We start from the raw sequence: 1,089,516 nt of genomic DNA, 5'->3' as shown, positions 1-1,089,516 counted from the left end.
AGCCCAAGGAAGCAGGAGGTTTTGCCCTACTGGATGTTAAAATGTCTTACTGGACTGCCCACCTATCCATTCTTGCATGGTGGAAAAAAGGCCCACCCTCTACCTCAGACTCATGCCCAGCGTGGTTACTCATAGAGCAAGTGCTTTGTAAGAAGACTTCCTTACCAACTCTCCTTAATAGCCCCACTGCAGTTAATAAGTCACATTTTAGTAACAGCTTTGTGGTTGGCAGCGCTATAAGAATTTGGAAGCAGATTCAACTACACATTAAGGCCCCAAAAACTTATATTGACACTCCGATTTGTGACAATCATTCCTTTTTGCCTGGCCTGAATGATATACATATACGTTTGTAATTTAATAAGTAGTGCAAAAATGAAAGTTAAAAAAGTAGTCGGGTAGTGTTCACACATCTGTACCTGCTTTCTGATGATAGCAATGGAAACAAGGCATGACCTGGGTGATGGGTTTCCTTAATGATCGATGCTGCCTTTTCAAGGCATCACTTCTTGAAGATGCCCTGAATAATATGGAGGCTAGTGCCCATGATGGAGTTGACTAAGTTTACAATTCTGCAGCTTACTTGGATCCTGTGCAGTGACCCCAGCCCTTCACCCGTACCAGATGGTGATGCAGCCAGTTAGAATGCTCTCCATGGTACATCTGCTGAAATTTGCAAGTGTTTTAGGTGATATACCAACTCTCCTCAAACTAATTAAATATAGTCACTGTCACGCCTTCTTTGTAGCTGCTTTGATATGTCAGGTCCAGGTTAGATCCTCAGAGATATTGACACCCAGGAGCTTGAAGTTGCTCACTCTTCCCACTTCTGATCCCTTTTTGAGGACTGGTATGTGTTCCCTTGCGTACCTTTTTTGAAGTCCACAATCAATACTTTAGTACAAGTTGTTGCTGTTACTCCTCTCAACTAGCTGATATATTTCGCTCCTGTACGCCCTCTCGTCATCATCTAAGATTCTGCCAACAATGGTTGTGTCATCAGCAAATTTATAGATGGCATTTGAGCTGTACTTAGCCACACCATCACAGGTATAGAGAGAGTAGATTCGTGGGTTAAGCACATATCTCTGAGGTGCACGGTGTCGACTATCAGCAAGGTGGAGTGTTATTTTCAATCTACACAGATTGTGGTCTTCCGATTAGGCTTCTAACAGCATTTGCCAATGATATTGAACCTGATTCTGATATTTTTTTGGTCTGGCAAAATATATTTTTGAAATTATCTCACGTTAAAAGCAGTTCCCACGAGATCTGATTCTTATTTATATCGTTTTGCAATCCTAAGAATTTATATATTTATAATGTGAATTATGCAAGCCTCTGAACAGTAGCCGGTATGTGGACTATAAATTACAACGGGAGATAGAAAAGGCATGTAAAAGGGAAATGTTGCGATTTCGATATGCAGGTAGATTGGAAAAATCTTGTAGTTGCTGGACCCAAGAGAGGGGAATCTGTAGAATGCCTACAAGATGGCTTTTTAGAGGAGCTTGTGATTGAGTCCACTGGGAAATGCCAATTCTAGATTGGGGTTATGTAATAACCCAGATTTGATTAGGGACCTTAAGATGAAAGAACCCTTAGGAGACAGTAAGCACAGTATGATAGAATTCATACTGTAGTTTGAGAAGGAGAAGCTAAAATCAGATGTATCAATATTAAAAGTTCAAAGTAAATTTATTATCAAAGTACAGATATGTCACTATATACAACCCTGAGATTCATTTTCTTGTGGACATCAACAATAAATCCATAATAGAATAATAACCATAATTGAATCAGTGAAAGAATGTACCAACTTGGGCATTCAAACAGTGTTCAACAAACTGCAAAAAAACAAAAAGAAATAATAATAATAATAATATTAAATAAATAAGCAATAGATATTGAGAACATGAGATGAAAGGTCCTTGAAAGTGAGTCCATAGGTTGTGGGAATTTTTCAATGAAGGGACAGGTGAAGTTGAGTGAATTCCAGTGCAGTAAAGGGAGTTCTAGAGGTACTAGCAGGGTTGATGGTAGAAATGACTGGCATTTCCGGAGCTATTCAGAAGGTGCAGGAAAGGTGCATTTCAAAGATGAAGAAGTGTTCTAAAGGGAGGATGACAGATGAACTTAAGTATTTTGTAACAGTCTTCTGTTGGAATTCTTTGAGGAAATAAAAGCACAATATACAAAGGAGATTGTTTATTTGGATTTTCAAAAGGCACGTGACAAGGTGCTGCACGTGAGGGTGCTTAACAAGATAAGAGCCCATGGCATTAAAGGATAGGTACTAGCATGCATGGATAGGAGATTGGTTGACTGGCAGGAGGCAGAGTGGCAGCTTTCTCTGGTTCGCTGCCACTGATTAGTGGTGTGCCACAGAGTCGGTGTTGGGACAGCTTCTTTTCATGTTATATGTCAGACATTTTGATGAAGGAATTGATGGCTTTGTGGCCTAGTTTGTGGACAATACGAAGATAGGAGGAGGGGTAGGTAGTGTTGAGGAAGCAGAGTGTCTGCAGAAGGACATAGACAGATTGTATAAACGAGCAAAGAAGTGGCAGATGGAATATGGTGTTGAGAAGTGTATGGTCATGCACTTTGGTAGGAGGAATAAAGGTGAGGACTATTTTCTAAATGGGGAGAAAATTCAAAAATCCAAAGTGCAAAGGGACTTGGGAGTCCTCGTGCAGGATTCCCTAAAGGTTAACTTACAGGTTGAGTTGGTGTAAGGAAGTCAAAAGTAATGTTAGCATTCATTTTGAGAGTACTAGAACACAAAAGCAAGGATATAATAAAGGTTTTTTAAGACATTGATCAGTCCACACTTGGAGTATTGTGAGCAATTTTGGGCCCCTTCTCTAAGAAAAGATGTGCTGGCATTGGAGAGGGACCAGAGAAGGTTCACGAGAATGATTGCAGGAATGAAAGGTTTAACATAGGAGGTGCATTTGATTGTTATGGGCCTGTTTTCACTGGAGTTTAGAAGAATGAAGGAGGATATCATTGAAACCTATCTAATATTGAAACACCTAGATCGAGTAGATGTGGAGTGGTTACTTCCTTTCGTAGGGGAGTCTAGGACTAGAGGGCACAGCCTTGTAATTGAGGGGTGTCCATTTAGAACAGAGAAGAGGAAAAATTTCTTTAGCCAGAAGCGGTGAATCTGTGGAATTCATTTGTACAGACCAAGTAATTGGGTATAGTTAAAGTAGAGGTTGATAGTTTCTTGATTAATCAGGGCATCAAAAGTTATAGGGAGAAGGTTATAGGAGAGGGTTGAGAGGGTTAATCAATCAGACATGATGGAATGGCGGAGCAGATTCGGTGGGCCAAATAGCTTAATTCTGCTCCTATGTCTTATGGATTCTCTTGCACCTCTAGGAAACTGAGCAATGTTGTACTTGGTCCTAGGTGTAGGTGTTACAATTTAGCTGTAGGATACTCAGTTACCGGCAGAGAGCATAGAAATTTAGTACTGGGTTCACAAGGCATTTATGGCAACAAAGTTGATGTGGCTTTTTTAAAAATTACTTCAAAAACTCTAATGAGGCTAGAGTAAGTAGAACACAAAAATGTTAGGATTCTGTTAGTTGTGATGCCATGAAAATATTTTTTAAAAGTGGAAATCATAGGTCTTTATTAGAATAACATAAATGGTGCAATTATAGATGACTTGGGCAGGTTAGACAGAAACATTTAGAGGTATTTCAATATCAGGGTATAAATACGAGGTTGGATAAAACCCAAATAAAATGGTATAATTTTTAAAGATTTCTGTCATGCTCGATCTGTTTCCTAGAAGGTACCTGCAATGTAGTTTAGACGTAGTACTATATTATAAGAAGTAATCCAGTTATATTCTTGGTTAATCAGGGCATCAAAGGTTATAGAGGGAAGGCAAGAGGAGGGGGTTGTGTATGGTTATATGGCTATATTATATTATGGTTATTCTGTTCTCACCTTATTGTGTCATCTATATCTTATCCAGAGGTCTTTTCCATGTTTTTTTTTCCTTCAGGTATTCATTTAATTGTCTTATCTGAGTATAATTTAATAAATTTAGAAATAATGTTGGTTTTTTGTTTCTAAATCTTTAGCTTGCAAAAGGAGTGTGTGCAGTCTTGATTATTTCTGTTTTTGTATGGAGCAAGTGGGAACAGTTATAATAGCCTGGTAGTTGAGGATATAAGTCTAAATTTGTCCCATGGTGCTGTAATAATTACCTTGCTAGCTTTTTAGTTTGTCTGGCTTTTTATTTACTGCAAATTCTTTACAAATCTTGTACCCTTTTTTGGATTGTATTGGCATTAGGATTTGTGAGTGAGTATGGGTTGAGTACCCCTTATTTAAAATTCTACAATCTGAAAACCTCTGAAATCCAGATTTTTTTTAATGTGGGCATGACATCACAAATGTAAAATTCCACAAGACGCTGGGAAGGTTCCCAGGCGATGTGCAGGTGTCTGTGCACCACAGATAGTTCTGAAAAGTGACTTCACTTGTACTATCAATAGAAGATCATGAAAAACACTGCAAAAGCGAAAAATGAAGATCTCGATCATGTATCATCGGCACTGGAGTGAGCACATGCCACTTAACGGTATGATGATCATGACACAAAGATCTATCACGATGAACTGAAACTTGAAGGTAATTGCGAACATTCAGCAGGCTGCTTGCAGAAATTTAAGAAAAGGCACGACATAAAATTTTTAAAGCGTCTGCTGATCACTAAAATCCAGCACCAGATCAAGTCCATCATGCTGATTGTTTTTGTATCTTACGTAACAGCATTAAATTTTTAAAGCATTGTTGATGAAAATCCTAACACCAGAACATGTCTACAATGCTGATTGGTTTTTATACCTTATGTAAAATCTAAAAAAAAGTAAAATACAAATACTGTGTACCTTTTAATCAAAACGCAGCATCGTAGGTGAAGACTGAAAGCCTGCCATTGTTTGTTGTTGTTTAACAGCTGATTCATTATTGAACTGTTTCCCTACACACATTATATTATTGTATGTAATAAGTTTTTACTGTAAGTCCATATGTGTGATGAACAGTACAAGACAAAGACTGCTTACCCGTAGGTTTGATTCCATTGAGTTTCTTTGATGGCTGATTATTTTTGGACATAATTTTGAGAATTATATCAATTATTTATTTTAATTCAAAATATATGAAATTGGGATCCACTGGCTGTTGGGAGGTTTGTTCCAACCCAGTACTTTAATTTTCCTTCAAAATTCGACTTCAAGCCATCACCACCAATACCTTTCATTTTTGAATGGAGGCAATATTAACAAAAAAATAGAGATTAAAATTAGTGTTATGGTAGTTCATTGAAAATTAGAAGATGTTATTTTGATTAGCTGTGGTAGTTGAGTTGCAAGTGTATGCTAAGTAAGAATGCACTTCGCAGCTTGCACTATTTAAAGGTTTTGCACATTTACTCAATCTTTCTACAGACCACTGTTGGAAGGTCATATTCTTTGTGATGTCATGACCTCAGCCCCCTCCTTTGTGAGAATCGCAAGAGAGAGAGAGAGAGCCTTACGGTTTGGAATGTGGGCTGGTCGCTCAGCAAGACAAAAGCCTTGGACATAGCCATTGTCTTGGGAGACACCTTTGTGGAATAAGGAACTGGCCTACGTGCAAACCCTCAGGGCAATGTGAGATGGGTGATGGGGGAAAGATTGCCTCGCCCCCACCCTGATTGACATCTACAACCCTGCCAGTCCAGATAAAAGGTGGGCTGCCGAGGCGGGGCCTCAGACGCACCAAGGAGACACACGAAGACAACACGATAGTGCTTCCCGTCGGAGCGGGAAGCCATTCTGAAGGAAGCCACGTGCATTAGATTCCGGATCGGGAGTCTGTGGCTGGACCCAAAAGGAAAAACCGCTTTAACTAACAGCAGGGATTTGCTTCGCAAGGACGACGGGCAAGTGTTCCTTTTCTCTCGCTCCAACACGTGAAGTGCCAGCGGTTCCCGAAACAGGGAAGCCTGCAGACTTTGAGTGACTCTTATATTCCATTGGACTCAGTATCCCCTAGACAACGATAGAGCTCATTTTTGATTGATTATTACTACACCTGTGCTTTAGATTGAGTTGTGACGATGTATATGATCTGAATGTTTTGTATTAACCATACGTTTTTGCCCCTTTATAAATAAAACGTTTGAAAATAGTAGCATCAGGCTTCAGCGGACCTCTCTATCTTTGCTGGTAAGTCACCCGGTTACTGGGGAACGTAACAAGTGGGGTACTCGTCCCGGATTTGAAACCAAAGGGGAGGGTCAGTGAATCGGGCTGTAAGTCCAAACTTAAATCTGGTTACGCAGGTAGCCAGACAGGAAACCAGCAAAGATGGATGTGGATGAATTTATGAGAAACCCGACTGTAGAGGCACTAGGGGCGGCTACCAAATTAGACTTGGTAAATCTGGCAAAGGGGTTAGACCTCGCAGAGGTGAGGTCATCAATGAAAAAGCAGGAAGTGCAAAGGGTCATAACTCAGTATTACATTGAGAAGAAGGTGTTTGCAGCTGAGGATTTGGAAAATATCCCCGAAAAGAGATTAGCGAGTGGGACAGATCAGTTAGAGTTGGAGAAAGTAAGGTTGGAACATGATCTTAAAGTAAAGCAGCTAGAAGCAGCTACAAAGGCTGAGGAACGGGCTGCAAAGGAAAAGGAACGGGCTGAGAAAGAAAAGGAAAGGGAGCAGGTGTTCAAACTAAAGCAGCTGGAAGCAGAAGAGAAAGAGAAACAAAGGAACCATGAATTGGAGCTGGACAGGCGAAGGCAAGAGCGAAGAGCTCAAGGGGAAGAGAGAGAGGAGGGGTTTGATGTTAGTCGGGCGTTGAGGTTGGTCCCCCCGTTCGAGGAGACGGATGTTGATAGTTATTTCTTGCTTTTTGAAAAGGTGGCAGTGAATCAGAAGTGGCCCAGAGAGCAGTGGGTGGCGTTGTTACAAAGTGTGTTACGAGGGAAAGCACAGCGGGCATATGCCGCGTTGCCCCCAGAAGGGGAAGGGAATTATGACCAAGTAAAGGAGGCCATTCTCCGAGGTTACGAGTTAGTACCTGAGGCGTATAGACAAAGGTTCTGAAATTTAAGGAAAGGGTGGAATCAAACGTATACCGAGCTAGCCCATGAGAAGGGTGTGCTCTTGGACCGTTGGTGCACCGCGGAAAAGGTGGCCGAGAATTATGGGCGTCTCGGGGAGTTATTTTTGATTGAGGAATTTAAAGGTTGTGTTCCGGAAGAGATCCGGATGTATTTAAATGAGAGGACGAATCAGTCCATCTCAGAAATTGCTAGGTTCACAGATGAATATGCCCTAACCCACAAGACAAAGTTTTCCTCGCCAAAAAATTACCCGAGAGACCGTTGGAATGGTAGGGAAAGCCCGCCGGCTGAGGCGGAGATTCCGCTGGGAGCTAGTGGTAAAATTGAGGAGAGGCAAGATGGCAGGAGAGGTCCTGGCTTGACCTGTTTTAATTGTGGAAAGGTGGGTCATATTGCATCTAAATGCTTTGCTCCGAGAAAGGAGCCAGAGAGAGAGAGAGCAGCGATCCCTATCGGGCGTGCAGTGGTAATCAGAAAATCGGCAAGAGGGTCCCAGGGGAGCAGAGAGCGCGAGGGGTCGGAGATTTATCTGTCACCCGGAACCATGTCTGTGTGGAAGGGGGACCCGCCTATCCCCGTACGGATTTGGAGAGACACGGGGGCGGAGCTATCATTAATTAGCCGTAACGTATTACCATTCGGACCTCCGACGGGCGAGGTAGCCCTGAGAGGCATAGGAAACCGGACCAAGGTAGTGCCTTTGCATAGGGTCCTTCTAGATTGTGAGTTGGTGTCGGGACCAGTGGAACTGGGGGTCCTGCCGGAGTTGCCGGGGGAAGGCGTGGACGTCCTTCTGGGTAACGACCTAGCGGGTGGGAAGATGGGAGCCGCCGTGAAGCTGACAACCCAGCCCGTGAGTGTTGAGGCCCCGCCCATACAGTCCCCGAGCTATCCCGCATGCGCGGACACTCGCAGCCTGTCGAGAGCGGCAGCTGAGAAAGCGAGCAGTTTAAAATTGGCCCAGATGTCTTTACCGACCCTGTGCCACGAGGGTTTCGAGGGTGGTAAAACGAGGAATAGTAACATAAAAGGGGGTAAAGGAGAGAAGGGAGAGAAGGTAGATCCTCCCTTAGCGAAGAAAAAGGTCCTAGAGGTAGGAAATAAAGATGAGAAACAGATAAAGCTGTTAAAAGGTCCAGGGTTGGACATGGATGAGTCTAAAGGTGTTCCCGATAATGAAATGAGGGCAGTCCTCGATGAAAAGGATGCCATTACCTTGAAGAAGTCTGCTGGGTTGGCAGATGAGGTTGTTTCAGCCCAAGGGGTTGAGTTTACTTTGGAAGTGAGTTGCCCAGAAAGTAACTGGGAGGATCAGGGGAAGTTAGAATTTGAAAAGGGTATGGGTATTGAAAGCCTGGAAGAGACCAATGCCCAGTTTGAGTGTGTCCAAGATGGGGAGGCCCGTGGTCCTAAACCTAGTCACGGAGCTCAGAAAAAGTCTGAGGTATTTGACTCGGCTGGACGAGACGGCCGTCCTTTTGGATCAGATAGACTTGGTTTGGGAAAGAAGGTGTCTGTGCTGAAGGGGGTGTTCAGAGTTAAGGTGGAGTTTACGAATGGGGAGATAACTGTTGTTGTGGAGGAGAACGGTAAATCTGTAGTTCCCAAACCGAATGGAAAAAAGTTAAAGTCTAGATTGATGCCTGCGCATCGATTACAGGTTGATTTGGAATGTAAAGGGGCCTCACACGCTATTGTTATTCAAGAAAGCACTGTGAGGAAGCCGAAATTTAAATGCAGCCGGAGAAAAAGGTTCAAACTAAAACACATCAGCCTGTATGGTCTTGACAAAAGGGTTAACTACCTGTGTAGCATTAAAGAATTGGGCGGAAATTCCCATGATGGACTAGGTTGGGGACACGGAGTTAAGAGAATAACCCTTGTGGAAAGGAAAGGCGGGAGAGTACCTCGCCAAATTACTCAAGTTCCCCACGGGGGGACTCCCCGGGAAAGAGGCGATGGTTAATAGAAATTGTCATTTTTAAACAGCGACGCCGGTTGTATGGGTTTGCGCCCAAAGCCTGTGAATAATAAAGACAACCCCTTTGGAGACCTGCCGGTGAAATAACACAACCGAAACGATTAGTATTTGTATAAACTTTTGTAGATGCACCTAAGCTAAGATCACACCTCCTTAGTTGTGTTGCTGAAGAAAATAAATAAAAATAGGTGGTTATTGAGCTGAAGTTTGATGCTACCAGACTTTAGTACGGTACGTGAGGTTAAGATATTAAAGAAAGGGGCACTGTAATTGTTACCTGTTTAGATACTGACTGGAGTGTATAACAGTAGTACTCTGTGAAGAGAAAAGCTTGTGTAGTATGTTAGAGTCCAAAAAAAAAATCCTGTACCAACTTATTTTTAACCGCTGGTAAAAAACTTTTAAGAGGGGAGGTGTCATGATCTCAGCCCCCTCCTTTGTGAGAATCGCAAGAGAGAGAGAGAGAGAGCCTTACGGTTTGGAATGTGGGCTGGTCGCTCAGCAAGACAAAAGCCTTGGACATAGCCATTGTCTTGGGAGACACCTTTGTGGAATAAGGAACTGGCCTACGTGCAAACCCTCAGGGCAATGTGAGATGGGTGATGGGGGAAAGATTGCCTCGCCCCCACCCTGATTGACATCTACAACCCTGCCAGTCCAGATAAAAGGTGGGCTGCCGAGGCGGGGCCTCAGACGCACCAAGGAGACACACGAAGACGACACGATAGTGCTTCCCGTCGGAGCAGGAAGCCATTCTGAAGGAAGCCACGTGCGTTAGATTCCGGATCGGGAGTCTGCGGCTGGACCCAAAAGGAAAAACCGCTTTAACTAACAGCAGGGATTTGCTCCGCAAGGACGACGGGCAAGTGTTCCTTTTCTCTCTCTCCAACACGTGAAATGCCAGCGGTTCCCGAAACGGGGAAGCCTGCAGACTTTGAGTGACTCTTATATTTCATTGGACTCAATATCCCCTAGACAACGATAGAGCTCATTTTTGATTGATTATTACTACACCTGTGCTTTAGATTGAGTTGTGACGATGTATATGATCTGAATGTTTTGTATTAACCATACGTTTTTGCCCCTTTATAAATAAAACGTTTGAAAATAGTAGCATCAGGCTTCAGCGGACCTCTCTATCTTTGCTGGTAAGTCACCCGGTTACTGGGGAACGTAACAGTGATAACTTTCAAAAGCTCAAATGATGCTTCGTATTAATCATGTGCAACAGAGATCAGTTGGCTTAACAACAAGGAACCTGCTGGAGGAACTCAGGTTGAGTGGCATCTCAGTGGTGGAAGGAACTCTCAATATTTCGGGTTGAAATGCTGCATCCGGACTCCCTAGCCTATCTACCTTTCCTCATAAAATAACCCACCATTCCAGGTTTAGTCTAATAAATCTATGAAATGCTTCAAATATACTAGCATTCTTAAATAAGGTGACCAATACAATTGACAATACTACATATGCTGTATATTTTCATCAGGGCAAAAAAAAATTTAAATGTCTTCCCAAATGGACTGAAAACTTCACTAGGAGTTTGAAGATATTTGCTATGTCAATAAAAACTCAAAAACATCTATAGATGTACTGTGGAGAGCATTCTAACAGGCTGCAGCACCGTCTTGTATGGGGGGGATGGGGCTACTAAACAGGACTGAAAGAAGCTGCAGAGGGTCGTAGATTTAGTTGGCTCCATCTTGGGTACTAGCCTACAAAGTACCCAAGGCATCTTTAAGGAGCGGTGTCTCAGAAAGACAGTGTCCATCATTAAGGACTCTCAGCACGTAGGGCATGCCCTTTTCTCACTGTTACCATCAGGTAGGAGCCTGAAAGCACACACTCTGCGATTCAGGGACAGCTTCTTCCTTTCTGCCATCTGATTCCTAAATGGACATTGAACTCATGAACACTACCTCACTATTATTTTTAATCTATTCAACATACATATACTGTAATTTGTTTGTTTATTTTAAAATGTTTTTCTTCTATATCAGGGGTGTCAAACTCATTTTAGGTCACGGGCCGGATTGAGCAAAATGCAGCTTCATGCGGGCCGGATCAGTCGGACGTGTGCGAACCCACCTTTCGTTGCCTCCGTTTTTTCAGCCTGCTCTCATGTGTCTCAGTCTCTGCTATAACTACAAAGTGTTTCACTTTACAAATTCCGTTTCTTATGAAGAAGACTGCCGAATAAACACTAAAAACCCTGAAAACCTGGTACCTGAATAAACTCAGCATTAGCCATATCATACGTCATAGGCGCTTCGATTACTGGGGCCAGCTTTAATAGTAATTAGATATTATCTCGCGGGCCAAAGATAATTCCACCGTGGGCCGGATTTGGCCCACGGGCCTTGAGTTTGACATATATGTTTTATATTATGTATTGCATTGAACCGCTGCTGCTATGTTAACAAATTTCACGACACATGCCGATGATAGTAAACCCGATTTTGATTCTGAAAAGAAAGTGTGTCAGACTAGAGACAGGGGGTCGGTCACATTCTGCTGCTCTGCAACTACCAGTCCGCTCCCCGCGGCTCTGAGGCTATGCTCCAGGCTTTGTGACGATTTGCCCCACGCTGTGACGAACTGAGGTTGAGGCTGTGGGCCTGCTCTGGCCGCTCCAGGCTCTGTAACGATTTGCCCCACTCTGTGATGAACTGAGGTTGAGGCTGTGGGCCTGCTCTGGCCGCTCCAGGCTCTGTAACGATTTGCCCCACTCTGTGACGAACTGAGGTTGAGGCTGTGGGCCTGCTCTGACCGCTCCAGGCTTTGTGACGATTTGCCCCACTCTGTGACGAACTGAGGTTGAGGCTGTGGGCCTGCTCTGGCCGCTCCAGGCTCTGTAACGATTTGCCCCACTCTGTGATGAACTGAGGTTGAGGCTGTGGGCCTGCTCTGGCTGCTCCAGGCTTCGTGTCTATGGACTCACTTTCAATCTGAACGCTGTTGCTTGTTTTTATTGTTTGCGCCGTTTGTGCTTATTTTACTTCCTTGTCGCACTGGGTGTTGGTCGTTTTTAAATCGGGTTCTTTTGGTTTCTTGTTTTGTGGCTACATGTAAGTAAACATATCTCAAGGTTGTATAATTTATACATTGATAATAAATGTATTTTGAACTTTTTTTATTTGAAGCATGAAGTCCCTACTTTAGTTTTTTCTTTCCCTAGCAGTGATTAACATTCTGTTAGCTTTCCCAATTACTTGTATTGCATTCTAGCCTTTTACAAATCATTCACCAGGTCAGCCGGATCTTTCTGCATCTCAGAACTCTGCAACATTTCAACTTTTAGATAGTCTCTACCTTGGCAGAAACAAAAGTACAATCACAGTTTTCTTCATTACGTACATTGGCCAAGTCTTTGCTCACTTTCACCATCTATCTACTATCCTTTGCCACCTCCTGATATTCTCTTCACAGCTATTTTCTAACTGGCTGCATCACCATCTGGCATGGGGGTAGGGGTGGGGGGAGGCTACTGCATGAGATCGAAATAAGCTGCAGATTGTTGTAAACTTAGTCAGCTCCATCAAGGGCACTAGCCTTCGTAGTATCCAGGACATCTTCAAGGAGTGATGCCTCATAAAGGCAGCATCCATTATTAAGGACGCCTGACACCCAGGACATGCCCTGTTCTCATTGCTACCATCAGGGAGGATTTATAGAAGCCTGAAGGCACACACTTAATGATTTTGGGTCAGTTTCTTCCCCTCTGACATCTGATTTCTGAATGGACATTGAACCCATGAACACTACCTCACTACTTTTTTTTATTTCTATTTTTGCACTACTTATTTAACTATTTTATATATATATATATATATATATATACTACTGTATTACCTACTGTAATTCAGGATTTTTCCTTATTATTATGCACTTCATTGTACTGCTGTGGCAAAGACAACACATTTCATGCCATATGCTGGTGATGTTAAACCTGATTCTGCGATTCTTCGAACCATCAACAAATTTAGCATAGTTATTGTTGCCATCGTGTCAGTACATTAATTGTGAAAGGTTAGGCCTCAGCTGTGATCCTAATAACCACTCATTTAACAAACCAGAAAGACCCACTTATACTTGTTTTGACTCGTATTGGTCATTGAAGTACTGTGTAATACACAGAACAAAAATACCGCTTGTGTAAACCAAATTATTTTAAGACAAAGTGCATCTTCAGATCATGAAAGAACAAAGGCAAGCATATATTCCCATTCAGGTTTACTGAGGACTATTGATGGTGCTTACTGGAATCCATTGGAGTCCAGATCACCTTCAGCTTTCCTTTCATTCCCCAGTGGTTGGCAGTTTAGTCCAGATGTCTGACAATGCCTCACGTTTGAGCACTTTGCTTTTTGGAGGCTTTGCTTACAGTGTTGCTGGTTACCAAACCTACCTTTTAAGAAATGGAAATTGTGAAAGGGAATTGTTGACAAAGTGATCTTTGCAGCTTGTATTCTAATTTTTGTGTATTATTATATTACATCAAAGCTGTAGGTTCATTTGGAACATTGTAATGAAGAAACAAAAACAAAACTTAAGGTTACTGTTTTTATGAAATCAGGAGTTCAAATTACAAGCACTGCACCAAAGCTTGTAAAACAATGCAGTAAGAACCTCAATTAATTTATCATGTAATCTTACATTAATAGCATTGTAAAATGTGTAAGATTCAAAGTTTGTGTTCTTTGATACATATTTCAATGGTACCTATTTCAGAGCTCAGACTTTGAATCAAAATCAATTGCAATCACTTCAAGCTCTCGCCTACTGTTTGAAGTTGTTCTGGGTGACGACACTGGCAACCAGCTTGTAGCTGTTCTCACCATCATTGAAATCTTAACACATACAATGCATAATCCTTGTAAACTGCATCTAAAAACAAGTACGTGAACAAAATAATAATAAAAATCCTCAAGTTACATAAGGGTTCTGTTCCTCTAAATTGCATGCAAACACTCTCTGTGAGTCAACATTCATTTTCTGTAGTGACCTATACCATATCACTCTATATAATTGTGCTATAATTTTTCATTTCATTGACTAATTACCCTAACATTACTTCTAGTTAAGTTAATGGAATATACAATGGTCATCAATGAATAGCATAAAACATTATTTTTACTGTACTAGCTTAAAAAATGCCTTAAAAATGTGTGGCAGACTTTCCATAAATCAGGTTATTAGTAACCAGGGGAATCCCTGTTATAGACAGTCTTGCTCTGTTCACAGAATATTGGTTTACTCCCAAGAATTTTTTTTAAAGAATATGCAGTGCTTAAAACATACAATAGGTTATTTCATTAACTATGTTTTATCTTTCAATGTATTCAAATCTATGATACAAAGCTGAACCTTATTGTATATTAGAATGTGTACAGACGGAACTGACTAGTGTAGTTATGCAGGTGAAAATTTGCATTTCAAATGGAATGGCTTAGTTTTACATCATCATTGCTGGAAAAATCTCTGATGACTGGCACAACCTTTATTCAAAAAATGGCAAGCAGTTAGTATCACACGGCAACACTTGTATTGACAAGAGCTGTGTATACTGTGTGTCTATTCAATGCCAATATTGATAGATCTTTGAAAGTTAAGAGAATCAATAGCCAGGATTGTGAATAAGGCACAGGAAGGAACTGATGTGATTTCATCCAATGGTAGAACAGGTTTGAAGACTTACAGGAGCCACTACTAATTATGTTCTTAAATTAAACCAATATAATTATATACAGGAAGCTCCTGGAAATAGGCGTGAACTTAATGAGCAGTTTAGTTGGTTGAAGTTGTGCAAGGAAAACTGTGGTTTTTGGGATGTTTAATGAAGTGTGTTTAAGTTATAATTTTGGAAATTATATTGCCAACCTACCTAAACAGTCAGTCTTGGTGCTTAAGTCCAATCATGGGGTGGTGCATTAGAGTGTTCAAAGATGAATTAATTTAATGGATTACCAAACAAGTTTGAAGTGTCAAGGTGCTATATATAGCTATTGATTGTGCAGTTAGTTTTGTAAGTCTTTGCAGATTGTCAGTTTAACCCAATGAAACAGTATTCAAAAAATTGTTTAAGTTGAAGGTTTATTTTCAATGACTTTGTTTGTTTAGAAATTCATTTTGTATTTTACACTAACAAGAACAGGACTTTACTCAGGTATATTAATCAAAGCTATAAGTGGTCTGAGAATGTTTACATTTCACTGCTGCTAATTATACTTGTTTGCCTTTTGCTTAACATTTCTTTTCCAAAATTGTATAAATTAATTACCGCAGAATTTAAATTTAGATTTACAATGTGTACATCTTTTTTGCTGCAGTTGTTACTACAAAGAACAAAAATTAATGCCAGTGAAACATCATCCTCTGTACCAGAGTACTTTCCCTGCTGTAATTAGTTATCAATGTACGGCATGTCCACTGCCTCACTATCCACCGGACAGTCAGTAATGTCTGCTGGTAATGCAGTCACTGGTCTCTTGTAGACTGGAATCGGAGAATCTGCAAGGAATGGAAATAGAGAGGAGAGAAAAAGAACATTTTTCTAACTATAGTTACTATTGTGCTATATGGCAAACTTTGTATGCACTGGAAAAATTTAATTAACACTCAAAAATGAGAGTATGGGACTGGTTGCCTTTGAATTATGTTATTGAGGTAGAATGCAAAGCAGGCCCTTCCTGCCATTTGAGCCACAATTTAATCATAACTTAATCATGGGACAATTTACAATGACCAATTAAGCTACCAACCAGTACGTTTTTGGACCGTGGGAGGAAACTGGAGCACCCGGAGGAAACCCATGCAGTCATGGGGAGAACATACAAGCTTCTTACAGACAGCGACAGAAAGTGAATCTGGGTGGCTGGTGCTGTAAAGTGTTCTGCTAACCACTACACTATGTAACTACAAATAAATAAATAAATAAATATGCATTTATAATTGAACCAGAACATCAGATGTTGTACTTATACAACATTCTGCAGCTAAAATCCTTGTTGAAGAACTAAATGCCAGCAAGGGCCTTCAGCACTGTTCAGTGAAAATAGCAAGGGTTATGTTGTCATCAGAAATGGGCCTATCTACCCATCATGTCCATACCAACTCTTTTTGCCCATCGGAAGTAATTCCATAAAGTACATAACCTTCTAAGTCTTGCTTATTCAAATGCCTTCTCTTCTTTTCAAACATCAGCAATTGCAAACTTCATCAGTTCTTGAATTCCTCTTCTTCACATTATCATTTTCTCATTCACTTTTCCCCAGGTTTGCCTTTCCTTCTCTGCTGTTCAAACGCTGAACAACCTATCCTCGTTTCAAAGAATTGGCAACCCTTCATTTGATATTGATCTTCTATGTCTTCACCCCAGAGAGTGGACCATTTCTCCCATCTTCAGCATTCCTGGCAGCATACCCTCTCATTGTTAACACTGCATTTACCATCCTCACCACTGACTCAACCTGCAATTTAATCATTAGGAAGTTCTTTACGAGGGCTCCCAAATCCCATTGGACCATGGATTTTTGAATTTTGTCCCCATTTAGAAGATAGCCTAGGCTTTTATTCTTGTCTTGTCCATACTGCACCAACCGCCGCCACTGGGCTATAAACGTGCAGGAGCAGTGTGTGGTTAAGGGCCGTGCTCAAAGACACACATGCTGCCTCGGCTGAGGATCGAACTAACAACCTTCAGATCGCCAGCCCAAAGCCTTAACCACTTGGCCACACACCAAGTGCATAACTATATACTTCCCAACACTATTCCATCTGCCACTTCTTTACCCATTCTCCTAATCAGTCTAGGTCCTTCTGCAGCCTTTCTACTTCCTACCTGCCCCTCCACCTACCTTAGTATTGTCCACAAAATTGGACACAAAGCCATCATTTACATCAACCAAGTTACTAACATACAATGTGAAAAGCATTTCCAACACTGATCCCTTCAGAACACCACTGCCAATCAGAAAAGGCTCCTTTTATTCCCAGTCTTTGCCTCCTGCTAATCAGCCAATGCTCTATCCATGCTACTATCTTTCTTGTAATACCAAGGGCTCTTATCTTGCTTAGCAGCCTCTTATGTAGCAGATGTACACAACATCCACCGATTCTCCTTCATCTATTTGCTTGCTGTCTCCACAAAAAAATTCCAACAGATTTGTCAGGCAAGATTTTCCCTTAAGGATACCATTGCTGACTTTGGCCTATTTTATCATGTGCCCCCGAAACACTATCCTTAAGAATCAACTCTAACGTCTTCTCAACCACTGAATTCAGGCTAACTGGCCTATTATTTTCTTTTTTTCTGCCTCCCTCCCTCCTTGAAGAGTGGAGTGACATTTGAAATATGCCAGTCATCTGGAACAATTCTAGAATCTATTAATTCTTGAAAGATCATTACTAATGCCTCCACAATCTCTTCAGCTATCTCCTTCAGAACCCTGGGGATGTAGTCCATCTGGTCTGGTGACTTATCTACATTCCAACCTTTCTGTTTCCCAAGCACCTTCTCCCCAGTAATATCAACTGCACTCATTTCTACCTTCTGATACTTGAACTTCCAGCACACTGTTTGTATGTTCCACAGTGAAGACTGGTGCAAAATAATTATTCAGTTAATCCACCATTTCTTTGTCTCCCATTACTACCTCTCCAGTGTCATTTTTCAGCAGTTCAATATCTACTCTTGTCTCTCTTTTACTCTTCATATATTTGAAAAAACATTTGGTATCCTCTTTGGTTTTTTGGCTTGCTTAGCTGCACTTTTAATCTTTTAACCTCTTGTGGCTTTTTTCGTTGCCTTCTGTTGGATTTTAAAGGTTTCCCAATCCTCTAACCTTCCACTAATTTTTGCTCTGTTAAATGCCCTCTCTTTTGCTTTTATGTTGGCTTTGACTTCTCTTGCAAACCATGGCTGCCTCATCCTACCTTTAGAAAACTACTACTTCTTTCGGGTTATCTATCCTCAGCCTTCCAAATGGCTCTCAGAAACTCCAGCCATTGCTGCTCTGCCATCACCCTGCTAGTGTGCTCCTCCAATCAGCTCTAGTCCCTGACTCTAGTCTATCTGTTCTGATGACAGAACTTTCCACACTAGGGCTTCCAGGGTTTGTTCGTGTTCACACTCTCACTCTCACTCTCACTCTCACTCTCACTCTCACTCTCTCTCTCTCTCTCTCTCTCTCTCTCTCTCTCTCTCTCTCTCTCTCCCTCTCTCTCTCCCTCTCCCTCTCCCTCTCCCTCTCCCTCTCTCCCTCTCTCCCTCTCTCCCTCTCTCCCTCCCTCCCTCTCTCTCTCCCTCTCTCCTTCAGTTGATGCAGCTCCCAATCACCTCTTTTAAATTCTCTCCATTTCCCACTGCTGTCCCCCCTAGCCTCTGTCCTTGCTTTCCACCCCATCAGCTTCAATCTGAAGCTACCACCAGACGCGTCTTCCTTTTCTTCCCCTTTGAGAAGTCCGAAGGGACTGTTTCTTCTGCAACTTCCTGGTTCACTGTCATTTACTGCACAACCACAACAACCCTTTTGGCTCTTCCCTGCCCACCATCCAGGAACACAAACACACTTTTCAGGTGAAGTAGCGATTTCTTTGTGCTACTTTCAGTTTAAAATCTTAAATTCTCAACCAAGAGGTTTCTTCTGCACGTTAGGCTGCTGTCACCCCTAATTTTACATTTGACACCTATTTTGGGCTCTGTGTCTGACCTATTGCATTGCTCAAAATGCAGTTTCAGAACAGAATCTTCCAATCAGTGAGAGATGTTTTAGCCCTCTGGACTCATCATATTTAATAAATTCAGTCTGCAGATGTTACCTGCCTTGCTGAATATTTCCACAGTTTTACTGTTCAGATTTCTATCAACTGCAATTGGATCTCTCCTTTTTATCTCTCTCCACTTTCACCTTCTATTTAAACCATCAAGTGAGCTGCTATTAAAAAACCTCCCTCTGTCATTATTTGACTTAATCTCTCCTGGTTTCTACTCTGCAAACTTTCTTCCTCTCTCCCCCTTTCCCCGTTCTGAAGAAGGGTCAAGGACATTAAACATTAACCCTGTTTCTCTGTCCACAGATGCAGCCTGACCTGAGCATCTTCATCATTTTCTAATTTTATTTCCCATTCCCAGCATTTGTTAAAGTCTTCAAATGGTATGAAGTTTCCCAATGTAAACTGGTCTTCTGTATGTTCACAGAAAATTGACTGATAGGCACATGATTTGGAGGAAACACTTGTCTTTGAAGCGTTCCTCACAACTTCCCATTTGGGGCCTCCTTCTGTCCTCTCTGGGTGTGTTTTGAACAAATTGAAGATCATTTTGCTTTGTTTATCCAACAGCTAATGGTATGTGGTTTAGATAGACACAGGTTTGTCCTTGTCTTTTACACTTTCCACATTAGTTTATGAAATTAAACAATCTTACTGAATGCGAACTAAAAGTCAAAGATAATAACCTCAACACCTCAACTCCCTGATCTTTTATACATTTATCTACTACCTCTTTAAATACACCCAATAATATAACCCCAGAACCCTCTGCAAGCCCTACAGGAAAATAACTTCATACAAATCATGGCCAATTTTATATCTCTGATCATGTGAACTCAAGATTGATAAAATTAGAAATAAATAAACACACTAATGAAGCCTCTGAACAGTGATTGAGTAAGACGACAGTACCTGGACAGGTTGGAGGAGGCTTGTTGCAATGTAGGTTATTTTGAACAAAGGATTTAGTCATCCAGGATAGAACATCGCTGCAATATGTCATCTGCAAAAAGAATACCAAGAAATAAACTCAAATGCAGCTATTACTGACGCTGCATTAAAAACCAGCAATGCAGCTTTCAAAATGAATCATTTCATCTGAGATTTTGATGAAGAAACTTCAACTGCAAACGTGTTTTCAGATTAGCAGAACCTGAGTCATAGGTTATATGAAATATAAACAGAAACTGCTGAGGAGACCATGGGGAAGTAAAGAATTAACTGGAAATATTAACTCCCCTTTGCTCCATAGAGATGTTGACTGACCTGCTGTGCATTTCTGACATTCTCTATTTCAATTTTAATTTTGAATATCCAACAACTATAGTATTTTACTTCTTTTCTAGTTTGGCTTAGTCAACTTAATTGATGTGATACAAGTCATGCGTACTGTAGTTGACTGTGAAAATTGGAATAGTTCTAGGCCTAACCTGTAGAATGACTTGTAGCAAAATGAACTGATGTCATCTGCTATGGCAAACACTTGGAACAGCCTTAGTTCCAGCATCAGACAGTGCCATGTTTTACATTAACTTACTACTTCATGAATTTAGGAATTCACTAATTTATTTTCACACAAAACCCCATTTACAATTTCAGTGTTTTTTTTTATTAATTGACTTACCCAGCTGCATAAAATGATGCCAAGTGTAAACAATATATATATATCTGAAGATCAAAAGTAACATTTTCTCCCTGTCCCTCATGGTATGTGTATACATATACGTACACATATACAAACGTTTGTATATGCCTATAAGATGGCATTTTAGAGCAGCTTATAGTTGAGCCCATTAGGGGTCAGATATTCTGGATTGGGTGTTGTGTATTGAACCAGATTTGACTAGAGAGCTTAAGGTAAAGGAACCCTTAGGAGATAGTGACCATAATATGATGGAATTCACCCTGTAATTTGAGAGGGAGAAGCTAAAGTATCAGTATTACAGTAGAGTAAAAGGAAATTCAGAGGCATGAGAGAGGAGCTGGCCAAAGCTGATTGGAAGGGCACAGTAGTAGGGATGATGGCAGAGCAGCAATTGCTGGAGTTTCTGGGAGCAATTTAGAAGGCACAGGATAGAACATAGAACATAGAAAACCTACAGCACAATACAGGCTCTTCAGCTCACAAAGCTGTGCTGAACACCTTAGGACTACCTAGGCTTACCCATAGCCTTTTATTTTTCTAGGCTCCATGTACCCATCCAGGAGCCTCTTAAAAGACCCTATTATTACCACCTATACCACCACTGCCGGCAGCCCATTCCACGCATTCACCACTCTCTGCGTAAAAAACTTACCCTGAACATCTCCTCTGTACCTTCCTCCAAGCACCTTAAAACTGTGCCCTCTCGTGCTAGTCATTTCAATCCTCGGAAAAAGCCTCTGACTACCCAAATGATCAATGCCACTCATTATCTTGTATACCTCTATCAGGTCACTTCTCATCCTCCGTTGCTCCAAGAAGTAAAGGCTGAGTTCATTCAGCCTATTCTCATAAGGCATGCTCCCCAATCCAGGCAACATCCTTATAAATCTCCTCTTCACCCTTTCAATGGTTTCCAGGTCCTTCCTGTAGTGAGGTGACCAGAACTGAGCACAGCACTCCAAGTGGAGTCAGACCAGGGTCCTATATAGCTGCAACATTACCTCTTGGCTCCTAAACTCAATCCCATGATTGATGAAGACCAATGCAAAGTATGCCTTCTTAACCACAGAGCCAATCTGTGCAGCAGCTTTGGACTTGGACCCCAAATCACTCTGATCCTTCACACTGCCAAGAGTCTTATCATTAATGCTATATTCTGCCATCATATTTGACCTACTAAAATGAACCACTTCAAACTTATTTGGGTTGAACTCCATCTGCCACTTCTCCGCCCAGTTTTGCATCCTTTCAATGTTCCGCTGTAACCTCAGACAGCCCTCCACACTATCCACAACACCCCCAACCTCTGTGTCATCAGCAAACTTACTAACCCATCCCTCCACTTCCTCATCCAGGTCATTGATAAAAATTATGAAGATTAGGGGTCCCAGAACAGATCCCTGAGGCACACCACTGGTCACTGACCTCCATGCAGAATATGACCCATCTACAACCACTCTTTGCCTTCTGTGGGCAAGCCAGTTCTGTATCTACAAAGCAATGTCCCCTTGGATCCCATGCCTCCTTACCTTCTCAATAAGCCTTGTATGGGGTACCTTATCAAATGCCTTGCTGAAACCCATATACACTACATCTATTGCTCTACCATCATCAATGTGTTTAGTCACATTCTTTAAAAATTCAATCAGGCTCGTACAGCACGACCTGCCCTTAACAAAGCCATGCTGACTATTGCTAATCATATTATGCCTCTCCAAATGTTCATAAATCCTGCCTTTCAGGATCTTCTCCATCAACTTACCAACCACTGAAAGAAGACTCACTAGTCTATAATTTCCTGGGCTATCTCTACTCCCTTTTTCGAATAAGGGAACAACATCCACAACCTTCCAATACTCCAGAACCTCTCCCATCCTCATTGATCATGCAAACATTGTTGCCAGAGGCTCAGCAATCTCCTCCTTCATTTTCCACAGTAGCCTAGGGTACATCCCATCTGGTCCCGGTGACTTATCCAACTTGATGCTTTCCAAAAGCTCCAGCACATCCTCTTCCTTAATATCTACATGCTCAAGCTTTTCAGTCTGCTGCAAGTCATCCTCACAATCTCCAAGATTCTTTTTCATAGTGAATACAGAGCAAAGTACTCATTAAGTACCTCTGCTATCTCCTCCAGTTCATACACACTTGATTGGTCCTATTCTCTCACGACTTATCCTCTTGCTCTTCACATACTTGTAGAATTCCTTAATCCTGTCTGCCAAGGCCTTCTCATAGCCCCTTCTGGCTCTTGTAATTTCATTCTTAAGCTCCTCCCTGCTAGCCTTATCATCTTCTAGATCTTTATCATTACCTAGTTTTTTGAACCTTTAGTAAGCTCTTCTTTTCTTCTTGTCTAGATTTACAATAGCCTTTGTACACCACGGTTCCTGTACCCTATCATCCTTTCCCTGTCTCATTGGAATGTACCTATGCAGAACTCCATGCAAATATCTCCTGAACATTTGCCACATTTCTTCCATATGTTTCCCTGAGAACATCTGTTTCCAATTTATGCTTCGAAGTTCCTGCCTGATAGCCTCATATTTCCCATTACTCCAATTAAAAGTTTCCCTAACTTGTCTGTTCCTACTCCTCTCTAATGCTATGGTAAAGGAGATAGAATTATGATCACTATCTCCAAAATGCTCTCCCACTGAGACACCTTACACCTGACCAGGTTCATTTCCCAAGACCAGATCAAGAACAGCCTCTCCTCTTGTAGGCTTATCTACATATTGTATCAAGAAACCTTCCTGAACACACCTAACAAACTCCACACCATCCAAATCCCTCACTCTAGGGAGATGCTGATCAATATTTGGGAAATTAGAAATCTCCCACCACAACAACCCTGTTATTATTACACTTTTGCAGAATCTGTCTCCCAGTCTGCTCCTCAATGTCCCTGTTACTATTGGGTTGTGTTGGTGCATGGCCAAGTGGTTAAGACATTCGTCTAGTGATCTGAAGGTCGCTAGTTCGAGCCTTGGCTGAGGCTGCGTGTGTGTCCTTAAGCAAGGCACTTAACAACACATTGCTCTGCGATGACACCGGTGCCAAGCTGTATGGATCCTAATGCCCTTCCCTTGGACAACATTGGTGGCATGGAGAGGGGAGACTTGCAGCTTGGGCAACTGTCGGTCTTCCATACAAAAAACCTTGCCCAGGCTTGCGCCCTGGAAACTTTCCAAGGCGCAAATCCATGGTCTATCGAGACTAACGGAGGCCTACACACACTATTGGGTGGACTATGAAAAACACCCAGTAGAGTTATTGACCCCTTCCTATTCTTAACTTCCACCCACAGAGACTCCATAGACAACCTCCAAAACTTACTCCTTTTCTGCAGCCCTGACACTATCGCTGATCAACAGTACCATGCCCCCATCTCTTTTGCCTCCCTCCCTGTCTTTTCTGAAACATCTAAAGCCTGACACTTGAAGTAGCCATTCCCTCCTCTGCACCATCCAAGTCTCTGTAATGGCCATAATATCATAGCTCCAAGCGCTGATCCATGCACTAAGCTCATCCGTTTTCTTCATAATACTCCTCACATTAAAATAGACTCACCTCAAACCATCGGTCTGAGTGCGTCCCTTCTCTATCACCTGCCTATCCTCCCTCTCGCACTGTCTCCAAGCTTTCTCTATTTCTGAGCTAACCTCCCTTTCCTCCATCACATCAGTTTGGATCCCACCCCCCAGCAATTCTAGTTTAAACTCTCCCCAATAGCCTTAATAAAACCTCCCCACCAGGATATTGGTCCCCCTGGGATTCAAGTGCAACCTGTCCTTTTTGTACAGGTCACACCTACCCCAAAAGAGGTCCCAATGATCCAGAAATCTGAATCCCCGCCCCCTGCTCCAATCCCTCAGCACACATTTATCCTCCATCTCATACTATTCCTATACTCACTGTCACGTGGCACAGGCAATATTCCTGAGGTGACTACCTTAGTGATCCTGCTTCTCAACTTTCTTCCTAACTCAGGACCTCCTCCCTTTTCCTGCCTATTTCATTGGTACCAATATGTACCACAACCTCTAGAATACTGATTCACCCCAATGGTGAATCAGCATTCTAAAGGCAGGATGACGCAATTGAGGCTGACTAGACAGTCAAAGGCAACATAAAAGCAAGACAGAGGACATACAATAGAGCAAAAATTCGTGAGAAGTTAGAGATTTGGGAAACTTTTAAAAAATGACTAAATGCAACTGAAAAACCCAAAAGGGAAAAGATGAAATATACAGGTAAACTAGCCAACGATATCAAAGAGGATACTAAAAACTTCTTCATATATACAAAGGGTTGAAGAATGACAAGAGTAGGTATTGGAGCACAGGAAAATGACACTGGAGAGGTAATTATAGGGGACAAGGAAATGGCAGGCATTTTGCATTAGTCTTCACTGATATATACACATGATGTTTTACTCCACAAATTAGTATTTGGTTTGAGGCCTGTTAGGTTGTGCTCAACTGCTTGTTACTTATGTAGAAATCAATCCCTTGTCAAAGCAATCATTGGTATTTTAGCTGCATTATTCAAAATTTGCCAGTCTGCTTATTCAAGGGAAAGTTAAAATGACTAAAAAAGGAACTCTTACTCAGCATTATTTTTAACCTACCTTTGCCTCAAGGTTTACCAGGCGTTTCTCCCCCTCTTGAATCCTATTTATGAATTTAAGTAATGAATCTACCCTAAAAAGAAACAAATAATCTTATTATATTAAAGGATGTGATCTCTGCTGTAAATGAGAACTTGTTATCAGAGATAAAGCAAGATGCAGTTATTCCATAAATCGATTCCAGGCAAGTTCAAAGAAGAAAATATACACATCTCTAACAAGGCAGAGTAAATGTTGAGTAACATGTAATTATAATGGCTACCACCCAGCTTGGTGATAAGTTTGTTTCCATCTCTGAACAAACTCAGTTCATATTGGTCAGTCTGTTACTGGAATAAACAACATACTTCCTGCATGTTTCAGTACTATCTGAATATAATGGATAAATGTTTATATCAGTATTCATTGGAAATAAAAAGCTCTTATGTTCACTTCAAATAAAACTAGAGGAAAAGAATTTTAACAAAGATGAAGGTCTCACTCGAAGTAAGAGCTGAAATTTGATTATAAACAAGGTGGGAGAGCAGAAACCTGATTGGATGAGGACAAACCAATCAGGAGGAATGGACTAAGGGGGTATAAATACCACTGGACTAGACATACCCAGGCATCATCCTTGAAGAAGATGGCAGAGTTTGTCATTGACATGTCAGGCATAATCGATACCCGTACCAAGCTGGAAGTCCGAGAAGACTTTATTCATCATGTACTAGATCCTAATTTTTTTTCAGATCTTCACTTGTTACGTTCAAGTTTAATTGTCATTCAAGCATACACATGTATAGAGCTAAATGAAACATCATCCCTCCAGTGCCAAGGTGCAAAACACAGTACATACAATCACACACAGCACATATAGTTACAATAGCATACAGTCACAAAATCATATTTGCACAAGTCCCTGAGTGGCATGGCCTGAGGATTAGTGGTATATATAGTAATTATCCTGGAGCCATGTTTTGCAAATACAGGCACACAGCAGTTTGTCACCTTGTTCAGGGTCAGCCTCAGACAAAGGCAATCCCGCTTGTCTTCCAGGGAGTGAACACTGGAGAGCAGCACCGATGGGAGAGCCGGCCTGCAGGGTCCAGCCCCAAGCCAGCACAGAATCTAGTGTACCCACCTCACCTCTATATTCTCTCACACCACCTCAAATGCCTCCTGCCCTGGGTGACAGTAATAGGCAATGCTGTGGCATGACAGCCTAGTCCACACAGCAATGCAAGGCCACGCAGACCCCCTGGCGTCGGTCCCACCAATGAACTGTATTGCAGTAGTTTGTATTACTAGTGTCCAGCTGAGTCTTGTGAGCACATGAAAAATGTTTAAGACAAACATTTGCATCATTTGTTGGACCCGGAAAGGCCACTATGACCAAAAGGCAGACATGTAGAAGAAGAAGAAGGTATTTATGCTTTACATTTATGATCATGCGGATTTTCATACACTGGTTTTGCATTCAGATATAATACCAACCCTAACTCTTTTCAGCCTTCCCCTTTGTACTGGTTTAGAGCTTGTTTCTTCTTTTAACTTCCCTAGTGTACGACACAAAACTCCTCTGTGGCATCACTACGATAGAATTATATATAATTAGCTTTGGGGAAACTGGAAAAGTAAAGTGGCTGATGAGGAGAAAATACAGGAAATACTCAGCATGTCTGACGCCATCCATGAAGAAAGAAAGAGGTTATTGTTCTTGAAAGGTTATAATGAAAGGTCATCGACCTGAAATATTCTCTGCGGCTCTCTCAACAGATGAAACCTAATTTGTTAAGTATCTCTACCATTTTCTACTATTCATATTTTCAATAAATGCCATTTGCTTTTTGATGTAACGTATATGAATTGCTGAAAAGATTTAAATAATATACCACTTTGTAAACTCATTACAATTAACAAAATGTATGATGTCAGAAAAATCATCAATCATCAGGCTTTTGATCCAGAGGGGATAAGTTCACTTAACTTTGCTTGCCCCATCACTGAACTGTTCCCACAACACATGGACTCACTTTCAAGGACGTTTCATTTGTGCTCTCGATATTTATTGCTGACTTTTTTTTCATTTGTATTTGCACATTGGGTGTTTGGCTATCCGGTTGGGTATGTTTTTCATTAATTTTGTTGTTTTTCTTGGATTTACTGTGTATGCCCACAAGAAAACAAATCTCAGGGTTGTATGTGATGACACACATACACTTTGATAATAAATTTACTTTGAACTTTGACAAGTATGTATGGACTGATTGAAAACTGAAAACAAAGTAAACTTTAAAGATAGTTGTTAGTGTTAGCAAAAAGCTGGATGTGGATTTGTTGAGATTACAATTTGCAAATAGTTTGTACTTGAACTGAAAAAAATTATGGAAGGAAACTTATAAAATATAGAAAAGGAGAATCATTGGGAATGCCACCTTCACAAGATGATGTACATGGCAATACATGTTGATATGGAGGATAACAAGGCGATACATAAGGTCAGAGAAGCAAAGCACGTACAGTACTCTGCAAAAGCCTGAAGCACCCTAGATTTTTTTTATAGGTTTACAGATGGTATGATCTCAACTGAGTTCTGATCTCAACATCATTGAGGCTGTATGAGATGACCTGGAGAGACAAAATGAAGCAAGACAGCCAAAGTCTACAGAAGAACTGTGGCAAATTCTCCAAGATGCTTGGAACAACCTACCAGCCAATTTTCTTATAAAACTGCACGACAGTGTATTGAGGAATTGAGGAATATAGAGTAGCAAGAAAGGAGCTTAAGAAGGGGCTGAGGATAGCAAGAAGGGGCATGAGAAGGCCTTGGCGAGTAGAGTAAAGGAAAACCCCAAGGCATTCTTCAATTATGTGAAGAACTAAAGGTTGACAGGAGTGAAGATAGGACCAATTAGAGATAAAGGTGGGAAGATGTGCCCGGAAGCTGTGGAAGTGAACAAGGTCTTCAATGAATACTTTTCTTCGGTATTCACCAATGACAGTGAGGACAATTTGAGTGTGGGTGATGTTCTGGAACATGTTGATATTAAGGCAGAAGAGGTGTTGGAGTTGTTAAAATATATTAAGATGGTTAAGTCCCTGAGCCCTGATGGAATATTCCCCAGGCTGTTCCACGGAGCGAGGGAAGAGATTGCTGAGCCTCTGGCTAGGATCTTTATGTCCTTGTTGTCCACGTGAATGGTACTGGAGGATTGGAGGGAGGTGAATGTTGTCCTCTTGTTCAAGAAAGGTAGTAGGGATAGTCCAGGTAATTATAGACCAGTGAGCTTTGTGTCTGTGGTGGGAAAGCTGTTGGAAAAGTTTCTTAGAGATAGGATTCATGGGCATTTAGAGAATCATGGTCTGATCAGGGACATTCAGCATGGCTTTTTGAAGGGCAGATTGTGTCTAACAAGCCTGATAGAGTTCTTTGAGGAGGTGACCAGGCATATAGATGAGGGTAGTGCAGTGGATGTGATCTACATGGATTTTAGTAAGACATTTGACAAGGTACCGCACGGTAGGCTTATTCAGAAAGTCAGAAGGCATGGGATCCAAGGAAGCTTGACCAGGTGGATTCAGAATTGGCTTGCCTGCAGAAGGCAGAGGGTTGTGGTGGAGGGAGTACATTCAGATTGGAGGGTTGTGACTAGTGGTGTCCCACAAGGATCTGTTCTGGGACCTCTACTTTTTGTGATTTTTATTAACGACCTGGATGTGGGAGTAGAAGGGTGGGTTGGCAAGTTTGCAGACGACACAAAGGTTGGTGGTGTTGTAGATAGTGTAGAGGATTGTTGAAGATTGCAGAAAGACATTGATAGGATGCAGAAGTGGGCTGAGAAGTGGCAGATGGAGTTCAACCCAGGGAAGTGTGTGGTGGTACACTTTGGAAGGACGAACTCCAAGGCAGAGTACAAAGTAAATGGCAGGATACTTGGAAGTGTGGAGGAGCAGAGGGATCTGGGGGTACATGTCCACAGATCCCTGAAAGTTGCCTCACAAGTAGATAGGGTAGTTAAGAAGGCTTAGGAGTGTTAGCTTTCATAAATTGAGGGATAGAGTTTAAGAGACGTGAAGTAATGATGCAGCTCTATAAAACTCTGGTTAGGCCACACTTGGTGTACTGTGTCCAGTTCTGGTTGCCTCACTATAGGAAGGATGTGGAAGCATTGGAAAGGGTACAGAGGAGATTTACCAGGATGCTGTCTGGTTTAGAGTTGTATGGATTATAATCAGAGATTAAGGGAGCTAGGGCTTTACTCTCTGGAGAGAAGGAGGATGAGAGGAGAGATGATATAGGTGTACAAGATATTAAGAGGAATAGACAGAATGGATAGCCAGCGCCTCTTCCCCAGGGCACCACTGCTCAGTACAAGAGGACATGGCTTTAAGGTAAGGGGAGGGAAGTTCAAGGGGGATATTAGAGGAAGTTTTTTTACTCAGAGAGTGGTTGGTGTGTGGAATGCACTGCCTGAGTCTGTGGTGGAGGCAGATACACTAGTGAAATTTAAGAGACTACTAGACAGGTATATGGAGGAATTTAAGGTGGAGGGTCATATGGGAGGCAGGGTTTAATAGTCGGCACAACATTGTGGGCTGAAGGGCCTGTACTGTGCTGAATTGTTCTATGTTCTATGATGTAGTTCTAAAGGCAAAGGGTGGTCACACCAAATCTTGATTTGATTTAGTTTTTTCTGTTTACTGCTGTTTTATAGTTTTTTTTGATATTTAGAAACTTTCCATTTCATTATTTTTGAAAGCATCTTCGCTTTACAGATTTTTTTTTTTGCACGTACCTAAGACTTTTGCACAGAACTGCGTCTGTTAATTCCTGGAGGAAAAATTGTGAAAAGCAGAAATATTAACAATACAAAGCCTAGCTTAGGCTAGGTGGACCAAAATGAACAGATCTAATTACCCTTCATGAAATAGTTGTTGATGCTCTGAATAAAGTGCACATACTAGAGTGATACCAGAATAACCTGTTAGAAATCCATAGCCAATGGAAATATAGAAATGGAAATATGTTTCTTTGTGGGTGAGAACGATATTAGAGACCATGTGTAAAAAAACCCACCAACACATCAACAAGGCAATTTGAGAAATCTTTAAACTGCATCTGTTCAGCACAGACTAGAAGGGCCGAGATGGCCTGTTTTCGGGCTGTAATTGTTATATGGTTATATCTGTACAGTAAGATGATGTTTTAGGCAAATAGATAAGCACACGAGGGAGCAAGTACAGAAGGAAACTGTGGTAAGGTTAGGGAAACGTAAGGGCAGGTGGAAAAAGCATTAAAACTAACATGAACCTAGTGGATTAAGTGGCTGTTCCTGTATTGCAAATACTTTATCATTTGTTCAGCAGGTGAAACAGGACTTAACAGGCATAGGCCCATCTGCAAACTCAATTGTCTTACATTAAGCCATAGGATAAATTGTCCTGAACTTTTCAAAGTACATAAATATATGTCACCATTGACTACCTTGAAATTCATCTTCTTGCATGCATTCACAATAAAACAAAGAAATACAATAAGAAACTACACACAAAGACTGACAAACAACCAATGTGCAAAAGAAGGCAAATGGCAAATTAAAAATAATAAGTGAATAAATGCAAACATGAGTTGTAGAGTCCTTGAAAGTGAGTCCATAGGTTGTGGAATCAGTTCAGAGTTGAGTGAGTGAAGATATCCATGCTGGTTCAGTAGCCTGATAGGTAAAACGAAACACCTGTCCCTGAACCAGGTGGTGTAGGACCCAAGGCTCCTAAAGCTCTTCAATCAGCCCACTTCACATGTGAGATGGCTTTCTGGAGGTCATACCTGGACCTCTTCTACTTTTTTGGGTTGCTGGTCCTGAATGCTCACTGATCTTGCCCTCAGCAGATTGTGGTCTCTTGGTTAATCCAGGGCTTCTGGTTGAGGTTTGAATGATTTTGTGGGGACACAGTTGTCCATAAGTATCTTAATAAAGTCTGTGACAACCATGGCATATTCACTCAAGTCCTCTGATAAGTCCTTGAACATGGCCCTGTCCACCAACGTGAAGCAATCCCGTAGCTACTCCTCTGCATCATGTGACCACCTCTTTGTTGTCTGTTCTTCTGAAGCCTTGCTCTCTGACCTCTACTGGTATGCAGATCGGAGAAGGACAACCAAATGATCAAATTTCCCAAGATGTGCATGGAATGGGCTGCCGGCGGCAGTGGTGGAGGTGGAAATGATAGGGTCTCTTTAAGAGACTCCTAGATAGGTGCACTGAGCTTAGAAAAATAGAAGGCTATGGGTAAGCCTAGATAGTTCTAAGGTAAGGAAATGTTCGGCACAGCTTTGTGGGCCGAAGGGCCTGAATTGTGCTGTAGGTCTTCTATGTTTCTATGCAGGCTGGGGATCAAATGGTGGAAGCAGGGTACAAATCTGAAACTTATGACTTCATAAGCTTCTTTAGGCCCCATTTGATCCTCTTAAAAATACACTTCTGCAGACTTCTCTCCAAGTGGAGAAACAAGTAGTTGGAAATATGACATTTTTTGGTTTTCACAATAACATTGGAGTTGGATTACACTTGCATACTCTGGCTAAGTGAATATTGGCACCACCCACTGTAACCTACATCAGGCAATCGTCACTCTAATTTTGATTTGCAATGGAATGTTAGCTTGTTCTGTTGAATATAATTTCACTGGATATAGTAACGTATTCCAGTTATCATTCATTGCTATGGAAGCTTACTAATTTTGAAGCAGAATGGAAGTTCTACTGCACTCAAGCAAGAAACTCAATGAAAAGCTATCACTTCTCTATTTAATCTCTGGAGCTCATGATTTGCCATTAATAATTAAATTTAGCTATTTAGACTACACCAATTTAATTAACAATACTTCTATCATGGATTTCTGCCTCCGAGTTATGTCTAACTGTGGGAGGCTAAATAGTTATGAACAAAGAAAAGCAGTGATTTGAAACGTGCTTCATAATAAACTGTAAGAATAGAACAGGGAGCCACAGTTTCAAACCAATATATTGTGCTCAAGGAACTTCCTGATTCAAATACGTAATTATTAGGATTAGGCAAAACTCTAACCACCATGAGAAAGAATACATCTTTGAATAAATTAAGGGCCAGTTCAATACTGTAATGCGTGAATTTTATAGGGATCACAGAACAGTGTAGTACAAGATCAGATCCTTTGCCAACCATGCCTATGGCAATTTAAAACAATCCAGTGTGTTACACAAGGAACTATTACTCCTCCATATTCCTCTATTCCCTGCATGTTTGCATTCCTGGCTAAATGCCTCTTAACATTGCTGTCATAATTGCATCAGCCACCTTCTAGGTACACAAAGCTTGCCTCAAATCTTAAAACTTGTTTTGTATTATCTATCAGGATAATCTATTTTGGACAGATCAAAAGGATCAAATTAGTTCATAGAGCTGGAAATGCTCCAAAAGCAGAATTGGGAGACCCCTTTCTCCACAATACTACTGAGACTTGTCTTACCTTTTAGCTAATGTGACAGAGTTGACTTCTGATCATTTTATTCTCATCGTTGGGAAGCACATTCTGTTAGAAAGCTATTTTAGAAACAGAGAAAACATACAGCACAATACAGGCCCTTCAGCCCACAAAGCTTTGCCGAACATGTCCTTACCTGAGAAATTACCTAGGGTTACCCATAGCCCTCTATTTTTCTGAGCTCCTTATACTTGTCCAGGAGTCTCTTAAAAGACCCTATCATATCTGCCTCCACCACCGTCGCCGGCAGCCCATTCCATGCACTCACCACTCTCTGTGTGAAAAACTTACCCCAATATCACCTCTGTACCTACTTCCAAGCACCTTAAAACTGTGCCCTCTCGTGCTAACCATTTCAGCCCTGGGAAAATGCCTCTGACTATCCACACGATCAATGCCTCTCATCATCTTGTACACCTCTATCAGGTCACCCCTCATCCTCTGTCGCTCCAAGGAAAAAGACCGAGATCACTCAACGTATTCTCATAAGGCATGCTCCCCAATCTAGGCAACATCCTTGTAAATCTTCTCTGCATCCTTCCTATAGTTTCCACATCCTTCCTATAGTGAGGTGACCAGTACTGAGCACAGTACACCAAGTGGGGTCTGACCAGGGTTCAATATAGCTGCAACATTACCTCTCAGCTCTTAAACTCAATCCCACGACTGATGAAGTCCAATGCACTGTATGCCTTCTTAACCATAGAGTCAACCTGCGCAGCAGCTTTGAGTGTCCTATGGACTCGGACCCCAATATCCCTCTGATCCTCCACACTGTCAAGTGTCTTGCCATTAATACTATACTCTGCTATCATATTTAACTACCCAAGATGAACCAGCTCACACTTATCTGGGTTGAACTCCATCTGCCACTTCTCAGCCCAGTTTTGCATCCTATCAATCTCCTGCTGTAACCTCTGACAGCCTTCCACACTATCCACAACACCTCCAACCTTTGTGTCATCAGCAAATTTACTAACCCATCCCTCCACTTCCTCATCCAGGTCATTTATAAAAATCACAGAGTAGGGGTCCCAGAACAGATCCCTGAGGCACACCACTGGTGACCGACCTCCATGCAGAATATGACCTGTCTACAACCACTCTTTGCCTTCTGTGGGAAAGCCAGTTCTGGATCCACAAAGCAAGGTCCCCTTGGATCCCATGCCTCCTTACTTTCTCAATAAGCCTTGCATGGGGTACCTTATCAAATGCCTTGCTGAAATCCATATACACTACATCTATTGCTCTACCATCATCAATGTGTTTAGTCACATTCTTTAAAAATTCAATCAGGCTCGTACAGCACGACCTGCCCTTGACAAAGCCATGCTGACTATTGCTAATCATATTATGCCTCTTCAAATGTTCATAAATCCTGCCTCTCAGGACCTTCTCCATCAACTTACTAACCACTAGAGGAACATGGGGTATTTTAAAAACTTGTGTGAAGCAGTTGGCTATGTTAATGTTCTGACTGCACAACCCTTTACTGCTTGCACAGATGGTAGTCCCACACACTCATCGAGTGCAAAGCAGCATGCAGCTGTGCCGGGAATGGATTGCATTTTCACTGTTGCAGCACAGCTTATTTTTCTCCCCATAATATATACAGCAAATACAAATAGGATATTCTTTTTTAAATTATAACAGCAATTCCACACCTTCCCTTACAATGCACCAATGCCACTCATGTTTCCTCAAACAATGAGGGAAAGAGTTCCAGAGATTATTATACAAGATCCAGTGGTGGCATTGAATTAGAGAGATAAAGCATGGAAAGAAGCTCCCAAGTATATGTTTACACCAATCCTATTTTTTATTCTCCTATGTTTGCATCAACACCCCCAGATTCTACCATTCATTTACACACTGGGGGAAATTTACAACAGCCAATTAACCTACAAGCTGACATGTTCTTGGGATGTGGGATGAAACTGGAGCACACACATGGATTGTGCTAACTCCATAGGGTAACGGATCTCAGGAATGAACTTGGATGAGTTGAGCTGTGCTGGAGCAGCTCTGCCCGCTGGTTTGAGGTCCAGCGGAGATTCAGTGCGTTACTCAGTAAGCACTCCTGCCTCCTGGAATACGCCAGCTGGCACCACTCAGTTGCAGACATCTCCTTTATTTGGACAGGGAGATGTTTCAGACAGGCCACAGTGCATTTTTGGCTAAGTTGATGTTCCAGTTACACTCGGTGTTGAACTGCATTTACTTTCAATTACGCTTACTTGGTGAAAGTCTTCTTCAATCTTTCAGTGCTGCTTTCTCTCTTCCCTTTTTCTAAATTGGCAAGATAATTCTCTTTTTGCACGGATTCCCAGATCCTGATTTTCTGGTCCAAGCTCTCTGGTAACTTCTTTTCTAGAATAGATGTATATAACAAAACATTTGAAGACAAGTGCTACTGTACAATAACTTACTTGTTCAAACTAAAAGCATTTAACAATGTATTAGCATTCACTCTCCCTTCACTTGAAGGGCTGATTACAGAAGGTGGTGCAGGTGTCTAAGTTATACATACAGAAACAGTCCAACTCATCCATGCTAACCAAGATATCTGCCTGAGCTGGTTCCATTTGAGTCTGTTTGGCCATGTCCCTCTTGGCCTTTTCCATTGCCTCTTGGCCATACTCCCCTAAACCTTTTCTGTTGCCTTTTGGCCAAGTCCCTCTGGGCCTTTTCTATTCTCTTTTTGCCATGTCCCTCTAGGCCTTTTCCACTTCCTCTTGGCCGTGTTCCTCTAGCCTGATCTATTGCCTCTGTTTGGCTATGTCCCTCTAGGCCTTTTGTATTCCCTTTTGGGCATGTCCCTCTAGGCCTTTTCTATTCACGTAACTGCCCAAATGTTGTTTAAATATTGTAATTGTACCTACTTCTACAAGTACCTCTGGCTGCTCATTCCACTTACTCATCATCCTCAACAGGTTATCAATTTTACTGATGATTTTATATACGTCTCTAGGTTCATGCTTCAACTTGCTCTGCTCCAGATAACAAGCCCCAGCATATCAAGTGCTCCACTCCTGGTAACATCATCGTGATTCAAAAGGAGTGTGTGCCGAGGGACACACAGAAGCTCAGAGGGAACTGCAGTCTGGCTAACACGGTGGTACAGCTGGTAGAGCAGTTGCTTCACTGTCCCAGCAATCCAAGTTCAATGCAGACCACTGCTGCTATCAATAGAGAGTTTCCACATTCCTCCCACATCCCAAAAAACTTGTGAGTTGCTCAGTTGTGGGGATGCCATAATTGCACCTAGTGTTCGACTTGAGGGCTAACATTCAAATGAATTTGAGCCTTGCACATTAAAACATATAATAGGCTTGGCCAGAGACGTCGAGGCTAGTTTAGGTGCACATACCAGAAGGGCAACTAGGGCAGCTTACCAAAATGCTCTTGCTTGTGTTGTGGTTCCTTAATAATTGAACTAATCAAAAGGTTCAGGTGACTGATGATGATGAAGGGTGGGGCGAGAGCAGGCCGGCTGTGATACTCAACTATCAGATTGTAGCGCTGGAATTTCCAAAATATGTCCGTGTTTACCTGTACGATCTGAAAGGTATAACTGGAAAAGAAAGCACATCACTGAAATGTAATAGTACAGATTAGCCCTTCTACAGACAGAACATTGTTTATACTTGCACATTGTTTACATTGCACCATCAGTGTGCAGAGCTGGACGTAGCAGTTGCTCAATTTATGAGGTCCAGCAGTTCTCAGTAACTATATAAACTGGAAGGCTTCTGTTGGAGTTTGCTGTGTGCAGGACACAATCTCATTTGCATGGGGCAACCAAGCAAATGCATCTTTTCAGATGCACACTTACCACACATTAGCAGATATGTGGCTGTTCATTTGCTTGAGTGGGTGTAGATGGGGTAATTTCCTGGCCCACAGGTTCCCAATTATTGATGAAGAAACCTCGATAGGAATCAGTTCTTCACCATCAAACTGGAGATTTCACAAGTTTTATCCAAAAGGATCAACTGGGCCTAAATGTCTATCTTCTGTCTCTACTGAATCTTCCATTTAGTTATGTATGTGCAAACACTATCAAACATCCAAGATAATTTTAATTGTTTTTTTTTAAAAGATTCCAAAAATCAAATGTGTGCTGTGATAAAAACAGGAACTGCTGAAATCACTCAGCAGATTAAGCACTTCCGATGAAGGGCCACCAACCTTTAACTGTTTCCACTCTCGACAGATGTTGCCTGACTCACACTTCATTTCCAGTATTTGTTGTTTATATCTTAGAAGCTTTGAATTTCAGTTCAAGTGTGCCTCATTTGAGTACTTGACATCGGTTTGCAAATTCACTGGTAATGTTAATTCTAAGTCTTAGATCATCAGTTTGCTGAAACCGGTTTTCCAGTAACAAAACCATTAAGGATGTTTAAGCCTTAAAATGTTCTTGAGTGTATCAGAGTTAACAGTGGAATTGCCTTCCTTAACTTCCTCCCAGTTTACAGATGTACTAGTTAGTCTCAGTGTTTCAGAACCCAAACTCTCATTCTTTCTCATGGGACCAGGGAAGATCATCCTAGTAATTGGCATGCTAGGTGAAGGTGATAGAAGAAAGTGATGATTGACTGTTTTCTTCTATTAATTCAGTAGCCAATTTGTAATAGCTCCAACTAACCATTTGGTAAAAACCCATCTAATTCACTAATGTGCATCAGCATAGGATATCTTATTCAGTCTGGCCTATATGTGACTGCAGACCTACTCCATATAGTTGACTTCTAAAATGATCTCTGAAAAGACCTAGTTAGCCACTTAATTGTCGGCAACATCTTCTCAAAGACAGCTAGGGATTGGCAGTGACTTTGCCACTAACACTCAGATCCTGAAAAAATGGATAAAATTCTATGTTCCAAACAAGAGAAAATCTGCAGATATTGGAAATCTGAGCAACACACACAAAATGCTGGAGGAATTCAGCAGGCCAGGCAGCATCTATGGAAAAAAGTACAGTCTATGTTGAACCTCTTTCACCTTAATCATTTTGTACCACTGAAAGTGTATTTGTATGAAAAGAACATTCATAAAGAGAAATCTTGACTTTACATATTTTTGGACGAATTACTCTGATTTGCATCAGCTGCATAATTCTCTTTACACAGGAAGGAAATCTTTTTTCTTTGCAGCTTGAAAATCTGAATGAATAGAGAATTCCAAAAATCATTTTTCAAAGCTACAAGTTTCTGTGTTTTGTTAGTAGATTGTCATTTGTTGAAGCACAGAACCTGGAATCTGATTCCAGATGAATAAAGTATTAATATCAAACAGACCTGTTTCAAATCAATTATAATGCACTGTGTTTAAAGAGCAAACACGAGGAAATCTGCAGATGCTGGAAATTCAAACAACAACACACACAAAATGCTAGTGGAACACAGCAGGTCAGGCAGCATCTATAGGGAGAAGCGCTGTCGACGTTTCCGAAACGTCGACAGCGCTTCTCCCTATAGATGCTGCCTGGCCTGCTGTGTTCCACCAGCATTTTGTGTGTGTTGTTGTTATAATGCACTGTGTTTTGTGTTGTTCAACAAGAACTCAGATGTCCCCATTGGCTTTTCAGCATCAGTAGTAGAAGATTAAACAGTATAAAGCGTAACCACTAACATTTCAATGACACAAAATGTTTAGGCTACACATGCAAAATGCTGGAGGAACTCAGCAGGTCAGGCAGCATCTGTGGAAATGAATAAATAGTTGACATTTTAGGCTGAGACCCTTCATCATCTCTGCCCAAAACTTCGACTGTTTATTTCACTTTATAAATGTTGCCTGATCTGCTGAGTTTCTCTGGCATTTTGTACGTGTTGATAAAGCTTTCTAGTGTCTGCAGAATTTCTTGTGTCAAATGTTTAGCCTAATGGTTTTGCTCTGAAGCTTTATATGCCAGGATCTGTGCACCTATCATATTACATTACTGGAAGGAGTTGGATCACCAGCAGCATTGAGCTTGAAGACAAAGTGCACACTGCTGAATAAGATACTAAATTGAGAAGGTAAGATTTGGTTGAATAAAAAATAGGTGGTTTTAAATGAACAACGTTAATCTGTTGGGTAACCTTTCACTATTTTTGGGAAAGATTAAAATGCCATTGGAACCTGCTGGTGTTTACTTCGTGACTTCAAAAGCCAGCGTGCATTTACAGTAGTGCATTATCATTTCACTGTGATAGGTGTTAATCTACAGAGATGTGCACCAAATCATCCAAAGCTACAGAACCAGAACAGGAGGAGATCTCAAAATCCCTGAAGCAGATGTTATGCTACCTGAACATCGCGATCAGCAGATTCAACAGCAATACATTTGTGACCAGCAGGAAGATGACCAGAAGCATGATGACTAGCCAATTTGCATAGCGATTAATGCAGTGGGGCAAGTTAGCTCCCATAGTTATGTTGCCTTCGTTGTCAAAGCATGATCGATTAACCATCCGAATTTCTAAAATTACAAAGAACACATTCTTAGTGCTGACGCCCGAAACAGAAAATGAAGTTGATTAAAAGAGAGGCACCTTAAATTTGATGCTGACATAGATAATTGAAAATCTTTTCAAAGTTCAACGTAAATTTATTATTATTATTAAAGTACATATATGTCACCATATAAAACTGAGATTAATTTTCTTGTGAGGTTATTCAATAAAGAAAGGGTGTACTTTAACTACATAGGTTAGAAAATGAAACCTGGTGGTTTGAAAATTTGTTGATTCATGAAACCATTTGTGTGTGCCTAAAAAACCTAAACTGCAGTTGTCAACTTTCTACCCTTGATCTAAGTTGTCTGTTTCTGTAATGTGTTGACCAACTGAGCCAGATGGAAGTCAAGCATTAGTATAAAATTAGAATGAGCAGGACCCACAAGCAGCACGGTCCTTCTATTCAGCAGACAACCTCCACAAAACATTGACAATTCCTTTCCTCTCACCCTCAACACTCTCCTCACCCCCCACACACACATGCCCATCGAGCTGCTGAGTACCTCCAGCAGATTGTTTGTTGCTCCAGATTTATGCATCTGCAGTCTTTTGTGTCTCCTTAGAACTAATTCTGTTGCTGATAAAGGAGACTAACCCAATCTGAGACTATGCTGAGCTGTGCATGATAGCTCCTGCAGGTTGATCATTACTTATTTATTGAGTCTAACACTGATGGAGCCGCATTGCCATACATCAGCTTCTGACCAGTCTAATCACTTCCTCAGCCTCCCAGATTTTCCACTCCTTCCCTCATTCCCTATCATCACGCTCCCTCCCAGCCAAAGGGGCACTGTCCGCAACCTAGATCTCTCTGAAGAACTTCCACCAATCTGTGACCCACAACCTTTTGTCCCACCTCCAGTAGCAGGCTGGTTGGCCATTTTTTCCAACATTCATTAACATCAAGGCTGATCTTTTACCCACTTGTCACTTCCCTGCACTAATTTCACATCCCACAATCTCCTTAAAATCCACAAATCTATCTGTAATGATCCTTTAAACCCTCCTGGAGAGAGAATGCCAAAGTTCAAAATCGATTTTCCTGAATTTTAAAACAATGATCCCTTGTTCTAGACATGCCAATCAGGAAACATTATCCATTTCTGTATCCTAGAAAACCCTGAAGAATCTTATACTTTTCAATTTATATTTCCAAACTCAATAGAATAAAGGTCCAGCCTGCTTAATCTCAGGACAATTCCTCTCATCCATGAGTCAATCTATCTAATCTTTGATATTCTCCCTATGTGGCAAGTATAACCTTAACATGCATTGCGTGTGCAGGACTCAGCTATGGGATACAATACCTTGAGTGCCATATATGCAATAGAGAATGCTACAGTGGGACCTACCTACAAAATGTGCACATGGCTGGCTTAATACACTTTCAGGTCAGGATCAATTTCTAGACCAGCACTTTCAGTTGTAAGAATCATTTCTGCTACTCAGCATACACTTTATGCCTTAATCCCAATTCAGAAAAGATTCTTTATGACCAGTCTTGCCTTCAACATCTGGGGTTATTTCTGAGAAAGAGTGATCCAGCCAGTCTTCTTCCCTTGCCACTCCACCAATAGTATTTTGTGCCCAATTCTGTTCTGAAAGATACTACTAAGTTCACTTAGGCTTTGTTAGCTGAAGCAAGTAGAATTCAAACCACATACCATCTATTTCGTCCAGTGGGATCTGGCCAAATATCTGAAGGTAAGGTCTGTAGAGAACGTTCCTAAAGATCCAGTCCACCCGGGTCTCGTTGGGGTGTAGCAGTGCTTGAGTGGCCACCCCATAGGCAACAAGCCAAACGCTCAGGAAAAAGAGGAAGAAGAAGACATCTTTCATCTGATGGTAGAGATGGAGAAAGGGAGTCAGACATCAATTGCCCCTACTCAAACCACAACACCATAAACATCCAGCAAGTAAACAATGTAAACTTTGTGAAGTAGGAAGACACTATGGACATTGTCATTTACCTACAGGCTTATATAGGCCTGTCTAAATCTCTCAGATATAGAAGACAGTATTCATTCACAGTCATTGCTGAATTCACTAAGCTCAGCAAAGATTACAAGCACATGATACAGAGCACACTGCCCCTGACTGATGAGTGGGGGGAAATAAACAAATCGTGTTCCAGCTGCAGGCCGCAAGGCAGTGATTAATATGGAAGGTGCATCTCAAACTTCAAAGTAAATTTATTATCAAAGTACATGTATGTCACCATATACCACCGTGAGATTCACTTTCCTGTGGGGGTAGGACAACAGTAACTATAACAGATTCAATGAAAGATCAACCAGAGTGCAGATGACAACAAACTGAACAAATGCAAATATAAACAAATAATGAAAACATGAGATAATGAGATAAGGAGTCCTTTGAAGTGAAATGATTGGTTGCGGGAACATTTCAATAATAGGAAAAGTGAGTGTAGTTATCCCCTTTTATTCAAGAGCCTGATGGTTGAGGGGTAGAAACCTGAAGATGATTGTGCACCGCTGTGATGAGTAAAAGTTGAATTGGCTGTCAGTAAGGACAGTCACACACACTGGGGCGAAGAACTGGTGAAAGCACTGATAAGAAGAACAGTCCTTAGTGATGTTACAAAGAGCATCCAGTTCTTAAAAAAGGGACAAATCCATTCTGGCCAATTACCATCCATCAGTCTATTCTCAATAATCTGAAGTGATGGAGGTGCTGTCATTGTTGCTGCCAATGCTGAGTCTTATTTCTATTAGGTCCGGATAGCCTGAGCCTTCACCCCAGCCCTGGTCTAACATAGACAAGAGATGAGTTCCATAGGTGAGGAGTCACCTGTTGGAGCCACAGGTCTTAATGACAAGGCAATGAAAATTTTTAGCCTTTTTTTTCTTGAATTGTTAAGAGGAGTTGTGGTTCCTTTTATATATTAGCTTAATATTATACTATATATGATTTTGACAGTGTACACTCCTTTTTTGTTTGTACTTTTATTGGAATATGTATTTGATATAACTTCTCTGATTTGTATTTGTCTTTATATATTTTTTTTTAAATCAATAAAAAAAGATTAAAAATGAATGACAAGGCAGCAATGCTGTGTGAGACATTCATAAGTCCCTCATAAAACTAATGTCAATGGCACTCACAGAAGCCATCCAGCAGAATCTTTACTTTGCACAAAGGAGAATGTTTGTAGTTGTTGGCCTGTAATCATTTCAGCAGCAGGTTGCAACAATAAGGGTTGCTCAGGGAACCGTCCTTGGCCCAACCAGCTTCAGCTGTTCTACTGATGACCTTCCCTCTATCATTAAAGGCAGGAGCAAGATTGGTCATTGAATAAAGCAGTGTGTTAAGTTCCATTTGGAACTTTTCCAAAAACAAAGTAGTCTTTACTCTCATGCACGATACTATTAAGGCAATGACTAAAGAGTAACAGGAACTAAGAGCAGGGCAGGGGATGAATTCATCGCACCTTCCGATTCCATGAAGTCATCCACTATCAGTACTCTCAGTAAACTCACAAATATTCTCCACTTGTCCAGAATAATACTATGTGCTACACGTGCCTTCTGCTGTGTGTGACTGTTGGTGCTGTGTTTTGCACCTTGGCCTCAGAAGAATGTTGTTTCACTGGGCTCTATTCATGGGTTTGGACGATAAAACTTCAGCTTGAAGATGGTACTCAATACATCACCGCGATAATTCAAGACAAAGCATCCCAACCGTGGGCATTCCTTCCATCACTTTAAATGTTCACTGTCAGTATTCCACGGACATAGTGTGTACAATCTGCAGTTCACCAGGGTTTCTGTGCAAACATCTTGCCACTCAGAACCTCTCTCAAGTGGAGGGGGCAACACAGCTGATGCATGGGACTGCCACCCCACCCCGATCATATAATACTTGATACCCTGTGAATGACTGTAGTGATTCAAGAAGGCAGCTCAACACCATCTTATCAATGGCAGTTAGGAATGAGCCTTGCCCATTATGTACTCATCTTGTGAATGAGATTTCAAAAATGACGTTGTTATAAAGTTACAGGCAAGTATCATCACCTCCAGAAGAGGATTGGTCCAATACATCAGCTAATGATTGCCTCCACTTGCATTTACATCCATCTATTAGAGCTGTGAGAGGAAAACTCCATTTGCTTTTGCTAATTTCACCTCCTCAGTCAGGGCAAATATAGACCCTGACTGGACTGCAGCTTCTAGGTACACTGATCAGAGTCCAAGATAGTTGATGCATATCCACCGCTGATGCAATAGTTAGCAACACCTGGCAGGTCTTGCTATCCTTGGGTTCCACGTAAAGGAAACTTAAACCATGAAAGTTCGGCAAAACTTCACATTCTCACCATTTGTTTTACACTTTCTATTCCCCTTAAGGAACTGAGTTCAACGGTTGGGTATGTTTCTACACAAATGTGGCTGAGAAAGGAGTGCTGGGGTTCCATTGAACTTGAAGGCGATTGGGTGAGGCTAGCAACCAAGTCCTTTCATCAACAATTTACACACGTATTATCTCACAACATCATCTGATCATTGGATGAGGAACAAGCCGAGAACTCTCTTGGGCATTTTGCAGAAGTTATTCAATGCACTATTGTAGGAATTTAGTCTAATTATAGCATTATCTGACATATGCTGACATATGAACTCAGATTATAAATTATGTCATTGCTCACAAAGACACCTACCATTCGTTCCACAATAATGATCTTTGGCCCCAGCTGCTTATTAATGGCAAAGATGTGAATCAATCTGAGAGCAAACACCATAAAGTCCAGGCAAAGGGTTGTGCGGCCAGCATCATATGTGAAAGAGAGCATTCTGTAATGGAACGGAACACATTCCTCGTTAGAAGAGCACAGATACACAAAGATTCAGAGATCTACAGGACCAGGCAATGATGAGTCTGCATGGCCCACCATATAAGTGCATTTTAAGTTTGCTTGACCTCCGAGCTTTCCTGTACAGTTTTGCTGAAGTTCTGTATTGTTTGTTGAAAGTTGAGACTATAGGACAGTATACAACACAGTAATTTATGACTTCATGTCATCATAAGAAGAATTTAAACAAACATTCAATCTCAAATTAACTTCCATCCACTAGGAACCTGTTAATTAGAACAAATCATAGTTGTAAAAATAGTCAGCTCCATCATGGGTACTAGCCTCCACAGTATCCAAGATATTTTCAAGGAGCAGTACCTAAGAAAGGTGGCATTCATTATTAAGATCCTCCATCACCCAGGACATGCCCTCTTCTCATTGTCAGGAAGGAAGTATAGAAGTCTGAAGGCATATACTCAGTGATTCAGGAACACCTTCTACCCCTCTGCCATCTGATTTCTTAATGGGCTTTACCTTACTTTTTAAAAATTATTTCTGTTTTTGTACTATTTTTAATTTAACAATTTAACGTACACAATTATATACTTCCTGTAATTTATTTATTTTTCTATGCTTGTCATGTATTGTCGCTGTTAACAAATATCACAACATATGCTGGTGATATTAAACCTGATTCTGATTCATGGCATCATGGAAACTTGCAGAGAATCATTGACGTTACAGCACAAGCAGGCTAGTCAGATCAATATGTCCATCCTAGCTGTTAAATAACACCCATCTTTCATTCTACAGTCTTGTGGATTCCAGTCTCTACAGCCTCTGTGTCTGCAAGTATCTTACTGCTTTCAATGTGCAACAGTGATGTGTCTTGCTGCTCTGGCTTTAGTCACAGAGCTGACCATTATCCAAAGTATACTTTGAGACTCAACAGACATAAAGATGTCCATGGAGCTGCTACAAGAACCTGAACAGAAGGAGTTTGGAAAGAAGAACACAGCATGCGTTTTTCCTGCTGCATTCTGAATGGGAATAGGTGCCAAGGGATGCATAAGTAACTAAACTGGAGAACGAGGGAAGCCAAAGTGGACGATATGAACATCCTAAAGTTGGGCTGGACACTAGAGTAGAACACTAGGATTGAGAGCAAGAAAGAAACATGCTTATACAGAGTCTGGCCGATTCTGACTAATTTTGACCATTCATCAAACAGTTCCTATGGTAGGTTAATGCAGTTAAATGCAAGTTAATTATCTATAAGAAATCTTGAACCTCTTGCTGTAAGGGGGAGTCCTGAGGGAACCTAAACAGAGAGATTTTCAGTACAACAGAGGTCATCTAGTCCTTAACAATTGGTCCATTTTCCCATTTCTATTAAAACTGCTGCAGATCCTGATTTCCCTCTGGATTTCAGCAAGTGGTTTGGGATCATTATTGAAAAGAGTAAAGGGTATGAGGACACTTCAGGAACACCAGTACTGACCTGCACGTTACAGCCACTATGAACAATATCAGGGCCAGCATGTCACACTTATTCCAGGAATCCTCCACGTAGAGTTTAAATTTCTTCACTATGTTAGTGTTTCCTTCAGTGAAAAAACTCTGGGGAGGGGACAGAGAACAGTTAACTATAAGTAGTGGGATGCTGTTACCACATTGATTATATTTAAATTTTGTGCATTGTTAACTTAAAGTCCATTTACAGGACAGGTGGTGAGTACAAGATTTTACCTAGTACATCAATGAAAACAGCTTTGAAAACAGTAACAAATCATGGGAAAATTAATGAGTATGAATTGATTAAGGATTGCACAAAGAACATGTATAGTTGAGTGGTGCTGGAATGTCCCAATTTCCCCACTCTTGCCAAATAGCTCAATGGTGCTTTGAACTTTCATCCACCATTACAAACAAGCAGCTACCTCCATCTCATGGCCAGTCTAGGTATGGCAGCTGTTTTTTCTTGGGCTGGATGTGCTGTCTGACTGAATTCATTAGCATCATTTCTCCACATAAATAAAACAAACAACAATAGCACAGTGTGCAAATCAGCATGGATTTCATTTCCATTAATTCTTACGACACTGAATGAGGCTGTTCAGCCCATCAAGTCTATGACAGCTTACCGAACGATGCCATTTCTCCCCTAATTACTGTTGGAAACTATTCTTGCAATTCTGTATACTCTACCCTGATGACACCACTTACCTGAACACAAGCGAACTGCACAGTGGCTAGTAATGTAACAATCTGTATGTCCTGGTGATTTTGGGGGGAATTGGAGCACCCATAAGAAACCCATGATGTCACAGGAAGAACGTGCAAACTCCACACTGACAGCGCTGGAGGTCAGGATTGAACCTGCGTCACTGGAGATGTCAGGCAGCAGTTCTATTAACTGTGCCACCCCTGTGACCATTTACAGTGGAATTTATTCACTTTATATTAGTTATTTGGGAGTTTTAATATTGTCCATTATCACATATTAAAATTATATTGATTTCTATGATTCTTAGCTACTGCCTGATCTTTGGTCACATCTTGTTGACACCAGGAATGCGAATGAGGTGGTAGGGTAGTTTCAAAGTACCCCAATTATGACGGGTTCCATTCCAGAGAACTGTTTGTAACCCACACAAAATGCTGGAGGAACTCAGCAAGTCAGGGGGCATCCATGGAGGGGAAAGAACAGTCAACATTTTGGGCTGAGACCCTTCACCAGGACTCTGCCCAAAACGTTGACTGTTTCTTCCCATCCATAGATGCTGCCTGACCTGTTCAGTACCTCCAGCAGTTTGCCTGTTGCTCGAGATTTCCAGCATGGGCAGAATCTCATGTTTATGTCCGTAACCCGAACAGTTTGTAAGTTGAAATCCAGCAACGGTGTGTGAGAGAGGATCAAAGAAACGGTTGTGATGGGAGTTTGGGAAAGCACAGGAAGAGCCTGGGTCTCTGATTCAGTGAGTGAGTCATCTGCTCAGTGGGTGGCTCGTCTCAGCTCGTGACTGTGGAGGCTCAGGGCAACTGTGAACAGAAATGCCCTGTTCCTGCCTGGCAGAAGATGCCTCCAGCAGCCAGCAAATTCATGTCTCACTAACGTTCAGTCATATGTACAGGATGTACATTAGTCAGGTGTTCGCGACTCAGGGAGAACCTTTATGACCCATTGATGATGTGCTAGGATGCTGGATGAGACAGTGTCTAAGCAGATTTGGTGACATTATAGAAATGAAGGAATTGGCACAGTCCACTCTGAAAGCTAAAGCTTCAGTTTACTAGGGATCAGTTTCCTTTGCTCTGAACACTTGGAGACTAATTGCCAACATGCATCTGATGAAAATTACAGCTTTTATTCCAAACAGAGATAACTTAGGGGCATTTCCACTTTAGGGTTTTTTTCTGTTAAAGGACATTAAATCTATGAACACTACTTCAGTACTCTTCTATTTGTATTTTTACACTATTTATTTAACTATTATACACACACACTTTTTTTTCTCTGCTATTATGTATTGCACTGTACTGCTGCTGTAAAGTTAACAAATTTCATAACATATGCTGGTGATATTGAACCTGATTTTGATTCTAAAGAATTGCCACACTTTTACTTACAGACATTTCTAAGATGAGAGATGTCTCTCACATCATCAGGTGGGCACATATGGGATCAGAGGTGAATTCCTACCCCACCCAGGCACCATCATGAGCCCTCAACTCCACAACTTAACAGCATCTCCTGCTCAAAATATGTTTTATTTTCAGAGAAAGCAGGAGTTTTGTTCTTGTTACAGGGTATCACTTCCAAAATTTCCCCTTTCTTATCAATATCAACAGCCCTACATACTACATCAAGTGATCTTCAGCCACGCCTCTTTTCCTTGTTCTGCTTCCACCCGTACCCATCTACAACCCCATCCCACAGACAGATGACAAAGCAATTAAAAGATATCTGCTTTCCTCACCTGCCTAAGCTCTTCCAGAGCCAAGGTGAAAACCCAAAAATAGAGTGTTATCTCTGCCATTGAGGGACCAACAGGTGGTGGGGGCTGGAAGTCTACCAGCAAAACATAGGCGAAAAGTGACAGGAATGCAAAATACAGCAGCACATTCCCCAAAAATACAGTTACAGGAGCACCCCAGAACTTCTTCCATCTTCGTATGATAAACTCCCACTGTTGGTTTCCTTGGCAAAGTCTTTTTCTGTTCTTTTCACTGCTGTCAAGTGACACAAGAACAAATTGTTACATTTTAAAAATGAGTGAAATGAACTAGGGCTAGTTTCAGCACTTAATTAGGGTTCCCAAGATATGTTTGGCTACAAGTGATCTTTTCATACCATCTGCAACAATGAATATCATAAAGCAAAACCATGATCTAAAAGACCCATTAACCTCCCTGACCTAGTCTTGTCATGTCACAGATACCCTCTTTGTCCTAATCATTCCTCCTGCCACCTTCTTTTCAACTTTTCTTCTCCCTTTCCCACTTCTGATGAAGGGTCCCCAACCCGAACTGTTAACACCGCTTCCCCAACCATTGACTAGCCACCTGACTTTTCCTGGTTTCCGGTTCTCTCTCAGGTTTCCAGCATCTGTAGTTTTCAGTTTTTTTAATTTATGCAACTTGGGAACAGCTTAAAGCTGAGAATTAAAGAGAGGGATCTCCAGTGCATTTGTGGTAAAATTATGGTGTAATTGGAATTGGAATGGCCGTAAGGAAATCTTAATATGTGTGTACTATAGTTCACTGCATTGCATTCCTGTGTGACAGATCTTATAATGATGTTAAGGATTGATCAAGAGAATTAAAAATATCGTCATCATACACTTAAATATGAACAAATAAAGATGGCTGCTTTGCCAGGTCAAATTTATAGTCACTTCCTGAGGAAGTCAACAGCACATGCACATTGTAGATATTATTGATTGTATGATTAGCTTACAGGTATAGAATGATACTGAGTTACACACATGAACATAGGAACAGAATTAAGACTTCTAGCCTATTAGAGTCTGTTCCACCATCCCACCATGGCTGATTTATTATCCCTCTCAACCCCATTCTCCTACCTTCTCCCTATAACCTTTGATATATTTAGTAATCAAGAACTTATCAATCTCCCTTTAAATATGACTAGGCCTCCACATATGTCTGCGACATTGAATTCCACAGACGAGGCTGTGCCCTCTGGTCCTAGATTCAACCACTATAGGAAGCATCCTCTAAAGTAGTATGTCCACTCTACCTAGACCTTTCAATATTCGATAGAGATCCCGCATTCATTCTTTGACACTTCAGTGAGTACAGGTCCAAAGCCATTTAACGGTCCTCCATTACCGCTTTAATTTCTGGAATCATAGATCTGTGAGTTCTATGCTTCTTCCTCTCTTTTCAAGAGGAGCCATCTATCTGCATTCTTAACCTGCAGCCACAGAACCTTGTGTGGACCCTCTCCAATGCCAGCACATTATTTAACATTTACTTTGAGCTAAGGGCCTCAAAACTGCTCACAATACCCCAAGTTCAGTCAACCAATGTGTTATAAAGCCTCAACATTATGTCCTTGCTTTTATACTCTAGTCCTCTCAAAATGAATGCTAACATCACATTTGCCTTCCTTAGCACCATTAAGGAGCCCTGCACGAGAATTCCCAAATCCTTTTGCAACTCCGATTTCTGAATTTGCTCCCCGTTTAGAAAATAGTCTTTATTATTATTCCTTCTACCAAAATGCATGACCATACAGTTTCATATGCTGTATTCCATCGGCCATTTATTTGCCCATCTTCCTAATTTGTCCAAGTCCTTATGCAGTCTCTTGCTTCCTCAAAACTGCCTGCCCCCCACCCCCCCCATGTATCTTTGTATCAACCACAGACTTGGCCACAAAACCAACAATTCTATCAGACACCAGATCATTGATATATAACATTTAAGGAAGCAGTCCGAATGCTGACTCCTGCAGTAATCACACCAACCGTCCAGAAAACGTCCCGTCTCCCCCACTCTTTGCCTCCTGCCAATCAGCCAATCTTCTAACCACACTAGTACCTTTTCTGTAATACCATGGACTTCTGTCTTGTTTTGTGCACAGAATTTTTGCCAAAAGCATTCTGAAAATCTAAGTAAACAACACCCACTGACTTAACTTTGTCTAGTCAGCATGTTACTTCCTCAAAGAATTCCAATATTAATTATATAGAAATAGTTAAGTAAGTAGTGAAAAAAATTAAAAAAATACTGAGGTGGTGTTCATGGGTTCATTGTCCATCAGCAATCTGATGACGGAGTAGAAAAGGCCTTTAAATGTGTCCTCGATGCTGGGGAGGCTAGAGCTTATGCTGGAGCTGACTGAGATTCTGCAGTCTTTTTTTTCCAATCCTAAGCAGTGGCCCCTCCATGACAGATAGTGATTCAACCAGTTAGAAGGCTCTTTATAGTACATCTAGAAATCTGCGACATCTTTAGTGACATACCAAGGCTCCTCAAACTCCAAATGAAATATAGCCACTGTCATGCCTTCTTTGTAATTACATTACCATGATGGGCCCACGATGGATCGGTAGAAATTTTGACACCCAGGAACTTGAAGGTTCTGGTCATCCTTTCCACTGCTTGTTCTTTGATGAGGACTGGTGAGTGTGTCCCTGAATTTTCCCTTCCTGAAGTCCATTATCAAATCCTTCCTAACACTGAGTGCAAGGTTGTTGTTGTGACAACACTCAACCAGCTCATCTACCTTACTCCTGTGTGCCTCCTCATCACCACCTGAAATTCTTCTACCAATAGCTGTGTTATAGGCAAATTATAAATTGCATTTGAGCTGTGCGTAGCCATATAGCCATGGGTGTAGAGAGAGCAGTAGGCTAAGCACGCATTCTTGAGGTGCGCCAGTGCTGATGGTCAGTGAGGAATTGTTAATTCTAATCTGCACAGAAAGTTGCCTCCCAATGAGGAAGCCAAGGATCCAGTTGCAGAGAGAGGTACTGAGGCCCAGATTTTGGATCTCATTGATTAGAACTGTGTTGAACACTGAGCTGTAATCAATAAACTGCAGCCTGACATAGTTATTACTACTGTCCAGGTAATGCAAGGCTGAGTGGAGAGCCAGTAAGATTCCATCTGCTGTAGACCTATTGTTCCGAGTGGCAAACTGCAGCGGGTCCATGTCTCTGTTTAGACAAGAGTTGATTCTAGTCATGACCAACCTTTCAAAGCACTTTATCACAGTAGATGTGAGGGCAAATGGGTGATAGTTGTTGAGGCAGCTCACCCTGCTCTTCTTAGGCTCTGGTATGATTGTCGCCCTTTTGAGGCAGGTGGGAACCTCTGACTCCAACAGTGAGAGGTGGAAGATTTTTTGAACACTCCTGCCAGCTGGTTGGCACAGTAAGTATCTGTGATGGTTGTATAACAGTGGACAAGTGCGTTGGCTCCTCTAGTTCCCCAGGTGATAGTTCAGAGACTTCTTCAAACTGGCCTGGTTGAAAATTCCCGCAATGAAAGGGATACCTTTGTATTTCATCTTTTCTGTCTAAACTAATTTTTAGTTGCCTTCTGTTAGATTTTAAAGTTTCCCAATCCTCTAGCTTCACACTAATTTTTGCTGTATTGTGCTCACTCTCTTTTGCTTTTATGCTGTCTATGACTTCCCTTGTTAGCCACGTTTGCCTCCTCTTCCCTTCAGAATACTTCTTCTTTGCGATGAACCTAGCCTGCACCTTCCAAATTACTTCCAGAAACTCCGGGCATTGCTGGAGTCATCCCTGCTAGAGTCCCCTTCCAATTAACTTCAGCCACTTCCTTTCTCATGTATCCATAGTTCCTTTTACTTCACTCTGTAATACCAACACATCTGATTATACCTTCTTGCTCTCAAACTGCAGGGTGAATTATATCATATTATGATCACTGCATCCTGACGGTTCTTTTACCTTAAGCTCCCTAATCAAATCTGGTTCACCACAAAACACCCAACCTTTTTCCCTAGTGGTCTCACCCACAAGCTGTCCTAAAAAGGCAACTCTTTCTCTTGGGATCCAGCACCAACTTGATTTTCCCAATCTATCTGCATATTGAAAACCCCGTGGTTATTGCAACATTGCCCTTTTTACATGCCTTTGGTATCTCCCATTGTAATACGTATCCCAAGTCCTGACCACTAATTCCCTTTGTGGTTTTTTACCCTTGTATTTTCTTAACTGTACCCACAAGGATTCTACATCTGATGTAGATTGGAGGCCACTTTGTCAAGCACCTTTGTTCCATCCACTAAAAACAGGATTTCTTGGTGGCTGACAATTTTAATTCCAATCCCTATTTCTATTCCGACATGTTAGTCCATGGCCTCCCCTTCTGTCACAATGAGGCCACTCTCAGGTTAGAGGAGCAACACTTCATATTCTATCTGTACAGCCTCCAGCTTGATGGCATGAACATCGATTTCTCCAGCCTCTGGTAATTGTTACCTCTTACCTCTGCCTTCTTTAATTCCTCACTTTGGCCCACCTCTTACCTCTTCTTCTTACCTGTATAACACCTCCTGGTGACCCTCCTCCTTCTCTTTCTCCCATGGTCCACTAACCCCTCCAATCAGATTCCTTCTTCTCCAGCACTTTACCTTTTCCTCCTATCACCTCCTATCTTCTTACTTCATCCTGCTCTCCCACCCACCTGGCTTTACCTATCTCCTTCTAGCTTGTGCTCCTTCCCCTCCCTTCACCTTCTTACTCTGGCTTCTTCCCCCTTCCTTTCCGGTGAAGATTATCGGCCCAAAGCTCCAACTGTTTGTACATTTAAACAGATGCTGTCGACCTGCTGAGTTCCTCCAGCATTTTACTTCTTACGACACTTTCATTTTTTACCAATAGAGCCACCCCGCCACTTTTAGCCTGTCTTTTCAATACGACGTGCATCCCAATTGTAACCTTCTTTCAGCCACGATGCCCACAATGTCGCATTTGCTAAGTTCTAACTGTGCTCCAAGATCATTTACTTTATTCCATCTAATGTTTGCATTCAAATATAACACCTTCAGTACTGTATTCAGCACATTTTCATATCATCTCCAGATTACTGGAAATTAAATTCTTATACTTTTCTTAACATTTTGTCTTTTTATTTATTCTGGAGACTCTTGTAACCTTTCCTGAACTCTCCTTCCCTTTTACTTTATCCTCACTTTTTCACACTGTTGAACCCACCTCCTTACTATTTACTTAGAAGCACTATCCGCAGCCCTAGTTATGTGATTCACTTCAGCAGAAATTCCCTCAGCAGATCCGTTTTCCTTGTTGTTCCTGTGTTGTTGGTACCAACATGGACCACGACAACAGGATCTTTTCCCTCCCACTTCAAAGTTCTTTGTAGGTCAGATGAGGTGTCTCGATCCCAGGAATCAGACAGACCACACAGCCTTCAGGACAATCGATCCTTGTGACACCTTCAACGCTACATCTGGGATCCCCCTACCTGCCTCACTCACAGTCACCCCCTCTTGTCCCTGGCCACAGACTGAATTTGAATTAGTTAAACTAATGGATTTGGCTGCTTCCTGGAATACAGTGTCCGGGTAACTCTGCCCCTCTCAGATGCATCACTGCGTTTGAAGCTCAGATTTCAAGTGGTCAGCTTTGAGTCTGACTTGCTCGAGCAGCCAACTTTTGCAGCAGATGTAGCCACGAGGAACCGCAATGGGGTCCATCAGCTCCTACACCATTCAGCTATATCACATCCCTATTTTATTTACTTTGTTGTAATTTGGTCTCTTTTTAGTTATATAAAACTATCATTATATATATTGAAAATTTCTTACCTGTTTTTACTTGCTACCCATCTATGCATCCTTGCTGAAGCCTCAGATCTGAGACAACTCCACTTGGCACACAGTCACAATGACCAATCCAGAATGGCCTTCACCTCTTCTGGCTGAAGCTTCCTGGGCCAAAGCTTCGATTCCCCACTCCAACAATGGCTCTCACTCATGCACAGATCTCGCTCTTGCTACTCCAAAGTAAGACTTGCTTTGAAAATGAGACTTGGCTCTTCTCTTTAACAGACACCAATCCTGACTGCCGCACTTAAATAAGATTGAGATCTATTCTTTCTTAGCCTATATGGATGAAATGACACAATCACCCATTTCAACTCTCCATAAATTACAGATCAGTCAGAGCTCTCCAGAGCTGCTCCAATCCTAACTCTGAACAAGGGCTGCTGTCCCAGTTGCTATTCACTGATTGATCTTCACCACCTCAGTTTTAATCTTCTTGCCATAATATGTCTCTTCACTAACTCTGCATTTGATAGCTCCCAGCCACTCATTCATTTTCAGCCCATCCAACGTTGTAGTCATTTGCCCATCCCTTCTAATAATCATTCCACCAATGGCATCTATACTACCAGCTGTCTAGGTCTTGAACTTTGGAATCTCATAAATGAATCACTACCTCTCTATTTCCCTCTTCTCCTTTAAGATGGTCCTTAAATCCTACAGCTTGACCTAACTTACTGTTACCTGATATTATGACTTCCTGTCCTCCATTATGACCAAATATACTGTTTGATACCATTTCCATTTTCTTGATACACATTTAGTACCTTAAAAATGGATTATAAATCAATGTTGTTGTGAAAGGATGCAACATAATTAATCTGATAAGGTATTTATCCTAGTAGGTTTAGCTTGTGCCTGGAACCAGAAAATAATAGCCATCTTGGGTCCATTATTGAAATCTTTTGTATTGTTTAGCTCTGTCCCATTATTAAAACCTTTCTCTCTACAAACATTTCAGATGGGCAAACCTGTTTGCCTCGTCTTGGAGCAATGAAGCCCTTTCCATGTCAGAACAGTTCTGTTCTCTCTGATCATCAGATTCCTCTGTGGAGGCATGGTCATAGGCACTGCAGGGAAACAAAAAGGGTTATTTGTGCATTTGGCTCAATGTTACATGTCAGATCTTGCTGACTGGACATTTGTTGTTCCACTTCTATAGTGCCTATATTTGATTAAAATATTTTATTTGATGTTACAAGCTCTGTGGCATCCAGAGGTCATGAAAAGCACACTGTTAATTTCTTCTATGAAGAGATCTGGTTTTGGCCTCATATTATAGTCAATTCAATAAGGTTTTTGTGAAACTATGAACAGGATAATAGGAGGGTACACAATGTAAGTTCTTTAACAGCAATTCTCTTGCACTGCTCCATTAACTTGCTTGCAGTGGTTAATAATAATAGGCATCTGTTAGTCTCGTGAGACCATGGATTTGCGCCTTGGAAGGTTTCCAGGGCACAGGCCAGGGCAGGGTGGTATGGGAGCCCCAGGCTGCAAGCTTTCCCCTCTCCATGCCACTGATGTTGTCCAAGGGAAGGGCACTAGGACCCAAGCAGCTTGGCACCGATGATGTCGCAGAGCAACGTGTTGTTTAAGTGCCTTGCTCAAGGACACAACACGCTGCCTCAGCTGAGGCTCGAAACAGTGACTTTCAGATCACTAGACCACTGCCTTATCCATTAGGCCACATGCCAACACAATCCCGCTTTTCCATTTTGGTTGCTACATAGTGTAAGAAGAGAGAAATGCATTGGCCAATTTATGCACTGTGAGCATCAGAAACAGTAATGTGATACAAATCTGATAACATATTCTAAGTAATAAATATTGGCTCACTCTGTTGTTCTCCTTTTCAATAGTACTATACAAACCTTTACTCCAACTGTAGGAATGCTTATGTTTAATATCACATTAGAGAGAACACTCATAAGAACGTAAGAAACAGGAGCAGGAGTAGGCCATCTGGTCCATCAAGCCTGCTCTGCCATTCAATAAGATCGTGGACTCATCTCCACCTACCTGCCTTTTCCCCATAACCCTTAATTCTCCTACTATGCAAAAATCTTTCCAACCTTGTCTTAAATATATTTACTGAGGTAGCCTCCACTGCTTTATCTGGGAGAGAATTCCACAGATTCCCCACTCTCTGGGAAAAGCAGTTCCTCCTCATCTCCAACCTAAATCCACTCCTCCGAATTTTGAGGCCACTCGCAACACAGCAGCTCCATCCTTTGTGTGGACCTTCAGCCTGGATATTCATTCTCAAAGACTTGGAGTGGGACATCAGAGGCACGAGTACTACCACAGCTAAAGGAGCAAGAGATACTAACATACAAGACTTTCATAACCAAATCTCCTCATCTAAGGTACTGTCAATATTGTGCTTTAGTTTCAGTGGTGGCCCCTTGGTTTACATGTTGTGAGCATTCCCCTTTGAGGCAAAAGATCAGAGTGGGGGTGTGAAGATCGAGACTAGTCCTGGGCTACAGAGGGAATGTACTTTAGCTAGGACGATGCCCAGTTTACCTGTTCTAGTAGTTTGGGGCACCTTAAAAGATCCCATAACAGTACGAAGAGAAACTCATTAAGATCTTCAGGACAAAGTTGCCAACCTCAACCAGAATTGCCTAAAGGTATATGAATTATACTACAATATGATCAAAACTACTGCTGTATGTTCTTTGTCTATGCACAAGTAATTTATAATATAAGGCATCCTGGCTGAGTGGGAAGAACCATAAATTAAAAGACCACAGTTTTAGAATATTTGCTCATGAATTTCTTACCCGAAGGTGATGAGGTTTGTAAATATTAAAGGAGGGCAACAAAATCCTGACAGCAGCTTCCAGAACGGAGTATCAGTTGACATATCACCCCACCAGATTTTTGTCAATAAAGCCTAAAGTAAGGAAATAAAAGTTGGTCAGTTTTCACAAAGAGCAGTTTTATGCACGCTTTGGGAGGGAAATAGCTATGGTTGTGGTCTCGTTAAGCCTTGATGTTGGACCTGCAGTCTGAGGTTGTTGAGGAGCTGAACAAGGTATAGGAAAGGTGAGCTGAGTCGGCACATTCCTGTCAGTTCTATGTTGGCAGATGCAGAGAAAATTTACAAGGATGTTGCTAGGACTTGAGGTCTGGAGTTACAGGAAAAAGTTGAATAGTTTTGGACTTTGTTCACTGGAGCATAGGAGAATGAGAGGAGATCTTATAAAGGTATCAAAAATTATGAGGGGTATTAATAGGGTGAGTACATGCAGGCTTTTTCCCCTCAGTTTACTTGAGACTAGGAACTACAGGTCATAGGTTTAGAGTGAAAGGTGAAATTTTTAAGGGGAACCCAAGGGGAAAGTTTTCATTCAGAGGCTGGTGCAAGTGTGGAACGTGCTGCCAGATGTGGGTTCAATTGTAATACTTAAGTGAAATTTGGATAGGCACATGGATGAAAGAGGTATGGAGGACTATCGTCTGGGTACAAGTAGACGGGACTTGGCAGAAGACCAGGTTGGCATGGACTATATGGGCCAAAGATCAAGATGAGATGATGGTTGTTTAATGAAATTTCCTGAACATAAATGCAAAGGAGAACAAAACAATTTTTTACTCTGGGTCCAAGGCAGCACAAAAAAAACCCACAAACAATAAATGATACCATAATAATGAAAAAACACAATAAATACAAATATATAAGATAGCTTACAGTATATAGATACTGTAGATTGATTGTATGTTCATAAAGTGATGCTTGGCTATACATAAGGTGACTGACAGGAAATAAACTAATGGTAGACTTAGTGGGTGGAGATGTTGACCAGCCTTACTGCTTGGTGAAAGAAACTATTTCAAGTCTGGTGGTCCTGCTGTAGCCCTTGATGGAAATAGGCCAAACATCCATGAGCAAGGTGGGTGGGATCTTTTATGATGCTACTGGCCCTTTTCCGGCACCTTTCTGTATATATTATATATCCTTGATGGCAGGTAGGCTGGTGTCTGTGCTATAGTACTCTGACTCTTTGATACCACCAATGAGAAGCATCTCAATGGGGTCTGAAGTTAGCATCTAGTGAGAATTTGGAGGACAACACAGGGGGCAGGAGTTGGAAAAAAATAATCAATGTGGAAAATGAGCTTGCTGTGGTGAACTAGAAGCTGTGATGCAGAGAGCTAGATAAGGGAGGAGACGTGGTGAATGAGGATGTTGTGGCCCGACACAGCAAACACTAGTGTAACAAGATCTTCAGGCAAACAAACCCAGGTGCACAGTAAACTCGACACTCGAAGGTAGAATGAATCAATGAGGATTTATTTGAGGAACGTTACAGAGAAATAACAAATGACACAGAACATACTCACTTGAGGGGGCTAGAGTACACGGAATGTTAGTTAACTTGGAACCTAAATTCAGAACCCATCAATGAATGGTAGTTGTAACAAATTTAAATAGTGCATATAGCATGGGACCCTGTGTGTATCAAAATCAAAACTCAATGAACTGAAAGCAGGATGCACGAGGAACCCACATTCAAAAATCAAGCAGCACAAAAAACACAAGGCAAACCGAACGATGAAACCAGTAACCTACAGGTTTGAGTTAAAGCAAATCAATGAAGTGCTAGTGTGTTGGAGCACCAAGGCCTGATGCTCTCTGGCACCCCACGCTGGTCTGAAGAGTTCATGACAACTAGATGGAGGAGGAGGAGTACAAAGGATGATTTACCCTGGCAAATGCACTGTAGCGGGAGGGGTTGGTGGTATAAAATGATCACGGCAAATAACGTGCAACCCAACCCAATAACTGCTAGTTGTTTTTCTGGAGATGGCAAATTTTATTTGGTCAATATTATTGGTTTTTTTAAAAATTGAGAAACATCTCGATTTCATACCTGAACCCCATCGTGCGCAAAGAAAGACTTAGCATCTGCTTCTGTAGCTAGCTGTAGGCAGGTGGTCTTACTCCAGTACTTGGTCTGGCGAATCAGTAAATGAAAGGCTCTTTCTTCACTGTTGGCATAACACTCACCAAACAGGTCTGAAATCACAAACCACACTACATCAGAATGCTGAATTTATAAACAGACAGCCACCTCACTGACATGAGAAAATCTGCAGATGCTGGCAAAGTATCTGAGGAACACACACACAAATGCCGGAGGAACTCAGCAGGCCAGGCAGCGTCTGTGGAACAGAGTAAACAGTTGACATTTTGGGCTGAAAGGTCCTGAAGAAGGGTCTCGGCCCGAAACATCGACTCTTTACTCTTATCCACAGATGCTGCCTGGCCAGCTGAGTTCCTCCAGCACTTTGTGTGTGTTGCTTAGCCATCTCACTGGCCCGATTTAAGAAAAACATAATCTTTTACTGTATGCTTTAAATTGCATGTTATAGGCATTGTACTGTACTTCCAAAGTTAGGTTCCATTGCATTCAAACTTTCAAAGAAAACTCAATGTATAAACTTTGCTCGATCATGTTTTAAAATGGATACAAGTAGATGAATTTCTACTCAGTCTGAGAGGTACTACTGTGCTGTTTATTTAGAAGTGTGCAAGAGTGAACAGTGAATAGAATGAAAAAGACATAACCAGTAAATTACTTTGAATTAAATTGTAGTGTTAAACAGTGGGCTGGATCATGGGCTAAAACTAATAAAGCAAAACTTTAGGGCAGTATTAGGAAATGGTTCTTCAGTGAAAAAATAGAATGGTCTCTGAAGGAGAGATAGGAGGTGAAAACCACTTAACAAGCAATCAAATGATGTGCCCAGTTTGACATTCAGTCCTTTAGGTAACTTGTGATCAGCCCACTGGTGCTGGAAAAACTGTCACTCAGACCCTCCCCTGTAGTTGGGCTCACTGTACCTATTGCCAGCTGATCGTATTTTGCCCTCTTCATGCTCCGAGCGGTCTCTGTGTCGGACTCCAGACGAGCCATTTCTTTCAAAATCTTGCACGCTGCCAGCGCTGCAGGCACGGCTTCTGGGCCCTGAAATGTGAAGTTTGGGGGGAGGGGATGGAAATCGGTTTTATGCATGAATATTGAGGGAAACACTAGATCACAGGCTAATCCCGAGTATTATCGCATTAAACAGAATAAAAATTAAACCAGAAATCCATCACTGCCACCACCAGTTTCAAGAACAGTTACTACCCCACAACCATCTGGCTCTTGAACAAAGAACTACACTCATTTGCCCATCCATTGAAATGCTCCTACAACCAATGATCTCACTTTAGCTCATGTTCTCATTACTTATTGGTATTTATATTGCATTTGCACAGTTTATTGTCTTCTGCACTCTAACTGATCTTGCACCAATCCTGTTATAGTTACGGTTCTACAGATTTGCTGAGTATGCTCAATACGGTTTGATGGGCTGCATGGCCTATACCTGCTTTGATGTCCCTTTCTTTTGGTACAGCCAAAAATATTTACCAACACATGGGGACTAATAAGCTGATTTAAATTTTACATTGGCCTACGTTAATATATCTTGTGCCAAACAGACTGCAGAACTCAGAGTCATAGTCATACAGTAACACAGCTCAGATAAAGGTCCTTTAGCCTAAGTTGTTCAGCCTCACCAAGGTGGTCTTCTTTGCCCATAACATAACACACATTTTATTACAGACAGCAAATTAAGTCGGAAAGCTACTGAAAGCAGATGAGATTACAATGTATGATTAACTAGTGCTTCCTCAGATAATTTTACAGTCCCTGCTCACTTTAATGATCTCTCCATGTGCACTTTGCTCCTGGTGCTTTTATTTTGGCTGCATATACCTTCAGAAGGCTGGGAACTACCACTACCTTGAACTGTTTTGTAGGTGTATGGGGGCTCATCAAAAAATGGCTGAAATGGGGATCTAAAATTAGTCTGGGCTAAGCCTAATATCAGAATCAGGTTTATTATCACTGACTTACGAAGCTCTCCTCTGACTAGTGCTGTTTCACACATTTCATTCAAAGCATAGCTATATCAGTGAAATGACAAGCTCCAAGAAATTCACCCCATTGATCTTGTTGCCCTGTGTACAGTATAATGCTGTTGCTAAACAGAAAAAACCTGTGCTGATTTGTGAAGAAGAGTTACTTGGAGCATTTGGAGTTTCTAGTTAGTATAAAGTGGAAAACTTTACTAAGACTCAGTATTGGGAACACAACCATGTCAAATGGGTAAAAGTATGTAATTTTTCCCTAACATGTTATATAAGAAGCTCTTAAAATATATTCAAATGTATAACATGAAATACTGAAAACAGGAAAAGTGATCTCTATACAAGATGTCAATGTATGTACAACAAATTTCAGTAATCTGTAAATTACTAATGCAAAATTCTACCCTGAGCCGTTTTTCAATGGAATGGTGTGGAAATCTGGGCTCCTCTAAAAATGTACTTACCATTTCCCAGAAATAGTTGGCCATTTCTTGTCGGTTCTGCAGGATTGCCCACAAAAAGAGGTCCCGCCAAGGGTTTTCAAAAGTTTGGTTTAAATTGGGCATTGTGAACAATCTTTGACCACGTAACTTGTTGTTTAGTTCCTGAAAGACATATTTGCATTAGAAAACCTAAACAAGTCTACTGTCGATCCAACAGAAACTGAACTACCTTTGTAGAACAACAACTCCCCTATTTTGATTAACTACATTTATCAAAGCTATACTGTTGCTTCCGTTCCCTCCCAATATTAAGAGTCTCTTCTGGTGAATGACATTTCATTTTCCTATTATTCCCCAGCTCGTATCCTCCACAAGTAGATGAGGGAGGGATTTAAGAGGTGCATCTATCTCTACACTGCCAAACTCCATTTTGCAGAGAGCAAGTGGAAGAGGGCCCACTCAAAGTCTAACCCTACACCCCCCCCCCCATTGTGAGAGGCGGAAACAGATAAGGCTGGCTAACAAGGATCTGTTGAAGCTGTACCGGCCAATCTGCTGTACAATAGATTACAGAAACATTGACAAATTCAAACCATACCAACGACTTTGTGAGAAGAGGCTCATCATCGAGTGAGACACTCCTGGTTCACCCTCGACAAATTGGCTCAGAAGAGGGGACAATGGGGACAGGAAGTCATTGGCGACCCATGCTCCTCTGGGAGCTGGGGCCAAGGGGCAATATTTCAGTGATGGTTTACGGGTGCATTAGCTTAGTATGTGGGTCAAGTGTTTGGAAAAAGGTATGCAGGATCAGTGGGCACATATGAGAAAGTGCCTGAAAAGTAACAAGGTTGGAAAGTTAATAGACACCCACCAGCTCCATTCATATATCACCTGTAACTTAGCAGAGATGTCGTCATGCTGATGTTAGGCCAGGAGATAATTGCGGAAGATGATCAACAATAGGCTTCACAAAGTGTGAAGTATAAAGGAGAGTCAAGAGGTTCAGGAAGGTGTTTCTGAAACTTAAGGATCTTGACTTTTGAAGACACAGATGCAAATAATGGAGAGATGAACTTCTGGTAAATCTAAAGGTCATTGAAAGTGGTATGCCAATATTTTATTGAGTTTCAGGATTGGAGAAGATCACAGATTGCAGGGAAAGACAAAACCAATGAAGCATTTGAAAATAAGAAGAAGAATTTTAAAACTTGAGTGCTGCTTAACCTGCTAATGAAGTCAACAGGTGTATGATAATATGGCTGATCGGGGTTTGGTGTATCTTTAGGACACGGAGGCAATGGCTTCAAGTTTACAAAGAGCAGAAAAAAAGGATAGACATGAACGTTCAGAGGTAAAATAGGTATTGAGATTGGGAGAGTATGAGATGACAGATTACATTATTTAGCAATGATTTCAGAAATGTTGAGAGTTATAAAGTAAAGGGTCATAAAAAAAAGGAAGGTTAAGTCATAATTTGAACACAAGGCAGGCACAGAGGGATATAGATGGGTTATGTGGTTGGGTAAAGATATGGCAAATGGAAATTGTCCACTGGCAAGTTTCCTTTCGACAGAGAAATTAAAATGCATATTACCTAAATGGCAGGAGATTACAAAGGTTAGTATGCATGTGCAGAAAAGAATAAGGGAAGTCAACATTGTTGCAATTACTTGAAAACAAATCAAAACCAATCAGAAACTAAGCACGGGGTTGCGTGACACGCTTCAAAATAACTAAGTTCAAAAGAGTACATTCAATCATTTAATAAGAAACCAGCAAAGATGAACAATCTTGTAGTGATATAAAACTAATGCAATTAAAACTAGCAATGTAACAAAATAAGTGGTCTAATAACAATAAATCGGTCTAAGTGTTAGTGTTAGCTGTTAACAAGAAAAATCATCCCAGTTGCCTCTAACTCTCAGCTATACTAAACTGAACTCAGACAGTGCATGAATATGTAATTATACTCATTTGATTCTACCACCGCCCCAACCCACATGACAAATTACCCATAATAAACATGCAACACAAAATATAATACAGACAGAAAATAGATACTTGACTCGTACATCCCAACCCCTAAATTATTATACTATAATAATTAGAGCTACATACTACTAAAAATAGAGAGACCTGAAATGTTCAAGGATAAACATCTTAACATTCATACTAATGTCCTCTTTCTTCTTCCTTCCTCCAGATAGTTCATGCACAACCATCTAGGTCAGAGTTTCCAACACTTAGCCCAGTACAGAGTGAAATTTATTACCACTATTTGTCTAGTCAGTAAGTCAAGTCAAAATTATGAACCTTCTAAAGTGTAGCTCCTCAAACCTCTGCCTCTTATAAGAGACCGATCTTAGTTAAGGGCCTGTCCACACAGCAGGTCTTGGTCTTGATGTGCTCCTGCTGTACAAATCCCCTGCTATCTGGAAAGACCTGAATGGCTCTTCCCATGATCCATGAATTTCAAGGTGCAGTGTTGGCACATAAGCACAATGTCTTCTGAGAGGAAAATGCGTTTTATACTTGACCATTTCTGACATTCCTGTAGCTGTGGTAAATACTCCTTGATCCACCATTTCCAAAACAGGTTTGACATGTATAGGACCTGCTTCCATCTATGATTAGCATTAATGCCTTCCTTTTGGAAAACTCCTAGTGGTGAGGATGGTGAGGTCTTCAGAAGCGCAGATGGTTGGGTGTTAATGCTTCCAAATCATTGGGATCGGATGATGCTTTAATAATTGGATGACCATTGACAATAGCCTCTACTTCACAAAGGACTGTGTGGAAACCCTCTTCATCATTTGAGGTGGAATTGAGGACTTTTCACACAGACTTCATCTAACTCTCCCATGTTCCTCCATGACATGAACCAGCCCGGGAGACGGGGGGATTTAAAAACCCATTAAATTCCTTTCTGAAGAAGGATATCACTGATCCATGAATGGTTCCACTTCTGAATGCCATCCCGCAACTCCCGCTCAGCTCCAGCAAAGTTTGTCACATTATCAGAGGGTCGTTTACGAGCCTGTCCTTGTCTTGCTATAAAGCGCCAAAGCATATCAACAAAGGAATCGGTGTCTAAAGAAGATGTCACTTGAATGTGATCTACTGATATACAGTAACTAGACAGGTAAATATGAGCCCATAACCCCTCATCTTACTCCTTCTGCTCTTCGCCTCAGAAGGTCCAAAGTAGTCCACTCCTACACATGTAAATGGAGGTTCATTTGGAGAGACCCTGAACAGAGGTAGGTCTGTCATATGATGGCATCCTGGAGCTGTGTGCAACTGTCAACAAATAACATACTTAGACCGAATTCTTCTAATAGCTGTATTAGCACTGGGAATCCTGTATTTTTGATGCATCCTTGATAACATGCAGTAACACCCACCATGTCCCACCTCCTGATGTACATGCCTCAGGATAACGTCTGAGAGGTGAAGATCCTTTGCCAAGATAACAAGATGTTTAGACTCTTCAGGCACGGCTGCACTACAAAGCAACTCTCCACCAACTCTCAAGACATCATCTTCAAGTACTGGATTGAGTTTGAAAATATTTGTTTCTTTTCACGCCTTCTCCCCTTTGCAAACTTGAAAATTCATCAGGAAGTCTTTTTCTTTGGCAAAAAACAATATCTCCATTTCAGCCTTTCTGAGCTCCTCCATTGAGAGAAAATCTTGGCGTATCTGATCTTTGGCCTTCTCAATCTCTCTTCTCAAAGAATACCCTTGTTGTTCTTCATACAAGTCAGACTGAGCAAGAATGATGTTCAATTGCTTCCTCTTCTGACTAAGAAACAAGGGCAGCTGCTTAAATCTAAGAATGCAGGCCACTTTCTTCCTCAAGTGGGTCCAAGATGAGAAGTGATGGATTATATGTGTTACTGTGGTCATCTTCTCTTCAATCTGCATGACATTCATTGTTACACTTCTCTTGACTTCCAGATCATCTAGCAGATGTACTCCAGAACAGTCAGGATTCACAGACTATTCACTTTCAGGCTGAAGAAGAATCAGAAGCCTCTGACATCCATGCCTCATTCTTCAGGAATGTCTTTACCTTCAACCCTCTAGAGGTCACTTCTGCTGGGTTACTTGAAGTCTTTACATACCTCCATTAAGATGCTTGTGAGACCTTAAGAATTTCTAAAACTCTGTTAGTAATGAAGGTTCAGAACCTGGAAGTTTCATTCTTGATATACTTCAGCACAGAAGTACTATCAGTCCAAAAAACTGAGTCGTGAAGCTGCATGTGCAATTCCTTCCTTTATATTATGTCCATACAGCTTGTCATTGCAGTAATGATGAACTCCATATAAGGGATGAAAACTGACATCAGTTGAGCTACCCTAGATTTTCCCATGATAAAAGTACTCTGCACCTGAGAATACGTGTTGTGCCACTATAGATAGGTCACAGCTCCATAGCCATCTTTGTTTGCGTCTGTAAAGTGTTGTAACTGCAGCAGTACTTTCTCCAAAATCCAAGGGTTTCAAACATCCAACAACCTTGAAGTCTTCCAACTGAAGGGTCCTTCAGGCCAGCTTGTCCATGCATGAGCAACTGATGTTGGTATAGTGTCAACCCAGACAAGCCTTTTCTTATATAGAACTTGTAACTTAGCAGATAGCACCACCGGACTCAAGATTCCTAAAGGATCTTAGATGGAACTAACTGTGGAGAGCATCCCACTTCTGGTCAGAGGTCTGCCTTCCATTATGATCTTAATCTTGAAAGTATCAGATTGCACACCCAGTACCCTCTCCAGCGAAGGTATATCTTGATCAAATCCAAATCCATCATGTCTTTCACTCTTTGCTCTTCTGGTATCACAGCAAGCTCACTATGTCAGTTGCTTATCCACTTTGAGAGTCAAAAGCCACCTCTAACACAAATGGATACAGGTCAAGATAGAGAGACACTGCTTCTTCCCCAGAGGACATTAACACAAGACTGTCATCAATGTAGAAGTAATGCAAAACCTCAATACATCACCTCATGGCTGAACTGTTCTTCATTGTCTTCTGCGCATTTCCTAAGAGGGAAATTGGCAGAGCTCAGTGATGAAGTTGCTCCAAAGAGATGTACCACCATTCAAAAGCCCACTGTATCTTGGCTGAGGTCACGAGAGAAACCTCAGCAGATCCACATCTTCTGCTGGTACATTAACTTGATAAAACATTAATTCCATGTCTGCATGAGCATCACTGGTTCTTTTGTGAATCTGGTTATAACTTCAGTCAGTGAGCTGATAAGATTTGGCCCCTGTAAAGGCTAAGCATTAAGTAATATTCCCTGAAAAGTCACTGCACAGTGAAACACAGCATGAAGTTTCTCTTTTTTGGAGTGGAAAACACCATGATATGGAATATACCAGATTTTCCCATCACTGCTTTCCAGATCCTCTGCTGTCACTCTTCCAGCATAACCTTTGGAGATGACATCCTTCATGAAAGCTGTGCAGTCAGTGTGAAATAACGGATCCTTTTCAAACCTCTTCCTTAGATTTAGAGTATGCTGTTCAGTTATCTTTCTATTATTAGGCATGTTAACCTCCGTCTTTCCCGAAGTAAGCTAATCTGGCAGTGGCCATTCAGCAATTTTGCAAAATTCATAACCAGTTCCATGAACTTGTGGTCTTTTCTAGAGAACCCAGGTTGCTCATCTTGACTGCATTCAGGGAAATCTGCCTTAAACTGCTGCTGCCAAAGCTCATCCAAATTCAAAACTGAGATCCTGTCAGCTCATGCTGAGCAGCTTCTCCCAACATCATGATCTCCTTTCAATGGTCCACTCAGAACCCGACTCAGCGTTATTCTGGTTGCCTAGGGTCCATCATTAACACTGTGAATCACTTGCAACATCTCCAATCCTTCACACACATTTGTTCCTATCAGCAGCTCAATTTCTGAATCAATCTCGGGCAAATATATATGTTTCGGGTGAGACCATCCCTGGAACCTCCTCTCTCATGGAATGTTCCTTTTGTGGACAGGCATACAGTCCTGAGTGCAGATGTTAGGTAGTTCACAATAGTTTTCACCACTTAAGCCAGTCACTTCCAAACCAAAAACAATTAGCTACTTTATCTTGGCTTATGGTGCACAATAGAATTTTCCTGTGATTTTTTTGAGCTTGTTTATGCAGGCCACTGTGCAGAACACCAATGTACTTCCTTGATCTCGGAAAGCAAAATTAATCACTGTTTTGTTACCTCTCTTACACTTCACTTGTACTAGAAAGTTTACAGTCATGATCACCAGCCCCTGTAAGGCCATTAGATACCTGTTCACCTCTCAATGCTGCGTTTGATTCTTTCAAGGCTTGTTTCAATTCTGCCTTTTCAGCAGAGTGAATATGAAATATGTAGGGATGCCTGCCACTATATACCTTGCATGAAAGACACTTTCTGCGATCCTCGCTGATATGCCCTGTACACAAGCAACCAAAATAGATACCATTTTTCTTTAGGAAGACAATGTTCACACAATGAGCCCTCTTCTCCAACTGAGGGCACAAATCCAATGATGTTCACCCTTGCAGAACAGACAATCCCCTGTAGCTGACAAGAGCATTTCCCTTCCAATAGTTTCAGGTTCAGTTTTAGCTTTACTTTTTACAGTGGTCACAGTATTGGCAAAGTTACTTCCTTTAACCTTAGAATGAAGTTGCAACTTAGTATTGTTCACACTTTTGCTTATTTGGTAATGTAGCATCTTGTATACTCCCAAATACTGGGTGTGTATCAATGTCAGTAAAAGTGGTCTTACAGTGGTGCCTTTCTCCACTTATCCTGAAACATATAGGGAAATTTCTTTATGACAATCAACATATTGATAGGCGTATCCAGCTCTTGCATGTTCTGCACTTCTGCAGCAAAACAAAAGCTTCTAAGATAAAGACTGTAGTCTTGAAGAACTTTCACTTCTTCTTAATAGGTACTTAAGAAAGAGCCTTTTGCATGTAGGCAGGTGCAATTTTTTGTTCATTACTAAAATGTTCCTGTAGCCTTTAAATGTCCTTCCTTAGGGTCAACATGCTAGCAACTTCTGGAAAGTTCTCCAGGGCAACCTCCAGTGTACTGTTCAAGGAAATAGAGGCTGTCACCTTAGCTATCAGTCCTGTCTTCAACACTATTTTCAAAAGCCCTCGTGAATGCACAATGCTGCAATGGATCACCGTCAAAGCATAGAATCTTTCTTTTAGGCAAAGATGAAATGTGTTGTTGTACCAATAAGGTTGTTATTGCATTTTGATTCAATAGTATTATTCAGACCTCTATCAACTAAAACAAGAGTGTTTCCATACTGTAATTTAACATCCCCATCAGCCCTTTGAGCTGTTGGGTATGACATAGGTTCTGAGTGCATCTTCAGTGCAGGCTGAACACCCTAACTCATGTTTCACAGACACTTGAGGAACAAATAAATCAACATTGACATTGAGTGTATTGAGTTTTCTCTGCCTTATCAATATAGGAACTCACACTATAGGATTGTCCTGCTGGAGCACTTTTAGCACTAGCCTCACTTGAAGCCAATAGCACATGAACTTTGCCCATCAGTGTGGCAATATCTTACTGCAACTAAAGCTGCTCCTTCCTTTTCTGTAGTTGTTCTTCCATTTACTCCTCTTGCTCTTTCAGCACTTGTTTGTCCTTCAATAATCGTTGAAGTGCAATTAATGCAGCTAAATCAGCTTCTGTTATAATGCGCACAGAGGAGGTATTAGACATAGTAGATGCTCTGCCTGCAGCAGAACATGGAGAACTGACATTTGACACACCGTTGCTCGGATTTACGTCATCCTGTGGTCCTCTGTGTAGTCAAAATATGCCTTGGAATTTGAGAAACAGTTTCACTTGTTTCAAAAACATGACCTTCAATATCATGTTTGGTTCAACCATTGTTTAACATCCCATATAAATGCACTATTAATGCATCCAATGTTTGAAAAACTTTTATTTTGTTTAGCTTGCTTGATTTCGGGAAGTAGTGACAACGCGTGATGTTGCTTAGCAACAGCTTTACAGAAACTAGTCAAGTCCTCAAGATAAGATTGCACTTGTAAGATATTTTTTCTTATTTCCCCACAAGATCCTTAATTGATGGTATTAAATCATTAATTTTGTTCACATTTGTATTATATTCCTTTTGAGGACTTGTGATTCTACCAGCTAAATTTGTTTAATTTCTCTTTTTCCAGCCCCAATATGAGGGTCGCTGATGTCACTTCCAAACTTCAATTCACTAATGTTACTTTTTTCTAGTTGCACCACTCACAATTAACTCTATGCACACTCACAGCAACTGGTTCAGTAAACATAGTCAACAAACAATCTGTCCGCATATCCACAATGCTTAAAACTAGACCAAACAAAAATTCCTTCAATTCAAATGCTGGCAACTGGACAATATTTCATCACTTCAATAAAACAAAATGATGAACTCTCAGGCAATCATCACACAATCAAGCAACTGTCCCCAGTGGACAGGCAGCACGGACCATTTCAAACTGTGATCAAGCCACAAATACACAGCATGAATCATCAAAATGTCGTTACTTGCCACAAACTGCTCTGTTTCAATTCCAATGTTGCCGGTGGATCCGAGGCAATCCTTAGCCATAGACTAGTGTTTGTTTGGTTTAACTTTTTTTTTTTGTTGACAAAATGTAGCAGTTACCGTACTTGAAAACAAACCAAAATCACTCAGGTACTAAGCACGGGGGTTGACGCTATCGCACGTTTCAAAATACTGAAGTTCAAAAGAGTACATTTAATCCTTTATTAAGAAACTAGCTAAGACAAACCATGAAGATAAAAAAATCTAAAACTAGATATATAATGAAATAAGTGGTCTAATAGCATCATAACGGTCTAAGCTTTAGCATTAATGGTCAACAAAAAAGTCATCCTGGTTGCCTCTAACCATATAACAATTACAGCACAGAAACAGGCCATCTCGACCCTTCTAGTCCATGCTGAACACTTACTCTCACCTAGTCCCACCTACCTGCACTCAGCCCATAACCCTCCATTCCTTTCCTGTCCATATACCTATCATATTTTTTTTAAATGAAAAAATCAAACCTGCCTCTACCACTTCTACTGGAAGCTCATTCCACACAGCTACCACTCTCTGAGTAAAGAGCTTCCCCCTCATGTTACCCCTAAACTTTTGCCCCTTAACTCTCAATTCATGTCCTCTTGTTTGAGGCTGCCCTACTCTCAATGGAAAAAGCTTATCCACGTCAACTCTATCTATCCCCCTCATAATTTTAAATACCTCTATGAAGTCCCCCCTCAACCTTCTACACTCCAAAGAATAAAGACCTAACTTGTTCAACCTTTCTCCGTAACTTAGGTGCTGAAACCCAGGTAACATTCTAGTAAATCTCCTCTGTACTCTCTCTAATTTGTTTACGTCTTTCCTATAATTCCTAACTCTCAACTATACTAAACTAAACTTAGACAAAGCATCAATATGTAACCAAACTCATTCGCTTCTACCACCGCCCCAACCCACATGACAGATTACCCATAATAAACATGCAACACAAAATACAATACAGACAGACAGAGAATAGATACACGGCTCCTACAAACATTATGTTCTTATCTATTGGCAGGGAGGTTATGGTGAAGTTAAATGGAGGATTGATGAGGTATGAGCTGGAACACTCTGTGTGGTATTTATTCCCTTGTTTATGGAAGACCATTAATGCATCAAAACAGAAGAGAGAAACTTTGCTAGATTTATAGCTGGAATAGACAGGATGTTAGACAAGGAAACGCTGCACAGGCTAGGTTTGTATCTGCTGGCATTTAGAAGAGAGGGGACTTGATTGAAACAAAATTCTGAATGGGTCTTGAAAGGAAGTGGTGCTTTTTCTGGAAAAATATGGTTAACTATTTCCCCTCTTGTGGAGGGCTTCATGACTTTGCAAGTAATAGAGCTTTGATTATTTTCTAGAGAGTTGAGACAATCACTTGATTAACAAAAAATGGTTACAGTCTGAAATGCTAAGGTATTGTTCCAGTCAGATTAACCACTATTTTGTTAATTGGTGCAGAATGATTGAGGGGCAAGTGATCTACCCCTGCTCTTAGTTTCTAAGTATTGAGAAAGTAGCAGGGCCAAATTTATTTGGAAATTTTTACTATATAAAATTACCCAATTTTTTGAAACATTGAACAGATCCTAATTTTATTTTTCTGAAAAGGTTATATAATGCATACACTACCTGGTGATTGAGCTGTGGAAAACATCTGGACTTAATTCAACTGAATATAATTTTATGTGATGATATTGTTTATTATATAATAAAATGAATCAAGGGATTAGTTCTGGAAAGTGGCAGCAAGGTAAAAGATCAACCTCGATCTTATTGAACGGCAGAGCCAACATGAAGTCTTGTCTCTTTTATTCTTTCTCAGGGAATCTTGCGATGGGTAACGAACCAGCATATTAAGCGCTGGATTCTGGGGATATTTACAGTGGACATTTTTAAAAGATCAAGGAATTGAGAACTGACACAGAAAGGGAGAAGAAACCTGGGGTAGATAAACCAGGGTCATATTGAATGGCAGGTCATACCTATTGGGTGGGATGGCCTCTTCCTGCTCTTACTTTCTTATTCTGTTCTTAACATGACCAACTAAAATCATGTTTGAAAGGATGTTTACTTTTACTTAAAAAGTAGCATTTTTTCTCCATCTCATTGATTTGTACTTACTGCTATTGATTTTTTAACACCCAGATGCTTGCGAGAGCAGTTAGATTCCTGGAAAATCCCCTTGCACGCATCATGCAGAAAATCTTTCAGCACCTTAGATACTTCATGCAAGGTAAACTTGGGCTGCTTCTCTGCAGGTGAAGGAGTCTTAATGCCTGTTATAGTAAGTCTGTGTTCCTCAAGTTTTTTCATTAAGAGCTCGTAGAGAAGGCACTTCTGTGAGATGGAACGATAGAGTTCTTGGAGACGGCCATAAGTGAGGAAGTCATACATATTCATTCCATTGTCAATGAAGAGCCGAACAAATTCTGGCTTATCGTTCACCAAAGCATCCACCATTACATCTTCCAGATCACAAGACTGTAGGGCAGAGCACATTACTTTTATCCCTGTGCAAGTGATGAGAATACTAAAACCAAACAAGTTTTTTCCCCCAAGCCATCAGACTCCTCAATACCCAGAACCTGGACTGACACCTTACTGCCCTATTGTCTTGTTTATCATTTATTGTAATGCCTGCACTGTTTTGTGCACTTTATGCAGTGCTGGGCAGGTCTGTAGTCTAGTGTAGTTTTTTTTTCTGTGTTGTTTTTGACGTAGTTCAGTCTAGTTTTTGTACTGTGTCATGTAACACCATAGTCCTGAAAAAACGTTGTCTCATTTTTACTATGTACTGTACCAGCAGTTATGGTCAAAATGACAACAAAAGTGACTTGACTTGTACAGTACATTTCATTGTCCCAATGATGTTGTGGTTAATTTAAATGCTAATAATATAGTAATAGCCAGATCATCTACCTCAGCAAAATCCTTGGATGAGGTGACATAGGATCAGAAGTTGTAGAATCTTTGTGGGTAGAGTTTATCTGGGGAATCCATTGCCATGGATGGCTGTAATGGCCAAGTCATTAAGTATACTTAAAGCTGAATTTGATAGCTCTTGGTTAAATTTAAGCATGACATAACATCGCTTAACCATTGAGCATGAGTAGGCAAGCAACATCCTTCCACCTAAGCAACAATGCCCTCCTAGCTATAAGAGAAATAAAAGCCAAAATGTGCAAATCAGGTGTCTCCAAGATAATATCTTTTCCTCCAACAATACCAAATAAGGCAGTCAAAGGGTTTGGTTTAAAATTTACTTTAAAAAGCACAGAAAGAGTTTGAAATACTTCCTTCCAGTATTTTTCAAGATTCAGACATGTCCAGATCATATGAATTAATGAAGCCTCTCCATTGTTACATCGGTCACAATAGGGAGATATATCCGAATAAAAACGAGACAGCGTATCTTTAGTCATGTGGGCCCTATGGACCACTTTAAATTGTAGGAGGGAGTGACAGATTCAATTTCTGAATCAAGACTTTCTAACATTGTGGGGATGTTTTTTGAATTATTTTCAAAATCTTTGATTTGTTATCAAGTACAGATGTTGGCTAATGATATGTTTTACGATATGATAAGGATATTTTTCCTTTTTTCTTTACCAAACAGCTTTTCTTGGTAGTGGGTTTAGATTTTTTTTGTATAATAAAATCATTACTTTTCAATATTATGATTCAATTTAATTTACATGAATATGGGGTAATGAGACTATAAGTGTGATTCAAATATATTGTAATTGATATGATATATAATCCTCCTGTACTTCATAATCTTTTTTGTAAGAAATCAATAACAATATTGAAAAAGAAAAAGATAGTTCTTGGTTAGTCAGGGTTATCCATGGTTATGGAGAGAAGGCAGGAGAAAGAGGTTGAGAGGGATAATAAATCAGCCATGATGGAATGGCAGAGGAGACTCGATGGGCCAAATGGCCTAATTCTGCTTCTATGTCTTCTGTTCCTATGGAGCATCAATACAAGCTCCAGAACTGGCATCCTATCGCCCAACAGAGCAATTTTTAGCTGCTTGGACTCAATCCGGTTTAATGATTTAAAATCAAAACCGGCTTTTTTGCCCCCTGATGGCAGCTTTTGGTAGTGAATCTGCTGATGCAGTAGTGGAGTTACCTTTTTGCTTCATTATTTGTTCAAAGCGAGTTGATGGCAGTGTGAGGTGAATCGTATAGGATTAGTGTTGGATTGGTGTAAGTGGGAAACTTGATGGTCAGTATGGACATGATGGGCTGAAGGGTTAGTTTCTGCACTGTGTGACTTGATATCTTTATCTTTTTAGCACATTAGCACTATCATCCCATTTGCTATTTAAATCAGTCATGTTCCCAACCCACACACATCTTTCCCCTTGTTCTTTCTTCCCACTCATTCCCTGCATTTGTTAAATCCGTAATTCTACCAGTTGCTGGGTGGATATTGTTTGACCTCCCAAGTACTTCAGGCAATTTTTTGTTAATGCTCATTGGCCACTTAATTAGATACACCTATATACCTGCTCATTAATGCAAATACAATGGGTTCTGGTTAATTGGGACACATCAGGACAAATATATTTTTGCCCAATTAACTGGCTGTTCCAATTTGTTGAAGTTTCATGGAAATAGTTAAAAATATATAAATAAGATAAACTACAGCTTAACTGAGTAACAAATTACATATTTAAATGAAATACAAAACAAATTATAACACTACCAATACCTCTACAGATATAAAACTGTGGATCAGTTCCTAATTGTTGTCCTACAGTGTCATTCATTCGGAGGAACTCATTCAGTGTACAGTGCCATGTTCTTTTGACTGACTGTAACAAACAAAACTCAGCAGATTTTTTTCCCCCAGAGTTGGACAGTGACCAGTCACTGAATGGGAGTATGGGAAGAGAGTTACTTTTTCATTCAGGTTTACACTCCAGATTGACAAAGCAGAACATGGTGGCAGTTTATCGGAATTCGACTGTGACCAATTACTGAGTGGGAGTACGAAAAGAGAGCTAACTTTTCAATCAAGGTTTGCACTCAAAATTTAAAAAGCAGAACTTGGTGGCCATTTTTCAGAGTTGGACTGTGACTAATCACTGAGTGAGATTCATTAGAAAAGGTGAATAAAAATAACACAAACTCAAGTAGAGTGGTCATTGTTGTGAGAAGACCAGTGTTGGAAGTGCCTTTAGCTCATCAGGCTTGGGTGAGGCAAGTATCTGGTAAGTTTTTCTTTTCCTTCTTAATTCTTCATTCCTGGTCTGTTAGGGCATAATTATGCAGTGAGGATGGCTTCAGGGGCAGTGTTTAGTTCTGCACGTGAGACATGGGAATTCTGGGAGACATACTGAGCTGCAGCTGCTCAGAGAATGTATAATGGACTGGAAATGCAGCTCGATGACCTCCGGCTCATACAGGAGAATGAGGAAATGACGGATAGGAGCTACAGGGAGGTTGTCACCCCTAGGCTGCAGGAGGGAGGTAAGTGGGTGACTGTCAGAAGGAAGAGAGATGGGTAGACAGTGCAGAGTACCCCTCTGACCTTTCCCCTCAATAATACGTAGACCACTTTGGATACTGTTGGGGCAGACGGCCTAGCAGGGAAAGTCGCAGAGGAGAAAAGAGGTGAAGTCGACTGCAGTGGTGATAGGAGATTCCATAGGCGGGGGAACAAAGACAAGATTCTGTGGGCGTGATATAGAAACTCAGATGCTATGTTGCCTCCCAGGTGCCAGGGCCAAGGATGTCTTGGATCGGGTCCACAGCAGTGTAAAGGGGAATGGTGAGCAGCCAGGTGGACATTGGCACCAATAACATAGGTGAGGAGGTCCTGAAGAGAAATTTTAGGGAGCTAAGTAGAAAGCTGAATAACAGGACCTCCAAGGTATTAATCTCTGGATTGCTACCTGTGCCACATGCCAGTGAGGGCAAGAATAGGATGATTTGGTAGATGGCTGAGTAACTGGTGCAGTGGGCAGGGGTTCAACTTCATTTGGATTGCTTCTGAGGAAGGTATTACCTATACAAAAGGGATGGGTTACACTTGAACCCAAGGGCGACCACTATCCTTGCAGATAGGAAAGCTAGAGCTGTTTGGGAGGATTTTAAACTAACTTGGCAGAAGAATGGGAACTGGAGTTATAGTGCTGAGGATGAGGTAGATAGTTTACAAACACAGGCAGTATGTAGTGAGACTGCTAGCAAGGAGAGGCTGATGATAGGACAAAATTGCTGTCAACAAGATGAGTTGCAATGTAAAATTTGGACAAAATAAAAAAAGGGTGAATACAGGGTTATATTGGAATGTGCACATTATACAGAATAAGGTAGATGAATTTAAAGCACAGTTACAGATTGGTATGTATGACATTGTGAGCATTACTGAATAACGGCTGAAAGAATACATAGCAGGGTGATTTACATTTAAAGATACAAATTGTATGAAAAGGATAGGCAGATAGGCAGGCAGAGGGGGTGGCTCTGTTTGTAATAAATAAAATTAAATCATTAGAAAGAGGTGACATAGGGTCGGAAGGTGATCAATTGTTGTGAGTAGAGCTAAGGAACTACAAGAATAAAAAGGCCCTGGTGGGCATTATATACAAACTCTCAAACAGTAGTGAAAGATGTCATCTACCAAATTACAACGGGAGATAGAAAATGCATGCCAAAAGGCCAATGTTACAATAGTCATGAGGGATTTCAATATGCAGGTAGCTTGGGAAAATCAGGTTGGTGTTGAATCCCAAGAGGGAGAATGCCCTCAAGTTGGCTTTTTAGAGCAGCTCATGGTTGAGCCGACTAGGGGAGCAGCTATTCTGAATCAGGTGTTGCGCAATGAACCGGAGTTAATTAGAGAGCAAACCCTTAACAACAAGTGATCATAATATGATAGAATTCACCATGCAATTTGAGAAGGAGAAGCTAAAGTATGATATTACAGTACAGTAAAGGGAAATAGAGGTACGAGAGAGGAGACTTCCTCATGTTTGTGATGACAAGCATGGTGTAGGGTTTAATGGCCACACAAGTGCATGTGAGTGACACTAGTTAGAAACTGTTCACCAACAGCCTCCTGTCCCAATTAAGAGGCATCGTGTCCCAAATAAACAAAGGGAATACCGTCAATTTTCTCAGTTAGTTCTTGTTCTTTAACAGTTGTCCCAAATAAGTAGTTGCCCCGATTAACCCATGGCCCAATCAACTGGAATCCCTTGTATCTATGCAGCGAATCAGGCAGCAACAACTCAATGCATAAAAGCATATCGACATGGTCAAGTGATTCAGTTACTGTTCATACCAAACATCATGTTGAGGAAGAAATGTGAAATGATTTTTGGTACCATATGTATTAGTTTGAGTATCTCAGAAACTGCTGATCTCCTGGGATTTTCATGCACACCAGTTTCTAGAATTTACAGAGAATGGTGTGAAAAACACAAAAAACATCCAGTGAGTGGCAGTTCTGTGGGCAAAAAACACCTTGTTTTTCTGTGTGAGAGAGGTCAGAAGAGAATTTCCAGACTGGTTTAAACTAACACAAAGGTGACAATAACTCAAATTGCCGTGTGTTACAACAGTGATGAGCAGGAGAGCATCTCTGACCGAAAAACACTTTGAACCTTGAAGTGGATGGGCTATAGAAAGTGGTCTAGGAAATGCCTAATAAAGTGGCCACTGAGTTTATATTTCAGAGCCTCACATATTAGCACCATGTTGACTTCAGTTCAACAATTAGCTGGGCTCTTTTCACAAGAGAACAGTGAACATATCAAACAGCTGATTTGATTTGGTATATACCATCAAGACAGCTAAATAAGATCCAAATGCTAAACTTCTATGGGTCAAATGAAGTTGGTTAAAATTAGGAATTTTCTGATGTTTATGAGAATTGGAGAATAGAGGATTTTGCCTTCCAGGACATAGAATCATGGAGTTTGTCCCACAGTGACCATCCTCAACTTGTTGCCTATCTACACTAATCACATTTTCCCACATTAAGACTGTATCCTTCTATAGCTTGCCTATTTAGGCGTTGGTCTAAAAACCTCTTCTTTAAACATTGTAATTGAATCTGATTTCACCACCTCCTCTGGCTGCAGTTTTCTTTTTTTTTATAAATATAAATGTTATATAAAGAATTGTTTAAAAAATAAACCATGCAATTTTTTTTCATTCTTGCATTGATAGACAATGCATAACACAATGTTCAAGCTAATTGTATTGTTTAAAACTAATTTTTAAAGTACTTGGATGAAGAGTGGAAGGTGGATTACAGGATCAATCACTCTCTGTAAAAACCTTACCCCTCAGATCCCTTTTAAAGTTCTTTTATCTTAAACCTTTGTCTCCTTTATCTTAAACTTAAGCAGTTTTTATTGTTTTCCTTACTATGAGAAAAAGAATTTCATTATTTCCTGGAAGATTTTGACAGCTGCTTGAAAAATTAGATACAACAAAAAAATTTTGCAAACTTGGCTTAGTAATGTTTTAGTCAAATGCTGCACCTATTAATCTGTCCAAAGGTGTACTGTATATGGGGCAAGAGATGGCTCATAGTTGCACACCTGCCCAAAAGGTTGCAATACTTTGGATAAAGTCCCATCCACCCCATATCCGCAACTTCATAAACTCTCATTAAAATAAATGCTTTACCTTCCACTCCACGTCACCATTGAAGATCTCACTCTTAGCAATATCTACCCTGTTCCAGGCCACAGCAAGTTTTAGCTCATCAAGGTATTCCTGGGCTTCATTGGTTTGACTCTTGCAGGCTGCGTGGGGAAGGAGGTAAGAAACATGCATTTCCAGAGGTGACACCTAGCATTACTTCTCCATATCGATGCCATATTGTGATCAAGATGTCTCCTTACCTTTTACAAGGGCTTTCAGGATAATGGTATCCAACTCCTCAGAGCACTCCTGCTCTGAATTATGAATTGTTAAGATATGCTCTTTTGCCATAATGTTTTGAATCTAAAAATAATTCACAACTCAGTCATTTTAATTTTTTTTATAATGGTGCCAAAAATAATTAAATCATGCGGGTTAGTATTTATGTAAGTCAGAGTTGATCGATATTTAAGGAAAGTCAACACCTTACAGAACACTTCATTGTTGATTTAATACTAAATTCCTCCATTGAATTCAGAATAAAGTAATGCAAAGCAACTAATTTATATGATAGATGGCATAAAAAGCAGATAATAGATAGATAGATAGATAGATAGATACTTTATTCATCCCCATGGGGAAATTCAACATTTTTTCCAATGTCCCATACACTTGTTGTAGCAAAAACTCATTACATACAATACTTAACTCAGTAATAATATGATATGCATCTAAATCACTAATTCAAAAGCATTAATAATAGCTTTAAAAAAAAAAAAAAAAATGTAAGAATTGTGGCAAAATCAAGTCAGTTTTGATGATATATAAAAGGGAGAATTGAAATACTTTGATATTGTGGAAGATATGAGACAATGTCCAGGAGAAATCGTATGCCTTCTATAGATATAACGAACCACAGTCTAATTAAATACCATGCTTTTATCTGTAATTTTTGTTTTATCCCATCGAAGAGTCAGTATGATAAATGAGAAAGATAGGAATACAAATTTAAGATTAAAGCAAGAGGCATATTAAGTACAAAGACAATAAAGCAGAAGAGAATCCATATTGATACAGCAGTCAAAAATTTGATTAGTGGGACAGAAATCCTATAAAACAAATGATCGAGAAACACGCGCAAAAATTAAACAAGTCAGCATATTAATAAATTCATGAAGGGATTTACATAATAATATCACCAGATTATGATCAGAAAATGATAGGCATGGCTTTAGAAGATTAAAAAAATGACAGAAAAGAGAAGCTTAATGTATTAACTAATCAAAATACATAGGAATAAAACCCTTGGCCCAGGTGAATTGCTTAAATGCAAATTACAAAGATAGAGATATCTGTGGAACTATAATTTATTACAAACATTCATTAGAAAAGGGAATAGTGTTAGAAGACTGCCTGGCTGTTAATTCAACCTTTATATTGAAAAGGAACAAAAACCAAAGGAACCATAGACCTATTAGCTCAATGTGAGTGGCAGAAAAAATACTGAAATCTTAACTAAGATAGAATACTAAATAGAAAAGCTTTGCATAACAGAGGAGTTTGTGCTTGAATGATCTATGAAAGAACAGAGAAATGAATGAGTCAATCTAGTGGAAGTAACACATCTGGGCTTCAAAATAAAAATCTCTTGGTACCATGTGGTGCACTCTTAATCCAAGTCAGACTGCATGGAGATAGGGGACAAGCAGAAGAACAGAAAAGCAGACCGGCTGTAAAATAACTAGGAGAGGGTAGGGGTTGAATGCAGTTGCTTATGAAGTGATGGCTTTGGCAGCTGCTTGGGGAGACAAGAGATCATGAACATACATAATATAGCCTAGGTAATCAAAATAATGGCAATAACACTGGGAATAGAGGGGGCCTTTTTCTGGGTGGCTGCTAGTGACTAGTGGTGTTCTATAGGGGCCAGTACTTGTCCACTTCTTTTCACATTATATGTACATCAATGAATTGGATGACGAAAATGATTACTTTATGGCTAAGTTTGTGGAGGATACAAAGACAGATGGAGGGGCAGGCAGGGTTGAGGAAGAGGGAAGTGTGCAGAAGGACTAAGACAGATTAGGAAAAAGGCAAAGAAGTGACATATGGAATACAGTGAAGGGGAGTGTATGGTCATGCACTTGGTAGGAAGAATTAAGGTACAAACTATTTTCTGAATGGGAGAAAAATTCAAAAATCAGAGGTGCAAAGGGACCTGGGAATCTCCTTGCAGGATTCCCTAAAGGTTAACATGCAGGTTGAGTTGATCGTAAAGAAAGTAAATGTAATGTCAGCGTTCATTTCAAGAGGACTAGAATATAAAAGCAAGGATGTAATACTGAGGCTTCATAAAGCATTCGTCAGAGCACACTTCGACTATCGTGAGCATATGTGTTTCCCTTACCTAAGAAAGCACGTGCTGGCATTGGAGAGAGTCCAGAGGCAGTTCACGAGAATGATCCTCGGAATGAAAGGGTTAACATATCAGGAGAGTTTAGAAGAATGGGGGGATCTCATTGAAACCTATCAAATATTGAAAGACCTACATAGAGTGGAAAGAGAAGACTGCCTTTTTATCACTGGTGAGATCACTCTGATATGGAGAGGGGAGACTGCCTTTTTATCAATGGTCAGATCACTCTGATATGGAGAGGGGAGACTCATTTTTATCAATGGTGAGATCGCTCTGATATGGAGAAAGACGACTCTCATTTTTATCAATGGTGAGATTGCTCTGATATGGAGAGGGGAGACTCTCATTTTTATCAATGGTGAGATCACTAATATGGAGAGAGAAGACTCTCATTTTTATCAATGGTGAGATTGCTCTGATATGGAGAGGGGAGACTCATTTTTATCAATGGTGAGATCACTCTGATATAGAGAGGGGAGACTGCCTTTTTATCCATGGTGAGATCACTCTGATATGGTGAGGGGAGACTGCCTTTTTATCAATGGTGAGATCACTCTGATATGGTGAGGGGAGACTGCCTTTTTATCAATGGTGAGATCACTCTGATATAGAGAGGGGAGACTGCCATTTTTTCAATGGTGAGATCACTCTGATATGGAGAGGGGAGACTGCCTTTTTATCAATGGTGAGATCACTCTGATATGGAGAGGGGAGACTCATTTTTATCAATGGTGAGATCACTCTGATATGGAGAGGGGAGACTGCCTTTTTATCAATGGTGAGATCACTGATATGGAGAGGGGAGACTGCCTTTTTATCAATGGTGAGATCACTCTGATATGGAGAGGGGAGACTCATTTTTATCAATGGTGAGATCACTCTGATATGGAGAGGGGAGACTCATTTTTATCAATGGTGAGATCACTCTGATATGGAGAGGGGAGACTCATTTTTATCAATGGTGAAATCACTCTGATTTGGAGAGGGGAGACTGCCTTTTTATCAATGGTGAGATCACTCTGATATGGAGAGGGGAGACTGCCTTTTTATCAATGGTGAGATCACTCTGATATGGAGAGGGGAGACTGCCTTTTTATCAATGGTGAGATCACTCTGATATGGAGAGGGGAGACTGCCTTTTTATCAATGGTCAGATCACTCTGATTTGGAGAGGGGAGACTGCCTTTTTATCAATGGTGAGATCGCTCTGATTTGGAGAGGGGAGACTGCCTTTTTATCAATGGTGAGATCACTCTGATATGGAGAGGGGAGACTATCATTTTTATCACTGGTGAGATTGCTCTGCCTCAGACAGGGAGAGTGTTGCCCAGGTTTTCTGCATGTTAGATGTGGACTTCAACTGTAGACTTCTTTTCAGCCTTATGGTTTGTATTGCATTCTGTGCTTTTCGCTCGATCTTTCTCATTTTTTTGTGTGCAGAAAAGGGAGATTTCAGGGCTGATGTGTCCATTCTGATTGTTTTTTGATATTTTTGTGCTGGGAGGAAGAATTTGAGGTGTTGATGATTGTGCTGAGGTCCTTTCCTTGGCTTTCTGGCTATCTGGAGAAGAAGAATTTCAGAGCTGTATACTTTGATAATAAATGAACCTTTGAATGTTTAATGATATTTCTGTAGTGGGGGAATTTAGGACCAGAGGGCACAGCCTCAGAATAGAAAAAGAACATCTCTTTAGAACAGAGATGAGGAAGAATTTTTTTAACCAGAGGGTGGTGAATCTGTGGAAATCATTGCTACAGATTGCTGTAGAGGCTAAGTCATTGGTTATATTTAAACCGGAGGTTGATAAGTTCTTGATTAGTAAGGGCGCTTAAGGTTACAGGGAGAAGGAATGAGAATGGGGTTGTGAAGGATAATAAATCAGCTATGATTGAATGGTGCAGCAAACATGATGAGCTGAATGGCCTAACTCTGCTCCTATATGTTATGGTCATATAATATTTTTGTAGAATATTTACCATTAAGCCATAATAATCCATGATGGTAAATTTTGGTGCAATGAATAAGCAGGCCATATGCCTCTAATGAAATCAGTATATGAATGAAATGCAGAAACACTAGGTTCTCACTTACACATATACACATTATCAGCAATGGCAAAACACCACAGATAGTCAACTCCATTGCATAAAATAAGCAAAGTAAGCACTGGACTGGAATTGAAAATACAGAGGAATAATGTTAAGCTTGTAGAGAACTTGAGTAACAAGTTTACATTTGAGTAACGACTAGTTCTCCATTACTAATGGACATGGACAGCCTGGACAAGTTTCTAAAATAAGATTTACCAAGACGCCAGAACTGAGAAGTTATTTTTCAAATAATAATACTGAACAAGTTGAGATTCTGTAGAAATTCAGAAATAGCGAGTATGATGGAATTTAAGATTATACAGGAATTTTGATCAAGTAGATGTGAAGAAGAATTTTCTTTTTTTTGGGTGAGACCAGAACTGGGGGTATAAACAGAATCAGAATCAGGTTTATTATCACCGGCATGTGATGTGAAATTTGTTAACTTAGCAGCAGCAGTTCAATGCAATACGTAATCTAGCAGAGGGAGAGAAAAAAAAGTAATGATAATAAATAAAATAAACCTAATAATAAATAAACAAGTAAATCAATTATGTATATTTATTAGATTATTTTTAAAAATATGCAAAAACAGAAATACTGTATATTTAAAAAAGTTAGTTAGTGTTCAAAGCTTCAAAGCCCGTTTAGGAATTGGAATGCAGAAGGGAAGAAGCTGTTCCTGAATCACTGAGTGTGTGCCTTAAGGCTTCTGTATCTCCTACCTGATGGTAACAGTGAGAAAAGGGCATGCCCTGGGAGCTGGACTGATAAATCCAACAAGGAATATTGGAATTTCTTCTCTAAACAGATACAATATCAGTGTCACAAGGAGAAACAGATGAGTGGCACTGCCATCTCAGGGATAATTTGATGGGCACATGAGAGAGAGAGAAAGGAGAAGAAACACACATCAATGCAATTAAATGGAGAAAGCAAAAGAAAAGCCCTTGAAGTAACAAGCTGTTTTGGCTTCTTGCATTAGAGAATCTTGCAGCAGCAAGCCCTTGAATAGGATGCCTCATTAACATGAGGACAATCAATTTCTAAACACAGATCCTTGTCACAAAGCAGGGGATAAGGAACAAAGCCAGATACAACGGAGTTTGGGTACAGACAAGCACATTTCCATTGTGCTGAAGGTACTGACAGGATAACATGTTCCTAATTATGATTCAAAGAAAAGCTGGCAAAAAAAGGCATGTGGCATTGCTTGTCAAGAACTAAACGATGCTTAGTTCACCAGTCAGTGGATCACTTTTACCAGTTTAGTCCACTCGAGAATCTTCTCTTTGGTGAAGGTTTCTCTGGGGAATTTTTCTTGAAGCTGTTCTTCTACAATTTCAGGTACCACAGGTCCATTCATCAGTGAAGCAATAATATCAGCTATGCCTCCTGATCCAGCCAGAATCAGCCACGGTACAGAATTTTCCACCCCCTGGTACAATTTCTGCAATTTAAATTCAAGCACATTTATCAATGACGTGTTAAGAGCAATTGTTGAATATACTTCTTTACCTATTGTTCTGTTATGAAGCCGCCCAAGTTTTTTACCACCAACAACATAACTGAAAATTAATCCACGTTTGCCTGCTCACTTTGCATGTCTTCCACATTAGTTCTGTACTTAATATGTTTCTTAACTTCCTTACAAATTTGAATTATGTCTACATCTGCTCTCAGAATAATCCATTTTCCCCACATTTCTCTCCCATAACAACTGTCTCTTAATACATGCCTATTAACTCTATTATCCATCTAAATAATTTCTGAAAACTGGGTTGGTGCAATAACGTTGAGCTAACAAGAAAGAAAGATGTTACCTGCAACATTTCTGGACGACCATGTACTAGAACACAAAGCACAGGAATTTCAATGCTGCCTGTACCTTCAAAAGAGCAGAAAACTGAATTAAAGCACACTGCAAACTTGAAAGTTATGTCTCCAAACACATCACTTAGAGTTCTAAAGGATGATTTAAGATATAGTGATCTTCACGTAATACTATCTGCTCAATTCCATTGAATGGTTGGTGAAACATTTGGTTATTTGGCTTTTTAGAGGGTTGTGAAACAATTGAAAGGTCTGTTGATAATATTTAGTATATTCCTTTCATAATGAAGATAGTGTCTGTATAAAAGAAACAAGAATATTGACAAATTTCTCCTCCCCTTGATAAAAGAGTCTACTAAAAGGCAATTTGGTATATTTTAAATGACTGCCTAATGGACGAGAGGCACTTTGTGCCTCCCACCAGATTGATAGGGAGAGACCACCAGTATGGCTGGAAGAGGAAACAGAATGCTATTCAGCTTGTCACATTGATGAGTTGAACTTGATATAGGAATACTTTTCATACACCAGAGTGAGATATTCAGCTTTCTATCTGAAGACTAAAACCTGCCTTACAAGACCATTCCTTATAGCACCAGGGTCATGCATTGAGACAAACATCCACTGCTGTCATCTTGGCGTAAAATACACTCTTTGTCACTTTGTTGAGCACCTCAGCTCCATCCACAAAAAGCAGGATTTCCCAGTGGTCAACCATTTCAGTTCCTATCCTATGCCTGTTCCTACATGGTGGTCCTCTTCTGCCACAATGAGGGCAATCTCAAGTTGGAGGAGCATCACCTCACATTCTGTCTGGGTAGCCTCCAACCTGATGGCATGAACATCAATTTCTTCATCTTCCAGTAATTTTCTCCCCTTCCCCTTTCCTCTTCTTTGTTTCTTCACTCTGGCCTCCTACCTATTCTTTTCACTTGCCTATCACCTTCCCTTTCCCCCTTGATCCTCACTCCTCTCCGCTCCTTTCCATCCTGGCGAAGGGCCTCAGCCCAAAAAAGGCCAACTGCTCATTCATTTCCATAGATGTTGCCTGACCTGCTGAATTCCGCCAGTATTGTGTGTGTGCTGCTCTGGATTTCCAGCATCTACAGGATCTCTTGTGTTTATGGAAAATACCCCCTGATCTGCTTGAAAACTACTGGTCTTCCAGCACATGAAGCTGTACTCTCTCAGTACTCACAGGAGTGGCAACACAGACTGTGTTCTCAAGACCAAAGTTAGACTGGTCCCACAACCTCCTCACCGAGACAGGAGTTCTACATGAAAAATAACATGGTTCCTAAAATGTGCAGCAGATATACAGAGAATCAATTTCATGCTGCAACAGGAAATGAAAAATTATCTCTTTTAAATGCAAGAGCATGAAAGCACGTTATTCTGAAATCTCTCCATCTGGTGTACGAAAGCACATAGTAAATCAAGACAACAGATGGCAGATCTGTGTCATTTAATTAAATAAGGGTGCACCTCAGTTCTTGCATATCCTTATGATATAGGAGTTACCTATTCCAAACACAGAGTCCACAGCAGCTCTCAAAGCAATCCCATTAATCCCAGTCCCCCCTCCCCTCTTTTCTCCCTGCACAATGTTTGCCCATCAACTACCCTTGACTCTCCTCCCACCCAGTTATGCTAGGGACAATTTATAGTATTCAATTAACCCACTATCCTGTGTGTATCTGGAACGTGGGCAGAAAAGCACAGCATCCAGGGAGAACTTGTGGGGCCCCAGGTAGGACATGCACCTGTGTTCACACAGCCCTGCTTGTGAAGTTTCCTCCTGACATTACATTTTCACTCACCATCTATTCATCAACACCTTGTCATGACGGAGATGCTACACTGCCCCGCTTCCTCGTGCTTACCTGCATAGCCAGTCCGCTGTTCAGAAATATGCTTCAGCAGTTTCAGCCAAAGCTCTGTGGTGCCGTTGGGAAGCTTTTCATCTACCAGTATGAAGTGAGAGTGATTGTTGTCCAAAGGAAAGAGGGTACCTTGTGCTGTCTCGTCAATTGTGTAGACTGCTGGCCGGTGCTTCTAATTAAAGGTTAATAAAACTAATTATAAGGATATCTAGAGAAAAACAGACCAAACCTTTGCCTGCTATAGATGGACCTTCCAAGCATCATGTCTCAGTTGCTAATCTTCAGACCCAAAGGCAACACACACACACACACACACACACACACACACACACACACACACACACACACACACACACACACACACACACACACACACACACACACACACACACACACACACACACACACACACACACACACACACACACACACACACACACACACACGCCCCGCCCGCCCCTGCCTTGCTCCAGGGTATCCTTGCCAATCTATATTCTTCAACCAACATACACAAACTCATAATGTTTGTTGTGCTTTTATCATGCACAAATTTAAATACTGTGTTTCTTATACCGTTTTAGAGGTTCAATCTGGCTGTAGTTTATTTGTCAATTTCCTAATTAGCTGAAAAAGATTTTCTTCCCTTCCCCTGTAGACATATCTATTACAATTTTGTTTCTAGATTACTTTGAACCACGGTCCAAAGCTCATCTGTGGAAGAGGAGATGTTCCCATTCTCTGTGTTCTGAAGAAACAACAATAAAAACGTAATTTGGATGAAGAGAGAATAACTTCTGGCTCTACTTATCTGCTTTGCTTCCAGCAGCTCATGTGGGAGATCCTGTATGATGTCACTCAATGGCCGAGTTCAGAGAACATTCTAACATTCTTTTCCAATTTATTACTTTGCACTTGTTTGGAGGAAATGTTTATTTCCTAATCCAGTATCAGGTACTTCTGAATTGTAAATGTATCTGTGTAAGGACAAGTGTTAACATTGGCCCTGAACACTCATTGGAAAATCTGAAAACTAGTGGTGGGATTTTACTGAGTCCTTCTAGCAATGATAGTGCCAAAATGCACACAACTGAGGTCTGACTGGCTTGGGCATACCTTAGCTTCTGTACAACAACATGAACCCATTGGCTCATGTCAGTCATGTCTGGATGGGGCACAGAGGACAGTAGTTATACATTATGGGGATGCTCCACACTACAGCCTGCCCATCAGCCACGTCTCAGGTGCATTTTAAGTCGAGCCTTGCAGAAAGAAGGCATTCCATTCCATAGCTTTAGCTAAGGCCTGGAGCAATTTCTCAGCCTGGGGGTTGCTTCTTCCAATCACTCACCTTTGGTATGGGAGACCCTATACACCATGGTAGTATAGGCTTGGACATGGTTTGCATAGTTCTGAATCTATTCCCGAGCCCTAATCACAACTGCTTTGCTGATTTATGACAGAACTGTCAATGAAAATTCATGAATATTGTACCCACTTCTCATAATGAAAATGTTTTCCCAAAAAAACTGAAGAGGTGGGGATGAAGGGAAGTAAATTGTTTACATATTTGCATTACTGACCTTAACATTGTTCAAGGCTTCCCGGCCAGAAATAATTCCTAAAGGTGAGATTCCAATTGCAAAGACTTTGATTTTGGTGGAAGTACTAGCCAGTGCATGATCACGGACTGCTTCTCCAATGAGTTTGGTGATTCCTGCCCGCAGACCACTTGTAATTATCCAGGCTCCTACACAGTAATAATGGAGAGATTTATATGTAAACTTCAAGCAGTACAATTATTTCCATTATACAAGAACCTACTAGCTCACAACCTGAAAATCAATTTCCTCCTCATCCCACCCCCCCCCCCCCCCCCACCAATTATAAATCTTGCGCTCCCTTCACTTATGTGATTTTTCACTGTGGAATTCCAATCAAAGCAGAGAATCGCCAAATCTTATTGTTTCAAAGCTCATTTGACCTTTGTGCCAGCGCTGCCTTTTGTTTAATTTCACCCCTGTAGGGCTGTATATTAGCCCTCTTTAAGCATACCTATTTTCCCTTTGGAAGTCGTAACATAATCAGATTCTATCACAATTATGGGTAGAAGAATTCCAGGTCTGAAAATATCTGTATGAAGAAATTTCTCATGTCACTTTTGCCCATTATTTGAAATCTGTGATCTTGAACTTCCTCCTCTTAACAGAGAGGAAAAAGAGGTTCTTTTTCCTAGTTGTATCAAAACTATTAATTTTGAATACTTTTGCTTTTGCACTACTGAAATCAAACTTAGTTTCCCCAGTTGCTCTACACCATTTCAGTTTCTGATATAATCTTAGTGAAGGTCCTCTCTGAAGGTCTTCACCTTCCTTGTGTAGTAGCCAGAGCTGTCTCCAATACTCTGGCTGATGCCTAGCCTGGGATTTGCAATGGTTTACACTGACTTATTTGTTTGGAGGTTCAATCCTCCCGATTTACAAGGTTGCCTGTGCACTTTCTGATTTTGTCTTCTCAACCTGCCTGCCGTCATGTGAATTTCCTCTCCTTCAGCAGAGTACACTGATGAAATTACAGAATCGATTATGCCACCTCTCCATGCAGAGTGATTTCAGCTACGTCTGCTTTAAATTCTACCTGCCATGAGTCTCTGAATTTCGCTAGTCTACATCCTTCTAAAAGTTACATCATTAAAATGTCATGTTTTATATAATACAGCCAAATTTTATATTGTCGGCTTAAATTCCAGAAATTAAATATAAATGGCCTTGATTCTGATGAGATAAGCAACATCATTAATGCTGATCCCCAGGAGAAAACCCACTGCAGCCTTCTTTCCAGTACATTCCAGATATTTCTCTGGCTTCTATCCCTTAGCCATACTCATGTTACTGTTCACTCTTTAATACCATTCACTTGTTTTCTGAATATGCCTGTTATGAACTACTATATCAAGTGACTTTGGAAGTCCTGCCGTACTACTTCTAGTGTACCATCTATGATTAAATAACATAATCAGCTCAGTTGGTTTAATTAAGTAAAACTAATGCTGTTCTAAGAGAACTAAATAATACCCCTGACTAAAATGTCTATTATATTGGTCTGTGGTATTGAAAAATCAAAAGGTTTCAGATACTGGAATTTTGAATTAAAAACAGAGAAATCTGGATATGCTCAACAGGCCTGACAAGTGATGCTTGATCTGTTGAGCAATTCCAGCATTCTCTACTTCAATTATTGTCTACACAACTCCACCACCCATTTTTAAACCCATCTTCTAACCCTCTATCATCTGGTTTCATTATGAATTTGAGGAGAATTGAAAGAACTGTGGTCAGAGCATCTAACATAATCAGAGCATGTCAGTTTTCCACTGCTGTCCAAGATGGATCCTATTCTGAGTAACCTGATAACAATCTATGTATTGCCTATTGATTCCTCCTCTTTTTTACAATCTCTTCTCTGCAAACTTCTTCTGAGCTGACATTGCAAAATATTCATTCAGTGTCTCAGCTATTCTTTCTGCTTCCACAAAGTTACTTCCAACATGGGCAGTATGATTTCATTGAAGTAATTTTACTCATGATGTAATTTTGTTTTAAAGGTAAAGAAAGGCATTAATAACTCAGGGCACAGAATACAGGAAATGGAATGCTATGTTGAAGTTGTATAAGACATTATGAGGCCAAATTTGGAGTATTATGGAAACCTACCTGCAGGAAAGATATCAATAAGATTGAAAAACTACAAAGAAAATTTACAATGATGCTGCTGAAATTTGAGGACTTGTGTCATAGGGAAAGAGCTGAATAGATTAAGTCTTTACTCCCTGGAGCATAGGAGAAAGAGGTATACAAAATTACGTGGGGTATAGACAGGATAGCTGGCTGGTGGTGTAGTGTCATTAGTGCCGGACTTCGGAACGAAGGCTCCTGAGTTTGAATCCAGCTGGCTCCCTTGCACGCTTTCCATCTGTACTGGGTTGAGCGTCGAGCTAGCAACTCAGCCTTGTAAAAATAAGAAACCCTGTTAAAAAACTTCGTCACAACAGCGTCCCAATGACTCCACTCAGAGTTTAGGGTTTTTTTGCTTCTTTTCTTCTATAGATAGATGCAAACAGGCTTTTTCCACTGAGGCTGGGTGAGACTAGAATTAGAGTTCATAGGTTAAGGGTAAAAGGTGAAATACTTAAGGGACCTAGGAGGAACTTTTTCACTCAGAGGATGGTGGGAGTGTGGGATGAGATGTAGTGTGGATTCAAGTTGACTGCAACATTTAAGAGAAGTTTGGGTAAGTATACCGATGAGAGGGCAATGCAGGGTTATGGTCCAGGTGAGGGTTGATAGGATTAGGCAGAATAACAGTTTGGCACAGATTAGATGGGCCAAAAGGCCTGTCTTTGTGCTGCAGTGCTATATGAATTTTTGGATTCCCTTTTATTCTGCTCGGACTTCTTCTTTGCTCTTGTGGCACCCAACTTTCAATTAGCCCTTGTACTCTCAGTATTGAACCCAAGATTTCTAAAAAAAAAATACATGTTTAGTCTAATTTTAGTTTTTATTTTCTATGTAATTTACAGAGCTCTCACAGTATTTTCCACCCTGGGGTTTTATTTAGAAGGTCTTTGCTTGGCTTTATAGGCCTGACATTGTTTAATTGTTCTGTTCAACTCAACCAGACCCCTGTTCAAACTATGGACATCACTTTATGTTAAACCTTTTATTTTTACTTGGCTCTTTTCATGTCTGCATTAATCCTCATTATAGTATGATCACTATTACCAAGAGATTCTCTCATTTCAACACGCTATTTGTCTAACATCTTGCCCAGAACTAATATATCCTAGACTACTTTCTTTCATTGAGAGGCTAGAAGCTTTCTGATTAAAAAGCTTTTTCCTTGACACATTTTCAGAAGGTGAGAGTAAATTCACCTGTGCTTTGAGCAGCTTTCACCAAACCTTTCCGAATAGCATCCCGAAGCCATGATTTTAACAGAACATTATCTTCTCCTCCAACAATCGACACCACTAGGTTTGGGACTGGGACGTTCCACTTTTGGGTCAACAAGTCAAATATGGCACCTGGGGAAGTGTTACAGGATACCTGCACGAACTATAGTGAAACATCAAATCATTAGCACAACAACATCACCACAGTCAAATTAGAAAGAAAAGAAAATTCACATATTTATATAATGCCTTTAATGCAGGAAAACACCCCAAAGACATGTAGACATTTAGGCTGATATTCTGCAGCCTTGAACAAAGGGGCAGTCATTAAGGAGAGACTCTGTGGGGAAAGGAGGAGATGGCACATGGAATGCCATGGGTTGGGCTTAGTCTACTGAAGGCTCAAACCAATTTCAAAATTCCCAGAACCAAAAGGTAAGTGAGAACATCTTGGATAATAATTTGACAATTACAGCATCCAGGCTATTAAATATCATTATCCACATTCACATAGAAACTTTCTCACAGTTCTGTAATCCTGAAGGTGGTGATGTCTGACTATGTAATTTTCCTGGTCCAGTTAAGCTTGGCATTGGCCATCTTTCAGATATAAGAACCTATTTGAAACCAAGAGACTCATTAGGGCGAGTTCATTTGCTCAGCGTTGATACACCAAACACAATGTTCATTGAAATATTTTCTACACTAATCTTATTGTCTCTTTTCCAGTACAGAGACAAGATTGACATGGGAAGCAGGTGGTAAATGGCCACGGGATATCTTCTTATCTCAAACCATCCACTAAAAAATCCATGATGCATTGGGAAGCTAAGTGAGTTATAAGCATTTGAGTTTAGATATGACCTTCATGTTACATTCCTCCATGTATTCTTCTGAAGAACCATTAATCTTTTAACATTAAATAACAAAATCATACCCAAGAGGAATGATCTGAATAGGTTTAAAAGATCGAAGTTCAAAGTACATTTATTATCAGAGAATTATAAACTATACAACCTTGAGATTTGTTTGCTCACAGGTAACCACAAAACAAGAAACCCAAAAGAACCCAATTAAAGAAAAATAAATAAATAAAAATAAAAATAAAAGACCAACATCCGATATGCAAGAGAATAAAACAGCACGAATCATGCAAACAAGTGAAGTGAAAAACAAGTCCACAGATCCCAATCTGGGCTGTCAAGGAATCTCTAATCCATTTGGTTTTGTTCCATACCTTACCATACTTTTTTCCAAATCCAAGAAACTCAATTTGTCCGCTGTTGCAGAGGGATTCATCCTTTATAGGTTCTTCAGCACTGTGACTACTATATCTATTCATTGTTTGTTCCTGTCCCGTATCCTCTATTTCTTCCATTTCAGAGTACAGACATTGACTCTCACCACTACAGAAAAACACAAATAAGTCATTGCAAATACAACAAGCATCTTCAGAAAACTACTCCAAAACTAACCTTCCTGCCTGGATTGGCTTGCTTCAGGTTGTCATTTTAAAACAGAGAGTTTAGATCAGAGTGTGTAAACCACACAATGATCTAAACTAAATGCAAGGATTTAAGATTGTATTCCATTTTCAGACTGGAACAAAGCTGTTTTGGTTTTGAGAATGCAAGACTTTGAATGTTAAAATCTGGAGCCATAAACAGCTGGAGGAACTTATCTGATCAGGCAGCATCTGTGGAGGGAAATGGACAATTCAAAATTTTGGAGTGTGATTCTTCATCTGGACATCTTCAAGCATGACCTGAATAGTAAATCCTCCAGTGATGGGTCAAGCCCTATGGATCCTACTTATTTATGAAAGGTAGCTAACAGACTTCTCAGCACTGCTACTAGAGTTGATATTATTTTGGTATTACATTTATTTCAAGATCTACAAACATCTATGCTTTTTGAAATACCAATTATTCTTCTCATGGGCCTAAATTATATGGAAGCTATTTACCCCAGAGGCTTATTTCAGGCCTGTTATATGTTTAATCCCATTCATTCTCCAAAAAACACTTTAAATAATTATAAATCAAAAAGAAATGTGGAGTGATGTGTTATTGCTTAATGTAATCACAGTTGCTGTAGGAACTTTTCCCACTGTGTGTAAGTCAAGGCAATCAGGAGAAAATTAGATAATGAAACATACGGGGCTACTTACATTACTGACTCATGTCAAATTCATGTATCTACTTGTGGGTAACTTGTTTCCACCTCTTATTTTTAAAACACTACACACCCATCCCTTTTGATAAATGCCCTTTTTGTGATGACCTTAAGCTAGGAATCTAAAGATTCACACCAAATCCATACATAAGCACAGTATTAAAAGAAGCTCAAGGGCTCACATCCTGATCACTTGCAGTTTGTTAGGATGGAGGGGCTTTCTGGCTGGATATAGCAATGATGAATATTCCTTAAGAGCGACACTGCTTTGTGGCTAAACAACAGTGGGAGCATGTTGGCTTTGGTGAGTGACAAGGGAAGATTAGCGAGCCGTTAAGTTATGTTCTCTTGAACCCATTTTGCAGCAACACGTTTGCCCCTAATGTAGGATCACTCAAATTCAACTCACGATTAATGGGTTAATCATTTAAACTGCAGTAACACCATGTATCCTCAAGAGGGCCACAACCTTGTTGTGATTCAGAGCATCGCGTGCCTCAATGACCCGGAGAGAGTCAGGGCTTTATGCTTTGGCTCTCGATAGCATCACCCATGCCAAACAGGTCAAAGGGTAAGGCCAGACTAAGAGTGGTTCACCAGTCCTCCAGGTGCGGGGGGAGTTCAGCTCAGGGCAAACAACCCAAGATGGTTTTAAAAAAGATGGCGACGTGACGCAGCGTGCAGTGGCCACTCCAGGAATGAATATCTGTTATCTGTAAGTAGGGGCCCGTGTACAATCCTGATTTGATGGAGACGGACGTGTGAAGCACGGAGGAACACCTGCCTGTTTCGCTGCTGCTGCTACTGTGCGATCAGAAAAATCTCCGGGAGGAAGGCCCCGAATCCTTGGCTTTGCCTGTTGCTTGGCAGAGATGGTGCTCGGTGTCAGAGGGCTGGTCGGAGGCTCGAAGTTTTCGGACGGACTCGGAGATGGCTGTGGTCGGAGCTCCCAAAGTGCTGCATCGGCTAGCTGCAGCGCTGGAGGTTCATGGCAGGAAGAGTTTTTCTTCCTTCTACCGTCTGTGTGAGATGATGGGCTGTCGGGACTTTGAGACTTTCTTTTAAACCGTGCCATGGACTGCTTTTTATCAGATTACGGTATTGCTTTGCACTGTTGAAACTATGTGTTATAATTATGTGGTCTTTGTCAGTTAGTCTTTTATAAATTATGGTATTGTCTGCACTGTTGAAACTATATGTTAACTATAACTATAAGTAAGTATTTGGTTTTGTGTAGGTCTTGTAGCTTTAGTTTTGTCTGATGGGTTTGTAGTTCCTTTCTGGGGAACGTGCTAAGACGGTAGCGCGATATCGATATTCAGCAGCCTCTCCGGACTCTGGATTGGGGATTACCAAACATTCTGTGGTTTTTCTTGTGTGGTCTGTTTTGTGCTTTGTCGTGATATCATTCCGGAGAACGTTGTCTCATTCTTTAACTGCATTGTATTTGTGGTTTATAAATGACAATAAACTGAATCCAAATCTGAAAAAATTGTTACGGACACAGCAATGAAGAATCCTCCATCTGAGTGTGATGGTATTCCTGCGTCTTTGCCCCAGATTTGCATGACTGACAGTAGTGAAAACCAAGAGGAACCTACTGACACGATGAAGGAAGTGAACACCGCCAGAGATGGAGGATCTTCATTGCTGCCCTAAATGCCGGCAGCAAAATGGACAGTAAATAAGCCCTATGGATGGCAAGGATGTTATCATTTCAAATTACTGCTGAATAATTTGTGTGTTGCTCAAATTAATGTGAGCTTATACATGATGCAAACACATCAACTAACACTCATGCACAAACATGCTCAACAGGAAGGCTCAGGTGTGCTCCTGCTGATATACACCTGGCCTGTCACGAAAGTACAGGCAATGCTGGACACAAGATCTGTAACTTTATAAATGCAATCATTGTATCTTGGATCTATGCACATGAGATGCAAAAAGGAAAGGTACCCAAAGATTTGCATTTTGCTGTGCCTTTCTTGTAAATTGCACAGGTGTGGCATTGCCAGGAGAAATAAATTTGCATCCTTTTTGTTTGACTTTGCAGTCACTTTCTGTGGTGCTCAGACAGTCAAGGGCCAGTGGGTTATTACATTTTTTCAATCCACCTTTTGAAAATGTGGCTCCAGTTCCACCGAATGAACCTGGGATGCAAATAACACTACAAACAGGTGTAGAGGCAACGCACTTCGTTCTCAATTAGAACAGTCAGACTTGGCCATCTCATTTTCTCAGGGAAATCAAGCTCCAGGAGTTAATGCAGACGATATTTTGTATTTGTTCTAAAGTGGCCTCTGTATTATGTGGGGGGGGGGGAGTGGTTATGTTCCTAGAAAACAACCAATAATTCTGATTATCTACAATGTGAAGCCCCATTACCTGAACATTTGTTGTGAAATACAGGCTGAAAAAAATATACATTATTTACTATCCTCTCCTCAGACATTTTGTAAGAGTGATCTTGTTTTCCATATCCCAGATTCTTTTTGTTGTGATTTTGAATCTTGTAAGGGTGAATTTCCACTACCCAAGCAACTATAATCCAGGGGCTGCCTCTTTTATTATTATAGAGACAAAGAGACTGAAAGCAACTGGAATCTGGAGCAACAAACAAGCTGAAGGAACTCAGTGAGTCGAGCTGCATCTACAAGGGGAAAGGAATCATTGATGTTTTGGGTCAAAACCCTACATCATTAAGTACATTTTGAAACTTTAAAAAACATTGATGAAGGTACTCACTAAAGATAATAAGACTATAAGATATAGGAGCAGAGTTAGGCCATTTGGCCCATCAAGTCTGCTCTAACATTTCATCATGGCTGATCCATTTCCCCAATCTCCTGCCTTCACCATGTATCCCTTCATGCCCTGACCAGGCAAGAATCTATCAATCTCTGTCTTAAATATATGTAAAGACTGGTCTCTACAGCCGCCTGTGGCATCAAATTCCACAGGTGTTAAAATGGCTAAGGAGTTTTTGTTACAAAAGGTAATGAAACAAACAGAGTTTCATTATCACAAATGAAAAAAAGTTTGGATAGAAGCAATCAAAATTATCGAGAGGTTTAATTGATGTAAACTATTCCTCAAATTTAAAGACATTGAAAGAACAATCAGCAGAAGAGGGCTAGTTATATTGAATACTCTATCAAGGGTTGGGGGAAAAAAGAGAAAAATCTCATTCAGGTGGATAATAGAGGCATTGAGAGCCAAGGCCCTGCATATCTATTAATGACCAGTTCATATAGATGAGCTTCTTTATTCATCAAAATAACTCCTGCTGTTAATGTTAATGTCATTGTCATCATGTGCCATACTCTGCCAGAGCCTCGGCAACTACTTTCTTCCACTGCGATCTGTTGGCGGTCAAACCTCTTGCATCTCTGGCGGGGAGGCTGGTCCACTTCCTGATGTTGTCGATCTAGGTTGTCCTCTGTCTGCCTTGGGTGCGGCTTCCTTCTACTCTGCCTTCAAGCACAGTGTGTTCCAGTGTGTCATCAGTTCTTGAGATGTGTCCAAAATAGCGAAGTTTCCTTTGGATAACGGCTTCCAGAAGTAACTGGGAAAGCACCCATTGCCAATAAGCAACAGGAATATCACACAGAGGTGACAATTTTCTCTTCTGACGTCAGGAGCAGAGCTCAAACAGGCATGAAACCAAGGGTATAGGGAATAGCTGTGAAGAGGTGATGAAAAATGAGAAAATGGAGGGGAGGGCAAGGTTAGACCCTGGAAACAATGGTCAAGGAATGATAGTGCTTACTAAGAAGTTGGGATAAAAAAAATTGGAATGTGAACTAGTGAAACAAGTTCGAAGAGGGGACAAGGAACAGAAATGTTTTCCATCCCCCTCCCCCACGCCCCATTATGGGGGGTTTTGTCCAGAGAAAAACATAGGAACATAGAAAACCTACAGCACAATACAGGCCCTTCAGCCCAGAAAGTTGTGCCGAACATGTCCCCAACTTAGAAATTACCTATGCTTTTCCCATAGCCCTCTATTTTTCTGAGCTCTATATATCTGTCCAAGAGTCCCTTAAAAGACCCTATTGTATCCGCCTCCACCACCATCGCCGGCAGCCCATTCCACTCACTCACCACTCTACACAAAAAACTTACCCCTGATATCTCTTCTGTACCTACTTCTAAGCACCTTAAAACTGTGCCCTCTCATGCTAGCCATTTCAGCCCTTGAAAAAGCCTCTGACTATCCACACAATCAATGCCTCTCATCATCTTATACACCTCTATCAGGTCACCTCTCATCCTCCTTCGCTCCAAGGAAAAGAGGCCGAGTTCACTCAACCTATTCTCATAAGGCAGGCTCCCCAATCCAGGCAACACCCTTGTAAATCTCCTCTGCACCCTTTCTATGGTTTCCACATGCTTCCTGTAGTGAGGTGACCAGAACTGAGCACAGTACTCCAAGTGGGGTCTGACCAGGGTCCTATATAGCTGCAACATTACCTCTCGGCTCCTAAACTTGATTGATGAAGGCCAATGTACTGTATGCTTTCTTAACCACAGAGTCAACCTGCACAGCAGCTTTGAGTGTCCTATGGACTCAGACCCCAAGATCCCTCTGATCCTCCAGACTGTCAAGAGTCTTACCGTTAATACTATACTGTATTCTGTCATCATATTCGACCTACCAGAATGAACCACCTCACACTAATCTGGGTTGAACTCCACCTGCCACTTCTCAGCCCATTTTTGCATCCTATCAATGTCCCGCTGTAACCTCTGACAGTCCTCCACACTATCCACAACACCTCCAACCTTTGTGTCATTATCAAATCTACTAACCCATCCCTCCACTTCTTCATCCAGATCATTTATAAAAAATCATGCATAGCAGGAGTCCCAGAACAGATCCCTGAGGCACACCACTGGTGACCGACCTCCATGCAGAATATGACCCATCTCAGATTCAGATTCAGTTTATTGTCATTTAGAAACCACAAATGCGATGCTGTTAAAAAATGAGACAATGTTCCTCCAGAATGATATCACAAAAGCACATGACAAAACAGACTACACCAGAAAATCCACATAACGTTTGGCAATCCCCAATCCAGAGTCCGGAGAGGCTGCTGCGTATTAATATTGCGCTACCGTCTTAGCACGTTCCCCGGAAAGGAGCTCCAAATCCACCAGACAAAACAAGACCAAAAACTAAAGCTACAAGACCTGCACAAAACCACATAGTTACAACATATAGTTACAACAGTGCAAACAATAGCGTAATTGATTTAAAAAAAAACAGACCATGGGCACAGTAAAAATAGTCCAAAGATGTTAAAAGACTATAAGTTCAAAAGAAACCACCACACAGTTTCCACAAGTCCCCAGGTTCCCGACAGACTCGTCATCCCACGCCGGCGGCAGAAGGAAATACCCCCGCTATGGAATTCCAGGGTGCCACCCGACTCAGCCTCGCAGACGCAGCACATAATGAAAGCTCCGTCGAACCCAGCCTCGCAGACACAGCATACAATGAAAGCTCTGTCGAACCCAGCCTCGCAGACACAGCACACACCTAAAGCGACCTGACCACAGTGGACTCCGAGTCCGTTGAACCCCCGAGCCTCCGACCATCTCCTCCGGCACAGCTTCTCCGAGCACCATCCTCTGCCGAACGTATTAAGATGCCCCTGCCAATGGCCATTGGCAACGCGACTCCAAGGACTGGGTCCTTCTCAGCAGAGACCCAGACCTCACAGCAGCAGCAGCAACGAAGAGGGCCTTCCTGGAGATTTCCAGATGTTCCTCTGTGCTCCCACGTCCGTTTTTCATCAGATTAGGATTGTGCACGGCACCCCGCTTAACAAACAACAGATATCAACTCCAGAGTGGCCGCTGTAAGCTGTGTCACACCGCCATCTTGGCTCATCTACAACCACTCTTTGCTTTCTGTGGGCAAGACAGTTCTGGATCCACAAAGCAGTTTCCCCTTGTATCCCATGCCTCCTTACTTTCTCAATATGCCTTGCTGAAATCTATATACACTACATCTTCTGATCTACTATCATCAATGTGTTTAGTCACATCCTAAAAAATTTCAATCAGGCTTGTAAGACATGACCTGCCTTTCACAAAGCCATGCTGACTATTCCTAATCATATTATGCCTCTCCAAATGTTCATAAATCCTGCCCCTCAGGATCTTCTCCATCAACTTACCAACCACTGAGGTAAGACTCACTGGTCTATAATTTCCTGGGCTATCCCTACTCCCTTTCTTGAATAATGGAACAACATCTGCAAACCTCCAATCCTCTGGAACATCTCCCATCCCCATTGATGATGCAAAGATCATCACCAGAGGCTCAGCAATCGCTTCCCTCGCCTCCCACAGTAGCCTGGGGTACATCTTGTCTGGTCCCGGTGACTTATCCAACTTGATGCTTTCCAAAACCTCCAGCACTTCCTCTTTCTTAATATCTACATGCTCAAGCTTTTCAGTCTGCTGCAAGTCATCCCTTGCCAAGATCCTTTTTCGTAGTGAATACTGAAGCAAATTACTCATTAAGTACCTCTGCTATCTCCTCCAGTTCCATACACTCTTTTCCTCTGTCACATTTGATTGCTCCTATTCTCTCTTGCTTTTAACATACTTGTAGAATGCCTTGGAGTTTCCTTAATCCTGTCTGCCAAGGCCTTCTCATGGTGCCTTCTGGCTCTCCTAATTTCTTTCTTGAGCTTCTTCTAGATTCATATCATTAACTAGCTTTTTGAACCTTTCATAAGCTCTTCTTTTCTTCTTGACTAGATTTATGACAGCCTTTGTACAACATGGTTCCTGTACGCTACCGTCTTTTCCCTGTCTCGTTGGAATGTACCTATGCAGAACTCCAGGCAAATATCCCCTCAACATTTGCTACATTTCTTCCATACATTTCCCTGAGAACATCTGTTTCCAATTTATACTTCCAAGTTCCTGCCTGATAGCCTCATATTTCCCCTTACTTCAATTAAAAGTTTCCCTGACTTGTCTGTTCCTATCCCTCTCCAATGCCATGGTAAAGGAGATAGAATTGTGATCACTGTCTCCAAAAGGCTCTCCCACTGAAAGATCTGACACCTGAGCAGGTTCATTTCCCAATACCAGATCAAGTACAGCCTCTCCTCTTGTAGGCTTATCTACATATTGTGTCAAGAAACCTTCCTGATCATACCTAACAAACTCCACCCCATCTGAACCCCTCGCTCCAGGGAGATGACACTCGATATCTGGGAAATTAAAATCTCCCACCACGACAACACTGTTATTATTACACCATTCCAGAAACTGCCTCCCTATCTACTCCTCGATGCCGCTGTTACTATTGGGTGGTCTATAAAAAACACTTAGGAGTTATTGACTCCTTCCTGTTCCTAACTTCCACCCACAGAACCTCCATAGACAATCACTCCATTTCTTTCTCTTTTTCTATGGCCATGACACTACCTCTGATCAACAATGCCACGCCCCCACCTCTTTTGCTTCCTCCCTATCCTTTCTGAAACATTTAAAGCCTGGCACTTCAAGTAACTATTCCTGCCCCAGAGCCACCCAAGTCTCTGTAATGGCCACAACATCATTTCTCTAAGTACTGATCCATGCCCTAAGCTCATCTGCTTTGTTCATAATACTCCTTGCATTAAAATAGACATAGCTCAAATCATCAGCCTGAGTGCATCCCTTCTCTATCACCTGCCTATCCTTCCTCTCGCACTGTCTCCAAGCTTTCTCTATTTGTGAGCCAACCGTCTCTTCCTCCATTTCTTCAGTTTGGTTCCCACCTCCCCAGCAATCCTAGTTTAAGCTCTCCCCAGTAGCCTTAGTAAACCTCCCCGCCAGGATATTTGTCCCCCTGGGATTCAAGTGCAACCTGTCCTTTTCGTACAGCTTACTCCTGCCCTAAAAGAGGTCTGAGTGATCAAGAAATCTGAATCCCTGCACCCTGCTCTAATCCCTCAGCCATGCATTTATCCTCCACTTCACTCTGTTTCTTTAATCACTGTTGCATAGCACAGGCAGTAATCCCGAGGTGGTTACGTTTGTGGTCCTGCTTCTCAACTTCCTTCCTAACTCCCTGTAGTCTGCTTTCAGGATCTCCTCCCTTTTCCTGCCTATGTCCTTGGTACCAATATGTACCACAACCTCTGGTTGTTCTACTTCTCACTTCAAGATATCTTGGATGTGATCAGAAACATCCTGGACCCTGGAAACTGGGAGGCAAACTATCATCCGTGCTTCTTTCCCACATCCACAGAATCGCCTGTCTGACCCCCTAACTATAGAGTCCCCTATCACTGCTGCCATCCTCTTCCTTTCCCTACCCTTCTGAGGCCACAGGACCAGACTCTGTGCCAGAGGCACAGCCACTGTTGCTTCCCCCAGGTAGGCCATCCCCCAAACAGTACTCAAGCAGGAGTACTTATTGTCAAGGTCTATATCACAATTTTCTCCAATGAGAAACCATATCATCTAGGTGTGTGATAAGAAATAAGAGTTAAAAAACAATCTGTACTTTTATTTCTACATAATTTCTGTAAGAATGAATTTTGTTCTGTATCTCAAAGTGTCAGGGTAGTGATCTGTTAAACTGTTATGAAAATACAACTGAATCACAAATGCTGGTTTTGCTTCGTCAGATGTATATTTAACTCCATTCTCGAACTACTTTGTCTCTGGAGTGGTCAAACACGTTAACTAACCATTCCAAAGTGGTAGCAAGATATGTGCAATAACTGGCCTCAGCTGTAAGCACCCACACCCAAACAAATATTTAAAATTCATCATCTTCAATGTAAAATTTCAATATGTTCTGGAGTCAACTGTACCTTCCCTCTTGAATAAAAAACTATCAAATGTAACTACAAGGAGATCTATTGCATGTACATTTTACAAGGCCTGAGTAACTGTTTGCATGCACACCTCACTGATTATAATCAGGGTGATTAATCCATCTCAAATGTACACCACCCACATACCTGTGCTAAGTTGTGCACTGGCCAAGGCAAGGTGAGAAGGGATATTTAATGTTATATATGTGGAGCAGCAATAGTTTTTGGACACTTTATCATGAATGTTACCAATTACATTTGGGAAGGTGGGGGCAGTTAAAAGGAAAGTGGGGAGAATAGGTTACAGGTGAAATCAGTGGGGGAATGGGAGTTGGTGCTTTGTGAGATGGTATGAATTCAATGGACTGAATGGCCTTTGAAAAACAATTAGGCGCTGCATCGAACCACGTGAACTGCTTGAGATCTTTGATACGAGTTTTGGAAGAACAACAGATGTTAAAGGGATCTATGAGATCTTCAGCTAATTGTCGCTCCTCAAGAGAAAGGGCAGATTTGCAAATAAAGGTAAATTTAGAGAAAGTTAAATTTTACAGTGTGCATGTTTTCCTGTTACTTAAGTTACTGTAGACACTTGACTAATAACTAACTCTCCACCTCATCTGCCCTTCCTCCTCCCCTTTCTCCCATGGTCCATTCTCTTCTCCCATCAGATTCCTTCATCTCCAGTCCTTTACATTTTTCACCTATCACCTCCCAGCTTCTTACTTCATCACACCCTCCCACACCCACCTGGCTTCACCCATCATCTTCTAGCTTGACGTCCTTCCCCTCCACTCACCACCTTATTCTGGCAACTCCGCCCTTCCTTTCCAGTCCTGATGCAGGGTCATGGCTTGAAAAGTGGACTGTCTATTCATTTCCATAGATGTTGCCTGACCTGCTAAGTTCGTCCAGCATTTTCTGTGTGTTGTTTTGGACTTCCAACAACTGCAGAATCTCTTGTGTTTATGACTAATAAATAGCTTATTTTGAAAATTTTTAACCCTTTGATTACTGTAATGATAGGTGTGAGAAATAATTTAGGAGACCGTCAGGTCCCTGGGGAAAACAGAAATATGTTACATCATTAATGCAGGAGATAAATAAATGGTGTACAATGATGTTGGATTTTTCTTGTGTGTAAATTCTGGCACGTGCACTCTCTGAAAACATTTATTGCAGTAGGCAAAAATAGTTTAATCAGCCAAACCTCCCCATCTCCCTTTAATCCACAGATATATTTCACTTGAAAATATCCATTGCTAGTTCCCATTCCAGAAACAACTGTGGTTACTGCTGTTACGTAGACATACTCAACACTGATAGCATGCGTACATAGCTGACATCATATTTTGATGTAAAGTTAAATTATATTAAATTAAATCTTTCACTTACTTAATGCTGAGTTGTGAACCTAAATTCTTCTCACATTCTTCTTTATTAACACACATGTTCTGTGAAGAGAGGGGGAAATTGTAGAACATTAACAACCAAAACTTTCCAATGCTTGAATGTCACCGATAAGAACTTCAAATTTTTTGCTTGCTCATTGGGATTGGATAAGAAGAGAAAATGTATATTCTTGAAGAGAAAAGTTAACTTTCAGCTTTGATGAAACAAAAAACATAAGACAATGCTGATTCATGGTGCATAGTTCCCTGAAGGAGGAATCTCATGTGGATAGGGTGGTGAAAGCTTTTGGTATGCTGGCCTTTATAAATCAGAGCATTGAGTATAGGAGTTGGGATGTAATGTTAAAATTGTACAAGGCATTGGTAAGGCCGAATTTGGAGTATTGTACAGTTCTGGTCACCGAATTATAGGAAAGATGTCAACAAAATAGAGTACAGAGAAGATTTACTAGAATGTTACCTGGGTTTCAGCACCCAAGTTACAGAGAAAGGTTGAACAAGTTAGGTCTTTATTCTTTGGAGCGTAGAAGGTTGAGGGGGGACTTGATAGAGGTATTTAAAATTATGAGGGGGATAGATAGAGTTGACGTGGATAGGCTTTTTCCATTGAGAGTAGGGGAGATTCAAAAAGAGGACATTAGTTGAGAGTTAGGGGGCAAAAGTTTAAGGGTAACACAAGGGGGAACTTCTTTACTCAGAGAGTGGTAGCTGTGTGGAACGAGCTTCCAGTAGAAGTGGTAGAGGCAGGTTCGGTATTGTCATTTAAAGTAAAATTGGATAGGTATATGGACAGGAAAGGAATGGAGGGTTATGGGCTGAGTGCGAGCCAGTGGGATTAGGTGAGAGTAAGTGTTCGGCATGGACTAGAAGGACTGAGATGGCCTGTTTCCGTGCCACCATTTCACATCGGATCCTTTTGAAATTCGGTATTAAAGGAAACTGAAATTAAAAGTTAGGGCCAACAGTTAAATTACTTCTTCACTGGTTTCAGAGAAGTTGATTTTATCAAAGTTACTGTGTTGTTTGCATGCAGATGTAAATCAGGCAGGAAATGAATCAAATATATTATTAGATTAGGGCATCCTCCAAGAGGACCATAACCTTGTCACAGGGTTTGGTGGCTTGCATATCTCAATGACCTGGAGAGCTACGTTGGCTGGAGTCAGGGCTTTATGCTTGGTAGGGTCACCAATGCCAAACAGGTCAAAACGTACAGGACAGATTGAGATTGGTCACCAGTCCTCCAGGTTTGAGGCTTCAGCTCAGGGCCAACAACCCTGACTGGTAAAATGAAAATGTTATGGAAACAGCAAGGAAGAAGCCTTTTACATCTGCACCTGAGTGTGAAAGTATGGACTGACAGAGATGGAGGACCTTCATTGCTGCCCTAATTGCCTATGGCATAACAGGCAGTACTTAGGAAAGTAGATTTGGGCATACTTGCTTGGTATGTGCACAATGTTCCTAAATCAACCTTTTACAATAAACCCAGGCCTTTCCCTGAATTAATGCTAACATTTTCAAAGTTCCAGTAAATGGAAATTCAATAGGAGCTAACACAGTGAGCACTTCTGGGCTAAAATTCCATAGGCTTCCAGTCTTCTCCAAAATAACAGGAATACTAGGAGAATACCTGCAGAATTTCCTTTCATCCAAAGGAATATAGTTTTTCTTCTCCCTGCAAAAGACCCACAACGTGTCTTTGTTTCCAAAGCCAAGGGTTTATGTTAACTCCTATTTGGGATCTAGCTATTTATCAGTCATTATACTCTAATTGCAATGTTGCTTTTTTCAACAAGACCTGAATCACTGGCAAGTATGTGTGGTTTCAGATTATAAAGAAAATGGGAGAAACAATGCTAGTTCGTGTACATAGCTGTCACATGGGTTAGGTGGGGTTAGCCTGTATTTTCAAATCTTGGATTCTATCACTTAACAGTGCTGTCTGTAATCAATCGAAGGCATCACTATTCAAACGATCAAACATCCATCCATCACAGCTGCATTACTTGCCCCACCTTGGCACAACCTGCAGAAGCCAGGTAAGACACAGGTAATCCTGAATCAAAAAGCTGGAATGTATAACAGAAACCCTCCTTGAACCAGTGGGGCTGCCTAAATGAAGTCACCATTTTATAATTCACTGCTCTGGAAAATAGGCGTTTTTGAATTAATCTACAGCGACAACTTAACTCATTTTTTCCCATGATGGATTTGAATCCTACCTAAAAAAGACACTGCAATACATCATTCATTTTTTACTTTGATGGTGGCAATTACCAATTTTTAAAAATTGCTTAACAACTCTATGGAAATAATCTCAATCTGAAACATTTTAATGCCATAAGGAGTCAGACTAATGACTGCTACACTTACACTTCAATTTACACTAAACTTACACCTACCATCTTCCTGAGGGAAGGAAATATCAAAGTACAAAAGTAAAAAAGCAAAATAAATTTATTACAAATTACATATATGTCACCATAAGCAACCCTGAGACTCATTTTCTTGCAGGCAATCACAGTAAATACAAGAAACACAATATAATTAATGAAAGACCACGCCCAACAGAATGGATAACAACCAATATGGAAAAAAAACAACAAACTCTGGAAATACAAAAAGAGAAAAAAAGGAAATAATAATAAACAAACAAAAAGTATCAAGAACGTGAGATTGAGAGTCTTTGAAAGTGAGTCTAGTTCAGTGATGGGATGAGTGAAATTGAGTGAAGTTCTCCCTTCTGATTCATAGCCTGATGGTTAAGGGGTAATAACTGTTGGTATGGGTCCTGAGGCTCCTGTACCTTCTTCCTAATGGCAGCAGTGAGAAGAGAGCGTGGCCTGGATGGTGAGGGTCCCTGATGATGTATGATACTTTCCTACAACAGCGTTCTACGTAGATATGCTCAGTGGTGGGGAGGGCTTTAGCTGTGATGGACTGGGCCATTGCCACTACTTTTTGTAGGATTTTCTGTACAAATACATTGGTGTTTCCATACCAGTCTGTGATGCAGCCAGTCAATATACCCTCCACTACACATCTATGGAAGTTTGTCAAAAGTTTTAGATGACATACCAAATCTTGGCAAACTTCTAAGAAGGCTCTGCCACACTTTCTTTGTAATTACACTTACGTGCTCTGTCCAGGACAGACCCGCCCAAATGAAAACACCACGGAATTTAAAGTAGTTGACCCTCTCCACCTCTGATCCCTGATGAGGTCAGTGTGAGAGGTTGTAGCATCACTCTGCCAGATTTTCAATCTCTCTTCTCATTGGAGCTATGCTTAGCCTCACAGTCATAAAATAAAGTGAGTAGAACAGAGAGCTAAGCACAGACCCTGGTGGTTCACCTGTGCTCAGAGAGATGTTGTTGCCAATCTGATCTGATTGGGGTCTGCAAGTGAGGAAATTGAGGATCCCTTGCACAAGAAGCTATTGAGGCCTGGGACCTGAAGCTTATTAGAGCATAGAAGATAGAAATTTACAGCACATTACAGGCCCTATGGCCCACTATATTGTGTCGACCACGTAACCTACTTTAGAGACTGCCTAGAATTTCCCTAGCGCATAGCCCCCTATTTTTCTAAGAGAGAGCTCCAAGTGACGGGCTCAAGAGAGAAAACTATTAGGCTTATTTCCTCAGGAAAAAGAGGAAAATTGTAAAAGCCCTAACTAAAGTTTTCAACTTTTTGAAGGATTTGTTAGTTTGAGCTTGATCAAGTCTTTATCATGGTGAACAGACCAGTTACAATTTTTTTTTTAAAGCATGCTTGTATTATTGTTTAGGTTTGAGGGGATGATATATTGAATGCCGAGAAGCAGTCAGTGAAGAGCAGCCTAATGTGATCTTCACTGTTCAGATGGTCCAGGATTGAACGAACAGCCAATGGGATGGCATCTGCTGTTGACCTGTTCCTCCAGTAGGTAAATTGGAGTGGATCCAATTCCTTTCCAAGACTGGAGTTGATATGTTTCCATCACCAACTTCTCAAAGCACTTCATCACTGTACACGTAAGTGCCAATGGACGATAGTCATTGAGGCAGGTTACCATGATCTTCTTTGGCATTGGTATAATTGAAGCCTCCTCGAAGCAGGCAGGTACCTCAGACTGCTGAAGAAAGAGTCTAAAGAAATTGGTGATCGCTCCAGCCAGTTGATCAGTGCAAGTCTTTAGTACTCAACCATATACTCCGTCTGGGTCGGGTACTAGCTGTGGGTCCCCCTCCAGAAGGAGTATCAATGGAAGAATAATACATCATATGACATCAGCTTAAAATAAAAAGTTGTTGATAAGGATGCCAAACAGTTCAGGATTCAGAGAAAGTGAAAGGTGGGAGGGATAGGAAACAAGAAATAAAAATTGGAACTGTGAAGCATGGGCAAAACGTTGGAAGCACTCAGCAGGATGGTCACAGCTGCACAGAGGAGGTCCTGATCCAGAATTTGCTCGATTGGGAGACCAGCCACAGGTTCAGTGATTTGGATGTTTCCTCCAGTCCTTCTGCTGAGGAAGGTTCAGTGCCACAAAATGCTTGTATCAAGCGATTTATCTTGGCCTTTGGTCTATGAGAGGAGTTGTGAGTTTTGCTGCTGATGAACAGAAGTTATGTGCAGAAGGTCCAAAAAGAATGTTAACCCTCAAAAATAGAGTGAGTGGGTCATAGTAATGTTGGGTTAAAAACGTGAAACTCAAATCCTACTTTGAAAGCAGGCATTTCCAGCTGAAATTATTTTAACAAGATCGTAAGTGTCTTACAGTATGACGGTGTTTCCAGACTTGGTGACCCAGGAGCTGAAGAGAGACACATCCTGCTCAGCCCAGTATATAAATGTTTTTCCAGTGCAGTTTCTGGGCCACACTCAAGAAAAAGAGAAGGCTTCACACAGCCCCTTAGATGGCAGCTCCTTTGATATCCCAACTCCTCAAGTATTCTACCCTTCCAGACCTCCCCTGCAAACACTTCACTGTGGCTTTCTAATCCCCCCTCCTGTCCTTCAATGGAATCCCAACCTCTAACCATTAACCCATTCTGGCTCTGTGCCCCCTACTCCTTAGCTTTCCTGCAGTTTACTACAGAGCCCCTCTAATCCTCCCACTGTTCTTAATGAGGCTATGACCCGGTGCTCAACACCATCAAGCTGATCGTCAGTTGGCCCCTCACTCTGGCTACTTACAGTTATAAACCTTATGCAATCACAAAAGGACCTGTGGAAAATAAATATGTCAGCAAATTTAAACTCCACGACTCTCAATCGCCAACTACGAGTAATATCAACGTTCATGAGAGGGCAAGGAATATTGACTTGTTGCCTCAGTGATTCAGAAATAGCTTTTTCCCTCTTCCTTCAGACTTCTGAATGATCTATAACCAGTCAACCACTTACTCATTATTCCTTTTTGTTCTGCACTATCTATTTTGTAATTTATAGCAATTTTACATGTTTGCATTGTATCCCCGCAGCAAATTAACAACTTCATGTCATATAAAACAGTGAGAATAAATCTGATTCTGATTAAAGCTACAAATTCAAGTGAAATTAGCTGTCATTTAAAAAAGGATTAGAACAAACTTCAGTGAGATTGAGCACTGTGTTTCTGGCTTTCTTAGACTAGACTAGAGTGCATATGATTAATACCTGCAAGCATACAAATAAAGCGGAGGAGTAAGCGATTCGGCCTCTTGAGCATGCTCTGCCATTTAATAAGATCACGTAAACACAAAGTACACTGCAGATGCTGTGGTCAAATCAAGACGTACAAAAAAGCTGGATGAACTCAGCAGGTCGGGCAGCATCCGTTGAAAGAAGTAGTCAATGTTTCGGGTCGAGACCCTTCGTCAGGACGAAGATCGTGGCTGCCTGTATGCAACTCCACATTCCTATCCACTCTTATAAGCTTTCACCAGTCTTCCATTGGAAACACGCAGCAGCCAAGAATAAACCACAACTGCAAGTATCAGCTGTGAAAACTAATTGAGTCTTTTTCTTAAACTTTCAGAAAGTCAAAAGCAAACCCTTGCTTCTGAACAGCTAAAAACAGTGGTTATCCGAGTTTGCGATGATTTGAAACTCAAAAGGTGTGAAACCCTTGTGTGCAGTTTCATGTTTGTGTGCGCTACAGCAATACTACTTCTTTACAAGCACAATCCAGACCAGGGGTTCCCAACCTGGGATTCACAGACAAAACATTGCAAACACTCGCATAAAAAAAGTTGGGAACAGCAGATCTGGAGGAACCCAAGCACTCAAAGCCCGTACTTTTCTTTATATATCCTCTGTGCATCAGACATATCGACACACAAGCTCTAACAGTATCTATAGTGAAGTGCAGCATGTATTCATAAAACTCAGAAACTTCTAACATTTTAAAAAGTATTATACAAGATGTAAAACAATTTACTTCTTATATAGTACTTGTGGATTGGACTATGTAGTTCACGTTAAGTTGCGTTTTCGCTTCCTGGTCTCTCCTTTTTCTGTTGCTATTTTGTGCAACTTTGAATTGAGGAGCCTGCAGATAACTAAAACTGAGCAGAAATGATTATTGCTGGACCCTCAAATTTATGTTTTATATTCTGTGTTTATTTGCTCTTTTTTTGTTGCCGGTTTCGCGATTTGTTTCTTTTGTGTGTGTGAGTGCGAAGGGGTTTGCTGTTTTTCTTTGAACGGGTTCCATGGTTTTCTTGGTGTCCTGGCTGTCTGTGAGGAGGACGAATCTCAGGGCTGCATACTGCATACAGCAGTAATAATAAATGTACTTTGAATCTTTGTATTACTTTAATAGTTTGCCTTATTCATTCTTTTGACAGCATTTCTGTGAATTTGGTGCCTGTATATCTCTGCAGGGCACTCAGGAGGAAATAGACTTTCCAAATACTCTGCTTCCATATGAATTAGGAAGGCTGTTCTCAGCCACGGGTGTCCAGCACTATTCAATGGCCTTGGGAAGGTCTATTTAAACTTGTATCCCTTGCAGCAGTTCTCCCTCAGACCCAGTTAGCACATCCTCAATCTCATATACAGCAAACTGGATCCCAATCTATTAGTTTTCCTTTGCTTATCCTCAAGTGTGGTCTCTCCCAGTGAACATCAGCAACAAATCTTTTGAAGAGGTCAGCTATCTCCCTCCATAACAAGTCAATTCCTAGGTAAGACAACTAACTCATAGAAAGATAATGTGCTGGTTCTCAAGCTTGCTTGGGGTTTTACTGAAGCACTCGTGAAGACTGAAAGCAGAAGAAGGCGCAGTGAGACTCGGAAGGCATTTATAATGATGTATAACATGGTGTAGGGCTATGTGCTTAGAATGGACATTCCTTCCTCGTGAAGAAAAAGCTTCACCATGAACAATGAATATTCTCACCTGAGGACAAAAACATATATATGGGCCAGGTCCAGTGCTCCAGGAGCAGACATAAAAACAGGTGTATCAAACATTCATGATTACCAGAGATCACCCTGAATTTTATAGAGAGTAATTTATTTTATAGAAAGTAATTTATTTAACTACACTTGTAATTCATTACAAAAACATCAGTGTCAGACTATTTGACACTCAGGAGTCATGTGATAATGTCTCCAGGGATAAACCCCAAGCTGACAGCCCTCATGTTAGGCACTAAATCACTGGACAATCCACCTCCCCCTCGCAAAATTAAACCAATCTAAAATAAGCAGAATGCTGATGTCTGAAATAAAAGCAGTCAGCATTCAGACCAGGGAGTTGCAGGGCACCTGGGTCACAACTATCTGCATTAATTTTCCCATTCCACATTTGTTTCCCTCTGTTCTATTCATGTTTAATATTCCTGTCTACCTCTATACCATTGTCAGCCTCTATTTTTTGTTTCAGATTTCCGCCACCTGTTCATTTCTAGTTTGTTTTCGTGTTCTGATATTTGAATAGCACCAAACACCATTGACATTGATGGGGTTGGATTTTACTATACATAACAATAACAGTCGACATCTAAACAAATAAGTAACTGCATTTGCATTCATGGACATGACCTCTCTAATGTATTACCATTAGATTGGAATTGCACTTGGTATCTGTTTAATTCTCAGGTGCAGCTAAACACTGCAACATCTTGTGTTTATACAGCACCTCCCTAAAAGTAAAAATTCTCCAAAGTAAATAATAAAGCAGAATTGAAATAGAGTTCAATGTAACCCAATGACTCCTGCTGTGTAGTCTCTGCATGACAATATTTCACCCATGTTTAGAATCAACTAATGGAAGGGTCAGGCCTTATTGCTCTCCTAGTTGGAATACTTAACAACAGAAGTTTAATGCTTTTATTTCTGTGGGGATTAAATTTGGCCTCAAAACGGCAGCATCCATCATTAAGGATCCCCATCACCCAGGTTATGCCTTGTTCTCATTGCTACCATCAAGGAGGAGGTACAGGAGCCTGAAGTTCCTCCCTGTGCCTCATTTAGCGCTTCAGGTGGCAACCTTGCCGTTTGTCTGTTTTACATTGAGCATCAAGTTGCTACTAGCACTGACAACAGAAACCTGAAGGCACACACTTAACGATTCAGGAACAGTTTTATATATATTTACTGTAATTCATGTTTTTTTTCTATTATTATATATTGCATTGTACTGCTGCTGCAAAGGTAACAAATTTCACGGCATATGCTGGTGATATTAAACCTGATTCTGTTTCTGAAACATGTTCTGATACACAGCACTTAAATATCCAGGTAAGGTCCAGGACATTATGGTGGAGGACTTGCAGACAATGACATTTTAATAGAGTCATAGAAAACTACAGCACAGAAACAGAGCCTTCACCTATCTAGACCATGCTGAACTATTTAAACTACCTAGACACATCAACCTACATCTGGGCCATAGCCCTTCAGATCCCTCCCATCCAAACTTTTCTTAAACATTGAAATCAAAATTGCAACCACCACTTGCGCCAGCAGCTCATTCCACACTCTCATGACCCTCTGAATGAAGAAGTTCCCCTACACGTTCCCTTAGAGATTTCACCTTTCTCTCTAAACCCATGACCTCTAGTTGTACTCTCACCTAACCTCAGTGGAAAAAGCCTGTTTGCATACAGAAGCCTGAAGGCACACACACAGCGATTCAGGAACAGCTTCTTCCCCTCTGTCATCTGATCTCTAAATGGACGTTGAATCCACGAACACTACCTCACTTTTCTTTTCATTATTTCTGTTTTTACAATGCTTTTAACCTAATTATTTAATATAACATATATACTTACTGTAATTAACTTGTTTTCTATATTTATCATATCTTGCATTGTATTACTGCTGTTAACTAATTTCATGATTATATGCCAGTGATATTAAACCTGATTCTGATAATTTTGTATATCTCTATCAAATCTCCCCTCAATCTTCTATGTACTACAGAATAAAGTTCTAGCCTATTTAGTCTTTCATTATAATTCAGGTCCTCCAGACCCGGCAACACCTTTGTAAATTTCTCTGTACTCTTTCAGTCTTATTTACATCTTTCCTGCAGGTAGGTGACCAAAACTGCACACAATGCTCCAAATTAGGCCTCACCAACGTCTTATATAATTTCAACATAACATCCCAACTCCCGTACTCAATACTTTGATCTATGAAGGCCAATGTGCTGAAAGTTTTCTTTACAATCCTATCTACCTGTGTCACAACTTTCATTGAATTATGGTCCTGTGCTCCCAGATCCCTTTGTTCTACCGCACTCTTCAGTGCCCTGTGTAAGTCCTACACTGGTTGGTCCTTCCAAAGTGCATCATCTTATCTGCATTATCTGCCATTTTTCAGCCCATTTTTCCAGCTGCTCCAGATCCAGCTGCAAGTTTTGATAGTCTTTCTCGCCGTCCATTACACTCCCAATCTGTAGTGTTAGGTCAAATTGTGTTTGATAAAGGGCACTTTGTGTCATGAGCAGTCGCTGTCTCTGTTGCTGTGGAATAGATACATCTGCAATTAGCATACCCTACCAACTGCAGTACAAGCCTCAACTGTTGCTCAATTAATGCAGCCTGGAAACAATCTGTTTCAAAAAGAACTCTGGCCCAATAATGAAAAGCCTACCATAACCTCATACATTACTCAAACATCATAGCTATTCCAGACAAAGGAACAATGTCAGGAACATCAAACAAAAACACATGCTGCATCAACGACTGAGACATTGCAGGACGATCTGACAGCAACAAACAACTGATAGGTAACATGAGTACATTTGCTTCAATAAGGCAGCTGTTGTACAAATGCCCAGGGCACTGAGGCATGCCTCAATGACTATCGCCCAATAGCACCTATATCAACTGGTTATGGTGAGAATCAACTCCTGCCTCAAAGATGATCTGGATCTGCTCCAATTTGCCTACGGCCACAACAGGTTAACAGCAACTTTTCCAGCTCTTCACTCTGCTCTGGACCATTTAGACAACAGGAACCTATATATCAGGTTGCTGCTCATCGACTACAGTGGCATACAACACAAACATCCCATGCAAACTCATGAAGCTTAAAGACCTGGGTCACTGTACACCCTTCTGCACTTAGAAATTTGGCTTCCTCATTGGCAGACCTCAGTCTGTGAGAATGGTAACAATATCGCTTTCTCGCTGATCAATGCAGGTGAATCTCAAGAGTGCGTGTTTAGCCTCCTGCTGTACTCTCTATAAACACACAACTCAGTGGCTAACTGATGCAACCATAGCAAAAGGGAACCAGGGCCTTTACTTTCTAAAAAAAAGTTAAGAAGGTTTGTTTGTCACTGAACACCCTAACAAACTTCTACAGATGTACTGCTGAAAGCATTCTGCATACCTCTTTGTAACAATAGTCTGGAAAGGCAATTCGAATGTGCAGGCTTGTAGGAGGCTGGAAAGAGTAGCAGTCACTGCCCAGTACATCACAGGCACACCCCTACATCCTAATCCACCACTGGAAATACCTGCAGGAGGTACTGCCTCAGGAAGATATTACCCATCAACGAAGATCCTCACCATCGGGCCATACCACCTTTTTGCAGCTACCGTTAGGCAAGAGGTACAGAAGTTTCAAGTCCCAGACTACCAGGTTCAAGAACAGCTACTTAACTTCGGCCACTTGGTTCTTGAAGCAATCGGCTAAACTCTGATCACTAGAATTTAGAACACTCCGAACACTTTGAAGTTCAAAGTTCAACGTAAATTTATTATCAAAGTACACATATCAACATATACAACCCTGAGATATATTTTCTTGCAGGCATTCATGGTAAATACAAAGAAACACAATAAAATCAATGAAAAACCATACACAACAGAGACGCACAGCCAAAACGCAAAAGGTAAATTGTGCAAATACAAAAAGAAAAAATATATAATTCAATGTCCATTTTCAAGGACTCTTCACCTCATGTTCTTGTTATTTATTATGTGTTTATTTTTCTTTTGCATTTGCACAGTTTGTTGTCTTTTACTCATTGGCTGTTTTTCCATTTTGTTGAATGGGTCTTCCATTGATATGATTATGTCTTTTTTGGATTTACTGAGTATGCCTGCAAGAAAACGAATCTCACAGTGGTATTTGGTGACATACATGTACCTTGATAATAAATTTTCTTTTAACTTCAAAATAAACAAGCAATAACTAGCAAGAACATGAAATATAGAGTCCTAGAAAGTGACTCCATAGGTTGTGGAATCAGTTCACTATTAGGGTGAGTGAAATTGAGTGAAATTATTCCCTCTGATTCAAGGGCCTGACGCTTGGTGGGAAATAGCTGTTCCTGAACCTGGTAGCTTGGGCCAAAGGCTCCTGTATCCCATTCCTGATGACAGTCGTGAGGACAGAGTATGGCTCGCATGGTGGAGGGCCTTGATGATAGATGCTACTTTCCTGCAACAGCACTCTTTGTAGTGCACTAAATGGTGGGGAGGGCTTTATCCATGAATTACTAGACTGTATCCATACTTTTTGTAGGCTTTTCTGTTCGAGAGCACTGGTGTTTCCATACTAGGCTATGATGCAACCAGTTAGTATACTCTCCACTGCACATTTTTAAAAGATTGTCAAAGTTTTAGAGGACATGACAAATCTTCACAAAATTCTAGGAAAGTAGAGCTACTAGCCTGCTTTCTTTGTAATGGCAGTTAAGTGCTGGACCCAGGAAATGATAATACCTCGAAACTTAAAGTTGCTGTCCCTCTCCATGTCAGATGCTTTGATAAGGACTGGCTCATGGTTCTCTGGATTCCTCTTTCCAATGTTCCCCCTAAATGCGCACACAAAAGGTTGTCACCCTCTGTCTCGTTGGCATGTTAAATATATTTCACAATCGTACACAGTCACATTTCCTTTTCTGGTTTCTGATGCAGATAGTGTTGACAATTTGGAGCTTGCGATGATTTGTCTGCAGATTTTAGAACTGGCTTATTTATACTGTTTTTATTGAAGAAATTATCGATTCACTATGTCTAATATTAAAGAAGCAAAGTGCATGAAGTGCAAAAGAACTGCAAGTTCATTTAAGCAAATGGCTTAATTAAACAGTAGAAACTGCTACAGCAAAAGCTCAGGAGGTCAGGAATGTGCCGCTATGAGAAATATTTATGTTCAACACAGAAACTGGGTGCTTCTTGTGTGTATTGTTGCAATGCAAAAGTTACTGGAGAATTTGCATTTGTAAGAATTGGAGTGATATTTGGAAACTTGAAAAGTGTAATTTAGCAAGCAAATCACACCGATGGTGTGCAAAAACTCTGGCAAGAAGATCCTTCATTATTTGCTACGTGTGTTTTGTGAAAGTGCAGATGAACGAGAGTGAAAACAATCAAACCCAGAGGAGATCAAAGTTCTTATTGACAGTGTTATGCTAGCTATTAAAATGAATACCTCTATATATAAAATTCAATGTGCATATGTTGTCACTAGGCAAAAAATTGCACAGCTCAGATTTCTGTGCAGCACTCAGCCAGATTTTCAATCTCCCTCCTATATGCTGATTCATCACCATCTTTGATTTGGTGTGCTGTCATCAGCAAATGTAAATATGGCATTGGAGCTGTGCTTAGCCTGACAGTCATAAGAATACAGTGATTAGAGCAGGGGGCCAAGCACACAACCTTGTAAACACAAAGTACACTGCAGATGCTGTGGTCAAATCAAGACGTACAAACAAACTGGATGAACTCAGCAGGTCGGGCAGCATCCGTTGAAATGAGCAGTCAACGTTTCGGGCCGAGACCCTTCGTCAGGACTCACAGTCGAGACATTGACTGCTCATTTCAACAGATGCTGCCCGACCTGCTGAGTTCATCCAGCTTGTTTGTACATCTTGACACAACCTTGTGGTGCACCTGTGCTGATGGAGATTATGGAGGAGACGGCATTGTATTTTGTTTGTTCTAACTGTTCTTTCTTGTAAAAGTTGGGTATCATTTATATTAAATTTAGATTTTTCTTGTGAAAGCTCCTTATATGATTCCATGTGCCTGTGATACTGTTACAAGTAAGTTTATCATTGCGCCTGTGCAATCACCAAGTTCAAGTTTAATTGTAATTCATCTATACAGCCAAATGAAACAGCGTTCCTCTGGGGCCAAGGTGAAAACCGCAGCACAGAGCACATATATCTATCTCAGCAGAAAAATATAGTCACAATAAATAATATAGCCAAGTCCCTGAGTGGTGTGGCCTGAAGGTTGATGGTGCTGTAGACAAATGCAATCCAGCTTGCCTTCCACAAAGTGAAAATGGGAAGTAACACCAATGGGAGGGGCCAGCCCACAACCTAGCATAGACTCCATCATGCCGTCATCCATGACCTTGTACATTTAACAATAAACTCGACTTCGACTTTACACAGTATCTGTCTATAATACAGCCCATGGTTAGCACTGGAGTTGATGATGTTAATGTTGATCAGGGTACGTAATCTATCGTCTACAGTCTTCTCACCCCACAGTCTGTTTAGAAGCAGCAGAGATTATGAGCTCTTCCTTTCACTCCCGCCAACATTCTGTAATGACAGGCAAATCCTCTGGTCATTAGCTACCACATTGTCAAATAATAGAGCCTGGTCAATCATAGCAGAAGAGCAGGGCTTGGCATTTGCAGCCACCTCCTAGGGTATGAATACTTGGCATGTACTAGAAGTTGGCTCACAGATGGGATCCGAATGTGGCAAAATGACAGATGCCAGCTTCCTTGAGAGTATTGCTGACAAGGATTCAGATTAGGACTTTGAAGGAGTGCAATAAATAAAAGACGTTTTGCCGGATCTTTTAGAAGCTTACTAGCAATTCCAACTAGACTGCCTGCAAAGCTTGAAACTTATCCTTTCCAATATGAATTGGTGATCATTTCCATTTCCAGTCAGGGTCTCAGCTTTCATATGAGCAGTGATGCTTCACCAGTCAGCTTCCACTGACAGCTCCACAATATCTGCCTTCAATAGTGCGCAACTCTGCTGCTGCCATCTCTGGGGATAAGAATGTTCAGGGGCTCTCAGTGGCCCACATTAAAGGAACTGTGGTTTATGGAGCTCAAATTTGCTGTCATCTCTCAAGGTGGTACAGTCATGGTCCCACTAGCTGCTATAATGCTCGCTGATCAGCTAGAACGGGCAGCTGCTGCCAACCCACGACGGTAGATTCAGCCAGTCATTTTGGTTATTCTTCTGTACTAGACAGTGTCTTCCACTTAACATCAGCAGCAGGCTTCCGCCGACTCGGTAGTAGTCGTTGATGCGGCACTACATAGTAGCTGCCGTACTTTGTTACGACATAGAAGGAGGCCATTCAGCCCAAGGAATCTATGCTGGTTCTCAGGGCAATACCATCAGTCATATTCTCAAATAAATGCCATGTAACCCATTCTTTCTCAATTGCCCATTAACTCCACCCTAGCCCTCCTCCCTCTCTCCTAAATTAAACCTAATTTACAGCAGCCAATGAATCTACCAAAATCAGTCAAGTCAAATCAAGTATAATTATTATTCAAGACATACATAGACACAACTGAAGGGGACAACGTTCCTCTGGGGCCAAGGTGCAAAACATTCAAAAATAGCAAGGAAATTTTATTTAAAAAAGCGGGTAACAAATTGAAAGAAGCATATTGACTCCAAAAAAAACACATATGTAGTCCAAGACCCTGAGCGACAATGTCCGGCAGTTGATGGTACAGACTCCTGGCAGTGAACAGATGCACACAGTCTGGCCCGTCTCTCCACCACTCAAACACAGGAGGGCTGAACTGACTGGCGAGACCAGGGCCCAGCCGGGCTCAAACACACTGTTGTGCCTCTACATCTCCCACTTGATCTGTAGCAGCAGGCAAGCCCGAGGCTTGTGGCCTAGTTCTCGCTACAACTGAGGCTACACAGTAGCCACATCGCCTATCCCACCACCAGACAAGGGCAGCAGGCCTGCCGAAACTTCTATAATTACTGTCCAACAGAGTTTCGCGATCGCAAGTGAAACGTCCAGAACAAACTTCCACAGTTATATTGCACCAACTTCGATGCTTCCAATCAGCGGGCAGCAACATGGTCCACAGCCAGGTCAGTTCCTCTGATCCCAATCTGGCTCCTCCGATATCCCGATCAGCTCCTTCTACATCATCGCGACCTTGGCTGGCACCTTTGACACCTTGGCTAGCTTCTTCTCCACCATCCCCGCTTCAGCCAGCTCCACCACCAACACCAGTCCAGCTACACCGATCAACGTGCAGTTCACCGATGGAGTAGCCCTGCAGTACCCAATGTTCTCAGAGAAGAATTGTCTTTGGATCATAAAGGGCAAATTTTACAAAGGAAAAAGCATCTATGGTTGGCCCCTCAGAGGCTGGTGCATTTGCATGTGCTGCCATCTTACTAGATGTTATTGTCTCTTTGGGACATGGATGGAAAGTGGAGGGCCCAGGAAAAGCCCATGCCATCAAGGCAGAACATTGAAACTTCACATTTCATGTGAAATCAGATCATTAAAACAAGTGACTAACAAGAGAAAATCTGCAGATGCAGAAATCCAAGCAACAGGCATAAAATATTGCAGGAACTCAGCAGGCCAGGAAGCATCTATGGAAAACAGTACAATTGATGTTTCATGCCAAGACCCTTCAGCAGGACTGGAGAAAAAGAAAAGGGGGGAGGAGCACCAGAGGGAGGCAATGGGAAGGCAAGGAGAGAAGGTGAGAGAGAGAAATGGGGATGGGGAATGGTGAAGGGGAGAGGCATTACTGGAAGTTCGAGAAATCGATGTTCATACCATCAGGTTGGAGGCTACCCAGATGGAATATAAGATGTTGTTCCTCCAAGCTGAGTGTGGCCTCATCGCAACAGTAGAGGAGGCCATGGATAGACATATTGAAATGGAAATGAGGAAGTGGAATTAAAATGGGTGGCCACTGGGAGATCCTGCTTCTCCTGGCAGATGGAGCGTAGGTGCTCAGTGAAGTCTCCCAATCTACATGGGGTTACACTGATATGCAGGAGTCCATACTGGGAGCACTGGACTCAGTATATGTCCCCAACAGACTTACAGATGAAGTGTCACCTCACCTGGAAGGACTGTTTGGGCCCTGAATGGTAGTGAGGGAGGAGGTGTAGGGGAAGGTGTAGCACTTGTCCCGCTTGCAAGGATACGTGCCAGGAGGGAGATCAGTGAGGAGTGAGGAATGGACAAGGATTGGACCGAGACCCTTCATTAGGACTGGAGGAAAAAGTTGAGAAGTCAGTGTAAGAAGGTAGGCGGAGGGGTGGAAAAATTACAAGGTAGTAGATGAAACTGGGAAAGGAGGAGGGGTGAAGTAATGAACCTGGAAATTCCATTGGTGAAAGAGATAAGTGTCTGGAGAAGGGGGAATCTGATAGGAGAGGACAGAAGGCGACGGAAGAAAGAGGAAGGGAGGAGCACTATGGGGAGGTGATGGGCAGGTAAGTTGAGAGAGGGGAATGGGAATGAAGAATGGTGATAGAGTGGGGGGGGGGGGGGGGCGGGGGAGGCGTCAGCAATTACCAGAAGCCTCAGAACTCTATGTTCATGCCATCAGGTTGGAGGCTACCAGCCAGAATATAAGTTGTTTTTCTGACAGTTGGAGCATAGGTGCTCAGAGAAGCACAGTCACCTAATCTACTTCAGGACTCAGCAACATACAGGAGGCCACACGGAGAGCACCGCATACAATAGACGACCCCAACATGTTTTAAATGTTCTGCTCCCCCTTTTATTTTAAAGGTATGTCCCTGAGTAATTCACGTTTTCACGCTGGGAACAAAGTCTCAGACTATCTAATTGCCTTACATAATTTTGTATAGGTCTATCTAGTCACTGCTCAATCTCAGGAGAAAACAACCCCGTTCAATAGCCAGCAGCACCAGAAACTCCTCCTCAATTTGTCCCAGCCTCTTCCCCACCCTCCAATCAACCGCTCCGATCTTGAACATCTCCCACGCTGCCTTCTTCCTCTCCTAGTTCTGAAACACGGTCGTATTTTAGATCTCACTATTTGAGCATAGGTCATGCGTCATTGTATCATGTTCCAAATTGGAAGCACAAATTTCAGCACTAGAAATATCCCTTTCAGATCTCTAGCGATAAATAAGAGTAGGGGGAGCTCTTTGCTACTTTTTTCAAAGGCACTAAACAGGTAGACACTTCAATTTTACCAGTAATTTTTGCGCCAACATAATACTGAGCTTGTTGCAATGCGCATCTCACACAGCTAACCAACTTCTCCAGCAAAGAATTGAACAGGACTGAGTGACAAGCTGCGTGTGCACTGTGATTATAAATTTGCTTTGAACTTTTTCCCAACTAAGAGGTGTCACAGGTAGACAAGATGCGGAAAAAGGCTTTTGGCATACTGGCCTTAATCAGTCAGGACACGGAGTACAGCAGTTGGGATGTTCTGGTGTAATCGTACAGAACCTTTTCTGAGGTCATACTTGGAGAATTGTGTTCAGTTTATGTCACCCTGCTATGGGAAAGATGCCATTAAGCTGGAAAGAGTGCAGAAAAGATTTACGAGGATATTGCGAGAACTGGGTCTGGGTTATATGTAGAACTTAGACAAGCTAGGACTTTTCCCCTTGGAGCATAGAAGACTGAGGGTAGATCTTATAGAAACATATATAATCATGAGGGCTTAATTAGGATCAATAAACATCGTCTTTTTTCCTAGGGTTGTGGAATGAACAACTAGAGGGCATAGTTTTAAGGTGAAAGAGAAAAGATGTAATCGGAACCCAAGGGGCAATGTTTTCCACACAAAAATGGTATGTCCAGTAATGTGCAAAAACCTTAGGAAGATATAGAGAACTAGGGTGCCTAAGACTTTTGCACAGTACCGTCTTAATTTTATGTATTGCACTGTACTGCCGACAAACAAAACAAAACTAACAAATTTCATGATATTCATATATGAGATGATAAACCTGATTCTGATATGGGTCTCTACTGTGAACTGGGAGTGTGAACGGGGTAGGGAGCGGGAAGCACCAGAGAGACATTCTGTAATGATCAATAAACCAGTTGTTCCGAATCAAATGACTTTGCCTGTTGTCTCAAGGCCGGTTGTGCGTGCGCCACCGCCCCCGCCCCCGGCACTCCTCAACTACCTGTCTCACACCCCTCCCGCGGGGCTTCACTCTGAACATTCCCAACACCTTTTGCCAGACACACAAACCCGCAGCCCGCTACACTTTGACAAATACGGTACAGTACTGTCAAATATCAGGCACCCCGGCGATATATGTGCCGGAGACTTTTGCACAGTACTGCATATTGATGAGCTGCTAGAGGAGGTGATTGAGACAGGTACAGTAATGACTATATATATAAAAAAACACTTGAATAGGTAAGTGGAAAAAATTTAGATGGAGAGGGATCAAACACGGGCAAATTGACTAGTTGAGATGGGCATCCTGGTCTAGTTGAATTGAAGGACCTGTCTGTATGCTGGATGACTAAAGGCGTCTTCTAAACTGTTGGACAGTTGATGAAGATGTGCCGGAGGACACGAAGACTCAGTGGTCCCTCTGTTAAAAAATGGGCGTACGAATTCACAGTGACGAAAATTCCCAAGAACTTTGTACCAAGCACATGACGTTCGTACACGCTCTGCTTAAAATACAAATTAAAGATCGTTGGAAACAAACTAGTCCTTTATAATAATTCACAGCAGGGTTTATAAGAGGTCATCCAGTGCTCTGCCGGGGGTCGAACAGACCCAGCAGATAACTACAAGTTGTGTTTAACGCACTTGGTCTCTTCCAAGTCCATGAAAAGTCAGCTCGCTTCCCCCCACTGCAGAAGCAACAAAGTACGATTATAGTCAAGAACTTTCTGCATACACAGAAAGAACACAGAACAATAGAAACAACCCGAGAAAAGGGCAGAACCAGGCTAAACCCATGGAATGCAAGGTTTCCCTGGAGGCACCAACACGCCGCTTCCTTTCCCCAAATATCACCCAAGTATAGAGGATCATATCTTGCAACCTCTTCTTCGAATGATCTGGTTGTGGGGAGGCAAGAATTAAATTAAACATAGTTAACATTTCTCACCAGGTGTACATGCTCCCCACTGGTCATTTCGCCTCGTCTCTTTCCCAAGCTTGTTGAAATGAATTCGCTCTGCGCTACCTGCTTGAAAGATGTCAGAAGCCCTGCCCTGGGGGTGGGGCAGAGTTGGGAATCAAGTGCACTGGACGTCTTTGATCTCGCTTCCGCTTTTAATGCCACGGTAAAATAATCGACGCCGCCTTACTTTATCGCAATGCAAACACCAGCTAGCGGCTTCGGATTGGGCTAAGGATGCAATGAGGTGAGGCTGTGCGTGTATGTAAATTGAACGAGTTCTTGCACCGGGTCTCGGAAGGGCTCGTGTTCGGCAAGTTCTCGACCTCATAAAGCGCCGGTAAAATAAAACTTCAAATGCTAGAAACCTGAAACAGAAGTAGAAACAGAAGTAGAAACAGCTGGAAACGCTCAGCAGAGCGGGCAGTACAGGTACTGTGTTAACTAGCAGTGCTGTTTGAAAGCGTGTTTCTAAATGTTCCCGTTTCGACCGACCTGCGACCTCAAATGTAATCTCCGTTTCGCTTTTTCACAGATACAGAACACAGATCCGCAGAATGCTTCCTACGTTTGGTTTTTCTCAAAGTATCTCACAATAAATCTAGCACTTTGGATAGGAAGTACCTGTTGCTGTGTGGGGAGATCTGGGCTCCGAAGTCCCTAAACAGCAACCAGATAGAGACTCTGACTGGATGATATTGCCAGATATTAAATACTGGATATAATGGGGAAGAGATTTCCTGTTCAATAAATTAGCAATATGCGTTGTTTAACAATCTCCCAAAGGGGCAATTCAACTGAAGTGCTAAGTGATTAGGAAAGAGGGGTGGAACTGGATTCCTGGTTATTGCAGGTGACCATGCCTGTGGAGAAAGTGAGATCTGGCAACTTTTACTAATGGCAGCTCACCTAAGAGAAGGAAAACTCTGATCTCAAACCTCTGCTGCCTTGCAGCTATACCCACTCCTGGGGGAGGCTTCAGGAGTAAACCCCAAAGTGAACAAGCCTGAAGTGGAGTCTTTAAGACATTCTTACATTGAATTCAATCTGACTGGCAACTCCTGTGACTCGTCTCTGCACTTCCTTTGGGTTCATCAGATGTGTGGAGAGAGGAATTGCTAAATTGCTAAATTGGTAACCATCCCAGATATACGTAGCTGAGCATCAAGATGCCTTTGCATCTGTCATGCACCTGGCCTGACACAGCTAGAAAAGAAAGACATTTGATTGTACTTGGGAAGTTGCTCCCCTTTTAACACGCATCTGGTTTACCTCACAGGGTGGTTGATGAATTGTAATGTGAGTGTATTTTGGATCATCTGACATGTTGTGGATGTGTGTGGGCTTTCATCTTGAAGTAGTGTGGGGGTATGGCTGTGAAATGTCCGTACTTGTATTTGTAAATTGTTGTATTGTAAATACATTAGCTGCCATGGTATGTTCAGGGAGGGAGGGTGAGGGGAGGTTTGTTTAGGGGTAAGATATAAAAGCAAAATGGAGGAAAATGTAATCCATTATGTATTGTGTCATTCCTTCAATAAAAATATAAATTTAAACAAATTATCACCAACAGCAGAAAAAAAAGGACATTTAATGCATGTCAGAACAATGCTTCTGGATTTCATTTTGGTATTGATCAGTACTGTCCCACGGACCTCAGTGAACAAACTCCTACTCCTCAGTCTAAATACACCACTGTGCATTTGCGAATTGGACTTCCTAACCAACAGAATTCAGATTGTCAAGACTGCTCCTGTCTCTCAGCACGGGTGCCCTGCAGGACTGCGTACTGAGCTCACTGCCTGCATTCTGTTCACACACAACTGCACAGAGAAACACCTGAGTAATCACATTGTCAAGTTCGCTGATGGGTGAGGCTCATCACAGACAACGATGAGAGGGCCTACATAGAGGAGGTGGAAGAGCTCGAGGTCAGGTGCCAGGCAAATAGTTTCTCCCTCAGTGTCAACAAGATGAAGGAGAAGGCTATTGATTTCAGGAGAACTCTCACCATTCACACCCCTCTTCACATCAGTGGCACAGCAGTGGAACCTGAGAGCAGTTTCAAACCCCTGGGTGTGCACATCTTACACAACTCTCATGGACCCAGAACATATTCTGCACGATCAAGAAAGCTCACCAATGCCTTTGTGAATCTGTGTACTTCTTTGCCAAGTCCTTGTGTATATTTAAGGCAGAGGTTGATAGATTCTTGGTTGGTCAGGGCATGTAGGGAGAAGGCAGGAGATTAGGGCTGAGAGGATAAATGGATCAGCTATGATGAAATGGCAAAGCAGACTCGATGGGCCAAATGGCCTAATTCTGCTCCTATGTCTTATATTTGAGGAGGCTGAAGAAAGCTGGACTATGTACATCAAATGACATGAACTTCCACAAACGTGCTTAGTGAGCATCCTAACAAGCTGCATCACTGCATGATACGGAAATTGTGCTGCAGTGGACAGGAAGACTCTGCAATGGGTAGTCAAAACTGGCCAATGCATCACCAGCACCAGCTTACCCATCATTGAGGCCATATAAACAGAAAGTTGCCAGGAAAAGACCAGCAATATTGAGAAGGATCCCAACCACCCTGCTCGTAGACTGCTTGTCCCTCTCCCATCAGGAAAGGGGCTACATAGCATGCATGCCAGGACTGCCAAACTCAAGAACAGTTACTTTCCCCAAGTAAGACTAACCAACACCTCTTATTGTGTGTTTTGGTGCTGCATCAAATGCAGAGTAACAGTTATTTCATTCTCCTTTACACTTTTGCACTGGAAATTACATTCAACAATCTTAAACAGCTACCTCCTCTCTCAGATCTACCGCTCATTTGAGACATCCTTTTGCATCTAGCCTGTCAGACCATAGTTGCAGTAAGAGCACTTCCATTCTTCTAAGGTTTGCACCAAGTGAGAAGATTTGTTGTTCAATTTCTGAATCTCGTCAGGACTTTCAAACATTGTGGGGACCTTTTCTGAATTATTTTCAAAAACTTCAATTCATTGTTTAAACTCAGATGTTGGCTATTATTAATTTTTATTATATGAGGAGGTATTTTACCTCCTTTTCTCCTTAATGAACAGCTTCAGTCTTGGTGGGGTTAGATTCTTTTTTTTTGTTATAAATTAGTATATTTCAATATAACTTGATTAACTTACATGAATACAGTGTAATGAGATTGTTATTATGGATAGATATAATGTAATTGGTAGCTTTTAAAATCTTTTTTGACCTTATATATACTTTCTTGTACTCTGTATTCTTCTATGTAGAAACTAATAAAAATATTGGAAACAAGGTTTGCACCTGTTACGAACCCCGTAACTGGGTTACTTACCAGCAAAGATAGAGACATCCGTTAGAGTCTGATGATACTATTTTTAACAGTATTTATTAGTAAAAATACACAAAAATAATATCAATGCAAATATACAGATAATATACGTCGTCAATACTAAACCTAAAAGTGCGGGTATAATAATAATCAATAAGAAATAAGCTCTGTCGTTGTCTAGGGGATAATGAATTGTCCGATGGAAATATAAAGTTCGCCTCAGTTCACACAGGCTGCCGTCGTTTGTTTGTCACTGTGTTGCAATTGTTGGAGAGAGAGAGAAGAATGGGAACAGTTACCGCTAAGTGTTTTGCCAACCTTCCTTTATGATTTTGATCCGTCGGTGTCTCGTTGCTGTGGCCGTTCAAGTAGGACCTCTCCTTTAGCTAAACCGTTCTTCCGTGATGAGCCCGCCACCCAGGCAAGGGAGGACACACACGAGCTCCCACCGGCTTTCACTATAAAACACTGTCACTGGATTTCTAGCGTTTCTCCTGGTGCGTCTAAGGGGTGTTCCCCAGACCCGTCTTTTATCCTTACTCACGGGGTCTTTGATGTCAATCAGGTTGGGATGATGCAATCCCTCAACCAGACCACTCTGGTTGTCCCCTGAGGGGTTTCAATGAATAGTACAGTACTCAATACACAATTCCTTCTCCAAGAGACAATAGCAGTAATCAGTGGTTCCGTTCCGCTTATGTCAGGAGACATTCCACCTGGTTGTGTATTCTGTGTCTCTCTCTCTCATTTCCTGACATGCTGTGTATCTCTCTCATTTCCTGGGTCTCATACCCGAAATACTAGCGATCTTGCGATTCTCAAAAAGGAGGGGGCGACTTTGCACTCTTTGGCCCCTCAGAGTTGCTCTACATTTGTAACACACCAAGTAACCATCTCCAACGGTGATGTATTTTTCATTGTTCTTTACAGAAATTACATTAAGCAATCTTGAATCTTGAGTAGTTCCTGAACTGATTGCAGTACTGCACCCAATCCAAGGCTCCAAAACAACTAGTACATAATGTCCTCTATGGTTAATCTTTAAGAAAAGGGTCAACATTATGATTTCATTTTTATTATGTTTTATGTTTGTGCACATGCATTTACTGATCTAAGCACAGAGGTATCAAAATTCTTTCTCCATCAAAATTCTTGCTCTGTAAATTAAAAAAAAACAATCCTTATTTATCATTCCTTCAGTCAATAGCACAGCCTTTCACACTTCATCTGCCATTGATTTTTTACTCATTTTATCTGCATTATTTTGTAATTTCCTGTATCTATCTGTGGCTTTTATAGTCAAGACCAATTATGAATTGGTATAACTTCATCCTATTTCTTAATGATCTATTGCAAAATCTTAATAAGGAATTGCTAGATCCAGATAATCAAATACCTCTACCCTCCATCACCTCTTTCAATCTGATTACCAAACCATGCATAATATTAAGAAAAATGTTGCATGTTTAACTTTTATTAATAATTAATTGTGTCGAATCTTCTTAATTCATTCAACACCTTCTTGAACAAAATTATTCTTAATTTATTCAACACCTTCTGGAAGACAAAACAACATCCATGTATGCAAACCTCTCCACCAATAACCTCTTTTAAAATATCAACTAATGACACAACTAATGTTGAGTTGTTACATCTGAGCTCCAATCCTATCCTGCAGTCGTGTCTGTGGGGCGTTTGTTAATTTTCTCTGGATTCCACCTGGGTACTCTTTCTTCTTCCCAAAGACATACTGATTGGCTGGTTAATTGGCCATTGTATATTGCCACTAATGTATGGGTGTGGTAGAGAGTGGTTGGACATATGGGGGAGATAAGGCAACAGAGAAAATTAATGGGAATATGATTATTCTGAAAGCTGGCATACTTAACAGCTCCTTTCAATTTTGTAAGGAAATATAGAGATCACAAATACATTAAATTTCTTTGATAAGCTTCTACTGCTCTCTCTTTCTCTCTCTTTCACTGATTAATTTAGGTTTGTAGTCACCTTAATTAGTGAAGTTCAACTTTCAAAGTAAATTTGTTATTAAAGTACATATATGTCACCATTTATAACCCTGAGATTAATTTTCTTGTGACATTCACAGTAAATACAAAGAAAGAAAAATAAATAAATACACAATAAATATCAAGTGCATGAGGTGAAAAGTCCTTGCAAATTAATCCATAGATTGCGGGAATAGTTCAGTGTTGGGATGAGTAAGGTTGAGTGAATTTATTCCCTTTGGTTCAAGAGACTGATGGTTGAGAAGTAGTAACTGTTCCTGAACCTGGTGGCATGAGTCCTGAGGCTCCTGTACTTCTGTGCTGATAGCGTCATCGAGAAGAGAGCATGGCCTGGATAATGGGGACCTTGATGATGGATGCTTGCTTTCCCGCGACAGTGCTCTTTGTAGATGTGCTCAATGGTGGGAAGGGATATACCCGTGATGGACTGGGCTGTGTCCATTACTTTTTGTGGGCTTTCCCATTGAAGGGCATAGGTGTTCCATACCAGGCTGTGATGCAACCAGACAGTACACTCTTTGTCAAAGTTTTAGATAACATGGTGAATCCTCACAAACTTCTAAGAAAGTAGAAGTGCTGCCATGCTTTCTGAGTAATGGCAGTTACATGCTGGACCCAGGACAGACCCTCTGAAATGAAAACACCAAAGAATTTAAAGTTGCTGCCCCTCTCCATCTCTGATCCCCCAAAGAGGACTGGCTGATGGGCCTCCATTTCCTCCTCCTGTGGTCGATAATCATCTCCTGACATTGAAGGGGTCGTTGTTGCTGTGACACCACTCCATCAGATTTTCAATCTCCCTCCTATACACAGACTTGTTACCTCTTTTGGCTTGGCCAACAACAGTGGCATCATCAGCAAACTTTAATATGTCATTGAAGCTGTGCTTAGCCTCACAGTCATAAATATAAAGTGAGTAGAGTTGGGGACAAGTTTGTGGTGCTCCTGTGCTGATAGAAATTGTGGAGAAGCTGTTGTCAATCCAACTGACTGGGGTCTGCGCATGAGGAATCCATTGCACAAGGACGTATTGAGGCTAGGTCTTGAGGTTTATTGATTAGTTTTGAGGGAATGATAGTATTGGATGCCGAGCTGTAGTTGATAAAGATAATCCTGATGTATGCATCCTTGCTGTCCAGAAGTTCCAGGGTTGAGTGAAGAACCAATGAGATGGCATCTGCTGTGGACCTGTTGTGCCAGTAGGCAAATTGGAGGGGATCCAATTCGCTATTCAGGCAGGAGTTGATATGTTTCATCAGCAACTTCTCAAACCACTTCATCACAGTGGAATCTGATGCAATATTCCTCTGTGGCTTCCAGCTGAAGCATATCCTTTGGGTCATCGATTGTGCTCACAGTGCAGCCTCCTCAACACAAGTCAAGTGAAGTCATTTTTTATTGTCTTTTCGACCATCACTGCTGGTACAGTACACGGTAAAAATGAGATGTTTTTTCAGGACCATGGTGTTACATGAAACAGTACAAAAACTAGACTGATCTATGTAAAAAACAACACAGAAAAAGCAACTACACTGGACTACAGACCTACCCAGCACCGCATAAAGTGCACAAAACAGTGCAGGCATTACAATAAATAATAACAAGACAATAGGGCAGTAAGGTGTCAGTCCAGGCTCTGGGTATTGAGGAGTCTGATAGCTTGGGGGAAGAAACTGTTACATAGTCTGGTCGTGAGAGCCCGAACGCTTCGGTGCCTTTTCCCAGATGGCAGGAGGGAGAAGAGTTTGTATGAGGGGTGCGTGGAGTCCTTCAAAATGCTGTTTGCTTTGCAGATGCAGCGTGTAGTATAAATGTCCATAATGGCGGAAAGAGAGACCCCGATGATCTTCTCAGCTGACCTCACTATCCGCTGCAGTGTCTTGCGATCCGAGATGGTGCAATTTCCGAACCGGGCAGTGATGAATCTGCTCAGGGTACTCTCAATACAACCCCTGTAGAATGTGATGAGGATGAGGGATGGGAGATGGACTTTCCTCAGCCTTTGCAGAAAGTAGAGATGCTGCTGGGCTTTCTTTGCTATGGAGCTGGTGTTGAGGGACCAGGTGAGATTCTCCGCCAGGTGAACACCAAGAAATTTGGTGCTCTTAACGATCTCTATGGAGGTGCCGTCGATGTTCAGCAGGGAGTGGTCGCTCCGTGCCCTCCTGAAGTCAACAACCATCTCTTTTGTTCACATTCAGAGACAGGTTGTTGGCTCTGCATCAGTCCATTAGCCACTGCACCTCTTCTCTGTAAGCTGACCCATCGTTCTTGCTGATAAGACCCACCACGGTTGTGTCATCAGCGAACCTGATGATGTGGTTCGAGTTGTGTGTTGCAGCACAGTCGTGGGTCAGCAGAGTGAACAGCAGTGGACTGAGCACACAGCCCTGGGGGGCCCCCGTGCTCAATGTGATGGTGTTGGAGATCCTGCCTCCGATCCGGACTGACTGAGGTCTCCCAGCCAGGAAGTCTAGGATCCAGTTGCAGAGGGAGGTGTTCAAGCCAAGTAGGCTCAGCTTTTCAATCAGTTTCTGAGGGATGATTGTGTTGGATGCTGAACTGAAGTCTATGAACAGCATTCAAACGTACGTGTCTTTTTTGTCCAGGTGATGGCAAGGTGGAGGGTGATGGCAATGGTGTCATCTGTTGAGCGGTTGGGACGGTATGCAAACTGCAGGGGGTCCAGTGAGGGGGGCAGCAGGGTCTTGATGTGCTTCATGACGAGCCTCTCGAAACACTTCATGATGATGGATGTGAGTGCAACAGGACGGTAGTCATTTAGGCCGGACACTGAAGACTTCTTCGGCACGGGGACCTTGAAGTACGTTGGAACAGTGGCGCTGTTCAGGGAGATGTTGAAGACGTCAGTGAGAACATCTGCTAGCTGGTCTGCACATCCTCTGAGCACTCTACCAGGGATGTTGTCTGGTCCAGCAGCCTTCCGTGGGTCGACCCTGCACATGGTTCTTCTCTCATCAGCCACGGTGAGACACAGCACCTGGTCATTAGCAGGAGGGGTGGACTTCCTCGCCGCCACATCATTTTCCACCTCAAAACGAGCGTAGAGGTTATTCAGCGTATCTGGGAGGGAGGCATCACCCGCACAGTCAGGTGATGTTGTCCTGTAATTTGTGATGTTCTGGATGCCCTTCCACATGTGCCGTGTGTCACCGCTGTCCTGGAAGTGGCTGTGGATTCACTGGGCATGTGCACGCTTTGCCTCTCTGATGGCTCGGGACAGTTTGGCCCTTGCTGTTCGGGCTGCCTTGTCGCCTGCTCTGAAGGCGGAGTTACGGGTCCTCAGCAGTGCACGCACCTCTGCGGTCATCCATGGCTTCTGGTTAGCGCGTATAGTGATGATCTTGGACAGAGTAACGTCATCAATGCACTTGCTGATGTAGCTGGTCACTGATGCTGTGTACTCCTCTGAGTTGGTAGAGTCGCCATCGGTTGCAGCCTCCCTGAACATGTGCCAGTCAGTGTGCTCAAAGCAGTCTTGAAGAGCAGAGATGGCTCCTGCTGGCCAGGTTTTCACCTGCTTCTGAACTGGTCTGGAGCGCCTGACCAGCGGTCTGTATGCTGGGATTAGCATAGCAGAGATGTGGTCTGAGTAACCGAGGTGCTCTGCCCGGTACATGTCAGTGAGGCCCAATATAGATTACATTGAGTGTCTTCGTTTTGTCCGTCACAAAATGCAGGATTTCCCAGTGGCCATCAATTTCAGTTCAACTCTTCATTTCCAGTGTGACATGTCAGTCCACGGCCTTCTCTACTGCCACGATAAAGCTACACTCAGGTTGAGAAGCAACACCTCATATTCTGTCTGGGAAGCCTCCAACCTCTTGGCATGAAAATCGATTTCTTTAACTTTCATTAATTCCTCCCCACTTCCCTTTTATCCTTTTCCATTTTCCCCATTGTGACTCCCCTCTCACCTTTCTCTTCTCCTCACCTATCCATCACCTCCATCTGTTTAGTCCTGATGAAGGGTCTCGGCCTGCAATGTCGACAGTGCTTCTTCTTATAGATGCTGCCTGGCCTGCTGTGTTCCACCAGCACTTTGTGTGTGTTACCTCCATCTGGTGCCGTTTCTCCCATGGTCCACTGTCATCCCCTATCAGATTCCTCCTTCTTCAGACCTTTACTTGTTGCCTTCCAGCTTCCCAATTCAGTTCTCTCCCCCACCCACCCACCTTCCCCTTTACGTGGTTTCAAGTATCACTTGCCAGCTTGTACTCTTTCCCCTTCCGCTCCCACCTCCCCTTACCTTCTTACTCTGGGTTCTTCCATCTTACCTTTTAGTCTGATGAAGGGTCTTCTTGAAATGCTGACGGTGTTTTTCCCCTCATACTGTAGAAGCTGCTGGACTCACTGAGTTCCTCCAGCATTTTATGTATGTTGCTGAATATTCAATACTGTTGATGGTTCCAAAAACATCTGAGTACAAAATACAGGGACCAAAAATATACCCATTTTGTTGAGTGTTGAAAGATGGCTACATGATTGTACAACAAACCAGAAGTTTAACTGACAAAACAGACCTGTCCTGGACTGTGCATTCAGTAGTAGGGATACACAATGTGCTATTTGCAGGAACTGTTGTCTTTCCCTATGTAGTTTCAGTGAGAAAAAAATCAGACTGAAAACAAGAGTTTTCACAGATGCTGGAAATCCTGCGGAGCACACACAAAATACTGGAGGAATTCAGCAGGTCAGGAACAACCTACCAGTTGACAATCAAATTGTGTACAGGATTTATTTTCTGAAGAATGGTTCTCAGTTTAGTTAGTCCATAATTATGGTATCCATGATTTCATAACACCAAAATGATCCTTAACATGTCCTCCTCTTGGCCCCTGGGTAGAAATCTGTCCCAGGAAGATCAAACGTTAAGGAGGATCTAATTAAGTAGGGCAGCAAAAAAATGCCCTTCACTTTCTATCCCTTCCATAATTCACCGCTACCATGTCTCCCATGTGAATCTACATGTACACTGTCTGTCATCCCTATCTGGTTATCTGTAAGGCTAGCAGAGACATCAATAGAATGTTCCAGGCATGTGATCATATCCTCTTCTTGTAAACGTTTGTACTCTTGATTTCAGCCAGTCTTTAAAACGCAGCTTTGTCATTCATGACAATTTGCTTGTTAGCTCCTTCCCTGCTGGCCCTTGATAGTATACATTACTTCCTATCTCCACCTGTTCAATTTCTGATCATTCAAACTATCACCCATGGCTGTCTGTAGTTACTGTGTGAGCAGGAAGCACCAGCAAGGTAGCTCTGTTTCAGGTTCACAGGCAACAGTTCACATTCCATGCCGTGAGAAAAGATTGTCATAATAATCTGACAAGCCTCTCAGTCCCTCTGATCGAAGTACAGGAGGGTTTGGAGTGCTCTCTATTTGAATGGCTGCAAAAACCTCACCCCAGTGGCACCCTCTCCCAGATTGTCCTTTTACTTCCTGGACCAACCACTGAAAGGAGTTTAGATTACTTGTGTTCACTCCCATTCAGACTGAGGTGGCGGTTTTCAGATTCTCTCTGCAATTTCCCCTCTCCCTCTCCCTCTCTCCGACCTTCCCAAGGAGGCCAAGCTTTAAGTACGATCTAATTAAGTAGTGCAGTAAAAATGATCTAACTAATCATCTATTAATCATGTCAACCAGCCATCTCCCTCCCAGAACCACCCTTCATTACAAAGTACCATTACCATTACACATTAGCTCTTTATTCATCACTTTCTGACACGCTCTCTATGACTGCTGCCTTCACATCCTGATTTCTTTGGCCTGCTTTCATTGAGGAGCAACACTTTGTGTTTATCGCTTAAATTCTCCGCACTGACATTGTTGTTGGGTGGACTTGGTCCTTTGGTCTGCTTGAGAGGGTGATAAGAAGGTGAGTCATTGCATTCAACCCGAGTCCTGTGTTTCTATTGGCTACTTTGCCTGGTCTGCAAACAAACACAGGTATCATTTGTCAGGAGCACCACCCGTAGTCCTGTCCACCTGGGAGTAAACCCTGCCTTTTCAGGCAGCTCCTTTACCATGACTTGATCACCTGACTGTGGGAGGACTCTCTTCTCTTCCTTGGGCTCTCTGATCAGCAATATGTTGCTACTATTTAGCTCTGTCCCTCAGAGTTAACCTGTTTGCAATAATCCATTGCATTTCCGTATAATTTTACTAAATTGGCACTTAGAGTCATCAAACTCTACAACACAGAAACAGCCCATCTAGTCTGTGCTGAAACATTAATCTGCCTAGTCCCATTGGCCTGCACCTGGACCGTACCCCTCTGTATCTTTTTCATCCATGTCCAAATCACTCCTAACTGGTGAAATTGACTCCTCATCCATTACTTGCACTGGCAGCTTGTTCCACACTCTGAGTGAAGAAGTTCCCCTCATGTTTTGTTAAACATTTCATCTTTAACCCGTGAACTCTAGTTGTAGTCTCATCCAACTTCACTGGATAAAAGTCTGCTTGCTTTATCCCTCTTAATTTTGTATACCTCTATCAAATCTCCCCTCGATCTTTCTACATTCTAGGGAATAAAATCCTAACCTATTCAACCTTTCCCTGTAACTCAGGTCCTTAAGCAACATTTTCTCTGTAAATTTTATCTGCTCTCTTTGAATCTTATTTACATCTTTCTTGAAGGTAGGTGACCAAACCTGGACACAATACTCCAAATTAGGCCTCATCAATGTCTTATACAATTTCAACGTAACACCCCACTCCTGTACTCTTACATAGGCATTCGTTAGACTCGTGGGACCATGGATTTGTGCCTTGGAAGGTCTCCAGGATGCAGGCCTAGCAGGGTTGTATGGGAGACCGGCAGGCCTTCCCCTCTCCACGCCGCCGATGTTGTCCAAGGGAAGGGAACTAGGACCCAAGCAGCTTGGCACCGGTGATGTCGCAGAGCAATGTGTTGTTAAGTGCCTTGCTCAAGGACACAACACGCTGCCTCAGCTGAGGCTCGAACCAGCGACCTTCAGATCACTAGACCGATGCCTTATCCACTAGGCCACATGCCAACACATTCCTGTACTCAGTACATTGACTTATAAAGGCCAATATGCCAAAAGTTTTCTTTCCAACACTATCAACAAGTTGGTGCTGGTGAACCATGGAGATGTTCTGTGGGCTACGTACAATATTTATAAATTTACCTCTTTTGAATTGCTCTCACTGCAATCTGCAGCATGTAATTTTCCAATGTACTTTTAAATCAACTTGTTGACCTATAGAGTTTGCGATCTTCTGAAGGACTTGGTGGACCAAGCAAGTATGGCACCTTTAAGTGGACAAAGATACATCACCATGGCTGGAAGCGAGGTGAGGGGACTCCAAGCCAGGCTGAAACACAGAGAGATGAGGACCTGTCTACCCAGCATCTTGTTAACAAATGTGTAGTCGCTGGAGAACCCACCTCTTTCTGGTGAATCTTTAATTACTGCTACCTCTGTAGGCAGCTGTGCAACTTCTAAAAGTTCTTTCTTTCTTTTCAAATCTTTTTATTATTATTATTAACCAAAATAACAAGAGTACGTTGAAGTAAGTAACACTTACAATGTCTCAAAAGGGGAAAAAAAAACAATATTAAGGATTGAAAAATATGGTGACACAAAAAACAGAGAAGAAATGAGAAAAAAGCAAGAAAAAGGTAGGAAAAAAAGAGCCCATTAGGTGTTCAACCCTGGAGCCTTACGTCATACAAGAAGCTTCTAAAGATAAACATCAAACCGCCAGCAAAAAAAATTATACCAAAATTTACAATTAGATCGTGGAGGAAATCTATCAATTGAACGAGCAAATGAACCCCATCTTTTCTCAAAATCAAACATAGGTTCAAAGGTTCGACTTCTAATTTTCTCCAAACTAAGACATAACATCACTTGAGAGAACCATTGTGACAGAGTGGGAGCCGACGTAGCCTTCCACTTCAACAAAATGGCCCTCCTAGCTATCAATGTAACAAACCCAATAACATGTTGGTCAGACAGAGAAATACCACGGGTATTTTGAGGTATTATTCCAAAGAGCACAGTTAACTTGTTAGGTTGTATATTAATTTTAAGTGCTTTAGAAATTGTAGAGAAAACTGACTTCCAAAACTGTTCCAGTATAGAACAAGACCAAAACACGTGTGTCAGTGTAGCTGTCTCAGTTTTACATCTATCACAATAACTATCAACATTAGGAAAGATTTTAGACAATCTCTCCTTCATCAAATAGTAACAATGTACAATTTTTAATTGAATCAATGAATGGCTAGCACAAATCGAGGAAAAGTTAACCAACTTCAAGATCCCCATCCAGTCCTCCATTATAAAAGTCAAATTAAGTTCCTTTCCCAATCTTGTTTAAACTTAAAGAAAAGGCGCTTATCCCATTGTAATAATAAAATATAAATTCTTCCAATGGAACCCTTCATCAAAGGGTTCATACTCATAATAGTATCTAACAGGTTGGCCTGTAATATGCAAGGAAAATTACTTAAATATTTTTGGAAGAAATGTCTAACTTGAAGGTATTGTAAGAAGTGTGAATATGAAAGGGAGTATTTATCAACTAATTGTTCAAAAGACTTCAGTCTATCTTCTTTAAATAGATCCAAAAAATAATTAATACCTTTATTTTTCCAAAATAAAAAAATTGGATCATTCAAAGAAGGCTTAAAAAATAGTTTCAATAAATTAAACTACAAAGTTTACATTTTTTAAGATTAAAAAAATTACGGAACTGGAGCCAAATTTGTAAAGACTACTTAATCACAGAGTATAAATGTAAATTAGCAACTTTAGCTAATTGTATAGGTACAGCAGCTCCCAATAACGAGGTTAAATAAAACTGTTTCACTGCTTTCAATTCCAAATCTATCTAAATTGGCCGCTCATTCTTATCAATCCAGTGTAACCAAAAGGACATATATCGCACATTAACAGCCCAATAATACATTCTTAAATTAGGCAAAGCAAGACCTTTGTCCTTTTTCAATTTTTGTAAGTGACATTTACCAATTCTTGGTCTTTTATCATTCCAAATAAAAGATGAGATAATAGAATCAATTCGATCAAAAAACTTCTTAGTCAAAAAAAAGGGATATTCTGAAATAAATATAAAAATTTTGGTAAAATCATCATTTTGACCTTATGGATGCGGCCAGCAAGAGAAAACGTAAGTGGGTTCCATCTGCTAAATAAATACTTCATAGAATCTACCAAGGGAACAAAATTAGCTAACAGTTCTTAACTGTGTCTGGCCTTTACTCTTGGGACATCCAGACATGATTTACACATATTGTCCTGTTTTCTGTCCCTTTTTGAGGCTGCTTTCCCTCTCTGGGTCACGGTGTCAGCCCTGTGGATCATACATGTTCGCTGACACTGTCTTGTTCCTGAATCTATGATAGCAACTACCTTACTCAGTGTGTTCTATCCCTAGCTCAGTACCTTCATTGTTTAGGCACGCCCAAAAACCTACAGGAAGCTGAGTTCCCTCCAGCTCAAGTACCTGAGACTCTCTTCTATCTGTTCTCATTGACCCTGCCCCACATCCTCAACTGGTAACGTAAATCACCTCTCCAGTCATGGTAGGTTAGTTATTAACACTGATGATCCTATGTCCACTAAAATATCTCATTGCTGGCCTTCTAATGTACAGTTTGTGTACATCTGTCAGTGACCACCACTTAAAATGGAGGCTGCTGCCAGTCCTTTGTCCGACCTGGATGCCGTCCTCACAAACTTGGCTATGTGGTCGGCAGTCTGATCGGACAGAGAGGGTATTCCTGTAGTTAAATTGTGTACAGGTTTTATTTCCTGAAGGCCAGTGCTCATTTTATTTCATCTATAATTATGCTATCCATGATTTAATAACACCAGAGTGATCTGTAATAGACTCGGGCAAATTTCTACGGATGTGTGGTGAAGAGCTGACTGTATCACAGCCGGGTATGGGGGCTCAAATGCATAAGAATACAAGGGGCTACAGAGGATTGCAGACTCAGCCAGTTTCATCTTCCTTACCTATGAGGACATCTTCAAGAGGAGGTGCCATCCGTCATTCTTTGCCCTCACCATCCGGGACATGGCCTCTTCTTGCTACTACCATCAGGGAGGGGGTACAGGAGCCTGGAGACCCATGCTCATTGATTTAGGACCAATCTCTTCATATTTGCCATCAGATTTTTGAATGATCCTTGAACCCATGAATACGACCTTGTTATTCCTTTTCCATGTAATTTATAGATTTTATGTCTTTGTACTGCTACTGCAGAGCAAGAAATTTCATTTCAAATGCCAGTGATAATTTATTTCTGATAAGCTGCAAGGCTGCAGGGAGCAAAGGGAAAATGGGACCAATGGGAATGCTCTGCTAAGAGCCAGAATAAACTTGGTGGTTGAATGGCCTCCTGCAATGGAATAGATAACATACCCTGAGCTACAATGACCATGGTGCCAGAAGCCTGCCTTTCAAAAGAAGTCTGCATCCAGGGGCTTTACTAACATAAACTCCCTGGCCAATGCAGATGGTCTTCAGTCTTGGGCAGCAGGAGCTTCACCCAATTAGAAATAAACAGACCATATTTGATCTAAATATTACACTATCTTTATTATAATGCCTGATTTCTCCATTTGGAACATTTTATACATGGTAAACTTATGCTTAGTTTTGAGTTTTGTGTTGGCTTGACCAAGTTCACAGTACTGCTGTCTACATGATACCAGCTCAGAGACTTGCGAGAGATTGACATGCAGTGCTGCTGTATTGTCAGAGCTTCAGACCTGTCAATCAAAAGATTAACACAGGGCCTGTTACTTTGTCTAAGTAGATAAGTACAATCCCATTAAACCACTGAAAGAAGTTCCAAGCATTCTGATATTAAGATTAATGTACCTGTCTTCATCAACATGTTCAAAAAAACTCAATTGATTTTTTGATTGTTCATGAATGCCTTTATGCCTCTCAAACTCCATTCCTACATACCTATTGTGAGAGGTGGAAATGGGTAAGGCTGGCCAACGGGGCTCTGGTGAAGCTGTACAGGCCAATCCCCTGTACAGTGGATGCAATGGATTACAGAAACGTTGATGACTCCAACCATACCATCAACTTTGGACGATGGAGATGGGAAGTCATCAATGGCCTCTGCTCCACTGGCAGCTAAGAATGCCTGTATACTGTGTAAATATCTTCATAAGTATGATTGTCATAAGCAAAATAAAATGCTGTGATGTGTGAGACTAGAGTAAGGTATACAGTTCACAATCTGCTTCCCAATTTAGTTTAAAGTTGAAAATCAAAAAACTGCAGACGTTGGAAATCTGAAATAAAAATAGAAAATGCTGAAGACATTAGCAGGTCTGTGGGAAGAGAAACAAAGTCAAAAGACCCTTCAATGGATCTAAGAAAGAGAGAAGACAAGTAGGTTTTAAGTTCTAAAGAGCGTTAGGGAGAAATGGATAGGGCAATGGGAATATCTCTCATTCGTGTTATCTTTGCAATAAACTGCAATGAAATCACCAAGCTGATAGATTACAAAATAAAAGGGACATTTAAAGCTGTGAAATGTAGATCCGTGCTGTAGGAAATACAGTGTCAGCAAAGAGAGAAAAACTGTGTGAGAATCACAAAAACGAGAATATCTGCAGATGCTGGAAATCCAAGACAATACACACAAAATTGTTCATCAGGGTCTCCACCCCAAAAAGTCGACTGTTGATTAATTTCCGTAGATGCCACCTGACCTGCTGATTTCCACCAGCAGTTTGTGTGTGTTCCCTATAAAACTGTGCCTCTGAGTTGGTAGGATCGGTGTTCTTACCCAGTGAACAGTAGGACACTGAGGAGTGTGGTAGAGAAAAGGGATCTGGAACGGTAGGGCACTGAGGAGTGTAGCAGAGAAAAGGGATCTGGAACGGTAGGGCACTGAGGAGTGTGGTAGAGAAAAGAGATCTAGAACAGTAGGGCACTGAGGAGTGTAGCAGAGAAAAGGGATCTGGAACGGTAGGGCACTGAGGAGTGTGGTAGAGAAACGGGATCTGGAACAGTAGGGCACTGAGGAGTGTAGTAGAGAAAAGGGATTTGGAAATTCAGGTGGCAGCACAGGTAGATAGCGACATGAAGAAAGGTTTTGGCACATTGGCCTTCATAAATCAAAGTACTGAGTATAGGAGATGGAATGTTATGTTAAAGTTCTATAAGATGATGATGAGGCATAATTTGGAGTATTATGTATTGTGTTGGTCACCTTCCTGCAGGAAGATTTAAGAAAGATTGAAAAAGTACAGAGAAAATTTCCAAGGATGTTTCTGGAACTGAAGGAGCTGAGTCATAGGGAAAGATTGGATAGGATAGGACTTTATTCCTTGAAACTTAGAAGTTTGAGGAATCATTTGATAGAGGTATACAAATTTTTGAGGGATATGGATAGGGTAAATATGAGCAGGCTTTTTCTACTGAGGTTGATGGGGACCACAATTTGAGATCATGGGTTAAAGTGAAAGGTGAAAAGTTTAAGGGAAACATGAGGGAAAACATCTTCACTCAGGGGGTCATGAGAGCTTGGAACAAGGTGCCAGCGCAAGTGGTAAATGAAATTTTGATTTCAATGTTTAAGAGAAATGTGGATAGGTACATGAATAGTAGGGGTATGGATGGCTGTGGTCCAGGTGCAGGTTGATGGCAGGAGGCATTTTAAATAGTTCGGCATGGACTAGATGGGACAAAGGACCTGTTTCTGTGTTGTAGTTTTCTATGACTTTATGACTCTATTAATGTACAACCTGAAACAGAAGTGGCCAATTCTTATGCAACAGAGAAAGTAAGATACCAGAAATTGTTAAACTCAAGTCATTGAATGTTAAGTCCTAAAATCTGTAATATGCACTGGTGAAAGGTGACGTTTTAAAAGTTTTCTATTTTTATCGATTGTGATGAGTATGCAACCTCAAATGTTATTGCTGTTTCTCTTTCCACAGAGACTGTCTGACATGTTGAGTATTTCTAACATTTCTTTTCTGCTAGAACTTCTGAAGGATGATCCATTGAATCCATAGCCACATGGAGTGGAAATAAGATGTGGTCAAGGATTTTGTTGACCATGGTAGAGGGAAGCCACAGAATGAAGACATCTCAGAGGCATCTTTGTGAAAGGACTCATTACTGGAGCAGATGCAATAGAGACGGAGGTATTGGGAGAATAAGATGGAGCCCTTATAGGAATCAAGGTGGGAAATAGTTTGCATGTTCTCCCTCTGATAGCTTTGGTTTCCTCCAGGTGCCCTGGTTACCTTCCACATCCCATTGGTATGTGTGTTGATAGGTTAATTGGCCATTGTAAATTGCTTGTAGTGTGTAGATGAGTTTGGGGAGAGTTGATGAGAGTGTGAGGAGAATAAAATTGGATAATTGGCTTATTATTGTCCTATGTACTGAAGTACTGTGACAATCTTTGTTTTGCTTTCCATCCATCTGATCATTTCATCACATCAATACACTGAGAAAGTACAAGGGAGAAACAATAACATAAGACAGAATAGTATTACAGTTACAGAGAATGGGCAGTGCAAGCAGACATTAAGGTGCAAGGCCATAATGAGGTCAAGAGTCCACCTTATCATACAAGGGGACAGTTTAATAGTCTTATAACAGCGGGTTATGAACTGTCTTTAGGATTAGTGTACATGGGTGGTTGATGGTTGTAATATATGGATCTATTTCTTTTAGAGCAATGATTCCCCTGAGCACTATGTATTATCTGAGGTCTATGCATGCGTATTGTTCACCTTTTTCACTGGAATGTGAATTCACCAGTTGAAGCCATCTCCTGTGTGCGTGCTTTTATTGAATTGATGTAGTTGCACAGACAAAACAAATTGGCGATGAGTACGAATCTGAATGTCCGAAAATACCACAAACTGCATCGACAGTTATGGGATGAGACAGCAAGAGGAAAGAGTTAAACAGTACAGAGAAGGCCGTCAAGGACTGTAACAAAGTAATCCGTGAGTACGCCGCATAGTACACAGTGAAAGACACAATTAGCAAAGTTAAAGTGAACATAACATGGCGATGGCTTCAGTCAGGAAAGTTGATGAATTTGATAGTGTTAGTAAAGGCTGGGAATTGTATTTCGAGAGGTTTGAAGTATGTTGTGAGGTGAACGATGTGGATGAGAAAAAGAATGCCACTGTGTTTCTTAGCTTAATGGGTGCTAGGACGTACCGTCTCTTAGGCAACTTAGTAACCCCTTAAAATCCAGAAAGCAAGATGCTCGAAGAAAATGTAGCAATTTTACAAAATCACTTGAGCCCTAAACCACTGGTAATAGCTGAGAGATTTAGATTTTACAAAAAGAACCAGTCAAAGGATGAAAGCATTTCTGAATACATTGCAGAACTGCGCAAACTTTCTCAGTACTGTGACTTCAGAGTTGGACTTTCTGATGCATTAAGGGACAGGCTTGTATGTGTCATGCATAGTCAAAGCACTCCAAAGAGGATATTGTCAGAAAGATACCTAACCTTGGGATGGGCATTGACCAGTGCAATATTGTTAGAGACTGCAGCAAAAGATGCGGCAGAACTGCAGATAAGGTGGTTAGAATGTCAAATGCACAAAGTATCCCTGAAGAGTGCAAAAAGCCAAAAATTGTATCAATGTGGCAAATCCTCCCATGATGCAAATGACTGTTGCTTCAAAGAAAAAGTTTGCAAAAAGTGTCACAGACAAGGTCACATAGAGAGCGTGTGCAAGGCAGACAAAAAGCACAATAAAGTGAAAAGTCTCAAACACAAAGCTAAGCAAATGCATAAACTGACCAAATGTAAAACAGAATCAGACAACATAGAGTCTGACAAAGGTGAGATGTCATGCTTAGAATTGCATGATATTACTGAAGCAGGTCACAAAATCATACAGATCACAATAGACTGATGTGAGATGCATCCCTGTATGGCATTGGAGCCGTTTTGTCACACACTGTGAATGATGGATCTGAACGTCTGATTGCATTTGCTTCAAGATCACTGATTACCACAGTCTACTGCCCTTAGTCTAGTATGGGGAATAAGAAAGATCCACCACTCATTACCTCTACAATCAAAAGTTTACACTAGTGACAGAACACCAACTCATGTGTCTATTTTCAATTCCAGTGATGTCTACACTGTTCCAAGTCCCCACTCTTAAGACATATATTTAAAAGGCACCTAACAACATAGCAATGTTGATGGTTTGTCACGTCTTCCACTGTTGGCAACTGAAGAAGAAAAGTCTTCATACTGTGACCCAGCCGGTGCTCCACACCGCATTGGTAGACATGTTGTCAGTAACAAATTCGGAAATACAAAGAGAAACAAGAAATAACCACACAAGGTGGACAACTTCCTTTTTATGATCGGAACTCTGTTCATGTGATTTCAAATCTGCAACACTGTTCATGAGCAGGAAATGAGATCTCACATAGACCTCCTGAAACCAGATCTATGGAGGGAAGTGCAGAATAAACAATTCAGCCAGTTGCCAAGTGAATCAACAAGGAGCTTCGAGATTGGACAGGAAGTCCTAGCATGTGATTACCAAGAAAACACCCGGTAGGATAGCTGCAAGAACTGATGTACGCAGAGGATGTTGGAGATCAAACATGGAGACATGTGGACCAGATACTAGAAGCTCAACATAAGAACGCACCTGAGCTGACTGCATCCAATAATACGGACACATCACAGTCACTGGACTTACCTCTGGGTGATGCTGTCACTGACAGCAATGTGACACCAAAAACAGAGGACGTTGTCTTAGACAAGCCACCTACCAAACCTGATGCCACCCCACAGGTCCCTGAAAGAAACAGAATGCCACCCAGAAGACTGAATCTTTAGAACAGTGGTTAGCTATGGACTGTTATTGTGAAAACATGTTTATTTGATTATGGTTTGTAAAAGGGAAATTGAATGTTTTGTACATGTACAATATTATATTACATTAATCTAAAGGGGGAGGAAGTGTAATGTATGGATCTGTTTTAGAGCAATGACTCCCCTTAGCATTACATATTGATCTGTTATTTATGCATGCACATTGATCTGTTGCCTATGCATGCACATTGCTCTCTCTCTCTCTCACTGCAATGTGAAAACACCAGATAAAGTCATCTTCCGCATGTGTGCTTTTCCTTAATTGATTCGTAGTTGCACAGACCCAACAACGCTAAGTGTCGATTCAATGGTTTTCGTGATCTATCTCTATGACTCTGCCTTGAATTTCCCAACTTATAGTACTCACCAATTCCTCAGGAGGGCAGTATTGTTCCTTCTAAAGCAGGGATTCCCAACCTTGTTTATGCCATGGACCCCATACCATTAACTGAGAGGTCTGTGAACCCCTGTTCTAAAATATGTGCCAAACTTGTCAAACTTAAAAGGAGAAGCCCTTGACATCATCGGGCATGAGTGTAGTTACAGGTTCCTCATTCTATAACACCAGGGTGCATACCATTGAGAACTTATTTATTATAGTATGGTTAGGCATGGGTCTCTAATTGTCTAACACTGGTGTACTAGTTGGCATGGGTCTGTCGCAGTATAATAGGCATCCGTTAGCCTCGTGAGACCATGGATTTGCACTTTGGAAGGTTTCCAGGGTGCAGGCCTGGACAGGGTTGTATGGGAGACCGGCAGCTGCCCATGCTGCAAGCCTTCCCCTCTCCACACCACCGATGTTGTCCAAGGGAAGGGCACTAGGACCCATGCAGCTTGGCACCGGTGTCGTCGCAGAGCAATGTGTTGTTAAGTGTCTTGCTCAAGGACACAACACGCTGCCTCAGCTGAGGTTCGAACCAGTGAGCTTCAGATGACTAGACCAATGCCTTAACCACTAGGCCACGCGCCAACATGTCTCATTGTAACACTGGGGTATACTAATGGTGGGTGCATGTCTGTCACCATATAACAATGAGGTCAAATACTGCTGGGTAAAGATCTGTCTCTGTGTAATACAGGTACGGTACTGATCGCTACAGGTCTGTCAGATGCAGATTTATTTATCACATTGAAACATGCAGTGAAACACCAGGGATGTGCTGGAGGCAGCCCACAGCTTTCACCACACACTGTAGTGCAGCATAGCATGTCTACAATACGTATATCACTGTATTACTTGGGTACAGTACTGGCAGCTGCAGGTCTGTCAGTCTAAAACACAAGGTGCTTGTGGGCACTGCACTTTTGCAATAATACATGGGTATAGAACTGGTGGGGATAGATTTGTCACTATATAATACTGGAGTACAGTGGTCATAGATCAGTTTCTGTACAACATTGGATGCCGTATGGGTGGCCATAGAATCGACACTGTATAACACTGGGGTACAGTACTGGGGGGGGGGGGCAGACTGAAAAGGTAGGAAGAAGTATTGGAGAACTACAGCATTTGTGTTTGAAACATGAGGATAAACATCAGTGTCAGGTTATGTGAGGTAAGATAATTTTGTTTTTTTCTTGTGGTTCTGATTTGTTCTGTATTTTATTTAAATACACACGTCGTTATTCTTTTTGTCTTTTTTTTAACTGTTTCCATGAAACTTCTGCTAATTGAAGCAGCAGCTTAAATGGGTCAAAATGCTCCTGATGTGTCCCAATTAATTGGAATCCACTATATTGATATAAAATTATATATAAAATTAGAATTTGAATTATGCTTGTGATTAAAATACATAGTAATTAGGGATAGCTGTTTATTTTCAGGGTGATTTATGGTTTGGATGGGCGGGTTTGGTGGAATTGGAGGCAGAGGATGTGCAGGTGTGAAGGTAGGAAAGACAGGTGAACAACTTTCTCAGGGTGTCTGGAATGAATAAGTTTGGCATTACCTACTTTCATTGCTGCACTGATAAACGGTTAACGATGTAGTTTCAAAGTACGGAGTGGAACAATGGAAGACGGGATGAAAAACAATTGGCATCTGTTGTTTTGTTCATATGCATCCTCTCTGTGTGTCTTATTCACAATAACACCAGTCGTGCCAGAATTACTATTCACGAAAAAATACACATCAAAGTTTTCAGCCACTTTGTAATGAGTAGAGGGGTCCTGAACAGGAAAAGGTCAATGGCCCGACTCTCCTAGGAAATTAAACATGGTGAATTTTTATCTTTGTGCATGTCTACTGCTTCAAAGCTTTTGGGAAGAATCATAAGTTTTGGGAATGGGGTTAACATTTCAGGCTCTGACTTTCCCTCAGAATATACTGACCTAATTCATTAACTGTTTGCCTCTCCACAGATGCTGAGTGGTTCCAGCATTATTTGTTTTCATTTCTGATCTTCAGCATTCACAGCATGTTGCTTTTGTAAAGGTGACTTAGTGTTGGAAACCCAATGCCACCTTGACGCGTTTCATGTTTAATCAAGTGCAATAATAGGCTGCAGTCAGGAAATTCTCTCAGGAGAGCTGGGTTTGTGATTTCAGCTGAGTAATCCCTAATTAAGAGGGTTATTTACAGGAGTCCGTGGTTTAAATCAATCTGCAGAGGTTTTCCGGACTACTTGGAACTCCGTAATGAAGCGAAGCGATTGAGCAGAGGAGGTGGACCAAGGGAGTGGAATTTTAAAATTTTGCAGGAGGATTTATCAGTTCTGTAGCCCCAAAGATGCTTTTTGAATACTTCTGTGTCAGGTTCTCTTCACGAAAGGTATGTGGAGAAGTTGGATGCAGAACTTTGGAGATAAGTTTATAACCACTCGAGAAAAGCTGATGACATTTGCAGAAGAATTGTCAAAATTTGTGGCTGTTTATCAACTGCATCCTGCAGCTATCTTCAACAAAATTTGTGTGGATGCGTTGGAGACTATGGGTAAAGCAGGCAAGACACTCATCTGAATGAGCTTTGCCACTGAAGGGCTCATCCAGAACAAGAGAACAACCAGTTTGTACCTCTGACTGGCCTCCTCAGCTGCTTGTACATCATGGAGGCATAAAAATGTTGTAGATACTGGAATCTGGAGCAAACAAGAAACTGTCAGATGAACTCAGCACGATAAGCAGAATCTCTGGAGGCAAAGGGATGGTTGACTCTGCATGCGTCTGATGCAAGGTGTCATAAAGTGGCCCAAAAGGCTCACCATACCTTTGCTTTCACAGATGCTACCTAACCTACTGTTTTGAGAAGTTGGTTATGGCTAGAATCAACTCACACCTGTTACGAATGTGCCACAGCTCTGAGGGGCCGAAGGGTGTGGGAGTAGCCCCCTCCTTTGTGAGAATCGCAAGATCACTATTAAGTCAGTTCAGGGGACACAGGAAATGAGAGAAAGACATGCAGAATCCACAAAAGGGTTGGAATGAGTCCTGGCCTCCGAAAGGCAGACCCATTGATACCGGCTATTGTCTCTTGGAGACAGACTTGTGTATTGCATCCTGCATGATGCATCGAAGCCCCCCCCCCCCCAGGCAATGAACCGAGGGGGAGGTTGGTGGAGGGATTGCATCATTCCAACCTGATTGACACCTGAGACCCTGTGAGTCAGGATAAAAAGAGGGTCTGTGGGAACAGCCCCTCAGACGCACCAGAAGAAACGCTAGCGATCCCGTAATAGCAAAAACCAGTGGAAAGGCCACGTGCGTCCGTTTCCATTTGCTCCGGAATCGGTGTGCCCTTTACCACGGAAGAACGGTTTTTAGCTAACAACGGGGAAATCAACTTCCAACGACTCTCGAAGGATTGACATCATAAAAGGAATGGGCAAGTTTTAACTCGTCTTTCTCTCCAACCAAAAAGGTTGCAGCCTACAGCTTGACTGAACTAAAGTGACTTTTATATTTCCATCGGACAATACATTATCCCCTAGACAACGATAGAGCTATTTCTTATTGATTATTATTATACCCGTGCTTTTAGATTTAGTATTGACGACGTATGTTATCTGTGTGTTTGCATTGATATTATTTTTGGGTATTTCTATCAATAAATACTGTTAAAAATAGTATCATCAGACATCAACGGATCTCTCTATCTTAGCTGGTAAGTGACCCAGTTACGGGGTACGTAACACACCTAAGCAAGAACCTGAGGCCACTGCAATTTACCTATCGCTGCAATAAGTTTACAGTAGATGCAACCTCATTGTTTTCATATGGCTTTGGATTAACTGGAAAATGCTAATACATATCAGGCTGCTGTTTATTGACACAGCTCAGCATTTAACACCATCATTCCTACAGTTCTGATCAAAACGCTCCAAAACCTGGGTCTCTGGAACTCCCCCTGCAACTGGATCCTCAGCTTCCTCACTGGAAGACCTCAGTCTTAGCCGACTGGAAATAACATCTCTACCTTACTGATAATCAACACTGGCACAAGGATGTGTGCTTAGCCCGCTGCTCTACTCTCTCTACACCCATACTGTGTGGCTAGGCGCAACTCAAATGCCATCTAGAAATTTGCTGATGACACAATAATTGTTGGCAGAATTTGAGATGGCGATGAGAAGGCTTATGAGAGCAAGATAGATAAACTGGTTGAGTGATGTTGCAGCAACGACCTTGCACACAACATCAGTAAGATCAATGAATTGATTGTGGACTTCAGAAAGGGTAAGATGAGAGAAGATACACCAGTCCTCATCAGAAGTGGAAAGGGTGAGTAATTTCAAGCTCCTGGGTGTCATCTCTGAGTATCTATGCTGGGACCAACTTATTGATACAGTTACAAAGAAGGCACAACAGCAGCTATATTTCATTAGGAGTCAGAGGAAATTTTGTATGTCACCAAGGACACTCGCAAATTAGTATAGATGCACCGTTGAGAGCATCCTAACTGGCTGCATCACTGTCTGGTATTGGGGGGAGGGGGGCACTGCACAGGATCGAAATAAGCCGGAGAAAGCTGTAAACTCAGTGAGCTCCATCATGAGCACTAGCCTCCCCAGCATCCAGGACATCTTCAAGAAGCAATGCCACAACAGGTGGCATTCATCATTAAGGATCCCAACACCCAGGACATGTCCTCTTCTCATTGCTACCATCACAAAGGTGGTACAGGAGCTTGAAGGCACACACTCAATGATTCAGGACAGCTTCTTCTCCTCTACCATCAGATTTCTGAATGGACATTGAACCCATGAACACTGCATCATGACTTATTGTTCTCTTTTTGCACTGCTTATTAAATTTAAATGTTTTAAATAAATATATGTATGTATATATACTTCCTACTGAAATTTACAGCTTTTATTATGTATTGCAATGTATTGCTGCCACATTACAACAGATTTCACAAGATATGCCAATGACATTAAACCTGATTCTGATTCTGATCCTGCATCAGATTACCTTTAGTTACTGTTTTGGTGCATGCTGAAGTGACAAGATGTATAAGACAGGATGTATAAGTCTCCTGACTTGTTTTCAAGGCCACAGTAGTAAACAGTCAGTGAGGAAGTTTTGAAATAAGGGGTGGAACAATGGAAGTCAAAATGATAAACAGTTATCATCTGTTGTTTTGGAGGAAGCAGCCTCTCTGAGCATGATATTCACAATAACATTGATCATGCCATAATTATCAGTGCCTGAATTGAAGAGAAACAGATTACAATGATCTGGTTTAGTTATAAAGCTGTAGGTATGGGGATGCAACAACAGTATGATTATGCCTCTATCGGGGAAAAGAAATATGGTATAATTTTTTATGAAACAATATGTTCTGACTTGATGGTAACGTTTGTACCTGGACAGGTATGTGTATAAGGAGAATTTTGTGTTGCATTAAGAAAACTGTAATATAACTGGCAGTTCTTTCATTTACCTTTGGGTGGGCCTTTTAAATAGAAGCCACGAACTTCCCTAGGTCTAATGAGACCATTTACTTCCCCTAGCTTCTCCCAAGTACCAGGATATCGGTGGAATACAAGAGAGTTCAATGAGTTTTTACTCTGCAAAGAATAATGCAGGAAGTTCAAGAAGATGTCAGTATTCATTCTTCACAGGGATTAGAGAAAATGATACCGGTCTAGATTTTTGATATCAAATTGATCCATTAAGAATGGTTTCCAACCTTATCCTTGTTTCAAGGCATCACGTGTGATGATTGAGATTGTAGCCCTTTGTGGCAATTTTGTACTTCTGGATATGTGCTGTAAATGTAGCATTAAACAGGTTCTACTTCCACACCATGCAATTTTTGTTTGGGCAGTTCTATTAATGATGCTCTCCTCCTAAGTGCAATGCTTATCGCTGAAGGCTCTGGGAAACCCCTAGGTGCTACTGTGTTGGTGCTTCCAAAATAGTCCCACTGAGACTAGATCTTTGATTAAGCCAGAATGTGGCCAGATGTGACTTATTGGCTGCCCTTCCTTTGAAAATGGTGTCTTTTCAGAGGCAGACAGCACAGAAGCTTCACTGAATATTCTTTTCTGAATATTTTGCTATTTCTTTCTCTAAGCAGTTTGCTGTTTGTCAGCATTTTGTTTACAGGCTAAGAGAGAAACAGTATTTATGGTTTACTCCAACGTCCTACTCTCTTTCTCTTCTGAAGATGTTGATACTTCCTCAGGCATAATTTGATAAAAACTTTTGAGGATTTCATTTTGTGGGCTCCTGTCCAGGTGACCATATTTTATGTGTTAGCAAGAAATAAAAACAGATTGTTTACGTCTTGCTACTGAATTACTTAACTGTGGGGATACTATCTCCAAGTTCAATATTGGTGGTATATGAAAACTTATTTGTATAGTTCCAAATTTTGTAGAACAATTCAAAGGGAGACTATTGGTCCATTGTCAGTGTTGGCTATTTTTGAGGAACAATCTTAACTCTTCTTATATTCATGTATTTTTTATTGCCTTCAGTTATTCCTCTGGAAATCTATTTCACTTCTGAATGTCAGTTGGTGCATTCTGAAACTATATACTCCTGTCAAACTGTATTCTGAATATAGTGTTTGATTTTAATTCCAAATGATTAAGACATTTGTTATATATATGTAGATTAATTGTTTTATAAGTTCCTTAAGGTTGTTATAGCGGGGATGGTAATGGGGATAAGCTCCCACTATCTATTAAATGCTCCCAATTGTGTGTGCGCCTCAAATAGTCTCTGACAACCAAGTCCAGCTCCTGGCCTTCATATGTGGCTTATCTTCTAAGCCCAGCAGAACCATTTCTACTGACAGGAGTAGGGGCAAAGACAGGTTACTAGTGCCTTAAAACCAGTCGCTTTAGGCAGATGGGACTCAACAGCTTTGGTTGGCAGCTCATCTAGGAGGTGGAAACCTCTGATCTCTAAGCTACTCTGCCTTGCAGCTATACCAACTTATGGGGAAGTCCTCGGGAGTAAATCTCAAGGGAAAAATCCGGAGCTGGATTCCCTAAGGCATTCTTACATTGAGTTCAATGCTGACTGGCAACTCCTGCTGATGCTACTGGTACCAAACTGTATCAGTCTCTGCCGTTCATCGGTTGCATGGAGAAGGGGAGCTTGCTACATGGGCAATAGCTTGCTCTCCATATTGCATTGCCCAGGCTGTCTAGACAGCTAGGACAAGATATTCATGGTCAACTCTGACTGACTGAACCCTGAGAATTGTTTTATAGACATCTAACAGAGGATAATGTTAATAAAAAGGCCATATTTCACCAGAGCTCACTAGAATATGGAAAATGTTCGGCAGGAATAATAAATGGTCCCTCATCCAAAACATTAACAGTTTTCCTTAACAAAGATGTAGCTGAATTGTTTTTTTTCTTGTATTTTCCATCTCATTTCTTCTTGTCCTACATATATCAGGCCAGTCTCCAGGCAAGTCTCATCAACTTACCATTTATAACTCATAACACTGACTTAGAAACTTGATGTGCCAGTGACTGTCCCCATTGAGCCATTCCTACTCATCCTATGTGTTACGTACCCGTGATGTGACAGTGGTACCCTTGTCACGTGACAGGTGTTGAAGCTATACTGGACTTGAGGTAAAGGTTTTGTGATGGTGGAGTGACATCATTTTCCTGCCAGTAGAGGTCATGTGACAGGTTTTTTACAGGGTATAAAAGGAGGACCCCTCCCTGTGAGGAGGGGCAGTTCGTGGCTGAATTTGCCATGTTGACTTCATGCCACTGCGTGATTTAATGTTATGATGCAGTGTGGTTGAAAAATGGAGTTTTATCTAATGCCTAAAGCTTAAAAGGTCATTGCCAGCAGTTTCTTTATAATACTGCTAGTTGAGAATCAGTGGAGAGTGAAGATCGGAGTTCAGGAGTTAAAAGATCGAGGAAAGTCGATTTCGATGGTGAAACAGGTTCAACCTTGTTTGATCCTCATTCGGAAGGAATTTGTTGACTGTACTCGTGTTAATCCCTGTGAATAGCAGAAAGGATTGAGTACAGTTTTGTAAAGGAAAGGTCAGTGCCTTTAAGCCGTTTCATTTTCCATCTCCGTAAATTCTTCGTGGGAAAAGTGTGGTTCGACTGGGAACTGCAACAACACGACGTGAAAGAGAACTTAAATCGTCTTAAAAAGTCTCTTCCTTAAATGTACTGTAAGCATTTTGAACTTTTGCAATACTACTTTGAAGAACTGTTTTTGCAACATCGCTTTAAGAACTGTTTAAGCTGCCGCCCAGCAGCTGATTTTTGGTTATGTGAGTGGTTTGTTTACTTTTTGGGGGTTTGTTTTTCAGTGTTTAATAAATGTTCTATTTGTTATAAAAACCCCTGCCTCACTCACATATTTATTGTTGCTGAATCCGTAACATAAATATGGGGGCTGCGTCCGAGATGAATCATTTGAGTTTAAATGCTTGTTAAATTTTGAATCAGTGTTTTGGAAAAGGGGAATACTCGATTCTTTTGTTTGATTGGCTTGTGAGTGGTATTTGGCGACAATGAATATTGATGAGTTTCTGGCTTCTCCAAACGCGGAGTTGTTAGCGAAGGCGAAAGAAACTGAGGTGTCTGAGGTAGCTAGTAGATTGCAACTTAAAGGTATTTTGAAGACTACATCAAAGGCTCTAATACAGAGAAAAATCAGGTCACACTATGTGGATTCAGGTGATTTTGATGAATCGATTTTAGAGTCATTTCCAATAAATAATATAGAGATGCAGTTGCAAATCAAACAAATGAAGTTGGAACAAAGTAAAGCAGAATTGGAGCATTGTAGGTTAGAAGCTGATCAGAAAAAAAGGGAATTTGAAAAAGCGATGACGGAATTAAGGTCTGGGAATCAGTCTTCTGGTTCTAGAAAACCGCTTGTTGCTAGTCAAGAAATTAAATTGGTCCCACAATTTAGTGAAACAGAAGTGGAAAGATATTTCCAACATTTTGAAACAATTGCTCAGATTTCAGAGTGGCCGAAAGATAAATGGTCAGTGTTGTTACAAAGTGTAATTAAAGGTAAAGCACAAGTTTATACAGCTTTAACTGCTGCGCAAACATTTGATTATGATATTGTGAAAAAGCATATTTTAAAAGCATATGAATTGGTCCCAGAAGCGTATAGAGAAAGATTCAGAAGTTTGAAGAAGTCTGTGGAAAAAAACTTATGTGGAATTTGCCTATGATAAAGCTGTGTGTTTTGAGAGATGGGTTTCTTCTAAAAATGTAAAGGGGGACTATGATACATTGAAAGAGCTGATTTTAATGGAGGAATTTAAAAGAAGCATTCCTGTTGAAGTATGGACCTACTTGAATGAGAGGAATACTGATACATTGCAGGACTCTGCTAGATTAGCTGACGAGTATGTTTTAATCCATAAGAATAGATTTCCTCAGGGCAGAATTTTTAAGAGGAAAAATAACACGGAGACTCAAGGTAAATCAGAAATTAAATCAGAAGTTAATGAGAAAGGTAAGGAGGAAGGAAAATCTGTGAAGGAAAGACAGTTTGGTCTTATTTGTAACTATTGTAAGAAACCTGGCCATGTAATAGCTAACTGTTTCAGACTGAAAAAGAAAGAGAAGGAAGCAGTTCCAGATGCTTGTGTGCAACATACTGAAGCACCTGTAAAATTACAGGGTTCGATAAACACAAATGAGGTTTTGTTAGAGTCTGACCAAGTTAAAAAGGGATATGATCATTTTATAACTGAAGGGTTTGTATCCTTGAAAGAAGGATCTACTCTGGTGCCAATAAAAATACTTAGGGATACTGGAGCTTCTCAATCACTGATGTTAGACAGTGTATTGAAGTTTAATGAAGAGTCTGATACTGGTGAGGTAAATTATATAAGAGGTGTTGGGAGTGATTTTATGCCTGTACATTTACATAAAGTAAATTTAAAGTCAGGGTTAGTTACAGGATTTGTTAAAGTAGGATTACAGCCTAGCTTACCTGTGAAGGATATTTCTTTATTCTTAGGTAATGACTTGGCAGGTGGACAAGTTTTTCCTGAAATGCATTTGACAATGGAGTCAGAGGAACCAGAGATGAATTCTAACAGATTCTTCCTGTGTTGTGACTAGAGTTATGGCTAAAAAGATTGATGCGCAGAATGAGGTTGTTACTCATGACTTCTCAACTCAGGATTCAAGTTTTGAGGATGTGTCAGAGACTTTCTTACCTTTGTTGTTTGAACAAGATTCTTGGAGTAAGTCTGACTATGAAGATTTATCTCTGTCTCAGAAGGAGATGATAGCAGAGCAGAATAGAGACCCTGAGATTATAAAATTAAGAGAACAAGCTCTACTAGATAGTGAAATTGAGAAGGTGCCAGTAGGATATTACTTGGAAAAAGGAGTGTTGATGAGGAAGTAGACATCACCTACAATTCCTGCAAGTGAGGAATGGAATATTGTTTACCAGGTAGTTGTCCCTAAAGTTTATCGAAATGAGTTTTTGACTTTAGCTCATAGCGCGCCTTTAGGTGGACATCAAGGGGTAAGGAAAACTGTGGACAAGATTTTAAAACATTTTTACTGGCCTGGTCTAAGAAAAGATGTGGCGATATTTTGTAAAATGTGCCATACTTGTCAAATTGTGGGTAAACCAAATCAAATTACACCAGTGGCTCCATTACAACCTATTCCAGCATTTGGTGAACCGTTTTCTAAAGTTATTGTAGATTATGTTGGTCCATTACCAAAGACAAAAAACTGGCTATCAGTACTTGTTGACTATTATGTGTACTTCGTCTAGGTTTCCAGAGGCAGTACCACTTAGGAATATAAAAGCTAAGACTGTGACAAAGGCCCTTATAAAATTCTTTACTTATTTTGGATTACCTAAGGAAATACAAACTGATCAAGGCAGTAATTTTATGTCTGGATTGTTTCAACAGATAGTTTATAAATTGGGAGCTAAGCAAATCACTTCATCTGCATACCATCCAGAATTGCAAGGTGCCTTGGAGAGGTTTCATTCTACCCTCAAGAGTATGATTAGGACATATTGTGTGGAAAATGAAAGTGATTGGGATGAGGGTATAAACTTACTTTTATTTGCAGTAAGGGAATCGGTACAAGAATCTTTAGGTTTCAGTCCGTTTGAACTTGTATTTGGGCATAGAGTTAGAGGACCTTTAGCTTTATTAAAAGAACAGTGGATTAGTAAGGAAATACACATTAATGTGTTGGACTATGTTTTGAAATTTAAGGACAGGTTACATAAAGCTTGTAGCTTAGCCAAGGAAAATTTAAAATTGGCTCAGGAGAAAATGAAAACTTGGTATGATAAAGAAGCTAGCATGAGGATGTTTAAGCCTGGAGATAAGGTGTTGGTTCTTTTTCCAGTACAAACGAATCCTTTACAAGCTAGATTTCATGGTCCTTATGAAATTGTGTCTAAAATCAATGATGTGGATTACGTGATAAAAACTCCAGATCATAGAAGGTCAACACAACTTTGCCATATAAATATGATAAGACCATATTTTGAGAAACAATCTGATACTGTGACTGTTGTGGTTAATGATAATGAGTTTGATTTAACTAGGAACATGATAGATGATTCATCTGAATTTCATTCTAAATCCAACATTGTTTCTGTCAGGTTACCAAATTCAACCATTCTGGAAAATATTGATGAGAAACTAGCATATTTACAGCTAGAGCAGAAACAGCAGATGAAGGAATTAATTTTTAAATATAAGGATTTGTTTCCAGATGTTCCGAGAAGGACTACTATAGCTTCACATGATGTAAATGTTGGAGATGCCAAATCTATTAAACAACACCCATATAGGATGAACATAGAAAAATGTGAACTTGCTGAGAAAGAAATTAAATATATATTAGAGAATAATATCATTAAACCTTCTAACTCGAATTGGAGTTCACCCTGTGTTATGGTGCCAAAACCAGATGGTAGTATTAGGTTTTGTACAGACTATAGGAAGGTGAATGCTGTAACGAAATCAGATGCATATCCAATTCCTAGAGTAGATGATTGTGTAGATAAAGTTGGAAAAGCAAAGTTCCTTACAAAGATTGATTTATTGAAAGGGTATTGGTGTGTTCCATTAACAGACAGAGGTAGAGAGATTTCTGCATTTGTAACTCCATCTGGGCTATATGAATATAATGTTCTTCCATTTGGGATGAAGAATGCCCCAGGTACTTTCCAGAGGATGATTAACTCTGTGATTCAGTGTTTGAAAGATACTGATGCTTATATTGATGATTTAGTGACAGGAAATGATACTTGGGAAGCACACATTATTGCGGTGGAGAAATTGTTTGAAAGGCTTTCAAAAGCTAACTTAACTATTAATTTAGCTAAGAGTGAATTTGGACATGCCACTGTGACTTACCTTGGTTATGTTGTGGGTCAAGGTAAGGTAGCTCCTGTTCAGGCAAAAGTTCGGGCAATTTTAGAGATTCCCACTCCAACGGGGAAAAAAACTCTCAGAAGATTCTTGGGAATGGTAGGATATTATCGAAAATTTTGTAAGAATTTTGCTAATGTTGCCCTTCCATTAACTAACCTTTTGCAGAAGAATGTGAAGTTTGTGTGGACAGTGCTTTGTCAAGAAGCATTTGAAAAATTGAAAACAATGATACGTCAACAACCTGTGCTCAAGGCACCTGACTTTGAAAAACCTATTTCATTAGCTGTAGATGCTAGTGATGATGCTGCAGGAGCAGTATTAATGCAAAGGAATGAGGGTGATGAGGTTGATCATCCAGTAGCTTACTTTTCTAAGAAATTTAATAAGCATCAAAGAAACTATTCGACAATAGAGAAGGAATTGTTATCTCTTGTTTTAGCTTTAGAATATTTTGAGGTATATGTTGGTACAACTCAAAAACCACTTATTGTTTACACTGGTCATAATCCGTTAGTTTTTCTGAGTAGGATGAAAAACAAAAACAGAAGGTTATTAAATTGGAGTTTGATGTTACAAGAGTACAATATTGTGATAACTCACGTTAAAGGTAAAGATAATGTGGTTGCTGATTGTCTATCTCGATGTTGAATGTACAAGTAATTTTTTTTATGGAGTGGTATTTTTTACAATTGTAACACTCCTACTGTATTGTGAGTTGTAAGATGTTATATGATACTGTATTGTATATTGTGTATGTTATAAAATTTATACATTTGTTTTTCTTGTAAATAATTGTTAAAATTTTTGTTCTTGACAGACCAAAAATATTTTTTTTGGAGGGAGGTGTTACGTACCCGTGACGTGACAGTGGTACCCTTGTCACGTGACAGGTGTTGAAGCTATACTGGACTTGAGGTAATGGTTTTGTGATGGTGGAGTGACATCATTTTCCTGCCAGTAGAGGTCATGTGACAGGTTTTTTTACAGGGTATAAAAGGAGGACCCCTCCCTGTGAGGAGGGGCAGTTCGTGGCTGGATTTGCCATGTTGACTTCATGCCACTGCGTGATTTAATGTTATGACGCAGTGTGGTTGAAAAATGGAGTTTTATCTAATGCCTAAAGCTTAAAAGGTCATTGCCAGCAGTTTCTTTACAATACTGCTAGTTGAGAATCAGTGGAGAGTGAAGATCGGAGTTCGGGAGTTAAAAGATCGAGGAAAGTCGATTTCGACGGTGAAACAGGTTCAACCTTGTTTGATCCTCATTCGGAAGGAATTCATTGACTGTTCTCGTGTTAATCCCTGTGAATAGCAGAAAGGATTGAGTACAGTTTTGTAAAGGAAAGGTCAGTGCCTTTAAGCCGCTTCATTTTCCTTCTCCGTAATTTCTTCGTGGGAAAAGTGTGGTTCGACTGGGAACTGCAACAACACGATGTGAAAGAGAACTTAAATCGTCTTAAAAAGTCTCTTCCTTAAATGGACTGTAAGCATTTTGAACTTTTGCAATACTACTTTGAAGAACTGTTTTTGCAACATCGCTTTAAGAACTGTTTAAGCTGCCGCCCAGCAGCTGATTTCCGGTTACGTGAGTGGTTTGTTTTTCAGTGTTTAATGAATGTTCTATTTGTTATAAAAACCCCTGCCTCACTCACATATTTATTGTTGCTGAATCCGTAACATATGACAGACACTCTCTTTGTTCCCTCCTACTGAAAGTTACTTACTTCTCTCTCTTTTCCAGTTTTAATGAACGCTTGCAGACTAACAATGTACACTGTTTCTTTCTCCTCAGATTCTGGTTGACTTGCAAGTTTTTCTGGTTTTTTATGTTTGTGTTTTAGCGAGAGTAAGTTCTGTCATGAAGGTACTTTTTTGCATAGGATGACATATTAACAGTTGGTAATCTCTGAGATTCGAGGATGGCCTACGTCAAAAATAAATTATTAAAGACAAATACATCAAACTGATAAATGGGTTTATTATTGCTGCATGCAATCAGGTACTGTGAAAAACTTGTCTTGTATACTGTTCATGCAGATTAACTTATTACAATAATGCATTGAAGCAGTACAAGATAGAACAGTTTCAGAGTGCAGATTGAAATGTTCATTCAAAAGAGAGATAGAAAACCATAGGAACACTAGGGATGAGCTTGTGTGTCTTGTAAAGTTTTTAGGCTCTCCTTAACAACTTGTGGAGAAATATATGAGCTGTTAAAGATTGTATTGCCATTCTGTTGCAATTCCCATTGTTACACTGATCATTATAACAATGATCAGATGAAGACATGATCTGGATTTGGGGAGGTAAATGAAGATAGGGTTATATTACAGTGATTTCAGCTGCATAGTTCTAATGAATAGATTGATTATTTTTGTTATTAATCACAACCACAATATTGAAGCTACTATATTTAACTTGAGAATTTGGATTATACTGTGCTTTATTGTTGAAATAAAGTGTTCAGAGAAGAGTATTTTTTCAAAGTATGTTAGGGCCCGTGATCTTCTAAATGTATTAGGTTGAGGCTGGTCATTTTAGGAAATACAATGCAATGTAATGTTAGTGTAAAATCATTCTGGACAGAAACAAATCTATTTATATTTATTCCTGTTTATTTCTTCTCAGTAAATGGATGTCAAAAGCAATGCTGAGATTTATTCTCCATCCCGAATTGCCCTTGAACTGCGAAGATTCATCTAAGTTGCAATGAATTCAGAACCAATTTTGATCAGACCAGGTATGGGTGGCAACTTTCCTTTTCTGAGGAGAATAGTGAAACAATTGGGTTTTACTGATAATCCGGTAATTTCATGGTCACTATTGGTGATACATGCTTTTTTTTCACCAGAGTTATTTAACTATCTGAATTTATGTTCCCCAGCTGTGTTGTAGAACTCAGACTTCTGTTTCCATACCGATAGCCTTGGCTTACAGATATGTCTTTACTGAATTATCGACTATAATACTTCATCTGATACTGTTTTATATACAGTTTCAACTGTACTAAATTTTTCATTCCTCAAAGCTATAAGCTGGTTTTAAGTTGGGGTGCAAATAATGTCTTAAGCAAATATATATCATCTACTTAGTTTTATAACATATCCGACTTCATTGGAAATTCTTATTAATGAAGGCTCACAATAGGTAGGAGGCATGCTATTTCAAAGAGAAATGCATCTCTGATTTGCTATCATTGAAAAATCTCTTTATGTCGTACAACGAAAAGGAATTGATTTCAAGATCCAAGATCTCAAGGATTTTCATTCTGCTCCATGTTTATAAGAACACAAGACAATAAGATCGGGAGTAGGCCACTGACCGTTCATGCCTGCTTCACAAATATGAATGATTATGTCTGATCTCTTCCAAGCCTCAACTCCTCTTCCCAGTTTCCTCCCACCCTGAATTTCCTGATATTCCAAAAACTTATTTACCTCATCTTAAATACACCTGATCTAACCACTGCAGAAGAGAATTCCAAATATTCACCAACCTTGCATGAAGAAGTTATTACACATCTCAGCCATAAATTACCTTTAAATAATGCCATTTGTTTAAAATTTTCCTACAGGTGAAAACATCTATCCTGGCATATTCCCTTTAACCTTAAAGGTACCTACAAGAATTCACTCATTATTCTAAGCACTGAAGAATACAGAGCAGCACAAATAAAATACTGGAGGAACTCAGCAGGCCAGCCAGCATCCACGGAAAAGAGTAAAAGTTATGTTTCGGGCTAAGACCCTTCATCAGGGCTGATGCTGCCTGGCCTGATGAGTTCCTCGAGCATTGTGTATGTGTTGCTCTGGATTCCCAGCATCTGCAGATCTTCTTATGTTTTTTTTTGAAGCTACTAAAGAACAAAGATTTAATTTCTTCAGTTGCTCACAGTGGAAAGATGTAGACTGGTCATTGGTTAAGTGGGGATCTCCAGGAATGAGGGATTTTCTGATACTCAATGAATGATCAATCATTGAGCACAAACTTGGACTATCCAACCATAACTGTCCACTGGACTATAGAACCACAAGTGAAGATGCAATTGAATTGAAGCTTTACATAGCAAAGTTAAGTATTGGAATGAGAAATTTGATTCTCTTGTCCAGTTTGACAGCAGTGGATGTGAAATGGAGAGAGGTGTTGGTTGAAAAGTCTAATGACAAATCAATTGTATGTATTGTTGTGCATCAAACTGACATGCTGAGAATTAGGATCGCTGATTCCATAGTAGTCCAGCTCTTTCCAAATGTTCCCCCAATCCACATGTCATGTCATCTTGTTGTCATAAAACTGGAATAGCCTGTTAGTGACCATCAATACTAGGTGGAATATTTTGCCATCCTTGGAATTTTGAACATGGGATGTGGGGATTGTTGGCAAGCTCAGAGATTGATGACCTTGGCGAAGTGTTGGCCAGTACCATCTTGAGTGAAGGTACACCTTTGTGCTGTCAAGTAAGAAAATCTGTGATTTTGAGAAGCAACGAAGAAGGAATAGTGACTTATGTCCATATCAGTGGTGGCATCCATCAGTCTTGAGAGACCATGGATCTGTGCCTGGGATTTCCAGGGCGCAGACCTAGGCAGGGTTGTATGGGAGACCGGCAGTTGCCCAAGCTGCAGGCCTTCCCCTCTCCACGCCACCGATGTTGTCCAAGGGATGTTGTCCCATGCAGCTTGGCACCGGTAACATCACAGAGCAATGTGTTGTTAAGTGCCTTGCTCAAGGATACAAACACGCTGCCTCAGCTGAGGCTCGAACCAGTGACCTTCAGGTTACTAGCCTGACGCCTTGCCCACTTGGCCACGCGCCAACAGTGTCCATATCAGTGTGTTGCATAACTGTGTGGGGGAGGTGGTAGCACTCAGGTATTGGTGTTTCCCAGTACCTGCTACCTTCTTTCTTGGAGGCTGTAAGAGCCATGCTTTTGAGATGAGAAGAGCTGTGAAAGGAGTGTCAGTAGGTTACTGCAGGACAATGGAAGGGCACGCTTGTGCACAGTGTTGGTAGAGAAAGCAAATGCTCAGTCACCTGCTTTATCCTGCATGGTATCGAGCTTTAAGAATACTGTTGAGTTGTACTTGTACAGTGCGAGTGGGGCCTGCCTGAACTGCCTCTTATAGATGAGTGTATGATGAGGCTTAATGCAATAAAGCTGAAATCTTTCCCATTACTAATGCAAGGGTGACACCTACAGGCTCTCTTCATTAGTCATTACCTATATATTGAAGGCATTCATTCAGGATAAAATTAAAGATTGCCTAGATAGAGAATTAAACTGATTGCTTACATGATGACAACTATTAGCAGTTAGAAAGGGTTGAAATGTCCACCTGTGGAATCACTATTATCATGGTTTATGGCTCTACTTTGCAGATCGCTTTCCCCTTCGTTGTGTAATTTATTCACCCCTCCCATTAGAACGAGGCAGGTGTGAGGGATTTACAGAGGTCAGCAGGGATTTAGGTAACCTTGGTGCAAAACAATGGGAAGTTCCCTGATGCAAAGGATTCCCTCATACACTCACACCCATCCTTAGGGGAATTTCCAGTGGCTGTGAGGATGAGAATCTGTATCAGCAGTGCTATTTATAGGGGTCATATGTCCTCTTTGGATAAGAAAAAAACTGTTTACAGATGGAAACAGTGAATACTTTATCTCAGAAAGTTTTGCACCCGTACAATGAGAAATAAGGACTATCAATGTTTAAAAATACTTGATTACTCTGATGTGTGATTTCTTAACATCTCTCACATACTTATTCATATTTATGCTTGATTTTGAAAGCAATGATTCTTAACTGGATTAGAACATGCATTTTCCACATTTCAGGAGAGGTGCATAATCTTTATATGCACAAAGATTTTGCAGGAATAAAGAGAATCAAGTGGAAAAATGTCAACCCAATGTGATCTACCAATTTCTAGCTTTGCCAGTAAATGCAAGACATTGGATCTGGGAAATCCTTTTTCTGAGAATGAGGTTAGCTATTTAAATACTTCAAATGTTCATCGAGAATGATTTCAACAGCATTTGGCAAATTTAATTTGGAGCACGGGGATTCCAATGAGACCCTGGTGAGTGCACAACAGAGGGAGAGCTGAGAATCTGGAATCACAGAACGAGATCATAGAATCTTAACAGCACAGAAGGGGATCATTTTGCCTACAGAGTTGCACAAGTTCTGTACTGTAAAATTATAGATTTCTCTTGTTTAAGTCACGTCTACAAGGTTTAAACTAAAGATACTCTACTCTAAGTCAATAAGTCAAAGAATATCAGGGTTACCCTGCCTTAATTCTGGAAAAACAACTACTGTATTTATTTTGACTGTTCTCAAACCTTAGAGCAATTTCTTATCCAAATTATCAAGCCACCTTATTCGGTGGACTTTGGTTCACCGAAGAACTAAATTTGTTCTTGTGGAGGAGTTCATCAAATGTCTTGAGGAAATTAGTACAGGTGACAACAGCTGCATTATCATGGTGACCGCTCTTTGCTACCTTGTCAAAATTTCAATTGGAATAGTCAGTTTAATTAATTTATTAATTATTCTTTTTTTTAATAAATCTGTGCTGGTACTCCTTTATTATTTCAGATTTCTTCACGCTTACATTTTTTTCTGAAGCATCTTTGTAAGCAAGTCGCCGTTACTTAAGCTGGCCAGCCTGTAGATGCCAAGCATCCTTTTGATCAGCCCGACAGATTTCCCATTTTCCATTCCACCATCACAACATGGCTGATTAGAGAACCATGGCCTTATGCAAATTTCTGCTCTTACTTAACTCTAGCAATCACAATCCACACCCACATAGCCTCACTTCACCTTCACTCAGCAGCCTCAGGCATACCAAGTGCTATCTATGGTTAGACCTCCTTACGCCCGTTCCTTCTCCCATCTCTCATTCTCTGGCCTTTCTTTTCACTGAGGTTTTGGCAGCACCCTACTCCATGGTAAATACAAAAGGCACTTATTAGAATTCTGCCTTATCTTCTGCCCTCACTTACACTTTCAAGCCCACCTTTCCTCTTTTGCCTTCCTTTCTAATGTTGGTTGGCAGTCCTTACGAAAGCCACAGAAAAACAGCATCGATCATCAATGACCCTCACCACCCAGGCCATGCTCTTTTCTCACCGCTGCCATCAGGCAGAAGGTACAAGTGCCTCAGGACTCACACCACCAAGTTTAAGAACAATTACTGCCCCTCAGCTATCAGGCTCTTGAACAAAAGGGAATAGCTACACTCATTTAAGGACTATGTTATATCGTTATTTAATGCTCATTGTTTATTGCTATTTATTTATATCTGCATGGTCATAGTCTGTTTACAGCTAACAGTTCTAGATGTTTACAGTTTACAGATCCTGTTTGCAGTTACTGTTCTATAGGTTTTCTAAATATACCTGTAGAAAAAGAATTGCAGTGTTGTATGTGGTGACATGTATATATTCCGATAATATATTTTACTTTGAACTTTTGAACTTTGAACTTTTCCCATATCCTTGATCTTCTATGTCTCCTCCAGAAAGAAGTTAAGTGACCTTTGCACAAGAGTAAAGCATTCCTTGAACAAAGAAATAGACAGGGAAACATTTATTGATTATGTCTTTATGGAGGGGGGACAAGGCATTAGGTGATTATGAGACTGAATGTGAGTGGGGGCTGGTCAGCTGTGAACACAAGGAAGTGTGTTGACAGAAATTATTGATATAACTGCTAAATATATAAATATGTGTAGATACTATGGTAAAGAGAGGATATTATTGGGGAGGAATGGGATGGGGATTTAGATTAGAATTCAGAGCAGAATGTAGGTGGAAGTTCCACTGTGCTCATTTTTGCCTTCCTTGTTTGAGAGATCCTCAAGTGATTTGGTACAGTTCTGGTCACCGAATTATAGGAAAGATGTCAACAAAATAAAGAGAGTACAGAGAAGATTTACTAGAATGTTACCTGGGTTTCAGCACCTAAGTTACAGAGAAAGGTTGAACAAGTTAGGTCTTTATTCTTTGGAGCATAGAAGGTTGAGGGGGGGCTTGATAGAGGTATTTAAAATTATGCGGGGGATAGATAGAGTTGACATGGATAGGCTTTTTCCATTGAGAGTGGGGAGATTCAAACAAGAGGACATGAGTTGAGAGTTAGGGGGCAAAAGTTTAAGGGTAACATGAGTGGGAACTTCTTTACTCAGAGAGTGGTAGCTGTGTGGAACAAGCTTCCAGTAGAAGTGGTAGAGGCAGGTTCAATACTGTCATTTAAAGTAAAATTAGATAGGTATATGGACAGGAAAGGAATGGAGTGTTATGTGCTGAGTGCAGGTCAGTGGGACTAGGTGAGAGTAAGCGTTCGGCATGGACTAGAAGAGCTGAGATGGCCTGTTTCCGTGCTGTAATTGTTATGTGGTTATATGATTATGATATTGAATGCATAAGCAGGGGAACAATCCTCTCACCATTTTGGTTATCTCCAAGTAGGTCTTCTTGCTGTCGTCTGCTGGTGCTTTCCTCCCACCTTCAGAGAACATGATGCAGCTAACACTGGTAAGGCATCAGAAAATTAGGAGATAGCATCAGCACAAAATACTTTATATTTTCTTCACTCTTACAGAATGGCAATTCCTGAACATGACATTTCAGACTTGTGATGAGCCTTTAAATAACATAGCTGGAATTGCATAGGTCATGTAATTATCCCTTCCACTCAGCATAATTATTGGTTTAGTCAGTGATGTGTTAATTATGCAACTGCATTACAGGTGTTTGCGTATCAAAGTTAATCCTTCGCTGTAGTGAATTTAATTGTGATTAATTGCAATCCCACCTAACTCACACTAGTGTAAGTGGTTAGCTCAACACTATTAAAGCTTGGGTATCAGAGTTCAATTTTCAATGTCATCTGTAAGTCCTCCCCGTGGAATGCATGAGTCCAAAGACCTACCAGTTAGTAGTTTAATTTGTCATTGTAAACTGCCCAGTGATTAGGCTAGGGTTAAATCGAGGGTTGCTGGTTGGCATGGGTCGAACAGCTGGAAGGACCTATTTCGGTATTCCAATAAATAAGTAAATAAACAAACAAACAAACTCCTGAGAGAGGTACAAAGCAGCCACAAGCTGACATTGCTTTGTGTTAGAGATGGAGGCTTATCTTGTTATCATAACTAGGTGTTAATTGTACCAGAAAGCTTATCATTGGGAAAAGTTTCTGATTGACTGGAATAAACATGCCATTGCTACTATGGCATGAGACAGGACTTGCATATATCTTTGCTGATAATTTTTTTCTCTGCTGGGAATCTATCTTGAAGTCCAGATTTGTAATGTTCAGAAAGGCTGTATGCCAAATCTAACATCACAAATTATAACTGGAATACATAGTCAAACCTCTTGGCACATCAACAATAAGTATTCTGCCACAATTCTGGCATCTTTATTATAGTAAGGTGTCCCAAATATCAAAAGAGCACACAAATACACACACACACACACACACACAAACACAGTATTCCTGACCCAGGCACAAACTTACAAAGCTTGAATCTTTCATAGAAACATAGAAAATAGGTGCAGGAGTAGGCCATTTGGCCCTTCGAGCCTGCACCGCCATTCAGTATGATCATGGCTGATCATCCAACTCAGAACCCTGTACCTGCTTTCTCTCCATACCCCCTGATCCCTTTAGCCACAAGGGCCATATCTAACTTCCTCTTAAATATAGCCAATGAACCGGCCTCAACTGTTTCCTGTGGCAGAGAATTCCACAGATTCACCATTCTCTGTGTGAAGAAGTTTTTCCTCATCTCGGTCCTAAAAGGCTTCCCCTTTATCCTTAAACTGTGACCCCTCATTCTGGACTTCCCCAACATCGGAAACAATCTTCCTTCATTTAGCCTGTCCAATCCCTTTAGAATTTTATACGTTTCAATAAGATCCCCCTCAGTCTTCTAAATTCCAGTGAGCATAAGCCTAGTCGATCTTTCATTCTCTAGAGTTGTATGACAGACACAATGAACCAGTATTTTGTGATCTACAATAAGTAATGGCCACCTTTCACTGGTCTCCAAGTCAATTGAAACTTATTTCATAGTGATCTTTCCCATTAGTATCCTTCCCAGAAAGCAAGATAAGACCTATCAACAATGAGACCCAGCCTCAACAGTCTTCAGCCACAGCAAACACTGTCCATAAAACACCCAATGATCAACAATCTTTGGTTATAACCTTTGTTTTTCAAACACATTGATGGCTGCACCAGATGGACCAATACTGTCATTGAACTACTAAAGAAGGGCCTGAGGAAAGGAACACACACAGGTGATTAGAACATAGAATGTTCCAGTTATAGCACTAATGGAGGTTTCCACAGCAACACCTGTGTATTAGGGTAACAAAATGGAGTCAAGAAGAAATTGTTCTATGTGAGACCAAGTTCAGCCAAGTAGAGAGATGATAATGGCTGAGCTGCTGTTCAACACAAATCCTCAAGTCATCAAGGTGATGGGGCAGTCATCAAGAGACTAGACAGTCACAGTGAAAAAGAAGTCGTTACAACCAGGACATGGGAGACTGCTGAAGACCGTGAGGATGTCAGAAGCATCATAGAGAAAGGGAGGAAGAAACTGGACAGGGTTAAGAAAGGAAAAGATGAGGCAAAATATTTTGAAAATATGAATCCATGGGTGTAATCCTGTTTGCAGATCTGACCTCAACACCCCTGATTCAAAAGAGATAAAAGTGATCTCCATGATATTCATTCCTGTTTATGTTTCAATGACACGTGTTGTTATCAAAAATGCAGAAGTCTATTGCCAAATAATTTTGTTCTGTAATGATAGCAATGGTCATATATTGGGTAAATGTAGTTCATATTCACACTAACTAGCAACAGAAAATGTGAAAATTATCCCAAGGGGCTAAATGGTATAGTCATGCTCTTATATGGATAGGAAAAGTTTAGAGGAATATGAACAAACTGCAGGAAAATTTGATTTAGCACAGACAGGCATCTTGGTTGACATAGAGGGTCAAAGCACCTGCTTCCACGCAGTTTAACTCTATGAATCCAAGAACAGAGAGTCTATTGAGTTAAAGGTATAGAACAGCTGTGAGAACCTGAGGGTAGGTACCAAGTCATTTACATTTGGTTTGATTTGATTTAATTGAATTTACTTCATTATTTTTAATTAGTCAAAAGTGTTTCAATTTTTTAAAATAATTCTTAGATTTTCTGATTGTTTCTTTCATTGATTTTGGATTTTCTCAAATTGGGATACTTTCACAAGTATTTGTAGACTCTAAATAAAAACAGCAAATATTGGAAATACTCAGCAGGTCAGACTGCACATGTGGATATCTGTGGAATGAATACTTCCAGTAATTTTTACTTTAATTTTAAGTTTCCATCATTTGTAGGTTTATTTTTGATTTTCATCCGTAGGACTTGGCCGGCTCAGTTAAACTGGGCATATCATTTAGCCAGATGTCAAAGTGCATTTAACTATCTTGTCTTTCTCCTACCCCTCCCCCCACACCACCACATGATGACAATACCTGTTGAGGGACTTAGATTTTAGATCAGGACAAATTGACAGCAATAAATCCCCAAAAGGTGAGTCCAGATTTGAAATTACTTAGGACCAATCCCTTTCCATTAATTCATTAGCTCTGGGCATTGCTGGTGCCAGTGTTTGTTATCTGCCTGTTGCCCTTGAGAAGGTTATTGAGAGTTGAATTCTTAACAGCTGAGAAGACTGCAGGGTCAAGGGGAGTTAAAATTCAACCAAAGTACTGTGCACCTCAAGTAAAGTATAGGCCAGACCAATTATAGATTGCAGATTTCAATCCTAAAGGACTTCAGTGAACCCGTTAGGTCAGTTTCAATAATTTGGTCACTTCACGTGATGATATTATTTTTAAAAATTCTTTGTTACATTATTATTCAGATTTAAGTTCCCCAGCTGTACGGTCATTTGAACTTGTGGCTCTTGGTCAGAAGTCTTATAATACAATGGTTAAGCAACTATACTTATAGAGAAGATGTCTGTATATCTCCTACTTGAATAACATAAAAACTGCCTTTTCTGAACACAGAAAAGTACAGAACAATACAGGTCTTTCAGCTTATGATATGCCATCCTTTGAACCTACTCCAAGATCTATCAAACCTTTCCTCCCACATATACCTCGACTTTCCTCTCAGCCATGTTCCTTTTTAAGTCTTTCTTAAATATCCCTAATGTATCTGCCTTTACCACCTACTGTGGCAGTGTGCTACATGCACTGACCACCCTGTGTTAAAAAAAACCTACCTCTTGACATCTGCCTATGCGTTCCTTCAGTCACCTTAAAAATATGTCCTTTAGATGTTAGCCATTACCAACCTGGGAAAAAGGTTCTGGCTGTCCACTCTATCCATGCCTCTTATCATCTTCTATATCTCTACCATCAACTCTTATCCTCCTTCAGTCCAAAGAGAAAAGCCCGAGCTCATTCAACTTCACCTCATAAGACATGCTCTCTAATCCAGGCAGCATCCTGGTAAATCTCCTCTGCACCTTCTCTCAAGCTTTCAAATCCTTCCTGTGCAACATACATCCTTCCTATAATGAGGCAGCAGAACTGAACACAAGACTCCAAGTGTGATCTAACCAGAGTTTTGTAAAACTGCAACATTACCTTATGGCTCCTGAAATCACTCCCCAACTAGTGAAGGCCAAGACGCCATATGGCTTCTATACTATCCTATCAAGCTGTGCAGCAATCTGAGGGATCGATGGATGTGAACTCCTCCACACTTGAATCCTGCCACAAATCTTGTTCTTGCCTTCAAGTTCGATCTTCCAAAGTCAGTCACTTCACACTTCCCCGGATTGAACTCCATTTGCCACTTCTCAGCCCAGCTCTGCATTCTGTCAATGTCCTGTTGTAATCTATGACAACCTTCTACACTATCCACAAAACTACCAATCTTAGTGTCGTCTGCAAACTCACTGACCCACCCTTCCACTTCCACATCTAAGTCATTTCTAAAAATCACGAAGTTGTCACAGAACAAATTCTTGTGGACTGCCACTAGTTAGAAACCTCTAAGCAGAATATGTTCCATCTACTGCCACCCACTATCCTTTGTGGGCAAGCCAATCCCGAATCCAATTTTTTCCCTGGAACCCATGCCTCCAGACATTCTGAGTGAGCTCACCATAGGAAACCTTGTTGAATACTTTACAAAATTCCATATGCAGCTCTATGCCTATCCATCGCTTTACCTTCATTGATTTGTTTTTATCCCTTCCTCGAAAAGTCAATCAGGTTCATAAAACATGACCTTCCCCTCAGAAAGTGATGCTGACTATCCCTAATCAGGCTGTGCTTTTCCTTGACATGTTCCAGCCTGTTAGCCTGTTCTACACTGACCTCACATTCATGAAGGTCCCACTCACTGGTGAATAATGAAGCCAAGTACAAACAAGAGAAAATCTGCAGATGCTGGGAATTCAAGCAAAACACACACACACACACACACACACACACACACACACACACACACACACACACACACACACACACACACACACACACACACACACACACACACACACACACACACACACACACACACACACACACACTCTCTCTCTCTCTCTCTCTCTCTCTCTCTCTCTCCCCCTTCTCTTCGGTTGTCCATTGAAATTTGATGACAACATCCACTCCTTTAACGGTGATGACTATACAGTCCTATCCTGGACCCACAAGCTCTATTGCAGGTGGGACATGTATATGTGGTAATGGTGGTAGTGATGGCAACCATGGCTGCATTTCTCCTGGCTCTCCTCTGCTGTTTTCTGGTTGTTCCTTCCATCTCCCGAATAATAACCCCATCCGTACACAGCTGTCACCAAGTGGTATGGTCAGCAGCAACATCTTCCAGGTCCTTGGGTCTGATCTTGTGCTTCCTAAAAGCACTCTTCATCTGATCCTTATAGCTCTCCAGCTGAACATCAACCATGCTGTAGCTGGCTGTATAACACTCTGCAGGGTAGCCGACATGGGGGCATCCTTATCACGTGCCCCAGTCACTGCAGCTGACGCTGGGTGATCACGGCCTCAATACTTCTGCAGTTGTCTTCTTTACAAGTATTTCAGTGTGAGGCACCCGCTCATGCCAAGTAATTATCAGGATGCGCTGAAGGCAGCTTATGTGAAAGCACTCCAAGGCTGTAGGTTACCCAAGCTTCACAGCTATAAAGGAGAGTGCAGGCCAAACAGCATCATGGAGAGGAGTTCAGTTGACATTATGGGCCGAGACCCTACACCAGGACTCGAGGATAAAAGACGAGAAGTCAGAGTAAGAAAGTGGGGGGGGGGGGGGAGGAGGAAGAAACACTAGGTGATAAGTGAACTGGGAGGGGAGGAGAGGGGAGAGGGGTGAAGTAAAGAGCTGGGAAGTTGATTAGTGAAAGCGATGCAGGGCTGGAGAAGGGGAATCTGATAGGAGAGAACAGAAGGCCATGGAAGAATGGGGAGGAGCAACAGAGGGAGGTGATTGGCAGATAAAGAGCTAAGGTGAGAGAGGGAAATGGGAATGAGGAACAGTGTGGCGGGGTTGGGGGTGGGGGGTGTGGTTGGGGGACATTACCAGAAGGAGAAATCAATGTTCATGCCATCAAGTTGGAGGCTACCCAGATGGAATATAAAGAGTTCCTCCTCCAACCTGAGTATGGCTTCATTGCGACATTAAGGACCATGCTTACCTCCTCTGACTGTAGGCACATGTTTAATTTTTTTATCCAAAATTAGCCCTTCCTGTTCTTTGTGCACATGTTCTCTTAAGGCCATTCTTAAGCTCTTTCCTGGCCGCATATGACTCTCAAGGTTCTTAACTAATCTTTGCTTCCTTAACCTTAAATGTGTTTCCATCTTCCCCTTGACTAAATGTTCCACCTCTCCTGTCAACCACGATTTCCTCACCCTATCATCCTTTCCCTGCCTCAGTGGGACAAACTTATCCAGAATCCCATGCAAGTTCTCGCTAAGCAACCTCCACATTTCCTCGGCACATGTCCTTGAGAAAACCTCTTCCCAGTTTATGCTCTCAAGTTCCAGCTTAGACGTATCATGAAAATAACATCTTTTGCTTTTGGAAGATTGAAGAAACATCTACCATTGCGGCTGACAGTGCATTCTAGGTCTGCTCATACAAATTGCAGGGTTAGGACTTTGTAGTAAAATTGTCATAGAGCAACTTTTAATAAGTGTTTGAGAAATAACAATACCATGTTCTGTTACCAGTTATACCAGTTTTGTCACATTAAGCTATGTTCTGAATTACCTCATTTTCCCAGCAATTATAAAGTGCATTCATGCTAGGTATTTTCCTTAAGGTTACAGAAGTGACAGCATGTTTAAATTAGTTCCTGTAATTTGAGAAGCTTGCTATGTATAGCATTGCATTCAATAATCTCTTCATCATGATACAACATATCAATGGAGGCAAGGACATGGATTCTCAACAGCAGAGCCTGAAGCTGTATTTTCTGTTTAACTGGAATGACGTTTTTGCATTGCAAACACAAAGATGTTTTGTAATTAACCAGAAGATTATTTGTTTCTTTACTTTACATATCCTGTTGATTTTCTTATTTTCTGTGAATGAGATCAGATCTGCCCACGGATCACTTTCAATCTAACTGAGTAACTGTTGCAGGGCACCCAAGAATGCTTTTACACTTTCCCTACTGGCATCTCCCTCAGCCTGGCTTTGATCATGAACTCACTCCAGCGTTATTGGGGTGGGGTTGTAAAGAAGGGACTTCCGATTCATTAGCACCAAAGATCATTGCTCCAGAGCAGTGTTTTATCCATTCACTGTATGCAGACAAAGTTTCTGCTTATTCAGCAGCTCATTCATATCACTGTGTGATTCACATTTCAGTAGGGTGACAATCACTTGTTTTGAACTAATATTTTTCAGTACTATGGGGCTGATCACTGTTTTAACACAATGTAGTTTTTATTCATCAATAAATGATTATTATTAATTTCCCCATCATTCTTTCCACCTAGCTGTAACTAGTTGTGACCCCCAAACTGAGGCCTGAAACTTGAGAGGGACAGGATACGCAATTCAGCATATGATCTTTCTCCACTAAGGTGATTTCCCATTAACTCTATTGTAACATATAGAATAATGTTGTGCGTGGAAAATGTGCTCAACCCAGTTGTCATCAGAATTGCTTCTGGTTTCAAATACTAAATGCATCATAGAGAATCAGACCAGTGAGTAAAAGTGGCTCCTGGGTTGAGATCTCTGAACTGAATTGTGCTGATAGAGGGATCTTTAAACTCAGAAACAAACTGTCATCACCTGTATGGGATCTAGAATTTTGAACAAGGCACCTTGAATAATGAATGCAAGAATGGAAGATGAGATCACGTTGATAAAGCAAATACAAAAGCATTAGTTTGCTTTCAATTTAAAATATTATTTGTATTTTGACATGTTTGCCATGTGCACCTTTGGGCAACTAATGGCAAACAAGAAAATTACCGTAGATGTCGGATTATAAGCCGCTACTTTTTTCCCACATTTTGAACAGCTTTGAACACTGCGGCCTTTACTACGGTGCGGCTAATGCATGATTCTTTTCATGCCGCCAAAAACATTTTGCCTCGTAACAGTAGACCAATAAAATTGATGAGTAGTTCACAGAGGTCCAATGAAATTGTACGATAAATCAAGCGCACTTTCACAATTAAATTATTGTAAATCAGTCATTTGTACTCACCCTCATCAACATGGAAAACACTCGAAGAAAAGCATTGTGCTGCCTTTATGGCAGTTATTTAGTTTATAATATTTTCGCTTAGTAATTCATTTTCTAGTTAAAGTTAGAAGTGTTTTAACTATATTTGTTTTCTGTACTACATCGCGGGATGCTATGACGTTACACCCGGTTTCGCCGCGTCTTGTGGGAAAAATGCCAGTTTGCGATAAACGGGAAGGAGGGGGCAAGCACATTACGCGAGCGGCATTAGATCTGAGCGAACGCTGCTTTTAAGTTAAAGGCGATCAATAACTTTTCCTGGTAGGCTGCAGTATATATATTTTTTACCAGTCATTAGGAGATATTGGAATGTTGTTCAGTAAAAAAGTATACGCAACATATATTTAAAAGTAGCCGCGTTACAGGCACGGTTCGAAAAAAAGCATTTGCAATATGTATTTGTTTATGTTACCATATGGATTTAATTAAAAGTTAAAAAATCCTCACGTGTAATATCTTTCTGTGTAAATATCTCATATTACAACGTGGGCCACCTGCGGCTGAAAATCCGGTGCGGCCTAAAATCCGGTGCGGCCTGTACAAGTACAAAATTGATTTTCTTTCTAAAATTAGAGCCAGCGGCTTTTAATCAGGTGCGCTCTGTAGTCTGGAATCTACGGTAACTAATAAATTCCAGGTCTGTAAAGTAGAATGTGTTTACACTTGTCTTGGGATTAAATGAAAGGCAGCATATTTCACAGAAATTAAGAAACAGTGGATATTTTTATATGGGAAACACACATAGGTAGAAATGGCAAAAATGATTTGCAACTTAACCTTTAAATGTGTACTTGAACATATGCATGCAACTACTGACAGAGGACTGGGTGGTCTAGATTCTGATGGATTAGTTGAACAGCTTTTCGTGTGTTCAACAGGAAGCTTGTTGAAGGTGAGTTACAAGATTGGTACAATAGAGATGGAAAGAACCAATGGTTCAATAAATGGTTCCAAAATTGATTGGAAAAGAACACTGGCAGGGATTATGGCAGAGCAGCAATGGCTGGAATTGCTGGAAGTAATTCAGAAAGCACAGGATATATATATCCCAAAGAGGAAGAAGGAAAGATGACACAATCGTGGCTAACAAGGAAAGTCAAGCCAACATAAAGGTCAAAGAGAGGGCATATAATAAAGCAAAAATTAGTGGGAATTTAGAGGATTGGAAAGCTTTTAAATACCAACAGAGAGCAACTAAAAAAAGTCATTAAGAAGGTCGAGATGGAACATGAAAGTAAGCTAACCAATAATATCAAAGTGGATATGAAAAGTTTCTTCAGATATATAAAGTGTAAAAGAGAGTCGAGAGTGGGTATCGGACTGCTTGAAAATGATGCCGGAGAAGTAGTAATGGGAACAAGGAAATGATGAACAAACTGAGTAAGTATTTTCCATTGGTTCACTGTGGAAGAAACTAGCTGTATGATGAAAGATCCAGGCGTCAGGAGTCATGAAGTGTTTGAACTTTCTTTACTAAAGAAAGTGTGTGAACCTCTTCTTTACTAAAGAGAAGGTTCTTGGGAAACTGAAAGGTCTGAAGATAGATAAGTCACCTGGACCAGATGGTGTACACCCCAGGGTTCTGAAAGAGGTGGCTGAAGAGCTTGTAGAGGCATTAGTAATGATCTTTCAAGAATCACTGGATTCTGGAATGGTTCCAGAAGATTGGAAAACTGTGAATATCATTGCAATCTTCAAGAAGGAAGAGAGGCAGAAGAAAATAAATTGTAAGCCAGTTAATCTGACCTCAGTGGTTGGGAAGATGTTGGAGTCAATTGTTAAGGATGTGGTTTTGGGGTACTTTGAGGCATATGATACACCAGGCTGTAGTCAGCATGGTTTCCTCAAGGGAAACTCTTGCTTGACAAATCTGTTGGAATTTGTTGAAGAAATAACAAGCAAGATAGACAAAGGAGAATTGGTTGATGTTATTTAATTAGATCTTTAATTAGATCAAACTACAAGCACATGGTATTACAGGAAAGATTCTAGCATGGTTAAAGCAATGGCTGATTGGCAGGAGGCAAAGAATGGGAATAAAGGGGGCCTTTTCTGGTTGGCTGCTGCTGATTAGTAGTGTTCTGCAGGGGTCCAGGTTCGGACCAATTCTTTTTACGTTATATGTCAATGATTTGGATGATAGAATTGATGGCTTTGTTGCAGAGTTTGTAGATGATACGAAGATAGGTGGAAGGGCAGGTAGTTTTGGGGAAATAGAGAGGCTACAGAAGGACTTAGACAGATTAGAAGAATGGGCAAGAAGTGTCAGATGGAATACAGTGTAGGGAAGTGTATGGTCATGCACTTCGGCAGAAGTAGTGAAAAGGTTGACTATTTTCTAAATGGAAGGAAAATACAAAAATCTGAGGTGCAAAGAGATTTGGAAGTCATTGTGCAGGATTTCCCAAAGGTTAATTTGCAGATTGAGCCTACAGTGGGGGAAGTGATGTTAGCATTCATTTCAAAAGGATTAGAATATAAAACCAAGGATGTAACGTTGAGACTTTATAAAGTACTGGTAAGGCCTCATCTGGAATATTGTGAACAGTTTGGAGCCTCTTAAGTTAGAAAGGATGTGCTTAAACTGGAGCGGGTTCAAAGGAGGCTCACAAAAATGATTCCAGGATTAAACAGCTTGTCACATGAAGAGTGTTTGAATGCTCTGGGCCTGTATTCACTGGTTTTCAGAAGAATAAGGGGCAACCTAATTGAATCCTATCGAATGGTGAAGGGCGATGACAGAGTAGATGCGGAGAAGATGTTTCCTATGGTGGGAATGGTGGCCAGAGGACACAGCTTCAAAATAGAAGAGCGTCCTTTTAGAAAGGAGATAAGGAGGAATTTCCTTAGCCAGAGGGTTGTGAATCTGGTGAATTCATTGCCACAGGCCGTTGTGGAGGCAAAGACTTTACATATATTTAAGGGAGGAGTTGATATATTTTTGATTGGTCAGGGCATGAAGGGATACATGGGGAAGGCAGGAGATTGGGCTGAGAGGAAAAATGATGAAATGGTGGAGCCAACTCGATAAGCCAAATGGCCTAATTTTGCTCCTATATCTACTGGTCTTTTAACATGGTGTTGCATTGTCTACACCGACATTAGGTTTCTCATGAACTCTTTGCTTGGGGTTGACTACATGAGATGGTTATCAGCCAGTTGCTCTTTCCACCCATCCTCTGTTCTTGATGTTACAGGTTTTTTTTTATTGAACATCAACCTTCAGATTCCTGTTTCCTTTACCAAAACATGAAACAATTAGCTTTATGTTATATTTCCAGAACACAGCTTCATTCTGCCACAGATTACCCCATCAACAATCTAGATCCATGACCAAGCCCTGGAAAACATACTGTCTCCACAGGTTCCTCCAGTTGTTCTCCCAGGTCAATATTGCCAGCACTGACGCTCTGATCATCCAGCGTTGGTTGGCAGGCCACATCATATGCATGTCAAGTTCAGAGACTCCTGACATACAAACTTTATACCGAGCTTTGCTACAAGTCTCTAGAAGGACCAAAAATGAAAATTTCATGGATGTTCTCATAGTTCCCCTGAATACTTAGAACACGCTCACTAACCTCAGGGAATTCCTGGCCCTGTGGCCTTTCTAAATGAGGGTTAAATAGAATCTCAAACCACTCAACTGTCACTCCAGCTAGCACTGCCTGCTCTCCTTCACCATGGCACGATCTATGATTCCCACAAAGGACTCAGAACCAACAGGATTAGAGTGGAAGAAGATATCCTTGGCCATAAGAAGAAAAGGAAATACACTAGATGATGGCTAGGTCGTCCATCTGCAAGTATTGATTGAGAAAATAAATGTTACTTGGGTCCATAGAGGCATCTTACTGCACATCCAGAAATGCAATGTGATCTTATACTTCCACCTTGCAATGAAGGCAGTCTCTATTTAGCAAATCCTCCACAGGCAGCACCTCCCACTGTGCAGTGTTCCTTCAGTATGACACTGGGGGGGGGTCAGGAAATTTAGAGGAGGCTTGACCCAGATGCAGTACAACGAAGATAATTTTGCAGTGAATAATACTCTATAAACTGCAAAATAAAAAAAGCACTAGGTGCCACAAAGCAAGAGAGAACAAATACTTCAGTTAACAAGGCAACAAGGTAACTAAAGGCTAGGGATGACTGGATGAGGCTGGCTGGATCGATGAGTGAATGGAAGGCTGTGGATGAGACTGGGTTTAAATAGGCTGCAGTTGATGAGTTAGAAACAAGTAGCAGGTGACTCTTGTTGGCTGGGTTGAGACTGGGAAGTGTCTGCTTGCACAGGCCTGACAGAACCTCCCCTACTTCAGCCAGCACCAGATGGCCCAGTACAATCCAAATGGGGTCTGGTGGAACTCTTCGATGTGCAATAGATCCCTGATAAAGCTGGATGGTACCCAAGACCTCTCCACTAGGCTGTACCCTTCCCAGTCGACAGGTACTGAACACGCAGACCACAATGATGTGAATTCATCAACTGGTGAACCATATACATTGGACCACCTTCCACTATCCTTGGTTCCGGTTGAGTTGAGTGGTCCATGGACAATGGGTTTGAGGCAGGACATGTGGAAAGTAGGCGTGATCCTGAGGGACAGTAGTAGCTGGAGATAGTAAGTGACTGGGTTGATGTGATGGATAATCTTAAAGGGACCTATGAACTGTGGTGAGAGCTTGTGGAAGTTAATGTGCAGAAGCAGATCTTGGGTGGACAGCCAGATATGGTCCCCAGCCCAGAGTTATCTGGCTGGGCACAACCGATGGTTAGTCTAACAGCAGGAGGCTCCGTTGGCTGCTAGAATGGCCCACCATGCCCTCTTCCAAGCATTCCAGCATTGGTGAACCAGCGTCCTGGTAGAAGAAGCCTCCACCGCTGTCTCCTCTGCATGGGATGGTAGCCGTGAAGCAATTCTAAGGGTAGCATACCTGTGACAGAGGAGGTGTGTACATCGTGGAACAGTTTGGCCCAGAGTAGATACTTCCTCCATGTGGATGGGTTAGAGGCAGCGAAGCATCACAGAAATTTCCCCACTTGCTGATTGGCTCTTTTTGATTGTCTACAGATGATAGCTGGAGGACAAACTCACTGAGGTGCAGAGGAGAGAGTAGAAGGATCACCAGAAGAGGAAGATGAATTGTAGGCCCAAGTCTAACACAATGTGGAGGCAAACAACATGTTGGAGAACCAGGTCCACCATCTCAGTGGTTAACAGAAGTTTGAGGAGGTCAATAAAGTGGGCAGCCTTGGAGAACCAGTCCACCACTGTCATGATCACCATGGCCCCATTGGAAGGTGACAATCCTGTGAGGAACTTCATGGTGTGTGAGACCACATGGGTATTGGGAGACCAGTAAGGGCCAGAGGAGTCCAGAGGGCAATTGGTTGGAGGAATTGGATTAGGCACAATGAGGGCAGCCAGCAACTTACATCTGTGATCATGGTGGGACACCAAAACCAGTGTAACAGTAAATTCAGAGTCTGCTGTGTGCCTGGAGTGAGGAACGGGTCTACTAGAGTGCAACAGAGCGCACATTTTCCAGCACATATGTGTGGCTGTTGGGTGTGCAGCCGGAGCAAGCTCATGCTGTAGGGCCTGACAGATCAGGCTCTCAGAATCTCAGATGATCAAGGCGAGGATTTGCGAGGATGGAATGATGGGATGAGGGTTGATCTCCATTTTAGCTGAATTGAACTGTCATGGCAAGATATTCACCTTAGTGTTCTTGGAGCCAGGTTGGTAAGAGATAGTGAAGTTGAATTGCTGGAAGAAGAGGGCCCAGTGAGTCTTGCATGGGTTGAGTTGGCAGGTCTGTTGCATGGATATGAGGTTCTGTTTGTCAGTCCAGATCAGGAAAGGCTTAGTGTTTCCTATCAGCCAATGTCTCCATTCCTACAAGGCTCACTTAATGGTGAGTAGCTTCCTCTCTCCTGCTCCATAACAGTGCTAGGTAGATTTGAACTTGCGCGGAAAGAAAGCACAAAGGTATGTCTTTCCAGATGGTCCTTGCTGGAGAGGATAGCCCCAATGCCAACGTCAGATGTGTCCACTTCTACCACAAACAGTCCAGAGAGGTTCGGATGGCAGAGAATGGGAGTGGTGGTTAAACATCTCTTGTGCTTCTTGGAAGTATGGTCTGTAGCTGCAGACCAGGTAGGGGATTTGGTGCGGGGGGTGAGAAGAGCGGCGTTCTGGCTGTAGGTCCTGATAAAATGGCGGTAAAAGTCGGAAGTCTGAGAAGCTCTGTAGCTGTTTGAGGGAGTGCAGTTTGACAAAGCACACTTTCTGTGGGTCCATGGTTATGTCTTAGGATGAAAGGATGTAACCCAAGAAGGAATAGACTGGGGTGTGGAACTGGCATTTTCACAACTTGCAATACAGTTGTTTTTTGAGGAGACACTGAGGGGCTGATCGGCTGTGAACATATGTGGTCTTGAGGGTCCTTGGACAAGATGAGGATGCCATCAAGGTAGACAAACACATACCTGTGGAGGATGTCTCGGAGAGTCTCATTGATGAAGGCTTGGAAAGCAGCTGGACTGGTGGACAGTCTAAAAGGATTCACCAAGCATTTGTAGTAACCAGTGGGTATTATGAATGCTGTCCTCTACTTATCCCCCCTGGCAGAGGCAGATCTGGTTGTAGGCGCTCCTTCAATCCAGTTCGGTGAAGACTGGGTCCTGCCGAGTGTTTTGAATGAGCTGTGCATCACAGGTGGGGGTAGCGGTTCTGAATGGTGATTTTGTTGAGTTCACTGTAGTCAATGCTAGGACAAAGACCCTCATCTTTCTTCTTGACAAAAGAGAATCCTGCATCGAATGAAGCCGAGCTTTAGTGCTTCAGCGATATTGGCCTTCGTGACTTAGATCTCAGGAGGGGGGAAGGAGAACAGATTACCTCAGGGGAGGGGTAGTGCCTGGGAGGAAGTCAATTGCACCGTTGTGTGGTCTGAGAGGCATCAGGGTACTGGTCTCCCTTTTACTGAAACTGATGGCTAAATTGTGGTATTCCTGTGGGAGTTTGGTGAGGTTGAGGATTTCCTCCGTTTTGACAGGTTCATGGGGTGAAGTCAACTGAGGATGCAGGCAGGTGGTCTGGTCCGTGGGTCCCTCACTCAGCAGAGAACTGGATGACCAGGCAAAGTGAGGGTTTGGAGTGGAGAGCAAGGAGTATCCCAAATGCTGTGGGCATTTGATGTGTGGGTGATCGGTGGCTCTGTAGTAAGTGCACAAATTGTTCTTCCGCCGAAACTCTCACACTTGGGGAGTTAAGGGAGCTTTCCCTAACTGCATGGTTTCTGGAGACATTGCCGATGAGGGTCCTGCAGCCTGAAATGGTTCTGGGAACAGAAATGGGTTTCTGCCTGATGATGACGAGGGTCATTTCATAGGAAGCTTGTCAATTCAGAGGGCCAGATTGATGAGGCATTTGGGGTCATTGGACATCTCCTGGGTAGATAGCTTGTCTTTCAAGTGTTCTGAGAGGCTGTGATGGTAATGACCCAGCCATGCTTCTACATTCCATCTGCACTCTGCCTCAAGGGTCCTGAATTCCAGAGTGTAATCCATCACCAGGCATGTGACGCAGGTGAAGTGTCTGATCCCCTCTTCTCCTTCCACTTACTGGATGGTTAAAAACCTAGTGTATCTCAGCAGTGAATTCCTCGTATTTATTGCAAATGGTGGTTTTATTTCCCAGTTAGTGGCAGCCCAGGTCAGAGCTCACCCAATCAGAAGAGAGATGACAAAGGCAATCTTGGCTTGGTCTGTAGAATACAGAGATGACTGGAGCTCGAAGTGTAAGACACATTGGGGCAGGAAGTTGTGGCATCTGGTTGGAGATCCAATGAAGCATTTGGGCACTGGAATTTGGGGCTCAAGGGAGGAGGTTGACAGGTAAGGGGTTGCTGTATTGAGACAGAGAGTTGGTTGAGAGTGACTAGCAGATGGTCAATGGTTCATCCTGCTTCAGGATCGTGAGCTCCTGTGGACGGATGACTTCTTTGAGGTAAATATACTCAGCTGGGCCAATTGTTGGCTCATGCAATCTGTCAGGAAATGTAGAGGAGGCTTGACCCAGAAGTAGAGCAGTGGAGACAATTTAGCAGTAAACAGTATTATACCAATAAACTGCAAAATAACAGTACAAGAGGCCACCAGTCAAGTGAGAATGGATCACAAACAAGAGTCAATCTGCAGATGCTGAAAGTCCAAGCAACACACACAAAATGCCGGAGGAACACCAGCAGGCCAGGCATCTATGGAAAAGAGTACCGCCAACGTTTTGGACCAAGGCCCTTCATCAGGACTACAAAAATAGAACAGATATTTAACATAACAAGACAACAAGGTACTGAAGGCTAATGAGGACTGGTTGAGGGCGGCTGGTTCAATGAGTGAATGAAGGGCTGTGGATGAGAGCTGAGTTTAAGTAGACTGCAGACAATGAGTTGGAAACTAGTGTAAGATGTCTCCTGTGAACTGGTTGGAGACTGGGAGGTGTCTGCCTGTGCAGGACTAACAAGAGTATGCGCCTGGATAGTGTCTGGAGTGGGATAAGGAAACAACCTTCTGATTCAGATTAAAAATGCCACAAAGCCAGCTATGATTGATGCACCTTTTCGCTCAGTGTATCTCAGAACTTCTGAACCAGCACTTCTAGTGCATTTGCCCAGAACCAGCTGTCTCTTAATAGCTATATATTTTCCCTGGACAGTCAATCAGAGGAAAATAGTAAAAGATTATGGAAGACAAATGTTTTTACTTCATCCATTTCAGCATTTATTCCACAACTAGTTTTCATTAAAATAAACAAAAAGATTAAAGATGCAGGAAATCTGAAATGAAAACACTGCTGGAAATAAAAAAAGTTCTTGATTTGGTTTGATGACATTTTGTCAGAACTGTTTGCTCATCAAATGATAGCTGATATATACTACAGCAAATTATGAGGTAATTCACTATGGTGGAAAAATATAGTATAATGACAGGGTATTTTTTTAATGGTGAGAGATTGAGAGGTGTTGAGAGGAACCTGGGTGTCCTTAGACAGAGTAGTTAATTGGTCAGTCAACTAGCATGCCTCGAACAGGGGGTTACAGTCTCAAAATCAGGGGTAGGTCAGCAATTCAAGACTGAAACAAAAAATTTCTTCATCTGAGAATAATCAGTCTTTCTGATTTTCCATCTAAGGCTTTGGAGGCTCCGTTATTGAGCATATTCTAGACATTTCTTGATTTTTGATTGTTGATTTTTTTACTGTTGTGAGGTGAAAGTTCAACCATTATCTCAGTAATTAGCAGGATAAGGATTATGGACCAAATAGTTGACTGCTGCTCCAGTTTCCTTTTGCATATCTGTTGCTGGAACAATCACACAGTTTATTTAAGGCCCGCTATAAGTATGCCCATTGTTAATACATCTAAGTGGTTAAAGCCTCACTTATAATATTGTTGGTTTCAAATCTATTACCAAGCAGTAAGAAAAACAGTTTATAAAAGGGGAGGAGCTCAAAGCAACACACACAAAATGCTGGAGGAACTCAGCAGCATCTATGGGTCAGGCAGCATCTATGGAAAAGAGTAAGCTTTTGCTGTTTCGGACCAAATAATGAGGCGCTTATTTCCTCCACAGGGAAGTATGAGGTGATGTTTTGAAACCTAACCACAGTTTGCTAAAATTGGTACAGTGAGAATGTACTCTAAAGTGACTCAGCATCAAATTTATGAGACAGCCCTTAGAGTGCCACGTTGCGTAATTGTCATAGGATCTGGTTGATAATATCTTCAAAAACATCATGCAGTGATCTGACAAGTTAGAAAGTGTGTTACTGTTCATTACGCAATGCAGAACACACTAGCGCCATTTAAGTGACAGTAGACCTTTCAGGAGGATATGGGGCACTTCGCAAATCAAGTGACCTGGTATCAATCCTGACATTATTGCTACTGGTGTGGAGTTTACACGTTTTCCCTATGAATACATGGGTTCCTTGTATTCTCTGATTTATTCCCACAACCCAAAAGGTGAAAGGTTAGAAGGTGAATTGCCCACTGTAAGCTGCTCCTATGTGAAGGTGAGTTGCGGTATCTTGGGGAGTTCAGGGGAATGTGAGGGAACTAGGTGATTGACGATTTGTAAAGACTCAAAAGAGCAGGAGGGTTAGTTTTCTATGGAGAGCAGCGGGGGGGGGGGGGGTGCGTTTCGCTACAACACTTGTTATTATACTAGGTCACACCCAGTAGTATCCTGAGTCCTCTTGAATCCTGATTGGTTCAATTGCGGATCTGTCTCATGGGAAGTGAAACAAGCAAGAATGTTCACTTGACTGTCCGCATTTTAACTTTCAAGAAAAATAAGTGTTTGAAATCCCCTTTTGAAATTCACTCTGTGACTGAACATTGCTGGCGAGGTCAGTGCTTGATAGCCTGGAGATAAGCTACAAATAGTGTTCCCACAGCACTGCTTAGTGTGCAGTTTCAGAATGTTGATGCATTAGTGATAAAATCTGTCAAGTGTGTGACCTGCAAAATGACATTGAGACAAAGGTGATCCTGTACACTGGATGCTCTTGATCTAGGAGGTCACTGTGAAAAAGTGCTTAAAACTTGTTGTGCCATTATGACTGACAGCTGAGAGGTTGACTGTGAGCAAGTGTTGAATGAGCCAATGAAGTTTAGCAAAATGAGAGGCAATCTCATTAAAACATCTTAAATTCCAAAGGAAGATGAGCAGTGGATGCTGTGAGGCATTTTTCTTCCCCACACTATTCATACAGTCAAGAACAGAGGGTAAGTATTAGGATAGGGACTGAGATAAGGAGGAATTTCTTCACTCTGAGAATTTTTCTGCTGTGGGGACTGTAATTGCTCAGTCAGATTGTGTAGGAAAGATGAGATATTGTAATCCAGGAGAAACATGGAATATGTGATCAGAGAGGAAGTTAACAGTGTCAAAGGTCAGCCATGATCTTATCAAATAGCAAAGAAGATTTCAGGCTTATATTTCCTACAGTTACTTCCTCTTCTCATACCCTGATGAACCACCTCCTATGAAGAAGTTTGACACTGTTGTTCACACCAGCTCTTTCCTGCCTATTTTAAAACAGTCTTATCTGAATTCAATGAATTTGATTGTGATGGAGATGTGCGTCACTAAAGATGAGGGCATAAACACCAGGAATGACTGAGCAGTCACTGAGCACTTACCACAGGATATCTTCCAAATCTATTGCACCATCAGCATTAACTATTGCAACCAAGATCTGTCAAACATTGACTGCAATCTACAGGACGCCATTTGACATTTTTCAAAATATTTTACTTTTAGAAGAGGTTTGTAGATTTTCTTTAAAATATATATTGTAAAATGGGATAGAGAGTTGGCTGTGGGCATTAGTCTTCCTCTTAGTGCCATTGACGTAATGAAAGTGACCAGTGATGTAAAATAAGCTGCTAGTTTGCTTTTACTGGTTCCACATTCTTGCACAAAGTCATAGTTTACACCTTACGGTGGAAAAATAACCTTTCCACACAAAGGAACAGTTGAAGCTTGAAAGGTTTATTGTGAACAGTATGTAACAACCAGACAATTTAGCAAGTAGCATAGTTAATTAAACGGAAATTGCTTCCCTATGTTACAATTACAGTATTTTTCAAGCATACATTATTAGCTTTAAGATGGACTATTGTTTGAAAGATGCATAAATAAAATTCTTTCCTTTAAGTTGTTTTAAAATGACGCAGATAATTAGTGATATAAGACTATAAGACCATAAGATACAAGAGCAGAAGTAGGCCATTCGGCCCATCGAGTCTGCTCTGCCATTCGGTCATGGGCTGATCCAATCCTTCTAGTCATCTCCACTCCCCTGCTTTCACCCTATACCCTTTGATGCTGTGGCTAATGAAGAACCTATCTATCTCTACCTTAAATACACCCAATGACTTGGCCTGCACTGCCACTCCTGGCAACAAATTCCACAGATTTACCACCCTCCTGCTAAAGTAATTTCACTGCATCTCAGTTCTAAAAGTAGGTCCTTCAATCCTGAAGTCGTGCCCTCTTGTCCTAGAATCCCCTACCATGGGAAATAACTTTGCCATAGCTAATCTGTTCAGGCCTTTTAACATTCGAGATGTTTCTATGAGATTCCCCCTCATTCTCCTGAACTCCAGGGAACCCAAGAGCTGCCAGACATTCTTCATACACTAACCCCTTCATTCCTGCAGTCATTCTTGTGAATCTTCTCTGAACCCTCTCCAATGTCAGTATATCCTTTCTAAAATAAGGAGCCCAAAACTACACACAATAATCCAATTGTGATCTCACGAATACCTTATAGAGCCTTAACATCACATCCCTGCTCTTATATGCTATACCTTTAGAAATGAATGCCAAAATTGCACTCACCTTCTTCACAACCAACTCAACCTGGAAGTTAACCTTTAGGGTATCTTGCACAAGGACTCCCAAGTCCCTTTGCATCTCTCCATTTTGAATTCTCTCCCCATCTAAATAATAGTCTGCCTGTTTATTTCTTCCACCAAAGTGCATGACCATACACTTTCCAACATTGTATTTTATTTGCCACTTCTTTGCCCATTCCCCTAAACTATCTAAGTCTCTCTGCAGGCTCTCTGTTTCCTCAACACTACCCGCTCCTCCACATATCTTTGTATCATTGGCAAATTTAGCCACAAAACCATTAATCCCATAGTCCAAATCATTGATATACATAGTAAAAAGCAGCGGTCCCAACACCAACCCCTGTGGAACTCCACTGGTAACTGGCAGCCAGCCAGAATAGGATCCCTTTATTCCCCCTCACTGTTTTCTCCCAATCAGCCAATGCACCACCCATGCTAGTAACTTCCCTGTAATTCCATGGGCTCTTATCTTGCTAAGTAGCCTCATGTGCAGCACCTTGTCAAAGGCCTTCTGAAAATCCAAGTACACCACGTCTACTGCATCTACTTTGTCTACCCTGCTTGTAATTTCTTCAAAGAATTGCAGTAGGTTAGTCAGGCAGGATCTTCCTTTTTGGAAACCATGCTGGCTTTGGCCTGTCTTGTCCTGTGCCTCCAGGTACTCTGTAATCTCATCTCTAACAATTGATTCCAACAATTTCCCAACCACTGATGTCAGGCTAACAGGTGTATAGTTTCCTTTCTGCTGCATCCCACCCTTCTTAAATAGCAGAGTAACTTTTGCAATTTTCCAGTCATCCGGTACAATGCTAGAATCTCTCCAGCTACTTCCATCAGAACCCGAGGGTGCATTCCATCAGGTCCACAAAATTTATCCACCCTCAGACCATTAAACTTCCTGAGCACTTTCTCAGTCATATTTTTCACTGCGCAAACTTCACTTCCCTGACACTCTTGAATGCCCGGTATACTGCAGACGTCTTCCACTGTGAAGACTGATGTAAAATACACATTCACTTCCTCTGCCATCTCTGTGTCTTTCATTACAATATCTCCAGCATCATTTTGTATCGGTCCTGTATCTACCCTTGACTCTCTTTTACCCTTTATATACTTAAAAAAGCTTTTAATATCTTCTTTGATATTAGTCACCAGCTTTGTCTCATAACTCATCTTTTCTTGCTGAATAACCTTCTTAGTTTCCTTCTGCAAGTTTTTAAAAGCTTCCTAATTCTCTAATTCCCACTAGCTCTGGCTTCCTTCTATGCCCTCTCTTTTGCATTTACTTTGGCTCTGACTTCACTTGTCAGCCATGGTAGTGTCCTTCTTCCCTTTGAAAATTTCTTCTTATTTGCAATATATCTGTCTTGCACTCCCTTCATATTTCATAGAAATTCCAGCCATTGCTGCTCTGCTGACTTTCCTGTAAATGTCCCTTTCCAGTTAACTTTGGCCAGCTCCCCTCTCATGCCATTGTAATTTCCTCTATTCCATTGAAATACCGACACATTGGATTTTATTTTTTGCATTTTCAGATTTCAATATGATGTCAATCATATTATGATCACTGTTCCCCAAGGGTTCCTTAACCTTAAGCTCTCTTATCACCTCGGATTATTGCACAGCCGATCCCCTAGTGGGCTCAACAACAAGCTGTTCTAAAAAGCCATCCCTTAGACATTCTACAAATTCTCTCTCTTGAGGTCCAGTACTGGCCTGGTTTTCCCAATCCACTTTCATGTTAAAATCCCCAACAATTATCATGACATCGACCTTCTGACATGTCTTTTCTATCTCCTGCTGTAATTTGTAATCTACATCCCGGCAGCTGTTTGGAGGCCTGTGTACAACTGCCATTAGGGTCCTTTTACCCTTGCGTTTTCTTAACTCAACCCATAGAGACTCTACACCTTCCAATCCGATGTCATCTCTTTCCAATGATTTAATATGGAGCCACACCACTCCCTCTGCCTACCAACCTATCTTTCCGATATACTAGATATCCTTGGACATTCAGCCTCCAATGGCAGCCATCCTTTAGCCAAGTTGCAGAAATGACACAACGTCATATTTGCCAACCTGTAGCCACCACGCCTCTATTGCCCTGTAACTCATGCCACTGGCTGTGATTAAGCCTCATCCCCTGCCGGTTCTTTCTATAATCTCTGTTGCATGCTATCTTTGATTTATTTCTGTTTCCCCTTCCTCAGTCCTATCACTCCGGTTCCCATCCTCCTGCCAAATTAGTTTAAACCCTCCCTAACAGCTCTATTAAATGTGCCTGCTAGGATATTGGACCCCTTTGGGTTCAGGGGTAGCCCATCCTTTTTGTACAGGTCGTACTTACCCCAGAAGAAGCCACAATGATCCAGGAATATGAATCCCTGCCCCCGATACCAGTCTCTCAGCCACACATTAATACGCCTGATCATGCTATTCTTGAACTCGCTAACACGTGGCACAGGCAGCAATCCTGAGATTACTACCTTAGAGGTCCTGCCTTTCAGCTTCCTATCCAACTCCCTGAATTCTCTCTTCAGGATCTCCTCCATTCTTCTACCTATGTATTGGTATCAACGTGTACCAAGACTCCTAGCTGTTCACCCTCTCCCTTCAGAATACTCTGCACCCGATCCAAGACATCCCGTACCCTGGCACCCGGGAGGCAAAACACCATGTGGGTATCTCTACCAGGCTGACAGAACCTCCTGTCTGTTCCCCTCACTATGGAATCCCCTATGACTACTGCAGGCATGTTTTATGTTCTGGACAATGCTTGTTAAAAATGTTTAAGAAAGTGGACATTGCTGGCATGGTCTGCGTCTATTGTCCACTAATAATTGTTCTTAAGAAGGTGGTGGTATGCTTGCTTCTTCAATCTAGCTACTGTGAGATGGGAGTTCCAGGGTATAGACCCATCAATGATAAAAGAGCTGTGGTATATTTTGAAATCAGGATTGTGGGCAGACCACAGCTGGTGATAATGCCAAGAACTTGAAGCCCTTGTTCTTCTTAGTAGTAATTGTCATAGGCTGGGCGCTGTTGGAGTAGTAGAGATGAGTAATTAAACTGTCCTTTGTGCATTGCAGCCACTATGAGCTGGTGACAGAGGAATTAATATTTCAGATGGTGGATTAGGTCCCAATCAAGCTGGCTGCTTTGTCTCGATGGTGTCAGGTTTCCTGGAGCTGCACTTATCCAGACAAGTGGAGAGTATTCCATCCTTTTCTTTACATGCTTTATAGTTGATGAAAATACCACAGTGTCAGAGGATATTCATGGAAGGACACCCAGACTCTGATTTTCTCTTCTATCCATAGTACTTCTGTAGATGGTTGGGTTGAGATTTTGTTCAGCCATGAAACCCAGGATAATGATAGGCAATCATAATGTAATTAATTTTTAAGGGCAGTTGGCTAGACTCTGTCTTGTTGAAGGTGATCAACTTTATGGTGCTTATATTACCTACCACTTATAATGTCTGAAGTTGACCATGTTTCGCTGCATGTTAACACAGGTTGTTTCTTTTGTTACAGGGGTGCATATGAAATTAAACATTTCACAATCATCATTAATCATTTTCACTTCTGATGTTATGATGGAAGGAAGGTCTTTGATGAAACAAGTCAAGGTGGTTGGACAAACACTGCCCTGGGGAAGTCCTCGAACAATGCTTCAGGATTTGATTTCCAGGAATTGTAACTGTACTGCATGGTTACAATGATAAAACAATTGCTTTCAGAATGATTGCATTTTCAGGAGGTGACTCATTTACTGAATGAGGGCTATCTGTTGATCTAATGCTGCAAAATCTCAGGGCGATACACCTGTAGCATACTCATTAGCCAACCAAATTCACATGAATCTGATTGTTAGCCAGTGGTCTTTGCAGTGTTGCTATGGGCTAATACTAAATCCCCGCCCCTACTACTGTAACAGATGCTTTAATTTATTTTATTTCAGCAAAGTTATTATGATTTCCATGAAGGACAGAAATTTGGTGCAAGGAATGGAATTGATCAAAGAATAAATCCCGATCAAAGAAGAATCAAAGAATAGGCTGATAGACAATAAACAATAGACAATAGGTGCAGAAGTAGACCATTCGGCCCTTCGAGCCTGCACCGTCATTTTGAGATCATGGCTGATCAACTACTATCAATACCCGGTTCCTGCCTTGTCCCCTTATCCCTTGATTCCCCTATCCATAAGATACCTATCTAGCTCCTTCTTGAAAGCATCCAGAGAATTGGCCTCCACTACCTTCCGAGGCAGTGCATTCCAGACCCCCACAACTCTCTGGGAGAAGTAGTTTTTCCTTAACTCTGTCCTAAATGACCTACCCCTTATTCTCAAACCATGCCCTCTGGAACTGGACTCTCCCAGCATCTGGAACATATTTCCTGCCTCTATCTTGTCCAATCCCTTAATAATCTTATATGTTTCAATCAGATCCCCTGTCAATCTCCTTAATTCCAGCGTGTACAAGCCCAGTCTCTCTAACCTCTCTGCGTAAGACAGTCCAGACATCCCAGGAATTAACCTCGTGAATCTACGCTGCACTTCCTCTACAGCCAGGATGTCCTTCCTTAACCCTGGAGACCAAAACTGTACACAATACTCCAGGTGTGGTCTCACCAGGGCTCTGTACAAATGCAAGAGGATGTCCTTGCTCTTGTACTCAATTCCCTTTGTAATAAAGGCCAACATTCCATTAGCCTTCTTCACTGCCTGCTGCACTTGCTCATTCACCTTCAGTGACTGATGAACAAGGACTCCTAGATCTCTTTGTATTTCTCCCTTACCCAACTCTACACCGTTCAGATAATAATCTGCCTTCCTGTTCTAACTCCCAAAGTGGATAACCTCACACTTATCCACATTAAATGTCATCTGCCAAGTATCTGCCCACTCACCCAGCCTATCCAAGTCTCCCTGAATTCTCCTAACATCCTCATCATATGTCACACTCCCACCCAGCTTAGTATCATCAGCAAATTTGCTGATGTTATTTTCAATGCCTTCATCCAAATCGTTGATGTAAATTGTAAACAGCTGTGGTCCCAATACCGAGCCCTGTGGCACCCCACTAGTCACCACCTGCCATTCCGAGAAACACCCATTCACCGCTACGCTTTGCTTTCTATCTGCCAACCAGTTTTCTATCCATGTCAATGTCTTCCCCCCGATGCCCTGAGCTTTGATTTTACCCACTGTTATGATACCAGCCCCCTCCTTCCGGAGAATCACAAGATCGCTATTAATTCGGGTCTTGGACCCAGGAAATGAGAGACAATGCAACGGATTTGACCATTGTTCTTAGAGACACCTGTGTGAATTGCGACTCTATACTACGTGCCAGCTATCAGGGACATGGACACCCTCGGGCAATGTGGGGTGGGGATTGTATCACCCTACCTTGATTGACATCTACAACTCTGCAAGTCAAGATAAAAAGGGGACTGCAGGAGGCAGTACCCCAGCGACGCACCAGAAGGAGACACCATCGCTCATTGCTCCCGTGAGGACGGGAAGCCGTTCAGGAGTCACATGTGGTTCGGTTCCCCTAGCTTGGGGAACGAGTGGCTGATAACCCTGAAAAGGACTTCGAACTGACAACGGGGAACCCACGTTCCCGATTCAACGATTTGAGTCCAAAAGGCTGGCAAGTTTATTTTCTCTCTCCAACACGTGAGACCCAGCGGTCCCCAAAATGCTAAAAGCCTGCATGAACTCCAGAGACTTTGATATTTCCATCGGACAATATTTTTACCCCTAGACAAACGATAGAGCTACTTCTTAATGTTGATTATTACTATACCCGTGCTTTAGATTGAGTATTGACGATGTATGTTATCTGAATGTTTGTATTAACCTTACTTTTGTGCCCCTTTATAAATAAAAACGTTTAAAAATAGTACCATCAGATTTCAGCGGACCTCTCTATCTTTGCTGGTAAGTGACCCAGTTATGGGGTTCATAACACCACCAATCTCCTATGTGGGACCTTATCAAATGCCTTCTGAAAATCGAGGTACACTACATCCACTGGATCTCCCCCGTCTAACTTCCTGGTTACATCCTCGAAAAACTCCAACAGATTAGTCAAGCATGATTTACCCTTGGTAAATCCATGCTGGCTCGGCCCAATGCTATCACTGCTATCTAGATATGCCACTATTTCATCCTTAATAATGGACTCTAGCATCTTCCCCACCACCGATGTCAGGCTGAGAGGTCGATAGTTCTCTGTTTTCTCCCTCCCTCCTTTCTTAAAAAGTGGGATAACATTAGCCATTCTCCAATCCTCAGGAACTTATCCTGAATCTAAAGAACATTGGAAAATGATTACCAATGCATCCGCAATTTCCAGGGCCACCTCCTTTAGTACCCTAGGATACAGACCATCTGGACCTGGGGATTTGTCAGCCTTCAGTCCCATCAGTCTTCCTATCATCATTTCCTTCCTAATGTCAATCTGTTTCATTTCCTCTGTTACCCTATGTCCTTGGCCCATCCATACATCTGGGAGATTGCTTGTGTCTTCCTTAGTGAAAACAGATCTAAAGTACTCATTAAATTCTTCTGCCATTTCTCTGTTTCCCATAACAATTTCACCCAATCCATTCTTCAAGGGTCCAACATTGTTCTTAACCATCTTCTTTCTCTTCACATACCTAAAAAAGCTTTTGCTATCTTCCTTTATATTCCTGGCTAGCTTGCGTTCGTACCTCATTTTTTCTCCCCGTATTGTCTTTTTAGTTAAGTTCTGTTGTTCCTTAAAAACTTCCCAATCATCTGTCCTCCCACTCACCTTAGCTCTGTCTCTGACTTCCTTTGGCAACCACTGAGGCCCCTTTCCCCCCTTTGAATCCTTCCTTCTCTGGGGGATGAACTGATTTTGCACCTTGTGCATTATTCCCAAGAATACCTGCCATTGCTGTTCCACTGTCTTTTCTGCTAGGCTATCCGTCCAGTCAACTTTGGTCAGCTCCTCCCTCATGGCTCCATAGTTTCCCCTGTTCAACTGCAACACTGACACCTCCGAGCTGCCCTTATCCTTCTCAAATTGCAGATAAAAACTTATCATATTATGATCACTACCTCCTAATGGCTCCTTTACTGCAAGATCGCTTATCAAATCCTGTTCATTACATAACACTAAATCCAGAATAGTCTTGTCCCTTGTCGGCTCTCGTACAAGCTGTTCCAAGAATGCATCCCGTAGGCACTCTACAAACTCCCTATCCTGTGGTCCAGCACCAACCTGATTCTCCCAGTTCACCTGCATGTTGAAATCCCCCATAACTACTGTGACATTACCTTTGCCACATGCCAATGTTAACTCCCTAATCAACTTGCACCCAATATCCATGCTACTGTTTGGTGGCCTGTAGACAACACCCATTTGGGTCCTTTTGCCCTTACTCTTCCTCAGTTCTATCCACACAGACTCTACTTCTCCTGACCCTATGTCCCCCCTTGCAAAGGACTGAATCTCATTCCTCACCAACAGGGCCACCCCACCCCCTCTGCCCACATTTCTGTCCCTATGATAGCACGTATACCCTTGTACATTCATTTCCCAGGTCTGATCTCCCTGCACTAATTTCTTGGACTAATTTCCACTTGGCATAATTTACACATTATTATTTAATTATTTATGATTTTATATTGTTATATTTCTACACTATTCTTGGTTGGTGCGACTGTAACGAAACCCAGTTTCCCTTGGGATCAATAAAGTATGTCTGTCTGTCAGTCTCCTGATTCATCACCCAGTGATACTACGGCAGCATTACGTTTGACCTAGTTGTAATCCTTGCCCATTATTTTTAACTGACATGTGGCTGTTGTGTTTTACTATTTATTGTTATGTTATGATTGCACTGCTCCTGGGAAACACTGTCTCATTCTGCCCTGCAGAGATGATGTACGGTTAGAATGACAATAAAGTTTTTGAATCTTGAATCTTGAATATTCATGTTGCATATATTCCAATCAGGATCATTAAGTAACAAACAGGAACCCTGCACAAGGGGTTACCCTCTCTAAGTAAAGGGGTCTGAGAGCAATTCCTGCACCTTTTCTGTTTTCCATACTAATAGATTTAATTTGTAGGTACCACTTCTAATTTTTTCTGAATTTAAACAGAATATGGTTTGAGAAAACCATTGAGTGTGTAGTTGGAGGATTCATCTCTTTCAATTCCATAAGATAGATCTTCTGGCCATTAAAGTAGCAAATACAATCATCCGCCGAGCGGCAAAGGGCAGATCAATCATTGGTAAGCCAAAAATTGCAGTAACAGGGTGAGGTTGTAAATCAATATGCAAAACTGTAGAGAATGTATCAAAAATATCTTTCCAAAATTTTTCCAAAAAAGAACAAGATCAATACATATGAGTCAGAGAGGCTACCTCAGAGTGACATCTATCACAAATCGGATTTATATGTGAGTAAAAATGAGCTAATTTATCTTTAGACATATGAGCCCTGTGAACCACTTTAAATGGAATCAACGTACGTCTCGCACACATAGAAGAAAAATTAACTAATTGAAAAATTAGAAGTGGTACCTTTGATTCCTCGGTTAAATTTGAAGAAACTTGGAGGCCTTTTATTCAATACTTTCACAGAATGTAATTTGACCTTTTTGATTCCTTTATATTATTCATTAATTTGAGTAGAGGAGCAGAGTTGATGACACTAATAATTTTTTTTCTGATGTAATAGAATAGCCCAGCTTGCACTTTTTTTTAAAAGTTTAGGTTTAGTTGTGTTTAGATTAGTATATTTTGTTCTTGTTTTTTTCAATTTGGGTTTTTTTTCCATCTTTTTATTTTTTTCTGGTATCCTGTTTATATTTAGGGTTTGGGAGGTCTATTATATGCTGTTACCTATAGTTTTTTTATCATGTGTTAACTGTCAACAATGTAATCTCACTCCCTTTGTACTATTATGACTGTTATGTATCTGTTTTTGAAAGATTCAATAAAAAGATTGAAAAAGAAAGAAAGATTTAATTTGTAGGATTGTGCATTATGTGATCTCAGAATCATCCTGCAGGGAACGGTGCTTGTCTTGCAGTAAAGCCTGGTGCTCATTACATTTCCAACTTTGTAAAAGTAACTTTCTAAAAGTAAGGAACTCCAGCACAGCCTGAGGTTGTTAAAGGTTTAATTTAAATGCAAGTTCTTCCTGTGGCCTGTGGCTTTCTACCCATTCATGTGAATCTGAATGAATACAAAGTCAATCCAAAACGCCCTCACTGAAATCAGGTCTCCTGCCTGTGCATCTTGCGAGGGGTGAAGGCCATGGTCTCAGAGAGAATCCTTCTCCAAGCATGCCTCTCTTGTTTATAACCATTACAAGGCCTGAAATACTTTGTAGAACTTTGTAAGCAGGCTGCTGAAGATACTTGATAGCAGTAAAAAAAGAAAAAGCCAAAAAGATAAATCCTACTTGCTGTACTCTCCAAAGGTCACTCACTCAATGTGAGCTAGTGCCAAGTTCATGTCATGAATATCAGCGTGTCTAACTGTACTTTGGCAAGGGAAATTCCTAAAATACTTTCACCCTTTAAGAGTACCACAAATAAACATCACAAGAAATAGCTCTTCTCATCACTGAACCATCCTTTTAACAAGCACCATGATTGTAATTAGCCTGACTTCAGTGACATTTTCCATATGGTCATGCCTGATAAGAGATGATACAGCCATTCTCACTGCTAGAGACGGGACTAAGAATGGAGAGTATTTAAGCATTTATCAGTATTGATTCCAGTCAGTCGAAATCACTCTTGATGCAGTGGCAGCAGAACATTCCGTGCATGTCTTTTCCCCTTTGCTTTTTATTGGATTGAGTTTTATTTTTACATTCTAAACTTTTACTAAAAATTGCAATGTCTTCAATGCTCCAGGCTGCTAGCCTTTAACCTGCTGTCCTCTCCTTTTATCACCCAATTTTAAAAAATCTACAATTAGTAAAATAATGTAATTGCAACAAGATGGGGATAAGCTTTCAAAATGCCTCATCACACTGGAACCTCCAATAATGCCTGTGGTCTGTATCCCGGATGGTTCATTTGTGGCTTGGGATCAATTACCTTTTCTCTTTGAAGATCACATCATTCTGAGTGCCTACATCACCACTCATGTGAAAGAATTGTCTGAGAACAGCTTCAACCTCATCATGTCTCTGTCTATACTGACTGAATCAGTTACTACATCCCATGTTCTTTTCCGCTAATCTCTGCATCAGTGGCTGAGAGATTGCTTCACCTGGCTTCATCTGTCACTTTCTAGCTTGTACTCCTTCCCCTTCCTCCGCCTTCTAATTCTGGCTTCTTCCCTCTTCCTTTCCAGTCCTGATGGAGGGCCTCAGCCCAAAAGATTGACTAATTTCTTTCCACAGATGCAACCCAGCCTACTGATGATCCAGGTAGCACACACAAAATGCTGGTGAAATGCCGAGGGCCAGGCAGCATCTATAGGAAGTACAGTTGACGTTTTGGGCCGAGACCCTTCATCAGGACTGCATTTTCCAGCATTTTGTAAGTGTTCTTTTGGACTTCCAGCATTTGCAGAATCTCTTCTGTTCGTTAGATGTTGACTGGCTCAATATCAATAGTATTTCCTGTGTGTCTTTAAGGTAGCTGCTGTCATCCACATTCATGTCTTTGCTCTGACCATCTTGAATATTTATGTTGCATGTTCTGCAAATTCTTTGTTCTCTTGGAAGAGTTTAACTGTAAAGATCTCGAGTAGCTTGAACTTGAATTGGGATATGCCTTGCATTTGCGCCTTGGTAAAGCCCATATATTTCAATGTGCACAGCAACTCCTTCTCCTGTTCATAACACATCTCAACGCCATCAAAATTCTATTCATATGTTAAATCAACTGATTGCTCTGAATAACCTTTGCTTCAAGCCCTTTTCCTGGAGCATCTGCTTGCATTGTAAACTACTTCTATCATTGAAGTATCACAATGCAGGCTCTGCTGTGGCCGCCTGTGAAATCATTTGACCATTTGCCCAAACAACACCACTGTGCATCTTTCCTGGAGTAGCACATGCTCAGATCTCCAATGAGTCCAAGAAAGCAATGCACTCCTGCAAAAAAATTAGCACCTCCTTTGTTGCTTTCACGTCAGCTGAATCTGGCTTGAGGTCATCTCTGGGGGTGTATGGGTGTTAGATAGATCAAGTGGTTGAGAGGTGTCACACCAACAACCTTGCACTCAGCGTCATCAGATCATGGAATTGATTACGAATTTCGGGGAGAAGCGGAGAAAACACGCACCAGTCATCACTGAGGAGTCATCGGTGGAAGGGGTGTACAGCTTCATATTCCTAGCTGTCAACATCTGTCCAGGACCCAACACATTGATACAATCAACAAAGAAGGTATTTGTTGGATTTTGAGGAGATTTGGTCAGTCACCAAAGACTTCAAAATTTCTCTAGGTGTACAGTGGAGAACGTTCTGACTAGTTGCATCACATCCTGGTTTGAAAATTCCAATGAACAGCATTTCAAGAAACTGCAGAGTAGTGTGAATTCAGCCAGTTCCATCACGGACACAATCTTCCCCACTATTGTCGACATTTTTAAGAAGTGATGCCTTGAAAAGATGGTGTAGCGGTGTGCTACACGCAGCGCTGCAATAATGACACGGAGTCGGTGAGCTGCAGTTCCAAAAGAGATTTATTCAAACTTTGCGGCCTCGCTTTAAAGCCTTCCTGATCCCGCCCTCCCCGGGCGGGAATGCTGTAGGGGGCGCGTATTCACAGTCCCGTCCCGCACGCGGGCTTTTCCCCTTGCTGGTGAAGCAGGCTTAGCGCCCTCTTTGGGACCAGCCTCAATGCCGGCGCGTGCCGCTTTGTGAGCCGGTTCGAGTGCGCTAGGAAGTGGGTCGCCACATAACATCCCCCATCCAGAACTGGCAATACACCCCCCCAATGTCCACAGTCTGGGTCGGACTCTGTTTGGGACGTCTGCCTCTGCACTGCAGTGCCTGAATCTCGACTGGCTGCGCCAAGTCCACATGGGCCGGTTTGAGTCGGTCCACCGTGAAAACCTCCTCTTTCCCCTCAATGTCCAGCACGAATGTGGACCCGTTGTTTCTGATCACCGTAAACGGCCCCTCGTAGGGCCGCTGTAGCGGTGCCCGATGTCCGCCCCGTCGTACAAAAACGAACTTACAGTTTTGCAGGTCTTTGGGTACGCAGGTCGGGTTCTGCCCATGCTGCGAAGTGGGTACGGGGGCCAGGTTACTGAGCCTCTCGCGTAGTCTGTCCAGGACTGCTGCGGGTTCTTCCTCTTGCCCCCTTGGGGCTGGTATGAACTCTCCTGGGACGACCAGGGGTGCGCTGTATACCAACTCGGCCGACAAGGCGTGCAGATCCTCTTTGGGCGCCGTGCAGATTCCGAGCAGGACCCAGGGAAGCTCGTCCACCCAGTTAGGCCCTTTGAGGCGGGCCATGAGAGCCGACTTCAGGTGACGGTGGAAACGCTCCACTAGTCCGTTCGACTGTGGGTGGTAGGCAGTTGTGTGGTGTAACTGTGTCCCCAAAAGGCTGGCCATAGCTGACCACAGGCTGGAGGTGAACTGGGCGCCTCTGTCAGAGGTAATGTGGGCCGGTACACCAAAGCGAGATACCCAGGTGGCAATCAGCACCCGGGCGCAAGATTCGGAGGTGGTGTCAATGAATGGGACCACCTCTGGCCATCTTGTGAACCGGTCCATGATAGTCAGGAGGTGCCGCACTCCTCGCGACACTGGCAGGGGGCCCACGATATCCACATGAATGTGGTCGAAACGCCGGCGGGTGGGGTGGAACTGCTGCGGCAGAGCTTTGGTGTGTAGCTGCACCTTGGCCGTCTGGCAGTGCATGCACGTTCTGGCCCATTCACTGACCTGCTTGCGGAGTCCGTGCCAAAAGAACCTGTTGGCTACCATCCGGACGGTTGTCCTGATGGAGGGGTGTGCTAAGTTGTGAATGGAGTTGAAAATGTGCCGCCGCCAGGCTGCCAGAACGACAGGGCGGGGTTGGCCGGTGGTGACATCACAGTGTAGGGTCCTCTCACCTGGGCCTACGGGGAGGTCCTGGAGCTGCAAACTGGAGACTGCAGTCCTGTAACTAGGGATCTCCTCTTCTGCCTGCTGCGCCTCCGCCAGTGGTTCATAGTCTACCCCCTGGGACAGGGCTTGGATGTTAGGGCGGGAGAGGGCGTCCGCCATGACATTGTCCTTTCCCAAGACATGCCGGACATCCGTCGTGTATTCGGAGATGTAGGACAGATGTCGCTGCTGGCGGGACGACCAGGGGTCGGATGCTTTCGTGAACGCAAAGGTAAGCGGTTTGTGATCCGTGAATGCGGTGAAGGGCCTACCTTTTAGGAAGTACCTGAAATGCCGGATCGCCAGGTATAGCACCAACAGTTCCCGGTCGAAAGCGCTGTATTTGAGCTCGGGTGGTCGTAGGTGTTTGCTGAAAAACGCCAGGGGTTGCCAGCGATCCTCGATGAGTTGTTCCAGCACTCCACCGACTGCCGTGTTGGATGTGTCCACTGTGAGGGCGGTAGGGATGTCCGTTCTGGGGTGCACTAGCATCGTGGCGTTTGCCAAGGCTTCTTTGGTTTTAATGAAAGTGGCCGCGGACTCCTCGTCTCAGGTAATGTCCTTGCCCTTACCCGACATCAATGCGAACAGGGGGGCGCATGATTCAAGCAGCTGAAGGGAGGAAGCGGTGGTAGAAATTCACCATACCCGCGAATTCCTGAAGGCCTTTTATTGTGGTGGGTCGGGGGAAATGGCGGACCGCGTCTACCTTGGCGGGCAGAGGGGTTGCCCCACCTTTAGTAAGCCTGTGGTCCAGGAAGTCGATGGTGTCGAGCCCGAACTGGCATTTGGCCGGGTTGATTGTCAGGCCATATTCACTCAGTCGGGCGTAGAGTTGACGGAGGTGGGACAGATGCTCCTGACGACTGCTGCTGGCTATGAGGATGTCATCCAAATAGATGAATGCGAAGTCCAGGTCTGTGCGGCATTCTTTAGGCCGAACGGCATGCGGAGGAACTCGAAAAGGCCGAAAGGGGTGATGAGTGCTGTTTTGGGGACGTCATCCGGATGCATCAGGATTTGATGGTATCCCCGGACGAGGTCCACCTTGGAGAAGATCCGTGCGCCGTGCAGGTTTGCTGCAAAGTCCTGAATGTGCGGCACAGGGTAGCGGTCCGGTGTGGTAGCCCCGTTCAGCCGGCGGTAGTCGCCGCATGGTCTCCAGCCCCCTGTTGCTTTGGGCACCATGTGCAGGGAGGAGGCCCATCGGCTGTCGGACTGCCGTATGATCCCCAATTCCTCCATCCTCTTGAACTCCTCTTTCGCCAGCCGGAGCTTGTCTGGGGGAAGGCTTTGAGCACGGGCGTGGAGGGGTGGTCCCTGTGTCGGGATGTGGTGCTGTACGCCGTGTCGGGGCATGGTCGCCATGAACTGCAGTGCCAGAACCGATGGGAAATCCGCCAGGACCCTGGTGAAGTCGTTGTCGGACAGCGTGATGGAGTCCAGGTGAGGGGCTGGCAACTGGGCTTCACCCAGGGAGAACGTTTGAAAGGTCTCGGCGTGGACCAGTCTCTTCCTGGGCAGGTCGACCAGTAGGCTGTGAGACCGCAAAAAATCCACTCCCAGGAGCGGTTGGGCTACGGCGGCCAGTGTGAAGTCCCACATGAACCGGCTGGAGCCGAACTGTAGCCGCACCGTACGGGTACCGTAGGTCCTTACTGTGCTGCTGTTCGTGGCCCTCAGGGTCCTGAAATCTTAGCTCGAAGACTTGAAAATATTCTACCATCTATGATATCACATGACCAGACAGGATTTATTAAAAATCGTTACTCACATTTTAATATACGTCGGTTATTGAATGTGATATATTCACCATCCAAAAAAAATCAGTGTGTATATTATTCTTAGATGCAGAAAAAGCCTTTGATAGGATTGAGTGGAATCATCTTTTTAAGACTTTAGAAAAGTTTAATTTTGGGCCTAATTTTATTCGTTGGGTTAAATTAATCTACTTGTCTCCTACCGCTCAGGTTATTACAAACTCCCAAATTTCTAAGCCCTTTAAATTACAGCGGGGAACTAGACAAGGATGTCCTCTTAGTCCTTTACTTTTTGCTTTAGCTATAGACCCCTTAGCAATAGCACTTCGAGAAGCTAAGGACATTTCTGGTATACTAAGGGAAGGTATGTCTCATAAAATTTCATTATACGCTGATGATATTTTACTTTTTATCTCTAACACTGAAACTTCTTTACCTTTGGTTCTTTCTTTAATCTCCCAGTTTAGTTCTTTTTCAGGATATAAGCTGAACCTACATAAAAGTGAGCTATTTCCTTTAAATGACCTAATGTCATCAGATGCCAAATTTCCGTTCAAAGTTGTTACAAGTCAATTTACATATTTAGGTGTAACAATTATTAAAAACTTCAAGAATTTATTCAAAGAAAACTTAAACCCCTCATTGAATTATGTGAAAAAGATGCTTTCTAAATGGTCCCCTCTTTCTTTATCCCTAATTGGCCGAATTAATTCGATTAAAATGAAGATTCTTCCTAAATTTTTATATCTTTTTCAGGCCTTACCTACTTTTATTCCTAAGACGTACTTTGATTCTTTAGATTCAATTTTAACCTCTTATATTTGGAATAATAAACAAGCTCGTTTAAGTAAAGTTTACTTACAAAGAAATAAAGAGATGGGTGGACTAGCCCTACCCAATTTTAGGTTTTACTATTGGGCTGCCAATATAAGGAATATTACTTTCTGGTCCTATTATATTTATTGTAAAGATTGCCCATCATGGGTCTCCTTAGAAGTTAATTCTGTAAAAAATCCTTCTATTGTCTCTCTTCTGGGATCATACTCTTCTTTTTCAGCAAATAAAACAACAGATAACATAATTGTTAAGCAAACTTTAAGGATCTGGTCTCAATTTAGAAAATTTTTTGGTTTAGCGAATTTTTCATTATCATCTCCCATTCTCCTTAATTTTTTTTATCCCTTCCATGACTGATAAAGTCTTTAAAGATTGGGATGAATTAGGTATTAAGTGTTTTTGGGACCTGTTTATCTCAGGATCTCTTGCTTCATTTGACCAATTGTCAAATAAATTTGCACTCCCAAAATCACATTTTTACAGATACCTTCAAATTAGAGATTTTCTACGTTTCCAATTAACTACTTTTCCTATAGGTCCTGATAAAAATTTACTGTACGATCTTTTAAATTTAAAACCTTTTGTTAATGGTTCTATTACCGGTATCTATAACTTGTTGATTGATTCTAGACAAGACTTTTTAGATAAAATAAAAAAAGCTTGGGAGGATGACCTAAATTTTCAGATTTCTGATGATAGATGGAATAAAATTCTTAAACGGGTTAATAAATCATCTTTCTGTGCTCGTCATTCTCTTCTACAATTTAAAGTGGTTCATAGAGCTTACATTTCTAAACAGGAGCTCTCCAGTTTTTACCCGAATGTTTCTCCACTTTGTAATAAATGCAACTCTGCTGATGCCTCTTTAATTCATATGTTTTGGTTTTGCCCTACAATTGAAAAGTTTTGGCGGGAAGTATTTCACACCTTCTCTCAACTTTTTAGGGTCCAATTTGATCCAAATCCCCTTACTGCCTTGTTTGGTATTATTGCAAATGAAGATATAACTTTAAATACTCCTAACCTACAGGTTTTAGTTTTTACCTCTCTTTTAGCAAGAAGAGCAATCTTGCTTAAATGGAAGGAGTCTACTCCTCCTACACATCTTCAATGGCTACGTGATATTATGTCGTATTTAAATTTAGAAAAGATCCGCTGCTCAGTCTTAAATTCGAAACAATCTTTTTATGATATTTGGGGACCTTTCCTAAATTACTTTTCCAATTTATAAAGTTTAACAGTGCACAGACTTTTATGTATATTTTTATCTTCTCTTCTTAAGTGAATGTTTTTTTTCTAATTATCCATTATCATCCATCAGCTTTTTTCTTTGGTAGTTGGTAGGGGGTTGATTTTTTTATATATATAAAAAAAATTATTTTATGATGTATGACCTATCTTTAAATTTTTGATTACAGAGGGGTATACTTTTATGTGTTATGCTATAACATTTTGATCACTTTTATTACAATATATGAATGTACGTAAGTTATGTTGAGATGTATCTATGTGTTGTACTCTTTACAATATTTTTATTCAGAAAAAAAAATTTACAAAGAAAAGCATTGATTGTCCCTATATCAGTGTGCTAATTTTCCTGCATCTCATCTCCTGCTTCTCTGTGTCTTTTTCAAGCTCCTGGCCATTCTCTAGTCCTTTGCTTCCGCAGACGCTGCCTGGCCCACTATATTCCTCCTGTAGCTGTTTTTCACTCCAGCATCTGCAGTCTTTTGTGTTTCAATATTCCTCATTCGGTTTTGAATAGCTCTGCCTATATGTCTAACTCTTACAGAGTTAATGCTGTCTCATAAACAAACTGCTCCCTTAGGCTAGAATCCTGAATTCCACAAATAACCCTGTCTCTGAAGAGCCAGTCCTTCAAGTCTGCCAAACTAGTTATTTGCTAGTAAACCTCATTCTGTCAAAGGAACTTCAAAATACTCCCCTTGATTCTGTTTATATGTAAATGACTTTTACTCCAGGCAGATTGCAAAGTGCTTGCAATGCATTCTACAGGATCCCATTGCAAGGTCTACAACATGGTACAATTTTCTCCCAATACAATAGCACATTTGTCCTGACAAAGGGTCTCGGCCCGAAACGTCAACAGTGCTTCTCCCTATAGATGCTGCCTGGCCCGCATCTAGTGGAGGAATTTCTTTAGCCAGAGGGTGGCAAATCTATGGAATTCATTGCCACAGGGGTTGTGGAGAACGAGTCATTGGATATATTGAAAACAAAGGTTGATAGGTTCATGATTAGTCAGGGTAGCAAAGGTTATGGGGAGAAAACAGGAAAATGGTGTTGACAGGGTTAAAACATTAGCCTTGAAGTAATGATGGAGCAGTCTTGATGGGCCAAATGGCCTAATTCTACTCTTTAGACTTATGGTCTGATGGTCTTATCATGACTGTTAGAAGTACACAAAATCCAGATCTATAAACCAATCATCATCTCTGCATGGTTCCCTCCTCAGAGCAACGGAGGAGTCAAGAGAGCTACCAGCTTGTGCCTTGAGAAGATCTCAATTTCACCACACCAGTGCCTGCATCATCACTGAAACCAATGTTACAGCATTGAGGCAATGATAATCATGCAGTAGCTCCACTGGCCCAAATATTTGGTCCGTTGATGATACACTTTCATCTCCTTAAACTAGCATGCTATTCCAGCTTGGCCACAGTCTGACCATGCTTGTCAAAGAAACATTACCAGCTCACATGGCAGTGTACAGTGCATCAATAATGCAGGCACAGATATTGCAATTGAGAGGAAATGTAATTAAGTGGCCTTGATTCGACCACATCAGCCAACGACGTGTTGCAAGGAGAAACACTCGGGTGAAATGAGAAGGAGGAAATGGAAAAGTTTATTACCAGACAACTAACTGGGAGAAAACATCTGTGCCTTATGCAGGTGGGTTAGAGGTTCTGAGATCTAGCTCCTGAACTGCTGTCTGTGGGAGAGATTATCCTCAAATCAGTGGATAACTATTCACAATGCAGGGAGCCAAGCATTGAGACCCAGTGACCCAGGGAGACTGAAAATCTGGCTGAGTGGTATCTTTAACAACAACCTCTTACTCAATGTCAGCAAGACCAAGGAGCTGATTATTGACTTCAGAAGGAAAGCAGAGGTACATGAGCCAGTCTTCATCGGAGGATTAGAGGTGAAAAGATTCAGCAACTTTCAATTCCTCAGTGTTATTATTTTGGAGGACCTGTCAAGTCCAGCACGTAAACGCAATTACAAAGAAAGCACGGCAGCTAAAACTTTGGCAAACTTCTATTGATGTGTAGTGGAGAATATATTGACTGGTTCCATCACAGCCAGGTATAGAAACACAAATGCACTTGAACAGAAAAGCCTACGAGAAGTAGTGGATACAGCCCAGTCCATCACGGGTAAAACCCTCCCCACCATTGAGCACATCTACATGAAGGATTGTCACAGGAATGCAGCATCCATCATCAGGGACCCACACCGCCCAGGACATACTTTGTTTTCGTTGCTTGCATCAGGACTTGCACCACCAAGTTCAGAAACAGTTACTATCCCTCAACCATCAAGCTCTAGAACCAAAGGAGATAACTTCACTCAACTTCACTTGTTCCTACAAGCGATGGACTCACTTTCAAGGACTCTTCATCTCATGTTCCTAATATATATTGTTCATTCATTCATTAGATTTATTTATTTATTTATTTACTTTTGTACTTGCACAGTTTGTTGGCTTTTGCACACTGGTCGAATGCCCAAGTTGGTGCAGTCTTCCATTGATTCTGCAATGGTTATTATTCTATTATGGATTTATTGAGTATGCCCACAAGAAAATGATGCTTTGATAATAGATTAACTTTGAACTTTGGCAAAGAAGTATTGGGGTGGAGTGATAGTTGAAGGAGAACATGAAGTTGCTGGTGGCACCATGGACCTACTGGTTTGTGCTGTGATTGGTTTGTGTACTGTACACAAAAGCCCTAATGGATTGCTACGGTCACTCTGTTGCAGTCAAAGAAGGTGAATGAATGTTACAAAATGATGTTCTGGTATGGAGAAAACCTATTTTCCACTCATGTCTTGCTGCTTTATGGTTCAAAATTATTGGGAAATTATACATAGTTCTAAAGTTTTGTTATTGATATCCTGAACTGGGTTTAATCCTGATGTCTAAAGCCTATTGTACACCTTACCACCTGACTTTCATAGAGAGATAAACTTGCAATATCATTGAATTTATGAAATGTTATCGTTGACATTTTTTATTGGGGAAAAACTCTGCGGGAGGAATTTAGAATGTCAGGTGGCATCTGTGGAGACAGAAGGATGGTCAGAGAACGGTTACAGCATTTTCCTTCTCCTTTCTGAGTTCTGAGAGTCTCTCTCTCACTGCTTTTCCCCTCATGTGGTCTGTGGTTTCAGATTGTGCCTCTGCCTCAACCATTCAGTTCCTCCAGCAGTTTAAATTTTGCTCCAGTTTACCATATCTGCAGTCTCTTGTGTCAACATTTCCTTGGTTTGCATTCCTGGGCTGCTTTTCACCAAAATAAAATTATAAGCCTCATGGATAAAGACCTCCCCACCATTTCACAAAGAGAGAAAGGGAATTTTATTTTGAGGGAAGTGTTAAGTTCTGCTACCTCCCTCATAACCTTCCATGGTATCCCCGGACGAGGTCTACCTTGGAGAAGATCCGTGCGCCGTGCAGGTTTGATGGAAAGTCCTGAATGTGCGGCACAGGGTAGCGGTCCGGTGTTGTAGCCTCGTTCAGTCTGCGGTAGTCGCCGCATGGTCTCCAGCCCCCTGTTGCTTTGGGCACCATGTGCAGGGGGGAGGCCCATGAACTGTCGGACCACCGTATGATCCCCAATTCCTCCATCCTCTTCAACTCCTCCTTCGCCAGCCGGAGCTTGTCCGGGGGAAGCCTTCGAGCACGGGCGTGGAGGGGTGGTCCTTGTGTCGGGATGTGGTGCTGTACACCGTGTCTGGGCATGGCTGCCGTGAAATGCGGTGCCAGAACTGATGGGAAATCCGCCAGGCCTCTGGTGAAGTCATTGTCGGACAGCGTGATGGAGTCTAGGTGTGGGGCCGGCAACTGGGCTTCACCCAGGGAGGACGTTTGAAAGGTCTCAGTGTGGACCAGTCTCTTCCTGGGCAGGTCGACCAGTAGGCTGTGAGCCCGCAAAAAATCCGCACCCAGAAGCGGTTGGGCTACAGCGGCCAGTGTGAAGTCCCACGTGAACTGGCTGGAGCTGAACTGTATCTGCACCTTACGGGTGCCGTAGGTCCTTACTGTGCTGCCGTTCGTGGCCCTCAGGGTGGGACCCAGTTCTCTGTTGCGGGTGTCGTAACTCGTCGGAGGTAAGACGCTGATCTCGGCTCCGGTGTCGACCAAAAAGCGGCGTCCTGACTGCTTGTTCCAGACATACAGGAGGCTATCCCGATGAAAAGCCGCCGTAGCCATCAGCGGCGGCTGGCCCTGGCGTTTCCCGAGAACTTGCAGGACAGGCTACAGCGGCGAGCTTTTGCGCCCCACCACTGGTGGTAAAAGCACCATTGTTCATTGGTCTCCTCACCCCTGCCTCTGGGGTTAGCGGGCTCTGTGGCCAGGCCTGGTCTGGTTTGCTGCTGCGAGCGTGGCCTGGTGATCTGTGCGATGGACACCCCACTCTCCTTCTTGGCTTTCCACAGCACGTCTGCCCGGGCCGCCACCTTCTGGGAGTCGCTGAAATCCGCGTCGGACAGCAGCAGGCATATGTGCTCGGGCAGCTGCTCCAGGAATGCCTACTCAAACATGAGGCAGGGCTTGTGACCTCCGGCCAGGGACAGCATCTCGTTCATCAACACCGATGGTGGCCTGTCCCCCAAACCATCCAGGTGCAGTAAGCAGGCAGCTCGCTGGTGCCGTGAGAGTCCGAAAGTCCTTATGAGCAAGGCTTTGAATTCTGTGTATTTGCCATCCTCCGGGGGCGACTGTATGAACTCCTCAACCTGGGCGGCTGTCTCCTGGTCGAGGGAGCTCACCACATAGTAGTAACGTGTAGCATCCGAGGTTATCTGCCGAATGTGGCATTGGGCTTCTGCTTGCTGGAACCATAGGTGAGGTCGCAGCATCCAGAAGCTTGGCAGTTTTAATGAAACTGGATGAACAGATGCGGCGTTGTTCAACTTCGGCCCAAATATCGTTTGGGCCGTCGGGGTCACCAATTGTAGCGGTGTGCTACACGCAGCGCTGCAATAACGACACGGAGTCGGTGAGCTGCAGTTGCAAAAGAGGTTTATTCAAACTTCGCAGCCTCACTTTAAAGCCTTCCTGATCCCGCCCTCCCCGGGCGGGAATGCTGTAGGGGGCGCGTATTCACAGTCCCATCCCGCACGCGGGCTTTCCCCCTTGCTGGTGAAGCAGGCTTGGCGCCCTCTTTGGGACCAGCCTCAATGCCGGCGCGCGCCACTTTGTGAGCCGGTTCGAGAGCGCTGGGAAGTGGGTCGCCACAATGGCATCATTAAGGACCCTCACTATCCAGAACATGCCCTCTTTCTTTACTACCATCTGGTAGAGGTGCAGGAGCCTGAACACTCTTACTCAGTCATTTAGGAACAGCTTCTTGCCCTCTGTTGTCAGATTTCTCAATCTTCCATGAATGCTGCCTCGTTATTCCTTTTTGTGTTGCATTATTTACTGTACTTATTTTGAAATTTATAGTAATTTTATGTCTTTCACTGTACTGTGGCCACGAAACAACAAGTTTTATGTAACATAGGACAGCAACGATAAACCTGATTCTGATCAAGTAAATTATGACAGATATATCCCTTGATTTGAACTGTGATTTTTGTTTCAACTTTATTTATATTTTGTGCATCTACTCATTGGGGTTAGCATCTTATGCTCATGGTAAAACTAAACATTTTGCACAGTTTTCCCTACATCTAAGAGCAAATGCCTTCTGTTAAGGTCTTTCTTTACTGTGCCTTAAATTGTAGCTTCAGGGTCTTGCTATTTTGTTGATTGCAAATTGCATTCTTCTTCTTCAACACTATTTGCTTTTATACTGATGTACTGCTACAGTTTAAAAGCGAGCTCTCCTAATCAAACTCCACAGACCAGAACTTACTCCTTGCATCTACCATGCCGATATTTTTTGAACTACTCAGATCTGAGAAATCATCTTCTGTTGCCTTCGTAGTGTAAGGCTCTTCTTCAAAGCTCCATTATGTTTTCTCAGCTGGCTGCTTGATTTCCCCACAGGAACCAAACTGGATACTTGTAGTTAAGCATGTTTACTAGGATTATTATTTTTATCATAGTCGGTCTTCCCAGTTTGTCTTTAGGTATATCCCTCGAGAGCCTCTAGAACATGCTTCAGTGTCTATTACTGATTGCCTCCTGTCATCCAGGACTAGGTGGACTTGACTTTAATAGTTTCTTTTGTGCACTAATGTTTTGTTTTGCACTGTCTTTTTTTCCTTCACTGTCTTGTGTAATTTATGTAACTTCTGTTCTGTGTTGTCTGCACCTACATGCCAGCAATGCTGTTGCAAGCAAGTTTTTCATTGTACCTCTACGTCACTGTACTTGTGCATATGACAATAAACTCCACCTGACCCGAGAAGGTGTTTGCCTTCCAGTTTCTGTGTTCTATGAAAGACATGGCCATACTAATTTGTGATTTCTGTGATGGCTTGCATACAAGCAATCTGCATGATGCTATCATGCTGCATATTTATTCATTACACCTGCTGTGCTCTTTTGCTTCCAATTATAACTAGGATCTTTTTTTCATCTACTATAATGAAATCCAAATCAAAGTTCTCTTCATTCTTGGGTTTACTCTTCAGTGTAATCTTGTTTTCCATCAATGGTACATGACTTGCTTGCTTTGACTGGTACTGCCTCAATATTGATGTCTTGCATTAGGATGATATTACTTCTTTCTCCCCAGTCAGGTTGAAGTGGCACTGGTTGTTCTTGCACCAATATCTTAGCATTGGCAATTATCCAGTATTAGGTGTTGGTTTCACAGAAAGGGGAGCAAGTACATTGTCATTAACTGAACCTAATCCTGTCTCTCTCCCACCAGGGCTCATTATACCATGTTATAAATCTCCAGTAACATGGTACAGATTGTGACCCTGGAGAATGTGATACAGGAACCTACCTGGAGAAGAAATGGCTGAACATTACTCACAAACAGAAAGAGGGTGATTCTGTTCTTGCTCACCGAAGAGCGGCATCTATCAGCAGGTAATTGTACTCTAGTTTGGCAGAGTTGCGCCTAGCGCCTCAGAGATTGGATTATTTGTGGAGTCCACTGAATTTACAATGTTTTCTTCATTGTGCACTGCTTGTAGAAACAGCTTCCCTGCCTATGTTGTGCAAGGCTTTTCAATTTCTCATCCATTCTTATTGCCATCTACAGTGCTTGAAACAGCAAAAAGCATACTGCTGGGGAACTCAAAGGTCATGTAGTATCTGTGCAGGTAAAGAGATCTTTAGGGTCAAAACCCTATAGTACAGTGTTTTGACCCAAACTGCCAATTGTCCATTTACATCCACTGATGGTACTTTCTCCAGCAGTCTGGTTTTGCTGCATATTCCAGCATCTGCTGTCCCTTATGCCTCCATGACAAAACAGCATTGATCAGCATTGATTGTCCCTATATCAGTGTGCTAATTTTCCTGCATCTCATCTCCTGCTTCACTGTGTCTTTTTCAAGCTCCTGGCCATTCTCTAGTCCTTTGCTTCCACAGATGCTGCCTGGCCCACTATGTTCCTCCTGTAGCTGTTTTTCACTCCAGCATCTGCAGTCTTTAGTGTTTCAATATTCCTCATTCGGTTTTGAATAGCTCTGCCTATATGTCTAACTCTTACAGAGTTAATGCTGTCTCATAAACTAACTGCTCCCTTAAGCTAGAATCCTGAATTCCACAAATAACCTTGTCTCTGAAGAGCCAATCCTTCAAGTCTGCCAAACTACAGTTAGTTGCTAGTTATTTCCTCATTCTGTCAAAGAAACTTCAAAATACTCCCCTTGATTCTGTTTATATGTAAATGACTTTTACTCCAGGCAGATTGCAAAGTGCTTGCAATGCATTCTACAGGATCCCATTGGAAGGTCTACAACATGGTACAATTTTCTCCCAATACAATAGCACAACATTTGTCCTGACAAAGGGTCTCGGCCCGAAACGTCAACAGTGCTTCTCCCTATAGATGCTGCCTGGCCCGCATCTAGTGGAGGAATTTCTTTAGCCAGAGGGTGGCAAATCTATGGAATTCATTGCCACAGGGGTTGTGGAGAACGAGTCATTGGATATATTGAAAACAAAGGTTGATAGGTTCATGATTAGTCAGGGTAGCAAAGGTTATGGGGAGAAAACAGGAAAATGGTGTTGACAGGGTTAAAAAATTAGCCTGGCAGATCTCCAGCATAAAATTGTGACATTTGCCCAACAGAATCTGCGTGTAAAGTGCATCCTTGCCTTGCCAATCTCTGGGAAAGGTATCAGATCTAAAAGGAATTTGTGGGACAGCTTCAGAAATGCAGCACAAGAGCTGCCGTCGGAACTGGGACAACACGCAGAGGTTGTAGTATGTAGCCTGCCATGCTTAGTATAAAGAGATTACAATTGGTGATGGAACAATCAGTAATGAGATTACCAATATTTTTAACATTGAAAACAGAGCTTGACAGATGCAGAGTGTAAGATGTCAATGTTAAAGTACAGACCTTTTAACTGATAACCTGAACATTGACTTCTCTAACTTCCGTTAATGCCCCTCCTCCCCTTCTTACCCCATCCCTGACATATTCAGTTGTTTGCCTGTTCTCCATCTCCCTCTGGTGCTCCCCCCCCCCCCCTTCTTTCTCCTGAGGCCTCCCGTCCCATGATCCTTTCCCTTCTCCAGCTCTGTATCACTTTTGCCAATCACCTTTCCAGCTCTCAGCTTCACCCCACCCCCTCCGGTCTTCTCCTATCATTTCACATTTCCCCCTCCCCCCACTACTTTCAAATCTCTTACTATCTTTCCTTTCGGTTAGTCCTGACGAAGGGTCTCGGCCCAAAACGTCGACAACACTTCTCCCTATAGATGCTGCCTGGCCCTCCGCGTTCCACCAGCATTTTGTGTGTGTTGCTTGAATTTCCAGCATCTGCAGATTTCCTCGTGTAAGCACAACATCTACCTGTAATGGGTTGCTCAATATAGATTTGCCTCCATTCTCCAGTTTTGCCATTTCTCCATATTTGCCACCAGTGAGTTATTGCTTCTATTTATTTATCAGTTAATTGTTTAATACATTTATTTAACATCTATCCTCTAAACTACAACTCAGGTAAGTGGTTATTTTGCCAGTTCGTGAAAGGAAAGTTGGGATACATTAATGAGGATCTCCTATCCAATTGTTGACTCACCACAAATAATTTAGGTAAAGGCAATAAAAATTCCAGTCAAGATGGTCCCAAGCTGCAGTTTCTATTGAGGTCTTCAATAACAAATAAGAGAAAATCTGCAGATGCTAGAAACCCAAGCAACACACATAAAATGCTGGAGGAACTCAGCAGGCCAGGCGGCATCTATGGAAAAGAGTACAGTCGACGTTTCATGCCAAGACCCATCGGCAAGACTGGAGGAAAAAAAGCTGAGGAGTAGATTTTAAAGCTGGGGGGAGGGGAGAGAGAAACACAAGGTGATAGGTGGAACCGGGAGGGGGAGGGATAAAGAAAAGAGCTGGGAAGTTGATTGGTCAAAGAGATACGGGGCTGGAGAAGGGGGAGTCTGAGAGCAGAGAATACAAGGCCATGGAAGAAAGAAAAGAGGGAGGAGCACCAGAGGGAGGCAACGGGCAGGCAAAGAGAGAAGGTGAGAGAGGGAAAGGGGATGGGGAATGATGAAGGGGAGAAGCATTACCGGAAGTTCATGAAATTGATGTTCATACCATCAGGTTGGAGGCAACCCAGACTGAATATAAGATGTTGTTCCTCCAATCTGAGTGTGGCCTCAGCACGACAGTAGAGGAGGCCATGGATAGACATATTGAAATAGAAATGGGAAGTGGAATTAAAATGGGTGGCCACTGGGAGATCCTGCTTTTCCTGGCAGATGGAGCGTAGGTGCTTGGTGATGTGGTCTCCCAATCTACATGGGGTTTCATCGATATACAGGAGTCCATACTGGGAGCACCGGACACAGTATATGACCCCAACAGACTTACAGGTGAAGTATCACCTCACCTGGAAGGACTGTTTGGGGCCTTGAATGGTAATGAGGGAGGAGGTGTAGGGGTAAGTGTAGCACTTGCTCCGCTTCCAAGGATAAGTGCCAGGAGGGAGATCAGTGGGGAGTGATGAATGGACAAGGGAGTCATGTAGGGAGAAGTCCCTGCAGAAAGCAGAAAGTGTGGGGGGAGGGAAAGATGTATTTGGTGGTGGGTTTCAGTTGGAGATGGCAGAAGTTGTGGAGAATTATGTGCTGGATGCAGAGCCTGGTGGGTGGTAGGTGAGGACAAGAGGAACCCTATCCTGGTAGGGTGGCGGGAGGATGGGGTTAGAGCAGACATGCGTGAAATGTAAGAGATGTAGTTGAGGGCAGCGTTGATGGTGGAGGACGGGAACAAGGAGGACATCTCCTTCATTCTGGAATGAAAAGCCTCATCCTGAGAGCAGATGCAGTGGAGATGGAGGAATTGAGAGAAGGGGATGGCCTTTTTACAAGTTACAAGGTGAGAGGAGGTATAGTCCAGGTGGCTGTGAGAGTCTGTGGGTTTGTAATAGACATCAGTAGATAGAGACAGAGAGATCGAGAACGGGGAGGGAGGTGTCGGAAATGGACCAGGTTTCACCTATCACCTTGTGTTTCTCTTTACTCGCCCCCACCTTTTAAATTGACTCCTCAGCATTTTTTCTCCAGTCCTGCTGTCGAATGTACTCTTTTCCATAGTTGCTGCCTGGCCTGCTGACTTCCTCCAGCATTTTGTGTGTGTTGCTTCCATTGATGTCTTCGGGTTTTTTTTAAAGTTACTTTTAGATTTGTAGGAATGGTTTGGGAGACAGAGAAGGGAGTTAAAGATCAAGTTAAGGTTTAGAGACAGCAATGTGGAGGAATTAGAGTACAAACCGGATTCTGTGCTCAAAGGCCAGCGGCCAGAGACGTGGATGTGGTTGGCTGTCGGGCTGACAGATCTGCAAAGACGTGGGCTGATGGCCCCACCTCCCCCGCAGGTCAGCAAGTTCTGGGATCGAAGTTCCAACCAGGCAAGAGGCAGCAACCCTGGTGATTGAAGCCTGGTGTTTCAGACCCAACATGGTGAATCCAGCATTAGAGGCCTGTAGTTCGAGTCCTCATTCATTGTCATCACAGAATCCTGGGTCCATAGTAATTATCGAAGCACAAAGGTGGACTGGAAGTCCAGATCATAGCCTGAAGGTTGACCGTGTGTTCAGAAATCCAGGCCCGATGGCCGGAGCCCTGAGCCTGAGAATCACTGTGAGTGTTCTGGGGAAATTAAATGCCCCATGTCTGCAAATCCACAAACAGACTGGAGGCTTGGTGCCTGTCCTGCAGTTAGAGGACTGTGCTTATGCTTGTGTGGGTGGGTCAGGAGGGAGGAAAGGGACTTGTTTTGCTGTTATTATTTTGTCCCTTGTGTTCTGTGTTGTTCTGTTATGATGGCGCTGGAATCGGTGTTCACACTTACTGGCTGACTTCAGCACGTCTAAGATTCCTCACTACAGGAAGGATGTGGAAACCATGGAAGGGGTGCAAAGGAGATTAACAAGGATGTTGCCTGGATTGGGGAGCATGACTAATGAGAATAGGTTGAGTGAACTCGACCTTTTCTCCTTAGAGCAGCGGAGGATGAAAGGTGACCTGATAGAGGTGTATAAGATGATGAGGGGCATTGATTGTGTGGATAGTCAGAGGCTTTTTCCTAGGCTTGAAATGGCTAACACGAGAGGGCACAGTTGTAAAGTGCTTAGAAATAGGTACAGAGGAGATGTCAGGGGTAAGTTTTTTTTAGCAAAGAGTGGTGAGTGCGTGGAATGGCTGTTGGCGACAGTGGTGGAGGCAGATACGATAGGGTCTTTTAAGAGTCTCATGGATAGGTACATGGAGCTTAGAAAAATAGAGGGCTATGGGCAACCCTAGGTAATTTCTAAAGTAAGTATATGTTCGGCACAGCCTTGTGGGCCGAAGGGCCTGTATTGTGCTGTAGGTTTTCCATGTTTCTATGTTTGTATTCAAGTTTCATCAGTCAAGTATCATTTGTGCATCAAAGCATAGAGTGAAACGTGTCATTTGAGTTAACAACCAACGCACTCGAGGCTGAGCTGACAGCTGCCTGCAAGTGTCAACACGCATTCCATCGCAAACAAAGCCTGCCCAAAGTGCTCAGCAGAATGGCACAGAACACGACAAAACAAGACACAAGCACCAAAACAGCAACAGCAAATCAAGCCCCATTGTGCTGTGCTGTATTAAATTTTGTAAAAATATTAGATGAAAGTCTGAACAATTCCAAAAGACACTGTAGCTCTTTGTCAACTAGCAGCATGTGAGGTGCCTGTAGGTTTGTTAAGTGTTTCATAATTGCAGCTGGATTCTTACACTATAGGTTTGTTAAGTGTTTGCAAATAGCGTCTGGATTCATTCTTAGCCTCAGGCACCAGTGGCATGAGAAAAAGGATCAAAGAATTTACTGTCAATGCTTGTGGATTGAACCCCTCATTACGGAGGCATCTCTTGTTCAGTTCTTGGGACTTCACCTAGACCAGTGGTTCCCAAACTTTTTTTGGCCATGCCCCACCTAATCACCTCTAAAATCCTGATGCCCCCTGTGGTGATATATAATTCTTATTATTCAAAAAGTGAACTCCTATTCACCTGGAGGAAGCCTAAAAGACCATTAACTTGGTTTAAACAAGTTTCCAAAGAACATGGCATTCATGAAAGAGAAAAATAAAAGAACCAAAGGACTGCTAAAGTTCTGAGGAAGAAATTACTAAGAAATTGTAAAAAAAAGAACATTAAGTGATATTAAAATAATGATAATAAATAAATAAAACAACGCCGATTCGTTTCTACAGCATACAAAGACAGATACACCGTTTAAAAGAGATGACGCAATGTACACACCTTCACACCGCCAAGAACCGAAAGCTACTGCAAAAAGCAGCATTGGCGCGACCTCGTACGAGTTTCTTACGCGTTTGGACTTGTTCATTCGTTCCTTCCTACATCAGTCAATTCATTAATTTAATTATGAAAGCCATTTGATGGTTGTAATGATGGTGATACACTATATATACAGTACATACGCAATTACACATGTACATACACACAAGTATTTTTATGTATGCATACTGTATATACACATATGTATTAACTCGCACACACACTCATACTCACACAGACTTACTAGAAAAAATTCACTGTTAATAACTCATTCTCAAATTGCCCCCCTTAAAAATCAAATTAGCCCCCTGTGGGGCGTACGCCCCACATTGGGAACCACTGGTCTAGACCAAGGATTGTGTCTAAGTGCCCAGGACGGACCCAGGGTGATATCACAAGTTGGAATTCAGAGTCCCTCGACAATGGAGGCAATCGAGTGGCGGCGGAGAAACGTGAGCCCTGAAATCTTTGTGGAAACTTCTGTAACTTACCAGGATTTTGTGTGGCTTATTTGAACCTTCTGGGTTCTGATAACAAATTAGGCTTAAGTTACTTTGTTGTGCTTGTACGCTTATCAGCAAATTTCCTGGACACTCGAATTGGTTTGGGGCTGATCAACCAAGCCTATGCTCACCCATGTCTCACTCCCATACATCGACACACATACATGATCCTCTAACCCCAGGACAAGCCTTCTTGTTCAGCTTCCAGCCTCCAGCAGACTCAGACTCAGATTCACAGATATTGCACTATGACTTTTCTAGTAGACTCACAGAGTTTGAAGATTCGGGGTACCAGCAAATGGACCTTGACTTCCAGACTTCTGATTTGACCCTTGGGCCTCAATCCATGGCATTGACGCCAGGACCCACTGATCACTGAACACTAGGTCTCGAACTTTGGAACTGCCAATGGTGTGACACCAAACACTAGGCCTCGAACTCGTCTCACCGCTCATCCATCATTGTTCCTCCTGTCTGCACAGAACTCCGACTAAGGAACCTGTCAAAAACTCACTGACCCTGAAAGGGCAACCAGCCCTCATCCATGTCAGTCTGTTGGCCCAACATCCACTAGACATCCCAACCAGGCCCATGGTTGTTATCCATCTCTGACCTACGAACGTGAAGCGGAGAACTAGATTCTGGGCTGACCCCAAATTTCCACACATACCTGTCCCTAAATCATAACCTGGCCCCTAATTCCTCTCTCTATTCCCAAAATAACATTCCTGGAAGTGTTGGTTGGTAACACAAACCACACATTTCACTGTATATTTTCAGACATCCCACCCTGCAAAAACTCATTTCAGGGAGGTAGCATCACCACTCCCGCCCCCCCAACCCCATATCCCCCCCCCGGTCAACCTCCAAGGGTGTGTGTATACAGGACACTTGATTATGAATGAACACAACAATTTATTTGATCCCATATTGAAACTATTCACACGCACACCTTATTGAATATTTTGTTGGCAGTCTCAATACTAATAGCTAAATGCTAATGCAAATAGCTTTTCTATTTATTTTGCAAACTTTCCTTGTGATGTGGCTTGCTTGGCAGATTTGAGTATTTTGCCGGAAGCCTCAACCTCATAGCAGTCTGTGTCAATGAATTTGTTAATTTTGCAAGACATCAGAGTGACAAGTGTTTTGTAAGACAGCTGACTTCTGAATTCTGTCTTAATGTGACACACCATGCTGAATGCCCTTTCTACATCACAATTAGAATTTGGCAGCACCAAATGCAGCTTCATCAACTGACAGAGCTCTTTGAATCTCAACTGCCCTGTGCTCACAGATTTTACTTTAGACAGCTTCCCCCAGAACTCATCAACTGGCAAACTTTTGTAGTTTGGCACCAGTCCTTCAAGGTTAGTTGAGACATAAGTCACTGTTGCAAACAGTGCAGCGAGCAACAGTCATTATTTTTGACCCCTATTAGGCAGGGGTACACTTTAGTGTAGTCTGGGGTGAAGTACGTTTTATATATTTTTTTTTGGAACATTCTGCCATGGTGCTGCAGGACACTAAACTGAACTGATGGACAATGAGAGAGAGAGAGAGAGGTCGACTATAAAGCCCGCCCACAGAGAAAATGGATAGGTCTACTTAGCACAAAGAGAAACCAAACAGGATGCTCTCTCTGTCACTCTCACTCTCTCTCTCTCTGTCTGTCACTCGCTCTCTGTTCCTCTCTCTCTCCTCCCTCTCTCCCCCCACTGCTCTCAAAAAATCGATTTTCCAGATATTGTATATAATTTGCGGGCATAAGGGAGCTGCTACCAATATGCGGGAGACTCCTGGAACTTCAGGGAGAGGTGGGATGACTATATTTTGATTCACATGTGGTTCCTTAAGGTTGTTATAACCAGGGGTGGTAATGGGGATAAGCTCCCGCTACCTATTAAATGCTCTCAATGGCATGTGCTTCAAATAGCCTCTGACAACCAAGTCCAGCTCCTGGCCTTCACATGTGGCCCAACTACTAAGACTGCTGGAACCGACAGGAGAAGGGGCAAATGCGGATTACTGGTGTCTCGTCATGCAGATAGGGCTCATTAGCTGTGGTTGGCAGCTCATCTAGGAGGACAATTCTGCTCTCTAACCTGTGCTGCCTTGCGGCTATACCCACTCATGGGGATGGCTTTGGGAGTAAACCCTGAGGGGAGAAAATCTAGAGCTGGATTCCCCAAGGTAACATTGAGTTCAATGCTGACTGGCAACTCCTGCAACGCTGCTGGTACCAAATTGTGTCAATCTCTGCCGTTCCTTTTCTCCAGATGCTTGGAGAAATATCGTCCTGCCATATCGTCCTGCCCAGGCTTGCATATCTAGACAGCTAGGATGCAATATCCATGGTCAACTCTGATTGACGGAGGCCGTCACTCTCACGTGTGATAAATAAACCTGAATGTGAAATTCGACCCAATATAGATCAGGGACAATGAAGGCTTACCTTGGGGAATGGTCTGAAAAACTGAAGCTCAGAACAGGAACACAATCAGCAGTTTACTGGTTAACCTGTGCTAATACACCCCAGCTAGTGCACTGGGGTCGGTGTGCCCACGCAGCTCGTGCACTGGGGTCTGCGTGCCCACGCAGCTCGTGCACTGGGGTCTGCGTGCCCACGCAGCTCGTGCACTGGGGTCTGCGTGCCCACGCAGCTCGTGCACTGGGGTCTGCGTGCCCACGCAGCTCGTGCACTGGGGTCGGTGTGCCCACGCAGCTCGTGCACTGGGGTCTGCGTGCCCACGCAGCTCGTGCACTGGGGTCTGCGTGCCCACGCAGCTCGTGCACTGGGGTCTGCGTGCCCACGCAGCTCGTGCACTGGGGTCTGCGTGCCCACGCAGCTCGTGCACTGGGGTCTGCGTGCCCACGCAGCTCGTGCACTGGGGTCTGCGTGCCCACGCAGCTCGTGCACTGGGGTCTGCGTGCCCACGCAGCTCGTGCACTGGGGTCTGCGTGCCCACGCAGCTCGTGCACTGGGGTCTGCGTGCCCACGCAGCTCGTGCACTGGGGTCTGCGTGCCCACGCAGCTCGTGCACTGGGGTCTGCGTGCCCACGCAGCTCGTGCACTGGGGTCGGTGTGCCCACGCAGCTCGTGCACTGGGGTCGGTGTGCCCACGCAGCTAGTGCACTGGGGTCGGTGTGCCCACGCAGCTAGTGCACTGGGGTCGGTGTGCCCACGCAGCTAGTGCACTGGGGTCGGTGTGCCCACGCAGCTAGTGCACTGGGGTCGGTGTGCCCACGCAGCTAGTGCACTGGGGTCTGTGTCAGGGCTGGAAGTGGTGGCAGATAATATTTGGGCAGCCTGGTCCACAGCAGCGTTAAACGTTGCCTCTTCATTATCTTTCCGGGTATGGGCATCCACATGGTGGACAGAAATTTTCCTGTGGGTAGCCTGGTCCCAAATGAAACGCCAGTGGTGCTGTCCCCAGAGGGGACGTCCGTGTATTTCCCACCCCATGTCTTGCCACCGGGCCATCCACACCGCAATGCCGTTAGCTACTGCCCAGGAGTCAGTATAGATGTGGTCTGGTCCGGTAGTGTTTTGGAGGGTGAGGGCTACTGCCACCAGCTCAGCAAGTTGACTGGAACCCCCCTCCCCCTCAGTGGTTAAAATTCTACCCGTGGTGGGATAAAGTGCTGCCGCTTTCCAAAATTGTTTACCCCCTTTCCAGCGGCTGGAGCCATCTGTGAACCAGGCGTGCAATTTGCTGTTGGGGTCGAGGGAATCGAAGGGTTGACCTCAACATGCTGGGGAGGGTTGTACCTCGGGGATGTCCGGGGCAGGGTCCTGGGACTGGGGGAAAGCCATGACTTGTTCATGGAGGCGGCTGACCCCTTCAGGACCGGGCTCAGCCCGATCCGCAATGTACCACTTCCACTTGACAATGGAGGACCTCTGGGCACGGCCCTCCTTGTGGGTAGAATCGGGGGACTTGACCCATCGCATTATGGGGAGATGGGGGTGAAGGACGACAGGTTCGGTGCCTGTTTGGTGTTCTGTGGCGAGGAGCGCCAGATAGCAGGCTAGTAGCTGGCGCTCAAAGGGGCTGTAGCACACTGCCGCTTCAGGTAGGGACAGTCCAGAAACCGAGGGGGACTCTACGCCCTGGGGTCTTCTGCCAGAGGCTCTACTCGGCGACCGTCTCGCTCGCTGAGACCTGTAACTCAAAAGGCAGACCCGCCTGGCGGGAAGAAAGTGGCATGGCTTGTTCCACCGCTAGTTTCGCCGTATCAAAGGCAGCCTGTTCTGCTGGCCCCCAGAGAAATGTGGATTTTTTCCTGGAGATCCTATAGAGCGGCTGGAGAAGCATGGTCAAGTGGGGTATATGCTGCCGCCAATAGCCCAGGAGCCCTCTCTGTGTGTCAGTTTTGTTCAAGAAAACGGCAAAATTTAAAATTTTATTTTTGGTGGCATCGGGTATGCTTCTGTGCCCGGAGTTCCATTGTACTCCGAGGAAAATGACACCCTGGCTGGGGCCCTGGATTTTTTCCATATTAATGGCCCAGCCCCATCCCCTGAGGGATTCGATTAGCATGTGAAGGGCCTTTGACACAATGGTTTCAGAAGGGCCTTGGAGAAGAATATCGTCTATATAATGTGCAATCGAAATCTCCGGTGGGAATTGGATGTTGTGTAAATTGCGGGAGACAAGGCCATGGCAGATTGTGGGGCTATGAATGTAGCCTTGGGGCAGGTGACAAAATGTGTGTTGTCTGCTATCCCAAGTAAAGGCAAACTGGTCTTGGCTATCTGAGTGCAGGGGAATCGAGAAAAATGCATTCGCTAAATCGACAACAGCGTACCAGGGTTTATGGGGACGGCCTGCGATGTCTTCAATAAGGGTGACAATGTCAGGTACAGCGGCGGCGAGGGGGTGTGCAGCCTTATTCAATTGCCTATAATCAACGGTCATCCGCCAGGAGCCGTTCCTCTTACAGACTGGCCAAATGGAGCTATTGAAAGGCGAGGCAGCGGTTCTAATAATTCCCTCCCGTAACAGGGCTTGAGTGGAGTCTGCGATTTCTTGGCGCCCCCCCCCCCCCCGGCACTCTGTACTGACTGTTACAGATGATCTAGGAGGGAGGGGGAATAACAATTGGCTCCCACTTAGCTGCCCCGACGACAATAGTGGCTCGCGCGATGCCGAAGGTGAACTTGCCCCTGTTTGTTTCAAGCGATTGTCCCTTTAAAACATTGATCCCGAGGATACATTCCGGGGAGGAGGCAATAAGGACTGGTACACATTTGGGGGAATGGTTGCCTATGGCTAGGCGAAGGGTGACCTCCCTAGCTGGTAACAGGGAGCCCCCCAATCCCTCTATCTGCATGTCCCTACCTCTCCATAAGGCAGGATTGCCTGGGATAATCGTGTGCTGGGTGCCTGTGTCAACAAGCGCCATCCACCTCTGTGTTTCCCTTTCCCCAATGTACTGTGACGGGTATATGTGGCCTCAGGGCGAGAGAGCAAATGCGCAGGGGCCCTGGCCTTCATCCTATGGAAGGGGGGAAGAGGGCTGCCAGGCCGAGGGTGAGGCACTTTGCTGGTGGAGGTGGGACATTTCCTGCCTGACTAGCTGTCTGAGTTCTGCTTCGAGGGCCTTCGAGACAGTTTCAGGCAGGGGAGGCGCGGAGGGTGGTTCGGTGTGGGTGGTCTTTTTGTAAGTAGTCTTCCCCCTGCAATGCTCCTTCCACAGGGCATATAGGTTGGGGGTGGGGATGCCATCTATATTGTTATGATCCACCCCTGCACGCAGCAGGTCCGTGTACAGCTGCCTGCGTGTATATCTGAGAGGGATAGTGTCTAGGGCCCTTGTCTCGGTCTTCTGGACCTGCATAGGTGCCCCCTCTGCATATATTCTAATCCCTCCAGGAGGGTGATGGCATCCCGTACGGTCCTACCGCTAGCTGGTGCCATGAGGGGCAGGATTACCGACTTCAGATCGGGGCGTGCGGTAGTGACCAAGTATCCTGCTAGGGCATCGGTCACTCGTGTGTTTTCAAGGAAGTTACGGTCGCAGGCACCTTGATAGATGCCGTTGACCAGTGCCCATTCCCTGATAACACAGGTGCCCTCACTGACTGTACCCCATTGCGGGCGCCCGTGTAAATCCCACTCCAGAAGTGTGGGATAGCGAGCTCGTACCGCGGTCACTACCCGATCCCACAGGGTTGTGCCGTCGCGGATTTCTGCTTGTGGCGCCCACAGCGCATTGTTTATGCTCTGCTGGTCAGAGAGGCTTCCCAGGGCGCTTGCCTCCTGACGGGAGAGGCTGAGGTTGGGCCCCCCCTCGTCCCACAGCCGGAGCCTGGTCGTTGGCGGTAGCGATCCGCCAACTGGGCCAGCTCCTTGGGGGAGAAGTCCCGGGTCTCCATGGTCTCGGAGTGACTAGGGAAAGGTCCGAGTGTCTCACCCTTGTTCTCTTCCTCCCTGTGGTGAACCTGGGACCGCGTGGTGACGGGTCGGGCATGTTGGAGCTCGGGTGAGAAGGGGGAAGGGTGGTTGTGGGACCTTGGCTCCTCGGGCAGCCCCTCGTCGTCACTATCCAGCCAGATGTCCCCATCCCCCAGCCATGCGTCCAGCTTGTCGCCACACTGGACTAAGGCTCGAATCTTTAATGGGTCCAGCTGCCAGCCAGACCGACGGGCTGCCCTGGCCTGCTGAAGTTTTGTGAGGCGACAGGCAAGTTCAGTTCCCCTAACTTCAAGGTCATTGGCTCAGGCCTGTGCTGCTTCCTTCAGCGTGCAGCAACGCTGACTGAGGTCTTCAATTTCCCTGTCCTTCTGACCACACAAGTGCTGAAGGTGATCAGTAATTCTAACCTGGCGTCTCAGCAGGGACGCAAACAACCAGAAGGCACCCCTTTGACTCCCCTTGGCTTTGGGGAACCCTGATTCCTTCAGGAGGGAGACCACATGATGGCCCAGCTTCTCTCCACGGGGCTCTAACTGCTCAGACCAGTCCACTGGTTTTCCATGGTCTGCCAGCATGCTGGCCAGACTCTCAAATCCCTCCCTTTCATCAGCCCACCCGGGGATCTTATCCTGGGTGCCTGCACTGGCTTTCTTCCCCTTATTCCAGAACATTATCCCCTGTGCTTGTGTTCAGCCAAAACCTATGAGACCCTGCTTCGCAGCGCCAAATGTTGTGATGGAAAATAACTGGTTCTTTGAGTCTCAACAGTAGAGGCCTGGACACACACAGTTTTAATAATAAGGGATTTATTTACAAGGGGAAGTTGGGTCAACACAAGCAACTACAATACACAGGAAGCGGTGTGGGGACAGGGTACAGTTACACATACAAAGAACAAGGGAAAAGCACTACAACAGCTATTCCCCTTGACCTTGGATAGCTGCGGCTCCCTTACCAGGACCAACGATAGACCTTCCCAAACATAAATCAATGCACTTACCTTCAATGAGGTGGTCTGTAAGATGGAGCAAGCCAGGGCCAAGTCTCACCTTTTATAGCATGGGGCTGGGCGAGATAATCCAATTAAGGTGACCAATAATCTAGGTGTGCATTGATTAGTTGGGAGGGACAAAATGTTGATTGGCATGTGGTGTGTCCTCCGACCAGCCAGGTGGCAGTGCGTCTGTCACGTGGCCGGTATCTCTGGATACAGCATATTCAGCAAATCTATAGAATAATAACTCTAACAGGATCAATGAAAGATCAACCAGAGTGCGGAAGACAACAAACTGTGCAAATGCAAATATAAATAAATCACAATAACTAATGAGAACTTGGCATAATGAGATAAAGAGTCCTTAAAGTGAAATTGTTGGTTGTAGGATCATTTCAATGATGTGTACTAATCCCCTTTTATTCAAGAGCCTGATTGTTCAGGGGTAGTAACAGTCCTTGAACCTGGTGGCGTGAATCCTGATGCTCTTGTACCTTCTCCTTGATGGCAGCAGCAAGAAGAGAACATGACCTGCTGGTGGTGACCTCTGATGAATGAGATTTCAAATTTATAAAACTATAATGATCTAGAAGCAATGATTCTTAAGAAGAAGGTTGAAGAGTGTTGAAGAAGGAGTTCTATCACACTCCTCAGTGCTGGATAAGCAAGATGGGAAAAGAGATTGGCCATAATCAGAGCACCAAGCATCTTGATTGTGTTATTAAGGTTGCAGGTAAAGAATCCAGAAAAAGGACAACTGAATTATTTCTATGTGGAACAACAATGTGCTTGTGATGCATTTCCTGACGTCATTTCCGAGGTCTTTATTTTTGGGTGCAATTCTATCCTCCTGTGACAAATGAGAAATAGTACCATCTTTATGTTTTGGCTTACCTCCTATTGTGCTTTCAATATAGAATGAAACTCTTTGCTCTGTTTTGGACAAATTACCTGACTAAATAGATGAAGTGTGGATGGGTGTTTGATGATCTGCATGGACGTGGTGGTCTGAAGGGCCTACATCTGCATTCTATGACCGAGAAATCCAGAAGCCTGGGCAGTTTGGTTTGTTCATCACGATCTAATCGCACTGCTCCTGATACAGGATCTTAACCCAACATGTCAACAGTGTATTTCTTTCCATTGATGGTGTCAAACTCAAGTCAAGTCAAGTCACTTTTAATTGTCATTTTGACCATAACTGCTGGTACAGTACACAATAAAAATGAGACATTTTTCAGGATCATGGTGCTACATGAAACAGTACAAAAGCTACACTGAACTATGTAAAAACAACACAGAAAAAAAAACTGCACTGGACTACAGACCTACCCAGGACTGCATAAAGTGCACAAAACAGTGCAGGCATTACAATAAATAATAAGCAAGACAGTAAGTTGGTGTCAGTCCAGGCTTTGGGTATTGAGGAGTCTGATGGCTCGGGGGAAGAAACTGTTACACAGTCTGGTCGTGAGAGCCCGTATGCCTCGGTGCCTTTTCCCAGATGGCAGGAGGGAGAACAGTTTGTATGAGGGGTGTGTGGGGTCCTTCATGATGCTGTTTGCTTTGCGGATGCAGTGTGCAGTGTAAATGTCTGTAATGTCACTGAGCTCCTCCAGCTCCTAGAATACAGAATGTAGAACAAACAGCACAGGGACAGGTCCTATGGCCCATAAAGTTGTGCTAAACCAGCTAAAAAGTAAATTTAAAAAACCCAAAAACTAATCCCTCCTACCTACACAATGTCCACGTGCCTCCATTTTCGTCATACTTATGTGTCTATCTAAATGTCTCTTAAAGGTCTCTAATGTATTTGCCTCTACCACCATTCCAGGCATCCACCACTCTCTGAGTAAAACACTTACCCCTCATATCCCCTTTAAACCTACCCCCTCTCACCTTCAATGCATGCCCTCTGGTATTAGACATTTCTCCTTAATCACACAGCTCACTACATTTCATTACATAGCATGTGATCTCTCAGTGGAATAAATTCTGAGATTCATCTTTCCACTCGGGCGCAGTGTCCGCATTTCCTAGTTTCATTATGCAGCAGATCTGTCATTGTCTCAGTATCTAAGATACTGGGACACAGGTTAATTCAAACTAACAACAAGAATAATTTATCAGTTAAAAACTTACACTGTCACAACATCATTGACAGACACTGGAGTTCCCCACACTAAACATTGTTGGCGCAATGCCAAACTTTTGTCAAATTATACAGTCTGTAAAATGATCCGCCTTTGGAACAACAATAATTGTTGACATCTGATGTCACTTATGATTAGTATTTTATTAATCCCGGGCTTGCATTTTCTGAGTGTTCTCCCTCCCTGCCCATCCCACCTAGAGTGCACCAAATACCACCAACTCCTTGATGTTACTGGTGTTAGTGGAATTCATTGCCAATGGCAGTTGCAGGGGCCAAGTCACTTGGTATATTTAAGGCAGAGGTTGATAGTTTCTTGATTAGTCAGGGCATGAAGGGATACGGGAAGAAGGGAGGAAATGCGTTGTGTTGGCCGTCATCAACAGTAGGATTGAGTTCAAGAGCCGTGAAATTATGTTACAGCTATATAAGACCTTAGCTGGACCCCATTTGGAGTACCGTGTTCAGTTCTAGTCACCTCATTACAGGAAGGGTGTGGATGCTATAGAGAGAGTGCAGAGAAGATTCACAAGGATGCTGCTTGGATTGGACAGCATGCCTTATAAGAATAGTTTGAGTGAATCTGGCCTTTTCTTCTTGGAATGACAGAGGATGAGAGATAATCTGATAAAGGTGTATAAGATGATTGATCGTGTGGCTAGCCAGAGGCATTTTCCCAAGGTTGAAATGGCTAACATGAGGAGGCATTGCCTTAAGGTGCTTGGAAGCAGGTCCAAGGGGGATGTCAGAGATAAGTTTACCACACAGAGAGTGGTGGGTGCGTGGAATGCACTGCCAGCGAAGGTGGTAGAGGTGGATACAATAGGGCCTTTTAAGGGACTCTTAGATAGCTACATGGAGCTTAGAAAAATAGACGATGATGAAGGGTTTCGGCCCGAAACGTCGTCACTACCTCCTCCCATAGTTGCTGTCTGGCCTGCTGAGTTCTGCCAGCATTTTGTGTTTTTATTTATTTCCAGCATCTGCAGATTCACTCGTGTTGTAGAGGAAATTCCAGGCAGTTTCTAGAGTAGGTTGCACGGTCGGCACAACATTGTGGGCCTATACTGTTTCTATCGGGACTGAGAGGGGAAATGGATCAGCCATAATGAAATGGCAGAGCAAACTTGATGGGCCAAATGACCTAATTCTGCTCATATAGTTTATGGTTGCTCATAATCGCCTGAGAATTAGACACTAACATTCTAAACCCCTCTGTTCTCCCAAAGTCACACCACAGCTATCTAATCCTATATTCTTAAAGGCTCTTGATGAAAACATTGATCTTTTAAAATGCCCTCACCCACTACAGGTCATTGTGAAGCCTATTTATCAGTGTCATTCTCAAATCTGCACCCTGACCCTTGAATGGCCATGGGACACAGTCGCTGCCCACAGGCCAGAATCCTTCTTACTTCATCCTACAACCATGCACTCAGCTGTAGCTCTAACTATTACATAATGTACGAAAGGCTCTGAAGGTTAAGCAGCATCAGTGGGTACTGAATACAGCACTAATTTTCGAAAGTCGTTGTTTCCACTGGATACACAGTCTGTTTACCTGGATGGTGAGACAGTTAAAAGGAATGCTGCCTTGTCTCCTATTGTTACATGGGTAAAGGCCAAGGAAAGGGAGTGGTTGGTGCAGTTGGAACAGCAGACCAAGCCATCATAAACAGAATGGTCACTTCAGAATAACAAAAAAGGGAGTGCACAGAAAGGTGTATCTCTTGGTGGAATCTTATCAGAGGAGACATAATCTCTGCAGTCAGTATCCTAACACCAGCTCCTGAGCTCAGCTTTCACTCACTCAACATGTTTTACCCTCTCTGCATTAAAATAGTGACTAACAACATATTTCATTGGCTGTAAAACATACTAAAGCATTCTTAAAGCCTTTGCGCAAATACAAATCTTTCTTTAAAATAAGCACATGCAGCTTAATTTCTGTATTGAGTTTGTTGTGAAGGGGCACAGAAGAGGGAACTTTGCAGTAGCACATGAGCACTTGATGTTGATACTGTGTGATAAAGGCAGCCAATGTGTTTAATTAGGAGAGAGCTGACCTTGCTCTTAATCTTAATAACTATTCAATTCATCCAGTTGAAAGAGGAAAAATGTGTATCCTCTTACAGTTGAGCAAATTAACCATAAAATATTGGTCTGTGTAAGGTGATGCCATGAGTTAAGAAGAAATGTTTTTTACATTCAAAGCAGCTGTTGATTTTGCATCTATGAAGGGCAAATCTGTTGGAATTCTTTGAAGAAATAACAAGCAGGATAGACAAAAGAGAATCGGTGGATGTTGTGCACTTGGATTTTCAGAAGGCCTTTGACAAGGTGCCACACATGGAGGCTGCTTAACAAGTTAAGAGCCCATGGAATTACAGGAAAGATTCTGGCATGGATAAAACAGTGGCTGATTGGCATGAGGCAATGAGTAGGAATAAAGGAAGTATTTTCTGGTTGTCTGCCAGTGACTAGTGGTGTTTATGTTATATGTCAATGACTTGGATGACAGAATTGATGGCTTTGTGGCCAAGTTTGCAGATGATATGAAGATAGGTGGAGGGGCAAGTAGTTTTGAGGAAAGAGAGAAGTTACAGATTAGGAGAATGGGCAAGGAAATGGCAGATGGAATACGAGTATAGTCATGCACTTTGATAGAAGAAATACAATCACAGACTATTTTCTAAATGGAGAGAAATTCAACAACCTTAGGTTCAAAGGGGCTTGGAAAGCCTTGTGCAGGATTCCCTAAAGGTTAATTTGTAGGTTGAGTTGGTGGTGAGGAAAGCAAATGCAATGTTAGCATTCATTTTGAGAGGACTAGAATATAAAAGGAAGAATTTAAAGCTGCGGGTTTATAAAGCATTAATAAACCCTTACTGGAGTATTGAGCATTTTTGGCTCCATACCTAAGAAAAGACGTGCTGACATTGGAGAGAGTTTGCATGAGGTTCACAAAAATGATTCTGGAGGACTGAAAGCATTGTCATATGAGGAGTGTTTGATGGCTCTGGGCCTCTACTCACTAGAATTCAGAAGAATGAAGGGAGGCCTCGTTGAAACCTATTGAATGTTGAAAGGCCTCAATAGAGTGGATATGGAGAGGATGGTGGGGGAGTCTAAGACCAGAGGACACAGCCTCAGAACAGAGCGGTGTCCTTTTAGAATGAAAATGAGGAGGAATTTCTTTGGTCAGAGAGTGGTGAATTTGTGGAATTTGTTCCTACAGGTGGCTGTGGAGGCCAAGTCATTGGGTATTTTTAAGGCAGAGGTTGATAGATTCTTGATTAGTCAGGGCATGTAGGGATATGGGGAGAAGGCAGGAGATTGGGGTGAGAAGGAAGATGGATCAGCCATGATGAAATGGTGAAGCAGACTGGATGGGCCAAATGGCCTAATTCTGCTCCTGTACTAGACACCAGACACTAGAATACTTCAGCACAGTACAGGCCCTTCAGCTCTCGATGTTGTGCCGAACCATATATTCCTCAAAAAAGAAGTACTAAACCCACACTACCCCTTAACCCTCTATTTTTCTGTCATCCATGTGCCCGTCCAAGAGGCTCGTAAATATTCCTAATGTTTTAGCCTCCACCACCAACCCTGGCAAATCATTCCAGGCACCCACAACCCTCTGTGCAAAAAACTTACCCCTGATGTCTCCCCTAAACCTCCTTCCCTTAACTTTGTACAAATGCCCTCTGGTGTTTGCTATTGGTGCCCTGGGAAATAGGTACTGACTATCCACCCTATCTATGCCTCTCATAATCTTGTAGACCTCTATCAAGTCTCCTCTCATCCTTCTACACTCCAAAGAAAAAGGTCCCAGCTCTGCTAACCTTGCCTTAGTTCTAAACCTTGCCTCAGTATGTTACGGTCTTATGGATTGCTGTGGTAAATTCTGGGACATGTAGTTGAAAAGCCTTTAGGATTAATTGATTTTGAGTTTTGTTGCTTTTATTGAGTGTACCAAATAAATTATGTTGTTTTAAGTCTGATTCGTTTTTTACTCCATAATGCTGGTTTTTGTTTGTGCTAAAAATAATTGGAAGCCATTTGACGAAACTATTTGAGAGAAATTAAAGATAAATTTGGAAATGATGAGTAGGCAGTTGAGCTCATACTTATGGTAATCTAAAGGGATTAAGATTTGGAGGAAAAAGCAGAAAAACTGTGTGTTTATAAAGTGCAAAAGATTGAAAAGGTGTTGGCATTCAAAGGGACCAAGGAAGCTTTGGCAGAAATCGATGGAAGTGAGTATGAAAACACTTCAAACAAACGTGAAGGAAAATATGTTGGACTTTCCTACAGGAGAATTTGAGTATATGAATGGAGACATCTTATTGGCAGCACAGTGACACTCCAGTTTCCAATAATCCAGATTCAATCCTGATCCCAACTCTGTCTGTATGGAGTTTCCACTTTGTCCCTTGTGACCCTGAGTGCTCTGGGAGTTGGCGAGTAGATTGGCCATTTTATATTGCCACCAGTGTGTAGGTGAGTGCCAGAATGGGGAGGAGTTGATGGAAATGTGGGAAGAACAATAAATGGGATTACTGTACGCTTTGTGTGAATGGCTGTTTGGTGGTCTCTGTGGGCTTAGTGAGCGGAGAAATCAGATTCCTTGCTGTAGGACTCTGAATTTACTGCAAGTATACAGGACTGTGGTGAGAACACTCTTACAATACTCTGCATAGATTTGGTCCCCTGATCCAAGGAGAGATATTCCTTAACAGAGAAAGTGCAACAAAGATTCATTGGATTTAGTTGGAAGGAGTTACTCCATAAGGAGAGAGTGACCAGACTGGGACGACACTCATTAAAGGTTAAACGAACCAGGGCTTCTGAACCACATGGATTTCTTATATAGCTTGACAGATCAGAAGGGGGAAATGATATTTCCCCTGACTGGGCTGTCTACAACCAGGGAGCTGGGCAGGGTTCAGCAGGCCACTCTAAGTTGAGTTCTAGGCCCCTGCATTTGGGACACACTCAGGTGGGTAAGGGCAGCCAGCAACAGTGCAGGCCCCTCTAAACACCCACAGGGTACTGAGTCTTTTCAGTTTTTTATACAGAGAGTTGTGAAGGATCAGTCATTGATTATGTGCAACAGAAAACAATAGATGCTTGGGTATTGGACTAGTGGAGAAAAATGGAGCTGATATATAGAGCCTGTCATGATATCGAGTGGTGGAGTGGGTAGGAGAGGCTGACTATTCTGTCTCTGCTTCCATTTCTCATGTTCTGATGTGAACTGTACACCATGTATCTGTCTTTGTTGAATGTGTGGATCTGCTAAGGCTGTCATGCAGGAAATATGGTCAGGGTCACAAGAGTTTAGTGGAGATACGTCCACTGGGGAGATAAATACACAAGTTCAGTGCACACTTTCCTTTTGGTTTTATGACATATTTTCCATTCTTTTTTCACGAACTAGTATTATTTTATACCTTAATGCAGTTGGCAAGCTATAAAACAAGGATTGTTATTTGTACACCTGTTTAATTCAATGAAGAGTACTGCTGGCTGCCTTTCTCCATGGCAGTTTATATTAAGGTTGATTCAAATGTTAAGATCTTCAGCAGGGGTTCGACATTTGCTTTGAATGTATCACAAAGCACATTAAAAGGGAAGACCTGATTCAAGGAGGAAAATAGTCCAAGGAATGTTACTTTTTGTTGCATATCCTGTGCAAAGCAGTTATGGTGCACATTGTATGGGGATAGTTTTAATTTATGATTTGATTGAGAATGTAGGTGGTACGTCTTGCAGATGACACCAACATTGGTGGTGTAATGGACAGAGAAAAAGGTTATCTATGGTTACAGCAGGACATACATCAACTGGGAAAGTGGGCAAGGGAGTAGTGAATGGAATTTAACTTTGTCAAGTATGAAGTGATGCATTTTGGGAAGTTAAACGGACTGGACGTAACACCAGAAATAATGGGGCTGGAGAGAATGTTGTAGAAAAGAAGGACCGAGGGATGCAAGTACATAGCTCCCCCGAAAACAGGAGCATGGGTAAGCAAAATGGTGAGTAAGGCTGATGGTGCATTTGCATTCATTGGCCAACATCTTGAGTATCAGTTAGAGTGTACTTAATGTTGGTTAGGCCGAACTTGAAATATCATGTGCAGTACTGGTCTCCAGAGTTTTTAAGCTAGAGAGGGTGCAGAAAATATTCATGATATTGTTGCCTGTTATCAAGAGAGATTAAATAATTTAGTCCTTTCCCTGGAACAAAGGAGGCTGAGAGGTAACATGATAGAGATCTCATATAGATAGAAGTTGTGAGAGCTATAGATCAGCCAGTGACTGCTTCTGATGGTAGGGAAATCTAAAAATAGAGGGCATAGGTTAACGGTGAGAAGGAGGAAGTTTCAAAAGGATCTGAGGGGTAAATTTGTCACGGTATCTGGACTGAGCTGCCAGAGGAGGGGATGGAGGCAGGAATAGTAACAACATAATGACAGGTACTTGAGCAGGACATAGAAGGATATGAAATTAATGCAGGCATGGGATTAGTAGAGACAACCATAATGGCTAGCATAGGCATGATGGGCTGAAGGGGCTTTTTCTATGCTGTACAGCTCTATGACTCTGACTGTGACCCTAGAGCCTAATCCATCAGACAGGAAGCAAATGGCATGAAATGGAATGGCTGTTTTAAACACATATCAATATTATTCTCTCCCAAGCAACACACACAAAATGCTGAAGAAACTCGAAAGGTCAGGCAGTATCTATGGACAAGAGTTGATGTTTTGGGCTGAGTCTCTTCTTCCGGACTAAGAAGAAGGGGGAAGATGGCAGAATAAAAATGTAGTGGGAGTGGAAAGAGGCTAACTGGATTCTTTTCCAGTCCTTGACCTTTCCAACCCACCTGGCTTCACTAATCACTTTCCAGCTAGGCTTTTACCCCTTTGCTCACCTTTTTATTCTGGCATCTTCCCCCTTCCTTGTCAGTCCTGAAAAAATCGACTGTATACTCTTTTTCATAAATGCTGTCTGATCTGCTGAGTTCCTCCAGCATTTTGTTTGTGTTGCTCTGGATTTCCAGCATCTGCAGACTTCCTTGTGTTTATTATTCTCTCTCGACTTCGGGGAAGAGTATCTAATCCCATCAGTCACCCAATGGTAGGTTGGCTTAACATTACCTTCTAAATGTCTGGGGAGAAGCCTAGGTTTCCTGTTTCGATGCAATATATCACAATGTGAACCATCAGTGGAAGAACTAATGAAATTGTAATCGGATAAGAAAATGATAAGGTTTAATTTTGCTATGATTTCATATTCCTGTATAATTTTTAGCAGCAAACTGTACATTTATGCCAATTCAGGCACTATAACATAAATGCAATGAGCTGAATTATACATTCATATATTATTGTCTATGTACTATGGATCACTAGTGTCTCTTTGGATTACTTAGGTCCCTAGATAGATAAGGCACGTATTGTTTACGAAGTTTTAGATTCCAGAAGAAAAGACTTCATGGCCTGTACATAAAAAGGGATATGAGGTATAATGTTTTCATACACTCCATGACTGGTGTAACCGATATGATTACAGCTCTCATTCTCTATAGTCTATACTAAAGGCACCTGCAAGATTCCTTCTCATGTGTCTATTGGTATCAGGTAGATCAGAAGTGTCCAGGCTTTTTATTTCTGGTCACCATTGCTTTGGTCAGGTATTATTCAACACTTAATATGTCAATAACAATAAGAGAGAACCAAAGAGGCATTCTCCGCCTATGTAATAGGTATTATAAACCTTACCTGTTGTAATCCTGCATCAATCCATGCTTGTTTTCAAAAATAAGTTGCTTTCTCATTGGATTGAGTTTTGTCATTTGTAGGTGATATCCAACATCAAAGGCGCCACAGTATCATAGCAGTTAGCACAACGCTAATACGGGCCTGGGGGTCAAGGTTCAGAGTTCAGTCTGGTGTCACCTGTGAGGAGTTTGCACATCCTCCCCGTAGAATGGATGGGTCTTCTCTCACATTTCAAAGACGTACTGGTTAGTAGGTTAATTGGTCAAGGTAAATTGTCTTGTGATTAAGCGAGGGTTAAATCGGAGGGTTGCTGGACAGGGCGCTTGAAGGGCCAGAGGGGTATATTCCACACTGTATCTCAATAAATAAATCAAGTACACCATCAAGGTCACCAAGGATGGGAAGAATTACAGCATGAATACCGAGAATACCAGACATGATATGTTTAGGCACAACTTCATTAAGGACTGTTTTGCTTTGGTGAAGATGCTTAATAATGTCTAGTTTTAAAGTAGAGAAGCATGCTAATTCCTTCCTAATATAAATATTTATCGTACTGTGCTCTTCCCCTTCTCAAATTATGATGGTGTGGTTTATTTAATTTAAAGGGTGGCAATGAAGTGCAACAATGGAACTTTAGAAATGAAATGTCAGTATCTAGATCTCATGAAAAAGGTAAACGGGTGAAATTGTGTGATCGTGGATTTATAACTTTTGGCATATTTACTGACGATGAAGAGATGGCCAGGAAGCTGGTCAGCGGGAATCATGCAGATCATTGGTCAGGGCAGACAGATGATAATCATAATTAGCAGCTAAAATGTAAAATGAGATGGAAGAGGTACACAGGGATGAAAGAGAAGTTTGGTAAACTCTTCTATATGATATCGTTGCTGACTTGCAAATGCATCAACTCAAAACTATGAAAAGAAAAATAACCTCAAGTAAAACTTCTGCCTTTGTGCCAAGTCTGACAACTACTTTCGCATTAGTGATTGAGTAGAGGGAAGGTTGTACGAGATTGTATGCTATCATGCATAATAGCTTTTTATAAATGCATTGAATGCAGTTGCCATCTGTAGTGAGTTTTAGTGGTTAAGTATAATATATTGGTCACACAAACATGTTTTCAATAACCCCATCAATTACGTTCCTAGTGATTAGATGTTATATTCAGCAACTTTCTTTAAATAACTCCCAGAATGCTCACAACTGTCACTTACAATGCACAGATCATTTCATCAAGGTTTCCTCTGTGTCTTTCATCAAGGCTATGGAGAGACTTTGGCTTTTTGTTCAGCAGATCCAATTAACTTGTGGTTAGGTTCCAACAATTACAATTTGTGCTCCCCAATCACGGACTATGCCTGGGTAACAAATCTGTTCTATTTTACAGACATCCATAAGCTGATGTTGCCTTTAAGTTGGAAAATACATAAAAATCATTGCATGGTGGGGATTCCCAACCTCGGTTAATAGTAGGGGTCCATGGAAAAAACCAGTTTGAGAACCTCTGCTCCATGGTGACCATACTTTCACAGTATTAAATAAATACCATAAAAATACTAATAAGAAACAGCAATTACTAAGAGTGAGGACAGTGAGGGAGAGAGAGAAAGAAGGAGAACAAGTTATGTCATTTGTAGGAATAAATATATGTACATAACTCAGACTTTGAAATGAATAATATTAAGGGATCTCATTTGTATGTTGTTCAAAGTTCAAAGTAAATTTATTATCAAAGTATGTGTATGTCATCATATACTACCCAGAGATTTGCTTTCTTGCAGGTATTCACAGTAGAATAAAGAAGTACAATAGAATCAGTGAAAAACTACACACAAAAAAAGATTGACTGACAGCCAATGTGGGGAAAAAAAGACAAACTGTGCAAATACAAAAAAAACACACAAATAACAAGAATAATGACTAATACTAAGATCATGCATTGAGGAGTCCTTAAAAGTGAGCCCATGGATTGTGGAATCAGTTTAGTTTTGTATTGAGTGAGGTTATCCATGCTGGTTCAGGAACCTGATGGTTGAAGGGTAATAACTATTCCTGAACCTGGTGGCTCAGGTGGTTGAGGTGCCCATAAGTCAGGTGTTTGAAACCTGGGATGAGCTGTATTTAACTGCAGAGTATGAGTTCAAATCTCATCTTTGCATTTTAAAATCTAGAAATATTGTAACAGTGACCACAAAGCTTTCAGATTGTTGTAGAGGATCAACTGGGCACCGAACTCCCTTAGGAAAGGAAATCTGATTTGTACACCTGGCCTCTAGGTAACTCAGTCGGACATGAATATGGTTGCCTCGGGCTTTGATTCTATCAACTCCCGCAAAGGCCAATCAAGGATGACAATAGATTGTTCAGCAGCACCCAGGTTTGTCAGGGATGAGTTCTATGATGTCTCATAGAACTTCTTCTGCTCTAAAAATATCTGCACACCAGCACTTGTCTATGGAAGGTGAACGTTATATGCTGACAAGCCAATTCTGAAAATGTGCTCTTGCTTGTTGTGCTTGGTGCGTGTACGCTTCAAGCACACCAAGTCCATGAATGTTTTAAAATTCGTTTATACAAATTTAATCCATGCTCTCATCAAGACAGGCCTTCAATGAGGGGTTGAGGCCCCCTCCAATGTTCATTAAAGGGTGACAACTTAACTGGTCCATGCCAAATAATCATGGAGGTGTCTGTAATTTCCTAGCTGGTTTTCCTGCATCTGGGTTTATTAGTATATGCTCTGATCAACCCCCATGCATCATTTCACATCACTATTGATATCTCAAGTTTATCTGATTCCTATTCCACACACCGACCCATGATTACCTGCTGAACAGCAAGTCATTTGACTACCGATCCAGTGATCCTGCACTTGACATCTGATTTTTTTTTTACAAACTATAAAAGATTATTTACACAACAAATACACAAAGTACAAACGTTAAGTACTTACAAGACAGTGAATAAATTAAAATTAAAATATGATTATTGCTGTCTATAAAATAATCAATTCCCTGGGGTGGGGGACAGCACTGCTCCCAGAAATCCCCTATTGTACCCATTGTGGCCACATGCTCCCCCTCCAAGGACAACCAGGCACAAACGTATCCTCGGCCCTCTACTTTCTGCCGGCTAGACCTGTGAATGGCGATCTTGGCCAGTCCCAGGAGCAAGCCCATCAGTAGATATTCCTCGTGACCTGCCCCTTTCCATACTGGGTGCCTGTATATGAGGTTAAAGTGTCTACCAGAACCGGAGCGGCAGCCCCCTCAGGTACCCAACCTCTCACACTCCATGTAAGCATGGCACACTGACTCCTCCTGCCCACAGAAAGGACAGGTAGAAGGGGTGCCAGTGAGCCTGCTTAAAAATCTGTTGCACCGTACTGCCCTAAGCAACACCTCCTACCCCAGGTCCCAAGTGTACAGGGGAAGGACCCCTGCATAAAGAGATTTCCACTGGGGACCTCCTCCCCTGCCAGATTTTTGTTTACAAAGCTACAAAAGTTGATTTACACAACAAGTACACAAAGTACAAACATTAAGTATTTATAAGACCGTGAAAAAAATTCAAATTAAAATTTGATTATCACCATCTATAAAACAGTCAATTCCCTGTGGGGGTCCCACTGTTCCCAGAAATCCCCCACTATACCCATTGTGACTGCGTCCTCCCTCTCCAAGGACAGCTGGGCATGAACATAACCTCAGAAGAGGGGCAGGCAATCAGCCCTGGCAGATCCCTTGACTTTCTGCTGCCTAGACCCCTGAATAGCCATCTTGGACAGGCCCAGGAGCAAGCCCAACAGTAGATAGGTCCTTGTGACCCACCCACTGCCACATTACATAGTTTGATCAACATCCACCCTCAAAATCACTCTTATCCCTGTGCAATTGTATTATCTGCACATTGCTTAATATTCATTAAATATACAAAAACAAATAATGTAAGGAAAAGATCATAAAAAAGTCATTTTTTATTGAAGGCAGTATACTATAAACTATTAGCAAACATATATCAAAAGGTACATATATCAATAAAGAGACTAAATGAGAAATAAATCAACAAAATAGTGCTTTAGAAAGAAGTTCATAAGAAGTTTAAAAATCCTTTATGCATTCCTCAAAACTATGTAAGCATATACATTAAATTCAGAGTTTTTTTTTCTGTATCAGACATACATCTACACTGGAAGCAATGATTATGAGCTGTATCCTTTCAAATTCAATGCCCTAATTGTGTCTCCCACTATCTTACTAAATTCAGAACTCAATTTTATTTGTAGTCATGGATGAGCATCTGAATTGTACAGGAATTTCTTATAAATTACATTTGCAGCAGTATTTCAGGCTTCTAATCTTTTTCCCCATCCCTTGCCACTGATATATCCTGATCGACTGATCCTTTTATTTATAATTGAACCTGTTCATTAACAATTTGACTTTAACCAAATATTAATTGGCACAGCATGTGAAATCTTTATCTCTTGAAATCAGACTGATCAGTCCCATACTGGTCAACCAGATTAAATTAAATGGGAAAAATAAGGCCGCTTGTAACACATTTCCAGAATATTATCCTGTTGTCACTTTTTACTGTGGAACCCTTGCTGATAGCTCGAATGTGGAACAGTCCGCAAAGCAATAAGCATGATAGTGGTGTTGCGCCTGTGATTGCCATCATCGGAGAGACGCTGAAGCTGCTGGTGCAGAAGTCTTTATTCAGCACAACAAGCAGGCTTCATTTTGGAGACACCCTCAGCAGAGGCTCACAGACCCAGAGGTGCATCACATTTTTATACACTTAAGATCAAAGGCAACAAAAGGTGATTCAATCCCATTCAAATCGTTACAATGACATCATCCACTGCATACTTTGGGTTGACAGTGCTTCCTTTGAACTGCTATCTGCAGTGGGAGACTCATCAGAATGTTCAAATACCTTGGCTGGGACACTTTCCTGAATTTACACAATGTGCAAATTCCTTAAACCCAGAGTTGATGCAGGGCAATTAACATACAGGGCTGGTGCATACGCAATTTCTTAGTCTGTGGTCTGTGCTTGTAACTTCAATTTACACACAAAAACATTGAAGACTAATTGCAAGCTTCCTGAACATTTACCTTTACAATAAGAACTGAAGCCCGTTTCTTGTTTGAATTAATATCTGCTATATTCACATAACTCCCAAACACTAGTTTGTTGACAATGAATAATTATCAGTTATGAATAAGAGGTGTTGTCACTCCAGATAGAGAGCTTGCACACTTTTATGTCATTTAATCAACCTTTAGAGAAACATCTATGGGTTTTTTCCAATGGGGATAAAAATAATCTGACAAAAGTGTAAAAATACCCTTGGTTAGGATAAAGCCAACTCCCTTTGACATGTTGGGGCACTTGGGAACTGAATTTCACTGCTGTGCATTTCTGTTATCAGCATCCACTGACCTCAGAACCTAAGGATCTTTGCCATGTTGTGGAAGAATAAAGACAGGATCAACAAAACATCTTTAGCCTAGTTGAACAATTGCAAAGTGCCAGCACCGTCATTCAATTAAACTCATATTCAATAGAAGTTAAATACTAGTTTCTCCAAATTCCTACATGATACAAATAATCTGAAATAATATTTGTGTTCAGCTTCAAGTGGTCTATCATAATCATAGAAAAATTCTGAGGAAGAAACCCTTTCAAAATTCACTGTCCTGTGTTGTTCAATGACAGTTTGCAACTGATGAACTAGCTTTGTGATACAGTAACTGCAATAGTAACGATATCCATTTGGCACACAAAATCTCATTTTAGTGATATTGTTAGTTTAATATTGTTAGCTTGGTCACTGGATGAATACTTCTAGGCCTTTTCAAAATAACAGTGATGGATTTTTAAGAAGGCTATCTTGGTTGAACATCTCAATGTAAGATAGCAATATCAACAGTGTGGCACATTGTTGGGTGTCAGCTTAGATTCTGTGCTCAAGTCTGTGCAGAGGGACTTGAAGCCATGGGCGAGGTGATCACTGATCTGCAGTTGACACTGACTTCAGTATTTCCATTAGCTTGGTGTCAGAGGAACAGGAGGCTGACACTGCTTTCTCTGATGGATTTTCTCCCAGGATACCGAACTAGGGATTTCAGTTCTTTCCTGCAGAAGCCCAGAAATCAAGGTGCACTGAATTCTAAAGCTTAAAACTTGAAGCTTAAACAATAATTGGACCATTCTTGTCATATTATATAGAGAAAAGATGGTGGCTGGTCTAACTACATTTCTGCCCTAACCAACACCAGTAAATATATTTATTGGATATTTGTCAAATCTTCTTGTGTATAAAATGTCTTTTGCTTTTGCCTGTTCAATAGCAGTGATTATAAAAGAAGTACCTAAGTGATCAAGGAACATAAGGTCACAGCCACTGTCACGCCTAATCTTTCATTTAATAAGATTTAGCCTCGGCCGTTTTCCTACCCATTCCCCTGTAGATCAAAAATGTGTCAGTATAAACCTTGAGTTTATCCAATGATTCTGTCTCAACAACTTGCCAAGGGAGAGAATCCCAAAGATTCACAACTGTCTGAGTAAACAAAATCCTCTTCACCTCATCTCGCCCCAGAGTATTTTTGTTATTGTCAGTAAATATAGCTGCAGTAAATATATTTCCTTTACATGATTCACAATTTAGACTGTAAGAAGGTGATTGATTCCTAGAGTGTTCTACTGGTTACAGTTTGCTAACCTGAAAATGTTCAGTTTATCCCAGCTCTTTTCCAGGTAATTAACCTGTCATCCATGTCAATGTTTTACTTGCAATGCCATGAGATTTTACTTTGTGCAATATCCCACTAGGTATTTTATAAATGCAAATTAATTGCTTTGGTTTGTTTTGCGTGGAGAGAAAATTAATTAAAATTCATGGTTGTTGACTAAACTCACCACGTTCAAGATTTAGAATCAAGTGGGAGTCCTTGGAGAGTTATTTTAACGTTTTCATTTTTTTTAAAGAAGAAGGCCCACTGGCCTAATTGATCTGGCCTAAATTTGACCTCAGCCCAATACCAGTGTGGTCAAACTATAATAAACCTTTGAAGTGGCTGAGCAAAAGCACATAGTTGTATCAATAAAGAATAGAAAGTATGCCAAGAATGAATCTAGGCATTGTTTAAAATGAAAGCCCACCATCTCTTTCACAACACACCTAAAGATCAACAATAAATTCTAGCCTTGCTGTCTTTACCTTCATGCCAGGATTATAATTTTGAAAATTTGAGTGCAATGTTTGGTTTCTGATCTCAGGAGCCACCAGAGACGATATAAACTTCTGTAATGTAAGATCATTGCGCAGCTTCAAATATGGGTAGAATTTCCATTTCTCATCTACTCAGCCATATATTTGAAAACAAAAGCTGAAACATCTCTGTACTATTCAGACACAATGAGATATGTCAATCACAATACCGGAAACTAAAACCACACAATGGTAGTTAGTATTTTGCTTAAATCAGTTGTGCGGTTAATCAGCTCTGTGCTTCCTATAAGTTTGAAATACATTCATTTGTGAACATTTTCTCCAATGCTTCTCTGCAGCATTTCATCCTACCAAGCAATTACGCCAAGCAAATTGATAGTCCAGACACCTGTAGATTTAAAGAATTAGGCTGAGAATTTTGAGAGAACTGCTCCTGGTATGTTACTGTAATTTTTCTGGAAAATTTGTAAGCAAGATGTTTGCCACATATTCAGTGGTTCACAAAGAAAGTAGATGATGAATATGTGAAAGTAAAAAGGTTGCAAAGAACAGAATTGTGAGTATGTTCTTAGAGTCAACATAGACTCAACTAGTGGAGGAAATAGTGTGAGGACAGACAACAAAGGCTACGTCCACACTACACCGGATAAATCCGTAACTGAAGCTTTCTCTCTTCGTTTTTACCCTCCGTCCACACTGAAACGGCGTTTACGTCCCCCGAAAATGGTGATTTTCAGAAACGCCCTCCAGAGGGTGTAAATTTGAAAATGCCAGATTGGCCGGAGCAGTGGGGACGTGGTAACCGGAGAAATCTAAAAATGCTGTCATGACGTGCCGGAACAGATGGTGACGGCAGCACGCCATTTCATTGTTTTCTTGAACGCAACCTAACGATTTCAGAACAGACAGCAACAAAACTGAAGACTGAGTTAGAAATGTACTCACCAAATACTTTGACCCATAACTTACTGAATAAATAAGTATACTCACTTTGCCCTGTTTTCTGTCCTTGCTCGTATGAAGGTGGTTTACCTATTTATGCAAGTACTTCTCTGACAATAGATGTGTGACAGCCTAATGTAACATTGTATGGAAATACAAGATAACACTGATGCAGACATGTTTTATACATTTAACAAGGGGCTTTATTAATGTAACAGAGTCAGTCAGTTTTTCAATGCTCGTCATCAGCTGGGTCATACTGTCTGTGAACTCCCTGTTGGTTGCCTCCATACGTTCCAGTATTTGTTATCTTTTACTTTTAAGTCCTCCTGTGCGAGAGCCAACAGCTGTCCGTCATTTAAGTTTTTCTAGTCTGTAACTGAACAAACGCGCACTTCCACAGCGAGATTCAACACCAAACATGTTGCTTGTTTTCGGTAGATGTGTCCTGCGTATGCGCAGTAGGAGGAGATTCGCCAAAATACCTGTTTCAATGTGGACGGAGATATTTTTTAAAACGCATAGTTTGGACACCTACCGTTTTTACGTGAAACCGGCGTTTTCAAAATTATCCGGTGTAGTGTGGATGTAGCTTTAATCTCTGCACCAACTCACTTTCCAACGTCATTCACCCATTAGCAGCCTCTGAAAGAGTTTCTTACCTCTTAAGCCTAAAATAAGTTATGCATTGAGGAGTGAATGCTGCTGAATTGAGCACCCCTTCTGCATGGCTTTGGTACTAATGGACTTTGTCAAATGATGCATCAAGAACACACGCCTATTAGTTTTGTGAAATGGTTTTCTTTACATAGAATATGCCACATCTTCTGGCCAATCAGTCCAGTTTAATGTATTTTATTTGATCTTCCTCCTGTATTTTCTCATCCATCTCCATCAGCATAACCCTCTCCATCTTTCCTCCCTTCTTTGTGATCCTGGCCTTTGCATAAATATATATATACATCAGTCCCTTTGTTGAATTTCATTCAAAACTATTCCATGGATAAAATCAGTTATTTTTCAAAATAAGATGTATGAGTGAATATCACTCCAACCTTAAGACTGAAGAGAATTGAAGTACCAGTCTATTTTTAGCAACCTTGGATTCCATTGAATACCCGTGGATTTCCATGACATTGGCCTTGGTGCAAAGAAATAATCCAATTTTATAAAACATTAGGCAGAGTTTAGCTCGGGTACAGCACGCAGTTCTCCACACTGGAGGAAAGGTGATAGTGTTAGAGAGAGTGCGCAGCAGATTCACCATGTTGTTGCCTGGAATGGAATATTTCAGACATGAGGGTCTGGACCCAAACCCTGACCCAGATCTGGACCGTACCTTCCAAGTATCCGGACCTGACTTGCACTACCCTACTTTCCCTTTTCTATTTTCTAATTATGATTTATAATTTAAATTTTTATTATATTTACTTTGATTTGTACTTCAGGGACCGCAAATGTTTTGTTTGGTGACAATAAAAGCAAAGTAAAGTAAAGACTGGAGAGGATTGATCTATTTTCCCTGGAGCAGAGGAGGTAAAAAGGGGACATGGTTGAGGTGTACAAAGATTATGAGGGTATAGATAGGCTGCTAGACTGTGAGAAATTTTTCCCATTATTAGAGTTAAATAAAATTAGAGGACCTAGATTTAGTGTAAGGGGCAAGAAATTTAAATGGAATTTAAGGAGGGTGGTGAATACGTGGAATGCATTAAAGTGGTGGAAGCAGCGTTTGAACAATTAAATTGCCTAGGGATAAAAGACAGATAGGGACAGATACTCAAACAAGGAATTAATAAGGATGTGTGTCCACTGGTTGGTATTTCCATGATGGGCTAAATGGCCTGTTCCCATGCTCTATAACCCTTCATCTTGAGTTTACTGCCTCAAAGGTAGTCCACATTTGGGCTCCGGATGGAAATTTGAGCAAGTGGTTTATATTCCCAAAGAGGTGTGCCTTATGTGTACTTCTTTATATATCAAGCTCTTTTTAAAGTTGTGTAAAGTTTGAAAGACACTAATTGATTAGAACAATGTGATCTTCTTATTGTTATTAGAGTACTGATAACCCCACCCAATAAAGTTTTGTCCCACCATTTAAATGTCTTTAAAATGCATTTGACAAGCTCAAAGATTTACTTTCAAAATCCAGAACAGTTTTTCTACTGAGCTTTTGTAAACTTGGTGCCTTGGGCTTAACTCCTGATTTGATACCTGATAATTCTGAATGAGCTGTTTACGATGTGCTATATTTGCATAGTGATTTATTGACTCACAGCACAGTTGATGAGAATATTCAGTTTACTGCCTGCAAAATTGATAGATTTAACTGCTACCTTGTGTTTTTTTCTCAAACCGTCGTACTTAATGAAATTTGATTTAGTATACTTCAGGTCTTTTCCTACAGTGCTGTAATCAGTCCAAATTTGGATCAGCAATAAAGAGACATCGATTACAATTAATGAAGTTTCTTGAGGAGTTTGAGGAGATTTAGTATGTCACTAAAAACACTCACAAATTTCTACAGATGAACGGAGGAGAATATTCTAACTAGTTGCACCACCGTCTGGTATGGGGTAGTGGGGGTCTACTGCACTGGATCAAAGAAAGCTGCAGAGAGTTGTAAAACTAGCCAGTACCATCATGAGCACTAACCTATGTAGTATACAGGACATCTTTTAGGAGCTGTGACCCAAAAAGGTGGCATCCATCATTAAAAACCATCATCGCCCAGGACATGCCTTCTTCTCATTGCTATCATCAGGAAGGTACACACTCAATGATTCAGTAACAGATTCTTCCTCTCTGCCATCTGATTTTTGAATGGACATTGAACCCATGAACACTACCTCACTACTTTTTATTTCTTTTTGCATCAGTTATTAAATTCAATTACATATATATATAATAGTTATATTTTAACTACTGTGATATTTAATGGAACAATAAGTATATATACACTTATTCTTATATATCTTTACAGTTTTTTCTTGCTATTATTCTGAATTGCATTATACTGCTGCCACTAAGTTAACAAATTTCACGACAATGAGGTGAAGGATGTCAGCAATAAAGATGGCAAATAGGATGGGAGCAATGATAGAGCCCTGTTTGACTCCTGCCTTTACAATGAAGGGTTCTGATTCAGCCCACTATTGCTAAGTATTGTGACTGACATGCAATCATGCAATAGCCTCAATACTCTTAAGTAATTATCAGGCAAGCCATGTCTTGATAGTATTCGCCAGAGAGCCTGGTGGTGAACTGTGTCAAATTTATGAAAGCCAAGTACAAGGGTTGCCTTTGTTCATGACTTTTTCCTGCAAATGGTATGCTGTGAAGATCATGTCTGTGGTCCCTCGAGATGAGCAGAAACCTCACTGCGATTCAGGAAGTACTTCTGATAGTGGAAGGCATCAGTTGATGAGGATATGCGCAAGCAATTTGCCTGTTTTTGACAGGAGAGAGATGCCTCCATAAATGCTACAATCTACCTTGTCTTCTTTTGTGAATATGGTCACTATCTGAGCTCTGAGAACAGTTGTTCCTTTTCTTAACCTTCAGGATATGTGGTGCACGAGTGCTGGTCTACCTTCCTTGAGGATCTCTGTGGCCTGGTGCCAGTAGCTTTGTTGATTTTCAGGCTTCTGATGGCATCACGGATGTCTTTCATACTGGGACACACACAAAACGCTGGAGGAGATCAGCAGGCCAGGCAGCATCTATGGAAGAGAGTAAACAGTCGACATTTTGGGCTGAGACCCTTCATCAGGACTGGGAAAAAAGATGAGAAGCCTGAGCAAGAAGGTGGTGAGGGGAGGGGAGGAAGAAGTACAAGGTGGTAGGTGATGGGTGAAACCGGGAGAGGGGGAGGGAGTGAAAGAGCTGGGAACTTATTGATGAAAGAGATAAGGGCTGCAGAAGAGGGAATCTGATAGGAGAGGGCAGAAGACCATGGAAAAAAGGGAAGGGGAGCTCCAGAAGGTGATGATTGGCAGGTAAGGAGACAGGTGAGAGAAGGAAATGGGAATGGGGGAATGGTGAAGGGGTGGGGCAAACACCGGAAGTTGGAGAAATTGATATTCAGGCCATCAGGTTGGAGGCTGCCCAGACAAAATATAAGGGGTTGCTCCTCCAACCTGAGTGTGGTCTCATCATGGCAGTAGAGGACACCATGGATTGACATGTCAGAATGGGAATGAGAAGTGAAATTGAAATGGGTGGCCACTGAGAGATTCTGTTTTTTTTCTGGTGGATAGAGCATAGGTTCTCGGCAAAACGGTCTCACAATCTATGTGGGATGTCACCGATATGCAGGAGGCCACACTGGGAGCACTGGATAAAGTGAAGTATCGCCTCACCTGGAAGGACTCTTTGGGGCCCTGAATGGTAGTGAAGGGAGGAGATGTAGGGGCAGGTGTGGCACTTGTTCCATTTGCAAGGATAAGTACCATTAGGGAGATCTGTGGGGAGAGATGAATGGACATGGGAGTCACGGAGGGAGTGATCCCTGTGGAAAATGGGGGGAAGGGGATGGAAGGATGTGCTTGATGGTGGGATCCTGTTGGAGATTAACTTTCATACTGAGAGGATGCCCCATGTCTTCTCTCATTGGTCTCTGGAGGATTTGATCAGTGGTGGTCACCTTATTTTTTAAAAGGCTGTAAACGTGCTGGAAGCAATTCATAAAATGTTTACTGGATTCATGCTTGAAATGAGCAGTTCAACTTATGAAGTAATGTTGAATGGATGTAAAATAGATTGCTAAGCATTTGAAGAGTGAAGGGGTGTTGGAGTATTTCAGATTCTGAGGGTTCTGCATTGAGTCAGTGTGGAGAATGTTTTCACTTGTGAGTGACTCTGGAACTAGGAATCCTTGCTGAACAAGAGGACGTCACCTGTTTAAAATAGAGATGATGTGATTTTTTTTCTTCTTTAAAACATTTGTGTGACTCTGGAACTGTTGCGTTAAAAGAAGTGGAAACAGAGTTGGAATAATTTGATAGGAGAGATGCACAGATGCTTGTGGATTCTTGATAGCAAGGGTACATGGTAATGCAGAGTTAAGCTTATTATATGATCAGTTGTGACCTTAAATGGCATAACAGGCACAGGGGGCTGACTAGAACATGGAACGGTACAGCACAGTACAGGCCCTTCAGCCCATGATGCTATGTGACAACTTAACCTTCTCCAAGATCAATTTAACCCTTCTCTCTCACAGAGACCTCCATTTTTCTTTCATCCAGGTGCACATCTAACTCTTAAATGTCCCCAATGTATCTGCATCTACCACTACCCCGGCAGCATGTTCCACATACCTACTACTCTCTGTGTAAAAAGCTTAATTCTGACCTCCACCCTATACTTTCCTCCAATCACTTTAAGATGGTACTCCTTCATATTAGCCATTTCCGCCATGGAAAACGGTCTCTGGTCTTTGCCTCTTATAATCTTGTACACCTCCATCATGTCACCTCTCATTTTCCTTTATTTCACCTCACTCAACCTATCCTCATATGGTGTGTTCTTCAATCGAAGCAGCATCTGGTAAATCTCCTTCATAACCTGTGGAAAGCTTCCACTTCCTTCCTATAATAAAGCGACCAGAACTGAATATAATACTCCAAGTATGGTGTAACCAGAGTTTTATAGAGCTGCAACATTACCTCATGCCTCCTGAACTCAAACCCCCAACTAATGGAGGTTAAAACAATATACGTCTTCTTAACCATCCTCTGCAACAATTTGAGGGACATATGGTTGCTGACCAAAAGATCCTCCTGTTCCTCTACACTGTAAAGAAACCTGCCATCAACCCAAATTTCTGCCAAAATGTATCCATTGACATTTTTCTGGATGAACCCATTTGTCGCTTGTTGCCTCAGCTCTGCATCCTACACCCATGACTGTGTCACTAGGCATAGCTCAAATACCATCTATAAATTTGCTGATGATACAACCATTGTTGGTAAAATCTCAGATGGAGACGAGAGGGCATACAGGAGTGAGATATGCCAACCAGTGGAGTGGTGTCGCAGCAACAACCTTGCACTCAACGTTAGTAAGATTGTGGACTTTAGGAAGGGTAAAATGAAAGAACATATAGCAATCTTCACAGAGGGATCAGAAGTGGAGAGAGTGAGCAGTTTCAAGTTCCTGGATGTCAAGATCTCTGAGGACCTAACCTGGTCCCAACATATTGATGCAGTTATAAAGAAGGCAAGACAGCAACTATACTTCAATAGGAGTTTGAGGAGATTTGGTACGTCAACAAAAAACACTCAAAAACTTCTATACATATACCGTGGAGAGCATTTTGACAGGCTGTATCACTGTCTGGTATGGGAGGCCGAAAGAAGCTGCAGAGGGTTGTAAATTTAATCTGCTCCACTTTGGGTACTAACCTACAAAGTACACAGGACATCTTCAAGGAGCAGTGTCTCTGAAAAGCAGCGTCCATTATTAAAGACCTCCAGCACCCAGGGCATGCCCTTTTCTCTCTTTTACCATCAGGCAGGAGATACAGAAGCCTGAAGGCACACACTCAGCGATTCAGGAACAGCTTCATCCCCTCTGCCATCCAATTCCTAAATGGACATTGAACCCATGAACACTACCTCACTTTCTGAATATATATTATTTCTGTTTTTGCATGATTTTTAATCTATTCCATATACATAAACTGTAATTAATTAATTCTTTTTTAAAGAATTAAAAAAAATCTTCTATATTATGTATTGCATTGAACAAATTTCACGACACAGGCCAGTGATAATAAACCTGATTCTGATTCTGGTTGGCTCCCAGTGACTAGTGATATTCTATAGTGGTCTGTGTTGGGACTGCTTCTTTTTATGTGGTATGCCAATGACTTAGATGATGGAATTGATGGGTTTGAGGCAAAGTTTGCAGATGATATGAAGATAGGTGGAGGGGCAGGTGGTTTTGAGGAAGCAGAGAGACTGCAAATTGGGAGAATGATCAAAGAAGCGGCAGATGGAAAAGTTTTGGAAAGTGTATAGTCATGCACTTTGGTAGAAGAAATTAAAAAGCGTAGACTATTTTCTAACTGTAGAGAAAATTCAAAAGCTGAGATGCAAAGGGACTTTGGAGTCCTTGTGCAGGATTCCCTAAAAGTTAATTTGCTGGTTGAGTCTGTAGTGAAAAAGGCAAAAATGATGTTAGCATTCATTTCAAGAGAACTAGAATATAAAGCGAAGGATGTAATGTTGAGGCTTTATAAAGCACTGGTGAGTTCTCACTTGGAGTACTGTGAGTAGTTTTGGATCCCTTATCTAAGAAAGTACGCGCTGACATTGGAGAGGGTTCAAAGGAGGCTCACAAAAATGATTTTGGGATTGAAAGGCTTGTCATATGAAAAGAGTTTAATGGCTCTTGGCCTGTACTCAGTGGATTTCAGAAGAATGAGAGGTGACCTCATTGAAAACTATCGAATATTGAAAAGCCTTGATAGTGGAGAGGATGTTTCCTATGCAGAGGAAGTCTAAGACCAGAGGGTTCATCCTCAGAATAGAGGGGGGTGCTCTTTTAGGACAGAGATGAAGAATTTCTTTAGCTAGAGAGTGGTGAATCTGTGGAATTCATTGCCACAGGCATCTGTGGAGGCCAAGTCTTTATGTATATTTAAGGCAGAGTTTGATAGATTTTTTGATTAGTCAAGGCATAAAGTGATATGGGGAAAGGCAGGAGACTGGAGCTGAGAGGAAAATGTATCAGCCATGATGAAATGGTGGAACAGACTCGATGAGCCAACTGGCTTTATTCCGCTCTTATATCTTATGGTCTTATGGAAACAGGTCCCAACAAACTGTGGATCATTATCATTGACAAAGATTTCTGGAACACCAGTTTCTGAGAAGAGGCTTCTCAATACATCAATAGTGTGTGAAACTGTAGTGGAGTCTATTGGGAACACTTCTGGCCACTTTGTAGCAGCGTCCACTACTACGAAGAAATTTGTGTCCATGAATGGTCTGACAAAATTCATACGAATTCTCTGCCACAGCAATGCCAGCCATTCCCAGGGATGGAGAGGCAGTGCTCTTGGCATCTTCTGGATATGTTAACATCTCAAACAGTGTACGGCAAGCTGCTTGATCTACTGATCTATCCCAGGCCACCAGGCAATGCCTCAAGCCAGTGCTTTCATTTTGACCACCCCTAGATGACCAGCATTTAGCTCCTCTGACACTTTAGCTCTCGGCTTGGATGATACCACAACTCTCAATCCCCACATAAGGCAACCTCCATCACGGACAATTTCATCCAGGCTCTGGTAAAAATGGGGAACTGAAGTTCCTGCTGCACATTCCAATTATTTTGCGTGGCCATTAGACCTGTGACAGTGTAGAGTCTTTTCTAATTTCCCTTCGTATCATCTCTGCCGTAATAGAGAAACTTTCAATTTGGGTTAGGGAGAATATCTCAAGGATCTTTTGGATCTTTTTCAGGTGTTTTCTTTTCCAAGGGTAAAGAGGACAACCCATCAGCATTTCCATGATTAGTTGTTCTCTTGAATTTGATCTTGTAATTGTGTCCTCCAGGGAACAGAGACCATCTCTGCATTTGTGATGCTCCTGTTAGTGGAAGACCCTTCTGTGGATTGAAAATAGACACCAGTGGTTGATGATCAATAACCAGGTTAAACTCCCTTCCATACAAGTACTGGTTGAAATGTTTTACCAGGCTCAAGACCTCACTGTCAATCTGTGAGTAATTTTTCTCTGCAACAGTACAAGATCATGATGCAAAGGCTATGGGGCACTCACTTCCATCACTCATAACATGTGACATCAGTGGATCATAATGTGTGAGTACAGTGGCTGACATCACCATTTCCTTTGCCTTTTGGACAGTCACCTCACACAGCTTTGTCTATTGCCACTTCATCCCGATCTGTAGTAATGGGTATAGCACAGAGCTAAGTTTGGCAGGAACCTATTAGAGTAATTGACAAACCCTAAAAAGAACCACAACTTTTGCCTTGGGGAATCCACCACTGCTTGATTATTCTCAGCATACTTGTGTAAATTGTGGTGTCAATGGTGTGATTGCAGTAATTGATGCTCGGATTAAAGAACTCATAATTGTCGCGCTGTGCTCTGAGTCCATAATCATCTAATCTTCTTAACACTGTCTTGATATTTTGAAGATGTTCTTTGTCATCCTGACCGGTAACAATGATGTCATCCAGGTAACACTGAGTGCCTGGGCACCCTTGCAGCACCTGGTCCATAGCTTTCTGCCAGAGTGCAGGCATAGATGCTACTCCAAAAATAAGCCCATCATAGCGATAAAGCCTCTTGTGAGTGTTTATGGTTAAAAACAGTTTGGATTCTTCTTCCATCTCTATCTGTAAGTAGAGCTCAGCTGTCCACTTTGCTGAAGTGTTTCTCTCCAGAAAGGTTTGCAAAGGTATCCTCTATCCTGGGCAGAGGGTATTGATCTATTTTCTGGGTTGATAGTGACCATAAAGTCACCACAGATCCTGACAGACTCATTTTTCTATGTTACTAGGACCACTGGCATTTTCCATGGGCTCTACTCAAGCTTGAAAAAATTCCTTTATCCTGCATGCAATCTAGCTCACTGGCTACATGATCACAAATAGTATAAAGGACTGGGAGGGCTTTGAAAAACTTGGGTACAGCATTTTTATTTAACTCTATTTTACTCTTGATATGTTTGAATTTTCCAATGCCATTCTTGAGCACATCATCCGGTATATTTCTTAATTTGCACTCAGTTGACTCTATTGCAGGGAATGTGGCATGCAAGTGGTGCATGGATCTCCAATCAAGTTGTAGTTGAATCAGCCAATTATGGGCCCACAAGTCTGCCCCAAATGATCTCTTCTCCAATATAGGTTCTTATTTGCTGACTTCAGTTAGATATCTTTGAAATGCCATTCAAACTCATTTTGTAGAATGACTAAAACAGCCGAGTCTGTGTTATTTACATTTCAATTAATTTGCTGTTCATTTCTGGTGTAAGCCGTATTGTTTGTCTCTTGTCTGTTCCCATACCAGGCTGCATCACTGCCCGGTATGGGAACTGTACCTCCCTTAATCACAGGATTCTGCAGAGAGTGGTGCATCTGCAGTTGTGAACTTCCCATGATTCAGGACATTTACAAAGACAGGTGTGTAAAAAGGGCCCGAAAGATCATTGGGGACCCGAGTCACCCCAACCACAAACTGTTCCAGCTGCTACCATCTGGGAAAAGGTACCACAGCATAAAAGCCAGGACCAACAGTCTCTGGGACAGCTTCTTCCTTCAGGCCATCAGACTGATTAACTCATGCTGATTTGAGTGTATTTCTATGTTACATTGTTCATTTCATCATAAATTACTGATTGCAGATTACACATTTAGATAGAGACTTAACATAAAGATTTTTACTCCTCGTGTATGTGAAGGATATAAGAAATAAAGTCAATTTGATTCAATTCACATTGTAAATCCCAAGGTTACCCAGACCTATGTCATACATATCAATATCAGATTTTTCATCAACTGCATGTAGATTAGTGCTCTTTTTGAAACTGCAACTTGATTTTTATCTTCTTCTCTTCCCTGTGCAGTCCATTTGTTTTCGTCTTCTTGGCATGGTGTTTGTATATGTCCTACTTTGCTGCAGTTTCTGCACGTTTCACCTTTAAACTTGCATTGGTCTGGTGTATATGAGCCCCTGCCTCAATGGTAACACAATTTCATCAGCCAGGCAAGTTTCTGGTGAAATGTTGCAATTTTGTTCATGCTCACTTCCTTTCCTGATCGTAATTCAACTGTGATCTGTCCGTTGTTTCCATTGACACAATGATTTCAACTGGTCTTTTAAATGTGAGTTGTGCTTCATTTAGGTGCCCTTTTTGAATGCTCTCTTGTAAGATTCCACAAATTAAATGATCTCTCAGTGCATTATTAAGCCCATTACTGAACTGACAATATTCAGACAATTTCTTCCATTCAGTCACATCTGCCTAAATGGACTCCCCTTCCTTTTGATTCCGCTTATGAAACCTAGTGTCCTGCAATCAACAATGGTTTCAGTTCTAAATGTTTCTGCATTACGTTCACAATAATCAGCAAAGCTAAATTCAGCTGGTTTGGTTGGAGCCGTTAAACTCTTAAGCAAACTATATGCTCTTCCACCAAATACACTCAGCAAATCTAGGACTCATTTCTAATTGGTTATTGCATTTGCTTTAAAATACTACTCAATTCCATATAACCATATAACCATATAACAATCACAGCACGGAAACAGGCCATTCCGGCCCTCCTAGTCCGTGCCGAACTCTTAATCTCACCTAGTCCCACCTACCCGCACTCAGCCCATAACCCTCCACTCCTTTCCTATCCATATACCTATCCAATTTTACCTTAAATGACACAACTGATCTGGCCTCTACTACTTCTACAGGAAGCTCATTCCACACAGCTATCACTCTCTGAGTAAAGAAATACCCCCTCGTGTTTCCCTTAAACTTTTGCCCCCTAACTCTCAAATCATGTCCTCTCGTTTGAATCTCCCCTACTCTCAATGGAAACAGCCTATTCACGTCAACTCTATCTATCCCTCTCAACATTTTAAATACCTCGATCAAATCCCCCCTCAACCTTCTACGCTCCAATGAATAGAGACCTAACTTGTTCAACCTTTCTCTGTAACTTAAGTGCTGAAACCCTGGTAACATCCTAGTAAATCGTCTCTGCACTCTCTCTAATTTATTGATATCTTTCCTATAATTCGGTGACCAGAACTGTACACAATATTCCAAATTTGGCCTTACCAATGCCTTGTACAATTTTAACATTACATCCCAACTTCTGTACTCAATGCTCTGATTTATAAAGGCCAGCGTTCCAAAAGCCTTCTTCACCACCCTATCTACATGAGACTCCACCTTCAGGGAACTATGCACTGTTATTCCTAGATCTCTCTGTTCCACTGCATTCCTCAATGCCCTACCATTTACCCTGTATGTTCTATTTGGATTATTCCTGCCAAAATGTAGAACCTCACACTTCTCAGCATTAAACTCCATCTGCCAACGTTCAGCCCATTCTTCTAACCGGCATAAATCTCCCTGCAAGCTTTGAAAACCCACCTCATTATCCACAACACCTCCTACCTTAGTATCATCAGCATACTTACTAATCCAATTTACCACCCCATCATCCAGATCATTTATGTATATTACAAACAACATTGGGCCCAAAACAGATCCCTGAGGCACCCCGCTAGTCACCGGCCTCCATCCCGATAAACAATTATCCACCACTACTCTCTGGCATCTCCCATCTAGCCACTGTTGAATCCATTTTATTACTCCAGCACTAATACCTAACGACTGAACCTTCTTAACTAACCTTCCATGTGGAACTTTGTCAAAGGCCTTGCTGAAGTCCATATAGACTACATCCACTGCCTTACCCTCGTCAACATTCCTCGTAACTACTTCAAAAAATTCAATAAGGTTTGTCAAACATGACCTTCCACGCACAAATCCATGCTGGCTACTCCTAATCAGATCCTGTCTATCCAGATAATTATAAATACTATCTCTAAGAATACTTTCCATTAATTTACCCACCACTGATGTCAAACTGACAGGTCTATAATTGCCAGGCTTACTTCTAGAACCCTTTTTAAACAATGGAACCACATGAGCAATACGCCAATCCTCCGGCACAATCCCTGTTTCTAATGACATCTGAAAGATCTCCGTCAGAGCTCCTGCTATCTCTACACAAACTTCCCTCAAGGTCCTGGGGAATATCCGGTCAGGACCCGGAGATTTATCCACTTTTAAATTTCTTAAAAGCGCCAGTACTTCCACCTCTTTAATTGTCATAGGTTCCATAACTTCCTTACTTGTTTCCCACACCTTACACCATTCAATATCCTTCTCCTTAGTGAATACCGAAGAGAAGAAATCGTTCAAAATCTCTCCCATCTCCCTCGGCTCCACACATAGCTGACCACCCTGATTCTCTAAGGGACCAATTTTATCCCTCACTATCCTCTTGCTTTTAATATAACTGTAGAAGCCTTTCGGATTTACTTCCACCTTATTTGCCAAACCAAACTCGTAACTTCTTTTAGCTTTTCTAATCTCTTTCTTAAGTTTCCTTTTACATTCTTTATATTCCTCGAGCAATTCCTTTACTCCATGCTGCCTATATCTATTGTAGACATCCCTCTTTTTTCGAACCAAGTTTCTAATATCCCTTGAAAACCATGGCGCTTTCAAACCTTTAATCTTTCCTTTCAACCGAACAGGAACATAAAGATTCTGTACCCTCATAATTTCACCCTTAAATGACCTCCATTTCTCTATTACATCCTTCCCATAAAACAACTTGACCCATTCCACTCTCTCTAAATCCCTGCGCATCTCCTCAAAGTTAGCCTTTCTCCAATCAAAAATCTCAACTCTAGGTCCAGTCCTGTCCTTCTCCATAATTATATTGAAGCTAATGCTATTGTGATCACTGGACCCGAAGTGCTCCCCAACACATACATCTGTCAGCTGACCTATCGCATTCCCTAACAGGAGATCCAACACTGCCCCATCTCACTCAGTATACGTCACCAAGTAATGTTTTCTTCAATCAATTCTGATGTAGCCAGCCATTTCTGTTTTTTTATTTTATTATTATTATCAACTGATACTCACTCTTCATGAACCCATGAACTTGTTGAGTTTCTGCTTTTTTTTAAAACTCAACTGTCTCATTGTGCTTCTGAACAAAAAACTATGCCACTTTTTAAACTCCAACATCTCCCTCTCTCCTTTACAAAGAATAAAACATGTTGCACTTCAACAGGTAGCTAGTTGTCTTGGATTTGTCTTAAAACTACCTCGTCACCCAATTGTGTTTTATAACTTCAAAACATTAAACTAATTGAAAGAAAAACATGGAGACAGGGATAAATGTGTATGCTTTGTTTTAACTTTATTGAGGTGTACACTTATGACGTAGTGGCATAATGACATATGCCATTCACATACTTTTACATATAACCCCTAATGAATTATTTAAACAAATAAAGAATGTATGCTGAAACAATCTATTTACAATATTACTCAAATATTACTTAAATATTAAATACATAACAGTTTCTAATTACTTTTTTGCTTACCATTCTTAACGTTAAGAGGAATGTGATATTTGCGGTATATAATACATTTATTGGAAGGTGGTGATGGGGTCATGCAATAATATTTCTTTCATGAAGTTGTTGATAAGTATAGAATCATGATTTTGCTGTAAGATATCAAATCTGCCTTGCATACATGCATTAAGTGTTCACCAGTTATCCAAAATGATAATCGTTGCAAAAATACTTCCTGAAGCCCTTTTTTGTTTTGTTCCCTTGCATTATTTAATAAGTGTGTCAAAATCACAATGCTTACTATTGTCCTGTCATTTTTATATTTCACAAATTGGCAAGAGCTTATTCGCTTATTAGCTTTCATGACTAATTTGATGATTCATGTGACAATTTATTTCTACATCAAATCCTTCTCCATTTTTTGTCATTCTTCAAAACCACAGTATCCATTTCCTTAGTATATTCTACAAACATCTTACTTTCTCAACCCGAGCTATTCATATTAAATGCTGAGGAGTTATCTTCAGTCTCAGGTCCAAAGTATCATAATCATTTTAAGCATGACATAAATTCAGTCAGTGTGAGTTAATGACGGCTACGTATATGAATAAAATAAGGTGCCATTATAATTAACACATTATAACAAATGCAGAGCTGGGAACTTATATTCATAATGTGACTGTTTTATGACATGGAATACAAGTGGTGAACCAGTTCAATGATAATGTTGAAAATGAAATTGGATACATATTTGAGGAGGAAGAACAACAGCAAGCTATTCGTAAGGAGTGGCAGAGTGGGGTTCTATAGGAAGATTGTTCAAATAATTGGCTAAAGGCCAAATGTTTCACCTTCCTGTTGCATGATTCTACAATTATTTGGTGTATCAACTGTACTCTATACTGGAGATATATCCAGTTTGCCTTTAGCCAGGATGGATGTATACACATCACTTTTAACTTTAGCCTTCTTGGGATTTAAACGATTGTCCCACAAAGACTTAAAAATTTCTACAGATGTACATTGACTTCAATCAACAGAATTGATAGAGATTGCAGAGGGCTCTAGTCTCAACCAGCCCCATCACAGACTCAACCCTTCCTGACACAGAGGACATCTTTCAGATGAGGTGTCTCAAGAGGCAACATCCATCATTAAGGATAGTCCCCATCTGGAACATGTCCTGTTCTTGGTACTACCATCAGGGAGCAGGTTAGAAGCTTGAAGACCCACAGCCAACATTTTAGAAACAGCTTTTCCTCCTCTGACATTAGATTTCTGAATGGTACATGAATCTATGAACACTATCACGTTATTCCTCTTTTACACTATTTATTTATTTAACTTATCATAAATTTTATGATTTTCATTGTACAACATATATGAATGATAATAACCCCGATGTTGATTCTGATTCAGATTTAATGTTGTATGTTGTCTGCCAGGTCAACCATTGACCAGCAGTAGAGATGAGTATCAAAGACCAAGATCAGGCATGTGGCATTAAACCCAAGGCCTAATGAGTAGTAGAGATCCCTATCCTTTGGTACACTTCATCGTCATGGACAGTAAACTCCTGAAATGGACTGGAAATAGCGTATGTGCCATCTTAACTCAAATAGTAGGACGAACAAACTAATATGTGTATGCCTTCTCTCAAGCCTACAACTCCAGCATCAAGTTTCTAATTGCATGCAATCTGTATTGGTGGATTGTCCACCTCATTCTTGTACCCAACACTAGACTCTAAGCTCCATCATGAGAAGGAATTTCTTTGAATAATCTTGTAAAATTTAATATCCTTGTAACTTCATGGTGTGACATCTTGAGTGGAGAAGGAACATTTGGGAAGGCACTGATCTACTTGAGACTCCATGACAGGAGCACATAAGAGGTCATGTACAAACAGCAGAAGACCAGCAAGGAAGATATACTTGTGCTGGGATATCCAGAAAAAAAAAATCACTAGGATTTCTGAGATGATGGGGTTGTCATATGAGAAATAGTTGAACAGGTTGGGCTTATAATCATCAAACTTTACAGAAATGAGAAATTATTTAACTGAAACCAATAATATTGTTGCAAGGACGTGGTGGTGGAATGAACCCAAATGCTGAACACAGGCGCGGAGGCTGAGTTGGGAGGCATTAGGGTTGTAGCGAGTGTGGAATGGGTGCCAAGGGAGTCTTTACCCAGAGTTTTGGTTTCCGTAGAGAATTCAGGAACGATGCTAGACTTAGAATGGATAGTCCTAAGAACCATGGAACAAGGTTACTCGTACATGAGTTGACCAACGAACTGGTGGCTCCTTGTAGTGATCACAGGGTCTTTATCCTGCAGTTTCTAATGGGAAGCAGGTGTGTGTAGTTTAGTGGAACCTGGGAATGATTGGAAATTAAATGGGGTGATTGAGGCCCAATTCCTGAGGTAAATAGCAAGGTGCCAGAAGGGACCATGAGAAATATTTGGCAAAGCTTGCAGGATTAATATTAAGAGGTGTTTCTCCTTGTGAGAAAATCCAAAGTTTGGTGAAATGGTTTCAGGGAAATAAAGTTACCCATTTAATATGGAAAGGAAGTGATATTTCATCTCCCAGAGGATTGTGAATCTTTGAAATTCTCTACCCCAGAGAGCTGCAGAGGCTCAGCTTTGAAGGATGGGCCAAGTAAATTGTAGACAATCAGGCAGTCAAGAGTCAAGGGAAAAAAACAAGCAGTAGATTGGAACTTAAGGCAACTGCAGATCAGTCATGACCTTGTTGAATGATGAAGACTATACATGGCCTTTTAGGACATCACTAAGAATCTCCAACTTCAGTTTGGCTGTGCGCAGAAACTTATTTCCATCTTGTGTCTGCTTCACAATTTATACAAGCCATGACCTTGGTTACTGTTTCTCTGGATGCTGAATCACAGTGAACCATTGACATGTAAGGATGTGCAATCATGCCAAAATTTCTCCAAACCTTTTTTTACCCAGTGTTGCATCTCACCTGTAACTGTCCAGTCTGCTCCATAGACTCTGGGAAACTGTTCAGCCTACTTTGTCTACATTCTAGGACCAAAATCATCACATTAGGAATTATAGAGCTGGAGAACAGATGACACTTGTGAATGTTCCTGTTCTAAACCTGAGCTCCAAGGCATCATTGACTTGTTTACTAAGGAATTCTCGAGCATGAGTTTTACATTAGTCTTTACCAACCTGCCACCATCTGTGGAACACTATCCCTAGAAAAAGTCAAAGTTACAGTTGAGTTTATTATCATATGCACAAGTGCGATGAAAAACTAAGTGCAACAGCATCACTGACACATAGCATCATATAAACAACATTCACAAGAAAAAAAGACAGAAATTAAACAGAAATGTTATAAGAAAAAAGTACAATTAGAACAAGTCCATCACAGTGCAAAGTGACCTAAGTGGTCATAGTGTTCCTATGTTGTGATGATTAGCAGTTGTGTAGGGTGGCTTAAAAACTGAACGATTGCTGGGAACTAGCCGTTCTTGAATCTAGAGATGTGTGAAATCAGACTTCGTTCCCTTTGGTAGCTGTGAGGAGATGGCATGGCCTGGATACTGGGAATTTTTGATGAAAGATGTTCCCTTCTTGAAACAGCACCTGTCAATACTTCACTGGCTGGGAGGGATGTGCCTATGGTATATAGGGCAGAATCCACTACTCGTGATGGCTTAATGTTCCTCTTTATTTGAAATGCTGCCCCCGCCCATGAATGATCTAACCAATCTAGATGCTAACAAGGCCTGTGGTGAGTCTATGGCAAGCGATAACATATCAGGAGTCAGCTCTCAATGAAGGCAAACTTTAACTATGAAATTCTGCACGCCTTCACTGTAGCCGCACAGATTTTGGCTTTCTGAGAAAAAGAACATTTGAAGTTCAAACCTTCAATATTCGAAGATCACAACCTACTGGGAAGCAGCGATTCAGCCTTCCTGTCTGCTTGGGAATCATTGTCGACGTACAGCGGGCATTTCAAAGCATTTGAGAGATAACACCAATGCGACCTCCACAAAATTCCCAAACCCACTGGCAGATAATGTGAACAGATGTCAGTGTCCTCACCCGTTGCGCAGAGGCCCGGGTTACCAGGGTGTCTTCAGAACCTTCTTTGAAAAGTATAAGAATGTAAAAAAGCGAGAGAAGTATAAAAATGACCATTGATCTTACCCTGTGTTTGGTGAGGAGTATTGTAAACGTTAGAGATACAAGAGATTTCAGATGCTGGGGTCTGGAGCAACAAACGAGATGCCAGAGGAACTCAGAGGTCGTGCAAAATCTTTGTCCAGATGACGGGTCTTTACCGTTCATTTCCCTCCACAGACGCTGCATGACCCGCTAAACTCCTCTAGTATCTTGTTAGTTTCTGTGTAAATATTATCTGTGTAAACTAATCGGCCCTGAATAAGAATACAGCACGGTCTGTCCAGACGCTCCCATTTAAAGATCCCAATCTTAATGGACCCTTTATACTTGCATTCAACAGCTTTGAATTCCTGGCGCTCTGGATGTCCCAATAAAATGGTAAAGAATTTCACTAGTCTCCTCCCTTTGTTTCAGGTGAGCAGAAGGAGGCAAGGCACACTTGGCGTGAAGTGTCAGCAATCCACCACGCCCCGAGACACCCGTAGGTCCCATTTAAAGAGACGCTCTCGTAACCGCGGCTGTTTGTCGGATTACTCGCGAGTAGGGAGACCGGGCCAGCGGTTCTGTGATTTTTTTTTCAGTAACTAACCGCCGCTTGGTTCGGCTGGGTTCCTTCAGGCGGTTTGTTTCCTCACCGGAGTCATGAAGCAAGGTCGCAAAGTGCCACCGGTCTGTCGTGGTTTTAAGACAAGTTAGAACACTTTTTTGAGAGCTGGGGGCGGGTGGGTGGGGGCAATCAGTCTCGCAACAGCACCCAGTCACCGCCGGCTTTGCTTTGGTGAGTGCAACTTATGGTTGGAAAGGTCTTCCTTCCTTCTCGGTGTCAGGCGCCGGCCGGTAGTTTCCCTTACCCCGAAGACGCTTCCAGGTACAGCTGGCAATCCACTGACTGCAGGGAGGAGCGAGACAAAGGGAACCTGCGCCAACATCCTCTCCAAAAACTCTCAACAGACACGTCCTTTAGGAACACTGCCCGAGTCTCCTGCCCCTGTCACCGCCGCCACCACAGCATCAGCCCACTGACAGCTGTCACTCAATCGGAGCGGCTGTCAGAGTCACCGGGCTCCGGAGCAAGCTAGTAGTTGAATTATAGGCTTGTTCCGTCACTCTTTCATATCGGGAATGCGATATGAAGCTTCCCGGTGCCTCTTTTTATGTTTACTGCTCCGGCAAGTGTACCTCGGTTCCAACCACTCAAAACTAGCCTAAATCTTCAAAACCCCTCCCACATTAATCTTGGCAACTGGAAATGTCAACGCTTGACTTTAAGTTTCAGTTTGAAATTAGTTTAAATATACAGTTAAAGCTTTGAGGGATGGGGGCCAAACGCGGGCAAATGTAAGGTGGGTAAGTCGGTCGGCAAGGACCTTGGGGTGTAGGACCTGTTTTCCTATGGTAGTACTCTTCGCATCTAAATCAGATTAGTTACTAGATGTGTACATATTTTTTGCACGGCTAAAGTGTAGTGATGGGCAAGCTGTTTGAGGTTGCGATGTTTCTTTTAATACTATTTCTCCTGGGTTCAGATGTCTGGGTTTTCTGAGCTAAGGTAAGCGGTGCGATCCATCCCTGGCAGCCCGCTGTTGAGATTTCAAGCGTCCCCATGTGCAGGGCAGGCAAGGTTGTTATTCCCAACTCCCTGTTTACTCAGCTCGAGTTCTCTCAGATCTCCTCAGCATCCACACATTAAACCTTATCAAGCGGTGATTTTTTTCCCCCTTGTTCTTGCCTCCCACACTCTCAGCCCCGCCCCCTGCAGAAACACCTGTCCTAACCTGTGATCCCGTCTTCCCGCTCTGTTTACGGTCTGGAGACTCTCAATGTCCTGACCACTCTTGTCCTTGAGTTAAAATTGCTGACTCTTGGGAGGAATCTCCCCGCCCCGTAAAGGCCGATACCTTATTCGGCCAGATATCTTAAAGCCCATGCCCTGACACATCGTGCCTCTCCTCTTTCCTGAGTGGGCGATCCATGCCCACCCTTTGAATCTTCTGTGCCACATGTCCCCACTGTCTTCATAATCCTTCTCCCCTCTCTTTCCTCCCTTCAGCTGTGCTCGGTCTGACGGCCCGAAGCTCTGACCCGCCTGCTTGGGCGTCCCTCCCACCCCAATGTCCTCCGAAACCAAACCTCGATGGAGTGGCTCGTCTTCCCAGGCGAGCGGAGCGGTCTGCAGACCGACCATGTTGGAGATGTCTGAGGACCTACAGAGGAGCAGCAAGCTCGAAAGCACGACGGACAAGTCTCCAGACAGCCCAGGAGCCGATGAGGTGATCATTGACCCCCCGATTCCCTCTAAAGCCATCACCCTACCGAACCAGATGTCGTTGTACAGAACTCAGAAGCCCTTCTCTAAGGTCAACATCCAAGGCAGAACATACAACTTCTTAGAACGGCCCACCGGCTGGAAATGTTTCATCTACCACTTCACAGTGTGAGTACACCTTTATAAAAAAAAGTGCGCTGTTTTACAAACTTGTTCGTTCTCGCCCTTTCGCAGAAAACGAGAATGTCAGTTTAACACTACTTACTTCGTCGATTTTTGAATTGTAAGTAATTTTCTTCTTGCTTTTCATTCAAGTTTTAGACTTTTATAGTGTACTTAGCAGAAAGTCGGGAGAGCGAGATTGTTTAGTGTCTGACCGTTCCTAACGAGAAGCCGAATTCTGGTGTATCAGAACTGATGACCTTAAGACTTTTTTTTTGTCTTTGAAATACTGTAACTACAATTAGTTAGTGAGGTTGAGCTCCATCTATCTGGTGTTGAGATGTCAACGTTTATAAAAAAAATTGTCCCTTTCTAACAATGTTGCTATCACCTACGCAAATATTAAAACTGATACCACCGCAAGACTGTTTATTAGCAAAGGTTGAGAGCTTTGGTATGAACGGTAGAACTCCAGTTAATTCTTTAAATACATTACATGAATTTACATATATCCTTGCAAAAGGTTTGCGGGATCAATAAACGATTAGATTGAAGTAATTTGTTTACCCCGGTGAACGTTCTGAGAGTTGTGGCCGGATTCTTTTTATTGAATAAGATTGGAAATCTTTTGACTGAAAGACCCAATTGTCTGCGATTGTTTTCTGCTTTGACCTTCCTATCATATCGAATCGTGTTCACAAAGCATTTCCTTTCTAAATATTATTCTTTTATGAGTAATATTTGGAAATGGCATGGCACGCCTTTAAATGCATTACTTCTGAAAGTAAAGGCGCTCTTAGAAAGAAATTTCAGAATTCTTTCTGGATCTTCTCACTGCATTGTAGTTCACAGAAGCTTAGAGTCTTACAGGAGACAAGAGTTTTTATTTTGAATGTTGTTATTTAATTTATTTCCAGTGCCCTTTCAGACAATTGTTGGCAGGTTGTTCTTGTGAGAATCATTAATCTTGCTTGGTCTGTGGTAATGGCCCAGGTGGGGAAGCGAAAATATTAAAGAGAGAAAAATGTTTTATCGATCTACTCTTCTTACTAATGGGGGGTGTGATGGGTGGAGGTAAAAGTCCATCTTTAAAGAAGTACTGCCCTTCGTTGGCAAAAAATCTGGTGACGAAATACATTTTAGCATTGTCCTTGCAAGCTAATGACCTTCCAAGCTATTAATGTGCTGTGTGTAACAGCGAACGCAACAGGCCATCTTTTCACTCTGCACCGCTTCAATCCGGTGACATTTTTCTTTTCTGATCGATGCCCGTACAAAAGTCAAAGTCGGTTTGATAATTCATTTATTGTAGAAGTGTATGGTGCTTAAAATAAAGAAGAATTTGGCAGCACTGGTGTGCTTAGGATGTGGAGCTTTCTACCACATGGAACAGTTGCACAGAAGTTGTTGGTCAGCTAAGAGTCAGTCCACGTAGAGTAATTGTGGGCTATGCCCTTAGAGTAAATTGAAGAAAGAGTAGCAGAAACCTCCTATAAGACGCCACTGATATTCTCAACTATAAATGATGTGCTGTAACTGCAAATTCATTCACTTAAACCTATTAGCTATGCAAAACTTTGATATATAGTAAACTCAAAACCATTGTGTTAGCTTTTTATGGATTTAAATTTAATAATCGTCAAGGAGCTTAGGTGACACAATTGTCTCATATAAATGCAATGAAATCAAGTTCAGTAATTTTGCTGGTGTTAGTTGCCCTTCAATCTAAATTATCTGACACTTGTAACTGGTAAAGGAAAATTTAACACAAATAAAAGAAAAGTCTGTGTGTAAGTGTTATGTGAAGAACTTCTTAAATTGCCGTGTTTTAAGGCAAGCCTTTATTCAATAAGAAGGTTTAACATGACATGGATTTAGCAAATAACACATTAACATACATATTCCTTAGACAACACACAGTGAGCAAAAGGGTCCTGAAAAGGAGATTGATATCACAGTCCCATTCTTTCTAAGTTAATAAACTTGGTAAACCAGCCTGCCAAGGAAATCTACAATCCATGGAGGCCCAACACTTTTCTGAACAAGACGGATGAACGAAAGAACAAAGGATGCTGGAAATACTCAGCAGGTCAGGCAGCTTCCATGAGGAGAGATATACTAATGGTTCAGTTCAATAATTGTTCACCGGATTTTAATGGAGTGACTAGGTAGTGAGAAAGGGTTAATGTTGTGAATTCAGCTCAGATGAAGGGTCACCACTCGAAAGTTTGGCTGTCCATTTCCCTCTATAGATGCTGCCTGACTAGCTGAGCTCCTCCAGCACTTTGTGTGTTGCTGCAGATCACAGAATCTGCAGTCTCTTCTTTTGTCTCTCTTCTTAGTATTGGTAATCTTGCTTAAGATCAAGAAGCTACTTGTAACACCACTGTTATGCCATATGTTAGATGTTAAATCTGTTGTTTCCTCCCATTCTCATGGACCAAGCATTTCAGGCATCAAGCTATCAAATCTATCTGATATTATTTGGTGCTGGATCACTAACCTTAAATTGTAATAAGCTCTCTGGGCCTGTGTGGGGAGCCAGAGAGCATTTTGCTCCTTAGTTTCTAGAGTTAATTGGTTAATTGTTGTTTAATTTGTATTGTTAATTGTTTTACCTTGTTAATTTTATTTTGATAGTCTCGGTGCTTCTGGGTCATCTGTACTATTTAGGTAAATGCTCTTTAGCACTTATTGTGAAATACTAGTTTTGGAGAAAGTCTCTGTTGGAATTCTTATGTATAAACTCTGTTTGCTGTCTCTACAAGGGAGTCTGTCTTTCCTCTGCACTTGCATTCTATCACTGCCAGTGCACACTGTGACATAACCAGATTAAAGACCTTAACTTTCCCATATCCAACAAGTTGAGAAGAGTGCCATATTTACTCTTAGACATGCTTTGAATTGTACATTTGACCATTGTTGAGGCTAACTTCAGATCGTTAAAGCAACTGATACATTAAATAAGCAGGTTGAATGACAAAACTGATGAAAATTTGAACAAGAAAATATGGAAAATGAGGAGCTTGTCTGTATAACAAACTGAGGTGGCATCATGTGCCAAACCACAAGCTAGTGGAAGAACTAATTGGGTCTTACTGTTTGCACAGAGGATTATTCACCTGTCCCAAGAAAAGATTTCACCTCTTTAATTCAGTTGAAAGTGATGTTTTCTCAGCAGCAGTTACAGAGCAGTACTCTGAGAAATCCTGCAGTTGGTCGGTCCGCTACATGTACTCTTGCTTATGGCTGGAGTGGAGTATAGGATATCTGGAAAGGAAAAAAACAGATCTTATAATAGGAGGTCCTTTATTGCATCTTGTGTTTCAGGATGACATTGCTTAGCTTATTATTTAAGACCATTAGACCTAGGAGCAGAATTAGAACATTCGACCCATCAGGTATACTGTGCCATTCCATCATGGCTAATTTACTATCCCTCTCAACCCCATTCTCCTGCCTTCTCTCTGTGACCTTTGATGCCCTGACTAAGAACCTATTAACTTCAGCTTTAAATGTATTCATTGACTTGGTCTCCATCACTACCTGTGGCAATGAATTCCACAGATTCACCACCCTCAAAATACCAAATGAATGCTATTTTATTACACATACTGTACATTTTGTGTGTGCTGCTTTAGATTTCCAGCATCTGCGGAATTTCTAGTGTTAATGAATAGTAATGTTGCATATGGCTTCCTTACTGCCAATGCCAGCTGCAAGTTAACCTTTAGAAAATCCTGCACAAGGGCTCCCAAGTCCCTTTGCACCTCTGAATATGCTCCCCATTTAGAAAATAGGCTGCACTTCTATTCCTTCTACCAAAATGCATGACTATAGATTTTGCTGTATTATATTCCACCTGCCACTTCTTTGCCCATTCCCCCAATCTGCCTCAGTCCTCTGTAGACACCCTCCTTCCTCACCACTACTTGCCCTTCCACCTATCCTTATATCATATGCAAACTGGCCACAAAGCCATCAATTCCTTCATCCAAATCATTGATAGACAATGTTAAAAGAAGTGACCTGAACACCGACTAGTCACTGGGAGCCAATCATCTATTCATTCTATTACCTTTCCCATAATGCCACGGGCCCTTATTTTGTTAAGAAGCGTCATGTAAGGCATCTTGTCAAAGGCCTTCTGAAAATCCAATAAACAACATCCCCTGAATCTCCTTTTCTATCCTGCCAGTTACTTCCTCAAAGAAATCCAACAGATTATCAAGCAAGATTTCCACATGCTGATTTTGGCCTGTTTCGTCATGTGCCTCCAAGTACCTAAAACCTCATCCTTAATAATAGACTTCAACAACTTTCCAACTACTGAGCTCAGGCTAACTGGCCTATAATTTTCTTTCTTCTACACAGAATTGCAAAAAAAACAGAACATCCCTGTGCCCAAGGAAATGAAAGGGAAAGATGTATCATGAGCAGTGTAAACTTTCAGTGTGTGTAGATCTTGAACCTCTAACACAAGCAAAAGCTCTCCTCACCTTTATGCTAGTGCTATTAATTACAACTTTTTTCAAGGGGAAATGAGAGTTAAACTTGCTGATTAATCACTACCTATTTTACATAAATTCAAGGGCAAAATATTAGAGTTGCCAGCAATCTTGCATTCAAACCTATTGTAAGTAACCAGAAAGTCAGGCTGCACCTGCGGAGAAAGAGGCACTGTTGACATTTCTAACTGATGACATCAGAACCGTTCTGACAAAAGGTCACATGACAGACACAATCTTTGACCATAGCCTATAACATGTGAACCTGCTGCATAAACATACAGTAATAAATTGGTGGCTTTATCAGTGATGGCCACACACTATAATTAAATAGGGGAAATAAGTGTCTAGCCAGATAACGGATCTCTTCATAATCATCGTATGTTATTTTCTTATGCTTCACTCATTCATTACGTGTCCTGTCGTATGACGTGGGCGATCGTGGTCTTGACCTTGATTGTCTTTGGCAAATTTTTCAACAGGAATGATTTGCCATTGCCTTCTTCTCGGCAGTGTCTTTACAAGATGGGTGACCCCCATCCATTATCAATACTCTTCAGAGATTGCCTGGCGTCAGTGATTGCATAACCAGGACTTGCTATTCATTTTTAATATCTTTTACATCCAGCTCATTCTGGAAGGAATGTAGGAATATGTTAGGAAGCTTTTAATTTTCTTTTAAAAATACAACTTTGAAATTAGACATTTAAGAAAATGCTATTTCGGTGATTAGTCAGTGAAAATAAACAAAATAAAAAAACAAATCTTTGACTAGACTTGTTAAGAAAAGTAAATAACTTTCTTTCCATTGAACTAAGCTTTTAATTTCATCTAAGATCTTGACTGGATTGGTGTGCATTAGACATGAGGAAACCAAATAAACTTGGATTGTTTTCTCTGAAGGACCTGATTTTGAGAGGCGTAGTTACGGTTTATGGTCAGTGTCTTTTTCTCAGGGTGAAGTGTGAAATTCTAGAGGCATAGTTTAAGGTGAGAGGGTAAAAGTTTAAAGGAGATTCGGAGGCAAGATTTTTTTCACAGGGAGTGGTAGGTGCCGGGAATGTGCTGCCAAGTAGATGGTAGGTGCAGATCTGATAGTTTGTTAGAGGCACTTAGACGAACACTTGAGCAAGTATGTAACAGTGATAAGGAGTATGTCCAGGCAGATGGGCCTCGTTTAAATTGGCATGATGCTTTGTGCAGACACAGTGGGCTGAAGGTCCTACGGAAGAGTTTCAGCCCGAAATGTCAAATGTGCTTTTTCCCATAGGTGCTGCTTGGCTAGTTGAGTTCCTCCAGCATTTTGTGTGTGTTGCTCGGATTTCTAGCATCTGCAGATTTTCTCTTGTTTGTCGGCAGAAGGTCCTGTTCGAGTGCTGTGCTTTTCAGAATCAGGATCAGGTTTATTATCACTGATATTTGCTGTTAAGTCTGTTGTTTCATGGCAGCAGTAGAGCGCAACATAAAATACAACTAAAAGGTTATAATTTATTAAAAAATAGTGCAAAAGAGGAACAGTGAGGTAGTGTTCATGGACCATTCAAAAATCTTATTTGTAGAAGGGAAGCTGTTCCTAAAATGTAGTGTGTGTCTTTAGGCTCCTGTACCTCTTGTCTGATTGCAGTAATGGGAAGGGGGCATGTCCCAGATGGTGAGGGCTTTTAATGATGATTGAGGCACCACCTTTTGAAGATGTTCTCAATAGTAGGGAGAGTTGTGATAGAGTTGGGTGAGACTACAGTCTTCTGCAGTCTCTTTCAATCCTGTGCATTGGTGCATCCATATCAGTCTGTGATGCAGCTGGTCAGAAATTCCTCCACTGTATACCTATAAAAAATTTGCTCAGAGCCCAAATCTCCTCAAACTGCTAAAGAAGTTACAGTTTAGCTGCCAGCAGGCCTCCTTCATGATTGCGTCAATGTGTGGGGGATATTGACACTCAGGAACTTAAAGCTGCTAGCCCTTTCCACCATTGATCCTGAAGCCTACACTCAATCCATTGGTCTTGCTGACACTGAGGGCAAGGTTGATGTTGCACCCCCATTCAACCAGCTGATTAATCTCACTCCTATACGCCTTCGCATCGCCATCTGAGATTCTGATAAGAACAATAACATCACTGGTGAATTTATAGATGACGTTTGATCTGTGCCCAGCCATATAGTCAGTCATGAGTAGAGCAGTGAGTTAAGCACACATCCTTGAGGTGTGCCTGTGCTGATTTTCAGTAAGGAAAATCAATACAGGTACACCTGTGTTCAAAAGAACTATGTTCTGGGCATGCTTTTGGCAGAAAGGTTTGTGGGGTTAGCAACTTGTTTAAAAAACAGAACTGGAAGGATTCAGAAAATGATACATAAAATTGATAAAAGTCACAATAATGCAATAAGGTGAATTGAGCCCTTGTAAGAGACTACGTGGAGTTCTGTTGTCATTGTCTACATAAGTAGCCACAGGATAAATGCAAGAAAACAATTACAATGGTGATAACAGAATTGGGGCTTATGTTTCTCAATAAAGACTGAGGTATAAAATTATCGAAAACCTTGATGCCTACAAAAGGTGTTTTCCTCCTGTGCAAAAGTCAAAAGTAAATATCATCAACGTAAGATAGTCAAGTCACAAAGATAATGTTAGAAAGTAAATTCTAAGAGGAGATTTGATTACAAAAGGAAATAGGTTAAGTAGGTAGTCAAAGATTTCATAAATGTGGCAAATAATTTGAAAAAAATCTGCAGTATAATTGTTCTTTTTAGGAAAAATAAAAAAAAGAAGCCTATTATCTAAGTGGTGAGAGATTGCAGAGATGCAGCAGTGTATGAATGTGATGATGCATGACTCTCCAAATGCAAGTATTCAGGTAGAGCAAGTAACCAAGGAAGCTAATAGACTCGTTTTCTGTATTTTGAGGAAAACTGAATATAGAAGTAGGGAGGTTATACTTCAGTGATGTGGTGCATTGGTATGTCTACCTCTGGATACGCGTAGTGGTCACTTTATGAGGTACCTCCTGTATTTAATAAATTCCTCTGCTGCTGTAGCCCATACACTTCAAGGTTTGACATGTTGTGTATTCAGAGATGCTCTTCTGCACACTACTGTTGTAACACGTGTTTATTTGAGTTACTGTCACCTTCCAGTCAGTTTGAACCAGTCTGGCCAATCTTCTCTGACCTTTCTCGTTAACAAGGCATTTCCATCCCCTGAACTGCCGTTCACTGGATACTTTTTGTTTCTCTCCCCATTCTCTGTAAACTCTAGAGACTGTTGTGCGTGAAAATCCCAGGAGATCAGCAGTTTCTGAGATACTCATATAACCCTGTCTGGCAACAATCATTCCACAGTAAAAGTCACTGAGATTGTATTTATTTCCCATTCGGATGTTTGGTCTGAACAACTGGACCATTTGAGCATGTGTACAGCCTTTTACGCATTGGGGTGCTGCCACATGATTGGCTGATTAGCTATTTGCATTAACCAGCTGGTGTCCAGGTGCACCTAATAAAGTGGCCACTGAATGTATTTATTTAAAAATAAGATGCAGAAATTGAAGAATCCAATGCACGGTGTATTTTTACACCAAGGAGTTCTAATTTTGTAACGCTCATTGTATGCCATCCAGTGACATCCCCACTGTGTTTAGTATGACATTGCACCATTCCTGTGCACTTTGCACAGGTAGGAGGACTGAGCTGGCAGTAAAGAGATTGGACAGCAGGGGCTTGCACAAGAATTGTCCATTATTCTTGATTCCATAATCGGAAAGATACCTGACAGACCATCATCACGATTTGACTGACTGAATTGTTCGATGAGCCAGACTTTTTATAAGTTACTGTTCCCATTTCTCAATGTTTGGAGTGCTATCTGTTCAATCTAGACTAGGGGTTCCCAACCTGGTGTCCTCAGAACCCTCCATTAATGCTAAGGGTCCATGGCATAAAAATGGTTGGGTATCTCTGATCCAGAGCATATTTTGTGGAGAATGTTCAGGGCAAATTCTGTTAGAGGTTAGAGCCTTCACACGATTCATCATTTTTATCATTCACATGTTACATAAAAAAGTGTCCATTGAGTGTAGATATGTATTTACTGGTCAACGTGAATGTGATGACCTGATGGGCCTGTTTCCATGTTATATAACTCTATAACAAAGACTCTGTGAATATTCATCTCCTCTCCTAAAGATGTAAATGTGTTAGAAGCAGTTCAGCTATGCGCTGAACTAATAAATTAAATGGACATGTTGTTATGTGAGTGAACGTTGTGAATGTTAGATAGGCTGAGATCCCATCTAAAGAAGGGCTTAGAAGTGTACAATGGGATGAAAGAAATGCTTAAGATTTTCTGAGGTTTTGATAAGGCTGATTTGGAGAGGATGTTTGCCTCTTGTGGTAAAATCTACAAATTGGGATCTCTGCTTTAAAAGAAAGGGTTATCCACTTAAGACAGAGATAAGCTGAAATATTTTTACCTCTGTAAAGCCTGTCAAACCAGAGTCTTTGAATGTTTTTAAGGCATAGATTATTGATTAGCAAGGGTGGTGAGTTTTGCAGAGTTTAGGCTACAGTCAGATTGGCCAAGATCTTATTGAACAGTTTTTCAGGTTTGATGGGCAAAATGGCCTCCTCCCACTTCTATTTTGCATGCTTGTAAGTCTGCATGAACCCAAAGAGAAACTCCTTCACCCAGAAAATGGAGAGAGTGCACCGCACAGAGTGACTGAGATGACTAGTTTTGAAGCATACCAGCATTCAGAAGAGACTATTTCTTTGGGGATGCCCCAGTTTACAGTGATTTCTGTAACCCATCCTTCCCTTCCAGTAACTTGTTCTAATGCTTGCCCTTTCACTCTGATGCACCATCAATAACTCTCGGAGAAGTGAGTTAAGGTAGGCTTTTATTGGCTGGAAGAAAGCACAAGCAGCAAGCGACCACCACACAACATCCTGGAGACTGAGGGGGGAGCAGAGCCTCCAATCGCCTTTATACCGGGGTCTGTGGGAGGAGCCACAGGAGCAGTCAGCAGGGGGGGCATGTCCAGACAGGTATATGTAGTTCACCACACACTCCAACACAGATCAGGGCCTTTCCAAATGCAACAATGCTTCAGCTGTACTTCTTTAATTTCAGCACTATGTAGTCACTGCTCTCATTGCAATCCCATTTACAGTGCGAAGACCAGGCACAGATTAAATAAACACTCACGTTCCACCCACAAGCACCTTTATTCTCAACCAACTATAAAATTCCAATACCACTCAATATCTCCTTTTTTTTTCTGACATGGGAGAGCCACCTGGACTCAATTAATACTGAGTTTCAGAAAATGATTCTGCTATTCTATGCTTTTTTTCAGTTCTAGGCTGTGTTTTCACAGTACATATTGACACGAAGTATATTTTCTTTGGGAAATGTCAAGATAAAATCTAGCATTGTTATACTTCCTCCAGACCCTCCTTTTACTTCAGTAAAATTGTTTCTCTCTGCCGATACTGCCTGACTTACTCTAAATTTTCTGGATTTTCTGCTTTCATTTCGAGAAAATGCTTAGTAATGAAAAAATAACTCATGGACTTATAGTATTTTTAAAAATCAGATGATGTCACTTGTCACAGGAAAAAAATGTTAATGGGATTAAACTTAATGAAAGTACTGGAATTAATACATTTTGTAATGTACTTAAACAAACTAACTGTCCCTGAATAGACCCGAAGAGAGCAAGACCTCCAAGTCTTATTTTGAAAGAATAAACTATGTGGACTTCTGCTGGTAAAATTCGGAGAACTACATGATGAAGTAATTGTATTTGTAACTCACTAATCAGGACCTTAGAATATCCCAGAATGATTTATAGCTAATTAATTATCTTCAAAATGTCATCGCTGTTGGAACATGCTTTACAAGCACTACTGAAATAGTTTTTCAGAGAATCTGTTTCAGTGATGTTCATTGAAGGATAAATAATAGCAACATACCCTAGGAAATCTTCCTGCAGCTCTTAAGAAAAGGATAACAGGAAATTTTCTAGTTGTATGAGAGGCCATTTGGTCCTTTGGTTCAATTACATGTTTGATTATCCTGCACTCCATTTGTACATCACTGAATTACCAGGCAAGATTATTTACTAAAGTCTTTGGAATATGGACTTGAACCCTTTATATTACAACTCTGATGAGAACTTATTGTTATGAACCATGACTGACATATGGAGGATTACAACACACAGCTTTGAGAAGTACAGTAGTGCAGCATTGGCAGAGTTCAGTGTATTGGATAAGTTAATTCTTATGTGGGATATTAAACTGAAGCTGGTTTCTATGTCCCACTTGTAATACTTTGAAACTATATAGAGGTTTTAAAGCATCTTGGGAACTACACCATATTCAACCAATTCCTTCAATAATAGGGTTTGGAAAATGGTATGTTATTGTATTTTTTGGCATAAGTAAATGCTTGCATTTATTTATTGGGCTCATAGTCATATCCTCAGGATATTCCAAAGTGATTAATGATTACTAAGTCAATTCTGAGTGGCAGTTACTGTTATTATATTACATCAAAGTGATTTATTGCTTGTCAGGTACACTTTTTAAAAATTTAATGGTGTGTTTTCTTTGTGCAGTTTGCTGCAAAATATATTTTATTTGGGGAAAGTTAAGATATTGTATTGTTAACACGTTGCCTCAGTAATCTATTCTTCAACAGGTGTTGAAATTACTTATCCTATGTGATTTATTTTCCACATGATTATTAATTCAAAAATGTCCCAAGAACCTGTACTATGGCCCCTCCTGCTATAATCCTGCTGCCTTTTGGTAGCACAATTTATAGATCCAGGTCTAACTTCCACATTGTCAATATCAACGTCTATCTCTAGACAGCTTCAGAGCTTTCATGTTGTTAGATTGTTTGTCTGCCATGCAGCTTAGTAAATATTTGGAAATTGCTGCAATTCATTTTTTTGAAAGAATAAAATATGTAGACCTCTTCTGTCAACCATTCTGCTTGCCAAACCATGGAAAATTAATTAGATGGTGACTATCCTTATTATTCTTGACCTTGAATGTTTGTGTGTTTGAGATACTTGACTAATGCTTTTTTGAGGTTGTAGCTGGTAGTTTAGATAAAGGGCATTCAGTGGCTGAGGTGGACTATTAGTAAGTCTTTGATAAAAGGTTGGCATGCAGTATTAAACACTCAAAATTAGGGATTACATGTTGAGTAACAGACAGGAAGCAGATTAGGAATAAATAGTGGCTTCCTCAGAGTGGAATAGGACTGGATGGAGCGGGGATTTAATATTTCATACTGTATGTCAGGCAAAGAAGTTCTTCCTAAAGAGAGCGATAGTAGTAGTAGTGCAATCACTCGAGTTGAGAAAGAGGTTCTCCTAAGGGCGCGTCTATAGCTGGGTCCTCAGGAGGCTGAAGAGACTGGTGCTGTGTGGACGTGTGTAAGTGGTGGCTGTGGTCAGTGGCTGGGTCTTTCCGTCATACATTGTCTCCTTACGCAGCTGCTCCTTGTTCTCTGCAGCATGGCAGAGTCCGCTCTTATGTAATGCTGCTCCCTCTTGAACAAATTTCCTCCAGGTGCATCTATTGAGTGCAATGTTTTCCCAGTTGTTAGGTGTAATGCTGAATTTCCTCAGGCTGATTTTGATGTCATCTTTGAAACCTTTTCCTTTACCCAACAAGGACTTGATGACCTTCCTTCAGCTGGGAGTAAAGGATCTGTTTGGGGAGACGTGGGGCATTCGGATGACATGACCTATCCACTGGAGTTGGTGTTGCTTTATCACGGTGTAAATGCTGGTCGTGTTTGCTGGTCCAGTACGCTGGTGTTAGTATGTCTGTTAGGTCCTCAAAATCTTTAGTAAGGTTCTTTGGTGGTACTGTTCCAGGGCTTTTAGGAGAGTGATAAACACCATCTTAAGATTGCACAGGTACAATAGCTCATGATTCCAGAATCTTATGGCTCAGCATTACCAAGTGTGCCACTTGGTAATGACTCTGACAAAGGTCAATTTATTGTCCCATGCACAGGTGCATTTAAACAATATACAAGAAGGAACACAATTAGGACAAGGATAAATCCATTCTAGTGCAAAGTGGTCATAGTGTTGCAAATCTGAGGTATTGATTAGGGATGTGCAGATTGGTTTATAAGCCAAATAATTGAAAGGATTAGTTTAAGGCAAACACTATATTCTCCCATGGTGTTATCTGAGAAATCCTCAGTATTGTGGTCACCATTTTAATTCTCCCCCAGCAGTACATTATCTGGTCATACTTATATTGTTTCAAGTTATTATCTCAAGACTGCTCATGCAATTTCCTTCACTTGTACCACAGCTGATTATCCACAGTACATGGTGGCTTTGTCTGGAATGAAACCCTGATATTAAAATTAGACTAACAGCCTAGTAACAGATTATCCTCCAATCCTCCATCGTTCATGTGATGTACACTTCATTTCTGGCCAAGCCTATCAAACCCAATTGATGGTTATAAGCATTATAATGTCCCACAGGACATTGTATTGGCTCCCTTCCTGTTTACCCTGTATACCTCAGACTTTAGATATGGCACTGAGTCATCTCAATTGCAGAAATTCTGTGACGACTCAGCAATAGTTGGGTGCATAAAGAGAGGATGGGAGGATGAATTCAGGGCCCTGGTGGAGGACTTTGTTAAATGATGCAAGCTGAATCATCTGCTGCTCAACATCGGTAAGACAAAGGAGACAGTGATGGACTTTAGGAAGACTAAGCCTGCATTGCTCCCTGTTACTATTGATGGTGAAGACGTGGATGTGGTGAGAACTTAGACGTAACGGAGGGTGCACCTGGATGACAGAATTGAGTGGGGCATCAACACAGAGGCTGTGTGCAAGAAGGGCCAGAGTCGCCTCTACTTCCCGAGGAGACTGAGGTCCTTTGGAGAATGCAAGCCTCTCCTTCACATGTTCTACCAGTCTGTTATCGCCAGTACATTCTTCTATGCAGTGGTGTGCTGGGGCAATGGCATCAACAGTGGTGATGCCAACAAGCCCAATAAACTGATTAGAAAGGCTGGCTTTGTTATGGGGGTCAACTGGACACACTGGAGACTGTGGTAGAACAAAGGATCCTACAGAAAATCCTGGCAATTCTGGACAGTGTTTCTCACTCTCTACATGCCACCTTGGCTGAACAGAGGAGAACTTTTATTAGTAGACTAAGATAACTGTGCTGCTCCAAAGAGGGCTATATGAGGTCTTTCTTACTCTTGGTCATTAAGCTCTATATTGAGTCAACCTATAGCCTGGGAAGTGATGACCCCCTCCTGTTAGAATGTTTCTGATAACTTATTTTTTATTCTTTCAACTTCTCTTCTAATATTTGCACTTGTAATGCTCCTGTGATACTAATTTCCTTTGGGATCAATAAACTATCTATCTATCTATCTATCTATATTCCACACAACGAATTTACACCAGTTGGAAATCCAGGATGGTGAGAAACTGTTGTCTCACTTGCCGAAACAGTTTGGCATTGACTCCGCAATGTAAATACATGAGGTGATGTGTTTTCAAATGCACATGTTTGGTCCTAAATAAGTCAGCTTGTGGAAATGGGATATTGCCCACTTATTGACAGGAAACTGCTTGCAATTGTGAGTTTTAAATTTCTGAAGCAAACTAAAGCTGGACGTTGGCTGGCAAAGTGTCGTGCTTCAAAAAATATCACATACATGTGTGCTACGAGGAAGTTTATTTAGTTTAAAAAGTAGTCTTCAGTATTCACGGCAGATGCTTTGTGCTATCATGTATGTGGTTGCTCTTGCACTGGGTATTTGCATGAACAGAACTGGCACTTCTCACACTCCTAGTTGTAATGTACTAGCAACAAGCATCTTTTGATTAGTGTTGAAATACTCAGACCCATTTTTGGAGCTAATCAAGTTAGATAAGTTTTTCTGTTATATATTTAAACTCAAATCCTTGATCTGATTCAATAGTCAAGATTTGTGGAAATGCTGGTGTGTAATGTGGTTACTCTTAAATCAGTTATTTGATACAGTAGCATGGCTATCCCTGGATAAGTAATTTAGAGATCCTGTTTAATGATCCGGAGTAATGAGTTCAAATCCCACCATAGCTTCCAGGGAATGTAAATATAGTTAAATAAATCTGGAATTAAAAGGTCTATTATGTTGTTCATGAGACTACTGAACTTTGAAAAGTGGTGATGATTAAGGAAGGAATAAAAATAATCTTATCCCCTGGCCTAAGTGTGACTCCAGGACTACAGCAATGTGATTGACCTTTAATGACCTAACAACAAACTTATTTGTGTCTTGTGATGGATGGAGAATAAATGACAGACTCATCAGTGGTAGTCTCTGTTGATGGATAGTATATGAAGGGAATACCGCAGAGTACTAAATTAAAAATTAAATTTCCTTTTTTAAGTGCTTATAATATTTAGATGAGATTTTGTAATCTTTAATTATGCCTTCAAAAAAATTCTAGTTTTGGCCCATTGAGTCTGAAATGCAAGCCCCTCATTGGACACCACTTGCTCTTGTAAAGACATGCCTGCATATAAATTGGTAATTCCCATTCATTCAATAGAACCATAGAACCATAAAACTTTACAGCACAGAAACAGGCCTTTTGGCCCTTCTTGGCTGTGCCGAACCATTTTTCTGCCTAGTCGCACTGACCTGCACCTGGACCATATCCCTCCATACACCTCTCATCCATGTACCTGTCCAAGTGTTAAAAGTGAGCCCACATTTACAACTTCATCTAGCAGCTCATTCCACAATCCCACCACTCTCTGTGTGAAGAAGCCCCCCCTAATGTTCCCTTTAAACTTTTCCCCCTTCACCCTTAACCCATGTCCTCTGGTTTTTTTCTCCCCTAGCCTCTGTGGAAAAAGCCTGCTTGCATTCACTCTATCTATACCCATCATAATTTTATATACCTCTATAGAGATGGAATGTCACTGGCAAGACCAGCATTTAATGAGGTAAGATTAGGATTAGTTTTATTTATCATATGCCAATCTAAACATCAAAACATGCAGTGAAAGGTATCATTTGCATTAATGACTAATGCAGTCAGAAGATGTGGCGGGGCAGCCTACAATTGTCAACATGCTCCCAGTGTCAACACAGCATGCCTACGATTTATTAACCCTAACCCCCAAGTATTTGGAATGTGGAAGGAAACTGGGGCACCTAGAGGAAACCCAAGTAGACTTGCGGGAAACATACAAATTGCTTATAGATAGCGACGGAATTGAACCCTAATCATTGGTGCTGTAAAGTTCTGCACTAACTGCTATGCTACCGTGCCTACTGATATTACCTTTGATACCTCATGTACAATTTGGAAAGGGGTTACCCATACTTAAGACTTGAGGCACCAGCATTATAGATGTGTTCAAAGTGTATTTTGTTTTATACCAGCTTTTGTGAACACCTAACTTGCCAATGAATTGATACTTCCTGAAGAAGGAAACCTCATTCTATTTTGCTTTGCAGCATATTTGATCTTCAGCAGGTGTTTAATGTCAGTAGAAGGCTAAAACCCCTTCACTACTCAAATTTGTAGTGTAGTTAAAATTTCAATAATATTTTAGTAATATTGTAAGTATATTGTTTGATTAAGCAATTCTTGTTTACATGATTCATTATGGGTTACATGTATAAGTATGTGAATTGTATGTCATCACACTATGACATGATACACGCACGCCTCACTTAAAGCAAACATGAAATTGGATTCACATTTCAGATGCCCATGTTTTCCTTTGAATTAGTTTAATGGTTTGAAGTTACAAAACCTAACAGTGGTGACAAGGTATTTTTAAAATGAACTTGAGATGGCTACTGATTTGTTGAAGTGCAGCAAGACATTTGAACTAAAAAAAAGTGCAGCAAGGAATAGCAAGTAAGAGAAACAGTACAGCATGTGCAGAGACTGTCAGGTTAAAAAAAAAGCAGAACATGGAAGAATTAACAGGCTCATAAAGAGTGAGTACCATTTTATAATAATCATTAAAAAATGCAGAAATGGCTGGTTGCATCAGAAAAAATGAGGTGTTTGATTTCACTAAAGATAACTGGCATATGGATACTGAGCTAATTCAACAGTATATTGAAGCAAATGAAATAGCCAATGAGAAATAAGTACGAATTATGCATTAGGTTTAAAGGCATACAGTTGCTTCAAAGTTTCGCTGCTCCAAACAAGCCAGTGAAATGAACTTTGCTGATATTGTGAAAGTAATGCAGGAACATTTAGAACTGAAGCAGAGCATTTTAGGTTTCATAAGCAGAATCAAAAGAAAGGGCAATCCATTTCAGTGTATGTGGCTCAATTGAAGAACTTGGCTGAACATTGTCCGTTCAATGATGGGCTTAATGATACACTGAGAGACTGTTTAGTTTGTAGAATCTTACAAGAACGCATTCAAAAACATTTCCTAACTGAAGCACAGTTCGCATTTGAAAGAGTATTTGAAATTGCTATGGAATAGAAACTGCAGACAAAGATACAATTGAGTTGTAATCAGGAATAAAAGTGAGCATGAACAAAATTGCATCGTCTAAATGGAAACTGGCCTCGCTGAGCAAATTGTGTTACTGTTGTGGTAGAGACTCACATACACCAGACCAATGAAGATTTAAAGGCAAAACTTGTAGAAAAAACAACAAAGTAGGCCACGTAGAGGGCAAACAGGTGTTAGTGCCAGCCTCTGTGCCTCTGGCTGCAAAGCATATTGGACCAAGAAAAGACTGTATTGCTCAGAGGAAGTGTGAAAGTGATGAAAGCAGTGGTCTGACTACAACAATTTTTGAAAGCAGCAACTCTGAGAAAGCTTCTGATATGTTAGTTAGGCAGCTACTTGTGAAACATGGGTTGGTTTGAAGCTGGAAGAGAATTCAAGGAGCTTCAGTGAAGTGGCAAGCATTCGACTTTTGAGAGTATAAAGGACAAGAATCAACTTCACGTGTATTAAGGTTATTGCATGATCTTCAAGTAGGAGACAAAACATGTCTTGGAAAAGTAGCTGCAAAGACCAAATCCCAGCTGGATGAATGCAAAACCAAAAAGAAAGAAGTCAATGGAGATACAAAAACAAAGGATTCATCAGATGATGTTGTGGAAGAGGAAACCAAGAAGAGAGATCAGATCATAAGTGGAGCAATAGAAGGATTGATAAAGGAATAATCCAGTGAATAAAATGAACCTTCCCAAGATCAAAATGTACATCTAGAAAGAAGAAAAAAAGGTGGGAACGAGAGAATAAGAAGCCGGGACTGGGAGAGAAGCAAGGATCCAAAGTAGATCCAGAGAGAACAGGAGGAGAAAGGTACCCAGATCTGTCAAAACCATTTCTTGCAGGCTCAGGATCAACTCCTACAACCGGCACCGAGCAGACAGCATGAAAGAGGCCACAGCCACGAGTCGCACTTGCCAAGTGGAGAGATCACCCTTGTCAGGAAAGATGTTATTCCTCAAGAAGTCCTCCACAGTGATTAAGTGGTTCGGTCTGAATGGGACAATTTAAAATTTACCATGCTGTGGATGTTTGTATATGTTAGTTGCTGGGAGGGGAGCTTGTATTTAATATTTCAGTAATCTTGTGTGTATGTATGTATGTATGTATGTGTATGTATATATATATATATACATAGTTTATTTAAGCATTCTTGCTTGTTTAAATTCATTACAGGTTATATGTATAAATATGCTAATTGCATATGTCATCACGCTACCACGTGATATGTGCGCACCTTGTTTAAAGTAAACAAGAAGTTAGACTCACATTTTGGATTCCTAGGTCTTCGTTGAATTAGTTTAATGCTTTGAAGTTACAAAGCAAAACAGCCACCACGTCATATGTGAGTGCCTCACTAAAACTAATCTAAGTAGACACAACATCGCAGCTCCTGTGCTTTTCTTTTGATTAGTCTCTGGAGCTACAAATCATAACAGGCAGGATATAAATATTCCCTGAGATGTTATTATGTGAGTGTCCTTTATCACTCAACTGATTTCACTAAAGACATTATTTGATTATTTTCTTATTGATGTTTGTGGAAATCTTCTGAGCCACATCATAAATACATAATTAGTTATAAAGTGACTTGGGTTCATCAAAGCACTATTTCAAACCAAACATCCCTTTATTTGATGAAACATTAACAAAAGACTTGCCCTTAACTAGATTACATGGATAGACAGACAATAGTCAATGGCACAAGTAAAATGATGCCTTCTTCACACTTGCTTTCAAAACTGTTATTCTTCATAGCTCCTGGGCTGAAGGGCCTGTATTGTGCTGTAGGCTTTCTATATCCTCAAGCATTTCACCAAACATTATTCAACCATATTTTCCTTTGGACTTTTCTCTGAAGGTTTTGCTAGTTATCTTCAAATCTTTGCTATAACATGGGTGGGTGAGAGGATGGGACTCCCAGGGAAGTTTGTTCCCCAGTGAGGGAGGCTTGCATTAGTCACCTTCTATTAAGGTGCAGAAGGAACGCCTAAATGGAAGTTCATTACTCTTCTCTTCAACTCCACCTCACCTCTGTTCCAAATTCTTTCCCTAACTTGTGTTTTATTTCCCCTTCCATGGTTGAATAATCTGGTGTGAGGAGCATTACTCAAGTGATTTCTGCTTGAAATGAATGCTCTGATGTAATGCAGTGAGTTGGATATGTGCCCCTTATTTCACTAATCAGTTTTGGACAAAGTCTGAAGCTGATTTGGATTATCTACAGTTTATAGTCATAAGATTCAGTGAGATAATTATTGCTGGATCATTTCAATATTTTATTCCTTTTTATTTAAGTGCAAGTGCAACTTGCCAAAGCCTTTCAGTGTGGTTGTGACTTCACTGCATGGTCATTGATGTGGTACTTAAACTTTACATTTGGTTTTGGTTTTGAGAGCTACAGAGTCCACTGCAAAGAGTGCCTGCTGGTCACACAGCTAGAGAGAACATACAAACACTGAACAGACATCACCCAAGGTTGGGATTAAACCCAAATTTCTAGAGTACTAACTTCAATGCCACAGTGCCTTCCAAAACTCACTCCATAGTTCTGGCAAATAATTATTCTTCAGTTGACGGCCTGTTGTTTCACTGCTATATGTGGGTGCTTGCGGAATTCAGATTGCCTGCTATGTTTCCTATGTTTTAATAGTGGTTGTTCTTTAAAAGTATTTTTTTAATATTAACTTGAATATCCAAGAATTGGAATATCCTCAGCTTCTGAAAGGTGTAGTTCAAATGTAAATTATCCAATCAAACCTTCACAGTGTGATGATAGGTCTAGTCCTGTTGAAGAGTTCCCCAGCTCTTTGTGATGCTCCAGGTGGACAAAGTGAACAGGAAATGCTCAAACTCAAGAAAGTCAGCGAATGCTGGAAATCCAAAGCAGCACATGCAAAATTCTCAACAGGAAATTCTCAACTTAATTCAATGATCCCACCATTTTGTGTAATTCAGTTATAGAGCCAAACTTTACTCCAGGTGTTTCACCATAATGCTGTTTATTTGAAAGGTGCAGTAAACTTAAATACTCCTGTTTCAGTGGTTCAGTTGGGTTTGGAAGATTGAGTAGTTCTACTGAAAATTTTCTTCAGGTGCCACAGCCAGGCGTCCATTTCTCTACCAACACCATTTAGAAAAGATTGAGTGGTCATTCATCTTCTTGCTTTTGCTAAGTATCAAATTGACTGCTACATTTACCTAAAGAACAACTGGCTGCACTTCAAAGTGATTAATTGCAATCTGAAGCACTTTGAGATAATCTGCTTTAGAATTGGAAGTTCTTTATTAAATAATTTCTTTGTTAGTATCCTCTCTTTGTCTTTGTATCATTCCATGCTATGTTAAGAGGAGTTCTCTGTAGTAGTTTTCCGCTATCTTGCTCTGGGATAGATTGCTCTTATAATACCAACTTGCCCCTCACCCAGCCAGCCAGTTCCCAGTAATGGGAATTTAAAAAAATATATTTCAAAAATGAGTTTTATCCATAAAACTATATATGAAATGTAAAACCCAAGTATGGGCCTCTCTACGTTTGTGGTGTCGTTGAGTTGATACATTCAAGCATTAGTTCTATACATTTGTAATATTAGCACATTCAGTGTGCAGGGTACCATTGCCATTTAAGTGGATTCCTTGGATGATACAAACTTCGAGTATCAACAATGTGATAAGTCCCTTAGTGACTAGAGGAAGCAGGACCATAGGTTACAGTCTTCCCCATTAAGCTTTTACATTGGAGGTACCAAGTTTCAGTGTACACCTCAGCCACGTACTCCTGTAGCCCAGAAGTTGCCAGACGGCAGTATTCCCGTATGGACATCTCCTTGTGTTGATAGATCAACACATTTCTGGCAGACAAAAGTGTATCTTTCGGCAGGTTGATAATCTTACACTACCACATGGTGTACAGCACATAGATCAGAGAGTCTTCTGTTATACTTATGATGAACTTCAACAAGGAACTTTGCATTCTCTTCCATCCTTCTTTACAATTGCACAAAGAGGTGGTCAGACATCTTGTTTTCATTCGAGCTGTCCAAGGGTGCATATGAGACTCTGACCATGAATGGTGGAGATAGCTTGAGGAGGTGAGGGGCTCCTCCTGTTCCTATTTCAAAGATTCAAGATTCAAAGCACATTTATTAACAAGAATGTATGAATTACACACATTAAAATTCTAGTATTCTTGTGACTTTATCATGTTGAGGGACATCAATTCATCAGGACAGAAATGACAACTGCACCTGTCTGTCCAAATGAAGGCAAAGATGAGGCTTTGGTTTCAAACCTCAACTTCTTTCATGCCATTGGCAAATATTCTTCAATAAAACAACATTATATCTCCATCAACACACAAAATGCTGGAGGAACATAGCAGGTCAGACAGCATCTGTGGAAATCAATAAACAGTTGACAATTCGGGCCAAATCCCTTTTTCAGGACTGGAAAGAATGCCAGAATGAAAAAGTGATGGGGAGGGGAATGAGGACAGCTAGTGTATCTATTTTCTGTCTGTCTGTATTGTATTTTGTGTTACGCGCTTAATCTGTCATGTGGGTTGGGCCATGGTAGAAACAAATGAGTATGGTTTGATTAAGTTCACTTCAGTCTAGTTAGAGACAGAGGCAGCCGGAATGATTTTTTTATGTTGACCATTGATACTACTGCTAGGTCTCTTATTATATTGTTAGACCACTTACCAGTTTTAGTTTCATTAGTTTTTTATCGCTACAAGATTTTCGTCTTTTCTGGCTTCTCAAACATACTCTTTTGAACTTTGGGACTTCATTATTGTGGAAAGCGCTTCCTACCTGTGTTTAGTCTCTGAGTGGTTTTGGTTTGTCTTCAGGTAACTGCCACAGCTGGAAGGTGATAGGTGTAGCCAGATGAGTTGGAAAGGTAAAGGGCTGGAGAGGAAGGAATCCGGTAGGAGAGGAGGGAAATGAGAGGAGAAAAGGAGGGAGGAGGGAACCTAGGGGAGGTGATAGGCAGGTGAGAAGAAATATGAGGCCAGAGTGGGTATAGAAGAGGAGGGGGGAAGAGATGGGGTTAGCATGAATGTTGAGGAAGTGGAGGAGATGTGTGTGAGACCAGCATCAATGGTGGACAAAGGGAAACCCCATTCTTTGAAGAAGGAGGTCATCTCTGATGTCCTGGAAAGGAAAGACACATCCTGGGAACACATGTGGTGAAGGAACTGAGAAAAGGGAATAGCATTTTTACGGGTGGGAAGAGGTGCCGTCAAGATAACCATGGAAATCGGCAGGTTTATAAAAGGTGTCGGTTTACAGCTTGACTTCAAAGATGGAGACAGAGGGGTCGAGAAAGGGGAGGGAGGAGTCAGACATGGATCAAGTGATTGTAAAGGCAGGTTGGAGGCTGTAAGCAAAGCTGGTGAAATGGACAAGCTCAGCGCGGGTGCCGTCAATGTGGCAGAGGAAGAGTTGGGGAGCCTTACTGGGAAAGGCTTGGAACATGGACTGTTCTACCTCGCAAACTAAAAGGCAGGCATAGCTGGTGCCCATGTGGGCAGGCCCAACCAGCTTCTGGTGGGGCCCACTGCATCTCTGGTTAACCCTTGAATGACTTGGTCACTATCACTTGCACCATTCTAGAATAGAGCACTGTATTTTCCGCTACAGTACGAAAAGGTGATTAACATTGGTTGCAAGGAGGTTGCATTCATGGCTATTTCATACGCTTATGATCTGACTGTGTTTTATCTTACTGGAACAATTTTTCACTAATGGTTCAACCTGCTATCACCCTACATAGCCTGTTGTTTAATTACAAATAGTGATTCACTGTAAAAGTGGTCTCCTTAGGCAACCCTTCCCCATGATATTCCACACCTGTTCTGGGGGCTATTGTGGCAACCTCCACCATGAATGAAGCGAGAAGTTTCTGATGGAGAAGGCTAGTGGTTAGATTGCGAGGTGTGTATGCCTGGCTGTTGTGTGATGAGGGACTCGAGAGTATCATCCTGAATGTTCATTCTGCACTTTCAATGCCATGGTCCAAGTTTCCAGAGGTGGCGGAGATGTGGCATGTTTATTTTTCCAGTAGATTTTGAGACAGCCTTGCATCTCTTCCTCTGTCCATGCAGTAATCTTTTTCCATGACCACATTGCTACCTTGGTGACAAATGATAAGGTGTTTCCCCTCACGTGGACAGATTTTATGAAGAGTCAGATAATATCTTACAATGTTAACTGAGCTATATACCTACAAGTCAATGACAGTGTTGTGTTCTTTTTAATATCTTATCTTATCTTCTTAGTGGGTATCCCTTTTGAACTGCATGTGATAGCCCACATACTCAAGATGGTGCATAGATTGAGAACAGTCCAGAAGATTTAATTAAATCAACTCTAAATGTTTGATTGTGAAACAAAGTTTCAGTCAGTTAGACTGGCCGTGGTTTGACACTGACTTTTTCACACAGCAGATATCTGAAAGGAATTCCAAAAGCTTGATTGTTATCTCTGTGATGTCCCATTTTCTACAGGTGTAATTCATTATTTTAAAACCTATGTGTTCAATATGTGTTGTAAACAATTGAAAAATGTTTATCGACCATCATTGTACCTTGTCCATTTTTCCCTTCTCCCTTTTTCACAATATCAAAATAAATGCTTGACAACCTGCACAAAACATTTCCGAAATGTATGGCAGGTGCCAATAGTTTCAAGGTCGAAGATGCATAATAAGATTTATTGGTTGTTTAAAGCAGAAGTCAATGGAGGTGATTCTTCTCAGTTGCATCTATTTCACACCGAAGCAAAGGACAGCAAGGCTGATGTTATAACATATAATCATCATGTTCATGTACTCATGCTCCTATAGAGGAAATGAACACAGCAGAACAATCTTAGTCTGCTGGTTGCTTGGCAGTGATGTTCCAACAGCAACCAAACGTTCTGACCAAATCAGCTAAAAATAGGCCTACTTTTCCTCACTTGGACCAGACTCCAAATGTCGGATGAGATATTGAATGGGGTCAGAGTAATTCCAGCCATTTTATTTGCTTGTGACATCTATGTAGTTACATGAGCAGGCTGTGACAGGGCCAGCTTAACTATTGCCCAGATGTGTACAGGCATTGATGTTATTTGCATAGTGCATCAAGCTGAGTCCAATATTTTGCCATTTTAGTTGCAACTGCAAAGGGAAGTTCAGAGCCAGTGCCATATAGATTGCAGCACTGGCTAGGATCTCAAAGTGGTAGAAATCTCAGTGTGGAAGAGGGAAGGGGCTGTTATGTTATCAATCCTCCACTTTGACTGTTATACAATGATCGATTATTTAGGATACCTGGCTGAAAGATTGACCCATGTGTCCTGGGACCATAAATATTTGAAAGAATAAAATAAGTACCAAACTTGCATAGAGGGTGAAAGATAAAGAAATAACCTAGGACCATAAAGATGGTTGCACTTTGAGATCCTTGAAAAGATGCACTAGAATAAAAGAGAAAAACAATTTAAATAGATTGTGTAGATCAAGAGCAGATGTGCATAATAGAGCCAGTCAGGAGCTGAAAAAGAAGACAACAAAATTCAGAAGGGAACTGAGCACTGAAAAATCAATACCATAAACACCAATGGAGGGCCTCGGCCCAAAATGTCGACTGTACTCTTTTCCATAGATACTGGCTGGCCTGCTGAGTTCCTCCAGCCCTTTGTGTGTGTTACCATAAACACTGAGCAGGTTGTAATAACATTAAACATTTGGGGGAAGAATGGGCTTTTTTTTTAATGACGCAAAATCAACAACTTACATTTTATGTAAACAGCAACCACTTTGTCTTTTGTGCTTATGCCCTGAGAGGGAAATTTACCTGTAACCTAAATTGATGCAGATCCCTGTGTTCAGCAGTGAAAACTGATAGCTTTCTGTCAGTCAACTTGAACCTAGAGCCTGAACGCTTAGGGCACTTAAAAGAACAAAGAATGTTGACTGGAAGCAAGAGTAGTAAAACTGGCCTATGTGACTGGATTAAATTTTATTAAGCTCAATAACACCCCTGCTGCTGTTGGAAGGAGGAAAGGAAGGAAATACTTGCTGATCTCTTATGTGATTACATTTCAATGATGACAAATTCAGCTTGCAGCACTCGGAGTCCTGCCATGTGCAGAAGTTCGCTGATGACACGGCCATAGTGGGGTGTGTCAGGAATGGACAGGAGGAGGAGTATAGGAAACTGATACAGGACTTTGTGATATGGTGCAACTCAAACTACCTGCGTCTCAATATCACCAAGACCAAGGAGATGGTGGTGGACTTTAGGAGATCTAGGCCTCATATGGAGCCAGTGATCATTAATGGAGAATGTGTGGAGCAGGTTAAGACCTACAAGTATCTGGGAGTACAGTTAGATGAGAAGCTAGACTGGACTGCCAACACAGATGCCTTGTGCAGGAAGGCACAGAGTCGACTGTACTTCCTAAGAAGGTTGGCGTCATTCAATGTCTGTAGTGAGATGCTGAAGATGTTCTATAGGTCAGTTGTGGAGAGCGCCCTCTTCTTTGTGGTGGCGTGTTGGGGAGGAAGCATTAAGAAGAGGGACGCCTCACGTCTTAATAAGCTGGTAAGGAAGGCGGGCTCTGTCGTGGGCAAAGTACTGGAGAGTTTAACATTGGTAGCTGAGCGAAGGGCGCTGAGTAGGCTACGGTCAATTATGGATAACTCTGAACATCCTCTACATAGCACCATCCAGAGACAGAGAAGCAGTTTCAGCGACAGGTTACTATCGATACAATGCTCCTCAGACAGGATGAAGAGGTCAATACTCCCCAATGCCATTAGGCTTTACAATTCTACCGCCAGGACTTAAGAACTTTTTAAAAGCTATTATTAATGCTTTTTGAGATAGTGATTTAGATGCATATCATATTTTTTACTGAGTTAAGTATTGTATGTAATTAGTTTTGCTACAACAAGTGTATGGGACATTGGAAAAAAAGTTGAATTTCCCCATGGGGATGAATAAAGTATCTATCTATCTATCTATCTATTAAACCAAAGCCTCAACTTTGTTCTCATGTGGACATATGAAGAGTAACCTTGCTGCCTTGGCCATCAGTTATCCCCCAACCAACATCATGAAAGCAGGTGATTATCTAGTCCATTCATTTCCATAAAGTTACACATGGTCCTTCTCATTTCTTCATACCATGGTCCAGATGCTGCCAATTCCTGACTTAAGACTTTTGTATGACCAATATCAAGTTAAGGTCAGCACTGACACAATACTCACTCTAGGAGACTTGGGAAGAGCATTGAAAATGTTTTTGCCAGATGCCCTGAACAAATACTGTTGAACACCTCTATTCTGATATCTGATTTTTTTGAACGTCCTAATGGTTTAGTATCAAGCTCATTTGTTAGTGCAGGAGAAAAGTTGGGCTCCTAACTGCAAGAAGGTGTGTAACGTGGTTCAGGGTCTAGTTGTGGTTGGGTGTGTAGCTGGAATCAGGGTGGATGTCCAGAACACAAGGGGTCAGGAATGATGGTAGATTTGTCAGCCATGGTTGCCTCATCCTCCCTGTAGAATATTTCTTCATTTTAGGATGAACCAATACTGCATCTTCCAAAGTGCTCCTATAAAAGAGTTAAGATTAAAGGTTGGTTTTATTTGTCACATGTACATCAAAATGTTCAAACATACAGTGAAATTCATTTTTTGTGTCAGCGACCAACACAGTCTGAGATACGCCGGGGGCAACCCACAAATGTTGTCAAATCGCAAGCCCATGTCCACATCTTACTAACCCTAACTCGTATGTCTTTGGAATATTCAAGGAGACCCAGATGGTCTTGGGGAGAACATACAAATTTCTTACAGTCAGTGGTTGGAATTGAACTCCAGTCTTACAGCAAGCACTGTAAAGCACTGTGCTAACCACTATGTTACTGTGAAACTCCCGAACTCCAGAAATTCCAGCCATGCCATGGCTGCTCTATCCACCAAAAACAGAAAGGTCGTTGCAGTGACCTTGTCTTTTTACTCCAGCTGATTGATGCACCTCAAGCAAAGTAAACCTGTATCTGTCTGTCTTCCTGATCTCTTTGAGAGCAGCCAGCATTGTAGCGATTCTGAACACAAACCTGTCATTTTGGATCTCTTTTCATACTGGGACATGGTTCCCATTCCCCTGTGCAAACCATTGAAAGGAAGCAGCATAGCTTGGGCTTAAGGAGCAGCAAAGTGCAGAGTGTGTGAACATTACCAAAAGAGCATGGCATTATTTTTGAGTAACTTTAAACGACAGCCTCCACTCATCCAAGTCTTCTCAGTCACAGTTTTAAAACAGTTCATTTCATATCTGGATCATTTGTTTCCAATGGAGCATGGAAGTGTATTTAACCTCCTTTAATGGTGTGGTGGTCTGAGGTACTGGTAGCCTAATTAAATTTGTCTGTCTGAAAAGAAAACAGCTACTTCTTACTGTATGAACGAGCAACACTTGCAAGGTTAAACCCCTTCTGAGGTCAACTCTCAGTCTCTCCAAGCATATTCAAGGTGACAGCGAACTCTGCACTGGACAAGCAGGTTTAGTGGGCATTGGCAAGTGTTGTTGTGAAGCTGTTCATTTTAATGCCATCTTCCAAGTCAACTCCACCCGAATATTTTCAAATCAAAACGTGTTCAGACATACCATTTGGTTTTGCAATAAGTCTAATGGTTTAGGATGGTGGTGAATATCGGTAGCTCGAGTTGAGGAAGTTGATGTTGTGGTGTTTGCCGAGTTTAGCAATGAGATTGCAGATGTTTCATCACCCGTTGAGCCGATCAGGACTGAGGCGAGTGAATGGAGGCCTATATAAATGCAAGCACTTCCAGAGAGAAACCTCACACTGAGGATGTCACTTCGACTGGTGATGAAGCTGATTGACAAGCTCAGCAAATGCCACAACAACAAATTTAATGGTCTTTTGTTTTATGGTGAGATCAGAGTCTTTGGCATTTAAGTACTGTAATCAAAGGATCTATTGTGTTAGCACCAGGGGATAGTCTACATATGAAAGGCACATCATAAATGGGAGTTATCACCTCATGCCTCTCGATATGATAGTTCCATGATCTGAAATCGACATGGGATGTTGAGTAGCTCAGGCAGCATCAATGGAGAGAAGATCCAGGTTCATGACCTTCCCTCACAAACTTCAATCCCCAGATCGATCAAAGCATTTCAAACTCATTGCTTTCTTCCCTGTTGGAAATGCAGTTGTCAGAAAAAGTGGTTGTGTCTAATATTAAGCTTTGCTCTGAGCTTGCATGTGATTAACAGCCAGACAACCTTCACCTTTGAAGTTCCTTTACTAACGTTGCTTACTTTGTGTGACATGCAGTACTGCAGCAACCTCCCATGCCTGGCCCTGCAGGAGAACATGAGAGAAAGACTACTAGGTTCTACCCCTCCTGAAACCAAATTAATATCCTGAGTAAGAATGCAAGGCTATCTAGGAATCATTGTGGCATGTCAATGTACTTAGTCTTTGAACTGATATCTACTTTTTTCTTTAACATGTTTCACTAAAGTTGCTTCCATGTGTGTCAGAATCTTGTAAAACTTTAAGGATTGTACCCACTTAATGCTGGCCTTCATTGTAATGACTGGATTGGTGCACCCTTCAGTATTGGGCAGAATCAGAACTGAAATAAATGGTTGTTCATAGGAAACCTCTGGTGACCCACAAAATAGTGTGTGGCTGTGATAATGTTCTCGGAGTCTTTTCACAGTGTGTTTGATGTGGTGTGCTCAGTCGTGCTTTTGACTCTGTGTTTGATGGTTGTTGGTTCAAGACCCTGTTAATGAAAGTGAGCAGGCTTAATTGTGCTGGGTCTGCCCAGACTCGCAGTGCCTGCTATCTGGATGCAAAAGGCCCGACTGTCTTCCCTTGAATACTGAAAGTCCTGGGTGGCTCTGCTCGAATACCTCTGACAGCATTTAAAGGTTGCCAGCTATCAAAGGCCACTTAAAATGTTATACCGTCAAAGGGTACTACAGCACAGCAACAGGACCTTCGGCCCATCCAGTCCGTGTCAACCTAGTTTTCTCCTAGTCCCTCGACCTGCATTTGGGCCATACCCCTCCAAACCCCTCACACCCATATTCTATCCAAGCTTCTCTTATATGTTACTAATGAACCTGCATTGATCATTTCCACTGGCAGCTCATTCTGCACTTGCACCACCCTCTGTATGAAAAAGTTTTCCCTCAAATTCCCCTTGAATAGTTCACCTTTCATCATAAACCCATGACCTAGTTCTAGTCTGACCCAACCTGATGGGAAAAGGCCTGCATGCATTCACTCCATCTGTGCCACTCATAATATTCTATATCTTTACAAGATCTCCCCTTATTCTTCTGCTCTCCAAGGAATAAAGTCCTAACCTATTCAACTTCTTCCTATAACTCAGGAGAAAGACATATAAAAAGTTACTCAGATTAATTTAAAAGCTGAGAAAGTAAAGCTGAAAAGGTAAATACATATTAAAATTTAAATGAAAACTTTAAAAAAATGTAAAATAACTAAATGACTCTGTTAATGAATATCTGCTAGTTCTGAATGCTGCTCACCTTCACAGATTTTATTTTCCACTGTCTCCCCAAGACCCAGCACCATGTAGACAGGAGGCCAGAGTCATATTTTGACTTAGCTTCTGTAGGTCAGCATGTTCATATCTGTATGCTTTTCCAGGAGGGCTCCAGCTGTGCTCAAGGTCACTGCCAGCCAGCGCACAGTTGAACTGCTTAATCCTAGAATTGGGCTAGATCAGGAGAAGCTGTAGTCCCTGCACCATCTGAAGGAGCACTGGCTGGAAATTCCATGGGTATCTCTGTTGGTGCTACACCGCAAGCTGAGACAGACCTAGTGCCCAGATAATTGGCAGCAACTATCATGTATTGCGGCAATCAGGAAATTAGGAGATATTAATAAATTTGCAAGTGCAGATCACCCAAAGTGGCTGTCAACACTGAGATTTGATGTGGGCTTGAGGAGAGGACAAGCCAGGAAGAAATTCATGAGCTGAACCACCTCACTTCATGAGTTGGGGATTTCTGAACATTCATCTCGTGAATTATGAACAATGAATGGGAACTCTAGATAGACAGAGTTCTCAGTGACGGGACTGCGCTTTATAACACGTCTTAGCTATTGCAAGAGCTCAGTTTATCTGCTGTCATAATGAGGTCAAAGTCATTGCTAATTTGTTGCCCAAACAAGGATTATCCACATCTGGCTTTATATTGAATCATCAGTAATAGATACGGACTGAGGAGTGACATGAATACACTCACAGCTGATATTATTAAGGATATTTGGACATGTTCATGATACCAAGTGGTCTGGAAATCAGCAAAACTCCAACACTTATATTTCCTTGGAAGCATTAAGAAGAGGGACGCCTCACGTCTTAATAAGCTGGTAAGGAAGGCGGGCTCTGTCGTGGGCAAAGTACTGGAGAGTTTAACATTGGTAGCTGAGCGAAGGGCGCTGAGTAGGCTACGGTCAATTATGGATAACTCTGAACATCCTCTACATAGCACCATCCAGAGACAGAGAAGCAGTTTCAGCGACAGGTTACTATCGATACAATGCTCCTCAGACAGGATGAAGAGGTCAATACTCCCCAATGCCATTAGGCTTTACAATTCTACCGCCAGGACTTAAGAACTTTTTAAAAGCTATTATTAATGCTTTTTGAGATAGTGATTTAGATGCATATCATATTTTTTACTGAGTTAAGTATTGTATGTAATTAGTTTTGCTACAACAAGTTGAATTTCCCCATGGGGATGAATAAAGTATCTATCTATCTATCTATCTATCAGTGTCATGAGCATATTAATGATTTAGGAACACAAGGAAAAGATGAGAGTTCCTATCAGAAACTCACATTTCCCTGCCAGTTGTCTTTTCAGTCACTCCATTTGCACCCACCATTGGATTAAGCTTTTGAATAATTGAAGTAAAGATTTTAATTACCAAATGCCTTTTAATTATAAATCAAAATGACACATGCTGCATTAACCTGAATAATTAGAAATCATCTTCGTACTTGAGTTACTTGCCCTGCTTCTGTCCTGCAGTGTCCTCGTGACAGCTGTCAGAATGGAGAATAGCTCCTCCCTTCACCTTGAGGAGAGAGGGTGTCCATGCACACCATCATGATAGGCTCTTGACTGGAAAACATTGCCAGAAGGATGATATCGGGACAATTTCTAAAACCACAAACAGGTTGCAACAATATGACTTGGACTGCACAGTGCCTGGTTGGTGCTCAAGTTCAGAAGTAATGGAATTTTGAAGCAAGTCTTTTTATGTATTTTGGAACTGGCTATAATCAGGATAAATAATGTGCTTCCTGCCAAACAACACCTTCTGTGAAAACATAACACAGCTCTTAAGTTTCCTTTGAGTTGTTCTTATTTTAGCTTCAGTGACTTATTTGTGATTGATGTGGCTGTAGTAATGGAGAACCAAGGACGTTTCCGATCTTTTGGCTACTTTTATTGGAAATCCAGGATGTGGTACTTGAATGGTAATTAGATTCTGTTTATCATAGTGCCAGAATTTGAGGCGATGTGTAAAAGACAAACCCATATGTATCATTATCTTCACAAAGGCACTAATTAAAATAACAAGTGGTCATCCTGTTGAAGCAGTGAAATCTCAGCAGGTCCAGCAGCATCTGTAGAAGTAGAAGCGAAGTACAGATTTTCTCCAGTTTATGAGAGCCTGACCTATGTACAGTGATGAATGAGGATAAGGGGGGGACAGGTGGGTGCATGATCTTCTGCCACCTGGGAACTAATTTTCAGCTGTATTTCCCATTTTCCAACTCTTTGGGTTATGAATGTTTCCGAGGATCATAATCCTGTCATAAACTCAGGTCGTTCTGAAACGGTTCGGGTCAAAGAACCTTTGTCAGAACTGGGAAAGAGAGAAAACAAATTAGTTTTAAGCTGCGGAAAAGAAGACGGAAGGATGAATGGGATGAAGGGAATATCAGGTATAGGGAGATGCTGGGGAATAAGTTAAAGGAACTTCCAGAGCAGTTCAAGGAAATACAGGCAAAGAAGTATAAAGTGTTGCAAATAGCAGGCTATGGAATATGTCCATCAAGTTGAAATTTACCTATGGAGAGGGAATATCTGATCTAATGTCACGGATGGATGACCTACAGCAAAACTGGCCAGTCCTGATACAGAAAGAGAAGGCGAATCAACTGAAATGGTAAAAATTGTTATTAGAATAGGAAGCTTGCAGATTGCTGCTGAGGTTCCTCAAGATTACAGCAAGCCTCATTATAACAGTACAGTGGGGAATTAAAGTTGCCGGCAACTGGAAGCTGCTGCATTTGGTTTTGCCACTCTAAAGGAGTCTACGTTGTGAATGTGGAATGCAGCTCACAGAATGGGGTAGTGAAATCAGATATCCTGGAATCATGGTAGCATACTGGCCAGCACCAGCAATCAGGGTTCAATTCTCGTTGCTGTCTGTAAGGAGTTTGTATGTTCTCCCTGTGACTGCATGGGTTTCCTCTGGGTGCTCCAGTTTCCTCCCACAGTCCAAAGACATAAAGATTAGTAAGGATTAGTAAGTTGTGGGCATGCTACGTTGCTGCCAGAAGCACGGCAATGCTTGCGGCCTGTCCCAGCAGATATTCAGACTGTGCTGGTCATTGACACAAATGCCCCACTTCTCTGTATTTGACATTTCGATGTTCATGTGACAAATAAAGCTAATCTTTTTATATTTTTTTTCTGTTTCAGAATTATATCTAATAGCCAAAGGATAATTAAAACATCTTTTGGTTCTCTTTTTCATGTGAGGATAGATTGCCCTGTTTCTCTACAGAATGACAGGCAATGTCCAGCCAACCTGCTAAGAATTGACGGCAAAGCATCCGACATTGACCAATTGGGTTCCACCCCCTAAAGGCATTCTCATAAATTTACTCAGCATGATGACCTGTCTTTTAGAGTGTCTGTAAAGAGTAGCTGACCATAGCAGACCAGTGTTTCCCTAGTGTGATTGTCTTTTTGAGGCACTGTCTGGTATGTGGTGCTGCAGAACATGCTCTCAATGTTTCCAGCATTTACTTTCATGGGTGCAACTTGTGTTTGAATGTCTTGTTTTCCAGCAACAAAACATTCCTTATGTGAACTTTATTTTTGATGTTTCAGCTCAGGGGCTAGATGTGAATATTCCATTAATTATTTAATGTTGACTTTGACTTATTGACTCTGTGATTCATCATTATATTCCAATTCTTATGCTCCTTAAGGAGCTCCTTATGATCCTTCCGATTTGCCTCTTCCCTTCCCAGCATCGAAGGCCCAAAACTGCATTTCAGGTGAAGATGAGAGTCACTTGCAATTCATTATACTGCATCTTGTGTTTGCAATGTTGTCTCCTATTCTTTGGTATAACCAAACGTAGGTTGGTTGATAACTTTGCAGAGTACCTCTCTGTAGTCCACAAGGGTGACCTTAATCTTCATGTCACCTGTGAATTTAATTATCCATTCCACTCCTACTCTGACCTCTATATCTGGTTCAACTCAGCCCAAAGTGAGCTCCAAGAGCAGACTCGCATTCTCGAATGAGTCATAAGTTGTTGGGGTCAACAACTTCAGGTAATCAGCTTTCTCGGTTTGCATCAGAAAGGACATTGATCTGCAACACTAACCCTTGTTATTCTCTCCGCACAATATACCCTTTGAATATTTTTAGAATTCCTTTTTATTGCATTTTTAAAAGTTTATTTCTTTTGTTCACGGTTCTGGCACTCCTCCCATCTGCTTCCCGACTGTCTTCAGTCATCGCCTGCTATTTACGTCTCGTATAGATTGAGCAGCTGTGATTAACAAGCTGTCATTGCCTTCTGTCAGGCACCACCATCACCATGTGTTATGGGGTCACTTGTTCTCCTCCCAATCACAAACATTCCTTCTGATCTCACCACTCTTCCTCTTTCTCTGCGTCTCAGGACATGTCTGATCTCTAACTGCTCGGTGCTGATGAAAAGTCCTGGTTGCCTCTGCTTCCTCACTGTGACCACTAACTGACCTGCTGAGCATCTCCAGCATTATCTGTTTTTAGTTACGACCTTGAGGGATAGTCGGGTACGGACGCAAGCGGCGCATTGGCAAACATACATATTCTGCAGGTTTGGTCCGATGCAGCCTGAGCCTTTTGCAAACATGTTGGACAGTACATGTTAGACAGAGTCCTCTCTAAATAAAACAAAGTCCAGGTGCAACTGTACTGCATTAATTAGCATGTTAGCATGGCCACCTCTGTGCAAGGTCCTCAGTCAGAAAGCTTTTAGTTTTAGCTCTGACTGCTTTGGTGGCAACTTAGCTTCCTGCCATCTTGGAAACTTATCTCCACCATCTCCCACAGGTTCATAGCTTGGAAGGAAAATACAGATCAGAGTATCCATAATATGCCCTCACTCTGACACACTGATGTTGGGCAAAGCGGTGGGTGTGCTCAGGCTCGTTCCTGGGGGGGGGGTTGGCTGTGGCACCATGGGAGAGTAGCTGGATGATCCTGTTTGGATGGCAACATGTCTGTTGTATCCCTCCCCACCCCCCACCAAACGTGGCCCTGAAAAGCAGCTCGGACAGGCTGCCTAAAGAAAGGGTTGCGGTCACTCTCTCATCTGAACTCTATTAGTTAAATCTTCAAATGTATTAATTTCATATACAAAACCTTCCACTGTCTTCTGTGGCCACTGGTGTAACCATCTCATTAGAACAAAGTAAGGGAGCACTTGGAGTGTGGAATTGGGGGGAAAAAATGCCATTTTCCCTGCTACCTGATAAACAGCCATGAGGAAATTCATCGGCAAACACAAGTTTTTTGCTTTGAGTTTCCTTTCAGCTTTGGCTTACAGCTGCACTGTCACAAAGCTTCACTGTCTTTGCTTGCTCATTGCGGGATTTTCCCATAGTAGTTCTTTGAAGTTAAGCTGAGACTGCCTGAAGAAAGATAATGAAGAACTGAAATCAGCCGTTTAAAATCAATTTGTCTAAATATCTGAGAAGTCAAAGCTCAAGTTCAATTGGCAGCTGCTATAATGTTAACACTCCACTTAAATATTAATTAGAACATTCAGAAGGCTGAATGTACAGCCACTTAACAAAAATAAAGACAAAAAGGTGATCTCAGTAAAAAAAAGCTAAGTGCCGATTACAGGGAAATCTTAAACTGTTTTTAAAACCAAGCCAAACTATGAACTAAGTAAGTAATTGAACAATTAAGTTTACTTCCTGCCCAGAAAGAAGTACCGTAGATGTCGGATTATAAGCCGCTACTTTTTTCCCACATTTTGAACAGCTTTGAACACTGCGGCCTTTACTACGGTGCGGCTAATGCATGGTTTTTTTTCATGCCGCCAAAAACATTTTGCCTCGTAACAGTAGACCAATAAAATTGATGAGTAGTTCACAGAGGTCCAATGAAATTGTACGATAAATCAAGCGCACTTTCACAATTAAATTATTGTAAATCAGTCATTTGTACTCACCCTCATCAACATGGAAAACACTCGAAGAAAAGCATTGTGCTGCCTTTATGGCAGTTATTTAGTTTATAATATTTTCGCTTAGTAATTCATTTTCTAGTTAAAGTTAGAAGTGTTTTAACTATATTTGTTTTCTGTACTACATCCCGGGATGCTATGACGTCACACCCGGTTTCGCCGCGTCTTGTGGGAAATACCGGTTTGCGATAAACGGGAAGGCGGGGGCGAGCGCATTATGCGAGCGGCATTAGATCTGAGCGAACGCTGCTTTTAAGTTAAAGGCGATCAATAACTTTTCCTGGTAGGCTGCAGTATATATATATTTTTTACCAGTTGTTAGGAGATATTGGAATGTTGTTCAGTAAAAAAGTATACGCAACGTATATTTAAAAGTAGCCGCGTTACAGGCACAGTTCGAAAAAAAGCATTTGCAATATGTATTTGTTTATGTTACCATATGGATTTAATTAAAAGTTAAAAAATCCTCACGTGTAATATCTTTCTGTGTAAATATCTCATATTACAACGTGGGACACCTGCGGCCGAAAATCTGGTGCGGCCGAAAATCCGGTGCGGCCTAAAATCCGGTGCGGCTTGTACAAGTAAAAAATTGATTTTCTTTCTAAAATTAGAGCCAGCGGCTTTTAATCAGGTGCGCTCTGTAGTGCGAAATCTACGGTAATCCAGGCTCACACTGCAACACATTTCCACATTGACGCATGTGGCATTAAACCATGATCTATCTTTACCTCTTCAGCTGACTTTAAGATACTAAGCAACCCTATTAAAGAAGAGCAAGCGGATTCTCACTGTGTCCTTTGTAATGAACTGTCCTTAAGCAAAGTTATGTAATTCCTTTTAGTCAGGGTTAAAATATGCTTCAGTGCAGGATTGTTACTCAATGCACAAAGACTGGCTTTCACCAACCTGACCACGCTTCACACTTCTGAACATTGGAATAATACAGTACCATGAACTCTATAGCATACCTGATTTTCTCTCATAGCAAAGTCTCCTTTGATGTCATGATGCTCAAAATGCGTTGGACTGGGATGAGGTTTCTTCTGACAAAATCACAAGGACTTTTCCTGCTGAACCCGACAGTAGGGAGACCTTGTGATTACTGAATAACCCAAATGACCATAACCTAAGATGTGATTAATTGCAACTGCAAACGAAGCTGTAAATCCATAACAGGAATAATGAAACAAAAGGCATTCTAAAATCCTGGTCCAGTAAAATTGGTTTGATTAAACAGCTTTCTCAATTTACCATTAGTTCATTCTGTGCTGCTTTGATTGAATTCTGAATGACAGTGACTGCACTTTGAAAAGTATTTGATTAGCTGGAAGTCAAATTAAGTCAAGTCAAGTCACTTTTTATTGTCATTTCGACCATAACTGCTGGTACAGTACATAGTAAAAATGAAACAAAGTTTTTTCAGGACCATGGTGTTACATGAAACAGTACAAAAACTAGACTGAACTACGTAAAAAACAACACAGAAAAGAACTACACTAGACTACAGACCTACTCAGGACTGCGTAAAGTGCACAAAACAGTGCAGGCATTACAATAAATAATAAACAAGACAATAGGGCAGTAAGGTGTCAGTCCAGGCTCTGGGTATTGAGGAGTCTGATAGCTTGGGGGAAGAAACTGTTACATAGTCTGGTTGTGAGAGCCCGAATGCTTCGGTGCATTTTCCCAGATGGCAGGAGGGAGAAGAATTTGTATGAGGGGTGTGTGGGGTCCTTCATAATGCTGTTTGCTTTGCAGATGCAGCATGTAGTGTAAATGTCTGTAATGGCGGGAAGAGAGACCCTGATGATTTTCTCAGCTGACCTCACTATCCGCTGCAGGGTCTTGCGATCCAAGATGGTGCAATTTCCGAACCAGGCAGTGATGCAGCTGCTCAGGATGCTCTCAATACAACCCCTGTAGAATGTGATGAGGATGGAGGGTGGGAGATGGACTTTCCTCAGCCTTCGCAGAAAGTAGAGACGCTGCTGGGCTTTCTTTGCTATGGAGCTGGTGTTGAGGGACCAGGTGAGATTCTCCGCCAGGTGAACACCAAGAAATTTTGTGCTCTTAATGATCTCTACCGAGGAGCCATCGATGTTCAGCGGGGAGTGGTCGCTCTGTGCCCTCCTGCAGTCAACAACCATCTCTTTTGTTTTGTTCACATTCAGAGACAGGTTGTTGGCTCTGCACCAGTCCATTAGCTGCTGCACCTCCTCTCTGTAAGCTGACTCGTCGTTCTTGCTGATGAGAATCAAAAGGGGACAAAAGGGACATTCTGACAATGTCAGGCTTAAGCCACAATACAAATGAAACTTCTTTGAAGTGTTATTATCATTGTCTCCAAGATGGTGATACTAGTTGCTTGAAGCAATAATATCATTGATTATTCAAGCAAAAGATTCATAGTAATAATAACAGTAATTCATTTGGGAAACTCTCCATTCAGGCTATGAACAGGTTCACCACTTCTTAGGAAACTAAGGGAAAGGTAATAGATACTGCCTAAGCCTAGCAATGCTTGTACATCTAAATGGAATAATTTTTAAGGAAAGATGCCCATTTATGATATTTTTTTTGTTGCTCTATAACTCTTACAAATAGTAGAGCAAGGTTCCATGATATCAATCTAACATCACAAACAAAATGGATGCATTCCACAGGTGATATTCCCATGGTCCCTGATGAACCAACAGAAGTTTTGATGATCTAACACTTTTATCTTATCTCTGTTTATTTAGCAACCTGTTAAAAATGTTATGAAATAAACCCAATACCCAACACATGTGGAACCGCCAGCATTCAGCCACCATTTACTCTTTACCTTGCTCTAATCACGGCCCCATGCTCATGAGCATAAGAGAAAGGAGATTTCTTTTTTCGGGATAAAATGGCCCATTGCATCAGAAATATAAACATCTCAGGGCCATTAGTTACATCTAATATTACTTGTTTAACTGATACAATCACCAATTTAACATTAACAACTTGCTCTAAAATAGTACCTTGAACATAGAAGGGCATTCCAAGGTGCTTTGCAAGAGAAAAGATGGGTGAAAATTTCAGTGATGGCAATTGACTAATCATACATGCCTGTGCATGGGATCTATGTGTCCATTAATCTGTTCTGGTACTTATCCACATAAGCACTACAGGTGACTCCTAAACTACAGGGGATGGGTGTTGCATTTCCAAAAACTGTCTGTACCACGATTTTCCATGATGTGAAGGTGTTTCATCTGTGAATGCATCAAGAAACACAAGTTTAAAAAAAGCTTTGTGTTTAGTTGTCTACACTTTTCAATTAAAAACTATAATAGTGAATTTATCCTGTTTCTCAGATTCCTCGGGAGTGAGTTGTTTATGAATTTTCTAATGGTGAATTTCCGTAACTTGAACTACCGTAATGCAGATGTCACTTGTAATCTTAATCTTGATCACCTTTAAACTTAATAAAATTTATTTTGAACATTGAACTTTGAACTCATTGTGCTTGTTTTGCTGTTATAATCATTTATTCCCCTTCACCTACCAACCAAACCTGTTCTTCAATGTCGATTTCCACTGGAAATTTTCTTTGGGTTTTCTGCTGCTCTTCTGCCTTATCTTTGCCAAGTATCCCATTTATACTTTTCAATGTGGGCACTTAATTGCTCTTCTAGCAAATCTTTGCACATGACACCACTACTTAGGCATTGATAAAACCATGTTTCAGAAATAGGAGTCAGTGTTTATCCACAGTGCATGCTGCTGTTCCAATCTTCTTACTGTTGCTAGACAGGAGGCATATCTGTCCTTTTGGGTTAAAGGATTCATCAGAGGATCTCAAGAACTCATCAGAAGATCTGAATGAATGCACCACGAGTGGACTTTATAAAAACAATCATCGATGAATGTGTTCCTAAAAAATCATTCAGAGCCTTCCCCAATTTGAAGCCCCGAATGAACAGTGAAATCCACAGTCTGCCAAGGGCCAGATCATTGGCATTCAGGTCTGGTGACCAAGATACAAGAGGCCCAGATAGGATCTCTGGAAAGCCACCTCATTGGCGAAGTGACAATTCCAGACCAAACTTGAGTCACTGGGGGATGCTCAACAGCTCTGGCAGGGTTTGAATGATATTAACTCTTACAAAGTGAAACCAACTGAGATAGGTGACATGGCCCAACTCAAAGCCTTCTATGCTCATCTTGGCCTTAACCTTCACAAATCCTCACAGCCCCTAATGATCTTATGATGTCAGTCTCAGAGGCTGACGTGAGAGTGCTCTTCAGGTGGGTGAACCCACAGAATGCATCTAGCCCAGCTGGGGTACCTGGCCGAATACTAAAGGCCTGTGTGGATCAATTGGCTGGAGTGTTCACCAATATCTTTAACCTCCCGCTTTAGCAGTCTGAGGTACTCACCCACTTCAAGGAGCTTCAATTATATTGGTGCCTAAGAAGAACGTGGTAACCAGCCTCAATGACTATTGTCCAGTATCAGTTATATCCATTGTGATGAAGTGCTTTGAGAGGTTGATGATGGAACATATCTACTCCTACCTGTGAAGTGACTTGGATCCGCTTCAATTTGCCCTCCAACACAATAGGTCCACAGCAGATGCCCTTTCATTGGCTCCTCACTCAATCCTGGAACATCTGGACAGCAAAGGTGCATACATCAGGATGCTCTTTGTCGACTGCAGCTCAGCATTCAATCCTGTCATCCCCTCAACACTAATCCACAAGCTTCAAGATCTTGGACACAGTATGTATTTGTGCAGTTTGATCCATGACTTCCTCACTGGTTGACCCCAGTCAGTTTGAGCTGGCAACGATATCTCCTCCACAATCTCCATGAGCATATGTGTACCAAAGGCTGTGTGCTTAGTGCTTTGCTCTACTCATTTTACACTTATGTCTATGTAGCTAAGCACAGCTCCAATGCCATGATATTGATTACCCCTCAAGCAACGGGCTCTTCAACCAGTGGTGATGACTTCACTTAAACCATCACTGAACTGTTCCAACAAACTAAGGACTCACTTTCAGGATTCTTCAACTTAAGTTCACAATATTTATTGTTTATTTATTAATTGTCTTATTTTTCTCTTTTGTATTTGCTGTTTGTTGTCTTTTGCACGTTAGTTGTTTGTCCATCCTGTTGGCGTAGTCTTACGTTGTTCTATTATATTTCTTGGATTCACTGAGTATGCCTGCAAGAAAATGAATCTCAGAGTTGTATATGGTGGCATATATGTACACTGATAATAAATTTACTCTGAATTTTGAACATGCCAGCTTCTAGCAGAGCAATGCCATTAGTTTCTTTACACCTTCCCTATATCCTTTTACCCCTGCAATATATTTTCTCTCACATGCCCATAGATTTCCCTTTGATTCTCTTGCCAGATCCCTTTATTGTGGCTAATTGCCAGTTGAAGAGCAAGGATATATTGTGGGAGGAGCCTGGTGCAATTGGGAAAGTCATGCATTTCAGGAAAAGAATGTACAAACTCGACGCACACAGCTCCGGGGGTCGAGATTGAATCCACGTCCCTGAAGCAATGAAGCAGTGGTTCTACCTGCTGCGCCACTCTGTTAAATCCTAAAATACCTTTCATCTAATCTTTTAAGCTGCCAGTAAAAAAGCAGTTTGAATCTAAAATGTGTTCATCTTTTGCATGTCCTCACATTGAATCTGAGTTGTTTTTTCTCCCATTGTTCGAAAAGTAACAATATTTCATCTATTATCTTATTAGATTTTGCATCAATTCAACATTATTTTATACCTTTTACCAATAGTATTTTAGCAAATTTATTGATATTGTCCTTCAGAGATTTGACGGCTCATATATCAATCCATTATGTGGAAGGCAATTACTCAGATAATAGCCTTGGTTTAACGGCAAAAGGAACAGAAACAATACCAAATTCTTCCAAAATAAAGGGTAATGTCTCTCAAAAATGCACTGAGCAGAGGGTAATTACACAATCTGTATACAAAATCATCCTCCACTTACAGCAGAGTGGCCACTAAGTTTGATTAATGGCAGAATTATCCAATCATTTCCGCTTTGATTGATTACTTCATTGCTATGATATGCAGCCTTTTTGTTAAGACCTTTTCTCTGGTGCAACATTTATCTTGTAAACCTAAACTCCATTTTGTTTTTCTATATCGTGCAGATTTGTGCAATTATTTTATGATATTACAACAAGATGTATCACCATAGTCTTGCTGATCTTGAATTGCATTTGCCACTTTTCAACCATTCTACAATACTCAAAGTTACTTGCATTCTTCTCAGTTTTGGTATCCAACATAGATTTGGACCAATATCTTTACTCTACAGTCTATGTATATATTGTACTCTACTGTTTTAATATTTACTCAGCAGTTTAACTTATTACTTTATAATAATCATTCACTTTTTACCATCTCAAATTCCTTCAATATTATTGATAATTTCCCAGATAGCCCTTTCAGTCTTCTCACCAATGATCGCAACTGGGTTTTGCAAATCTTCATAACCCTCTAATTCCAATTCCTCTTAAGTGTCCTGTGGCTTCAATCAGAAATGCTTTATCCTTATCATTAGTCCAAGGGTCATTAATGTTTTAGGGTAGAGGGTGAAAGGATTTCACATGCAATTTCTGAATTGCTCATTGGTCAGAGTGATTAACAACATGGCATAGACTTCACCTTCTTCCCTTTATTCCATTATCTGCTGGTTTCTCCTATCAGATTTCTTCATCTTCAGCCCTTTGTCCTTTTTACTGTTCACCTCCTGGCTTGTTACACCATTCCCTTTCATCACCATGACCTGGTGAACTCCTCCAGCATTTCAGGTGTGTGTGGCATCAACGTAGGGTCATTTACACAATGAACTTAGGATCATTTAATGAGCAGAACTTACATCTACACGAAGGGTTATTGATTATGGAACTTCATTGAACATGCACTGCATAGCATGCATCCTGCACAAGTCACAAAATAGCAGAGTTTTTAAAAAAAATAGTCCACGGGACGATTTGTGTAAATGAAATCGCCGGGGAGAGTCTCTGGTAGATACAAAGCAGCTTCCTTGTTCAACAAAACAAGGTACAGCAGGCATCATTTGGAGATGCTTTCGGTGGAAAGGTCTGCTGGCCCATTGTGGGGCTCGATATTTATTTGCTAAACACAAAGGACAATCCATATTTACAAAGTATAGGCAATGCTTTCTTTTGAAGCTACATACAAACTTCACACCTTCTGATTCATGTCCATCCCACCAGTACCAACTGCGTCGGGACTGGGCTTTTAGGATCCATTGTTCCAAACTGAATCCACAATACATTTACTTGGTGTTTTCCGTGCTAAACATAAAGGAAAATTCCTCTCGTACTGGAGAGTTTAACATCGGTAGCTGAGCGAAGGGCGCTGAGTAGGCTACGGTCAATTATGGAAACTCTGAACATCCTCTACATCGCACCATCCAGAGACAGAGAAGCAGTTTCAGCGACAGGTTACTATCGATGCAATGCTCCTCAGACAGGATGAAGAGGTCAATACTCCCCAATGCCATTAGGCTTTACAATTCTACCGCCAGGACTTAGGAACTTTTTAAAAGCTATTATTAATGCTTTTTGAGATAGTGATTTAGATGTATATCATATTTTTTTTTACTGAGTTAAGTATTGTATGTAATTAGTTTTGCTACAACAAGTGTATGGGACATTGGAAAAAAGTTGAATTTCCCCATGGGGATGAATAAAGTATCTATCTATCTATCTATCTATCTATTTAGATAATGCTTTGTTTGAAACTATATGCAAACTTCACACCTTCTGATTCGCATCCATCCCAGACGCCAGCATCGTCTGTGGACTGGGATTCACAGCTTTTAGGAATCCATTGTTCCAAATTAAATCCATAATACATTATCAAGGAACTGAAGATTGGTGGCCAAAGCCATTTGCTAAATGTAGATGACCTAAACCCAAAAATCATTCTAATAAGAAGATTGAACTGCCCTGATTTAATATAATGCAAAGAAACAAATAAAATGGTTGTCCATCACTGGTCAAAAGCAATTATCTCTATTTTCTGCCTAGTGATCAGGAACTAAACTTTCAAGTCTTAATTCATTCTTATTCCTCTGTTGTACGGTTTGTATATTGTACTTTGTATTGTGGATCTATGATATCTAATTAAAATCTCAATTATCTACTGAGCTAAGAGACTCTGGCTAAGTTTTGCAACTTACTGGAAGAATTTCAGTTAGTCATACACTTCAGTGAAAGGGTCCAATTGTATTCACCCACTCTGAAAAACAATTTATATGTAATATTTCATCTTTGCAAATCTACATCATGTAACAAAGATTCTGTCCATGTTTACCCATACTTGGCATCTAGGTTGGGCAATTTGCCTCCATCCTTCAGCCAACTTTCTTTCAATTCACTGCCTATCTATCCAACTGCCAGGACAAATGCAGATTGAATTTTAAATAATTGTTTTTCCTTCCCTTGCAACTGGAGAATTATAATACCAATGGGAGTGTCTTACTGCTAAAAAGATTGAGTAATTGCTACTATAAATCAATCGTCAACTGCATAGTGCTTTGGTGCACTAATTTTTACACTTAATCACATCTAATCACAGGTAATTCACATCTAGCAGGAATGTTTGAATGTTGCAGGGCTCCTTACTGTTCTTTGCCCTCAGAGACAGGGCAAGCAAAGTGTGGAGTGCAACAGAACACGGGCTTGCGATAAATCATTGAGACTGTTTAGGATGTATATATACATGTGCATAGGTTTACAGCAATTTTCCCCGCTGCTTTCTCAAGTAAAAGACATATTTAAATGCATGTCCCAAATTTGGCCTCTACCAGTCTAGAGTGGGAAGCAAAGAAGGCTGCTAGATGAGGGATTGATGGCCGAGGCCCACGTGCAACCTGGCATTACTGATACACCTGCTTTCTGCAGGTTATTTTTCCGCAGTAGACTTATGCAACTTAGTTTTGCCAAAAACCAGTTCTTACAATGAAGTTAGTTTTCAATTGTCGTCACTGCTTCCAGGTAGTAATCTTAACTCTGCACAGCAAGCTGCCACGAACAGTATGATAGTAACCATTTAATTAGTCTAAACGATCAGGGTGAATGATTTTTTATCTACTTACACAAAGGACATGAACACTACTGGGTGTGTTGGCATTTATTACCCACCCCAATTTGCTAGCAAATACGTCTAACACATACACAGCCGCAAATCAAAGGATTAATGCCCTCTGTTGGTTAAGTGACCTAACCTCTAAAAGCTACAGGAATAACCCCCTGGTTATTTAAGCACTGGGATAGATGAAAGTAACTCTCTTGCATGTTCAATAATTCCATCTGCTTCAGTAACCCTTGTCTCAGTTGCATGTAAATCAGATTTGAAACCTTAGCCCAGAACTGAATTGACAGTTCATTGTACCAACACACAGTGTTCTCACTCAAACCCTTCATGGTGAAGTTGTCCCAAAGTATTGGTGAAAATACAGAGGACCCATCATTAGCAAGAAGCATGAGTGTTGCAGCATGCCTGATGGGACAATATTTTTGTTCTGAACTAGAAGTGGTGGGAAGAATCTTTGTTCACCATTAGTCACTGCCAGATGTACTGAATAACTGATGCCAAGTTCTTCAGCCAACCATTCGAGTGACCCGATGTTAAGCATGGTATTTATGAGCCCTGATTATCAAGCTTGACATATAATTTGTCTGAGATGTCAACACAGAATACTTGATAGTGAGCCAGTTTAACGCTTCATTACATTGCTTATGGAGAAGTGTATCCAATAAATTCTCAGCCGGAAAAGAAGTTTCCATTCTCAAGTAGTCACCTCAAACTATGCGAGTACTTCAAATTTTGTGATGAACTTTAGATGTAATTTAGACAATGCAACAGCCAAAACACATACAGTAAACACCCATTAACAAAAATTGTGACCGGGTAATCATGTAGGTGGAGAAGTAAACATTGTTACCTGCACTGCATTTTCTCTGTGGCTGTTACGCTTTGTTCTGCATTGATTTTTTTGTAATGATTCAGATTCGGATTCATTTACTTATCACTGGTACATTGAAGCATACAGTGAAGTGTGTTGTTCGCGTTAGCAACCAATAAAACCGGAGGATGTGCTGGGGGCCGCCCGCGAGTGCTGCCGCACATTCCAGCGGCAACATAGCATGCCCGCAATGTTCAGCAGAGCACCACAAACAACAACAAAAAAACAGCGACAAAAAAACAAAAAAAATCAACAACAAAACAAGCCCGACCCTCCCCTCCTCACCCCCCCCCCCCCACTCACTCACAGACACCACTTCCAGGCGTCCAACATACAGCCCCCAGCCTGGACTCTCAGACTTACATAGAAAGCATAGAAATCTACAGCATATTACAGGCCCTTCGGCCCACAATGTTGTGCCGACCATGTAACCCACTCTAGAAATTGCCTAGAATTTCCCTGCCGCAGATACCATGCCTTTGACCATTGGATTTTTTGAATTGAAGACGTAGGGACTTGACTTCCAGATCGCCAACACCAACCATCGATATTGATCAAATGACTCACCGATCATGGGAACTGCAGACTTGCAGAAGGAGGGTCACCGACCCTTGTGCCTCTTGCCCGCACGGACTTCCATGGGGGTTCATTAGCCTTCAACTGCTGAACATTGACCTGGACTCTGGCTCCTGCTTCTAACAGTTCATTTACTGCCCCGACTCCTAACTCCTCTCATTCCTGTCCCTAAACCGTAATCTGTCTCATAAGATATAGGAGCAGATACAGGACCTGCGCAGCACATCCCTACTAACCTAATGATTGAATCTGTATAAACACAAGCTTTTCATTGTATCTTGATGCACGTGCCCATAATAAACCAAGACCAATACCAATTTTAAATACGGCATGTGTGATACTGGGTTTAGAAATTCAATTGGATTGTTATTAGTTTGATGGCTCTGGGAACGTATTCACTAGAATTCAGAAGAATGAAGGGTGACCTTATTGAAACCTATGGAATGGTGAAAGTCCTTGATAGAGGGATGTGGAGAGGATGTTTCCTATAGTGGGAGAGTCTAAGACCAGAGGACACAGGCTCAGAATAGAGGGGCATCCTTTCAGAACAGAAATGAAGAAGAATTTCTTTAGTCAGAGGCTGGCGAAAATGTGGAATTCTTTGCCACAGGCAGATGTGGAGGCCAAGTCTTTTTGTATATTTAAGGCCGAGGTTGATAGATTCTTGATTGGTCAGGGCATGAAAGGTTACAGAGAGAAGGCAGGAGATTGGGGCTAAGAGGAAAGTTGGATCAGCCATGATGAAATGACGAGGCAGACTCAACGGGCCAGATTGCCTAATTCTGCACCTATAATCTTATGGTCTTCTGGTCTTATTATCAGTCCAGCACGCTGTTCATACAGATCAGATCATTACATTGTGCCCTGAGGTGGAACAATCCCCTTAGAATTGGTGCTCAGCTATCTGAGTGTGATCCTTAGGACACATAGAAAACTGTGTTATCCACCAAAAGGTGATAATAAGTTGGTAGCTGTTATTTTGTTACCCCTGGAAGCTCTGTGAGGAGACCCTGTTACAGCCTTTGCATATATGTCAGGTCACATGGCATTGACCATTCCTGAGCCCTGTACATACAGTAGAAGCCGGAATTTCCTGGAGTGCAGCATAATTATGATGTTTTCTGACTTTAGTTGCAACACACTGGAAAAATGGATAGGCACTTCCAGTTGTGAGTCATAACATCTGGTTACGCTGGTTTTCAAGAAAGATATTATTCAGAATTTTCCAGGAAGAACTGGGTTGAACAGATCCAAAGCAACTTACCATTGCATCAGGATTTCTTAACATTGTTCACTCTGTGTTCCAACCTAGTGATGGGAACTGCACTTGGGTAATCCTTCCAGCCCTGATCACCAGATCAACCCTTCCCCCCACCCCAACTGATATATCACATACACTCCATTGACTGACCTGGTCAAGCCTACTGATCACCTGATCACTCTCCAACTGATTAAACAAACACTCATCATGATCTCCAGGTGTCCAACTGCCAGTCATCATTACCTGACATGTATTCCTGCCAGATCAGCCGTATTAACTCCACTGCCAATTAATTCATAATCTGCCAACACACCACTGCGGTGCCATCGACTCCTCGACTCTCAACTCCCAACCAGACCTCAGATGCATCACCTGCAACTGGCTCTCAGCTGACCCCACTTCTTATTCAGTCTTTTCTCCCACACCCGAGGCTCCCTTGCAATCCACTGGGCATGGTCTGCCCTGAGTTTGCCTTCACATTTCTTATGTAAAGCCAATTCTGATTAACACCCAACACACACACAAAATGCTGGTGGAACACAGCAGGCCAGGCAGCATCTATAAGGAGAAGCACTGTCGACGTTTCGGGCCGAGACCCTTCGTCAACACCCAATGCCTTGGGCCACAGGTGCTAATGAAATTCCAAGTACTATCCCTTGAATGAAACAATTATCATCCCACCTCAATGCTCCATTAGAGGAGCCAATTGAATTTAACTATAAATACTGACTCCTGACACACTGCCCTCTATTGCTCTATGACAATATGCATTTAAAATAGCAGGACTTATTTACTATTAACTTATTTATTAATGGACACGTTAATACTCTATGTGTCCAATACAAAGAAGCAGACAGGAAAAATCATTGTGGACAGTACCCACCCGGTACCTTTTCCAAAAGCCCCATTCTGGAAAGCACTATAGCCTATTTAAACAAACAAAACAAAATCACACATTTTAAAGCTTTCTTCCCCCCAGTAATTAATCTAATCAACCATTGTAGTTAACATATATAAAATACTGGAGGAACTCAGCAGGCCAGGCAGCACCTATGGAAAAGAGTGAACGGTCAATGTTTCGGGCACAGAACACTTGCTAAACATGGGTCTTGGCCCTAAAACGTTGACTGTTTGCTCTTTTCTATAGACGCTGCCTGGCCTCAGCACTTTGAGTGTGTTGCCTCGGTTTCCAGCATCTGCAGATTTTCCCTCGTTTGTGATTTAACTATTCTAGTTAAACTATTCTAATTAACTATTCAACCCCCTCTGTTACCACACTGCACTGTAAACACTTTAAAACACATTTCAGTTTGCTGTGTGCATTGTGGATACTGATATTTATGTATTTATGCACATTTTCTTCCATACCTTTATTTAAACCTCCGACTTTATTTTTTATATAATTCTTTATTGTTTATAACCGTTGAATGTTAATTTTTTAAGATTTAAGATATGTAGTTTATTGTCATTTTTCAGTAGATGAATATAAAGGAGAATGAAATGATTGTTAACTCTGGAATTGATGCAATATTAAAAAAACACAAAATAAGCATAAAAGCCACGTCTTTGGTTTTGGCAGCAAATTCCTAATACATATAAATGGTTTGTGGCATGTAAAGTTGATCCTTGATCATGGATAAAGCTGCTAGATTTAAGAATTAAATCTGAATGGTCTAATTCTACTGTGGAGTTCTACCAGTTGATACACTGCATACTGTAAAGAACTTTTTATGTCTTACATTGGTGCTCCTCCATACATCTAACAGGTCTACAGCAGATGCAATATTACTAATGAAATCCAGATGTAGGGACTCGACCCAAAATATTGAATGTTTATTCCTCTCCATAGATGCTGCCTGACCTGCAGAGTTCCTCCAGTATTTTGTGCACATTGCTCTGGATTTTCAGTATTTTGTTGTCAACAGCAAAACCCAGACTGCTGTTTTTCAATTATAGCTCAGCACTCAATACCATAATCTGTTCAGTGTTAATCACCAAGCTTCTGGACCTGGGCCTCTGTAACTCCCACAATCCCCTATCGCAACAGGATCCTTGATTTCCTAATTGAGAAACTGCAGTTAGTAGAGATTGGCGTTAAAATGTCCTCCTTGCTATTGTGACTGTGATCGGGAAACACTGAAGCTAGTGATATGGAAGTCTTTCTTCAGCACAACCAAGGAAGCATTCTCGTGGAGACTCTCACAGTAGATGCTCACAAACCCAACACGAGAACACATTTTTATAGCCTTAAGATCTAAAGTAACTGTGGCTGATATTTCAATAACAATTTCAACAGTTATAATTTCCTTCATTGTTTTGGGTTGACAGTGCTTTCTTTGAATTACAAATCTACAGTGACATACACCCCTGAATGTTCAAACACCTTTGGCACAAATTAATTCACATAAATAGTCTAAGATTTTCTGGTGGTAGCAATCCCAGACATCCAAAATTAATGTTGTCAGGGCTGTCCCTGAGTACAAAAATATCCTGAGTACATAAAAAAACTATTGATTGCCTATACCTGTGACCATGTTTGTAACAACATCAGTCCGGTCTGTCAGTTTACACTCAAGTCACAATGCTGCAAATAATTTAGCTATGTTGCCTGGTTTGATGTGGACTAGCTAACACAACCCCATTGTTTTAACGTTTGGCTCTTGTTTATGCAGTTTCTAGGTCTATGGAGCAGTCTGTGCTTTTAACTTCAATTTATTGCTGGAAATTTACAAAAAAAAACTGAAGGCTAATGGCAAACTTCCTGAACTTACTTACATTTAGAAAAAGAACTGAAGCCTGGTTCTTGTTCGAATTTATATCGGCCATATTCACATAACTCCAGAAAACTCCCTAACACTGACGATCAGTACAGGCATACTGAAGAACGCCTTGCTCAGCTCTTTGCCCTATCCTCTCTACACTCATGACTGTGTGGCTAAGCACAGCTCAAATTGCATCTATAAAATCACAGATGACACCCCTGTTGTTGGTAGAATCTCAGGTGGTGACAAGGAGGTGTACAGAAGTGAAATAGAACGGCTGGTTGAGTGGTTTTGAAACAACCTTGCATTTAACATCAACAAGTCCAAGGAACTGGTGTAGGCTTCTGGAAGGGGAAGCTGGAAAAGAACACACTAGTCCTCATTGCGGACAGAAATTCCAGCCCTTAATGGTGGAAAGGGTCAGCAGCTTTAAGCTCTTGGTGTCAAAATCTCAGAGGAGCTGTTCTGGGCTCAACACATTGGTGCAGTCATGAAGAAGGCATGCCAACAGCTCTACTTCTTTAGGAATTTGAGGAGATTTGCTATGTTATGAAAGATTCTAGCAAACTTCTTTACAGATATATGGAGAGCATTCTGAATGGCTGCATCACTAAAGCACAGAATCGCAAGAGGCTGAAGAGAATTGTAGATTCAGCATGCTCTACCACAAGCACAATCCTCCCCAGAGGGGAGGACATCTTCAAGAGGCAGTACCTCAAGAAGGCAGCACTCATTGCTTAGTATTCTTACCCTCAGGACATGCCCTCTTCTTGTTACTACCATCAGGGAGGAGGTACAAGAGCCAGAATACCCACACTCAACAATTCAGGAACAGCTTCTTCTCTTCCTCGATTAGATTTCTGAATGGCCCATGAACAATTCCTTTTGTTTGCCCCACTTATTTATTTTGTAATTTATAGTAATTCTATGTCTTCTCACTGGACTGCTGCCAGAAGTCAGTGATAGTAAACCTGATTCTGATCTAGATTCATCAAGAACATATCAATGTCATTTCTATGGCCAGATATGTGGGTGCCAACTTTCATCATTTATATTGCTCCACTTGTTACGAAGGAGGGTTCATTGTCCTGATATAATGGATACTGTGCATGGTAGAGTGCTTTAATGATTGGGTTACTTTGCATTGTGGTTAGCTAGTGAATCTTCAAAGATAATTTCACTGTGGGAAAGTCTACTAGGTATTTCACCATCTTCTTTGTTCTTCCAGTCATATGACTAAGCTTTTACCTCTATTTTGTTCACTCTCCTCTTCCATTTGTTCTCTTGTACGCAGCCAGGTGTCATTGGTTCATAATAGCTCATTACACCTTCAGATGGGGCGTCTGGCATGTACCAAGATGTTACAGGCTATCTCCTAATAACAAAAGAGTTCTATTTTTACAGTTCTATTTCTATTTTATGTGTTTAAATGGGCTTTTGTCCATAAATTGGAAAATGCATAAAAACCACTTAATTTGGTAACCATGTTTTTACAGTATTGTAATGAATACCATTAAATACACGTCTAACTGATAAGTTAGAACAATTACCAGAAGTGGAGAGAGAGAAAACTAGTTTTGCTAACTGTAGAAATGAACACATGTGCAACACTTATTTTATATAAACCTAATTTATTTATATAGAGTGTCTGTAAGTTGGATGCTTGTAATGTCTGTACACATTATTGAATGATTAGTATTTCACATATTTTTGGAGTTATATTCTGTTTCTCGTGCTAAGCAAAATATTTAAATTTTTGGATTTTGCGTTTTACAAGATCGTGTTTTTTTACTTTGAACTTTGGTTCACTCGAGAGGATGGTTTGAGTCATGCAGTTTCCATTAGGGAATAGTCCAAGAACTAGGGTGGACATAATTAAAATTTGGAGCGAATGATATGAGAAGGTGGTGTGAAGAAATATTTAAGCAGGAAATAGTTAGATTCACTGCCTGTAGCAGTGGTGGTGGAAACAGAGTACTTCCATGTTTATAAGAGGAAATTGGATAATTTACGGGCCAAGAGGAAAGAGTGGTGGAATGGGACTGACAGATTATTTTACAATGAGCTGGTGCAGACTTGATAGGCTGAATGTCTTGCTTCTGTGCTTTTGCAATTGTATGATTCAGTGTAAAGGTTTACCAGGTGGCTTGGACTTTCCTTCTCGCTAGAACATTAGCTGACATTGAATGGTTTCTGCCATTAATAACCTGCATAATGCTTTGAAGCACAGATACCTCTCCATTTGGTTAGGGTCCCTTTTGGCGATCCTGTTGTGGGTGACACAGTTATTATGACTTGGGTAGTTTGGTGTATGAAATTGCAGCAAGATTTGCATCCATTTTTCAATTCAAAAGTATGTGATAGGAACAAAATTATTTTAGTGATGAGAAGTGTACTATTGCAGATACAATAATGGCGTTTAAGAGTCTTTCAGATAGGTACATGACGGAATGGGGAGGGGGTGGCAGTTATGCAGAAGGGATTAGTTTAATCTAGTATTCTAGTATCATGTTTGGCATGGATATAAAGGGGCTGAAGGACTCTGCCGTTCTATGTTAAATGTTATTCTATAATCTGTCTTCAGCCTTATCTGACCTGCCTAACAATTCTGAAAGTCAATCATGGCTAGTAGTTGGCGAACTCAAGCCCCTGGCCGTCCAATAACGTCTTGAAGAACTTGATTTCTTGCATCTGTGTGGTGTATAAAGCCCCACAGCCGTTGGAGAACATCTGCCAATTTACTTTAAGTGGTTGGTACCTTACTGAGATTTGCATCTCCTGCAATTTCAGATTGGTCTTGGACGTAATCAAGTGTATTGTGCGCATGATGTCATTCACATAATTGGAAACACAAAAGAAAACAAAAGGTTTGCAGCTGAATTATAAGGAAGGCTGTTTAAAATATGTTGTAAACATGTTTGTGTTGTGTGAAGAGTTAATGCTGTACTTAGAGCTCTGTTCAAAGCCCAGAACTAAAAAGCTAGTTTCCATTGCAATGAATATGGTGGATGGACATGATTTGTTGCCCTGATTTGTTGTTAAACTGTAGATTTTGCTACTGTTCTCAAACAGGCTATATTAGGGAAGCCTGTGAGTGTAACTCGGGCTATGTTTAGACAAGTTGTAATCTGTGGCTTGGAACACAATAAAGTGTCAGTTACTGGCAATCCAAGGAGCAGATGGCAGAATAGAGGCTGATTACACAACAGCTTGCAGTGCTCATAGGGAGCTCCATTATTTCACTAATGGCTCTAAGTCACAAAGGGACTAATTAATAATGAAACGATCAGAAGAGCTCAAATGCTGTCTGCTTCTTAAGGACAATAATAATACTTAATAAATTGTAAACCACATAGAAAACAAATGGCCCACACAGGCTACTTTTAATCACCTCCCAAAGTCTCTTATTTTGCCTGGCTTACTTGACAGACATTTCTATTTTATGCTTTCTCGAAATACAAGAAGCCAGTGACCATTTATCATCCCTTTGCTTGCCAGCCACATCCTCATCACAGGAAAAAAAGTGAATAAAGTTAAAAGCAGAGGGTGGAATGTTTGGCCATGTCTGGTTTGCTAATCACAGCCAGGAGTATGTCAGCCGTGACATCCAAAACATGTAGGTTTAAATCTTACCCCGAAGGCCTGAGTATTGTGTAGGTTGATGGAGTGCTAAATTTGAAAAGGTCCTCTCCTTGGGTGAGATGTTAAAATGAATTTCTGTGTTCCTGCTTTAGCCAGACATAAAATATTCCATGAACTATTTAAAGAAGAGTAAGGCCAAATTATATTTTGCATTATTTGTCAAATATTCATCAATGTTAATAACAATACCACCTTTTGGTTTATGAGCACCTGTTCTACTGGCTTCTCCCTTTCATTCATTACAGCTGTAATAACATTTTTATAAAGCACTCACATACCTTATGAAAATGTTGTAATACACTGAGGTCATAAAAGGTGGTGCAGAAATGCAAGATTATTTTCGATAGAAATAGAATTTCCTGTCTGCTGTTTGGTATAACTGTATAATACAGTTGATATTCTGTGGGTATAGCTACATTGACATTATGTAGTAGAAAATGATGCAGAATTTATAGTGAAACAGAGATGGATGAAAATAGGAATTGAATCAATTTGTACATTATGCCAAGATGTTTTAGAAGTGAGAAAAATCGAATGATTAAGGTTTGAAAATTTAGAGAGTTGCAGGTAATGATGACAAAGTTTGTCGAGATTGCATGAGAGTTTTAATAAACTTCCGCAGTGGCATTTAAACATTGTCACAGGTCTCTCTAGACACTAACACTTGCTCTGGATTGATCTGGTCACTTGAGGGTGAAGCAGTTTGAAAGTGCACATTTGACCTCAAGTCAAGATCATAACTATACATCCACCACATCACTGATGATTTCCAACATCGGTCCTCACTCTCAATTCTTTTATAATAGAAGCTTCCCTGCATTCATTATTTATAGATTCAATTATCCTTATACTCTTCTGATCGGTCTCCTATTTTCCACCCCTCTATTTCTGAGCTCTGCCAGATTCCTAACTTTAACTAAAGTCCAACTAATCTATCTTTGTTGGCAACCTGGTAGCTTGATAATTCCCATCTCTGTTTACAGACCCCTCGGTGATAGTCTCTGCCTGCTACTTTTGTGACATCAATACACCTCGGAAATGTGCGAGTAAGAATAAAACAGGATTAGTATACAAATTCCCGCTCAATGTTCGGCACAGACGTGGTGGGTCAAAGGATTTGTTTCCATGGTCCATCTCTCTGTGTTAATGATAGTCATAGAGAGATACATCATGGAAAGATGCCCTTTGGCCCATTCTTCATTCTCCTTCTAGAATTTGTCCAGATTCCTTTCAAAATGCACCTACCCCATTCATGTCAAAGTTCTATTGATTTCTCTCAAGTTTCCTTTTTAGAATTGTAGGCAGTAGCCTCATATTTACAGTCCCTCACTTTGTGTCTCCCATGCTGTTTTGCTGTAACACTGAAAAGTGCAGGAACAAAATGTAGCACAGAAGAATTCTCAACTTCAACACCTGATGTTGACACCTCACGGTGCAATGGTGTAAACTGAATGTTTTCTTTAGGGCTCCCAGTCATGAGGGAGGATTAGCAAACATGCAGTGGCCCCTGATGGAAAGTACTGAAGCTCTGGCATTATAATGCTACATTAAGCACTGCTGTTACAATCCATGCAAGTAAATTCCAAATTTACATGCAAGTAAAGTCAATTTGATATTAAGCGGTATTTCTATCCACGATATTGAATTTAGAATATGCTACTAATGCTCCGTGCCAGAAATCTAAATTTAAAAACAGAATTGGTGGAGCTACGGTGATCCAGGTGTCTTCTATGGAGAGAGAAGCAGAGGTAGTGTTTCGGGTCAAGTTTTTGTTTGCCTCACTGACTCTCTTGAAAGGTCATCACTCTGAAATTAGTAAGTGCTGTAAGTTGCTGAGTGTTTCCAGCAATTTCTGTTTTGTTCCCACGTCACTGCTTTCAATAGAGAGAGTGAGAAGAGAAAGAAGGGCGTATTCTTGTAGCTAACACCTTCTCCATACATCACAATAAAAGCTTGTCATGGAAGGCAGCTGGATGATGTAAATGCCTGTTCATAAGTGCTACAGATGAATGACACAACCCTGGCCAGGCTATTATTTTGAGCAGATAAAGACCAGCAGTCTGTTATTAGCAGACACATGCTTGACAGCAAACTGCCAAATTCATGACAAAATCAGTTTGCGGTTTAAACCTACCAGGGTGCTGCTCTACTAATCGTCATTCAGTTATATTAATTGGAAATTGTTTAGTATTTATCTTATACGGAAAAAAAGGACAACAGTTAAAAGGACTTCTAGCATCCTAAAGCTCTTTAAGGCCAAGTGGGAAATCTGAAGTATTTTTGATATTTTATCGTTAGAAGTCCAGCAGCCAATTTAGCACCCAGCTGTCCCACAAAGGGCGATGTGATAATGCCAGTCACAGGTGTCGACGGAGAGGATAATTATGGCCAAAATATCAGGAAGAGCTATCCTGCTCTTTTTTCATTCCTCATACTCGGGAATCTTTTGCATTCATCAAAGGCCACGTATAATTCTGAGCCCCTTTTGTACTGCTGTGGAAAGCTATATGTTCAGGTGGAACAAAAGAGAATTTGGGAAACCAGCATAGGCAGTTCCTGGGTTTTGTAAAGATTCTGTTCCTGAGAACTATCTGTAATATTATTTTTCCATTAGTCAAAAATGTCCATTTTCTATAGTTAACTATACTGCCTCATATAGTTAAGTCAAGTGAAGTTTTTTGTCATTTAACTACAAACCTGTATATAACATAAATAACCATATGATGTATATAGAATCAAGGCAGTATTTCTCGGAACCAGGGTGTAAAGCACAGTAGTGAACATAACACACGATAACTTATGAGGGTATTAATTATATCCACCAATGAATCATACATAAATAAAGTGCAGAAATTAAATATTGCAAGGTACAGAACAGATTAACCGATGACACTTCAAATATGAAGTGGCAGATTGCTTATAGCTCAGCGTACACTTCTAGTGTTTATTGCAACACACACAAAATGCTGGAGGAACTCAGCAGGTCAGGTGGTATCTATGGAAATGAATAAACAGTCAATGGTTTGGACCAAGACCCTTCTTCAGGGACTGCTTATTTCCCATTCTGAAATATCTTGGAGAATATGGTGATCAGTCACTTCTTTAAACAGACCCATTTATGTGGGGAAAGTATTTCTGTTGATGGACAGGGGGTCCCAGGATTTGATGAAGAACTTGCAAGCCATTTTCAAGACAGGATGTTACCTGAATTTGGAAGGGTGAATCGTGTGTGTGGGCAACATACAAAAGAAAATAAGACAAGTGTGCTGTTCTTAAGTTGTTAATGCATTTGGGAGGTAACAGTGATATTCAGCTGACTTTGCTGGGGTTCTGACCCTATTACTTTCTTTATCGCTTATACGAGTCTGTGATGTACAACGCCATGAATGTAACTCAAGCACTCTATGGTGAGGCACTCCGATACCAAGTTTAATTTCAAGACCAAGTTTAATTGCCATTCAAGCATGCACATGAATACTGTCAAACGAAATATCATTCCTCTGGGGCCAAGGTGAAAAACACAGTGCCGACACTCACAGTACAAATGTAGTCACGACTGCAGGAAAACATACAGCCACACTAAAAAATCTAGCCCAAGTCCGAGAGTCAAGGCCTGTAGATTGATGGTGCACAGGATGTTTTCCTGCAGCCACGTTTCTGCAAGAAGAAGCGTGCAGCAGTCTTTGCCGCGCACGAGTGCAGCTCGTCTTCCACCGAGCAAACGCTGGAGAGCTGCGCCACTGGAATGGGAAGCCTTCAACCCCGCACGGGCTCCAGCTCTCTTCAACACTGCCTCCGGCATCTCCCCCCTGCAACAAGCAACCCTGCAGAATAAGGCCTGGTCTGCGCAACAACAGATGCCACTCCGCTCCCCCGCCGCTTGTCTCTTCTGGTGATCCAGCAAAACGGACTTGCAGTATTCTACATTACCAATGTCCAACAGGGTCTTGTGATCATGAGAGAAATGTCCATGGCAATCATTTGCACTGTTTGTTGGTCCGCGCACCGTCTCTGACTGCTTCCTTGCGGCAACACAAAACGCAATAAGTATAGCTCCACTGCCATTGAGCAACTTGCCAGTGGGACATTACCTGCAGCACTTGATGTTCTCAATATCTGGCAGTGTCTTGTGATCACAGAAAAGAGACAAAGGACGAACAATTACAGCTTTCTTTGGAACTGAAGAGGTTGCTGCGATCGAGCGTGCCACCATCTTACTAGAGTTTTGATGCAGGTTACAACGAGAGAATTGGCATTAACATGCTCAACTTTCACCATTCCGTATTCTCAGGACCAATGTGCTCTACAGTAATGTATTGACATTATAATCTTGGTTGCACTTCAATTTAAACACGACAGGTTTAACCTCAAATACCATCAACACCAAAAAGTTACTCAAGTTCGCAGGAGAACTACCTGGTGGTCTTTGAAAAGTCATAGTCATATTTTCATACAGCATAGAAACAGGCCCTTCAGCCCATCGAGTCCATGTCAGCCATCAGCCTCCCATTTACACTACTCCTACATTTTTATTCTCCCCACATTCCCAACAACTTCTCTCAGATTCCCCCACTCACCCACATTCCAGGGCCAGTTAACTCACCTAGCCTGCACGTCACTGAGATATGGGAGGAAACTGGAGCACCTAGCAGAATCAGTTCCTGGTCAAAACGAGAATGTGGAAACTCCACACAGACAGTGCCAGAGGCAAGGATCGAACCACGGTCCCTGGCACTGTGGGGCAGCAGCTCTACCAGCTTCTTCTCCATGGACCTTTTACTCTCACCAGAACATGGAGATGAAATCTTAGTTCCCCAACCAATGTGGGGACCAGGAACGGCAGAGGTCTTCTTAAGAAACTGCAAGGTAATTCTGGGCTTCCCTGACTACACCTTTCCCTATTTCTCCAACAAGTGGGACTTCCTTTTTTGAAAGCCAGGCAAATCCTTTTAATTACCAGAGAAGTTTGTTTGGGAGGTTGGCAGGAGGTCATTAATGAGTCCCAGCTGTTGAGAATGGCCAGCAGCCTTGACTGAGGTATTAATTGGCCATGCTGATAGTGGAAGCTGGCGTTGAATGTATAACGAGTGACACAGCATTTGAAAACATTAAGAGCTGGTCAGCTATCTGCACTACTAAATACGCAATGGGTTTTGCAGCTGTTTTTGTGCAAAATTCACGTTATGTTAAACGTTACTATATTTCTCAAATACTGAAAATGCCCTCCTGTTCCAGGATTTGCTACAGTCTTCTGCCACTAAAGGAACACGTGATCTGTTTGCCAGTCTTTCACTTGCTTCAGAATTAATCTGGATGTGTTTTGACAAGCTGCTGAATGTCATATAAAAGAGCAGATGTTGTTTCATTGAAACTAATAAATGTTGGGATCTCTGTTGTGTAAAGTGACAAAATGCAAATACATTGTCAGTGATGTAAAGAGAAAATACACGCTGTTTATTCTTCGTGGTAAGTCTTCCTGTTCAGTGCTATTATCCTGTTCTCCAATAGAGAAAAATATGAGCAATGAAACCAGCTGAGAACTGACATGCCTATCGTAGCAGAGAAACGATTAGGTTCTGATCTGAGTATACCTCCCTTTTGTTGGCAGATGTAACCCTAATACAACACAGGGTGATATGCTAATAGTTATTGTAAGGGGCATCAATGTGTACACTCAAGTCCAAATAATTGTGCTTGCACAGATGGACGAGTTTGTAATAAAAGTAAATGTGCTTGGTCAGCAGGATACAAGAAGGAGCTTTTTCTGATGCGGACAAGCAGTTGCTAAGGTTTTAATGTGGACTTGCATGTGCAAAAATGTCATCACAATTTCTGCAAGCAGTATAATGTTAGCTAATAAATATATTTTATATTTTCAACAACCCACTGCTTCTTCCCAAATTTCTGCACCATGTATATTATGGCTTGATACACGATTTGGTTAATCACACTAGGCTTTTATCTTTTTGTAGTTTGCTTTCATTCTTTAATGATTTGTATTTGTAATTTAAACCTATGTGCATCAGTATATCAGGAGTGAAAATGGAGCTCAACAGGTCAAGAGTCATGGATGTAAACCACACAACCTGTTGATTCAGAATGCACTATATATAAAGTTTTGTATTTCTGTTTTCTTGGAATTATGGATCTCAGAGTCACGTTGCCATGCAACAGTTTTACTTGCACGGTTTGTCTTCTTTTCCTCACATTGGTTGTTTGTTAGTCTTTGTGTGTAGTTTTCATTGATTTCTATTTCTCTGTTCTACTGTGAATGCCTGCAAGAAAATGAATCTCTAGGTTGGATATGGTGAACTATAAGTACTTTGATAATAAATTTACTTTGAACTTGGTCAGATTGTAGTGCTGTCTAAAACTAGAAGGCACGGATTTCAGAATCAGAATCCGATTCAAGCTTAATATCACTGGCATACGTAGGAAATTTGTTAAGTTTATGGGGACAGTACAATGAAATATATGATATATATAGAGAAAAAATACCTGAATTACAGTAAGTATATATATGTCTATTATATAGTTAAGCTAAAATAAGTAGTACAGAAAAAAAGCAAAAACAAAAATTAATGAGGTAGTGTTCATGGGTTCAGTGTCTATTTAGAAATCAGATATCAGAGGGGAAGAAGTTGTTCCTAAATAGCAGAGTGTGAGCCTTTAGGCTGCTGTACTTCCTTCCTAATGATAACAATGAGCAGAGAACATGTCCTGGATGGTAGGGGGCCTTAATGATGGACACTTTCTTCCTAAGTCACCGATCCTTGAAGATGACTTGGATACTATAGAGGCTAGTACCCATGATGGAGCTGACTAATTTTACAAGATTTAAGGTAAAGAGTAAGAGATTTAGGGCAGATCTGAATATTTTTCATGCTGAGTTGGAATATGGAATGCAGTGGCTTGAGGGGGAGATTGAGGGCGGCTCTCTCACACTGTTTAAGAAATATCTAGACAATCACTTCAATCATCAACACACAGAATTTTCCAAGTTAACTTCTGCTAAATGGGATTAGTGTAGATAGCCATCTAAAGGTTGTGAGACAAAAAGCCCAGTTCTGTGCTGTATGACTGTACAGGAGATTGAAGTCCAAAGTAGATTGATGTGAGTAGTCAAATTGAAGTTAATGAACTGCAGTTATTTGTTTCCACTTGCTCTGAACAAGTAATTCATTGTTGATTCGCTGTGAATACAACACACAGCTCTAAGGGCTGGAAGGGAGACTTTTCCACATTTAAGCAATACCATTTGAGCTTGGTCATATGAGAACAGATAGCGGAATGCTAACGAGCTTGATGTGCAACTTACGCAGTGATAGTTCCATTTTCTTAATTAGTCATGGTGAAGGGAAAAACACAAAAGCCAGGTTCTGAATAATTTCCAAACAAATTGCTATGTTCACATATAAACCACTTGAAGGATTACAGCTGAACGATTCATTGACCTAGAGCATCGAATCGTACAGCATCGGAACTGGTCAATCAGTTCACAATGTGCCAGATTATTTAAAATAGTCGTTAAATGTTCAACACAACTAACACCTTCTGTCTCTGCAACTCTCTGGACGTTCATGCAGCTATCTGAGACTTATTCCATTTCAATGGATCGCACTTCAGTGGTATAACCACATATAGACTTGCTTGACTGTAACAGTTTATGATGTGATCCTCTGGACTTCACTCCGTAGTAGCTTGTGCAGGTGATGCAGTGTACGGTTTGAAGCTGAGTGATCAGCAAGGTCATAGTATTGGAAATCAGTTGAACTACAGATCTCTTGAAAATGGGAAAGGAGGAGGCCACCTGGCTCCTCAAGCCTGTCTTGTCATTCAATAGAATCACGGCTGACTAATGCTGGCCTTAACTCTATGTCAGTGCCGTTACCGCATAACTTGTTCCCTGATCCTGCCTCAGTGATGTATCGCCATTTCGTAGGCATGCTAGGGGTTCTAAGTCCCACTCAGAGTTCAAAATCGCTGCTGACGTTTCAGTGCTCTGCCGCTGTGGGTGCAGTAGGGTGCATCAGATGAAGAGTTTCGACTCCAAAACATGGACTGCTCATTTCCCACCATCGATGATGCTTGGCCTGCTGAGTGTGGGGTTCGAGCTTGTGCCTCACCTTCTAGAAGCCACCTAGTTTGCTACTTCGTAGAGTTAGTCTGAGCTCAGTGAGAGTGCTTTTGCCCCGGGCGAGAAGGTTGTGCCTTCAAGCAGCATTCCTGCCTTTTGAGGACAAAATTATGTGACAGAAAGCCTCCCTCCAGTTAATCATAGAAAATCATGTAAGTTTATTAATGGAAGGTTATGTTGAATATTTCAATATGGTAACAAGGACAGAGTGCAGGTATCGTGTTTGAAGTGGTTTCTGTGAAATTTAGCAGGGCACATGACTAAGTCCCTCAAAGCAGATTGATTAATCAAGCAAAGGTGGCTGGAATCTAGGATAAATAATTCGGCAGATCCAAACTGACTGAGACACAAAAGGCCAAGCATGATAGTTGAGGGCATTTTCGTGGCTGGAAGGCTATTTGCAATGGAGTTCTGCAGGAGGCATTGCCTTTTATTAAAAACTTGTATAGAAACTTACCAGCCACACGGCAAGAGGAGATTAGTATTTCATTCCATACAGAGGGAATTTCAGCATACAAGGTTTGCAGCAGGGAAAAAGTAGGCGCCATGGTATTGTAGCGGTTGGTGTGGCGCTATTACAGCTCAAGGCAAAGGGGTTCAGAATTCAATTCTGCCGTCACCTGTATGTCCTCCTCGTGGAATGCGTGGGCTTTTCTCCTACCGTCCAAAGAGTAGATTAATTGGTCATTGTAACTTGCCCCGAGATTAGGTTAGGGTTAAATACAGTTCTTGGGGGATGCAGGGCAGTGCAGCTCGAAAGGCTGGAAGGACCTACTCTGTGCTGTACAAACAAACAAATAAAATGTTTTTAAAAAAGTATCATATAGTTTGAAAAGCCCGAGAAGTTATCTTGATCTTCAGAGAAAGCTCTACATTTTTTTTACACCTCTTCTAAAGTATCTTGCTGCTGATTAAGTACTTTTTGAGAGTAGGAAGGTACAAATTGCAGCCAAGCTAAGCTTTGACAAGTAGTGAATCATCATCAGAATCAGAATCAAGTTTAATATCACTGGGTTATGTCATGAAATTTGGTGTCCTGCAGCAGCAGTACGTTGCAATAATAAATTACAATAAGAAGTACATATGAGTATTATACTAAATAGGTAGAGCAAAATAGAAATAGTGGGGTAGTTCACATGGGTTCATTGTCCATTCAGAAATCTGCAGGTGGAGAGGAAGAAGCTGTTCCTGAAGCATTGAGTGTGTGTCTTCAGGCTCCTGTACCACCTCCTTGATGGTAACAATGAGAAGAGTGACGTTCTGGGTGACAGGGATCCTTAATGATGGACGTCGCCTTTTAAAGATGACCTCAGTGCTGGAGAGGCCACTGCCCGTGCTGAAGCTGGCTGAGTTTACAACTTTCTACATCTTTTTCTAATCCTGCAGAGTGACCCCTCCATACCAGACGGTGATGCAACCAGTTAGAATGCTCTCCGTGGTACATCTGTAGAAATTTGCAACAGTGTTTTGTGATATACCAGGTCTCCTCAAGCTCCTAATGAACTATAGCCACTTCATGCCTTCTTTGTAGTTCTTTGTTGAACCCAGAATAGATCTTCAGAGATGTTGATACCAGCAACTTGGAACTGCTCATCCTTTCCAATGCTGATCCTTTGATGAGGACTGGGGTATGTCCTTTGACTTCTTCCTGAAGTCCATAATCAATCCCTTGGTGTTACTGGTGTTGAATGCATGGCTGTTGTTGCAACGCTACTAAACAAGCTGATCTGTTTCACTCCTTTTGTCATCATCTGAAATTCTGCCAACAATGGTTATGTCAATGACAAATTTGTAGACAGTGTTTGAGCTGTGCCTGGCTCCACAACAGTGGGTTTAGGGAGAGGACAGCAGTGGGTGAAGCATGCATCCTTGAGGTGTGCCAGAGTTGATTGTCAGTGAGGAGGAGATGCTATTTTCGGTCCTCACTGACTGCGATCTCCCACGGTGACTGTGGTAACATTATCTGTTTTCAGTGCTGCTGAACTGATAGATATTGGCCACGCATCTTGGACAGTTCACTTTCTTTTCTTTGAAATGATGCCATGTATTCTCTTCATCACCAAGAGAGCAACCGTGATTTAGGCTTAACAAGTAAGCCAAAATCATTCCTCCAACTCTTACAGCACGGTCGGTTTAAGGTTTTACACTCACATCTGGAGTGGGACCTGAACTCACAACCTTCTTCCTCAGAGGAACTCTGATTGGGAAAGTGCACTCACTACCTCTAGCTTGACTAGACCTTGCCGGACTGAGTTGGAGCACCGAACAGGGTTGCTACTTGTATTGCAATTTCCATGCAATCAGGTACCTTCAGCCAGAAGCATCTGTCGAATAAAAGTACATTATACTACTTTATACCAGCTCATGTCCGATAAGATAGCAGTTAACATATCTCGGCCACTATGTGGCGAAAATTCAAGAAAACATTAACTGTTTTTATTGGTGTTCCGTATGGAAGGGAGAGGTTGCTAACTGTTCTGCAAAACTCAGACGTGCCAGTGGATTTACTAAATAAAAGCAGAAAAGGAAGTTACTCCCATGTTTACAACATTCATTAATCAGGTTTAATGTGCATTCACTCAGCAATAGATCAACATTCCTTTGATATTGTACAATTTAACATAGCTTGAATGAAGCCAAGTTATTCTTGTGTCTTTTATTTTTGAGGACTAATTTTTCACCAAATAACATAACATGTTCATTTAAAAATAAGATACAGGCCTTGAAGAATGTGTATATTTATACCAAGGACCTCTAATTTGGTAAGACCCAATGCATGTGTTCCAATGACCTTTCCATTGTGTTTAGAATTATTTTGGACCTCGCGCAGAAAGGACGAATAAGTTGGTGGCAGAGAGATTGGAAAGCAAGGGTTTGCACAACATTTGTCCATTTTTCTTGATTCTGTAAAAGGAAAGATACCTGACAAACCATCCCCACAATTTAACTAACTGAATTGTTAGATGAGTTGTTGCAAGCCAGACTTTTGCAAGTTGCTGCTTCCATTCCTCAATGTTTGGAGTGCTTATTGTTCAATCTTTAGAGAACATTTTGTGGAAAATTAGCAAGGTAAATTCTGTAACAGGCCAGAGCCTTTGGATCATTCATCATTTTTATCATTCACATTCTTCATTATCTGAAGTTCATTCCGCTGAAGCTCAGGCTGATCATCTGAATCATCTACCCTTTGTGACATCCCTTGTAGCACAGGATAATACACCGGTGTAATGTTTAAGATCACCTTAGCTGCACAAAACCTTTCCTCGGCTACTTTCTCCATCTTATTATTGCTAATTCTTAGCAGGCCAAAGGCTCTGTTTGGCTCTGTGATGAATTGAGATGAATTGAGGCTACGGTCTACTCCAGCTGCAGTGATGCCTGGCTTCACGACATCCGTAAAACTTCAGTTCTGAATGCTATTTGCTTCCTTTTATTGTTTGCACAATTTCTTTCCTCTCCTTGCATTGAGTGTTTGATGGCCTTTTGTTTTAATGGGCTCTTTTGGGTTTCTTTGTTTTGTGGCTGCCTTTAAGGAGACGAAATTCAAGGTTGTATAATGTATACATACTTTGATAATAAATGTACTTTGAACTTTGAACTCTGAACTATGAATAAAAAAGAATATTTAATATTCTAATATATTAAAAGAATATTTAATATCACCAGCATATGTTGTGAAATTTGTTAACTTTACAGCAGCAGTACAACAAACAGTTAATGCATGGCCTAGTGGGCAAGGCATCAGACTAGTAACCTGAAGGTCACTGGTTCGAGCCTCAGCTGAGGCAGCGTGTTTGTGTCCTTGAGCAAGGCACTTAACAACACATTGCTCTGCGACGTCACCGGTGCCAAGCTGCATGGGTCCTAGTGCCCTTCTCTTGGACAACATCGGTGGCATGGAGAGGGGAAGGCCTGCAGCTTGGGCAACTGCCGGTCTCCCATACAACCCAGCCCAGCCTGTGCCCTGGAAACTCCAGGCTCAGATCCATGGTCTCTCGAGACCGACGGATGCCACCACAACAAAATATGTGATAAATAGACATAGAGAAAAAAAACTGAGTTACATTAAGTGTATATTTGTCTGTTAAGTAGTTAAGTTAAATAGTGCAAAAAAACAGAAATAAAAAGTAGTGAGGTAGTGTTCATAGGTTCAATGTCCATTTAAAACCTGATGGCGAAGGAGAAGAAGCTGCTCCTGATTGCTGAGTGTGTGCCTTCAGGCTTCTGTACCTCCATCCTGATGGTAACAGTGTGAAGAGGACATGACCTGGGTGGTGGAGATCCTTAATAGTGAATGCTGGCTTCCTAATGCTCCACTCCTTGAAGATGTCTTGGATACTACAGAGGCTGGTATCCATGATAGAGCTGACTAATTTTACAAGTTTCCGCAACTTATTTTGATCTTGTGCAGTAGCCCGCCTCATACCAGACAGTGATGTAGTATTAGTGGAATTGATTAATATTATGAAAAATCTAATTATAATTATCCTTATAATTAATATTGTGTTGGCGTGTGGCCTAGTGGATAAGGCATCAGTCTAGTGATCTGAAGGTCACTGGCGTGTTGTGTCCTTGAGCAAGGCACTTAACCACAACACCGGTGCCAAGCTGCATGGGTCCTAGTACCCTTTCCTTGGACAACATCGGTGGTGTGGAGAGGGGAAGGCTTGCAGCATGGGCAACTGCCTGTCTCCCATACAACTCTACCCAGGCCTGTGCCCTGAAAACCTTTCAAGGCGCAAATCCATGGTCTCACAACACTAAGGGATGCCTATTATAATTAATATTCCTATAAAAACTCTAATTGACCAACAACCACCATTATTACCAAAGTTAAATTGGTGCATCCGAAGAGGTGAGGAGACAACAGCTTCTGTTACACCCAACAGGAGGTGATGAGAGAGATTGGAGGATTGGCATCTGTCCACACATGGAGCAGGTGCAGCCAGCCCAGCCAGGGTCCTACGTACCGTATTGGCCACAGGATCAGGCCTGAGCCCTGAGCCTCAAATCGCAATGCCGAGCAGCTACACCCTCGCAGTGACAGCACCTTGCTCCCATCCCTGCTCTACCTACAATAGCGTTCAAAGCATGCCTCTTTATACAAGGCTAAGGAAGGAGAAAGCCATTGTTGGGGAGCAGCACCCAGTCGAAGCAGATGTACATTTGGCTATGCAGCCATGAAGTACTCGGTCTGCGGCAGTAATAGCACTATAATGAATCATCCCATTGTGCTGTGGGATTTAATAGCATACCAATGATGCAGGATTAAAATAAGCTAGTGAATGCCATTACTCAGATAGTGATACAGCACAATAAACATCCAAAACTTTTATAGATGCCTTGTTTATAATAAATGTCCATTTTATAAGTTTATAGGATAATGCTAGCAGAGACTAGATCAAAATCTTTTCCTGTCCAGTAAACTTTCTTGCTCTCCCAATCAACTTGCTTCATATAATTTTGGGAGTATTTTTGTATATGTAACCTCAAAAATCCTCATAAGTATCACTATGCTCCCACCATCGGTTTAATCTGAAAATCAGAGCCACCCGGTTATCCATGCAGTATATCATTTTCTCTCAAATCATCATCAGCATTTTCATTCCTTCCAGTTATTTAAGCTTCCCACAGTCTGCCCTTTTGACCTTTGAGGGCATTCAGTAGAAGAGTCAGTTGTCACTTCTGTTTCCCTTTGGCCATGTTTTCTTTAATCTTCGGAGCACTCACTTTGCATCTTTAAGTATAAGATGATTTGACTGTCCCTGAGCATAGTCTAAGTCAGTATTTATGTGATTTGCTGTGCTACATATTTTTCCAGCATCTCTGAAATCATTATCAAAGACAAATCTGATTACAGTTGATGCCAAGAATTTCACCCAGTGACATATAGGAAAAAAATGTTTTGTAAAAAATTTCTACTGAATGTCAAAAAGAACCGATGCACACAAGTGGATGCATCACACAATCACTTTATTATAAAGAACTAACATCCCAGTGAATTAATCATCCATTTCTCACTGACGTATTTGCCTTTGATGTCTCTCTGTCTTACTCTTTGAAAGCAGTGGCAAATGTCCCAATATAGTTCTGCAATTTAGAAAGGAAATCTTTCAAAAAGTACATAATTGGTTAAAATACAAATGGCTTGAGGCTTAGAAGGGCAAATAATGCATTTCAGACTTTATTCTACATCTCTTTTCCTGTTTCTTTCTTCCTGAAGTTCTTGTTTCTGTCTTTTTATCTCTTCTTATCCCTATTACTTATTTCTCATCTCCTTCTGTAGCATTCTCTTTTTCTACATCTCCCTCATCCATCTTTCCTTTACCTCTTTCTTTATCTCTCTCTTTATTTCTTCATTTCTGCCTCCTTTTTCCTATCTTCAAGTTCAAGTTCAGTTTATTGTCATTCAGTCGTGCATATGTTTACCTCCAAATGAAAAAATGTTGCTCTGGACCAAGATGCACAGCACCGTATGTGTAACTCACACACACAGCATCTAAAATAATACTAGCACAAACAAATTAACTAATAATAAGGTGCCAATACAACACAAGTTAAAAAGTAAACATTATAACGCTACTAGCACTTCATGCATGATGAGACTTGGGCGCTGGCAGCGAGTTCAGTAATCTTACAGCCTGGGGGAAGAAGCTGTTTCCCATCCTAACCGTTCTTGTCCTAACACTACGGATCTCCTGCCTGATGGCAGGGGGTCAAAGGGATGGTGGGATGGTTGGGAAGAATCATTGTCAACGCTAAGGCCATGCGTACACATAAGGGAGAGCCTGATGATCCTTTCAGCAGTCCTCACAATCCTTTTGGGACTTGCTGTCAGATATCTTGCAATTCCTGTACCAGCCGATGATGCAGCTGGCCAGGACACATACCTGGGCACAACCTCAGTCGCACTTTGAGTTCCCTTTCTTGACCTTGGTCATGTTTTCTAAAACACTTTTGAAAGAATGTGTCTCACAGATTCATGAATTCCCGTTACACAATTGGTTAATGTTTGCAGTGTTTCCATTATAATGCTATGGATAATTTGCCAATGATAAACTTGTACAATCAGTACTGTAGTAATGACCATGTGAAGTCCTTTAGAACTGTTGGCAGTACAATAAGTATTGACTGAGACACACCATTCACCTTTGATATGATGTCATCCATATGAAAGAACAACTGGGACTTTGGTACAGAGCTTTGATTTATAAGATGACATCTCTGCTGATGTCACAACATTTTGATAATGATTTCTTATGTCAACTTATGACCTTCTTACTTAGTGCTTAGCTAGAATTCTAGTCATTGCTAATTTAAATTAATCTTGCTAAGATTTTGAAAAACATATTTCCCATCAACCACTCTCACAACCAACAACATTATATAATAATCTTGGTTATACAGGAATTCAAACCTCAGCAAAGAACCTGAAACAAGTAAGGCACAGCTACAGCTAAATTGTAAGACATGGTCACCTATAAGTGTGTCTGGTGACCTATAAGCCCTTCATACTGAATTTACTTAGCATTATAAATCTCAGTTTAGGAATTTTTGAAAATTTGAGTTAATTCATTCAAACAGAAACATACAGCACCAGGTTTTGAATTTTGTGTCTTTCTGATTTCATTTTTCAAGAGTTATTCTATAAATATTCCACAAAGTGACACAAATTATGGATGATTTCTTCTAACCGCAGTCGTTCTCTGTTGTCAACTTTTGATCACGTGGCTTTGTAGCACAACTTCAACTGTGCTCCATTCAACTTCTTAATGTGCAATGAAAACATTGATAAATATTCACTTGTGTTAGGAATTAAAGGCTATAAAATAATATAAATAACCATATGATAGATATCGTGCCTGTTCTTTGCTGGGACCATTGCAAAAATAGATATGGGCTTCACTTGCAGGTCGAATAGTGATAAATGAATACTGACTGCCCTTTGGATTGTAGATAATATTGCAGGGTTCTTTGCAGTTTAAATTATGTGATTTAACTTTCAAATATAAAAGTTTTGATCTTGATTGTCAAGGAGACCTGACCTTTCTTCTTACTGAAACGTGAAGGTGTGTGGTTATTTTTCCATCAATCCACTAAATGTGCGTGTGACTAACAGTTTTGAGAAATGGGATTGCCAACAAGATGACCAGCTGATTATCAATTAAGTAAAAGTACAAACTTACTCACACTTCTTATTTGGTTAAAGAGAAACTTTCAACCTATGAAATTTAATGAAGTATTTGAGAGGCTCCAGGCATACACATATCATCTACAATGGGATGAGGCATCTGTTACGTGTGAATTCCCTGTTTATACATTAAATGGTCTTAGTCTTAGCAACTTTGGGAAACTGAGAGTCCAAATAATGTTTATTTTAAATTTAATAATTAGTTCATGCCAGTAAAGATATCCTGACCTTTGAACATTATATTGATTGTAAGCATCATAAATTAGGAACAGATAAAAAAACAGGAGATAAGATTGTGTCAATGAACTTCAAGAAAATAGTGGAGGAAGATCATTCAAGGACGTTTCTATCAAAGCTTGATAAAATCATAGCCTTTATGAACATCCTGGAATTCAAGAATCATTGAGTCATAGCAACATGAACGAAGGCTATGTACCCATTGAGCCCACGTTCTATCCAAGGACAACCTAATAATGTTGATGGAAATTGTGAAGGGGTGGGTCACTGGGTGGAGTTGTTGATGATAAAGAAATGATTCTGGGGGAGTTGTGAATGGGTTGATTACTGGGTGGGGATGACAAAGATTGTTAATCATGTTCCCCAACTCTTTTCCATAGCCCTCCTCAGTTTAGTCCTTTTTGTAATTATCCATCTCCCTTTTCATTCTTAACAGCATGGAGGAACAGAGGGATACATCTTCTTGGATCCCTCAAAGTTGCCCCACAAATTGATAAAGTGTGTAAGAAAGGGTTTTGGCCCGAAACGTCAACTGTACTCTTTTCCTAGATGCAGCCTGCTGAGTTCCTCCAGCATTTTGTGTGTGTTAAGAAAATGTATGGTGTGTTGGCCTTTATTATTGGGAGACAGAGTTCATGAGTCATGAGATAATGTTGTAGTTCTATAAAACCCTGGTTAGATCACACTTGGAATATTATTTTCATTTCTGGTTATCGGGATTATAGGAAGGATGTGGAAGCTTCAGAGAGGGTCCAGTAGAGTTTTACCAGGATGCTGCCTGGACTAGAGAGCATGTCTTGTGTGGATAGTTTGAGTGAGCTAGGGCTTGTCTCTATGGAAAGGAGGAAGATTAGAGGTGACTTGATAGAGTTGTACAAGATGATGAGGCATAGATCAAGTGGCTGGCCAGAGACATTTTCCCAGAGCGGAAATAGCTAAAGGAGCAGACATAATGTTAAGGTGGTTGGAGAAAAATATAAGGGGAATGGCAGCAGTAAGTTTTTTACACTCAGAGTGGTGAGTGCATGGAATGCCCTGCCAGAGGTAGCAGTAGGGACAGATACATTAGGCACATGTAAGAAATTCTTAGATAGGCACACGGATGTTAGCAAAATGGAGGGTTTTGTAGGAGGGAAGACTAGATTTATCTTAGAGTAGGTTTAAGATCAGCATATCATCGTGCATTCTGCTGTAATTTTCTTTGTTCCATTTATTCTTTTGAAAGCGATGATTAACTAAGTTTCTGCCACTGGTTCGGAAGGAAGTATTCACTGTGTGAGTATCTTCCCTCTGAAATTTTTGACATTTACTTTAGCTCTGGTGTGCTGAGTGGCCACTGTACATGGTAGACATTCTATGTCGCAATGCTATGTTGGTTTAGCATTGAATCACAAAAATGATGATGCCGTGGGCACCAGGAGTTCTCTGTGTAAACGTCTCTGGTAAACAAAGTGTATAAGCCCAGCCTCATGGCAAGAATGACAGAAAGAAGTTGTAGCAATAGCACATGCCTGAGGCAATGTGGTGAGAATATTTCTACAAACATTTCAAACTGCCTCTAGTTTTGCTTTAAAAAACTGTATTTTGAGTATCTATTCTCCCAAACTATCCTGTAATAATCTCACAAGCAGAGCAAAATAATGTATCTACTCTAATGTACAGCATGGGAATGAGTTTATCTTCAGAGTTAGAGGTAGTAATTCCTACTTCCAAAGCAAAGATCTGAAACCTTAACAGCATTTATTTCCCACCCCTAATTAAGAAAGTGGTGGTGAGCTGTCTTCTTGTGCAGCTGGTGCCTTCTGGTGAAGTTATTCTCATATGGTTGTTGGGTAGGGAGTTTCATTGTTTTAAAGCAATAGAGATAATGCAATAACTTCAGTAAGAGTCAGGGAGATTTTGTGCAGGAACGGAAAATGAATAGTTTGGAATGGATAAGAGCTTTAGAAAACCACCAGTGACCTCTCGAACAATTGCTTGCTCATCTCTGACCCTTGCACTTTCCCCACCATGCCCGTGATTGGTGCAGTGCAGGAACTGCATGGTTAGAAGTTTAAAAAAACATTGGTCATTGAACCCAATTCTTTACTTGATCAAAGAGCCTCGCCTACTGCTGGAAACCTTGTTTGAGTTCAAATTGGCCCCAGTGAGCCATGTACGAAACACACTTTAACATACTGGACATCCTGTTCTTGGGAAACACTAAAAGCTGGAGGAACCCAATGAACCCAGCGGCAGCTAAGGAAGGAAATGGGTAGCCGATGTTTCAGGTCAAGATTCTTCACCGGGAGTCCAATGTCAGCTGTTCATTTCTCTCCACCTGCTTTTGTGTGTTGTTCCATATTCCAGCATCATCAGTCTCTTGAATGTCCATCCTGTTTTGGGAATGGAAATGGTGAGAAGATGAAATATTCTTCTGTTGACCTTCAATAATAATTAAGGGAAGTTCATCACCTTGAAAAAAAATGCATTCTTGGTAGCACGGCCATATTTAAAATGTTCAAAGTTACTTTTCTCCAGATGTAGTCAGATAGATTGAGGCTTATGTGCTGGCTGTCAGACCTGTAGATTTCCTGCATCAGCCTGCAGGCAGGGTTCAGGCATTGGGTTTAAAGGAAAAATCAGGTGGTTCTTAAGGTGAATGGTTTGATGGCAGAGGGATTATGGTGGGAAGAACGGCGAGGTGCTGGATTGACATCAGTGAAGGTGACCTGGGAGCTCCAGGAGAGCAGAACTGAACCTCAGTGGAATTTCTGGATTACAATCCCAAAGTTAGAAGCAGCTGAAGATCAACCAGAGTGAAGAACTCTTAGCATTCAGCGGTCCTCAAAAGGCAGTTCATCTGACACCCACTTATTCAGTTCCGTTCCGCTGACTGGTTTCCCAGAATGAAACACCCAACATTAAATGTGGAACTGAGATAACATTTCAAGCATTAGCCTCAACTGGCTGGTCTTCACTGTTCAGTTTGGGTCTCTGTGAATCCTGTGAAGTTCCCCATTCAGAAATATATCACCACCTCCTCTGCTCTCCCACCTTGCTTGACAGTTAATGTACATATAAAAAGACACTTTTCTACTTTACTCAGGTCACTATTACTGTAGAAACTTATAGAATAATATATGAATCATGAGTCATATAACAATGAAACAGAAACGTTTGCGAAGTCTATGCCAACATCAACATGTTAACACTAATCCTACTTTAAAATTATTTTATTCTCCCCACATTCTTGTCAACTCCCCCAAGTCTCGCTGATTCATCTGCATACTGAAGGCAATTCACAATGCAAAGTTAACTACGAACCTGTACATCTTTGAGATGTGTGAGGAAACTGTGAGCACCCGGAGGAAATGCATGTCATCACAGGAAGAAGAACTCCACAGAAGTAACAGCACAGGTCAGGAATGAACCTGTGTTGCTGGAGGTGTGAGGCATTGCCGCTACCAGCCATGTCACTGTGCTGCAATATTAATGCAAACCTCAAAGCAGAAGATTTAGTGAATCGTGCACTTTGGACACCCATGAAGGGGCGGTACTTTGGTTGTTTGATGCGTTGTCCCTGTCTGTCTCTCCCCTCCGCTCTGCTGCTTTGGCTGGTCATTGACTGAAGGTGGAGCCAACTCCCAGAGGAGAAAAGGACAGTCCTCCCATAGTTAGAAATTGACAGTTTTAAAGCAGTGAGCATCACAGAGTCATAGCTGAAAGAAGATCAGAGATGGCAGCTTAACGTTCAAGGACATACATTGTGTGAAAAGGATAGGCAATTGGCAGAGGAGGCAGGGTGGCTCTGATGGTAAAAAATGAAATCAAATCCTTAGAAGGAAGTGATACAGGATCAGAAGATGTAAAATTGTTGAGGCAAGAAACTGCAAGGGTTAAAAGACTCTGGCAGGAGTTACATACAAGCCTCCAAATGGTCGCCAGGATGTGGGATACAAATTAGAATGGGAGATAGAAAAAGCATATAAAAAAGGCAATGATACAACAGTCATGGGGGTGGGGGGGATTTCAATACGCAGGTAGACTGGTGGAATTGGATTTGGCGCTGGAGCTGCTTGTGGTCGTGCCCAGAATGAAAAAGGCAACTCTGGATTGGGTGTTGTGTAATGAATCAGATTAGATTAGGAAGCTTATGTAAAGGAATCTTTAGGAGGTAGCGATCGTAATATGATACAATTGACCCTTCAGTCTGAGAGGGAGAAGTTAAAGTCAGATGTATCAGTATTACGATGGAGTAAAGGGGTCTACAGAAGCATGAGAGAGGAGCTGGCCAGAATTGATTAGAAGGGGTCACTAACAGGGTTGACAGCAGAGCAACTATAGCTGGCATTTCTAGGAGTAAGTTGGAAGGCACAGAATCGATTCATTCCAAAGAACAAGTTTTCTAAAGGGAGGATAAGGCAACAGTGGCTGACAAGGGAAGTCAAAGATAGTAATGCAAGAGATGACATACAATATAATGAAGCTATTGGATTAGCAAGCTATTTAAAACCAACAAAATGCAACTAAAATAATTCTAGAAAAGATAAAATATGAAGAAAGGATAACTAATAATATAAAAGAGGATTCCAAATGTTATTTTCAGATTTATAAAGAGTAAAAGAGAGGTGAGAGTGGACATTGTACTGCTGGAAAATAACACTGGAGAGGTAGTAAAGGGGGGGACAAAGAAATAGTGGACAAACTGATGAAATACTTTACATCAGTCTCCACTGTAGAAGACACAAGCAGTTGAGCAAAAATTCGAGAATGTCAGGGGAGGAAGGTGATTGGAGAGCTGAAGGCTTGAAGGTAGATAAGTCACCTGGACCAAATGGACTACCTTCCTGGGTTCTGAAAGTGGTAGCTGAAGATATTACTGAGGCAAGAATGGTGACCTTAGTAGAATCATTAGATTTTGGTTCTAAAGGACATTACAAATGTTGGCCCATTCTTTAAGAAGGGAGGGAGGCAAATGACAGGAATAACTTGGCCTCCACAGCCACATGTAGCAATAAATTCCACATATACACTACCCTCTAACTAAAGGCATTCCTCTTCATCTCTTTTCAAAGGCCTTCTGAAAATCTGAGTGAACAACATCCACAGACTCTCCTTTGTCTACTTATTGTTTTTTTTTGTTGAGAAGTACTGTCGGACAAGTTTAGGATAATCAATCCATTGCTGGTATCTGCACATCACGTGAACTTCCTCTCATATTTCTCCATTTACGTGTGCTTTCTTGTGTTTACCTTGCCTCTCTATGCATTTTGCCTCAACCAGTCCTGATAAATTCATCAAAGTTCTACTGCATTAAAGTCCTGTGAGCTTACAAATTGTTGTGCACGGTGGGTGCAATCCATGTCCTGCACTAGGCACTAAACTCATGTCGCACAGGCAGTCCTTTGGACTGTGTGTAGACAGGTGAACAATGAATCCAAAACAAAAATTGCATATAGCTTTATGAATCGGAAAGGAAACAGTAAGGCGCATGAACTTAATTACAGAAAAATGAACGTGCAAATGTACATCCTGTCCTTATCTAAGATGCTTTATTTGGTGAACTGGGCACCACTGATAATTTAACTGTTAATGTTCTTCCTTCCTGGATCCTTTTTTTAAAATAAATTTTTTAATTGAATTTTCAAATGGTTACAGAAGGAAAAAAAATTATCAACCCTTCCCCCCTCCCCTTAACCCCTCCCCCCTAACATATCCCTGTAGAAAGAGAAAAAAAAGAGAAGAAAAAAGAAATAAAGAAAGAAAGAATGCCTGGATATCGGAAGATCCCCACATGCTCCATGGAGTTCATAATAGCTTTAGTATATATATTTATTTATTTCCCCAAATAACCAATAATTTTATCTTCGGAGCACCTATATATTTAATCCAATCTTTTGTAAATAAGGGTGCCAAATTTTCAGAAATATTTCATATTTGTCTCTTAAATTATAAGTAATTTTTTCAAGTGGAATGTCTCTGAAAATTTCATTCTTCCAACGATCTATACTTAAGTATGAATCTGATTTTCAAGTAACTGCAATAGCCTTTTTGGCTACTGCCAATGCAATTTTTATGAATTCTTTCTGATATTTATTCAGTTTGGATTTCGGTTTTATCCCTTCAATATCGCCTAGTAAAAATAATGCTGGATTATGTGGAAGTTGTGTTCCAATAATTAGTTCCAATAAAACTCTTAAATTTGTCCAAAAAGGTTGAATTTTAAAACAAGACCAAGTAGAGTGTAAAAAAGTACCAATTTCTTGATTACATCGGAAACGTTGATCAGATAAATTTGGGTTTAATTAATTTATTTTTTGTGGTGTAATATATAATTGATGTAAAAAATTATATTGCACTAATCTTAACTGGACATTTGTTGTATTTGTCATACTGTCAAGACATAGTCTTGAAGAACTTGTTTCTTCAATTTTAATATTCAAATCAGTTTCCCATTTTTGTCTTGACTTATGAATTTCTTGTTTAATTGCCTGTTTTTGAATCAAACTATACATACAAGAAATAAATTTTTAAAATTTTCCTTTTTGAATTAAAGTTTCTATTTCATTAGGTTTCGGCAATAACATTATTTGACCCAATTTATCTCTTAAATAAGCCCTTAATTGGAAATAACAAAAAAGAGTGTTGTTTGATATTTTGTATTTATTCTTTAATTGATCAAATGACATTAATATACCTCCTTCAAAACAATCTCCTATATATCTAATCCCTTTTTGAAACCAATTGTATAAAAGTTGGTTATCCATTGTAAAAGGAATAAGTTTATTTTGAATTAAAGGTTTCTTTGCTAATAAAGATTTCTTTATCTCATCATCAACATTTATCTTATCCCATAAATCAATCAAATGTTTTAATATAGGAGATTCTTTCTTTTCCCGTATCCATTTAGATTCCCACTTATATATAAAATCTTCTGGTATATTTTCTCCTATTTTATCTAATTCTATTTTAATCCATGCCGGTTTATCTTCATCAAAAAAAGATGCAATAAATCTAAGTTGATTTTCTTTATAATAATTCTTAAAGTTTGGAAGTTGTAACCCTCCTAGGTCAAATTTCCATGTCAAGTTTTCCAACGATATTCTTGACATCTTGCCTTTCCAAAGGAACTTCCTCACACATTTAAACTCTTGAAAAAACTGCAGTAATTGTATTGGTAGTGTTTGGAATAAATATTGTAACCTAGGGAATATATTCATTTTTACAACATTTACTCTGCCTACTAATGTTATTGGTAATGTAATCCATTTATCAAGATCTTCTTGAATTTTTTTCAATAATGGTAAATAATTTAATTTATATAAATTGTTTAATTCATTATCAACTCTTATACCTAAATATTTTATACCATTTATCGGCCATCTAAATTGAGCTATTAGTCGACATTGACTATAATCTGCTTTAGTAAGGGGTAGAATTTCACTTTTATCCCAATTTATTTTGTAGCCTGATATTTTCCCATATTCTTCCAATCTAGAAGATAATTTACGCAGCGAATACAATGGGTTTGTTAAATAAAGCAAAACATTGTCACCAAATAAATTAATCTTATATTCCTCCTGGTTAACTCTAAAACCCATAATATCTGGGTCCGTTCTAATTAATTCAGCTAATGGTTCTATCGCCAACACAAATAAAGCAGGTGATAATGGACAACCTTGTCTAGTTGACCTTGTTAACTGAAATGATGTTGAAATTTGACCATTTGTCACTACTTTAGCTTTGGGATTTGTATTTAAGGTTTTAATCCATTTTATAAAAGATACTCCTCATCCATATTTTTCCAATACCTTAAATAAAAAATCCCATTCCAATCTATCAAATGCTTTTTCTGCATCTAAGGCAACTGTCACACTCATTTCCTCCCTCTTTTGTGCCAAATGAATTATGCTAAGTAACCGAGTTACATTATCTGCCGATTGTCTATTTTTGATAAATCCTGTTTGATCCATATGTATTAATTTTGGTAAGTATTTAGATAATCTATTAGATAAAATTTTTGCTATTATTTTATAGTCGGTATTCAACAAAGAAATAGGTCTATATGATGTTGGCTTTAAAAGATCTCTATCTTTTTTTGGCAATACTATTAAAATAGCTGTCAAAAAAGATTCTGGAAGTTTATGCGTTCTTTCCGCTTGGTAGATTAACTCCATAAAAGAAGGAATTAGTAAATCTTTAAACTTTTTATAAAATTCAGGCAGAAAACCATCTTCTCCTGGGGATTTATTACTCTGAAGTGATCCTCGAGCTTCTTCGACCTCTTTTAATGTAAAAGGCATATCTAATCCCTTCTGTTCTTCCGAATTCAGTTTTGGAAGAGTTTTTTGTGATAAAAACCTTTCTATCTCGACATTATCATTTTGTGATTCTGATTGATACAGTTCAGAATAAAAATTCTTAAAGTTTCATTAATTTCTAAAGGTTTATAAGTAATTTTATTTACACTTGTTCTAATTGCATTTATCGTTTTGGAAATCTGGTCTGTTTTTAACTGCCAGGCAAGAATCTTGTGTGATCTTTCACCTAGTTCATAATATCTCTGTTTAGTTCTCATAATTGCTTTTTCTGTTTGGTATGTCTGAAGTGTATTATATTGTAACTTCTTGTTAACAAGTTGTCTTCGTTTTTCTTCTGTCATATATCTTTGAGATTCTTTTTCTAATTTTGTAATCTTTTTCCAATTGATCTATTTCTACCATATATTCCTTCTTAATTTTAGAAGTATAACTTATTATCTGGCCTCTCAAATATGCCTTCATTGCTTCCCATACTATAAATTTATCATCAACTGAATGTAAATTTGTATCTAAAAAAAACTGAATCTGCTTTTTCATGAAATCACAAAAATCTTGACGTTTTAATAATATTGAGTTAGATCTCCATCTGTAAATCGATTCCTCTTTATCCATCATTATCATTGTCATTGTCAAGGGGGAATGATCTGACAATATTCTTGCTTTATATTCCATATTTTTCACTCTGTCTTGAATATTCGTTGATAATAGGAAAAAATCTCTCCTTGAATAAGTTTGATGTCTATTTGAATAAAATGAGTAATCTCTTTCTTTTGGATTAATTCTTCTCCATATATCAATCAAATTTAAATCTTTCATCAATGATAGTTAATTTTGCTACTTCTGATTTTGTAACAACCTTTGTTGATCTATCTAAAACTGGGTCTAGACAAAAATTAGAATCTCCACCTATTAATATTTTGTCATGTGCGTCAGCCAAATTCAAAAAGGCCTCTTGTATAAATTTTACATCATTTTCATTTGGTGCATAAATATTCATAAGAGTCCATAGTTCTGAAAAAATTTGACAATGTATAATTACATATCTCCCCACAGAATCAATTAATACATTTTGTATTTTAATTGGTAAAGTTTTATTAACCAAAATTGCAACTCCCCTCGCCTTTGAATTAAATGAAGCTGCAATAACATTTCCGATCCAATCTCTCTTTAATTTCTGATGTTCTATCTCTGTTAAGTGTGTTTCTTGTAAAAAAGCTATATCTATTTTCATTTTCTTAATGCATGTTAAAATTCTTTTTCTTTTCACCGGTCCATTAAGCCCATTAACATTAAAACTTTAAAAATTCAGTAAATTAGTCATTATTTTTAACAGGGTTACTCCAGTCTATAGTAATACCTAACTTTTCAACTTTCGTAGTACCTTGGGGAATCTTTTTAAAATTCTCCGTGTTGCTATGTGTCTCCCCCCACCCCCCACGATTGTCCAGGCAAAGAAAGAAAGATTAAAGAAAAATAGATTATTAAAAAAAAACAAAATACCCCCCTACTAATGTTGTGAATAAAAAAAAACCACAACATTACCCCCCTCCATTGTACGGGTCATGGCAATCGCCATGATTACACATGTGAATGCCGTAACAATCGATCCGAAGTTCCCCCAGCTCCCCCGTAACATAAAAAGGTATATATAAGAGAAGAAAAAATAATATCACTACTCTCGATTAATATTTCTCAAATTTTTACCTTTCTCCCCCTGTATCATATAATTAAGAATATATTTAAATATTCTTCTGTCCTTAAACATCCATCAACTCCATTCACTGTCCCTGTCTTCGTCTTTAATCTGTTTCACTTTTATATCTTTGGCTGTGGTTAGCGAATATTTGGGAGTTCTTGTGCAAATTCTTCTGCATCCCGATAATCAGTAAAAAATCTTCTTTTTCCATCATCCAAAAAAATTATCAGGGTTGCCGTGTGGCGCAATATAAATTTATAACCCATTTCCCATAAAACTTTTTTCGCTGGGTTAAATTCCTTCTTTCTCTTCAAAAGGTCATAACTTATATCAGGATAGAAAAGAACTGTTTGCCCTTCTATCATCAATGGCCCATTTCTCTTTCTGGCACGTTGGGCAGCTGCCTTCAGGATCTTTTCTTTATCTTGATATCTTAAGCATTTTATCAAGATTGATCGTGGGTTTTGATCAACTTGAGGTCTTGATCTTAAGACTCTGTGAGACCTTTCAATTTCAAATTAACTGGGTTCCTTCTTCCATTTCCAAAATTTCTGGAATCCATTTTTGAAAACAATTTATTGGATCCTCTCCCTCTATACCTGCTTTAAGTCCAACAATCTTAATATTATTTCGTCTGCTAAAATTTTCAAGTACATCCACTTTTTCCAATAACTGTTTTCTTTTTGATGTCCAGGCAGAAATATTATCTTCCATTTTATTCACTCTATCAATGGTGTCTCCTGTTATTTCTTCCAAGTTTTTAATTTTCTTGTCCATTTTGTCCTGTCTTTTCATCATTTTATCAAACATAATCTTCATATTTTTAATAATTTTTTAAATTACGTTTAATGCTTTTAATTCATGCATTATTTGCACCAAAGATTTTTTTATGTCTCCAATATCACCTCCAACCTCTTCCTGTTACTCTTCTTTGTTTGTCTCTTCATCTTCGTCCGATTTATCCAGAGAATCTGATTCCACCTCATATTCACTTTCACTTTCAGTTCCGATCATAGCTGGGATTTGTAGTTTGAGTTGCTCGTGTTTGCGCATGCCCCTTCCTTCACGCATGCGCAATTCCTGTTGCTCTTTTTTTTTGGAAACGGTTGATGTTGCCGCAGTTTCCTGTTCTGTATCGCCGAAGGTAAAATGCACTTGAGCCCGAGGCTCTTTCATGGTGGCCAGCCTTGATTCTTTTCCAACTTGTGTTGTCTTCAAAGTAGTAGTTTTCTTCTGCTTCTGTTTAGGAGACATATCTTAAGACAATCCTGAGTAGTTTATAAGTAATTTTAAAGAAGTATTTACTAACTTTTCTTCACTTAAACATTATTTTACTGGTTTTTTACGTGAGAGCTGGATTTCCACATCTCGATCCTATGTCATCACGTGACATCCCCCCTCCTGCATCCTTTCTGATGTTAGTGGGCATGATGATGGGCAGTAGTCAACAAATTGGACTCCTACTCAGAAGAGTTTTGAGTGCAAAATGCTAAACAGGCTTTAATTGTTTTGGACCTTGATTCCTGCAGACATGTTAGTGGAAGTCCATTGAATAAAAATAAAATTTCCATGTTGCTTGACAGGCAGAATCTGGCAATGCATAAGCTGAAGCCATAGACATATAAAAGGTGCTGACTAGTGGGGTAGTGGCATCAGGACTGGACTTTGAGGTGAATGGTCCCGAGTTCGAATCCGGCAGGCTGCTTGCATGCTTTCCATCCATGCTGTGTTGAGCGTCAGGCTAGCAACTCAGCCTCGTAAAAAAACAGTCAAATACTATGGAAATGGCAAAACTGCTGCCCAATGCCCCACAGGGCACAAGAAGGGAAAACAACAACAATATATATTCAAACATTATGGCATCCTAATGGACTAAACAAATAAGCACTGAACAGCCTAGTCACAAAACTGTAGAAAATCTTTTCCACAAAGAAAGGAATAAAGTGTGTGTGTGTGTGTGTGTGTGTGTGTGTGTGTGTGTGTGTGTGTGTGTGTGTGTGTGTGTGTGTGTGAGTGTGTGTGTGTGTGTGTGTGTGTGTGTGTGTGCGTGTGTGTGTGTGTGTGAGATTGCTGGAGACTTCGGAGCACGTCACAGCCAGTGAGGTACGGTTGTGTCATTAATGCTGTATTGTGCAGAAAACACCTCCCAATCCATGGGCAGTAAAGTTCGGAAAGCAGCGAATCATGGTGATTGGTGCAAATGCTGTTTCACATTTCCAGTGATCTGGATTCAACCCTGACCCCTGATGTTGTTTGTTTGCACATTCTCCTTGTGATCATGTGGATGTCCTGTGAGTGCTCTGGCTTTTCCTCACGCCTTGAAGGTGCATTGGTAAGTTAATTGGCCACTATAAGTTACTCCTTGGGCAATTGTAGAAAAGTGGCAAAACGATCAAAGAAGAAGTTCATGTACATGTTAGAGGATATGTTGCAGGGCTCCGGGAAATGCAATTAATAGGATAGCTCTCTAGGGCAGGCATGGACCCAGTGGGCTAAATGGCCTCCGTCTGTATTGGAATAAATAAGTATGACCAAATCCTTCCTATTTAGATATATTGACCCCATTTTTATTTATTCAGATTTATCTTTGTTCTTAAGAACAATGAGAAGGAAGATCGAACAGCATTCTGAATAAAACGGAATTTGTTAATTAATTTGAAATGGTCAAAGAAACTGGATCAAATTCAAACATTCTTACAGGAGTTGCTCTGGAGGTCAGTCTGAACTACTGACAATATCTCTTCATTATCAGATCTCAAGGTAATTAAAAGGTAATGATTAGATGACAGTTCTTTGCTGGTTGCGTCTAAAAGAAATTACTGTTCCAAGGTTGAAAGATCTTGGTGATCCCTTTCAAGGACATAATTTTTATTTTTATTCCTCGAAGAACTGCAGACTCACTCCATCCTATTTAATTGAGCTTCAAATAAAAGCCACATTTTTGGTTGAACATATGTGCTATTGACAACACAGGGCAACATTTTTCAAAAGGGTAGCTTCATCAGAATATTTTTGTTGTTTATGATAGACTACTTGAAGCTGAAAACAAATATAATTTCAGACTACTTGCATCAGGTAGGAATTTGGAGAAACAACAAACTAACTTTTATTGAATGCACTGGGTTTAATTGCATAATGGTGCTGATGCATTGCAATAGTTCAACTAATCTAAAAATGCTTTGTTGATGATTTTCATTTGTCCCAAGTGTCTGAGGCTTCTTGCTTAAATGTCCAACAATAATCAGCCAGTATTGGTGGATTCCAATTGCCCTGATACTGTTTGTCCGTTACCGCAATGTCCTGGTGAAGCCTTTCATCCGTGCTTGTCATTGACAGTGCCTAGATTTGCAGGGAAGAGGTCTAAATAGAAATGTAGAAAATGAATCTTAAGTGGCGTGTTGCACTTCTTGGTTTTGTATGCTTGAAGCATGCTGTCAACCAGCTGCACGTAGTTTGGTGCTCTGTATTTGCCAAGAAAATTTTCAACATCCTTGAGTGCTGTCCTTGTGATTTTCTCCAGTCCCACTAGAAGTTGTTCAAATTTCCTGTCATTGTTTGATTTGTAGGTCAACCAAAATGCCTTCCTTAATCTTGGCATGAGTTATTCTCACTTGAATTATGAATTGAAATAACAAATATAGGTGATTTTTTAAAATGGTGTGTGATAGGGAAATTTCATGGCGATGTTCAGGATCAGCAGCCCAAGATCCATAAGATACCCCCTAAAGTATTCAGGAAGCAAAATCTTTGTTGTCCAGTGTAATTAGTAGATCAGCTATGTGGTTCTGTTGCTAAGAAGAAAATATGCACGCAACAGGGTAATTGTCTTTTTCCAGTATCACTCACCTGCCAAGAAATTCTGAGAATGAGACAATCGATATTGTTCTTCTGCACCCACCTACCCACGGAACAATGCCATGGCAGCATATTGGCTAGGGTGGAGCTGTTACAGCTCAGGGCGATGGAGTTCAGAATTCAGTTACGGCATCCTCTGCAAGCAGTCTCTGTACATCCTCTCTGTGAGATGCATGGGTTTTCTCTGGGCTCCAGTTTCCCCCTACAGTCCAAAGGCGTACTGGGTGGATTAATTGGTTATTGTAAGTTACCTTGTGATTTAATAAGGGTTTGTCATTAGTTGCTAGCTGGAGTAGCTCTAAGGGCCACCAGGCTCTCAAAATAAACAAATCCTAAGAAGGGGAGAGGCCTTTGAATATAAGCTTGTTACACATTAATCAGAGATTTCTGCCACTGATGGTGACTTCAAAGAGGGAAAAAGTGGTTAACTGTTTGTGTGAACTGTTTCAGATTAAGTGTTGGGAATATCTGAAGGTTAACTGTAGTGTTTCACTGGAATTCTCAAGGAACTACTTGTAAGGTGGCATGGACAAGTTTAATCCAACCCTAGTGTTATCGTGCTGCAAGTGTGCAAATGCAAAGCTCTCCTGATTTGGGTGTCAGAGGCCAACACTACTTCTGTCTCAAACCATCAGTGTGTTGTACATGAGTAAAAAGTAAGCTTCTTCAGCTGTTCACCACACATAACTTGCACTCATGTCTACGGACATAATCCCGGTTACCTTGGACTGGCAACAGTTTGCATACAAGGCGAATAGAGCAACTAAAGACGCCATTTCTATCACCTTTCATGCTGTCTTGGAACACCTACGTAAGGATGTGTTTCGTTTTGTTACAGCCCGGCCCTAAAGCTATACTACTGAACAAGCTGACTGTCTAGCTCCACAATCGAAGCCTCAGCACATCGATCTGCAATTGGATCGTGGACATCCTCACTAATCATACCCAGACAGTAAAACGAGGCAAGAGCACATCAACCACCCCCCCCCCCCACCCTGAACGCTGGTGCTTCACAGGGGTGTGTACTGAGGCCACTTCTCTACCCTCTCTTCACCTACAGCTGCCCTCCTGCTCACGCTGCAAACTCAATCATCAAATCTGCAGACAATACAACAGTGATTGGCCTAATCACAAGCAATAGCAAATCTGCATGTAGAGAGGAGGCGCTGAAACTGTCTGACTGATGTACAAAGAAGACAAAAGAAATGATAATTGACTTCAGGAAGGCAAGAGGTCCCGAAGAAGCCCCATATTCATAAATGGTGAGGTGGTGGAAAGGGTCTCCAGTTTCAGGTTTTTGGGGATGAACATCACTGGGGAGCTTTCTTGATCTGCCAACACAACCTCGATAGTAGAGAATGACTGTACCACCTGAGGTGCTCAAGGAGAGCTAACCTGCCCCAAAAATTGCTGGCCAACTTTTATTGATATGCAACAGAGAGAATATTGACACAGAGAGTGACAGTGTGGTACTCTAGCTGCAGGAAGACAGATCACAAAGCACTCCGACGGGTGGCTAGGACGGCTCAGCACATCGTTGGGACTTAACTACCGGACTGGAGACAATCTGAAACTCTCGATGTCTACGGTGTGTTCGTAACATCGTTAAAGACCCATCCCATCCTGAACACTGTCTGTTCAATCTCCTGTCATCTGGTAGGAGATACAAAAACATCTTAGCCAAGACAGTGAGACTGAACACAGCTTCTTCCCAAGGAAGTTGTGCAGCTGAATAGTGCTCCACTCCAGTTTTCCAACGGCCTTTCAGTGTAACGGACTATCAAAGTCACTTGTTAAATGTCAATATGGGAATTTATTCACTTTCCTAATTAAGCTGTACCGCATGCATTATAAATATCCGTCTTGCACAGACTGGAGTAGCATTGCAATCCTGTTGTTCTGAGCAATGACAATAAAGTTCTGTTCTGTTCTGTGTTTCCTCATTCTAGATCCCTCAGCCAATTTATCAAGTGGAAGACAAAATAATTTTTTAAGGGAAATTTCTTGTGATATCAGTTCTCTTTTTTGAATGGAAATACCTTTTAAGAGCTTTGTTTTTAAAACACAGCATGGGCATTTTCACGTTTCAATATGATGTCTGAGCTGCGGCAGATGCGTCGTGAGCTCATTTATGCATCCATCAATGGAACCTTGAGGCAGTTTGCCATTGGAAAAAAGGTTAATTGAACACAATGAATTGGCAGTTAAAAGATAATTAATTGGCTGTGGAATGCTTTATAATGTCCTGGGTACGTACTGAAAAATTAACTAACTAGAAATCATGGATTCAAATCCATCATCAACTAACAAATTTGAGCTTTTACATATCTAGAAGGCAGAATGTTGGTATGCACTGTATAGTCATGAAAATGAAGGATTATTGAAAATTTTCAACCAGCTCACTATTGTTACTTCCAAAATCTTTGTGCCTTGTCAACAATAAATTGCAAACAAAGTTACTTTGGATGCAAACAATATTATGAAGAGAGGTTGTGTGTCTGAGTTCTGCAAACCCCTTTAGTCTGGTTTTTGTCGCAGTATGCACTGGTAGCGACTGAACCCAAGTGCTGAGGCATGTAGGGACTGAAACAGAAGTTTATACATAAGAATTCCAACAGAACATCAGTGGCTTGATTGAGCGACACTGTGAGATGGATCATTCTCAAGACAAGGACCCTATGATAAGGACTAATTGGGAGCCCTCTTTAAATAATCACAGAAAACCCGTGCCAGTCAAAATAACTTGACAAGATTGAATGGAGATCACAAGGGCTTAACAATGCTAGTTCAGACAACGTGTAACAAATATAGGTGTTCTGGAAACCTCAGAACCCAGCACTCCACAATTATCCACACAGAGCGGAAGGGCAGATGATAGTTTCTTACAACTACACTAGCGAGACAAAATGTTTTAGCTGTGAGTGCCACATTTACAATCCGAACCACTTCTGAGCGACATGAGTTTTATTTGAATGATATGTAATCAGTTATTGAAATGTTTAGTTGTATCACTGGCCCTTACAGCTCCTTCACTGTCTCCTCACTGGCCCTGTCTCCTTACTGTTCCCCACTAACGTCCACTCCCGTTCATTATCCCTTGCTGCTCCCTCACTGTTTGTTACTGCTTCTCACTGCCCTCTCAACGTCCTACATCCCTCATTATTTCTCATTATATCTCGCTGCTCCCTCACCGCTCAACAACAATCCCCCTGTACTCTACTAGCTGCCGCTAACGAATGGTAAAAATCAAGTGAAAGAGGCTTTGGATGAAGGAATGTTTCAGAAACAGAGCAGAAAAGTGTGATGAAGTGCAATTTGAGAAGGAGACAATGCAATAGTTTTGAGAAAATGCCAAGACAAGAGAATTAGGAATTAATTTGCTAAACGAGAAAAGTAAAGATGGTAAAGAAAAGGAAAAGCTGTCAACTAACTTAGCTATTCATCTTTTCTTTGATGAAAATGTTTAGGACTCTTTCATCATTTAGCCATAAAATGTCAGAAAAATGTTGCAACACTCTGCAGGTCAGTCAGCCTATGTGGAATGAGAAACAAGAGTTAATGCTTAAGGCTAATGATGTTTATTTAGAACTGTAATGTTACTTTTTCCCCTTTCCAGAGTTGATATGTGACCTGCTGAGTGTTACCAGAATTTTCTATTTTCTTTCAGGTCTCCAGTACCTGGAGATTTACTGATTTTCATAACTGTTAGTCAACAGTGTTAATATGAGCAACTCAAGATATGTCAGATTTTCGTCCTTGTAACACTTTGCAAGGACTTGTAAGATCTCACTCTTTTCTATTGGCTCTGACATTAGATAGCAATGCACTAACATTATCAAGTTATGCTCCTTAATGGTCACAATTTGAAAAGGTAGTCAGGAAAGTGGAAAACAATTTCAAGTGGAAGTATAAAAGAAGGAAGTGTTTTGAAGGGACCTTTTGCTGATTTGTATGTTGATTGGTGCCCTTGATATGTCTCTCTGCCAAAACTTGGGATTGTTTTATTAATATTGCCCGGGTACTGAGCTGGACCTGAAATTGGCAATGCCTTGTGGAATGATGAGAGAACTTCCTTTTGATCCCCACACCTCATCAACAAGGGTGACATTCTTATTTTTGCAGGTAATTGCTGTTCTCTACAACATTGTCATGCTTATCAAGCAAACTTCTAGAAAATCTAGCTCCCACATGTGGAATAGATAAGCACATATTTATGCCCTGACGTTTGGGGATGTAATATCTTGCCCTTATTATCAGAGCAATATTTCTTGGTACAACCCTAATAATAATGTACAGTGCCCACCACTAATCCTCCTTCTGGTGTATGTGCTATTAGTGGTGAAACCCCCTAGTGTCCTTGGCTGTGTAAGTCTATGGAAAACACTCTCTGCTTTCACCAAACTCGTAAGACTGAGACTGCTCTCTCGCCCCAAACCCCGGTTTGTGTGGATGTTGTGTAGTTGGCTACCCTATTATAAATTAGTGCCGCGAAATAACAGACAGTACACCGCACACGATTAAAGGAATTATATTTATGAATATTAACTTAACTAAAGGGCTACTAAACAAAAACAAAAAGGAAAGGGCCCATCGTAATTAAACAGTCAAATGTGCACAAGTTGCGGCTCATCTTGAACTTCTCTTTCGCTCAAGCGCTGGGCCCTTAGACAGCGTGAAATCACAGACCACCTTCCGAACGTCGTTCACAATCCAGCTCAAACAAACGGGTCTCCCACCGGGTCGTGCCTACGACCGGTTCCCCCCAGCGTCTTCGCTCTTCATCTCCCGCCAAACCAGCAAAAAAAAACCCACCCAAGACCAAACTTTGTGTCCCTCACCAGGAAAACCTCTCCCTAATTCTGTCATCCTAATTGGATGGCACACATTCCTCATCATTCAACAATAACCCAAACAGGCTGACAGCAGAACAGACTGCTCTTACAGAACTGCTAAATGAAATGCATACAGCATAACAGTAAAAACATGATCCAGGGCATTACAGTGGTGTGAAAAAGGGGGATATCATGTGTTTAAGTGTCCCTTTCTGCTCTATTCTCCCATACTGAATGACACTTCTGACTCTCATTTAAATGCTGGTGCCCTGATTTCCCCTCAAAAGGTCAGGAGGAGTTTAGTTCCAAATTGAACTGGGCCTTGCCTGCGCTGCACAGTATTTTTATTTGTGTTTATATCTGAGTCAAGTCTACACTAAACTCTACTGGGAATGAAAGAAGTTGAACTTTGCAAGCCTCCGTGAGGACAGGCTCTGTATTGGGAAAAACATTCTCTTTAGGCCTTTTATCCAGGTTGCGAACACTCTTCGAAGGCTCTGGGAATAAAACTGCGACTGAGGAAACATGCTCCTTAGTCACAATGCCCACGACTTGGTTTCACTGGTATGAAGTAATTATTAATTCCATGAATCTTTCAAGTAAGGAGTAATATGATTGAGCCAAGATCCAAATACTTCAAACCTTTCCCTTGGCTCTATCTTCAGAAGGTAAACAATATGGTGAGATATTAAAGGGGCAGCACATTTATTGAAAAATGTTGTGGCAATCCAGCCTGTTTGTTTACAAACATGGAAAGCAAAGGTGTCGGTGCAGATATATCACTGTGGCATCTCCATGAGGTTCGCTACGGGGCATGGCTATTTGTTCTCTCCAGATTAAATAACATCTGCCAGGCAATTTTTCAGTAAGTTATCATCCCTTTAATTCACATTCCCAAGGGCAATGCCAGCTGTCTCCGGGGGATAACTTTAACCAGCAGAGAAGGGAAAATGATTTTTGGATTCCGCTGAGAGTAAGTTCATAACAATGACCTCCCAGGTGATTCAGTTGTGTGGGATGCCAAACACACAGTGTGTTTGGATCTTTGCATTATAAAGGATACAAAATTTTACATGGACTGACTCAAATGTCCATTCGGAGCACAGCAGTTGAGGTGAATGCTAATGTTTTGGCATTTTGAGAAAGTAAGTTACTCAAAAAGCACCAAGAATTCTTTGCGCTGCTTTAAATTGTGCAGTGGAATATTTAATGCTCATCTGATCTAAAGAAGCAAACAAATCTTCAAAAGAAAATAACAAAGTACTTCCCCATGGCATCACAGTGTGACAGCGCTGCCGTTCAATTACTGAACAAGCAGCCAGAGTTCCTGACTGCTGAACACAAGATTGAAACCCACCATGGCAGCCGGGAAGTTCCAAAGTTCAAAGTTCAAGTACATTTATTATCGAAGTATGCATGCAGTATACAACACTGAGATTCATCTTCTCCAGACAGCCACAAAATGAAGAAAAGCATGGAAGCTATTCAAAGAGAAACATAACCCCCCCCCCTCCCCATGCACCAAAAGAATCTCGCAAACAGCAAAAAGAACACCAAACCCCCCTCGTACAAAAGACAAATCGTACAAACGGCAACAACAACATCAACCCCCTCAAGCGCAAAATAAAACAAACAGATCACGCAAACAGCAACAAGAAAAAACAGGCAAAAACACAGATTATAAAAACCTAAAACTGAAAGAATCAGTTGAACTGCAATCCGATCACGGAACTTCAGTACCATCCTCTGATAGCATCGAGGGAGGTAGGAAGAGGGAGAGGGAGAGGGAGGGAGAGAGGGAGAGAGAGAGGGAGAGAGAGAGGGAGGGAGGGAGGGAGAGAGAGAGAGAGAGAGGGGGGGAGGGAGAGGGGGAGGGGGAGGGGGAGGGGGTGAGGGAGAGAATGCAGAGGCCTTCCCTCGGGAATAGTGAACCGGGGACTGTCACACGTAGGCACCTTCCTCCTGCAGCAGCAAGCCAGAGGCTGATAGAAGGCGCTGAGGAGCTGGCCTTGAATTTATATCCAAGGAATTAAATAAATCTGGAATAACTGCTAGTCTCAATAATAGTCACAATGAAAGTACAATAATTAATTAGGAAAGCGGAAATAACTGAACATATGTGCAAGACAAATATAATTAAATACAGTTAACATATGATTTAAAAAAAAATAAACTTTAGCTGATAAATTTGCTTGAGTTCCTTGAGGATTTATCTGGCAGAGCTGATCTAAGGGAACCTCTAGATGGAGTATATTTAGATTTCCAAAAAGCATCTGACAATGTGTCACATAGGAGGCTGGTGCATAAGTTAGAAACCCATGGTTTCAGAGGAAGTGTGTTACAATGGATTGAAAACTCTGGCAGAGAATTGGTAAACATGGGTCCTTATCAGACTGGAAGAAGACAACTAGCGGAATACAGCAGTGATTAGTTCTTAGCCAACAAATTTTCGCTATTAACGTTAATGATCTGAGGGAAGGAACAAATTTGATGATGATACAAAAATAAGTGTAAGGGCAGATAGTGACAGGAATAATGTGCTTCTGCAAGGGGTATGGATATTGAGCAAGTGGGCAAAAGATGGCAAATGGAGTGTAATGTGAAGAAGTAAGAGGTGATAGACTTCAGTAAGAGAGATCAGTAGACATGTTGTGATCCAAATGGTAAGTGACTGAAAATCAAAGGGATTTAGGTGTTCTTGTTCAGGAATCACAAAACATCAGAAGGCAAGTTCACTAAATAGTTAAGAAGGCAAAAAGCACATTTGCTTTCATTTCAAGGGGAAGGATGTTTCCAAAATAGGGAGGTTTTGTTACTATTGTACAGGATGTTGGTGAAACCTCATCGAGTTTTAATCTATTTGCTTAAAGCTAAGTAGTGGGACAGTGTGGATCAAAGGGATATAACAACAAGGGGCCAGTTGAGTAAAATTGATACACACAAAATGCTGGAGGAATTCAGCAGACCAGGCAGCATCTATGGAAAAGAGTAAATAGTCAACGTTTCAGGCCAAGTACCTCCTTCAGGACAATGTTTCAGTCTTGAAGAAGGGTCTTAGTGTGAATCGTTGAATGTTTACTCTTTTCCGTAAATGCTGCCTGCAGCCTGACCTGCTGAGTTCCTCCAGCATTTTGTGTGTGTTGCTGTGCACTTCCAGCATCTGGAGATTTTCTTCTGCCTGGAAAACTGAGCCAGATAGAAATTCCTTCTCACAGGGAATGGCGAATCACTGGGATTCTCTGCCCTGCCAGATGGTGGAAGCTGAACCACAAGGAGTATTTAAAGTGGAGATGGATAAGTATTCGATAGATAAAGGAACAAAGGGGTTTGGAGAAATGATACAAGAGGAGTTGAGGTGAGCATAGATCAGCCAAGATCATATTGAATGGGGCAGGCTTCCAGGGCCCGATGATCTACTCCAGCTCCTGTGTTCTATAGGCCTCCTACACACACTACAGTTGTGTAAAAACAATGGCAGCCGTTTGATAATCCTGCACTTGCACTAGTGTCTTCATGCACTGGAATCTCGTCATGATGCAGAGTTTTGACCCTAAGTGTGGACAGTTCCTGCATCCCACAGATGTTGTTCAACCTGCTGGGATCGTCCAGCAGATTGTTTGCAGCTGCTGAAGTTCACCCATGGTTTTGAGGTTTTGGTTATATACTGCACAAAAAAAGTGAGAATATTTCTAGGTCTTGACTCAAAGCTCCACCAAACAAATAGTTTCAAATTGTAATACTTTAAAATGCAGTAACTGAGTAGGTGTACAGGCAAGCACTCCCCTTTACTGCAATAGTAAAGAAAAACAGAAAATGCTGGAAATACTCAGCAGATCAGGCCACGTTTGGGTGTAGAGAAACAAAGTTAATGGTTCAAGTTAAAGAACTAGGGAGGGGCAGAAGAAGCCTGTAAAGCCTCGAGGTGGGTAGGAAAGGGAAATTCCTAGCGGTAAAACAGGAATGACTACTGAGATAAGCTACAGATAAGGTTATTTGGAAGGTGAGTGAATGGGAGCAGTTAAGAGTGAGAACATGGATGAAATATTATAGAAATTCTGATGAGCAAAGCAGGAAGACATGCCCCGTAGTGAGACTGAACATGTTCTCCACTTCCAGCAGAAACAAAAAAGTCAAACAAAACGGGGAGAAAGTGAGAAGCTGAGCCAATGTCACAGATGAGCAGCTGATACAGGCAAAGAAATTAAGTTAGTTCACAGTTCAGGTTTAATTATTCTGTAACCATATGTGAATATAGCTGAACAAGACAGCGTTCTTCCTTCAGTTACCCGAAGTTGTAGAATTCAATATTAAGTCCAAAAGGCTACAGAATACCCAGAGGGTGAGATGCTATTCCTCAAGTTTATGTTGGGTCTCACTATACAAGTTTGGAGGCCTCAGTCAAAGAAGTCAAAGTGGAACTCTGATAGGAACAGAAAGCTCAGTATTACTCCGGTGGACTGAACGGAAGTGATCTGCAAAGCAGGCACCTGATTTCCATTTGCCTTCTCTGATGTAGAGGAGACCATGTTGTGAACGCTGAATGTAGTACATTAGATTATGAGTCCCTTTAAAATATCAGGGCTCGGCCACAAGACAGAATTGCATTTATCATCAACTACCTCAGACTGTGACCTCCACTGCTGCACTCATAAATGTAATTAAAGCATCCTTCTGCCAGTGTGTGTTTGCTTACTTGGTTCTCTTCTGGAAATGATAAAAGATGAGAGAAAAGTGTATTAAAATACATTTCTCTGGTTTATATTCCTTTATCCTTGCATTTCCATCAAGTTTATTAAATCTGTACATTAGCTAATACATTGTTGCTATAGTGTCATAGAGAAGTACATCACAGAAACAGGCCCTTCAGCCCATCTAGGCCATGCTGAAACCATTTAAACTGTCTACTCCCATCGACCTGCACCAGGACTGTAGTCCCCCCAAACCCCTACCATCCATGTCCCTATCCAAACTTCCCTTAAACATTGAAATGAAGCTGCACGCACCACTTGCACTGGCAGCTCATTCCACACTCTCACAAACCACTAAGTGAAGAAGTTCCCCCCATGTTCTCCTTAAACTTTTCACCTTTGAACCTTAACCCATGAGCTGTGGTTGTAGTCCCACCCATTCTCAGTAGAAGACACCTACTTGCATTTACCCTATCTATACCCTTCATAATTTTGTATACCTCTATCAAATCTCCACTCCTATGTTTAAGGAATACTATCCTAACCTATTCAATATTTCCTTATAACTCTGGTCCTCCAGACTGGCAACTTTCTTCTAAATTTCCCCTCTACTCTTTGTGCGTGCAGTTCATTCTGTATTCTGGTGGGATTTTCCATTCCATCTCTTTCATTTGTGCCTTTGAACACTGGACTCTGAAATGATCCAAACCCCTAGCTCTCCTGCTTCTACATGACTAAGTAGTGGGGAGGGGGGTGAACACGATAGCAGTGGTTAGCACAATGATTTACAGTGTAGACAACCAACAGCTGCCTGCGAGGAGTTTGTACGTTCTCCCGATGACTGCGTGGATTTCCTCTGGGTGATCCGGTACCCTCCTACTTTGGTACTTTAGTCCTGATTGGTACGTTAATTGGTCATTGTAAATTGTCCTGTAATTAGGTTCCGATTAAATTGGGTGATTGTTGGATGGCATGGGTCAAAGGGCAGGAAGGGTCTATTCCATGCTCTATCTCAATAAATATGAATAAATATTTCTTTTACTTCTAGCTTCAGTACCTATTGACAGAATGACACAGGTTACCTCCTCTAATAGTAAACAGTTCCTTTGGTCCTACAAGTTTGTGCCAACCATCAAGCACCCAATTTACCCCAATCCTACACTAATCATACTCCAGACATTTTCATCAATCCCCCGTATCCCACTGCCCGCTACATTCTACCACTCGCCTACGCATTATGGGCATTCAGTCCACATGTCTTTGGGAAGAGGAAGGAAACTGGAGCACCTGGAGGAAAGCCATATGGTCACAGGGAGAATGTGTAAGCTTACAGAGACAGTGCCTGAGAGTCAGAATTGAACCTGGATTTCTGGAGCTAGTAGGCAGTGCGCTACTGGACCCATTCCACTCTCAAAACTAATAAGGAAATGGCTTCCAGGCACAAAGTCTGTGTCAATTCTCCTACTCTTGAGTAAATAATATTTACAATTGTTTGGAAGTTTAATCCAGGCAAATGTGTTTATATGAAAAAAGTGAAGAGAAAGATCTCACCCTTCTGCAAATTGTGACTAGATATGTCACAAGGGCCAGAATATGGCTGCCAGATGTCACAGGAGTTCAGGCATTTCAAAAGGGACAGGGAGGGAGGTAACGGGCTGCTGTCTGTAGGGGAGTTTGTAAGTTCTCCCCGTGAGCAAATAGGGTTCCTCCCACGGTCCAAAGATGTACCGGTTGATTGACCAATTGGTCATTGTAAAATATTCCATGATTGGGATGGGCCAGAATAGGCTGAAAGGGCAGAAGGGCCTATTCTGCACTGTACCTCAGAAAATAAATAAACACAATGAAAGAGGTATGAGAGTAGCAGTTCAATTCAGGGACAGTATCACAGCTGTAGAAAGGGAGGACATCATGAGTTTGTCTGCTGAGCCTGTGTGGGTGGAAGTCAGAAACAGACACTCATTTGGAGAATTGAATGGAACTCCAGTAGTATAAGAGACACTGAGGAGCAGATCGGGAGGCAGATTTTTGAAAGATGCAAAAATAACAACTTTCCTAATATTGATTGGCTTCTCCTTACTGCAAAAAGATTAGATGGGGCAGCATTTTTTAGTTGTGTGCAGGAAGGATTCCTGACACATTATGTCAACAGGCTAACTAGAGGAGAGGCCATACTGAATCCAGTACTAGGCAATGAGCCAGGTCAGGTGATAGATCTCTTTGTGGGTGGAGACAATGACCACAACTTCCTGACCTTTACCATAGGGTTAGAGAAGGATAGGATGAAACAATATTAGAAAGTATTTATGTGGCAGAGGGCGATTGATCATGGCATTAGACAGGAATTTGTGAGTGTAGACTTGGGGAGAATATAAAATGGAAATATGGAGATTATTTTAGGGAGCACTTGCAAGGGATTCTGGATAGGTTTGTCCCATTGAGACAGTGAAAGGATGGTAGGGTGAGGGGACAATGGTTGACAACAGAAGTGAAACATTTAGTCAAGAGGAAGAAGGAAGCATACTTAAGGTTTAGGAACCAAGGAACAGATAGAGCCCTAGAGAGTTACAAGGTGGTCAGGAAAGCATAAGAAGAGATTTCAGAGAGTTAACTTGCATGTCTTATGAAGAAAGGTTGAGGGAGCAAGGGTTATCTTATTTTTATTAGCTTTTCTTTTTGAGGCGAAAGAAGATGAGAGGCAATATGATAGAGGTGTATAAGACTATGAGAGTTATACACAGAATGGATAGCCAGCACCTTTTACTCAGGGCAACAGTGCCCTGTACCAGAGGATATCATTATGAGGTAAGTGGAGAAAATTTTCAGGGAGATGTTGGAGGCATTTTTTTTTTGCAGAGAACAGTGAGTGTCTGGAATATACTGCCAGGCATGGTGATAAAGACAGATACAACAAGAACGTTTAAGGAAATCTTAGGCAAATGGATGTCAGAAAAATTGAGGGATATGGGCGGTATAAGAAGAAAGGGTTAGATTGATTTTGGAGTTTTTTATTGGTCGGCACACCATCTTGGGCCAAAGGGCCTGTTCTGTTTATTTATTTAGCATGGAACACGGAGCCTTACAGCCCAATGTGCCACACTACCCAGCAACCACCCATTTAATCCTAATCTGATCCCAGGACAATTTATAATGATCAATTAACCTACAAACCCATACCTCTTTGGAACGTGGGAGGAAACCCACACGTCCATGAAAAGGATGTACGAGCTCCTTACAGATACATTCTGAATTGAACTGCAATGCCCTGAGCTGCACTAACTGATCTACTACTGCGGTGTCCCGTAGCAATTTAAATGCCTCACTTAAACTGCCACTTACTGGAGAGTTTTGTAGATCTCTTGGTACAATAAAAACAAAACCAGCTTTAAGGTGGCCACCACATAAAACCCCAGAAATGCTGAGGAGGGCTTGGTGGGCTGTAGCGCATGGGGAGGGTGTATATTGATGCACTTGAACTCTGGCCAGTAGAGCTCTGACTGGTTTGAAATCACTGTGTTTGGTCACTCAAGATTCTTTATATTCAGATGCGTGACACTCATCCAAGAAATCAGATACACTTTTTTGTTACCTAGTTGTGAGTGAGAGGAATATGTTTAAAACCACGTCTTATACAATGGAATTAAGCCAAAAGTGATCATTTGGAAATCTTCCTGAATTCCAGCTTTGTTCTTCTTTATGTGAAATGCTGCAAATCTGCTCAGTTACTGAACATCAAACGACGGTGAATCGATCCATCTTTTCTTTCACTGTATCCCAGCCCTCAGTGTTAGAGGTAAGAGGTAGAGCAGGTAGGAACTATATCCCTACTTCTTATGTCAGTAACTGAGATCATCTTACAACAGACCTGACAGTAAACTATCCTAATGATTCGGATCTGATGTCTTATCTCAGGGCCCATCCTGGGAAGTGATTCATACCAGCAGTTCTTCTAGGTCCGGAAGGGTAATCTTTCTTAATAGACCAATAAATGGGATGGAGCCAATTGTAGCAGTAAGTTCCAGGGTGCAATTCTTAATCTGCTTCAGATAGTGTTCTTGAAACATCAGCAGCATGACCGGGAAGTACTGCATATGAAGCACAGTGGTATATAAATAGGGATTAATTTTACACTGACGGGCTTCAGCACGGTCTGAAGAGCTGCCCTTATGATGAGCATCATGTCATGCATCACTGGATCCCTGTATCCCTGTATCCCTGCATCACTGTATCCCTGTATCACTGTATCACTGTATCCCTGCATCACTGTATCCCTGTATCACTGTATCACTGTATCACTGTATCACTGTACCCCTGTATCCCTGTATCACTGTATCCCTGCATCACTGTATCACTGTGCCCCTGTATCACTGTATCCCTGTATCACTGTATCCCTGCATCACCGTATCACTGTACCCCTGTATCACTGTATCCCTGTATCACTGTATCACTGTATCCCTGTATCCCTGTATCACTGTATCCCTGTATCACTGTATCACTGTATCCCTGTATCACTGTATCCCTGCATCACTGTATCACTGTATCCCTGTATCACTGTATCCCTGCATCACTGTATCACTGTACCCCTGTATCACTGTATCCCTGTATCACTGTATCCCTGCATCACCGTATCACTGTACCCCTGTATCACTGTATCCCTGTATCACTGTATCACTGTATCCCTGTATCCCTGTATCACTGTATCCCTGTATCACTGTATCACTGTATCCCTGTATCACTGTATCCCTGCATCACTGTATCACTGTATCCCTGTATCACTGTATCCCTGCATCACTGTATCACTGTACCCCTGTATCACTGTATCCCTGTATCACTGTATCCCTGCATCACCGTATCACTGTATCCCTGCATCACTGTATCACTGTATCCCTGCATCACCGTATCACTGTATCCCTGCATCACTGTATCACTGTATCCCTGTATCACTGTATCCCTGTATCACTGTATCCCTGCATCACTGTATCACTGTACCCCTGTATCACTGTATCCCTGTATCACTGTATCCATGCATCACCGTATCACTGTATCCCTGCATCCCTGCATCACTGTATCACTGTACCCCTGTATCACTGTATCCCTGTATCACTGTATCCCTGCATCACCGTATCACTGTACCCCTGTATCACTGTATCCCTGTTGGTATATACATCACTGTATCATGTCAAGCTTTGTACTGGGAAGTTCTACTGGTATCCTGAGTAAATAATCCTTTGCTTTTTTCTCTCTGTTTTGTGGAGGTCTGCCAAGAATTTAGGTTTTCAGGTTCTGATTTTAATTGAAACACTGTTAATGAAGCAGATAAATAGATTATTGTTATATATTGCTATCGATAGGACTTTGCTGTGTTCAAGCTGAAACTGTGTAACGGTTGAATGTTTCGCTGTTTCAAAAACTTCTTAAAACTCACCTTTTCAACCCAGCTGTCAATTACTACTTGCAGAGTCAATCCAGCCTAATTCCTCCCTCTCATCTACAAGTACCTGGTGAAGAAGGGATAGCATAGACAGTGGTGGTGATGTGTACAGAAGGTGTGGTGACATGCATAGTTGGGTTATCTGCACAATGGAAGTAGGATGGTCAGTACAGTGGGGCTGGTATGTACAGTAGGAGTGATATATTCAAATTGTGACCCCTTTAGTGGGAATTACTATGTCTCAATATCGGGTATGGTTTGTAGAATGAGGCTGGTGTATAAAACATCAGTTTATAAACAGTGGGGGTTAGTATGTGCAACATGAATTGTATATACATTGGAGATTAGGATGAATAATTGGATTGACTCCAAGATAGGCAGATTGCCTTGAGGATAGGTTGGACAGACTGGATGGTCTGTTGGTATTTAGAAGACTGAGAGGAGATTTGACAAAAAATATAAAATCTGGATGGTTCTTGGCAGGATGGATTTAGAGAGGGCTTCTTCTTTTGGGAGAGTGAAGAACTAAGGAAGCTGTTTGAAGGTAAAGGGCTGTTGATTTAAGGTAAATGAGGTGGTGAAATCTTTTCTCCCAGAAAGCAGTCTGTCTGGAACTCTATTCCTCAAAGGGAAGTGGAAGAAGAGACTATAAATACAGGTGTCCCCCGCTTTACGAATGTTTGCTTTATGCCACCTCGCTTTTACAAAAGACCTATATTAGTAACCCATTTTTGCATTACAAAGAGGATTTTCGCTTTTACGAAATTTTTTCCCATATAAATTAATGGTTCTTCGCTTTATGCCATTTTGGCTTAAGAAAGGTTTCATAGGAACGCTCTACCTTTGTAAATGGGGGGTGGGGGGAGACACCTGTATTTTACTGCAGTGTCAGATTCTTCATAAGTGAGCCCTACTTGGCGTATCTTCAGGGTCGGCATCCCTTGTAGAGACTTCGCAGTGGAGCAGCAAGTTATGAACCCAAGAAATTCTACGGATGCTGGCAACCCAAAGCAACTCACACAAAATGTTGGAGGAACTCAGCAGGTCAGTCAGCACCTATGAAAATGAATTGACAGTCGATGTTTCAGGCCAAGATATTGACTCCGGGGAACAAGATACCAGACAGCTATTAAGTTTTGGTGCTTTTTCAATGGAAGAGAAGTTTCCACCATATTACTTGAGCTGCCTCGGCCAGAAACGTCAACTGGAGAAACGCTCAGTGATACCTTTATGAGAAAGGGAATTTATAACTAGTATTCATAGAAAGTGATCTGGAATAGATTGAGGTGAAACATGTTGGGTCTTATTGTATGGAGAGCATGCGTTTGAAGAACTGAGAACTATTTTCTTTTGTCATGATTTACCAGAAGAGCCAGTCATGGGTAATGGTTCTCACTCTTTGTTTTTATCTGCGTGCTTTATGAAGCAAATGGCTATTAAGTCGACAGTTATTTCACTAGATCACTGAAGTGTTGGGATGCACTCAGGTTTAACATTGAAACATGAATTAGCTCGCCTTTTGCTAAATAGCAGACTTAATAATGCATCCCTCAGACAATGAGTGAGCTAAGTCCAGACAAATCTTAAGGGTTCAGTGAAAGAGAAGCAATTGAAGCAGAAATCAACGCAAGTTGTGGGGATAAATGCTTTAAAAGCATAACTGAGTTTACTCAGTGTTAACACCACCTAGCAGACATTCCGATGGACTATTAACGTAATGGTTGAGGTAGATTAGTTGTGAAAATAGCAGATAGTGTGGCATGTAAATAGCTTAAACTCAGCAAGAGACATGTATGCACATTTTAAAGAGTGTCATGATTGTATTCTGAGAATTAATCCAGATAAAGAATTGAATTGAATTGACTTTATTTCTTACATCCTTCACATACAGGAGTAAAAATCTTTAAGTTATGCCTCCATCTAAATGTGCAATGTGCAATCATAGTAATTCATAATAATTTATAATAAATAGGACAGCCAATGTAATATAGAGTACACTCAGGCCAGCGTGAGTTCATCAGTCTGATGGCCTGGTGGAAGAAGCTGCCCCGGAGCCTGTTGGTCCTGGCTTTTATGCTGCGGTACCGCTTCCCAGATGGTGGCAGCTGGAATAGATTGTGGTTGGGATGACTTGGGTCCCCAATGATCCTACGGGCCCTTTTTACACACCTGTCCTTGTAAATGTGCAGAATCATGGGAAGTTCACAACTACAGATGCGCTGGGCTGTCTGCGCCACTCTCTGCAGAATCCTGCGATTGAGGGAGGTACAGTTCCCATACCAGGCAGTGATGCAGCCAGTTAGGATGCTCTGAATTGCGCCTCTGTAGAAAGTTCTTAGGAATTGGGGGTCCATACCAAACTTCCTCAACCACCTGAGGTGAAAGAGGCCGTTGTGCCTCCTTCACCACACAACTGGTGTGTACAGACCACGTGAGGTCCTCGGCAATGTGGATGCTGAAGAACTTGAAGCTGTTCACCCTCTCAACCCCAGATCCATTGATGTCAACAGGGGTTAGCCCATCTCCATTCCTCCTGTAATCCACAACCAGCTCCTTTGTTTTTCTCAACAGTCAAGTAGTGATATTTTCCTTAAATGAAGAGACTGCTGAAGATTCTGCCTCTTTCGATCATCCAGGCAGTGTTTTCCCGACCTTTGATCCCTCATCAGCAACGTTCTGCTATTTTATGAAGCAGCTATAAAGAACTTACAATAAATCTCATTCACCGCCCCACCTCCACCATTAGGTTAATTTCCCATTAACTAATAGGTTATACTCTTTCCTTGGTAATCTTTTTGCTTGTTTTATACTTTGGATTTTCTTTCATTTTATTTGTCATTCGTTTATTACATTCTCCATTCATTGCCTTGGTTTCCATTTTAATTTCACTTGTTGATTTTCTATGCTCCTGGCTTGTATAGTGATCATTGTGTCTGACATAGGCTTGTCTTTCTCGCCTTGCTTTCTGGGCACATTGTCACCCAACAGGGTCCTAGATGTGGTCATCTCTAGGAACAAATAAGGCAATGGAAAGGCAAGCTGGAAAAGGAGCACTGTCTTTCATGGGATGTGTTTCGCCATCAAACCTGAGTATGTTTGGTGTCTTGGTGAGTCCCCTGGTGGAATATGAGCTTCCAGTTCATTCTGTTATAGAATCACCATGCTGTGGTCATCAACACACATTAAAAATTAGCAATGAGGCCAGGGATCTCTTCTGCTCCAACTCTGAAGTAATCTTGGCCCCTAACTCAGAAGAATCAAATTGATTCCCCTGGGTAAACCTCATTGCCGCCAAGGTCAGCAAGACATGATCAGGTCAGATCAGAGTCAGAAATGCCTGCAGGAGGAGTAAGAAAAGGTAGCTTCAACAGCGACCTCAGGACAAATGGTTGGAGCATAGGTTGTCATAAACTGCATCCTGTTTTGTTCGAGAGGGAAGCACAAGACTTCATGATAACCCCCAACGATGCTAGGTCATGTCATTTTTCAAACAGGGGAATGAAGTGCTTCATGGAAAAATAACCACCTTTTCACTTTCAGAATGGGCCCAGTGTAATAGGGACAACAAAAATGAACATCAGTAATAAAAGTTTGAGGTACTTGTAAAAGACCACAGAAATTTGGTAGGTGGAAAGAACACAGCAGATATTACAACTCACTGATAGCTATAACGTGGTTAGATGCTTCAGCACTATCAAGACCATTGAAACCCCAGATATTCAGACACAAACCAGAGCATAAATTATCAAGAAGAAAGAGTCAGCACCTTTGAGTGCTCCAAATTACTCCTCAACTGTGACTCTGACTCATTGCGTGTGCCCTTGATTGTGTACCACAAATATTTGATCTAACCATGCCACCACGTCAGACTGACAAGAAATCAAAAGATCTACGTTAGAGCAAACAGTAACAAGGGCTCGGGTACAAATGCTAAAACTCTAAAACTTGCCAGAGAGGAATTTTATACACACACATTCACAAGATCATCTCAGACACCTAGAAAGAACAGAACATCCCAGAGAACTTAAAGGATCATAAACATGAGCATCTTCAAGAAAGAAGACAACTGAAATTGTGGCAATTACTGAAGAGTCTACCGGTCATCGCCAGGATCTTCATCAATCATCTCCTCCCAGTGGCTGTAGTGCTTCTCCTTAATAACAGTAGGGTTTCATCCACGTGGAGGACAGTAGACATGATCTGCACTGCATATCAACTCCAAGAGAAAAGCAGGGAATAATATCAACCATTATAAGTGGTCTTTTTTATTTACCTCATATAAATATCAAGAAAGACTGAGTGTGTACTTTGCAAATAAGGCCATGAGCAAAAATTCATCTCCATCATGCATCTGCTACATGAATGTGTGCAAGCTATAATCTTAAACAGTGGATCAACAGCAGAGCAAATCTCAGTGCAGTCTGCTGTCAAGCAATCTCTGCCATTGTCAAAAATGCCTCTCAGGTTTTCACACTACAACACTGCGCCTCATCTCCAATAAACTTCCAGCCGGAGGACAGTTAGAATAAGGGACAAATTTAAAACCATTTATTATTAAACCATTAAAACTTTGTATCCATTCTAGAACAAGGCCATTTTAACCTCACTCATTGAGTATGGTATACATATGACACACATGTATATGCATGCTTGGAGGCTACTTTAACTGAAGCATGCTTAAGAATGGGTTTTCTTTTGAATATCCATAAAAATAACAACTTTTTCCAATCTAGGCCCCAGTACTGAACATCCATGATGAGCTTCTATAAAGCATAGGATGATTCCACACCTTGGGGGTCACCTTTCAGTGAAATATTTCAATGATTCATCAATCTTTACCATTCAAAGAAAAGAATATTTGAAAACTATTGACTTAAAACTAAGATTTGAGTTCCTGACCTACCAGACAGCATGATCACTAACCTTCTTTACACTTCAAAGACGTGGACAACCTAAAGAAAGCACCTCCAACACTGTGGGGATACTAAAATCTGCCAAATCTACTGAAAGGATAAGCAAACAACATCAGTGTTCTCTCCAATTGACAGGACATGGTGATTACATGTTTGACACCAGATTCTGAAGATAGACATTCAGACCCATAATAACTTTAGAGCTTTTGGTCCCAAAACATTAAGACACTAAGACCCTGAACAATTTTAGGACTCCCGGTGCCAAAAAGTTGGTAGTCTACTTGTACCTCAAGGATTTCAGCTACAGTTAAACAGAGAGCTCTTTACTGCCCTCTGAACACAACATAACTCTGCACTTACTTTTCCTGGACACAATTTTACCCTATTGCACATCATAGACATACAGGAAAAAGCAGACAGCAAATAGCTTATTAATGGAAGCATAGCAGATGAAGCCATCTGTGATGTTTAATTGTGGCATCTTAAATTATAGATGTTTTGCTTGCTTTTTAAAAGGACTATGATAGATCCTTGGGCTTCTTAAACTCAAGTAACATTTTGAGGAAGCTTCAGGCTGAGAAATAGATAGCCCTGCAGATTGTAATCCAATTCCACACTGGTTCCATTTAGAAGAAAGAAACCTCTTTCACAGCAAGCATAAGTGTGCTTTTGTATTCCCAATAATCTTGATTTATCAACATTACTAAGTCCTGATGCCCAGAGAGGTGCGTAGATGTTGTTTCCATCTTCAAGCACTTTATTTTCCGCACTTTAGGAGGCTTCAGTCAAGTTCATTCATGAAAAGTATTACTAGATGGTAATAGAACTTAAATTGGGTAAATGAGTCATTTGGCTAGTTAGGACTTTTCTATGGCCACTTAATAATGAGCTGAATGAGCTTTAAACTCATTCTGCAGAGTTCAGCAAAGATCTAAGATGAATGCACAATGCTGCATTTCTGGAAAAAATCCTTTCACTGAGAGCTTACCTTTACAGGCAAGTATTTCCCTTGCATTCTGGCCGATATTTATACTTAAAATGGTGTCAATAAATTAGATTGTCTGATGATATAAGCACTCCTGCTTGTAGAACCTTGTTATGCATAAATTAGAGGTCAGATTTCCAACATTAGGACACTTACATTGTGGAACTGAAAGGGTTTGTGGTGTTCCAAAGTTGTGAAAGGCACTACATAATGACAAGTCTCTATATTCATTAAACACTGTCGTAGGAAAGCAGCATCCATCATCAGAGAGCCTTTCCACACAGGCCATGCTCTTTTCTCACTACTGCTGTTAGATAGAAGATACAAGAATCTCTGGACTCACACCATCAATTCAAGAACGTTTACTACACCTCAATCATCAGGCTCTTGATAACTTTACTCATTTGCCCATCCATTGAGATGTTCCCACAACCATTGATATCACTTTAAGAACTCTTTATCTCATTATCTCATGTTCTTTTTATTAGTTGCTATTTATTTATAATCACATTTGCGCAGTTTGCTGTCATTTACACTCTTGCTGATCTTTCGTTGATCCTGTTATAGTTACTATTCTATAGATTTGCTGAGTATGCCCACAGGAAAATGAATCTCTGTGCTGTATGTGGAGACATATATGTACTCTGATAATAACATTTACTTTAACTTTGACTTTGACGTGATGTTATTTCATTCCTTAAAATGAGCTGTTCAATAGAGATAATTATGGGCAGTTCTGTGCCATGGACCCAGGTATGCTATGCACTGTCATGGCATGGTGCAAGCTGAAAGCATATGAAGCTCTTGGCCTGGCAGATAGTCTGGATTTAAAAGAAGATCCCTGAAATGAGAGGATTTTGTGGCAACCCACTGGGATCTGAAGTCCCTTTGCTGAAATACACTTTGGGACTGAACAGCGAACATGTTGTTTCCAGATGGTTGCAATTAATGTTGGGAGACAAAGCCGGCACCTGCTTTTCTTCAGCTTTTACCATCTGTGCCTCAGGAGGCCCCTCCTGGATGATTATTCCAGCTTAATTATACTGTATGGTGGAGCAAAACATTGCAGGGCCAAGTGAAAGTGTGGGCATGTACTAGCGACAGGTATGTGCAGGTAAAAGGATTGACCATTCAGCACTGCTGTCCAAAGTAAAAGTGTTTTTTTTTCTGCTTTGTTTTGTTGAAGAGAAGCCAACGTGACTTTTTTGCTTTCATGATAGGTTTCTTTGATTATTAGAAACTTGGGTAGGGAATTACATCACACTATCACAAACTCTTTCAAAGTTCTTTGTGCAGTACAGTTTTTCAGATTTTAGTCAGGCTTCCCTCCATGATTTTGGGGCATCGTGCGTAAGTAATATACAGCCTTGATTGGCATTGAGCTGGGCTGAATCTCGTCAAAAACACACAAAAAGCTGGAGAAACTCTGCAGGTCAGGCAGCATCTTTGAAGGCAAATTGACCATTTCAGGTCCTGCACCCCCCCCCCCCCACCCTTCCTTCCATAGATGCAGCCTGACCTGCCGAGTCTCCAGCTTTTAGTGTGAGTCAACAAGATTCCAGCGACTGTAGTCTCTTGCACACTCTGGGTTTGAAGTGAAGCAACTCTATCTGAGTCGAGGTCTAACTGACTCAGTTGTTGAAGTTGTTGAAGTCGCCTGACTTGTGAATCTCCTCTCAGTTCCCCACCACATAGTTCTGCTACTGGGTTAGACACACTACTGATATAAAAGTGGACTCTCAACCACAGAACAGGTAAAGAAGATTCAAAGTTTTGTTTTGCTTTGCTCCAATTTCATATTTTTAACAGTATTTGTTTATAATTTGCTCTTTTGGTTTTAATGATAAATTTGAATTTGAAAAGTTTTCATGTGACTATGACATTCGCTAATGTGAAACCTATTCAATTCAAATATTGCACTGAGAAAAGAACTCAAAAAAACTCATGTGAAAATGTGACTGAGTGTAGGACAATCAGCCCCTCAAACCTGCCCTACCATTCAAAATGATCATGATGGCTGATCTGCCCCAGGCTTCAGCTCTGATTCTTTGCCAGCTCCACATAAAGCTCAAATCTCAGATCTTTCAAAAACGTATCTATCTCCATCTTATACATCTGCAGTGATCTAGCTGCCTCAGCCTTTAGGGATAGAGTATTCCAAAGTTCTCCTGTGAGAACAAAGACCCTCAATGAGAAGAAATTCTTATTCACTTCAGTTTCAAATAACCATGCCCTGATCTTGCAACCACAGTATATCGCCTCATTTGATATTCTCCACTTGTGGTAACATCTTAATATCTACTGTGTCATAGCCTTTAGAGTCAGGTATAGTTCAATACACTCACTCCTCATTCTTCCAAACACCAAAGCTTACAGGTCAAACTCTTTAATTACTCATGATAGGGCAGCCCACTCATTCCAGTTACTCTCTTCTGGACCTCCTTCAAAATTAGTATATCCTTTCTTAAGAAGGTAGCCAAAATTATATTCAGTATTCCAGGTGATGCAAGGCAAAGCTGCTTCCCAGCTTTCCTTCTGTCAAAGACTCTCAGAGGTGCGTGGGACTTCTCCTTGCCCTTGCCCTTGCACTTGCTCTTCTCCACCAATCAGACCTCTCTGCTGAACTTCCTCATGTACAAGGACAGCTGGGATAGGACTCCTGCATTGGGCCCTCATTAGTGTCAGCATATAGGGATCATGGAAAGTGTTAGAAATTCCAGGCGTGAATGCGTGACAACACACACAAAATGCTGGAGGAACCCAGCAGGTCAAGCAGCATCTGTGGAAGTGAATAAACGGTTGACATTTCAGGCTGAAACCCTTTTGCAGGACTGAAATAAAGGTTGAAGATGCCAGGGTAAAACAGTGGGGAAGGGGGTTGGAGGATAGCTAGAAGGTGATAGGTGAAGCCAGGTGGGTGGGCAAGATAAAGGGCTGGAGAGAAGGGACCCGATTGGAGAGGACAGTGAACCATAGGAGAAAAGGAAGGAGGCAGAGATCCAGGAGGTGATAGGCAGGTGAGAAGGCAGAGCAGGGAATATAAGAAGGGAGGGTAGGAGGGAATTTTTTTAAAGCTGGAAGTTGGAGAAATCAATTTTCATGCCATCAGGTTGGAGGCTATCTAGGCAAATTATAAGGAGTTGTTCCTCTACCCTGAAGGTGGCCCTATCTTGGCATAAGAGGGGGCCATGGACCAACATGTTGGAATGGGAATGGGATTCGGAATTAAAACGTTTGGCTACCAGGAAGATCTGCTTTTGGTGGATGGAGCGGAGGTGCTCAACGAAGCGGTCCCTCAATTTACGACGGGTCTCACTAATGTAGAGGAGACCACATCAGAAGCATTGGACACAATAGACGACCTCAGCAGATTCACAGGTGAAATGTTGGTTCACCTGGAAGGACTGTTTGGGGCCTTGAGTGGGGGTGAGGGAAGAGGTAATGAGCAAGTGTAGAACTTTGGCCAAAATAAATAGATAAACAAACAAACCAATAAGCAAATAATACTATGAACATGAGTTGTAGAATCTTTGAAAATGGTCCAGAGGTTGTGTTCAGTGACCATTTCAGTGTTATGGTGATTGAAGTTGCCCATACTGGTTTAGGATGGTTGAAGGGTAATAACTGTTCCTGAACCTAAGGCTCCTGTTGCTGCTTCCTGATGATAGCAATGAGAATAGAGCAAGGCCTGGATGCTGGGTTTCCTTGAAGATGAATGCTGCTCTCTTGTGGCAGTGGTTTTTGTAGATGTGCTCAGTAGTGCAGAGGTCTTTCACACTGAGTTGTGTCATATCCATCACTTTTTGGAGGCTTTTCTGTTCTCGGCACAGGTGTTTCCATATGAAGCCATGATGCAACTGGTAATGTTTACAATTGGAAGAAGATTAAAATCAGCTACATTAGATTTATCTCATCTGCCTCTGAAGGAAAGTTACAGATTCATTTGCCAACAAGAACCCATGGCTGACAATTGCAGTGACATGCCAGAAAGATTTGCCTCATTAACACGTATTTGTCTGTAATCTAATCATCCAGAACATGGCCCACTTGTGTCTGACGTTAGTGCTTCTCAGTAGAGTCACGATCAATTTATTATATTGAGCTGCTATGATACTAAGGAGTAGAAAATAAGCATTCCCAGTCTTTTGAAGAATCCCATTCAAGTTAGCGATGATACAATAATGACAAAAGGTTCTGACACAATTGTTTGCCAATGTATGATTTTTTTTCAAAATAATTATGTTGTGAATTACTATTTTTCTTCTGTCCATTTGTTGTACAATTTTGACAGCCATATGACCACTTGCAATTCAGCTGGCTATTGGTACGTTGGTATTGATTTACATGTTCCAAGATATGGTGACCAATGATCCCTCTAAGATGTGCGCGTGTGTGCATGCACACATCTTCTGCTACTAGCGCACAAAGGAATTTAAACTGTGCACAAAAGGTTATCACCTTCTACCTTGTTGGTATGTTAAATATAACATATTTCACCGTTGTACACAATCAGATTCCCTTTTCTGGTTTTGGACAGAGTTAAAAAGGTGGAGTTTGCAGTGATTTGTCTGCAGTGATTAGAAATGGCTATTTATATTACTTATATTGAAGAAAGCACATGTTGTTGTCACTGGGCAGAAAATTGCAGGCCAGAAGATTTTTGCGCACACTAATTAGAGGGAACGTTGACAGTGAAAAACTCTTGGTTTCAGGCTCTTCAGACAGATCATTCCATATGTCAGTACACTGAGATAATGACAAAGAAAACAGAATAAAGTGTTACAGAGTTTAGTGCAGATAGTCAAATGAAGTTCAAAGGCCTTGAGGAGGTAGATTGGAAATCGAGAGTTATTATTATGCATTAGAGGCCCATTCAAGAGTCTTATAACAGTGGGATAGAAACCATTCTTGAGCCTTGTGGTACATGCTTTCCAGTTTTTGTATCTGCCTCACGTCTGAGGGAATAAGAGAGAATGACTGGGTTGGGAATGGGCCTCGACTACATTGTTTGCCTTCCCAAGGCAGCAGAGTAAGTAGACAGGTCAATGAAGACTGGTTTGTGATGGACTGGACTGCATTCACAAGTCTCTCCAATTTCTTGTGGTCTTAGGAAGAACATTTGCCAAGCTGAGCTATGATGCATCAAGATAGGTTGCTAATATCGGTGGTGCATTTTTAACAATTGGTCCCATGCACTAGTCTTTAAGTTTCTTTTACTTTAAGAATGTTACTTGAATAATTGATATGAATATCCAAGCAAATGAAGCTGGAGCATGAGTAGGCTACTCGGATCCTTTAATAAGCTTTGAACCTCAATGCTGGAATGATATCATAATAACGGCAGGTCCGATACACGGGTTAGTTATTAATGACCAGTTGGCTGATTGTTTTGGTAGGTGGTTTTACCAGTGCAATGTGTTTATAATCAGGAGTGCAATTATTAACAAAGGACTTTCAAAGTAGCCTCTGTGAAACTGCAGTACAATAGATTTCTATCTGCATGTGTTTAATTCAATGAAAATATGTCATTGATTTAATGATAGCAAAAAGATATCATCAAGAGGGTAAGTGCAAAATAGCAAATTATACATTCACAGAGCATGAGAACAGACTATTTAGACAACCAAGTCTACGCTAGCAATCAAACACTCATTTAAACTAATCCTATGTGTTTTATTCTCCTAGTCACACTGCATGTTACGACTCACCCACACAGAAGGGGCAATTTACCTACCAACACACATCTTTGGGATATAGGAGGAAGTCTAGACACTCTGACGAAACCACACTTAGAGTTTTATATTCATTTCTGGTTGCCTTATTATAGGAAGAGTGTGGAAGCTTTAGAGAGGTTGCACGTTTACCAGGATGCTGCCGACATTAGAGAACATGTCTTATGAGGAAAGGTTGAGTAAGCTAGAGCTTTTCTGTTTGCAGCAAAAGAGGATAAGATGTGACTAGATAAACTGATGACAGGTATAGATAGAGTAGACTGTCAGCGCCTTTTTCCCTGGGGTGGCAATGGCTAATGCGAGAGGATATCCTTTTAAGATGATTGGAGGAAAACGTGCTAGGGAGGTAGACTTACCTAGAGTGATAAAGGCATGCAACACATTGCCAGGGGTGGTGGTAGAGGTAGATCCATCAGGGGCATTTAAAGAGGCTCTTAGATAGGTACACAGATGAAAGGCAGATGGAGGGCTATGTGGGGGGGGGGGGGAGGTTAGATTGGTCTTGGAGTTGATTAAAAGTATGTACAATATCATGAGACTAAGGCCCTGTACTGTGCTCTACTCTTCTATGCTTTGTGAAACCCACATGGCCAGAAATAAAATATGCAAACTCTGTACAAGATAGCACCAGAGGATCACTGGAGCAGTGTGACAGCAGCTCTACTGTCCGTCAAATTACTGTGCTGCCCAAGGTAAAGGTATCACTGCTGTTCCTGTCGGCCGCATATGGCTTTCCATCACCACTACACATCTAAGGCTAGCTTTCTCATTGCTGTGTCTTTTTGCACTGATTTATTCCAATGGCTAATCATCTTTCATCCCATTCCCATCCAGTCTGTCCCGCCCCCCCCACCACCACACTTCACACTGTTCCACCACCAAAGGCACTTCATAATTCAAAATTAGTCCCCCATCTTGTGACATCGATGTGGCCTTGAAGGATGTCACATTTTTTCATTCAACTCTCACATTTGTTTCATAACGGGTCTGCAGATTTGAGAAAGATGATTTTTTTGCTGATTTAGCTGACGGTATTTAAATTGCACCTCATAAAAGCACAGTTATTAACGAAAGGAAAGGGCTTTGAGCCAACGGTTTAACAATTATCGGAAGAACCAGCTGAACGAATGGATCTATGAAAGGTTCTTAAAAGGTGAAGTAAATTCAGAAGCAAAAGGCAAATGCATAGGCCCATGTAAAGCCCTCAGACAAACTGAACTCAGAGTAGCACCAAACTGTACTAAAGTTTTCTGGCACTCAGAAAGAACAGGCTCCAAGGCATTGCATGTTCATTGTTTACCAGTTTTTAGTAGGTTAATTAGAAACTCGTGTTCCCTTTGTTTGGCTATGCTTGGTCTACCTGTGGCCATGAATGCTATCTGATTAACCTTAATCCTCTTTCTTTCTTTCATTGCTTCCACGCCTCTTTCAATGAATGGCAATATTATAGCATAAAATTTGAGCCACAAAATAGAGTTTAATTGTATTACTGGAGAAATGCAATTCAGGGAAAGTTGCTTCTGCTGTCTTTCATTGAGGTTTGTTCTCTTGATGTGACCTAGATGGATTTATTTCCTTGATGGAAAACAACAGTTGCTGTGAAGGATCTGTATGTTTGGCTTCCTCTCACCTCCACTATACTAGCAATAGCCCTATATAATATCTGGCCCATTTCCCAATCCAGAGGAATGCCTCAGAATTACTTCTGAGCACCTTTAATGAGAGTCTTAGAGTACTATTTTAAAACAAAAATTAATTCACTTTTTTATTTTGTTTGTGTCCTTACCTTTAATAGCGAAACATGCACTTGCCATGTCCTATGGAAGTACAATGAATGTCTATTTTCACACTGTTTTACTCATGTTTTTACACATCGAGACTTTGAGCATTAACCATAATAGACAACGGCATGGTATACAAACAAGGCACTTAGGGTTTTTCCGACTGAGTTTTCTCTACAATGCAATAGATTCATATGTCCTTTTGAAGGTTACCTGGGGATTTTGTGCAAAAAAGATTTATTGTTTAAATATGGGCTAATTTTCAGTATTTACTGGGAGGTCATCAATTCATGATATTTTCTGCTGCCAGTGGCAAGAGCCAAAGTTTCCAAATCCAGTGATAACAATGGTGATGAAGCAAGTTTATCTGGCTGCCTGATCTGAGAGATTGTGCGTGAGGCACACTTCATTCCTTGAAGGCTGTGAAAACCAAGAAGGTTGCTTGGATTAATTTATAAGTATCAAGAACAATGGCAGGCATCTTCAGAGAATACTTCCACTGAAATCCATCATTTAACTTTTCTCACATCCATTGAGAGTTCAGCTATCAGATTGGGAGAATGACTTACTTCACAGAGGAGCTGCACTGCGGCACTGCCAGTAGAGCAGTCGTCTTACAGCTCTAGCTAGCCAGGTTTAACCTTGTCATCCAGAGCTGTCTATGCAATGCGTGACCGGGTGGTTTTTTTTCAGTGCTTGCAGTTGCTCCCACATTCCAATTGTTGGTTGGTAACTTAATTGGCAACTGTAAGTTAGCTCCAGCGTTAGTGAGTGGTTGGAAAATCAGGAGTTCGCTAATCAGCACGTGATGGACAATGGGATTACTTGAAAGTAAGTGGTGGAATGGAATGGACATGATTCCTTCCAAATGGAAGCATTATACAAATTGAATATTGGAGCATTGGAGCACTGTCTTTTCATTAACTCTCCTGGTGCACAAAGGATTTATGCACATACTGGTACAATATACAGTAGTACTTTCTGTATTACCGTATATATTTTTTCCAAAGTGTAAAGGATGAGTTGACTGCCAAATTTTCAAAGCAGCTATCTTACTTGATCCCTTGGCCAATTATGTTCCAATGACGATCCTCAGTGAATTATTGCTCCCAAGCATTCCTCATCTGTGGACAAAAGATCATAGAATTTCACATAGGACACTCACTCCTTTTCCCCATGTCTTACCTCATGCCACTCCCTACACCCTTTTAAAGTTTTTTTATTACAAATATTTGCTTTCAAGCTATCAATTTACGTGTTTTACTAATTACAAAGAAAATCAGCATATCATCTTCATCTTCCTCCAGAAATATTGGACTTCGATTTCTGTGTGTTTCTTGTCCATGTCCACCTGAGATTGTTTATAGCCTTATTGCTTGTATAGAACTCATTTTGCTAACCAGCGAGGGTTAGGATAATTGCATAGTTTACTGTCTGATAAAGAAGTATATATTTTCCCTTCAGATCCATTCTTACTCAGCTGTCGTTCTGCATTAGGGCACAGATAGACTGGATGTGTAGGCAGAGGACTGGCAGGAGATTTTAATGTGGGGATTCACACTGCTAAGAGAAGTCAAAAGGCAGATTATTATCAAAATGTAGAGAATCTGCGAGTGAACGAGCAGTGAGATCGAGGTGTTTTAGTGGATCAAGGTGAATAATGTAAACTAACAAGCAGGTCTAGCAAATAGTTAAGAAGGCAAATGGAACTTTTGGTATTTTTTGCAAAGAGGTTATGGTTTAAAAATTGGGAGGTTTGTTGCAATTGTATAAGGCCTCACCTGGTATACTGCATATATGCTTGATACCTTTACCTGAGAAAAAAAATAGTAACGTTGGAGGCAAAACAAAGGAGATTCATCAGGTTAACTCCTGGGATGAGGGGGTTCTCCTACGAAGGGAAAGTAAATAGTTTGGTTTGTATTCCTTGAGGTTTAGAAGAATGGAATCTTATTTAAGCATTCTTATGGGAGGGTGTTGAACAAGAGACTTAACCACAAAAATGGACCAGAGTGTTAAATTGATAAAAATTTCTCTGGGCAGAGGAAAGTGAATCTCTGGAATTCTCTGCTCCATGGATGGTGGAAGCCGGATAATGAGAAGTTATTTAATGTGGTGGTGTTTAAATATTTGATAGATTGTTGAATAGAGGAATATGGAAAAATGGTTTGAAAGAGGAGTTGAGGCCAACGCATATCAGTTGTGATAGCTTACCCATGTCCCGATGTCCTTGTGTTCCTGTGTACTGGAGTAGATTTCAAACCTACTATATCTCCTACTGTATAACTTGGTCCCGGTATTTGCAAGTTTCTCTATGAATATTCATATGGCTTTATAAAGTCAACCTTTCTGGCCAAGACATTAGGACTGTTTATTGCCCTCCATAGATGCTGCCTGACTTGCTGAGTTTTTCCAGCATTGTGTGTGTGCAGCTCAGGATATCCAGCATCTGCAGAATCTCTTGAGTTTCTAAGGAGTGATATTAACCTCGGACATTAGTGAAAATGGGGAATACCACATCCCTAACATCACTTCAATTGATCTTGCACTTGGATCCCAGCCAGTTTAGATAATCTAAAAGGTGTTTTCTACAGACTGTCCCGCCCCCCCCCCCCCCACTTCTCCACTACACAAACAATGTGGGATTTTCAAGCACGTTCAAATTGTTGCTGCACCACTCTCATCATTCCCCAACTCACAGACACACTCTCATCCTGCACTGGTCACTTTCCATCTTTTATTGCTACTGTTTCACATATTTGCCCTACTGCTTGTTTTAGTAAAATAGTACCAGTGATGTTATACTGTCTTCCATAAACATACACCTCAAACTTTATGTCAACCCGTCAATCTTCAGGCCAGGCCACTCAGGGACTTGTGCTAACATTATTTTGTGACTGGATGTTCTGGAACATGGCTACATGTGCTGTGTGTGACAATATGTACTGTGTGTTGCACCTTGGCCCCAGAGGAAGGATGTTTTGTTTTACACGTGTATGATTGAATGACAATAAACTTGAACTTGGGCAACGACCAAGATGTTCTGAAGAGAGATACAAATTATACTTGGTTTCCATCAGATGTTTATGTCCAGGGATTCTAATCCTCTCAATATTTACATCCCAAAAGAATCAGTACCAGAATCAGTTTTGGTATCACCCTCTTATGTGATGTGAAATTCATTGTTTTGTACAAAGATGTGAAATTAATATAAATTAAAAATAAATAAAATGTGGAAACAAGGAAAAAATAGTTGTTCATTGGTTAAATTAAATTTGTTCATTTTTTAGAATCAATTGTGCAGGGAGAGAAGCTGTTTCTGAATTGTTCAATGTGGGTCAGCTCCCTAAAGGTAGGAATAAGAATCTTGGACGGTGAGCGTAATCGGTAATGGGTGCCACCGCTTGAAGATGTCTTCACTGGTGGGGAGGGATGTATCAGTCATGAAGCTGATGAGCCCACAACCCTCTGTAGCCTCTTGTGATACAGTGCAAAGGAGTTTCCATACCAGCCTGTGATGTAACCAGTCGGAATGTTCTCCACTGTACTCCTTTGATGATACACCAAATCTCCTCAAACACCTAATGAAGGAGAGTCACTGGTGTGCCTTCATCATGATTGTATCAACGTGTTGGGGCCAGAATAAAGACATTAAGCTCATTAGGAAGGGAACCATCACTACCATCTATGCAGTTAGCTGTTTCCTTACAGGAAGGAATGGCACGCAAACCCTACCATAGCTGATTTGCATCCAATTGTGTCTCCAATTTCACATAGAAATGCCTTTTCACACTCACAATGGTTAACTGAATTTCAGGCCTGGACTTCTTATAGGATTCTGGATCAACAGTCTTGAACACCACAGATCTAGCCTTCAGCAGACAATAAGCCTTCTGGTTCATCCTTTGCTTCTGGTTTGGGAAAGCTTACTAGGTTCCTGAAAGCACACACTCATCCACGCACATCTTGATGCTTGATGCCCAAGATTGTCACCGCTGAATCTCGTTTTCCTGTTACATACTCTTATACTTTGACCCATGTGCATCATGTTGGCTCCCAGGGGAGCAATCACTTGGCATCGCTTCTTCAGCTCCTTACTTCTGTGGATCCTTATGTTTCATTCTCTCACACGCAAATTCGCAAAACCCCTTTTCAATTCTTTTTGATGCGTGCTGAATTGAAAACAGCCATTTACCCTACCAGCAGGTCACTGGAATGTGGGTGAAACCTGGTTACATGGAAATGGAGAGAGCGTGCAAGTTCCGCACAGCACCCAAGATCAGAGTCAAACCTAGATCCCTGGAACTGTCATGTAGCACCAGTGTGCATGTCCTGTCACCCTTTCAGCATTAATGGTGACAAGCATTGTGGGATTTAGCCCTTTTCAATAAAATGTGAAAGTAAATGTTAATTCTGTCAACATAACATACTTAGGAAGATGAGATACTATGAGTTTACCACAGCACGCCAACTCATGCAGTGAGTAGATTGTTAACTTGCTCCTGACACCTTGCTGGAGGAGTGTCGAAGGATGGCATGAAGAAATAATCCGATTCATCCTGTGTTCAGATTTGAGTCTGTTTGAATGATTTAATGGTACAGACCACAGGACTACTTCTCTACCACCCTATCAGGTTGGCTCCTTTCATCAGGACTCTGACCACAAATATATCTCCTCTCTTGTCCTGTGAGAAGGCTTGTTTCCCATGTCAGTGAGGTGAGGAGATATGACATGGGGATAAAGAGGGTCATGGCAGTTGCTATCACCGTGAAAAAATTTTGGAACTGCTGCTTTTCTGTTAAATTTTCCTGAAATCTACAGCTGGAACAGGCAGCAGACGTTGCACCGATCTAACTCCTTAAAAAATGTATTTATTTTATTTAGTGATACAGTGATACAATTATGGGACAATTTACAATGACTCATTAATTGGCCTGGTATATCTTTGGACTGTGGGAGGAGTCAATCCACTCATTCCACGGGGAGGATGTACTGAGACTCCTTACAGACCGGTACTGGAATTGAACTCTGAACTCCAGAACACCAGGAGCTGTAATGACATTGCTCTAACTGCTTCGCCGGGATTTCAGTTGCAAGAGTGTGAATTTTCTTAGTTTCCCTATAAAGTTTTGACCATAAAAATGCCATTTGTTTCATAGTATTCTTTTACAAGTGTTTAACCAAAAGTTGAGAATCCATTCACTGTGAAATTATAAAACTTAAAAATACAGTTTTTCCTTGGGTTAGGAACATGGGACTAATTGATAACCCGTACACGCTTACAAACTTTGTGCTTGGGTGGGGATGAATTTACCAGCCGCTGTGTGGCTGCAGGGAACTTCTACACACACACACACACACACACACACACACACACACACACACACACACACACACACACACACACACACACACACACACACACACACACACACACACACACGGGTCATAAGAGCAGAGCTGGGAGAACTGAACAAACTCATCTACTCACTCACGTAGTTAATGAGGTCACCTGATGCTCTTCCCATGCCTACTTGCTCTCCCATCACAGCTGTTCCAGTGATCTTCTCCCACATACTGTTATTGTTCGTTTCTGACTTACAATCGAATCTCAGGAAATCTCTACAGTAACCTGGGGTCTGCCTATACTGATAAAACGTGGTGGGATAGAGGTCGGAATGTGGTGTATCTTCCATCCATCCTGAAACCAGTCTCTTATTTTTCTGGGAAAACTGATACCATTTACTTTATTGATTACCTTGGATCATCAATTTTGTCTGCTTTAGAAATTCCAACAAACCATTGATCAAACAGCAAGCTTGGACTTTTAAATAAAATACAGAATACCATTGTTATCTAACTTGACACCCGGGGCTTGTGCTGATATTCAAAAGAATGCATTTTCAAACCCCCTTTTGCACCAGAAAATTCTGCTTATGGTGAATGATGGTGTTTAAAGTTTGTGTGTTGGAATGTAAGCTGGTGACTCATGGTGTGCCACAGGGGCTGGTGTTGAGATCCTTGTTATTCATTATTGATATAAATGATTTGGATGAAAATAAAGCAACACACACAAAATGCTGGAGGAACTCAGCAGTCCAGGCAAGGACTCAGTCCAGATGAAAGGTGTCAGCCTGAAACGCTGACTATACTCTTTTCCATAGATGCTGGCTGGTCTACTGAGTTCCTCCAGAATTTGTGTGTGTTGCTTGGATTCCCAGCACTTGCAAAACTCTTCTTGTTTGTGGGTGCAAATAAGTCAGTTAAGTCAGACTTACTGATCAATAAATCAGACTTACTTAATCAGTAAGTCTGCAAACAACACAGAACTAGGATTGTTGGTAGTGAAGAAGATTATGATAGGTTACAAGGGAATCTTGATCAATTAGAGAAGTTGGTTGAGGAGTGGTAAATGGATTTCAATACAGATAGTGTGAGGTGATGCATTTTGGAAAGTCAAACTAGTCAAGAATTATTCAGTGAATGGAAGGGCAGTAGGGAGTGTAATGGAACTGGAGGACTCAGGAGTATAAGTATATAGTTTGTTGAAAGTGGCATAGCTGGTGAAAAAAAAGGCATTTAGTCAGGGCATTGAGTATCAGAGTTGGGACATAATAGACAATAGACAATAGGTGCAGAAGTAGACCATTCGGCCCTTCGAGCCTGCACCGCCATTTTGAGATCATGGCTGATCAACTACTATCAATACCCGGTTCCTGCCTTGTCCCCATATCCCTTGATTCCCCTATCCATAAGATACCTATCTAGCTCCTTCTTGAAAGCATCCAGAGAATTGGCCTCCACTACCTTCCGAGGCAGTGCATTCTAGACCCTCACAACCCTCTGGGAGAAGAAGTTTTTCCTTAACTCTGTCCTAAATGACCTACCCCTTATTCTCAAACCATGCCCTCTGGTACTGGACTCTCCCAGCATCTGGAACATATTTCCTGCCTCTATCTTGTCCAATCCCTTAATAATCTTATATGTTTCAATCAGATCCCCTCTCAATCTCCTTAATTCCAGCGTGTACAAGCCCAGTCTCTCTAACCTCTCTGCGTAAGACAGTCCAGACATCCCAGGAATTAACCTCGTGAATCTACGCTGCACTTCCTCTACAGCCAGGATGTCCTTCCTTAACCCTGGAGACCAAAATTGTACACAATACTCCAGGTGTGGTCTCACCAGGGTTCTGTACAAATGCAAGAGGATTTCCTTGCTCTTGTACTCAATTCCCTTTGTAATAAAGGCCAACATTCCATTAGCCTTCTTCACTGCCTGCTGCACTTGCTCATTCACCTTCAGTGACTGATGAACAAGGACTCCGAGATCTCTTTGTATTTCTCCCTTACCCAACTCTACACCGTTCAGATAATAATCTGCCTTCCTGTTCTTACTCCCAAAGTGGATAACCTCACACTTATTCACATTAAACGCCATCTGCCAAGTATCTGCCCACTCACCCAGCCTATTCAAGTCACCCTGAATTCTCCTAACATCCTCATCACATGTCACACTGCCACCCAGCTTAGTTTCATCAGCAAATTTGCTGATGTTATTTTCTATGCCTTCATCCAAATCGTTAATGTAAATGGCAAACAGCTGTGGTCCCAATACCGAGCCCTGTGGCACCCCACTAGTCACCACCTGCCATTCCGAGAAACACCCATTCACCGCTACCCTTTGCTTTCTATCTGCCAACCAGTTTTCTATCCATGTCAATGTCTTCCCCCCGATGCCCTGAGCTTTGATTTTACCCACCAATCTTCTATGTGGGACCTTATCAAATGCCTTCTGAAAATCGAGGTACACTACATCCACTGGATCTCCCCCGTCTAACTTCCTGGTTACATCCTTGAAAAACTCCAACAGATTAGTCAAGCATGATTTACCCTTGGTAAATCCATGCTGGCTTGGCCCAATCCTATCACTGCTATCTAGATATGCCACTATTTCATCCTTAATAATGGACTCTAGCATCTTTCCCACCACCGATGTCAGGCTGACAGGTCGATAGTTCTCTGTTTTCTCCCTCCCTCCTTTCTTAAAAAGTGGGATAACATTAGCCATTCTCCAATCCTCAGGAACTGATCCTGAATCTAAGGAACATTGGAAAATGATTACCAATACATCCGCAATTTCCAGGGCCACCTCCTTTAGTACCCTAGGGTGCAGACCATCTGGACCTGGGGATTTGTCAGCCTTCAGTCCCATCAGTCTTCTGATTGTTGTATAAATTGTTGTATAAATCAGAGATGAGGCTGCACTTGGAGTATAATGTACAGTTTTGGTCATCTGTTATAGGAAAGATGCACACAAAATACTTACAAGGTTGTTTCCGGGACTAGAGAGCCTGGGTTCTAGGGAGACTTTGGCTACACTGTCTTTATTCCATGGAACATAGGAGAATGTTTAAATTTATGAGAGGCAAATAAAGGTTGACTCTAACAGCCTTTTCTCTAGAGTAGGGGAGGCAAAAAAAAAGAAGGCATAGATTTAGAGTGAGAGGGGAAGATTTAAAACCGATCTGAGGGGTAACTTTTTCACCCAGACGGTGATGAGTACATGAAATGAGCTGTCAGAAGTGGTTGAGGCAGGCACAATAGTATTATTTAAGAAACACTTGGATAGGTACATGGAGAGGTGTGGTTTAGAGGGAGATGGGCTAAATGCATGAAATTGGGACTAGCTGGGTGGGCACCATGGTTATTATGTACTTGATGTACCAAAGGACCTGTATCCATACTGTTTTGCTCTATGACTCATTATGCTTATGCGTATGATGATGAGTGTAACTTTAACCTTAACTTTGACTTTAAATCCAGCCGTTTTTTCAGTTGACTTTACACATAACGGATCTCATACTAAAGAGTTAATTCCCACAATCTTAATAATTACTGAACATTGTTTCCAAAATATTCTTTAGTATCACAAATCCAATAACAACAACTTATACTTTATCTCTTCCCATCTTCTTGCCTTCACTCACTTGCAGGTTACACAAGGACAAAAAGATAAAATGACTTTCCACACCATGCACTAGATTACACACAAAATGCCAGGGAAACTCAGCAGGTCAGGCAGCATCTATGGATGAGAGTAAACAGCCAATGTTTTGGGCCAAGACTCTTCCTCAGGACTGGAAGGGAAGGGGTAAGAAGCCAGAATAAGAAGGTGGGAAGAAGGGGAAGGGGTGCAAGCTGGCAGGTGATAGGTGCAAGTCAGTGTGAGCACAAGGTCAAAGAATCTGACAGCAGCAGCGATTACATAGGGGGAGCAGTGAGAGCGGGTTTCACTGAAATTCCGTCGAAGAGAAGGTTTGAATTTCTTTGGGGTAGGCATACCTAGAAGAGACTTCGCGGTAAAGCAGCAAATCATAAACATAAGATCCTATCGGGGCAACTTGCAGATAATGAACCCTGAGCTGAACTGAACTGAAATATGCCCTTTGATTTTGTGTATTATATTCTGTGTTTTCGCTCACTTTTTTTTGTTACCAGCTGTGCGATATTTTTTTTCTGCGCATGGGGGGTGAGGGAGAGAGGGGAGTTTGCTGTTTGATGTTTTTCTTTGAAAGGGGTTGGTTCCAGGTTCTTTTTTGCTTTGTGACTGTCTGTGGGGAAGACGAATTTCAGGGCTTTCTGCTGCAATGTAGTTTGAATATTACAGTAATTTCCATCGCACCCTAGATTACAACCACTCATCAAGGATTATCAGTCACTGTAGAGTATCTCACAATGTTCTGCATTTATGGTTCTCCTGATGTTCTGACCCTTGCCATCTCTCTCCTTGCTCAGATTACATTTCCTTACTGAACCACAGTGAAGTAAACATGTGCACAGTTCTGGCTGATAGAAACTCAGACAGTTATCACTACAAATTATTGATGAAAGCACTCTTGTCATTCTTTTAATTTTGCAGGAGGGATACCTCAATTAACCTTTCTAATCCACACCATAAATATCTGGGTGACGTGGTAGCGTAATGGCATTGCTTCACAGTGCCTGCTAAAAGATTATGGTTCGACTCCTACTGCGGTCTGGAAGGAATTTGTATGTTCTCCCCATGACCACACGGGCTTCGCTTGGATGCTTCGCTTTCCCCCCCGCACCCCAAAGACTTACGGTTAGGGCTAGTGAGGTGTGTGCATGGCCTGATGGCGCCAGAAGCGTGGTGACATTTGCACGCTGCCCAGAACAATCCACGCTGATTTGGTTTGTCACAAATGATGCATTTCACTGTTCAGTATGTTTTGATGTACTTCTGACAAATAACATTAATCTTTAAATCTTTAAAAATTCTTAAATGTGTGTGGAAGAACAAATTTTCAATTTTCTATCATATAGTTCCACTACAGCCCCAGCTCCATACAAGTTATGTTTCCTCCTTATATGAAAACCTTGCACTGGTGTGCGTTTTCACCCGATGGCCCAAATCACACTCGCCATCAGAATCACTACTGGTACATTGCTCCTTATACCACAATTCCCACAGTTGCTGACATAAAGAGAACTGTCTTCACCTTGCTGTGCCCTCTAGGCATTCTTTTTCGTGCCCTGTGTACTAACACATACTGATTTCCTGTTCTTCATGGTCACATTCCTACAGCAGTAGCTGTTTGACTTTGAAACACATTCCTTCCAAACCAACTGGCTATCTGGCCCAGTCCCTGTAGAGCCCCACTTGTATAATTTTGAATGCCAATTTGTTCTTAAACTCCAAGTGTTTGGATATTTTAAGTATACATTTTACATATAGCTGACTGGCTTGCAGTAGTATTAATATTCCCACTTGTCAAGATGACTAATTGATAGAAGGGATGTCATTAAGGTATTGTTGGTACCTGCAAAACTTATATAACATCACAACTTGAGTTTCTCTCTGTTGTTTGATTCCAGTACATGGGTGGCAATCCACATTCCCCCAGTGTCCCAGGCAAGCAGGAATTGCTACCCTCAGCAACTGTCATCTTATTCAAAGAAAAATTGAACAGGAATTGGAATAGATTTATAATTGTTGCATGTAGCAGTATATCTTGTGTACTGGACCCACAGATCAAATCATTACACAGTGCATTGAAGCAGTACAAGGTAAAACAATAACAATACAGAATAAAGTGTAACAGCTCCAGAGAAAGTTCCGTGCTGGTAAACAGTAAGGAGCTGGATCACAACAAGGTAGATTGTGAGATTGAGGATCCATCACATCATTCTAGGGAACCATTTATTACAGCAGGGTAGAAGCTGTACGTACTTTCTGTCTGGTCTTTGTATTGTATTGTGGCGGTGTGCTACACGCAGCGCTGCAATAACGACACGGAGTCGGTGAGCTGCAGTTGCAAAAGAGATTTATTCAAACTTCGCGGCCTCGCTTTAAAGCCTTCCTGATCCCACCCTCCCCGGGCGGGAATGCACAGTCACATATTCACAGTCCCATCCCGCACACGGGCTTTTCCCCTTGCTGGTGAGCAGGCTTGGCGCCCTCTTTGGGACCGCGCCGCTTTGTGAGCCGGTTCGAGTGCGCTGGGAAGTGAGTTACCACAGTATGCCCATTAGAAGTGGGTGGTGAAAATTCCTGGAACGGATGGGGTCTTTGTTTATTTTGGCTGCTTTATACGAGGAGTATAGACAGAGCCCAGAGAGGGAAGGTCGGTTTCCATAATGTGCCGAGTAGCACAATGGTGTAATGGTTAGCGCCTTGTTTCACAGTGTCAGCTGAAAGATTGTCCTGCTGCTCTCTGGAATGAGTTTGAATGTTCTCCCCATGACTGCATGGGCTTTGCTTGGATGCTCTGGTTTTCCCTCACATTCCAAAAACTCCTAACCCTTTCAAACTCAACACCATTGATCTAGACAGGAGCATGTGGACCATTTCCCTTTCTAAAGTCAACGACCAGCTCTGTTGGAAAGGTTGTTACCATGACATTTTTCACTAAGCTTCCTATCTCATCTCTTTAGTTGGACTTATTATTTGAGATACAGTTCACTCTGGTGGCATCATCTTGGATCTTGTAAAAAGCCTACTCTTGCAATTTTCTTGCATCAGAGCTCTTGAAGATGCAGGCGGTGTCCATATCAAACCATGGCAATCCTCCCATCTATTCCATCCACAGGACTCTAGCCTTCTCTTATCTGACACTCAAATGCTCTGCTGATTTTCCTCTGAAGATACCATAGCATTATGTGACTTGCTCACAAAGGAGAAGACCATGCTGTTATCTGTCTTGAGGTTGCTCCCTGCCCAACTTTAAGACAGTGTCCTGAATGAACCTGATTCAAATTGATTGGTGCCCCTTCCATTTTCCAGACTATTCAACACAATCCTTTGAAAAAAGCTCCATTGAGTTGAACAACTTTTCATTAATTCTCTTATTTCCAGACAACAAAATGAATGATCTTACTGCACCCAGTCTAAAAATATTTGAAACTTGCTTCTTTTAGCCAATGTCTTAAACCTGACAACCTGTTTTCCAACCATTGTACCTGTGAAAATCTCTGAACGGGCTGGGATTTAACTTCCCATCAAAATCCTCACAATGTCCTCATGAGAAACTTATTTCATGCTCAAGATGCTAATAAATTCATTATTACTTGAAATATTTCTGATCCTACCACTAGAAGTGGTTATGATCTTTGTCTATTTGAAAAGGACCCATTTCTCTGTTCTCTGTCTTCCTGCTGGGACTTTGACAATATTATTTGCACTCAGGGTCTTCTCTCCCATTCTCCTATATGGAGCAAACAGCTGTGATCTGTCATACTTTTCTAATTCACTATAAATGCCACATCCACCAACTGATATCATTAGCACCATTCACGCTTTTTCTAGGGAACACCATTCTTTTCTCTCTTACACTTAGTTGTTTCTTCCTATTTCCCTGGATACTACTTACCAATATGGTGTTCTCTCTAGTACTTCTGATCAACTAGACTAGTACACAGGACAGAGCTTCATGGTAAACCTTTATTAATGGCTAGCAATATCCAAACAACGGCAATGAATGCATCCAAAGTCGTAAGCAGCACACACTATATAATGCAGCTGGTCAATAAGGTCACGTTACTCTGCTACCTCTACTTCACCTTTCCACTTTATTCCCATTTCTCTTGCTATCTAAAAATCTAGCATCTACCTTGGATGCAGGCAAAAACTCAGTATCTATTGCATAGAGAATTGCAGCTCCTTGAGTGAAGACATTTCTCATCTCCATCCTAAGTGTGCAATTCCTTATACTGACCCATTGTGCACAACCTGTATTCTGGACCATCCCATCATCACCTTTGCATTTAGCTTGTCAAACCTGTTGAAAGTAATTTTGCTTATTAATTTAATTGCATACTTTAGGAGCACATGATTAAAAACCGATTCCTTTTCCAAGTCAACTGTTATTATAACCATACTCAGATCATTTTGCCTCACTCTGAACTTGTGGCCAGGCACCTTGAGGCAAGAATTACCCTTGAATATCTGATGTTTCTTCATCAGGCTTCACACAATGATGTCATAAGTCCTCTCCAGTCCTGATGAAGGATCTCAGCTTAAAACATTGATTGTTTATTCACCTTCATAGATACTACCTGACTTGCTGAGTTCCTCCAGCATTGTGTGTGTTGCTTAAGAGAACAGTGAAGATATGCTGCAGGTTGCACAAGAGGAGTTATGGTGATCAAAGTATGAGTAACAGTGCATGTGAATGCAAAAGATGGAAGCATTACGATGTGAATCACAGGATCCTCAAAACCCCTCTTCAAAATGACTTAATGTTAGATTTGCTACTGATGAGGCATAGTGCAGAAGGACATAAATCTGTGTAGAAGGAACCAACCAGCAAAGTTTGCCTTAAACTTAAATTCCCTCGCATGGTCCAAGTATAATGAACAGTCCTCTTGAAGTACTTAAAATTAGGTAATGAGGAGATGGAAACAGAATGTTGAATTTCAAATCAATTAATTAATTGAGAAAACAGTGATATGCAAGTCCATAGATATTGCGGTTTTAGTTGGCTGAAGACTAAGACGTGCGTTGGAAACCATTTTTCATTGGGGTGGAGCCAAGTGCTGTTAGCTAGTCATACAGGAGGAATCCTGCAGGTTACCAGTGGAGAAGTTGGTTGGTCATGTGAGTTGGTAATATCAACAAAGAGCAGAGCTTCTGTGGCATAAAGGGAATATTGGGTATATTTATGGAATGCCACAGATTTGCAGCATTGACCATTCAGATGTCTGCCAGCAGGAGATGGGCACTTACCATTTCCCTTTGGTCAGTAAGTGAAGCATGCAATGAGTTATAATAGTAGAGATAGATACCAGAACAGAAACTATTAATTACAGAGTCATCTCTGAAGACCACCATAAGATTTGAGAGACAAACCTGTGAAGCAAAACTGGTCCAGAATGGTAATATTTGCAATTCTCAACAGCAAGATGCTTGACAGAAGACCCTGTAATATGTCGCCCCCAATGTTAGAGAACCATTTTACTGAGGTTTCAAGCATCACCTATGCCTTTTGAAGAACCCACAGATAAGATGGAAAGTAAATGCCCAGCAATGTGCACAATTGTGAGGTCTGAGATGAATGATGTGAGGTCCATTCTGTATGAGGCATATCCAGAGATGAGACCCAGCAGAATTATCAGTTATTGGAGAAACACTGTTAACTTCTGTTCCACTTCTTCATTATCACATTGAATTCTTTGGTTAAATTTATAACGGTTGTAATTTCAAATACACTGATACTTCCTATCCATTCCTGGGTATAAGAGCACTAATGGAATCAAAATTAAATTGCCAGAGGAACTCAGTGGTTTGAGCAGCAGCTGTTGGGGGTGGGGGGTGGTGGTGGAAGGAAGTGTCAATGTTTCAGTTCTAGACTCTGCATCCAAATGTTGACAATTCTTTTTGCCCTATAGATGCTGTTCCACTTGCCTAATTCTTTCAATAGATTTTTTTTTGCTCCAGATTACACTATATGCAGTCTCTTGAGTCTTCAGAGATGGAATAAGAAACAATAGGGGACCATTGTGATATTATAATGTATACTGTAGGTGCACCAGTGACAGTCGTACGACTACTACTACGTCGACTCAGGCCTAGGGGACCGGCGTTGGGCAAATGACAGTGGTACTGTGCGGCAGTGCAAAGTTAAGGATGGTCTCATCACTACATGTGAGTGGAGTGAGCCACTGAGGCAGTGCATATCTTCACTGTATTCCCTCCATTGGATTTCAGAAATGGTCTGGCTACGTTTTAGGTGGGACACCAACGTGTGTGCGGCTATATTAAAACTCTCCCATCCATAAGCTGGAGTTAGGGTACTTGACCAATTGTATTTTGTTCCCCTCATTCAGTGGGCAGGATAGCTAAACCTGATCCTCCCTGTTAAATGGTTAAGAGAACAAGGCTGGTATATGTGGCTTCCTCATAAGCTGGTTGAAAGAAGTGATGTAGTTGTTCCTCTTTTTGAAAGTATGGCGAATGTTGCCTTATCAAAAAAGTTGATTTTATATTTCTGTGCTCTTCACCCTCTCATTTCATTTTCTTTTTGCCTTTCAGATTTCTAATTGTTTTGGTTTGCCTCATCTTCAGTGTCATGTCAACAATCGAACAATACCATTACTTTGCCAACAGAGCTCTCGTGTGGATGGTACGTAAACCAATGATGTTTCTTCTGCACACACTCTGTAATGTGGGCTTGGTTATTAAGAATAAGTATTCCCACCACTTGACATTCTTCTAGTGGGGTATACAAATCTCTTACAGTCTGTAGCCTGTATTAATGTATGCAGAATAATGTATAGAAAAATCTTGTGTTGTAATCTTAAACCTGACATGTCACCGTTTTTGAATCTTACTTTCTCAAGGTGATGAATGGATTGGTGCCCCTTGCTGCAAAAATTACCTTGCCAAGTATAATTGTGTTGAGCAATTAATCCTTTTTTTGTGGTCAGTTATCCATGAGATTGCTATGGCTGACAGATTTGTTACATCTGGTGCTTAAACAGCTGCTGGATTCAGTACACTGAGTCTAGGTCAATACTGCATGCTCATTATCAGCCAGTATACTCGGTGCACTATTGCCTGTTGTTTCACTGACATTGTGATCACTGGGTCAGAATAGCAATTTGACCAATGCAGACTGGGGAAACTTTCAAAGAAGTATTTCTTTACCAACAACTATTTTGAGAAGTAATATCCCAGTGATAAAGTCCATCAATCAGCAGAATTAGAGACTTGGGATAATATTGTTCACAAGAATAACAAGTTTGGGAGTTTCAGTGAACAGCAAAGGATGATCAAAATCCTAATAGAGATAATGGAAATTAGCAAGATTTATAAGCATTGTAAGAGCTTATATATATATAGTGATTAATGATAGCATGTGTGGGTACAAGATGCAAATTGTATTGAAGAATAAAGTAATTAAAGTATTAAATAAGTATGGATTATCTTTACTGAAGAAGACTTCAAAAATGAGATGATGGAGAACCAAGGGTGCAGCACCAGTAAAAAACTGGAGGCAATTAATATTGCCAAAGAAAAATGAGTTGAAGGACTTAAAGGTCTAAAAGCAGGCAAATTTCTGGTCCTAATTCCTTCATTTCTAGAAGAGGTGGCTGCAGAATAAATTGATCAAGCAAATGTCCTGAGCTTCTGGAACAGTCCTGGAGATAAGTTCAGAAATCTAATAACACTGACGTCAATTGGCAGCCAGTGTTGGAATCCATTATTAAGCATTTGTTTACAGAGCACTTAAATCATAAACTGATTAGGTAGAGTCAATATAGTTTAATAGAAAGGCTGGGTGACAAGGTAACCAGCGGAATGGATGAAGGAGAAACCAATGGATATAGTCAATCTGGATTCTCAAACTGTCTTTGATACAGTGAAACAATACATTTTTGCAGAAAATAAGGGATGCTGGGTTGAGGGTAATGTATTAACAAGGATCAGTTAAATGTCAGGTGCCAATACTGAGCTCTCAGCTATTCACAATGTAAATTCTTTTTTCACACATGGGAAGGGGGTTGATGTTTTTCTTTGAATGGGTTCCATGGTGTTCTTTGTTTCGTGGCTGTCTGTGCGGAAGACGAATCTCAGGGTTGTAAACTGAATACATAATTTGATAATAAATGTACTTTGAATCTTTCAGTAACTAAAATGAAAAAACTAACATTTGTGAGCCTAAGTTTGCTGTTAATACAAAGCCAGATGATAAAAAGGAAAGTAAGGTGGGTATGAGGAGTCTGCAGAGGATACGGCCATTATAAATGAGTGGGTAAGAATGTAACAGATAGAGTACAATATGGGAAAATGTGAGTGTACTTACTCTGGTAGAAAAAATAGAACAGTTTTTAAATGGCTAGAAAGGTTATATACTGTAGAATGATAACATGGGATATCATGTTGTGCTTGTACTGATGCTGGTTAGGCTGTGCGTGGAGTATTTTGCAAAAGGGAAATTAGCTGTGGGCCAAATAATGTTGGCCTTATTGGTTGTGTTCACCTCATGACAAAGAACTTGAATGGGTTAAAAATAATGAGTGCAGTTCCGGAAGGCCAGAGGCAAACATGCAGTGACGATGCAAAAAAATCTGTCCTGGTGCCTGTGAGCATCTTCTGTAAGTGGATATTTCAAAGGTTTCAAAGGTACATTTAATGTCGGAAAAATGTTATGTAATATACTTCCTGAAATTCTTTTTCTTCGCAAAAATCCACAAAGACAGAGGGGTGCCTCGAAGAATGAATGACAGTTAAATGTTAGAACCCAGAAGTCCGCCCAGCTCCCCCTCCCACGCATAAGCAGCATCAGCAAAGCAACGAACCCCCCTCCCCATCAGCAAAAAAGCATTGGCATCCCCTCCCCCACCAAGCAATGAAGGCATGCAGCAAAGCATCAATAAAGACACAGACTTGCAGTAACTCAAAGACTACTAGTTCACCTGGTATCCAACATACTACAGGCTCTCTCTCTCTCCCTAATAAGGGAAAAAAGAGGTGGCCCCATTTCACAGCAAGAGGGGAGACATAACAACCACTCGCTGATTTATGATGTTAAAGTTCTGTTGCGTCACTTCTTCCGAGCTCTGTGCCCAAAGAACTCGGGTCTCTGGGCGCACAGCCAGCAGTCAGCTCGCTGCTTTCGATCGACCATCTCCCACGACGCACCAGTTTCCCGCAGAGGCACCGACCTCAAGTCCGCCTGCCTCCAGAGCCACGAAACCTCGGAGCCCTGAAGGCGCACTAGGCCGCATCCTCGGCATATCAAATAGCGGCCAGCCGTGAGACCCGAGAGCAGGTCTCATTCCCGCAAAGAACCAAAGTAAGTGTGCAACTCCAGGTCAAAAGAACCCTGAAACAGAGATATTAAAGATAGAAATAGAGCTGTTCCAAAGATGCAAGCAAAGGGGTCTCTGTTAGGCACCATCGTTCTCCTAAGCTCCTTCAACATGTTCATTCCACAAAGATCAGTATTGCCAGCTTGTGCCATTGTCAGATACAGGAGGAAAGCAGTGTTTTCAGTGCAGTTCTGCTAAGTTACTCACAGTGGATGTCTGCAAACTGAGTGCACAGCAAACTGAGAGTGTGTCACTACTGTGGGGGCCTGGTCCTCAACCTACCAGAATGTTCGGCATGGCCCACAACATGTTTCTCTTTACTAACAAGCCTAGTGAAAGGTTGTGGGGGTTCGAAGATTTCATTGACTTGGGATGAAGGTGAGTAAAGCACGACGGGTGCCAGAAGGAGAGTGCTAATGTGCCTGGGTCAAAGAGATGGCACCCACGTTGTATTGCCTCCAAACAATTGGTATGCAATCAAAATCCAGTAGGTTCAATGCTTAGTGTCAGCACCTCAGTTTATATGTCTCCAGTAATTTTCTATTTTAAGAGCGCATATATGCTACCACTTCTTATTGATTCTAAGACATGCTATGTGTTAAATTACGGTCAAAGCAAATAGCATTAACAGTGGCTTTAATTGTCTGCTCGGAAGCTTGGCTTTAATGGGGCAAAATTCAGGCAGAAGTTAGCCCTGATCAAAATGGAAGGTTTTTCTTGCTCGTTGTCTCCAGGCAACGTTGTTTAAAGCAGGGGAGTGGGAGAAGTCGCCTGGGTTCCCGATGGTGTTGGCACCTGAAGGAGGGGTTGGCCAGCAGCAAGTTTCAGCTCGTGATAATTACATCAGGTGTTTGACTTGGCACCACAACTGATAACTAGAGCAGATGAATGCTCGTTCAGGCAGACTGGGGAGGGAATCAAATCATCAGTGTAGACAGACATTCACTTAGAGTCAAACTGGGTTGGAGTGGCTGTGTTCTGATTCCCTATTGCTGCTGCGTTTGGGCTGAGCAGGACTGGGATCTGACCCAGCAGAGATTGGCCATCTCCCTATCCCAATCACACAGGATTCAATCCTGAACTCATGTTTGGAGTCTGGATGTCCTTCCTCTGTATTCTTCTCCCACCTTTCAAAGACATGTGGCCACTGTATACGTGTGTAGGTGAGTTGGTGGAATATGGTGGGATGATTATAAAATGTAATGAATTGTGTAAATGGGTGATGGTGGTTAGCATGGATTCAGTGGGCAAGGAGCCATTTACATCCTGTGTGCCTCCATACATCGCTAAAATGACTGAAGGCTACACACTATCAGTGTGCCTTTGAACCTTGATCTATGAGGAACAATGTCTTCCCTCAGAGGGTGGTGCTCTTGTGGAGTTCTCTACCACTGACAGCTGTGAAGATCAACTCAATGAATGTATTTAAGAGGGATGTAGGAAGCTTCTAGACACAGGAACCATCAAAAGTGAAGGAAGAGAGAGCAGGAATTGGGCACTAAGATAGATGGTCACCCGTACTGAATGGTGGAGCCTGTTCCTTTTCCCATTTTGTGTTTCAATGTTACCGCCCCCTGACCCTGCTTGCTTCACAGCCCGCAGCACAAATGGAGAAGAAATGCCCCGGACGTGTGTACATTCATTTATTTCTTTACTCCTGCTTGGTCTGGAAACTGGAACATCTGAATCCCTGACCATCAGGTGTCACTTCCTCAAGGTCTAAATTATCCACCAAAAGCAAAAAAAAACCCAACACCTGTCCCTGCGATCAAAACAAAAAGTACTGGAAATATGTAGCAGGTCGGGCAGCATCTTTCGTGACAGAGGCTGAGTTTATGTTGCAGCTTCTTCAAAAGTTAGAAGGTCAGCTCTGTTTCTGCCTCTGCCTGACCTGCTGAAATGTTTTCTGCAGGCAAAACCAGAGAAAATCTGCAAAGAAAACCAGCGTTTTCTGTTTTTATGTTAGACAGTCCCACTTCACCCACTAGGTACCCAAAATGTGTCGACGTTTCCCAGACAACTCACCATCATGGGCTGTAGAGATGTAAAGATTGGGCTGAATTTAAGGAACTCCATCAGTTGGTGTACCAATGGCACCAATGGTGTACCCTTCCCCTTCACCCTCACCTATCCCTGGAGCTGGACACCAGCAATTCTAGTTGAGCAACGATGGTGTGGCTAATGTGACCAGGACTCTAACACGGTTTTTTAGACAAAACTGCATGTTTTATAACATCACAGATTTGTCACAATAGGTGATTCTCATGATCTTAAGTCAAACCTGTCCTTGCTAATCCATTTTTTTGCTCAGAGGATTCTAGAATATGAAGTGCTAGTTGGCCCTGGGCCGATACTCAGTGTAGTTCAGGAGGATGAGGAGCAATGTCTTCAAAATCTGCCAAACACTGAAAGATGTGAAGAGGATATTTCCAATAACAGGAGAGTCTAGGATCTGAGGGCCCAGCCTCGGAACAAAGGGGCATCCGTTTAAAACAGAGATGAAAAGGAACCTCTTTAACCAGAGAATACTGAATCTGTGAAACTCGTTGCTATGGAGGGTGGTGAAGGCTAAGTCTTTGGGAGCACTTAAGGCAGAGATTGATATGTTCTTGATCGATAAGGAGGGTTAAGGGGAGAAGGAGTGAGTATGAGATTGAGGAATAAAACTGCCGTGATTGAATGGTGGAGCAAACTCAATGGGCAGAATGGTTGTAATTTTATATGGTCAGGGTATTAAAATGAAAAAATACTGTAAATCAGGCAACGAGCCTGTCCCAAATCATGATTGCAGTGGTTTAGGCAATTTGTTTTGGCAGCTGTGGTAATAGAGTTGACTGGCAGGTGCACAACGTAGGTGCTGACGCGGTTCAGCATGGGGTTAATATGGTATGATTCTCAGCTTGAAAGAAGTGTGGAAGTTGCCTTGACAACCAGCTGGAGGTCCTTCCCTGGGCCTTGTGGGCTGACGAGCAAAGCAACTTTGTTGGGGAAAGTTTCCCAATTTAAGCTGACACCCCTCCCACCCCTTGGCTGCCTCTGTTTGTCAGGTTTTCCACACCACATTCTTCCTTAATTAAATCCTGGTTCCATTCCAGCATCACCAGAGTGCAAAAGTGCTCACTCATCCTTGACAATAATGCGTTGTAGCAGATCAAATGATACACTTTTTTTTCTTAGAGCCGTCAGGCCTGAGGCTCAATTGCATAACACCGTTTCCTTTTCAACCTCGTACAAATGGAAGTGGAGTGAAACACAGTAACACCGGAAATTTGACCGACTGCTTCAGGGACAGAACTGTCCCTGTGCCCGATACAATGGCAGGAATTTAGGACTGATGCCATTCGCTGATCACTTCTCCTGGGAGTATTTAGACTATGTTGTCCTGGGAGCTTCTGGATAAGTTGATGGGCATGTCAGAGAGAAGATGGAAATATGTATTCTAATGGGACTGTGTGACTCCTCTGAAAGCCAGCACAGACTGGGTGGGCCAAATGGCCTCCTTCTATGTTGTATGACAATGCAGAGTAAGCTAATAAATGCAGCAGGCTCCAGGATATTCCAAGATTACATAGTGACATGATAGTTAATTTTCCAGCGATCCAGGTTCAATCCTGACGTGTGGTGCTGCCTACGTGGGTTTTGCACACTACTCCCCGTGGGTTTGCACACTACTCCCCGTGGGTTTGCACACTACTCCCTGTGTGTTTTGCACACTACTCCCTGTGGGTTTTGCACACTATTCCCTGTGGGTTTTGCACACTACTCCCCGTGGGGTTTGCACACTCCTCCCTGTGTGTTTTGCACACTACTCCCCGTGGGGTTTGCACACCATTCCCTGTGTGTTTTGCACACTACTCCCCATGGGGTTTGCACACTCCTCCCTGTGTGTTTTGCACACTACTCCCTGTGGGGTTTGCACACTACTCCCTGTGGGGTTTGCACACTACTCCCCGTGTGTTTTGCACACTACTCCCTGTGGGGTTTGCACACTATTCCCCGTGGGGTTTTGCACACTACTCCCCGTGGGGTTTGCACACTACTCCCCGTGTGTTTTGCACACTACTCCCTGTGGGGTTTGCACACTATTCCCCGTGGGGTTTTGCACACTACTCCCCATGGGGTTTGCACACTACTCCCTGTGTGTTTTGCACACTACTCCCCGTGGGGTTTGCACACTACTCCCTGTGTGTTTTGCACACTACTCCCCGTGGGGTTTGCACACTACTCCCTGTGTGTTTTGCACACTACTCCCCGTGGGGTTTGCACACTACTCCCTGTGTGTTTTGCACACTATTCCCCGTGGGGTTTGCACACTACTCCCTGTGGGGATTGCACACTACTCCCTGTGGGGATTGCACACTACTCCCCGTGGGGTTTGCACACTACTCCCCGTGTGTTTTGCACACTACTCCCTGTGGGGTTTGCACACTATTCCCCGTGGGGTTTTGCACACTACTCCCTGTGGGGATTGCACACTACTCCCCGTGGGGTTTGCACACTACTCCCTGTGTGTTTTGCACACTACTCCCCGTGGGGTTTGCACACTACTCCCTGTGTGTTTTGCACACTACTCCCCGTGGGGTTTGCACACTACTCCCCGTGGGGTTTGCACACTACTCCCTGTGTGTTTTGCACACTACTCCCCGTGGGGTTTGCACACTACTCCCCGTGGGGATTGCACACTATTCCCTGTGTGTTTTGCACACTAATCCCCATGGGGTTTGCACACTACTCCCTGTGGGGATTGCACACTACTCCCTGTGTGTTTTGCACACTATTCCCCGTGGGGTTTGCACACTACTCCCTGTGGGGATTGCACACTACTCCCTGTGGGTTTTGCACACTACTCCCAGTGGGGATTGCACACTACTCCCTGTGGGTTTTGCACACTACTCCCCGTGGGGTTTGCACACTACTCCCAGTGGGGATTGCACACTACTCCCTGTGGGTTTTGCACACTACTCCCCGTGGGGTTTGCACACTACTCCCAGTGGGGATTGCACACTACTCCCTGTGGGTTTTCATCCAGCTGCCCCGGTTTCCACCCACACCCCAAAGGTGAGAGTTTGTTCGATTACTGAGAGATAGCCATTGTGTAGGTGGGTGGCAGGAGAATTGAACGTGGGTAGTTGTTGGGAACAGGGGATGAGAAATGGTTTTAGTATCGGGAGAGTGTTCAATGGTTTGCACAGACTCAGTGGGCTGAAAGGCCTGTTTCTGTGCTGTGTGAATCTATGACTGTAACACCATCTTTCTGAGATCCAGACACTTGTCAGCCAAGTCCCTCACTTATATTTCCTCCTTCTGTTGACTGCCCCTCCCATCAACACAATGCAACAACCAGTCAGTTCCCCAGTGATAGCCTTGACCTCTGCAAACTCCCCAGTCCTGGACCACCCCTCCTCCCCCCCGTAACCAGAACCTGAGGCTGCCAACGATCTCTCCCCGACCATCAATCTTGGCCTTGATCCAGAAGCACCTTTTCCACTAGTTTGAAGTTCATGGCCAAAGCAATCACTGCTGCCCCTTTACAAGAGCTCCATCAGAGCCCTTCCCTGAGTGTGGACCTTGCTGTAAGTGTGGGCTTAGGCTGAACTATTTAATGAACACATCGATATGATCATGAATGATTATGCTTCATCAGGAGTTTAAGGAGATTCAGTACGTCACCAAAGACTGGTTTAAATTTGTGGAGATGTACCGTAGAGGTCATTCTCACTCTCTGCATCAGCACCTGGTAGGGAGGCTCTGAAACGCAGGATTAAAAGAGGCTGCAGGTTATTGAGAAATCACCAGAACCATCAAGAGCACAATCTTCCTCACCATCGAGGGCATCTTCGAAAGGTGATGCCTCAAGGCAGGGGAATCCATAGTTAAGAACCATTTAGGATATGTATGCCCTCTTCATATTACTGCCATCAGGCAGGAGGTACAGAAGCCTGAAGACCCACACCCAACTGTTACGTTTTTGTAACTCCAGAACTAATTGAAAGAAAAACTCGAGGTGCCCGGGTGTAAATATGTGTACATTACTTTTTACATTAGTGAGGTGCATATGACTTGGTGGCGTAATTCATGTATATTTACATATATCCTGTAACTAATTATTTAAACAATAAAGAATGCCTAATCAAACAATACTTTTACAATATTACTCAAATATTACTGCTATACTAAATATGCAACAGTCCTCCCTGCTTAGCTATAAACTCAAATACAAAATAGAATGCATCTCAACTTATATACATACAGTATACTGTTTAATACAACTATTAAACAGACATCCACAGCATAGTACATTTTATATTGTCCTATTCAGACTTAAAATTTAATTAACAACACACACAAAATGCTGGTGGAACACAGCAGGCCAGGCAGCATCGATAGGGAGAAGCACTGTCGACGTTTCGGGCCAAGACCCTTCGTCAGGACTAACTGAAAGGAAAGATACTAAGAGATTCGAAAGTAGTGGGGGGAGGGGGAAATGCAAAATGATAGGAGAAGACCGGAGGGGTGGGATGAAGCTAAGAGCTGGAAAGGTGATTGGCCAAAGTGATACAGAGCTGGAGAAGGGAAAGGATCATGGGACGGGAGGCCTCAGGAGAAAGAAAGGGGGAGGGGAGCACCAGAGGGAGATGGAGAACAGGCAAACAACTAAATATGTCAGGGATGGGGTAAGAAGTGGAGGAGGGGCATTAACGGAAGTTAGAGAAGTCAATGTTAAAATTTAATTGATGTGGGGGGATTCCTGACAACGTGGGGAGAGGTGGTCCCCTGCTTGGCAGGTGAGACTTGTGGCTGTGAAACAGACTCAGGTCCTGGGTCCTCCTCCGTGCTGGTTGTAGAAGTTGATTCTGGGACTCCAACAGCTCTGGATTCTTCTCTAACAATTGACTCTGCTCCCCTCAGCTGATCGATGTGTTATCTCCGGATGACATCAGACACAATCTCCACTCTTTAGGCGATGGGTCTAGTTCCGTCCTTAATCTTTCCAAGTTGGTACATTCGATCACCTTTGTAGCCCCTCGCCGGGATAGCTCATCCCGGTGTGAAGCATTGAACCTCCTTGCTTGAGGAGGCCTCAATTTGTCACAGCTGTTTGTCCCACATACTCCTTCTGAGATTGGGTTTGAGGAGATTGAAACGTGAGCACGGGGGATAACCTAGGAACAGCATAGCTGGTGTGTTGTCGGTTGTGGAGTGTGCTGCATTGCGATTTGCTTGGGGGAACTTGGAAGTTTCTCATTCTGTGTCAGTGTAGTGTATTCTGCAGATGTTGCCCGCCATGCATTCTTTAGACTCCGGACAAAGCTTTCTGATAAGCCACTTGTAGCTGGGTGATACGGTGCAGATGCAATATGTCTTATTCCATTCATTTTCAAGAACGATTGAAGCTCTTTTGCAACCATCTGTGGTCCTTTAGCACTGACTAAGCATTCTAGAACACCAGTCCTTGAGAAGAGGCCTCTCAAAGGTGTGTGAGACTGCAGTGGAGGCTAATGGGAACACTTCTGGCCACTTTGTAGCTACCAAGAAATCTGTGCCTATGAGTGGTCTGGCGAAATTCACATGAATCCTCTGCCTGGGCGATGCAGGCCATTCCCAGGGATGGAGAGGCGTTGCACTTGGCATCTTCTGTACATGTTGGCTCCCGAACCGCGCTTGGCAAGGTGCTCAATCTGCTGATCTACCCCCAGTCACCGGACAAAGCTTCGGGCCAACACTTACATTTTGACCATGACTAGATAACCAGTATGTAACTGATCCAACACTTTAGCTCTCAATCCCCACATAAGGCAACCCCAAAAGGCAAGTTCAACCTGGCATTGGTAACAATGGGGAAGTGGAGCTCCTGCTGCACATCCCAACTATTTTGTGGCCATGTTGACCTGAGAGAGTATAGGATCTTTTCTAGTTTACATTTGGATCATCTCTACTGTAATAGGGAGACTTTTAATTTGCATTAGGGAGAATATTTCACGCGGAGTATCCTCTTTTGTAAATTTTTCTGTTATTTCCATGATTAGGGGAAACGGGACCATCCATCTGCATTTCATGTAGATGTGCTCAGTGGATGGGAAAGCTTTACCCATGATGGACTGGGCTATATCCATTACTTTTTGTAGGATTTTCCATTCAAGGGCATAAGTGTTTTCATACCAGCCTGTGATATACTCTTCACTACATATCTATGGAAGTTTGTCAAAGTTTTAGATGTCATGCCAAATCTCCACAAACTCCTAAGGAAGTAGAGGCGCTGCTGTGCTCTATTTGGTGGGTCTAGGATGGGTCCTCTAAAATATTACCACTGAGGAATTTAAAATTGCTAACTCTCTCCTCCTCTGATTCTCTGATGAGGACTGGCTTATGGACCTGGTTTCCTTCTCCTGAAGTCAATAATCAGCTGATATTGAGTGAGATATTGTTATGGCACCACTCAGCCAGATTTTCGATCTCCATTCTATATGCTGATTCATAATCACTTTTTATTCGGCCCACAACAGTGGTGTCATCAGCAAACTTGAAAATGCCATTGGAGCTGTGCTTATCCACACAGTCATAAGTGTAATGTGAGTAGAGCAGGGGGCCATGCACACAGCCTTGTGGTGCACCTGTGCTGATGGAGATTGTGGAGGAGATGTTGTTGCCAATCTGAACTGACTGGGGTCTGCAAGTGAGGAATTTCAGCCTCCAATTGCACAAGGAGGGATTGAGGCCAAGGAATGGAGCTTATTGATTAGTTTTGAGGGGATGTTGGTATTGAATGCTGAGCTGTAATCGATAAAGAGCATCCTGATGTGTGCATCTTTGCTGACCAGATGTTCCAGGGTTGAGTGAAGAGTGAAGAGCCAATGCAATGGCATCTACTGTGGACCTGTTGCTCTGGTAGGTAAATTGGAGCAGATCCAAGTTGCTTCTCCGGCAGGAGTTGATACGTCTCATCACCAACCTCTCAAAACACTTCATTACGGTGGCTGTAAGTGTGACTGGGCAATGGTCACTGAGGCAGGGCACCATGCTCTTCTTGGGCACCAGTATAACTGAAGCTGCCAAAGCAAGAGGTTAAAGATCTCAGGGAACACACCAGCCAGCTGGTCAGCACAAGCTTTTAATTACTTGGCCAGGTAACCCACCTGGGCAGGATGCTTATCATGGATTCACCCTCCTGAAGGATGCTCGCACATCAGCCTCAGAGACTAAAATCATTGGATCATCGAGGGATGTGGGAGACCATGATGGTTCTCCAGGTTTTGATGGTCAAAGCGAGCATAGAAGGCATTGAGCTCATCTGGAAGCGAAGCCCTGCGGTCACCTAGGTCGCTTAATTTCACTTTATACGAGGTGATAGCATCTAAGCCCTGCCGCAACTGCTGATCATCCTTATTTGATTCAAGTTTAGTCCAGAATTGCCACTTCATCCAAGAGATAGTTTTCCAGAGACTTTACCTGGATTCCTTTTAACTTTCTTGGTCACCAGACTTCAATGCTGCAGATTTGGCTCTCAGCAGATTGTGGATTTCATGGTTCATCCAGGTCTTCCAATTGGCAAAGATTCCGAATGATTTATGAATGTTTTCTTGTAAGATTCCACAAAATGATTTCTCAGTGCATTATTAAGCCCATCCCTGTACTGACAATGATCGGACACAATCTCTTCAATTCAGCCAGTTTCGTTGAACTCGACCCCCCTTCCTTTTGAGTCTACTTATGAAGCCTAAAGCATTCTGCAGTCAACAATGGTTTCGGGTGTAAAGGTTCCTGCATTACTTTCACGATTCAGCCAAGTTAATTTTGGCTCATTTGGTTGGAGCTGTTAAATTTCTATGCAAACTGTATGCTTTTCCACCCATTGCACTCAGCACTCATTTTTCCTCAGCTATTTCATTTGCTTGAAAATACTGTTCAATTCCCTCAGTATACATAATCCAGTTATCAATCATGCAATCAAATGCACCTGTGTTTTTGATGTAGCCAAACATTCTACTTATTTTTTATTTATAGTTATTATCACTGACTTCTCTCTCTGTCTCTCTCTCTCTCTCTCTCTGTCTCAAGAACAGGTAGGTTGTCATCTCAGGTTAATTTTAAAACTTCCTCATCTCTGCCCTGATGTTTTTTTAACTCCAAAACTAATCGAAAGAAAAACATGGGGAGACCGGGGATAAACTTGTGTCTTGGCCCAAAACATTGACAGTGCTTCTCCCTATAGATGCTGCCTGGCCTGCTGTGTTCCACCAGCATTTTGTGTGTGTTGTATAAACTTGTGTACTTTAGCGAGGCACATATATGACAGTGTGGCACCATGAATTATACTAGTCGCGTAATTTTACATATAACCCATAAAGAATTATTCTTCATCAAACAATATACTTACAATATTACTGAAATATTAAATACAGCTCATAACTGTTTTAGGAACAGCTTCTTTCCCTCTTGCTTCAGATTTCCAAACAGTCCATGAAGCAATGAAGAATATCTCACTCTTCTTCTTTTGCACTGTTAATTAATTTATTTATTGCAACTTATTGCAATTTTCATGTCTTGCACTGTACTGCTGCCACAAAACAACACATTTCATGACCTATATCAGCATTGATACACCTGATTGTGATTCTCATTCATTTACATTAATAACCACTTTCATGGAAAGAAACTAAAGTTACAGCCTTGGAAAGCTAGACATGAAGCCCTTCTTTATGCTGCATTTGTGCTTTACCTTTGACAGAGTTGGAGAGCTGGATATAGAAGATTAAAACCTGGCATCACCATGCCAAACACAGCCTGAGTTCGGGTCCTTATTCTTTCCACATCTTGCCTGTAACCAATTACAAGCACATCACTCACATACAGCAATGCCACATACAGGATATGATTCCTGTCTTGGCCAATGTGCTGAGCCAGTCTGGTGCTGACTGAGTACAGACACAGATGGTTGGACTCCATCAGCCTGGATCTCACAAGGGCTAAATACAATTTGTTACTGAGATGGGAACTTTTACTTATTTGGCTCATCCTTATATTCTATGCCCTTGAGCCGAAATCTTATCTTGTCCTGAAATGATTGTCCTTTAAACACAAGGAAATTGACTGTGGAATCTTTGGTTAAATTCCATACCTTTACACTGCCATACCCTGAACGTCCAAAGGATGGCGATATTGCCTACAAGTTCCAAAGCCAGCCAGGGACCAGAAAATCTTCTGGTTCTCAGCAAAATGGAAAAAGTGGACCAGGATACCAGCAGGAGATGTGATTTCATAAACACACAAAGTTCTGTAGTTGCTAATAATCCAGAGTAACACTCATAAGTTATTTTGGAACTTAGTAGGTCCAGCTATGGAGATGATTAAAGAGTCGACATTTCAGGCTGAGATCCTTTATCAGGATTGAAACTTTGTTTGTCCACATTAAACTTATGCAAGAATGTGCACATTACATTCCACTGAAGATAATGCATTTTAATTATGTATTTTCAAGTAATCTGAATTGATGGTTTGTATTGTGGGAATATCATTATATTTTGAAGTGTAATTATATTTTAGCTGTTTAAAACTCAGAAGAAAATTACTTAGGACACAGTTCTTAAGGTGTTAGAGGGACACCTCTGCTCCCCTTCTAATTCCCATTTATTTTGGAGCCCCAAAGAATGGTGGCTTGTGTGCCAACAAGAGTAGACAGTCTTATCAATTTGCACAGGGGGCACTGAGCGTGATAGGACCTCCTTATCTCTAATAGAATGGGAGAAGGAGCCCAAACACCAAGTCCATACAGAGTCCCTGAATTCTGCTTTCAATTAGTGGAGATTTATGGTGACATCCGGAGAGATGGCGGCTGTGTCAACCTCTGCAACCCATGGGCAGGCATTAGGAGTTGGATGATTGACAGATCTGCGTCAATCATTGCACAGAGTTGTGTAGATCGGGGGGGAGATCCGTGCACAGTCTGGTTGGGATTGCGTCCAGCAATCTCAACTGAGCCATAAGATTAAGGGACCCAGTGCAGGGGTTAATGCAGGGAAATGACATTGAGGTAAAAGATTAGTCATTAGGTTCACGACTCCTCCTCAAACCGGTGGAAGGGAAAGTCAACCTTTGTGTCAATTCTGATCACTACCAGAGGTCAAGGAGGCAGGTTCTTGGTATGTGAGGGGGTACTGCCACAGTCGAGTTTATTATCATATGGACGAGTATGGTTGCAATGTAAAGATTACTTGCAGAAGCATCAGACATAAAAATCCAATCTATATATTAAACATTAATTGAACTTGACCTTTACAAGAAAGAACACAAGTAGAATTTTTAAAAATTCAGTTTCTGTGCAAAGTGGTCAAGGAGGTCATGGCGTTTTTAATACTGTAGTGATGAGGGTTTCCTCAGGGTAGGGTGGAGTCATAACCAGGTTAGCCACAACATAATTGAAAGGCAGAGTAGGATCCAGGATCATGTCTGGAGCTGGAGCCATCCTCTCCTAATGAGAACCAGATGGGAAGGCATACCATAGTGCCTCCTTCTTGCCCAAGTTCAACCCTGGATTGACCACCAGAACCTCATATCCATACGGCAGATCCACACCAGGCTGGCTGGGCCCTATTCTTCAAGCCATTCAACTTCACCTTCTCCTACCGCCCTCTGGCGCTGTTTGTCCCCTGGCTATCATCCACAGAGTAATGGTCAATCAGAAAGAGCCAATCATGAAGTGGAGAACTTTCTGCATTGCTTTGCCCCCTCTAACCCTTCCACATGGAAGAAGTATCTGCTCTGGGATGAATTAGCCCACAAGCCACACTCCTCCTCTGCCACGGATATGTCATTCTATTAAATACTTCATGGCTACCAACCCCTGTTGTTCCCCGCAGAGGAGCCCCATCTACCGGGCCCTGGTTCACATTGCCAAAATGCTTGAAAGAGGGCACAGAGGGTCATCCTAGCTGCCACCATCGGTGCCTAGCCAGACTACTCCAGCCTGGGGACCGAGATATCTGCCCCTTCAAACCGACGCCCATAGTCCATTTTTCCCATCAACTCAACTCAGTCACTTACCGTCTCCAGCAGCCACCTTCCCTCAGGGCTGTACCTATCTTCCACATATCCTGCCTTAAGTTTGCTCTCCAATCTACTCCATTTCACCAGTTGATGGATTTATGACATCGTGGATGGGATGTGCAGTACCTGGTCAACTGTGAAGGGTACAGCCCAGAAGAGAGGCTTTGGGCGCCAACCAGTTTATATCTTGAATCCGTCACTCATTGAGGAGTGAGTTCCACCAGATCCATCCAGATCATCCTGGGTCGTCTTGTGCTCATCATAGGAGGGAGGGGACCCATTAGCCCTGCTCCTCCCAGTCTCCACCAGCGGACAGGTCTCACCTGCAGCTCATTTCCAACTCATCACCTGCAGCCTATTTAAACCCAGCAGTGACCCTCAGCCATTGTTCACTCAACCAGTTGCTCCTAGCCTTCAGTTACTGGGTTGTTAGCTGGTCCATTCTCTCTTACTTGTGGCCCTCATAGTTTGTTCTTTTGCAATTTATTAGTAAAGTGATTACTCATTGCTAAATTGTCACTTCTGTTCTGTGTTTGGGTCACACCTCCTCTACAATGCCTGACAGCAGAGACATCCCACCCTTCCTAGAAGTTCCGGGAGTCTTCCGCATATTGATAGCGGCTCCCTGACGCCCTCAAATTATATACAATATCCTGGAAATCGATTTTTTTGAGAGCAAGTGAGCGAGAGGGGGGGAGAGAGAGAGAGAGAGCGAGCGAGACAGATGTAACGAGAGAGTGACAGAGAGAGCATCCTGATTGGTTTCTCTTTGTGCTAAGTAGACCTATCAGTTTTCTGTGTGGGCGGGCTTTATAGTCGACCTCTCTCTCTCTTTCATTGTCCGTCAGTTCAGTTTAGTGTCCTGCAGCGCCACGGCAGAGTGTTCCAAAAAAAGAAAATATAAAACGTTATTCACCCCAGACTGCACTAAAGTGTACCCCTGCCTAATAAGGGTCAAAAATAGTGACAGTGTTGCTCGCTGCACTGTTTGCAACAGTGACTGTTCTATTGCCCATGGTGGGTTAAGTGGAAGCACAGGCTGCTCATATTTACAGCGTTGGTTGTCCAAGTCAACATTTGTGCTGCTAAACTGCTGCTAAGGAGTTCTCAATGTCATATGGAGAACTGCTAATTGACAGCTACTACTACTTTGAGAAAAGTTCCAAACGAAGAGAAGACCCAAGTACTCAACAAGGAATGAGTGTGTGTGTGTGTGTGTGTGTGTGTGTATGTGTGTGTGTGTGTGTGTAAATATGTGATCAAATAAATTGTTGTGTTCTTTCATAATCAAATGTCCTGTATACATACAACCTTGGATGTCGACCGGGGGTGGGGTGTGGTTCTACCTCCCTGAAATGAGTTTTTGCAGGGTGGGATGTCTGGACAGTGTCGCCAGTCAATTCGCAATTTTTCTCTGAATCCACTGCATTTTCTTTAGGGGTGATGTCTCTTATGGACCAGTCATTGTCTATTGGGGTTCAGGACAGAGTTTTCTTCTTCAGTTTTGTTGACTACGATGGGCTTTGGTTTTCCATACTTCTGCTGAAGACATGTTTGAATAACATGTTACCAGAAGATGAGAGCTAGGGTCATTTCACATTTCTGCTTGATAGCAGAATAAAAATGGCAGATAAGGGGCATGATGTATTGTTTCATTCTTAAATACTTCAGTTATCCTCTGCTTGGTGGTGTCTCCACAAGAGGGTTTATTCCTAGTGGGTAACCCTTCTTTGTATGTGGCTTGCCGTTCTGATAACAGTTCCTCTCATCAGGACATTAGATGGTCATCCTTCATCTACCCTTTGATACCATGAAGATTTTTTAATTTCAGAAATAAACGTTGTTCATAATAAAAAATATATACAGGTAGTCCCCGAGTTACGAACGTCCGAATTACTGACAACTCGTACTTACGAACCGAGGAAGAAGAACACCGTCCGCCATTTTAAGTAGGATCGCGATGCCGTCCGCCGTTTTAAATCGTTGCCATTGACACTGTGTTGAGTGTTTAACTTTGTATTTGGCTTAAATTTTTCTTAGTAAGATTCACCCTGGTTCTGGTCGGCTGGTGGCACAGTGAGATCAGCACCGGGCTCGAGAGCAGAGGTTCGATCCAGTGACAGACCGCTCCCGTGCCAGGTTGATGTCCATCCAGTGACTCCTGTGCCATCCGTGCCGGGTTGATGTCGAGCTCGAAACTCGACCTCGTAAAAAAAACACTGCCACCTCCAGTTTAAATACCCACGCGGAATATTGTGGAGGATCAAATACCCAAACCCAGCACAGCCCTCACTTGTCCCATTTAACTTGTCTCAGTGCGGTGGTCCTTAGGACCCAGCGGACCTCGGGAGCTGGCGGAGCTCGGGACCCGCTGCCGCAGTGTTTCTGTTCCGTTGACAGTGTGTGGTGGTCCTTAAGTCCCAGCGGACCTCGGGAGCTGGCGGAGCTCAGGACCCACCGCCCACAGTGCTTCTGTTCCATTGACGGGAAGCGATCACGATGGAAAATAAAGTAGAAATAATAAAGCGTTTGGAAAGAGGTGAAACGCCATCGGTCATTGGAAAAGCGTTGGGCTACAGTCAGTCAACGACCGGAACAATCTTAAAGGATAACAGATAAAGGGAGAATAATGGAGCATGTGAAAAGCCCTGTCCCGATGAAAGCTACAATTATTACTAAGCAACGTAGCGGTTTAATTATTGAAATACATAGTTTCTTAAGTGTTTTATATGCATAAAAAGGTAAAATATATACTATATACTAAGACAAACGTTTGACTAACTGACGCTAAATAATACCAGATGTGCTTGTTCCGACTTACGTACAAATCCGACTTAAAGATGGACTCAGGAACGGAACTCGTACGTAACCTGGAGACTGCCTGTATATACAGAAGAAAACCGTACAATACCCCAAGTGAACAGTCACTCAGCCAAAACTGTGCAAGGGAATAGGAGTACAGAGGCTCCAGTTTTCAATACACAATGGTGTAACTCACTTCATGGTGGTTTAGATAAACGGCTGCAGAGTGAGGCATGGAGTGCAGGAAGTGGAACTCCCATTGGTTGCAGGTAGAAACTCACTGGCTTTACTAGATTGTAGAAATTATCAACAATTCTTTTTAGTTTGATAATGGGGAGTAGCTGAAGGATAATTTGACGAGTCTTGGGGACCCATCAGGGGGCGGCATTGGAAGACACAGTGAATTGGAATCGGGTTTATGATCAGTGACGTCATGACATTTCTCGCTTCTGTGGCAGTTGTACAAGGTCCTTCATGATGGGTTCAATGGGTACATTGCAGCAAATCATTAATCATTTACAACAGGCAGGACTGTCGTGGTACTAAAATAGCAGATTTTCTGGGCTATTTCACTCCAACATATTTCTAATTCACATTTTTTAGATGTTGCTCAGCATTATGATAAATTTCCCAGTAGCATGGGAAAGGAGGCCCTGGTAACTGGAAGAGAGTGAGCTAATAAGGAGACGCAATCAGGGATTGTGAGTTAGGGAGGAGACGAGATCAGGGATTGTGAATTAGGGAGGGGACGGGATCAGGGATTGTGAGTTGGGGATGGGACGGGATCAGGGATTGTGAGTTAGGGAGGGGACGGGATCAGGGATTGTGAGTTAGGGAAGAGACGGGATCAGTGATTGTGAGTTGGGGAGGAGACGGGATCAGGGATTGTGAGTTAGGGAGGGGACGGGATCAGGGATTGTGAGTTAGGGAAGAGACGGGATCAGTGATTGTGAGTTGGGGAGGAGACGGGATCAGGGATTGTGAGTTAGGGAGGAGACGAGATCAGGGATTGTGAATTAGGGAGGGGACGGGATCAGGGATTGTGAGTTAGGGAGGGGACGGGATCAGGGATTGTGAGTTGGGGATGGGACGGGATCAGTGATTGTGAGTTAGGGAGGGGACGGGATCAGGGATTGTGAGTTAGGGAGGAGACGGGATCAGGGATTGTGAGTTGGGGGGAGACAGGATCAGGGATTGTGAGTTAGGGAAGAGACGGGATCAGGGATTGTGAGTTGGGGATGGAACGGGATCAGGGATTGTGAGTTAGGGAGGAGACGGGATCAGGGATTGTGAGTTAGGGAGGGGACGGGATCAGGGATTGTGAGTTGGGGATGGGATGGGATCAGGGATTGTGAGTTAGGGAGGGGACGGGATCAGGGATTGTGAGTTGGGGATGGAACGGGATCAGGGATTGTGAGTTAGGGAGGAGACGGGATCAGGGATTGTGAGTTAGGGAGGGGACGGGATCAGGGATTGTGAGTTAGGGAGGGGACGGGATCAGTGATTGTGAGTTAGGGAGGAGACGGGATCAGGGATTGTGAGTTAGGGAGGAGACGGGATCAGGGATTGTGAGTTGGGGATGGGACGGGATCAGGGATTGTGAGTTAGGGAGGAGACGGGATCAGGGATTGTGAGTTAGGGAGGAGACAGGATCAGTGATTGTGAGTTAGGGAGGAGACGGGATCAGGGATTGTGAGTTAGGGAGGAGATTGGATCAGGGATTGTGAGTTAGGGAGGGGACGGGATCAAGGATTGTGAGTTGGGGATGGGACGGGATCAGGGATTGTGAGTTAGGGAGGAAACGGGATCAGAGATTGTGAGTTAGGGGGGAGACGGGATCAGGGATTGTGAGTTAGGGAGGAGACCGGATCAGAGATTGTGAGTTAGGGGGAGACGGGATCAGGGATTGTGAGTTAGGGAGGAAACGGGTTCAGAGATTGTGAGTTAGGGGGGAGACGGGATCAGGGATTGTGAATTATTGAGGGAGCACAGGATCAAGCATTATGAGTTAGGTAAGGAGACCAGCTCAAGGATTGTTAGGGCAGGAGTACTGCTGACATCACCGTATGAGCCAACTGTTGAATAATTGGGTTCTCAAAATATCTGAATAGTGGATTCTTTGGGTTTAACTCCTTCATTTTACCAGTTCTGACAAAGGATCTTCAAAATGAAACATAAACTTTCTTTCAGCAGATGCTGCCTGGCCTGCTGAACATTTATAGATCTTCCTGAGACTGGAGTTCATCACCATCACTGAATACACAGTAATCCTGTAAACATCAATCTGGCACTCGTGTAGACTGATTCAGGCAGCAGAAAGTCCAGTGGTTCTGTCTCATTTTGTGGCAGATGTTTTTCTAGCCAAAGAGTCCAATATAAGGGCTTGCATGTCCCTGTACTCTATAGAATCTCTGTTGGTGTGTTAAACCTGTTTAACATGTGGTTTTGGCCATTTACAATCCTCTTGTAGAGGAAAATGGGCCAAACGCAGGCAAATAGGACTAACTAGATGGGCTTCTTGGTTGGCATGGATGAGTGGGGCCAAAGGGCCTGTTTCTGTGCTATAAGACCCTATGATTCCGTTGTTCTGAGTGTAATGTTGTGTCTGATATAACAGTCTTGGTTCCCAAGGCAGGCAATCTGACAAGAGTTCATCATAATGAACAGGCTGCCTGTCAATCAAAGCTGAGGCAGTGGTCTTGATGCTAGATGAGACTTGGAATAGTTTCACAGATGTTGCTATGGTTACATTCCTAAGGTTGCTTTCTTTGTTTCTGCAGCATTTAACATTGTTGTAGAACAATTGATCTTAGCATTTCATGCCTGGCTGGATTGACGAGGTAAGCAGATCCTAATGGTAGAATAGCAAATAAGGAAGCCCAAATCTTCAAATATTTTACAAATGAAGTACCCTAGGAACATGAGAATCTAAAACCTGCAGAAGCTGAAAATCTGACATAAACAACAAAGAATACTGGAACATTTTGAGCTTCTAGGAAGAGACTCTTCATTAGAAATAAGGATGAATGAAAAGGAGGTAAAACCATAAGACTATAAGAAAATAAGATATCGGAGCAGAATTAGGCCATTCAGCCCATTGAGTCTGCTCTACCATTTCATCATGACTGATTTATTGTCTCTCTCAGCCTCAGTCTCCTCCTGCCTTCTCCCCATAACCTCTGACTAATCAAGAACTTACCAACTTCTACTTTAAATATAGCCTCCACAGGCCTCCACAGCCATCTGTGGCAATGAATTCCACAGATTCATGACTCTCTAGCCAAAGAAATTCCTCCTCATCTCTGACTTTCTGTCATCTGGTCCTACAGATACCCCCACTATAGGAAACATCCTCTCCACATCCACTCTACAGATGCCCCCAATATAGAAAACATCCTCCCCACATCCACTCTACAGCCTCCCTAATACAGGAAACATCCTCCCACATCCACTCTACAGCCTCCCCAATACAGGAAACATCCTCCCACATCCACTCTACAGCCTCCCCAATACAGGAAACATCCTCCCACATCCACTCTACAGCCTCCCCAATACAGGAAACATCCTCCCACATCCACTCTACAGCCTCCCCAATACAGGAAACATCCTCCCACATCCACTCTACAGCCTCCCCAATACAGGAAACATCCTCCCAAATCCACTCTACAGCCTCCCCAATACAGGAAACATCCCCCCACATCCACTCTACAGCCTCCCCAATACAGGAAACATCCTCCCAAATCCACTCTACAGCCTCCCCAATACAGGAAACATCCCCCCACATCCACTCTACAGCCTCCCCAATACAGGAAACATCCCCACACATCCACTCTACAGCCTCCCCAATACAGGAAACATCCTCCCACATCCACTCTACAGCCTCTCCAATATAGGAAACATCCTCCCACATCCACTCGACAGCCTCCCCAATACAGGAAACATCCCCCCACATCCACTCTACAGCCTCCCCAATACAGGAAACATCCCCCCACATCCACTCTACAGCCTCCCCAATACAGGAAACATCCTCCCACATCCACTCTACAGCCTCCCCAATACAGGAAACATCCCCCCACATCCACTCTACAGCCTCCCCAATACAGGAAACATCCCCCACATCCACTCTACAGCCTCCCCAATACAGGAAACATCCCCCCACATCCACTCTACAGCCTCCCCAATACAGGAAACATCCTCCCACATCCACTCTACAGCCTCACCAATACAGGAAACATCCTCCCCACATCCACTCTACAGCCTCCCCAATACAGGAAACATCCCCCCACATCCACTCTACAGCCTCCCCAATACAGGAAACATCCTCCCACATCCACTCTACAGCCTCCCCAATACAGGAAACATCCTCCCACATCCACTCTACAGCCTCCCCAATACAGGAAACATCCCCCCACATCCACTCTACAGCCTCCCCAATACAGGAAACATCCCCCCACATCCACTCTACAGCCTCCCCAATACAGGAAACATCCCCCCACATCCACTCTACAGCCTCCCCAATACAGGAAACATCCTCCCACATCCACTCTACAGCCTCACCAATACAGGAAACATCCTCCCCACATCCACTCTACAGCCTCCCCAATACAGGAAACATCCCCCCACATCCACTCTACAGCCTCCCCAATACAGGAAACATCCTCCCACATCCACTCTACAGCCTCCCCAATACAGGAAACATCCTCCCACATCCACTCGACAGACTCTCCCACCGTGGAAAACATCCACTCCACTTCCACACTATTTGGGCCTTTCAATATTCCATAGGTTTCAGTGAGATTCCCCACATTCTTCTAAACTCCAGTGAGTAAAGGCCTAGAGCCATCAAACACTCCTCGTGCACTAACCCCTTTCAGTCACAGGATAACTCTCATGAACTTCTTCTGGACCCTCTCCAATGCCAGCACATCCCTTCTTAGGTAGTGGTCCTTTACTGTTCTCGATACTCCTCGTGCTCAGCATTGTATCCTTGCTTTTTTATTCTAGTCCTCTCAAAATGAATGATAACATTTGATTTGTCTTCCTTCCCACTGACTAAACCTGCAAAAGTCCTTTTGTATTTATGATTTTTTAATTTGCTCCCTGCTGAGAAAATAGTCTGTACCTTTATTTCTTTTACCAATGTGCATGACCATAAACTTCACCGACATTGTATTCCATCTGCACTTGTTTGCCCATTTGCCTAAATTATCTAAGTTCTTCAGCAGACTCCCTGTTTCCTCATCACTACCTGCCCATCTCTGTGTCCTCTGCAAACTTGGCCACAAAGCCATCAATTCTGTCATCCAAATTATTGACATATAACACGAAAAGAAGCAGTCCCAACAGTGGCTCCTGTGGAACACCACTAGTCACTGACAGTCAACCAGAAAAGGCTCCCATTTTTACCTTTCTTTGCCTTCTGCAAGTCAGCCTATCTTGTATCCATTCTAGTATCTTTCCTGTAATACCATTGGCTCGTCCCTTGTTTACCAATCTCATGTGTAACCTTGTCAAAGGTCTTGTGATAATCCAACATCCACTGACTCTCCTTTGTCTATCCTGTCTGTTATTTCCTTCAAGAATTCAAACAGATTAGTTAAGCAAGTTTTGCCCTTAAGGAAACCATGCTGACTTTGGCCTTTTTTAACATGTGCCTCCAAGTACTCCAAAACCTCATCCTTAATAATGCACTCCAACATCTTTGCAACCACTGAAGTCAGATAGCTTACCTATCTATCATTTCCTGTCTTTTACCTCCCTCCCTTCTTAAAGAGTAGAATGACATTTGCAATTTCCTAGTCGTTTGGAACCATTCCAGAATCTTGTGGTTCTTGAAAGATCACTACTAATGCCTCCACAATCTCTTTAGTCACCTCTTTCAGAACCCTGAGGTGTAGTCCATCTGGTCCAGACTTCTCAGCATCCCAAGCACCATCTCCTTAGTAATAGAAACTACGTTCACTTCTGTCCCCTGACACTCTTGCATACTGCTGGTGTCAGTGAAGACTGAAGCAAAATACTTATTAAGTATGTTCACCATTTCTGTAATGTTTTCCACTACTACCACTCCAGCATCATTTTCCAGCAGTCCAATATCTTGTTTCTTCTTTCACTCATTATAAATCTGGGGAAAAAAACTTTCAGCATCCTCTTTTATACTACTGGGTTAAGTCGTAGTGGTCATTGGTTAATATTTCCATGTTACAATGAAAATGAAGATTTGGAGAATGCAGTTGTCTGTAGGCAGTGCATGGTCTGCAGTACGTGTCTGCACTGATTTTATTAATTTACAGTCAGTCAAAGGTATATGGCAGATGAATTCCTCCTTCCATAACTATTAGAAACTAATACACAGTTTTATCGTACTGTAGAGGTATTGGTAGCATTTTAGTTTGTTCTGCATTTCATTTAAATCCATAATATGTTATCCAATTAAGTAGTATTTTGTATTTTTTATACCTTTTAACTATTTCCACGAAACTTCAGAACTTCGGTTAAATGGGACCGCCACTTAATTGGGCCCAAATATACTGGTCATGATGTATCCCAAAAGAGAGAGAAAGGTGGGGGGAGGGGTTAGGGAGAGGTGGGAAATGCTCCTTTCATGATTTGAAAAGTGCTCTTTTCAATCAATTAAGCTGACAGCCTTTTGGAGTCAAGAGAGAGAGAGAAAAATACACACTTGACATAGGCAAAATATGGGCTGCTGGACATGCCCTGTAGGTTGTTCTGTCCAAAATCTCAGATGGCTAACTTGCGACAGAACTGGCAAGTTCTGATACAGATAGAGAAAGTGAGTTACGTAAATTTCATGAATGAGTCCTGAGGGTTTCAGTGTGTCCAGTTGGAAGAACAGTGCCTCATGTTTGTTTCAGGGTAGAGGAAGGTCTGAAGGGGGTTCATTGTATGATTTTCCAGAAACTATTGATAAGATTAGAATGAGCAAATAAACATAAGGCAGGAGGTAACCTTGAAGATATTGGGTGGGACCTGAGCATTGGAGAGGGTAGATAAAAGATCTAAAGGACGTGGGTGATGTTCCCAAGAACTAGAGATCTCCAGTCTTTTCCAACATTCTTTTCAAATGCTGCAACAAAATTGCATTCAACCAACCATCTTATTCCAGAAGTTGAAAACTTTACTAAGACGTCTGCTCCATTACCTACTGACTGAGTAAACCTCCCCCAGCAACCTCTCCCATTGAACAGAGAATAAACTTTTCACCATTTCAACCAGTGCAGAAATGCTTCCTAGAATCTATCCCTATTCAAATTTAAAAACCCTTGGTTTGCTGGGCCCACTCAAAGAACCAAAGACCTAAACATAGCCATCAAAGATCTCGTCTTCCCGATTATGCAATGTGAGATTAGAAAGCATTCAGGGTTTATTAGCCTAGGGTCCCTGAAAGTGGCAGTTTAGGTGGGTAAAATGACAGAAAGAGCATATGGAAATAATTGCTGTTGAAAGTGAGGGCATAAATTGTGAGAGCGGAGAGGTTATGGTGCAATGTTCTAAAACATAGTTAGCATTGTTATTGTTTACAGGTGTGGTCACCACATTATAGGGAAGACATGATTATAATTGAGAGGGAGCAAAGGTAATTCACCAGGGTGTCACCTAGGATGGACCGTTAAGGGTATGAGGTGAAGCTGCATTAGCAGTGTTTGTTTTTCATGAAGTAGAACAACCGGTAAGGGGATGGTGGCAAGAATAACTGAGTACTTGGTGGTCAGCATTGACATAATGGGCCAAAGGGCCTACCTTATGTTGTATGATTCTATGACTATATGATAAAACTGGTTGTGGATCTCTATTTCCAGGTGGGCCAAGGTAATGTTAAATAATCCCTTTGGAATTTGTTAAATTTCATTGGGAAGCTGAACAATAGTCCGCAGTCATAATACCACTCAGTGACTCCTAGTGGCGAGACTGTGTGCTACTGATCCAACATCGCCACCGTCAGGTTGATCGTGATATCGAAGCTGATTGCAGTTGTTTCTTCAATGCAAACCTTCAAAGTTATCCCAGTTACCCTGGGTATCATTTGACAACACAAATATAGAAACCATTTATTACAATACCTGAAACACAAGTTTTTACATGTCCATTGTATGAAGTGGTCTTTATTTCAATCATGATAGTAGTCTGTGATATAATCATTTTTACCTATGATTTATGGGTTACCAATCAAATATTTAGTAGTAAGCGGTTATTATGGCAAAACAAGTTATTTTGTTATGAAGGTTGCTTAGGACAATTAAGTGACACTTAATAAATGGTGACTATGTTATAGTTTCTATATTTATTTAGGGAAAGAGCGTGGAATAGGCCCTTGCGGCCCAATGAGCTACACTGCCCAGCAACCCACTTGCTTAACCCTGGTCTAGTCACAAGACAAAGTCCTGGCTGGTGAACTCGGGTGACGTGGGTGAAGTTAGCACTAACATTGTGCAAGCTGTATGTGAGAGTTGTCTTATCCAACAGACAGAACCTGCCGCAGATCTTGCCATTGCGTTTGTTGGATACCTAGCGATGCATTCAGGTGCTATACCTGACAGCTACGCACAAGAAATTCACTGTGGGGGATTATCAGTCATTTCTCATCTGTCTGATGCTGAGATTACAGCCTCTCAGATCGTTGTATTAGGGAAGTTATCAAGCTGATGGAAAGTGGTGAAAACAACACCCCCTTCTGTGAGAAACATAATCATCAGATCTTCTCAGAGAATGGGATCGTCCAGAACTAAAAGACAGAATTCTCTGTAGGAAAAGATTAACTGGAGATAAAACAATATACCTGCCTGTTTTACCTGAGAAGTTTCAACATGAGGTCCTTAAGAGTCTTCACACTGACTCTGGTCAATGGGCATTGATTGTACCTTAGATTTAGTCAGAAGCCGATTCTATTGGCCCAAGATGGCTGCTGATGTGGAATACAAGATTAAAACATGTGGTTGATACTTAAGAAGAAAGAGCTTTCCTGAGAAAGCTTCTCCATTAGTGAATATTGTGGGTACTGGACCCTTGCAGTAGGTCTGCATGGACTTTCTTGCATTGGAACCCGATCAAAGTAGCACAAAAGATGTTTTAGAAATAACTGATCATTTTATGCTTTGGCTATTTCTACTCCTAACCAAAATGGCAAGACAGTTGTGAAATGCTTATGAGAGCATTTCATCTCTCAGTATGGTTATCCCGAATGCCTACACAGCAACAGAAGGCCTGATTGTGAATCACACTTGATTAAGAGAATTGTGTGAGATGGCTGGACTTCAAAAAGTCAGAACTACACCATATCACATGTTGGTGCGTGGCCCAGTGGGAAAGGCATCAGACTAGTAACCTGAAGGTCACTGGTTCGAGCCTTAGCTGAGGCTGCGTGTTTGTGTCCTTGAGCAAGGCACTTAACAACACATTGCTCTGCGATGTCACCGGTGCCAAGCTGCATGGGTCCTAGTGCCCTTCCCTTGGACAACATCGGTGGCGTGGAGAGGGGAAGGCCTGCAGCTTGGGCAACTGCCGGTCTCCCATGCCTGCACCCTGGAAACTCCAGGCGCAGATCCATGGTCTCTCGAGACCGACGGATGCCACCACCACACCATATCACCCAGAGGAAACCCTGTTGAGAGGTTTAACAGGACCGTCTTAAGTATGCTGGGAACCCTGGAGATGAGAAGTAAAAGTCACTGGCAAGAATTTGTGAAACCCCTAGTCCATGCTTATAACTGTACTAGGAATGAGACGACTCTCTAGTCCGTATGAACTGATGTTCAGACAACAACCCAGACACACAGTAGACTTAGCTTCTGGGCTACCCTTGAAAGACAAACATGGTACATGGCACTCTCGGTATGTACAAAATTTGAAATCTCATCTTGAGGAAAGCTTCAAGATAGCAACAGGGAACTCACAGAAAATGGCAGACTGAAACAAGACCAGATACGCCAAGCATGTGACAGCTTCCGAGTTGTAAGAACGCGACCGAGTGCTAGTAGGGAATGTGCTCCTACTTGCCGATAGATGGGAAGAAATAGTCGATGTAGTGGTGAGCCAAGCTGGTGATCTGCCTGTCTACAAGGCACATCCTGAGAACCAGTCTGGGCCCATACGAACATTACATAGGGATCTATTGCTCCTTTGTGGATTTCTTCCTTCTGAAGATTATGAGCAACTTTCTCCAGTCCCCGTTCACAAGTACAAAACCCACAGGAGTACCAAGAATGGACAGTTGATTGACTCTGAAGAAGACGAGGATGAGGTTTACTACCTCAGACCAAGGCTTGGCATTATAGATGAACGTTTGTAGAGTTGAGAAACCTGTGAACCATTACCAAAACTATTGTGGGCTCCTACCCAAGCCCTGGTCAGCCATTTACGATCATTCTGATTGCAGACCCAGTGCTGGAACACCAAAGAAATGAAAGTTACTTACCTGATGTAGAGGAGTCAACTGTAGAAAGTAACTTACTTCTCAGTCCAGAAGAAAATCGTATGCAAGAAACAACAAACGGGAGATGTATAATCAGTGATGAAAGTGGTCTGGAACCTTTGTCAATCCAGATGAACCATAGAACATTACAGCACAGTAACAGGCCCGTTGGCCCTTCTTGGCTGTGCCAGACCATTTTTCTGTCCCACTGACCTGCACCTGGCCCATATCCCTCCATACACCTCTCATCCATGTACCTGTCCAAGTTTTCCTTAAATGTTAAAAGTGAGCCTGCATTTACCACTTGAGTTCGAGATTAGACAAGAAAAAGAGACACATGAATAAGTATTGACTAGAAAAGACAGGACAATAGAAAATTCTCATGAAGAGTCTGAACTCGGGAGGTCTTCTAGACACAAAGAAAATCCTAGAACTCTAACATATCCTGAGCTAGGAAATCCTTTAGTGAAGTAGTTCAGTCCCTTTTCCAATATTCACACATATCTAGTATGGACACTCTAATACACAGGATCAAAAGAGGCTGCAGCTGGTTGTCCTCTCAGCCAGCTCTATCATGCCCATAACCTACGCACACAATAGGATATCTTCAGGAGACAGTGGCTCAAAAAGGTGACATCCATCAGTAAGGACCCTTACCACCCGGCATATGCCCTCTTCTTATTACTAACATCGGGGAGGAGGTACAAGAGCTTGAAGACCCACACTCAACAGTTTAGGAACAGTTTCTTCCCTCTGCCATCAGATTTCTGAATTGTCTATGAACCCACTGAGGCTAGGCTAACTAGCCTATAATTTCCTCTCTTTTGTCTTCCTCTCTTCTTAATGAGTGGAGTGACATTTGCAATTTTCCAGTCCTCTAGGACCATGCCAGAATCAAGTGATTCTTGAAAGATCATGACCAATGCATCCATTATCTCTTCAGCAATCTCTCTCAGAGCTCTGGGATGCAATCCATCTGGTCCAGATGACTTATCCATCTTAAGACCTTTAAGTTTGCCTAGCACATTTTCATTTGTAATAGCAATGGCACTCACTCCTGCTCCCTGACATTCATGGACCTGGGGCATACAGTTAGTGTCTTCCACAGTAAAGACTGAAGCAAGGTACTTATTAAGTTCACCCGAACTTCTTTGTTCCCCTGTTACTCCTCACCAGCATCATTTTCCAGTGGTCCAATATCAACTCTCACCTTACTTTTATTCTTTATATAACTGGAAAAAAAAAGTCTAATTTCCTGCTTTATATTATCAATTACTTTGCCCTCGTATTTCATCCTTTCTCTTCTTATAACTTTTTTGGTTGCCTTGAGTTGGATTTTAAAAGTTTCCTAATCATCCAACTTCCCATTCACTTTTGCTACCTTATATGCCAAGGAAATTCCTTGGCTTTTATGCAGTCCTAATTTCCCTTGTCAACCACAGTTGCCTCGCCCTGCCATTTGAGAATTCTTCTTTTGTTCATCCTTCTAACTATCTATCCTGTGCCTTGTGAACTATTCCCAGAAAGTTCAGCCATCTCTGCTCTGCCGTCATCCTCACCAGTATCCTCCTCCAGTCCACCTGGGCAAGCTCCTCTCTCATGGTTCTGTAATTCCCTTTATTCCAGTGTGATACTGATTCATGTGACTTGTGCTTCTCCCTCTCAAATTGTAGTATGAATTCAATCGTATTATGATCACTGCCCCCTAAGGGCTCCTTTACATTATACTCCGAATAAGATCTAGGTTATTACATAACACCCAATCAAAGATAGCCTTTTCTCTAGTAGGCTTGAGCACAAGCTACTCTAAAAGGCTATCTCATAGGCATTCAACAAATTCTCTCTTTTGCGAACCAACATCAACCTGATTTTCCCAATCCCCTTGCATAGTGAAGCCCCCCTACAATTGTGACATTACCCTTATTACATGCCCTTTCCAGTTCCCTTTGCAATCTCAACCCCACATCTTGTCTAATATTTGGAGGCCTATATATGATTCCCATAATGGATATTTTACCCTTGCAGAAACTTCACCCACAAAGAGTCAACATTCTCTGATCCAATGTTACCTCTTTCTAAAGATGTAATTCCATCTCTTACCAATAGAGCTACATCACCCCTATGCCCTCCTGCCTGTCCTTTCAATACAAAGTACGAGGGGTGATTGATAGGTTCGTGGCCTAAGGTAGACGATTATAAAGCTCTTGTTACGTGCACGTGCAATTCAACTCTTTTGAGTGATTAAGCAGACAGATTGAAGTTAATAACTCATCTCCTTTTACCTTAGGCCACAAACTTATCAATCACCCCTGCTGTGGACCATTTCTGGAGGTCCAAGATGCCAACTTCAACAAAGAAGGATCCGTATGCTCCACGACCGCTGGACTAAGTGTGTACATGTAGGAGGGGACTATGTTGAAAAATAAATGTGCTAGGTTTTTTAAAATTGACTCCTTCTACCTTAGGCCACGAACTTATCAATCACCCCTTATATATCTTTTGATGTTAAACTCCCAACTATGGCCTTCTTTCAGCCATGACTCAGAGATGTCCATGTCATACTGACCAATCTCTAATGGTGCATGAGTTCGTTCACCTTACTCTAGATGTTATACGCATTTAAATATACCACCTTCAGTCCTGCATTCTTCGCCCTTAAGAATTTTGCTTCTGTGGTACAATTTAACTCTTTGCTCTGTCTACAGCTGTACCCCAATCAGACTGCATCAGGTTTTCCTGCAGGTTTTCCCTGTATTTTGCTGCATTCATGTGACTTCACAAACCTACCAGAGCCTGCTGCAGTAAAGCATCCTCACAGCACGATACAGCGGCCACTGTGCTTCACAGTAGGAATGGTGTGTTTTTGATGATGTGTGGTGTTTGGCTTGCACAAGCATAAAGTTTAGTCTGATGGTCAAAAAGCTCAATTTTGGTTTCATCAGACCACAGAGCCTTCTTCCAACTGACCTCAGAGTCTCCCACATGCCTTCTGGCAAACTCTAACAGGGATTTCATGTGAGTTTTTTTTTCAACAGTGGCTTTCTCTTTGCCACTCTCCCTTAAAGAGGTGACTGGTGAAGCACCCGGGCAACAGTTGTCGCATTCGCAGTCTCCCATCTCAGCCACTGAAGCTTGCAACTCCTTCAGAAATGTCATAGGTCTCTTGGTGGCATCCCTCACTAGTCCTCTTCTTGCACATTCACTCAGTTTTTGAGGACAGCCTGCTCTCAGCAGATTTACAGCTGTGCCATATTCTTTCCATTTATGACTTAACTTTACACTAAGGAATAGTCAGTGACTTGGAAATGTTCTTATATCCATCTTCTGACTGGTGCTTTTCAATAACCTTTTCATGGATTTGATTGGAGAGTCCTTTTGTCTTCATGATGTAGTTTTTGCCAGGATACTGACTCACCAGTAGTTCGACCTTCCAGATACAGGTGTATTTTTACTACAATCAATTGGAACACCTTGACTGCACAGAGGTCTTCAAAAACAGATGTCCATTTAACTAATTATATGACTTCTGAAACCAACTGGCTGCACCAGTGATGATTTGGTGTGTCATATTAAATGAGGATGAATACTTATGCAATCAATTATTTTGCGTTTGATATTTGTAATCAATTTAAATCATTTTGTAGAGATCTGTTTTCACTTTGACTGTTGACTTTTTCTGTTGATCAGTGTCAAAAAAGCCAAGTTAAATCCACGGTGATTTAATGACGTAAAAAAAACATGAAAACTTCCAAAGGGGAGTTTAATACTTTTTATAAGCACTATTCAAGAGCCTGATAACAGCCTGATGATGGTATGTATTGTGAGATTGTGAAGTGTAGAAAAAGTTAAAGAAGCAATTATAAAATGAAAAACCTGGAAAATTTCAGCAGGTCACCATGAGCAGAGGGGAAAAAGGGTAACTTTTTTCTCTGCAGATACTATTTGAGTATATCCCATTTTCATTCTTAACTTGAGTTTTTCAATATTTGCACTATTTTGTGCTTTGTTACAGAGACAGCTGCTCTTGAATGTGCAAATCCTCCAGGTGGCGCCATTTTCACTTAGCTTCAGTAAATGTAGGGGATTTTAATCTGTCAAATGTTCCTTCCCAGTGTACCGTGCTTCTCAAATTCAGCACAGTGTCTATATTGTGAACGAATACAAAGATTTGCAGCAATAAATAAGCTGCAGAAAGTTATAAACTCAGCCTGTTCCATCATGGACACCAGTCAAGCAGCGATGCCTCAAAAAGGCGGCATCCATCAGTAAGGATGCCCATCACCCAGGACATGCCCTGTCACTTTGCTACCGTCAGGGAGGAGGTGCAGGAGCCTAAAGATATCCACTCAATGACTCAGGAACAGCTTCTTCCCCTCTGCCATCCGATTAATGAAAGGACAATGAACCCATGAACACGGCCTCACTAATTAATTTTCTCTTTTTGCACTACTTATTTGATTTAACTCTTTAAATATATATATGGGTAGTGTTCCTGGGTTCAATGTTCATTCATTAATCTGATTCTATATACATCCTGCCGTGATTTAGCTTTTATTATGTATTGTGTGTTTACCCTTGAAATAAATGAGAGGATTGTAAAAGCAGTCAGTGCATCCAACAGACTGCTTCAGATGAGACTTTGGCACTTTGTAGGTTGCCGTGGGACCAGAAACAGCCGTATATATTACTGGAATGGAAGTGGATGCGGGAGGGATCAGAAGAGCCATCAGGTGCACAGAAACTGATAAAGGTTCAACAGGTCTAAAGCAGTTTTCCCTGTAAATGGATTCACAAGTCAGGAAACAAACCATTTGAGAAAATGGGGGTATTTTCAGCAAATATCCTCAAGCTTCTTATACATCTTTCACATTGACTGAAAGCACATTTTGTGCATAAAATGAGCCAAGGGAGCCCTCAATTACAGGCTAACTAAATGGTGCTGAATAAGTGCATATAATATTCATTTACCAATTATTTTCTTTAAAAATTAAAACCCTTGATCTCCCCAGATTTCAGATTTAATGAGAGCATCTTAAGCTAATGCAGAATTGGATGCATTAGATTAGATAAAATATAATATCTGCAAACAAATATTATTTGGCAGTGGAGATGCTGTTTTTTTAAAAAGTTCTGGTCTCCCTTAGAGCCCCTGACTCTAGATAATGGGGCTAGTACAATGGTCACTGACAGATCCCTTATCTGGAATTTTGTTAACTGCTTGTTGATAGAGCCCTGTCTATCTGTGAACTATAGAGGTTAGGACACTGTTCATCGAGAGCTCCTGAAATTACGTTCATGGAGGATAAGGCTGTCATTGCAGAGCATAGTTGAGTGTGATTTAAATATAAAATCACCCGATCATTCTGTCTTGACTGTTTTATTGATAATAAGCAGGCTTAACAAGCAAAAGCAATCTCCAGTGTCCAGTTGGTGGACATCATTGCAGAGAATGATCAAATGCTCAGCAAGTGGAAACTTTTAGACACCTTGAAACTGGCATTGAATCAAACACTTCATGCATTAAATGTAAAATAATAGTCCAGATGACCTACATTAATCCCATCTTGGGAAACCCTACTCCCAACTAGACCAAGGTGATAACCAATGACCTACGCCATTGGGTAAAATTAAAAGGGGGTGAGTGCGTTTATCTTTCTAACACACTGGAAATGAATCAAAAACTTCCAAGGCTGCCATTTCTCTCCTTCCCTTCCAAGTTTTGTCTCATATTTGATACTCTGAAATGTTGGCATTGGCTTATTATTGTCACCTGCAGCAAGATATAGAGAAAAGCTTGTTTTGCATAGAGCCAGCTGGCAGTATAGTGGCATCTGCACCAGACTTCAGGGCGAGTGGTCCTGGGTTCAAATTCGGCCAACATCTTGCTCACTTCCCATATGTCGTGAAATTTGTTAACTTTACGGCAGCAGTATAACGAAATACGTGATAAAAATATAAAGAAAAACAATACTGAATTACAGTAAGTATATATATGTTTATTAAATAGTTAATTTAAAAATAAGTAGTGCAAAAAATAACAGAATAAAAGAAGTAGTGAATCATTAAGTGAGTGCCTTTAAGCTACTGTACCTTCTTCCCGATGGTAACAATGTCCTGGGTGGTGGGGAGTCTTAATGATGGAAGCTGCCTTTCTAAGGCATATATGCTTATATAGTCATATGAGATTGGTTCCATTTATCAAGCTCAGAAGCAGATACGATAGACTGTAAAGGTATTAACCCATAAGCATTAGGCTAGAAGGTCACTGTTCCAGTTTCCTGTCCGTCTTAAATTGGCTAGTTGTTAGTTGTCCAAAACAAAGTAACTTCTGCCATATTGCTTTGCACATGTGATGGTCAGATACTAGAACATGTGAAAATAAGGGAAAGAGCTGACCTTCAAACTGCCCCATCATTCAATATGATCATGGGTGATCTTCTCCATCTCTTCTTCTGTGCTAGTTTTTCATAGCTCTTGAGTCCCCAGTCTTTCATTAATTTATCTACTTATATTTTAAATACCCCAAGAGGTCTTGCCACTACCATCGTCCGGTGTAGCGAATTCCAGAGATTCACCACCCTCTGCAAGAAATTCCTACATACCTCAATTTTAAATGACTGCTCCCTGATCTTATAACTATGTCCACTCATTTAGATTCTTCACAAGTGAGAATGTGTCATCTGCCCTGACATCTTCTCCAAAGGATCGTTAAGATCTGTCTCAATAAAATCAACCCCATTCATCTGAACGCCAAAGAATATATCCAAATTCTTTAGCTACTTGTGATAGTGGAAGCTTTCTCATCCCAGAAATTAGTCTAGGGAATCTCTTTTGGACTGCCTTGCATGTCAATTTATTCTTAAATAAGAGGAACAAAACTGTGCACACTACTCCTAACATGTCATTGTATCTTTGTAGCAATATTGGCTTTGGAATATTTGTCTCCAAGGTTTCTAACGATAAAGATGATCCTGCTTAAGCCATGAGTTTCAATGTTATCCAACAGCTTAAGGAGTAAGAAGCTAGCTTCTTTTACTAAAGCCGAATATTTCAGCATTCTGTTCCAAATGCAAACGCTTAGTCAGGAATATTTTTGTCATTGGTAGCAGTTGATGATTGAATTGCATAAACACCTCCTGATGTAAGGTTTTGACCCAAAACATTGACAATTCCTTTCCCCATACAAATGCTGCTTGGCCCACGGAGACTGCTTGTTGCTCCAGATCCCAGCATCTGCAGTCTGGTGTCTACATAAACAGCTTGATCCTTTACCGTAGAGCCAGCAATGAGTTCTATAGCAGTGTTCTATTTGGGGCAATCATCCTTATCTCGCACTGCCTCAAGCAAACTTTGCATTTCCATGCTTTAATGTGTTTTTTTTTTGAGATTTACTAATCTTTGGATTGAATGATACGCTGTCCAGTACGATGTTGCTCAAATTTTGGTGTCAGTGGAAATAAAAAGAACAATTTTGTAATGTGCCATTCGCAGCCTCACAATGTCCCAGAGCACTTATCAGCTAAAGAGTTAGATGCCCTTTTAATGTGTGCAATGTAGCATTAGATTTGATGCAGAGTAAGCTCCCACAAGCAGTTATGTAGCAAAGAGCAAATGATTTGTTTAATCACGTAGGCTGAAGAATAAATATTGGTCAGGATGCCAGGTAGAATTCCCCCGCTCTTCCTTTGAACAGTGTCATGGAAGCCTTTACCTGACAGAGCAGATGAGACCCTTTGTTTAAAATCTCACCCAAAAGGGAAAATAAAATCAGGAAGCAGACTACCTTCACAGGAACTGCTTTCTTTTCTTTCTAAAAGAAAATTGCTGTCTCGCTCTTACCGAAGCTCTGCCCTTTGTCTTGTGCAGGTGAAGGAGTTGTCATGTCTCGAGTTTCGTGCCACCTCATAGTCATTTCCCAGCCATTCCCCATCTGTGTCTGTCTGGGCTCCCTCTGCCTCAGGGGCTGGGGTCTGTCGCCAACACAGTGGCAGCAACCAGACAAGCCATTTCCCTAGAGGTCCTGTGCGTTTAGTGTAATCTCAGTGCATTATTATTGAGTAAAATGTAAATTGCATCTCGTTTTCTGGCTTTAAATTGAGTTAAAGAATGTGGAATCTGATAAAGTGAGTTTGTAAATGCCAAATATCAGAATCTAAATGGAACATGCAATTGAGGCAAGTGATATAGCCTGGGAATGTTTTAAAACCAGTTATTCATCAGCAGGTAAATTTGACTTAAAGATGAATTCATTTGGGGACGTCCAGTCTCGGCTGAGCAGAAATAAATATGCGACAAAAGCAAATTGTTTTCATGTCATTACAGCCCCTCTCCACTTCTGCCAGAATTAGGACATACAGTATTTCAAGGATCTTGTAAATAAAATTAGACATTTTTTAAAGAATTTACAAAGATTATTTTGGATACTCAGATTAAAAGTTCAATTTTGAGTGTTGGTGGTATACATGAACATTCAGGGTACAGACCCTGCCTCCCACATACTGCTTTGCTCCAGTTCCCTTCCTCTGTCGCCAGGTGTCTGAGCGATTTCACTCTGACGTAGACCGGACCGCCATTCAGTGCTAGAGAGGAAAAACTGCCGTTGTGGTTATTCACAAAGTTTTTCTGTTTTTTTCAGATTTTCTTCCAAATGTCCTTTTAAAGTACAGATGCAGATCCCTGGTAGTTTAGGAGTCTTCTCTTTCCACATGAGAAGATGCCCATCTCCCCATGTTTATATCTGCACCTTTCATAACCGCTGAAGTTTTGAAATGTAGTCACTGTGTGCATAAGGGGAAATGAGTAGGCAGGCAATTTGCAAACAACGAGCTGCCACAGACTGTATCTTGGTGGTGAGTAATAATCAGTTTTAGTGATGGGAGGCTGTTTGTTGGATACCTAATGCCTGGACATTAGGGAGGGTTTCCACCACCACTTTGAATGAAGTTTGAGGAACTTTGAAATTTATCTGAGAAGATGGAAGAGATCTTACTTAGTTTGATAACTCAGTGTAAACAAGGTCCACCCGAGGCACTTCTTCAATATGTCGGAGTAAGATATTTGACCCTTGGACAAACTGCTGTTCTGCCAGGTTGCAGTGTAGCATTCTGAGACAGGATTGTACATGGAGTTTCCCTGGCTTTGGCACTACAGTGGCCCACTTGTGCCAGCCAACAGGCTGTACATTCCAGTCCCATTACAGAGACCCAAGCACGTAACTGAGGCTGACTTCCCTGTGTAGTGCTAAGGAAGTGCCAACAATTGATTTTCTAAAGAAGTAACAAGAAGGATTAATTAGTGTAGCACGCTATTTGTTGTCTGCATTATAGCGTGATATTTGACAAAATTCCACACAAAAATAAAAGTTATTGAGATATGAGAGAAAATGTCAGGTCCCATCCAAAATTAGCTCAGTGGTTAGAAGCAAAGTGTCAAAGCTGTAAGGCAATTAGAAGACTGTACGGAAAAGGTTTCATCACTTAGAGATTGAACTGAATTGAATTAACTTTATTACTTTATTTACATGAGGAGTAAAAATCTTTACATTACATCTCTGTCTAAATGTACAATGTGCAATTTATAGTATCTTATAATGAAAAGTATGCACAACAGAACAGTCAATATAACATAGAAATACAATTGTGTCAGTATGTAATACATCAGTGATTTTGAATTAAATATAAGTAGTTTCATTTAGAAGTTTTCAAATGATTCAAACAGTGTGATCAATAGTGAGGAAGAAAGGTGAAGACTGCAGGAAGATAATGAAATGGTCGAACGGGTTAAAGAACAGCAACAGGAATTCAGTCAAAGAACGATGGGGAGAACAATCAAGGCAGGAGAATTTATTGTCAATAATATGATTCTGTGAAGCAGCAAGGCACAGAAATCGCTGAAGTTTGCTAGCATGGTTAAAAAGGCATAAAGAATAATTGTGTTTGTCAGCTGAATGATAGATTCTGCTTTGTTTCAAAAGTAAACTATGTTCATAATAAAAACATATTTACAAAAGAATAAACAGTGCAAAAACATTTTACGTTCATGGTCTGTACCGAATCACAAACATATGTGAATATTTTTTGCCTTTGCAACAGCAGTACAATGCAATACATAACAATAGGTAAAAAAACTGAATTAGAGTAAATATATATAAATATAATATTAAACAGTTGCATTTAAAAAGTATTACAAAAATAGAAATAAAAAGTTATGATGTGATGTTCATGAGTTCAAACTCCATTCAGAAATTGAATAGCAGAGGGGAAGAAGCTATTCCTATGTGCCTTCAGGCTTCCATACCTCCTTCCCGATGGTGGCAATGAGAACGAGGCATGACCTGGATGATGGGGGTTCTTAATGAAGGATGCCACCTTTATGAGGCTTCACTCTTTGAAGGTGTCCTGGATACTATGTAGGCTAGTGCCTGTGATGTTTACAAATCAGCAGATTATTTTGATCCTGTATAGTAGATTCACCCACCACCAACCCCCCCCCCCCTTACCAGACGGCGATACAGCCAGTTAGAATGCTCTCCATGGTATATCTGTAGAAATATGTGAATGTCTTTGCTAACACTCAATGGTGTCTCATTCAGTAGTGTTAACTTATTTTTAAATCATAGCATCATTGCCACATACATGCTCCCCCTGGAGTGGTGCACCCTTTCAATGTCTGAGAGACCTCTTCGCCTGGCTCCTCCCCTCCATGTGCAACAGCAGAGGGAAACTAGACTCTGGTCATTTTCTGTAGACTAGTTGCATTGGCTGCACCAAGCTTTAGTTCATCCCTCAGCACGTACTCCTCTGTTCCCTTCTAGACATCTCACGCTACTTGAAAACCGACAGGTGTCAGCAGGGTTAAAGAGTGCCTCTCACCGGTCTGATGATTTCTCAGTCTGTCTCAGGGTGTGATCCTGGGAGCAGTCCACAGATCTGAGAATCCTCTATTACACAGCTATTCAAGATGAATTGGTTTGTGGTCCCATGCATCCATCTCCACACCTGCCACACCCTTGACCTTTTGAAAAGAGATGGGTGACCACTTCTTCCCCACTGCAGCCATTTTGAGGGCAGCATGCTTTGAAGATAATATTTTGTCTGTTCTGGAAGAATCTGATTAAGATGGCTCCTCTCGCCACCCGCTAAATGAGGTCTTGGTGCTTGCCGGCGATGAGGTATTCTGCAGGTGACTTGACAATTGGCTTAGGGAAACATCCACAGCATCAGAAGCCTCCGTTCCACAATGTCTGCAGGGCACTTCATGCTGATCACTGCCTGATGCACTAAGAACACAGAACTCATACTAAAACTTTATATAGCCCCAGATGACTGCAGCTATCATAGAAACATAGAAAACCTACAGCACAGTACAGGCCCTTTGGCCCACAAAGCTGTGCCAAACATGTCCTTACCTTAGAAATTACTTGAGGTTACCCAGAGCCCTCTGTTTTTCTGAGCTCCATGTACCTATCCAGAAGTCTCTTAAAAGACCCTATCGTATCCGCCTCCACCACCTTTGCCGGCAGCCCATTCCACGTACTCACCATTCTCTGCGTAAAAAAACTTACCCTGACATCTCCTCTGTACCTATTCCCCAGCACCTTAAACCTGTGTCCTCTTGTGGCAACCATTTCAGCCCTGGGAAAAAGCCTCTGACTATCCACATGATCAATGCCTCTCTTTTATCTTTTCTACCTCTTATATATCATCTTATACACCTCTATCAGGTTACCTCTCATCCTTCATCGCTACAAGGAGAAAAGGCCAAGTTCACTCAACCTATCCTCGTAAGGCATGCTCCCCAATCCAGGCAACATCCTTGTAAATTTCATTTGCACCCTTTCTATGGCTTCCACATCCTTCCTGTAGTGAGGCGACCAGAACTAAGTAGTGGGGTCTGACCAGGGTCCTTATATAGCTGTAACATTACCTCTCAGCTCCTAAACTCAATCCCACGATTGATGAAAGTCAATATGCTTTCTTAACCACAGAGTCAACCTGCTTGCAGCTTTGAGCGTCCTATGGACTCGGACCCAAAGATCCCTCTGATCCTCCACACTGCCAAGAGTCCTATCATTAATACCATATTCTGCCATCATATTTGACCTACAACAATGAACCACCTCAAATCTGGGTTGAACTCCATCTGCCACTTCTCACCCCAATTTTTCATCCTATCAATGTCCCGCTGTAACCTCTGACAGCCCGCTACACTATCCACAACACCCCCAACCTTTGTGTCATCAGCAAATTTACTAACCCATCCCTCCACTTCCTCATCCAGGTCATTATAAAAATCATAAAGAGTAGGGATCCCAGAACAGATCCCTGAGGCACGTTACTGGTGACTGACCTCCAGCAGAATATGACATGTCTATAACCACTCTTTGTCTTCTGTGGGCAAGCCAGTTCTGGATCCACGAAGCAATGTCCCCTTGGATCCCATGCCTCCCATACTGTGTACATCTGTGGCCACTGCAGTACAAGAAGGAAATGAAAGTATGGAGTAGGGTAAAGATTAGATTTGATGACATTCCCTGGAAAAGTGGTAATTCAATTGAGATGCGTGAATTTATGAGAGGTTGAACAGCAACAGCCTATTTTCCTCAGTGTATGGGTTACCAGCTAAAGAAAACAGACTGAAAATTTAGAGGGCAACTGAGGACATTTTCTTTTGCCCAATGAGTGAAGGGTTCCAGAAGTCACTGGCTTGGTGATGATTGTGTAAGCCCTCTTGGAGATATAAGAGACTACAGATGTTGGAATCTGGAACAAAACAAATGATGTTGGGGGAACTCAGCAGGTTAGACAGCATTTGTTAAGGGAAAAAGATAGTTGAAATTTTTGGGTTAACTCCCCTGAAAATTCAACTGGCCATTTCCCTCCACAATTGCTGCCAGAACCACTGAGCACCCCCCCCCCCCCCCCACCATTTCCAACATCTTGTGGAATCCCTCAGTACACTTCAAAAATATCTGAATTTGCACTTGTTATAGGGGAATTAACAACGTTATGGACCTGGAGATTAATCCTGATTCAGCTAATGTGGATGTGAGAGATTGAATGATGGCACCTGTGTTGTAGGCCTTTGTTTCCATGAGAACTATGATGAGGGCAGGGCCTGTTTCTGTGAGGTCATCCTGCCCTGTTCTCTGTGAGACTTGTGAGGGGGGAGATATGGAGGTGCCATGGAAAGAAACAGCTGATTGTTGTGCAAATGAGCATTCCAGCATGCACAATAATAAAGACACTTGCTCTCACCTTGTTACCGCTCTGGTAAAAAAGAATGTCACTGATTAGCTTCTTGCATATTCTCCAAAAATAATTTCATGCTCTAACACAAGTTCTCTTTCTTTTCTCGGACTCTTTCAGTCCCACTCTCTCAATCCTCTCATTCTCTCTCTACTCTAGTTTCACAGTCACACCCGTGGAATTTTAACCCTGAATTATTATTGTACATTGAATTTTTGAGTTATAACTTGAAAATAAGAACAACCATTGCTTTTGCCTTCTTTTCATATCACCATTTTGGAATTCAAAGACAGGCCAAGTGTGCGATTAGCTGCTACTGTTTGCAATGTGTGATGGAGGTATTGTGAGTAAAAAGCCTTTCCTGCTAATGAGGAAATCCATTCTTTCCTTCCTTTTATAGCCACCAGCGTGAAGGCAAACCATATATAAGTCGTGGCAGAAATGACTGCAGATTCTGGAATCTGGAGCAAAAGAAAACAAACTACTGGCTGAGCTCAGTGGGTCTGTCAGTATTTGTGAAGGGAAAGGGTTGAGAAATGCTGGCATTTCTTCCACACCCCCTACCCCACCAAAGATGCTGCTCGACCTGCTGAGCTCCTCCAGCATTTTACTCTTGGCTTCTGTGGAAATGGCCATGCTAATGTGAAACTATTGCTGCAAGCTGATACGGCTTCTCAGAAGGAACTGTTCCACTGGCAAGAGAATTAATAGCCTAATTCTAAGTATGCTAAATATGCCTGCAGAAAAATAATCGCAGGGTTGTATGTGGTGACATGTACTCTGATAATAAATTTTAATTTGGACTTTGAACAAAAGGACAGGGATTTAAAATAACTGAATAAGATAAGAATAATATTTTCTTTTTGCACCTTTTTATGATTATAGACAAGCAGGATCATTAGAAAGAGTGATTCAATAACTCAGAAGTGAATAAACCTTCAGAAAAAATCGTTTACAGGATTTTGGCAAATTACAGAGAGTCTCTTGAAATATTGAGAAAGGGATGTAAGAAATCCTAAATATGCATCCTACATAAATACAATCATTCTTCCAGCAACTGTCATAAGTTCACTGGACAAAATGAACTCCTCTGAGTGATGAGGTTCTGAGTTAAAGATACACTGATGAATTTTATCTGTCAATGGCTGAATCACTGCCAAACGGAGCAACCTAGTGCACGCCCTACTGCCCTTCCCAGAACACATTCAGTTTGATCAGCCTAATCTCAAGGTAGTCACTGCCCTTCTGTTTCCTCCTCAATTACTCTTATCTTTTGGAAAGTGGAAGGCGGAAGGAGATCAGATTGCCCTCGAGGCCCAATTTAAATTGCACAATGTATGTGATGTGATTGGTGTCACAGGAACACAGCTGATTCTCTGTGTTGTCTTGTATTTAAATTCTTAGGCTTGTTAAAAAGCAGCTGTTGAATTGTGACAATATGCTTGGCTGCTCGTGAGAGGTGCCCTCCCCACCCGATCCTCCCTGCACAATTGGTATCTCATCTGCAGTGCAGGCTGACTTTGGGACAGCCGCCTTGGGGATGAGCCAACTGGCCAAGTCTTGGATTTGCAAAGGTCTGGGAAAGGATGCAAGAGATCTTGTTCATCGTGAGCTGCTGTGTAATAGAGGACTTTCTGACTTGCAGGCTGTTCCCAGGCTCACGCACGCACTTTGAAAATCATCTGCTCAGTGAAAGAGGCGATTTGGTCTGTGTTGGCCTTTCAGTACAATGTGATGCCCATAAGGGAAATCTGCTCGCTTGCACGGTGCAGGCTGCAGGAGTACATGCTGAGTGATGCACTGAAGCTTGGTAAAGGCAACACAAAGGCTTTGTGGGGAAGGACCACAGTTTAGAGTCTTTCTACTACTAGATATCAAGGGGCTAAGCCTTTTGTCGAAGCCTGGATTATCGTAGGAGTCCAAAGGAATGGCATTGGGCACTCGGTATACAGAATGTGCTCGCACTACGAAGGCATAGACCTAGTAATATTATGGAAATTCACTCATTTTCTTAGGTATATCCTGTAACTAAAGAGTGGCCACTGAGTGTGTGCTTGTGGTGTTCTGCTGCTGTAACCCGTGTACTTCAAGGTTCAACGTGATGTCCATTCAGAGTTGCTCTTCTGCACACCGCAGTTGTAACCTTCCTGTCAGCTTAAACCAGTCAGGCCATTCTCCTCTCTAATCTCTCTAATTACAACTGAAGTAGAAAAATCTATCATGAGCTTCAATAGACAGTAACCTGTCCATAAGAAAACTCACTATAGTGACTGTGAACAAAGTTGCTGGAAAGACACTGAAGCTGTAGAAGTCTCTATTCAGCAAAACAGGCAGGCATCAATGGAGACACTCTCAGTAGAAGCTTCCTGACCCAATATTACATGATATTTTTATATGCCAAAGATCCAAGGTAACATCAGGATATTTCTATAGTTGCAATGTATCCACAATGCTTCCTTTGAACTACATATCATTTTCAAACACCTAGATCTTCACACCAACACTGCAGACACCCAACATGTCAATCACCATTTTCCCTGGGCTGCATTCATGCATATGCAGACATCTCGGGTCAACGGGGTATTTCTTGATTTGCAATCCACCTCAAGCTGCAGCTCCATTGTTCTGAGCTGCATTTTAAACTCAATCTACAATCCATGTTCAAATCTAAAGAATGGTTGCTGTTGAAATTACTATTTGTTGCACACCATAACTCAAGAATATGCGCTAACACACTGTAGAGTGGTGACACTTTCCAAAGGAGCACTCAATATGCTTCAAATGTTGTGCTTCAACAGTACACCAAACAAAAGACTGTTGAGCTGTCATACTCTGCACCGAGTGCAACAGTGATGAGTACATATCAGCACTTCTTTCAGGGCTAGCACCTTGGACTATTACTGGTTCCGGCACACCTGTGTCACAGCACAGCAGGGAGCCAGCTGAACATCCAATTGCTGTAGTGTCTTCCTAATGTACAGAGATATGCGGGAAAGGAATCCTGCTCTAAAGCATGTCTAGTCTACATCGACCTGAAAGGACCATCAGCATATTTAAGACTAATTTCCTGGAGAGCCCAAGTCAGTTCAGGGTAGAATCCTCAATGACAGAGAAGATTGTAGGTAAGCAAACCACGCACTCTGACAGACCTACCTCTACTCAACTTCTGCTTTAAGCAAGCTAGTCTTATGTCACTCAGAAGATGACTATAAGCTAGCATCTTCCATTGAAGATGAAGTCTTCCTTTGAATCATAACCAAGGAGCTTAGTAAAGATGAGTCAAACAACTGGGTCGCTCCCCTTCCTTTCTGCTTTCCATGACGACTCCCATCAAAGAACAAGCCTTTAGTTAACTCATGTCGCTCAGTTACCCGTTGAAAAGGAAACCAGAAATGGTGGATTTCATGGACAGACACTTCAGGAACAATCAGGCAGTGCTAGTTCCCTCACCAGATCATAGCGGAAAAACTGGCATTTACCCTCTTTGGTGTTTACCACCCCAAGAAACATACACAAATACGAATTGTCTTCGATTCAAGTGCACAGTTCAAAGGCACATCACTGAACAATGTGCTCTTGCAGGGTTCAGAACCCACATCTAAAGACGTACTAGGTAGGTTAGTTGCTCATTGTAAATTGACCTGTGATTAGGTTAGGGTTAATGGAGCTTGTGGGGTTGCAGTATGAAGGGCCTACTCCATGATATATCGCTAAATAAATAAATACCGACCTCAACCTGTGGTGAACTACATATACCTGTCTGGACACGCCCCCCCCCCCCCCCCCCCCGCTGACTGCTCCTGTGACTCCTCCCACAGACCCCGGTATAAAGGCGATTGGAGGCACAGCCCCTTTCTCAGTCTCCAGGATGTTGTGTGGTGGTCACTTGCTGCTTGTGCTTTCTTCCAGCCAATAAAAGCCTACCTTAACCCACGTCTCAGAGTTATTGATGGTGCATCACAACCCATCTGATCATTCTGCAAGAGAATCAGCACACCATCTCCTCTTGGTTAACTAGCCCCGAATTTCTTGCTGAACCCCAAAAGGAACATAGTCAGTAGGAAACTTCCGACTTAGCGGACCCCGAGGTCCGCAAGCGTCGACCAACATGCCTTATTTATCACTGCTCCAAATTGGCAGTGCACACTCTGAGTTTCCCAGAGCAATTTCCCGACTCTCAGATATTGCTCATTCCTTTACAGGAGTAACCAATGGCAGCCTTTGCAATGGTTGGCACGTTCGTAAGCAACCTCTCAAAAACAGAGCATCTGAATCGGGCAAAGGTTAGCATCTTTGTTCAAAGACAGACTTATGCAGAGGAAGTGCAGTGCATCTCAAAGCAGGAGCCTCTCCCTAAACAAAGACTCTTAGTAAAGTCTGTCCCTTTCTTGACTCTGAGGGGCTACTGTGAGTTGGAGGATAGATAAAGAAGGCACAGCTCACTTCAAAGGTACCTTACCCAATCATCATTCAGGGTGAGTATCATATCACCTGTCTGCTCATTAGACGTTACCATGAGCAAGTACATTATCAAAGCCCGTATTTTCAAAGAGAGAATGGTTGAAGACTGAGTCGTAAGGCTGTTTTCAAGACCAGGCTCTGAGATTGTCCTTCTTTTGCTAAAGGCTTAGTGAAGTGATCACTTGGCTTTCAATTGAGTTTCAATAGTTCAGTTTAACATCCTATGGATGTTAGGCGGGAGAAGTTCTTGCTTCTAGAGGCAGAGTTCATTTTGTATGAATATCATTTCCTGTGCAATTCAATTTGAAACACACGGTAGAAAGACATCTATCTCCATTCACTCTTTGCCCTTGAAACAGCAATATCTTTGAGTTTTAAGTTATCAATATTAGTAAACATATAGTAGATAAATTTTGAAGGGAGGATTATGTTTAAGTTTGTCATTGGGCCATAAGCTTACCCCTGTTTACACAACCTAGTTAAGAAATTGCATATGTGTGTTGTGTTATCTTGGTTACCCCTGGTTGTTAGAATAATTGGCATGCAATGATTCTGTATTGAATTTAATATGTATTTTACTTAACTTTCTGCAGTTTCACAAGTAAGCAGTCTCATTAAAAACCTTGAAGGAAGCTTCCGTCTCGGGTAATTTTTGAGGAATTGTTTAACTCGCTGCACAACTTTGTATATATACACACTGTGAGGGCAGTAGATATATTATTCCACCATTGTTCAATTGCAATTTTGATATTTGACCCTGTAGAATGATAACTAGAACCCCGTAGCAAAGAACATAGGGGTTAATTTAAAATTTGCTGCTATAACTGAATCCGAGTGTGTAAGAGCTCTCGGAATCTGATTTATCTTCACTGACATATGGTGTGAAATTTGTTGTTTTGTGGCAGCAGTACAGTACAAATGTATAAAAATCTATTAAGTGCACTAGACTAAGTCAAGTTTATTGTCATTTAACTATATAATTGTATACAATCAAATGAGACATTGTTTCTCTGGACCAGGGTGTAAAGCACAGTAGTACACATAACACAAGTTTAGCACAAAATAACTTAGGAAAATAAGAATAAAATCTATAAATTAATTATCCATAAATAAACAAAGCAAAGCACAGAAGTTAAATATTGTAGGATATAGAACACTTACCGGTGATTTGCAATGTGGCACGGAGTTCAGAAGCGTAACGGCCTGAGGGAAGAAACTGTTTCCCATCCTGACCATTCTTGTCTTTATGCATCGGAGTCTCTTGCCTGATGGTAGAAAGTCAAAACAACCCAAAACAGTACAAGGCAAGCAGGCCTGGGTGTTCTGGATAGTGAGGCAGCCATGTAACATCTGAACTCAGGGACATAATGCTAATTGCCGAGTCCCAGCCCTGAATTGGCTGGTTAATCACTTTCTCCACACAAACTCTTGACATTCATGGAGCAAGTTCTCAGCAACAACTGGGGATAGGTCATGAATATCAACCTTACTGATAGTCCACACTTAATTAATTGAATGAATTAATATGCAAACTTGTAGGTGATACTATCATAGTGGGCCATATCTCAAATAACTACGAGTCGGAGAGCTTAGTAACGTGGTGAAATGACAATGACTTCCCCTCAATGTCAGCTGGTCATTGACTTCAGGAAGGGGGGGCAGTACCCAAGGTCCTGTCTACATCAATGCTATTGAGATTGAGAGGGTTGGAAGCTTCATGTTCGTAGGAGTGAACATCACAAATAGCTTGTCCTGGTCCAGCCATGTAGACACCATTGCCAAGAAAGCTCACCAATCAATGTCTCTACCTCTTCAGGAGGCTAAAGAAATTTGATATATTCCCATCAAACCTTACCAATTTTTGTCATAGAAACCATTCTATCCAAATGCATAACAGCTTGGTATGACATGCCTTTGCATGTGACTACAAGAAACTGCCGAGAGTTGTTGACACAGCTCAGCATATCACAGAAACCAGCCTCCCCTCCACGGACTCTCAATACTTCTCACTGCCTCAGTAAAACTGTAGCATAATCAACAACCCCATCCACCCCAGATATTCTCTCTTCTCCCGTCAGACAGATACAAAAGCTTGAAAGCCTGTCCCGCCAGACTCAAGGACAGCTTCTACCCCACTATTATAAGACTATTAAAAGGTTCCTTAGTATAAGATGAATTCTTAACTTCACAATTTATGATCTTGTACCTTATTTTTGCCTGACCTGCACTTACTCAGTAGCTGTTACACTTTATTCTGCTTTCTGTTATTATTTTGCCTTGTTCTTCCTCAATGCACTGTGTAATGATTTGATCTGTATGAACAGCATGCAAGACAACCTCTTCACTGTATTTTGGCATTTGGTCCCTTTGGTCCCAGGAGTCTGAGATCAGCTAAACTTCGCTCCACACAGTCTTATCAGGAACGCACATTAACCTTGCAAGCAATGTTTCTGCAGTGTGGTTATCATTCTCCGGTAGTTTCCATAAATGCCCCACCCACTTGTTTGGAGTTGAGCTTCAAGCTAGAGAAAATCTGCAGATGCTGGAAATCCAAGCAACACACACAAAATGCTGGAAAACTCAGCAGGCCAGGGAGTATCTATGGACTGTACTTTTTTTCCATAGATGCTGCCTGGCCTGCTGAGTTTCTCCAGCATTTTGTGGGAGTTGAGCTTCTTTTGAATTCCTCCCCCTCCCTCTCTGTGCTTCTTCTCTCAGTGGGAGACTTTAATTATAGTCTTTCATTAATAGCCTCGGTCTAGCAGGAAAGACACTGATTGTTTCATTTGAACATCCTGGCCAGGCCATCCCATGGAGACAAGTTGGGGGAGTTCAGAAGGCTGAGTGTATGTGCTTTTAATGACAAAATGGAAAAGGAGGAGGAACAGTTTGGGGTTTATCGGTGGGGATGGGATAGTTGTTTGGGAAGGTGAGGGTGGGAGTAAGAGAAGTAAAAGTAACATTTGAAGTGTTATAACATTTCCTGTCAAGTGGAAAGTGTAAGGTAGCTGGAACAGAGGAAGGAGACAAAGGTGGTGGGGGGTGGGGGGGAGCTAATCATATTTGAGTTGAGAGTTAGGGGGAAAAAGTTTAAGGGTAACATGAGGGGGAATTTCTTTACTCAAAGAGTGGTAACTATGTGGAATGAGCTTCCAGTAGAAGTGGTAGAGGCAGGTTCGGTATTGTCATTTAAAGCAAAATTGGATAGGTATATGGACAGGAAAGGAATGGAGGGTTACGGGCTGAGTGCAGGTCAGTGGGACTAGGTGAGAGTAAGCGTTCGGCATGGACTAGAAGGGCCGAGATGGCCTGTTTCCGTGCTATAATTGTTATATGGTTATATTTATATTCTCAACAGAGTGACAGCCTATATATGGTAATAATTAGGTAGCTTAGAAAGTGAAAAATGTTGGATGAAGGAGATGCACAATGAAACATGAAGTTTGAAACCTTTTTAATGATACAGGGCCAAATAAGTGTGCTGCCATTTGTTAGCCTGAGGTAGAGATGCGGCACTGAACGAAAGCCCCAATGTCTGCGTGGAACCTATTTATACAGTTTTATAATGAGTCACCACTCTGTGTATGTTGGGTTGGTGCAGTCTGCAGGTGGGGAGGGAGAATCGGGGGGGTGGGGGGGAGAAGAACATGATTTATGATCTCCTTCCTTTCCATCCCTCACTTCCTCCAGCCTCACCTTCACACCAAAGCCCCCACCCTCTGAAAACTAGATCTCTCTCTCTCTGTCTTTAGTGTATTATGACTTCAAAGATATCCTGAAGTCTCTGATGTATTGATCATTAGCTCAGCAGAGCTATAATTAGACATTTAAAACTTGGAGCAAAGAGGTGGGTGGGGTTGCTAGGGAGATAGCTCTTCAGATCAACTCTTATTAATAGTGAAGGGATGGTGGGGCATGGTGGGGGGGGGGGGGGGGAAGGAGATTAACTTTACCGCAAGGGTTAAACCATGTCCTATTAGTTTATCTTTGCAGGGGAGTTTAATTAAGCTTTGTTGAAATGATGGAATGAGACTGAAACTGGCAAACCAGTCCAAGAAAACAAGCCCTGAAAGTCAAGGATTAAGCTCGTAAAATCATTTAACTTCTCAATAAGTAAGGCTGGTGGGGGGGGGGGGGGGGGAAGCATTTCCAATTAAATGAACCTGCACCGTCAGATCGTCAAACAGATTCATCACCGCATCCCCTGCTGCTGCAGATGGCATCTGAAGTTTCGGGAATGAAGGAAGGAATACTGGCTTTCAGGAATCGAACAGAAGCAAGCAGCCGCGCAGGCGGCTTTGTGGCACGGGAGATACTTTTTTTGCCTTTTTGTCTGGAGGCCTGTGAGCTGGCCAGGCACAGCCTCCCACTTGTTTATTATCCCGGTGGCACAGTGACAACAGCTGGCAGCTACTCTCCTCCTCACTGCTGCAGGATGGATGGGAAAGCTGGTGTCCATGACAACCAGGAAGGCATTGCAGCTGCTCCCCCCGCAACCCCTCCCCACCTCCCACCACTCCCCTCCTCTGCTTGGCCCAACGCCTCTCCCCAGACCTGGCTAGAGACATCTGGTCAGTGAAGCCATTCCCCAAAGGAATCACTTAATTTCATCCAAGACTGGCTATGGAATCTCTTTGCTGAGATTTAACTGTGTGGTGATGAATGGGAGTGAGATGGTGGCAGTGCTAGTGGTTTCATGGGTTAAGAGTTATCAGTTATTTCATTAGAATAGTTACCTGCTGTTAGCTTCATAGCTCAGAACAAAAAGAAGATGCTTAGTTAAAAAAAAGAACTGAAATTGGTAAAATGCTCTTGCTGTTAAAGAAAATGTCTCACTAGTTGGTTCTAAATGTTAATATTTAAGTAATATTTAGGTTGCATTTTGGGAGCTTGTCCATTCATAGCATGAAAATATATCCTTCAGTGTTATACTTTGTAAATCCAAAACAGAAAAATAATTGCAGGTAAAACAACGGAGCCCAGGAGATATATAATTTCAACTTTAAGTGAGATGTGCACATATGACATAGTGGCGTGATGATGTATGTTGTTCATATACTTTTACATATAACCCATTATGAATTGTGTTAACAACAACAAATGCTTAGTTAAACAATATTTTACAATATTATGCAAATATTACTGAAATATTAAATACACAACACTCCTCTCTGGGTAGCTGAAAAGTCTAACTCAATATAGAATGATAGAATGCATCTCAACTTTTATAGCTATATATATATATATACATATATACACACACTGTATGTGTCTATATAATACATCCACTAAATAGACATCCACTGTATATGTGAATTTTAAATTGCCTTATTCAGGCATAACAATTTAATCGCTGTGGACAATTTCTTACTCTGGTGGGACAAGACCATAAGATATATGAAGAGAATTGGCCATTTGGCCCATCAGGTCTGCTCTGCCAATTCATCATGGCTGATCCATTATTCTTCTCAGCCCCCATTTTCTGTCTTTTCCCTGCCTGTGTCCTTTCATCCCCTGACTAATCAAGAATCTATTAACCTCTGCCTTAAAAATATCAAATGGCTTGGCTTCCACACAGCTGCCTGTGGCAACAAATTCCACACAATCAGCACTCCGGCTAAAGAAATTCCTCCTCATCTCTGTTATAAAAAGACACACTTTATCCTGAGGCAGTGAGCTTTGGTCTTAGATTCCTCCACCATAGGAAACATCCTCTCCACATCCATTCTAACAAGGCTTTTCAACATCCAACAGTTTTCAATGACGTCACCCCTCATTCTTCTGAATTCCAGTGAGTAGAGGCCCAGAGCTGTCAAATGCTCCTATATACCAAGTCTTTCAATCAGTGAATAATTTTTGTGAACCTCCTTTGAATGCTCTCCAATGGGGCCCAAAACTGCTCACAATACTGCAAGATACACCTCACTGGTGCTTTATAAAACCTCAACATTATATCCTTGCTTTGATATTCTAATCCTCCTGAAATTAATGCTAACATCATATTTGCCTTTGTCGCCACAGACTCAACTTGCAATTTAACCTTTAGAGAATCCTTCACAAGGACTCCCAAGTTCATTTGCTCTTGAGATTTTTAAATGTTCTCTCAATTTAGAAAATTGTCTACCCTTTTATTTCTTTTACCAAAGTGCATGGCCATATACTTCCTGACACTGTATTCCATCTGCCATTTCTTTGCCCATTCTCCTAATCTGTATGTCCTACTGTAGCCTCTGTACTTCTCAAAACCAACTGACATAACATCTTTCCTGACAAGGGTGGTCACTCTGCTTAGCAAGTGAGACTTGTGGCTGTGAAATAATCTCAGGTTCTGGAGCCTCTTCCGTGGTGGTTGTAGGAGTTGAACACGGGACTGTAGGAAGTAGGTTTGACAGCTCAGGACAACTTTCTTTTGGATGTGTTGGTAAGCTGCTTGATCTGCTGATCTATCCCAAGTCACCAGACAAAGCTTTGAGTCAACGCTTTCATTTTGACAATGCCTAGATGACCACATGTAGCTCCTCCAACACATTATCTCTCAGCGTGGAAGGTACAACAATGCTCAATCCCAGCATAATGCAAACCCTGTCAAAAACAAGTTCAACCTGGCGCTAGAAAAAATGGGGAATGATAGACATTCCAGCCATTTTTGGTTGCCATGTAGACCTGAGACAGTGGGGAGGGGGGTGTCTTTACTGGTTTCCCTTTGGATCATCTCTGCCATAATAGGGAGATGTCCAATTTGCATTAGAGAGAATACATCAAGATGAGTGTCCTCCTTTGTAAATTTTTCAGGTCTTTTCCAATGGTAAACAGGCAATCCATTGGAATGGATTAGTTGTTCTCTTAAATTTGATCTTACATTTGTGTCCTCTAAGAAACAGCCCATCTCTACATTCGATCTGTTCCTGTTAGTGGAACAACTTCTCTGGATTGAAAATGGACACTGGTGGTTGATCATCTGTAATCAGGGTAAACTCTATTCCAGTCAGGTACTAGATGAAATGTTTTACCCCAGACTCTGTCATCAACCTGTCTCTGAATGTGTGCAAAACAAAAGAAATGGTTGTTGACTTCAGGGGAGCATGGAGCGACCACTCTCCACTGAACATTGACTGCTTCTTGGCAGAGATCGTTAACAGCACCAAATTTCTTGGTGTTCACCTGGTGGAGAATCTCACTTGGTTCCGCAACACGAGCTCCATAGCCAAGAAAACCCAGCAGCGTCTCTATTTTTTTGCGAAGGCTGAGAAAAGTCCATCTCCCACCCCCCATCCTCACCACATTCTACAGAGGATGTATTGAGAGCATCCTGAGCAGCTGCATCACTGCCTGGTTCAGAAATTGTACTGCCTCGAATCGCAAGACCCTGCAGTGGATAGTGAGGTCAGCTGAGAAGATCATCAGGGTCTCTCTTCCTGCTATTACAGGCATTTACACCACATGCTGCACCCACGAAGTTAACAGTATTGTGAAGGACCCCACTACCCCTCACACAAACTCTTCTCCCTCCTGCCATCTGGCAAAAGGTGCCAAAGCATTCAGCTCTCATGACCAGACTGTGCAACAATTCCTTCCCCCAAGCCATCAGACTCCTCAATACTCAGAGTCTAGACTGACATCTACATCATTTATTATTATACTGTAATTTGTCCTCTGCTGTGACTATTGTCTTGTTTATTAATTATTGTACTGCCCTGTACTGTTTTGTGCACTTTATGTAGTCCTGTGCAGGTCTGTAGTCTAGTGCAGTTTTTATGTTGTTTTATGCAGTCTTCTGTAGCCTTGTGCTGTCTCACATAGTCTAGTGTAGTTTTGTGTTGTTTCATGTGGCACCAGGGTCTTGGAGGAACGTTGTTTCATTTTTACTGTGTACTGTACCAGCAGTTTATGGTCGAAATGACAGTAAACTTGACTTGACTTGACATCTGTGTATAATTTTCCTCTGCAGTGGTAAGGGAACATAATGGAAAAGCTATGGTATGTTCACTTCCATAACTCATAACATGTGACATGACTGCACCTATACCATAAGTCAAGGTGTCATAGACAAACTTCACGAGACAATGTGGATCATAACATTCGAGAATAGTGTCTGTCATCACCATATCCTTTACCACTTCGAAAGCCACCTCACACTTCTTTCTCCATTGTCATTTCTTATGCTCTGTAGTAATGAGTTCATGGGATGGAGCACGGTAGCCAGGTTTGAACGGAACCTGCTATAGTAATTGACAAATAACAAATCCTAAAAAGAACTGCAACTGTGACTTGTCCTCTGGCCTCGGGGCACCTACCACTGCTTGAATTTTCTCAGTACACTTGTGTAATTCTTGTGCTTCAATGGTGTGACCGCAGTAAGTGATGCATGGTTTAAAGAATTCACACTTATTGCACCGTGCTCTGAGCCCATAATCTTCTAATCCCTTTAATACTATTTTGAGGTTTTGGAGATAGTCCTTTTCATCCTTACCGGTAACAATGAAGTCATCCACATAACACAGCGTGTCTGGGTAATCTTGCAGAATCTTGTCCATAGCTTTCTGCCAGAGAGCAGGTACAGATGCTACTCCAAAAATAAGCTTATTGTAGTGATAGAATTCTTCATGAGTGTTTCTAGTGAGAAACTCTTTGGATTCTGTTTCCATCTCCATCTGTAGGCAGGCAAAGATATCCTCTATCCTGGGCAGAGGATATTGATCTACTTGTAGTATTGGGTTGATGGTGACTTTATAATCACCACAGATACTGAAAGACCTATTCTTCTTGGCTACTGGGACAACTGGTGTTGCCCATAGGCTCCACTCAACCTCGGAAAGAACTCCATCAGTCTCCATGTGATCCAGTTCACTGGCTACTTTGTCATGGATAGTATAAAGGACCAGAAAGATTTACTAACACTAACACTATTTTCACTTAACACTATTTTACCCTTGATATGTTTGAGTTTTCCAATGCCATCCTCCCCGTGCCAACATCCAGTACGTTTCTTAATTCGCTTTCAGTTGACTCTTTTACAGAGGATGTGGCATGCAAATGATGGCCGGATCTCCAGTCAAGCTGTGCTAATCTCAATCACTCACGATGCCACAATACTGGCCCTCCTGTTTTTACCACGTGCAAACCCTATGTGGCTGGTTGGTTGTTGTATTTCACTGTTATGAATGTCATTCCAACAGGAACTGTCTTTTCTCCAGTAATAGGCTCTTCGCTAGAGAGCTGCAGGTTTCAGTTCAGCATCTTTGAAAAGCATTCAGCTCATTTTGTGGAATGACTGAAACAGCCAAGCCTGTGTCCAATTCCATTTTAATTAATTTGCTCTTTACTCCTGGTGAAAGCCATATTGCGTGTCTGTTGTTAGTTTTAACATTGTAAATCTCTCGGCTAATCGGTCCTGTGCCATTTTCATCATTATCAGATTTTTCATCAACAGCTTGGAGATTCATGCTCTTTTTGAAACTGCAACTTGACTGTATCTTTTTCTTTTCTCTCTGTAGTTCATTTATTTTTGTCTGCCTGACACACTTTTTATTTGTGTTCTACTTTGTTGCATTTTCTGCTAGTTTCACCTTTAAACCTGAATTGGGCTGAGCCCCTGCCACAACTGTAACAGAATGTGTTTAGCCAGGCAGGTTTCTATTTAAATGTTGCAATTTTGTTCATGCTCACTTTCAGCTCTGACTGCATCTCAGTTGCATCTTTGTCTGCTGTTTCATTTCAACTACAGCCATTTCAACTACTCTTTTAAATGTGAATTGTGCTTCAGTTAGGAGTCATTTTTGAATGCTTTCTTATAAGATCCCACAAACTAAGTGATCTCTCAGTGAATCATTAAGCCCATTTCAGAACTGACAATGCTCAGGAAACTTCAATTCAGCCACCTGTGTTGAAATATACTTTCCATCCTTTTGATTCTGCTTATGAAACCTAATGCTTTCTGCATTCAACAACGCTTTTGGTTCTAAATATCCAAACATTACCTCTACAATATCAGCAAAGTTCATTTCAGCTAACTTGTTTGGAGCTGCCAACTCCTAAGCAAACTGTATGCCTCTAAATCCAATGCACTCAGCAAAATTGGCCCTCAGTTTCTCATTGGCTGTTTCATTTGCTTCAAAATACTGCTCAATTTGCTCAGTATACAATATCCAGTTATCTCTTGTGCAATCAACCTCGTCTATCTTTCCAATGTAGCCAGCTATTTTTACCTTTTCTTTATTTATGATTTTATCCCGTTTTCACTGTTTATGAAGCTGTGAATTTAGTCCATTTTCTGCCCTTTTTTAAACTCCCTCTTTTCTGTCCCCCCCTGAAGAAGCACATGCTGGACTTTGTTTAATAACTCAAATGTCGAATTGCATTTCAACTGGTAGTTCGGTGTCTCGGATTTGCATAAAACTTTCCCATCGCTGCTGTCACAGTATGTTTTGTAATTCCAAAAGGTAAAAATAATTGCAAGAAAAACAAGGAATCCCGAGAGATATGTGTCTTGGTTTCAGTTTTACTCAAAGTGAAACACACATGCAAGACATAGTGGCATGATGATGTATGCCATTCTTGTACTTTTAAGTATAACCTGTAATTAATTATGTAAACACCAAAGAATGCTTAATCAAGCTGTTACTCAAATATTACTGAGATTTTAAGTTGCCAATATTCTGCTCACAGAGTCAATGCCAAATGTGAAACATACATTTACACCATTCTGACAATAATCCCATTTTATTCTCCCCTTATTTTCTTCAACTCTTCCCATATTATACCTGACGAGCCAGGGGCAATTCACACATACAAACAAGCTGGATGAACTCAGCAGGTCGGGCAGCATCCGTTGAAATTAGCAGTCAACTTTTCGGGCTGAGACCCTTCGTCAGGACTGAAGAAGGAGGGGGCAGGGGCCCTATAAAGAAGTTGGGGGGAAGGTGGAAGGTACCAGGTGAAAAACCAATCAGAGGAAAGATCAAGGGATGGGGGAGGGGAAGCAGTGAGGGGATAGGCAGGAGAGGTGAAGAAGGAATGTAAGGGGAAAGCACTATGGGTAGTAGAAGAAGGCAGAATCATGAGAGAGGTGGTAGGCAGCTAGAAGTGGAGGCAGAGTGAAAGTGAGATGGTGGAAGGGAGAGGGAGGGAATTACCGGAAGTTGGAGAATTCGATGTTCATACCAAGGGGCTGGAGATTACCCAGACAGTATATGAGGTGTTGCTCCTCCAACCTGAGTTTGGCCTCATCATGGCAATAGAGGAGGCCATGTATGGACATATCCGAATGGGAATGTGAAGGAGAGTTGAAGTGAGTGGCAACTGGGAGATCCTGTCTGTTGTGGTGGACGGAGTGGAGGTGCTCGACGAAGCAGTCCCCCAATCTGTGTTGGGTCTCGCTGATGTAGAGGAGGCTGCACCGGGAGCACTGGATGCAATAGATTACCCCAACAGACTCACAAGTGAAGTGTTGCCTCAACTGGAACGACTGTTTGGGGCCCTGAATGGTGGTAAGAGAGGAGGTGTAGGGACAGGTGTAGCACTTACGCTTGCAGGGATAAGTGCCAGGTGGAAGATCTGTGGGGAGGGACATGTGGACCAGGCAGTCGCGGAGGGAACGATCCCTGCAAAAAGCAGAGAGGGGTAGAGAGGGAAAGATGTGCTGGGTGGTGGGGTCCTGTTGAAGGTGGCGGAAGTTGCGGAGGATAATGTGTTGGATCCGGAGGCTGGTGGGGTTGTAGGTGAGGACAAGGGGAACACAGTCCCTGTTGTGGTGACGGGAGGATGGGGTGAGGGCATCATTGATGACGGCAGAAGGGAAACCATGATTCACACTGTCCAGCAAATTTACAGATCCACGTATCATTCGGATGTGAAGAAATCTGGACCATACAGAGGAATTGCATTTTTAGAACTTAATAGTAATCTAACACAAAGATTTGTTTAGTCCTGATCCTTACTTCTTCTTCACATTCTACTCCTATGGACAGGGTTTATTTTATCTTTGCCTAACTAATAATTCCTTACAGAAGACCTTCTGATTATCTTCCACTAGTTTGTAGATGGGGCTCACAGTATATGGAGTGTTTATGCCATCATAGACATGTCGGGCTGAATGGCCTGTTCCTGTGCTGTGGGTTTCATTTAACTGCATTATTGTGGACAAACTGTGAAAGCAGAACCACGCTAAAATTTAGACTGAGATTCAGAAACTCTAATATCACAGCTGAGGATTTTGAGAATTTTGCTGGTATTTTAGGGGTTTCACATTTAGGTTAGATAAAGGTTTCCAAAAGCGATGGTGAAAATTGTGGGTTTGCTCACTTCCTGTTTGTGACTTTGCTTGCATGCTTTCGCTTTGCTAAGGACTGGTGTTGGCGATTCCTGATGTTCTCAAAATCACAGCGCAACACCTGCTAGAATCCCAAGAAAGGGAAGGCAAAATAAAGTCTTACGTCACAGAGACAGGAGATTAAAAACTTAAAATGGGGAAGTTCCCTTTTAACTCCAAATCTTTATTCTATTTTTGAATACTTTTACAGTGGTTCAAAAACACAAATGCTACATACAGAATCTAGTTCTACTTTATTTGTTTCTCACATCCTCTGGACATGTACTGTAAAAGTTGCAATATATGCACAATATGATTCGCATTGTACTGGTATAAATTACAGTGCAACCAGTAGTCAAACTGTATGGATTGGGCTATATGATCAAGTTATGTAAATATTTGTTTCTTTATGGCAAACACGAGGAAATCTGCAGGTGCTGGAAATTCAAGCAACACACAAAATGCTGGTGGAATGCAGCAGGCCAGGCAGCATCTATAGGGAGAAGCGCTGTCGACGTTTCCGGTCGAGTCCCTTTGTCAGGACTAACTGAAAGGAAAGATAGTAAGAGATTTGAAAGTAGGAGGGGGAGGGGCAATATGAAATGATAGGAGAAGACCGGAGGGGCTGGGGTGAAGCTGAGAGCCAGACAGGTGATTGGCAAAAGGGATACAGAGCTAGAGAAGGGAAAGTATCATGGGACGAGAGGCCTACAGAGAAAGAAAGGGGGAGGGGAGCACCAGAGGGAGATGGAGAACAGGCGGAGTGACGGGCAGAGAGAGAAAAAAAAACAAATATATCAGGGATGGGGTAAGAAGGAGAAGGGCATTAACAGAAGTTAGAGAAGTCGATGTTCATGCCATCACATTGGAGGTTACCCAACCAGTATATAAGGTGTTGTTCCTCCAACCTGAGTGTGGCTTCATCTTGACAGTAGAGGAGGCCATGGATAGACAAATCAGAATGGGAATGGTTTGGACTTCATTTCTCATGTTGTGTGATTCTTTCATTCAATGAATTTTCCTCAAACATATCTGAATAATCAAACAGTAGATTTCTGCACCACAAATTTCAGCCTGGACATGCTGTTTCCTCTCTATCTAAATGTCTTTTAACACAATGATCCTGAATAGGCACGAGTGTCTTTACATTAAGACAACTTGCAGAAAGTCTGTGGCAAAAAATTAAAGGCATTAGATAGTCTGCTTTGCAAATTAACTTGTATATATGCCCTGCTTCACGCGTGAAGACAGTTCCGACTGGCATCAAATGTGGAAATTTTTCTTAGGAATTTTCAAGGATATTGATAACTCTCCCTTGGCAAGTCATAGATTTGTGGACCACAGAAATAATCTTTTAGCCCATTGAGTCTATGTCAACCATGAAGAACCTATTTCAACCAATGTAACACAAATCCAGTTTTCTTCCTTCCACATTCCTATCGGTTCCCCCCCCCCCCCACCTCCTCAATTCTACCAATCACCTACACACTGAAGGCAATTACTGAAAGCAATTAACCTGCTGATACACATATCTTTTCAAAGCAGTCTTACTTGAGTTTGCAGGACGGAACAGATATTTCATATTACTATTCTGTGATCACTTTCATGGAATTATGATTTCACATAATTCTCATTTGTCTTAGTCTATATGAAACAATGAGTGTGCATACCACAACAAACGACAGTGACTATGTACACGGGTATTAACATACCATTGGACTTCTGCACATACCAAAGATAGCACTGTCTTAATCAACTATGTGGAGCTCCTTGACATAATAAAGGGTTTTATCCTTTATTATGTCAAATCATAATCCTTAATAAAGCAATATGCTTGTTGTCGGTTAGGTCAGAAGCCATAGGCATACAAAGGAATCTTCTCACATCATTCAACATGCCTTGTGTAAAAATACACAAAAACTATAAGAGTACTTTTAGCCTAAGTCTGTAGAAATAGCTGAATACTATTCAACTGGGACTAGGGTAAGATCATTAGTGAGTGCACTGTTTCAGGAAAGAACATAGCCTGAGATTTTCATTCATTTTTGATCGTCCCTTAAGTAATGTTTAAACTGGTATATGAATACCTTCAGTAAAAGCTGTTGAGAATTTATACTTGCATTAAAACTAATTGGTCAGTGGAAATAGCTTCCAAGAATACTGGAGAACTTCATTGTCCACAAGCAACCAGCAAATCTGCCATCCACAGTTATAGAGTCAGAGCAAGGCTCTGAGACCAACTTAGTCAGCTGCCACCACTTTAATTTATTCATTTTCCTCAATATTACCAATTCATAAAGGCCAGGCATTCAAAATGAATTGCTGTAAAAAAGATCACATTTCAACAGCCAATAGGTCTAATACTAGGGCAAACAATTCAGAGGTCATTTAAAATGACAACGGGAAAGAGAACTTCACAGTTTGGAGCTGTGATTGTACAATATCTGTGCTGCAAACAGTAATGGCAATGGACAGAATTGCAAATAAAGATGTTCCCAAAGACATGCACAATTGTACTTCTACTCTCCATGAATCAAGGTATAAATCAAGCAAGTTCAGGCAGGTACCATAGATGCAAAGTTGTGTCGTAGTAAAACCCTACATGAGTCTGAGTACAGAGAGGAAATTAAGAACCTGGTGGCATGGTGCGAAGATAATAACCTATCCGTCAACATCAGCAAGACGAAGGAATTGGTTGTTGACTTCAGAAGGAGCAGCGGACCGCACAACCCCATCTACATCGGTGGTGCGCAGGTGGAACAGCTCAAAAGCTTTAAGTTCCTCGGGGTGAATATCACAAATGACCTGACTTGGTCTAACCAAGCAGAGTCCACTGCCAAGAAGGCCCACCAGTGCCTTTACTTCCTGAGAAAGCTGAAGAAATTTGGCCTGTCCCCTAAAACCCTCACTAATTTTTATAGGTGCACCATAGAAAGCATTCTTCTAGGGTGCATCACAACCTGGTATAGAAGTTGTCCTGTCCAAGACCGGAAGAAGCTGCAGAAGATAGTGAACATAGCTCAGCACATCACACAAACCAATCTTCCATCCTTGGACTCACTTTACACCACACGCTGTCGGAGCAGTGCTGCCAGGATAATCAAGGACACAACCTACCCAGCCCATACACTTTTTGTCCCTCTTCCCTCCGGGAGAATGTTCAGGAGCATGAAGATTCGTACGGCCAGATTTGGGAACAGCTTCTTTCCAACTGTGATAAGACTGCTGAACGGATCCTGACCCGGATCTGGGCCGTACCTTCCAAATATCTGGACCTGACTTGCACTACCTTACTTTCCCTTTTCTATTTTCTAATTATGATTTATAATTTAAATTTTTATTATATTTACTTCGATTTGTACTTCAGGGAGCGCGAAGCGCAGAAACAAATATCACTGTGATGATTGTACGTGCTAGTATCAATTGTTTGGTGACAATAAAGTAAAGTAATCCTACCTGTAGCTCTAATTCAAAAATTGTGGTCTGTATGATGTTAAAGATAAGTCAAGGCACTTTAATTTCTTTGTAAGAAGCTGCTCTATTGTCATTATGGTACACACAAATGATTTGTGAGTAAATTATGAACAACAACAGGAAATAAAGTCATTTTGCAAGAACATAAATTTTATATTGTATTAATTTTGCCAGATATACCTTCTTAATGCATTTCTGACCTGCTTTTTAATAATCTCCTATGATAGTCTGCCAACACTTACTCACACTGCCTGCAAACAAAGGGGAAGTTTGGTATGTGTGGCAGTAGAGTGTATTAATATGGGAAAAGAAGAAACAATGGTATGAGTAATAGGATGTCCAGCTATTTTCTCAAGCAATGTTTTTGTAGAAAGATGTAACCAGCTAGATGGTCCTGGAAAGTGGGCAAAGTACAATCAAATGCAGAGCTAGTTGTAAATGTAGTCTAGTTGTTTAGTAACCTGCTAACAGTATTCTTCCACCTGGGTCAGCATTGTAGAAACCAACATCATCTATGACCTCCAATAGAAGGCACAGGTTAGGAGAATCGAGATGGACAGCTACTACATATTGTGCCACCTTCCACAAAAAAGGCCCTGAGGTCACTCTCAAGATATGGGATCAAATCTTCACTCGGAATTTCCAAGTCCTCAACAGATATAGCCTTGCTAGCAATAGAACACTATGATGATCTGTCAGTTGCCATGGCAAAGAAGAAAACCTGCTGATCTTGGAGGGCTATGTTCAGAACACTACATCAATACAATGTGAAGTTAACGCATAACAATCTTGTGCACTTGCTGCAAGAAGCTGGCTTGAAAGTTGCTGCCAGTGCCCTGAAGATAGCACTGGAGGAGAAGCTGAGGCTGAAACTGGAGATTTTTACATTTGATTGCGCGCTGATATTTTGATGGTGCTTATACCATTGCATCCCCTGTTGTAAAAATAGTCGAAGGGAGCAAGGAGAAACAATATGATTATGATGAATGAAAGAAAAATCCAGCAAGAGGAATTCCCTACGTTCCTTTACCAAATGATATCGAAGTTGAAGTTGGCACATGATCCTGTAAGTTACCATATAGAGAGAAATAGGCCATTTGCCCAGCTGATTTCTTGCCAGCTCATTCTAAACCATCAGGCAATAAACCAGGTGATGGATTATATGCAGCTGGAGCACGCGCTGCTGTGCATACATTGAGAAGAAAGCATTTGAAAAAGTATTTGCATTGAAGAAATTATATCAGTATTTACATGGCACATTGCTCCTATGATAAGAACAGATTGTTCATCATCACTGGCAATATTATGTCCCAAATAACCAATGTACTAAGAATGCAAACGATGGGCATCCTTCTTTTGCACCACAATCAAACGTCTGTCCTCCGCAGGTTACAGCGGAGCTTTGTTCCTGTCAAATGTTTATTCTTATTTTCTTTCACAAGTCAGAAATACAATCTTAAATCAAGTTCCCAGGTAGCAGAGGATGCTGTAACCCTGCAGCAAAAGGCAAATTCATCCTGCCAGACTCCTGATCACTGTGCGCACTTGTCAGGCTTTTGAAAGCTAAGGGGCACCTATAGAGAGTTTGTAAGCAGAATGCCTTCCCAGATGTTCTGTCGCAATGTCTACACACCAAGTGCAGTCAATGAGGACATTACAGTGAATGCTTAGGCAAAAATCAGTGCACCCACATTCAAAGAATGGATAAAAATAACCTTTCCTTTAACAAGCAGAGGTGGGGGGGGGGTGTAGTATAAAGCATTGATGTGCTGTTCTTGCTGTCTTTAATTATGTGTTCACACTATGCTCTTGATTGGACAGGCGGCTCATATGTGTCTGCTTTGTAACAATGTCACAGACAGTCAGTCTGTAACAGGAGCTTAAAGACTTAATGTCTGTTAATTTGGTTAAGTGTTCAGTATTGCAAATAAACTGCCATCTCGTGATGCATATATACTGTGGCTTTGTATATTTGACCTACTGTTGAGTGCCTTCATGTCAAAATTTTACTTCCTTTTTTTCACAGTTGGGCCTTAATTTCCTGCCAAACCAATTGAAACATTTGCTTAGCCCCTGTTTTCTGGACTGCTTTCATTCACAGTTCATACGCTAGCTGAATGTGCATAAGTAATTAGAAGTGTTCTGACCCTGTTATAGTCAGCTGATGATAACTGTTAACTTTGCCTCAAAGCCAAGATAATAATGGGTGTTGCTTCATTATTATGTACCTCAGTATGCAAGTGTTCCCAGAAGATAGCTTACATCTTTACTTTCCTCTGAACATGATAATCATGTTCTGCTCAGTATTCATGGCCAGATAACCCAGATAACATTACATAAAATGCACTGACAGTCTTTGATGTATAAATAAATCTTCAGTATTAAATATATTTCTAGGATCCTTTTTCTCTACCCTACTAACTATTTAACAATGGTCATCTTCTCCATCTTAATTTTCTCCCATTCTATTTTCCAAATGCTTTCCATTAATAGTGTCAAGCAGCAAGTATTTTGCATGACTTTGAAGAGACGTTTCCAAGTGGAGTTCCACTTTAATTCATTTCTATTATGAAAATGATTCTGTTAATATTTTCACTTATCTGCTCCTTTGCTTTATTCATTCTGATGAGTTACTAATAATTGTCTGGATAGCAAACCTATTGAAATCACAGGCAATGCAACTGATGTTTTAAAGATTTGTGAGTATGTAGCTTACTATAAATAACATGGTACACGTATCTGCTTTATCAATGCATATCTATCTCTTCATGCTGCATTAGACCTTATTAGATTATTGACAGAAGTGATACCGCGATATGCAGGGTTTCAACTCTTCTTATAATTCTTTTCTGGTTACCACCTGCAGCTTTATAAGTGTAGTAACTCACCCCTCCTCACCTCATTCATTCTGAAGTTGGCAACGTTAGGATCAAGTACAAAGGTTTCTTTAATTTGTTTTTCTTTACCTCATTTGCTGTCCATCTTTCTGTTCAGGTTTAAGTTAACTGGTTTTCTGAAACAATGTGAGGCAAGTCTTTCCTCGGAGAATGTTGACCTTTAAGCAAAAAGACATTTGTAGCCCAGGGGCATAAAGTTCTGCAGACAGTTAGGGCTTGTCATGAAACTCCAGTATTCTGACAGGTTGGAGTTGGCAATGTGCAGGATCAAGAGAAGCTCCAGAAGGGTGTAGACTCAGTCAGCTCCATCACAGTCACAACACTCCACACCTTCAAGCATGTCTTCAAATGACAGTGCCTCCATTATTAATGACACTCACCACCATTAACTAGGACATGCTCTTTTCTCATTACTACCATCAGGGAAGAGATACAAAAGCCTGAACACACACTTACTGTAGTGTTTTAGATCTTGTAGTAAATTTCTGAATGGTCCACCAGCCCACAAGCACTACTTCAGACCCATTTATTTATTTTATTTCTTATTTTAAATGATAGTAATTTTTTGATGACTTGCACTCTACTGCTGCCATAAAACAACAAATTTCATGATTTGTCATGATAGTAGACCTGTTTCTGATTCTTTGTTTAGTTTGTGGATGGGAAAGGGAGCTGAGCCATCTTCCTGTCTAATTACAACCTTACAAACGCTAAGCTGTGCGGGTGCGTGGCCGCTCACTAACCGAAATGCTCCCACACACATAGCCAGCTGGAATTTTCTGTTATATATACTGTTAATATATTTTTGAAATCTATGATATTACACTCAGACCCCACTTAATGCTGAGGATGCATTCCTCGGAGGCGGAGTGCTATGTAAATCAGCACTATGAGGGGTCATTATAATTACATAAATGAGCATGTGTGCCTGATTTTTAAAAAAAATCAAACCCGAGATATATGATATATTATTTTCTGTATACACAGTAATTTGTGGAGCAACAAACATGCAAATAGACCTAACCTCAAATCATGTCCAAGTCAAGTTATTGTCATTTCGACCATAAACTGCTGGTACAGTACACAGTAAAAATGAAACAACGTTCCTCCAGGACCATGAAACCACACAAAACTACACTAGACTATGTGAGACAGCACAAGGCTACACTATGTAAAATAAAATAAAAACTGCACTAGACTACAGACCTGCACAGGACTACATAAGGTGCACAAAACAGTGCAGGCCAGTACAATAACTAATAAACAAGACAATAGGCAAAGTGGAGGACAAATTACAATATAATAACAAATGATGTAGATGTCTGGGTATTGAGGAGACTGATGGCTTGGGGAAAGAAACTGTTGCACAGTCCGTTTGTGAGAGCCCGAATGCTTTGATACCTTTTGCCAGATGGCAGGAGGGAGAAGAGGGGTGCGGGGGGTCCTTCCTGTACATCAGTGGAGCAGTAACACATTGCAGCAGCAGCGGAGGGAAGCGGGTGGTGGTTACATCTCACAGGAAGGACCAGGCTATGGGTCCTCCTCTAACTTTGGCTTCTTTTTCAAGTAGGCGTCAAGATTTGATTGCCTTTTCTTAAATTTCCTCTCATGAAACTGTTTTCGGTAGCAGGAAATCATGTTGAGATATCCTCTCTTTGCCTTATTGCTTTGCTCCCAATCAGGGTCATCAGTGATGAACATTGCAAACTTCAAAGAGGCGCAAACATCAACCTTACTCTCACCAGCATCCAAATACTGTATCCCTTATAGTTACATATCCATGCTAATGCTGTTCCTAGACACCTTAGATGTACTACCCTCACTGGAAATTGCTGGCCATTTTCTCACCCACATTATGGGTGAGAAAAATGGAAAAATTTGTGAGGGAGCAAAAACATCACACACGTGGGGGAGGCAGTGTGAACTAATACGTGATTGGCTCAGAGCATATGTAAAGTGCTCTCACTGACTGATTGACTACTTACTGAAATGGCGGCCTGTCTTGAGAAGTTTTTAGTGTTGTTTAGAATTAATTTTTGTCAGTTTAAAATTTTTTAATTAAATGACGAATAACAGCATTGTAACAAATCAGTGCTATGCTGGGTAGCATTATGCAGGGTCTGAGTGTGTAATTGTGAAATACCCAGTAATTACAGTAATTGTGTTAATGAATATAATCCATAAATTTTCTAAATTTTCACAACCTTTACTTTGAAACATCTTGGAGCTTCTATTTTTATTGTCACTGTTTCAAGTTACAACACTGTTACAAATGTAACAATAAACGTGCTTAAAAACAAAAAATTTGAAGAACTGTCAATTCTTGTTGACATTGTTGGAACGTTTCAAATTTCCAGTGCTGACTGCAGACATGGGTTCAGTCTTATGAATTCAATCAAATGTAAATTCAGAAGTGGGACAATTGGCTGGTCTTATGTGGATTGAGACGTCTCTTTCATCTGTGGGTGCAAAATTAATCTGCACAGTGTTTATAGACAATGGATTTGTAATAAAGACAGACGAGAAAAAGTTTATGAAACATGAAAGATATTCTTTATTGCACTGTATCTCATTACACCCTTCAATTATTCATAGTATGCATATTACTAAAAATAATCAGAAGAGCTGCGCAGTTTTCAGGCTGTGTAAAAATTTCCTGCTCAGTGTAAAGGTTGGTCTGTGCAGCTGTTTAAAAAAAATAGAGGAAATGTTGCTTATAAAAGATAACTGTGTGTGTGAAACTCAGAAAATAAAACCTTTCTGATGCCAGCAAGGTTGGCATCTGGTTTACATTTGTTTCTCATGCTCGTTCCCTTGCTATTATGTTATCTCCGTCACTGGCACAGCGCTGAATAGCATTTACGTTCTGCCGTGACTCACCAGTGCATTGAACCAGCAGGAGTCTTGTAGCCTTGTACTTGTGGTCCATTGTGATGTAATGCACTGCACTGGTGACCCCTCATTATTCACTAGTACTGGTTCATCGTCCCTGTGATCTAAAGCAATATAGTGATGCGGTACCCTGGTGAAGTATTTTTCACTTGACCTTCATCCTTTCGGAGCGACTGTGGAACACTCTCCTCAAATTTTGTTGCCCATGGAAATCTGCCCCATCTTAGTTTGTTCCACAACGACATGTGTGCCACAATACTCATTAGTGAAAACTAGTGTCAAACCAGGCTCTGTCAATGTCCCAACATCTTTCTCAATTATAATACGGATTTACCGTTTTTCAAACGTTCGCTTTACGACAGCTCGCTGTTACGAAAGACCTACATTAGTACCTGTTTTCGCTAACCAAAGAGGATTTTCACTTGTACGAAAAAAATGACGCCTGCTTTATACGTGTGTTTACCTCGAGAAGACTACAATGACCGTGAAGCCTTGTGCGGGCAGTTGTTTGTGTAGGCGTGTATGTGCCGATTTTTTTCCCTCCAAATCGATTTTGGCTCGCTGTCTTCCCGAGTTTGATAAGTGAAATTACACCGTACCTACAATATTTCTACTTTATATAGGCTGTATATTTATCATATCATTCCTGCTTTTACTATATGTTAGTGTTATTTTAGGTTTTATGTGTTATTTGGTTTGATTTGGTAGGTTTGTTTTGGGTCTGGGAATGCTCAGAAATTTTTCCCATATGAATTGCTTCTTCAATTTACGACATTTCGGTTTACAAACGGTTTCCTAGGAACGCTCTACCTTCGGATTGTGGGGGAAACCTGTATTGCACCCTCACTCCAACATCACCCACGTCTCAGTTTTGGAGGTGTAGGGAACAGATGACTCTTGCTGTTGTGCATGTTCAGAAATTGAGCTCCAAGAAATAGTTGACTTGTTCACTGAAGTAAATGCGAAGATCGGGCTTACACTCAATATCTCCTAAAGCATTATTGTAGAATATAGAACACTACAGCACACCACAGCTGATGATGTTGAGCTGACCTTTTACCCGATTCTGAAATCAATCTAACCCTTCCCTCCTGCATACCCTCCATTTTTCTATTGTCCATGTTCCTATCTAAGAGTTTCTTAAATGTCCCTAATGCATCTGCTTCTACCACCAGCCCTGGGAGGGCTTTCCTTACACCCACCATTCTCCGTGTAAAAATCTTACCTCTGACATTTCCCTTATACATTCTTCCAATCACCTTAAAATTATGCCTCACCTTCTACCAACATGCCCCAGGTGCATCACATTGCAACAAAATTTATCAATGAGACCTTGACTAGTTGAACCACTCCTTATATCTCCAAAGCCCCCATCATCTTCAAAGTGCCAGCACAGTCTTTGGCCAATGGAGGAAAACTGTGCTTACGGATCAGCAATTCAGAGCTGATGCAAAACTCCCAATCAACCACAGGCAGCAGTGATCCTAGCCGTTGTGTGTTCTTCTAACACCTGAACTACCTACATTGGGCACCTTAAACAATGGAAAAATGCCACCATAGCAATTTCTACATACTCTTCGAACTTCACTGGAAGGAAAGGAACCAAAACCAGGCAAGCATTTCCAATAGTTATGCCGGTCAGGCTATGTCACTTACATAGCCGATACCAGACTCCCAAAACAGACACTCAGATCCAGGCTCCGTCAAGGAAGGTGACTATCAGGAATCCAAAGGAAAAGTTTCAAAGATGTGCTCAAGTCTTTCCTGAAGAAGCATGGCATCCCTATCAACTCCTGGGAAACTGTAGCTCCAGGCAGATCAAAGTTGGGAAGGGGCATCCGGGATAATTTTAATGCATCAGGAACGCACATACATCCTGCGTTAGGAGCGTATCCCACCACAAGCTGCCCATCCATCTGCTCTGCTGGTCTTCACCTTTCCCATGAGTGGAAGAATTTGCTTTTCCCGTTTTATCTTCGATGGCCGTCCATCATATCAGTTGCTAATAGCAAAGCTCTGAAACATGCCTAGCAGATCAAGGTGCACTTGAGGAGAGAGGAAATCTGAGCCAAAATCACAGATGGAAGACTGGAAAAAGGGCCGTTTCTGATACTGAGAGAATGATCTATCCTTGAAGAGTTCAGCACAGACTATGAAAGGCCGCAGTGAAACATGCGGCCATTCCTCTGCAAACGAGTTGGCATCAGTGGAAAAGACAGTGGAGAGACATTGGAAGATGATAATGCAGTCAGCAGTGTCAAAGGCCATGGGCAGGTCACAGGAGGACAGGCTATCACTCTCACAGGAACGCCGGATGTTATTTACAGCTTTGATAGGACACGCTGTGGAACCTTGTCTGCATAGAAAGAGTCAAGTTGATGTAACTTCACCCCGCCCCTGCAGAAAATAACAAAAGGGATCATCTTTAGGTTGAGAGTTTGCCAAGGAAATTTAACAGCCTTAAGCTTTCAGTTTTCAGGAGGTCACAGGTTTAAGTTTACTTTGGAGTGCAGAAGGGTAATAAAAAGGAGTATGCAGTACCTCCAGCAGACAAGGATAACAATGGAGTCTCATCCCCCCTGAGTAACATTAATCTCCTCACCGCTCTCCTGCCTGCACCTTCGATGCACCCGCCACTGCAGAGCAGATAAGAAAAGTAAAGAAGGCGCCAGAAGCAATGGGTTTATGTAAAGCCACAGTGCTGCTAATTTGTTTTTCTGGTCAAATCAACAGGTGCCCATGTTCCAGTCTGCTCCTTGACCAAGAGATTTATGAGCCTAAAATGTGCCCTATTCATTTCACTGCCTCCTAGGAGACAGATCCTTCCAAACATGTCATTAACTTGGATGGTTTAGCAATCACCAGCTTGCCCGTCAGTCTCTAGTCAGCTACCGTATTTGCCCTTTTCCTTATGTTTTGTTTTCCCAAAACTCATTGATGGCCACGTTTTTTTAATTTAAAATCTGGTGCACGGTGACCTTTCAGATTGTGCTCAGGTCATTTTCGTCAGGGGAAGGTCACTTTGTAAATTACTACATCTCTGTCCCCTCTCCCTTGCCATCCCCAGGACACATTTCAGTCAATCCTAGAACTGGAGCTGTTAACTGAGTTATATTTGTCCACGTTACTAATTTAAAAGCACACTTTCTATATATGAGATGAATATTTGACGGTAGGGGCATCGCAAATTCCCATGTCGTGAATATTCGCTGAACAGCAGTCTTCAGTAGGAGGGGTGACTGAATGAGATACCCCGGTCCTTAAAAATTCCATCACAGAATACAATGCTTCTGCATGCCACGTAATGGAGATTACATTTGGTGCAATTAAGGATTTTTGTCCTGGGCCAGAGCAGGAATACAGTCTGCCTGCCTCGCACTATGATTTTCAAATGGTGTGTAAACATTTGAGCAAAGTTTCCTGCTGGTAAGAATCCAAGACCCAATGCAGGCCATAATTCTGACCAGGTGTTTGCTTCACTTCCCACATACACGCTCTCATTCCCCTCTCCCCACCCTGAGCACAGGTAGTGTCCTCCTCATGTTCATCCGCCTCCTCCACTCCTCCCTCCCCAGATGTTGCCCAGTCCACTGAGCATTTCCAAACTCCCCTTTGGATTCAGATTCCCAGCAGCTGCAGGATTCTTTTCTCCTCTGCCCAACGTCCTCATTCGGCCCTAGACAGATCAGAAACAAGGCCTGACACTTATCTCGCAGACCACACCAAAGCAAAAACAAATTGCAGATGATAGTCATCTAAAATACAATCTTTCTGTTCCTTTCTCCCATATGATTAAGTGAGCGAGCTTGGTCTTCTGACATTGCGTCTCCTGCGTACTGCAGCTCAGTGAGTGACTTTGGTTCTGGGCTGGAGACGAAGAGAGTGCAGTTCATCTTTGGACTTGAAAACTGGCTGCATTCTTAGGGGAAGCTTGTTTATGGTGCAGCATTGATACAGACTCAGAGCTGAATCGGATTCAGATTTATTTGTCACACGTATATTGAAACATACAGTGAAATGTGTCATTTGCTTAAATATTAACCCACCTAGGGACGCGCCAGGGACCAGCTTGCAAGTGTCGCAGCACTGTCCGATGCCAACATGGCGTGCCCACAATGCTCAATGGAACAACACAGAACAGAGCGAAACTATACGTACCAAGCAACGAAGCAAAACCAAAACGAGCCCTGTGCACCATCCCCCCCCACCACCGCCACTTCCCAACATCCATCCGCCCATGCACATTCACGGTCCGTCAACCCCAGGGCAGGCCAGCGTCGTCCTGCAGCAGACACAGGGCCATTGCTTCTGCAGCGGGCTCAGAGAGATATGCAGACTTGGGGCTCAGGTCGTCAGGCCTCGAATTCTGGACCTTCAATAGGCCTTTGGGCTTTGCTGTGGACCTCCAATTGGTCTTTGGGCTTCGATCCAGACCTCTGATCGACCTTAAGGCTTCTACCTTCGGTGTTGACTCAGGATTTGAAGATGATGCTGTATGTGGACCCTGAATGATGGCCCAAACTCCAGGCCTTGAAAGCTGGACTTGCTGATCACAAGACCCTGAAAACTAGGCTTCAAACTACGGCATCGCCATTGACAGGACTCTGAACGTCTCGCTGGTCTATCAGTCCAACATCCAACCATACCATTGCTGCTTTGCTTTGAATACAGGGAGAATGCTTAGACTTAAACTTAGACTCCAGTCTGTCTTCCAATTTCACCGCATCCCTGTCCCTAAAGTCTAACCTCACCCCAAACTCCCCCCGCTGTCCCTAAAACCATTTTTATAAACCTACAAAAGCCCTAAATTCTAACTAGATGTGAGCCATAACCTCTGGAGACTGCAGATGAGCGCCACCTTTGCTTATCATTAGACAGCCTTAGTTGCAGTGGGAAGGTCTGAGAAAAATTGCTGGGTGATGACACATCCTTTGCTTGATATCAGTCTGCACTGAGACTGGGTCTGTTGTGGAGCAACTGATTAAAATCATAGCTTGCAGAAGCAAGATGGAGATAAGTTTCCAATGGAGCCAAATTTGATGAGAATGCTCCTCAGCCCCTTTTGATTGGTTTAAGGTTCTGTGTAATGGCAAAAGGCTGTGTGGAGTGGCTGAAGCTGTTTGATATGGCATAATAAGGCTCTTGTCTGTTGTATTGCTGGATGACTGGAATCTGCATTGCAATTCAGAGAGTGTCTCTTTGGAAAAACAAGGAGGATCTGCTAATGTCATTCCTTGCAGCAGAAAGCAAGCAGATCTCTTCTGCAGTCATATTTAGTGGCTCAATATACACCTGGAATGTCCTTTTCCTCCCGGACATGAGGTTGTGAGTTTGTACAGAAACAGAAGTAAGGAAAGGTTTAGGAGGGTAGAGAAAAGGAATTTTAAAAACTAAAAATGATGAAAAGTCGTCCATGCTGGTTTAAAGAAATATAATTCCACAATTATAGTTGTTAATATGCATCCCAGAGAGGTTGAATAGTAGGGATGAACACCATAGGGTTAATATTTTCTGGGGATTAGTGGAGATGAGTACTTCATCGCTGGCGTGGACATGGTAAGCCAAAGAGTCTGCTTCTGTGCGGTTTGACTTTATGACACTTGGAGAATACTCTCGTGCCCCTTCAGAAAAAGTCAGGTGAATAAAAAAGTAGTACACACAGATTTGGCGATCCATGGCAAGATAGCTCCACATATACTGTGTAAGCAAAGGAAGTGCACCCTACTCAGCACAAGTAACTTGGGATGCAGTCAGCAAATGTTACTTTCAGAAAGCCAGAGGCATATTTTTCACAGCAGCTTCTAGAGTTCTGTGTTTAATCACTTCTCTGCCCATGCCCCGAGCTGCTGTGGAATTTGCACTAGCATTCATAAGTGCTGTTGTCTTTGTTCTTGATTTAACAGCAATTTATGAGCTGCTGCCTCGTCATGTGGCAAACTGGGGTAGAGTTTAAACCTGTCACCATGGTCGAAAACTGGCATTGAGGATCAGCCGCCATTATGGAAAGCAGGCAGTCTCCATCTTCAGTTTAATGGAAGTTAAAATAAGAATCATATGGCTTATATAATAGGCTCTGAATTTGTATTGCCAATTCTATTTGCAAATTGTCAGATTAGGATACAACCATGTTTATCAGGGTAAATATAATAGTATGATTAATTCTGTTATGGAAAAATGGAAGCATTTTTCAACCCTATTGTATTAAGTGCAGAACATAATATTAGCCATATACTTAATGGGTAACCAACATGTTTCTTACTGCTTTGTAAAGTTATTCCCATGGTAAAATTTATCTTTTAACCAAGTCAAAGAAACGTAGTCTGTTCAATGTCAAATTGATGATTGTCAAACATTGCTATTTACTGGACAAAGTGACTGCTGTGCATGTGATGTGGCTGTAAAGGCACGTTGGGTATGGCCTGAGATCATCAGGAAAAATCTGAGCTCCTTCAAAATTCGCTGTGGAAGTTGAAGCAAAAAGTAAAATTGGATCATTTTCCTTGCCATGTGGAAGAGGCCAGTTTGGTGAGAGGAGAAGTAGTTGGAAATTTTCTAAAAAGGAGTGCCCCAAGAATATCTGTGGGTTGAATCTATGTGGCTGATTATTGTAATATTTAGAAACTTCAAGAATTCTCAAACCCAATTTCCCTCGGGATCAATAAAGTATGTATGTCTGTCTGTCTCCCTTCAATGAAGACTTCCTGCATTGCCCTTTGGTCAATTGGTTATCAAACTGGCCTTTGGTCCCACTGCAGGCTCAGATATTTGGTAGTTACAGAGACTATAATATGCCAAGAATTAACCTCTCCTTTTTCCTTTCCCTGGGATAATTTATGGTCCTCATGATTTTTATGAAATACAATATCAAATATACTCATAGTGTACAGCAGAGCAGGGGCTCAGGAGCTGCTAATAAAGTTGACTATTGTATGGAAAGATATTTGATTGGCAATGTACGGGTGAATTGATTCTGAAGGGTAAACAATTTCTGTAAATCACTGTGTTGATTACAGATTACTGTTTGGCACCAAATATGAATCATTTTCTTAAGGCAATGAACTGCTGAGAAGGCCATGATCTATTTTCAATCTGATTTTTCATTTGGTGGTACCTCAGACTGGGCAATGCCAGTTCAAATCCTACAGGAATTCTGTGACTCAGTCCAACCTTATAGCCTTAGAATACATCTGGAAAAAGGAGATGTAGTCTGTGCACTTTTAGTAGCTCCACTGTTTTAATGTGCAGTTTTAGTTGTTTATTCTCAAGTAAACAAAGCCCTCACCAGCTCTTTAATCTCCCAACCATTGTCTGATATTCTCCGAGGTTTCAGAATCTGTCTTTTTCTCTTTAACTAACCTTCCTCAGTTTCTAGCTAGCTGTTTTACTTCCCACCTTGCTCTAAGTCACAAGTAATCTTCATGGAGTTTTCTTATTGTGCAGTGATTGACAGGAACAAGTTGATTTTAATTTCTATTCGTTTGACAGGAATGCTAAGGGGCACATGTGCAGCCCAGTGTAATATTTGAGTGGATGCTGAATTGTTCATGCTGGGCAGATGTTGGTTGTTAATGTGAAACTAATGAGAGTGCAAGTTAATGTAATAGTGAAAGAGTTAAAGCAATTTTCCCTACAGTTTAAGGGTGCTTGATTGACAAGATGTAGCCTTCTTTCCATTATATGGCACTCTGGCCTGATTTCCAACAGTGCATGGTTTATGTCAAATGTAACTTAGTACCTGGTTTGACACTGTACATGACATGAGCTGACATTGATGCCTACAAGCTTGTTAGAAGTAGAGGCAACAAGATCCATTATGCATTTCTATTTCATTGCAAAAAAAAAACATTTGGCTTCTATTTGTCTAAATAAAATTTATTACATTGCTTCAATAAGATATCACGAGTCTGTTTTTAACTCTGTTAATGTGAATGCCTACGTTCCCTCTTTATTTCTGTCATCTGTAATGGTGCCCTAGTTTCTCATGTTAATGTTCTCAGATATAAATTGCACTAAAGGATTTGAAAAGTCCTAATCTTTATGAATTTATCTGTGAGAGAAAATAAACTGCTGGAATACAGGGAAATAAGGAGTTGGAATTGAACTAATGCTGTTATGGTAGCAATGAACTGAATGTCATCTGCCCTTGGTGTCATTAGTGAGTAAAGAGGATCAACACTTACCCTCCTTTTTCTCCCCTCTCCATTGTAGTCCCGCTGTTCTGCCCTCAAACCTATGATGATGACCTGTAAGATGACACGGGTGCCTCACAGGGCATCCTTCATTTATATTTTACTTGTCCTTATCACATGGAGGTTATTGAAGCACCATTCAACAATGTGAATGCCATGACTGAACATGTTTATTATTGGTATTGGTTAATTATTGTTATACATACCAAGATACAGTGATAAAATATTTGTCTGCATGTCGTCCAGACAGATAATGCCTTATGTTTGTACATGTAGAGTTCAGGTACACCAATCTCTGCCTAACACAGAAACTATTGGATCTGTTTGCTAACAGGGTTCAACAGAAGGACCTCCATTTCCAACCACCACCCAACCTGATATTTAATCTGCCGTAAATTGTTTTGTTTTCAGTAAACTCCAGTAAAGCTCCAGAGTATGTTTGACTTCAGAGTTTTGGCCGTCAATATAAGAATCTCCTGTTTTCCCACAACTAGAAATAAGTGGTACAATGGCTCAGCTAAGTGACTGTGTTCTTTTCTAAGACACTATATGTGTGTTAGTAGGTTAATTAGCAGTTGTGAAAAGTGTGTGGGTGGATTTTAGAAACTGAGAGGAGATGATAGGAATGTGGAGAGAATAGAATGTGGATTAGTGTGGATTGTCACTTGATGGGCAGAGCACTTGATGCATTGAAGGACTGGTTCTGTGCTCTATGACTCAGTGACATCCAGGCATTGGAAGAGGACAGGGTTGAAACTTTAAATATGTGCATCCTGGGTGATTAAGAACATGAAACATAATAATTGGAAGCAGGAAGAGGCAATCTGACCACCTTTTAAATGCTCTGTCATTCAATAAGATCAGCCACATCTATGCACTAACTCATATCTTTACCTATCTAAAGTTTTCTCAATCTGTCCTGAATATTCTTGGCAAATGAGCATTCAGAGTACCCTTGGTGGTAACTTCCACGGATTCTTTATTTTCTGAGTGAAGGCACCACACATTTCATCCAGAAGAGCTGAGATTTTATTTAAAGACTGTGAAACTCCATTCTAGATCATTAAACAATGAAGATGTATTCCATAGCCTTGTAGTCTCATCAAAGGAAATGTGATGAGGGTGACTGACCTGAAGCTCATAAATTCAGTTAGAACTTTGAAAGTGGAACTGTTTCTTGCAGGCAGCTGGTACAAGATGATTCAGTCTGAAAACTGGTAATGAAAATCTGGAGCTATTTCTTAAAACTGGCTCCTGACGATGGATCAGTTGAAATTTTCATGACAGTCTATTGTTACTGGAGTGAAAATGGAGCCCACGTAGGGATTACCCCTTGCTGTGAGAGCTGACTCAAGGCCTATGTTCTGTGTTCTTTGTCATTAGATAGACTGTGAATGGTGCTGTCTAAAATCGTGCATATAAATCATGTTGTGAATTGTACCCCAGTAGGAAGTTAACTCCAATGGCCTATGGGGAAAACAGATAGAATTGAAATATGGAAAAATAAGTGGAAAGTTGAAAAAAGAAGCAAAATATTCAAGAATTTTTACACATGTCACCTTCAGTCAGTGGTGTATAACCCAGAACTCCTGCACAGCCAGCAGGCCCTCGTAGTATTTCTGGAAAGGTTGTTTGCTTCCTGTAAATGTCTTGCTGATTAAAATTGCATTAGCTTTTCCTTAAATCCACGCAATATCTAGTGCAGAATGGCTGACTTGGAGATCCTGTCTTTTCCCTAATGATGGTGGCTTCCTGTGCATGTCATTAAAGAATCTTTAACTCCAGCCACAGATTGGCAGGGCCAGGGGGCATATCGAGTGCAAACACTAATCACGCACAGGGGTTGAGCATTTCTGCCAACTCGAGCTGCCAGCAAAACTTTGCTCCTTTGAGAACTGTTAAGTGCTGGACCATGAGGGTCGGTTTCACTTACTGTTGTTGCAGCTGTGTGGCGGAGCATGTCGGGAATTCCCCTGAGCCAACCTCAGATGGAAAACTAGTAACGCTTACCGACACAGAGTTGAGTGCCCAGTCAGAGGCTGTTTTCATAACAGCAGCTTAAGCAAACAAGGTGACAGATTGTTAGTGTGCAATCGTCCCAAACCTTTATGAAATCAGGTTTTTATGGAAGCCTTTAGGTGTCGGTAAAATTTACAACACCGTTAAAGTAGCAAGAAAGGAGCAGGATTCAGATAACTATTTTACCAACAGTGTTATTATTGGTTTATTCTTGAGAACATTTTATTTTATGTATTAGTTTTATTGATGTTTAAGGTTTTAATATGGACCCTGTAATCCTATTACAACACTTATCCTGATTCAATAATCCATAGCTGTTATGTATTTAATATTTCAGTAATACTTGAGTAATATAAATATATTGTTCAGTTAAGCATTCTTTATTGTTTAAATAGTTCATTAAGTGTTTTATGTAAAAGTATGTGAATGGCACACGTCAATGTGCCACCGCGTCTAAGTATGCACCTTGCTCAAAGTAAAAACAAAGTACATGTCATCCCGGGCTCGCTTGTGTTTTCTTTCAATTAATTTCTGCAGTTACAGAACATAGCAGTAGCAAATTGCTCCTTATCCAACTGCTGACTCAATGTATTTAATAAAAGATATAAAATAACAATCTCAGTACTGGTAGCTGTGTTTAAAAACATACTTGGTTCACTAATATCTAACTTTTTCTTCCCTAAATACATCTTTGTTCTGCCATCCTTACACAATCTGACATGCACTGTATGTAACTGGACACACAGCAATACGCCATCGTCACCACCCTCCACCTGGACAAAAAAGACACGTACGTTCGAATGCTGTTCATAGACCTCAGTTCAGCATTCAACACAATCATCCCTCAGAAACTGGATCCCAGACTTCCTGACTGGGAGACCTCAGTCAGTCCGGATTGGGAGCAGCATCTCCAACACCATCACACTGAGCATGGGGGCCCCCCCAGGGCTGTATGCTCAGTCCACTGCTGTTCACTCTGCTGACCCACAACTGTGCTGCAACACACAGCTCGAACCACATCATCAAGTTCACCGATAACACAACCGTGGTGGGTCTCATCAGCAAGAACGATGAGTCAGCTTACAGAGAGGAGGTGCAGCGGCTAACAGACTGGTGCAGAGCCAACAACCTGTCTCTGAATGTGAACAAAACGAAAGAGATGGTTGTTGACTGAGTGACCACTCTCCGCTGAACATCAACGGCTCCTTCATAGAGATCGTTAAAGAGCACCAAATTTCTTGGTTTTCACCTGGTGGAGAATCTCACCTGGTCCTTTAACACCAGCTCCATAGCTAAGAGAGCCCAGCAGCGTCTTTACTTTCTGCGAAGGCTGAGGAAAGTCCATCTCCCACCCCCCCCGATCCTCACCACATTCTACAGAGGATGTGTCGAGAATATCCTGAGCAGCTGCATTACTGCCTGGTTCGGAAATTGCACCATCTCGGATCATAAGACCCTGCAGCGGATAGTGAGGTCAGCTGAAGGGATCATCGGGGTCTCTCTTCCCGCCATTACAGACATTTACACCACACGCTGCATCCGCAAAGCAAACAGCATTGTGAAGGACCCCTCATACAAACTCTTTTCCCTCCTGCCGTCCAGCAAAAGGTACCAAAGCATTTGGGCTCTCACAACCAGACTGTGTAATAGTTTCTTCCCCCAAGGCATTAGACTCCTCAATTCCCAGAGTCTAGTCTGACACCAACTTACACACACACACACACACACACACACACACACACACACACACACACACACACACTCTCTCTCTCTCTCTCTCTCTCTCTCTCTCTCTCTCTCTCTCTCTCTCTCTCTCTCTCTCTCTCTCTCTCAAATGAACACCACTCCACTCTCTTTGCAATTTTTGCGCATTTTTTCCTCAATTCCTGCTAAAACATTGTTTACATTGTTTACATTTACATTATTTGTTATTATATTGTCATTTGCCCTTTACTGTGCCTATTGTCTTGTTGATTAATTATTGTATTGTTTTGCACTGTTTTGTGCACTTTATGTAGTCCCGTGTAGGTCTGAAGTCTGGTGTGGTTTTGTGTTGTTTCATGTAGACTAGTGTAGTTCTGTGTTGTTTGATGTACCACCATCTTCCTCTCCTCTCATCTGCCTTCACTCCAAAGAAGAAAGACCTAGCTCTCTTAACCTATCTTCACAAGACATGCCCTCTAATCTAGTCAGAATCCCAGTGAATCTCCTGTGCACCCTCTCTAAATCTTCCATGTTCTGTTGTGAAATTTGTTGTCTTTCAGCAGCAGTACATTGCAATACATAATAATAAAAAAAGCTATTCATTACAATAAGAACATATAAACAGTGGATTCCAATTAATTGGGCCATCATTTAATTGGAACAGCTGCTTATTAGGAACAACTGCTGAAGAACAAAAACTGATAGAGAAAATAGTTGAGATACCTCTGTACATTTGGGACACTATGCAGCTTACATGGGACAGGGGACTGTTGCTGAACAGTTTCTAACTAACGTCAGCACTTGCCTGGCTATTAGACACTACACCATGCTTAGAACGAACAGTTTTTACATAGCACCAGTTGCGTGTTTGTGTTCAAAAAGCAGTGATTTATTTTTTATCACTGACAGTTGGTGAGAAATAAGCAGAAAGGCAATTCTGAACTGTTCTGTCACTGTGGTTTCAGGCATTCAGGCTTGGAGATGCAAAAATGGCTAGGAGTGAAAATGAAATGATTTCACTATTTCGACAAGTTAGGACCTACAAAGAACTTGAAGGCATCAACAACTATCTTGAAAGATATAATGAAAATGAAAATTTGGTTAATAGAGTTGTCTAAAGCATTGCATGAAGTCTGTCTGAAGGTTATCTGCAGTAGGTGTCTGTGCTGAATTAATTTTTTTCATTTACAGTGAATCAAAAGAACACACAGCATATATTGGATGAATTCCTCTGTTGATAAGTATTAAGAACTAATAAACAGTTTTATAGTATCTCAGTGTCATTGACAGTGTTCTAATCTGTTCTGTATTTCTTTTAAATGCATTATTTGTTACTCAGTTAAATGGTAGTTTGTCTTGTTTGTACTTTTTAACTATTTCCCTGAAACTTCAGCTATTTGGGAGAGCTGCCTAACTGGGTAAAATTTTACTGGTCCCAACGTGTCCCAATTAACTGGAATCCACTGTGTATATATTAAATAAATGAAATAAGTTGCGCAAAAAGAGAACAGGAGTATGAAAACAATAGTGAGGTGTTTTACATGGGTTCATTGTCCATTCAGTAATCTGATGACTGTCAGAAAGAAGCTTGTCAGTACCTCCAGTCGAACTCTGTCTTTTTGTGTGTTTTTCCCCTAGCCATCAGTCTGTGGTTTTGTATTGCCATGTGCTCTTGTTTGTTTTCATGCCCCATGTGCTCCTGTCCCCGCTCCTGCTCTACTCCGGCCCCTGTATCACTGAGTACTCCGTCTCTCGCCTGTTTCTCATTATTACCTGTTTTGCTGCCACCTGTGTCTCATTGTGCTCCACCTATCATCTGCCTCTCTGTTTATTGCTCAGTGTATTTCAGTCCTGTATTTTCACCTGTTTGTTGCCAAATTGTGCCAGTGAGTTTTCCTGAGCCTTTCCAGCATTTGTATCTGAACTCTGTCCATCTGAATATTAACTCTGCCTGTTTCCTGATTCTGATTTTTTGGATTTCTCTGGAACTTTTGATCTCTGCCTGAAATTTGATGCCAACTTTGTTCCCCCTCTGGATTTACTACTCAAGAAATATCACAGTGTGCACAATACTTGGTCTGAGATTGGGTCCCTGCTTCAGTGTCCCGACAAAGCCCTTCCTAAAATGTTGTGTGTGTTTCTTCTGGCTCTTGTATCTCCTCCTTGATGGTAGCAATGAGAAGGGGGCTGGTCCTAGCTGATGGGTGTCCTTATTGATGGATGTAGTTGTTTGAAGATGTCCTCAGTGCTGGGGAGGCAGTGCCCATCATGGCTGAGTTTGCAACTTGCTGCAGGTTTTTGTGATCCTGTGCAACTGTGCCACCTCCCCCCCATCGACTGCCCCACATACCAGATGTTGATGCAAGCAGTTATAATGCTCTCCACAGTATATCTGTAGAAATTTGTGAGAGTGTTTGTTGACATACCAAGTCTCATCAAACTTCTAATGAAATATAGTCAGTTGTACCTTTGCATCAGTGTGTTGGACCTAGGATAGATCTTCAGAGATGTTGACATCCCAGAACTTGAAACTGCTCACACTGTCCACTGTTGATTCCTCAATGGGGACTGGTGCATGTTCCCTCAACTTTTCCTTCCTGAAGTCCACAAATAATCACTTGATTGTACTGATGTTGAGTGCAAGGTTGCTGTTGTGACACCACTCAATCAGCTGAACAATCTCACTGCTGTATGCCTCCTTGTCACCATCTGAAAGTCTGCCAACAATGGTTGTGTCATTGGCAAATTTACGGATGGTGTTTGAGCTGTGCCACGCAGTCATGGATGTAGAGAGTAGAGCAGTGGGCTAAGCATGCACCCTTGAGCTGCTCCGGTGTTGATCATCAACAAGTAGGAGATGTTATTTCCAATCTGCTCTGACTATAGTCTCCAGATAAGGAAGTCCATGATCCAGTTGCAGAGTGAGGTACAGAGGCCCAGGATTTGGAGCTTGTTGATTGGTACTGAGGGTATGATACTGTTAAATGGTGAACAATAATCAATAAACAGCAGCCTGACCAATGATATATTTTTTACGGCAAACATGAGGAAATCTGCAGATGCTGAAAATTCAAGCAACACACACAAAATGCTGGTGGAACGTAGCAGGTCAGGACAAAGGGTCTTGGCCCGAAACGTCGACAGCGCTTCTCCCTATATATGCTGCCTGACCTGCTGCGTTCCACCAGCATTTTGTGTGTGTGTTGCTTGATTTTTTTTTTACAGTTGTTTAGACCAACTGTTGTTCTGGACAGGAAATTTTATATGGCCTGAAAAATGTGCACACTTTAAATGTTGTTTTTGTAATATACATACTTTGAATATTTAGAAAGAAAATTGAAAAATCACATACTTTTGATTTTATTTATTAAGGATGTAATAAAATACAGTACAACGAAGAAAATCTTCTGCATTTCATAAGCTTTTTTATTACTATAAACCCATTTTCTATAAACACTATCCAGATTAATTTTGCATCCAGATTAAAGATTCGTCTTAATCCTTATTTGACTATCCAAATATTCCACTTCTAGTCTGTTCCTGTATTGAAGATGATTGAATTTATAAAACTGAATCCACATTCTTAGTCAGCACTAGAAGCCTGAAATGTTCCAACAAGAATTGACAGTTCTTCAAATTCTTCGTTTCTAAAGCACATAGTTCAACATATCAGTGAACTTCTTAATTACACCACTTAACTTTCTCAGAAAACAACAAATTTGAAATGACTGTATTGCTGCGATATTTTTGAGGCAATGCTTTCATTGTAGCTCGTAATAGTAGCTGAGTATTTTTTTGTCATTTGCACAACATTCTCATTTCCAAATTTAAAATGGATTGTATTTTGCAATAGCTACAGGATCAAAAGCTTTCCATTCTCTTAGCTCTTCATCAGGATATTTATCATCCAAGTGATTACACACACAATGAAGGCACAGTATCAATATCAGAACTTAAAGGTGCAAGTAGATCATTCACTTTGTCATTGCAATAAATGCTATCGTGTAACCTGTTAATTTTTACTTCTGCATACTGCAGTGCTTCAATTGCATTCAAACAGCTTTTTTGAAGATATTTACAAAGAGATGCCAGATCTTTAAAACATCAGTAGGATCAGTTAATGCTACTCGATATTGTGGATCAGTCAAATCTACAGGCAGTAGTTGCAGATTGGATCGTTACATACATTAACTTGCTCTCTGCAATAGTAGATCAAAAGTTTGTAATTCCTCATTAAAGCAGTTCTGAAAAAATATATTGACAGCCATCTTACTTCATTGAGTGCTCTAAATGACACATTGGATTCTGTGTTATTAGTTAATTCTTTGAGCTTTCCTTTTTTAACTAACAATTTGCAGAACATTTTATAAACTGTTCAAGCAGCGTTTCTATATCCTGCACAACTGATACATTTTCCATGTGTCGATTAATCCCAGGTCTTCTCTGTGTGCAATGCAGTGTTGCTCAGCAGGATGTTTTACTTCTTATGGAAGAATTGCTGCCACACCATTATTCTTTACCAGCATAACATTTGCCCCATCTGACCTAAACATCACCATCTTTGAAATATCAAGATTGTTGTTGATAAATATTTTTCAATGCTTCAATAGTAGTGATACTCTCACATCCAGTTTCAAAATATGCGATCACCCAGTCTTATAGGAAGCTTCATTTTCCGGTCAAAACTTAAAATATAAAATTATCATTTTCTTTACTTTTGTCAGCAATTAGTGTATGTAAAGCAGATTTCCACAGATCTTCCAGTATCAGTTTCAGAAACACGAAGCGGATGCATTGAACAAAATCAAATCTATCATTCTTGCTGCACCAACTCTGGTACATTTACATGTTTGGGCACATGTGCATGATGCCTTCACCATCATTTTAGGGGATTTTAACCAGGCCAGCATTAAAAGGTTGCTAAATAATTATCATCAACAAATCACTTGCAGTACCAGAGGAAACAACACACTGGACCACTGTTACACCACCATCAAGAATGCCAACTGTGCTATTCCACGCCCTCACTTCGGGAAGTCTGATCACCTGGCTGTACTTCTATTCTCTGAGAAGAGGCAGAGACTGAAGACTGTAGCTCCAGTAGTGAGGACCAAGAATGTATGGATTAGCGAATCACAGGAGTGCTTACAGGACTGCTTTGGATCGATGGACTGGACTGTATTCAGGGATTCCTCTTCAAATCTGGATGAGCACGCTGCAGTTGTTACCAACTTCATTGAAACCTGTGTGGATGGGTGTGTGCCTAGAAAAACTTGCTGTACATTCTCAAACCAAAAGCTGTGGATGAACCAGGAGGTTTGTCATCTGCTGAGGACTAGATCTATGGCATTTAAGTCTGGTGACCCAGGTCTGTACAAGAATACCAGGTATGACATATGGAGGGCTATTTCAAGAGCAAAGAGACAATTCTGAGTGAGGTTGGAGGCAACATCGGATGCACGTTAACACTGGCAGGGTTTGCAAGACATTACTTCCTACAAAGTGAAACCCAATAGCATGAATGACAGTGATGCTTCTCTACCAGATTAGCTCAACACCTTCTATGCCTGCTTTGAACTGGAGGATATAACTACAGCTGTGAAGATCCCTGCCACACCCAGTGTCCCTGTGGCCTCTGTCTCGGAGGCTGGTGTCAGTCTGTCTTTCAGGAGGGTGAACCCTCGCAAAGCAGAAGGCCCTGATGGAGTACCTGGTAAGACTCTGAAAACTTGTGCCAACCAACTGGCAGGTGTATTAAAAGACATTTTTAACCTCTCATTCTTATGGTCAGAAGTTCCCACCTGTTTCAAAGGGACAATAATTATACCAGTGCCTAAGAAGAGTAGTGTGAGCTGCCTTAATGATTATCATCCAGTAGCACTCACATCTATGGTAATGAAATGCTTTGAGAGGTTGGTCATGGCCAGAATCAACTCCTGCCTCAGGAAGAACCTAGATCCACTGCAATTTACCTATTGCCACAATAGATCTAGGGCAGACACAATCTCAATGACTTTTCACACGGCCTTAGATCAATCACCTGGACAATACAAGCACCTATGTCAGGATGCTGTTCGTTAACTGTAGCTGATAAGCTACAAATCCTGGGCCTCTGTGCCTCCCTCTGTGATTGGATCCTTGACTTCCTAACCAGAAGACCGTAATCTTTGCCGATCGATAATAATATTTCCTCCTTGCTGACAATCAGGGATGTGTGCTAGCCCACTGCTCTACTCTCTACACCCATGACTGTGACAAGATTTAGCTCAAATAATTTGCTGGTGATACAACCGTTATTGGCAGAATCTCAGATGGAGACGAGGGGGCACACTGGAGTGAGATATACCAGCTAGTTGAGTGGTGTCGCAGCAACAACCTTGCTCTCAATGTCAGTAAGAGCTGATTGTGGACTTCAGAAAGGGAAGGACAAGGGAACGCAAACCAATCCTCATAGAGGAGTCAGAAGTGGAGAGAGTGAGCAGTTTCAAGTTCCTGGGAGTCAACATCCTTGAGGATCTAATCCGGTTCCAACATATCGATGAAGCCAGTGGATATGCTTTGTTAGGTATTTGAGGAGATTTGGTTTGTCACCTAAAACACTCAAAAACTTCTATGGATATACTTTGGAGAGTATTCTGACAGGCTGCATTACTGCCTGGTATTGGTGGTGGTGGGGGGGGGGGGGGGGGGGGAGGTGTTGCAGGGGCAGCTACTACACAGGAACGAAAGAAGCTCCAGAAAGTTGTCACATTAGTTAGCTCCATCTTGGCTACTAGCCTTCATTGTATCCAAGACACCTTCAAGGAGCAGTGCCTCAGAAAGGCAGCATCCATTACTGAGAATTCCCATCACCAAGGACATGCCCTCTTCTCATTGTTACCATCAGGTAGGAGGTACAGAAGCCTGAGGCACACACTCAGTGATTCAGGAACAGCTTTTTCCCTTCTGCCATCCGATTCCTAAATGGACATTGAATCCATGAACACTTAAGTTGGTTTTAAGTAATGTAACTTCCATTCTTTCAATTTTTTTCTACTACTGATCTCACCCTCAGTTTTTGCTTCTAAATAGTCCATACAACATCGCCAGTATCTTGATATGTAAAAATATCGCAAATTTTTAATTTTTTTTGTGTTTGATGCAAAGACAGTAGTTCACATTTACGAGTTGCAAAATCCATTGTACCTTAAAGTTTATACAAGCTTTGTTCTTCAAAGCATTTAACTCTTCTTCTGCTTTTCTTTTCAACATCCTTAGTATACTAAAAAATAATTATTATTATTTGAAAAAATAACAAGGTAGTTGAAAAATTTATATTTTAATAAAATAACCAGTCATGCAAACAATTTTATAAAAATGAATTTTTACCTTGTTCTGACACAATTCATATTAAAATATGTTTTTTGAAAGTTTATTTACCAAGAAACTCAGAATATAAATTTTCTCACATCAAACACAAGCTACAACTTACAACTCAAGTAAACGATGTCAAAACAACTGACAGACATAATGAAAAAAGTAAAATGTTTTGACTAGAGGGCTTCGTCATTCAGTAGGCTGGCGGTTTACTAACAATGAGCTACCACAGAACTTCCATTCTATGTTTGTTGTTTCAATTTGTAACAGTGTTGTAACTTTAAACACTGACAATGGAAATACACTGAAGCTCCAAAATGTCTCAAAGTAAAGGTTGTGGTACATTTAATATTTAGAAATTTTGTGGATTTTTTTTATTAACACATAGTTAATTACATAGTATTTTACAATTATATTAACAGATTTCAAAATTATTATGGCATAATTTGAAAATTATAGAAACTGCGTGGTAACAAAGGCTATGAGCACGGGAGTATTTCAGTAACTGCGTGGCCGCAAACCCATGCAGCTTAGAGGGAGCAGTATATCTGACATAAGTATTACTATTGTTCAGATGATCTAATGCCAAATGGAGAGCCAGTGAGATTGCATCTGCTGGACACACAGACCCCAAGAACCCTCTGTTCCTCCACACTGCCAAGAATCCTGACATTAACTCTGTATTCTGCCTTCAAATTCAACTTTCCTAAATGAATCACTTCACACTTTTCCAGGTTGAACTCTTATCTGCTGCTTCTCAGCCGAGCTCTGCATCCTGTCAATGTCCCACCGCAACCTTCAACAGCCATCCACACTATCCGCAGCCTCTCAAGTCATTGTGTCATCTGCAAAGTTAGTAACCCTTCCGTCCCCTTCCTCATCCGAGCCACGTATCAAAAGCACAAAGAGCAATGGTCCTTGGTTTTTCAAAGACAAATAATTGATGTGTTTGGCTGGTGAGATGAATATCTAATTGATCCTGCAATGCAATTGCCCTCTATTCACCCTAATCTATAATACAGCACATGTGATTACATATTATTTAACTGCATAATGTAAGAAGATGAAATATCTACTCCAGCGTTCAATACCACCCAGCTCCTTTTGAAGTGAACCACAGTAGTGTGCATTTTATTCATGAACCAGCTGTATCCTCTTGAGCTGAAAATATCAGACTGATTAAAGCGAACCGGTGCCAGGACAGAGCTCAGACAGTAACCCTGTAGAATCGGAATCCTTGTATCTTTGCACGCAGCAGAGCAAAGTTCACGTTAGGCTTTTGGTGTTTGCTCCTTTTCCAGAGAACCATAATAAAGGGCAACCAGAGAGGTAATTGCTGTCTGCCCCGGACACTCTCTTTGCAATGCCTACATCCCAGGAAGCTACATTTTGGCCCCTACCCCAGTTCCACAGTGAAGAAAATCCCATTTGCAGAATTAATTGACATTATGATTTAGGGCACTTTGTAATGTTCCTGATGAATTCTGTAATGTGTAAAATCAATGTCAAAATTCCTGGAAAAGAATTTACCTTGTCACTGCCAAAGGTTTGACAAATATTTCATCTGCTGCCAAGACCTGTGGTAAATCTTTTGACAGTGCTGCCAAAAGGTCTTGGGTTTGGACTGCCAGCTCTCGCTTTCACTGATTCAGTCATGGCAGAAAGAGACTGAATGAGGGAGAATGGGTAAATGGACAATCAGGGGGAAACATATGATGAGGAAATGAAAGGCAAATAATTTGCATCTATACAGTGCTCAGCACATCTTCAGGCCAACTCGAAGCAACACAGAGTGAAGAGTGTGAAACCTCAAAATAGAAGTTCCACCCAATGAGATGAGATAATGTCTTCTGGGTGCTTTTAGTTAAAGAACAAATGTTGGATTGAACGAATGTTGGATTGAACAACAGTAAAGCCTAGCTTTTGCACAATTCTTTGTAAAGAACAGATTAGAATGCAAAGGGCTGTATCTCCACACACCAGCAGTTAAGAGAGCTGTTGTCAAGTGGGAAGTGTTGTGATTGGCAGAGGGGTTTGCAGATTACTGAGCTGACCACCTTTCAGCCAGCTGCCTGCCAACATGGTTGGCCTCTCGCTGAATCACATAGCTGATGGTCCCCACCTCCAAAAGCCCAGTTCCTCAAAGCTTTGTGGGTACAACTGATTAAAACATTGGGCATCGTCAGGGTCTTGGGCTCAGTCTGGACCTCCTGGTGAGGGGTAGTCAGTTTCATGGGTGAATTTTGTAAACATTGTGCATTTGAAGTATCAGCCAACAAGGCCATAATATTTCTTCACATTTTTTCAATTTCCACTCCCTCCCAAATGATTGATCAGTGAAACTATGATAACCTTTCTCAGGTGCATTATCTTTGAGGGTAACAGATGGAAATGAGTCTACACTATCTCAAGAGTGGGGCACAAACGATTTCCGTGTTAACACTCATGACTCGAAGGAAATTCTCTCCTCCCCCATTCCCTGTTCACCCAAATGTATGTACTTGTACCTTTCCATGTTGGTGCTCAGAGTAGGAGCAGGTATCTGTGTTGCCAGACTGTATCTCCTGAGACGTAAGGACCACAGGGGAAAGGTGAAGGGCAGATGGACCAGATACATATGGGGGGAGGGGTTTGGAGGCGGATGAGAGTGCCACTGCTGTGTGAAACCAGAACTGGATGTGGTTAGAATGTTTGTGAGTGACTTAAGCAGATGTGAGGTCTTTAGAATGTGTGAGTCCATTCATCAGAACATGGTCGCCAATGATCTTGAGCCTCGTTGCTCTTGGACCAAGCCCTCACTTGGTGAAGTCCATATGGGAGCTGATCTGCAACAGCCAATCACCCCCCCCCCCCTCAGAAAAATCACATGTATTCTCTGCCCGTCACATTAGTGAAAGCAAATCACCCTTGACCGCAAAGGGTGTGCATAAGAAGAAGGACATTATGCCATCAACAAATGTTTGCCTTTTAAGTGATCTCCTCTGCAAGCCGAACATCAGTTAATGGCCACCAATGGTTTATTTGACAAAACAGTCTGGGAGCAAATTGTCTGTTACCCATGTAGTGCACATTGTAGCCACAGTTATCAAAAGGCAAGTAGCAAGCGGATGCAGAGTCCATATCTTTGAAACAAGCACTGCTCTAGAATGTCAGCCTTACTTACTCGCTCAGAGTTCCCCTCCAACCTCTTGACTGATGAGGCGAGACTCTGATAAGATGTAATGCAAATTTAAATCCAACATTTGTAAAATGAAAAAGTTTATGAAAAAGAAAACAAAGTAAGGAGCCATGCATATGCAAAAGGAAAACACAAAAAAAGCAATTTCAAGGGGAAAACCTACGACGATGATCAGATTAAATATTTATGAAAAGCAAACCTAGAACTGTGAAATAATAGATCATGAAATCTATGGAAATTAATTATTTCTTTCAAATACAACTTACTGATGGATGTAAAATCTTGTTAAATCAATGTGCTGGATTAAATGAAGATTATGCCCAAAATGTGGAATTAACTTCAAAGGATTATGACTGAGCTGCAGACAAAACACATTTGGGAGAAATAATTTTGGCTTCTTATTTGCAGTAATTTGCAAAAGTCTGTAAGATTATTCATTTTAATGGAGTGGGGGAGCAGAATGGGAAAACAACTTAAACCACATAAACACTTTAATACCTGCCAACATTTCCCAAAACCAAACATATTCAGTGCATAAACAAAGGATTTTAGCTTCCTGATAGTGGCAATTTGCAAGAATAAGTATTTTTCTTTAAAGAATGCTATCTTAAACTACATAACTCCTCCTAATGGAACAGTCTGCAACTACCCTGAGTGATTTCCTAAGAATCTTTCCTCCAAGCATATCACTTAGTGCACCGGCGTTCAATTCCCAAAGATGTGGTTAGTGTGGAACAGAGCATTTGCATTCAGTCTACAGGGGTGACCCTGCCCTTCCAGCTGCCTGCCATTTTAATTCACCATCCTGATCCCACTCTGACCTTTCTGCCTGTGGCCCCTGCCTTGTTACATTGAGGCCTAATGCTGGCTCGAGGAACTGCACGTCATTTTTACACTGAGCTTATTACAGCCTTGTGAACATAATATCCATTACTCCAACTTCAGATAACTCGATCTTTTAAAAAATTTTCAGAACTGGCCACTTTTGTCTGTCATCATTTGGGCTCAGTTTTTCCCTTTCTTTTTCTACCATTACCTGGCCTGCTGGGGCAATGAGCACTGCAGATCAAGGAAACAGTCGACAATAGAATAACTTTCAGAGGAATTTAGTTGAAAGTGGTTTTAGGCTGGTTGAAAGAGGATGCAGAGTTAAGTAAGATTCACTAGGATTTAGTGAAACTGAAAATTTACTGAGCTGTGAAATTCCAAAGGAAACCAGCAGCATTCGCCCATTTTCAGTTCAGGAAGTGTCAGGCTCTGCTCAGAGCAACATTGGTGCAGGGCCATGCTGGGGGATGGCACATCTATTACTCCAGGATGTCATGGGCCCCTACCCAGAGTCATACAGCAGAGTCCAATTATTGCGGGGATTTCATCGAGACCCTGTCCATCTGTTATTTCTCCTGTTATACATGCACAGTTTCACAGTCCTCATTGATTTGAACAGGGTTTTCCAGCCTGGATATTAGAAAGAAAGTGCTAAGTTTAGTAGAGTTAGATAAAGGCAACAGGATTGGATTGAGTTTGGAAAAATAGGATTAAAAAACCACTCATGCTCAATGGCTTAATGATATTATGTCTTGCTTAGATCTTGAAAAAATTCACTACTCACTTCTCAATTCGGACATAAAGTTTCATAAGGTGTGGAGACTTTTTCTTGAATATTTTCATAACTTCTCTTTAGATTAAGTTTTTTTTTCAGTCTCTTACTTTCAGCTTTTTTTTCTCCTTGGTAGTAGGCATTATTATCTTTTGTTCTTATTTTCATTTACAGTTTTGGGGGTTTGAATGTTCCGATTTATATTTCTCACATCTTGCAGTGGTTAGTCTGGAGTTTTTTTTCTGCGGGGGTGGGGGGGGGTGGTGGATACCAACTCTACATGACTTTATTTTGGGTGCTTTTTTTTATCATTATTTTGAATCATATTATTGTATGTTTATCTTGCACTGTATTAATCTCTTATTTTGTAGTTGGGTTTTTGTCATAGTAATTGTAGAAATGCATAAAAAAATTAATAAAAAAAAGGAAAGGCATGTACTTACGTTGTACTTCTCATGACCAAAGGACACACTACATTGCTGTACAACCCACAAGATACATTCTAGAAATGCAATCACAAATTCAGAGGCAAGGCAACCCATTTCTAAACTTCAACAAGATGACAGTAATGTGGTATATTTTGGAAGGGGCATGCTGTCTAGAAAATGCGTTGAATTGAAGTGCTGGGATGCAAGGTAAACCATCAATCATAATGTAGATCAGGGGTTTCCAACCTGGGGTTTACGGACCCCTTACTTAATGGTATTGGCGCATGGCATAAAAAAGGTTGGGAGCCTGTGATGCAGATTAAAAAGCCTGGGTTTCATTTCTAAATAGAAGAGATTAGTAAAGAACAATGATAAATATATGATCTGTGATAGAGGGTCTGGATATGCACGTGGTCGAAGAGTTGAAGGGATGCAGAGATCACAGAGCAGAGAGAGGGTTTCACTCAACTCTCATGGAAGGGAAGATTTAAACTTCTTCAAGTTAGGCATCCCTACCATAGGCCACCTTGTGTTTCTCCTTCCCCTCCCCCCACTTTTAAAATCTACTCCTCATCTTTTTTTCTCCAGTCCTGCTGAAGGGCCTCAGCCCGAAACGCCAACTGTATTTTTTGCCACAGATGCTGCCTGGCCTGCTGAGTTCCTCCAGCATTTTGTGTGTGTAGTTTGGATTTCCAGCATCTGCGGATTTTCTCTTGTTTATAAATGTCTCATTGTAGGTTACATGGTCGGCAGAACATTGTGGGCCGAAGGGTCTCTAATGTGCTCTAAATTTCTATGTTCTATGTTCTTTAGATTATATTTGCAATTCTGATCTCCTTATTATAAAATAGGAAAGGACTAATAAACTGTGATCAGAACTGAGATATTGATTAGGAAATATTGAGAAGAAGTATTTTCTCTTGGAAAGGACACAAAGGTAAGTAGCATGATAGGCCTTGAGAAAAGTTGACAGTCTGAAGTAGAGATGGTTTTACTTGCAGTATGGTATAGCAGCAAGTAAATCCAATAGGGAATTCTGCACTTCGGGAGCGTGGTTAAAATGTGGAACTTATTACCACAAGGACTAATTGGACTGAAATGAAAAAGAATGAAGTGAAGGATAAGCAAATAGGAAGAGATGCAAAGAGAGGGAAAAGGCTCAGTTAGATTGACATCAATGGCCACACATGTCAGGTAACCGTGCTATGAATATCCTGAAATTCCAAGTGAAAAGATAAAGATGTTGGTTGGAGTATTGCTGGGAAGAATTTCCTGATGTTCCTCAACAGTTTCAGGATATTTTACTCCCAGCTGAGTGTGTCTGGCTCTGCTGCATTGAAGATTTGGACAGGGTATTGCAGCTGACTTGGACGAAGCTGAAAGGAGATTATAAACAAATTTAAACTCTCTGCGAAACATTCCTGATATTCTCTCCCCTGCTTCATACTAGTCGTTTCAGATAAGTGACAAGGAAAGATTTCTAGGTTGGAGCACAGATTTTAAGCCCTGGCTTTCCAGTTTCAATGAAGTAGATTATTTATTCATGAACAAGACATTTCTTGCTGGTTTACATGGTTACAAAGAATAGAACAAATATATTTAAGTATTTTGACTTTATTTAGTGTTGGTTTTTGAATAAAATTAACGCTTGTGTGGCTATAGGAATCAGAACCAGGTTTAATATCACTGGCATGTCACAAAATGTTCACAAATTTCCCTCTATTCAAAGATCCTTCTATTTTTCCTCTCAGTAGTTCTTTTGTCTTTGTGATATAGAAATAAATTCTTATGTATCATTTCCAATCTCACTAATGGTTACTTTTTTTTATTTACCCCAGCAGTGTAGCTTGTAAAATAAACTCATACTTTTATTAGGGATTTGTGTTGCGTTTTGATCTCACCTACTTGGTTCGGCTTTGTTACACTGTAAGTGTTTGCACAGTTACTCTGGCAGCAGTGTACCCATTCCAATCACTCAGTGTTCACAGCTGACAGCTCCAATGGAAAGCTGCTGCAAATATATTCTGTGTCCTGAATTCAGCATGTTGCTCCCACCTGACATTTAACCCTTTGAATGTGGCGTCACCTTTGTCTTAGCTGGCAGCAATCTTGCCTGTGTGTCAGAGGATTATGGGTTGAAACGCTACTCTGGGGATTTGAGCATATAATCCATACGTCAGCTGGATTTGTTTTGTGCCTTTAACGTGATAGAACATTCCCAAGGCACTTAACAGGTTGGCTTGTCAAATTAGTTCTGACAGCGAGTCACACGTGGAGCTGTTAGGATGGTGGTAGGGACCTTGGTCAAGGAGATCGGATTTCAGGAGGAGGTTGAGATGAGAAGCCAGAGTTTGGAAATTCCACGGCAAGGGTGCTTATGAAGAACTGAAGAAAATACAGGATGTTTAAAAGGCCAGAATTGGATATGAGGCAGAGATTAGAAAGGTCCAAGGTCCAAGGGAGATTTAAAGATAAAGGTGAGAATTTAACGATGGAGACATTGTAGCTGAAAGTGATGCTTTTATGTTACACTGAGGGAGAAACCATTACATTGAAAGAGACACGAAACTCAAGGCACTAACCTGCTTTCTTAGGTGCCTGTAGCAGAATGAATTGGAAAGTCCTCCTGCTTTCACTGACAGCATTTCACTCCAATGATAATCACTAGAAAGCAAATTAAAGTGTCAGTTATCTCACTTCTCTTTGTGCATAAATTAGTTTGCAGGTTTGCCTGCGGCTTCCTTCAGATGGGCGGTCGGGTCTGAATTCCGCTTTAACATTAGGTCAGATTGTGACTAAGATCCTCATCCTGCTGATACTGAGTACTTCCTGCAGACTGATTTTGTTTCAGGCTTTCTGCTTCTGCAGCCTTTTGCTTCATTTGATATATGTGTCCTGCCCCACATATGTGAATCTATAGAATACTTCACCACATTACTGTCATCGGCACTGCTGGAATTCCCCACAATACTACTATCAATCTGTTGATTATGATTTAATCTACAGTAAGTATTGAGATTACAAGGTCTCTAATCAAGAATTAGCACATGCTCTAAGCACAACACCCACAGCCTTGCCTGCTGAGGAACCTTGCTGGAATCCAAGTTTGCACATAAGTTGTTTATTTTGTTCTAGGTAACTGTTTTGTAAAATAAAATCAATTCAAAATTGCTTTGTTCTAATAACATATTGGCATTAAATACTCAGTGTCTTATGTTATTTATGGATTCTAACTAAATGAAAGTCCTACTGTCAGGCACATGATATACGTATTAATCATAGCCTATTCCTGCACCATGGTTGGATGCAGATGAAATGGTATGAATGAAAGATATGAGTAATTGGCTTATCAAATATAAAGGATCCTTATAGCTTAGCATCTCATGTTGCAAGGATACTAGAATTGCTTTCTTGCATGCATTTTTCAAGTGGAACAGATAATTTATTTGATATTACTTGATCCAATGTACATCTTATGCTGAGTGGGGGATGTCCTTGTTCTTGGATTATTCTGGCTACTGTGCCATATTCGCACGGGTCTTTTCCTAATTTAGTGACACTGACAAAACCCCGAGCTAGTAACATATATATAATTTTGTCCCAAGTGGCGGGACGTTTTATTGCTACACTTGCATGCTTGAAAAGTTGAGAGGTAAGCTTAGCATTGGTCCATAAAGTACTGAAAACTGGGATAGAAATTTGCTAAATTCATGGTATAGAAGTGCTTCCATGTTATAATTTACTTCCAAAGGATGATTCCACTAAAGTTAATGCAACAGAATTTTGGAAGGAAAGGACAAAACATGTATGACACTGCCTGTGATGTAGGGTTTCAACGTGAAATATTAACTCCCTACTAACCTTTACACATGCTGCCCAATCTGCTTAATCCCTACAGCAGTTTGTTATCTTCTCCAGATTCCAGCATCTACAGTCCTTTGTATCTACATGTGCTATTATCCTGCATTTCAGCGATATGACTCAGAATATCCCATTATTCCTCGTGGTGACAGAACTCAGAGTAAGGATGCACAATCTTAGAATTAAAATACAGATGGAATCTACAGGGATGAAGGAAGAGTTGTTATGTTGCCTCTCAGAAAGCAGTGAAAACAGGGAATGGATTTCCCTCAAAGGCTGACTCATAAAAAGACTGGGTGATGGGTTATTTTTAGGGAAAAACATATAAGGAAAGACAGGTAACGGGAAATGAGGGACACACCCAGCCATGAATTAAATGGCAGTTCATGATTCACGGGTTGTGCGGCAGTCACTCATTCCTGTGTTATTGCTTCACTCGGAGTTAAGCGTCATTTTACTGCTTCTCACCTTCCCTCTGTCAAGAATCATCAGGATTTCTCTGAGTGTATCATAACGTAAAATCATCAGTATTAATGATGGGTAGAGTTGAACATAAACTCCATATCTTTCCTTAGACTTGAAAAGCAGTCAACTGTTCCCCAGCTCAGAGGAATTAAATGCATTACGAGTGGGAGAAAAAGAATAATTGGCTCTAATTAGGGTACTTAGGTCTGATCTGATTTGTGCCTTTTACTTGCCTAAAGAGGCCTTTCTGAAAAGACTTAAGCACACTAAATAACATTCCTGAACTTTGTTTTCATTCTGTTTTTATTTTCATTAAAGTTGCACAAGTTGTTGTGGAGAGCTGAATTATGACATTCATTATTTTTAAAAAAAATCCATACTTAGTTTATTTAACTCATATGAAGCATCGCCAGAGATCTCAGATAAGGAATCTTGGCAGAGAACAGTGATCTAGAATTCTCGTGCAAAGATAAAATCTCCCTCCATCAGAGGCTAAAAGCCTTTCGAGCTGTTTATATTACAGTTTTAAACAGGTCTTTTTCTAAAACTAATTTACCACCCCCTGCCTAAAGATTTAGTGTTAGGGTTCAATGATCCACATGAGACTGCCTCACTGTAATTGTTAGAGCGCGGTAATCCCCAATCCCACTCCTACTGCCCTGACGTGCGCTGTTGGGACAATTGGATGTGCTTACATATGACCATTGATTATTATATACAATATTTTCCTTAATTGATTCTCCTTTTTTGTGTTCAGTCTCTGGTTAGAATATGTAGCTTTGCAAAGACCTGAGCTTTTGAAAACTTGTTTTATTTCTCACTCTTTGGTAATATTATCTTCTCTGGCTCTGCCCTTAATAAACGTACTGAACTGTAGCAACAAGCTATTTATTAAACTGCAAAGCTGTTTGCGCTCATGCAAGGGCCTAAGAAGAAAATACTTTCCGATAGCAAGCAGTCACCAGGGGGCATGTTCTGGTTGCCAATGGTTACCTGGATTGGTTTTGTACAGCTACGGAGAACAGCTTGTGCACTTTCACCTTTGACCTCCCATGAATATCTGAGGTCTCGTTGGGGTCAGTGGTCCTTTATTTAAACATCAGACGTGAATAATGGCGCCTGGCGCTCAGCCGACTAGTCCTCTCCTTTTAGTCGTTTTAGTCTCTTGCAAGATTGATCGATGCACACTTAGCTTGTCTGCATGTAGAGTTCGGAATTCAAAGACAGTAACCATTGCCTACTTGTCTTGTGCTTTGTCTTGCTGACAGAGCACATTTACATATTTGACAATGCCTTGGTTTACAAGCTGTACACATGGAAAAAAATAATAAAAATAGTGTATTTTTTCCCTTGTTGATTAAAATCATTTGAAGAGGTGTGGCAGCTGATGAAGTTTCCTGCTTTGACAATGCTAGTTCAAAGTGCAAATTGTTATTTCATAGAGACATGTGGTTTGACAGAGTGAAAGAAATAAACTTGGGAATATTGAGTGGCAAGAGTGGTGAATTCCAGTGTGAAAGGCGGTTCCTTGTAGGGATCCAATCAAAGGATCCCTTTATTAAGCAACAAGGAGACTACCATCTGTCCATGAACGCTAATTAACTTGTCAATTAAATAACTTGATAAACACTTAAAGAAGACTTTTATACCGACTTCATGATTGATTCCCTAAGCATAAATATTATTCATTGAAGTTTGTTCTCAGGGCTTTACCCAAACCTGTGCCAGCTTGTGTGTGCGTGACCAAACAGTTAATTTAGCATTAGTTTGGTTCTCTAATGTATTGCTTAGTCTTGTAATGCTGTTGGAGTGCCCAGTGACGATCCCATGGGTGTTTCTACAGCTTGCACCACTCTGGTACCACTCCTGTAATCATCTACAGGCATACATTATACAGTTCCTCTCAACCAGTAGTTTGGCTCTGGATGTTTCCAGCAAGGTTTCATCAACATTCTTACTGCTTTTATAAAGCATTGTTAAAAAGAGAACAATACACATAGTGACAAATGGATTAAAAGGAAGATGTGGGACAGCGGTGCGTTGGGCAGAATTTTAAGCAGTCCTGTCCTTAGTAGTGAAGTGACATCACTTCATTCTCATTTACATTTTTTAACAAATTGGTGTATTCAATGACAAATGGAAACATGACACGAAAGCGTTTCTGCTTGGATCTTCGAGGATCAGAAATGTGCATCTTACTCTGAATCTTTAAAAAGTTAACGTAAGGGCAGCAACAGAGCTTGTGGCTTTTAACTTGACTCTACCTTGCTTGGATCTGAGCTCGATTATCAAAAGTGGCTTTATTGCAGACTTTTTAGAGTGGTGGCATGTGACCAGCTTCAATTGATGCATCTAACACCTGTTGCTTTTTTTCCCCCAAAAAGTCTCGGCACCATATTAGGAAAGTTCTACACTCAGCACAAAGGCTCAGGTCAAGATTGTAAAGAAAGCGTCTTATCTAAGATATTCATTCCAATTTAAAGTAAGAACAGATTTCTCATGCGAGATTATAAATCGCTCTCTCCATCTAACACAATTAAAGTCGTCTCAAAGATGAACTGCCTAGTCAGATCCAAAGCAGGAAGGGGCAGTGAGCTGGTCATGCTGCCTTTACTGAAATGCACGAATACATAAATACTCCTCAGTCCTCAAAGAAAAGCAAATGAAATGGAATATATCTCTTTTGCTGTGTGTCCATTGTAACTGCAGTCTGCTCTCAAACATGCCTGCTCCCAATTCCAGCCTCACTACAGATTATCTGCGACAGGAGCCTCAAAAGCATGCCAGTTAGCACGACACTAAAATGGCTTGAGGTATCGAAGTTTAGAGTTCACTTCCGGCATCATCTGTAAGGAGTCTGTACATTCTCCCCATGGAACAAATGGGTTTCCCTCAGCTGCTCCAGTTCCCTCACAGTCCAAAAAACGTAGGTTATTTTAAATTGTCCCATGATTAGGATGGGGTTAAATTGGGGTTCTTGGGGATTTCTGGGGTGGCGTGGCTCGAAAGGCTGTAAGGTCCTATCCCATGCTGTGCTGCTAAGTAAATAAATAATCCATCAGCAAGATACAGTAGATCCTGCAAATGTTGGAAAGACTAAGCAGAACAAGGCCTCAATATCCTTACTTGCTAAGATTTTCACCACTCTCTCTTTTGTTTCAAATGATCCATTGTTTTAGAGGACGACTGCTGCACCAGTCTTGCATTGCACAGAGTTTAACAGTCACAATGAAACCTCTAAACTTTCTACTTGTGTCCAGATCTTGTGCCGTTTGGAGTTACTCCACATCTGTCATCTTTGTTTTTCAACAGGAGATTGTATTAGTGGTGTTTTTTGGGATTGAGTACATTGTCCGACTATGGTCAGCAGGCTGCCGCAGTAAATACGTTGGATTTTGGGGAAGGCTACGCTTCGCAAGGAAGCCCATCTCCATTATCGGTGAGTGGCAGACAAATAATATTCCACCTACGTGTGTGTGATAATCCGTTACTTTAATGTGAGCAGAGAGCGGCTGCTGCTCCTGTGTAACTCCTCACATTTGGCTTCAGAGCCACACTTCTTAGCCTCAATGGGAGACTGAAAGCGTGTTCATTTGAGGGGTGCTGAATAGTACTGTGAGCCCAAAGTAAAGGAAAATGTGAAACATCTAAAATTGTAACAATTAATGCAAACAAAATAAATTATCAGTGCAGTACAGTTTATGCAATTGCATGAACAATTATTTCCCATTCTCTTATAATTTTGTATCTCCCATCTCAAACATTGACTTTATTTTTGGGTGGGGCATGTGTGGTAAATCCTAGACTTCTGTAACCTTCTTTAAATTCGTTTCTGAACCTAACAGATCTCATAGTGGTGGTGGCTTCAGTCATAGTCCTCTGTGTGGGTTCGAATGGACAAGTCTTTGCAACATCAGCCATCAGGTAGGTAGAGCAAGTTTAGTATCAACTTGGGTACCACGCTGGAAAGGATATTATTAATTAAAGCTTTCCTTGTCTGAAATGTATTTCCTGTTATCACATAGTATGTTTTATTGAGTTTTGTTTGATATTTATTATCATCATTAGCACATCTATGCTAATTTAAAATCTTAACTGAGAAAAGGAATAATGTTATGTCCTTATGTGAACTCAAATTTCCACATGTTGGATGACAACCTGAGTTTCCATTTATTTAAATAAAACATTTGTAATGCTTGGGGCAGATGGATCACAGACAATGTGAAGTCAGGAAATTCCCATTTAAAACACCACTATCCCATCTTGAGAGACCTTATGGCTCAATGTCAGGGTCTGCTTTGTCTGGTCCTTCTCTGACCTGCACCATCCCTGGTGTTAAGAGTTATCTGATGGCTTGCACCCATCTTCTGGAGCAGAACGACTTGATGTTGCAGGAATTCATCATGAGGAGTTTATTCTCCAACTTAATCTTCATTCTTTCTCCTCTTGTTGTACCAAACATTCAAGAGGTGCTTTGAAGGTGACCTGTGTCTGGAACAGAAACACTTTGTCAGTGTCAAGAATTCAAAATAAGTTCAAGACAGAACTTATTTTGAATTCTTTACCACACAGGGTAACAGGCCAACAAAGCTGATATCATTTTTTTTAAAAATTCATAAGTTGTACCATTGCACATGGATTAATTTAAAAATGAGAAAGATACTGGTCCTCAAAACTGGTATCTCACTGAAGCCATTTTATGTTAATACACAATTAATCCTGCTGTCTGGGTTACTGGTGAAGAGAAACAGAGTTCCAGCGCCATCATTCCTCATTGAGAATTTGAGTCCAATTTCAAAAATCTGGAAATAAAAGCCCGTACAAGTGGCTCATGAAGTCTGTCAGGTTGTGGTGACAACCCAGCTGATTCATTACTGTTCCTTGAGGAAAGGAACTTGAAGCCCACATTAGTGTGGTTAAGATTAAATAACATTCTGAAGTGCTGTTGCAAATCACACAGATATATCACATCCACAAGCATTGTTCGCAATGTATCAGCTGTCTTGGTTTCAGGAAAAGCAGCTATCCCCATTATCTTTGCAGGGCAACTTGTGATAAATGCAGTTAATGTACACAACTATGGAAGGAAGCAAACAAAATGTTCCAAGGCAGCAGGCTTTAGATTGGGTCTAATCCTGATTGCTAACTAGTTGCTATTTTCAGCATCAAAGACTAGATTTACAGCCTAAACACCAGGACTGTGCCACTGGTATCAACTTATCCTGTTATACAAATAGCTAATAAGTGATACCACTAATTTTATCTTCTTCCAGGGGCATTCGTTTTCTGCAGATTCTTCGAATGCTGCATGTCGATCGGCAGGGTGGCACCTGGAGACTTCTGGGATCGGTTGTCTTTATTCATCGGCAGGTGGGCGAACCTGGTTTTATGTTCCAGGGACCGATTTGAACAATAAGTCCGACTGAGAGACAACTGCCTTTCATCGAAGTGCTCAACTCACCTTAATCGATCTTGATCAGAACTCTCTTCAACTCCTACCCTTATCATTTGATTCAGATTTTGTTTCCCGTTTAACGTTCTCAAGTTATCTGGCAGAAGTAAAACTGCTTGTTTATTTGCTGAATGCCCTCATTCCAACTCGTATCTTGCCTTTTCCTACTGAGCTCAAGTAGGTTAATTTTAGCAATGAGAAAATGTCAGCGAGCTGGTATTCACTGGAGCAGGTTATCACTCAGGGTATCTGTTTCATTGAACCTTTCATGCACTCTGTCTATATGCTGTTAAAATGTGAGTTGATAACTGGCAATAGGACATTTAGGACACTGCAGGGTAATAGAAAAGCCTAATCTGTGAAGTTACAGAATAATCATATAAACAGAACAAAGACTGAAGAGAACTGAATGTCAGACATTGATATTGAAGGAATTAAACATTAAACAAAGAGAAAGCAATAGAAATTCAAAATTTGACATTGATAAAGTCCCAAATACTTGACAAGATGGGGTGGTGGGGGGTGGGGGGTGGTGTAGGTTATTTGTTCACATTCTGAGCCAAAGCAATTGATAGGCATATTTTTAACATTGTTAATTATTAGACGACGCCCTGTGGCGTGCTTAATAAATAATAAGTGTGCAAACACAGGAACTTCATGAATCTATTGTGAAATTTACAGGCACACAAGGCTGTTTTTTTTTGAAGCAGCACTGTGCAAATTGTCCAAGGACCTTTGGCCATTTAGTATTATATCTAATTCGAAAGATCCCAACAGTGCAACATTGCCATGCTCTTGTGCTGGAGTGTCAATCTCAACATTGTGGAAGCACACTGTTCTGTAGGCTGTTTGATTTGATCCTTGCATTCATTGTGATCATGTGTAAAAATGCGGGGTTGACTGAAGATAAGCAAACGGGCCGTGAAGATCTTTAAATTGCTACATAATGCAATGATACAACCTTTTCTTAGGCCTGTGGAAGTTTGGAAAGAGCTTAGAGGAACAACAAATCAATAGAAGTGAAACTTGCTTGGGCATGGCGCCACCATCTTTTGTAGCATTAGACAATAGTTATTCAATCAAAGATTAAAGCTTTCTGTATATTGGAACCATTTTGCACTTAGAAAGAAAATCAGCCACAGTTTGTTTTAATTTTAGACAATTATTTTTCTTAAATGCTTAGACTCAACTCACTGATTTAATTATTGTATATTAGAATGACTGAAAAACATGAATTTGAAGGTTAAGAGGGTTAACTGCATGCAATCAGGATGTCATACAGCCTTTTTAACATATCTGGGTTTAGCTCTAACTTGGCCTAATGTCATATAAGCATCTTTTCCAAACAAGCATGAAAATGTGTTTTGGGAATTATTATGAAGTTTAGAGCTGCTTTGTGATTATAGGTCTACAGCAGAGTGCAGCTTTGTGAAATATATCAGTCTTTTTACATGAAGGGGTGAAAGCTGGACTACTGTGGGAAGAGTGTTATTTGGATTTTGCAACGAATACATTGGCCCTGTCCTGATGGTGAAAGTTTCAATTTATATTTTCTTGTAGCTTGCAGTTCTTCAAGAAAATTGAGGGGAAAACAAATTGAGATGTTTGCAATGCCAGACTGGTTCATTAGGGCAGGTGCAGAGACACTATTTCCCATGGAAGCGATTTCAAGTACCAGAAGATACTGTATAATCATAAAATTTGTTTTTGGCCTTTAAGGGGAAAATTATGAAAAAGTTCTGCGCATGAGCTGTTAATGAAAATCAAGCATTCTCTTGTCCCAATAGGGTTGGATGGTATCAGTAACCCATGATAGATATGACACATAAAATTAGGTTTGGTAAATTGAGCTAGGATGACCTGAATCTAACTGATTGGCTGAACGAGCTTGAGGGCCTGAATGGTCTATTCCATCTTCCATGTTCTGATGCTGAGATTGCTCATGAGCACAGAATATTCCTCTGTCGTACAGTCAACAAGCCTGAGCTACAATCACCTGGCGTTTAATTTTCTTGTCACTCTGTATTTGAATAGGAGCTGATCACCACGCTGTACATTGGCTTCCTGGGCCTCATCTTTTCTTCCTACTTTGTATATCTGGCTGAAAAAGATGCAGTGGATGACAGTGGCTCCCAGCAGTTTGGCAGCTACGCGGATGCACTGTGGTGGGGTGTGGTAAGTGTTTGTAAGTGGGAAAGCTCTCCGCTTAGCGGAGTCATTTGAGAACTGGAAATTACTTCAACAATACGACCTGATAAGGAAATGGACTGTAAAAAAAACAGTAATAGGGGCCAAGGATAATTAGTATCTGATGTTTTCAGTTTGAAGCACTCCTGTAATTTTCTGCTCAGCTACAACTCTTGTCTTCTCCTGTTACAATTTTCTGATTGATATCTGGGTAGGTTAATAAGAAACTTGTGCCGTCTGTTCCAACAGGGCATTGCACAGAACCCGAAGTCTGCCTGGTGTGACATAGATCTTTGTAAGCAAAGCTGGGTCCTGATTTATAGTGGCCAGGGGTGAAATTTGTCTATTTAGTAGAACCAACTGATTTGACATTAGAGTAACTTAGGGCTCCATAACAATGGAATCTGCTTGAACAAATACTCAACAAATTGCTGCTAAGTATACTAAATGTTTTTAATGTATCATTCTGTATTATTTTATATATTTGATATTCTATCAGGAAAATCCAATGTGCCTTGGAACTTTTGCAGTCTAAATTATGAATGTAGCCATTTGGCTCATCATATTTTTCTGGACTTTTTTTGAAGTTATCCATTACTAATCCCAATACTCTTCTTTGTTTTACTACCTTGATACTTCTTTTGTTTCAAATATTTAACCACTTCACTTTCAAAAGATTATCTTTGTCTCTCTTCAGTCAAACTTTGTAGTAAACAAATATTTTCTCCTTTCCTTAATGACCACTTCGTGATCAAAAGAACGATTCCACTTCTTATTGTCCTTTTGAGGATAATGTAAACCGTCCCCTGTTCTCTATCACTGCATATGCTTTTGGTATCTGAAGTGTGTCATTGTTTCTCGTTGTTGTTGTCCTGGCTAATCTATGCCATGAATTGCTCATAGTCCTTGAGTCCTTCCTAGAGTGATTCTTCCTAAAGTCTCCCCTACATTGGTGAGACCTATCATAATCGGGGGACCACTTCATCAGGCAGCACCGCACCATCTCTCACAAATGGGACTTGCTGCTGGCCAAACATTTTAATTTCAATTCCCTTTCGCGTGCTGATGTGGTAGCCCATGGCCTCCGCTTGTGCCAAGATGAGGCCACCCTCAGGGTGGAGGAGCAACAGGGATTATATTCCATCTGGGTAGCTTCCAACCTGGTGGTATAAAGATCAGATTCTCCATTCTGTGAACAAAATTCCCCCCCCCCCACTTCCTCTATTCCCCACTCTGACCTTTTACTTCTTCTCCTCTCTTTTCTCTTTCTCCTACTCTCCACTCTCCTCTCCTGTCAGACTCCTTGTTCTCCAGCTCTTGACCTTTCCCATCCACCTGGCTTCATCTATCACCTTCTAGCTAGCCTCTTTCCTCCTCCTGCCTTTTAATTTTTCCCCTTCCTTCTCAGTTGTGAAGAAGGGACTCAGTGGAAGAAGGGACCAATAGAAATCAGGTACTCTATTGCCATCACCTGAGAATAGGTCATCATCTATGTGACCTGCACAGTGGCAGGTGTCATAGAAAGCTGTCATTTTGGATACCACATGGGACAGCCTTCCAAAACCATGATATTCACAACTGTTCTTCAAATGTAATTTAACCTAGGTTTATAGCATATACATCACAGAAGATTACCATTCAGCACATCATATACTAATCCCATTTCACAGCAATGGGTCTGTAGCCTTCTATCCCTTGGAATTCAAGTAATCCAGATGCTTTTTAAATGTTGTTCAAAGTTCCTATCTCCATCACCTCCTCAGGCAGTCCATTCCAGAATGCAACAACCTCTGAATGGAAAAAACCTCTTCCCCAGATCCCTCTAAACTTTCTACTCCTCACCTTAAGCAGATGGCTATGAGAAACATTTATTTCTATTTACCCTGTCTTTTCATCTTATAATCTGTACACCTCAATCAGATCTTCTTTGGTCTCCTCTGCCCTAAAGAAAATAAGGCCCCCCCCCCATATAGTCTCTCCTCATAACAAGTCTTCATATAAATTCATCATTATGATTCACACCTCATATGATCTTACTTTAAAATGCTCTGGAAGTTATGCCTTATTTTTATTAATGTATCTGCCTACAATCCACTTACTAAGAATTATGTTCTCTTACTTTTTGCTTGTTTTATCTCATTCTAACTTCTTATTGTCAGATTACTCACGATATTTATTGTCCAACATTTATCTTAATGTTGCATCTGCCAGCTCTTCTTTCTTATTGCAATTTGCTTCCTTTTCACAAAAAAATCTTTTGAAATTATCTTTGAGTAATTGGCAAATATCCAATCTATGTGGCATCAACAAATTTTGCAGTTATGCTTTTGATGCCTAATTCTAAATCATCTACATATTCTCAGTGAAAATATGAATCCAGTTTGGCTAACAATCTATTGTTACTCAGTTTATCTTCCCTTGTCTTTGTCCACAAGTATATAACATTAATTCCTCTCCAGTTTTATTTAGATTTCTACAGGACTTGTAATGAGAGTCTCCTCTCTTCTTTCCAACCATTCAGAGGACAAGAGTATACATGATTGGGCTCATTCAGCCTTGAGTTTGGGTAACCTTCTTGTCACCAGTTCCTCTAACCACATCCTTTTCTAGAACACCTATATTCTCATGCTCCCACCATTTCTAAAGAATGATGTAAAATCTTCATATTTATCTCTGTTCTGCTTTTATCCTCCACTGTTGTACTCCCTCTCTAACCTTCAATGGTCTTCACACTTTTTAACGATGCTTTTACTATCATTTAGAAGACCATAATGCTTTTGCTGTTTGCTTATATTATCTGTTAGCTCATTTCATGCTCAGATAGCAAAGAACATTCATAAATAAATTGAACAAATTTATTATGTTTTATAGCCTGAAGCCTCATATTTATGCTACAAACCCCTGGTTTACTAGTAGCTAACGTAGATCAGGAAGACGGTACAGGAACCTCAGACTTGACCCACTACGTTCAGGACCAGTTATTACCTCTCAACCATCAGGCATTTTACCAGAGGGTATAATTTCACTCAACTTCACTCGCTCCATCACTGAACTGTTCCCACAAACTTTCAAGGACTTTTGATCTCATGATTTCAATATTTATTGCTTATTTACTTATTATTATTTTGTTTTTCTTTTGCATTTGTCTGCCCTGTTGGGTGCAGTCTTTCATTGATTCTATTATGTTTCTTGGATTTACTAAGTATGCCTGCAAGAAAGCAAATCTCAGGGTTGTTTACAGTGACACATCTGTACATTGACCTGAATACGAGGGGTGGTTGATAAGTTTGTGTCCTAAGGTAGAATGAGTCAATTTTAGAAAACCTAGCACATTTATTTTTCAACATAGTCCCCTCCTACATTTACACACTTAGTCCAGCGGTCGTGGAACATACAGATCTTGGACCTTCAGGAAGTGTCCACAGCAGGGGTGATTGATAAGTTCGTGGCCCAGGGTAGAAGGAGATGAGTTATACAGCTCTCGTTACATGCACATGCAGTTCAACTCTTTGAGTGATTATGCAGAAAGTTTGAAGTTAATAACTCATCTCCTTCTATCTTAGGCCACAACCTTATCAATCACCCATGCTGTGGACACTTTCTGGAGGTCCAAGATCTGTATGCTCCACGACCGCTGGACTAAGTGTGTAAATGTAGGAGGGGACTATGTTGAAAAATAAATATGCTAGGTTTTCTAAAATTGACTCCTTCTACCTTAGGCCATGAACTTATCAATCACCCCTCGTAAAACATCTGTTTTGCTAACCTCTCATCCATGTATCTACCCATAAGTTTTTGGGATGTGGGAGGAAATGGGAATGCCTGGAAGAAACCCATATTGCTACAGGTGAAGCACGCAGACATTATGAGAAACATAGAGCAATACAACACAGATACAGGCCCTTCAGCCCAACCAGTCCATGCTGACCCAACTTGTCTCAATGTCCTGTGTTTGGCCCATATACCTGTAAGTCCTAACTATTCATGTATCTCAGTGATACTATTGTACCTGCATCAACATCATTGTAAATTTTTCTTTGCACTCTTTCAAGCTTCTTGATACCTTTCCTGTAGATAGTTGACCAGAACTGTGTACAATTCTCCAAAATCGGCCTCAGTAACATCTTTTACAACTTCTTCATAGCTTCCCAATGCTTGTGTCCCTGCCGTAACGCTCTGATTTATGAGGCCAATATGCCAAAAGCACTCTTTATAATCCTGTCTACTTGTGATGCCGTTTTCAAGGAATTATGCATCTGTATTCCCAGATTCCTTTGTTCTATTGCACACCTCAATGCCCTATGGTTCACTGTGTAAGTCCGATCTCACATTTGTCTGCATTAAATTCCATCTGCCATTTTTCAGCCCATTTTTTCCACAGCTGGTCAAGATCATCCTTCCTTGCTGCCCATTACACTCTCAATCTTGATGTCATCCACAGATTTGCTGATCTAGTTAATGATTTTATCCTCTGAATCTTTCATATAGTTGATAAACGACAATGACCCAGTGCCATCATTTTGGAAGATCTCTACAGCTTTTTAATTAAAAGATCCACCGTGATACTATATGAGAAAAAGAAGAAGAAGGAGAGAGTGAGAGAGGAAGGGAACAGAGTTTTCAGAGCAAAACTTCAAAACAATAGAATGAATTTGATAAATCAAAGTAAATATGCCTTCTCAATTTCAATACAAATGATGTGGACCACTCAGGAAAGACTGGCATTAATGCTCATCCCCAAGAACCCCTGAAGAGTGGGTTGGGAACCCCTAGTAAATTGCTGCACTACTTGTAGTGAAGATAGACCTGCGTTCAAGGATCGTGAACCATTTGGCTTAGAAAAACATTGAGAAACATCAATCATCTTAGAACAATACAACACAGGATTTCTGCAATGCCAAAATCCTAAAAATTGAAACCTGGAAAGTATGTTTACTTTGATTTATCAAATTTATTCTACCACTGTGTGGCATAAACTATGTGCGCATTGAATCTTGGAAATAACAGCTCAGAATACAACAATTCAGCCAGTTTTGTCCATGGTGATTGCCTACTGTACTTATCTCTGTAGCACTTTATAGTTAGTTGAAGTTAATTGCTTTTATTTTTTTAATGATTTTTCTCACTCTCTAATGATTATTTCGACTGCAGATCTCATTAGTTGAAAATCATTCTTCACCTAAGTGCTAATTTATATTATCACACTTTTATCACCGAGTGAATGTGCTGCTATTAATTCATTAAAATAATTATTTGATTCCTTAAGGCGTCCTTATATTTAGGAATGTTTTGTGTTCCATTCCTCAACCTACCTCCGAAAATCCTTCACCTATTATTGCTCCAATAATTTTAACCCTTGAATCACCATGTTAAATCAACCCTGCCTCTTACTCGGTGGCTCTAAGTATATCCATTCTATACAATTTGACACATTATATCAACATTCAGTGGAAAGGCTACTGTATGAATTGAAGAGAGATCTCACAGGAAACATCAACATTCTACTGTCAAATGATGCTTGTGAATTGTGGTCATGCAAATATTTATCAATAACATCTTGAAATCTTTTGATTAGGCATCATTTTAAAAGAACTAAAAATATGAGTAACATTCCCCTCGGTGCAGTTTATAACTGCTGCTTATGACACCTATGCAAGCTTTTATCCCATCTTTCGCTCCACTGATGTTTAAAGTATTCCCCTTTCTTCTGTGGGGCTAGTAACATGATGCTGTGTTTAAGCCTGTGCACAGCAAAGGGCTTTATTTGGTGATAAGACCCCCCCCCCCCCCCCACCAACCCCGCGTCTATAGTGTGGGCTTTCTCGTGCAGTGAATCAGTGCAACGCTGTAATGGGACACCTGGTTGCACTTAAATTGGAAACCAAGGATGTACATTGGTGAATTATTGATAAAGCTGTGTTATCTTTGAAGAGGGGACATCTGTACAGTGGTAACAGTCAGTGGCTCTGCCTCCAGGTCTGAAAGCTGAAGCTTTTGCTTCACATCACTATCGTGCTGTCGTGCGACTTCACATTTCTAATCCTTTCTGCTTTTGTTCTGGCACATGCTCCCCAGCTGTGCTCCACTTCATTGTTCTCCTAATCATTGCTTCAGTAAGAAGCGAGAGAGGGGAAAGAAATCTTTAACATGGCTTTTACCTGAGTGAACTTGTTAAGTATCTGATTTCAAACAAAGAAATGTCTTTTCTACTTCTTTGTGGAATGAGAGCTGTACAACTTAGATGCTATTACATTGTGTCCTCATACCTTTATGATTGTGCCAATCCCATCCCACCTCACCAGCGAGCAATCCCTCCAACCCCCTTGCTTCCCCCACCCTCTTTGCAATTAACTCCTGAGGCAAAGTATCCCTGACTCAGATGCTAGTTTTTTATTCAGAGGCAGCTGTTTATAGAATAAATGACACTTGCAATGACCATCAAATGCTTCGTTTTTCTGTTGCTGCCAGACACTTGTTCTCAATAAAGTCAATTTAAAAAAAGGGTTCAGGAATAAAAATACTTAAGAAAAAAATTGTATATGGCATCCTTATCCTTTTAAAGTTGGCTTCTTAGCTGTTATTCCAGTTTTGAACACCACATTTTAGAAGAGTGCAAAGATATTTAAAGTTCAAAATTCATTTATTATCAAGGTATGTGTACATTATACAACCTTGAGATTCAAATCCTAACAGGCAGCCATGGAACAAAAAACCCAAAAGAATCCATTAAAAAAAGATTGTCAAGCATCCAATGTGCAGAGAGAGAGAGAGAGAGAGAGAGAAACAATTCATGCAAACAATAACCGCCAGCAAATAGCATTCTTCTCTGGTCCACAAAGAGAGTCCGAGACCCATGGTTCAGCGTAGTGATGAGTAAACATCTCTGAGCAGCGAGCTGTCCCTTGCCCTGGGCCCCGACACCCTGAACTTTTAATCAGGCCTAGCACCTGAATCAAGGTCCAAGCATCAGGTTGAACTGCTCTGGTACACTCTGGGGCTTGGACCCCTTCCCCTGCGTCGATTTGGCCTGTAGCCAGTGTATGGAAGATTTACAACAGTGGATAAGGGGCTTTGGTGTGGGGAAAATAAAATTACTCTCTTCACAGCATAGGAAATTTAGGCATGATTTATCTGCCTCTAAATTTTACATGTTTTAGTTAGACTGTGGATAGACTGTTTTCACAGTTAGAGGAGAGAGTCATGGTGTAACATAGGTTTCTCAGAAATATCAGAGGTGTGTTTTTATGGAGCAGATGATGATCTTGAATGAGATGATGGTGGAAGTCGGTTTAACAGCAGATTTCAAAATGGAATTGGGTTTGTAATTAAACAGAAAATAATTGCCAGGCTGCAGCAAATTAGCTGGGCATGGGAGTAAATGATCCCACATCAGTTTCCAAAGAACTGGTGAGTGGATGTTGGCCAAAATGAATTTGTTCTATCTTGTGAGCTTTTAGAGCTCTCAAAGAGGAATTTTAATCTCAAAATTTAAACAATGGTATAAATGAATAGAAACTCCTGAAGCAAAATTAAAACCACTGATGCACTTTAATTTAAGGCAGAACAGGAGAGAGATAACCAGACAATTCCAAAAGGGCTGATGTCCTATTTAAATATTTTTTGGAGATGGCCTGTATCAGATTCTTTCATTCAACTTTGGAGCTCTATGATCATTAAAGTATACAAATTGTCCAGGGACACTTCAAATGTGATGTGGCAGTGAATTCAGAAGCCTAACGGCCTGAGGGAAGAAGCTGTTTCCTATCCTGACCGTTCTTGTCTTTATGCATCGGAGTCTCCTGCCTGATGGTAGAAAGTCAACGAGGATGCTGGATGGATGGGTGGGATCATTAATAAAACTAAGGACCCTGCATAAGCAGCACTCTGGTATGAGGTGATGCCCAGATATGCCACAAGTAAGACATCAACTGGTTGTGGATTTTGAGAAGCAAACCAACTAATCTCCATAGCTATTGGACACTGTCTAAAACCTTTCCATTGGTCTCCAAGGCCAGCGATTTTCTCCATATTGCTTGAACTCTCTGCTTCTTCTCAATTCCTCTGGCCGTTCCATCCATGTCTCCTTTAGCCCCTGTTCATTCTAAGCTCTCTCACTGATATCATGATCAACAATCAGTCCTTCCCCAGCAGTCAGGAACCTTCCACCTTCCCCACCCATGCAGAAACATATCATCCTTCCCACCTAGCTGAGATGTGCCATCCTGGACAATGACCCAGAAATGAGTGAGTCTCTCAACTCAGCTGACTGGGAGTGGGAACCTGTGAATTTTCAAAATCCGGTCCACTTAATATTTTTTTCCAGGCCTGTTGGAAGTCTAATCTTTCTGATTTCCTGCACCTTTGTATTATCTGTTTCCCACCTCTGCGTCCCCGCCCTTCCCACGCAATATTGTGAATATGATCTCTTTTAACCTAAATTTTGATCTTCTATCAGATTCATTAGGTTTTTTACTATTAGAGTGACTATCTTATGGTGTATTGATTGTGATACTTCTGAAGGAGTGTAATAGCCACATTTCCCTAAGTATGGGGAATGTAACATCTCCGTGTGGACATTGGCATTTTGAATAGTTTAATTATTAGTCATTCCAGGTTGGCTGAATCACATTATCTAATCGCAGCAGCCCATTGTGTATCTCATTAAATATTCTGTATCATTAATTTTGTTGGCATTGAATATTGGGCAGGGCATAAATGAGCAAAGCTATCCTTAGGCAAATAATTCAAACTGAATTAAGTTCTCCACTTCTGTATTTTCTATTGCAGAATATTCCTTAACAGTAACTTGAAAATTCACTTGCTGATCTCTTCCTAATCAGGTAACTGTTACAACAATTGGATATGGAGATAAAGTCCCTCAGACTTGGATTGGCAGAACCATTGCTTCCTGCTTCTCTGTATTTGCAATTTCCTTCTTCGCTCTTCCTGCGGTAAGTGTTTGCCTGAATTTAGTCATCAGTTTATTGCTCTGATTACCTGAAACATGAATTATCTTCTATCTGTGCATTCATTCCTGTCAAAGATAAAAAAGAAATTGAGAAAGTTATGTCATTTTGTTTGAATTACACTAACTCTTGTTATCCAAGAGGAATAGGACATGGACTTCCCAACAATAACAAAAAACTGGATATCACCACTGGCCTCTCCTTTATAACCAGTACACCTGCCAAACAAACATACTTATGCCCTATAATAATTATTGCATTGACTTGCATTGAAAACATTTAAGTGTTTAAATGCCTAAAAAGAAATGATGTTAGCAAGCAAACTACTCCATTGAAACTTACAAGGAGTGATTACTTTTGAAATCAAAAGATTCAGTTATGTTAAAAAATTTTAACAAATGATCTGGAAAATAATTGTTATTTTTATATAGACAATAATTGATTCCTCAATATACGAGGGGTGATTGATAAGCTCGTGGCCTAAGGTAGAAGGAGTCAATTTCAGAAAACCTAGCACATTTATTTTTCCTACATTTTCACACTTAGTCCAGCAGTCGTGGAGCATCTGGATCCCTTCTTTGTACTAATGTACTAATGTACTCTCATCTACCTCAGCTCTGCCCTGCCCCTCCCAGCTCCCATAAATTCAAAAACCATGTTGTCACGTGTTCACAGGATCCCATTGAACTATAACCTCTATATTTGCTGATGTGTACTGACTTCTGGTTAAGCGGATATTCAAATTCCCAGCCTTGTTTGCAAGTCTTGGAATAAAGGCAAAGAGGTATCTGGGAAAAGCTTGGGTACGAAGCTGCTATCATGGTGAAAGGTAGATGGTGGGCAGACGTATGGATAAACTAGATACAGTATCAAGTTTTAAAGAGGCAGAGAAGGAGATAAAAGATTGTGGGGCTGGGAAGGAAGGAGTTGCACTATTCAGATTTCTGAAGAGTCTTTCAACCCATGAACACTACCTTACTATCTTGCTCTGTTTTTGCACAATTTTTTAATATATTCTTGTGGTAATTTAGTAATTTGTATGTATTGCAATGCACTGTAAAACAACAAATTTCATGACAGGTTGTACGCCAGTGATAATAGACCTGTTTCTGATACTGACCAATCAGGGACAATGTCACAAATGCACTCACTCAGAAGGAACAAAATAAACGGCTCAGCCACTTAACCAATAGGTTAAAACCTAAAAAATAGGGACAGGAGTTATGAGCATCTGGAAAACCACAGCCTAATTAGGTACAGTCAGCATGGCTTTGTGTGGGGGCAAGTTGTTTGTAACTAATTTGATTGAGTTTATGAGGAGGTGATGATTCGAAGATAAAAGTATGGAATTTTTCCAAATGGATTTTAGTAAGGAGCTTGACAAGGTCTCTCATGCGAGGGTCATCCAGAAGATTAAGATACATGGAATCTACTATGAATTGGCTGTTTGGATTCAGCATCGGATTGCCCATAGAAGAGAGAGGGGAGAGATTGATGGGACTTATTCTGGCTGGAGGTCTGTGACTACTTGTGTTACACAGTGATCCATACTGGGACCTCTGTTGTTTGTGATGTATATAACTGCCCTGGATGAAAATGTAGATAGGTGGAATCATAAGTTGCAGATGATACAAAGATTGGTAATGTTGTTGATAGCCTAGAAGACAACAAAACGATACGGGGAGATACATCAGCTGAGGATATGGGCAAAGAAATTTCAGATGGAGCTTAACCCACTTTAGGAAATCAAATGTAAAGGGACAGTACACTGTTAATAGCAAGAGCCTTGTCAATGTTGATGTGCAGAGTGATATTGGTTTCCAAGTCCTTAACTCCCTGAAAGTGGCTACACAGATTGATAGGATGGTTAAAAAGACATATGGCCTTTATTAGTGGAGACTCTGAGTTCACAAGTCAGGAAATGGTAGTGCAGCTTTATAAAACTCTAGTCAGGTTGCATTTGGAATATTGCATACAGTTCTGGTCACCCCATTATAGGAAGGAAGTAGAGGCTCTGGAGAGAATGCAGAAGAGGTTTAGCGGGATGCTGTCCAGATCAGAGGGCATGTGCTCTAAGGAGAAGATGGACAAAATTGGACTTGTTTTCTCAGGAGCAGCAGAGGAAGAAGAGAGATTTGATAGGGGTTCATAAGATTATGAGAGGCATAGATGGAGTAGGCCATATCCTTTTCCCAGTGATGAATTATTTAATACTAGAAGACATGCATTTAATGTTGGAAGGAGTTAGGTTCAAAGGAGATGTGCAGGACATGTATTGGTGCCCGGAATGTGCTGCCAAGAGAGTCATGGTAGAAGCAAATATGACTGAGACACACAAGAGGTTCTTAGTTAGGCACATGAATGTACAGGAAATGGATGGATATGGACATTGTAAAGGCAGAAGGAATTAACGGTTGGACATTTGATTATTAATTTAATTTGGTTGACATTACATTGTGGGTTGAAAGGTCCTGTGATGTACCGTTCTATGTTCTATCAAAACCAAGCTTTTGATGACTTGATAATGATATAATGTTTAACCAGAATACCCTAGATGTAAAGTGGTCTTCAACCAATATATTTTTGCTCTTTTTAGGCAGTGCCTCAGGATCGATGATGACTTGTTCTCCAGTAATTCAGTTAGTTCTCTTGTGGTTTATGCACTTCCGCAGATGGGTGCAGGAGGTGTCTGATGGGTTGTGGGGTGGAGAGCTTGTGAGGTGGTACACACCTTCTACTACCCACACAGAACTTAATGGACTTATGGTCATCTATACTGTTGCAATCGGTCCTCCACTCAGAGCAATCATGGGCCAGAGATTTTGAGCAAACGAGCAAATGTTTCATTTCTTCAAGGAAGCTTTGAGCACACCCTTCTGTATTTTTTTTACATGCCTGGTAATCTCTTCTCTAGACACAGCTTGGAACAAAGTGTGCCATTTGGGAGCTTTGTGTTAGGAAGTGAACAATGTCGCTGGCCATGTCAGTTGACTATAACTTGGATTACAGTGCTGTGGATATTGTCCTGGGAGAGGATTCTGATGTTAGTTAATTTATCATTCCTGTGAATTTGAAGGATATTACAAAGTCAAGGCTAGGGACAGGAGATGTCAGGGGTAATTTTTTAAGCAGAGAGTTGTGAGTGATGACTGAAATCATCATAGAGGATGGCTGGTGGTCAATGAGTTTAGTGCCCTGATCTTCAGATGAACCAAAGGCTGTGTTGGCACATTGAAGGCATTGTTGATGTCTGACTTCACTGAGGGGTGACCCCTGAAGAAGTAGTCCTTCTTTTCCAGGGTCTAATTCTGAAATTAGTATTGTGTGGTGATGTGGTGCAGCATGAGAAGGTTAGTGGAGAATCATTGTATTGATAATGTTGATTACAAGGTCCATCCTCTGATATGGTTCAGTGTTTCAGTTGGCATTGTCTTGAAGCTCAGCAACTGAGTGTGCGCAAATGCAAGTGTCATCTGCACACTTTGGCTCTAAAATGTTGTCACCTTACTTTCCCATTAGTTCTGAAGATCAGCTAATTTGTTGGAGGTGAAGCACAACATTGTGAGAGAGACATTGAGAGATATTAGGGCAATGAATCCATCTTGTTGGACACCAGTTTTCATAGAAATTGGCTTTGTTATGGATTTGATATTGATCTTTTGTCAGACCTTTGATTGCAGTGTTTTGAAGGTGACAGAGCAAATTAGGAAGTGGTCAGTCCAGTAATAATCAATTCCTTCACAATGCGAGCAATGCAAACACATTTACTATGAGAAGCAATGGTGTAAGCACTCTGGTATCACAGCTTTTTGCCATGCTGTACCAACCTACTATAATTACTATGGGTCAAATAATCAGATTGAACACCAAAAGAAAGGTGAAATAAATTCTGGGAAACTTCCTCTATGACCCCATTAGGGTAATGGCATTGGCCTTCATCTATGTTAGACTGTGATGACCTGGTCTTGCTAGAAAAAGGTTCAGGAATTCAGTGAGTCAAAAGTACTCCCAGAGCCTGTATCAGTTTTTAGGACTCCCTGAGTGCTTGGGATTGGCTGAACAGGTGTTTTCCTTTTGCCCAGCTGTTCACTAATTTGTCCCAAATCTGCTCAAAGCTCATCACATTCTTTTGCCCAGAACACTTTTCAAGGCACAGCTCTACGAGCATCAGCTTGTTGTTTCTCCAGTCAAGGCAGCAAAGATGGGAAGTCAACACCTAAGCCTTTGGCATTCCTGGATAACTTGGTGCAGTGTCCGGTTTGTAAGTTCACTTAATGAACTAGGACAGTTAACTCATTGGAAATTCCCTAGAATCTGAAGCCCACTACAACAAGAAGCAGTGAAGATGAAAAGTACTGATGCTCTTAGACAAACAGATGATAAAAAAAGTAATTAAATGTTAAGATAGGTGAAAGGATGGTTGCCTGCAGCAAAGCCTCAATATTGACCTGTTATTGATCAGCACACTCTACACCTATCCCATTGCACTCATTCTAAATTCTTCAATATTAAAACCTACACAAGCAACTTGATTTTCTTCTCTTCTGCCAACCAGGGGATTCTCGGTTCGGGTTTTGCTCTCAAAGTTCAACAAAAGCAGCGACAGAAGCATTTTAACCGTCAGATTCCAGCAGCCGCTTCTCTTATTCAGGTACATCATGGTTTATTAATCAATTTATGTACTGAATATAATCTGACGCTCTAACATTTGGGGAATTAAAAATGACTGAAGTTCTACTGTCTAAAAAAACCTACTTTGATATGACAGTTTGATTTGGCTTTTTGAGATCATTGTAATCAGGTTATTTACCCACGAGATTTAATTTCCATCAGCAGATTTTATTTCTTTCCGGAAACTTTAGAAAATGTAATATTTTATTTAAATGTTGTTCTGATGTTACTCTTAATCTGAAACTGAAGCGGGAGGTCACGGTGTCCAAAGCGGTGTCATGTTGGACAGAGGAAACGGATGAGGTCCTCCGTGACTGCTTTGAATCGGTGGACTGGTTAGTATTCAAGGACTCGGCAGCTAACCTCGATGAGTATGCCTCAGCTGTCACGGACTTTATCTGGAAGTGCACAGAGGACCGTGTGTCTGGCAAGACGATCCAGGTTATTCCCTAACCGGAAACCTTGGATGAATTATGAGGTCCAGTCCCTTTTGAAGGCTAGAGCTGCGGCTTTTAGGTCTTGGGATACCAGTCACTACATGGAAGCCAGGCGTGAACTCCAGAAAGCCAGTAAGGGCACCAAGAGGCAATATCGAGCCAAGTTGGAAACCTACGCTAACCAGAGGGATGTCAGTAGACTATGGCAGGGTCTAAATGAGATCACTGGGCACAAAGAAAAGGCTGGGAATATCAATAACTGTAGCGCTTCTCTTCCTGATGAACTTAACGTATTCTATGCAAGATTCGAACAAAAGAGGAGCGTCCCGCCCCCTCTGGATGAACCAGACCTGGTGGCATCGAGATTCATCGTCACCGAGGAAGACGTTAGAAGAGCCTTCCTGAAGATAAATCCAAGGAAGGCGACGGCTCCAGATGGCATCCCGGGATGGGTTCTCCGGGCCTGTGCAAGCAGGCTAGCTGGAGTGTTTGCTGACATCTTCAACTGCTCCCTGCTTCAGTCTAAGATCCCCTCGTGTTTTAAGAAGGCAACGATAATCCCGGTGCCGGAGAAAAGCAAGGTGGCATGCCTGAATGACTATCGACCTGTGGCTCTGACATCAATTGCTATGAAGTGCTTCGAGCGATTGGTTATTGCACACATCAACCATAACCTACCGGTCAACCTCAACGCTTTGCAATTCGCCTACCGGAGCAACAGGTCAACGGCAGATGCCATCTCTCTGGCACTACATTCCTCCTTAGAACACCTGGAGAATAAAGACGCATATGTAAGGCTCTTTTTCATTGACTACAGCTCTGCCTTTAATACCATCATTCCAAATAAACTGATTCCTAAGCTCCGGAACCTGGGTCTTAGCACTCAGATCTGTAGCTGGATCTTCAACTTCCTCACAGACAGGACCCAGGCTGTAAAAATAGGGGACAAGCACTTCTCTACAATCACTCTGAGCACCGGTGCCCCACAAGGCTATTTACTCAGCCCCCTGCTGTACTCACTGTACACCCATGATTGTGTAGCCAAGTTTCCATCGAACTCAATATATAAGTTTGCTGATGACACCACAATTGTAGGCCGTATCTTGGATAATGATGAGTCTGAGTACAGAGAGGAAATTAAGAACCTGGTGGCATGGTGCGAAGACAATAACCTATCCCTCAACGTCAGCAAGATGAAGGAATTGGTTGTTGACTTCAGAAGGAGTAGTGGACCGCACGACCCCATCTATATCGGTGGTGCGCAGTTGGAACAGGTCAAAAGCTTTAAGTTCATCGGGGTGAATATCACAAATGACCTGACTTGGTCTAACCAAGCAGAGTCCACTGCCAAGAAGGATCACCAGTGCCTTTACTTCCTGAGAAAGCTGAAGAAATTTGGCCTGTCCCCTAAAACCCTCACTAATTTTTATAGGTGCATCGTAGAAAGCATTCTTCTAGGGTGCATCACAACCTGGTATGGAAGTTGTCCTGTCCAAGACCGGAAGAAGCTGCAGAAGATGGTGAACATAGCTCAGCACATCACACAAACCAATCTTCCATCCTTGGACTCACTTTACACCACACGCTGTCGGAGCAGTGCTGCCAGGATAATCAAGGACACGACCCACCCAGCCAACACACTTTTTGTCCCTCTTCCCTCCGGGAGCATGAAGATTCGTATGGCCAGATTTGGGAACAGCTTCTTTCCAACTGTGATAAGACTGCTGAACGGATCCTGACCCGGATCTGGGCCGTACCTTCCAAATATCTGGACCTGACTTGCACTACCTTACTTTCCCTTTTCTATTTTCTAATTATGATTTATGATTTAAATTTTTATTATATTTACTTCGATTTGTACTTCAGGGAGCGCGAAGCGCAGAATCAAATATCGCTGTGATGATTGTACGTGCTAGTATCAATTGTTTGGTGACAATAAAGTAAAGTAATCCTACCTGTAGCTCTAATTCAAAAATTGTGGTCTGTATGATGTTAAAGATAAGTCAAGGCACTTTAATTTATTTTGTAAGAAGCTGCTCTATTGTCATTACGGTACACACAAATGATTTGTGAGTAAATTATGAACAACAACAGGAAATAAAGTCATTTTGCAAGAACAAAAATTTTATATTGTATTAATTTTGCCAGATATACCTTCTTAATGCATTTCTGACCTGCTTTTTAATATTCTCCTATGATAGTCTGCCAGCACTTACTCACACTGCCTGCAAACAAAGGGAAAGTTTGGTATGTGTGGCAGTAGAGTGTATTAATATGGGAAACGAAGAAATAATGGTATGAGTAATAGGATGTCCAGCTATTTTCTCAAGCAATGTTTTTGTAGAAAGATGTAACCAGCTAGATGGTCCTGGAAAGTGGGCAAAGTACAATCAAATGCAGAGCTAGATCACAGTCATCCAAATGAAGAGGAAGGAAAGGGACCTTTTGCGGAGATAGAGGGAAACCGTTCCCTAGTGTAACAAAGAGTGAAAGATCCAAAGTGTGTGGTTCTTCTACTCCTTTGAAATTAGTCTTTGCTTTGATTGGACAACATTACCTTCACAACTTCTTTCCAGATCGGTTTTAGATTCTTCAGTATAATGCAGTATTAAACTTTGAACTGTTATGAGGACATTTTTCATTTATTGAATGAAATAATAAATGGAGTAAACGAAGTAGTGTACTTGTAGTTATATAAAACCGTACAATCAAGGGTTAAATTGAAGTGTCAATGGGGGAATCTAGATATGCTTGATGGTAGAAAACGAATTGATAAATCTTCCCCATACACAATAATCTCATGACTATTTCAGTAGAGTCAGAAAAAAGAAATAAATAGTTCTGAAATTTAACAGCCACTTTGTAAAATTAAAACTGAACTGATGTGAAGGATATTGGGAGGAAATTTGACAGGAATGTCATGGGGGGGGGGGGGGTTGTAGATAAAGTTAGCAGCGTGAGCATTCTTGTTAGTGATGGGTTCAAGACTGAGGAAGGTCAAATCCAAACAGCTGTGCAAGCGATATGTTGAGACAAGAGAAACAACTACAGTCTTACAAACAATTTGGAATTTGGAAAAGTTTGTGGAAACAGAGCCAAGTAGAGAAACTAAAAGGGAATTACTCAAGAGAAAGTTGAAATAATTTGCAGGATTACAGGGTAGGAGTTGATTGTCCATGAAGATCCAGCATGAATTTAACTAGCCAATGATTAATTTCCAAGCTGCAGCAGTTCTGTTTCGAGCCTGTTTTCAAGTGTGATTTATTTTCAGTTGCTGATACGATGATAATTCACAGAGCTTATGTTTTTGCTGGAGATGGTGGACATTTTGAATTTGTTTACCAGGTTTGAGGAATAATGAGTGAGCTGATCTTCAGATTTGAGAGCATTTGCATCTCTGACACTTAATCAACACATAATTGTGAAATAATTTGTTCTGAACGTTGCAACAAATGAATTCAGTATAAATACCAAACTTCATTGTAAGGAAAAAATATAAATGCAGAAAATCCTCAGAAGGTCAGGCAGTATCAATGCAAAATGAACTTTTCAGGAATTTGAATCATTTGTGCCTTTGCCCTGCTCCTAGTTCAAAAGATTTTAAGCAGCTTTATTGATTTTGTTCCATTTAGACATCATGGAGGTGCTATGCAGCAGAAAACCATGAATCTGCAACATGGAAAATGTATGTTCGGCAACCTAGCAAACTCTATGTTCCATCTCCAAGTCCAAAGACAAAGAAATCAGTGGTAATAACAATCTTCTATTCTCTTTCTTTTACATCATCCTTCTCAACTCTTGCCTTCCTTTATCTACCCCTCTTGGTCCTTTTCCTATTTTCCTTTATAGCATGGTAAAATGGTAAAGCTAGTAGAGAGGTTGTCTCAGAGCTTCAGTAACCCAGGTTCAGTCTTGTCTTTTGAAGTAATTTATGAAGAGTTTGCACATTCTCCTTGCAAATGTGTGGGTTTCCTCTGGGTGTACCAGTTTCCTCTCACATTCCAAAGACGTGAGGGTTGGTAGGTTAATTGACTACTGTAAATTGCCTCTATTGTGTAAGAGAGTGGTAGAATCTGGAGGGAGTTCTTGGAAATTTGAGGTGAATGAAATAGAATTAGTTTAGTAAATGTATTCTTGATGGACTTGAACTTAGTCAGGGTGAAAAACCTGTTTCTGAGTTATAGAAACCTATAAGGCAAAGCTTACCCAGACACGATAACTAATTTTGTTTCAGAAAAATGCTCTAAGTGTCATGCCACCATACGCACACACACCTGACTTAGTTTTACACACCCTTTCATTCCTGTCCCACTCTGGATGTGCACTTAGGAAAGCTTTATCAAAAGAATTGTAAAACTGTTTGACTAACAATGTTGTTGACTGCTTGACATTTTTAGGTGAAAAGAAAGAGAATGAAGTCTGATAAAGACAACGGATTGAATTCTGAGAAATCACTGAATGTGCCCAATGTCACGTATAACTATGTTGTCGATAAGGATGACAAGAAATATGAAAATTCAAATATCGATGGATACGATTCATCAGGTAGGAGAGATAATCAAATGTAAGTAGACAATTGTTGTCATATTAGTCAATAACCCCCCAATGAGGTAGTTGATGAATTCAACATAGCCTCAACAAATATTTAGAATCAAAATGGACCATGCTGAATTTATTTAGCAGATCAGGCAACATTTGTGGAAGAAACAGGGCTAACAATTCAGAATGAATTTTTGTTTCTTTCCCCGCGGAGGTTACCTGATGTGTTGAGCATTTCTGTTTTTCTTTCAAATTTCCCACATCTGCAGCTTTAGTTTCTGGGAAATATTTGAACAATCTTTTTACTGTTGAGATGAACCAAACCAATTCATTCAACTTGATAACCAGGTTATCATGTGCAGTCATGTAAATGTTTCAGATGTGTTTGGAAAGCTAAGAACATTTGGAAAAGTCCCACAATTAGCAACATTCAGAAAAATATTTTAAGTAAACGTCCATAAATATTATGATATTTTATCCTTTTAAAATGAGCTGCTTTTAATTAAAAAAGAGAGGCCAAGCATTTAATTACATAACACTTTGAACATCTAAGGATCTAATACATATATATATATATGAGTGTGGTCCAGTTTGCTTAGGTTAGTTTTCCTATTGCTGAAATGATCCATTAAGCATACTGGTTCTCCAATACACAGTAAATCTTCACTACCAGTTAAATATAGACTGTAAATTAAATAAATTCTTAAAATGGCTCAACCATGAATTATTTTGTCTAAAAGTAATTGCTTAAAAAGACCAGAACATGTTTTCTTAACCAATGAAGGCAAAGAATTCACTTCTCTATTATTCTCAACAATTAACTTTTAAATAGAATGTTTAATATAGCAAAAGAGATCTATAAAGTCATTTGACAGGACTGCCATGAAGCAAGAGGAAGCTGTCCTAAAGTTTCTAGGATTTAAAAAGATGCCATAAAGGAGGAAAGAAAGATTGAAAAGTGGTGGGATTTATAAGGTGGCAATTTCAAAGCACAAGGCCTTGGCAACTAATCAAACAGACAGCAATGGTGAAGCTATTAATGTTAGGGAATGATATCGCTGTATGTTAAGAAGGATGAAGGAATTTACCATATCTTGAAAATTGAGGGTCAAGTATTTTAAAATCAAGCATGAAATACTAGATCTGTCTTTAAAGAAAAAAAATTGTCAGTAAGTGTGCATTAAGTCACCCATATGATATGCCATAAAATTATCAGATTGTTTTTCTCCTTGAAACAGAACTATATCTTGAGAGGGTACTTCCTGTGGCTAGAAATTATATCTCAAGGGAGCATAGTCATGAATAATGTTTGCCGTATAGTAATGAGATAAGAAGAAATTTCTTCACTCAAAGTTCTGTGAATCTTTGGAATTCTGCATCTGTAGACACTCAATTGCTGAGCTGATAAAGTTTTGAAGTCAAACAAAATCAACTTTCACAAGGATGCATGAGGAATGGCAGACTTCAGGCAATAGATCAGCCATGACTTTGAATGTTAAATGTCAAAAAGCAAAAAGTAAAAGGGAACATGTGCTTCATCTTTTACTGGCCAGTCCTCTCAGTTGTTCTGTGACTTCTGAAGTTAAGTTGAAAAATGCAGTGTGATTTGAGCAGTTCCTATATTTAGTATATATTTTCTATTTTGAGTGTAGAAATTTTGCTCTGCAGAGCTAGCGTGCAAATGCTCATTACTTTCTCACAAAACTAAATTGGCCACCATTTAATTTCAATTTCAATTCATGAGTAAAATAGTGAAAACTTCATTACTTTATTCATTTGCAAATTCACGACATTTTAAATGTATTTTTATATAGCATAGTGAACAAGTTGAACAGGTATTCCAACAGAATCTTCCACAACAATAATCCCAGTATGTGTACCCATTGTTGCTTGAGCGTGTGTCAGTCTAAAAAACACTTTAAGATGTATAAGCTGATTTTATCTGTGTTACTTGCAGCTGTCAACTTTTCCTATAGATTTGCATCTTGCTATTTTCAATGTTACTGTCTTCAATGAAAGGAGATACGTAGTTTATTTGAAGCTCTAAATTGAGGGTCTAGAGAGTTTAAGATTAAATAGAGAAACCTGGTATCAAGCAACTTACCTTTCCTCTGATAAGGATATAGAACCTTAAGTGAGCTACCTAGAGATCAAATTAGTACTCAATATTCAGTCCCACCACTGGCAGTAAGGAATTTATATGTTCTCCCCATGACTGTGTGGGTTTCGTCCTGGTTCTCCGGTTTCCTCCCACAATCGAAAGATGTTTCATTTGGTAGGTTAATCGATCATTGTAAATTGTCCCATGATTAGGCTCGAATTAAATTGGGAGACTGTTGGGTGGCACAGCTCAATAGGCTGGAAAGGCCTATTCTGCACTGTAGCTCAATAAATAAATAAATAGAATTTTGGTGCATGAATTTTTAAAGCAAAGGTGAGGTATAAAAAAAATTATTAAACTATCAATAAAATGCCTTAAGCAAGCTCATGCATTTTTTAAGATCTGTACTGATACAATTCACTGAGAGGATTTAGAAAATAAACCTTACTAATCGCATCTCTGTTAAGAAGCTTGAGTCGAAAAGAAGCTAGAGGACAGTTGATGAGACTTTATACTTGCGTGCGGCTAATCTTTCTGATACTGCATCAGTGGGGATCACAAAACTGACTCTCCTATGGCCAGTGAATTCTTACAATCCAGCTATGGACTTCACTGGTTTTCTGTGTGAGGTTTATCGAGTGTGGAATGTTACAGGTTTTATACAAGTGTGTCATGCAGTAATAGAACTGGGGAATGTTGGTGTTTTAGCTTTTGATAATAAACGTAAGACAAGTGCCAAATATTTTGCTGATACCCCAATATGAGAAGTTTGCATAGACTCTGGAAATAATAGGAATTAGTGTCAATAGAAAAAGTGGCAGAGACTTTTTATGTGCTGGTAAACCACAAAGTGGGATGAAGGACAGAAAAACAAAAATGGAAAAGGAGGAAAATGAGTTAGTCATTTCTGACTGGGTCAGGAGGCATGCTGGAGTTAAAAAAAAAAGATCAAGCCGGGCAGAACAGTCACAGTGTGCACATAGTGAGGGAAAGCAATGACCAGAGGTAAGTGTGAATTAAAGGAGAATAAACAGGAGGGAGATGGTTTAGATGAAGGAAGTTCCATTTCCATCCTTGGTACATCATCAGAATGGAGACCATTTATCAGTACAGTCCAATGTATATTTGATATCAATTACTCGTCTTATTTGTCTTAATTTTCCAAAAAAGGCAATCAATTTTGTTCTTTTTTTTCTTATGGAGAGAAAACCAAGGAGCACAGTTAACAATACTGCAGTGGCTTCCTTTCACTAGCACACCCCTCCCCTCCACCTCACCTTAGTACCACTACCATTACAGTTCCCTTTCCCATCCAAGTTCAAATTCAAGTTTATTGTCATTTGACTTTACATGTCTACAACCAAATGAACCAATGTTCCTCCAGACTACAATGCACCCACACAACATATATCACACACAGCACATAAACCAAAATATTATACTGTCAATAAATTAATAAAATATAAATAAAAATGCCTGTAGCAAAGTGCAACATGGGTCAGCAGTGTTTTTTGTTCATAGAAAAGATGAATAGGACAAGAAATTTCATCATTTGTTTGACCTCGAGTGGCCGATGCATCTATACACAATCTATTTGGTTAGGTGATCTTGCTAAAGCTTTGTATGCCACATCTTGCTAGCAGACACCTCCAACCCATCCCTGCTATAACATGATGCTCCTGCTTTCCCATCACATCAGTGTCACCTCCTACAAGTAAACTTAGACTCCAAATTCATCATACGGCTTTTTTGCATCCGCATGGAACTCCAGGCAAATGAAGTATTTTGTAATGTTTTGAATATGTTCAACATTGAAATTTTCTGACTGTTCTTCCATCTCTCTCTGTCTGTGACTCCTCTGTCTGTAACCTCTCTCCCATTTCTGCAAGTATACAGGAAAAGCAAAGATGTTGAAAACAACTGGTAAGTTACCAGCTGTCCTAGACTGTGGTTGTAGACATGTGTATGTTATTTTTAAACTGGCGCTTTCAGTGCTGTGACAAGTGCTGTGGGTGATGTCTCTTGCAAACTGTGTCTTGGTGATTAGTTTAGAGCTATAGAAACTTGTGAAGTTCAGCAATCTGAATTAAGCATGCTCCATTTCTAAGATGAAGTTCCAAAGCAGTGCATTCTCTCTGTTATTTTTGTGTCATTGCTAAGTACAAATATTGACTGCAGTGTAGGTCTATGCCAGGAAATTATTATCTGAAGCAGAAAAGGTCAAGACCTCTGTTGCTAAAACAAAAACACAGCATTTTTAATCAGAGGATTTGGAACAACAGGGTAGTAAGAAACATTTGGACCTCTTGAAGATGGTTAACGTAAGATAAGGAAATGACAACAAGATGAATGATTACCTCTCCATTTATAATAGCAGAAAAAGACAGAGTGTTGCACATCATAAAAATTAATATGGAATGGGGGAACTACTCTTTCAAGTTAACATAAGCAAAATAATAGTAATTAATAAAGCAATGCTGTTAAACAGGTGGTGATTGTTTCCATCTAATAGAAATTTACAGATCTTCTCTCAATAGAGTACGGAACTTCCAAGACCCTACTGGAAGTTACTACTGTAACTGCGGGTACAAGCAGCCTTCACTAATCAGTAGATTTTGAATGACCTACGGTCATCCACTGATCTTCCAGCTCACCCTATACTCCCTGTACTCACCATGAATTGGCCATACCACCATGGACAACCTAGGAATGCCTGGGCAGCTGAGTGCTGGGAGGTACATCAATGCCTTGTAAAGATTTGCACAAGATAGGGCAGGAACAGTGATAATTGATAGAATTATGTCCACTGGATCTGATTGGCGAGAGGAAATGAATGTTGTTCCAGTCATGTCTGTTCTGATGATCCCAACACTATAGATGTTTATATTCCAAGGCATTTAGAAATGTTCTTTTGAGAATTCTTCGCCAATGTTGAAACTTGTGGAGCTGAAAGGATATTACTGTTCTGACATTGAAATTAGCTAAATGGGAGAAAATGGAAAGTAGGAATAAAAAGCTAAAAGCAAAAAAGAACCAATCATTGAGGTACCACAGGATTCTTCTTGGACCCTCATTAAGTCACATTACAGGTCTGACTAACAAATTCAATGAATGGGAAAAACTGCAGCAAATGGATCAACATAAAGCAGGCAAAGTAGAATATTTTCTAAATGGTAAATATCTAGAAACAAAAGAGGTCCACTGAATGAAAGAGCATTACAGCCCTCATAAATGGGCCTTTCAACCCATCTATTCTGTCCAACAAACTATTATTCTCCCTAGTCCCATCGATTGTATCTGGACCATAGCCCTTCATACCACGCTTTCTTACACGTACTTATCCAAACTTCTTTTAAATGTTAGAATCAAACCCATATCCACTACTTTCATGGCAGCTCATTCCACACTCTCACCACCCTCTGTGAAGAAATTTCCCCTTAAATATTTCACACTTCCCCCTTAACCCATGACTTAGTCTCACCCAGGTTCTCTGGAAAAAGCCTGAGCAGCACACACAAGATGCAAGAGGAACTCAGCAGGTCAGACAGCATCTGTGGAAAAAGTACAGTCGACATTTTGGGCCGAAACCCTTTGGCAGAACTCTGCATTTCCAGCATCTGCAGATTTTCTCATTTGTGGAAAAGGACTCCTTGCATTTGTCCTGTCTATACCACTCAAAATTTTATATGCCTCTATCAAATCTCCCCTCATTCTCCTATGCTCCAGGGAATAAAGTCCTAATGTATTCGATCTTTCCCTATAACTCAGGTCCTCAAAGCCTGACAGCATCCTTGTAAATTTTCACTGTACACTTTCAATCTTATTAACATCTTTCTTGTAGGTAAGTGACCAGAACTACATACAATACTCCAAATTAGGCCTCACCAACATTTTATATAACTTCAACAAAACAAACAGAACACCTGTACTCAATACTTCAATTTATGAAGACCAATGTGCCAAAGATCTCTGTAATACCCTATCAACCTGTGACACCAATTCAAGGAATTATAGATCTGTATTCCCATCATACCTGATTAAATGTTTCATGCTGAAGTCCATTCAAACAGGTTATTGAAAGATTATACACAACTACAGAGAATAAAAGAACTAAAGAGCTGCTGGCCTTTCTTTCTCGAGGACTGAAGTTATGAAGGTGGAGGTCATGGTACACTCAATTTTCTACTGATTAGATGACAGCTAGAGTACTGAGAGCAATTCTGGACACAACTCCCTCAGTAGGAATCATTAGGCATGGATCTAAATTACAAAATCCCCTAGGATTATATAACGAAGAGGATTTACACAGATCACAGTGTCATTTTCTAGATTTTATATAGTAAAGAGATTATTTGGTCTTCAGGATATTAAGGGAATCTGATAGTATGAATGGAGGGAAACTTTCTGTTGGTAGGGGAGTCTAAGACGTTTACACAATTGTTTATAAATGAGAGGCAGAGACAAATAAGAAAAGTGCAAAGGAGCTTAGAAATTGGAATGCTCTTCCTCAAATAGCAACCAATTGTTTGTGATAGCTATTAATTTTTAAATTTACTAATATGATATAAATTTATCAACCAGAAGGTTGTGGGATATGGATTGAGATTAGTCAAAAGCTGACTGAGTAGCACAACAGGCTCATGGGGATAAATGGCTTATTCCTGTTTCCTAACTGTGAATTTTACTTAGAGCTGGAAAGATTATAATTTGACCAATCAATGTAGGCCAATGCTGAAGTCATTATTTGTCATGTTGGAGCACATGCTTTTATTTTTTTCAAAGAAGAAGGAGCCGCCTCTTCTCATTTATTGCTCATTTTGTTTTGGCGCATATCGACCTTGCTTTGTAGGTGGTCAATTTTGCGTAGCCTCAGTTTTAGAACATAGAATAGTAAAGAACAGGAACATGCCCTTCAGCCCACAATGTTGTGCCAAATTAATTAAACTAGTAATTTATTGTCTGGTTAAACTAATCTGTTCTCCCTACACGGGAGCCATAGCTCACCATTCTCTGCACATTCATGTGCCGATCTAAGAACCTCATAAATGCCACTTCCACAACCACTGCTGGCAGCACATGCCAGACACCCACCATTCTCTGTGTAAAAAAAAATGCCCTGCACATCTCCCTTGAACTTATCCCTGCTCACATTAAATGCATCCCCTCTGATATTAGATATTCCAAGATCAAAGATACTGGCTGTCTACTTCGATGCCTCCATAATCAAACTTCAATCAGATGTTGCCTCTGCCTCTGCCACTTCAGAAATAACAATACAAGTTTGTCCAACCTCTCCTTACAGCACATGGCCTCTAATTCAAGCAGCATCCCATGAAATCCCTTTTATATCCCCCCACCCCCAAGCTTCAATATAATAGAGAAACCAGAACTGAGTGCAACTTTTATTTAAACCATGAAGCCTTTCCAAAGATAAGTACATGGTTTTGAGCTGTATGGAAGAAATAATTTGCTATTCAATGAATTTTCATGCTGCCTTACTTGACAATAAAATTACCAGATGTCTCAAATGCCATTACTCCAGTTTTCTCAGAAATATTAGGGGATTGGGAAGTGATACACTTCACCTGGTACTTGGTGGTGCCAGGGAAGGATATCAGGGCCCATGCCACACCATCTCTGCCCCATCCCATTCCTTCTGTATAGTGGACCTTGCAAAAGCTTGGCGATCACGCTGCACTATCAAGTGTTCTTTGACAACTGATCCTCTTCTTCCCCACTTCTTATGCTTAATATATTTATTTCTTCAGATATAGTGTGGAATAGGCCCTCCAGCCCTTTAAGCCACACCACTCAGCAGCCCCCAATTTAATCCTAGCCTAATCATGGGACAATTTGCAATGACCAATTAACCTACCTTTCAAATCTTTTTATTAATTTTTAAGAAAAACATAAGTAAAATATAAGTACAAAACATTTGAGAGTACATAATAGATTAATTAACAATCAAATATGTATTAATCAATACATAAAGTCTCCCAAACTCATAGTATAATGTAAAGGAATTAAGAAAAAAAAAGAAAAGAAACCCCCCCAAAAAAAACCAACTAAAAAAAAAACTAAAAACTAACCAACATGGGCAATTGCATAATGTTAAATACATACAGCAGTGCCGATGACTCCCAACCTCCATCCACACAATTCAGGATAGTAACAATAAGGTTCAGGATCAGACCATTTAATTCATATGAAAATGTTGAATAAATGGTCTCCAAGTTTCCTCAAATTTAACTGAAGAATCAAAAACCACACTTCTAATTTTTTCTAAACTCAAACAGGAAATAGTTTGAGAAAACCACTGAAATACAGTTGGAGGGTTAATTTCTTTCCAATTCAGTAAAATAGATCTTCTAGCCATTAGTGTAACAAATGCAATCATTCGTTGGGATGAAGCGGATAAATGCTTCTTATCTATCATTGGTAGACCAAAAATTGCGGTAAAAGGATGTGGTTGGAGATTAATATTTAAGACTCTTGAAATAATATTAAAAATATCTTTCCAATAGTTTTGTAAACAAGGACAAGACCAAAACATATGGGTCAACGAAGCAATATCAGAATGACATCTATCACAGGTTGGATTAACATAAGAATAAAATCGAGCAAGTTTATCTTTAGACATGTGAGCTCTATGTACAACCTTAAATTGTATTAGAGCATGTTTAGCACAGATAGAAGATGAGTTTACCAATGATAAAAATTTTTCCCATTGCTCAGTAGATGTAGGGCAATGCAATTCTTCCTGCCATTCCTTCTTAATTTTTTCTGATATATCTGGTTGTACATTCATAATCATATTATAAATGATAGCTACTAAGCCCTTTTGACAAGGATTGAGAGCTACAATTCTTTCTGTAATGTCCAATGGACATTCTTTCGAAAAAGACTTTAGTTCATTATATAGAAAATTTCTAACTTGTAAATATCTAAAAAAATGGGTTTTAGATAAATTGTATTTATTAGATAACTGTTCAAAGGACATAATGTTATCATCCAAAAACAGATCACGAAAACATGTTATACCTTTTGTTTTCCATAAAAGAAAAGCTTGATCTATAGATGATGGTCGGAAAAAGTAGTTAGATATTATAGGACTTGACAGCATAAACTTATTCAAACCAAAAAATTTACGAAATTGAAACCAGATTCGTAATGTATACTTGACTATAGGATTAGTTATCTGTTTATTCGTTTTGAATAACGAAAAAGGAAGTGAAGATCCTAAGATTGAGATCAATGAGAAATCTTGCACAGATTTACATTCCAAATTTACCCATTGTGGGCCAGCAACTGTAGTCGATTCTTGTGTCCAAAATATCAAATACCGTATATTAACTGCCCAATAGTAAAATCTTAAATTTGGTAGAGCCAAGCCGCCCTCCTTCTTAGGCTTCTGTAAATATTTTTTACCTAGCCTAGGATTTTTGTTCTGCCACAAATACGAAGATATTTTAGAGTCAACTATATCAAAAAAAGATTTAGGAATAAAAATTGGTAATGCTTGAAATAGATATAGAAATTTAGGTAGTATCATCATCTTAATGGCATTAATTCTGCCTACCAAAGACAAAGATAGTGGGGACCACCTATTAGCAAGTTGCTTAATTTGATCTATTAAAGGCAAAAAATTAGTTTTAAATAAATCTTTATGTTTTTTAGTAATTTTAATACCTAAATAAGTAAAATAATCTGTAACAATTCTATATGGTACCTGATTATAAATTGAAGTATGCATATTTAATGGAAAAAGTTCACTCTTATTAAAATTCAATTTATATCCAGAAAAATTACTAAATTGAGCAAGCAAAGAAGAAATAGCAGGAATAGATCTTTCAGGGTCAGATATATATAATAACAAATCATCCGCATATAATGATACCTTATACATCGTCTCCCCACGGGTAATACCTAAAATATTGGGTGATTCACGAATAGCTATAGCCAAGGGTTCTAAAGCAATGTCAAATAATAAAGGGCTTAAAGGACAACCTTGCCTTGTACCCTGAAATAACTGAAAAAAAGGGGATCTTTGATTATTGGTGAAGACCGAAGCTAAAGGTTTCTGATATATTAATTTAATCCATGATATAAATTTTGAACTAAAATTAAAATGTTGCAATGTATTAAATAAATATGACCATTCGACTCTATCAAATGCTTTTTCGTCATCTAAAGAAATGACACATTCTGGGATTTTAGATGAAGAGGTATAAACAATATTAATTAATTTTCTAATGTTAAAAGATGAATAGTGATTTTTAATAAATCCAGTCACCAATTAACCTACCAAATTGTATGTCTTTGGATTGTGGGAGGAAACCAGAGCACCCGGAGGAAAGCTACACGGTCACAGGGAGAATGTACGAACTCCTCACAGGGAGCAGTGGTGGGACTTGAACCTGGGCTGTCTATACCATAAGGCGTTGTGCTAACCACTGTGGTGCACTGCTGCCCCGTAGTAGTTAGCACAGTGCTTTACAGTACCAGCGGCCCAGGTTCAGTTCCTGCCGCCGTCTGTAAGGAGTTTGTACGTTCTCCCTGTGACCACGTGGGTTTCCTCTGAGTGTTCCAGTTTCTTCCCACAGTCCAAAGGTGTATTCTTTGGTAGGTTAATTGGTCTTTGTAAATTGTCCCGTGATGAAGCTGGAGTTAATTCGGCTTGCTGGGTGGTATGGCTCAAAGGGCCTGAAGGTGGCTACTTCATGTTGTAGCTCAATAAATTAAAATTTTTTTTTGAAATAATGCTTTCCAATCCCACATCAAGTTCCTGCCACTTTCATAATTTAAATTTATTCCACAAATCCACCTCAATCTTAATTAATCTCCTTTCTCATTAGGTGACCTATTATCTGGGCAATAACTACATTATTTTATGCTTACATCATTATTTACTGCAGATATATGGGAAATGGGTTCACTCCTGTATAACCACCAGGAATAGACCCATGTACTGATAATTGTTTCTTGATTTGTCTCTTTCATTAATGCTGTCTCATTTCACATTGTGTAATGGTAAGAATCGAATGGATTGAAGTGCAGAAAAAGCATTTCCTTCTGGGCAGGTATGGAGAAAATGTTATTTTTCTTTCTTCTGTAAGTAATGGTTGTCTTCCTTCTGTTTATTCTCTTTTCTTCTGTTCCCTGGCTGGTGACCAAGTTCGTCAGCATTCTTGGGCTTCCTTTCCTCCACTCTATTCCTTCAGCTCTCCTCTTCCTCAAGGTAATTGCCAAGTTGGATGTAAGAAATTGATTTGAATTGATTAGAAATTTGAACTTCATCTGATATTGTTCAGTGCAAATGCTTCCACAGCTTGGTCAACTGAGACCTGTCCCACTTGGAGTTGATGTAGTGTTGCTAAGATTCTCTTTATGATGTACAATTCAGTAAAGTGATTGACTTCAATAACTTAAAGATGAAAGAGGTTCTCTTCCTGATAAGGAAGAAGCAGAGTGGATTCAAATAGTCTGAGCTAGGATTCTGTCGTGAGTGCCGCTCTGATTTGATAAGAAGTAAAATATCACTATGCCTCTTATTACCAAGGCATACAGGATGAGGAATTCATCCTCTGTCAAAATGTACACATGTTGTAGCATCTATGTAGTGCACTCTTGTTCCAATTTATATATTTTTTTTGTAATTTATTTTTTTATTGAAGTTCATCAAACAAACATTTCCATAAGATGTATTTCAGACATTGTACATATATATCATATAATCATATATATCACAAATCTCCACAAAGTATTTATCTGAGGTATACATTTATAGAAAAGAGTGGAAAGAAAAAACAAGCAAAAGGAAAGAACTATGTACAAGTAGGAAGTGATCTTTTTTTTACAACATATTCATTGATTTGTGAGAATAAAATCAGGCCTATGAGGCATTATGTAGTTAAACCATTTTTCCCCAGTATGAATCAAATTGTTCCAGCTTATGATTAACAGATGCTGTTATCTTCTCCATTTTGTAAATGTCCATTGTAATTTCCATCCATGTATTTAAAGTTGGGCTCTCCTGTTGTAACCATTTCCCAGTAAGAGTCTTTTTACCAGCCACCAGCAGTATATTCATTAAATATTTATCTCTTTTCAACCATTCTTGAGGTATATATCCAAAATGTATGGTCTTTCTCTCTAAGGGTATTTCACATTTAAAGATGTCTTGTAGGGCATTGTGTATCCCCCTCCAATAGTTTTTGATAACAGGGCAGTCCCAAAATATATGATAATGATTTGCATTTTGATTTCCACAATTTCTCCAGCAAACAGGGAGGTTACTATCATAATGGGATTTCTGAGAGGGTGTAATAAAATATCTTATCAAGTTTTTCCATCCAAACTCCCTCCATTTCTGTGAACTGGTACACTTCCATTGATACCTCCATATTGTTGTCCATTCTTCCTCAGATATAATTATCCCTCCTTCCTTCTCCCATTTTGTTTTAATGTATGAAGTTGAATGTGTTTTAAGATTTGACAACCCCTTATACATGCTTGAAATGACTCTACTACTATTAACTCAATTATATGTTTTTCAAATAGCTCTATCAAACATGTACTTGCCTTGGTTACATTTTTAAGCGTCTTATTAACATATTGTCACATCTGTAAATACCAATAAAAATCTTGTTTTTCTAATAAGTGTTTCTCTTTAAGCATTTCAAAACTGAACAATGTTCCTTCTTTCATTATGTTGCAAAGAACTGTTATTCCTTTAGCTGTCTAGTCCTTAAATCTAGCACCCAATTTATTTGGTGCAAAATCCAAGTCATATGCACACCATTTAAGAACTGCAATATCTCCCTCTCGATTATATTCTTTTATAGTAGTTTTCCATAATTTAAGAGTCAATTTCACCCATGGGTTATCAATAGTATTTATGTACCTTTGCAGACTGTTCCAATTTATGTCTACCGAAACCATTGGATTTCAGCTGCCATTATATTAGAAGACAATGATGACAATTTTCTATCACCAGTGTATTTTAAAGAATAATTACTGATAATAATGATTCATCAATTAATTTACAAATTTTTCTTGAAATGCTATTGGAGCAATGCCAACTGGAACACTATGGAAAAGTTGCTAATCTTTTTCAAACAGTAGAGAGGGTACTTCACATGAAACAATAACAGAAGGACCTCAGTTCACTTTCTCAACCAAATACATTGTTTTTTTCCCCAGATAAGCACTGAAGTGAAATCACACAGTGGAGCTTCCACCCACTGCCATTAGACCAGATCTAAATCCATGTTGACAGGAATTTTGTCAAAAAAGCATAAATAACATATTGACATTAAAATCTATGCCATTCTTTCCATTGGCAATTTCCACTAAAATTTCCTGGGAATCTTACGGGCTTAAATTGAAAAGTGAATGTTTGATGCAACTAAACAATTAATGGTTGACTGAAAATGAAGGTCTTAAATCATATTCCTTCTTGTCATGTTCTGGAGCAGGGCAATTATATTCAAAGTGATTGAACCATCTTTTGTCTACGACAGCTGGCTTGATAAAGAAAAAAGTGATTATAGAACATGGAACTGTACAGTGCAGGAAAAGGCTCTTCAGCCCCGGTTGTGCCAAGCCAATTAAATTCGTAATCAAATCAGTGATAAACTAATTGCTTCTACCTACACAATGTTCATATTCTCTCACATTCCTAAATGTCTCTTGTAAGTTTCTAACATATCTGCCTTGACCATCACTCCAGGCACCCAACATTCTCCATATAAAAAGAACTTGCCCCTCACTTCTCCCTTGAACTTACAGAAGCTACATTACATCTCCCATTTTCCTGCCACCACCTGTACCTTTTCGAAACTTAAAGCTTCAGAACTTTCTAAGATGTCAAAACTCTTCCAATCCTGGCTTCTTAATCATTGCTAGTGTTGCTCACTCTGGTATTGACATCTGTGTATTAAGTTGCTTGTTGCTAATCTGTGGAAATCTCTCTCCAAGCTGTCCTCTACCCTGTCTGTCTCCTCATCTTGCTCCAAAGAAAGTAATAGATTGACCAATTTTTATTTATCTCTCTAGACATCTGTACAATTTGTCTTGTCATCTGCAAATATGGATCTAAAACTTTCTCTCCCAGTTATAATATTTATGATAAAATATTACTGCAACTACACCGATTCCAGATGTGAAGTCATCACTCCGAATATTTTTTACACCCTCCTTCAAAGTTTGTGATTTCCTTCTATTTGGTGGGAGATCTCCAAATTTCAAAGTCATTCCTTCATTTGATAAGCCCTATTTTAAATGTATTATTTATATGCATTTTCCAGCAGTCCCCATGCTTTTGAAGTACTGTAAGACATTTGAACTATTCTGAAAGATATTATAAAAAGTAAGCTGTCTCTGTAAAGCACCTTGTACCTCTCACCACCTTAGAATTCTGAAATATGTTCTCCCTTGTCCTTTTCCTTTGTGTCTTCCTGACATATCTTTCTCCATGTATTTCCATTATTTTATCACCATAGAGTAGTACATTATTAATAAGTCTTGCATCGCATTGAATTTAAGCTTAGCTGCCATTTAGATGTCTATATTAACATTCTGGGTAGAGGTGTATGACATACCCACCCCCATGAGTAGAAGGAGGCGAGGCGTGCACAAGGTTTAAATTGGAAAAAGCACAGCACCCTTCAATCATTTTAATTATCTATTGTTTTGAGACATCTAAATATTCGGGTCTGAAGCAGAATTAATGAATTCAATTGAAAGATGGGTCTGTGGTTATAATATTAAGATAAGGCTCCATTCATACTTTGGCTGCAAATTGAAATCATTAAAGTCTGATCAGACTTCCTGGAGCGAGGGAAACTTGGCAGTAAAAGGAAGATGGGTGCAGCAGGTCATTGCAGATAGCATGCCATGTGGAGCCAGAGGAACAGGATAGTTTCTTCATGCCTCCAGTTAGCTGAATCCAACCTGCAAACTAATTCAGTTCACTCCATCAAGCCCCAGCTAAAATTGATTCTGCACCCATGCCCCACCCACCTTGCGGCCCTCACCATCCCATGTTTCCTACAGTCCTTTGGTGCATCTTTCAGTTGCAGGGTTCCTTGTTGACAGCTGGTCACTGTTAATCTCATTGAGTGCTTGCTTACTTACAGCCTGTTATGCCATCGATTTTCACTACCATCAGTCATGCAAGTCCTGGGTAGAGATTCAGGAATATCATCACATTCAGATGTTGAAGGATTCTTTATTGCTGCTTCCGTACGATTTTGTTTTACCAGACAGGATTGTTAGCCCTGAGCTGAGACCCCGAACCTGGAGAACCAGAGGACAACTCTTACTCAGTCCTCTACACTTAGCGTTGTTTGGCATGGGTCACTCTACCGAGAGCTAAAGCATAAAGCCTGACTCCAACCAGCATAGCTCTCCAGGTCATTGAGGTGCACAAGCCTCCAAACCATGACAAGGCTGTGGTCCTCTTGGAAATGCCTGGTGAAAAATGGGAGAAAGAGATAATATAAGGTGATTGGAATTAAGTTCACTGGGATCTTTCATCTAGCTCTGTGCATCTTCTATCTAATATCCTTCTCTGGGCCCTGCCTTCCCTCACTGTCTTTATAGTGTTGGGTCTACTGTTGTGTAGCATTATAAAACCATGTTGATTCTAGTTGAAATCTGCCAGTAGACAAATCTTCTAGAGTAATTTAGAGCATTTCTTTCATATCACTGGTGGTGTTGTCAATGAGAAAGATGTGCGTGAGGCAAAGATTCCAGCAATTGGTTAGGTTATATCCCCAATCTATTTAATTGTAGAAATAAGATCTTCCTCACATGTTTTAGTGAAACCAGTTTGTTTGGATAGAATCCTGTGGCTAACCATACTGAACAAGTTTATGCCTTTAATAAAATTGCAGCTGGAATTGGAAAGCTACACACACAATAAGAGTGACCTTGACCTTGTTGAAAGGAATTTATGAAGGTGGTATAAAAAAGGCAATTAGTTGCCTCACTTAACCTTATACTGGGGTCAGATTGTGCACTCTGTTTTTGATTACATGCAATGGGAAGACCCAGTCAGGTGTATATTCTGTGTGCTAGCAAGATATGAATAGTTTTGTGTTTCTTAGTTTTATTTCTCCAGATATGTTGAGCTGTGCTGTGCCAAAGCTCTCCCTGAAATTTTGCAAGTATATTTCCAGCAGGTGGGGGCAATAGGGCATGGTGGGGGTCATTTGGAATACGTGTACATTGCCACAGAGGCTTCATTTTTTGGATTGTATTGGTTGCCTTGTGGAACTGTAATTATTTGAGCAAGCATCCCTCTGTCAAGAATAGTTAAGAGCAATACACTTGCTTAAAAACTTACGTTTTAGGCAATGACTGCATTTTGTGTGGATTTAGAAGCAGTTTCCCCTCATTATCACAACCTGCCTTTAGCAGACTAATAGGACTTCCCTGTGTTTTCCTTTTGGCATTGATCACTAAGATGTCAGTGAGGTTGATCGAAAGCATTAAGTGCTGGAGAAGTACTCAAGTCTGAGGTGTAGATTTTGAATATGCCCTAATGTAAATGATTGATGGTATATTTGCAGCTTATTTTGTATTTCTTCCAATTTTTATTTCTATTGAAGTGTCCCATGGGAGGAAGTGAGTTACTTTTCTGGTCTCTTTTTGACTGGAGATACTTTTATAAAGAAATTTTGATTTCCCTAATTGCACTTATCTCAGCACAACCTAATCATACTCATTTAGCATGATGAAATTAACAATTTCCTTTGAGGGGCTCTCTCTCCAAAGGATACTGAATTTTGTTGAGTAGAGCTCTGTGGGTATCTACAACCTCTATTGCCTCAGCCAAGAGCCCGACATTATATTTAAGCTAAGAGCCTATAGGATTTTAAGAACGTCATAGCCTCACATGCTCCTGTCCCCTCTTGACTTCCCTACACATACTGCGTTTTTTTCTTGGAGGAAAATAGCCTGTGGGGATGTAAGCAGGTGGCTGATGCATAATCATTCATTTCCACTAGTTCAAAGAGAAAATCAACACCAACTTCTTGCAGCAGAATTTAGGACCAGGAATTCTCTTTGGTTTCCCTGAGCTAAGTAGCTACCAGCTCCTTTTAACCTGTAGTTTTTCTACCTCGCTGTTTGTTTGAAAAAAAAAACTTTGGTTCACCAAATAAGAATATAATATGTAAAAGAAAACTGGCTTCTTCAGTCCCCTCTTAGCATGATCAAAAACAGTTCTGATATTCATCAATGTCGAATCTAAGCGTGCAATTTGGGAACAGGAAACTTCAACAAAGAACAGATCTATTTATGAAAAGTGTGGGTTGAGGGCTGAGCCAGAGTACAACAATTAACCTCCCTGTCCTTTCTCAATACTTGAAAGAATATACAGAGCCCAAGTATGATATCTCACCCAAAAATGGTTTCCCCGTAGAACACACTGGAGCCTCTGAAGTTGAGTTTGACCCCACACACTTCTCAAATGGGTGTTGGAGTACTATCCTCTATAGGACAGTACACAGCTCCTGTGATCTGGATTCAATCTCCGTCTCCAGTGCTGTTTGTGAGGAGCTTGCCTGTTCTCCCTGAGTGTTCTTGCTTCCTCTCAAAGATTTCTGGGCTAGTAGTTAATTGGCCACTGTAAGTTGTCCATCATGTGTAGGTGAGTGGTAGAGTCTGGGGGCAGTTGATAACAAGGTGGTTTAGAAGGCATGTGCTATCATGAGAGGCTGGACAAACTTGGGTTGCTTTCTCTGGAGTGGCGGAGGCTGAGGGGAGATCTGATAGATGTTTATAAAATCATGAGAGGCATAGGTGGAGTAGACAGGGAATATCTTTTCCCCAGGGTGGAAATGTCTAATACCAGAGGCCATACATTGAAAGTGAGAGGGGATAGGTTCAAGGGATATTTGAGGGGTGAGTTTTTTTACTCGGAGAGTGGTAGATGCCTGGAAATCGGTGCCTGATATGGTAGTAGAGGCAAACACATTACAGGCTTTTAAGAGATGTTTATATAGGCACATGGATGTGAAGAAGATGGTAAAAGGGATTAATTTTTGGGGAGTTTTTGATTTGTTTTTTAGCTGGTTTAGCACAACATTGTGGGCCGAAGGGCCTGTTCCTGTGCTGTACTGTTCTATGTATCTATGTGTCTCTATAACAAAATGGAATTAGCATAAATAGGTGCTTGATTGTTGGTGCAGACTCGATGGGCTGAAGGGCCTGTTTGTTTCCTGTGTCATTCTTTGACTCCATTCCATACATGGTGAATAAAATAGCTTTTCAATCAGTCTAGGTGACTCATACATGCCCATATTGATTGTAGTCCCCTTGACCGAAACATGAGGATGATTATGTTTATGTATTGCGAAGTGTTATTACGGATACAGTAGAATTCCCTCTTCTGGCTCATGCATTAGGCAGCTTTTCACTTGGATAATAGCTACAAAAGGGAACTTATCTCCCACTTCATTGCACAGTCCTGTCACATGGTAAGTCTGGGAAAACCTTACCTCATTGTTGGATGTCAAATTTAGTTCAAAGATAAATTCACTCTTTGAGGAAGGCCTCTAACTTCAACAATATTAAGGTAAAAAGCATCTTTATGTTTTCTACTGAAGACTGGAAGCGTAACTTTTTATTCATTATTTTTTAAAACTTGTTAAAGTAGCATATTGTCTGTGATTATGTACAAAGCAAAGGGGAGAAATTTATCTCTGGTCTCAAGCATAATGGATGAGAACTAGTGGGTTGAATACAACCAGCATAATATATCCTTCAATGCTCCAAAACCCAAGGTAATCTCTTCTCTGTAGAAGTCTTTACTTTGTATTTTGGAATATGAATGAGTATGTCTGCATGGTTGTCTTAGTGGGAAGGCAATGCCTTCTTGGGTCAATTTGCTAAGTTGGAGGATGTTCATTGCTAACAGAGAGGAAGTGAAATCCAAGTTCCTTTTCCTAGTCACTGGTGACCCTTGCTGGAAAGTGCAAGTCTTTGGATGTTGGAAGGGTGACACATTGGGATGTAGTACAGGATTAGACTTGGTGCACACACCTTGCCAACTCTTGCTGTCAAGGTTTGTGCAGGAATAATGGCCACTTGGCAAAGGCACTGGAGCAGGTCATGTCTATAACCAAAAATCTGCCTCAGCTCGTGCTAGTGATGTAAGAGAGAAGGGAAAATGGAGGAAAATTGTGGTGGGAAATGACAACAGATGTTGATTTTTTTTGTGCTCTATGCGGGTGTACTTCAATATTTTTTTAATATGATTCCTCGCAGTGAAGAAATCTCTGGGGATGCTTGATGTGAACAGTGGAACGTTGTCGAGGACAGACAGCTATGGAGATGACCTTGACCTCATCGAGGGAGAGTCAGCACTGGCCCCCATCACACATGTTTCGCAGTAAGTCACTGAGTACAATAATTAAGCTGATGTCGCTGAGGTTCTGGGGAGTTCTTGGCAGCTGGCACACTCAACTGCAAGTGGTTAGTCTTGATCTTAAAATTCCTGGACAGTCACAAAAATGGCATCATATTCACTCTAATGTATTATAGCCCCAGGAAAGACTTGCATGATTGAGTTACCATATGATTTCTGAATGTTTGCCTTAATAAGTCATAGGTTGATTGAAACTTCTCACCATTTCTAAGGGTCAAATGAACAACTGTTTCAGAATGTGGTGATGCGTTTTCTGAAATGCATGCGGTTATTGTCTGTTCACTGAGGTATACAGGTAAGTTTGGGGTGTTTCGTTAAAGAACTGAGGATTTATCTTCCTGAATATGACCCAGGAACACTACCTCCAAGGAACACTGGAGAGAAAAAGGTACGACTGAAAAGAATATTGAGTGGGACTACATAACCCAAAGGAATTATGCCTATCTTTCAGTCTGTTAATTTGTAAGTCTTTGAAAATCCTTTACAGATGAATGTAAGTGTTTCCCTGTTCAAAATTATCTGCACAGGCTGTGCCCAATCAATTTAATGTACATGGGCAGGAGCCCAAGAAAATTTACCTTCATATAGTACAACAGCTCCTCACGGACTGAGATATATTGGGGATCACTAAACATAATGCACCCAGCAGCAGGCTGATTGGATTGCCTGCATTTCACATTCCATTGACTTCAATTGGACTGTAAAATATATCCAGTATGGCCTGGTCGGATTCCAGTCCCATGGGCAGATTCAAATCGCTCCCTGGCAGTCTACATCTAGGTTGAGTCAATGTGATATTCCATTGTTACATGTTGTTTCTTTGTTTGTTAAATATTAATAACCATTGCAATTCTTGTTGAATAGCGTGTGGTTTGTGAGGATTAAATCCAGAAGCATCACACTGGTCCTGAGCTGTTCAATTAATCACAAAGTCAAAGCTGTCAGTGCAGATGAAAAGTTCCAGCATCAGCAATGGTGAAACTTAAAAGTATCTTACTGTTGTGTATATTTCAAGCCTTTGCTCGTGAACACAATCCTCTCTGGTCTGGTTCAGGCATCACTTATGTATCAGGATGGCGTGGGGAAGGGGAAATCTGGCCAGGGCTGCTATATCTGGTGGGACACCATTGTTTCTCCTTCAGTCTAGTTCTTGGCAAGAACATGATCACAGATCAACCACAAATGTGTTTTACAGCTTTCTATTGAAATTTAGAATGTGAACTTTCCATTCAAAGAGCCAAGCATAAATTTTAGGGCTGCAATGTTCTCTAAAGTAGCCAACAATGATTAGGTTTTTCCTTGTTGTCAGCTTTGGTCCTTTCTCTCTCCCTCTCTCTCTTTCTTTCACTCACAGTCATGGCTCCTTGTATCTTCTTTCCTGGTGTTTTTTGTCTGCAATCGTTTTTGTTGTCACATAGTTAGAAAGTTAGCTGTTGTAGCTGGTTCAGGCGTCATCAGGTCTGCAGCGAGTTAATGTAGAAAGTTAGATTCTAACTGAACTTTCTCCCTGAAGCTTTTCTCAATTTCATATTCATTTGACAATTAATTGATTCCAGGAGCAAAAGATTAGGTGATGTATTGAGTTTCCAAACATTTCCCCTTTGTATGAAAATGGCCAGAATGTTGCCAGTGACACATAACCTGGTTTGGGTCTTTCACATACGAATTGGATTATTTTATTAATGCCCGAGCGCAATGTTCAAAGAGGCAAATAAAAGACTCATGTAACCTTATCATTGTATTGGTGAGTGATTAGAGCATTTAAACAAATTATTGAACAATCTGCCATTCAACATGGAAGCATGGTGAATAGAGAATTATCTTGAAGAGACTGGTACTTCTGATGTCATTCAGTTAATGTAATGCTCCATTATTTCTGATGGCTGTTCATTTGAAAAGTAGGGAATACTTGTGTCATCATTTCAGTATCTAATTGATACTGTTAATGGAGCAATGCATCCCATTAGAGTAGCCATTAAAATTTGGGTTTAACACTTTGTTTACTGAGGTGGGAGTCAGTTGACGTTTCCCAGTCAACCCTAAAATAAAGATAGAATTTCCACCAGCTCACTGTGGAAAATTAATGCCACAGCACAGAAAATCACAAAGTAGACACGTTAGAGTGAGGATAATGAAGACTTTTTTCCATATCCAGGCGAGGCAACAGAAAGATGGTGAGTGGGAAGGACTCTGAGGGAGAAGTAAATGAAATTTGATGACCCTGCTGTGGCTAAACAGTGAAAGGCTGTTTCCATTAATTGAACAAGTAAAGGGAAAAACATGGATGAGGAGTTGACTCATGCTGTTCAACTGACTAACTGGGAAACTTCAACACATAGAATAGTTCTGGAGACTAAACTTAATTTAAAATGAAACGGAATTAAGATTTGAAATAGAAAGTATATTTGTTGGAGTTTAAAATGGTACTGAAGAGTGATCAATAACCCTTCAGTTTCCTTCTGTGCAGTAAGTTCTAAACTGCTATGAAAGATCCTTTTAAAAATTATGATCTTAAAGGAGGTCATAGCTTCCTTCTACCAAATACACTGCCCTTTATGATCCTGTGGTTCCTCTTAGGCCAGTGTGTGTTAGTCAGCTTCAATATGTAGGCACATCCAACAGCATCTGAAATCACTTATCACTTTTTTTTATTGGCATTGATGATATGTAATTTCAGCCCATTGCCATTTAACTTGATACCCCCACTGTCTATAAGTTGTTAGCATATTTGACTGATATATAATATGCAACACTGGGAAAGAAAAACTGCAGCAGCCATATGGGAACATCACCTACATGTAGGCTTAAAAGTTGCACACTCTCCTGTCACTGTTCCTGAATCTTAGAAGTACCTTTCCTATAGGACAGTGGGAGTAACTTCACCAGAATGTGCAGTGGTTCAAGAAGTTTGATCAACACTACCATCTCAAGGCTAATCTAGAATGGGAAATAAACTCTGCCCTTGCCAGGAAAGCTCACTTTGAAAAAAATACAAAGATAGGTGGGTGCCAGATGAGTGGAAATTCTCAATTAACCATCAGGGAGACTGATACTATTAACTTTAGTCTCTGTCACAAACTGCATTTGCTAATCACCAACTCTTATCACTCTCCTGAGCAGCTTTCTGAAATGGGACCAAAGTCTTCAAAACTTTGGTGCTACATTTCAACTAGGTTGACTCTAAGACTTCACAACCATGCCATCATAAAGATCACCTATGCTTGTTTCCAGAATCTCGCTCAAGTTCTCTACTGATTTTGATTCATGCTGAAGTCGTCGTTGGCATTGGTATTTTTAAACCATTGTAATGAGCTCTACCACCTACATAATCAAATGGAACAGCTTACTGGCCAGTCACCACTGACATGAACTAGCTCGTGGTTAAGTTATGCTTTGGTATGAAATATTCTAATGCCCACCCTTGTTTCCTCTTTCCATGGCCTTTCCCTTTTATCTATATAATCTTCTCCACCCAAGTAACTCTTCAAGGTATGATATTCCTTCTGGTCCGATTTCTGCTCATCTTTCTGTGTCATTGTTCCATCTTTGGCAGTTCAACCTTTAGGTGCCAAGGCTCGAGACTCGGGAACTCCTCCCAAAATCTCTTGGCCTATTTCTCAGTCTTCTGTAAGAAGCTCCTGAAAGCCTTTAACCAAGCATTTTAATACCCACCCTAAAATAAAGCTGGAAAAAAAAATCAGTTTGGTTGAGCTCCTGTGATGTTCTTTATCATATTAACAGGCGCAGTGTAAATGCAAACAAGAGGATGGTTGCCATTCCACTTAGTATGATTGTGTCTGACCTGTCCCAGGCATCTTCTGTGCCAGTTCCGCATTGCCCTTAATTCCTCGACCTTTCAAAAATGTATCCATAACAACTTTAAATCTCAGTGATCTAGCCTCCACAGACCTCTGGGGTAACAATTCTAAAGGTCCACTACTCTCTTGTGAGAAGAAATTCAAAAAAGAAGCAAATGATGAAAAGAAAATGATTGATCTTTTCAAAGGGTAATAGACAATATTTATAACTTTAAGCCCATGCCACAGTTTTTATCTTGTAACTGTACCCTTTTATGGGAAATTTTCACATTATGGAACAATCTCAACATCCACTTCGTCATGCCAACTTAGGATCTTATAAGATTCAATAAGATTGAACTAAGCTCCATAGAATTTGGAGTCTAATGTTACTCATTTAGTTTGTGTTTGGATGAACCTTTCATATCAGGAATCAACCAAATGAATCTCTTCTTCACAGCCTCAACTGGTAGTCCACCCATCTTTAAATAAGGGGACTAAAAGCATCAGTGGAGTTGCTGTGGTGGTTCAGTCTGCCTTGAGGTTCCCAGGTGATTCAATGTCCAACAAGATATGAACAATTTAAACTTGTATCAACAAGGGAGCCCGATGGTTCTTCAAATAGGATTCCGGTTCATGTGTGGACATCAGTGTGGACTGCATGCAAGTTACAATTGGAAAGATTTACATCTATTATGGCCAGTTAAATACATCATATTACCGTTGGTTAAGAGAGAAATCCCAGTGTTACCATTTTACTGTTGATTGCCAGTTCAGATTCAGGGAGTTTCCATGAGCAACTTGTGGAATCAAAGGTCACCTTATCTTGGCTATTCCATCATCAGTTCACTTGTATTTGGATTTACCAGTTCTCTTCTTCTCAGCCCTCAGTTTCCCCCTGTCACCTGCTCAAGGATACCCTTGAAGTTATTCCTGCAACAGCTGCTGGCCCTGAACATGAATGCTCCACGACAGGAGACCCAGCCCCTACTGAGTAACTAGTCTATTAACGGAACCACTAAATTTCCATACTCAGGTTTGAGGCGGAGAACTAGATGGCAGTAAGACACTGCACCGCGTGGGAAAGGAAACATGCAAAGAAACAGCCCTGTTTCTCTCAAGTGAAATGCCTTTGATGTCCGTTTGAATTCACTGAGCTCCCGCCCAGAGGAATGAATCAATGGGAAATCACAGTGACTTGCCCCTTCTCAAAAAAGAAGCAAAATATGGGAAGAAATGATTGGAGTAAAGTGATCTTTTCAAAGGGGATTAGACAGTATTTATAACTTTAAGCCTGTGTATTTAAAAGCAAAAATAAATTGACTCAGAAGCAATTTGAATGCAACCTTTTTTAACTGGTAAAATAAACTGTGAGCCAGAAGCAGGTCGAAGGCAACCTTTAACCAACAAATATGTTTAATGATATTTTCCATGTCTGGAGACTTTTGTGGTGGAATGTTGTAAGTAGCATGGTGAATATTGGTTGTTAAGGAGGGGAATGTTGATGGGACTTAGTATTGGAGGGAAGTCTAGTTAATGAGATGCACACATGCACATGCAAGGACACACACACACACACACACACACACACACACACACACACACACACACACACACACACACACACACACACACACACACACACACACACACACACACATCCCATAGAGCCAATCTGAAGTGTTAAATATCTTTAACTGAATGGAATTTAAAGCTTCTTTTTGGAGACAAACGCAGTTGGCATGCGATCAGTCAATTTATTTGTGAACAAAAGAATTCTTGACTTAAAAAGCTGACATTCCTCATCAGGGAATCTGCAATCCTTGCTTCAGAGGGAAATTGAAGCATGTTCATGCTCATCTATATTGCCTTCAAAGAATCTTCAAAGAATATGCTTAAAAGACATTTAATTTTTAACAGTTGGATGCAATTTACCAGTAATGAAAGCTGATGACATCATGTCTATGACATTGTGTTCAATCCCAATTGACAAGCATGCGTTAAGAACACATGCATGTTCTAACCAAGCTTACGCAGCAGTAAAACCAATTGATGTTGATACAGCAGTTTGCAGTCAAAGTTTAATTCCATTAGTGTCTTTTTTTAAGGTTTCTGGAATGACTGGTTTAATTTTTCTATTGATGTTGAAGCTGATTTTCTGGTTCAGAGAACAATAAGACAATGAAAAATGCTTCACAAATTTATTTTAGAAATTAAATTGTTAGATCCACAAACTGATCTGTTCAGTGCTCCAGGCAAACCATTTCTGAATCTGTTTCTCCTCTACTCTCAAAGCAAATTGTCAAGTTAAAGCAGGAGTATTCCTCCTTAAGTAATGTCTCTGTAGATTGTCATCTGCCTTTATTAGAGTCTCTAGCCAAGCTTCCATTTTACTTTCAAAGTGCAAGGACTTCTGAATCTAAAGAGGAGAATAGACATTTTAAAATGAATTGCAGATGAATTGTGATTTACTATCCTTTCAAGTCCCAACTTCACATTCAAGTTTAATTGTCATTCAAACATACATGAGTACCCATGAACACAGGCAAACGAAACAGCGTTACTCCAGGGCCAGGGTGCAAAGGACAGTACCAGCAGTCATACACAGCACAAGGCTCATTTAACATGCACAACACGCTGGAGGAACTCAGCAGGTCGGGCAGCATCCGTGGAAATGAACAGTCAACGTTTCGGGCCGAGACCCTTCGTCAGGACTGAAGAGGGAGGGGACAAGGGCCCCATAAAGAAGGTGGGGGGAGGGTGGAAGGTGCCAGGTGAAAAACCAGTAAGGGGAAAGAACAAGGGGTGGAGGAGGGGAAGCAGGGAGGGGATAGGCAGGAAAGGTGAAGAAGGAATGTAAGGGGAAAGCACTATGGGTAGTAGAAGGAGGCGGAACTATGAGGGAGGTGATAGGCAGCTGGAGGAGGAGGCAGAGTGAAACTGGGATGGGGGAAGGGAGGGGGAGGGAATTACTGAAAGTTGGAGAACTCAATGTCCATGCCAAGGGGCTGGAGACTACCCAGACAGTATATGAGGTGTTGCTCCTCCAACCTGAGTTTGGCCTCGTCATTGCAGTAAGGAGGCCTTTTCTTGTTTTTCACATGGCACCTACCAGCCTTCTGCTTCCCACCCTCCCTCCACCTTCTTTATAGGGCCCCTGCTCCCTCCCTCTTCAGTCCTGACGAAGGGTCTCGGCCCGAAACGTTGACTGTTCGTTTCCACGGATGCTGCCCGACCTGCTGAGTTCCTCCAGCGTGTTGTGTGTGTGTTGCTTTGACCCCAGCATCTGCAGATTATTTTGTGTTTACAAGGCTCATATAAGGTAGCGGTAAAATACAGTCACACAAAAAAAATATAGTAGAGATCCCTGAGTCCACGGAAGTTGTAGAAATCTGCTGTCAAACACAATGAGGGTTGTCTTTTGCTGAATGAACACTGGGGGCAGCACTGACTCCAGAATGGATGCTGCACCACTTCACCTTCACCATTCCCGTGGAGTGCACTGACTCCAATGCCACTAGCTCTCCTGGGTGGTTCTAAACTGACAACTTCCGGCCTAGCCCTTGCTACGACTGAAGCCAAGCAACTCCCCCACCATCTGCCAATAAAACAGTGAATCAGACTTGGAGCTTTCCAGATTAACAGTGTGCAACAAGGTCTTGAGATCACCAGAATAGTGACTAGGATGATCTCTTGCTGTTAGACTGCACACCGCTTTCACGCTCCGACTCCTCCGAAGCCAGCAGCAGCACCATCTGCACCAAGTCCAGCTCCTTCAGTTTCTCCACCAATGAGCAACTCTCTGATGGGGTCCACCTGCAGTGCTTTAAGTTCTGAATATCCAGCAGGGTCTTGTGATTGTAAAAAATGCCTTTAAAAATATAATAACATCTTTGGTTGGCCCTCTTGAAGCCGCCGCATCTGAGAATGCCAATATTTTATCAGATTCCAGGAAATCCATTCATAAGCAAGAGAAAATCTGCAGATGCTGGAAATCCATGCAACGCACACAAAATCCTGCCTGGCCTGCTGAGTATTTTCAACATCTTCTATGTGTTGCCTGGAAATCCCTTCTCTACTACATTTAAGAACTCAGTACATTTCATTGATTGACTGATAGACTTGCCTTCTTTTACAATGTGACCTGCAGATGAAGCAAAAAGGCAGTATAGTAACTGAGCTGGGAATGACTAAAGGATGTGACCCAAGAGTAATGGGCAGCCATTTAGTGATCTGCCAAACTCATCTGTTGATAGGGAACAACTAGGCTGCAAATAGGAATCCCTGTAAGAACCTGAAGATACAAAATGATAAACAGGAACAGAACTGCTCTCTATTAATGACTCTTGATACCGCCTGTGCTCTTTAGAATGGTCTAAGAATCTCCAAGTATTAAAAATTAACCCCCAAGATTCTACTTTGAGAAACCTGAGAGAGAAGTCATGGAGGCATTAATAATGTTATAACAACTCTTGCAGATTGGAACAGAATTTGCGGAAAGTTGCTGCTCAAATGGGTGAAGAAATTTCTAACTGGCTGATGAATAAGTCTTTTGGATTCCATTTGGTGGGGGGGGGTGGAATGACGTAGACAGTAGATGGTAGGAACGCAGGGATGGGAGAAGTTGTGTAATGAAACCTCCATAAATGCATCCAGTCAGCAGTTCCAGTACATCATTTGCCATTCCTATTCTCGGCCCAACCAGCTAGCCATACAGTGTCTGGAAGAGATTTAATAGCATGTACTTACTCATGTGAGAAAAAAAAAAACAGTTTTAAGTTAATTTCTCTTGAATGCTGAATATTTCAGACAACTGGGAGAATACAGCAGATCTGATGGGTAAGAGCTGGAGAGAAGCTGGAAAATAACTGTACCTCTTTTCCCCAGCTCCTCTGTCTTGTAACTAGGGGAACATGAGAGATGTAACTAACTTCCTTTGATTTAAACTGAAGGATTTTCTCAGAATTTTCACTGTAGGCAAAACTAATTATATAAATAGAAATGGATGGCATGAGAATTAAGACAGGAAAATCGTCCAACGTGTTCAGCATTCTGCTGAGAAAGAATGGTTAAATAAGGAGCCTTGCTACTTGAGTACAGTAGCAAAGTACCAGAGTAGGAAGATGTTGCTGAAAATGTGAAATACAGAAAATGCTGAAAACAATCAAATGGTTAGGTAGCATGTTTGGAGCGAGGAAGAGAGTTAACTTTTCAATTCAATGACCATTTATAAAAAATTAATTTTTCTCTCTCTCTTATTCTCAATCTCTCTCTCATTCTCTCTCTTTCTCTTTCTCTCTCACTCTCTTGATATATTTAGATTTTCATGTCCATGTAATGATGAGCAAAGAGGAAATAAATAAGGGCTTGACAGATTGCATACATTCCAAAAACAAAAATATATATATTCTTTTAAAACTCAACTTATTTGCCATTAAGTTATAGTATTTTCAAAAGGTTGTGTTTGGATTCTTTCATCTCTCCATCTCTCTCTGGCTGAAATTTAAAAAATGTAGCAAGTGCTGGAAATATTCAGATTAGACATTGTCTGTGGAGGGGAAAGTGCGATTATGTTTTTCAGGTCACTAACCAGATCGCAGATGCTGCAGACAGGTCATCAGACTGAAACATGATCTTTCCTCTCTCCACAGATGCTAGTCAGTTGGCTGATTATTTCCTGCCTTTTCAGGTTTTATTGCCGATCTGTGGCATTTGCAGCATTTTGCTTTTGAAGAATTACTGGCACAAATTGGTTAGTTAACAGTATTATAAGTAAAGATCAAAATACTCTTGATTAACACCATCATTCAGGGGCAATCAGGCTGTTGTTAGGCTTAACATAAAAGAATGGGTCACTTTCTCCAAAACAAAACAGTTAATTGATTGGATATGAATTTAATCAAAGATTACAAAAACTGCATTTTACTCTCTCTCTCTTTCTTCGGCTTCTGTACTATAAAACTGTGGACCCAAATGTAGTTTATTACCACAAATGTTCAGTTTATAAACAAAGTTCAGTAAATTATTGATATTGTATAAAACCTGATGTAATGTTGTGTTCAGGATAGCTCTAGATACAGAGCGAGACTAAATCAATAATTCTAAAGAATCATTTAATGATTAAAAAAAAGTTAGACGGAAGAGCATGTGTCCTTTAACTGTTTGGTTTGTTATGGGATAGCTAATGCAGTCTTGGCCCAGATAAGCTTTTAATCCGTGCTGTGGGTGCTTCTGTGAACTGACAGGAGCCGGGACCAGAAAATGGCAAAGTAATCATTTGCAATTTCATCAAGGCAATTTCATCAGTATAATGACACTGTGGTCCAGAAATGTATTTAGTTGGAGTTCATTGTCTTTGTGTCCATTTGTAATCGTGCTTTTACAAGGTACCATTGGAACAACAGGGAGCAGCCACTCTAACGAATACCTGGTCCAGCAAAACTCTCGCTTCATTTCATTGGTGCATGAGGAAGATCAGCATTGCAGGTGCATTTGGAAATTGGGAATGAAATCAAAGTCATTATGCTCAAAGGAACTTTCTGCAGTCACCCCGGTTCAATCCACTTCTATGCCCTCAAAATGAGTTGGGTCCTTATGATTTTGTTTCTCATTGGTTAAATTGGCAAAGTTACGAGACTTTGATCTGCATACGTCCAGGGAGTTCTGTGACTGTGGGGGTCTCCTCACATTAAAAAGCATTGGTGGGAATATCGCATCAAAGTGATTCAGATATGATAGGTTCTGGATTAATGATAGGATGATAATTTATTGACAGGCATCTGTGATAGTTCTGTGACAATGCAAGAGCTAAACTGGGAGAAGGAATCGGTGGTTAAAGAAAATGAACATCAATAGATGTTTGAAACTAAATTCAATATGAAAGGGCAGGGATGCATAATCAGCACCAGTTAAAGTAGAATATAATGTTTTGGCTGCATGCCCTTCATCAAACTACCCCATAGACTGGTCATAAGATGAAGTACATTCTTGTTTTTTTTAACTTCAAAGCTCCTCTGATCTGAACAAATAGTTTAGCAGCTTTAGAGCTCAGCTACATTCTTCATTTTCTTCGCTGCAATGAATGCTTATCTGTGTGGACTGGAGGGGAAGTGGTTTGTTCGTGTCCACTGGGGAGGGAGAGGAGACAGGATTACACCTAAACCAAAGAGCAACTCCCAGGGCTTAGTGCAGGTGGGGGTCCAGCTCCTTGGCACAGGCTTTGTCCTCTTGAGTGAATTTACAATATTTCACCTGCGTTTTAGAGACATGGAGCACAGAAACAGCCCAATTTAATCCATTCCAGACAGTTATTTGGTCCAGTTCCATTGACCCGCTCCCAAACAGTAGAACTCCATACACCTCCCATCCATATACTTATTCAAACTTTTCTTAAACACTGCCGAACAAGCCTGTATCTACCACTTCCACGAGCAGCTCATTCCATACTTGAAACACCCTCCAGGGGAAGGAGATCCCCCTCAGGTTTTGCTTAAATATTTCACATTTCACCCGTAACCAATGAGCTCTAGCTGTGTCACTCAACCTCAGTGGGATAAGGCTATTTGCATTTACCCTTTCTATACCCCTGACAATTTTGTACATCTGTATCAAACCTCCCCTCATTTGCCTGTGCTCCAGGGAAAATCCGTTCAATCTTTCCCTATAACTCAGGTCCTCAAGTCCCAGCAGCTTCCTTGTAAATTTTCTCTGGGCTCTGTCAGTCCTGTTGATAACTTTCCTGTAGGTAGGTTATCAGGACTGCACGCAATGCTCCAGATTTGTCCTCACCAACGTCAACATACCATCTTACCTCCTGTAGTCAGTACCCTGAGTTATAAAAGCCAATGTGCCAAAAGCTCTCTTTTAAAGACTGTCCACCTGTGATACCACTTTCTAAGAAGTATAGATCAGTATTCCCAGATCCCTTTGATCTGCTGTACTCCCCAGTACCCTACTGTTCACTGGGCAACACCTCACTTGTTTTGTTTTTAAATTCTGTCTGCAGTCTTTCAGAACATTTTAACAGCTGGTTCAGATCCCATTACAAGCTTTGATGCTCTTTCTTGATCTCCACTACACCACCAATCTTAGTATAATCTGCAAATTAACTGATCTAGTTAACCACGGTATCATCCAGATCATTGAAGTAGATGACAAACAACAATGGACCCAGCACCGATCCCTGTGGCACACCACTAGTCACAGGCCTTCACTCAGAGATGCAACCATCTGATACAACTCTCTGTCTTATTCCGCTAAGCCAATGTTGAATCCAATTTACTACTTCATCCTGAATGCCAAATGACTGAACCTCCCATGTGGGACCTTGTCAAAGGTCTCGCTAAAGTCCATGTAGACAACGTCCACTGCTTTTCCTTCTTCAACTTTCCTGGTAACCTCCTTGAAAATACTATAAAATTAGTTATAAGTGGCCTGACATGCACAAAGCCATATTGACTATCTCTAATCAGGTCCTCTCCATCCAAATACTTGCATATCCTATCCCTCAGTGTGCCTTCCAATTATTTATCTCCTATTGGTTTCAGGCTCACCAGCCTAAACTTTCCCAGCTTATTTAGACTTTACTTGAACAATAGAACAACATTAGTTATTCTCCAGTCCTCTGGCACCTAAGCAATAGTTAAGGACAGTTTAAAAACCTCTGCAGGGCCCTAGTACAATTTTTGCACTGGACTCCCACAAGGGTCAAAGGGACATCTTTTCAGGCCCTGGGGATGTGTCCACTTTTATTTCTCTCTCAAGACAAAAAGCACCTCCTCTTGTGCAATTGTATACTGTCCATGACCTTACTACTGTTTTGCCTCAATCCTACAGACTCTGTCCATCTCCTGGGTAAGGATAGATGCAAAAAAAAATCCATTCAAGATTTCAGATCTCCAGATCTCTTTCAGTTTCAATTTATCCTTGCTATCTGTAGAAGTTCACAGGATTCTCCTTTACCTTGCCTACCAGAGCCTTCTTTTAGCCCTCATGGTTTCCCTCTTAAGTGTTATATCTTGCTTTTCTTATACTCCTCAAGCACTTCATTTATTCCATGCTGCCTATACCTGCAATAGACTTCCTCTTTTTCTGTCACCTGTCCTATCTCATTACATAATAGGAGAATCAATATTTTCAACTGCAGTGTTATACTTGCTGCTCCTAAGGCATTATATTCCTTGTTTTGTTATTTCTTTTTTGTTTTAAATGTTCTACATCCTAGCCCGCACACTAGTTCTAACCATCTATGTTATCACATACACGATTATTTATGTTACCTTATTGTTTTGTCAAACAGCCTACAGTTCACCTAAGTTCTAGCTCCCTTTCTGTGCCTGTTGTTAGTATTATGTTTTTTTTTATCCCTCTCTTCATTCTTTTTCTAACTTTATAACAGCCTTCGGTGTAAGATGGAGCATGCATCCTCAGGATAATCAACTGTTTTTTTCCTTCCATGTGAGTATGAGTTACTCAGGTGAACGTTTAAGGAGTACACTTTCCTCCCTTCCTTTCATTTCGAAGCCACAACCTCTCTTCTGAACCAACCAGATCTCATTGGATGTTGGATGAAGGTGTTTAGAAAGAAGCATAACTTCTTCAACCCTAAGGCAGATAGAACCATGACAAACATATTTAACTGCGTCTAGAAAAATCTGTGGCTAGGTTACCTTGGGTGGCGTGGTAATGAGGTAAAAGTAACTGAGCTGCGCTGGAGCTGAGATGTGTCTCCAGAGCTCAAACTCGTGGTGTAAATGACCACATAAATTTAGCAGCTGGTTCCAGTTTTTATGGTGCAACTGAGATCTTTACATCCTATTCCTGGCATGGTTAACAAGTAGGTGTGAGGCATCAGGTGCTAATGAGTCACCTTGATGTGATATCCCATGCCCTACGTAGGCAAAAATGGACACTGGCTGGAACAAAACAACACTCAAAAAGGAGAATGAAATAGAAAGGAATGGCTGAGGTGTTGATTACATTGTAGTTGCAGACTGTCATGAAATTGGAGTGCAGTGGAGTTTCAGTTAGAAGTAGTAGTGCAAAATAGTTCAAGAGAAGAACAGTTTGAGGAGAAGAATGGTAGAAGGTTGCATTGCTCAAAGCATTCTCTGATAAACACAAAGTTGTAATGAATGGCATCAAAGGCACATAAAACTGATAAGAAAGAGAGGAAATTATTTCTGCCATCTGTAGGAATGAACAACTATAGCCATTGGACTTTTGAATTTAATACTATTATAGGAGTTTATTGGTATGCAGGGGTGTCCATCCATTGAACATTTGTAACCTGATAATGGGCTTTATTTCCACTGTTTTGGACCCCAAAGATTACTTCCAGGTGAAGCAGCAATTCACCAGTGCTTTTGACATGACATTTTTTTTCTCTTTATTGGGCAAGCCAATCACTAATTGAGTGTCTTGAAGATGGTAAGATTTCTGGTAAGATGGCAGTGCGCTTGGACGCAGCAGCCGCTATGGAGCCAACCAAAGGCGCTATCGTCTTTTTTAAACGTCTTTTTTTTATGATCGTAAGATACTGCTGGAAATTAAGAACTTCAAGTACTGCAGATCTACTCCATCGGAGAGCTGCTCATCGGCGGAAGAGCTGGACTCGGTGTGGACCATGTTGCTGCCTGCTACAGAGAGTCATCAGAGTCAGTGTGCGAAGGTGATGTACAGCCTAACAGCGAGTGATTCTCTCAGTCGTTTTTCTTGCAAGACCCTGTTGAATGTTGGTAATGTAGCATGTTGCAAATCCGGTTGACAGCGGGACTGATGGCAGGTGAGCTGTGTGGCCTCAGCTGTAGAGAGGACTAGGTCTCGTGCTGCAACGTCCCCTGTTTGCAGCTGCCCAAGAGAAAGGTATTAATTTTGGTGCCCAGAGGAGGTGTTATGTGTGTCCATACTGGCATTAGTGCAGCCCTCCAATGTTCAGAGTTCGCTCAGTGGAAGACAAGCTGCAAGACAGCATTTGTCGGCAGTCTGCTGCGGGCTTGCTCTTGCTGACAAGATTCCTGGACTCAGGGACTTGGGATATATTATATATCTTTTTTATGTCAATGTGGGGTCAATATGGAGCCTTATGTTGTGTATGGCTGTTGGTACTGCGTTTTACACCTTGGCCTTGGAGGAATGCTGTTTTGTTTGGCTGGGTTCATGCATGGTTAAATGACAATTAAGCTTGAACTTGAACTTGTAGAACACCTCCATTCAGTCCACAAGTGTGAACTTGAGTTTATATTATCACTTTGTAAGTTATCCATTCCAAGACTGTGACACTGTGAGGCAGGGACTCCACAGTGCCACCCAGCCAGCCTCGGCAATGAATTCAGCAATTTCAGAGAACTGGCCATTCAAGGTCTGTATCTCACATTTTCAATTTTATGCTTCTACCCTCACACTAGATATACCTTTTGTTAATCACATGCCTTTATTAAACTCTTTCAGCTGCTATCCCTATCGTAACATTCACTCTGTCCAAGTTCACCCAGACCTTCTTTCTTGTTCTAATCTACTTTCCCCACTCCTTGAACTTAATTATTGTTCAATATCTGTTATGGAAGTAGGCTGAGGCCCAAACTGGTTTTGCCAGATTACTTGCAAATATTTGGTAATCAGGTTTCTATGTTAGTGCTGATGACCAAAATAAGTTTCCGGAGAATCCTTGGTAGAGGGCAATTGGAACATCAGGCATTGTAATCCTTTCAGGAAGGTGGAAGAAAGAACAGTAGGAAGGAACCATTTTCAAGATTATTTATCACCATATGAAAAAGTATAGCAATTTTTGAATTGGCGAGATTCTATACATATTGGTATAGGGCTAGGGAGGAAGCATTTGCTAAAAGGTTCAACACATGAGGTATATGTGGTGGAGCAGGGGCTTTGTGGCTCCTTAACCAAAATACATTAGTTCCCTGAGAGACTTTGTGATTACCTTTATTTACTTTATTGAACTGGCTGCTGTTTGGATGTGGGCAGTCTTCAGTGAATTACCCCATTTCTCTTTTTATAGTGAATGCTAGGTCATTGGCAAAACAGCGGAAATTAGTTGGGGAAAGGAAGAAGATACCCCTGAGGATAATTCTAAGTACCTAACTACTGCCTCCTGTATTCGATTGTTCCAAGGCTTTGGGAGCACAAGAAAGCAGATTCTCCAAGGCATTACATCATGGAAAGTTCAACTTCAAGTTTATCGTCATAGTTGTGTATTTATAGGGTATAAATGCCATTAAATTAGTGTTTTCCAGCAGTAGTACAGTACATTACAAACATGGCAAACATAATTTTACAAAAGCTTAAATTAAACAAAATTATACATAACTTACACATGCACAAAAATAAGCAACAAAATAAACATACGTAAGTTATGGTTGAGAATGAGAAAACATTGTTGGGGCAGTGTTAGTATTTTTCTGGTCAGTTTAAGAATCTGATGGCAGTCAGGAAGAAGCTGTAGTTGAACCTTGAGGTGTGTGTCTTTACCTCCTTCTTGACGGCAGCACTGAGAATAGGGCAAGGCACAGAGAGTGGCAGATCGCCTTCATGGTATATAATGTCTTCTAGATTACCTCAATGGTAGGGAGAACTGTATCCATTAAGACCTGGCCAAGTCTACCCCTCTTTGTAGCCTCTTACATTCCTGAGCATTGGTGTGTCCACCCTTGGCTGTGATGCAACCAGTCAGAATACTTTCCATTATACATTTGTAAAGATGGTCAGAGTTTTTATTGACCTGCTGAATCTCCACAAACTAACAAAGTAGAGATGTTAGCATGCTTACAAACAAGCTGGATGAACTCAGCAGGTTGGGCAGCATCCGTTGAAAGGAGCAGTCAACGTTTCGGGCCGAGACCCTTCGTCAGGACTGAAGAAAGAGGGGGCAGGGGCCCCATAAAGAAGGTGGGGGGAAGGTGGAATGTGCCAGGTGAAAAACCAATCAGAGGAAAGATCAAGGGGTGGGGGAGGGGAAGCAGGGAGGGGATAGGCCGGAAAGGGGAAGAAGGAATGTAAGGGGAAAGCACTATGGGTAGTAGAAGAAGGCAGAATCCTGAGAGAGGTGATAGGCAGCTAGAAGAGGAGGCAGAGTGAAAGTGGGATGGGGGAAGGGAGAGGGAGGGAATTACCGGAAGTTGGAGAATTCGATGTTCATACCAAGGGGCTGGAGACTACCCAGACGGTATATGAGGTGTTGTTCCTCCAACTGGAATTTGGCCTCATCATGGCAGTAGAGGAGGCCATGTATGGACATATCTAGATGGGAATGTGAAGGAGAGTTGAAGTGAGTGGCAACTGGGAGATCCTGTCTGTTGTGGCGGACTGAGCGTAGGTGCTCGACGAAGCAGTCCCCCAATCTGCGTCGGGTCTCGCCGATGTAGAGGAGGCCACACCGGGAGCACCGGATGCAATAGATTACCCCAACAGACTCACAAGTGAAGTGTTGCCTCACCTGGAAGGACTGTTTGGGGCCCTGAATGGTGGTAAGAGAGGAGGTGTAGGGACAGGTGTAGCACTTACGCTTGCAGGGATCTCTTCTAGCTGCCTATCACCTCTCTCATGATTCTGCCTTCTTCTACTACCCATAGTGCTTTCCCCTTACATTCCTTCTTCCCCTTTCCGGCCTATCCCCTCCCTGCTTCCCATGCCCCACCCCTTGATCTTTCCTCTGATTGGTTTTTCACCTGGCACATTCCACCCTCCCCCCACCTTATTTACAGGGCCCCTGCCCCCCTTCTTTAGTCCTGACAAAGGGTCTCGGCCCGAAACGTTGACTGCTCCTTTCAACAGATGCTGCCTGACCTGCTGAGTTCATCCAGCTTGTTTGCACGTGTTTATTTGACCACAGCATCTGCAGTGTACTTTGTGTTTACTGTTAGCACGCTTTCTTTCTGGTTTGTCTATGTGCTGGGGCTAGGATAGATTCTCCTTGATGTTGATACCCAGAAATTTGAAGCTCTCACCCTTTCTACCGTAGATCTTTCAATGTGGACTTCCCTGCCTTAAGTCCACATCAATTCCTTGGTTCCACTGACTTTGAGTGCAAGGACTTTATTCTGACACCATTCAACCAGTGACCTGTTTCGCTTGGCTGTACAGCCACATCAACATCCATGATTCTGCCACCAGCTGTCCTGTCATTGATCTGTTAGCGGATGGTGTTGCTGCTGTGCTTAGCCACACCACCGTAGGTACAGAGTAGAGCAGGGGACTAAGCAGGCAGCCCTGAACTGTGCCTGTGTTGATGGCCAGTGAGGGGGAGATGTATACATTCCAGTTCATGATATGCTGATGATGCAGAGGTGTTGAGATCATAGAAATATAGATATTCCAACACAAATATAGTTGGTGACAATTGTTCCCAAGATCGGAGGGAAAAGTAGCGATGGAGAAGGTATTTCAGCACATGTCGCAGGAGTTGCACGAAAGGCAATGGTTTACATTTCTGAGGAGGTAGAAAGATGCAGACTCAAATATTGATACCAACTGTACTGGTGACGTGCTTTGAACATTAGATTATAACGAGTTTTACTGATTTATCAAACATGGATTTACATTGTATAGATTGAATTAAAGAAAAATGAGATGATCTGCAAGTGTTTATTAATAGTAAGGACATGTTCAGTACAGCATTGTGGGCCGAAGGGCCTGTATTTTGCTGTAGGTTTTCTATGTTTCTACGTCTCATTGTGGCAAGATCCTAAGATCAGGTGTGCTTTACACCTTGTCCCAATGTTCCACAGGGAAATTTGTGAAAATAATTATTATCCCAAGATCGTATTGATTCAAAAGTATTAGCTTGAAATTAATTGCAAAAGTGATATTGGCACCAGACAGCATTAATGAAGTTGTTGCAATCCCAAATGAGGAATTTACATGGAGATTACTTGGATGAACTGATTAGAATCTAGTGCACTGGGTACACAGAAGCAATGAGACAATTGACCAAGGAAAACTTCAGTTGCGATGTGATAATGTTTAGGCCTGGCATGTTTAAAACCAATGTTCAAACATTGAACTAATGGGCAAAAAACAGCACAAATTAAATAAAAACTGGTTTGTCTTGAGACAGGTTTTAAATGTGTCTGGTTACTTCATTAGATAAAACAGTGACCCGTTCTCATTAAGGTTGTATGAAGTATAGCGAAACCAGATGCTTTTAGTCTTCAATTGCCCAAACTGTCTATATTCCTAGTGCTATTGGATTGGCGGCTTGGATTGTAATGAGGTGTAAATGGGCACGTTGTGATCACAGGCACTTACGATGCAGAGAACTAACAGAGCAAATTACACAAAGAGGAAAGTTACATTGAGATAGTATCTTAAAGCTAGGGATTTGCAACTTAGTGGAAGTCTTAACTGGTGAGATACAAGTTGTAACAGGAAATAAGACAGCTGTGCTGACAGGAGGCATTGCTTGAATTGACAGTGAGCTGTTGATCAGATGCAGCATGGGAATATGTCCTGATTTTACATATCTGCAAGTAGATGAAGCTGATTGAATTAATCAATTTGATTCTATTAGTGGCACTGGAAGGATTAGTGAGATAAAACTGATTGGTGGAAAGAATTTTTATTTATATAGTGACTTTTACAAACATGGGTGTCCCAAGGTAGGTTATAACCAATGAAATACTTTTAAGGTGCAATGACTATTCTACTACATGAATCAAAAAGCAAACAGTTTGAGCACCATCTGTGGAGGTAGAGAAGGAGTGTTGATGCAGAGTCTCAGCTGAAAGTGTTGACTATCTCTTCATCTCTACAGATACTTCTCAACCCACTGAACCTCTGGTCTCTCCACTGTACCATGGCAACTAGCTTGCGCACATCAGTGTCCCATAAAAGACTTTGTGATTATTGACTGGGTAGTTTGCTGCAAAGGCATTAATTTGAGGAAAAACGATTGGGCAGAACTTTCCTACTACAGTCCTTTTAATTTCCATCAAGGAATATGAGGATTAACAATAACCTTGTAGTTATTTAGCACTTGTGCAGTCTTTGCCACAGAATTCTGCATTGCTTCCTTATAATCCTCTAATCTATTGTTTCTTCCTCAGGTCTCACTCAGACGTTACCATTGTGCTTTCTGAGTTCACTCACCAATAATGCCTGTGTTTCCAAATCTGCGTCCTTCTTAGTAACTTCTTCCGTGGTTCTATCCCAAACCTGCATGCTCTTTTACTCCCAAAATATACAATAGAAGTAACTCCCAAAGTATATAATAGAATCTTTATCAAATGAAATGCTGGGGATATCTGATATCAAGAGAGATGTGGGGACAAAAGACCAAGTGGCTGGTGAAAAATAGGCTTAAATGGAAGAAATGTATGCAGGCCAAAGGGCCTGTCCTGTGCTGTAATGTTCTGGTTTACATTTAGAACTGGAAACACAAGAAGCATGCCAAAGGGGGTGGGGGGGTGGTGTGTGTGTGTGTGTGTGTGTGTGTGTGTGTGTGTGTGTGTGTGTGTGTGTGTGTGTGTGTGTGTGTGTGTGTGTGTGTGTGTGTGTGTGTGTGTGTGTGTGTGTGTGTGTGTGTGTGTTTAGAACTGGAACATTTTCAGAGAAATTTGTGTGTGCAGGCCAAAGGAAACTGTAGGCATGATTACTTGTGATGAAGTGATTAAAATCAAGAGAGTTAAAGAAGTAACTGTCCGAAATCTAGGATCTCTCTGCGAGTAGAATAGGGTGCAGAGGTAGTGTTAAGTTTTGGAATTTCAAAAACATTAAACTAATTCAAAGGAAGACATGGGAATCCATAAATGTGGGTTTAACCTCAAGTTTACCTTAAGCAAGGTGCGTGTATCACATGGTAGTGTGATGACGTATGCAATTTGCATATTTATACATATAACCCGTAATGAAGTATTTAAAGGAACAAGAATGCTTAATCAACCAATATACAGCATATACAAGATTACTCAAACATTACCTAAATATTAAATACACAACAGGTAGCTTAGAACCATGGAAAAAGTTTCCAAGAAGGATGCAGATCTGGAAACAGAAGCATTGCTGGCGAGTGCAGCTTAGCAAGCAGAATGATAATGCATGAGGGAGACCTGAGGAAGTGGGAGACAATGCAGAATTCTGTGGCAAAGACTGTACAGTGAGATGACAATCTGCATTGTCTTAACACAAGTAAATTAATTTACGGACATTGCTTCCACAAACACTGACCACCAAATGTCTCTGCAGAATTAGACCTTAAGCAACACATACAAAATGCTGGAGGGACTGTTGGATCCCTGTCTACTTTCTGATTATTAGAGTTCTTCCGGGAGGCAGGAGTGATGAGTAGTCTTAAATCCAAGATTTCAGTTTATTTTAAAGTGCAATCAAACATACAGATACTAAGCAAAGTAAATAAAGAGCTGGGAAACAATGCTAGGGGTGTAAAACAAAGGAATAAAGAAAAAGCCAAGAAGCCAAGATGGCGCCTTTGAAAAATCCATCAGTTTTATAGATAAGAGAAATTCCTCAGATAGAAATGAATTAGTTAATAGGATACATAAATAAAACAATTATGTCACACGGGTAATGTGCTAATACTTAGCCAATGAAAAATGAGAAAGCTGATAAACTGTTAGTTTAGCTCCTATGCCACTTTCTTCTAGCGAGTGTGAGAACTACATGAAAAGTACAAATCTTAGAAAAAGTATTATTTAAAAGAAACAGCTGTTTCCAATGGAATCCAGTAGGTTAGGCAGTGTTTATGGGGAGAAATAACCAGTCAATGTTTTGAGCTGAAACACTTCATCAGGCCTGGTTTATTTCCCTGCATGGAGCAACACACACAAAATAAGCTCGTCCAGCATTTTATGTGTGTTGCTCAAGACTTCCCTCATCTGCAGAAGCTTTTGCATCTCTGAATTAAATCTTAAACTGTCTGAACCATTTAATTTGTCTTCGAACTGAATTTCAATGCTGAAATACATGTTTGTGTTTTAATTTTGGAGCGGGAGATGGAGATAACAGAGCTGTGCCTCAAGGCTCCATGTGACTGGGTTTCCCAGAGTGCTTTACTTTTCTCCCACATCCCAAGCATGTGAGGTTTGGAAGTTAATTGGCCATTGCAGGGGTTAGGGGAGGTGTATCATCCCTACCTTCGCATTTGTCAGCTGCAGAAACGAGCTGTTTACCAAGAGCACCTCAATTTTGTTTAATGCAAATATCAACAGAGATGTACAAATTAAACAGAATGGAATTGTTAGAGAAACTGCGAGAAAGGTGTTCTCAGGAGAGGTTGGACAAACATGGTTTGCTTCTCTGGAGGCTGAGGACAGACCTGATAGAAGTTTATAGAATTTTGAAAGTCATACCTGTAGATTGGGTGGAGAGTCAATTTTATTGTCAGGGTGGAAATGTCAAACACACTGTCACAGGTTGAAGGTGAGAAGGAAAGTTTAAAGCAGATTTACAAGTCCAGATTTTATGGGGAGAGAGAGAGGGGGGTGGGTGCCAGGAGAGAGGTAGAGCACATTGCCGGGGAAGTCTGAAAGCACATATGAAAGCAATATAAGCAGGCACGGAATAGCAAGGTACAGCCCCAGTGCAGGTAGATGAGACTAGTTTGTATTGGTATTGTGGTCAGCAAAAATAGGGTGAGCAGAAGGGCCCTTTCGTGTGCTATACAGCACTGTTCTGTGTTCAGTGTTCTCTATAAGTAGCCCAAGGTTGTAGATGAGTGTAGTGGTGGTTATGGATCTGGTGTGGGGATGGGGTGCATTCTGTCAGATTTTGTGGGGAGAATAACATGGGATGAGTGTAAATGTGTGCTTGATGGTTGACACAGAGTTGGCTGACTGAAGGGTCTGTGTCTTTGACTGTCTCGTACATCAGCAGTGTCTTCCAGTGGAGGACAAGAGCTCCAGTATTGATGTTGGAACACCATCAGGCAACCTCCTGCTGAATGGTGGATTGAACACTTGTGATCCACTTCAGGCTGACGGAGCAAGTAGCTGTCAGATGATACCTTCACTCTCTCAGGAACCACTTTACTAAGCCCTTCATGTACCCCATAAAGTGACCGCGGAGTGTACGTTCATGGACTTCTGCAGCTGTAGCCAATATGTTATCCATTCAGAGATGCTCTTTTGCATACCACTATTGTAAAGTGTGCTAATTTGAGTTGTTGTCGCCTTCCTGTCAGCTTGAATAAGTTTATCCGTTCTTCCCTGCCCTCTCATTAACAAGCTGCTTTTGCAGCTCACTGATATCTTCTGTTTGTGCACCATGCTCTGTAAACTCTAGAGACTGCTGTGCGTGAAAATCCCAGGAGATCAGCAATTTCTGAGCTAGATATTCAAACCTGGCGCCATCAGTCATTCCATAGTCACACTTACATAGATCACATTTCTTCTCCATTCTGACATTTGGTCTGAAATACAACTGAACCTCTTGACCATGCCTGCATGCATTGAGTTGCTGCCACATGATTGGCTGATTAATATTTGCATTAATGAGCATGTGTACAGGTGTATCTAGTAAAATGTCCACTGAGTGTAAGTATCTCACTTTAACTGCCTAAGCAATGCCTGCCAATTTTTTGTTCCTTCAGAAATATTGAAAGTTATTTTTAAAGAAAATGTTTAATAAATAGTATACCACAAATATAAAATGAACATAACATATATAAAATGAATATAAATCATGTCATCCATATTGCAGATATGTTTCAGTAACATATCCAGGGATCTCTGCATTTAGGTGAATGGGAATTCTGGAAAAATAGCTATATTTCTTCCTGGAAGTGTACAATTTTTAGTGGTAAAGTGTATAACAATTTATTACCACATAGCCAACTACTACTAGTTTGCTGATTAATCCAACGTTTTAGATGAGCTCTTAAGAAAAACGTCACCAGAATATTGTACATGATGTGTGTCACATGACTCGGAAACCTCATTCCTCTTCTCCTCTGGGAAACAGTAGCACGTGCTTAAGAATAAAGGGGCTGAAGTGGGTCTCAGACAGGGACTGTCAACAAATCTTTATGGAGATGGAAGGAACATCATATGCATGAAAGATAAATGCCTTAGCACTCGATGTTACTTTTAGAGATGGCCCCTTTAAGAACAGAAGCTCTATCCACTGAGGCCTCTTTAAGGACAGAGATATTTATTGTGATGCTTACTATGAATGCCAACATGTTACCATGAATATAATGATGAAACACCATGATTGTAAAGGATTATTATTTACAGTGGAGCTCAATAAATATATATTCAGGCAGTCTCCAATGCGCAGTGAGTTTGTTCCCTTTATTCTTGGTAGGCGTTGCTGACAATTCTCTCTAGCGAGACAAAGATGCAATGGTCTATGGAGAGATGGAGGTTCATACCTTAATTTGTTTTCTGCGCAGTTTGCATTACATGTGGGTTGAGATTGGAGGGAGATTGAAGGTAGTTGCTTTATATGTTGTAGAGGGAGAACAGGTACCTCTCCCAATTGAATTCATTAGTAACTAACTTACGGTAATGGTCGTAGGCATGAAAGTCGACTGTTTATTCTTTTCCGCAGATGCTGTCTGACCTGCTAAGTTCTACCAGCATTTTGTGTGTGTTACAGTAATGGCCGTAGTGTTGCATTGAATCACAAGATAATACTTCGCAACCACAACTCCATTCTACGCTGTTGTGATTTTAGCAATCTATTGGATCATTGATCCATCTTGTCTTACAGGAAATGAAAATTAGACAGTTCTGATTTTAAAGCAGAAATTGCTGGAACTACTGAGCAGGTTAAGCAGCACCTGGAATCTGTGAGATCAAGAGAAGCAGGAGAGGCTTATGAATGAACAAAGCATCCTTTACCTCGTCCAAAAAGATCCAGTGGGAGATGAGTGCACTATGGGAGCTGGCATGGGAGCATCCAGAGTTACATAATGGCAAATTTAATAAACACCATCAGCAATGTAGATGTAGTCAATGATAATATACTGTAACGTTGGCAACAAGCTCTTCCATATATAAAATGTTTATTTCATAAACGGGCCTCCTCTAAGATGGATAAGCATAAACACGATAAGCTCTTGGTTGTGACATTTCGCTGTGATTATTGTGTTTTATTTATTTTTGTGTTTTGAGTGCCCTCGCCTGCCAGCTCCCTTATGAGATGGTTCTCCAGCTGTGAGCTGGCCCCAGACATGATTAATGTCAGTAATTAAAGTGCATTGATTTGAGCTGCTGTCTCGGTCTCCACCACTTTGAGCCTTTGATCTGATAATGAGGACTCTGCCCCTGAAGAACATCCTCCTTTTATTGTTTGTTTTTGGATGTCACGGGAAGCTAGAGTTGGAGGAGCCACAATTGCTAACTTGCGTTGGGCATAAGAGTGTGGCTCCCCACAGTCCAGTGTGTATTAGCAGCCCCCCCCCCAACAGAGAACCACTGTACAGTGAATAGTTGAGAGAGGCATTGCTAAATAGAGAGATATTGACAAAAAAGAAATTTTCTTTGAGGTGGGGTTCAGTGCGAAGGGGTTCAGGGTACATATAGTTTCACTCCTGTATGCCTTATGCTTGAACACATGCAAATACGATCCACGGCACCTCAGTTGTTGTGACTCTGCCTGCTGCAGAGTTGTTGAACAGCAATACACACAAAGTGCTGGAGGAACTCAGCAGGCCAGGCAGCATTCATGGAAAAGAGTACAGTCAACGTTTCAGGCTGAGACCCTTCAGCAGGACTGGAGGAAAAACAGTCCCGCTGGAGGGTCTCGGGACAAAATGTCAACTGTACTCTTTTCCAAAGATGCTGCCTGGCCAGGTGAATTCCTACAGCATTTTGTGCCTGTTGCTTGGATTTCCAGAATCTGCAGGTTTTCATGCTTGTTAAATAGCACTTTCTGTTTAATTGTGAAAATCATTGTCCAAGCATTGCTTTTCCCTATATTTCTTGGTGGAGCAGTGATGGGAATTATGTGAATGGTGGTGGTATTGGAGCAGTGATCCAATAGATTGCTAAAATCACAACAATGATCACTAGAGTTTGTGTTGAGAAGTATTATCTTGTGATTCCATGCAACACCATGGCCATTACTGTATCACACACAAAATGCTGGAGGAGCTCAGCAGGTTAGGCAGCATCTATGGAAAAGAGTAAACAGTCGACGTTTATGCTTACGACCATTACTGTAAAATAGTTACTAATACATCCAATTGGGCGATGTAACCATTCTCCTGATACAACATATAAAGGAACTAACTTCAGTCTCCCCCCCAATCCCAACCCACATGTAATGCAAACTATGCAGAAAACAAATTAAGATATGAACCTCCTTCACTCCATGGACCATTGCATCTTTGTCTCACTAGAGAGAATTGGGAGCAATGCCTACCAAGAAGAAAGGGAACATACTTACTGCTCACTGAACCCAAGAATTACAACGGACCCTTGGATCAAAGCATAAAGTAAATCAGAGCAGAGGGAAGCCTTCAGCTGCTTGAGTTGGTTCCATCATTCAATGAGACCATGGCTGATTGAATATTGGTCCCAATTCTACATTGCTGCCTGTTTCCCACAAGTCACCTCAGTGATAATCCAAACTTCCCAAATTTAGCAATGCAGTGTCAATTAAAACACTTCATTCTCCTTGCTTAGAATGGCACAGGTGAACTCAAGAATTTGACTATGATACCTTCTGATCTCATGGTTTTGTGGCCTGTTGTCCATTAAACAATGGAAAGGACCAACAACTGAGTATTATATTGAAAACTGGAATCTTATTATCTGCTCAGAACTCTTCAATGACATTAAATATACTGCAATAAATTTTTGCTACCCCTGCTCCTACCTCTAATCAAATCATTGTTAATACATCTTGAATCTGAAGCAGTTCATTTGCTGTGGTTGCATCACATTGATCGTTTTGCTCATAAGTGCTTGCTCACCAGCTAATTGGCAAAACAATGTAGAAATTATAAAGCATTAGAAAGTGGAATTCTGCAGTTGATGGAAATCTCAAATAAAAACAGAAAATGCTGGAAATACAAGTTAGGTCATTCAGCATCCGTAGAGAATAAAACAGAATTTACATTCATGTTGATCACCTGCAATCAGAAATAGAAAATCTTAGGGATAAATATATGTTATCCCTGTCAGCCCCTCATCCATGAACTCTGACTGCATTTCTCACTCTCCCAGTAAAATAACCAACATAATCAAAGACCACACCCCAAACCCCTCCCACCAGACAGAAGACACAAAAGACTGGAGGTATGTACCACCAGGCTCAGGTACAGTTATATCCCACAGTTGTAAGACTATTGAATGGACCCATTGTACGATAAGGTGGGTTCCTGTTTTATAACCTAACTTGTCATGCCTTGCACCTTATTTTCTGCCTGCACTTTCTCTGTAAACCTTTATTACTCTTCTATTGTATTATCTCAACGGACTTAATGTGATGAAATTACCTTTATGGATTGCATGCACTATAAAGATTATTGCTGTCCCTTAGTAAACCAATTGAACAATTTTGGCGTGCAGAGAAAGTGAGGTGCGAGTGGGTGGACAGAATAATCAAAAGTGATACTGTGATTGAGTACACAATGGATTAAATGACTAAAGGGGCAATAGTGCAATGTGCAAGAAGATATGTAACTGGGAATGACAGAACCATCAGCTGAAATTGTTGAATTCATTGTTGAGGCTGGAAGCATGTAATGCACCTAGTTGAATAATGAGCTGCTGTTCCACAAGTTTTCTTTGAGCTTCTTTGAACTAGATAGATAGATAGATAGATAGATACTTTATTCATCCCCATGGGGATAGATTCAATTGGGAGTGGCATGGTAAATTTTAGCATTGATAGTCAAAAGCTTGGAATCAGAATTATGTCCAAAATGAAGATGTTTTGAACATTCAACTTATTTGCATTTTAGTTGGGGAAAAAAAACACAAATTGTGACTCGCTCTCAAGCAGTCCATCAGTTGCTTTAGCAGACTGTTGAAAGGTATGAGAAGAAGCTCTGCTTGGTGGTGATGAACTTTTGGATGTGAAGGCTGATGGGGCAGAAAGTGAGGGCAATCTGCTTAGCTGTGACTGGTTTCCACTTGTTGCACCAATTGTGGTGTGGAGAAGTTGTTTTGATTGGTTAAATGAGGTTTGGTCTCTATCTGGGCTAGCAAGGACGCAGGCAGAAGCGTGGAGCCAGAATCTTGCTCCAAAACAGTCACACTATTTGCTATTAATCACATCCTTTTGCTTTTCTCGTGGATAAATATTAACTTGTCAGAGACCATATAAAATACTTAAATGATGCACATGGTGGGAAGGAATTAATTTGTGTGGATGGTTCTACATGTTCACCAAATGTCCTGACCTAATATGAAATTTCTGTGGTCTGTACACAACAGTAATGCACTCTATGATTAGAAGATTGGGGAACAGTGTGGTTTAATCATTTTCCAGCCGGTCTTATCTCCATTTGTTTGGAAAATGACCATTTATCTGGGTAATGTAATTGTCTCCCCAGAAGAAGCCAGTAGAGGGCACTGAGTCTACACATTGATTACATTCCCTGTATCCGTTCCCTTGTGCAGAAGTGACTCCACATCCAAAATGTGCTTGTTAACACTTTGATGCCTTCTCATGGTTATGTGCAAGTGAGGTAACGTTGAGAAGGCAAACTGAAATGATTGTCATCTACCCTTCTGTGAGTAAAGTGTGAGCAGCGGACATTGATTAGATGGTCGAGGAACAGGATTTTTGACAAACAATGGGCAGTCTATGTCAACTTAGTATTTGCCTGTAAGTTAGCCTGATGCATCCTGCTTTTCCACACTTCCCTTCCCCCACCTCCTACAGTTTCCTACCACCATCCTGAAAGAATTGGTTTGAAAATCTAGCTGACTGAACCCAAAAAGAGGCTGTTGAATGCACTTGAGCTGCAGGCTCAAGTGATGAGTGAGAGGCTTCAGACGATGACGAGTGTCTTAAGTCATGGTTGGCCCTGCAACCACACAATGGCCATTCTAGCAGTATGTGGCAAGTACAGGGGTAAACGCTGGAGGAGCGAGCTCAGTGAGATTCCAGTGGCTGCAGTCTCTTGTGACTTCAAGATCTGCATGGATCCGGGCTCACCTTGAAAAGTGAAAAATAAGTCCATGGGGCAACTTCTGTGCTGATCACACAAAGTACTACCTTGCCGCACGGAGGTTTACACTGCTTTTAGATTGTATGCCATCTTCCAGGAACTTTTTGGATCCATGACAACAACATCAGTAACTTATATTTACACAGGTGCCTTCAAGGTTGTAAGACACCCTGAGGTGGGTCACTGGAGTGTTGGCAAACAAAATTTGACACCCAGACAACTATGAGAATTTTAGGGCAGAGACCTTGCCATCACAAATGGCGACTAAACCTTCTCCCTGACTTCCAGGAATGTTTCAGACAGTTTAGAAGCATGGTATCACAGAATCAGAGTAAGTTTATTGCACAGAAGAGCATTCAGCCCATTATATCTATGACAGCTGAATATGAGTTGCTCGGCCCAATCCCATTTACAGCACTTGGTCATTAGCCATTTCTGGCTCTTTAAGTACACAACTAAGTAATTTTTAAGTATAATGAGGGTTTCTGTCTCCACCATCACTTCAGGTAGTGGGTTTCCAGGCCCCTTCTAAATTCTGGGAGCCAGATGGAAGATAATATCTGGAATGAACTTCCAACCCCATTTTTGTCCTGAACTGGAGGTCTAAGAGCCATTCCTTATCAGGAGATCAGAGGTGGAGAGGTTTTATATTCTTTTGATTTATCATATCAAAGGATCTGTCCTGGGACCATCTCATAAGTGCCACAAGAAAGAAAGCACAGCAGTGTCTCTACTTTCTTAGGTTTGCGTAGATTCAGCATAGACCAAAAACATTGACAAACTTGTATTGATGCACATTGGAGAATATCCTAACTGGTTACGTCATGGCGTGGTATGGAAACACTAGTGCCCAGGAATGGTAAAATCCTATAGAGAGAGAGTAGTGGACAGAGCTCAGCCCATCACAAGCAAAGCCCTGCCCATCATTTAGCACATTTACATGGAGCACTCCCACAAGAAAGCAGCATCCATCATTCAAGGACCCCCACTATCCAAGCCATGCTTTTTTCTTGCTACTACCATTGGGCAGGAGGTTTAAAAGCCTTATGTCACACACCGTCACAATAAGGAACTTATGATTACCCCACAACCATCAAGCTCCTAAACCAGCACGGATATCTTCACTCAGCACAACTCTGAACTAATTCAACAGCCTACAAACTCACTTTAAAGGACTTCTTACAACTCATGTTCTCGGCATTATTTTTTTATTTGCACATGGGTTGTTTGTCAGTCTTTGGTTATGTATAGTTTTTCATAAATTCAATTGTATTTCTTTATTTTTCTGTAAATGCCTGTAAGAAATTGAATCTCAAGGATGTATATGGTAATATATATGCACTTTGATAATAAAATTTACCTCGACTTTGACTAAACTATTTATCTGCAGCTCCACTGCATAGTAACTCACCCCAGCTCAAACCCAACTGCTGTTCCATACCATGCCTTTCTCTACTTTAATGCACTGCTCAAGGGCTTTGCAGTCCTCCATCCCCCATAAACTTGAAGTTGTCCAATATTCTCTTTCCTGTGCCCATTCATCCATTGCCTCCATCCTAGTTGATCTGCAATGTCTCTCATATAATAAGTAATACTTCAACTTTAAATAATTAAAATTTCTCTCCGATCTTGCACTTCTCTAGCACTGCCATCCCCTCCATCAATGGAAAACTACAAATTATTCACTTTTCTCTAATACTGGCTTTTTGAGTACCTCTGATTTTGATCATTCAACTACTGATGGCTGGCTTCCAACATCCCAAGCTGGATAGTTCCCCAGCAGCACACAAAGACTCTGGAGGAACTCAGTGCGTCAAACAGCATTTGCGGAGTGAAGTGGGCAAATGTCAACTGTCCATTTTTCTCCAAAGCTGTTGCGGACCCACTCGGTTTCTCCAGTTTTTGTGTGCTCCATAGTTCCAGCATCTGCAGCTTCTTGCTTTTCCCTCTTGTTAACTCCCCACTAAGACTGCCTGCCAACCCAGCTCTTTTCACTGCTTTAAGCAGCCCATAAAGCTAACCTCTTTTGACAAAATCTCAGATCCTGTTGTCACTTTATGCAGCCTGCCGTCAAACTTGAATCACACTCCCATTAAAGGAACAATATAGATGCAATTTACAATGAAAGTATTTTAAGTACCGTTTTAAATGAGAAAAGACTGGCCAAAAACAGTGAGATTTAGGAAAGGAACTTTGGAGCTGGGGAGTGGGTGGCAATTAATTTTGTGGTGTGCATGAGACAAACATTTTTGGAATGTTTTTGGAAAGTTTTTGGAATTCTTGGAGTATTGTAGGGATGAAGGCAGTTCTAAAGATGAGGAGAAGTAAGGTTAAAAAGGCACTTATAAAGAACTTGAAAATCCAGTTTTGGAACCTTGGTCAGCAGGAAATTTACTTTGAATTATAGTATTTCAGTGGAGTTTTGGCTGACACATTGTTAGAAGGTGAAAACTGGGAGGACAAGCTGCAGAGCAATAGAACTATCTTCCAGGAGTTTACAAAAGTATGAATGTGGATTCTAAAGCAGATGAGCAGGGGCAAAAAGAGAACAATTGATGCTAAATAGGTGGGTGTAGGCTGTCTGAAAATTGCTTAGAAATTTGGCTTGGAAGCTCATCTTGGGAGAACAAGGGCGGCAAGCAGTTTTTTTTCAGATATTTCCCGAGGAGAAAGATGGAATTGATGATTATTCAGATATTTATGGTAGGAACCAAAGAAAATGGCTTCAACTTCCCAGTGTTGTATTGGAAAGTGTTGTGCTCATGCATTATGTAGTGTCAGATAAACTGACTATAATGGCAATGTGGAGAAGTGGTGAGAGAGTGTGGTGACATAGCTAGAAATTACTTAGCTTGCACTTGGAAACCTATGGATACCTTGCAGATAAGCAAGCAGCAAGGTAAAAAGAAAAAGATGGCAAAGATAACCCTGAGTGAGGATAGGGTCTCCAAATTATCAGTGCAGGAACAGAGTAAGAAATCATTTCAAGATAATTGAATTCAAGGTCAAGTTGTTTGTTGGAACCTTCTTACTATCACTGTGACCAGATGTAACGTGCTTAGATGGGCTTCAAGAAAAATAGGTACGGGTTTGAAGCTGGCAGCACATTCAAAGGGAGGTGGGGCATGAAATTTTGCTGTACAGGATTGGAGAGATCAAGGTTTTGATCTTTGAGAGGTGGGATGATGATGGCTGAATTGTTAGGAGAGTGAAGATTGTGGACACTGTACCCAAAAAGAGAGAAGTATTAAAAATAGTAGGTCATGGAGAATGGAAGAGAAAAATTCTGTTGTCAACACTGGCTGTTGTGGACAGCATAATCTTAGAATGGAGAATGTGGAAAGATAAGGGTGGAATTATTGGGATTAGGATGAATGTGCTGGTATAATGCAGAATCATAGAAGACTACCCTAGCTGGACAGAAATAAAATATACAACTATCAATTAGTCTCAGTTAGTAAGTCTGTGTCTCCTTGCTTTTGCTGGTAAAAATGGAGGGAGAAACCTGTGTAATGAAAAGAAAACCGACTGAGATGCTTTACTGGTGAAATATTGCTTGATATACTGGTGAAATACTTGAGATATACTTGAGATACCGGTGAAATATTACTGAGAGGATATGTGATGAGTTCTTGTTTTGCTTTTGCTGGATGTGTGTACTATTGCATTAGGGAAAGGTAGACAACTCTATTTGCCTTTTCCCAGCTGCAGAGACACCTGCATGGACAACTGGTGATCAGCCAGGGATCAGGAGACTTACCACTTCTTCTATTACCTGCAAAGGTGTGCATGATTAAGCAGTTTTGCAGAGTGGATGAGGGCTAGCAGAGAGAGAAGGGGTCCTGTGATAGTTTTGTTGAAGTTAAGGAACTGGGATAGGGGAAGGGATTGAGTAGGCAGTAAAAATCAAAGTCATGTGATTGTATGGCATTCAAGAAGCAGAATGGACAGTTTGCACCTGAAGAAGGAGGAGGAGGAAAGACGCTTCTGAAGATAGATTCAAATAAAACAGAATATGAGCGTGTGAACTGTATGAAAAGTTTAAACGCAAGAGGAAATTCAAATCTAAGACCATCCCATTCTGAATTCATCTGGTTTTAACAGAGACAGGAGGGTGGATCAGCTCATTTCTCCACCTCTTAGATATTCCTTCTTCCACATCTGTGTCTGTTATAGTTGATATATGCTGATTTTTTTCTCTCATCCCTAGGCCTCTCATTTCTTCTCCCTTCACTGTCCCTAATTCTCTCCTCTATTGAGTATTCCTCTCCTTGCTCTCCAAACCCCTCCCACCCTCCCACAGTTAACCTCCTTTCAACTTTTGGATTTCCCCTCCCTCTCAGGACGCAATTGGCTCTCTTCCTGATCGCGGTCTGGTTTCTCATCTGGGCTGCCAGAGGCTATGGGGTATTGTACCCACCATTTGCTGAGAGTGGATAACTAGAAGCATATGAGCATGGCAAGATGAAGGCAGCAATCTTGACTAACTCACATTATTTACATATAATGCTCCAAGTTATTGTCAGTCCACTCACAGAAACATACAGGAGAATGGCTCTTATGCTTAACACCTGCAAATGCCTTGCTTCAGAATGACATCTTCTAACAATATAGGTTCATGAGAGAGACTCTGGAGAATGAGTGTGCTCTCCATATTTCAGAAGACCCTTCAACAAAAGCAGACATTGATCTTGAAATTCACCATAGGCTTCAAAGAACTAACATGTTATTTGGGTTACAGAAGAAAAGGGTGTTTGAGGGTCAAGACCTCCAATGTATTGTCTATTGGACAACAGTAAACCATGACCTCTTATGTGCTTTTGAGCTCTGGATTACCTACAGAAGGTAGCCCAAGACACTGAAAAGATATCGTCAATGCCATCTCCTCAAAATTTGCCAGATTTAGTATGGGTAAATGAGTCAATATCAGTTTTCTCTCCCAGGCAACATCCCAAGGCCATAATTACACACTGTCAGCTCAGATGTACAGGCCATGTTGTTTGCATACCTGACAACAGACTGCTGAAATAGACATTTCAGTCTGAGCTCTGTCACAGGAAGAAATCCCAAGTGGACAGAGGAAAAGATTCAATGATATGCTCCAAACTTCCTTAAAAATGCAACATTACCACTGAACCCTAGTACTTCCTGGCCCCCGACTGCTAAAAATTGAGAAGGAGCATTCAGGGCAGCCCAGGGAGCATTGAAAGCAAGTGTCAGGAACACATGAAGACCTTGTGTAATGGTGGAAGGAGCTGCCACCTCACAAACTACATCCTACACCCCATCCCATCCAATCAGGCAGCATTGCCTCTAATACACCATCAATGACTTCTTCAAAAACTAGTGCCTCAGGAAGGCAGCATCCACCGTGAAGGACCCTCACCACCCACTATGAGCCCGCTTCCCATTAATGCCATTCGGGAGGTGTTACAGGCGCCTGAAGACACACACTCGATGTTTTAGGAATGGCTTCCTCCCCACTGCCGCCATCAGATTTCTGAATGGTTCATGATCCCATGAACACTATCTCACTATTCCTCTTTTCCATTTCTCATTTATTTATTGTAACATACTAACTTTTTTTCATGTCTTGCACGGTACTAGTACCACAAAAACATCACATCTCATGACATACATGGGTGATAACAAACCTGATGCTTCTGAGCCTGAGTCTGCATTCAAACACTGGCCTTATCAGCCAACTCAGAATCCACAGAACTGGGGACAAGGCACGTTATCCTTGATCCCTTGGACCTGCCCGAGGAGAAGGGTGATTGATTGCTTTGTTCAGTCGATAGCTTCATTATCATTACATCATGGAATCATTAGGATGAGAGGAGGCAAACTATTTAGTCTTTGTTTGCACACAGTTTCTGTGTTCCTAAGTGACGATCCACCAACTTACCTCAAGAGGCCTGCTGGTTATGTAGGGCTAATGCTGCCGAATTCCATTTGCAGAATAATGTAGTCTCCCTTTAGCAGCATTTTCCTCCCTAGTGTTGCACTTAAAACAAAACGTGGGTACCCTCCTGCTTCCTACCCGTCAGCCATGTGTCGTGTGTGTTCCGTCATGTTTGTTTAGGTAAAGCTGCTGAATGAACAATTGAGTGGCTGGTTCCTGTGCGGCTGGTGCTGGGGTTGAGGGCGAAGCTATTTTTATCAGCCTTGCAGAAGATCTCGATCCAAGAAGACATTTCTTGGCAAAGCCACTGATTTGTTTCTTAGGTCTTGCCTGCAGGCCTGGAAAGATCATGTGGTGAAGTTAATATTCTTGGCATGGCGTTGAGCAGGAAGAGCAGGCAACTAGCAGCATATTTCACTTTAGAACGGTTGTTAATCAACAGTATGAAGAACCTCCTGGTCCTGCAAAAACAAACAAAAGCTGTGCCTGCTAATTATTCCGTAAATGTTTAACCATCACACTGCAGGTTAAACTATTTAACTAACATAATATGTGCTTTTAAATATTTGCTTGATTCAGCAGATCCCTCTATTCTTCGGAGTCTCCCTGTATTACACACACTAACCTTCACTGTCCAGCCAGAGTCATACTGCTTAAGTTATGTCAATAATAGTCTGTTGCCATCTGCCTGGACAATTGTCCTTCAGACTGCGGTTTGAGGTGGAGTGGGGTGGGGACTCCTCAATCCCCTGACAGAAAGGGGAAGCCTGACTCACAGCTGGGCTGGACTGTTCAAATCCTCATCGTCAGTTATAACTCAGCTTACATCTTGCTGGTCTACTTTATAAACAAAGAACAGAACCTGCACTTCAAACCAGATCTGAAAATATTGCTGCCTCTCCAATGATTGCCTGTGCCAAAAAAATAAAAGTTAATTTCTTTTGGGCCAAGTTAGGTTCTTTTGCTTGTAGTATCTGTTTATACAGGTGCTTGGAACTCGTATTGCATTAAAATTGCCTGAAAATAGGCCTCTGTTCAACAATGTGGGTGCAATTATATGTGCCACGTTAAGTTAGACTCGCCTTTGAGGTAGGTTTCACAGCTGTACAGTTTACACTGAAGGAAGATCACATCCATTTTTAAAAATTCTCCAATGTTTCCACTTGAATATGTGAATGTTTATTGACTCCGCCTGCAGAGTTCTCATTCACATTTCATATTTTATTACAGCGCTGTAGAAGGCCATTCAGCCTCTGCTGGCTGTTTGTACCACACTTGCACCAACCGCTGAGTGAAGAGGTTTCCCCTCAAATTCGCCTTAAATATTTCAGCTTTCATCCTAAGCCTATGATCTCTAGTTGTATTCTCAACCAAGCTGGGGGCAAAAAAAATTCTGAGTACATTCACCACATCTGTACCCCTCATGATTTTGTATACCTCCAAGATATCTCCTCATTTTACATAAGAACATAAGAAATAGGAGCAGGAGTGGGCCATCTGGCCCGCTAAGCCTGTTCCGCCGTTCAATAAGATCATGGCTGATCTGGTCATGGGCTCATCTCCACCTACCCGCCTTTTTGCCATAACCCTGAATTCCCCTGCTGTGCAAAAATCTATCCAACCTTGTATTAAATATATTTACTGAGGTAGCCTCCACTGCTTCATTGGGCAAGAGAACTCCACAGATTCACCACTCTCTGGGAAAGCAGTTCCTCCTTCTCTCCATCCTAAATCCACCTCCCCTCTGTCCCCTAGTATTGGTCTCACCTACCAGTGGAAACAACTTTCCTGCCTCTAAGTTATCCAGCCCTTTCATAATTTTATATGTTTCTATAAGATCTCCTCTCATTCTTCTGAATTCCAGCGAGTACAGTCCCAGGCGACTCAATCTCTCCTCATAGTCTAACCCCCTCATCTCTGGAATCAACCTGGTGAGCCTCTTCTGCACTGCCTCCAAAGCCAGTATGTCCTTCCTTAAGTAAGGAGACTAGAACTGCACACAGTACTCCAGGTGTGGCCTTACCTACGTTCCAGGGATTAGGTCCAAATTTATTCAGCCTTTCCCTATAACTCAGTTCCTGGCAACGTCTTTGTAATTTTTCACTGCACTCTTGCAAACTTATTGATATCTTTCCTGTAGGTCAGGATGTCTAAGTTGTAAATATATCCCCCATATATTCAGCAAGAGTTTCTTCGAAGGCTTGTTTCATCAACATTACTATCATGGTACGGAGCTGGTTCTTGATATTAAGGTTTGTAATTCCCTCTTTGATGCTGTGTGGTCAATGGGAAATAGGTGGGAGTCAAAACCAAGGCTATTTATCCGGCACTAACTTCTCTATGCCAAACATAACCTTCAAAAAATTGCTTGTTTCATATTATTTTGAATAGTTAAATATGTATTTCACAAATTAAAACTAAGTTGACAGTCTAAGTCTGTGCCGTCTGGCTTGAAAATTGTGTATGCCCACTTTTCAGATGAGCATTTGATTTATTTACCCCACTGGAAGGTCAAGGTTAGTGTGACACTTGGCAATTCAAATGCTGATGGAGCCAAGATAAATGAGGAGACATTGAAGTGCTACAGGAACATTGCTCAGTCCCAGGCTAATATCAATTGTTCAGCAGCTTGCTGAGGTCTGAGAAGGAGACTCTGCCTGGTTGAGGACGAGTGGTGGAGAAAAGGTGGAAGAGTTCTGACTAGACATCCTAGCATGGCCAAGAGTTTCCCCTTGTTCCAATTTTATTAATTAATTAGTTAGCTTTCTTGCATGTTTGCAGCTTATGGTTTAAAGTAGCCTTACGTTGTCACCTTTATTGTCAGGTCAGTGGTGAGCCTGAACCAACCATGTTTAAGATCCAAGCTCTGAGCCTACTCCTGGATATTCTTTCCAATATTTTTATTAATTTACATATAAGAACACAGAGTACAAGAAAAAAAAGATATATCAATACATTATACTAAATCACCTATAAAGACTCCTTTCCCTATATTCATACAGATTAATTAATTCATAACATTGAAATATAGTAATTTTATTATATAAAAAAATCTAACCCACTACCAAGACCAAAGCTGATTAGTAAAGATAAAAAGGAAAAGTAATTATTAATCATCATCTGTGCTTTAACAGCAAATCAAAGGTTTTGAAAATAATTCAAAAAGGGTCCCCACAGTGTTTAAAAGTCTTGGCTAGATTCAGAGATTGAACATTGAAAATTCTCTAAATTTAAACATGACATCACATCACATAACCATTGGGCGTGAATAGGAGGGGCCGCATCTTTCCATTTAAGCAAGAGCGTCCTTCTGGCCATAAGAGAAATAAAAGCCAAAAATGACTCCAAAATAATATCCTTTCCTTCAACAATACCAAATAAAGCGGTCAAAGGATTAGGCTTAAAGTTTACTTTGAAAAGTATTGAGAAAGTTTGAAATACTTCTTTCCAATATTTTCCAAGACTCAGACATGTCCAAAGCATATGAATGAGTGTAGCTTCTTCATTATTATATTTATCACAATACAGAGATATATCTAAATAAAAATGAGACAACTTATCCTTGGTCATATGGGCCCACTCCTGGATATTTAATCAGGATGAAAGTAACAACACATTGCTTCAGTTTTATATCTGACCTTGAATCGTGCTTGTAATACATATTTCCAAATACGATTACAACATAGCAGGAGGCCATTCAGTGCATTCCATCTGTACTGATTCATAGAGCAATCCAAGATTCACAATAGTTCTTTTAACAATTGAAGTTGTTAGAGTATGTATCACTTTGTCACAATATAGAGGCAAATGCAATTGTTCCTTTTCAAGAGAACTGAACAAAACAGATGATGTTTGTGCATTGTTTGTGTTATTGATAGAAGACTGTCAAGGCTGGAGAATTATAACAGTAGTTTTGGATTATGCCATGAAAATGGGCAGGTGGGTGTTTATTGTTCAGGGGGAGGATGGAGAAGCATGTTGGAGGTGGTGGGGGCGGGGTAAGAATGATCTCTGCAGAGGATTTGGACCAAGAATTGAGGGGAATAGTCAGGTTTATATGTCAGATTGAAAGAGTGGGTGGTTGGTAGGTTCTACCACTGGGACTGTGTTGGGGATTTGAGGTGATTGTGGAAGGATTAAAGAAGCCTCAGTTAGGAAGGAGGTGGTGGAAAGTTGCTAGGTAGATTAGGTAGGCCATTGGGAAATTGGGGCCAGTGTCATAACAGAGGGGTTGGAGTGGGAAAAGAGGAAGGGGTGGTGACGATGAAGGGTATTTCCTCATGTTGGGCTGATTGATATCTTGTGAGTGGGGAGAATGCACTTTGATAGCCTAATTATTCTGGAAGTGCTCAGTAATCCTCACTCAAATCAAGTCAAGTCGAATTTATTGTCATATGTAAAAGTATAGTGAGGTGCACATAGAATGAAAAAATTTGTTTGCAGCAGCGACCCAGGCATATACATGGGTACATACGACACCCAGAAACTAAATTATACATAAATTTTACAAGACAGTGAAGAGAGAGGCAGTAAAGACTGTTCAAACTCAAGACTTTGGAGCAAGAAGACATAATCAGAGATGTGAACAACACACACAAAATGCTGGTGGAACGCAGAAGGCCAGGCAGCATCTATAGGAAGAAGTACAGTCGACGTTTCGGGCCGAGACTCTTCGTCAGGACTGATAGTGCAGTAATTGGTATATAGTGTTCCATCACTGAGGTAAGATTAAGTTTGAGCAGGTCAATACGAGGACATGGTGGCTGCAGAAAAGTAGCTGCATCTGAACCTGGTGGCGGGGACATCAGGCTTCTGTCCCTCTTGCTTAACAGGCAATGAGAAAAGGGTGGGTATCCATCATCCCAGAACCATGAGATGTATCCTTATACACTGTACCCAACACAGAAGTTGTACCTGGGCACTAGAGTGACTCGCTCCATAAAGTGACCGGTCACATTTCTGAAGTGATGGAAAACAATCAGAAAATAGTGGCCACCACATTTCAACATGAGAGAAAAAAATCAATTTTCAATTGTATAACTCTGATAGAGAAAGCATTTTGCAAATTAATTTCTAGGCACATTTGCCCTCAGAAGCAGGTTAACAATAAGAAACAATGCACACAGGCTGTTGCATTTTCAGCTTGAAGGTTGCCTAATTTTAGGGCCAAGATTGATTTTTCATATTTGACTGTCGTTAAATAGCTTACTGTTCCTCACAGTTACAGAAGGTTCATCTAAATTATTGGTCAGAGTTTCCCTGAGTTCCTCTTTGGGAAGGGTAAACGCTTTTGTTACAGTGACCCAGACTTGCTTTGAGAAATGTTAAAGCCTTCAAGCCAAATTCAATCGTCTGCACTAAGAATAATTAAAGCGACTGATCCTGGGTTAGGAAGGGTTAAGGCACTACTCAGTGACAGCAAAACCAGGGCGAAAATGCTGCATAAATGACCTTTGACTGCTTTCCTGCTGATGCTGAATTATGGAAACTTCTAGGAGGCCAGAGAGAAAACTCTTGAGTTCAGATAGGGTCAGTGGATCAGCAACTGCACTCACTATAACACTGGCACGGGGTAGAATCTGATAAACTCCTACTGGTTCTTTATCATTAACCTCCAGTCAAAACATGTTCAGCATATTTTTCATATTTTTTTCCAGAGAAATTACAGTGGCCTGCAGGCAGAAAACATGGCCACTGAACAGTGGCTAAATGATGAGGTTAGTTAAAAGCAAAGAGAATAGAATTTGTACTGAAGTAACAATGTCATATTGTAGCCAAAATGGCTGCAGCTATTTTCTATGTTACAAATCTGCTGACAATTTAGGTGCTTGGGTTTTGCCTAATGGGAAATACTTAGCGTCTGCTGGTTATATAAGTAACGCGATGTTGAAATCATTCTCCACTGGTTTCGCAGGGTTAACAGGAATATCAAACTTTTTAAAGCTATTCATGATTCATTTACTGTTGTCTGCAAGAATATCTCATGGATTTCACTGTAACTGAGTGGCTTGCTAATTAAGTAAAAATAAAGTAGTGCTTAATTAGACTGAGTGATAGATATGACTTTATGTTCAGCTTTACCCAATTTATGAGGAAAAAATCAGTCTCACTGCTGTTTATTTATGAATATGATGACACTTGCTTTTTTTGCAGTGAGACAAGTGTTTTTCAGAAGATAAATGATGGAAGTGCGAATAGAATTTATATGAAACATCTTTCTTAGGTAGCTGTTTTTATTTGTATGGCTTATGGAAGGACTCAGTTTAATAGGTTCATCCGAAACCTTGAAATATGAAATCTGAAATACAAGCAGCAAATGCTGAATGTATTCCTCTCCTGAGAAAGCATCTGACCCAGGAAGTAAACAGAGTTAACGTTTCAGGTTGAAGATCTTTCATCAGAAGTGGAAAAGGTAGTGACAAAACAAGTTTTGAAATGCAGTGAGGTGAGGGTGGGCAAAGGAATGCTGGGGGCACATGGCAGGTAAAATGGAATGGAAGACGAGCGATCAAACGGCAAAAAGACAAAGGGGAAGTGAACGTGAATGGATCCATTACCTCCCTTCATCCGTCTTGAACAGTTGTACACTTGATTTAATTCTTCAGTTGTACAAACAGAGAGTGCTGGAAGTACTCAGCAGGCCAAGCAACAGCCATGGAGAAAGAAATAGACTTCATGGTTCCATGATCAAAATGGAACCGTGCCAAAAGATGGTTTTCATGAATTGTTAATTCTGTCCCTCTCACCCCAAATATTGCCTGACATGTTCAGTGTTTCCAGAATGTTCTGTTCTTACATCATTTTCTCATCTTTTTTCTGTTCTTTTGAATTACTGATTGTTTTATTTATCATGAAGACTCGAGAAGGGTATGGTTCACTGTTTGCTCAGCAGTCTTAAGTAATGAAAATAGTGTAGCAGCAATCTGCCTTTAGTAGAAAGAGTAGTGAATTGTCACTGGTCAACTAAGGTAGCTACTCAAGACTGACATTTTCTTTGTAAAAGCTGAAAAATCAGGTCAGAATATGTCTTAAGACTGACCCTTCTCTTTACTGTGGGTAAACAATTGAACTGCTTGGCATTCCCCACAATGGAACAATCTGCAGTTATGTCAAGTCTAATGACATTCTGTCAATCCAGACCAAGCTTAAAACTATGTTATCACAGACAACTAATTGAATTGGACGGTGAACAGAGTAAATTCTGTACCCTCTGTATGGAATAGGTGTAAAATTTGTAGATTTCTCTGAGAAACCCATTCCATCTCTGCTGATGCTACATTTAAGATTACATTCCTGCTTCCTGTTTAGTTTTTCATCCTATAAAGCACGATTGTGTTTCTTTTCTTTTTTACGTGAGTCGTATTTGAACTTCTTAAAAGTTACGTGTGGGACATTGGAAAAAAGTTGAATTTCCCCATGGGGATGAATAAAGTATCTATCTATCTATCTATCTATCTATCTTGACTGTTACTCATTCCAGTTGCAATCATATGTTGCTGTTCCTGCTCCTTTCTGGGCAAAAGTTTTAGAAGTCGACCCATAACTGTAGACTAGAGCTACATCGAGAACTGCTACTTCATAAATATTTATTTGGTTCCCTTTTCCATGGAAGTTGCAATCCTCAAAGCCAAATCAAATGCAAGTACTTTCTAGTGCCCAGAGCTTCAGCTGGATCCTCATGGGCCAAATAGGAGTCTGTCCTTGAATGCACAATTCAGAGACGCTCCAAAGTTGCAATGTCTCAAAAGGTCACTCAGTTTCCCTCAGGTTTTGTCTGTATCAAATCTGCAGCAAGCTGCCATCTATAATGACTATATGTAGAGATATTCCTTTAAACTCTGTTACTTCCATAAAAAATTGTGTCTGTAGCTCTCTGCAAAACTACAACTTCTGCATTGTGTTCCAGCTCTAGATTTGGCCCTGAATACCAGAAGCCTTCTTATTAAATTTAGGAACATGGTCTATTACTTCTGGGGTATGCAGCTAAGTCACACAATGATGGTGTAGCGATGTACAACATACAGAGCTAGAGACGACACGCAGTCGGTAAGTCGTTTTGAGACTAATTTATTCAAACTTCGCGGCGCTGGCATTTAATCCCTAGCGCCCGCCCTCTCCAGGCGGAAATGACGTCAGAGGTGCATTAACAAAGTCTCTCCCCATGCGTTGGCTATTTGTGAGCCGGTTCGCCTGCGCAGAAAGTGGGTCGCCACAATAGCTTGGAATCTTAATTTAATGAATTAATTCCTACCTGTTTTATTAGAGAATCTATCTGATTGAGAAATAAAATTTATCTAGTCAGTGCTGACTTCATTTCACTACCTGCTTGCTTGGGCACCTTTTTTTGCTCAGTCTGCCTTATTTAAATGATTGGAAAGCCACAGGTGAATATTTAGATTAGATCACAAGAAGGCACTAATGTTAACGTGCTTCGTCTGCCATCATGAGTAATAAGCACCACTGAACCCAACAACCGTATTTAACAGAGAAAAAGGTTTGCAACTAGCTTTTAGATTTTCTCCGAAATATTACAGAATAGTTTGCAACCTGTGTACTGCTGAAGTACAAACAGTCATTATCCCTCTTCTGGTTCTAACTTGCCTGTCTAATCTTCTCAATGTCACTCAGCATCACAGTTTATCTTCCATCCTGTGAAGTGCATTGAAGCTTTATTCATTATGTTTAAGTCACAGTGTAAGTGCATATTGCTGTACACACGGTTGATCCAGAAGTCACATCACAGAATCTTTTTGTCTTAAAATGAATGAGTTGTCTGTAGTCAGCCATTTGGCTCCATAATTGTTGGGATGGTGCTGAGTTGTGGAAAAAATGCTCCACTCTCTGTCCCCAGTCTGATCTCAATATAAGATGGCCACAGCTTTTCTGAGCCAGGATGAAAAATGTTTGCCAGAGTTTCTTTGATCATTATAAGCAAATGGCCATGGTGTTGGATGTCAAGTGGGTTACATTTATTGATTGATTGTGTGATTGATTGAGATACTGCATTGGATAGGCCTTTCCTGCCCTTTGAGGTGCTCTGCCCAGCAACCTCTGGTTTAACCCTAGCTTAATCCCAGAACATTTTACAATGACCAATTAACCTACCAAATGGTACATTTTGAACTGTTGGAGGAAACCCACGTGGTCACAGAGTTAAGATACAAACTCCTTACAGACAGTGGCGGGAATTGAACCCTGGTTGCTGGAAATGTAAAGCATTGTGCTACCCATTTAAGAGAGAGGCTCTCAACATGTTCATGACTTTACCTTTTAAATGACACATGAAAAGTGCCCTCTAAATCGTGGAAGCTTGGAGCTAAGTATGCATGTATGTTTTAGTCAGGAACGAAAGGAAACAAAGTTGGAAGTGAATATTGAAGAAGGGGCAGGGGGCAATTGATAGTACTTTGTTCTCAAAACTACAATGTTCTGCTTTCAATTGTTGTAAGAGCAGCAACAGAAACAGCAACGGCAGCTGACAATTGAACTAACTCGCAGGTTCAATTGCTGTGGTATGCGCTGAGTAGGCTGACAAACGTGGGCTGCAAATTATCATTATGACTCAAAGCTTTTTGTTGGGGGATGGGGGAGGGATGGTTAGGAATCCTTGCCTGTCATTTTCTGAGAATATGTTTTTCTGCTTACCACACAGCAAAACTAAGAAAGAATAATGTCATAACAAAGAATTACATTGTGGTGTTCTTCAAGCCCCTGAGCTGAGAATTTCTTTCTGTTAATTCTGTTTGTTGTCCACACTTTAAAATACATAAAAGAGAAAAAAACAACCATTCTTACAGATGCTGGTAAATTAAAACAAGCTGTAAAATAGGGCTGCCGAGTTAGGATGTCATTTTTACTAATGCAATAGAACATCTTCCAGTACATCACAATCATAATTTGCCCTGTGAAATTGTGCGCTTGTGATACTTCGATTATAGTTTTCATGTACTCAGCTCTGTAAATCTTCCTTCAGATACAAAATGATTAATGAGCAAATCAACTCCTTTGAAGGCTTTTCTGAAACATTTCAGAATGATCAAAGTCATGTCATTTTAAATTTACCTCTGCCTTGAGCTACTCTAACTCGCATCCTAATTGCCAACCTAATTAACATTCACAATCAGTTTTAGTCAGTCAATGTTGCTTTCGGGCAACTTCCAAACTATAAATGCAGTAATGACTCCTATTTAAAAAGGAGAACAGTTGTTTCAGTAATGTGTTTCTCTTCGTTCTGTGTCTGGGTGAATTCACACTTTCTCTCATAATGATATCTGGTGACAAATCAGCTTCTGTTTTAGCTTTTGATAGAAATCAGGTTTCGAGCCATTTTGTTGTGTATAAAGAGTTTGACTTATTCCAGTGGTTTATATTACCGCTATCAAGTCTTCTTGGGGTCTAAATTTGATAACACCCAAAAATGAGCAAAACAAGGTGTGCAAATCACCTCCCTCCTCGAACTGTTGTGGAGTTCAGCCTATTCAGGTGGCTAGTAGCAATTAAAACTAATGTGTCTTTAAAACAGGAGGTAGGTTGTTGCTGGTGATCTTGTCTGAGCAGCAGGGTCTACCAGATATTAAAAAAACACCTACAAGCACTTGAATGGCATAGCAGGCTGGTCAATAGATTTAGTGTAGAATCAGCACAGATAAGATGGGCCAAAGGGCCTGTTTCCAAGTTGCATGACTGTGACTTTTTGACAACTAGTCTGCAGCAGTCTATCAGTCAAAGAATCAAGTGCTGATGACCTGGATGTGGTGCTGCAAGAAGTACGATGACCTCACGTACAGGTGTTCAGAGCCAAAGCGTCAAATGTCACATTACACCAAGTGTACCACCAGCCTCAGGCACCTCTCAAGTAACTGCACTCCATCATTTACCAAACAGTAATCTCCTTCTAGAAGGACCTGTACCTATATGCTCCACTGCACCCTTGTGTATATAGTACTGCTTGTGCTCTTACTTAAGAATTTGCATGTGCTACCAGCTATTTGACCTTGACAACGAACTCACCCAGGCACAACCTGTGACATTAACACACTTCCTTTCTCTTGAAGAGAAAGTGGCACAAGCTGGACAGCTGCTATGTAGAGGGTTCAAGGCAGTACAATTCTCTTCAGTGCTGCCCATTACTGGGGCATCCATTGTTAGGGACAAGAGACTTTTAAGGAACGAGTATCCTTATTAACTAATGCTTCAATAGCCTATCCCTCAATCTACACCCCCTTCCGACTTACAAAGCTCTAGAAGATGCAAGTGTGTGCTTTTAGTATTCTTTGCAATTTGCACCTCAGTATTATTTTCATCCCAACAGCATTAAAGAAAATCAAACCAAGAGGAGGAAGGATGAGAAAAACAATAGAACATGACTTGATTACAGAGTTGAAGCTAGCTCAGACACTGAGGCTGAATCTAATTCCAAGGAAGGCATAGAGCAGGATTTATAAGTGGTGCAAGCACTGTGCACACTAGGCTGTAGCCAGCAAAGGATTGTACAGGGGCCAGCTTGTCAGAACATGGACAAGCTGAGAATCTGGATGGTTAGTCTATATGAAGATGATGGATTTGTGCCATGAAATGCCCAGAGTATTCTCGACCTGCTAGAAAACTCTTGCCCCCCCCCCATCAAAGAACAGAGAAGAGCCCCGCAACAAAGCCTTAAGTAGAACTTGGAGCCATTGACTTCCAGTGTGAACTTGATAACTATTTACATTATTACTGACTGAACAGGCATGCGTATGTTGGCCTATTGTGCAGCTTCTGTTCTGAAACAGAACCATTGTTCCTCATTACTCGAAGATTGTAATGGAAGTCTAGATTGCAATCATGCAAGTTCCCAGGTGTTAACATCTTTGAAGAGTTATCCCGGACCCAACATGTCGAAGCTATTACAAAAAAAGGCACAACAGAGGCTACATTTCATAAAAGTTTGAGGAGACTTGGTACATCAACAAAGACACCCCCAAAATCTCTACAGATATACTGTGGAGAGCACTCTAACTGGTTGCAACACTATCTGGTATGGACGGGCCACTGCACAGGATCAAAAAAAAGATGCAGGAAGTTATCAACTCACCAGGCTCCATCATGGGCTCCAGATACCCCAGCATCCAGGACACTTTCTAAAGGTGATGCCTCAAAATGGCAGCATCCATTACTAAGGACCTCATCACACAGGACAGGCTCTCTTCTCATTGCTACTATTAAGGGGGAGGTATGGGAAATTGAAGACACACATTCAATGTTTCAGGAACAGATTCCTCCATTCCACAATCAGATATCTGAATGCACAATGAATCCACGAATACCTGCCTTGGTAGTTTTCCTCTCCTTCTGCACAACGTATTTAATTTAATTTTTTATATATTTCTAATTGAAATGTATAGATTTAAATTATTATGCATTACAGTGTACAGCTGCCACAAAATAACAAATTTTAGAATCAGAATCAGGTTTATTATCACCGGCATGTGATGTGAAATTTGTTAACTTAGCAGCAGCAGTTCAATGCAATACATAAGCTAGCAGAGAGAGAGAGAGAGAGAGAGAGAGAAATAAATAAATTAAAACATAATAATAAATAAACAAGTAAATCAATTACATATATAGAATAGATTATTAAAAATGTGCAAAAACAGAAATACTGTTTATTAAAAAAGTGAGGTAGTGTCCAAAGCTTCGAAGTCCATTTAGGAATCGGATGGCAGAGGGGAAGAAGCTGTTCCTGAGTCTCTGAGTGTGTGCCTTCAGGCTTCTGTATCTCCTTCCTGATGGTAACAGTGAGAAAAGGGCATGCCCTGGGTGCTAGATGTTTTTAATAATGGATGCTGTCTTTCTGAGACACTGCTCCCTAAAGGTGTCCTGGTTACTTTGTAGGCTAGTACCCAAGATGGAGCTGACTAGATTTACAACCCTCTGTAGCTTCTTTTGGTCCTGTGCAGCAGCCCTTCCAAACCAGACAGTGATACAGCCTGTCAGAATGCTGACCACGGTACAACTATAGAAGGTTTTGAGTGTATTTGTTGACATGTTAAATCTCTTCAAACTCCTAATAAAGTATAGGCACTGTCTTACCTTCTTTATAACTACGCGAATATGTTGGGACCAGGTTCGATCCTCAGAGATCTTGACAGCCAGAAACTTGAAGCTGCTCGCTCTCTCCACTTCTGATCCCTCTATGAGGATTGGTATGTGTTCCTTCGTTTTACTCTTCCTGAAGTCCACAATCAGCTCTTTCGTCTTACTGATGTTGAGTGTCAGGTTGTTGCTGCGGCACCATTCCACTAGTTGGCACATCTTATTCCTGTGCGCCCTCTCATCACTGCCTGAGATTCTACAAACAATGGTTGTATCATCAGAAAATTTGTAGATGGTATATCAGCTATGCGTAGCCACACAGTCATGTATGTACAGAGAGCAGAGCAGTGGGCTAAGCACACACCGCTGAGGTGTGCCAACGTTGATCGTTAGCAAAGAGGTTATGTTATCACCAATCCACACAGACTGCGGTCTTCTGGTTAGGAAGCCGAGGATCCAATTGCAGAGGGAGGTACAGAGGCCCAGGTTCTGCAACTTATCAATCAGGATTGTGGGAATGATGGTATTAAATGCTGAGCTATAGTCAATGAACAGCATCCTGATGTAGGTGTTTGTGTTGTCTAGGTGGTCTAAAGCCATGTGAAGAGCCATGGGATTGCCTCTGCCGTTGACCTATTGTGACAATAGGCAAATTGCAATGGGTCCAGGTCCTTGCTGAGGCAAGAGTTCAGTCTAGTCATAACCATCCTCTCAAAGTATTTCATCACTGTTGATGTGAGTGCTACTGGGTGATAGCTGTTAAGGCAGCTCACATTATTCTTCTTTGGCAATGGTATAATTGTTGCTTTTTTGAAGCAAGTGGGAACTTCTGCCCATAGCAGTGAGAGGTTGAAAATGTCCTTGAATACTCCCACTAGTTGGTTGGCACGGGTTCTCAGAGCCTTACCAGGTACTCCATCGGGACCTTTTACCTTATGAGGGTTCACTTTCTTTAAAGACAATCTAACATCGGCTGTAGTTGTGTTCTCCCTTTCAAAGCGGATCCAGAAGGCATTGAGTTCATCTGGTAGTGAAGCATTGCTGCCATTCATGGTATCTGGTTATACCTATACCTGTGATATTAAACCTGATTCTGATTCTGATTCTAAAATCCACCTGCAGTCTGCTTCACTGGGTGTCAACCGCAATTTGCTAGCCTCTGGGATTACATGATATAGGAACATTTGAAGACTGTCGCAAAAGAAATACTACAAAGGTATTTAGTTGATTTGCATGGCAAATGGAAACTTTGAATGTGAATTTAATTTAGAATCTCTATTTTAGGGTGATAGATATTTTTGAACTGTGAGCTGGCTCTGATGGTCAGTAAGATGTGGAACTCTTAATGAATGAGAAAATAGGATTATTGAACATAGAACATCAAACTGTACAGCTCAGGAAAAAGCCCTTCAATTTAAACGTCTGCCTACATATGATACCAAGCCTCTTTGTGTAATTGTCTAAATACCTCTTAAACCTCTTAAATCCTTATATCTGCTCCATTACCTCACTGGTAGCATGTTACAGGCACCTACCATTCTATGAATAAAGCAAAACCTCCTTTAAAGTTTACCCCTCTCACCTTAAAGGTGTGTCCTCTAGTATTTGACATTCCCATCTGGGGAGAAAGACTGACCATCAATCATTATTGGGAACACACTTTTGTTCTTCATTGACAGCTCTGGCAGCTAGTGATTGACCAATTTTGCTTCTTCATTTGGTCTTGCTATTCTTCCCCTCTCTCTTCACTTTCCCAATCTATATCGGATGGCAAATGCCGCGTACTCTTATCGTACCACCACCAGAGATCACAAAATGCTGGAAGCACTGAGCAGGCCAGGCAGTGTCTATGGTAAGACAAGCAGGCAGTGTTAATATTTGGCTTCTTTGTCAATGTGATATGATGCCAATGCTAAGGCGGTAGAACACAGCCAGCAGGGCAGACTGCATAATGAAAGGAGAAACCAAATAAAGTTGTGATAGGCAGGTGGTGAGTTTTGATACAGACAGAAAGGAAGAACAAGGAACCTAAAAATTGGAGAATTTAATATTGAGTCCAGAGGGCTGCAAAGTTGAGATGTTGTTCCTCAAGCTTGTTTTGGACCATATTATAAAACTGCAGGAAGCTAAGGCAGATAGCACAGAGTATCAGTGGGATGGTTAATTAAAGTGCCATTAGCAACACATTATACTGATAGCGAAGCCTAATCTTAACTGCTACTTTATTAGCTACTCTATCAGATGTGTCATAAAACATAGAACATAGAACAATACAGCAGAGTGTGGGCCCTTTGGCACACAATGTTATGCCAACCCCTTAACCTACTCTAAGATCAGCCTAAGCGTTCCCACTTCCATTGCCTTTCAGCTTTCTGTCATCCAAGATAGCTCTGAATTGATGTAGCGAAGTTCCCAAGGATCCCATGCCTCCTGACTTTCTGAATGAGTTTACCATTGTGAATGTTGTCAAGCACCTTGCTAAAAACCATATACATCTACTGCTGTACCTTCGTTAATGTGCATTGTCACTTCCTCAAAGAATTCAATCGGACTTGTAAGGCATGAGCTCCCCCTCACATAGCCATGTTGACTGACTTTATTTGGTGCTTGCAAATCTTAAGACCATAAGATATAGGAGCAGAAGAAGGCCATTTGGCCCATCGTGTCTGCTCCGCCATTCAATCATGGGCTGTTCCAATTCTTCCAGTCATCCCCACTCCCCTGACTTCACCCTTTGATGCCCTGGCAAATCAAGAACCTATCTCTCTCTGCCTTAAATACACCCAATGACTTGGCCTCCACAGCTGCTCGTGGCAACAAATTCCATAGATTTACCACCCTCTCACTAAAGTAATTTCTCTGCATCTCAATTCTAAATGAATGTCCTTCAATCCTGAAGTTGTGCCCTCTTGTCCTAGAATCCCCTACCATGGGAAATAACTTTGCCATATCTAATCTGCTCAGGCTCTTGTTTCCATGATTTTGCCCACCACTGGTCTATATTTCCCAGAATTATCCCAATTACCTATCACGAACAAAGGAAAAACACTTGCCACCCTTGCAATCCTCTAGCACTACTCATATAGCTAGGAGGAGACAAAGATCATAGCCAAAGACAATGCAATTTAATCTCTTGCTTCCCCTAGTAACATGTGTCATATTCCATCTTTCCCTGGGGACTTATCTATCCTAATATTTTTCAGAAGTTCCACTTATTTAGCCCTCTTACTTAATGCTGCTACCTTCCACCATATCACCCTGTCCTATATGTTTTATTTTTCTAAACATGCTGCCTGACTTTCTTAGCGTTTCTAGCATTTTCAGTTCCCATCATCTTTTGTTGTTTATCACCCTTTGGTTAATTGTGTAAGTTCATGTGTGGCTGGAATCCACATGACACATTTTACAGAATAACTACAAATGGAAAATGAATGCTGAATCATTAATTAGCGCAGCAGACCAAATGCTCAGTCAAAGTTCTACGTTATAAGACATGCCCGAAAGGTAGTTGAAGACGTTTTGAGAGGGAATTCCAACATTTATGGCTTTGGCAGTTAAAGGCCTGCCTGTCAGTTGTGGAGCTATTGGGGAAGATTGAGAGGACAGAAACAGAGGAACGCAGGTATCGAGGAGGGTTACAGGGTTGGAGGAGATTGCAGACAAAGGGATGAGAAGATCATGTAGATCAACAGCTGCAGTGGCACTGAGTGAACAGGATGCGTTACAAGTTAGGAAGCAAGTAACAGTTTTGGAAGGCCTCCAATGTATGGCGAACAAGGGAGGATGCTGCAGGATAAAAGTATTTTGTGATCATAGTCATACAGCATGGAAGCAGGTTCTTTGCCCCAGTTCGTACAGGCTGACTGAGGTGTCTAGCTGAGCTACTTCCATTTGTCTGTGTTTGCCCTATTTCATTCTAAACCTTTCCAATCCATATGCATTGTGTCAATGGCACACAAGGCAAGAACCTTTCCAAAAAAATTGCCGGTTTCTGCATGGTGTAGTCAGCTATCTTTTTAAATGAGAGAACTAATGTGACAAATGTAGTTACTTAATTACCGCTGTTGACTTGACACTACCAGCAAAGCACTCCTTGTCTTATCCTAGGGTTGCACTTCAGGTAGACCGTCTTTATGGAGAAAGGAGACAACCCACATGCTGTTCATTGCTGATTTTCAGGAAAAGTGGTCCTTGAACATCCCAGATGGATATGGCCCAGAGTTGAAAGGCTTCTTCCCACTCCTCTTTCCTCTTCTGGCACTGTGTCCTTCCCTCCACTCTTTTGCCCTGATTATGTTGTATTCTGAGGTCTAGTAATGTTCCAGGTTCTGGGAGTCCCATTTTGACCAGAAAAATGTCCTTCAGTGCCAAATACATCGTTCACTGAAAACTGTTGCAAGTTGAATCAGTTCCAAAAGCATGAAGCAGTCTCACAGTCAGAACAAGAGCAAGACAAAATTAACCCACTGCTAATCTGCAAAGAGCTTTTGGTCTCTTTAGGCTCCATGGGTTTAGGGTGCATTGAGATGGGGCAATGGTGGCATTCCACACACCACTGGGGTCAGCCATGCATAGTTAAAAGGAGTTAGCTAGATGGTGTGGCTCCAAAATATTCGTGCTTGATTAAAATCAGTGATGCGTGCAGATTTTCCTAGTCTGCATACTTCCAGTATGCTTTCTGTACTCAAACGTGATGACCTCACTTGCATAATATCTGGCATGACGCAGATCACACCTGTCCACATACCATGTATATCATTCTGTGCCTTGTTGAAAGCTTCTTTTCACACCCAAAGGATGCCAGTGACTGAGTCTGATTTTGCATTCCCCCCTGAACTCCAATTTACGTTTAGTGTCTTTCTTGTGCTGGTCACACATTTTTTATTGTAAACAATTTTCCAGCATCCACCAATATATTCCCTTTTTGGGCTTTGGTTGTGTTTACTTCCATGAGTTCATCTTTTAAAATTACTGTGTAGGCAGTTTATTTTTTTATATTTCTAGGTTTATTGGAATCTAGTCAGTATTTAGCCTTAAACCAATGTCACCAAAGGAATATCTGATTCTTATTTTATTGTTGTCTGTAAGCCAATTGACTACCTCAATACACAGAATGGGATAATGACTACACTCATTTACCTCAAAGTTCAATCTATTTCTTTCTCTCCATTTCAATGCATACATATTTTTCAATAAAAAAACATAATTAACCTTTTAGCAAAGTGTTTGCATTCATTTTGAAACAGGGCTAGAGCCTGTCCTCTCACAATTTCACTTAATATGGGCTTTTATTTCCAATTCTATTTCCCACACAGATGGATATAGCTTATTTTAATTACTTAGCAACCCAAAGTTCGTGGCCTCTGATATTGGTAACGTATTCATCTCAGTGAATGTAGTGAATCCTGTGAAATTGAAAGGGGCATTACCAGGATCTTGCTTAATGATTTATAAACCAGCCACTCATTCCTCCACCAATTTTATTGCATTATAAGTGTCATGGCATCACATCATTGTCCCTGAGATGTTCCTAGCTTGTCCACAGCACTCTGAGACCAGTCCCACTGGGCTGCTTCATGTCTCAGGAACCCATGTGTAGTTGAAGACTTCCTCAGCCATCTTAATTTCCCTCTTCACTTTCTGCATAAAATCCCTGCGCTCCCCCCCCCACACACACTCTCTCTCTCTGCAGCAGTCTGACTCCAGTTCAAAGATCAAAATAAATTTACTTTCGAAGTACATATATGTCACCCTACGATTCATTTTCTTATGGGCATTCACAGTAAATACAAGAATACACAATAGAATCAATGAAAAAACACACAATCATCGTGCAAAAGACAACTGTGCAAATACAAAAAAGAAAAAAAGTAAAAAATAAATAAGCAATAAATATTGAGAACATAAGTTGTAGAGTCTGTAACAGTGAATCCATAGGTTGTCCATATGTTGTGGAATCAGTTCAGTGTTGAGGTGAGGGAGGTTATCCCCTGTGGTTCAAGAGCTTGATGATTGATGGTAAAAACTGTTTCTAAACCTGATAGTGCAGGACTTGAGGCTCCTGGACTTTCTTCCTGATGAAAGCTGCGAGAAGAAAGCATAGCCTCTATGGTGGGGGGGAGGGGTTTGGTGGCCATGATGATTGATGCTGCTTTCCTGTGATAGTACTACTTGTAGATGTGTTCAATGGTGGTGAGGTTTTACCTGTGATTGCCTGGGCTGAATCCATTGCTTTCTACAGGCTGTTCCACTGGTGCATCCGTACCAGGCTGTGATGCAAACAGTCAGTATATTTTCCACCATGCAACAACAGAGGTTTGTCAACGTTTTAGAATACATGCCAAATCTGGATAAACTTCTCATGAAGGAGAGGCACTGCTGTGCCTTCTTTGTAATGGCACTTACTTTCTGGTCCTAGGACAGATCTTCTGAAATGATAACACCAAGGAATATAAAGCTGCTGACAGCTCTGCACCTCTGATCCCCTGATGAGGACTGGTTCATGGACCTCTGGTTTCCTCCTCCTGTAGTCAATAATCAGCACTATAGTTTTGCTGATAGTGAGTAAGAGGTGTTGTTTTGGCACCACTCAGCCAGTTTCTCAATCTCCCTCCTGTATATGCAGATTCTTCACCACTTTTGATTTGGCCTACGACAGTGGTGTCATCAGCAAACTGAAATCTGCCATTTGAGCTGTGCTTAGCTTCACAGTCGTCAGTATAAAACAAGTAGAACAGGGGGCTAAGCACACAGATTTGTGGTGCACCTGTGCTGATGGAGATTGTGGAGGAGATATTGCTGCCAATCCCAACTTACTGGGATCTGAAAGTGAAAAAATCAAGGATCGAATTGCACAAGAAAGTACTGAGGCCAAGATCGTGGAGCTTACTGATCAATTTTGAGGTGATAATAGTGCTGAATGCAGAGCTGTAATTGATGAAGAGCATCCTAATGTACCGTATATATCATCACTGTTCAGATGTTCCAAGCTTGAACATAGGAGCCAATGAAATGGTATCTGTTATTGACCAGTTATGTTGGTAGGCAGACTGGAGCAGATCCATGTCACTCCTCAGGCAGGAGTTGATAGACTTCCTCACCAACTTGTCAAAGCACTTCATCATTGTGGATGTAAGTGCTACTGGATGATAGTCAGTGAGACAAGTGACCACGTTCTTCTAGGAGATTGGTGTAATTGAAGACTGCTTGAAGGAGATGAGTACCTTAGACTGCCAAATTGAGAGGTTAAAGATATCCTTGAACACTCCAAGCAGTTAAATAGCACGGGTCTTTGGTACTTGGTCAGATAACCTGTCTGGGCCAGATGCTTTCGTTGGGTTCACCTGCCTGAAGGAAGCTCTCATGTTAGGTTAAAGAGACTGATATCACAGTGTCGTCGGAGGCTGTGTGAGCTTATGAAGCTTCCTCCGTGTTTTGTCGGCCAAAATGATTAGTAAAGGCATTGAGTTCATCTGGGAGCGAAACCTTGTGTCAGATATGTCTACTGTGGAGAGGTCCCCTTTAGAAGCTGTGAAATCTCTTTAATAGCATTGTTGCTGTGTGATGGTGCTGGGGTTCACTGTTCCCAAAGCCCTCAAGCCAAAAGTGGAATTTAAACCGTACCTGATATAGATACTCCCTTGCTATAGAAAGGTCATACTATATCCACTTACACTTCAAGGACTAGCTCGCTTCCTTGTCTAGTCTCTGCAGCAAAGTCTAGCTGCCAATACCCACTGCCTTAGTGGTGGATCCCTGTGATGGCGGAGATACCTTCAGCTAAAGAAGTAGTTTAAACACAACTTATTTTAAAATTATGCACATTTAAAATTATACAAATGGTTCTTAACACGCATTTAACACTCACAGATTTTCAAGTTTCAAAAGATTTACAAACTACAAAGGATTACCAAACATAGGTACAATTCTTACAAAGAAACACACCTATGAAATTACAGATGAATGTGTTGTCCCATCAGAAAACGAAGGTTGACGAATGAATTCTAGTTCTTTTTGTCACCCCATCTTTCTGTCATTCCTAACAATCCCCAATGCATAATTATATTTATACTGTTTTGCTACTAGATGACATCATCAGCATGATTTATTCACCAGATGCCTCAGCTGGGTGAAAGTAATTTACACAGATGGTCTGAAAGTTTCTGGGAACAATGGTGCAAATAACACAAGAACATAACAGATAGGAGCAGAAATACGCCATCAGGCCCATCTTGCCTTCTCTACCAATTAACAAGCTTATGCCTGATCTGGCCGTACACTCAGCTCCATTTTCCTACCTTTTCCCCATAACCCTTAATTCTCCTGTTATGTAAAACTCAAATTGTGTGTTAAATATATTTAATGAGGTGGCCTCTACTGCTTCCCTGGGCAGATTCATTACTGTCTGGGAAAAGCAATTTCTCCTCATCTCTATCTGAAGTCCATTCCCCTGAATCTTGAGGACATGTCTCCTACATGTTTGAGTTGCATTGACTTGAGTTTCCAGATCTGAAATTTGGTCTGTGCTTAACTGCCTGATACCAGTAGTGAACTTACCTGTATTTGCCTGGTTTAATGAAGGGCAATTAACAGAGCCCCACTGTCTTGTATTTGGCCAATGAAGACAAGAAATGTCATGGTCACTTCACTTTGCAAACCACATCTCTTAGCAGCCAGCCCAGGTGTTCTTCTAACTTTAAAAAGATTACTGCTTGCAATTTACTTTAAGGACTGAAGACTGGTTCTTGTTTACACCAAGAAGCTGAGTAAGGAATATTTGCTAGAAGTTTAAATTTGCCACAAGCAACTCTGACCCTTTGGAAATGCCATGCTGCTGTAGCAGGAAGCTGAGGTTGAGATTCAGCAACTTGGGCCTTGGAACTTGAACACCCATCACAGCTGCAAGCTTAGCAAGCAGTGGTGTGTGGTGTATTTTAACTTCTCATAAAGGGAGTACCCCATGATAAGCATTTTCATAAAACAGGGATGTCTCACTTTAGCATGAGAAAATCTGCAGATGCTGGAAATCCAAAGCAACACACAAAAATGCTGAAGGAACTCAGCAGGCCAGGCAGCATCCATGGAAAAGAGTAAAGAGTCGATGTTTTGGGCTGAGACCCTATCACTTTAGTCTTTCTTTTTGTGACATCCCTAATGATAATAAAGCACCCAATTATTACGTCAGAAATGTCTAAACTCCAATTTATAGGTAAGTCACTGAAAAACATGTTGGATGTTGTAAAATTGATTAAAGTATAACGTGCAAGATCTAGATTTCCCTTATGCATTAGTGATAGGTCTTGCTTTCTATTGCACATGAAAAGATTACATTATCCACGGAAGGTTGCATCCATCTTGAATTTTGTGGTCACTCATAGGGTTGGTCTTCAGGTTAACCAATGGAGCTATGTTTGAAGTTTGAGTATAAGCAGAAATTGCTGGGGATACATGGCAGATCAGGCAGCAAATGTGGAGAGAAAAACAGGAATAGTTTTTTCTCAGGTTGACCACCCTCTGCTTCAGGTTTTCTTTGGTGTTTTTGGACGCTACTGATGCATAACAACACCCATACATTTATCAATGAAGGACAGTGCTTGTGAGTTAACTTTCAACTTTGTGTTTAAATAGAGTTTGATTCCACAAGTAAGAGGTAATGGCTCCACTAATGTTTGCTGATGTTATCCATTTAGTAGTGGATAAGCATGAGGTCATTCGCTTGCAAAGATAAATTTGAGTACTTGCTAAAAGTCTGTGAAAGCAAGACCATTTGTACTTTTAGGTCTGCAATGGAAAATGTGGTTTGCTCGTTATCATTACTGAGCAGATGAATGGAATAAGGTTCAAAAGATGAATAGTTTAGTTCTCTCCCTTATATTTCCTTGTTTGTTAGGCTGCTGACATTGCACAATATTTGAGTGATTTAGTAGTTTTACACAACAGCATCTCATGCAGCCCTATTTCGTGACCAAAAGCTCATCAAATTCTGTTTCCAGTTGTGTGCTTTTTATGAGGTCATGGTATCACATTACATGTGGTCTTGTTTACAAAGTCCAGTGTGGCTTGCTGGTGTTCCACTTCCTGCTGTCTTAGTTACTGTCTGGTTTCCTGGTGCACTGAAGTTGCCACAATCAACTTAGCATGAATTTGGTGGTTAGAAATCAAAACTGGAAGTCAAGGGATTTCTGTGTAATGCTGACGCACATTAGCCTTCTGAAATAACCCCATTTGCCTGAACAAAATTAAGACTTAAGGTTAAAGCATATCTAGATCTATGGGTAAATTGTAATCAAAACACGAGGACAAAATTTGATAGGAGAAGTTGCATTTAGTTTTTACAATGCAAGGAAGAACTTGCCCTTGGGAAATGACTTTGATGTTTTAAAGCACTTCACTACAGATGAAGTAGTTTTGAAGTGTTGAAATACAGGAAGCAAAAGCATTTCAAAATGGCAATTGGAGAAATGTCAGTAAGATTTATCAATTTTTGAAAATCTTTCTTTTTCCCCCTCCCTTGCTGAGCAACACTAATCATTATGTTAAGCTACTGTGTAGACCAGCAAGTGACTCTTTGACTGCCCTATCCTTTTGTCCTGTGTGAAATTCTATAGTCTTGCAGAGTTGCTCAATATCTGTTAATAAAAACTTGATGAGCTTTTAATCTGGCACACTTTCCAAATGGCTAACTTGTAACTTGTACCCAATAACAAATAAGGCGTATGAATCTCCTGAATGGGGAAATATGGATGGAAATAATGTCTGTATCTGTGGAAAAAAAAGAGATTAAAACAACAATCTTAGACAATGGTGTCTGTTTTCACAGAATCTTGTTGAAAGATCTGTAGTGAATTCATTTTAGAATTCCTGATCTTTGCAGTAAAAGCAGGTTATCTGATAACATTAAGGATTACCTCATTGCACTTGGCACAGTTCAATCCAAGATTAGGCAGTAAACTCCACATTCCAAAATGGTTAAGTACTGCAGGGGACTTGACCTTTAACTTTAATTTGCTGTTGAACTAACAAGGAAATTAAGCAAAAACTAAAATTGTTGTCAAGAGAGCACTTGCCAGGTAATGTAAGCGAATGTCAGAATCAGAATCATATTTAATATCACCGGCATATGTTGTGAAATTTGTTAACTTTCTTGCAGTAGTACAATGAAATACATGATAAATATAGAGAAAAAACTTGAATTACATTAAGTATAAATATGTCTATTAAATAGCTAAGTTAAAATAAGTGCTGCAATATAACAGAAATGAAAAAAGTAGGGAGGTAGTGTTCACGGGTTCAACGTCCATTTAGAAATCAGATGGCAGAGGGGAAGAATACAAATGTAAAGTGTATTATTACGGATGCTTCTGAACCCTTTGTTAAGCATAGTTAAGAATGCATTTCTCTTCATTTCCAAGAGTCTCTGCTTTGCATTTAATAATCTTCTACTTTGTCTTGAATTCTCCTTTGATAAAGCATTACGTTCAGTTTAATGACTTCTTCATGTGTGCCTGATTATGGAAGGATTGATGACTGAGGTAGATTCAGTTCTGACTTCCGGTGTTGGCTGTATGGAGTTTGCATCTCCTCCATGTGTCTGCAAGGATTTCCGATGAGTGCTTCAATTTTCTTCATGGCCCAAAGCTGTGAGAATGGTGGGTTGATTAGCTACAGTACGATGCTGTTAGTCTGTAGGTGAATGGTAGAATCTGAGAGGAGTTGATAGGAATGTGAGGAAATTAAAGTGGGATCAGTATCATATAAAAGGGACTATGTGGCTGAGAGGCCTGTTTCTGTGCTGTCTAATTTCTATATTGCAGCAAGTATGAGGACTGGCATATTGGCCTAGATGTGCTCAGTGCAGGCTAGTGACAGAGGTGGATGTGACCTTGGTTCTGGGTGGAGGCAAAGGTTTCTCATCTACCCTGCAGATTACTTCCACTCCAGCAGGAACCTTGTTGGAGGTGAGGTGCAGAATTCAGGTGAGAAAGATTGAGAAAAGTGTTTGGGCCAAATCAAAATATTTGCACAGAATATAGTTTCTTCACTAATATAGCATTTCAAGAACTGCTTTAGAATGTTGGTGGGCAACTTTAATACAAAGGTGTTATGGAGGCTGCCTGAATATATGAACTTACTTGCATACTGTTGCTTTCAAACAAATGGAACACTCAGCAAGTTTCACAATTCCTTCAGGACATGGCATTGAATAGTAGACCATATAAGGCTACGTGTGCATCCTGAACTCCCTTCAGCAATCCTCCTGTTTACTGAAGTTTCAAAAATCCTCTCTTAATGCTGCCAATTATCCAGAGGAGGGAGATTAAATCATTTACTTAAGCCATCCATCACTTGCTTTCTACATCGATGTACTGCAGATGGGACTGATATCTTCCACTCAGTATCATGAAGTCATTAGCAGGTGGGCTGAGATCATTTAGAGTCAAACCAGATTTACATCTCCCTCCTGGCACAACAAAGGATCATATAGAAGGATTAAAGTCTAGGCACAGCAAAGAATACAAAGACCGCTGCATGTCCAACAGGTGCTGGAGAGAAAATGTTTGAGACCCACGATAAATTGCCTAAATAAATTATGGTTTTCCTCTGATACTGTTTGATGATTCTGTAAATGATGTTTCACATTAAGCTCAGCTCCTTCAACTTTTGACACCTATTTATACAAATGAATGATCTTGGTTGTCAAAAGTTCAATGTTCGAAGTAAATTTATTATCAAAGACCATACATATATGTCACCATATACAACCCTGAGATTCATTTTCTTAGGGTGCAAATGTGGCAATGAATCTTAGATGGCACACACACAGAAAGATGCCATTCATTTCCTTTTCCACAGTCCTGCAAACTTTCCACTCCCAGGGTGACATCCATGGCATCTGCTGCTTGAACTCATTGCAATGTACAAAATTATTTTGGGATTGATGCAGGGATGATCTGTCTCTCAGCCTGGGTACCAAGGAGCTGGGATCATTGTCTCAAGCTAAAAGTCTCAAAATAAGTCTTTCAAGGCTAAGAGAAGAAGAAATTTTCCTTCTCAAAAGGGCTGTGGACACTCAATTGCTGAGCAGATTTCAAGGGCTCAGTTGCAGTATTGCATTCAGTTTTGTTCGCAGCATTCTTGGAAGGATGTAGAGGCTTGGGGGAGGGTGCAAAAGAGCTTCACAATTATGTTGCCAGGATTCAAGAGTATTGACTGTAAGGAGCCTATACCTTGGGTGTGACCACCTTAATGAAAGCCTGATCTATGAAGCCCTCAACTTCCCAGATGATCCTGAGCTGAACCCTACATGTTTTGAAGTGTCTGAACCAATTCCAACAGAAACTCTGGCCATCAGGAAAATGTACTGGGCACATCTGCTCACAATCCAGAGCTGATGTCAGAATTACTTTGCCTATCCCACTTGTGATGATATCAGTATATACAGTACATTTTTCTAACTTTCCACCAGAAAACTGGACTGAAATGACAGTCAAACAAGTATAGGACTTATACAGTGAATGGCAATGCACTGACGATGTTGTGGAACAGGAAGACCTGGGAGTCCCAGTGCATGGTTCACTGAAAGTGGCCACCACACAAGAAGACATTTAGCATGGTGGCCTTCTTCTGTCAGTGCATCAAGTTTAGGAAGAGGGACATTATGTTGTAGTTAAATAAGTCATTGGTGAGGCCACATTTGGAGCGTTGATCACACTATTCTCGGAAAGACATTGTCAAAATGGTGCAGAAAAGATTTACAAGGATACTGCCTGGTCCAGAGAGCCTGAATTATAGATAGAGGCGAGCCATGTAGGAATTTTATTCCCTGGAGCATAGAAGAATGAGGGGTGAGCTCACATAAATTTATAAAATCATGAGGGGTATGGATAAGGTGGACAGACAAAGACTTTTCCTGAGGATTGGGTGGGGAGGGTGGGTTCAAAACTAGAAGTCACAACACAAGATAGAGGAGAAAGATATAAAAGAGACCTGAGATGTAACTTCTTTACACAGAATGTACAGAGTACTGAGAGAGGAAGCGGTCAGGCTGGGACAATTGCACTATTTAAGGAGCATTTGGATGGGTACATGAAGGTGAAAGGCTTGGTGGGTTATGGGTTAAATGTAACAACTAAAACCAGCAGTCAGGATACTGTGGTTGACAAGGACCAGTTGGGCAGAAAGGCCTAATTCTGCGTAGTGTCACTCCATGCAAATTTTTGTGCACATAAGAATACATGTAATAGGAAAGCAACATTTCTTTTCCTAATTCAGTTTCTTGTGTTGAATGACTTTTCAAAATCTAGTTTAACTTCCTTGCTTTTGTTCTCTGTGCTGCTAGTAATAAGAGCAAGTGTCTTCTAGACCTTTATAATAGCTTTCTTAGCTTGTTCTGCATCTTCAAAGGCTTGTACGTGTATCTCTGGGTCATTCTGTTCCTATGCCCACTTCGACATTATACAATTTAGTTTCAACTACCTCTCCTTATTCTTCCTATCAAGTGAAGTATTGCAAAGTGACGTGATGTCATTTTGGCCTCATTTCTGTACGTCCACTCATTGCTGGCAGGTGAAGTTGAGCAGGCAGAAGATGCGACATTTGGGCCACGCCCTTTTTTACTTTGATGCTGTAGCATTAGAAATGTTGGTATGGTGCCTTTGTTTCAGAAACACAGGATGAAAACAAGCATCTGACTAATAGGAGGCTCATATACTCGAAGATATTTACAAATGGTACCAGAAAATAACCTAGACAATAGAATTTCACTGCACTAATGCAGTTCACTAATGATTGCAACTTACTTGGTTTTCAGGTACGTTTGTCTTTCTTAATAGAATCTTTCTACTTTCCCCCCTACTTAAACATCTCAGTTTTAGGTCCCAGCCCTCACCACTGGCAGCAGAGCCTTCTGCAGTCTCAGTCCTATTCATATATTTTGCACCCTATCATCCTGCTTGTTTCAACAAAACCTTTTCCAGAAGCTACTCTTTGATTATGGTTTAGGTTCAACTTCTCATCGCCACAATGGCTAGCACGAGAGGGCACAGTTTTAAGGTGCTTGGAAGGAGGTACAGAGGAGATGTCAGGGGTAAGTTTTTTTACGCAGAGAGTGATGAGTGCGTGGAATGGGCTGCTGGTGATGGTGGTGGAGGTGGATACGATAGGGTCTTTTAAGAGACTCCTGGATAGGTACATGGAACTTAGAAAAATAAAGGGCTATGGGTAACCCTAGGTAATTTCTAAAGTACGGACATGTTCGGCACAGCCTTGTGGGCCTAAGGGCCTGTATTGTGCTGTAGGTTTCCTATGTTCTATGTTCTACCACTACAAGCCTTCTCCCCTGCTTTCTCCACCCTTCACCTATAACAAACATGAAGAGTTAATGATCCTTTTTGTCACCAAGATTAAGACTGTCTCTGCAGCTGTCTCTCTTTATTCTTTCACTTCATCTGTTCTCTAGGGGTTCCACCACCTCTTTTTTACTCCCATTTAAACCCATTTCTGAATGTATTTACCCATAATACCTTCCACATCATCCCTGAGCACATTCCCACCAGCTTCTCTTCCCATTCACTACGTCAGCTGATACTTGTCCCTTTCTCTCTAAGTCTGTCATTTCTTCTTACATATTTCCTCTATCCTTGTAAGCTGTTGCATCACCTATAACCTTCCTTTGCACTCGAGTCCTTGAGTATGTTGTCAGCTCTATAATCCATGTACATCTCACTTGCGTTTCTATGTTTCATTTATTTAGAAATACAGCGTGATAACACACCCTTCTGGCCCAATGAGCCTATGCCACCAAATTACCTCCATGTGACCAATTAATCTACAAACCTTTGAAATGTGGTAGGAAACCAAAGTAACAGGAGGAAATCCATGTGGTCACAAGCAGAATGTACGAACTCCTTACAGATAGCAGCAGAATTGAAACTAGGTTGTTGACGGTGTAATAGCATATGGTAATCGTTGCTGTACTGTGACACTCAGTCTAAATTTGTGTGATCAGGTCTCCACTCCCAATCTCTCTGAATGCTTCTTAGTAATCTTATGTGACTCTGAAAATGATAAAGTATCGTCCACTTCTTTATCTAGTCTGGTTTTTAAAATATCTCAAATAAGGTAAAGGAGATAGAGAGCATGATGATTGCACAATCCTCCTTCAGTATTCTTCTGAAAAATGAAAGCCCATTGGACTAAACTCTCTTTCAGTCTTTGCAGATGCTTCTTGATTTGCTGAGTATTTTCAGCAACTTTAGTCTTGTCTCTGTTGTCCATCTGAATGGTACCATTTTCACCTGGTTCCATTCTTAACTGTTTAGTCATAGCCAGAGAATTATTAGTAATGACTTCTCTTTCTGCTTCTGAACCTCTACCACAGGTGTCTCCAAGTGCTCTACCTTTGCTTGTCTTCCCCTACACCACTCAGCATTTCACTCCACGGACTGAAACATTCACCTACATTTTAATTATTTCTGGACAACTACTCCAGTAGTCTTGAAGTCCTGTGGTTGCCCCCTAAACTTTGCAGCCCATATCTTACATTGTACCTCTATTACTATGGCTTACAACACCATGCTGAAGGAGAACCAATCACATTCACTCATTAGCTTTTGCTTGGCAATCCATATTGACTTGCAACTCTACAATAACATTTTCAAATTAATCCATAGCTGGGTTCTCAAATGTCAAAGAGTCACATCAGGTCTAAATGATCTGAAAACTGTACTTTTTTGGTTCTAGCCTTTGCATATATTGTATTTTATTTAACGTCCCCTTGTATCAGCATTCTGGATCCTAAACTTCTCATTTTCTCTCTAAACCATGGTTTGTCTTTCCGCATTTCATTCTCATTAAAAATACTTATTAAGACCAAGTTTTTATCAACTGCCTTAATAGCAACCTTGGGGTTAGAGTGCAAAAGCATAAGAAAATAGGAGAAAGAGTAATCCATGCTATTCAATATAACAGGGGTAATCTGTTCTCATGCCTCATCTCCTATTGTGTGAGAGTTCTCAATTCCTCAGTCTTTCAAAAATGTATCTATCTCCTCGTTAAATACCTCCAGTGAAATCCCCTCCACAAATTGTTGGATAGATTATTCCAGAGATTAAATCTCTTCACTTTTAAATGATTGCCTCCTTAAATTGCAAATATGTCTCCTTGTTCAAGACTCTCTCTCTGCCGGAAACATCTTAACATCTACTCTGTCAAGCCTTGTATGTTTTCAATAAGACCATCCTTCATTCTTCTAAATTCCAAAGAATACAGATCCCCTTTCTTTCATTGCGCTTGACAGGGCAGCCCTCTCATTCCAGGAATTAACAGTGAATCTTTTTTGGACTGCCTTCAATGCCAGTGTATCCTTTCTTAAATAGGGTGACCAGACTGGTCTGGCCTTATCAGTACTCTGTACAATTGTAACAATACTACCTAGCCTATTTCTAAACTCCAACCCTCTTGCAATAAAGGCCAAAATACCATTTTCCTACTTAACTTGATGCACCTGCCTACTAACTTTTTGATTCAGCACAGGTACATCAAGATGCCTTTATACTTTGCTTACTTATAATCTAGTGTTTTGATAGCCTTGTTAAATGCACTATATAATCATCGTAAGTCACAAAAAAAGCTTTATTCTACACATCTTTACTTCTGTAATGCAGACTGTGGGTTATTTTTATTGCATTAAGTGTGCCAGTTAAGGTCGAATTGCATCTGTGAGCAAGGCAGAAGGCCTTTAGCCACTTTACTCACTGCAGCTGTGAAATAGGCCAATGCAACCTTCAGCAGTACAGTCCAGGTGATATATTTGTACTTTCTCGTGGCTTTCAAAGAAGCAGCAGTCCCTCACACATCAACCCAGCCCGACCCCACACACGATGCTAGGTAGTTGAGAGAGGAAGTGTTGGTGTATATGTGTTTGGAAAGAAGAGTTGTGGGCACAAGGCCAGGCTCACCCATTCCTTGGCTCCACAGTCTATTGGTTCACATCAGAGATCTCCCTTCGGCCAATGACATCTGCATTTGCTTCAGATGACTGGATAACAACCGAAATTCAGTACAGATGCCAACAGCCCAAGCGTGTCACGGTGTAACTTCCACATCTAACTTGGCACCAGTTTGTTCTGGGCTGGCGACTGCACATTGCGTAGTATGTTTGACAATTCAATATGTATTACATCCATCTATTAGCACCCCCTCCTCACTCCCACCACCACCCCACTTTCCCAATAGATGCAACTTGCTGTTTTACCAGTTGGTGTTCCATAAATTAAGTAGTCGGCAGCTGGGATATGAATGCTCTATTTAATCTTTATGTGAATCATTAGCTCCAACTGGCCCAGCGGTGACTCACAACCAGCGCAAGAACTTTTCAGAATATTACCAGGTCACCTACAGTCCAATGCTAAAGAGCATTTCCTGCAGCTCTGGTCAACTCTTTTTTGTTATTTATTTCATTCTCAAAGCCAATATTTTTAATTATAACAGCAGTTAATCATTAATTTATGAATAAAATAAATTTGATTGCTCACAACCGCCTGATTTTCAGGATTACAGCTTCGGTGCAGTAAATGCACTACTCTACAACAGGGGAGAGGTCCATGGGGAAGAAAGAAATAGACAAGTGGCTGATCGATGAAATAAAGTAAGAGGGGGTTTATATAGAGCATAAACATCGATACAGACCTTTTGGATCAAGTAACTTGCTCCTGTCTGTAAAAACTATGCATTTAATATGGCGCTTGCATGGAAATGCTATTTTCTGGAAGGAAGTTACACATCTCTCAGATCTTCCTTCCCTCCTTCCTCTCCTTTTTGCATTTCTAAGAATGGAATTTAGTAGTGTTAGTGACTGACAAATAAGACAAGAATGTCAAAGGCAGCAGGAGGCTTTTATGGAGAAGCTCTCTGCCCAGCCTTTTCTCATCATTTTAATTTTCAGTGGAGCAATGTAGGAGACTGAGGACAGTAAGTTCAGAGTGTCTGGGCATAGGGAACAAAAGTACACTTGTCAAGAAGCACAGGATCACCTTTACTCATTGACGATACGCTGTCATTCATTCAGCAGTTGGTCAATCCCATGTAAAGAAGGCCACCTTTTGAGCAGTAAATACATTGTACAATGAACCAAGATGTCTTGGGGTATGGGGAGATCAATGGCATATTCAGAATGATAAGAAGGGTACGATTGAGGGTCGACTGGAGATGGTGAAAATCAGTGGGAAGAAGTAAGAGGACAAATGGAACGTTTATTAATCAAGAATTAACTTTTAAAGAAATTTGAAATCAGCATTTTTATGGAGAGACTAATCAATCACACCGAAGCTAACCACCTCTGAAGTAAGATTGACCTGACCCTGTTGTAGTGCAGTTAAGTAATTTTGCAGATTATGTACCCTTTCTATGGAAAGTAAAAACAAACATAGCTTAAAAAATGAATGGTTATTTTTTTCAATACCAGTCAAATACTGCTCTGTTGTCTAAGTTAGATGTGAAAAACTGGAGAGCTGTCTTGCAGAGTATCATTTCACTGCAGAACTTCTTTGTTGAACAGGTTTCTTTCAGACTTAGTGTATGAAAACATTATTGTCACGAGATAGAATTTTCCACTGGGGTTCCAAACCAGTACTAAAACAGGAATAGAAAATTGGCAGGAACAGTTTTATGTCATAAATGATTGTTTATGGTGTTCTTTCAGAGCTGATGACTATACTTTACCAAAGTTATGGTGGATTATCATGAAAAGATCCCTGCAAAATGACTGGTTTTTGTATCCTGCTGGAGTCCTTCTTGAAAGACCGTAAAAATTACTTGATGCTGGAATAGAAATGGCATAAAGTGGGGTTATTTCTATTCATCCCAAAGATGTAGGCATTGTGGTTACATAATTTTCAGAAGTGGCTTCTGAGGTGATGGTGACCCACAGCCTCAAACTGCTGTGTCTGTCAGAGAATACTCACACTGCTGTTAGATTGGCAATTTAAAGAGTTTTCAGCCAGCGGAATTGGAAAAAAAAAACTTCTGTTGTGAATCTTGGAAGTGTGTCACAGTAAAGGAACAAGGGATGAGATTTAATAGAGAGTTTCCAGTGAATTATTTTAGCCTAGAATGATGTCAAGCTTCTTGAGTGTGATTTGACAACATTTTCAGCTTGTCTGGGTTTTTGAAAAAAGCATTTAGCATGCTGGCCTTCATCAGCATGGGCACTGAGTGTGCAGGAGTTGGGACATTATATTGCAGTTTTAGTTACTCTGTAATAAGACGGATGTGGTTAAACTAGCAAGAGTACAAAGAAGATTTACAGATATGTTGACAGGACTAGGGGGGACTGAGTCTCAGGGAGAAAATAGCAGAGCAGGTCTTCATTCCCTGGTACATTAGAGAATGAGCTGCAACCTTAAAAAAGTGATTAAAATAATGATTGACATAGATATAGGTGGATGATTACAGTCTTTTCTACAGGGTAGATGAGTCCAAAGCAATGAGGAAACGGTTTAGGTTGAGAGGGGAAAAATTTAGGAGGGAGCTGAGGCGCTACCTTTTCATTCTGAGGGTGGAGTGTATTTGTCCCAAGCTGGAAGAGGAAGTGTTTGAAGCAAGTAGAATAGAATCATTTAAGAAGCACTTGAATAGATAAATGGAGGGGCAGGGCTTCGAGAGATATAGGTTGAATGCAGACAATTGGGACTGGCTGGGTGTGCACCATGGTTGGTACTGACAGATTGGATGGAAGGGCCTGTATCAATAGTGTTATTACTCAGGCAAGCACAGAGTATTTTATTATATCCCTGATTTACAGATGGACGAAAGGCTTTCAAGAAATAGATTTGAGCCAGTCACCATGCCTAGCCTTTGTTTTTGTACCGAAAGAAGGCCGTTGCATGGTAATTGTATAATTGTTCAAATGTTGTTTATGCTACACCTGATGCAGTTCAACCGTTGCTGCACACATCTTTGTTGGTGCTGAGCAACATGAATCAGCCCCATGACAAAGACAAAAGAAGATGGATGAGTGCAGGACATTGTCTTAAAGGACTCCAGGAGAAGTCAAAACACTGGGGTAATCTTTACTAAATAGAACAGCTTTTTTTAAATTGTTCAATCTTGACTCACACTGATAGGAAACTTTTCCTAAATAGCCATTGACTACACAGGTTGCTTGATGTCAAGCATTTACCTCACCTCTGGGATTAGGTGATTCCCTTCACTTTTGCACCAAGGATATAATGAGATTTTGGAGATGAATGATCCGAGCAGAATCCAAAAATTGTCATCAGTAACCAAGTATTTGTTGACTAAATGATGCTGAAAAGCTCTATCATTGGCACTTTGCTGATTGGGCATAGGCTGACTTATGGAATGGTAACTGGTTAGACAGGAAGTTTCCTGCTTTTTCTGGAATACATGTTTTTCCATTTTTTGTGTAGTGTTGCTGGTGTTACACAATGACATGGCTGGTTGATCTGCTACCTTACATCTCCCGACTGGATTCTATCCTGACCTTGAGTGCTGTCTTAATGGGGTTTGTTTTTCTGCTTTACTCTTCTGGGGCCCTCAGCTCCCAGTGGAGTATAGGCCAGCAATGACCTCTCAACTCCATCATCCTCTGTTCTGAGCTAGATTCTCGAGGGTGGACCAGGAGTGTCCACGTCATCTAAATTCGGCCTCGGTGCCTCTCCTCCGTGCGCTCATCTCACTTGTCAAGAGGGCAGATTTTCCTGCCCATTGCATGGTTCTCACTTTCCAGGTACCCAAGGTAGATGTGGACTTTGGTTACGAAAGAGTTGTCAGCTGTGCAGGATCTTGATGACTTTCTCTACGCTGCATCACTCGATAGTGAGTCTTTTCTCACAAAGTTGATGGTATGGTAGCAGTTCATCGATGTTTCTGTAATCCATTGTATCCACTGTACAGGGAATTGGCCTGTACAGCTTCACCAGAGCCCTGTTGGCCAGACCTATCCACTTCCACCTCTCACAACAGGGACGTAGGGTGGCCTTTGAGGGGGCATCTGCTTTATGACTGCATGTATTTCCTCTCAGTACTCTGTTCTCCAGCTAAATCCCTAACATGTGCAGGGTGGTTGGCCAGCCATTTTAATTACTCCAGGCACTAGGGCAGCGGTAGAATCTGGAGGATATTGATGAAGATGTGGAGAGAATAAAATGTGCTTAGTGTAGGTGGGTGTTAGGTAGCCAGCACATACTCAGTGGGCTTACGGGTCTATTTAATGCCATAAGACTCTGTGAATCCAGCATGAGGTGCACTAGTACACGTCTTCAGAATGAAAGTCTGGAAAGCTGGAAGAGGATTTTACTTTTCAGCACATCCCTGGGCTCCATTTAGATTATGTAAAAAGAAAGTTGGTTGTTGCTGGGTCTTGGCCCAAAACATTGACATTTTATTAGTCTCTGTGGATGCTGTCTGACCTGCCGAGTTCCTCTAGCATCTTGTGTGTGTTACTCTGGCTTTTCAGCATCAGCTGAATCTCTTGTGTTTAACAGTTGCTAATTCAAAGCTCGAAGTAAATTTATTGTCAAAGCGCATATCTGTCACTGTATTCTACCTTGTGAATGACTTTTTACAGCCATTCACAGTAGAACAAAGAAAGACAATAGAATCAATGAAAAATCATAAACAAACAAAGGCTGAAAAACAACCGGTGTGAAAAAGACACACTGCAAATACAGTAAAAACATACATAGAGAGCACAGCTTGGAGTGTGGCTGTCCTTGATGGATGCTGCTTCCTTGTGGCTGTAATCCTTATAGATGTGCTCAGTGGTATGGAGGTCTTTTCCTGTGATGGACTGGACGGTATCCAAACTTCTTGCAGGCAGTTCCATTCTTGGGCATTGGTATTTTCAGACCAGGCTGTAATTCTATTACTTAAAATAGAAAATGAGACAAGAATTTCCCTTGATTAGGAAATCTCCGTCTTAATACAGTAACTGCAAGAACATACAGCAATTGAAATTATGAATTAAGAACATTTCTCAGAACAATTAAATGCATGAGCACAAAGAGTGAATGAAGCAGATAATATTTAACAGGAGGCCAGCTAAAGCCAAAATGCTGCCAGCTGTTCCCTAACTGGCACTGAATTCACCCTTACTTTGAAAGTGCTTTGATGTCTTCAAACTCTCTTCCTCATTTCACATTCAAGTTTAATTCGATCATACATGAATATAGCCAAATGAAACAGCACTCCTCCGGGCCGAGATGCAAACCACATTACCAACAGCATACAGCACGCTGCATGCACATAGCACGTAGTACAAACACTGTGGCACATTGGTTATGGTGTGAGAAGAAACGTACACTCACAAAGAGAAAAAAATAATACAGTTCAAACCCATGGGTTGTCCCGGTCCCGCTTGTTCTTCCACCGAGCCAGCATTGGACGGCAGCACCAAGTGAACACTGGAGAGCGGCACTGTTAGGAGGGGCCAGCCCCTAACTCAGAATGAAATCCAGTGACACACAGCCAGTTCTGGCATGGGGGCCTGGTCCACGCAACAACCAAGGCGATGCAACTCCCCTGTGTTGGTCTCACCAAAGAATCAGTGAACCCGGCTTGCAATGTCCTAGGTTACCAATGTCAGACAGGGTCTTGCGATCATGATAAAAATGGCCGAGATAATAATTTGCATCTCTTTTTGCACCGCGCACTGTCTCAGTAAGCCCAGGTGGCAACACAACAAAGGTACATAATACGTTGAGCTCCATCACTCTTGAGAAACTCACTGATGGGATAGTCCTGCAATACTTGATGTTCTTAGTATTCGGCAGTGAGTTTTTATTCTTAAGAGACAAACAAATACATCTTTGATTGGACTGAGAGTGGCCACTGCATCTGAGAGTGTCACCATCATACCACATCTCTATGATCTCACTCCATAGACTCTCATTGATCTCTTCAGTCATGTTCATCTAATACTCGAAGAGCTATGAAGTTAAATCCACTGTCCTTTGTATTCAGCTGCTGAGACTTTATGATTGGGAGTTCCTTTAATAATGCCCCTTGTCTTTCTCACTCTCTCCTTAAAATCTACCTCATAATCAAACCTTTGATCATTTATCCAATTTTTGCTTATGATATTCGTTTGACCCAACTCCAATGAAGAACAGTTTGATGCTAAGTCTGCTAAATGAATTCAGGCTGTTGCTCTTATGTAATAGTGAAGAGAAGCAGAAAGATTGAAAAAAAAACGACATTAGGTGTGTGTGAGGGGAAGAGTTTTTGTTAGAAATAACAGGTTAGATGCAATTATTCCTCCAGATGGAGAAAGTGCAGATCTGTTCAGGGAATGATCTGTAAATAAAACATGAGGAGTCTTTTTTGTTGTTTTTAACAGTGACATCATTAATTAAAAGTGTGATGAGGAACTGTGAACTTTGCTTTTAAAATTCGAGTCCCCCCCTCCCCCATTCTCATTTGAGTGACAAGGAAGAATGTGTGTTTAGTGGCTGCTGGCCATGTTGGTGGCCCTGCCCTTGCATGAGGGTGTCACTTCCACAGGTGGCTCTGTCTTGTGAAAAGCCTCCAAAGGAACAGCGGCAGCTGTGGGTCACGTGCGCCTGTGCTTCTCTGTGCATATGAAGTGTGCGGATAGCAGAAGTGCCTGAACCTGCCTGTGTCCGTCAGACTTTTAAATATTGTGCATTCGAATTGCTGAAGGGCTCTGAATCTTCAGGCAATGTCACTAGCAATCACTTGACTCCTGTGATGCTTACAATGCTGCCTGAGGATGAATTAGTTGGTGATTGTTACCGAGCCATTGAGTCATACAGAACAGAGACAGGCCCTTGAGTCTACAGAGTCCGTGCCGAACATCAAACACCCATTTACACTAATCCTACACTAATCTCATGTTTTCCTTCCCAAACTCCTTTTTGCCACCCCTGATTCTGCCATGACAACTAACAATGTACCCATATATCCTTGGCATGTGGAAGGAAGAACATCAGCAGGAACAACGAGTCAGCTTACAGAGAGGAGGTGCGGCGGCTAACGGACTGGTGCAGAGCCAACAACCTGTCTCTGAATGTGAACAAAACAAAAGAGGTGGTTGTTGACTTCAGGAGGGCATGGAGCCACCACTCCCCACTGAACATCGACGGCTCCTCAGTAGAGATAGTCAAGAGCATCAAATTTCTTGGTGCTCACCTGGCAGAGAATCTCACCTGGTCGCTCAACACCAGCTCCATAGCAAAGAAAGCAACAGCGTCTCTACTTTCTGCGAAGGCTGAGGAAAGTCCATCTCCCACCCCTCATCCTCATCACATTCTACAGGGGTTGTATTGAGAGTATCCTGAGTAGCTGCATCACTGCCTGATTTGGAAATTGCACCATCTCGGATCGCAAGACCCTGCAGCGGATAGTGAGGTCAGCTGAGAAAATCATCGGGGTCTCTCTTCCTGCCATTACGGACATTTACATTACGGACATTTACAATACACGCTGCATCCGCAAAGCAAACAGCATTATGAAGGACGCCACGCACACTTCATACAAACTCTTCTCCCTCCTACCATCTGGGAAAAGGCACCGAAGCATTCAGGCTCTCACAACCAGACTATGTAACAGTTTCTTCCCCCAAGTTATCAGACTCCTCAATACCCAGAGCCTGGACTGAAACCTTACTGCCCTATTGTCTTGTTTATCATTTATTGTAATGCCTGCACTGTTTTGTGCACTTTATGCAGTCCTGGGTAGGTCTGTAGTCTAGTGTAGTTTTTTTTCTGTGTTGTTTTTTACGTAGTTCAGTCTAGTTTTTGTACTGTGTCATGTAACACCGTGGTCCTGAAAAACGTTGTCTCATTTTTACTATGTACTGTACCAGCAGTTATGGTCGAAATGACAATAAAAAGTGACTTGACTTGAAACTAGATCCCCCAGGGGAAAGGAACACAGTCAGAGGGAGAATGTACAAACACCAGGCAGACAGCTCAGCACTGAATGCAAGCTGCTGAAGCTCTACCCTGTGCACCATGGTGCCACCATAATCTTCATGCTCCCTCTTGCTCTCCACAAGTCATGTGCTTTCACTTACACTCTCCACAACTCCACCAATCTTGGAGTCATCCACAAGCATGAGAATACACCCATCTACATTTTCATTCGAACAACAGAGCTCATGGTACTGACCGTCGTGAGAACACCATTGGTTACAGACCTCCAGGCAGAACACAGCCTTCCTTCCCCACTCTCTGTCGTCTATGGGCAAGCCAATTCTGAATCCAAATATTAAAAATGCATAGAATATAGAGCAGTACAGCTCAGTACTTTGGCTGGCGATGCTGTGCCAACCATTTAACCTACTCCAAGAACAGCCTAATGCCTCCCTGTCAAATAGCCCTTCATATTTTCTTTCATCCATGTGCCTATGTAAAGAGTCTCTTAACTGTGTCGAATGGACCTGCCTGTACCATCACCCCGGCAGTGCATTCATTTCACCCATCGCTGTCTGTGTTAAAAACCTAACTTTGACACTGCCCCTTATATTTCCTCCAATCACCTTAAACCCATGCCCTCTTGTATTAATCATTTCCACTCTGGGGAAAAAGCTGCCGGCTGTGCACTCTATCAATGTCTCCTCTATCAAGTCAACTCTCAACCTCCTTTGTTCCAAGGAGAAACACCTTAACTCACTCTACCATTCCTGATAAGACAAGCCCTCCAATCCAAGCAGTGTCCTGGTCAATCTCCTCTCATAGTTTTCTCTCCATCACACGCTTCTTTATTATTTTCTTCATCTAATTTTTCTTGGAATATTTATCAGTTGTGCACTTAGTTTTTTTTTCTTTATATTGCAACAAACAACTTAGTTGGTACAACACTTATAGGGACTAGAGAAACTGTTGAGAGGACGGCTTTGGTGGGGGAAGAAGCTAGATGTAGGTGAACGAGATTAGTTTGTAAAGGGAAGAATAATCATGGGATATAGGGAGCATTGATTCCTGGGACTGTATCTTTGTCCTGTGAAGAGAAATTAAGCAGTCTGGACCTATACTGTCTCCAGTTTTGAAGGATGAAAAGCAATCTCATTGAAATGCCACATATCCTTGACGGAGTACATGGAGAGCTGACGTCTCCTCTGACCAGTATGTTCAGAACAAGGGTCACAAGCTCAAAACAATTTAGAATAAAGAAATTCCTTCATCCACAGATGGGGTTAATCTTTGGAATTCTCTGCCCATGATGATTGCAGAAGTTCTTTGAGTATATTCAAGAAAGAGCTGACAGAATTTCAGGTATTTTGGGAAATAAAGGATATGGGTTAATGCTTGAAAGTGTCACTGCAGTAAAAGATATGATTAAGTGGCGGAATGAATGCAAGAACCATATTGCCTACTTCCGCCCCTATCTCCTATATTTTTTATCATTTTGGGAGAATCAAGTGTTATAGTTAAAGAGTTTAGTATGATTTGTCACAGATTAAGTGTGAGAGTTGTAAGTGTTCATAATCACCGAAATTTTTGTGACAAATATATTGGAATATAAATATGCATTTTTAAAAGACTGCTAAGTTTGATTCTACATTGTACCTCAGCATGCATCAGATAGCGATGGCAATCTGATGCAAGATGACTAATAGTTGAAAGACAAAACTTGTAGGGTATGGAGAAAAAGAGTAGTGGAGCTGAACTAATTGGATAGCCTTTCAAAGAGCTAGTACAAGCCTCCTGGTGAGATGGGCATGTTCAACTGGATGTTTCTGTTTACTTTCATACAAATGATATGTCTGCTCTTGCACGTGATTTCCCCATTGGCAGAATGAGAAGTGAATTCAGTGTCCAAAGTAATACCCTTTGGAATCTTGCAAATGCAAACTGGGGGGCATACCCACCCACAATGGAAATATCCATGCTGCCTCTATGCTATTCAGTTGCCAAGTGTGCTTGACCTATGTAAGAATGTTCTGCCTAAGAAAGGAAATAAATGACCTGGTACGGCACGCCAAACGTGGAACATAATTACTGGCTGGTATTGTACATTACACTGGAGTACCACTCCCAAATATGCGGAGAGCTGTGGATAATTGAGGTGAAAGGAAAAAGCAAACTCACAGCAAGTCTCCGAATGGCCATTTCAGTGCAGACAAATGCATGAGGGTGCAGAGGTATATCCACGGGTAACCTCCACTGCCGGTATGCCCACAACCATCAGGCTCTTGAACAGAAGGGCATAACTACACTCACTTGCCCATCCATTGAGATGTACCCACAACCAATGACTTCACTTTAAGGACTCTTTATTTGTTATTTCATATTCTCACTATTTATTTATTTATATTTGCATTTACACAGCTAGTTGTCTTCTGCATTCTTCTCGATCTTTCATTGACCCTGTTATAGTTACTAATCTATAGGCTTGCTGAGTATGCCTGCAGAAAAATGAATCTCAGGGTTTTATGTGGTGGCATATATGTACTCTGATAATAAAATTTACTTTGGATTTTGAACAAGAGGCTGTAGTGGATGCTGTTTCAGACAAATATAGCATGGAGGAGGAAGTGATCATTATGGGCTTTGGGATAGCCATCTGGAGGCTTCTGATCTACCAGGCAAGTCCCAATCATGGTGAGATGAGGCCAGGTTACAATTCCTGAGACTTGCAACTGTTGGAAGAAGCATCTTCTGTTTTCTCTACAGCTCCAAGGTGCCCCTTGCATAGTTTAGGAGCTTTGTGAGAGCAACTCGTAAACATTGGCATGTGCTAATCACAGGAAGGGTGTATGTCCTTGGGAAATGAGAGGCAGAAAAGAAGTTCAGAAACTGAGCATTGTTTGTAACTCTTTAAAAAGGCATCCAGGTTTGCTGCTGAGCACAGAATCTCACTAGAGTTAATGGTTAAATCTCCTTAGTGTCAAAATTAGTTTGATAATTCTGAGAAACACCTCAGGGTGTTCTAGTATTTTAAAAGCCTTATAGTTTCCTTTTTATATCTCATCATATTGGAATAATTAAGTATTTTTCCCCCACAGATTTGTGACAATGCACACAAATGATGACCAGACAGCAGGAAGTGAGTAGGGGTTGATACTTGTGGCTTAGCATGAATCCTTTTTGTACACCACACAAGCCTTAGGCCAAATTTTTCAGTCTTAAATCCAGATCCATGGCCAAATCCATTAGGAGTTTGAGGAGATTTGGTACGTCACCTAAGACACTCGAAAATTTCTACAGATGTATTGTGGAGAGTATTCTAACAGGCTGCATCACCGTCTGGTATGGGGGGGATTGAAAGAGGATTGAAAGAGGCTTCAGAGCGTTGTAAATTTAGTCAGCTCCATCATGGGCATTAGTCTCCGTAATATCCAGGACACCTGCAAGGAGCAATGCCTCAAGAAGGCACCACATATCATTAAGGACACTTATCACACGTCATGTTCTCATTGCTACCATCAAGGAGGAGGTACAGAAGCCTGAAGGGTTCTCTGTGATTCAGCAACGGCTTCTTCCCTCTGCCATCCAATTTCTAAATGAAAATTAAAACCATGAACACTACCTCACTACTTTTTTATTTCTATTTTTGCTCTACTTATTTAATTGAACAATTTAATATATATATGCGTACCACAATTCATGTTTTTTTTCTGTTATTCTGTATTGCATTGTACTGCTGCTGCAAAGACAACAAATTTCACGACATATGCCAGTAATATTAAACCTGATTCTGATTCTAATTCTGCAATCCATTTCTAGACTACTCTCTGTACTCCATACTGTGTTGATTGGCATGGATTGGTCGCAATAAAACAGGAACAGAATTGGTGTGTGTTAGTAGGTCATGGTATAACACGGGGTACTCTAATGGAGGGTACAGATCAGTCACGGTATAACACTGGAGTGCTGTACCAGTGGGCATAGTTTTGATAAAATGGAAAGGAACGTGGGAGGTTTGGCAAGTGGACCCATGAAAGAGCAGAGAAAATAACATGAGGGAGGATTGAGAAATGTTACTTTTATTGCTTGAAATACAACTTAAATATCAACGCCTGTTGATAGTTAAACATAAAGCATCCTTGATCTTTAAATCTTAAAGATTAGCTTTATTTGTCACATGTACAGTGAAACATCGAACATTCGGAACGTCTAGTGAAATGCGTCATTTTATGCAACGACCAACAGAGGGTTGTGCTGGGGGTCGGGCCCTCAAGGGTCACCAAGCTTCCGGAGCCGATTTAGCATTCCCACAGCCCACTAACTCAAACCCTAACTGTACGTATTATTTGGAATTTGGGAGGCATCCAGAGCATTTGGAGGAAACCCATGCGGACACGGGGGAGAAGTTACAGTACAAACTCCTTACAGTTGGTGGCTGGAATTGAGCCGCCTTGGTGATCGCTCGCTCTGTAGAACATTATGCTAAAATCTGTTAAACTAGAACTCCTAAAATAAAAAAAATGTCTTGGGTGGCCTTAACCTGGTCCTGTGCATAACAAATATTGTGTGCTGCTGATATAAACGTTGGACAACAATCCCAGTCAGGACTTTGATGCCCAAAGGCAAGGACTATCCTGAAACCTGATAGCCAATCACATCGCATACAGCAAACATTGAATGAGCATGAGGTAGAAGCACAAAATCAGATTAAAAAGCTCATGTCTCAAAACAAAATAAGAGGAAGTACAAGTCGTAAGAAAAATGAAGCGAATGTAGAGGGTGAAGTAGGTAAATAAAGCTACCTTAATACTCAGTTCACTGAGAGTTGAGATGTTACCGTTAGTGTGGTATGGAAGTGGCATGTGAGGTAGTGGGAATAGATATTGATGTACGTAAGCAGGAGTTGAGAGCTCATGGCTTCCTTCCGACAAGCTGTAGATGGGTCTGTTTATGCCTTAGGTCAAAATGGATATCAAGAAAAGATTTTCCATAATCAGATGGGTACAAATGTCTCTTGATATAATCAATGGGTTATTCTATACTTTTTCTTCAAATTGTTAATCCTTCTGAAGCCAGCATCCTAGAAGCCATAAATAAGTATACTTAAGGCAATGTTATGCACAAATACGTACGTCATGACAGTATCTGACCTGATGTCCCAGGGTCTACAATGCAGCTATGAAGTATTCATTGATAGTGGAGCAGTGAGGGCCCGATTGAAATGATTCTTTTATCAAAGAATGTATTGAAGTAGCTCCATCTGGTTCTGTCAGTGTGCTTTCTTTCTTACTCATTGTTCATATTTAAGGTAGTATTCAATTGCCAAAGAGCCAATTTGATGTCACCAGGAACAACACACAAGATGCTGGAGGGATTCAGCAGATCAGGCATCATTTATGAAGGGAAATGGAGAGTTGACATTTTGGATCAAGAACCTTCATCAGGACTGATCATAATGTTAGGCTTGGATCTGAAACAGTGCCCAGTGACCTGCCTTTCTGAGTTAAAGACTGATAATAAAGGAAGCTGAAGCGAGAATAAAGACACACAGGGAGTTGTCAGAAGAGTAGTTGTTTGTCAAACGATAGTTGGCTGCTGGTTACAAAGATGTTTTATGTGGGGAGAGCTGATTCTTCATGTGGCGACATCAAGGTTGAACTTGGATGCCCCTTGCTCCAAAATAGTAAAGCAAGAGCTGGGAAATGCCAGGTCACTCCACGTAGTTGTGCACCAACTAGATGGCAGCATGCAAACCAGCTGCAGCAAAGCAGAATCATCTCATGGATTGAAACTACGTTGTGGTTACCATAAGATCCACTGGCAGAATAGCACCAGGAGTGAAGGAGGTCATAAATCTGCTCTCAGTATGTAGCATAACTCAACAAATCATGGCTTTGTCTCCACAGGCAATGCTTCCTGATCAAACACAGATAGGAGCATTCCTGCCTGTTTACTGTATGAAGTGCTTAACATTGTGGGTGCCAGTTCTCTGAATTTTACCTCACTAATCTGATCACTTTGCAATGGCTCTTTATGCCTCTATTGTATGTTGGGAGAAGAGGATCTCCTTTCACTGAACTTGCTCTTCTCCCAACGTACAATAGAGTCATAGAGAAGCATCGAGTCACAGAACACAGAACAAGGCTCTTCGGCCCACTGTGTTCATTCTGACACTTTTGCCTATCTAAGCTATTAGTGGCAGAAAATTCACAGTGGGGAAACTGTACAGACCTAATCGGAAAGGACCAGCAACAAGTAGCAACCCTTCATCAAAAGATACTAAGGAAAATTATTCACACAAAAACCTTTGAGCAGCTCAGCCGTCTGGTGGGTTTGGAAGCTAGTTAAAGTGGGCAGCAGTTCTGTCCAGCAGACCATGCTGGCTTTTCTGCCTAAACCCTACATCAAAAAACAGGCAATGTGCAGGGGCAAACCTAGACAAACCTGATTTTAGCGGACTGATCTAGAAGAAAGTGTTTTTTTTTTCTGTTTGGGTACACGGGGTTCACGTATTTATACAGCTGGCTAAATAGAAATGGTTTGTCCCGGTAATCATATGTTGTTACTTTAATGATTTTTAATCAGGCGTGAGCTGCTGGAAATTTATCTGGAAAAACTGAGGGTGCTTTTCAAAAGATTAAAAAAACTAAGATGTCCATTATCACAAACACATGTGGCAAATGCTGTGCTGAGCATTGCATCCGATAGCAGTGTTTGCAAATTACATTTGGATGAGGTTTATTCTGTTTAAACTATGGCTATGATTCACATTACTGCTTTAAAAGTGGGAAAGATATTAATAGATCTTGCGAGTGTTTGAATGAACTGTTCTAATTGGAGCTCTGTCTATATGTGGCTAGTTAGGCTTTCTAATTGATGCCATATTTTCCAGTCAGAACAGCAGAGCATTTAAGTGTCATTTTCCTAATGAATTTCTTTTAATGATGGAGTCCAGACTGAACAGTGGAGATTCAAATGCCTCATGCACCCAGTGGCTTTGATCCAATGACCTGGCTCCGAAGTACAAGGGCAAGAGCTGAAACTGACTGGAGTTGAAACTGGCAAGGGTGCCAAATCATGCCACGTGTTTGTGCACCAATTGGATGCCAGCGTGCAAAAACATGGGACTCATTTGCAGCCGCATTCCTTGTTGTTAAGTGCAGAAAGCTAGCCACAAGTTGCCTACATTTCTTTGCACCTGAAACAAAACAAGAAATCGCTGCTATTTAAAAAAAATGTTCCCACTGTCACTGGGATGAATCTAGATGCTCTTGTGCCATGGTTATTGTTAGAGTTGAAAAAGGTTGTGCTGAGTGAATAAAATAACTCAAGCTCAATGCTAGTGAATGATGCTGTCTTATACTTTCTATTTTCCTCGGTATTGTTACTCTTGGATCTCTATAGCCAGATCCCAGAATAATTCTGTTCACTTCCCATCAAATAAGCTCTATTTAATCCAAGAAGCTTTGGTTTTGTCAAAGCTACATTAGGATTTATTGAAGAGCCTTGTCACTAAAAACAATTGAGGCTTAACTGCAAACAAGGGAAAATCTGCAGTTGCTGGAAATCCAAGCGGCACACACAAATTGCTGGAAGAAGTGTAGGTGTATAAGATGATGAGGGGCATTGATCGTGTGGATAGCCAGAGGCTTTCTCCCAGGGCTGAAATGGCTAACGCGAGGGGGCATAGTTTTACTGGCTAACACAAGGGGATGTCAGGGGTAAGTTTTTCACAAAGAGAGTGGTGGGTGCGTGGAATGTGCTGCCACCAGAAATGGTGGAAGTGGATACAATAGGGTCTTTTAAGAGCCTCTTAGATAGGTACATGGAGCTTAGAAAAACAGAGGGCAATGCGCTAGGGAAATTCTAGGCAGTTTCTCAAGTAGTTTACATGGCCGGTACAACACTGTGGGCCGAAGGGCCTGTAACGTGCTGTAGATTTCTATGTTCTATGTAACTAATCTATGGAAAACAATACAGCTGACTATCAGGCCGAGTCCGCTGAAGGGTTTCAGTCCAAAAGGTCGTTTGTGCTCTTTTCCATAGATGCTGCCCAGCCGGCTGAGTTCTTCCAGCATTTTGTGTGTTGCTTGGACTTAGCTGCATTTCTCATAAAATCATAGAAAGAAATTGCCCCTGCAGTGCTTCCACACCAATAAGGACGTCAAATCACAGTATGCCATAGCTTACATAAGTTAGCAGCAGTGTACATATGCTTTTGGGCAAAATCCTTGGCATGGGTTGCTTACTTGGCTGCATCCTTAGGTGTGAACACCTGAGCTCCATGTGTTAATAGGCACATTCTGTTTCTGGCTCAATCTTTTCTCCCTCCACTTCCACATTTCTATAATGTCTCCTCTCAGCCTACGACACTCCAGAGAAAACAACCCAAATTGGCCCAACCTACCCTTATAGCCAATACTCTAGTTGCGGCAACATCCCAACGAGCTGCTTCTGCACCCTTTTCGAAGCCTCTATATCCTTCTTGCAATGTGGTGACCAGAATTGCACACAGTACCCCAACTGTGGCCTAACCAAAGTTTTAAACATCTTTTGTTGATCCATAATTGCTTCCGTGAAGGTGTGGGTGGGCAGTTTCCAGAGTAGCTGCAGTTCCTTTTGATAAAAGTACTCCCCCTGCCATTATTGATCCAGTGACAATAGAGAGCAGGTGGGACAGTAGGTTGAGATCTCATCAGAAAGTCGGTATTTAACATATTCTGGTTCCGCTCGCTCTGAATCTGCTGCTCACACTTGAGGCAGGTTCAGACCATTATGAAGTAACAGCACACTAAACAGCTACATTTGTTTGTGTCATAAAGTCGCTATCTGCTGGTCTTTGTGATCTTCCATGTGAAAAATTATTTGCAAACTTCAGCATTGGTGGAACGTATTGTTGCCCATGAAGTATTTGGAACCTTCGTATCGGAAAGGACGGAGAGCAGCCAGAGGAGGTTGACAAGAACGATCCCGGGAATGAAAGGGTTAATACACGAGGAGCATCTGATGGCTCTGGGCTTGTACGCGCTGGAATTTATAAGAATGAGGCAGTTCTCATGGAAATCTATCAAATATCAAAAGGCCTAGATGGAGTGGATATTGCGAGGATGTTTCTAATAACGGGGGAGTCTAGGACTGGAGGGCACAGACTCAGAATGGAAGGACATCCCTTTAGAACAGAGATGAATTTCTTTAGCCAGAGGGTGATCTTGCTGATGAGGCCAAGTCATTTTGTATATTAAAAGGGGAGGGGGATAGGTTCTTGATTTGTCAGGGCATCAAAGCTTATAGGGAAAAGGCAGGAGAATAAGGTTGAGATGATTAATAAATCAGACGTGATTGAATAATGAAGCAGACTCGATGGGCCAGATGACCTAATTCTGCTCCTATGTCTTATGGTTTTATAACCCTTAATTTCATATTGTCAAGCCGTTTACTTATCTACAATATATAAAAATTGTATTGGCAAATTCTCTCTGCATTTTAGCACCCAACAACTCAAATGCATCAGCTTATTGCAAGACAGCATTTCCAAAGTTATTAGAATTGTCTCCTATTAAATGGAAATCCTTACAGACTTTAAATTTGGAATGATTTGTGGAAATCATTCATCAATGTATGCTCTTTTGCATGCTTGTAAGGAAGTACATGTAAAGCCTTCCACACTATTCACGCGGTTGCTTTCTAAAGCAGCGTTATGAGGGACCCCATTGCAAGGATTGTCAGGTCAGCCCCAGCTTCACAACATGTGTGTTTCAAACAGCAGCGGGTGGTGTTGAATTTGCCTTTTTATGCGTGAAGCCCTCAGAGCATTTACTTTGACTAAAGTGGAGAATGGGAAAAGGCAGTCTGTGAAATATGTTTGGATTGCCTTTATGTTCTGGTGAAGAGGTACACGCTCTTAAAATTAACATTGTTCAATTCTCTTAATGGAAAGGGCAAAAGTAGTGGAATTTTATGCAAATGAAAGCTCCGATCTTTGTCTTGCATCTCCCTCCCAGACTGCCCGTTACCACCCAGGTTTGAAAAGTTTGCTTTCAGATGAAAATGGCAGTGACAGTGGGACAGACAATAAACCTTTTTCATGCCTCATTTCATTATTTTTAAAACTTATCTGTAGTTGCATCCTTCTCAATCTATCAGATTCTGAATTGATGCAGTCTAGATGGCGTCTAGTTATGGTCTCTGTCAAGGTCATGGCTCAGACAGTTGTTTTTTAGGTGCACGGGGACGGTTTTCAGGGCAGATGGGGAATTAGGGTTAGGTTAGGGTTTAGGGACAGGAACGTTGGGAGACAGAGGTCAGGCTGGTCTAGGTATCCAGTCTATGCTTGATGCTTGAAGGTCAGACATGGACGATGGACATCTGTGGATGGATGTCAGGCCAGCAAGACCAGCAAGGATGAGGACCATGCTGCCCAGCATCATCCCCCCCCCCCCACTAAGGTCAGTGAGACCCTGTGGGTTAAGCAGGATCAGAGGTCCATGTGGGAAAGAGGCACGAAGGACCAGTGTCCCCTTAGGTACGTGAATCAGCTTGTCAGAGTTCAAGGTCTGGAACTTGGGGCCCCATCATTGGCAAGTCTGGGGTCGATATCAATGATCAAAGTCGAAAGATCAAAGATAAGTCTTAATCTGACTGAGGAACACATTCGAGGAGGAGGGAAGACACAAGGGCAACCAGATGTGGTTAGTAGGAGAGAGGAAGGGAAGTGGGAAGCAGGGACTGGGGAAATGTGGATTTTGGAGAAGGCAGATATAGAGAAGAGTAAACCCGAAACTAAGTAAATGGTGTACATGCTGGCTCTATAGCTGCCATTTCCAATACGTTTCACTACCATTTGCCTTTCTCAGAGACACACTTGTTTCTTCTGTGCAGAAGTCAATTCAACTAACTTTCAAGGGATGTACCGTAGATTCCGATTTTAAGCCGCTACTTTTTTCCCACATTTTGAACAGCTTTGAACTCTGCAGCCTTTAATACGGTGCGGCTAATGCATGATTTTTTTTCATGCCGCCAAAAACATTTTGCCTCGTAACAGTAGACCAATAAAATTGATGAGTAGTTCACAGAGGTCCAATGAAATTGTACGATAAATCAAGCGCACTTTCACAATTAAATTATTGTAAATCAGTCATTTGTACTCACCCTCATCAACATGGAAAACACTCGAAGAAAAGCATTGTGCTGCCTTTATGGCAGTTATTTAGTTTATAATATTTTCGCTTAGTAATTCATTTCTTAGTTAAAGTTAGAACTGTTTTAACTATATTTGTTTTCTGTACTACATCGCGGGATGCGATGACGTCACACCCGGTTTCACCGCGTCTTGTGGGATACCGGTTTGCGATAAACGGGAAGGAGGGGGGTGAGCGGCGGAGCGAAAACGCTGCTTTTAAGTTAAAGGCGATCAATAACTTTTCCTGGTAGGCTGCAGTATATATATTTTTTACCAGTCGTTAGGAGATATTGGAATGTTGTTCAGTAAAAAAGTATACGCAACGTATATTTAAAAGTAGCCGCGTTACAGGCACGGTTCGAAAAAAAGCATTTGCAATATGTATTTGTTTATGTTACCATATGGATTTAATTAAAAGTTAAAAAATCCTCACGTGTAATATCTTTCTGTGTAAATATCTCATATTACAACGTGGGACACCTGCGGCCGAAAATCCGGTGCGGCCTAAAATCCGGTGCGGCCTGTACAAGTAAAAAATTGATTTTATTTCTAAAATTAGAGCCAGCGGCTTTTAATCAGGTGCGCTCTGTAGTCCGGAATCTACGGTACTTAATTCTGTATCTACCATCCCTCCAATTTGCAAAGCCTTTTGTTTCAAACCCATATTACATTTCTATGTAAAGTTGTGATTTCTGCTTAATGATACTCCTCGGACTGGAAGTATACATATTTCTCCAAAAGCAGAATCATTTCAGTAGGGGGAGGGCTGCGATATGGGATTGTAGCTCCACTCACCCCCCCCCCCCACACTCCCAATAGACCCTAAAATTAAGACTAATAGACTCCTTGAAATTGCCTGAGATTGTAAAGCTTATTGTACCAGTGAAGCTTTAGAACTATTTTGCCTGGTGTTGTTCAGGCAATTGGCAAAGTTTTATATTGATCAGACAGATGAGAAACTAAAACATCTGTTGTGGGAATTTATATAAAACACCTTTAATGTATCAAAGTGCCCCAGGACGCATTATAATAGTGCAACCAAACAGCAGACAGAAGGACAGGAAGACATTGGTTGGACAAAGTGATTGATCTGAAGAATTGATGAGAACAAGAGAGAAATTGGACTCAAAACAACGTAATTTCTTTCCTCCCACCGATATTGCTCAAACTGCAGAGTTTCTCTAGCACATTGTTGCTCGAGGTCCCAGCATCTGCAATCTGTGAGGAGGTTTGGAAGGGTATTTCCAGAGCATTTTCTGTAAAAGATCGTCTGAATTCTGAGGCATTTGACTATTATTTCTACACCACTGTTCTTAATCTGCCACTTCAAGATCAGAAATTAAAATTATTAGTAGAAATTTTATCACAGGTTTCTTATCTCAAATCTGCAGACAAACAGCTAAGAAGCTCATTTAAGTTACAGCAGATGAAGCACCTCTGAGCTGTCGTCATTGTTCATCATGCAGAAAAGCCCGCAACGTGACCAGATAATTGACTGGAGACACAAGAGACGACAGATGCTCGATTCTGGAGCAATAAAATTAACTGCTGGAAGAATTCAATGGGTCAAGCAGTATCTGTGGAGGCAAAGGGAAGGCTGATGAAAATAGATTGTGATGTTGTCTCAGAGTGGACTTCTCTTCCCATTCATTGCAGTTAGTATGATGTTATTTGACACATGACAAACAACCAAATGAATCTGATTGAAAACAGAACTGAAAATTTATTCTCATGGATTACCTGATCAAATACACCAATGGAACATGAAATCAAAAAACTACAGATGCCTGAAATCTGAAATTTTAAAAAAATGGAGCATTCTTCGACCTGCAATGTTAAAGTCAAAGTTGAGTTTATTATCATATGCACAAGTACATGTATATGCAGGAGCAATGAAAAACTGACTTGTAGCAGCATCACAGGCACATACCATCATATGAGCAGCATTCACAAGGAAATCATAAATAAGCATGAATTATACATTTTTTTTACAAGAAAGTATACAATCAGGACAAAAAACAAAAGTCCATTGTAGTGCAAAATGGTCATAATGTTGTTGTACTTATATAGTGATTAGGTTTGTACATATTGGTCATTATGTTTCCTTGACCTATTGGGTCAATGGAAATGTTTTCTATGTAATTAAGTCATTCACTGTTGAAAAAAATGCTTTGTAAAGTTACAATATAATGTCTCAACTGTTATATTCTGCACTGCGACCTATGAAGGCAAGCATGTCATCTCCACTCTTCACCACCATGTCTACCTCTGTTGTTATTTTCATGGAACAATGGACCATGGTGAAGAAGTAGACCTCCCATCTGCACCACTTTGTTATTTGCTGTTATTGGGACTCACTGAATTTAATGTTTTCAATGCCCATTGATGTAATATGGATAATATCAAACAAGCTGAAAGTTGAGATCTTTGATGCTGTAACCTCAAAAGAAGGTCAGAAAGGATTGATGCTTTTAGTTGAAGCTTGTTGCAATAATTTCAGCCATGTGTTTTGCACACAAACGATGATTTCAGTATCTCCTCCCCACAGCAGTTCCTTCATTGCCCTCTGTGATATGCAACTGAATGTGCTATGACTTTGACATGATCTGTGGCTGATAGAATCACATTGATCCATCTATAACTCTTTGTTTCTCCTACTTCATCGTGTTTTGCAATTTCGGGCACACCAGTCCGGAACAACATGTTCAGGCGTGTCGGCAGCTCCTTAGAGCATACTATGTATATCATGACATATATATGTACATTGCTATTACTTTTAACTTTGAACTTTAAGTTGAGATTGGTTGATCTTGTGTGAATGCTTGATGAATTAGCAGCAACGCTAATCAGAATTGTGTGATGGATCAGGAGTAATCCTATATCAGTCTTGCAATGCTATGTCCTGAAGGAGAGATTGGTTTTCCACTGGATACAGACCAGGTATGCAATCCTATTTAAGCTGATGATGGTGAAGTTCTGCATGGGAAGTGAAATGTATCTGGACAGACGCTGCCAAGCATAAGGCTTGGAAGTGTGCTTAAATCTTTTGTTATCTTTAATTACTATTCCTTCTGCTTCTTGAAGGAAGCAAAATAAAAGGTGAGTTATTGAAGTCAGTTGTAATGGACAGCAGGGCTGCAGTCTGAATAAAGCAGAAGTGTGCAGTGAGTGCTCCGCACTGGGACCACCCAGCTTCTTTATGCTAAACTCTTTGCCCTTTGTTCATTAAGCTGAAAATGTGTGTCTCATATTTCACCTTTTAAGCCTCAAGATTGATTTAAATTATAGACTGGTAACAATGGTAAATGGGATTTCTAAAGATAGCAGCCATGCCATGGTCTAGTGAACTGCTTGAATATTAAGACTGTGTTGAAATTAGAGCCCTGTTAATGCTTCTATGTATGTAAATAGAAATTAAAGGGACTGTTGAGTACTCTGGGCTTGTTAATAGACCCCTGTATATAAATAGAACTAAAAGGGATGTAGGATACCTACAGGGGAGATTTTTAAAAAATATTTTGGTAGGCTAACATTAATAAATAATGGTTGGAAGCTGGGTGAAAGATCAAGGACTTGTTTGGATAAGGAAGGAGTAGATTTCTGCAGCATTCAGTATATTTATATGTTTAAGAATCTAGTGATTTAAAAAAAAAAATCTTTCAGACAACTAATGGTCCTTGGTTGTTTGAACCAAAACTGCCTATAAAATAACTTATAAGATTTTATTATAGCCTAACTTGCAACTATGCTGTGATCACTGCAATCTCTAAATTAGTTTAGTAAGGAAGTGCAGGATTTGCATGTGTCCTTTGTAGATTTTTGTTTTGAATTCGACCTCTCTCCTGAACAGAGTGCTGCAAGGAATAGTTGAGGTGAACAGGAAAGACACACTTAAGGGGAAGTTAGATAAAGCTCCAAAGATCAGGGAACTTGAGGTTGGGATAGATCAGATAAAGTAGGTTGATCTGAGAGGCTTCTATGGAGTATTTCCACCATCAGACATGCTTACTGTTGGACTGCAGATTCTTTGCAATCTGTGTGAAGCTTTTAGTTATTTCATATTTCCTTATAACATAACAAGAGGTTATTTGACCCATCTAATATGCCAGCTCACAGAGCAAATCCTATTTCCCCATTGTGTTTCCCTGCTGCTTATTCTCCCCGCAGAGCCATCAATTCTTTCACTTTAGGGCAACTTACAGTGGTCCACTAACTTACCTAATCAGCCCTTCCATTGGATGAGACAGGAAGCCCAGAGGTTTGCAGAGAGAACAAGCAAACCCTAGACAAATAGCACCAGATGTCAGACTGAACCAATTCTCAATGTTTAGGATCTGGACTCAGATCTCCCAGATAGAATGGAAAACACAAGTGATCACCAGCGATTGGCAGCATCCTATCAACCTCAACCTAGAAGTCACATGTCTGAGGTGAAGAACAGGTTGGACTGAGTTGCAATATACCATTTGGTCATAGATCCTGATGACATTTAATACTTCAAACATAAAGGATTGCCACTTGGGGAAATGAGTATGAAACTATGTTGGTGTTAGCTGCCAGATAAGTGTCACCTCTGTCCAGCATCACCTTTATATATTATTTTATTAGCCTGTAATGCCACTTCAATTAATTTTTAATTGACGTGCATACATGCTCTCATGCATATGATGACAAACTTGACTTTGACTTTAGGAAGCAAACACGAGGAAATCTGCAGATGCTGGAAATTCAAACAACACACACAAAATGCTGGTGGAACATTGCAGGCCAGGCAGCATCTATAGGGAGAAGCACTGTCAACATTTCGGGCCGAGACCCTTCGTCCTGATGAAGGGTCTCGGCCCAAAACGTCGACAGTTCTTCTCCCTATAGATGCTGCCTGGCCTTTTGACTTTAGGAACATTGAATACTATGAACTGATTAATGGACCCTGTATGCAAGAAAAGAGGTATAGAATATCCAACTGTAGAATTTTATAATCTATTTTTTGTAGACTAATTTCATTTTACAGGAATTTAAAACAGGAAGAAAGATGTCAAATACTCAGCAGGTACAACCAGTGTCTGTAAAGGGAGAAAAACGCGAGTCAGTATTCCAGACTAATGGCAGAACTGTGACGAGCTGTTTTTTTAAGTTTCAAGTAGCGTAGAGTGGGATGGGCATGGAGAAGATTGGTGAAGATTGGAGAAAAACGCGAGTCAGTATTCCATTCTAATGACAGAACTGTGACTGGCTTTTTTTTATGTTTCAAGTTGTGTAGAGTGGGATGGGCATGGAGAAGATTGGTGTTGGGTGAAGACCAGGAGAGACTGCATGACAGAAGCAACAGTGCAGCTGGTTGAGAGTGATCTCTGGCAAGGAAATAATAAAAAATATGTCCTAATGCTAAACAACTCCTACTGCTTAAGGGTAAGGAGACACATTTTCCACAAGTAATGGTGATCATCCAGAAGACATAGGAGCACAATTAGGCCATTCAGCCCATTGAATCTGTTCTGCCATTCCATCATGCTGATTTATAATCCCTCTCAACTCCATTTTCCTGCCTTCTCCTTACTAATCAAGAATCAAAAGATAAAATGTAATAAAGAAATAAGAAATAAATATCGAGAACATGAGCTATACCCACTAGTTCAAGACCTGATGGTTGAGAGGTTATAACTGTGGTGTGGGTTCTGTGGCTCATGTACTTTCTTCCTGACGGCAGCAGCAAGAAGAGAGCATGGAATGGCTGGTGGGAGTCCTTGATGATGGATACTGCTTTCCTGTGACAGCGCTTCATGTAGGTGTGCTCAGGGGTTTTACCTGTGATGGACTGGGCCATATCCATTACCTTTTGTAGGACTTTGTATTCAAGGGCATTGGTGCTCCATACCATACTGTGATACAACCATTCAATATACTCCCCACCATGCTGCATCTTTGCAAACTTCTATGAAATTAGAAGCGCTGCCGTCCTTTCTTCATAATTGCACTTACATACTGGGCTGAGTTCAGATCCTCTGAAATGATAAAGCTGAGGAATTTAAAGTTGGTGACCTTCTCTACCTCTGATCCCCTGATGAAGACTGGCTCATGGACCAGTTTCCTCCTCCTGACACGATGTCCACTACACACAGTACATAAAATAAATATATATATACAATGATGTGGCCCCTACAGCCATCTGTGGCAAAGAATTCTACAGATTCAGTAGCTTCTGACTAAAGAAATTCCTGCTCATCTCAATTCTAAAGGGACATCTTGTATTCTGAGGCTGTGCCCTCTGGTCCTAGAGTCACCATCTCCACATCCATTGTGTCTAGGCTTTTCAATATTCGACAGATTTCAATGAGATTCCCGTCATTCTTTTAAATTCCAGTGAGTATAGGCCCAGGGCCATCAAATGTTCCTCATACGGTAGCCTTTTCATTCCCAGGATAATTCCTATGGACCCTTTCTAATGCCAGCTTATCCTTTAATGGATAAGAGGTCCAAAACTGCTCACAATTCAATTCAAGTGTGCTCTGACCAGTGCCATATAAAACCTCAACATTATTTCCTTGCTTTTGCAGACTCCCTGCTTCCTCAGCACTACCTAGCCCTCCACCTACCTTCATATCATCCGTAGATGTGGCCACAAAGCCATCAATTCCATTCAGGAGATCATTGACACATAACATGAAAAGAAGTGATCCCTGCAGAACATCACTAGTCACCAGCAGCCAACCTGAAAAGGCCCCCTTTATTCCCACTCTTTGCCTCTTGCCAGTCAGCCAATCTTCTATCCATAGTAGTATTTTCTCTGTAAAGCCATAGACTCTTATTCTGTTTAGCAGCCTTTACACTGCAGGCAGATACACACGATCATCTGTGTTCAGCCAGAAAACAGCAAAAATGTGCCCACTTATTTACAAAGGAGCTGTTTTCCCTTTGAGTAGTGGCTCCCCTTTGAGAGGGTTGCTGCCCCTTTAAGAGAGCCAATATGTCATTCAGTCAGGGACTTGAAGGCACGCACAACTTATTTTAGACCCTCTCTTCAGCACCAGATTGTCAGAACCCTATGCTGGAGTTGGATCATACAGATCTTTCTTTAAAGAAAATAATTTTGGCATCCTAGATTGACAAAGGGGAAGCAAGCAAGCAAGCTAAGGCTGGTTAACTCTGACATTCAGACTCTCTGCCATTAATCTGCTTGATCTTGAATGGTATAATTCTCACACAGAGGCGGTGGATATGTAGAATGAGCATCCAGAGGAAGTGGTAGAGACGAGTACTTTTAAAAAGACATTTAGACAGGCACAAGAATAAGAAAGGTTTCAAGAGATGTGGGCCAAATGCAGGCAAATGGGACTCGCTCATACAGACAATTTCATCAGGGTGGGCTTGTTTCAATGCTATTTATCTCTATGAGTCTGTTGGGATCATTATCTGGAGTGTAAACAATGTTGGATAATGTAATTATGGTTTAACTAAACTGAGAACCTGCCTTCAGGAAATAAAACCTGTACATAATTAATACTTTGTGGCTAGTGAGACCCATCATTCTTATTCTGTCCCATTGAAACTACATAGGGGAGGGTGATAGCCGAATGTCCCTGATACTGTTACAGGTGAAATCATTGTTTAAGGTGTATCCCTGCCATTTCATGGACAGGCGCACAGTTTAGGAGAGATCTGTTTTTTTGCTTAACCTTCTGTTTGTTGTATATGCATGGAGACATCTCTCAACGCTATAACAAAAGGTGAATACTAATCCAACTTTTGGATCAGACAGCAGTATTGAATATTCAAAGAGGTTCTGCCTGATGGGTTGTGTTGCCATTTTAAATACGTAATTCTCCAAATTTAGCTGATTATATTCCAAAACGTTAAAGTGGGAAAGCAACTCAAGATTCACGATTGTTTAATGTCATTTCCAGTACATAAGTGTAAAGGGAATGAAATAATTGTTACTCCAATCAGATGCAGTGCAAAAAAAAACACAATAAGGTAAAGAACACAATAATATTAATAAAAACATATTGAGTATCAATATGTAACAGCTTATATACATACATTGATGGTATGTACATAAGGTGGCTGACAGGAAATGATAAAGTGGTGGTGGTGTGGAGGTGGGTGAGATAGGTTAGTGGGTGCAGGTATTGATTATTCTTTCTGCTTGAGGAAAGTAATAGTTTTTAGGTCTGGTGTTCCTGGTGTTGGTGCTACATAGCCTCCTTCCTGGTGGCTGTGGGACAAAGTCCATGAACAGGGTGGGAGGGATCCTTCATGATATTGCTGGCCTTCCTCTGGCACCTTTCATGTCTATGGTGATATAGTTTCTGTTTTGACTCCCCGTCGTGGAACTTTCCTCACCTCTGCAGGTCAGTTTCCATCCCATACGGTGAAGCAGCATGCTAGGATGCTCTCTCCTGCATTATCTGTAGAAGGTGGTGACTATTGATGTGCACAGTCCAGTCCTCTTCAGCCTCCTCAGAATATAGAGGCACTGGAGAGCTTTCTTGATGTGTAGGACGTGTTCTGGGACCATGAGAGGTTGTGTGAGATGTGCACTCCCAGGAGTTTGAAACTGCTCGCAATTTCCATTGCTGTGCGGCGATGCAAAGAGGGGTGCGAGTGGTACAGGCTCTCCTAATGTTGATAACCATCTTCTTTGTCTTGTTGACATTGAAGAAATGGTTATTTGCCTGGCACCAGACCTCAAGCTCTTTCATCTCGTTGTTGGTCTCACTTGACAATGTGATTACTCGGGTGTTTGGCAGAGTAATTGTATGTGAGGAGAGTCTACTGCAGTGGGCTCAGCACACAGCCCTGGGAGTACCCACATTGAGGATGATGGGTTTGGTGGAGTGGTTGTGTATCCTGCCTATCTGAGGTCTGTCGGTTAGGAAGTCCAACACACAGTTGTACAGTGGTGTATTTAAACCGAAAAGTAGGAGTTTCTTCACTAAGATCCATGGGACAGGAGTGTTGAATGCTGAACTAAAATCCAGAAACAATACTCTGACATAGGTGACATTGCTTCCTTGGTGTGTCAGGGCCAGGTGCATGACAGATGCTGTGGAATCTGTCGGAGAGCAGTTTTATTGGTAAACGTATTGGTGAGTGGGCAGTGTGGCAGGAATAGATGTTTGATGTGTGGCATTACTAAATGTTCAAAGCCCTTCATGGTGATTGGTGTTAATGCTACAGTGTAGTAGTCGTTTAGTTCAGAAGGTGTAGAGTTCCTGGTACAGGGATGATCATGGCTGATTTGAAGCATGTGGGGACAGCAGACTGGATGAGTGAAGTGTTGAAGATGTCCATTAAGACATCAGTGAGCTGGTGTGCCTGAGTACTTATCTGACACTGCAGCATGAGGGGTGTTGACCCTCTGCAGAGTCCTTCTCATGTCCGTGGCTGTTCACCTGGAAGCTTTTGTGGCTGGCATTGTGTTACATGCTTTGCAGCGTGCATAGAAGTTGTTTACACTGTCGGGGAGGTAGGTGGCACTGGAGCTGCTGTTTTTCCTTGTGTACTCAGTCATGCCTTTGATGCCCAGCTACATACGCCAGGAACGTATGAATTCCTGCATTTTTTGTGCATAGGCTATCTTTTCCCTCTTGATGTTTAAGATGAGATTCCTCCTGACTGCTTTGAGAGCCGTTCTGTCTCCCGAATTGAAGACAGTGTCCCAGTACTTTTAGTAGGGAGCACACCTCTGCGCTCGGCTTGGGCCATGAGATAACCGTTCTTGAGGTACCATTGTCGTTTACACACTTACAGATGTAGCCAGCGATAGATGAGGCATATTCCTTAAGGTCTGTATCTACTCCATTCAAAGCAGTTCTGAAGCAAAGAGGCTGCCTCATTAGGCCATATAGTGATGGTCCTCCTGACTGACTTCTCCATTTTCAGCAGTGGTTGTTTTGCTGGGGTTTATATTTTGGTGATGTAGTCAGAGAAGCAAAGATGAGGGCAGGGGATGGCTTTGTAAGTACAGAGTTTGTATAAACATGGACCAGTCAGTTTGTTCCCCTAGTGGTCATGGTGACATATTGGCGGAATTTGGGTAAAATGTACTGCAGGTTAATACGATTGAAATCTCCTGCAATTATGAAGAGAGCGTCCGGATGCTTGTTTTGCAGAGAGCTGATGATACTGTGTAGCTCTCCCAGTGTGTCCTTGGTGTTTGAGGGAATGTAGACAGCAGTGGTGAAAACAACAGTAGACTCCCTGAGCAGGTAATGTGGCGGGCATTTAATTGTAAGCTGTTCAATTGCCACAGAACAGTGACTGCTAACTACAGTGGAGTTTGTGCACCAACCTTTGTTAATGAACACACAGAGTTCACCTCTGTTGGATTTCCCTTATAGGGAGTGTCTATCCGCACGGAACAGAGTCATGCTATCGAGTTGAAGTGCCGAGTCGGGCATATGTTGTTTCAGTGAAAGCCAAAATGAAGCAGCTTCACATCTCCTCCCAAGTTCCAGGGTCAGGGACATCTTGGATCACATCTACAACACTTAGGAGAAGGAGGGAGAACAGCCAGATGTCTTGGAACATATGGGTACCAATGACATAGGAAGGAAAAGCAAAGAGGTCCTGAAAAGAGAATTTCGAGAGCTGGGTGGAAAGCTGAGAAGCAGGACCTCCTGGGTAGTAATGCCTGTCCCACGCACCAGTGAGGGTAGAAAAAGGATGATTTGGCTGTGAAGCTGGTACAGGGGGCAGAGCCTCAGGATCTTGGATCATTGGGATCCCTTCTGGGGGAGGTATAACCAGCTCAAAAGTGACGGGTTGCATCCGAACCTGAGGGGGACCAATATTCTCCCAGGCAGGTTTGTTAGAGCTGTTGGGAAGGGTTTAAACTAATTTGGCGGGGGGGGGGGGGGGTGGGAACTGGAGTGAAGGGACTCAGGATAGGACGGATGGTAAAAAAAGCAAAGATAGCATGCAGTCAGACTGTCAGGAAGGGGAGGCAGGATACAATTGCAGCCAAGAGGGGAGTTTCAGTGCCTTAGTGATGCAGAATCTAAAACAGTAGCAAATACAGCACTCAAGGTGTTATATCTCAATGCGTGTAGTATACGAAATAAGGTTGTTGCACAATTCCGGATTGTCAGGTATGATGTTGTGGCCATCACTGAATCATGGCTGAAGGATGGTTGTAGTTGGGAGCTAAAGGTCCATGGTTACAATTTGGATTAGAGGGATAGGAAGGAAGGCAGAGGGGGTGGCGTGGCTCTGCTGGGAAAGAATGGCATCAAATCAGTCGAAAGATGTGACATAAGATCAGAAGATGTCAAATCCTTGTGGGTTGAGCTAAGAAACTGCAAGAGTGAGAGGACCCTGATGGCAGTTATATACAGGCCTTCCAAAAGTAGCTAGGCTGTGGACCACAGATTACAACTGGAAATAGAAATGGTGTGTTAAAATGGCAGTGTTATGATAGTCATGGGAGATTTCAATATGAAGGTCGATTGAGAAAATCAGATTGGAAATGGATCTCAAAAGAAATAATAAAAGGGGACAAAGAGATGGCAGATGAACTCAGTGAGTATTTTGCATCAGTCTTCACTGTGGAAGACACTAGCAGTGTGCCAGATGTTGAAGGGTGTTAGGGAAGAGAAGTTAGTGCAAGAGAAGTTACTATTACAAGGGAGAAAGTGTTCAAAAAGCTGTTAAAGGTACATAAGTCACCCGGACCAGATGAACTGCATCCCAGGGTTCAGAAAGAGGTCGCAGTAGAGATTGTGGAGGAATTAGTAATGACCTTTCAAAAATCATTGGACTCTGGCATGGTACCGAGGCCTGGGAAATTGCAAATGTCACTCCACTGTTTAAGAAAGGAGGGAGGCAGCAGAAAAGAAATCATAGACCAGTTAGCCTGACCTCAGTTGTTGGGAAGATGTTGGATTCAATTATTAAGCATGAGGTTAGGGAGTACTTGGAGACACAGCACAAGTCAGCGTGGTTTCCTTGAGGGAAAATCTTGACTGATGAACCTGTTGGAATTCTTTAAGGAGATTACACATAAAGGGGATTCAGTGGATGTTGTATATTTGGACTACCAGAAGATCTTTGACAAGGTTCCACACCTGAGGCTGCTTACCAAGTTAAGAGCCCATGGTATTACAGGAAAGTTACTGGCATGGTTAGAGCATTGGCTGATTGGTAGGAGGCAGCAAGTAGGAATAAAATTATCATTTTCCAGTTGGCTACCAGTGACTAGTGGTGTTCCGCAGAGGTCGGTGTTGGGACCACTCTTTATGCTGTATATCAATGATTTAGATGATGAAATAGATGGCTTTGTTGCCGAGTTTGCAAATCATATGAAGATTGGAAGAGGGGCATGTAGTGTTGAGAAAACAGATAGGATGCAGAAGGACTGAGACAGATTTGGAGAATGGGCAAGAAAGTGGCAAATGTTGGAAAAAGCATGGTCATGCACTTTGGTAGTAAAAATAAATGTGCAGGCTATTTTTTTTAAATGGGCAGAAAATCCAAAAGCCTGAGATGCAAGGGGACTTGGGAGTCCTTGCGCAGAACACCCTAAAGGTTAACTTGCAGGCAGAGCTGGTGGTGAGGAAGGCAAATCCAATATTAGCATTCATTTCAAGATGTCTAGAATACAAGACCGGGGATGTGACGCTGAGGCTTTATAAGGCACTGGTGAGGCTGCATCCTTGAGTATTGTGAACTGTTTTTGAATCCTCATCTAAGAAAGGATGTAAACACAAGGAAATCTGCAGATTCTGGAAATTCAAACAACATACACAAAATGCTGGTGGAATGCAGCAGGCCAGGCAGCATCTATAGGACTAAGTGCAGTCGACGTTTCAGGCCGGGACCCGGCAAAGGGTTACTTAAATGGGAATGCAGAAAATGAATCTTTAGTGGCGTGTTGCACTTCATGGTTTTGTATGCTTGAAGCTTGTTGTCAACCAGCTGCACGTAGCTTGGTGCTCTGTAGTTGCCAGGAAGATTTTCATCAACGTCCTGGAGTGCTTTCCATGCGATTTTCTCTGGTCCCACTAGAAGTTCTTCAGATTGCCTGTTATTGCTTGATTTGTGGTTCAACAAAAATGTCTTCCTTAATCTTGGCATTATTTACTCTGATTTGAATTATGAATTAAAATAACAAATATAGGCAATGTCAAAAAAATGATGCATGATTGGGAAATTTCATGGTGATATTTCATGGTCAGCTGCCCAAAATGTATAAGATACACCCAACATTATTCAGGAAGCAAAATCTTTGCTGTCCAGTGTTATTTTTATCTGAAATACAGAAGGAACATGAGGTCAAGATGATTATAGCCATATTGATATAATCAGTAAAAAGGGAACTGTATTTTACATTGTTAAATAAGAGATTGTTGGCACAAAAAGAACATATTCTCTTGTGTGCTGGGATGTGTAATTGGTGCTGGAATCTATTTCTTGTAAAAATCAGAAATAAATTCTTTGCTTTGAATGGGATGTTGTGTGGTGAACGAGGGAATGAGTTTGAGGAAGTTTGACAATCTGAATGTATCAAGTGAGTTATAAGTTGTGATGTATAAATATTGGACTTTTAAAGGACTTTTTGTTGGTGAGGAAACTGTAAGTGATAAATTGACTTACTGGTTTTCTCTCGAGAAAGAGTTTTAATCAAGTTTTAACTGACTGATGCGTGTGCTTACAACCTGTCAGTGAAATGCTCCATACTCTTAAAAAACAGTGAGGTGGCAACAGTAGTGCTTTATAGCCCAACTGCTAAAACTGCTCTGTTGTGCACTGGAAAAGAAACACCTGCTCTGATGCTCCAAAAGTACTGACAGCTGTGCCAAATTGAGAAGAAGCTGGGAATGGCACGTCTTGTTCCAGATACAGCAACAATGGTCTCCAGGTGAGCTGGCGAATGAGGAAGGGGGAGATTTAGTCCAACGCTTGAATAGGAACAATTGCTGCTGTCACCTGCTGCACCAGGCAAATGAGCTCAAATCCCTTCTATTTTAGCCCGTTTTTTGAATCTGTCTTTCCACTTTTAGTTTTCCCAATTCAGCGCAGGTGTGGATTCTTACTCAAAATTTATCTTAAAATCGGTTTCTCGTTATGTTGTGGACAATGAGAGATCTCTGCCTTTTCCAAGTGGCCGCCTCTTTCTCTCCCCATATTGACTGTCATCTTGTGACTCATAGACTTGCTAATTACCTTGTGTGCGTGAAAAGCTTGCCGCCAATTCCAGAGGATTTCTCTCCCCACCAACTGCCTTTATGTTCCCTTTTTCTTTGCCCAGTGACCTCTGACCCCTTTCTGTTGACTCCAAAGCTATAGAAAACCAAAAGAAATAAACCCTCCCCTCCCCCAGCACTCATTTTTCTCTGTCTCCTCCACTTGCACCCACCTCTTTCAGATGGGTTTCTTAAGGCTGCTGACATTATCGGTGTTGACTGCAAAACTTCAAAAAGGAATCCAGGTTGAGAAATAATTAAAATTATTTAATAAATATGAAATATTATTAAAGCATGTGTAAGTGTTCTTTGAGCTCAGATCCCATAAAAGGCTATGTAGTAACCAACATCCACGGCAGGACCACCAGACTCAGAAGCAGTCACTGAGCAGTAAGGCTGATCAACAATTTCACCCACGAGCCCACCCTACCACACCCCCCAAGCACCACTACTTTTTCACTTGCTGTTAGTCACCTTCTGTACAAACACTCTCTGTGTCTAGCATCACTTTATGGACGTACAGTACAATCGATCTATGCATGTAAGCTGCTTGATGTATTTATATTTATTGTGTTCTTTATCCTGCCTTTTTTGTGCGTGCCACATCGGATCCAGAGCAACAATTATTTTGTTTTCCTTTATGCAAGTGTGCTGGAATCTTGAATCTTGAATCTTTGTCATCTTGTTAATCAGCACTGAGCCGTGACATGTAATTGCTAGGTATACTGGTACATTGGAAGTTAATTTTCTATCTATTAACTGGATGGACCATTACTGGACTTGAATATCACTGGCAAGAGCAGTATTTGAAAATCAAAAAAATGCGGACGTCAGCAACCTGAATCAAAATGCAGCAGAAAACTCAGCAGTTTAAGCAGCAACTGTGGAAAAAGAATCAATTAATGTTGTGGGTCTGCCTTCGTCAGACAGAGAGATGCAAAAAGATTTTCCATAGGAGGGAAGGTGGCAAAGAGATGTGTAAACAAAGATAGGATGAATTGAAATGGTTTGTTGGGGACAGTTATCATCCCATTAATCTTTGAGGTGTATGTAATGCATTGTTCATGGTAAAATGGTGGGATTTGCCTGGCAGGTGGTACTTGTGTGTGGTAAAGACAAGAGAAAGTAAGCCAAGAAGATATAAAAACAGATGATGGAAAATGCGGGGAAAGGTGATCATGTCATGACTCATCTGTACAAAGCTAAACCATTACTGCTTCAGATAAGGGACCCCTCATTACAACTGAGAATTTGTTTCTTTGGCAGGGAAATGAGGGAGACTACTAACTATTGCTCAAACTTATCTGTCTTTAAGAGGATGCTGATTGACCTCCACTTTAAACCTTAGCAGTCCACTTGTTGAATTTTCTCCCCCATTGCACTAGAACAAGGAACTGAACATTGTGATAATTCAGGAATTTGTGTCCATTGAGAGTTTGCAGGTGGGGACAATGCCATGCCCATGACTTTATGGATGGTAGAGGCATTGGGAGTTCTGTCAGAAAAATCTTGAGAAGTTAAAGCTCTGCATATTTAAATGATAGCTACTGTGGGCATTGTAGCAGTGATGAAAGGAGCAAATGTTTAATGGGTAGCACGGAAGTGGACTACCTTGCTTTCAGTGGCACCAAACTTCTCAAGTATTCATGGAGCTGATGGCAGTGGGCAAATGGAGAATATTGTGACGATGCCTTTCAGGAAGCTGAACGGGTCATTCGACATGTCACACTTGCAATTTTGTCAGGAATTATGTCTCTGGAAAATGGTTAATTCTGACCCTCGAATGTGATGCCGAGACAGAGAGATAATTCAACAATAAAATGCCATTGATCATCAAGAAGGATAGACAGATTTCTCTTGCTGTAGATTATCATGTGTGAGCAAATATTTGCCATTTATCACCCCTTGACTGGTATTTAGGATTTATGCTATGCAGGTATGAATTGCTTCAGTGTCTGGGGAGCTGAAAGTGGAACTGAGCTATATAGGTTAACACACCCACTTTAAACCTTATAATGAACAGGACTATTGAACCAGCTGACGATGGTTGGGCCTAGAACACTGGACTGACAATAGCTGCAGCTCTGCACCATGGCTGGAATGACTGATCTCCAAAATAAGCATCCTCCTTCTTAATGCTATGTTTGATTTAGACTGGTGGGGCGGAGTGCGTTTCATCCGTGATTTTCATCAGAAGGAAGATTAAAGACAAAGTACTTATAATTTACGAAAATTCAATTTATTTGTTTTTAGAATGCATTAACTCTTTGGGATAATGAAAACTTAATAAAAAACCTCAGGAGCTGGAAATAAGAAATAAAAACAATGTGCTGGAACTGCTCTGTGGAATGAAACACAATTAATGTTTCAGTTTGAAGAATCACCTTTTGGTTGATAATGGTTTTGATTTGTGCAACTGGATTTTGCTGTGACAAAGCAAACACACCACACTCTATGTATGAAAATACACTGTGCCAACATACCCATAATTGTGCTGGGCCTTTTCAAGCTCCAAATCTTCATTTAATGACACAATTTCTAGTCATGCATTGCTTTTGTTAATCAAGAAATAACTGTATAATTTTTCCCATTCTTCAGTGCTTACCACAACAACAAAAATAACTTGCTGGTGGAGGCAAATAGCACATGTACAAAGGGAACAAATGGGTTCTGAATCAGTGTGATTTTTTCCTCATTATGGAGGGATGTCTCAATGATACAGCGGCACAGGGAGTTGGATTGCTCGATGTGGACATTGACCAGAACGTTCAGATTGATCCATTGTTTAGTTTCTCTAATCTCACAACGAGCAACACTTCCTTTTTCCTCTCAATCCATCTCATTCCTCCTGAGCAAAGGCAGATTTACTTTACTTTATTGTCACCAAACAATTGATACTAGAGCGTACAATCATCACAGCGATATTTGATTCTGCGCTTCGCGCTCCCTGGAGTACAAATCAAAGTAAATATAATAAAAATTTAAATTATAAATCATAATTAGAAAATAGAAAAGGGAAAGTAAGGTAGTGCAAGTCAGGTCCAGATATTTGGAAGGTACGGCCCAGATCCGGGTCAGGATCTGTTCAGCAGTCTTGTCACAGTTGGAAAGAAGCTGTTCCCAAATCTGGCCGTACAAATCTTCAAGCTCCTGAACCAATTATTCTTTTGCTCAGTTGCAATCCTCATTGTGCACAAATATTGTCGGTCCACATATTAAGGGGTGTATGTTGGTATTTAATTATCAGTATTTCTAAATTAAGGTGACAGGTTCCAGGTTTGGTCCCTAATATAAATGGGACATCATTCAAAACACAAGCTCTGTCTCTGCAGCTGATGCTGTCTCTTAACTCGGAAAAAGAAATGTATCCAACAGGACTGAACAGATAGGATCCTTACAGCAAAGGATGCTGAGAGGGGATCTAATAGAGGTCTTTCAAATTATAGTAAGTTTCATAAAGTTGACACAGTAAAAATATTTCCACAAGTAGGAATGATCATGTCCAGCAGCCATTAAAGTAAACTAGAAATCAAATAGATAATTCTAAAGAATACAGAATTTTGTCTGCAAATAAAAAAAAGAGAGCTGATATAAAAGGAAGCACTCAGCAAGTTAAACAGCATCCACAGAGAGAGAAACAATGAATGTTATGGATCCAGACTGCAGGATCAGGAACTTTGATTGCTTCTGTTTTGGAGATGCTGCCTGACCTGCTAAGTATTTCTAGAATTTTCTGTTTTTATTCCGGAATTTTGTCCACTACTTTGGTCTTCATTCCTACTTCCTGCAGCGAGCAAAGTGTCAGCAGATGGTTGAAGGTTGGTAGGTTTGTCACGTTAGGAGAGACTGAGAAGGCGAGGTCTGTATTTTCCAGAATTTAGAGGAGGTGGAGGTAACCTCATTGAGATGTACAATGAGAGGCTACTGATCTATGCAAGGATAGTATGGGGAAAATATTTCCTCTGGCTATCGGTCTGGAGTTCGGGGCACAAAAATAAAAGGTAGGAAATTTAAGACAGAGGTGAGGAGGATCTTCTTCACCCAGAGGATGGTGAATCTTTGGAAGTCCATGCCCCAGAGAGCTGTGGAGACTCACTCATGAATAGCATGCAAAACTGAGATAGTTAGATTTCTAGATACTAAATAGTCAATGGATACGAAAATAGGGCAGGTATATCACCCATGGACATTGACCGACAAAGCAGTCATAAATACATAACGGCTTCCGGTAAGATGGCACTTTGCATGCCGTTCCAATGGGAATCATCAAATATTTCCATTTAGCACTAATACAATTGAAATCCACAGTCACAGCCATGAGTATTTCTGTAGAAAGCATTGTTTTAAGATGTTTAAAAAATATATCAATATTCAAAATTAACAAATCTCAGACGGTAGACTTGGATCACGAGTGCATTTCCCCTTTAGGAAATCAGAAGCAAGGACAGTGTGCTGGTCTATAGGTATGCTTGAGAGGCCGAGGTCTTAGACCCCCCCCCCCCCCCCCCCACTCCCAACTATCCTGCTGGTGAATATACAGTCGCTGGGGCGAATGAAATTAAAGACCTCATCGCAAGATTGCCATACCAGAGGGACATCAGGGTCTGGTGTGTACATTACTGCACAGAAACATGGCTATCCCCTGCCATTTTGGACACAACGCTGCAGACCAATGGCTTCACAATTTTCCACAACGACACGACTACTCAGTCTTTTAAAGGCAGAGAAGATGGGGTACAGTTTATGATTAATTCATCATGGTGCATAGACATGACAGTTCTGTTTCAGTCCTGCTCACCTGACCTGGAACATCTAGTGGTCAAATGTCGTCCTTTTCATCCGCCAAGGAAGTTTATCACCATCATCCTCGTGGTGATATACATTCCACCTCAAGGCAATATCAGGCAGGTACTGGAGGAGCTGAGTAACATAACCAGCAGGCAAAAAGCTGCCCACCCTGATGCCTTCCCTATCACTGTGGGAAATTTCAACCAGGCCAGCTTGAAGAAGCCTCTGAACAACTATCATCAACGTATCACCTGTGGAACCAGAGGAGCTAACACACTTGCCCACTGTTACATCACTATCGAGAATGCTTCCAGTGCCACCCACACTTTACAGAGTCTGATCACCTGGCCGTACTTCTACTGCCAGCATATAGGGAGAGGCTGGGGACTGCAGCACCAGTGGTGAGAACCAAGCAGGTATGGTTAAGGGAGGTGAGCGAGTGCTTTGAGTCGGTGGATCCGACAATATTCAGGGATTCGTCTTCAAGTCTGAACGGATATGCCACAGTTGTCACTGACTTCATCAAGGCCCGTGTGGACGAGTGTATGCCTATCAGAACATACCAGACATACCCAGACCAAAAGGCCTGGATGAACCAGGAGATTCATACATTGCTGAGGGCTGGATCTACAGCATTCAAGACTGGTGATCTAAAACTATACAAGAATTCCATGTACGACCAATGAAAGGCTACTGTAAGGGTGAGAAAATAATACAAATTAAGGTTAGAGATAAAATCAGATGCATTTCAGCTCTAGCAGGGTTTGCAGGCCATTACTTCATATTAAGAAAACCTAATATCATGAATGGCTGTGATTTTTCACTCCCAGATGAGCTCAATGCCTTTTACGTAGACTTTAAGAGAGAGAATAAAACTACACCCGTGCGAATCCCTGCAGCATCTCGTGACCCTGCGATCTCTGTCTCGGAGGCTGATGTCAGAACATCTTTCAAGAAGGTGAACCCTCGCAAGGTGTCAGGCCCCGATGCTGTACATAGTGGAACTCTGAAAACTGGTGCCAAACCATTGACAGGAGTGTTCAAAGACATCTTCAATCTCTCACTGCTGCAGTTGTTTCAAAAGGGCAACAGTCATACCAGAGCTTAAAAGGAGCCTCAGTAACTATCCTGAGTACCAGTGGCATTCACATCTACTGTGATGATGGGCTTTGAGAGGTTGGCATGTCTAAAATCAACTCCTGCTTAAGCAAGGACCTAGACCCATTGCCACAATAAGCCAACAGCAGATGCAATCTCACTGGCTCTCCACTCAGCCTTGGATTTCCTGGACAATAGTACTACTTACATCAGGCTTCTGTTTAAAGTCAAAAAGTTAAAAGTAAAATTTTTTATCAGAATATATTCAAGTCACCATAAACAATCCTGGGGATTCTTTTTCCTGTGGGTACCCTCAGCAAATCTATAGAATAGTAACTGTAAACAGGATCAATGAAAGAGCAAGAGCATGGAAAAACAACAAACTGTGCAAATGCAAATATAAATAAATGGCAATAAATAACGTGAGAATGAAATAACAAGGTGAAAGGTCCTTAAACCGAGATCATTGGTTGTGGGAACACCCCAGTAGATGAGCGTAGTTATGATCTTTTGTGCAAGCGTCTGATGGTTGAGGGGTAGTAATTGTTCTTGAACCTGCTGGTGGAAGTCCTGAGGCACTTGTATCTTCTACCTGATGGCAGCAATGAGAAAAGAGCATGGACTGGGTGGTGAGGATCTTTGATGATGGATGCTGCTTTCCTATGGCAGTGTTTCACGTGATGTACTGGGCTGAATCCATTAGCTTTTGTAGGATTTTCTGCTCAAAGGTGCTGGTGCTCCCATGCCAGGCCATGATGCAGCCAGCCAATATGCTTTCCACTACACATCTATAGAAGTTTGTCAAAGTTTTTGATGTCATGCCAAATCTCTGCACAAGGAAGTAGAGGTGCTGTCATGCTTCATTTGCAATTACATTTATATTGATTACAGCTCAGTTTTCAACACAATCATGCCCTCAGTTCTAATCAACAAGCTCCAAAACTTGGGACTCTGTACTTTCCTCTGCAACTAGATCCTTGACTTCCACAGTCAGTGCAGATCAAAAATAACATATCCTTCTTGCTGACAATCAACACTGGCATGTCGCAAGGATGCAGGATTAGTCCACTACTCTACTCTCTCTACACCCATGACTGAGTGGCTAGGCACAGCTCAAACACTATATAGAAATTTGCCGATGACACAACTAATGTAGGCGGAATTTCAGATGGTGACGTGACGAGATGTACAGGAATGAGATATACCAGCTAGTTGAGTGGTGTCACAACAACCACCTTGCACTCAACATCAGTAAGAGTAAGTAATTGGTTGTGGACTTCAGGAAGGGGAAGTCGAGGGAACACAAACCAATCCTCATCAAGGGATCAGCAGAAGAAAGAATCCTTTCAAGTTCCTGGGTATCAATAATTCTGAAGATCCTGGGCCCAACATACTGATAGAATTACAAAGAAGGCATGACAGCCGTTATATTTCATTGGTAGTTTGAGGAAACTTGATTTGTCACCAAAGTCACTTCCAAATTTATTCAGATGTACTGTGGAGAGAATTCTAACTGGTTTCACTACTGTCTGGAATGGACGAACTCCTGCAGAGAGTCTGAAAAAGCTGCAGAGAGTCATGGGCTCTAGCTTCCCTAGCACCCAGGACATCTTCGAGGAGTGATGCCTCAGAAAGATAGCTTCCATCATCAAGGAGCCCCGTCTCTCAGGGTATGCCTTGTTTTCATTGCTACCATCAAGGAAGAGGTACAGGACCCTGAAGGCATTTCAGGAACAGCTTCTTCCCCTCCACCATCAGATTTCTGAATGGACAATGAATCAATGAACTCTACCTCAATATTCTTACCTCCTCTCTTTTTGCACTACTTACTATATATTTATATATTTGCTGTCATTTATAGCTTTTTATAATTATGTATTGCAATGTACTGCTGCCACAAAACAACAAATTTCATGACATATGCCAGTGATCTTAACCCAAATTCTGACATAGCTGCTCCTGCCTCTTATGTTCTTGCATTGTGTTGCCCTTGAGTAGAAGGGTGAGAGCTGTAACTGCAGGCGGTTGCTAGTGTGAATGGTAGAGTTCTTTTCAAGGGGAGGCTGGACAAATCTCTGAGGGAGATGGGGAATAGAAGGTTTCACTGATGGATTTGACTGAAAGAAGCCAAGAGGACACTTGAGCAGTAGTATGAACCAGTTGGGCCAAATGGCCTGTTTCTGCACCATGCATCCCATGCAAGCATTCTCCTCCTCAATGATATTTATAACTCCTATCACACTGGTGCTCACTCAGACTAGAGCAGAATCTGACATCTCTGTGATGCCCTCATAATCAAATATCTCTGCACATCCATGCAGGCTTGCTTGTGATAAATCACCACCTGAGATAAAGTCCCAAAAGGGCAACAGCTGACCAAGAAACCCTATGTGGTCCAACACTTCAGTGAAGATGGTGGGGGATGGGTGCAGAGCTGTAATAAGAATTGAATTGTATCTCAGAAAGATTTGTTTCCAAGAAGCGATCTTACTGTATGTAATAGCTGCACAACTAGGGGCTGTTAAGTACTTAAGGCAATTTGTAAAGATAATGAGTCCACTGAAAGAGGATTGTACGAATTGCTTTAAACTACACAAGTGACCCTTTGTTAGTCAACATGCTTAGCACATTGTAAATTAATCCAGGCATGAATGAACTCCTGTGTCCCTCATAATAACATATTTTAGATTAAATGCATAAAACTTTGTTCGAAACATAAATCCTAATTTAGTATTGTATGCACCAAAGCAGAATGTGGGTGATTTGGCTGCTGCTTGTTTCACATTAGCGTTTTTAGACTATGAGTATAAATGTCAGATTGTTAGGGACGTAAAATCACTTCTTACTGCAGCCTACAACAATTATGTTTACTGATTGGCATAAGCAATTATGGAATTGCTTTGAGCAAAATATTCCTGGCTTCTTGTCCTAGGCTGGTGACGACAGTTATTAGCATTTAAGTTTTTGTGTAATGCAGGGTTGATGTACCCAGTAGGAGTACAACATTCCAAGGTCTTTGAACACTCTGTCTATCTGCTTTTGTAAATTGTATTTTTTTGGGGGAGTTAAAAGAAACACAATCTACAAAAGCCTCTTTAAAGAAACAGACTCTGGAACTGGGCCTGTTCAAACATGAACCAGAAACCCAGTGACAAAGGCTTAGGACTGGGTGGGCTGCGTGTAGTAAGGCACCGACGGCAAGAAGCTGGAACTGGACAGAGCACATGTGACAATACATTGCCATCGAGAAATTGGAATAGTGTAGGATAAATGACAGTACATTGAAACTGAATAATCTGGGTCTAGCATGGTACATGTGTTATAATGCCACAGTGGAGGAAAGGGGTTAGACAGCCAGTGAGGAGTGAGGAATGGGAGGACATAAGTGAGCGGTACAAAACAGGGGTAGAGTGGGGACTGAGCAGTGAATTATGGCTCTACACCAACAGTGAGGAGTGGCAGTTAAACAGTGCAGAGTGTCTACACATTGGCAGAGAAGGGTGGGGACAGTCCTGTGCAGTATGTGTCTACACTGGCAGTAAGGGGTAGGGAACTGGGTCGGTGTACTGGCAGTGAGAAATGATGACTCCAATTCCCAAATCCTGCCATTAGTAGGGAGCAAGCCATAGAGTGGGTGAACTGTCATCAGACTGCTTTCATGCACTTTATAATATCCCCCTTAGAGTAACTCAGTATATTACAACCAATCTACTTCACCCGTGCTTCCATGCAAAAGGAGAATAGCGGGGTAGTGTTCACAGTTCAGAAATCTGAATGCCGAGAGGACAAAGCTATTCCTAACATGTTGAATGAGGCTCTTCAGGATTCTGTACTTCCTGTCCGATGGTAATAATGAGAAGACCATAACACCCGGGAGCAGAATTGGGCCATTCGGCCCATTAAGTCTGCTCCATCATTCCATCATGGCTGATTTATTATCCCTCTCAACTTCATTCCCTTGCCTTCTCCCCATAACCTTTGATGCCCTGCTAATCAAGAATATATCAACCTCCATTTTAAATAAACCCAGTGATTTGGTCTTTGCAGCTTCCTGTGGCAATGAATTCCACAGATTCACTACCTTATGGCTAAAGAAATTCCTCTTCATCTCTGTCCTAAGGGGACACCCTTCTATTCTGATCTGTGCCCTCTGGCCCTAGGTTCCCCCACAAAAAATAACATCCTCTCTATGTATGTTCCAGATGGTAAGGGTCTTTAATAATGGACGCCGCCTGCCTGAGACACCGTCTTTTAAAGATGCCCTTGATGTTTTGGAGGCTTGTGCCCATGATGGAGTTGGCTGAGTCCACAAACCTCCAAGGGTTCTTATGATCCTTTCATTGGAGCCACCAAACCAGGTGTTATTGCAATTAGTCGGAATGTCTGTAGAAATTTGTTCGTGTTTTTGGTGACATGCAACATCTCAAACTCTTAGGTCTCATCGTAGGTCCTCTAAAATGTTGATGGCCAGAAAACTGAAATTGTTCATCCTTCTCACCAGTTAACCCTCAATGAGGACTGGTATGTCTTCTCCAATATCCTCTTCCTGAAGAATGCAATCAATTCCTTGGTCTTGTTGACGTTGAGTGCAAGGTTGTTGTTGTGACAGCACCCATCAGCCAGTCAATTTCACTCTTGTATTTGGCCAACAGCAGTGGTGTCAATGGCAAATTTATAGATGGCATTTATATGAGAGGACAGGCAAATACGTTTTAACCGAAAATGCTGTAAAAACGCAGCAGATCAGGCAACAGCTCAAGGTTGGTAACTTGGTCTACTATAGTCATATGGACCAAGATACGATAAAAAACTGAGTTTGGATTGTCATCCATACTGATGATTTCATTATGAATATTGGTACTAGTTTAATTATTGTCACATGTACTGCATTGCGGTCAGAAGTATTTTTTGCATACTCATCATATCAATACACAGCGCTTTGAGGTAGAATGAGGTAAAACAATAACAATGCAGAATAAAGTGTAACAACTGCATAGAAAATACAGTGCAGGTAAACAATAAGGTGGTAGATCACATTGAATACCCATACAACCCCAGATATTCTCTCTTCCCCCTTTCCATCAGGCGGAACATACAAAAGAATGTTTTACCAGGCTGAAGGACAGCTTCTACCCCACTGATAGATCATGAGGTCGGGAGTCTAACTGATCATACTATAGAGCTATTTAATAGTCATTTAACATCAGAAACAACACACATTTAAAAAGGTGTTTAAATATTGTTACGAGAAAGAGGAAAAGGCACTGGAATGCTTTTTTATTTTAAATGGGGTGGTCAACGGGTTGTGGTAAAGGAAGGTGACGTAATGGAATAAAGACTGGAAATATTCAGATAGAAACACTTCTTATTGCAATATCATTTACACGAGTCTGATTCTCTCTCCACATATGCTTCCCGACTTGCTAATTGTTTCCAGCATTTCTCTGCTTCTCTTTCAGATTTCTCACATCTGCAATGTACTTTTTCTTTAGCTTTTTATCAAGGTAGTTTTAAGAAAGAAAGAAGTAAGGGACAGAGAGGTTTCCTTGGATAATTGTTTGATGATGGATGGAGGATTATTTCCAGAGTTGTTGGTCTGGGGGGGAGGGAGAGAAGAAAACCTGTGTCCTGTGTAAAGTGGGTGGTAGATTCCTAGAATGGAGTAATTTTATAGTCACATATGTTGCAAAACAATGAAAAGCTTGTCTTGCATACAGTTCACACAGATCAGATCATCACACAGAGCTCTGAGGTAGAACAAGGTAAAACAACAACAGAATGCAGAGTGAAGTGTACAGCTACACAGAAAGTGCAATGTAGGTAGAGTCTCAATAAGGTGCAAAGTCGTAACAGAAAAGACTTTGAGGTCGAGTTGATTTTATCATAAAAAAGAACCATACTATATTCTTATAACAGTGGGACAGAGGATATCCTTGATCATGTTTTCGGTCCTTTGTATCTGAAGGGGGAAGAGAAAAAAAAGAATATCCAGGATCGTTGGGGTCTTTGATATGCTGGTGACTTTACTGAGGTATTGGGAAGTATAGACGGGTGGCTGGTTTCTGCAATGCACTGATCTATGCCTACAACTCTCTGCACTTCCTTGCAGTCACGTGCAGAGCAATTGTAATACCAAGCTGTGATGCATCCAGACAAAATGTGTATGAATAAAAATTGGTGAGCTTTGATGGGGACATGTCAAATTCCTTTCCTCCAGCTGAGTTGGATGCTAGAATGTAGAGTGAACCCCTCATGATTTGTGTATTAGTTCTTCTAATGAAAGTCATCTGATAATGCTGGATAGATTTGCTGCACATGTGCTCCATGGAATTTGTATGAAATGGGTTTTCAATTGGGAATGTGGGTGAATGGGACCTTGAAGAAAGTTGGCAATCTCTGGACCTGCCAGAATTTGAGCCTCCATTCCCAGTTGTGCCATCTCATCTTCCCCTCCCATCAACTGCACCCCTCCCCACCTCACTTTCAAATGAAAAAAAAGCATTCCAGCATTTTTTCCTGCTGCCCACACTTTAATAATGAATGAAAGTTGAAACGCACGTGGGTGTCCACATCCACCTCACGCTAAAAGGTCGGAATGAAAGATTTTTCCTATTAATCCAGTAGTTGCTGGGATGGAAGCTGATTTGCATGTTAATAATGGAGGACTAAAATGAAATGGGACCAACCCTGGTTTGAAGAGTGACTATTCTTACAGTAAAACAAAGGGTATTTTGTTGGCCAAGGTGGCAGCACAAAGAAATTGGCTGATTGACAGTTGTATGCAGGCGTGTCAGTGACTTTGACAGAGATTTTCAATGAAACCATTGTTTGGAGAGCTTGTCATGTTCACTGCTAGGGAAACTGTTTTCATTTTCTTATCAGAACTGCACTAACGTTGCGATTTAAGGACAGCCTCAGTTCTTGTCAGCAATTAAAAGGTGCATTTCAAGGCATACACTACCTTAATTTGGAGTTTAAAAATTAGTTATTTAAAGTGAAATCATACAGTCATAGAGTCATGCAACATACAAACAGGCCCTTCACCCCATCATATCTATGCTAACTCAATGAATCAGGAACAGCTTCTTCTTCTCTATCATCAGATTTCTGAACAGTCCATGAACTCATCAACATTATCTCATTATTCCCTTTCTGCAGGATTTAATTTGTAATTTATTGTAATTTTATGTCTTTGCACTGTACTTCTGCCATAGAACAACAAATTTCACACCATATAAGACCACGCTAATAAACCTGATTCTAATCCTGAAGTGCTTATCTATGTTCATCCCATTTTCCAGCATTTAGTTGGTAGCTTTGGCCTTGGTGATTCATGTGCTCATCCGCTGTACATACAAGTACTTTTTAAATTTCTCTATCATCAACTCAAACAGTATGTTCAATATTGCAACCTTCCACTGGATGAAAAATTTCTTCTTCAGGTCTCTCTAAACCTGTTGGTCTGTTCCTACCCTCTAGTTTTAGAAGCAGTTTGGGAATAGTTCAATTTATGATGTGTTTTCAGGGTGCTCCTTTTATGTTGCTATTTTGCACAATTTTACTTGGTGCTGACTGGCTCTGCGGCCTACAGTCAATGAATGACTCAGCACTAGATTGAACTGCACTGAGCTAATCTGAATATTTCTGCACTGTTTTGATGACTATATGATGGTTTAATCTTTTATATTCTGTGTTTTTCATTCTTTTTTGCAGTTTTTTGCTCTTTTGGTGTTTGATGATTTTCTTTGTTTCATGGCTGTCTGTGGGAAGACAAATTTCGGGGTTGTATACTGCATACGTACTTTGATAATAAATGTTCTTTGAATCTTTGAACCTTGAATCCAAATATTTCTGCTATGGGCAGAAGTTTTCTCCCATCAATCTTGTCCATGCCTCTCATAATTTTGTATATCTCCATCAGATCCTGCATCAGCCTTCTCCACTGCAAGGAAAACAAACCTAGCCTTGTGCAATTTTATTATTCTGACCACCTCAATCCTATACTCTTCAAAGCTCATCCACTCCTCCATTTCCCAACTTGCAATGTCATGAGTTCTCTGAATACTTCAGAGTGCCTCCTTGCTAACCTACTTCATTGGATGGTGATACAGCAATAATGCACTCTTTAAGATGAATCAGCCACTTAATAATACAGAGCTCTACTCAGTCCACTCCTTAGGATAGTGATACTTTAGCCACAACACTCCATAAGATGGCAATGCTCTATTCCAGTCTCCTTTAGGATGTTGCAGCTATCTCCTACTTCAAAGTATAGCATTATGAAACTATCATGTAACTCATACCAAAGCAATGACACTCTGAGCTAAATTGCACCATGGAATGGCAATGCTTTGTCCCAACCCACAGACATCAGTGATATGATTTTCACTTTCTAATATTTGCTTTGTTATGGGTGGACAAAACTTCCTCTCACAGCCTCCGACTACACCACCTCTGACAAGGACAGCAAACACTTACAACAAATAGAAAGCGCTGAAAAAAATTTGCTCATCATTTTGCAAATTCCAAGAATGCATAGATCAGTGGCTTATGCCCACACAGGTCATTTTATTAGATTGTGTGGATTCTAGTCGTTGAATATTGTCCAAGTCACCCACGTAACATAAAAAAATCAAAAGCTTTTAAAGCACTTCACTTCTTGTGTATTTTTAAACCTTACCAACCAAATTCAAACTGTCACTGCATTTAATGGAACAAAATGACTAAAACCTTCCTTAGAATTCTCTAAGGGCTCCTCAATTCTGGCCTCCTGCATATCAATGATTTTTATCATCTTTGGCATTCATGCTCTAGAATTCCCTTCCCAACCTTTAATGTTTCTCTATCCCCTTCAATTTTCCATTAAGGTTCTCATGAAAAAAATGCCTCGTTGTCCTAATATCAGCTGGGAGGTTAGTTCCCAATGTTGTTAGATCCTGCTCCCATGAAGCACCTTGGCACATATTACTATCTTGAAGGGAATATGAATTATTGTCCTTATTATGTTGAGGTTGCTCTAGGCATTCTTGATGCTGACATTGGGAAGAAAACTTAAATGAGAACAATATTCTACATTCTTTACAGCATTTAAGCTCTTCACTTGATCAAGACAAAAGTGCAATAAACTAAATCAAACAAAGTAAGTATTTGAGATGATTTAACTCTTAAGCATTAATGTCTGGGGAAGTCGCTCACTGAGAGTAAACGTAAAGATACTCAGCTTGGAAACAAACCCTTCTGCCAGCTAATTCTGAGTTGACTAATTTCCATTTTATTTATTCCACATTCACATCAACTCTTCCCAAAGTCCCCCACTCATCTACACCCTACCCATCCAACACGTCCTTGAGGTGAGGGACGATATTGGAGCACCTGGGGATGCTGGAATTGTGCTACTGCGCTGTCCACCAATAGATTCAGTTTAGAGGAAAAATCTGTCTAAACTTTATGATGAGTGGTCCAGCTTTCTTTGTTAATATTATATATTGGATCAACAGTTACATAGATACACCTTAGAATTGCTCAAGCAATTCAGATCTTAATAAGGTATTGAATGAGGACCTGGTCATCTTGAAAAGAGCAGTTCTTGATTCCTTACACTTTGGTGGAAAGGAGGTAGTTGAGGAATAGAATCTTAAAGGTTCTAATTAAGTCCAAACTTAAATGTTGTGGATTCATATGGAAAACTGCTGAATACAAGTTTCTAATCATCAAAAAATTGCCTTACAAATTCAGAATCAGCTACTCTCTGATGGAATAGCACTGACTTTAACTTGGCTTCAGTACATTAGTTAGATTAAGATCTGCAGTAGTGAAGTCTGGGATTTCATCAGCTGCATTGGTTGGCAGAGCAGAACAAACTCTCATTATTGTTCAGGTGTGCACAGGGCAATGAATAAAATAGGAGCAGTGGGAGACTAGCAAAAGCAGAGCAAACTTTTTGGTGGATTGCATATGCTGCTCGATACTTCATTTGCAAAATGACTATAGACTTTTCTTGTTTAATTTTGGAACAATGATAATTTGCCTCCAGAGAAGTGTTCTCATTTCCTTGTTTCCTTATTTTAAACATTATGGCATAAAATTCATCTTGGGTGGTTGTAAAAACTGGGTGTTAACGAATCAGCAGCTTGTTTGCACCACCAAGACAAATATTGTCGCCATAATCTTTTTTTAATCTGCATTTGCACCACAGTTTCAATTATATCATGCCATTCATGGATCCCAGTCAAAATAGCTGAAGTAACTATTTAACAGCTACTCCTTGTTATTGAATTCCATCTCCCTCATAATTTTTAAACGAAACTTTCCTTCATCCCTGGTACACCATGTAAATATAGTAAGAAAAAAACATCATTACTGGAGAAACAGTCTTAAGATTTTCCTGAGCTCCCTATAATTATTTTTAAACCTATTTTTGGCTGCAATTATGCTTCATCCAATCTTCCTGTCTACTTGGTTTCTGTATTATTAAACACTTACTATGTCTTCTTAATACGACTTATTACTTTCTTGGCTATATTAAGCTCCATTACTCTCTAATCATTTCTGCCTTTGCCTTGAATAATTTTTCTTATACTGTTTAACTTCCTCTTGCAATTTTGTTTGCAAAATTCAAATCCCAAGCTTCTGTGTTTTATGAGAAATATTTAAAAATCTAGTTGTAATAGTCTGAAGAAACATTAGGGAAGCTTAAGGAGCAGATAAGGAATAAAATGTCATTTTACCCAACTTCTTTAAACAAATTTGTTAAATTCAGAAGAACATTTAGAGATCTAGAAGGTGTCTATAATTTTATTTTAGGTAAGTGAGACATTCTAAAAACAACTATGATAAGGTTCTTTGAAATTATTTTTTAAAAATGGAAGCTAAATCGGAAATAAAATACAGGTACTTGAGAGAAAATTGAAAATGCTGCAATCAGACTAAAGACATGGCAAAAGACATTTAAATATAGACAAGAAATAAAGAAATAGGAACAAATTACGAAGAGTTTTTAAGAGTGATTGGAGAGCCAGGTGTTTTTACGATCTGGAATCCTTACCAGTGCTATACTCTTGAGGTGCAAGCAAGTGAAAAAAAAACAATTCTATCCATTCAGCCTTCAGTAACCGTGTGACTGAATTAGCATATATTCAAGGATTTTACAGGTTCCACATTTAAAACACTTCAGTTGTAAGTCTGACTGCAGTTTAAAAGTATTTCAAATTCCGTAAAACAAATTGAAAAGTTGATGGTAAAGTTAGTTAAAGGGCAACTTGGAGTGAATTTACTGTCCATTAACTATTGGAAAAAATGTGATATTGTATTCTAGATGAAAGGAGGTGCTCATTATTCTTTAATTTAACTTTTATTGAGAAAACTTGCTGTGAGTTACAGGATCAATAAATTGCACTTTGCCAGTCACTCCATAATAAACAGTATGGTCCAGTTAACCTATTTAATGAAAAACAGTTTAACAGGGTGGCAATTTGCCCACATTCCTCAATTTTCACACACACTCCAAACCCTCTCAACCTTTAAAATGTATATTTATAGTCACATCTAGTTTCTATGCACATGGTGACTCATTTGGGGTGGCATGTTTTGCTGTGTTTTCCCAGATTAAGAATTATCCATGAAAGTACCAATGTATGAGACTGTTTAATGAGGAGCCGGAGCACTTTGCTTCAAACCATGAGACTAATTGGAATTTCCTGAAGTTAGCAGATTTCTTCTTCAAGCTAACCATTCAGGAGACATTAGGATGGAGATACATTGTGGACTGATAAAGTGTATTAAGTGTATATTATATAATATAATAAATTATATAGTACACTTATTATATAAGTGTATTCTTTTTAGAGAATAAAAGGTTCAAATTCCACAATAATTGGCAACACTAAATGGTCCCAAATATTGTCATTCTTGTTACAAGATGTTGAGTAATATTGAGGAAGTCAAATCTGCGAGTTTTCAATGTGTTCTCAAGATTTCCACACATTATTCTGGTTGGGTGGTAACTCATAATGTCAGCAATGTATTAGCAAAATTATGAGATTATGAAATCCGAGCAACGCACACAAAATACTGGAGGAACTCAGCAGACCAGCTAGCATCTACGGAAATGAGTAACAGTCAACATTTCAGACCAAGACACTTAATCAGGTCTAGAAAAAAAGGGGAGGGGGAAGATAACAGAATGAAATGGTTGGGGAGGGGAATGAGGCTAAATTAGAATGTGATAGGTGAAGCCAGGTGGGTGGGAAAGATAAAGGGCTGGAGAAGAAGGGATCGGATAGGCGTGGAGAGTGGACCATGGAAGGAAGAGAAGAAGCAGGGGATCCACAGGGCGGGTGATAGGAAGCTGTTTTTAATATGTTGAGTGTTTATCTTCAGGCTCCTCTGCCTTGTCCCTAAAGAGGCCATATCCTGGATGGCAAGGTTACTTAACGGTGATGGCTCTTTCTCGAGACTGTCCTCTGTGATGGGTGGGGTAGTGCCAGTGATGGGGCTGGTAGAATTTACAACCCACTGCAGCTACTTCTGATCATGTGCATCTCAGTGCCTCCATAACAGACACTAGTGCAACCTGTCAGAATGATCTCCACAGTACATCTATGGAAATTTACTCAGTTCTTTGGTGACATACCAAATCCCCTCAGACTCCTAATGAAGTATAGCCACTGGTGGGCCTTCTTCATAATTGCATCAATATGTTGGGTCCCAGATAGATCTTCAGGAGTATTGACAACGAGGAACTTGGAGCTTCTCACAACCTCCACTGCTGACCCCTCGATGAGGGCTGGTGAGTATTCTCATAACTTCCCCATGATTGGTTCCTTAGTTTTACCTGTTGTTGTGACACCACTCAACCAGCTGATCTATCTCACTCCTGTAAGCCTTCTCGTCACCATCTGAGTTCTGCTAACATGAGATCTGTCATTGGCAAATTTGTAGATGGTATTTGAGTTGTGCCTAGCCACACAGTCATGAGTGTAGAGAGTAGTGCAGCCAGCTAAGCACACGTTTTTGAATTGCACCTGTGCTGGTTGTCAGCCTGAAGGAGATATTATTTCTGATCCACTCTAGAGTAGTAATTGCACTAGCAGTGTATTGTAATCCTAGTGACGTGATTGGAGTTTCTTCTGTACAACTTAAAACAGACTGATATCTACTCTAAGAAAGATATATTTATTATGATTCAGCGTGGAATAGTCCCTTCTAGTCCTTCAAGGTCTGATTTAACCCTAGCTTAACCACAGGACAATTTACAATGACATCATTGGACTGCGGGAGGAAACTAGAGCACCTTGAGGGAAGTCATGCAGTCACATGGAGAACGTACAAGCTGCTTACAGACAGCGGCAGCAATGGAATCCACTGATAATGTAAAGTGTGCTAACAACTAAGCTACCATGCCATCCACAGTCTTCATGGTCTAAAGCGTAGTCTTTTAAAATTCAGGCCCTACTCTTAGAATCAGGGTCTTTCTGAAGAGGCTAGCTTTGCAAACTCTGTAAACCAGTCCAAATGTCATTGCAGATACAGGTTAATACTGAGAGCATCTGAAATTCATTTAACCAAGAGATTCTCCTTCTTAATTGTCTTGCAGAGTTGACATAGGTTTCAATTTAAGTCTCTTAGCCAGCTGAACTGTTCATGTGGGTGGAATTTGATTTGAATAGTAAATAAGAATTCAGCTGCTGAAAATCTGCAGTAATAACAGGATGTTCCAGAAACACTAAAAAGTTCAGACTACATCTGTGGGGAAAGAAACAGACTTAATATTTCAGATAATTAACGTTTCACTGAGAAATATTCATGGGTTTATGGAAATTCAGGATTGAAGTACTGTATACACCTAGCTACCCCCTGTACCTAATAGAGTGGCCACCGAGTGAGTGTATGCTAGTGGTTTTCTGTGCCGTAGCTCATCCACTTCAAGGATCAATGTGTTGTGTATTCAGAGATGATCTTCTGCCCAACACTATTGTAACACATGTTTGCTTGAGTTACTGTCGCCTTCCTGTCAGCTTGAACCAGTCTGGTTTTTTTTTTACGTAGTTCAGTCTAGTTTTTGTACTGTGTCATGTAACAACATGGTCCTGAAAAAAACATTGTCTCATTTTTACTATGTACTATACATAGCAGTTACGCAAAATGACAATAAAAGTGACTTGACTTGACTTGATTCACCTCTGACCTCTCTCATTAACAAGGCATTTTCACCCACAGAACAGCTGTTCACTAGACTTTTTTTTAATTTTGCATCATTCTCTGTAAACCCTAGAAACTGTTGTGTGTGAAAATCCCAGGAGATCAGCAGTCTCTGAGATACTCAAACCACCCTCTGGCATCAATAATCATTCCATGGTCAAAGTTACTTTGATCACATTTTTCCCCATTCTAGTATATTAGATGAACAAGTTGACCATGCCTGCATGTTTTTATGCATTAAGTTGCTGCCATGTGATTGGCTGATTAGACATTTTAGTTAACAAACAGGTGAGCAGGTGTACCTAATAAAGTGACCAATGCATGTTCTTCCACTGGAACTCCATTAAATCATTTCCTTTCACAGGTACAAAAGTCATGAATAATCTGATTTACAGGCTGCCAGCAAAGGTTTTTCCTTGCCTCTTGGCTTCCAATTAGCTTCAGTGGGGTAAATGCTTTTAGAAAAGAGCAGCAAATGAAACTATCAGAAAGAAGATAACTAAAAGAGTCAAGCCTCTGCAGTTCCTGGTGGTCATTTTAATGGGTTCCCATATTTCCCCATATATCCTTGGCTCATCATCAATTGATGTGGAGGATTTCTGCCCACACTGTGAATGTTGTGGTGTTTGCAGCTGATGCACACCGTGTCTTTATATAAGCAGAGATGGCAACTGTCTCTGTGGGAGGCTTTATAGATGGGAGAAGATTTATGTAGTCTTTCCCCTAAACACGCTGAGTGTGCTTTGCTGTTCCTTTCATGGAGGATGATAATGATGTGCTGGATTAATAGTTGACCCACCCTTGCTCCAATCTAATGTCACTGCAATTCTGATTTAATTCTCTCCTCCACTCTCTTTCTGCAGTCTGTCACCATTCCTGAAATTGTCACAGTTTTGTTTACATTGACCGGGTAACACAGAAGGAAGGGAAATATAGTGAAAGAGAATGGAAGCGGTACCTTTTATGTCAGTACTGATATCTTGGAATTGTCTTAGGAGGCTTTATTTTTTATTGGAGACCTCTTAAGGGTGCATGGAGTTACATTGGCAACAATCAGAAAGTGATAGAGCAGCCAGTGGAAGAGCTCCCCTCTCTGACTTGCGATAGCGTTGGCACCTTGCCATTCCCGCAGGTTCAAGGATTTAACATTCAGCAATTTCCATAGTTTTGGAGCAGTGGCATCATGCCAATCCCACTGGCACAGTGACCTGGGAGAGATCTTCTGGCACCAGCCCCATTCTCAGAGGCTTGCATCTGCTGGGAGAAATGTCATCGCTAAAGTTTTCTTCAAAGGCTTGGGCATCGGGAGCACAATTTGGTGTCAATTTGCATTACAGGCTGAGTCTTCAATGAACTAAAACCTTTAACTTTATTCTCTACCACAGGCAAATGCCTCTGTACTTTTACTATACCCCTTTTTTTTCCGTGGATACCCAATGTATCAAATGTTTTATATAATAAATGGTAGTTTGATCCTCTAATTCCTGGTATCATCCTGCTAAATTTACAAACCACCCTTTTAAATGTAAACAAATCCTTCCTGAAGTTCATTGCCCAAATTGAATGCAGTTCTCAAGGCGAGGTCACACCAGTTCTCCACCTAGTGCCTTTAGAAAAAAATGGCATACTTCATTAGTCTTCCTTATTTGTAACTACAGAGCTGTTTTTGGTAGTCACGGTCCCTAATTATTTAAATGCTCTTGCTGCTCCATAATTCTGAGAATGGCTGTGTAAAAGCAATAAACTCTAATTTGTAATTCTCAAGTCCAAACTGGGTGATCTAAGTTCCCACAATAAACTTCATATGCAATAGTTTACTTGCATTCTTTGTGTGCCCCTTTGTAACTTTCTCAACAGCATATTGTGTTTCCCAACTTGGTGTTTGCTATCCCCATACTTGGATATGTCATTCTCGTTTTCTTTGTTCAACTCATTACCATGTATGGTAAAAAAAGACAAGACTTCAGTAGATCTTTGGACGGTGTCATATCCTGGGAATCAGTGAATATTTCCTGTTCTCTTTCACACCATCTCTTGCTATCTATTAAAAGATTACCTCCAGTTCCAAATGCTCTCAATTCTTTTCTTATTTATTGACAATATCTTTGAGGAAGAAAGGAATAGAAGGATATACAGTTTAGTCGAAGTTGTGCAGTGGCTATTCAAATACAGCATAAACATGTGATCGTGTTGTCTTTGAAATGCTTTCTCTTAATATATTTATATTAATTATTTTTTGTATCCTTGCTATTTATTTTTCACATTTTTAATTAAAAAGGTATAAAAAAGACGAACCACACTTTGAGTATCAAATAATGTATTTAAATTATATATAGAGAATATTAGAACACTACCAATACTAGTACAAGACTATTCAACTGTGTATTAGTTCCTAATAGTTATCGATGGAGGGATCCACTCAATGTTGTGTTTTTTTTTGATTGACTGTAAATGAACAAAATCTGCACAGACACCCAGTGTAGATAATGGACTGCCTTCATACAATGCTTTCAACGATTATATCCCGCAAATCTTCATTTTCCTTATAACGTTCAAGATGATTGTTGATACCTTCAAATTATTTGTCGTTTCTAAATTGTTAAAGTAGTGAAATCATTTCATTTTAGCTCCTGGCCGTTTCTGGCATCTCCAAGCCTGAATGCTGGAAACAGCAGTAAGCAAAGCAGTTCTCATTTGTCTTACTGCTTATTTCTCACCACTATCATTGACAAAAATCACTGCCTTTTGAAGACGAACACATGCAATAGATGCTATTTAATAACTGTTCGCTTGATGCACAGTGTAGTATCTAGGACACATAAGGGCATGCGACTGACATTAGTTAGAAACTATTCGGCAACAGTCTCCCAATTAAACAAAGGGAATCTTGGCTATTTTCTCAATTAGTTTTTGTTCCTTAAGAGTTGTCCCAAATAAGCAGCTGCCCCAATTAACCAATGGCCCAATTAACCACTGTACTTTAATTTTTAACTCTTAAAGAGTGCTGGATATTCACTATCTCATATATATTATGTAAGCCTTCCTCCTATCTTGACTGTTTCTGATCTTATTTGTTGACTAAGATTGCTTCACTACACGAGTGGACTTTAGGACAACGTATTGGTTTTGGGTTATGCTAAATGTCTCTGTGAATTCTTTGCCTGTCCCTTAGTAGTGCAGCCCAGTTTATTATGTTAAATTTGCTCCTTCAAAGTTTACATTTCAAATCCTTGATTTGTAATTCTTTGTCAATGTTAGTATCACAGCATTAGATTGTTATCTAATCCAATTATGCTTAAGTCCTATAGCATTAATAATATTAAAAGACACTAGTGGGGCAACATCAAACTCAAGGTTATCACTGCCCACTTCCCTAAGCAAACAACTGTTTGCCTGCACACTCTGCATCTTGTTTTTTTGGTCAATTTTATATCCATATACCCACTGGTTTTTTAAATCTTTAATGGCTACTATATGAAATGCCTTTTGGAAGTTCACATACACAATATCAACCGCACTGCGCTCACCCATTATCCCCATTATTTCATCTCAAATTAGTCGAACACTATTCACTTTTAATAAATCTTTGTTCCCATTCATTTAGCAATCCAAGTTTTACCAAGAACCATATAATTTTGCATTCTTAATATTAGGCTGATTGTTTGCAATTACTAGATTTAACCCTTTCCCGCTTTTTAAATAGAGTGGTAAAACCTGCAACCTTCAAATAATTTGGTACAACTCCCTTACCTGGAAACAATGGGAAGATTGTACAGTTTCCACTCTGCCACCCTCAGCAGTCAATTAAACTGAGTGTCGTTCATCTTTGTCCACCGCTAATATTCTAAGTTTTCTCCTTTATTTTTATCCTTTGTAACTTCTCTTCTAACTTCTCCTTTACTATCATATTGGCAATAGCCTCTCCATCAGTGAAGAGATATGCAAATTCCTATTTGCCACCTTGGCCATGCCTTCTACATCCATAAGATCTCAATTTGATGGTTACTAGAATCAGAATCAGGTTTAATATAATAGTTAAATTAACTAAGTAGTGCAAAAATAGAAATAAAAAAAGTAGTGAGGGGGTATTCACGGGTTCAACGTCCATTCAGAAAGTGGATGGCAGAGGAGAAGAAGCTGCTCCTGAATCATTGAGTGTGTGTCTTTAGGCTTCAGTACCTCCTTCCCAATGGTAGCAATGACCTGGGTGATGGGGTTTCTTAATGATGGATGCCACTTCTTTGTTCTGTTTTCGTTAGCTTATATGAAAATTAACTAAAATGTACATTGTAATCACAATATTTATATTTTCCTGCACTCCTCTATGTTAAAGATGCTCCCACTTCATCAACGCAAGTAGACAATTCCTAACTCTAGTTTCCTTTAACGATTCAAATCCTTGTTTTCTATCATGATGATGATTCTTCCTCAGCTTTTACCCTCCCCAACTTTTCCTGGTCAATTTGTCCTTTCAAAGTATCTATGTGCCATTGTGGAAATGTTGCTCAGACTGAAAGAGGAACTTGGGTCACCATGTTCTCCTGCCAAGATCACATTTTCCTTTTGCGTCAAAACCTCTCCAGATGACTGATTTGCATTGGTCTTATTCTTTCACTGCTAGATACAAGTCCATCTTAGGAATCTCAGAAAACCTGCTAATATTTTAAATACATAAATGCTGCGATACTCATTGAATCATGCGGCATCTATAGAAAGGAAGGCAGGGTCAATGATCTTTCAACACTGGTTTGTTCAATGTTGGCTCTATTTTTCTTCCCTTTAATTTCTTGCTTAGTTTCTCTTCTGCACACCAATATCTCCTGATTGCCAAGAGTGGCAATTGTTGAGAAACTACTTTCTAGTACTGAAACTTGTGAGAATCAATAAACTAAAGGGCAATATGCATATACTGTAATTGACTCTGAAGCTAAAGGATCCCCTAGCAGTGTTACACTAGCAGGGGATTATTTCAAATGAATGGATTTCAGGTTCATTCAATGCTGAGTTGTGATTCCAGAACCTTATCAGACATATTAGTATATGTGTTTGGAGAGAGGAAAGGAAATTCTATGCAAATTCCCACTTCTGTTCATTAAGGAGTGGTCTCTGACAGATATGTTCACAGTTTAGAGCATCTGCTGAGGGTAGGACTGGATTTGACTGGACATCTCTATCCCAGAGTATTTGCCATCAATGCTTACAGATTAATATTGGGCCTTAGCAGATAGATTAGAATTACACGCAATTGTTACGGAACCATGCCTGGCAAAAGTTAGGAGTTTCAAGAAAGATGGGAAGAAATTTGACAAGAAAGAGGAAGTCAATCTCCACACACAGCTTGCTAGTCACTTCACACACACCCTACCAACTTGACCAGATGGCATTTTGCCGATTCATTTCAGCTCGTGATCAGAATCAAAGTCACATTTATAATCACTGGCATGTGACATGAAATTTGTTAACTTAACAGCAGCAGTTCAATGTAATACATAATATAGAAGAGAGAAAAATAAATAAATAAGTGAATCAATTACAGTATACATATATTGAATAGATTAAAACATGCAAAAAACAGAAATACTATATATTATAAAAAATGAGGTAGTGTCCAAGGGTTCAATGTCATTTTTGGGAATCGGATGGCAGAGTGGAAGAAGCTGTTCCGGAATCACTGAGTGTGTGCCTTCAGGCTTCTGTACCTCCTACCTGATGATGACAGTGAGAAAAGGGCATGCCCTGGGTGTTGGAGGTCCTTAATAATGGACGCTGCCTTTCTGAGACGCCGCTCCCTTGAAGATGTCCCGGGTACTTTGTAGGCTTGTACCCAAGATGGAGCTGACTAGATTTACAACCCTCTGCAGCTTCTTTCGGTCCTGTGCAGTAGCCCCCCACCCCCACACCAGACAGTGATGCAGCCTGTCAGAATGCTCTCCATGGTACAGCTACAGATGTTTTTGAGTGTTTTTGTTGACATGCCAAATCTCTTCAAACTCCTAATGAAGTATAGCTGCTATCTTGCCTTCTTTATGACTACATCGATATGTTGGGACCAGGTTAGATCTTCAGAGATGTTAACACCCAGGAACTTGAAACTGCTCACTCTCTCCACTTCTGATCCCTCCAAGAGGGTTGGCATGTGTTCCTTCGTCACTTCAGATTCAGATTTATTTCTCACCTGTACACCTGGATTAATTTGAATCAGGGCCTCATTTCACAACAGGCAATTAAATGTTTTGTGGAATTCGTTGAGGGGCCCTGGAACGGCCCATGTGAGAGTTGTGTTCACTCCTTGTGTCTGCCTCTGGCAGAAACCAGTTCATTAAATGAATCTGCTGGAGGTAAATTGAACTTGAAGCCATATCTCTTGCTTAGAGCTAGTGACTAAAAGAATTTACCCCTTCTACTCCTCCTTGATCAGCAGTTTTTTGTTCCCAAGTTACCGAGTTTCTCCATTTGCTAACCCATTTTCTCTTAAACCCCCCCCCACTCCCTTAACCCTCATTTGATGTTGATTGCTAACCTCAAGTATCCTTCTTGAATCATCTTAGCTGAAAGCCTCTGCTGTAGTCTCAACATTAACAATTGTGATCATGCTTTTCACTGATGTCATTGTAAAGTACATCAGGCTGGCAATGAAATAGGTAGTTCTGAAAGACCCTGACAAGAGGGTTGGCAGAAGTAATGTCTTCCTTGAGACAAAAAGCTGCGAATTGTCAGAGAGATTTTCACTTCCTGCTTCATTCTTGTTACATACATACCACATGTGGTGAGTAATGTGTCTTGCTGTAATGACTAGATAGGAAAAAATATTCCTGAGGTCATTTGAGTGGGCGTTAACCGAGTGATATCATCAGAATCTCCAGACATTGATTCTGGGCGGAGCACAGGAATAAGTAAAGGAACTGATGTCATTGGAGGTTATTGTCTAATAGCTGTTCGGTTGTCATAGTACGACCACAGGCTGCTGAGTAACAAATTACCACTCCCGAATCCACTTGAATTATGCCTTTGCGTGGAAATTGAACTTCACCATTTCCGGAGAAGTAATGTCCCCAAATGATAAACAAATTGATTAAAAGGGAAGCTACAAGAATTTTGGTGCAGTTTCCCCCAATGGATGTACTGAATAACACTGTGCCTGTGTTCCGATGGGCATCAGTACTCAGTTCTAAGGGATATAATTGTGGTGCCAGAGACAGAGCTGAAGCTGGATGGGAGGGGGTCTTCACAAGTATACAACTGGCTGCCTTCTCACCCAGGGAGATGACACCCCTCAAGTCGTGTGCCACGCCTAGTCCTGTGATTACGGACTTTGCAAATGATATTGGAAGCATGCATAGCACTACTTGCTTACCCCATACACTACTCAGAAACACTCTTGTTCGTCTTTGTGTACTCAAAAGCTCCAGTGAATATTAGAGCTGCCTTGTGAAACGTTCTAGTGTCAGCACAGTGGTCCTTTAGATGAAGGATGTGATGTTCCTTGTATGTTGGTTGTTGTGTGGAGTATGGAATTGCTTTTCATACCAGTCTAGGCTGAAAGTTGTTGCACAATAATTGACACCAGTAGATACTGGAGAAAGTATTAGGGTTCAGAGTGTTAGGTACAATTTTACATTTAGCTCCTGTGATCATTTAGTGAAAAACTGAATTTGGATCCTGTGGCTTGGGAAGAAACAGCACTACACATTCCATTTTCTAGATAATCTTATTTTATTTCTCAGAGCTAACTTTCAAAGTATCCTGATACTTTGCACGTAGTCATGAGGTGATAGTAATTGCAATATGATGTTCACAAGCTTTAGGAATTATTCTGGAGTTATGACGTTATCTTAATATAGCAGATATTAATTTAAGGGAGCACTAGTCTTCAGTTCTTAATATAAATTGCAAACAGTAATCAGTTTGAAAATTAAAATTCAGCTTTGCAAAGTGCAATGTCTACATAACACAGGCTGCTAGCCCACAGACTGCTAAGAGATATGATTTTCAAAGCAAAGTCACCATGAGACATTCTCGTATGCATCATCCAAATGTAAAACAGTGGGGTTATGTTAATCGGCCTGCATCAAACCAGGTGACATGAACTAAGTGATTTTGTTTTTGTGACTGATTTCAAGCTGGCAGACAAGACTGATGTTTTCACAACCAAGGATGATCATCAGTATAGTTGATCAATCAGTAGCTGGGATAGTTATGTACTCAGAGTCATCCCTGACAACATTAATTTTGGGTGTCTGGGATCTCTGTCCCCAGAAGCTTTAAGATCATCTCTGTGAATTACTTTGTCCCAGCAAAGGTGTTTGAAATTCAGAGGGTCTCCCACTATAGATATATAATTTAAAGGAACCATTGTCAACCTAAAATATTAAAGTAAAAGTTGTCATCGTAAGTGTTGAAATTATATTGAATCACCTGTTGTTACCTTTGATCTTAAGGGTATGAAAGTATGGTATACTTTGAGTTTGGGAGACCCTACCATGAAGGCCTGCTTATCATGGTGAACAGAGAACTTTAAATCACCAGCTTCGCTATCTCTCCAGTGACTCAGATCACAGTCGTAACAGCAAGCAGGTTACTTAATTCACTCTCAAGCTTGATCTTTGTTGAGTAGCCACAACTGCAAACTGTCTCTCATCAAAGTGGTTGTTGTGGAACGGCTGTCCGAGACAATGGTAGATTTCCTAACTACTAATTGAAAATTAAATAGTAGAACTGCAGATACTGAAAATCTGAAGTTTAAAAAAAAACAGGAAACATAATAATCATTCACTGGCTGAGGCAGCATTTATGGAAGGGGAAACTGCGCTCGCATCTCAGCTCAAAGACCCTTCACAGGAAAGTGAAAAAATAAATGAGTTTTGAGATACGGAGGGGGGAGGGGAGGGATGGATAGAGCCAAGGGGATATGTCTAATTGGATCAGGGTAGGTCATTGAGATGATTGCAATAGTTACAGCTTTGTAAACATGGAAATCACCAATACATCCTATCTTTCCCTCATCAGAAAACATGGGAGAATAATGGGAGTGGGAAAGGAACACTGGGTTATGGTTATCTGAACTTGGAAAAATCAACATTCAAACCATTGAACTACCAGCTCCTATCTCAGCCTTGCAGCACGCTGTACGTTAGTGGTCGCCAACCTGTCCATCGCCATCGACTGGTCGATCTTTGAGACTTTCCCAGTAGATCCCGAAAAAATGAAAAATAAATACACAAATACTGTTGAGAGATTGTTTCTGGGTTGCAAGGTTTTAGTTCCGTTCTTTCTGTCCAGTGTGCATGCGTGTAGTTCCCCCGCCACGCACTACAATGTACTTCAGTGGTCCCCAACCACCGGGCTGCGAGGAAAAAATATGAGTCAGCTGCACCTTTCCTCATTCCCTGTCACACCCACTGTTGAACTTGAGTACATGCGAGGTCATCAGTTGCCTAAACGCAGTGATACCCTCGCGCCAGGTATCACTGGCCGCCTCGCGCGGACGGCGAGAAGTGCCGTCGCTACTGGCCTGGAACGCAGACAGATGGGTGCTGCCTCTAAACCTGTTTAGCACACCGAATGTTCGTGGGGAACCCGGTGCTAAACTATTCGCAGACGACCTAATTCTGGCTCAGGGTTTCATAAGTAGCAGAGCAGCTACCGCGCTGCGATCTACTGAAACAAACTTTTGTCGGCCGATAGATCTTACGGGGGGGGGGGGGGGGGGCGTGCCCGCTCCCTGTCGCACTCCTCGCTCGGCCGGTCGCTCTCTCTGGACTGCGACTGCCGTGGCCTCGGTACGGGGACCTCCGGTCTTGACCTTGTCCTCTCACCCCGGCCACGACCAGCCGCACTTGGCCAAGGCATCTGGCGGCGGGCGGGCAGGTGGGAGGCTGGAGTTCGGGCCGAGAGGCTGTCTAATGAGGCAATGAAGCCCTCAAAACTGCTTCGGTACCCTGAGTCCAAGCACCCCACACTAAAAGACAAACGTGTTGAGTTTTGTAAGCAAGCAGTATAGAAGCTAAGCGCCAAGAGCCGCAAAAACTAAATTGCAGAATAGACATAAGGAACCTGCTTCGAGTATTGCTGTATTCCGGTTGTATTTAACAACCCCCGCCCCACCCCCGGCCGGTCCGCAAGAATATTGTCAATATTAAACTGGTCCGCGGTGCAAAAAAGGGTGGGTACCCCTGGCGTTTATACATCATTTCTACTTCCGGGTTGCGGGGTTTTTACTTCTGGTCTTTTCCGCCCCGGTGCGCATGCGGGGCATCTTTTCACTAAGACCAATGTAGGGGATCTTGGGCTTAAAAAGGTTGGTTACCACTACTGTACGTATATAGTAATTGCTATCTTTCCTCTTCTCCCCCAGTCCCACATGCCTCAGCACAAGCTACGTACACATCACATTTGTCTCCACCAATGCTGCTTGGCCTGTAATAGAGTGGGCTGGAGATATTTGTTTGATCTCTCCTATTTTTAAAGATACAAACTAATAAAGTTGAGCATCCTATTTTGTTATTAGTTATCATTCCAACTTGCTTCTGATGAAATCTTTACTTTGTCATCGGGGTGCCAGGAGCAGAATTCAACATAGCTACCCCATCATGGAACATAGCACAACATAAGAACAAACCCTTGACCCCACAATCCTTGGCCAAACTAATTAAGTTAATGACACCTTGTCCCTTCTGTCTGCACATGGTCCATATCCCTCTAATCTCTGCTTATTTATATGTCTGTCCAACAGACTTTAAAATGATGCAATAGTATCTGCCTCTGCCACCATATCTGGCAGCGCATTGTAAACACTCGCTGCTCACACTGATACAATTGTATTGCAGTTATATTGACTGTCCTGCACATTTAGATGGAGATTTTTACTCCTCATGAATGAGAAGGATGTAAGTGACGACGTCAACTCAATTCACTGTGTAAAATACCTGCACAGCACATCTCCTTTCAGCTTTCTCCCTCTCAGTTTCCATGCTTTCCCTTTGGTATTAGGGGTCGTATGGTAGTGTAGTGGATCAACGCTTTACAGTACAGGCAACCTGGGTTCAATTCCTGCCGCTGCCTGTAAGAAGTTTGTATGTTCTGCCCGTGACCACATGGATTTCCTCCAGCTGCTAATTCCACACACACGGGTTCTTGGTTTTCGTCCACCATTATTGCTTGCTCTGACTTCCTGCTGAGCATTTGTCTTAGAATCCACATGGACTCTTGCGGAAGGGTATCTCCCTCGTTGTGTACCTCTTATTCCAAGGACTCTAATTCATGTTCAATTCTTTGCACATTGTGCTGTTCTTCACTCTTCACCCGGTCAGATGTTCATACCAGTGCCTATTCCAGATCCAATGCATCTTCGCTTCAGGGTGGCCCAATAGTCCAGTGAGCTTCATAACAGCTTCATGTGTTCAGGGTTCTGGTGCTGTCTGCCTGCAGTTTACACATGTCTGTCTCAGGTACTCCACTTTCTCCCCACAGGTTAATAGGGCAGCTGTGAATGGCTCTGGTGTGCAAGTGAGTGGTAGCATCCGGTGGGATGGTGTGTGACAAATGGGTGTGAATGTGCTTGGCCACTGAGCATTCATTCACATGAAACTTTCACTAAAACCAACTAATAAAGAAGGTATTAGTGTTGGATTTACGTGGGTGAGTGCTTGTTAGCCAGCGCTAACTCAGTGCACCAAATGGCCTAACGACTCTAGAACTCTACCTCAAGAAGTGCAGATTTACCTTTAACTTGTGACGCGTCTAATCAATGATCACTGTGATTAGCACAGGTTGTTTGCTGTAAGTGGTCAAAGCTGGCTTATTGCTTGCTCGGTGATCAACAGACCCATGTTAATCACGCAGTGGGGTCCCTGAGATATTCCTTCCTACAGCTACTCACCCCATCCATCTGGATAGTAATCTGAAAGTCAATAGGTCAAAGTTAGCTCGGTTTCCTTAAGGGGAAATCGTTCTTGACAAATCAGCTGAAATTCTTTGATGAAGTAACAGGCACGGTACACAAAGTAGAGTCAGTGGATGTTTACTTGGATTTTCAGAAGGCTTTTAACAAGGTGCCGCACATGAGGATGCTAAGCAAGGTAAGAGCCCATGGAAAGATGCCAGCATGAACTGAAGATTGGCTGACAGGAGGCAAAGAGTGGGTACAAATATTGGCTGCCAAGGACTAGTAATGTTCCGCAGGGGTCAGTGTGGGTTCGACTTCTTTTCACATAATATGTCAATGATCTGGATGACAGAACTTGTGGCTTTGTGACCAAGTCTGCAGATGATACAAAGAAGGGGCTGGTAGTGTTGAAGAAGCAAGTGTCTGCAGAAGAGCTTGAAGGAATAAAGGAGTGAAGGGAGCAAGTTCAGACATTGGCGATGTAAAGGGACTTGGAAGTCCTCATGTAGGATTCCCTAAACATTATCTCACAAGATTAAGTTGGTACAATGGAAGGTAAATGCAATGTTAGCGTTAAATTTAAGAGGACTAGAATATAACAATAAAAATATAATGCTGAGACTTTATAAGGCATTGGTTGAACCACATTTGGAGTATTGTAAGCAGTTTTGAGCTCCAAATCTAAGAACAGATATGCTGGCATTGGAAAAGATCTGGAGGAGACTTACAAGAATGATCCTAGGTTAATGTATAAGGAGTGTTTGATGGCACTGAGCCTATAAATACTGGCGTTTAGAAGAACCATGGGGGATCTTATTGAAACCTACTGAATATTGAAAGCCTTCGAAAGTTTGGACATGGAGAGGATGTTTGCTATAGTTGGAGAGTCTAGGGCCAGAGGGCACAGACTCAGAATAGAAAGACATCCAGTTACAGCAGAAATAAGGATGAGTTTCTTTAGCCAGAGGCTGTTCAGTCTGTGGAATTCATTGCCACAGATGGCTGTAGAGGCCAAGTCTTTGGGTATATTTAAAACAGAGCTTAATAGATTCTTGATTAGTGAGGGCATCAGAGATTAAATGAAAAGGCAGAAAAATGAAGTTCAGAGGGAAAACAAATAGACATGATCGAATGGCTTAGCAGACTCGATGGGCCAAATGGCTTTAAGTCCGCCTCCACTGTATATCTTATGGTCTATCAGGGAAGTGATGATGTGATTAAGGAGAGGAAAAGAAGTCCAAATGGGGTAATAAACTGCCTGTGTGTTAAAGGTGAGAATAAACGGGCCAAGGAAATGGAAGGTGAGGACCGAGAAGGAACTGTCTACATAACACCTTACTCATGTCAGTTTGTGCCTGGCTACGTAATTGCGTAATTGCCTGCTTTCTCCTTGGCATCATGAAGTATGGGGGGGAGGAGATGCTTTTTGACTGCGATCAGTACTCAAATTGTACTTAGGGTTGCATTCATTTTGCAAATTGACGTTATGATTCAATGTTCTCCTTGAGTGCATGCACATAATCACAATTGTAAAACATTCTATGAATCAGATGAACAAGGGCATTACGTTAAAATGTATTTTTTATTGGTTTCAACCGTTAAAAAATACTCCTCAAAATGCTTAAAGGTGGAAATAGTGCATCTGAAACACCATAACTGAACAAGGTTCATCACAATAAAAGCATTTTTAACCATGGTTAACCCACTGTGAGAACATACACATTTAAACTAATGTTTAAAAAAACATACAACCCAGTTATATTGGTGAGAAGAGTAGTCAGTTTCTAAGTAAATTTCTCCTTTTGAAAATAATGGAATAGCATCTTTTAGAACATGTCTTTATCTCTTCGCATCAAAAGACAGCTCAATTACAAGGGTCTCCTTGAAGGCAGCCATAATTAGTAGAAACAGCATAATGATTAATTCAACTTGGTCACATGGGCAACTTTGTAGGCAGTAACTGGTTTCCATTGTTACGTTATTTAGAGAAAAACAGCACAAGGAGTGCAGAAACCTGATTTTGGATAATGAAGATTTTCACTGGCATTATCGAGATGCTTTGCATTTGATTGGCCTGCAGAGTGAATTGCACAGGAAATCAGAAAACCTAGCCCTTGTGTATTATCTCTCTGCAAAATTATCTCTGAACAAGAGGAACCTGAAAATTCTCTAACAATGACTCAAAGTCTCTGGGGAGCACTGTGCAAACTAATCAGAATTAAGAGCAGCAGCAGGACATCTGGCCTTTTGAGATTGCTCTGCCTTTCATTATGATCATGGCTGACCTTTTCCCTCAGCAACATTTTGCTAGAAGCTCCATATCCTCTTCATTCTTATTATCTAGAGCTCCACTGGCCTCTTTCAGAATGAAGTGAATAAATGCGCCACAGTAGACGTCTGGGAAGAGAATTCCGGTAATTTACTTTGGATGAAATCTGATTGATGAAATATTTCCTGATGGTCCACCTCATCATGCAACACTGCAATCCTTGGTTCTAGGCTCCTAAACTGAAGAAACATCACTGGACCTCACTGCTACCATCAAGCAGGAGGTACAGAAGCTTGAAGTCCCATGCCACTAACTTTCCTCCAAGCATCAGGCTCAGCAAATGACCTGCACAACCCTAATCCTATCGCAGCAACAGAACAGTACATACCACCTCTTGCATCAGCAGAGACTTGTCTCCGATTATGTTTTATTGCACTAATGTCATGCCACTTCTTATTCTTTGCTGTCTTTATTATTGAAGTAGCATGCCTGTGCTGCTGGCTGCATGCGGAGTTTCCATTGTACCTGTAACTCACATTGCTTGTACATATGACAGTACATTTGACATGACATTCCTCCCAGATCAATCCTGCAGGCTCTCTGGAGCTTTTCCAGTGTTACTTGAATAAGGCTGACATTAAAATGAACACGTGAACCTGACAACAGAACTAAGAGTGCTCCTCGTTATAGCTGACAACCTGCAAGATCACACAAACTATAAGAGAGCACAGAACTTGCAACATTTTGTTTTATCATGCTCTTTGGCTGAATGCTGTCAATCTCAGGCTCCATAGAACCAAAAGCTCCAGAGATAAAAATCTATGTGCAGCAAATTGGGAAAAATAGCTGGAACCATTTAGACTTGGCTAGGCGTATGTAAGCTGTGATTGATTAATTCTGGTCTCCTTGTTATAGGAAGGAGATGTGGAGTATGGTGCAGAAAAGGTTTAGCAGTATGCTGCCTGGACTAAAGGTCATGTGCTATTAGAAGCTGCACGAGCTAGTGTTGTTTTCTCTGAAGTAGTGGAGTCTGATGAGAGGCCTGACTGAAGATGGCATAGATGGAGTACATAGCTGATACTTTTTCCTAGTGTAGAAATCTTTTATTTATTTTTTGGGATGAGTAATTGAATGAATGTTATCATTGTTATTGAAGTCATCTTCATTTGTCTTTTCTCATAAATGCACCACCAGGTTGTTCACTTCACAATATATTCTTGTCAGGAATGCACATCCAAAATTCCATTTACACAATTCAAAATGTCAATGCAGGCATTGATTCTGTTGCTAATTCCTGCTCTGTAGGCTTATACTGACCATCTTTGTGATCGTTGGGTATGTGATCATTATCATTGTTAAATGAGAAAAGTGGACGGCAGATAAACTGCAAGCTTGTCTTTTCAAAAATGGCTGATGTTAGAAAGACGTAAACATCTGCAGATGCTGGAACTCCAGAGCAACACGCACAAAATGTTGAAGAAACTCAGCAGGCCACACAACGTCTATTCATTTCCATAGATGCTGCTTGACCTGCTAAGTTCCTCCAGCACTTTGTGTGTGTTGCTCAGAAAGACATATCTTGTGCTTTCATGCTTTCATGTACTATGTTGAAATGCTGTTATATTTTTATCTCAGGATACGGAGTAGGAATGATAACATAGTCAAATCTCACAAACAGCAAACTGATAATGACAATGTCACTTTTGACCTAAATATTGATCATGATAATGATACTGATATTGATTGAAGGTTGAAGTTTGGCTAGGATGTTAAGGAGAAAGCCTCCCCCCTTTAGTAAATTAGCTCTCGAGCAGGGTGTCCTAACCTGAGGTCCACATACCCCTCGATTAATGTTAAGGGTCAATGGCACAAAGAATGCTGGGAACTGTAGCCCTAGAGGATCTTTTACACCGATCTGAGATATCAGATGTAATCTCAGGTTAACGTATCGTTTAAAAAATGCAGTATTCTCTTAGTGATGAACTAAAGCACCAGCCTAGGTTTTGTGCTCAGTTCTCTACAAGTCACAACGAAGGTAGAGCAATGCACACATGATGCCGGAGGAACTCAGCAGGCCAGGCAGTACCTACACAAAAGAGTGAACAGTCAATATTTTGGGCCAAGACCCTTCTTCAGGACTCTGAAGTGTCTGATGAAGGTCTCAGCCTGACATGTCGACTGTTTACTCTTTTCCATAGATGCTGCCTGGCTTGCTGAGTTCCTTCAGGAACTTGTGTGCATTGATTTGGATTTTCAGCATCTTCAGATTTTCCAAACATAGAGAAAGGCAAGTATGACTGTATTTACTATATATATTATGACTAAAGCATATATATTATGTATATGGCTCTGTTTGAAATAAAAAGAGACCTTCTCAAAAGGACTTGAACCCATAATGTTCTAACAAAGGGGAGAGAGTTATCAGCGAGCTGGAGCTGACAACAGGCACACTTCTTTGCTTCATGCTTAATGGAGCAGGAACATCTGTTGCAATGACTGTAAGTGGAATGGATCTTGGGTGAATTAAAAGTGAGGGGGTTAGGGATTAAAATTGCTCCCTGGGATAAAAAAAAAACATGCTCTTAAGAATGTTCAGTGGTGAAATGGTTAACTAAGAATAGTTGAGAGGCAGCTGACTTTATGCCTTTGCCACAGTTCCCCGTGCTCCCAAGAGTAGCTGTGACTCAAAAAGTGCTCATGGCTGTAAACAAGCTTGGCTTAGGGAGGCAAATAAAAGAGCTCTTTTCTTTCTAGAGACTGTCTCTGCAAACAGCATGTACAGCTTCTGCGTTAGATCACCCATCGGCCTTGCAATCCCAGCCAAGTACAGCCATCTGTGATTATTATTAGAAGTCTAAGTTGATGAAAATGCTCTTGTGCAGTGAAAGCTGTGCTTTGAAGAACTGAAGTGAAATCGCAGTAAAATTGATCTTTTATCTGTTGTTAGTGACTTGATCAATGCTGGTGTGCATAGTGGCTTTACTGTACTCGGCCGTGTTGCTCTCTGCAGGGCACCATAATGTTTGCTAACCTGGGACATGTGGACATCTAGTGTATTCTGCAATTGCCAGACTGTTACAAAGCTGGGATTGTGACTGAGTCCCTGGTTTGCTCAGCACACAATAGATTTTATTATTGCCAAACCTGCTCGAATGAGGGGTTTTTTTTTGCTTCTCTTTTAAAAGGAGAAAAAAAAACTTTGATTTAATGCTTCAGTGCTTTTGAAGGATGGCAAATGAGAGAGGATGGCAGAGCTTGCGCTCTCGAGGCCTGTCCCTTTTTTTTCTTGGTTTTAATTAATGGTCAATTCAGGCGCTGACACACAGTACAGAAGCAGGGGACAGAATGAAATGTGGTGATTAATGACTCCCAGGAAGTAAGGAAAGTTCACTGAAAAGAGCAACCTTAAATTTGAATAAATTGGATCAGTTTAGGGAGCCTTTTGTTGCAAAACAAATGGTGAATGGAGAGTTTTTTTTGTCCTGTTCAAAAAAAATGTTGCTAATTTGATCACATCCCTCATCTACTGCCATTGTTTGCGATGGAGAGCGAGCAAGATATGAGGCTCTTCCATTTGCCTCTGATCCAGAACTGGTTAACATCGTTCTGTGTTTCTAAATCTGCTATCACGAGGGCTCGCTGGTGTCCTTACAAAGTTGCATACGGTGATGTTTCCAGGCGGGCTTTGTATCATTTTTATATCAAAACTTCTCTTTACATCTCGACGCAATTTTGCAGGCAGCTGAATCAGCAGTTCTTCACTACTGAGCCAAAACAGTAAGCACAGGCATGCTACCCTACAGCCAGACCATCACAGCTGAATGCAATCCTGTTCTCAATGAACGTCCATATGTGCGTATTTCCAGCAGTGATTTGGAACAGAAGATCCGATAGATTTCTCACCTTCCAACCCAGGGGTATTAAGACCATTTCCATGACTACACATAATACCCTAGCTGTCACAAATGATGTTTCCGGCCTTCAGCCAGCAATGCTGTCAATCACTGTAATTTTCAAGTCAGCAGTTAGCACTGACTAAGAAGGTACAAGCCCTGCTCCAGAGAGTTGAGCATGCATTGACTCTGTAGTGCAGTTCTGACTGAGTGGTGCAGTGTCTACACTAAGATCTTTCATGATCCTTTTTGTAAATATTTGCATGATCTTACATCCTATATAGGGAATGCACTGAAGATTTACTAGACAGGTTCTGCGGATGGAAGGTGTGCCATATCTAAGGGATCGAGTAGACTGGAACTGCATTCTCTAGAGTTGAGATGCTAGGGGTAAATCTCATACAAACTTACAAGAAGGTGAACAAGCTCGATGTAGGGAGGATATTCCTCCTGGGTAAAGATTTTGGGAGCAGCAACACAGTCTGGGAATTATGGTCATGCTGTTTAGGAATGAGATGAGAAAAAATTTCTTCAATGCAGAAGGCCGTGAACCTCAGGAATTGTCCATCCTAGGAATCAAATTCATTCAAAATAGACCTTGATGGATTTCAGAGCATGAAGGGCAATGAGGGATATAGGACAATGCTGGAAAATGGCATTGATGAAGGGCAGAGGATACTCAAACAGCCAGCTAGTCTTCTCCTCCTCCATATGTCGTGTTCACCTTTTTCATTTAAACTGAGCTCCCTTACTGTCTTTGCAGTTGAATGCTCTTGTGGTATTGTTGACGATCAGGAAAATTTGCCTGGTGCACTAACTAATATTTATCCATCTGGAGGCAGTGAGTTCAAACTCTTAACAATATTCCGTCTGAAAAGAAACATCTATGTTTGCATCTCTCCAGTATACTTTTGTTCAATGCTCTCAATCCATGTGAATTATTTCTTGAATCATCTACTCGGATTCCCACTATTTATCGATCTATCTTACTATACCCCTCTGTTGGATCTCCTCAAACTTCATTGGTCCAAAATGATGAAGCCCATTTTCTCCTGTCTAAATTTATATCAGGCCCTTCTTTTCTTGCAACTCCCCAAGAACATAGCACCTTTAATAAAACATAGTGATTAAAACAGAATACATTATTCTATTTGAAGCCTCATTCTATATTGCTATTCATGAAACCCTGCATCCTATATGCTTTATAGAAATATTTTGCCACTGTCAAAGATCTAAGCACATGTAAACTGCACACTATTTAAAACTGTGCTACATTATCCATGTTGGTCGTCAAAATGTATCACTTCAATTTCTTACTCGTAAACTTCATCTGTGATTTCAATGCCTATTAAGCAAACATGTTCACTGCAAGTCATAGAGTTATGGAAAGATACAGCATGCCACCAAGCCCTTAAATCCATTGATTTCACACTGGCTCATTTTCCCTAATCCTACACTAACCCATTATAATTTCCTCATATTCCTAGAGATGCCCCACAAATTAAGCAACTCATCCACACACTAACGGCAATTTACAGGCGCCAATGAACCTGCCACATACTTGGGATATTGAGAAAACAAAACAGTTAGCACGTGGAAGAAATCCATGTGGCTACAAGTTGGAATTGCAAGCTCCACGCAGACCGTACCAGAGGTCAGGATTGAGCCCAGGCTGTTGGAGCTCTGAGGCAGCACCTCTAATAGCTGCAGCACTGAGACACCTATTATGTCCTTTCACATCCATTACAATCCTCGTTGATTAACATCCCTCCAAGTTTTGAGTTCAGACAGAACACATTTAATTGCACTGGAATGTTCACTTTGTCTCTGTGTATTCCTGTTTCATCAGGGTTGTCTCACATTGAAAATTATAGGCAACAATAAGAACTTAAGATCAATAACTGACTCGACGGAGGCAAATCTGGTATCAGCATTGATTGATTATTATTATTTAAATATATTATAAGGAGTCTACATTTAAATTATAAGGCATTTAGATGTGAAGTATATTTAAGAATATCTTTACAGTCTGAACATATTCAAAGCATTTTGGTGACTGAGTTATAAAGACTTACCTACTCCATAGCCCAAAAGCCAACTTAATGTGTTCCATGTACTGATTACCTGTGACTTCCTTCCTTTTATTTGTCTTGTTGATGATGATGTTTGGGCTGTGATTGATGGTTTTGCTTCTCTATAATTTGAAGCTGGAGTCACATCCCGGTGCCAGCTAATCACTGCCTGGAAAGGGGATGCCACTTCCTTTTGATTTATGAAAGGTGCTAAACTGTCATCTTTATTTTTTTCTCTCTGACAGTTTTGTACACTTCGACTGTCACCAAATTCTTAAGAAAGAGTCAAACCTCTTATTTAAGCACTCCAAGTACATAATCTTTCATTTGAAGCTTTTTGCTGATTTTAAACCTAATGCAGGTGTGGTCATCCCGACTATCAGTTAGCTGCCTAATGTAAACAATCTGATTGCTGCTATTCCTTGCTCAACCACAAGACCCTTCCATGCTATAAAAAACTAAAGGAAGTCCATCAGAGTGTTATCAAACAGAATTTGACATCAATTCATCCAAGACGATAGTAACATACCTGATCAAAAACTGCTTGGTGAATAGTGAAGTTTTAAGGGTTGTCTTCAAGTGAGAAAGAGAGACAGAGAGCCAGGGACAATTAACATGGAACCCAAGTCCTTGGGGGTCGCCAAAAGTACCAGCACCTAGTATGAAGCAAATAAAACTGAGGATGATCAAGAAGGCAGAGTTGAAGGAGTGTTTAAACCTTTGAGACAGTGCTTAACATTAGTTTGGAAGGCAAGGTTTTGACAAGTTAACACAACTTGGGCAGCAGCAGGATCTGGCATGGAATCAGTTGTAAAACTCTACTGTCCACATTCAGTAATGAATATTTAATAAAGAACATTCTTGGAAAAAGATTTCCATTTACCTGTGCTTGTCCATTCCTGTTGCCCCGCTGAAAGTGTCTGAGCAACAAATGTAGGCAGTTTAAGCAACAGGTCCTGGTGAAGAATCTCGGCCCAAATGGTTGACTGTATTTTCCATAGATGCTGCCTGGCCTGCTGAGTTCCTCCAGCATTTTGTGTGTCCAGTATCTGCAGATTTTCTCTTGTTTGGAATTTAGGCAGTTCAATTGCTTTGGCATGTTAAGAAAGAGGAAAAGAGTAAAATATCATTCGTTCATTCAAATTCTCAGTATTATTTATTTGTTTGTTCATTTATTTATTTATTATTTGCCTTTTTAAAATATTTGTACATTGGTTGCTTGTCAGACTCTTTTCAGTTTTTCATTGATTCTATTATATTTCTCTGTTCTGATTGCAAATGCCTGCAAGTAAAATGAATCTCGGGGTTGTATATGGCGACATATACGTACTTTGATAATAACTTTATTTAGGACTGATCTGAACAACACTGGTTTTAAGATGTCCCACTCGTGATTCCCAGTTTTCATGGAACTAATGATCAAGTGTTGTCACAGCTGTTTTAAACAAACGGGGCAGCAAGTTTGCATAATAAAAATAATAATATGGGAGACTGGATTTAGAGTCCCAAGCCTTCTCAGATATCTGCCACCTTGATGCTGTTACTTTATAAGAAGTAGAGTGAAACCTCTGTTGGCTTGCAAAACCTGGGTTTCTGGTGCACTTCCTGCAGGGAAGTTTAGACAAGATAGGAAGGTTCAGACCAATTCGTTTTAGTGCTGTGTCTGATAAATATTGGTTGGGTACCAGAAGAATTTTTAACTCTTTTCAGATTAGCACCATTGGATCTTTTACATTCCAGCCTGAAAAGGTTAATGGTAAAAAATATGATTTCAGAAAGTTAGGGATGCCTTTTTTTGTTTTCAAAATTTCACTCAAACATGCACAGAGGTGTATGGAGTGAATGGCACTGGATTCTCTTCAGTGAGTGCCTATGTGCATATGTATTTTATGCCCAATTAAAGTTTACAATATTAGTTTAATGTCAGCATTGTAGTTATGAGGTCCAGCACTTCCAAAAAGTGCCATCTTAGCAATACACACTTATTAAAAGTGGAAGGAAATTTCACCAACTATCAAAATGATCACCTACGTTCTGGTACTGTACAGGTCATATAGCTGGTACTGAAGAGTATTACCTTGATAGCTGGGCTTCTGCTTTTTCCTAGATATGGATGCACTGGTAAAGTTTTCCCTTGGAATATAGCACAGCTGAGTGAGAGATTGACATGAAGGGCCACACAGCACATACAAGTTGCTGGAGGAGTAAGGGAGCTCTCTGCAAGGATTCTTATTCATCTCGAGTGCTCATGGAGCAATTCTCTTACATAAACCTCAAAAAGTATCTGTGTATGAGATGTCCATACTCTAGAAACCATGTTTTCACTTCAGCAGGGCAAAGGCTACAAGGCCAGTGAACTGTCAGATAAGATGACAAGAAGATATTGTGTGTTAGGCACCTTTGAGGCTGGAGTCCACCATTGTATCGGAAACCACAGGCACAGTTTGATCATACATATGTCTCAAAAGCCACTTTTTCAAAAATCCCCTTAGTTCAATTTATTTATTTTTGTGGTGTAGTATATAATTGATGTAAAAATTATATTGCGCTAATCTTAACCGGACATTTGTTGTATTTGTCATACTGTCAAGACATAGTCTTGACCAACTTGTTTCTTCAATTTTAATATTCAAGTCAGTTTCCCATTTTTGTCTTGACTTATGAATTCCTTGTTTAATTGCCTGTTTTTGAATCAAACTATACATACAAGAAATAAATTTTTTAAATTTTTCCTTTTTGAATTAAAGTTTCTATTTCATTAGGTTTCGGCAATAACATTTCAGCAATAAAAATAAATAAATTAAACCCAAATTTATCTGATCAATGCTTCCGAAGTAATCAAGAAATTGGTACTTTTTTACATTCTACTTGGTCTTGTTTTAAAATTCAACCTTTTTGGACAAATTTAAGAGTTTTACTGGAACAAATTATTGGAACACAACTTCCACATAACCCAATATTACTTTTACTAGGCGATATTGAAGGGATAAAACTGAAACCCAAATTGAATAAATATCAGAAAGAATTCATAAAAATTGCATTGGCAGTAGCCAAAAAGGCTATTGCAGTTACTTGGAAATCGGATTCATACTTAAGTATAGATCGTTGGAAGAATGAAATCTTTAGCTGTATTCCACTTGAAAAAATTACTTATAATTTAAGAGATAAATATGAAACATTTCTGAAAATTGGGCCCCTTATTTACAAAAGATAGGACTAAATATATAGGTGCTCCGAAGATAAAATTACTGGTTATTTGGGGAAATAAATAAATATATATACTAAAGCTATTATGAACTCCATGGAGCATGTGGGGATCTTCCGATATCCAGGCATTCTTTCCTTCTTTCTTTTTTTCTTCTTTTTTTTTCTTTCTTTCTATAGGGATATGTTAGGGGGAGGGTTGATAATTTTTTTTCTCTTTCCTTCTGTAATCATTTGAAAATTCAATAAAAAAATTTTTTTTAAAAGAATCCCCTTAGTTCATCCTAAATGTTTAGCATTAATCAGAAAGAAAATACTCTAACCAATACAATATTTTTCAATAGTAGCTGGAAGCATCAGCCAAGATTGTATGGCTTTAACCTACTTCTCTCAAACTTTCAGTCAATTGTATCAACTTTTTGTTAAGGGAATGCTATCAAGGGCATGGTGTAGAAATATGTGTTGATTGTTGAATTGTGGTGACTATTCAAATCACCATTTAATGTGCATGCATGTGTTGCAGGTCCAACCTAGTAAAGCCAAAGCCCCCTGCCTAAGCAATGTACAGCTTGGGCAAAGCGTATTGTTCATTGTCCGTGGTACTTTACGATCTCCATGAAGTCAGATAGCTTTGCCTGTTTTAGTCAGAGCAGCAAATGTCACTCAACTACTCTGTGGAGTTTTGACCAAAATAAGGCATTGTTCTTATTTATTCATCTCATTCTCTTGAACCATCTTTACATGTGGTAGAGGCTGTGGTTGAGTGAAATTAGAAAAGCAATGCTGGGATGAATATTCCTTCCTAGAAACTTACCTAGATGAGGTTGTGAAGTTGCTAATCCACTTTGAAGTTCCCTGAATTTAGCAACATAAAGACATAAACAGAAGTAAAAATAGGTCATTTAATCTATCGTATCATTCCACCAGACAGAATTTCCACAGCATTTCTGTATAGAAATTTCACTGCCTTCGGGGTGAAGAAATTCCTTCCCACCTCTGTTTTGAATGGCCAATCCCTTCTAAACACTAGAAAGTTTATTCCCAGCTCTTTAATGCCTCTTCCAATAACAAACCCATCACCACACAAGTCATCCTGCTGAACCTTCTCTGCATGTCCTCTGTCACAAATACACAATATCTCTCCTGAGATAGGGAGAGCAGACACGCAAAAGCTATACTGTACATGTATTAAATTGTACAGATGGCGTCTTACCTGCTGAGTTAATCCAGCAGTTTATTTTTTTGCTCCAGATTCAAGAACGTCTCCTGTGTCCTCAACAATATTATATGTCTCGTCTCACCAGAGCCATATATAATTGAGGCAATGTGTTTCTGCTCTTGTATTAAAATTCTCTTACAATAAGGCTACCATTCTGTTCTTCAGATGCTATGATTGATTGATTCAATTTTTGTCCATTAAAAGAACGTATACATTTTATCTCATAGGGTTTACATTGTCTTGCCATATTGTGTCTTCAGCCTAAACATGTTAATTCCGTTAACCCCTGTTTTGGAACTTCTTAACATACCTATCTCTCTGCATAATCAAGCAGTTAGCATTCATGTCAATGTTTATATCAATGTACTGATCATTAACTCTCACTTAATTTTAAGACTGCTACACTTTTGCTGCTGGTAACACGGTTGTATTGCTGTTCATATCCTGCTCATCAACTTTGGGATGATGTAAGACTCTTGTTTGTGGCTTTCTGTAATCAGTAATGCCCTTAAGTTGAGATCTGCTTATCTGATATTATCCTAGGGCAATCCTAGTTCAACCTACTGCAGCAAGTCAGTTCACTGTAGTGCGGGAGTCTAGGACCAGAGGCCCCAGCCTCAGAATAAAAGGAAGTCCCTTTAGAACAGAGACAAGGAGGAATTTCTTTAGTTAGAGAGTGGTGAATCTGTGGAATTCATTGCCACAGGTGGATGTGGAGGCCAAGTCATTGAGTATATATAAAACAGAGGTTGATAGGTTCTTGATTACTAGGGGCATCAAATGTCACAGGTAGAAGGCAGGAGAATGGGTTGAGAGGGATAATAAATCAGACATGATAGAATAGCAGAACAGACTTGATGGGCTGAATGGCCTAATTCTCCTCCTTTGTCTTATGGGCTTAAGATCATATGAAAAGGACAATTGGTGGATCAGCTCCCCACACCACTATGTGCTGCCTTATCCTGGCCTTCCCTGGGATAATCTCAGTGCAATCAAGAAAATAAAATGGCTTCAAAGGTTTGTAGTCTATTCTCCTCAAATTCCTCCTTGTAGATGCGACTGTGCAGGAAGGAGATGCTCTGATGCAGAGGTTTGTTGGTGTAAACAAAGTAGATGCTGATACTCTAGCCATTAATTTGGTTCAACAAAACCTTATCTGTGTTTTGGTTACCACAAGACATACCTATGATTATGCTTTCCACCCTAGCACCCATCCATCACCAACATAAATTTTAGCTCATCCAACACCGTACTTTCAATCTGAATTGTCCCACGGTACTGTACATGACTTAGTATATGACTTAGTTGTACATGATTAAGTATTCAACACTTAAATACAAAATTGTCATCGGATGTTAAAGATGAAAATGTTTGAAACAATAGATTACATCCAGGCAGCAGTGTAAAAAGGCAACAACTACCCATGAACACAAAATATTCTTCAGATGCTGCAAATCCAGAGTAACTCAGAAAAGGTATGAGAGGGAGGAACTCAGCAGGTCAGGCAGCGGTTATGAAAAGAAATAAACAGTTGATAGTTCGGGCTGAGACCTTTCATCAGTCATCCTTTCCAATGGTGCTGCCTGGCTTGCTGAGTTCTTCCAGCATTTTGTAGGCATAACAAGATGTCATGTTTCAAGTAAACACACTTTCAATAGAAGTTTGTTTGCTTCTTTGTGGGATCTGGGCTTTACTGGCAAGATCAGCATTTATTGTTCATCCCGAGTAGCCCCTGAGGATTTGGTGGTGAACTGCTTTCTGGAACTGGAACTATCCTTCTGGTTCAGTTACTTTCACAATGTACTGGGGCAGGGAGTCCCAGCACCTAAATCCAGCCACAATTGCATATCTCAGGATGGTGTATGGTTTGGAGAGAAAATTGTAAATGATGGTTTTCCCATGCATCTGCTGCCTCCTTGGCAGTAGAGGTCGTGGAGTTGGCAAGCTGCCAAGGTAGCCTGGGTGAGTAAGTGCAGATGGTACACATTGTAGCACTGCTTGCTATTAGTGGAGTGTTTGAATATTTTGGATTGTTGATGGAGTGTCAATAATTGATGGAATGGGTTGCTTTGTCCTGGATGCTGTTAATCTGGGCCAATTTGGAGTATTTCTTCACACTCTTGACTTGTGCCTGTTGTTGCAATGCCTTTGAGATGAGGGTGGCATGGTAGCATAGTGGTTAGCACAACGCTTTACAAACGAGTGACCCAGGTTCAATTCCTGCCTCTGCCTGTAAAGAGTTTGTATGTTCTCCCCGTGATCATGTGGGTTTCCTCTGGGTGCTCTGGTTTCCTCCCAGAGTCCAAAGACGTACCAGTTAGTGGGTTAGTTGGTCATTGTAAATTGTCCTGTGATTAGGCAAATAGGACTAAACTGGGGATATTGCTGGGCTGGGTGGCTCAAAGGATTGGAAAGATCCATTCTGCACTGTATCTCAATAAATAACTCCCCCAGTCCAATGATGTACTGCTTGGTAGGTTAATAGCTCATTGTTAATTGTCATATGATTGGGCTAGGGTTAAATATGGGTTGCTGGGTGGTGGTCCTCGAAGGACCAGAATGGACTATTCCATGTTGTGTCTCAATAGACAGATAAATAAATAAATAAATATCAGGAGGTAAGCCACCTCCAATGGGATATCCAGCCTCTCATCTGTTTCAATATCCACAGTGTTTGCATTAAATACCCAGCTGAGTTTTTGGTCAAGGTGACATCCAAGATTGGCTGACTGGCAGAAGGAAAGCGTGAGAATAAAGGGGATCATTTTGGTTGGTTGCCAGTGATTTGTGATGCTCGGCAGAGGTCAATGTTGCATCCACTACGTTTCACGTTATATGATAATGAGCTGGATGACAGAATTGAAAGCCGAGTGGCCAAGTTTATGGATATTACGAAGATAGGTGGAAGGATAGATAGTAGTAAGGAAGCATGGAACCTGCAGAATATCTGGGGCAGATTAGGAGAATAAGAAAAGAAGTGGCTGAAGAAATATAGTGCGGGGAAAGTATGGTCATTCCCTTCGGTAGAATGAATATAAGCAGAGATTATTTCCTAAGTCAGGAGCAAATTTAGACATTGGAGGTATAAAGGGACTTGGGAGTGCTGGTGCAGGATCCCTTAAAGATTAACTTGCAGGTTGTGCCAGTAGTAAGGAAGACAAATACAATATTAGCATTTATTTTGACGAGAGAACTAAAATATAAAAGCAAGGATGTAATGCTGAGGCTTTTTGAGGCATTGGGCTGACTACATTTGGAGTATTGTGAGCAGTTTGGGCCCTCACATTTTAAGGATATGCTGGCATCAGAGAGAATCCAGAGAAAGTTTACGAGAAAGATCTGAGGAATGAAAGAGTTAAGGTATAAGTAGCATTTGATGGCTCTGTGTCTGTACATCCTGCAATTTAGAAGAAAGAGAAGGAAATCTCATTGAAATCTATGAAATATTGAATGGCTCTTATAGAGTGGACATTGAAAGAATGTTTCAAATAGTCGAAAAATCTAGAACCTCAGTATAGAAGGACATACCTTTAAAACAGAGATTAGAAGAAATTTCTTTAGCTGGAGGGTGCTGAATCTGTGGAATTCATTGCCACAGATGGCTGTGAAGGCCAAGTCATTGGGCACATTTAAAGTGGAGGTTGATAGGTTCTTGATTAGCAAGGGTGTAAAAGGTTACAGAGAAAGGGTAAGAGAGGAAAATAATTTAGCCAAGATTGAACAGCAGAGCAGGCTTGTTGGGCTGAATGGTCTAATGCTATTGCTTTATCTTGCAGTCTTATGTTCTTATAATGGGAATACTCATCGTGCTTCATGTTTGGACTAAAGCTGTGAAAAGGTCTGAGCAGAGTTAGCCTTCCTGTGCCCAAAGTGAGCATCTCTGTCTCCTGTATTGCAAATCATTGTGATTAGACTGGGCAGTATTTGGCCAGATTGCAATTTTCCTGCTCATTGTGGTCCATGTTGTTGGATAATTGGTTTTGTTGTAAGTGTACTGGAACAGAACGCCAGAAGCATAGCTGGTTGTGGGGAGCAGGTCTTCAGCAGTGCAGCTGGTGTGTTGCCTGATCCAGTCGCTTCTGCTGTTTCCAGTGCTCTCAGCCATTTCTCAATATCACATTGGGTGAATTGAATTGGCTGAAGGCTATTGCTTCCATGTTCCACACTCAATTTGCCCAAACTGTTCATGGAGGAATTACCCAATCGCATAAACTCTCAGCGATTTCTCTTAAGGCCTAATGCAATGTAATTCACTTTTTCACTAATACTGTAATTCAAAGTTCAAGGTTTAATGTGAATTCATTATCAAAGTACTTATGTGTCACTATATACAATCCTGAAATTCCTTTTCTGGTGGGATTTATTTGCAACAAGAGTGAAGATTTCTGTGGCCATTGTGTAAGACTGATACACAATCTTGTCTCTTGAGAGTTTATAATTTTGTTTTGCAGTTGCCTTTTGTCATCTCTCATGCTCATCACCAATTTCCATTGCACTTTCTTCCTCTGTTGCTTCATTTCCCACAGGTCTTGTACTTAGTGACTAGTTGTATTTTCTTCCACCTTAATTTTTTTTGTTTGCTTATTTACTGTACTGGATAGCCTTTGCCCTTGAGATAAAAGACTTGGAACACAATCTTGTTCTGATGTAATCCTTGATGTGACTGATGTTCCAGTGCAGAAGTTTACACTAAGATTATAATCTTTTTCAGTTTACGCAAACTGACTTTAAGGAAAAAAATACTTGATTGCATTGTCAAATGCTATTCTTCGAGGACGTTCAAAGGCTATTCAAACCCTTGCTTAATGGTATTGGTCCATGGCATAAAAATGGTTGGGGACCCCTGCTTTATACTGTCACTGACTAATGTTAGCTTAATTGTGATTTGTTTGATCTTCTAACTTTACAGCTTTTGTATTACTGTTTGGGTTTTTTCTGCTCTTTTTAGCTGTGTGTTTATTCTCCTGCAATGTTTAGCCAAAGATCTCAACTACAACTATATTTGACAGCATAGACTGCTCATCAAATCTATTTGCTTTCATATTGATTTATTGTTGTCACTTGAGCCAAGATGCAGCGAAAAACTTGTCTTGCTTATTGCGTATGCAGATCAAATCATGACACAGTGCATTGAAATGGAATAAGGTAAAACAACAACAATGCAGAACAAGTTTATAAGTGTCGTATAGGTAAACGATAAAATACAAGATCATAACAAGTTAGATTGTAAGGCCAGGACTCCATTTTTGCCTCATACAGGAGAATGAGGAGGTGATAGATAGGAGCTTCAGGGAAGTGGTCACCCCAGAGTTGTAGGAGGCAGGTAACTGGGCGACTGACAAAAGAGACAAAGGGAATGGGCAGCTAGTGCAAAGCCTCTGTGGCGGTCTACCTCAATAATAACTATACCGCTTGGGATACGGTTGGGAGTGATGACATTTGAGCGAATGTTTCTCTGGTACTGAGTCTGGCTCTGCGGCTCAGAAAGGAAGGGGGCAGAAGGGAAGTGCAGCAGTGCAAAGGGATTCCATAGTTAGCAGACAGGAGATTCTGTAGACATGAGAGGGATACCCAGATGGCATGTTGCCTCCCAAGTGCCAGGGTCAGAGATGTCCCAGATCAGGACCACAGCATTCTTAAGGGGGAGGGTGAACAGCTCGAAGTCACGGTACATATTGGTACCAATTATATAGGTAGGAAAAGGGATGAAGTCCTGAAGTGAGAGTATAGGGAGTTAGGTAGAAAACTGAAAAGTAGGGCCACAAGGGTAGTAATTTCTAAATTGTGCATGCACCAGTGAGGGTAGGAACAGGATGATCTAGAAAATGAATGTGTGGCTGAGGAGTTGGTGCAGGGGCAGGGTTTTAGATTTTTGGATCATTAGAATCTCTTCTGGGAAAGGTATGGCCAGCACAAAAAGGATAGATTGCACCTGAACTCGAGGGGGACTAATATCCTCGAAGGAAGGTTTGTTAGAACTGTTAGGAAGGGTTTAAACTAACGTGGCAGGGCGCTGGGACTGCAGAGATAGGGCAGAAGGTGGAGCAGTTGATATACACGTGAAGACATCCCACCTCTCCTGGAAGTTCTGGGAGTCTCCCGCAAATTGATGTTGCTACCTCCCTGAAATGAGTTTTTGCAGGGTGGGCTGTCTGCAAGTGGATATAATGTGTAGTGAGACAGTGAGAAAGGGCAGGTAGATGATAAAATAAAATTACAGTCAGAGGAATGGGTTGAAATGTAATGTGGGGGCAAAATTGAAAAGTGATGAGAACAGGATTGAATGCACGCAGTATCTGGAATAGGTAGCTAGATGTTCTTGTAGGACAGTAAGAAATTCGCAGGTATTGCATCACTGAGCCAAGGCTGAAAGGTCAGTTTAACTTCCAAAGATACACCTTGCACCAAAAGAACAGGAGGGTAGGCAAAAAGAGTGGGGTAGCTCTGATGGTAAAAAATGAAATCAAATCCTTAGAAAGAGGTGATATAGGATCGGAGATGTAGAATCCTTGTGGGTAAAAAGTATTAAAAGACCTTAATAGGAGTTATATACAGGGTTCTGAATAGTTGGCAGGATGTGGGGTACAAATTACAATGGGAGATAGAAAAGGCATGTAAAAAAAGCAATGTTGTGATAGCCATGCGGTGGGGGAGTGGGGTAGTATTTCAAAATGTAGGTAGATTGGGAAAATAAGGTTGGTGCTGGAGAATTTGTTAAAGCTTGTGAGATGGCTTTTTAGAGCAGCTTGTGGTTGAACACGTTCGCGAAAAGGCAATTCTGGATTGGATGTTGTGTAATGAATCAGATTTGATTAGGGAGCTTACGGTAAAGGAACCCTTAAGAAATAGTGATCATAATATGATAGAATTAATCCTATTGTTTGAGTGGGAGAATCTAGGATCAAATATATCAGTATTACAGTGGAGTAAAGGGAATTACAGTTGGAGGGAAGAGAAGCTTGCCAAAGTTGATTTCAAGGGGCCACTAGCAGGAATGATGGCAGAATAGCAATGGTAGTAGATTCTGGGAGCAATCCAAAAGGCACAAGATTAATGCCTCCTAAAGAAGAAGAAGTATTCTAAAGGGAGGATGACACAACTGTGGCTGACTAGGGAAGTTAAAGACAGATTAATAAAAGGAAAAGCAAGGGTGAATCTGTGGAACTCATTAACCCAGTTAGCTGTGGACCCCAGGTTATTAGGTATATTTAAAGTGGAGGTTGATAGGTTCTGATTAGTTGGAACATCAAAGGTTATGGGGAGAAGGCAGGACAATACGTTTGAGAGGGATAATAAATCAGCCACGATGGAATGGCAGAACAGACTCAATGACTTATAGGAGCTGAATCCTGCTCCTATGTCTTATGGTCTTATTTTAACATAAAGAGGTCAGTTAAAGAGCCAGATAACAGTGAAAGAAGCTAGCCTTGAGCCTGGTGATAGATACTTTTAGGCTTTTGTATCTTCTGCCTAATGGGAGAAGGGTGAAGAGAGAAGGTCCAGGGTGGATGTGGTCTCTGATTATTCTGGTTGCTTTACTGAGGCAGAGAGAAGTATAGACAGAGTCAATAGAGGGGAGGTTGATTCTTGTGACGTGCCGAGATTTTTATCCCCCACAAAGCTGCTATGCATTCAGAATTGAATGCTTTCTGTGGTACATCAATAAAAATTGGTAAGGGTTGACAGTGACATGCCAAATTTCTTTAGCCTCCTGAAGAAACAGAGGTATTGGTACGATTTCTTGATTCACCTACCAGTAAATCACCCAAAAAAGGAAGCCAATCAACCATTATCTTTGGAAGAGTCACTGCCCTGTTGTTTCCACATCCTAGGTCTTTACCAAGTGAACCTGTTTCCGCTATCCTTTCAAATAGTGCACTGCACTCATTATCTATAGTAAGACATTCTCATTAGTCTCTTAATTACTTAGTCAATTACCTTAAATTGTTGTCTGAAGACACTGGAGACACAAGAGACTCCAGATGCTGGAATCTGGAAAATGAATGAACTGGAGGGACTCAACAGGTCAAGCAGTACCAGCTGGAGAAAGGAATCACTGTCAATTCAGGACAAGAATCTGCATTATGTCTCGTGCTGATGAAGGGGTTTAACCCAAAATGTCCATAATTCCTTCCTCCCTTCCCATAGATGCTGCTTGACCTGCTGAGTTTTTCCAGCAGATTGTTTGTTGTTTTTGAAGACACTGATTCATTTACCCATGGCCAAAAATCATAAGGATGAGGGGACTAAGGGAGGAATGTCAAATTTGCAAAAACATAAGACTCAGAGAAGAAGCAATTAAAATATTTAATTGAGTGTATAACACAGCAGTATAAATCATTAGTCCATCAATTACGGAGCCCTGAAGGTAGTGCTAGCATTTTATATTATTAGCAGTGTCAAAAAAATTCACATCATAAAATTTCATGGGATAAAAATCCCAGTTGTAGCTGCTAATCTTTCATTCTAGTAAAATTGCATTGAACAGTATGATTCCTGGAAGCTCACATATCATTGGAACATCATCTTATCTTAAAAGATGTACTTTGAGCATATGGGTAATGTAACCAAGGCAACAGGAGGTTTAGCTGATTTGTCCAAATGACTGATACATTCAAACAACTTTAAAAGTCACCTTACTCAAAATGATAGATGAACTCAATGTGGATCAATGCCAGCTCTTCCATATAAAAGTTATGCTGTTTAGTGATGTGCTTATACCATGCCTTGCTGTTATGAATTTTGATTCTGAATTCGGAATTATGACTTATCCCACTGGAAATTTTATGATCCAATGTGATACCAGTACAGCAGGCATCTTCCATGTTCTCCAGTGAGCAATCCTACAAGGAAGGTTAATTGTTGGGACTGAGCTTCTCCAATCCAAATACAGTGGGGAATGAAATAAAAACAGTTCTCAGTACACAGGAGACTTCAGATGACTTATGGAAACTGTTGTCAAGCCATCCAAACACGACCAAATACAACAATGAGCATTGGCACACTGCTATCGCCTATTTGACATATGTTGCCAAGCAACCTCTGTGTCCACCAACTCACTGTTGGGCAGCCCAGCTTTGTGCTGATACATTTATTTCACAAACATTGATCTGGATTCATTCCAGTGTCAAAACCTTGGTATCTATAGAAACAGAAAGCTTTTCATCTGGGTTTATGTGGATTGGGGAAGCATAGAATGATGGGGACTTTCATAACAGTTACTGTCCAAGTGGAATGCGTACTGGGCTCTTTAAGAAAACAATTTCTTTTAGGAAACCATGTTTTTGAAATTAATTCTTAAAATATTAGATTTCAGGGAAATAGCACAGTAAAATTTTGAAACTGTTCAATTTATAAAGCTGACTACCATACAAAACCAATCATAAACAAGCTTGCACTGGTATCAGCTGTCCTGGATAGTATCAGAACTACCTTCACTGTTCTTGAAGATGGAGATTGAAGACTAGTCTTACTACAGAATATGTGGTGATCAATCCAGGCCTTAACTGAATCAATGACTGTTTCTTAGGGTGATATTTAAGGATGTTTTTACCTTATATCCTTTCATACCTGCACAAATCGACACCTGTTTTGTTATGAAAATATATCTGCTTGTTATAAATTCATAGGATAAGCATTAAATGAGTTTGAAATGAAGCAAGGTGAGGCTGCCCTTGTGGCTCAGGAGTGACACTGGACTTGGCATCACGGGGTCAATAAATGAACTTTTGTAAAACTAATCTTCACCATAACCATCACCACCATAACCTGTGCCCCTACCAATCCTGCCCTCCCCCATAGAGTCCCATCCTGTTTTCAGTTCTCTGTCGATAAATTGCTTGGCTGTTGCTGTTTGTGATGACTTACACAGATATAACAAACTGTTTGTTTCTCCAAAGAGACCTACGCCCTTCCCTTTCCGTTATTGTGCTGCATTTAGTGTCCTGAATTGGGCTGTTTGCTACCCAAGCAGAATTAGTTTGTTGTCACACAATTAGCATTTCCCATTGTTTACTTTTTCATCCATTAAACATTCCATGATCCTTGGCAATTATGTCTTTTTTTGTGTATGGAGTACTGAAGGGGTACAGAATAGGATGGCCAAAGAGGATTCCTCATAAACATCAATCACTTGATACTTGATGCAATCACTTTTTGGTTTATTTCTGGATTTGCAATATAGATTTTATATGTTGCAACTTTTTATATAAATAGCAATAGAAAAATCCTTCCAAAGTCAGAGATCAATTAGGAAATGCCTACTGGATATCAAATAAGAAAATTGTTGATGTTAACATCATTGGCAGATCATTGATGGTAGACTAATGGAATCTATGTTCCATCAGTGATGATCTCAGGTTGAATGTGAAACAGTCAGTAAGTTATTTTTTAAGTACAGTAACCGCTACTGGAACAATTTCTAAACATCTCATACTTAGAGTAAAATGATTTTGCCATTGCCTGCATAGCCTTCCCTTCTCCTACATGTCTCGCTATGCTGGGTGTTTAAATCTCTCCAACATTTTCCAGAGACTGTTTAAATACTGAAGTGGGGAAGCACCATGTTTGTTGAGATGAGATTCATAAATCACAAGTGCAACAAAGCTCTAAGATTCCATTTGATTTAATGAAACTGAGGAATTGGTGCCAAATTTCACAATTCATCAGCTGAAGTTTCCACAGCATCTATGAATCAATGAGTATCAGAGATGAATTTCCGTGTGATTAACCTCAGGCTAACCCTCACTAAATCTTGGAGGATGAACCCAGTTGTGTCAGCTATGTTTGAGTGAGAGTGGTCTCACCTCCAAGCTGGCAGGATGTGGGGTTGATACCTGACCTTGAAAAAAATCAAGGCTGAAGATCTAATATATTTTACTGAGGGACAGCTGCCCTAGCAGAGCTGTCAAATGGAGGGACTATCTGTGGACTACAATTATCCCAAAACCTGAAGAAGTTCTCTTTGGTGTTCCAGCCAAAACTTGTCTTTCAGCCAGCAACAACAAAATAGATTAGGTGGCCAATACTTCATTATACTTTGGGGGAGTCTAGATGTTTGCAAATAAGCTGATATATTTCCTGCATTTTAATTACGTCTACACTGCAATGGCTGTTTCACTTTATGCCTGACATTGTCATGCATGGGGCTGAATTTCCTCCATCTTACTGCTTAGTTCCTACTTGAAATCTAACTCTGAATCCCAAATCCCTCTTTGAATACGCTCTAAGAGGTGATTTCATACTGTGTTTATTTAAGTCATCTGCTGGTCTTTGAACTTCAGATATTTCACAGAGAATTCTTACTTCTAACCCCAAAATACAGTCCTCCTCTGATCCTACCTCTTTTCTACCGCTACTTAAACCTTTGACAATTCATTGAGCATTACAACAAGAAATTCATTTATGCCATTAAACTTGTGGAAATTCTCAGAAAGTGTGGCAGTTGCTTTTCATTCCTTGTCCTTTATCTGTAACCTTTTTTTTAAAAGACATTTTATCCCTCTCTTCAGCACCACATTTTTTAGTGGCAAACCCATTTTCTAACTGAGCTTGCAGGGAACACCGGTGAGCAGGGTGAAAAGTCCTGACCACTCCTCTGCTGAAGATGCCTTTGAATGACCAGACTCTTTACAATCTTTTATCCTCTCCCTTAATGTTTAGAATGTGAGTGGCACTGACAAGACCAACACTTATGACCATTCTTGAGTCGGTGCGCTTTCATTCTGGAAAACCACTGCCTGTGTGCTGTGCGTGTATCACAATTTTGCTGGCTAAGGTGTACCAGAACCAAGTAATGCAAAGTGATATGCATCTTCTCAAGATAAATAACGTGTTCTGTTTTTACAAAAGTTCTTCAGTTGAATTTGTCAGAAATAATGTAAGCAGTACTCAATATGTTAACTACCTCCATAGTAGTAGTAGTAGGCCTCCGTTAGTCTCGATAGACCATGGATTTGCGCCTTGGAAAGTTTCCAGGGCGCAAGCCTGGGCAAGGTTTTTTTAATGGAAGACCGGCAGTTGCCCAAGCTGCAAGCCTCCCCTCTCCACGCCACCGATGTTGTCCAAGGGAAGGGCATTAGGACCCATACAGCTTGGCACCCGTGTCGTCGCAGAGCAATGTGTGGTTAAGTGCCTTGCTCAAGGACACACACTACCTCCATAGTATTATAATGAATGACATCCAAAGCACATAAAACTGATGAGAACAATTACCAAAAGTGGGGAGAGAGAAAGGTAAACTTCTGCTGTTCATAGAAATGAACTTAGCTATGTATGTCAGACTTCTGAACTTTGTATCATTGCAGCAGTTCATTTGGGTGTAGGGGATATCCAAAATTTGGGAGTTCATAACCCGGGGTCAACCAATATATTGACAAATTACCATGGTGTATGGCTTAATCAGTTACCTACAGGTGGTGATACTCCCTTCTTCCTCGCTGCTGTCATTGGTCTGAAAGGTGGTGTCACTGGTTTTGGAGATGTTGCCCTGCCTTTGGTAGATAATACACGGTGCAATCACAGTGACGCAGTGGTGCTGGAAATGAAGATTTAGGGCAATGTTTTTTTTATTAAGGATGGTGATATATTGCTTCTAGCTGCAGTTTCATTTTTCTAGGCTAATAGAGAGTATTCAATCGCACTCCAGACTTACATATTATAAATGAGGGAAAGGCTCTAGAGCTTTCCCGGTGTTTATGACAAATAAATTCTTCTTGGACTTCCAGCTGGGTACAGATATCAATTTTAACTGACATTTCAATGACAAACTCTGCCATCTTCATCAGGGATGATGCCTAGGCATGTCTAGTCTGGTGGTATATATACCTCCATCGTCCATCCATCCTGATTGGGTAGTCTTCCTCCAATCAAGGTGGGACAGATGAAACGTGATTGGATGAGGACTAACCAATCAGAAGGGATAGATGTCAGGAGTATATATACCACCAGACTAGACACGTTTGGTTAGGCATCATCCTTGATGAGGATGACAGAGTTTGCATCGAAACTGCGGTTAAAATCAATACCTGTATCTGGTTGGAAGCCTGTGAAGAGTTTATTCGGGAGAAAGGCTATTGGGCATCCAGGGATGACTTGTTTGCTGCAGAATTCCCAAATGTCCATTAATCTTTCTGGCACTGCTGCTCTGTTACTCTGTTTCTATCCATTTCCATCCTGCATTCTTTCCCTCTTTTCCTCTCTCCACAACCACCACGTTCTCTGTTACTGCGAATCAGTCTTTCCTTATTTTCACCTTCAAGCTCTCCATCTTTCTTTCTGCCTCTCACTTTGACACTGATAATGTTGATCTTTCTGGGTTTACCTTCTCTAATTCCGGCTTTATTCCTCAGTACGTATGCCTCTATGATCCTCGAGATCCACCCTGGGCCTCTTCAGAGCTCAGCAACTCACAGCAGGGAATTCCACTAAGAAACAGCATTAGTGAAACAGTGCGTTGTAGTCACAAAACACCAGATTTCTTAAAAAAACATTTTCTGTTGCCTCGCACTTACTATTAAGAGGGATTTACAAATACACCAAGTTGAAATAATTTGCCAGCATCATACTGAAGATTTTTTTTAAGCGGGTATCTATAATTACTTTATTTCTTAGAAGCAAAACTGTAACTTGGCAACTTATAAATCCTGCATCCTTCATTCGAGTGAATCGTGTCAGTAACAGTGCACCATTATTATTGGAGATTGTACACGGAGCTTGTCGGACCCCACTCGCTGCAGATCAAAGGGCTGCTTAGAGGATTAAATAAATGCTAACCAGAGCCTAAGGAGAATGGCTGCAATTGTCTCTCAGCTGTGTCATTAGAGCTGTGTTCTGTGGATTATTGCCAGCGTGCCATTGATCAAAGACAGGCTGATTGTGCCTTACAGTCAGTGTGTGATTGAATCCAAAGTGTGAGTCACTGAGGAGCTGAACTTGAAGCCAAGTCATTGTATGTTTATCCCAATGCTGTGAGTTGTTGAGAGGTGACAGTGTTTGGGGAGGGGAGATTGCACAGCAAAGGAGAAAGTCGGGGCAAGAAAACCGGTGCCAAGAAATAATCCAACGGGTAGATAAAGTAAATTGGATACTGTGAAGCTAGGGAAGCCTGTGAGGAAAATGAAGGCATGAGGACCTTTTGAGTGTTAAAATCATTGTGGCACAGCCTCTTGTGCTTCTGCCTGATTACTCCAGAAATCAGGGTTAAATCCCATGCTCTGATGTGTGTGTGCTGTTAGCACATCCTCCCCGTGTCGTGTGGATTTACACCAGGTGCTCTGGTTTCCTCCCATATGTCAAAAGCATACTGGTAGGTTAATATGTTATTGTACATTACACCTTCACTGTCTATTTGAACCAATTAATCTACAAAGCCACAGCTTTGGAACGTCGGAGGGAACCAGAGTACCTGGGGGAAACACACGTGGTCGCAGTGAGAACATGCAAACTCCACGCAGAGAGACATGGTGGTCAGCAATGAAACCTGGCCGCTGAAGCAGTAACCCTCCTGGCTGTGTAAGAATAAGAGAAAAAAGTAAAAATTAGCAATAAAAAGGAACTTAATAGAGCAAAGCATCTTAAGTCAAGTCAAGTCAAGTCACTTTTTATTGTCATTTCGACCATAACTGCTGGTACAGTACACAGTAAAAACAAGACAACGTTTTTCAGGACCATGGTGCTACATGAATAATACAAAAACTACACTGAACTACGTAAACCAACACAAAACTACACTGGACTACAGACCTACCCAGGACTGCATAAAGTACACAGAATAATGCAGGCATTACAATAAATAATAAACAAGACAATAGGCACAGCAGAGGTCAGTGGGTTGGTAGTCCGATGGTTTGAGGGAAAATCTGTTACATGAATAATCAGCTGAATGTTAGCGTCCGGGATTCTGTCCGTTTCTGTACTCCTGCCGAGTATTTTGTTGCCACAGATGTAGTCCGATTTAATGTCCATTAGAGAGCAGAATGGACGGGAGAGCCAGCCGGCTAGGGCTTGCTTTTTTCCTGGCACGGACTCCTGCCCACTCGCCTCGCTTCCGCTTCCTCGCGCACCGCTTACGACGTCCCCACTTCCGCCCACCAGCATCAGGCGACTCTAAGGACTGCAGGCCCGATACTCTCAGTAAGCAACATTGGAGAGCAGAATGGACGGGAGAGCCGGCCGGCTAGGGCTTGCTTTTTTCCTAGCACGGACTCCTGCCCGCTCGCCTCGCTTCCACTTCCTCGCACACCATCTGAAATTTGTTCACCAGAATTTACTGTTAAATATGAGAGGATGAGAGGTGACCTGATAGAGGTGTACAAGATAATGAGAGGCATTGATTGTGTGGACAGTCAGAGGCTTTTTCCCAGAGCTGAAATGGCTAGTATGTGAGGGCATAGTTTTAAGGTGCGTGGTAGTAGGTACAGAGGAGATGTCAGGGGTAAGTTTTTTATGCAGAGATTGGTGAATAAGGAATGGGCTGCTGGTGGCGGTGATGGAGGCAGAAACAATAGGGTCTTTTAAGAGACTCCTGGATAGGTACATGGAGCTTAGAAAAAGAGAGGGCTAAGGGTAAGCCTAGGTAGCTCTAAGGCAAGGATATTTTCAGCATAGCTTTGTGGGCCAAAGGGCCTGTATTATTGATGCACCATCCATAATTCTCGGAGACGTGAGGTGAGATATAGGCTTTTATTGGCTGGAAGAAAGAACAAGCAGCGAGTGACCACCACACAACATCCTGGACACTGAGGAAGGGCTGTGCCTCCAATCGCCTTTATACTGGGGTCTGTGGGAGGAGCCACAGGAGCAGTCAGCGTGTCCAGACAGGTATATGTAGTTCACCACAATTATGTTGTAGGTTTTCTATGTTTCTTCTATGATATAGAACCCATCACATCCACATCAACTTTTTTGCCCACATACACGAATCCCATTTGCACACATTAGTACCAAATCCTTCTATGCCTTGTCTATTTAAGAGTCTGTGCGAATTGTGACTGATTCCACTTCACTTCTGCTGGGAGCACATTCCACATACCATCCATCCCCTATGCTAAAATCTTACAGCTCACTTTCCCTTTGAAACCTCTTCATCTCATCTAAAACCTGTGTCGTTTTGATTTTGACCCCTCTTCCACACTGGGAAAATGTTGTCGATGATGTATCTTATCCATGCCTCCCATCACCCCTCAGCCCTCTCCACTGAAAGCAAACAAACCCAGCTTCTTCAGTCCCTGCTGGAAGGACTCAGTCCAAGGTATGATCGCAGTGAATCTCCCCTGCACCCTCATAGTTATTAGGTCCAGCTAGCTTCTCAGTTCACAATAGGGACAATATTAAGGCAAGTGACTAAACGGTTTGTCGAAGGGGTAAATTTCAAGGAATGCCGGAAGAAAGTGAGACAGTTATGGGATTTAGTGAGGGATTTCCATATTTTAAATTTCAGGTAACTGAAGGCATGGCTGCCAATGGTGGAGTGGTAAAAATCAAAGGTAAACAAGGGTCAACATTGAAGAACTCAGAGTACTCGGAAGCACATGATATATCTACTCACTAGACATTTTCAGCCCGTTGAGCTGGTGGCCAGCATTTACTACAGGTGAACCATCTGAAGCAGGTTTAACCTCCATTAGCAAGCCATAAGGTGTTAGTATTTCGGTTGCAAGGTGAACGGATGGTTGAAAAATAATTGGATACTTTAGGAACTAGGAGAGCTTGTTTTTCTGATTCGCATCAAAAGTTTGGCGAAAACTGGAAAAAAATAATGGTGAACCCTTGTCAAAGAGACCCCTACCTGTCTCCAGCCTCCAATACAGAGAGTGCAGATTTCTAATGAACTGCTGTAAGATGGTGATTTTTTGACAGTTCCTGTCAATCCAAATTGATACATGTATGCATCAAATCCCCATTTTAAAAGAGATCAAATACATAAAATCAATGTGGCCAATAAAACTAAGAGGACTATTCAATGCAGATGGCACACTGGAAGTACTAAACATGATTTGCTCCCACACTGTCTCTGGAACAACAGGAAATTAGATTAATATGTGAAGGTCAGATGTTAAGGGTGTCAAGAGGTGTGACACCCTCCCCCTTTGGTGACCTCTGACCTCCAGAGGGCATTCTGACTTCCTGTAGTAATTAAAATTGAGTGTCTTACATTTGATGTTTGAATACTGGTTTGTGTGTTTTTCTTTACTCAGGAATGAGGGAAACTAAACTCATAGGCAGGCTATTCCTATTTTGGATCCAGACATACCATTTGCAAACATATGTAACAAAACCTGGACTCCACCATTTTTTTCAGGAATGGCATGTGGTTAGGAGGGATCTCATAGCGTGAGGGGAAAGGAAATTAATTGGTTTAAAACGTCAGAAGAAAAATAATGTTTGAGCATTTTTCTATCAAAGTTACTGCATGGTGAATATGGATTGGAAAAGTGAGCAAAGTTAGAGATATAACAGAATAATTTCCTTAGGTTAGAAACTTAAAAGACACATTGGTCTCACCTGGGTTCCACATTTGTGGATTAATAAAAAGATAAGATTTTGGTTTTATTGAGGAGATAGAAAAGTAGAAGGAAATTTATCCATTTACTGTGAAAAAAGGCAATGTCAGTAAAGAGTTTCTTGACAGCAGATCTACGCTAATTTCAAAAAAAGGTGAAGCAATTTGCAGAGCAATGTGATGAGAAAGGAAGAAGAGAGAACTAAATGGGTAACACTTGCAGTGCATCAGTGCAGCTAGCATGTGGCAAATGACTTCCTTCTCAGTCCTGATGAAGGGTCTCAGCCCGAAATGTTTACTATTTATTAATTTCCATAGGTGCTACCTGACCTTCTGAGTTCCTCCAGCACTTTGTGTGTGTTGCTAGGATTTCCAGCATCTGCAGATTTTCTCGTGTTTGTCTTTCTGTGTCGTCCAGCTCTATGATAAGTATTGCAGCCATTCTGCAAAGGAACGAGTGTATCGGGTGGGTTACTCAGGACGTGCTGAGGTCAGCGAGTGACATAGAACTGGCTTTGTGATCACCAGACTGAGGGCAAGAAAGACTCGCTCTGCACCCATGGGTCCATTATGGGTGTGAGCCAGACTGGGCTGGATTGTGAGGGTCTTCTTCCAACAAGTACCACTCACTGCTTTGGCAATTCAGTAGGAAAAGTACAGGAGGGCTTTGTGTTTCCCGGGTAAATATGTTGCGACCATGACTAGGTCAATGGAGACATGAGAGAAACTGGTAGCAGTGGAATGTCTTCCTTCATCATAATAATCAAGTATTGCCTTGGAAACCCTCTCAGCAGAATCTCCCTGAACATATATGCATCAAGTTTTTAAACCTTAAAGAATAAAGATAACTGCTGGTGATTCAATATCATTTCAATAGATACAATGATATTGCTTACTAACAGATTATAGCGTTGGATTGCATATCTGTAATGGGAGACATCATAACTAAATATCCAAACACTTACATTCACACAGATGGTCTAAAAACCAAGATCCAGACATTCTTGTGAAGGCTGACTCTCTGGGGTGCACACATATCCCAATAATTCAAAATATGCATATTAAATTTGCCAATCAACTTTCCAGCTCTTAGCTTCACCCCTCCCCCTCCTGTCTTCTCCTATCATTTCGGATCTCCCCTTCCGCCTCCCACTTTCAAATCTCTTATTATGTCTTCTTTCAATTAGTCCTGACGAAGGGTCTCGGCCCGAAACGTTGACTGTGCTTCTTCCTATAGATGCTGCCTGGCCTGCTGCGTTCCACCAGCATTTTGTGTGTGTTGCTTGAATTTCCAGCATCTGCAGATTTCCTCATGTTTAAATATGCATATGACCATGTTTGATGAGCTAGTGGCAGAATAATTTAGCTGAAAGTGCCTGTTTTGGTATAGGCCAGTTAACACAGCCCCATTGTTTTATAATTGGCTTATGCCTATGAGAATGTCTCGTGCTCATTCCATTTACAGATCCTATCTCTTGAGGAGCCATGTCCTGTTGTGGACATATTGACAGCTCTGTTTGTTTAAATAGATGTTCTTTAAAATTCAAAATTGATTATTGCTTTTACTGTATACTTATGCAGATTTTTTGAAGGCTGGTTCTCATTTTTGTTAGCTCCTAGATCCACATCATTTCATAATAATCCTGAACACATGTCAACAAGAAGGAGAATATAAAAGGCCATGTACAGAAATGTCCCCGCGTTTCTGAGGCAGGTACTACATCCTCAGTGTTACAGAGTGAATTCCTGCTCCCAAGCTCATCACTTCACTCTTTTTTAGCTGATTCTGAGGAGGTCCACACCATCCCCTGCCTCCCACTTGCACATGCCACAGGAAAACATAAATAGGAAAGTAGGCTTTGGTCCAAATGCGTCACAGCAAAAGCAATGACAAATCTTTTACTCACAGTGGCATTGTGGTTTAGTATGGTTTGCTGCTTCACTTGTTTCTAAGCTCCCATCTGTAGAAAGTACAACGGAAAAGATAATCAAATGTAGTCCCAGCTGTCTTTTATAGAAGATATTATTTTAAGAAGTGACATTTGATTTAATCCCCCAACTGAGACAGCCTTTTGTATGATTCTCCCCAAAGCAAAATCTATGCTTCTTTATATTCTCCTGCCTGCGGTTTGATTATAACTCCCATAATATTTCAAACACGTGTTCTCTGATAAAAATAGTGGAGGTCTTTTAAATCTCTTCTCACTGTGACTAACTTTCTTAAACCCTCTTTCAGTGTTTCTACTCTCCGATCCTTCCTTCAATACTACCAGTCTCTGAAATCTTCTCTCACCAACTTTCAGCCCCTTAAATCCTTTCTTATTTGTTCTTTAACCCTCTCTTAGTTACCAACATTATTCACTCTTTCTAACTTTTGGAACTGCCTCTTACCTGCTTGTTGAAGTACACATTGCCTGGCTGTCAATGAAATGATTATTGCAAAATTGATTATAGAAGTTATGGCAAAAAAGTCGACTTTTTAAAACTAAATGCTTGAATAATTGGTCAGGAATTGAGACTGGCAGATAGACCACTTAATGAGAAACATGGTGATAAGCAGGTTCTATCCTTTACAATTGTGATATATGTAATGTGCTAACCAAGTTAAACCCTTCATAAACATAAGTTTGTATGTTGAGTATTCAGAGAAAGCTTTGAGATCGTAAATATTACCTGTGAAACTACTGTAATATTTGAATTTCTTTACATTCAAGAACAGAAGGGCTGAAAGGGCTATGTTTTTAACTTCTAAGTGTTAATGTTCATCCAGAATGGGAATACTTCTAGACAGACATCTCCATACACTGAACTACAAAGGCTATTGTCAATGTCCATTCCAGCTTATCTTTAGTTTAGGGAAATACACTTCTTTCATAATCACTCCTAAGAGCAGAGAGGCACTGTGAAAGTGTAATAATGACACAAAGGCTTTACCTTGTTCTGCTCTCCACCCTTTGTCTGAAGTGCTGCCACTGAGAGTGGGGATCTTTTGAATCTGACTGAAGTGACCAGTGCCAGTCAGTGTAGAGACTGGGGTAACCCTGATCAGAAGCAAGTGGTGCAACAATCACAATGAAAGTGACTGAAAGCCAATAGGGCCCTGGAATATCTGAGCGTTAATCCGCCCAGGTGTTCTGGTGCCGAGGTCACATGGAGTACTAGTCTAATTGTAGCTGACAGGTGCTTGCATCTCAGTAGAATATGGTTAGCTTTGACTGACATCTGTCTAGTATTCTGGATGCTATAGAAAATCTTAAGGCTAATATCAGGAGCACGCAGAAGCCCAGTATAAATGGTAAAAGGAATAAACAACCTCATAAATTACTGCCTGCCCACCCATAATAGAAGATGAGGCATCGTCTCAATTCCTATTCATATTCATTTCAGATTCATTCATGGCATGTACATCGAAATACACAGTGAGATGTATCACTGGCATTAACTGATGCCCTCAAAGATGCCAAGGATGTTCTGGGGGCAGCCTGCAAGTGTTGCCACACAATTCGGGCAGCAACATAACATACCCATAATGCTGAGCAGAACACAAGCAGCACCAACAGCAACACAACAGAACAAGACAATACCACCCAACTAAACCCCTTTCCTGCCCTCCCACCCATCTACCCCTTCACACACACTGACAGGCCTTCAACCGCAGGGCAGGCTGTACCGGGGCCACCAGTCCATAGCTCCAGACTGGCAGATATTTTGCCTTTACCACCAGACTCGCCTCAGGACTCACCAGGCTCTGGTCTTCCACCTTTGACTTTGCCCTTCAGACTTCACCGACCCCAGGAATCGCTGATCAAGGGGTTGACCTTTGGGCCTTGACCAACCCAATTTACCTGATTGCCGACCTTCAACTGCAGAGCGCTTCGGGCCTCAACTTCCAGACTTGCACTGACCTCTAATCCCGATGGCCTGACTTTGCCACTGTGAAAGAGCCTCCAGTTCTTATCTCATTAATCACTCAGAGCCCACTAATTTGAATGGAAATATTCATATTTAATCCTGATAAGTGAAAGTATATTACTTCTTTCCTTACTGACTTTACAGTAAATTTAGATTAGTAGTGATAATTGCGGAGGCATGTGTCATCAAATTTAAATAAACCTTCGACAGAAAGCACTGCTGTGTAGGGTTTTGATGAATAATTCAAAAGCAACAGAGATCTGTCATGTGATAAGACCTTTCTCTCATCATGCAGCATTATGATCTAGGCAATTCCTAGAAATACCATTTTTTTGTGTGGCTTTGCAGATCTAAATGATGCTCTGTCATGAGTGATGTGAACTTTCCTCTCTCACACTTGAGGCTTCAAAAGATCATAAATGTTTATGAGACTCCAGTGAAATGGGATCTTTTTGGAGCCAGAGTGATTACAATGTTGTAAAATGCATTACTGAAGTGTACACACTAAGGCAGGGTGTCACACTGACCTTTAATAACCCACTTCCCACTTTGCCTCAGAAGGTCATACTTGTACAAGAGTGGGACAAAACAGAAAGATTACTGATTAAAAGGAAACACATTAACCTCTTGAACTGATTGCGGACCACCCATTATATGTTAATGAGGACTATTCATGGGAATCATGTCAGAATTGGAATAAATACATGCTAATGTATTCTTATTAGTTTCTGCTGTTCCTCGTTTCTGCGTAGGGCAATGCTATCAAGAGCTCTTGAATGAGGTTCAGCATGTCAGCAACGTAAGAAGAGATCTGTCAGGGCACAAATTAAGACAATACAGCTTTACCTTTCAGATAATAGCATTGACTCAAAACATACCAATTTATTGGTGGTTCTTCATTCTTCAATGGCAGATTCATGAAGCTAGTTTTAAACTATTCAGTGCTCTGCTCTGCTGACTCTTGGCTAGCTCCGTACCTCTTTTGATGCCCATGATAAAAGTTCAAAGTAAATTTATTATCACTGTTAGAGTAATCTTTGGGTTTAGGTCATTAACACTTAGTAAATGGCTTCAGCCACCAGGCTTCTGGTCCTTGACAATGCATTTCCTAAAAACTGTGACTATCCAAATCCGAGTCCATTTGTAACAATGCATTTCCTAAAAACTGTAAATACTAACCCAGACCTGCTGGTGTCTGTGGGATGAATGTAATCAGGTGTTAAGTTTTGTATATAGCTTCCGAAGAAAGCATGGTCTATACTTTGTAAATGTGAATTGCCCCTTGCATTTAGCAAATAAATATTGAGCCCCACACTTGGCCTGGAGATCTTTCCATTGAAAGTGTTTCCATATGATGCCTGCTGTTGTACCTTGTTTTGTCGAATAAAGAAGTTGCTTTGTATCTACCAGTAACTCTCTCTCCGGTGATTTCATTCACGCCACAACAATCACCATATACAACCCTGAGATTAATTTTCTTGTGGGCATACTCAATAAGTCCAATAACCATAATAGAATCAATGAAAGACCACACCTGGGCAGACAACCAGTGTGCAAAAGATAATATACTGTGCAAATACAAAAAGAAAGAAGAAAATAAATAATAAATAAATAAATAAACAAACAAACAATAAATATTGATAACATGAGATGAAGAGTTCTTGAAAGTGAGTCCGTAGTTGTAGGATCGTTTCAGTGATGGGGCAAGAGAAGCTGAGTGAATTTATGTCCTTTGGTTCAAGAGCCTGATGGTTGAGGGGTAATAAGTGTTCCTGAAACTGGTGATGTGAGCCCTGAGGCTCCTGGTGGCAGCAGCAAGAAGAGAGCTTGACCTGGGTGGCGGGAGTCCCTAATATGAATGCTGCTTTTCTGCGACAATGCTCTGTGTAGATGTGGTCAATGGTGGGAAAGGCTTTAGCCAAGTTGGATAGGGCCATATCCACTACTTTTTGTAGGAATCTGAATTTCTATTGAAGGGCATTGGTGCTTCCACACCAGGCTGTGATGCAGTCAATATGCTCTCCATCACACCTCCATAGAAGCTAGTCAAAGTTTTAGGAGTCTTGTTGAATCTTCACAAACTCCTAAGGAAGTAGAGACGCTGATGCGCTTGGCCCAGGACAGGTCCACTGAAATAACCCTGAGGAATTTAAAGCTGCGGATCCTCTCCACCTCCGATCCCCCAGTGAGGACTGGCTCATGGACCTCCTGGTTTCCTCCTCCTGAAGTCAGTAATCATCTCCTTGGTTTACTGACATTGAGTGAGCGGTTGCTGTTGTGGCACCACTCTGCCAGATTTTCAGTCTTACCCTCTACATACAGATTTGTCACCAGCTTTGATTCTGCCTATGACAGTGCTTGTCATCAGCACTGTATATAATATGTATTTAATCAAGCAGCCATTTAAGCAACCACATGTGTACAAAACAAAAGCACACGTTGTGGCACAGTAGGACAGTATGGAACACTGCTGCCTCACAGCCATACTGATCTGGTTCAATCCTGATCGCGGGTGCTGGTGCATGTTCTTCTTCTAGGTGATCCCATTTCCTCCCACATAGTGGTTAAATCAGCCGCCATAGATGGCCCCTAGTGTGTAGGTGAGTGAAGGAACCTAGAGGGAATAAATAGGAATGTGGGAAAATAAAATAAGATTGGATAAAAGTAGTGTAAGTGGATGTGTGAGGGTTGGCACAGAGTTGGTGATCTCAAGTTCAAGTTTAATTGTCATTCAACCATGCACAAGAATACAGCCAAATGAAACACAGATCCTCTAGGGCCAAGGTGCAAAAGTCACAGCATATATAGCACATATAATTATGATAGCAGAAAAGCAAGCAGTTACAAAGAAAATATATTTAAAAAAATAATAATATAGCCCAAGTCCCTGAGTGTCATGGCCCGTAGATTGATAATGCATGGATGTTGTCCTGGAGCCATGTTTCCGCAAGATCAAGCTACAGCGGTTCCTCATCTCGCTCAAGTGCAGCTGCAGCCAAACACAATCCAGCTTGTCATCCCGGGAGCAAACACTGGAGAGCAGCATCGACAGAAGGGGCTAGCCTACAAACCAATACAGAATCCAATGGCACATAACCAGCTCTGCGTCTCCTTCGCCAGCAGCTGCAACAGGGACACCAAGGTATGAGGGCTTTGTGTGCACATTCAGCTAGGGCAATGCAACTCCCATGCTGCCAGTCTCGCCAATAAACTAGTGAATCAGACTCGCAGTTTCCAACAGGGTCTTCTGATCACAACAAAAACATCCAAGACAATCACCCACACCATCCAAGACAATCACCCACACCATCCATTGGATCATGCTCCGTGCAGTGCATCTGACACCTTCTTCCCCGGGAGGCTGAAACAAGCTGCAACAAGTCCAGCTCCACTGCTTTTCAGCAATTCACTAGTGCAGTAGACCAACCATACTGGATGTTCTTTATGTCTATCAGTCTTCCAATCATAACAAAGACATAAAGGACAACCAAATGCACCTTTGTTTATACCCAGAGAAGCTGCAGCATCCAAGTTTACCACTATCTTACCAGAATTTCCAGTATGGAAACAAAACCTGAAGGGCTTGTCTCCATCTTCTATGACTCTATGACATGTGACGCTCTTCACCGTCTTTATTGGTATATCTCAGCAATTAGCCAGATGCAATTTGCTTTTAACAATCCAATGATCATTATTTTTTAGTTTTGAAAGTGACAATTAATGTTGTCCTGCAATATTGTAGAAGTTTCCTCACGATGTACAAGCCTTGGAGTTACCAGGATTATCATTTTTCCCTCCAAGATAAAGAAGTAGATTTTATCACGATGCTATTTAACTTCTTCTAATTCCTCACTCAGAAACTTTAAACTGATCCCATCCTCCACTATGCAGCCTTCGCAGTACCACTTCTTTCTACTTTTCAGGTCAACCAATATCTGTACCACCTACCCTTTCGGGCTATTTGTTGTATTCTCTTTCATGAAAAAAAACCAAGTACTCATGTGCACTATTACACACACACACACACACACACACACACACACACACACACACACACACACACACACACACACACACACACACACACACACACACACACACACACACACACACACACACACACACACACACATCCTTTTGTGGTCCCTAATAGGTACGATCCATTCTTTGACAATCCTTTTTTGTTCTTTGTACATTTTGGAGCACATACTTCAGTGTTCTATTCCATGTGTCTTGCTCACCTTTTATGACCTTGTAGCGTTCATTTTGCTGAAGTGTAGGACAGGTGCATCAACCTGTCAACCTTACTTCAGCATTTAATTGGTATCCACAGCCTAAAGAGGAAATGAGCATCCGATTCCCATCTCTCTTTGCATGAAAACCCATCTGAATTCTTGTTCTAGAATCCCCCACCAGGGGGAAGAATTTCTCCTCATTCAATCCCATTATCTGAAATACCTCAATTAGATCACGCCTCAGCCTCTCAATCAGAAAACAGTAGGCTCGCTGTCCAAGCTTGGTTATCATTCTGGTCAATCTAGCTCCATTGATGGGATCAAGGCCAGCTTTCTATTAGTCACTCTGATTATGTTTTGTAACCACCCAGATGCTCATAGTGATTTTTGCATGTGAACATCAATATCCATTGGCTCCTCCACAATTCCTGGTCTATCAACATTTAGAGAAAAAAGTCTGTATTGTCTTTCTTAGATTCAGTGTAGATACTGATTGTTCTATCTTGCCAGTGCTTTGTGTGTTTTCCAGCTATAGCTACCCACTTTCATGTCTTACCCAGCCAATTCCTTATATCCTTTTATATGGAATTGCATTTTCATTATCGGCATGGTAAAGTGTTTTGTCTTTTTAAATAAAAAAGGGACTGCCAGGAAATTGGATTTCACACATCTTTGCTAAGTGGATGCTGCATTTCACCCTAAAGGACCCACACAAAAAAAACCTGCAAAATTGATTATGTGCACCTTTGAAGAATTGTTAGGGTGGGCTGCAAATTTTTCCCTTTGTTCAATTGCAGCCTGTGTGTTTCTCAACAGCAGCTGCATTCGGAGCCTGCAGCTGCTCTTCATTCCCAGACTGACTGCTGGGAAGTGATCAGTGGCTTCAAGTACATTTTCTACAGCAGTCACAATACAGTAGCCAAAGGCTGCGAGCCCTCCTGTTCCTGCCACAGCAGTTGCGCCTGTGCATCCTATGTCAGATATGGGATTGTAATACAGGCAGAAATTGGAAGCACTGACCACTGTGCATGTAAGGTTACAGGCACACACCTCAAATCTACTGCTATCCTAGGCACAGTCAGGGGGCAGAAAACCAGTTTCTCAGGAGAGACACTGTAGTTCACATCTACCCGGTGGCCAAATGAGAGTTTTGTCCCTTGTTGATCAATAAGTGAAAAACACGGTCATAGGTTACACATTTTTGCGCCGATCCAGTCAAGATAGAGAAAGCAAGCAGCCTGTGGACTAAACTCATCGAATGGTTAAATGGCTCTAAAGAAATGACATCCACCTGTGGAGGAGTCCATCGTCCACTTTTCTAATGGGCAGGACTTCAAAGGGAAATAGCCACTTGCCTCAAAACACAAACCAAATGATCTTCTCTGCATTTTATGTATAAAGAACAAGAGTAAACGATTCAATTTCAATATTCAACAGGGAACAACAAAATCATTATATGACTTAATTAAAATAATTTAGAGCCTGATAGCTATAAGATATATAGTAGAAAGGTGAGGTAATGATTCTTATGCTTAAATTGAAGCTGTGAGCAGGGTAGGAGTGGGTAGAGAATTAAAATGATGTAAGTCAAGAAATTTGGAGTAACATCACAAGTGAATGGAGGTAGCCTGCAAAGCAGTCTCCCAGTTTATAGCTGGGTTTCTCCATGTAGGGGAGATCACATCATGAGTAGCAGGAAAGGAGTGTTTTGGCTATAGATGATTAAAATGGCAAATATTACACCCTCCATGGTTGAACAGAATGGTGTTATGGGAAGAGATGGGACTGCATGAAGAGTGGACCAAGGTAGGGCGGGGTGAACATTGCTTTTGGAATGCAGAAAGTTGAGCGGAGGGTCAGATGTGCTTGTTGTGCTCACTGTTCAACTGCACAGGAAGATAGATCCATTGAATGTGGAAGCTCATGGTGGTGGGAGATGAGAATAAGGCGGACACTATTGCTAGGGGGAAACAGGTGAGAGCAGATTTGCAGGACTAGGAACAGGATTTACTGATATCTAAGCTCAACTTTCTGCTGATAATACTGCTTCTGCTTCTTCTTACTCGTCCTGAACTTGCGAAGACCAGGGCAGAACATGGTGCCAGCAGCCCGCTGCATGTGAGTTGTGATGAGTAGGTCTGGTGTCCAAAATGATGGAGCCCAGCGGGATGATCCACTTTGATCATATGAGTGGGCCAGAACAAGACCAGCTTACAAAATGACTGGAGAAATGTGCCAATTGTCCCAACTATCAAGGACTGGAGTAGAGTTCTTGACCTACATGCAAAAGCTTTAAAATATTTTAAATTGGTAAATAAATTACATCTAAATACTTAAAACACTATCAAACATTTGAAAACATTAAAGCAAACTTATTCAATTAAAATTGCTTATCTTATCCTTAGCCTTCTTCCCTGCAGCTGTTCTTCTCCAGTCAAATGAATGGGCTTGGAAGGCTTAAATGAAGCAGGTTCAGTGCCAAATTCTCCGGAATCAGTGCAGGGAAATCTGCTAAGAATGAGTCCTGTCACGGGGATCCCAATATCTGGAGTGCAGCCAGGAAATCACATGCAGACCATAGCTGCTGTGTTGAGAATTTCTGTGTTTGCTCACAGGTTTCAGAGATGCTAATGTATAGGGTAGGTAAATGCTTCAATATTATCACGGAAGTGCTGCCATTTTCCACCAAGTTCAGGCACAGACTTTCTCCATTTGCCTTCCAAAAATTATTTATTTAAAAAAATCTCTTATTACATTTCCTTTGTGTCTCAAGCCTTTCTTGTAATTCTAATCTCATACTGGTAGGAGGTTTGTAGCTAGAATGTTATAAAGGTCATTGGCAGTGTGATTTAAAACTTTTTTTTTGGTGAAAACTGAAGATCCACTGTAAAAAAAACCTCCAACCTATGGTCAAGGAGGCAATCAGCAATGATTAGGCCTGTTAGTCCTGACGAAGGGTCTCGGCCTGAAACATCGACTGTGTTTCTTCCTGTAGGTGCTGCCTGGCCTGTTGCGTTCCACCAGCATTTTGTGTGAATCAGCAATGATTGTTGTCCCTTACATTAAACAGGCAGCAATGAGTCTCACTCAGAACTGCTGGTTTTACATCTCAAGTCTCAGTGAATTCACTGAAACTACATTTTTTTGCCAGAATAATGCAAAACCATGAATGTTGGCAGGTGTGTCAATTTGATACATACCTCTGGGGATTCCATTTCTCATCTTCTCCAATGTGCAAGTGTGCACAATTTACTGCACTTTCTTAGTTATCTCATTATCACTAAGTCACTCTCTTTCCCCTCTTTCCCTCTTCCCTCTCAGTCTCTCTCACATGCAACAATGCACACCGGTTACAAGGACAATGACCATTTTTCTTTCCAGTTGCAGAGGCATGATTTAAACAATTCAATTCAATTCAAGTTGAATTGTCATTCAACCATACATGAATACACATGAATACAGCCAAACGAGACAGCGTTACAAGGTACAAAACGTAGTACCAACAGTCATACACAGCACAAAGCAGACAAAGCATGTATAAGATAGAAAGATATGGCCACACAATAAAAGAGCCCAAACTTGATCCATCCAATGCCTCAGAAAATCTGCAGTTGATTACAATACAGCTTGTCTTGCACCAACGAATACTGGGGGGGGGGGAGCACCGACTCCAGTCTGGATGCCATACCACACCACCTCCTGCTTGAGCGCACCAACGCCAATGCCTCTCTCCATGCGACACTGCAGCTGGAGGCCTAGACCTCACACATACAAGAAAGCAAGAACATATCAGTAAAACACAACCACACAAAATATGTATCTAAATAGTCCAGACCCTGAGTCCATTGAAACCTTCAGTCAACCACAATAGAACAAGGGACCTTTCTCAATGAGGATAGGGGTTGGGACGGTAGTTCACACATTCACTATGCACCCTACTTTACTTTGATTATCAGCAAAATAATCTATGCATAAGACATTGAACAACTTCAAATTGCTGCCTGGGTACCTAAAGGGGAAACAGTTTGTTCTCCTGCAGTATTTTGCCATTAATTTTGCTTCTGCCTTAAAACAATCCATGGTGAACAATGAAATGGATTTCATCATAGGGAATTGTGGGGCAATGCATTTTGGACATTCAATTTAGGGTAGGACCTATACAGTGACTGGCAGGGCACTGCCATGCATTATAGAACAGAGCGATCTGAGACTACCAGCCATAGAGACAAAGGGTGCTGAAAATCTTGAGCAACACACACACAAAATACTGTAGGAACTCAGCAAGTCAGGTACCATCTATGGAGGAGAATAAGCAGTCAACATTTCAGGCTGAGACCCTTCATCAGGACTCATGGTGATCCTAACGAAGGGTCTCGGCCCGAAGGGTCCACTGCTTATTCCCTTTCACTGATGCTGCCTGACTTGCTGAGCTCCTCCAGCATTTCATATATGTTGCTTGGGTACAAGTACACAATTTGCTGAAAGCAGCCAGGAAAGTAGATGGGTGGTGAAGTAGTCATTTAGCATGCTGCCCTTCATCAGCCAAGGCTTTGAATTTTGGAGTAGAGACATTATAAAAGTCATTAATGACATCACACTTGCAGTATTGTGTATGGTTTTGGTCACCCTATTATAAGAAAGACATTGTCAAGCTGTCAGTGTTTTAATAAGACCATAAAACAGAGGAACAGAATTAGTCCATTCAGCCCATTGACTCTATTCCACCATTCTACTGATTTATTTTCCATCTGAACCCCATTCTCCTGCCTGCTCCCTGTAACCTTTGATGCCCTGACTAATCAAGAACATATCAACCTCTGCTTCAAAAATACCCAATGGCTTGGCCTCCACAGTCGTCTGTGGCAATATATTCTGCAGATTCACCACCCTCTGGATAAAGAAATTCGTCCTCATCTCTGTTCTAAAGAAATGTCCTTGCATTCTGAGGCTGTGCCCAAAGGATCCTGAGGGTACAGAAGAGATTTACAAGGATATTACCTGGCCTAGAGGGACTGAGGTATAGGGAGAGGCAGGCAAAACCAGAGAATGAGAAGTGACCTCAAAGCAGTTTATAACATGATAATGGGTATGGATAAGGTGGATGGTTATCGTCTTTTTACAAGGGTTGGGGAGTCTGAAACTGTAGGGAACAGATGCAAGATAAGAGGTGAGAGATTTGAAAGAAACATGAGAGGTAACTTCTTTACACAGACAGTACTAGAATGAGTTGCCAGAGGAAGTGTTTGAGGTAGGTGCAATTGTAACTTCAAGAGGCATTTGGATAGGTACATTGAGGGCAAAGGCTTGAAGGGTTATGGGCCTAACACCAGCAGCGAGGACTAGCATGGAGGATGCTGTGGTTGGCATAGACAAGTCAGGCCAAAGGGCCTGTTTCCATACTGTCTGCTGTGTGACACTATGACTGGAATAAGGAGAACAAAGAATTGCAGTGCAAAGGTTACAATGGTGCTAAGGTCTGTAAAGGTTGATTCTTGAAAGACCATATTTCTGGGCGGTCACTGTCCAGTAATTTATCTTCTGTTTGGAAGTACTCTGACCACTGGAGATCATTCGGAAGCTGTGTAGCTCGGGTGGGAGATGGTCAGATTGAGTTGTACTCCAGTCTCGGCAATTTACTAGCAAACCTTTCATCTCCGTGCTTCAACAGTACCCAGACGGCGTCTCCTCACATGGTGACAAAACAGTTGCAAGTAAATTGCCAAGATCAGAGACCAACTCAAAACAACCGTTTAGACGATGACCATGAGAAGGATGGGCAATTCTCAATAACCAGCAAATCCAATAGCACAGAATGAGCTCATTTGTTCCATCACACCCTTGCGAGCACTTTGAAAGTTTTATCCAACTCACAGCAGAACCCTATTTCATAGTACTGAATTTTTGTTTGAGTACATATCCATTAACTTCCACAAGAAATGACTGAATTTGTTTTCATTATCTTCTAAGGCAATTTTTTTTTCAAATTATAGCAATTGACCTCAGTAAAAACAATTTCTCCTCTTTGCTATACTCTCTTCTACCATTTGGAACCGTTCTTCCTTCTTTTATCAAACATTTCTCTCTGGACCAGGAGCCTTCAGATCTGCAGTTCATCCACTGGGTTCAACCCATATACGAGATTTCTTATCTGTCAGAGAGACACACTAGATCAATCATCCCTGGCGGGGTGGGTTGAGGGGGGTGGGGAATGCATGATTCATTTTTGTGCCAGCAGGCCTTTTAAAGTGCTGAAAATACACCGGCCACTGCTGATACTTAAATCCATTAAGAGCAAGAGATTACATTCCAGCAGGGTGGGTAAGTGAGGGGGGAGGGATTGCTGGAATATCTTTGGCCCCAGCCCTGGTTATCAGATTGGATTGATTTTGGCTAGGGGGCTGCCATTCACTTTCATGGTTTCAGTATCCCAGGAAGAAGTCCGTGGCCTGGTGCCTGTTTGTGGGCCTGGTAATTTTAATTAAATGGCAATTACAGAAGTCCTGTTTCACATCCCCACCCCAGCCCAGCCTATCTACAGGAAATGCTTTAGTTCAAGCAGGCTAGCCGCCCAGATCAGCCAAAACAAAGGCAGCACCCAAGACTCACTACTCAAATGGTTTAAAACTCAACATATTGACATGTTAGTCTGCACTAGCCTGATATTGAGGCATGTGTAGGATACCTGACTAAGGGATGACAGGCACCCACATTGGAATGCTCTGATGTAGAGGAAAGCAAACAGCAGTTTGGCATAAGAAGCATGGGGAGGGAGGGAGGAGATATTTTCATTGGCTGGAGTTTAGTTGACCCGGAACCATTGTGACCCTCAAATGATGTAGATTGGATGTTTTTTTTCCTCTCTCTGTTAAAGCCAGTTTGCTAGTGAACACTACTGTTCAGTACTGACAAGATTACTAATGATTGTAAGAAGAAGTTACCCAACTATTCTGAGGCCGAGGCTAGGCTCGAATCCCATCCTTGGGGATCTCAATGGAGTAGAATCAGTGTGATCCAGAGTCTCTCTTTCACCTGAACTTTGTGTGGGCAAAGAAAGGGGTTGGGGAGCTTTAGGGTACAGGGAGAATGTAAATCCTGCACATTCTCCCAGGATTCTTGAGCAATTATATAAAGAACTAAGAAAAAAATATATAGGGGCATTAAAAGAGTCTTATCTTCCATTTTTTAAACACTAGTGTCAATCACAGAAAGAGTAAAGCAGGTCAATGATAAAAAGGCTACTGAGGGGAATTGAAGGTGGAAGGTCATATGGCAAATATGCCCAATTATTAAGAAATAGCAGATAATTTAGAATGAACACACTTGTCTATTCTCATCTTGTCTTCCCCTTCATTCAGATACATTGATCTTTGGCTAAAAAGTTATATCCTACAGAGACTTCTTGGTATCATCTCTGGTTGCTTGTTTTACTTTACTCCAGATGAACCATAAACACATTCACTTTTAATTACTTTGAATATTATGTCGCAAGAATATTACCAAATATCATACAACAGGCACTTTGACACACAATGTCCATCAACTCCATTTCCACTAATCCTATATTATCTGTGCCACACTCCGATCAGCAGCCCTTTCCTCGGATTCCGCCATTCACTACAGACACGGGGGGAAATTGCAGAGGGTAAATTCACAATGTCTCCGCACGTGGCGATGAAACATTTGCAAGTAAATTGCCAAGATCAGAGAGCAACTCAACTCAACCAGTCACAGAGGGAATGTGTAAACTCCACACCGACAGCTCAAGATGTCACAATGGAACTTGAATTGATAGAAGTCAAGACAAGTTTATTGTCATTTAACTGTATATATGTATACTGTCAAATGAGACAATGTTTCTCTGAACCAGGGTGTAAAGCACAGTAGTACACATAACGCACATATGACACACAATAACTTATGAAAGTAAGAATAAAATCTACAGAGGAATTAAGCATAAATAACCAAACTGAAGTGAACAAGTGACGTATTGTAAGGTACAGAACAAGTTAATTGGTGACACTTGGAATGGGATGGGGCAGGGAATTCAGAAGCCTAGAGGCGTGAGGGAAGAAATTGTTTCCCACCCTGACCGTTCTTGTTTTTATGCATCAGAGTCTCGTGCTTGATGGTAGAAAGCCAAAGAGGATGCTGGATGGGTGGGTGTGACTCTTGATAACAGTAGGAGCAGCAGCTCTACAAGCCATACCATCGTGCTGCTTTGCATACAGCAAACGAGATGTTGTGCTGGCAATGGGAATACAAGCCCACATCACTCTTCCTTCCCCCGAAACCCATCACAGATACAGTAAATTTTACGTTCACATCATTCATTCGATAACTACCAGGCTGGTGCACAGTGACAGTTACGGGTTTAATCCCCAGAAGGCTTGGGGTGGAATCTGACTGATGCTGATGCTGATTTGATTTAAACGTGTGAATAAGAAAACTTACAAGTAGAGAAAGGGTTCAATTTCAGATGCAACACAGCTGAATGTGTTGGTATTCTCAGCTGTCATATACCTGGATAGAACTGCCAGGGTGGAGGAGAAATTCTCATTGTTCTCTATCCAGACTCTCATCCTCCCTCACTTTCCATTTTCTGACCTAGCAATGCAGGCCAATGTAATATCCTTTTTGGCAGTGTTAAGTGCAAGTGTTTAAATCATCTCAGACCAAGACTTAGAGTATTTGTGCAGTGTATATCAAGGCATAGGTTATATTTAATTCATAACACTCCTTGATACCAGCTGACTTTGACATTAATTGAGGTCTGTGGCATTGTGATGGAGTGAGGGATTGGGTGAGGACCTCTTGCTTTGGTCCGCCACAGGTTGAATCATCAGCTTTAGTCACTGTAGCTTGTTAGTGTGTGAAGTAGTGCTATTAGATGGGAAAGGATGGGAGGAAAGCACTCAGATGCCACTTTATTAGGTACCTCTTGTGCCCAATAAAGTGACCATTGAGTGTATACTTGTGGTCTTTTGCTGCTGTAGCCCGGATATTTCAAATGTGCAAACATCATATTAGTTGTATTTGTTGGCATGGTTCCCTGGTGGTTTCAACTGTGCTTTGTTGCTTGTGTATCAATAATAGACTAGCGATTCTATGACATCAATACTAGTCACAATAGGAGTAAGATATCCATACTGAGCTCCCAGTTGTATGCCCTTTCAAGTCTCCTTATTTGCCCATCCAACTGTCTGTCCTCAGCCTTTCCCACTACTAGGCTGAGGTCAAATACTCACTAAAAGAACAGAGGCTTATATTCCTCCTGGATAGTCTGCAACCCAACGGTATGCAAGTAACCCAAACCCTTGAGTGCCTTTCTCAGAATCAGAATCAGACTCACTGGTATATGTTGTGAAATACGTTGTTTTGCTGCAGCAGTTCTTTTCAATACATCTGACAGCCGTGGTGAAGAAGCTGTTCCGAAAATGTTGAGTGTGTGTCTTCTGGCTCCCGTGATTCCTCTTTGATGGTAGCAATGAGAAGAGGGCATATCCTGTGTGATGGAGTTCCTTAATGACAGATAGCACTTTTTTGAGGCAACGCTTTTTGAAAATTAGGCCTCCATACTGGGGAAGATAATACCCGTGATGGAGCTAGCTAAGCTTGTAACTTTCTGCAGTTTTTCCCAATCCTGTGCAGTGGTCCCTCCATACCAGATAGAGAGCCAGTCAGAATGTTCTCCACAGTACATCTGCAGAAATTTGTGAGAGTCTTTGGTGACATACCAAATTTCCTTCAATACCTAATGAAATATATCTGCTGCTGTGCCTCCTTTGTAACAGTATGAACACATTGCTGGTCCCTTGATGAAGACTGATGTGTGCACCCTTAACTTCCCTTTGCTGAAGTTCACAATCAATCCCTTGGTCTTACTGATGTTGAGTACAAGGTTGTTGTTTCAACACTACGCAACCAGCTGATCTATCTCACTCCTATACGCCTCCTCATCACCATCCATAGTTGGGTCATGAGCAAATCTATAGATGGCATTTGAGCTGTGCCTAGCCACACAGTTGTGGGTGAGTTCGCGTTCCTAAGGTGCACCAGTGTAGATTGTCAATGAGGAGGAAATCTCTCTCTCTCCTTCTGATACACTTTCACCTCTAATTTCCAACAATGCATGCCCCTCTCAACTCCCCGTTACCTGGTTATTCCTCTCCCCGTCTGTTTCAATCTGCCCATCATCCACAGTTTTAACCTACAGGAACTTTTATCCCCTCCTCCAACTGATTCCTCCTACTTATAATCCCTCTTTCTTTGGTTCCACTTTTCACCTTCCCTACTCAGCAGATCCCAAAATCTACTGCCCTTTGTTGTTCCTATTCCTCAGCTTCCTGCCTCTGCCTCTTCTTCCACCTGCCCATCAAGCCGCTCCTCATATGCCCACTCCTGTAGGCTACCTACTCCTGCCTGACCCATCCTTCCCCTCTTTGTTCTGGCAATCTCCTCTTTACATTCTCAGTTCTGATGCAGGTTCTTAACCTGAAGTATGAAATATCCCCCCGCCTCCACAGATGCTGCCGGAGCCAGCGAGTTCTTCCAGCAATTTGTTTTTGCTTTGGATTCCAAAGTCTACAGTCTCTTGAGTTTCAAGAGTTAGGTTTAAGGCTGGTACCTTAGTTATTATCAATGATTCTATTAACTATACCCACTGACTATGTTGCTCTCTATTCTCTAACAAAAACTCCTACAGTTAAATCTAAAACAGGAATTATAGCTAACTTGGTGAGACATCAGAGAGTACTAGGGCTTCTGATGCAACAGCTGAAAGAACATTTTTAGAGAGTGAAGGCATAATAGAAAGGTTAACTGTTCTTTGAGACTCCAGCATTCCGGGGATTTTAACAACCTTCCTCTTTGTTACCTATGTGTTTTGCCACATTAAAGATCATTTTTGAATTGGAGAAGGTCTAATTTTTGCACTTCCAAGAGGGACAGTATAAGCAAGATTTCAAAGGGCAGATTGAAAATGGTGACCCAGTGGATCAAGGGCTAATGTTAGGATCTGCTGAGGGGCGAGATACAAAGTGGGAATGCACACCATGTTCAGAGCTAATGGAGACTTGACACAGGAACAACGAGAAAGATTTCAAAACAGTGGTCATTAGAACAAGGAATTTAGGTACAGATCAGAGATTAATGGTTTAATGGAATGAAAGGAAGAGTGGAACTGGCTCCACAAAATCCAAGCAGAAACAATAACTCCTACAGCAATCATGAGCATGAATTTCATATTAGAATATTGAATTGTTCCTGTAAATGGGTGTGACATGTTAATAGGATGCTTTTTATTCTTTCTCAAAAGTTTGTTGGGAGAGGCATAGTGTAATAACCTGATTATTCTGCCACGATTTTAGTTAGATTCATGACTTACAGCGTTCTTCCCTCCTTCTGATTCAGCATCATTGTGTCCATGATCTTTAGTAGTCCCCACTTTGCTTCCACACTGTTATTTTCAGAAGCCATTTATTAAAGCTTCTCTTCAAATATTCCTTTCCCCACCCGATTTCTGATGCTTCCTTTTCCCATCAGCTGAATGCCCATTGTTTTCCTTAACTCAGTATCATCTGTGAGTGATGAACAAGCACTGTTGAAAAAAAATGTCTACATCAGAATTTTCATAAGGATTTCCTGATTTTCCCCTATAACCAACACAACTGTACAGAACTGTGTAAACAATCATGGAAATGTCACAAACCTTATTTTTGTTAACTTATGGATTTCTGTCATAGTTTAAAGCATTTTAGTTCTTTGAAAACTCTGTCTCAAAATGCCTTCTGGAGCTGCAAGCTGGAAAAACTTGTCCTGCCATTTTGACTAAACAAAGGGCAAAAACAAAGTGATCTCACACAGCCAATTATTGGCCAGTGTAGACGTTGTGAAAACAAACTGTTGACATGCAGTGCTAGGAGCAATTAACGTATATCAGGGGGTTATTAATTAATAGCATAATCTAATCAGCTGCTCCAACACAGACAGCACTTACTGAATGCTGCCATTGTCAAAATAAAGCCCCTCCCTCAGCCTGCCTTTTCAAAGCCAAGAATATATTTCTAGTAGTTATATGGATATCAGAATCACAGTTCTTAACTAAGATTTACACTCAGTCATAATAGATTCAAAGGCAAGGCTTCAAAGCAACTGACATGGATCAGTGAGTGATCCCCTTTAGAGAAGCACTTTGTATTTTTCTAAGATAAATTGACAAACAAAGCAAAGGGAAAGATCACCAATTGTCGGCTTTTCTCTGCCCACCCTTTTGCAAAATGGCTCACATCCACACCACTGTTTGGATGACTTCACCGACACTCCACTTCTGCTCACTCCTACAAATGATGGTCTGTAGGAACTTGGCAGGAGACGAGTCCATCAAAACTGGCTGGTGTGACTGATACTATTTCTTTGATGTGGGTGATGGATGGAAATTGAACATAAATTGAGAGGCAACATGCTGATCTGATTTGCCCAGGGCTTATTATTCCATTCACTTTACCCGTCTGTAGGAAGCATTAGTTTGCCTTAGGGATATAACCGATGTTTGGTGAATGAAGATATTGCTACAAATGGCAACGCACACTAAATGCTGGAGGAACTCAGCAGGTCAGGCAGCATCCATGGAAAATAATAAACAGTTGACGTTTCTGGCTGAGACCTTTCAGCAGGATTGGAAAGGAAGTGGGGAGAAGCCAGAAAACGAAGGTGGGGTGAGAGGGGAGGGAACAGAAGGAGTACAAGCTAGAAGGTGATAGGTGCAGCCTGGTCGGTGGGGGAGGGGGATGAAGTAAGAAGCTGGCTTCTTATTCTAGCTTCTTCCCTCTTCCTTTCCAGTCTTGATGAAGTATGTCAGCCCAAAACCTCGACTGTTCTGTCATTTCCATAGATACTGCCTGGCCTGCTGAGTTCCTGCAGAATTTTGTGTGTGTTGCTCTCGATTTACAGCATCTGCAGAAACTCTTGTGTTTATTATTATCATAAATGGGCCTCTTTTTCCCTGTGCAATTTAGAAAAGTGTATGGACATGCAAGAAATTTACTGCAGAAGATCTTAAGGGGACATGGTGGGATGTGGTAGGAATATCTGGAAAACTTGTCACTGATCCCCTTTGAGTGATCAAAACCAATCCAGGAGATAACATTGATTAACGTGACAAGGTACTGCATATCCTGCTTGCTCCACCATTAGCAAGAGCACCCCCACCCCCCACCATTCCAAGCCAAATCCAACTCTTCGCCAGTCACAAAAGAGAATCCAAATGGCGAGCTTTGGAGTACCTGCTCAGGCATACTAAATGTATGCCTTTAGTACTTGATACTAAACTTAATCTAAAAAATGCATCTGCAGTGCAGCAATACAAAATAACCTTGAAAGCCTTGGATTATTTGATTGGATCAAATTTCCAGCTTAGTGAAAGAAACTATGAAAGCAGCGTGTATAAATAATTGAAATCAGCCTTGTCAGCAAGAGGATTTTGAGTGGTAATCCTTATAATGAAACAGAAACATGCAAATAAGATGAGCGAGTTATATGGCTGTCTAGGAAGTGGTTAAGATATCTTTAGTTACCTCCTTTCCCTAAACTTTTTGACAAGATTTGTCTTGTAATAACTTGTTCACCTCTACTGCTTCAGCATGAAAGTAACGTAAAGATTTCACTCTACACCTATTCTGGTATAAATTTCAAGGCTTCATCATCAGGTTTAGCATCTGTAAACAAACTCTTCATTACTTACAAGCTGATGTTTATTTATATTCTCCAACTGTTTTCCTCACAACAATTTCTGGTTGTAAACATAAGGAAGTCTGCAGATGCTGGAAAACCAGAGCAACACACACAAAACCCTGGAGGAACTCAGCCGGTCAGGCAGCATCAATGGAAATGAATAAACAGCCGACGCCTTTCTTTAGGACAGGGGTCTTTGTTTGGTTGTGTCAGAATCAGATTTAATATCACTAGCGTATTGTATATTGTGAAATATCTTGTTTTGTGGCATTGTAATACATAATTTTTTAAAAAAACTATAAATTATATTAAGAAAAATTAAGTAAGTATTGCAAAAAGAGAGCAGCAATAAGAAAAAAAGTAAGGTGGTCTTCATGGGTTCTTGTCCATTCAGAAATCTGATGACAGAGGGGAAGAAGCTGTTCTTAAAATATTGACTGTGTGTCTTCAGGTTCCTGTACTTGCTTCTTGAGGTAGCAGTAAGAAGTGGGCATGTCCTGGGTGACGGGGGTCCTTAATGATGGATGCCACTTTTCTGAAGCATTACCTTTTGAAAATGTTGTTGATGCTGGGGCGCTAGTTCCCATGATGGAGCTGACTGAGTTTGCAACTTCTCGCAGCTTTTTCGGTTTCTATGCAGTGGCCCCTCCATAGAAGATGGTGATGCAACCGATTAGAATACGCTCCATGGTACATCTGTAGATATTTGTGAGTGTCTTTGGTGACATTGCAAGTCTTCTCCAACCCATTATGAAATATAGCCAATTTTGCTTTTATGACTTCTTTGTAATTGCATCAATATGTTGGGCCCAAGTTAGATCTTTTAAGATGCTGACACCCAGGAATGTGAAACTGCTCACTCTTTCCACTGTTGATCCCTTGATGAGAACTGGTGTGTGTTTCCTTAACTTCCCCTTCCTGAAGTCCAAAATCAATTCCTTGCTCTTACTGACGTTGGGTATAAGGTTGCTGTTTCAACATCACTCAACTAGCTGATCTGTTCCACTCCTGTACAGAGATTACAGGGTCACCAGATGATTTAGGGATTCAAACAGTTGTAGTTTTATTCTCCCTTATAATGCATGCATAAAAGGTGTTGCGATCATCTGGGAATGAAGCATCACAGCCATTCATAATGTTAGGTTTTGCCTTGTAGGAAGCAATGACCTGCATACTCTGCAGAGCTGACATGTATCCGATTCCATTCCTAACTTCAATCAGAATTTTTTCACACTCTTAAACTAGCTTTCTGTAGGTCCTCCACCTCCCATGGCCATACTTTCTAGGTCCTTACCATTGGTGCTGAAGTCTTTAGTCTCTGCCTATGTGCTGGGAGTGGAAGTACAGTCAGGTGATCAGTCTTTCCAAAGAGCGGGTGATGGGATTGCACAATAAGTGTTCTTAATGCTGGTATAACAGTGGTCAAGTGTATTGACCTCTCTGATTCCACAGCTGATATGTTGGTGGTAGTTGTTCAAAGACTTCTTCAAGCTGGCCTGTTTGAAATCCCCCACAATGATAGGGAAGACATCGGGGGCACAGTTTCATGTGTGCTGATTGCATTGCTCAGTTCCTCCAGTGCTTGCCTGGAGTGGCCTGATGATGTGGAATAGACACCGCTACCAGGATGATGGTGGAAAACTCTCTCCACAGATAAAATGGATGACACTTGAAAGGTTATCACATTCCAAAATTCTACCTTCTGGAATAGTTTCTGCAGATCGAAAGGTAGTAAGTATGACCACAATGTAAGAAAGGGAGAAGAGGGAAAACTGTTAGCCTAAAATAGGTACAGTAGTTGTGAAAAGTGCTGGAATCTATTATCGAAGGGGTGGTATCAGGATGCATGGAAAATAATAATAGAACCAGACAGAGTCAGTATGGCCTAATGTAGAAATCACGTTTAATTAATCATTTAGAGTTCTTTGAAAATATATCTCGCAGAACAGATAAGGCAGAATCAATGACTATGTTGTGTATTGAATCTTCAGAAGCCTTTTGATAAATTCTCAACCAGAAACTTAAAACAAAGTTAGAGCATTTGGGATTAGAAATAATATATAAGTATGGACCAAAAGTTCATTGACAAGTGAAAAGCAATGAATGGGAATGGGTAGATTGGCATACTGTGATCCTATCAACTCCCGTGGAATTTTAAATTCACTGCACATAAGGAGCAATAAAACAATAAACAATGTTCATGTCTGGGAGGAAATCAGGGCACCTAGACAAAGCCGATTCTGCCACAGGATGAAAATGCAAATTCCACACAAACAGTGTCCATGGCTGGACTTAATGGAGCCATGAAGCGGTAGCTTCACTAGCTGCACCACTATGCTGTCAATATTAATCATTTCTTCATCCCCATTTCCTCAGAACTATATGAGTGATTTTGATGAAGGCCTCATTTGTAAGATTTCTAGGTTTCCTGAAGACATGAAGCTAAATGAGAATATGAGTACAGATGAGGATGCTAGCAGGCTTCAAGAGGATAAATGCAAGCCCAGTGAATGAGTAACAACATAGCAAATGGAGTACAAGGTGGAAAAAAGTGAGGTTGAATACCAATGAAATGTTGAGTACTCTTTGATGGTGAAAAACTGGCAAATGTTGGTTATCAAAGGGACTTGGGTGTCCTTATACACAAATTATTGAAAATTAATGTGCAGTGCAGTAGTTACTTAAGACAGCAAATTGCATGGCAGTTTTATTTCAAGAGGATATGAGAACAAAACTAAAGACATCTTACTGAAGTGACTATACCTAAATCATTACCTAGAATTTTGAACTTCTTATCTAAAGATATACTTACATTCAGTGGCCACCCATACACCTGCTCATCAATGTATATATCTAATCAGCCAATCATATGACAGCAACTCAATGCATAAAAAGCATGCAGGCATAATCAAGTGGTTCAGTTCAAAGGTTTCAAAGGTACATTTAATGTCAGAGAAATGTATACAATATACATCCTGAAATGCTTTTCTTCACAACCATCCATGAAAAATAGAGGAGTGCCCCCAAAGAAAGAAAGACCGTTAAATGTTAGAATCCCAAGGTAACCCTCCAGCTCCCCTCCCTCCCATGCGTAAATGGCAGCAAGCACCAATCCCTTCTCCCCCCCCCACTGGCAAAAAAAAGCACCGGCACCCGCCACCAAGCACTCAAACGTGAGCAAAGCAACAGCAAAGTCACAGACTTGCGTCACCCCAAAGACTACTCATTCACCCGGTATTCGACATACCACAGGCTCTCTCTCTCTTCCTAATAAGGGAGAAAGAAAAAGGTGTCTCCGTTTCACAGCGAGAGGGGAGACATAACAAACAACTCACTGGTTTACAATGTTAAAAGTCGCTTTTTCCAGGCTCTGGGCACATAGCCTTAGATCTTCCGACTTCGACGACACACCAATCTCCTGCCCAGACACCACGAAATCTCAGACCTCCGAAGCTCTTAGGCCGTGCCCTTAGCATGTTGAATAACAGCCAGTTGTGAAACCCTGAGAGCGGGTCACATTCCTGCAAAGAACCATAGTCAGCATGTAACTCCAGGTCAGGGTCTTCAAAAGAACCCTGAAAGGGAAAAATAGAGATATTAAAGACAGAAATAGAGATGTTTCCGAAGATGCAAGCAAAGGAGTTACTGTTAGGCACCATTGATTCTCCTAAGCTCCTCCTCCTAAGAAGTTGTTGTTCAGATCAAATATCAGAATGGGGTAGAAATGTGATCAAAGTGACTTTGACCTTGGTGCCAGGCGGGATGGTTTTAGTATCTCAGAAACTGCTGATCTCGGGATTTTCATGCTCAACTATCTCTAGAGTTTCAAGAAAATGCAGCTGAAAATGTTAAGTTAATGAAAGAGGTCAAACGAGAATGGCCAGATCTGACAGGAAGGTGACAATTTCAAGATACCACCGGCAATGTACAACGACGTTTTGTGAGCAGCTCACTAAACTGCTAGATACTCTACTAAACCCACTTCTTCTAAACTATGAACGCTGCAATTCCCCTTAAGAAACATACTTTTGAACTATCTAAACAAACTGGCGATTTTATGATCTGTAGGATCTGGTGAACTTGACTCTTGGGATGTAGTTATGGCACCTTGAAGCGAACAAAGTTCACCCATTGCCAGAACAGAGAGAGAGGGAGACAATCAAAGCATTGAGCAAGATTAAAGAGTCAAGGCCCGAGAGCAGAAAATGAACCAGTGTTCAGCCCCACAACTTCGGGCCAGTCAAGATCCCTTAATTGAGCCCTTCTTGTCTGCCTGAATTTGATGTGTCTCGCGCTTCTTGTTACTACCATCGGATGGGAGGTGCAGGAGTACTGGGTTCCACACCACCAGGTTTAGGGGCAGTGGATGGCTTCGCTTGCCTCAGTGTTGAACTGATTCCACAGCCCGTAATCTCACTTCCAACGATTCTGCCTGGTTTTTCATGGATCTATCATATTTCTTTCTTTCCTTCCTTCTGAGTGCCAATGAGAAAATGAATCTTGAGGATATATATGGTATACATAATTTGATGATAAATTTTATTTGACCTTTGGAGAGCAACTCAAACAGCTATGCATTACAACAGTAGTGTGCAGATGAGCATCTCTGAATGAGGTGGATGGACTACAGCAGCTGAAGACGATGATCATGCACTCAGTGGCTACTTTGTTAGGTACAGGAGACACTTAAGATGGTGACTGAGTGTACATGCTATAAAGGGAATGTAACAAAGATTAATTTGACTGGTTCTTGAGATGATGGGTCTGCCATATCAGAAGAGGCTTGCTCCCTAATTCTTTTAGAAAAGACTAAGTGGTAGCTAAATGAGTGGACAACAACAACAAGATGATGAGAGGCATTGATCATATGGATAGTCAGAGGCTTTTTTGCAGGCTAGCATGAGAGCACAGTTTTAAGGTTCTTGAAAGTAGGTACAGAGGAGATGTCAGGGGTAAATTTTTTACACAGAGAGTGGTGAGTGTGTGGAATGGACTGCTGGCGGTGGCGGTGGAGGCAGATACAATAGGGTCTTTTAAGATACACGAGTGAATCTGCAGATGCTGGAAATAAATAAAAACACAAAATGCTGGAAAACTTAGCAGGCCAGACAGCATCTATGAGAGGAGGTAGTGACGACGTTTCGGGCTGAAACCCTTCATCAGGAGTGAAGTAACATGGGATGGTGGAGAGGGGATAAGAAGTGGGGGGAGGGATGAAGTAGAGAGCTGGGAAGTGATAGGCTGGAGGGAAATGGGCTAGGGGGAAGGTGGAGAATTATGGGAAATAAAAGTAAAAGGAAGGTAGGGCTGGGGGGAGATTATAGTGAGGGGGGGAAAAAGAAAGAGAGAGAGAACCAGACTAAAATAATAGATAGGGATGGGAGTAAGGGGGGGGGGGGCAGGGGTATCAACGGAGGTCTGTGAGTTGGCTATGTGAGTTATGCTATCCATAGTATCATAACAGCAGAATGATTCCCAACACAATCCAGTAATGTTAAGTGAAGTCCAGATATCACTCAGATCAGAGACTGTGCAATAACAAAGGCAGTAGTAACAAGGATGGAGATCGTAAAGTGACAGGGGGCAGAGTGATAGTAATTTTTAAGAATGAAGTGTGTTCAGAAGACAATTGGATAAGCATTTGAAAAGGATTAGTGTGCAGAGCAATGAGAGGGATGGGAAAAAGAGAAGAGCAGGTTTAGCAGCTCTACTCTTACACAGAGCCAACATGGACTAGATGGGCCAAACAGCCTCCTCCCATGCTGTACTAACTAGTGGACACCATCTCCTTCGTGTATATCCAGGCTCGAGATTCTGCCCTAGTGCTTCTTCTTCATAAGTAGGTGATTTTGATTACTCCATTTTAAAGCCTATTGTTCCATTACAGTGGCTTTATGGTACAAAATGCCTCTGTCAAGACTCCTTCTGTGTTGTTTCCCTGATCACCTGTTGAAAGCAAAAAGAAACAGGCAGTAACTTTTCACAAATAGCGCAAGATGAGCATTGTATTTGTTAAAGTACTTTCACTAACTCTATACTTCATTACCTCTGCTCATTCATTTTAGTTGCCAATATGCTTGGGAAATTGTGTGCCTAAATGTTATGGTTTTTTATATAGTTAGATGCACACTCATGGCACAAAGCCTAACTAGAATACTAGATGGAACACTGAATCATAGGCGATGTGGCAAAAATAGATCTCTACTCAAACTGACTGTGCCTATATTACAATAATTAATCAGGCAAGATCCATTGAAAATTAACCTTCATAGTTCCGAGAAAGATAAGTCTTTACTGGACCATTCTAAGCTTTAAATGTGTGCCTCTGGAAGTTGTTGTACCAATGAGCCCTCTTGGACTAGTTAATTTATAAAAGGTGAAGGAAATGAAGTCTGAATGTTTTTCTTCCAATTTGGTGTTTAAGTAACCTTTAGGTTCTTACTCTGACTAAACAAAATATTTTAGTGTTTATTTTGTTATATCCGCTGCTGTCAATTTATATTTCGCAGTTGATTTTTAAAAACCAAGTCACAAATTGTTAAAATAATGAATACAAAAGCCTCCCTGGAAAGAACATAAAAAGCAGGAATGTTGTTTCTCTGGATAATCGGGATTGGAGTATTTTTAACCACTGCAGTCAGCTTTATGGGATACGTCACTTTTCTTTAATGTTTTCCTTCACTGATCTTACTGTTGTTATGGCAACGCTGGAGTCAAGTAAATGAGAGGTCAGAGGTTTGAGTGTTTTTGTCTGCCTGGCGGGCCAGTTGGGAGCCGGGCTTTACAGTATCATGTCAGGCCGGGTTCTTTTCAAAGAGTCACTATGGTATATGTCATCTCTTTGTTTGCTTCCCCCTCTCTCACTTCCCTCACCACTCCACCCCCCCCCCCCTCACTTAACAGGGTAACATTTGAACTGGTAAATATGGACACTTATTTAGACATCTCAGCTGGTTTGTGATTTGGGCTAAGTTAATTAACTCTCACAGGTCCCATTTCGTGGTCACACCAGTAGTGGTGGGTGACCAACTTGTTGGAAACGAGAGGTGAAGTGAAATCATTTTGATGCCAAAAGCTGATAATTAACTGAAGGTTTTTTTTGATAAGCTTATCAAAACAATGACATCAATTCTTTTAAGCTTTGTACAGCTCTGTCAGGGGTGGTGTGACTTCCAGATTGAATCAGAGGAAATGATGGCTTATTCACCATTTGATAAGTTTGCTTTCCAAGTGTTTCGTACCACATGTTGGAGCGGGTGCTCTGCAAGCCCTCTTTCTCATTCCACCATCGAACAAGATAGTGATCAGTCTGTAGATTCCCCTACAGGTTGTCTCTTAAGGTGATCCTTGGACAAAGCTGTGCAGGTCACCCCTGTCATTGTCAGACATGGCTCGTCTCATATATAGTTTGCAGTTGTGCTAATTTAAATTTGAAAAAAAGAAGAACTTGCATTTATAGGACACTTTTTGTGGCCTCAGGTTAGCCCTGGATATGTTGTAGGTAATGAACCAATTTCTTCATGTGGAAGGCGTGTCCTCAGAAAGCAACATGTTACTGACGAGATGACTCATTTGTAATGATTTTGGTGAAGGATCATTTGTAATAATTCTGGTGAAGGAATAGGGACTGGCCAGGTTACTAGGGAGAACTGACATGCTTTTCCTTGAAACATGGTCATTATTCTTCTATAAATCTGAGATGTGCCTCTATTTAATGTTCATATCTGCATAGAATCATAGGCACTAGGACTGGTGCTAGGTCACAACAAAGATATATTTAATATTTGCACTTACTCTCAGACTATAGTTGGTTAAGGAGCAAGCTATGCTCCTTGATGATTATAAAAGCACTCCATTCCTCCGACCCACAGCCCACTCAAAGAGAACAATCAAAAACTGAGTGGCTTTCTTTGGAAGATTTCCGGCAAGTGGCAAAGGATTAAGTTTACAATTTACTTTGATCACAGAAGAGGGCACAGTGATGGCGGGCAGGTATTTGTGAAGTCATAAGATTTCTAGGGATGAGGTTGCCTTTGAAGTCAAGCTTCTTTTTATATTCAGCAGTCCAGCAGACTGCATAGTTCCACAGGTGGTTGTGGTCTTCAATTAGTAATTAAGGGACGATTGTGACTAAGCATTATTCTGCACTTTCCAAATTCAAGATGAAACCTGAAGATTGCCCCTATCTTAAACTAGTGGACTCGCTGTATTCTGTAAAATTGATAGAAAGCAAAATTCAAGAAATAACAAAAGCATGAAGAGCACTGGAAAAAGTAGTTGCTGAAAGTTCACACACAAAATGCTGGAGGAACTCAGCAGGCCAGGCAGAATCTATGGAAAAGAGTAAACTGTCAAAGTTTCAGGCTGAGTCCCTCCTTGTGCTTGTTAGAAGTTCATGGGGTTTGATAGGTCCAGCTGAGCAAGAGAAGCATTTCAGCTGTTAGCATAAGTTTACTGTTTACACTTTACCCCAAAATCCAAAATGAAAACCTCCTTTATAGTCTACAAGCCTCCATGTCTGTGCAAGTATCATTTATGACCACTTGTCTGTCATCGTGACTTTTGGCTACTCATGTATGCAAATCTTGATAGAAGTTAACAAATTTATCTAGAATGGAAAATTTAAACATAAATAGTGACTCTACTATAGGCTTTTGATCAGCAGTGATCACTTGTCGAATGAGCTCCCAATGATTCTAATTTGCTTGTGAGTGGTGGTAAGACAGTAGCCTGATCAGATCTTGCCTAACCTGCTGAGTTTTTCCAGCATTTTGTGCATTTTTTATCACTATTATTATATTGTTCAACTCTACACTTTCCTCTGCTGCTGAAAAGCCAACTGTGCCATTTGTTATCTCTAGACTTGACTATTTAAATCCAGTCTTGGCCTGTCTCCATTGTTTAAACCCCTACAAAATTGTGGCCATGCAAAGTTCTGCTGTCCATGTCTTGGCTTGCATCAAGTCCAAATCAATCATCACCACTGTGCTCACAGACCTATACTGGTTCCCATTCATCCAACAGTCTTCCAATTCTCATGCTTTTTCAAAAGTCTCCATAATTTTGGCATAGCTTCAGCCTCTACAACCTTCCAAGCATTCTCCTTTTCTCCAACTTTGGTCTTTTAATAATCTCAAAATTCAATTGTTCCTCTCCTTCACCAACCAAGTCCCCAAGCTCTGGAATCCCCTCTCAAACATGAACTGCCGTTCATCATTTCTGTCCTCTATAGCACCCATTTACAATATATTCTCTGACCAAACTTTTGACTGTATCAACTTTGTCTTCAACTTCCTTGTGGCAGAGTGTAAAATTTTAATAAAATACCTCATGTCGTACCTTAGGTCATTTTTGTATGGTGAAGACTTTTTGTATAGTATAATTCTTCATTGTTGTTGATATTTCAGCATTTGAGTTGTTTTGTGACCCAGGCTTTGTTGAATTCATCCAGTGGGAGCAATGGAATAAGAGCACTGGCCACACTTTCTTCTTTACCCTATTAACACATGACAGTGAACTTCTTCCCTGCCTCTTTAAACTTGACAAGTGACCTTTTAATTTCTTTGGGTGAACAATCCTGAGATATTAAATGCATCATAGTTGTTATAAACATGAGAAAGTCTGCAGATGCTGGAAATCCAAAGCAACACTCACAAAATGCTGCTGGAACTCAGCAGGTGAGGCAGCATCTATGGAAATAAACAAGCAGTTGATGTTTCAGGCCGAGACACTTCAGGACCGAGAAGTAAGCAGGGGAAGATGCCAGACTTAAAATGCGAGGGGAGGGGCACCTTACAGCTAGTCTCCTTAGTCTCCCCACCACCTTTATATTCTGGCATCATACCTCTTCCTTCTAAGTCCTGAAGAAGGGTCTCAGCCTGAAATGTTGACTGTTTATTCATTTCCACGGATGCTGCCTGACCTGCTGAGTTCTTCTAGCATTTTGTCTAGTGCATCATAGTTATTAGTGTGTACCACACTGAGGACAGTGGGAAAAACAACAATGGTTCATCTTCCATGCTAGAATACTTTGGTGGGAAGATTTGTCCCCTTCAATGATGGATCCCCGAGCATTTTAAGTGTGTGTGGCTGGGACTAGTACTTCACTGTTGGGTGTTTCTGTAGTTTGCCTGCAGCCTGCCCTTTGTTGTTGCATGCAAACCAAGTAGTGGCAAGTGCAGCAATACTACCTCACATCATTAAGAATTATGTACTGGGGAAGCTGATATGCAATATGCTCTTGATTTTGGTTTCATTCTCAATAGAAATTGAAGGCTCCAGATTTGTTAATGGAGCAGTTTCATGTTCACTAATTATGTTTTCATGTTAGCTTTTATTGACAATATATTATTAGTTTTCTGTCTTGTGGTCAGTGGGTCTTGCCTCATGGGGTGACATAATACGGATCAAGTTATAGTCTCTTTAAATGATGCCTTAAATTGGAAAGCTGGGGCAGGCCTGCAAGCCACAGGCAATCAGGCAAATTAAATGAATGTCTGAAAAAAAACAAAAATACCTTGAAACCTTGTTAAAATTCAAAAGCAAGGTGGCAGTAGAGTGAATGATAATGAATCTGATCAAAGGCAAGATATTGGCATTGGTCCAGATCTGTCTTTTTTATCTTGCTCTCCATCAGAGCTTTGTTCCCTCTGGTTCACTCTCTGTGATTTTATCTCTCGTGCTTTGTATGTCCTATTTTCTATCTATCTAATGATCTCTTTTACCTTTCACTTTGTATAGTGATCTGCAGACTTACCAGTTCAGCCTTTTCTGTGTTATGCTCCATATATCTTGCAATATTTTTATGCGTCAGTTTTTGCTTTGATTATCTTTCTTTCTTCTTTTCTCATTGAGTGATTCCCCTTCACTATTTATCTGTATTCAGCCGGTTGCTGTTCTGTGCCTATATTTACATCTGTATCTCTTATAATTGGCTCCTTCATTTGCTTACTCTATTTGCCTCCATGCTCAGTAATTTTCATTCCTTCTTTGCCTCTATCTGTGTCAACAATTTTTTTCAATGACTTCCTTTTTTAATCTCATTTGAAAAAATGTCCTCTACTTTTGCTTAAGCAATGCTTAATCAGTGACTGAAAGCTAGAAATTGGGGGGGGGGGGAGAAAATATAAATTAGTCCAAGTTTTATGGAAGACATAACATTGTTGTTTTTGGTGTAATAGCATTTCAAGTTACTCAAGGCTTGGCTTTGAATGTTTATGACCAAAGTTTGGATATTTCTGTAATTAATCCAACTTGTCTCAGCAGCAGTGAGAACTCAGTGGGACTATCAAATTTCTGATGCTTGCAATTGCTTGCGAACTGCAAAATAAACCCCAGTACATTTGCTGTTTCAGTCTGTATTTGCTATTCTACAGAAAATACTCATTTTACTTGGAAAAATATGTTTTTTTTCTGGAAACTTTATTGTCCTTTGACTTGTATCTGTAGAAATTGTATTGGAAAAAAAAGGAGCTGTAAATCTAGAAAGTAAAATAATCAGATTTGCCAAAGATCATCTTCCCTAAAATGTTTCCACATCCTATATGTTTCTAAATTGCATTAAATTATCACTAGTTAAGGCAGGGGATATTCTAATTGAATGAATTTTGACTGTGGAATCCTTTATTCCAACACCTTCAATAAAATATAATGATATATATCATCTACTTATAAATATTAGATTAGATTAGATTAGCTCTATTTGTCACATATACATCAAAATACTGTTGCGTGAATGAAATCACCGGAGAAAAGTCCTGGCAAATATGATGCAGCTTCTTTATTCAACAAAACAAGACGCAGCAGGCATCATGTTGAGGCCCTTTCAGTTGAAAGATCTGGCTGGCCAAACGTGGTGCTTAATATTTTATGTGCTAAATATCAAAGGACAATTCCATATTTACAATGCATCCATGATGCTCTCTTTGAAACTACACACAAAATTCACACCTCCTGATTCGCACCCACACCACAGACATCTAAATGAATTTTAATCAGCATTTTTAGTTTGTGATTCAAGGCCTTTAGAAACCTATTGTTCAAAGATACATTTTAAATTTAATCTACAATCTACAGTATAATTCAGATTTGAAGATTGGCGGCTGAAGTCATTTGCTAGATATGCTAAACCCAAAAATCACACTAACAGACACATCCTGCTAAATTTGTCATTTGCATCGACCAACACAGTCCGAGGCTGTGCTGGTGGCAGTCTGCTGTGTCGCTCTGCTTGGTTCCAGCACCAACATAACATGCCCACAATTTACTAACCCTAACCTTAGTACCATTCCCACGTCTTTGAAAGGTGGGGGGTGGAACCAGAGTACCTGGAGGGAACCCACATGGATATGTGGAGAATGGATAAGCTTTCTTTGAACAGCAGTAGGAAATGAACCCTGATATTAGTCACAAAGCAAATCACTATAATCTTTTTAAACGCTCTTCTTAAATCTTTTTAAAGTGGCCACTTTATTAGGAACACATGTTTATGCAAATATCTAATCAGCCAATCATGTGGCTGCAACTCAATGCATAAAAACAGAAGAAATGTGATCCAAGTGACTTTGATTATGGAATCATTGTTAATGCCGGACAGGGTTGTTTGAGTATCTCGGAAACTGCTGATCTCCTGGGATTTTCATGCACAACAGTCTCTAGAGTTTACAGAGAATCGGACAAAAAACAAAACAAAACATTCACTACACAGCAGTTCAGGGGATGGAAATGCCTTGTTAATAAACGAGGACAGAGGAGAATGGTTCAAGGTGACAGGAAGGTGACAGTAACTCAAATAACCACATTTTACAACAGTGGTGTGCAGAAAAACATCTCTGAACACACAGCACGTCAAAACTTGAAGTGAGTGGGCTACATCAGTGGAAGACCACAAACATACACTCAGTGGCCACTTTATTAGGTACAGAAGGTGCCTAATAAAGTGGCCACTGAGCTTATATCTAAGCTAAATAAAACCAGTTTGTTTTGCACAGCGTGCCCGTGCATGAGCAGATAGTTCATTGTTAAAGTCTTTGTAATGGCAACAGAGTCTATTGTGTAAATTGAGTAACTTTACTTAAGCTTACTTAACTCTGGACTGAAAAGATTTAGAATTGATATTTACAGTTAGATGTTTTCCCGGTGTTTTATTGCATGACCTCTCACTTTCAGTTGCCCTGGCCTGTCAAACGGCTGATTTTTCATTTTCCTTAGGATTTTAATAACAAATCAATAGAGATATTGAAAGAAGTGGTAAGACAATTGGGAGTTGAAATTCACCTGTGATCACCAGTGCTAACTATTGAAGTCCAAAGGAAATGAATTTCACCATTGGGGCATTGTACATTTAGGCCTTCTAAGTTCAAAGTTGACAGTTTATATTATTTTTAAAGTACATATATGTAACAATATACAACCCTGAGACTCAATTTCCTGTGGGTATACTCAGCCAATCTATAGAATAGTAACTATAAGAGGGTCAATGAAAGATTAACCAGAGTGCAAAAGACAACAAACTGTGCAAATGCAAATATAAATAAATATCAATAAATAACAAGAACATGAGATAACATGATAAAGAGTCCTTAAAGTAAGATAATTGGTTGTGGGAATATCTCAATGGGCAAGTAAGTGTAGTTATCCCTTTTCCTTCAAGAGGCTGATGGTTGTGAGTCCATTGTGTCCAAGGTACTTTCCTGGTAGGGAGCCATCGGCAGTCAGGAGGGCCTAGGTTCCAGGATGAGGCTATCCCATTGCAATTTGGGTATGCTGACAACTGCGATATGCCCAAATGCAGGATGCTCGAATGCAGAATTTGTTGTAGTGGGGGACTGCGCTTGCGCTCTCCCCTGAAAAAAAGGTTAAATTTCAACTTGATTGGCCCAACAATTTTGTCCAGTGTACCAATATGTAATAGCCGATAATTCTTAAAGATGAGTTGCTAATTGACCCTCCCAGTGAATAACTGAGGCAATCGAATCCAGAAGGACCTAGCTCTGATCAACACACAAAATAAACACAAAATGCTGGAGGAACTCAGCAAGTCAGGCAATAGCCATGGAATGGAATAAATAGTTGCTGTTTCAGGCTGAGACCTTCTGATCAGCAGGTCAGAACCAGGATCACTGTGGAAGTCCTATGAAAAACTTTAGTGATCTTTAATTCCTTTTTGATGATGATATCTGTGGACATACCTGTGTGCAGACGCTGAGTAAAGAGACTCTGATTAACCAGTAAAATTTTGCAGTGACTACCTAATGCACATTGTCTCAACTACAATCTGAAGAACTGTAACTCAGATTAAACAAAGAAATTAGTGCTAATGAAATGATATTCCAGTAGTGGATCAAACACACTAGGAAAGCAGGAGAATAGGAAGAAATAGGATGGGAAAATCATTTAACCTGCATTTTAAATGTATTTAGTTATTTAATATGCAAAATTGAAAATGCTTTTTTCTGTTGCAACAATAAAACACGAACTATGGCTTTAAAAAGAGGATGTTTAATCCTCAAAAAATAAAACTTCATGAAGAAGTCTTTCTCTCAAAGGTCTTCACTCCTAACACACTCCTGCTTTATTTACAGGCTGAGGGATTCCCACAGGATCACCATCAAGGTGATTCGCAGGATGCAGTATTTTGTAGCAAAGAAGAAATTTCAGGTGAGTGCTTAATGATAGAAGGGAACGTCAAAAAGTATTTCCCATTGTTTCATTTGGACTCTGTAGGAAAGTCTAGCAGAGGTAACAAACTTCTGTAAGGCTGCAAGTTACACCCTTTATTCTCTGGGCTCCTTAATGGAGGAGACTGTCTCAACAGGGAATGGAAGAACAGGCACTGCTGAAACTTGACCTGGATGAATATAATTTATTTCTCTCTCTGCCAATGACCTTGACTCTTCAACCTCAGCACCTATGTATATCACTTTCCACTAACACATTCCTGTTTCTTTTCACCGGCTCCGCAGTCGCTTCCATCCCTTGTGTGAAGTTACTTGATTACAAGATAAGAAATCAGTCTGTTGCAATTCTTTGACCCATTTTTAAACCAATGCCTTTCCTAGATGATGCCGTGCAAAGCAGTGACCATTTCTGCATGTTCTGCTATCCTTCACTTTTACCATTTATTTTACTTTGTATAATTAATAGTGTATTATGCCTGTTGTATATTTATTGTAAGTCGCAAAGTCACACAGCCAGAGACATAGGCCCTTCAGTTCACTGAGTCCACATTGACCAGAAGGGGCCCATTCACTCTAATCCTACATTAATCCTATTTTGTTCTCACACATTCCCAAAATCAAACCCTTGGTATTTCCACCCTCTCCACACTTTGGGCCACTTACAGCAACCAACAGTCTCCTGACCCACACGTCTTTGGGATGTGAGAGGAGGCTGGGGAAACCCACGGGACACATGTTCAAACTTCAGACAGACGCACCACAGGTCGAGACTGCACCAGGGTCGCTGGAGCTCCCAGGTAGCACCCTTCATTTCATCCTTACCACTATTCTGCAGAACAAGCCCTGTCTCCTTTCCCTCAATTGTAGGTGGAAGTAGGAGCAGGAGTTGGAGGAAATTAAACAACTTGTTCTCAAGATGCTGCTGATCTTACCCACTTCAGCTGATTTTCTCACGCCTCCAGCACTCAGCCTCACCATGCAGTTATAATAAAGGTATTTATTGTGTCACCACTCTGTGATATTCCAAAGAAAGCATACTCCACTCTTTCAGCTAGTGGTGGTGACGTTTTGCCGGAAAAGTCTTGTACTTCGTGTTCCCTGAGAGTACCACACCGACTTCTTGCATTTCAGAAGTCATACTTGTATCATGACACTTTGCTAACCCTTTTAAAACGAAAATGAAACAAGTCAGATCAGACAAAGTAGGAAACGACAGTTTCTAATGTTAAAACAAAGGAAGCCACCATGGGCACAATCCAGTTTTATTGGGCAAGGATCATTGTGTGTTCACACTGGATGGCTTGAGGATTCCTGCCAGGAAATTGGTGCTTGGCAAAGATTTGCACCATCTTAAGACATAGAAGAGAAAGGACTGCAGAACCTCGATGACTGGATTTGTTCATGATCTGTAGTCCTCACCTTCCGTGAGAAAACAATCAGAAGCTCTGTATAGGTCAGTCTTACTCTCCCTTTGCTGGGTTGGGGCCAATTCTGCTGTCCACGGGTTCATTGGAAAGAAATGGAAAAACAGCAGATGTGAGGAAAATGCGTTCATGCTTGAATCTATGCTTGCATGTAGAAATGAGACCAATTTAGATAGGAGCAATGAAATTCAGATTGGAGCAGTGCTGTAACCCAATATTGCCCAATTTGCCCCAGGATATTATTTACTATTATATCACAGAGCCCAAGGAGTCTAGATTCAATGATGAAGACACAGGATGGTTAACAATCATGTTGATTAATATTATCAGAGGAGACACCAAGGTATTCCTTGTTGTGCTTGTTGTCCCATTTCTTAATTTAACAAGGGCTATTGCAGAGAGCTTGGAAACATTTGTAGCATCATTTCTAGCTCTCACAACCCATAGATCTCTCAGGTTCAAAGACTATGGCCCAAAATATTTACTTAGAGGCTGCCTCTGATCCAAAGATTCAAATATATTAATACCAACTAGGAAGTATACACATTTCTAACAGTGGGAAATTCTGGGAGCCATTCAGTGTGAAACAATTTCTGAAACATTTGGTCTCATGGGCTGAGGGTTTTTCATTGCTGATAATAGGCTTGAATTGAACCTTGTGTATGGATGCCTCATGTTTGAGTTTTTGGAATTGATCATTCTGCACAGGCAGCTCCCACAGGTTTACAACAGCTTTGGTTTATTAATGTTACTGGAGCCACAAAAATCTTTATTTTCCTTGCCTGTGATGCATAAAATTCCTCAGGACTCTATTAAACAGTCACAATTGGTTGATAATGGCTTATACAATAATAACAGCAAATAAATCCACAAAACCCTAGGGAAACTAAGCTGTTACAGTCTGAGATTTAAAAGTCCATGCTTGCATCAAGCCACGATATTCTATTGGGGGTGGGATTGGCCTTGGGTGATTATCCAAAGCAGAGAATAACACATTTCACAGTTCACCTGATTGACTTTCCATTAAAGTCAATGAATGATTGATACATAGCAGGGCTGGCTCTTTGCTTTAATCCATGTTATAGCCAAGACCGGTTCCACCTCATGTCAGTAATGAGAATAATCTTGGATACAATTGCATTTAAGATAGTAATAATCATTGTCGTCCTGAAGCCTGTCAGCATTTACTTCTGCCTTCAACACACTGGACTTTCCAAACTTGCTTTGTCTCATGGTTCTGCAAATTCTTGTTTTGTTTTACAGCAAGCCAGAAAGCCTTATGATGTCAGAGATGTAATCGAGCAGTATTCTCAGGGTCATCTCAACCTGATGGTGCGAATCAAGGAACTGCAGAGAAGGTATTTAACAGTTTACCCTGAGAATTGCTTGTAGAAAGTAAACAGGTTCCATAATCTGCAGCATACAGACTAGTGAATGTAAACTTCCAGGGCATTCTATGTTCCTGAGCAAAGTCACCCATCTGCTCAAGTTTTCCAGCCTGACCCTACTGGACCCTATGTACTTACGTCTCAAAATGACTACTCAAGTCAAGTCAAGTCGCTTTTTATTGTCATTTTGACCATAAACTGCTGGTACAGTACACAGTAAAAACGAAACAACGTTCCTCCAGGACCATGGTGCTACATGAAACAACACAAAACTACACTAGACTAAGTGAGACAACTCAAGGCTACTCTAGACTACGAAAAACAACACAAAAACCACACTAGACTGCAGACCTACACAGGACTACATAGAGTGCACAAAACAGTGCAGGGCAGTACAATAATTAATTGATAAATAAATAATTAATAAACAAGGTAATAGGCACAGTAGAGGTCAAATTACAATATCATAATAAATTATGTAGATGTCAGTCTAGACTCTTGAGTATTGAGGAGTCTGATGGCTTGGGGGAAGAAACTGTTGCACAGTCTGGTTGTGAGAGCCCGAATGCTTCGATACCTTTTGCCAGATGGCAGGAGGGAGAAGAGTTTGTGAGAGGGGTGCGTGGGGTCCTTCACAATGTTGTTAGCTTTGCGGGTGCAGCATCTGATGTAAATGTCTGTAATGGCAGGAAGAGAGACTCCAATGATCTTCTCAGCTGACCTCACTATCCGCTGCAGGGTCTTGCGATCCAAGACGGTGCAATTCCCAAAACAGGCAGTGATGCAGCTGCTCAGGATACTCTCGACACATCCTCTGTAGAATGTGGTGAGAGATGGACTTTCCTCAGCCTTCGCAGAAAGTAGAGATGCTGCTGGGCTTTCTTTGCTATGGAGCTGGTGTTGAGGGACCAGGTGAGATTCTCTGCCAGGTGAACACCAAAAAATTTGGTGCTCTTAACGATCTCTACCGAGGAGCCGTCAGTGTTCAACGGAGAGTGGTCGCTCTGTGCTCTCCTGAAGTCAACAACCATCTCTTTTGTTTTGTTCACATTCAGATACAGTTTGTTGGCTCTGCACCAGTCCATTAGCCGCTGCACCTCCTCTCTGTATGCTGACTCATTGTTCTTGCTGATGAGACCCACCACGGTCGTGTAATCAGTGAACTGGTGTCATCAGCATTGGTGTACTGTTTCATGTAGCACCATGGTCCTGAAAAACGTTGTCTCATTTTTACTGTGTACTGTACCAGCAGTTATGGTCGAAATGACAGTAAAAAGTGACTTGACTTGTCTTGACTTGACTTGAACTTGATGATGTGTTTCGAGCTGTGTATTGCTGCACAGTCGTGGGTCAGCAGAGTGAACAGCAGTGGACTGAGCATGCAGCCCTGGAGGATCAGATCAGTAGCAAACCTCCAGTGTAACATGAGATCTTTGCTATAGTTGCTATGTTGGGGAGGATTGGAAAGTAGGAGCTAAGAGTAGAACAGTCTCGTGGATGTTGGGGAATTCAGGAAACACTGAGCAGTGTGGACTGCACCAGTGAAGAGGGAAGGTATTGTTTTCAGTACTTTTCTTCGCTGCAATCATTGGTACTGAATACTGCAGCTTTCTTGGGATCAGTGACTTTTCCATCTCTCTACCCAAGAAATAGCCTGGGAATGAATAATTAATCAGTTATGGATTTATAGAAAACTGCAATACAAAAGGAATCCAAAGTTCAAAGTTTAAAGTAAATTTATTATCAAAATACATAAATATCACTTTAAGATTCATTTTCTTTCAGGCATTCAGATTAGAACAGAAAAATCAAATAAAATCAATTCAGCCCACTGTGACCTTGATAGATAAAAATAACTTTTTTTTTACCACTAATGCTGCTTCCCAGCTTTAAGTGTAGCCTTGTAGGTTTGAACTTAAATTAGTGCTCTCTAAATGATGGCTCTCTGCCGGAGCCAATATGGCTTCCTTAATCACTCTATTAAAATCTTTGGCCCACTGAGCGCATGCTGACCAGCAAATGATCAACGACACTAATTCTGTATCAGAATCAGGTTTATTATCACTGGCACATGCAGTGAAATTCGTTACTTTACAGCAGCAGTCCAGTTAAATGCATTAAGAATTACTGTTACAATAAAAAATATATATAAATTACAGTGTTAAAAGAGAGCAAAATAGTGAGGTAGAGAATCAGAATAGTTTAATATCATTGGCATATGTAATGAAATTTGTCGTTTTGCAGCGATAGCATAGTGCAATGCATAATAATTTAAAAAACTAGAAATTACAGTAAGAAAATATTGAAAACCAGGGATATAGATCAACTTACTGAGAATTTTTATTCGTGATTCACATGCTCCTTTCTTCACAGACACAAAACACAAGGAAAATTGTAAATCATGACAAACTAAAAATTCTAAAACTGAAATGTCAGCTGTTCAAAAGTATTCATCCCCTTTGCTCAGTATTTAGTTGAATCACCTGTTGAACACAAGAAAATCTGCAGATGCTGGAATTCGAAAGTAACACACACAAGATGCTGGAGGAACTCAGCAGGCCAAATAGCATCTCTGGAAAAGAGTAAACAGTCAACTCTTTGGGCTCGCCACTTCCTGCAGCTATTACAGCCAGTAGTCTTTTTGGATAAGTCTCAATTAGCTTTGCACAATGTGATGCAGCAAGATTTGCCCATTCCTCCTTGCAAGATTGCTCAAGCTGTGCAGGGTTAGTTGGGGAATGATGGTGGACACCAATCTTGAGGTCTTGCCCGAGATATTTGATTGGTTTAAGGCCAAGACTGTGACTGGTCCACTGAAGGACATCAATTTTCTTCATTTGAACCCACTTCATGGCTGTCTGGCAGTGTGCTTTGGGTCATTGTCTTGCTGAAAGACAAACTTCCTCCCCCAGTTTAAGCTTCCTGGCAGAGGCTAACAGGTTTTTATTCCGGGTTTCTCTGTATGTTGCAGCGTTCATGTTCTCATCAATCCTGATCAGATTTTCAGTCCCTGCTGTTGAAAAGCATCCCATAGCGTGATGCTACCTCCACCATACTTTACAAAAGTGATGATATTATCTGGTGATGTGCAGCATTAGACTTATGCCACACATACCACTTAATATTGAAGCCAAAAAGTTTCACCTTAATTTCATCTGACCTCTTCCACAGTTTTGCAGTATCTTCTAAGTTATTGTATTGCAATGTCTTTAAGGGCAAGGATATGCTTATTTTTTAAAGTCAGATCTTCTTCCTTGCTATTTCTCCATAAATATCCTTTTTGTGCAAGACCTTAGAGGTCGAGCTATGAACTTCAACTCCAGTAGTAGCTGCTGACTTTTGCAGCTCACTGAGAGTGACTGTTGGCGTCACAGCAGCCTCTCTCACAAGTGCCATTCTTCTCTGGAGACTAAGTTTAGAGTTGCTTCTGAACTAGGCAGTGTGGCTGTGGTTTCATAATTTTTCCACTTTTTCACGATGAGTTGCACTGAACTCTGAGGCATGTTCATTGCCTTTGAGAGGGTCTTGTACTCTTACCCAGATTCGTGTCCCTCTGTTTTCATTTCCCTGACTTGTCCTGAATGCACTTCTGTCCTCATTTTGATTTGGTTTGCTGAAAATCAACCATTATGTTGGACATTAAAGAGAGAGGGGATAGTCCTTTGTTTCATGGCTGTCTGTGGGAAGAAGTATCTCAGGGATGTTACTACATGCACACTGTTGTGACTTTGAACAATGTCACCGGAGAGACACTGAAGTTAATGGATGTAGAAGTGTTTATTCCACAAAAAACAAGCAGCAGGCATCACATTCGAGACAGTCTTGGAAAAAAAGGCTTGCCTGACCCAATATTACATGACATTTTTATATGCTAAAGATCAAAGGTAATGGCAGGGCAATTCTATAGTTACAATATATCCACAATGCTTCCTTTGAATCACGTATAATTTTCAAACACCTCCTTCTGCACACCCACACTCCAGACACCCAAAATGAATGTTAAACAGCATTGTCTCTCTCTAGCTACGTTCATGTAAATGCAGATATCAAATGAATGCTGTTTCCTGGTTTGCATTCAACCCCAGTCTGTATTTCCAGGATACAATCTACACTTAAATCTGAAAACTGGTTGCTGTTGAAATTAATATTTGCTATATACCTTAACTCCAGAATACGCCCAAACACACACTTCGATAATAAATATACTTTCCACAATTCAACTCTTGTACTTTCAACTTTGAACTTTGAACTCTATTTAGAGTATTCCTGTGAATTCATTGAAAACAGGTTTCTTACATCAACAAACTGGGTGAGTGGGTAATGTAATATATTGGCACTAAGTAATTATGTAGTAATTACGAAGGGGATGAATACTTCTTCAGCCTCAATTTTAGTTTTTAATTTTTAGCAATTTGTTGACAGGTTTTAGAATTTTTCTTCTGATTTTACATGATGCACAATATTTTGTAGATTAGCTGAAAAATCCTACTTCAATATGTTTTAAATTTAGAAAATGAGACAATAAAATGTGAAAATAGTTGAAGGGCTGAATGCTTTTTCAAGGCACTGTAAATTGGATTATATAAGTAGAGCAGAAACAAAACAAACTAAATAAAAAAGTAGTGGGGTAGTGTACATGTGTTCATTGTCCATTCAGAGATCTGAAGGTGGAGGGGAAGAGGCTGTTCATAAAACACTGAGTGTGTGCCTTTAGGCTCCTGTACCACCTCCTTGATCATTGCAATGAATACAAGGCACGTCCTGAGTATGGGAGTCCTTAATAATGGGTGCCGTGTGTTTTAGGAATTGCTTTTTGAAGATATCATTGATGCTGGGGGGGTGGGGGGGGGGGGGGGTTGCTAGTGGCCGTGATGGAGCTAAATGAGTTTGCAACATTTTGCAATGTTTTATGATCCTCTGCAGTGGCCCCTCCATGCCAGATGGTGATGCAATCAGTTAGAAAGTTGCTAGAGTTCTTGGTGACGTGCAGAGTCCCCTGAAACTCCGAATGAAATATTGCCACTGTCATGCCTTCTTTGTAATAGCATCAATATGGTGGACCCAGGATAGACCTTCAGAGATGTTGACACCCAGGAACTTGAAGCTGCTCACTCTTTCCAGTGCCAAACTCGCAAAAATTTGCATGTGATACCACAATTTCCTTTCCTGAAGTCCACAGTCAGTTTCCTGGTCTTACTGACGTTGAGTGCGAGGGTGTTGTGGTGACACATTTCAACTAGCTGATCTACTGCAGCTCATATTCTTACATATCCTTGTCATTGTCTGAAATTCTGCCAACAGTAGTTATATCGTCGCCAAATTTATAGACTTTTTGTGCTGTACCTAGCCACAGAGTCACGGGTGTAGAGAGAGTAGTACAGTGGGCTAAGCATACATCCTTGAGGTGTGCCAGTGTTGATTGTCAGCGAGGTGGAGATTCGCACTGACTGTGGTATCCCAATGAAAGAAGTCAAGGATCCAGTTTCAGAGGGAGTTACAGAGGCCCAGGTTTCGGACCTTGTTGACCAGTACTGAGGGTATAATGTTGTTGAATACTGAGCTGTAATCATGGAACAGCAGCCTGACATTGCATTTCTATTGTCCAGATAATCCAAGGCCAAGCGGAGAGCCAATGAGATTGCATCCTCTGTAGACCTATTGAGGTAATAAGCAAATTGTAGCAGATCCAGGTCCTTGCTTAGGCAGGAGTTGATTCTGGCCATGACCAATCTCTCAAAGCATTTCATCTCAGTAAATGTGAATGCCACTTGGTGATAGTCATTGAGGCAGCTCACCTGCTCTTCTTTGGCAGTGGCATTATTAGTGCCCTTTAAAAGTAGGCGGGAAACTGAGACTGTAGATGTCTTTGAACATTCCCATCACTTGGTTGGCAGAGCTCTACCAGGTTCACCTTCAGGGCCGGATGCCCTTTGAGGGTTCACAGTTTTGAGCGATGTTCTGATATCGGCTTCCCAGACGGAGATCACAAGGTCACCAGATGTTGCAAGAATTCACACAGATGTAGCTTTATTCTCCCTTTCAAAGTGTACATAAAAGGCACTGAGCTCATCTGTGAGTGAAGCATTCATGATGTTAGCTTTCGTCATTTAGGAAGTAATGGCCTGCAAACGCTGCCAGAGCTGACATGCATCTGTTTCCGTCTCTAATCTCAATCAGAATTGTCTTCTCACTCTTAAAATAGCCTTTCATAGGTTACACCTGGACTTCTTGTATAGTTCTGGATCACTGGTCTTGAATGCCACAGATCTAGCCCTCAGCAGACTACAAATCTCTGGGTTCACGCAAGGCTTCTAGCCTGGGCATGTCTGGGGTATGTTCACAAAGGCACATACACCTCCTCACAGGTCTTGATGAAGTTGGTGATAGCTGTGGCATATTCACTCAGATTCAAAGACGAATTCCTGAATATCGTCCTGTCCACTGACTCAAAAGCAGTCTTATATCGTTTGCCTCGCTTGACCATACCTTCTTGGTCTTTACCACCAGTGCTGCGGTCTTTAGTCTCTGCCTATATGCTGGGAGTAGAAGCACAGCCAGGTGACTGGACTTTCCAAAATGATGGCATGACCATTCTTGATGATGGTATACCAGTGGTCAGGTGTCTTGGCTCCTCTGGTTCCACAGGTGGTGAGGGAACTCTTCAAGCTGGCCTGATTGAAATCCCCCACTGATAAGGAAGGCATTAGGGTGCTCTGTTTCGTGACTGCTGGTCACGGTGCTGTACTCCTCCAGTGCCAGCTTTACATTGGTCAGGGGTGGAATGTACTCCGCTACCAGGATGACATCTGAAAGTGATGCCACCACTCAGAACGCACTTCGCAGTATGAATGCAGAGCGACTAGAGCAGTGGATTAAGCATATGTTCTTGAGGTGCGCCTGTGTTGATTGTCAGTGAGGATGGAATGCTGTTTCTGATCCGCTCTGAACTGTGGTCTCCCGAAGAGCAGGTCAAGTGTCCAGTTGCAGAGGGAGGTACAGAGACCCATCCTACATAATCCTAGTCAATCCTTAACATTTCTGTACAAATCCAAATTTATTCTCCCCACACTCCCATCTTATTGTATCTTGGCATTTACCCAATGCAGAGGTTCTCCTTCATGCCAGTCTCCGTATCATGTATGCTGGCTAGTCCATGGCTGCCATTTGCAGGATGGCTACATCTTCTACGGTGAGGTGGCTTCAGGCAAGAGAACCAGTGGTCACCCTCAGCTCTGCCACAAGGATGTCTGCAGGTGCTGGACATCAACAGTGAGTCTGAGGAGGACCATGCAGCTGAACGCCCCAGGTGAAGAAACACCCTGAAACAACACCTTAAGTAGGCAAGGAAAAATTCCTGAAAGCAGCCGAAGGGAAACGGGCCTGAAGAGAGGAACGCTACATCTCCAGCAGGGCTGGACCACTTTCAGATATGACCTTTGCAACAGAGACTGACACTCCTGCATTGGTCTCACCAGCCTCAGACTGTGTTGCACCAGCAACGTAGATAGCTAGGACACAACATCCACGGTCGATCTCGACTGACGGCGGGCCACACCCCCATAAACTCCCCCCAAGGTTCTGCCACTCACCTACCCACTAGGAGCAATTTACAGCAGCCAATTAATCTGTTAACCTGCATGTCTCTGAAACAGGGGAGGAAATCAGAACACCCGGGGAAACCCATACCGACACAGGGAGAACGTGCAAACCCTGCACGGACAGTATTGGAGATCAAGATTGAACCCATATTGCTGGAATCGTGTATCTATTCGATTCAGCATTCTGCCATTTTAACCTATGATTCTGCACATCTTAAATGTTTAGTGCAGTGAATAAATTTTCCTTTAACATAGAAGCAATCCTGTTATGATACGCACCCAACCACACCAGCCTCTTTGGTTTAGACATTCCAGTTCTCCAGCGTATGGATAGCTGGTGCTGTCTCTTTAAGGATTCTGGTCTGCTCCACTAATTGGCAGACATATCTTGGCACCAGGATTTGGATATTTAAAGAGCACCTGAACTCAGGTTCGGTGCTCAGTCTTCAGCTCAGCTTTGGTTCTGCCTGCTATTGCATTTAGGATTTCTGTCTCATTTGGATTCTCAACGAGTCTCATCAAGTTCTCAACTAGTATCTAGTCAAGAACCCCCCTCTTGTCTCAGTCTCGAAATCATGTCTCGATTCTAGTCTTGGTTACTCCAGCACTTGGGTCCTTTCTACCCTCACCTAGGCCTCTCGTCACAGATCCCAGCCTGACCAGTCATTCTCGTGACCAATGTCCTCCAACCTCAGCCACTATCCCCGGAAGTCTCTTCTGTTTCCCTCTCTCAGGCATTCATCCATCCTGTAAAACAGTAACCAGTACTGATGCAGTACTTTAACTGTGGCCTAACCTGGGCTTTGTGCCATTTTATATAATCTCCTGCTTTAATAATCTGTAGCTCAAACAATCAAAATCACGTTTATTGTCACTGTCTTAAATCATAAAATAAGTGAATAGTGCAAAAAGAAGCAATGTTGATAGGCTCATAGACAATTGACAAATCTGATGATAGTGGGGAAGAAGCTGTTTCTGAATTGTTGAGTGTGGGTCTTCAGGCTCCTGTGCCTAAAACTCTGATGGTAGTAAAGAGAAGGGGGCATATCCCAGAAGGTGAGGTTTCTTAATGTTGGATGTCACCATCTTGAGGCAATTACTCCTGAATATATCCTTGATGGGGGGGGGGGGGGGGGGGGGAGGGTTGTGCTTGTGATGAAAATGGGTGAGTCTGCAATCCTCTACAACTTCTTCTGATTCCGCACATTGGAGCCTCCATGTCAAGTGATGACACAACCTGTCAGAACGCTCTCCATGGTACATCTGTAGAAATTTGCTAGTCTTTGGTGATAAACCAAATCTCCTCAAAGTCCTAACAAAGTTGGGCATGCATCAGTCTGTCTGGTCCAGGATAGATCCACCAAGATGTTGACACCCAGGGGTGTAAAGCTCACCCTTTCCACCATTAATGCCGGCTGGTGGCGTACTGGCCAACTCCGGAGCGAATGGTCCTGAGTTCGAACCCAGCCGGCTCCCTTGCACGCTTGCTGGGTTGAGCGCCAAGCTAGCAACTCGGCCTCATTAAAAAAAAACTGGAGAATGCTACAGAAACGCCACATGATGAGCAATCACCAATAAGATCGGTGCAAAAAGCTTGTCATGATGGCACCCCACCAGGAGTTAAGGGCATTCTTCTTCTTCTTCTTCTTCCACCATTGATCCTTAAGGAGGACAGCTGCATTTTCCTGCAACTATCCCTTCTTGAACTCCACAATCAGTTCTTTGGTCTTCTGACAATGAGTGCGCAGTTGGTATTGTGATGCCACTCAACTAGCCAAAGCACTTCACTTCTGCATATCTCTTCTGAGATTTTACCACCAACAGTAAAGGGAACCTGTGTTTTTGTAACCATCCTTCATAGCACTCCAAATACATTCTGTTCCTTTCTAACCTGCTACTGTACCTTCACAGCTTTGCAATCAACATCTCTTCTGTGGAAACACAGAGCACATATAAGATCTATTGATAACCACAGAGCAGATTTTCATTGTGAAAGGATGCAAAAATATAGATGTCTTCTAAGGCCTTAAAGTCTCAAAGTCGATTTCTGTCCAATTACCAATAACAAAAACACTCTTCAAATGCTTTTTAGCATTTTGTTAAATGAAATTATAACTAGTCTATTAACTGCAGCAATAAGAAAATACAGCAGATTCTGGTTAATTGGGACCAGTACATTTTGGCCCAATTAAGGAGATGCTCCAATTAGTGGACAATTCAACAGCCCACTTGAGCATAGAATTGAGTATGTCAGTCACAGAGGAAGTTTAAAAGCAAGAATTGAGATACTGTCCATCCAGGAGGAAGTGGTGTAGGTGGGCAAGTACTGACATTGAGTGAATGAGATGACATAAGTTAGGATATATGGAAATAGCCTGTCCTAATGACAGTGTGAATTAGTGACCCAACATTTAAGTATATAGCTGCTGCTGTAAACAGTTGACAGAGGGACTGATGGAAGTAGTGATTCAGCAAGGAATCTTGTACCAAAGAACGATGACAACTGCCTCTGCCTTCCTAGTGTTAAATAAATAGACACTTCTGCTTCTCCTGTTCAGAATGCTACTTCAGTGGTCAGAGAAGTTAGACTGTGGCTATGAAGCATTAGGAACTGCAGTTTCAATTTTATTTTGGAAGTAAGTGTTTCCTAAAGCATAGAACAGTGCAGCACAGGAAGAGGCCCTTTGGCCCACCCTGTATGCACCAACCATGATGTCGGTCTATCTAATCCGATCTTCCTGCATGTAGTCTGTATCTCTCTATCCTTGCCTGTTAAGTGTTTAGTCTAAATGCATTTTTAAATCTTGGAGTCATATCTGCTTCTACCACATTCCAGGTATTGACCACTTTCTATGTAAAGCTGGCCTCACATATCTCCTTTAAGCATATCTCCTCTTACCTTACTGCTACACCCTCTAGTATTTGCCATTTCCACCGTGGAATAAAGACTATCTCCAGTAACTATCTCTCTTATCATTTAATGGCTACCTATTGGGTTTTCCTTCAGCAGCCAACAATGCAGAGGAAACAACCCAAGTTTGTCCACCAACAGGATCTGATGAAGCATCCTGGCCCAAAATGTTGACTATTTATTCCTTTCCATGGATGCTGCCTGACCTGCTGATTTCCTCCAGCATTTTGTCTGTGTTGCTCTGGATGTCCAGCATCTGCAGAGTCGCTTGTGTCCAAATCTGTCTACCCTCCGTATAATTAACACACTTTAGTCCAGGCAACATCCTGATGAACATCTTCTGCTCTTGTTCCAAAGCCTCCACATTCTTCCTGTAGACTGGCGATCAGCACAGTACTCAGTACTCCAAATGTAGCCTAATTAAAGTTTTACACAGCTGCAACATGAGGTCCCAACTTTTATACTCAATGCCCCAAATGACAAAATCAAGCATGCCATAGGCCTATCCACTTGTGCTCCCACTTTCAGGAGCAATGGATGTGTACCCCAAGATCTCTCTGTACATCATTGTTCCTAAGAATCCCATTGTTAATTGTATACCTTTCACTGTGCATGAACTATCAGCAAAGACAGGGACTGTTCGTCAGACAGCAGAGGACCGGTGTATGGTGACAGAGCAAACTTCCTGTGACTTGGCAATCTATTGATTTCCCATCCAAATACCTCAGGAGGGGCCATTCATTATGGGAACCTATTGTGCTGAGCTGGCTGGTGCCAGTGAACTGGTGGCAATAGCAAGCACAAAGATCTGGCAAAATCGACATGCCAGCAAAATACAGAAGAGACAGTTAAAATACACATCATACATTGTTTGTTCTATGCCATAACAGACCTGAGAAACTCTGAATATTCATCACTTAAGGAAGTGAGTGACAGCGATGTGGTATTCTACGAACCTGAACCAAGGGACTACACAGTACCTTTCTGACCACATCCCCTTCACAGAAATGGATCACCCCCCCAAGTCATCTTAAACATATGTACTGCCTGCTTCAGGCAATTGCTGCTTATGCTGACAGAATTGCAGAGCAGATGGAATTGGTGTATGGCCCTCCACATTCTACCTAGCTATAAAACTGTTCTATCCATATTGGAAAATACTGCCACTTCCTGCTTGCAGGTGTTGATAAAAAACAGGCAGAAGCGTGTTGAAATTGTCATTAGAAAGTAATGCTGAAACTGACAGTAGATTTCACAATTCTGTTAGCAAAATCATTCTGTCTCAGCGAAACAATCTGCAGTTACTTGAACAAGAAAAGCTACAATTGGGTTTGCACGTGGTCACGGCAAATAGAGTATATGTTATTTTCTCATCTCTTCTGTCAGTCAAAGATGTCACTGCAACCAAAAGCACATTGTCCATAGAGTTCACTGGAATAGACAATAAAATCCACTTCTAGCAAGTCAGCACAGTGAACAGAGAGCTGCTGTCTCACAGATCAGTGTGGCACATGGCCAAGTGGTTAGGGAATTCGACCAGCGACCTGAAGGTCGTGAGTTCGAGCCCAGCCGAGGCAGCGTGTGTCCTTGAGCAAGGCACTCCAGTCTACCTTGGGTACCGGCAAAAAAATGCTGGGGGTCAACCTCGCGATAGACTGGCATCCTATCCAGGGGGCAGGGAATCTCGTACTCTCAGTCACTTTACACCACAGAAACTGGCATAAGCACCAGCCTGATGAGCCACAAAGGCTCAGGACAGGACTTTGACTTTGACTTACAGATCTAGAGACCTGAGTCCATTCCTGATTTTGGATCCTGCCAGTCAGTGTGAAGTTTGCACATTCATGGATATCCCTCTGGTGGTTATCCCATACAAGTGGGTTGGCAGGTTAATTGGTCACTGTAACTTACCTGCAAGATGTAAGTGAGAGGTAGAATCTGTGGGAAGCTTGTATTTGGGAGAATAAATTGCACTACAGATGTACCATGAACACCGGCTGGTATGTGGGGTCGGGTGGGGGGGGGGGGGGGGGTGGAATCTGCTGCACAAGATTGAAAGAAGCTACAGTAAGTTGTAAAATTAGTCAGGTCCATAGTGTCAGCCTCCATAGTGTCCAAGACATGCCTCAAAAAGGTGGCATCCATCATTAACTACCCTACCACCAAGGACATGCCCTCTTCTATTTGGCACTGTCAGGAAGGAGGTACAGAAGCCTGAAGTCACACACTCATTGATTCAGGAACAGTTTCTACCCCTCTGCCATATGATTTCTAAATGGATATCGAACCCATGAACACTACCTCACTATCTTTTAAAATTTGTTTTTTGCACTACTTGCTGTAATTTAATTATTTAATATACATATATATACTTACTGCAATTCCATATTCTCTACATTATCATGTATTGCATTGTACTGCTCCCACAATGTTAACAAATTTCACAACATATGCTGGTGATACTAAATCTGATTCTGATTCTGATTCTGAATTGTAGGATTGGTGTAGGTGAATACTTGATGGTCAGTGTGGACTTAGTGAACCTGTGCTGTGCTCTGTAATGCTATGACTCTATGACTTTCATACACTTCTATTTGAGCTTTAAAAATTGGGATAATATTAATGAAAGGGAGCTGCTCCATAAGATCGGGAGAACTGCTCAAACAGAAAGCCAGTTCTGCTAAGTTGCAAGGGAGGGGATGGGAACTTGAATTTGATGCTCAAAATGAATGTGAATCCTTTCTTAAGATTTGACATTCAATTTAGAAGAACAAAATCTGACTTTCCCTGACAAATCACATGTCTAAGACAATTCCTATTCAGCTTTGACTCATAATAACATTGACTGAAGGCTCAAGCCAATTCAGAAGTTGGCACATAACTCAGTCTGATGCTCCTGTGCAGCCTTGTTGGAGTGCTACACTATCAGAAGTTCTGTTCTATGCATGAGACTTTAAAGTCCTTTCTATTGAACATAAATGGAATATTCAAAGAAAAGCAAGAAAATCTCTTGGCATCTTGGTTAATATTTGTTCTCAGTCAACATCATTAAAACAGATTAATGAGTCATTAATCTCTTGATTATTTGGGTTCTTACTGTGCATAAATTAGCTGCTGCATTTCACTCCTTTACCACACTTGAGAAAGTACTTAATTGACCATAAAGCTCTTGAGATGCCCCCCAGATTTGAAAACATTACATGAATACATGTTTGCACTCTTTTTGAATTGCTCACCAGGCCTTACAGCAGATGGCAAAGAACTGTTATCAAGGCACTCTTTATGTGAACAATCAGGGTTTTTATAAGATTCAGAGTTCCATATTCAAAATTCAAGATAGTTTAATGTCATTTCCAGTACACAGTGTAAGGAGAATGAAATAATAGTTACTCTGGATCCAATGCAGCATATCAAAAATATACACTAAGATAAACAGCACAAAAAAACACAATAAGTATAAGTGCAAAAGATAGCTTATCTGCATAGGTTTATTATATGTGCCTGAAGAGATACTATCTACAGGAGTGGCTTTATATAAGGTGAGCCTGACAGGAAATGATAAAGTCGTGGTGTTGGGAGGAGTGGTGTGGTGGGTTAATGGGTGGAGGTGTTGATCAGCCTTACTGCTCGGTGAAAACTGTTCTTGAATCTAGTGGTCCTGGCGTAAATGCAACATATCCTCCTCCCTGATGGGAGGGGGACAAACAGTCCATGAGCACAGTGGGTGGGATCCTTCAAGATATTTCTGGCCTTTTTCTGGCACCGTTCTGTATATAAGTCCTTGATGGCGGGCAAGCTGTTGCTGGTGATGCTTTGCACAGCCTTGATTACCCGCAGTAGACCCCTCCTGTCCGCTGCATTGCAGTTTCCGTACCATGCAGTGATGTTTTCTACTGCACATCTGCAGAAGGTCGTGAATATCAGTTGCATAGTCCGGCTCTCTTCAGCCTCCTCAGAAAGCAGAGGTATTGGTGAGCTTTCTTGATTGTGCAGGAGGTGTTCTGGGACTGTGAGAGATTGTGTGAGACGCGCACTCACTCCCAGGAGTTTGAAACTGCTCGCAGTCTCCACTGCTGTGCCATCGAGGTAGAGTGTGAGTGGTGCGAGTCTTCCTGAAGTCAATAACCATTTCATTTGTCTTGTTGATGTTGAGTAAGGGGATACTTACCTGGCACCAGGCCTCGACCTCTTGCACCTCCTCGCTGTAGGCTGTCTCATCCTTCTTGGCGATGAGTCGCACAACTGTCATGTCATTGGCAAACTTGACAATGTGATTATGTGGGTGTTTGGCCGTGCAGTCATATATGAATAGAGTGTACAGCAATGGGCTCAGCACACAGCCCTGGGGGCATCCAGGTTGTGGATGTTGGGGAGGGAGGTGTGGTTTTGCATCTTATTGTGTATTTAATATTTCAGTAATACTTGAGTAATATTGTAAATGCATTCTCCGTTGTTTACATAACGCACTGCGGGTTATCTGTAAACTAAGTGAATAGCACCCATGATCATGCCACCATTTGATATATACACACCTCGTTTAAAGTAAAAATAAACAAAACTCACGTTTATTTCCCAGCTCTCTTGTTTTCCTTTCAATTAGTTTTTATGTTTGGGAGTTACGAAACATAACAGTGGCGACAAGGTATCTTTTAAATGAACCGCAGACTACTACCTATCTGTTGAAGTGCAGTAAGATGTTTCAGTTAACAAAGCACTCAGCAAGAAATAGTAAAGTTTAAAAAGCAGCACAGCACGTGCTTCTTCAGAAAAGGAGACTGGCACAGTCAACTTAAGACTGCACCAAACAAGCCAGCCAAATTGAACTTTGCTGATATCATGAAAGTAAATCAGGATCATTTAGAACTGAAAGTATTGTTGATTACAGAATGCTTTAGGTCTCATAAGCAGAATCATATGGAAGGAGAGTTAATTTCAATGTATGTGGCTGAATTGAAGAAGTTGCCTGAGCATTGCAAGTTCAATGATGGACTTAATGATGCACTGAGAGATCACTTAGTTTGTCGAATCTTACAAGAAAGCATTCAAGAATAACTCCTAACTGAAGCACAATTTATATTTAAAAAAGCAGTTGAAATAGCTGTACTAATGGAAACAACAGACAGAGATGCAATTGAGTTCCAGTCAGAAATTGAAGTAAAATGTGATCAGAGTTGCAATGTTTAGATGGAGGCCTGCCTGGCTGAACAAGTTGTGTTATCGGTGTGGCAGGGGCTCCCATACACTAGACAATCACAGATTTAAAACTTGTAGAAAATGCAACCAAATAGGACACAGTCAAAAGAGCAAGATAAAAAGGTTAAGTTGCAAATTCAAAAAGAGCACTGATCTGCATGCTGTTGATGAAAAATCTGATAAAGATGGGACTGATACAAGGCTGAGTAGTAAGATTTACAATATGAAAACTCGAAATAAACAAGCAATATGGCTTACACCAGAAGTGAAGGGCAAATTAATTAAAATGGTATTGGACAGTGGCTTGGCTCATTCCACAAAATGAGTTTGAGCAGCATTTCGAAGATACTGAATTGAAACCTACTGCTATCCAACTAAGAACTTATTCTGGAGAAAAGATCATTCCTGTGGGAATGACATTCGTAACAGTGAAATACAACAACCAACAAGCCACATTGGGCTTGCATGTGGTAAAAACAAGAGGGCCAGCAATGTGGGGACGTGAGGGCTGAGGTAACTACAGCTTGATTGGAGATCCATTCACCATTTATGTACCACATCCCTTTCAATAGAGTCAATCGAAAGTGAATTAAGAAAGATACTGGATGATGCCATGACTAACTCCATACCAGGAGCTTTTGCCCAACAGAGGGCAAACAGGTGTTGGTCCCAACCACTGAGCTCTGGTTGAAAAGCAAATTGGACCAAGAAAGGGCCAAGCTGCTCAGAGGAAACATGAAAATGACAAAAGCAACGGTCCAACTACAACAGCTTTTGTAGGCAACGTATCTGAGAAAGCTTCTGATATGTTATTTAGGCAGTTACTTGTGAAATGTGGCTTGGTTTGAAGCTGGAAGAGAGTTCAAGGAGCTTTGGGAAAGTTATAAGCCTTTGGCTCTTGTGAGTATAAAGAACTAGAATCCACACCGTGTGCATTAAAGTTATTGCACAAACTTCAAGTAAGACAAAAGCTGCTTGTAAAAGTAAATGTAAAGACCAAAACCTGTTTGGATGAATGGAAGGCCAAAAGGAAAGGAGTCAATGGAGATACGAAAACAATGTGTTTATCAGATAATGTTGTAGATGAGGAAACCAAGAGAAGAGATCAGATCATAAGATAAGACCATAAGATATAGGAGCAGAAGTAGACCATTCGGCCCATCGAGTCTGCTCTGCCATTCAATTATGGCTGATTCAATTTTTCCAATCATCCCAACTCCCTTGCCTTCTCCCTATACCTGTTGATGCCTTGGCTAATCAAGAACCTATCAATCTCTGACTTAAAGGCACCCAATGACTTGGCCTCCACAGCTGCTCATGGTAACAAATTCCATGGACTTACCACCCTCTGACTAAAGTAATTTCTCCACATCTCTGTTCTAAATGGACATCCTTCAATCTTGAATTTGTGCCCTCTTGTCCTAGACTCCCCTACCATGGGAAATAACTTTGTCATATCTAATCTGTTCAGGCCTTTTAACATTCGAAATGTTTCTATGAGATCTCCCCTCTCATTCTCCTGAACTCCAGGGAATAGAGCTCAAGAGCTGCCAGATACTCCTCATACTTAAAATTTTTTCTGTAACTTCAATTTGATGCAAAATCGGAAAGGTAACTAAAGTAGCGTTCAGAAAATTTCTAATCTGTAAATATCTGAAAAAGTGTAATCTAGGCAAATTATATTTATTAGACAAAATTTTAAGTTTAAATCCATATCATAAGAGTTTAATAGCATTTATTTATGATTTAATTATGAATTATGAATACGCTTAAGTACTTCTGATAAAATTAAGTCTACGTGGGAGAGAGAACTTTAAATATCTTTATCTACAGAGAAATGGGAGAAAATTCTTCAACTAGTTAATACTTCTTCAATGTTTGCCAGACAGACTTTGATACAATTTAAGGTGGTTCAAAGGGCTCATATGTCGAAGGATAAGCTAGCTCGTTTTTACTGCCGTATAAACTGCCATATAAATCCTGTTTGTGATAGATGTAATTCTGAAGTAGCTTCCTTGACATATATGTTCTGGTCTTGTCCTCTCCTAGGAAAATATTGGAAAGGTATTTTTGATATTATTTCAGTAGTTCTGCATGTTGATTTACAAGCTTATCCTATTACTGCAATTTTTGGACTACCAGTGATAGACTCCAGTCATTTATCCTCATCAGCTTGTCATTTAATTGCATGTATTGCGTTAATAACCAGAATATCCATTTTACTTAAATGGAAAGCTTCCAATCCCCCTACCACATTTCAATGGTTTTTCCAAACAATAGCATGTTTAAACTTGAAAAAATTTAGGAGCGGTACTATGGATCCTTCGGTTAAATTTGAAGAAACTTGGAGGGAATTATTCAATATTTTCATATGATGTAAGTTGACCCTTTCTGAATCCTTTTTTAGTAATTTTTTGCTCCGGTATAGAGGAGTGGAGTTAACAACAAATTATAGTTTTAGCCGATGAAATATGGCAGCCCAATCTTTGTTTTTTTTTAGTTTAATTTTTTCTTAGTTTAGGGGGTTTTTTCTCTCTCTTTATAAAATATCTTTTTCGTGGTTAGTTACTAAGAGATTGGGAGGCTAAACTACATTTGTTACTTGGAATCTGTGTTTGTACATGTTAACCGTTATTAATGTAATCCCGATCTCTGTATCATTATCATTATTGTTATGTTTACTAATTTGAAACTTAATTTAAAAAATTGAAAAAGAAAACAACATTCCTCATACAGTAACTCGTTCATCCTGGAATCATTCTCATGAATCTTCTCTGAACCCTCTCCTATGTCAGTATATCCTTTCTAAAATAAGGAGCCCAAGACTGCACACAATGCTCCATATGCGGTCTCACGAGTGCCTTATAGAGCCTCAACATCACATATATTCTATACCTTATATTCTATACCTCTAGAAATGAATGCCAACATTGCATTCGCCTTCTTCAGCACCCTCAACTCAACTTGGAGGTTAACCTTTAAGGTATCTCACAAAGACTCCCAAGTCCTTTTGCATCTCTGTATTTTGAATTCTCTCTCCATCTAAATAATAGTCTGCCCATTTATTTCTTTCACCAAAGTGCACAACCATATAATTTCCAACACTGTATTTCATTTGCCACTTCTTTGCCCATTCCCCTAAACCAACAAAATTTCTCTGCAGGTTCTGTGTTTCCTCAACACTACCTGCTCCTCCACCTATCTTTGCATCATTGGCAAATATAGCCACAAAACCATTAACCCTATAGTCCTAATCATTGAGATAGATCATAAAAAGCAGCGGTCCCAACACCAACCCCTGTGGAACTCCACTGGTAACCGGTAGCCAGCCCAAATAGGATCCCTTTATTCCCACTCTCTGCTTTCTGCCAATCAACCATGCTCCACCCATGCTAGTAACTCCTCTGTAATTCCATGGGCTCTTATCTTGCTAAGCCGCCTCCTTTGCAGCACTTTGTCAAAGGCCTTTTGAAAAGCCAAGTATACCACGTCCATTGCATCTCCTTTGTCTACCCTGCTTGTAATTTCCTCAAAAAATTGCAGTAGGTTAGTCAGGCAGGATTTTCCGTTCAGGAAATCATGCTGGCTTTGGCCTATCTTGTCATGTGCTTTCAGGTACTTCATAATCTCATCCCTAACTATCGACTCCAACAACTTCCCAACCACTGATGTCAAGCTAACAGTCTATAGTTTCCTTTGATAGATAGATAGATAGATAGATACTTTATTCATCCCCATGGGGAAATTCAACTCTTTTCCAATGTCCCATACACTTGTTGTAGCAAAACTAATTACATACAATACTTAACTCAGTAAAAAATATGATATGCATCTAAATCACTATCTCAAAAAGCATTAATAATAGCTTTTAAAAAGTTCTTAAGTCCTGGCGGTAGAATTGTAAAGCCTAATGGCATTGGGGAGTATTGACCTCTTCATCCTGTCTGAGGAGCATTGCATCGATAGTAACCTGTCGCTGAAACTGCTTCTCTGTCTCTGGATGGTGCTATGTAGAGGATGTTCAGAGTTATCCATAATTGACCGTAGCCTACTCAGCGCCCTTCGCTCAGCTACCGATGTTAAACTCTCCAGTACTTTGCCCACGACAGAGCCCGCCTTCCTTACCAGCTTATTAAGACGTGAGGCGTCCCTCTTCTTAATGCTTCCTCCCCAACACGCCACCACAAAGAAGAGGGCGCTCTCAACAACTGACCTATAGAACATCTTCAGCATCTCACTGCAGACATTGAATGACGCCAACCTTCTTAGGAAGTACAGTCGACTCTGTGCACAAGGCATCTGTGTTGGCAGTCCAGTCTAGCTTCTCGTCTAACTGTACTCCCAGATACTTGTAGGTCTTAACCTGCTCCACACATTCTCCATTAATGATCACTGGCTCCATATGAGGCCTAGATCTCCTAAAGTCCACCACCATCTCCTTGGTCTTGGTGATATTGAGACGCAGGTAGTTTGAGTTGCACCATATCACAAAGTCCTGTATCAGTTTCCTATACTCCTCCTCCTGTCCATTCCTGACACACCCCACTATGGCCGTGTCATCAGCGAACTTCTGCACATGGCAGGACTCTGAGTTATATTGGAAGTCTGATGTGTACAGGGTGAACAGGACCGGAGAGAGTACGGTTCCCTGCGGCGCCCCTGTGCTGCTGACCACCGTGTCAGACCTACAGTCTCCCAACCGCACATACTGAGGTCTATCTGTCAAGTAGTCCACTATCCAATCCACCATGTGAGAGTCTACTCCCATCTCCGTTAGTTTGTGCCTTAAGATCTTGGGCTGGATGGTGTTAAAGGCACTAGAGAAGTCAAGGAATGTAATCCTCACAGCACAACTGACCCCCTCTAGGTGAGAGAGTGATTTGTGCAGCAAAATCGTGATAGCATCCTCCACTCCCACCTTCTCCTTATACGCAAACTGAAGAGGATCCTGGGCGTGCCTGGTTTGTGGCCTCAGATTCTGTATTATCAGCCGCTCCATGGTCTTCATCACGTGCGATGTCAAGGCAACAGGTCTGAAGTCATTCAACTCCTTTGGTTGTGGTTTCTTCGGTACCGGGACAATACAGGATGTTTTCCACTGTCTGGGTACTCTTCTCTGCTCCAGGCTCTTTCTGCTGCCTCCCAGCCTTCTTAAATAGCAGAGTAACATTTGCAATTTTCCAGTCATCCGATACAATGCCAGAATCTATCAATTCTTGAAAGATCATTGTTAATTGTTTGGTGACAATAAAGTAATGTCTCTGCAATCTCTCCAGCTACTTCCTTCAGAACCCAAGGGTGCATTCCATCAGCTCCAGGAGATTTATCCACCCTCAGACCATTAAGCTTCCTGAGCACCTTCCCAGTCGTAATTTTCACTGTACATACTTCACTTCCCTGACACTCTTGAATTTGAATGTCCGGTATAATGCAGGTGTCTTCCACTGTGAAGACTGATGCGAAATACACATTCAGTTCCTCTGCCATCTCTGCATCTCTCATTATAATATCTCCAGCGTCATTTTGTATTGGTCCTATATCTACCCTCAACTCCCATTTACCCTTTATATACTTAAAAAAGCTTTTAGTATCTTCTTTGATATTAGTTGCCAGCTTCCTTTCATAATCCATCTTTTCCTTCCTAATGACCTTTTCAGTTTCCTTCTGCAAGTTTTTAAAAGCTTCCCAATTCTCTATCTTCCCACTAGCTTTGGGTTCACTGTATTTCCTCCTTTTTGCTTTTACTTTGGCTCTGACTTCACTTGTCAGTCATATTAGTGTCCTTCTTCCATTCGAAAATTTCTTCTTATGTGGAATATATCTGTCCTGCAGGTTCATCATTTTTTTTTGCAGAAACTCCAGCCATTTCTGCTATCCTTCCTGTTAGTGACCCTTTCCAGTCAACCTTGGCCAGTTCCCCTCTCATGCCATTGTAATTTCCTTTATTCCACTGAAATACCAACACATTGGAATTTTGGTTTCTCCTTCTCAAATTTCAAAGTGAACTTGATCATATCATGATCACTGTTCCCTAAGGGTTCCCTAACCGTAAGTTCTCTTATCACCTCCGGATCATTGCACAGCACCCAATCCAGCACAGTGGGCTCACCCTAGTGGGCTCAGCACAAGCTGTTCTAAAAAGCCATCCCTTAGACATACTACAAATTCTTTCTCTTGAGGTCCAGTACTGGCCTGGTTTTCCTAATCCACTTTCATGATAAAATCCCCAACGCTTATCATGACATCGCCCTTCTGACATGCCTTTTCTATCTCCTGCTGTAATTTGTAATCCACATCCTGGCTGCTGTTTGGAGGCCTGGATACAACTGCCATTAGGGTCCTTTTACCCTTGTCATTTCTTAACTCAACCCATAGAGACTCTACACCTTCCCTTTGTCATCCCTTTCTAATGATTTAATATTATTTCTTATACACAGGCCCACACCACCCCCTCTGCCTCCTAACCTATCTTTCTGATACACCGTATATCCTTGGATGTTCAGCTCCCAATGGCAGCCATCCTTTAGCCAAGATTCAAAGATGGCCACAACATCATACTTGCCAATCTGTAGCTGAATTTCAAGATTGTCCATTTTATTTCTTATGCTGCGTGCATTCAAATGCTACACTTTCAGTCCAGTATTTACTGCTTTCTGTTTTAACTGCACCATGTCTCTATTGTCCTGTACCTCATCCTACTGGCTTTGATTATGCCTCATCTCCTGCCTGTCCTTTTTATCATTTCTGTTGCATGCTATCGTTGATTTATTTGTGTTTTCCCCTTCCTCAGCCCTATCACTCTGGTTCCCAACCCCCTGCCAAATTAGTTTAAACCCTCCCTAACAGCTCTATTAAACCTTCCTGCTAGGATATTGGACCCCCTTTGTGTTCAGGTGTAACCCATCCTTTCTGTACAGGCCGTATCTCCCCCAGAAGAGGCCCCAATGATCCAGGAACCTGAAGCCCTGCCCTCTACACCAGTCTCTCAGCCATGCATTAATATGCCTGATCATGCTATTCTTGCACTCGTTAGCATGTGGCACAGGCAGCAATCCTGAGATTACTACCCTGGAGGTCCTGCTTTTCAGCTTCCTACCCAACTCTGTGAATTCTCTCTTCAGGAACTCCTCCCTTTTTCTACCTATTTCATTGGTACCTATGTGTACCAAGACTTCTGGCTATTCACCTTCTCCCTTCAGAATACTCTGCACCCAATCCAAGACATCCTGTACCCTGGCACCTGGGAGGCAAAACACCATGTGGGCTTCTCAATCGGGCTGACAGAACCTCCTGTCTGTGCCCCTCACTATGGAATCCCCTATGACTACCACATTCCTCAACTTCCTCTTTCCCTTCTGCACCATGGGACCAGGCTCAGTGCCATAGACCTGATTACCATGGTCATCCTCAGTCAGGTCACCCCCCCCCCCCCACCAACAGCATCCAAAACGAGATAATGATTACTGAAAGGGATGGCCACAGGGGTGCTCTCTACTATCTGAGGTCTTCCCTTCCCTTCCCTCACTGTCACCCACTTATCTAACCCCTGCAGCCTCAGGGTGACTAACTCCCTGTGACTAGCTCCTCTCTATCTCCTGCTCACTTTCCCTAATAAACTGTAGGTCATCAAGCCTCAACTCCAGATCCCTAACACGGTCTCTCAGGAGCTGCATCTCGGTGCACCTAGCGCAGATGTGGCCACAGGGGACACTGAAAGAATCCCAGCATTCCCACATCGGACACCCAGAACAAAGTACAGACATTCTCTAAATCCTCCAAAAAAAAAGAAAATGAAGTCCACCTACCCATTTACCTCGCCGAAGCCCGAATGAGGCAAAGCCCTACCACTCTGCCTCAGAGCAATCCGTCGATGACAGCTTCTTTGATCATAAGTGGAACAATAGATGGATTATTTAGAGAATACTCCAGTGAACTAACTGCACCATCCCAAGATCAAGATGCACATCCTAGAAAGAAGAGAAAGGAAAAGGAAGAGGAGGATGACATAAGTGCTATAGAAATGAGATAAATGAACTCTAATTTCTCGAGAAACTAGCAAATTCAGAGATACTCACAAGAGGCTAGAAGAAGAAAAAGAAAGGTGAGAAAAGAAAGATAAGAAGTTGAAAAGCAGAGATGCAAGGTTCAAAGTAGACCTAGAGAAAAAAAAGCTGAGAGAAAGAGAAGAAAGGGGTCCAGGGCTGTCAGAACCACTTCCTGCAGTCTCAGAGTCAACTCCTACAACCACCACAGAGGAGGCACCGGAACCTGATATTGTTTCACAGCCACAAGTCTCACCTGCTAAGCTGAGTGACCAACTCTCCCACCCTTGTCAGAAAAGACATTAGCCCACAAGAGTAAGATATCCTCCACAGCGATTAAATCTATAGGCCTGAATGAGACAATTTAAAATTTACTATGCTGTGGATGCATATATAGTAGCTGTATTATATAGAATGCTGTATATATATGTGTTTAAGTTCAGATGCATTCTATATTGGGTTGGAGTTCATAGCTAAGCAGGGAGAAATCTTGTGTATTTAATATTTCAGTAATATTTGAGTATAATGTTGTAAATATATTGTTTGATTATGTATTCTATGTTGGTTACATAATGCATTGCAGGTTATCTGTAAAAATTACATAAATGCATATGTCATCACGCCCCCGCCCCCCATGATATGTGTGCATCTCATTTAAAGTAAAAACAATCGTAAACACGTTTATCTCCTGGCACCACACACAAAATGCTAGTGAAACGCAGCAGCATTTTGTGTGTGTTGCTTGAATTTCCAGCATCTGCAGATTTCCTCGTGTTTATCTCCCGGCACTCTTGTTTTCCTTTCAATTAAATTTTAAATGTTGAAGTTACAAGACATAACACATCTTGACTATCTGAGGTGTGTTGGTAGGAAGTTCGTGAGCCAGGGCAAAGTTGTGACTCAAAGTGACTTTTTCTACAGTCATTTAATCACAGCTTGGGGAAGTTTTTCAGAAGGGACCAGAAATCTGAGATACAAATTCTCAGTTGCTTTGAAATTGGTCATGGTTTGAGACCTCTATATAATTTTCAATATGATAAATGCAAAAAGCTACTCCGACAAATTGATAGCAACACACACAAAATACTGGAGAAACTGAGCAGGTCAGAGAGCATCTGTGGAAATTAATAAACTGTTGAGCTTTCTGGCTGAAGTCCTTTTTCAGGACTGAAAACAAAGGAGGAAGACTCCAGAATAAAATGGTGGGGGAGGGGAAGGAGGATAGCTAGAAGGAGATAGGTGAAGCCAGGTGTGTTGGAAAGGTTGGAGAGGAAGGAATTTGATAGGAAAGAAGAGTGGCTCATACAAGAAAGGGAAGGAGGAGAGGACCCAGAGGAAGGTGATAAGTAGGTTTGAAGAGGTAAGAGGCCAGTGTGGGGAATAGAAGGGTGGGGGGGGAGGTGAACATTTTTTTAACTGGAAGGAGTAATTGATAGAGGTCCTGAAGTGTGAGTTTCGGGAACTAGGCAGAAGGCTGAAGAACAGGACCTCAAGGGTGGCGTTCTCAGGATTGCTGCCAGTGCTACGTGATAGTGATGGTAAGAATTGGAGGAGATGGCAGTTGAATGCGTGGCTGAGGAGTTGGTGCAGGGGGCAGGGTTTTAGATTTTTGGATCATTGGGATCTGTTCTGGAGAAGGTGGGACCTGTACAGATTGGATGGGTTGCACCTGAACTCGAGGGGGAGTAATATCCTTGCAGGTAGGTTTGCTAGCATGGTTCGAGAGAGTTTAAACTAATTTGCAAGGGGGATGGGACCCAGAGCGATAGAGCAGTGAAAGAAGTGCATGGAGTAAAGCCGATCTAATATATAGAGAGGCTTTGAGGAAAGAGAAGCAGAATAAAGGGTATAAAGGTAGTAAGGTAGAAGGGCTAAAGTGTGTGTACTTCAATTCAGGAAGCATCAGGAACAAAGGTGATGAACTGAGAGCTTGGATACATACTTGGAATTATGATGTAGTGGCCATTACGGAGACTTGGCTGGCACCAGGGCAGGAATGGATTCTCAATATTCCTGGATTTCAGTGCTTTAAAAGGGATAGAGGGGGGATAAAGGGGAGGAGGGGTGGCATTACTAGTCAGGGATACTATTACAGCTGCAGAAAGGGTAGGTAATGTAGCAGGATCCTCTTTTGAGTCAGTATGAGTGGAAGTCAGGAACAGGAAGGGAGCAGTTACTCTACTAGGGGTATTCTGTAGACCCCCTGGTAGCAGCAGAGATACCAAGGAGCAGATTGGGAGGCAGATTTTGGAAAGCTGCAAAAATAACAGGGTTGTTATCATGGGTGACTTTAACTTCCCTAATATTGATTGGCACTTGATTAGTTCCAAGGGTTTAGATGGGGCAGAGTTTGTTAAGTGTGTCCAGGACGGATTCCTGTCACAGTATGTTGACAGGCCGACTAGGGGGAATACCATACTAGATCTAGTATTAGGTAACGAACCAGGTCAGGTCACAGCTCTCTCAGTGAGTGAGCATCTGGGGGACAGTGATCACCGCTCCCTGGCCTTTAGCATTATCATGGAAAAGGATAGAATCAGAGAGGACAGGAAAATTTTTAATTGGGGAAGGGCAAATTATGAGGCTATAGGGCTAGAACTTGCGGGTGTGAATTGGGATGATGTTTTTGCAGGGAAATGTACTATGGACATGTGGTCGATGTTTAAGGATCTTTTGCAGGATGTTAGGGATAAATCTGTCCCAGTGAGGAAGATAAAGAATGGTAGGGTGAAGGAACTATGGGTGACAAGTGAGGTGGAAAATCTAGTCAGGTGGAAGAAGGCAGCATACACGAGGTTTAGGAAGCAAGGATCAGATGGGTCTATTGAGGAATATAGGGTAGCAAGAAAGGAGCTTAAGAAGGGGCTGAGAAGAGCAAGAAGGGGGCATGAGAAGGCCTTGGCAAGTAGGGTAAAGAAAAACCCCAAGGCATTCTTCAATTATGCGAAGAACAAAAGGATGACAGGAGTGAAGGTAGGACCGATTAGAGATAAAAGTGGGAAGATGTGCCTGAAGGCTGTGGAAGTGAGCAAGGTCCTCAATGAATACTTCTCTTCGGTATTCACCAATGAGAGGGAACTTGATGATGGTGAGGACAATATGAGTGAGGTTGATGTTCCGGAGCATGTTGATATTAAGGGAGAGGAGGTGTTGGAGTTGTTAAAATACATTAGGATGGATAAGTCCCCGGGGCCTGATGGAATATTCCCCAGGCTGCTCCACGAGGCAAGGGAAGAGATTGCTGAGCCTCTGGCTAGGATCTTTATGTCCTTGTTGTCCACGGGAATGGTACCGGAGGATTAGAGGGAGGTGAATGTTGTCCCCTTGTTCAAAAAAGGTAGTAGGGATAGTCCAGGTAATTATAGACCAGTGAGCCTTACGTCTGTGGTGGGAAAGTTGTTGGAAAAGATTCTTAGAGATAGGATCTATGGGCATTTAGAGAATCATGGTCTGATCAGGGACAGTCAGTATGGCTTTGTGAAGGGCAAATCATGCCTAACAAGCCTGATAGAGTTCTTTGAGGAGGTGACCAGGCATATAGATGAGGGTAGTGCAGTGGATGTGATCTCATGGATTTTAATAAGGCATTTGACAAGGTTCCACACTGTAGGCTTATTCAGAAAGTCAGAAGGCATGGGATCCAGGGAAGTTTGGCCAGGTGGATTCAGAATTGGCTTGCCTGCAGAAGGCAGAGGGTTGTGGTGGAGGGAGTACATTCAGATTGGAGGGTTGTGTCTAGTGGTGTCCCATAAGGATCTGTTCTGGGACCTCTACTTTTCGTGATTTTTATTAATGACCTGGATGTGGGAGTAGAAGGGTGGGTTGGCAAGTTTGCAGACGACACAAAGGTTGGTGGTGTTGTAGATAGTGTAGAGGATTGTTGAAGATTGTAGAAAGACAGTGATAGGATGCAGAAGTGGGCTGAGAAGTGGCAGATGGAGTTCAACCCGGAGAAGTGTAAGGTGGTACACTTTGGAAGGACAAACTCCAAGGCAGAGTACAAAGTAAATAGCAGGATACTTGGAAATGTGGAGGAGCAGAGAGATCTGGGGGTACATGTCCACAGATCCCTGAAAGTGGCCTCACAGGTAGATAGGGTAGTTAAGAAAACTTATGGGGTGTTAGCTTTCATAAGTCGAGAGATAAAGTTTAAGAGACACAATGTAATGATGCAGCTCTATAAAACTCTAGTTAGGCCACACTTGGAGTACTGTGTCCAGTTCTGGTCACCTCACCATAGGAAGGATGTGGAAGCATTGGAAGGGGTACAGTGGAGATTTACCAGGATGCTGCCTGGTTTAGAGAGTATGGATTATGATCAGAGATTAAGAGAGCTAGGGCTTTACTCTTTGGAGAGAAGGAGGATGAGAAGAGACATGATAGAGGTGTACAAGATATTAAGAGGAATAGACAGAGTGGACAGCCAGTGCCTCTTCCCCAGGGCACCACTGCTCAGTACAAGAGGACATGGCTTTAAGGTAAGGGGAGGGAAGTTCAAGGGGGATATTAGAGGAAGGTTTTTCACTCAGAGAATGGTTGGTGCGTGGAATACACTGCCTGAGTCAGTGGTGGAGGCAGACACATTAGTGAAGTTTAAGAGACTACTAGACAGGTATATGGAGGAATTTAAGGTGGGGGGGTTATATGTGAGACAGGGTTTGAGGGTCGGCACAACATTGTGGGCCGAAAGGCCTGTAATGTGCTGTACTATTCTATGTTCTATGTTCTGTTCTACGTTCTTATATTCATGCTATCAGGTTGGAGGCTACCCAGACGGAATATAAGGTGTTACTCCTCCTCTTTGAGAGTGGCCTGATTGTGGTACAGGATGAACCCATGGACTTAGATGTCATGACGGGAATGGAAACTGAAATTAAAATGTTTGGCCACTGGAAAGTTCTGCTTTTGGCTCAACAATGCAGTTCCCCAATTTACGACAGGTCTCTCCAATGTAGAGGAGATCATATCGGGAGCCTGGGGCCATGAATAGAGGTGAGGGAGGAGGTTAATGGGCAGGTTTAACACTTTGGCCGCTTGAAGGGATGAGTGCCGGGAGGGAGATGAGCGGGGAGGGGCAAATGGACAAGGGATAGCATGTTTTCCTTGTGATTACTCTTGCAAAGCAGGTGGTAATTTAGAAAACAAAGAAACAGAATGCACAATGCTTTCAGATTTCTCAAACATTTTATTGGAAGATTCATGTTCTTCCTTTAAATGGTCAGAGGGTCCCCAGTGAGTGCTGTAAGGCTTGGGAAAAAACAGTAGCGGGTTTTCGAGTCCCTTACTCAGCAGCCTTTCTCCTGCACCAAACTCAGTTCAGGTTGCTGCATTATCAGTGCATTTAAAAGTTTGGGCAGAATTACACAAAGGAATACAGAAACTAAAACAGTCTCATTTATAAGATGGCTCCTATAAGGGGTGACTCTTTGCGTGCAGCTCCCTTTCAGGACCACTGTAAGTGAAATCCACAGTCACAGCCATGGGTACTTCAGTAAGCAACATTGTTTTAAGAAATTTTAAAACAATCAATTGATACTCAAAATTGATGGATTCTGGACTGCAGTTATCCTTTTTAGGAAAATTGAAGTGTGGAAGCTGAGCCAATCTACAGGTATGATGAAAACACAAGGGCTTTAGACCCCCCCCCAACTGATTATCCTGCTGGTGAATATACAGTCTCTGGAAAACAAAACTGAAGACCTCAGAACAAGATTGCTGGACCAGAGGGACATCAGAGACTGCTGTGTACTCTGCTTTACAGAAACATGGCTATCTCTCGCCATTTCGGATACAGTAGTGCAGCTCGATGGTTACATCATTTTCTGTAAAGACAGGAGAGCTCTGTCATTTAAAGGCAGAGGAGGTGGAGAATGCTTTGTGATTAACTCATCATGGTACACATAAGTGGCAGTTCTGTCTTAGTCCTACTTACCCAACTTGAAACACGTTGTGGTCAAATTTTGTCCATTTTATCTGCCAAAGGACTTTTCTGCCATCATCCTGGTAGCGGTGTACATTCCGTCTCAGCACTGAAGGAGCTATGCTCCACAACCAGCATGCACAAAGCAGTGCTCCCTGATACCTTTCCTATCACTTTGGGGGTTTCTACTAGGCCAGCTTGAAGAAGTCTCTGAGCAACCAGGATATCACCTTTGAAATCAGAGGAGCCAACACATTTTACCATCAAGAATGCTTGCCGTGTCATTCCACGTCCACATGTTACAAAGTCCAATCACCTGGCTGTTCTTCTACTCCCAGTGTATAGGCAAAGACTAAAGACGCCAGCACCAGTAGTAAGGACCAAGAAGATATGGTCAAGGGAGGTGGAGGAGCACTTACGGGACTGCTTTGAGTCAGTGAACTAGACAATATTCAGGGATTCATCTTCCAATCTCAGTGAATAAGTCACTGTTTTCACCAACTTCATCAAGACCTGTGTGGATGAGTTTGTGTCTTTGAGAACATACTGGATACAGCCAAATCAAAAGTTATGAATGAACCAGGTGGTTTATACTCTGCTGAGGGCCAGATCTGTTGCATTCCAAACCTGTGATCCAGAACTATACAAGTCCAGGTATGACCTATGGAAGTCTATTTTAAGAGCAAAAAAAAAACTCCAACTGAGGTTAGAGATGGAATTGGATGGACGTCAGCTCTGGCAGGGTTTGCAGGCCAGTACTTATTGCAAAGTGAAACATAATATTGTGAATGGCTGTGATATTTCACTCCCAGATGAGCCCAATGTCTTATATGCACACTTTGAAAAGGAGAATGAAGCAACACCTGTGTGAATCCTTGCTACTTCTAGTGACCATGTGACCTCAGTCTGAGAAGCCAATATCAGAATACCTTTCAAGTCAGTGAACTATTGCAAGGTGTTCGTCCCTGATAGTGTACGTGGTAGGGCTCTGAAATCCTGTGCCAACCAACCGAATGCAGTGTTCAAGGACAGCTCCAAGAACTCACTGCTGCAGTTGGTGGCTCCCACCTGCGTCAAAAGGATGATAATCACTCCAGTGCCCAGGAAGAGCAGGGTGAACTGCATCAGTGAATATCATCCAGTGGCACACATGTACTTTGATAAGGTGCTTTGAGAGATTGGTCACGGCTAGAACCAACTTCTGTTTAAGTAAGGATCAGAACCTGTTGCAATTTCCTTATTTCCACAATAGGTCTAAAGCGGACAGCATCTCACTGGCTGTTCACTCAGCCCTGGATCACCTGGACAGCAGGTGAGATAGTTGAGTGGTGTTGAAACAGCTAGCTTGGACACAGTGTCAGTAAGATCAAGGAATTGATTGTAGACTTTAAGAAGGGGAAGTAAAGGGAACACTTACCAGTCCTCATTGAGGGATCAGAAGTGGAAAAGGTGAGCGGGTCTAAATTCCTGGGTGTCAACATCTTTGAAAATCTATCCTGGGCCCAACATATTGATGCAATTACAAATGTAACCCTCAGGTTTGGCCGCTGGCATTAGTCTAGGGAAGGCAGTCTCTGGCCACACCAAATGTGTGAAACCTGAGGTGCAAAATATCCTGATTGTGTGGATGCTGTGCGATATGTTCCCTTGTTATAAATCAGTACCACAAAATAACAGACAGTACACCACATGCAATTAAACGATTTAGCTTTATAATTCTTAATTTGACTAAAGGGTTACTAAAGTAAAACAAAAAGAAAAAGGGCCTATTTTATTGAAACAGTCTAATATGCACAAGTTGGAGCTCACGGTCTCCCTTCCACAGGTTCTCCATCAATTTCCCTGGGCTTTGTAGACTCCTGGCCCTATTCCAAGTCCACTCCTTTCTGGTGTCTACAATCTCTCCTTTCTAGCATCTTCACTCTTCATCTTCCGTTGAACAAAAGACCCAGATCACCTCAGTCGCAGGCACACAACAAGAAAAAACTCTCCCTTCATTGGACAGCGCACATTCCAAAGGCCCCGTTATCTCCGGCCATAACCCAAACACTGCTTCTACAGAAAGACCATTACGTTAGCAGTGAAACCTTTCCCAGAGTGTTACACAAAGAAGGGACGGGAGCAGCTATACTTCATTTAGAGTTTGAGGAGACTTAGTATGTCAACAATGCCTCTCACAAATTTCTACTGATGTACAGTGGAGAGCATTCTTGCTGTTTGCATCACTGTCTGGTATGGAGTGGTCACAGGATCAGAAAAAGGTGCAGAAAGTTGTAAACCCAGCCAGCTCCATCATGGGCACTAGCCTCCACAGCATCACGGACACCTTCAAAAGGCAATGCCTCAAAAAGGCGGCATCAGTCATTAAGGATCCCCCCCCCCCCCACCCCTCGCCCAGGGCATGTCCTCTTCTCATTGCTGCTATCAATGATGCGATATGAGAGCCTGAAGACACACACTCAATGTTTTACTACCAGCTTCTTCCCTTTTGCCATCAGATTTCTGAATGGTCAATAAACTCATGAATACTACTTCACTATTTTTTCCATCTCTTCTGGTACTAGATATTTATTGATCGATTTATTTATTTATTATTATTAGTTTATTTATTGTTATATATTGCATCGTACTGCTGCTGCAAACATAACAAATTTCATGATGTATGCCAGTGAGATTAAGCCTGATTCTGACTCTGACAGTGTTTCATATCTGGCATGAATTACATAAGGGATGGAAGGGATGAGATTTGGAAGAATAAGCAAACACGGCACTTTTTTGTTTGAAAATAACATATATGTAATACTTTGTGTTGGCAGCGTGCATGCAAGTCAGCGCAGGTGGAAGAGCTTCCAGTTGTCATTACCACTGGTGCAGGAATTAAGTGAATAATGAGGAGCCCAGAACAGGACTCAAATCTGCGGAGCTGTTCAACTCCTGTTCCACTTTTTTTTTTAAAACCAAGTGCTTATGGAGAGTCAAAACACTTCTGTAAGGGAGGACATTTTGGATGTCCTGGCGTAGAAGGCCTCCTCATAAGAATAAATGTAGTGGTGACGGGAGGACTGAGTAAAAGGAATAATATCTTTGCAAGTGGCAGGGTTAGCAGAGATGTATTTGAGTAACAGTGGGAATTACAGTGGGATTTGTAGAATTTGTCAGTGGATTTGTCTCCTGAGAAAAAGTTCAAGGAAAAGGAGAGAGATGTCAAAGATACATCAACTAGATTTGAGGGTGGACTGGAGGCTGGTAACAAAGTTGATACCAAAGGAAGTAACACCAATGCATCCATCAATATAGCAGAGCATGGATTGGGGAACAGTGCTGGATAATTTTGGAATATGGATGGCTCTACATGAGAAAGCAAGTAGAACTGAAGACCATACAATTGCCCTTGGCTATACCTTTGGTTTGGAGAAAAGTGAAAGAAACCAAAAGACAAGTTGTTGAGGGTAAACACAATTTCTGCCAGGTGGAGGTTTCTGAGAAGGATTCTGAGAAAGCCTTTTGAATCTGGAGCTAATGTCTCAAAGGGGTCAAAGTGGCAGGTATTCAGTCTCTAATGGTGTCCTCAAGGATCTAACTTTTCCCTTTCGGAGATCCTCAGTGAATGATTGAAAAAAGGATCCACACATTTGTCATGGGATCAATGCCAATTACAAGAGAGTGGATTCTGCACTCATAGACTTACTATTCCATAACCACCCCCATCCCCAACCCCCCAACAAGTACAATAAATTCCAATCTCTATGCCAGTGTATCCATTTACAAGACTGAATAGATATTGGCAAGGTTAGTGAAGAGAGGATAGTTCCTCCTGTGGAAACATCTAGAATTGGGGACTATTCTTTAAAACAAGGCATCATCCACTTATGACAGAAAAAAATGCAAGTTTATTTTTCTCTCAGAGGCAGAGTCTGTGAACATCTTCAAGGTAGTGATAGAAAGATTCTTGCTATTCAATGGGGTAAAAGGTTACTGAGTGTAGGCAGGAATGCCAAAATTGAGATTAGAGTCAGATCATCATAAACTCATTCAATGCAGTTGGGTTGACTACTACCTCTTCTAATTTGCATATTTATAAAACTGCAAGTGCTTTATTAGAAGCTAGGTGCTGTACAATTAGTTTTTTTCGTGAAAAGAAAAATCAGTCTTGAGAGTGTAGCCTATAAAATGTTACTTCTGTCCCGTGGCAGCATAGTGGTTAGCACAATGCTATTACAGCTTGGGCATCTTCGTTTGGAGTTCATTTCCTGCGTCCTCTGTAAGCAAGTTTGTACATTCCTTCTCATGTGCATGTTGGTTTCCTCTGGCTGCTGCAGCTTCCTCTCACAGTCCAAAGACATACCAGTTAGTAGGTTAACTGGCCGTTGTAAACTGTCCTGTGATTAGGCAGGATTAAGTTGGAGGGTTGCTGGGTAGCATGGGGTGAAGGCCAGGAAGGGCCTGTTCCATGATGTATCTCTAAATCAGTAAAGAAATAAATTATTTAGGATATTCCGTTCAACTTCTAAGCCTTATGCTTAGTGCCCTTGCTCCACTCTCATCTCCCAAGTTCATAGACTCCGTCCTCTTTCTGTTATAAGATTGGAACGATTTTGTTCTAGCATCCTACAGAACTGAAGGCTCCTTGTAGATAAAGTCCTATTGTGGTTGGCTCTGTGTTAGTTCACTCAGCAGCCTGGTGCTGTGCTCATTGGGTTGAGTGAAAGTTAATAAGCTGTCATTCCCCCCTCTCTATTCTAGCTTGAAAAGTAAAGCATATGTATTGCAGAATACAACTGAATAAAACTCTTCGGCTTGGACTGTGCATTAAGCTTTCTGGGTATTTTGCACCATTTGTACGAAGCAATGTGAGTTCTGGAATATCTGCCATTTACATCAGCTGAGAGCCAATTAAAAAAGTTTGAAAATTCTGAAGAAAGCATTATCACAGCTGGCTTTCCTTTACCTCTGCCATCAAATTCAGTCAGTTAACAAACACCTTTTACTTGAGGCATGTGACCAAAACTACAGGACCTGCAGGAGACAATAACCCAAGAGTCTGAATCAGTGCATAAGAAAGCTTCACCACACTGCAGGCCAAAGAAACACATGCATTCTGTCAGCTGAAATGGCATATGGATAATGACTTACTTCAGCCCTGGATCTACCCCGCATTGTGTGCCTTGGCACTTCAATTAAGATTATAGTCTTCGAAAAATCCAGCTGCAGCATCCACAAGAAAACTAAGAGCAGGAAAGGGTATACGTTAACTGTGAGAAAATAATTAGCCAGAGGAAAGCATAGTTTTAAAGTCCTTTATATTGCACCGGATCTGCTATCAGCTTTCTGATCAGAACACTTTGCTAATACTTTCTGCACTATATATCTATCTATTTATTTATCTATCTATTTATTATCATTATTATTATTATTATTATTATAACTTATAGCAATTTTTTAAGACTTGCACTGCACTGCCACCATAAAGCAACACATTGCATGATATATTCTGATATTGCATGCAGTTCAAATGGCTGAATGCTTCAGAATTCAGTTTTCCTCGGTATGCCTGATTTTCCATCCTCGGTCTCCTCTCCCATTCCCCACTGCACTCCCAGTACTTTAGCGTTACTTTCTGGCCTGCTAAACTGTGGGTCAGACTTCAGCTTTATTTTCCTCCTTGTCCACTCCAGTCACGGTAGTTCTGTAGTACAGAGTTGTGTACCATGATAATTGCTCCTGGGGCATTGTGAGGAAAAAAAGCCACAAAATTATTTAAATAAATCAAAAAGAAACACACGCAAAATGCTGGAGGAACTCAACAAGTCAGGCAGGATCTATGGAAAACAGGGCCATGGCCCGAAATGTCAACAGTTTATTCATTTCCATAGATGCTGCCTGTCCTGCTGAGTTCTTCCTGCACTTTGTGTGTTCTGTTCTTGATTTTCAGCAAAATCTCTTCTGTTAAGACAAATAAAATAAAGTCACAAAGCCATTAAGAGGGCTTCCTTTCCAAATACTGATTTCTTCTATTCATAATATTTTATTCACTTATAGATGTGGGTATCATTCTTAATTGGAAAAAAGTGGAGGTGAGCTTCCTTATTAACTGTGGCGGTTCTTTTTTCAGGCTGGTCAAGTTATTTTGGAGTGAGCTCCATTAATCAGACACAGCAATGACAGAAACAAACAAATCACTGGAGGAACTCAAATGGGTTGAGTAGCATCTGTGGGGAGGGAGGGATCAAATTGTTGATATTTCTGGTGGAAAACCTGCATCAAGACCTTTTGGGTTTCAACCCAAAACTTTGACATTTCCTTCCCCTCCTCCTCCTCCTCCCACAGATGCTGTTTGACCCATGGAGTTCCTCCAGAAGATTATTTGTTACTGCGGAATCCAGCATTTGTTTTCTCTTCTGTCTCCATGAAGAAATGGCAATGTATTTTCATTGTCTACTTCAAGTGGGTAGATGTGGAGAGAATGTTTTCTCCTGGAGAGAAGCCAGAGTTAAAGATCATTGTTCAGAAGCATGGAGGTGTCTGTTTCACCTGAAATGAAGCAAGATATTTTCTTTCAGTGTCTGTGAGTTTTTAGAATGTTCTTCTTCAAAGGGGGGGTGGAAGAAGAGTTTGTGAATATTCATAAGGCAAAGAAAGATATATTTTAATAGGGAAGAATGTAGAATTAGGTTAGAGTCAGATCAGCCAAGATCTGATTGAATGGCAGAGCAGGCTTGAAGAGCCTCTTTGATCTGTTCCTGCACCTAATTTGTATGTTCAAATTGTGATTTACAGCATTTTTATTTCAGATTTCCCCTTTCCTGCTCCTTTGGAACTTTAGATAATTATTCTGTACTTTCACTTCTGCTTAGCTTTTGATATCTTGCAATATCATCTTTTACATCAAATGCCTCCCATCTTCCGTCCTATTACAGACCTTTCTGTACATTGTCTTATCCCCTCTTTCTCTGCATTTAAACCCTGTTTATCTCTCATCTCATTCAATTCTGAAGTAATATTTGCAGTTCGAAACATTAATATGTTTTTCTCTCAACAGGTGCTTCCTGTATTGCCAGAACTGCCTGTGATCTTTTATTATTTTGAAAGATTAAGTAAATCTTATCAAGGTTGAGGAATCTGAATTAGCATTCTCACCACCCCAAAGAGAAAATTTTAACTCTATAATTCTTAGTTTTTCACCTCTTCAATAGTATCGAGACTCTTAAACTAATTTTGTCATTTTCTCAATTATTTTCTTTTTGTTTATCTTTGTGTTTTTTTAAATTTTATGTTTATCTTCGTGTCCTGTATTCCAGAGTTATCCAGTTGGACTTTTCAATAAATGTAATGTTATATGAACTTCCAGACACACATTGCAAAAGCTGAAATGAACTATTACCCTTGACCTGTTTCAGTATAAATGTTAGATATTTTGTGTGGAGGCTTTTTGGCTGTAGTCTGGTGAAGCTTCTGTGACCAATAATTTGTAGAGTCTTTAAATATTTGGCAGTGCTGGTGGGAGATGCTGGACACAGAAACCTTGGTATGTTGCTGAAGTGCATTTTGTGTATGGTATTCATAGTGATCCAGTGTTGACAAACATGCAAGTTTAGGATGGAAGACCAGGTGCTCACTAAAGGTGCTACCATAGGATAGCCAACCTCCCATGTACTCTTGTAGCCATGGAATTGATGCAGCTTTTTCAGTTAAGTTTCTGGTTAATGATGACCCTTATTTCATTGAAGGTGTTTGTTTTGGTGGGGTTAATGCCCGTAAGTGTCCATGCAGTAGTGATTAGGTCCTTCCTTATGTGTTGTTTGGAGTCATCAATCAGTGCCTGAATGATATCTAGGTCTTGCTGCAAGCTACAAAGCATAGAAAGTTTCACCATCGGAGGTGATACAATGATTACACTGAATGATCAGGAGCACTTCTGACCATATAAAAGAACTGAAGCAGCTTAGACATGGCCTCGTGGAAATCAAATCAGAATCAGAATCAGGTTTATTATCAGCGGCATGTGACTTGAAATTTGTTAACTTAGCAGCAGCAGTTCAATGCAATACATAAGCTAGCAGAGAGAGAGAGAGAAAAAAATAATAAATAAAATAAAACATAATAAATAAACAAGTAAATCAGTTACGTATATAGAATAGATATGTATTTTCTGTTTTCTGCAAAAACAGGAAATACTGTATATTAAAACAAGTGAGGTAGTGTCCATAGCTTCAATGTCCATTTAGGAATCGGATGGCAGAGGGGAAGAAGCTGTTCCTGAATCGCTGAGTGTGTGCCTTCAGGCTTCTGTATTTCCTACCTGATGATGACAATGAGAAAAGGGCATGTCCTGGGTGCTGGAGGTCCTCAATAATAATAAATCTTACATCAATGTCTCGAGACTGACATCATTATATTCTGACCACCAAAACCATCTTTTTCATGTGAAGTATGACTTCAGCTATTTGAAGTACTTCCCCTTGATATCCATTGGCTCTAAAATCCTTATTCATTGGAGTCTTGGAAGAGGCTCAAAAAGCAATAGTTACTTTATTTTAGAGCATTTTGTCATTGCTGGTCGTGATGTTGACACGTACCCATTGCTTGCATTTTCCTGGTTACCAGTGAGACTCCAGCCAAAGAATCCACCCTACATATCAAAGGATCTGAAACACGTGGAAAGTAGATGTTAACACACTGAAAATATTTTTTTTATAGTACATTCAACATTCAATCTTTTCTCCTCTTTACTTGTTAAATCTTTCCTCACACTTGACTCCAAGTTGCTTTGCTCAGCCGCGTGGCACTTCTCTCTTTGCATTAAACTTGCTAATAAGCAAGCTTGGAGCCCAGCTGAAACTAGACTGAAGAAGGGAGCCCTAATTCAGAAGGTTCATTGCTTTGTTTGTCTGAGATGCAGTGAGGCAGAGTAAGAGATGACCCAATACTTCCATTAAAATAAAGTAAGGATTAATCCTTATAAAATATCTGCAGCCTAGTTATTAGCTCTCTGCAACTTGCCGAAGTTAAGCACCAATGTCTGTGTTACACCTGATATTTACAATGCATTTACAGGGCAATAATTCTGGTGCAAATTTGCTTGTATAGAGTAGTCAAACAACAGTCTAATTTCACTGCTTCGTTTCCACCACACCCAGATGCCCGGCCATGTGCTAGATAAACTGTACATTGGCTTCTTGTGTATCTTAATATCTTGTGTACAAGATATTAAGAGGAATAGATAGAGTAGATAGCCAGCGCCTCTTCCCCAGGGCACCGCTGCTCAGTACAAGAGGACATGGCTTTAAGGTAAGGGGAGGGAAGTTCAAGGGGGATATTAGAGGAAGGTTTTTTACTCAGAGAGTGGTTGGTGCGTGGAATGCACTGCCTGAGTCAGTGGTGGAGGCAGATACACTAGTGAAGTTTAAGAGACTACTAGACAGGTATATGGAGGAATTTAAGGTGGGGGGTTATATTGGAGGTAGGGTTTGAGGGTCGGCACAACATTGTGGGCCAAAGGGCCTGTAATATGCTCTACTATTCTATGTTCTATGTAACTGCTGTATGCACTCTCAGTTAGAATATTGTAATGCATTTTAAAACTGCATCATGAGTTGAATCCCATTTAGAAGTAGACAAGTTAGTCATTATTTTTTGTGTGGTGAAGAAAGGAGACCCTGGCTTTGTGGGAGCATTCCTATTTCCAAATCAAAATTTGTTCACCATGTGGGAGATGAATGTTTGAATCTTAGGTTGACTTGCTGCAGGTCAGTTGCATCCAAAGAGCTGTGGTGTGTGGGTGGATGAGCTCCTGCTTATCAAATGAGTGATGGGCGCACATGGTATGACCGTAGAAGGAGTGTTCATCTCGTGGCCTGCCAGACAGTTAATCAAGTAGGAAATTCTGATGAACTCTGGCAAGCCAGACACGCTTTAAACTGTTCTCTGAGGGAAGAATACAAAGACAAAAAAAAAGCCTAACAAGTCTGTGCGACCAGTTGGACTGAGGGGGTATTCTGAAACTCAAAAGTAGGACTGCATGTTATACACACGTGCTCCAAGTTCAGGGGAGGTCAGGGTAACAGGTCATGAGCTGTTATACTTAATGTCCAGGTTCCATTTTTCTCAAAAACAGTCAGGATACTTGCTGGACCAGTGTCCCCTTCCTCCTTCATTCAGAAGTCTGGTCTGAGAGGTGCTGCTGGAAAGGTCCCAGTGTCATTTTGACTGGCCACTGGAAATGCAGAAGAGCAGCTTGAACTGATGTCGCATTATGACATTAAATCTATCACGTTGACTGAATGACAACTGGTATTAAACACAGAGAGAATTTTTAAATAGTGGAATTGAATATTAAGTGCAGAATATTAAATAAGGCCTGGAAAACACGATTATACTGTGTTTCCAGACTATGCACATGCGTTCATTGTTACCAGACAGTGGAGCTATTTCACTGTAAGGAACATTGTGTGCATGACAATTCTCATTCATTCTTGGATCAGCACTGAAAAAGAATTGGACAAATTTCAGTGCCTGTCTCCTTACATTAGGAGCTATAGTGGTGTCTGCTTTCACAAGTACTCCTAAACTACCTAGGGAGTCAAAATCTATGATCCAGACTGAAAAACACAATATAATGTCAAAGCATTCTTCATACATCCAATTGATGATTAGGAGATCATGTAAAATGAGAATTTGAGAAACAATGCATAGATCCAGATTTTAAAAGAGAAAAATTAAGCAATCGTTGTACCTCTGTCTTACATATTTTGGCCAGTTTTTCTATTGTGTCAGACTTTATATTTCAGGACAATTTGCTTGAAATTGACCAAACCGTTCCAATAGATCAAAAAAAAATCAAAGCATAAGTTAAGTCCATGGCAAATTGATTTTCTGCCATCTTTTGTGCTAGTTTGAAAATCATGATGCACACTGGTCCCGTCCACAAAACTGGCCATACTCCAGATCAAACTAATCAGCATTGGGAGTTTCCAGTAATTATGCTCATTTTCAGGGCTTCAAGAAGGCTCTTAAAATTAACCTGGCACATTTTCAAAGCAGTTGAATATTTTTTTTGAAGTATTGAGCAATTGATCACTGAAAATGAATGTAACCAGAAAATAGTTAAGCACTATTTTAAACCACTTTCAGTTATTTAAATTTGTTTTCTCAAGGTAACTCTGAATACAATTAGGAATATTTTGAGAAGCACAGTAGTGTAGTGGTTAGCACGATGCCTTACAGTACCAGCGACCTGGGTTCAATACTCCCCGCTGCCCGTTCGTTCTCCCCATGACAATGTGGGTTTCCTCCAGCTGCTGCAGTTTCCTCCCACAACCTAAAGATATGCCAGTTGGTAGGTTAGTTGGCCATTGTAAATTGCCCCATGATTAGGCTAGGATTAAATAGGGGGATTGCTGTGACCGAAAGGCTGCAGGGGCCTATTCTGTGCTGTATCTTAATAAATAATAAACAATAATAAAATAAAAAATAAATAATTCTGCAACATTGATCAGTTATGCCGGGTTTTCATGGATATTAATCTTGGCAAAATGAAAATGAAGGGGCTCATGAAGATCAAAATATACATTCAAGTTTGGTATAATTTTATAGACATGACTTGGTGTAAACAAAATGCAACTCTATCAAGGTGAGAAGTCCTTTTATATTTTACCTAAACATTCAAGTCAAACTTGCAAGCCAATTTTAAAGTCTTTAAGGTGACTGATAACACCCAAAGCAGAAACACTAACTTCTTGTATCTTTCCTATCAACAATGTATAACTCATAGTTATTGAAAGTGGCGAGTCTCTGATCATACCTTATGTATAATGTTAAATGTTTGCTGCATTAATTGTTAACTCAGATTTTTTCCTTTCTCCTAGGCTAGATCAGTCCTTGGGAAAACCAACAATGTTCCTATCTGTGTCAGGTAAATATATTACTTACCTAAATCAGGTGAAACCTAACAAAAACTGGAAGTATATCATCAGCATCAAAATGCAGGATAACTTTACTGCCTCCCGTTCATCAACCATCGACTAAAGTGGACATTTGAACCAAGATGATTTCAGTTTCAAATCCAGTATGTAGTAGGGGTTAGTTGTGTCAACAGCAACAAAACGTAGCAAACCACAGACAGCACTGATGTCAGCATACAATAATGTATTTAACTTAGTAAAACAGCTTAAATTGCTTCATAGTGCTGAGAAGAATGGAGTTCAGAAAATCAAATGCTGCAGATGATAAAAATCTGAAACATTCAAGTCAAGTCAAGTCACTTTTATTGCCATTTCGACCATAACTGCTGGTACCGTACATAGTAAAAATGAGACAATATTTTTTCAGGACCATGGTGTTACATGACACAGTACAAAAACTAGACTGAACTACATAAAAAAACAACACAGAAAAAAAACTACACTAGACTACAGACCTACCCAGGACTACATAAAGTGCACACAACAGTGCAGGCATTACAATAAATGATAAACAAGACAATAGGGCAGTAAGGTGTCAGTCCAGGCTCTGGGTATTGAGGAGTCTGATGGTTTGAGGGAAGAAACTGTTACATAGTCTGGTTGTGAGAGCCCGAATGCTTCAGTGCCTTGTCCCAGACGGCAGGAGGGAGAAGAGTTTGTATGAAGTGTGCGTGGGGTCCTTCATAATGTTGTTTGCTTTGCGGATGCAGCATGTAGTGTAAATGTCCGTAATGGCAGGAGGAGAGACCCCGATGATCTTCTCAGCTGACCTCACTATCCGCTGCAGTGTCTTGCGATTCGATATGGTACAATTTCCGAACCAGGCAGTGATGCAGCTGCTCAGGATACTCTCAATACAACCCCTTTCGAATGTGATAAGGATGAGGGAGAGGAGATGGACTTTCTTCAGCCTTCGCAGAAAGTAGATACACTGCTGGGCTTTCTTTGCTATGGAGCTGGTGTTGAGGGACCAGGTGAGATTCTCCGCCAGGTGAACACCAAGAAATTTGGTGCTCTTAATGATCTCTACCGAGGAGCTGTCGATGTTCAGCGGGGAGTGGTTGCTCTGTGCCCTCCTGAAGTCAACAACCATCTCTTTTGTTTCGTTCACATTCAGAGACAGTTTGTTGGCTCTGCACCAGTCTGTTATCTGCTGCACCACCTCTCTGTAAGCTGACTCGTCATTCTTACTGATGAGACCCTCCACGGTCGTGCCATCGCGAACTTGATGATGTGGTTCAAGCTGTGTGTTGCAGCATAGTCGTGGGTCAGCAGAGTGAACAGCAGAAACATAGAATGGAAAATGCTGGAAACACTCGGCAGATCATGCAGCATCTGTGGAAGCAGAAAGGAAGCTGATGTTTCAGGGCTGGAGACCCTTCAACAGAACTAGGAAAATAGAAAATAAATCAGTTTTAAGTTGTAGTGGGAGTTGGAGGGAGAGGGGTGGGGAGAGGGTGAGGTGATGGGAATAGGGTAAAGCTATATGGTGATGAGATTATTTTGGTTAAAGGGCTGAACAAACAAACAAAAAAACCTGTGAATTGCAGACTTGTAGGGAATACTCATCTTGCTAAAACATGCTGGTAGAGATGAAAACTGACCTAGACTTACAGATCTATGAGTTATAGGAGAATTGACCAGAATTGCACAGTCCTGATTCAAACAGAGGAAGCAAATTACCTGCCCTTGTTGAGTTTCGGTCAAGAAGGCTGCATCATACAATGTGGTTTACTATCAAGGACAGATAACAAGATCAAAGAATAACGTTTTAAAGAAGGTTTGGAGAGAGATCCATTCAGAGATAGGGGAACTTAGGTCGAGTGTGCCTAAGGCATTTGAAGTTGAGGTGTACAGAGACATCAGGAAAGCACAGTGTTGTTGTTTATTTATTTATTGACATACAGCACAGAATAGGCCTTTCCCCAGAGATCTCCTGATTTTAATCCTAGCCTAATCACAGAACAATTTACAATGACCAATTAGCCTACCAACCAGTACGTCTTTGGATTGTGGGAGGAAACTGTCATGGTAATGAGGAGAACATACAGGCAGTGGTGGGAATTTAACCAGGGCCGCTGGTACTGTAAAGCGTGGTGCTAACCACTATCTACCGTGCACTTGTGTGGAATGATATGGACAATAGGACTATGAATGGGTCAAAATCTGGATGGAAACTGTGAGGACTTGGGGATGGTTCACATTCTGATTCCACTGGGTGTGAGCTGTGTACTAGTGTCATTCTACTCCAAACTTGTTCCTTTCTTTGACACAGTGGTGCAGATGCCTTTCAGAATTAGTGATCGTCTTTAGTCAAAACCTCAAGTTGATACCCCTGTGGCCTTTGTATATTTTTCCTGTGAATACTTGGGTTTCTGCTGGGCTCTCCAGCTTCCTTCCAAATCTCAGAGCCATACAGGCTGGTAGATCAAGTGGCAGCTGCAAATTACCCCTTGTATAGGTAGGTGGTAGAAGAGCTAAAGTAGAATACACTTGCATGTGAGAGAGAGCATATTACAGGGAAATAAATAAGGGAATGGGATTGCTGGAATTGTGATGTGAAAATGGTCTCTTTCTATGTCATGAGAAAATATATGGTCAAAACATGAAAAAGATGATGAGAGAGGTATTTTAAACACAGAGAGAGAGAGAGAGAGAGAGAGAGAGAGAGAGATGTGGAAACAACTGACAATAACTGCACTGAGTTAATAAACCCTATAGGAGACAAGGTATCTTAAAGTGATAATGTTAAGCAGGTAGATATCAAATGTAGGTAAAGTATTTAGGTGGGAGTTACAGCCTCAGTCAGTTTTAGATTAGAGAGAGGAGGACCAGCCTATAATCCTGTCCATGTGGATACAGCCATGCTAGTATGTGGGCGTTGCATAAAGATATAGACAGACTTAGCTACAATGTCCCATAACAGAACAGGCTGTCCTAATTCCCTGATCACTAATCAATCGGGATAAGACTTCAGTGGGTGTCAAACACCAGCGTATCCAAACCTCTGCCTGAAGTCGATGATTTCAGGAAGAAAGGGGGACAGGTGAATAGAGAATGGTTTGAATCCCAACCAAGTTGAATGAGGAAGTAATTCTTAAATGAGGTGACTTGGCAATGTAATGGCTGCCGAAATTATGCGCAGTTTTATGCGAGTCCATAGTAGATATTCAACACACATTAGCACTTATTGGCATTAAACTGTCAAGTCTTATTCAGAGAGGCCTTGAGGTTAGCCGCTTGGAAATATTCCATGAAAACAATTGGCAGGAGGTACTCTGAGGTTGCAACAGTATAGAGGAACCTTCACTCCACATCAAGTATCATACTCTACTTGACCTTACTGTCGTTGTGTTGACATAAAGGAATATTCACCATTCTCCAGCATTGATGTCCTTCCATATTAAGTGATGCACAGATGATTCTTCCATCTTGAAACCATACCTGCCAAGACCCTGAAGTACAGTATATTTTTATATCTTGTATGCCTTGTGTTACAAGGTAATTTGGCATTATTTATTATTAAATTCAACTTATCTGACATGGCACAGAAAAGATCAGAATTTATCCACCTCTCATGGTGAGAAGTAGTTTAACATCTTACTTGGAACATCTCATTTACAGGGGTTAAACATGTGAGCCAGTTGTAAAGTGTTAAGATTTAACAACCCCAATCTGCCTGAAAACTAATCTAGTTTACAGCAGGGACTCTTTGGTGTGAAGAAAATTATTTCAAAATGTGAATTTGATACTTTAATGAGTTTTCCAGTTACATAGATTTGTAATGCAATTTATTCTTATCAGTTGTAAAAATATTTATCCAAACATATTGTTATCACCTTTTGTGAAATTATTTAAGATATTCAACGAGTAATAATTTCATTCTTCTTCTCCTGGTATGTTTCAGAAAAGAGCCAGGACAGGGGAAAGAACACAATTGGAGCTAGACTTAACAGAGTAGAAGAGAAGGTAAGACAGCTTTACAATTAACACACGTTTAGCTGACTGATTGCCCACATATTGTATCGAAATCTTGTTACTAGCCATTTTGAAGGAACCTCACGTTTCTCATGAAGTTAATGAGTGCACCCCAGCTCTTCTGCATCTTGCACAGGGTCAGTTCTGACATTGAATAATGTACATCCAACACACATCCAGGTCAGTCTGCACATCCATACAGACTGAGGAGATGTGTCGAAGAAGATGGCAGGATGCATATGTAGGAGGACAAAATGGAGAAGCAAATCAGCTGCTGCTCTCTTGCCGTCCCTAGTGGTGAAGTCAGGGAAAAACAACTGGTGCCCAACTATGAGGCACCTCACTCTCAGCCACAGCTGGGTAAGGAGTTAGATTTTCTAACACCAATGACAAAACCTGTCCTCAACATACCTTTGTTGCATAGATTCTAAGGTCTGCATTCTGAAGTATGAGATTAGAGGCTCATGACTGGTTTGTAAAAGCGCACTTCATCTTCTAGAAAGTACATGGGCTAATTGATGCTATACATCTGTATGCATAGATTCACCTAATACTCCTTTGACTAGCTCCTGAGGACTATAACTTCAACTTGAGACACAGTAACATTGCAAGATAAGTTTCAGACTTAGACTCTTGAGTGTCAATAGCTGATTGTGGCCAGGATAGGAATATAGTGCGATAACTGCCTTCAGTGTTGTGATGCAGAGATAGGGAAACAAAATAAAGACAGTTTTCCCATTCCAAGTTGTTGCTCCCGTGGTGTGTGGAGCAGGGTGGAATTTTTCTGAGGCACCATTGAAACCTGAAGTGCAGTCAGCAATTTAATAGGTAACTCCTCAAACAATGTGGACAGAAAATCATGGATAGTGCATAGCCAATTGTTTTAAACAAACTTCCCACTGTATCTGGTCCAGCAAAGGTCTGTAAAGTGAGCTCTTTCTACTCAGAAAGAAAGAATACTGACTGAGGATAGCTGCTAATGAGTAATGTGACATTATGCATCCTTAAACTGAGATTCCGTTAATCTTAGTTAAAGTTCAAGGAGACTGCTCCGATCTTATGAAATTCCAGCAAGAGAACAGGGTTCAGTCGATGGAGAGTATCAACCATTCATTGTAGACTGTAGAAAAGGCAACACAAAAGTGCTTTCTTTCAATTCAATATTTAGTGTAAGAAAGAAAACCCTTTTAAATGTTTCTTGTTATTTCTGCTGGTTATAAACCTCTTCTGCATTGTGATCAACCAGTGTTTTATCAGATATTATCAACCAACATTGACTTGGAATTATGAGCTCAGAGAAATGTCAGTTCAATAGAGTTAAAAATAGCAGTATTGCTTTTCTCAGAATGTCAAGTCTTTGTGGCCCCAGCCCTGTTCACAGATACAATAGAAATTAAGTGGCGAACCTCTAGCCATCCCTTCTTGTTCTTCATTTAAATCAATTATCCATGATATATCTGTGACTTCTGAACTCTCACCTGGGAGAGTGCTAAATCACAGGTGGGAAATAACGAGAAAGATGTCAGCTTGTACGTCAAGCCGTGTTGAGTTGTGCTGCAACCTAGTAGGGTGGGAAGAGAAAATGAATTTTAACCTGACTAGGAAGCTGAGAAACCCACAGCGATGGGTTGTTATTAAATATTATTCTCCAGTGATTAATACTTGGCGATGGGATGGGCAGGAACTGGTGTTATTTCAATCCTGTTAATCTCCCGCCCAGGTTCAAAGTTCCTAAGTGCATCAGACTACTTTAGTGCACAGAACATGATTAAAGCAAGATACTCACAGGGATGGGACACAGATTCCCTTCACTCCTTGAGTAAACATTAAGCACTTTAAGGACATAGATAGATAGATAGATAGATACTTTATTCATCCCCATGGGGAAATTCAACATTTTTTCCAACATGTACATATGAGGACGTCTTCAGCATGTACCTGTTTAAGGTAACCCCTCCAAAAGTGCAGAGAAGCAAACTTGAATTCTTGTGCGCAACTCTGCGTGGCTCAAGCAGTTAAATTATTGAAATGTCATCACAAAAGTGGCTACTTGGTCCATTGTGTATATTCTTTTAAACGATCTGCCACCTTGCTTCCATTCCTTCACACTCTCTCCATTGTCTTTTCACGGATTTTTTTGTTTTCAATCATTTAACCTGTTCCACTTTGAAGAGGTTGCATTCCAGGCAGTTCCTTCCCTAAATCACAACTTGTTTATTAATAACAAAAAAAACCCTTTGTCTTCCCTGTGCCGGATATACAGCATTATAAATGAAGAACTGACATTTAATATCAAACTGAATCTCCTCTCACCTCCCTCCCCCACTCTGCTAAGGAAGCAGACAAATCTGTACTTGGAGTTGACAGGAGGAAATACGTAATGGGGAAAGTCCCAGCAGAGATCACAGGCTGCAGAGAGCAGGGCAGACTTGTAAAATAGAAGGTGCTGAAGAGACTTAATTCTGTGAAACTCAGCTCAGAATTACTGGATTCAGAAAGCTCCAAGTAATTGTTTAATAATAAATTTCTAGGAAATGATTATATGTGTTGACGCTTGTACTCTGCATGTTCACATTCTTTTTCTGATGCAGAGTATCTGTGGAAGCATATTGCTTGATTATGTATAGATGTTTTGTTGCTGCAAGTGTTACTGGGGTTGGGTAAAAGTTGACAGATAAAACATGCAGTCAATTATCATATCAGTTTGTTGAAAGGGATCATTATCTCCTCTAAGTACAGTAATATCTGCATTGCAAGAGATAAATAGATGATATTTTGCCTGTAGACGCAACCTACTTTCTTTCCTCTGCACTCAGTGGCTCCTCTCTCTCTGGGTCCCTTGTGGCATATCTCACTCATTCTGTCTTGTGGCGCATTTATCTCCCACTCACTCTCTTCGAGTGTATATATCATTCTCTTTCTCCACACTGCTGCCCTACCCATTCATTCTGTCACCTCTCTCCATCCAAGAACCTCATTTGTTTTTCTTTTGTATCCTTATTTCTTGTATCCTTCTCAATTACATAGTATTTCACATTTCACTCCATAAGCTCTCCCTTGCTTCAATATCAGATTTAACATCACCAGCATATGTCATGAAATCTGTTGGCTTTGCAGCAGTAATATATATACACAATATATAGTGAATGAGAAAAAGACCTGTGAATTACAGTATAGATAAAATAGTTAGATTGAATAAGTAGTCCAAAAATACAAATGACAATAAAGTGGTGAAGTAGTGCTCATGGGTTCAATGTCCATTCAGAAACTGGATGGCAGAGGGGAAGAAGCTGTTCCCGAATTGTTGAGTGTGTGCCTTCAGGCTTCTGTATCACCTTTCTGATTATAGCAATGAGAATTGGGCATGTCCTGGGTGATGGGGGTCCTTATAGATGGAATCTGCCTTTTTGAGGCATCGGTCCTTGAAGATGTCCTGGATACTATGGAGGCTAGTGCCCATGATGGAGCTGACTAACTCTCTGCAGCTTATTTCAATCCTGTGCAGTAGCGCCATCCCTAATGCGTTCAATCCCTATCTCTTATGCCTCCTCTCTCCCTACTCCTTTACCACTTCTTATTCTCTTATACATACTATCCCTTTTCTAGGTCATATCACTTTCCTTCGTTCGCTCTGTTTCCACATCTGCCTCTCCTAACCAGTACTGATGAAGGGTCTCAGCCCAAAACATCGGCTGTCTATTTCCTGCCATAGAAGCTGCCTGACCCGCTGAGTTCCTCCAGCATTTTGTGTGTGTGTTGCTCAAGATTTCCCGCATCTGCAGAATTTCTTGTGTCCTTCTCCTGACCACTCAGCTGTCTTTGCTCGCTGTGCGTCTGGCTGCAACTTTCTCAGCGACTCATGGGATGGTGTAATGTTACACTCACAGCCCTCTAGCACTTTGTAACAATGGGTTGTTATCTATCGAACACCTCTAGTTGTTGCAGAGAATTCTTCCTGTAAATTTAAAGAGAATGTAAAAAAAATCCAATAATTTTTGTGAGTCAATCTGAAAGTCTAGTTTGATGTCAATGCTAAAGCTTTTTTTATAAAAATCATGGTTAAGATTGTGCAAGGAAACCTAAAGTACTGTTATGTTTTTAACAATTTAAGTCCTACTTCCTCATCCAGGGAAGGCAGGGAAAAATCAAAATATATTTTTACTCTATATCCTCCTTTTGTTTTTGCATAAGCAAACTATTCAGTGGCTCGGGCTATGAAGGATTACTTGTCTAGAGATTTTAACCCCCCCCCCACAAACTTCAAAGTTCAAAGTAAATTTATTATCAGGGTATATATGTGTCACCGTATACATCCCGGAGTTTCATTTTCTTGTAGGCATTCACAGTAAATACAACAAACACAATAGAATCAATAAAAAACAAGAGAAAATCTGCAGATGCTGGAAATCCAAGCAACACGCACAAAAGTCTGGAGGAACTCAGCAGGCCAGGCAGCATCTATGGAAAAGAGTACAGTTGATGTTTCGTGCTGAGACCCTTCAGCAAGATTGTGGAAAAAAAAGATGAGGAGTCGAGTTAAAGGGTGGGGAGAGGGAAGGGAGAAATGCAAGGTCATAGGTGAAACCTGGAGGTGAAGAGGTGAAGTAAAGAGCTGGGAAGTTGATTGATGAAGGGGATGCAGGGCTGGAGAAGAGGAAATCTGCTAGAAAAGGACAGAAGGCCATGCAAGAAAGAAAAGGGGGAGGAACACCAGAGGAAGGTGATGGACAGGCAAGGAGATAAGGTGAGAGAGGGAAAGGGGGATGGGGATTGGTGAAGGAGGGGTGGGAGCCATTACCAGAAGTTCAAGAAACTGATGTTCATGACATCAAGTTGGAGGCTACCCAAAGGATTATAAACTTCCTCCAAACTGTATGGCCTCATTGCAACAGAAGAGGAGGCCATGTATTGACATGTCAGAATGGGAATGGGAAGTGGAATTAAAATGTGTCGCCATTGGGAGATTCAATGAAAGACCACTTCCAACACTACGAACAGACAATCAATGTGTAAATGACAACACACAGTGCAAATGCAAAAAAAGGAAACAAATCATCATCATCATCATCATCATGGTTGTGTTGAGTTGTTCTCCGATCTTGGCAATTTACTTTCTTATTGGATCTCATTTTGAAATTGAGAGGTATATAAGGGCCAAGTATTCGGAGGACATACCGAAATCAACAGCACACTCACGACGTCTCCTCTTGGTGACAAAACATTGGCAAGTAAATTGTCAAGATCTGAGAACAACTCAACACACCCATCAACCATGCAAACTACACATCTTTTGAATTATTTCCAATAATAGTCATCATCATCAACATCATGGTCCCCGCAATCTGAGCAGACGAGATGTTGACAAGCGAGCAGCAAAGCCTGGTTCGGAGTTAGGGGCCTCTTCCAAGAAACAAAGGAGTTCCTTGTGGCAATGCAGGACCAGGTGGTTAACACAGAAAAATCAAAAATACATCATTAAAGACCCACAAATTCAAGATGATAAATGCAGAAAATGCCGAGAAACCAGAAACAATCCAACAAATTCAGGATCATGCAGCAGGTTTAACTCAATCTGATTACTTACATGGGCACAATCAAGTGGTAAATGTCATTCACCAAAATCTTGCTTGAAAATATAAGATGATAAAAGACAACATACCTTACTATAAATACAAGCCTGATCCAGTTTTAGAATCAGAGTCCTACAAATTATATTACACCCGATCCATTATTGTGGATGGACAATCCATAATAACTTTCCAGATATAATAATACAGGATAAAGAAGTAAGAACAACTTACTTAATAGATACAGCTATTCCAAACACGCATGACATACAGAAATCAATAAGTGGAAATACTAGAAATATGCTGAATTAAAAGAAAAAATCAATAGACTATGGAACGTCAACAGGGTGTACATTAATATCTACATCTGCTATCATCCCAAACTCACTACACAACCGCATGAAACAATTAGGCTGCACAGAAATATTTACATAAATCTCCAGAAAACCACAACTCCAAACAACACTTGAGTATTCTGAAAGTTCCCAGTAGTCAAGAAATGAGTGTGCTTGGCTTTGCCTGTACCTCAGGTTTTATCGGCTTGAGCTGAGAAAAAATAAAAATGATAGTCACACGGAAGCAATAAATATAAAGAACATGAGATGGAGTCCTTGAAAGTGAGCCCTATTTCAGTGGGAACAGTTCATATAACCATATAACCATATAACAATCACAGCACGGAAACAGGCCATTCCGGCCCTCCTAGTCCGTGCCGAACTCTTAATCTCACCTAGTCCCACCTACCCGCACTCAGCCCATAACCCTCCACTCCTTTCCTATCCATATACCTATCCAATTTTACCTTAAATGACACAACTGAACTGGCCTCTACTACTTCTACAGGAAGCTCATTCCACACAGCTATCACTCTCTGAGTAAAGAAATACCCCCTCGTGTTTCCCTTAAACTTTTGCCCCCTAACTCTCAAATCATGTCCTCTCGTTTGAATCTCCCCTACTCTCAATGGAAACAGCCTATTCACGTCAACTCTATCTATCCCTCTCAACATTTTAAATACCTCGATCAAATCCCCCCTCAACCTTCTACGCTCCAATGAATAGAGACCTAACTTGTTCAACCTTTCTCTGTAACTTAAGTGCTGAAACCCTGGTAACATCCTAGTAAATCGTCTCTGCACTCTCTCTAATTTATTGATATCTTTCCTATAATTCGGTGACCAGAACTGTACACAATATTCCAAATTTGGCCTTACCAATGCCTTGTACAATTTTAACATTACATCCCAACTTCTGTACTCAATGCTCTGATTTATAAAGGCCAGCGTTCCAAAAGCCTTCTTCACCACCCTATCTACATGAGACTCCACCTTCAGGGAACTATGCACTGTTATTCCTAGATCTCTCTGTTCCACTGCATTCCTCAATGCCCTACCATTTACCCTGTATGTTCTATTTGGATTATTCCTGCCAAAATGTAGAACCTCACACTTCTCAGCATTAAACTCCATCTGCCAACGTTCAGCCCATTCTTCTAACCGGCATAAATCTCCCTGCAAGCTTTGAAAACCCACCTCATTATCCACAACACCTCCTACCTTAGTATCATCAGCATACTTACTAATCCAATTTACCACCCCATCATCCAGATCATTTATGTATATTACAAACAACATTGGGCCCAAAACAGATCCCTGAGGCACCCCGCTAGTCACCGGCCTCCATCCCGATAAACAATTATCCACCACTACTCTCTGGCATCTCCCATCTAGCCACTGTTGAATCCATTTTATTACTCCAGCATTAATACCTAACGACTGAACCTTCTTAACTAACCTTCCATGTGGAACTTTGTCAAAGGCCTTGCTGAAGTCCATATAGACTACATCCACTGCCTTACCCTCGTCAACATTCCTCGTAACTACTTCAAAAAATTCAATAAGGTTTGTCAAACATGACCTTCCACGCACAAATCCATGCTGGCTACTCCTAATCAGATCCTGTCTATCCAGATAATTATAAATACTATCTCTAAGAATACTTTCCATTAATTTACCCACCACTGATGTCAAACTGACAGGTCTATAATTGCCAGGCTTACTTCTAGAACCCTTTTTAAACAATGGAACCACATGAGCAATACGCCAATCCTCCGGCACAATCCCTGTTTCTAATGACATCTGAAAGATCTCCGTCAGAGCTCCTGCTATCTCTACACAAACTTCCCTCAAGGTCCTGGGGAATATCCGGTCAGGACCCGGAGATTTATCCACTTTTAAATTTCTTAAAAGCGCCAGTACTTCCACCTCTTTAATTGTCATAGGTTCCATAACTTCCTTACTTGTTTCCCACACCTTACACCATTCAATATCCTTCTCCTTAGTGAATACCGAAGAGAAGAAATCGTTCAAAATCTCTCCCATCTCCCTCGGCTCCACACATAGCTGACCACCCTGATTCTCTAAGGGACCAATTTTATCCCTCACTACCCTCTTGCTTTTAATATAACTGTAGAAGCCTTTCGGATTTACTTCCACCTTATTTGCCAAACCAAACTCGTAACTTCTTTTAGCTTTTCTAATCTCTTTCTTAAGTTTCCTTTTACATTCTTTATATTCCTCGAGCAATTCCTTTACTCCATGCTGCCTATATCTATTGTAGACATCCCTCTTTTTTCGAACCAAGTTTCTAATATCCCTTGAAAACCATGGCGCTTTCAAACCTTTAACCTTTCCTTTCAACCGAACAGGAACATAAAGTTTCTGTACCCTCATAATTTCACCCTTAAATGACCTCCATTTCTCTATTACATCCTTCCCATAAAACAACTTGACCCATTCCACTCTCTCTAAATCCCTGCGCATCTCCTCAAAGTTAGCCTTTCTCCAATCAAAAATCTCAACTCTAGGTCCAGTCCTGTCCTTCTCCATAATTATATTGAAGCTAATGCTATTGTGATCACTGGACCCGAAGTGCTCCCCAACACATACATCTGTCAGCTGACCTATCGCATTCCCTAACAGGAGATCCAACACTGCCCCATCTCTAGTCGGTACTTCTATGTATTGTTGCAAAAAGCTATCCTGCACACATTTCACAAACTCTAAACCATCCAGCCCTTTTACAGAATGAGCTTCCCAATCTATGTGTGGAAAATTAAAATCTCCCACAATCACCACCTTGTGTTTACTACAAATATCTGCTATCTCCTTACACATTTGCTCTTCCAACTCACGCTCCCCATTAGGTGGCCTATAATACACTCCTAGTTCAGTGATGGGATGAGTGAAACTGAATGAAAGTTATCCCCTCTGATCCAAGAGCTTGATGGCTGAGGGGTAATAACTGTTCCTGAACCTTGTGGTGTGGGTTCTGAGGCTCCTGTACCTTCTTCCTCATGGCTGCAGTGAGAAGACAGCATGGTATGGATGGTGGGGGTCCTTGATGATGGAAGCTGATTTTCTGCAAAAGCGCTCCATGTAGATGTGCTCTTTGGTGAGGAGGGTTTTACCCATGATGCACTGGGCCACATCCATGACATTTTATAGGCTCTGTGTTCAAGTGCATTGGTGGCCCCATACCAGACTGTGATGCAATATACTCTCCATCACATTACTATAGAAGTTTGTTAAAGTTCCAAATGACATGCTGAATCTTCGCAAACCTCTAAGAAAGTAGAGGTGTTGCCATGCTTTCTTTACAATGGCACTTATGTGCTTCCTATGAAATGATATCACCGAGGAATTTAAAGTTGCTGACCCTCTCCACCTGTGATCCCCCAATGAGAAGTGGCTCACAGACCTCTGGTTTCCTCCTCCTGAAGTTAATAATCAGCTTCTTGGCCTTGTTAATAGAGTTACCATTAGTCCACTGGGAATGTTGTTGACAAAGTTTTATCTATGGCTAAAACTAATTTATTTTATTCTTGATCTCTGTCGATATGAGTCTGTGGAAGGATAAAAATAATAATAAAAGTATCAAGATGGTCATTATACAAATGTAGACTTCTGATGGATCATGTGTATTTGGTCAGGGTATTAGGTATGTTGAAAAAGGCCTCGTATGATAAGATGGATTATAGATGCCAATCATTTGAGCAGCGTCACAGTGTACAGTATTTAACTCCATGCGTAATAGTTGTGGTGTTAAGCGGTGACATAGAGAATTTTGGGGAAGCTTGATCATTCTGATTTGTTCCAAGGAAGCAATAAATCTGTAACTCCACTTTAATCACTGCTTATGTATCGTGGGTGACCCATCTTATATTCACTAAAAGACACAATACCGTAATAAATAAAAATCCTGGGAGTACAAAACAAATCGAGCAGCATTTTCAGAATATGTTTTAAGCTGGAGAGAGATCAAGCAAGTTTGAGGAGGGAGGGGAGGTGGAGAGGGAGGAAGGAACACAGTTTTTGCCCTGAAAAGGGTAGAAAGGGAGCCACTTTTTGGAGTAACTGCTTTCAGTTGCAGGAGATACCCTGAGCTTCCTGTAGTCTGCCTCTTTAATTTCCCACCAGCCTTCCACTCCCACTATGGCCTTTTGTATTTTTACAACCAGAGCCAAAACTAGCCTGAGGTACAGCACCTCATCGTCTGTCTGGGCATATTGATTCCACCTGACTCTGATACAGAATTCACCAACTTTAGGTACTTAACTTTTTCATTTGGTATTTATCAGAACTGGCCATTTCTACCTAGAATCATTTTAGCTCTGTTTTCCTTTTCTACTAGTATAGCCCGTTGGACATGTGTCACGGCTTTACTATTGACAACATATTACACCGACCAGAATGTGCTTCCAACTTCTACTTTAGAAGTTAATGGCGGTGCAGGCTTGAAGGGCCGAATGGTCTACTTCTGCACCTATTGTCTATTCTCTATTGTTTAGCCACCATTTTAACCCATTTGGTCTCACATTCCCTTTATTCTGCCCCTCCCTTCTCCACCTTCCCTGCCACTGAAAACAATCTTGTTTTTTCTCTTTCTCACTAGTGACAAAAGTTCTTGGACTTGAAATGCTAACCGTTTCTCTGTCCGCAGATCCACCCTGACCTACTGAGTGTTGGTTACTTCTTTTCTTATTTTCCTTATTCCCTTATTTTTACCTTGCATTATGCTATGTGATTGTCCTCCATAAATAAATTAAGCAATATACTGCTAGGGAGAGAAAGAGGTCGTTGTAAATTATGACTAATTGTGAACCTTGCCTCTAACACAATTAGAGGTCTGTGCATGTATTATATTTGACTTGTTACCTGTTGTACGGACTGTGAGCTTCACTCCTCTTTGCTAAGCTTTACCATCAAACATCTCGAAACAGGCCTAACTACCACATTACCAGATTCTTGTTCTTAGCTTTCAAAATCATGGTTATTAACTAAAACAAGTGAGGATTTCCTCTCCAAGCTAACTGAAAGCATATCCATTTTTATTCTGAACAAAACTCCGTGTTATCCATTGTTACTGCACCTGCTGTCTCCTCCACATCCTGTTTCTCAAAGAAACAAACAAATAGTGGAAGTTAAAAGCTCCATAGATTCAGTACATTGAATAGTTTATTTACAGGGGGTGGAGAAAAGATGAAGGCAAATACAATGTACATACCACTAGATTTTGCCACTGAGTCCACCTATCCCACAGCACAGTTAAAAATATAACCTGCTTACATTAACTGGCTCCACACATTCTATAGCCTGCAGATTTCTAGCCACGCAAGGTAGTCTCAGCAAGTACTGACACATATTCTGATTGACAAACTTAATCATCTCCATCATGGGCACTAGCCTCCACAGCATGTAGGACATCTTCAAGGAGCGATGGTTGGAAAAGGCAGCATCCATCAGTAAAGACCCCTGTCACCCAGGACATGCCCTCTTGTCATTGCTGCCCTCAAGAAGGAGGCACACACTCAACAGCTTCTTCCCCTCTGCCATTCAATTAGTCTAATATTTAGTTTTGCACAGCTTATTTAATTTAAATATTTAATATATATAATATATACTTGCTGTAATTCACAGTTTCTTTTCTCTATTATTATGTATTGCATTGTGTACTGCCTGCTGCGATGACAACTTTCATGACATATGCTGGTGAGATTAAACAGGATTCTGATTTATAATGCCACTTCAGAAAATGTATTATTAACATTCAACACAAATAATTATGATAGAAATGAACAATCGGTAAGACCTGGACTTCTGCCCGCTTATTTACATTTAATCACCTGGATTCTACAAGGGACGATTGATAAGTTTGTGGCCTAGGATAGAAGCTCTCATTGCATGCATGTGCAGTTCAACCCTTTGAGTGAAAGTGCAGAAAGTTTGAAGTTAATAACTCATCTCCTTCTACCTTAGGCCACAAACTTATCAATCACCCCTGCTGTGGACCACTTTCTGGAGGTCCAAGACGCCAACTTCTACAAAGAAGGGATCCGTATGCTCCACAAACTCTGGAATAAGTGTGTACATGTAGGTGGGGTCTATGTTGAAAGATAAATGTGCTAGGTTTTCTAAAATTGACTCCTTCTTCCTTAGACCACGAACTTATCAATCACCCCTCGTCTTTCTAATATCGTGATAGGGTCAAATTCAGCAGTCCCATGCCATCAGTGGACAATTGCCTGCAAAGGAACTCGTGGAATTAGTGGGATAGTGCGATAACTAGTGTGTTGCAGCCTATCAACGCACAGCAACGTAGCACAGGGCACCCATGAGACAATGACTAGATATTGTTTCTGCTCAAGGCAGCAGCTCTTCATCAAGTACCTCTATTGCTTTATTTATTTCTGCCTGATATGACAGATGGTTTGTCTCTTTAAAGATCAAATTTATTTAAGTGCATTTATGTCACCATATAAATCCTTGAGAGTCATTTTCTTGTGGGCATACTCTAAAAAATTCATAGTAGAATAATAACCATCATAAGATCAATGAAAGACCACATCAGCTTGGGCATTCAAAGGTTCATTTTATTGTCAAAGTATGCATGTACAATGCAACTCTGATATCCTTCTTCTCCATATAGCCATGAACTACAGAAAGGCCATGGGTGTTGTTGAAAATAAAGACATCAACGTACCCCCCCCAACCAGCATGAAAAAGAAAATGAAACAAACTCGCAAACCCCAAAATCCTCCACCCCCTCCCCACAGAAAAAAAACAGCGACAATAGCATCAAAGCATCCCCACAGGGAAAAAACAGAGATAATAGCAACAGATCCCAAACCCCTCCCCCGCAGAAAAAACAGCGATAATAACAATCCCCAACCCCCTCTCTCTCATGCAGAGTAACAACGCCGGGTCCAACTGCCATAAACCCAGCTGCTCACCCTCATCACCTCAGTGGCCTCCATCGTTAGCGATCGCTGACCCTTCCACACTCACCTCGTTGCTTCAATCTCCCTTGCCGCTTCGAGATGAGGTCGCTCACGACCCCGCGCCTCACCTCTAGTGTTTTCCACAAGTCAGCTCGTGTTCTCGGTCCTCTTTGGGTCCCCATCTTGGATCTCCATGAGGCAGCTCTCCGGACACAGATCAAACTCCAAACTGCACGTCACGAGCTCCAACAGTGTTGGAAACAAAAAGAACAAGCAGAAGGTGTAGAAAAATTTAAGAGATTGGCTATCTGTCAGGTGTCACCTAAGAAATTGTTGCTCACTGGTGCCATCTTGACAGGAAATCAGTGTGCAAAAGGCAACAAATTGTGCCAGTACAAAAAGAAATAAACAATAATAATGATAATAGTAAATAAATGAGCCATACATATCAAGAACATGAGATGAAGAGTCCTTGTAAGTGAGTCCATAGTTTGTGAGAACATTTCAGTGATGGGGCAAGTGAAGTTGAGTGAAGTTAGCCTCATTGGTTCAAGAATCAACTCTTCCTGAACCTGGTGGTGTGGGTCCTGAGGCTCCTGTCCCTTCTTCCTGTTGGCAGCAGCGAGAAGTGGTTGGTGGGGGACCCTGATGATGGATGTTTCTTTCCTGCGACAATACTTCATGTCGATGTGCTCGGCGGTGGGGAGGTCTTTACCTGTGATGGGCTGGGCCATTTCCACTATTTTTTGTTGGATTTTCCGTTCAAGAGCATTGGTGTTTTCATAACAGGTCTTGCTGCAGCCAGTCAATATACCCTCCACCACACATCTATAGAAGTTTATCGAAGTTTAAATGTTATGCTGAATCTCCACAAACTTCTAATGAAGTAGAGACTTTCTTCATAATTGTACTTACATGTTGGTCCGAGGACAGGTCCTCTGAAATGATAACACTTTAAAGGTGCTGACCCCTTCTATTGATCTAGCTACCACTGTAAATGGTGTGGATGCTTCAGTCAGTCATATGCAGAAAGTTAACATGGTTTCGAAGATAATTGCTATATGCTATTCCTTTATTCCTAGGCAGTCCTGTTTCCTCTCCAGCTTTACAAGCCCTGCAATGCTTGATAAAACCAAAGCATGACCTGCAGTCACTAAAGTACTGTAGATGGGGCAGGGTGCAGCTGCCTTATCTGGCAGTTGGCAAGGAGAGAGAGCTGCTCATCTCCTTCCACGGCTTAGGCGAAGCCTACGTATACAGCCGATGTCTGAATGCAAGGTTCTCAAAACCGCATCAGATGTTCCATGACCACTTGCCCAGTAGTCATGCATCAGAGAATACGTACACGACGCTGGAAGAACTCAGCAGGTCAGGCAGCATCTGTGAGAAAAGAGTAGCCAATGTTTCGGGCCGAGACCCTTCATCAGGAATGGGGGGGGGGGATGAGAGGACCGAAGCCCTGTAATAGAGATAGGGGAGGGGGAAGGGCCTAGAGGCGCCAGGTGGAAAACCAATCAGAGGAAAGATAAAGGGGGGAGGGGATAAGTATGAAAGAACTGTAGAGATAAAGGAGCAGAAAGTTGAAAGGGGAGAGGGGCAGAGAGGGACCTAGGATAGGGGGAAGGGGAGGGAATTACCAGAAATTGGAGAATTCAATGTTCATACCACCAGGCTGGAGGCTACCCAGACGGTAGATGAGGTGTTGCTCCTCCAACCTGAGTTTGGCCTCATCATGGCAGTAGAGGAGGCCATATATGGACATATCTAGATGGGAATGAGAGGCAGAGTTGAAGTGGGTGGCAACCGGGAGGTCCTGTCTATTGTGATGGACAGAGCGGAGGTGCTCGACGAAACGGTCCCCCAATCTGCGTCGGGTCTCGCCGATGTAGAGGAGGCTGCACCGGGAGCACCGGATGCAATAGACAACTCCAGCAGACTCGCAGGTGAAGTGTTGCCTCACCTGGAAGGACTGTCTGGGGCCCGGAATGCTGGTAAGGGGGGAGGTGTGGGGACAGGTGTAGCATTTGCGCTTACAGGGATAAGTGCCGAGTGGGAGTTCTGTGGGGAGGGACGTGTGGACCAGGTAGTCGCGGAGGGAACGATCCCTGCAAAAAGCTGAGAGGGGTAGGGAGGGAAAGATGTGCTGGGTGGTGGGGTCCTGTTGAAGGTGGCGGAAGTTGCGGAGGATAATGTGTTGGATCTGGAGGCTGGTGGGGTGGTAGGTGAGGACAAGGGGAACCCTGTCCCTGTTGTGGTGAAGGGAGGATGGGTTAAGGGCTGAAGTGCGGGAGGTGGAGGAGATGCGGGTGAGGGCATCTTTGATGACGCCAGAAAGGAAACCACGATCCTGAAAGAAAGAGGACATTTGAGAAGTCATGCATCAGAGTTCCCCAGGAGTCAAAGGATGTTGTAATTTTCCCCATCTGAGCACTTCCTCCAGTCTTTTCATCAGTCCACATGGAAAATCTTCCTAGGACTGTGCTTGGAATAGTATATCTGTTCTTGGGAGTCGGGTGTTAGGAATGCAAAATGATTTGCCCTGCCCACACTTATCGAATGGAGAGTAGCCAGGCCTTCAATACTAGGAATGCTGGACAGATTCATCATCTCCTGGCAGCAGTAAACCCTGCCCTCCTACATACCTCTGACTCATGCACCACCTACAGAGGAATTTCAAAGCATTGGGGAAACACCAACACTTCTACAAACACCTCCAAATTCACTGAAAAGACAAGTATTCTCTTCTGTTCCAACAATCCCCTACATGTATGATTTCCTAAGTATTCAAATCATAGTACCCTTTCCTGCTTCAGTTAAATCACAGCTTGCCCCTGAAGAGTTCATTCAATAAGCAGTAGAAGCAGGGCACCACCTCCAAAACTGCACATCTGTCCACCCCACTAGCCACATCTATGGAAAAGGCTCTGATTCCTACATTGGCCCCATTAGCTACCTCAGAATTCAAAAAGCCAGAATGGAAGCAAGGTATCTTTGATCTCCGAGGACCAGCTGAGAAGAGGAAGAAGACCTCTAACATGGACATTTCTATGATGGTCCCAAAACGTATGATACATAACTCAATATACAATAGTGTTGTCACTGAGGAGAAGTAAAGGAATGTTTGCAGCCACTAATTCCCAGGAACCATGATCCAATTTATAGCTTTTCAGGAGTGAAGTCAGGTTTTCAAAGACAGTGGAAACTGATTAGAAATGTCCTGCAACCAAGAGCCTATGCTTAGACATTTCCTTCCTAGAGGTCAAGGTGACCATTGCCATGAATTTCAGTATGATGGCAATTGCTGCCTGTGTTATATCCCAGTTTGCTCTTCCCTGCAGTGGTAGGAAGCTCACTGACACATGCCATTTATACTGACACAGGCCGGGTATGATACAGCCCAGGTTGTTGTGGGAATTCAGAGAAGAGATCGCAGGAGCATTAGCTATGACCTTTGAATCCTCTTTGGCTGCAGGGGAAGTGCCAGAGGACTGGAGAATGGCAAATGTAGTTCCCTTGTTTAAAAAAGGTAATAGGGAGAAACCTGGGAACTATAGACCGGTGAGTCTTACTTCAGTAGTCTGCAAACTACTGGAAAGGATTCTTAAGGATAGGATCTACGAGCATTTGGAGAAGTACAGTCTACTCATGGATAGTCAACATGGCTTTGTGAAGGGAAGATCGTGCCTCACAAGCCTGATTGAGTTTTTTGAAGAAGCAACAAAAGAAATTGATGAGGGTAGGGCAATGGATGTGGTCTACATGGACTTGCAAAGCATTTGACAAGGTCCCTCATGAGAGACTCATCCAGAAAGTCATGAGGCATGGGATAAATAGAACCTTGGCTGTTTGGATAAAAATTGGCTTAAAGGAAGAAAGCAGAGGGTAGTTGTGGAAGGAAAGTATTCTGCCTGGAGGTTGGTGACTAGTGGAGTGCCACAGGGATCTGTCCTGGGACCCCTGCTATTTGAGATTCTTATAAATGACCTGGATATAGAGGCGGAAAGATGGGTGAGTAAGTTTGTGGATGACACGAAGATTGGAGGAGTTGTGGATGGAGCTGTAGGTGGTTGAAGGTTACAAGAGGATATAGACAGGCTGCAGAGTTGAGCAGAAAAATGGCAGATGGAGTTCAATCTGGACAAGTGTGAGGTGATGCATTTTGGAAGGACAAACCAGAAGACTGAGTACAGGATTAATGGTCAGTTACTTAAGAGTGTGGATGAACAAAGGGACCTTGGGGTTCAAATCCATACATCCCTCAAGGTCACTGCGCAGGTTGATAGGGTAGTTAAGAAGGCCTATGGGTTGCTAGGCTTCATTAACAGGGGGATTGAGTTCAAGAGTAGAGAGGTCATGTTGCAACTCTACAAATCTCTGTTGAGACCACACTTAGAGTATTGTGTTCAGTTCTGGTCACCTCATTATAGGAAGGATGTGGAAGCTATGGAGAGGGTGCAGAGGAGATTTACCAGGATGTTGCCTGGATTGGAGAACAAATCATACGAAGCAAGGTTAGCAGAGCTGGGACTTTTCTCTTTGGAGCGTAGAAGAATGAGAGGGGACTTGATAGAGGTCTACAAGATTATGAGAGGCATAGATAGGGTGGATAGTCAGTACCTGTTTCCCAGGGCACCATTAGCAAACACCAGAGGGCATAGGTACAAAATCAAGGGAGGGAAGTTTAGGGGAGTCATCAGGGGTAAGTTTTTTACACAGAGGGTTGTGAGTGCCTGGAATGACTTGCCAGGGATGGTGGTGGAGGCTAAAACATTAGGGGTACTTAAGTTCCTCTTGGACAGGCACATGGATGAAAGAAAAATGGAGGGTTATGGGGTAGTGTGGGTTTAATACTTTTTTTAAGGATTATATGTGTCAGCACAACATGGAGGGCTGAAGGGCCTGTACTGTGCTGTAGTGTTCTATAGTTCTATGGTTCTTTGAGGAGAAAGTGTCTCCTTCTCCTTGCTGAGACAGAATTATGCTGAGGGGATCATATTGTTCTGTGAAAATTGCCAGAAGTGTCAGAGGGTGCAGTGTACTGCACACATCTCTCCTTGAAGCGCCAATTTGAATTGAGAACTCTGCAAAATTTGCAAGAGATATCATTTCCTCAACACACAACTCTTGGTCATCCATTTGTAGAAATTTGTCGTGGTCAGTAAAATCTATTATAAACTTTGGAAACTGTTTCCACTCCAAAGAGGGAATTTGAAGGGTCAGGGCTACACCTTTCTTCTGTTTTTTGGCTTGTACACCAGACAACAGTTTTAAGCATTACCATCTGGAATCTAGCGGAGAATGTCACTGGATGCCTTACGAATCAATTCTAATGTCTATGCCTGTCAGTGTTTTTCATGTAGTATTCCCCATTTGAGTGTGAAATATCTTCTCACCATCTGCTGACTTCTGTGTAATTATGCTATTTAGAGTACTCACTACTTACCCAAGATTATAGCAGGCATAGCAAGAAAAGGAACATAGAAACAGGAAAACAGGGGAGGAGAATCTTGGCAGATCATCTCATACGGAGCTCTCACTGGAAGCCCTCTCATGGCCACCTTGCTTGTGTAAAGATTCAGTTGAGTTCCCTACATGCTCAGGCAAGAAGGAAGTAAAAGGAAAATTGGCAAGCTATCCTTACATTCTGCCTTTGGCATTCAAAGATATTTTATTATATGCTTAACACTCCACGTTTCAACTGCAGTATACCTGACTTAAAAGTTGCTTTTGAAAGTCTTAATTCTTGAAACTAGGTCAACCTGCAACAATTTTGCACAAAGCTACCCATCAATTGGTGAATAGATTTATCTTGGCTAATCAGTGACTCTACCACATGAGATCAAATTTCTCAAAAATAATGTGACACATCAGATGGCCAAAGCCTTGACCTTAAGCAAAGTGAAGATGGGATTTAATATAAATAGCAAGCTATGGGATGCTGATGTGTGCTCAGTGCACAGTCAGCAGCTTGTATGTTGCCCAGCCCATCCAATTGCTTGTGGAGTAGTTTGCTATCATATATGTTGAGTACATTGTTTTGATCTGCATGTTATTATTTCCCACCTATGGCTTTCCTCAAAATCCTCGCTAGTAAGGCCATGCAGAGCCTGCTATCTCCTTACTAAATAAAAAGAAGTAAGGAATTGCATTGACCCAGAAAACCACACAGTTTGAGGAAATTACAGTAGCAGAGCTCTCTGACCCAAATCATTTTGCATATTCAAGTGCCGGATAACTCATTTAGTCCTCTCCATCCACACAGCTACGTCAGCTACATCACCTTCTTGAATGTGGCTGGCATTTTTGTATTTATTAAATTTGAAGGTACCTCCTAAGTGGCTTTACTTTCGATATTGAAATAAACTACAAAGATTAAACTGACAACAAGCATTTCTTTATTCAGTGCCTCCACTTTTCAAAAGTCACCATTCAATGGTTTCCATGAGGTACTCGTGGGAAAAACTAAAGGGAAAGATTTTAATGAATGCTAGTCTATGTTTTCCTGGGAAGCATAATATCGTAGCAGTTAACATAGTGCTATTAAGTCAGCAATTCAGGTTCAATTCCACCCCTATCTTTAAGAAGTTTGTACGTTTTCTCATTGACTACATTGGTTTCCTCCAACATCGGAAAGACATCTGGGTCGGTGGGTTAATGTGACAAATGGGTGTAATTAGGCAGTACAGGCTCACTGAGCCATAAGGCCCATTACCCTGCTGTAGATCTAAATAAATAAAATATGCTCATCAGAATGCTAATGTCATAGCAGTAGTGGTGAAGCTCTCAGGCCCTAATTATCACAGGCAGTGGGAAGGAGGGAATAAATATCCGGTTAAGGTTTAGTTCTTCTTTAAGAGGTTACAAGATTTCTAGGGAAAATTCTGATAATGTTTGAACTTGACTTTTTTTTTATTACTGTGTAACTGGGCAGGAAATTACTGAAATTTCGCAATTCCCTCCCCCTAAACCAGTACTTGGAACATATCGTATTGATTGCATAAAGTTAGTTCAGTACAATGTAATATTGTCTACTTACATTCAGTAGCCACTTTGTTTGGTACCTCCTGTACCTAATAAAGTGGCCACTGAGTGTATCTTTGTGGTCTCTGCTGCTGTAGCCCATCCACTTCAAGGTTTGACATATTTGTGCTTTCTGAGGTGCTTTTCTGCACACCTCTGTTGTAAGACGAGTTTATTTGGGTTACTGTCGCTTTCCAATCAACTTGAACCAGTCTGACCGTTCCCCTCTGTCCTCTCTCATTATCACGGTATTTCAGCCCACAAGACTATCACCCCCTGAATGCTTTTGTCTCACTTCTCACACCATTCTCTGTAAACTCTATAGATTGTTGTGCATCAAAATCCCAGGAGATCAGCAATTTCTGAGATACTCAAACCACCCTGTCTGGCACCAACAATCATTCCATGGTCAAAGTCACTTAAGATCACCTTTCTTCCACGTTCTCATGTTTGATCTGAGCCACACCTAAACCTCTTGACCATGTCTGCCAGCTTTTATGCATTGAGTTGCTGCCACTTGATTTGCCAATTAGATATATGCATTAATGAGCAGGTGCATAGCTGTACCTGATATACTGGCCACTGAGTGTAATTTCATTCTATATTTGTGCACTGATTACTGGACCTTTTGTTAAACCCCAGCCCTAATCTTCAACTTCACCTATCCCTAACTTCCATTCCTACTCCTCTTCAGCTATTTACAAACTATCATGTCCACAAACACCTTTTGCTCTCTCCACTCTATTCCCACTAAACTAATAACAACCTGATTTCTTGTCCTGTTGCCTGCTTTACCTGCTGTTGTTCATTGCTTCCCTTCCTCAGATACGGTCCCCTCACTTTCTCTTCTCAGAAATCCAATCCTAGATACTGTCTATGTGGATGATCTCTTACCTTCCTCTTGAGAGTTCTTGAGCATGTTAGAGACTTGCAAATACGTGTCCATCTTTCCAGTCCTCTTTGTCTGAATCACGCCTCCCCCAATTATATTTCTGCTCTTGCCATGGCTTCAATCATGAATGACATCACCTCTGTTTACCCACTATCACAATCTATTGCTGCTCATAAGTTTTGTCCTGACTACATAGCACCTCTGTTCAGTTCACAACAATGATCCTGAGCTATCAGTTATAGAATCATAGAGTGATAGAATAACACAGAATAGAAGCTTGCTCTTTATCCCATCTAGTCCACGCCAAACCTTTTAAACTGCCTACTCCCAACGACCTGCACTGGGATCCTATCCCTACCAACCACGTACCTATCCAAACTTTTCTTAAACGTTGAAATCGAGCTCGCATGCACCACTTGTGCTGGCAGCTCATTCCACATTCTCATGACCCTCTCAGCAAAGGTGTTTCTCCTCCTGTTCCTTTACACTTTTCACCTTTCACCCTTAACCTCTGGTTGTAGTCCCACCCAACCTCAGTGGAAAAAGCCTGCTTGCACTTACCCTATCTAGACACCTCATATTTTTGTGTGCCTCTAGCAAATTTCCTCTCAATCTTCTATGGTCCAAGGAATAAAGTAACCTATTCACTCTTTCCTTATAATTCATGTTCTTCAAACCCAGCAATATCCTTGTAAATTTTCTCTGTACCCCCTCAACCTTATTTATATCTTTCCCATAGGTAGGTGATCAAAACTGCACACAATACTCTAAATTAGGCCTCACCAATATCTTACACAATTTCAACATAACTTCCCATCTCCTGTACTCACTACGTTGATTTATGAAGGCCAATGTGCCAAAAGCTTTCTTTATGACCCTATCTACCTATGTGGTCTCTTTCAATGAATTATAGACCTGTATTCCCAGATCCCTTTGTTCTACCACACTCCTCAGTGCCCTACCGTTCACTGTTTGAGACCTATCCGATTGGTCAACACCTCATGCTTGTCTGTATTAAATTCCATCTGCCATTTTTCAGCCCATTTTCCCTTATCTCCAGAACGCATTGCATGCTTTGATAGCCTTCCTCGCTGTTCACTAACCCCCCAGTCTTGGTGTCATCTGCAAATTTGCTGATCCAGTTAATCACATTAGCATCCAGATCATTGATATAGATAACAAACAACAATGGACCCAGCGCTGATCCCTACGGTACTCTACTAGTCACAGCCCTCCAGTCAGAGAAGCAACCATTTACTCACACTCTCTGGCTTCTCCCACAAAGCCAATGTCTAATCCAATTTACTATCTCATCTTGAATGCTAGCGACTGAACCTTCTTGACGAACCTTCTATGCGGGACCTTGTCAAATGCTTTGCTAAAGTCCATGTAGACAACATCCACTGCTTTGCCTTCATCAACTTTCTTGGGTAACTTTCTTGAAAAAGGAAGTGGTCTATCTCTTTAGTTCACTATTTTATTCTCACCATGATCTTTCTGACTCTGGGCATCTATGTTATTCCAAGGAAGCCCAATGTCAGTTCAAGGAACAGCGCCTCAGTTTCCAACTTGTGTCATTTCAGATGTTATTGTTTTTTTTGTCTATTTTCACTTCCTCTGGACAAATCTGTTTTTTATTGTAGCCTTCCTCTCTCTTTTCATTCAGTTACATGATGAATTGTATCATTCAGTTTCTCCTGCATTTTGCCCTATCATTGATCTTCCCAAATTTTCTCTCCATCCCTTCTTCTCTACATGCTAAAATCTATTTCATAGGTTTTCCAAATTCCAGTGAAAGATTCAACAGCCTGAAACATTGGTTCTTCCTCCACAACTGCCTTATCTAGTATCCAGCAAGCTTTTGTTTCAGATCAGCAGCTGTAAATACTTTTTGATAATGATGACCCACTCTAACTCCTGTTTATGTGATGGGTGATACTGAGGACCCAGACTAACTCCCATATCTGTGCAGTGTGATACTGAATACCTGGTCAAACTTCTGTATTTGTGCTGCCTGATGTTAGTTATTTAGTTTTGTAATTAGATTGTAGACAGGTTTAAAATGAAGATTGAAATATACATTTACCGTATCTGATAAATGAAAGCCTTGCAAAATTGCTTGAATGTTGTTAACATAGGGTTAATGCTGAGTGGAGCTGAGTTTGATTAAGTTAGCTACAATTACACTGTTCTTCTTGGGACGTTGTGGTTACCAGAGATAAAGTGTTCTGATAAACATCCTCCTTGAGAACAAAATGCTCAATATGTCAAAGCTTTACAATATTCTGTTTCCTCCCGCAGTCCAAAGATATACCGGTTGGCAGGTTAATTGTTCATTAAAAATTGAACAGTGACTGGGCTGGGATGGAATTAGGGGATTGCAGGGGTGCGCAGCTCAGTGCCGGGGGTGGGGGGTGCGGAAAGGCCTATTCCACCCATAACTCAGTAAATAAATAAATACTAGGTGATATCCGTAATTCAGATGTATACAAAACCTTGTAAAAAGTTTTCAGTCCCCAACGCTTTGTTCACATAAATGGGTATTACAACCAGGGATTTTCATCAATTTAACTGATAGCTTTTATTTTTGAATCACATGCCTCTTTTTCACATAGAGCCTCAAAATCAGGGGAAATGGTAAAGCATAATATACTAAAAATTCAAATACTGAAATGTCAGCAGTTGAAAAGCTCTCGTTCCCCTTTGCTCAGTTTTTAGCTGAACCACCTTGCAGTTATTATGGCCAGTAGTCTTTCTGGACGAGTCTCTATTAGCTTTACATAATGTGATGGAGTAAGATTTGCCCAGTCCTCCTTGCAAAATGGCTCAAACTGTGCCAAGTTAGTCAGGGAGCAGCAGTATATAGCCCTCTTGAGGTCCTGCCAGAGATATTCAGTCGGGTTAAGGTCAGGACTCTGACTGAGCCACTCAAGGACATCAATTTTCTTCACTTAAAACCTCTCCATGGTGCTCTGTCAACGTGATTTGAGTCATAGTTTACAGAAAGAAGAACTTCCTCCTCAGTCTATGCTTCCTGGTAGAGGCTAGCAGGCTTTTATCCAAGATTCAGCAATATTCATTTTCCCATCAATCCTGACCAGATTTCTAGTCCCTGCTGCTGAAAAGCATCCCCATAGCATAATGCTACCTTCACCATATTTTGCAGTAAGGACTGGTTTACCTAGCTGATGTGCAGTACTAGACTCTGTAAAATTGTGATCTCATCCGATTACAAGACCTTATTCCACATCCTTGCAGTATCTTTTAAGTGACACTTTGCAAAGGCTTTACAGGCAAGGATATACTTTTTTTTAGCCAACACTTCTTCCTTGCCACTCTACTATAAATAGCCTTTATCTGCAAGGCCTTAGAGATTGTGAGCCATGAACCTCATCTCCAGTTGTAGCCAGTGACTTCTGCAGCTCCCTCAGAGTGACTGTTGTCATCACAATAGCTTCTCTTAGAAGTGCCATTTTTCACGGGCAGCTAAGTTTAGAGGGCCGGCCTGACCTAGGCAGTGTGGCTGTGGGTTTTCATACTCTTTCCAGTTCTCAATGACGCCTGCACTGAGCTCCAGGGATCAGTACCTTTGAGATGGTTTTGTACCCTTGCCCAGATTTGTGCTTCTCTGTTATCATTTCCCTGACTTGTCTTGAATGCTCTTTGGTCCGTTAAAAATCTACCATACTGTTGCACCTTACAGAGAGAGGGGGTATTTACAATATCTTTATAAATTCATTGAAAACAAGTGATCTTCCAATTTTCTACATCAGCATATTGGGCGAGTTGGTAAGGTAATATACTGCTACTGAGGTAAGTTAGTCTAATAATTACAAAGGGGATGAACACCTTTACAGCCTCACAATTTTAGCTTTTAAATTCCAGTAAATTGTTGACAGGTTTTGAAATTTTGCTTTTGATTTGACATGATGTACAATATTTTGTAGATTAGCCCAAAAATCCTATTTCAATATATTGTGTATTTAGAAAATGAGACAGTAAAATGTGAAAATATTTTGTATATTTGTATATCTTGTACAATGGACAGACATTTCTGTAATATAACAGATATCTTTAAAATCACCCACAAATTAATCTTTTTGCTCCAACTTGATTTCATGGGCACAACCCAGGGCTTCTTCCTCCTTCTGCCCTGTAGTCTATTGGTACTGAGGTCAATCACCTTATCCTTGACTACTGACTTAACTGGCATTAATGGATTCAGTATAGACTAGGAACTGAATCCAAAGGAGCTGGAGCCCAAGGATTAAGAATGTTGTCAGTCTAAAACTCAGTCACGTTTTTGATTTGGCAACAATTTCCAGATGACCTTATATTAATTCATGAGTATTGAGTTGATCACAAACCCATCACAGAAGGTACAGATGTCTCTTTGCCAGTCAGCTGCATACTGATAGTGCAATCTTTCTCTTGCCTTTCTCCTTTCACTCTTTCCATCCCTGATGGCTCAGTGCTTGCCCTCAAAAGCAGCCACTGCCTGACGGGTATGCAGCACTACGGCACTACTAAAGCTGAGTAATGGTTTCTGCCTCCCAGCTTGCCATTGTATTTGCTTGCAATCCCTCTCCAGCATGTCTCTGCAGCGGACACCATGGGTTCTCTTATTCCGGCTGAGACAAGCAGAGAAGAGATACCTATCTGACATCCACACACATATGTCTGGTCCAATAGCGTTGGACATTGGTTCAATGCTAGTGACAATGTAAACTTAAAGATGAACACCTCATCTTTCATATGGTCTTGTTGCAGACTTCTGGATGCAGTACTGAATCCTTCAACTTCAGCTTTCATGCTTTCTGTCTGTATTAGGATGGCTGTTTTTGCCTGCCATTGCTTTTTTGATGAAGGGCCTCAACATGAAACATCAGCTGTCCATTTCCCTCCGTAGGTGCTGCCTGACCTGCTGAGTTCCTTTAGCATTGTATGTATAACTCCAGATTTCTGGCATTGTGCCTCCTCTTTCTTTCTTTTTTATTTGTTTTTTGTGTAGCCAGGCCATGCAACTATGCACAGATTGTATATCATTAGCAACAGATTATTATTTAAAAATTTAGACTTACCTTATTTGCCTCTATTACTTATCCTTAACAGAAAAATTCCATTTGTTCAACCCTCTGCCCTTCCCTAACCTCTAAATAGAGGTTCACAGTCTTTTTTATGCAATGGAATCTTGCCATTAACTAAGGAGTCCATGGACCCCAGGTTGGGAACCCCCGTTATAGAAGGTGTTAGCCCTACAGTATGTAGAATAATTAGTTTCTCCCTTCTTAGTTCTGAAGGGCCCCAGACCTGATCATTTCAAAAGGTGCTAAACTGAGAATGTTTCTCACCTCTTTATAGCAGCTGCCTTCCATCTACAACTCTCAGTCCTGATGCAGGAGCTCAGCCCAATACATTGATCGTCCCTTTGCCTCCACAGATACTGCTTGACCTATTGAGTTCCTTCAGCAAACTGATTTTTTTTTTGCTGTATTATTAACTGTATCGGTTTTCACAGAGTCTATGTACTTTTCCAGCATGTTATGCCTTTATTTCAGACGTAACATTTGACTGGATGGGTGGGAAGGAGAAGGAGATCTTATTCCTAGTGCTCTTGTCTTTATGAGATGCTCTCCCTTTACCTTTGCCAAAGAATTTTGGCAGGTTTGGGGAAGTGCAGATTACAATCAGATCTAGTGGGTTTATAATTGTTTTGGTCCTTCTTGTTGGTACATGTTGTCTTTGAACTGGGATAAATGTACACCTGGACAATGTCCTTATTGTTCACTGGATGCACACCCCTGGTTTGTTGGGGTTGTAGGGGTACATTTCAGCATCAAAAGCATGAACAACAATGAGAATGCTGGAGGAAATCTGCAGGTTAGGCAGCATCTGTGGAGGACAATGGGGGGTTGATGTTTCAGCTCAAGACCCTTCGCTTGGTCTGAAAGAGAATTTTGTGAAATGTCTCCAAGAAATTCACACTTTGAAGATCTTTTCCTCCTGTCTTAGAAGTATTTCCTCTACCTTTCAGTCTAGATGATGAATCTTCATCCAGAATGCTGACTGTCAATTTCCCCCCGCAGACACTCCATGACCCATCGAGTTCTTCCAGCATCTTGTTTTTCTTTGCTCCAAATTCCAGCGTCTGCAGACTCCTGTATATTTTTACTGATAAATTCGTGTAACTGCCTATCCCTAGTGAATGGACTGCCTGTCCAAATTCTGCATCTGTACTGTGTGAAGCTATGTGATACCTATAGCAACATGGGCTGGGATGTGCCAGATGAGGGACTATCTTGCATTTATATAATGCCTTCTTTGACCTCAGGATGTCTCAGTCCATTTTACTGCCAGAGAATTATATTTGAAATGAAAGTGCTGTCATCAGATGGAAAGTTTGGTACACATCGAACTCATGGAAATGTGGCAATACTACCTATTTTAATTTTATTAGCTGAGTGACAAATATTTACCAATACACCTTGCTCTTTGTGATGTCTTCTTTATGTACCTGAGGGAGATGTGATTTTGCTTGAAGGCCTGACCTTAAAGGGGGCATCTTAGATGGAGGAGAATTCTCTCCTTTCTTCACCAGAGTGTGAACCTAGTGCACTAAACTCTGTTGTGAGAGCAGACTTTGCTAGCCACTCTCATTTTGTAACTCTACCAACTAAATTTATCACAATATGAAACTGAGAAAATCTGCAGATACAGGAAATCCAAGTAACACACACAAAATGCTGGAGGAATTCAGCAGGCCAGGCAGCATCTATGGCAAAGAGTAAACAGTCGACACTTCGGGCCGAGACCCTTCATGCAGGGTCCTGGTGAAGGGTCTTACCCTAATGCATCGACTGTTTACTCTTTTCCATGGATGCTGCCCGGCCTGCTTATCACAATATGAAAAATGTTCTGCCTAATGTCATTCAAAGGGTGATATCTTCAGGCAGCACGTGGGGGTATACATACTTCATTTATTCTCAGTTATGTTTCAAGATGGCTTTTCTCAAGCTCCCAGGTGTATTTGTGCAACAGCTTTCCGAAATCCACTTTGGGTTGATGAGGTCAGTGTTATAACTGTGGTCTCAGCAGGAGAATGCGGCAGGTAATGCTGCTGCCCGTGTTCTACTGAACACCACGCCAAGCTCACGCATTAAGTCACTTTGACACTTAGTCTCTCAAAATCTAGCATTTACAAATGTCTTAGTGCCTGAAGCTCTACATGACATGATGCCATCCACTTTCCATCACTACCCCTTAGCCTTACAATCCAACTGGCTGTTCTAATTCTGCCCTCTGTGCGTTTCTTACTCCCTTCATGGCTGGATTTGTGACTGTGCTATCATTCACCTATCTGTCTGGAAGTCCTGAAAATCTCTCCAATAAACTGATTTGAGATAACCTGGAAAACACATATGGGACCATACAGAGCCAAAAATACCTCTTTCATAATAGGCTTCTTCATGACTTTTGAGTGCACTGTACACCTGTTAACTGTTTATCGGGTATACTAACAATTGTTGGTGAAAATATTTTTGCGTAGAATGATCCCTCTAACAGCAATGCTACTGTAGCCAGGTAATCAGATTATTTGTGAAGCTTAACAAAGGGTGCTAGGGGATGACTTTCCTGATCGCCTGCAGAAGACACCTCTTTCCTGGGCAGCTGTAAACAAATGACAATTGCGGCTTGAGGCCGAATCCTCGCAACTGCCAAGGACACGCAGCTCCCCTGCCGTCTGCCAATAACTCAGTGAGTTGGACTTGCTGCACTCCATATTAACAATATCCAGTGAGGTCTTAACGATCTCAGGAAAAGCAACTGAGATGATCACTGCCTGTCTATGTGTCTCTTAAAAGCCTTGAGTGTATTTGCCTCTACCACCATACCAGGCATCCACCACTGTCTGAATAAAAAACTCACCCCTCACATCCCCTTTGAACCGGCCCCCCTCACCTTCAATTCATGCCCTCTGGTATTAGACATTTCAACACTGGAAAACAGATACTCTCTTCCCACTCTGTCTATGCCTCTCATAATCTTATACACCTAAATCATATCTCCCCTCAACCTCCACCACTCCAGAGAAAACAACCCAAGTTTATCCAACATCTCGTGATAGCACATGTCAGCTAAACCAGACAGTATCCTGGTAAACCTCTTCTGCAACCTCTCAAAAACCTCAACATCGTCCCTACAGAGGGGCAACCAGAACTGTATGCAATACTCCAGATATTGGCCGACCAGACTTTTATAAAGTTGCAACATAAGCTCTTGACTTTTGAACTCAATTCCTCGACTAATAAAAGCAGGCATTGAATAAGCCTTCTTATCCACCCTATCGACCTGTGTAGTCCCTTTCATAGGAGCTATGAACTTAGATCCCAAGATCTCTCTGCTCAGCAGCATTGTTAAGGATCCTGACCTTAACGGTGTACTGTTTCCTTGCATTTACCCTACCAAGGTGCAACACCTCACATTTTTTTGGGTTAAACTGCATCTGCCAATTCTTTGCCCATATCTGCAACTGATCCATATCATGCTGTATTCTTTGCCAGTCTTCTACACTATCCACAACTCCACCAATCTTAGTATCACCCACAGACATATTAACCCATTCATCTACATTTTCATCCAGGTCATTTATATACATCATAAACAGCAGAGGTCCCGGCACAGGTTCTTGTGGAACACCACTAATTACAGACTTCTAGCTTGAATAAGTCCCTTAAAAAATATAGTAACACCTCTCAGATCAGATTGGCAACAACATCTCTTCCAAAATCCCTATCAGCATAGGTGCACCTCAGGGCTGTGTGCTTATCCCTTTGCTCTACTCGCTTTACACTAATGACTGCGTGGCTAAGCACAGCTCCAATGCCATATTTGTAGGCCGAATCAAAGCTGGTGACAAATCAGCATATAGGAGGGAGATTGAAAATCTGGGTGAATGGTGCCATAACAACAACAACCTCTCACTCAATACCAGTGCCTCTACTCCCTTAGGAGTTTTGTGAAGATTAGGCATGACAAACTTCTATAGATGTGTAGCTGACAGTACATTGACTGGCAGAATCACAGCCTGGTATGGAAACACTAATGCCTTTGAAAGGAAAATCCTACAGATGCTAGTAGATACGGCCCAGTCCATCATGGGTCAAGCCCTCCCCACCGTTCACCCAGAGCATTGCTGAGGAAAGCAGCATTCATCTTCAGGGACCTGGACCGCATAGGTCATGCTCTCTTTCCAATGCTGCCTCAAGAAGAAAGTACAAGAGCATCAGGACTTGCACCACCAGGTTCAGAAACAGCTATTATCCTTGAACCATCAGGTTTCTGAACAAGAGGAGATAATTTAACCCAGCTTCACTTGCCCCATCACTGAACTTTTCCATGACCTATAGACTCTTCAGGGACTCTTCATCTCATGTTCTTGATATTTATTGCTTGCTTTCATTCATTCATCCATGTGCTTGTACATTGGTTTTGTTATGTATGTATTATTTTCTTTCTTTTTGTATTTCCACAGTTTGTTGTCTTTTCCTCAATGGGCGTCCAGCCTGTTGGTACAGTTTTCTATTATGGTTATTGCATTGAGTATGCCTGCAAGAAAATGAATCTCAGGGTTGTATATGGTGATATATATATTTACTTTGATAATAAATTTACTTTAAGCTTTGAACAGTACATTGCAATACAAAATAACTTAAAAGAAAACTCTAAATTACAATAAGGAAAGTATTTAAAATTAAAATTAATAAGTAGTGCATAAAGATAAAAAATGATAGTGAGGTATATTTGAAGGGTTCATTGCCCATTCAGAAATTTGATGGCAGAGGGGAAGAGGCTGTTCCTGAAATGCTGAGTGTGTACCTCTTCCTTGACGGTAGCAATGAGAAGAGGTCATGTCCTGGGTGATGGAGGTCTTCAATGACGGATGCCGCCTTTCTGAGGCATCACCTTTTGAAGGTGTCCTGGATACTGTAGAGTCTAGTGATCGTGATGGAGCTGGCTGAGTTTACAACTTTCTGCAGCTTTTTTCGATCCTATGCAGTGGCCCTTCCATTCAAGGTGGTGATGCAACTAGTTATAATGCTCTCCACAGTAGATGTTTGTGAGTGTCTTGGGAGACATTCCAAGTCTCTTCAAACTCTTTATGAAATATAACCACTGTCGAGTCGTCTTTGCAATTGCATCAATATGTTAGATGCAGGACAGATCTTCAGAGATCGTGACACGCAGGAACTTGAAACTGTTCACCCTTTCCACTGCTGATCCCTTGATGAGGACAGGTGTGTGTTCCCTCAACTTCCCCTTCCTGAAGTCCACAATCAATTCCTTGGTTTTACTGATGTTGAGCATAAGGTTGTTGTTGCAATACCACTGAACCAATTGCTCTATCTCATTCCTGGTCACTATCTGAAATTCTGCCAACTGTAATTGTGTCATCAGCAACTTTATAGATGATACAGATGCTTACCCACAAAGTCATGGCTAAAGAGATAGGAGAACAGTGGGCTAAGCACATGTGCTCAAGGTGAGCCAGTATTAATTGTCAGCAAGGAGATGTTATTTCCAATCCATACAGACTCCCAGTGAGGACGTCAAGGATCTAGTTGCAGAAGGAGATACAGAGGCTCAGGGTTTGGAGATTGTTGATTAGAACTGAGCGTACGATTGTGTTGAATGCTGAGCTGTAATCACTTAACAGTAGCCTGACGAAGGATGAGTGGAGAGCTAGGGATAGTTTCAGTGTCAGTTTGATATTCCAACTGAAAAACTGTAAGACAAAACGTGGGCAAAGCTGCTCTTAATAAATGTACTGTCAATATCTAGCTTTGGGTTGAAGTCCAAGACAAGTTTATTGTTATATACACGAGTATACATATGCACAGGTGTGTACATGTGGAATACTCATTTTGCAGCTTCATCACAGGAGCACAGCATCATACAAGCAGCGTTCATATGAAAAACAAATTATACATGTTCATTTTACAAGAAAGAACATAAGTGGAACAAAAATAAACGGTGATGGTAGTGTTGCTAACTTGTGGTTATTAGGGCTTGGCTTAAAGAACCAAATGGTGGTGTGGGACTTTAAGCTTCTGTACCTCCTACCCGATGGTAGATGCAAGAAGATGGTGTCGCTTGGATCCTGAAGGTCGTTGGTGATGAATGTTGCCTTCTTGAGGTGGCATTTCCTGGAGATATTACTATTGATGGGGAGCGCTGTGTGTAATCAGCTGAGTGCACTATGGAATAAATGAACATATGAATGCACATATATTATGATCATGCGCATATGAATGTGTAGCTTGTTCCTGTGCACTCATATTGCCAGACCATGGTGTTACATGTCGGGTTACTTCCAACAATACAATGGTGCGTTAAGTTACTGCTTTTAGGCTTTCACATCCTCTGCCCAGTGTAAGAGGGGAGAAGAGAGAACGTCAGGGATGGGATGGTCTTTGATTATGCTGCCTGCTTTACTGAGGGAGCAAGTGGTATAATTGGAGGGAGGGCTGTATTGAAGTCTGGAAAATATTGTATTAAGTGATGAAGAAGAAGATGTGAAATCCTGGTAACTACAAATGGTTGCACCACTATACACCAGTCCAGGATGGCTGTGAAATGTATCCAGCAAGTATCTGAGCAACCTGGATCATGGCAGTCCCAGGTACAAACTGCAGCCCTGCTCCAAACTGATTAGTGTCAGCAAGGTTACCTTCAGTGGCCGTGCACTTTGGAGAGAAGCGTGGGCCATTTAAAAACTGCTGGAACTGCATGATTGAGGAATGGATGCTGCTGTGTACCACACTGTTGGGAAGTTCGCCAGCACTCACTGCTGACTGAGACACATAAACCGATTCTCTAGAAAAAAGAATTCGGACTTATAAAGAGTTTATTAATCATTTAAGAATGCTGCAAGGCCTTTTACTGACAAGGAGATATTTTGGAGCTGACAGTTGTTATGTACGATTTTGAACACAAGCATATGTGTTAACAAAGAGCAATGTGTTAACAACCAAATCTTCTCCTTTCATCAAACTGTTTGAAAGCTAAATATTGGCCATGACAGCATGAACTCCACTCTTTGAAACAGTGCAATAGGATCCGAGAGAACAGATTGAGCCTCAATTTGACATTTCAGCCAAAAGACAGCTAAAGTCTCAGACAAAAAGTGGGCAAAGTTATTCTCATTCAATGCACTGCCAACTTTCGATTGAACAATGAGTTACTGCAAACTGCCAGGGACTAGAGGTGTTCCACAGGGATCAGTGTTGGGACCACTTCTCTTTACATTATACAGTACTGAGTAAAAGTCTTAGACACATGTAAAAAAATACTGTAAAGCGAAGAAGCTTTCAAAAATAATGAAATGTAAGTTTCTGAATATTAAAAAATACTACAAAGAGAAGTAAGCAGTAAACAACTAAATCAAAACAATATTTGGTGTGACCACCGTTTGCCTTTAAAACTGTATAAATTCTCTTAGGTACACTGTTGTGCAGTTTTCTAAGAAAATCAGTTGGTAGGTTGTTTCAAGCATCTTGGAGAACTTGCCACAGTTCTTCTCTAGACTTTGGCTGTCCCGCTTGATTCTGTTTCTCCAGGTTGAGTGAACTCGGTCTTTTGTCCTTGGAGCGACGGAAGATGAGAGCTAACCTGATTGAGGTGTACAAGATAATGAGAGGCATTGATCGTGTGGATAGTCAGAGGCTTTTTCCCAGGGCTGAAATGGCTAACATGAGAGGGCACAGTTCTAAGGTGTTTGGAAGTAGGTACAGAGGAGATGTCAGGGTTAAGTTTTTTATGCAGAGAGTGGTGAGTGCGTGGAATGGGCTGCCGGCGATGGTGGTGGAGGCGGATATGATAGGGTCTTTTAAGAGACTCCTGGGCAGGTACATGGAGCTTAGAAAAATAGAGTGCTATGGGTAACCCTAGTAATTTCTAAGGTAAGGACATGTTCAGCACAGCTTTGTGGGCTGTATTGTGCTGTAGGATTTCTATGTTTCTATGTAATCCAGAGAGCCTTGATGATGTTGAGATCAGGGCTCTGTGGAGGCCTGAAATCATATAACAAATCTAGGTTGTCTAAGACTTTTGCTCAGTAACGTATGTCAATAATTTGGATGATGGAATTGGTGGCTTTATGGCCAAGTTTGCAGACTATACAAAGATAGATTTTTAGAGAGCCAGGCAGTATTGAGGAAGCAAGAACTCTGCTGTAGAACTTAGACAGGGTAAGAGACTAAGCAAAGAGTGGCAGATGGTATACAGTTTATATCATGCACTTTGGTCAAAGGAATAAAGACGTAGACTGTTTTCCAAACAGGGAACAAATTCAGAAAAAAGAGGTGCAAAGCATCTTTGGCATCCCCATGCAGGATTCCCTAAAGGTTAACTTGCACATTGAGTTGGTATTGAAGAAGTTTAGAATTCATTTCAAGAGGACGAGAATATAAAAGCAAGTATGTAATGCTGAGACTTTGTAAGGCTTTGGTCAGTCTGCACTTGGAGTATTATCAGCAGTTTTGGGCCCCTCATCTAAGAAAGGATGTGCTGGCATTGGAGAGGGTCCAGAGTGGGTTCACGAGAATGATCTCAAGAATGAAAGGGTTAATGAATGGGGAGGACTTGATGGCTCTGTGGTTGTATTGCTAGCATCAAAAACGAGGGGGATCTTTTTGAAATATATCAAATATCGAAAGACCTAGATAGAATGGACATGGAGAGGATGCTTGCTATAGTGGGGGAGACTAGGACAGAGGGCACAGCCTCAGAAGATAAGGACATCCCTTTAGAACAGAAATGAGGAGGAATTTCTTGAGCCAGAGGATAGTGGAATTCATTGTCACAGATGGTTTTGGAGGCTGTCATTGGGTGTATTTACAGAAAAGATCTATTTGTTCTTGATTGGTAAAGGAATTAGAGGTCACAGAGCAAAGGCAGGAGAATAGGATTGAGGGGGATAATAGAACAGACATCTTGAAATGGCAGAGCGGACACAGTTGGCCACATGGCTCAGTTCTGCTCCTATGTCTTATGGTCTAATGATCACACCTTGTGCAAGATATTTGAGAAATGGGGGAGGAGCTGATTAGAAAATTGGTGAGAATAAAGCTTACGCTAACCACTTGTGGCAGTAAGTGTAACAGTTAGGTGCTGAATCTGTTTGTGCTGTTGTTTCACAGTGTTTACCATTAAATCAATGTCACGCTGGTAAACAGCAGCGATGAGTGTGGCCAAATATTTTAATTCTGATTCCCATTCCTGTTCTGATGTGTCACCCTCAGGATGGAGGTGTAACACCTTCTATTCCATCTGGGTAGCCTCCAACCTGATGGCATGAACATCGATTTTCCCCCCGCCGCTCCATTCTTCTCTCTGACCTTTTACTTCTCACTTGCCTATCACTTCCCCCAGGGTCCCATCCTCCTTCCCTTTCTCCTATGGTCCACTCTCCTCTTCTATCAGGTTCCTTCTTCTCCAGCCCTTGACCTTTCCCACCCACCTGGCTTCATCTATCACCTTTCATCTAGCCTCTTTCCCCCTCCCTTATCCTTTTTATTCCGGCATCTTCCCCTTTCCTTCTCAGTCCTGAAGAAGGGTTTCGGCCCGAAATGGTGACTGTCCATTCATTTCCATAGATGCTTCCTGACTTGCTGAGTTCCTCCAGCATTTTGTGTGTGTTGCTTTGGATTCCCAGCATCTGCAGAAATTCTTGTGTCTCATGTTCGTAGCTGTTAGTATGAAAACCTTTATTTCTGAAATTACATCTTTGCACATTTCTTTCCAGACGTACAGGGGTTAACATTTTCTGGAGCAATTCTTCAATGAACTACTGCATTGTTAAATAATTAATTGGTCGTGTTGCTGTGTAACATCTGTGCTTAATGGTCTCTTGGTGCAGTTAACACATTAGACCCAGTCCACAAGCACAATTTAAGCACTCAACTAGTAATTTAAGAAAAACACTTAAAACAAAAACATGTGTAAAAATGCCTGCTCATCTTCCAACAAAAGCACCCATTTCACATGCTGTATCAAGCAATTGGCAATATCCATGATCTGAGAGACAAAACACAATTTAAACACCCCTCACTAAAGGCCTCCCTCTCTTTAGTTTTCCCCTCTTCACTCTCTCTTCTCCAGAAGGGCTGTTTTTTGTTAGGCTTCAGTTGCTTAGATGCTGATTGCCCTCCAGGGTAGGTGAGTTTCAGTGTAACCATAGGTAGTATTGGGTGACAATTTGTATGGGGGGGGTATATGAAGAGAGGGTTTGGCATTAAGCCCAGTCTACTTCCCAGCAGCCGCCACTGTATTATTGAGGAAGAGCTTTGCTGTTCAACTCTAAAGATACTCAGGCTATTGTAACAGTTAGAACACTGACTAAAATTTGTGGCCTTATGTTTAGGCTATACACATGCCTGGGAAATATCCCTGGGTCAAACACCCCTAATATTGGACTCACTGCCATGGATACTCTAGAATAGACTGTCTTATGAATAATTTCACAAAAATAAAGTGTTCTTCATACTAATAGCTGTCACACTGCCTAACTATGGTGAGACAATAGCACAACACTGAATCAACACTTAACTCTGGTAACTGGTGCACACTGCCTTTGTGAGTGCTCTTTATGAAGTTATTTTCTTCTTTACCCATTCTCCTCCAGGCATCAAGCATCTCACAGCTGATGAGAGACAGTCAGTCTCCAAACTCCGTTGTTTGGAGCTGTTAGTGGCGGCTTCACAGAATAACATAAAATTCTGCTAGAGAAGCTCATTAGTTTGAGCAGCGTATTTCGGTAGTGGGGTGGGGGGGTGTATATGTTGATATTTCAGTTTGAAACCTTGCATCGAGACAGGGAGTCTGAGTAAATTGTATGTTGCTCCAGATTCCAGCATCTGCAATCTCCTTCAATCCACAAGGCTTCATTGAAAATTGGCCTAAAATAAAATTGAAGTGCTGCAGAAAAACTCAAGCAGAATCTGTAAGGGGAGAAACAGAATCATGTTTTATAGGTTGAAGACCCTTTGCCAGAAATGAGAGAGAGAGAAAATAAACTGAAGTGAGTGCTACAGGAGTTTACAGAAATACAAAGGGGCGAAGCCTTGGAGAGATCTGAGAAAGAAATAATTCCAAAATGGAGGTCTTGTTGAACTGGGAGCAACATTAGTCAGCCAACTCCAGATGCTCTCTGAAAACTTAAAATAAACTTACCTTTCTCTTTCATATTCTGATAAAGGGTTTTCGACCTTTTCCACAATTGATACCTAGTCTGCTAAACGTTTGCAGCTTTTTGCTGTTCTTTTCTTGGTTTTCTAGTAACTGCAAATTTTTAACACATTTCCTTGAAAGTAGGGTCACTGTCTGTGTTACAACAGATCTCCTGGGAAGAACTGAACAATTGGGAGAGCTCAGGTAGAAATGGAGGCAGAGGGGTTGAGGCGGAAGTCAGAGATTGATGTTTTTGGGGTGGAAACTCCATGTATAGCATGTTGTTGTTTAAGGTGCTCTGCAGAGAAGGAGGGGAAGTATTCTTTTAATCCTGGGTGATTAAGTGCACTTAAGGGCAGCACATTAGCATGGCAGTTAGGGCAGCGCTGTACAACACTGACTGTAAGATCATGGTTCGATTCCCGCTGCTGTGTGCAAGGTGTTTGTATGTTTTCCCCGTGACTGCACGTGTTTCCTCCAGGCACTCCTGTCTCCTCCCACAATACAAAGATGTACAGGTTAGGGTCAGTGAGTTGTGTGTACGCTATTTTGGTGCTGGAAGCATGGTAACACTTGAAGACTGCCCAGCACAAACCTCACAGACTTGATTTAATGCAAATAGCACATTCCACTCTGTGTTTTGACATACATGTGACAAATAAAGCTAATCTTTAAATTTTCATTCTCCTCCATAGTGTCATCCAGATAAGAGAGGGATTCACTCAGTTGTTAAGTGTTAGATGAGTCTGTGCTATGCAACGCTCTGTTGCAGTCAAAACTTGAGCAAGTGGTCCTACAGAGACAGAAATACCGTAAGTTTACTGGGAGACCGTTTTGCTGAACCCGACACAGACTGGGAGACTGTTTCGCTGAACACCTACACTCGGTCCGCCAGAGAAAGCAGGATCTCCCAGTGGCCACACATTTTAATTCCACATCCCATTCTGATATGTCTATCCATGACCTCTACTGTCAAGATGAAGCCACATTCAGGTTGGAGGAACAACACCTTATATACCGGCTGGGTAGCCTCCAACCTGATGGTATGAACATTGACTGCTCTAAATTCTGTTAATACCCCTCCTCCCCTTATTACCCCATCCCTGATACATTTAGTTTTTCTCCCCCTCCTTTTTTTCTCTCTTTCTGCCCATCACTCTGCCTGTTCTCCATCTCCCTCTGATGCTCCCCTCCCCCTTTCTTTCTCCCTAGGCCTCCCGTCCCATGATCCTTTTCCTTCTCCAGCTCTGTATCCCTTTCGCCAATCACCTTTCTGACTCTCAGCTTCACGCCACCCCCTCCGGTCTTCTCCTATCATTTCGCATTTCCCCCTCCCCTCCTACTTTCAAATCTCTTACTATCTTTCCTTTCAGTTAGTCCTGACAAAGGGTCTCGGCCTGAAACGTCGACAGTGCTTCTCCCTATAGATGCTGCCTGGCCTGCTGTGTTCCACCAGCATTTTGTGTGTGTTGTTTAAATAAATTGCTCTGGTGTGTAATTGCACTCTTGATGAAAACACACCTACCCTATCCAATATGGATGGATGTACAATTATAGGGTTTCTGCAAACTCTTCCTGCTTGCCACATTGGGAGTTTAGTAGGCCAGTTTACACCAGAAAGTGTTGCATTGAATAGCAAAAGGTCCAGGCAAGTCTTTTCAGTCAGTCATCAGTGCAGCCTCTCCATGTTATTGACAACTTCAGCACACTAATAATGTTAATGAAACCAATGTGTGTGCAATTTCATTGGCTGAATTTTACAAGTCCTACAAATAATACAGATTAAAACAACATGTTGAACTGTTAGTTCTCTTCTCCTCCGGCCCCCCCCCCCCCCCACACGCCTAGTGTGATGCAAATTTGTTGTTATTTTAAACAAACGTGTCCAAGTACAGAAAAGCAGCTGTGGTGAGCATACATTGCAGTGGATACATGTACACTCAATGCCAACAGTCCGAGTGCTCCGTCACACCAATGCTTTCAATACCTCTGCAAACTAACCAATTTGTTCTGTCAGAGAAGCAGGTACAGTAGTCTGCGACGGGATGTCTCATTGTAATGGGTTAGGACTGGCACAGACTCTAGACAGGGCAACTCATTATGTTGGAATTTAGTTGAGCCTGATTCTGGGCAGGGTGTTCCATTTCACTGGCACTGGCTTTGCTCCTGATGCACCATCAATAACTCTCGGAGACGGGAGGTGAACGATAGGCTTTTATTAGCAGCAAAATGGAGCACAACATCTCGGAGACTGAGGGAGGAGCAGTGGCCCAATCGCCTTTATACAGGGGTCTGTGGGAGGAGCCGCAGAAGCAGTCAGCAGAGGGGCGTGTCCAGACAGGTATACATAGTTTACCACAGTTCCTCACATATCATCATACAGGACAAGTACTGATGCTGCCATTAAATCTAGTCCAGGCATTTCATTGCACAGATCTGGTTCAGTATTGGCATTTCATTGTATGGAGCTAATGCTACTGATAGCTTCTAATCTACCACTTGCCGACATTGTCGCTAAATAGCAAAGAAATAATTCCTCCACTCTAACTAACCCTAAAACTCAAGTCAGTAAGCCATCAGCAATGCTCTTAACATGATGGTAATCTGGCAGGAACTGGAAGCTTGTCTAGATGAATATGTTGAAATTATTAGCTATATTGTTCTGATTGAACTGATTGAGACGAGAGGACAAAAATCAGCTGACTTCCAATTCCTTCAGCTGCTTATCAGATTCCTCATATTCCTCCCCAATTCTCACTCTTACAGATTGAACAACACTCAAGAGGTTCGATATAGCAGCCTGCCTGATATGCACCACATTCACATCCGTTCACTCAGAAAATGAACTTCAGGGTAGCATATGGTGACATATATGTACTTTGATAATAAATTTTCTTTGAACTTTGAACTTTACAACACCCACTCCACCACCGATGCACAGTGGCAGCAGATTGTACCACCTACAGCAACTGCAATTACCTTCCAAACTCAGAGACTCTACCAAGCAAAGTGACAAGGTTAGCAAAGGCATGGGAATATCTCTACCTGGGAGCTGCCCACCAAGCCACACACCACCCGGACTCGTAAAATTATCACCATTCCTTCACCATCACTGGGTCAAAATTCTCAATCTCTCTCCCTCTTTCAGCGTCGACTCACACCTCAACCACTGCAGTGGTTTAAGAAGGGTACTTACAGCCACCGTTCAAAGGCTGGGCCATTAAACATTGCCTCAGCCTGTGAAGCAAATATCTGCAGAATTAATAAGATAAAAGGCATGGCAGCTGGGGAAGTTAAATTCAATTAATAATCTGCAATTCAAAAACAAACTTCTTTTGTCGTAGTAAAGACCACAAAACCACTAAATTGATGTAAAACTGAACTGGTTCATTCAAACAGGGAAGGGAATCTGCCACACTGGCTTAAATGTGGCTCCAGACCCATCGACATGGTTGATTTCTAAGCAATGGTACAACAAGCCACTCACTACAAGAGCAATGAATACACAGAACACACAACAGTACAGCAGGGGCAGGAACAGGCCCTTTGACCAACAAAGTCTGTGCCAATCATGGCATCTAAACTGTGTATTTGCCTGTATGTGGCCCATATCCCTCCATTCTCTGCCTGTTCATGTGCTTGTCCAAATGCCTCTTAAACTGTCAGTGAACTCCAGGCGTCTATCAGTCTTTGTTTTAAAAAAAACTTCCCTCGCAATTCTAATTTATAATTTCACCCTTTCACCTTAAAGCTTGGCCCTCTGGTATTTGTTATTGCTGTCCTCTGAATAAAGCTCAGGAATAATGCCTCTCAATTTTATATACTTTGATCAGGTCATCCCTCAACATCCAACACTCCAAAGAAAGCAATTCACATTTGTCCAACCTCTCATTAAAACTCTGAAACCCTGGCTGCATCCTGGTGAACCTTTTCAAAGCCTCGACATTCTTCCTGTAATGCAGCAACCAGAACTGCAGACAATACTCCATAAGTGGCCCACCTAGAGCTGTACAAAGATGCAACATAACTTCCTGACACCTGAACTAATAAAGGAAGGCATTCCACATGTCTTCTTTACCACCCTGTCAACCTGTCTGCACACTTTCAAGGAGCTATGGACCCCAAGGACCATCTGCACATCAACACTGGTGACCATCCTCCCATCCACAGTGTACCGTCCCTTTACATTTGATGTCCCAGAGTGGACCATCTCACAATCGGCCAGGTTAAATTCCATCGGCCATTTCACCACCCATTTCTGCTAAACTGAATAATAAACTGCTGCATCCTTTGACCACTGTAGATTGCATCTTCAGCAAATGTACTAACCCAAAAGTGAAAACCCTGATAAATGAATGAAATAAAAACAGGAATACATAAATAGAGTGCGGAAGACATTGGAAGAAGGCAGTTTTTATGTCATTAATCTTTTATCAGGGCCACCAATCTGAGATGTTACCTTCTCACTCTCTAACAACACTACATAATCTGCCGAATATTTCCAGCTTTTTCCATTTTTATTTCAGATTTCACAGAAATTTACTTTTTAATAATTGTTCATAATGTGCAATACCTGTCAAGGACATACAGTGTACTGAACTGTCTCTTATGGTCACTCAGTAAGAGAGAAAGATTTATTGCAGAATGTTTATTTCCACAATGCTGTGCACACAGATTCCTTTTAAAAATGGTCAAAGCTCTCAACTGCAGATCAGGCAAGCTTAGTGAGGAATATAATCCCGTGAACAGAGGATTGAAGAAAGCTGCAGGGAATTGTAAAATTAGTCAACTCCATTGTGGGCCCTAACCTCCGTAGAGTTCAGGACATCTTCAAGGAGCAGCGCCTGATGAAGGCGGTGTCCATCATTAAGGACCACCACCACCCAGGATGCCCTCTTTTCATTTCTATCACCAGGAAGGAGGAACAGGAGCCTGAAGACACACACTCAACGATTCAGGAATACTTTCTTCCCCTCTTCCATTAGATTTCTGAATGGACATTGAACCCATGAACACAACCTCACTATATTTTTATTTCCATTTTTCTGCACTGCATATTTAATTTACCTATTTAATATATATAATCATGCTGTAATTCACAGCTTTTTCCTTATTATTATCTATGCATTGTACTGCTGCCGCAAAATCAACAGATTTCACCACATATGCTGGTGATATTCAACATGATTCCGAATCAGATTTCTGTTTCTCTGCATGCGATTATGGTGCACAATTCTCAGAATTACTCCAGGCGCTAAGATGAATCTTCACCTCGGCCCTGTTACAGATAACAGTCTATGCCACAATGGCAGAGGGGGATTGAAAAAGTGAGCTGAATGATATACTTTTACAGTTAGCCATGAGGGCTGCTTATTCTCCTCAAAATTTGCTGGTCTCAAAAATCCTCCAACCCAGAAGTTTATTAGTTAAATCACTGGTGATATTGAGAGAGGAGATAGATACATTTTTGAAAGATTGGGGAATACAGGGAATTATGAGAAGCAGGCTACGATCAGCCATGGTTATATTAAATGTCAACGCAGGTTTGAGGGGATTGGCATCCTACTCCAGTTTCTTGTGAGTGTAAGACAGTGTGATTCTATCAGCAAGCATCAGGTGACAGCGCTTTGTCACAACCCTACCTCACATGAGGCAAGAATTAATCTGGTATCCACCCTCCTGTGCCAATTCAAAACACTTTGTACTTCCTTCACCAGCCCTTAAATTTACAAACACAAGTGTGCAGGATTCCCCACCCCCAATCCCCACTTGTCACAGCACCCATCTGGTTTGTCCAACTTATTGCTAGCACGCCAAGTGCCAGAACTTTAATAGTGGTGCAAGGTTTGGAAGGATCAGGTTAGAACTAGGCGAGGCCAGTTCCTGGCAGTCAAATCAGTTGCTGTTGTAATGAACACGGCAGCACATTCCCTCCTCTTACGTTCACCTAGAAGTCACGTGAGGAAAGTAACACCGCCCGGCCCCTCCCTATTTCAGCTGCACAGTTTGGTGGGGATCGTTTAACTGTGCCTGGCACCGGTCTCGCCAGGTTGGTGTTCATTCAGCAGTGTAGAATCATGGAATTATCCCAATTCTAGCCACAACCATTACCACCACCAACCCCTCCCGACCCCAGGCAAATAGGCAGCTTACTTGGCAAAGATGCAATGTGGTGATGAGCAGTTCAGGGCTTGATTGCATAACCTACCTTCAGTTTCTAGCTGATGTTACTCCTCCCATTATCCCTCCCCTGCTTTCTCCACATGTCTGCCTCCTTCCATTTGTTGCGTATGTCTTACTTTCTTCCACATTCTGTCTCTCTATTGAAATAAACACAGTGAATAGGGGAAATAACGGGGAATGATTCTTTAAGACTGTAGTTTTTCTTCTCTCTCTCTCCCCTCACCACTGTTAACACCATCACTCCTGTCAGTTAAAGAAATGGTGTCTCTTTCCCTTTGTTAGCCTGGTCACAGTCAGAGCTGCCTTCAAAATCCCTTCATGCAGCCAGCGAGGGCAAAAATACCAGTGCATCAGAGCAGGGGAGACTCGTATCCCGTGTCCTGCATGGCTGCGTGTTCAGCGACTGCTTCTCAAATACTTTGTTTTTGTTTAAAGCCTGGAACCAGGCCAGGCACTGAATAGCTTCAAATTTCACCAGCATTTGTAGAGGCATCCAGGAATTAAATGCAAAGTAAAGGCTGCAAACACAAGGAGAAGTCAGAAAACTGATGCAACTGCAGGAGCCTGTTTTGAAGCTGAAAACTTAAAGTTACAGATCTAATATATTCTACCACCACCCCCCCCCCCATCCCTGAAACTATAATTTATTCCCTGATTGTAACCTCGCTATTTTACAAGATTTCCCAGCCCAGGATCTCTCTAAGCTGTGGCTCTCAAAATCTCTGCCTGGAAATAAAGCAACATCTGCGAGTGATGAAGAGAAGAGGAGTCGCCAAACAACAATATTTTCAAGCTTCCATGTCCCAGATATACTCAGGCTTCAATCGGCACCTGTTCCTCCAGGCTTCTGGAAGTGACTGCTATAAAAATTCCTTTCTCCCAAACTTGTTAAGCATTGCAGTGACCTATTTACATTCTTCCTCTGTTACACTGTAGTTTAGAAAATACAAATTGGCCCTAAAAGTCCCATCACAGGACTTCAGACAGGAACAATCCCCATCTGGTCGGTATTTATCCCTCATGCAATGTAATTAACCAGTTGTCACTTCATTGATGTCCATCGAAATTCTCTGTGCTCAAGTTGGCTGCAGGTTCCCAACAAGGCAGTATCTAACAAGCGACAATGGACTAGTCCCCATAGATCACCATATCTGCGCCTACGAACTTTGAATTGATTGTTAATGGCATTTATACCCACAGAATGAATGCAATGAAAATTAGCTTTTTGCAAAAGGAGCACCACAGTACATCAAAATCATGACAAACATCAATTACATCAACTTAAATTAAATTATGCATAACTTACACAACCAAATAAATTACATTCCTTTGGTGCAAGCTGAGGGAAATATAATCAGAGGTAGAATTAAGGAATTTCAGGTTGGCTCAAGAACCTGATGGCGGTGGGGAAGAAACTGCGGTTGAACCTCGGGATGCCAGGGCGGAGGTTGATTTGGGCGAATGGTGTTCAGGTCTCTGTACCTTCTACCTGATGACACTAATGAGAAGAAGGTGAGATCCTGAGTGATGGATGCTGCCTTCTTGAGATATTGCCTCTTGGAGATGTCCTTGATGGAGGGGACCATCGCCCAGGAATGAAAAAAGCTACAGAAGTGGCAGACTCATCCCAGTCCATCACAGGGAAAACCCTTCCCCCCATTGAATTCATTTACATGGAACAATGCCACAAAAAAGCAGTATCCATCACCAAAGGCCCCCACCACCCAATAACACCCACTTCTCACCTCTACCAGGAGGTATAGAAGCCCAAGGTCCCACACCACCAGGATCAGGAAAAGATATCACTCTGCAACCATCAAGCTCCTGAACAAGTGTGGATAACTTAAATCAGAATCAGGTTTAATATCACAAGCAAATGTCATGAAATACATTGTTACGCAGCAGCACATTGCAACACATTATAATAAAAACTGTGAATTACTGTGAGAAGTATATATATATATTTAAAAAGGTTAAATTAAATAAGTAGTTAAAAAAAAATGAGGTAGTGTTCATGGGTTCAATGTCCATTCAAAAGGGGAAGAGGCTGTTCCTGAATCATTGAGTGTGTGCTTTCAGGCTACTTTACCTCTTCCCTGATGATAGCAATGAGAAGAGGTCATGTCCTAAGTGATGGGGGTCCTTAATGATGGATGCCGCCTTTTTAAGGCATCGCTCCTTGAAGATGTCCTGGATGCTGGGGAGGCTAGTGCCCACGATGAAGCTGAGTGAGTTCACAACTTTCTCCAGCTTCTTTCAATCCCGCTACCCCATACCAGACAGTGATGCAGCCAGTTAGAATGCATCTACAGTACACCTGCAGAAACTTGCGAGAGTCTTTGGTGACATATGGTATCTCCACAAACTCCTAATGAAATATAGCTGTTGTCGTGCCTTCTTTGTAACCGTATCAATATGTGGGCACAGAATAGACCATCAGAAACGCTGACAGCCAGGAACTTGAAATTGCTCACCCTTTCCATTTCTGATCCCTCGATTACCACTAGGACATAGATAGAACATAGAATAGTACAGCACAGTACAGGCCCTTCGGCCCACAATGTTGTGCTGACCCTTAAACCTGCCTCCCATATATCTCCTCCACCTAATCTGAAATGATTCTGACTCACTTTCAAGAACTCATGTCCTCAGCATTATTTTTTTATTTGCACAAGTTGTCTTCTTTTGTACATTGGCTGTTTGTTCATCTTTGTCTCTGTAATTATTGTAAATTCTATTTTACTTCATTTTTCATTGTAAACGCCTGCAAGAAAATGAACCTCAAGGTAGTATATACTTTGATAGTAATCAAAACTTTAATAGTAATCTTACTCTGTGATGCACCATCAATAACTCTCGGAGACGGGAGGCGAAAGATAGGCTTTTATTAGCAGCAAAAGTGACCACAACATCTTGGAGGCTGAGGGAGGAGCAGTGCCTCCAATCGCCTTTATCCAGGGGTCAGTGGGAGGAGCCACAGGAGCAGTCAGCAGAGGGGCGTGTCCAGGCAGGTATACATATAGTTTACCACACTCTGAACACTTGAAATTTGCTGGAACTGGCTGAATCCGCCACTCTCTTACGCATTGGAGTTCCCATACTCTGCCATGATGTAATCATTCCATTGTATATTTGTAGAAGTTTGACAGAGTCTTTAATGACATTCTGGCTCTCCAGATTTCTCAGAAATAGACAAGCTGACATGTCTTCTTTACGGTTGCATCATGTGCTGAGCCCAAGAGAGATCCTCTGAGATGTTGCCACCCAACAGGACAGACAAACAACCAACGTGCAAAAATCAACAAACTGCACAAATACAAAAAGAAATAGGAAAAATAGAAATGATAACAAGCAATAAATATGGAGAACATGAGATGAAGAGTCATTGAAAGTGAGTGCATGTGTTATGGGAACAGTTCAGCGATGGGGCAAGTGAAGTTGAGTAAAGTCATCCCCTCTGGCTCAAAAGCCTGATGGTTAAGGAGTAATAACTGTACCTGAACCTAGTGATGTAGTTCCTGAGGATCCTGTACCTTCTTCCAGATGGCAGCAGCAAGAAGAGAGATGATGGGGGTAGTTGATGATGGATACTGCTTTCCCGTGAGAGGGCTCCATGTGGATCTGTTTGACAGTGGGGAGGATTATACCTGTGATAGACTGGGCCATATCCATTACTTTTTGTAGTCATTTCCATACAAGGGCATTGGTGTTTCCATACTAGGCTGTGATGCAACCAATGTACTATTCACCACACAACTGAGATGATAGCACCAAGGAATTTGAAGTTGCTGATACTCTCCACCTCTGATGCCCCAACGAAGTCTGAATCATGGGCCTCCAGTTTTCTGTTCCTAAAGTCGATAATTAGCATCTTGATCTTTCTGACATTGAGAGGTTGTTGTGGCACCACTCATCCAGATATTCAGTTTCCCTTTTATATGCTGATTCATCACCACCTTTAATTTGGCCAACAGTGGCGTCATCGGCAAACTTAAGTATGGCATTGGAGCTGTGCTTGGCCTCACAGTCGTAGGTGTAAAGGGAATAGGGCAGAGGACTAAGCACACAGCTTTGTGGTGCACCTGTGATGATGGAGATTGTGGAGGAGATGCTGTTGCCAATGCGAACCGACTGGGGTCTGCAAGTGAGGAGATCAAGGCTTCAGTTAGACAAAGAGGTATTGTCTCAAAGTTCAAAGTAAAATTTATTATCAGAGTATATACATGTCACCACATAAAACCCCGAGATTCTTCTCTTCTGTGGACATACTCAGCAAATTTATAGAATCAATTTTGCTTTCTCGGAGAAAGCAGAAGAACGGAGTTGAGAGGGAAAATAAATCAACCATGATCAAATGGTGGAGCAGACTCCAATGGGCCAAATGGCCTGATTCTGCCCCTGTGTCTTTGGCTTTCTGGTCTTATGAGTTGCCAAGCCTTCAACTCTTCTCGTTAGGTTGATGAATCTCTGGAACTCTCTGTCTGAGAGGAATGGTAGAGGCGAGATCACCAGGGTTTTTTTTTAAAAGGCATGTAGATCTTTCTCTTTTGAAATATTGGGGAATTGAGGGTTATGTGAGATTAAGAGAGGAGATGTAGCCTGGGACAGAAAAATATTCAATGCTTGAGGGGCTGAGTGACCTATTCATACTCCAACTCAGAATTTTTCTGATGAAGGAACTATGATTCTCTTTCACTAGTTGCTGCTTGATCTGTTGAGTGTTTTCAGAATTTTATATTTTTATTTTTGCAGTTTGTTTTTTAAATTTGCAGATCTTCTTGTCTTTGGTGCCTCACTAACTCATTCCACATATTAAGTGCCTCCTCTGTGCTGTTCCCTACATTTAACTGTCTTTTTGTTCTTCCCCTTCTCCTATTTCATGCAGCTTATTTCAAGTTACATGCATTTTGCAAAATTAATTGTATTAATCAATGATTATTTCTGCTGAATGTTGATAATTGATAACTAGATGTTACATATCTCCTTTCCTCCTATCCCTGTCCCCTATTGGACTCATCAGAATCAGAAACAGTTTTATTATCTCTGCCTTGTATCATGTGAAGCTTGTTATTTTGTGGCAGGAGGCCACACATCACATACAGTAAGGATATGGAGTGCTGTGTCGGAGGTATTGTGTTGGAAAGGGTGCAGTAGTGTGGACAGAGGAGGAAGTGATGCTGGAGTGACACCAGGTTCTGGGTGAACTGGCCCCACCTTTTTCAAATCCTATTCACCCATGATAAGTTCTTCAATAGCTAGATTGCTGGGTCAGTGCAAAATGCACAAAGAATTAACGGGAGAGTACACAGGAACAGTGCGTTTCCAAAAGACTGCATTAAATATTCAAGACAGTGGGGTAGATTTGCAATCTTTGACCTCTTTCAGCCAAGGAACTGATACATCTACCGTATCCAGTGCTCCTGGTGTGAGCTCCTGTACATCGGTGAGGCCCAACAGAGACTTAGAGATTGCTTTGCCGAGCACCTATGCTCCATCTGCCAAAAACTGTAGGATCTCCTTGTGGCCACCCATTTTAATTCCCCTTCTGAATTTCAGTCCATGTCCTCCTCTGCTGCCATGATGAGGACTCACTCAGGTTGGAGGAGGAATACCTTATGTTCTTCTGGGCATCCTCCAACCGGATGGCATGAAAATCAATTTCTCCAACTTCTGGTAATAGCCCTTCTCAGTCACCCTCTCCTTCACCATTCCCCATTCCAATTTCCCTCTCTCACCTTATCACCTTACCTGCCCATGACCTCCCTCTTGTGTTCCTCCCCCTTCCTTTCTTCCATGACCTTTTGTCCTCTCCTATCAGATTCCCCCTTTTCCAGCCCTTTATCTCTTTCACCAATCAATTTCCCAGCTTTTTATTTCACCCCGCTCCTTCTCCTGGTTCGACCAATCACCTACTACCTTGCATTTCTCCCTCCCCTCCCTCCACCACCTTATTCTGACTGCTCACCCTTTTTACCCAGTCCTGATGAAGGGGCTCGGCTCGAAGTATGGACTGTTTACTCTAATCCATAGATGCTGCCTGGCCTACGGATTTCCTCCAGCATTTTGTGTGTGACTTGGATTTCCAGTATCTGCAGATTTTCACTTGTTTGTGACACATTTTTATGTTTGTTTTTAACATTAATTTTCCTTTTAATGCACTGGTCTTTTTCTTGGCTGCTTTTCAGCTTATTTATTTTCAATGAGTTTATTTATTTCTACTTTTTTCCCTCTGTACGTTCATTGTACTTGCTTCCCTTTTGTATTTTGGCTCGGTTTCTGTTTTTCCTTCCTGTTCCCTTTCGGGGCACTGCTTTTGTATAATTTTATTTCTCTCCTTTATAAGAATGACATAGTAAAAAATTATTAGGCCGGCACAATAGCGTAGTGGTTTGCACAATGCTTTACAGTACCAGCGACCCAGGTTCAATTCCCACCGCTGCCTGTAAGGAGATTGGACATTCATTCTCCCTGTGAATGCGTGCATTTCCTCCGGGTGCTCTGATTTCCTCCCACTGTCCCAGTAGGTTAATTGTCACTGTAAATTGTCCGGTGATTCGGCTAGAAGCCACTTGGCTCGAAGGGATGGAAGGGCCTATTCTACTCTGCACTATACCTCAATAAATAAATAAATTGTTAGTCCTGTTTGTGGAAACTTGCTGTGAAAAACATGTTTTAGTTTGTGAACCAAAACACGGTTTACACATACCCCTACAAAACAAGAGTGGATGGATATCATCTCTTTTCACTTGCATTGAGCTATTTTAAAATATCTTATGAGGTGTGATAACAAGCTAAATAAGGTATGAGGTACGATAAAGAGCTAAATAAGTGCATGCTCGTCCTTAGTTAATTTAACAGCATTTTGAATCTTAAGTCAAATCATAACACTTTTCAAATTTGATTTGATGAACCTTACTTGGTAAAATTGCCTTCCATTTTAAGAGATGATAAATTTTATTTTGAGTTTCTGTTATTTTGAGCAGTATGGCCATGTTAGAGAGGTGTATATACAAGCAGGTGGGCCTGTTTCTGCATGTTACAGAAATTACTTAAGCAACATAAAGTGTCACAGGCTTGATGATCTGAAATTGTGGAGCAGACTGTAGCCCCCTTCCTCTGTCCCCACCCCACCCCCCATTTTAATAGCTACTTCTTACAGCTGACATTCTTTTTTATTGTGTCCAAAAGTATTTCCATTGGCCACTAGCGACACCGCCATATTAGGATTGAAATGCTGCAGAGCTTATTATGATCATTGTGACATGTGACTTGTGGCGAGGGCTGCTTACCATCGCAGACTTCAAAGCCAAATGTTGAGGTACCGCCAACATCGCCGCCCCTCTCCCAGATGAGCTCAATCGCTTTTACGCTCAGATCGATGTCACTAACTCTGAGTCTCCGAGGAAAGCCACCACTACAACCTGAAACCTGGTCGTCTCTGAGGCTGAGGTACGCAGATGTTTCCGAGTGGACAGTCGCAAGGCTGCGGGACTGGACGGCGTCCCAGGGCGAGTACTTGGGATGTGCACAGCACAACTGGCAGTTGTGCTTACAAACATTTTTAATCTCTCCATCTCCCAGTGTAGAGTGCCCTCTTGCTTCAAATTATCCACCGTTGTCCCTGTTACAAAAAAGACCAAGGTAACATGCCTGAACGACTGGTGTCCTGTCACACTCACCTTAATAATAAGCAAATGCTTTGAAGAGCTGGTCAAGGACTACATCTGCAGCATGCTACCACCCAGACTGGACCCCGTACAATTCGTTTACCAACACAACTGATCGACAGATGACATGATAGCCACAGCTCTACACACCACCCTTGCACATCTGGAGAAGAAGGAGGCTTATGTGAGAATGCTGTTCTTTGACTATAGTTCAGCATTCAACACCATTGTTCCATCCAAGCTCGACAAGAAGCTCAGAGACCTCGGCCTTGACCGTGCCTTGTGCAGCTAGATCCTGGACTTCCTGCCAGATCACCAGTAGGTTGTACGAGTCGGCTCTCTCAACTTCAACCCTCTGACTCTCAATACAGGAGCCCCTCAGGGCTGCGTACTGAGTCCCCTCCTTTACTCCCTGTATACGCATGACTGTATCACCACCCACAGCTCCAAGCTGCTAATTAAATTTGTCGACAGCACTGCATTGATTGGCCTTATCTCAAGCAATAACAAGGTGGCCTACAGGGAAGAAGTCATCTCTCTGACACGGTGGTGTCAAGGAAACAACCTTTCCCTCAATATCGCAAAAACCAAGGAGCTGGTTGCTGGAAAATTCTTTCCCAAATGATTTGCTCTCATCATTTTCGGCTGCCACACAAAACCACTTTATCTTTACAATCATTCCCTAAGGCCCTACTGCACCATTTACCCACCTCTACAAGTCTCCCATCAGGATAAAATTGTATAAGGTTTAGCAGGATAAGTGCTAAAAAACACCTTGAAATCTAAGTGCAGTGACCATAAAGCTGCCCCAGCTTAAGATCTAGTACACCTTCCGTTGAAATGTATGATAGAAAGAGGGAGTGTTGCAATCCCTCTAATTGTAAAATTGTTCAGAAAACTATTGAGCTTACATGACGAGAGGGAGTAAGTTATGCATCAGTCTGAAACCACGTATCACAGCTGTTTGTACTTTGTTTCCAAAGTTCAGTTTTATTAATTGAAGTGAAGGTGAATGCTGTAAGCAGAGTGCTATTTCTAATCACTTCTGTTTTGCGAATTAAGTGCGAGAATTTGTGCATAGCCAGGGAGTTTTACTCTTGTCCCTAAGTCAGAAAGTTATGGACTGGAGTCCTACTCTAGTGAATCTGGTGCTGCATTGTGTTTTGGATGAGATATTAAATTAGTGCCTGACCAAGCCTTGAGGATGATGTAAAACAATATGACAGCACCGTTTATCTCCATTGCCTTGGCTGGTATTTAGACCTCAAACAACCTCACTGGAACTTAAATAAAGATGGTGAATACTTAAAATAATGGCAATAATCACTGGTCAGGCAGCATCCAGGGAAAGAGAAACAGAGTCAATAGAATCTGATGAAAAGCCACTGAACTGACAGATTAACTCGGCTTCTCTCCACAGACGCTGCCTGACCTGCTGAGTATCATCTTCTGAGGGTTTTTAGCACATTTAACTTTTTGTTTCTTTTTCACCGAAACTTACAGCATGATTGATTTCATGCACAAATCGGCTGCTGCTTTCTCAATATTAGGTGAGGGATTGTACTCTGAAACAACTACTTAACTGGTTTGTAAAGCACACTAGTGGGTGAAGGATGCTGGAGTATATCAAAACAACGTGTCTTCTCCTGCACTGCAAGTTGGAGCCTAATGTTAAGTCAGAGAAAATGAGTCAGTACTTTTCGACTTCTGTTCATTGACCCAAGGGTTGAGTAACGTCAAATATCCTGCTGAACTGATCACTAGGTTTGTATATCAGAGATCAGGAGGAGAGAAAATTATGTTTGCAAGGTAAAGGTCTCATTTGAAAAATAAGTCAGTAGAAATAAAGTGGAATAAATTCTCATGATACATGAACATAAACATCTACCTCCTGCTATGTAATCTTTTCAGAAGCTGGTAGTTTTTATTCTTTCTGAAATGTTTTCTTGTATTCATTTTCCTCCATCATTTTCACTAACTGTTCTCGTTACATTCCCTGAAGGCTCCAACTCTCAATGAGGAACCTGGAGCTATGCCAGGTTCAGGAGAGTCACGGGACTTTCCTTAGGAGCTGTACTTACTAATTAGATTTGCTGAGGATTCTGCACACTAGAAACTGCTTGTGCAGGTTATAGACAGTCACAATATCAGATATTTAGAGAGCACAAATACTAGAAAGTGCCCGTGCAGGCTATGTACAGCCACATATGCCACATGTTTAGAGATTTTATAGATTCAAATTTTGTTTTACTCACGATTGAAAATGAGCGTAAGAATTTTGTGCATGATTACACAGATTAGCTTATGGTGTCTTCATAGAATTTATTGTCATATTTTATATAGGAGCTGTAGAGATTCTGTGGCAGCTTCGACATTAGGTATGTTAAAACGGTGAACATTTAGTAAACATTACTCAAGTTGTAGTGCTGTATCTGAATGGAATCTGTGCAGTTACTTACATAAAGATTTGAAGTCTCTGCAGATCATATACTATTAACTTCCTTAGAACCTGGGGTATGCTTGGATCCAACGGCAGCATGGTAAACCATTAGGAATGGCTTCTGACCTTGTTGACAGTTTCCATTTATTTTATCTGGAAATACAATTAACCTGCAGTGATTCATTCCTACACTTCATTTTCGTCTGATTGCATTTAGTCACGGAAGCAGGCGGAGCCTAACTGTAAAGCACTGGCAGCTTCTGCCTGACTCTTTTGGGAAACCAGATGGTTGATGCCACATGCAATTCATGTTAAGACTAGTTAAAACAGAGCTCTCGCAGAATCTCTCCTGAAGCAGTGTAGTTGGTTTTGAACTTGCAGCTGTCTCCAGCTGCTGTTAGAGTCAGGAGGGCTGAGGGATGGGGGGTGGGGGGGGGGGGGGGAAGATGAGATACTGATCGGTGTGTCTCTGCTCGGGAGATTTACAGTCCATGCCATTTCTGAATCTGTGAACTCTGGTTCAGATCAGATTACTGAATGTCAGAAGGTGAGCATCAAGTCTTGCAAACTTCATCAGTGAAATAATCCATTGGGCAATAGAGACACATGAAGCAGAAGCCTTGGCTAGTTTAGCTTGTTATCTATTAGGTAAATGGTGTTATTGACACTGATTTCAGCATTTCAGTTTGCCATTGCACATGCAGGTGAATATACACAGCTCTCATCAGCTAAACTACAGAAGCAAAAACAAGGAAAAACCATTCATACACATTCCAGTTGATGATGGCACTGGTGAAGCACTTCTTTCGGTAGCAAGCAAAACAAAGAACGATACAAGCTAATTTATTAATGACACATTTTCTGGTGAACATTCACTGCAATCAATAGACTGTAACTTTCCTTTTGGAGCTGAGCTTTGGAACCGCCTGTATAACCTGGCATTTTTGCAGTGTAAGCTGAAGTCTCGGAAGCTGTGGCATGGTGTTTGGGGCCGAATCGAGGTGGCAGGGCCCGGGCCCAATAGCGGGGAATGAGCCGATGTTTGACCATTGTTGGAGTGCACTTGGAGGCAGTTCAATGCATCAGAGTCTAGGCGGCGGGGCACTGCCTGAATTGGAAAGGTCAGGTACAGGCCGAATCGAGACAGTGGGACACATGCCCAAGAGCAAATCGAAGCAGCAAGGCTGGGATGCAAGAGCAAGGATCGACCTGAGGTATAATTGGTTTAAGCACCAGGCCAAATTGGAAAAATTGGGTACGGGCTGAATTGAGGTGGCACGGCCTGGGCCAGAGTGCAGCAAAGTGGCAGGGCCGAGATCCGAGAGCAAGGTTTGAACAATTTAAACGCCGGGCCAAATTCAAACAGTCAGGGTGTCAGAGCTGGAGAAACAGCTAGCGTTTCGCTTGCTGCTCCACGAGGTTTACTTGTTTCTGCACTGAACAGGCTACTGAGTTGGCTGCAGTGATGACTGACTTCATGGCTGTAGACTCACTTTCATCAACGTCACTTGTTTACTTGTTTTTGTCGTTTGCACAGATGTCTTTTTTCTGCACATTGGACGTTTGACGGCCTTCTTGTTCTAATGGGTTCTATTGTTTATTTTACTTTGTGGCTCCCTGTGGGGAGACGAATCTCAAGTTTGCACAGAGTATACATACTTTGATAATAAATGTACCTTCAACTTTGAATTTGTAGTAGAAACTTTGTTTTAGCTGATGCACTAAGCATAGTGTATGCATATTGTAGTCCACTTCCAAAATTTGCTTCTGTTGGTTTCAATGAAACAGAGTTTGCGAGCAAGATTCCAACACACTAATGTCTTTCTGTGCTCATGGTACATGAAAGCAAGTTCCAAACTCAACCATTTTAAAACCAGCCATTCAAGTAACAATAGCCCCAAATGCGTACACTTATTATATAACCATTTACATAATCACCTCCAGCAGAACTTCAACTGGCTTTCTTTCAATCATTCCATCAGATCTTTTGCAGTCGCCTGACAGGGTATGTGGCCCCTTGGTTCAATGTCTCAGTCAAATGTAATCATCTCTGATGGTCCAGCACTCCATCAGCAGAGCCCTGGTTATGCAGCTGATGGTAGCGGGGGCGAATTCAAATTATAGTGTCTAAGTGCACCCTATCAAGGGGGAATGGTGCTATTTAAACTGAGGGTGACAATCTTTGATCCTTTACTAAATTTGATATCCTTTTCTAAAGTTCACTTTGCAGGACTGGTTTCTATGCAACACATATAACGGCCACAATTACACAAGGGCATTTCCAAATGGTATTGTTCGGAGAATCCAACACACAGCTGCAGGTCCTTTGAATCTGCCAGTACTATGACTACAAAATGATCTTTTGCTATCAGTATTCTCCAGAAGAGTGTTGAATATCTCCTGTCGGAATTATGTTGAACAGTATTCAAGCTCTGTAGGAACAAAACTTGGAAATGGGTGGAAATACTCAATGGACCAGGCAGCAAATGTAATGACAGAATCAGATCAATCAGTGACTTTGCACTATAATTGTAAACCTTAAGTATGTCCTGATGCCAAGCTGAAATCAAGATAAATGTTTGCAACAAAATGTTCCATTAAGCCCTGATACATTCAACATTTATGAAATGCACAAGTGTCACAACTCTGCTTACCTGACTATGATGAATTCTAGCTGTAGTTGGGTCATTAAGGAATTGTTACCTGAATTTTACAAACCCTTTTGCATTATTGGGAAAAATTAGATATTACATGTCATTTTTATTAAAATTACATGTTAAATTACTTACTCTCAGTACCAAAAATGAGATATTTTTGGCATTCAGGATAAGTTGTTTAACATCTCAAAACATCCAGGGAGGGTTGTCAAGTGATGTGGGCAAATCATTTACATCTATCCTTAAATCAGGATGTCAATGTACTTGCAGAGGAAATTCTCCCTCATTATCATTTCAGGCACATGTCCCTGCTCAGATCAAAAATCCATGAATACAAAGAATTTTTATTTGTCCAGACTTCTTCCCTTCAGTTCTTCACATTCAATCTTGTTGAAGTGCAATATTCAAATAAAGAAAATGTCAGCATAAGATACACAAGATAAGTAGTTTATGTACAGCAATGACAAGGCAGACTTGAGGGACTGGATAGCCAACTCCTATTTTCTTTAGTTCTTGGTCATGCAAGCAGAATTTGAATGACCTCAAAACAGCTGGTGTGACTAGGTGGAGGTACTATCGTAACTTGGGAAATGTGCAAACTAATCTCTGCATAGCAAGTTCCCAAGAATAATCATGTGATGATGATGAGAAAGAGGCACAAGAGACAGCAGATGCTGGAATCTGGATCAACAAACAGTCTGCTGGAAGAATTCAGTAGGTTGAGCAGCGTCCGTGGGGGGAAAGGAATGGTCAACATTTTGGGATGACAAGACCTGAAATGTTAGCAATTCCTTTCCCCCCACAAACTCAACCTGCTGAGTTCCTTCAGCAGATTATTTGTTGCTGATTATGACAATAGTGTTAGCCAGAGGATAAACTATTGGCCAAGACAATAGGGTTGGAGAAGGCTCATGTGGATCTTATATATTAAAGGAGTAGCCTGTTTTGTCCAAAAAATCCTGTATAAGCAGGTTGTTTCCAGAGTCTAAAGCACTGGAGAATATTGCAAAGTTGGGATGACAGGGTGTGGATATGTTTAAGGAAGGCAGAGCAAAGGGTCTTGAGAGTCCTAGTCCAGGATCCCTAAAATTAACTTGCAGGATGAGTCAGTGAGTCAGGAGGAAGGCAAATACAAAGATGGCATTAATTTAGAGAGGACTAGAATATAAAGACAGGAATGTAATGCTAAGATATTAGTCCGGTGACATTTGGAGTATCATGAGCAGTTTTGGATCTCCAATCTAAGAAAGGATCTGCTGACTTTGGTCAAGGTCCAGAGGAGGTCCACAAGTATGATCCTAGGAATGAAAGCGTTTAACGGATGAGGAACATTTGATGGCCCTGTATTCACCAGAATGAAAAGGTTACGGGGAGAAGGCGAGAGAATGGGGTTGAGAGAGAAAATAAATAAATCATAATGGAATGGCAGAGCAGACTCAATGGGCTAAATGGCATAATTCTGCTCCTAAGTCTTATGGTTTTATAGTCTAATGGTAAGTGCAACAGCTGTCTGTTGGTCTCTAACCCTGACCATAATATGTGGCTTTTTGCTGGCTTTCTCTTTCAATTCTTTCCCTATTTTGCAAGACAACAGTCTGCAGATGTTATGTGCCTTGGATTTGTACTGTGAGATTCTGATCTTTGCAGAGAAGGCACTGAGCAAGACTTAATGTGGCAGTGCATGGTTCACTGCACCATGAAGGAAGAGAACTCAATTCAAGGCATCTCCACCTCCAGGGCTTCCGGAGTATGACAAGATTGCGTTAGGTAGAGGGGTAGATTGTCTATCCTCTTCTCAGTCAAGAAACATTGCAGAGTGTGGGGAGCCAGGGTGAGAGGTTGGGTTTGGGGTGGGGGGTGAAATTGGTGATGTTGGGAAGGAAAAGTTTTGAACAAGTGCTGGAAGGGGAGGGAGAGATGATATTATAAAATGACTCTAATGATTGAAGGTCACTGTTTATTTCACTCTATACGTGAGAAAGGTTTGAAAGAGTTTGACTGTATTGATTGTCAATTCCTTGTAAGAGCCCAGTCTGGATTCGACTGCTCCTTTAATCTGTAATTGTCAGTGAATGAATGGGTAATTACACGGGACTCTAGGCAATTGTTAATCGTTTGTTGGCCCAGTGTCACTGGGTAATTGACTTTGAGTGAGGGGTGTACTCATGTGTGAGGTATATTGCAGGACTCTTGTCACATCAGTGAAAGAGAGTTGAGGCCAGGGCAGCATTCATGAGGCCTCCCTTTATGACCTTACAGAAATTTACAAAGGTGGCAAACTAAAATGGCATGTATTTAATACAATTCAAAAATGACACTTAAGTAATCGCATGAAGGTGATCAACTGAAAGTAAAATAGTAAAATTAATAATCCTGCTATAATTCTGGAATCAATATAAGATTGATAATAATGATAATAATCTGACAGAGTGGTGAAATGATTCTCTTATTTGCTGAAGCATGGTCATATTATCGTATAAGTTTGAAGTTGGTTGATACATGAGCATTGCTGGCAAGTGGCAATCCACTTTGGTCCAATTCCTCTTCTGATTAGTAAATACAAATTGAGTGATGGGCAGATCAGTTAGCACATGATCTCCAAACATCAATTCACACAGGGCTTGCATATGCCATATAAGCTCTTAGTGCACTTGTTTTAAATAAGTTTCAAAGAGTAGGGTGTGTGAGTGTTGCTTTGACTGCTTTGGGTGCATTACTTCCTTAGCTATTGAATAACAGAGATATATGTGAAGTAAATTAACATTTGAAATACAGTTGTCTAAATTGAGTTTACACCATTTCCCCCTGAAATTAATGCATGTTACTGAAACGATGCCCCCATTGGCAGGTTTGCCCTTCTCAGCTGTTTCTATTGACAATACTGGCAGCTGATAAAAAATTGTTTTACAAACAGGCTATTAAGCTTTTCCCAGGGTTAAGTAGGTTAAGTGTTCCCAGAGTGCACTGGGGTTATTAGTATGAAAAGTTGGTTATGTTTTTTTTTAACTCTTTATTGTCATCAGGAATGTTTATTCCACGTATCAGGGATATATATTTTGAGGGTGGAGCTCTACAAATATAATAACGTATACAACAATTATAGAAAAAGTTATCATCATGTTTAGGTCTCCAAGCTGAACAAATGAGAAGCTGTTAGGAGTTTCTGCTCACAATGTGGAGTTCACCACTTTTCCTAGAGGCAGACACAAGAACCATGCAGCTAGAGAGGCAACTAGACAACTACCGTAATTCAACTGTGCAGCCAGATTTTGTTAGGCAAACCCTGATCACTAGATTCCTTGGAAAAAAGATGTCATATATCAGGATACCAGTTTCTTCGTTGAGGTCCAAGCAAGCTGACTATTCATTAGCACTGCAAACCTGGACAACACAACAGAAGTGTGGGTTTATCTTCTGGTTCAAGAAGACCACTTTTTCTCAATGGCAATTTGTCATAAGCAATAAATGGTGGCCTTGTTAAAGATGTCTGTATCTCAAAAATGAATTAAAATAAAACCATCTTCGTGGCAATGCAAGACCATAGTTAGTGAAATTAAACTGCAATTTAATGCAGATTTCAGAGAGTCCTATTCAACCACAAGTTTGGCACTGACTCGAAAGTGAAAATGTCTTGAGCAGTTTGCCTCATGGCAGTAACTTGTTGCTATGGACTTCTAAGTCCAGTATTTCCAAGCTAAATCTTTCTTCACCAGTTGTTCACTTCAACCATTGCATGCCTTAGTTAATGAGATGGCAGTGGTGCTGCCCATTCCTATTGACCTTGAAAAGGAAGTGGTGAACCTTTGAGTCTTTCCAGAGAATATCATCCCATTATACCACTGAATATGTTTGCAAGATGTAGACCCAATAATGATGAAGGATTGGAGAAGTATCGCAGGATGATGTGACATTTAAAGAAGCACAGGGACGATGGTGCTTCCACGTGTCTCATGTCCTTGACCTTTAACTGGTAGAGAATACAGCCTTTGCAGGCTCTGCCTAAGTAGCCTTGAAAAACAGCTGCGAGGTGCTTTGTAGATGGTGCACACTGCATCCTTGGTTGGCCAGTACTGGAGCGAGTGAGTACTTAAGTAATGCTCTTGTGATACAGCTTCTCTGCCGAATGAATTTATTGACTTCTCAGATGTGGGTCAGATTCCTTCTTCCTTGCACCAGTCTTACCACTGTCGCAGATCACTTTGTCATTAATGAAGGCAGCTGATTTTATTGTAACCTCAGCTCTGAATTCTATTCTACCCATTCAATCCCCTTGATTGAAGGAGGCAATAGCATGAGTAAGAAACAGTTCAGTAAGGTACTGAAGAACCATCTGGATCGATGTTGGCTTTATATGTTCATACTGCAACATCAGGAGCTGCCTCCAGAGACTACAAGCTGAACCCATAAAGCTGGCCACCTTCCCTGTGCATATTTTGTTAATTGTGTTCAAATATTTGCCCCCCCCCCGCTGTCTTCACTGCCTAGTGCAAGACAAGCGGTGACCACATGAAGCATCACCTGGCAAGAAGCTTATTGCTGTTGAGGTTGTGTTTAAAATTGGTGAAATGAGACTGAAACTGAGAAGCTGCTGCTAGTTTATTGGTCCTGGAGTTCATGTGGTTAATAAATGTATCACACTAAAGAGAATTAAAAGTGATAAATCCTTCATGTGTCATGACACTGTTATGATAACTGAATATTATGTCACCCCTTATTTGCAAACACTACTCCAGCATGAGTCCAGAGAAGGAAGAGTGAGGAGGGGGAGGGGAAGATAGAATTAATAATCACCTCCTAAACACAAATCGCTCTATTTTATTGAAGCACTGAGAGGCATAAATGTCAGCAATAGCTTCAAGCATAAATAATCTCTCGAGGTCTTCAATCAATCCACTCATAGTTCATTGTAGACTCTGAACTGTTGCTATTTGACCTTTCACTGATGTAGCAGATGAATGATTTGAAGACCTGGAGCTGCTTTTTGTTAATGCAGAGGAGATTAAAGGGTTTATTTCCAAGAAGTGTGGTGGAATGGTACCGGGTAGATGTAACCATTTACTGTTTCCAGTGACCGAGGGGATTAAATGTGAAGGCAGGATGCAAAATCAAATGCACACGATTTCAGATAACAAGCGAGAGAAATAATCATGGGTTGAGTGGATTGTTAAAGAAACAAGGAACAATGGTATGTGTGACAGTAAAGTTTGGGCTGTAGCTCATAATGAAAGGCAGCAATGCTTATCGATGTGTACATGTAGCCTATGACAGTACAAATTTTGTTTATTGTACAACATGTAATACAAACACCAAGGAATCTTATTTGATCCATTCCCATCACTTTTAGAAACAGCCTATCCCTTCCACTTCTCCTATATTTCCCCACTCAGCCATCTTTCGATAAGTTTGCAGCAAGTTTTTTTTGATGAGCATAATTGATGTGTAATATGAGAGAAGGACATCAGTGCCAGACTTCAGCCGAGCAACACTTCGCAAAACAGATACTTTGTCAACACCAGAATATACATGCGTCAGGTCATGACCTCAAATTGACCAGGTTCATGACCTTTTCTGGGGTTCGCACGGTTTTCCTTGAAGCCCATGTTTCAGTCGACTCAGCAGTAAATCTTCCCAGATTTTTTACATCTGGGAATAATTTACTGCCCTTGTTGCACATGACTCCAGCAAAATGCCCTAATTGCTTATCTCAGCACAAAATGTACCAAAAAATTATGAGAATAATTTAATTGTAAACAGTGGAATTTTTCATGAAATGCAAAATTAATACTCTCTGCATTGTTTATTGCTGCTTGTTCAACTAGTAGATACATCGAGAAGTTATACCTTTCTGTGGCCTTTGCTACTTTCTTCCTTGCATTCTCCAGCCCCTGCCCTACCTGACTGAGATTAGTGAACACCTAATCACTCTGCTACTGCCAGGAGGGTTCAATTTCTTCTTGCCAGGAATAAATTTAAGTTTGTCTTTCCTTCATGATTTGTCCCACCTCACCTGGGGAAACACTGCAGTTTTGCAACAACCTCCATTCCAAAAATGGATTTCGGTCACAACTCAGTAGCAACTCCTCTTTTCCAATCGGTATGGCACAGTCAGTCCCATCACCATACAGTTCCAGTGTCCGGCATTTGATCCTCCTCTAAGGTGCTTCCTGCGACTGCCTGGAATTCCCCCAAGTGCTCTGGCTTTCAACCACATCCAAAAGACATCTACAAGAGGTGCAACCTCAGGAAGGAGGCATCACTTATCAAAGATCCCCACCATCTGGGCCAAGCCATCTATAAGCAGCTACCATTAAGCAAGAAGTATAGAAGCCTGAAGTCCCTCACCACCAGATGCAGCATCTCTACTTCCCTTCAACCATTTGGTTCTTGAACCAACAGGAATAGCCATATGTACTACAGTTTAGCAATTCTTTTCCCAGTTTGATCATTTTGCACAAAAATTGGCATATTTTTTCTAATTGTGTGCTTTCTTGTAAAAATACCACATAATTTATGACCTTTCTTATATGATACTACGTCTGTGTTGCTGCTGCAAGTTTTGTTTTCATTGCACCTGTACACACACACGTACTTGTGCATATGACAATAAACTCAACGTTGATTTTGACTTAATTGGTGGGTTAATCAGCCATGGTAAATTACTGCTTGTGTAGGTGGGTGGCAGAAGGACTGGGGCAAAATGAGAAAGAAAAGGTTACAGTGACAGAAACAATGGAATTGGGGGGAATTAACTGAGAGCTGACATTGACTTGATGGGCCGAATGGCATCCTGTGGTAGGAGAGAAGCCACAGATGGCAGTCATGTCAAAGGCTGACAGTCTATACTGCTGTAACACTGTACTAAGGTGTTTTTCCTGACTAAAACTTTAAATTAATTGGAAATTGGTTTATCGTTGTCACATGTACCAAGATACAGTGAAAAGCTTCATTCGTCAGCAATTCATACAGATCATTCCATACCTAAGTACATCAAGATAGTTCTAAAGGAAATCAAAAACAAAATGCAGAATATAGTTCACAGTTACAGTGAAAGTATAGTGCAGTAGGTAATGAAGGTCACAATAAAACAGATGGTGAGATCAAGAGTTTTTCTGTAGCGTTCAAGGTCCATTCAAGTATCCTCTAAAAGTAGGTTAGGAGCTGGCCTTGAACCTGGTGGTGTATCTTTTCAAGCTTTTCTATCTTCTGCCTGATGGAAGGAGGAAAAAAATGAGAATGATCTGTGTAAACGGGGTTCTTGATTACAATGACTGGTTTCTCAAGGCAAATAGATCCTCTCCTGCCCTGTGAAATGAGTGTACAGGTTTTCATGGCTTCTGTTTTGAAGCACTTGTTTCCAGTATTTATCTTTCGACCTGTACAGGGAGGAGGGCTCAACATCTGAAGGAAAGTCAGATATAGCTCGGCTCTTTCAGGTATGAAGGGGCAAGTGGAGATAGGGTGGGAAAGAGGCAGAGCGGAGAGGAAAATGATTTTGGATATAAAGGAGCAGTTTATATCTTTATTTCACCAATTTGTGGTCTCAAGGAGAATCCCTGGAGAGCAGGGTGATGAAGATAGACTGCTACCCTATGTTTTCCCGGCTCCCGGATCAAAATAAATCAGGAGGTTGTCAGTTAAGAACAAGGTAGCAGTCTGCCACCTCATTAACACGATCCATGCCATTTGGAAGTGGGGGCCACTCTGTCCACACTGTCAATCACTAGACAAACGTAAGACAAACAGAGACCAGGTTCTCACCACACTTTGTTAATCATTGTGCCGAAGGAACCGGATCTTACTCTGAGTTCGGGGTGGAGTGAAGAGCTGGGGGAGATCTATTTCGGCATTAACAACTATTCAGTAGTTTGTTCTGTATTTACATGACTTGACTCTTCAAGACAACAGGCCCAACTTTCCTTCTCCTTCAAATGTTCAGTCATCCTTCAGGTTCACAATCAGAATCAGGTTTAATATCACCAGCATATGTTGTGAAATTTTTTTTTGCAGCAGCAGTAAAATGCAATACATATTAATAAAAACCATAAATTACAATAAAAAATTATGTCATAAAAGTAAGTTCAATAAGTAGTGCAAAGGAGAGGAAAATATACTGAGGAAGTGTTCATGGTTCATTGTCAATTCAGATGACTGATGGCAGAAGGGAAGAGGCTATTCATGAAATGCTGACTGTATGTCTTCAGACTCCTGCGCATCCTCATTGACGGTAGCAATGAGAAGAGGACACGTCATGGGTGATGTGGCTCTTTAATGATGGATGCTGCCTTTTTGAGGCATCGACTATTGAAGGTGGCCTAGATGTTGAGGGGTTTACAACTTTCTGCAGCTTATTTCAATCCTGTGCAGTGGCCTTTCTATACCAGACGGTGATGCAACCAGTTAGAATGCTCTCCATGGTACATCTGCAGAAATTTGCAAGTAGCTTTGGTGACATAACAATTCTCCCCAAACTCCGAATGAAAAACAGTAACACAGGATATAACATCAGAGATATTGACACCTTGGAACCTGAAGCTGGTCACTCTTTCCACTACAGATCCTTTGATGAGGACCAGTATGTGTGTCCTCATCTTACAATCAATTCCTTGGTCTTCCTGACCTTGAGTGTAAGGTTATTGCTGTGACACCACTCAACCAGCTGATCAATCTCGCTTCCATATGCCTCTTCATCACCATCTGAAATTCTGCCAACGATAGTTGTGTTGTTGGTAAATTTATAAATAGCATTTGAGCTGTGCCAGTTCTACCTGCAGATTGATAAATTAATTGATTAAAATCACAAAGTCAAAAAGATGGCCCTAACTGGACAACTTCCCCTTGTTCACCAAGATAGAAACACAAGAGTATCAGGCAGGGTTGATGGTATAGGTCTCATTTTGCACTAACAAGGGTAATTTCTTCCCATGGCAATTCACATCAAGATTAGATCATATTTTTCTATTCAGGTTTTAATGGCCAAAATCAGAATTGCAAGGAACAAAGGGGAAGTAGTCTTCCAAGTGGTCATTTTGCAGCTGTATTCTAAGTGTAATGGTGGATGGATTATCATTTGTGGGTTGGCTACTCCCTCATGGAGCTTCCTCAGAGAAAGTTGACCCCAGTCCTGGTTTATGATTCACATAGCTGAAAGTGTGACAGTTATGCCCATTACTCTCAGAAAAACTTCAGGCTCACAGCTCCTTACAGAGAATGGCATTAGAATCTCAGCACAGTATCCTTTCTTGGGTTGACCAGATTCAACACTAGTCCTAAAGTTCATCATTTGGAATTAATTTTAATTGGATTTAATCCTAAAATATTAAGAGTGCATTTGAAATTCAGCTTTAGGATATTGCGGTGAAGTTTTCAGCCGCTGCTCAGAGCCACTCTTTCTGCTGGGAAGTGATGGACTTAGCCCTTAGCAAGGGCCAGAAACAATTTCATTCTGAGCTAATGTTGCCTGTTAGAAATTCCCAATCTCAGGGAGATACCTCCTGTTGATTTCTCCTGATAGAATCAATGTTACTTTCCAAGCAGTGCTAAATTATAGACAATCTTGTGTTATAAACATGAGAAAATCTGCAAATACTGGAAATCCTAGCAACATGCATGAGAAGCAAGAGGAACCCAGCAGTAAACTCTTCTTATGGCTTTTTTAGTTGCCTTCTGTTGGTTCTTAAATCTTCTCAATCCTCTAACTTCCCACTAATTTTTGCTATGTTATATGCCCTCTCTTTTGCTTTTATGCAGCTTTGACTTCCATTGTCAGCAGCAGTTGCCTCATCCTTCCTTTAGAATACATCACCTTTGGGACTATTCTATCCTGCACATTTTGAATTGTCCCCAGAAATACAAGCTATTGTTGGTCTGCTGTCGTTCCTGCTAGTGTCCCCAGCCAATCAACTTTGGCCAGCTCCTCTCTCATGCCTCTGTAATTCCCTTTACTCCACTGTGTTACTGATACATCTAACTTTACCTTCTCCCTCTCAGACTGTGGGATGAATTCTCTCAAATTATGATCACTCATTCTTAAGGGTTCCTTTAACTTAAGCTCCTTAATCAAATCTGGTTCATTGCACAACACCCAATCCAGAATTGCTTTTCCCCTCATGAGCTCAGCTACAAGCTGATCTAAAAAGCCATCTTGTAGGCATTCTACAAGTTCCCTTCTTCAGATCCAGTGCCAATCTGACTTTCCTAATCTACCTACGTATTGAAATCCCCAATAACTAATGCGACAATGCCTTTTTACATGTCTTTTCTATCTCCTGTTGTAATTTATTTGTCACATCCTGGTTACTGTTCTGTATATAACTCTACCCCGATCCAATGCCACCTCTCTCTAAGCATTTGATTTGATTTTTTGCCAACAGAGCCACCTCACCCCCTCTGCCTACCTACCCGCCCTTTCAATACAAAGTGTATCCTTGGATGTCTTGGATGTTAAGCTCTCATCTATGATCTCCTTTCAGCCATGGCTCAGTGAAGCCCACAACATCATACCTGCCAATCTCTAAACACACTGCAAGATTATCTACTTTATTCCGTATACTGTGTGCATTCAATTATCACACCTTCAGTCCTGTATTCATCACCCTTTTTGATTTTGTCTGCATGTTACACTGACTGCAATTTTGCCCGATCATCTGCCTGTCCTTCCTCACTGTACAATGCATTGACTTGTATACCAACTGCCCCATCCCCAGCCCTATCACTCCGGTTCCCATCCCCCTGCTGAATTACTTTAAACTTTCCACAACAGCTCTAGCAAACCTTCCCATAAGGATATTGGCCCCCTCGGGTTCAGGCGTAACACATCCTTTTTATACAGGTCATACCTTCCCCAGAAGAAATCTCAAATATCCAGAGATCTGAATCTCTGCGACCTGGACCACTTCCTCAGCCACTCATTCAATTGCACCTCCATCCTATTCCTGCCCTGACGAGTATGTGGTACTGGAGTCATCCAGAGATTACTACCTTGGCGGTGCTGCTCTTCAACCGCTTCCCTAACTCCCTATACTCATCTTACTCTCCTGTGTCACTTGTGCCAATATGCACCACAACTCCTGGCTGCTCACCACCTCCCCCAACCCCAGGGATCTTCTGCAGCCACTCAGAGACATCCTGGACCCCAGCAGCTGGGAGGAAACACGGCACCCTGCTGTCTCTTTTGTGGCCACAGAATCTCCATCCTCCTATCATGTCTTCCATCACTATCACTCTTCTTGACTTTACCCTGCTGAGACTTACAGCTGGCCACATTGCCACTGGCCTGGAAGAATTAAATATTTATTTGTATCAGTATGAAATAGTCTAATGAATAAGAAATTGTCGCATGTTTTCTTTTGGTCTTGCCTCTCTCCACCTTTGCCGTGTCCCTTGACTTGGCAAAGGCTTCCCTCAGGCTAAGGAATTCTTCAATCTTCTTTTATGCTCACCTTTTAAAAAATATTTTTAAAAATATGGGGCTAGAAACAGATCCGAAGAAACTCGACCAAAGTGCCCTCCAAAAATCAGCGTAACTCAACAAGCAATATCATTCAATCCACAAGTTTATTTTTAGTATGATTGTTGGCAATATTAATGTTACATATGTTTTCTTTAACAAAACGTGATACAGAAACCTTGCAGATAACCACTTTGCTTTGTATGTTGTATCTTGGACCTTGCACAAATCTATGGTGTGACCTTTTTCACCCTTAGTCCCTGAGACGGACATTCCATTCCCCTGCAGTCAGAGTTAAGAGCACTCCGACTCTTTGAACATAGTTGATATTATTTTTCACATCGAGGAGAGCAGTCTGTAACAAAAATATCCAGAAATGCTGACAAGGCTGCATTAACTGATTATGCTTCAGAAATGAATGATGTGGCTTGAAAAGGTTACTCGTGGATTTGTAACAAAATTAGTCTTCCACTCTCTGACAAGCATCCAAAACAGCTGTGTGTCAGCTACAGCTCAATTGCAGTCAATTTACCTTGAGAGGCAGTAATTCATGGGTTTCAACCTCACTCCAGAAACCTGAGCATGTAATCCAGAATATCTGCACCTCTGAGGGAATGTCACAGTGTTGAAAGTGCCAATTGAACTAAAGAAGACTGCCTTCCCTCACAGGTGGATGCTACATATCCCATTGCTCTACTTTGAAGAGAATCAGGGGGATTATTGGAGTGTTCTGGACAATATATATATCCCACAACATTTGTGCATGGAATCAGCTTATCAGGTCATTATTAATGACCAACAGAGCATGGAAACAGGCCCCTCAGATCAACTCCAGGTCAATGATTGAGCACCCATCTACACCAATCTCATGATCATATTGCATCTTCTTGAATCTTGCAACTTGCAAGTTGACTGAAACATTAACTGGAACCTATCAATGACTGCTTGTCAGTAATCGCAGAAGGCAATCCCTTGTATTTATGAAAGGTGCTACATAAATGCAGAAGGCATCTTAAAGTTGTAAAAGGACCTTTCAATCTGAAATCTGAACTTTTTCTCTTTCCACCGATGCTGTTTAATTGATTGAATATTTCTGGCATTATCTATTTCCTTTTTGAATTCCCAGTTTCTGCAACTTTTAAAAAAAAATTGCTATATAAATGTAATTTGCTTTTAATTTATTCCTTATCATTTTCCCATGTGCAATATTGAACAGCAAGGAAACAGAACTATATCCTGTGTGGAACCATGGCATTGTGCACCTCTTCCCATTTCTAAGGAAAAACACCATCATTGCACGGTTATGATGGTTAAGGGGTAAACAGTTAATGGCTCCTGAACTCACCTCAACAATGATCATTGAACACAACTGTGGACTCACTTTCAAGGGCTATATGACTCGTGTTCTCAGTATTAATTATTTATTATTATTTGCTTTTCTTTGTATTTGCTCAGTTTGTCTACTTTTGCACACATTGGTTGCTTAGCGGTCTTCCTGTGTAGTTTTTATTACAGGAGTCCTCCGCTTTACGAATGTTCGCTTTACACCACTTCGCTTTTACAAAAGACCTACATTAGTAACCTGTTTTCGCATTACAAAGAGGATTTTCGCTTTTACGAAATTTCACTTTTACGAAAATTTTTCCCATATAAATTAATGGTTCTTCGCTTTACGCCATTTCAGCTTAAGAAAGGTTTCATAGGAACGCTCTACCTTTGTAAAAGGGGGCACACCTGTAATTGATTCTGTTGTACTTCTTTATTCTGCTGTGAATGCCTGCAAGAAAATAAATCTCAGGGTAGTATTTGGTGATATATGCAGTTTGATAATAAATTTACTTTGAACTTTGAGTAACTCAGATATATTAGAACACGCTAAAAATACCACATATTTTCATATCAGAATTAGAAACAGGTTTATTTTCACTGTCCTAGATTACCTGAAATTTGTTGTTTTGTGGCCGCAGTACAGTGCAAAGACATAAAATTGCTATAAATTACAAAATACATAAATATGCAAAGTGGAATAATGAGGTAGATCACAGTATCATTCGCATGTGCAATCTTACAAAGCAAGGAACCAGAATATACACAGATCATTCAGTGATCTGATGGAGGAGGGAAGCAATGAGAACAGATTGTGCTCTCATGTGTTCCCCTCCCTGAAGTCCATCATCAACTCCTTAGTCTTGCTGACATTGAGTGCTCGGTTGTGACCTTGTGACACCCCCCCCCCCCCCCAGCCAAATCAGCCAACCTGACTTACTCCTGTATGATTCCTCATACTTGCTTGCAGTTACTATTGATCCCTGCACCGAGATGGTCATAGGGAGTCCGTGCCGGACAGGAAGCACGGAATTAATTTACTGGGTGTCCGGTTGCAGCTATGAGGTAAGCTTCCCACTGCCAAAGGCCATGGTTTCTTCGTGTCCAGGGGAAGGTGCTGCTTCACTTACTTCACTGTAAGTGAAATCACATCAGCAGCAGGGCCCTAATCTATAGGGATGAGGAGAAAGTATATACTGTTCACTGTATGTACGTTATACGTTTAGCAATAAAGTCACAGAGATGCAGAAGCAGACCTTTGGCCTACAGAGTCTACACTGACCAGCAAGCATCTATTTACAGTACATCAATACTCTGTTGTTTTCTCCACATTCTCATGAGTTCCCTCAGACCCAACTACTCAGCTCTACACTCAGGGGAGCACACAGTGGCCAATTGACCTAACAATGCTTCTTTTGGGGATGTAGGAGAAGTTCCAGAGGAATCCCATCCAGTTACGGGGAGAATGTGAATACTTCACACAAACACCACCAAAAATCAGGATTGAACCCGGATTATGGAAGCTGCAGTGCTGCAGTGCTGACTGAAATATTTCAATTGTCCCGTTTCAATGAAAGTACTGAGTTAGAACCAGGTTTAATATCACCAGCATATGTCACGAAATTTGTTAACTTTGCAGCTGCAATACAATGCAATGCATGATAAATATAGAAAAGAACCTGTGATTTACAGTAAGTATGTATACATATGAATATGTAAGGCTGGCTGGTGGTGTCGTGGCATCATCACTGGACTTCAAGGCAGATGGTCCTGAGTTCAAACCCAGCTGGTTCCCAACCGCAGTATCTACGCGGAACAGAGGCCTGGCAACCTACTTCCGCATCTTGCCATGAGAAACCTCTGGTCTGTGAGGTTACGAAGAGTCAGACTCGACTTAATGGCTAAACAACAACAACATGTACAGGTTTGCGCTGCTTAATGTCCATTTGGACAACAACTGATCGCGTATACATCCGTAGTCCCGATCGGAGAACGTGACGTAGTGGACGTAACCAATCTCGTGTATTGCGTGTCTCTTGAGTATAGTAGCATTATCTCTCTGTTTAATTTTCTTTCGAAAATATCACCGTAAAGTGCATCATGGCTTCCAAACGCAGCGAAAGCACTCCTAGTGATAGCAGCAGCAAGAGGCAAAGTATATAATATAGTGTCCAAATCACACAACGTCTGATTTCACAGAACGTATCATGGATGTTAAGCAACGCATATCTGTATATGTATATTAAATACTGTAGTTAAATAAGTAGTGCAAAAACAGCAATAAAAGAACATCAAGGGAGCATTCAAGGGTTCAATGGCCATTCAGAAATGGGATGGAAGAGGAGAAGAAGCTGTTCCTGAATCGCCTTCAGGCTTCTATATATACCTCCTTCCTACTGGTAACAATGAGAAGAGGGCACGTCCTAGGTGGTGGGGGTCCTTAATGATGGATGCCACCTCTTTGAGGCATCACTGATTAGATGTACTTCAAGCGGCTGCTCTATTTGAGCATAAAGTATAGGCCAACTGAACAGTTGTTCTTCCAGGATGCTCCCATTAAAGGGAGCAGTCACCCTGTTTGCCTCCCTCTGCCATCTGAATGCTGGACTCCAGGCTCCCTTCAGCACATCACACAGCAACAAAGCAAAACTGAAGCTTTATTCCCCAAACTCCCAACTCCATCTTTCTACCCAATGACCATCTAAAGTCCGATTTAAGTTTCATATTTGACCTGGAGGTGAGCTTTGAGCTAAGTATCCGCCCTATAACCTAAACCAAATAGCTCCACCTCTTTAACACAGTCTCTGCATCCAACCTCTTACATTTTTTTTAAACTTGCTTGGCCTTCGTTCTATTCTCCACAACCATTGCCCTCTAAGCTCTACTCCAAAGTCCTATTCCCACCATTGTCTCTGTTGACTAGCATTGTTGCTGCGATGCAGATTGGAACATTTTGCTTCATCTGCATTAAAAAAACCATGCAAATATAATTTTCTGGCTTTGCTTGTACACTTCCTGTTGATGTGGCAGAGGTTTTCCACTGGACAGTCGAGATTGCTTTCTAGTGAGACCCTGAGGAAGTATTGGTAGTCAATAGGTGCTGAAGCCTATGGTTGTACCTCTGCTGTTACTCTCACTGAGACATTTAAATCAGAAGCAGACTCATTCATTCTTCTCTTGAATTGGGAGAAGTTGGTCTAAATTTGTGTTTTTTTTTTCCATTTGTACCTGAGTTGTGATTTATAATTGGCCAGGATATGTCAAATGAAATGATAGCAGGACAATATAATTATCAGCCTCACAGTCATTTTCACTCCACTCAATAAAAAAAATAGCATGCACCATTTAAAAAGTATCCACAAAACTCACTAATGGTAAAAAAAAAGCATAATGATGCTCTTGTTTGAAAAGGAGATATATTCTAAATTTAATGTTGATGAAGCTCAGAATTTTCCACGTGTAAAGATTCTATGGGTACTGAATTATTAAACTAAAGTAAGGCCTTTCCTTTTGTAAAGCATAACCTTGAACTCAAAAAAGTACTGGTACTCCAGGATGGAGCTATTTTTTTCTTGGGATCAGAACATTTGTACTAAACTTGGCAAGTATCATTGCTTCCAGGACATAACCTTGCTCAAGTCATAAGGCTTTCTGAAGAATCCACAAGGACTTTCTCTCTGCTCTAAATATCTCTTCAAAGAGACGTCATCCCTCTCAGGTTTGGAGGACAAACAGCTGGAGATTAACATTCATCTCAATTTGACATGGTCAGCATTACCAGGGTAGTGCAGCAAACTAAAGTGCATGAAGTAATTTTTTTCCATCTTCAACAGTCATGTTGAAATTTCTGCACGAACGGTTTTGTTTCTTCATTTTATGCAGTATTTCCTTTGTTACCTGGGAATTCAGATATGCAGAGGTGGCAGTGTGTGTACACTGAGGTAGCACTGCATCTGCAATAGGATTTCCTTCATTATATTGACCAGAGTAGCTGTGGCTGAATCACACTGGACCAAGGAAGGTTTGACTGTATCAGGTTGTCCTGAGGAACGATTCAATAGTATCAGAGAAGGGATCAGATGGGTCTAGTTGAGGCAGCACTGTTTCAGACAGACTGAAAGAATCAAAGTTCAAAGTACATCTGTTATCAAATTATGTATATATTATACAACCTTGAGATTCATCTCCTAATAGGCAGCCAGGAAACGAGGAACCCAAAAAGAACACATTAAAAAATTGAAGTCTGTTGTACACACAATGTGCAGAGAGAAAAAAAACAAATCATGCAACAATAAATGCCAGCAAATCGCAGTCTGAACTGAAGTCCACAGAGTCCGACCACAGACCCTTAGTTCAGCGCAGAGCAGGGCAGCAATCTGAACCGGCCTGTCCTCTGCCTTGGGTGCTGACAACCAGACCTTTCAATCATCGTTCAAACTTCAGGTTCAGTTACTTCAATACACTGGGGCCTGGACCCTGCCACCTCGACCTTTCCAATTCAGCTCGGAACCTAAATCAATCAAATCTGGAGTCGACCTTGGACTTAATGACAGGCCTGTTGCCTCACCTCAGGTCTCCCACATCGAATTGTCTCCAAGTCTAAAGGGAAGTTACTGGCTATCATTGGCAATGATCACTTACCAGAAAAAGAGTGATTAACAAAGTGTTTCGTTGATTTATTTTGTTTCATTAGCCACCAGCCAGAAATCACTGAGAGTCACAAGCACCACCTTAAAACCAGAATCAATCATGTTGTCAGACTGTCCTGATGCAAGCATGTCAACAGCTGCATTATCGTGCTTCCTTTGTTTGACGGCAGCTTGTAATCAGTAATCAAACCCATCATATAAGTCATGGAAACTGGTGTTGGCCAATCATACTCGTGTGCCATGTCAACCTTTCAATAAAATGATGGCTGCTCGTTTATCTTAGTGCTGTTTTCCTGTACCAACTCCTGATCCCTTGATTCTTCTAAATGGAAAAGAAATAACTGAATATTTGGTCAGGTAGAGCAAACTATAAATTGTTTCTTTCATACTTAAATGGACAGCATCATTCTGAAGTGCTCATATCTGATTGTCACTGTGATGATAAGTTAATTCCCAGTAGTTGATCAAATTAATTGTATAAAATAAAAGGTAACAGTAATTTATGATCAACAAAGGTTATCTGCTTCATGATATTATTCCTCTTCGCCTAGTACACAGCCCCTAGGCATAAGATTATTGTAAGAAAAAAGGGGTAGTAATGTCCCTTTAAAATACATTGGCTCTCTCTTCTGAAGTTTCAGTGAATTAATCTCAACGGGCATGCTATAACATGGTCATCAAACCAAGCCGAGAGGAGGAGGAATGCAAGCTCAGGCTAGACCTAGTGTGATATGTATACACTGTGATTTCTGCTGCTCAAACAGTCACAGGGGTAAGCATCCTCAGACGAGCACATTGGTCGTCTATCAGCTCTCACACTTGGTGATACATAGGATCAGAGTGGATGAGAACTAGACAACCTGGTGAAATTATTTCATATTGTTTGTATAATGTTTTGACATTTATTAAATCAAACACCACTTAGTGCACCAAGATGAAATTAGTATAGCGTCTGCCATTAATATCTTGGAGTGCTTTGTAGCTTGTCTTGCCATTTCAGGCTTCACCAGTAGATAATTATTCTATTCTTGTATTGCCCTCACTGGCATTACAGTCTATATTAATGGAACAACTGGAGATCTGCAGGTATAATAGTTGCAGATTATGGACTAACAGTTCTGTGTAGTTAGCCCAAATATGTGAGGATGGTGACTTGATAAGGAATCATTGGTTTGAAAATTCCCGAGCAACATCCATTCATTAATTTACTCCATCGGAAGTGCACCAAGCTCTTCTGTTTATTTCCAGAATCAGAATTTCTACTGCATGTCAACAATGTAGGAGTTGCTCTGCGATACGTTGTGCTGTGGCAAGAGCGGCGAGGTTTGAAATGCTTCTCACATGCTTCAGTTCCAGGTTTAATGTACCTCTTGTAGGGACTCCGGGATACTTTAATCAAGCACCAGCTCACATGATGTAAGCTGGTGTGCTTCAGATGCTCAGATGATTTTAATTCCAAGATACATTAATATAATTGCTGCCCTGAATTCAATAGAGGCTTTGAAAATCTGTCTAGATGATCCATGACACAGATGAGCTGGGTTCAAGTGCATAAAATGCATCTGCAATGGGATCCCACCACCAAGCACATCTTCCAATCCACCCCCCCCCCTCCCCCACACTTCGTGCTTTCTGTAGGGATCACTCTCTATGCGGCTCCCTTGTCCATTCGTCACTCTCCACTGATCTCCCCCCTGGCACTTATCCTTGCAAGTGCATCAAGTGTCACACCTGTCCCTACACCTCCTCCCTCAGTACCATTCAGGGCCCTAACCAGTCCTTCCAGGTGAGGTGACTCTTCACCTGTGAGCCTGTTTGGGTCATCTACTGTGTCTGGTGCTCCTGGTGTGGCCTCCTGTATATCAGTGAGACCTGACATGGATTGGGAGACTGCTTCACTGGACACCTATGCTCCGTCCGTCAGAGAAGTGGGATGTCCCAGTGGCCACCCATTTTAATTCTACTTCCCATTCCATTCCGATATGTCACTCCATGGCCTCCTCTACTGTCGTGATGAGGCCACATTCAGGTTGGAGGAACAACACCTTATTTTTCGTTTGGGTATCCTCCAACCTGATGGCGTGAACATCGATTTCTCCAGCTTCTGGTAATGCCCCCCACCCCCCTCTCCTTCATCATTTCCCATCCTCTTTTCCCTCTCTCACCTTATCTCCTTGCCATCGCCCCCTCTGGTGCTCCTGCCCCCTTTTCTTTCTTCCATGGCCTTCAGTCCTCTCCTATTAGATTCCCCCTTCTCCAGCCCTGTATCTCTTTCACCAATCAACTTCCCAGCTCTTTACTTCATTCCTTCCCCTTCAGGTTTCACCTTTCACCTTGTGTTTATCTCTATGCTCCTCATCCTTTTGTCTCCAATCCTGCTGAAGGGTCTCTGCCCGAAACATTGACTGTACTCTCTTTTCCATAGAAAGGACAGGTAAGCACAGTTTAGTAGGACAGGTGTGCATAGTTGCAGAGACTGTGGTTTGACTATGACCTCTGGTGCTGTCCGTGTGGAGTTTGCATTCACACGTGTGATCCCAAAGTTCTGTAGGTTAGTTGGTTAATGGGCCACTTTAACTCATCCCCAGTGTGTCAGAGGTAAAATTCAGGGTGAATTGATGACAACTTAGGGAGAATAAACTGGATGAGGGTAGGATAGTATAAAAGTGGGTATCTCATGGTCAGTGTAGATGATTGGCATGTGTCTGTCTGTGACCCTGTGAAATTACAGCATTTTCCTTTGTAACTTTTGGAGATTGTTGCTTGGCTTTATGTCAGATGCAGCTATCAGTCATTTAGATAAGAACATGATGGTGTGTTTATTTTTCACTGTGTGCTCTTCAGTCTGTAATAACTCAGCAGCAATATCATGAATCAACAGAAGTAGCTAATAGTTGACCCATTTTGCTGAGACTTCTGTTGTCAGTAGTAGAATAAAACATAAATTACTTACTTATTATTGGCATAGATCGAGGTCATTCAGTGCATCAGCTCCATTATAACTGCCTGCAAAGCTATCACTTCAGTTCCATTCCTCTTCCTTCCCCTGCTCTGCTCCTCTAACACATTCTGCGACACATGCCCATCACCTCCCCCTTGGTTCTATTGACACTTACCTGAGGAGTAATTTACAATAATCAATTATCCAGCAGCATACTTTGAGATGTGGGAGGAAACCAGAAATCCACGTGGTCACAGGGATCCACACACTGAAGACAGGAGAGCAGAACTGCAGTGTATATCTGAATACCTTGCCACCTGCAAAATACTGACATTAGATAACCTGCTCCTCGGGTTGTACCAGGACCGGCCACTTTTGCCTTCAATCCCTTTATTCCTATTTCTTTCATTGGTCTGTCTGCCTTATTGGGCACGTCCCAGTGGGCAAGACTTTGCAACATTACACTGACATGAGCAACACATGATACAATGCAGCTAAGCAGCTGCATTTTTTCGCTCTATCAGAGAAATTCCTTATCTCCATCTTCTCTGTTACCTAAACTTGCTTGTTTCTTTCTCTCTCCACGACAATGAATGGTCCCAGACGTGAAACTTTCACTGGAGAAGCTCAGCAGTCAGGCAGCATCTTTGGAGGGAAACGGACAGCTGATATTTCTGTCTGAGATGTTTTATCTGGACAGAAAGGTAGTGGGGAGATAATGTAAAGACTCCGTCTCTCTAAGTAGACACTGGATGCACCCGGTTTAGGACTCAAACCTCTCTGGGGTGCAGACCTAGGTGATGAATATTGAGATCCTGAGCTGCCCAGACATCAAGACTCCCCTCTCGGCCTCCTGGATGTGGTCCAAAGGAATGCGAAACAGCACATTTGGCATCAGCTTGACTGCAGGAGCTGCTGTCAGGTGACGTGATACGTCATCCAACTGCCTTAGGGGCTCCACTCTGGATTTGTGTGGGGTTTACTCCGTAGCCTTCTCTTCTCCTGAAGATACCCACAAGGCAGTGGGATCCGTAACCCTGGATACGGGCCCCTTACCGGATACTGCTAGCCGGAGACAGCTGAGCCCGGGGCTCATGTAAGGCAGGGTCTCACACTCTGTAGTAGTGACATATGGAGCCACTACCCACTACCTTTCGGTGGGGAGATAAGCAGTAGAGAAAGGTGGAGGGAAGGAACAGAGTGAGGGTGGGGGACATAATAGACAGATGGGGAGGGGAGAAGCCACAGAAGTTGTAATAGGTGGAAGTGGCAAGGGAACCACATAAGAGAAGTAGATGGAGTATCGAATAAAGGGAGGGAGGTGGGGAGGGACGCAAGAATGGAGGAGTGTGGGAGGCACACCAGTGGAAAAAGTTTGAGGAAGTCATGGAGAGAATGATCCTTTTAGAAGGTGGGAAGAGGTAGACACAGCTGGTGGTAGGATCTCATTGTAGCTGTCAGATGTTACAAGGAATAATATGCTGGATGCATAGGATGGTGAGGTGGTAAGTGAGGATCAGGGTAATTTCATCCCTGTCCTGTCTGGGCGAGACTTGTAGGAAATAGAGGTGATTTGGGTGAATACTCCAAATTCCAGCATCTTTTGTTTCTTGTATCTCCTGAAACATTAACTGTTTGCCTTTTGACAGATGCCCACTGAATTTTCCATCAGTTTTTGTTTATATTTCAAATTTTCAGCATTTGCAAATTTTTCCTATTTACATTTTAGGATTCCATTGACACAAATGACTTGAATTTGGAGTTATAAGAATACAATTTCTATGAAAAAATGGCTGGGTGGGATGATATTTCCAGTAAAGATACTAATGACAGTGTAGCTCTGTGAGACATCCAGGGTGTGGTCCTTCCTCAGAGATTCTGGAAAATAATAAATAATAAGTACAAATTTGAAGAGGCTTAATTTATTCATTTCTTTATCTCCAACTGAAGTATGCTTCAAATGAACAAAAAGAACCAAAATTTTTTTGTTTGGTTTTACACACATTGAGATTAAAAACACATTTATTGGAACCAAAATCAGACCTTTTCCTCTTTTTTTTTCAAATGAGCTTGTAAATTTTAGTCTGTTTCCTAAGTGCAGCTTACATATATATCAGTGTTGTGAATTCTGGTGAGGCCAGTATTTTCTTTTAGGGGTGCAGCTGACAGGCAAGTCAGTGGAACCCAACTGAACAGTGGGGGTCAAGGAGTCAGGTGGGAAGGGGGAGAATGTGAGCCAGCAAGACAACTATGAATAGGGACTAGTTAGGAAGGTGTAATTAAAGAATAGTGGGTTGTCTTCATGGTACTTGTGTGGAGTTTCCATGTTGCTGCAGAATCTTCTCCAGTGAGAAGTTGATGGGGTACATAGTCCTTACTGGCATCAATGACTTGAGGACAAAGAGAGATGAGGACTTGCAGGCAAGATTTTGAAGATGAGTTTCTGAAAAACAGACCCTGAAGGTGACATTCTCCATATTGCTATCAGAGCCATACAATAGTAGAAGTTCAGAAAACAATGTACTGGTCACCAGACTTTAGGAAAGATATGTTAATTTTTGCAAGGGTACAAAGGAGATTCACCAGACTATTGATTAGTGGGAGCGTATTCATTTAGGAGGAGAGACTAGGAGGCAAGGTCAGAATCAGGTTTATTATTGCTAATACATGACATGAAATTTGTTGCTTTGAGGAAGTAGTGAAAAACAAAATATACTATATAACAGGGGTTCATAACCAGGGTCCCATGGCCCCCTCAGTTAATGGTAAGGGTCTATGGCATAAAAGTGGTTGGGAACCCCTACTATATGCAGAAGAGCATGCAGACATGGTCAAGAGATTTGGTTGTTTTTCAGTCCAAACGTCAGAATGGGGAAGAAATTATGTGAGTGATTTTGACCATAGAATGGTTGTTGATGCCAAATGGGGTGGTTTGAGTATCTCAAAAACTTCTGATCTCATGGGATTTCCATGCACATCAGTGCGAGAAACAAAGAAAACATCCAATGAGCAGCACTTCTGAGCCAAAACTGCTTTGTTAATAGGAGAAGTCAGAGGAGAATGGCCAAACTGGTTCAAACTGAAAGGACGGTGACAATAACTCAAATAACCACGTGATACAGCGGTGGTGTGCAGAAGATCATCTCTGAATGCGTAACATGTTGAACCTTGAAGTGGATGGAAAACAGCGGCAGAAGACCACACCAACTTCCACTAGAGTACCTAATAAAGTGGCCACTGTGCATATATTTATCTATACAGTATAAATAAACAGATAGATAGGTAAATAAATGGTGTAGAAAAAGAGTAAAAACAGTGAGATGGTGTTCATGGGTTCACGGATCATTTAGAAATCTAATGACAGAGGGGAAGAAGCTGTGGCATCAGGAGGTGGGCATGGCAAAAGTCAGGATGGAACTGAGATCCTCATGATGAGGGTAATGGTGAATGGTGAAGAACAGTGTAAAGCAGGGCAGTGGGATAAATTTGAGGATTTATTCTTAGAAAGGAGACATAAACTGTGCACCAGACTCAGAGATAGATGGTACTAGAGTAAGAAATAATAGCGTTAAATGGGATGTGACAAAGGGAGAGCATAGCATTGTGCTGATGAATAAACATTTTTTTAAAAATTGCAAATAATTTTGAAGCTGGAAGCACAAGTCACCACATGGGGTGCAGAGATACTGCGGAGGCAGGAAGTCTTGAACAACACACACAAAATGCTGGAGGAACTCAGCATGTCAGGCAGGTTCCATGGAGGGAAATGAACAGTCAACATGATGAAGGGTCTTGCCCTAAAATGTTGACTGTTCATCTCCCTCCATAGATACTGTCTGAGCCACTGAGTTGCTCCAGCATTTTGTGTGTGTTAACCACATGGGAATGTGAACACAGCAAAGGAGAAGGATTGGGAGTTTAAATATTTTTGGATATGAAGGTCTTAGCTAAGATAGGAGAGACACTATTAACAAGAATTTTACTGTGCTGAAGAGATATGTGGCTGACAGATCAAGGATTCAGTAGATAGTGTTGACAAAAAATGAAAGTCACTTACACTTTTGAATATATTCTTCGCCAGCAATAAGTGGGGTAGATATGGTAAGTGGGACAGCTTTGAAAGGAAATCATTTTATGACATAGGAATCCTAGAATACTAATAATAGGAGACTTTAACTATTCTCAGGCTAGAGTAGTGAATATGCATAGGGATAAGAGGGGAGTTTGGGGAACTTGCTTACATTTCTGGCCCAAGAAGAAAGAAGATGTTGCCAGCTCTCATTCAAGGGAATGAGCTGTGTTAAGTGGATCATGTGTCAGTGGGGAAATGTTAAGGGAACTTTATCATGGTATCATAAGGTTTAGATTAGCTATGGAAAAGGACAAAGAGCAATCAAGAACAAAAATACTTAATTGGAGGAGGGCCAGTTTGAGAGGGTTGAAAGCAGATCTGGCCAGGGTAAGCTGAAATCAAAGATTGGCAGAAAAAACCGTAATCAAACAATTGAAGTCTTTAAAGAGGAGCTGGTTTGGGAATGGTCCATTTACAGTTCTACCAGCAGAAAAGGTAGGAACAATATAAGCCAATATTCTCCTGGAAAAAAAAACAGAGATACAGAATAAACTGATGCAAGACACGTGTCAGGATGAGGATCCTGGTGAAAACCAGCTGAAGGTGGAAGAATAAAAGAAATAAGAACATAAGCAGATTATGTAGGGGGTTGGTGGGGAGCAGAAAATGAGTGTCCGAAAGTCTTCTATTAGCATATAATTAGTAAGTGGTGGTAAGTTTATTGGTGGAGCCTCTTGCAAGTAAATAGGACTATTATAAAATGGTTTACATGGATGTGTTGGCTGAAGGGCCTATTTCTTTGCTGTATGTCCTTTTGGTGACCAAATAAGTTCTATGCAAAGAGAACTAAATAAGTTTAAATGAGTCCTTTACATTAGACTCCACAGACAAAGTTGCTGCTGCCAGTGTCACAGTAGAAGTGAAAGTATTTGAGATACTGGATAGGTTTAAAATTAACTAAACAGGAAGTTCTAGAAATGCTGGTTCTACTTAAAGCAGATGGTGATGGCTCCAGACGGGATACATCTGGTTGCTGAGAGGTAGAATTTTTCAGAGGTGGTGTCCATAATTTTCCATTCCATCATGTGTACAGGGTGGTTCCAGAGAACTGGAGAATTGCCAAAGTTACACCCTTATACAAAGAAGGAACCTTGGATAAACCCGCTATCTGTAGGCCAGCCAGTCAGTCAAATCTTGGCAGTGGGGAAGATGCTGGAAGTGATCATTTAGAATCATTTGGGCAAGTGTAGATTACTAAAGGCAAATGCCATGGATATTTTTAAAGGCAAATTTTGTTTAATTAAAAACTGTGTTTTATAACAAGACATCAGAAAGGATTAATGAAGGTGTTACTGTTGATTTTTGCATATGGGTTTTCTGAAGATATTGGTTAAAGTGCCACAAATGGGGTTGTTCCAAAAAATTACAATTTTAGATGCATTGTGTATGTAACAGGAAAGAGTGTTGTTTTCAGCTTGGTAATAATGATGCAGAGATATTGTTCCAAGAATCAGAGCTAGCACTACTGTTGTCCATTATACATATTAAATTTATTATTCATTATGAATTAGACCATAAGACATAGCAGTAGAATTAGGCCATTCCGCCCATACAGTCAGCTCCGTTATTCCATCATGGCTGATCCTGGATCCCACTGAACCCCAGACATTGTAGACATTGCTGGTAAAAACAGCATTTCACACTGATCCCTAAATGATTTGTGTGGGTAACAAATTAACTTTGCAAAATCTGCAGATGATGAAACATAGTGAATAGTGAAGATTATAGTGAGTGATTTCAAGGGGCTGATGGAATGAACAGGCATGTTCTCGTTGATATTGTTACGTTCCCAGTAACTGGGTGACTTACCAGCAAAGATAGAGAGGTCCGCTGAAGTCTGATGATACTATTTTCAAACGTTTTTATTTATAAAGGGGCACAAACGTATGGTTAATACAAAACATTCAGATCATATACATCGTCAAAACTCAATCTAAAGCACAGGTATAGTAATAATCAATCAGAAATAAGCTCTATCGTTGTCTAGGGGAATACTGAGTCCAATGGAATATAAAAGTCACTCATAAATTTGCAGGCTTTCCCGTTTTGGGAACCGCTGGCATTTCACGTGTTGGAGAGAGAGAGTGGTGAGAAAGAAGGAACACTTGCCCGTCGTCTTTATGAAGCAAATCCCTGTTGCTAGTTAAAACGTTTTTCCTTTGGTTTCAGCCACAGACTCCCGATCCGGAATCTAACGCACGTGGCTTCCTTCAAAATGGCTTCCCACTCCGACGGGAAGCGCTATCGTGTCTTCTTCGTGTGTCTCCTTGGTGCGTCTGAGGCCCTGCCTCAGCAGCCCACCTTTTATCTGGACTGGCAGGGTTGTAGATGTCAATCAGGGTGGGGGTGAGGCAATCTTTCCCCCATCACCCAGCCCACGTTGCCCTGAGGGTTTGCATGTAGTCCAGTCCCTTATTCCACAAAGGTGTCTCCCAAGACAATGGCTATGTCCATGGCTTTTGTCTGGCTGAGAGGCCAGCCCACATTCCAAACTGTAAGGCTGCTCTCTCTCGCGCGATTCTCACAAAGGAGGGGGCTGGGGTCATAACAATATTAATACAGAAAAGTGCTGGTAGGAAGAATTAGAAGAGATAATGCAATATAAAAGGCACAATTCTAAAATGAGTACAGGGAACAGAATAAGCAGAGAGACTGATGAAAAAGCAAACAAGAATTTTATTACTTCTGGTTAAGTAACTATTTCAGTGTTATGTCCATGTTAGATTCTGAACATTAGAAAGGATGCAACAGCCTTCAAAGATGGTGCAGGAAAGACTCACTGGAATGGTTTTAGGCTGAGTGACCAGTTAAGTAGATCAATTGCAGAGATACACTTGTCCTCCTTTGAGTTGAAAAGGTTGAGTGTTGATTTGGGATCCAGACAGCTTAAGTAAAGAGAAACTGGCAGAAGAATCTGCATCCAGATTTAAAGTGAAAAAGGGAAAAAATATTTCATGCCTTAAGTATATATGATCTGGTTCATCAGCCTGTAGAGTGTGATAAGAGCAAATTCAGTTATCGTTTTTGAAATGGAGCTGGGTAAGTATCTGAAAGGAAAGAATATGAAGGATTATAGGGAAGAGTGAACAAATTGGATTGCTCTTATTTGGACAAAGAGCTAAATGGCTTTTAAGAGAGAATTGGATGGCTGGTTGAAGGATATGGGGAACAATCAGACAATAGAATGAATAGGAATACATTTACTAGGAACTGGCATGGGTCAGAGAGGCTGGAAGGCCTCTTTGTATATGATGATTTTTCTCTTCTGTTTGTATTCATTCTAACTGAATGCTGCTGTCCACTGTAGCCAAGAGAAGGGAATAGTTTAACCAGCAGCCAGCAAGATCACTGAGAGTTGAACATCCTCTACATAGCACCATCCAGAGACAGAGAAGCAGTTTCAGCGACAGGTTACTATCGATACAATGCTCCTCAGACAGGATGAAGAGGTCAATACTCCCCAATGCCATTAGGCTTTACAATTCTACCGCCAGGACTTAAGAACTTTTTAAAAGCTATTATTAATGCATTTTGAGATAGTGATTTAGATGCATATCATATTTTTTACTGAGTTAAGTATTGTATGTAATTAGTTTTGCTACAACAAGTGTATGGGACATTGGAAAAAAAGTTGAATTTCCCCATGGGGATGAATAAAGTATCTATCTATCTATCTATCTATCTAAATGTCCTACGTCAACTGCTACTAATGATGACACTCCACCATGGCTATGCTAAGCTTTCCCTTTCAGCCAATACTTGTCAATTGCCCTGGCCAGTTATTGAATGAACTTTCTGAGAAACAGGATGTGGAGACTGAATTCCAATGTTAGGGTGTCCATCACGCTGAGCTGGATTTAGGTCCATCTCACATTGCCACAGAGGCAATGCAGTGGAGGTGAGACCACCCTCTGGAGCATGCCAAGAAGGTTCGGAAAGAGAATGCAGTGATTTTGTTGAGGTTCAGCTCAAACACTTGCGTAACAGCTCCACAGGCTGTTCATTACTGAGAGAAACACCAGCCATCGAAAGGGCCTGGAATATATTGCCATGGATGGTGATAGAGGGAAACACATTAGGGTCATTTAAGAAACTCTCATATCCTCACAAGGATTAAAGAAATATGGAGGGATATGGTCTGTGTAGGAGGGAAGGGTTAGATTGATCATGCAGTAGGTTAAAAGGTTGGAACAATATTGTGGTCCAAGCTACAGTCCTATGTTGTATGATCTCTGTTGACAAATGATTATGAGCTTGGTGAATGAATGAAGTCCTCTGAGCTGGTCCTCCATTGCAAGGAACTGCCCGTAGTCAGGTGTTACACACCGGCACATTCCCGAAGTACAGGATTGTGTGCTGAAGACCCCACTGAAGCCTGGTGCATTGTCACAAAGACCCTTTGGCAAAAGGCCTCTGTATTGCATCCTCGAACAACTACACAGTGAGGAGATGAAACCCATGCAAAAACCTGCTGGACTTAGTGCTTGTGGAATGTATGTAAAAGAAAAAATCATAATGTAATAATATAATGTAAAACTTATTGTCAATATGTCTTCCTGTAAATGATGACAAATGTGAGCACTGATTTAGATATTTGAAATATTTGTGAATGAAGTATATTTTTAAGAAAAATATAAATACTACTCAGGGTTATTTGGTTCAAAGGCCAACACACTGTTATAAACCTTCTCCTGCTGGTACAGTTAATCAAGATCCTCTTCAGAATCACATTTATTTTTCTGCTTTTATCTCTTGTGATGTACCAATTACTAATTCAGCTTCAGAATTCCCTAAAACCTCTCCTCAGTTTCTTCTGTCCTCTCTCCTCATTTAAGCTTCTTAGACTCCAGTGTCACATTTTCTTTGACTATGCTCCTTTGAACAGGTTTGGGACATTTCACCATGCTGAGGGTGATGGGCAAACATAAACCTGGTCTATTTATAGCAACTGATTGAATTATATTAATTAGTTACATCTCTGTCAATTAATATTTGAAAATAGCTGATTGGTCATTAGCCTGGGTGATGTGGGTGTGAGCATCTCGTGGTGGCCTGCATGTGCAGGGGAGCTGAAGTATTGTGAGCATTTGGATGGAAAGGCCTGCTGATAAACAGGTCATCCTTATATCTCGCTTACTGCACTCACACTGCAAGTAACTAAATTATTCTTGACCCTGAACTTGATTGGAACTGGCTGTCCTCCAGTTAAACTCTGTCTTCCAGTAACCTGGCTCAATACTTTGTTTTCTTAACCTCTTGTTAGTTCACTTCATCCAGTGGGTTCAGCATGATGTGACAGATCATTGAGCGCAGACAGTGAGTTATTATGAAATTCTCGCAATTCTGGGATCCGCAAAGATTTACTTCATTTCTCCAATATGATAAAAAGAAGTTGCCTGGGAAACTAAATTAACATCATCATTAAGGTCTGTGTGAGATGCAATCTCTGCTATAACATGGGTTATTCACCAAGCATCATGCTCACAGATACTGCTCTGGAAGCAGTAGTCTAAACAAAGCATTTAAGGGGAATCTAGATAAATACAGAGCAACAGAAGGTTATGCTGATAAGATAGAATCAACAGAATGAGAGAAGGCTGTTTTGGGTATACAAACGTTGGACTAAATGTCCTATCGCCTTGCTCTAAATTCTACCAATTCATACATGGACAGCTAATAGCCCATTAGTTTTATGTCAATATAATGACAATTAAGTGTTCAGGAGTAAAATTAATTAGCTGCAGAAGAGTAATCTAATAAACAGCAGTCATTTTCTATCCAAGTGGAAAATCCTGCCTTGCTAATGTGCTTGATTTTGTCTTTAAATTCACTCATCTCCAAGTGCATTAAAAGAACTCCAACAAAACCCAAGTTCAGGTCATCCAGGAGAAAGCACTGTGCTCCTGACATAGGGCGTGCCTTATTCTGATTGTCAAAAGTCAATTCCATTGTGATTGGTTTGTTTAGAAGCTGCAGCTGCTTTTCCTATTGGATAGATGTCTGGTGTCCACTTTCAAATCTCATGGGTATATAAAATAGCACAGAGAAGGGACTTGCTCTCTTCTTCCTTTATTTAAGGTGAAACATTTGGGAAGGTATACTCTGTGTGCATTTCTTGAATGTACATATGTTTGTTGAGTATTCAGCTTCGTATTGTCTATAACCTGGGGAACATGAATGTTTGGTCAAATTTTTACTGCTTGTAAATAAATTAGTAATATACCTGTTCGAAGTCAGTGCATTTCCTATCTCACTTGCCAGACCCATGAACCTGATACAACATTACAGGAGCTCAATGTTTATCCCCCACAACAGAAGTGTACAATAGATTATTCTTTATAAGTAGACCCATAAGGATGATTTGGCTCAGTTCTTTGGATACTATGGAGCCAACAAATGGGATAGCTGGTGCTTAATGAGAAGGAGAGTGGATTGTTTGGGATGTTTTTGGCTGCTTCCAATGTCTGCACACAAGCCTTCACGTTCTCCCATCACCCAAACTTCTCAGAGTCTTCCTGGATGCTTCTTCTCATCTGCAAGCTATCAGGAGTCCCATGACTCAGTGAAGATGTTACAGTCCTTCTAGGAGATGTGGAGTTAATCCCTGAAGTGGTTTCTCTGTCCTCATGCAGCTCTCCTCCTGTGACAGTGCAGAGTGCTTGCTAGGGGATTCTGATGTCAGCAAGCGTAGGATCAGCCCATTTCCTGGGTGAGCATCATCACAGCCTGGCGATGTTGCTTTGGCAGAGGAAACTTCCATTGATTCACCTATCCTGTCAAGCGATGAACAGGGTTTTGCAGAGACAGTGCAGGGTATAGGGTGTCTACTGTTTATGAAAAGAATAGTGGAAACCTTTGCTCCTTTGTAGAACCTGAGCTTAGTACCAGATTTAAGGCCAAATTCTTCAATACAATTTACCTCTCCAGTTTCCAAGGACTATGCAGGAGTACTGAAATCAGTACTGAACTTTCTCAACAAGGCCTTCTTTTGCTCCTTAGATATGACAAGAGTTCGCTGTGGATTCAGGTAGTGGGAAGAAGTGGGGGCTGTGTTATGTGCAAGGTCATTTTGGTTGAGGAACCTTGTCCTCCAGGTGCATATTGTCAGGCCTTTTCTTTAGTATGGTTCAGAAAAGGTGTCAATTTGGAGTTGTCTCTGAATGTGCACATACACAGTATTGACTCTATGTTCTGTAATTCAGCAACTTAGTTTGGATTCACCCTGGTTCTGCAGTGGAAGTGACAAAGCTTGAACAGATTTTCTACATGTGCTGTAGATTAGCCCCATTCCACAAGAAAGCTAGTTGGAAGTGAAGTACAGTGTATGTCGTGAAATTTATTGTTTTGTGATTGCAGTACAGTGCAAGACATAAAAAGATTTACTGTCAGTTACAATTTAAAGTAAAACAATTAAATAGTGCAAATGAGGAATAGTGAGGTAGTGGCCATGCTTTCATGGACCAAGCTCTGATGCTAGAGGAGAACCTAAACTATTAACTGTGTATCTTCAGTCTCTTGTACCTCCTCCCTGATGGTGGTAATGAGGAAAGGGTATGCCTTGAATGGTGAGGGTCTTTAGTGATGGATGCCACTTTCCTGAGGCATCGCCTTTTGAAGATGGTGGGGAGGCTTATGCCCATACTCAAGTTGGCTGAGTCTACAGACCTCTGTATGCATTAGGGCTGCCATAGCAGGTGATAAGGCAACCAGTCAGAATGCTCTCCGCAGAACATCTGTAGAGATTTGCCAGAATCTTTGGTGACATACCAATTCTAATCCAACTCCTAATGATGTACAACCCTGGCACGGCTTCTTCATGATTGTATCAATATGTTAGGCCACAATGGATGTAGCAACCCAAGAACTTGAAGCTGCTGGTGTGTGTTCTCCTAACTTCCCCTTGCTGGGGTCCACATCACTTCCTTGAATTTGCTGATGTTGATTGCGAGGCTCATTATAAGAGGACAGCAATAAAGTTACTTAAGAGGCACTGCTTCCCCTTGCAGTCTCTTTCAGCAATGGAGGCAATGTTGGGGAAAAGTCATCACTGTGGCATTGTTGTTTGCTTCCCAGGTGGACATTTATCACTGCTCCCTCAGATATTGGATCATTCTTCCAAAAACTTAATTACAGAAACAACAAGGAATGTAGATATTCCGGACAAAATCTTCATTTATCTTCCTCAGATGAAAATGTTGGAAAATAAATAGAAGAAAATAAATCCTCAGACTGGATGGAGAATTTCTCCCAGGTCTGAAAATGTTTATTACCTGAGCATGAGGAAGTTTCTTCATGGTTACATTAATACCAGGGCCAGCAATTATAGTGTAACCCTTGAAAAAGTGGTGGTGAGCTTCCTTCCAGATCACTGCAGTCCATATGGTGCAGATAGTCTCAGAGACTGTTAGGGAAGGCTTTGTAGAGTATAGCCAGTGACATCAGTAAGTACCAGAGGGCACCTCCCATTTGGAATGTTCTTGTTTCTCTTCATCCAATGGATTCTTAACACTTAAGAAAAATGTATATAGGAATGATTAAGGTAGAATCTCTGGAATCCTTTGAAAAAATAATGATGTAATGGAAAGATTCATCATTCTGTTTTTTTTTTTCAGAATAGGCAGCCTGGAAATGGCTTTTATTATTTGTACTTTTCCATCAATTAGGAGTTCCATGATTTGCAAAGTCATTATTACTGAATCCAATCTTAAACCCATTTCTACTGGGCATCAATGACACTTCCTGAGATAACTTCTTTCTCATTCTTCACCTTTCATTTGCTGTGATTAATGTTATCTTTTAATTTAGTAATCATTATTTTTAGGCTAATGTCCTTGAACTCATCTCTGCACCAAAGTTGTCTACAGAAACCATGGCTTCTCTTTTAAGCATTCCAGTCTCCCAGCCAAGCAATAAATTCACATGAAAAGATAAAATATAGAATTTCCTATGAATTGAAACTGGACAGGTCCCAGGACCCATCATAACATGTAGGAGCAGAAAGATGATATGTCCAACAACTTCAGGAACACCTCCACCTGCAGGTTCCCCTCCATATCACACTGTCTTGGAAATGTATCACCATTCCTTCATTGCTGCTTGCCCTAATGCTTGGAATTCTCTACACAAAAGCAGTTCAACAAGGCAGTTCATTGTCACTACCCCTAGCATGGTGATAGTAGGCAAGGAATGCCGGAGGTAACAGTGATGTTTCCATCCCAACGCTGAACCATAACATAAATAAGAACAGGTGTAAGCCATCCCGTCTCTCAAATCTGTACTGCCATTCAATTAGCTCATGGGTAACCGAGACCTCAAATCTGTGTGCCTGCATTTGATCCAAATCACTTGAAATAATTCATGAATAAAAATCTGTCAACCCAGCCTTGAAATTTTCAGTTGACCCACATCCACGGGCTTTACTCACCTGGGCTTTTTATCAATATGTTTATAATTCCACAGCACATAACCCACAGGGAAATGTTTCCAGCTACAATCATCTTCATTCCTTGCCTCTGGATCTTTTGAAGAGGAATATTAATTATCTTTCTTATGACTAAGCAGCCAGAACTGCACATGATATTCCCGGCAATGCTTTGACCAGTGCCAGTAGCAACAGTATAAGCTCCTTTGATCTGCACTTTTTTGCTCCTACATGTTATGATGGGTCCTGGGACCTGTCCAGTTTCAATTCATAGGAAATTCTATATTTTATCTTTTTATGTGAATTTATAGCTTGGTCAGGAGACAGGAATGTTTAAAAGAGAAGCCATGGTTTCTGTAGTTGCTAAGCTTTTCTTAGCTCTGGATCCAGTTGGTAAATCAAAGTGCAAGTCTCAATCTGCAAACAATTCTTATTAATGAAATCTAAATGGATGGCATTTTTAAGTAACAATAAATGGATTCTGAGCCATAAAGCTGCCTATGAATCCAATCCTTGTTTTCAGTAGAAATAAAACTCATATGAGCTGTAAAATGAGAAGATAATTTACTATCATTCATTTTTGCATTCTGGCATTAGGAAAATATCCACAGCGTTTAAAGTTCAAAGTAAATTTTATTTTCAAAGTATATATATGTCACCATATACAGCCCTGAGATTCATTTCCTTGTGGGCATACTCAGCAAATCTATAGAATAGTAACTATACCAGGATCAATGAAAGATCATCTGGAGTGCAGAAGGCAACAAACCGTGCAAATGGAAATATAAATAAATAGCAATAAATAATGAGAACATGAAATAATAAGATAAAGAATCCTTGAAAGTAAGGTCATTGGTTTGGGCACATCTCAATGGATGGGGAAGTAAGTGTAGTTACTCCCTTTTGTTCAAGAGCCTGATGGTTGAGAGGTAGAAACTGTTCTTGAACCTGATGGTGCGAGTCCTGAGGCTCTTGTAACTTCTACCTGATGGCAGCAATGACAAAAGGGCATGGCCTAGGCGGTGGTGATCTCTGTTGATAGATATTACTTTCCTACGACGGCATTTCATGTAGATGTACTCAATGGTTGGGAGGGCTTCACCCGTGATGTACTGGACCGAATCCACTACCTTTTGTAAGATTTTCTGTTCAAAGGCATTGCTGTTTCCATAACAGGCCCTGATGCAGCCAGTCAATACACTCTCCACAACATATATATGGAAGTTTGTCAAAGTAGCCCAGTTTCAGTTTTGATCATACCCCCATCTGAACCATTCTGCAGATATCTGTTTTCTCTCTAAGTGGGGCTGTTAGCTGAAAATTTAAGTAAATCTGTGCAGAAAGCCAGATAAAAGTAGTTCAGAACGTGTTTGCAAATGGCTGAGAAAGAAGATTTTCATTTTATGGATAAACCCTCATATAACCCAACCTCTTCAAGCCATTGCTCTTCAGGAATCTCGGTTAAGACAGTCACAAAAGTTTTGGCATACTGGAAGAGCTTTAGGGATGCTTGCCATAATCTGAAGTTTGTACATGATGGCAGAAGGCTCTCATTCTGTGATTTTTACAAATTCCTTGCTCATTAGACGTAACAAAAATAAACCTGTAATAGGCTGTTCTCTGACAAGAGATAGTAGCATGTGGGGAGTGATTGTTTTCATTAGAAGCAGTTACAGCCATTAGTTGAACTCTGCCACATAAAGCGACATAGAATATTTTGAGTACTGAATAAACACTGGTAAGAGAGTAGCCAGAGGGACATAGCAAAAAAAGAAAACATCAACAGGACTGGTTGCTCCCTGTAGAGAATAAAATTATAGTGAAGCTAGACTCACCATCTCACCATTTCTCTGAGTCTGTTTCCTGCTGCTCCAGAGATTGTCTATTTAAAAAGACAACTGAATCCAGCGGTTAATTACGCTGCTTGCATTAATACTAAGGTGAACAATCAAGACAAAATGAACTTGGTTCCCAGTATTTATTTAGTTATTTATCTCAGCCACAAAGACAATTGAGTCACATGACTAACTATATTCCTCTGATAGGAGATGTGAAAATTAAGCCTGGTCCTTATTCCAGCCCAATCACCTGCGCCATGAAATACTCTTGCATGTATATGTACGTGTGCCAGTGCATTGGCTGAGAATTGAATTGGTCACAGATGTAGTGCCCTACACAATGAAAATCCTGGCTTGGGGCAATATCGATAATTACTTACAGAATCATATAACACGGAAAATATGTAGCTGCTGTTTCCACAGATCTTTGCAACCCTTTACTGGAAAAGTATAACTCCAATTTCATTTCAAAGTTACCATTGCATTTGCTTCCACCAACCTTTCAACAGGTATGTATCATTAAAAGGGTAGAATGTATCTAGCAATAATTGGAGGCTTTGAGCAGGACTGGAAAGATTTTTTTAAACAAGCTGACTGCTTGAGTTTTGTGGAAAATGTAGTGTGCGCTGGACATGACAAAAGCAAAAAGCATTTTTCTTCTTTCTTATCATCCTCTCCTGACCACCGCTGGTGAGTAGGTCCACACATTGTGTTTTCATATGTTCCATTCACCATATTCAGGTCTTATGGAATTCTTTTGTCAAATATTTCCACCTTGCTCTTTCCCTTTCTGCTTTCATAAGCTTCCTCCAGAACATGTTCAATATCTTTATTTGGGCCTTTCTTTTCCCCTCGTTTTACCCTTGCTTATTATCACGCCTGTCTTCACATCCACAATTAATTTTGCTTGGAAAGCACCAAGTAATTGCAAACTGTTCTTGCTGCTTAACATTTGGCCAGCCAAGCCAAAATATATTGGTCAGATTAAGGCCAAGGGATGTTGTGTGGCTGCCAAATATTTTAATGAAATGAACAGCTTGATAAATGCTCTGCTCTTTTGCTACATCAGTAGTCACAGCTTGAAAAATGTGGTATGATCTTCTGTGTAGTGTTTGAAAAAGTGTGTCCAGGTCAATCAGACTTGCTTGGAGATTTGGCTTACTTTGACTGCTGCGCATTCTCACAATAGCGGGACTGGTGGAAATTCACTTTTGGTAGTGCCCTACACCCACACTGTGTTTGCAGGACAGCATTCTTGGTACTGAGATATAAATCACCGAAGTGAAGCAGAGATTCCAGTTTTAATGCTAGGACTCCCTTCCCCCTTCACCTTTCCCTCAGAACATCTGGAGTTTGTTTCACTGACTAGTTCAAAAAAAGGTACTGAAAAATGTTTGTTTTTCTACCACAGAATTGCTTAGAAATTAGATCACGTAGCGCTGTTTTTTCAGCACTACACGGTCCAAAAATCGATCTGCAAACAATGTAATTATCTCTGGGTGAAATCACCCCGTTTGCACTTCTATTCATGATCAATGTTAACATGCCTGATGTTTTCCTGGCATCTTGTGCCTACCTAATGATACCTGTTCTGCACAATGCCTGCTTCAGCCCCCAATATGAACTGCCGCCCACTGTTGCAGGGATTGGCTCTCCTGAGGCAGTCTGTGGAGGACTTAGAGCACACCAGGCTATCCCGTTCCTGTACTAGAGATTTAAGGGGGTGCACTACTGACATCAGAACATCCCTTAAAGCGGCTTCAGAAGTGACCTGACAGCAGACTGCTCAAGTTATCGGAGAAGGCTTTTGCAGCTTTAGCTTGCTCTCATTCATTGCACAGTCGGAACAGAAGAAAACCGAATCAATAAGCTGCACCCAGCACACTTTTATGGTAACGTAGCGCCATGGCTAGTAATAATGGTGATTGAAATGAAACAGTTGCTCAGCATGCCTGGAAAATTTCATAATGTCTCAGTAGGAAAAGCTGTTCGTACCCCCGAGCCCCCTCCCCCAAAAGAGAATCAGAATATCCAGGCAGGTGAACCACTGAACTCTGGTGGACCCTGTTTCCATCTGTACGGTCATCTCATATTCCTTGCTGTTTTAGCTTAAATTGAGGAAGTGAATGGCATCAAGTGACCGTACACTTGAGATCCTAAATTCAATGGTTTAGCCTAAGGGGATTAGAAGGTCAATAGCAGGGAGAAGATTGGAACCGGTGTTAGGGAAAGGTGAGGTGTGTGAGGGAATGGGTTAAGTAAAAGAATGGATATCACCCTGTAGTACAGAGCAAACAAGAGGAAATCTGCAGATGCTGGAAATTCGAGCGATACGCACACACGAAACGCTGGAGGAACTCTGCAGGCTGGGCGGCATCTCTGGCAAAGAGGAAACAGTGGATGTTTTGGGCCGAGACCCTACAGCAGGACTGGAGAAAAATGCCGAGGAATCAGTTAAAAGGTGGGGGGAGGGGAGGGAGAAGCACAAGGTGATAGATGCAACCGGGGGTGGGGGGGGCTGTGAAGTAAGGAGCTGGGAAGTTGATTGGTGAAAGAGATACAAGGCTGAAGAAGGGGGAATCTAATGGGAGAGGTTAGAAGGCCATGGAGTAAAGAAAAGGGGGCAGGAGCACCAGAGAGAGGCGATAGTGAGATAAGGAGACAAGGGGAAAGGGGGTAAAGGGGTTCGGAATGGTGAAGGGGGAATTGGGTTGGCCATTACTAGAAGTTTGAGAAATCAAAGTTCATGCCATCAGGTTGGAGACTACCCAACAGAGCAGTGTTTTCAATTGTTGATATCATGTGAGGTCATGATATTTCTTGTGGCTATCCACCACTTTTTCACGTAAAGGAGACAGCTAGTCTCATATGTGATGGTGTGCGTATCATTCACTCACACCTCACTGGCCCTTTCATCACTCTCCTGCGGCCTGTCACTACTCAAACTCAGTCAGGGTGCATGCTGCTGCTCTCAGGCTATGGTGCACAGTGTGCCTTTAAGATCTGATTATTGTGCAGAAAGTTTCAACAGCTGTGCTGAACTTAGGCAAATCCCATTGGGAATCATGAAGGTCACATTTTAAAATTGCTCATTTACTTTCGACCAATTCCACAACTTTTTTTTTGAGAAAAAAGCCTGATTTGGTGCTGTACTAAACGCAACAATATTTACTGCACCAGTAATGAACCAACTCAGCTTCTGGGAAAATGTACCTTCTTTTTTTTAAGCCCTGAATACACCAAGAACAAACTATTTTCCAGATTGTGATTGGACTATCAGTTAGACCAAGAGAATAAAGCCTGGTTATGGCATCAACAGAATCAGTTTTCAGCCAATCAGAGAAAAGATTCTCAAATCTCAGAACCAATCACAAAACTGTAAATGGTCATCATATACACACAATGGGAAAGAGATTACATATTTCCATTTATAACGTAAATTTTCTGAGCAAATTTTCGGGCTATAGTCACTTGCCTCTACCTTTATTTTTACTCCCTGCTCTTCAAATAGTATCGCATTTAAGTTGCTGAGCTCTGACCAACTTTAAGCAGTGAGCTTTCATGGCAATATTCCCACCCAATCATGATTCAAACCCCACACTGGCTATAGGTTGTATGAATTCTGGGTGAGCAGCCAAATGGCCAAATTGAATGTGAGAAATCATAACATCGCTAGTGTAAAGTACGAATCACTATTGGTTCCGATCATGGAAAGAGAATTCTTATTACATTCTGTCAGACTGATCATGAACCTGTTGATCCTTCTACTGCTCCCGTTAACTTCTAAAGACAAACAAATCAACCCTACTTTTTAATTCTCAAGCTGTTCTTTTTATGGTATATAATTCTAAGGAACAAGAAAGTTAACATAGTTTCTAAAATAAGAACTAAATACATAATTTTAAATTGGAAAATGAATATTATTGCAAGCTCTGTACAATTATCCCCTGCCCTGTAATCCTCTTCACCTGAACTCTACATTTAGTTTAAACATCTAGCATTGAATGACAGAATCTCAGTGTTGACATATTTAAGAATTTCACATAGTCTTGCTTCTCTATTTACACAAATGAAAGAATTAATGTCTTAATCATGGCGTGTGCTTCTTTCCCTTAAAAACTGCAGACTTAAGAGATTTCTAACTCAGTGCCAAACATAAGATATCAGGACTATATTTTCAATAATATAACTTAATAGAACTATTTGCAAGGATTTTCCCAGACTCAATTATTCTAATTCTCCTATGATTTCCCTTCATTCACAATCCTCAATAAACCAATATAGGCAAATTCACTGGTGCCTACTTTATCCCATGTTAATGAGCTCGACCACAGTATCCACATTCTGGCCTCTTGGACACTTACCTCTCTGTGACCCAGCTGAGGTCACTGAACTAAATTCTTTGGGCTCTATTCTTTGGAATTTTCTCCATAAACCTTTCCATCTCTTCTTTAATACTGTCTAACATTCAACCACACCCTCCCCCCACTCGCTTTCTCCCTCCCCCCACCACCCTTCACACTGACTGAATTCTGAGAAATGCCACTTCTCTTTATTAAAGTCACTTTTTCAAATGTGATTGGCATACTAATTCACCCTCATATCACTAGGGATAACTCTTGATGGCAAATACAATTGGCATATCAGTTTGCAAATCTATTTGCCTTGTGGTAATTGCTGTGTTAATTTATGTGATCACAAACAATTTCACAAGGATAATGTGAATAAACAGCAAACAGAAGCCACATACATCAGCTAGTTAAAGGGATGCTTCAATAGGGAGGTTTGTTGGGGATTGACTTAAAGGAGAGCCCATTATTCTCTACAGGGTTGCACAAGACATTTTGCATTTGGTTTGCCCTATTCTTGTTAAAATGCAGGAATCAAATCATATGCAGATATGAGTTCATATAAAATGTAGGAGATCAGTCATGGTCTCACTAGAACTCCTGAAGTAGGAGGTAATGGGCCATGGATGAACAACCCTTATCAATGGAGATGAAAAGGATCTGCCCATGATGTTCCACCCTGAGGGTCTTTATATGGCAAGGCTTTTACACAAGGCTTTGAATGAAAGGTTGCAATTAATCTGCAAATTTAAGAGTTTTGAAGCTCCAGCTGTGGCTGGCCCAACTCTCCTTGAAGAGTGGAAGGTCCCTCTTGCCTGGCCTTTCTCACTTTGGATCATTTCATGTAGAAGTACCTTCTTTCTGAAACCTGTGAACTTTTGCTACAGGGTAGGCATGTAGATCGGCCCAAGTTACAAGCATAATGTGCATTTCCATGTGAAGTAGACAACAACGGAATATACATGATCACTCTTTAATTGAGCAGATGTTCGCTCACATTCCAGAGAACTTGCTATTCAATGCTTTCCACCCAAAAAGCATGCATGATTAATTCGTTTTGAGGCTGTCCGCCATGTTTCAACTGCTGACCAAGATGGTGTGACTGGGAATTTACTTGAAATTATGTGCCTTCACTCCAGTCAAAGATCCTGGAGATGCTGGCAAGCTATTACCTACCAGAATCATTGGGAAAACCATGTGCACCATCACAATAGTCAAATAGAGATCTTGATGTCTACACGAGTCAAATAATCCCATCCAGTCCATAGCAGAATGGACCACCCTCTTTGTTGCTTTCCACTGTTGCAGAGAAGCAGTTGATTTTAATGAGGGTATCTCACATGCTTGCTGGAAGATGAAGAGGAAGATCATAGCAGATCATCCTTTTCTATACACATTTTCAAAAGCTCTCTTATCACCTTGTGGTTCAAATAAGAATGCCACTTGCTAATAAGGGAGTGGAGAAACAGCTCAGGCAAGGCCTTAGTAACAATCAGTTCTACAGTGATAAGTGGCAAATTGCCCTCAAGTTGTGCATGTGCCTCACAATGATCCTCTATGAAGAATCAACCCGGCTTCCTGCTCTTGTCAGTTAATAGCTTTATTCTACCACCAGCACCCTCAGGTTCACCACTAACCAGGAAATGACTCATGCTAGCCATTTGACTAGTGAAAGCACAACAGAGGTTGAAGGTTATACATTGTGGGATTCATCTCCGGGCTTTGCAAAGACATTGTAAGAGCATATCAGGGGATGAACGACTGAAGTTCTCTAATTTGCCCATAGGTATGTCTTCAAAGACATAAGAATTCCTCCACTTGTGGGCCAGATTACTGTTCATTCCATCCATGACTGCAGCTCCACAGGTGTGGAAGTAACTTGGATTTATTCAGAACACTTACCATCTTTTACTTTCATCTTCATCTGTCTCAGGTGCAGGTGCAATGCCTTTAATGTAAGCCATCTGCAAAATGGACACCAGCTATCACCAGTACATATGAAGCTTCACTATTTAGCAACTAAAGGACATCTGCTGCTTGGTTATTCTAAAATCCGTGAGGTAGATGCCAATTTATATATCCCTGTACATGTGATTCTCCATGGGCCCCAATTTCCATGCAAGACCACGTGTATAGTTGGAACTAAGCTTGCTTATTCACTCTGGCATCTCATATAAGTTTTAAGGTGGGCAGGTTCATCCTGCTTCATTCAATCTTCAGTTCATACTTCCTGTTGCTATTGGTGTGTGGGCTTCTTGCTCCTCTCACTCTAGCAGTGAGCAGTGACTTCTCTACTGAATTGGAAAGACTGTTCTGTGAGCAGCAGACAGTGACAAGGCTTCTACATTTTCTTGACCTATGTCACCTTTAACCCACGGCCTGATCATAAGTCTACTCAGTCCTGGTGGCTTATGGTACACACATTTTGCTGCTGTCTTAATCTCCTACAGCCACGTGCTGGTGGCTGTGGGTCTTGGAATGATGAGATAGCTTATTCATTTTCTCACAGCTCATCCAGTGGAGCCAGCCAAGAGGGATCCTTTTATCGAGGTGAGAAAAGAACATGGCTATAGTCTTGGTGACAGAGGGAGGTCCAGAGCCTGGACTCATTTCAATCATCTGACACTTGTGAAATGGGGGAGAAGGTAGATTTGAGAATGCATCATACAAGTTCTACTTTTGCATTCAATGATCTCCAAACTACAGCTAGCCACAAGCTAAGTAGCTTCCAACACCCTGTTTGCCAATATCCTCTTCTCAGAGCCTCTTAATTTGTTGACATGGCTGCAAAAGACAAGGGAAGGATTATTGAGTTCATTGTTATCTATCTTCATGGTTGAATAGTAGGAAGCATGAGTACTATGCACGAGGGTTGGAGTAGTTGACAGGATGCAAGTGTGCTGCTAAGTAACAGTGCAGATAGTTAAACGCTGTTAGGTGACTACTGGAAAAGTGGTACATAGAATGGAAGTGGAGTTCGCTAGATATTGGTAGATGAAACATCCCAACATTTTCACTAAACTCAGCCACGTGTGTGAAGTCATGATGTTCTTTCCCCCATAACTTCCTCGAGCCATCCCCCACTTCAATTCAAATCACAGGCACCATCCACTCAGGCCTAGATGGCTTTCTAAGCCTCTGAGTGTGGAAGATCTTTCTTGTGTTCTGCATCCTCTTCGACCTGTAGTTCATGAAAGACAGCCAGGAAATACTCATATTTTGTTGAATTTTATCTCTGTATGCATCTCTAGTTCACAACCAATACCCTTCTGAAGTGTGCCACAAATAGGTTCGCTCTATTTGCACATTGACATGTTTTCCCTATATTCAGATATTGTTCAATTATACTTTATGAACAACTGTTGTAATTCTAACATTGAATAACCCATCCTATTCCTCTCTCCAGTTGGAAAGCTTTTTTGTGCCAGCATTCTTCTCTACTTTCTATTGCCCCACTAATACAATGGGCTACAGAACAACTCTGTTATGGAATGCAATTGTGATTTTTATTCAGAATAGTTGTTTTCCTGCAGATTGATTTTCAAAAGATGTAAGTACATCTTTTAGGAATATTGCACTAATCCTAACAGTTCATAAATTAGAGTAATCTGAAGTGATTTAAGTGACAGTGTAGTTTGGTTGAGTATTAAAAGCCTAATATTTACAAACCAATTTGTTGTTTTAAAGTGCTTTGAAGGCGCAGTTTCCCCACTGCAGGATCTTTGTAGTGGAGCCAAGTCTAGTTAAAGATTGCACTAATCAAATTAATCATCATAGCAGATAAGCCGTAACAATTAGCGACTGCTGCTTTGGAGCATGAATGTATTAGATGCATACTGGAGAAAGAAAACATAGCCCTGGTGCTAGAAACCTCCAAATAGTTGTGGTTTGAAATAATGTAGGAAATATTTGGGAGTCAGAGACACAGAATCTCAGCAATGTTGTTTATTTGGATTCTAATTGGACTAGAGGATGTTCAAGGAGACTTTGTATTGTTTCAGTATTGTAAATAGCAATATATTAACACATTTAATCTATGTCCCTTGAATTTTCCCCAGTTAACCCCAGAGTGACTTTCATCTGTCTGTCAGAGCATCCTGCCTTTCAAACAACCTCTCATAAGCTTCATCAGGGAGTAACCCTATTTCTCCAAACTTCAGCCCTTGGTCATTTCAAGGAAATTGCCCTTTGGTCCCAGTTTTCCTGTCTTATTTACTCAGTAGCAATACGTGAAACGAGAGCTAGGGGTGTTTTGGCAAATCTGTTGTACAGATATTTATTACTCTTCACTTGCTCCCTTAATGTTTTTTTAAAATTCTGAATCTCTTGCTCTCTACCTCCACCATTGCACTGTCACACTCAGGGACCTGCTTTCAATCCCAGCCATTGCCCACACTGTCTCCGGCTTTCAATCCCAGCCATTGCCCTCGCTGTCTCCGGCTTTCAATCCCAGCCATTGCCCTCGCTGTCTCCTGCATTCAATCCCAGCCATTGCCCTCACTGTCTCCTGCTTTCAATCCCAGCCATTGCCCTCACTGTCTCCGGCTTTCAATCCCAGCCATTGCCCTCGCTGTCTCCTGCTTTCAATCTCAGCCATTGCCCTCACTGTCTCCGGCTTTCAATCCCAGCCATTGCCCTCGCTGTCTCCGGCTTTCAATCCCAGCCATTGCCCTCGCTGTCTCCTGCATTCAATCCCAGCCATTGCCCTCACTGTCTCCGGCTTTCAATCCCAGCCATTGCCCTCGCTGTCTCCGGCTTTCAATCCCAGCCATTGCCCTCGCTGTCTCCTGCATTCAATCCCAGCCATTGCCCTCACTGTCTCCTGCTTTCAATCCCAGCCATTGCCCTCACTGCCTCCGGCTTTCAATCCCAGCCATTGCCCTCGCTGTCTCCTGCTTTCAATCCCAGCCATTGCCCTCACTGTCTCCTGCTTTCAATCCCAGCCATTGCCCTCACTGTCTCCTGCTTTCAGTCCCAGCCATTGCCCTCGCTGTCTCCGGCTTTCAATCCCAGCCATTGCCCTCGCTGTCTCCGGCTTTCAATCCCAGCCATTGCCCTCGCTGTCTCCTGCTTTCAATCCCAGCCATTGCCCTCACTGCCTCCGGCTTTCAATCCCAGCCATTGCCCTCGCTGTCTCCGGCTTTCAGTCCCAGCCATTGCCCTCACTGTCTCCGGCTTTCAATCCCAGCCATTGCCCTCACTGTCTCCGGCTTTCAATCTCAGCCATTGCCCTCACTGTCTCCGGCTTTCAGTCCCAGCCATTGCCCTCACTGTCTCCGGCTTTCAGTCCCAGCCATTGCCCTCACTGTCTCCGGCTTTCAATCCCAGCCATTGCCCTCGCTGTCTCCGGCTTTCAATCCCAGCCATTGCCCTCGCTGTCTCCTGCATTCGGTCCCAACCATTGCCCTCGCTGTCTCCGGCTTTCAATCCCAGCCATTGCCCTCGCTGTCTCCTGCCTTCAGTTCAAACCATTGCCAATACTGAATCTCTGGCCTTAATGCTAGCCGTTTCCTTCAGTGTGAGAGTCCCCTCAGTCCCGGCCATCTTCCTCTACCTGAGATTCCTGCACTCAGTCTCTGCCATTTCTCTATCACTTTGAGTCTACTTCCACTGCTGGTTCCTCTTGTCACACAAAATAAAACTTTAAATTCGGAAGTGAAAACATTCTTTAAAATACTAGATTCTGTTCTGTTCTGTTCTGTTCACCCTGTACACATCAGACTTCCAATATAACTCGGAGTCCTGCCATGTGCAGAAGTTCGCTGATGACACGGCCATAGTGGGGTGTGTCAGGAATGGACAGGAGGAGGAGTATAGGAAACTGATACAGGACTTTGTGATATGGTGCAACTCAAACTACCTGCGTCTCAATGTCACCAAGACCAAGGAGATGGTGGTGGACTTTAGGAGATCTAGGCCTCATATGGAGCCAGTGATCATTAATGGAGAATGTGTGGAGCAGGTTAAGACCTACAAGTATCTGGGAGTACAGTTAGACGAGAAGCTAGACTGGACTGCCAACACAGATGCCTTGTGCAGGAAGGCACAGAGTCGACTGTTCTTCCTTAGAAGGTTGGCGTCATTCAATGTCTGCAGTGAGATGCTGAAGATGTTCTATAGGTCAGTTGTTGAGAGCGCCCTCTTCTTTGTGGTGGCGTGTTGGGGAGGAAGCATTAAGAAGAAGCTCACGTCTTAATAAGCTGGTAAGGAAGGCGGGCTCTGTCGTGGGCAAAGTACTGGAGAGTTTAACATCAGTAGCTGAGCGAAGGGCGCTGAGTAGGCTACGGTCAATTATGGAAAACCCTGAACATCCTCTACATAGCACCATCCAGAGACAGAGAAGCAGTTTCAGCGACAGGTTACTGTCGATGCAATGCTCCTCAGACAGGATGAAGAGGTCAATACTCCCCAATGCCATTAGGCTTTACAATTCAACTGCCAGGACTTAAGAACTTTTTTTTTAAAGCTATTATTAATGCTTTTTGAGTTAGTGATTTAGATGCATATCATATTATTACTGAGTTAAGTATTGTATGTAATGAGTTTTTTGCTACAACAAGTGTATGGGACATTGGAAAAAAAAAATGTTGAATTTCCCCATGGGGATGAATAAAGTATCTATCTATCTAGATAAAACACGCACCATTGAATCAGAATCAGTTTTATTATCAGGATTACACATTGTGAAGTTTGTTGACTTGTGGCAGCAGTACAGTGCCTCAAGGCAAAACAATTACTACAAGTTACAATACAGCAGTATGTTTATGACAAGGTTGGATAGATTTTTGCATAGTAGGGGAATTAAGGGTTATGGGGAAGAGTCCAGTAGATGGAGATGAGTCCATGGCCATATCCGCCATGATCTTATTGAATGGCAGAGCAATGGCCTACTCCTGTTCTTATGCATACGGAAATAACTAAAAAGAGGGAAAACAAGGTAGTGTCCATGAACTGTTCAAAAATCTGATAGAGGGAAAAAAGCTGCTCTTTAGACATTGAGTGTGAGTCTGCAGGCTCCTGAACTCTCTCCCTGATGGTAGTCATGAGGGGAAGACATGTTTCTGATGATGTGTCCTTAATAATGGACGCTGCCTCATTGAAGATGTCCTCGGCCTTGGGCAAGCTGGTGCCCAAGATGGAACCAGATGAGTCTTTCGATCCTGTGCATTGAAGCCTCCATTCCAGGCCGTGATGCAGCCAGTCAGCGTGATCAACATCTGTGGGGAATGGTTGGTGTTTCGATTTGAGACCTTGCATCGGAACTGACAGTGGAGAGGGGAAGACAGCCAGCATTAAATGGGGAGGGTTGTGACTGTGGCTGCTGGGTGAAAGTGGAAGCAGTCAAGGAAACAAAATGCACTCATCAGGTTCCAGCACTTGCAGCCTTTGTAACTTTGTTCATTGTCCTCTAGCCTCTGTCTCTACCTTCATCTTTCCCTTCTCCCACTTGATTCCATCAACCACTATTTTTTAGTCCAATTATCTCATTCTATCAATCACTTCCATTTACCTTTGTCTCTCAGCACCACCACTCACCTTCCCCTGATTGGTCTCTTCTGCCTATTATCCCTCCTCCCTCCTTGATCTACCTATCTCTGAACCAGCTCCTGCCTCACCACTCCCTCTTTCCTCTTTATACCAGCCCTCCTCCTCTCAGTTCCTGATTCAGAATTTCAAAACTGCAAGCCCATTTCCCCCCCCCAGGGATGGGGCTCGCTGTTGTTTTTTCTGGCTCCAGGTTTCAGCATCTACAGCATCTTGTGTCTCCTTTAAAAAACCAAAATAGTTCTGACACGACTAAACTCGCTGTGTAATTCTGTGCTTGTGGAGATAAACAGAAACAGCTTGAAAGTTGTTGGGGAGATTGCGAGCATGTGATGTAGATTGGATGTAGATGGGAAGGGACTGAACCAAAGGGGATAGAATGGAGGTGAGGTGTGTGGACAGGAGTCCAGTGGGCCAGGAGCAGACAGAGAAAGTGGGCCTACCCAGCCCTGGAATAAAGCTGTCCTCCATTGCTTATGATGTTGCACTGACAGAGTGCACGTTACAACTGCACTCATAACAAAATAAGCCTGCTGAGCCCACCCACACCCAACCCCCGCAATCTGGCGAATACCAATGGAAAAAAAGAGAGAGAAAAAAAAACAAAGGAAATTATCTGCAGTCTCGAGCTGTAATGGAAAAAATGTTGTGGACAGCCTTGTCTTAAACACGACGATCCAAACTCTGCATGCAAGCTGCTCTTTCCAGCCTCTGCACTCAGCATCGTAAAGAAAACAGCCAGACTTTGCACCACAAGAGAAACCACAAGGCTGGGTTTACAGCCTGATAGTCAACTGCAGTTCAGCTGACCAAAACAACATGTGCTGGCTGCTGAGACACAGAGAGATGGGAAAGGGAGTGCTTTTCACTCTCATGCAACGCTCACACAAAACGCTGCAGGAGCTCAGCAGGTCAGGCAGTGTCTACGGAAGTGAATGAACAGACGACGGTTCAGTCCGAGACACTTGTTTGGGGACTGGAAAGGAAGAGGGAAGATGCCAGAATAAAAAAAGCTGGGGGAGGGGCTGGAGAAGTCAGAATGTGAGAGGAGAGGAGAGTGGGCCATAGGAGAAAGAGAAGGAGGAGCACTGGGGCGGGGCGGGGTGGGGTGGGTGGAGTGATAAGCAGGCGAGGAGAAGAGGTATGAGGCCAGAATGGGGAGTAGAAGAAGAGGGAACAAAAAAATTACCAAAAGGAGAAATCAATGTTCATGTCATCATTCCAAGACTGAATGTAAGTGTTGTTCCTCCACCCTGTGAGTGGCCTCATCATGGCAAAAGAGGAGGCCATGGACTGATGTGTCAGAACAGGAATGTGGATAGAAAATGAAATGGTCTTCCACCGGGAAATTCCACTTTTGGTAGATGGAGCAGAGAGGAGCTTGATGAAGCAGTCCCCCAAGTTACATTACCATTGTAGCGGAGGCCACACCAGGAACACCAGATACAATGAGCAGTCCCAACAGATTTGCAGGTGAACTATTGTCTCACACGTTTGGGACCCCAAGTGGAGGAGAGGGAGGACATAAACGGGCAGGTGTAGCATTTCCGTCAATTCCGGGGATCTGTGCCAAGAGGGAGGTTAGTGGAGAAGGATGAAGGGACAAGTGAATCACGGTGGGAATAACCCCTGGGGAAAGTGGAGAGTGGGGGTATGAAGGAAAAGATGTGTTTTATAGTAGAATTCCATTGAAGATGGCAAAAGTTGTGGAGAATGGTATGTTGGATGGGGAGGCTCATGGGGTGGTAGGTGAGGAAAAGTGGAATTCTCTGCGTGTTAAAGCAATGAGAAGATGGGGTGAGTGTGAATGTTGGCAAAATGGAGATGTGAGTGAGGGCAGCATCAATGATGGGGAAGGGAAACTCCTATTCCTTGAAGAAGGAGGGCAACTCAGATATCCTGAAAAGGAAAGCCTTACCCTGGGAACAGATGCAGTGGAGACGAAGGAACTGAGAAAAGGGAATAGCATTTTTACAGGATAAAGGGTGGGAAGCAATATGGACAAGATGGTCGTGGGAATCATTAGGTTTATAAAAGATGTCAATACACAGTATCTCCAGATATGGAGACTGAGAGATCGAGAAATGGGAGAGAAGTGGAAGAAATGGACCAAGTGAGTTTAAGAGCAGGGTGGCAGTTGGAGACAAAGTTGATTAAGTTGATGAGCTTAGCTTGACTGCATGAAGTAGCACCAAAGCAATCATCAGTTTAGCAGAGGAAGAGTTGGGGAGCATTGCCAAGGAAGGCTTAGAACATGGACTGTTCTACGTAGCTAATGAAAAGGCAGATGTAGTTAATGTCAATGTGGGTGACTCCTTGAGTCTGGAGAAAGTAGGAGGAGCCCAAGGAGAAATTGTTGAGGGTGAAGATCACTTCTGACAACTATGAGTTAGGTGGCAGAAGGTGGGAGTTTTTCAGAATTGATGAGGTTAGTGATGGTGTTGGAGACAATTTTCTGATGGTCCTGAGTGGTGTCCTTTTCAAGAGGTAAATAAGATGCAGTGTCTGAGAGGTGCTACCTGGTCTCAGCAAGGTCCATCACACTACAGCCCTTTGTCTATGTGGTTGATGGTTGGTGCTTAGGGAGTAGAGGGCAGAGCATTCAGAGGGGTAAGGTTTGAAGAGGAGAGAGGACCGCTAAAGTTGAGCCAGATGATGTCTTAGTCTCATGTTTTCCTTCAATCCCATTTTAAAACACTGCGCCAACTCTCTTGTCCAGTTTTCATTAGCGCTCTAGTTACTTACTGGCAGAATCAAGAGTGTCTTTGTGGTCAATGTCATCTTCTTTATTGATTTCTAGGGTCCGAGCTTCTGGCTTGACACAAGTTGTGGGCCTGTATTAAACCAAACCCTAGGTCAGGACAATCACAATTAAAACCTGATTAAAGCTCCATTTTGGCTGATACTGGACTTACACCAAATAAAAAGAAAAATGCAAGATATGAGTTTCTATCTTGCATTTTGTGACCTTAGGTCAATCCAAAGTGTTTTACAGTCAATTAAGTAATTTTGATATGCAGGATAGGAAAAGTGACAACTAACAGGCACCTGACAAGGGTTCACAAGTAATAAAATGATAAACAGACAATTCGTAATTGTCACATGACATAAAGGGGGCTACTTGGCCCATTGAGTCTATTCTAGATTTCAAAACAATCTTATCACAGAGTAGAGAAACAAACCCTTCAACCTACTAAACCTGCAATAACAATTGACCATTTACATTAATCCTTCATTAATCCCATTTGTGTTCATTCTCCCTACATTCTAGTCAATACACTCCAGATTCTGCCAACCACATATGTACATGTGACAATTTTCTTTATTCAATTAACCTACCATCTTAGTTCCCCGTGATCCATTCTCTCTCCAATCAAGATGATGCCAAGCTGTGGTCATGGTCAACATTCAAAGTAAATTTATTATCAAAGTATGTAGATTTTACCAGATACAACCCTGAGATTTATTTTATTGTGAGGGCATACAAAGAAACCATACAGAATCAATGAAAAACCGCACACAAAGAAAGACAGAGAAACAACCAATACACAATGAAATAAATAATAATAATGATAATAATTTTAAAAAAGAGTGATTAATAAGAACACGAATTGTAGACAGTGAGTTGATAGGTTATGGAACAGATCAGTGTTGAGGTGAGTGAAGTAATCCATGCTCGTTCATGGCTTTATTTTCGCTGTTTTTTGAGCTTGTGGGGAAGATTTGGGGGTCAGAGAGAGGAATTAGGCATCCGATTAGGGATAAGGATGTGGAGGAGTTAGAGTTCAGGCTAGTCCTCCACTCTGTGCTTTACTTTCGAAAACCAACAACGTGGACGTGTGAGAAAGGACGTCGGGATTCTAGACCTAAGAACTGCTCTTGAAGGCCAAAGATGTGGACGTATGACAAAGGATACCTGTGGATATCAGGCTGGTGAGTGTTGTAGATAATGACCAGGAAGGTTGTGGTCTAGTGTCTACTAGGTCAGCTGGTCCCCCTGGGATGGTGTGTCCTTGGATCAGAAGTCCATGCAAACAGGAGACTGAAGAGCCGGTGACACCATAGGTACACGAGTCAGCAAGCCCAGAGGTCACAGCCTGGAGTTCGGGGTCCCATCATTGGCTAGTCCAGGGGTCAATGTCGAAGATTCAAGCCTGAAGTACGTTTGGATGTCTGAAAGTCAAAACCTGATGCCTGCAGCCCTGGATATATGAGTTTGAAAGCCATACGGAATGACAGAGTCCTGCTGTCCATAAGTCTGCTGGAAGCCCAGTGGCCTCTCCTGGGAGTGGAGGAGTGTCTATGTGGGTGTGTTTGGGGGGGGGGGGGGGGGAGGTGGAGTGGTGGGAGGCAGGAGAGAGGCTTGTTTTCACTTGATTGTAGCTGTTCTGTGTTGTTTGACTGATGCAAAAAGAAGAAACAATTATAGAAATAAATAAGCAATAAATATCCAGAACGTGAGATGAAAGGTTCTTGAAAGTGAGTCCATTGAGTCTAGGGAGTATTGCCAAGCAGCGTGCTTTTGTAAAGGGAGATGCAACTGCAGCACCTGAGGAAAACCATGTGGTCATCTGGAGAAGGTGAACATTCAACGCAGACAGTACCAAGGCCAGCTTACTCCTCATCTACAGATACGTTGAGTGTCATTTCAGGTTTTGAACTTATGGTCTCTGTCATCTGTCTCAAGGACATGTATTCACAGGTGCAATGAAAGACTTACTTGCAGCAACATTACAGGCACATTACAGACAACAGATACACATCATTTACAAAAAAAAAACATAATTTAAATATAAATTCTGCACAATTTTTACAAGAAAGAGCAAAGATCAAAGTTCAAAGTAAACTTTATCTACAGAGTACATATACGTCACCACATACAGCACTGACATTCTTTTTCCTGTGAGCATTCTCAAGAAGTCTATAGAATAGGAGCTATAACAGGGTCAATGAAAGATCAAGTAGAGCATAGACGACAAAAAACTGTGTAAATGTAAATATAAATAAATAGCAATAAATAACGAGAGCATGAATTAACAAGATAAAGAGTCCTTAAGGTGAGATCATTGGTCCAGGGAACATCTCAATAGATGAGTTTAGTTATCCTGTCTTGTTCAAGAGGCTGATGACTGAAGGGTACTAACTGTTCTTAAACATGGTAATGCAAGTCCTGAGGCTCTTGCATCTTCTACCACATGGCAATACTGTGAAAAGAGCATAGCCTGGGTGGTGAGGATCTTTGATGATGGATGCTGCTTTCCCACAACAGCATTTCACGTACATGTACTCAACGGTTGGGAGGGCATTACCCCTGTAGTGCTGGGCCGAATCCACTACCTTTTGTAGCGTTTTCTGTTCAAAGGCATTGGTGTTCCCATACCAGGCCGTGGTGCAGCCAGTCAACACACTCTCCATGAACATGGACCTATCATGTAAATGTAATTGCAAACAACACATTTATAGAAGTTTGCCAAGGTTTTGATGTCACGCAGAATCTCCACAGACTCCTGAGGAATTCGAGGCACTGTCCAAGATAGGTCCTCTGAGATAGTGATGCCCAGGAATTCAAAGTTACTGACCCTCTCCACCTCTAATCCTCTGATAAGGACTGGCTCATGGATCTCTGGTTTCCCTCTACTGAAGTCTACAATCAGTTCCTTAGTCTTGCTGACATTGAGTGAAATGTCATTGTTAGGATACTATTCAGCCAAATTTTCAGTCTCTCTCCTGTATGCAGATTCATCACCATCTTTGATATGGCCCACAGCAGTGATGTCATCAGCAAACTTGAATATGGAGCTGGGTTTAGCCACACAGTCATAGGTGTAAAGCAAGTAGAGCAGGGGGCTAAGCACACATCCCTGTGGCACACTTGTGCTGATGGAGATCGTGGAAGAGATGCGGTTGCTTATCCAGACTGACTGGGATCTGCAAGTGAGGAAATCCGGGATCCAAATGCACGAGGAGGAATTGAGCCATAGGTCTTCGAATTTACTGATTAGGTTTAAGGGGATGATAAAGCGGTAAACATAAATTTGGACAATAAAAAACAAAGTTAATTTTAATGCAAAATGGTCAAAGTGCTCATAGGTTTTGCTAAAGTATAGCGTTTAGAATTTTGCTGGATAGTTGAAGAGAATTAGCTTTTCTTGAACATGGTGACGTGGGACTTCAGGCTCCTACCCAATGGTACCTATTTAAAAAAAAAGCATGGCCCAATGGTGGGATCTTTGATGATAAATATTGCCTTCTTGAGGCAGTGCCTTTTGTAGATACTACCAATGGCAGGGAGAAATGTGCCCATGATGCATTGGGCAGAGTCTACTACACTCTGCAGTTTTCTTACTTCCATGTGCATTTGAACTGCAGTACTAGACCATGATGCAACCAGTCAGAATAACTTACCAGCGCATCTGTAGAAGTTTGTTAGACAAACTTGGTGACAAGCCAAACTTCCTTATCCTACCATGAAAGCAAAAATGGTGGCACACATTCCTTATGGTGATTGCGTTGATATTTTGGGCCCAGGACATGTCTCCTAGTATGTTAATGTCCAGGAATTTAAAGCCACTGACCATCTCCATTACTGAGCTTGTTCACCCTTGTTCTCCTTCCTGATGTCAACGATCAGGTCTTTAGTTTTGCAGACACTGAGCAAGAGGTGGTTGTTGCAGCACTGTTCAACCAAGGGTCAGTTCCAGAATAAATATTGGCCAAGGCACCAGAATGTCCTCCTTCCATCAACAGTGTTAGCAGCAGGTTAAACACCCAAAGCAGCAAATAATCTGCTGAACAAACTCAACAAGTCGAGCAGCATCTGTGGGAGGAAAGGAATTGTCATCTATTTAGGTCAAAATAATGTATCAGGACCCTACAGGGTTCAAGCAGAAAGGGTCTTGCAATTAACAGTACACTACTGACGGCAAGACTATTAACAGTGTTAAAGATAGATAGATAGATAGATAGATAGATAGATAGATACTTTATTCATCCCCATGGGGAAATTCAACTTTTTTTCCAATGTCCCATACACTTGTTGTAGCAAAACTAATTACATACAATACTTAACTCAGTAAAAAAAAATATGATATGCATCTAAATCACTATCTCAAAAAGCATTAATAATAGCTTTTAAAAAGTTCTTAAGTCCTGGCGGTAGAATTGTAAAGCCTAATGGCATTGGGGAGTATTGACCTCTTCATCCTGTCTGAGGAGCATTGTATCGATAGTAACCTGTCGCTGAAACTGCTTCTCTGTCTCTGGATGGTGCTATGTAGAGGATGTTCAGAGTTATCCATAATTGACCGTAGCCTACTCAGCGCCCTTCGCTCAGCTACCAATGTTAAACTCTCCAGTACTTTGCCCACGACAGAGCCCGCCTTCCTTACCAGCTTATTAAGACGTGAGGCGTCCCTCTTCTTAATGCTTCCTCCCCAACACGCCACCACAAAGAAGAGGGCGCTCTCCACAACTGACCTATAGAACATCTTCAGCATCTCACTACAGACATTGAATGACGCCAACATTCTTAGGAAGTACAGTCGACTCTGTGCCTTCCTGCACAAGGCATCTGTGTTGGCAGTCCAGTCTAGCTTCTCGTCTAACTGTACTCCCAGATACTTGTAGGTCTTAACCTGCTCCACACATTCTCCATTAATGATCACTGGCTCCATATGAGGCCTAGATCTCCTAAAGTCCACCACCATCTCCTTGGTCTTGGTGATATTGAGACGCAGGTAGTTTGAGTTGCACCATATCACAAAGTCCTGTATCAGTTTCCTATACTCCTCCTCCTGTCCATTCCTGACACACCCCACTATGGCCGTGTCATCAGCGAACTTCTGCACATGGCAGGACTCCGAGTTATATTGGAAGTCTGATGTGTACAGGGTGAACAGGACCGGAGAGAGTACGGTTCCCTGCGGCGCTCCTGTGCTGCTGACCACCGTGTCAGACCTACAGTCTCCCAACCGCACATACTGAGGTCTATCTGTCAAGTAGTCCACTATCCAATCCACCATGTGAGAGTCTACTCCCATCTCCGTTAGTTTGTGCCTTAAGATCTTGGGCTGGATGGTGTTAAAGGCACTAGAGAAGTCAAGGAATGTAATCCTCACAGCACAACTGACCCCCTCTAGGTGAGAGAGTGATTTGTGCAGCAAATACGTGATAGCATCCTCCACTCCCACCTTCTCCTTATACGCAAAGGGATCTTGGGATCCAAGTGGCAATGTAGGTTGAAAGGGTAGTAAAGAAGGCATATTGAATACTGTCCTTTATTAGTCAAGGAATTGAGTTTAAGAGTTGGGATGTTATGTTGCAGCTTCATAAAACTCCAGTAAGGCTGCACCTGAAGTATTGCATTAGGTTCCAGTCACCTCATTATAGGAAGGATGCCAAGGCTTTGGAGAGAGTGCAGAAGGAGCTTACCAGGATGTTGTCTGGGTTAGAGGGCATGTGCTATCAGGACAGGATGGATTTTCTTTGGAGCATCTGAGGCTGAGTGGAGATCTGATAGGTGTTTATAAGATTACCATAAGGAAAGGTAAAAAAGACAACCAGTAGATTTGCCCAAAGCTGAAATATGTGGCATCAGAGGGCATGCATTTAAAGTGAGAGAGGTAATGTTCAAAGGAAATGCGCAGGTAGAAGTTTTTACACAGCCAATGGCGGGAGCCTGAAATGTGCTGCCTTTGGTTACTGTGGAGGCAAGTATAATAGAGGCGTTCACGAGATTCTTAGATAGGCTCACAAATGCGCAGGAAGTGGAAGGAAATGGACATTCTGTAGGCAGAAGGGTTTAGTTTAGTTAGGCATTTGATTATTAATTTAATGAGTTCAGCACAACATTTTGGACTGAAGAATCTTTTTCCTATGCTGTACTCTTCCATGTTCTATTTCTGAGAAATAAGACCATGCCCTTTCCTTTCTCATCCATCTCATCTTTACCTCTAACCTCAAAATTACCCCTAGCTCTGCAAGTCATTTATAAAACAATCATCGTTCCCTGAGATTTGTGGTAGTGTATTTGGATGGGTACAAGTATTAATTTAACATTGTCATGCTCCCCCCAAAAAATTGATATTAAATTGGCCGTTAATTCGGCAACTAATCAAATTCTTTATTAGCCTACAATGCTCGTTATTGGTGGATGATGAATTTAAGTGGAATCACAGAGCTGCATTATCAGTAATAAACTAATTCCAAAGCTGCAGTTTGCACTCCCATCTTTCCAGCTCTGGAGGTTGTGTGTCATTGACTTAAGCATTCCTTTCTCAGCTTGTTTGCAAGCTGAGAGCAGTCGCTGGAGTCATTCCATATCTGGTTTCACTGTTGTTTGCCCTAGACAGTTTTCAGACTGAGACGTGCTCTAATATCTCTCAGGGTCTGTGCATGTGTAAATATGAAAGCTCAAGCTCAATGAAGCTTGCCAACAATTCAAATGCTTTTTATTTAATGCACGAGCTTGGCTCAGTGAGGAGACTTTTGTCTCTGAGTCAGCAGTTTGTAAGGTTGACCCTTAAGAAACTTGGCAAAATAACCATGAGAGAGTCAAAGAGAATTTGTTTTACACAAATTGGAACTTGAGATCGTACAGAATGACTGCCTGCATTCTTTTTTGAACTAATTTCCCTTCACCCATCACCCATGTACCCCATTATGCTTGTTAAGTCAAATTGGGTCCTAGTTATGGTATATCTCTAATCTTCGCATACTTGATTTAAAATCTGTCTATGGCCTTTCACCTTCTAATCTCTGAATCCTTTAACCTCCTTAGATATGTGGCCTTTTGTGCATCTACAGTTTTAACAGCTCTACAGTTGGTGGTGAGACTTTCAACTGGAAAGCTCCTACGCACGGGTATTTTCTCCCGAAAGCTCTTTACCTCTCACCCCCTCTTTCCTTCTTAGAAGCTACTTTGATGAAGCTATGGCTTATCTTCTATCATATCTCTTTATATGGCTCAGTTTCAGATTGTGTTTTATAAAGTTCTTATGAAATGTCTAGCACATAATGCACCATAGTTCTATGGTTGATTATAATAGACCTCAATATGCAGAATACGTGTGAAGTCACACACTCACTAATTCAGGAACAGCTTCTTCCCCTCTGCTATCCAATATCTGAATGGACATTGAAACGATGAAAACAACTTCACTACTTTTTAATTTCTTTTTTGCATTACTTATTTAATTTAACTATTTAATATATATACATACTGTTTTTTCACTAATATTATGTATCATATTGTACAACAAATTTCACAATGTACTGTATGCGGTGATATTAAACCCAATTCTGATTCTGAAAGACAGGTTCAGTGATTATGTTCAGAACAGAAACAGTTGCTTCAGAAGGATGAACTTACACTGTGTGGAGAAGGTACAAGAAATGTAAGAGTAATCAGCAATTCTTTGAAAGAGTCAACATAAAATCAATCCACTTGCGCTCTTTGAATCCATGACCTCCACAACTACGTCCAAAGTCTAGAACAAAGGTTAATTATTTGGCTGGACAGTTCGATTTTAATATGTAATTTCATTAACCAAACATCACGCAAGTTCCTTTTATGTGGCTTCACCAGCATTTCACCAATAGGAAATTGAATTCATATTAGTTGCCACCTCTATCAATATATGTTAAAAACATGAAAAGTTTTTTTGGTGTGTCATTTGGACAGATCATTACAAACATAAGTAAGTGTATTGAGGTAGTATAAAGGAAAAGCAATGTTATGTTTGGAAAGAAAGTGCAGTGCAGGTGGACAAATTAAATGGCTGGGCCACAGTGAAGTAAACTGGGAGATCGTGTTCATTTTGAGAGTCTTGAGATCTGTTCAGGAAGGATAGAAGCTGTCCATTAGCCTGATGGCATGTGCTCTCAATCATTTGTATCTTCTACCTGACAGGAAAGGGGTGCAGGGAGGGTTGCGAGAAGTCCTTGATTATGTTGGCTGTTTCCTAGGGCAGCAGGAAATGTAGGCTGACTGAATGGAAGGGAGACTGAGGGAATGGACTGCATTCATAACTCTCTTCAATTTCTTGTGGTCTTGGGCAGAGCAGTTGCCTTGCCAAGCTGTTATGCACCTGGAGCAGATGCTTTCTAAGATGCACCTTTAAAAGAACAGGTGAGAGACATCGCAGGTATGCCAAGTTTCCTTAGGTTTGTGAAGAAGTGGAGATGCTAGTGCACTTTCTTCACAGACCATTCACGTGGTCAGACCTGGACAAATTGTTGGTGATATGTACACATGGGAAGTTGAAGCTCTAAATGATCTCAGCACTATTGGGATAGACAAGGGCATGTACTTCACCCTGCAGCCTGACTTACATTTGAAGTGATTAATGGAGAGAAGGCTGCTTTTCACTTAAGTCAACTTCATATCTGACATAGGGATCTAAATCCGAGTTAGTGTTCGATCAGCTTCTGCCATCCAATTTCTAAATGGACATTGAACCCATTCATGAACACTACTTCATTTTTTTTTATTATTTCTTTTTTTGCACTACTATTTTTAATTTAACTATTCATTTATTAATTTATTTATTTATTTTCTCGATATTTATCGTGTATTGCTTTGTACTGCTGCCATTAAGTTAACAAATTTCACAGCATATGCCGGTGATGTTATGCTTGATTCTGATTGTGATTCTGGTTCTGAATACACATGAGTGAAGTCGACCTGATATGGGTTAGGATATAACAACATCCTGGATGAACTGACATCTATGAAGAGTGGATGTTGGATCGCCTCCAAAAGAAGTACATTTCCCCTCCAAGAATGTGGCTTCCCTTCAAGTATGCTCCCCTCAGCCGTTGAGAAATTAAATTTTCGATTCTATGTTGATTTACAACTAAATGGATGCCTACATTCTGCCTTTTCATCACTGTATATGAACCGCTGCCTCCTGCAAAAAAACGATGTCAACAAAATGGATGTGAGTTTGACGAGGAGAAGAGTTAAGCTGATTACTTAGTTTCGGGTCAAGTAAGGTCTCTAACGTCTTCCAGGCATGCTGGGTTACAAATAGTGTCCACCTTCCAAACACTTCATGCAACATTATCTCCACTCTGACAGGCAGGAGCAGAGTGAACAATTGTTCCATTAGATCATTCAGGATTATTAATTTCAAAGTTGTTTCCCTTTCCGTCCATTATTGCCTATTTCTTCTCAGCCAGATTCCCCTTCAGCCTTGAGAAAATGTTGATGATTTGAAGGGGTTTTTTTTTGGGCTTTTCCTAAAGATGCAATAATTCTTGTCTTCCTTCCTTAGCATTTCCTAATAATTGCCTCTGCCTCCTTAGGATGCATCTGCAAAACTTCTCCTCCTCCTGCACATGCCAACGTCAAACCTGCAGCTGTAATGATGAGTTAACCACAAAATCTTGGATCTAAACCATTCACTTTAGTTTAAGTGATCTTGGCAATCAATTCATAGCATACAGGAATTGTACTTTTACTGTGATGATCTCTAGAGGTATTAAATGCTGATTCGTCTTTGCATATTTACAGACTGTATAATGGTGGGTGGTATTATGTCCAAACCCAATTCTTGAACTTGGCAGTGCTGCTGGCATTGTTTATAGATCTCCTGACTTTAAGCACTGAAAGCACACATAAAATACTCTAGGTTTCAAACTGGCTCAGATATACTGATATATTAATGACAATTAAACCTTCTGAAGCAGAAGTTTTGGAGTCATAGAGTCACAGAAATGTACAGCACAGAACAGGCCCTTCAGCCCATCTAGTCTGTGCTGAGTCATTTAAGCTGCCTACTCCCATCGACCTGCACTCAGACTATATCCCTCCATATACCTGCCACCCATACACTTATCCAAATGTCTCCTAAACACAGAAATTGAGCTCACATGCACCTCTTGCGCTGGCAGCTCAATCCACACTCTCATGAGCCTATGAGTGAAGAAGTTTTCTCTTATGTTCCCCTTAAACTTTTCAACCCTCACCCTTAACCCATGACCTCTAGTTGTAGTCCCCCCCAATCTGTGGAAAAAGCCTGTTTGCACTTACCCTATTGATACTCCTCATAATTTTGTATAGCTCTATCAAATTCCCCTGAATCCTCGACATTCCAAGGAATAAAGTCCTAACCTATTCAATCTTTCCTTACCGTTCACTGTTCAGGACCTACCCTGGTTGGTCCTACCAAAGTGTAACACCTCACACTTATCTGCATTAAATTCCATCTGCCATTTTTCAGCCCATTTTTCCAACTGGCCCGGATCCCGCTGTAAGCCATGATAGCCTTTCTCACTGTCCACAACACCCCCAGTCTTGGTGTAATCCGCAAATTTGTCGATTCAGGTAACCACTGTATCATCCTGATCATTGATATAACTGACAAACAACAACGGACCCAACACTGATCCCTGTGGCACACCACAAGCCATCGGCCTCCAGTCAGAGGGGCAACCATCCACTACCAGTCTGTAGCTTCCCCCACAAAACCAATGTCTAATCCAATTTACTAGCTCATCTTGAATGCCTAGTGACTGAACGTTCTTGACCTTATCAGCTACACCCACAATGAGATCCACCCTCCAGTCTGTGTAGCCCAAGCTGAACACTCCTTGTGTTTTCTAACAAGAACATGCTATCTTAAGCTCATCCAAAGTTGGGAGAATTGTCCAACTGGTAACACAACCGTCTAATAGATGCAGTTCTGTGCATCATTCCTCTGTCAGGAGCTGCCCACATGGCAATAAAAAGCGAGGTTCCAAAATGGTGATAAGATCTCAAGAGATCCCTCCATGGGTAGACGAGCCCTGCCTGCAGTCACTGTCTGAAAAAGCCAGGACAAAGCTAGTGCAGAACCGTGCTGACAGAGCAGTTATCAGAACATTGGAACCCCTTCTCAAGAGGTCCAAGAAGATGGCACACCACCACTTTCTCAAGGACCATTAAGGAAAGGCAATACATCTTGGCCTTGCCAGTGGCAACTGCCTGCAAAACATGAATATTATTTTTCAAAGGTCACTGCAGAGTTGATAGATATTCTTTCAGGTGTGCAGCGTGTGGCCCAGGAATTGTGGGGAGCATTGTTTTGGCTTCTTCTTCTTCAACATAGCTGGCAGGCACCATCACCTAGCTGTCTTTGTTACATATATCATCACCTATGAATGTGTTAATTCAAATTGACAATTCCACTAGTGATTGAGCTCTCCTCAACTTAATACATTTAGCGCCAATGGTTCTTGGATAAAATTAACATTTTTGAAGGCTTGTGTAGCTTTCATGTTTCTCAAGTAATGTACAGCAGCCTTGTGCAATCATTTCAACCCATGTTAGTGATCCAAATGCTTCTGTGTGCTTTATGCAGGAAAAAAAAGCAAGGTAACAGCACCATGGGAGCCTAACGCAACACAGCAAACTGTGAGAATGGAGATTAAGTGTACTGGCAGCACACTTTCCCTCCCAGAATATGGCTTGCACCACTGAGAAATTAGGAATAATTCTATGCTATTTAACCAATAATTTTGGGAGCCTGTATTTGGTCTTTTCTTTGCTGTATGGAGACTCTTTCCTCCAGCAAGAAGATTGGCCAAACTTTTCCTCTATGCCACTTGATCTCACAACTTTGAGGGAGCAACTGCATCCTTGACTGATAAATATTAAATGCTCAAGATGATGCAAGCTCTGCAATTTCCCTTTGTCTTTGAGAAGCAGCATGAAAAGTAAAGAGATTTCACACCAATGCTTCTTCCCAGTAGCTGCATTAAATCATCGGATTCAGCTTTCCTGCAGTTAAGGCACAACAGTGATTGGTGGTCTAGCTCCCTGGAAATTCTGAATCTGTGTTTGCACTCCACCAGCAATAGAATTGCCTTTTTGCAACTTTGTTGCCACAGTGTGGCCCAGAGAGTCTGGGATCAGGCTCACTGTAGAACAAGACAGAGATTAAGGTCTCTGGTGGAAACAGCACACAGGAGATAATAAAGGAAGGAAATGTATTAAGGACAGTCCCATGTTTTGGCAATTTTGGATACAATGGAGAGACTTCCTAATTCTTACTAGATACACCTATGCAAACTGAGTTCTGTAACAATATACCAGGGTCAGGTTGAAGTAGTGATATTTCATTTATTTGTTTCTGTTTTGCACTATTAAACTTAGTTCAGAAATATTCACTTTTTTCCTACTGATGTCATCTTTAAAAGAAGCATGCAAGTGTTGCAAAAAAGAGGATTAATATTTTCCTTCTTTTTTGAGTACGACTGAAAGACTGTCAAACTGCTGTTTTCATGTCTGGATTACTTGATGAACTGAGTCTCTCAAGCTCCATTTTGAATGCACTTGTTACATGTGGACCAAGTAAACCTAGCAGAATCCTGAGAGGAAACAACTATTCCGAGCCCTACCATGTTCCTTGGTGTCATCTGGAGGCAAGAATGGGAACCAGAATAAGTGGAGTGATATTGGGGAAGACTGTTGTTCAGGTTTATTTATTTATAAGTGTATTCCGTGATGTGATCATTACTGCCAAGGTCAACATTTATTGTCTGTCCTCTTCTGGCCGTGATCCAAAGCCACCACTATTAAAATAAATTATATAAGCATAGAACTTGAGTCACATATACAAACAGCACTATTGTGCACAGCAATTATCCTTCAACAGAGAATATAAGACAGTTTTGTGTTTACTTATTACTCCTAGATATTTTTAAAATCTGTATTCAAATTCGCAAACTGATGCATTAGTATTTAATGTCATGCTCAATGAACTAAGTATCAAAGCGTAGTCCAATCAGTGGCAGATATGAAAATACAGTGTCAGTTTCCAAATGTATATTGATATCTCCAACTCCACCTCAGTAACATCGTCCTTGTCACCCCACCCATATCTGCACCTAATTTTGTTTGCCCAACATCTGCACAAGTAGCATTGTGGTTAGCACAGTGGTTTACAGTACCAGAGCCCCTGGTCCAATTCCCACCACTGCCTGCATGGAGTTTGTGCATTCTCCTCGTGAAACTCCGCGTGGGGGTTTCCTCCCGATGCTCCAGTTTCCTCCCACAGTCAAAAGACATACCGTTTGGTGGGTTAATTGATCATTGTAAATTGTCCTGTGACTAGGCACAGATGAAATCAGGGGATTACTGGGAAGTGTGTCTCGGAAGGCCTGGAAAGGATTATACCATGCTGTATCTATCCATATATCTATCTATCTAACTATCTATCTGAATAAATAAGTAACAATAGATGGAATCAGAAACTGAATTAGGTTTATTATCACCTTGAAATGTGACATGAAATTTGTTAACTTAGCAGAAGCAGTTCAATGCAATAGATAATCTAGCAGGGAGAGAGAAAAAATAATAAAACATAATAAATAAACAAGTAAATCAATTACGTATCTTGAATAGATCTTTTTAAAAATGTGCAAAAACAGAAATACCGTATATTTTAAAAAGTGAGGTAGTGTCCAAAGCTTCAATGTCTATTTTGGAATCAGATGGCGGAGGGGAAGAAGCTGTTCCTGAATCACTGAGTCTGTGCCTTCAGGCTTCTGTATCTCCTACCTGATGGTAACAGTGAGAAAAGGGCATGCCCTGGGTGCTGGAGGTTCATAACAATGGACACTGCCTTTCTGAGATACTGCTCCCTAAAGATGTCCTAGGTACTTTGTAGGCTAGTGCCTAAGACAGAACTGACTAGATATATAACCTTCTGCAGCTTCTTTCGGTCCTGTGATTAGAAGAGCAAACATTTACTCCAAATAAATGCTAGAAAAACTAAAGCCATCACCTAAAACCTCAACTGATCCTAAACCACCAAAGTCATCCATCTCCCTGGCAATCGTCTAGAACTAGCCCAGTATCTTCTGCGTTGTGTTGAATTTTGAACATCATATGTACACTGTCTGTAGGACTCCTTGTTTCCACCTCCTCACATCACCTGACTCTGGCTTTGCCTCAGCCAATCTATTGCTGAAACCCTTATGCATGTCTTTGTCACCTCCACACTTGACCTTTCCCGTGCACTTCTAGCTGTCCTCCTTTACTCCAATTCTGATGACGTAAGGTTATCCAAAACTCACACCAAGTCCATTACCCCTGCATCTGCTGGCCTACACTGAGTCTCAACTTTAAAAATAAAACTTGACATTTAAAGTTCTGAATCCTCAATGTTCTAACCCCTGCCTATGTATGTAATCTCTTCATGCTCCTTCACCCTCCAAAAACAGCTGTGCTTCTCCATTCCTGGACAGACAAACCTGGACATTTGCACATTTAAATATTCTACTGTTTGTAGCTCATCTTGCAGCTGCCCAACCTGCTGAATTTCCTCTTAAACTTTTCCACCTCTCAACTTCTATTTCTTCCTTCAAAATGCTCCTTGAAGCTGACCCCTTTGAACAAACCTTTAATCACCTGTTCTGATACTTTTTTATGTGGCTTTGTTTCTCTGGTTTTTAACATATGATATCCAATCAATCATTTTCTGGCACTTTTTCTATATTAGTGTGCTGTATAAATGGAAGTTATCATTTTTGCTATAGACTTTGGATCAATAATTCCATGAAATCATCACTGTTCTATGATATCTCCACAGTCATAATTATAAAATATAATATGCCTCCTGGTAAAATGTAGAAGTCACTGACTTTATCCAAATGTAGTCACATCAGATTCATTAAAGAGGGGATAATTGCATTTATTACTCTGTAAACAGAAAAGTTCTGCCTGTTTTTTAAATGTAATGTTCCCTGGCTGCAGCTGAGTACAGTTATCGTCTTGGTGTTTAGACAGATTCATTCCTTGTTAATTAAGCCGGCGTTAGTTAGTTTGCTTATTGATAGGCAAAATGTCTTCTTTTACAAGGGTCAGTGAATGGGAAATGGAACTCAGATTTGGCTTCAGAGTGGTAATATGTATGCCCCTGTGGGTTCCTGGTCTCCACTGTAGTGACATGCAGAGTCTATATAGTAGCATGCAGGAAATACCGAGCGCATGAGAAGATGCGACTGGATTATTTGAGGTTCTTCCTGAGCTGCACCATGCATACCATGGTTCACATCTGATCAAATATATCATCCTGTGAAGTCATACTTACAACACTGATTCTTCCTTCAAAAGTGGAGTACAACTGGTTCAACACATCAACTGTGTTTTGATGTGCTATCGCTTGTGTTGATCCTGGAGGCTGAATAGATATTGTTACTGTGGCAACGAATTCTGAACCCAAGAAGGAATCACTTCTTGACTCATTTCAGTCATATTCATTGCTGACTTGCCTTCAGCAATCAAAGGACTTACTTCAGAAGTATGTCCATTACTACTCACCTCAGTGTCTCATGCTGAGATCAAGTAGTCTATCAACATTTCTGAATCTCTAGTTCTGAGATCATTTGTGGAAGCATATATCTCCACAATCCTTCTGTTTTTCTCATTTCTCATTTCCGTCCTTCCTGATCCTCTCAGCACACATATCTTAATGTAATCTCAATCACCCCCACCCCCCCCCCCGCCAACCATTGCAGGATGTGATATGTGTATTTCCACTTTCACTTCCAGGTTCAGCAGATGTGCAGTGCCTGTCTACAGATTAGGAGAAAATTTGCAAGTCATTCGCCCCATAGTATGACCTCATCTGTCTGAGACTTACATCCTTAGTGCTTTGTTCACTGGGCGTGCTGATCTCACGGCTTCTCTGTTTAAGGTAGCATTATTAGGAGATGTGAAGCAATGTCCGAAAAATGTCTGTGTAAGAACAACTTCTCCTTCTAATCCTCTTTAAATCTCCTTCCTTTCACCTTAAAACTTTTCTCTCTCGTTTTTGAGACCCTTACTATGCCTCTCATAATTTCATATACTCATATCAGGGTAGCAGGTCATCAACCCAAAACACAATGCCAAAATTGATCTGAATTTCTCACAGGTGCTTTCAGTGGCGATACATGGCTCACCTGCTTAAACTCGAAATTATTGTGCACTAACAACAGGACTTTCACTGCCATAGCCGACTTGGACAGACTGGATGGGTCTTGTGCTGATGTCTGCCAGTGGCACTCGCTGGCAGGCTCCTTTATATCTGTTGATTTTGAGCATCCATGAGGTCAGAGTGAATTTTCCTCATAATTCTACTTTGTAGTTTTTTGGATGTAACTATTCTGTGACCCCACTTGATACAGGCCTGGTTAACAGAAAACTTATATATTTGATGGAAAGGTGTTGTATTGTCCAAATCAGTCCAATCACTCAGTGTTTCCAGAGACTTGCTTTAATCTTCAATCCCTTTGGGTCAGTTTTAGAGATTGTCACTGTCAGAACAAGAAAAGCATTCTCTAATCATCCTGCCACGTGTGTATCCCATTCTCTACATATACTGTATATCAATACGTATCAGTGTCCCACAATTAATAGAAAAATCTTGATAACACATCTGTGTGGTTGCTTGATATTCAATATCATAAGGAAACTGGGACACAAGGATGGGCCACTGTTTCATTCTTGAGGCCACCATTATGGAATTCCATACCTAATTCAAAATTGTCAACAATGGTTTGTGGTCAGTGGCCTTTTCATAACAAGAACTTGTTCTACTCAGAAACCCACTGTATTCTTTCTATTTGGGTGTAGTCATCTTGGTCCTTGTACACATATGAGACCCAAAGGGAAAGGGCGTTTCCTGTCCATTATGAGACACGTAACTGCCCTAACTCCCTAGCTGGAAGTGGTGTCCATAAGACCATAATATAGGGGAACAGAATTAGGCCATTCATCCCATCGAGTCTGCTCCATCATTCAATCAGGACTGTTTTCTTTCTTAGCACCATGCTCGCAACTTCATTCTGTAACCCTTAACCCTTTACAAAGCATGAACTTATCAGTTTCCACAGCTTTCTATGGCAAGAAAATTCCAGAGATTTATCACCTTCTGAAGAAATAGACAAAGTTTCTCTTGCAGGCTCCTTAGATGTTTTGTTTCTTTCCCCACTGTTCCTTCTCTAGCTGTGGCAGTGTTAGGATGGTAGTGGGGTTCAACAGAAACCTGCCATTACATTGGACCATTCCCAGGGAATACAGATGTAAAGTAGTAAGATGGTTTATTACTGTCATTGAGGTACAGTGTTGCATACCATTCATACAGATCAATTCATTACAACAGTGCTTTGGGGTAGTGCAAGATAAACAACAGCAGAGTACACAATAAAGTGCTACAGTTACACAGAAAGTGCAATGCGGGTAGACAGTAAACTGCAAGTTCATAATGAGGTAGATTATGAACTCAAGAGTCCATCTTATCATACAAGGGATGTTCAGTGACTTCCTCAAGTTTTCTAGCTTCACAATTTTTTTCCTCAGGCATCTGATTGAGTTTTCTCCCCCCGTGCCCCCCCCCCTCAGGCCCACGAAAAGAAGGATTCAACAGCAATAAAAAATTTCAAAGTTTGCTTTCCATCTGCTCATTCAAACACAATGACACACAGCTGATCAAATGTGTCATGTCGTGCAGAGATCTGTTTAATTTTTGCCTTTAACTAATATTGAGTGTTTTAGTCATTTGGATTTGCTTTTGAGTTAACAAAAATAATTAATATTTAAATGTAGCTCATCATGTTGCAACATTAGCAAGTAATGGCAGATATTTAAGTTTGATTCAGCGACATTAGGAATTGCTTCAGTCTGATTTTTATAATGAGATTTAAGGCACTTCAGTAGCACTGACTGGCCTACATCCAGCATCCCTCAGACATGCCTTCCTATGGTAACACACATCACTTCTCCTGCACCAAGGTAACGATCAGATAAATGGCCCAGACTCTGGACTCTTCCAAAGCAGCAACTTCAACACAGAGTTTGCATAACATTTGGTTGTGGTTTTGCAGGAGGACTGTATCTGTGCTGGAGGATTTTAGTAAGTGCTGTTAATGATTCCATTTTTACCAGAATCATGGTTGATGTGTAACAAGGGCTCCTCTTTTTATTTCCCTCAACTTTTTTTGAATCACAAACATACAGGCTGAAACACTCTGTTGTTGATCATTGCTACCATCCTCAGTTTTGATTAAATATTTGCAGGAGCTTGTGTCACAGCACAAGAAATGCTTTTGAAATGCAGTCATTCTCATAACCTCGATAAATTCTGCAGCCAGTTCACATACAGTTAGGCCTCATTAATACTAAATGACTGGTAAATTTGTACTGGTGGTGTCAACTGAGGAGGAATAATGCCATTGAATTGGTCTTTTGGTTTACTGTAACATGTGAAAAACAAACCCACTCTGGGTTAACGGTCCACATTAGATTATGCGCTGAGTATTGCAAATCCTAGATAGAGTGAATGTGTAGAGGATGTTTCCAAGGGATATTTCCAATAGTAGGAGATTGTAGGACCAGAAGGCATAATCTCAGATTAGATCAATGTCTATTTAGAACAGAGATGAAGAGAATTTCTTTCACTAGAGGGCGGTGAATCTGCCACATTGCGAGTAAAGTCATTAGGTGTACTTAAAGCGAAATTTGATAGGTTCTTGATTAGGAAGGGTACCAAAGGTTACGGGGAGAAGGCAGTAGAATGGGGTTGAGAGGAAAATATTGTAAATCAGCCCTGATTGAAATGTGGAGCAAACTCTGTGAGCCGAATGGCTTAATTCTGCATCCATGTCTTACGGGCTTATTCAAGCCCACAGCTAGTGACATTTAACCTCATAGAGGCAAAGGGATAAACAGCAGAGACACAGGCCCTTCAACCCATTGGATCTGTGCTGACCATCAACCACCATGTGCATTCATCCTTTTTTTTAAATTCACCCATCATCGCCATCAACTCTCTCCAGAACGTACCATCCACCCACAGACCAGGGAAATTTTGAAATGGCCAAATAACTTCCCAACTTGCTAGTCTTTGGGAAGTGGAAGGAAACAGAGCACTTAGGGGAAACCTATGTGGTTACAGGGAGAACATACTGACGTGAACTGAGGTCAGGAGTAAATTGTGAGGCAGCTAAACTCCACTGTACCGCCCATTGCGAAGCTGGCTGGGTATGGATTTTGTGGGTTGAGTTGTGCACAGTGGTCAACTGGGACCAAATATTTCATTTTAAGTCATTCTCCGGATATAGTATTGTGGACAAGATTAACTCGACAGCTCAAGATGATTTTAAACTGAGACTTCCTCAGTTAATCTAGTCAGATGCTAAACTAACGTTCTGTCTTCATCTGTAACTTATTTTATTCTCTTTTACACTTGTGTACCGAAGAATGACAAGAAAAGAGTTTTGAATCTTGAAATATAAAGGATTCCACATCTTCTAACATAATAAAGAATTAGATTTAGAAATATAGTGTGATAACAGATCTTTCCAGCACAATGAGCCCACATCTCCCAAATACACCCATGTGACTAATAAACCTACTAACAGGTACGTCTTTGGAACGTGGGAGGAAACCAGAGCACCTGGAGGAAACCCATGCAGTCATGGGAAGGATGTACAAACTCCTTACAGACAGCAGAGGAATTAAACCTGGGCTCCTAACACTGTAACAGCATTATGCTACTGTGTCACCCCTAAAAGATTCAGCTTTTTTGTTTCTTTTATTTCAGATTTACAGCATTTTTTTTCTTTTAAAAAGATTGCATGGTCCAGCCCAAAAAACCAGTCTGCCTTGAACAAGCAGACTTCCTGTATGTACATCTCATTACAGTGTGTGGGAGATTGCTGTGTGCAAATTGGCTGTTGTATTTCCTAAATTACTGCAGTGGCTACACTCCAAAAATGCTTTATTTCTGCAAAGTGCTTTGGTGTGTCCTGAGGTTGTGAAAACTGCTGAATAAACTTTTCTTCCTAACCTCTCAACCATAAGGCTCTTGAACCAGAGGGGATAACTTCATTCAACTTCATTCGCCCCATCACTGAAATGTTCCCACAACCTATGGACTCACTTTCAAGGACTCCTTGCCTCATGTTTTTGAGAGTTATTACTTATTTTTTCTTAGTGTTATTGTTGTAATTATTATTATTGTAGCTTTTTTCTCAGCTCAAGCTGGTAAAACCTGAGGTGCGGGCATAGCCAAGCACACTCATTTCTCAATTGCTAGAAACTTCTGGACTATTCTAGTGGTGTTTATTATTGCGATTTCCTGGAAATTTACATAAGTATTGCTTTGTAGGCCTGATTGTTTAACTAAGCATTGTGTAGTAACATTGGAATAATACCAGTTGTAGATATTACTATTGGAACAACGTATACCCTGTTCATGTTCCATAGTCTTTCAGTTTCCTCTTGTAATTCAGTATAATTCAGGTATTTTCCACTTATTGATTTCTGTATGCTTTGAATGAATATACCTATTAATTAAGCAGTTCTTGCTTGTTAATCCTGTAAAATTATATCCAGACAGTTATTATGGATTGACCTATCTGTAATAATCAATCAGTCATTATATAATTTGTATGACTGACTCTAAAACTGGATCAGGCTTGTAATTATAGTAAGCTATGGCATATTTTATGAGTTTATATATTAAAGCAAGATTTTGGTGAATGATATTTGCTACTTGATCATGCCTGTGTAACTAATCAGATTGAGTTAAACTGCTGCAGGATGCTGTAATGTGTTGGATTGTTTCTCGTTTCTTGAGGCATTTTCTGCATTTATCGTCTTGAATCTGTTGGTCATTTATTAGGTATTTTGGGGGTTTTTTGTGTTAACCACTTGATCCTGTATTGCCACAAGGAGCCCCTCTGTTTCTGGGAAGAGGTCTCCACCTTTCAGCCAGGCGTTCAATGCTTCCCTGTCAACCTCTAGTCTGCTCAGATTATGGGAATATCTTCCATGGAGGGTCGTGCTCTTCCATAGATTAATTTTTTCTTCTGTGGTGATCATTTCTTCATTGTTCTTGGTTGTGCTTTCATTTAGGTTTAGTGTTGTGTACTTCTTACCAGAATTGCAAACGCTCACATGGAGTGCTGAAGCCTATTTTCATTGTTAGAAGTATATCCTCAGAAGCTTTAACTGACTGATGTGTAATTGTTTTATGTCTGTTAATTCCTCTTCCTGCTTCTGTCCCAGGTATGATTAATCTAAGTTCATTCGAGTGAACATAGAGTTTTCTAAAATATGTCATTTCAATTTTTATTTTTCTTTGTGAATTTTCCAGATCACTTTCTGTCCAAGATATTACATCAAAAGAATACATTAATATGAGGTTTATTGCCTTTGTTATATTTTTACTATTGAGCTCTGTTTTCTTAAGCCTTGAAGTAAATTCTGTCAAAGGTTTTCCCTTAATCGCACCATGATCTATTTTCTGAGCTTGTTGATTTCCCAAATACTCACATTCATCCATAAGCTATATTGTGTCCCACTGCTCTGTTTTATATTCTACTAGCTCTAGTGCACCTTTCTTTATGCGTAATGTTCTATTCCAAAGTTCATGTTCATATCTTTAGAAAATTGTTCCACTATTTGAATTGTTTTAGCATTACTGATGGAGCATATAATTTCAAATCATCCATATGCAAAAGGTGTCTCAAAGTACAATTCATTCGGCCTGTCTCTTGATTTGATAACCAATTTTCATCTATTCAGTAGAAAGTGGTTTTGAAGATAGACAAAGCCATAGTGGGCTTAAAGAGTTGCCCTGGAAAATGCCTTGATTTATTTTGATAACACTGGTTGTTCTTTTTTGGCTGTTAATTATCGCAAGCCAATCAATGCTTCATTAGATGTTGGTGGAATTTCACAAGTATTGGGTGTAGTTTATATATATATTAAGAGATTCTATTAGCCATGTGTACGAGACAGAATAAAATGCTTTTTGGAAGACAACATAACAACATGAAAGATTTCTGCTTTTCGATCAAGCTTGATTTAGAATTAGAGAATCTATTATCAGTTGGACATGCACTGTACTGGAGGAACTCAGCAGGCCAGGCAATATCTATGGAAAAGAGTAAACAGTCGGCATCAGGACTGGGATAGACCCTTGATCAGGACTGGAATAGAAGGAGGAAGGAGTCAGAATAATAAAGTGTGGAGAGGGGAGGAAGAAGTACAAGGTGGCAGGTGATAGGTGAAACTGGGAGAGGGAGAGGGGGTGAGGTAAAGAGCTAGGAAGTTGATTGGTGAAAGAGATAAAGGACTGGAGAAGAAGGAATCTGATGGAAGAGGACAGAACACCATGGAAGAAAGGGAAGGGGGAGGAACACCAAAGAGAGGTGATGGGCAAGTAAGAAGAGAAGATGCGAGAAGGAAACAAGAATAGAGAATGGTGAAAGTGAGGAGGGAGACAGCTTTCACAATTAACTCCCTCTGGTGCTCCTCCCCCTTCCCTTTCTTCCATGGTCTTACATTGATTCTATTGAGTTTCTTATATTTACTGTGAATGCCCACAAGAAAATGAATCTCAGGGTTGTATATGGTGACATATATATACTTTGATAATAATAAATTTACTTTGAACTTTGAAAACGCTAGAACTTATGAAAAAGACAAACCTTTTAAGCTGCACTTGATTTAAAGAATGTTTAAATGTGTAAACATAAACACCCTTCAAGCGAAGGAGACCAGCTTCTAAGTTCTTTACTAGCTGTCAGGCTTCCTTTGCTTCTGTTGTGGTTTAAAATGAGTTAGAGAGAGTATAGAATTGGTGCTTGCAAAAGCGGCCATGGTTGGGGGCTTGGGGTTTGCTCCAACTGACACGTATGCTCCTAACATGCTCTGAGGCTTTTGTGTATTGGGGGATGGGAAGAGTATGTTTGCTTTTCGAAGGTCATTGAAAGTGTAGGCTTGATTCTTAACTTTGACCACTCCCCTTGCTGCGTTCACAAATTGTGCTTTCTATTTGCACTGTGAATGATCCACAGAAAGAGACAGGTCCAGAAACTCGTAAAAACGGCAATGAAACCAGAAAGCTCATTACAAGAGCAAATCTAATTCTACTGCCAAGCCTCAGCATAATCTTTAAGCCAATTAGGATGCAAAATATTGAGCATGGACGCTTGCTTGCAGAGGTTGTGTGGCAGATTAAGAGGATTTGAATTTGAGTATTTTTAAGCAAGCCCTTTTAACAAATTGTTGCAACTTGAATTCACCAGTGCTTGCTTACCCCAGAGCCAAATGCCTTAAAATTCCAGGAGCTGCTTCCAGAAGCTTTCTAAAGGATGACTGCAGTTTTCTTGGAGAAATATCTAAAGCATATTAAACAATGATGATTCAACTTCAGCCCTCCTCCAGTTACATGCAGAAAATCTTGCTGTGTTAAGGTGTAAGCTTGGCTTTCTTGGGAGCATGGGTTAAAGCTCCTCAGCAGAGATCTGAGCCCATCTTGTAAGCATAATGGAGACCTGCTTGCTTCAGGTAAGCAAGCCCTCAGTCTAGCAACTCAGATAGGTCTACTTGTACCACTGTCCAAATGAAATTTGCTCTTCATGACTTGAAGAAGTGTATATCTGTACAGTTAGTGCCAAAAGGTCTGTAACTTATTTCATTCCCTGTAATGATGGCTTATATCCTGTTCAAGACCAGATCTATACACATACAAGTTCAAGTTCAAATTTAACTTTAATTATCATTCAACCATAGGCATGTATATTTCTTCCAATGAGTACAGGCTCAAAGCCATCAAATGCTCCTCATATGTTAATCTTTCATTCCTGGAATCACTTTGTAAACCACCTCTGGACCCTCTCCAGTACCAGCACATCTTCTCTTAGATAAGGAGCCCAAAGCTGGTCACAATATTCCAAATACAGTTTAACCAATGCCTTACAAAGCCTCAGCATCACATCCTAGCACTTATATTCAAGTCCACTCAAAATGAATGCTAACATTGCATTTGCCTTCCTTACCACCAACTCAACCCGCAAGCTAACCTTTAAGGGGATCCTGCACAGGGACTCCCAAGTCCCATTGCATCTCTGATTTTTGAATTTGGTCTACGCCTTCATCCCTTCTACCAAAGCACATGACTGTACATTCCTTATGCTATATTCCATCTGCCACTTCTTTGCCCATTCTCCCAATCTGTCTAAGTCTCCCTACTTCCTCAACATTATCTGCCTCTCCACCTATCTTTGTATCTTGGCAAACTTGGCAAAAACCATCAATTAAATCATGCAAATCATTGACACATACCCAATACTGGTCCCTGCGGAACAGCACTGCACACTGGCAGCCAACCAGAGTAGGCCCCTTTTATTCCCACTCTTTTCTACCTGCTGCATGCTAGTATCTTTCCTGCAATACCATGGGCCCTCCTCATCTTGCTAAGCAACCACATGTGCGAAACTTTGTGAAAAGTATTCTGAAACTCCAAGTAAATGACATCTACTGACTCTCATTTGTCTATCTTGCCTGTTCTTTCAGCAAAGGCTTCCGACAGATTTGTCAGGTAACATTTCCCATGAAGGAAACCATGCTGACTTTGGCCTACTAAGTACCCTGAAACCTCATCCATAGTTCTAGATTCCAACATTTTACCAACTACTAAAGCATGCTCATCGGCCTATAATTTTTCTACTTCTGCCTCCCTCCCTTCTTAAATATGGAGTGACATTTGAAATTTACCAGTCCTCAACAATCTCTGCAACTACCTCTTTCAGAACCCTGGGGTGCAGTCCATCTGGTCCAGGTGATTTATCAAATTCAGATCTTTCAGCTCCCAAGCACCTTCTCTCTAGTAATAGTAATTACGCTCAATTCTGCCCCCTGACACTCTTGAACGTCTTGCATATTGCTAGTGTCTGCCACTGTAACGAATGATGCAAAGTACTTACTAAGTTCATCCACCATTTCTTTATCCTCGATTACTACCTCTCCAGTGTCATTTTCCAGCAGTCCAATATCCACTTTTGCCTCTCTCTCTCTTTTACTTTTTATATATCTGATAAAACTTCTGGGATCCTCTTTTATATTATTGGCAAGTTCTACCTTCAATTTCATTTTCTCTCTTTATGGCTTTTTTTAGTTGCCTTTGTTGGTTTTTTAAAAGCTTCACAGTCCTCTACATACCTATTAAATTTTGCTATATTATATGTGCTCTCTTTTCCTTTAAGCTGCCTTTGACTTCCCTTGTCAGCCACAGTTGCCTCATCCTCCTTTTAGAATACTTCTTCATCTTTGGGATGTACCTGTACTCTGCCTTCTGAATTGCCCCCAGAACCTCTGGCCATTGCTGTTCTGCCACCATACTTGATAGCATCCCCTTACAATCAACTTCTGCCAGCTCCTCTTTCATGCCTCTGTTACTCCTTTTAGTCCACTATAATAATGATACATTTGATTTTAACTTCTCCCTCTCAAACTGTAGGGTGGATTTATTATAATTATGATCACTCGCTCCTGGAGGTTCCTTTACCTTAAGCTCCCTAATGAAATCTGGTTCATTACACAGCACCCAGTCCAGAATTGTCCCAGTGGACTCAACTACAAGCTGCTCTAAAAGCCTTTCTCTCTTTTGGGATCTGACACCAACTTGTTTTCCCCAGCCTACCTGCATGTTGAAATCCCCCATTATTATTACATGCCCTTATTACATGCTTTTTATATCCCACATCTTGTCTCCTGTTCAAGGGCCTAGGTATAAATCCCATCACCATATTTTTTTTATCTTTGCAGTTTCTTAGCTCTGCTCTCAAGGATTCTACATCTTCCAATCATACATCACTTTTTTCTAAGGATTTGAGTTCATTTTTTCACCAAAGTCACCCTACCCTGTCCGCCTCCTCGCCTGTCCTTTTGATACAAGATATACCCTTGGATGTAAGCTTCCAACTATGATTTACTTTCAGTCACGTCTCATTAATGCCCACAACATCATACCTGCCAATCTTAAACTGCACTGCAAGGTCATTTACCTTATTCTGCAAACTACAGGAATTCAAATGTAACACTTCCAGTCCTGTATTCATTACTCTTTTCAATTTTGCCTCCATGTTACACTTCTACTCATCCCACTGACTACAATTCTGCCCTAGCATCTGCCCGTCATTCCTCATAGTCTCAGTACATGCTGCATCTACTTGTACATCAGCTGCCCCATCCTCAGCCCTAACATTTCCAGTTCCCACCCCCCTGCCAACTTAGTTTAAACCCTCTGCAATAACTCTGGCAAACCTACCTGCAAGGATATTAATTCCCCTCAGGTTTAGGTGTAGCCCCTCTGTTTTGTACAAGTCATACCTTCCTCAAAACAGATCACAATAATCCAGAAATCTGAAACCCTGCCCCCTGCACCACTCCCTTGGTCAATCATTCATTCATTCATCCTATTCCAGTCCTGACTAACACATGGTACTAGGAGTAATCCAGAAATTACTACCTTGGAAGTCCTGTTATAATGGACTTCCATTGCAAACCTAAATCTTAAAGATTAAACACACACAAAATGGTGGTGGAATGCAGCAGGTCAGGCAGCATCTATAGGGAAAAGCACTGTCGATGTTTCGGGCCGAGACCCTTCATCAGGACTAACTGAAAGGAAAGATAGTAAGAGATTTGAAAGTAGGAGGGGGAGGAGAAAATGCGAAATGATAGGAGAAGGCCTGAGGGGATGGGTGAAGCTGAGAGATGGAAAGGTGATAGGCAAAAGGGATACAAAGCTAGAGAAGGGAAAGGATCATGGGACGGGAGGCCTAGGGAGAAAGAAAGGAGGAGGGGAGCACCAGAAGGAGATGGAGAACAGGCAGAGTGATGGGCAGAGAGAAAAAAAAGGAGGGGGGAAAAATGATAATTATATTAGGGATGGAGTAAGAAGGGGAGGAGGGGCATTAACAGAAGTTAGAGAAGTCAATGTTCATGCCATCAGGTTGGAGGCTACCTAGCCGGTATTTAAGGTGTTGTTCCTCCAACCTCTTTGTCCTCTTAAAGAGAGTAGACAGCTGTTGCCAGTTGTATTTGTGCTCAGGAATGAGTGTGGGGTTGGAAGGTGGAATGCAGTAAATGGAAAGAGATGAGAACAAGTTGAGAGCATTTACCGGGGGAGCAATGGGGACAAATGACCAGAACAGGTCGAATGTTACCAGCATTTTTGAGCTTGTTTACCAGGTTTCCCTTCAATACAATGAGGAGCTAATTAAAAAATAAATCTGACAGGGAACAATTGAGTGAGTTCAGCGAAGTTCACACTGACTTGAATAGAATTGATTCTGCTTATGTAGGACTGCTCTTAAAAATTCAAGGCCACTTCTTTTTCAATGGTGTCTTGATCAATTGAATGGTGCCCAGCTCTAAATTCCTCCAAACACTATTTTGTTTTTAAATGATATTGCTATTCATTTTTGGTGGGAATTGAGGAGGGTGTTTGTATTTAAGGCTTTCTTAGTGTTTTGATGGAGAATGCTTTGCCCAGAAAATGGAACACAGAACCTGAAGCAGCTCGTGCCAGTCCTTGCTAAATGGACACACAGCCGTGCAGAGCGGGAGCCTGTCAAGGAGCTTCAAATACAGCAAGGTGAAAGAATTTTCAGCAAGCGTTTGCTAGACCAGTGAATGGGCTGCCCTCAGCCTCTCCTTCTCCCTGCCCACAAACTCCACCACCCTGCAACTCTAACCAAGCCTTATCTTAACGTTATGTATTCTCCAACACAGTATGCATTTATCTCTGTTTCAAGGTCAAGAGGAATGGTGTTGCAACTAGCAGAACTGCTGCCTCACAACCCCAGTGACCTGCGTAGAATGCTTATCTCCAGTACATTTTGTTCCATCTGTGACTGCTTGGGATTTTCACCAATTGCTCTGCTTTGCTCCCATAGGTCAAAGATGTACTGCTTGATAAGGTTGATTGCCATTATAAATTGCCCTTGGCATGCTGCTGTTTGATACAATTAGATGGTGCGAATGTTCTAATTTGCAAATGAATAAAGAAAAAATAGATTAAACTAAGTGCAATTCTGTACTTTCTAGTAACTGCGCCCCCTCAGTCCTTTCCCATTTTCTTTCCTCTCTCCTCTTGACCCATTGCACCCATCACCCCACCTTTTTGCCCTCCTCCCACTCACTCCATTTATCCATCACCCCTACACCCCTCCCACGGTCGCCACTGCCACTATTTGCCTCTGCCCTCCCCACCCTTTACTCCATGCTCCACTCCTATCAGATGCCATCCTTTTCAATCCTATGTCACCTTCACCTATCAGCTCCTGTTTTCTGACTTCAATCCCATTCTTCCATCCCTCCTCCCCAATCTGCCTATCCATCTGTCCCTTCACCTGGATCCACCTGTCACATGCCACCTGTTGCCCCACCCTTTCCTATCTGTCCTCATTATACTGGCTAGCTACCCCCACCTTTATTTTTGGCAAAGGCAAGGGGGTGGTTTTAGTGCTGTGATTCAAATATCCATCTCTGCCACTTCATCCACCACTCCCTTTAATGCAAGCCATGCCTCAGTAAACCAGGTTTGATATGTGTACTTTTGTAGTCTTGTTCGATTCTGGCAAACTGCTGCCTTAGCAGTCTTGTTCTCCAGCACATGTCTCTTAGAAGCAGGGTCCAAAATTACTCTTCTCCCAGCTACAAAGGATTGTTTTGAATTCTATTAAGTTTCTTCTTCCCTAACCACCTCTGTCTCTCTCTCTCTCTCTCTCTCTCTCTCTCTCACACACACACACACACACACACACACACACACACACACACACACACACACACACACACACACACACACACACACACACACACACACTCCTCCCCCCCGCCCCCCCCCCCCCAATTCAGGGACTGTGTGACTTGATTGTAGTTAAAGACCAAGTTGGGATATGATTGGCAGAGATCCAGAGTGATCAGTGAATTCACTGTGACAGTGCTGGATGTCCACAAGGTGATTGAAAGGGATCCAGAGTGCTTTTCCAGCACCTCCACCTCAGGAGAGTACAACTGACTGGCTGTGGGCCTTCAATACAAAAGGCAGTACTTTGTGCTCAAACCTCATATATTCCAATCAATATTGTTGCTCATGAAATTAGCTTAGACAGCAAAAAACTAGCTTCCCAGGCAGCCCATTATCACACTCTGATCCTCAGTCATTCCTTGGATTGACTGAGTTTTCCTTCACCTTAACCAGGCTGAGGACTTTAATTATCATTCACACTTGGTCATGTTCTCTCTAATTAGTTCTGTAATGGTGAACTTATTCCTCATTCATTAACTCTTTACTGCTAAAAGACCTTTGAATGTTGCAGCCCACAACCTCTAAATGTTTGTACTTCAGAGGGATCTGGTGACTACAGAGCTTAATTAGTCATTGACATTTCCTGCAGTCATCCATCAGCAGACTTCTAAGCTCTTGTCTTCTGAGCTCATTTCAGTGCAGCCCCAAGACTTGCCTTGGCTCCGCCCTTCCACTTGACCACAGGCAACATAGTGGAAGTGTTTTTTTAGGGACCAGTTCCAAATTAGCACTGATGAGAGGGTGCACATCCATGGGTAAATGGCAACAAAAGCAATATTGGATCCATCAAAATGTGCAGAGCATGGTTTGACACCTGCAAGGTTACTTCGGAACTGAAGTGAAAGTAAGCTGCTCACCCTGTACCAGTGAGGAAGTGGCTGCTACATTCAACAGAAGTGTTAAATTGGCAATGCAGACTTATCAATAACAAAATTATATTACTTTCACCCCCAATTCTAATGCTTCCTTCCTTAGCTATGTGATGAGCAGCAGGGGAGTCCCCAAACCCTACTATTTAGAAAGGTCATCAAATGCTCACAGGCAAATGGGTCTCACCAGGCTGTTGCAATGACTGAGCAGTTAATATCAGCCACAGATATTTAGATGGCAAAAGTGTACATAATGTGGTTTAATATGTGGTACTGAACTTCTCTGGCTTCAGTTGTTCTTAGATATTTGTGTATTTGTAGACAACTCCACTTGAATAGTTTCACAGGGAAAATGAGCGGAGGGCACATAGAGCAGCGTAGGGGCGGGGGAGGGGAGGAAATGATAAGGACTCTCAACAGAAGGCAATATCCACACACAGTGATCAATATCCTACCTGAATCTTGGTTGGTGCTCTGTGCATTAAGTCAGATCTTCTGTAAGGAAGGCATTCTGATGGCTGCAGTTACAAGTGCAATCCCAGAACAGGGAAATGAGAACACTACCAGTGACTGCCAAAGCCACCATAGTCTTGAAGTCCCATGCACCTTCTTGAACCTTCCAGGATAGAGCTGGAGACATTTATACTATCCCTCCACTTACCACCTACTGTTGATAAGGGAGGTCAATAAGCCTCTTACTTCAACAAATCAGATTTAATTTCACTGTCTTGCTAGGGAGAAATAGGCAGACTTTCCAGGCTGGGCAGAGATTGCAGTTGGAAACATGAATGTGCCAAGTAAATACTGCATTTAAATTGGATATAAACTGGATTGGGAGAACATATCACTTTCTTAATGTGTGGCCAGAAGTAGAGAATTGTACAACTGTCTAAACCCCTGTCCTCTAGCAGTCCTATGAGCCATCTGCACTGTGTGTGTATGTGTGTGTGGGGTTGGTGGGTGGTATCAGCTATAAAGGACTGTTCATTGAAGACATGGACTTTAACTGTGGATCACCGTCAATGCACATATGCAGAAGATATATGGTATAATGAGAAATAAACAGAAAAGATCTTACTGATGCTGGACATCCAGAGCAACAGAGACAAAATGTTGGAGCAACTTAGCAAGTAAGGCAGCATCTATGGAGGGTAATAAACAGTTGACTTGCCAGGCCAAGATCCTTCTAAAGGACTGGAAAGTAAGGGTGAAGAAGGCAGAATAAGAGATGGTGGAAGGGAAGAACTGCAAGCTAGCAGGTGATAGGTGAAACCAGGTGAGGGGAAAAGTGGGTGTGTGGTGGAGGGGGATGAAGTGAGAAGCTGGGAGATGATAGGCAGAAGAAGTACTGTAAAAGGGCTGAAGGAGGAGGAATGTGATAGGAGAGGAGGGTGATCTATAGGAGAAAGGGAAGGAGGAGGGGCACCAGAGGAGAGTGATGGGCAGTTGAGGACCATAAGACCATAAGATATAGGAGCAGAAGTAGGCCATTTGGCCCATCAAGTCTGCTCCACCATTCAAGCATAGGCTAATCCAATTCTTCCAGTCATCCCCACTCCCCTGCCTTCTCCCCATACCCTTTAATGCCCTGGCTAATCAAGAACCTATCTATCTCTGCCTTGAATACACCCAATGACTTGGCCTCCACAGCTGCTCCTGGCAACAAATTCCACAGGACTACCACCCTCTGACTAAAGTAATTTCTCTGCATCTCAGTTCTAAAATGACGTCCTTCAATCCTGAAGTTGTGCCTTCTTGTCCTAGAATCCCCTACCATGGGAAATAACTTTGCCATATCTAATATGTTCAGGCTTTTACATATTCTGAATGTTTCTATGATATCCCTCTTCGTTCTCCTAAACTCCACAGAATACAGCCCAAGAGGTGCCAGACGTTCCTCATTTGGTAACCCTTTCATTCCTGGAATCATTACCATGAATCTTCTCTGAACCCTGACAAATGTCAGTATATCCTTTCTAAAATCAGGAGCCCAAAACTGCACACAATACTCCAGTGTGGTCTCACAAGTGCCTTATAGAGCCTCAACATCACATCCCTGCTCTTATATTCTATGCCTTTGAAAATGAATGTCAACATTACATTTGCCTTCTTCACAACCGACTCAACCTGGAGGTTAACCTTTAGGGTATCCTGCACAAGGACTCCCAAGTCCTTTTGCATCTCTGCATTTTGAATTCTCTCCCCATCTAAATAATAGTCTGCCCGTTTATTTCTTCCACCAAAGTGCATGACCATACACTTTCCAACATTGTATTTCATTTGCCACTTCTTTGCCCATTCCCCTAAACTATCTAAGTCTCTCTGCAGGCTCTCTGTTTTCCTCAACACTACCCGCTCCTCCACCTATCTTTGTATAGAGGAGAATAGAAGGGATAAGAATGGAGCCGGACTGGGGAATAGAAAATGAGAGAAGGGGGATAAGGGAGAAATTGCCAGAAATTAGAGGGATTGATGTTCACACCATCAGGTTGGAGGCTACCCCAAATAGAATATGAGGTGTTGCTCCTCCAACCTGAGAGTGGTCTCATTGTGATGGTGCAGAAGAATATGGATGGGCCTAATAAAATGGGAAGGGGAAGTAGAACTAAAAATGGTGGCCAGTAGGAAATTTGCCTTTTGAGATGGACATAGCGATGGTGCTCGACAAGGTGATCCCCCACTTTATGTCAGGTCTCAAGATGTAGAATTGGCCACACTGGGAACGCCAAATACAGAGGATGCTCCCTGCCAGACTCACAGGTGAAGTGTATTGTCTCACTTGTAAGGGCTGTTTGGGGCCTTCAGTGATGTTGAGGGAAGAGGTGCAGAGGCAGATGTAGCACTTGTCCTGCTTGCAGGATTAAGTGCCAGGAAGATTAGTGGGGAGGAAAAAGTGGATAAAGGAGACTGTCAGGCTGCCACACAGGATATATACAGCAGTCAACTGACCAGCACTGCTTCTTACACCTGCAGCACTCTTTGTGCTGTGCATTTTGTTGCCATTATCAGAGGACTGACCCTAGCTTTGGGGTGGGAAGTAGTGGAAGATTAGGAGATGAGAAAGAGAAATGAGGCACAGCAACCGAGATAGCCCAGGCTGTCTGTCACACCATTCATCACCCAGATCTTGCCTTGTTCCGTTCATTTACTTGGTAGATCTGCTTGGCCAGAATGCAAAACTAAAATGTTCAAGCAAGGACTTAAAATTCAGTTTTAATCATGCTCAGCAATGACTTGTAATGATCAGTCTTCATTTAGGAAATGTTTTAGAGGAGAAATGATGAAGAATTAGAAGGGTGGGTTAGTAAGTTTGCTGATGTCACAATGGTTGGGGGGTGTTGTGGATAGTCTGGAGGGTTGTCAGAGGTTACAGCGGGACATCGACAGGATGCTGAACTGGGCTGAGGAGAGGCAGAATGACTTCAACCCAGGTAAGTGTTAAGTGGTTCATTTTTGTAGGTCAAATTTGAAAACAGAATATAATATTAATGGTAAGATTCTGAGAGTTCTTGGGGTCCATGTCCCTAGGACACTCAAAGCTGCTGGACAGGTTGACAGTGTTGTTAAGAAGGCGTGTGGTGTGTTGGCATTCATCAACCGTGGGATTGAGTTCAAGAGCCATGAGGTAATGTTACAGCTATATAAGACCTTGGTCAGACCCCACTTGGAGAACTGAGTTCAGTTCTGGTGACCTCACTACAAAAAGGATGTGGATACTATAGAGAGAGTAGAGAGGAGATTTACAAGAATGTTGCCTGGTTTGGAGGGCGTACCTTATGAGAATAGGTTGAGTGAATTTGGCCTTTTCTCCTTGGAGTGATGGAGGATGAGAAGTGACCTGATAGAGGTGTATAAGATGATGAGGGGCATTGATTGTGTGGATAGCCAGAGGCTTTTTCCCCAGGGCTGAAATGGCTAACACGAGGGGGCATAGTTTATAGCTTAGTGGCTAACACGAGGGGATGTCAGGGGTAAGTTTTTCACACAGAGTAGTGGGTGCGTGATATGCGCTGCCGGTGATGGTGGTGGAAGCGGATACAATAGGGTCTTTTAAGAGACTCTTAGATAGGTACATGGAGCTTAGAAAAACAGAGGGCTACGCACTAGGGAAATTCTAGGCAGTTTCTAGAGTAGGTTACATGGTCGGCACAGCATTGTGGGCCGAAGGGCCTGTAATGTGCTGAAGATTTCTATGCCCTATGATCTATGCAGTTTGTCCTTTGAAATTCTGGTTCCGTATAGATAGTTGATGGTTGGCATGGACATAGAGAGAAACTCTGATTACCATGAGTTCTCCCTCATTTTACCTGCCAGATTCCCTGGTAATTTGAATTGAAATAGAAAATAATGCATAAAAACATATTAAATCCTTTGAGGGCTAACTATTTTGAAATTCTCTAATGGATGTGTTGGGACGCAGGAACAGCCTCTAAGAGGGGTATGTTTTAAATTTAAAGACGGCCTACCTGAATTGAGTTCCTAGCACCAGACTAGAAAGCCTATAACCTGCTTGAGCAAGTTCCCTTTGGTTCACTCATGAGAACCGAACTTGAAAAAAACATGTTGCCCAGATACATGCTGTATGCCGTTGCACATGACTTCAGATAGTCAGGTGCCTCCTTACACTTTTATTTCTGATATAAGGGAAATCTGTAAAGAAAATTCCAGACTTTGCAGAGCATCTATTGAGCCACAGAATATTTTAATGAACATTTTTATTCCAATATTGCAAATAAATATTGAGCTGCACAGAGGCACAGCTAGTAAAGCTGCTGGCTCATAAATCCAGCAACTCTAGACCTCTGGTGTTGTTTGTGTGGAGTTATCTTCCTATGACTGTATGGAATCCCACAGGACCTCCAGTGTCTTCCAACATCCCACAAATGTTTAGGTCCATAGATTAGGCCAGGGTTATTACCCTAGGGTGTATATGAGTGCTGGAATCTAGGGGTAATTTACAGATATTTGGGGCAAATAAATATAAACAGTATAAATGGGGCCTTGATGATTGGTGCAGACTTGTTTGTTTGAGGGGCTGTTTCCATACTGTATGATCTGTGACTTTGAGTCTATTACTCTACACAGTGGAATTCCTGAGACATAAAATGGAGCTACACAGCATCCAGAGAGCAGATCTGTCTCCTGAGGGCAAATACCTTTCTCCACTCTCATCCTCTAAACTGGAAAGGAGATTTTTTTTTGTGACTTAGATTGCTGACTTGGAGCCTCCTGCTCCCATCTAATCTAAGTTGACCTTTTTGCAGCACAGTGCAGTTGTATTGGACATACCTGGAAGGATTTTAGTTGATATGCAGAACTAGCAGGAGGAATGTTCCTGTATTGTGAAAATCGGTTCTAACTATGGACTGAACCAGTTGGTTAAGCATAGGACCTTCAATGAGAGTTATGGATTCATATATCATGGAAGGAGACCTCGAGCCCACCATGCATGTACCAGACATCAAGGACCTACTTACTCTAATCCCCTTTGCATCGATTCTTGAATCTGCCACTTACCTGCACACAGGTGGGGGAGGGGTGTAATTGATTGTGGTCGGTAACCTTCCAACCTACAGGCTTGTGAGAGGTGGATAGAAACCAAAGACTGAGTGGTGAGCTTCATGGTCACTGGGAGAATGTATAAATATCACCCAGACTGCGCCAAAGTACTGAACCCAGCTCCCTGATGTTCTGAGTTAGCACTCTAGTTACTGCACCACTCTTCCACTCTCCAAACAGGAAAATTAGACCTTTACGAACTGGTCTTCACTGTTTCGCTGTTAAGATTCAAGCAAAAGCACATTCGTAGGAAGTACACAGACCTTTAGTGGCTCACCTAGATGGAGGTGTTATCATAGTTCCTGGAATTACTGAGTACATTGCGTAACTGTATTATGTTAGTAATTTTTACCATCTGTCAGACAGAATGCAAGGAATACTTCTGAAGGAATACATCATTCCATCATGTTTAGCATGATTTGTACACCAAAGTCATTGAAATTTCTGGAAACATTCAAGCTCTGCCCTCCAAATTAATACAACAGTGTTACCATGGGGCATAAGAGAATGCCCATTGTGCGGAGGCTCAGTCTGGGGATAAACAATATGGCTGAGGTCTGATTTACTGTTCTCTGACAGCTTTGGGACAATCCATAGAAACTGTCGGAGCGGTTCCTTTATGATGGGCATCGCATCATGTCCGGGCAGCCTCTTGCTTGGTCTGCTTTTACACAGAGTTATGTCTACCCCGGTAAAGGTTGAACGGTTCCATGCCATGAACTATGCGAGCGTGTTCGCTGGCAGGCTGCCCAGTACCCCTGGAATACACTGATGTTCATCCATCAGCCTTATTCAGACGCGTGAACCCTTGAGGTGAACTCTGGATCATTTGTAACGGCACTGGAACGTGATCTCAACTTGTAACTATTCTGTGCCTTTCCCCTACTCCAGTTCCTGGCCACTGATTCAGCAGCCCTGCACTTATTTCCAAAGGATGCTCCATGTCAGCCTCTTCACTGGTATACACTTAGGTAATAGGGAGTGACGAGGCATCCTCAATATCCCGTTCACTGTCAGCGAGGCACATCATCACAGATTGAATCTGAGTTCACGTTGATCTAACGTTGTCTGGAAGGTAAAGAGTTCTCCTGTATCATATGCCTCCCATGGACCAGGGCCTCCTATATTTAATCTGACAGCCTCCATACTCAGTCTGTCTCTCCTGCAGCTATTTTTCAACCAGGTTGTACCTCCCCTTTAAGAAGTGTTGGCTGCCTTTAAGAGACATAAGCTGCCTGAAGTTCAGCATTTGAACGGGGATGTCGGTAATAAATAGGCCGTACACCTGAGGAGTGCCACCAATCTGGCTCAGTCACAAGGACCACAGGCAGTTTGCTCATTAGCAAGCATCAAATTTCTGAGCTAAAATGCCTTTGACACTGCATACAGTTTATATCATGCGCTTCAAGGCCCATGTTTCTGCCAGTGAAATCCGTTGCATGGCGATATGTTATTTCTGTGCACCATTACTTGTTCTCCCATGGCTGCTACCTGTCCAAGAGTCTCGGGGTGGAGGGGGTGGAGAGGTGCTGAACATCAAGCAGCTAATCACTGCCCACAGTCTTGATGCTTAAGTAGCATCAGGGCCTGGAACTCCAGCTCTGAAGTGACGTCCACACATGCAGACTTTCCAGCAGGGGCCACTGCTGGTCCTTCTTCATTGCACTCCCCAGAGCAGGGGCTTTGGGAACAATTGCAACAACTCTGCTTGGGTGTGACAGATAGACGGGTCAAACATGTGGTTATCTCAGACTGTTTGACAGACCTCAGCCTTGCTTGGAAAATGTACCCGCGATGATAATGAGCAGTTTTGTATCAGCTCTAATGTAGGAAAGCTGCTTTAGAAATGTGCTGTTAAACAAAATTTGTTACCAAGCCACATGAGAAGGTATTATTTCAGGTGGGGTTGCTGAGATGTGACTTCGTCAAGGTCAGTTTGAGGCAGAGAGATTTGGAGAAGGGAATCAAACAGCTGAAAAGATTACCTCCAATATTGTGGAGTAATTAAAATCAAGGGCGTGGAGGCAGTCTGCTAGAGAACCAGACAAGTTCCCTGAGGAATGGGGAGAGGAGAGTGTGACCATAAATGTATTTGGAAGAATTTTTTTTACGATCAGAGCATTGCCAGACCACGAGCCATTGACTGTGATGGTAGATGTTAAAAAGGCGACAGTGGGGCCCACTGATTTTTGCTTTACCTTACATGAGCAAATTGCTTACTAGATCACTTGCAAAGCTACAAATCCAGCAGTACTTCTCCAAAAGTGCGTCTGTGGGGTCACAAGCTGTCTTTGTTGAGGGACAGCACGGTGTCGGGACTGGCAGGGCTGCTGCCCCTCAGTTCCAGTGCCCTGGGTTCAATCCCAATCTCTGGTGCCGTGTGTGTATCCCATATCCCCGGGGCATGTGAGTTGGTAGGTTTTTTGGTCACAGTAATTTGCCCCAAATATGTAGTTGAGTAGTGAAATTTAGAAAGAGGTGATAGAAATGTGGTGAGAATAAAATAGGATTAGTGTAGATGGTGCTTGATGGTAGACATTCAATGGGCTGAAGAAAATCTTCTTGGTACTGGAGAAAGCAGTTCATTCAGGAGAAATTAAGGATCCCTCCTAACCGCCACTGATTCATGAAGACTCCTTGCTCTTATCATTCCCCTCACCAGCAACCCCTCTAAGCATGCACCAGCAGGGTCACCAACTCCCAATGAAAGCCTTCCTGGAGGTTTCATCACAACCTCCTGCCACCTATAGCACATCATCTACGACATCCATCCTCGGGGAACCCAGTTTACACTTCTGATAAGCTACACTTTATTTGCCTGTATTGTAATTCATTCAGGGAACTATCATAATAGAATAAATAAAAGTATTTCTTTTTCAGTGCCTGTGAGTTCCCTTCTGGTTGCAACAGTTACTTTAATTCTTGGAGACTCCAGGCCAATCTCAGCAGTTTGGCAACCCAGCAACTCCCTGCTTGCTTTCACCTCTCTTACACAGTACTGAGCTGAATGCTGAAAGCATTTCTCCTGGAATTGTTTTAACCTGCAGCTTTCTTCGGCAGTGAATGTTGGTCGTTGAGTCAGCACTTTTCCTAATTGTGAGCTTGTTGTTAAGAGTAGCTCCTGACATCTTGGAAAGTCTAGCACGAAAGTAAAAGCTATCAATCATCGCTGAGCTAACAAATCTGCTCGTGTCCTATCAACACTCCCTGATATTTGCTTCTCGTGTTGTAATTCTAAACACAGACTGGACTCCCTTTAACTGTAGTACTTGGTTACAGCTGTCATGTTGACAGCAGCAGTGCAATTACGTACTGAAGTCTATTGTTGCTCTGTGCACTAGATAAAACTGACTGAACAAAAGCTCATTTCCCTTGTCCTCCTTGTGCTGTTTGCTCTTCTGTGCACCCGCTACTGTGTCTAGGACGTGGGTCTGTCGTATTTTATGTATCCCTCCCTGCAGCTGCTCTCATTGCCATGTCGTCAGCTGCTATGGTCCACTCTTCACCGTTTCTGCTTTAAAGAGCTCCATAAACATACACTACCTCTCTGACTGAGAGTTTGGTCATCTCCTCATATCTCCTCAGATGTGGCTTCCATTTGATGATTGTTTTAATAAAATGCCTTGGGACATTTTACCACTTTGAAGGTGTTACTCAAATGCAAGTTCCTGAATTAAAATGAAATATAGATTTTTGGCTCCTATCCCACCCACCAAATAGAAAGTTTGGCCAAATATGTTCTATCTGTGTGAATGGACTTTACAGTCTGGTGATAATGGTACCTTAATCTCTTTAGTTATTAATTGCACTTTTTTTCTAGTTCCAAATACTTTTGGTTTCATCTCAATCCCAACTCCGGTTGAGAATCTATTATATCTAGCTACATTTGGCTATTGTCTTGGTCTTGACTTGAATATTATTCGTTAATATTATTAACTATTATTGCCCCTGCTTCACAGCAGCAGTGAACCAGATTCAGTCCCAGCTTCTGGTGCTGCTGGTAGTGCATGGGTTTTCTCCCAGGGATTCTGAATTCTTGCCACATTCCAAAGGTTAATCAGCCACTTTCAATTACCCTGGTGTAAGAGGGTGGTAGATCAATCAAGGGGAAATTGATAGGTTGAATTGCAAAAAGAGGTTAGATTGAAATAAGTGGGCCAATGGGCTTTATGGAATTGCAATGAGAGTCAGCTTAGACTTGAAGGGCTGAATGACTTCTTTCCATATTTTAAGAAAGTACGAGAAATATGAGACATACTCTAGGTCCAACTAAAATCAACTGTCCCTTTTAGCTTAGAGATTTTAGCTATCTTCCCAGCTCAACTACTCTTGGGTTTTCTTGACATATTACGATTAGCTACATTCTTGACTATTGTCCCTTCTCTTGTCCCAGGTAAAGGTGAGAGGTGAAGGGTTTAAAGGGTAAGCTTTCACAATCAAGGTGGCAGCTATATAGAGCAAGTTGACAGAGGAACTCGTAGAGGTGGTTACAAGTACAACTTTTACAATTACAGCATTTATACAAGTTCATGTAAAAGAAAGGTTTAGAGCAAGAGTTCCCTCATGGAGCAAAATGATCAAATAAGGGTCTGTGCAGGCCAGGTTGGAAACCTTTGGTTTAGAGGAATTTGGGCTAAGGCAGGCAAATTGGACTAGCTCATGTAGGAAACTTGATCAACATGGACAATTTAGGTCTATTTTCATAGCAGTATAATTATTGGCTACGTTCTTAACTCAGCCACTTTTGACTAACCACTGGGCCCAAAAATTATTGGCCGTCATCCTGGCCCAAATGTTTACTGGCTGTCCTCTTTGCTCAGTTACCACTGGCTGCCCTCGTGACATGGCATTTCTTGACCCGGTTCTGAAATTTGTTTCCCCTTGACCAGCTTCTATTGGCTATGAACCTGGGCCTCTGGTGATTTGAGGTAGCAGCTCTACTTGATAGGTCACCTTATTGCCCTGTCACTTGCATGAAAGGAAGAGAATATGGTTGTCACACCTCACTATCAGGTGTGGGTAAATGTGCCCGACAAGTGTCACCAGTTGAAAAAGAACAGATGGTAAGCCACAACAGCACATTAGTGCAAGGGGTTTTATTTAGTTCCTGATGAAAAAAATGTAAATGCTGCCCAAAAGTTGAGAAGTACTGACAAATAAACTAATGAAAGCAGACATGTACGTACAAAAACTTGCAAATATACAGAGGCTTTCTCCACGACACACTTCTTGTCTTTAACTTTCCAATATAACTATTCACCCACTGTTGAAACCTAGCTCCACACCTCTTTAGCAAGGTCAGGCTGAGGGTTTAAATGTGACTCCGCCTGGCCTAGAAGGACCCGGAAATTCTACTGTTGGTCTGGGGGCAGGGATAATCATGTGACCAAGCCATAATAATTATTTCAGGTGCAGAACTGGAACATTTTAAACAGAGATTCTAACATCCTTCAGTTTTATTCCACAACAAATGCCTTAGTTAACCCCATAGATCAGAGTCCATGTGCTCAGCTGAATATAAAAGAATAATGCCTCCCCACCAGTGGTGTTGCCTCTATAAGGTGTAGTGCCCCTGCTCCCACTAACCCAGGCATTATTTTAGAACACTCCAAACTGTCCCTGGGTCTTTTGGAGCTGCTCTGCTGTCTACAAACTGATATAACGGGGTGAGTTGCTTGTGTCTAGAGTTCTTATGCTTATGAGTTACAAACCAGTAGAGCATGTGAACTGAAATGATTGTTTTGATCAGTCAAGCGAGTGATTATTTTACTTTGGGGGTGTGTAAATGATGAACTGCCAAGAACTGAAGAATGGGCGAGCAAAGTATGTGAACTACTGGGGAAACTAGAGCAGGGACAGAATGAGGAGGAGGGACTAACCGGGCAAAGGGGCAAGGTAAGCAGGAAAATTAGCACTGCAAACCTGTTCTGACAAAATGGTGCTTGTATGTATGGGATGTAGTAAAATGGGAAGAGGCATGGTTTAGGGCATCAGCATGCGTCAGTTTAACTGAATACTGGAAAGACGTGACTACCTATAGTTGCAATGAGAGGTAGTGGACCAGTTGATTAATCATGTATAGCAGCAGCAAATCCCTTCCAATGGGGACATTAGAGATGGATACTGCCAAAGTGTATTGAGGCAGGTGTATGGAGAGAGGCAAACAATCTGCTTGGGATTCTCACTAATTCTTGTGGTGATTTCAACAATCGCTCTGTGTTAGCACTAACACACTAATGTAGAAAACTGTTGGTTGATGGATTTCTTTTGTTACGTATCCCATAACTGGATCACTTACCAGCAAAGATAGAGAGGTCCGCTGAAGTCTGATGGTACCATTTTTAAACATTTTTATTTATAAAGGGGCACAAAAGTAAGGTTAATGCAAACATTCAGATAACATACGTCGTCAATACTCAATCTAAAGCGCAGGTATAGTAATAATCAATAAGAAATAAGCTCTATCGTTGTCTAGGGGTAAGGTATATATTGTCCGCTGTATATCTAAAAGTCTCTTACGTTCACTGCAGTTCCACCAGCTGCCATCTTTTGGGGTGTCGCGGTGGTGCACTTTTGTTAGAGAGAGAGATAGAGATTGAATGAAACAGTTACCCGGCGGGTTTTTTCCAACCTTTAGGAGTTCGATTCGTCGGAGTCTCGTTGGGGGGTGGCCGTTCACTTGTGGCCTCTCCTGTAGCTAAAGCCGTTCTTTCGTGGTGAGGTCACCAATCCCAGGCAAGGAAAAGACGCACACGAACCCCCCCCCCCCCCCCCCCCCCCCCACCGGCTGTCGCTATTAAACGCTGTCACAGGATTTCTAGCGTGTTTTCTGGTGCGTCTGGGGGGCCGTCTTTACAACCCCTCTTTTATCTGAACTCACGGGGTCTCAGATGTCAATCAGGTTGGGATGATGCAATCTCTCTCCATCTCTCCACCCACGTTGCCCTGAGGGTATACACGTAGTACAGTTCCCAATTCACAAAGGTGTCTCCATGAGACAATGACCACAGTCGCCAGCTTTTGCCTCGCCGTGAAACGAGGGACACCGCACGTATCTTTCTCTTCTCTTGAGTCATTGACCCCCCCCCCCCCCCTTCACTAGGGCTCTGGCGATTCTCACAAAGGAGGGGGCTGGGATCATAACACTTTATGCTGTCTGAAGTTCTGGTGGAGAGGTGCAAGGTTCAAGTTTATTGTCATTCAGCTGTATACAACCAAATGAAACAAGGTTCCTCTGGACCAAGGTGCACAGTATAGTACATATAACTCACAAACAACCCAAAAGTAATGTTACCACAAATACATTAACAAACAATAATGTGCATTGATGACACAAGTCAAAAAGTAAGCAGTATTTTCTACTGGCACTTAATATGTGCTGAAACCTGGGATATGGCAGGAAGTTCAGTAGTCTCACAGCCTGGGAAGAAGATTTTTCCCAGTCCTTGCTACAGTACCTCCTGCTTGATAGCAGGAGTTCCAGGATTGTTGGATGGATGGAAAGGAGGGATCATTGACAATGCTAAGGATCCTATGAATGCTGTGCTCCTGATAAATGTATTGGATAGATGGTAAAGAGACCCCAGTGTTCCTCTCAGCAGTTCTCACAATCCTTTATAGTGTGTTGTGGTCAGATGCCTTCCAATTCCCATACCAGACAGTGTTGCAACTGGTCAGGACACTCTCAATGGAGCATCTATAAAAATTGATTAGAATGGGAGGCAGAGGAGCCTCACTCACCTCAATTTCCTCAGGACATGGAGACACTGCTGTGCTTTCTTGGCTAAAGATGTGGTGTTGAGGGACCAGATAACATCGTCCATTATGTGCACTCCCAGAAACTTGGTGCTCCTAACTCTCTACCCGGAGGAGCCATTTATGTGTAGTGAGGAGTGGTCAGCCTCGCACCATCCTACAGTCCACAATCATCACTTTAGGCTTGTCCATACTGAGAGTCAGGTTGTTGTGCTTCCAGTATTCTACCAGCTGCTCTACCACCTCGTCGCCATTGCTGATGATGTCAACCACCGTTGCATCATCAGCGAACTTGATGACTCCGTTGGAGCTGGGTCTAGCAGTGCAGCTGATGCATCAACAGCGGCCTGTGCACACAGCACTGGGGGGCGCCGGTGCTCAGCCTGGTGGAGCTAGAAATGTTGCTGCCAACATGGACTGACTGGTCTTTTTGTCAAGAAGTCCAAGATCCAGTTACAGAGAGAGGTGTTGAGACCCAATGAGGACAGTTCTACCAATCAGCTTCTGAGTAATGATCATATTAAACACCAAGCTGAAGTTGAATAAACAGCAACCTGGCATATGTGGCACCATTTTCCAGGTGGGACAGGATGCCCTTCAGGTAAGATATTATACTAATAAGACAGCATGGCACTATTATGAAAACTAGGGATGTACTGTACTCAAATCTCTAATTTGCTCTCAACATTAAAAAATTAGTTTATTTGGTTAGGACAAATAATGACCGCTAGAGTACCTGCTTTATAACAGTTTGCATTTCAAAAGTAAAACACTTTACGATATTGTAAAATTGTGAAAGAAGTTATAAAGTACATGAATTGTCTCTCGTTCTATTTCTACCACCATCAGTCTCTCTTCTAATGGCCCCCACCAATATTGTTATGGGAGAGGGTTGTTGTTCACCAAGCCAACACTGTCATTGCAAATTAATTAGAAATAGCTTGGTGTCGAACTCATACTTCATCTTTATTATTATAGCATTCCAGAGATTAGTTCTCAAGAAACATATATTAGAATGGATTATGACCTTTCTCAAAATATCAGTGCACAATTATGCTGCATAAAATCAGTTTAGAATTGGTTTTTGTCTCGAATTTCATACTTATTTTCTCACACGCCGTTAATAAACCAGACATGAAATTATTCACAGGGGAATAATATACATAAGGACTGGTGAAGCCAAATGAACAGTAACAGAGTGAAGGACAAATTCTCAAAGTATGCATGACATGACCTCTTTGATCAGTTTTTCCAAGAGATCAGGCTTTTTTTTAAGATTGAGTATTATGAAATGAGAGAAGATTAGTTAAGGATCTAATAGCTATAGTGTCTTTAAAGAACTGTGACAGAATTGTATATTATGAAAGTGAAGATGACTTAGTTCAAACTAAAGTCATGGTCATAAATCTACATAAAGCATATTCCCAATGTATGAGGTGTGAGTTAGCTTTAGTAAATTGGGAAATGACATTAAAAGATAATTCAATAAACAGATAATGCTAATGTTTAAGATCAAAGGAAAAGACATGTAATCTTTCCAAAAAAAAAGGTAATGAGGCTGAAGATTGGGAAACTTCCTGAATTCTGCAAAGGAAGGCCAAGATATTCGTCAGGAAAGAGAAACTAACCTAGCGAGAACCATAACAACCAATTGCAAAAGATTCTACAGATCACTGAAGTTAATGTGGATGTCCTTTAAAAACAGGAGAAAGTATATTGTGGTTAAGCAAACAACAGAGAAATTAAACAATTGTTTTGTCTGTCTTCAAGCTGTTAGGTTACCACATTATCAATCCAAAGACCTAATCTGAAATACTAAGCAGAGCTCAAATTCTCTCACGGCAGTGATAAATTTTAAATTCAGTTAATAACTTGATGTATGGTAAAATGACTAGTCTTAGTAACCACTACACAAAACTATTAGGTTGTAAAAATCCATCTGGTTCACTAAAATAATTCATGGAATGAAATTTGTCAACCTTCCTTGATCTGGCCTATATGTGACCCAAGACCACCTTATGTGGTTGACTCTTAAATGCTCACTGAAACAACCTATTAAGCTAATAGCTCAATGGCATTTGGGGATTGCAAGTCAATGCTGGTCTTACCAGTAACATCTTAAAAGATTAGCCTTGGCAAAAGACTAGTGTTGGAGAAGTTAGTGAAAGGAGAAAGTGAAAATCTCCTCAGGACCCAATGACCTCTATCTTTGGGGTTTTGAAAGAGATGGTGTGGCAATAGTGGCTGTACCGATTGTCAGTTTCCAAACTCCTATAAATTCAGGAATGGCTCTCACTGACTGGAAGAAAGCCATGATAGCTGCACTATATACAAAAGGAGGGAGAGAGAGAAAGCAGGAAAGTGTTGACCAGTTAATATGATAGCAGTGGGAAAGTGTAAGAATCTATTATAACAGATGGGGTTACAAAGCACTTTGAAAATATTAATAGGATTTGGGGGGTCAATGTTTAATACAATTCTGTTGGCATTTTTGAGGCTGTTTCCAATGAAAAAGATAACTAATCAATATGGCTTTAATAAAGCCTTCAAAAAGGTTCCCAATCCTAAATTATTGAAAAGTATTATAGGGCATAAGAGACAACATGCTGATGAAAACTGAATTAGTTTACAGGCAAAATATGACAAAAATAATCATTTTTGGTTACAAGATGTGACTAATGTTATAAGAATCCATGCTATTCATAATTCTGATCACTTCAGGAGTGACCAAGTATAATATAGCCAAGTTTGCAAATGATGTAAAATTGGGTGGCAGTTGTGAACTGTGAGAAAGATGTTGAGAAGCTTGAGGAAAATATAAGGAGCTTAATTAGGAGGGCAGGGATATGAAAGTTAGAATATAATGTGGGAAAATGTAGGGCCATCAGTTTTGGTACAGAAGAGTATATTTTTTAATTGGTGAGATTCTCAAAGGTGTTCCTAATCAGAAAGTGTCTTTGTACACAAATCACTGGAACTTAATAGGCAGAAACAACAAATAATTAACAAGACTAATGATGTTTGAACTTTATTGCAAGAGAGTTTGAGCACAAAAGTAGATACGTCATGCTTCAGTTGTGTGAAGACCTGCATCTGGAACATAGTATGTAATCTCACTACCTAAAGAAGGATATAATTATGATTGAAAGAGTGCAATGAAGTTTGATTCCTGGGATGACAAAATTTCAATAAGAGGAGAGGTTAAGCTGACTGGGTGTATATTAAGTGTAGAAAAGATGAGAGTTGATCCCATTGAAACATATGGGTTTTATTTTATTTATTTTTGTATTTAGTGATCCAGCATGGCATGGGCCCTTCCGGCCTATCAAGCTGCACCACTCCAGCAACCCCTGAAAACCCTGATTTAACCCTAACCCAATCACAGGACAATTTACAATAACAAATTAATCTACTCCATACATCTTTGGACTGTGGGAGGAAACCAGTGCACCCGGAGAAAACCACATATTCTGTGGGGAGAATGTACAGAGACTGCTTACAGACAGCACCAGAAATGAACTCCAAAATCCAACACCCCGAGCTGTAATATCATCGCACTGATTCCTGAAGGATTTCAATGGGATAAATACAGTTTCAATGTTTATCCTGGCTGGAATTTCTAGAACTAGAAATTACAGTATGAAAATGAGAGGTAAAACAGTCAAGACAAATAGTTGTAGAAGGTAGTCACTAGCTATTCAAAGCACAGATCAATGTTGCATTTTTTGTGTGACTGTATTTTACTGATATCTTATATGTGCTTGCTATCTATGAGTGTTGATACCATGTTTTGCACCTTGGCCCCACACGGGTTCATTTGGCTGTATTCATGTATGGTTGAATGACAATTAAACTTAAACTTGAAGCTTGAACTTCAAATATTAAAGGAATCAAAGGAGAATGCAGGAAACTGATGCTGAGATAAAAGATCAACCATGATTTTACTGAGTGGTGGAACAGATTAGATGAAGAAGAGCGATACAGGTTGACACACACAAAATGCTGGGGGAGCTCAGCAGATCAGGCGATATCTATAGAGATGAATCTATAATGGTGGAACAGTCAACTTTTCTGGCTGAGACACTTTAACAGGATTTTATGATTCCTGATGAAAGGTCTTGGCCTGAATCACCAACCATTTATTCCCGACATGCTGCCTGACCTGCTGCATTCCTCTAGCATTTTGTGTGTATTGCTCAACATTTCAAGCTTCTTCAGAATCTTTAGTCTTTGTGATACAGGTTGACTCCTATCTTATTCTCGACGAAATTATAGACACCACCAATTTCGGCTCATCAGAAATGAGACCAAGAACAACCCTCATTAATGTATTGCCCTATTAAAATAAAATACTACAAGGAGAGTGACTGTGAGCAGTACCAAGAAAAATTGTTACCAGGACTAAGAGAGAAAAGTAAATGCAAGTAAGAAAATATTTGGTCAACAGTTGGATTTCAAGTCAAGTCAAGTCAACTTTTATTGTCATTTCGACCAGGAGGTTTAGGGAGATTTTTGTTGAATATAAATCTAGAAAGCTGAGGGCAAGTGCAGCCTTGTAGAAGAAGAACAGCCCTTAACTCGCTAGTGGAGTTATCGGGGCACCATCATGACGGTGTTTCTGTAGTAAGCCATTCTTGTTTTTACGAGGCCGAGTTGCTAGCTCGACGTTCAACCCGATGTGGATTTGAGCTCAGGAACCTCCGCTCCGGAGACCGGCACTGATATTATTGCGCCACCGAATGGGACTTGCAGCCTTGTGGGGCAGAAGAATGGTGTGAGCCATTGTGGAACAAGTCTCAAGTTTTTGTTTTGGCATAATTCTGATCCTAAAATGAGGTACCCCCTCTTCTCAGCTCTTTTTATGTAGCTGTGCCTCTACTGCAAGCTTTCCTTCCTTCTCCAAAACCTGGGACCCTCTCCACCACCACTCCCCTTCCCAACAGATGAACAGCAGGCAGAAGAGACTCTGCCTCAAAAATCTTTTTACAGATACCTTGTGCCTCAAACCATACCCCAGTCCTCTCCAAATTAATTATCATTAATTTAATTCTACTCTTTCTGGTTTTGTTGGGTGTCAGAATAAGTGAAAAGGAAATATAGAGTTAACACTTTTTCTTGAGTGAGGTGGTTGCATCTTGCCTCAACACCCCCAACCCTCAGGTGGCAGCTCTTACTATATTTTTTCCTTTGTATGCAAAGTATTTTTGCCAGAATTCATTGAACAGCTGGCTGTACATCTCCGGCATGCGCAGGACATTGCAAAGTAGGATGTGGTTTTAATAGATCAAGAACACGCAGTTCTCCTCTTCAAACAGGAAACTGCACAATGTTCTTTCACTGTGACTGCAGCAGAAAAAAATAAGCCCTTACCGCCCAGATCTCATAGTAGAGCACTCGTAATAGACAATAAAAAAAGTTTCTTTGCACTCAGTTCATATTGCAATCCAGAGAGACAGAGAGGAATATATATATATATATATATATATATATAAAAAAAACCATAACATATTAACCAGCAAGGGCCAATCTCCAAAAATCTTAATATGTGAAAAAGAAGTTGGATTCGGGGGTTCAGCTCAGGGCTGAAGTTAGGGGGTGGTGAGATAACACATAACATATAAGGAGAAAAGTTATCCCTAGGCTATTTATTACTGTGTGAAAGGTGCATTGCATAAACCAGTGGGTTTGTTGCAGCTTTTATTACTGCTCTGTACTGTGTTGTCTTTCCCACGTGCAAGCACTTATTTTTACTAAAACAGCAATTGCTTGCAGTACATGTGACTAACTCATGTTTATAAAACACCATCTTTAGGACATCTCAAAGTGCCTCATGTTCAAATAAAGAGTTTTGAAGTGCAGTCACTTCGGTGATGTAGGAAAATACAGCAAACACCACAGAGGTCAACAAGTTTAAAGGTCTTTTCATTTTTCATGCGGTTGATTAAGGAAAAAATATTATCCCAAATTTTTCACCTTCCTCCTGTTTGTGCTATGGTAGCTCTTATGCTGGCAAGAGGGAATATGGGGTCGAAGTTTAATCTGAAATAATCTGCATGTTTTATAATGTGTAAAATCAGATTGTGTGATTAACTCCCTGAAGTGGGATTTGAACTTCTGACTGAAAGGCACAAGTGGCATCAGTGAACCAATCCTGGCCAATATCTCACAGAGTAGCATCAGTGTCCCAAATGTGGTCACCAGCAAGTGGATGAAGTGCAGGAACAGTTGGAAAAACCACACTCTGTCTTATTGAAAGGAAATGGATGCTTGTGATAAAGGGAATGGAGTGAAGGTCCTCCAGGTTTGTTCAGGGATGGATGGTTAATCAAAGGAGGAGAAGTTAAAGAAAGTAAGCCTGCTTTGTCATGAGTTCAGAAGTGAGATGTTCTCATTTCCCTTTACTGCCCATTACACCACTGGTGTTTAGGACAGCAATGAAGCTCCTCCATCTCTGGTGGTGTTCAGGTCTTCCTTAATCATGCCAGGAGCTTCCTCTCAATTTTCACCATTGTCAGTCATGAAATTCTGGGTGGAGACTCAGGAATACCATTGCACTCATACATAGAAGGATTCTATAATAGTTTGGTTTACCAATCATGGCTGGTAGCCCTGAGCTGAACCCCCAAACCTGGGGGATTGGAGGACCATTCTTAGTTTGGCCACTGTCCTTTGACCTGTTTCGCATTGGTGACCTGTCATAAAGCCCTGACTCCAGCCAACATAGCTCTCTGGGTCATTGAAGCACACAAACCTCCAAACAAGGCTTGTCATTGGATGGATGTTTTGATTGAATTACATAAAATTCTTACAACTTTGACAGGTAAGTGAGGAGTTGATATTTCCCCTAGTTGATATGTAGAACCCAAAATAAACCATTCAAGTCACTTGAGAAGAAATATATTCACCTAAAGAGTTAGAATTCTTCAAATTATCTACACAAGAAGACTACAGAGGCACAGTTATTGATAATATTGGCAAGTCCAGATGTTACGTTTTTGGAGGGGAAAACCAAAGGTCAATGTCCAGAGCACGATGAGTCCAAAGGTAGAAGCCTGAAGGTCAAAGACAGAAGGTAAATGGATGAAGGAGTCATGGAGGCCCAGGACACCAGGGTTGGAGGTCCATGCAAATCTAGAAGTTTAGGTTGAATCTGATTATATTCAAGATTGAGATTAACACTTTTCTTTTAGATATTATTAGATTCAAAGTATATGGGGATAATACAGGAAAATAGAAGATAAAAGATCAACTATGATCTTACTGAATGGCAGAGCAAGAATGTGGGCCAAATGGTCTACTCCTCCTTCTATTTCTTAAATACTTAGTCCAGGCCTTCCACTGGTGCAAATTGGTTTCTCCAAGGGGAGAAGGTAGGTGTCGCACTGTGACAGAAGAGGTTTTGCAGATGCTGGAAATCTTGAGTAAACCAGAGAAAATGCTGAGCAAAGGCGATGATGAATCTGCATACAGGAGGGAGATTAAAAATCTAGTTGAGTGATGCCACAATAACTTCCTTTCACTCAATGCTAGCAAGAGCTAGGAGCTGATTATTGACTTTAGGAGAAAGAAACTGGAGGCCTCATTGGGGCATCAGAGGTGGAGACGGTCAGCAACTTTAAATTCCTTGGTATTATTATTTCAGCGGCTCTGTCCTGGTCCCAGCACATAAGAACCATTTAATGAAAGCACAGCAGCATCTCTACTTCCTTCAAAGTCTCCGAAGATTCGACATGACATCTAAAATTTTGACAAATTTCAATAGAAGTATGGTGGAAAATATATTCACTGGTTGCATCATGGCCTAGTATGGAACACTAATGGGGTGGCATAGCACCGTAGTGATTAACACAATGCTTTACAGTACCCTGCCCAGGCTTGCACCCTGGAAAATTTCCAAGGTGCAAATCCATGGTCTCTCGAGACTAACGGATGCCTATTTACAGTACAGGTGACCTGGGTTCAATTCCCTCTGGTGCCTATAAAGGAGTTTTTACATTCTCCCCGTGACTACGTGGGTAACCTCCGGGTGCTCCGGTTTCCTCCCACAGTCCAGAAACATACCGGTTAATAGGTTAGCAGGTCTTTGTAAATCGTCCTGTGATTAGGCTCACATTAAATTGGGGGATTGCTAGGTGGCATGGCTCGAAGGGCCAGAAAGGCCTATTCTTCACTGTATCTCAATAAATAATAAGTAAATAAAATATAAGTAGTGAATCAGTCTATCATGGGTAAAGCCCTCCCCACGATTGAGCAAATCTACACAGAGCATTGTCACAGAAAAGCAGTATCATCATCAGGGACCCTCACCACCCGCACCATCTCTCTTTTCACTGCCATCATTAGGAAAACGATGCAGGAGCCTTAGGACCCACACCCACCAGGTTCAGGAACAGTTACTACCCCTCAACCATCAGGCTCTTGAACCAAAGTGGATAACTTCACTCAACTTCACTTGCCCTATGACTGAACTGTTACCATAACCTATAGACTCACTTTCAGGGACTCATCATCTCATGTTTTCAATATTTATTGTTTATTTATTTATTATTTTTCTTGAGTTTGTGCATTCTGACGTCTTTTGTACAGTGTTTGCTTACCTGTCCTGTTTAGTGCAAACATTCACTGATTGTGTTTCTTGGATTTACTGTATATGCCCACAAGAAAACAAATCTCAGGGTTGTAAATAGTGATGTATATGTTCTTTGATAATAAATTTACTTTGAACTTTGAAAATGCTGGAGGAACTCAATAGGTCAGGCAGCATCAATGGAAGGGAATAAGTAGTCGATGCCTCAGCCTGAAACACAACTCTTTAGTCCTCTCCATAGAAACTGCATGATCTGCTGAGCTCCTCCAGCATTTTGTGAGTATTGCTCAAGATTTCCCACCGTGTGACACCAACCTTCTCCTCCTGGGGAAGCTAATTGGCACTACTGCTTCACAAGGAGGGAAAGGACTTATTCTTCATTCTGTTTCTTCTGTTGTTGTGTACAAAGAGAGTTGAGTTTCCCTGACCGTGTCCAGTTGTATGGCCTTTCTCCAGCACATTCTGTGGGGATGTTCAGGTGACAAAGATTTAGGTGTCAAGTTTTGGACCCTTGAGATCAATTATTGCATCAGCAGAAGTTGACTGGAATATATTTCAAAAAATTCCACTCCTAACTTCCACTCACTTTAGCGGATCTAGGAATGTGAATGTTATTGGCAAGACTTGAATCTGCACTCAGCCAAGGCTTTCCTTGTGTAATGTGAGGATTCGTGCAGTTGTGGCCAACTAGCACCCATTTATGTTGGTGAGACTGGAACTATTATAATATCCCTTACTTGAATGGCAATAGTCACAAAAGTTAAGAGGAGAATAGGACTGAGAGGGAATAATAAATCAGACATGATTAAATGCTGGAACATCTGGATAGGCTGAATGGCCTAATTCTGCTCCTATGCCTTACAGCTTTATGATCTAATTTGAACATGTGTAAGTTGAATATATATATATATATATATAATGATCCGGCCTCTACCTTTGTCCAGGATGGAGAATTCCAATCATACACTACTCAGAGTGAACAAATTTTTCCCAATCTCAGTTCCAAAGAACCTACTTCTTATTCTGAGGCTGGGTCCCTTTTTCTACCCTCACGGCATCTAGCCTACAGATTTCAATGAAATCTCCTCTCATCTTCTAAACTCTAAAGAATACAGTCCTAGTTTACTCAGTCTCTCATGCAGCATGTGTGCCATCCCTGAAACCAGTCTGGTGAATCTTAACTATGGCAAATTTCCCTAAAGAACTTGAACCGGTTTGGCTTTCACAACAAGCAAATGATAAACTGCCACAGGAACTCAGTGGTTCAGGCTGCATTCGCAAAGGCAAAAGGGTGGTTGACATTTTGGATCAAGAATCTGGATCAGGTCTCAATACAAGGTCTCAGGCCAAAACATTGAACATTCCTTCTTCTCCAGCCCTTTACCTTTGCACCCACTTGGCGTCACCTATCACCTTCCAGCTAGCCTCTTCCCTTCCCCCCCCACTTTTTATCTGGACATCTCCCCCTCCCTTTCCAATCCTGAAGAAGGACCTTGGCCCGAAATGTCAACTGTTTATGCATTTCCATGGGTGCTGAATGTCCCGCTGACTCCCTCCATCATTCCCTGTGTGCTACTTTGCCTTCTGCTCTAGATTCCAGCATCTGCAGTCTTTTGTCTCTCTCGTTTTTCACTACCCTGTCAACTTTATGCTCACTTCCACTAATATAAGCATTGTTTTCTGATTCCTTTTTTAACTCTTAGCTGTGGTGTGATTTGAATCATATTCCCTGCTCCAGCTCCCTGGATTGTCGATCAACTAGCATTATCAGCCCAACATCCCACAGCTGTAACTTGAACTCTGTGTTCCCCTCAACAAAACCTTTCCAACTGAGTGTTTTCCTCAGTTCCCTGTAATCGATATTTTCCCATGGGAGCTAATGCCATTGTTATAAAATATAATGGATTTGGAGGTGCATTATTATCATTAAAAACAACAAAGGTATGATCAGTAGCTTGTGAATATACAATTCAAAATACTGTTTTTCTTTATTTCTGCTTTCCAATATCTCAGTAGATGATGGCATTAAGCAATACAGTGATTTGACTCCAGTGTCTTGATCCTTTGGGCTTGGAAAGGGAAAATAGCCAAGGGTTCTTGCCTCTAATTGTCACCCCATAACACTCTTGTTGAAGTGTGCAAGAATGGGTGGTGATTGAAGATCGGCCGCAATGGTCTCTGCAATAACATAGCCAGCCTCGTTCTCTGGTTTCACACATGAAAAATGACCATTTAAGAGAGCTAGTGTGGGAAAATGAATGGACACAGAAGTGTAGCCCAGCAAGCTGTCAATGTATTCAGAGAGGGAGAACAGTAAATTGATAGCAGTTAAGTGCAGGGCATTGCTTTGATGCCAACAATCCACATTTGGCTTCAGCAGTGTGTGGGCCCCACTCTCCATCACTCCTATACTTGGCTGCACTTGTGAGTGGTTCCAACTCCTGAATGAAGGGTGAACAAAAGAGAAATTGCTTTCATTAGTGGGCAAGTTTAGGCAGCAGGAGGCTCAGACATAAGTTACAGGAGTGAAGTTTGGAGGAATATCTCCACATAAAGTACAAAGATGGTATTAATGAAAATACTAACATTCAATTTAAGATCAATAGATCTTCCTTTATCAAAGATATTTGGAACAAAAAAGATCAGCCATGATTTCATTAAATGTCAGAACAGTTTCAAGGGTCTAACTTGTGCGAATGTTGTAGGAATAATTAAATGTCATTTGCAAGATCTGTGCTCAGGATCTAGGGACCAATGTTACATAAAGCAATTCGGGTTCTGTTTAGAACTTCCCAACCTTTTTTATGCCCTGGACTAATACCATTAAGTAAGGGGTCCATGAACCCCAGGTTGGGAACCCCTGGTTTAGGAAATCACTGAAAGGGGAGGATTGAGAGCCAATGCTTTGTGATTTTTTTTTCATTTTCGGATGGGAATTTCCTGTCAGAGGGATTCCTTGGGTTTGCAAAGCTAGTTTTCTCTGCTGCTCTTGGCTTGTATTGCCTCATAAATGCCAAATTTTGATATGCACGATCTGCTGGAAGTAGGGTGTCATCTGTTTGAGGGTGGGACTTTATCTCTTTGTGAACATGTGATGGCCACCTCCATCATCTGTAACAGTTACACAATTTTCCCTTGTGTTCTTCTTCTCTCCACCTGTTGTAGATCCAATCCAGGATTACAGCTTCAAGACTCAGACACCTTCATCAGTAGGATTGTTACTGGGCTATACTTGGTGAGGGTTACTGAGATTCCCACCCAGGGTACCTTGTATGCCCTTAAAGTTCTTACTGATTTTTCCAAACATTGTCTGAGAGAGTGAAGTACTGACTTGTAGACAATGTCAGTGTCAATATTCAGAGTCAAAACTGAGGACTCTCTGTGATGCTCTCTCTGTGCTACCTGTGCTCCACTATGACCCTAACTCTGGTGAGACTTTCCTTGTGTGCTAATACAGAAGATGAGGGGCATTGCCTGAAAGCCAAGGCTCTGTGAATATGATTGCATCAATCTGTTTCTTGCACGCCTATGAGAAAATTCTCTCAGTCACATCTCCAGCTGTCAATAAGAAGACTTTGTGGGGTTGGCAGGGTAGGATATGTATTTGCCTTTGCCATATTAATAGCTGAGGTTTGAAGCCAGTATGGTTAATCCAGTTTTATTCAGACTTCGCACTTTGTAAAAACAGCTTTCTACAAATGACTGGGTTTCAAGCAGCAGTTATGGTTTGACCACATTGCTCATCGCTTGGTGTCAATTGTAGAGCAGGCAGGGTAAGCATGGCACATTTCCTTTCCTAAAGGACATCAGTGAACCAAATGTTTTGTTTTAATGCAGACTGAGAGTTTCACAGCCGTCACTGCTGATGCAGCTTTTCCTTGAGAAAAGCTTTATTAAAGGCATTTAAAATTTCCAAACTGCGGGCGAGTGATTTGGACTCTTTTCCTCACAGCATTAGGCCAGGATTCTGGATCTTCTGTCACGGTCATAACCTTGATGTACATCTGAAGCAACTTGTCAAAATGGGGGTGTTACCTCGGCACTGGTGTTGCCAAATTTGGATGGAAACTTCGTTATGGATACTTTTAAGAAAACAGTGAACTGCAATGGGGGTGGCCAAACTAGCTCATTAATTCTACTCTGCCACTCAGTATCTTATCCAATCATCGTACATCCTGATCCTCCGTGTCTGCAAAAACCTATTGATCTCGTGGATCTCAACCTTGAATGTACTCAAGGCCAGGGCAACACCAGCCCTCTTAGGTTGAAATTTCCCAACCATCTGCAATAAACGAGCTGTCTTTTGTCTCAGTCCAAAGTAGAATCCACATCACTTCCAACTATTTGTCCTGGCCCCACAGTCACTCAATAAATCCATCCTTGAGGTAGTACGTGGCATCATAGAGACATGATGGAAAACAGGCCCTTTGGGCCACTGAATCCATGGTCACCATTATTCCTGCATTGATCCCAATTTATTCCTCCGTTTTTCCCACAACCTACACACCAGAGGCAACTTACCTACCAACTGGTCAACTAACCTACCAACGTATTTAATCATCTGTATGGAAGACACATGATTTTTAGACTTTACAGCACATTTCTAATACTTCTCACTCAGAGAAAATTTACATAAATTTAATGGTGCTCTGAATTTATTTCCCACATTGCTTAGGGCCTTGTCAGCTATGGCTCATTTGCTAACACACTTGACTCTGGGCCAAAAAACAATTCTGTAGATTCAGTTCTTACTCTGGAGTAGAGGTTCCCAAACTGAGAAATGCCAAGTTTTATAAGGGATCTGTGAGGCCCTAATAATATTGACTTAATTTAGTTAGAAAGTTCACAAAAAGAAAACTAGGAAGCAGGAAGTAAAAATGCACAGCACACCAACTTCCCCAATCACAGAGGTGAAAGGTATCCTCAGAGATCCTGGAAAATTCTTAGACTCCTGCAAAGGAGAGGCCAATGATGGTGTCAGGCAGTTTTGTGGGGATATATTATACTGACTGAATAACTGCATATTTCATTGAAAAAGATTGAAAATATCAATCTTGATCGCAAGGACAGGGCAGAAACACTAGTTCTGAGGGACTACTGTACTATTGGGGATGCTAAACTGAGCCTTTGTCTTTCATCCTGCTTACACGTACATTCCCTCCCAGAATCTGTCCACTATTCCACCTTCCTTCCCAATCTCTCCCCATCCTATCTTGCAGCCCATTTCTTCCTTTTATGCTCCACCTTTCCTCCTATTCCATCACGACAACCTCATACCGTTCATCTTCATATCCAACATTCACTTCCCACCATGTCACTCTTTCCTTCTAACTTTCTCTTCCCTCCCAGTTTCCTAACCCCTCCTAAGCCCCCCACATCCCCTCCTCTATCTCATCCACACTCATCCTTTTTCCTTCCTCTCCTCTCTCTAACCTGCCCTCCAGCCTCCTAAGACCTGCTCTTCTCCTACCGCACCTCATACCCTATTTTATCAAACTCTTCTTCCACCCCTTGCATCATACTTCATCACTCCTATCCCTCCACTTGCCAATACCCACTGCTATTCCCTCCCCTCTACCCTACCTCCCCATCCTCCTCCCTTCTAACCCGTTACAACTCTTCCCCTCCTCACTTTCCCCATGCTCCCTCCACACACTCTACCCCAAACCACACATGCTTTCATCCCCCACTCCAAATTTTCTTCTTGCTATCCTGCAACCTACACTCCCTCCTGTTCTCCCTTCTCGCTCCAACATCATCCCATCCTCCCTCTTACCTCTTTAACTTTCCACCACATCATAACTTTCCCAATGCCATCCTAAACTCCCTCATCTCTCCAAACAACCTCCTTTCTTCTTAGCTCAGCTCCCCCTCCTCTCACCTTGTCTCCTCATCAGCTTATCCCTTTTTACACTCTATCATCCCTCCCCTTTCTCCTCCCACACCACATGATACCATCTCTTCTCACTCCTGCCCTGCCCACTCTTCTACCATCCCTGCTCCCTTTAAACCTTCCCTCCTACCTCCTACATATCTTCCTTTCCTCATCACATTAACCTTCCTCTATCTTCCCTAGCCCTTTCCCTATCAATTCCTCTCTCCGTCCCACACCACTAGCTATACCTTCTTCCTCCACCCTACTCACTCCCTATCCTCTTCTTCCTTCCTTTTTCCTTCTTCTCCATCCCATCCATCCTACCCTTCCACCTCCTGCACTTTCCATTCTCCTCCCTCCTATAGCCTCTCTTTCAGTCCTACCCTCCTCATTCTAAACCCTCCCCTTCCCCCACCATCCTTCCTCTGTACTATGTATGATCGGATGGTCTTCTAGAGGATCTACAGCAAGTTCTACTTGGGTTTGAGATAACTTTCAATGTATTCTTGAAGTCAGCATTGAGCCAGACTGATTTAGTTGAAAAATCCTAGTTTTCCTTGCCAGGGTTCAACATCCCTGGTCAAGAAAATCATTGTAGAATTTGGATGACCTGAACCAGAACCTTATGAATGGAACAGTGGCACAGAGGTTGGTAGTGCTTCCTCATAACACCAGAGATCCTGGTTCAAGTCTATACTAGGGCACTGCTATGTGGTGTTTGCACAACTCACAGAATTGGGGGGTGGTGGAATGCAAAGAAATAAACACAAAATATATTTCCTTTCCAACTTGCATTTCTTGACTGTAATGTGGGAGCCACTTATGTCATATACATGTTGATAGGGGAATTGGTTTACTGTAACTTACCCCGAATGTGGGCAGAGAAATCCGACGGGAGCTGATGAACATGAGAGACTTACAGAGGGATAAGGAGACATGGATGGGAATACTGGGAATCCCCTGCTGGGAGCCAGCCTGGAACCATTGGCTACTTAGTTTCCTTCTGGTTCATAATAAGTAAGTAAGCAGAGGACCAATTTTTTCCACTGACATGAGGAAGGTTGTGTTCAGTTGGGAGCTGTTGCTAACCATGCCCAGGAGAAGTGAGAAATCAAATAATAAACCAAGGAAGGAATATGGGAGAATCCCCTCCAACTATAAATTGAATTTGAATTGACTTTATTACTTACATCCTTCATATACACGAGGAGTAAAAATCTTTGTTACATCTCCGTCTAAATGTGCAATGTACAATTTATAGTAATTTATAATAACTAGTATGTACAACAGGGCAGTAAATATAACATAGAAATACAATTGTGTCAGCATGAATTAATCAGTCTGATGGCCTGGTGGAAGAAGTTGTCTCGGAGACTGTCAGTCCTGGCTTTTATGCTGCGGTACCATTTCCCAGATGGTAGCAACTGGAGCAGTTTGTGGTTGGGGTGACACAGGTCCCCAATGATCCTTTTTACACACCTGTCTTAGTAAATGTCCTGAATTGTGGGAAGCTCACATCTGCAAGATGCGCTGGGCTGTCTGCACTACTCTCTGCAGAGTCCTGTGATTGAGGGAAGTACAGTTCCCATGCCAGGCAGTGATGCAGCCAGTCAGGATGCTCTCAAAAATGCCCCTATAGAACGTTCTTAGGATTTGGGGGACCATACCAAACTTCTTCAACTGTCTGAGGTGAAAGAGGTGCTGTTGTGCCTAATTCTGATCCCTTAACTCCTGGAATCCTTAAATATCTGAGGTGATGACCACATACCAACTAAAAATGGACCCAGTTTTCACTTGAAGTTATTGAGCTAGATGCCATCCACCACAGGGTGGTACCCTATTCTAGACACCTCGCCGTCTCGGGTGAAATGGATAGGGATAAGGAATGAATAGAGGTGATGGCATTTTGCATCTTGATGTACATAGAATGGAAATGCCAACCACTGATCTTGACTGCCCATGACTGCTTGAGTTTTCAGTATAAATATATATATACCTTTGGCTTACCTTCAGAGCTGCTTTTGAATTGCTGGGTTTTTTTACGAGCTGTGTCTTTTTGTAAAAGATGTTTTTGCTGTGATTTAATGTTAGTGTTGCTGGAGGAGCACCAGTAATCTACCTGAACATGTTTCTGCTGCCGTTTAGCAGAGATAGTCCAATGCACTTCACAGAAGCGTAAAAATAATGTGTTTTTAATCAGCTTGTATCTTTAATTACAGGGACGTGGTTTATTATAGAAGCCCCCTAACAGGTCTTTCTCTGAATTTGCAAACAATCTGGCTTAATTTACATAATTGCAATGCCTGAGAGCGCAGTGTGTAACATGATGCCATAATGACACTATAATTATGCAAATGAATTCATCAGATGGTTTTGTTTGCAAACGTGGAGAGAGGTTTGCCAAACACTTTCCCATGAAGACAATGGTTCTTTAAAGAGTTCTTCACTCCCCCTAACCCCTACCCCGCCCCCCAGCTCCCCAAAGGCAAGGGGAAGCTGCTTCACCTGAACAAGCAAACCGCGGATTGAATGACTGTGGTGTGTGTGTGGGGGGGGGGGGGGGGGGGGGGGGGGGGGGTAGGGAGGTTGAGTGAGGTGGGGGTGGGGATTTGCTGTTGTTTTTGTTCTAGAATGTCAATAATAATTCCAGCTGTATGGAAAGAGTTGAGCGAGCCAAACTGGGCACTTTGAAAATGTTTTACTGACGCAAAATGAAACTATTAAAAGCCTCCAAAAACACACAGACAGATTGCATTAAAATCTTTCGAGTCTTTTCCCACTCTGTTCAGCTGTGCTGTTCTCTAAAGCCTTGCATCTAACAGTTTGAATCACTTGCGAGACACGTTTTGGCTGCAGACAGGCAGTACAGAAGCCATGAAAGGGTTTGTGTGCTGTTCCTGTCAGAGTGCGCAGGGTACATAATGTTCCATCTCCGCGGCATCTCTTGTCTGCTTCCTGTGTTTACATAGGTTAGAGCACGAGTGAGCTAACCGAAGAGAATCAAATTCAGGTGGTGCCTTTAGGAGCGAGTAGCCAAGAGCAACAACGGTCTGTTGCTCTCTGAGCAACTGCAGGACACCGAGGGGGGAAAGAAGTTCTTCTTCCAACTACACCCCCCCCCCCGACACACACACACACAACCCGTGGCTGATTTCAAAAGAGCTGACACAGGCTGAGACTTTGTTTTCCCCAGCAGTTCACAGTTCTTAAAGGAGTACATTACCGCCTCGGAATGGGGAGCTGTTTTGTAGGTGGGGGGGGGGTGGGAGTTATAGACGTTGGCAAGCTCTTTCTGTTTGCAAGGGTCTGTGGTTTTTCTTTCACACTTTGTGTGTAATTTAAATTCTGCGTGTTATCTAAATCTACGCGCCTGTGACGCTGTGAGCAAGGTTTTCACTATACCTGTACCTCACAGTGCTTGTGCATTAAGACAATGACCTCAATTTGATTGACTTGGATTGGGGGGGGGGGGGGGGAAACCTTGTCAAGTAAGATTAGAGACAAGCTATTTGCGGCTGATCACTCCAACACACGGCAAAAGCGCCTCGCACACAGCCGCGCCTACTTCTGCTGATCGGGAAGCTCGTTGTCCCCGCCGCAGTCCCCCACCCCCACCCCCCGTGTAGGTGCCTCTCCGCCTGCCACGTCTAGTGCACCTGATGACATAATCGGAACGGGCATCAGCTTGTGACCGAGAGGTGAGCTGGAGGCGAAGGGACCCCCTGCTGCTGCAGTCCTTGTTTCCCCCGACTCCCCAAAGTTCATTTTCACCCTCTGCCTCTTTTGCAGACAAGTAGCCCTAATAAAGATTAGGTTGTCTGAGCGCTATCTGTTGCAAAATATGACTCCGATGACCAATTCCTGAACAGTCCTCCTGAGGCACGAGGCCCGATCACACCACTCTGAAATCCGAGAAGACCCGTCACACACCATTATGCAAGTTAACCCTTCCCCATCCATCCGTCCCGCCTCAGGTTCCCCCCTCCCTTTTCACTCCCTATCCACTTCCCATCATCTTTGTCCAGTCTGTATGGCTCCCGCAGAGTGTTTGCATTAATTGCACCTTGCAGCTAAACAAAACGCGACTACTATGAGCTCTGTGGACAGCTGCCTTTTGTGAATTTCCAGGTGTGACTTTAGCCCCTACAATTTGGACAAAAATCATGATTTCTTAAAGCAGGCATGTATCATTTTAGTAATTTTTGTTAGTAATATATCTTTAGAGAGAGGCACAGCACCCAATTAAAACACCAGAAGTCAGTGAAATTGAAAATGTAGGCTTCAGTAGAAATACTACAGTCAGTTAGGTGAGCTGTTCTGTAGGAATGCTACACTTCATTACACTAGCTTAGGTGATCTCATCCTTATTGACCACTATCAATCTGACCAGCATGCCATTTCAGCTTTTACTGAACAGGAACCTTGAAACCCAGGGGTTGTTTAAAATTGCTCATTAATGATTAATTTTATTGCTTTTCTATTACTGAATCATCCAAGTTACAACCCCCAGCCTGTCGCCTCAAAGGCTAGAGCACTGCCTGCAGAGAGCCAAACTGGGAACCACCTGTGTAGCAGCACCACAGTCAATAATCGGTCATGGAGGACTGATGAGGAGAGGCTCTAAAGGTGAAAAAAAAACTAAGGGTGAGGAGGGGAGTTACAGGGAGAGTTCCAGTGCTGAGGTGAAAGAAATGGGAGATGCTCAAGAGGACAGAATTTGAAGAAGGTTCTATGAGGCTTGAATGAGTTTGGGAAGGTAAATAGGAAGGAGTGAGGTCAAGGAGAGGTTTCAACACCAAGGGAAACCATTCGAAGTGGCAGAACTCAACCTCTGACCCAAAGCAAATGTGACTGTAGTATTATCAGAGATGAGTATGAGAGAGGTTATGGGACCATTGTGGAGAATAGGAAAGGTGTCATGTCAAAGAAGTACCCTTCAAATCAAAATTTCTAAATCAGATCAACACTCAGAGAAGATGGAGGAAGATAATGTCAACTGTCCATCTCCCTCCATTGATGCTGCCTGACCCTCTGAGTTCCTCCATCTCCTTTAGGTGTTGCCCCTCATCTACACTCTCTTGTGCCTCTACTGAAACAGATAATCAGGTTTTTATCACATAACGTCATGTGGGAACTTAGTATTTGCAAATAGACAACCACTTCTACATTGTAATATTGATGTGCTATTCAGAACAATGTCAATAACACGCTTTGTCTAAGTCCTTTACCAACTGGCATGGTGGCAGCAATTTATCCACATGATCTGTTGTTGCTCAAAGGGGCACCTCCTCACCACCATCTCAAAGGCAAGAAGTATCACTTTTTCCACTGTTGCTTCTGTCTGAAAACAAATACCAATCCAACGGGCCATTCCAGTGGAAAAAAAAATTCCCTCCAAGAGAGGATAGTATTTATTTTCCTTCAATTCTATTTCTGCATACGATTATAGGAGACTTATTTCTCTACAAATCACTCTCCCGGAGAATTTTGGTAGTCAGAGTGTTTGAGGCAGTGGATTAATATCCCACAAAGTAATCCATCAAGAAGTCATAAGTAACTTTTACATGGGAGAAGACCACTTGGTTCTATTCTATCTTGTGGCTAAATTGCTCACCCACTCACCGCTGAATCAGAGGTTATGAGTTCAAGTCTCACTTCAGCAGCTTGGCTATCTAAAAAATACTGCTAAGGTTCCAGTATAATACTGAAGGGATTCTTCAGGATGAGGCATTAAGTGCTCTTAGATAGATGTAAAGAATCCCATAGCTAATTTCAAAGAAGAACAAGGCAGTTATTCTGTTAACACCATGATGCTGTTTGTGAGGGATTCTAGTGCAAATTAGTTGCACTTCAACCATTGCAAAAATGACTATGCTTCAAAAGTAATTTAGTGTAGTCCAACAGTGAAATGCATTACATTATTGCCAGATTTAATTCTTACTTTAGTTGTAATGCACCATGTGAACTATGGTCCCTACCCCTTCTAGTCATAAACCAGAGAAGAAATTTAAGGACCTTAAAATCTTAGCTTTATTTGTCACACATTCATCAAAGCATACAGTGATGTGTGTTGTTCTGTGCCAACAACCAGCATAGTATGGGAATATGTTGAAGGCGGCCCACAAATGTCACTGTTTATGCCGCAAACATAGCATTCGAAAAGCTTATTAACCTTCACTGACCTGTACACCTTTGGAGCATGGGAGGAAACCAGAGCTCCTAATAAACGCAAGAGACTCTGCAGATGCTGGAAATCCTAAGCAACACACACAAATGCCGCAGGAACTCAGCAGGTCAGGCAGCATCTACTGAAATGAGTAGATGGGTGATGTTTCAGGCCGAGATCCTTCTTCAGGACTGAGAAGGAGGGGGGAAGACACCAGAATATGAAGGTGAGGGGGGAGGGAGGCTCGCTGGGCGTGGCTGAAGTCTCGGAGTGCATCTAGAGGAAACCCACAAGGTCACAGTGAGAATACACAACCTCCTTACAGACAGTGGTGGGAATTGACTGGCAAATGAAGATAAATGGATTCACAAATGAAGCAAAGCACATTGCCATTATCTGGTTGTGTACTGAGCAACACAACTTCTATCCTTGAATATCTATTCCATCAAATAGGCCTCAATTTATTCGTAAAGCAGTCTGTCCAGATTATTGGGAGGGTGTGGTGACATACTGGGCCATACACCAGAGGCCTACATCGTTGAACCAACAACATGTTTAAGTTTCACCATTGCAGCTGGGGAACTTAAATTCAAGAAAATAAATAAACCTGGAAATTTAATATAAAACCTTTTTTCATCAGTGGTGAAACTGCAGTGTTGTAATAAAACCCAAGACTGGCTTAATGGCACAGCTGGAAGAGTTGTTGTTTAACAACTACAGTGACCTTTGTTCAGTCCTGAGCTCCGATGCTGTCTGTGTGGTGTTTGCACATTCTTGCTGTGCTCGTATGGGTTTCCTTCAGGTGCTCTTTTTTCTTTCCACCTCCTGAAGACATACAGGTTGGCTGGTCATTGTAAAATGGTGGGGGAGTCAATGGGAATATGGAAAGAATAGGTTACATAGAAGAATTAGATTATTCTTCGAGTTGGCCTTGACTTGGCTGGACTCAGATATCTCTATGTCATGAACAAATATGAAGATAATGCATTACTATCCATTAGTGCAGTAAGGCTGCTATCCTTGGCTTAAATATGACTCCGGACTCACCAGTATGGTTGAACCTTAATCATCTGAGAGGGGTCACACAACCGTCACAAAGAAGCAGCGAAGGGAGCAAAGGCACCATTGTGGCAGTGAGCAAAATGGTGTTGCAGGAAGGGGTAAAGGCTGATCTGCAACGAAGAACCATAGAGAGATGAATGAGAAGGTGATACGGTGAAAGCTACACATAATAATCTGAAAGAGGAAACAATATTGCTTAATGCTTATTTCATACACAAGACCTTGGTACAGTCATACCCAGTTACATTTTTGGCAGCAGTAGGTAGTCTCAATAAAAATGTTTCAGGTCTACTGATTAGATTTATTTTTCTCTGACACTTCTGATTATTTTGACTTGCCTTGGACTTTGATCTGCTTATGTCAGTATTAAAAAAAATACTGCCTTCTTTTGCAGATACAAAGCTTTTGAAGTTTGTCTCTGGTTTTTTTCATCTGGCAGCCAAACAGGTGATTAATTCCTATCTAACCTATTCCTGATGAAGGGTCTCAGCCTGAAATGTCAACCATACTCTTTTTCCATAGATGCTGTCTGACCTGCTGAGTTCCTCCAGCATTGTGTGTATTGGATTTCCAGAATCTGCAGATTTTCTCTTCTTTGTGATTAACCGAGGTTTGGGATTTTCATATTAACTTGGTGCAGCAAGTCAGCAAGCGATTCTTCATAGGATGGCAGACATTCAGCCTGTAAAGTCATACCAGTACTCAGCAAGCTCGTCCCCCCTCCAAGCTCATCCCGTATCCATAGGTTACAATGTCATATCGCATAGAAGCATGCTTTTTTTGCACATCAAGTCTCTGCTGACCATCAAGCATCCTTTTCCTGAAACCTATTGTATTAGCCTGCTAAGTTCTTCCCTTTCAGGTGCTTTGCACTGTTCCCACTTCATCGTCACCATTGAAATATGGGTTAACTACGTCCATAGTTAATGCTTAAAAATATACCTTTTCCTCACATCACCTTTGCCAGCCAGTTTTATTCTATGCCCTCTGGTTCCTAACTCATCCGATCATGGGAACAATATCAGTCAAGCCCCTTGGTGATTTAAAATAGTTCAAACAGACACCCTCTCAACTCTCTCTTTTCCCAAAAGATCAACCCCCAGCTTCTCCATCCAACCACATCAATAAAGTCCCTCCATGGACTCATTTTGGCAAATGTTTTCTGCAGCCTTATCTGAGGCCTTTACATCTTTCCTGAAGAAGGGTGTCCAGACTACACTCAAGTTAAAAATTAAACCAATGTTTTGTATAGCAAAAATAGAAAATACTGGAAACACTTAGCAGGTTAGGTAGTATCTGAGGAAAGAGAAACAACGTTAACATCTCAGGTGAAAGACACTTCATTAGAGTCCTTTTGAGGAAAGGTTTTCAACCTGAAATATTAACTCAGTTTCTGAGTCAGAGTGCTCCCATTGAGCTATGGCAGAGACCTGGTATTTCATGAAGGGCGAAAATTCCCAGAAAATGGGTGAGACTTGGCAAACTAGATGGTGAAAGCTTTCCTGCCAGTTCACAATAGAATCCCCTGAGCAATGATTAGAACTTGGCCAGCCCATTGCTCATTGACAGACTTTTCATAGGATTATTGTTAAATGGTCTAGCTGTGTTAAAGTGTTACAGGGAAATGTAATAAAACATGCAGCACAGAGTCTATTTATTTTTATCTGTTTCCCCATCTCGTGTGGTCTCCCCGCACTATCTGCCTGAAATAAGAGAACTGAGAGGCCACTTGTTCCTGAACCTCTGCCAGCCTTGGTGTGCAGCCAGCGTGGAGGTGCATGAGAATTGATTGTGCCTCTCTGTCTCCAATGTTTCTCCCTCCTTCCCACGGGAAATGGCCATCCTCCACTTGAGACAGTTGAGATCAGGAATTCACAAGATAGCCTGTATAATCTGGCTTTGTGGCAGAGCGTATTGCATCACGAATAGACTGCTGTTATATGGAGGAGAGGTCTATTAGAAATGTTTAAATTAATGAAAAGAACAGTGATTTTAAACGCAACAGTAACATTCTCCCATTGTGCACGTAAATGCATCAATAACATTAATCAATGAGGATTTTAAAATATATCTGCACAATGAGGAATTACTGTGTGTACTCAAAGAATCATTTAAAAATAAATCTGTATACAAGAATTAAGTCAGTATGTACACTTTCAAGAGGGGAAAATCTGCAGATACTGGAAATCCAAGCCACACACACAAAATGCTCAAAGTCCTGATGAAGGGTCTTGGCCTGAAACGTTGACTATTTACTCTTTACCATAGATGCTGTCTGGCCTGCTGAGTTTCTCCAGCATTTTGCGTGTGTTGTGTGTACACCTCCGTATTTCCTCAGAACTGATTGCTTATTAATTCATAAGTTATATTCTTGAGTAACTGAAGTGAGTAATTGAATCAGAATCATGTTTATTATCATTGTCTTTTATCACATGAAAGTTGTGGTTTTGTGTCTGCAGTACAGTGAAAAAACATAAAAATTACCATCAGTTACAATAGATGGATGGATGGATAGGAAGATGGTGTTAAAGGGTTCGTGTTCATAGGTCATGTACCTTTCAAAAATCTGATGGTGGAAAGGAACAAGCTGTTCCTAAAATGTTGAGTGTGTGTCTTCAGGCTCCTGGACTTCCACCCCAATTGTAGTAAAGAGAAGAGGGTATATCCCAGATGGTCTGGGTCCTTTGTTACTTTCTTAAGGCATTGTCTTTTGAAGGTGCCCTCGATAGTGGAGAGGGCTGGGCCTGTGATGCAGCTGGCTGAAGCTACAACCATCAGCAGCCTCTTCCAATCCTGCATATTGGAGCCTCCACAGATAATGGAACTAGTCAGAATGCTACCACACATCTGTTGAAATTTACTGGAGTCTTTGGTGCTGCACCAAATCTCTTCAAACTTCTGCTCTTTACTGGGCCACTTTTCATTATCATTTTCAACCTCTTCACAACCACTCTTTTGATCTTGAGAGTAGGTCAACTCTCTCGATCTTGCCTCTTCAGCCTGACCACTCATTCCACCTGCCAGCCACTTGGCAAGTGAAAAGCTTCCTGCCATCTGTTTTGAAATTGCTTTTTACGGACTTGTGACCCTCATCTTGTAGAGTCTGCTCTGGGCTCACTTCCTCCATCCAGTTCTGAGCACACTTTGGAATGCCCTTCTTTTCAAGCTTACCTGAACTTGAAAAGAGGTGTATTCCAGAGAGCATTAACAGATGTTTTGGCAGGTGGTTCCAGTTTCTAGAGCATCTTGAGATCACTATGCTAGCATTGCCCCTGCATGGGCCAGCTTTCTGGTAATGGCAGATACTCTCCTTCTGGAGACCCTCAGGGCAGCTTTCCTCCGTCAGCCAGTCAAGCCGACAGAGGGCAAACTCTGTCACCTTCTGTTGGAATGTCTGTATCACTCTATCATGACTCTGCTTATGGACAGATTGAGAGGACCGGAAAGAAATACAAGGGTATTCTATTTCTGCCTTTCAGAAGTGCAGTTCTTTAGAACACAACTTGTGCCAGAATACATTTTTAGGTGCTTGTGAAGTCCAAGCTAAGGTTGATTGAAAATAAATCTTAGCATAGCCAGAACAGGTTCTTTAGTACAAACGTTTGTATTTAGGTTTACTCTATTCCCTTGCCAATTCTAAATTATGAGGATTTAGCATTATAATAATAAATCTTTGAGAGTAAGTTAATTTTGGAAGTGATGTCTCAGGAAACGCTAGCGTTGCAGCTTTCCTGAATCACATCTTTCCAGACAGATAATCTGTTCTCAAAACTTCACAGTACAGCTTACATTGTATTCTCTCCGCCTGCTCCATCTGCCGCCGCTCAGCCCTTCACTGAACATCCTGCAGAGGACACGCTGAGCTGATTCCCAGCATTCTCTACAAGATGCTGGCACTCTTTCAGACAATTGTGATGGGACCTTTCTAGAGTGCAGGATTTGACCAGACTACTGATCTAATTTGTCTTCAACATTCTGTCCCAAGTATGGCTTCAGAGTATAGTTGACTTGTAGTGAGCCATGTGTCTCCGTCTCCTTAAAAATATTACTATATATAACTGATTTATAGGAACAATTGAGAGAGAAAGACTTTTTTGAGTTGGGCATTCACAAGGACAATGCTGAGGGAAAATTTAAACCTACACTACCCCAATTTATGGTAATTACTGGGACTGAGGACATATGGAACTGTGTGAATACACTGAGCAGTGAAATAAGCTTGGAGAAGTGATAAGAGAGAAGAGATGCATGAAAGAGCTGTCTTTATTTTTCAGTACAGTTAATTTGGAACATCAATATTTGACATTTCCATTGCAAATGATGGAACACCCATTAGATCCACGCAATAGTTTAAGACCATGAGGATTCCTTCCTGTCATAGGCCAGGGTTACTCTGTAACTGGTACTTGTGTACACATCATCAGTGCAAATTCTTCACAACACAATAATAACTTGTTTGCCTCCTCTTCTCTCTGAGGAGGTTTACAGTATATATTCGGCACCCAGCTCTCTATTCTTTGTGCCTTTGGGCCCAAATGTTAACTCTTTCTGATCTCTTTCCAGATCTGGACAAACACTTGAATTGCCAAGGCGTAGAAAGCTACAGAACAAGTGCTAGTGAATGGGATCAGTATAAGTATCTATTTGTTAGTCAGCATGCATGTGGTGGGGCAAAGGGCCTGTTTCTTAGCAGTATGACTTAATGTCAAATCTCAGGCAAGCTCAATCCTACTCTGCTTGTTACACAGGCCCACATATTTTAAAATAGGGACTACAGAATAGCAATAAAGACCATTAATCAAGGTTCTTTTAATCTAAATCAGACACGTCATTTGCTTCCATGTTTGTATCATTGATAAGATTGTCACTGCTGTTCATGGGGTTGTTACTGATTTCTGTAGCCCGGCTGCTGCTATGTTTTTTGCTCTGTCACGTGCACCATCACTGTGTTTTGTCACCGAGTTATTCTGTGAGTGACAAGCAGAGCAGAGCTCAGACTGGCTTTTGGAATTCTTTGGCTACTCGGCCTCTGTTCGCCAGTGTGCAGACCTCAAACGGAGCTGCCACCTTTTCTGCCATTTATGCTCGCTCTCTCTCTCTCTCTCTCTCTCTCTCGCTCTCTCTCTCTCTCTCTCTCTCTCTCTCTCTCTCTCTCTCTCTCTCTCTCTCTCTCTCTCATAGTATTTGTAGAGGGACTTTTATTTGATTGAGTACAGCTTAATTATGTCAGCTTACTATGAAGTAAGTAACATGTTATGGATGTAAAGATTTTGGAGGTGGAATTAAAATATAAATACATACATTTTTTTTTACAAAATATTTTCATAGTTTTGAGCTTTTTCTTGGAAAAAGCTTTTCCAAGAAAAAGCTTCTTTTTCTCCACAATATTCTGTATGACTTATTAGGGCAGACCTTTTAAGGAAACAAATAACTTATAAAGTAATTTTAAAGACCTTGGGATGTTACAGAGTGCTTTACAACCAATAAATTTGCAAAGAGTAGTCACTGTTGTTATGTAGCGAATGTTACAAGCAATTGCTCATCGAGTCATGGAGAGGCAGTGCACAGAAACAATTCTTCAACCCACTAAGTCCACACGCTTCACCCATTGGTGAATAGGCAGGTGCCCCTATAAGTGGCAATGAGGTAGTGAATAGATCATTTGTTTGAGATCTTGATTGAGGGATAAATATTAGGGACAATGGAAGGCACATTATGCGTGGGACACTTTATACTGCATCAGGCTAGACCTTGCTTTAACATTTCATCAAAGAAGCACAGGTTCCCTCAGTACAGCACTGAAGCCTCAGCTAAGATCTTATGCTTGTATCTGGGTTTTAGGTTGACCTTCCTGCCATTGAGCCTTGGCTGCAGTAATCACTAATAACCAGAGCCACCCCTGCTTACAAATTTGAAACCACTGTCGGACAAATGGAAGTTTGACATCCACATCCACCCTTTCTTTGCTATATCTTACATGGGTTACAAATGCAGTCAAAGAGAGGGAATGATAAAGAGATGAAGAGGTTTTAGCTTAAAATCATCATTGAACTAGGAAGTTCAGTCACAACTAGGGCCAACTTTGCAAATGGTAGATGGTTGAACTAGGTTCAGTTCATTATGTTAGATAAAGACAGCTCCTATTCTGTATCATGGCTCAAAAAAGGAGAGTTACTATCTCTCAGCACTAGCGATTGCATTCAATTCTAATCTCCAGTGCTCTCTGTGAGGGGTTTGCACATACCCCCTGTGACAGAATGGGTTTCCTCGGGGTGTTCTGGTTTCCTCCCTTTCCCAGAGATGATTAGGTTCATAGTTAAGTAGCCATTCTAAATTTCCCATAGTGAGAGAGGTAGATACTTTTTTTTTGGTGGTGGGGGGTGTGATAGATGAATGTGGGGGGGAAATAGAATGGGATTAGTGTAAATGGATACTTGATGCTCAAAAGACCTGCTTCCATTCTGTAGGAATCAATGATAATAATCTCTCTTGTCAGCTGAGGAAAAGCTTTCTTTCTTATGACACACTCCAGGTTGAATACCCTGTCTGTACTTGTGCTCCAATGAGAAGTGTAACTGCATGGCCAAGTCAGCCAAAGGCTGTCAGAGTCAATAATCAAGCATGAATCACTGAGAGTTGGCTGTAGGGATGTACAGCTGGGTGTTCAGAGTCATTAATATAATATTTGAAAGATCTTAAGAACAAGTGTGATCCTTACAAGTAGTGGGAGATGTTTTACATAAAGTGGGAGGATTTGAAGGTGGGATTGGGTAAAAATAATTACCTACAGTCTTCTGATAGAATCTGTTGCTGTAATAGTCTTCTCCTGATGCATTGTTTTGTAGCAAAATAATGTTGTTGGTATTCTAAAACATTAATATTTAAATAGGAATTATCTCCTTCAGCTTCAAATTCCTACTTTTCAGAGCTCTAATTCTTCCATTCCCTCCCTCTTCTTTGTTGCAGATAATCCAAAATTCTGGCAAGCTGTAATTTTTTTAATTAACCATTTTGTTGCTCTGTCTTATAGCAATACAATCAAGGAGACAGAGTAATCTCAAGACTTTTACATCTGCCAACAAATGTGGCACTTGCCTGTTGGATTAGATGGTAAAATGGTGTATGTGCCAGCATTAAAGTGTGCATTGCAGATTTCTGAGCTGTGCTAAATGGGTGTGGTCAAGACCGCTATTGCTGCAATCAGCCCAAGTGTAAAATGTTTCCACATTAGAAGGTGTTCTTCATACCCAAGGAGGGAGAAACTCATTGTTGGGGCTCATAATAAATAGTAAGGTAATGGTTCCTCTATTGAGATATTGGAATTCAACCACAACTGTGGAAGTTTGCCTCAGTGCTTTCTCTTAAAGGTGAGGGGTGGTAGCAGAGAAAAATAGTAAGAAAGTACTTGCAATAAACCTCCAGTAATGTGCTGTTCAGCTGTTTATAACTCCCAGTGGTTTGGTATTTGGCTCACTGGGTGATGTTCACTTTAAGCACATGGTGCCCTGTTTCCTGTTCTCTGTTTAAACTCACCAGGGCCCCAGTTACAGACTTCTTCCTTTTAAACTGACTGGGGCCCTGCCTCCCAAACTTTCTCTAAACTTAACGTGTTCACTGAAAAATTTATTACAATACTGTGTAACATCTAAAATAAAGTCAATTAACTTTTTTTTAGGCGTACTCATTGGAAGAACAAGCAATATTATAGACAATAGACAGTAGGTGCAGGAGTAGGCCATTTGGCCCTTCTAGCCAGCACTACCATTCACTGTGATCATGGCTGATCATACACAATCAGTACTTTGTTCCTGCCCACTCCCCATATCCCTTGACCCTGCTATCTATAAGAGCTCTATCTAACTCTCTCTTGAATGCATCCAGAGACTTGGCCTCCACTGCCTTCTGGGGCAGAGCATTCCACATATCCACCACTCTCTGGATGAAAAAGTTTTTCCGCATCTCTGTTCTAAATGGCCTACCCCTTATTCTTAAACTGTGGCCTCTAGTTCTGGACTCACCCATCAGTGGGAACATGCTTCCTGCCTCCAGCGTGTCCAATCCCTTAATAATCTTATATGTTTCAATCATATTCTGGAAAGTCTGCCAGTTTGGCACCACCAAAGGGATCTCACCCTATATTTTCTCCTCTCTCATCCTCCGTCTGTCCATTAACCACATACTCCTTCCTTTGATCCTCCTGTGCTGTATCTCTCAGTGACTCCATGACCAATTGCTTGTAATACTCCCTGCATTGCAACAATGATAACTCTTTGTGGATTTACCCCATCTGTCCTCAACACCTCCCTTCCTTTTCTCTAGGGTCCACCTTCCTCTCCTATCAAATCCCATCATCTTCAGCCCTTTGTTACTTCACCAATCAACTCCCAGCATTTGACGTGATTCTCACTCCGCCCCCTCTCTTGTTTGCCTGCTCAGCCTTCCTCACCTGGCGGCACTTATTACCTGACAGTTTTTGCTCCGCTCCTTCATTCCACCTTATCTGTATTGGTTGTCTCCTCTCAGTCTTTTAGTCCAGATGAAGGGTTTCACATCCCTTCAAAGATGCTGACTGTTATCCAGTGTTTTCCATGCATTGCGCCAGATTCCAGCATCTGCCGTCTCTTGTGCCTCTGGATTATCAGAATTTTATTGTAATTCTTAAAAACAGCATGACTCCGGTCTTGTGCAATTGCAAGGACCTGGAACAATCGTAATGTTGGAGGAACAGCCAGATTGAAGTGTTTTTTGGATAATTTCATGTCTTTGGCTGCAGGCTAGTACAAGAGAGAAGCTGGAACAGTTGCAGATTGTTTGTTGTAACACTAGGGAAGGAACAGATAATTTTTGATTCACTTATTGCTGGAATCATGGAATGTCAGTCAGCAAGATAGCTATTTAGACCGCAGCCAGTATATATCTTTCTCTGTAGTTGCCTACACCCTTTTTGGTTCCTGGCTGCTGTCCAGTACATCTGCAGGGAAGTGTATAGTTAAGCACTCACACATGGCAGCCAAAGAGAGGTGCACACAGGATGGGAGTGACAGGTGGGTGTAGAGTAGAAAACTGAGCACAAGGAAAACAAAGGTTGGTTTTAATGCATGAGGGTAAATGTACAAAGTAAATGCCATAAAAATGACAGAGAGTGGTGAATAAACCCAGTGAGCTGTAGACACATGGCAGTGGCAATGGTGAGAATTTAAACATATCTCAAAAAAAGGACAGGACTATTCCTGCCCAGATTCCCACCTACTTCAAGAGGGAATCATTCATACCGTGGTGCCCAAGAAGAGTAGGATGACCTGTCTCAATGACTGTCAATCATTAGCAGTCATATCTACCATACAAGGTGATTCTAGAGATTGGTTATGGTCAGAATTAACTCCTGCCTGAGCAAGGACCCGGACCCACTGCAGACCATCAAATTGGTGACATACCAAAAAACAAAGGCTTTACTTTAATTGGGGTTTGAGGAGATTCATCAAAGGTTCTTGCAAATTTCCATAGATGTACAGTGGAGAACATTTTGACTGGTTGCCTCACAGTCTGGTATTGAGGCTCTAACCTTCTTACAGGATTGCAAGAGTTCAAAGTATATTTATAATCGAAGTATGTACCGTATATTGTATACGACCTTGAGATTCACCTTCTTGCAGACAGCCACAAAATAAAGAAACATGATAGAATTCATTTTAAAAAACCCACAAAACAAAGACCATCAAACACTCAATGTGCGAAAACCAAAGTCGTGCAAATGATTAAAAAGCAAACAAACAAAACCCGGAATATTAACCGTAAAGTCCCCGATCACAAGTCCTCGTGGAGCCGGTTCAGCGCTGAGGTGAGTACTGATGGTTGCAGAGTCAGTTCAGCTCTAAAGTGAGTAAGCCTCACGGAATAGTGAGCTGAACACGGGATCGTCCTTTACCAATTGTGCAAATAGTTATAAAAAAAACAGTAAACAAAATCCCGTGGAACATGAACTGCTGGAGTCTCTGAAAGTGAGCCCACAGCTACAGAGCGCATTCAGTGCTTAGACGAGTGAAGTCCATCTAGGAGCCTAATGGCTGCTGGACAACAACTACTCCCGAACCTGGCGGTGTGGGGCCCAAGACTCCTGCACGTCCCACTGGACAGTCGTAGTGAGCAGAAAGAGAGACCGGTCAAACACAGGCAGATAGCGTTTATTGTCTGCTCCTGTTCTCAACAATCTTGTTCGATGCTTTAATCAGTGCGGACCACGGGCTCATCTTCCACCATCAGGCCTCGACGCAACATCCACTCCAGTGATGGCCACCCCGGCCGTACCCGCGCTCTTGACAGTCACATTCGCCCAATCCCCCTGGAGATTGCAAAAGCACCAGATTGTTTAGTCAGTTCAAAAGGACATCCTTAAAGGGAAATTGTAGGCTGCAGACTGCAGTGATCGGGGTTCAGAAGAAGTGTATCTATAAGAGTATCTAGTAGTTTGTGTGTGTTTTATGCAAAACGTAGCAGTTGGTGGCTGCAGAGGGTTGTAGGTTCAGACAGCTGTATCTCGGGCACAGCACTTCCCACCAGAAACAGAATCACTGGCATATGTCATGAATTTTGTTGTTTTGCAACAGTAATACAGTGCAATACATGATAATAAAAAAACCTATAAATTACAGTGATATATATATTTAAAAACTTAAATTAAATAAGTAGTGCAAAAAGAGAGGAAATAAAAACGTTGAGAACATCTTCAAGACACAGTGCCTTAAGAAGGCAACGTCCACCATTTGGACCCTGACCATAAAGGATGTGCCCTCTTCTCAAGTCAAGTCAAGTTACTTTTTATTGTCATTGCTGGTACAGTACACAGTAAAAACAAGACAACATTTTTCAGGACCATGGTGCTACATGAATCAATACAAAAACTACACTGAACTACGTAAAAACAACACAGAAAAAACTACCCTAGACTACAGACCTACCCAGGACTGCATAAAGTGCACAAAACAGTGCAGGCATTACAATAAATAATAAACAAGACAACAGGCACAGTAAGCTGCAATTAGTTGGTGTCAGTCCAGGCTCTGGGTATTGAGGAGTCTGATAGCTTGGGGGAAGAAACTGTTACATAGTCTGGTTGTGAGAGCCTGAATGCTTCGGTGCCTTTTCCCAGATGGTAGGAGGGAGAAGAGTTTGTATGAGGGGTGTGTGAGGTCCTTCATAATGCTGTTTGCTTTGCGGAAGCAGCGTGTAGTGTAAATGTCTGTGATGGCGGAAGAGAAACCCCGATAATCTTCTCAGCTGACATCACTATCCACTGCAGGGTCTTGCGATCCGAGATGGTGCAATTTCCGAACCAGCAGCTGCTCAGGATGTTCTCAATACAACCCCTGTAGAATGTGATGAGGATGAGAGATGAGAGATGGACTTTCCTCAGCCTTCGCAGAAAGTAGAGAGTGCTGGGTTTTCTTGGCTATGGAGCTGGTGTTGAGGGACCAGGTGAGATTCTCCACCAGGTGAAAACCAAGAAATTTGGTGCTCTTAACGATCTCAATGGAGGAGCCGTCAATGTTCAGCTGAGAGTGGTCGCTCCGTGCCCTCTCATTAATACCATCATGGAGGAGGGTAGGAGACCGAAGACTTACATTCAACAACTCAGATGCAGCTTTTTCCCCTTCCGCCATTAGATTTCTGAATGGTCCATGAACCAATGAACACACCTTTTTACTTCAAACCAGAAAGAACTTGCAGATGCAGGAAGCCCAAGCAACACACACACAAAATGCTGGAGGAACTCAGCAGGCTAGGCAGCATCTCTGGAAAAAAGTAAACAGTCGACATTTCAGGGTGAGACCCTTCCAAAGGACAAGGCCCCCGCCGTGATCTCTGCTGCCCTCTGATCAGTCCTGCTGAAGGATCTCGGCCCAAAGCATCGACTGTTTACTTCTTCCCATAGATGTTGCCTGGCCTGCTGAGTTCCTCCAGCATTTTATGTGGGTTGTTTCAACCTCATTATTTCTTTTTTTTTGGCACTATTAATTTATTTTGTAACTTATAATAGTTTTCTGTACTGCTGCCATCAAGCAACAAATTTTACGTCATATAATACAGTGGCAATAAATCTGATTGCGGTAGATTTCAAAGATTTAGTGAACTGGAAGGCTTCAGTTACCTCAATATATATTGGGCTAATGTTAGAGTAAAGGGAAAAGAAGGGATAGAATGTATGGAGTGTGTTCAGGAGAACTTTGTTGGCCAATATGTTTTCACCCGATGAAGAAGGAGCTGTGGTTGAATGACCTTCTAAGTGGGCAATGTATCAGCAGAGGACTACTTAGGGAAGGCTAATCATTGGATATTTTATTCACATAGAAGAGCAATAACCAATCTAAAGATCCATAAACCTTGAGTGGTATGTAAAGCAGCTGGAGGAGGGTTGCAGCTGATTGGAAACCAAGGAGGTAATCTATGCAAATTGATCAAGGGCTGCAGACAGGTGGCAGACAAAATATACAGAAAGAGTCAATGGTTGCTAAGAGAGACAGGTGATATTATAATATGGGCTTAATGGAATATTTCTAAAGGGTACACAGAAATGGAAATTGGGGAATTGGTATACATTAATCTTGGAAAATGGCAGGTCATACTCAGAGACTGGTTAGTAACCCATGATGAGTTCTGGGCTTTGTCAATAAAGCCAATAGAACACAGAAGCAGAGAGCTGTACCAAACTCTTACAGAGGGTCAGAGCTGGAGTTTTAGGCCTAATTTCATGTGATGGAGTTTTAGGAAGAACATGTAAGCGCTGAAGAGGGTGCAGGAGGAATTGAGTGGGATGGTTCCAGGGATGATGGACTTCAACTGCAAGGTTTGACTGGAGAGCTAGGATTTTTTTTCTTGGTGGAAAAAGTTGAACAGAGATTTGTTGGAGATGTGCAAGATCATTCAACGAAGTATGGAAAAGCCTCAATATTATGGTTACCTATAATATGGAACTCATTGCCTGCTGAGGAAAGGAATTGTATAATTTTTTTTCATAAGGACCTGCCATGGACTCATGGGCTATATGGCCTCTTTCTGTATTATATAATTTCTATGATTTAATGACATCCAATGTAAATGAGTGAGTTGACCCTAATCATCCTAGGCTGAATGACCGGTCAGTAATCCTTGGCTGGTCTCAGACAAAGATACCTGCCCATTTAGGCCAGATACTTGTAGGTATTGAGACTGATAGAACAACTACCTGCATAACAAAGTAACATGTCCCAAGTGCTATTTGACAATATCTTTAAGGTGGAACTCTATGGCCATGAAGTTATTAACTTGTACTAGGAATAAAATGTAAAGAGAAAGGTGGAGAGGCAAGGACACTAGGAAAAGAGATCCCACAGATGGACATTTGAAGACAGCCAACAACAGTGGAACAAAAAACAAAATAGTCCAGAGGATTTTCGGCACATAGGAAGTTATAAGGAAATGGGGGGAGTATAGGTAGTTGATGTCTGGGTAAAGTTCAGCTTATCAAGAACTGGAGAGGAACGAGATTTAAAAAGAATGAATGGCTTATATGTGAGATAACCCATTAACCATTGGGTATATTATGGGCTTGTTTATTTATTTAATTTAGAGATACAGTGAGGAGTAGGCCTTTCCGGGCCTTCGAGACACACTACTAGCAATCCCCGATTTAACCCTAGCCTAATCGTGGAACAGTTTACCTACTAACTGGTATGTCTTTGGTCTGTGGGAGGAAACTGGAGCACCTGGAGGAAACCTAAGCATTTCATGGAGAGGACATACAAACTCCTTACAAAGGACACTGGGATTAAACTCCGAACGTTGATGCCTCGAGCTACAATAGCATCATTCTGACCACGTGGCAGTACATGGCAGTAGTTGTAATTTTGATTATATGAATTTTTTTTAAAACCACGAAACTTGGGTAAGAGTTGTGGTTGCTTGCTGGTTCCATAGGGGAGTATTATTCTATGCCTCAGTAGACAGTAAACACAAATTCTACTATTACTTTGCTGACCCACATTTCACTTCCCTTTCTTTCTCCAACTTTCAAGACAGAGCATGTTGTGTTTTGTTAGGCCTGCCTCTGTTTAACTCAGGGTAGGGATCAGTGTTAGAATGTTGTCAGATCTAGTTGACTGACATGCCATGTTTATAGAAATCAATGATCTAATTACTTGGTGTTTTCTGTGTTGAGCAAATGCATGTCCATCACAGCTTTAATTGTTTATGCTCAAATTCTCATGAGAAAGTTTATACTTAGGGTTTTAGCAATGCACTGAAGGAAGTTACTATGAACTTCAGATTATTTTTATAAACACAATCGAACTGTCATATTCAAGTTTAAAGCTGCAGGTGGACCCCCTTTTGCCAATTATGACTGCAGATAAAAGCTATCAAAAAAAGGAAAGAATACAGCATCTCACTGCCATCCATAACATCCTTAAAACAATGTGTACCCGAGTCCAACCCTTGGGATTGAGTGTGTAGCGAGATTCTGTGTTGAGCTCTCCCTTTTAGCTATACAAAGGAAATGTGCCCATTCTCTTAAAGGACAGAATAATGGAACTTGTTACATTGTGCAGCCCCTTTACCCATGAGACCAGGCTTTTTAATCCTACTTGCTCACTCTCAAAGGTTAAAAGGTCCCCTTTCCCATCCGCTTGCCCAGTGGAAATTATGGGCACTTGCCAGTATACAATATTACTTGAGTCGTTGCCAGTGAATGTGGTCTATACTATGTTAACATTGAGTTGAAGGTCACCAGCATAAACCTAGGTGATAGAGTCTTTAATTACCACTAAATGAACTATCCCTCAGAGATATCTGATGAATGCATACAATTGAATGAAAAATGGTTTTGTGTCAGGATAAGTACCGAATAACAGCAGAATAGGAATGAAGGGTGAGTAGAGATAGTTCTGCAAGGGATTGAGTTTATCTATACACAATTTAGCACCGAAAGTGCTTTATCTTTTGAGTGGGTGTAAGTGAGAGAAAAGTTCCATTCCAAACCTCGATAACCTTTGCTTTAGTAAGTACAGAAACTCAATGAAGAAAAAAACAAAAATAAACATCACGCTTTTTGCTCAGTTCACCAATAAAATAAGGTGTTGGGTGTGTGGGTGAGTGAGAAGGTCAATGTTGGAAAAACATTGGGGTTTTGCAGGAGAGAATAAATCTCGAGAAATAGCCTCCAAACTACAAGGTGGTTTTTTGTTCATCTCACTGTTGCAGAGTGTGGCTACAACCATACTGTTCCACGAGCCCTTCAGAAGATGGCTTGTTCAGCTCAGTAACCCACAGAATGAAACAAAATGTCCACCCTTTCTGGGCTGAACCCCTGGCCATGAGTCTTCAAACTCTTCATGAGTGTTTCCCACTCGTATGAAATTAAGTTGTGATCTGAAGTTAAATCTTGAAATGTAAAAATAATGGAAAATCCTGGCATAAAAATGCATCCAAAAAAAACAAAGGTCTTTGAGCAATTCATCAATAGATCTTCAGAAAAAGAGGGTTTACTATTTGTGTGTATGTTGACTTATTTTACATGGTATAGTATCATGAAATCAGCACTTTCCACACTCACACTACCACTGTCACTCACTCCCCTCTACATATTTTATTAATTCTCTATCTCTCTCTCTCTCCCCCTCTCTCCTTCCCTCTCTATTCTTCTCTACCTTTCTCTCTGAATTCTCTTCCTACAAAAATGCTGGAGACTGGTAGGTAGGCATTCACTTAAGTTCCTCCAGGCAGTGGATATGTTGTAGGAGAGGGGAGAGTTTTATGTCCAAAACTTGTTAGCCTGTGAGATTGTCCAGTAATATACTGGACCCCATTCCCACACTCCCTCTGCTGCCAGTGACCCTAAGCCATCTGCTCCTCCGCCACCACTTTGGATACCCATTAACTCGTGTCAGGAACTCTGCTGCCTCGCACTTGTCCTCAAGCACTGCACACATAATCACCACAATCACCATTGAAGCATGCTGCTCAACCGAGTGAGATCGTGTAAGCTTTTCACCTTGGTCTTGAAGAAATATGGGCAGCCCATCGGACTTAAACCAGAGCAGTGTCATGCTGTGGCAGCCGTTGCTCTCTGGCTTCTAACAACCAATGCTCAGTTATAGCTGTATTTCAGTGGGAAGTGGGTTGCATTGTCCATGGAAGGACATCTGGGGATGGGCACCTTGTTATTTGCTGCAGTACGTTGGACAATTATGTACACTTACTTTAGTTTGCCAGCAATATGGACTTGCTGGAAGGAAAATTATGTAGGAGCTCCCTAGTTGCACTTAACAGAAGTTACAGCATATAAATTTAATGGCCAAAAATTGCAGTATGCAATAGAATTTATGGGCTCCTATTGCAAAGGGATTATACAGAGACTGGACGTACTCCGCCACCAATGGCAAAACAGTTTGTCAGTTCATTATCCCCTTGCTGATTATGGCATCTTTCTGTGCACCACTTTTGCAAAATTGACAACATATCCCAAGTATTTTATAAATGCTTTGGATCAGTAATAATAATTCTTCCTTCTCACTGTTGCAGAGCTGTTGATGGGCACTAAGAAATGCAATTATTTCCCTCCTCCTCATCTGGAGTGGGATGGGGGAAGCAGTGGAAACGGCACAGAAAATCAATATATCAATGCAAGTTTAAAGTTACGGCTGTGACACCCTAAAATGATATCATTGTTCACCAGGAGTGGGATGTGCAGCTTTAAAAACAGGATCGAAAGATTTAGTTCTCAGCAATGAGAAACAGCCAGAGAACAGAGAAGGATATATGTTCTGGTATTCTGAGTCTGCTGGAATGCTGCATTGTTTTTGAAATTATGTTTTGAAAGGAGGGAAGCCAAGAAACTCTCTTGCAGGAAATGATAAATGGAGGCTCAGAGCGGTAGTGCCGAGCGGTCTGGGCAACGGGAACTGCTGACTCAGTCAGTGCTTTCAGCCACCAGCCACATATCAAAATAAGGAGTAGTGGCGGGGGCGGGGAGGACCGGAATGGCGGGTGGGATACCTGCCCCGCATTCACCACACTGTGTGTGCTGTGTGTGCTCCTTCCCTGCCCGGCCTCGCTGCAGCAATTGTTCACAAAAGGAGAGAAGTGTGTGTTTGCACCCTGCGGCGTAAATCTCCACTGCACAAGTGGCTGCAGCTTCAGATGCTGCAAGGAGGGTTTCAGGATGCACTCGGAACAGCTTGGACAGAAAAGTAAGAAGGTCTAACCTCATGAGGACTTGTGCTCCTTAATTAAAACATACTGACTCCTAGATATTCCTGAATGCCTGAGCCACACATTTTTAAACTAATACCCCTTGTTATTCAGTGGCTATCTGACTTGATACAGTGGACATTAGCATGGATTTGGTGTAGCTGATCCACTGGCAAGCAGAGGACTGGTTCTGTGAGGAAAGAGCTGTAGTCATAGACACCAGGACAGGAGTGTGATGTATATTCACTGTCTGGGCCAGAATGCCTTTCGTTTTTGCCAAGCTCAGCTTTATAAACGCAGCAGCTGATACTTTTAGAGATCAAAGAGTTGTTTTTGAGCAAGTTAAACTTCCAACCAAAATTCTTTGTTCAAATTCTCATCATAAATGGGAGCCCCCCCTTCAGTTCTTAATGTAAATGGCAAGCAATAATCAGTCTGAAGTTAAAAGAATATCTTTGCAAACAAACTGCTCAGTCTATAGAACACAGGATGCTGGCCCATAGCATTCAGCTGGTCACAGTGTAAGACAATGGGACCATGTTAGTTTGCTTGAATCAAAACAAACAACATTGGCTAAGTTACTTTGTTCAGGAAAGTTTGCAGACCAGACTGATATTATCACTTAGCACATCAAATAGCTGATCTATGGAGGTTGGAAGATCTGTGTACTCAAATAGTAAGTTACATAGCATTATTTATGGGCACTTGAGAACCCTCTCCCCAGAAGCTTTTAGACCACCTTTGTGAAAAAAGAATCACGTGTGTGCAGTGACACAAGTAGCAAAAGACAGTTGTCAGGCTTGTTAGGAATGTTTAAGAAATATCAAGAAGAATGCCAGAAAGATGAGGTGATCTAGAGTCCATTCCTCTGCCATTGATTTCTGTGATGTATGATTTGTTCATCTGCAACTTATTGGTATGTCTTTTTAGCTTAGAGGAATAGCACCTATGTTTTGGAAATCCTTTGTGTTTTCAAAATTGTTTGTAATGTGGATATATTTTACAAGATAGAAAACCTCTGTGAGTTTTAATGCGCTTTATGAACTTTATTTAAATTTAAATGTATCACTAAAATTAAATAAACTGTGTTTAATCTACTTTGTTAGCCAGATGTATCTCCTGCTTGGTAGGGAGGGAGGACACATTGCTCAAATAGTGGGTATTAGCAGCTAAGCTCACTGTGTAGGATAAACAGGGAAGTGAACTAGTCTTTAAAGGGTAGATAGCTACAGTATAACCTCCCTTTAGTGAGGGTACCTGTAGCTATTGACATCAGATAAGGCTGAGAATTTTCTTTTGAATTTAGAGCTTTGTGGTCAGCAAACCCAATACCATCACAGGAGGAGTGATCATAAAGTTTGTCAACTTTTCCAAAGTCACATACATGCTAACGCTCGGTCTAAGTCATCGATCCTTGCAAGATTTTAGGTCCAGGGATTAAGGTGAAGAAAATAATTGAGATCTTTTGCAAAATCCTGCACTAATTAGCATTAGGTTGACTGGTTGAAAAATTGGTTACTCATGTCAATCTAGCATTATGTTCACTTCAAGTTTGAAATGCTTCCTAGAAACAGCTTGTAATTAAGAAAAGGAAACTTACATTTATACAGCATCTTTCAAGAATTCCAAATGCCCTGAAGCATCTTACAACACATTATATTGAAGAAAACATGGCAGACAATTCACACGCAGAAAGCTGCCACAAATGACAATATGAGAATGATTTGAAATATTTTTTGTAATTTTCATTGTAAGATGTATATTGACTAGTGTAGTAAGATTAAACATGAGGGTAATAGGGTTAACCTCCTGCTCCTTTTCTAACTGATCTTGCTGAATATTAAATGATTGCCTGAGGGAGCTGATAGATCTTGATATTAGTGTCCCCACTGGAAATTAACTGCACTGGAACAACAACATTTTTATGTGGAGCTAGGCCCATAAATTGAATAAGCTGCCAGAGGAAATTTTTGAGACAGGTAATGATAATGACTTTTATAAGGCACTTGGCCAGGTAGGTGGACAGGAAAGATTTAGCGGGACATGGACCACTTTAAGCAATGGGGACTAGCTTAGCTGGGCATCTTGGTCTGCATGAAGCCCTGTTTCCATGTTGTAGGACTCTATGACTGACAAGACTTTTGCACCAAAGTCTCAGGAGTGGACATACATTCTAATTACCTCAGAGAGGTAATTACTTCCAACTCAACTATTCTTGACGTCTAGAAGGATGTTCAGGCAAGTTGTATTTTGTTGGATTGCTTGTGGAGCTGCTGGGCAGAGAAAAATGACGTTGGGTTGGAGTGAGCAAGCGATCTGTCATGCTCCTCCATTTATCATAGGGTGGGGCAGTCTTGCTGGATAATTGTGTTTCGCCTGTCTGTTGGTTTTGATTGTTTGTATACTTGTGACAACACAGCCATACGTCATTAGAACTCCATTCATGACCTTAAGGTGTTCTAAAATGCTTCACAGCCACAGGATAACAACAATTACAATGTAGAGTAAGACGGGAGGCTGGAGATGCTAGGATCTGGAGAGAGTAAAAAAACAAACTGCTGGAAGAACTCAGCAGACAAAGCAGTAGCTGTAGAGGGACAGGGACAGTTGATACTTCATCAAAAGACCCTGCATCCAGACCGAAAGGGGAGTGTGGGGATAGCCAGTATAAAGACGTGAGGGGAAGGGTTGGGACCAGAGCTGGCAAGTGATAGGCGGATCAACGGATGATGGTCGAGATGGAAGTGGGAAGAATGGAAATAGTTCAATTATTCAATAGGTCCATTTAATATCACAGAAATCTACACAATATATAGAACCTGAAATTCTTGTCCTTCACAGACATCTATGAAAATAGAGGAGTGCCCCAAAGAATGAGTGACAGTAAGAACATTAGAACCCCCAAACCTCCCTCACTACACCCTCCCACACACAAGCAGCAGCAAAGCAATGACACTCCCCGTCCCCCTCTTAGTTCAGCAAAGACAAAGCACCAGCACCCTCCACCCACCAAGCAAAGGTCCCAAGAAAGACCATGATCTGCAGTACAACAAAAGCTAGTCAGTCACCCAGCAATTCGACGTACCACAGAAGGGACGGAGAGGTGTTACCATTGAACAGCAAGACAAGAGACATAAGAAAACAGCTTGCTGATTTGTGATGATAAAATCTGCCGTGATTTGACTCAAGAATCAGCAAACCCTCCCCTACCAACGAGAGAGAGAGAGAGAGAGAGAGAGAAACAGTTCACTAAGTACAGAGCCCCCGACAGCCAATTCACTGTTCCCAATATTCTGTCTTCTCCAATGACTCTTCACTTGGTGACACCAGCATAGAGTTGGCTTGTCCACAGGGCTGTGAAGCCTCGGAACCTCAAAGGCACGCTTGTCTTCTAGGCCGTATCCTTGGGATATTGAAAAGCGGCCGGTCGTGAGTCCCCAGGAGTGAAAGAGTAATGATTGTGAATGGGAGGAGTGATTATTGTGTAAGGAAGGAGTGCCAATTGTGAATCGAAGGAGTGATGATTGTGTAAGGAAGGAATGATGACTGAAAAAATTGGGACAAGGAAGTAAGAAAGCATCCTCGTTGAAGAGATTTGTACAATGCTTGAGAAACATACAGCAGTGTGGAGTATGTAAATAGTAAATATGTGGGTGTTGAACTAAATTGTAAGACATTGGCCACTTATGTCAGGATGTTAACTTTAGTAAAACACAGGAGCATCATTCTGTGGGTAGCAGGCACCTTCAGTCATCTATTGCCACATTACCATATCACGTAGTCATGCGGCCTTCCTCTTACCTCTTCCGCTGACCCTCCTCCAACATCACAGCAACCCAAGAACTCTTTGAGCCTACTCCAAAACCCTGAACCTTCATGAAACATGCCACTGTGAACCTTATACACTCAATAGGTGTGTGTGTGTGTGTGTGTGTGTGTGTGTGTGTGTGTGTGTGTGTGTGTGTGTGTGTGCGCGCGCATTGCCCTAATTAAGAAATGATCAAGCCTCCAGTGAGGAGCAGTAGCCACCGTTGGCAATTAGCTCCAAGTCTGCAGCCATAATCCAGACTTTTAAGCAGGTGAATTCAATCAGTTTAATACTCATTTGCTGCCTGCTTTCACCTTTACGCTCAAATCACCTCTCTTTACTCCCTTGATATGTCCTGCCAACAAGCCCCGATATAGTTAAACACTGTCCATAACATTGCCTGATTGCATACTTGCCTCAGCTTATCTACGGTTGAGGCCTTCTCACATGCAGGGACACAGCAACAGGGAGAAGAGACTGTGCAGAAAAGAAACAGAAGGGGGAAGTAACACCATGATTAATGTTGAAAGAAGGAAAATAACACAGTAAGCAAGCTTGGTGCTGGAGCACATGGATGCTAATGCATGGAGTGCTATGTATGAGATCGATGAGGTGCAGGCTCAAATTACCATTTTATGATATGATGGCTATAACAGAAACAAAGAGTTGTAAAGGCTAAATGTTCCAGGCTATCACAAATTCTGAAGAGAAGAAATAGAGAAAAATCTTATGAGACGGAATTTTGCTGGTAGTGTAGGGTACCAGCATGGATCAAGGATAATATCACAATTCTTTAAAGACATGAAATTTTGGAGGATTCAAAAGCTGAATCCATTTTCATGACTGTAAGAAGAAAAAATTGCTGCTCCATTTCTGTTTTTGATATAAACTGCTGTGGTATGAGAAACATAAAATCAGTGAGCCATTTCCATGACATGTAAGCATAATAAAAACATTTCAGTCCTCTCTACTCAACTAGAACAAAAAAGCAACTGGCAAATAGTTTGAAGGATTCCTAATTATGCACATATAAATTTTTTTAGTTAATGTTTATTCCTAAGAGGAAGACAACACCAATGTACTTCTGAGGAATGAAGTGTTCAATGTTTTAGGAAAGGAACGCCTAGGTAATCATGATCAAAGCTTATTAGATCTTATTGTTGCTATAGTCAAGGGCAAAAATTGGAATTGAAAAAGATTTGTCCTGAAAAAGATTATTTCACTGATTTGAGGAGGACTTTTGCACATGACTAGAAAAAAAAGGCATCCAAATAAGATAAACATAAGGTAACAATGATAGGTTGCGAGGCAAAATTGTTCACCTACAAATAAAGTAAGCCAGAGACAGTATCAACAACGATTATTATATCTATTATTTATATAGCTTGTTTACTGGAATGGTTCAGTTCACTTATAGAACTGTAGTACAAATGAAGTCCGTCAAACCTGTGCCAGCTAAAGCATTCAATCAGTCCAATTATTCTGCTCGTTTCCCATAGTCATGCAAGTTATCCACTATTGAGCTTCAGCCTTTGACATAAAACACAAATTGATACACTAGGACCTATATCCAAGTATCATCCGGATGTCTGATTGTCGTAATTTCAACTTTGGTGGCCATGCACTTAAATGCCTAGGCTTCAATCTATGGAACTCTCTGACTAATTCTGCCTGCCTATCTATTATAAGACAACAAGACTTGGGAGCAGAATTAGGCTATTTGCCACATTGAGTCCATTCCATTATTCGATCATGCCTGATTTATCTTTCATCTCAACTCCATTCTCTTACCTTCTCCAACTAACCTTTGATGCCATTACTAATCAAGAAACTGATACCACCACTTTAAAAGTACCCAGTGACTTGGCCTGCATAGCTGTCTATGGCAATAAATTCCACAGATTCACCATCCCCTGGTGAATTTCTCTTCATCTCTGTTCTAAAGGAACACCCTTCTATTCTGAGGCTTTGCCCTGTAGCTCCTTATACTCCCAATATTGGAAGTATCCTCTGCATGTTCCAATCTATCTGGGCCTTTCAATATTTTGTAGGCTTCAGTGAACTACCCTCTCATTCTTATAAACTTCAGTGAGTCCTGCACCATTAAGTGGGCTTGATATGTTAACCCTTTCATTCCCAGGATCATTCTCGTAAGCCTCCTCTGGACTCTCCTCGATGTCAGCACATAGTTTCTTAGATATGGAAACTAAAACTGCTCACAATACTCCAAATGCAGTCTGACCAAAGCATTAGAAAGGCTTAGAATTACATATCTGCTTTTATATTGGAGCTCTTTAGAAATGAATGTTATCATTACATTTTCCTTCCTTACAACCAAGTCAACTTTGAATCCTATGCTGGGACTCTCAGTTTATGAATTCACTCCCCATTTAGAGTATGCTTTTATCCCTTCTACCAAAATCCATGACTATGCAATTTCCTTCTCAGTATTCCATCTGCCCATTCTCCTAAATTGTCCAAATCATTCTGCAGACTCTGCTTCTTCAACATTTTCTCCTCCTCTCTTTGTAATAGCTACAGACTTGGTCACAAGGCTATCAATTCTGTCATCCAGATCATCGACATACAGCTTGAATAGAAGTGGTCCCAGCACCAGCTCCTGCAGAGCACCACTAGCCACCAGCAGCCAACCATTCTATTTGTACTATTTTCTTTTTGCCATTTAGCCAATCTTCTGTCCATGCTTAATGCACTTACCATGTTTAGCAGCCTCATGTGTGGCACCTTTCTATGAGATCCCCCCCCTCATTCTCCTGAACTCCAGGGAATACAGCCCAAGAGCTGCCAGACATTCCTCATATGGTGACCCTTTCATTCCTGGAATCATTCTCGTGAATCTTCTCTGAGCTCTCTCCAATGTTAGTATATCCTTTCTACAATAAGGAGCCCAAAACTGCACACAATACTCCAAGTGTGGTCTCACGGGTGTCTTATAGAGCCTTAACATCACATCCCTGCTCTTATATTCTATACCTCTAGAAACGAATGCCAACATTGCATTCACCTTCTTCACCACCTACTCAACCTGGAGGTTAACCTTTAGGGTATCCTGCACAAGGACTCCCAAATCCCTTTGCACCTCTGCATTTTGAATTCTCTCCCCATCTAAATAATATACTGCCTGTTTACTTCTTCCACCAAAGTGCATAGTTATGTAATCCACCCCTTAAGAAGCTCCCTAGTACATACCTCTGATTCCAATATGTCCTGCATGGCTTGGAGACTAATTTCATTTAATTATACTCCTGTGGTGTGCCTTGTGGAATTTACTGTGTTAAAGTCTCTATATATACTGTATGTGAGTTATATAAATTATATTATATATACTTGAGAGGTTCAACAGTGCAGGCACTGTTCAGACCCACTGCATATTTAAATTTTAACAACTGCAAAGGGAAATATGCATGCACATTTAGACGCACACGTGCTGCACTTTCTATATAATGAGGCACTACCTGGCTGGTTTCCAAGCTCTGGCTACTAGTCTCAGGGCAGAAGCTTAATGCTTTATTTCCATTTGCTAAACCAGAGTGGTGTTTTCCTGAAAAAAAAATCCTGATAATGAAGTTAAGTAATTAAATAAATTAAAAATGCAGAAAATGCCAGGCACATTCAGCAAATAGCAAGCAGTATCTGCGAAGAGAGAAATAGCATTGATAGTTCAGATTACTGATTCTTTACTGGGATTTGTAATAAATCATCAAACTGTTAATGTTCTGCTCTGTGCAGTTTCTGTCTGAACTGCTGAATATGTCAGCATTTTCTGTTTTTGTTTCAGAAACATAGTATTTTGCTTAAACAGCTAAAATTCTTCTGCAGTATAGAATTACAAACATTATATTAATTTTGAATCCTTTGTTGCTGGAGTATTAACAAAAATGTACTTCCACCAACATTTTCCTTTGGGTACTACAATGCTTTGTAAAATCTTATTTTCCCATCTTAGTGGATCCTTCTGGGAATACCATTATGCTGTCAATTGACCAGATTTATAGTAATTTTTTGTCTGTGCACTGTACCGCTGCCAAAAAAATCTCACATGCTATAATTCAGTGATAATAAACCTGATCTGATTCTGATATTTATGGTAAGGTTTTGAGTGTACATGGGAAGTGAAAGGCTTCTTGGGACTTGTTCCTTGCCTGACAAGGGATGCTGAAGAAGACATCGACCCTGTGGAACTGATACATCTTTTTGCTGTTAGAGGTGACCCCTGAATATTAATGAAGTGGCTGTATTGGAACTGAATAAAACAAATACTCCAGCTATCGAGCAGAATGGAACAAAGTAGCCACAGGAGTGAATGTAAAACAATGAGAATAGTAGCAGCTAGTCACTGGAGAAAGTAGACAACAAGGCAAATATTGCAGGCTGTATCATCATTGCACTCATAGGGTGCTCTGTCCTTTTTAGAAGCATTGCCATCCATTCTACTTCAAATTAAATATAAAGATTTAGCTCCTGCATTTAGAAGAAATATGTGATTTTTTTCCCTCCTTTTCTTTGAAGTGCAGGGGAAATCACTGAATTAATCAAACCGTGTAAGCAAGTTTGGAACCTCAAGGGAAGTAGGGAGGTGGAATTTAAAGAGGCAGCAAGAAATCATTGTACCTTTCGGTTCCATTTGAGGTTTCTTTTGCATAATTGGCAGCAGATTCTGATCTGCCTCAACAGGAAATTCGGGGACCTTGTGTATGTTGAGTCAAAGTATTCAGGAGACAATCCAAGTCTAACATGGGGAATTGGGTATGCTTGGAAATTAGTTCCAAGAAGCTTGTGTCAGTCACACAATATAAAGATTCAAAGATTCAAGATTCAGGGTCTACTTATTATCAAAGAATGTATAAAATATCCAGCCTTGAGATATGTTTGCTTACTGACAGTCTTATGTAATATCCACGCCCATGTTGTCAGCTCTTTTGGTTTGCTTTAGTTTTAGTCAGCTTATAACACTTTAATTCCTTCTGTGTCTCTATGTTGAGTTCTGCCTGGTCTATATTTACGCAAAAAATTACAATATTATTTTGCATGTACTTCCTAAATACTGTTTGGTATTGATATTCACGTCAATTTCTCAGACAGAGTTTCAGCAAGTATCAGTTTCTTCCCTATTCACAACCTTAAAATCTGAAAAAAGTTTATCTTCCCTGAGAGATCTCTCATCTGGATATCATATAATATCATATAACAATCACAGCACGGAAACAGGCCATCTCGGCCCTCCTAGTCCGTGCCGAACTCTTAATCTCACCTAGTCCCACCTACCCGCACTCAGCCCATAACCCTCCACTCCTTTCCTGTCCATATACCTATCCAATTTTACCTTAAATGACTCAACTGAACTGGCCTCTACTACTTCTACAGGAAGCTCATTCCACACAGCTATCACTCTCTGAGTAAAGAAATACCCCCTCGTGTTTCCCTTAAACTTTTGCCCCCTAACTCTCAAATCATGTCCTCTCGTTTGAATCTCCCCTACTCTCAATGGAAACAGCCTATTCACGTCAACTCTATCTATCCCTCTCAAAATTTTAAATACCTCGATCAAATCCCCCCTCAACCTTCTATGCTCCAATGAATAGAGACCTAACTTGTTCAACCTTTCTCTGTAACTTAAGTGCTGAAACCCAGGTAACATCCTAGTAAATCGTCTCTGCACTCTCTCTAATTTATTGATATCGTTCCTATAATTCGGTGACCAGAACTGTACACAATATTCCAAATTTGGCCTCACCAATGCCTTGTACAATTTTAACATTACATCCCAACTTCTGTACTCAATGCTCTGATTTATAAAGGCCAGCGTTCCAAAAGCCTTCTTCACCACCCTATCTACATGAGACTCCACCTTCAGGGAACTATGCACTGTTATTCCTAGATCTCTCTGTTCCACTGCATTCCTCAATGCCCTACCATTTACCCTGTATGTTCTATTTGGACTATTCCTGCCAAAATGTAGAACCTCACACTTCTCAGCATTAAACTCCATCTGCCAACATTCAGCCCATTCTTCTAACCAGCATAAATCTCCCTGCAAGCTTTGAAAACCCACCTCATTATCCACAACACCTCCTACCTTAGTATCATCGGCATACTTACTAATCCAATTTACCACCCCATCATCCGGATCATTTATGTATATTACAAACAACATTGGGCCCAAAACAGATCCCTGAGGCACCCCGCTAGTCACCGGCCTCCATCCCGATAAACAATTATCTACCACTGCTCTCTGGCATCTCCCATCTAGCCACTGTTGAATCCATTTTATTACTCCAGCATTAATACCTAACGACTGAACCTTCTTAACTAACCTTCCATGTGGAACTTTGTCAAAGGCCTTGCTGAAGTCCATATAGACTACATCCACTGCCTTACCCTCGTCAACATTCCTCGTAACTTCTTCAAATATGAACACAAACAAAAGTTTGTGATGAAAGGATGAACACAAACAAAGTGCCAAATATACCTTTTTAAAAAGTAGTTTCAGATTATATGCAGAGATGCTAGATCATTGTTGTATCTGGAAGATAAAAGAATTAATTCTAGTTTAAGTGGAAAAGCCAAATCTAGGACTTGTGCACAGATCTCAGATCCAAGAAACATCCTTCTGTCCTAACCCTGGATCATTTGCAGTGGGTGGAAGGGAAAATTGGAGATTCAGACTAGCAAGACATTGAGATGCAGTTAAACCAGATAGCTTCTGTTTGAGTTAAAATGAGACTCTATCTTGATAATGCTTATCAGGCAACTTGGTCATCTGGATCATAATGGCATTGCTAATTTATTCTAGTTAATAGTAGTAGTAGTGTAATCACTCGATAATGCCCTCATAATTTTATATACCTCTCTCAGATTATTGCTCAATCTCCTATGTTCCAGGGAATAAAAACCTATTCTATGCAAACTCTCATTGTAACTCAGGCCCCCAAGTCCAGTTAACTTTCTGGTAAATCTTTTCTGCACTCCTTCTAATTTACTAAAATCTTTCATATAACAGGGTTACAAAAGATCAGAATCAGGTTTATTATCACCAGCATGTGTCATGAAATTTGTTAACTTAGCAGCAGCAGTTCAGTGCAATACATAATATAGAAGAAGAAAAAATAATGATTGATAAATTAATTACAGTGTATGTATATTGCATAGATTAAAAATCATGCAAAAACAAATAATGTACATTTTAAAAGTGAGATAATGTTCACGGGTTCAATGTCCATTTAGGAATCATATGGCAGAGAGGAAGAAGCTGTTCTTGAATCACTGAGTGTGTGCCTTCAGGCTTCTGTACCTCCTGGTAACAGTGAGAAAAGGGTACGCCCTGGGTGCTGGGGGTCCTTAATAATGGATTCTGCCTTTCTGAGACACCGCTCCTTGAAGATGTCCTGGGTACTTTGTAGGCTAGTACCCAAGATGGGACCGACTAAATTTGCGACCCTCTGCAGCCTCTTTCATTCCTGTGCGATAGCACCCCTCACCCCACTCCCCATACCAGACAGTGATTCAGCTGTATACAAAACTCTAAATGTAGCCTTGCCAATATCATATGTAACTGCAACATTACTTCCCAACTTCAATACTCACTGCTCTGACTTAAGAAGGCCAGTGTCTCAAATGCCTTCTTCACTGTCCTGCGAGACTGCTTTCAGTGAACTGTACACTTGCCCTGCCAGCTCCCTCGGTTCTATAGCACTTCCCAGGTCCACCAAATGACCATATAAGCCCTACCCTGTTTGATTTCCCAAAATGCGCACCTCATATTTATCTGGATTGAAAGCTGTTTGCCAATCCTCAGACCACATAACTAGCTGATTAAGATAACCTTGTAATTTTTCATAACTTTCTGCACCTTCTACAACAACATCTATTTTAGTATCATACACAAACATAACTATGCCTCATAAGTTCACATTCAATTCGTTTATATAAATTACAAACAACAAAGTTCCCATCACACTATTGTGGCACAATACTGGACATAGGCCTCCAGTCAGAGAAGAACTATTCATCCATCACCCTCTGCTACCTACCACTGAGCCAATTATGAATCCAATCTGCTATAACCCCCTAGATCCCCAGGATATAACCTTCCAGTCTAGCCTACCATGAGGAACCTTGTCAAAAGCTTTGCTAAAGTCCATTCAGACAACATTCACTGCTCTACCCTCTTGGTTATCTCATCAACGAACTCCAGGAGATTTGTCAGACATTACCTCCCATGTACAAAGCCATGCTGATTGTTTCGAATTTGACCCCCGTCTCTCCAAATAGTTAGGTATTATCATTTCCCACTTCGACGATTATGTAGGCCTTTTTGAGTGGGATCGGGACCCAATTTGCATTGAATTATGGTGTTGCAAATTTGCAATGCTGATTTCACCTTGTGCCTATCTGGATGCATCACCGCTTGGTATGGCTTTTCTCAGGAAATTGCAGAGTTGTGGACACTGCCCAGTCCATCATGGAAATCAGTCTTATGTAAGAGATGTCCATGCATACACTTCAGATATGAGTAAATTGAAATAGTAAAAACAGGAAAACAGGATGAACAATATGTAGATAAGCCTACAAGAGGAGAGGCCGTACTTGATCTGGTATTGAGAAATTTAACTGGTCAGGTGACCGATCTCTCAGTGGGAGAACATTTTGGAGATAGTGATCACAATTCTATCTCCTTTACCATAGCATTGGAGAGGGATAGGAACAGACAAGTTAGGGAGACGTTTAACTGGAGTAAGGGGAAATATGAGGCTATCAGGCAGGAACTTGGAAGCATAAATTGGCAACAGATGTTCTCAGGAAAATGTACAGAAGGAATGTGGCAAATGTTCAGGTGATATTTGCATAGGGTTCTGCATAGGTACATTCCAATGAGAGGGAAAGGATGGTAGGGTACAGGAACTGATGTGTACAAAGGCTGTTGTAAATATAGTCAAGAAGAAGAGCTTACAAAAGGTTCAAAAAATTAGGTAATGATAGAGATCTAGAAGGTTATAAGGCTAGCAGCAAGGACCTTAAGCATGAAATTAGGAGAACCGGAAGGGTCCATGAAAAGGCCTTGGCGGACAGGATTAAGGAAAACCTCAAGGTATCCTACAAGTATGTGAAGAGCAAGAAGATAAGATGTGAGAGAATAGGACCAATCAAGTGTGACAGTGGAAAAGTGCATATGGAACCGGTGGAGACAGCAGAGGTACTTAATGAGTACTTTGCTCCAGTGTTCACTACGGAAAAGGAGGTTGGCGATTGTAGGGATGACTTGCAGTGGACTGAAACACTTGAGCATGTAGATATTAAGGAAGAGGATGTGATGGAGCTTTTGGGAAGCATCAAGTTGGATAAGTTACCAGGACCGGACTTATGTACCCCAGTTTACTGTGGGAAGTGAGGGAGGAGATTGCTGAGCCTCTGGCGATAAACTTTGCATCATCAATGAGGATGGGAGATGTTCTAGAGGATTTGGAGGGTTGTGGATGTTGTTCCCTTATTCAAGAAAGGGAGTAGAGATAGCCTAGGAAATTACAGACCATTGAGTCTTACTTCAGTGGTTGGTAAGTTGATGGAGAAGATTCTGAGAGATAGGATTTATGAACATTTGGAGAGGCATAGTATGATTAGGAATAGTCAGCATGGCTTTGTCAAAGGCAAGTCGTGCCTTATGAAACTGATTGAAATTTTTGAGGATGTGACTAAACACATTGATGAAGGTAGAGCCATAGATGTAGTGTATATGGATTTCAGCAAGGCATTTGAGAAGGCACCCCATGCAAGGCTTAATGAGAAAGTGAGGAGGCATGGGATCCAAAGGGACATTGTTTTTTGGATCCAGAACTGGCTTGCCCACAGAAGGCAAAGAGTGTTTGTAGAGTGGTCATATTCTGCATGGAGGTTGGTGACCGGTGATGTGCCTCAGGGATCTGTTCTGGGACCCCTACACTTTGTGATTTTTATAAATGACCTGGATGAGGAAGTGGAGGGATGGGTTAGTAAGTTTGCTGATGACACAAAGGTTAGAGGTGTTGTGGATAGTGTGGAGGGCTGTCAGAGGTTATAGCCGGACATTGATAGGTTGCAAAACTGGGCAACATTGATAGGTTGCAAAAGTGGCAGATGGAGTTCAGCCCAGATAAATGTGAGGTGGTTCATTTTGGTAGGTCAAATATGATGGCAGAATATAGCATTAATGGTAAGACTCTTGGCAGTGTGAAGGATCAGAGGGATCTTGGGGTCCAAGTCCATAGGACACTCAAAGCTGCTATGCAGGTTGACTCTGTGGTTAAGAAAGCATACAGTGCATTGGCCTTCATCAATCGTGGGATTGAGTTTAGGAGCCGAGAGGTAATGTTGCAGCTATATAGGACCCTGGTCAGACCCCACTTGGAGTACTGTGCTCAATTCTGGTCGCCTCTCTACAGGAAGGACATGGAAACCATCAAAAGGGTGCAGAGGAAATTTACAAGGATGTTGCCCATATTGGGGAGCATGCCTTATGAGAATGGGTTGAGTGAACTCGGCCTTTTCTCCTTGGAGTGACGGAGGATGAGAGGTGACCTGATAGAGGTGTACAAGATAATGACAGGCATTGATCGTGTGGATAGTCAGAGGCTTTTCCCCAGGGATGAAATGGCTAGCACAAGAGGGCATAGTTTTAAGATGCTTGGAGGTAGGTACAGAGGAGATGTCAATGGTAAGTTTTTATGCAGAGAGTGGTGAGTGCATGGAATGGGCTGCCAGCAGAGGCTGTGGAGGTGGAAACCATAGGGTCTTTTAAGAGTCTCCTAGTTAGGTACATGGAGCTTAGAAAAATAGAGGGCTATAGGTAAACCTAGGTAGTTCTAAGGTAAGGACATGTTAGGCACAGCTTTGTGGGCTGAAGGGCCTGTGTTGTGCTGTAGGTTTTCTATGTTTCTAATATTGGGTTGAAATTATAGAGAAAGTGATGCGCAGATAGACAAATAAAACAGAAGGGCCTCAATGAGGTAGATTGAGGGATCAATATTTCATCTTTAAAGTATCAGAGGTCCGTTGAAGGGTCTGATAACAGCAGAAAGAAGCAGTGCTTGAGTCTGGGGGTACATGTTACTATGTTTTTACTTCTCTGTCCAATTGGAGAAGTGAGAAGATAGAAGGACTGGGGTGGGAGGGATCTGTGATTATGTTCAGTGCCTTATTCAAGCAGTGGAAAGTAACAGATTCAATAGAGTCAATTGGTGTTTCCTGCACCAATGCTGAACTTGCCATTTTTTTCAACTCTACCTCCAACTTCTACCTTGATCTAAATTTACTTGTTCTATCTCTGACACTTCTTTCCCTTTTCTCGATTTCACTGTCTTCATTGCTGGAGACAGATTATCTAGCACAGGGGTGTCAAACTCATTTTAGGTCATGGGCCGGATTGAGCAAAATGCAGCTTCATGCGGGCCGGATCAGTCGGACGCGTGCGAACGCTGCTTTCGTTGCCTCCGTTTTTTCAGCCTGCTCTCATGTGTTTCAGTCTCTGCTATAACTACAAAGAGTTTCACTTTACAAATTCCGTTTCTTATGAAGAAGACTGCCGAATAAACACTAAAAACCCTGAAAACCTGGTACCTGAATAAACTCAGCATTAGCCATATCATACGTCATAGGCGCTTCGATTACTGGGGCCAGCTTTAATAGTAATTAGATATTATCTCGCGGGCCAAAGATAATTCCACCGGCCCGCGGGCCTTGAATTTGACATATATGATTCTAACGGAAAGGGTAGTGTCTGCATTGCTGGAGACAGACTATCTACTGACTTTAAAGCCTACCAGCTCTCATAGTTGTCTTGACTATACCTCTTTTCACTCTGTCATTTGTAAAATTGCTATCCCCTTCTTCAGTTCCTCCTTCTCCACCACTTTCATTCTCAAGATGAGGCTTTCCATTCTAGAACCTCTGAGATGTCCTCTTTTTTTCAAAGAATGGGGTTTCCCTTCCCTCACCATTGAAGCTACCCTTACACGCGTCTCTTCCATTTCCCACACAACTGTCCTTACCCCATCCTCCCACTGTCATTACAGGAATATGGTTTCCCTTGTGTTTACTTAACACCCCATGAGACTCCATATCCAGCGCATCATTCTTTATAACTTCCACCATCTCCAACAGGATCCTACTACACTAAGCATATCTTTCCTTCCCCACTCTGCTTCCCACTCATCCCTCTTTATTGATCTAACACCACGCGCTTATCGCTGCAAGCTTGTCAAGCACTACAACTGCCCCTGCACCTCTTCCCTCACTACAATTTAGGCTGGTTTGCATGTTCACAGCTCTTTTCAAATCCTTGAGTTCTTCGGCAGAACAGTTGTCATACCAAATTGTGATATTAAGGAACAGTGGCACAAGTATAGGAAGATATTAATATAAAGATTCTATTTATATGTACTAGGAGCTTTTCAAATACAATAATTAGGTCAAAAATTTTGCTCAGGAAAACCAAACTGAAAAAGGACAGAGGAAAAGAATATTTCTTTGAAAAGATTGATTAGCCACCTGAATTCAAACATATTTTGCCAGCTGATTATAAATATTTCAAATAAATGGTACCCTTTCTGTGTTGGTACGGATGGGTTAACATCTAACCCATAATTAACATACATCTTAATACTTCCTTCCCCCTCAGCGTACCCAAGCAACTACAGACTTATATTTCCACTGTGCAATATTCACTGTTTTCTCAACTGTTTTGCCCTCCTGAAAATGGATTTTACATGGCCATGATGCTTCAAATCATTGCTGTGTTCTGTTCTAAAGTCCAATTGGATACCCAAAAAAAACCTGGAAATTGTACAAAGAGTTATTTGAAATGTTGTCAGACAGTTCTAGATCCAGAAAAATACCATATTGTGAGGCTTAAATAATTCCTGAAGAAGTTACTTTCTTTCCAATTTATTTTCCTTTTCCTTGCGTTTCAAGATCTGCACATCACTGGCATAGTCAGGACTTACTAGCATTGCCAAGTGAATATGCACACCAATTTGAGATTACTCATCAATCCACTCATCATGATAGCCTGAAAGCAGTAAAACATACCACAGTGTACATCAAAGAGGGAGAGGCAGTATGAGAGGGAGAAAATGCCCAGATTCTTTAAAAGGGATGCAGAAGCTCTCAGTAGAGAGATATTTAGCAGGAAGGACATCCCGTGCATGTAGGGAACCAGGAGACCAGCCAGTGCAAGCAAAGGGAGATTCGGGGGAGAAAAGTCCAGCTGTCTCCTTGTGTGAGAACCCTTACTTGATGGAGTAAAGTAGGAATATATTTCATGTTCTTGGCACTGGGTGGAAGAGTGGCACAGCTATCTCACAGCTCCAAAGACCTAGTTTCAATCCTGACCTTTGCCACTACCTGTATGACTTTCCTGTCACCACAAATCATCGGGCTTCCTCTAGCATCCGAAAACTGTGTTAGTTTGAAGGTTAATTGTCCACCGTAAATTGCCTGTAGTGCATAGACGAGTGGTAGAATTTGAGGACAGGGACAGCATCATAGAATCGGGAAGAAGAGATACATCACAGAAACTATTTCACCAGGACGTTATCCCTAGGCTAGTCTTTGGGTTAAATTGATTTGTTTTCCATGATTTACACATGAAAACCAAGTGCTCCATAATTTGGGCTCTTAAGACAAATTAATTGAAGTGGAAAGAATCTGGAAAATGGTCAACTGCACAGCTCTGTTCTTGTTGTCTGAAATTTGCTTTCATTTGGGGAATTAGTATTTCAAATAACCTAAGACGTTCTCTGCACTTCTCTTACTGGGGTATCATTTGTTGGTTTAAAGTATATACTTGTATGCTATAAAGAGGGGAAGGTTTCTAACATGGGAAACACAAAACTACCACCCAGATATTTGACAATGTGGTATTATAGTTCCTTCAAAATACTTCAGAAAACCCAAATAATATCAAATTTGAAAAGGCTGGGAGTTACTTAGCATCACCTAATCCATAACTAAGTTAATCATAGTAATGGATTAGCTGGTGCTAAATTTAGCATTATAATGGAAAGCAAAGCTGGAGAAAGGTAAAGTTCCACAGTTCTGAGGTCCTGGGAAAGAAACTATACCATTAATTATAAGCCTATTAAATTTATTGTCACATTCTCACTTTAATAAATGGGCTGACTTAGTACCAGGACATATTGATGTTCATGTCTGTGACCTATTTGAACTCTTCATTAAAAGACTGGCCTATTGCCAGTCTATAGTCAGGCCTATCTCTCTGTGGGCCCCATTTACACTCTTTTTGACAAACAAATTGGCTTAACGCCAGTTTTTCTTGAGGCCCATTTACAGTCTCTCCTCCCTCTATTTTTTTCAGAAGCAAATTGGCCAGGTGCCAGTCTGTAATCTCTCTGGGTCACATTTATAGCCTGCTCTTCCTTTTTCTAATGATGTTGATGAAATCAGGTCGTAGTGAGACCTGTTCCAATGAAACCCACAGAAGAATGAAATCCATACATGATTTAGTTACTAATTTTCAAGAATGAATGAGGAGGAGGAGCAGATAGAAGAAACTATGACAGTCTCTTTCTTGCCCTGGTTCTATGAAGCTCTACCAGTAACCTTCATCATCTATTAGATAAGGACCTCTTTGACAAGAAGCTCATTTTGTAATTGAGTTTGAGTTGCTAGACCATATCAGTGGACAAATGAATCCACTACATTTGTGTGTTCTGGGGTCATATATAGACCCAAGTGAAGTAGGGCTGGCAAATGTTCTTTTGGGTGAACTAGAGAGTTTTTTTTTATGATGTTCCAGTAGCTTTGTGATTAACATTATAGGTGCCAGTTTTAGATTACTAATTAAAGCTCAACTAGAACTCATGTCAGTCCCAAATCTCCATCCACCAATAGTCCCACAGTCTCCATAATCCATCTGACCTTGACTTTTACAGACAGTGTGAAGCCATCATCAATATTCATGTCAAATTGGCAATGAGCTCAGGCCATGCATTGTGGAAACATAAAATAATCACCCTTGAGGATTTAATTTTTTACTTCCTTCCATATGCCTCTGCCTGTACCATTGTTCCTGTACTCTCCAAGTATTGTTAAGGGGCCAGAGAGCATTTTGGGCAGCTAGATTTGAAAAATGTGCTTTGTATAAAATGAATAAATAGTTCTTCTTTCCATGATGTATGTTAAACAGTTACCGTCACAAGTGACAGAAAAAGAAAATCAGGAAGTTAGTAATTGATTCTGATAGTGTCTCTTTTCCAAAATAGGTAGTTAGAAACATAGTTCAAAGTACACTGATTATCTACAAGATGTATATATCAACACATACAACCCTGAGATTAATTATCTTGTGGGCATTCACAGTAAATACAAAGAAACACAATAGAATCATTGAAAGACCATACATAGCAAGATGGACGAACAACCAGTGTGCAAAAGACAACAAACTGTGCAAATACAAAAAGAAAAATAATAATAATAAATAAATAAGCAATGAATATCGATAACCTGAGATAAAGAGACCTTGAAAATGTGTCCTTAAGTTGTGGCAACAGATTGTTCTATGTTACCAAACTGGAGGCTCTGGAGTTACACAGATCAGGGAAGGATAGATAGAACATAGAGCAATGCATTAGAGGTCCTTCAGCCCACAATGTGCTGACCCTGTAACCTCCTCTAAGATCAATCCCTCAGAACACTCAATTAGTGTTGGGGTGAGTAAAGTTGAGTGAAGTTATCCACAGTGGTTGAAGAGCCTAATGGTTGAGGGGAAATAGCTGTTCCTGAACCTGGTGGTACGGGTTCTGAGGCTCCTGTATTTCATATTAATTAATTAATATTTAATTTAATTTGTTACTTATGTGTGATTCATCTGCAGAGTTTAATCCTTACCTTCATAAGTTTTGTGAGTTATGTGCTTTACACCCTAGTTCACAGAAATGTCTCATTTCTATATATATTATATCGTTACAAACATTATATACATGCATATAGTTGAATGACAATAAACTTTACTTGACGTGACTTAATTATACCACCTTCCTGATGGCAGCAGCGAGAAAAGCCTGGATGGTGGGGGTCCTTGATGATGGATGCTGCTTTCCTGCGACAACACTCCTTATAGGCGTGCTCAGTGATGGGGAAAGCTTTACCTGTGATGAACCGGATTGTATCCACTACTTGTTGAGGGTTTTTCCGTTCAAGGGCATTGGCGTTTCCAGTGATGCAACCAGTCAATATACTCTCCACCGCAAACCCAAAGAAGTAGACTCTTTGGCCCTTTGAATCTGCTCTATAGTTGCTGCTCGTCAATTTTTGTACCATACTCCTGCTCTCACCCCTAGTCCCTTGTTGCTTTTTATATTTAGAATTTGCATCTTCAAATATTTCAGGAATTTACAGCTCTGCAGTGGTGAACTCCTATAAACAATTTCTCTTCACCTTATTGTAAACCTTTTTCCCTGTAACCTAAGACTGTGACACATTGGATAGATATCTCAGTCAGGGGAAGCATCCTCCCTGCATCCAGTCTATCTACCCTACCTGAACTTTGTGCTTCATTTATATCCCCTCTCATTCTTCTAAGTTCTGGTTACTGCAGAGCAAGTCAGTTTAACCTCTCCCTAAATAAACATCTGGTGAACTGTTGCTGCATCTCCTCTGCGTTGAGTTCATCCTTCCTTGGTCAAGGAGACCAAAGCCAGATCTGTATAAATCCGGTCCATTTGACGTGAAGTGGAGTGGTCTAGTGTATTGTAGTTAATTAGCAGCGGGGCATGATGTGTAATGAGTGGAATAATGTTGTGATCAGTCAGCAAGTACTGTGAAAGGGTTGACCCAACATAGCAGCAATAATCATATAATTGGAATCTGATCAGTGCGATCCAAAGTATATCTATCCAGTAGCTTGAAACAACTTTGGAATGTTGTGTATGTTTCCTGCCACTACAGTATTAGAGAGAGTCCCGAGAGGATTCATCAGGATGTTGCCTGGAATGGAGGCCACCAGTAATGGGGAGAGATTGGGTAGGCTGTGCTGGTTTGAGGGGTTGAGAGGTGACCTGGAAAGTCTATATAATATTATGAGGCATAGGTGTGATTGATAATCAAAATCTTTATCCCATGGTAAGGGTTCCAATAGGATATAGGTTTAGAGTGATAAGAAGGAGAATCTAGAGGTAAGTTTATTACATAGAAAATTGTTGATACCTGAAATGCGCTTCCAGAGAAAGTGTGGAATCAGATACAATTACTACAGTTTATGAGGCATTTAGACAGACACTTAAATAGCCAAGGCATGGAAGGACATGGTCCTAATGTGGGCAAGTGGAATTAATGTAGATGGGCCAAAGCATCAGCATGGACACAGTGTACCAAGGGGATTTGTTCCTAAGCTGTTCAACTCAATGACTCAGAGCCTCCGGAACATAAGTCAGTGAAGACTTAGGCCTGACACTCACGCACCATGAGCGATGACTTCATTAACAACAAACATACTTACTTAGACATTTTCCAGCACCCAGTACTCCCACACCTTCACTCCACTCCCACTGAAATTGCCAGTCTCGTTCAGGGTCCCTGGAAAGCAAGGAAGAAACAGTCCACATATTTAGAGGAGAGGATTAAGTTTTGGAGTGGAGATTAGGGTAGGAATTTCAGAGAAAATAATAATTGACTGCTGAAGGGAACACTACTACCCTTGTTATCCAATGGAGAAGGAGACATGGCTTTGTGACAGTGATGTGAGATCTGGCTGAAGTCTGCAACCAGGGTGGGATTGAGGTTTGGGTTGTTACAAGGAAAACTTTCATTGAGGGGTAAGTTTTATGTTGACGAAGACCTAGCAGAAGTTGATTCCCAGTCACAGAATTTCCAAAAGACAAAGCAAGCTCGTGTGTGTTGTTGGACCTGCTTCTACATAATTGGTTCCAACACCCTGCAGGTCAAGCAGTGCTCCAGTAAAGCCCATGTTGGACATTTCTTCCCGTATCTGGGCACCTCCTTGTGTTAATGGTTCAAGAAAACAATAATAGACTCTGGAGAATAAAATTACGATCGCATAATCCATGCCACCTGTCCTGGTTTGCTTTAAAAAAATTGTTCCCATAGAAGTAGGTGCCACGATTAGTGCGATGCTATTACCGCTCAGGGCATCGGAGTTCAGAGTTCAATTCCAATGCCATCTGTAAGAAATTCCCGTGAGCACAAGGGTTTCATCCAGGTGCTCCTGTTTCCTCCCACAGTCCAGAGGCACAGCAGTTAGGTTAATTGGCCATTGTAAATTGTCCTGTGATTAGGTTAGGGTTAAATAGGTTGGTTGTTGGGCAGTGAGTCTCGCTGAGCCAGGAGAGCTTCGTCTGCATTGTGTCTTGAAATTAAAATAAATAAATAAATGAAGTTCAGTCACAAAGAACATGTAAATGATGTGATGTACAATAGAATTTCAAGGCAACTTTCAAGACAGTACCATAGCGTTAATTAAGAGGGTCTTTTTTTTCTCAAACTGATGAAATTAAATGATGATTAGACAATTTTATGAGGAAGGAAGGAATATAAGATGATCCTGGGGTCAGAGAAGATACTAATGAGGAATTAGGCACAGATGTGAAAAGCTGAATGCCAGTTTTAGTGTTGTAGTTTCTTTTGCAATTGTGCACTGAATTCTGTGTAATTCTTACCAAAAATCAACTGGAGCTTTCATATGGAAGGGAACGAGAGCAGGGGGGTGCGGGGACTGCAGCAGTGATCGAACACTGGAAGCTATTAGAAACGAGCAAGAGAAATTTAAAAGGTCAGTGGCAATCCACACTGTTTTAAGTGGTTTAATATGGAACAAGTTGGCCCTACCTCTATGCTGTCCCAAGGGGGATCAGACAAACACACTCTCAAGAAACTTGCTTATGCTACCTTCAGACCAGGTTGAAATTAACTAATTACATTTTTAGAGAATAAGCAAGTTAACAAATTAGAAGGAAGCAGAAAAAACATGAACTTGCTAAATTTAATTTGTTAATAGTAGAATTTGTTTAAAGTATATGGCCTATAGAGCATTTTCTAATGCATTCAGCACTCCATAACTTTTCTGCACCCTTCCTTTACAAATATGGCCACTACAAATAATTCACTTATGAAGTAATCTTATCAATTTACAACAATAATTTGCATTTATGAACAGCATCCTGAAAGGTTTAACAAATAATAATTAAGCATAACCAATTCAACAAACCACGAACAAAACTGGCAGGCAGTTCTGGGTGTTGGGCAAGAGGTGAATGAAAGTGTACGGAACATTTAAAACCACATATGAAGGTGGAGAAGAAATAGTTTGGGAGTGGTCAGATAAAAGAGTAAAGCTGGAAAAAACATAACATGCTGGAAGAGTCTCCAGTCATCAGCTGAAACGGAACTAGACATCAAGGGCAGTTGTAACCCAAGGACAGGGAGTGACTTGAGCTATGGACAGGATTGCAAAGATGGTTTGGACATCAGCTTCATTTTATTTTCTGCATGTTGTGCAATTGATTTTAAGCCTGAATCGACTGCAGTGCTAGCTCAAAGTTTCTAGCAGAAGCCTTTCATTGGATGGTCCTGTGCAAGTACTGTGCACAGACATAAAGTACACAGGGGACAGGGTAGGGATCACTCCTGGTGCAATGGCCAGTTGACACCTCCTTTATGAAACAGATTCACACATAAGCAACTCACAGTCATCGTGGGTCTTACACAAGAAAATGGACCCTAACAGCCTAGAAGGGTCCTGCCAAAGGGTTTCGGCCCAAAACGTCGACTGTACTTTCTTCCATAGATGCTGCCTGGCCTGCTGAGTTTGTCCAGCATTTTATGTGTGTTAGCCTAGAATATTTAAAAGGTTTGTGTTGGAGAGCCCAGCATTGAAGATGTGTGAGACTGTCAGTGACTACTTTGGAATGACTCTGGAGTCATAGAGTCATACAGAATTGAAACAGGCCCATTAGCACAACTGGTCCATGCCAAACAAGACTCCCATCTAAGCTAGTCCCATTTGTCTCGGTTTGACCTACGTCCCTCTATGTCAAAGGGTTCCCAATCTGGAGTCCACAGACCCCTTCATTAATGGTATTGGTCCATGGCATAAAAATATGAAGTCAGTGACAGCTAAGGCATATTCATTCAGGTATGAAGATGCCATACCAAGCTGTGATGCCTCTGGATATGTCGGTATCCACACAATTAAGAAGGATTTTTTTTAACCAGAGTAATTCTGTGGAATGCTTGGCCACAGACAACTGTGAAGGCCAAGACTGTGGGTATATTTAAAGTGAAAATTAATAGTTTCCTGCTGGGTCAGGGCATCAAAGACTATGGCAAGAAGGTGTGTGGGGTTGAGTGGGATCCAGTATCGGCCATGATGGAATGGTGTAGCAGACTTGATGGGCTGAATGGCCTAATTCTGATTCTATGTCTTACAGTCTTATGGTCTAAGGCTCAATGGAGAATGCCACTAAAGTCCAACAGTTATTATATTGCTGCATTAACCTCTTGAAGGATGGTGACTTCGTGTAGTACACTCAGCTTTCTGAAGCACAATTACTGAATCCAATTGCATGGGCCCCAAACAATGGGCTAGCACAGTGTCAGAGCCAGCTGAGTTGCTGCCTCATTGCAAAAGCGACTGGACTCGATCTTGACCTTTGTTACCCCCTATGTAGTTTGTAAACTCTCTTTGTGACCATGTGGGTTTCCCCATAGGTGCTCCGATTTGCCCCCACGTCCAGTTTGCAGGTTGGTATACTAATTGGGCTCTGTTAATTGCTTCTAATTTGTAGGTGAATGGCAGAAACTGAGGGTAGTCGATGGGAATATGATCAGAATAAAATAGGCTCATGTTGGATTTGTGCAGATGGGGATTTGATCGTTTCCACAGGCCTAACGGGCTGAAGGGCTTTTTCTGTGCTGTATGGCATTCTGTGACACCAACCAGGCTTTCAGATAACTAAGCAGCAAGTGGGAATCAAAATGAAGTAGCCTTCTTTATTTCTATAAGCCAGCGAAATATTATTTTATGACCATTCTTCTGAGAATGCAATTTGTTTATTTTGCATGGAACTGAAAATAGGGTGGTTTCCATAAATGACAGGTAGGTTGCTAATGCAGGCGGCAGACTCACATGTGGGCACAAAGCTGAAATGCCCCACCAAGTCAGGATATACCGGGTTCAGTGGTTGGTGGGAGGCGGAAACAATGGGGGGGGGGGGGGGGGGTGGTGTGTGTGTGTGTGTGTGTGTGTGTGTGTGTGTGTGTGTGTGTGTGTGTGTGTGTGTGTGTGTGTGTGTGTGTGTGTGTGTGTGTGTGTGTGTGTGTGTGTGTGTGTGTGAAGAGAGACACCAGTTTACCACAGTACAAGGCCAATTAGATCAGCCAGAGAGCAAACACAGAAAACAAGTCAGATCATTCATATTGAGGCTGCTGCGAGGGAATAGTGATGAAATAGCCACTTCCTTATTTGCATGTTTCTCTCTGGTGACGTCATCTATGGCCATGGATCAGCTGTTGGCCAATAACCCCATCTGTAGAAATTTCCTCCACCAACCTAGTATAAAACCTATGACATTACTCTCAGCCCTTATCATAAGTTCTACATTTGAGCTTTCAAATCCATTGTTGGCTTCTTAATAAGGTTAAATCAGATTTTCAAAACAGCCAGGCAGTTGTGCAAAAGTCCAAGCTGAACTTCAAACCACAGGTTCTGTGAGTTACTATGAATACTTACTTTCACTTACCTCAGACTCTCCACCACTGAAACTCTTATCTACACTAATGTGATTTCTAGACCTGATAGCTGAACAATTCACTGATGGGCAAAAGCATGTCAGAAAATAGGTTTGTCCAAGAGAAACTCTGCCAGCATATCCCTATGCCATTAGTGTGGAATTTTTATACACACAACCCATGCAAGACGTAAGGGAGGCTAATAACTTTGTCTTCCTCATTAGTACTTGGTAAAGGCAAGTAATTTCAGGAGTCCTGAAGATAAGCTGCAACAAGTTTTACTAATTGATGACACCTCTGCATACCTTAAATGAGAAGTGTCCATGGAATCCGACCACCACTGGAAGATATTGTGCTTGTTGGGGAGCATTGATACCAATTACGGGAACAATCACGTAGGCATGTGAATTGTCCCAAAGATTGGTTCCAGAGTTAGGTGAAGATTAATGACCACCCACTTGATCAACGTTAGCAATCAATTCCAAACACCAGCAATTCTATGTCACAACTAATCCTGCTGTTCTGCCACTGTGAGTAACAAGGCTGTTCTATCTCAATGCCAGATCACATTGCTGGTGTAGATGAAGCAGGAGAACCCTGCTTTAAATACTTGCACTTTACCAAACGCATTTTGGAATTTTATATATAGCACATTAACTGCATTTCCCTCATTGATCCTCCTTGTTACTTCCTCAAAACAAGAGTATTCTCAATTTAGATACAATCTACTGTTAACAAATTCATGTCATGTGCTTCTAACGAATCCAATCTTGTCCGAGTGGTGGACAATTCTGTCCCTGATTACTATTCGCAGAACTTTCCTCACCACCAAGCTGAAACTCTAGGTAGTACTGGGTTTATTCTTCTAACCATTTTTTTTTGGACAAGGGGATAATATTTCCTATTTTCCATCCTCCAGCAATGTTCCTGAACCGATAGATGTTCAGAAAGTTATGGTCAATGCCAGTGCAGTTTCCTGGCTTTCTTTTTTTTTAGCAACTATCCCTCTGAACCAGATGTTCTATCTACATTCAAATACACCTCATCTTTCTAGTACTTTCTCTTTCTCCATATTTAGTCCACTCAGGATCATAATTATATCTCAAGCAGCCTGTTTTCCCTTGGCAAAAAAAAGGAGGGGAACTATGCTAATCTTTTATTGACCACATTTGCAGTATTGTCTACAGTTCTTAGCTCCTTGACATGAGAAGGACTTAGAAGCACAGAAACAATTGCAAAGATTCACATGGAAGATATCTGAAGGGACAGAGAGCACAAAAAATGTATAGACAGAGGTTCTTTCCCTTGAGCAATGGCAGTTGATGAGCAGCCTTCTAGAAGAATTCAGAAGGATAAAAGGTGGATATTGAGAGAATCTTTCCATGTGAGGAGAAGCATATCTAGACACCATAAGTAGGTGACTGTTACCATGAAATCCATTAAGGAATTGACAAATGACAAGCTCACCTAATGTGAGGTGAGGAACTGAAAACTGATACCAAAGGATGATTGAAGTGCACGGTCAAATACCGGTAAGAGGAAGTTGGACATGCAGTTGAGGGAGAAAGTAACAGAGGGTTTCACTAATACATTTACATGAAGAGAGGCATGAGAAGAAGATTGGAGCAGAACATCAATAAGCTGGTTGGGCTGAATGATACTGCAGGTTCCAGTACTGCATATCATTATAGACCGCCAGAGTTCCGTTGTTAATTAGATGGAAAGAGAGGGGAAGTCAGGCTAGCATATGTTATGATGTGCTTCATTATCCCAGAATATCCCAGCAATTTTCATGGTTAATGGGGACTTTTTGTAGGAAATGAAGCAGCTAACTTCCACAATGAGTAATGTGATAATGTCTAGAAAATCTGTGTCAGGGAAGTTGATTGAGCGATAGATATAGGCCACTGTTATAGAAGGTAATCCCCTACTCTTCTAAGAAATAGTGCATTGAAATTTTTACATCAACTTTATGGGTTTCTGTTTGATGACTTGTTGGAATGGCAGCATCACCCTTAATACTGCAGTACCTCATCACTATATGAGTATCAGGTTGAATGGTTTGCTTGGATCTGGAATCGAACTGGAGGAATGCTGTAGCACTTGTATTTGCTGCAGCCCGTACAACGTTGCCATTATTTGGCGGATAGGGCAAGTGAGGATGGATTCGAAAGATGAGGAGGGAAAAAAGAAATTGAGAAGTCAGCTTAGACACCCACTTTCTGCATAGGCTGTTCAAATTCATCTAAGAACAATACTGTTAGCCGTCCCACACTTTATCTTCCCACCTGCCAGAACTCATCGGGAGTTTGCGATGCACCAATCTGGTACAGCAATTTCTGCAGCGTGATAATGCCTACATATCGAAGGTACTTCATGAGCTGTGAAGCACATTGGAATGAAGTGATTGGTGGCTGAGGAATGAGTGTCCTTTAATTTTGAGAAATTACAATGATCAATGGTTAAGGAAATATAAGGTGTGATTATTCAGGGAAATGAACACACTAAAATTTATTTATTCCAACCATTATTCTTCATTATTAGCACAAGTTAAGTAAACTTTAATGCCAGATGTTGACCCTATCAGAGTTCAACAAAGGCAAGTGGTGTTGTAAATATTGGTGAATGGGACCTTATTCAAACCTCGTTTGTGTGCCAGATATAGCTAACATGGAATGCCAACTTCAAGCTGCAGCTCATTTCAGTTCTGTTTTCAGGGAATTTTCCTAAAAACAACCACACCTTCTGAAAGCTGCTGTGTGAAACTGTAAGGTGCTCCAAAGTACTCCAGAACTACAGTGGTGATAGGGAAATAACTGCACATGGCTCAAATGTTTTACAAAAATGTTCTCAGTATATGAATCACACTGGAAGACCAAATCTGTTAGACTATACCGAGATGACTGAAGCATGTGTTTATAATGCATTTGGGACTCTGTCAACATTCTGTACAAGGATGAGACTCGCATGCATTAGGTAGCTTTGGGCAGTTACTTCATCACCTGCCAATCTCCTCAGGTCAAAGTCAGCAATGTCAGGGAAAGCTTGTTTGTTTTCTCCACCATGCCAGTGTCAGCAGTGTGGTTAAGATTGATCTCCCCGGTTCCATTTAACGTGGACCTCAGCAGAATTTAACTGTATAGTTTCCTGAATCTGAAATGGCTTGTGCCTTGCTGTGTTTAGACAAGTTGCTGCTGTTTTTGGGAACTTAACAATCAGTGGCGCAAGGCCCTCAAGCAGTGTTGCACAGCAGATCACTGGTATAGTCAGAACAGATTCTGTGATTTCTGGTAGTGGCTCCACTGCTGACAGTTCTGGGCACGACTTGGGGCCTTGATTTATGGAGGCATAGTAGTAAGGCCTATGCAATTTAGGATGAAAACATCCCATTTGTGATGTTCTTCCAAGAGCAAACCCGAAGACTTGACTCGGGTTGTTAAAGTGTTCTGAATCCGTGTGAATGACTGTGTAGCTAGTAATGGAGAGGGGGAGGTTAACATCAGCAGCTTGTATTTCAATGAAACACAGTTATAGTCTTCCACTCAATGACAAGTTATGAAAACATTACCAAGGGCAGAGAAACACTGGAAATTGGCTCCTCTCTCTCATAAAATATGCATTTACATCCAACCTTTTCTTTCAATAACCAGATTAAATAAGCCAAGCAGGACTTTCTCCCATAACTTCTGGGGTCACAAACGTGATAGTAGAAAGTGGGTGACAGGCAACTGAAAATATTGCCTAGCTCTGGGATCAACAAGAATGAAAACAAAAATTGATTAGGTTTGAACTGGAAGGATGCCAGAGTGTGATAACTTTCTACAAACTGCTCCCAGCGGATCCATTCATTACTTTGATTAGAATCATTCTATTTTTTTCTGCATTCTTAATATTTTACCTTATTCTACTTCAAAGCTTCAAAACACTGTGTAATGATTTATCTGCACGAACAGTATGGAAGGCAAGCTTTTTGTTGTGTCTTGGTATATGTGACAATAGGAAACCAATACCAGTACTATATGAAGATCTAAGGAGAAATTATTTGATTGAACTACCAATACTAACCAGCATCCTACCCTCCCTCTGTCAGTGGGTGCATTTAAAGTAGAGATCAATAGGTTCTTGATTAGCCAGGGAATCAAAGGGTATGGGGTGAAGGCAAGGGAGTGGGGATGACTGGAAGAACTGGATGAGCCAATGATTGGATGGTGGAGCTGACTTGATTGGCCAAATGGCCTACTTCTGCTCCAATGTCTTATGGTCTCTCTCAATATTGCAGTTTAGATTCAACCTCAGCTTATGGCTGAACTGGTAAATGTGAAGCATTTAAAGTTCAAAGTTCAAAGTAAATTTAAAAGTAAAGTTCAAACTTCATATATGTCACCATATACCACTTTGAGCTTCATTTTCTTGCAGGCGTTCACAGTAAATACAAAACAACAAACAAACAAAAATCAAACAAAATAGTACTAACAATAAAAAATAAGCAATCATGTCAAGAACATGAGATGAATAGTCCATGAAAGTCAGTCCAAAGGTTGTAGAAACAACACAGTGTTGGGGTGAGTGAAATTATCCCCCATTGGTTCAAGAGTCTGATGGTTGAGGGGTAATAACCGTTCCTAAACCGGGTGCTGCAGTTCCTGAGGCGCCTATACACACTTCTTGATGGCAGCAGTGAGAAGAGAGCATGGCCTGGGCAGTGGGGGTCCTTGATAATGGACGCTGCTTTCCTGCCACTGCGCACTGTGTTGATGTGCTCAAAGGTGGGGAGAGCTTTACCCATAATCCTACTTCTTGGAGGATATTCCATTCAAGAAGATTGTTGTTTCTATAAAAGGTTGTCAAAGTTTTAGATGACATGCTGAATCTTGGCAAAGTTCTAAGAAAGTAGAGGTGCTGACTTGCTTTCTCTGTAACGTTCTGCACCCAGACAGATCCTCTGAAATAACAACACTGAGGCATTTAAAGTCACTGATCCTCTCCACCTCTGATCTTCTGATGAGGATTGGCTCATGGACCTCCCATTTCCTCCCCTTGTAGTCAATAATCGGCTCTGGTCCTGCTGACATTGAGTAAGAGGTTGTTGTTGTGGCACCAGTGAGCCAGATTTTCAATTCCCCCTACTATATGTTGATCCATCGCCGCCTTTGATTTGACCAAAGACAGTGGTGTCATCAGCAAATGTAAATATGGTATTGGAGCTGTGCTTAGCTTCACAGTCATAAGTATAAAGTGAGTAGAGCAGAGACCTAAACACACAACCATGTGGTGCACCTGTGCTAATGGAGATTGTGGAGGAGATGTTGTTGCCAGTCCAAACTGACTGGAGTCTGCAAGTGAGGAAATTGAGTATCCAGTTGCATAAGGAGATATTGAGGCCTAGTGCTTGGAGCTTATTGATTAGTCTTGAAAGGTTGATAATACTGAATGTAGAGCTGTAGTCAATGAAGGGCATCCTGATGTATGCATCTTCACTGTCCAGAAGCTCCAGATGTGAGTGAGGAGCCAATGAAATGGAATCCGCTGTTGACCTGTTGTGACAGTAGGCAATTGGAGCAGATCCAAGTTGCACCTTGGTCAGGCACTGATATTTTTCATCACCAACCTCTCAAAGTACTTTATCATAATGAATTTAAATGCTACTGGATGTTAGTCATTGAGGCAGTTTACCACATTCTTCTGAGGCACTGGTATAACTGAAGCCTTCATGAAGCAGGTGGGTACCTCAGACTGCCAAAGTGAGAGGTTAAAGATACCAGTGAACACTACAACCAGTTGACCAGCACATGTTTTCATTACATGACCAGGCACCCCATCTGGGATGAATGCTTTCTGTGGGATTACCTGCCTGAAGGGTGCTCTTACATTGGATTGTCAGGGGCTGTGGGAAGATGCCTCCCAGTTTTGATGATCAAAGAGAGCATAAAAATCATTGGGAGCGAAACCTTGTTATCAACTATGTCACTTTGCAGAAGGTAATATCATTCAAGCCCTGCCACGGCTGTCAAGCATCCTTCAAGTGATTCAACTTCACAAGTGAGATGGCTTTTTGAGGATCATACAGTGCCTATCAAAAGTATTCACTACCCTTGGAAGTTTCCATGTTTTATTTTTTTACAACATTGAATTACAGAGCTGATGAAAACTTTTTATAGGCATTGTAGCCGGACCTTTTGTGTTTACTTGGTCACCAGACGTGAACGACCTATCTGGCTGTCAATAGATCTGTTGGTTTATCCAGGGCTTCTGGTTGGGGAAGACTCGTGAATCTTTTTGTGGGGACACAGTCATCTGCAACTGTTTTTATAAAGTCTGTGACAACAGTAGCTTATTCGTTCAGATCCTCTGATGAGTCCTTGGACACGCCCCAGTCCACCGACTTGAAGCAAGCCCATAGCCACTCCCCTGCCTCCCACACCCACTTTTTTGTTGTCCTTATCTCCGGAGATTTGCTCTTTAGCCTCTGCCTCTTTAACCTCAAATTGTCAGGTTTACCAAAATGCAGACTAAGGTTGGAACAGTAGGCATTCCTAATTGTAGTGTAACAGTGGTTGAGTGTGTTGAGGCCCCTTGTGCTGCAGGTGACATGTTGATGATAACTGAGCAGAGGTTTCTTCAAATAAGCCTGACTGAAGTCCCCAGCAAGCCATTGGGGTAGCCTGTTTCTTCTTTGCTAATCACTGCACTGAATACCTCGAGTGTTTGTTTACATTGACCTTCATGGAGGAAAACTGTCTTGATAAGTAGAACTGCAGATTGCAGTGACAGTAATTCAGATGAAATATATTTAATAGTTTTGTAAGCTGCCTGCAAAATGTGCTTCACCAATGCTGTCCTGGAGCATTTACAGTATTGTGTACAGCTTTGATCACCTACCTACGAGAAAGATGTAAATAAGGTTGAAAGAGTACATAGAAAATATACAAGGTGTTGCTGGGTCTGGAGGACCTGAGTTATAAGGAAAGACTGACTGTATTCTTCAGAATGCAGAAGACTGAGTGGAGATATGATAGAGGCACTGTATATAAAGTTATGAGGGATATAGACAGATTAAATGCAAGCAGGCTTTTTCCACTGAGGTTGGGTGGGACTACAACAATAAGTCATGGCTTCAGGGTGAAAGGTGAAAAGCTTAAGTAGAATAGAAGGGGAAACTCCTTCACTCAGAGGGTCGTGAAAGTGTGGAATGAGCTGCCAGCACAAGAGGTCCATGTGAGCGCAATTTTAATGTTTAAGAGAAGTTTGGATAGGTACATGGATAGTAGGGATATGGAGGCGAGTGGTCCAGCTGCAGGTCGTTGGGAGTAGGCAGTTTACATGGTTTTTGACATGGACTAGATGGGCCAAAGGGCCTGTCTCTATGACTCCATGACAAAACCACATGGCTTCCAGGAAGATTTCAGGAGATCTGACTTCCCTTCTCTTTACTCTCTCTGCATCTTCACCTGTTCTTTTCTCATATCTTCCTCATTTACTTTGTTTTCTCCTTCTTTCTATTTCTGTTCCTTCATCTACCTTACCCATTATTTCTCTGTTTATCCCTACTTACAGTGAGGGAGGACAGAGGTGAATAAAGACCACAGCATCCCTTATAAATCTCCAGATTTAAGGGAGAACTCCTTACAAAGTAACTAATAAGGCAGTAACAGATTGGTACTATAATGCAGTCAGAAACATCAATCAGTATCAAATCTATTTCAGATTAGATTCAGCTTTCGGGCAGATTCACAAAGAAGGAAAGCAAAGCAGTTTTGCTCCTTTCATAGCAGGAAGGCTCAGCTGTGCCCAGCTTTATGGAGCCTCATGCTGATCCATTCTCTGCGCAGCCAGTAAGTTTGAAATTCTCCCTGAAGTTTGAACCTGTATGCAACTTATCAGTAACTCTTATTTCACAAAGCTGCTGTTCGATCGTGGAAAATTTCATCAAAGGATACGGCTGGCAGCAAAAGCCATGGAAAAAATCAAAAATTTAAAATAACATTTCCTTAAGAAACTTAGTCTGAAAAACTTCCAATTTGTTTCAAACTATTTGAAATCGGTATCCAGAACTGTTGGATTAACCAAACAGTTAATGGTTTGTTACTAACTCTGTAAGTAGGTACTGGACCTTATCAACATGACATCATGTAACCTTGACATTTCCCTGTAATCCACAGAAGGATATAGGAGCTAGTGCAGGCAAAACGGGATTAGTTGAGATAGGCTGGCATGGATGTGATGGGATGAAGGACCTATTTCTGTGCTGTACTGGTTTATGACTATTTGATTCTATGACCTGTGGAGCAGAGTAAGCCAACCTGTGCTTCTGAATGGGTTAGCTCATGTGATGTTGAAAGGCTCCAGTTTATAAATAACACCAAGCGGAAGTCAGCTGAGCAAAGCAAGCATCAAGCGGCAACACATACCCCAAAAGGAGGACAGGGAATTAGTTAGCAGGCCAACATTAGTAGGGTTTTCTCCAAGATCAACATCCCATGCTTTATAAATCATTTGCTTTATGCAATCAGTTTCCAATCGACTTCAGCCAACTATGTAAATCTAATTGGCATCACCTCATCAAAGAAAAGGGGACTGGAAGTGTTTTAGGAGTTTCCATCAAATTAACCGAGGCAGGACGTTGTGAGAACCAGAAACATAAGAGACTCTGCAGATGTTGCAAATCCTAAGCAACACACACAAAATGCTGGAGGAACTCAGCAAACCAGTCAGCATTTGTGCAGGCAAATAAACAGTCGTTGTTTTGGGCTGAGACCCTTCATCGAGACTCACGAAGGGTCTCAAGAACATTTAGTGCCAAGACACAGAAGACTTCATTCCTCTTCCTTCCCAACACCTCGCTGGAGGTAATAACAATATTGTACAGACCTCAGTCTTGGCACGTGATCTACCAGGTAGAATGACTCTTGCCCTCACACATGCTTCTGAGACCTAGATCTGATGCCTCAAAGCCACTGGAAAGATAAAGATACCACCAACATTATCTGTACAGAATCCTCCAGGGAGGAGAAGCAAGTCAACACCAGGCTAACTATTCCCTGCACTGTGGCCTTGATTATTTGCCATCTCCCTAACTCATTTCCATCCATAGTAATGCGTGCTCACTGGGGACTAGTTTGGGATTTATGAATCAGCTTGCCGAGGCTCAATTACATTCATTTCCTTCTTTGTTTACAACAGTGGTCCCCAACCACCGGGCCACGGACCGGTACCGGGCCACAAAGCACGTGCTACCGAGCTGCAAGGAAACAATATGATTTGACGATATGAAGCTATATGAGTCAGCTGCACCTTTCCTCATTCCCTGTCACGTCCACTGTTGAACTTGAATGCACACGAGGTCATTATGCACTCAAAGTCATTACCCACGCGAGGTCATCAGTCACCTAAACGCAGTGATCAGTGGTTGGCCTTGGGTAACCAGCCGCCTCGCGCGGCCAGCGAGAAGTGCCGTTGATACTGGCTTGGAGTGCAGACAGATGGGCGCCGCCTCTAAACCTGTTCAGCACACCGAATGTTCGTGGGGAACTGGGTGCTAAAATATTTGCAGACGACCTAATTCGGGCTCAGGGTTCCATAAGTAGCAGAGCAGCTACCTCGCAGCGATCTACTGAAAGTCATCCCTTGAGCCAAACTTTTGTTGGCCGCTCTCTCTGGACTGCGACCACCACGGCCCCAGTACGGGGACCTCTGGCCCTTACCTTGTCCTCTCACCGGTGTGTTGCAATGATTTTATATGTTCATACGAGGAAAATACTCGCTGTGTGTTTAATATTAAATTCATTAGATAAACCCTTTTAGAAACAAAATTGAGTGTATTAGCCACTTATAAGTGACTTATAGTTGACTTATCACCTATATTCCGGTCGTGATTAACACCGCCACCCGTCGGCCGGTCCGTAAGAATATTGTCAATATTAAACTGGTCCGCAGTGCAAAAAAGGTTGGTGACCCCGGTTTACAATGTTTAAAATGTGTTTGGAAAGCAAAGGATTAATGGGCTGAATGGGACTACCTTATGGTCAGCATGACAATTGGACCGTATAGCAGTACTTTGTGCAAATCTGTGAACCTCTGAGAGTCTAGCTCAGCCCACTTAGACTCTTCCCTGTTCCACCTTGGGCTTCACTCAGCACATTCCAGTCCAGGTAACACAGCCAGAACTCAGCATCAGAGTCACAGACGTAAACCCTTGACCATTTTCTGCCCTTTTCACAGACGCTGCTTGACCTGGTGAGTGCATGCGGTATTTTCTGATTTAATTTCAAATGCACAGTACTTCTGGTCACAGCACTATGAAATGCAATTTCTAACATATCTTAACATGGATAAGTGAAGGTCAGCATTATGTGCTGAAGCTCTCACACCTGCAGATGATGCTGTGAGAGGAACGATGTATTTTGCAATGCCAAGAGGTCTGCAGAGGGTAACTCTAACATACACATGTTTTTCATACCAAATTCATCAGCGTCTCAATATGAATGATAGTAAAGCAAAACCACCAAAGATTGATTACTCCAAAAATATACTTAATGAAACTTAATCACTGCTTGCCTTTGATAGCAATCACTGTAAATATTTAAATAGATTTCAAAATAGGTTGTTGATAAATCCCGGCAGCACCAATTTACCCCTATCTGTCAAATGCCAGCACCTGCTCATGCCCCTAAGCTTTCCACGTGCCTTTTTGAAATGTCTGTGGTTCTTTGATCAAAGCTCGGGTAAATGGACAGAAGGACAGAGACCAGTGAAATGGACCTCACCCTGAAAAACAGGGAGAAGAAACAGACAATTACAGTAGGCCAAAGGAATTTTACACCAACAGGAAATAACTTGTGATTGACTTCAGGAGTCACACTTTAAAAAAACAAGCCTGACTCCTAATTTTTCTGCATAATATTGACAAAGATAATTCAACAGCTGCAAGCTGTCAGAAGAAGATGACATTTTGTACATAGGTGTACCTTTGGTCTTATCTTGCAGATGATTTCCTGATCAATACCAAATGTCCCTCACAAAAGCAAAGCACTTACTAATCCCTAATGTTTAATAAAAAGATAATTAGACAATAGCATAAGGCAAATCTTATCCTCCGTAATAAAGCATCCTCATGATGCATTTGCTTTCAAACCTTAGGCAAGTGTGTGTACATTTTTTTTCTGCAGGCACTGGTGTTTACTTCAGGACTTCATGTTGTACTAGTGAGAAATCAAGGCCAGATAGTGTGCCGAGATTGAACCTTTACCATTGTATTCAACTGAAACCAGTACAGGCTGGCTCTTTGGACTCGTAAACACCACATGATCACTGTGTTTTTGCAGAATTATAATGCTGTTTGTACTACTCTTTGGAAGTATTTTTGTATCTGGAGGGGATCTTCAAGTCCAGTGACTGTCTGGAAAAGGTCAAAATACGTCATGCTTCATGGTATCTATATGATTAATACGTATTTATCACAGGTCTGTCTGTTTATAAAACTGCTGAGGCATACAGTGTACTACCAATGAAAGAATGCTCTGTTCAGCAAAGGTGAAGACCACTCTGTTGTTGATTTGAAGTTTATTAGCCCATAACAGTGGCTAAAACCTTCAGGCTTGCACTGTTTAAAAGATGATCAAAATGTAAATCAACTTAAACTTAATAAATGCAAAAAAGCATGGTTGTTAATCTTAATGTTAAATCCAAAAGAGCAGATCTAAATGTGGTGAACTCGGTTAAGCATGTGATAGTGAAATCGTTATCAATTTAGCAAATTCGCCATTTTGATTCCTCTGACTTCAACCCACTATTGACCATGCAATACACTCACGTTAAGTCCAAGACCTACTTCACAAATCTTATCTCCAAAGTCTCCATCTTTCCATGTCACTACTTCAGATCATGAAAGTGGATCCAGCTTATTATATATGATCATCCATCCCAAGATAATATAGTGCACTAAATAGAGACCTAAATGATCCTTTGCATTTGTAGTAGTAGGCCTCCATTAGTTTCGATAGACCATGGATTTGCACCTTGGAAAGTTGAGATAGGACTCTGATTTTCCCATCCTTGCTGCACTTACGAACTCTGATGTGAAAGAGAAGAAAATATCTCTGAATCCCTCCCAAGCAAGACAGGCTGTGTGATGATTTGCCAACAAGCGGTAGAGCAGCAAAGAGTGCAGTACAACAGAGGGATCTGGGAATACTGATCCATAATTCCTTGACAATAGCCTCACAGGTAGGTAGGGTCATAAAGAAAGCTTTTGGCAAATTGGACTTCATAGATCAAAGTATTGAGTACAGGAGTTGTAATGTTATTTTGAAGTTGTATAAGACGTTGATTAGGCCTAATTTAGAGTATTGTGTGCAGTTTTGATCATCTACCTATAGGAAAGATGTAAATAAGATTGAAAGAGTGCAGGTAAAATTTAGAAGGATGTTGCTGGGACATGAGGATCTGAACAATAGGGAAGTTTTAATAGTTTGGGACTTGATTCTCTGGAACATATAGTAGAAGATTGAGGGAAGATTTGATAAAGTTATTCTAAAATATTAGGGGTAAATGCACTGAGGTTGGGTGAGACTACAAATAGAGATCATGGGTTAAGGGTGAATTGTAAATTGTTTAAGGAGTACATGGGGGGGAACATCTTCACTCAGAGGGTGGTGAGAGTGTGGAACAAACTGCTAGTGGAAGTCGTGGATACAGGTTTGATTTCAACATTTAAGAGAGGCTTGGGTAGGTACGTGGATGGGAGGGGAATGGAGTGCTATGCTCCAGATGAAGATTGATGGGACTAGGCAGATTAATAGTTTGGCACAGCCTCAGTGGGCTGAGGGGTCTGTTTCGGTGCTATAGTCTTCCGTAGCTCTATGACTCTAACTGTATGCGCTTTAGTTAATGCATTTAATCAATTCTCAAACTATCTTGTTCGAGCACAAAATCCAGATGACACCCCAATGCACTGGTAAGAAAATGCCACACAGTTGGATAGGATATCCTTTTGAACCATAGCCCCATCTTTCCTTTAGTTTGGACACACAAGATGTCATTCCTAGGACCGTAGGGAAGTTCTCATGGTTACCCAACCCAATATCTACTAATCATTGGTACTCCTAAAACAGAGGACTCACCATTTCTCCCTTGTTGCTTGTAGGAATTTGCACTGAACAGGTGGGCCGACATTCTTCTATTACAACACTGACTACAAGGACCTTATTGGTTATAAAATGCCCAGAGAACCTGAATGGTATTACAACAATGCAAGCCTTGGCTTTGTTTACTTGATGGAGATCTGCATTCACCTCTAGTAAGCATTAAACAGGTTGTATTTGCCAATATTTACTATGTTGGAGCTGTGGATATTGAGAAAGGGGACAGCTAGATATAGAATAGTTGAAAATTTGGGTAGAGAAATGGCAGATGGGACTTAATTCAGACAGGTAAGAGGTGGTGCAATTTGGAAGGTCAAATGCAACAGGTCTGAGCTGGCTTGAGGTCTCCATCAGTCAGAGTTGACCATGGATATTGTGTCCTAGCTGTCTAGATAAGGAGAGCAAGCTGAGGCCCGTGTTGCTAGCTTCCCCCTCCACACATCTGATGAACCCAAAGGAACGGCAGAGACCGATACAGTTTGGTACCAGCAGCGTCGCAGGAGTTGCCAGTCAACGTTGAACTTAATGCAGGACTGCCTTAGGGACTCCAGCTCCAGATTTTTCTCTCAGGGTTTACTCCCAAAGCCTCCCCCATGAGTGGGTATAGCCACAAGGCAACGGAGATTTGAAATCAGAATTTTCCTTTTCCTAGATGAGCTGCTTTCCGTGGTTGATGAGCCCCATCTGCCCGAAGTGACTGGTTTTAAGGCGCCAGTAACCTGCCTTTGCCCCTTCTCCTGTGAGTAGAAATGGTTCTGCTGGACTTAGTAGTTAAGCCACACGTGGAGGCCAGGAGCTGGACTTGGTTGTCAGAGGCTACTTGAGGCGCACGCCATTGGGAGCATTCAATAGGTAGTGGGAGCTCGTCCACATCACCACTCTCAGCTATAACAACCTTAAGGAACCAAGGAATGCAAGAGGAATGCCGTAATAAATGGCAACATTCTTAGGAGCATTGATGTACGGAAGGATCTTGGCTCCTTGTAAGTGGCAAGAGAAGTGGACAGAGTGACAGTAAACCCTGTAACATGTTTTCCTTCATCAGAATCTGGACGTTACAGTGACGGTGGATAAGGAAGCTGACAGGTTGGAGGTGCATTTTCAATGAGGCAAAGAATTGCAGAGTCGTGAGGGATTTCTGTTTGGTGTTTCAGGATAAGGCAATGGTTTGGGAATAGTGGGCAGAGATCCATGTGGTATTGTCTGTTGGTGAGTTTCATGAAGTGAAGCATTTCACCCATTTGGCAAGCACTCAGAACAGGTACTAGCATGGAAAATCCATCCATGCTGCTTTGGGCAGTTCCAGTGATGTGATCACAATGTCGATCCAAGTTCATCTCAATTGTTCCAAAAGATGTGTTACATGAGGAAATGAAGGCATCCCTGATGATGCAGGACAGAGGCCAAGGTTCCACCAGTGATTAGGGCCAGGAATTTCCCTGTTTAATTTCTATAGTGACACAAAGCAATGCAGAAGTAGTTATTATCACAGTTTATTCAAAAGAAATTGATCTCCAATTACACAGCACTTAAAGAATGCAGACACAATTGGAATTAGTACTCAGTGATGAGTTATTTGGAGGCTGGATCTGTTTAATTCATTCTGAGTTTGTTATTGACAAGCATTGCCTAGCTGGCTTGAGAAGATGATGGTTGTCTGACTTGTGTATCACTCATAGTAGTGTAACACCACTGAAAGGCTTGCTGAACCTTAATACTTTGTATGATTGAACTGAGATCTCATACACTGAACTGGGTAAAGATGACTGATTTTTTCCCTCGAGCATGGTAACCCACTTCAACTTTTATCACAAATCCACAGCTTCATGACAATTCATTCTCACTGATATAAGATTCTTCCTTTCAGATTAGTTAAATCTGCTACCATCGTGCCACTTTCCAGCACTAATTTCATGGCCCTTCATTCTCATAATTTCCAGAAATCGAATGATCTGTGTTTTAAATGAACTTATTCACATCCCTTTGGGATAGAGGTTTCTAAATCCACCTCCTTTTAAATGAAGAATTATTTCCTTATTGAAGTCCTAAACAGCCTGGTCCTTATACTGAAACAGTGCTGCATGGTCCTAGTATCCTAAGCCAGGGGAAACATCTTTACTGCATCTAGCCTGCCAATCTCTTTAGGAGTGTTTGTATGTTTTGATGAAATCTCCTTTCAATTTCCAGAGCTATTCAATCTCTCCTCATAGGTAAGGAGAGCAGACCTATACACAGCATTTCAGGCATAGTCTCGATTCTATGTCAAGCCAAAAAAACAAGAAGGTAACTGTTGAGATATATATTTTGCAAACGGAACAAGTAGAGTTCAAAGTAAATTTATTATCAAAGTACATATTTATGTCACCATATGCAACATTGAGATTCATTTTCTTGTGGGCATACTCAATAAATCCATAATAGAATAATAACTATGATAGAATCAATGGAAGACCATAGCCGCTTGGGTGTTCATTCAGAGTGTAAAGCATAGCCAACTGTGCAAATACCAAAAGAAAGAAATAATAATAATAAATAAATAATAAATATTGAGAACATGAGGTGAAGTAGAGAAAGAAAGTAATCGTCAAACAGTACTATTGGATTATCCAAGCTCCTTGGAGAAAAGAGTAAGTGAGAGGAATCTTTCCTTGGTTGGTAAAGCACAGACAATGTCACACCAAGGGCAATTACCGGCAGTTAATAATCAGCAAAAAAAACTGGAAAGTTTCAAAGATTGAAGCGACTACAGATGACCTCAGCATTACAGTAAATTACTTTGATAGAAAATGGTTCACTTCTTCATTTTCCTCGATACAAATCCATGTCACTTGGACACGTGATGAAATGCAAGCTGGAAATAAAATATGTTTATTTATTTACAAACACAAGAGTTTGTGTGGTTGCTGGAAATCCAGAACAACACACACAACATGCAGGAGAAACTTTTCCTTTCTTTCACGTAAAATCTGAAAGAGAAAATTTTATTTCATATGTCAAATTTTTGGTGAGTAATTTGTGAATTCTCCAAGGGCAAATTTACATTACCCAAACAGCCTGTATTAATTTGACATCTGAAACTTGAATTCACTTTACTCACAGTGAACAATTTTATTTGACTTCTTCACCTAATTCTACTTTCCTGAACAAATGCATCTTAAATAAGAATCAAATGAGTTATTCAGCCTAAACCTATGTTCTTGGCCCACAAAGGAGATCATGCTTCTGCAGTAAAGCCCTGGGAACTTTGCACTCTTGACAGAAAGAAATTAGAAGAAGTTCCCTTTCAGTGTTAACAAATGGTTGACAATATTGGTAAATATTGATATTGTGTTAGGTTGTACAATTGAGTTCTATTAATTGAATAAAACAAATGAATCTGTCAGTTTGTCATTTCCCTTTGAGGGGATTTTGGTTGCTAGCTGTTCTTTCAGCCTTTAGCACCCCTGAGTGCTGCTGTAGTGTTGTTTTACAACACAAAATCAGGAACGATAGCAAAGGGATTTGGGAATTCATTTTTGCTTGTGGACCATTGAGCTACAGTATTGACTGAAGAGCTTAACAGTTCATGTGTGGTATTCTGTGATAGGTAGTAATAGCTCTGGGAGGTGGATGGTGGTGGTGGAGGGGTTGGAGATGGGGAAAAGGTTGCAGATAATTGAATTTCTCCCCAAATGACTAGTTAGACTCAAGGATTAATGTTGTTAAATTCTGCAATGAAGCAGGACATGTGAAGCAATGTAGTTCTGTGAAGTTGTTACCAGTATGATAAAGGAAGATAGTGAAGCCAACAACAAAATTTGGATGGATGACTCAAGGCTTTATTAAAAAAAGCAAAGCAGCAAACCTGTGGAGCTAAAGATATTTGACAGATTTTCAGCAATAGAATTTAGCAAGGAAGGAAGAGCTTATGGGTTTTAATGGTTTCCATTGGCAAAGGTCAACATTTAAGATGACTGGTACTACCAGATGAAATTTCAAAAACTACCAGGAATCCCAAATGGCATGTTGCTTGCAATGTTTCGGGACTTCACTGAGATGAGGGAAAACAAAGGAAGGAGATGAGGATCCATAAAACAACTTTCAGAACCATGGAAGTGAAAAGAGAAAAATAACAGTGGGGAGATGGATTAGAAATTACTGGCCCTCTGCACTTTGGACCCTTTTGAGAGAGATCGAGAAGATCTAGATGAGTGCACGTAGGAGAGGAGCTTCTATGTCCTGTCCTGCTATGATCATTTCTGAAGAATGCTGAAGCATAGCTCTTGCAACAATTTCCCTTGATGTCACAGTTTAAGCAAGGAATAGAAAAGAGTGCAATGTCAGCCAGTCATTGGGAAGAAATTAAACATGTAGTCACATATATGGACACAGATCCAAAGGTATGGAGGAGAAGAATGAATGTGAATGGGAAGTTCATTTCAAATTTTACTAAAACCTATATACTTAAACAGTATTATCTTCAGAGAACAGGAATGACTTGGGGATTAGAAACTGGTGTTGTGAAATACCAAAGAAATTACCTATCAAAAGTATATGAGGAAAGCTGGTGGTGTGGAACACCACCAGATGAAATGGATTACAGTGTAAGGCCTAAACATCAGAAAATAAAACTACATTTGCAATCACTTCCAATTTGGACAAGACATAGAGAGAAAATTATCTCCATGTAACAATCTCGACTGAAGTACTTTTGGATTTTTTTTTTTGCAATTGGTGTACAAATGTGCGGTTGGGAAAGTAATACTGGCTTTATAAGTGAGTAATAATGAATGATGTTTCGGGCCTGTTAATCAAATTTTGGAAATAACGATTACGGGTGGGGATGGAACATTGCTTAAGAGGAATAAATGGGAAAAAGCTACTCAAAACAGAATAATGTGGAGAAAAGAATCAGTGCTTTAAAGTCAAGGAATCAGTGCTTTAAAGTCAATTTCCTATCTCTTATAAGTTGTTAAATTTAGGATGCATTTTTATTCTTTCCATGAATTATCCTGGTTCTGATATCTTAGATCACTTTTATAGCTGAGTCCCGGTTCCCTGTACCTACATATTTGTCTAGTAAGCTTTTGAAAACACTCCTGGCAAAAACAAACTGTGAACTTAATTTAGTATTTCTTGTTCATTAAGGCTTCATAACGTTTAACATTGATTTTTAAAACGTACAGGGCAGCAAGTCTGACTTATTTTAAAATTAAATTAACTATCAACTTTATTAAACATAGAAAAAACAAGTGAAGGAAATCATTACATTTAATTATATGCACAATTAAAATATCAATTTAATGCTAAACCATTATTTTACAGATACCCTTCTAAAATTAAGTCCCCGTCGTTTCTATAATCAATTCTAATTTTGGGAGATAATTTGTTTACCTTATCCTTTCCTATGAAGGTTCTGATTACCTAGAATGTTTCTGAAAAGCCACTGAGCAAAGCAATGCTGACGTTCTCTCAGTAGCTCTTTCAGGAACTGTCAGCTCCTCAAGCTGGTTGCTCACCTTTTCTCAGACATCTACATCCATGCATTGAAGTGCAGAATGCAAGGACAATCTGAAGGTCATCCCCCCCCCCCCCCCCCCACTCCACCAACGATGGGCTTCCAGTGTGCTGTGATAGGTGGCCAGGTGTCCTTGTCCCATAAATTCATACTGGGTCTGACTGATAGGAGGATCACAACCTATTCATTCGTCTGACGTTGACAATCCCTTGTACAAAGGATCAATGAATTTACTTTTATTTATTTAGTAATACAGAATGGAGTAGGCCCTTCTGGCCATTCAAGCCAAGCCCCAACAAACCTGATGAACTCTAGCCTGATCACAGGGCAATTTACAATGACAAATTAACCTACCCAGTAAGTCTTTGGACTGTGGGAGGAAACCGGAGCTCCTGGGGAAAACCCATACATTCCATGAAAACTCCTTACAAACATTGAACTCCAAACCCTGGAATGCCCCAAGCTGTCATAGCATCATACTAACCGCTATGGTACCATGGCACTTTTTAAATGTCCCAGTTTATTTTTCTTGGTATTAAGCTGTTTATATTTATTTATTTATTCTGTTGTTAGAAAGTTCCTAGCATCAGTGGGTTTGATAGCAGTAAATATTACAAGGCAGGGCCTCAGGATCTACCTCCTGAGGATTTGCTGCCACAGGGAGCCCAACCCACCTGACGGGACTCCCCTCGAGTGCAAAAGAAAGCTTACCAGTTCTCTGTTTCCTAAAAAGTTTGGTGCAGGCACAAGGTGAGTTGAAGGTCTGGTCCAGATCTAGCCCAATCAGACCCAATTAATCTAACAGAATCTACATTTCTGTTAAAACTTCCCTCAGCTGCAATGGCCTATTTCTGGAAATACTTGGTTCAAAATATTTGGCTGCTATGATTTGAACCAAACTCAGCACACTGCATGTGTATTGTCAAAGAAAATTCAACGCATTGCTCAAAACCACCACTCATTAAAGAAAATTGAACGTATCTCACGATGTATTCATCTAAAGAAGCACGCTACAGAGATCTTGAACAGAGTTTTTACTTTATTGGAATACAGGGGGACCTGAAGGAGGCTGAGTGGGGACTTGATAGAGGTATACAAAACTACGAGGTGTGAAGACAGTACAGAGAGTAGAAATATTTCCCTGTAGCTAAGGTATCTAAAACTGAAAGACATATTTAGCTTAAGAGGCAAGTGGTTTAAAGGAAAATGTCATCACACACTGCGTGGTTCTAAACTAGAACACACGACCAGAGTGGGTGGTGGAGGTAGGCACTCTCAAAACATTAAAGAAGTATTTAGACAAGCGCCTGAATGCCAACACTTTGCAGGCCACATAGCAAGTGCTGGTGATTGGCATGAGTGTAAATAGGAGTTGTGTACTTAATATTTGAGTAAGATTGTAAATATATTGTTTGATTAAGCATTCTTTGTTCTTTACATAACTCATTATGGTTTATATATAAAAGTACATGATTGGCATACGTCATTATGCCATCATGTCATATGTGCATGCCCCACCAAAGCAAAAATGAAGATGACAAATTTAATCCCTGGACTCCTGTGTTTGTTTTTCAATTAATTTTATGTTTTGGAGTTACAAATTGTAACAGTGGAGACGAGGAAGTTTTAAATGAACCCTACATGACTACCTACCTGTTGAAGCGCATCTGTTCGTTAAAGTTTTAAAAAAGCACAGTGAAACATCCGAGTTTTTAAAAAAGCGCAGCACACGCTTCTTTGGGAATGGACAGAGACAGTAGAGTTAAAAAAAAGGAAGAAAACAGATGAAATTCATGGGTTCAAAAATAGTGATAATAATCATAAATAAAAATAAAAGCAGAAATGACTGGCTACGCGAGAAAGATAGCTGTGTTCAATTGCACAAGAGATAAGTGGACATTATATACTGAGTGAATTGAGCAGTATTTTGAAACAAGTGAAATAGCCAATGAAAATTGATGCCAGATTTGCTGAGGGCGCTGGGTGGAAAAACATACAGATTGCTTAGAAGTTTAACTGTTCCAATCAAATCAACTGAAATGTGCTTTGCTGATATTGTGAAAGTATTGCAGGAACATTTAGAACCGAAACCATTGTTGACTGCAGAACGCTTTAGGTTTCATAAGTAGAATCAAAAGGTAGCGGAGTCTGTTTCGACATACTTGGCTGAATTGAAGAGGTTGTCGAAGCATTATCAGTTTAGTAATAATGCACTGAGCGATTGTTTTAGTTTGTGGAATCTTACAAAAAAACATTCAAAAGCAGCTCCTAACTGAAGCACAACTTACATTTAAAAGAGCAGTTGGAGTAGCTGTATCATTGAAAACAGCAGACAGAGCCACAATTGAGTTGCAGTCAGGAATGAAAGTGAGTGTGAACAAAATTTCAACCTCTAAGCAGATACAAGCCTGGCCAGACTAATTGTGGTACCATTGCGGTCTGGGCTCACATACAGAAGACCGATGTAGGTTTAAAGGCAAAACTTGCAGAAAAAGCTACAAAATAGGAGACATATAAAGAATCAGTCAGGCAGACAAAAATAAATGGACTGCACAGGGAAGAGAAAAAGAGAAAAAGTCAAGTTGCAGCTTCAAAAAGAACACTGATCTGAATGCTGTTGGTGAAAAATTTGTTAATGATGAGAGTGACACAGGACTGGGTAGCCTTGAGATTTACAGTGTGTCTTACGCTAGCTTCCATTAGATATGACTTACATTAGAAGCATTAATTAAAATGGAATTGCACCCTGGTTCGGCAGTTTCAGTCATTCCACAAAATGAGTTTGAATGTCATTTCAAAGATACTGAACTGAAGCTTGCAGTTTTCAAACTAAGAACTTATACTGGAGAAATGGTAACTCCTATGGGAATGACATTCGTAACAGTGAAATACAACAACCGACCATCCATATTGGGCTTGTATGTGGTAAAAGCAGGAGGGCCAGCATTGAGGGGATGTGATTGGCTGAGACAACTACAAGCTGATTGACAATCTATCCACCATGTGCATGCCACATCCCTGAAATAGAGTCAACAGAAAGCAATTTCAGAAAGGTACTGGATGATGCCATAGCTGTGATCATGGATGTCAATGCAAAACTCAAACACATCAAGGATAAAGTTGTGTTAAATGAAAATGCTGCATCCAAGTTTTACAAAGCTTGTCTTGCTCCTTTTACCATCCGTGATAAAGTAACCAGTGAACTAGATCACATGGAGGCTGAAGGAATTGTGGAGCCCATGGGCAATACCAGAGGTCCCAGTATCCAAGAAGAATGGGTGTGCTGGGATCTGTGGTGAGTTTAACGTCACCATCAAACCAGTACTGAAAGTCTATCAATACCCTCTGCCCAGAATAGGGGATATCTTTGCAAACCTTTCTGAAGGAAAACACTTTGGCAATGTGGACCTAGCCTAGACCTACCTACAGATGGAGCTGGAAGAAGAGTCCGAAGTTGTTCACACCATAAACACTCATAAGGGACTTTATTGGTCTCATGAGCTTATTCTTTTTGGAGTAGCATCTGCACCTGCACTCTGGCAGAAAGCTATTGACCAGGTGTTGCAAGGCTGACCAGGCATTCACTGTTACCTGGATGACATCATTGTCATTGGCGAGGTTGACAAGGAACACTCCCAAGATCTCAAGATAGTGTTAAAAAGTTTAGAAGATCACAGGGTCAGAGCATGATGCAACAAGTGTGAATTCTTCAAACCAAACATCACTTACTGTGATCATATCATTTACGCTCAGGAGTTATGCAAGTGTGCTGCGGAAATTCAAGCAGTGGTGGATGTCCCAAGGCCAAAGGACGTGTTGCTGTAGCAGTCCTTTTTAGGAATTGTCAATTGCTATAACAGGTTTCTGCCAAACCTGATTACTGAGTCTACCCCTTGCACTCATTACTACAGATTGGGAAAAAATGGCAATGGTCAAAGCAATGTGAAGTGGCTTTCAAAAAGTTAAGTGGTGATGGCAGATACTGTACTTACACACTATGATCCACATCGTCCAGTAAAGCTTGCTTCTGATGCATTGTCTTATTGTACATGTGCGGTCTTGTCACATGTTAGGAGTAATGGATGTGAACACCCCCATAGCCTTTCTATCACGTCCCCTTACCACCGCAGAGAAAAATTATGCACAGATTGACATTGAGGATTTGTGTCTTGGTTGGGCTATAAAACATTTCAACCAGACTTGTATGGGAGAGAGTTTACCCTCATTACTGATTATCAACCACGAGTGTGCATTTCCAGTCGACAGAGGATGTTCCACTAACAGAGGCAGCAAGAATGCAGAGATGGGCTCTGTTATTTGAAGGAGACAATTATAAGATTGAATTCAAGAGGACATCTAATCATGGAAATGCTGATGGAGTGTCCCATTTACCCTTGGATAAGGAGATAATGTACATGAAAACTTACAAAAGAGGACACTTCTCGACGTATTCTCCCTAATGCAAGTCAAAAGTCTCCCTTTTACGGCAGAGGAGATCCAATGGGAAACCAGAAAAGACCCCATACCGTCTAAGGTCTGTTTAGCTACCAAAAATGGCTGGAATATGGAGCAGAAATTCCAGTTCCTCCATTTTTGCCAGTGCCGGAATGAATTTGCCCAGGATGGGGGTTGCCTTATGTGAGAATTGTACCATCCTGGCTGAGAGCTAAAGTGTTGGAGGAGCTACATGCCGGTCATCTAGGCACGGTCAAAATGAAAGCATTGGTTCAAAGCTTTGGCTGGTGGCCTGGGATAGATCAGCAGATTGAACAGCTGTTCAGGATGCCAACACGTACAGAAAATGCCAAGAGCAGCACCTCTACATTAATGGGAATGGCCTGAATTGTCCTGGCAGTGGATTCATATGCATTTTGTCAGACCACTTATGGGCAAAAAGTTCTTGGTAGTAGTGGACGCAGGACAAAGTAGCCAGAATTGCTCCCAATCACTTCCACTACAGCTTTGCACACTCCTGACATGTTGAGAAGCCTCTTCTCGAGGACTGCTGTTCCAGAGCACTCAGTCGGTGACAATGGACCACAGCTTGTTTCTGAACAGTTTCAGTCATTCCTGAAAATGAATTGAATAAGACATATTAAGTCTGCATCATACCACCCTGCTACAAATAGCTTGGTGGAAAGGTTTGTCCAGAGTCATTGTCAGCAGAACACACTACACTGACATTCAGTCAGAAGCTCGACAATTTCCTCCAGGACAAGCAGTCCTGGTGAGGGACTACAGAAGGTGATCGAAAGATTAGTGACAGTGCTGGACCACTCTCCTACACAGTGGAGATAGTGTCTGATGTCACCTGGAGATGACACGTTGATCGTTTGAGGAGATCAAGGTCAATTATTAGAGAAGAATGGTGTCCAGAGCTGTCAGAACAACTTCCTTCAGCCCCGGAGTTAATTCTTACAACCACCATAGGGAAGGTCTCAGAACCTGAGCTGGTTTCACAGCCACAGATCTCAGCAGCAATCCTCCACAGCAATTAAATCTTCATGCCTGAAAGGGACAACTTAAAATGTTATGGATGTCTATATAAAAGTTATATACTCTCTCTCACTCTCTCTTATATATATAACTTTTTTCCTCTCAGCCCTTATGGGTGGTATGTATGTGTATTTTTCCCTCAATCTCAGGACCTTTACCAGAGCCCTGGGAGTTTGAGGGTTTGGCGCAGTATCCTTGCTGTTCCTAGTAGTGCATTCTTCCGGACCCAGATCTCAGATGTTGTTCCAGGGATTTGTTGGAACCACTCTCTCAGTCCAAGTGTCACAGCTCCAAGTGCTCCTGTCACCATTGGGTTTACTCTGGCTTTAAGCTTCCACTTCCTTTCCATCTGCTCTTTCAAGTCCTGGAATTTTGGTAGTTTCTCATATTCTTTCTTCCAAATGTTAGTGTCATTCAGAATTGCCACATCTATTTCTATTGTTCCTTGTCCAGTGTTACTATGTCCAGTTGGTACAGACTGATAAGTACCTGCTTATCAATCTGTATTTGGAAATCCCAAGGATCTTAGCTTTGTCATTCTTCACTACCTTCTCGGGCGTTTTCCATTTGGATTTGGGAGTGTCTAACCCATACTCAGCGTTGATGTTCCTGTACACAATTCCTGTGACTTGTTTGTGCCATTCAGTGGATGCTATCCCTGCCTACATCTTGCTCCCTGCTATGATGTGCTGGATGGTTTTGGTGGATTCTTGCACAGTCTGTATCTTGGGTCTTGTCTAGTGTGATAGACCCCTGATCTTGTGCTCAGCGCCTGCCCTTGTGCAGCAATGAGAAGCACCTCTGTATTGTTTCTCAGCCCTGCCATTTCCAGCCATTGGTAGGACTTTCTTACGTCAGCCACCTCCGATATCTGATGATGGTATATCTCGTGCAGTGGCTTGTCCTGCCGTGGCCTCTGGTCCTCTGGTCCCCTGGCTTCACCCACTTCCATTTCCATATCCCCTGCCCGCTGCCTGAGGTATTCTCCAGCAGGTAATCCTTAGGAGCCATCTTCCTGACACACTCATGGATGTTTCGAAATTTCTTCCAGGACTGTATCCTTGACACTTCCAAATCCCATCCTCCTTTATTCTGACTGGTGGACAGTTGATTGACGTTGGACTCAGGATGGAATCCTTCATGTATTGTGAGTAGTTCCAGGTCTTGACGTCAGTGGATTCCAGTTCGCTCCTTGGCCAGTACGCTATTATAGCTGGATATCTGATGACTAGTAGGACAGATATATTAATGGTTCTGATCTTGTTCTTCCCATTCAGCTGCCTTTTAAGACTTGTCTCACTCTTTGGAAGTACTTGGATGTTGCAGACTTCCTTGAGTCCTCATGATGGCTTCCATACACATGCAGGATCCCCAGGTATTTGCAGCAGTCCTGTACATCTGGTATGTGGCCTTCAAGTAACTCGACTCCTTCAGTCTTGATGAGTTCACCTCGTTTCACTACTATCCTGCTGCACTTTTCCAGTCCAATGTCATCCCAATGTCTCTGCTGTATACCTTTGTCAGGTGGATTAGTGAGTCAATGTCTCTTTCATTTCTGGCTTAGAGCTTGATGTCATCCACGTACAGGAGGTGGCTGATGGTCACATCACTCTTGAACCTGTGCTCATGTCCACTCTGAGATGATTTGACTGAGGGAGGTCAAGCCTATGCAGAACAGCTGTGGGGATAGGACATCACCTGGTATATTCCACATCTGATGGTCATTTGTGCTATTGGCTTAGAGTTAACTTCTAGCATTGTCCTCCAACAGTCCATTGAGTTCTCAAAGAAGGTCCTTAGTGTCTTGTTGACCTGTACAGAGAGAGGCATTCCAGGATCCATGTGTGGGGCATTAAGTCATATGCTTTCTAGTAGTTGACCTGGGCTGGGCCAGGTTAGCTACCTAGTCTTGGAATCGCACATTACTGTTTTGTTTACCAGCAGTTGGAGCTTGGAGCCTCTGGTTCCATTACCAATCTCCCTCTGAGCAGGGTTCAGGAATTTACACACACGTCCCTTCAGCTTGATGGCTATGATGCCTGATAGGAACTTTCATGTTGGTGACAGGCAGGTTACAGGCCACGAGTTTGATGGTGTTGCTCCTTTGTGAGGATCTTTCATTATGAGTACTGTCCTTCCTTGAGTTAGTCAGTCGGGGTGGGAGCCTGCTTCAAGCTGCTGGTTTTTTTGAGCTGCCAGCCATGTGTGTAATGCTGTTAGTTTCTTCAGCCAATAGGTGTGGATCATGTCAGGCCCTGGTGATGTCCAGTTCTTCATACTTGCTCCCCATTGCCAGACATCTACTGCTGTGACGGTGACTGGTTGGGAGATTTCAGAGGCCTTGTTGTAGGTCTTCAGCCTTTGAGTACTGGTGTTATATGATGCTTCTTTCTCCCATATACACTTCTAGATGCTGTTTTAGTTGGTTCAGGTACTGGCATGTTGTTGCTTTGGAACTGTGCAAGTATTTTTCCTGGTTCTTTGGAGAAGACTGCAATTACTTGCTTGGCTTACATCATTGCACCACCATGTCGTCAGTATGAGCTCACTACAGTAAAAATGAAGTAGACAAGTTTTATCCCTTTTATTCAAGTTAAGTTTATATCCTGAAAACATCCACCAAAATCTTTTAGTGTTTCCAAAAGATTAGGAATTGATTCCTCAGGATTCGAAATAAACACCAAAAGATCATCTGCATAAAGAGAAATCTTATGCATGGTTCCATTCATAGAGATACCATGAATATTTTTAGCTTCACGTAGTGTTATTGCCAAATGCTCCAGTACAAGATTAAATAATAAATGACTTAATGGACATCCCTGTCTAGTACCACGAGAAAGTGAAAAAAAAGAGGACCTGAAATTATTAGTAATAACCGTAGCAATAGGATTCTTACAAATCATTTGAATCCACCTATTAAAATTACTACCAAAACCAAATTTTTCTAATACTTTAAACAAATATGGCCACTGAACTCTATCAAATGCCTTTTTCTGCGTCGAGATAGATAACACATTGAGGTTGCTTAGATATTGGTGAATATATAATGTTCATCAATCTCTGAACATTACAGAAATAATAACAGCCTTTATTAAACCCCGTTTGATCCATAGAGATGATTTTAGTTAAAATATTTTCCAAACGGTTAGCCATTATCTTAGAGAGAATTTTTGCATCCACATTTAATAGTGAAATAGGTCCAGGTGATGAACATTCAGTAGGATCTTTATCTTCCTTAAGGATTAAGGAAATAGATGCTTCATAAAAGGAAGAAGGTAAACTACACTTCTCAAAGGATTCATGAAATATTTCCAAAAGATACGGAGAAAGTAATCTTTCAAATTGTTTTGTAAGATCGTACTGAATAACCGTCAAGTCCGGGAGCTTTACCTGATTGCATTAATAAAATAGCTTTCTGAATTTCATGCTTGGTAATTGGAGCATCAAGCATCTGTTGATCTTCAGCAGAAATTTGATACGTTTTTATATATAATGATATTCCTTTTAGAATTATTAATACTTTTAAATATTTAGATATTATAATTACTAAGAAATATAAAGATCTTTATAAAGCTAATATGGTTCCTTTAATGGACTCCATGAAACAATTATTTTCTAGATTCAAATCACTTACTCTCTCTTTAATAGGTCATATCCATGCTGTGAAAATGATGATTTTACCTAGATTTTTATATATTTTCCAATATATACCTATCTTTTTAACTAAAAAATGTTTTGATCAAACTGACTCTCTTATTTCTTCCTTTATTTGGAACAATTAAAGACCAAGAATTAATAAGTATCATTTACAAAAATCTAAAAAAGATGGTGGACTTGCACTTCCTAATTTAAGACTGTATTATTGGGCTGTTAATATCAATTATGTTTTTGGCTATATTGGCTTGACAAGAGCCAAAAACCACCATGGGTTGATTTGGAATTAAAAAGCTGTTAAACAATTTCATTTAACTTCAATATTAGGAGCTCCATTACCTCTACAACTCTCTAAAATTCCAAATTTAAATCTTTACTCTGTTATTAAACAGTCCTTATGGATTTGGTTTCAGTTTTGCAATTTTTTAAATTTTAAAATTTAAAATCGGTATAAAAGTTTTTTATACCGCAACTTTTTATTTAAACCTTCAATAACCGATCCCATTTTTCTCCTATGGAGAAATAAAGGGATCCGTTCTTTTACAGATTTATTTTGTGATGGTTGATTGATGACTTTTGAAGAGTTAATTAACAAATATTCTCGTTCAAGTTTTATCCCTGGGCTTCCGTGTTTTTCTTCTGATTAGTTTTATGTTATGGAGTTACAAAACATGGGTTCTTCATGATCAGCACAGACGTGGTGAGCCAAGGGGTCTGTTTCTGTGCTATATGTCTCCCTAACTATATTCTAATAACCTATGTGCAATAATCTTATTCCAGTGGTATACAATATACTGTATTGTTATTTTTTCTGCAAATTTTGAGACCAAAAGACAAAAGTGAAAAAAGTGCAGATTAAAAGGGAATTGACTATTGCAAATAATATATAAAACAAAATTGTAACTGTCATGGGGCAGAATAGGAATGAGAGAACTACGGAGTCAAACAGTAGAGTGAAATGAATCTGATAAGAGTTCCGGGGGAAACATAGTGAAATGTACAGTAGGGAATATGAACATAGCTTTATTTTGGCTATTCAGGAGTCAAAACTGGCTGCAGTAGGATACACAGACATTTTCAGATGGAAATGGAGAAGTTGTAACACAGAACATGAATGTAGTGGATTTAATATTTTGTTATTGCTTGGTAATTTTTGCTGATAAAATGTAAAGAAATGGCAGGGTTGCAAAAGCAGACAGGAAATCCCAAAAATTTCAAATGAAGTCATTATCATTATGTGTGATTCAGACATGGGAGGTGACATATAAGTCAATGAGCTGTTTGAACGCAGAAGGAAGCTCATTGAATATATACCAGCTCATTGAATCTTGTCACTCCCTCTCTCCTCTAATTTCTCCACCACCAAGCAAGTTTCTCTCTGCCTGACTGGCTGAGTTCCTCCAGCATTTTGCGTGTGTTACTCTCTCTCAAGCACCAGTACAATTCCCCTTTGAAAGTTCTGGTTGATTCTGCTTACGCCATCCTGCAGGCAGTCGCTTCCAGATCAAATTCTTCTCTGCATTAAAAGTTTATCCTCACACTCTCCCGTCAGCAATTCCACAACCCCCTCCACTCCACCTTGTTACCACAGCCTTGTTTTTCAGCCAAAATTGAAACTTCTAGGAATCAGAAACTCTTTCCTCTGTTTACCCGATCTAATCTAATAGTTAAACCTTTGCCTAGTGAGACCAACTCAGTTGTGGACCCTCCATTTCAGGGAAGGTGAGATTTCACTCTCTGAAAAGGAGACAGAGGAGAAGGAGCTGGAGGAAGAGATGGGAAGTTACATGGATTGGATAATATGCTCTAGATACAGAACTTTGGATGACTTTTTCTTATTGAGACAATCTAGAATTGGTGAACTAGTTACCTGCAGGGTTTGAAACAAAATGAATGATGTTAACTCATCATTTGCAGTTCCCAGTGAATAAAAGAAGAGCAACTCAATGTAGGGAGCAACCTTTAGAACTGTGATGAGGCTACTGGTTGAAGGAGTGAATTAGATGGATTAATGGCTACCTGCAGTTTTGTAAAGTAAGAAAAGAACATCTCATATTCTCAAATATTCCTCTTTAATTTTGCAATTTTTTTGCACTTCCTTCCCAAGGTCATGCTGCCCCCACAGATGGCAGATGTTTTATCAGTTTTTCTTGCTGTACCTTTTACTGTAGGGTTTCTTGACATGGAGTTTTGTAGAATCACAGCAGTTCAGCTGCTGTCCATCCTCAACAAGAAACACGAGCTCCCTGTAGCTCATCCAGGAAGCAATACTTTATATTTGCAATGATCTGGGTCTGTGCCAGGCATTGCGCAAACCAACCAAACAATCTGAGGAGACCAGATGGAAGCAGGCATATGTGGTTGTTAGCTAATTCAAACATGGAAGTGTGGGAAGGATCTAAACCATTGTTACAAGTTCCCAATGGGTAGGATGTGGCACGTGGAGTCATATAAAAAAACACAAATGGTGAGATTGAGTACATTTATCATTTACAAAGTGGTAAATCTTGTGATGTAAATCGGCAAGATTGTTTTATCCACAGAAAAGACAACTGAGACATTCTATCAGAAATGCTTGTGTGCAAACTCTGTCAGGCACAGAATTGTTTAGCAAAATGGATCATATAAAATAGTTTTTCTGCTATTTTTACACCTATTTCAAAAATAGATCAATGTTTCTTATATGAGTAAGTTACTTTGAGATGGAATGGTCAATGCTATTCTATAAAATCATTTGGTGCATTTTAAGATCACACAAACATTAAGACATGGTTAATCTAGCTTTACTGGCGTTGAGAGAAAAACTTTATTCACAACACTGAGAGAACTTGTGTTATTCTTAAACTATTGAAATGGGGTCTGTAATGTCTCTAACCTGGAGTGATCCATTTCCCAGACATTGACTTCATCACTCTTCCTGAAACCGGCCCAGAGTTAAGCCAAACTTTTTGCAAACGAGACATAAGAATTTCAAGACATGTCTATAGCAACATGAAATCAAGTTGTTGATATATCTATAACTCTACCCTACCAAAGCTTTGCCTTAGTTCATGTGTTGGTAAAATCTTTGTCCATGCTCTTTAGCCTTTGCTGTTCAAATGTATTTCCAACTAGATTCCAGTGACTTACCATTGCAAAATAATACTTAATTAAACCCTCTCTGCACTAACACATACAAGGATAGGAAAGGTTGCAAAGTATACGAGCCAAACACAGTAAAATGGGGCTAGCTCAGGTATGCAACTTGGTGAATGTGAGCAGCACACACAAATACTGGAGGAAATCAGCAGGTCAGGTAGCATCTATGGGGGGAAATGCGGAGTTGACGTTTTGGGCCAAAAAGAACGGAGGAAATCCCCATCTGCATATACCTTGAAGAAAATTTACAGTGGAGCAGCAAAGCAGAGACATGAGAGATTCTGCGGATGCTGGAAATCCTGAGCAACAGACAAAAGGTATCTATGAATTCCCCTCCATAGATGGTGTTGACCTACCGAGTTCCTCCTGCATTTTGTGTGTGTTGCTCAAGATTTCCAGCATCTGCAGAACCTCTCATGTCTTGGTCAAAGTGGACCAAAGGTTTTTTCTCTATGCTGTATAAGTATGACTGTAAGCCGTAGTCACATTCACCCATCACTGTTTTACCTACTACCCTACATTTGCCTAATTAAGCAAAACTTTTATTTTAATATAACCATTCTTTTTAAATTTATACATGGTCTTACCTATTCCTGATATCAGTAACCTTCTCCAACCCACCAGTCTTACAAGATATTGGAGTTCTTCTAACTCCTACATCTTATGCAACTCGAAAGTTAACGACTTCACTGTTTCTGACCACTTGATACTTAAGCTCTGTAACACCCTCTCTAAATGTGTCTGCTCTCCATGTTCCTTCCTTCCTTTAAATGAGTCCTTAAGATCCAGTGCTTTGACCTGTCTTCTGGTCATCTCCATCATTGCGTAGCTAGGTGCCAAATTCTGTCCAATAAGGTTCTTGCAAAGTACTTTGGATGATTCAGTAAATAAGTGTAAATTTTCATCCACCTTCATGAGGGATAGTGGTCACTTAAAACTGAGGTGTGCAAGAATTGCTTCTTGCAGAGGAAATTGAATCTCTTCAATTACGTACTCAGGATTGTGGTGGCCAGGCCATTCATTGGAGGGATTCCAAGAAGAGGCCGATACATGCTTTTAAGATCAGAAAATTGAGAGCTACAGGGAATTATAGGCATGGAGTAGGTCAACCATGATCATATTGAATGGCAGGGCTGGTCCTAAGAATCGAGTGGCCAACTCCTGCGGTAACTGACAACTTGGAATGGTTATCAAGGATATTTCAACTGGCCTCAAGAGTAGTAGGTAGTGTGAAAATAAATCAGCTTTCCAATTCCTACTTATTGGAACTATGAAAATGCTTATACTTGTTACCCAACAATACATTGAGGCTCTGTAGTTGGATTCAAACTCGCAATCTTCAACCAGAGCTGAAGGTGCTACCAACAAATTTGTGCCATGTCTAGAAAAGGTGAAGAGCTGGTGTAATTGATTCAATCTTTCCCCTGTAAAATGCAAAGTTAGCGATGGGACAATTGGCACTCTGGTGCATTTATCCATAGCAGATATGGAGTGTGGGTTTTAGTGTTCAACATAATTTAGTGTAAATAACATGCATACGAGAGATCGGTAAGTGGATAGCTTGTGTGCGGGTCTGGTTAGGAAAACAAGTCATCAATGAGTATAAAAGCCATTAGCAAAAAAGATCTGCACCTGTAATATTTAAACATTCCAATGCAGTGACCTGCCACAAGGCACAGACTAGTGAAAGATGAGATGAGATAAGGGGAAGTAGAGTCAGATTCATGGGCACCGGCTGAATGTTCCTTTTCAGGGCAGGGATCTGACTGAAACCCAAGCTTTGCCATTGACTATAATGGAAACTACTCTCAGGGGGAGGCACAAAGCTCAGAAATAGCAGCGCCCTAGGCCACCTGACTGGACTCCTCCAGAATATAGTTCCTGCATGGCATTTAAATATTTTCTTCGTATTTTATCAGAGGTGCTGTTAAAAATTAAACACAGCCAGGAAAATGAGCCAGTAGCACCGTCACTGTCATTTTTTTAAAAATAAGAAGTATTATTTATTTCATAGTTTGTTATTATGTAATGATTTAGTGTTCACTATTGCTAGTTGCCAACACTTTTGCTTCTGATTCAGAGATTTAAGGGTTCTAATGCGACATTAAGGGACATTTCTACTGATTGAGGTACCAATCTTCTGATAAGGTGTTAACCCCAGATGCTGTCCATTTTCTCAGATTGAACATACATACCTAGCTATCAAGATTCCCTGTCAGAAAGTCAGGCTTTCAATGAACTATCCCTGGCCAGTCTGGTAACATTGGAAGTCCCATTTTCACACAATTCCAATTACATTGTCAATGCAGAACATCAATATTAAACTGTAGACTGTATTATGTATTTGAAAGGAACAGCAGGGGTAGGGATTTGCACCTGGTCCCAAACCCCAGCTTAGCTGGTAATTAAAACAGCTCGTGAGCACTGGCCTGCAACTGAGGCAGAACGCTAATCTTACTGGTACACCTGGTCAAACAATGCTGACTCTCCCACCTCCCACACTGTCAAATGCTCTGCCTATTGACTCCCCTGTTTGCATAAAACCTATTTTCTATAATCAAAATAAATTACCTGGGCAGGTTATGGGAGAAAAGGCTGGGTCTTGGGAAAAAATGTGCTGTAATCTGCAATTTGTTTAAACCACGTGACGATTAACACAAAAGTGTTTGTTCCTTCATAGGAGCAAAAGAAAAAAAAACATGCCCAAGCTGGTCCTTTAACTGTTTAATATAAAGCTACAGCAACTTGCAGTTTATATAGTACCTTCAAAAGAATAAAATGTTCAAAGGCATCATGGTAAAGAAGTAGCAGGCACTACTTTGTTTACATTTTCAGAGACTCTCTGTCCCGTGCTGTACCTGAACCGTGTAATCTGTGGGAACCATTTCTCACTATATATGGCTCTCCATATATAACAAGGACACAGTAGTTTTCCTTTCATGGGCAATCCTTATGTAGACTTCACCATCCTGCATATCCGAATCAGTCTGCAACATTGCATCCTTCTTCTACCACCACAGCAACAAGGGCGTATCAGCTCCTAATTTTTATTCGCGTTACAGGGTATGTGTGAAATCAGCACTTTTTTCCAACCATCATTGTCCCGGAGAAGGTGGTGATGAGCCACTGCCTTGTGACAAAAATAGCACTCAACCAGTCATGGATTTTATCTCTGAAGTAATGAAGGATCATCAATATCTTTCCAGTATGACATGTGACTTAGAAAAATACCGCATTGCAGCACATTGGCCTATCTAGTCTATGCCAAACAATTTTTCTGCCAAGCCCACCTACCTGCAGCTAGACCATAGCCGTCTGAGGATCTTTCGTGGACTCAAAAAATCGATGCAGTCACAAAGAAGGAATGACAACGGTTATATTTCATTGAGAGTTTGAGAAGACTCGGTACGTCACCAAAGACACTCGATAATTTCTACAGGTGTACTCTGGCGAGCATCCTAGCTGGTTGTGTCACCGTCTGGTATGGAGCGGCCACACAGGATTCGAAAAAGCTGCAGAAAGTTGTAAACTCAGCCGGCTCCATCATGAGCACTAGCCTCATTAAAAAGGCGGCATCCATCATTAAGGACCCCGCCACCCAGGACGTGCCTTCTTCTCATTGCTAACGTCAAAGTGGAGGTGCAGGGACCCGAAGATGCACACTCGGTGTTTCAAAATGTCTTCTTTCCCTCTGCTATCAGATTTCTGAATGGACAATTAAAACTACCTCAACATTTTTTGTCACTTTTTGCACTACTTCTTTAATTAAATTATTAATTCAGTGATATATAATTTATAGGTTTTTTTATTATTACGTATGGCATTATACTGCTGCCACAAAACAGAAAATATCATGACATGCCAGTGATGTTAAATCTGATTCTGATTCTGATTCTGAGTATGGTGACAGGCTACTGTAATGTTCCAAGACCCAAGGAAACTAACTTCAAGGCAGGGGTTTCTAACCTGGGGACCCTTTAGTTAATGGTAGGGTCCATGTCATAAAGAAGGTTGAGAAACCCTGCTTCAGGACCATTTTTTCATGGGAGATCTCCTGTCACCTCTTTGTTGAGCCCTAGAAATTTCATTTGTTCTGAGAAGGAAAACCATATCAAACCACTCCCAATGTGTGGAGTTTGCAGACTGATTTAAAAATTAAATCTTCCGGTTTAAGTTGGCGCTGGTGAAGCATAGTGACTTCTTATAACATATAACCATATAATAATTACAGCATGGAAACAGGCCATCTCGGCCCTTCTAGTCTGTGCCGAATGCTTACTCTCACCTAGTCCCACCAACCTGCACTCAACCCATAACCCTCCATTCCTTTCCTGTCCATATACCTATCCAATTTTTTTTAATGACAAAATCGAACCTGCCTCTACCACTTCTATTGGAAGCTCATTCCACACAGCTACCACTCTCTGAGTAAAGAAGTTCCCCCTCGTGTTCCCTAAACTTTTGCCCCTTAACTCTCAACTAACGTCCTCTTGTTTGAATCTCTCAATGGAAAAAGCCTATCCACGTCAACTCTATCTATTCCCCTCATAATTTTAAATACCTCTATCAAGTCCCCCCTCAACCTTCTATGGTCCAAAGAATAAAGACCTAACTTGTTAAACCTTTCCTTGTAACTTAGGTGCTGAAACCCAGGTAACATTCTAGTAAATCTCCTCTGTACTCTCTCTATTTTGTTGACATCTTTCCTATAATTTGGTGACCAGGACTGTACACAATACTCCAAATCTGGCCTCACCAATGCCTTGTACAATTTTAACATTACATCCCAACTCCTATACTCAGTGCTCTGATTTATAAAGGACAGCATACCAAAAGCTTTCTTCACCACCCTATCCACATGAGATTCTTGTCAGCAGAAAAAAAACACAAATAAAACTACTATCTACTTTACTGTCATACTTTTTTTGGTAAACGACCACTGCAGCCCAGTAGCCTGTAACTCCCTTTTGGAGCTTTTGAACTGCCTGAACAACCTGACATTTTTGTGGTGTGAACTAAAGTCTCAAAGATGCAGGACAGTTGTGGTGTGGTACGTATGGGTTAAATTGAAGTGGTGGGGCCCAGGCATAAGAGTACGGAATGAGCCAATGTTTGGCTATTGCTGGACCAGTCTTGGAGATGATTCGATGCAACAAAACCAAGGTGAGGCAGAGCTGAGGCAGCAGGGCCCAGGCGCAGGGAGGACCCGAAGTATGATCAACTTAAGCGGTGAGCCAAATTGGACAGGTTGGCTACAGGCCGAATCGAGGTGGCGGAGTCCAGGCCCAAGAGTGTATTGAAGCGGCAGGCAAGGAGTGACCCATGGTTTGATCAATTTAAATGCCAGGCTGAATTGGAAAGGTTGGCTACTGACTGACTTGAGACTGTGGGGCTCAGGCCCCAGAGCATAGCAAAATATCAGGGCCTGGGCCAGAGAGCGAGGAACAAGCTGAGCTCTGGATGGATTAAGTGCTGGGCCAGAAAGAAAAGGTCAAGGTGTCAGAGCCAGATGGACTAGTTCAGCTCGCTGCCCCATGAGGTTTATTCATCTCTACACTGAACTGAGGCTGTGCCCTGCAATTAACGGGCTACTGGATCGGCTGCAGTGATGACTGACCTTGCGGCTGTGGACTCATGTTCGTGAACTTCCATTGTTCTAGTTTTTGTTGTTTGCACAGTTTGGTTTTTCTGCACTTTCGGTGTTTGATGGTCTATTTTTAACACGTTCTATTGGGTTTCTTTGTTTAGTGGATGCCTGTAAGGAGACGAAGCTCAAAGTTATAGATAGTATACATACCTTGATAATAAATACACTTCAAACTTTACTAATTATTCTCTTAAACTAAGGAGATTTAGCAGGATGTAGGTCTTTTACTCAACATCAGTAAGCAATTGTTGGCTGAATTACACAGCGGCAGCACTGCTGTTGGATGGCAGATCAGAGACTTAGGCTATGTCCACGCTAGACCGGATAATTTTGAAAATGCTGGTTTCACGTAAAAAAGATAGGCATCCACGCTAAGTGTTTTTAAGAAATCTCTGTCCACATTAAAACGGATATTTCGGCGAATCTCCTCCTCCTGCACACGTGCAGGACACGTCTACCAAAAACAGGTGCATGTTTGGTGTCGAATCTCGCCGTGAAAGACTTGGTGCACGTTTGTTCAGTTACAGACTAGAAAAACTTAAACGATGGACAGCTGTTGGCTCTCGTGCAGGAGGACTTAAAAGTAAAAAAAAACAAATACTGGAGCGTATGGAGGCAACCGACAGGAAGTTCACGGACAGTATGAACCGGCTGATGATGAACATTGAAAAACTGACGAAATCTGTTGCATTAATAAAGCCCCTTGTTAAATGTATAGAACATGTCTGCATCAGTGTAATCTTGTATTTCCATACAATGTTACATTAGGCTGTCACACATCTATTGTCAGAGAAGTACTTGCATAAATAGGTAAACCACCTTCATACGAGCAAGGATAGAAAACAAGGCAAAGTCAGTATACTTATTTATTCAGTAAGTTATGGGTCAAAGTATTTGGTGAGTACATTTCTAACTCTTCTGGCTTCAGTTTTGTTGCTGTCTGTTCTGAAATTGTTAGGTTACGCTCACGAAAACAATGAAATGGCGCGCTGCCGTCACCATCTGTTCCAGCACATCATGACAGCGTTCTTAGATTTCTCTGGTTACCCCGTCCACACTGCTCCGGCCAATCTGGCATTTTCAAATTTACACCCTCTGGAGGGCGTTTCTGAAAATCACCATTTTCGGGGGACGTAAACGCCGTTTCAGTGTGGACGGAGGGTAAAAACGAAGAGAGAAAGCTTCGGTTACGGATTTATCTGGTGTAGTGTGGACGTAGCCTTACACAGGGTATTGAGTGCTATAATGCTATTGGAAGTAACTTTCTTTGGACAACCAAGTCCTCATTTGTAGTTACAGGTGGGTGGAAAAGATCACATAGCACAAGAAAAGCAGGTGAATTCTCCTTGGCATGCTGGCCAATAAAAGTTCAAAAGGTTCAAAGGATCATTTATTCTGAAAGTATATATGCAGTACACAACTCTGAGATTTGTTTTCTCCAAAGAGCCACGAAACAAAGAAAACCATGGAAGTCAGTTCACAGAGAAACAGCAAACCAATTCCACCTGGCATAAAAAAAGAATAGTAGCACCATCAGCATCGCCTCCCCAAACCCTCTCCCCCATGAAACACAAGAACACTGGCCCCCAAATCCCCCTCTCCCTGTACAAAAAATCTGACAAAATCGCTACAAGAACATCAGCCCTCCAAAAACACATCTCTCCTCACAAAAAACTACAAGAACATCGGCCCCCAAATCCCCCTTCCCTGCACAAAGAAAAACGAGGAAGAACGGGTGAAAACACACAATATAAAAACAATGAGACTATGGTTAGTAATAATTAACCTTCCACCAGCTTCACAACAAAAGCAAGTTAGCGGGCCATTATCACGGTTCAGTCTGTGAGGCCCTGCAGTGTGCGAATCGGAAGCACCAGAGTCAATGCTTAAAGTCCTCCGAATGGCTGCCTTATGCTTGGGGATGCTCTGAAATTCTGAGAGGTGTCCAATATCAAAACTTAGTGGTTGGCTCATTATTCCTTTCTTTTGCATTAATAATTTATTTTGTATTTTTTGGTCATTTTCCATGTATGTCTATGCATTATACTGCTGCTGCAAATCAACAACCTTCACATCACAGAGAATCGATGTGATAATAAACCTGTTTCTGATTCCGATGCTAACACCAGCCGACTGCAGTCTTCCTCTTTTGTTGCCCTCCACTGAGAGACTGTGTTTCTTTTTTCTCTCTGGTAGGTTGTGGACATGGATCAGAAGCTAAACACCATCACGGACATGCTGCACCGATTGGTTGCCAACCAGGAGGGCCATTCGCACTTGCAGGCTCACCAACTGCCTCAGGGAACTGTTTCACAAGGTGTTGCCTCGAGACACAGCTCTCTACCCAGCTATGAGCAGCTGACCGTGCATAGAAACGACCAAGACAACATGGCTTAATCCTCATTCCTCTGGTGTTTCAAGTTCAACCACATTCATGAGATTGCAAGAGAGACCATTTGGATGCTTGTGTAGTAAGCCTCAAGGTTATACGCATAACTGACACTAAACTTCAGGAGCTGACAGTGCACTGAACAAGTGTGTGAAACTTGAAACCAGCCCATGATTAAACTCCATCTGCCTCCTTGACATAAATGTCCTTTCTGATTCTGGTTGATGGATTCCATTGGTTTTACAGAGAGTTCTTCGTAGCATTCTGTTGGACATCGCCCAAGCACATTTCAAACGCCCCTCTGGTTACTTGTTTAGGAAAACGTGAAGGCAATGCTTTGACTGTCTGTAAGACTGGAGGACTGGTAGCACTCAATGTTAAGAAAATTGTAATCCTTTTTAGAGTAGATTTGTTTTAAATGCAAAATTCAAAATATTGTATGGTTGATGAAAGAAGTATGAACACTCACTCAGTGTCAGTGCGATCTTCCCCAAACTGTTCAGTGACAGCATAACTGTGAAAATTCACTGTCACTTTCGTCCATTCTGCTGTGCAGGTAGACTGACAGGAGAAGAAATGCACAGACAATTTATATCGCATGTAAATCTCCAAAAACCCGGAGGGTTGATGAGCATTGATAAATTCTCAAAAATGTTTATCCCAGTTCATTCCAGATAGGCCAGGTTGCTGTTTTGTTTTCAGCACCATAAAGGGATAAGTATGTTCTTCTAAAGCTACAGTAATCCACACTTCACTTCAATTATTATGATAGTTTCACTTCTCTCTTTTATTTTTGAATGTCTTCAGGCAAGTCAGTTGCTACCTCTGGAGCCACACTTCTCCTTTTAGTTGCAATAGCAGACCATCCCCCAGACTGTAACTACAACCAGAGATTAATTTACAAGGGTTTTTCTAGTCCTCGAGACTGTGGTTATCCTAGTCTCCCTTAGTGAGCATCCTCTTCCATTTGACGTAAAGTGGTTTTATATTTCAATGCTCACTGATTTCAAGGAATTCACTCTGGGGATTTCTGACAGCATGATGTCCAACTTACCTTAAGACCTGGAAGTGGGTCATTTCAGATGATGCGATTAAACTAGCTTAAAGGACTCGCCTTCTCATTCCCAATCTAATTTTTCCTGCAACCCATTCTCTCTGCCTACTCACCAAATCCCCTCAGATTCTAGTGCGCATCCACATGCTTGGTGCTTGTTGCAGTGGCCAGCAACCCACCAGCCCACAGCCCTTTGAGATGTAGGAGAAAATCAGAGCACCTGGAGGAAAATCACATCGTTACAGGAAACTGGAATCAGAAGCACATGACAGTGAAGCAGTCATCCATTTAAAATTTGTGCCATGATTTTACTTCCATATACTTCAGTCACAAATGAAGTGAACTTGCCAATGTCTGTCCACCATTATATACCAGGGCACAATATTATGCCCCCTCCTGTCTTTCTGCAGCTGATTTTTATAACCTTAATGTCATTGTTATCAGACAGATTGAAGGAAAAGTGCACAATCTCCCAAACGATTGACTCTAAAGGACCCATCAGTTTGATGGTGCGTCCTGTAACATGTTGGGTTGAAATTTAACCTGTCTTTGTGAAATGCTGTCTTTCCAAATCTGGTGTCAGGTCATCCAGGAACCAAAGACCGATGAGTCCAGACTGTTTGTCAATAACCAATATAGTCTGTGACTACAAGCTACTGGAATTACTGTTGCCCTGTTGTAGCAGCTTATCAGAAGATCAGTTGAATGATAAAGGTCAAGCAGCTCTAGCTGTCCTAGAAGATAAAATTAATTCATGATTGGATGAGCTACAATCCACAGTCAGACACAGAAGAAATACCATCACTTTGAAATCAATTGAAGTAAAAATTGGGTGGGACATTGAAGAGATGGGCTTAGCACTGAGGATTTTCAGTCATGTCCTACAAGAGTATACACGAAAGCCTAGAAAATGCAACTTGACTGAGGTCTATATTTGGCCAATATTGACATAATGGGCCAAATGATTTCTGTAAGTAGCATACATTTGTATGATTCAGTGAGTGGGTTAGAAATTCAAAGGTGCCCAAGTCATGCATCTCCATTTGAACTTTTTGCGCATCATATTTACGAGTTATGGTATTAAGTCTGTGGAAATAATTGAGCTAAATCTCAGCTACCTTGAATAAGGGAAGCAGTAAGTAGGTCTGGGAAGTTTACTCTGGCACCTTGGAACAGGGCAAGGGGTTAAAAAGTCAGTCACAATTCCAAACAACCACAGTCATGTGGATATCTAACAACATCAACATTGGGATTAACTGGGATCCATTGCAAGATCAACTTTCTTGTTAAGGTTCAGAGCAAGGCTTGCATCATATGCCACAGTGTGATGTTGCCATAGTATCCCTTAGGAATGACTCCTCCAATTTAGATGACCCCTGCTACTTTCGGCATGTGGCAGTGTGTGAAATGATTACCAAATTGGCAGTCCCTTACCAGCTAGGTGCAACTGAAGGAATGAGTAAATTTTTGTCTTTTGTGCTTTTGCAACACTAGGTGCTGGAAAAAAATAGGAGCGTTCTTCAGATTTAGAGCATCATTGCAATGGACCATAATTCATCTACCCAACACCCTCACAACCCTCTACAAACTGATATTAAGAAAAAGGATGAGAGAAGACTGCTTTCCCAATGGAAGAGCATAATACTTCAACTAAACTAGTCCTGGAAATCAAACCTGAAAGTTTCCTCTATGGAGCTGATTCATGTGTGCTCTCTCTTTGAGAGATGGGAGAGAACAATGTGTAAATGAAAATGGAGCCATAGTGTCAACCATAGATATAGTTCAAAAGACTTTGCAAAACAGGGAATCGATGATGTTCTAAGAAGCTAGAGAAAATCAATGAAATCCATTGCATCTCAAGTGTGTAAATGATGCCATGATTATTGCACAAAGCACTATAACTAATCATTTTCTTTTTAAGGATGAAATTATTTGGTACCTGCCAAGATTATTGATGCTGTATAGAAGGATCTGTTTGCAATTGGCAACTACTGATGCTGGCATGCCAAGCTACAAAATGATTCAAGAGTCCTTTTATCTTTGTGTTAAAAAAACAATATATATTGTAAATTTTTTACTGATATAAACAACCTGGGGTATATTGTAATTTTTATAAATTTTACTCATCAAATTAAATTGATTCAATTACATCCATTACTTTAATAATAACTGATTCCTTCCTTGCCACTTTCTCATTGTCCTCCCTTCCTTCTGTGTTCTACCCTCTTTCGGCCTTCTTTCATTCATTCCTGTCTTCCTCTAATAGCCTCCCCCTTATTCATTCACAAGGTATGGGCAATGCCAGTATTTTTGGCCTTTCCAATTTCACTTAAGGTTATAGGTGATTAACAATCTTCTTGAAGCATTACTGTTTTTCTTCCTTCTACCTCCTTTGTCTCTTTCATTGCTTTCTGTTTCGCCTTTCTACCATCATCATTCTTTGCATCTCTCTGTCTTTTTAGTCTCTACCAGTTCCTTACCTTCCTCTTCCCATTCTCTCCCTGCTTCAGCCTGTTTCTTTTCATTTCACTATCTGTTCACCTATTCCATCTCCTTTCCTCACCTTCATCCTTCTCCTCACGCATTGACACATCCTTTGGCTCTCTGCTGAGTCGACTAAGATTTCAATGATTCGTTAGGCTCTTTTCCCTATGTATCAATCCAGTGCAAACGTGCTGATCACAAACCTACCTACAAATGAAGCAAATTATCTGGGACTCAGGCTATGATTTATAAGCTCAATTTTATAAGATGCTTTCTTTTTTTAACTCAAATATTGTGTGTAAATTTGAAGATGCCAATTAGGTATCAAGCCTCAAATAAAAGCAAAAGCTCTATTAATTGTGGCCTGGTTTTAAATGACACTTGTCTTGACACAGCACATAAAATCCTGTGAAAGGGGCCCTCGTGAAACAATGTGCACATTCAGCAGAGTTAAATTTCATTTTTTCCCCAGCCTGATTTACTAACCATTGTCTATTTTTATATATAGTTTGGAGGATTTGGAAAATATTGTTAATCGTACTCATTCCCAAATTAAAACTTAATTATCTTTCAAAGTAAAGGTTCCCATTCATTAGTTTGCTTTCTTAGTAAAATATAGTACAGAAAAAGGCCCTTTGGCCCATCTAGTCCATGCCATACCATTTAAGCAGCCTACTCCCATCGACCTGCTTTCCATACCCCTACCATTCATGTACCTATCCAAACTTTTCAAATGTTGAAATCGAGCATGCATGCACCACTTGTGCTGGCTGCTCATTCCACACTCTCCCTTTGAGTCAATCAGTTTTGATCCCAATGTGCCTTTTCTCCCCTTCCTGCACCCATTGGCACCTTTCTCACACTGAGGTCAGGAGAAGGGGTAAAATTGCACAGAGCCCAAAACAAGCACCGGATCTCATTCCATCAGTTCCTTCATTTGGTGGTTAAGGTCAAACTTATCCAAGAATGTCACAGTACAGATAGTAGGTTGTATGGTTTTTAGACCTGTAAGCATTTGACTCAATAGCATATGACAAATACTGTTGTTCGGTAGCAAAACACTAACCATATATTAGTAATAGAGTGAGTGCAATGTATTCCTTAGCATAGTACAGATTGTCACAGTATCACAATAAGACAGTATTAATCAGTGCTGCTATTCCAATGCTATTATTCAGCATCACAGTGTATGATTCTGTTACAGTTACTAATGTCATGGGACTCTCGTGTCTCTGGCACAGCGTCATTCTGTTTTAATACTGAGCTGCATAATTTTTGTATGGGACAGCAAGTATCTCATTCTGAGCAACACACACAAAATGCTGGTGGAACGCAGCAGGCCAGGCAGCATCTATAGGGAGAAGTACAGTCGATGTTTCGGGCCGAGACATCAACAGTGCTTCTCCCTATAGATGCTGCCTGGCCTGCTGCGTTCCACCAACATTTTGTGTGTGTTGCTTGAATTTCCAGCATCTGCAGATTTCCTCGTGTTATCTCAGTCTGACACTGGATTAAGTGATATTAGTCCAGTACAGAATGAAGGTAGCAATTTTGGTTTAATGATACTGAGTAATGGTATTGGAGATGAGATCGTTTGTGAGAGTGTAAATGTTGTGACTCTGAGCTGCACTGTGATGTGGACTGTCATACTAACTAACATGTACAAACTCCACTGAAATACTTCATTACTTTGCACCCACGGTCACTAATGAAGTCACTTGAACACCTGTCTAATTTGTACCCTGGTTCAGTGCAACACGTAGGGTTTCCACACCTCAAACGTGTACCACTGCACATGGAGACCTTGCTCCTGATCAGTGAATGGTAATTGACTTTATACAGTGATTTTTTAAAAATCAAAGCATGATTAATTTAAATTTGATACATTTGCTCTCCATTGTGAACAAGCACAGGTGTCAAACCTATAGCTCTGTTTATTAGGTAGGATTATGTATTCTTATCCAACATACATTTTCTCTCCTCTCTCCCTGGCTTTCCCCTCCCCCAGACACTCCCTGCCAAACTTATGCACACGTTTCATTTTGTTCTTGATCAGCTATTGTTCATGTAAATCCTCCCCATATATTTTATGAGTGCCTTCAGTCTAAAGGAACAGATGGTGTCCTGTTCTGTCTTCTGAAGCGATTTGCAACCTACATTCCATCACTTGATGCTGACAGATAACTGAGTTATACAGCACACGACCATCTGGTGTATGACACATCTTATGTCTTCCAGACAATACTCCATCAAACCTTCTCAAGGGAGAGGTTAGTCTCTATGGCGACGACAGCATGTGCAGCTCCAGGCCGTATTCAGGCACAAGCCATCTCACTCCTTCCCTTTTCTTCTTTTGCCATTGTTGTCGGTAGGTTCTTAGCTGCATGGCTACTCAGCTGCTGACAATATCCGCGAAGGTTTTGTCCTTGGTCCGGTTACCATTGTCTGCAAACTTTACTCCATTATTTATATTTTCAATATCCAATGGCTGACTGGAGCATCTGCTCTGGCTTGATGCAGCAAGTTCACTTTAGCTCCTGGGTCTTGACTACTCTTGCTTATTGACATGCTTCAGCTAACGCTTTGAGTGATTGTTCGCGGTGAGCTTCGATCTTCCTTTTTTTGTCTGTGATTTGCTGATATTGTTCATCCTTCTGTGTTATCTCTGGCAGAGTTTTGTTTAAGGTACAGATGGGAGGATTCTTCTAAACCCTGCTTCTTCAGTGCATCTTTAGCATTTGCATTAATAACACAGGACAACAAATTTTTTCAGAAGTGTTGCTTCCTCAGAATTTTTTTTTTGTTTATGATAGAATTCTTGAAGCTGAACACAAATATACATTCTGACTATTTGTATCAGGTAGGAATTTAAAGAAACACAAAATTATTTTTTTTAATATAATGTTTAATTTCATAAAGGTGCTGACGCTTTGCAATACAGTAGTTCAGCTGAGCTAAAAATGTTGTGTTGATGATTTTCATTTATACTTATTGTCTGAGGCTTCTTTCTTAATGCGTCCACCAATAATCAGCCAACACTGATGGATTCCAGTTGCCCTGATGCATTTTCTGTATGACTGCAATGTCCTGGTGAAACCTTTCACCATGCTTGTCACTGACAGTGCCAAGATTTACAGGGAAGATGTCTAAATAGGAATGCAGAAAAATGAATCTTTAGTGACATGTTGCATTTAACACTCTTGTGCGCTTGAAGCATGTTGTCAACCAGCTGTATGTATTTTTATGCTCTGTATCTGCCAAGAAATTTTTCAACAACGTGCCTTCCATGTGATTTTCTCTGGTCCCACCAAAAGTTCTTCGAATTGCTTGCCATTGGTGACCTGTTTGATTTGTGTACCAACAAAAATACCTTCCTTAATCTTGGCATCAGTTATTCTGGGAAACATCTGTCTCAAATATCGAAATTCCTCACGGAAATTTATAACCTTTTTAAGACCTCAGCTACATAAAATGCACCTTGTCTAAGCATGACCAGGCATGCCTGGACAAGATAGAAAACTCTTCAGCTTACATTCAGGGCAATGTTTGAATTGATTTGAATAATGATTTGAAATTTTTTAAAAAGGCATTTTCAAAATATAATGTGTGATAGGGAAATATTAGATTGTGAGGACACTCAGTCCTCATTTATTGTCATTTAGTATTGCTTGCATTAATAAATGATACAATGTTCCTCCAGCATGATATCACTTAGTAATGCATGCATTAATAAATGATACAATGTTCCTCCAGCATGATATCACAAAAGCACAAGACAGACCAAGACTAACTTACATAAACCACGTAATTATAACATATAGTTACAACAGTGCAAAGCAATGCTGTAATTTGATAAGGGCAGACCATGGACACGGTAAAAAGTCTCAAAGACCTCAATAGCCCATCATCTCACGTAGACGGTAGAAGGAAGAAAAGATCTTCCTGCCGTGAACCTCCAGCACCACAAAGCTTCCCGATGCAGCCTCTGGAAGCATCCGACCACAGCCAACTCTGAGTCCGTCCGAAAAACTTCGAGCCTCCGACCAGCCCTCCGACACCGAGCACCATCTCTGCCGAGCGCTTCGACCCTGGCCCCGGCCACCAAGCGACAGGCAAAGCCAAGGATTCGGGGCCTTCCCCCCGGAGATTTTTCGATTGCACAGTAGCAGCGGCAGCGAAATGGGCATGTCAGAAGTTTCACCAGATGTTCCTCTGTGCTTCTCACGTCTGTCCCCATCAAATCAGGATTGTGCACAGCCCCTACTTACAGATAACAGATATTCATTCCTGGACTGGCCACGCGCGCTGCCGTCATACCGCCATTTTCTCATCATATCATGGTGGTTCTCTTGATCAGCAGCCCAAAGTCCATAAGATACATTCAAAAGTATTCAGAAAACAAAATCTTTATTGCCCGATGTAATCACTTTAGACTTGCTCTTTATTATTTTAATTCCCCTACTCTTTCTTGTTTTAATTTTTTGCCTTACTAAACAGGGCTTCTTCTTTTGCCTCCTCTTCAATTATATAAAAAATATTCTGGATCTCTGTGTTCATGGGCTTTGGAGGTCTGCAAGTTAGGTACTTTATGGATTTTATAATGCCATTGAGTTAAGTAGTGGTCAGGTATGGGCCATAAATGATGAAGAACTAGAGTGAAGCAACCTCCTTGCATTGAGGTTTTACACTTCTCTCCTTCCTTTGGCAAAGTTATTTTAAATGCTTCAGAATGAGTCACATAGTGTTATAAATCAGTGCTATTTTCTTATTCTGTCATCCTTCTTCCTTTTACCTTCTGTATCAGTTGTAATAGGCCTTCAGCACATCAGTCAAATGTGAAAAGGTCTCTTAGGGTCTGTCCAAAATTGTTTTGCCAGCAGAAATAGGAAGACCTAGATCCCGAATATGCACTTTCCAAAAACATCAGCTAAGAAGAGGGTACATCTCTGTAACAAGTTCGGAGATGAGCAGGTTTTTAAAGCAAAACTAGAGGTTACCACATTCCACAGGAGGATTATACTAGGCTGTGCAGGTCAAAGGTAGATTCATTCATTGCACATTGTATGCCCTCGTGATAAAAGACAACTATATTTGGGAAGTATAGCTTATTGCCATATATCTACACCAAAAATGCATTATGGAGTGTGTACAAAGCAAAGTGCCTGTGATCCACCCAAAATCTCTACCTTAAGTTAGTTCTTAAAAAGAATATTGACCATGCACCTATGCTCCTTCTCCATTTGGTGTGACAGTCATTTTTCAGTGGCTAAATATGGCCATGCTCAATCAAATTTGGATCCCATCTTGCTGCATCCGAACCAATGATTTACGACGTGCCAGATGTTCATCTCCCTGGTTGGTGCCTGATTCAAAACCCAGCTGCCATGTAGCAATGGGAATTCTCAACCCTACAATTTCTTAATAACTTTAGGAGTGTTTTAGCTTTTTTTAATATAAATCCTTTCCCGTTCCCATGCTAATCACCCTTGCTATCTTGAACTAGCTAAGAGCTGCAGAAGATTGAACCTGTGAACTATTCCATTATTCCCTTCACCACCACGCCTTCTGTATATTATTCCATTCTGATGAACTGGCTGAGGATAATCTACAGCTGAGCATTTTGACTCAATGTTCTGGCAGTGCCCTGTTAATAAAATAAAACCACAAATGTTAACCTCATGGCTCAGTAAGTTCAGTCAGCGAGCTGTATTAACATTACTATCGTTTATTACTAACCTTTACTGAGTTAACCAAGGTCGGCCAGGATAACAACAGAGGAGACATGGTTGTTCTCATTGCGCTCAGGTTAAGGAGAGGAATACTAGCCAGGACTCTCAATCCATAATTGCAATCCAGAAAGCCCTGCTACAATTCATCTTTTCTTCACTTTGGAAGGCAGTAGCACTGCACTTGACTGTGAAACTTCCTGCACTCACTGAGTCTGTCGGTATTCTCTGTCTCAACTTGTGAACGCGTGTCAGAGATAGTTTGACTGCTTTCCCATACTAAGAATATGGAAAGCCAAACTAAAAAGGCTCTGACAGTAGATGACTGAGATGCAAGCGAGTATATTATTTTCTCATAACTAATATGAACTCTGAAAGAGAGGTTTACATTATATAGAACTTTTCATGAGCTCTCAGCGTACACAGTACATTGAGATAATGATCAGTTTATTGGATGTTGGTTAACAGGTAAATACTAGGTCAGAGCAACAAGCAGAGTTTGTCTCATCTTCTTCAAAAGATTGCAATGGAACCTTTGATGTACACTCATGCCAGCAAATAATCAGTGGCTCAATTGAACGATGGCACCTTCCAAGTGCGCAGCACTCTCTCAGTACTGCCGTGGTCGTCTGTCTAGAGTTTGTGCGAGCCTTTGAAGTGAAATGTGAACCTTGAGAAGTATAATTATTAAGGAACAACCGACATCTAATCAACCTGATGGTTATGCCCATCAGTGAAAGGCTTTTGATCCTGTTCCTACTGCGAACACACATGAACACAGTATTTGACATCTGATAGTAACGTAGCTTCCCTCATGGAAAATACAACTGAGGTTGGAAGGTCCCAGGGAAGATGGAAAAGGTGTAATGAAGTTCTAATCAGAAACACAGTCTGCGGAGGCTGGAATCCAAAGTACACACACAAGATGCTGGAGGAACTCAGCAGGCTAGGCAGCACCTATGGTAAAGAGTACAGTCGACATTTCAGGCCGAGCCCCTTCATCAAGTTGCTCCACCAACCTGAGTGTGGCTCCATCACAGAGCATGGGTGCTGGGCTCTATGCTTCTGCCACAATGAGGTCGCATTCAGGTTGGAGGAGCTATACCTTATATTCCGCCTGGGTAGCCTCCAACCTGATGGCATGAACATCTATTTCTCAAACTCCCCCCACCCCAACGCTCTCCTTCACCATTCCACATTCCCACTTCCCTCGTTCACCTTATCTCTTTACCTGCCTATCACCTCCCTCTAGTCCTCCACCCCCTTTTCCTTCTTCCATGACCTTCTGTCTACTCCTATCAGACTCCCCCTTCTCCAGCCCTGTATCTTTTTCACCAATCAACTTTCCAGCTCTTTACTTCACTCTTCCACATCCTGGTTTCATCTATCGCCTTGTGGTTCTTCCTCCCATCCCCCCAACTTTCTTACTCTAACTCCTCAACTTTTTTTCCCTGGTAAAGGGTCTCAGCTCAAAATGTCAACTGTACTCTTTTCTATAGATGCTGCCTGGCCTGCTGAGTTCCTCCAGCATTTTGAATGTGTTGCTCAGATTTCCAGCATCTGCAGATTTTCTCTTGTTTGTGATAAGACTCAGGTTATAATCAGGATGACTTCAGTAAGACAGGAAGTGTAAAAGTGATTCTATTTTATATATATTCCCAATTTTCTTTTCCATTAGCATTGCATTTTGAGACCAAAAATTTCTCAGCTGGCTTGTGTATTTTGGCAAAGTAAACTGCTGAAGTGAGACAGCATGATGCAGTTATTCTCTTTATGTTATTGTGCAGAGATAAATTGCATTAAATAAATCTGATCCACATGCTTTGTCCAGCCATTTTAATCTAGAAGAAAATGAGTCAATCCAAACTTCCACTCTAAAGTTTTTTTCTGGCTTCTGCAAGATGGAAGAGGTCAAAGGGTAAAGGTGTAACCTTCATCACAATAACATTTCACTGTTACATTCAGAGAATGAAGATGTAAATGGGAGACAGAATGAACCAACTTCAACAAAAGTCAGATGTGCAAACTACTACAGGACTGATTGACACAATGGAACTTAGGAAAGTATCTGGACAGACCTGATCTTCAAGTACTTGCAAGTTAATAGTGGGGGGGGGGGGCATGTTTTAGAGACAAAGGGATCTATGAAGAGAAATGTGACCAGAAGTCAAAAATTGGAGTGAGGAAGTACACAATATAATTGTACATAGAAAGGTAAGTGTGCAGATGTAGAATACTTCAAGATCTTGTGGCTCTGCTAGTAACCTACACCCATTTGAAATGTGAGTCTGAATGGAATAAGTTGAGAGTTTTCCATCTAATTTGTCTTAAATGTAATGGGTGGGTATGGAATAGATTTGTAAGTGTAATCCAGCAACCTCTTTCTGAGTAATATTATATACGTACAGTACTTGTAATTGGTGCCTCAGAAGATTGCTGTGTACCTTATAAAATTAACCAGATCAAATCTGTTAAATATCACCAGTTTAGTGAAAACAGCAGGTGAATACATTCTGTGCTTTCATCAAAAGAGATTGCAATATTTTAAATTCTTCAGTTATTTCCTCTCCCTGTCATTGGAAAATTGAGATAAAGTTCTACAGGTTAGCCAAACATTCTCGTAGAGGTCCTGAATGCCTGTTACTATCCAAAACATTTACCTTAAAATAAGCCTAAGGATCAGGTAATTTACTCCACTTACTCTTAATGTACTGTACATTTATGTCAACACAGTCCCAACATACCATGAACACTTCTTTATAGCTCTTTAGAATTGCATTAATTGCATTTTAATGAACCAGTTTCATTTAAGCTCCTTCTGTTGTTCTTGGCTGCTGGAAGGCTGTCCCTCAGGGAACAAATGTATTGGCCCATCTGCTGGTTGAGATTAAAGACTGCGAACACTGTACGATCAAAGTGTTTTGTGGCGGCTGCACTTAGCTATTCCTCGGCAGTCATTTGAGGTGTTTACTCTATTCTATTTTGCACGGCGATAAGAGGAAGGGCTCTATAACCCCAGCCAAAATATGCAGAGCTTTCTACGTAAATCACCCATCCCTCACAAGTAGGATCCAGATTGCGAGCAGAGCACTCTAAATTTGGCAACTTAATGAGAGAAATATTGTCTTTTTGAATTATAAACATTTACATGTTGGGACATTAACTCTTTGTCATTCTTGCCTCTGAGTCAAAATGTTGTGGGTTCAAGTCGCTCCCCAGAAACATGAAGACATACAGTCACCAGGCCAAGAGAAAGGGGATGGTGCAGTTCTGAAGGTCTTTTACCCAGGATTTTAAGTCCAGGCTATGACTGTCCTGTTTGGATATTTGAAAATAGTCTAGTATTATTCTGAATAACAGTTGCCTCCAATGGACATTCAATATATAATCTTCAGCCATCATTACAATAATATCAGACCATTAGCACATTGTTGATCAGGGTCCCTACTGAGGACAAATCGGAGGGCATGCTTTCCACAACGGCAACTAGAATTCAGAATTGCTGGCTTTGAGTCATCACAAATTCTGTTCCACAAATTCCTGAATGATTCTGAGAGCAGCATAATAAATGAGAAATATTTCTGCTAATAGACAAGGTTAAATGTCACCTTAAAGCATGGAAAAAGAAGTGAAATTGAAACTGGTCAGAATCAACTGAAATCCCTACAACTCAATTTTGTCGGACCAAGTCCAGACATGAGGTTCAGCACCATACTCATTACAGATAATGACTTCTGTGTGTTCCTGTTCCAAACGTTTTCTGCAGCTGTTTTAAAAGAGGTGTATCATTGTGCTGATAATGTATGATATTTACACGGTACAGCATGTGGGTTGGAGCTCCACAGAAAGTCAGCTGAATGAATAGGGCCTTTTGAAAACATCAGCAGATTTGCATCCTAGAAGACGAATCTCAGTGAGTCAAGAAATTAACAAACTAAGAATTAGCTCAAAGAAGAACTCTGTGTTGAAGTAAGTTTAACTGAGGAAAGTGTGTACTCATGATTGTTGCATTATATGAACAAGCAGAATTCCTCATTCCTCAATCTGAATTTCTGTTAGATTAAAGGAAGTTACCTTCATTGCTCTAGCTTTATAGTAAGATGGCAGTGAGCAGGATATGCCACCCACCCTATATGGCGCCAATCACAACAGCACTCTTACAAAGTGCTGCTTGTAGCCCTGGACCAGAGCGAATAAGAAGGTAAACCAGGTAGGTCAGATGACCTAGAGGCAATAAAATGGAAATGCACCATTTTAACTGTTACTATTTCTTTTTAAGTAATGAGGTTCAATGCAAGGCAGCAACAACTACCATCTCAGAGGACCCCACGGCCACATGGAGATTGGAATGGGACCACGAGGAACGCATGTCCAGCATTGACTCTTTTCCTGACTAATACCTTTTCTCTTCATTGACTGTTCAATGGATCAGGAAAACTTACTAAATGTGCCCACAGGCACATACTTTTTAGTTGAGAGAATAAAGGTACTGATCGGTAAATACAAATTCTCTCTGTGCTTCTCTGATCATTATTACTAAGGGGTAAATGCTTGTAACAGAATTCATGTAACAGATCTCTTATGTTCTGCCTGTCTTAGTATGAACCCATCTGATTTTAAGATGCCTTTATAAATCAAAGTTTTGAGTATAAGAGTTGGAATGTTATGGTGAGGTTGTATAAGACATTGGTGAGGCTGAATTTGGAGTATTGTGTGCAGTTTTGGTCACCTATTTACAAGAAGGATGTTAATAATGTTGAAAGAGTGCAGAGAAGGTTTACAAGGATGTTGCCAGGATTTGAGAAACTGAGTTACAGAGAAAAGTTGAATAGGTTAGGACTTTATTCCCTGGAGCGTAGAAGAATGAGGGGAGATTTGATAGAGGTATATAAAATTATGATGGGTATAGATAGAGTGAATGCAAGCAGGCTTTTTCCACTGAGGCTTGGGGAGGAAAAAAAAACAGAGAACATGGGTTAAAGGTGAAGGGGGAAAAATATAAAGGGAATATTAGGGAAGGCTTCCTCACACAGAGAGTGGTGGGAGTGTGGAATGAGCTGCCAGATGAAGTTGTAAATGTGGGCTCACTTTTAACATTTAAGAAAAACTTGGACAGGTACATGGATGAGAGGTGTATGGAGGGATATGGTCCAGGTGCAGGTTAGTGGGACTAGGCAGAAAAATGGTTCGGCACAGCCAAGGAGGGCCAAAAGGCCTGTTTCTGTGCTGTAATGTTCTGTGGTTCTATGGTTCTATGTATATAGGCCAGATGGTCCTCAAACAAGGTTCCATTTTCTCTCTCACTGAGCCTAACAGCTAGAAGTGGGAAAGGAAAGTCAGTCACTACTTGGAGTTGTGGAGTTATACAAAATGGACACAAACCCTTCAACTCAACTTGCCACAGCCGTTCAGTGCCAATGGAATTCAAAACAAAGCCTTCAGCATGTTATGTGTAAACATGGCTCTAGGGCCTCTAAAGCTGACCCTCCATTCCCACCTTTTGAAGTAACTGCTTGCCGTTTGTATGACCCAGCAGATGGCATCCAAATGTCACTCAGATCCTCAGGGTGATGCAGATCAGCTGGTCTCAGATATTGCTGGGAATACTCCACAATTTGGGTAGCATCTGTGGAGAGAGAAAAGCCGATAAAATTATCTTTGATCGCAACAGAACGTCACCAATGTGAAACATTAACTCTGTTTTTCTCTCTCCGTAAGGTGCTAACTGACCTTCTAAGTATTTCCAGCATTTTTGCTTTTGTTATATTTCAAATGTTCAACATTTGCAAATTTTTCTTTACTTCTGCAGATTTTCTTGCACTGATGCCGGAACGTTTTCCTACAAACTTAACCCCATTGCCATTAGATCAGAAAAACAAAATGGCATAGCCTTGTCCCTCTCTCTCTTGTGTTGCACGGGAAAGCTGCTTAAATAGGTGCCAACCCAGGAGTAGAAAATCTTAACAGGACAAAACTTTAGTGTGACATGGCAGCATAGCAGCCCAGCTAGTAAAACCTCAGAGAGATGGGTTTGACCCTGACCTTGGTGCTTCTACCTGTGTGAACCTTGTGACTGCATTGAGTTTCTTCTTGGTGCTCCAGTTTCCTCCCACGTCCCAAAGATGTGCTGGTAGGTTGATCCATTACTGTAAGCTGTCCTAAGATCAGATGGGTGACGGAACAATTGATGAGGGTTGATGGGCAAGTGGAAGAGAATGAGTTGCAGGGAAATAATTGGTGAAATGAGATTGATGAAGCCATGTTGGAAGCCAGCATGGGCTCAACAGGCTGAATGGCCCCCGTCCATGTTGTAAGAAAATAGAAACTCTTTCCGATGCTTCTGATTTGTGCCACTGCTTGATGTTTAGTTGGTATGTTTAGTTAAGCAGAGATGATGTTGTGACAAAGTACAACCACTTCTATCCAGGTGTACAGGAGAAACAGTCACTCAAAAAGCAATAGACTCTACCGTGACAGGACTTAACTCAAGGTGCAATTTAACATAGATGGTTGTTATTTTAAAATTGTACTTCAAGTACTCTGTGCACAACTTTACAACATTGTTGTTTCTCTATTTTCCAACATGCAGTGTTTGTTTTTTTTTTCATCTCTGCTGTGACGGGTGTAATTTGTCTAAAATCCAAACCTGACCAGTTTGATGTCTTTAGGAGCTCTACACGGGGGCCTGGAGTCAGCCCCTTCTATCCTGAAAGACATGTGTCATGTTAGGATGTGACAGAATAGAAGGAGGTGAAACATTATTTAGAATCAACTAATCAAAGAATATAGAATCTAATCACCTACTATTCCTTCACTCCAATTTACCTTCTGCTATCGTAACCAAAACCAAAATGATTTTGTAATCTGCTGTAAAATCTCTTCTCAGCCTGGTAATAACAATCCCAGTATCCCCTATCTGTCTAGGCTACTGGCCATCTTGATCTCCACCTCTAAGACTGAACAGTCTCCCTAAAACACAGCCTCCAAAATAAACACAGCTAGTATTACTGTAAAGTGATAGAAACCCTGTATTACAGAAAGCTGCATGATAGCAGAAAACGCTATAGTTGCTGTTGAAGCACAGATTTAAATAGATTTTCCAAATCATGATTGAACTATATCCAATGCAGCACGTGTAATGAAAGTAGTGTCCCTCATCTGTCATTCCGCATTATGGAAACGTGTAAAGGCAGAACTACCTGCTAAAGCCCAGCAGATATCTGGCCAGTATTTTGTACTTAGCTTTGTATTGTCTATTATTGGCGAGGGATGCCATATGCCTTTTATTTTAACAGTCTGTTCACCTTTCCTGCCATCTTTAAAGACTGGTCCAATAGCCCCTCGATAATTGTATGGAACGGATAGCTTAAACTGTGAAAGGAATTAATCCCTCTGTTTTCATTTCCTTTGCCTTATGTCTCAGATTCTATATTAGGCCCACAAGGGAACCAGGCCTATTGGCAGCAGAAGCAAGTTGCAAGTCAGCAGATCTTATAGAGCAGCTTGCCGCAGACCCTGAAGTCGTCACAGAATCCCCCAAACTACTGACGGGATAGAGCGGGCATGGCCGAGAACTTGACCTGCCTCTGAAAGAGATGTCTGGTGATTTGTCAATGGGACAGAAACTAAACAGGTTTGGGTTTTAATCAAATTACAACCACCACAGCGGGGATGAAAAAAATAACTGTACTTGTTGGAAAAATAGAGAAAAAAATCATAATATTTGAAGTAAATTTTAAAATGATTTGACCATTTATTTTAACATGTGTCTTGAGTTAAGACCTGAACTCCCCTCCCCCCTTATGGTAGAGCCTGTTACTCTTGGTAGTGACTACATTTCTCCCGTACACCTGGATGGATGAGGCTGTACTTTGTCCCAACATCAGCTCTGCCTAACTAAACATCCCAGGCCAGCAACAAAGCTTTCAATGGAGTTGCTTGTATGGCCAGTGACCTTCGGCTGACCTTGAGTTGTGAGTTAAGGATCGGGTTACAGGAGTTCCTCTATCCATCTGCATTCAGCCTTTAAGCTTCAAAAGAAAAACACAGCACATCTTTAACAGGTGAAAGCCAGCATATCTTCACTGAAAGAAATTAGTGACCCCGTCTGCACTCGGTTGTCACAATAATGTGCACAGGCTCCTTGTTTCAGGGAGACACCTGTTTCACCATGATGGCTGCTGCAACTACTAAAAAAGTTCAAAATAATGTTTGGACAGCTAAATTCTTAAAACACTGGGAGATGTTAGTCTACTCACTGTGTTAATTCTTCAGTTAAGGTAGTAGACGGGAATCTCGTACAAATTTGAGAAAAATGTGAATCTGATTAAGCTTTTAACGTGTTCCACTGGGACGTATTACAGCAAAAGGGTTACCCAGGTTACAAATATCCAGCTTATGTTCAGCCTGTGAAAATGAGAGACGGATATATCAGAATGGATTTGCCGGTGAGGATGGGGCTGCAAGCATCGTCTGCCAGCTCAAACATGACAGTCCTGCGTGCCTTCTCTAGACTCCCCTCCACCTACCTTCCTCATCACAGTTGCCACAATGAGGGGCTGAGCAGACTCACTGAGACAGGCTGCCAGCCTCTCTCTCCTTGCTTGCCCAGCCATGACTATTTCAAAGTTCAAAGTAAATTCATTATCAAAGTACGCATATGTCACTATATACAACCCTGAGATTCATTTTCTTGCGGGCATTCTCAACAAATCTATAGAATAATAACCGATACAAAATCATTGAAAGAACGCACCAACTTGGGCATTTAACCTGTGTGCAAAATACAACAAGCTGTACAAATACAAAAAGGAAATATAATAATAAATAAGTAAGCAGTAAATATCAAGAATATGAGATGAAGAGTCCTTGAAAGTGAATCCATTGGTTGGGGGAACACTTCAATGATGGGGCAAGTGAAGTTATCCCCTTTGGTTCAAGAGCCTGATGGTTGAGGGGTAATAACTGTTCTAGAACCTGGTGGTGTGAGCCCTGAGGCTTCTTTACCTTCTTCCTGATGGTAGCAGTGAGAAGAGAGCATGTCCTAAGTGGTGGGGGTCCAGAATGATGCATGCTGCTTTCCTACGACACTGCTCCAAGTAGATGTGCTCAATGGTGGGAAGAGCTTTACCTGTGATGGACTGGGCCATATCCACTACTTTTTGTTGGATTTTCCATTCAAGGGCATTACCAGGGTGTGGTGCAGCCAGTCAATATACTCTCCACTACAATCTATAGAAGCTTGTCAAGGTTTTAGATGTCATTTACCATTTTGTGGAGTATGTGCTATATTTCCACATTTAGATTACTTCCATATTTCCAAATGATGTGTAGAAATGGGCATTTTGACCCATTGAATCTATTCTAGCTCACAGGACAATCTCACTTGTCTCCAGTTGTTCCAGTAACATTTTTGCCCACGTTCCCAGCAACAATCTTTGCCCTCCCAGAATCCCCCACTATGCCAAACCACAAAGGGCAATTGACAGTGGCCGATTAGTCTGGATGTCTCAGGGATGTCGGATAAAACCGAACCACAAGGGGAACTCAGGAGAATATGCAAACTCCACACGGAGAACACCAGAGATCAGGATTCAACCCAGGTCGCTGGCGGAATAAAAGCGAGACGACAGACAGGTAAGGTTGCAGCTGTGGTAGATTGCAAACACACTTGTAGCTACGCATTCAGCTACAGCCAGAGGCTCAGATACTGTCATAGATCTGTCAAAAGAGGAGTGGTAAGATTGCGTCAATTGCTGGAAACTAATCTCCAGTACAGTCAGTAACACTGCAATAATGCGCAAAGTCATCACCACCGTTCTGACCTTTCCTACTGCAAGTATTATCAAGGATGTAGCAATTGCTCTGCAACTCACAAATGGATCAGACTGGTGACTCACAGATCAAGCAGACTTATCACTCTGACTGAGGGTGACTGGCAACTGAGTCATTTGAGCCTGATTTCTCAAAATTCAGACTTCTCAAAGACAGACATTGATCAGTTTTTGCGCTTTCTTGACCATTCACAAACACTGCAAATGGTGACAGGCCGAAATAAAATGGAGAATGCTCAGTGGGTTAGACACCATCCTTGGACCACGTGAGGGGTGGTTAAAGTATTTCCTCCAGGGGATAATCATTGTCTGACAATAGTGTGGCATACACTCAGAGGCCAATTTATTAAATACAAGAAATTCCTAATAAAGTGGCTACTGAGTGTATGTTCGTGGTCTTTCAGATTTGATCTGTTGTGCATTCAGAGATGCTGTCCTACACACCACTGTTGTAAAGCATGGTTATTTGAGTTACTATCACCTCCCTGTCTTCTTGAGCCAGTTTAGTCATTCTCCTCTGACCTCTCTCATTAAAAAAGCATTTTTGCCCACAGACTTGCTGCTCACTGGATGTTTTTCTATATATCATTCTGTGTAAACTCCTGAGACCGTTCTGCATGAACACAAGAAGAGATAAACAGTTTCTAAAATACTCAAACTACCCCATCTGGCACCAATAAACATTCTATGGTCAAAGTCACTTAGATCACATCCTTCCCCATTCTTACGTTTGGTCTGAACAACAACTGGACCTGTTGATCATGATGCACTTGAGCAGCTGCCACATGATTGGCTGGATTGGCCAGAGTCAAGGTGACTTTTATGTTCACCTGAGAGAACCGATAACGCTCAAGTGTAATATATTATCTGGAAACCAACTCCAGTAGTAGTGCAGCATTCATTTGGCTCTCCGTGCAGTGGCATCAGCACCGGTCTTCGAGGTGATTGGTCCAGAGCTCGAATCCGCCCAGTTTCTTGCATGCTTTCCATCTGTGCTGGGTTGAGCATCAAGCGAGCGATTCAGCCTCGTAAAAAAAATAGTCAAAAGCTAAAGAAACAGCCAAAAAATGCCACCTGGTGTGCCACACGGTGTGAAAAGGAACAACGACACTACTCAGTTCTCTGCTGGAGTTACTGGGCTGAACTCCATTCTCTGGAGTGTGACCTGAAGCTAAAATATTTTAGTGCAAAGGGAGCATGCAACAAACTGAGCCTTGGCTGAAATCAGGGTTCAGATTTGGACCAAATCTCAAATCTCCAAAATAACAGCAACAGCATCTTGTATTTATCTCTTTGGCTATCCATCCCATAGGATGATGATGGTTCCTTTCAGTCCGTTAGTGGGGTATACCCCACTCCTCAGAAAGGAACAGCCTGTGTGTGAATGGATTTTAAGTGAGTAGGGGGTTGCACAGGTCTAGACCCACCCTCTCGACATCCCCTCCTGGATCCAGCGGCATGGTGGGGTCTAAGACGGCTGGGGTAAGTTCGGTTGCAGTGAATGGCCAGACCAAGCTTCGATGCAAGGGATGACCTTTCCGTGCTTCATGGCATGTGTTTGCTAGATAGCCGTTGACCCTACGAGAGGGTTCATCCGCCCTTTCACAGGTCTTGTTTTTTGTCCTGCAGGGCATCTAGCTGCTCCTCACCAGGCAAGCCTGCTGCAGGGAACCGGTTTAGTCGCCGACCACCCGACCGTGCGACAGGTAGTACTGAGTTACATGGTACCAGTAGCACTCAGACAGGTGACCTGACAAGTGATCAGTTTTCTTGTATTTAAATGACACCTTTAACATGGTAAAACATTCTAAATGTTATCATGAGAGCACAGGAGAAGGTATAGGAGCCTGAAGCCACACTCAGTTTTTAAGAACAGCTTCTTCCATTCCACTATCAGATTTTTCAATGGTCCATGAACCCATGAATATTACCTCATTATTCATTTATTACATTATTAATTTGTTTTTTGTGTCTTGCACTGCACAGATGCCACAAACCAAAAAAACTTCACAATATAAATCAACAATAATAAACTTGATTCCGATTCTGAAAAAAATCAAAGTCTGATACTAAGGCAAACAAAGAGCTACTTGGGCAGACTGGTAAAGAGTTGGGATCAAAAAGTGTCAGAAAGTTGAAGAGTTCCATAAAGATTATTCCAGAGTTTAGGGCAATGGCAGATAAAGACACAACTGCCAGTTGTAGAGCAATTAAATTTAGGTATGAGCTGGAGGTTAGAAAAGAAGGAGGTATCTCAGGGAGGGGGATATGTTATGTGGTTGGAATTCCAGAGAAAGAGAAAGTTGCAGGGATAGTTGAGGCCTTGAAGTGATTTGAAAATAAGTATCTTGAAAGCCTTCCACTTTAGAGATGGCTTCACCCTGAGGTGGAAAGATTAACATGGTCTTGAATAAGTGTTGATAATACACAACTGTGTTAGAATATGCCATTATGTTATACTTTACATTGTGCAGGTAGCTCAATCAGGCTGATAAAAATGAAGTCAAACATTTCCTGGCGTTCCGGGAAAAGACCTCAACAATTGCTTGAAATGCAAATTCATTCATTTATCCAATGCTTTGCTGGTGGACATCTGTGCAGAAACAGAACGTATATACTAGCAGATGATGTCGTAGATGTCTGGGCTTCTAAATTGAATTTTAATTGTGCCATCTGGTACACCCACAGTATTGTGAGGGAAGTGTATTTTAGTGTCCTTCTATTAACTGTTTGAACTGCAAAGTTTGTGAAACTGCCTAAATGTTCACAGATCAATTGCCAAGGATTTCCTGCACTTTTCATCATCAGTTTGCTCTTGTTAGCTTATATCCTTGTTAAAGGAATTTTGTTAATCTGATGCGATTGAAGATCAAAGAAGCAAGTTTAGGACCTGATACTTTAAGGGCAATCTTAAGAAAGCATCTTTCAAACAAATGTCCTGCTGCCTTTACTGATCAGCTCTTTTAAATCTAATTAGTTTTAAACTGGCAATGTTTTCTATTAAAATGTTTTTTTCGCTGTTTTTTATACCACTCATGCTTTCAGTATATAGTCTTGTGCTTTGCTGAGTGTGGCTGCAGAGTATTTCATAATAGTTATATAAATATAATCGTCGCTCATATTGGTCTTGACATATACATAATATTGTGCTTTATACATTGACTGGAGACTAATTAAAGTTCAGTTTACAGTTTTACCAGAATTATGATAATTGCTAATCCTAGGTTTTGCAGTCCAAAAACTACACCAGGAGAGGCATGAATCTGGAACAGGGAATATGTAATAACTATTGGCAGAGTGACTGATCTTTAAAGCTGATTATGACATCCTCAACTGCAATCCCTGAAGCTGCGATTTAGTTTGTACATTTTTCCATCCAGAAAAAAAATAGTGCCAATTACAATTTTAAATCTGGTTTCTCCTTGAGTTAACCTGCAAAAATAAATGAGCTTTCGTTCTGAAATGGAATATTTATTGACAACACCACATTGGCCAAAAGACTGAAGGAGGGGCTCACAGTGGACTCACAGCAAACATTTCATTGTACATCAAACAATGTAATGTATTTAGAAAATAGAGTTTCTTTGAAGAGAGAAAGAAGCAAAAACCACATGTCCTCCCAGAGAGGCAGGGTAATTTTCAAAGAAAAGTGTAAATGGAAAATAGTTACACATAAAATATGCCAATACAGTAAACCTCAGGCACTTGCAGCAGATTAACTAACACGGTGGTTACCCAACATGAATATCTTATCTTTTCTTCTTTCACTACTTTCTCTGAAACTGGCTGTCTTTCCATGATGCCCAACAATTTGACTTTTACGGATATCAATATGACATTATCTGGAAGATCGGACAATGATGGGGTTCATCCTTTACCTTTAAATATCAATGAGGCATGTGGCCTATTCCTGCAGTAATTTATATTTTATTTCTCTGATTATCTCTTACTTATTCTGTCTCTTTCCGCACCCCTCCCACCCCGATGCATCGTCATTGTTTTCATTACCTTTTTTCTTATCTCTTTTTCCTACTTGGTGTTAGAGTGATTTTTGGGTTTGGGTCATTTACATTTAGCAACTGGCTTTGGCCACCAATCTTCTGTTCCTTGACAATTTTTAGTTTGTAACAATGCATTTCCTCAAAGCTGTGAATCCCGGAATACCAGTCCAGACACTGCTGGTGTCCGTGGGATGGATGTAAACTGGGAGGTGTGAGGTTTGCATGTAGTTTCAAAGACAGCATTATCTATACTTTGTAAATATGGATTGTCCTTCATGTTTAGCACGTAAAATACCAAATAAACGTATTGTGCATTCAATTTGGGACAATGGATTCCTGAATACCAGTCCAGATGCTGCTGACGCCGATGGGATGGATGTAATCAGAAGGTATGAAGTTTTGTATGTAGCTTCAAAAGAAAGCATTGTCTATACTTTGTAAATATGGATTGTCCTTTGTGTTTAGCAAATAAATATCGAGCCCCACAATGGGCCAGCAGACCTTTCCACCAAAAGCATCTCCATATGATGCCTGCTGCACCTTGTTTTGTTGAATAAAGAAGCTGCTTTGTAAGTACCAGTGACTCTCTCTCTGGTGATTTCATTCACTCAACAACACTTGCTGGGCTAGTTAGTAGCTCAGATGTAGTTAGGGAGAGTACAGTGGCAGAGTGGAATAAGGGGTTGGAGTTGAAGATAATTTACTGGTAATCTGAAATTGGAAAACTCAGAAGATCAGGCTCTGCTGAGGTCCCAAGCATTCCACCAACCAGATAGCTTCCTGTAAGTTCTTTGTGATATATCAGGAAACTGGTACAACTTCTGTAGTTGTGACAGAAGATGGAAATGCAAGAAACTGAAGACACTGGAAATGGGAGCAGCAAGCAAGCAACAGAGAAACTCAACGGGTCGAGCGGCGCCAATGGGGAGAAAAGAGTTGTTGATGTTTCAGATTAAAACCCTGAATTAGGACTTGATCAGATGATGCTTGACCTGCCGACTTCCTTCATCAGCCTTCTAGAGCTAGTGATATAAGACTTCTTAGCTCCACTTGAAGGTGCAAGCAGAGGCACTTCTTACAACGTAGCTCACTTTGTTCTGTAGTCGGACGGCCACAAAAATGACGTGCTGTAATCTGTGGGGAATTCTTGTTGAATCAGAGAAGGCCGCCACTCAAAGGTTTAGGCTAGACCTGCTAGACAAGCTTGTCTAGCTACACAAAAAGCAGTGTGATTTTATTGTCCAGAGACAAATTGAGTCATGAAGTCAACGATCACTACAGCACAGAAACAGGCCCTTCGACCCATCTAGTCTATGCTGAACTATTATACTGCCTGGTCCTATTGACCTGCACCTGGACCATAGCCCTGCATCACCCTCAAATCCATGTATTATCCAAGCTACTTATAAATGTTGATATTGAACCTGCAACCCCCACTTCCACTGGTAGATCATTCCACACTCTCAACACCGACTGAGAAAAGGAGTTCCCCTTAGGTACTTCGCCTTTCACCCTTAATCCATGACCTCTAGTTCTTGTCTCACCCAACCTCAGTGGAAGAAGCCTGCTTGCATTTACTATATATGTACCCCTTTTAATTTTGTGTACTTCTGTTACATCTCCTCTCATTCTCTTTCACTCTGTTAGGGAATATTCTAGATTTATGTGAATATAGCCAGTATTAAATCAAGCAAGAACTTGTCTTCAATTTTTATGTAAATTGTAAGCAGTAAACTGAAGTTAAAAGCCCACAGACTAAGAGATATGATTTCCAAAATGGTGACCAAGATGTTTGTATATGCATGAGCTATATATTAAGACATTAAGGGTTGTATTAATTGCTCAGCAGCAATCCAGACAACTATGGGTTTAGGTAATTTGAACCATTGCAAATATGTAAATTCAGGGAATCTTGTCAGCTCAAAATATTGAAGTAAACAATGTCATTCTAATTATTGAAATTGTATTGTACCACCTACTATTACCTTTATACTTTCGGGTTTGTGGGCCTCTGCTGAAAGTGTTTCCAGAATGAAGCCGGTTTGATGTGATGAATAAAAACTTCTATATCATCGGTTTCGGTGTTTCTCCAATGAATTTGAACACAGTCGCAACATGCTCCAGGGAATAAAGTCCCAACCTATTCAACCTATTCCTATAACCCAGGTCCTAAAGAACTGGCAACATCCTTGAAAATTTTGGCTGTACTCTTTCAACCTAATTGATATCTCTCAGGTAGGTAGCTGATAATACTCCAAATTTAGCCTCATCAACTCCAACATAACATTCCACCTCCTGTACTCAGTTCTACGATTTATGAAGGCCAATGTGCCAAAAACTCTCTTTACAAATCTAGTTACCTCTGATACCATTTTCAAGGAACCATGAATTTGAATCCCAGATCCCTTTGTTCTTCCTCAGTGTGCTACCGTTCACTCTGTCAGTCCTCTCAAAGTGCAACACCTCACACTTGAGTGCATTATCTGACAACTTTATCCCATTTTTCCAGATGGCCCATATCCAGCCGCGAGCTTTGCTAGCCTTCTTCACTGTCCACTATGTCCCCGATTTTAGTGTCATCCACAAGCTTGCTGATCCAATTGCCACGTTATCATCCAGATTATTGATATCAATGACAAACAACAAAGACCCAGTACTGATCCCTGCGGCACACCACTAGTCACAGCCACCAGTCAGCTAGCCACCATCTACTACCACTCTTTGGTTTCTCTTGTGAAGCCAATGTCAAATTCTACTTACTACTGTAATAAGAGTCTTGACGAGGACATTTAGGATCCAACTGCTGGAGTGTCAGAGGCTGGGATCAAGACACGGTCTCAGATGGGATTGAGAAACTGAGCACAAAACAAATGCTAGACAAAATCAGTGGTAGGGGTACAATTGAGCCCTATGTTCAGGTGTTCCTTAAATACTCAATTCTTGGCACCTAAAACATTAATATCAATTAACTGGAAGGCCTTAAACCCTTAAAGAGGCTGCGCCAACTAGCCAGAGAGTTAAAGCATTTAAATCTCAGAAGCTGGCGTATTTGGGAGCGTCATGTAACGAGACCCCCTCCCCTAAGGCCAAATCCTGATGGCCCTGGTTGCTCAGAGAGGGAGTGATGGTAATCATGGATGAGAGTCAGATCCAGGATGTCTCCTTCCACACCCAACACCTTCTCTCCGGTCCAAAATCCTCCTAGTCCACTAGGTATTGCTGAACACTTCGAACAGTACACAAGCCCGAAAGTCTTTTCACCACAAAGACCTGTTCCCCCTCAATAAACCTGGGTGGTGGTGGGGCTAAGGGGCTGGTGTAGACAGGTTTTAATTTAGAGATATGGAAGGTAAGGCTGATCTTTAGGATCTTGGAGAGCTGCAAGATGTAAGCCCAGACTTCTTCTTTGGTTGGCCTTGGTCTCGACTCTCCGGGTAGAGGCCAGCAAAATCTCTCTTACCCAAATCCATTTCTCCCTGCAGCTTTGGACAAGATTTTCTTCTGCACAGACCCCAACCTCAGCTTTTTGTTCTGAAAAGAGAGGCAGAGGATAATTAAACTGGTCAAACAGTGACATCCCATGTGCTCAATGCTGTAAGGTGTTATGGGCGATCTCTGCCCATATCAAATGGTCATACCACTCATCAGCTCTTTTTGAGGCCAGGCATTTCAGGGTACCTTCTAAATCTTGGCAGGTCCGCTCCATCCGGCCATTGGACTGTGGGTGAAATGCAGATGAAAGGCTTGCTGTTGTCCCTATCAGTTTACAGAAAGCCTTCCAGAAATGTAATGAGAATTGTGGACCACGATCTGAGACAAAGTCCACTGTGAATCCTTGGGCCCTGAAGACCTAGTCCAGGACAATCTCGGCTGTCTCCGCCGCAGAAGGTAGCTTCTCCAAGCCAATGAACTTACAAGCTTTTGAGAACCGAGCGACAACCACCATGATGACTGGATGGCGGGAGACCTGTGACAAAGTCTATGAAGATGTGTGCCCAAGGTCTTTTCTGAATGGTTAGATGTGGAGGAGCCCTTGAGGTTGGGTACAAGACTCCTTGTCCCGGCACACACCTCGCATGTCTGCACCTACTGCCGAACCTCTTTCATCATTCCGGCCACTAATACCTCCTCTTGATAAACTCAAGGGTCTTGGTAATCCCTGGGTGTGTGGTCATTCTTGATGAATGTCTCCACTGCAGTACCTAGGACTGGAAGAATTTGGGTAGGAGGGCTGTCCTCTTTGTGCTTGGGTCTTGTAAGCAAGCGCGTTGATCCCCCAACGAATTGGCAACACCACCCTGGTTTGCGGCAAAATGTTGGTAGGCTGCTCCTCTCATTCGGACTGGAGGGTCAGGGCAACAGGCTTCTGGTTCTTAGACCCCAGTCGCTAGGTCAGGATGAAATTAAACTGGTTAAAAAACAAAGACCACCTGGCCTGCCTAGAATTCAGCCTCTTGGCCTCCTGAATATAGACCAGGTTCTTATGGTCAGTCCAAACACTAAAAGGGCTCTTGTCCCCCTCCAGTCAGTAGCGTCATTCCTCCAAAGCTGACGTACCCACAAGAAGCTCCTAATTCCAATGTCATAGTTCCTCTCTGTTGGGGATAGCTGCCTGGAGAAGAATGCACATGGGTGCAGTTTATTGTCCAAAGGTGGTCATTGAGACAAGGTGGCACCTACTCCAATGACTGAGGCGTCCATCTCCACAATGAAGGGAAGGTCCGGGTTAGGAGAAACCAAGATGGGAGCTGTAGTAAACCATTGTTCAAGCTCTGCAAAAAGCAGCCTACACTTCAATAGTCCAAATGAAAGGGCCCATGGATTCCTTAGTTAGGGCTGTCAGCAGAAATGTCACCAAGCTGAAGTTCCTGAAGTTAGCAAAACCCAGGATTATTGTACATTTTTGATATTGGATGCTGGTGGCCAGTCTCTGACTGCATGGACCTCGGTAGGGTCCATCTTGAGATTACCATTCGAAATGATGAAACCCAAAAATGAAACAGTCATCACATGAGACTCGGAAACTTGGGACGTCTCCAACTTGACGTAAAATGCATGGTCTAGCAGTCTCTTTAAAACGTCCATGACGTTAAGGATGTGCTCCTCCATGAGCATGGACTTCAAGAAGATTATGATATCATCCATAGAACCATAGAACACTACAGCACAGTACAGGCCCTTCAGCCCTCCATGTTGTGCCGACCCATATAATCCTTAAAAAAGGAGTACTAAACCCTAAAAAACAAGTACTAAACCCAAGTAAATGAAGGCATTCTTATTGAGAGTATCCCATGGCACGTCGCTTTCTAAAGGCTTGGAAAACAGTTGGGGTATTCACAAGGCGAAAGGGCATAATCTGGTACTCAGTGTCCTGTCTGAGAATTGAATGCCATCTTCCACTCATCGCCCTCCTTGATATGAACCAGATTGTAAGCAATCTGGAGGTCTAATTTTGTGAGTACCCTCACCCCCTTGGAGCAACTCAAAATCTGTATGCATAAGAAGAAGGGAGTAGTGATACTTAGTCATTATGCAGTTTAATCAATGCACGCCCGCAGGTTCACATCTTCTTTTATATGAAGAAGGAACCTGTGCCAGCGGGTGAGGTGGAGAGCCAAATGAAGCCTGTGGCAAGAGCTTCCTTTATGTTTCTCTCTGGGCCTGAGAGCACATACAAATAACCCCACAGAGGACAAGTACTTGGTAGCAGGTCTATGGCACAGTCATAGGGTCAGTACGGTGGTAGAGTCGAGGCCTTTCCCTTGCTGAAGACCTCCTCTAAGTCCTTGTAAACAGAGGAGATTTCAACTGGTTTGGGTGTTGCTATCTCCTCCAGACCTTCCTTCAAGGATGACTCCTAAGATTTCTCTTGTGTGGTGCGAGTTGACGGGCTTCAGAGTCCTCTCTCTGAGCTCACAAGTTCATCTGTGGAAACAAAGTCTGACTCCCCAAAGGCAACGACAATGTAATGTTACAGAGGGTTCTTGCATTCTCTGGAACTGGCTTCATGGATCACAGTAAAGGAGTCTTTCCCTTTCTTGAGACCTGCTGGCTGGTTCCCTTCAGCTTAGCAGCAAGTCTCCCAGACTGCTCAGGTCTCTCTTTGGTCTTCTCCTGACCTAGAAAGTCCCTCTCTCTAGTTCCTGTGGGATTCCAACTAGACTGGATCATGACTCACACTGTTCTGTTGGCCAGAACTGGCTTGTCCACTCTTGAGGACTGGAGTAGGTCTCCAGAAGGTCTCATGTTCCCTTGTATAGGGAACCCTGTCCTCTTATTGGTCATTGTTCACTAGAGAGTCAGAACACCATGCTGTAAGCAAAGCCTCTTACCGTGACTGGACCAAGCAATGATTCTCCCTTCTTTCCAGTCCATGAATGGGTTATGCTGGGACAGCCAAGGATATCTAAGGATATGGGGTATGAGTGCTGAGTCAATAATGCAGAAATTAATGTCTTCTACATGATCCCCTATCCTCAACTGCAGCACCACAGTCTGGATCTGCTAGGAACATAGCGTTCAGCTGTCCAAAACAGTTACAAACAAGGACTGACTCAACTTTTGCAGCAGTATGTCGAACTGATGGGCAGTTTTGAAATCTATAAAATTATCCACTGTCCCAAAGTCCACATAAGCCTTCACTTGCCTTAAGTTCTTATCGCAAAACTAAAATCCACAGGATTGGACACAGTGGCTGCTACTGTCACAGTCCTCCCAACACTGGATGGTTGTAACAGTTCCCCAGGTGGCTGCAGCTTCAGACTTTTGTCCTTCAGGTGACCTGCTTCCCTGCAGTAAAAGCAGCAACCTTGATTCCAATACCAGGACCTCTCATCGGCAGAGAGTCTAGTGCAACCGACCTGCATGGGTTCAACTGGATCTTGAGCAGGTGATGGGCTGGTCATGGCCCAAGGTTGGGGAGTGGCACTGCGATGCCTAGGGACTGGGCTCCGACCAGCTCTCTTCGACCTCCTGAAGTGGTCCCACTTTCGCTCTCCCAGCCGATTATCGAGACAGATGGATTAGTTGATAAAAACCTCTAAGTTCTCTGCTGGCTCTCCCAAGGCGAGGGCATTCTTTAGTTCATCTCAGAGTCCATGGCAGTATAGTGTGGCCAAGGCCTCCCTGTTCCAATCGCTTTCCTGGGCCAAGGTCCAAAATTCAATTGCATAGTCGGCCGCTGACCGTCCCCCACATTGGATCTTCATCAGACAGTCTGAGGCTTGGCTAGCTCCGGTGGGGTGATGAAACACTTTCCTCATGACGACCATGAACTCCTCCAAATCCGCACAGAACTCTGACCTACATTCCCAATGCATGGTAACCCAGGCCAGGGCTCTTCCAGTCAGGAGAGCGATAATGAAGGCCACTTTTGCATACTCCAAAGGGAACTGAGACAGTTGAAGTTCAAATACTAATGAGTACTGAATGAGAAAGTCGCAGCAAGAGCCTGGATTACTGAAGAATTTCTATGGGGTTGGAAGATGTACTGGCTCCGGAGCGGAACCATCTGGTTCTCCCAAGTGACTCTGGCTTCCTCCTTGCAAAAGTTGACCAATGGCTACCTGGAGGTTGTGAATCTCCAGGCTCTATCTGGAAATACCTTCGCTGTGGCTGGTCACAGTGGGACGATAGACTCTGATACCCTCCTGGGTCCATGTTGGCTCAATCATACTGTGACCAAAGTCCTTGATGAGAATGGCTTGGTCTCAGGTATGTGAGGCTGGGACTGAGACACAGTATCAAACAGGATCGAGAAACCAAACACAAATCAAACACTAGACAAAATCACTGGTAGGGTTACGATTGAGCATTGAACCTATGTTCAGATGTTCCTTAAATACTCAATTCTTGGATTCCAAAGCATGATTACCAATTAACGGGAATGTCCTAAGCCCTCCTCTAGCTCTCTGTACTCTGGAGAGTTAGAGCATTTACATCTCAGAAGCTGGCATAGGTAGGAGCAGCTTGTAACAACTACCTCATCCTGAATGTCAAATAACTGAACCTTCTTGACCAATCTCCCATGTGGGACCCTGTCAAAGCCTTGCTAAAATCCATGTGTTTCCATCCACTGCCTTTCCTTCCTCAAATTTCTTGGTGACCTCCTTGAAATACTCTATATGATTGGTTAGACATGGCCTATCATGCACAAGAATGTTGATTATCCCTAATCAGGCCCTGTCTATTCAAATACATATATATCTGGTCCTTTAGAATGTCTCCCAATAACTTACACACTACTGACAGGTTCATCAGCCTTTAGTTTCCCAGCTTATTCTTAGGTCTTTTCTTAAACAACATTAGCTATCTTCCAATTCTCTGGCACTTCACCCATGGCTAAGGACATTTTAAATATGTCTGCTAGGCCCTTGCAATTTCTGCATTAGCCTCCTACAATGTCCAAGAGGACACTTTGTCAAGGCATATAGATTTATCCACCCTAATCTGCTTCAAGACAGCAAACACCTCCTCCACTCTAATCTGTATACAGCCCATAAGCTCACTGCGATTCAATAGACTCTGTGTCCATCTTCCAGGTAAATCCATCTGCAAAAATTCCAATTAAGATCTCCCCCATCTCTTTAGGTTCCATGCATAGATGGTCACACTGATCTTCAAGAGGACCAATTTTGTCCCTTGATATCCTTTTGCCCTTAATATACCTGTAGAAGCTCTTTGGATTCTCCTTCAACTTGTCTGCTAGAGCAACCTTTTTGTTAGCCCTCCTGATCTCCCTGTTAAGTGTTTTCTTGCATTTCTTATACTGCACGTGCCTCATTTATTCCTTGCTCCCTATACCTGCTGTACATCTCCATCTTAACTAGGGTTTCAATATGTTTCAAAAACCAATATTCTCTAAACCTGTGAGCTTTGCCTTTTATTCTGACAGTAACATACAAACTCTGTACTCCCAAAGTTTCACTTCTGAAGGCCTCCCACGTACCAAGCATGCCTTTGCCAGATAACAACCTAACCCAATCCACATTTTCCAGATCCTTTCTGACACCATCAAAACTGGCCTTTCTCCAATTTAGAATCTCAACCCGAGGACCAGACCTATCCTTCTCCATAATTATCTTGAAACCTATGAAATTATGATTACTATATCCAAAGTGCTACCCTACACACACTACTGTCATCTGTCCTGTCTCATTACCTAATAGGAGATCCAGTATCACACTCACTATATATTGATTAAGGAAACTTTCCTGAACACATTTAACAAGCTCAATCCCGTTAAGCCTTTTATGGTATTAGAGTCATCTTCAAATTTCACTTTTGAAGGCCTCCTACTTACCAAGTACACCTTTCCAAATAACAGCCTCTCCCAAACCACACTTGTCAGATCACTTATGATACCATCAAAATTGGCCTTTCTCCAATTTAGAATCTCAACCTACAGACCAGACTTATCTTCTTTGCTTATTTAATTTGAAACTAATTGCATTATGGGATCACTAGATGCAAAGTGTTCTCCTACACAAACTTCTGTCACCTGATAACAGATCAAGTATCACTCACTCTCTCTTTGGGACTTCTACATACTGATCAAGAAAACTTTCCTGAACACACTTGACAAACTCTATCCCATCTCGTCCTTTTACAGTATGGCAGTCCCAGTCTATATGTGGAAAACTAAAGTCGCCTACTATAACAGCCTTACCTATCTACAAATTTGTTCCTCTAAATCCCGCTGACTATTGGCAGGTTTAAATTATAATCCCATTAACACGATCATCCCTTTCTTATTCCTTAGTTTCACCCATATGGCCTCAGTCGACAAGTTCTTCAGTCTATCCTGTCTGAGCACTGCCGTGACATTTCCCTTGACTAGTAATGCCACCCCTCCCCCTTTAATCCCTCCTGCTCTATTATGTCTAAAACAACAGAATCTCAGAACACTGAGCTGCCAGTCCTGCTCCTCCAGCAAGCAAGTCTCACTAATGGCTACAATGTCATAATTCCACATGCTAACCCATACTCTAAGCTCATCCAGCTTTCCTATAATACTTCTTACACTGAACTAGACACAGTTCAGAACATTATTCCCACCATACTCAACTTTTCAGTCCCTGTCTTTGTAAGTAGATTTAACTACATCTTTCCCCACAACTACTCCACTATCTGCCCCTGCACTCTGGTTCCCATCCCACTGCCACCCTTTTAAAACCTCTGGATCAGCACTAGCAAACCTTCCTGCTAGGATATTAGTGCCCTTCGTGTTCTACCTCAGTTCTCCCATTTTAAGAGCAGCCACTTTTCCCAAGTTATGTAGGTGAGCCATAGAATCTGGTGGCAGAGGGAGAATTTTAAAAGGGATTGGTCTGAGATGAATAGAATTGGGACAATTGGTTGGTCCAGACTGCATGAGATGAAGGAGCTGTTTCTATACTGCAGGACTCTGTGATACCCTGTGTGGGTACAGGATGCTGAGAATGCATACAGCAGAAGTCAATAATTCTGGGCCAGTAGGTGGGTCATGAAGAAGGTTCATCTAGGTTCCTGGTACCTTGAAGTTTGCTACCCAATCGTGGACAGAGAGAGAAAGTTTGGATGCATTTGATGTGCCCTTCTCTGCAAGACCCCGTGGAGCTGAAAGTGGTCTGAACATCATCCCTTCTCTTTATTTAACCCTTGGACCAAATAGCCCGACGTAAATACATATATGACTGGACTATTTATTTTCCTTATCGTGTTTCTTTCTTCACAACTCCGTGTAGTGGTAAGACTATTTCCTCCTGATTTGAGATTTGTAACGTATGATAAGCCTCACTCCCTAATCTTATAGTAAACTGTTCCGATAAAAACAGAGGGGGTGGGGTGAAAGCGGAACAGAACACGGCCAGTTCAGCGAACGCGTCTTGGGCCGCGACGGCTAATATTTTCCTCCAGTACTCTCGCAGGGGTTTAGAATTCTCCGGTAAACGTATCTGTGCTGAGAAATCGGTCCGGGGCAGGCGAAGCCGGCCTCTCGCTGTCCATCGAACAAGCTGCCACGAGTTCCTTGTCACTCAGGCTTCTGCCTGGCCGCTTTGCCTGAATGGGTCTCCATTGTTTGCACAGGAGATAAATCCGCTCCCAACACCTGGGAGCGACCAAGCACGAGAGGAGAAAATCAGCTTCTTCCTTTTCATTGCACTGGTGGCTAAATAGGGCTTCGAGAGAACAAGGGCAAAAAAAAATGTTGGTGCCCGATTCGCCCAATTGCGGCAGCTACAACTTAAGTTAATTGTGGGTGCCACAGTAATATAGCGGTTAGCGCGATGCTGTAAGGAGTTTGTACGTTCTCCCCGTATAAACGGGTTCTCTCCGGGTGCACCGATTTCCTCCCACAGTCAATGCAATGTCAATTTAGTCCCAGGTAGTTGTTAAAAGGATTGGTTAATTGGTTATTGTAAATTGTCCCGTGATCGGGCTAGGATTAAATCGGGTGCTATCGGGCGACTCAGCTTGAAGCCTGTTCCGCTCTGTATCAATATCGAATGTATTTAATCTAGAAAAGCGTTGCAAATTGCTTCATAGGAGTTATCAATCAAAGTTCGACACCAAGACAATATTAGTGCAGCGTAATCAACAGCTTGGGTTTAAGAGTATTTTAAAAGGACACTGAAGCGAAGGAGGTGAATTACAATACCAAAGTGGAGTCCTTTGTCTTTATTTTACGTTTTTCAAGTGAGCAACAAATACCTCTACGACAAGATAAGTAGCTCTGTCAACTCAACACCAACTTAATTCCCGGTAGTTTTTAAAAAGATAGGCTATTTCTTCGCATTAAATAAATAAAAACAGAAAATGCTGGTCAGAAAATGTGTAGAGATTCCCTTTGATTTACCAACAGTACGAGCAATCTACTAAATGCCTAGGGTGGACTAGCTGTGGGTATTTGTTACAACATCTTTAAATTGTCAGCTATTTTGTATTACATTTGCCCTTAAAGGAGCAGTGCTTCATCTGTAGCGTTACTTGTGTGAAGAAATTGTTCCTCGCTGGCTATGTGCCGCTCTTTAAACATAACTGCGCTTTAACTGACGCTTCTCCGCTGACTTTACTGTCCACCTCCCAGTTTCCGCACGGTCGGCCGGTTTCATTCTGGCGCTGCTCAGGGGCACACGATTGATCGGTCGCGCCTGGTGGTTGGTGAGCTGTTCCCCTGAGCCCGCGCCTGTTCGCGCCCCTAAGACTGATTGATTGATTGATTGATCGATCGGTCTTGTTCCGCCCGCTCCGAGGAGATTGCCGAGCGCACTCCGCAATGCCGCTCCTCCGAGGGGCCAGGCCAGTAAGGGAGCCGCTTTTCCCGCGCATACAATCATTGCGAAAGATGGGCGTGATCTGCTCAGGTACTATTTCTAATTGCCAAATATTTCTACACAAAATAAAGAGGCGGATGCAAAAAGCCCAGTAGGTTGCTTCATATTGACTCTATATGATTCAAAACGCATGAAATAAATGAAAATACTTTCTCGGGTGTTATTTAAAACTTCATTTTGCCACACTCCTGCGTATCTCAAATTAGTTTATTGTCATAGTCACCAGGGTACAATGAAATTCCTTGGGGTTTTTTGTGTGAATCTCTCGGAGTAATAAATTGAAGCAACTGATCGATTTTCTTCTAGGCAAAATTTGACGGGACAACGAAATGTTTTCCCGCTTCTTGCGCCTTTTTTTTTGGTCCGAAACCTCACTCACAAAACTATTTGGTATCACTGTTTGTAACACATAAAATAACAGAAGTCACCGCGACCAATCATTTGAGGTTTGCCTGATATAATTTATTAAGAGAGACAGGTTGTTAACACCATGACCCCTCCTCAGGGTGCGCTGGAAGAGGAGGTACAACCCAAGGAGCTGCTGATACCGCTAATCACTCCCGTAGACCCTTCTTGTTGTTATCGGGACCCTGGCTACATAATGGGAGTATGTGAGAAGGCAGACGGCACTCATTAGTGTTTTCGTTCTGATTGAGGTCGATCGAGCTGATTGCGAGCCCCGGGACGGGAGTGCTTTAATTCGGGTACAATAGCTTATTTACAGGTCAATAGCGTGGCACGCTCACTCCAACCCTCAGCCTAAACGCGCCATGAAGCTCTCTTTTGTTATTCATCCACAAACGTCGTCTGCTTCGAAACAAACCTTAGTGCCAGATGCCCTGTGTAAAATGCTAATTGTCTTAGCTTTCTCTCTCCCCCTCCTCCCCTTCTCTCTCTCTCTGGAATTAAATTGTATTGCTCTGCAGATGGGCAAGGAATGTCTGTGGATTTAAACCGAGGCGCGGTCCCCCATCCAGACCTTGAATGTGCTAAATCTGATAAATCAGCTTTGTAACATTGAGTGTAAAGCTAGCCTCGCCAACCAGTCCACTGTCCCACTGTGTCAGTACCAATATTCAGCGGAGTTATAGGAAATTGCCATTAGGTTCATGCAGGGGTCACGTTAAGATCTTTCTCAAAATCAGTATTTGGTTTCCGCTGTTTACTTAATATATGATTTATTTTAAAAAAAATAAGGCAACAATAGTTTGCGTCACACAATGGAGGAGTGGACCGCGACGGACTGTTGCAGTAAGCAACAGGATTGACTGTTCAATGAAACGGTGCAATGTTCAGATTAAAAGACCCAGGATTGCAGTCACTCTTCATATTATATATATAAAATAAAATTCTGATTAAAAATAGTACTTGCTGTATTTCCCATACTTTCAATGTAAGGGAGCGTGTTGTCTGATATTTGAAGCTCATATGAGACAAACCATTGCATTCTGGACCATATGAGTTTTCCATTTGTCCTAATTTAAAATGACGGCAAAGTTAGCAAACCCCTCCAGATTCTCAGTGTGATTAACAGATTCTGAACGAAGTCCTCACCTACTCGCAAGCAAATGTAAACAATCTCCATCCGAAAAAAGCAACAAAAAACTGTATTGGTTATTTGGTTGATTCCTCCTTATTTCACTATCTTCTCTTCCTCCCTCCCCTGAAGAAAATGGATTTTGTTGACCCAAGTTTGCAATATCCTTCGGTCAAATTCCATGTGATGCTTTACGCAAGATAAACTCGAACAGCTTTTGCAGTTTGGCTTGCAGATTCCTGGCCTTATTATTAATAATAAAAGGTATGAATGGTTCATGGAAGACGCAACACTTTCAGCTAAGGATTATTTCCGAATACGACCGCAATAAGTATTATACAGCAGTGGTGATAATCGCCTTATGGAAGAAATGAAACCTTTACGCATACAATGACAGCAGATTAGGTTACGGAGACCACATAGTTATTTAAAGATTTAGGTTTCACACAACTTGTTGCGATATTGTATGCCCACTGAATAAAATATTCAATAATATAATTATAAGTAGACCGATTTTAGTAGCAGGTAAATTACATGGATCAAATAAAGCACCCCATTGCAGATGTGTTAGTCGAAACTAGAGGGTCGCTACTTTCTTCAATGACTGACGTTTTCACGAGTGTTTGAAGAGCTATGTGGGCGCCTCTTTGAAGATCAGAGATTTCGAACACATGATAGAGCCAAAGTCTTCCCTCCGCCTTAAATCGAACTGAACATGAGTTTTTCTAGGTGGTCAATGAGTAATAAGTAAACGGATGCTGCGGCTAGTGATACACACATGATGTAGTTACGTTGAGCCCTCTGAGGTTGCTTAATGTGTCTGGAGTGATGTTGATTCTGATTCGTCTGAGTTTTCACCATGTGTGAATCTTGAAACCACCTTCTCAGACCAAAGTCTACGGGAAGGTTTAATTCGTCCGGTGCAATGTTTACATTCATTCCACCAGAACCATATATATATTTGGAGAAATAGAACGAGGTGGATGATCTCGTAGATAGCAGTTGCATTTTCAACCATAAGATACGGAATAGTTAGGGAAAAACGTAATGAGTTTTCCTATTTAATTAATAATTAATATTATTCTTGTGAATTATTTTATCTTCTGGTCAGTTATTGATTAAAATATATTCGTCACGTGGAAATAATCAATCATTTCTCCTTAAAATTTAGAACCTACTGATTCATTGAATCCACTATTAATTAATGTATGCGGGTTTCATTACAATGAGACATATATAGACAGGTCTGTTGATATCAGTCATGATTAATATGGTAGCTCTAATAAAAGATAGTTACATTTAGCCTAAAAATGTGTGTGTGTGTACACAAGGGAGAAGCTGTATGGAGTTTAATGTCAAGCAAATATACTTCACTATATGCGATTATAGCCGAATTTTCTAAATTACAGTTTTGAAATGTAATGCTATTTATAGACCGGTTATCCCGAAATAAATTGCCTCGAATATGGTGCATCTCTATAAAGTCTCTAAAGCAGGGGTTCCCAACTTTACTTATGCCGTAGACCCCTACCATTAACAGAGGGGTCCGTAAACTCCTGCTCTAACGATTGGATCATTGTGGCTTTGGTTTTAGTTTATATTATATTGCGTATCTCCCTATTCACTTAGTCCCTGATCAGTGTTCTAAGGTAACAAAAGGATTTTTTTCATCTTTTGCATACAGTATATCCACACATATGGCTTATTTACCCCGCAGTATCGTCCAGTTCATTCAACTACTCTAAAACTATAGACACATATGGGTTTGGTTTATAATTAGCTGGATATCTCTCATAGTTAGATTATCTCCCCTCCCTCTCTCTTATTCGCTTCTATATAAAGCAGCCAAACAAAGTTCCAATTGTTCCCGATGCAAGACATTATCGCTCCGAATAAATAGATCTCGACGATGTCTACACGGACTTGCCATATGGCTACAAACCTCGCGAATAATAGGGGCCCAGTGTGCTTTGTGTCTGTAATGAGAACAGGGCTCCGGCACTGTTACTACAAAAAAATACAGTACAATAATCATCTACAACCTGAGCCACAGAGTGATGGGCATGTCTGACTATATTACATGACTGCGACACACACACACACACACATATTCTAGCATCAGATTCATATATTTGGAGCAGAGTACTATATAAGTGAGTCATTGTGATTTCGATGAGGCTATTTTAGTTGGAGACTGGCTTCACAATGGTGCATAAGACACCTGCTTCCATTCTAGCAGGAGAGAGCCTATAAATCGGGCTCCATACAGCTGCCTTTCCTGAGTCCATTGTTAATATTGTTTAACATGGCCACTGAAGTACAAAGAGCATTCCCACTACCCCTCCCCCTCGGGAAATAAAAATGATATTGCTAACACTCTGTATTGTGCGGGTTTCGCTCTCTCAGCCGTTGGCTGAGGAGACTCGCTGTCATTCAATCTCAGTAATTTCGAGGCCGACGAGCCTCTTATTATTTGGTTATCCATTTCACTCTGAATTTGTATGAGTGCTGGGTGTTTTCCAGCACGTGTTGTTTTTATTTTTGACTTGCCAGCCACAATAATCTTTTGTTTTGGGTTCCTTCTCTGGCATCTTTGTGTCTTCTGGGTGGTTGGGGAGGGAGCGTCCGCCGATGATTGGAATTTCAGACGATCTATTTTCCAATTCCCCAATTACATCTTGTTTATTTCCGATGGAGAAATGCTGACACGGAAGGGCGGTGATACAGTTGCTCTGAGAGCGAGAAGCTCACGGAGATAGTTCGGGTTAAACGTTTAAAACGATGGTCTTGTTTTCGTTGTCAACCCCCACCCCTCCCATCCCCATCACTTTACGCCACATACACTCACACACATGAGGTAAATCATGGCTCCAGGTTATTAGGCTTTGTCGGTACGAACATTAGTTGATTAGAAGCAATCTGTTGTTACATTAATGGCAACTAGACAAAAGTAACAGATCCTACTCGGCGCACGCAACCCTGAAAGAATAAAGTCAATGTTGAATGTAAATGATCTTACTTTTCATCTTATTCTAAGGGCTCACTGGATTCAATTCTAAAGATTTGGATAGAAGCGAATAAAGCTTTGTTGACGGTGATTTTAATGGAAATATGTAAGCATTTGGAGAGTAACGCTTGTCTTTGATATTATCTCTAGGACACGTTTCTTAACTAACTCGCTTCGGGACAATGGAAGAGATGCCTTCCTGATTCAAGGAGAAAGTTACACACGGGCCATCAATCTCGAGTCACCCTCCCCCCACTCAACTCCCTGAGAGTTTTATTGTTGGAAGAATCAAACTGAGAAGGCGGGAACTCGGCTGGCGTTGGCTTTGCAGCTAATGTGGCCAGGTGTTTAAAAGTCAATAGAGCCTCAGTGTGAGGACCTGGGGAACACCTAGCTACCCGATAATTAGAGAGACTGAGTTGATGATACCAAGCTACCATTTTTGAAATCATCTCTCATTCAGCCCTGCCTTATATTTACACAAGTCTTAACTGGCGAAATACAAAATATCTTATCGCCAAACGCTTATAAGCTGATTGGCTAATTTCTGCAGTTTTTCAGCATATAACATAAAAGAACGACCCGTTAATACACCCTTAATATTTTCATTGTTAAAACCAGGCACAAAAAGTGAATTTTGAAGTTTCTAATTATTCTTACAGGGCAAATGTGTCAGAGTTCTGATTGAAGAAGGTAAAACGAGACACGACAATATAAACTGTATTCATTTATTCAGCTGCAAAATCCGATGTTTTTGTTTTTCCAAATTTTACCAACACAAAAGTGGCAGTGGTACATGAACGGCTCAGAAAAAAAACATGGAACCCTATGCTCAACCTTCAAGTATACTAAACATTTTGGCTACAAACAAGATGTGGGCGCAAGACACAAACTAAAAATTTTTTTAAAAAAACATTATTTACAGACTTTGTACATGAAGCAAGAATGCCCTTTTGGTCCCTGAACAAAGGGAGCTCACCGGGTGCCAGAAACTGATGAAACCATTCTTAACATAAATAGGAAATATAAGTTAGTATAAGCTTTTGTAATTTACAAATTTACATCTCGAGTTGTACTGAGATTATCAGCAGAGCACTATTTAGAACTTAATTTTCCCCGTAATATATTCATTGTTAAGCATTACACTTCAGACCAGTGTAGATACAAAATGTTCAGATTTGAATTGCTGGCTGTGCTCCTTAACACTGGCTGCAGTGGTTTTTCCACCACTGGGGGGCTGGTTTGCTACATTTACTGTATATGCATACTACAACAATCGAAAGGCGATCAGTCATCCACTCTTCTGATATTCGGGTCAGAGTCCTCTTCTTTTCATCAGTCTTAGGAACAGCAAGGATGGCGATGGTCCCTGTCAGCCACTTCTTTCAGTATAGCAAGAACAAAAACGTAGAGTGCAAATAACTACACGGTTAAGTGAAGAAGAGAAAGAAAACAGTATTAGTATCCAGGTCTGGAAGCATACATCAGATTTGTCAATGGCATTACTAAACCAGATCGCGCCCTCATCAGTGGTGAGTCAGCTCAATCCGGTGGCAGTGACGTCACATAATACCCCTCCCCCAGCTAACACACACGGCTGTGACGTCACTGGCTCCCGGGAGATACGGCAGCAGTTATAACTTCTTAAAATCCTAAAAATATTTAATAACATCGCTAGGCGGAGACATTAAAATCATTGCCACTTTCCAAGGCGAGTTAATTTTCCACATAGATGGTGCTAAACTCATCCACCGTTCCCACAATGTTTACAACGTTTACATTTACAGCACTGTTTCTTAAAAATAAACAGGCAAAAACGTTGCAGCTGACTCGAGACATCAGGCAACTGCGCTCGGTTACTGCAGTTCACAAAATACTGAAGAGAGTCACGGGACAATGACAGCTCAAACCTCGCCCCACTGGCCTGACGTAAAGAGACCAAGTTGTTTACTACTCGCTACTACGAGCCATTTCTCATGTCTGACCCCGTAGTTGTTTTTCTCCCAGTTCATGACTTCTAGTTGTTCGACACGCGATCTACTAACTTTTATTTATGTTGTCCTTCTTTTTATCTTTTTTTTTATCGTATTCTCTTGCGCGGAGTTTGCTCTCCCGGCAGAACAGAAACAGACCCGTTCTCACTCGAAGCTTTGGCTCCGATCGTCCTCTTTCGCTTGGCGAAAAAATCTAATCAGAGAGAAAAACACACACACACGCACACATTTAAATCTAGTACTTTTTTTCCAAACAAGTTATAAACAAAACAAATACATTCCAAGCTAGTTAAAGGAGACACGCAAACATGTTGGGTGAAATTAACTCTTAAATGTTAAAAGTAGTAAACTCCAACATCAGATCGGGTTGTAAGCGCAGATCTCTCGCTTTCCTCACTGGACTAAAAGTTGCTGTGTAAGCAGTTCTCTGGGAGAAGAATTGCAACTACATTACACAGGAATTTTTCGTCTTTCATCCTCTGAATAACAACCACCAGAAAAAGCCACAGTGCAAGCGTCCCCAAGGTAAAAGATATTTTTTTTAAAAAGTGTTCACTTAACGAGCCGAAGGACGAATAGGTGTAGATGTGGTCAGGAATTCCCTCTCACCTGTGATATGTCCAGTAGATCCCCTTTTCCGCGCGCATGCTTGTCTGCTTGGTTTAATTCCTGAGTGCAAGTTATCCGATCGGTTTTCTTGGTTGGTCTCTCTGCTTTCCAGCCCTAACAATCGGTCGACGATCTCCGGGGAGTCCAGGACGGCGGACCCACTACTCTCACTTTCCGAGTTGCAGGACTCGACAACCGGACACTGCAGGCGGACCTTTCCCTTCTGGATGGTCTCCCGGTAGAAACCGGGCACGTCGCTACCTTCCTCCCACTGGTACTCCCCTCCTTCCAGCGGGGTGTCCGTCGCGAAGTTGAAATTCCACTTCTGCTGGGCCTGCTCGCTGATCTCCCGCAGCTTGTTCTTGGTTTCCCGGCGCAGCTCCTCGTGGTCAATGGGTCCGAAGAGACTCCTGCAGACGGCGGTACTCGCTTGGTGAGGGAATGTTCTCCTGGCCGTCATCCTCTCCAAGCTGCTGCTGAAGAGCTGCTGCACGCTGGACATAGCGGGCACCTTAACCCTAACACAAACGAGCGCAGCAAAATGCAGAACCAACCAGGGATTCCTTCTGCAAATAGTCAGCGATAGTAATAACTAAATGGAACGAGAAGCACAGTCCTGGGGCAGGATTCCTTTTTGAAGAAGGGGGGGATTTTTTGGTCCGTTTACTACGATGCCGCGTTTGCGATGTTTGTCTGCAACACCAGCTCGATGCTTTTTAACTAGCGCAGTTCTCCGCCAGCCCAGGAGGGTTGGTCATAATCACACCGTTTCGCTCCCATTGGCTACACAGTGGGCATCGCCTCCTAACTTCGGTCTTCTGATTGGCCTTTTACGTAACCACTTTCCTCCTCCGATTGGTTGCTGTATCTGCCAATCATATTAATTGGCAGGGACCGAGTAGGTGGAGAAGGAAGGAAGGGTGCGCCTGTCTTGATTGACAGCTCCGCGCTCTCTTTGTTTACGCCAGATTCTACTATGCTATTGCAGACTTGCTGAGTGAGGACAATGTTGTAATATTGCAGACACCGGCCTTTTAAATCTCTATCACTACACACCAGCTACAATAACAATTTTGCAGCTGCAAACCAGGTTATCAAACCAATTAGATTATTATGCGTGACCCTTTTTTGTCTGGCAACAATCTGATCGCAATACAGGTAAAATAGCCATGTCCAGTTTATGCATATATATATTTAATAAACTCTCCTGATTATTACGTATTCAGATATGAAGAAACTCCGTTAACCCTTGCATTACCCTTTTAAGCGCGTTTTCTCGTAAAATGCACAATAAAGGTGTTTTCCATCTAAGTATGGATTTTAAATAGTGTTTATCAGCTGCATAGAGAATAAAACATGTTTGAGGGTTCTCGTTAATTATAGGTTTAGTGTTGGTAGACAAAACAATATTCCTGTAGAGTCTGATTACAATGCAGAAAGTCCTTTAAGTAAAGTAAACACAAATCCAGAAAAAAACATGTTCCTTTGTCACATTTGAATACTGTATGAATTGTTTTTGTTTAATATTCATCTTAGACACATCGGTCATTTTGTTATTTTTTCTCGCAGTGAAGCTGACCCTAGACACCTCACGCTCTGCTGGGCGGGGGGAGGAACCCGACACAATTCGGTGTTGTTGCCGAGTTTCGCGCAAAATTCCTCCTTATATGGACAAACTCCGTAAACGACGACCCCCCCCCCCCCACACACACACAATCACACACCTCCCGCCACTACATAATCGCTGATTAGCGATCTCCCTTCTCTAACCCCATGGTTACGTATCACAGTTTGACAGATTCCTCCGGTTACAAAGAAACTGGAAACAGTCCGGTATTGAGCTCTCTATATATTTAATTATTTAGAAAAATAAGACGCACATACACAGACTGATAAGAAGGCGCTGCCCCCATCTTTCCACCACCTTCCCTCCAATCCCGGCAGTAATCCCGCCCTTTAATCGGGGTTTTGTCCTGTCCTCACCGAGCTAACCCCACCTTGTCCACCTCACACACGCAGTATTTCCATTGCCTGATGCAATATTGCCAGTAACTCCGCAACATCCGGAAATGAATAATCAGGATTTGGAAATTTACGTAGATTTTGTAAAATTGCACCAAATTATCCACATTTTTAACATAATTATGCAGCCAGAAGGCGGGGTAGTGCGGATTATTGTTAATAGTTCTGAATCTCCAGCTTCGAATGACAACAGACAGCATCTTCCACCAAATTGTTTTATTCACAGATAAACACATAACCCTCCCTGGACGCTCGAGCATGTTTCAAAGACATCGGATAAAATGCGATGGGATTGCTGCTTACGCAATATGCCGTTTAAACCCGCAAATGTTTTCTACTATCTTGTTTAAAAAATGATCCCTGGCCAGAGTTTTGGCAACGCAGAGGAACCGTTCTTAAATAAAACTATAAATAGATGGATCATGACCCACCCACTCAAAAAATAATCGCAGACATGGAAATAAATTGTTTTGCCATCTCTGCAAATCTCGTGACTCAACCAATACTGCGCTATAAATCTCAAGTAGAACATAACTGATTCCAGGTGGAAACAGACGGTAGATTTTCCAAGGGAAAACAGTCTTTAAAAATACGATTAGAAATTGCTTCCCCCTGAAGCTTTGGAAACGTCGTATGTGTTTGGAAGGTTGAATTTTAGTACAGTGATTAAGCTTTTGAATTAAGTTCGAATTCAAACCGTGATTGAGGTTTCTCGTCTCGTACTTAGAGTCGGTCAACGGTACCTACTGCACTTGGTGAGTGTGGTACACTGGTTAAACTGACACTACAGAACCGGACGGTGTGGGTGAGCATCTCCTTCAGACTCGAAGCTGTTCGGTAGATTTAATATGAATGGATTTAACATGGAGTTTAATAAAACAAAGAGAACAAGTGTTCAGTCATTCATTAATATAAAAAAAGGCGAAAAATATTTTATTCATGCAAATGTGGGGGCAGCTTTTTATATATTTAACAGAAACCGTTTCAGGAATTCAGAGCAACGATAATGAAATAAGTAATTTCTAAAACAATGGAACTAGTCCAAGGGATATTATAGTAGGACTAGTTTGATAGAAGTTCCTTGATGACGTTATGATAGTAGAACACACAATAAATAGAGTAACTGGAAGAGGTCAAATCGCATTCCCGACGTCTTTGCAATGCTGAAATCTGTCCCACACAATGGAAATCCACACGGAGCACATTCAGATGCAACATTGGTGGATAACAAGTCTTCCTTTTATAACACATTCTCAGTTCGAAAACGTGTGCATAGTAGTTTATACTTCGCACAGACCCCGTTGGTGGGCGAGTTGAAAGAAAGGACGCACAGTATTACGACAGACTAGATATTACCGCTTCTCTGAAGTGGCTTGATCAAGGACTAGAATTACAGTTCAGGCCACATTTGCGGCCCAGCTTCAAAGTGCAGTATAAAGCTCCAGTAAACTCTTGATCTGGGCATCATTTCTGTCGGAACCACTGTGATAATATTGGGTGATGAAGCCTAAAGTTTCTGAGTATGCTGTGTAGATAGATGACCATCTTCAGGGCCTTCCAAAATCAGAGAGAAAGAGCTTTTGGGCTCTGTTTAGGGACTGACAAAACACCACTGAAGCTTTTGAAGTGCAGATGACAGCAATATATAAAGGCTGAAGTACTAAAGAAATCTGGAGTAACTAAGGATAACTCATGGCAAATCCAGGAGTTGGCACACAGACTTGATATATAAAGACACAAAAGACTGTAGGCAACATCAAAAAGTTTCCTTCTCAATGAGCACCAAATTGCAATCCCGAGCACTGCCGACTTAGGAACAGAATACGACCATTTGGCCTACCTACTCCATTATTTAATCATGGCTGAGCCATTTCTCTCTCAACCCCATTCTCCTGTCTTCTCCCCATTACCTTTCACACTCTGACTAATCAAGAATCTACCAGCTTCTGCCTTAAATGCCCCCAGTGACCTGGCTTCCACTGCCGCCACTGGCAAAGAATTCCATAGATTTTGCCACATTCTGACTAAAGAAATTCCTCCTCAACTCTGTTCTAAATGGACAACCTTCCACAAACGTTTGTATTTTGAAGATGTGCCCTCTGGTCCTGGACACTCTCACCAAAGGAAACATCCTCTTCACCTCCATTCTATCTAGGCCTTTGAACATTTGATAGATTTCAATTAGATACTTTCTCATTCTTCTAAATTCCAACTAGTACAGGCCCAGGGCCTTCAATCCCTGCTAATATGATTATCCCTTCATTCCCGGAATCATTCTCGTGAAGCTCCTCTGAATCCTTTTCGATGTCAGCACATTCTTTCTTAAATAAGGGGCACAGAACTGCTCACAATACTCCAAGTGAGGCCTCATCAGTGTCTTGTACAGCCTCACTTGTTTTTTTTAATCTAGTCCTTTTGAAATTAATGTTAACATTGTATTCCCCCTCCTTACCACTGATTCAACCTGCAACCTTTAGGGAATCATGCGCAAGGATTCCAAAATCCCTTTGAACCTCAGGTTTTTAAAAATTTTCTCCCTGTTTATAAAATAGTCTTTGCTTTTACTCCTTCTACCAAAGAGCATGACCATACACTTCCTGACATTGTATTCCATCTGCCACCCCTTTGCCTATTTTCCTAATCTACACCCTTCTGCAGTCTCTCTGTTTCCTCAGCGCTACCTGTCCCTGCAACTATTTTCATATCATCTGCAAACTTGGCCACAAAGCCATCAATTTCATCTTCCAAATTATAGTCATGCAACGTAAAAAGAAGTGGTCCCAACACAGACCCTTGTGGAACACCACTAGCCACCACCAGCCAATCCAAAAAGAAAGAATCCCTTTATTCCCAATCTTTACCTCCTGCTAATCAGCCAATCCTCTATCCATTATCATATCTTTTCTGTAACACCCTGGGCTCTTACCTTGTTTAGCAGCCTCATGTGGGGCACTTTGTCAAAAACCTTCTAAAAATCCAAGAACACAATATCCATCAATATTCCTTTCTCTATCCTGCTTATTACTTCTTCAAAGAATTCCAACAGATTTGTCAGGGAAGATTTTCCCTTAAGGAAATCATGCTGACTTTGGCCTATTTTGTCATGTGCCTCCAAGTGCCCCAAAACCACATGCTTAACAATCAACTCCAACATCTTCCCAAACACTGAACTCAGGCTAACTGGCCTATAATTTCCTTTCTTCTGCCTCCCTCCCTTCTGGAAGAGTGGAATTTTCCATTCCTCTGGAACCATGTCAGAATCTATTAATTCTTGAAAGATCATTACTAATGCCTCCACAATCTCTTCAGCTATCTCTTTTAGAACCCTGAGGTGTAATCCATAAGGTCCAGGTGAATTATCCACCTTCAGACCTTTCAGTTTCCCAAGCACCATCTTCCTAGTAATAGCAACTATACTCACTTCTGCCCTTTGACACTCTCGAACTTTTGGCATGCTACTAGTACCTTCCACAGTAAAGTCTGATGCAAAATACTTATTCAGTTTGTCTGCCATTTCCTTGTCTCCTGCTACTATTTCTCCAGTGTCATTTTCCAGTGGTCCAATATTTACTCTCACCTCTCTTTTACTCTTTATTTATCTGAAAAAATATATGGTATCATTTTTGATATTATTGGCAAGTTTACATTCACATTTTATCTTTTGCCCTCTTATGGTTTTCTTAGTTGGCTTCTGTTACTTTAAAAAATTTTTCCAATCCTCTAGTTTCCCATTAATGTCCGTTTTTGCCTTTATGTTGGCTTTGACTTCCCTTGTCAGCCAGGGTTACATCATCTGCCCTTAAAATATTTCTTTTTCTTTAGAATGTATCTATATTGCACCTTCCAAATTGCTCCCAAAATCTCCAGCCATTAATGTTCTGCTGTCATTCCGACTAGTGTCCCCTTCCATTCAACATTGGCCAGCTCCTCTCTCATGCCTCTGCAATTCCCGTTATTCCACTGTAATACTGATACATCCGATTTTAGCATCTCCCTCTCAAATTGCGGGGTGAATTCTATCATATTATGATCACTGTTTCCTTGGAGTTTCATTACCTTAAGCTCCCTAGTCATATCTGGTTCATTACACAAAACCCAATCCGGAATTGCTGATCCCCTAGTGGACTTAACCATAAACTGGTCCAGAAACCATCTCAGAGGCTTTCCATACCTTCACTTTCTTGGGATCCAGCATCAACTTAATTTTTCCAATATATCTACATATTGAAATCCTCATGACTAATGTAACATTGCCTTTTTGACATGCTTTTTCAATCTCTACATCCTGGCGACTATTTGGAGGCCTGTAAATAACTCCCATCAGGGTCTTTTTACTCTTGCAGTATCAACTCGACACACAAGAATCTACATCTTCTGATCCAATGTCACCTCTTGCTAAAGATTTCATTTCATTTTTTTACCAGCGGAGCCACTCGTCCTCCTCTGTGTACCTGCCTGCCCTTTCATTAGATTATGTACCCTTGGATATTAAGCTCCCAACTGTAATCTTCTTTCAGCCACAACTCAGCGTTGCCCACAGTGTTTTTCCTGCCAATCTCTAAATGCGCTACAAGACCATTTACCTTATTCCTTTACTGCATGCATTCAAATAGAATCCCTGCTGTCCTGTATTTGTCATCCTTTTCACAGTTCAACCCATTCCACTGAGTGCAATTTTGCCCCGTCATCTGCCTGACCTTCCTCACAGTCTCACTGTGCACTGCATCTACTTGTAAACCAACTTCCACATCCTCAACCCTGTCACTCTATCACTCCAGTTGCCACCCCACTACCAAATAGTTTAAACCCTCCCCAACAGCTCTAGCAAGCCTGTCCGCAAGAATATTTGTCCTTCTCAGTTTCAGGTCATACCTTCCCCAGAAAAGATTCCAGTGATCCAGATATCTGAAACCCTGAGCCCTACACCAGTTCCACAGCCACACATTCATCTGAAAAATCATTCTATTCTTGCCCTCACTGGCAAGTGGCATAGAGAGCGATCCAGAGACTATCCTGCTTTTCAGCTTTCTACCTAGCTCTCTAGATTCTCTTTTTAGGACTTCTTTTCTTTTACATCCTATGTCATTGATAACAGCATTTTCAAATTTATACACTCTGGAGGGCATTTTAGAAAAGCTCCGTTTTTGGGGGAGGAATACGCCATTTCAATGTGGGCAGAGGGTCAAAACGAAGAGAATATGGATTTATGTGGTCTAGTGTGGATGTTGCTTAAGGCTGAGACCCTTTATCATATAATGATTTGCGACACACACAAGGGAAGACATGCATAACATCGCAAACTTCTTTTCAAATGCATGCATATGACTGGGATTCATCACCAACACTGAGGGAACAATAACTTTACATCAACCTGGCAGCCCACGTCACCAGAAAGTATCAAGAGTGAAGCACAAGAACTAACTGACTTGTGGCATTTTGCTTACTCCGAAAGTTTTCTTTCAAATAAAGTAAATATTGACAAAGATATTCCACACAGGATTAGATATGTCTGCTCTACTTATGGGAACCCAGTGCATGGCATTTTTAAATTATGACCCCTAGACCTCAATCAAGCTCTCTGTCTACAAATCTAAAGCCATATCAACCCTTGTTTATTAGTTTGAATACTGGGATTTATATGGAAAAACTTTGAAAGGCCTTCCAACAGCATCACTAGCAGCATGTTCAATGAATCCTTAGAAGTGAATGGGAAACCAAGGCACAAATGACAGTGCATATCTCATCTAAAGCCACCTCCATCAGTATTGATACCATGGTTACTAAGCACACTTGTGCTGGGCTTCCCCAAACAATTTCTTTATTGTCAGCTTGGCCAAGGCCACAGAATGTAACAGAGGACTAAGGAAGTGTTGCAAGGACATGCTCAGGGTCCCCCAAATGAATTGATACTGAATATTAGGAAGTTAAACTATGTAAAAACTATCCTGGTGGTAATGTCTTTATAAGGCCTTCTCCCACTTCAAGGGACTTCAACACTACCCCCCACCCCCCGACACACCCCAGGCATCAAGGGAAGTGTGGGTGTATTAAACTCCTTAAAGTGGGAGCAATACAAACATGAATGAAATGATTATGGTCGAGTCTTTACTTGACCAAAATAAATGACACTTTTACCAATCAGATAGAGATCATTGGCCACTGAAGGGCCTATATTCTGATTCTGGATAAAGAAAGCACCTCCTTGAAGGGTTTTGCCAAGAACAAGAGTGTTATGAACACTGATTTAATATCTCAGGCATCTTCTCTCAAGAGTTATACTTCACTTAATTGAAAAACAGACAAATAATATTTCAATAAGTTTCCTTGTATCATGTGGGAAGATGAATAATATATGGTAATACAGTTTAGCATGGCTTTGCTGTGCCCTCTGACCCAGCACAGTTGAAGACCTACAGTACTCATGGGATTCCAGTACACAATCCATCCTTTCTGCACTGTGAGTATCCTGGACTGTTTTTCTAATGAGATTACATTTAGGCTGTCTCAGTTGGGCTTTAGAAATCCTGAAACATTTGCCAGAATAGGAAAGGTCTTGTCCAATGCTTATCCTTCAACTAACGTCATCAAAGCAAATTATTCCATTGTTACTGGGGAGAATTTAATGTGTACTAAATTACTTACCAACTATATTTCCTACTTTACAACATTATTTACACTTTATATGATCTTCAATGTCTGCAAAACACCATGGTATGTACTGAGGTCATGGAAGGCAAGTTCCTACTTTTTAAATGAAAACAGATAAAAAGTTCAAAGTATCTGTCAGATCAGAAAGCTTGTATGAAGACAGAAATTGAGTTTTCAATTCAGGTCAATGAATCTTCTTCAGTATCTGGTTTATTTTTAAAAGAACACGTTGAAACTTATGACCTATATGCTGGAGTTCCATCAGTCAGTCTCAGTAAACTTCCATCTTACATTCCCTCCTAGAACAAATGTTTCCAAATTATTTTTCCAATTCGACCATTTGCTAATCCTTTTCAATCTAATCCCATGCACTGCCTACTCTGTATAAGCATTGATTTTCATTTCATAGCATTAACCTAAAGAAGCAATGTTAATTTTTACAGACTTATTGGTACACAATAATTTGAACAATTCCCAATACAGAGAAAGTGAGCCCTAGTTGTAGAAAAGAGATATTCATGTCATCAAAGAAACCTGTTTCCTTGCAGCACAAATAAAATTTATGACTATTTGGACCTCTTGTTTTTGAAAGAAAACTGTGTGACTGATATTTAATTAATAGTAGATTCCTCAATGTAAGGAGTAATCTAAAGGAAAGAAATCAGTGGGAGAACCCGAAAATGGAGGTTATGTCAAGAGGAGGAGAAGACCAACTCTGTAATCAAAGATTGCTTCATTGTAATCACAGAAATTTAAGTAGTTTTCATAAAAATAGGAAGAAATCAGTTTAGGTAATCTTCCCTTATGTAGAGAATTTAGAACATGATGTAACCCACCCTGCCATTTGCCCTAGAGCTCTAAGATACAGTGGGTCATGGTTACTCAGTTGAATATTTTCAAGATAGAAGGAAAAAGATCTTTGGGACGGAAGGGGTTATGAGAAGCAGGTGGAGCAGTGTAGTTTGTTCGCTTGTTCTGAAGAACAAACATTAAATGGCATGGTGGACTGGAGGCAGCATTAATGTTGCTCTTGTGTTCATGATCAATAGGGCCCTAAGCATCATAAAATCTTCCAAAGCACAGTCACAAATAATTGCAATCTGATCCACAAAAGACATAAGACCACAGACACAGGCACAAATTAGGCCATTCGGCCCAATGAGTCTGCTCCATCATTCTATCATAGCCGATTTATTATCCTGCTCAACTCTGTTCTCCTACCTACTTTGTTGCTCTGACTAATCAAGAACATATTATACTCTGCTTTAAATATACTCAATGACTTGACCTCCACAAATCCATCACCCTTTTGCCAAAGAAAGTCCTCCTCATCTCTGTTCTGATGTTGTTTAATAGGTTTCAATGATACCTCCCTTAACTTTTCTAAACTCTAGCAAGTACAGGCTCAGAGCCATTCAAATGTTAATCCTTTCGTTCCCAGAATCATTCTTGTGAACCTCCTCTGGACCCTCTCCAATACCAGCACATGGTTTCTTAGATAACAGGCCCAAAGCTGCTCACAATACTCCAAGTGCGGTCTGACCAATGTCATATAAAGCATCAGAATCACATATATTCCAGTTGTTACCATTGACTGCAAGTTAACCTTTAGGGAATTCTACACAAGGACTTCCAAGTCCCCTTGTACCTTTGATCTTTGAGTTTTCTTCCTGGTTATTAAGATAGATGTTATGGTGGCTAACCAATGCAGAGAAAGGTAGAATTTCTTGAAGTTTGGCTAGGAAACTAAAGAACCAAGGGCATGTGTTAGGACCTAGTCTTAGAGTCTCACCTAGTTCCACTATCTTTACAATTCTTCTAAGCCTTTTTAGATATTACTCAAAATATGGCAGCAGTCTTCCATTGGTATTGTTCTCAAATTAAGCTAAAAATGATGAGTTCTGAGGAACTATTGAAATCTGGACCCATTATTTGTCCCTATGCACCACCAACATACACTAGGTTGTTGAGTAGTCATCAAGAATGTACTTCAAACCATTTTCCACTAACAAATCCTAACAGCACTCTGTCCATCTGACCTTGTGTCATATATGACAATAGATCTGCAAAACACAAAGAGCTAGGTCAAACTCAATATTTTTCTGGTTGTAATCAGGACTGTAGTTTCCCGATGAAGGCCATTGACAAGCTCTAAGGAACTGCACCTCATCTAGAATTCTTGAGTCTCCCTTTATGGCTCCACAAGATGTTTGGTCAGTAAAATCACCCGCAAATTCAAAGCTTACATACCCAATTTCACCATTTAACTCTTTAATCAATCCTCACTTAGACTGAAACAACACAAATATTCATCCTAAAAAGCAATATTTTAAACTAATAATTTTGGATTGGTCTTTAATCTTCTGGTAAAGCAACAAAGAATGAAATTTCATTCATGCGATTTTTTTTTTTTAAAGCATTTAGAGTTTGTTAATGAGGAGAGGTCAAAATTTATTCTTCATCCCTAACTGGTTTAGGAAAGTGCTGCTGAACTGTCTTCTAAAATTGGTGCAGTTTCCCTGACGAGGACTTTTGGGTGGTAAATTCAAGGTTTTGGGCCCAGCGATAATGCTTTCAAGTCAGGATAATGTGAAACTTGGATAAAAACTTGTAGCTGGTGGTCACCGAATTCTGACCGAATTCTGGTCACCAAATTATAGGAAAGATATCAATAAATTAGAGAGAGTGCGGAGACGATTTACTAGAATGTTACCTGGGTTTCAGCACTTAAGTTACAGAGAAAGGTTGAACAAGTTAGGTCTCTATTCATTGGAGCGTAGAAGGTTGCGGGGGGGATTTGATCGAGGTATTTAAAATTTTGAGAGGGATAGAAAGAGTTGACGTGAATAGGCTGTTTCCATTGAGAGTAGGGGAGATTCAAACGAGAGGACATGATTTGAGAGTTAGGGGGCAAAAGTTTAAGGGAAACACGAGGGGGTATTTCTTTACTCAGAGGGTGATAGCTGTGTGGAATGAGCTTCCTGTAGAAGTAGTAGAGGCCAGTTCAGTTGTGTCATTTAAGGTAAAATTGGATAGGTATATGGACAGGAAAGGAGTGGAGGGTTATGGGCTGAGTGCGGGTAGGTGGGACTAGGTGAGATGAAGAGTTCGGCACGGACTAGGAGAGCCGGAATGGGCTGTTTCCGTGCTGTGATTGTTATATATATGTTGTGTTTGTGCCTGAGCTCCTGCCATTCTTGATGATAGAGATATATGGGTTTAAATGGTGCTGTTGTAGAAATTATCAGCATTTGATGCCAAATTAGTATCTGAGCCAAATGGTGAGGTTTCATGATTGGTTAGCCTTGAATTTGCTACCAACACGGATTTATGTAACAGATTTTCCCCCAAGCCATCGGACTACCAACCTACTGACCTCTGCTGTGCCTATTGTCTTGTTTATTATTTATTGTAATGCTTGCACTGTTCTGTGTACTTTATGCAGTCCTGGGTAGGTCTGTAGTCTAGTGTAGTTTTTGTGTTGGTTTACGTAGTTCAGTGTAGTTTCTGTATTGTTCATGTAGCACGTTGTCCCATTTTTACTGTGTACTGTACCAGCAGTTATGGTCGAAACAACAATAAAAAGCAACTTGAACTTGAACTTGAACAATGAGAGGGTGAATGAAGGTTCACATTCAGATTCAGATTTATTTACTTATCACATGTACATCAAAATATACAGTGGTTCGTGTTAACATCAAGCACAACCAAAAGCAGGCAGCAGTCCGCAAGTGTCACCACACATTCCTGTGCCAACATAGCATACCTAGCCTACAATGATCGGCAGAACAACAACGGACACAACAAAACATAACACAGCAAGAGAACAACAACAGCAAAGAAAAGCCCTTTCCTCCCTATCTCCCACCCACACAGGCAATTCTCCAACTCCAGGACAGGCCCCTGCACCACCTGCGTACTCACAGACAACAGGCCTTTGACTTCCTTAGTGAACTTCAGTCTCGGAGACCACGACTTCGGGCATTGGTTTTGACTTTCAAACTTCTGATCAACCTCTGGGCTTCGATCTTCAGTATCAGCCACAGGACCAGCACTGACGGGTCCCTGAAATACAGACCAAGAAGTCTGGACATGATAAATAATAATGGTTTACTTGAGTTATTATCTGGACTCATACACAAAGAATGCACTAGAAATAGAAAATGGCGGATTTTGTAAGCAGGTCAGGCAGGATCTATGGGGAGAGCAAATCAATTAATATTCCAACTCATGACCTTGCTTCAGAAGTAAAGTGGGAGGAAGATGAAAAGAAGGTGTGATGTAATAAAAAGATGGCCTGAGAAGAGAAAACGACATGAGATTATGGAGGACGGC

At 41.4% G+C, this 1,089,516-nt stretch overlaps 3 protein-coding genes and 1 non-coding gene across 8 annotated transcripts; 2 read left to right on the top strand and 2 right to left on the bottom strand.

The window, feature by feature from the left end:
- Positions 1–15,201: 15,201 nt before the first annotated feature.
- Positions 15,202–123,734, bottom strand: trpm5 (transient receptor potential cation channel, subfamily M, member 5). 2 transcript variants are annotated; one of them, XM_073049210.1, is made up of 27 exons: positions 123,623–123,690; positions 116,235–116,326; positions 104,057–104,115; positions 92,884–93,052; positions 91,629–91,809; positions 88,279–88,445; positions 86,699–86,870; positions 84,806–84,870; positions 84,247–84,432; positions 78,736–78,838; positions 78,518–78,636; positions 71,985–72,344; positions 61,251–61,391; positions 59,710–59,833; positions 58,736–58,881; positions 56,642–56,754; positions 54,824–54,922; positions 47,983–48,235; positions 45,504–45,622; positions 43,868–44,000; positions 40,851–41,025; positions 38,978–39,149; positions 36,076–36,254; positions 34,918–35,050; positions 25,175–25,247; positions 19,809–19,899; positions 15,202–15,635 (listed from the first exon to the last, which is right to left on the bottom strand). In XM_073049210.1, the coding sequence occupies exons 2-27, from the start codon at positions 116,292–116,294 to the stop codon at positions 15,529–15,531; spliced, it is 3,699 nt and encodes a 1,232-aa protein (XP_072905311.1). In that variant the 5' UTR covers positions 116,295–116,326; positions 123,623–123,690; the 3' UTR covers positions 15,202–15,528. The 2 variants fall into 2 exon arrangements, with proteins under 2 accessions (XP_072905311.1, XP_072905312.1); XM_073049211.1 differs by lacking the exon at positions 116,235–116,326 and having other exon boundaries at positions 123,623–123,734.
- Positions 123,735–263,114: 139,380 nt separating this feature from the next.
- Positions 263,115–1,050,801, top strand: kcnq1.1 (potassium voltage-gated channel, KQT-like subfamily, member 1.1). Of its 4 annotated transcripts, none has more exons than XM_073049209.1 (18): positions 263,115–263,750; positions 391,976–392,066; positions 492,421–492,547; positions 492,954–493,032; positions 494,382–494,478; positions 496,595–496,735; positions 505,588–505,698; positions 510,269–510,364; positions 514,454–514,570; positions 515,219–515,366; positions 519,358–519,384; positions 526,637–526,699; positions 534,739–534,862; positions 732,608–732,683; positions 735,391–735,485; positions 777,044–777,090; positions 781,047–781,108; positions 1,050,640–1,050,801. In XM_073049209.1, exons 1-18 carry the CDS (start codon positions 263,428–263,430, stop codon positions 1,050,649–1,050,651), a joined length of 1,836 nt encoding a protein of 611 aa, XP_072905310.1. In that variant the 5' UTR covers positions 263,115–263,427; the 3' UTR covers positions 1,050,652–1,050,801. The 4 variants fall into 4 exon arrangements, with proteins under 4 accessions (XP_072905310.1, XP_072905307.1, XP_072905308.1 ...); XM_073049206.1 differs by lacking the exon at positions 1,050,640–1,050,801 and adding an exon at positions 1,033,760–1,037,847; XM_073049207.1 differs by lacking the exons at positions 526,637–526,699; positions 1,050,640–1,050,801 and adding exons at positions 526,497–526,541; positions 1,033,760–1,037,847.
- LOC140729868 (U1 spliceosomal RNA) lies at positions 731,709–731,872 on the top strand. The gene has a single exon (XR_012099411.1). It is a non-coding gene; the product is annotated as a U1 spliceosomal RNA (small nuclear RNA).
- A 23,821-nt stretch (positions 1,050,802–1,074,622) lies between the features above and the next one.
- cdkn1cb (cyclin dependent kinase inhibitor 1Cb) lies at positions 1,074,623–1,077,224 on the bottom strand. The gene is made up of 3 exons (XM_073049205.1): positions 1,076,512–1,077,224; positions 1,075,954–1,076,095; positions 1,074,623–1,075,330 (listed from the first exon to the last, which is right to left on the bottom strand). Exons 1-2 carry the CDS (start codon positions 1,077,011–1,077,013, stop codon positions 1,075,989–1,075,991), a joined length of 609 nt encoding a protein of 202 aa, XP_072905306.1. The 5' UTR covers positions 1,077,014–1,077,224; the 3' UTR covers positions 1,074,623–1,075,330; positions 1,075,954–1,075,988.
- Positions 1,077,225–1,089,516: the final 12,292 nt, after the last annotated feature.

Source organism: Hemitrygon akajei, chromosome 6, assembly GCF_048418815.1.
Source record: "Hemitrygon akajei chromosome 6, sHemAka1.3, whole genome shotgun sequence".
NCBI classification, from domain to species: domain Eukaryota; kingdom Metazoa; phylum Chordata; class Chondrichthyes; order Myliobatiformes; family Dasyatidae; genus Hemitrygon; species Hemitrygon akajei.
Note: the sequence above shows the minus strand (reverse complement) of the source record. Positions and strands in the feature narration are given on the sequence as shown.

Excerpts from the sequence above, each read along its gene's own strand:
- cdkn1cb (XM_073049205.1), bottom strand. The coding sequence starts at position 1,077,013 with ATGTCCAGCGTGCAGCAGCTCTTCAGCAGCAGCTTGGAGAGGATGACG. Across the intron at positions 1,076,096-1,076,511 it reads ATCTACTGGACATATCACAG|ATTTTTTCGCCAAGCGAAAG; the intron begins GTGAGAGGGAAT and ends CTCTCTGATTAG.
- kcnq1.1 (XM_073049206.1), top strand. The coding sequence starts at position 263,428 with ATGTCCTCCGAAACCAAACCTCGATGGAGTGGCTCGTCTTCCCAGGCG. Across the intron at positions 496,736-505,587 it reads ATGCACTGTGGTGGGGTGTG|GTAACTGTTACAACAATTGG; the intron begins GTAAGTGTTTGT and ends CTTCCTAATCAG. Across the intron at positions 515,367-519,357 it reads CGATGGATACGATTCATCAG|GAAAAGCAAAGATGTTGAAA; the intron begins GTAGGAGAGATA and ends GCAAGTATACAG.
- trpm5 (XM_073049210.1), bottom strand. The coding sequence starts at position 116,294 with ATGAGCCAGTCCTTATCAAAGCATCTGACATGGAGAGGGACAGCAACT. Across the intron at positions 58,882-59,709 it reads ATACGATCAGCTGGCAATAG|ACCTGTTTGGTGAGTGTTAT; the intron begins GTACAGTGAGCC and ends TTGTGATTTCAG. Across the intron at positions 54,923-56,641 it reads ACAAACCTCATCACCTTCGG|TGCCTATGACCATGCCTCCA; the intron begins GTAAGAAATTCA and ends GTTTCCCTGCAG.